At 44.6% G+C, this 1059827-nt stretch overlaps 4 protein-coding genes across 12 annotated transcripts; 3 read left to right on the forward strand and 1 right to left on the reverse strand.

Moving 5' to 3' along the window:
* The first annotated feature begins 292 nt into the window (after positions 1–292).
* Positions 293–211456, forward strand: KLF7 (KLF transcription factor 7). Its single transcript, XM_073646348.1, has 4 exons — positions 293–844; positions 132045–132648; positions 178521–178644; positions 204219–211456. The coding sequence occupies exons 1-4, from the start codon at positions 743–745 to the stop codon at positions 204268–204270; spliced, it is 882 nt and encodes a 293-aa protein (XP_073502449.1). The 5' UTR covers positions 293–742; the 3' UTR covers positions 204271–211456.
* Positions 211457–377571: 166115 nt separating this feature from the next.
* On the forward strand, positions 377572–885276 carry CPO (carboxypeptidase O). Of its 4 annotated transcripts, none has more exons than XM_073646349.1 (13): positions 377572–377689; positions 453696–453798; positions 734428–734517; positions 765096–765171; positions 800087–800211; positions 854378–854489; positions 857831–857932; positions 872880–872984; positions 875114–875224; positions 877772–877862; positions 879469–879671; positions 881834–881918; positions 883676–885276. In XM_073646349.1, exons 2-13 carry the CDS (start codon positions 453791–453793, stop codon positions 883942–883944), a joined length of 1377 nt encoding a protein of 458 aa, XP_073502450.1. In that variant the 5' UTR covers positions 377572–377689; positions 453696–453790; the 3' UTR covers positions 883945–885276. The 4 variants fall into 4 exon arrangements, with proteins under 4 accessions (XP_073502450.1, XP_073502451.1, XP_073502452.1 ...); XM_073646350.1 differs by having other exon boundaries at positions 453696–453793; XM_073646351.1 differs by lacking the exons at positions 377572–377689; positions 453696–453798 and adding an exon at positions 734230–734339.
* An 11533-nt stretch (positions 885277–896809) lies between these two features.
* Positions 896810–952723, reverse strand: FASTKD2 (FAST kinase domains 2). Of its 2 annotated transcripts, none has more exons than XM_073646355.1 (12): positions 952630–952723; positions 947759–948469; positions 945879–945982; positions 936559–936655; positions 933464–933587; positions 928740–928879; positions 927415–927587; positions 917978–918126; positions 912589–912804; positions 910254–910326; positions 907040–907154; positions 896810–897702 (listed from the first exon to the last, which is right to left on the reverse strand). In XM_073646355.1, exons 2-12 carry the CDS (start codon positions 948401–948403, stop codon positions 897649–897651), a joined length of 1890 nt encoding a protein of 629 aa, XP_073502456.1. In that variant the 5' UTR covers positions 948404–948469; positions 952630–952723; the 3' UTR covers positions 896810–897648. The 2 variants fall into 2 exon arrangements, with proteins under 2 accessions (XP_073502456.1, XP_073502455.1); XM_073646354.1 differs by lacking the exon at positions 896810–897702 and adding an exon at positions 901877–902060.
* Positions 952724–952866: 143 nt separating this feature from the next.
* Positions 952867–1054807, forward strand: MDH1B (malate dehydrogenase 1B). Of its 5 annotated transcripts, none has more exons than XM_073646356.1 (10): positions 952867–953008; positions 984012–984124; positions 987351–987485; positions 989163–989326; positions 994143–994642; positions 1028182–1028323; positions 1033386–1033540; positions 1040748–1040887; positions 1047229–1047301; positions 1053471–1054807. In XM_073646356.1, the coding sequence occupies exons 1-10, from the start codon at positions 952987–952989 to the stop codon at positions 1053566–1053568; spliced, it is 1542 nt and encodes a 513-aa protein (XP_073502457.1). In that variant the 5' UTR covers positions 952867–952986; the 3' UTR covers positions 1053569–1054807. The 5 variants fall into 5 exon arrangements, with proteins under 5 accessions (XP_073502457.1, XP_073502458.1, XP_073502460.1 ...); XM_073646357.1 differs by having other exon boundaries at positions 989163–989305; XM_073646360.1 differs by lacking the exon at positions 952867–953008 and adding an exon at positions 956994–957018.
* Positions 1054808–1059827: the final 5020 nt, after the last annotated feature.

Here is a 1059827-nt window from a genome sequence, read left to right on the forward strand (position 1 = left end):
ATAGTCCTCTAAAAATAGCTCTCCTTACACTGCCTTGTAAGGCAGCCGAGAGTTTTCCTGCCAGCCAATCAAAGCGCTTGTTTGTCATCGCGTTCCGCCCACTAGAGAAACTCTGGTGTCTAATTGGTCTTTCGGCCTGTCACATCCCTCTGGTTCGCTAAGACACGCCCCCTCCCTCCCTGTTTTCCTTACATGGTCACAGGCTCTACTGAGTGACAGATTTTCCAAGAAATTTTTCGCGCATGCGCATTTTGACTAGCGAGGGGCGGAGGATGAGGAAGGAAGAGGGGAGGAGTTTACTCATCTGCCAGATCTGGAGGAGGAGGTAGAAAGTCTCTTAAGCAGCAAGGGGGGGCCAGAAGATATTGGAGAAAAAACTGAAGCACTTCTTTCCCCCTTACCTCCTAAAATAGAGAGCAAAGCATGCACCCCTGAGCAGGCTGCTGTAGTGCACAGCAAGTAGATGACAATTCCATGCCTGGAGTTTGCATCCTTCTTCCTGGTCCAGCTCTGGAGTCAGCGCAGCCTTGCCAGGGATTCTCGCCTCAGCAGCACATTGGCTTTGTGATTCCTGCTCTGCAGCCTCTGATCTCTCCAATGCTGGGGTGGGATTGATCAGCACTTCTCGTGTTCTGCTGCTGCTCCTTCCCTGACTGTCAGCTGCGGTTGTAGGAGCAGGACTGTGGATCTGTACCCAGGAGCAGCGTCAGGATTACCCGCCAGCCTCAGTCATCCGGCAATCATGGATGTCCTGGCTAGTTATAGCATATTCCAGGAGCTGCAGATTGTGCACGACACGGGCTACTTCTCAGCAATGCCGTCCCTGGAGGAGAACTGGCAGCAGGTGAATCCTTTACATTGTCCTGTAATCCGGAGCACTGTGTGCACTTACCTCTATGCACTTACCTGTGTGCACTTACCTCTATGCACTTACATCTATGCACTTACCTGTGTGCACTTACCTCTATGCATTTACATCTATGCACTTACCTGTATGCACTTACATCTATGCACTTACATCTATGCACTTACCTCTATGCACTTAACCTGTGTGCACTTACCTCTATGCACTTACCTCTATGCACTTAACCTGTGTGCACTTACCTGTGTGCACTTACCTCTATGCACTTACCTCTGTGCACTTACCTCTGTGCACTTACCTCTATGCACTTACCTGTATGCACTTACCTATATGCACTTACATCTATGCACTTACCTCTATTCACTTAACTGTGTGCACTTACCTCTATGCACTTAACCTGTGTGCACTTACCTGTGTGCACTTACCTCTATGCACTTAACCTGTGTGCACTTACATCTATACACTGCACATTCATTTCTGGGAAATTCCCTGGCACCATCAAATCAACCAATGTCACTGATAGCATCTCCGAGAGCAGCAGGTTTATTATTCTCCATGTGGCTTTAAATGCATAGAATGAAGTTGTGTGGATGACAATGACTTTATTACTATATGGCAGGTGGGATTGTGTGTCACTATACCATACACCATGCTTAATCAGCAGAAGACACTGACTTCTTCCATGCTGCTGCCTCCTTCTATCAGCAGAAAATCCCATGACACTTAATCATATTATTTCCTTACAATGGCATGATCTCATTCACACATGTGATCAATTCTCTGACAGTGCTGAATAGCATACTGTACATACACACACTCTATACATACACACATTATATATATATAGTGAGTATGTGATGTGTGTGTATATATAGTGTATGTGATATTTACAATTAATAAATATATACACATCAGAGGCACTCATTGTATAGACATATACACACACTGGCACACTGTGTCTTGTTGCTTTTGGCTGGTACCAATTGTCTCCTTCCATGTGCTGCCCTGTAATACTGTAGCACAATGGCAGCTGGGGAAGTCACTTACAGTAATAGACAAAAGAGTTGCCTTGAATGTATGTCCTCTTCCCAGTGTTCTGGTTAATGTCTACCTATCCTTCAGAGTAAAATGGGAATGGCTCAATGAACTGCACTTCATATTTGTCAGTTTTTGATGCTGGACAGCTCTAAAAGCATAGAAACCCACATACATTGCTAAGGAATGGCAGAATGGCAATAATGCAGGCTACCCTGGCAGGATCACCGGTTGACATGACATAGCCACATGGACCTTGTTAGATCGCTGCTACCGGTGATCTGGAGGAAACTTTGTGAGCTGACATGTTTATGGCTTTAGGAGAATAAGATGTTGGATGACACTAATCTGCTGGAGTTTCCAGTGCTGGATCCATTGTATCCTGGATGTGGTGGTGACAATCAGTAAATATAGCTTGTCATTGTTGGTTCTCATTTATAGTGTATGTGTGCACAATGAAGATTACATGTGCTAACATGTGGACTCTGCTAATTAAACCTATTATGACAGGTTTTCACTTTCCCTTGTAGAAAAAAAAGCCACAATCAGTTGCATATTAATAACAGTCTAGACAGCTCAATGCAAGATAATCTGTTGACATAGCCAGCAAGCCCAAGGCACACTGTATGTGATACTTTGGCTGCAGCTGTTGCCTGCCCCAGTAGGAAACCAGAACAGCGTTTGCACTTTAGAACAATAGATCAAAGTACAGTAGAATCCCTATTTAAGTTTGAAGAGTCATAATAAATGGAAATGCATGTATGTGTGTCAGGTCATCTGCTCCGGCCTCAGCTGGCTAATAACAGAGAAGAAAGCTGGGGAGATGCCTCCTTCTTCCATGCATGGTCCTCTTGAATATAAGAAAATAAGCCTAAACCAGTAGGTGTCAGTTGCAGTGTTTGATGCTGTTCTCATTGCGCTGCTTTCCATTGACTTTTCCACAGTAATGGTTGCCATGCAGCCATACTAGAGAGACAGCCATGTTCCCTCTTGCAGATGAGATGTTACTTTTACGTGTGTTGTGTGTCATATGTGATATGAAGCCTGGCGCGGATGTGCCGAGTTTGGATGGGCTCTATGGAGCCTTGCATTGACGTTTCTCTGTGTCCTCACTAAATAGAGGAAATTCTTAGAATTCCAGAACAAAACAAAGATTCATGAGTTTTATTGCCTCCATCCATAGTCTATGAAGCTCCTCTCTTACATCCATTTAACCAGTTGTGATCCATTTTTTTCTATGCCTAAGGAACATATTATTATTTATGGATCTTTTTACTTTTTGAACCATGTCTGATGCGCTCTATTATTTACGCTGAAAAAAATGATCCGTTAAGATAACCTTCCATTCTGCCTCTGAACGCCAATATGAATAATTAAAATAAGGCCCAAAGAGCATTGCCCTAATGTTTAATAATTCAACGCAAAATCATTTGCAGAACCATTAGTTTTTGAAGCCTGTGTATGGATTGGAGAGATGCATTGTTTCATCATTAGCCTCGTTTCCTTCTTGTTACCTATTGAAAAAATAACATTAAAGAAATGGCGACTTAGAAATGGGGATGAGCACGTGGTGCAGTGGTAGGACTGGTTAGCTCATGGCTGGTATTTTTATACCCGGGGCACATGGTGGCCGGCGTGAATACCTAATGACATTGTCTAAAGGAGGTTGCTTGTCTCATTTTGGTTGGAAAGAGGAAAAGAACCTTATAAAGGACTGGCATGAGGGCATCAAATAAATAACTGATAGCAATTCATATTTTGGAAGATTATTAATAAAATGTAGACTATTTCTGTAATAGTAAATGTATAAGAATATGGCTACATGGCATACTTATTGAATGTCGTGACATAGCGGTATGTGCCAATTCAGGCCATGTTCTTGTCAGACTGGTCTGCAGATATGCAGGAGATTGCATCTGAAACTGTGCTTTGTGTTGTGACGTGCATAGTGATAGGAGTATTGTGCAGCCCTCACATAATAATAGGAAATGAGCACATGTCACTCCGTCATCAGTCCATGCCTCTGCCCATGTAGTCTCATCCTGAGGCCTCCAGGAATAACATCATCTATGGTTATAATGCAGCAATTAGGAAGGCTATTATTCTTCTGTTGTATTAACTAAGACATATACAAGCTGAGTACAGGTCTTATTACTAAAGTTACAGTACGCCACGAGTTGGTGCAATGACTGAGGTGATGGAGAAATCACTATTGATTACAGAGTTGGGCCTCATCCACATAGTAGAGCTGTATTGCGGGATACTGTACTGAGGCACATGGAAACCTCATGGCTCAGTACTATGTGTTCTGATGTGTAGCGTATGAGGCATACAGTGGGGCCTTATAGATGGGTGCCATATTAAAGGAAATCTATCAGTAGGATGAACCCTCCTAAGCTGCCTATACGGGCATCTGGAGGCCGATTTTCAGGGAGATCTATGTCCGGCCCATAGTCCTGAACAGCTCATTTACATAAGAAAAACGTGGATTTCTCTGGAATAAGACATTGGATCACAGATATTAAGGTATCACTTTATTCAGCTTCCTATGGCCCATGTAGACAGCTTAGGAGGGTTGAGCCTAGATTATCGGCCACCGCTGCAGTCTATCAGAAGAGACCGGTTTCCTAGGCAAGGAATCAACGCTTGCAATATGTTTACAGATCCGCTCACAAGCACGGTTCTGAAGCGGTCCATATTACTGGATCTGGCCAGCCTATGCGACCTTGTGCTCCACTGATGGTGCAGGGGCAAAGTTAATTCTGCTATCATCATCGAAGAGCGCAGAGTTCAGACCCGCGATGTGACCATGCCCCTTGTCCAAGGTATCAATCTTTAGGAGCGCACCGCCCGCCATAAAGCAGCAAGCTGGGAGACTGCAGATCAGCGCGCTCCTGAAGAAAGACGAGTTTAAAAAACATTTAACTGCACTGTATAAAGAGTCCAGTTTTAAAGAGAGGTATTTAGTGCGAATTTTACAGGGGTTTTTTTCAGCAAAGCAAGAAATGGATAGAAAAGAGGAGACATAAAGCTCTTTTCTTTCTACTTGTCTTTCCTTTTTGATCTACTACTGACTTTGACTAAATAAGGTCAAAAACTTCCCAATGACCCTGGAAAAATACATCTCCGCTATGTTGTGTCCAAACCAAGTTTCAAGTCGAAAAAAAAAACATCCGAAAATTCACCAGTTCTACTTTTTGGGATCCAAGACTAAAGATTTAATGAATTCATCATATTATATGAACTAAAATGCATTTTTGGCAGGTCAGCTACTTTTCACTGTGAAAACCCTTTTTCCGGACAAAGTGGGAGAAAAAGACCTTCAAAAATGTGATGCTCATGACATGTCTAATGAAATGTAATGTTCTTATGGGCTTACCCCCATAATTACTGCTGATTTCTGTATACTGTACAGGATAAACAGTGACTCCATGGTTCTCCTACAACACGTGTATAATAATAGCTTGTCTCCTACTGGAGTTAGAAGACATGTTGGTTTTCCATGAGCTGACGTCAGTGAAGTTTTAACTAGAGGAGAATGTTTGGCACACATTACAAATACTATTTGTATTCAGCATTGTATTACATTGTAGATGTCATTTATGAACATTACGAGGGAACGATTAATGAGAAGCTTGGTGGCTCAGTGGTTCGCACTGCACTGTTGCTTTGCAGCGCTGGGGTCCTGGGTTCAAATCCCACCAGGACAACATCTGCAAGGAGTTTGTATGTCCTCCCCGTGTTTGCGTGGGTTTCCTCTGGGTTCTCCGGTTTCCTCCCACACTCCAAAGACATACTGATAGGGAATAAAGATTGTGATCCCCAATGGGGACAGCGATGATAATGTCTGTAAAGTGCTACATAAGCAATGTACAATAAATACATCTGGATGATACTGTTTAGATACTTACTAGGTATGTGGCCACTGTGGGGATAAGTTGCCAGTCATTTATGATTATTTGTAAAACAGCATTTCCTATAGCAGAACTCTCATTTTATCATACAGTCATGGCCAAAAGTATTGAGAATGAGACAAATAGTAATTTTTCCAAAGTTTACTGCTTCATTTTTTGTAATGGCAATTTGCATATACTCCTGAATGTCAAAGAGTGATCAGCTTAACAGCAATTACTGTACTTGCAAAGTCAATATTTGCCCAGAAAATGAACTTTAACCCCCAAAACACATTTCAACATCATTGCAGTCCTGCCTTAAAAGGAACAGCTAACATCGTTTTAGTGATTGATCCATTAACACAGGTGTGGGTGTTGATGAGGACAGGGCTGGCGATCAATCAGTCATGATTAAGTAAGAATGACATCACTGGACACTTTAAAAGGAGGCTGGTTCTTGGTATCATTGTTTCTCTTCAGTTAACCATGGTTATCTCTAAAGAAACACATGCAGCCATCATTGCACTGCACAAAAATGGCCTAACAGGGAAGAGTATCGCAGCTACAAAGATTGCACCTCAGTCAACAATCGTATCGCATCATCAAGAACTTCAAGGAGAGAGCTTCCATTGTTGTCAAAAAGGCTTCAGGGTGCCCAAGAAAGACCAGCAAGCGCCAGGACCGTATCTTAAAACTGTTTCAGCTGTGGGATCGGACTACCAGCAGTGCCGAGCTTGCTCAGGAATGGCAGCAGGCTGGTGTGAGTGCTTCTGCACGCACTGTGAGGCGGAGACTCTTTGAGCAAGGGCTGGTTTCAAGGAGGGCTGCAAAGAAGCCACTTCTCTCCAGAAAAAAACATCAGGGACCGACTGATATTCTGCAAAAGGTACAGGGAGTGGACTGCTGAGGACTGGGGCAAAGTCATTTTCTCTGATGAATCCCCTTTTCGATTGTTTGGGACATCTGGAAAACAGCTTATTCGGAGAAGAAGAGGTGAGCGCTACCACCAGTCTTGTCTCATGCCAACTGTAAAGCATCCTGAAACCATTCATGTGTGGGGTTGCTTCTCAGCCAAGGGAATCGGCTCACTCACAGTCTTGCCTAAAAACACAGCCATGAATAAAGAATGGTACCAGAATGTCCTCCAAGAGCAACTTCTCCCAACCGTCCAAGAGCAGTTTGGCACCCAACAATGCCTTTTCCAGCATGATGGAGCACCTTGCCATAAAGCAAAGGTGATAACTAAATGGCTCATGGAACAAAGCATAGAGATTTTGGGTCCATGGCCTGGAAACTCCCCAGATCTTAATCCCATTGAGAACTTGAGGTCAATCATCAAGAGATGGGTGGACAAACAAAAACCAACAAATTCTGGCAAAATGCAAGCATTGATTATGCAAGAATGGACTGCTATCAGTCAAAAGTTGATTGAGAGCATGCCAGGGAGAATTACAGAGGTCTTGAAGAAGAAGGGGCAACACTGCAAATATTGACTTGCTGCATTAACTCATTCTAACTGTCAATATAACCTATTGGTACTCATAATATGATTGCAATTATATTTCTGTATGTGATATAAACCTCAGACAAACACTAATAAAAACCAGAGGCCAGCAGATCATGTGAAAATATCATTTTGGTGTCATTCTCAAAACTTTTGGCCATGACTGTAGAATTAATAACAGAACGTATACTCCTGTACAGCTGACAAAGCAATTGTATATGCAGAATGCGGAGCTAATAATGGCATTAGTCTGTAGTCTGAATTCACCAATAGTTTCCCAATTAATCAAAGGCAAAAAGCCGTTTGGATCATGTCAGATTCTTCCAGCGACCGTGCAGCCAGTGCTAGCAAGTCACTGAGAATTGCTGTATTGCTTTAAGCAATATGTTCCTATTACGATTGAAAACAAGATGTCCTATCTTTATTAAAGGCATGGGATTTCCATCTGGCATACTTATCGCTTAATTGCAATTTTCTGCTGTTCTGCACTGCCCTTGCCTATGTGACCCTTACTAATTCCTTAGCATTGCTCTACCATGAAATAAGAGGAAGCCCTTTGTGGCCATGTATATTTGTATCACACAAACACAAAAATAGGATGTTATATTCTCATTGCAGAACTGTTTGGATGAGGGATTTTCTGGCTCCGTTAATTTCTTACATTTCCTGTAACATTAAATCAGATAATTTTTTTCTCTGCTGTGTGATGATGACAGGTAGAATTAGCTTCCAACGATGTAAATGACGTCCTGCTTCTAGAAGGCAGTGGCTTATACCAAGAATAATGTTCCTCAGCTCTATGGGAACGTAACAAATCTACCAAAAGTTTTCATTGCTGTATTCTAAATGCAATGTGCGGTATATCCAAAAAATGATACTCAAGAAGTAAAAAAACCTCTTGTATGTTTTTACCAAGCTCAGTAGACACAATGCATAAGATTGTTACCCCATGAAGCTGATGATTGCTAGTGACTGGTAACTTGGAAGGTCTTTTTGGACCAACCGTGTAAATAGTCCATGTATAGGAAAATGGTCACAGCAGAGAAAATGTCTATTCTGACAGAAATCAAAGCTTATCAGAAAACAGATATGTTCTGTTATCTTTACTAGAAGGAGATGCCGTGTTATCTTGTCAGCCATTGCTTCTGGGGGGGCACGGGGCACTCTTTACTATGGTGTCCAATAGCACATAGTACTTATGGTACAGAATCAGACAAAATGTTCCTCAGAATGAAATCAGATGCATAGGTAGGTACGGTAGGGTCCACAGAAACCTATGGGCACCATATAGTTGGAGGTTGTACAGAGCTGTACTACACTAGCGTGAATGAGGCCTTATAGAAGACCTTTCTTTGGACTTAAAACCAGGGCTGTGGAGTCGGAGCCCATTTTGGTGGAGTCGGAGTCGGTATAAAATGGGCCAACTCCTACTCCTAAAATATATAATAAATTGGGTACAGTAGTTCAATGAAGTTTGTGGGGAATATTTTTTTCATAAAAATTTGGGAAAGTTCTGAAATGTCATGTCTGTCCTATTCCTGATCTAAGGGTCTAGACTTTTAGCTGAGATGAATCTGTGCTACAGTAAATTTATCACTTAAACATGAGCCATGTATCAGGGAGTTGTGGAGTTGGAGTCGATGTCATGGAAATTGAGGAGTCGGAGTCGGAGGTTTGGCTTACCGACTCCACAGCCCTGCTTTAAATGTAAACTCCAATTGCGGCTCTTTCACTAATTCTGGGTTCTTCTTGGATTTTTTCTATGCCCTTCTATTCTAAAGTTATGCTACCTTCCTCTCCCATCTCTGGATATAAATGTGCTCATATTCTCTTCACCCAACGTGGCGTATAGCACAGAACTTCTTTGTTTGCATTTGGTTTTTCTCCTCTTGCAAACGTTCTGTGGTATATGCCAAGTTGGTCAAATGGAGAATTTGCATCTATGTTACTGGGGGGGCATATCAAAGGGGCACACAAAAAAACTAAACCAGTTCCAGAATCTGTGAAGCAGCAACAATTGGAGGAGGTAGTCAGTTTAAATGAAAAATCACAGTCTTTAGGACCCCCATACACATTAGACTAAAGTCAGCCAAACCCTCCGATATTGCCAGGATTGGCTGACAGTCCACTGTGCATAGGTCTCCCAATATTTGCTGCTGAATTCCAGTGGCCGATCCTTTCGTTCTCATTGGAGATCTGCCAGAGAAGTGCGGTAACGACTGTCCCATAGAGAGCATAGGAGCGCTCGGCTGAGCCCTGCACTTCTGGTGTGTCGGGGAGTCAGAGGATGTACCTCTCAGCTATCTAATGTGTACGGGGCCTTTTACAGAGTTCCTCATTGTTTTTTTTTTTTTTGTAAAATGGCCCTGAACCTTACACTTGCATTTTCTACCTTATACTGTTGTACATTTTTTATTCCTTTTTGCTGTAATATTTGGGGATGTATCAGATTTTATTTTATAATGCTTACAGAGATTATGTGGCATAGTTTCTGCTCAGTTACTGTCATTCTATGGTTACCATAAATTATCCTATTTGCAGTCCACAGAATCTGAAATCGGGGCTTTGGTCTGCATATCCCACTAATATCTGTAAAGGGGATTCCTTCTGTAATCCCAGGCTTTATTCCCTCCCTTATAAATCCTCTTAAATAATTCCTGGCTGGATCGTGGACTATTAGATGCAACGTCCAGTATCCTCCTACAGTAACTGATGGACCTTTAGTTTTTTCTTGCACAAGGTACCTCGGTGACTCTGGACCTAACATTTATTGCTGTTAGAGAAGTACAGGAAACTTAAATGTTTGTACTGCAATATTAAATAGTAATGCGATTGTCTGATCCACATGAGGATATAAATGTAATAGTCAAATCAGGGTTGGACAGATTGCTGCTGTGAGGGCACTCTAAGCAACATTTTGAGTGCTGATTGATTTGCCTCAAAATAGTGATTTACGGCTATCAATTTCCCTTATCAATTTCTGTCACTTCCAAGTACAGGACTTCTCTCATGCTGCACCCATTCTGCCAAACTCACTGCCACAAACTTTCAGATTTGATCCTAACTTTACCAATCGCATACATGCCTTAACAACTAATTTCTTCAAGGAAGCTCCTGTCTCCTCACTGTAGCCAATACACAATATGACATAGATGCAGATGTATCAACTCCACACTGTCTGTAACTAAATACATGTGTAGCATCATCCTCCAATCTTTATCTGTGTATTGGCTGATAGACTTGTTCATACAGTTTAAAGTTTTTTCAGGCACAAAAAAAAATAAAAACCATCTGTCCCTGTAGTAAGTCAGCAAACACCATTGTTACCTTTATTTTCCTTTTTGAGCTTATCTTCAGCCCCCTGCAGCCATCTTTGTGGTCTGTTATTGTTTAGATTCTTGCATTCCTGCCAGCTCTCACTATTATTTCCTAAGATGCAGAGCTGGATCTGTCCCACAGCTCCATCACTCTCTCTCATTACCCACCCATTCCATCTGCAAAGCACCATTCTGAGACTCCTATACAGTCTCAAGATGGAAAAATGTCTGCCCACACATTTCCTCCTTTTTAAAATTCCTCCTACTTCACTTACTATGTCTGATCCTGAGACTCTCCTATAGTCAATAATGTTACAAGTACAGACACCGGCACCACACATGCAGGATCAGTGTCCTCTATAGGAGCAATGAGCCTTATAATGGATTCATTTATTATAATATAATCTAGCACTTTGGAATTGCTAGCACAAAAAAGTTACTTATTCTATGTGAAGCCTTCTCCCATGCTGTACCCACTCTGTGACACTCACTGCAACAGACTTTTAGACTTGATCCTAATTCTCCCCATCATAAGCATGCCTTAAAAGCAGGGCTGTGGAGTTGATAAGCCAAACCACCGACTCAGACTCCTCAGTTTCTCTGATTCCACAGCCCGGCCTCACTACTGAGCGTGTACATAAAGTGCAGCACAGATTCATCTCAACTGAAAGCCGAGATCCTTAGATCAGGAACAGAACAGACATTTATAGGACATTTCATAACTTTCCCAAATTCTTAAGAAAACATTTACAGCACATCCTGCATTGTACTACTGAACCCAATTTATTATATATTTTAGGAATCGGAGTCGGTCCATTTTATACCAACTCCATCTTCATCAAAATGGACACCGACTCCAACTCCACAGCCCTGCTTAAAAGCTATGCATCCTCCCTTTTTACATCCCTTAGTCACTCACAACTTGGTGAGGATGATTGGCTACGCCGACATTATCGTTCAGAGCACACTTCTCATAGACCTGCTGGCTAAGTATTGCTTCCTGCATACAGGACTCTGCTGGACTGACAAGCTATGTTCCGTGCAAAGCACAGACTGGAAATCTCTGTACTCTGTGCTTTAATTGGACTGTAGCAGGAAGTAAGGAGCTGGAGGTCACATCACCACACAGGACAGCTCAGGAACAGAGCAGAATTTTAACAGCAAGTAAATGATGAAGTTTATACATTTTATAGCCTTTACAATTTCTTACTAATCTGTGTGCCTGGAAAACCCCTATTACGTATATTCCACTGGCCAACACATTGGCTGGACCATGGACAGCATGGACAAAATTAACACTATCAATCTATTGTTACATTGCCCCCATTTGAATTAGATTTCCAGCTTTTACAGGCTGTTTTGTCTTACTTTTACTTGTTATTTGTAAAGCGCTATCCCGTATAATGGCATTATATCAAATTTATTTATTTTTTAACAGCCAGACAATTATACAAAAGACTGCAGTAACAAAAAAAATCACCAATCGTCTAATGTACAGGTGCATTGACTACATGGCTTTTGAAATTGACCAAATCAAATTATGAATCTTTATGAAGTTTCACTAGTAAAGTTTTGCACATGGATCTGAAAAATTCTTGAATGCAAATACTTTTCATAAATGTTTTTGTTTCCTGCCATCAGGTCATTGGCGTTCTCTGTCAGCTGCTTCTGACCATATGACAAATGTGTGAAATTCTATGTATAAGCTGTGGAATAAACAGTAACATAATATATCCTTGTCTGTCAACTGTTGCTATTTAATATATTTCACTGTGTCCACCCACCTCTTCTGCCATTCAATCTAACTTTTTTGCCCGGCTCATTAATCTTTTCTTTAATAGGTTTTTTAAATGAGAAGTTGAGTTTTTTGTATAGCTAGGTCTGTGGCCATAGAGCGTGATAAGCACACTATAAGAAAAGATAATGCTTATGAATCTTGTCTCCAGTCCCCTCGCTCTTGCCTGTAGGCGTAAAATTTAAATTAGGTAAAACAGGGAAAATAAAACCTGCCTTTTTCTATTAAGATCAAAGAATAAGATTGAAAGGGAAATTGATCACAGACTCTCCTACCACGTCCACGTCAAGCAGTGGCTATGCAGGTACGCTAATAGAGATCATTGATTTGCTTTGCTTACCATACTGCTAAATCAGGTGTTTCTAACAGGGCACCACAATGGGCATTGGTTGGCTTTGGATCAAAGACAACAATTTACAGACATCTACATGACTGGAATTAATGTATCTTTTTAAAGGAGACACGTATTGTTCACACGGAAACATATCCTCTAATTCACCAAAAAACATGGTGAGGACACAGGAAAGTAAGCACAATACACAGGTTTGTTCTTTATTTTGCTTCATCTTTTCCAGTTACCCTCAAGGCATTGCCCCCTTCAAACTATTTGTAGCTCAGATTAGGGACTTAAAAGATCAGGGGCCTAAGCCTGAAAGTATATGTACCCCCCATACTAACCCCCCCCACATAACATAAAACGTATACATAATTATCGTATGCCATTGTTACTGCAATAACATGACTAAATATTACCTGTATACTAGCTAAAACACACCATACAAAGACCATTATTACCAAACTTACCACTATACAAGGCACAAATAATACTGCTATACAATGACCACTACCATTACCACTATATAATAAATAAATATTTTTACAGTATTGCTACAGAACAACATTTATTGTACAAAGGCCAATATTACCATTAATACCACTACACCTAACACTAAATAGTAACTGAACTGCACCAACCTGGTACTAATAAAACAGAAAACACTATTAAAAATACCAAAATTACCCACATATAATCACTACATTAGTACATACCAGTCCTGCCAACTATATAATTGATTACAGTACAGTTATATGCACTATAGTGATTTACAGCTGGCATTCACTTTTCATGTCTTTTCCATATGGCCCAGACCGACATGACAACTTCTCCCAGCCACGACTCATTTGCAGAGTGTATATGAAAGACACATTTGACTTCTCAGATTTCCTGCACTGTCCCCATCTATTCTCAACCTACAAAAACTTCCCATCCTGTCTGCACCTGCAACGTGGAACAGTGACCCCAATACTGATTATTCCCTACTGCTAAAAAAAAATGCTATACAGACAATGTGCCAGATATAAAGTGCCCCTAAAAATAATAATGTCCAATAGAAATGAATTATACTCTTACTGTATTACTTCGGTCCCCTTTTTTTTCCCCCGGACAATAATAAAGCTCTGTGTGCTTCTTTGAAGGTTATAATGCCCTATGTGCCCCTTCAAGTAATAATGACCCCTGAGTGTTGCCTTCAACTAATAATGCCCTAGAGTACCCCTTTATAAAGCAATAATGATTTAGTTGCCCCCTTAAAAATTCAGAATGCCGAGTCCCCACCTTAAAAATTAATAATGCCCCCTGAGTGTCCCAAGTTAAAACTAATAATACCCCTGAGTGCCTTTAAATATAATATAACAAATTGAAGCTTATACTAAAACTAATTTTGATTCTCATCCACCAAGCCTCTATGTCTTCCATTGAATTGTAAAAATAGGAGGTGGCTCAATGCAGCGACGTTATCGTGCCACCAGCGCTGGGACGTCTTGTAAGCTGCAGGATGGAGAGTGATGGAGCGTTGACACTGGTACTGTTCAAAGTGGCTCTTAGCAGAGATCAAGGGCAGTGGGCAAGACGTTCAGGGCTGGAGCCCCATATCTTCAACACTAGCGATGCCAATGGCTCAGAGGCTCTGTTCTGTATAACAAATTTAAATTATACTTACCCCTCACTGGTTGAGCACTGTGTTCCTGCCGCTGCCTGGACCTTTGTTGATCACCTGCAGTGTTGACATCATGTCGACAGCGCTGCAGACAGTCACTGAACTCAGCAGCTTAGCCTATTTGGGGAACACCTGAAGAATAGTCAGCTCACTTGTTTTAACCACTTGGCATCTTTGGAAAGCTGAAGCAGTTAAAAGATGCTCAAAAGGTTAAAGAAATGAACAGCAAGCCGTTATTCTTTTATGGTTCAGTTTGCGCTTTTTGCTGGATGTAAATGTCGTGTGCACAAATCCTAATAAAAAATACTGACTAAAAGACAACCACGTCATATTGGTCTTAGGCAGGTGCTTTTTTTTACTGGAGCAAAAAGTCAAGAAAATTAACTCTGATTTTCGGTGCTCTTTCTGTTAAAATAAAAATAAATAATTAAGGTCTGTTTTTTAAAACGAGTCTATTCTATGACCGACCGCAGTAATGTGAAATGTAGCAGCAGCTCGGTGATGGGGATGGGTGCAGCCATATTTACATTTTAATAGGAAAAAGTAAATTTTATTTTTCTTAAAAAAAGGAACATTAACAAATTTCTTGTGAATTTTCAGAGACCCGACGTCACGCGCATTGGACTTGGTGCATATGTTAAACTCCGAATATCCCTGTGTTTACACAATTTGCCATTATTGCCTCTTTACAACCCAAGTAAAATCATCTTTGAGAAATGAAGCCGCTTGGTATGTTGCATTAGTCCGCCCGTCCATGGAGGAGGCCGGTGCTGACGTTTGCCTCCATGCATTAGGCTCATGCCCCCCTTTTGAGTTGATGAAGGCGTAATGTGACATTCACCAGGATGCATTGTGGGGTGAGATATATAATTACACAAGTGCATCTCTAAATCATCACAAAATAAGTTGAATGTAATGCAGTTTTGGCAAATAGCTTATATGATTTTCTATCCATCTTGCGGAATTGTGAAAAGAAGAGATTTATGGTAATTGCCCCCAAATTGCTCTTTAGTAAACGTGGCCCACAAAGGCTCATTATAAAGTCCCATATGTTAAGAGGATCATTGAAATGGTTTTTCTGTGTCAAAAAAAGGATTTTCGTTTTGCAAAGAAATTGCCGACATTATTATTACGTTTGAATCTTTGCTGGCTCCAAATAATTGTGTTTTATCAGCAGAAGCCAGAAGCGCTGCATAAGTCCGGGACTTATTGCTCCTCACTTTTATTATCTAGTGAAACTGCAGAGACAATTAGTAAATGCATTTTTTATGGTTGGGTCTCGTGAAAGTAAAATGGATCACAAAGAATGTGTCCTTTCATCGATTTAATTAACATAGATTTTTATAGTAAATCTAAACCTTAAATTTGCTAAATACCCCTATTTATGTATGAATGGCCTTGTCCAGGCTTTAATAGACCAGTAATGATAAAGGTGAATTATTTACAGCCCCTGACATGGGCTTATTAATCACCCTGCTCATTTTCTCCATGCTTCGTTTGCTAAATATACTCGCTTTTCATAGGAAAGAATTGATTACTTTTATTTTTAAAGAGCATTTCCCTCTAATATAGAAAGCAATCCACTTACGTCCCTGACTTGCCCTCGCCTGTCAGGTTGTTGCAAATTGTAGTCAGCCATTTTCTGCTATAACTGGGGCATCGTCCCCACCACCCCGGGCAGGCAGCACCCAGCTTTCCGAAGCCACTGAGCAGCACATTGCTTCTCTGTGTGACCTGCTCTGCACATTTACGGTTCAGCACTCTAGGAAATTGCAGGCAACCAGGCAGCAATGTGACCACCATAGGAAAGAAAGCAAGCTTCATTGTGACTATCAATTATCAGTGATTTATGCCAGGCTTTATGTCGTCTTGGAGACACAGCCCTACATAGGAGAAATGATTAGATAAAATCCTTGTGGCAGATTAGTAAATCTGTGAAGAAATAAAAAAAAATGATAATAGCAACCAATCACAGCCCAGCTTTCATTTATGAGAGCACTGTAAGGGTTAAATTCAGCTTTTCAATTGGACAATTTCAGAAATCTGCCCTAATGTCTTTCTTTCTTTCTTTTTCTCTTTCTTTTTCTCTTTCTTTCTTTCTCTCTTTCTTTTTTTCTTTCTCTCTCTCTCTGTTTTTCTCTCTCCTTTTCTCTCTTTTTCTTTCCTTCCTTTCATTCATTCCGTTATCGCCTTTGTTTCTTGTGATTTCATTTTGGGAGCTCACTAAGTAAACCCACATTAAAGCTGACAGACACGTTTATAACTTGGTTATATGTGTTTGATCAATTATCTTAATGTACATTTTTATTACTTTTTCATTTTATTTTGCCTCCTATACACAATGGAGTTTTTATGCATTTCATTTAAATATAAAAAAATATGTTTGTACAAAGCACTTCATATTTTATTAAAACATTTTGATTGGATGTAAAAAAAACAAAACAAAGTTATTCTCTTTTCAGCCCAACCTGAAAGTTCTGTCTAAAATTACTACTAATAAAAATAATAACCTTAATTAATCCGTATAAACTTGATTTTTCAACTAAGGAAAAAGCATAGATAGACAGATAGATATGAGATAGATAGACAGATATGAGCTCTTTCCTTAGTTGAAAATCAAATTGATATACCGTAGAAAGATAATACACAACAGAGAAATCATGGGTGCAAATTACTCATCAACCATCAGATTTTTCCACGTATGAGAAAATCAGACTGACCATTCTGATCAGAGTGGTACGAGCGTCATCAGATTTTACTGTACGTGGAGAAATTTAAAAAAAAATTCTCCAGCTTCTTGTTTCTGAGTCCGATTGTTTTGCGGAGCCATTGACTTAGGGGAAGAGAGCTAGGCTCAAAAAGATGATACCTACACAAAACGTAATAAGTAGCATATATTTATTAGAGCATATATAAAGAACAATACAAAAATGGAGGTGCAAATACATACGTGAACAAACTCACAAGAGATAAAATGGCGTGCACAATGAGAGAGAGGGCTCCATATAGGACATAGTAACAATTGTATAGGATAAGTAATAGTAGTATCTAGTGTATATATACTTAGTAGAGATCACGTAAAAAAGATACACTGATTGTAAACATTCTCAGAGAGGAAGCAATTGCTTCTATAACAGTTACCTGAGATAGTAGCCCACGTGCATGCCAGCCCCGACGCGCGTTTCGGCAATGCGCCTTTGTCAAGGGGTGTGAGCCATTGACTTTCATAGTCGATTTTGATCCGACCGTCTGATCAAAATTTAACATGTTTCTGTGATTTTCATTGGACCTCTCAGTCCATAAAAAATCCTACCCATGTGATTGGCCCTATAGACTGTCACAGGTATGAGTGCTATCCGTGAAAAATCACGGCCGTCTGCACGAGCCCTAGGGCTCAGTCCCCACGATGAATATTCCGGGTGTTTTTCTGCTATGTGTTTACTATACAAGCAGAGTGAATACGGTTTCTGAAGTCTCCTTCTCACGCTGATTATTTTTTTCTCACAAATTTGAACCATCAAAGCATATTTAAGACCAGCAACTTGTCAATTCTTTCAGCATTTTTCACCCATCCAAATGAATAAGGAAAAAAACACTATTAAAAACCCATCAAAGATGCACCCAAAAATGTGTCATAAACGCGCGCGGTTTACACAGCAATTTTCCTGACAACACTGTTTTTTCCTGCTGACAAATCTGGAAATCCTCATGTGCACTGACCCGATTGGTGCCGAAATGCTGCATAAATTGTACAGCATCAGAAACGCACCAAATACTCATCATGGGAACTTAGTCCAACAGGCTGACGTGCAATTATCTGTTCCTCAAACTTCTGGTAATTACAGTCTATAGCTGACAGTAGCACAGTGCTCCAAATCTGAGTGACTGAATATCACCCGTATAGTATAATTGAATTCCTCGAAAGCATGACTGATTCTGATGTGACATTACCTTACAAGAAACCATCCATGTAATTTATGGTTAATAATAAACTTTCTACAGTACACTTTATAATAGGAAAACAGGGAGTTCCTTGCTTTGGGCTCATTCAAAGGTTTTTGTTCAGCATTACTCAATTCTTGATCAGGGGTGAATGTTGTTGATGACATTGATGACATTATAACCACACTCACCTGTCGAGATTCGTGCACGGTCTGCAGGTCTTGTGCACGTGTCCTATTCTAATGAACAGAACACATGTCAGTCATGCACGCGCGTCAGGAGGTGTGTGGGGTTGTATCGTCATTGGCCCCTATAAGCTCAGATACAGAAGTGAGCGGTGCCAGATAGCTCCTTTAAGGATTTAGGCTAAGTGCCCACGATGCAGAAATGCTGCATATTTTTTTCCTCTTCTCCCTGGCAGGAAAAACACATGCGGATTTTACATGCGATTTTCCTTCCAGGTAGAAGCATTTATCAAGCTTTTTTGCATGCATTTCTGCATGCGGGTTATCAAGTTCTTTTCCAAACGATTTTAGTATCACTTGGAAAAGTGCTTGACAACTTGGTCACACTATATAAATCCATGCAACCGGTGAAAAATAAAGATTATACTTACCTTCCGATGGCCCCCGGTGTTTTCTCTGTCCAGTCTGTTGTATGGGTCGCGGTGGTGTGAAAGGACCTGCCATGACGTCATTTAGTAAATGGCAGTAAATGGGTTTGTTCCCAATGCTTGAGAGTAACCATCGTGTAAATTTTTATTTCATAAATCAATAGTATACATGATAATAAATAACTTTGTAATGTATCTTATCATAAAAATCTTCTTCTTTCTCCTCCTGGTTTTGTCTTTCACTCTGAATTCATGGGTAAAATTTGTGAAATTTCCATTACAGTTTTTCCATTATTGAGATACGAAATGACAATTGGAGCTTTTAAAGTTCTATGGAGGAGGAAGAGGCGGAGCTGGAGGCAGAGACAGACATTCTGCTGCAAGTTCTCTTGAAACGATAGTTACAGTTCACCATAGAACTTTCTGAGCACCAGCTGTCATCTCCACTTTCAGTAATGGGAAAACCTGTATTCTCTGAAGAGAGATTTTAGCCATGAATTGAGATTTTTGAGAATAATCAGTCCTGGGGGAGAAAGAAGTGAATTTCTGTGAAAAGATATATAATAAAGTTTCGCACTTTCAGGTCTACTATCGATTTCCCAAAAAATAAATGAAACAATGGCTACTCTTTAAATTAATATTTGTCACATCCATATTTTAGATTTCTCATACATGGCGGGAGTATGAATGTATTCTTTCCCTATGGGATGGGCTTTGTGTTGTCTGCCCAGCTTTTTTTACAGACTGTAAAATATCTATATGTTTCCTTTATAACCAGTGTGACAAGTGTAACATCTGGTATGGAATAAAAATATTTCTTATTTTGAAATCTTTGGCTTGTACAGATTAAAGTGCTGGAAAAATTGTCAACCCTGCTGTGTCATTTTCTAATGGATTATACAATTGTGGCCTCTCTAGAGCTCTTAAAATTCCACCGAGCAAGAAAGATAGTTTAATAAAGCAAGTCAGGTGCTGGCACAAATAGCGTGGAAGAGATCCAGCACATTTCCTTCTATCAGGCCATGCGTCAGCCTCTGATGGCCCGCTAGTCACTCATCACATGTTTCTCCAAGTGGCCTAATCCCTCTTCTAATGCCGTAGTGCTGAGATGTTCTCTTTTACCCAGCAGATTTGTGTTTTAATTCCATATCTGCTATGGCCTTTTATCCGATGTTATTTGTGTTTTATACCTTACAGTAGAATGTATCAGTCGCTGTGTTATAAATAGAAAGGACTGTTTCATTTGTCTTCTAGACCTACATTGGCAGTAACCCACTTTCCTTACGCAGTCCTGGTAGAAGAGCTTCTGCTCTCTTCTTCTTCACCACTGAAGAGTTGAGTGTAAAGTGGAGCAATGGGGGAGATAAATGTGCCATCTGCATTCTGTACTACAGATAACGTGGATGAAGAAAGCAATTAGCCTATGGTTCATGATTGGGAACAAATGAGTTTGCGCTTGCACAAGCAAGGAGTGGGGGTTATTTGATGAACGTTCCCCTCTCGTTGACTTTCACTTGCTTTGAGGGGCTTCTACTGGTAAAAACCATCAGCTGGGGTACAGGGTCTTACAATGACTTGGACTCTAGTTTGTCTAATATGATATCCTTAGTCATGTTGCAAGGCATGTTAAAAAGTCAGACCTTAATTTAGTGCAGCTACCTCCTATGTATGGCTCTAGAGATGGCCTTCTTTCTTCAAGAGGAGAGGTAATTTGCATATCTTTAATTTGAGGAGTATACTGGGCTTGTAGGGCTTTTAACTTGACTGTTTTAGTTAAAGGGCCTCAGTCAGCCTATTTATGCTATGTAATCTGACGGCAGCATGAGGTAGGGACAGAGACCTTGATTCCAGCAGTGTATCACTTAGTTTACTGTGTGCCACAGTTATGGTAGAATCACAGTTTTTTTTGCTGCAGATGTAGCAGAGCTCAGTTGTTGATCTCTGTATAACCCTGTGTACATTGTATAGTGACAGAGAGCTGCTAATCAGTCCTGAGGATGTGATTGGACATGAGGCCAGTTGTCCTGTAATGATAATCTCTTGCTGATAAAACACTGATTGTATTGGAACAGCAAAACACAACCCAGTAAGTGACACATTGCTGGAATCAGGGTCTCTGCCCCTACATCATGGTGCGCTCATATTACATACCAAAAACCTGGTGACAGATTCCCTTTAACATTCTGAATAAAATAACAATTCTGTTAAAGGAAATCTGTTACCGGGTTATCAACATAATGTAGGAAAAGAGACCGTGATTCTGCTTAGTTTTCTGGGTGCAGCAGTTGTGACACGATCAGTAGTTCTTAGATGTAGCATGTAGCAGAGCTCAGAAAGTTGACCCGCCCACACCACAGCTTTCTATATATATTGTCTATTGACAGTGAGCTGCTTATCAGAGAAGGAGGCATGGTCGGACCAGGGCTCACAGGAGCTGTAGTTCGGGCAGTGATAATCTCCTGGTGATAAAACATTCATTGTATAGAAACAGCACACAGCCTAATAAGAGACACACTGCTGAAACCAGTGTCTCAGCCTCTACTTTATGCTGTCCTTAGATTACATAGCAAAAACCTTCTGACAGATTCCCTTTAACATTATTTTTAAGAACTTTACATTGTCCAATTCCTCTGTTATTCATCCTCGAAATACATGAATAAATTGAAAGCTAGGTGTTACCAAGGGGTATGACTATATACAGTTAGTATTAGAGACAATCAAAAAGATTTGCAGGACCCTGGACGTCGGTAGTTTGTGGTTGCCGGACCATCGCCCTGCGAGCCACCTCCTACCTGACGGATTCCCCTCTTCTGATTAGCGGGCACGGGGCGACATTACACCGAAATGATGACATTGCGCCAAGCTTATCAATCAGAAGAGGCGCTGGGGATTCCCGCAGGTAGAAGTCAGTTCACAAAGCTCTGGTGACTACTGACGTGGCCACTGGACCAGGCTCCTGCAAATCAGCACCATATCAGACTGGTTAGAGATACACTCCCTGCTGTCATGTTAAGGCCCCGTCACACTAAGCGATATCGCTAGCGAGATCGCTGCTGTGTCACGGTTTTGGTGACTCACCAGCGACCTCACCAGCGATGTCGCTATGTGTGACACTTTGCAACGATCAGGCCCCTGCTGTGAGGTCGCTGATCGTTGCAAAGTGTCCTGGACCATTTTTTGGTCGTTGGCCTCCCGCTGGCCAGCACACATCGCTGTGTGTGACCAGCGGGACCAACGATCTGGCTGGTAACCATGGTAAACATCGGGTTACTAGGGGCACGCGCGCACTTAGTAACCCGCTGTTTACCATAGATACCACTCTGCTACTGTGAGCGGAGGCTCCCGCGCACCGTAGCAGAGTGGTATCCATGGTAAACAGCGGGTTACTAGGGGCACACGCGCACTTAGTAACCCGATGTTTACCATAGTTACCAGCCTGCTCCTGCTTGCAGCAGGCTGGTAACGGGAGCAGGACATCGTGGAATGATTCTTTCCACGATATCGTTGCTCCCCTGATCGCTGGTGAGCCTGCCTGTTTGACAGCTCACCAGCGATGTATTAGCGATGCAGCAACGATCCCTGACAGGTCGTATCGTTGTCGGGATCGCTGCTGCATCGCTTAGTGTGACGGGGCCTTTATTCTCTCACCTTACACTTTCATGATTATCACTGGCTCATTGTATTATCTCCTTATGCTGCTGGAGCTCCTCTGTGTCTAGGTTACATGGTATTGCACAACCATGCACAATATGTTACTGCTATAGTATGGGACCAATGATCAGGACCCATAACGCAGATTGTTGGCCAGTGGTAGCTATTCTTCCTGGCACCAGCAGAATAATGGAGGTTCGTGTTCAGGGCAGCGAGGCTTTTTGCGGGTGAATCTGGCTGCAGACCCAGGTGGACGTTATTTGTCTGGGGCATTTACGTTTTGCTGCTACATGATCGGATATATGCAAATGCTTTTCCGTAGTGGAAATAAATGTTTATCTCATTTGTTAAATGGGAAGTACTTGCTTTTGCTTAAACACCTGGAAAGAGATTAGTGATTGTCTGTTTGGAGCTTCTCCAGGGTAATGTGTGCGTTCTTTCATCCATATGCCTTTTTGGTATTATATACTATATACAAATGTAGGAACGCTTCACACACACTCAATAAGCCGAGATGTTAGCTGATCAGATATATAGTTATATTACTATATGTATAGTTGTGCCATCTGATATTTTCTGACTGACATTTACTGCATTTCTTATGTGATTCTGGATATACACCATAGGAGGAGCGGACACAGACAGAAGCGGCCCCTGTGCATGAACGGTATATATGGGCCCTGTGCAGTATATAGCTCCTCATAATGCACAATGCCTCCTGCCATGGAGGTGTACATGGGTCCCTTATCTCTTGGACCCGTATGCGACTGCACAGGATGGACCAATGGTGTGTCCCCCCTGCAACATAGACCAGCAATGATCTGCTGCAGAAGCTTTATTATAGGGACATAGGACACTTTTGGTCTTCAAATAAACCTTTGATGCTTTTGTATAGGGTAAGTAATTTGTGTGCTGCCATATTGTGTTTTGTTCATCAGTTTATGGAGAACCCTCTGTAAGGCCTCATTCAGATGTCCGTATTCCTTATACGTGTTCTATCTCTGCTTTTCCCGGATATGGATAGAGCACCTACCCATTACAGTTTATGGAGCTGTTCACATGTCCGAGTTTTTTTAGGACCGTGTCCACACAAACATCACGGAGACATGTCCATTATTTTACTGCCATCACAAGTAAAAAGTACGAATGTAAATCTGTGAGTCCGTGAAAATCACAGACAGCCCACATGTGGCATGAGTGTGCAGTCCGTGAGCTGTCCTTGATTAAGGTTATGTGCACACGATCAGGATTTGCTTACAGAAATTTCTGCAGCGTTTCTGCAAGGTTCTGCACCTCTTGGCTGGAAATCCTATGTGTTTTTGATGCGTTTTCTTGCGTTCTGATGCTTTTTTGCGTATTTGCCATGTGTTTTTTCCAATGCATTGTACAGGAAAAACGCAGACAAATCCACACAATGAATTGACATGCTGCTTATTTAAACGCACAGGAAATTCTGTCAGGAAAATTCCTGATGATGTGCACAGATCTTCCAAATTCTCATAGGAAATGCTGGAATAAGGATTAAATAAAAATTCCCTACTGTTTCCTCTCTACTGTAGCTAACTACTTTACTTTTTTTTTTTTTATCCAATATCCTGTTTGATGACGTTTTGTTTAAGAATCTCCAGTGCATGCTGGGATACTCAAATGGGATATCATCAGGGTGTAGAGGCTGCAGTCAGTCACTGCTGCAGCCTCTGTCCCCACCCTGAGATGAAAAGTTATAAGTGATGTCCGTTTCAGGGGCTGGGTTAGTCCCTGCTCTACTGACAATGCGTCAGTTGTTACTTCTGACATATGCTCAGTAGGATTTTGTCACTGTGCAATATTCTTTTTAATGCACAGTGACAGTGCACTCCCTCGCCAGCTCTGATGAGAATTAACGAGTCAGTAAGACATTGCACTGTCAGTACGCTTTGCAAGGAGATTACTCAGCGTGCAGGAAAAGCAGAGGCCAGTCTTGCCCCAAAACTGATGTCACTTTAAGAGGCAGGGCTGGTCTTTGTTGTCACTGCTCCCCAGGTTATCTCCTTACAATCTACACAAACAGTGCGCTCTTTTGCTGGCTTACTTCTCATCAGAGCCGGCAAGGAAGTGTACTGTCACTGTGTATTAAAAAGAATATTGCACAATGACCGGAATCTACTGAGTGTAAGTGGAAATTGACAACCAGTGCGTTCTCAGTAGAGTAGGGACTAGCTCGGCCCCCAAAACGAACGTCACTGATGACGCTTCATTTCAGGGTGGAACAGAGACTGCAGCAGTGATCGCAACCTCTGCCCCCATATGACATCCCGTTTGAGTATCCCAGCATGCACTGGGGATTCTCACACAAAGTGTCATCAAACAGGAAGTTTAAAAAAAGTAAAGTAATTACCGTTGCTAGAGTAGAGAGGGAATGTTAGGGAATTTTTAATTAAAGTATATTAGAAAAGCAATTATTGTACATTATTAGATTAAATAGATAGAGATTTAGAATTAAATCAGTGTTAGTTTCGGACCACCCTCTTAACATTGTAATGCATAGGAGAAGCGTTGTAATTTATTTATCCATACATGAAAATCATTGTTGAAACACTGATGGTTAAAAGTGACACATCGACCAAACACTGAGGAAAATCGGATCTAAAACACTGATGACACTTATACCATTTTTTTTTTTTTTGCATACATGGACGTCTGAATGAGTCCAAAGCATAAAGAAACCAGAGGCGTTCAAGGTGCAATAGACTCCATAGCAGTCATTTACTGTAGAGTAGGTTGTATGAGCTGTAATACCAAAGTGTGCATGGTCCCATAGTACTATTTATATAAGACGCGAGTTCAGCACGAGCTTTTCAGGCGTGGAGGTGTGCTGCCCAATCTGAGCATGCTTTGCTGTCTATGTAATGCCCCATTATAGAGCAATTCCTGGCGAATCTGCTCTCTAGCAATCCCACCAAACATGGAAATTGTATAGGAGCGGATTGTGACGTTCCAATTAATATATGTAATATTCCTCCATTAATCTGAGTTGTTCGTGTTTTCATACTAGAAATACATAATGCTCAGCTTGTTCCAGACAAGACATCATGACTAAGGCCTGGATGCTCTGCCAGGGCCTGAAGCTCAATGAGTGTTTCTGCCAAGGCTTATCTTGTTGGCTGAGAATGCCATTTCCCTGAGGGTTTTAACACAATTAACATCATCTCCTCAAGCCCATTCTTATTTTTCTTGCTATTTGACATTCAATTTGGAAAGAAATAGCTCAGAATTAGACCATGTCTTCTGCAATTACTAAAATTCACTAAAAAGCCATCAGTCTCAAGTGCCTTGTATCTTAGAAGAACAGACGATGGAATATAGAGTAACTGGGGCAACTCTTCACGAGAGAAGGATCCGAGAAACAGTATTGTGATGTAGAGAGATGGAAATATTAGGGCTGATGTTCTCTGAACACAAGACCTTATAAACCCGGCCAGCAAGCAGAAGATGCCCCCACGTTATCAGAGGGGCGCAGGCTGTGATGGACTTGGTACATCCTGCAAGAAACCAGAAACTTTCTTCTCTTTCCTTTGCCAACTCTTGAGTGGCTGACTTTACACCAGTTATCTCTAATTACAAGTAATGACGCACACCATTAGTAAACCCATTAGTACTTCTGGAATATTTTATTGCTCTTCTCAGCAACACTCCATTTGTTACACCACTTTTTTGGCTTAAAGTGCTTGTGCACCACTGGGAATATATTTTTTTACTTAAATTCATCTATCTGGTGCTAAACATTATTTTTGCAATTGGGTTTCATAAAAAAATGTTGCACTGTTTGACTTCTACCAGCTTTTTGTTTCCCTAGCATTCAACTTTTATGTGGTCCTAAATCAGCTGAGAGGAGCTAAAAAAGAGACTGATAAACTAGTGAGAAACTGCCATTGGACCATCAGGATGAACTCACTGACAGATTCTCAGTTAACTTGTTCTGCAGCCAGTAATAGACAGAGAAACACAAAGGCTTTAGAAAAGGTTTCATAAAACCCAAATACAAACTGATCATAGAATCATAGAATGGTAGAGTTGGAAGGGACCTCCTGGGTCATCTGGTCCAACCCCCTGCTCAAAGCAGTGTGGCACCCCAGGGGTCTGGTTTCCACAGTAATAGCAATATTACGTCTGAGAGCAGGTGGGAGGTCTCTTGGTCAGGAATCCTATGCATGCCACACCTCCTGCCCAGTCCTGGGAGGGGAAGAACTTCCCCTATATAAAACTGGGGCTGAGGCAGGGTTAGTGAGTTAAGAAGAGGAGAAGCAGCTATAGGAAAGAGAGATCAGGAGCTCTGGGGAAGTCGTGCTAAAAGAAATCAGGGGCTGGCAGCTGTAGAGCTCGCCCTGATTGAAGAGTTACCACCGGACCCGGAGTCCGAGGCTGTGGGGACTAATCCTTACCCAGCAGCAGAAACCGCCCGGCAGGGGATTTCAGGTCCTCTGGCCAAGAAACCCGAAGGCACGGTCACACGCGTGGGACCAGCACCGCCGTCGTGGAGCGGAAGCCACTAGAAGGCCCCGAGTCACCGGCCATACGGGTGAGCACCACACGGTACACTCAGGGACGTGGGCTACTTTTACCCGCCTCTAGCAAGGTAGCCAGAAGAGTACAATTAGTTGGGGAGGCCTACAACTCCGCCTGGCCAGGGGAAATCCCATCTGCTCAAAGACTGACCAGGCCCCGATCGCTAGCCAGTACTCCGGGAGGGTCTATCTTTATCACCAGTAAAGACCCTGAACTACACCGCATCGTCTCTGAGTGATTCCTGCTCCCCTATCATCCACGTCGGCTGCCCTGAGGCCATACCCCTCCCGTTGGGGGTTATACCATCTACGCTGCACCATCGTACCACCGGCCTCAGCGGTGTGCCCTGCAGCGGCAGCTCCATAGCTGCATTCAACGGGTGGCGTAGTCGTCCAACATCTACTGCTAATACTCAGCCACACAGTTTGACTCCCTGGGCACGGACCGGGTCACCGCCACGAGACTACTACCCTCAACAGGCCCGGCTCCGGGTAGTCCCCGCGTGCGCAACGCGACACCAAGTAGGCCCAGGGGTGCGTTAATTTTGGCGTAGTCGGCAGGATTTCGTGCCCGCAACCACCGGGTACTGCGTGCCTGAAAAAGACTGTTCAAACTTACCAGTGGTGAAGATTCCCGCCATCCGTGGAGGTTTCCCGCCATCCGGCGCCATCTTCTACCTTCTTCCCGCCATCCGCGAAGTTTTCCCGCCATCCGGCGCCATCTTCTGCCTTCTTCCCGCCTTCCGTGGAGTTTTCCCGCCGTTGGACGCCATCTTGAAGACGCCGCGCGGGAAGAAGAGGGGCGTGGACTCCGAAAGCGCGCGAGAACTGAAGCCCCGCCTCACGTCCGGACGTTGCGTAAGGTCCTGGAAGGAGCCCAGCAGACGCCGACGTCACAGGAGCGCGACGGAAGGTCCTCGACCCTGACGATCCACTGCGGAGCCGCGGCCTACCGAAGAGGATCATCGCAAGGTAGGCCACGGTCCACTAGGGGGGGAGAAAGATGTCGGATACGGAGGAGAGCTTCACTGCCTCAACCCCCGCCAGCGCCACCGCTGCTGCAGTCATGCCTTTCACCATGCCCTATATCCCGGGAGCAGCCTGGCTACCCCAGTACTCAGGGGAGTCACATACCCTGAATGACTTTAAAGAAAAGCTGGATAGCCTCTTCCAGGTGTACCCCCTCACAGAAGAGCAAAAAGTGAGCATCCTGGTGGCCCAACTAACCGGGGCAGCCCAAAGGGAGGTAAAGTCCTGGCCACCTGGGAGGAGGACTGTCGCAGGGATACTAACCCGGCTGAGGGACACCTTTGATACCCGCACCTCAGCCGAGATTAAGCTTAGATTCTATGGGTGCAAGCAGCGAGCACATGAGAATATAAGGGACTATGCACTAAACCTACAAGAGGCCCTGAGAGCCATTAAGCAGACCGACCCTGACGGCGTGGGAAACGAGGACAGGCTGTTGACCGAACAATTTATAGAGGGACTATATTGCAATGCCCACCGAACCCAGTTGCGGGCAATCGCCTTACAGGATCCTCATCTGGACTTTGCACAGTTCAAGGACAGAGCCATCCGGGTGCTCCGAGAACCGGCACCGGGTGGCGTGGTGACCCACAGGCGCCCTACTACCGCTTACCACCAGGAGGCGGCGCCCTTGTCGACAGGGCCTGTGGGGGCTGATGCGCAGGCTTTGAACAATGACCCGGCTCCGGACCTGCACCATCAGGTCCAAGAGCTAGCTAAAAGCGTTGCTGCGCTAACCCGAACTGTGCAGTCTTTACAGGTTTCCACTCCAGGGAAGATCCAGCTGGCATCCGGACCGGAGGACATCCCGTGGCGTCGACCAAGGAGGACCCCACCGGCCAGAGGAAGACCCAGCGACCGGTACAACGAGGACGGACAACCTATCTGCCGTCGCTGCAATCAACCCGGACATATGGCAAGGTACTGTCCTTTAAACTGGCACAACCTGGGGTAGAGGGCCAACCCCCAGGAAAAAGATCACCAGGCCCATCGAACTGGCGCGACAAATATGTGGGAGGACGTCCAGTCTTGCCTGTGGTACTGGATGGCATCCCTATGAGTGCCCTACTGAACACCGGGTCACAGGTCACCACCATCCCGTACGTGCTCTTCAAGCAGTACTGGAATGACTCGGATATAACCCGCTATCCAGGCGACGACTTGAGTATCATCGCCAGTAATGGTCAGCCCGTGCCACAGATCGGATTTAAAGAAATGACCATTAAAATCGGTAGAGTCGAACTGGCAGCACAGGGACTGATCATTGTAGACATTGACAAGCGCGAGAGTCACCCAGAGATAACTCTAGGAACTAATGTGATTGAAAATTGTCTTGCAGAGGTGATTTTCATTTTACAGCAGGTTGCCAAGAACGCCAGCTCCGGCCAGCAGCGAGTGCTCCAGAAAGAGATCCGGGCACTGATACGACGGCAACAGGTGGAACTCTCCGGTGGTGAGATTGGTAGCGTAAGAATGTGTGACCCTTTCCCTATTGCCATGCCCCCGAAAAGTGAAATGATGATTTGGTGCCGGGCAGCTATTGGTCTGAGAGGTAGAGATTACCAGGCCATGGTAGAACCAGTCTACTCAGACAGTAGGCCCACCATTTTGACAGCACGGGGGGTAGTTGATGTACGCCATGGGAGGGTGCCCGTTCGTATAATAAATATCGGGAAAAGGGAAGTATACCTGCCCCGGTATGCTACGCTAGCCAAATTATATACTATCAACCAAAATTCTATACAGTCTGTGGAACCCTTGCCTCCATCTCACCCGGAGGAAGGTAACGGCTCTACGAAAATAATGGAGGATTGGTGTCAGCAACTACATTTGGGTACTGACTCCACTCCCTCCCACCAGAAACAGGGAGTCTACCGGGTGGTTCGAGAGTACGAGAGTGTGTTTAGTAAACACCCGTTAGACTTCGGGCGAGTCAAGGGGGTAGAACACCACATCCCCACGGGAGACCATCCTCCCATAAAAGAGAGGTATCGACCCGTACCCTCTGCACACTACCAACACGCCAAGGGGATGCTTAGAGACATGAAGGAGGCTGGGGTAATCAGGGATAGCTGTAGCCCCTGGGCAGCTCCACTAGTCTTGGTTAAAAAGAAAGACAACACCATGAGAATGTGTGTAGATTACCGGAAAATCAACCGTATCACACACAAAGATGCGTACCCCTTACCAAGGATAGAGGAGTCTTTGGCTGCTTTAAAATCTGCTAACTTCTTCTCCACTTTGGATCTCACTAGCGGGTACTGGCAGGTTCCTGTAGCAGAGGCGGACCGGGAGAAGACCGCATTCACCACCCCGATGGGACTTAGCGAGTTTACCTGCATGCCGTTTGGACTCTGCAACGCACCAGGAACCTTCCAGCGATTGATGGAATGCTGTCTGGGACACCGAAACTTTGAGACGGTCCTGTTATACCTGGACGATGTCATCGTCTATTCCAAGACCTACGAGGACCACCTGAAACACCTGGCGGAAGTGTTCGAAGCTCTGGCAAGTTACGGCCTAAAGGTGAAACCCTCCAAGTGTCACCTCCTGAAGCCAAAGGTGCAGTACCTGGGACACGTGGTGAGTGCTGACGGAGTGGCTCCCGACCCTGATAAGATCACCGCAATTAAGGAATGGCCAAGCCCCTCCAGCGTAAAGGAAGTGAGGCAGTTCCTCGGGTTGGTAGGCTACTACCGAAGGTTCATTCCCGGTTTCACCAAAAAGGCAGCTCCTATGCAGGACCTCCTGATAGGCCAGTCCAGGAAGGCCAAGAACCAGAAGCCACCCTTCAGATGGGAGAAGCTGGAAGAAGAGTCCTTCCGCCAGCTGAAGATGGCCCTCACGGGGGATGAAATCCTGGCGTACCCTGATTATAGCCAGCCCTTTATCCTCTACACCGACGCCAGTAACATCGGGCTAGGAGCCGTACTGTCCCAGATCCAGCAGGGGAAGGAACGGGTAATTGCTTACGCCAGCCGAAAACTGCGACCCACCGAAAGAAACCCTGAGAATTACAGCTCATTTAAGCTAGAGTTCCTGGCAGTGGTGTGGGCAGTCACCGAACGCTTTAAGCACTACCTCGCTGCTTCCCGGTTCACCGTGTACACGGATAACAACCCGTTGACACACCTGGACACTGCAAGACTCGGTGCCCTAGAGCAGAGATGGATGGCCCGCTTGTCCAACTATGAGTTTGCAATCAAATACCGGGCAGGACGCTCCAATACCAACGCGGACGCCCTGTCCAGGATGCCGAACCTACCGGACGTAGGGGAAGATTCAGAGGAACTGGAAGAAGTTGAACTCCCCGCGTTCCACCGTCATGGGACTATCCAGTATTCCCACCGTGTAAGGAGTAAGCAATCCGCTACGTTCAACCCATTACCTCATTACAACTGGGCGGAGACGCAAGACAGTGACCCTGCCGTCCGACTGGTAAAGGAGATGCTGACTCGGCCAGATGCACACCTTGACCCAGACGCTCCGGAGGAAGCCAAGCAACTGTGGGCTGAGAAGAGTCGACTGTTCCTTTACAAGGGGAAGTTGTGCCGCAGAATGGTTAACTCCCGGACGCATGAACTAATCTGGCAAGTAGTGGTGCCAAGAAGAGACGCAGCTATGGTGATGGAGGCATACCACGACGGAGCTGGGCACTTCGGATGGAAGAAGCTGGAGTTCCTGCTGCGCGGGCGGTTCCATTGGGTAGGCATGAGAGGAACCATCGAGAGGTGGTGCAGAGACTGTGGCCCATGCAACCTAAGAAGGAGGGACCGTGCCAGCCAGAAGACTCCCCTGCAGTCCATCATCACCAGACAGCCGTTGGAACTGGTAGCCTTGGATCATGTAAAACTGACCCCAAGCAGAAGTGGCTACGTCTACGCGTTAACCATCGTGGATCACTACTCCCGGTTCTTGGTTGTCGTCCCCGTCAAGGACTTAACGGCTCAAACAGCAGCTAGAGCCTTCCAGCAGCACTTCTGCCGTCCGCACGGATACCCGGAGCAGGTGCTGACGGACCAGGGGCCTGCCTTTGAAGCGGAAGTCTTCCAGGAGTTCTGCACCCTGTATGGCTGCCGGAAGATAAGAACAACACCCTATCACCCGCAAACTAATGGACTTTGTGAGAAAATGAACCAGGTGGTGATATATCTTCTGAAAACATTGCCCCTGGAAGAACGTAGTCTGTGGCCTGAAAAGCTGCCCGACCTGGTGGACCTATACAACCACATCCCTGTGGGTTCCACCAACTGCACCCCGGCTTACCTAATGAGGGCGAGACCTGGTAAGCTTCCTGTTGATCTGGAGATGGGAGTCCTGACACCCGAGGACACTTCACCAGAAGCAGACTGGGACACAGAGAGGCAGCAGAAGTACCGGAAAGTACAGGAGAGCGTGGAGCGAAGTCTCTGTCAAGCTAGGGAAAGACAGGAGAAAACTTACAACCAGTATGCTCCCGCTGTTCCCCTGGTGCCCGGAGAGCAGGTCTTGAAGAGGAAAAGACGGCTCCACAAGTTGGACGACCAGTGGGAGAAGGACCCGTACACCGTACTGCCCTCAAGCCACGACAACCCAAAGATCTGTACAATCAGTAAAGACGGAGGGGAAACCACAGCCATTGTATCCCGGGATCACCTGAAGAAGTGTCCTGAACAGCTACGGAACCCTGAAGAGGAACAAGAAGACCCTCGACCCGTAGAGGAAAGGGAAGATATGGTTAGTACTGTGCTCGGAGACTTCCCTCGGTCTTGGACTCAAGTCAATGGTGCTGTTGTGGTACCCGTCCTCACGTTCCTCCAACCAGCATCCCAAGTGCCTACGGAGACACAGGTAGAGCTGGAAGAACAGCCGGTCCAGGAGGCAGAAGACCCCACACAAGCAGACCAGGAGAATCAACCCTCTGCTTATAGTGAGCCTGCCATACCCCTAGTGAGCCAAAGAGTCCGTAGACGGCTGCCCAGTTTACCCTTGACAGCTCCTATACCCTGTAGCTCAGGACCAGTCAGCCAGCTCCGTAGGTCCACTAGGGTCACTAGAGGCCAGTTGCCCATACGGTGGAGAATCTAAATGTTCAAGCTATTTTATTAATGTTTACCTGTTTATTGTTGCTTGTGTATAATTATGTGTTTCTAGTTATTTGTAGGAGTCTTTGGTGGATTTACCGGGAATCCTTTGTGCATATAGTTGGAGCGTAACCCAGGACGGACTAAAAGACTGTTAAGGACTCGGGGCAGGACAGACCCCTACCTGGTTACGTCTCCCTGTTTTTGGTGAAATGGACACCCTTGTTTTCTTCAAAGACTGCACCCGGTTGCGGACACGCCGTGACCATCCTAATGTTTTTCTTTATTGCGTTGTTTCTGTTTGTAATTTGTTATGTTACAAAAATATGTTTAGTCCCGGAGTACTAAAATTCACTAGGGGGGAATGTGGCACCCCAGGGGTCTGGTTTCCACAGTAATAGCAATATTACGTCTGAGAGCAGGTGGGAGGTCTCTTGGTCAGGAATCCTATGCATGCCACACCTCCTGCCCAGTCCTGGGAGGGGAAGAACTTCCCCTATATAAAACTGGGGCTGAGGCAGGGTTAGTGAGTTAAGAAGAGGAGAAGCAGCTATAGGAAAGAGAGATCAGGAGCTCTGGGGAAGTCGTGCTAAAAGAAATCAGGGGCTGGCAGCTGTAGAGCTCGCCCTGATTGAAGAGTTACCACCGGACCCGGAGTCCGAGGCTGTGGGGACTAATCCTTACCCAGCAGCAGAAACCGCCCGGCAGGGGATTTCAGGTCCTCTGGCCAAGAAACCCGAAGGCACGGTCACACGCGTGGGACCAGCACCGCCGTCGTGGAGCGGAAGCCACTAGAAGGCCCCGAGTCACCGGCCATACGGGTGAGCACCACACGGTACACTCAGGGACGTGGGCTACTTTTACCCGCCTCTAGCAAGGTAGCCAGAAGAGTACAATTAGTTGGGGAGGCCTACAACTCCGCCTGGCCAGGGGAAATCCCATCTGCTCAAAGACTGACCAGGCCCCGATCGCTAGCCAGTACTCCGGGAGGGTCTATCTTTATCACCAGTAAAGACCCTGAACTACACCGCATCGTCTCTGAGTGATTCCTGCTCCCCTATCATCCACGTCGGCTGCCCTGAGGCCATACCCCTCCCGTTGGGGGTTATACCATCTACGCTGCACCATCGTACCACCGGCCTCAGCGGTCTGCCCTGCAGCGGCAGCTCCATAGCTGCATTCAACGGGTGGCGTAGTCGTCCAACATCTACTGCTAATACTCAGCCACACAGTTTGACTCCCTGGGCACGGACCGGGTCACCGCCACGAGACTACTACCCTCAACAGGCCCGGCTCCGGGTAGTCCCCGCGTGCGCAACGCGACACCAAGTAGGCCCAGGGGTGCGTCAGCAGGATTCACTAAATCATCTCAGACAGATGTCTGTCCAGCCTCTGTTTGAAGACGTCCATTGAAGGGGAACTCACCACCTCTCGTGGCCGCCTGTTCCACTCATTAATCACCCTAACTGTCAAAAAGTTTTTTCTAATATCTAATCTGTGTCTCCTCCCATTTAGTTTCATCCCATTGCTTCTAGTCTTTCCTTGTGCAAATGAGAATAAAGATGATCCTTCTACAATGTGACAGCCCTTGACATATTTGTAGACAGCTATTAAGTCTCCTCTCAGTCTTCTTTTTTGCAAGCTAAACATTCCCAAATCCTGCAACCGTTCCTCATAGGACATGGTTTGCAGACCAGTCACCATTCTGGTCGCTCTTCTCTGAACTTGCTCCAGTTTGTCGATGTCTTTTTTAAAATGTGGTGCCCAAAACTGTACACAGTATTCCAGATGAGGTCTGACCAAAGAGGAGTAAAGACCGATAATGACTTCACGTGATCTAGACTGTATGCTTCTGTTAATACATCCCAGAATTGTATTTGCCTTTTTTTGCTGCTGCATCACACTGTTGACTCATGTTCAGTCTATGATCTATTAGTATACCTAAGTCTTTTTCACATGTACTGTTGCTTAGCTCTATTCCTCCCATTCTATATATGCTTTTTTCATTTTTATTGCCCAGATGTAGTACTTTGCATTTTTCCCTGTTAAAAACCATTCTGTTAGTTACTGCCCACTGCTCCAGTTTATTTAGGTCTTTTTGAATCCTCTCTCTCTCTTCTCTAGTATTAGCTATCCCTCCTAGCTTTGTGTCATCAGCAAATTTAATCAGTTTACCCTCAATTCCTTCATCTAAATCATTGATAAAGATGTTGAACAATACAGGTCCCAGGACGGAGCCCTGTGGTACCCCACTTGAGACATTCATCCAGCTGGATGTGAAGCCATTTACAACCACCCTTTGAGTCCGATCACTAAGCCAGTTATGAATCCACCTAACAGTTGCCTGGTCCATTGCATACTTGGTCATTTTTTCAATAAGGATGGTGTGAGATACTTTGTCAAATGCTTTGCTGAAGTCAAGATATACTATATCTACAGCATTTCCCTGATCCACCCAGTCAGTGATTCTGTCATAGAAGAAAATTAAGTTAGTCTGACATGACTTGTTAGTTACAAACCCATGCTGACTCTGGTTAATCACTTCATTCTTATCCATGTACTTACATACATGTTGTTTAATAATTTGTTCAAAGATCTTTCCTGGTATAGAAGTCAGACTCACCGGCCTATAGTTCCCTGGGTCCACCTTCTTCCCCTTTTTGAAGATAGGAACAACATTTGCTCTTCTCCAGTCTTCTGGGACTTCTCCTGTTCTCCAAGAATTTTCAAAGATTATGGAGAGTGGTTCTAAAATTTCTTCTATGACCTCCTTCAGTACTCTGGGGTGTAATTCATCTGGACCTGGAGACTTGAACTCATTTATGTTAGCTAAATATTCCCTCACAATCTTTCTGTTTACAGATAACTTGGATTCCTCTATTCCTTTAAAAGGACAGTGAAGATCAGTTGATGTTACATTTTCTTTCTGAGAGAAAACAGATGCAAAATAGGAATTAAAAAGTTCGGCCTTCTCAACATCCTCTCTTACCATTTCTCCATTTTCATCCTGTAAAAATCCTATAGCATCTTTGACTTTTCTTTTACTTTTGACATACCCCCAAAATCCTTTTTTATTGCTTTTGACATCTCTTGCAAGCCTTAATTCATTGTCAGCTTTAGCTAACCTGATACGTGCCCTGCAGGTTCTGCAGACTGCATTATAATCTTCTTTAGATATGCCTCCCTCTTTCCATTTAATAAACATTTCTTTCTTTCTTTTTAGCATGTGTTTAAGTTCTGTGTTCATCCATCCTGGTTTCCTTAAATGCTTCCCATTCTTCCTACTTTTCGGGATTGTTAACGATTGTGCTTTGAGAATCTCATTTTTAAAAATTTCCCATCCTTCCTGGACATTTTTGTCCTTAAGGACATCCAGCCATTGGATCCCTCCTATTCTCTTTCTGAGTCTCTTAAAATCTGCCTTTCTGAAATCTAACCTTGAAGTTTGAGTCTTCACATGTCTTCCTCCTCTAGTTATCCAAAATTCTATAATAGCATGATCGCTGCCTCCTAGCGTCCCAGCCACCTTTACCTCCTCAACCATTTCCTCCCTGTTTATAAGGATTAGATCCAAAGTAGCAGATCCCCTTGTTTTCTCCCCTACCTTTTGGAAGATAAAGTTGTCAGCAAGAGAGGATAAGAATTTGCTTGACCTGTTAGTTTTACTTGAGAGAGATTCCCAACAAATGTCTGGATAGTTGAAATCTCCCATGACCACTACGTCATATTTTTTGGAGAACTTGGTCATTTGATACATAAAGAGTTCATCCATATCTTCAGCTTGCCCAGGTGGCCTGTAGTAAATGCCTACAATGGTGTCCTTTCCGTTGTTCTCTCCTTGTATTCTTACCCAACCAGTTTCCACAGAACTCCCAGTCTCTGCTTCAATCTCTGTGCAGATATACGCTTTTCTAACATACAATGCGACACCTCCTCCTCGTTTATCAAGTCTGTTTCTTGCAAATAAGTTGTATCCTTTTAGCCTTTTATTCCAATCATGTGTATCGTCCCACCAAGTTTCAGTGATTCCAATGACATCATATTCCTTTTCCTGCGTTAGTAGTTCCAATTCTCCTTGTTTGTTGCCCATGCTTTGTGCATTTGTATAAAAACATTTTAGTTTGTGATTGGTTTCTCTTCCTCCCATATTTTTATTATTTAAATTGTTTTGTCTTTGTTCTTCCTTTCCACTTCCAGTAGCAGAGATCTCAATAGTATTTGTCAGCTGTATATCTTTTTCTGGCCTTTTGCTTCCCTTCCCACATTGTTCTAGTTTAAAGCTCTCCTGATGAGTGTAGCAAGGCAACTTCCAAATACATGTTTTCCAGTCTTCGTAAGGTGCACCCCATCTCTAGCAAGTAGACCATCATATAGGTAATTCATTCCGTGATCCAGAAATCCAAATCCTTGTTGACGGCACCATCGACGTAGCCAGTTGTTCACCTGTAGAATCTTATTCCACCTCATTGTTCCATGGCCATCCACTGGGAGGATGGATGAGAAGACCACCTGCGCTCCCAATTCTTTCACTTTCTTGCCTAAGTCTTCAAAGTCACTGCAGATGGTTTCCAGGTCCTTTCTTGTGGTATCATTTGTCCCCACATGTATTAGCAGGAATGGGTAGTGATCTGTAGGTCTGAAGAGTCTTGATATCCTGTCAGACACATCTTTAATTTTTGCTCCTGGAAGACAGCACATTTCTCTTGAGGTTATGTCTGGTCTGCAGATAGCTGCCTCTGTTCCTCTCAACAGGGAATCCCCCATGACCACCACTCTCCGTTTTTTCTTCACAACATTCTTCTTTCTCCATCCAGGAGGATTCTGAGGGCTTACAAGGTTATTCATTGCTGGCAAAGTCTTATTTTGCTGTATTTCTTCATGGTTCTCCTGCGTGAGAGCCTGGTACTGGTTCCTGAGCAGTATGGGTGCTGACTGCCTCTCGATCCTCCTGCTTCTCTGGGTCACATGCTTCCATTCCTCTGTTTCGTCAGGTGCAGTTCGAATTTCTTCTCTTTCTGTATCATGAAGAGATAATTCTGCTCTGTCTAAGAACTCTTCACCTTCCTTAATGATTTTCAAGGTAGTTAACCTCTCTTCTAGATTTCGCAACTTTTCCTCCAACAGGGACACAAGCTTGCATTTCTGGCATGTGAAGTTTGGCTTTTCCACTGGCAAGTCTGTGAACATGTAGCAGGATATGCAGCTCACCAAATGGCTCCTGGACTCTTCCATGTTCTTACTGTTAATGTTCTGAAAACAGTGAAAAAAGCTTAAAAAAAAAAAAGCTTCAAAATGCGTGCGCCGGAAGGCGCGCGCTTTACCGATGTCCTCTTTTCAGCTCCAACAGCCAAAATCCAGTGTTCTTTGAGCTCGCGGAGACTCTTCACTTACCCCAAAATGTAGTGGGAATATGCAAATTATCTCCTCAGGACTCCTCCCCTGGTTTTGATTTTCAGCCCAAAGTCCTTGCATGTAAGTAGGGAAAATTTATCAACAAAAGTTAAGCTATAATTGTATTATTTGAAGATGTGTTTCCTGTAATATTGTCTATAGTGATAATTACTGGGAACCTCTTACCATATACACATCTACATTTTTTAACCCCTTAAAGACCTTGGGATTTACCATTTTTGCATTTTCGTTTTTTGCTCCCCTTGTTCCCAGAGCCATAGCGTTTTTATTTTTTGGGCAATATGGCCATGTGAGGGCTTATTTTTTGCGGGATGAGTTGTACTTTTAAACACCTTTACTAGTTTTACCAAACCTTGTACTGGAAAACGGGAAAAAAATTCCACGTGCGGTGAAATGGCAATTCCACAGTTGTTTTTGTTTTTTTTACCACGTTCACTGAATGCTAAAACTGACCTGCCATCATTATTCTCCAGGTCATTACGAGTTGGTAGACACCAAACATGTATAGGTTGTTTTTTATTTAAGTGGTGAAAAAAAATCCAAAGTTTGATAAAAAAGAAGAAAAAAAGGCGCCATTTTCCGAGACCCGTAGCGTCTCCATTTTTCGGGATCTGGGGCCAGGTGAGGACTTATTTTTTGCGTGCCGGGCTGAAGTTTTTTTTGGTACCATTTTGGGGTAGATACGATGTTTTGATCGCCCATTATTGCATTTTATTGCAATGTTGTGGCGACCAAAAAAACGTAATTCTGGCGTTTGGAATTTTTTTCTCGTTACGCCGTTTACTGATCGAATTAATTCTTTTTTTATATTGATAGATCGGTCGATTCTGAACACGGCGATACCAAATATGTGTATGTGGGGTTTATTTTTTATTTATTTTGAATGGGGCAAAAGGGGGGTGATTTAACCTTTTATGTTTTTTTAATTTTTTTAATATTTTCAAAAACATTTTTTTACACTTTTTGCTTGCTTCTATAGTCTCCATAGGAGACTAGAAGCGGCAACTGTCTGATCGCTTCTGCTGCATAGAGGTGATGAATAGATCACCTCTATGTAGCAGAAATGCTCTTGTACTATGAGCGCCGACTACTAGGTAGCGCTCATTGCGATCTTTACATGACAACCACTGGGTTCTACTGTGGGGTCAGAGATTGACAGCGGCATTTAACTGGTTAACAGCCGCGGGTGGATCGCGATTTCACCCGCGGCTGTTGTGGGCACATGTCAGCTGTAAGAATCAGCCCGGTTCAGTGTGGGCTCAGCGCCGGAGCCCGTGCTGAACCGGGGGTGATGGCTAATAAGCCCCAGGCCAGTAAGGGGTTAAAGCCAGGTTCACATGTATTATTTTTCTGTTTTCACTTTTAACCTCTTTGTGATATATGACATACAGTTACATTATATTCCGCCTCCCTGACTTTGATGAAGGCCCAGGAATTCAGCCATCTTTGGCGGTAGATGATGGCTGTATTATTCAGCCATCATCTGCCTCTAACAGCCATTAATGGAGCTGAGCACCGTCCTCAGCTGTAAACCTGTTAAATGCCGCTGGCAGTCTGTGACAATGACATTTGCAGCGCACGTCCCAGGAGGGGCGCTCTTTTAAGTGCCTATTGGCAAGTTCGCAGTGCAATCACGGGGTGTCAATAAGTTGCCATGACAGTCGGGGATCTGCTGAAGTCCCCTGTGTCTGTCATGATGGTACTCCTGTGACAGCCAGCCCGTGATTTTTGCTGTATACATCAATACTGTATGCAAATTTTTACTATATGCTAATATGCACTGAAAAAAAAACACCCCAAAAAACTGTGAATGTTTGGTATCGTCGTAATCATATTGACCTGGAGAATCATACTGCCCGGTTGTTTTTACTGCATAATGAACGCTGTAAATTAAATCCCAAAAAACAATTGTAGAATTGCACCTGTTTTGCTATTTTGCAACACTTTGAACAGTTTTGCTGCTTTTCACTGCATCACATGATTAAATAGAAGGGATCATTCAAAAGTAAAGCTCATCCCACTAAAAGCAAGCTCTCACATGTCTCTTGGAAGAAGCAAAAAAACAAAAGCGGCAAATCGCCCGGACATGAAGGTGTTAAAGTGAAATTCAAAATAAACCTTAACATTAGGAGAGGGACTAAACTGTAAAGTACCTTTATCTCCTCTGTGATCTGCTTTTGTTCTTACTGAAAATATACTAAAAAAAATGGGGCACGACGAGACCTCAGTTTGCCTTAAATTTCAATGGAAATTGGGAAAAAATGTGTGATGTTCTATTACATACTGATGGATGAATATGGAGCCTCATGGAGGCGCTCTAAAGAGGAACATGTTTATTCTTAGGTTCTGAAATATGAAGCTGAAGGAACTTAGTGTGCCCGGTATATGATTATGATATGTGCAGGAACCACAAATGACGTCATGGGCCATAGTGGTATTTTACCAAATACAGCAAAGGCAGATGGAGACCAATAGACCTCAATCAGACGTCCATATGTTTTGTATCAGTTTTTTTCACAGATACAACATGTACCCATTATAGTCAGTGCTGCTGTGCACATGTCTGTTTTTTCTGGCAGCACAGATGACAAGAGCCGATACAAGTCTATGTGTCAGTGAAAAACACGTGCAGCACACGGATGCCATCAGTGTACAGTCCGTGTGCTGTCCGTATGTCCCTATTTACCATTGCAAAGTATAGGAGAAGCCTTGCCATTTATTTTTTTAACCACTGATGACACTGATGGTAAAAACGGATACACTAATGACACAAGTATGACACACTGGTGACGCACAGATGACATCGGTACCATTGTTTCACGTACATCTTTAACCCCTTAATGACCGAGCCAATTATGTCCTTAATGACCAGGCCAAATTTTACAAATCTGGCCATTGTCACTTTATGAGGTAATAACCCTGTAACGCTTCAACGAATCCCCCTGATTCTGAAATTATTTTTCATGACATATTGTACTTTATGATAGTAGTAAAATTTCTTCAATATGACTTTGTGGAAAAAAAACAGAAATTTGGCGAAAATTTTGCAATTTTCAAACTTTGAGTTTTCATGCCCTTAAATCAGAGAGATATGTCACACAAAATAGTTAATAAGTAACATTTCCCACATGTATACTTTACATCAGCACAATTTTTGAAACAACATTTTTTTTGTTAGAAAGTTATAAGGGTTAAAAGTTGACCAGCGATTTCTCACTTTTATAACAAAATTTACAAAACCATTTTTTTTAGGGACCACATCAACTTTGAAGTGACTTTGAAGGGTCTATATGACAGAAAATAACCAAAAGTGACACCATTCTAAAAACTGCACCCCTCAAGGTGCTCAAAACCACATTCGAGAAGTTTATTAACCCTTCACGTGCTTCACAGGAATTGAAGCAACATTGAAGGAAAAAATGAACATTTATCTTTTTTCACAAAAATGTTACTTTAGACCCCATTTTTTTTTATTTTTGCAAGGGTAAGGAGAAAATGGACCCCAAAATTTGTTGTGCAATTTCTCTTGAGTATGCCGATGTGGGGGAAAATTACTGTTTGGGCTCACGGCAGGTTTCAGAAGGGAAGGAGAGCCATTTGACTTGTTGAACGCAAAATTGGTTGGAATCAAGAGCGGACACCATGTCGCGTTTGGAGAACCCCTGATGTGCTTACAGACAGATCTCAGCGGACGCAATGCGCATGCACCTGACATTTTTTTTAACAAGGAGATGACGGAGGGAGGAGATGACGGAGGGCCAGGGGGCAGATCAGGAGATCTGGGGGACAGCAAAGGTACCGGGTGGGCTCGGGGGGGGCATCATTTTTCTCTCCTCTGATATGTATATCATGTCAGAGCAGAGAGAAATCATTGTAACCGCGGCGATCATGTGATCGGTGACTGGAAAATCCAGCCTTGACCATGTTTTCCAGGGTCTCAGCTACCCCCGGTAGCTGAGAGCATGGAGATTTTCCGACCCTGGGGGGTGCTACACTGTTATTCCTCAGCTGCCGTGAAAGAGCAGTGCTGAGGAATAAGTACCCTTAACTGCTGACGTGAAAATGCGTTAAGGCAGCCGTTGAGGTATTAAACACAGACGTTCATGAGGCCTTAGTGGAGGGCTTTCTTATGCACTAACTTTCCCCACTTGCATGTAAGAGCTCATTCAGTCATCCATGCATATCGGTCTGACCGCTAATGCACGACCTTGGCCACGGCTCTCCCAACCCGAGCGTGACAGCTTCATATATTTCTATGAGGCTGCCATGCTCAGTTCGGGAGAGCCGTGGCCAGTGTGTGCATTGCAGTCAGATCGATGTGTACGGACATCTGAATGAACCCTTAAAGTACTTTTTTTTTTTAGAAATGCCTAGAAAACCCTTTTAGGACTTTTATTCTACTTTATTTTGATCTCATTTATCTTAATATTATTTTTTTAGAAGGGCATGGCATTAGATGGACAAGCACTAACACTACCGGTGTTCCCAAACAATAATGTCGGCAGCCGCAGACTGGTGCCCATTAAGGGCTATGCAGAGTAATGGCTTCCTAATTGAGTGCCCTATAATTAGCGTGCTATTTATGGCAGCCCCGGTTAGCGTTGCACCTAATGGCATTGCCTTTTCTTGCAATAATCCTGTAGATTTACATCAGGTGTTTCATTCAATGTCATCATCAGTAATTACAATTCAGAGTAGCTAATTTCATAGACTCCTTGTAAATCATATTATTTCCTTTTTGCAAAGTATTAGGTTTTATATCTTCAGGTCTGAATTTACGCTTTACTTGTTCCCTGTGAAAATCACCTGAGTGCTTTCTCATAGTAGGCAATAGAGGTTTTCTCATGAGGCTACAAAAGGCTTTGTCCTAGGCATATGCTGTACACTTTTAATTCTTGCTTCGGGGGTTAAGAGTGTAGGCGGCAGCTCTGGGGAATGACTACAATTTTGTTATTGTTGTTTTCTATGTTATTGTTGCTGTTACAAAGGAATGTGCTGTGATAGAGAAGAAGCCTTCCCATCCTTCTTAGTGCTTTACTCCTTTGTTCTATGGTTTTCTTATATTTTCGCTCTCATTGTTCCGCACTTTTCCTATGTTTTTATTACTCCTTGCTTTTATGAATATCTTTCTGTTATGTGAGAATAAACTTGGCATATATAGGAATCACGATTACAAGAGGTTTTCTGTTTACATATCCCAAAATCATTTTCCTTTGAGATTGATCTCTCTGCTTTCCCTTTCTTTTGTGGAGCGATATTCTTTGCCGCTGTGTCTTCAATTCCCTTCTTCATTACTTTTGATTACTGGTGATAAAACTGCATGTTTATTGCCGCCTTTATTATTTCACCTTTGCACTGCCCTAAACCCCTCCTTTATCTCGCTGCCTGACAATGAAGATATCATGTAATGCCAGTTTATGTTTTGGCAGAGAGGTGAAGGAAAATTGGATGTTATATTTGTGCGCCTTGATGTTTGGAGGCACATGGTCATTTGTCAGATTAACCCCGTCCCGGCTGTATATATACCTTGAGAGGGGGATGTTTCCTGCTTTTCGATGCGGATATACATGCGGATATACATCCTAATCATGCGGCACAGAGGTTGTGCTGTTCTATAAATTAGAGGGACTTTACTACAAAGCGTACAGCAGTCCAAACTACAGGGTGGGCCATTTATATGCATACACCTAAATTAAATGAGAATGGTTGGTGATATCAACTTCCTGTTTGTGGCACATTAGTATATGGGAGGGGGGAACTTTTCCAGATGGGTGGTGACCATGGTGGCCATTTTGAAGTCGGCCATTTTGGATCCAACTTTATTTTTTCAAAGGGAAGAGGGTCATGTGACATATCAAACTTATTGAGAATTTCATAAGAAAAACAATGGTTTGCTTGGTTGTAACGTAACTTTATTCTTTCATGAGTTTTTTACAAGTTTATGACCACTTATAAAATGTGTTCAAAGTGCTGCCCATTGTGTTGGATTGTCAATGCAACCCTCTTCTCCCACTCTTGACACACTGATAGCAACACCGCAGAAGAAATGCTGGCACAGGCTTCCAGTATCTAATAGGTGTCTATCAAATTTAGTACATAGGATTCCAGTAAAAATATGTATGTCACATCTTTCCAGCTAAGTTAGACCCCTGTTTTTCATTTTTTATTAATTTAAAACTAGGGTGAACGTTGAGGGAAAAAAAGGATGAGGCATGCTGAATATGTATGTGCCTGATCCTTGAGTCCACAAAGAGATAAACCCTCTGCCTCTGTCCCATTCATAAAAACTTGCACTCCTAAGATGAGCTGAGCATGCATGTTTTTTGGTGAAGATAGCATACAGTTGATATAAAAAGTTTACACACTCTCGTTAAAATTCCAGGTTTTTATCATGTAAAACAATCATACCAAGAAGAATCATTTCCAATTTTTTTTCATTTTTAATGTCACCATAATATGTAGAAAACCACTGTGAAAAAAACTGAAATCATTTACCCTTTTATAATTGAGGATGTAGTTGTGTTCACAATTAGCTAATCACCTTTAAACTCATGTTAAACACAGCTGCCATCAGCTAAAGTGATTCTAATTAAACCCATATAAAGTTTAGCTGTAAACAGCTTACAACACAGCAAAGGGATCTCTTGGTTGAAAGATATCAGTCAGGAAAAGAGTACAAAAACATTTTCGAGGTGGAACATTATGAAGACAGTCAAAAAGAAGTGGCTTAAATTTAACACAACAGTGATATTACCTAGAACTGGACGTCTCTCAAAATTTGATTAAAAGACAAGAAGAAAATTGGTCCAGGAGGCTGCCATGAGGCCTATTGTAATATTAAAGGGGCTGCAGGAAACTCTGGCAAGTACTGGTTGTGTACTGCAAGTGACAACGATCTCCCTTATTCTTCATATGTTTTTGGCATCTGGAATTGGGGCTTAAATCAAAATAGGTAAAATGTAGCCAATTAGCGCTGGAGGTTAGTGGCACATGAGGATTACATAAACAGAAGTACGGTATAGTCCTCTACCGCTATTTACCTTAGCAAGATTGTCAGTATTCCTATGTAGGAATCGTTTATATTTTCAGTGGATTAATACCTTCCACATATTACTGATAGAAGAGAGGTTTCATCCATAAACTATATGGATGAAACCAATGACGACCACTTGAATTAAAATAGTTTGAATTATGAACAGTTCCAAATATCAGTCAATTATGCAACAAAATGTATAGGCCACTGATAAAAATCAGAAGTCGAGGAGGAATTTCCCCTTTCAGTATGACATCTACCCTAAGCATACCTCCCATATCAACAAAGGAAAGGCTTTGCCAGAAGATCAACGTTTTGGAATGGCTTAGCAAGAGCCCAGACCTGAATCCAATTGAAAACCTGTGGGTTGACCTGAAGAGGGCGATGCGCACAGGAGGTACCCTCGCAATCAGACGGATTTGGAGGACTGCTGTAAAGAAGTATGAGCAAAGATTGACAATTCTAGATGTGTCATGCTCAAAAAGACCAAATGCTGTCATAAATTGAAAGGATACTTCAATAAAGTATTAGATTAATGGTGTGCATATTTATGCATCCACATTATTTTAGTTTTTTTTTCATTTTCTACCTGAAAAGATTTCAGTTTATTTATCAATTGAATTTATTTATCAATTGAATTGTAAAGATTATGGATGACATTAAAGGTGGAAAAAAATCTGAAATGATTCTTTTTGGTATGATTTTTTATATGAAAAAACTTGGCATTTTAACAAGGGTGTGTAGACGTTTTATATCCACAGTAGATAGATATCAGGCAACTTTTTAATGTGTATGGGAAAAGGAAAGGGAATCTGACAGCAGGATTTCGCACCCTAAACTATTTATTTGTGCGTGTAGCTCTTTCAAAGACAAGTCCAGAAGCACCTTTACATGGCCAGTCTGTACCTTCATTACTGAGAAATCATGTAAATGAAGCTGAATAACTATGGTAGATTTCAAGCCTCTGTCACTCCAGCTCTATTCCCCACCAAGCACTGCCTGCTCCTGCTGTGTTTTTGGCAATTTGGCAAAACTTTCTATTCTTTCAACGTTTTTGCAGAGCTTTTTGAATTGGTGGAAAACGCAAGTATAAACGAAACAAAAACTTGCGTATTGCATGCAACATTTTTCCATCTTTACAATAGGTCATGAATATCAGATCGGTGGGTCTGTCACCTGGTACACTCACTGACCAGTTGTTTGAAGATTCACTGTGGCCAGATATAGATAGTGTACATTACAATAGGAGCAGAGGTGCAATATGATACTGATGATCTTTCCTACATTTAGGTGATCAATGAATAAGTCTTAGAAAAAGAGCTGCTGTATCTTTTGTTATATGTAATTCTGTACATGGGAAGCAGTTGAGCCATGCCATCAATGTCTGATTGTGGGAGTGTGACGGCCCTGCCGATCAGCTGTTCTTGGTGTCGGCGGTGGATTGGACTGCTCAGTTGTGGAGCTGCACAGCTCAGCTCCGTTGACTGTATAGTGGTCGTGGCCGTGCACTATAGTGGTGTGTGTCCACCTGATCGGCTGGGGTGTGGGGTGTCAAACCCCCACCAATCAGACATTGATGACCTATCCCAAGGTTACGCCATCAATGTTAAAGTCCCAGACAAGCCCTTTAATATTTGAGTGCATGCCACTTAATACATCTGCACATAGTCCCACTTATAAAGAAGTCAGTGGTAAATGTTACTCATAGTGAATTACAATACAAAGATGCCCTGTATGAGCTGGGCATCACTTGGCAGGAATTGTTCTGCAGCTCTTTGCCTAGTCTCATACATCTTTGCAGAAACTGCAAGAATGGAATATTTAGGATAAAGTAGTGATTAGTTCTATTCCTCTCTAGACGTCTTTATGTTTTCAATTATTTTGCAGCTTTGAGACTCTTTTGTGTCTGGTTTCGGCAGTATTGGATGCAGATACTGGAAACATACATGGTCATTCGCTGAGTAATCTTTTCTTTCTGTCTGTGCCAAAGATGCTGATGTCTCCACTGGAAAAAGCAATTCCAGGAAGACAGATGAAGGCTCTTCATAAGGAAGCAGAATGCTCGATTCTACGAAGAACGGAACATCTCCAGGCATTGGAAGAATATATTGTCTGCTAACATAGTCTTCTGCAATTTATTCTTCATGTGGTCGCTTGCATATCTAGTAGCTCTGGTCAATTTATATTAAAATGCTACAAGCAGATACATGGATAAGTAAAGGCTCGGATTGTTTGCATGTTCACAGTCTGATCGTCCTATAGCTGAAGATGTCTCTAGCAGAATAGATAATCCTTCCGTTTAGTGGAGCCCTAAGGGCAATAATCATTTGCTTTTTCCATCTAAGTTTTATGTTAGATGAAGCTGTGCACAGAGCGTCTTCTCTGGAATTGAGTTGCTGTTTTTCCCCTGGCTGCTGCACATCGGGATATATAAGTTCAGGTATAGACTTATCTGACAACACGTTTGGTGATTGTAGAGAGCCGTACAGTGACTGCCATATCCACCAGCAAGGTGCCCACGGCCACTGAGCAGCGGCATGTTGTGTATGTCACTGCCACGTCTGGGCTTTGTATGAAACTCTATGGAAGTTGTAGCTCCTGGAGTGGTGTGTCCGACGTCTACAGGTGCTGTCAGCTCCTGTGTGTATCAGAGATGTGGAAATTGTGCAGTGTCTCCTTTTAGGCTCTCTTCACACCCGCATTCATTCACAGCCTCAGTTGCAAGGCCATCCACAAATTCTAGATAAAATATTTCAAAGTGCTGCATTATTTCGTGCATTAAAATTCCCATGTGGGAAACCCATGATGAATCCATATTATAGTCAGTGGTTTCTGTCGGGCTCCAATGGTGCCTGAGCGTGTGACACTTCTGATATTCCCCATTTCTTTTCCTATAATGAAATAGAAGAATGGAAAGTGTTACAAAAATTGTGAACAGCGTCTTATTCATATATATCTAAGAACTGCATTTTTTTTTCTTTGACACTGGATTTACTACAATATGTTTCTGTGACATTTAAAGGAAACCTGTGACATCATTTTGCCATACTAATCTGCCTCCATTGCTGTGTATGCATCTCTTACATCCACGCACTACTACATGGATATGGGTTCAGTCTCGCTCCCAGCATGTAGTCACACCACTGCCCCGACATCATACCGCTCACACCTGCGTGGCTGTCAGGCAGTTCTCCTGGCATATGTATAAAAGCTGGGTGTAGATTTCGCCAGTTTCTTTTCCATTCTTCCCATGCTCCGGTAGTTTCTGGTATCCAGTAGCCCCCTGCAGGCTGTTAGTCCTCTAGGCCCTATAAAGGACATAGGCTGCATCTGCTGGTACAGGTCAGTGCATTAAATTGTGGACACGTGAGGGTTACTTCAATTTTATTAACAAACTTCAATTATTTTGGCTACAATTTGGGTTCATCCAGCGCTGTTTAACCTCTTCACCTCTTCACCTCCTGGTAACTTATGTAGCAGGGCAGAGTGAGCTTGTCGGGAGCTTCTGGACACCTGCAGCTTCCGGAGCATGTGCAGAATAGAAATGACTCTAGGGGTGTACACACAGCGCCAAGGAGCATGCCCGGGGACTGCCTCGTGACACAGGCTTGGGAATTCATTAGAGAATGGCGTGACATCGAGGTACACCAGGTTATCACTCAGTGGGGGGCATGACTAGATGCAGGGGAGCATGACTGCATTGATATCCAATTAACAAATAAAGTTGCACTCTGTAATGTATAGCATTTTGAGAGGAATCACATTAGGATAGGTTCCCAGCAAAGTGGATTGCCTTGTCGTGGCAGCTGGGCACACATGAATTGGCCAATTTATGCTCTACATATCTTAGTTTTTTCCTATTTTGTAGAGCAGTAATGCAATTCCAATTTCATATATTTCATGTTTTCATACTATATAGCGTTACAGAGTGCAACTTTATTTGTTAGTTATACATGGAGGTGGCTACTCTTAGTATGCACCTGTTCACACCTGGTTTCTGTGGAAATGACAGTCAGTCCTTGATATTTGCATCAATATCTAGTGCCTCCTACAAGACTGGAAGCCAAAGGTTTACTTACCAGGTGAGTAAACATTAAAAGCATTTTTTTAGTTACCCATATTTTTCGGACTATAAGACGCACTTTTTTCCTCCAAACTTTTGAAGGAAAGTGGGGGTTTGCGTCTTATAGTCCGAACTGTGCCCCATACTCTATACCTAGGGCTGTGGGTGGAGCGGTAGCGGGGGATGAGCGGGGCAAGGAGGCAGCAGCCACCTGCTGCAGCCTACGCTGTGTCCACTGCTAAAGAAAATTAATATTCACTGCCCCCCTCCTTCTGCCGCTCTGCTTTCTGTGTGTCCTCTATTAAAGACCATGAATATTCACTACAATCCACTCTTATGAGTTGTAGTGAATATTCATGGTCTCTAATAACGGGTACGCAGACCGCCGGCCACTGCAGGAGTCGCACTGCGGGTACAGTGTTTGCTATTAAAGAGAGTGAATGGTGACTGCTCCCCACGCACCCAGCTCTAGCGCGGGGACCAGTGACTATTCCGGCACAGCATCTCACACTGTGTGAGGGCGCATGGCAGTAACGCCATGCACGGCTCACACAGTGAGATCCCTGTCGGCAGCAGAGTGGATGGGGATGAGGGGTGTCATGCGTATCAGGATGGGGGCCACATATAACAGGAAGGAGGGGTCCATATATACCAGGATGAGGGATATTAACAGAATTAGGGGACATTACACCTATAAAAGTGGCAGCAGCAGACCCCCTCCCCCTTAACAGTGCATCATGACCACATTTTTTGCTTACATTTTTTTTCTATTTTCCTCCTCCAAAACCTAGGTGCGTCTTATGGTCTGGTGCGTCTTATAGTCCGAAAAATACGGTATATATTAGTGCATTTATCCTTAGAACATGTTAGGGATGTATGTTACAGGACCTGTACAGCAATGCTGGCAGATTAGAATGGCAAAAGGATGACACAGGTAAATAAAACAAATCTGAGGTACTAGGGAGGGACTATGGCCCCTTGTGTCTTTTTTTAACCCTTTGGTACAATAGGAACAGGGTTACAGCCCTTTCTGGATGCTGGGGCCTTGGTATCTACGGGGTATTAGAGGTAACTCAGGATGGTTACCAGAGGTTAAGGTTTCAAAGCTAGAAGACCCTCACAAGCTGAAGAAATCCAATGATGAGCTTATACCTTTAATAAGTCCAGATGCCAGTGTATGAGCACCGTCGTGTATGAACACTACTATACGGCCACAAATAATGGGATATTGACGCTGAGTATATTGCAGCAGGTTAGGAAGCTTTCCAGGAATCATATTATTCTACCTTGGCTTGATGGCCCTCTGTCTATGACATATTCAGAGCTCATTGTAATTCAGTATTAGGTATTGGGTTCCTCGTCTATGTTTTCTGAATTTGAAACCTTTCACAGCAGATATATGGGATACTGGCCTAGCAATGTGCTTGTTCTGTAATAATAGCATTATTCCACTACTAGAAGCAGTTGTATGAATTCACACTTGTACCCGGGTCGTGCCAATGTTCAGTATTCAGTGGATAACTCTACTGTCCTTCCAAAACTTCACCATGACCTCTGCCTGCCTGCTGCAGGGAAGTTCTTTTCCCACCATATTATACAGGTCTGTACAGTGCGGTGTATATATTACTGCTGCATGGGAAAAGAAAGCCTGCTGTAATAGCTTCCCAGAAACTGCAGACCTTGCGGAATTGGCTGACTTATCCATCAGAAGGCATTGTGTTCCACTATATCCTAGCATCTTCTCGCACATTTCTCTTCACATTTGGAAGGAATATCGGTTTCCAAGTGACAGCTTGAGAACATCCAGGAGAACCGGCTATTAGTAATTTTGTATCATATACGCTCACTTCTGCATAAATGTATGTATCTCATTGAAAATGCAAGGGAATGATAATGTATTGAAATAAAAGTGCTCCGGGCAAATAAGTCTTAGGATGAGAGTAACAATACACTGAAGTCACTATAATGCAAATGGGGCATGTAATGAGAGAATATCACTGCCAGCTACATGTCCTAGTCGTTACCGCAAATCAAATATCAACTTCTATTCTTTGTGCGAATACATAAATCTTTCTATATAAATAATAATTTTACAGCAGATTTAATATTTATTTGAAAATGTCTCAGTTGTTTTAGTTTTGCCTCTTATTATGCAGCGCAACAGTGCCACTGATCTTAAAGAGGTATTCCCATCTCCAAGATCCTATTCCAATATGTAGTAGGTGACTGTAATACCTCCTATTAGAAATGTAGTATAGTTCTTCAGATTCACTATGTCGGTTACCCCATGTGCAGGGCATTGTACTATCTTAGATATCCATGGTTACGCCCACTAGGAGGTGGCTAACTAACTGTCACTATATGAGTAGTCATAACCATGGATACCTAAGCTACTGCCATGACCTACATGAGGTAAGCAACATAGCGAATCAGAAGAACTATACTACATTTCTAATTGAAGGTATTTGCTAATATTATAATTATTACATCGGCTACATATTGGGATAGGATCTTGGAGATGGGAATACCCCTTTAATCACTTTGATGTTGGGGTTAGAAGGAAGGTTGTGGTTATTTGAAAGAAGCTCCAAATAACATTGGCAGTAGTGCAATCAGGTGCTAATGGCAGGACCTACGTGTTTCGACTTGCGTCTTACTCAGTTCAGAACATTAGTAAGATGCAAGTCGAAACGCGTAGGTCCTGCCATTAGCACCTGATTGCACTACTGCCAATGTTATTTGGAGCTTCTTTTAAATGGCTTAATAAATGCTATGTTTTAAGTGTATGACTGGGAGCCTTTACATCGCTGCTGTGAGGCAGTGACTGGGATCGTATACGAGGGACGTTATATATCCCCCAGAATGTGTACAGAGACCTATTAAATCCATTGGAGTGCATTGCAGTCACACACACAGCTGCGGCTGCAATGCAGGAGTGAAGGTGAGCAATGACCTGGTCAGACTACCTGGCTAAGGCAGATTAAGTAAAACCCGGCAGGGCCTTCATTTCTTGGAGGAGGTCACAGGAGGCAGTGGGGCGGCCTCCTCCCTCCAACCCGGGTTTTCCAGTGGCTCTTGCCACAGGTCCTTTAAAACTCCTGCACTAACTATTAGTGTTGTTCTATGTTGCAACCTGCTAGGAGCATAGCAGGAAAGCTCAGCAGGACTGAGTGTGGCTGAACCACCACCTAGGAAGGCTCTGCACCTGTCAGGCTCTGCGCGGCCCGGCGTGGCCGTTGTCCCCGGCAACCGTTGTTTATGGACTCCTGTTAACCCGGCTGCGAACCGGAGGACTTTCTGTTTAACCGTGAGTTGCTGAATAAAAGCTGTTTAAGTTGGACTTGCTTGGGTCACTGCCTCAGTTACTGCACGGTGTGAACACAGCCACCTTACAGCTTAGCTTAGCTTAATCTGCCTTAGCCAGGTAGTCTGACCAGGTCATTGCTCACCTTCATTCCTGCATTGCAGTCGCAGCTGTGTGTGTGACTGCAATGCACTCCAATGGATTTAATAGGTCTCTGTACACATTCTGGGGGATATATAACGTCCCTCGTATACGATCCCAGTCACTGCCTCACACTGCCTATTTGCCTCTATCACAGCTGCTCTGACTTAATCCCTGCCTGGCTTTGGAAACTCCAAATTTATTACGCCCCATTTGGTGAGCTGACTTCTATATTTTTTCTTATTGTCACAGAAGGTTGTGATTGGTATAACTTTGGGCAATATTTGGATAATCCCAGGATGTGTCCTGATTGTCATATTTCCGCCAGCCCCATAGAGAATGAATGGAGCGGCACCCGCTGCTCCATTTTGGAACTCACATAAAAATGTGGGGTGCACCGTAAAAGTGGTGTAAAGCCATTGATAAATCATCCACCTCTGTACATTATTTGTTTTCAGTAAGGGTTGTTAATATTCCCTATATTTGAATTACATTGTAACTAGTGTTGGATTGCCGAAATGAAAGGAACCTGCACGATTTCATGTATGGAACGGGTTTCCTTCCTGATCACTCCTGAGTTATCACAAAGTAGAACTAATTAAATAAGAAAACCTAAAACAGTGATATTAATTTCAGTAAAATACATTCACATTTTACTGATTACTATGCATTTCACAAAAAAAGATACATACGGTAATAGTGGTATGGATGTGTATGCGCTTGTCCCCAATGAAAAATGATATGTTTTTGTAGAAATTCCATGTGCCATTCATGAGAAATCTAGTGTATAAGCCATGTGCAAATCAGACTGGAAATGCACTGCGGGTGTCAGTCTATGGCGCTTTCCAAGTGCAGTGACATGGCAATGGTGTGATGTGCATATGGCTTTTATGGTAGATTTCCCATGTATGACATATCACATTTTATAGAAAAAGGGTATTTTTATTAGAGATATGGAGCCTTACCACTGCTTCCATGTGTAAGTACATGCTGACGGGGTTCCCTTTAATGCTGATTTTAAAGGAATGCAGATTATTGCAATGTGAATGTTACTACCAGCACTGATATACTCGTTATACTCATTCTAACACTAGATATTAGGAGCAAGATTCAGACCACCTTGGTCCGTTGTCCAGTTTGGTTCTCCATAACAGCCGGACCAGGGCGGTGTTAACTTCTGAGCTGTCAATTCTATGTCACTCACTAAGCCCCTACAAAGTCATGACGTGGCATGAAGACTAGTCATTAGGCCTCACAATACATCATAAATGCTTTGTTCTTCAACATCATGACATCACTCAGGCCTAGTGAGTGGCAGGGGTGCCTAGGACGGCAGGCTGGACGATTGGGGGCAAGAAAATGGCAGAATCCAGGGTGCATTTTGCCAGGAGAGAAAAAAAAAGAAAAAAATGATAGTAATAGGCTCACAATGTCTGATTACGGTGATTGAATACACATCTTTCTTTCTCCCACTGTATAAGTAGGACAAGAACTAATGTTACTCATTGGTAGATTGGACCCCCGGGTTGTATGGAGAGGTTATTAAAAGGGCAGTAGGATGATAGATGAGGATTTGTCATCCATGCTGCTCTGGTTCTGGGACTCTTTGGCTACTCGGGACCCTGTCGGAGTCGTATGAAGGAGGCGCAGCTCCGAAGAACATTTTTCACTCCTAATAGTTTGTGCATGAAGTGTCTGCATATTCACCTTGGGTATCACTTGTGTTTTTATGACATATAGTAGGAATCTGCTGTTCTTCATGGCTGTCAGGTGAGTTATTCTTCAGCTGTCAGGAGCTTTAGTTTGCTGTTTGTTCTTTTAATCGGTAATTTAGGCTCAATGGATTAATTTTGTTACAGCAGAACAGATAATAATTAGATACAAGAAGGACAATTATGTTTAGCCAATTAATCGAATAAACGTATTTAACTGTGCTGTGCAATTACATGACAAATATTTGTTGCTGGTGTGTACATCTAGAAAACCATTTGTAATGTTTGTTTTTGTCTGGTAACTATCAAAAGGAAATCTGAAGATGAGACTTGCTGCTTTTAATCTGGACTCGGGTTTTGCAATTCTGCAGATAGTAGCGTATAGTATGGTCTGTGCTTTTAGCTTTACAATTGCTTTCTTTGTTATATCAAAGTCCTACCTTGGAGATCCTTCTACAGCACCACTTCTCTCCAGATTTCTGTGAGGATGCTACAAGTTGTTAGCTACCACCAGTCAGAGGTTGGCTATAATGTAGATCCACATTGCCTGGTAGGAGGGCTCACAGACCAGACTCATTGTCATTGTGATTAGAAGAAAACTGGCCCATGGAAAAAGAGTCAGGGGCTTCTAGATTTTGCCCTCATAGAATAAGTAATTTAAAGGGAATCTGTCAGTAGGATCAACCCTCCTAAGTTGTCTATATAGGCATGTAGGTCATATGAAGCTGAATAAAATGATACCTTGATATCTGATTTTTGTTCCAGAGAAATCCACGTTTTTCGTATATATAAATGAGCTTTTCAGGACTATGAGCCTGACATTGATTTGCATGAGAATCTGCCTCCAGAGATTATTTTTAATAAAAGGAGGAGTTACCAGTGTGATGTGTGATGGCCGCTCTCTGCTCTCCTGATCTCACTGCAGAGCTGTGTGTGATTATACCTGACACATCCGTAGGTTCCTCTCAGCTTCAGCTTCCATCTCACAGGCAGACAGGGCTGTAATACAGCAGAGCTATGAAAGATGCAGCAAATCTGTTTGTAAGGAGACAGAGTTCAGTTCTACTGTTATGTGATAGTTACTTGTCTCACACTGGTAACTCCCCCCGTCATGTAAAATAATCTCTGGAGGTAGATTCTCCTGCAGATCAGTGTCCAGCCCTTTGCCTGGAACAACTCATTTACATATAAGAAAAACATGGATTTCTCTGGAGTAAGAGATCAGATCCCAGATATCAAGATATCATTTTTTTCAGCTTCCTACGGCCCACATGCCCCTATAAGACTGCTTAGGAGGGTTGATTGTACTGACAGATTCACATTAAATAATATACTTTAAAAAACTCTTTGGGATTTATATATATTTTTAAACTGCCTATACTACAAGTTGGCTGTGGGTTTTCACAAAGTTATTGAATAAGAGGGTGTCGAAGAGCTTTTGATACTGGAAAAAGGGAACCTACAGCTGTTCTTAGAGCTGGATTAATTATTTGATTAACCAAATATTAGCTATCTGGAGGGGCAGACAGGTCTACTTACACCTAGCTATGGTGGTATCTGGTTGATATAATTCGATCGGCCTATAACTCCAGCAGGCCTTTTTCCTGCATTATTCCTGTAACAGGTCTGGGAGGCGGAACCTCTGAGCAACTATACAAGGGGGCGGCCCTTGTAAGGAAGCGGGTGGCGCCCAGGGAAGACGGGCAGGTAGTCACAGCAAGTGACAGGGACAGTCTCTGGGAAAACGGGCAGGTGGTCACGGCAAGTGACCGGGACAGTCTCTGGGTAAACGGGCAGGTGGTCACGGCAAGTGACCGGGACAGTTTCTGGGTAAACGGGCAGGTGGTCACGGCAAGTGACGGCAGAGCCTCCAGGTAGGCAAGCAGGCTGGTAGCAGGTGGACGCTCCCAGGTGAGCGGGCTAGAGTCTCTGGACAGGCAGGTGGTCACAGCACGTGACGGCGGAGCCTCCAGGTAGGCTAGCAGACAGGTAGAAGGTGAGCGCTCCCAGGTGAGCGGGCAAGAGTCTCTGGACAGGCAGGTGGTCACAGCACGTGACGGCGGAGCCTCCAGGTAGGCTAGCAGACAGGTAGAAGGTGAGCGCTCCCAGGTGAGCGGGCAAGAGTCTCTGGACAGGCTGGTGGTCACAGCACGTGACGGCGGAGCCTCCAGGTAGGCTAGCAGGCAGGTAGCAGATGTGCGCTCCCAGGTGAGCGGGCAGACGGATCCATAGACAGACTGGTAGGCAGACTGTCGGACCGCAGGAATAGTAGCAGGTTGACACGAGACAGGCAGGTATCAGACAGGAAACTGGCAGGTAACTGGAAACGGGACCTGAGGGCTGAAGCAGAGTGATGAACTGTGCTACAACATTGCTCGGGCACCTCCATTTTGGAGGAGGTGCCTTATATATGGTGAAGTCCTCCGGCCCCTTTAAGGGAGGGGAAGCGCGCGCGCGCCCTAAGCACCGTGGCCGGGAAGGAGCGCGCGCTGCTAGCAGAGCGGGAGGAAGACGCCGGGCACGGAGCGGAGAGGTGAGGGGAACAGCGTCCCTGCCTAGCAGGAGGCAGGGACGCCGACGCTACAGTACCCCCCCCCCTTTAGGCCCCCCCTTTTTTAGGCCAGACAGAAATTTAGCAAGGATGAGAGGGGCATGGATGTTCTCCCGGGGCTCCCACGTTCTCTCCTCAGGACCAAACCCCTTCCAATCTACCAGAAAAAAGGTCTTTCCTCTTATCCTTTTGGTGGCCAGAATGTTCTCTACCTCAAACTCGTCTTCAGCAGAAACCTTTGCAGGAGGCGTACCTGTAGACTTGGAAAAAGAGTTAAGTACCACGGGTTTGAGGAGAGATACATGGAACGAGTTAGGGATCCGCAAGTTGGCCGGGAGTTTCAATTTATAGGCCACCGGGTTGATCTGTTTGATAACCTCCAGTGGGCCGATGAACCGAGGCCCTAACTTGTAGGAGGGAATCTTGAGCCGGACATACTTGGACGAGAGCCAGACTTTATCTCCAGGACGGAATTGTGGAGGATCCAGGCGTTTTTTGTCAGCGTGTTTTTTCATCCGCTCGGACGACTGAAGGAGTGCGGATCGGGTACTCTCCCAAATGGAGGAAAATTCGCTAACGAGAGATTCCGCAGCCGGATTATCCACCGAGGTGGAGACGGGAAACGGGATCCGAGGATGCTGACCGAAGACTACAAAAAACGGGGATTTGGAGGAAGATTCGCTCTCGTGATTGTTGTAAGAGAATTCGGCCCATGGCAGGAGATCCACCCAGTCTGAATGGTGGGCATTAACGAAGTGCCGGAGGTAACTGGTCAGGATCTGATTGATCCGCTCCACTTGACCATTGGACTGTGGATGGTAAGCGGAGGAGAAGTCCAAGGTGACGTCTAGCAGTTTACTTGTGGCTCTCCAGAAGCGTGAGGTGAACTGAACCCCACGATCCGACACGATGTGGAGAGGCAGGCCATGAAGACGGAAGATGTGGCGGATAAAGTCTTCAGCCAGCTCGGGTGCAGACGGGAGGCCTGGCAGGGGAATGAAATGGGCCATTTTGGAAAAGCGGTCAGCGACCACCCAAATGACTGTACAACCGGCAGAGACAGGGAGGTCTGTTATGAAGTCCATAGCTATATGCTGCCAGGGGGCAGCAGGTACAGGAAGCGGAAGGAGGCGACCGGCTGGCAGGTGTCTCGGAACCTTGTTGCGGGCGCAGGACACACAGGCAGAAACAAAGTCTATTACGTCCTTGTGCAGGGTAGGCCACCAGTAGTGCCGGGTAATAAGCTGGAGGGTCTTTTTCTGACCGGCGTGGCCAGCAAGTTTAGACGAGTGACCCCAGTGTAGGATCTTCTTCCGATCAGGTACAGTGACGAACGTCTTACCGGGAGGGAGACGATTTAGACTCACGGGAGCCACCTGCATTACTCTGGCGGGATTGATGATATGTTTAGGTTCCTCCTCGAGATCAGACACCAGAAAGGATCGGGACAAGGCGTCCGCTTTGATGTTTTTGTCAGCCGGGCGAAAATGAAGAACAAAATCAAAGCAAGCAAAAAACAAGGACCACCGGGCTTGGCGCGGGTTAAGTCTCTGGGCACTCTGGAGGTAAGCCAAGTTCTTGTGGTCAGTGTAAATTATTACCGGGTGAAGAGCCCCCTCGAGCAGGTAATGCCACTCCTCCAAAGCCAGCTTAATGGCCAATAACTCTCGGTCTCCAATAGAATAGTTGCGCTCAGAAGAGGAGAAGAGTTTGGAGAAGAAGCCGCAAGTTACCATTCTCCCGGAAGACGATTTTTGGGTAAGTACCGCTCCGGCTCCAGAGGAGGAGGCGTCAACTTCCAGGAAGAACTGCTTGTTGCCGTCCGGGCAATGCAGCACCGGGGCGGAAGAGAAAGCCTGTTTTAAGGAAAGAAAGGCTTCCTCTGCTGCGGGCGGCCATTCTCTGGGATTAGTGCCCTTGCGGGTGAGCGCGGAAATTGAGGCAGTCCGGGAAGAGAAGTGCGGTATAAAGAGGCGGTAATAGTTGGCGAAGCCCAGGAACCGCTGAATAGCCTTCAACCCCTCTGGTCGAGGCCACTTCTCGATGGCAGACAGCTTCTCAGGATCCATTCGTAGGCCGGTCTGAGAAATTATGTAGCCCAAAAATGGAAGCGAGGTCTGCTCAAAGAGGCACTTCTCATATTTAGCGTAGAGGTGGTTCTGCCTGAGCCTGAGCAGGACCTGACGAACATCCCTCCGGTGAGTCTGGAGATCCGGAGAGAAGACCAAGATGTCGTCCAGGTACACCACTACGCAGGAGTAGAGAAGGTCCCGGAAGATGTCATTGACCAACTCTTGAAAGACGGCGGGAGCGTTACAGAGACCAAAGGGCATTACCAGATATTCATAGTGGCCGTCCCGGGTGTTGAATGCCGTCTTCCATTCATCCCCCTGACGGATACGGACCAGGTTATACGCCCCACGGAGGTCCAGTTTGGTGAAGATTCTAGCCCCCCTCAGGCGGTCAAATAATTCAGGAATGAGCGGGAGGGTGTATTTATTCTTCACTGTAATCTGGTTAAGGCCTCTATAATCCATACATGGACGGAGTGAGCCGTCCTTCTTTTTGACGAAGAAGAAGCCTGCTCCCGCCGGGGAGGTAGATTTCCGGATAAATCCCCGGGCCAGATTCTCCTCAATATATTCAGACATGGACCGGGTCTCAGCAGTGGACAAAGGGTAGATACGCCCACGGGGAGGAGTAGAGCCGGGTATCAGGTCGATTGGACAGTCATATGGTCTATGAGGGGGTAATGTCTCTGCTTCTTTTTTATTGAAGACATCCGCATAAGACCAATAGGGAGCCGGTAGATCGGGTAGATTGACTGGGGTAGGAGAAGGACGAGCAGGATGAACGGGAACTAGACAAGTCTTATGGCAGTCCTGTCCCCAGCGAAGGACCTCTCCGGTCTGCCAGTCAAGCACGGGTGCATGTTTCTGGAGCCAAGGTAGACCCAGCAAGAGTGCGTGAGAGAGTCCAGGTAGAACATGAAAGGAGATGCTCTCAGAATGCAGCATTCCCACCTGCAGAGTTATGGATTCTGTGATGAGTTGGATGGGATGTGGTAAGAGGCCCCCATCCACGGCGGCGACAGATAAAGGTACGGCCAGAGGTTTGGTAGGAATGCGGTACCTCTCTACCAGGGATTGAGAGATGAGATTACCAGCAGCTCCTGAGTCAAGTTGAGCCAGTTCGAAATAGCGGTTCTCTCCGCAGGTGATAGAGACTGACAGCATCAGGGATGGAGAGGGTTTACTTTTGTCTAGGGCGACCTCTCTGAGCGACCCTAGACACAGGCGTTTCCCGATCTCTCAGGGCAGGAACTGATCCGGTGCTCCTTACTGCCACAATAGAAGCAGCTCCCCTCGGCACGGCGTGAGTCTTGACGGGTTTTGACCATCTTGGTCTGGTCGACCTGCATAGGCTCAGGTGAGTGTGCCTGGGGAGTAACGGAGGGAGTGACAGGTTTCTGCAAAGTAGGGGCTAGACGTGGAAACCTCCTCTCACGGGTGACCTCTTTGGCGCGCTCCTGGACCCGGATCTCAATCCGGGTGGCAAGTGTTATCAAGTCGTCGAGAGTGGTAGGAATGTCCCGACCGGCGAGTTCATATTTAATATGGCCGGACAGACCCTCCCAGAAGACAGACACCAGAGCGTCGTTATCCCAGGCCAGCTCCGAAGCAAGGGTACGGAACCGTATGGCATATTGGCCCACGGTGAGATCTCCTTGACGGAGGCGTAGCAGAGACGATGCGGATGAGGTCTTCCGTCCGGGTTCGTCGAAGACTTTCCGGAAAGCCGTGAGAAAGGCTGGCAGGTCGGACACCAGGAGGTCTCTTCTCTCCCATAGAGGATTTAGCCAAGCCAGTGCCTCCCCCGTGAGATGAGACATGATGAAGGCTACTTTGGCCCGGTCGGAGTTAAACTGGTGGGACAGGAGTTCAAAGTGCAGGGTGCACTGGTTTATGAAGCCCCGAGCTTGAGCGGGGTCGCCTCCGAAGCGAGGAGGTGCAGAAAGCCGGGGTCCGGGGCAGGATACCAAGGTATTGGTGGGCAGCGGCGCTGCCGGGTTGCGGGTCATGACGCTAGCGTTGGTTGCTGGTGGAGCAGTCAGAGTGTCCAGGCGAGAGTTGACATTCCGCAGGTGACCCAGGATGGACTCCTGTTGGGACCTCTGACGGGACAGTTCATGACATACAGTAAAGACCAAAAGTTTGGACACACCTTCTCATTTAAAGATTTTTCTGTATTTTCATGACTTTGAAAATTGTACATTCACGCTGAAGGCATCAAAACTATGAATTAACACATGTGGAATTATATACTTAACAAAAAAGGGTGAAACAACTGAAAATATGTCTTACATTCTAGGTTCTTCAAAGTAGCCACCTTTGGCTTTGATGATTGCTTTACACACTCTTGGCATTCTCTTGATGAGCTTCAAGAGGTAGTCACCGGAAATGGTCTTCCAACAATCTTGAAGGAGTTCCCAGAGATGCTTAGCACTTGTTGGCCCTTTTGCCTTCACTCTGCAGTCCAGCTCACCCCAAACCGTCTCGATTGGGTTCAGGTCTGGTGACTGTGGAGGCCGGGTCATCTGGCGTAGCACCCCATTACTCTCCTACTTGGTCAAATAGCCCTTACACAGCCTGGAGGTGTGTTTGGGGTCATTGTCCTGTTGAAAAATAAATGATGGTCCAACTAAACGCAAACCGGATGGAATACCATGCCACTGCAAGATGCTGTGGTAGCCATGCTGGTTCAGTATGCCTTCAATTTTGAATAAATCCCCAACAGTGTCACCAGCAAAGCACCCCCACACCATCACACCTCCTCCTCCATGCTTCACGGTGGGAACCAGGCATCTAGAGTCCATCCGTTCACCTTTTCTGCGTTGCACAAAGACACGGTGGTTGGAACCAAAGATCTCAAACTTGGACTCATCAGACCAAAGCACAGATTTCCACTGGTCTAATGTCAATTCCTTGTGTTCTTTAGCCCAAACAAGTCTCTTCTGCTTGTTGCCTGTCCTTAGCAGTGGTTTCCTAGCAGCTATTTTACTATGAAGGCCTCCTTCACAAAGTCTCCTCTTAACAGTTGTTGTAGAGATGTGTCTGCTGCTAGAACTCTGTGTGGCATTGACCTGGTCTCTAATCTGAGCTGCTGTTAACCTGCGATTTCTGAGGCTGGTGACTCAGATAAACTTATTCTCAGAAGCAGAGGTGACTCTTGGTCTTCCTTTCCTGGGGCGGTCCTCATGTGAGCCAGTTTCTTTGTAGCGCTTGATGGTTTTTGCAACTGCACTTGGGGACACATTCAAAGTTTGCCCAATTTTTCGGACTGGCTGACCTTCATTTCTTAAAGTAATGATGGCCACTCGTTTTTCTTTACTTAGCTGCTTTTTTCTTGCCATAATACAAATTCTAACAGTCTATTCAGTAGGACTATCAGCTGTGTATCCACCTGACTTCTGCACAACACAACTGATGGTCCCAACCCCATTTATAAGGCAAGAAATCCCACTTATTAAACCTGACAGGGCACACCTGTGAAGTGAAAACCATTTCCAGTGACTACCTCTTGAAGCTCATCAAGAGAATGCCAAGAGTGTGCAAAGCAGTCATCAAAGCAAAAGGTGGCTACTTTGAAGAACCTAGAATATAAGACATATTTTCAGTTCTTTCACACTTTTATGTTAAGTATATAATTCCACATGTGTTAATTCATAGTTTTGATGCCTTCAGTGTGAATGTACAATTTTCATAGTCATGAAAATACAGAAAAATCTTTAAATGAGAAGGTGTGTCCAAACTTTTGGTCTGTACTGTAGGTCCGAGAGCGAGGGAGCTTGGGTGCCACCGGGTTCCATGGCCCGAGCAAACTGTAACGGGTCTGGGAGGCGGAACCTCTGAGCAACTATACAAGGGGGCGGCCCTTGTAAGTAAGCGGGTGGCGCCCAGGGAAAACGGGCAGGTGGTCACGGCAAGTGACCGGGACAGTCTCTGGGTAAACGGGCAGGTGGTCACGGCAAGTGACCGGGACAGTTTCTAGGTAAACGGGCAGGTGGTCACGGCAAGTGACGGCAGAGCCTCCAGGTAGGCAAGCAGGCTGGTAGCAGGTGGACGCTCCCAGGTGAGCGGGCAAGAGTCTCTGGACAGGCAGGTGGTCACAGCACGTGACGGCGGAGCCTCCAGGTAGGCTAGCAGACAGGTAGAAGGTGAGCGCTCCCAGGTGAGCGGGCAAGAGTCTCTGGACACGCTGGTGGTCACAGCACGTGACGGCGGAGCCTCCAGGTAGGCTAGCAGGCAGGTAGCAGATGTGCGCTCCCAGGTGAGCGGGCAGACGGATCCATAGACAGACTGGCAGGGCTGGTAGGCAGACTGTCGGACCGCAGGAATAGTAGCAGGTTGACACGAGACAGGCAGGTATCAGACAGGAAACTGGCAGGTAACTGGAAACGGGACCTGAGGGCTGAAGCAGAGTGATGAACTGTGCTACAACATTGCTCGGGCACCTCCATTTTGGAGGAGGTGCCTTATATATGGTGAAGTCCTCCGACCATTGGCCGGGGACGCCTTAGGACGGCGCGCCCTAAGCACCGTGGCCGGGAAGGAGCGCGCGCTGCTAGCAGAGCGGGAGGAAGACGCCGGGCACGGAGCGGAGAGGTGAGGGGAACAGCGTCCCTGCCTAGCAGGAGGCAGGGACGCCGACGCTACAATTCCTTTTGCCTCCCCCTACTTGATGTACCTATGATATATTTCAGAACTGGATATATTATATGATTATCAAAACATTGGCAATCCGTCCTTTTTCTGTTATGCGTTCCGTGATTTGAAAGTGGCACGTATGAATGGTAATAGTCTCTTGGTAGATTGGAGGTACTCTATGAAGATTATCTTTTGTTGGATAAACGGGTACTCTCCCAGGTTCCTCCAGATGATATCCTCCAGCCAGGGGTGGATTAAGAGTAGCAAGGGCCCCGGGCAGTTTAGAAGGCGCGGGCCTCCCCCCCCCCCCCCCACACACACACACACACACACACACACCTGATGTATCACATGTCACATGATCCCCTGTGATAGATCATGTGATAGTTCACGTGAAATTAATTTGGCACAATATTAATTATAATAATTTTTTTTAGGCTGTGTGCCCACTATGCTTTTTTTAAGCAATTCCGCTGCAGAAACGCTTAAAAAACGCTTGGTGGAAGGTCTGCCATGTTCCCCAATGATAATCCGCATGTGCTGTGCACATGCTGCGGAAATTTCCGCTGCAGACTATCGTTGCGGAAAAATCCACAGCATTACCAATTATTTTGCGGAAGCTCAGCGTTTTCGCCGCCATTGACTTGCATTGGAACGCATCTAATCCGCATCACTGCATCTGTACATGCGGATTCCATGCGTTTCAATGTGCGGATGGTACCCGGGTTTGGAGAGGAGGAGACTCTCCTCCGGACCCGGGTACCATAGAACCTGTAAAAAAAAGAATAAAATAAAAAATAAATATTATACTTACCTTCTGATGGCCCCCGGTGTCTTTATCTGATGCATCCTGGCTTGCCGGAAGCTCACGATGGTCTGAAAAGGACCTGCCGTGACGTCATTTAGTCATGTGACGGGTCACGCTACCGCTGACGTCGGCAGGCCATCAGAAGGTAAGTATATTTTTATTTTTTACCATTCTTTTACGGTCACACTATATAAATCCATGCTGGTTGCATGGATTTATATAGTGTGACCAAATTGTCAAGCACTTTCCAAGTGATGCTAAAATCGCTTGGAAAAGCGCTTGATAACCCGCATGCAGAAATGCATGTGAAGAACGCTTCCCTTCCGCTTGTCACTGGCAGGAAAAACGCATGTAAAATCCGCATGCGTTTTTTCTGCCAGGGAGATGCAGAAACGCTCAAAAAAAATCCGGAGCATTTCGGCATCATGGGCACATAGCCTTACATTAATTGTATGACTCAATATTGAGCACACGGCGCCATCTATACACGGCGGGAGGCCGCACGGCGCCATCTATACACGGCGGGAGGCCGCACGGCGCCATCAATACACAGCGGGAGGCCGCACGGCGCCATCAATACACAGCAGGAGGCCGCCCGTAGCCATCTATATACAGCGGGAGGCCGCACGTAGCCATCTATATACAGCGGGAGGCCGCACGTAGCCATCTATACACAGCGGGAGGTCGCACGTAGCCATCTATACACAGCAGGAGGCCGCACGTAGCCATCTATACACAGCGGGAGGCCGCACGTAGCCATCTATGCACAGCGGGAGGCCGCACGGCGCCATCTACACACAGCAACAGGCCACATGTAGCCATCTATACATAAAGGTGGCCGCACGTAGCCATCTATACACAGCGGGAGGCCGCACGGCGTCATCTACACACAGCAGGAGGCCACATGTAGCCATCTATACATAAAGGTGGCCGCACGTAGCCATCTATACACAGCGGGAGGCCGCACGGCGCCATCTACATACAGCAGGAGGCCACATGTAGCCATCTATACACAGAGGGAGGCCGCACGTAGCCATCGATACACAGCGGGAGGCTGCACGGTGCCATCTACACACAGCAGGAGGCCGCACGTAGCCATCTATACACAGCAGGAGGCCACACGGCGCCATCTATACACAGCGGGAGGCCGCACAGCGCACCCCCCAGAGACAGTGGGAGGCCGCACGCAGTCACGCACACACAAACATATACAGACATATACATACACGCATAAACACATTTGAAACACAAAAATACATATAAACAGACATCACACAATGATATCTGCCTGCACACACACACTCACTCAATCACACATACACACACTCACTCAATCACACATACACACTCACTCAATCACACATACACACTCACTCAATCACACACACACACTCTCACACACACACACTCTCACACACACAGACTCACCATCCCCCGGCTCTGCTCCAGTCCTCCTGCTCCTTTCTGGTGCAGCGCTGCAGGCGGGGCGCGCACTGCGTGACGTCACAGCTAGGAGACACGGCCGCGCACAGGGCCGTGTCTCCTAGCAGTGACGCGGCCGGGCTAGCTCAGGGAAGTTAACAGCTGCAGTGCTGGACGGCTGGAGAAGAAGCAGCGTCCGTGCACCGCTGCTGGGGGAGTGGTCCGGGGGCCCCCCGCCACTGTCTGCCAGTATGTACCGCGGCGCCGCACATATAATGAGGGCAATCTGGCCATAGACACCCCGGAGGCCCGAGGCCCCGGGCGGTAGCCCAGATTGCCCTCATTATAATCCGCCTATGCCTCCATCCGCTTGTCAATCCTCTGAATTACCTCTCAGATGAACTAATCTTAAAACATATCACAATGCAGTAGCGGGTACCATTGGGATTGTGATATGCTTAGGGAGCCTCTGTGACAAATAGGAAGTATTCCTGTATATACACTTTCACATCACAAAAAAAAAAATATATATTTTTTTTTTGGGGAGGCCTTTAATATATATAATAAGTATCAGTATGATATCCCCATGATATGGGGTGAGGAAGTATCATGTCATACTATATACCGTGTTGGCTTGCAAACATGTACATGCATTCCCTCTCAAACCCTTCATCTTATGTGGGGCTATGACAGGCACCATATTGGTCTCCACCTTTGGGCCTTGATTCACATCTGATGGTCCGATTGAGAGTGAATAGCATGAACTAAAAAGCAAAAGTTCATCTTGATGCTGGATATATTCAGATGTGTAAATGGGATCAATATGTCCGGTGTTGTATATATTTTCCCCATCCTCATCTATATATTAGTGCTTGTGTTCATCTTCTAGTTTTTTGGCATTACCTTCAATTACATATCAGCCTGTCATGTGAATAAGGTGGCTAACGTGGTTACAGGCTCCCCTTAGGAAGCAGCATAGCTGCACAGACAGGGGGAGGGTGTTTTTTTGCGGTTGTGCAACAGCATAGTGAGGGCAAGGTGTTTGCCCACACTCAGACTCTCCTGGCTGACTTCATCACTTCCGCCCTCCAGTCGATGATATGATTTCCGGTCCGGTCGAGATGATCTCGGCAGAGGAAACACACCAGTATACTATTAGCTTATTTAGCCATGATATAAAGAGAAGCCAGGAACCAGTGGAAGTTATTCCCCTGATGAAGCTGCGCAGAGACGCGGCGATACGCGTTGGGCATGGGGTTCTGGTCCTTCATCCTTTCCACATGACTGGTATACTTTAGCACTAGCCACACTGACTGGGGGACACTCGTCTACATCTCTTTCTGCCGGGCATTACATCCTGTATATGTGGATGTGTTATATCCAGATATATGCAGATGGGTCGGATCAAGTGATATTCTTACCTTACGCTGAATATAGGCCATAGATAGTATTTATTTCGGATATTTATCCCTGTATATTGATAATAAGAGGCCTTTTGCGTTATTGGGATTTTATATAAGAATACTTTGTAAGACTATTGTGCTATTTTGCAGGAGCATTAAAGATTTGATTTTACCCGTTAATTTATATTAGACATTGGACTCTTATATTGCTCAAACCTTGATTAGGTGGCAAAAAAAATCACGTTGTGGCTATTGTTTTTTCTGGTTTATCCTTTACAGTGTTCATGGACTCTCTTCTGTAAATTCTATGTGTATTTTGATATGTTATATACGCATGTATTTATAGCATGATATACAGAGCACTGTCTATTTATTGCACTATCTGTATTGGTGACCATCTATTAACTTGAGCACTCATGAGGACCAGACCCCTTTGTGTCTACATACTTTTTAAATGTTTTGTCTATGAAGTTTCTGGAATAAAATGATAGCTTTTATATATAGAAGTGTGCTGCTCCGTGCATGTGGTTCTTTTCTCTTTTACTTGCCTACAGCAGTTCTATCTCACTTTCTCTAAAATGTAAAGGGTTGCTTACTCTTCAGTGAATAAAGCAATTATTTAATGGAAAGCTTTTCAACTTTCTAATATAATTTGTGTTTCAATTTCTTAGCATTTTTAGGCTTTCAGCTCTTTTATCGTCTTATTTAATTGCACAAGCTAAAATCTTAAACCGATGAACGGATTCCAGTGGTCATAAATATGAGAATCCATTAATGTGCATTTCTAATCTACCAAGCCTCTCTGAATGCTTACTGTTGGGATTTTCTGCTCTTACAGATGTTGTTTTTTGGTTTCCCAATAGGTTTTGTGTAACTGCGAGAGTATGTGTGTAGTATTTATTTTACTCTTTGTCTTTCCTTATGTGTCAGCTGTTTAAGCTCCTGTACATCTGATGTGGTAAAACGATACAATTGTTCCTGCATGAATCCTCTACAAGTGGCTTTGGCAGCATAATTCCTGAGGCATGAATACCGGACCCTCTGACCTCACCACTAATTTACTTAGGAGTGGAAAATCAGTGCAAACAAGTTTTTAGCTGGCTGCGCGTATCAGTCAAGGCAAAATTGCTATTGAATGAAGCAGCTATGTCTGATAACTATATTAACGCTATTGTAACTTATTCCCTAATCCACCTGTGATCCTGTGCAATAGGCCGTACATTGTATCAGAGCATCCTGAATCCGGCTCAACAGCTATATTCTGTTTTTTTTATACTTCACTTGGAAAAGCAAGATAATGTCATATTACATTAGTAACCTAATTTCATCTAGTTTCTAGGCTTGTCTAGATAGGTGATGCGAGCATTCTACAACCAACCATTTTCAGTCTTAAAATCTGTAATAAATGCAGAAGAAAGTGAATATTTTACATGAGGTGAAAGGACACATTAATATCTAGTGTAATAAACACCAGTCTGTGAGAGAGATAAGGAGTAATATAGGGCTGGGAGCCCTACAAGACACAATGTGCTTTGTGTAACCTCTTTTATCAGTTCGTTTTGTGATACTCATGTAAACACTTCTCATTTCACCTTTAAAGGGGTGCCGCCCCTTCCCCAAAAAGCATGGAGGGATAAAAACCAAGAGGCGCTCCAGGCAATAAGTATAAAAAACTTTCCGTTTATTGCAACGTGTTTTGGAGTAGAACCTTCTCCTTCCTCTATGCCGAAACGCGTTGCAATAAATTGGAAGCTTTTTATACTTACTGCCTGGATTAACCTTCATCAGCAGTAGTGTCACACTCCTTTCACCAAAAAACAGGATAAAAATGTAAATCACTCACTGGAAGGCTGGGATCAGGTGGCTGTACAAAAACTCAAGCCAGGCACATCCGCAAATTCTGGAAGTGACTGGCTTCGAGAGCAATTCCGAGTTCTCATCCACATATCAGACAAGTCCATTTACAGGCAATATTCTGGTCTGTAGCTTGAACCAAAGTAGAGCATGCTGCGATTTTTTTTTTCATATGGACACTCGATCCTTGAGAAAAATCGGTCATTTGAACAACCATAATGACTAACAAGGATCCAGTATTTTGTCCATGTGCTATCTGATTTAGAATTGGATAGCACACTTCCATTTTATACACTCGTCTAAACAAGCCCGATCAGTTGTCCTGAGTAGAGATGAGCGGATCTTTTGAATTTTGACTTAGCCTTAAAAAATTTGATTTGTGGCGAATAAATTTGTGCAAATCTCAATACTGGAAAGCTTGTAATTATTCAGAAAATATATGTGGGAGAGAAAGAGAGAGAGAGAGAGGACCCCGCTGACCATAAGAGCTTACACTCTACAGGTGAGAGAGAGGACCCCGCTAACCATAAGAGCTTATACTCTACAGGAGACGGAGTACAGGAGACAGAGAGAGGACCCTGCTGATCATAAGAGCTTACACTCTACAGGAGAGAGAGAGGACCCCGCTGATCATAAGAGCTTACACTCTACAGGAGACGGAGTACAGGAGACAGAGAGAGGACCCTGCTGACCTTAAAAGTTTACACTCTACAGGAGAGAAAGAGAGGACTCCGCTAACCATAAGAACTTACACTCTACAAGATAGAGAGAGAGGACTCTGTTGACCATAAGAGTTTACACTCTGCAGGAGAGAGAGGACCTCACTGACCATAAGAGCTTACACTCTACAGGAGACAGAGAGAGGACTCTGCTGACCATAGGAGTTTACACTCTACAGGATAGAGAGAGAGAGGACCCCGCTGACCATAAGAGCTTACATGCTACAGAAGAAAGGACACTACTGACCATAAGAGTTTACACTCTACAGGAGAGAGAGGACCCTGCTGACCATAAGAGTTTACACTCTACAGGAGAGAGAGGACCCTGCTGACCATAAGAGTTTACACGCTACATGAGAGAGAGAACCACGCTAACCATAAGAGCTTACACTCTGCGAGAGAGAGAGAGGACCTCGCTGACCATAAGAGTTTACACTGTACAGGAGAGAGAGAGGACCCTTCTGAACACACTGTACAGGAGAGAGAGAGGGGACCTCGCTGACCATAAGAGCTTACATGCTACAGAAGAGAGAGATGACACCACTGACCATAAGAGCTTACACTCTATAGGAGAGAGAGGACTCACTGACCATAAGAGTTTACACTCTACAGGAGAGAGAGGACCCTGCTGACCATAAGAGCTTACATGCTACAGAAGAGAGTGAGGACACCACTGACCATAAGAGATTACTCTCTACAGAAGAGAGAGGACACCACTGACCATAAGAGCTTACACTCTACAGGAGAGAGAGGACCCTGCTGACCATAAGAGCTTACACTCTACAGGAGAATGAGAGGACCCTACTGACTATAATAGCTTACATGCTACAGAGGAGAGAGGGGACTCTGTTGATTATAAGAACTTACACTCTACAGGAGAGTGAGAGGACCCTGCTGATCATAAGAGCTTACACTCTACAGGCAAGAGAGAGAAAGAGAGGACTGCGCTATCCATAATAGCTTACGCTCTAAAGAAAAGATAGACTAATCCACTGAATCTGAAGATGCAAAACAAGTCTGCCGTACAAACTGTGCTCCACTGGGAACCGCTGACCTGTGATGACCCAGGTACTGACCACCACTGTGCAAGGTAGATGTCATAGCTGTCATAACACATAAAATGACATTACCCCACTGTTTGATGCCTCAGCAGTGTGGGAAATCGTGCCAGGCAAGGTTTTTTTTAGCAAATTGAATCTCAGAATGTTTGAATTTGCGTGAAGCCACGAATTTCAAGAAATTCAACTCAAACTCGATTCTTTGAGGATCAATTTGCTCATCTCTAGTTTAAGCCCCCATTTCCAGAAGTGGACCCTCAGTGATCCCACATTACCATAAATCCTATGGAACCAGGCTAACAATACTACAAATTCATCAGAAAGTGAAATATTTGTTAAGAACTGTTTTTTTTCTTTGTTTCTTATTTTCACGGTGGTCTGCATGGGGATTTATCTGTGGATTCGCAGGAAATTTACTTTAAAATCAGCAACAATTGTTTTTTGTTGCATATTTTATCTCACATATTGAAGTCAATGAAGAAAATCCACAACAAATGCATAACCAGATTCGACATGCTGCAAATCTATAAAGGTTGGGCAACGGGACAATATCTGCAATGGGGATATCTATTTGTTCAGACCTCATACCCTTTGCTTCCATTGTATTGTAATACAATGGATTGTTTGTGTAGAAGAAAAAATAACAGCAATTTTGGGACATATGAGGGGCCACATCGGGGCAACTTCACATATTTTACCATAATGTCTTTGTTTTTTTTGCTGCCACACATTTTACAAAAGCAGAAACTACATAAGTGGACACCACCAAAAGCCTAACCATCGGCAAGAAGTGCTGAACTCCTACTTCTGCCAGGAAGAAGAAGAGCGTGATGGATGGTGGCATCCCAGCTCTGTGATATGGCGGCATCCCAGCTCTGTGATATGGCGGCATCCCAGCTCTGTGATATGGCGGCATCCCAGCTCTGTGATATGGCGGCATCCCAGCTCTGTGATATGGCGGCATCCCAGCTCTGTGATATGGCGGCATCCCAGCTCTGTGACACGGCGGCATCCCAGCTCTGTGACACGGCGGCATCCCAGCTCTGTGACACGGCGGCATCCCAGCTCTGTGACACGGCGGCATCCCAGCTCTGTGATACGGCGGCATCCCAGCTCTGTGATACGGCGGCATCCCAGCTCTGTGATACGGCGGCATCCCAGCTCTGTGACACGGCGGCATCCCAGCTCTGTGACACGGCGGCATCCCAGCTCTGTGACACGGCGGCATCCCAGCTCTGTGACACGGCGGCATCCCAGCTCTGTGACACGGCGGCATCCCAGCTCTGTGACACGGCGGCATCCCAGCTCTGTGACACGGCGGCATCCCAGCTCTGTGATATGGCGGCATCCCAGCTCTGTGATAGGGCCTGTGCAGCTGTATATAGCCATTGTGTACACTGCCGAGAGCATGAGAGCTATTTACTGTATCATTTCACGAGGATTCACAAAAGCACAGCTTTAATTTATGTGCAATTACCTTACTGAGTACAAGCATGGATCAGTGGCTGTGTCAGGATAATAAGGAAGAAAATGGATGCAAGTGGGAAGCTGATGGTTAACACCACATGTCAGATTGATGCAGAATAATAAAAATTCACAAGCAGTTGAGGCTCCAATTGATCCAGAATTGGCCAAGAATGGAAATGTGCTGTCCCAGGATTTAGCAGTAGAAGCGTCAGACATGCCGGGGAATGAGCACTTCATCATTGAGCACTCGTCGTATCTGTTTATCAGGCTTAGTTTAACTGGATAGTTTTCCCCTTAATCCTGTTATCTGCTTGCTCCAGTTTAGCCGGCTTACTGATGTCCACTTATGTGACATTCTGTGTGAAGTTCAGTTTTCTATGGCTATTTGCAATGTGTTCTTGTGTTGTTCTGAAACCAAGCTGTCAATAAATCTAAAATGTTATGGTTTGCTTCCAGAAGACTGTAACCTGTCGCTGCTTTCCCAGATCTAGAACACCTTCATTAGGGGATCTGTCAGCAGGATTTCACCCCCCAAACTGCTTACATGACCTGGAGCACTTGCAAAGACATATCCATCTCTTTAGCTGGCCCGTCCTTTCCTCCATTACCAAGAAACCTGTGCTTGACTAAGTATGCAAATGAGGCTAAAGTGCTTTCAACGTGTGAAAGCTCCTCCCAAGTCTCTGCCACTTCAGCTCTATTCCCCGCCCAGTGCTACCTTCTGCCTGACTGCCAGCTCCTGTGCTGTGTGAGCAGGAGAAGGCATTGCTGGGCAGGAAATAGAGCCGGAGTGACAGAGGCTTGGGAAGAGCTTCTGCACACTGAAAGCACTTCAGCTTAATTTGCATGTTGATTCTAAGGCAGATTTCTCGGTAACAGAGGAACAGACTGGCTAGATAAAGGTAAGGATAGATTTTTCTTTGCAAGGGCTACATGCACATATACATAATTTTGGAGGGGGTAATCCTGGTGATAAGTTCCCTTTAAGTGCTAGCTCTTAGTGAATTGAAGCTAAGGCGGGCAGATGAGTCAAATGCCTGCATTATCCAGTTCTCATTTAATTGCACTTTCATTTTTATCCCTATATAGACTGTTCTTTTATATGAGGCTCATATGTAGAAAATCCCTTCTCCATTAGTACAGTAACTTGCATATCCTTTCATGGATTTAATAGTCTAATTGCTTTCATTAGCATAGCAATTTACTATGCATTTTTAACAGACTGTTAATCAATTGTAATCCATTTTTGATAAAACTGCATTACAAAGCAGCACAAAGGCAGTATGGAAATGTGCAGTTCTGTGGTAACAATCCGATGTGCCCCTGGGCTTGTGTAATGAGTTATGGGAAGGTGATTATCTGCTAATGCCTTGTTATGCAGAAGGCATCGAATAAAGACGCCAGCCCACCATGACCCACTGTACACTGCATGTATGCCATAGATCCTATATACATCCTATATACATGTATTGTACCTACTGCTTGTACATAGATAGCGCTATATACAATTATATATACATCTAACCACACCATCAATCAGAGGCGTTTATTAATAGTAACCCCCTTCCCTTCTTATACAGTAAATAATGAGAGACAAACATTACTCTTCAGGAAGAGGGCAGTGCCAATGTCAGCGAGACAGAACCAACAAGCTCTGATTTGAATTTGTTCTCTAATTTGCTTTAATGCAAATCCTGAGCCCTAAAGAAGACCCAGTGAGGGCAACATGGACCGATAGCACTTGTGTGCTTCCATACCCTACCATAGACCTTAAAGGGACTTTCCAGGACCACTGAAAATATCTACCCCTAGTGTATGTGTGTATATATATATATATATATATATATATATATATATATATATATATAATTATATTGTATGGTGGCTAACTGTTGCATAGTCGATGGGAGGTATGTATCACAGAGATGGCTGTCCTCTGTGATGTAACCCGGAGTGTTGCTCTAGTGCACGTAAGCACTAAGAGGACTGATTGGCGCACCTGTGACCGGGTTACGGGTAGTTTGGAGAGTTGGGCGGGTCTGACATGGTCTGTGTGTTTGGAGGGAGAATGCCTCCTGTATGTTGTGGTCTCCAGACCGAGCCAGGACACTAGACGCTGCCCAGCCTGTGTGCCCACAGGACTGGCTAAGCCGAGACTTTCTTAAAGGGCACTTTACTTTGTCTTAACTAAAGGCTATTTGTATTCCTTTTGCTTTTTGGTTTATGAAGCAATAAACCGACATGGACTTTTAAAGGAACATGCTTCTTATTTGCCTTCCGTCGCAGCCAAGTGAGTAAAAAGCCTACAATATATATATATATATATATGCAGGAGGAATAAGTATTGAACGCATCACCAATTTAAATTTACAAAAATTTTACCAAAGTAAATTTATTCCTAAAGGTGATATTGATATGAAATTCTCACTAAATGCAATCCATAGACGGGTGTATAAAAGGGTTCTGGCTTTGTTCCTCTGCATCCTCACAGTATCAGCTCCCTAGGGGTAGGGGCCTTTGATGACATACTGTACCAGTAGGGGGAGACAGCTCTGGGACGTGGGGGCCTGTGTTAGCACATCATTAAAGTAATAATCGACCGTTTTTCTCAGATGTGGAGAAAACGGTCGTGTGACCCTACCACTATGGTTGCTGGAGAGCACTAGACAAATTTGGATACAGTATTTCCCACTAATATGGTCAATAACAGTCGATATAGCCATTGTCAGTGGAGGAAATATTGCCCTTCCCCCATTCCTAACAACACTGGAACGCTCATTAGATTATTCGAGATTCCCTAGTTTTTCTGCCAGGCTCACAGAGGGCAAGACAAAGCGCAGCGTCGCACTGACATATAGATTTCCTATCATTATATCAGTTCTATAAAGGGAACCCATATTATTTTTTTTGCTTTTTGTATTTTTAAAAAGATTAAAATAAATAAATATGGTTATAATTGACATTACTTACAAATCAACCCCAATGAGGGCAGATCCTGCTGCTTTGTCTTCTTCACCCTGAGAACCAATATGGCTGCAGTACCAGCGTCCACCAGCGTCCACAGTTGTTGTCACCTTGCTTTGTCAGACGTGATTAGTTATATAGAAGTTGCTTCATTCAATGGAGAAATATACACTTTTGTTAACAACATGAAAAATATTTCTAGTAGTCATTTAGGAGACAAAAGATAACGGGATTAAGAATCAGACTGTGTAAAGCGAAGTCTCCTACCAGTCAGGAGACGAGAGATCAGGGTTTGGAGAATGGCATCCACCTCCCACCATAGAGCCCTATATAATAATGAATTATAAATGATCATGTGTTATAATGAAGCCTATACTCTTCATTGTCAGGTTTGATGCATTACAGATGGTTGTATTTTTTTGCTGTGAATAACACACTAACCTCTCAGTCTCTTTACTCTGCTGCTCATAGAAATGTATAGAAAGACTTATAATAGAACACGCCACACCATTCATTCCAGCATTCATTGTGTGCTTTACCACCTGATTCGCCGGTCCATCAAATTCAACACAAGAATCCATTTCTTCTAATATTTTCCTTTATGCACAAAAATCCAATCTCAAACCAGGCTAATTCACCAATGCTTCACAATCACAATGCGAATTGGAGTTATGCCAAAAAATTAGATTATCTGTTGACACTAGATCCAGGAATAATGCCGGGGTGTAAATGTATACAGTCATGGCCAAAAGTATTGAGAATGAGACAAATAGTAATTTTTCCAAAGTTTACTGCTTCATTTTTTGTAATGGCAATTTGCATATACTCCTGAATGTCAAAGTGATCAGCTTAACAGCAATTACTGTACTTGCAAAGTCAATATTTGCCCAGAAAATGAACTTTAACCCCCAAAACACATTTCAACATCTTTGCAGTCCTGCCTTACAAGGAGCAGCTAGCATTGTTTTAGTGATCGATCCATTAACACAGGTGTGGGTGTTGATGAGGACAGGGCTGGCGATCAATCAGTCATGATTAAGTAAGAATGACATCACTGGACACTTTAAAAGGAGGCTGGTTCTTGGTATCATTGTTTCTCTTCAGTTAACCATGGTTATCTCTAAAGAAACACGTGCAGCCATCATTGCACTGCACAAAAATGGCCTAACAGGGAAGAGTATCGCAGCTACAAAGATTGTACCTCAGTCAACAATCTATCGCATCATCAAGAACTTCAAGGAGAGAGCTTCCATTGTTGTCAAAAAGGCTCCAGGGCGCCCAAGAAAGACCAGCAAGCGCCAGGACCGTATCTTAAAACTGTTTCAGCTGCGGGATCGGACTACCAGCAGTGCCAAGCTTGCTCAGGAATGGCAGCAGGCTGGTGTGAGTGCTTCTGCACGCACTGTGAGGCGGAGACTCTTTGAGCAAGGGCTGGTTTCAAAGAGGGCAGCAAAGAAGCCACTTCTCTCCAGAAAAAACATCAAGGACCGACTGATATTCTGCAAAAGGTACAGGGAGTGGACTGCTGAGGACTGGGGCAAAGTCATTTTCTCTGATGAATCCCCTTTTCGATTGTTTGGGACATCTGGAAAACAGCTTATTCGGAGAAGAAGAGGTGAGCGCTACCACCAGTCTTGTCTCATGCCAACTGTAAAGCATCCTGAAACCATTCATGTGTGGGGTTGCTTCTCAGCCAAGGGAATCGGCTCACTCACAGTCTTGCCTAAAAACACAGCCATGAATAAAGAATGGTACCAGAATGTCCTCCAAGAGCAACTTCTCCCAACCGTCCAAGACCAGTTTGGCGCCCAACAATGCCTTTTCCAGCATGATGGAGCACCTTGCCATAAAGCAAAGGTGATAACAAAATGGCTCATGGAACAAAACATAGAGATTTTGGGTCCATGGCCTGGAAACTCCCCAGATCTTAATCCCATTGAGAACTTGTGGTCAATCATCAAGAGACGGGTGGACAAACAAAACCCAACAAATTCTGGCAAAATGCAAGCATTGATTATTCAAGAATGGACTGCTATCAGTCAGGATTTGTTCCAAAAGTTGATTGAGAGCATGCCAGGGAGAATTACAGAGGTCTTGAAGAAGAAGGGGCAACACTGCAAATATTGACTTGCTGCATTAACTCATTCTAACTGTCAATATAACCTATTGGTACTCATAATATGATTGCAATTATATTTCTGCATGTGATATAAACATCAGACAAACACGAATAAAAACCAGAGGCCAGCAGATCATGTGAAAATATAATTTTGGTGTCATTCTCAAAACTTTTGGCCATGACTGTACTATGTAAATGTAACTATATGGGTCATTTTAGAATTTACTATGATCTGAAATCCGATACTTCATCTGCCACAGATTAGTGAAGTTGGCCACAGCCTATACATTTTTTGGTAATTGTAGGAAAAAGATATCCAGCTCCCGCAGAATTTTTTTTTTATCAATAAAAACAATATCTTTAATATATGCTCTTAAAATAAAGGATTAAAAATATGAAGCACTTGGCCCACGCGTTTCGAGCGATGTATGCGCTGAATCCTATTAAACTAAGATTAGAGCATACATCACCCCAAAAGCTTAGGAAACATTTTTTATATTTTGAATCCATTATTTTAAGAGCATATATTAAAGATAATATTTTTATTGATGCTAATATTTTTTATCTGTGGGAGCTGGATACCTTCTTCCTACAATTACCATTGTTCACCTGGGAAGCAGGCCAAGACTCCTCCATGCCCCAGCCCAAGGCTTCTCCATGCCCCAGCCCCAGGCTCCTCCGTGCCCCAGCCCCAGGCTCCTCCGTGCCCCAGCCCCAGGCTCCTCCGTGCCCCAGCCCCAGGCTCCTCCGTGCCCCAGCCCCAGGCTCCTCCGTGCCTCAGCTGAAGGCTCCTCCGTGCCCAAGGCTCTCCCGTGCCCCAGCCCAAGACTCTCCCATGCCCCAGCCCAAGGCTCCCTGTGCCCCAGCCCAAGACTCCTCTGTGCCCCAGCCCCAGGCTCCTTCATGCCCCAGCCCCAGGCTCCTCCGTGCCCCAGCCCCAGGCTCCTCCGTGCCCCAGCCCCAGGCTCCTCCGTGCCCCAGCCCCAGGCTCCTCCGTGCCCCAGCCCAAGGCTCTCCCGTGCCCCAGCCCAAGGCTCTCCCGTGCCCCAGCCCAAGGCTCCTCTGTGCCCCAGCCCAAGGGTCCTCTGTGCCCGAGGCTCCTCTGTGCCCCAGCCCAAGGCTCAATCGTGCCCCAGCTGAAGGCTCCTCCGTGCCCCAGCCGAAGGCTCCTCCATGCCCCAGCCCCAGGCTCCTTCGTGCCCAAGCCCAAGGATCCTCCGTGCCCCAGGCTCCTCCGTGCCCCGTCCCAGGGCTCCCCCCGTGCCCCGTCCCAGGGCTCCCCCCGTGCCCCGTCCCAGGGCTCCCCCCGTGCCCCGTCCCAGGGCTCCCCCGTGCCCCGTCCCAGGGCTCCCCCGTGCCTCATCCCAGGGCTTCCCTGTGCCCCAGCCCAAGGCTCCTCCGTGCCCCAGCCGAAGGCTCCTCCATGCCCCAGCCCCAGGCTCCTTTGTGCCCAAGCCCAGGGCTCTCCCCGTGCCCCGTCCCAGGGCTCCCCCGTGCCCCATCCCAGGGCTCCTCCGTGCCCCAGCCCAAGGCTCCTCCGTGCCCCATCCCAGGGCTCCTCCGTGCCCCAGCCCAAGGCTCCTCCGTGCCACAGCCCAAGACTCTCTGTGCGCCGCACCCATTGTGGTCTCCTTACTTGGATTAGGTGAGCTGATGTGAATATATCGCTCTCTTCTTTTCTCACACTATTCATTTTGTACCAGTTTTACTTTTTATTTCTTCTCTCTGTATAGTGTTTATATACACAGTATATTTTCCTCCTCTCTGCTCTTGTGATTGGCTTATGCCAACTATTAAATCAATCAATTTGCCTTTAATTTCAGCAGTTACGTGAGTACACTTCATTTGTGTAGATGTGCCCATTCCAGGGTTATCTGCCATGCATCATTTGCTAGAGAGTGGAGTGGGATTCGGGATACTGACTGTGCTGCTTACTTACCAATTAACCATAAGCTGCTGCACTCGGACACCTGGCATCCTGTCCATCTGTCGCTGAGTTCCTTCACTCCCTCCTCCTGTCTTTATAGCTAATGCCGCCAAGACAAGTCAATTTCACCTTGATGACAATGCATATAATCTTGTGTTAGCCAAAACCAAGACCTTTTCTTGTAGCTCTTTCCACGGATAATTGTAACCTTTTCCTTCCATGTGGCAGTTCAATGGTTAATCGTGCACATGAAACAATCAGATGAAACCGCCATCTCTCTGTAAAAAATCCTCGCGTGCTACTTAACCTTTTATATTACAAAAACACTTTTACCTCTTCCCTCCTTTAGAGACGGCAGATTCCAGCTGTGCGTGGCTCGCTGCCAAGACTCTGCCGAATGCGGGTGGAGGGCGAATAGACTCCTAATTCTGCATCTCTTTCCTGTGTCACAAAAATATGTTAGCTTTGCAAAACCCCCAGAATTTTTGCATCCCTGATTCAGAACAGGCGTCTAGATTCCTATAGTCGTGGAAAGGTTATTTAGGACTATTCTGAATTATTTTTCTTTTGCCAGGAAAACAAGGCACTCTGCTATGTCAGATATATGTGGCGAACATGGAGGTGCTGAAAGTCTAGTAATTCTAGGCATGTGCATCACCTACGGAGGTTGGACTATATCACGCATGTAGGGGCGGACACAGACAGAGGAGCGCCCCAGTACATGGACGGTATATGGGCCCTTCCCCCTCACAATGCCCACCTTTACATGGTGCCCCCTTACCTGTTGGGCCCTTGTGCAGCTGCACAGGTTGCCCCAATGGTTTGTCCACCCCTGCATACATGCCACTATCTCAGATATGATATATTTTGGAGTACAATAATTTATTGGCTACCTTACTGACAAATGCAAATATGCCACAATGATAACCAGATGTGCACTACATGGCATACAGCAAAGTATGATTGATATAAGCCTGTAATGACTAGAAACAGAAATATCATAGAAGTAATACAAAATCAGAATAATTTATTTTACGCACTTATATAGCGTCATTAATTTCTCAGCACTTTACAGACATTATGGGCACTGTCCCCATTGGGACTCACAATCTATATTCCCTATTCCCTATCAGTATGTCTTTGGGGTGTGGAAGGAAACCGGAGAACCCAGAGGAAACCCACGCAAACATGAGGAGAACATACATTTGGTCCCAGGACCCCAACGCTACAAGTCTACAATGCTAACCACTGAGCCAATTCAGTATACGTGCCATTATACTCTTTTTAGAAAAATCTTTGCACAGTGTACATCTGGTCTGAGCTGGCGCATCAGGATCTGTTGGATTCCAGGAGGTGGCAGCAGCTTGTCCATATGCCACTATTGAAATGGGTGCATGTACAGTTGAAACCAGAAGTTTACATACACTATATAAAAAAGACACATACATATTTTTCTCAATATCTGACATGAAATAAGAATGAACCTTTCCTGTTTCAGGTCAATTAGGATTACCATAATTTTTAATATTTGCCAAATGCCAGAATAATGAGAGAGAGAGAATGTTTTAAGGCATTTTTATTACCAAGAGGTGTCTGGCAGCACATTGTCCATATGCCACTATTGAAATGGGTGCATGTTTATGGCAGAGTTTATACAAATCTTGTGAGAACATTACGGGTCTCAATGTCCTATGACACCCAGCCACAAACTGAAAGTCACTGAAGAGATCACAAGACAGGCATGCTGATGTTAAGCTGGTCCCCAACTGCTATAGCATCACATCAGCTCCCTGCGATCGCATTGTTGGGGAGCTGATGGCCACCCAAACCAACATCTGGGCTCCGATCGCTGCTCTTAATTACAACAGTATTTAAAAGGTTAACTGCAGAAATTGGTGAGCCACAAATCGCTGCTGTTAGTCTAATGTCAGCTATATAGTAGAGCCGGCTTCTGCCTGTGTGGAGCGGACTCTAGTTCTGAGCCCACTCCCAGGTCCCTGACACACTGTTTCCCTTGAGCCATGACTCAGATCAAAATTGGACATGTCTTCATGTTTTGGTGACAACCACTTTAGTCTGCAAAGATAGACAGACACGTGGACAGCCACATAGTATAATAGGTACAAATTCTATTTATGAAAAACACAAATAGAACTCATCCGTGAAAACCTGACACCTGTAGGAACTCTTATTGGCAGTTATTTGGATTGATGTATCATATTACCTTCCTTTAGAGTTAACTCTTCAATTAATAGATATATTCAGTTATTAATCATTAAGTGGACTGTAAATAATTATCATATCTGCACAAACAATATGCTTTGACAATTGGTATTGCTTGGCCTCTCGCCCCTCCAAGGTTTCTATCGCCCTGTGTCTTTGCCACTTCCATGTGCTGTCTGGTGCAGGCCAGTTGACTGTCAGTTCTCAGCTCCCTGCACATGGCCGTCTCTTTACCGCTTACACGTTCTGTTCAGTATTCCGGCAGGTCTATTATCTCAGTCCTCAGCTCTCTGCACATGGCCATCTCTTTACCGCTTACACGTTCTGTTCAGTATTCCGGCAGGTCTATTATCTCAGTCCTCAGCTCTCTGCACATGGCCGTCTCTTTACCGCTTACACGTTCTGTTCAGTATTCCGGCAGGTCTATTATCTCAGTCCTCAGCTCTCTGCACATGGCCGTCTCTTTACCGCTTACACGTTCTGTTCAGTATTCCGGCAGGTCTATTATCTCAGTCCTCGGCTCTTCCCTCATCTATGTACAGGCGGCTGCAGAGAGCAAATCATTATAACTAAATAGCACAGCGAGACTACATGAGAACCCCACATGTCAACTGTTATATCAATTGTTACATTATTGTGGCATATAATGGCTTATTGATATATACACTGCTCACAAAAATAAAGGGAACACTCAAATAACTCATCCTAGATCTGAATAAATGAAATATTCTCATTGAATACTTTGTTCTGTTCAAAGTTGAATGTGCTGACAACAAAATCACACAAAAATCATCAATGGAAATCAAATTTATTAACCAATGGAGGCCTGGATTTGGAGTCACCCCCAAAATCCCAAAATTAAAGCGGAAAAACACACTACAGGCTGATCCAACTTTGATGTAATGTCCTTAAAACAAGTCAAAATGAGGCTCAGTATTGTGTGTGGCCTCCACGTGCCTGTATGACCTCCCTACAAAGCCTGGGCATGCTCCGGATGAGGTTGCGGATGGTCTCCTGTGGGATCTCCTCCCAGACCTGGACTAAAGCATCCGCCAACTCCTGGACAGTCTGTGGTGCAACGTGACGTTGGTGGATGGAGCGAGACATGAAGTCCCAGATGTGCTCAATCAGATTCAGGTCTGGGGAACGGGTGGGCCAGTCCATAACTTCAATGCCTTCATCTTGCAGGAACTGCTGACACACTCCAGCCACATGAGGTCTGGCATTGTCCTGCATTAGGAGGAATCCAGGGCCAACCGCACCAGCATATGGTCTCACAAGGGGTCTGAGGATCTCATCTCAGTACCTAATGGCAGTCAGGCTACCTCTGGCGAGCACATGGAGAGCTGTGCGGCCCTCCAAAGAAATGCCACCCCACACCATTACTGACCCACTGCCAAACCGATCATGCTGAAGGATGTTGCAGGCAGCAGATCGCTCTCCACGGCGTCTCCAGACTCTGTCACATCTGTCACATGTGCTCAGTGTGAACCTGCTTTCATCTGTGAAGAGCACAGGGCGCCAGTGGCGACTTTGCCAATCCTGCTGTTCTGTGGCAAATGCCAAGCGTGCTGCACGGTGTTGGGCTGTGAGCACAACCCCCATCTGTGGATGTCTGGCCCTCATATCACCCTCATGGGGTCGGTTTCTAACCGTTTTTGCAGACACATGCACATTTGTGGCCTGCTGGAGGTCATTTTGCAGGGGTCTGGCAGTGCTCCTCCTGTTCCTCCTTGCACAAAGGCGAAGGTAGCGGTCCTGATGCTGGGTTGTTGCCCTCCTGCGGCCCCCTCCACGTCTCCTGGTGTACTGGCCTGTCTCCTGGTAGCGCCTCCAGCCTCTGGACACTACGCTGACAGACACAGCAAACCTTCTTGCCACAGCTCGCATTGATGTGCCATCCTGGATGAGCTGCACTACCTGAGCAAATTCTGTGGGTTGTAGAGTCCGTCTCATGCTACCACGAGTGTGAAAGCACAACCAACATTCTAAAGTGACCAAAACATCAGCCAGAAAGCATTGGTACTAAGATGTGGTCTGTGGTCCCCACCTGCAGAACCACTCCTTTATTGAGGGTGTCTTGATAATTGCCAATAATTTCCATCTATTGTCTATTCCATTTGCACAACAGCATGTGAAATTGATTGTCAATCAGTGTTGCTTCCTAAGTGGACAGTTTGATTCCACAGAAGTTTGATTTACTTGGAGTTATATTCTGTTGTTTAAGTGTTCCCTTTATTTTTTTGAGCAGTGTATAATTCTATGCATCATATTACAGTTTTTTACGTTATGAGTTTTAAGTATAGATTTGTTTTTATTTAATAAATATCTTGAGATTTTTTTATATAAAGAGTTGAGTTAAGGTGTGTTGTGGAGATCTTATGCGTAAGAATTGATGCGGCATAAATATTTATTTAAATAGCACCTTAATGTCCACATCACTTTACAGACAATATCATCACTGTCCCCATTGGGGCTCACAATATAAATTCTCTATCAGTATGTCTTTGGAGTGTGGGAGGAAACCGGAGAACTTGGAGGAAACCCACACAAACATGGGGAGAACATATAAACTCCTTTCAGATGTTTTCCTCGGTCAGATTTCAACCCTGAACCCCAACACTTTAAAAATGCTAACAACTGAGCCCCCATGCTGCCATATAAGCACATCGCACTGAGTAGATCTCATCCAATGTGCTGATAGTTTCCAGCAGTTCCAGAACACATAATGTAGGGTGATAACAGGTACATTTTGTTAGTGTGATTGTGAATTTGTATTTATATTTAATTGTTATAGTCTTTTATTAAAATCACCCGAATGCAGCTGTATAGTTTGTGAACCAGTGAGCTGTAAGCACTCATCACTTCTATTATACTGATTAACTAGTGTACTGATAAACATTGAAATCGATCAAATTCACAGGCTCAAAAGCTGCAAAATGAACATTTCTAATTATCTTCTCTGGATAATTATCTGGACAAGCGTAAATGACAGTATACAGAATAGATGTCCCAGTCCCAATACTGCAGCCAGAATATGTCCCAGCAGTTAAGAGCTGTAATATTGTTTCATATTTCATAGCGTTACAAACATAGACATCCTGAAGTCTCCACTGCCCAGCCTGAAAATTCAATCAGACCTGACATTCTGGAGGAATATTGAGAAAAATGTTTTCTGAATATTAGTCCAAAAGAAAAGTGGAGGCGGTGACCATAACTACCTTCAGATTGCTGAAGGTCACAAATTGGTTTAGCTACTTTTTTTAATATGGCACCAGCATATTCCACAGCGCTGTACAGGGATTGTCATCACTTACATCAGCCCCCCTCCTCAGACTAAATGATAAATTAACCTATTTGTTCCTAATAGTTTTTTCTGTTCTGTTTCTCTGTTCCATTGTAGGAACAAGGAAACTAAATTAATGTTTGATGCTGCTCTTTTTGTAAGAAATATGAATTCTGCTGGTTTTGACATCAGTTATGTAACTACCGTATATTCCGGCGTATAAGACGACCTGGTGTATAAGACGACCCCCCTACTTTCCTGTTAAAATATAGAGTTTAGGATATATTCACCGTATAAGACTACCCCTTTTCCAACGCATACCAAACACCGGTAAAAATTTTAAAAAAACAGATTTGAATTTAACATGGTCCTTTTTTAATTTAAATTCTTATGACATGCAGGTATATAGCAGGAAAACTGTCACTCATAAACATATTAAAATAGGGGGGACCCCACGTCATTTTTTGGGGGGGTCCCCCATTCTAATAGCTAGTAAAGGCTAGGTATTCAGCTGGGGGCTGATATTAGTAGCCTGGGAAGCTCCGTGGGTATTACCCCCTTCCCAGGCTTCAAACATCTGCCCCAGCCGTCTGCTTAACCTCCGCTAGAGACTATAATGATGGTGGATCCCACGCCAATTTTCTTTTTAAAAAATCCTTTATTTTAACACTAAATGACAATTGAGGGGTTAATAAAGATGCAGTCCCTAAATTATTAATTTTGTAATTAATTTTTCCCAAAAATGTTGACGTGGGGCTTCGCCATATTTTTGTGTCCAGCCAGGTACAGCAGGCAGGAACGGGCTGCCCCCAACCACCAGCTGCCTATTTGTACCTGGCCGGACACAACAATATAGGGAAGGCCTTTTTTTTTTAATTATTTCATGAAATAATTAAAAAAAAAAAAATACGTGGGGCTTCGCCCTATTTTTGTGTCCAGCCAGGTACAACTAGGCAGCTGGGGGCTGGAATCCGCAGCGCAGGGAGGCCCAAGCTTTCTGGCCCCCCCCGCTGCAAATTGCAGTCCGCAGCCACCCCGGAAAATGGCGCGTTCATAGAAGCGCCATCTTCTGGCGCTGTACCCAACTCATCCAGGGCCCTGGTGCGGTGGCTCACTGGGTAATAAAGGGGTTAGGGCCAGCTTGGCATTATCAGCTGGCCCTAAGCCCGAAATTCATGGGGTCACGCCAATATTAGACATGACCACCATGAATTTCTAGTAAAGTAATTAAAAAAAACACAACACCCAGAAAAAAGTCCTTTAATTGAAATAAACACACAATTCTTTAATGTTCTAAATTAAACCATACTTACCATCACGCCCATTCCAGCTGAAGCCAACGATCTCCTGCAATAAAAGTAAAATAATAAACCAACCTCATCCTTACCTTTCCATGGTTCCCAGGACCGGTCCAGCTCTGCTACATTCACATGACAGGCTGCACCGCAGCAGAACGCTGCCGTTCAGCTTGCCATGCGGCAGACACTGAGAAGCGCAGGCATGCTTGTGCTCCTCAGTGTCTGACTGTGACGGCATCCAGATGAGCCGAGATCATGTCCAATGAACTCGGCTCACCTCATGCACGTCACTGACAGCGTGGGAAAATTCTCCTGCTCCCCGCATGCGCAGTAGAAGTTTCCCACGCTGTCAGTGACGGACGTCCAGGAGGTGAGCTGAGTTCATTGTCGGCTCATCTGGATGCCGTCACAGAGAGACGCTGAGGAGCGGAAGCATGCCTGCGCTTCTCAGTGTCTGCGGGATGACAGGCTGGATGGCAGCGTTCTGCTGCGGTCCAGCCTGTCATCTCGATGTAGCAGAGCTGGACCCGTCCTGGGAACCATGGAAAGGTAAGGATGAGGTTGCTTTATTATTTTATTTTTATTACAGGAGATCGTTGGCTTCAGCTGGAATGGGCGTGACAGTAAGTATGGTTTAATTTAGAACAATAAAGATTTGTGTCTTTATTTCAATTAAAGGACTTTATTCTGGGTGTTTGTGTTTTTTTTAACTTTGACTATGGGGTTAGTAATGGGGGTGTCTTATAGACGCCTCTCCATTACTAACCTGGGCTTGATGTCAGCTGGCATTATAAGCTGACATCAACCCCAAACCTATTACCCCACTGCCACCGCTACAGGGCAGTGGGAAGAGCGAGGCTAAGTGCCAGAATTGGCGCATCCTATGAATGCGCCATTTCTGGGGCGGCTGACGGCTGGTGTTTCTAGCCTGGGAGGGGGCCAATATTCATGGCTCCCTTCCTGGGCTATTAATATCAGCCTCCAGCTGTCTGCCTAGCCTTTGCTAGCTATTAAAATAGGGGGGACCCCACGTCATTTTTTTGGGATCCCCCATTTTAATAGCTAGTAAAGGCTATGTATTCAGCTGGGGGCTAATATTAGTAGCCTGGGAAGCTCCGTGGGTATTACCCCCTTCCCAGGCTTCAAACATCTGCCCCAGCTGTCTGCTTAACCTCCGCTAGAGACTAAAATTAAGGGGAACCCCACGCCAATTTTTTTTTTTAATAAATCCGTTATTTTAACACTAGATGACAAGTACAGTAACCAGCACTGTCCCTGTACTTCATATATATGTGACTGACATGTTTCTATCTATCTAATCTATGTGTGAAGCTCTATTCTGTCTGTTATAAATTGTCGGGTACCGCTGCTGAATTGCCGGCCGGCTTTTTTAAAGAGACGGTGCATGAAAACACTATTATTTGTTTTAATAAATCCTTTACACTAAATGACAAGTACAGTAAGCAACACTGTCACTGTACTTCATATATATGTGACTGACATGTTTCTATCTATCTAATCTATGTGTGAAGCTCTATTCTTTCTATTCTAAATTGTCGGGTGCCGGCTTATGCCGCTGCTGAATTGCCGGCTTTTCATATATTGTCACAGAAGCGATGCGAACTTCCCTGCTCCGGACACAGCGCAGCGCTTCTGTGACAAGTGAAAGCTGTCGGCACAGAAGCCCTGCGCTGTGTCCGGAGCTGGGAATACGCAGCGATGTGTCAGTTTCAGCAAAGAAGCGCTGACTGTCTGGACCTACCGCCGCCGTATTTTAACTCCCTCCACCTTATATTAACTCCGACATGGCAGGGATACGGCCACGGCAGCTTATTAACACCCCCAGAGTATCTCCGCATGTCAATTTCTGAAAGTTCAAAAGCATTACCGGCGTATAAGACGACCCCAGACTAGACAGAAGATTTTTCAGTCTTCAAAAGTCGTCTTATACGCCGGAATATACGGTAATCTGTAGTCTGCATTCCATATGTATTCCGTTTCTCATTAAATAAAACGGAACTGATGTGTGAACAGAGCCTTAGTAAGGTGAGTAAGGAGTATGCGAGAAAACCCCATGGAAATATGGGGAGAACATAGAAATTCCACACATGCGTTGCCATTGGTCAGATTTGAACCCAGGACCAAAATGCTGCAAGGTAAAAGTAATAACCACTGAGCCACTGCTATACTTCACAGCACAAGAATTGTTCTTAGGGCTCGTGCACACTACCGTATTTTCGGTCCAAGTGCAATCCAACAAAGCATCGGATTGCACTCGGACCAATGTTACTCTATGGGGCCATCCCTGCACATGTCCAATTTTTCCCTCGGGCAAGCCGGTTCAAGGAAAAAATCACAGCATTTCCGAATTGGATCCGATTATAAGATCACACTCGCCCATGCAAGTCAGTGAGCCCGTGGAAAACATTGGACTGCACTCGGATGACATCTGAGTGCAGTCGGATTTTCACGGACTGACAGAATGGAAAAGATAGAGATCAGAGTGTGATTAGCATAATTGGCCCGATTCTCTCGGATGAGAGAGAATACAGTGGTGTGACCCTAGACTTACCCTATTTTTTGGTAGAGTCTGCAGCTCTCAGCATACACCCTTTAGGAACTGTTTCTTCAATGGAACTATCTGTATGTAGATCATGGTGTTTGGAGCTGCCAGTGTTTGTTCACTGGAGAGCGGACTACCCACTATTTTCTGCAGCTTGAAATTACTAGTACTTTTTCCCTGAAGACTGGAACTTTCAGAGTGTACTTCTTTGCTGTAACTACCAATCCAACTTTACTGGTGTTGAAAGCTACTGTTTTGTATTTATAAGTGTGGAACTTTCAGTATAATTTATTGACGCTTCTTTTGAATAAGTTCCCACAACAAGTTTTTGACACTATGTATTTTCGCCAAACAAAAAAACACAGCATCTTACAGTTCCAGCAAAGTGGATGGGATTTATAGAAATCTCCTGCCTTCTGGGCTTTTTTTATGCAGCTTAAACTGATCTGCGCAGTGTGTGAGAAATCTGTAACATGTGAATTTCTCTTGCCAGTTATGTTAAGATGTTCCTCATAAAGTCCACAGGTAAAAAAACACATACCGTATTTTTCGGACCTTAAGAAGCACTTTTGTCCTCCAAAATTTTGTAGGAAAATGGGGGGTGCGTCTTATGGTCCGAATGTTGGGGGGGTGTATATTTATGTGTGGTGTGGGGGGAGCAGTAACGGTGGAGGAGCCGGGCACAGGAGGCAGCAGCCGCCTACTGCAGCCTACACTGTCCCCGCTGCTAAAGAAAATGAATATTCACTGCTCCCCACGCCCATGGGGGGCGTGGGAAGCAGTGAATATTCATGCTCCTTAATAGCGGTATACAGTGTAGTCGCTCTGCGGCTGCTGCCGGCTATCTCCTGTGCCCACTCATTAAAGGGCATGAATATTCAACCTCTCTCCATGCCCATGGGCGTGAGTAGGGGTTGAATATTCATGCCCTTTAATGAGCGGGCACAGGAGATAGCCAGCAGCAGCCGCAGCGCGGCTCCGCTGTGTGCCAGCTATGAAGGAGAGTGAAGTCACTGCTCCCCGCGCACACAGTCCCGGCGTGGGGAGCAGTGACTTCCGGCAGCTGATCTCTCCTTGTGAGCCGCGCATGGCAGTAACGTCATGCGCGGCTCACATGGAGAGATCAGTTCAGGCAGACAGGACGCAGCGCTGGAGGAGAGAAGAAAGGTGAGTAGGAGTGTTTTTTTTTTTTTTTTTAATGTGCAGCCTGATGGGGGTTAGGGGGACCATGCATACTAGGACAGGGATTAGGGGTGCCATGCATGCCAAGACAGGGATTAGGGGTGCCATGCATACTAGGTCTGGGATTGGGGGTGCCATGCATACCAGGACAGGGATTAGGGGTGCCAAGCATACCAGGACAGGGATGATGGGTGCCATGCATACCAGGACAGGGATTAGAGGTGCCATGCATACTAGGACAAGGATTAGGGGTGCCATGCATACCAGGACAGGGATTAGGGGTGCCAAGCATACCAGGACAGGGATGAGGGGTGCCATACATACCAGGATAGGGATGATGGGTGCCATGCATACCAGGACAGGGATTAGGGGTGCCATGCATACCAGGACAGGGATGAGGGGTGCCATGCATACCAGGACAGGGATTAGGGGTGCCAAGCATACCATGACAGGGATTAGGGGTGCCATGCATACCAGGACAGGGATTAGCGGTGCCATGCCTACCAGGACAGGGATTAGGGGTGCCATGCATACCAGGACAGAGATGAGGGATGCCATGCATACCAGGACAGGGATGAGGGGTGCCATGCATACCAGGACAGGGATGAGGGGTGCCATGCATACCTGGACAGGGATTAGGGGTGCCATGCATACCAGGACAGAGATGAGGGATGCCATGCATACCAGGACAGGGATGAGGGGTGCCATGCATACCAGGACAGGGATTAGCGGTGCCATGCATACCTGGACAGGGATTAGCGGTGCCATGCATGCCAGGACAGAGATGAGGGATGCCATGCATACCAGGACAGGGATGAGGGGTGCCATGCATACCAGGATAGGGATGATGGGTGCAATGCATACCAGGATAGGGATTAGGGGTGCCTGCATACCAGTACAGGGATGAGGGGTGCCATGCATACCAGGACAGGGATGAGGGGTGCCATGCATACCAGGACAGGGATGAGAGGTGCCATGCATACCAGGATGAGGATGAGGGGTGCCATGCATACCAGGATGGAGGGATGCCAGGCATACCAGGATGGGGATGGGGACCACATATAAAAGAAAGGGGGGCGGCATATATACCAGGATGGGGGATATTGTCAGAATTGGGGGACATTACCCCTATACCAGTGTCAGCAGAAGACCCCCTCCCCCTTAACAGTGCATCATGACCACATTTTTTGCTTACATTTTTATTTTTTTATTTTCCTCCTCTAAAACCTAGGCGCGTCTTATGGTCCGGTGCGTCTTATAGTCCGAAAAATACGGTATTTAGTTTTTAGTAAAAAATGAGGAAAGAGTTACATGGCGGAATGTATCACGTCACAATGAAATCACAGCGACATACAACATTGGATGTCATGATTTCCTCTGGTGTTGTGTTGTGACCTTTAACATGCTGTGACTGCAACATATGGTTTCCAAATGTGTTAGATTGTCTGTCGCTGGGCACAAGTCACAAGCAACACACCCGCCATACAGTAGACTTCAAGGCAACATGACATGTGACTTGAATGTGACATGTCTGAAACTTGTCTGTTTTATGTATAGCAAAATGAGATCTCTAAAACTGTTGCATGAAAATTGCTGTTGTGTGACAAGTCACCTTGTAGCCCTATCCATGTAGCCCTGTCCTGATGGGTAGGGCTGAGTCAAAGAAGTACTGCTTAGGCTATGTGCCCACGATGCAGAAATGCTCTGGATTTTTCCTGAGTGTTTCTGCATCTCCCTGGCAGAAAAAAACGCATGCGGATTGTACATGACGATTGTACATGCGGATTGTACATGAGTTTTCCTGCCAGGGACATGCGGATGTGAAGCGTTCTTCACTGGTATTTCCGCATGCGGATTGACAAGCGCTTTCCAGGCGATTTTAGCATCACTTGGAAAGTGCTTGTGACAACTAGGTCACACTATATAAATCCATGCAAACGGCATAGATTTATATAGTGTGACCCGAGAGAGTGGTTAAAAATAAAAAAATAAACTAATACTTACCTTCCAATGGCCCCCGAGACTTGCTGCGCTCCTGTGCTGGCTGCCGTCAGATCGCGGTACTGAAAAGACCTGCCGTCACATGACTGTGATGTCAGCGCAGGTCCTTCAGTCCTGCGCGATCTGTCAGCAAGTGAAGAGAAGGAGTCCGAGGGCCGTCGGAAAGTGAATATAATCTTTATTTTTTATTTTATTCTTTTTTTTATGGTACCTGGGTGTGGATGAGACTCTCCTCTACACCCGGGTACCATCCGCACATTAGAACGCGCCAATTACGCAAGTACAGATGCAGTCTTGCGGAATTGGCGCGTTCTAATGCAAGTCAATGGTGGCGAAAACGCAGCACTTCTGCAAAATGAATGGACATGCTGCGGATTTTTGAGCTCAGCATAAACACTGAGGAAAAATCCGCAGCATGGGCATTGAAAGTGCGGGATTGCATTGGAGACCATGGGGGAAGGTTTACCAAGTGTTTCCCAAGTGTTTATGCTGCGGAAATTCCGCAGCGTAAACACTTGAAAAACGCATCGTGAGCACACAGCCTTAGCTTGTCTTTCAAGAACCTAACTCTGGGTATAAGTTTCTGGTTCAGCAAACTGCCGCCCCAATCAGAGACTGGCCTCCTTTAAGGTGTGTGAAAATGATAGAAAGATGCAGAAGACGGAGGACATAGAAAAGTAAGAGATAAGGAGAGGACCTCAATGACCATAAGAGCTTACACTTTACTGGTGAGAGAGACAGGACCGGTTGACCATAAGAGCTTACACTCTACAGGAGGGAGAGAGGACCATGCTGATCATAAGAGCTTACACTATACAGGAGATTTATGTTCATGTCCTGATGAAGAAGTCAGTAAGACTTCAAAACGCATTGATTTTAACCATGTGACAAACAGAAATAAAATCCTTAATGGAAACTTTGGACTCCTGAGATGTTCTCTCCACGTGGTGTAACAGCAGCGCAGGAAAACCACTTGAAACCCACTCTACAGGAGAGAGAGAGGACACCACTGACCATAAGAACTTACACTATACAGGAGAGAGAGAGAGAGGACCCTGCTGATCATAAGAGCTTGCACTCTACAGGAGAGAGAGAGGACCCTGCTGACCATAAAAGCTTATACTCAACAGGAGAGAGAGAGGACCCTACTTACCATAAGAGCTTAAACTCTACAGGAGAGAAAGAGAGAGGACCCTGCTGACCATAAAAGCTTACACTCTACAGGATAGAGAGAGGACCCTGCTGACCATAACAGCTTACACTATACAGGAGAGAGAGAGGACCCTGCTGACCATAATAGCTTACACTCTACAGGAGAGAGAGAGGACCCTGCTGACCATAAGAGCTTACACTCTACAGGAGAGAGAGGACCCTGCTGACCTTAACAGCTTACACTCTACAGGAGAGAGAGAGGGACCATAAGGCTGTGTGCCCACGATGCGTTTTTGGTGCGTTTTTTTGGTGCGTATTTGCAGCGCGTAAACGCTCCAGAAACGCATTGCATACCTTATTCCATGACTTCCTATGACATTCTGCAAGTTCTGTGCACATGGTCAGGATTTTTTCTGCGCGGATTTTACTCGCAGAAAAAATACGGACATGACCAATTCTTGTGCGTTTCTGCATGTGTATTTGCCTATACAATGCATTGGAAAAATGCATGGCAAATACGCATGCAAAAACGCGTCAAATACATGTCAAAAACGCATGTAAAAACCGCATGCGTTTTGCTGCCAAGGAGATGCAGAAATGCTCTCTAAAATTTCTGCTTCATTTCTGCATCGTGGGCACTAAGCCTAAGAGCTTACACTTCACAGCAGAGAGAGAGGACCCTGCTGACCATAGAAGCTTACACTCTACAGGAGAGAGGACCCTGCCGACAAGAAGAGCTTACACTCTACAGAAGAGTGAGAGAGGACCCTGCCGACAATAAGAGCTTACACTCTACAGAAGAATGAGAGAGGACCCTACCGACAATAAGAGCTTACACTCTACAGGAGAGAGAAACACTTACCCAGTGACTCTGCAGATGGAAAAGGACTCTGCCGTATAAACTGTGCTCCACTGGGAATCACTGATCTGTGATGGTCCAGGTACTGACCACCACTGTACAATGTATGATATCAGTAAGATGTCCTAGCTACAGGACATGAGGAGCCCCGATCGGCAATGCAAAAAGACGTTTGCCTGCTCTCTGAGGCTTCAGCAGTGTGGGGAATGGTGCCAGGCAAGTTGTTTTTTTTTTTTTGCGAACTGCGAAACAAATCTCAAAATGTTCAAATTTGCATGAAACCGCAAATTTCAGGAAATTCAACTTGAACTTGATCCTCTAATTGATCGGCTCATCTCTGCTTAGAGGTATTAAAATAAGCTTAGACTATTTTAAGAAGTGAAATAACTAATGTGCAAGGCAGTATATTACCATCTTCCATTTGTGATATAACTAATCATTTCTACGCTTGTGATATTTCGCTGGACCACTCCTTATCCAATGCCAACAACCAGTCAGACATGGGTCTGGTTGTTGAGAAATCTCCAGTGGCTGCACATGTAAAGAGACTGCAATATTACATTAAATGAATGCATTCACAATACATAAGTGGTGAAACAAGTAGTGATCCAGCATCTTGTCTTATTAGGGTATATGGATTGGAGAAGTCCAAATAAGGCCACCACATTAAGAAACCTCTTTAGATTGACACAACTTGTAGTTCTGTGTTTAGAGTAATCATTTTACAGGGTTCCTGGCAGCTGAGGACCTGTTATAGCTATTGTTTGTCTAAGAGTATAATGTTCCCTATAATCAATAACAGGCATGTATTTACCATATGTCTACAGCAGGTAGTGCCATAAAAAGATGTCAAATAAATCGGACTAATCCCACATGACATCGGTAAGATGTGTTGAAATGCACATTACTCATTCACCAAGTTCCCACTTCCATCTGTGTTGCCGCTTCAGCATTTTAAACCATTCATAATAACTGCTAATTCAGAGATGTTGTGGTCAGGGCCAGAGGGCTGAAAGCTGTCGTCTGAGGCCAAGTAAAAGTCACAGCCAGCTGCAGCTGTATGGTCCGATACACAACAAAGATGAGGTAGATAATGCTTACAAGTTAAATGCATGCAGTTTAAATTACTTAAAGGGATTATCCAGCATCTCTCACTTTCAAAATGGAGATAAAAGACATTGGTAAGGGGGTGTTGATAGTCACTTGGCAGGCGCCTCCCATTAATTAGAATAGGGCAGCAGCAACTGTCACTTTCCTTTAATAACCCCTTAAAGGAGGACCTGCATCACTCCCAATATATTTGCTTTAATAAATAATTGTAGTCCCCATGTAATAGTGGGTGGTCCACGCGTTCTAAGACTACGTTCACACATTGCTTTTTTTTTCTGAAGCAAAACCTGATCCCTTGGCAGGAAAGCAGCTGCATCGAAAACGCAGGTTTTGGTGTGTTTTTTTGGTGCTGTGATTGGTTCATTTTTGGTGCGTTTTTCAGGATCCTAAAGTTCAGCTTTGCTTCCACCACAGAAGCATGAACACAGGTCACCAATTCAAGACATATATGAAACCATATTAAACAGAATTTCAAATGTAACAGTGGGGGGAGGTGAATTGTTCTGGAATAGTTTACCTAAGACACTGGCAGTGCATTGAGCTAGTATGATACTATTTACTTTCACACTATGGTCTGCCATTCAGTTGTTCAATTTTATACCTCCCTGGGCCACAGGTATTGTTCAATCTCACATCTAGCTCAGCCAATGTTTACACTTTACACGTCACTAATTTAATGAAACTCTCCTAATACAAACTACCATCTCAGTGACCAAGACAAGATGGTAAAATCACAAAACTAAATGTGTTTTATATACTGCTGTATTTGCTTATTTTCACTAAAAACACAGCAAAACCTGATAGCTATGTTCACACTAGGCGATTTTTCACTACCCATTATTTCCAATGGGTGAAAAACGCTGAAAGAAGTGACATGTTCTATTTTGCAAAATAACATGCAAAGCACAAAACTCTGACCAAAAAAAAACAAGATGTGTGCATGAGATTTCTGGAATCTCATAGACTTTGCTTGTACTGTAAAACACAGCTGCAAATTTGCATAAAAAAACATCAAAAACCGCTGAAAAAAAACAGGATGTGTGAACATAGCCTAACACATCACTGTATAATAGCGCAGCTAAATGCAATTGATTGCATGCAGACACAGCCAGACTGCCCATAGAGAAGGCAGAAACAATTTATTACCGTCTTTGCTTTCCCGATTTTGCTGTATACAGTGGTGGCCAAAAGTATTGGCACCCCTGCAATTCTGTCAGATAATACTCAGTTTCTTCCTGAAAATGATTGCAATCACAAATTCTTTGGTATTATTATCTTCATTTAATTTGTCTTCAATGAAAAAAAAATAAAAGAATTGTCCTAAAGCCAAATTGGATACAATTCCACACCAAACCTAAAAAAGGGGGTGGACAAAAGTATTGGCACTGTTTGAAAAATCATGTGATGCTTCTCTAATTCGTGTAATTAACAGCACCTGTAACTTACCTGTGGCACCTAACAGATGTTGGCAATAACTAAATCACACTTGCAGCCAGTTAACATGGATTAAAGTTGACTCAACCTCTGTCCTGTGTCCTTGTGTGTACCACATTGAGCATGGAGAAAAGAAAGAAGACCAAAGAACTGTCTGAGGACTTGAGAAACCAAATTGTGAGGAAGCATGAGCAATCTCAAGGCTACAAGTCCATCTCCAAAGACCTGAATGTTCCTGTGTCTTCCGTGCGCAGTGTCATCAAGAAGTTTAAAGCCCATGGCACTGTGGCTAACCTCCCTAGATGTGGACGGAAAAGAAAAATTGACGAGAGATTTCAACGCAAGATAGTGCGGATGGTGGATAAAGAACCTTGACTAACATCCAAACAAGTTCAAGCTGCCCTGCACTCCGAGGGTACAACAGTGTCAACCCGTACTATCCGTCGGCGTCTGAATGAAAAGGGACTGTATGGTAGGATACCCAGAAAGACCCCACTTCTTACCCCGAGACATAAAAAAGCCAGGCTGGAGTTTGCCAAAACTTACCTGAGAAAGCCTAAAACATTTTGGAAGAATGTTCTCTGGTCAGTTGAGACAAAAGTAGAGCTTTTTGGGAAAAAGCATCAACATAGAGTTTATAGGAAAAAAAAAGAGGCATTCAAAGAAAAGAACACAGTCCCTACAGTCAAACATGGTGGAGGTTCCCTGATGTTTTGGGGTTGCTTTGCTGCCTCTGGCACTGGACTGCTTGACCGTGTGCATGGCATTATGAAGTCTGAAGACTACCAACAAATTTTGCAGCATAATGTAGGGCCCAGTGTGAGAAAGCTGGGACTCCCTCAGAGGTCATGGGTCTTCCAGCAGGACAATGACCCAAAACACACTTCCAAAAGCACTATAAAATGGTTTGAGAGAAAGCACTGGAGACTTCTAAGGTGGCCAGCAATGAGTCCAGACCTGAATCCCATAGAACACCTGTGGAGAGATCTCAAAATGGCAGTTTGGAAAAGGCACCCTTCAAATATCAGGGACCTGGAGCAGTTTTCCAAAGAAGAATGGTCTACAATTCCAGCAGAGCATTGTAAGAAACTCATTGATGGTTACCGGAAGCGGTTGTTCGCAGTTATTTTGGCTAAAGGTTGTGCAACCAAGTATTAGGCTGAGGGTGCCAATACTTTTGTCTGGCCCATTTTTGGAGTTTTGTGTGAAATGAACAATGATTTGATTTTTGCTTCATTCTCTTTTGTGTTTTTTCCTTGCAAGCAAATTAAATGAAGATAATAATACCAAAGAATTTGTGATTGCAATCATTTTCAGGAAGAAACTGAGTATTATCTGACAGAATTGCAGGGGTGCCAATACTTTTGGCCACCACTGTACATAGTGCTAAACAAACTTAAGAAAACTATATTGACAAGTGATATATTGAGTTTTTGGAACTACAGTTCAGCTACATCAGCTCACCCTCGGTGTCCCGAAGCCCGGGATAGACGAGGAACCTCTCGCCAGCAAATTGAAAAAAAAAAATGATTCCAGCTTCTAAAGTGCAGCAGACAGATCGTTATTCCATAAAAACAGATTCCGCAATCAACAAAGGATTAGGTACGCATTTCGAACACTCTAATCTGCGTTCTTTTTCAAAGCTTTGAAAAAGAATGCAGATTGGAGCGTTCGAAATGCGTAGCTAATCCTGTGTTGACTGCACATTCTATTTTTATGGACTAAGCGGTGGCTCAGTGGTTAGCACTGCAGCCTTGCAGCGCTGGGGTCCTGGGTTCAAATCCCACCAAGGACAACATCTGCAAGGAGTTTGTATGTTCTCCCCGTGTTTGTGTGGGTTTCCACCGGGTTCTCCGGTTTCCTCCCACAATCTATATTGTGAGCCCCAATGGGGACAGCGATTATAATGTCTGTAAAGCGCTGTGGAATTAATGGCGCTATATAAGTGAATAAAATAAATAAAGATCTGTCTGGTGCACTTTAGAAGCTGGAATCTTTCTCTTTTTTTGTTGCTAAAATATTCACCCCCTTGGCATTTTTTGTGTTTTGCTACCACACAACCTGGAATTTCACCGTTTTTTTAAGGGTTTGCATCAGTTCATGTAAAGAGCATGTCTACAACTGTGAACATTTGGTTTTCTTTTCATTGTGAAGCAAGGAACAAATAGGACAAAATTACTATAAACTTCAGTGTGCGTAACTATTCACCCCACTCAATACTTTTGCAGCAATTACAGGTTCAAGTCGCTTTGGATACATGTATGGAGGAAGGAGCTGTGAACTTTTTGACCTCCTCTGACCACAGAACTTTCCTCCATACAGTTGAGGAGTCTCCCATATGTCTTTTGGCAAGCTCAAGACGAACCTTACAATTTTTGTGTAAGTAAAGTCTTTTTTCTGCAAACTCTTCCATGAAGGCCACCTCTATGGAGTGTACGGCTTATTGTGGCTGTATGGAGAAATAATCCAGTCTCTGCTTGGGAACTCTGCAGCTCCTTCAGGGTTACCTTTGGTCTCTGTGCTGCCTCTCTCTGATGAATGCTCTCCTAGCCTGGGCTGAGAGTGGTGGTCGGACCTCTCTTGGCAGGTTTGTTGTGGTACCATGTTCTTTCCATTTGATGATAATGGATTTGATGGTGCTCCGGGGGATCATCAGAGATTGGGATATTTTTTTATAACCCAACCCTGACTTGTACTTCTCAACAACTTTGTCCCTGACTTGTTTGGAGATCTCCTTGGTCTTCATGGAGTTGTTTGGTTAGTTTTGCCTCTTGCTTATTGGCGTTGCAGCCTCTGTGGCCTTTCAGAAAAGGTGTGTATATACTGACAGACCATAATACACTTGGATTGCACACAGGTGGACTTCCTTTCACTAAGCATGTGACTTATGTAGGTAATTGCTTGCACCAGACATCTTTAGGGGCTTCATAGCAAAAGGGGTGAATACATATGCACATGCCATATTTTAGTTATTTGATGCCATAAATTTAATTGATGCCTATATTTTACTCACTTCACTAACTTAGATTATTTGGTGCTGATGCATCACACAACAAATTGGATTACAAAAATATTTAAACGCAGGTTGTAATGTAACAAAATAGGTAAAAAGCCAATGGGGTGAATACTTTCGCAAGCCACTGTATGTACTGTGATGTGTAATATGTACATTTGTTGACATAGGTAAATAACACCTTTAGGATACAGTTTGTGACTAGAGATGAGTGGATTGCTTCACGCAGCCTCAGTCTACTGCCCAGCTCAGTGCTGCCTGCTAGTGGACAGGAGCTGTTTGGATTTCCTGTTCCCAGGTTCTCGGCGTGGTGTTTGATTCGCCCGTCCTGGTGTGACTTCATTTGTGGGGCGTGCGGCACACGTGGCGTCTCACCAGCCAGGCTAATCTTAAGTTGAGCATGGGATCCCGAACGGTAAGGAAATTTGTAGAACCTCTGTCCATGACTAGAGAGCACCAACCTGGGCAGGGGTTGCGCAAAGTGATCCCCTCACCTTTTATTTGTGAATTTTCTTTCCTTAAACGGGTATTCCCACCTCCAAGATCATATCCCAATATGTAGTAGGTGTAATAATAATAATATTAGCAAATACCTCAAATTAGAAATGTAGTTTGGTTTTTCTGATTTGCTATTTCTCTTTCCTCATGTGCAGGCATTGCAGGACCTTAGGTATCCATGGTTATGACCACTGATAAAGTCACAGTTAGTTAGCTAGTTGCTAATGGTCGTAACCATGGATACCTAAGGTCCTGTGATGTCTGCACATGAGGAAAGAGAAATAGCGAATCAAAAATACTGTACTATATTTCTAATTGTAGGTATTTGCTAATGTTATTATCATTACACCTAATACATATTGGGATAGGATCTTGGAGATGGGAATACCCCTTTAAGTCTCTTTCCTTGAGTCCAGACACCTTCTGGCTTAACTTTAGACTTTATCTTTGTTTTTTATTTTATAAGAGAACATGTTAGTGCTACTCTTTTTCAATGCACCCAGATTCCATGTAATCAGATCTATGTGAATCTGTGCTTATACTGCTTTCTGTAAATTCAATTTACTTCAAGTCTCATGTCATGTGTAATCTCCAAATCTGTGTAATTTGGTGCCAAAAACAAGAAAAGTCAAAGAATTATAACCTGAATATGTACAGAAATTCACCCAGTGGAATTGTAGTACCCTTTAAGGGAAATCCTTTAGTGACCAAAAATATTTCCTCTGCGAGGCTGTATTGTGGATAGGGTCTGGTATGTATAGTTATATATTAGGAGCTTCTTAAACATAGTAAGGCTCTGTTCACATTGGTGTTTTTCTAATTGTGTTGTTCTCCTTATAGGAGAGATCCTGAATGTCACACAAGCCAGTAGATGACAACCTGTTACTTTAAGTGCTGGTTCCCTTATATGATTTCCACCAAATAGTAAATGAAAAGTAATGAGCGCAATAAGGATAGATTGCATGTAATTAGGATTAATTGGAATCACCTCTCAAACATAATGTGACACCTCAGGCATTGAAAAGCCCTTCTTCAGGCTATAATACATGCATAAAATACATAACCATTATATTGCTAAACAGACATTGTAATACATAGAAAATAAACATAACTACATAAATTACATGATACATGATACTCAAGCGGGGGATAAACACCAGGAAAATGGTAATGTGACCACGGGTGAGACTGGTTTCCAGAGCATAGAGCTGATAATGATGATTTTTCTCTTGAACAGCCATTTATTACATTTATAAACTCAAGAAACCCTAAAGGGTCATATAATAAGAGAATATATCTAACTATTGAAAATGCCAGATATTTTAATTTTATTTTGACCGTATGTAAGCCAAGTTGACCCTGTAAGCCAAGTACATATGGATACATTTGTTATTTGTCAGCAGTGCATTTTATTTGACTTTCTCAGACTATTTTCTCTGTATAAAGAAACCTGTCATACTAGTGTAAGATCTTCAAACAAGGGATTAGCAGCCCTGTTGGTATTATAACAACAATGTATAAAGTTGTTGCGTTCTTTTTGATGTTTGCTTTGTTCATTGTGAACTACTGCCTATCAGAAATCTGCTGCATGTTACATGTTCACATCTAAGCTCATACACACGGGCACCAGTCATCCTTTGAAGATTCTTCTTTTTTTGTATATCACAGATAAACAGACATTGGTGGAGGTGCATTAGTATAAAGCAGAATTGTACACTGGATTTTCTGGATTTCCCTGAGCGTGTAAATTCTGCAGCCACATTGTTAATGAGTGCTGGAACTATAAAGGGGTTTTCCAGGCTGGTAAGAAGAGCTTGCAATCATTCTACGTGACTTCAGACCGCTGAATTATGGCAATGTGTGTTGTGTACATACGTACATGACTGCCAGCTAATACGGGGAATATTGGGGAATCGTAACACATAGCACAACCTGCCACAATTCGGCACTCTGTGGGACTGCAGACTTTTCTTCTTCGTCCAGAAAACCCATTTAATGCATAGTAATAAACTATTACAATTGTATGACTTTATATATCAAAAGTTATTAAAACTGTACTCACGTTCAGCACTTCTTGACAGCTGCATATATATGGGGGTGACTCAAGTACTTGTGCAAGCTGATGTGTGCAAGGTACAGCTCAGGAACAGAGCACTCCAGTGAGGCTGAGGGTAACTAGGGATATTAGGAAAGTGACTGAAACAAAGTAAGAAATACACTGATAGAGCCATCATGGTCTGTTACTTGAGCTCAGCTAGGGAAGCATACAACCAGTGACATATTTCCATTTACCACTTTTCCCAACACTTTAATTGTACAGCGTCAGTAGCAGATAGTTACGGAAAGTATTAGTATGGACTCAGGAGCTGTGGCTGCCTCATCTACAGTGGATGTCAGCTATAAAATACAGTTGCACCCTTCTTGGATTGGAGATACACATTTGGCCATTTAAACCCTTTGATGCCACAGCCACTACTTTACAGAAGACATAGACTCCTTCTGTAGGCTCATTGTCTCCCAGTGCTGAGGGTTTCCATGGCGGCCAGATGCCTGAGAGTGCTCCTTAGATCAACAGTGCCATGGCTAAGGTAGTGCCTAACAGTCTGACTACCAGTAGTATTTTGACAAGCAATACAGGAATATTGAATGTATAATTTAAGCAATTAAAGTTAAAGGGGTATTCCCATCTGCAAGATCCTATCCCTATATGTAGTATGTGCAATAATAACATTAGCAAATACCTCCAATTAGGAAGGTAGTGTAGTTTTTCTGATACCCTACGTCTCTTTCCTCATGTGCAGGCATTGCAGGAACTTAGGTATCCATGGTTCAGACCGTCAGCAACTACCTGTGACTATATCAGTGGTCGTAACCATGGATACCTAAGGTCCTCCTAGTAGGACATTAGATTAGGTCACTTATATTCGGCTTTCTTGTGATTTCCTTTGTTCCGTGCACTCATTCTAATTACAAGTTCTTGGACAGTTCTTCTAACAATGAACACTATCAATTCAGAGCTCTTTGAAGACCCCTGAAGTTCAGTGATTAATGTCAGGGGTCTAATTCAAATCTCCCCCGAATTATTTTTCCAGCTTTGTCAGTAATTTACTGGAATAAAGTACCTTTCTCTTATGGTTTCCTTTTTCTCGTCCTGTTCCCAGTTGTGACTATGTTGGCGATATATAAATGAAGGTTAATACTATTTATTATAATGTGAGTGCCTATTGACGTCCGTGTATTTGTAATCGTTCCAAGAAATGTCCTCAATTTTCACTAGTTCTTTGGCATGAATTGATGTAACATGCAGAGGTTTTGAAAGCCATCATAAGTAAGCAGGAAGCCTATCCTCTTCCTCCATGCACGTGTGTATCCGCATTCAGTTTATTGTATCTTCAATGAGTATCCCAGTAGGCCCATTCTCACGGAAGTGAGCTTCAAGGAGTGAGTGTTTCACATGAACAATGACTATTACAGGCATAGTAAAGAATCTAAATGCCATGTTTTAGTTTAAAAAAAAAAGCAAAAAACAAAGTTTCAAGTACAAGGCACAATTCCATTATTACTGTGTTTTATAGAATAGTAGATAGTCATGTTATGATTTTTCTTTTGGAATCTAGCAGTATCCAAGTTACACCTCGGTTTATAGAAATCTGGTTGAAGATACAAATTTATGTCTCCAAAGACAAATTTATAGGGAATCTAGATTGTGAACCCCAATGGAGACCGTGATATTGTCTGTGAAGCGCTGTGGAATTAATGACACTATATAAGTGAGTAAAATAAATAAAAATGAATACATTTATGCCACTTCCTTTTGATTCCCTTACTGGTTTATTGGTGCTTACGAATCAGTAGATAATCATTGAACGAGTGTTCGTAGGTATGCTTATTCTCAATTATCTGTTGTTGTATGATTGAGAATAACATTTTGTTTGTTGGGTGAGCAGATCCGTTATGCCATTAAAAAAATAATTGTTATCGGCAGCACATCATCCCGTGTAGACAGGGAAAGTGCTTTTTAGGCTCAACTAGTGAGGTGGATCTACTAAGCCTCAGGTCTGGGTGGGCCCAAGGACCCCGGGCATTGGTATAGCAGGCAGGAAGGCATGTGAGGAGCTAGGACTAGGAACCCTGGAGACCAGAGGAGGACAGGTGCAGAGAGGAAGCCGGAATGTCTGAAGCTACGAAGGTAGCAGGTATGGAGGGTCACAATGCAGATTCAGACCAGGAGCTGATGGAGGAGCACGGCAAACAGACAGGACTAGGGGTAATACCAAGACACAGGTAGGTGTCATAGTGTGTCTTAAACAGACCCAGGCAGATGATGTAATGGAAGCACAACACTTGTAAAACCCGACGTAGGTAACAGCCGAGGGCAGTGGCCATAGGAGAAGGTGGTAAAGCCCTGCTAAGCCAAGACAGGGGCGTAACAGTGCTGCAGATAACGCGATACCATATGGGGACAGAGTGATCATGTCAGTTACCGTTCTGTCCCCATCATTGCTCACTGTAAAGGAACACCGAATAACCTGTGAATATTCGGCACTTGTTGGTCCATAAATGGGCCAATATTGGCACATCTACATACAACATTGTTCTCCTTCTGCCATAAGAAGTATTTAATTATGCAAGTGGATGAGAGAATCATGACAAAACTCTATTCAGGTCAACAGGAATCTGTAAAATCTTAACATCATGGGGTCCCAGGAAATAAACATTTGGATTGGAAAAAATCCCTGTAACATTAAGAACTACAAGAAGAAGACACTTTTCTTGGTATTTGCACAGAAAGCTAAACTGCTCCTGCTTCGGCTTGCTCTGATAGCTGCTTTTGGCGCTGTTATTCTTGTTGACTACAAGACCATGGAAATACATGCAAAATGTCTTTGCTAGATTATATGCATATATAACTGGAATTCACGAATACAGGAAAAAGAATATGATACAGCTCTTGGGTTTGAATACTAATTCTATGATGATCTTGGCTTTCTTGTCAAGCTATTTCATTTAAAGCCATTTCTCCCATCACCAACACATGATCTTTTCAGACAAGTAAAAACTAATGTTTGGGTTTTTTACTTTTAACTAAATTACACTGTAAAAGACAAACTCCACATGGTATACATTTTTTTTACTGAATACTGATGAATGGAATATTGTAATCTACTATATGTATATTGAGTATGCAGAGCCCACAGAGGCCAAAATACCACATTTATATAAGGCTAATAGGATTAAGCAGGTCCCATGCATTAATAGTCAGTGTCCGTGCTTTTTTTGGTTTCTCTTTCCTTCAATCAAATTAGATATGCAAAAGTCCCAACAGTCGTAGACATTTTTGTCAAAAATACTATGGCCCCCATTCATCAAGATCGGTGATTTTCTCTCTGGATGATGGTACAATCATGCGCTCCTGATGCAAGAACAGATGCATGCCTCTCCATGAATCTGGAGAGGCAGCCGAGTGGCATGCGGCTCCATGCACCACGCCAGAAATTTTACTCCAGCCCGGGACTGGAGTGAGATTTTTGGCCTAATGAAAGCAACAGCTTGTCATGAATTAAATGAGCTATGGCATCATGCCCACTTCTTGCCCTCATCCCACCCTAGCTCTGACCATTTCATCGGAGCTAGGAGAAGCTGGTGTTAAAACACCAAAAGTCGCAAAAAAATTGTCGCATCTCCAAGTTACACCAAATTTTTGCGGCTTTTCAATACTTTTGCACCACTTTTTGGGTGTAAAATCTTTGAGTCAGGGCTTTAGTTTTTATTCCATCCTTTTTAAAAATTCATCATGCAACATTGTAGTTGTATGTGGCCTACATCAAGCAGAAAACAAGCTAAGAATAAAATGCAGCCATCAAACTAATAGATCCCTATAGAGATGCTTAGCGTCTATGTTGGGAAGTTTTCCACTAACTGTAGACCAAAGAGGTGATATGAATTCCATTAGCGGGGCCTTGTTTCTAAAGAGCTCATCATGGTAATAGGTAAACAACATTTCAATCAAGCTTTAAACATGAAAAAATGCTTTCATTTACATCTGTGATAGCAGAAGTACATTGCTATATGTAATGTTTGCCTTCTGAAGCTGATTTCCTATCTTAGCCTGCAAGGGTTTGTGCTCCACTACTTATGGTTGTTCTAAGCAAAATGTTTGTAATATATACGATTTGTCGCTTTCATCTGTTTACACAGCTCTGGTTACGACCCTAGGGCACAATTCACTACCTTTTCATACCATGAAAGAGCCTTTTCAGAAACCAACGCTGGCTTTCGACAGCACTAAGAAAAGTTTATTACGCGAACAAATCATCCACAATAGAAAAACTGAACGCTTCAACGCTCGGGGAAATCTTAAAGCATATTTTGTTGAAAGCTTGTGTAACATTTTCTTGGCAGGCTCTCGCTTTCATTCTATGCGGATTTGTTGAGGTCAAGAAGGCCAGTCACCTTGCTTTTAGTGGACCTTTGCCTCATGTGTGATTGGGGATTTAATGATGCCAAATTGGGTTATTTCTAGTGTGTTTGAGTGACAGCGATAATGCAGGGTTTTTCTTTATGACAGATCAGGAACCACAATCCAAACTTATTGAACTCGATGCAGGTTACAATAGACTTACATTCCTCTGGTTAGCGGAGGTTACTCAGTTTCATTACTTTGACAGTGTAGGGTTATTGTGGATGAACTATACAGACCCTTGTTACTGTATGTATGGATGAGTATTGAGTAGACAGAATAAAGTTCATCAGCAAGTTTCCCTTAAAACAGTAAAATGAGCTTGACGACCATCGTTTTTTGAGACATTGGGTAACATTGCTATCTACCCATTCAATCTCTTTTGAACATATTCTTACCTTTTTTGTTTAAATAGGTGGGCAAACACTTGGCAAATGAAATTTAATGTAGATAAATGTAGAGTAATGCACCTAAGACAGAGTAATCCTATTGCTGCATATACAGTACAGACCAAAAGTTTGGACACACCTTCTCATTTAAAGATTTTTCTGTATTCTCATGACTATGAAAATTGTACATTCACACTGAAGGCATCAAAACTATGAATTAACACATGTGGAATTATATACTTAACAAAAAAGTGTGAAACAACTGAAAATATGTCTTATATTCTAGGTTCTTCAAAGTAGCCACCTTTGGCTTTGATGACTGCTTTGCACACTCTTGGCATTCTCTTGATGAGCTTCAAGAGGTAGTCAACGGAAATGGTTTTCACTTCACAGGTGTGCCCTGTCAGGTTTAATAAGTGGGATTTCTTGCCTTATAAATGGGGTTGGGACCATCAGTTGTGTTGTGCAGAAGTCTGGTGGATACACAGCTGATAGTCCTACTGAATAGACTGTTAGAATTTGTATTATGGCAAGAAAAAAGCAGCTAAGTAAAGAAAAACAAGTGGCCATCATTACTTTAAGAAATGAAGGTCAGCCAGTGCGAAAAATTGGGAAAACTTTGAAAGTGTCCCCAAGTGTACCAGCCTCAGAAATCGCAGGTTAACAGCAGCTCAGATTAGAGACCAGGTCAATGCCACACAGAGTTCTAGCAGCAGACACATCTCTTCAACAACTGTTAAGAGGAGACTTTGTACAACAGGCCTTCATGGTAAAATAGCTGCTAGGAAACCACTGCTAAGGACAGGCAACAAGCAGAAGAGACTTGTTTGGGCTAAAGAACAGAAGGAATGGACATTAGACCAGTGGAAATCTGTGCTTTGGTCTGATGAGTCCAAATTTGAGATCTTTGGTTCCAACCACCGTGTCTTTGTGCGACGCAGAAAAGGTGAACGGATGGACTCTACATGCCTGGTTCCCACTGTGAAGCATGGAGGAGGAGGTGTGATGGTGTGGGGGTGCTTTGCTGGTGACACTTGGGGATTTATTCAAAATTGAAGGCATACTGAACCAGCATGGCTACCACAGCATCTTGCAGCAGCGTGCTATTCCATCCGGTTTGCATTTAGTTGGACCATCATTTATTTTTCAACAGGACAATGACCCCAAACACACCTCCAGGCTGTGTAAGGGCTATTTGACCAAGGAGGAGAGTGATGGGGTGCTACGTCAGATGACCTGGCCTCCCCAGTCACCAGACCTGAACCCAATCGAGATGGTTTGGGGTGAGCTGGACCGCAGAGTGAAGGCAAAAGGGCCAACAAGTGCTTAGAATCTCTGGGAACTCCTTCAAGATTGTTGGAAGACCATTTCCGGTGACTACCTCTTGAAGCTCATCAAGAGAATGCCAAGATTGTGCAAAGCAGTCATCAAAGCAAAAGGTGGCTACTTTGAAGAAGCTAGAATATAAGACATATTTTCAGTTGTTTCACACTTTTTTGTTAAGTATATAATTCCACATGTGTTAATTCATAGTTTTGATGCCTTCAGTGTGAATGTACAATTTTCATAGTCATGAAAATACAGAAAAATCTTTAAATGAGAAGGTGTATCCAAACTTTTGGTCTGTACTGTACATTAAATGGGAGTATACGTGGGACTGCAGAACAGGAGAAGGACTTGGGATTCTGGTTACAAGTAAGCTGAGCAGCAGTACTCAATGTCAAGCAGCAGCCGCAAAAGCAAACAAGATTTTACGATGTATAAAAAGAGAGATAAAATCCTGCAATCCAAATGTATTGCTACCCCTTTATAAATCTAAAATATGGGATTCAGTTTTGTTCTCCACATTTTATATAGGATAAAAAGATATTCTGAATTTAAGAGTCAGTTCAAAGGCAGCAACTAGATTATTACAAGGGATGGAAGGCCTCTCATATGATGAAAGGTTGAGAAAGTTGAGCTTGTTTAACTTAGAAAAAAGACATCTCAGAACAGATATTTATACGTTGTGGGAATGCTACTCACTTGGGTGCGTGGTGAGGCAACACAGGAACCGTTTCCATTTAAATGTCCAGGCTAGTTTATTGGTACTTCATAAACCATGCCACAAGCAAAGGAAAATATGCCTTTCAGTGCAGGCTATACAAAGTAAAAAACAGTTCCAACAAAGTCACTTTAGCATACCGTCTCAGTCAAGAGACCTCACACAGGAGGTCCTCTTACCTCCACACACAGACCATGTGTCAAACAGACTTCATTTCGTCATGTGAACCACACTCAGAGGTGAGGTATGTGGGCAGCCAGACCTGCTCATCTCTCAGGCTGCCTGTAAACCTCTCCCAGATGCACAATACAAGCCTATTAGTAATATGTGCACTAGAGCAATACTCAAGGTTTACATCACAGAGGACAACCACCTCTGTGATACAAACCTTCCATCAACTATATGTCCGGTAGCCACCTTACAATATATAAATATATGTGTGGTCAATACAAAGGACGGCACATGACTTATTCCTTCCAAAGACCATACTAAGGACCAGGGGGCACTCCTTAACAGTGGAAGAAAGGCGATTCCAGCAGCTAAATAAGGAAAGGGTTCTTTACAGTCAGAGCAGTCGGACTGTGGAATGCTGACCACAAGAGGTAGTGATGGCAGACACTATAACAGCTTTTAAAAAAGGGCTGGATGATTTCCTCAATTGTACGTTATAGATTATTTAGTGACAAAATATACAATTGGGGAAAAAGGCTGAACTTGATGGATCGAGGTCTTTTTTCAACCTACATAACTATGACTTGAGAAACTATGTACAATTTTTTATTGTAAATGTTATATTATATGTTCAACCATCACAAAAGAGTGCTAGTTGCAAACACTAATATTGTTCCTGAGAGGGAAATCTTTTTTGGGGGGGATGAAGACCTCCTTACACAATTGACATAATATGTCAATCTTCTTAATGCTTAGTGTCAAAACTCTAGCCATCTAGATGAGCAGTGGTGACTGATCCAGTTTAATTAAACAGAGTTAAAGGGTCATTCCTCTTGGTAATTGATGGTATAACACTAGGATATGGAGGCACTTAAAGATTCTTTGCGTAGTGGTGCTTCTGGTTAGCCGGCATCCAGATCCCTTTATTTGAATGGAACGACATTGCAAAATGGCTAGGAATGCCCCTGTTCACTGTAAAAACTGTGAAGAGGATACAGTGCTATGGCCTCTTAGTTATCAAGGTTGGTGTAAGTACAAGAGGTCTAACCTCCAGCAATCCTTAAAGACATGCCCCAGAGATACGTTTGCCATGTTACATGTCATCTTTAAAGAGAACCTGTCAGCACGAGTTTGTAATGTAAAGTAAAGACATGGCTGTAATGTCGCTGTAATGTAAATTAAATTGATACTTTTGGTGAAGAAATCCACTTTGTGGTTCTTCTTTATTCAGCATTTGAAGTTTTCTGCTGATTAGATTTTGGTGCACCGGGCTACCTATCACACGGTACCTGTGACAAATCTAAGGATGCACTTTTTATTGAATAAAACAATGGGCAGCCCCACACTGGAAATATAAATTATTGACAATAGGGCACAGGACACTCTCTAATGTCCCTTAAATGGGCACAATTTTTTCTACAACTTGTGGGATCCCAGCATCTTTTGCTCCTCTTCCAAACCTTACAGTAGGCACAATGTAGTCACAATCTCCTAGCATTCTTCAAACCTAGACTAGTCCATCCGACTTCCAAATAAATACATTTTATTCATCACCCAAAGCACACATTTCTACTGCTACAAAGTGGTAATGTGCTCTACCGCACTGTTCCGATGACGCTTGTCATTGTGCTCAGTGGAAACCCATGCCATGACGCTCCCACTGCACAGTTTTTGTATTGATGTTAAAGCCAGAAGTTGAACTCTGCAGTTATTGAGTCAGCAGAGAGTTGGTGACTTTTATGTACTTTATGCCTCAGCACTTAGCGACCCCACGGACTTGACATAGTCTGCCACTTTGTGTCTAAGTTGCTGTGCCTCCTAAACGCTTTTATAATACCTTTATAGTACCTTACTTTAATTTAGTGAGCTCTTTAGAAAGAGCCATTATTTCACAAATGTTTTTAAAGGGAATCTGTCACCATATTTGACCTATCTAAACTATTAATATGGGAGTTCAGGTTTTAGACTGCTGAAATAAGTCCTCCCTGTATGTCTCATATGAGATGTCTTGTGAATAAATCATCTTTTATTACTTTATATAAATGACCTCTTCCAGGCTCTGGGGAGGACGCTGTCTGGAAGATAACTCCTCCTATAGAGATTATTATACATGAAGGGGGAGTTACCAGTGTGATGTGTAATGGCCGCTCTCTGCTCTCCTGATCTCACTGCAGAGCTGTGTGTGATTATACCTGACACATCTGCAGGTTCCTCTCAGCTTCAGCTTCCATCTCACAGGCAGATGGTGTAATATTGTTACAATAGATCAGAGAGAAGCAAAAAATATGTTTGCATGAAGACAAATTTAATTTCTCCTGTTAGGTGTTAGTTACTTGTCTCACACTGGTAACTCTCCCTTCATGTATTATACTCTCTGGAGGCAGAGTTATCTTCCGACAACAACCTAGGCAGAGCCTGGACAAGGTTATTTATATATACGAAAATGTGGATTTCTCTGGAATAAGACATTAGATCACAAATATTAAGGTATCATTTTATTCAGCTTCCTATGATCTGCATGCCCATATAGAAGGCTTTGGAGGGTTGATCCTATTGATAGATTCACTTTAAAGGCAGACTGCATGGCTAGAAGATGGATGTTATTCAATTGAATTCAATTCAATGATTAAAGTGTATCTGTCACCCCCAAAACTCAACTTAAACAACTTATACATTGATACATTGACTAAGCCATTTTACAAATCATACCTTTTGTGTAAATTTTGATGTTTTATTACATATATAAATTAGAAGTCCTCGGTGCACTGTTGATTTGGACAAAGGCTCAGTGCACCATGTTGCCCCCCCTCAATTGGCATCCTCTACATCTCCCCTATGTTGATTGGCAGTGCTCACATTGGAGCACTGCTTAAATCGAATCACAGCCCTGCATGCACTGACACTGCAGGAGCAGACAATGCACACGGTGTCACTGCTGACACACTCTCGTCCTCCTCTGTCAGCATCACCTGCTCACTAATGTGTGATCCCGTGTGCAGCGAGCAACCGCTGCAAATAGAAGATGGGGACGAGAGCTCAACAGCAGCAACAGTGTGTGCGCTCTCTGCTCCTGCATTGTCAGTGAGTGCAGGGCTGGTGACTCAGTTCAAATAGCGCTTAGAAAGGAGCGCTGTCAATCAACATAAGGGGAGGTCCAGAGATTGTAACTGAGGGGGAGAAATGTTGCACTGAGCCCCTTGCCACGCCGAGCGTGCACCGAGGACCCCTCAGTTACATATGTAATAAAATTGTTTTTTACATATAAAAAAAAAAACGAAAGTAGTGAAATCTACAGGAGTATGATTTTTATAGTGGCTAAGTCCCCTTGAATAAGTGGCTTAATTGGAGTTTTGGGGATGTCTGATTCCCTTTAAGAGGTGTCTCAATACTTTTGTCCATATAGTCTGTTATTTACAGCTCATTTTCTGTCTTATGAATCTGAGAAGAAAGTCTAAGTGTGGCATAGTCACTTAAACTAAGAAACTCTGCTTTACATAAATTAGCATTTACTGTGTATGGAGATTTCTATGGTGTCCCCGAACCAAAGCGAAACATTTTAGACGACGGCTTTCTCTTTTAACAGGAATTAAACATTTTTGCAATTTCCATGGGATTCCATATCTATCAGTGATGAGCAAATAAACAGAAGTTGTACAGAAGGCTTAGAAAAAGTCTCTGTAGACCAGCTCCAGCTTGATGTGTTAGACGCGTTACCTTGGTAGAGCATTTCCGAGAAGTAGGCAGGCTTAGCTGATTGTAATTAATGAGGGAAGAGCGTCCCAGGAGAAGCCTCTCTGTGTGATACCGGCTGACCAAGTCCATGCAGGCAGATTAGCCACGGCTCCACCCCCTAAAAATCCCCCCTATCTCAATGCTTTACGGTGTGAATGGTTGACCTGATTTCTGTTGATTAGAATATTCATGTATGGCATATGTTGTACCAGGACATAGCGATATTTTCAAGGCTGAACTGCTCCATCAGCTTGAAAGTAGCCGTAACACATGCTCCATGATATGCCTCCAGTACCCACAATCTGTATTTCACACATTTCTTACACCAGGTCTGAAACTTTATTGCAGTATGTTTCTTTGGAAAGATTATTTGATGGAAATGCCCTGAAGACCAAACAAACAAGGCTAAAATCACTTGTAATGATTGAAAGAAAATCCTACAGGGACATGAAACCTTTCTCCATAGTCATGCCACAGATGTGACAACCTTGAACAGACTCCAAGAATCGTACTCTGTTGATGTATCCTTTCAAAGGCTCTAATTCTGACATCAACCATGAGCTATACTTCTCTTTGCCAATTTTTATCCTAAACTGGAAATTAATTGAGTTCATGTTACAATCAGTTTGTAATCAACATTTTCATACTCCTCTCCTTTTATGTCCTCTCATGTCCTGGCTCGTTATTCTCAGTATAAACCTACAGTTGTAATTGACCCTGCTGAAATATGCTGATATACGCTTTAAACGCTTTACAAGTTTTTTAAGCAAATAATATCACAATTTATCATGGCCTAGTTTTTAATTAGTTGAATTGGTTTGTGTGAAGTGTTTCCATCAAAAGTGAATTTTCACATTCTTCTTTTCAGAATTCATTTTAAATGTACTGCTTTTCTTAAAATGTGCACCTTTTTCTCTATTGTGGTACTTGAAAGATTATGAATTTTCCATATTTCTTCCTAAATTTGAGCAAAAACTACATCAAATTTTCATTCCAAGTTCTAAAAGTAAATAAACAGAACAAGTAAGTAAAAAATAATAGCCTTTGTCATTTTTTATTAGGGAAAATGATCCAATATCACATGTCTGTGAGAGGTAAAAGTATGTGAACCTTTAGGATTAGCAGATAATTGGAACTTGAAATTAGAGTTTTCAGTCAATGGGCTGACAATCATGTGTGAGTGAGTAACCTGTTTTATTTAAAGAACTGGGATCTATCAACGTCTGATCTTTACAACACATTTTTTGGAAGAGTATCGTGGCACATACAAAGAAGATTTGTGAGGACCTCAGAAGAAGAGTTGTAAATACCATTACCCATCTGACTGGAAAAGGTTAAAAGAAACATTTCTAAAGAGTTTGGACTTCGCCAATCCACAGTAAGACAGACTGGAGAAATGGAGGAAATTCAAGAGCATTATTACCATCCCCAGGAATGATCACCCAACAAAGATCACTTCAAGAGCAAAGTGTCTTATAGTCTGCTAGGTCACAAAGGGTCCCAAGATAACTAAAACAACCAAAGACCTCTTTCAAATTAGCTAATGTTAATGTTCATGAGTCCAACATCAGGAAGACACAGAACAACAACAATGGCGTACATGGCAAGGAGAAAACTAATGCTCTCCAAAAACACCATTGCTGCCTGACTGCAGTTTTCTAATAATCACCTGGACAAACTACAGGGCTATTAGAACAATTTGTTGTGGATGGATGAAACCAAAATAGAGCTTTGTGCTTTAAATGAGAAGCATTATGTTTGGATACAGAAAAGCATTGCATTACATCACGAAAACCTCATACATCTGTAAAACGCGGAAGTGATAGTATCATGGTCTGGGTCTATATTACTGCATCTAGGCTAGGACGGCTTGTCGTCATTGGTGGAACAATGAATTCTCAATTATACCAGCAAATTCTAAAGAAAAATGACAGGACATCTGTCCAAGAGCTGAATCTCAAGAGGGCGTTCGTCATGAAGCAAGGCAATGACCCAAAGCACAAAAGTTGTACTACCAAACAATGGCTACAAAAGATGGAATAGTCAAGTCAAAATCCTGATCTTAGTCTTATAGAAACATTGTGAAAGGGCCCGAAGCGAGCAGTTCATGTGAGAAAACCCACCAACGTAACAGCTGAAGTTGTTTTGTAGGAAGGAATGAACTAAAATTCCTCCAAGCCGATATCCAGGTCTAATCACCAACCGGAAACGTTTAGATGCCGTTATTGCTGGATAAGGGGCCACGTCAAATACTGAATGCAAAGGTTCACATACTTTTGCCACTCACGGACCTGGGATATTGGATCATTTTCCTCATTCAAAAAAATTACAAAATCTAATATTTTTATCCATTTGTTTGGTTTGGTTCTCTCTATCAACTTTTAACCCTTGTGTGAAAATCTGATGTAGTTTTAGGTCAAATTTATGCAGAAATATGGACATTTCAGAAATATGTCGAATCACAATCACTATCTGTCAATCAATCTGTCTGTCTATATATTATATCCTTCTATAGATCTAGATGAGTGTGTATATATATATATATATATATATATATATATATATGTATATATGTATATATGCAGTTGAAGCTGCAATAATACACACACAAGGAATATGGAATCTCAGGTCTTCCTCCATTGTGGCGGATTATTGGCTGTTACTTCCTATGAATGGACTCTATAATTGCGTCTGTCATATAGCATTTCTAGGGATTTCTCAGATTGCTGCTGAAGTAATTCCGCTGCATAATTGATTAGGATTACCTTTTTATTACCTTTATTGATAGCTTATGTTCAGTAATGTAATGAGACTATCTATCCATGTGTCTTTTTTTAAAGCTGCAGTCGCTCTATTTCTGGGACATATTGTTAAGGATTCATACTGTGTAATATGTGCACCCTGCTGCCACCACAGGGCATCCTAGCAGACGCTGTACAGACAGCAGTGCTGCCGGACGCTTTGCCAGCTGCCTCCTCACACTGACACAGGTGCAGAGACAGTGGGAAGAGTCTGGGGAAAGTGCGGATAATTACAGGTTGCTGGAGCGCCAGACCGGTCTGGAAGGGGCTTAGGGAGATGGACTTCTTAATGGAATAGGACACACAAAATCTGTCTTCTGGTACGTTAGGTCTCGATATCATGAGTAAAGCAAGAAAAAAAAAAATATTCTACTGATTATTATTTTGGTAATTCCTTTTAAGTGCCTCCTCCTAAATTGTTGCATTCATGGCCTACAATTGGGTGTCAGACAAACATATTGTGCGCTTCCAGTAATTGGAAGGAGCAGACATTTGCTGACAATGGACGATGACCAATCCTTCACTTTCCTTACAGAGCAGAAAGGGTTGAGGACTGACAGATGTCTCATTGATCAGTGGTGTGAGTGAGACATCTGGCCCTTATTACCACTCTCACCCTTGTAGAAAATACTGTATATACAGATACATTTATATATAATGATACAGAAATCTGTGATATCATTTTTTACTGTTGGTACATTTGCAGAGCATTGGCCACATATAGAGATTTTTATTGGCCCAATCCCAATAAAAACTGCTTAAAATATCTGAGTGTGATATAACACATAGATAAAATCATCCATACCAAATTTTGCAGGCGCCATACTACTCCTCTGAAGGGCCTTGTAAATACATCTTTGGTATACTACTGGGAGAAGTGTGAGCCAGAGATTCTTAGTGCGTAGGTCACTACTGTCACTAAATGAATGAGGCCACCTAATGACCCACTGTCTATATGTAGCTAGGGTTTAGCCTTCAAATTACACCTAAATGATCTAAGGGATGTGTGCATCATCCTCATCGGCAGGTGCATGTGCCTTGTGCAGATGAAGAAGAGGACTTTACTTGTTTCTTTACTGAGTATCTGCAGGGAATTGAGCTGTTGTGTCCTTGACTTTACCTTGCCAATGTGCATCATCTACTGCTGCTTGCCTCACCTTCTGAACTTATCTTGGGAATGTATAAATCCTTTAACTACCCAATGCTGAAACAGGCGGTATTGACTAAGGTGTGTTTGCACGACAGGCCTGGTGATTTAGTGATCCCAAACCTAGGACCAGGTTCCCTTTAAAAAGACCATCACCATTTTTTTATGTTCATGTTTTATGGGGTTTTTTAAGTCTCTCTGGGAATATTCACCTGGACTTAAAGTGGTTGTCTAGTACTCGTACAACCCCTTCTCAATCCCTATGCTTCCTCATATCCCACCTATACTCACCTCCGGTGCTGACACTGTTCCAGTGGTGTCGGCACTGACTGTCCCGGGGATTGCGTAACATTGTTATGTCACGTGATCCCTGTGACTAATCAGCACTGGCTTCACTCTCCTCGCCTTTGGACGCATCACATACATCCGGACGATATGGGAATGAGAAAGCAGTAGCTCTGACGTCCTCCTGATATATGTGATTTGTCCAAAGGAGGGGAGAGTGAAGTCAGCGCTGATTGGCCACAGGGGCTGTGTGAGATAACAATGTGATGCAATCCCATTTCCGATACTGCTGGAACAGCGCCAGCATCGGAGGTGAGTATAAGTGTTTTTATTTTACAGGGGAAAACATAGTGATTGAGAAGAGGTTGGCTGAGTAGAGGATAACCTCTTAAAAATAATTAGCTGTTTAAATGCCAAATACTTTGATTGCTAATATCTCAAAGAAGAGGCAATTTAAAAAAAAAAAATGTTTTCTTGAGCTGTGCATCACCCATTACTTCTTGTATCTAGTTCAACATTAAAAATTTGGTGAAAGGTCCTCTTTAAGCAGAGATCTTGAAAACCGTGATGAATTGATGCGGAGACTTCTTGCTCTACAATGAATATGCTTCTAACAACAATGCAGATATTTGCTGTGGTGTAGAAATCAGACAGCACTGTATCATAGGCTGAATCTAAGGATTTTTCCTTGTGTTTATTTCTTAATCTTTTGAAATAACCTTTGGTTTTGCAGTAAAATTAATGGTGTAGGAGATGGTGCATAAAAGGGCAGACGTGAGCATGGAGCGCCGTTACTAATTGATGGTGTAGTCTCTTACAGAGCACATGGCTGTAAATATAGCTCTGTGTTGATGTCTCATTTCCTATGCGATTTACAGAGCTTGACCACGACCTGCATTTTATAGCTTTATATTACAAGCATTTCTAATGTAATGTCTCCTGAGTGGTTCTTCCAGTAATCTGCAGCTCTGTTTGTACTGCAGAGAAGCAGTGCCCTGTAGCAGCCCGATCTTCAGATCAATGGCCGGCGGTGAATACCATCGTCTGCAGCTCGTGGGGCTTGTGCAAAGGTCATAATTAGCAGTTTGTATTCGTTACTCGTGTCAACACTGACCTGATTGACAGGATCCCATATCTGAGCCTGTCTTATGTTATTAGTTGTAGCTGATATTCACAGGCAGTCGGCATCATCACATGAATAGCACTTACAGGAAACACCATTAAACCCAGGAGCTTAACAGCCTGCTGTTATCCTCAAGTAGCATCAATTCACATTCTAATTGCACTTAGGTTACTGTTGATCTGCTGCAAACGTTCACCATGAACATAATAGTAGCCATTCATAATGGATTAGAGAGAAAAAGAGGAATTAAGGAAGCCAGCATGCTATATTTATATACAATGCAACAGGACACTTGTGCGATCTGCTGTTTTATGATTATTTCCTTTGCTTCACTCCGCTAGGGCACGGAAAAGTTTCAAAGTTCATATAAGGGACATCATACACATGGCGGAGCCGGGGGGAGCGTTGGTGCTGATCTAAGGCTCCGAAATATGTCATTTACTTTTAGTGTCATCTTGTCGTCCCAGGCATTTAACAGTTCTGCCCGTTTGGTCCTTTGAGATGTAATCCAGCATTCGGGTATATCATGTATTTTTTTTGTTATTTTACTCTTGATACCACAATTATTTTGCCTTGTTTTGGATCAGGGGTCCTGATCATCAGGGGTATGGAGTAGTCTCTATGATTTTTGTATATTTGGACAGGCTGGATAATTTTGTGGCTTTATCATATATTACAATTTGTATTTATGCTTTCACCAATGCGGTTTTAAGGGTTTTTTACTTTGTGGTGTTATCCTTATGTATATTTGCTACTAATAAAAAATGAATGATATTTACATAGTGGATATGGCAGGATGAGGCATTTTGGGTGTAAAATTTTGTTTCTTGATTTTTTCCAAGCAATGCAGAACAAAAACTTGGAGATATTTTATTTAAAGAAAAAACTAGCAGAGCAAGTCAAAGTCCCAGTCTGGGCGTCCTCTATAGCAGAAATGTACCACATATAGACAAGGTAAATTGGGCATAGATCTGAAGTACAGGACCCAATGTTTTCCAGCTGGTTTTCTGCTGACACTATACAGTGCTGGTCAAAAGTATTGGCACCCCTGCAATTCTGTCAGATAATACTCAGTTTCTTCCTGAAAATGATTGCAATCACAAATTCTTTGGTATTATTATCTTCATTTAATTTGTCTTCAATGAAAAAAACACAAAAAGAATTGTCCTAAAGCCAAATTGGATATAATTCCACACCAAACCTAAAAAAGGGGGTGGACAAAAGTATTGGCACCCTTTGAAAAATCATGTGATGCTTCTCTAATTCGTGTAATTAACAGCACCTGTAACTTACCTGTGGCTTGGCAATAACTAAATCACACTTGCAGCCAGTTAACATGGATTAAAGTTGACTCAACCTCTGTCCTGTGTCCTTGTGTGTACCACATTGAGCATGGAGAAAAGAAAGAAGACCAAAGAACTGTCTGAGGACTTGAGAAACCAAATTGTGAGGAAGCATGAGCAATCTCAAGGCTACAAGTCCATCTCCAAAGACCTGAATGTTCCTGTGTCTTCCGTGCGCAGTGTCATCAAGAAGTTTAAAGCCCATGGCACTGTGGCTAACCTCCCTAGATGTGGACGGAAAAGAAAAATTGACGAGAGATTTCAACGCAAGATAGTGCGGATGGTGGATAAAGAACCTTGACTAACATCCAAACAAGTTCAAGCTGCCCTGCAGTCCGAGGGTACAACAGTGTCAACCCGTACTATCCGTCGGCATCTGAATGAAAAGGGACTGTATGGTAGGATACCCAGGAAGACCCCACTTCTTACCCCGAGACATAAAAAAGCCAGGCTGGAGTTTGCCAAAACTTTCCTGAGAAAGCCTAAAACGTTTTGGAAGAATGTTCTCTGGTCAGATGAGACAAAAGTATAGCTTTTTGGCAAAAAGCGTCAACATAGAGTGTACAGGAAAAAAAAAGAGGCATTCAAAGAAAAGAACACGGTCCCTACAGTCAAACATGACGGAGGTTCCCTGATGTTTTGGGGTTGCTTTGCTGCCTCTGGCACTGGACTGCTTGGCCGTGTGCATGGCATAATGAAGTCTGAAGACTACCAACAAATTTTGCAGCATAATGTAGGGCCCAGTGTGAGAAAGCTGGGTCTCCCTCAGAGGTCATGGGTCTTCCAGCAGGACAATGACCCAAAACACACTTCCAAAAGCACTATAAAATGGTTTGAGAGAAAGCACTGGAGACTTCTAAGGTGGCCAGCAATGAGTTCAGACCTGAATCCCATAGAACACCTGTGGAGAGATCTCAAAATGGCAGTTTGGAGAAGGCACCCTTCAAATATCAGGGACCTGGAGCAGTTTGCCAAAGAAGAATGGTCTACAATTCCAGCAGAGCATTGTAAGAAACTCATTGATGGTTACCGGAAGCGGTTGTTTGCAGTTATTTTGGCTAAAGGTTGTGCAACCAAGTATTAGGCTGAGGGTGCCAATACTTTTGTCTGGCCCATTTTTGGAGTTTTGTGTGAAATGATCAATGATTTGATTTTTGCTTCATTCTCTTTTTTGTTTTTTCCTTGCAAGCAAATTAAATGAAGATAATAATACCAAAGAATTTGTGATTGCAATCATTTTCAGGAAGAAACTGAGTATTATCTGACAGAATCGCAGGGGTGCCAATACTTATGGCCAGCACTGTAAGTGCTGGAGACATGTAGTAATGGCCAGTGCATCGTTAGCGCTCTGCGCACTTATCCACTGTATCGCCATTCTTGTCTATGGACTGTGTCTGGTATTACAGTATTAACTTCAATAGGACCGGGCTGCAGGATGAGGCACAGCTTAGAGTTTGAAAAGAGCGGCGCTGCTGGATTACAACATTCGTTTTCTAAATGCAAATAACCCTTCATCTCTGTACTGATCCCTTTGCACTTTCAGAGGACTCCAGGAGATGTTCCATAAACTTAAACATGTAACAAGCACTGTCAATTGCTCGTTACCACCCCATACACATGCGTGCTCATGTCAGTCAATAATGCACATGTTCCTAATGGGAAGAGATGAATAAGCTGGGGCTAGGAACTTCTGATGGCATCTGAAATCTTGTGAGAACAAAAGGATCAGACATGTTGAAATCAACATGTCCGACCTTTCTTTCTCCAAGATCTGCAGTTGAGGGACGCATCTATACACATTAGTTGATCTGCCATGCTTGCCAAAACCAGTAGTTTCAGTCAACCTGTATCTACACTACATGGATATCTTATTGTGAGCCATATAACCATATAACATATATTAACATATGACAACATTATATACCTCTTTTTCTTATACTTTAAAGCAGAAAGAGCTGTTTTCTATGTGTTAAAGGAGTTGTCCACTACTTTCACAACCCCTTCTCAATCACTCTGTACTCCCTTACAAAATAATAACAGCTATGCTCACCCTCGATGCAGGCGCCATTCAGCAGTGTCGGCACTGGTCTCCTGGGGCTTGCGTGACATTGTTATGTCACTCTAGCCCTGCTGCCAATCATATGCCGCTTCACTCCCCCACCCATCTTATGGACAAATCAGACATCCGGAGGAAACGAGAGCTGTGGCTTCTCTCTCTCTTTCTCCTGATGTCTGGTTTGTCCAAAGGAGGGGAGAGTGACATAGCAATGTCACGTGAGCCCCGTAGACAAGGCGATGACACAGCTGATACTGCTTCTGCACCGGAGCCGAGTATAGCTGTTATTATTTTATGAGGGGGGAACATAGTGATTGAAAATGGATTGTCCGAGTAGTGGACATCGCCTTTAATGTAAGCTAGTTATAAAGGTGAAGCAACTTTGGAAGGTAAAGTTACAAATGTAGCATCTTTATTGCAGGCTGCTTGTATACTTTGCTAACTCCAATACTTTGACATACATTAAGAATCATAAATCAATGTAAATGCATTATTAATTTAAAGAGGTGACCCATTTTTGCTCGTATTTTATTCCTGCTGTTCCCCTGAGTCATGTGGTTTTTGTTTGTTTTTTAACCCGTTATGTGGTTCTAGAGATATGGACCTTTTTATTTAGTTCTATCTTTTATAGTCTTTTCTAAGGTAGCATTACTCACAGGCTAATAATGTGGAGCAATCTAAACACACTTTACCAAGAGAATCCTGTGAGCAATGCTTCCTTGGTAATGACCAAAAAAAATTGCACTAAATTAAAAGGCCTGTATCACTAGAACCGTGTGAGGGATTTAAAAAAAACGAACACTCGGGTGCAAAAAGAACAAAATAAGAGAAAAAATGGCCACTTTTGACTTGGTGACAGGTCCTCTTTAAAGGGAATTTGTCACTTGGTTTTTGCTACCACATTTGAGATTAGCATGATGTAGAGGAAGAGACCCTGATTCAAGTGATGTATCACTTGCTGGGCTGCCTGCAACAGATTTTATAAAATTACAGTTTATCTACTGCAGATCTACCAGTTCTCCTAATGCTGAGCTCTGTGTAACCCAACCCACACCACTGATTGGGAGCTTTCTGTGTACACTCTGCATAGGCAGAAAGCTGCCAATCAGTGGTGATGGCGAGATTATACAGAGCTCATGAATATGGAGGCCTACATGGCAGCAGGTTTACTAGTCCTCAAGTGATAATCTCCTGCTGATAAAACATTGATCATATCAAAATGATAGCAAGCAGCCTAGTAAGTGACATACCGCTGGAATCCGCGTCTCTTTCTCTACATTGTGCTGTTCTGAAATTAGGTGGGAAACGCTTGGTGACAGATTCCCTTAAAGCAGAAAAGAACAGATGTGTGTTCTTCACTTGACAATTATTGAGAAGAGTGTAGAAGAGGGGGCATGGGTTTGGCCAATCACATTTATTCCCAAGTAAGTCAAATGAATGTTGACATAAGGAAAGCTGTCTAACTCCTAGCAGGATGTACCATAATCTGACTGTGGTAGATATGGGGCATCTTCAGACCCCCTGCGCTAAGTTTCACCTGTCTATTAGATAACATTAGTAAGTGCAGGATAAAGTGTGCAGAGCACCTGTTTCATTGTCCTTTCATTTCACTCTTATTTCAAGGCTGTCCTTATAGACTGCTCCTGCATTTGCCAGTCTGATGTGCGGTAGACAGGCAGGTGACTAATGTACAGTGATTGTGTCTTGCTGCACCTTATCTGGTGTCTACAGGGCGGCTCTGCTCTATGCTGTGATTTCCTACCTTGGACAGCTCACTGCTCTTTGTAAGGATTGTTCTGCTAGTAATTATAGCGGAGCAGATTTAACGTATGGAACTTTCAGTCATTTTTTACAATGTAATGTTTAAAGTTGAGCCATGTAATATAATACATAGGTTGACAAATGGCCGGATACAGAGTCACCTGGAAGCCTCCAACTACTGACTAATAGTCAGGAGTCTTTTTGTTGTTGAGGACAATACTTCTTTTAGATTGGGATTATTGCATCCTGTTTCCTACTTTCATTTTTTGCAGTCACAGCTAAATTAAACCTAGAATGGTAAATTCACAGTGTTCTGTAACTTTACTTGACTCGCTCATTAATGCATCTACAGCCGGTTATAATTAAAGACATGGTGATCTTCACAGTGTGATAAATAAATGTGCCATTTTATGCAAAGACTAACTTCTTATTTTTAAACTTTTTTTGGATTGATATATTTATTTATTTTACTCGCTTACAGTATATATCGCCAACATATTCCACAGCGCTTTACAGACATTATCATCACTGTCCCCACAATCTAGATTCCCTATCAGTATGCTTTTGGATTGTGGGAGGAAACCGGAGAACCCGGAGGAGACCCACACAAACACTCGGAGAACATACAAACTCCTTGCAGATTTTGTGCTTGGGGAGATTTCAAGAATTATATGTTATAAAATACATTGTTGTGTTAGTGCCACATGTATCTTAGATGAATTTTAGGCAACAAATAGTAGCAGAGGAGAGGCTTCAAGCCCCAAGAGATAGAAGCTTTCTCAAGAGGCGTGAGACACCAAACTAGTGAATGCCAAGAAAAACCGTAGGATACGGGATAACTTGCTGATCACTGGGGTCTGACTGCTGGGACTCAAGAGAAAGCTGACTGCTGTGATTGCGAGGAATATTGACTACAGCGCTCTGCTATCTCCAGCAGTCCTATAGACGATGAATGGTGGAGAGCTGGAGCATGCACACCTCTGCTCCATTCCAGATAGGGCTGCAGAGTCCTGTTCTCTGTGTTCCAGAGCCCTGATCTCAGGATTGATAAAGGTATACATTCAGACCCTAGCGATTAGCAAATTATTCCCTATCCTGCAAAGAGAGAATAACGTCTTCAAAATAATCCTTTACAGCAGTCCATAATAAAAGTGACCACCTGTTATGTTTTACACTTAAAAAAATGTTGCCTCCAATATGAGAACCAGTAACTCAGAGATCACAACAAACCTTAGGTGCCCTATTTACATAGTATTGGATCCCAACATGACAAAGGCATTACCGTGGATCTAAAGGGGAACACACCTCCAATGGCTTACAGCTGGCTCCTTCTTTTAACTTGTTGGAATCTGCGTTAGTTTGTGTACTTAATGGGGTTTTCCAAGTTATATTACTTGCTAATGTAGTTTACTTAAGTCTAATGCCCCGATTGTCAGGTAGCGCCCCTTCCATCAGCAACACCATCCCTTTACCTGTCACTAGAGATTAGCAGATCAGTTTGCTTTGACCTTGTCTGACATCCAGTCCGGTCTTACAGAGCCACCTCTCTTCACTTCTGTAACCTTGGCAAGTATCCTGGACATCTCTGGAACTTACTAGGTCCCAGGATATCATGACATTGCGTGAGGCCTGCTTACTAGGTCTTATGCAATGTCATGACGTGCATTGCGTTGATTTCATGATCTTGCGGGGGCTAGTAGATGCCAGAGGCACCCAGGATGCCAGTCCGAGGAGGCCAGGCTCAGAAGTGAATTCACCGCACACGCTGGTCTGCATTGTGAAAAAGGATCTTTATTTAATTACAGCAAGCAAAGGTGATCGTCAGTCAGTAGGAGTATGAATGTCCAGCTGAACACCTCACGTGGGAACGCTGCTTTTCTATTGGAGGAGGCTGATTTACAGGTCACGCTCCTCCACTAGCAGCCATTGTATGGACAGGAGAGCTGTGCAGTCTGTGAGGAGGCGGCAATAACAACAGCAGGAGGAGAACCTGTCACCTGTATAGTAGTAAGTGCCACAAAGTCATGTCCCCAACACTTCTGCTAATATTAACATAAAGTGGCTACCCGCTATCTCATTCTGCAGCTAAAAATGGTGTAATACATAGGAAATAGGAGGGAAACAATCCAAAAATTATCAGAACACCCAATTGTAAAAATGATTTTTAGTCCTGATTGCGTTTATTTAAGTAAGAAAAAAATTGTCCACAAAGGTGGACAACCCCTTTAAGTGAGCAGTCAGATCGTCTTTACACATTGTTCGGTCACATGCCTACGTAGGCAACGCTGTCCTGTTCACATTACTGGAAGTGAATCAGGTTGGAGCGGCTGCTGGATAAATGGTGCGCCTGGCGTAATGGGACTATATTAGCAAGATACATAACTTACTCTTAAGGCCACGTTCACATATTCAGTATTTGGTCAGTATTTTAACTCAGTATTTATAAGCCAAAACCAGGAGTGGAACAATCAGAGGAAACGTATAATAGAAACACGTCACCACTTCTGTATTTTTCACCCACTGATGGTTTTGGCTTATAAATACTGAGGTAAAAAACTGACCAAATACTGAATGTGTGAATGTGGCCTAAATGAAAAGTAATTACTGCAATAAGGAGAGTTTGCATGCTATTAGGATTAACTAGAATCACCTCTCAAAGATGCTGAAATGCTGACCATATACTGAACATGTGAACGTGGCCCTCAAGCTCCTTTATGTATAGTGGGTACAGAAAGTATTCAGACCCCTTTACATTTTTCACTCTTTCTTTCATTGCAGCCATTTGGTGACTTCTAAAAAAGTTCATTTTTTCCCATTAAAGTACACTCTGCACTCCATCTTGACTGAAAAAAACAGAAATGTAGAAATTTTTACAAATTTACTCAAAAAGAAAAACTGAAATATCACATGGTCATAAGTATTTAGACACTTTGCTCAGACACTCATATTTAAGTCACATGCTGTCCATTTCCTTGTGATCCTCCTTGAGATGGTTCTACTCCTTCATTGGAGTCCAGCTGTGTTTAATTAAACTGATAGGACTTGATTTGGAAAGACACACACCTGTCTATATAAGACCTCACAGCTCACAGTGCATGTCAGACCAAATGAGAATCATGAGCTGAAAGGAAATGCCAAGGAGCTCAGAGACAGAATTGTGGCAAGGCACAGATCTGGCCAAGGTTACAAAAGAATTTCTGCAGTACTCAAGGTTCCTAAGAGCACAGTAGCCTTCATAATCCTTAAATGGAAGAAGTTTGGGACCACCAGAAGTCTTCCTAGACCTGGCCATCCAGCCAAACTGAGCAATCATGGGAGAAGAGCCTTGGTGAGAGAGGTAAAGAAGAACCCCAAGATCATTGTGGCTGAGCTCCAGAGATGCAGTAGGGAAATGGGAGGAAGTTCCACAAAGTCAACTATCACTGCGCCCTCCAGCAGTCGGGCCTTTATCGCAGAGTGGCCTGATGGAAGCCTCTCCTCAGTGCAAGACATATGAAAGCCAGCATAGAGTTTCCTCAAAAACACAAGAAGGACTCCCATACTATGAGAAATAAGATTCTCGGGTCTGATGAGATGAAAATGGAACTTTTGGTGATAATTCTAAGCAGTATGTGTGGAGAAAAATACGCACTGCTCATCACCTGCCCAATACAATCCCAACAGTGAAACGTGGTGGCAGCATCATGCTATGGGGGTGTTTTTCAGCTGCAGGGACAGGGCGACTGGTTGCAATTGAAGGAAACATGAATGCGGCCAAGTACAGAGATATCCTGGATGAAAACCTCTTCCAGAGTGCTCTGGACCTCAGACTTGGCCAAAGGTTCACCTTCCAACAAGGCAATGACCCTAAGCACACAGCTAAAATAACAAAGGAGTGGCTTCAGAATAACTCTGTGACCATTCTTGACTGGCCCGGCCAGAGCCCTGACCTAAACCCAATTGAGCATCTCTGGAGAGACCTGAAAATGGCTGTCCACCAACGTTCATCATCCAGCCTGACGGAACTGGAGAGGATCTGCAAGGAAGAATGGCAGAGGATCCACAAATTCAGGTGTGAAAAACTTGTTGCAACATTCCCAAGAAGAGTCATGGCTGTACTAGCTGAAAAGGGTGCTTCTACTCAATACTGAGCAAAGGGTCTGAATACTTATGACCATGTGATATTTCAGTTTTTCTTTTTTTAATAAATTTGCAAAAATTCTACATTTCTGTTTTTTTCAGTCAAGATTGGCTGCAGAGTGTACTTTAATGAGAAAAAAAAGAACTTTTTAGAATTTACCAAATGGCTGCAATGAAACAAAGAGTGAAAAATTTAAAGGGGTCTGAATACTTTCCCTACACACTGTATATATTTTCTGGTCTGGCTACACCACCATTTTAATCGGCATGTACATCTTTTAACACGTCACTAAAAACCTAATAGATTTCACTATAATTTTTAATCTTCCTCCTCTTTTCTCTGTGATGTTTAAAGGTGCGCATTCCCTTCAAACAGAACAGTGCCTTATAATCAAATCAATAGAAAACATTCTACAATATGCTGAGGGGTATCGTTTCATATCCCCCCCCCCCCTCTCTCCTGTCTTTTGAAGAAAATGGCCAATATTTGTGTTCCACTACCTTTGCCACAATAGCTGTAGAAAATCCATTTGTGCAGCCGAACCTCCTGTATTCCTCCTAAATAAGTACTATTCATAATAATGCAGCGTTCAGACATCAATAACGCGGCTGTGAAGAAAGCTAATGGCAGCCTGTGCTTTATGACTGGCTTTGCTATTGTGGAGCGGCTGCTTCTTTCTATTTGCTCTGCTTTCTGTAATGGTGTGTGTGTCAAAATAATCTACCCTGACACCTTTTTTCAGTCTGAATTTTAGTTATATGAAATATTATGGAGTTGGTTTCTCATAGCAATTCATTAAAATTTCAACTCTCACTATGTCAGCCTCTAAATCTCCATCATATTAGACTGGCCCTGGGCAACCATTTTAATAACCACAAAATAGCTTATTTTCCAAAGCGCTTAAACTCCGAGGAAATCTATCTATGTTCCCCATTGTCTCTAGGCATCCATTATGTTTTATAAAAGCTGTTATTGTCAGTCTGCTAACCATTACCTAAAGTTAATAACATGTTAATTTCTCACGGTATAACTCCATGCAGAACCCCTAATCCAGCCCCGTTTGTCAATGGAAGTAGCGTAAAGTAGCTTTTTTATATGGTGTATTTAGAAGGTGCTTTAGATAAATTGGTATTCATGGCGCTGTTTCCTGAATTCCACTGAGAAGTTGTTACAGGCTAGTAAAAAGAAAAGGAAGCCGAATGAATGTTATCGCAGCCTTTCAGATATTCCTGGAATGCTTTGCAGTGTTTTTTTATCATTTATTGTGCACTAGCAAACAGATGCTGTAAGCCCTTTACATCTTGGTGCTAAAGAGAGAATGACAGCAGCGTGCTAAACCTGAGGAAACTTATTTACCAGCCTACTCGCCGTCTTACCCAGGACAAAATCACTTTTGCTTTCAACGTAGCAGGAATTCTCATAAACCTAGAAGTGGTGCACATTGTGTTTTATGCATCCCTAGCTTTATACCATATGGAAGTATAGTTTTGTTAAAGGGAACCTGTCAGCCTGAAAATCTGACTGTGCAATCTATGGGTGGCATATTATCAAGCACATAAATATGTTGGTTGTGGGGAATGATTCAGCATTCAAGGGGTTTTCTCAACATCTTCAGCAGGAATGCCTTCTACCTTCCTCCAGGCTGTGCTCCTGCTTGATTGACAGTTTGGCACGGTAACTTTGTGCTCTCTGATGGTGCAAGCAGAGGCAGCTTTGCCTTTGCGGCATCGATAGAGTACAGGGGCACTGAAGCTGGCCACATCCAGCAATCTGGCCAGCATCAGAGCTTGTAAGCACTGCTGATTACCTGCAATGGGGTGCCGCTCGCCTGTTTGATTGACAGTTCATCCCTGCAGCTTTGTTGCAGCAAACTGTGTGCCCTCTGATGCAACAAGCAGAGGCGGCTTTGCCTTTGCAGCATCGAAAGAACACAGGGGCACTGAAGCTGGCCATATCCAGCAATCTGGCCAGCATCAGAGCTTGTAATCACTGCTGATAGATTGCATTGGTGTCCGATAACCTAGATAATGACCAATTATCAATTATAAACCATTCCGTTTTTAAGAATAGAGAGTATTTTAAATTACAATTAATTGAAACTTACTTGTTATTACAAACACTTTGCAATGTCAACCATTTATGATGATAATGAGAATAACCCTTTATTTCTATTTTATTCATTGATAATCCTGCCCATTTGGGATTTAGAAGTTATAGGGGTGGTATTACGCAGTGACTGACCACCTTTCTTGTATGTGTTCATTCATAGATAGCTGTCAATCACTGATTAGGACCACTCCATTGACTCCTAAGCCCAGAATGAACAGGGATTTCGGTGAATAAAATACAAGTGAGGCTGAGTTCAGGCGGACATATTTTGGTCCGAGTGCTCTTCCATCGAAAAAAATGACAGTACTCGGACCAATAGTATTTAATATGGCTGCTATAATGACCTGCTTTTTTACACGTACCAAAGGTCCCTGTGAATATAATTGCAGCATACACTAGTCTCTTCTGTATTTTGGATGAAATTTGCCTTTTAAAGTCTGTGGCTGTGCAAAAACAAAACAGATCCCATGCAGATCAATCCAGTCTCATCCGATTTATTGATGCATTTTTCTTAACACGATCGAAGATCTGAAGAGCAGGCAATATCCACTTAATGGCTCTTCTATTACAGCCTATATATTGTTTTATCAGAAGTAAAGCTTCAGTGCAAAACTCTTTCTATGTGTATATGTAATGGAAGGAAAAGGGAACAAGTGCGAGTCCACATGGGCTTATGATCTGCGTCCGCATTGTTGTACATTCTACATTCATTTCTATTACACTGTATCATATGATATAAAATGTTATGCATTGATAATAAATATGTAATATACACATTTCTTAGGCAATGCCATAAAAGACTCATTATTGGAATGGCTCCTTTGCAATAAATTTGTAGGACTGCTGGACGTCAAATCCCTTGTGGCTGCCCTTTAAGACTCATAAAAAACGCAGTCTGTGGTTTATGGTAGACTGTAGTCTCTGCATAGAACAGCAGATACAAGCTGTCACTCTTTAGTGAATAGCTGACTTCTAAAGGGAGCAATTCTTCTAATAGATTTGTATATGTAAGAGGATTATTGCTACACTGTTCCTTAATGTAGGTTCACTTCATAGGAGTTGTATGAGATTTGGTAAGAAAAACAGCACCACTCTTCTGCATTGGCGGTGTATGGTATTGCTGCTCAAACCTTGCACAGTAGCACAGAGAGAAAGCTTGAACAGAGAGCATAAGGCATGTATATTACTGTATATATTGGCTTTGGAAGAGACTTCGGTGGAGAGTTGCTGAAGATAAAACAAGTCCATTGGCAGCACACTGGCTCAGTTGTTAGCACTGTTGCCTTGAAGGATTTTGGCTTGGATCTATCTCCAGTCAGTATTAGCACAGATATGTGTGGTGGCTGTACAAAGGATTGTAGGTAAACCTGCCGCATCTTAAAGGGAATCTGACAGCAGGATTTCACAACCCATACTATTTATATGTGTATGTAGCTCTTTCAAAGACAAGTCCAGCAATACCTTTACTTGCCCATTCCGTTCCTACTTTACTGAGAAATCCGCATTTGTTTTGATATGCTATGGTAGATCTGAAGCCTTTGTCACTCAAGCTCTATTTTCTGCCCAGCACCGCCTCCCCTGCTTGACTGACGATTCCTTTGCCTGCAGTCACACAGCATAATGGCTCTCAGTCAAGCAAGAAACGGCAGTGCTGGGTAGGGAATAGAGCTGGAGTGACAGAGGCTTCAGATCACCCATAGCTCTTTCAATTAAAAAGCTGAATCCTCAATAACTGAGAAATGGACTGGCCATGTAAAGGTAAAGCTACATATGCATTTAGTTTTGTGGGGTGAAATCTTCCTGACAGATTCCCTTTAAGTTAGACCCATAGTTGTAGTGGCCGTGCTAGTCAGTGGCAAGTCGCACTGCATTAATTTCAGCATTTCATCAGTGTAACTCAATTACGTGAATATTTTTTTAACAGTTTCTATAAAATATGCTTTACTGATGACATTTCTTTTCGGTTACTTCGTAGACCTGTCTGGAGTTGGAGCGCTATTTGCAGACCGAACCAAAGAAGATGTCAGAGGCATTTGGAGAAGATTTAGATTCTTTCTTGAGCAACTCTATCTCCCCAGATGGATGTGCCCGTAAGCTGGATCCAATTGTCATCCCTGTGGACTTCAGTACATACGAGAAGCGTCCTAGTATGGACTTGTTACTTTCACAAGACAAACTGCTGTCAGAAACATGCGTGAGCTTACAGCCCGCCAGCTCCTCTACAGAATGTTATACCTCTGTCAATCAGGCCCAGCTCAACGCAGTGACATCACTGACACCGCCATCTTCTCCCGAACTTGGTCGGCATCTGGTCAAAACACCACAGTCTTTGTCTGCTTTGGATGGAACGGTAACATTAAAACTGGTTGCAAAAAAAGCCTCTGTTAGCTCTGGAAAGGCCACTGAATCGTCCTCTGCCATAACATCGAAGTGTGGCCTCAGTGACAGTGAGCAGACCGGGAATGCTGGAGAAGCGTCGCCCGAGAACAAGAAAAGAGTTCATAGATGCCAATTTAATGGCTGCAGAAAGGTCTACACAAAGAGCTCCCATCTGAAGGCCCACCAGAGAACGCATACAGGTGAGGGACTTTACCTTCTTTCCGCATCACTAATGTAGCTGTGAACTGTGAGCTTGTTATCACCGAAAATTTTCTTTAGCTGAATTCTTGTTTTTCTTAGCATCTGTTAATCCATAGCAGTATTCTGTCTGATAAAGAAAGAAACACCAGACTCACTCAGTGGAATTACTAAGCACCCCTTACTAAAGGGATCCATCATTTCCATCACTCCAGAGAAATGAGACGTGATGTTTCCAGTCTGCAAAGAGTTTTATAAAAATGTAATCTCTGGGGAATCCACGAATATGGGTGACCTCAAAGAGCGGAGGGCAATAATCAGAAATGGGTTAAATATGCTTCAGGATAATAGCAATGGAAGAGGAAGGTTGCTCATTATAGGGATATATTCTCCATTAAGTCACCTGCCACACCATCATTTTTGCTTTTCTCCTCCTATAACAGATCAGAACTCTGTGTATGGCAGATACAAATCTAGCGCAAGAATAATAGGATTAAGGGGGTTTTGTGGTCTGACATGACAGTTCTGCAGTGGGCTGTCTCCTGACCCCCACGTCACATGGCGGCAGCATACTAACTAGTATCATCTGGCTTCTCTCAATTCTCTTTTATTGAGTAGTCATTCTTAAAGAACCTCAGAGCTCATGAACATGGCCATATTATGTGTGTTTTGTATTTATCCATAATGGGGCTGCCATAGAGGTGCTTGGGGTCTCTTCTGTACCTCCATAGGTCTCCCATTTACAGATGTTGTCCAGCCCAAAAGAATGACATAAATGAGAGTTGAAAACTAAGTTACTAATGTGGTTGAAGTATGCCAGGTCCTCTGATCCTTAACTACTGGCTCCATTTTTGGCTTAGGCAGCTCCTCTTTCTGTCTTTTGCTTATTACAGTAGAGATTATCCAGGTTTGGCACAAAACCAGTGGTGTCTATGAAGGGGGCTGGCTAACTTCTAATTTCAGTAGCTGAGGTTTTCTATCTATGCATCAATTGTCAGAGAAAGGGCCTGTCCCTATTGTGGGAAATAGCCGTCAGCCATAAGGCAACCTGTCCATGCAGGAAACTCTTTTCTCCATGTAGCACAAGACCCATAGTGAAGCCACCAAACCAGTATCCGAATGGAGCGATTGGCGCGTCAGGCAAAAGTGAAATAAAAAACTAAATTATATCCAGAGGCGTCGCTATGATAGCTGCAGGGGATGCAATCACACCTGCGCCCTGGAGCTTGGGGGGCAAAAGATCCCTTTGGCCTATATGAAAAGATTATTACTATTAAAAATCTGCGATACCTGGGAGCCCTTGAGGAGCTCTTGCGTCGGGGCCCACAGGCTTCAATTTACGCCACTGATTGTATTCCTTACTTTTTAATACACATTTATGTTTTTTTAATATGAATGTATACTGTTTTTTTATGGACACTGTTAAATCATGGCATGCCTTATCACAAGCCTTTTGTATGGAGGCATTCTTGTGGCGGAGCCTGTTGGGCAGCACAGAGGGGGCTGTACGGTTGCACACATGCCTATGTCGAATGCACAAGCTTAGGTGAATCAAAGGCACTTTACAAACAGGAATCTTTTGGATAATATCGCTCTGTTGGGTTTCTAGCCTTTGTATATGATTGCCGGTTATGGGCCCTCTGTTTTAACCTCGTGAAATGAGCTGGGTTACCATATTGGGGAGCGGTAAACAAGTAATGTAGCGGAGAGATTGGGATCGGCAGGAATGGAAAGATCAGACATTACATAAATTTAAAAATTGAGCACGAGCCAGAAATTGATTCTTTCCTTTTCTCCTGTAGTTTTTTTCAGCAGACAGTTTAAGCCAATTAGTAAGGATTATCTTCTGAAATCATAAAATCTTCAGAGCATCCCGAGATATATTTAACAGTACATACAATTTGCATTAATGGTTCAGATGGGTGAGGTTTCTGGAAAGAAAATGGTCTGCATTTACAGTAAACACAATGCACTCTTCCTAAACTTTCACGCTCTGCTCAATCAGTGATAATTTACGCAGTGTTATTATATCCTTTGCAAAATCTGCAAGCCAAAAAGCCGAGAGTGTATAATGGCTGAGAAAGAAAAGAGGAGCTGCTGAGAGGATCTGCTGAATTCTGTGCACGGTCTCATCTAAGAGTTTGTATATCTACCAATAACTACTGTCACACCTGTATCTACCAATAACTACTGTCACACCTGTATCTACCAATAACTACTGTCACACCTGTATCTACCAATAACTACTGTCACACCTGTATCTACCAATAACTACTGTCACACCTGTTTCACTAAAGACCTCGATTCTCCATAATAATTCTGCAGCACCTATTCTAAGACGCCACATGGTTACATTCCTCGCTTATTCCTCCTGATAAGGGCTCATGCACATGACCGTATTATCGTTCCGAGTGTGATCTAACACACCTCAGATCTCACTCTTACCTATGTAATTCTATTAGGCCATGCACATGTCCAATTTTTTCATCGTACTGAGACTGTCCGGGGAAAAAAATCACAGCATGCCCGAGCTTGATCCAATATCCAGATCACACTCAGCCATGCAAGTCAATGAGTGCATGCAAATCATCGGACTGCACTCGGATAACATCTGAGTACAGTCCAATTTCCACGGAATCAGAGCACACTTTGGTCATACACTGATCAAACTCTGCTCAGGGTGTGATCTGCATAATCGGCCCAATTCTCTCAGATGAGAGAAAATATGATCGTGTGACCCTAGCCTAACCCTACTTCGTGTGACCCTAGCCTAGCCCTAGCCGGTGTGACCTTAGCCTAACCCTAGCTTGTGTGACCCTAGCCTAGTCCTAGCTAGTGTGAACCTAGCCTAGCCCTAGCTCATGTGACCTTAGCCTAGACCTAGCTCGTATGGCCCTAGCCTAGTCCTAGCTCGTGTAACCCTAGCCTAGCCCTAGCTCGTGTGACCCTAGCCTATCCCTAGCTCGTGTGACCCTAGCCTAGCCCGTGTTACCTTAGCCTAGCCCGTGTTACCTTAGCCTAGCCCGTGTTACCTTAGCCTAGCCCTAGCTTGTATGACCCTAACCTAGCCTTAGCTCATGTGAACCTAGCCTAGCCCTAGCTCATGTGACCTTAGCCTAGCCCTAGCTCGTGTGACCCTAGCCTAGCCCTAGCTCATGTGACCCTAGCCTACCCCTAGCTCATGTGACCCTAGCCTACCCCTAGCTTGTGTGAACCTAGCCTAGCCCTAACTTGTGTGACCTTAGCCTAGCCCTAGCTTGTGTGACCCTAACCTAGCTCGTGTGACCCTAGCCTAGCCCTAGCTCATACGACCTTAGCCTAGCACTAGCTTGTGTAACCCTAGCCTAGCCCTAGCTCGTGTGACCTTAGCCTAGCCCTAGCTTGTGTGGCCCCAGCTCTTACGACCCTAGCCTAACACTAGCTCGTGTGACCCTAGCCTAGCCTAGCTCGTGTGACCCTAGCTCGTGTAACCCTAGCCTAGCCCTAGCTCGTGTGACCCTAGCCTAGCCCTAGCTCGTGTGACCCTAGCCTAGCCCTAGCTCGTGTGACCCTAGCCTAGCCCTAGCTCGTGTGACCCTAGCCTAGCCCTAGCTCGTGTGACCCTAGCCTAGCCCTAGCTCGTGTGACCCTAGCCTAGCCCTAGCTCGTGTGACCCTAGCCTAGTCCTAGCTCGTGTGACCCTAGCCTAGTCCTAGCTCGTGTGACCCTAGCCTAGTCCTAGCTCATGTGACCCTAGCCTCGTGTGACCCTAGCCTAGTCCTAGCTTGTGTGACCCTAGCCTAGTCCTAGCTCATGTGACCCTAGCCTCGTGTGACCCTAGCCTAGCCCTAGCTCGTGTGACCCTAGCCTAATGGAAACAAATTGACAACAAGGTTCACAACAAGGAACATCCCTACACGATCCGATACTATCTAATCAGTGCAGAAGGTGTCATATCTTATTGAAAAAGCCAATGATAAAGTTCAGATGTAAATTTATTGCTACATTCATCAGGGGAGTTGTTCATTGGTGGCACTAGGATCAGCCATGAATGGCTGGATAAACAGAACGCCACTTTCTCGGTTGTATAAGGTGGTATGCCTTGTAAAACCCGCCATTCTAATTAAATGATGGCCACTGATGCGTCATATCTGATGCGTCATCAACATTGGTTACGTTGGTATGAACAACCTCCCTGATAAATTAGATTAAGGAAATGCATCAGGAGTAGTGTTGAGCATTCCGATACTGAAATATCGGGTATCGGCCGATATTTACGGTATCGGAATTCTGATACTTAATTCCGATAATTTTAGAATATCGAATACCGGAATCGGAAGTTCCCATAATGCCTGTGCTCTGCAGTGTCTCTGAAGGATGACAAGCTGGATGGCAGCGCTCAGCTGCGATCCAGCTTGTCATCAGAATGCCATCCCAGCGTCGGAGAATTCTCCTGATTGTTTAAAAGCCGGCGGGTGGTAAAAAGCCGGCTTTTAAACAATCACACAGCCCCATACTGCTTCCCCGCAGCTTCCCACCCCGATCCTCCGCTCCCCCCATCCTGATCGTAAGTTAGGACCGGGCGGGGAGCGAAGGACCCGGGTGCGGAGCGAAGGACCCGGGCGGGGAAGCCGGCGGTGAAAAGACTTCACCGCCGGCTTTCCCGTTCTGTGCTGCGCTTTCCCGCCGGTTATTTCAAATGAACAGCTGAGGTATCCGCTGATGCCGATCAGCTGTTCATTTGAAGTAGCCGCGGTGCCCTCAGAGGGTTCATGTGAGTTCATGCTTGACTGCATGAACTCGCATGAACTTTCCCACGGCCACACAGGTCAGCCTCACCTCCCAGACCCGTCATGATTAGTGTGTGCGCGGTGTCTGTGCGATGTCTGCGAGTGTGTGCGGGGTGTCTGTGCGATGTCTGGGAGTGTGTGCGCGGTGTCTGTGCGATGTCTGCGGGTGTGTGCGTGCAGGCAGACATAGGCCGATGTGACACTACTACTCCCATCGGCCTATGTCTGTCCCCCGTCCACTCGTGCCAGCAGGATCAGCTCGATGGGAGCAGTAGTTCCCATCAGCCTGATCCTGCTATTTAAACTGCCCCATATGTTATTTTTGCCCCTATAGATCTTTTATTCTTTTAGGCCCCCATATATATTTGTTTTTGGTCCCCAATAAATTTTAAATACATGTCATTGGTGGCCAGTGGTTACCTAAAATAAATTAGTTCATACATTACCTGTCCCCGCCGATCGCCACCTAAAATAAAGTAAAAAATAAAAAACTACACCTATACTCACCTAGACACCTAATTCCCTGAAGCCATCGATCTCCTGTAATAAAATATAAAATAATAAACCACAACCTTATCCTTACCCCTCCGTAGTAGTCCACGAGTGTCCCACGATGATCTCCAGTTTAGAGCAGCCACATAGAATGTGACCGCTCTGAACCGCTGCCGCCGCTAGAATGACAGGGCCGTAAAGCAGCCCCGTCATTGCATAAGCGGGTTCGCCGGAGTTCAGGCAGCGCTGCTCCGGTTAGCTGCTTTACGGCCCCGCTGTACCGTGAGAAATTCCCACGGTACAGTAGTGCCGTAAAGGAGGTCTCCGGAGCTGCGCTGACTGAATGCACTCCGGTGACCTCAGTCAGTGGCTCCCGCTGCCGGGAGCGGACGTATTCCCGGCAGCGTGAGCTTACAGCAGCCATGCACAGCTGTCACCATCTCCAGATGTGACAGCTGTGCATGGGAGATCAGCGCAGGAACGTGGACAGGTAACTATTTTTTTTTAGTAAACTAAGAATTAAATAAAATGGTGTGTTTTATTTCAAATAAATTATTTTTTTCTGGGTGTAGTGTGTTTTTTCTTTTTAACACTTTGTAGGTTAGTAATGGGGGTGTCTTATAGACGCCCATCATTACTAACCAGGGCTTCATGGCAGCTGGCGCTGACATGAACCCCACCACTATTACCCCCTGCCACCGCACCAGGGCAGCGTGGAAGAGCGAGGCTAAGTGCCAGAATTGGCGCATCCTATGGATGCGCCATTTCTGGGGCGGCTGACGGCTGGTGTTTCTAGCCTGGGAGGGGGCCAATATTCATGGCACCCTTCCTGGGCTATTAATATCAGCCCCCAGCTGTCTGCCTAGCCTTTGCTAGCTATTAAAATAGGGGGGACTAAGCAGCTGGGGGCTGTAATCCACAGCGCAGGGTGGCCCAAGCTTTGTGGGCCCCCCTGCTGCGAACTGCAGTCCGCAGCCACCCCAGAAAATGGTGCGTTCATAGAAGCGCCATCTTCTTGCGCTGTATCCAGCTCATCCAGGGCCCTGGTGCGGTGGCTCACTGGGTAATAAAGGGGTTAGGGCCAGCTTTGTATTATCCGCTGGCCCTAAGCCCGAAATTCATGGGGTCACGCCAATATTAGACATGACCGCCATGAATTTCTAGTAAAGTATTTTTAAAAAAACACAACACCCAGAATAAAGTCCTTTAATTGAAATAAACACACAATTCTTTAATGTTCTAAATTAAACCATACTTACCGTCACGCCCATTCCATTATTCTGGGTGTTTGTGTTTTTTTTTAACTTTGACTATGGGGTTAGTAATGGGGGTGTCTTATAGACGCCTCTCCATTACTAACCTGGGCTTGATGTCAGCTGGCATTATAAGCTGACATCAACCCCAGTCCTATTACCCCACTGCCAGCGCTACAGGGCAGTGGGAAGAGCGAGGCTAAGTGCCAGAATTGGCGCATCCTATGGATGCGCCATTTCTGGGGCGGCTGACGGCTGGTGTTTCTAGCCTGGGAGGGGGCCAATATTCATGGCACCCTTCCTGGGCTATTAATATCAGCCCCCAGCTGTCTGCCTAGCCTTTGCTAGCTATTAAAATAGGGGGGACCCCACGTCATTTTTTTTGGAGGGTCCCCCATTTTAATAGCTAGTAAAGGCTAGGTATTCAGCTGGGGGCTGATATTAGTAGCCTGGGGAGCTCCGTGGGTATTACCCCCTTCCCAGGCTTCAAACATCTGCCCCAGCCATCTGCTTAACCTCTGCTAGAGACTAAAATTACGGGGAACCCCACGCCAATTCTTTTTTTAATAAATCCTTTATTTTAACACTAAATGACAAGTACAGTAATCAACACTATCACTGTACTTCTTATATATGTGACTCGCATGTTTCTATCTATCTAATCTATGTGTGATGCTCTATTCTTTCTATTCTAAATTGTCGGGTACCGCTGCTGAATTGCCGGCCGGCTTTTTTAAAGAGACGGTGCATGAAAACACTGTTATTTTTTTTAATAAATCCTTTACACTAAATGACAAGTACAGTAAGCAACACTGTCACTGTGCTTCTTCTATGTGTGACTGACATGTTTCTATCTATCTAATCTATGTGTGAAGCTCTATTCTTTCTGTTATAAATTGTCGGGTACCGTTGTATGCCGCTGCTGAATTGACGGCTTTTCATGTTTCATTGTGAGCACTGTTCCCATCGATTTGGGCAACCAGCTCCCCCAATACATTCTACATTATTGTTAGTTGTTTTCCTTCATGTAGAATTAACCTACAAGGAAAGAAAGGGTTTATTTTCATTCCGATATTTGTGTCCCATTGACTTGCATTGGTTTCCGGTATCGGAATCGGCGATATCCGATACTTTTTGGGTATCGGCCCGATCCAGTCCGATCCGATATTTCCTGATATCGGAAGGTATCGCTCAACACTAGTCAGGAGTATTTAGGAGCATCTATGGCGACATAGTTCCTGTGTGTGGGGTAATGTGTGGCTCGTGGATGATAAAGCCCCCCTTAGTACACCAAAGGAGCTTGTAGGAACTTCTCCAGGACTCAGGAGTGCAGCTTACCTGGTGAGATTGTTCCTTTATTTCATGGAGTAGCTTTGTTCCCACCACTTGGTTGTGCCCTTGTGACAAGTTATTGTTTTGACACAAACTCTATAGTTAATTGTGGTACGTTTCATGGCAACCAGTGGGCATTAATGTATGTGTGTTTGTCTTTTTTATATAGCCGAAGGCTTTTTATATGATTACTAATTAGAAGTTATATTTTATTATTCTCTACCTTTGCTATAGCTAAAATGCAACGTCACCAACCATATCAGTGTCCTGAGGAATCAGGACATCAGTGGATGTGCCACAAGGGCCACATAGTGCAGTCACGTGAGCTGAGATTTGGACAAACGGGGTCAGTGGGAAGAAGTATGTCAGTGACGTCCATGTGCTGGCTGTATTGATGGCTGGAGGGGCTTTTCACAGGGCTGGACAACCCCTTTAATCACACCTGTCAGATATGTTGCATTCATCATTTGCCTTTACAGTAGAATTTCTCACACCTTCATCCTTTATGTAAATATGGGGGGGAAACACTGAGCAACAACCTCTTGATATGGAAAAGATTGTCCCTGGGGTAGGAAGGGTAAACCGAGAAATTAAATGATTGAGCAAAGACAAGTCTAGTAATAGCACTACTGCTAGTGGGACTAATGAGGTGCCGCTGCCTTGACATCAGGTGCTCCTACACCACCAGTCATTGGGCAGACAGCGGTCTCCTCCATCCCTCCCATACACACGTATGCTCAGATCAGCTGAGTGCGCATGTGTTGTACACTTATAGATTTCTTGCCTCTATTGGCCAGCGTAAAATAATAAAAGCAGTTAATAATCATCATCCCAGGGTCTACCTCTGGCTCTCTGCTACTGCTCCGGTCCTTGTTGATCAGCTGCAGTGGTGACATCATGACTGTAGCGCACATTACAGCTGCAGACAATCACCGAGTGTAGCAGAGTAGGGCCGAGCTTAGTGATTGGCAGCAGTGGTGAAGTGTTTTGTAGTTGTGACGTCAGCCAGTACACAGGGACGGGAGCAATGGCAGAGAGCCGGCACTGAACTTTAGGAGAGAGAGTGGAAAACCTGTTTAACCTTCAGTTAGTCACGCCAAAATACTTACACTATTAGTGGTGCGCACCTCGCTGTGGCACGTGTAGGCGACACCACGTCTCATAATGCATTGTGGGGGGAGCGGCGCCCTAGCTAGGAAGATACTGAAACAGACACTGACCTTCCTTCCATTACTGTGGAAATATAACAGAAACAGACTCGTTTGGGGAACAATGCACCCCACATGGATAATTAAAGGTTAATGGGAAGAGTGAAGGAGGCCATCGCTACATATACCCTAAGTGTAGAGAACACAAGATTGGGCGGTGGGGTTGATCGTGCCTGACATCAGGAGCCCCCACACATTGTATAGTCGGCCTGGCCTGCACATATGGGGGGCTTCTGCTGACTTTCCTCCTACCTGCTTGGATGGTAGCAGGACGGGGCTCTCTGCAGTAACAGACCATGGACGGCATAGTGTGAGAAATGACAAATCTAGCTCTGCTGCATCCGCCAGCACTATCCCACCCATGTGGCCTTGGTGTGGCGTGTTGTGGGGGCATGTCCGGGCTCGCTTCTGATGCAATACACCTATAATATTGCTTTCTTACAGACGCACACGATTATTTTCCGTGAGATTGTGATGGGGTTGAATCTTACATTCAGGTTTCCCTTCACTCTGTTATATAATAAGAAGAGGAGGTGAATACTTGTAATTAGGGCTGAACACTGAGCCAGAGCAAGGTGTTACAGAAGGAGAAGGGGCCGAGCGAGGAGGGGGCGCCATGGTGATGAGTGTTGCTAAGCAACCCCTCCAGCAGTAGATGCAGCCTGCTAATTGGCCGGCCTGTTAGGCTGGGTGCCGGCCCTGGCTTGCTGCTCAGCTGTTTCCTCTGTTGCTAGACTACTGCTTCTCTCCTTTCTCGCACTCCATCCTGACAGCTAATTGGCTGCTGGCTGCTTGGTGTTTCTGCCGGGTACCAGTCTGAGCCTGCATCTCGGCTGTTATCCCTGGAGGCAGCGGGGGAGGGGGAGAGCGAGTGAGAAGGATATGTCAGCAATTAATGGAGCACAAGTGTAAATTCTACACAATGTCTGCCACCTGCGGCCCCCTTGAATCAGCCGGAAAAAAAATACAAATCCTTTCTGGCTCTGAGCACATCACAAGCCTGTCTTTCCCGGATTAGCTTTGTGGCTTAGTTAAAAGATGGATGTAGGGCTTTTTTTTTTTTTAATGTCATTTCTTGGAAAAGCACATACAGTAAATTGAGGGATATTTACAGTCTACAGCCAAAAAGGGGTTAAATACAAATGCAGTACAACAACCATCATCAAAGTCGGGTATCAGAGGCCTCTTACTTTACTCAGCATTTTTTATTTGCTGGATGTTGGTTACATAAAAAAATGTATGTATTAACCAAGTTTTCTGTTAACTTTAAAAAAAACATAATTTTCATGCATTTTTTTACATGCATGCCCCTTTTCATACTGCACTTTGCAGCAAAAAGCGCTGTAAAAAAGGCAGAAATTTTGTAAAAAAGAATGTGTGTAGGACCACTTTAAGGCCCCATTCACACATCCATTTCTGTTTCAAAGATGACACTTTTTTCTCTCCCCATCTGTCGTCCATTTTGCTTCCGTTTTTTTATATCCTTTTTTTGCATCTGTCTTTTTCTTATCTATTTTTAAAAACTGTAGCAGGCAGACTGTCGGAACTGTGTTTATTGACGATTGGCAATAAATCAATTAAAGGTGGATGAAACACTGATGGAAAGCTGAAAGCATATGTCTTCCATTTTTCCATAGATGTATAACCAAGTACACGCTCTGATTAGACATGCGGTGAACACCTACAACCACAATCCTTGTATTAAGGCTTATATGCACCATAAACAACAATAACCCACATTTTGAAAAATGCAAGCCAAAATATATTAGAATACATAATAAAACAGAAATAACATACAATAATGATGAAGCAACACAGGTAAGGAGAGAAAAGGAGACACCTGGTATAAATATATATAAATAGATAAAAAACAAAGTTGGTATACATTTGTTTTTTTTCACTTAAAAAAGACGCTGGTATGGCGTTGAAATGCATTGTGAATAAAAAGCCTTTTCCTCATCATCATCTCTGAAGAATTCATTTACTCCAGCAGCGCAGCCCACTTACGTGTTCATCCAACTGGATCCAACGTTGGTATACACACTGATTAATAAATAAATAAGGCCCAGGTATATAATTTAATTACAGTGGTTTATAAATGTACATACACAATTCATATATAATGCAGCGACTTGCTGGCATTACGGTAATGGTCCAGGATGTGTTTTACCTGACCATGTACCTTACCCCTCAGGTGACTGGTCACATGACTGTGACATAGCACAGGTCCTGCGCGCACAGAATGTCTGTCTGATCACATGACTGTGACATCAGAAAGGTACTGTTTGTGTCTGTGTGTGTGTGTACGGGATAGATATATAAACCCTGCTTGATGGGAGACAGGTGTGTTCTGTGAGAGAGGCGTAAGGCCTGTTCCCGTGTGTGTGGGACACCGACCGTGTGAGGCCTAGTGAGGCCGAGTGAAGCCTGGTGCCTGACAGGTCGAGACTGGATCCTGTGTGGATGCTAGTGGCCTTGAAAGGCAGAGGCTTGATGAAGAGTCCTGGAAGGCAGAGCCTGGATCCTGTGTGGATGTCAGTGGCCTTTGAGGGAACGACGGCTGGAGACCCCTACCTGGGAAGCCGCAAAGCCACAGTGGTGGCGGATTAAATGGACTGCAGCAGCTAAACCCGGCAAAGGTAATACACTGTGTTATATGGACATTAATATGGACGTTGCTATGTTATTACCTTGCTGAAGGCTGTACCTGGAGCAAGTGGGCCGGTCTGCCACTTGGCTCGTGAACATTATATATATATATGTGTGTCGGCATGCCACTCAGTTGGACCCGGTGAACTGTGGTTTATGAAGTGCAATAAACTGCAGCATTGTGAAATACCGGAAGGACATTGCTGGTGTGCTTTGATTTACCCGGTGCAGCGAGTATCCCCCATTATGATGACTAGTGCTGCCTTACATATGGTTCAAGAATGCGGGCAACTGCAGCCCGGTTGCTAGCGGCAACGACAACCCGGTTGCTAGGGGCAACTGCAGCCCGGTTGCTAGCGGCAACGACATCCCGGTTGCTAGGGGCAACTGCAGCCCGGTTGCTAGGGGCAACGGCACAGGACGACGAGTGTGGATTAAAGCATCTGGCTGCAACTCGGCGGGGTTGCGAAGGTTATCATCGCACTCAAACCTGGTTTGCTGTGGCTCGGCGGGGCTCACGAAGTTTAAAGCATCTGGCTGCAACTCAGCGGGGTTGCGAAGGTTGTCGCACTCAAATCCGGTTTTGCTGTGGCTCGGCGGGGCCACGAAAATTTTTCCGGGGAGAGCGGTGTGAGAATAGTGTCCTGACGAAATGCAGGAGCAGATAAAAATGGCTGTGAAAGGAGCAGCAACTGAGTCTGAAGCTATTGAGCGATTAGAGCGATTAAAGTGCCTGTTAAAACCGGAGCCGGTATTTGAGAAACGTCTACTGGACATGAAACTGGACATGGTGCAGGAACCACAGGAGCCGTGGGCACCGTATAGAATGGTGGCAGTGGACCATTCTGTGAACTCTCCGGGGACGCCATTGTTGTCCCAGAGTGCCCGGGGAGGTGGTAAGAGCTGTTGTGAACTGAGTCCTAAGACTATTGTTGATTTTTCTTGTAAAAATTCCCCTGCCGTTGTGGTTGTTAAAAAGGGGGCGGAGTCTAAAAAAGGGGCGCTTGTTCAAAACAGCGTGGAGGATAGAAAATCAAAAAAAATTACTGGTGGTGGGTTGGTACCTCCTAAAAATGACAATGTGACCATTGATAACGGGGTAGCTCCAGTAGAAGGGGGTGACGTCAAAGTGGGAGGTGACCTGTTAGTCCACAACACCATGGGGAGTGACACAGACCCCGTAGCTGACGGTGACACTACGAAAGTAGAAGGAGAGGTCAGTCAGGAGGGGCTAGACGAGGTGAGAAAGTCCCCATCTCGTAGACGGCGCAAGGGCCACAAAAAGGTTGCTCCTGTAGACTTGGCTGAAAATGAAAATAAAGAGAATGTAGTACTGTGTGCCTTTGCTTCAAGTGTGGATACTCCATTAGAGGTAGAAGAGGAGGTGACGTTGCCAGTAGCAACCTCCGGTACGGTACCGAGTCAGAAGGATCTGACAGCCCTGAAAGAGGAGGCGGCCAGTCGTGACCAAGAGCTGGAGCCTATCAGCCAGCAGGGTCAGAGTGACGTGCAGCAACTATGTGGAAACCTGGAGATCGTGTCCTCAGACCAGCTGGGCCTAGAGTCTGAACGGCAGAAAATAAACCAGGTTGTGAGGAACTTGCAGTGAGAACTGGAGGAAAACAGCAAGGAAGTCAACAATTGGAAGGAAAAGTTCCAGAGAAATAAAGAGGAGGTTTTTCAGTTGGGGCTTGACAAAGCGGAGTTTGAAGATGAGCTGTGCGAGTTGAAAAATAGGTTCTCCCTGGTACACATAGAGCTGATACAAGTGAAGCAAAAGCTTGATGAGGGACTACATCGGAGGGATAGAGAGCTGTCTGCCTTAAAAGAGGCGCTGCAGGTTGAAGTTTCCGGACGTGACTAAAACCTAAAACGACTGCGCGAACAGTTCAACCGGGAGCTATGTGACTCCAAGAAGGAATATGGTGAAAAGCTCAATAGGGAACTGCAACAAATCAAGAGAGACTATGAGGATCTCCTCAGGGTTAAAGGAAAACTATAGGATGATAAGGAGGATGCAGAGCACATACGCCAAGTGGTTGAGACCACTCTGCAGGACACCCGTAATGAAAATGGTGATCTCCGCAGAAAGACCTTAGGTCTGGAAGCTCAGGTGAAGGAGCTGCGGACGTTCTGTGATAATCTCCAGAGGGCAGAGACGTGCCTTAAGGAAAGGCTCAGCAAGATGGAGGCTGAGCAGAAGCAGATGGAGGAGTCTTATCGGAGAAGCCACAGACCAGGGCCAGGAGTGGGCTGCTGGTGATGGGAGGTATGAAGCAGATACCTCCTCGAGTGATGTGAGCTCGGATGATTCGGTGGATGCAGGAGCCGAGATCAGGGAGTCGCTACAAACCCATTGGAAGCAAGAGGAGCTTCAGAGACGGGCTGCTGAGAGGCGAGTGGCGGAGCTAGAGGAAGAAGTTTCCGGGCTCAAAAGTTGCCTGACAAAGTATCACTCAGTGAACGAGGCCTTCTTGGAGAAGGAAAAGGGCGAACACGTTGCACTCACTCCCTTATACCAAGAGAGGGTGGGCCTGAGGAGAGCTAAAAGAGTGTTAACCACAGATAAATATGAGATCCCCACTTCCGGGGAACACAGCTCTGCGCGAGACCCAGCCATTCTGAAGGGCGGTGACGTCAGTAACGTTACCGCTCATCAGAGCCGCCAAGTCACGACTATGAAAAGCAGTAAAGTTAACTAATGTCACCACTTTTCAGAGTCTCCGGGTCTCACGCTGCGCTGTGTGCAGGGCTGTGGAGTCGGTAAGCCAAACCTCCAACTCCGACTCCTCAATTTCCATGACACCGACTTCAACTCCGACTCCACAACTCTGACTCCCCTCATACATGGCTCATGTTTAAGTGATAAATTTACTGTAGCACAGATTCATCTCAGCTAAAAGACTAGACCCTTAGATCTGGAATAGGACTGACATTTATAGGACATTTCAATATAGGGAAAATATATATTCTTGTACCGTGTTAGCCAGTAGATAGAAAAATATTTAGTTTAATCTTTTCAGTTAGCCATTAAAAGGTATCAACCACTGAGGACTCTCAAATCTAAATATTTTTTAGGACATTTCATAACTTTACCAAATTCTTATGAAAAAATATTCCCCACAAACTGCATTGAACTACTGTACCCAATTTATTATATATTGTCGGAGTTGGTCCATCTTATACCGACTCCGACTCCACCAAAATTGACACAGACTCTGACTCTACGGCTCCGACTCCACTCCTGGCTGGGTGACCCGGAAGCAGCTGTTTGCAAAGTCTGTGGAGCAGCAGAACGAGGTTTGTATGTTGGACTCACTGGACTTCGCTAGATTTGTGCACAGCCATGTCAAAATAACTTCCTGTGAATATGTTCTTTCTTATTGGCATATTTTGAAGCGCTTTTTCATGCAGGTTTTGGAGCAGACCCATCTGTAAAGAAATGCATATTTCAGGGTATATTTACCTGTGGCCGTTCTCTGTGTATTAGTTGGGTTGCTTCATGCTGCCTCTGCATGAAAAACTAGGAGTCCTTTTTAGATGAATTGCACATTTGCAGCAATTTCGGCAACAAATGTGCGGCGTGTGAATATCCCCATACAGATCCCGGCTCCTTGCAATGTAGGAGATTGTTCTGGTAATATAAGCGATCTAATACTAAATAAAGAAGGACACAAAATATGCCATTTACAACTTCTTATTTTTACATTTTTGCTGTCAGCTCTCAACAATATGTGTTCTTGTACAAGGCAAACATTAAATTGTCTGTCTGTAATAAGAAGATGTATTTTGCAGCGTTATTTAAGGTAAACAGGAATCGCCTTTCTCTACTTTGAATTATCTCGCTGCGCTATTGTACTGCAATGTAAAGCATGTAAAATGTGCACTGCTGGCTATATTGTTATCCTTCTCTTTAATTCAAGCAAGGGGAGGGATGAAAATCAAAAGTTAAAGGGTTTAAAGACCATGGATCTGATTCACCCCGACTGGGGATTTGTACACCAGTCTTGAAGGGGTTGTCTGATCTGGTTTAGGAAAATTCCTCTCAATGAATTAAGTGCAAACTGCTGCAGCCCACATTTCATAAGAGGAGTTGTCCGGTGTAAAACTACAAGTTTGCAGTCACTGTATGACTTGTGCATCCTCACATCGCAGGCTCTTCACGCTGTGAGGATTCGCCAGTGCCAGCGTTGAGCGGTCATGTGACTGCAGGTATGCTATTTACATATAACATTCAGTCTAGACTGTATCCAGCCTTGCTGAATGCACAACAGTCTAGTCGGCACGGGGCCCCATATAGCATATATGCAAATTGCATACTTGTGGTCACGCTCCCTCCTCTCCTGGCGCCATTACTGGAGAATCCTCACAGTTCACAGTGTGCGCAATGTGAGGATTCACAAGTCTGCAGTCACATGGAGAGACTGCAGACTTGTAGTTTTAGACCAAACCACGGCTTTAATGAAATATGGGCTGCAATAATTTGCGCCTAATTCATTGAGAGGTGTCCTCATAATGAATTTGGCGCATGCTTCAACTGCTGCATGCCACAGCCAGAAATGTTATTTCAGTCAGGGATTGGAGTACATATCTGGCATAATCTACGCCAGCTTAATGGCACAAATTATTATGCATTATGCAGGCACACTCTGTTCCATACCAGCTCTGCCCACTTTTTCCTAAAAGTTGGCTTCCCAAAGTCTTCAAACATTTCAAGTTGTTTTACTCCTCAATTCTGGCAAACACACGTTGATGAATCCGTCCCTATGTGCTTGTATGGAACATTTTGTTCTTGCTACAGTAAGCTTGAGATAAAAATGTAGCAGCCTTGCAAAATGTCTTTATTTAACATGTAATTCTCACCCCTGTGGGACCCACAATCTATCTCGACAACATGGTCCCCTATTCCCCATCTCTGCTGTACTGTCAGTGGACATATAAGGCTCTGCATGCGCAGTTCAACTTTAATGGGAGTTCTGAAAATAGCAGGCTCACTTTCTTTGCTATTTCTGAAGCTTCCATAGATATCAATAGAGAGCTACGCATGTACCTTTCCTTTGACAACTTCCATGAGTCATGGATCATAAGGCCACTGTTCTCAAGATAGATGCTGACCCCACCTCGGAGACCGAGACCTATCAGATATTTACTTTATATTCTGTGGTTAGGACATAAATATCTGAGATAACAATAGGCCTATGAAGAGGAACTAACATTTAAAAAAAAACCTCAACATGTCATGATGCCGAGACGCCACCTATACCTGAAAGACGGGGCAGATGACCTCAGCGGATCGTTCCTGTCTTTGTTGCACACCAGGTTAGCTAAGGGTGAGCTCCTAGCGTTTATATTGAGCCCAAGGAGAGCAATGCGGGAACATAAAATAATCTACTTACATGCATTGCTTCAAAATCTTTGTACAGCCTGATAGAATTTGGACAAGAGCTTTGGGCAGTGGACACAGTCGTATGGGACATGCTGTTTACAGTAACGTGCCTGGTGTAAAGTCTACAACCCAGTACTCAAACCACCAAGAAGTACTTTGGGCAGACACTAAACAAGCAGGGGATGTTGGTGAATTTCATACAGACACAACTGTATATTTATATAGAAATATACACTTATACACAAATGTTTGGACACGCCTGTTAACGCAGTGGTTTTCCTTTTTATTATTGAAATATGCCCATTGTAGATTCAGACTGAAGGCAGCAAAACCATGAAGGAACACATATGGAAACATGGAGTAAAGAAACAAACCCAAAGATGTGGTAAACCTTAAATTCCGCAAAGTGCCCCCTTTTTACTCTGATGACATTTTTACACACCATTGGCATTCACCCTAGCAGCTTTACCAGGTAGTCACTTGGAATGACTTCCAGTGTACAGGTACGCCTTGCTCCTTGTCAAGATATCATTTGTGGAATCACAAAGTGTTTGTGAGCATCAGGTTTTTGCAGGGGCAGTATTTGGGCACAGTTCTGTGCGGTGCTGAGCCCAATTCCACCACTGTTCTAAGGTATAATACACATTCTGGGTTGTTTCACGTGTTTCTTTCCTCCTTGTTTGCATATGTGTTACTTCGTTGTTTTGTTGTCTTCAGTCTGAATCTGCAATGTGCACATTCCAATAAGAGCAAGAAAACCATTGCATGAATAGGTGTGTCCAAAGTTTTGACCGATAATATATATTCAGATATATATATACATTTATATAGTTACTTTGCAGTTCACGGCTTCATAGTAAAATACACTGATACGTCATAACCCTTTCCAATTAATGGCTTTTCTTCTTTCCTGCTGTGTACATTGCTCAGATTAAATATGAGTTTCACTTTTTGGTGTTCCTGTTTATGTAGCATGAGGTATTTCGGGATCTGTAAGAAATGTGAGAAGCGTATTCTCACCTCCTCTGCTCCAGCTCACTGCTCTCAGTTTCCCCTCACATAGGGTGCAATATTGCAAGATTCCTTTTACTTTTTTTCTGGTGTTAAATTTACAGTTTTGTGTCCTTATTTGTCGTTGATATTTTTAACTTAACCTGTAACTTTTCTGAGTGTTTTCCCAACATGCTGAGACATCATTTACCAGCAATAAAGGTCTAAAACTTAGCAGAATGTTCACAGAGCTAAATCATGGGTCTGTATGTGAGTCAATAGCTAAATGACTATTCGGACGAATGAGAAGTCTCCAACTGCAACTATGACATCTTCAGACTATAGAAAGGTACTGCACTGATTGACCCAATGCATGCAATCTAATGTTAGTCATTTCTAACTACGTTCTTACAGACTACAAACCTCATTTTACAGAACACAAAAGGGGTTATTCAATAATGTAACTTCTGTTCATTGGGCTGTTTTTTCCAATATCAAAAGGGTTATCCACATATGACATTTTTCACTCCATATGCTCCCACTTGTTAAAATGTAATAAATACTAATAATAATAATTTTATTTATATAGCACCAACATATTCACTTTACAATTGAGCGGGGATATGTACAGACAATAGACATCACAAAGTAACACATAGTAAAACAGTTATAGGAGGAGTGAGGGCCCTGCTCACAAGGTTACAATCTATAGGTAATAGGTAAAAAGTGCTTGGTCATGTACGGTCCAGCCATCATTATAATATATAGGGGTTTTCAAATAAAGCTGCATAAACTGGTCATCAGCCAGGATGTTAGTGTTAGATCAGTTACAGAATGGAGAGCACAGGTGGGGTGATAGACAGAGATGCAATAGCAGATGTATGGTGGTTCAGAACTGTTTAGAGCTTTGAGGGTGAGAGAGAGATACGTTTATATTGTATTCTGTAGCAGATGGGTAACCAGTGCAATGACTGGCACAAGGTGGAGCCACTGGAGTAACAGCTGGACAGAAATACAACCGTGGCTGCTGCATTCATAATGGATTGGAGAGGAGAAAGTTTGGAAGGAGGGAGACTGATCAGTAGAGAGTTGCAGTAGTCCAGACGAGAATGAATAAGAGCGACTGTAAGTGTTTTTGCAGTTTCAAAGGGGAGAAATATTTGGATTATTGAGATGTTTTTAAGGTGCAGGTGACATGAGCGAGTGAGTGATTCGATATAGGGAATAAAGAAAAGTTCTGTGTGAAATATGAGCCCAAGACAGTGAACGTGCTGCCTGGGAGTTGTGGTTGAACCACTCAATGAAATTGCAATATCGAGTATAGGTAGGTCAGTAGAGGGACGAAACACGAGAAATTCCGTTTTGGAAAGAATTACAAGCGGAGCTTTACTCACCCACTTTACTCAAACTCTTCACCACAGCCTTTGGTCTTTGTTTACAGGCTGCAACAGTGGCGTCACCACTACCGCTGCAACCAATCACTGGGCTCCCCAGTCTTGTGCCAACTACCTCGTCATTACCACTGAACCTAGTGATTTGCAGCAGTAGTCATATTCACTGTATTAGTGAGATCACAAAAGCAGTCTGTCAACAAAACCTAGAGGCAGCGGTGATAACGAGGATCCCCATGGGACACGGGAGGGTGAGTAAAGTTCTATCCATTTTTCTTTAACCATTGAGACCCAGGGGGGGGGGGGATTCACTTGTGGAAAACTACTTTATAAGAAATATATAAAAACAATGTGATCCAGAATCCAGAGCTGGATCACAGGCTTTATCTTTTTATTTACCTGACAGGTGAGGCCAAAAGTGCAGTTGGCCTCAACAATCTTTACTTTTCAAATTGTAACTATCCTTTTATAATAAGAGTCCCCATGAAAATAGGCTGACTTCAGATGGTCCCACTTTTAGGGTCTTCAGTGATCAGCTGTAATCTGCTGGGGAACTTGCCAGTTTTCACCTGTAGCGTTACCACTGGTCAAATTAAGCATTGCATGTGGTTCGTTAAAAACAGAGGGCTGTTCATGCAATATTGTCTGGGTATTCCTGAGATAGCGATGTTCTTGGGTCAACTCTGGCTGCCACTATTGACACAGAATATTATTTTGTTGCATCTTCTCTTGCCAGATAGAGGTCCAAATATGGTTCAGTTAGTGCTAAAAAAACATGCTAGCTAAAAACATAACAATTAGGAACTCTAGCTGTTGATTGACAGCTGATTGCATGGGATATTGCATTTCAAAGGGAATCTGTAAGAAGACTTTTCCTACCTTATCTGAGAGCAGCTGATGTAGATAAAGAAACCCTGAATCCAGCGATGTATCACATAGTTTACTGGGTGCAGCCGTTCTGACACAATCAGAGTTTTTAGCTTTAGCAGTGCAGCAGAGCTGAGAAAGCTAACCCCGTCCCACCAGTCTCTCTGTGTGCATACTCTATAGACAGTGAGCTGCTTATCACAGAAGGGGTGGAGTCGGACTAGCATGCAGCTGCTGCTGTAGTCAGCAATGATAATCACCAGGTGATACAACCTTCAGAATAAGTAAACAAGAGCACACATCCATACATGTGACACATCATTGAAATCTGTGTTTTAACCTCTATCTAATGCTGTCCTCAGACTACATAGCAAAAACTTGCTGACAGATTCCCTTTAGCGGCAATCTGTCATCTGATACATGCTGCCAAAACTACAGGCAGCATGAATTAGAGCCTGGCTGCAATTAGTGTGTCAGAGAAAATATAGTTAGAAGATCCGACTGGGAACCATAGTCGGAGATCAAACTAGTCTGGCACACTGGCGCCTAAACTCGTCTCTTCTTAATGATCTGTGAAGTCGGACCTACAGGAATCTATTGACACATATTTTGAGGTCAGTTCCATTGGGGAAATAGAACCATATATATTGTGTGGGAGGCACACAAGTGAGCGGTGGGGGGGGGGTACTCATTAATCTGTGACCGTGAGTGAAACGAGAATGCGCCCATGAGATTACCTGTCTGCTGAGGGGAGCTTGGTGACCTGGAAAGACTACATCAGCACTACCCTTCTGAGGACTTGAAGGAGGCCCTTACAACTAAAAGGGAAGCCCTCTGCTCTTTACTCTTACACAAAATGAAAGACAATTTTTCCAAATACAATTGTCATTATTATGAACATGGTAACAATAGTGGCAAGTCACTAGCGCGATCCTTGAGAGTACAGAGAAATAACACCTATGTCCCTCACATCCTGGACCAAACACAGTGACGCAAGCACCTGTTGCCCAATATTGTCGAAACGTTTAAAACTTTCTATTCAGTAGATTTGAAGAACCTGACCACTCAAGGTAATGATTGCAAATTTCTCATTTAAAAGAACAGTACATAAGGGAGTCAGGCTTACCGACCATAACAGAATTTGACTCGGAATCCCTTGAGTTGCCCTTCACCGAAGAAGAATTACTGGCTGCCGAAGAATCCAAATCAGGGGAATGTCCAGGCCCTGATGGGTTTTCCTTACCCTATTATAAACAATTTTTGGTATCTCTTGGTCCCCACCTTATCTCTAATTTCAATGCAATAACAGGGCTATTCATTTCCGGGAGGCTTCTTGAGAGCTCATATATCAGTGATCCGTAAAGAGGGGAAAGATCTATCCCATTGTGCTAGTTACAGACCCATCTCAATCCTTAATGTAGACATTAAATAATACAACAAAGGCATTAAATCTCATACATAGAGCCAGAGTGAAGTCCCAGCCACCCATGCTCTTATCAACTGATGCAGAAAAGGCCTTTGACAGGGTAAACTAGTCTTTCATGAATGAGACATTATGTAGCCTGGGACTAAACCATAATATGTTATGTTGAATCTCGGCCTTATACTCAAAACCGATTGCTAGAATCAAAGTTAATGGGTTTCTATCTCAGGACTCTCAGGACTTTACTATACGCAAAGGTACACAACAAAGTTGCCCTTAATCCCCTTTAATATTTAAACCCACACTGGAGCCCTTTCTTAGGAGAATCTGGTCCAACACTAACATTACCGGCCCTTCATTTTGTAATTCTCCGTACCAAATCGTGGCTTACGCAGATGGCTTACTTTTCTTCATTTCCAACCCAGCTATCTCACTATCTAATTCCCAAATCAACTTCTCCAAATCAGAGGCCATGAACATTAACATTCCTTCCTCTGCTATAGCGCCCTTGAAAGCCACATTTGGTTTCAAATGGGCTAATTCAGCCTTGAAGTACCTGGGAATCTTGCTTTCGAAAGACGTAAACCTGACATATTTGCTCAACTTTCCTAAATTACTTCAATCAGTGCAGGAGAACTGCTCAAGATGGATGAGGAATGCTTTTACATTGTTTGGTAGAAGAACAATTTTTAAAATGAACATTCTCCCTCGGATCTTGTATGTAATAGAAGCCCTCATGGTTGTGGTTCCCTCATCCTTCTTCAGGAGTCTTGCAGCAGTACAAAGTTTATATGGTCGGGGAAGCCACCACAGATCATAAGAGCTGTTTCATATCATCCGAAGTTCTCAGGGGGTATAGCGCTGCACGATTTCAGATCTTACAATATCGCCTCTCACGTTTCTATAATCTTGGGTTGGTGTAGGAATGGTAGTGGGAAAGCCTGGGTCAGGATTGAACAAAGTTTTACCAATATCCCTCTAATTGCTACTCCCTGGTTGGACTTGTCTTTGATTATATCACTTTAAATACACGCTACAATTGGAGCTACACTCACCTGCTGTCCCATTCTATGGTCTGCTCGCATATTATACCGCAATACTCCCCTTTAGACCCCATTCTGGGCAATCCCCTTCCCCCCACCCAGGATTAGATGACAATGTCTCTCATATCTAGATAAATAGCGGCTACTTCAGAATATCTTATTTTGGAGCTAGACAAAACTGGCCCTCAAAGGAACACTTTCTCAGGATCACTGCACCATCCCCATTGGGAAACTGGAGTGTTTATCAACTTTCTCACTTTTTTCAATCACTCCTTCCCAGACCTTTCTATTATGACAATTAAATGACCTTTGAAACAACGTTTGTGGGAACTGGACCTCTAAGACATACCTTATGATTCTCAGATTCTTTATTGATTGGACCCCCCGACCAACCCATCATTCCTTTTCAAACCCAGTGGGAGGGTGACCTGGGCATATCCCTAACAAAGGATCAATGGAGGCGCATTTTTCCACTAACACACAAAACATCCATTTGTTCTCATTTCCATGGGGCCGGATATAACCACTGCCACAGTGCAATAGGGTCCCCACTCGCTAAGACTCCATCTTTCCAGATGCCAATCCCATGTGTTGGAGATGCGGGGAGGAGGAAGAGGACATACTACATATATTCTGATTTTGTAAACATCTCACTCCTTTCTGGGAAAAAGTGCAAAAGAGTGATATTTAAGATTACTGGCCTGAAATCGGACTTGAATCCAGCTCTCCTCCTTCTCCATTACTGCGACATTCCTCTAAAATCTATAAATATTCTATATTAAAGACACCTAAATGCAACTGCACATGTGTGCATCCCTTTGCTTTGAAAAAAGGAATCCACTCAGACTGTCTCCCTATGGTTTTCTAAAATGAATGAGGTAATGCTAATGGAGGAACTCGCTTCTACAGTTAGTAATTCATATGAGGGCTTCTACAAAACTTGGCTTTACTGAATGGAATTTAGAACCTCTGATGAATATCGGGCCCTGATCGGGGAAAGTTGAGCCCTTGGATCTAATACTCCTTGTCCGACTACCTCCCCTCACCCCCTTCCCCTTTATTCTTTCTTTGTTTACCTATTCTGTGTCATTAGAAAATGGTTCATCTGGCACTACAGTGCATATTTGGTTTTACTGTTATGGATGGGGTTTTTAAAAGTTCAAGCAGTTCTTTGTGCTCTGTATATCCAACTTTATTGATGTATTTCTCTGTTGGTTATTGTTACTACTGTTCTACTGTGGCATATTTGTACATTACAACTGTATTATTCTTGAAAAATTCTGACAAACATAAATTTATAAACAAAAACTAGTCTGGCTCCACTCCCGTCCGACTCTTCCCAGCGTTGCTGCCAGTGATTGACAGGTCTCTCTATATACACACGAGAGAGAGAGAGACCTCCCAATCACGTAGAGTGGGGCTGGGAGAAGCTGGCCGGGGGATTTGCACGTCTCTACCATATCTTTAAAGTATAATCTCTCTGAAATGCCAGAGCACACTTCAGAGAAAAATATACCTAGCTGCAATCGTACAGCCAGGCTCTGATTCATGATGTCCGCGGTTGGGGCAGCATGAATCAGATGACAGGTTCCCTTTAAAAACTAAATAGACTCTATGAATTCTAGTATATTATTTCTTCTACTTCCAGATTGTAACAAAAGTACTTATGCATGAAAGAAGATGCTAAAGACAGAAGCAAAAGACCCCTTATAATATATATTCATAGAAAAAAAGACCACAAAATTTATGCAAGGTCATATTTTCCTATATTGCCACATGCACTGCTTTGTGTACTTGCATGGCTATCTTTCAGCTGTATGGACTTATACTTTTAAAACCTGTAATATCTTTTTGACTATTATATGGTCCCTCTAAGACCTTCTAATTGTTGAATTATTATCATCACAGATGCCATATTTTATAAATGGAAGGCCATCTACATATATTTTACATTGTTTCGTTTGAAAGCCTATAGGAAGCCTATCAAAATCTGACATCTTAAATGACCCAAGAGAAAACTGAGCCTATTATACACTGCAAAAAAAAATCCATTTTCTAAAAAGTAGACTAATGCACATTATAGATGACACATCCAAATGGATAGTTCCAGTCCTCAGCATTACATAATACGATCATGCAAAATGGATTAACAATTTACTTCTGCTTTCCTCCATTTATTGCTTCCAGCCTTCTGGTTTAGTAACCAAGACCATAATAGCCATAACATGCTTTTGTTTCAATCCTCTTTCAGCTTTCAATGGTTGAAAATTCAGGTTATATATAAAAAAAATCTACAAATTAAATGATTAATTAATCTCCCTCTGTACTGCACTCCAGTCTATGACTCAGGCATACTGTAATGAAATGTGAAGATCATTTTTCCACTGGCGGAAACAGACAGGAGAGGGCTCCTGTGCAACAACAATATACCGGCCCTTTGTAGCCCAATTGTTCATAAGGCACAATTGCCCCTGCTTTGGAGGTGGAAGTGCCCCCTTACCTCTTGGGCCCAGTTGTGCCAATGATATGCCCTCCCTTATATCTTTCTCTTTCCCTTTTTCAGTGAATCTGCAGGTTAAAAAGTGATATGTTCTTCCTGCGCTTCTATTTTCAGGACTCGTAGATGCTGAAGAAGAGAACCGGGCAGGGCACAGCCACCTCTCCTCCACCTAGTCATGTTTGTCGGGGCCCCATTCTTGAGATAGATGAAGGCCCCATACTTTATGGCAAATACTATGGACATGCTATAAATGTCTAAAAGGGGATTATCCCTTTCATGTACAAAATTCTACAACACCCCAATCTTTCTAAATACACATTTTAGGGGCCACTGCTGTACATAGTATAAGACTAGCGGCCATTTTTACATTCTCTTGCCCTTTAGACTAATCAGAATACTTAATGAGCATCTGTGGGATATGAAATTAATCCTTCTGATGAAGGAAAGACCGTCCTAATTCACTTCCAGTCTTAACGTTTGTGAATCCCTTAACACTAGCAGGATTAATACAGCAATCAGCAGTTCTTGCTCTGTCGAGCACACGAAAACTGCAGATATCGCTCCAGCTCAAGTCGTTTATTAATCATTTCAAAGTTGTGTGTATACAGTTTCCTTGTGAGCACCACGGACTACACAAATCGCACTTAAAGCCTTCTGCATAACTTTCAATTTTGTTCTGTGTTTCCTGAAGCCGCCATGTAAAGCACTCCATGCCCGGTCATTGATTGATGCAGCTACTTCTGTTTCACTCAGGGCAAAACATTTCATCACAATCTGAATATCTGAGTTAAATTCGGACAGCATATAAATACTACACTGCTCTTCATTGTGTGTGTGAAACATGGTAAACTTTGCCAAGGAGTTGTTTCCTTTCAAAGGAGTTAATTCCTTTCAGTTAAAGGGGTATTCCCATCTCCATGATCCTATCCCAATATGTAGTAGGTGTAATAATAATATTAGCAAATACCTCTAATTAGAAATGTAGAATAGTTTTTCTGATACGCTATGTCTCTTTCCTCATGTGTAGGCATTGCAGGTATCCATGGTTACGACCACTGACATAGTTATTTAGCTAGTCGCTAGTGGTCATAACCATGGATACCTAAGTTCCTGCAATGCCTGCACATGAGGAAAGCAACATAGCGAATCAGAAAAACTATACTACATTTCTAATTGGAGGTATTTGCTAATATTATTATTATTATTACACCTATTACATATTGGGATAGGATATTGGAGATGGGAATACCCCTTTAAGTTTCTAACCTGGCTGCAGTTTGTTATAAAACTACAAACCATGCTGTATTCACCTTCCCTGGGTCCATCAGCCAGACTCTGCCACTGCTCTGGGTGTCAGGCATTGGCATAAGCGCTGATGTTACTTTGATGGCACAGCAGTCAATCAGTGAGCTCAGTGGCTCTGAGTGCAGATGTTACACCCCCTCAGAGCTCACTAATTGGCTATTGATGTGACGTCACCACTGCAGCCAATGAGAAGGAAAATCTAAGTGCAAGAATTACGTTCTTTAGGCTGCCACGACACTGCAAAAAATGCCATTAGAGGCGATCAAAACATCACATCTACACAAACAAGGTAGAAATAAAACATTGGCTCAGGGTGCAAAAAATAAGCCCTAAAAAAGCCCCAATAACCGAAAACTTAAAATGTTACAGGTCTCGGAAAATGGTGGCACAAGCCAATTTTTTTTTTTTTTTTTACAAATTTCAGAATTTTTTTTCATCACTTAAGTAAAAAACAAAAAACTATGCATGTTAGGTATCAACGTAATCGTACTGACCTAGGGAATCATATTGCTAGGTAATTTTTACCGTATAGTAAACACTGTAAATACAAAAAAAACAATTGTAGAATTGAGCTTTTTTCCGCAACTTCACCTCACATGGAGGGTTTTTCCCGCCTTCGATTACATCACACGATAAAATGAATGGTGTCATTCAAAAGTACAACAAGCCCTTATACACCTATATCGATGGAAAAATAAAAAAGTTATAGAATAAGAAGAGGAAAAACCGAAAACGCAAAAACTGAAATTAGCCATGTCAGTAGGGGTTAAAGAAAAACCACAAAAATAAATGTTAAAAACATCCAGACCTTTTAACATTGCATTTCTGTTTTTACACATGTGTCTCTTTACTAGTCCACTTTGACAGACATCCACGCTACACTAATACAGTGGCCTATTGCCACATTTGGCTTTCTAGATGTGTATCCACCTACCTAGTATTTCTGTTTACGTCTTTTTTTGGGAAGAAAACTATGGATTATTTTAAGAAACTGCAAAAAATGATAAAAAATTCAGTTGTTTAACTGTACCTGTCTTACTAGTCCAATTTGCCACACCAATAGTTCAACCTGTTCATGCCACACCAGTACTGTTGCCACATTTGGATTTCTGAGCATATTTATATATCCACTTTCCCAGTATTTTTTCTCACATCTATTTTGGAAAAGTGGGAATAATTTGTTAAAAAAAATAGGAAAAAATAATAAAAAAAAATCCAGACATGTAACTGTGGCTATGTTTTTGCACATTTGTTTTACTAGTCAAATTTGACACCCTTACACATTAAACCAATGCAGCTGCTTGGTGCAACGTGCTGGCATTTTGGAAAAGTATCCATATATAATTTCTTATTATATTGTTTTTGGCAAAAGTGGAATAATTTGGGTTGAAAAAATTGATAAAACGTTAATTATTGTGTTGATAAAAATGTTTGGTAAAAAAAAGGACCAATAGCAATGGATTAAGTAATGCAAAAGAAAAAATTGTGATACTACAGCTATAAATGTGGGCGCCACTGGCAACTGCACCACCACCACTGGCAGAATCCGTCTAGGCAGTAGTACTAGCAAACGCAGGTCACAACTGTCCTCCTTTGCTTCTGGCAAGTACATTAATGTGAAAGGAGCAGAGGGCTTTATGGAATAAATGGCACATCAGATGTTACTGCAGGATGATCTTACCTCTGACAGAGACACTGTCAGTTTAAGTCAGTGTTCTGCACAGTCTTCCTCCTCCACAGTAACAATTATTCTTTCACATTGTTGACTTTCAATGACTCCTCTATCTGTTTAACCCCTTATTGCACTAAGCCACATCACTCCAGAGGCTAAGGAAGATTTTTCACAAAAAAGTCTTCTAGTCCATTTATTGGATGATATGAATAGTTAGTTGAGATAATCAAATCTTTTGAAATTGGAATTTTCCAGGTTTGGCAATTTTTTCCCAAAAATTAGATTTGCAGCAAATCAATTCACCAGGTTTCGCAATACACACTGGTGCCACCTTCTGTTGGCAGATTGCCATAACACTGCAAAGAAATCCAATTGCCCAGAAAAGATGTGTGTAACATTAGGACTGTGACCAACCCTTTTAAAAATCTTTATCAGAAACACAGCCTTAGTAATATTAAAGTGACTCCACCATAGAAACCATAGATGATATCTTGGTAGAAACCAAAAGCCCATTTAATAACACAGCACAGACTTTTCATGTCTTTTAACATTAATAAAACTATTCAAAAAGTATCCCTCCTATTCATTTGTTATCTAGCAGAATGTTCTTTGCAGAACACTGACTCAAACTGACGGTGTCGCTGTCAGAGGTAGCATCAATGTGCTGTGACTAAGATGTGTGATGTGCTGTATATTCCATAGCGCCCTCTCCTTTTTTCCCACTAATACGCTTCAGAAATGCAAAGGAGGTTAATTGTGGCCTGATTTTGATAGTACTACTAGCTCTGCTATTCATTGGTATATACACTGCTCAAAAAAATAAAGGGAACACTTAAACGACAGAATATAACTCCAAGTAAGGCTGTGTGCCCACGATGCATTTTTTAAGCTTTTCCGCAGCGGCAAAAACGCTGCAGAAACGCTTAAAAAACGCATGGTAGAAGGCCTGCCATGGTCCCCAATGATAATCCGCATGTGCTGTGCACATGCTGCGGAAATTTCCTCTGCGGATTATCATTGCGGAAAAAAAAACGCAGCACTACCAATTATTTTGCGGAAGTGCTGCGTTTTCGCCGCCATTGACTTGCATTGAAACGCATGGATTACGCATCACTGTATATGTAGATGTGCATTCCACGCGTTTCAATATGTGGATGGTACCCGGGTGTGGAGAAGAGGAGACTCTCCTCCGGACCCGGGTACCATAGAAACTGTGAAAAAAAGAATAAAATAAAAAATGTTATATTTACCTTCTGACGGTCCCCGACGCGCTCGTCCTCACTTGCCGGCAGATCGCGGTGGACTGAAGGACCTGCGCTGACGTCATAGTCATGTGACGGGTCACGTGACGCTGACGTCGGCAGGTCCTTCAGTGTACCGCGAGCTGCAGACAAGGGAGAACGGAGCGAAGCAAGACTGCGGGGGCCATCGGAAGGTAAGTATATATTTATTTTTTTATTTTTAACCATTCTTTCAGTCACACTATATAAATCCATGCCATTTGCATGGATTTATATAGTGTGACCAAGTTGACAAGCACTTTCCAAGTGATGCTAAAATCGCTTGGAAAGCGCTTGTCAACCCGCATGTGGAAATGCATGTGAAGAACGCTTCACATCCGCATGTCCCTGGCAGGAAAAACGCATGTACAATCCACATGTACAATCCGCATGCTTTTTTTCTGCCAGGGGAGATGCAGAAACACTCAGGAAAAATCCGGAGCATTTCTGCATCGTGGGCACATAGCCTAAATCAAACTTCTGTGAAATCAAACTGCCACTTAGGAAGCAACACTGATTGACAATCAATTTCACATGCTGTTGTGCAAATGGAATAGACAATAGATGGAAATTATTGGCAATTATCAAGACACCCTCAATAAAGGAGTGGTTCGGCAGGTGGGGACCACAGACCACATCTCAGTACCAATGCTTTCTGGCTGATGTTTTGGTCACTTTTGAATGTTGGTTGTGCTTTCACACTCGTGGTAGCATGAGACGGACTCTACAACCCACAGAAGTTGCTCAGGTAGTGCAGCTCATCCAGGATGGCACATCAATGCGAGCTGTGGCAAGAAGGTTTGCTGTGTCTGTCAGCGTAGTGTCCAGAGGCTGGAGGCGCTACCAGGAGACAGACCAGTGCACCAGGAGACTTGGAGGGGGCTGTAGGAGGGCAACAAGCCAGCAGCAGGACCGCTACCTCCACCTTTGTGCAAGGAGGAACTAGTGGAGCACTGCCAGACCCCTGCAAAATGACCTCCAGCAGGCCACAAATGTGCATGTGTCTGCACAAGCGGTTAGAAACCGACTCCATGAGGGTGGTATGAGGGCCCGGCGTCCACAGATGGGGGTTGTGCTCACAGCCCAACAGCGTGCAGGACACGTTACATTTGCCACAGAACACCAGGATTGGCAAAGTCGCCACTGGCGCCCTGTGCTCTTCACAGATGAAAGAAGGTTCACACTGAGCACATGTGACAGACGTGACAGAGTCTGGAGACGCCGTGGAGAGCAATCTGCTGCCTGCAACATCCTTCAGCATGACCAGTTTGGCAGTGGGTCAGTAATGGTGTGGGGTGACATTTCTTTGGAGGGCCGCACAGCTGAGATCCTCAGACCCCTTGTGAGACCATATCCTGGTGCAGTTGGCCCTGGGTTCCTCCTAATGCTGGACAATGCCAGACCTCATGTGGCTGGAGTATGTCAGCAGTTCCTGCAAGATGAGGCATTGAAGCTATGGATTGGCCCGCCCCTTCCCCAGACCTGAATCCGATTGAGCACATCTGGGACATCATGTCTCGCTCCATCCACCAACGTCACGTTGCACCACAGACTGTCCAGGAGTTGGCAGATGCTTTAGTCCAGGTCTGGCAGGAGATCCCACAGGAGACCATCCGCAACCTCATCAGGAGCATGCCCAGGCGTTGTAGGGAGGTCATACAGGCAACGTGGAGGCCACACACAATACTGAGCCTCATTTTGACTTGTTTTAAGGACATTACATCAAAGTTGGATCAGCCTGTTGTGTGTTTTTCCTCTTTAATTTTGGGGGTGACTCCAAATCCAGGCCTCCATTGGTTAATAAATTTGATTTCCATTGATGATTTTTGTGTGATTTTGTTGTCAGCACATTCAACTTTGTACAGAACAAAGTATTCAATGAGAATATTTCATTCATTCAGACCTAGGATGTGTTATTTGAGTGTTCCTTTTATTTTTTTGAGCAGTGTATATTTCATTCGTCTGCTGTGTTTTAACCCCCTGAAGGCTGCATCCCACTCCTATGTCTGTAAAGCTCTTCTATTCATTGGTATATATATATTTCATTCATCTGCTATGTTTAATCTATGATGTTGTAAGGTCATCTCACTTACTTTTACAGTTTATGACCCATGTTGAGCTACAGGATTTTGTTTGGCTTCTGCATTTTATTGCCTCCTGCTGTTTTAAGTTAGTTGATTGCTAACGAGTTAAATTAGTGTTAGATCTAAGAACTTACGTTCTGTATATTTAGACAGAGCTAAGGGGTAGCATTTATTAAGGGGGCATTTATTCTGATTTTTCAAAGTACAGTTTTTCAAAGTACCAGGGAAGTTAAAAATGACTGTTGGACAGGGCAGGTGACAGGTAAGACATCAAGGACACTCAAACAAACTTTCTTCCAGGCCATATGATTTGTAAAGAGTGTTCGCCATATGTATTTGTACCATTTTATATTCTGGCTGCTGCATTTACTCACATTTACTGTCATGTCACAAACTCGGCACACTCCATCCATTTCATCACCTCTCTATCCAATAGTCCTGAACAACTCTTTGACACTTTTCACTTTCTCCTTAATCCAAGACTGTAGGTCCCCACCACCGCCGACCTCAGCGCTGATGATCTGGCCAACTATTTCAAAGAAAAAGTTGACCATATCCGACAGGAAATTTTCTCCCAATTCCCTAAGGTTATGTATTCTGCTCCCTTCTGTACTGCATTTTGCTCACTTTCTGTCTTTGAACCGGTCACGCAAGAAGTGACCAGTCTTCTTGCGTCTTCTCGCCCTACTACCTGCCCAGTGACCCTATTCCCTCACATCTCCTCCAGTCCCTTCCCCGGCTGTCATCACTCACGTAACTAAAATATTTAATCTCTCCCTCTCATGTGATATCTTTCCCTCCTCATTTAAATATGCCAGCATACATCCACTACTTAAAAAAACATCCCTCGACTAGAACTGCTCTGCTAACTACAGAGCTATCTTAAACCTTCCCTTCATCTCTAAACTCCTGGAACGCTTGGTTCACTCCCATCTAATCCACTATCAGATAACTCTCTTCTCGACCCTTTACATTTTGTTTTTCATTCTTTACATTCTACAGAAACTGCTCTCACTAAAGTCTCTAATGATCTAGTAACAGCTAAATCTAATGGTCACTACTCCCTCCTGATTCTTCTGGATTCCTCTGCAGCATTTGACACTGTGGATCTCCAGCTCCTCCTCACTGTGCTTCGCTCTATCGGCCTCAAGGACACCGTTCTCTCCTGGTTCTCCTCCTATCTCTTTGACTGCTCCTTCACTGCATCTTTTGCTGGATCCTTTCTCCTTCCCCATACTGTCGGGGTTCCTCAAAGTTCAGTCCTAGGCCCCCTCCTTTTCTTCTTGGGCACCGTCCCTATTGGACAAACAATCATTAGATTTAGATTTCAGTACCAACTCTATGCTGATGACACCCAATTATACACCTCTTCTCTTGACATCAACCCTGCATTGCTACAAAATACCAGTGATTGTCTTTCCGCTGTCTCTAACATTATGTCCTCCCTCTATCTAAAACTGAATCCGTCAAAAACTGAACTCCTTGTGTTTCATCCCTCCACTAATCTACCTATGCCTGATATTGCCATTTCCGTGTGTTGTTCCCCCATTACTCCCCAGCAACATACCCGCTATCTTGGGGTCATATTCGACTCGGATCTTTCCTTCACCCCCCACATCCGATAACTCACCCACTCATGTCACCTACACCTCAAAAACATTTCTAGAATTAGACCTTCTCTTACCTTTGACTCTGCGAAAATTCTCGCTGTAGCTCTTATTCATTCTCGTCTGGACTACTGCAACTCTGTACTAGTCGGTCTCCGTCTTACCAAACTCTCCCCTCTCCAATCCATCCTAAATGCAGCAGTCAGGATCATATTCCTTTCCAGCCGCTACACCAATGCCTCCCCCCTGTGCCAGTCGTTGCACTGGTTGCCCATCCTATACAGAGTTCAATATAAACTTATCACTCTCACCCACAAAGCTCTCCACAGTTCAGCACCACCCTACATCTCCTCCTTCGTCTCAGTCTACCTCCCTAACCGTGCCCTCCATTCTGCTAATGACTGAAAACTAAAATCCTCAATAATCCGACCCTCCCACTCCCGTCTCCAAGACTTCTCGCGTGCTGCGCAAATTCTTTGGAGTGCATTACCCAATACAATTCGATTAATTCCCAGTATCCACAGTTTTAAGGGTGGTCTAAAAACGCATTTCTTTAGACTGGCCTATCACCTCAACTCACTTATCTAACTATACCCTTTTGGCCCATACAAAAATTTTCCTCAAAATCATGACCCCTGTAGCATCTGTTCACACCCTCCATGAACTTAATAGCCCTCGGTGTCTGTGCCGTACACATACTGGCTGGTGACCGGTTAATGCAGCGTTATGTGCATACCTTATTTAGTATATTATGGCAGTATCGTACAATATAAGCACATTTTACCATTCACCTGTCGTATTTTCCCTATTTCCTCATAGATTGCGAGCAGGGCCCTCACTCCTTTTGATATCTGAGTTGTGTTTATTCTGTAAGGTCTTTTTGTCTGTACAAGTCTCCTCCTAAGTTGTAAAGTGCTGCGGAATATGTTGGCGCTATAGAAATATAAGTTATTATTAATTACTACTGCCCAGATGGCTGGCTCCAATGATGATAGTAGTGATTCTGCAGCTGCTAGCAGTTCCCACATTCTTAGCTATGGCATCCTTTTTTTTTTTATTTTAGACTACCCTGGCAATTGCCACTGGCATTTTATGTTTTACAATGAATTTTGTACTACACTATAATTAACTTTTGACGATCTTTTGAAAAGTTATACAACCTTTGCCGAAAAGCACGTAATACAAAATGCTAGGTAGATAGGTGCACTATAGAAAGCAAAATAAATTAGCAGACCACAGTATAGGTGCTGCATGTACGGTTGTAAATACTTTTGGACTCTTTTTTTTTTTCATTTTAGAAAGCTTGAAAAGTCTATCAGTGAGCTATGTTATGAAATGGCTTTTGGTTACTACCGGTTACCATCCATGTACGGTAAATGGTGAAGTAACTTTCACATTAATAAATTACTAAGATGGCGTTTGCATTAAAGGGAATCTGTTTTTGCTATGTAATCTGAAGACAGCAGGAGATAGAGGCTGGAACACAGATTTCAGTGATGTGTCACTTGTCAAAGTGGGTGCTGTGGTTTACTAACTGTGAATGATTTATCACTAAGAGATTAACATTGCTGAACTACATTAGTCCAGCAGCGTCCCCTCCACCTGTGATAGGCAGTTCACTGTCTATGGACATTGTATATACAGAGCCTGCTGTGGGCAGGGCTAGCTTTCTCAGCTCTGCTTCATTCTAAATGTATAAGCTCTGATTGTGTGAGAACAGCTGCACCCAGTGATCTAAGTGATACATCGTTGGAATCAGGGTCTCTTTGCCTACATCAGACTGCTCTCAGATGAGGTAACAAAAACCTGCTGACAGACACCCTTTAATAAGCAGTTGAGAAGGGGTTGGATGGATTTATATAGTGTGACCAAGTTGTCAAGCACTTTTCCAAGTGCTAAAATTGCTTGGAAAAGCGCTTTACAACCCGCATGCGGAAATGCATGCAAAAATACTTCACAAACGCTTCTACCTGGCAGGAAAAACGCAAGTAAAATCCGCATGCGTTTTTCCTGCCAGGGAGATGCAGAAAAAATCCGGAGCATTTCTGCTTCATGGGCACTTAGCCTAAAAGACTTAAGAGTGTTAAATATGTCTTTTCACGCTAGTGGAGACTTTGTAGTAATTGAGATTCATGGCAAATTAATTCACTGCAAATAGAATATTTTTAAAGAATTCATCTAAGGCCAGCTCAGCCAAAATGAGGGATTGAGGTGGAACAAGGGCATGACGCTACAGCTTGTCTAATTCATGATGAGCTGTGGCATTTCTTTTGCCATAGATCTTAGTCCAATCCCTGCCTGGAGTAGGATTTGTGACGAGGCACACAACACTTTTCAGATGCACGGCCTTAATTTTTTATGATATAACTGTCACGCCGTAAACGGCGAAAACGGGAAATGGCTGGGAGTTGGGACCCAGACCTGTCCCCGCCAGACTAGGAGGGCCCTTACTTTCCCTTATCTCAGGGGTACCTCTGAAGGTGAGGAGGCCCGAGCCGCCAGCATCTCCCTATCTCCTGCACAGGCCCTGACAGTGACCCCCTCTCCCACAGGGAGGAAGACAGTACAAATAGAATGATACTGAAACAAGACAGGGAAAACAGGGTAAACTGAAATAGCAAGCTCACCAAAAATGCACCCACAGCCACTAAGGAAAACACAGGGAAAGAGTATGTAGGAAAACTAAATGGGAATGGGGAAAGGAAAACACGCAGCCAAACAGCAAGCAGAAATCCCAAGGTAAACCTCCAACTACTCCAGACAACAGACTCCTTCTCCTCACTCCAGGTTAGGCAGAAAGAACTGAACACCAACATCAACTGAAGGGGCATGAGACTATAGGGTGGAGCAAGAGATCACACCCCCATCAGCTGAACAATCAACACATCAAGCATAGCAAGGAAAACTGATTGCCCAAAGGAAAAAACAGCATTTAACCCCTTTCCGGCCCAAGGCGTACTAATACATACCTGTGCCCTGGGCCTTATGGGCCAGATACTTATTAGCACGCCTTGGCGATTTCGCCCGCACACAAGCGGTGCGGGGGCGAGATCGCCCTTGGGTATCAGCTGGTTGTCACAGCTGACACCCAGTACTATGTGCAGGGAGCGGTCCCGCAGCGCTTCCTGCACCTTAATCCCCGAAATGCTGCGATCGAAATCGATCGCAGCATTCCGGTGGCAAGAGGAGGTAAGCGCGATACTTACCTTCTCTGCCGGCGTCCCACGGCGTCTGAGTCCGGTCCCGGATATTGTCATAGTGACCCGATGTCATCATGACAACATCCGAGTCACCAGGAGGCAGGAAGTTACTTTGGTCATGCGCAGTGCATGACCAAAGTAACTTCTCCCTGTGCAGCGCTGACAGGCTGCATAGCACAGGGATGGTTCTGCATTCCTGTGCAATACGGCCGATCAGGCTGCAAAAAGTGAAAGTCCCATAGTGGGACAATGTGTAAAAGATCAAAAAGTGAAAAAAAAGTAAAAAAAATTGTAAAAATCAAAAAAAAAAATCAAAAAAAAATTATATATATATATATATATATATATAATATATATATATATATATATATATTGTACCAATAACTAAATAATCTAATGAAAAAATTTAAAATAAACCAATAAAAGTACACATATTTGGTATCGCCGCGTCCGGAACAACCTGACATATAAAACTGTTCCACTAGTTAACCCCCTTAGTGAACACGGTAAAAAAAAAAAAAAACGAAACATAAAACCATGCTTTATCATCATACCGCCAAACAAAAATTGGAATAAAACGCAATCAAAAAGATGAATGTAAATAAAAATTGTACCGCTGAAAACGTCATCTTGTCCTGCAATAAACAAGCCAGCATACAGCTCCAACGACCGAAAAATAAAAAACTTATAGCTCGCAGAATAAAGCGATGCAAAAACAATTCTTTTTTCTATAATAGTTTTTATTGTGTAAAAGCACCAAAACATAAAAAAACAATATAAATGTGGTACCGCTGTAAACGTACTGACCCGAAGAATAAAGCTGCCTTATCAATTTTACCACACGCAGAACGGCATAAAAAAAAAAAAAAAAACAATTCCGGAATTGTTGATTTTTGTTATTCTGACTCCCAAAAATTGAAATAGAATGCGATCAAAAAATGTCGCGTGCCTGAAAATGGTACTAATAAAAACATCAATTTGTCCCGCAAAAAACAAGCCGTCACATGACTGTTGGCTGAAATATGGAAAAATTATAGCTTTCAAAATATGGCGTTGCAAAAAACTAGTCTTTGCAAAAAAAAAGGGGTTTTTAGTGTGTGACAGCTGTCAATCATAAAAACCCAGTATGAATCTAGTATCGCTGTAATTGCACCGACCCGAAGAATAAAGTCGTCTAATCACTTATACCACACGAGGAACGGTGTAAAAAATAAACTCTAGGGTTAGGGTTGTGCTAGGCTTAGGGTTGTGCTAGGCTTAGGGTTGTGCTAGGCTTAGGGTTGTGCTAGGGTTAGGGTTGGGCTAGGGTTAGGATTGGGCTAGGGTTAGGGTTGGGCTAAGGTTAGGGTTGTGCTAGGGTTAGGGTTGTGCTAAGGTTAGGGTTGTGCTAGGGTTAGGGCTGGGCTAGTGTTAGGGTTGGGCTAGGGATAGGGTTGGGTTAGGGTTGGGGTTGTATTAGGGTTGGGGTTGTATTAGGGTTGGGGTTAGGCTTGTGTTGGAGTTGGGATTTTTTCAGAAGTAAAGAAAAAAAATGACGACGATATGGAGACTAATGTTGAGCGCGAGTGCTCTCTACTTGAGTTTGCATCAGGTGCTCGGGTATTCACCGAGTATAGCGGGTGCTCGAGTGACATGCTTGAGTCTCCACCCCATATGTTTTGCAGCTGTTATACAGCCAAAAAAAACCTGCGGGGATTGCCTGCCATGCACGAGTGATCCCCGCATGTTTTTTTTCGGAAGTCTAATAACCGTGAAACGTGGGCTGAGACTCGAGCATGTCACTTGAGCACCCGAGTACCTGATGCAAACTCAAGTAGCTACTAGCGAGCACTTACACTCAAGACTAATGACAACTTATTCAATATGATGACCTAATGTTATCAAATTCTGTGTCGTACCTCTGGGTTCAAAATGTTCACTATACCCCTTGATAAAATCCTTGAGGGGTCTAGTTTCCAAAATGGAGTCCCTTGGGGTTTTCCACTGTTTAGGCACATCAAGGACTCCCCAAACGCAACATGGCGTCCGCTAATTATTCAAGCTAATTTTACATTCAAAAAGTCAAATGGCGCTCCTTCCCTTCTGAGCCCTGCCATGCGCCCAAACAGTGGTTTTCCCTCACATCTGCGTGCTCAGGAGGAAATGCACAAAAAATTTTAACAAAAAAAAAAAAGTGGTTCCAAAATTGTATTGATGTAAGGTAGACATGTGGGAAATGTTATTTATTAACTATTTTGTGTGACATATCTCTCTGATTTAAGGGCATGAAAATTCAAAGTTTGAAAATTGCGAAATTTTCGCCAAATTTCCGTTTTTTGCACAAATAAACGCAAGTGATGTCGAAGAAATTTTACCACTATCATAAAGTACAATAAGTGACGAAAAACAATCTCAGAATCAGGGGGATCCGTTGAAGCGTTCCAGAGTTATTACCTCATAAAGTGACAGTGGTCAGAATTGTAAAAATTGGCCTGGTCATGAAGGTGAAAACCACCCTCGGAGATAAAGGGGTTAAACAGCAAAAATGACAGGGCCGTCACGAACCATTTAATACTTTGTGACAATGCCAATCTTTTATTTTAAAGGTGATACTGTATATTCTAGTTGAATTGAAAGCTAACCCTTATAACATATCATTGTTCTACCTTTTGATCTGCTTTCTCTTATTGCACTGCGCCATGTATTAGTTAGGCTTCATATAAATGAAAAATGATGATACATGTTGTTTGGAGCTCCTGTTGTGGTTGTCATATTGCTGCCTACTGGGATTATACAGCGATAGAATCTCTGTCTTTACCGCTTGAAACCTTATTCACATTCAAGGTCCATCTCCATCAGTTGTCTTATTAAAAAAGCTGTTACCTCTTTTAAAGCATAAAGGACAAAATAAAGAAAATAACAGTTTAGATTTCTCAGGGTCAAGTATGCTTTTAAAGCACAAAGACCTTTTGTATGGTTGCAAAATGCATAAAAGAACAAGACAAATAAGGAGTTTCCATTGCACATTCTGTTGCCATGATTATATATTTGACAGGCTACACAACTCAGCTATGTATAAAATGTGTTCATTTGTAAAATGAGGGATTTTTTTAAGTATCAGTATAGATCTTACAGAATACAGTAAATATAGATTTATTTATTCAGATGATTTGACAATTTATTTTCAAGTTAAAGAGAAAGAGATAAAGGCCCCTGATGATTTGTGTAGAATACCTGAAAAAGATGTTGGTTTTATTTTACTGATGTAAATTCAACCCTAATCCAGGGTAAAAAATCTGGGGGGAAAATCCAGCTCCAGTTTGAATGGGAATTCATTTTAATGGAACAAATAACTGAAAGTATCACTGGATGCTCATAAGAGAGTCTTCCATGACCTTTAATGAATAGTAATGTTTTATTGGCACTGTTAGGCAGAGGGCCAAATATATTTGGGTCATACTTGGCAACTGGCCCTGCAACAAGTTGGTGCCCATCCAGATTTCCACTTTTCTGAAATCCATTAAGTTGAAGATGGTGGTACTTATTGTAACATATCCTTAGGACTTCCAGACCCAAAGAAGGAACATTGTTGCCGGTCTCACGGTCCGGTGTTTATATTTCAGAGTAGTACTGAAAAAAATTAATGAAAATATTTGACAGAATGCTAACAATATAGAATATATTGCAAGGGAATCTGTCTCCAGGTTTTTCCAACCCCATCTGAGAGCAACATAATGTAAAGACAGAGAACCTGACTTCAATTATCTACCACTTACTGGGCTGCTGGCAGCAGTTTAGATAGAATCACTGTTTTATCTACTTCAGTTTTTATCTACTAGTTCTCTGAATGCTGATCTCTGGATTACCCCGCTCACACCACTGATTGTCAGCTTTCTGTGTACACTGTGCATAGGCAGAAAGCTGCCAATCAGTGGTGGGCACGGGGTTATACAGAGGTCATGAGTATGGAGGACTACATGGCAGCAGGTTTACAAGTCCTCAAGGTTATAATCTCATATTGAAAAATCTGTGATTTTATCGAAACTGCAACAAGTGACACCACTAGAATCGGGGTCTCTGTCTCTACATAACCTTGGGGATGGGATTGAGAGTAAAGTGTCAGTTTTTGCTGACAACACCAAACTATGTAGGATATTAAAATCTGATTTTGACATTACGATATTGCGGAACGGTCTGAATAAGATGACTGAATGGGCAAACACTTGGCAGATGAGGTTTAATGTAGATAAATGTAGAGGAATGCACCTAGGACAGAATAATCCTATTGCTGAATATACAATAAATGGGAGTATACTCAGGACTACAGAGCAGGAGAAGGACTTGGGTATTCTGGTTACAAGTAAGCTGAGCAGCAGTACTCAATGTCAAGCAGCAGCCGCAAAAGCAAACAAGATTTTAGGATGTATAAAAAGATAAATAAAATCCTGCAATCCCAACATAGTGTTTCCCCTTTATAAATCACTGGTGAGGCCACATCTCGAATATGGGATCCAGTTTTGGGCTCCACATTTTAAAAAGGATATTCAGAAGTTAGAGTCAGTTCAAAGGCAGCAACTATATTATTACAAGGGATGGAAGGCCTCTCATATGATGAGAGGTTGGAAAAGTGGAGTCTGTTTAGCTTAGACGCCTCAGAGGGGATCTCATTTACATGTATAAATATATACTAATAATGCAACCCTTCTATAGCTATATTGGTGTTTGTGGGAGAAGGTACTTCCCACAAGCCCCAAAGAGTGCCGACTCATAATATACATACTCAATGAGAAAGGAGAGTTTTATCGGCATATAACATGAATTTTATTACATCATTTAATAAATGTAAAATTGTACAGACAGTGATAGAGGTAAGGTGCATAGAGATAGCAGCAAAAACCACTGATGTCAAAAATCTTAAAGTTAGATAGATCTCATGTATTCCACAAAAAGTGAGTAGAACAGAGTATAGCCAAGCCTACACTATATGGCAGATTTTTAGGTCAGTTAGACAAGTTACTGGTAAAAAGTAGAATAAATAATTTCAAGCTAGGACTAATATAATATCCATATGCCATACAGTGTTGGTGCATGGCAGAGGAGAGCTATCTATTACAAATATAGCAAATCATTATTGGTCTTACCAGATAAGCAAAAAAATAGGCAACAGCGGTTGTGAGATTGTGTTAGCGTGCCCCGACGCGCGTTTCGCGGCCACCAAGGGCCGCTTCCTCAAGGGGAATGTATAAATATATGTGTGGTCAGAACAAAGGACTAGCACATGACTTTTTCCTTCTAAAGACCATACCAGGGGCACTTATTACTGGTGGAAGAAAGGCGATTCCGGCATCTAAGCAGGAAAGGGTTCTTTACAGTCAGAGCAGTCAGACTGTGGAATGCCGACCACAAGAGGTAGTAATGGCTGACACTATAACAGGTTTCAAAAAAGGGCTGGATGATTTCCTCGATACACATAACATTGTGGGTTACAGTTAAATTAGGAAAACTGTTACACCTATAGTAGTACATTTAGTACGGTAATAGTAATTACATAACTAGTATCATAATTAGGTTTGATCCAGGATCCTGTACTGATCGCCTTTCCTTGGTGTCAAGAAGGAATTTTTCCCCAAGATGCAAATTGGCTGAAGGTGTCCTGGGGTTTTTGCCTTCCTCTGGATCAACAGATTTAGGCATAGGGATTTTAGTAATACCATTATTAGAATTATAAGAGTAATACAAAATATAAAACTATTTAAAAAAAATATAAATGGGTTCATTTTAATACTTATTTTCCACCAAAATTTGAAAAAGATTACTTTCCAAATCAGACAATGTGATTTTCAGGATTTGTTTTCTCATTTTGTCTCTCATAGTTGAGGTCTACCGATGATGTCAATTACAGGCCTCTCTCATCTTTTTAAATGGGAAAACATGCATAATTGGTGGCTGACTATACTTTTTTTCCCCAGGTGGATATAAAGTCAGGGAGGAAAAGTACCATTCAAGACAGAAATGCGGCATTAATTCAAGTTCAAAGTATTGAAAAGGCCAATAAAATGATCTATATGAAAGCAGACTGTGCAATGCTACTTGATAAACTGCTTTAATTTCATTGTATTGAGTGCCCAGCTTTACCTTAATGCATGGTGCTTTCTGAAAAAAAAATCCAAAGAAGTTCATGTGAACTACCTTGATTAACAAAAACAACCTCTAATCTTCTGGGGGTCGAAAAACCCATTTGACTGGGTTTAATAGGTCACCTCCACATTTAGCTGTAAGTAATACTGGAAGGATTGGATCCTAACCTTTTTACTCCAGCCCCAGGCAGGGCAATGACTCACTGTCTACCAGAAGACAGATGCTGCCTTATAAATGGTGGCTGAGAATGAAAAGAATTTATCAGATCCCATGTATTCTTGTAGATGATGACTACCCAAAAGCCTCACAGAAATAATTCCTTTTACGGAGGCTGAGATACAGCATACAATTTATAAGCATTCTTTTGCAATTACCATTTTTGTTGTATGATGACAAATCGGCTAAATTTGGACTAAGAAAGTTTTTTTATATTAAGATTATTAAGGTTGACTTTACCATGGCAAAGCATTTATTCTTGTAGTAAGAGAGAACCATTAACTTCAATGTGTGGGAGATGTATAGTTTGTACAAGAGATATTGCATCAAATGTCAGACATTGTGTACATTAGAGGTCACAAGCTAAATGCCGTTTTTGTCCTTTTAACTCTTTAAGCTATGTCACATCTGGAATAATACTTTTTATTATAGTTACCACTTCGAATTATCTGATATTATAAAACAAACTAGGAAAATGCAAGAAAAACGTAATTGCAACAAAAAGAATCACTCTTGAATATTAGAAAAATGTTGGAAATAAGAGAAGGAACCCATAAAACGCAGCTATAGAGCTAAAACTAAATGGTGTTCAAAAATAATTACAAGCAATTGCTGTGTTTAGTAAACACAGCAATTGCTTGTAATTATTTTTGGACACCATTTAGTTTTACCTAATTCTGAACCACCCATTGACTATAAACCTCCAGGCGGACCCCTTTATACTCTGCATTCTACACTATCACTGCATAGTAGAGCAGCTGCACGAGATTGTGAACTGCAGGAGAGGGTGCCGGCTGTGAGACACAGCCAGACTCCCCATAGAGATGGCAGAGAGGGTTTGTTAGCGCCTCTGCTTTCCCGAGTGCTATATACGCAGTGCTGAGCAAGCGCTGTGTATACAGATATAGGTAGTGCTGACAAGTAGTCCTGCTATGAAGAATTATGAATATTGTCTCACAAATTTGTCACTTAAGAACCTTAAAGATTCGTCTTCAAGTTTCAAAAGCGTCTGGGAGGATTACAGTTAGTTGGCCCTGTTTACACCTAAGAAATTAGTGGACACGTCTTCTTCTACTATTTATTATTTGCATAAACCAAACACAAAAAGGAGCTGTGCTTCTCAGGCGCTGCCAAGGAGTATTGACAATGGACGTCGTACCTTGGATCTCTATTCATACAACGCTTTTCAGAGTTGGGTTGGCTCCTTCAAGTATAGTATATAAAAAGTATATACTATAGCTGAAGAAGGAAAGAACCCGACTCCGAAACTCGTTGTATGAATTAAGATACAAGGTACGCACATCCATTGTCAATACCTCTTGGCAGTGAAAGAGAAATCCAGCTCCACGGATTTCATAACATGATTAAGGGTTTTACTACCTAAAAAACGTTGTTTTATCCATTACAATGGCATTGTAAACTTACTGACTGAAGTGCTTTCTATTCACACCAATAAAGAAGAGTTTTGTATTTCCGTGGAGCTGGATTCCTCTTTCTTTGCAATTATCCACATCCATGGCTCGGACACCTCCTCTGCTCCAGATCTTCAAACAGTGTGTGCCGGTGAGCTGGGCTCCGTTCTTCTTCTTGGAAGAGAACCACCACTCCTTCTCCTGTTTGGTTTCTGCACGTCTCTTACCACCGGTGTGTGGGACAGCGGCCGGAGCAGCAATCTTTCCATTTTTACAAGTACGGAGTTGTGCTGAGTTACAGCTTAGGCAAGTGAGTGAATACTGCTCTTTGCTCGCTGTGCCTATTGCTGGGGATAACACATTTGGAGAACATCTTTCCTCTCTTTTTTCCATACACTATTTACTAGTTGGATTTATCAAGGAGAAAAGTCATTTCAGATCTGCGATGCTTATTGGGGGCCATTATTTGACACGGAGGACTGGACAGTTTCACCAAAAGCTTAAGTACCATGTCATGTAGTAAATAGCCTCTAATTAATATAGGTAGAATTTATTGAGTGAGGGGCCTCTTGAAGTAATTGATGTAAGTTCAATGCCCAGAATTACAAATGAGAAGATATTGGTGTTGAACTGACTAAATCATCCAAAGTTGCTTCAAGTTCAACTTTTCTCTCTTTTTTTTAGCTTGTTTGGAGAAGGCAGTGCAAATGTGTGAAGCTAGCGAGAGGCCTGTAAAAATTAGCTTAAAAAAAGGTGATTTTTTATGTGTTATTAGGAACTGGGAGGTGATACCTGGAAAACCTTGCTTTAGTTTAAGAAATAAAGTAATTACCAGAAAATGATTACAGAACCAGTGCGAATTCAGGAAATACTAACAATTAAAATTATTCTTATTGAGGGATCTTGGACTATGCTATATCCAGAACAGATCTGCTTTCACTGCCTAATTTTGTATTCCCAATGTTGGCAAAAAAATTGGGCTTGTTAAAGTAATGGTGTACTAACTGCCTATTAATGCGCATTCACCAATAAATGTCTAATTTTACACATGGATTTCTAGCACGTTGGAGTCCTATTAACCACTTTCCAGAAAAAGTCCTCTCTTTTTCTGGAAAGCAGACTGAGAGGGAAGACATGCAGAGCACCAAAACTCTGCACCTGCAGTAATGGCCACTGGTCGCGCCATACACATCTCTCAGGATAGCGGCCAGGTTACATATTTGCATATTAATACGGTTGAAAAAAGCCAAATGTCCATTTGCTGATATACCATTGAAGCTATTAACTATATAAAGGTGACCCTACATAAGGCTTTGTGCAATATAATTAGCTTCCCGGTATCTCCTTGGCCCCAGGGACTGAATTGAAAAATCTTCGCTGGTTGATGCTCAGAATGTATTGATCGTGTACCTGATATAGCATTGACTGCATTGAGGTTGATGTTCTCTGGGTTGCTCTCTTTACAACTCCAGGACAGCAGGTATTTTAGTGAGTGTGAACCTTTTTGAAAAAAATATTTTTCTGTTTATGACATTAATGTCTCTTGGGAAATATCACTTAGACATCTAAATCCATATCCAATATCTTGACGTTATTTGTGCAAAATAATGTTGGAAATTTGAATTTTCAGTTTACCTTCCTAAAATATGTATATATACCTTTGTGATCTGTCTTTTAGGGGAAAAGCCATATAAGTGCTCCTGGGAAGGCTGCGATTGGCGTTTTGCTCGGAGTGATGAACTTACAAGGCACTACAGGAAACACACAGGGGCAAAGCCATTTAAATGCAACCACTGTGACAGGTAAGGCACAACATGGCAATGAAGATGTTCACATTTTAATGTTATTCTGAGCATTCAATTTGCTGAAATGTCCGACTACATTAATTGTAAATTATGTAATACTAGCAGCCCGAGTTCTGAAAAAAATACATTTCAGAAGCTAGAAAAGTGTGCTCTAGATAATAAAAACTAACTCAAATTCCCCATGTCTACTCACTTTCAGCCTTTTTACACGATAAGCAACAACGTTTTCATAATTAATAAATTAGTAAATGGCATTACAGAAAACCAAAATAAAATTTAGAAGATTTCAGAGACGCTCCTCAATTCAAAAAGTGAATTGCCCACAGGGCAGATCGCGTGGAAATCTCTCTATATGAAAAAAATGTGTATATGTGTTTTATGCTAAAGAATTAATTCGGCCGCTTGGATTTCTAGCACATGCATTATTGTACAATGGAAACCCCTTAATAAAAGTTCATATTTCCGGAACCATTTCCAATTAAAAAAAACTAATTACATTTCTGGATTCCCCACATTTAAATATGTATTTCAGAAGCAGGTTGATTCTGTGTTGTAGCATTAAGTTTTTAAGTTTGAGTTAATCAGAAAAGAACAGATCAGTAAAAGCTGTGTTGGTAATGGCAGAGCCAGAGTAAATCGGACTCACCTCAACATTAAGCTCTTTATGTAGTAAGATAAGATGGCTGTTGTAATTTGCCAGGGATAGTGTAGGCAGGCTCATCTTACCTCTTTGCGCTTTATATACAGAAGCAGAGGTTGCACAATTGTTACCTTTAGATCATGCTATTTTCATGGATACTTTAGTAGGAGATCGTGAACAGTTGTGACAATATGAAACTGCTGACAGCGCTAGATAGCTAAGGGGGAAACCGTTTTAAACATACCTAGGTTGATAGTCATGTCACGTGCACGACCAAGGAAAGCAGGTTTTAATGTTCCTTGTGCTGAAGGTGCAAGTGTCTTGTGGACTGTCTCTCCTTGTGCAGTGTTCCCTGGCTCTCAGCACTGAATGCTCACTAATCCATCCCTTCGGCTTTTGAGGGACAGTTTTACCATCCAGTTAGGCGACTGCAACCATTATCACTCAGATGCACATACCCGTGGAGGACGTCAGATCAATCTCCATCTTACAAAAGATACTGTATTTAGATCTTTCTGTTGATAATGGATTCAAATGAGATGGTGCTAGGGTTTGTAAATTTTCTCACTATCAATCTAATACCTGAAACGTCCATTGTCAAAGTCATCAGGTGGGAAACGGGGAAAAAAATTCCCCCAAAAACACTTCAGAGTTGTGCCTTTTTGAAGCACAACCCTATCTGGTCAGCAAAACATAGTCACACTTCCTAACATTATATATTGGTAAATATGCTACACTAGATAGTAAAGATATAAGGACTGGTGCAAAGAAAACTATACTACCACCTTAAGTAAGGTTATTAAGCAATCTGGTAATATACAATCGACCAAAGAGAATATTATATATATGAAAATATTACATGTCAGCACTCAAGATACCCTACATAGTATGTTTGTTTTAGTCAATAAACTAACATTATTTTAAACTTAAAGAAGAACTCTCATAAAAGTTTTTATCCTTGTAATATATTGCAGTCATCATATTATATACTACCTTCTGCCCAGCTAATTGTTCTCCTTTTTCTGCTCTGTGTAGAACAGTAAGTCACTTGTCCCTGCATTTATCATTCCCCTCATCAACTCCTGACTAGTGTTGAGCGATACCTTCCGATATCGGGAAATATCGGATCGGATTGGATCGGACCGATACCGAAAAAGTATCGGATATCGCCGATTCCGATACCGGAAACCAATGCAAGTCAATGAGACAGAAATATCGGAATGAAAATAAACCCTTTCTTTCCTTGTAGGTTAATTCTACATGAAGGAAAACAACTAAGAATAATGTAGAATGTATTGGGGGAGGTGGGGGAGACAAAGGCATAGAGGTTTAGCCCAATCAAATGGAATAGCAGGAATTAATATTTTTTTTAAGACGTTCTGAGTTACGGAAATATTGACTATGTTAAGTATTTTTATATTTTGTCAGATATTTATGTTTCACTACTTCCATGCTCTTCACCTTCTTTTTTACGTCTCCCACACTTTCTCCTTCATCATCCTCAGCATCTTTTTCATCCACTTCTTCTTCACCTTCTTCATCTTCTTCTTCTTCACCTTCTTCGTATTATTCTTTTTTTTTACATTCTTCATATTCTACTTCTTCATCTTCTTCATATTCTTCTTCTTCATCATATTCTTATTTGTGACAGGCATTCCTGTAGTTGTTATCTATAAAAGGTTGGACATTACACCTTTCGTTCTGCCCGTCACAAAAGATTTACAACAGGATTTGTCCGCGTTCAGTTTGGCCTGCAGCAGCAGGTCTTTTCCAGGGGCACCACGAGGAGGAACGGACTCACCCCCATACACTGCTTAGTCATCTTCTGCTTATAATTTAGATATTATCTTTTGCTCTGATTTTTAGTCTTAGGCTATGTGCCCACGTTGCGGACCTGAAGCATATTTTTTACGCTTCTCCCTGGCGGAAAAATCGCATGCGGATATTACATGCGGTTTTCCCGCCAGGTAGAAGCGTTTGTGGGGCGTCTTTGCATGCATTTCCGCATGCGGGTTATCAAGCACTTCTCCAAGCATCACTTGGAAAAGTGCTTGACAACTTGTTCAGAATGGTAAAAAATAAAAAAAATAAACTTTATACTCACCTTCTGATGCATCCTCTGCCCCGTCCGGAGTCTTGAGCGGCTCACGCTGTTGTGTGCAGGACCTGCGGTGACGTCATTGAGTCATGTGGTGGGTCACATGACTCAATGACGTGGCAGGTCCTTCAGACAACAGCGCGACGGAGGGAAAACATCGGAAGATAAGTATAAACTTTATTTTATTCTTTTTTTTACAGGTTCTTTGGTACCCAGGTCTGGATGAGAGTCTCCTCTCATCCAGACTTGGGTACCATCCGCACATTGATTCCGCTGCGCTTCCGCAAAATTAATGAACATGCTGCGGATTTTTGACCGCAGCATATATGCTGCGGAAAAATCCGCAGCATGGGCATTGACATTGCGGAATGCCATTGGGGACCATGGGGTGCGGATATACATGCGTTTTTCAAGCGTTTACGCTGCGGAAATTCCGCAGCATATACGCTTGAAAAACGCTACGTGGGCACACAGCCTTATGCTTAATGTTCTTCCGCTTTTTGTTCTGCAGCTTCTTGTATTTCTGCTTCTTGGTTTTCTGTCTCTTGTTCTTCTGTATCTTGGTGCTTGTCTTCTCTTCTTTGTCCTCTTGGTCAACTTCTTCAGGGTCATCTTCTTGGTCTTCTTCGGGGTGGTCTTCAGGGTCGTCGTCTTCGGGGGTCCTCGTCTTCGGGGTCCTCGTCTTCTTCGGGTTGGTCTTCTGGGTCCTCGTCTTCGGGGTCCTCGTCTTCTTCGGGGTGGTCTTCAGGGTCCTCGTCTTCTTTGGGGTGGTCTTCAGGGTCCTCGTCTTCTTTGGGGTGGTCTTCAGGGTCCTCGTCTTCTTCGGGGTGGTCTTCAGGGTCCTCGTCTTCAGGGTCGTCGTCTTCGGGGTCCTCGTCTTCTTAGGGTTGGTCTTCAGGGTCCTCGTCGTCAGGGAGATCCAGAGTGATTACCAAGAACCATTTCAAAAAGCTTGAACTTGGAAATGTAGCAGAAGGTACAAGAAAGCTGAGGAACTACCGAGGACCAGCTGACGGTACTGGAACCCGGATGGGTAGCAGAAGGTACAAGAGCCAATGGAACTACCGAAGACCAGCTGACTGTACTGGAACTCTGTTACTAAGCAGAAGGTACCTGTGCCAGAAAGCACTACCAAGGACCAGCAGACGTTGGTGGAACTTGGATACCGAGAAGGAGGCACCTATTCCAAAGGCACTGCCGAGAACCAGCTGACGGTACTGGAACCCGGATGGGTAGCAGAAGGTACCCATGTAAAAAAAAGTTCAAGGCCGCGAGCCGGCCGCAGTTACCAAAACCCACAGTCCTACAGGGGGTGCTTGTCCTATTGGCACTATGGAACCAGCCTTCATTGCCAGATCCTGCAGCCCACATAGGAGTCACCTAAACTGCAGGCACCATAGAGTCGGCTAACCCGACCGCAACACGACAGGACAACGCATTGGAGGCAAAGTGACGTTGACACTACCCGGAAACAGCTGGCGTGCTGGAACCAGGCTGGGCAGGAGGGAGTACCCGTGCCAAAGTCACTGCCGAGAACCAGCTGACGGTACTGGAACCCGGATGGGTAGTAGAAGGTACAAGAGCAAATGGAACTACCGAGGACCAGCTGACGGTACTGGAACCCGGATGGGTAGCAGAAGGTACAAGAGCCAATGGAACTGCCGAAGACCAGCTGACGGTACTGGAACTCGGTTACTAAGCAGGAGGTACCTGTGCCAGAAAGCACTACCAAGAACCAGCAGACGTTGGTGGAACTTGGATACCGAGAAGGAGGCACCTAATCCAAAGGCACTGCCGAGAACCAGCTGACGGTACTGGAACCCGGATGGGTAGTAGAAGGTACAAGAGCAAATGGAACTACCGAGAACCAGCTGGCGGTGCTGGAACCCAGGGTAAATACTAAAAACAGAGTGGAGCCAGAGGTGTAATTGGAGCAAGTTTTAAATCAATAGTACAGTGGATGTGGACAAAGCAGGAGAATTTGCCGGACACACAGCAGGGGAACAGCTGACGTTACTGAACCCCAATAACACTGGAGCAAGCGTTGACTGTGCAGACGGCACTTCTGAGCAGCAACTAGCGGTATTGGAGCCCAGGGTAAATACTAAAAACAGAGGAGCCAGAGGTGTATTTGGAGGAGGTTTTAAATCAGTAGTACAGTGGATGTGGACAAAGCAGGAGAAATTGCCGTCCGCACAGCAGGGGAACAGCTGACGTTACCGAACCCCAATGACACGGCAGCAAGTGTTGACTGTGCAGACGGCACTTCCGAGCGCCAACTGGCGGTGTTGGAGCTCAGGGATAATACTGAAAACAGAGGAGCCAGAGGTGTATTTGAAGGAGGTTTTAAATCAGTAGTACAGTGGATGTGGACAGAGCAGGAGAAATTGCCGTCCGCACAGCAGGGGAACAGCTGACGTTACTGAACCCCAATAACACGGCAGCAAGTGTTGACTGTGCAGACGGCACTTCCGAGCGCCAACTGGCTTTGTTGGAGCTCAGGGATAATACTGAAAACAGAGGAGCCAGAGGTGTAATTCGAGCAACTTTAAAATCTGTAGTAGTGAGAATGTGGACAGAGCAGGAGAAATTGCCGTCCGCACAGCAGGGGAACAGCTGACGTTACTGAACCCCAATGACACGGCAGCAAGTGTTGACTGTGCAGACGTCACTTCCGAGCGCCAACTGGCGGTGTTGGAGCTCAGGGATAATACTGAAAACAGAGGAGCCAGAGGTGTATTTGGAGGAGGTTTTAAATCAGTAGTACAGTGGATGTGGACAGAGCAGGAGAAATTGCCGTCCGCACAGCAGGGGAACAGCTGACGTTACTGAACCCCAATAACACGGCAGCAAGTGTTGACTGTGCAGACGGCACTTCCGAGCGCCAACTGGCGGTGTTGGAGCTCAGGGATAATACTGAAAACAGAGGAGCCAGAGGTGTAATTGGAGCAACTTTAAAATCTGTAGTAGTGAGAATGTGGACAGAGCAGGAGAAATTGCCGTCCGCACAGCAGGGGAACAGCTGACGTTACTGAACCCCAATAACACGGCAGCAAGTGTTGACTGTGCAGACGGCACTTCCGAGCGCCAACTGGCGGTGTTGGAGCTCAGGGATAATACTGAAAACAGAGGAGCCAGAGGTGTAATTGGAGCAACTTTAAAATCTGTAGTAGTGAGAATGTGGACAGAGCAGGAGAAATTGCCGTCCGCACAGCAGGAGAACAGCTGACGTTACTGAACCCCAATAACACGGCAGCAAGTGTTGACTTTGCAGACGGCACTTCCGAGCGCCAACTGGCGGTGTTGGAGCTCAGGGATAATACTGAAAACAGAGGAGCCAGAGGTGTAATTGGAGCAACTTTAAAATCTGTAGTAGTGAGAATGTGGACAGAGCAGGAGAAATTGCCGTCCGCACAGCCGGGGAACAGCTGACGTTACTGAACCCCAATAACACGGCAGCAAGTGTTGACTGTGCAGACGGCACTTCCGAGCGCCAACTGGCGGTGTTGGAGCTCAGGGATAATACTGAAAACAAAGGATCCAGGGGTGTAATTGGAGCAACTTTAAAATCTGTAGTAGTGAGAATGTGGACAGAGCAGGAGAAATTGCCGTCCGCACAGCAGGGGAACAGCTGACGTTACTGAACCCCAATAATATGGCAGCAAGTGTTGACTGTGCAGACGGCACTTCCGAGCGCCAACTGGCGGTGTTGGAGCTCAGGGATAATACTGAAAACAGAGGAGCCAGAGGTGTATTTGGAGGAGGTTTTAAATCAGTAGTACAGTGGATGTGGACAGAGCAGGAGAAATTGCCGTCCGCACAGCAGGGGAACAGCTGACGTTACTGAACCCCAATAACACGGCAGCAAGTGTTGACTGTGCAGACGGCACTTCCGAGCGCCAACTGGCTTTGTTGGAGCTCAGGGATAATACTGAAAACAGAGGAGCCAGAGGTGTAATTCGAGCAACTTTAAAATCTGTAGTAGTGAGAATGTGGACAGAGCAGGAGAAATTGCCGTCCGCACAGCAGGGGAACAGCTGACGTTACTGAACCCCAATGACGCGGCAGCAAGTGTTGACTGTGCAGACGGCACTTCCGAGCGCCAACTGGCGGTGTTGGAGCTCAGGGATAATACTGAAAACAGAGGAGCCAGAGGTGTATTTGGAGGAGGTTTTAAATCAGTAGTACAGTGGATGTGGACAGAGCAGGAGAAATTGCCGTCCGCACAGCAGGGGAACAGCTGACGTTACTGAACCCCAATAACACGGCAGCAAGTGTTGACTGTGCAGACGGCACTTCCGAGCGCCAACTGGCGGTGTTGGAGCTCAGGGATAATACTGAAAACAGAGGAGCCAGAGGTGTAATTGGAGCAACTTTAAAATCTGTAGTAGTGAGAATGTGGACAGAGCAGGAGAACAGCTGACGTTACTGAACCCCAATAACACGGCAGCAAGTGTTGACTGTGCAGACGGCACTTCCAAGCGCCAACTGGCGGTGTTGGAGCTCAGGGATAATACTGAAAACAGAGGAGCCAGAGGTGTAATTGGAGCAACTTTAAAATCTGTAGTAGTGAGAATGTGGACAGAGCAGGAGAAATTGCCGTCCGCACAGCCGGGGAACAGCTGACGTTACTGAACCCCAATGACACGGCAGCAAGTGTTGACTGTGCAGACGGCACTTCCGAGCGCCAACTGGCGGTGTTGGAGCTCAGGGATTACAGTTCAGGTGGTAGAAACATGAACAGAACAGGAGACCTGGATACTGTTGCCAACCAATTATTTATTCTGGAAGAGGACTGGCAAATTCATGAGAGATCCAGGCCTTGTTCATTTTGAGAAAAGTAAGCCGGTCAACGTTATCGGAGGATAGTCGCATGCGACAGTCTGTTAGTACACCACATGCGGCACTAAAGACGCGTTCCGATAATACACTAGCAGCAGGGCAAGCTAGCACCTCCAATGCATACTGACTAAGCTCTGGCCATGTATCCAGCTTACAGACCCAAAACTTGAAGGGAGAAGAGCCGTCTGGGAGTACACTAAGAGGGCAAGACATGTAGTCTGTCACCATCTGACGGAAACGTTGCCTCCTGCTGACTGGAGCTGTCTGTGATGTTGTAGACATTTGTGGCGGCGGGGACACAAAACTTTGCCACATTTCGGCCATACTGGTCTTGCCTTGTGCTGAGGCGCTGCTTCTGCTCCCTCTTTGTGCAGAGCTTCCTCCACTGCCTCGACGCACTGAGCTGCTTTGTAAAGCACTAGCAGCACTGCTGTCGGTTGGAATGGAGAACATGATGGAATGCACCAGTGCGTCTTGGTACTCCCGCATTTTACGTTCCCAGTTCAACGGTGTTATGAGGCTTGTAAGTTGTCCCGGTAGCGAGGATCTAGGAGGGTGGACACCCAATAATCAGCCGTGTTGAGAATGTGGGCGATGCGGCGGTCGTTTCTCAGGCACTGCAGCATGAAATCAACCATGTGCTGCAGACTGCCAACTGGCCAAGAAACGCTGTCCCCTGCTTGAGGCGTGATCTCTGCCTGCTCTGCATCACCCCACCCTCGCTCTAGATACTGACTACTAGAGCATTGTGTACCTCCCTCCTCTGGACAGATGTCTTCCTCATCCATTGACTCCTCCTCATCCTCCTCACAAAGTGTCCCCTGCCTAGGCCTTTGTGAGGAACCACGTTGCGCAGACTGTAGAGAAGCAGATGGCATTTGTGACTCCTCATCCTCCACCTCTTCCAAAACCTCGTCCCTTAGTGCTTGCAGTGTTTTTTCAAGCAGGCAGATAAGGGGGATAGTCATGCTTCATAGAGGCCCACTCAGTGGTGGTGAAGTGTGAACGGCGCGCACTGCGACTTGTTTGCGCCTGCTGCAGCTGGTACTCCATTACTGCTGCCTGCTGCTCACACAACCTCTCCAACATATGTAACGTTGAATTCCACCTGGTGGGTAGGTCACATATGATGCGATGTTCCGGAAGACGTAATCGGCGCTGCAGAGCTGCAATGCGTGATCTTGCATTGCTGGAACGCCGCAAGTGAGCGCACTCTATGCGGACCTTGTGAAGCAGTGCATCAAGATCCGGATAGTCCCTCAAAAAACTCTGCACGACCAAGTTGAGCACATGTGCCAGACATGGGATATGAGTGAGGTTGCCTAGGCCCAGAGCTGCCACCAGATTTCGGCCATTGTCACACACTACCATGCCTGGCTGGAGATTCGCTGGCACAAACCACACGTCGCTCTGCTGCTTGATGGCATTCCAGAGCTCCTGCGCTGTGTGGTTTCGATTCCCCAAAGAAATTAATTTTAATACGGCCTGTTGACGTTTGGCCACGGCTGTGCTCATATTGGTCACCATAACAGGTAACCGTTCACGGGTCGATGTGGAGGTAGACCGTGACGGCTCCTGCAGCGCTGATTCAGAGGAACTGGAGTATGAGGAGGAGTCAGTGTGTACAGACTGGATTCCTGCAATCCTTGGAGTTGTCAGAACACGTACTGCGCCACTCTCAAGGTCTGCACCCGGCTCCACAACATTTACCCAATGGGCAGTGTGTGAAAGGTATCGTCCCTGTCCATGCTTACTGGTCCACGCATCGGTGGTCAGGTGGACCTTGCTACTGACGGCGTTTTGTAGCGCATGTTTAATTTTTCCCTCCACATGATGTTGCAGGGCAGGGACGGCTTGCCTGCTGAAATAAAAGCGGCTGGGCACGTTGTATTGTGGGACTGCCAATGCCATAAAGTTACGGAATGTGTCAGTCTCCACCAGCCTGAACGATAGCATTTCAAGGGCCAGTAGTTTAGCAATGCCAGCATTCAGAGCCTGTGCTCGGGGGTGGTTTGCCGAGTATGGGCGCCTTTTCTCCCATGCCTGTGCTAACGATGGCTGTAGACTGGCCTGGGAGTGTGAGGATGACTGGGAAAGTGGTGCTGTGGGTGGAATTACACTGTGTCTCTGTACAACAGTGCCAGAGATTCTTCCATGGCGATCCTGTGAGGAAGCCGAACCAGCTGTGTGTGAGCTGGAGGAAGAGGCTACAACACGAGCTGAAGAGGTGGTAGGTGGCGCTGTAGGTTGGCCTAGGTCTTCAGTGTGTTTTTGTAACTCCACCACGTGCTTGGTCCGCACATGTTTCCACATATTTGTGGTATTGAGGTTGCTGACACTTTTCCCTCTTTTCACCTTCTGATTACACAGCTTGCATTTGACAAAGCAAATGTCATCTGCAACTGTGTCAAAAAAGGACCAGGCACTGCAAGTCTTGGGAGCGCCCGCTTTGGATTTTGGAAGAGCCATGCTCCTAATGGGTGCCGAAATGGAGGCTACAGGCAACCAAGTCTGCCCCCTCCCTCCTTTTTGGGCTGTTCGGGGAATCTCTTCCTCAGAGCTGCTCCCACCACCTTCCTGTCCCTCACGCCATGATGGGTCAAGGACCTCATCATCTACACCACCCTCTTCAAACAACTGCTTCTCCTGGGTAGTCTCGACAGCACAGTACGCACCAGAAAGTGGCACCTGAGTCTCATCATCAGATGCGTACTGAGGTGTGCTGCTGACCATAGGCACTGGCCCAGCCGCATTTCAGATTCAGAGAGACAAAACGGTTGCGCATCACTGCATACTACCTCTTCTTCAAATTCTCGAATTCTGCTTGGCTGGCCCCCTCTTTCCAAGCCAAGAGATTCAGAGAACAGAAGTAGAGATGGCTCCTGTCCAGGGCTCTCTGACTGCCTGGGCAATTTGGCAGGTGGTGAAGAGACAGATGGGTGCTCTTCAGTGCTCAGGACCTGAGAGGATCTGGAACTAATTGAAGTCGATGCGTTAGCTGCCATCCATCCGACAACGGCTTCAATTTGGTCCTCCCGCAGCAGTGGGGTACGGCTAGCTCCTACAAAGCTGCGCATAAAGGACTGTTCCCTGGTAAAACTGGGGGATGCCGAATCACTGGTGCCCGCAGCAGGCACAGAATCCCCACGTCCTCTCCCTGCAGGCACAGAATCCTCACGTCCTCTCCCTGCAGAAACTCCACGCCCACGACCACATGCCTTACTCCCTGCCTTCTTCATCTTGGTAGACTGATAAAGATAGGCAGAAAAGTACTAAGGGCTTAGTGTGCTTATTCCTGAACAGCTGCTAACAGGTATAAGAAACACTAATTTTATAAAGTGTGGACTAGACTTTAATATGAGCTAATGTGGCCTACACAACTGTAAAGTGGAGTGTTTGGTGAACTTTATTTAGGTTTTTTTTGTCGCAAAAAGACACTGGATGTGGCTAAAGATGTAATAACGATAGTATCACAAACTTTTTGTAGCTATTACAATGCAGGAAGGTAACCTACAATGCAATAGATGAGGCTACAAAAAATAGGCTAATACTAATCTGGCTGGGGCTGCAGGGCCCAATGCTGCAGAAAGGCTCCTCTATCTACTCCTATATAGTGTGTTTGGAACCAATTTAGCTGAATACGGATGGAACCACCACACTAATAGGAGATATCAGGAAAAATTATGAATTGGCAAAAAAGGACAATGTATGAGGCAGTGACACACACTGAGTGCACTACAACCAGACGGGGTTGAAGCACACACTACAGGGTGAGCTGCACTCACACACACAGACCTTGCAGACAGCGGTGAACAGTACAGATGCAGAGCACTGTGCACTAGCGCTGCAAGACCAAAAAAATTTCTCTATCTATTCCTATATAGTGTGTTTGGAACCAATTTAGCTGAATACGGATGGAACCACCACACTAATAGGAGATATCAGGAAAAATTATGAATTGGCAAAAAAGGACAATGTATGAGGCAGTGACACACACTGAGTGCACTACAACCAGACGTGGCTGAAGCACACACTACATGGTGAGCTGCACTCACACACAGAGACCTTGCAGACAGCCTTGAACAGCACAGAGAACTGTGCACTAGCACTGCAAGGCACAGCGATTTATAAAGTAGCTTGGGTAAAGCAGAATAGACCAAATAGGTAGCTAAAACTGTCCCTCAGAACAACAGCGTCCTATCCCTAACTGAATTCACAGTAGAGTGAGCTCAAAATGGCGGCGGCGGCTTTTATAGTGCATCATGACATCATTTCAGCAGCCAATCACAGCCATGCCATTAGTTAACATGCCTACATGCCTAACAGGATGTGCCCACACTTCTTAGGATCCTCATTGGCTGAATAAAATGAAAATGGCTCATTGCATTATGGGAACTTCCAATTCCGGTATACGATATTGCAAAAGTATCGGAATTAAGTATCGGAATTCCGATACCGCGAATATCGACCGATACCCGATATTTCAGTATCGGAATGCTCAACACTACTCCTGACACATCTGCTCCCTCCTCCCCCTGCCAAGGATTTTTCAGTGACTCATGAGTCATACAGAGAAAATTGACCTCCTGTTTCTACAGAGAGCTTAGAAGGATTCAGCTAGTCAGTTTCTAATCATGTGATGTCATAGACCTAGTGGAAAAGAGAAGAATTAGCTGAGTATGAGGGCAAAATTAGCAATCATAAGTCCACAGTGCTGTATAATATGATGACTGCATTATATTATGAGGAAAAAGCTTGATAGAGTTTTGATATATATATATATATATATATATATATATATATATATATATATATGACAGTGGTACAATACATTGTGATACATTACATTGTGGTAGAGTTGTACATAATGTATTGTGCCAAATATAATAAAAATATAAAAGGATAAAATATTCTAAAAACAATTGGGATCCAGGAGCTATCACATTGGACATGTGGTGCCCTCATGTTATGTCTTTGAGCCAATATGATCCCTATTTAGCTGTCCATTTTCTTTGTATAGTGTCCATTCTTTACATTATTACTTGTATTCTTGTTTATATACAAAAATAAATCACATCTGCATTTTTCCTTATAAACAAACTGCAATTGTGTTTCCAATGCGTTTACTGTTAAATCGCTGAACACAATTTATGGGGCATTTAATGTACATTATTTTATACTCAATGTGTGGGATCTTGAGTGCCGGGGTGTGACATTTTCAAATATACTGCAATTCTGAGCTTGATTGTTACATATGGAATAAGGGAATTTAGGAAAAGATTGTAGCCTAGAAGCAAAATGATTTATTGTAATCAAATACTAAATAAATATGCAGATAGTTACAGTATTATATTCCAAGCATATTTATGGTAAGGACGTCTGTAACCTATAACCACTAGTGTCTGTGCCTGCTTTACCTTTGTGAGCAGGTAATATTACTTCTCATCCTTCATAAATACACAGCTTTGGTTGCAGATTTTGATGTAGTCTTTTTGAGTTAAGGCCAAGAGTAGATTCAAAAGGAACAGGAAATATAAAGAAAAGGTTTTCTAAACATCAATCTTCAGGAGCACACAGCTCCTCTGCCTCCTTGCTTGCCGAGGGAACAGTGCGCTCCTGATCGATGAACAGTTCCGAGCAGTGGCATATTTGTGCCAGACACTCAGGCAGTGCACTCTCCGATGTTGCAAGGAGAAGCAGCTTTAACTCGGTGACACTGGAAGATATTCAGCAAACCAGAAAAAGCTTGTAAATGCTGCGCTCCTTGTCTATGAGACTGACTGATAGACTGCAGTGGTGACCAGTAACCTAGACAATGAGCAGTAAACCATAAAATAAAAAAAATACTCTTTGTTCTTAAGATTTTTAATAACAAGTAAATTTGCAATTTTAACCATTTATGATTCCGAGATTAATGCTTTAAATTTCCCCTTACTGCTGTATCCACATCTTGATTTGCGTCACAAATTTGCGTAACAAACTGCAGTGGCATTTAAAAAAAAAAATGTGCAAAATCGCCTAAATAAGGGTATTCACAGATATATCAGCACTAATACTACAGATTGTAATTCTAAATTGGTCATCATACATGGTTTATAATATGTAAGACTGTATGAGATGACCAAAAGAGATTTTTAATTTAACACTTTAAATACAATCACTTAGTTAAAATGCCATCTTCATTATCAAGCATCTGAATGGCAAGAAGTCTCCTAGAAGGTAGAAGCATTCTTGTGTGCGGATGGGACATGGAAGGGTGAAAGGAACAGAGTGCTAGAATAATTACAAGTGACAGCCCTGACATTATCATCCTATGAAAGCTGGATAGTTGAGGCCTAGCAGGCCAGGCAAAGCCTCGGTCAGGCTATTGTCAACGTTATTGAATAAAGATGTGCTTTTAATCGCATTAGAAAAGGGCTGAGGAAGATGAGTTATCAGGCCAAAGAACCCAGGAGTAGCATTAAAAGAAAAGGCCAGGAAAATGTCTGTAATGCAATCACCATTATATATTTAGCTACTGGCGAAATAACAGGTCAGGAAACAGGAAGACGGTTTTTGCCTTTGATTGCAGGGAAATGTGTTTTCATGAACATCCTGCCTTTCCAAGACTCGGCCTCCCCCTCCTGTGACATCTTATTGTTAAGTAACAAAATCCCGAATAGATAATGGCCCCTCGATCTCATGTATCTGGACACGGGGATTCGTATCATGACATAATTAACGTTTCTGAGAATTATGAGGATGATTCTTGTATTATCCTTTAAAGTATGACTGAGATTTTATTAGACTGTTTTGTATTCCCTTATATCACACTGAATTTGGTGAAAAATATCTTATTCAGTGATTTCACAGAGCACTATGCCCCAGCAGCCTTTCAGCTCTAAATTCCTGCCTACGTATATTATTCTAGCCTATACTCATTTACCAGTGTGCGTGCCAAGAAAAGCTGTACCCGCCATGTAATTATGCTTCAAATATATCAAATGATGCAGAAAATCCTGTGTCCTGCAAATAATATACTAGCATGTGTGCTCATGCACCGTACCGACTGTCTACATGCACAGTGTATTTTAGGCTTTGCCTATAATTTCAGTTGGCTCTAAATTATACAGTTTTCTATAGTTTACAGCTAAGTGTATGTGTGTTGTACCTTAGCATGGCTTGCAAACGTGTTCAGCAATTTGTTCCAAAAATAGTGTACCGTTACTGTTGTGTACTTATTCTATTTCCCCCAGTAATACTGACCATTACTGTTGTGTACTTATTCTATTTCCCCCAGTAATACTGACCATTACTGTGTGTACTTATTCTATTTCCCCCAATAATACTGACCGTTACTGTTGTGTACTTATTCTATTTCCCCCAGTAATACTGACCATTACTGTTGTGTACTTATTCTATTTCCCCCAATAATACTGTCCGTTACTGTTGTGTACTTATTCTATTTCCCCCAGTAATACTGACCATTACTGTTGTGTACTTATTCTATTTCCCCCAATAATACTGTCCGTTACTGTTGTGTACTTATTCTATTTCCCCCAGTAATACTGACCATTACTGTTGTGTACTTATTCTATTTCCCCCAGTAATACTGTCCGTTACTGTTGTGTACTTATTCTATTTCCCCCAATAATACTGTCCGTTACTGTTGAGTACTTATTCTATTTCCCCCAATAATACTGTCCGTTACTGTTGAGTACTTATTCTATTTCCCCCAATAATACTGTCCATTACTGTTGTGTACTTATTCTATTTCCCCCAGTAATACTGACCATTACTGTGTGTACTTATTCTATTTCCCCCAATAATACTGACCATTTTTTGTTGTGTACTTATTCTATTTCCCCCAATAATACTGAACTTTTTTGTTGTGTACTTATTCTATTTCCCCCAATAATACTGACCGTTTTTGTTGTGTACTTATTCTATTTCCCCCAATAATACTGACCGTTTTTGTTGTGTACTTATTCTATTTCCCCCAATAATACTGACCGTTTTTGTTGTGTACTTATTCTATTTACCCCAATAATACTGACCGTTTTTGTTGTGTACTTATTCTATTTACCCCAATAATACTGACCATTACTGTTGTGTACTTATTCTATTTCCCCCAATAATACTGACCGTTACTGTTGTGTACTTATTCTATTTACCCCAATAATACTGAACTTTTTTGTTGTGTACTTATTCTATTTCCCCCAATAATACTGACCGTTTTTGTTGTGTACTTATTCTATTTACCCCAATAATATTGACCATTACTGTTGTGTACTTATTCTATTTACCCCAATAATACTGACCATTACTGTTGTGTACTTATTCTATTTACCCCAATAATACTGACCATTACTGTTGAGTACTTATTCTATTTCCCCAATAATACTGACCGTTACTGTTGTGACTCATTCTATTTCCCCAATAATACTGACTGTTACTGTTGTGTACTTATTCTATTTACCCCAATAATACTGACCATTACTGTTGTGTACTTATTCTATTTACCCCAATAATACTGACCATTACTGTTGAGTACTCATTCTATTTCCCCAATAATACTGACCGTTACTGTTGTGACTCATTCTATTTCCCCAATAATACTGACTGTTACTGTTGTGTACTTATTCTATTTACCCCAATAATACTGACCGTTACTGTTTTGTACTTATTCTATTTACCCCAATAATACTGACCGTTACTGTTGTGTACTTATTCTATTTACCCCAATAATACTGACCATTACTGTTGAGTACTTATTCTATTTACCCCAATAATACTGACCATTACTGTTGTGTACTTATTCTATTTACCCCAATAATACTGACCATTACTGTTGTGTACTTATTCTATTTGCCCAATAATACTGACCATTACTGTTGTGTACTTATTCTATTTACCCCAATAATACTGACCATTACTGTTGTGTACTTATTCTATTTGCCCAATAATACTGACCATTACTGTTGTGTACTTATTCTATTTACCCCAATAATACTGACCATTACTGTTGTGTACTTATTCTATTTACCCCAATAATACTGACCATTACTGTTGTGTACTTATTCTATTTACCCCAGTAACACTGACCATTACTGTTGAGTACTCATTCTATTTCCCCAGTAATACTGACCATTACTGTTGTGACTCATTCTATTTCCCCCAATAATACTGACCGTTACTGTTGAGTACTTATTCTATTTCCCCCAATAATATTGACCGTTACTGTTGAGTACTTGTTCTATTTCCCCCAATAATACTGACCGTTACTGTTGAGTACTTATTCTATTTCCCCCAATAATACTGACTGTTACTGTTGAGTACTTATTTTATTTCCCCCAATAATATTGATTAAATGGGTTTTCCAGTTTGTTTAAAAAATTGACAGCAGCAAGCCACAGGGATAAAAGAAGGTATAGAGTACGGCTTCAGAGCTGGCGTTCCGAGTGTCTCCGCCGGAATGCTAGCGATGACGACACAACCACCAGTACTGTCATGATTGCCTGTAGGATCAGGAGACTGGTGGCTGAGACGTCATTGCTTCCGGTCTAGCAGAAACCATCGGAGCACCAGCACTGAGCAGGAAGCGGATTCTTTTATTCCCATAGCTTGCTACTGTTGGATTTGTAAATATGTTGGAAATCCCGTTAAAAATACATTTAAAAATGCAAAACAGTTGGCACAAGTGTATTTTTGTGTTATTTTGCAATAAAATTTTGGAACATTTTGCTTAGAAATCTTCTTCCATTACATAAGACAAAACTGACTTGGAGCTTCATAAAGTCAGATCTCGCCAACAGACCAAGCATTAGGGCCTGATTCTTCTCCAGTCTTGTTTTCTACTTCAGTCTTGATGAACTGCCTGCTGCAGTAAGATGCGCTTCTTAATGTTTTTTACACTTTTTTCAACTGCCTGCACCACCATCAGAAGTTCAGAAGTTAGTTCAGTCAGGGACTTGAGTACATGTCTGCTATCATTTAGTGGTGTAAATTATCATGAATTAGTCGGGCGTGCTTAGTCACACCTCATACTGCCCCAGATCTGCCCACTTTCCTAAAAAGGGGGGAGGGGGGGGAGCTGACCTGGAGTTGTGTAAAATGTTTCAGAATTCTGGTGAGAACACTTGATGAATCGGGTCCTGTCCGTCATAAGCGCTTGTTCAAACTTTCGGAAAAAGATGATCTCCCCACCTGCACTCCACTCTTCACTGTTCACAAAGTCCACAGATTACCCACGCCAGTCTTAGTGTTCACAAATAGCGCTCATTTCTTCCACTATGGAGACCATAGCTGTCAATTAGACTTATGTTCGACTTCTTTCAGTGTATGCGTGGTGAGTTCTTCAGTGTTGTCTGTGGCTCTCAAAGCTGTGGTCTTACTGGAGTCTCACAGGCTGTATTGGACTGAGAGTGATAAGAGACAAAATATGAAGGTCTCCGTAAACCCTACTTAATTTGCTACATTTAGTTAAAGAATAGGATAAAAAGCATATTAATATAAGTCTCTAATGTGATTGTTATTCTGCCCTACACAGGCATCTATAAGGGCATCAAATCCTTCATTGCAGTCCCACATTTTATATCTATATTCACAAATCATTCCAGGTTATGTCAAGGTCAACATAATTATAAAATACACTCATAAAGGAGTTATCCCCTTTCACAAAATCTCAGTCTCTGGGCGCTGTTTGTTATAAAAAAAAACCAAGCCATGCTTTATTCACCTTCCCCGGGTCCAGTATTGAGTCTCCACCACTGCTCGTGGTGTCTGATATTATCTGCAGTGCTGACGTCACGTTGACAGCGCAGCAGCCAATCAGTGAGCTCAGAGGATCTAAGCGAGGCATATTGTCTACATGAACAGAGCCAGTGAGTTCAGTGATTGGCTGCAGTGCTGATTACGTGAGGTTAGTGCTGCAGCCAATATCAAACACCCCAAGCAGCGGCAGAGCGGCAGCAGCAGCAAGGAGGGTGAGTAATGATTTTTTTATATAACAGTTTGTGCCCAGAGATTGGATTTTCTGAAAGGGGAAAACCCCTTTAAATTTGTATAAAAGCAAAGATATTCAGCAACATCACCAAACAATCTTCATTCTAAAAGTACCTTCTCATAAAACTTGCCATGGGCCTGTTCACTTGCAGTGCTTCCGACATGTTTCTTTCATCCATATTTTCTTTTTTTTGGGGGGGGACACTTAAAATAAATAGCAAAAGATTGAGGTTTCTAAAATCCCATTCACACAGTACATTCTTTACCCTTCGTGCATTCTTCCCACAACATATTCACTGCATTTTTTTCTCTTGAGGACAAAGAGACACCGCAGCAGAAGAACAAAAGAAAAAAACCGAAAAATAATAAATACAAAACCTTATCAAAATCAAACCAAAAACACATAAAACAATGCATATAAAGCCTTCGTCCATTGAATCAGTGCTGATAATAGCTTGGTCTTTATCAAATCCCAAAGCTGTAAGCGGCAATACAAAACATTTTGACACCAAGCTACAATAATTTCTGTATATCTTCACAAATGTATCCTGGCATAAAATACCCCTGATGTATAGATGTGTATATCAGCTTACAGTACCATCTGTTACAGTCGTAATACCAGTTCTGCAACAAAGCCGGGTCTAAAAAATACCCTAGATGAATATTCAATTGCCACATGCTGTCCAGCTTCTGCCTTCACCTCAATGTCAGTGGAGACCTAAGTCATTGTCTACTGTGTCCACTGTACATTGTACATTAGCCACTTGTCAACCTTTCCACAATTAAGCAGTTTTGTACCTTGATATGGCATACACCGTTTATTCGTTTTTACAGTGCTAGTAATAATACATCTCATGCCCTAGCGGTATAAGAGGGCGTGTAATGATGGAAGGTGCAGCCTGCAGAAGGGGCAGTGCTGATGGGAGACGTTGGATACTAATAGCAGGGGGCTGATCAGCGGCAGTAGTATATAGTCTAGGGATACTGCAGTGGATAATGCCCATCCTCCTCTTTGAATACATTTTTTTTTTAACTTTCACATTTTTTTTCCCTTCAATGAGCCATATTGATGAGGATAAGCACCTTCCTGTGACATATGAGGCAAATGTGATGACTAGGGATGAGCTGACCCGTGGATGGTCGGATTCGACCAAACTTTATTACAAATTCGGTTCGGGTACCAGAACTCTACCCGAACTTGAATCTTACTCTCTCTCGCTCTCTCTCAGCATACAAACTCCGAACACTTCCGGGAGAAGTCCGTGTTCAGAGTTCAGCACCAGTACGAACCCCGAACTTTACAGTTCAGGTTCACTCATCTCTAGTGATAACTCATGCCAGAAATATTTTAATTGTTCTTTCCAAGGATGTTTTTGATCACTGTATTACATCATTGGCAGCAGCTAAAACAGACAGGGCACCATTCTTTAGTGGTCAAACTATTCTTTTGAGTAGCCAGATCCACAGTTAGAAGAATTTTCTCTTTTTGTTTAAGAATATGCTTAAAGGGAATGTGTCACCCCCCCCTGGGAGATATCAGACCTCTACTGTGGACATACAGGTTATAGAAAAGTAAATCTATACTTACCTGTATGGCCCATAGTAGAGGTTTGATTTCAGAGAAATCTGTTTTTATCACCTCTGTATTCAGGCTTGGCGTCCCCCGAACGCCAAGAAATCCCTGCCTATTTGTTTATTATTCTCTGAAATCTCCGCCTATGTGTGTATTTATTATATCCCCCCTCCTCTGCATGTCACAGGGCCCTGTGACATGCACTGTACTCCCTGACTTCCTGAGCATTGACAGTGACAGTGACTTCTCGACGCCTGCGCAATAGAACCCTGCAGCGCAGTGCACAGAGAGACTGGGCCGGGATGAAGCAAAGCACGCTCTATGTGAGCTTTGCACATGCCCGGGAAGTCAGGGAGCACAATGCACATCACAGGGCCCTGTAACATGCAGGGGAGGGGGGGATATGATAACTAAGTATATAGATGGGGATTTTGAGGAATAATAAACAGTTAGACGAGGATTGCTTGCCGTCCTGGGGACGCCAAGCCTGTGGAAAACAAGTGGATAAAAACACATTTCTCTGCAATCAAACCTCTACTATGGGCCATACAGGTATGTACACACGTGGTCAAAATTGTTGGTACCCCTCGTTTAATGAAAGAAAAACCCACAATGGTCACAGAAATAACTTGAATCTGACAAAAGTAATAATAAAGTAAAAATCTAAAAAATTAACAAATGAAACTCAGACATTGCTTTTCAACCCTGTTTCCACAGAATTGTAAAAAAAAAAAATGAAACTCATGAACTAGGCCTGGACAGAAATGATGGTACTCTTAACTTAATATTTTGTTGAACAACCTTTTGAGGCAATCACTGCAATCAAACGATTCCTGTAACTGTGAATGAGACTTCTGCACCTCTCGACAGGTATTTTGGCCCACTCCTCATGAGCAAACTGCTCCAGTTGTCTCGTGTTTGAAGGTTGCCTTTTTCAGACGGCATGTTTCAGCTCTTTCCAAAGATGCTCAATAGGATTTAGGTCAGGGCTCATAGAAGGCCACTTCAGAATAGTCTAATGTTTTCCTCTTAGCCATTCTTGGGTGTTTTTAGCTGTGTGTTTTGGGTCATTATCCTGTTGCAAGACCCATGACCTGCGACAGACCAAGCTTTCTGACACTGGGCAGCACATTTCGCTCTAGAATCCCTTGATAGTCTTGAGATTTCATTGTAACCTGCACAGATTCAAGACACCCTGTGCCAGATGCAGAAGAGCAGCCTCAGAACATAACAGAGCCTCCTCCATGTTTCACAGTAGGGACAGTGTTCTTTACTTGATATGCTTCATTTTTCCATCTGTGAACATAGAGCTGATGTGCCTTGCCAAAAACTTCCATTTTTGTCTCATCTGTCCATAGGACATTCTCCCAGAAGCTTTGTGGCTTGTCAACATGTAGTTTGGCAAATTCCAGTCTGACTTTTTTATGATTTTTTTCAACAATAGTGTTCTCCTTGATCGTCTCCCATGAAGCCCACTTTGAATCAAACAACGACGGATGGTGCGATCTGACACTGATGTTCCTTGAGCTTGAAGTTCATCTTTAATCTCTTTAGAAGTTATCCTGGGCTCTTTTGTTATCATTCGTATTATCCGTCTCTTTGATTTGTCATCAATTTTCCTCCTGCACCCACGTCCAGAGAGGTTGGCTACAGTCCCATGGATCTTAAATTTCTGAATAATATGTGCAACTGTATTCACAGGACCATCAAGCTGCTTGGAGATGGTCTTATAACCTTTACCTTTAACATGCTTGTCTAGAATTTTCTTTCTAATCTCCTGAGACAACTCTTTCCTTTGTTTCCTCTGGTCCATGTTGAGTGTGGTACACTTCATGTCACCAAACAGCACACTGAGTATCTGTAGCCCTATATACAGGCCCACTGACTGATTACAAGACTGTAGACACCTGTGATGCTAATTAGTGGACACAACTTGATTTAACATGTCCTTTTTGTCACATTATTTTCAGGGGTACCATCATTTCTGTCCAGGCCTATTTCATGAGTTTAATTTTTTTTTAAATTCTGTGAAAGCAGGGTTGAAAAGCTTTTAAAGTTATTATTACTTTTGTCAGATTCAAGTTATTTCTGTGACCATTGTGGGTTTTTCTTTCATTAAACGAGGGGTACCAACAATTTTGACCACGTGTGTATGGATTTATTTTCTATAAACTGTATGCCCATAGTAGAGGTCTAATATCATCCCGGGGGTAGACAGATTCCCTTTAAAGGGAACTTGTGAGATATAGACCCCCCCACAACCTCACCATGAAATACTGATTTTATTGTGTGTTTGTAGCCAAATCCTCTGTGGAAATTTTCCTCACTGTGTGAACATGGCTAATAGGGGTCAAACACTTCGTAGTATCAACTACATGCTTTATTTGCTGTGATTGCAATGTTTTACAGCTTTAAAAGGATGCATTTTCATAAAATGAAGTAGAGAAAATTGATGACAATGGTAGCAATAGTAGTTGTACAACAGTTTTATTAGAAAGAAAAAAGTTTTATCCCTTGCAAGACCTATTATTTCCTGGAAAATGTAATTTTGCTTACACAGAAAGATGCGAAGTAACTCATTTTACTTTATGTTCCTTAGACGCTAACAAAAGAATGTGATACTGTAGCTGCTGTACTAATAATATAGAGAAATGTATATTACAATTTAGAGGGGTTATACAGCCTTTGTGAAATTCATGGCTTATCCTTAGGCATGCAAGTTCCGCAGCCATGGGCACACATAGAAATCATGGCAAAAATCATATATCCCCGCAAAGTATGAAGCCCCTCTAATACCCCCAAAACAGTAGGATGTGCATTCCACAGACAGAACATTGCCCCACAGCACTCAGCACTGTATGAAGCCCCTTCAATGCACCCACACAGTATGATGATCCTACAATGCACCCACACAGTATGATGATCCTACAATGCACCCACACAGTATGATGATCCTACAATGCACCCACACAGTATGATGATCCTACAATGCACCCACACAGTATGATGATCCTACAATGCACCCACACAGTATGATGATCCTACAATGCACCCACACAGTATGATGATCCTACAATGCACCCACACAGTATCATGATCCTACAATGCAACCGACACAGTATGATGATCCTACAATGCACCCACGCAGTATGATGATCCTACAATGCTCCCACACGGTATGTCCCACAGTGCCGCACACACACACATTAAGAGGCCACACAGTCACCCCACCCACAGTAGAATGCCACCACAGTATGATTCCCCCAATCTTCCCTCCACAGTAAGATACCACAACCGCCCACAGTATGATGCTCCTACAGTCCCCACGCACAGTATAATGCCCTCACTCCAACATAGTTTATTACCCCCACAACTCCACAATAGAGTATGATCCAGCACAGCCACTATCCCAGAATATAATATGATGCCCCCACAGGTCCCCCCTAAACATTATGATGTCCCATTGCTCTCCCACACAGTACAATGGCCCCTACTGAGAGTATGATGCCCACAGCACCCCACCAAATGCTACTCACCTAGCCTAATTCCCCCAATGTGCAGCTTCGCTTTGTAGTGCTTGTCTACTTAGGCTTTGTGTAATCTTGTGACTCAGAGGCATACACAGAATGGTGGAGCAGGGAGCCGATGACTCCCTCTTGCACCATTGTATCCAACTTTATCTGCATCCCAAGGATGCAGATACCATTGAAATTGAGACACCAGGTGGGTGGAAGTGGTGACGTTCAGCAGCGGACCCTTCAGACTCATGTGCTACATAACAGATGTGTGGCCGAGCCACAAACTTGTCAATGTTTATATAGAGCCGCTAAATAAATATGGTGCACCCTCTTCAAACAGCTGATCGCATAGGGTGCTAATATTGAAAGCTTATTCTAAGTACAAGCCATAAGTTTGAAAAGGCCAGATAACCCATTTAACTTATATTTTTTCTAATTTATATTTAGATTAGTTTTCAATTAATTTTTTAAATATTTAGGGCATTAAACCGCATCTGTCAGTGGAAAAAAGTGTCACATTTTTATTGTCTGCTGCAGTTAAGAACTGTACTGAGAAGAATTGAAAGTCTAAGCACATACTCTGTATTGTCAGCATTGTCCAGCTGACATAAAAGTCGACACCCTGTTAATTGTTGTCCTAATGAAATAAAGTGCATTAGCTGGGAGAGGAAAGAGAAAATCCAGAGACCTTAAAGCAATGCCTGAGGAACTCAGTCTATCTAGAAGGACATTAAGGATATGGAAGCTTTCAGACTGAGACTAATGGATCCTCAACAGATGGTTCTGAAGGAGCAGAAGGTTCAGGGCAGGGGTGGGGGGAGAGGAAAGGTAAATACATAATGAAACATTCATGGAGCTTTTATAGAGCAGGATGAAGGCCTTTTGTATCTTTGAAGCTTCCTTCTTCATTCAGATAACAGTTCTACTTCCATGATGTCTCTCTGTTACTGTTGATATAGAATACATTTGTGAGTCTTACAGAAGGGCTCTCTTTGGTAGTTACTCACAGACGTCAGTGAAGTTCCTGTAGCCTCACTTCTACAGATCTCTACTTAGGGACCACATTTCAACACATGAAAATTACTAAATGTGACCTTTATTTAATACCATCTCAGAAAACTCCAACAAGTAACATCCATGTAGAATTCTTACCTACAAAGATTTTAAATGTCATTAAAAATGAAGTGTCTTACCAATGGCTCCTCTTGAGAGCTGCTGATATTAGGTGCATGTTATATATGTATTATATACTTTCTGCATCACTCGATACTTGCCACATTCATACATGGCCCTTTTTGCTGTCTGTACATTTAGAGAAGTAAAAAATAAACAATTGAATATCAATATTATTATTGTCTTTAGGAAACATCCTTTACATTTTGTTACAATAGTATTTGTTATTTGCCATAAACTTCTAGAATATTCCCTTGAGTTGGCACAATGCAGCTCACCAAATGCTAAAAAGCACATATGGTATAAGCTCCAGGCCTTCTCCCTGCAATTAGGTTGCACCAGGAGGGCGACCGGCTAGTGTAAGGCTGCTTCACCGCATGTCGTCTGAATTAAGTAGGTGGCGCTTAACACATTTCAAACCCCGAAGACTACTCAAGAAATGATCCACTGGAACTATGTATAATATAAAGTATATTTATATAATATATTTAATAGATTTTATTATCATATTTATTATGAATATCTTTTTACAGAATTATTACAACATATTTGCAACTTTACTGTATTGACTGTTTATGGCTTTATGGCTCTTGCTATCGATGACAGAAAACATTTTTATGGTATTATTTCTGAAAATGGCATTCTGTAATGTGTTTCTTTTTGAGTGAATACATCAATACTGCTGTGAGATATGGTTGTTTGATATGTCCTTAATAAATATCTTACTTATCTGCTTTCTTGTAGGTGCTTTTCCAGGTCTGACCACCTTGCCCTGCATATGAAGAGGCATATCTGAGGACATTTTGAGGCAGCAATGATGCTTATGCCTTGGGAGGATCAAGGGTTGCAGTGGACACTGGTCATTTTGTCCGTGACATTTGCAGGACATAGAGAACATTTTTACATGTAATACCCTGTACACAAAAAAATCCATAACAAATCTTCATGCACAGTCACATTCTCCAATATATTTGTCTGTCTGTTATGCCTTACCCTCCAGCCTGATTTGAAAGAGGTGCACAGTGGTGGAGAGTTGGATGATTTTGAAAAAACAACTGCATACCAGGCGTTTTGAAGCCTTGCTATGGAAATGAAGAACAGGAGAGCAGTCATCTTACAGGGCTCTGATGAACTCACCTTACTGAAACTCAGAAGCTGCTAAGAAGCCACCTTCGAATTGTATTGTTGTAGCACTAATATTTTTTCTTATAATATGTTATTTAAGAGGAAATGAAAAATGGATTTCAATCTAGGAAACCAAATTCGAGCCTGTTGGTTCATATCTGAAGACTCCTGATAAGAAAGAGTTCTAGATCTACTTGGATCCTGTCAAGTGTTCTCCACTGGTTTGGCCTCGTTAAAGAGCTTTTAAAATCATTTTAGCTCAATGCCATAGGCCTTACTGACATTGGACTGGTGGGGTAGAACAACTCAACCATTAATGTGATTCTTAGATCTATTTATCAGAAGGACATATGGATGGAGGAGCACTCATAGAATTCCCACCTTATTTATTTTTTACTTCTGTTGGCTGTAGCACATCTTATGCACTAGAAACTTACATAAGCCACTGATGTTGACTAAGAAATGGAGCTTATCTGTTGCATTAGATCACCCTTCCACCAGTGAGCGCACTTCCAAAGGTTAAACAACCTTTCCATTATTGTTTTTTGTTGTTGCGTTTTGCTCTTTGTTTTTGTTTGAGAAGCTTTTTCAGAAGCTTTTACTATGTGCGCTACATAGACAAGTATCTTGGTGAACTATTGAATCTCCATCTGGACAGTTTTTGCTTGAATTGGACCAGCGACCTAGACTTGGCTCCTATCATCTAATGAGCGGCAAGCCTTCTCCTGAACTTTCCAAACTTTGTGCTTGATCATTGACTTCTCCTAACAATATAACTAGTTAGAAACTTGATGTTATTTCCAGAGCAGCTGCATTTTTTGTACTTAATCTTACCTTTTGAGTGTCAACAACAAAAAGCCAAATATATTATATCATACAACATTGGGTAATGAAGGACACTTTAAGCAAGTTGATTTTGCCCTACTGACTTATAATGCAGACACATTCTTGTTTACGGAGGTCATTGACTGGACACTCGATCATAATTTAGTGTGTCGAAAAGGGTAAACATTGACAGCATTTAGCCAGGTTATTGGTAATTTTTCCACAGGGTTATTTCAAATGTTACAGAGTACAGGTCTTTTATGACTGTTTGTTGGTAAATCCAAAAGAAAAAGAAGCCTAAACTTATCCCGTGAGTACATAGTCAACCGAATTTCTATGTACATACTACTCAAGTCAGTTGTCACTGGTCTTTGCTCCAAAGACTGCCAATCAGACCATACCAAGTGGTCAATTCAAGTAGGTGTGGTGGGGAACAGGTTGTATATTTTGTATATTCTGGGACCACCCTTAAGCAGCTGGTGAAATTGCACATTCAGTCCCAATTTGTCCACATAAACGCAGCTCTATTACCCCAGCCGGTGGGCATCTTTTTAACTTGTTTTGACTCCTTGACTGTTAAGCAAAAAAAAAATAAAAAAAATAAAATAAAAATTATAAAAAAGAAAAAAAAAGTCAAAAGCAAAATATATCATAAAAATAATAAAAAAAAATGATAAACACCTTAAAAATTTGAATCTTAACACCAAAAGGAATAGATTAATAAATGAAAGAGTATCTTTGGCACTTGAGGCTTACACCTAAAGATGCCAGTGGTTCAAGAATTTCCGTTGATCAACCCAACTGGTTTCTAAAAAAATGTTTCAACTTCTCTTGAAAATGAGATGTGGACCCTGCATAAAAAATCCTTTCACTCCCTAATGCTTATAAGTTTTTATTATTTTACGTAAAGGGGTAAGATGTCTAATATGACCAGAGACCAAAACATAAGAAGATTATAGGTGTTCCTAAGAATCTGATGGAGGAAGAAAGAGAATAAAAAAAAAGTTTAATTCCAAAGATTTAAAAATCAAAATGTACTTACTATACCTGAAGCACTGCTTGTCGACAATCCTTGTAGTCCTCTGCTTCTGCATACTAGAAATACATATTTTAATGTTGTAGCCATTCTGATGGACATTTAATGTTGTGGTTAAAACCAAGGAACATTGAAACATACAGTATAACATACTTGACATTATTACTATATTGTGCATTCAGGAGGCACCTTTATTGTACATATTTGTAACACAGATGGTTGGCAATAGAGCATGTGAAGTAGAGGAAATCACGCACTCAGTTGAAAACACTTCCCACCAGCTCGGTATGCCTTTAGGTATACAAATTTTAGGAATGTGGAAACTAATTTGTCTCTTAATACCATTACTATGACTTTTTTGGGGGGCTCTTTTAGCACTGTTTCAAGCTCTTTTTCAGGGTAGGATTATAAAAATCAGTATTGGCCCCAATGTTTGTGTATGTTTTATAACACAAAACTGTTGAGGATCCTTTCTTCTTTTCCAGGGCTGGTTTATTGCAGAAGGTGCAAATTCGATGCTGCACTTTAACTGCTTTAGGCCATCAGATAGTTTACTTAGAGAGCTAACATCTGGGTAAATGGTAATATTAGCTGCAGTCATATAACCCTATTCAACCCCATTTGCTGCAAGTCTTTGCTCTACTGGATCTTACGGAGTTCACCATCAAAAATTTCAACGTCTGGACAGCTTCTAAGTGTTATTTTGCCATATATTTAAGCCAATTTAAAACTGCAATTCAAGGTAGCTACCGGAAATGAAGAGGTGACCACACATGCACAACTCCACTCATTTGTATGTGTGGGTTCCTAAAGTTCCTGATCATGCTCCCAATGGTGGGACCTGCATTTGTCAGACATAAATGTGCAAAAAGATCTGCCAGTTCAAACTGAAAATAAAATAAAATGTAGCAGAAAATCCTTATTCATTTTTATAAAAGGAAAAAAAAAAGGCTTAAAGACTGAGCGCTTCTGATCAGGCAATACGCAAAAAAAATATAAATATAATGAAATTATAAATTATATTGCTTTTATATCACATATTATTTATTTATTTATTTTTTGTTTTAAGACAATCAATGTAATTTCCTATATTTGTACATACAACCCCACATAAAACTGTTTATTCCGGGCAGACATAGCCTGAACTTAGTGTATAAACTATTCCACATTTTCAGTGAAATTGAAATTGGGAACCTTTAGTTGAAGCTCCTCATTAATTAGCCATATTTTATCTCATACCTGAAAATGCATTTCTGCTGCCCAAGAAGACATTCTGATAAAGACTTTCCATAAGAAAAGTCTCAGCTTTTTATTTGCTCTCTTTTATGGGCCGTTCTATCATGTCACAATGATACACCATCTGTGAGTGATAGTAGTGAAATTGCCTGTAGTACATCAAGGCCTTTTTGACTATGCCTAGTTTATACTGTGTTGGGCATCATGAATTACTTTATAGCCAAAGTGAAATGGATTTGAACAGAACGATTGGTTCATTATTGCATAGTTCAAACACCTCAATATCATCTTTAATATTTATTATGTGTTTTCCTGGCTGCTTCATGGGTTTGTGCAGCAGATTGCAAAGAGCTTCCTCCCTTGAATGTGAAATAGTGTCCATGGGAAGTGTTTCATGAAGCGTGGGATAGCTGATGCTCTTCTCATCTCTGCAGCTCTTTATAAACACTTGCCGTATTCTTAGTTTCTGCTCTCAATCTATGTTCTGCATAAGGACCTTAAACTGATTGAAACGGTCCCATTCATTGATGGAGCAGTGGCTACTCTGGCAAGTGATAGAAATGTAAAGTACTTCTCTTATAGCAGTCCGTAGTATATAAAGTAGGTGCTAATATTGCTTGATGCATTCTCTATATAAGACAATATAGAAAATTATAACAGACATGTTATACTTACCGAGAGTCCGTCACCACCAAAATGTGATATACAGTATTGTAGGGGGTTTAGCCCCTGTAACAGTCATACTAGCATTTTACCTGTTACTGGTATAGTGCCTGAGAAAATAGCTTTTCATTTGTATGCAATGAGGAGGCTTCGATGCACCCGTGGTGTGGCCAAAAGTTTGATGCACTGTAAAACCTAATTTGCATATTGGGGCCTCCTCCACTTCTGATTAGCAGTGCTCGTTCCCCAAAGCGAGCGTTGTCTGAATGCTGCTAGCATGTGTGCATGCACGCTGCCTGTGCCCACCTGCACACACAGTTGCTGGACACGTTCTCCTCCCTGTCTTCTTTCTGCTGATACTGCATGCTACACTAATGCATTCACATGTCTAAAGAGCAGCTTTCTAGATGAGTTCTCTGAAGCCATTCGCTATACTTCCAGGTGTATGAATGTATGAAGTATGAAGCGAGCAGCTTTCTAGATGAGTTCTCTTAAGCCGCTCTTTATACTTCTGGGTGTATGAATATATGAAGTATGAAGCGAGCAGTTTTCTAGATGAGTTCTCTGAAGCCGCTCACTATACTTCCATTCTATGAATATATGAAGTATGAAGCAAGCAGCTTTCTAGATGAGTTCTCTGAAGCCACTCGCTATACTTCCGGGTGTATGAAGTATGAAGTGAGCAGCTTTCTAGATGAGTTCTCTGAAGCCGCTCGCTATACTTCCGGGTGTATGAATATATGAAGTATGAAGCGAGCAGTTTTCTAGATGAGTTCTCTGAAGCCGCTTGCTATACTTCCGGTGTATGAATATATGAAGTATGAAGCGAGCAGCTTTCTAGATGAGTTCTCTTAAGCCACTCGCTATACTTCGGGGTGTATGAGTATATGGAGTATGAAGCGAGCTGCTTTCTAGATGAGTTCTCTGAAGCCACTCGCTATACTTCCGGTGTATGAGTATATGGAGTATGAAGCGAGCTGCTTTCTAGATGAGTTCTCTGAAGCCACTCGCTATACTTCCGGTGTATGAATATATGAAGCGAGCAGCTTTCTAGATGAGTTCTCTGAAGCCACTCGCTATACTTCCGGGTGTATGAATATATGAAGTATGAAGTGAGCAGCTTTCTAGATGAGTTCTCTGAAGCCGCTCGCTATACTTCCGGGTGTATGAATATATGAAGTATGAAGCGAGCAGTTTTCTAGATGAGTTCTCTGAAGCCGCTCACTATACTTCCATTCTATGAATATATGAAGTATGAAGCAAGCAGCTTTCTAGATGAGTTCTCTGAAGCCACTCGCTATACTTCCGGTGTATGAATATATGAAGCGAGCAGCTTTCTAGATGAGTTCTCTGAAGCCACTCGCTATACTTCCGGGTGTATGAATATATGAAGTATGAAGCGAGCAGCGTTCTAGATGAGTTCTCTTAAGCCGCTCGCTATACTTCCGGGTGTATGAATATATGAAGTATGAAGCGAGCAGTTTTCTAGATGAGTTCTCTGAAGCCGCTCACTATACTTCCATTCTATGAATATATGAAGTATGAAGCAAGCAGCTTTCTAGATGAGTTCTCTGAAGCCACTCGCTATACTTCCGGTGTATGAATATATGAAGCGAGCAGCTTTCTAGATGAGTTCTCTGAAGCCACTCGCTATACTTCCGGGTGTATGAATATATGAAGTATGAAGTGAGCAGCTTTCTAGATGAGTTCTCTGAAGCCGCTTGCTATACTTCCGGTGTATGAATATATGAAGTATGAAGAGAGCAGCTTTCTAGATGAGTTCTCTTAAGCCACTCGCTATACTTCGGGGTGTATGAGTATATAGAGTATGAAGCGAGCTGCTTTCTAGATGAGTTCTCTGAAGCCACTCGCTATACTTCCGGTGTATGAATACATGAAGTATGAAGCGAGCAGCTTTCTAGATGAGTTCTCTGAAGCTGCTCACTATACTTCCGGGTGTATGAATATATGAAGTATGAAGTGAGCAGCTTTCTAGATGAGTTCTCTGAAGCCACTCGCTATACTTCCGGTGTATGAATATATGAAGCGAGCAGCTTTCTAGATGAGTTCTCTGAAGCCACTCGCTATACTTCCGGGTGTATGAATATATGAAGTATGAAGTGAGCAGCTTTCTAGATGAGTTCTCTGAAGCCACTCGCTATACTTCCGGGTGTATGAATATATGAAGTATGAAGCGAGCAGCGTTCTAGATGAGTTCTCTTAAGCCACTCGCTATACTTCCGGGTGTATGAATATATGAAGTATGAAGCGAGCAGTTTTCTAGATGAGTTCTCTGAAGCCGCTCACTATACTTCCATTCTATGAATATATGAAGTATGAAGCAAGCAGCTTTCTAGATGAGTTCTCTGAAGCCACTCGCTATACTTCCGGTGTATGAATATATGAAGCGAGCAGCTTTCTAGATGAGTTCTCTGAAGCCACTCGCTATACTTCCGGGTGTATGAATATATGAAGTATGAAGTGAGCAGCTTTCTAGATGAGTTCTCTGAAGCCACTCGCTATACTTCCGGGTGTATGAATATATGAAGTATGAAGCGAGCAGCGTTCTAGATGAGTTCTCTTAAGCCGCTCGCTATACTTCCGGGTGTATGAATATATGAAGTATGAAGCGAGCAGTTTTCTAGATGAGTTCTCTGAAGCCGCTCACTATACTTCCATTCTATGAATATATGAAGTATGAAGCAAGCAGCTTTCTAGATGAGTTCTCTGAAGCCACTCGCTATACTTCCGGTGTATGAATATATGAAGCGAGCAGCTTTCTAGATGAGTTCTCTGAAGCCACTCGCTATACTTCCGGGTGTATGAATATATGAAGTATGAAGTGAGCAGCTTTCTAGATGAGTTCTCTGAAGCCACTCGCTATACTTCCGGGTGTATGAATATATGAAGTATGAAGCGAGCAGCGTTCTAGATGAGTTCTCTTAAGCCGCTCGCTATACTTCCGGGTGTATGAATATATGAAGTATGAAGCGAGCAGTTTTCTAGATGAGTTCTCTGAAGCCGCTCACTATACTTCCATTCTATGAATATATGAAGTATGAAGCAAGCAGCTTTCTAGATGAGTTCTCTGAAGCCACTCGCTATACTTCCGGTGTATGAATATATGAAGCGAGCAGCTTTCTAGATGAGTTCTCTGAAGCCACTCGCTATACTTCCGGGTGTATGAATATATGAAGTATGAAGTGAGCAGCTTTCTAGATGAGTTCTCTGAAGCCGCTTGCTATACTTCCGGTGTATGAATATATGAAGTATGAAGAGAGCAGCTTTCTAGATGAGTTCTCTTAAGCCACTCGCTATACTTCGGGGTGTATGAGTATATAGAGTATGAAGCGAGCTGCTTTCTAGATGAGTTCTCTGAAGCCACTCGCTATACTTCCGGTGTATGAATACATGAAGTATGAAGCGAGCAGCTTTCTAGATGAGTTCTCTGAAGCTGCTCACTATACTTCCGGGTGTATGAATATATGAAGTATGAAGCGAGCAGCTTTCTAGATGAGTTTTCTGAAGCCGCTCGCTATACTTCGGGGTGTATGAATATATGAAGTTTGAAGCGAGCAGCTTTCTAAATGAGTTTCTGAAGCCGCTCTTTATACTTCCGGGTATATGAAGTATGAAGCAAGCAGCTTTCTAAATGAGTTTCTGAAGCCGCTCTTTATACTTCCGGGTGTATGAATATATGAAGTATGAAGCGAGCAGTTTTCTAGATGAGTTCTCTGAAGCCGCTCACTATACTTCCATTCTATGAATATATGAAGTATGAAGCAAGCAGCTTTCTAGATGAGTTCTCTGAAGCCACTCGCTATACTTCCGGGTGTATGAATATATGAAGTATGAAGCGAGCAGTTTTCTAGATGAGTTCTCTGAAGCCGCTTGCTATACTTCCGGTGTATGAATATATGAAGTATGAAGCGAGCAGCTTTCTAGATGAGTTCTCTTAAGCCACTCGCTATACTTCGGGGTGTATGAATATATGAAGTATGAAGCGAGCAGCTTTCTAGATGAGTTCTCTAAAGCCGCTCGCTATACTTCCGGGTGTATGAATATATGGAGTATGAAGCGAGCTGCTTTCTAGATGAGTTCTCTGAAGCCACTCGCTATACTTCGGGGTGTATGAATATATGAAGTATGAAGCGAGCAGCTTTCTAGATGAGTTCTCTAAAGCCGCACGCTATACTTCGGGGTGTATGAATATATGAAGTATGAAGCGAGCAGCTTTCTAGATCCTCTTTTCTGTAGCAGCTTGCTATACTTCCGGGTGTATGAATATAGCGAGCAGCTTCAGCGAAAAGATAACAAGAGAATTTCTCCGGCCAATGCGTGTGCAGGGCCAAGGACAGGCAATGTCAGTACACATGTACACACAGGTCGGCAGCATTCAGATTGACAGTGCTCGCTTCCCAAAGTAAGCACAATCAGAAGAGGGCCTCTCATATGCAAATAAGAAGGCATAATCATGCAGGATGCACCGTAAACCCCTTATTTGCATACTAATTAAGTTATTTTTTCAGGCACTCTACCAGTAACAGGTACAGTGCTAGTGTGGTTTTTATAGGGAATGAGTCCCCTACAAAACTGTATAGGCCATATAAAATGCATTTTGGAGGTGATGGACTCCCTTTAAAAATGTACCCTTCCCAAAATCATGAACATACCTTATAGAAGAAGGTAGTCCTTCCAGCCAGCCACACAGCATGGCTACAAAACCACATTGATCTGCATGCCATTACAAGTTTATAGCATGGTTTACTATGTGACCTAGAGAGTGCAGATCAGGCATTAGTTGGTACAATCATATATGGCAAAACAACACAAAGTAATGTTTACCGGACAACTCTTTTAGGTTTGGTTTCCTAACTGCTTAGATAGTAATTCAACCCTATAAAGTTTAATTATAATTGTAGCTTTTGCTATAAACAGCTAAATTCTCCTTTTGAAGTGTGCCAAAGCAGTCGCGGGTAGATGAGTTTTGGTCTCTCCAACCATATACAGTCATATGAAAAAGTTTGGGCACCCCTATTAATCTTAAGCTTAATGTTTTATAAAAATTGGTGTTTTTGCAACAGCTATTTCAGTTTGATATATGTAATAACTGTTGGACACAGTAATGTTTCTGCCTTGAAATGAGGTTTATTGTACTAACAGAAAATGTGCAATCTGCATTCAAACAAAATTTGAAAGGTGCATAAGTATGGGCACCCTTATCATTTTCTTGTTTTAAATACTCCTACCTACTTTTTACTGACTTACTAAAGCACTTTTTTTGGTTTTGTAACCTCATGGAGCTTTGAACTTTATAGCCAGGTGTATGCAATCATGAGAAAAGCTACTTAAAGTGGCCACTTGCAAGTTGTTCTCCTGTTTGAATCTCCTCTGAAGAGTGGCATCATGTGCTCCTCAAAACAACTGTCAAATGATCTGAAAACAAAGATTATTCAACATAGTTGTTCAGGGGAAGCATACAAAAAGCTGTCTCAGAGATTTAACCTGTCAGTTTCCACTGTGAGGAACATAGTAAGGAAATGGAAGAACACAGGGACAGTTCTTGTTAAGGCCAGAAGTGGCAGGCCAAGAAAAACATCAGAAAGGCAGAGAAGAAGAATGGTGAGATCAGTCAAGGACAATCCTCAGACCACCTCCAGAGAGCTGCAGCATCAACTTGCTGCAGATGGTGTCACTGTGCATCGGTCAACTATACAAGGCACTTTGCACAAGGAGAAGCTGTATGGGAGAGTGATGCGAAAGAAGCCGTTTCTGCAAGCACGCCACAAACAGAGTTGGCTGAGGTATGCAAAAGCACATTTGGAGAAGCCAATTTCTTTTTGGAAGAAGGTCCTGTGGACTGATGAAATCAAGATTGAGTTATTTGGTCATACAAAAAGGCGTTATGCATGGTGGCAAAAAAACACAGCATTCCAAGAAAAACACTTGCTACCCACAGTAAAATTTGGTGGAGGTTCCATCATGCTTTGGGGCTGTGTGGTCAATGCTGGCACTGGGAATCTTGTTAAAGTTGAGGGACGCATGGATTCCACTCAGTATCAGCAGATTCTTGACAATAGTGTTCAAGAATCAGTGATAAATATGAAGTTACAAAGTGGATGGATCTTTCAGCAAGACAATGATCCAAAACACCGCTCCAAATCTACTCAGGCATTCATGCAGAGGAACAACTACAATGTTCTGGAATGGCCATCCCAGTCCCCAGACCTGAATATCATTGAACATCTGTGGGATCATTTGAAGAGGGCTGTCCATGCTCGGTGACCATCAAACTTAACTGAACTGGAATTGTTTTGTAAAGAGGAATGGTCAAAAATACCTTCATCCAGGATCCAGGAACTCATTAAAAGCTACAGGAAGCGACTAGAGGCTGTTATTTTTGCAAAAGGAGGATCTACTAACTATTAATGTCACTTTTCTGGTGAGGTGCCCATACTTATGCACCTGTCAAATTTTTTTTGAATGCAGATTGCACATTTTCTGTTAGTACAATGAACCTCATTTCAAGGCAGAAACATTACTGTATCCAACAGTTATTACATATATCAAACTGAAATAGCTGTTGCAAAAACACCAATTTTTATAGAACATTAAGCTTAAGATTAATAGGGGTGCCCAAACTTTTTCATATGACTGTACAATGTAGATTGTCAAAATTGAAGGGGTTTTTCTACTACTTTTCTTTTTTTCCAAAAATCACCCAGCATGGCTAGAAAGTAAAAAAAAAATTATATTCACATGATTTCACATGCCCTGTGATATGGTTTGCTCTACCTTGGTAGAATAAACAATATGAGAGGAGTTCCTTCCTTCTTGTCTGTACAGTTAGGATTCCTCTACAAATGTGTGACTTTATTCTGCTTAATTCAGTGTTCATATTATGTAGGCAAAATTGATAGCGATGTGCTTGACAAGAGTTGATTACTCTCTAGTAATTAAACATAGCAATGAGGCATTTCTTAACTACCATATTGTTGCTTTTGCCCAACATTGTAGAACAAGGTATATATTAAAAAGCTGGGAAGGTCATGTTTTATACCTATTAGTGCTTCACGGGAACCAAGGGAAAGGTTCAGGAAATTTAGTTTTATCTATTCTTCTAGTAAAATTTCTTATATTCTAAGTAGCTGTCGTTTAGAACAAATTGAAATTCCACCACTAAATAGATTGATAAGATCCGAATGATTTTGTCTTAATACACATCACATTCCCATTTAGTTGACTTTTTATATATATATATGTTAGAGATGTACCCATTTGCTTGTTGAAACTTGGGTTATTTTTCTTTCTTCCCCTGGAGTGTACCCTAAATGATCACTTTATGACGAAGCCTAGTGTAGTATTCTATTAATGTTGCACTTTTTTCAATCTTGTATTGAGATCTGAGAAGGTAGACCTCTTTCCTCTGCCTTCCTCGCATGAATGAAAGGGACGAGTGATTGCTGGCTTTGTAAACTCACCTATTGGTAACTCTTGGTAAGCAGATATTCAGTGAGTAGGAAGTATTTCTGCTGCCTTATTTTCAATTATCAAGAGTGGAGTTGTGTTTTTAGGTAGAACATTTAGAAGCCTGAAGCTACATTGTTGTTTTTTTCTTTCACATCCCCTACCATAAGAGAAGGGCCAGTGATGCAATGTATTGCCTGGTCCTGTGGCACTGGAACATTAACACATTACAATTCCTTTTATCACTCCCTTTCAGGCCTGTTTTTGTGTGTGCTAAAAAGGTGAAGACCATTCAGAATTTTTGAATATATTGTTTTATCTCTACAACTGACTATTCTGTTCTTCTGTAACTACTGTTCCTATTGAGAACCATTTTAATGGTGGCACCTGAAGTTTTGTGAGTAGTTTTGGTTTATTATACCACCACGGCACCCAATTTCTGTTCCACTTATTCTAAAATCTGACATTGTTCTGCCATGGTGTCTTTGAGAGGAATATGCATAACACAACAGTTTTGTATTCATTTTGTGTCCTCCGTACACTCTGAGGAGTTTCTTTTATTCACTTTCAAAACTTGACAACTTTTTTACAATTTGATGTAAAAGTAAACTTCCAATGACGAGACTCATTTTAGAAATGATATATTTCAGCGGATTATTGATTCCTCAGAAATTGAAGACTGCGCCGAACTTTAAATGCCTTTTTATAAGAGTAAGAAAAACCTTGTATATTCCTAATTCTGTGCCGTGTTTGTAAAGCTGGTGATACTGCTTAGTTAGCTGTCATCTTTTCTTTACGACAAGGGTCAATTTTGTACATTGAAAAGAGGGGGCCTTGTAACATGGATAAACACTATAATGCCCAATTTTATCATGCAAGACCGAGGGTGATTGATTTCTGCCCCATGCGCTTTCCAAGACCCTTGGGCTTTTACCCTATCCCGTCCTATGCAGCTACTCTAAAAAGGGGGAGACATACACAGATTCTCCATCGCAAAGAGATAGACCAACCAATGGTGGGTCCCCTTTCTCTAACGTCCCCATAGATGCCTCATGGTTTGCCCTTCACCACAATCTAAATAGTATATATTATTTTATACAGAAAAAAAATTCTTAAAATATTTAATTGCCATTTAATTTGCAAAATGAATGAATATGAATAACCAATCAGTTTGATTCTGGTCATAATATCTATGCTGATAATGCTAAACATTGTGGTCTGTAATTGAAGTTCATTGGTTTGCTAAAAGGTATCACTTCTTGCGATTGATTTCCATTGGATTTACTGATTCAGGACCAAAATTACTGCAGAAGAGGAACAGATTCATCACTTTGGACATATTGACAAGAGCTGTCATTCCATATGATGCAGGCTTGCATTTAGTTTTGTTGATTGGACAAGTAATTGTATGTAAAAAGCTTGTAACGGAATGTGAAAATCTAGAAAAGAACTGTAATGGCCTGTGAAATTATTGGTACACAGACGATCATTTTACATCTGACAAATTATTGTCCATTTAGATAAGTGGACCATAAATTGCCTTAAGGCTCAGCATAGCCTTTGCATTCTGGTCCTTGATGCTACGTTGCCAAGATGTATTGCTAATTTGGATTGCACATTTCGAAAGCACGTTTGTGCTAAAATATGAAAATGCGAATATGAGAAAATTCTGAATGCTTTTCACACTTGGGAAAATTGCTTGAAGGAATTTAATTTTGCACTATAATTTTAGAATTTTTATTTTCCTGTCTTCTTTTGGCCAGGCGTGTCGAACAAGTGCTTATGGAGAGACCCTCAATTATATTCTCTCAGGCCTTTATGGTATTTCTCCTATATCTCAGAAATACCCAATTTATAGCTCTCCGTTCTCCCTTTATGATTTTTTTTTGTGTGTGTGTTTTTGTTGATTTTGTTACTTTTTATTTTTTTAGTCTTTTTTTTATATATGAATATATTACTTTGTTTTTTTTTGCTGTACAAAAAGTCTTAAGATTTAAATAAAATATTATTTGTATTATATGATGGTGGTATGTTAATGTTACAAAATTATTAATGAAGAAAAAAATTTATTTTTGTTACTGGTCTGTTTCATAATTCTTTTTTAAATTGGTATATTGTAAGATATCTATGCAAAAATGTTATGTGACGCATTTTTATTTAAGAATGTAATATGTGTAATAAACAGTAGAATGTGTTTGGCCTGGAAATGATCAATTGTCTCTTGTGTATTATTTTAACCTTCAAATACATGAACAGCTAAAAACCAAGGCAAAAGATACTTATAGTGTATACTGCAGGTTAAGATACCACTGAAATACTCTATACACCTAATATATAAGCATTTAATGGGCAAGTACTACTACTGTTGACTCTCCTGAGGAATTCTTTGTAGTTTCACATTACTATAATAATAATAATGGCAAAAAAATCATACTCAAATGAAATAAATAATAATAAATATGGTAAGGAGGATCTGGCCGGATGAGTCTGGTGTACTTACTTTCAAAATCCATGTCAGAAAAGCTGTATTTTCCTGCTTGATGTTAAAATGATTGTATAGCTATTCTTGCTTGAGTATACAACATACAGTATACACAGCTGCAGACTTATGTAGTGGAGGGACTCTGTTGATGGTGCTGTGTTAAAGCTTAGCCTACGTTCCCACCATGACTACGTGGTGAGTTTTTGATGTTGCAGATTTTCTGAAGCATTTCTGCACCTATTAGGTTACGTTCTTATTTTTCATTGCGTTTTGAGCGCATTTATTTACATGAGGTTTTTTATTGAGTTTTTGATGTTGCGGGTTTTTTTTTATCTCTTGTTGGTGTGTCATGCTTTAAATAAAGCTGCTTTGTTTTTGATATTTCCTGGTATTTGGCTGTGGCAAAACTTTATTGATACAGTCATGTGCGGATTATATGCTTTTTTACTGATGAATTTTCTGCATCTAATGCAAGTCTATGGAGAAAATCTGCACATAAAGATCAACGAACTTGCAAGAGAAATTGACATCCTGCGGATCTGAAACGCGCACCGCAGGTCAGTTTAAGCTGTGTAAAAAAAAGCACATTGGTCATGAGATTTCTACAAATACCAACCACTTTGCTGGAACTGTAAGACATTTCGTCAAAAGCTCACCAAACTCATCGTGGCACCTTAATTTTATAGTTTATGTGCATTTGTAGTTCGATTCTAGTCTTTATTGTATGACCTCTCAGTTTTTGTGTGTTCTTCTCTCTAATCCTCTGTGTTGTGATGATGTAGATGATGGTTGCTGTAAGACCTAAAACAATTCATGCTCCACAGTGTCCGAGTTTCTGCTAAAAGCTGAAATCTGCAACAATTCCAACATGGATTACATTTGTAAAGAAATGCACAATCTAATTTAGGGCACTTTTAGCACAATGTAGAAACTACTTATGCTTCAGGAGTTGGTTAAGCTCGATCATTGGCAGTATACATCACATCTTATTTGTTTGGAGACCAATATATGGCTCATTCTCACTGCGACTCATGCATCCCACAACTTTTCAGGGAGATACGCCCCCTTCCTTTATCCGGAGTAACATAATTTATTGTTACCATTATAGTTATAGGAATGTGAAACTTCAAAGAATTCTTTAGCATAGTCAAAAGTACCTAATGACACTAGTGAATTGGTTATGCATTAACCACATTGCATACTTTACATATTTTCTCAATATATTAACTGTGTTAGCGTATTACCACAATGTGGGAGATTTAACAATTAGCCTTTTTATCCAACATCGACAATATTTTTATTTGTGTCGGAAAAAATGATGTTGCTGTAAGACGTAAGAACAGTTTTACAGAAGCGTTCACTATATTACCCTATAGATGGGTATATCAAGTTTTTACATGAAGGTTTTAGCAATAATGCCTTTCATCTTGGTGACCTATAATGATGATGCCTGGTAGCTAGCCCTGAGGGATTGTTCATATGAGCGTATTATATGGACGTGTACTATCCGAGTTAAAAGCGCTATCCACTAAAACAACCCTTCTCAATCCCTATGTTTCCCCCTTGTAAAATAATAACACTCAACTCGGTGCCAGCACCACTTCAGCACTGTCGGCATTGGTTCACACTTCCTCCAGATGTAAGTGATTTGTCCAAAGGAGGGAAGAGTGAAGCCAGCGCTGATTGGCCACAAGGATTGCATGACATAGCAATGTCACGCGATCCCCTGGAGAGATAGTGCAGACACTGCGGGAACGACGCAGACACTGGAGGTGAGTATAGATATTATTTTACAAGTGGTAAACATGAGAAGGGGTTGTCCGTGTAGTGGACAACCTCTTTAAAATCGGGCAGCACACTGATCAATGTTATTTAATAGGGCTGTTCAGATGACCCTCTGACCTGAAAAAAATCACAGCATGTACTATTCTCTTCCGTATTTTGGATGAGACTCAATATTCAAGTCTATGGGTGTACGAAAAATAATAATCAGATCCCATAAGGATTATTCCTATAGAATCCAATGTTTACAGATACATTGCCATTATTAATATAAGAAATTGAATTTGATTGTGTACATTTTAAACTGTTGATGTACAAATACAGATGCCATACGGATGTCACATGGATGTATAAAAGAGACACATGGATGGCATTTAAGTGACAATACAGATGAATGTCGTCCAATTTTTCTAAATGAAAATCTGATGATTTTTCATACTCTTGTCTGAACACGACTTTAGGCATAACATCAATAAAACTCTGAAAAGCAAATCACTGAGCTTACAAAGATTTGTCTCAATAATGAAATTTAATGACATCAATAGGACATGGGGTCTAATATGATCCCTCCATTGCTAGAATGAAGCGGTAGTGCCCATTCGGGGAAAATGTACCAATCCTTCCTGCATGTTTTACTCACAGGAAACTGAAACACTGAGGAATGTACCTACAACTGCTAGTCACTCTTTAGGGAAGAGGAGAAAATGAGTTTACTACTAGTTTTCCAGTAGAGCAAGCCCACCTAACAACTTCCCATATTTCCTCCAGATCCATGTACAAGGCATAGGAAGATTGCAGTTATAGGTCTTTCAGGTCTAAAATGGCTATGGACTTTCAGCACGGTATCCCCATTAGGCTCTAGAGCAAACCCATTTATACTGTTTTTAGTGAAGAAAAGTATATAGGCTTTATTTATTTAGATTTTTATCTTAAAACATTAAGAAAAATATGTATTTTAATTGTTTTTATTCTGCATAAATAGAAGCTTATTGCCTAATTATGTTCTTGGAAAACCTTGGAGGGTTTATATTTTTTATTATGCCGAATAGTGTCTTTCATATTCCTGGAACGATGGGATCAATTGAAATAATTTCCAAGAATGTTGCACGGTGTAGTTTTATTGTATTTAAATATTCATAATGATGAGCTTTGATTAAATTCTGACTTGAAAAGTGCTTTTAAATGTCACTAGTTTCCAAACTTTAACGCTAAAATGGAAAATGTAATAATTCCAGATATTTGCTTTTTCACATAAAAGTTTTGGAACATTATTCGTATTATTGTTTGATATTTTTATAGTGCCAGGAAAGTGAAACAAAAATCACATGGACTCTGAAATGCAAATGCTAGATAAAATGTCACTTGAGTAACTAGAATAATAAAAAAAGATAAAGATAATAAGAGCTGTAACTCTGAGCTTGTGTTTTGAAATTGAGTAAATGACACATTCCTATCCTTGAGAAACCATTTACAAGAATGTGTTTGTGAATTATTACTAACAAGTCCATTGCTGTCACTGCCAATCATTGTCACTGATAGTTCTCATTATATCCAGCAATTTATTCTGGCCACAATATGAAAGAATTACACTATTAGTACGGACACATGTAGGGATCCATGTGGATGTTGGCATAATCTGGTGTCTATAGAATGCTATGGGCCCTCATTTATATTCTCATGGATGCATGTTAAGTCTGTAATGGAAACAGCATAATTCAGAGGTGTTCTCCCAGAAACATGATTTCTAGGTAAGAATACAGTACCCTGTGGACAGATGGCCTCCATACTGACCATAAGGGCCTTGCATCAAAGGCTCATCTCTGCAGTAATGCCATGTACATTAATTCATATGGTGTTTGGTTCTTATACTGACACTATGGCCACATTCACTGGTCTGTCCAAACTTGCCTATTTAAGCGAAAAACCTACAAGAAGCAAAATGAACATAAACCCTGCTGTAAATAAATAAAAAGCAAGGGCATTTAAATAAAATAGGGTTCTTAGTAACACTGTTTTTGATCAAAGATAGTATAAAAGCTTTCCCACCACGACAAGGTGAACCCATTCGGGAAAGTCCTACGCTGTCTAATGATAAAACATTACCATGTCTCAAAGTTAACCTCTATTTGAATAAGTGCAGACAAAGGACTGGGTCCCGAACTGTGAACACCAGCCTAGGGAAGCTTTTTAAATGTATTATCCAGCTCTAGGAAGGGAGGCCACCCCCATTAAGCAAATGGGCCTGCAGAAAAGGGACAGGATACAGGCTTTGTCCATGTTACATCTGTATACTGTTCATTTATCATGAGAAGCTTGAGAAATGGAACAAAAGCAGGTAAATACACAGGTAAAAACACACTAAAAACACAGCTAATCCAAACATAACTGTATTAGTAAAGCAACTTTATTTAAAATGTGACATACCAAAAAGAGACAAAAATACAGTGTCAAAAATGCAATAAAAAATGCAAGTAAGCTAACTTACATAAGATTATATTATTCGCAGGTTGCATTTTTGCTGCATTTATTTTACTGCTGGCAAAACCTACACTTTTGGCAGTCAACAAGCTGCTTATTTTTGCATTTTGTGGTGCGGATTATGTGTCATTTGTTTACAGTATGTGATTAGAAAAATGCATGATTGCATTTATTGGCGCAATTTTGTACTTTCTCATTGGTTTCTATTGTGAAAAATGCTGTAAAACGCTGAAAGATTTGACATGGTGCAATTTTTCAAAAAATGCACCAGTTTTCCAATTCAGTCACAAAAAAAGCAATCGTGTGCATGAGATTTCTGGAATCTCATAACTTGCTAGCACTGTAAAAAGCAGCTTTTAATTTACATTAAAAGATGCAGGAAAAAATGCTGCAAAAATTGCTACGTGTGAACATAGCCTAATAGGTTTGAACTGCTGTAGAAAATGTGCGATATCAAATACTCACTACGGTAAATACTTATTGATGGAGTGTAGCCTAAGACTGCATGGTTGCAGAGGTTTAGACAGATGTGACGTAACTTTGCTGGCTTCTCTGTTGAAATGAAGCTCTTCTTACAAAGTTCTTGCATGCTACCGTATAACAGATGTGAAGCCTAGCAGCTTTTAGCACATGCCAGACTTTTTGCGTTTCGGGTTTCAATATACATGGAGGCTTCCTTTCTTCCTGTAAAGTTTGTGTTTTCTTAGTTGGTCCTCAGAGATGGGGATGTTTACATCCCTCTCCTTCTCCTGACTCAGGACCTCCAGTTCCTGCCATTCTTGGACAGCTGGTCAGGAAAAAGAGCAGGAAGATCAGCATGTGGGTGGAAACAGATAAGAAGCATACTTATTTCACTATTTCCCAGCTGGCAGAAGCCTAGTATGTATACTGTATATCCTACAGAAATGCTATATACTTTGCTGTATAGTTTCACTGGCTATAGATATTCAGGTATCTCCAATAACTAATAAAGTATTTTCACTGTCAAATCCAATTAGAGTAATATATTCAAATATAACTTTTACATATAACTATATCATGCAAATTGGTTTGCTATAAACTATGCTCTGTTGACATCACACTAGGGATCTACATCACAGGTACATGTTAGACATATTTCCCAATATATACCTCCAACATATACCACTGTGTTCTATACAGTGGTATGCAATAGCCATTGGCCGCAATGGTAAAAAACAAACAGTTTACCACATGGTATACTTTATTTTGATGGCCTACTATATAGATAAATACAGTCTGAATAGAAAAGTGCAGTGGAATAAAAAAAAATAGAACAGTATTAATTTGCTTGTCTGAAAATCCATTTTATTAGCAGGATTTATTTTGTAGTATTGAATGCTTAGTGTGTAGAACATACTTAAAGGGGTTGTCCAGTACTTATAAAAATATGCCAATGTGTTTTAATGATAAATAGAAGCTTCTTTCTAATTACCTCCTGGTGCTGTTTCTGCCTGTGAGCGGCGCTATCGGTAGCGGTGACCCCTGGCTGCAGCTGAGGGTCCCTCTTCCGCGTTCCACCGGTGGCTGCTGGGTTGTGGGCGAGGTTACCCCGCGCGTCACACCCGGCATCCACCGCGCGCTCTCCCTCTCCCCATTTATTGTGAAGGCGCGCTGGGTGTGACGCGGGGAATAAACAGCGCTGAGTCACGCCTCACGTGACGTGATGTCAGCATGGGGGTCACGTGCTGCCTGTGAGCTTCCTCCGATAGCGCCGCTCACAGGCAGAAACAGCACCAGGAGGTAATTAGAAAGAAGCTTCTATTTATCATTAAAACACATTGACATAGTTTTAAAAGTACTGGACAACCCTTTTAAAGAGAATATGTTAGTAGGATCCTCCCTCCTAAGCCGTCTGTATGGACATGTAGGTCATAGGAAGCTGAATACAATGACACCTTAATATCTGAGATCTGATGTTTTATTCCAGAGAAATCCACATTTTTCTTATACAGTATGTAAATGAGACTATGTGTCGGACACTGATCTGCATGAGAATCTGCCTGCAAAGATTATTCTAAATAAAAGGAGGAGTTACCAGTGTGATGTGTGATGGCCGCTCTCTGCTCTCCTGATCTCACTGCAGAGCTGTGTGTGATTATACCTGACACATCTGTAGGCTCCTCTCAGCTTCAGCTTCCAGCTCACAGGCAGACAGGGTGTAATATTGTTGCAATACAGCAGAGCTGTAGAGCTGCAGTTGCTAATGTGTTTGTTATGAGACAAGGTTCAGTTCTACTGTTCTGTATTAGTTACACACTGGTAACTCCTCCAATTAAAAATATTCTCTATAGGCAGATTTTCATGCAGATCAGTGTTCAACCCATAACCTGGATAGCTCATTTATAAATAAGAAAATCATGGATTTCTTTGGAATAAGACATCAGATCACAGCTATCAAGGTATCATTTTATTCAGCTTCTTATAATCTACATGCCCATATAGAGGGCTTGAAATGCAACTAAGGCCTCCTTTAGACGTCCGTAAACAAAAGGTACCAGTGTCATCAGTGTTTTGCATCAGTATGTCATCCTGTGTTTCTGTTTTTACCATCATTGTGTCATCAGTGTTTTTCTGGTATTGTTGAAGAAAGAAAGAAATGCAAAGCTTCTGCTATACTTTGCAATGTTAAATACGGACAGCACACAGACTGTACACTGATGGCATCCGTGTGTTGTACGTGTTTTTCATGGACCCATAGACTCGTAGTGGCCCTGGTCATCCTTGCTGCTGGAAAAAAACGGACATGTCTACGTCAGTTTTGCACAGACACACAGTCCGTGAAAACACATGGACATGTGCACAGCAGCACAGATTATAATGGGTCTGTGTGGTATCTGTGAAAAAAACCCAGATACCACATGTACTGGAAACACTGACCTGTAAAGGAAGCCTAAGAACAAGTCAGAAAAATTCTACTAGAACAGCTATACTTTATATGGGGTTAATCAGAATCACTGTAAATGATGGTAGCTGTGTACTGTTACTATGTAATATGAGTGTAAATGTGATCCCCAATTATAAGAGAGTGTTTACACTTACTTACAACCATGATATGTTAGTTTTGTTATTTTTATTTTCCCTTCAAAACTATTTCAGTTTGTTTCTCAATGGATTTGGACAGATTATGGGGTGAATTGAAGGTGGAAAAAGTTATGAAATTATTTTTCTTGGTATGATTTTTTACATGACCTGGGTGACATGATTTCTCCACTCAGAGTGCCTTGGACTCAGTGAGTGATAGCTCAGTCGCCCAGTCTAGTGCAGGGGCATGCTGAGTAGAGATGAGCGTTGTTCTACTCGAACTGTTCGCCAATCTCAAATTCGAGCTGTTTTGGGCGGTGTTCGAGCCGTTCGGCGAACACGAACGATTTGAGAAAAATTCGGCTGTTCGAGGTTATGTTCGATAACTGTTCGTGCACCAAAATCATAACTGGATTTTTTCTCAGTAATGATGAAAATTAATGTTAATACGCAGTTTGAGTGTACAGCGGGGTGGGGGGAGGGGCAGGGGATGGATCTCTGCAGGAATAATGAAGATCTCCATTTTTTTTTCTCTTTCCCGCATTTGCAGTGGGGAGGTGCAATCTGTCAGCCTATCAGCAGCGCACACACGGAGCGAAGTGCTTTTTTTCACACAAGCAAGGGCATGTGTCATTGGCAGTGTATGTCACATGTCCTTGCCCTATAAGACCAAGCCATTTTCCCCGTCGCCACCATTTTGTCACTGCTGCAGCTGCGTGTTAGACGGCACCGCTGTTGCTGTGTGCGCTATACCTTGTTAATTTCAAGCCAATTTTCGCACAAATCTACAGATAGCTTGGGAGTAGGGAATAGTTGTGATTGCAGTCCTTTTAAGGACTAGGTTACAGCATTTCCTACGACTTTTATCAGGCAGGTCTGTGCTCTTAAATAGATAGATTGTGGGAGTAAAGACTAATTGTAATTGCAGTCCTTTTCAGGACTAGGTTACATCAGTTCCTATCAGTTTTTGCCAGGCAGGTCTGTGCCAGTGCTGTGCAAGTTTTTTTCACAGCATTTGGCTGAATCTAGCAAAGCTAATCCTTTTTGGCCTATTGCAGAGTGTGTTAGTCAGTGGAGTAGCCTATCTGTGTTGCAAGATATACCACCTGTGTATAGAATACCAATTTTTTTACTGCACCTAGTGAAGTAAAATCTTTTGGGCATAGCATCATTCTATTAGTCCATCTATACTGACCTCCATCAGGTTGCAAATTGAATATAATTTTTTTCTGCATCTAGCTCTGAAAAAATATTTGGGCTTCTAGCAGTGTGTGGAACTTGTTCTATTAGTCCATCTATACTGACCTCCATCAGGTTGCAAACTGAATATAATTTTTTTCTGCATCTACCTCTGAAAAAATATTTGGGCTTCTAGCTGTGTGTGGTACTTGTTCTATTAGTCCATCTATACTGACCTCCATCAGGTTGCAAACTGAATATAATTTTTTTCTGCATCTAGCTCTGAAAAAATATTTGGGCTTCTAGCTGTGTGTGTGACTTTCTCTATTAGTCCATCTATACTGACCTCCATCAGGTTGCAAATTAAAAATCATTTTTTTCTGCATCTAGCTCTGAAAAAATATTTGGCCTTCTAGCAGTGTGTGGGACTTTCTCTATTAGTCCATCTATACTGACCTCCATCAGGTTGCAAACTGAATATATTTTTTTTCTGCATCTACCTCTGAAAAAATATTGGGCTTCTAGCTGTGTGTGGGACTTGTTCTATTAATCCATCTATACAGACCTCCATCAGGTTGCAAACTGAATATAATTTTTTTCTGCATCTACCTCTGAAAAAATATTTGGGCTTCTAGCTGTGTGTGGGACTTGTTCTATTAGTCCATCTATACTGACCTCCATCAGATTGCAAATTAAAAATAATTTTAATCTGCATCTACCTCTGAAAAAATATTTGGGCTTCTAGCTGTGTGTGGGACTTGTTCTATTAATCCATCTATACAGACCTCCATCAGGTTGCAAACTGAATATAATTTTTTTCTGCATCTACCTCTGAAAAAATATTTGGGCTTCTAGCTGTGTGTGGGACTTGTTCTATTAGTCCATCTATACTGACCTCCATCAGGTTGCAAACTGAAAATAATTTTTTGTCTGCATCTAGCTCTGAAAAAATATTTGGCCTTCTAGCAGTGTGTGGGACTTTCTCTATTAGTCCATCTATACTGACCTCCATCAGGTTGCAAATTAAAAATAATTTTTATCTGCATCTACCTCTGAAAAAATATTTGGGCTTCTAGCTGTGTGTGGGACTTGTTCTATTAGTCCATCTATACTGACCTCCATCAGGTTGCAAACTGAATATAATTTTTTTCTGCATCTACCTCTGAAAAAATATTTGGCCTTCTAGCAGTGTGTGGGACTTTCTCTATTAGTCCATCTATACCAGGGTTCCCCAACTCCAGTCCTCAAGGCCCACCAACAGGTCATGTTTTCAGGATTTCCTTAGTATTACACAGGTGATAATTGCATCACCTGCACAGGCAATAATTCCATCACCTGTGCAATACTAAGGAAATCCTGAAAATATGACCTGTTGGTGGGCCTTGAGGACTGGAGTTGGGGAACCCTGATCTATACTGACCTCCATCAGGTTGCAAACTGAATATATTTTTTTTCTGCATCTACCTCTGAAAAAATATTTGGGCTTCTAGCTGTGTGTGGGACTTTCTCTATTAGTCCATCTATACTGACCTCCATCAGGTTGCAAATTGAATATAATTTTTTTCTGCATCTAACCCAGTCAATAGTTTTGGCCTAATACCACAGTTTGGCCACTCAGCTCTGCTCGGTTCCCATCCATTGTTTTTTTGTGCAAACAACTCCAGAGTTGTGAATTAGTTAACCACCAAAATGAGTGGAAAAAGGCCTGCTGCTGGTGGAAAGGGGTATAGGCGTGTTGGGAAGGGTAAAAAAGGTTGTGTCCGTGGGGTAGGTGTTAAAGCAACAGTAACATCTGCAGAAGAAAGACCATCTTCCAGCCAAACTAAAATGTCTACTTCTTTTAGCGGACAATGTGATAAGATCCCTTTCTTACGGCCATGCCAATCTCTACAAATTCCAGATGAGGCACAAAAACAGCAGGTGCTTCAACGGATATCAAGTGCTCCTTTAAGTGGGCTCTCCTCCACATCAACTTCAACATCACAAATACTCCAGTCCTCAAAGGTGTCACCCCAATCGCACTTGCTTCCTCACAGCTCCCAAATCTCCAGCTGCCCGTCTGAGTATGAGGTAGAACAGATGGTTGAGTCTGCAGAGCTGTTTACTCATACTATAGCCTGGGAATCAGAGGTCGACTCCAGCGCTTCTGTGAATCCAGACGAGGAAATGATCTGCACTGATGCCCAGAATCTTTATGAATCGGATCCAGGACCAGACTCAGAAGGTTCTGACCATAATGTAGACCCTCATTCCCAAACTGTAACTCCTGTTGGTGGAGACAATGAGGAAGACGATGATGAGACTCAAATACCTGATTGGAGCGACAACTTTAGTTTTTTGTCAGGGCAGGAACAGGTTGGCTCTGAAGACGACGGGTGTGATAACGCACAGGGTGATGATGATGAGGTTGGAGATCCCACTTACTGTCAACCCACAGTCAGCCAAGAGATGAGGTCAGCAGAGGAGGTGGAGGAAGATGCTAGTGACGACGAGGTCAGGTTGCGCCTTCCTGGACAGAGACGTAGTACTGGAAGCACGTCAACAACTGCATCCTCAAACACAACTCTGCCTCTCACCACAAGTCGTGGTGGCTCTTCAGGTCGCATGGGTGCTAAGCCTTGCATAGTCTGGGCATTTTTTCAGATCGATAAAGATGACCCAACTCGTGTTATCTGTAACATTTGTCAGCAAAAGCTAAGTAGAGGCCAAAAAATACATAGTTTGAGTACTTCATGCATGAACCGGCACATGGACATGAAGCATAAGTTGCAGTGGGAAGCTCAGTGTGCTACAATGCGGCCTAGCCGGCCGGGCCAACCACCGTCTGCCATATCTTGTGCATCCGCGGCCTCTTCATCCTCTGTGACTGGGGGGACAGCAGTCACACCTGTTTTGGGGCGCAGACCTGCCACCTCTTTACTAGAGATGAGCGTTGTTCTACTCGAACTGTTCGCCAATCTCAAATTCGAGCTATTTTGGGCGGTGTTCGAGCCGTTCGGCGAACACAAACAATTTGAGAAAAATTCGGCTGTTCGAGGTTATGTTCGATAACTGTTCGTGCACCAAAATCATAACTGGATTTTTTCTCAGTAATGATGAAAATTAATGTTAATACGCAGTTTGAGTGTACAGCGGGGTGGGGGGAGGGGCAGGGGATGGATCTCTGCAGGAACAATGAAGATCTCCATTTTTTTTTTCTCTTTCCCGCATTTACAGTGGGGAGGTGCAATCTGTCAGCCTATCAGCAGCGCACACACGGAGCGAAGTGCTTTTTTCACACAAGCAAGGGCATGTGTCATTGGCAGTGTATGTCACGTGTCCTTGCCCTATAAGACCAAGCCATTTTCCCCGTCGCCACCATTTTCTCACTGCTGCAGCTGCGTGTTAGACGGCACCGCTGTTGCTGTGTGCGCTATACCTTGTTAATTTCAAGCCAATTTTCGCACAAATCTACAGATAGCTTGGGAGTAGGGAATAGTTGTGATTGCAGTCCTTTTAAGGACTAGGTTACAGCATTTCCTACGACTTTTATCAGGCAGGTCTGTGCTCTTAAATAGATAGATTGTGGGAGTAAAGACTAATTGTAATTGGAGTCCTTTTCAGGACTAGGTTACATCAGTTCCTATCAGTTTTTGCCAGGCAGGTCTGTGCCAGTGCTGTGCAAGTTTTTTTCACAGCATTTGGCTGAATCTAGCAAAGCTAATCCTTTTTGGTCTATTGCAGAGTGTGCTAGTCAGTGGAGTAGCCTATCTGTGTTGCAAGATATACCACCTGTGTATAGAATACCAATTTTTTTACTGCACCTAGTGAAGTAAAATCTTTTGGGCATAGCATCATTCTATTAGTCCATCTATACTGACCTCCATCAGGTTGCAAATTGAATATAATTTTTTTCTGCATCTAGCTCTGAAAAAATATTGGGCTTCTAGCTGTGTGTGGGACTTGTATTAGTCCATCTATACTGACCTCCATCAGGTTGCAAACTGCATATATTTTTTTCTTCATCTACCTCTGAAAAAATATTGGGCTTCTAGCTGTGTGTGGGACTTGTTCTATTAATCCATCTATACAGACCTCCATCAGGTTGCAAACTGAATATATTTTTTTCTGCATCTACCTCTGAAAAAATATTGGGCTTCTAGCTGTGTGTGGGACTTGTTGTATTAGTCCATCTATACTGACCTCCATCAGGTTGCAAACTGAATATATTTTTTTCTGCATCTACCTCTGAAAAAATATTGGGCTTCTAGCTGTGTGTGGGACTTGTATTAGTCCATCTATACAGACCTCCATCAGGTTGCAAACTGAATATATTTTTTTCTGCATCTACCTCTGAAAAAATATTGGGCTTCTAGCTGTGTGTGGGACTTGTTGTATTAGTCCATCTATACTGACCTCCATCAGGTTGCAAACTGAATATATTTTTTTCTGCATCTACCTCTGAAAAAATATTGGGCTTCTAGCTGTGTGTGGTACTTGTTCTATTAATCCATCTATACAGACCTCCATCAGGTTGCAAACTGAATATATTTTTTTCTGCATCTACCTCTGAAAAAATATTGGGCTTCTAGCTGTGTGTGGGACTTGTTGTATTAGTCCATCTATACTGACCTCCATCAGGTTGCAAACTGAATATATTTTTTTCTGCATCTACCTCTGAAAAAATATTGGGCTTCTAGCTGTGTGTGGGACTTGTTCTATTAATCCATCTATACAGACCTCCATCAGGTTGCAAACTGAATATATTTTTTTCTGCATCTACCTCTGAAAAAATATTGGGCTTCTAGCTGTGTGTGGGACTTCTTGTATTAGTCCATCTATACTGACCTCCATCAGGTTGCAAACTGAATATATTTTTTTCTGCATCTACCTCTGAAAAAATATTGGGCTTCTAGCTGTGTGTGGGACTTGTTGTATTAGTCCATCTATACTGACCTCCATCAGGTTGCAAACTGAATATATTTTTTTCTGCATCTACCTCTGAAAAAATATTGGGCTTCTAGCTGTGTGTGGGACTTGTTCTATTAATCCATCTATACAGACCTCCATCAGGTTGCAAACTGAATATATTTTTTTCTGCATCTACCTCTGAAAAAATATTTGGCCTTCTAGCAGTGTGTGGGACTTTCTCTATTAGTCCATCTATACTGACCTCCATCAGGTTGCAAATTGAATATAATTTTTTTCTGCATCTAACCCAGCCAATAGTTTTGGCCTAATACCACAGTTTGGCCACTCAGCTCTGCTCGGGTCCCATCCATTGTTTTTTTGTGCAAACAACTCCAGAGTTGTTAATTAGTTAACCACCAAAATGAGTGGAAAAAGGCCTGCTGCTGGTGGAAAGGGGAATAGGCGTGTTGGGAAGGGGAAAAAAGGTTGTGTCCGTGGGGTAGGTGTTAAAGCAACAGTAACATCTGCAGAAGAAAGACCATCTTCCAGCCAAACTAAAATGTCTACTTCTTTTAGCGGACAATGTGATAAGATCCCTTTCTTACGGCCACGCCAATCGCTACAAATTCCAGATGAGGCACAAAAACAGCAGGTGCTTCAACGGATATCAAGTGCTCCTTTAAGTGGGCTCTCCTCCACATCAACTTCAACATCACAAATACTCCAGTCCTCAAAGGTGTCACCCCAATCGCACTTGCTTCCTCACAGCTCCCAAATCTCCAGCTGCCCGTCTGAGTATGAGGTAGAACAGATGGTTGAGTCTGCAGAGCTGTTTACTCATACTATAGCCTGGGAATCAGAGGTCGACTCCAGCGCTTCTGTGAATCCAGACGAGGAAATGATCTGCACTGATGCCCAGAATCTTTATGAGTCGGATCCAGGACCAGACGCAGAAGGTTCTGACCATAATGTAGACCCTCATTCCCAAACTGTAACTCCTGTTGGTGGAGACAATGAGGAAGACGATGATAAGACTCAAATACCTGATTGGAGCGACAACTTTAGTTTTTTGTCAGGGCAGGAACAGGTTGGCTCTGAGGACGACGGGTGTGATAACGCACAGGGTGATGATGATGAGGTTGGAGATCCCACTTACTGTCAACCCACAGTCAGCCAAGAGATGAGGTCAGCAGAGGAGGTGGAGGAAGATGCTAGTGACGACGAGGTCAGGTTCCGCCTTCCTGGACAGAGACGTAGTACTGGAAGCATGTCAACAACTGCATCCTCAAACACAACTCTGCCTCTCACCACAAGTCGTGTTGGCTCTTAAGGTCGCAAGGGTGCTAAGCCTTGCATAGCCTGGGCATTTTTTCAGATCGATAAAGATGACCCAACTCGTGTTATCTGTAACATTTGTCAGCAAAAGCTAAGTAGAGGCCAAAAAATACATAGTTTGAGTACTTCATGCATGAACCGGCACATGGACATGAAGCATAAGTTGCAGTGGGAAGCTCAGTGTGCTACAATGCGGCCTAGCCGGCCGGGCCAACCACCGTCTGCCATATCTTGTGCATCCGCGGCCTCTTCATCCTCTGTGACTGGGGGGACAGCAGTCACACCTGTTTTGGGGCGCAGACCTGCCACCTCTTTACCCGCAACAGCCAGCGTGATTGGCAGGTCATCATTTTCTTTGGAGGTGGTAACACCAGCTGATGTTGAGTGCTGTCCGACATCGATAGCACCACCTTTGGATCAAGGCAACCTAACATGTCCGCCTGCATCTTCCTCACAGACCGGCAGTTTGCCGGGGACACCCTTATCAACCCCGTCTAATCACAATAGCCAGCCCTCGGTCCCTCAGATGTGGACAAGTAAAAGACCATTTCCTCCTAGCCATGAGAAAGCTAAGAGGTTGAATTTCACCATCTGCAAGTTCTTGGCTACAGAAATGCTGCCTTTCCGCCTGGTGGACACAGAGGATTTTCGAGACCTTATGTCCGTCGCAGTGCCCCAGTACCAGATGCCCAGTCGGCACTACTTCTCAAAGAAAGGTGTGCCTGCGCTCCACCAGCATGTCGCACACAACATCACCGCTTCTTTGAGAAACTCTGTGTGTGACAGGGTGCATTTCACCACAGACACTTGGACGAGTAGGCATGGACAGGGGCGTTACATGTCGCTGACTGGGCACTGGGTAACTATGGTGACAGCAGGACAAGGGGCTGCTGTCCAAGTCTTGCCGTCCCCACGAGTTGTGCGTCAATCCTCTTTATGTCAAAGTTCCTCCACTGCTTCTGCCTCCTCAACCTCCTCTCGGTCTTTCACCTGCACCCAAAGCCTGTCTGGTCATGCCACAAGCTTTCTAACTGCGCAGAAGGGATCTTGCACACCTCCTTACTATGCTGGCAGTAGGGCTCAACGTCATCAGGCGGTTTTTACATTGAAATGTCTGGGAAATGTGAGTCACACAGCTGAGGAGTTGTGGTCAGCTCTGGAGAACCAATTTCATGAATGGTTGTCTCCACTGGACCTGAAACCAGGGAAGGCCGTGTGCGACAATGCTGCAAACCTGGGTGCGGCCCTTCGCCGGGGCAATGTCACACACGTGCCTTATATGGCTCACGTGTTGAACCTGGTTGTCCAGCAATTTTTAGCCCACTATCCCAGACTAGATGGCCTTCTGCAGAGGGCACGGTCGTTGTGTGCTCACTTTCGCCGTTCGCATCCCGCAGCTCAGTGACTTACATCTCTACAGAAGTCGTTGGGCCTGCCACTTCACCGGCTAAAATGCGATGTGCCTACCCGGTGGAATTCAACTCTGCACATGTTGCAGCGACTGTGGCAGCACCGACAAGCCCTGGTGCAATACGTTCTGACGTATAGCCTGGGCCAACGAGATCCAGAGGTGGGGCAAATCACGCTGGAGGAGTGGTCTCAGATCAGGGACCTATGCACCCTTCTGCACAGTTTTGAAATGGCGACGAAGATGTTTAGTGCTGACGATGCCATTATCAGCATGACTATTCCGGTGATTTACATGCTGGAGCACATGTTAAACAGAATTCGGAGTCAGGTGGTGGCACAAGAGGAGGTGGAGGAAGTAGAGGAGGAGGAGTTGTATGCGGAAGGGCTAACATCTGCAAGGTCCAGACAGTCGGCAGCAGAAAGGCGGCAGGCATGTGAGGGTGGGGGAGATGGTTTTACCAGGGCGCATGGTAGCAGCCAAACTAGTGAGGAAGGTGCAGGAGCCCAGGAAGAAGTGGAGGACGAACTGATGGAAGACTCATCAGATGAGGGAGACCTTGATCACATTTCTGTTGTGCGAGGTTGGGGGGAGAGGACAGAGGAAGGAAGCATGATTGTTACCTCGCCACCAACACAACAGGGACTTGGTGCTCCTGGATGCGCAACACACATGAGTGCCTTCTTGCTGCACTACCTGCAACATGACCCTCGAATTGTGAGAATTAGAAATAATCCTGACTACTGGGTTGCCACACTGTTAGATCCCCGGTACAAAAGTAAATTTGCAGAAATTATTCCTGCCATAGAAAGGGATGCACGCATGCAGGAGTATCAGCAGAGACTGTTGCAGAATCTTACATGTGCTTTTCCACAAAATACCAGTGGTGCACGTAGTGAATCTCACAGTTCCAACTTGCCAACCGTGGGACCGTAAAGTGTTCAGCACTCAAACCGTAACAGAACCACAGTATCTGCTGGTAACATCAATTTTGCGGAATCATTTCACCACTTTTTTAGCCCATCCTTTGCAAGGCCACAGGAGACAAGAAGTCTGACACATAGTCAACGCCTAGAGACGATGGTACAGGAGTATCTCCAAGTAAACATTGAAGCCACGACTGTGTCACTGGACCCTTGCTCTTTTTGGGCTTCTGGATAAATGGCCGGAGCTAGCCACTTACGCCTTGGAGATCTTGTCATGCCCCGCAGCCAGCGTTCTGTCTGAACGTGTGTTCAGCGCTGCTGGTGGTGTGCTGACAGATAAGCGCACGCGGCTCTCCACTGATAATGTAGACAGACTCACGTTCATAAAGATGAACAAATCATGGATCCGAAACGACTTTTCTACCCCTGTGTCATCCTGGGGAGAGTAAAAGCTTGATGATTGGTTAAAATCACCCTACCAACCGTTTTAAGCTTTCAAATTACTAATCATGTTTATCTGTATCTTGGCTGGAAAATAATTTGGGCTTTGTAGCAGTGTGCAGCACTGATTCTATTAGGCCATCTATAATAAGCTCCACCAGATTTAAAATTACTAATCATGTTTATCTGTATCTTGACTGGAAAATAATTTGGGCTTTGTAGCAGTGTGCAGCACTGATCCTATTAGGCCATCTATACTAAAGCTTCACCAGATTTAAAATTAATAATAATTTTTAGCTGCATCTAGCCCGGAAAATAATTTTGGGGCTCCGAGATGCGCAAGACACATAAGTGCCTTCTTGCTGCACTACCTGCAGCATGACCCTCATATTGTCAGAATTCGAAGTAATCATGACTACTGGGTTGCCACACTCTTAGATCCCCCAAACTTTTCGATCAACCTTTTCATTTTAATAAAGACCAAAAAAATGGTCATTTTTGAAATTATAAGCATTAGCAGGTTGTTAGAAACTGAAATCAAACAGTTTTCAACTCAAAACTTTATTCTAGGTGATGTTACATTTTCACATAGGACCCCTTGTTCGAAAGGAGCTTCTGAACTCTCTCGTCCATTGAATTTGTCAGGTTTTGGATGGTTTCTGCTTCAATTGTTTTGCATGAGGACAGAATACCCTCCCAGAGCTGTTGCTTACATGTGAACTGCCTCCCGCCATCATAGACACTCCTTTTAATGATGCTCCAAAGGTTCTGAATGGGGTAGAGGTCAGGGGAGCATGGGGGTCACACCATAAGTTTGTCCCCTTTTATGCCCATATCAGCCAGAGATGCAGATGTTTTATGTGCAGCATGAGATGGTGCATTATCATGCAGAAAAATGATCTTGCTGTGAAATACACGGTTCTTCTTCTTGAACCATGGCAGGAAGTGCTGTTTGAGAAAATCCACATACATTATGGAGTTCATCTTTAGCGCCTTCAGGGATCCTAAAGGGGCCGACAATCTCTCTCCCCATGATTCCAGCCCAAAACATTACTCCACCTCCTCCTTGTTGGCGCTGTAGCCGTGTTTGCGTGGGGTGTCCATCAACCAGCCATCCTCCACTCCATCCATCTGGACCATCGAGCGCTGCACGGCACTCATCCGTGAACAAAACAGTTTTGAAATCAGTCTTCATGTAATGTTTGGCCCACTGGAGCCGTTTCTGCTTGTGTGAAGTGGATAGAGGAGGTCGACAGGATGGCGTATGCACAGCTGCAAACCTCTGAAGGACCCTGCATCTTGTTGTTCGGGGAACGTTGGAGGCACAAGCAGCATCAAAAACTTGTCTGCTGCTATGACAAGGCTTTTTTGCCGCTGCTCTTTCAACCTGACGTAATTGCCTGTAGGAAAGAGTCCTCAATTTGCCCTTATCAGCACGCACACGTGTGTACTGTGAATCAGCTACATACTTCTTGATTGCCAAGACACTTCATCCTGATCATCGCACAATGTTGATTGTAGTCATGCCTTGACCTAAACACTCCACAATTTGTTGCTTCTCAGCAGCCGACACATCCTTTTTCTTTCCCATTTTGGCAGAAAATGTAGGCTGCTTAATAATGTGAGACAGCCTTCTTAAGTAGTCTTGCCTTTCATTGGACACACCTGCCAAACTAATTAGCACAGGTGTCTGCAATTGCTTACAGTGATATAAAGAGCCCTGACACACATCACCATCAATGAGTTTAACTGACAAACAAACAAATTCTTCCCTTATCACTCCTAAACACTTTTTGCATAATAATTTGGAACACAGTGTACATGTGCTTTTCCACAAAACACCAGTGGTTCACGTAGTGAATCTTACAGTTCTAACTTGCCAACCGTGGTCTGTATGGAGTTGTTCAATAAAGGGCCCAAAATTAAGATAACATAGATGGGAGAGGTCTCTATGAATAGGAATTCCTAAGTATTTGATACCCTGTGAGGGCCAGGCAAAGGGAAAGTTGGACTGGATGGAATCCTATATGGATTTGGGGAGGGAGACATCGAGGGCCTCAGACTTCGCTGCATTGATTTTAAAATTTGACCATGTAACAAAGTGATCTATTTCAGCCATAACAGCATGGATGGATATATGTGATTGAGTGATATATACTAGGACATCATCAGCAAATAGAGAGCACTTGTACTCGGTGCCTCCCACCTCAATCCACCTAATATTGGGGTTATGGCGAATTGATGAGAGCAGGTGCTCCGTCACTAGGATGTATAAGAGAGTGGACAGAGAGCATCCCTGCCTTGTCCCATTGGTGATTGTGAAAGGTGATGAAAATGTTCTGACGCGCCCCCTGGGCCTTGGGACACCCGGAGCCGGACCCTTTTTGGTGGATGCTGGTGGTTGTAGTCTCCGTGGCGGCAACCCGGTTCCGTGGCTCAGGGCGGTCAAACCAGTGGCGGAACTATTTATGTGGTTTTGATGTTTAAATGTCCGATTACGCCACCCGTGGATTGCGGTCAGAGTGAACCGCCGCTCCAGGGCAGACCGCTGAGGCTGGTGTTGTGGGTGCAGCAGAGCGTAGCATAACTCCACACGGGAGGAGTATAGCCTCAGGGCAGTGTATGCGGAGGATGGGGGTGATGGTGCAGGGCAGCAGCAGTAATGACACGGAGTCAGTGATGCAGTCCAGGGCCTTTACTCACAGTTCTTATTATCCAGACCACGTCTGCAGGTAACGGCTGCCCACGTCGTACTGTGCTCACCAGGTGAGGGGCTCAGACAACTCCCAGATAACTTTGGAGTGCTTCACAGGACCCCCTTTGTGTGTCCTTTGTCTGGCCTTTCTTACCAACCCTTCTGTCCGGCTGCCTCGGGCCTCCTCTTGGTAAACTTGGCGCCAGTTTCCCTGACCCTATGTGGTGCCTTCCTAGCGGGTGTAGCGAGGGGCTGCGCCACATAAAATGTCACAGCCTCCTGTTTCTAGCTGAGGGTCGTTTCCTACCTCCACTAGTTTCGGGGACCGGTCTCCCCCTTTGGCCTGACCCCTCCACGCAGGTGGATTCGGGCGTGCGGTGGCGACTCGCCCGTCCGCACCCCTGAGATCCCTTCGTTCCTCGTTCCTGGAGCCTTCTCCGCTCCTCTTCCTTCCTTCTCCCTCTTCCAGGCCTGGGCCTCTGTTACTAGGCCCGCCTCCGGAGCAGAGCTCATGCAGAGGCCCTGCTCCCTGCCACTTCTGCTCAGACTTCTCTGCACTGAACTAAGATGGTGCCCACCTTTTATACTCCCTTCTCAATGCACCCAGGAACTGCTTCCTCCCTGCTCCTGCACTACAGGGTTCCCCTTCCTCAGTGTTCCCTCCCCCCACTCCAGCCAGGGACAGGGACTGTCGTGCCCATCTCAGGGGCATATTGGTCGCCCTGCCCCACGGCAATGTGGTGTAATGCATGCAGGTGTCGGGTCCTGATCCACACTACATCCTTACCTGAGAGTGAGATATCACACCTCTGGGTGAGGTGCAATACCTCTGTAGCAACCGAGCCCTCAGGGTGCTACAGTTCCATTTATCTTCAGCCTAGGTGACGTATTGCGATACAGGGCCGTGATTTTGGCTATAAAAGGGTCCCCTAGACCCCTACTCCAAGCTTTTTAAGAGAATCATATATGTCGTGCCAGGAGACTCTATGGAATGCTTTCTCAGCATCCAACGAGAGTATCTAATTACAAATTTTTAACTGCATCTAGCCCAGGAAATACTTTGTGCCTAGTAGCAGGGTCTGCTAGTCAGCGGATTATCCCGACTGTTAAGCAAGCTACACCACCTGTAGTTTGGACACTTCATTTTTTCAAAGGAAATGCTTCGGGACCACGGGATACTCAGTGAAGAGCATCAGGAGGCACCCCAAGGCATAGGGGTTCGGACTGGCAGTAGGATGCCTTGCGGTGGACAGCCGAGCTCGATCCTTATAAAAGCTTTTTAACTGCAGCAGCTTTAGTGGACGCTACTGGAGCTGGAATTACGCTGCTGCTGGCATGAGACTTGCCCTCCAATAGATCCTTGTAAATGGATTTAAAGTGTATTTATTCAAATTAGAGAGACAATTTAAATTAAAAAGCTTAGAGCTGCCTCCACCACAGGGGGGCTCGCTCGACCCACCAGCGGACAGGCACCAGTATTGGGAGAGGGGGGCTGGCCGTCAGGGTTCACCGCGGCTCTGGCACAAACCCGGCGACACGGAGGTGGCACGGGCAGGAGCGGACTGAACGTGTCGGCTTCTCACTTTTTGGATTTTAGAAGGGCATGACATGCCTATATCTGTGTCTCCCCCTCCTTTTACTCCTCCACCTCTTTTCTTTTCGCATGACTATATGTACTTGTCACTTTTCCATGTGTTAGTTGTGTCTTCTGAGCAGTTTGTCAGCTTTTGGACACCTTTGAAGGTGTTTTCTATGTGTTTCTATGTGTTTTTGTTTGCCTGCCATTGGTTTTAACGGTGTTCGAAGGTGTTCGACGAACAGTTCGACGAACAGTTCGGCGAACACACGGGTGTTCGACGAACCGAACCGAACTCGAACACTACGGGGGTGGCTCAACACTACTCTTTACCCGCAACAGCCAGCGTGATTGGCAGGTCATCATTTTCTTTGGAGGTGGTAACACCAGCTGGTGTTGAGCGCTGTCCGACATCGATAGCACCACCTTTGGATCAAGGCAACCTAGCATGTCCGCCTGCATCTTCCTCACAGACCGGCAGTTTGCCGGGGACACCCTTATCAACCCCGTCTAAGCACAATAGCCAGCCCTCGGTCCCTCAGATGTGGACAAGTAAAAGACCATTTCCTCCTAGCCATGACAAAGCTAAGAGGTTGAATTTCACCATCTGCAAGCTCTTGGCTACAGAAATGCTGCCTTTCCGCCTGGTGGACACAGAGGATTTTCGAGACCTTATGTCCGTCGCAGTGCCCCAGTACCAGATGCCCAGTTGGCACTACTTCTCAAAGAAAGGTGTGCCTGCGCTCCACCAGCATGTCGCACACAACATCACCGCTTCTTTGAGAAACTCTGTGTGTGACAGGGTGCATTTCACCACAGACACTTGGACGAGTAGGCATGGACAGGGGCGTTACATGTCGCTGACTGGGCACTGGGTAACTATGGTGACAGCAGGACAAGGGGCTGCTGTCCAAGTCTTGCCGTCCCCACGAGTTGTGTGTCAATCCTCTTTATGTCAAAGTTCCTCCACTGCTTCTGCCTCCTCAACCTCCTCTCGGTCTTCCACCTGCACCCAAAGCCTGTCTGGTCATGCCACAAGCTTTCTAACTGCGCAGAAGGGATCCTGCACACCTCCTTACTATGCTGGCAGTAGGGCTCAACGTCATCAGGCGGTTTTTACTTTGAAATGTCTGGGAAATGTGAGTCACACAGCTGAGGAGTTGTGGTCAGCTCTGGAGAACCAATTTCATGAATGGTTGTCTCCACTGGACCTGAAACCAGGGAAGGCCGTGTGCGACAATGCTGCAAACCTGGGCGCGGCCCTTCGCCGGGGCAATGTCACACACGTGCCTTGTATGGCTCACGTGTTGAACCTGGTTGTCCAGCAATTTTTAGCCCACTATCCCAGACTAGATGGCCTTCTGCAGAGGGCACGGTCGCTGTGTACTCACTTCCGCCGTTCGCATCCCGCAGCTCAGCGACTTACATCTCTACAGAAGTCGTTGGGCCTGCCACTTCACCGGCTAAAATGCGATGTGCCTACCCGGTGGAATTCAACTCTGCACATGTTGCAGCGACTGTGGCAGCACCGACAAGCCCTGGTGCAATACGTTCTGACGTATAGCCTGGGCCAACGAGATCCGGAGGTGGGGCAAATCACGCTGGAGGAGTGGTCTCAGATCAGGGACCTATGCACCCTTCTGCACAGTTTTGAAATGGCGACGAAGATGTTTATTGCTGACGATGCCATTATCAGCATGACTATTCCGGTGATTTACATGCTGGAGCACATGTTAAACAGAATTCGGAGTCAGGTGGTGGCACAAGAGGAGGTGGAGGAAGTAGAGGAGGAGGAGTTGTATGCGGAAGGGCTAACATCTGCAAGGTCCAGACGGTCGGCAGCACCAAGGCGGCAGGCATGTGAGGGTGGGGGAGATGGTTTTACCAGGGCGCATGGTAGCAGCCAAACTAGTGAGGAAGGTGCAGGAGCCCAGGAGGAAGTGGAGGACGAACTAATGGAAGACTCATCCTTGATCACATTTCTGTTGTGCGAGGTTGGGGGGAGAGGACAGAGGAAGGAAGCATGATTGTTACCTCGCCACCAACACAACAGGGACTTGGTGCTCCTGGATGCGCAACACACATGAGTGCCTTCTTGCTGCACTACCTGCAACATGACCCTCGAATTGTGAGAATTAGAAATAATCCTGACTACTGGGTTGCCACACTGTTAGATCCCCGGTACAAAAGTAAATTTGCAGAAATTATTCCTGCCATAGAAAGGGATGCACGCATGCAGGAGTATCAGCAGAGACTGTTGCAGAATCTTACATGTGCTTTTCCACAAAACACCAGTGGTGCACATAGTGAATCTCACAGTTCCAACTTGCCAACCGTGGGACCGTCAAGTGTTCAGCACTCAAACCGTAACAGAACCACAGTATCTGCTGGTAACATCAATTTTGCGGAATCATTTCACCACTTTTTTAGCCCATACTTTGCAAGGCCACAGGAGACAAGAAGTCTGACACATAGTCAACACCTAGAGACGATGGTACAGGAGTATCTCCAAGTAAACATTGAAGCCATGACTGTGTCACTGGACCCTTGCTCTTTTTGGGCTTCCAATCTGGATAAATGGCCGGAGCTAGCCACTTACGCCTTGGAGATCTTGTCATGCCCCGCAGCCAGCGTTCTGTCTGAACGTGTGTTCAGCGCTGCTGGTGGTGTGCTAACAGATAAGCGCACGCGGCTCTCCACTGATAATGTAGACAGACTCACGTTCATAAAGATGAACAAATCATGGATCCGAAACGACTTTTCTACCCCTGTGTCATCCTGGGGAGAGTAAAAGCTTGATGATTGGTTAAAATCACCCTACCAACCGTTTTAAGCTTTCAAATTACTAATCATGTTTATCTGTATCTTGACTGGAAAATAATTTGGGCTTTGTAGCAGTGTGCAGCACTGATCCTATTAGCCCATCTATACTAAGCTCCACCAGATTTAAAATTAATAATAATTTGTAGCTGCATCTAGCCCGAAAATAATTTTGGGGCTCCGAGATGCGCAAGACACATAAGTGCCTTCTTGCTGCACTACCTGCAACATGACCCTCATATTGTCAGAATTCGAAGTAATCATGACTACTGGGTTGCCACACTCTTAGATCCCCCAAACTTTTCGATTAACCTTTTCATTTTAATAAAGACCAAAAAAATGGTCATTTTTGAAATTATAAGCATTAGCAGGTTATTAGAAACTGAAATCAAACAGTTTTCAACTCAAAACTTTATTCTAGGTGATGTTACATTTTCACATAGGACCCCTTGTTCGAAAGGAGCTTCTGAACTCTCTCGTCCATTGAATTTGTCAGGTTTTGGATGGTTTCTGCTTCAATTGTTTTGCATGAGGACAGAATACCCTCCCAGAGCTGTTGCTTAGATGTGAACTGCCTCCCGCCATCATAGACACTCCTTTTGATGATGCTCCAGAGGTTCTGAATGGGGTAGAGGTCAGGGGAGCATGGGGGTCACACCATAAGTTTGTCCCCTTTTATGCCCATATCAGCCAGAGATGCAGATGTTTTATGTGCAGCATGAGATGGTGCATTATCATGCAAAAAAATGATCTTGCTGTGAAATACATGGTTCTTCTTCTTGAACCATGGCAGGAAGTGCTGTTTGAGAAAATCCACATACATTATGGAGTTCATCTTTAGCGCCTTCAGGGATCCTAAAGGGGCCGACAATCTCTCTCCCCATGATTCCAGCCCAAAACATTACTCCACCTCCTCCTTGTTGGCGCTGTAGCCGTGTTTGCGTGGGGTGTCCATCAACCAGCCATCCTCCACTCCATCCATCTGGACCATCGAGCGCTGCACGGCACTCATCCGTGAACAAAACAGTTTTGAAATCAGTCTTCATGTAATGTTTGGCCCACTGGAGCCGTTGCTGCTTGTGTGAAGTGGATAGAGGAGGTCGACAGGATGGCATATGCACAGCTGCAAACCTCTGAAGGACCCTGCATCTTGTTGTTCGGGGGACGTTGGAGGCACCAGCAGCTTCAAAAACTTGTCTGCTGCTATGACAAGGCTTTTTTGCCGCTGCTCTTTTAACCTGACGTAATTGCCTGTAGGAAAGAGTCCTCAATTTGCCCTTATCAGCACGCACACGTGTGTACTGTGAATCAGCTACATACTTCTTGATTGCCAAGACACTTCATCCTGATCATCGCACAATGTTGATTGTAGTCATGCCTTGACCTAAACACTCCACAATTTGTTGCTTCTCAGCAGCCGACACATCCTTTTTCTTTCCCATTTTGGCAGAAAATGTAGGCTGCTTAATAATGTGAGACAGCCTTCTTAAGTAGTCTTGCCTTTCATTGGACACACCTGCCAAACTAATTAGCACAGGTGTCTGCAATTCCTTACAGTCATATAAAGAGCCCTGACACACATCACCATCAATGAGTTTAACTGACAAACAAACAAATTCTTCCCTTATCACTCCTAAACACTTTTTGCATAATAATTTGGAACACAGTGTACATGTGCTTTTCCACAAAACACCAGTGGTTCACGTAGTGAATCTTACAGTTCTAACTTGCCAACCGTGGTCTGTATGGAGTTGTTCAATAAAGGGCCCAAAATTAAGATAACATAGATGGGAGAGGTCTCTATGAATAGGAATTCCTAAGTATTTGATACCCTGTGAGGGCCAGGCAAAGGGAAAGTTGGACTGGATGGAATCCTATATGGATTTGGGGAGGGAGACATCGAGGGCCTCAGACTTCGCTGCATTGATTTTAAAATTTGACCATGTAACAAAGTGATCTATTTCAGCCATAACAGCATGGATGGATATATGTGATTGAGTGATATATACTAGTACATCATCAGCAAATAGAGAGCACTTGTACTCGGTGCCTCCCACCTCAATCCACCTAATATTGGGGTTATGGCGAATTGATGAGAGCAGGTGCTCCGTCACTAGGATGTATAAGAGAGGGGACAGAGGACATCCCTGCCTTGTCCCATTGGTGATTGTGAAAGGTGATGAAAATGTTCTGATGCACCCCCTGGGCCTTGGGACACCCGGAGCCGGACCCTTTTTGGTGGATGCTGGTGGTTGTAGTCTTCGTGGCGGCGACCCGGTTCCGTGGCTCAGGGTGGTCAAACCAGTGGCGGAACTATTTATGTGGTTTTGATGTTTAAATGTCTGACTACGCCACCCGTGGATTGCGGTCAGAGTGAACCGCCGCTGCAGGGCAGACCGCTGAGGCTGGTGTTGTGGGTACAGCAGAGCGTAGCATAACTCCCCACGGGAGGAGTATAGCCTCAGGGCAGTGTATGCGGAGGATGGGGGTGATGGTGCAGGGCAGCAGCAGTAACGACACGGAGTCAGTGATGCAGTCCAGGGCCTTTACTCACAGTTCTTATTATCCAGACCACGTCTGCAGGTAACGGCTGCCCACGTCATACTGTGCTCACCAGGTGAGGGGCTCAGACAACTCCCAGATAACTTTGGAGCGCTTCACAGGACCCCCTTTGTGTGTCCTTTGTCTGGCCTTTCTTACCAACCCTTCTGTCCGGCTGCCTCGGGCCTCCTCTTGGTAAACTTGGCGCCAGTTTCCCTGACCCTATGTGCTGCCCTCCTAGCGGGTGTAGCGAGGGGCTGCGCCACATAAAATGTCACAGCCTCCGGTTTCTAGCTGAGGGTCGTTTCCTGCCTCCACTAGTTTCGGGGACCGGTCTCCCCCTTTGGCCTGACCCCTCCATGCAGGTGGATTCGAGCGTGCGGTGGCGACTCGCCCGTCCGCACCCCTGGGATCCCTTCGTTCCTCGTTCCTGGAGCCTTCTCCGCTCCTCTTCCTTCCTTCTCCCTCTTCCAGGCCTGGGCCTCTGTTACTAGGCCCACCTCCGGAGCAGAGCTCATGCAGAGCCCCTGCTCCCTGCCACTTCTGCTCAGACTTCTCTGCACTGAACTAAGATGGTGCCCACCTTTTATACTCCCTTCTCAATGCACCCAGGAACTGCTTCCTCCCTGCTCCTGCACTACAGGGTTCCCCTTCCTCAGTGTTCCCTCCCCCCACTCCAGCCAGGGACAGGGACTGTCGTGCCCATCTCAGGGGCATATTGGTCGCCCTGCCCCACGGCAATGTGGTGTAATGCATGCAGGTGTCGGGTCCTGATCCACACTCCATCCTTACCTGAGAGTGAGATATCACACCTCTGGGTGAGGTGCAATACCTCTGTAGCAACCGAGCCCTCAGGGTGCTACAGTTCCATTTATCTTCAGCCTAGGTGACGTATTGCGATACAGGGCCGTGATTTTGGCTATAAAAGGGTCCCCTAGACCCCTACCCCAAGCTTTTTAAGAGAATCATATATGGCGTGCCAGGAGACTCTATGGAATGCTTTCTCAGCATCCAACGAGAGTATCTAATTACAAATTTTTAACTGCATCTAGCCCAGGAAATACTTTGTGCCTAGTAGCAGTGTCTGCTAGTCAGCGGATTATCCCGGCTGTTAAGCAAGCTACACCACCTGTAGTTTGGACACTTAATTTTTTCAAAGGAAATGCTTCGGGACCACGGGATACTCAGTGAAGAGCATCAGGAGGCACCCCAAGGCATAGGGGCTGGGACTGGCAGTAGGATGCCTTGCGGTGGACAGCCGAGCTCGATCCTTATAAAAGCTTTTTAACTGCAGCAGCTTTAGTGGACGCTACTGGAGCTGGAATTACGCGGCTGCTGGCATGAGACTTGCCCTCCAATAGATCCTTGTAAATGGATTTAAAGTGTATTCATTCAAATTAGAGAGACAATTTAAATTAAAAAGCTTAGAGCTGCCTCCACCACAGGGGGGCTCGCTCGACCCACCAGCGGACAGGCACCAGTATTGGGAGAGGGGGGCTGGTGGTCAGGGTTCACCGCGGCTCTGGCACAAACCCGGCGACACGGAGGTGGCACGGGCAGGAGCGGACTGAACGTGTCGGCTTCTCACATTTTGGATCTTAGAAGGGCATGACATGCCTATATCTGTGTCTCCCCCTCCTTTTACTCCTCCACCTCTTTTCTTTTCTCATGACTATATGTACTTGTCACTTTTCCATGTGTTAGTTGTGTCTTCTGAGCAGTTTGTCAGCTTTTGGACACCTTTGAAGGTGTTTTCTATGTGTTTCTATGTGTTTTTGTTTGCCTGCCATTGGTTTTAACGGTGTTCGAAGGTGTTCGACGAACAGTTCGACGAACAGTTCGGCGAACACACGGGTGTTCGACGAACCGAACCGAACTCGAACACTACGGGGGTGGCTCAACACTAATGCTGAGCTGTCTGTATTTTGATAGACAGCTCAGTCATCCAATCTGAGACTGGGAGGTGCTGAGGTTCCTTCAGGTGTTCCCTGTTCTTAGTGATTACCCAGCTACTTAGCTAAACAGTCAGTCCCAGATCTTTGCCAATCGTAGCACTTGCTTGATTGTGCATGGTTGCTTTGTATTCTTGTGCTCTGCTTGTTGATCTATTGCTGCCTGACCTTGGACCTCGTTCTGATCATCCGGTTGCCTTGCCCCTTTACTCTGATCCACTGTCTACCTGGCATTATGACCTCGGACCGTGACCTGCCTACGCCTTTGTCCTTCCCCTTTATTTTATCACGTGCTCTCTTGGTATCTGACTCCAGAACGTTTGACTACCCTACCTCACGGCTTGTACGTCAGTAGTGAGTTGCATCATACTAGCATATTAATAGTTGTGTAGACTTTTTATATTCAGTGCACATCTGTATATAATTTATTTTTATTATTATTTCCCAAACATCCATTTGATTTACATTCTCCTGTGGCGATAATATAAACAGGTATGTTGTTTTTTTATGTAATATATTTAGCAGATCATATCTGCAGTCTTGAAGACTTGGATTTAGGGTTCCAATCCCTACATTGAAAGCAATACATATTGCTAACATCTAGTTTGCTCCTATGAACCTTAAGATGGGCAATGGTCATACAATTTTAACAGCTGACTGCTAAACACTTGTTCAGATAACAGCTATTTCTCCAGCCCTGATGCTATTTCTCTGTGTGATTGTGTTTTCAGTGGGGAGAGTGGAAAAGACCGCTGCCAGACACTCATGGTGATTGACTCTCTCCCTTGATAACAAAGGGCCAAGCATATTGAAATTCAACATGTTCAATTTTTTTTGCCAAATAAAGGACAGCGGAACATTTCATGATCGATAGGTGCTGCCAAAATCAGTGAATTGGACCAATGTTAGTCCAATGTGTCTGGCCACATTTACGTTATTAAAATAATACCACATTTAATAAAAATTATGGTTTAAAGTAAAAAAAAATAGGTTTAAAAAATCTGTTTTTTATTAGTTTACTTGGAATGTATCTAGCGATATGCAAACTATATATAAAATGCTAAAAAGAATGCTGTGTCCTTATTCCTTGCCATGCAGAACTCTGATCAAAGCAAATACAGAGGTGACTGTAGTCGTAGCAAGATCTGATTTAGGGACTTGAAGTATCATAGAAAATACTGCAGAAAATGTCAGCACCTAGATTACTTTTATTACATAAAATTAATTATTTCAAAAACTTTCTTTCCATAACATGCCTGCTACCCCTTCAGCAAATACCTTTAGATTAGCTATATGCTCATTGGTAAATTGATGAAATGGCATTAATAATTCCAGAATATAAATTTAACATTGGTAACTGTTTTCTTTGACATTCCTCGATTCAATGGTGTAAATGATAAATAAACCCATTGCTTGGGTTATAGTGAGTTACGCCACCCTGTGGCACAAGTGGATTAGTGGACCCACTGTGCTGCAGGGCCGGGTCTGCTTAGGTAGGGGCGTAGCTAAGCAGCTACCAGGTGTTCACTGCAGCTCCAGATGGTGGAGACAGGCTGGGCGGCAGGTAGCTGCCGGGTACCACTCCTAGGCAGATGCCGGTACTGCAGCAGCTGACCCCAGGAGTCAGGTTAGCTGACACAGGCAAGGGCTCTGTTCATACTAGTAGATTCAGGTTTATTTCAGAACAGTTACTGACACGGAGACTCAGGCAGATACTTCTTGGATAGGGAAACATTCAGACACTGGCCGCACCGGGATCAGGGGACTTTGGGAACAGGATTGGCTGCACCAGGACCATAGGACAATGTTTGATGCACTGGCCACACCAGGACCATGTGACAATGTTCGGGGCACTGGCTGCACCAGGACCAGGGAACTTCAGGAACAGGACTGGCTGCACCAGGACCAGGGGACAATGATAGAGGCACTGGCCACACCAGAACCAGGGATTTGGGTTCAGGACCTGGCCACACCGGGACCAGGGATTCGGGTACAGACTCAGGACACTGGCCACACCAGGACCAGAGGACCTAACAACTCACTAGTAGGAGAGACTACATACTAATGAAAGCTGTTGCTTCAGCGACTCCCTAAGGGAGAGAGAGTCTTTTATACAGGATGACTCTCAGTAATAGGCTGAGAGACATCCAGCAGGAACTCATTATACTAAATGCTTCCAGCTATTCGCTTAGGGAATTTTATTATGTGCACGCTGCCCCTTTAAGAATAGGGAAGCGTTCCTGCGTGCACACTGGGCAAGCTGCCAGGAAGTGCGACGTGCACAAGCAGGAGACATGCCAGCAGAAGGGGACCACACCGCGGGGCCGGAGCAGTGAATATGCCAGCATACCTGCATGGAGGGGGAGGGGAAGCCATGCAGGCGAGCTGGCAATGATGTTACATTTTGACATATGTATATTATTCAAAGTCCAATGCCCATTTCCTGTGAATCACATATGCAAATAGCCTCTACAGAAGGAAGAGGGGTTTATCTCTGGTACCACCTACTGGATGTAGCAATCCTAAAAGTCAATATCAATCCTTTAATAATCTTGGCCACATGATTTAGATTAAGAAGCCAAACCAGAAACTCCATTTGCAGCTAAGTGTTTCTGGGTGTTTGCACCTTATTGCAAAGAAGGAGATCTTATATGGCTACGTCTCTGACTGGTGTTAGGGGAACATTTCTTCTTGTGGAGAGTTCCAAGCCGGTGTAAGGAGACTCGTAGGAAATGCAATGCTCCTCTGAGAATTTAAATATACAAATAGCCTCTTCAGAAGGAAGAGGAGTTTATCTCTGGTGTCACCTATTGGAAGTAGCAATCCTAAAAGTGAATATTGACCCTTTAACGAGTCTTGCTACTTGACTTAGGATAAAAAGCGAAACAGGAAATCAATTTGTAGACACATATTTCGGGGTGTTTCCCCTCATTACATCGGCTTAACACTCTCCGCACGAAGAAAAGTTCCCCCTTAGACCCACTGTCAATCACAGTAATGTAACCTGGCTGAGTTTAGAAGAAGATTGCTGATGAAGTATATGATTGCTTACAGTCACTCCATGCACCATTCTTCTTGATATGGTTTCTTGCAATTATTTATTGAGCACAACCGGTTTCCTAAAGGCTTTATGCTAAAGATAGTGATTAATGGTTGGGTCAAATCTTGGACCACTTTCTATTAATATACACTACTAATCAATTTAAAACACTTTCTTACCTCTTATAAACCACAGTTGCTAATGTGTCTTGTGCACTTAAGTGATTTTTGCTTTGAAACACAGTGAACCATTCCAAAACTGATAGAAATAAGGTTAGAGTCAAAGCCGCCCAAGGCTGCGGTAAGTATTATGCTCAGGTGTGTGTTCAAATGCAAGAAATAATCAATGCTGGTAAATGGCCAAAGATTATGCAGGCTCAGAACTTTTAGTATGTATTTGCAAAACTCAGGACCTAAATGGATATAAAATGTATACATGTTTTCATGTCCTGGACGGTATACAGTCTTATCTATCTATCTATCTATCTATCTATCTATCTATCTATCTATCTATCTATCTATCTATCATCTATCGAGAAAAAAATGAAGCAGCACCAAAAATAAAACAGTTGTGGGTACAAGGCCTCCCAAACAAGTATCTAGTTGTAAGATATGAAGAAAAAATAGAAAAAGGCAGCACTCCAAATTGTAAAAAAATGGTGGACTTTTATTAGTCCATGAGGTGTGGCGACATTTTGGTTACAAAGAACCTTTATCACGCCTTGATGAAGGTTCTTTGTAACCAAAACATCACCACGTCACATGCACTAATACAAGTCCACCATTTTTTTGCAATTTTGAGTGCTGACTATATTTTCTTCATATCTATCTGTCTACATCTGTTTATCTAACCCAATAAAGAACACCCAAGTAAACACAAAGGGGCCGATACATAAGAGTGCTTATGGCAGAAAACTGGCAGAAAACATTTTGTAAAGTTGCATTTTTTTTCAGATAATATTCAGCCACTGCTGTATTTTGTAAAGAATTACCTTACCCCGGTTCACCAGTGAGTTTCTGTTCCCAGGGTCTAGCATTGACTGAGGCACTGATGTCACATTGACAACACAGCAGCCAATCAGTGAACTCAGCGGCTTTGCCAGTGTAGATGGAACGCCCCTGTCACAGGTGTATCAAGTGTGACAGATAGTCACTCTGGATCTGGCTGTAGAAGGTCACTGCACTTGGCATTGCAGATGCCTTCTTGATCCTCTCATCTCTGTAGTGTAGTGATATCATTCTTCATTTAGGACCCAGCAGCGACCTCCATCTTCTGCTGCTAATTGACACACCCTTGCTTGGGAGTTAAAAACTCTCAGTGCCTCCAGAGAGACGCTGGTGATAGTTCTATGTTTCTCTGTCCATGTCTGGAGTACTAGTAGTCGGCTAGTTTCTCCTTGGACTTCCCTTGGAGGACAGTTGGCGTTATCTCTCTGGTGTCGTCTCAAGCTAAGTCTATTCCCTTTCTTTGTTTACCTTTAGTCTTTAGTTACAGTGGGGCCTGACTAGTGTTCACCCCATCCCATCCCTACCTAGGGCTTAGCTCTAGGGACATTCAGGGATTAGGTTTCCTGCTCGGCGATAGGTGCGGAAGCTACATAGGGACAATAGGGTAGTCAGGGTGATATTAGATCTGCCTAGGGGTCTCCACTCCCCTTTCCCTAGTTGTTGGGCTCCCTTCCCCCACTTCCTGTCGTTGTATACTTGTTCCTTCCCTCACCTTGCGTGACAGCCCTTTTCAGAGCCACTGAGTTCACTGATTAGCTGCCATGCCGTCAACATGAAGTCAGCACCACAGCAAATGACACCCAGCGGGATCTGTGGTGGAGACTCGCTGGTGGAGCCAGGCTAGGTGAGTACTGCTCAAATTTCAGCCAAGGCAAAACATTATCTGAAAGGGGACAACTGCTTTAGGAATTCAATGCTCTCTGTGAAGAATATATTTTATACACAGTAATGACCACCACACCGCTTGATGAGTTTACTTGTTAACAATATTAATTTCTTTGCTCTGTTACATAAGTAAAATACAGAAAATATCCTTTGTACGTTACTGCATAATAGCTGCATACAACATCAGGGCTAATATACCCCTGTTCTGTCCTCTTAAACAATATAAATTAATTTATTATTTTACACTATTCAGGAAAATATGAAAAATGTTGCCACAAAATGGTTCACCTCACATTGATAAGAGTCACAGGATGTCATAGAGATTTCTTTTAACTAATAAATGTGGGATGTGCATTTTGAAACAGTTTTGAACTCCTTAAACTATTAGCTCTACATAGGAGAAAAAAAAGTACATGTTTAAACATTGCCATGTTGCCAATCCTATGTTATAGTCCTATGTATTCTGACATCCTACCACCAGCATATTAGAGAAAATCAGATTTAAAAAGGAGCCTTCCCCAAATGTTTCATGTTGAACTGGACGCACGATGTAATAGTGGCTGCAGAACTGAATGAAACATTTTTTTTATTTAGCCTCTCAGATGTTAGCAAACAAAGTATTTGGCACCTAATTAATTAACTTTTGATAAGTCAGAGTGGGTGTTATCAGATAGTTTTCACTGGGGGTGTGTACTTCTCTCGATATGATGCTGACCAATCATAAGCAGGCAGCAATACAGCAGAACAACAAGCTGCCACAATAGGTTAGAGCAGGTGTCTCATTGTGTGGGATGTAATTATAAAGCCCTGATTTCCTGGTCTAACCTCCTAATGATTAGAAAGCACTGATTTTCAGATAAGGTCAATGAGGAGGGAGGAGCAGCTCAGCTGAGTTTTCCTGTGTCACTGTTACAAACTCTTCTATCAGCTCTCCACCTCTAATAACATGGTCACCTTTGCTTTAACTCCCCTCCCCCACATCGTCTATCCAGAGATGTGTCAGTAATCACTTATGTCCAATGTACTTAGGGCAACTTGTAATCACTCTGCAGTGAGCAGATACATCTCACACAGGAGTAGTCCAGAACATAATGCACCAGTGTGAGATGTAATTACAGCCATGATCTCACTACAGAGTGATTACAAGTTGCCTGACCAAGTAGACATGAGTATGATTACATCTTACACACTGATAAACCTGATTTATGTTATGGTGGGGGCATGGTCTTCTTTCCCAGTGTGTTGCTGTCTGCTTATGATTTTTCAGCATCATTTAGGGAAAAGAAGTACACAGCCCAAGTAAAAACTGTCTGAACATACACCTGGACTTCACAAAAGTTAACCCATTAGGTGCCAAATACTTTGATTGCTAATAGCTCCGCATGTAAAAGAGAAAATGAAAAAACAAACAAAAACGTTTTACTCCACTGCAGCCACTATTATATCGTGCGTCCAGTTCAACTTGAAAAATTTGGTGAAAGGTCCTTTTGAGACTTATGCAGCATATGCCATTGAAAAGCCAAGTGTCCCCTGATTGATCCTGGGCTATCGGCTGTAAGCCCTCCCCAACTTACTTCAAAGAGCATATAAAATATCTACAGTATGTTCCATGTGTAACGTTCATGTATTTGGCGACAGGGTGATATTATAGTGTCTGATTTTTGGCGTAATAAATAAATTTCTCAGATTCTGCTTAACCTTGGCAAAAGTGAGCTTGAAGGTTACAGGCACTTTTCTACACCAAAAATATACTCAGATGGGAAAGCTCTTCCTTTCTCCTTCACTGCATTGCTGAACATGATAAATTGCATTTTATTTCCTCACTATTTTACTTGCAATAGTACCACAGATTGGTTACTACCATGAAATATTTCACATCACATCACAAATGTGGATATTTCAAAGCCTTCAAATTTCACAGGTAATTTTCTAAAACTCCTATATTCTCATAGTAGGTCAGACAAAGTCAAACACGAGATTGGTTAAATAAGTTGCAGAGTGACAGTTCCACTATAGGACATTATTGTATAGTAGTTGTCAAGATCGTAATGACATGTAAGATTTCATGGGGCTCCAGATTTCTTATACACTTGTGTAATCAGGGACTACTGACAGGGGCGGAACTACCGCCCGTGCAGCCGGTTCATTGAACGGGGCCCCGAGGGAGAGGGGGCCCCTCCAGCCTCCAGCAGGGCCGCCATCAGGGCATGTCTGCCCTGACTCCAGTGTGGGGCCCAGCCGGTAGGGGCCCCCTTGGAGCCCCGTTGGGGGCCCCCTCTTGTGAGTCTCTCTCCTCATGGGGCCCCCGGCCCCATGCTAAGCGCCGGGTCCGGGACATCTCAGCGCTGCGCTGCGCTACTGCGGCAGCGCCTTCATGATTCCCCTGATTTCCGGTCATGTGACGGCGCCGTCACATGGCCGGAAGTCAGGAGAACCTGGTGTCAGCGATTTGGACGAGCGCCAGGATTCTGCAGGGATCGCATGGGGGTAAGTATAACAAGTTTTGTTTTTTTCAAAATACAATTTACTAGGAGTGGGGGGAATGGGAGGTGTGTGTGTGTGATAAGAGATGCATGGGGGGGGGAGATGATAAAAGATGCACATGGGGTGGGGGGGATGAGAGAGGTGCACATGTGGGGGGAGGGGGATGAGAGAGGTGCACGTGGGGGGGAGGGGGATGAGAGAGGTGCACGTGGGGGGGATGATAAAAGATGCACATGGGGTGGGGGGGGTGAGAGAGGTGCACATGTGGGGGGGGGTAAGAGATCCACATGGGGGGGAGATAAGAGATGCACATGGGGGGGAGATAAGAGATGCACATGGGGGGAGATAAGAGATGCACATGGGGGAGGGGGATAAGAGATGCACATGGGGGGGAGATAAGAGATGCACATGGGGGGGTGAGAGAGGTGCACATGTGGGGGAGGGGGATGAGAGATGTGCACATGGTGGGGATGAGAGATGCACATGGGGGGGATGAGAGAGGGGCACATGTGGGGGAGGGGGATGAGAGAGGGGCACATGTGGGGGAGGGGGATGAGAGAGGGGCACATGTGGGGGAGGGGGATGAGAGAGCTGCACATGGGGGGATGGTGAGAGCTGCACATGGGGGGGATGAGAGAGGGGCACATGTGGGGGAGGGGGATGAGAGATGGGCACATGTGGGGGAGGGGGATGAGAGAGGGGCACATGTGGGGGAGGGGGATGAGAGATGTGCACATGGGGGGGTGGTGAGAGCTGCTCATGGGGGGGTGAGAGCTGCACATGGGGGAATTGGGAGAAAATGAGCTGCACATGGGGGAATTGGGAGTAGGGGGATAATGAGCTGCACATAATGAATGTGGGGTGGGGGAGAGTAAATGATAAATGACGATGGGGTGGGGAGAGCACGGACATGATATAATGAATTGGGGCAGGGGGTGCATGTAAATAATGAATGCGGGGAGCAGGAAGTATAGAGTAGAGGTTCTAATTAAATTATATATTAAGTGCCTATTTACAGTTAATGGGGGCACCGTGGTGGATTACAATTTATATTTGGAATGGTAGGTTGCATAATAACTAACCATATATTGATGGTGGATGCACGTCTGTATTCAGCTGCGTAATGTAGAAGTTGGGGAATGTGCTCTAGATAACTGTGTTATTTTATGCAGAGACGAGTTCTGGCTGGAAGACGTGATGGCGGTCTGTGCTGGATGAAGGAGAAAAGCGTAGCTGAAGGACTTCACCTAGAGACGTCACCAGTGAGTCAGTGCATTACATGTACACTTACACTATATACTATGTACCGGGCTCCTGTGTATAATGTCACTGGTGATCACTGTATTACCTGTACACTATATACAGAGCTCCTGTGTATAATGTCACTGGTGATCACTGTATTACCTGTACACTGACACTATATACAGAACTCCTGTGTATAATGTCACTGGTGATCACTGTATTACCTGTACACTGACAATATATACAGAGCTCCTGTGTATAATGTCACTGGTGATCCCTGTATTACCTGTACACTATATACAGAGCTCCTGTGTATAATGTCACTGGTGATCCCTGTATTACCTGTACACTATATACAGAGCTCCTGTGTATAATGTCACTGGTGATCACTGTATTACCTGTACACTGACAATATATACAGAGCTCCTGTGTATAATGTCACTGGTGATCCCTGTATTACCTGTACACTATATACAGAGCTCCTGTGTATAATGTCACTGGTGATCCCTGTATTACCTGTACACTATATACAGAGCTCCTGTGTATAATGTCACTGGTGATCACTGTATTACCTGTACACTGACACTATATACAGAGCTCCTGTGTATAATGTCACTGGTGATCACTAGATTACCTGGACACTTACATTATACATACCATGTATAGAGCTCCCGTGTATAATGACACTTATGGTAATATTAGTAATGTGGTGGTAATATTAGTAATGTGGTGGTAATATGTGGTCTGGTCATGGTGTGGCAGTTTTTCTCCCTTCTGTGTGGTATTATTCGGTCACTATGTTGTGGTAATATGTGGTCTGGTGATGGTGTGGCGGTATTCCCTGTATGTGGTATTATTGGTCATTTAAAAAAAAATGTATATGACACATTCCCTTAAAGAAAACTAAATAAAAATATATCTAAAAAGAGTATTGGATATTTTAAGAAAATTTTAATAGGTTAGAGTAGGGCCCGGCCAGAAGAGTCTACCTTATCGTGGTGGCGGCTTTAAAAATCTTTTGGCCAAAACAAAAGCTGTTGGCTATGTATGTGGCACCGTCACATGGCCGAACGTCAGGAGAGCCTGGTGGCAGCGACGTGGACGAGCGCCAGGATTCTGCAGGGATCGCATGGGGGTAAGTATAACAAGTTTTATTTTTCTTAAATACAATTAATTAACTAGGAGTGGGGGGGATGAGAGATGCACATGGGGGGGATGAGAGATGCACATGGGAGGGATGAGAGATGCACATGGGGGGGATGAGAGATGCACATGGGGGGATGAGAGATGCACATGGGGGGGATGAGAGATGCACATGGGGGGATGAGAGATGCACATGGGGGGGATGAGAGATGCACATGGGGGGGATGAGAGATGCACATGGGGGGGTGAGAGATGCACATGGGGGGGTGAGAGATGCACATGGGGGGGTGAGAGATGCACATGGGGGGTTGAGAGATGTACATGGGGGGGTGAGAGATGCACATGGGGGGGTGAGAGATGCACGGGGGGGATGAGAGATGCATCGGGGGGGATGAGAGATGCATCGGGGGGGTGAGCTGCACATGGGGGGGATGAGAGCTGCACATGGGGGGGTTATGTTTACATAACTTTGTTGCCTTATGAAGCGCAGGGGGGGGGGCCCCCAAAAATTTCTTGCACAGGGGCCCACTACAGTCTGTGTCCGCCCCTGACTACTGATGTGCAGCAGCCTCCTGTTATTTTTGCAGAGAAATAGAAGAAAATAATTTGGGTTACTGATAAGACAGTGCCAGGGTTTGTGGAGCCCCTGAGAAAAATATTTTATGCAGGTCCCCTCTCCTCAAGTTTGTGTGTCATACAATAATTGAATAGCCTGCCAATGTCATTTAACGGCAGAAGACAATCTATTGAGTATGAAAGAAGCTCCACTGTCCTATACTGTCTGCAAGCAAACATGGTTTGGTATATTGGATTTTAACAAACCTGATCTGTTAAAGGGTTATTCACTATGATAATATTGATGCTTTATCCTTTATATGTTATTAATATTAAATTGGTGGGGGTCCGACACCCCCATCGATTAGCGATTTTCAGTGCCAGCGGTGACTGGATGTAAGCCGTTGTGGAACAGCAATGCTCCATGAATTATTTAGTGGTCACTGCTGGGCACTGCCGATCTACTCCCGTAGGAGACAATCGGCACTACTTGGCAGCGCATTACAGTGGTGTACACCGAGCAGTGTACCTGCAGCTGTGGGTGTGTCGGTGGGTGCACTGGGTGTCATCATTAATATCATTGTAGGTGAACAACCCTTTAATGTATCTGGCAGCTGCTGATTCTCATATAAATAATAATAAGTCTGCATGCTCGATCACAAGTTATTCATGCAAGTGGGACAATGATACTTTGAAATCAAGTAATACATTTTAGTAAAAACTACATGATCACATGCTATAATTCTACAATATTTTGTTGCAAGCATGGCCGGTTTTAGGCTAAATTGTACCCTGTACATAATTGCCTTTGGTGCCTCCCACCACATTGTTGTTGTTTTTTTCAATTCACCCTGGAAAACTGCATATCTTTTATGTTCTAAGAAAATTAATTGAAGCTTTCTTCACACAAAAGCCCCTATTTCTTAAGACTGCCATGTTGTATGCCAGTCTTAAGGGGCTGTTTATTACTCGGACCACCCCTTCTCAAAAGCTTTATATCCCTTTATAAAATAAAAGCAGCCCATACTCATCTCCAGTGCTGGCCCTGTTCCAGCTATGATGGCACTGGCTCTCCTGGGGCTTGCATGAAAGTGGTATGCCACGTGAGCCCTGCAGCCAATCAGCAGTTACTTCCCTCTCTCTTCCTTCAGATGTAACTAACATTTGGAGGAATTGTAGTGAAGACCTCATCACTGAAGAAGACGACAAGAGTGGTAGTTCTTGCTATATAAATATTTTATTCTGATCCAGCGCCAAAATAAAAACATATCATCCAATGTTTCGGCCAACAGGTGGTCTTTATCAAGGACATCTGTGTGTGATAAAGCTGGGTATTAACACGTAACTCTTATTGGCAAATATTCAACCAATCAGTGATGGTTTCATTTATGTCTCTTGTCTCTGCAGCGCTAGAGCTGAACAGCATTGAGAACAGATGTGAGGAACAAGAGACTTTCGCTGGTTTTAACAGCAATCTTACAGGAGATTGTGTAGGAGGCCAGATGGAGGAGGAAGTCAGCCCCGCAGCAATTGACAAGCCAGTGCCTGGTGGGACCAGAGAGGTTGCATATAGCGAAGGCCGGCCATGGTTGCAAGGTTTGGAGGGATCTTAGTTGTGTAGGCCTCTATGGGGTGGAGGTCCCATTGCAAATTCCCCTATTGACCATCCTACTGTCCAGCTATGTTTGTACAGCTCCCTAATGCAAGCTATTAGAATAGGGTAACAGGGTTCAAAATAGGGATTTTTGAAGTAAGTCAGAAAATGAATAAACTCTCTAGGTGTCCTCATATGTAGCTGAGTTGTTCTTCAGTATTACAAGGGTGGAGACGACCACTATGTAAGTTATTGTCATCTGATAAACCAGGAAATTTTGGAACCTTACCACTATAAGTCGAAAGGTTGAAGAGGTCGCAAAACTTGAGTGTGATGGGTAATTATTACATTTTGTGATTAATAAAGAAATGTGATAATTTTTGGGTAAAGGGTACTTTAAGAAAATATAGACAGCATCAACTCTTGAAGGGGCTATCTGGGACTTTTTTTTTACTATGTGCCTAAGTACTAACAGGCAGGTAGTTGCTAATTACTTGCTTCTCTGCCGGCATAGAGTGGTCACAGACCGCCCCAATTCAGTGTGCTGTCCACTGATGTCACGTTGACAGAGCAGCGGCTTCTTTTCCGCTCTTCTCTGTTGACAGGGCGGGACTGCTGATGTCTTGCTGATTGACAGCTGGCTCCCTGCTGCCTAACTGGAGGAAGCCAGCTTTTAATATTCAGGAAACTGGCTATCAATCAGCATGACACCAGCAGTCACGCCCCATTGACAGAGCAGCCTGGAAGAAGAAGAGCTGCTCTGTTGACATGTAGCAGCTGAATCGCCAGTAGGAGTAGTCAGTGACTGATCTAAGCTGGCGCAAGGCACAACAGGCAGGTATTTTCCTCTGTTAGCAACTACCTGCCTGTTAGATTTTAGGCAGATAGTAAAAAAATACATTCCTGGATAACCTCTTTAACTATATTTAAGCACATGATTACAATGAAGTTTTTTGCTCTCCAGAAAATAAGTGATCTTGCAATGCAGATAATGAAATCTTTTATGACTTATTTTGCTCCATCTGTTATGTTTACTTTGTAATAACATTCTTCACATTTTATCTTAAGCTTCAATAAAGTATCTAAAATACATTATCTCCTCATTTCCATCAGCATTTAGCATCCGTTAACAACCCACTTATTGTCTGGGTGTGCATGAATAATTATGCAACTTTTAATTAAACCAATAGCAAACACATTTCTTCTGGTCAACTGAATAGGAAATTAGTTTTTTAACGTAGTGCTGATTTGACATGAGCTTATGGTTATATGCCTGCCCATAAGCATTGTTACTTCCTCTACATCCTTTATAAACAACCAGGGCGATATACTTCAGTAGTTTCTACGAGCAGAGGACAATACCTGCGCAGGTAAGAATAGTATAGCCATTAGTAGTCATAAGCTGCTTGCAGTTTACTATGCTCCTGTATTATTTTATACCATTTAAACATATGATACAACATTCATTTTACATGAACTTGTAAAGAAAGATAATAGAAAACTGTACATATAGGAAACATGCAATATTTAATATAAACTTTAGAACTAGTGATGAGTGAACTCGCTCTCCACTGCTCGGTACTCGCCCGAGGATCACGGTGCTCGACGAGCTCGGCGAGTATTTCCGGGTTGCTCGGGCCGGAATTCGGGTCCCCTCCCTGCATGTTTGGCGCTCTTTAGAGAGCCAATGAACATGCAGGGATTGCCTGCCACCCACTGTAATGCCGTAACCATGTTTGTTGTGGGCATTACAGTGATTAGCTGGCCACACAGCGTCATCAGGTGTATATAAGACCGAGCGCCGCCATGCTCGTCACAGTCTACCCCGGAAACAGGCAGAGTAGGGAGAGGTGCTGTGAAGTCAAGGAGAGATTTGCTTGTTTATACTTAGTAAAGGTATTCCACAACATATATACAGTATGTACTTATATGTTATGTTGAATTGTCTTTAAAAATGCTGAAAATCTTTAATAAAAATACAGTTTAAAAAAAAAAAACCCTGAAAAACGCAACAGGTGAATATAGCCTTAAAGAGGATCTTTCATCATATTTTCCATGTTAAACTGGCTATATCATGATAAAGTGACTTAAAACCTGGGAGAAATGTAGTTATTTTATTTATTTGTGGAGATACTAGCCTGTAAAATTTAGAAACTATTTTCTCTTTCAACCGAGGGGGCATTAACAGAGATTCTTCTCTGGGGGTGTTTATTTTCCCCCTGTTTGAAGTTGCCCAATCAGAAGAAGGTAAAAAGAAGGCACAGGTAAAAAGACGAACGCGCCCCCAGAGAAGGTCAGTGTAGTATCGGCGTCTCTGCTCCCTGACAGGCAGAGACGCTGTCCGTCTTACCGCCGCGCTCCCTGCCCGGCGTCCTCCGGCGCTCCTGCTTCTGCTGCTGCCAGCACGCGCAGCTTCCTGGGCACTGTGCTTAGGGCGCGCGCGCGCTTCCTCCCTCTTGAAAGGACCGCGCGCGCCGTCCTAAGGAGTCCCCGGCCAATGGCCGGAGGACCTCTCATATATAAGGCACCTCCTCCAAAATGGAGGTGCCCGTGCAAGGTTGTAGCTTTATGTGTTAAACTCTGCTTCAGCCCTCAGGTCCCGCTGCTAGCCTGACTACCAGTCCAGCCTGCCAGCCTGACTACCAGTTCAGCCCGCCAGCCTGACTACCAGTCCAGTCCACCAGCTTGACTACAAGTCCAGCCCGTCAGCCTGACTACCAGTCCAGCCCGCCAGTCTGACAACCAGCCCTGTTCGCCAGCTTGTCTACTCTCCAGCCCAACAGTCTGTCTACAGTCCAGTCCGCCAGTCTTTCTATGGGCCCTGCCAGCCTGCTTACCTGGTAGCACCTGCCTGTTACCTTCCGTGCCTACCAGCCAGCCTACCTGGAGGCTCCTGCCTGTTACCTGCCGTGCCTGCCAGCCCGCTTACCTAGAAGCACCTGCCTGTTACCTGCCGTGCCTACCAGCCAGCCTACCTGGAGGCTCCTGCTTGTTACCTGCCGTGCCTGCCAGCCCGCTTACCTAGAAGCACCTGCCTGTTACCTGCCCTGCCTACCAGCCCGCCTACCTGGAGGCTCCTGCTTGTTACCTACCATGTCTGCCAGTCCGTTTGCACGGATCACCCGTCAGCCTGCCTGCGGTGCTCATCTGCTGTACTGGTCAGTCCCTGCCTTCTGACCCGTGGGAGTCACCTGCTCTCATACAAGGTCAGTCCCCAGAGTAGCACCTGGTCCCTCTGCTCGGTCCTTCCCTGGTCACGGAGTCGATTGAGCCGCCATGCGACCTTGGTCGGTCCGAGTTGATACCTAGTTACGCCCCTCTGGTCCCTCCTTGCACCGCAGCACAGAGGTTCCACCACCCGGATCCGTAACAGTCAGAACTGACTTTTTCACTGTTATCCGGTAAGACTCATATGTCTAACCATGTCACACTGAGATCTCACAGCTGGCAATCACTGACAAGTCAAGCACAAGGGAAGGAGAGCTACACTGTGTGAATAATGCCCCAATACCTGGTATAGATCTACAATGTTATACAGTTAGGTCCAGAAATATTTGAACAGTAACACAAGTTTTGGCATTTTAGCTGTTTACCAAAACATTTTCAAGATAGAGTTACATAATCAATATGGGCTTAAAGTGCAGACTCTCAGCTGTAATTTGAGGGTATACACATCCTAATTAGAGTAAGTTTTTAGGAATTACAGCTGTTTAATATGTAGCTGCCTTTTTTAAAGGGACCAAAAGTAATTAGACTATTATCTCAAAAGCTGTTATATGGGCTGCATGGGCTATTACCTCATTAATCCATTATCAATTAAGCTGATTCCAGGTGTGTCATTTGCATCTGGAAGCTGTTGCTGTGAACTCACAACATGCATTCAGAGGAATTCTCAATGGAAGAGAAACAGACCATCAGAAATCCATCAGAGAGATCACAGAAATGTTACGAGTGGCCAAATCAACAGTTTGATACATTCTGAAATAAAAAGGGCACACTAGTGAACTTGGAAACTCAAAAAGGCCCAGACGTCCACAGAAATCATCCACAGTGGTGGATGATTGCAGAATCCTTTCCATGGTGGAGAAAAATCCCCTCACATTACAAAGTGAAGAACACTCTACAGGAAGTAGGTGTTTCATTGTCTAAGTCTTCCATAAAGAGAAGACTTTATGAGTACAAATACAGTGGATTCACCACAAGGTGCAAACCATTAATCAGCCTTAAAAATAGAAATTCCAGATTAGACTTTACCAAAAACATCTAAAGAAGTCAGCCCAGTTCTGGAAAAGTATTCTTTGGACAGATGAAATTAAGATCAACCTGTGCCAGAATGATGGGAAAAAGAAAGTATGGAGAAGGCTTGGAACGGCTCATGATCCAAAGCACCCCACATCCTCTGTAAAACATGTTGGAGTCAGTGTGGTGGCATGGACATGCTTGGCTTCCAATGGCACTGGGTCACTAGTGTTTATTGATGATGTGACAGAAGCAGCAGATGAATTCTGAAGTGTACAGGGTGATGCTTTCTGCTCAGATTCAACAAAATGCAGCAAGGTTTATTGGACAATGCTTCAGAGTACAGATGGACAATTATTATTATTATTTATTATTATTATAGTGCCATTTATTCCATGGCGCTTTACATGTGAAAAAGGGGTATACATAGCAAACAACAAGTAATAATTTAAACAAAAACGAGTCACCGCCTGGTACAAAAGGATAGAGGACCCTGCCCACGAGGGCTCTCAATCTACAAGGGATGGGTGAGGATTAGTGTTGAGCGAGCACTAAAATGCTCGGGTGCTCGAAGCTCAGGCCGAGCTCACCGTGATACTCGGGTGCTCGACCCGAGCAACGAGCCCAATGTTAGTCTATGGGAGACTCGAGCATTTTTGCGGTGGCACCCCCGGTAGTCTTTTAAAAGCCTGACAAGTGCCCAAAACGATAGTGACAGTGCTCAAATGACATGGGGACAGCATGGGGATCGCCCCAGGAAGCATTTCTGACCCCCAGGTCACTGATGTCAACAACGTGGTCAGAGGTATTAAGCCACTTTTACAGGCTCACAATAAAACGTTCAAAAACGAAAGTGAAACTTTTTCCTGTGAAATATGTTAAGGAACATCCTATCCAGGGTAAAGACTTGTGTATAAGTTAAAATAAATGACCAAAAACAAAAATACTCCTCCACACCTTCGGCTATGTTCACAAGTAGCATTTTTTATGCGTTTTTGCACTTTTGTATTGCTTTCAACTATGACAAATGCATTCACCGTGAAATGTCATTTTAACATTTTACAACCTTATCTGGCCATGTGCTGTGTGATACATGCATAAAGTGCTGAAAAGACAAGGGAACAGCATGGGGAAGACCCCTGGAAGCATCTCTGACTCCCAGGTCACTGTCTAAAAGTGTGCCCATCATAAGTGATCCTTACCGCATCAGAAGATGCAGACTTGCAACTATCCCCATGCAAGTTCTAGTCCCAGGGCAGTGTTCAATTGTACCTCCCACATTCCTTGCAATACAAGCTCAAGAATGCAGCCTGCCACCCACCCACCCCCAGGCTGCAATACCATACTGCTTGCTTGCTTGAACTTGAAATTGGGCCTTTTAGGCATGTGGAGGCGGAATCTGGCCACCACGTCATGGCTGTGTTGGCGGCCTGGAATCCATACTCAGTCCCCAGCCGCCCGGCGGCTGGGTGTCCATACTCGGTCCCCAGCCGCCCCGCGGCCGGGTGTCCACACACGTTCCCCAGCCGCCTGGGGGCAGCCGGGTGTCCATAAATGGTCCCCAGCCGCCCCTTTTTCTCCTTGGAACATCCCCCCACACACTTTTCTTAGCCCGGCCTGCTTTAGGCAGCATTGGACGAGCCCACCAGAGAACCAGACTCCTCCGGTGGGCCCTGACTTCTCCATCGGTAGAGTTGAGAGTGCCAAGGTGAGGAGCATGATGATGATGACAGAAGTTAGCATCTGCTATGTTTTCTTTTAATGCAAGTGTAAGTGTGCAGCCTGCCACCCACCCACCCCCAGACTGCAATTCCATACTGCTAGCTTGCACTTGAAATGGGGCCTTTTAGTTTGGAGGAGGCCGAAGCTGGCCACTACCTCATGGCTGCTTCGGCAGCGAGGTATCCATACTCAGTCCCCAGCCGCCCATATTTGTCCTGGTGTGCCCTATACATAAGATTAAGCGCGTATACCAAAACATTACCTGTGCCCTCCCCAGTGCATTTAGTGGGAAGGAGAGCCTATTCCGCTGTAGTGTGTGCATGCCAAACCCCTGTTCATGGTGCATGCGAAGATGCCTCCCACCTTGCACCTGTCGTTGCATACTTGCAACTATCCCCATTCAAGTCCTTGTCCCAGGGCAGTGTTCAATTGTACCTCTCCCATTCCTTGCAATGCAAGCGCAAGTATGTAGCCTGCCATCCACCCACCCCCAGGCTTCAATACCATACTGCTTGCTTGCACTTTAAATTGGGCCTTTTAGGCATGTGGAGGCGGAATCTGGCCACCACGCCATGGCCTGGTGGCCGGGTGTCCCCGCTTGCTCCCCAGCCTCCAGGGGGTGGCCGGGTGTCCATACTCGGTCCCCAGCCACCCCTATTTGTCCCGGTAACCTTTCCCACACTTTTCTTAGCCTGGCCTGCTTTAGGGCAGCATTGGCCGAGCCCACCGGACTATCAGACTCCTCCGGTGGTCCCTGGCTTCTCCATCAGGGGAGTTGAGAGTGCCAAGGTGAGGAGCATGATGAGGATGATAGAAGTTAGCATTTGCTTTGTTTTGTTGTAATGCAAGCGCATGTATGTAGTAGCGGCTAGGCCTGAGGTGGTCAGCGTTTTGGCGCATATCCTACCTCCTCCGAGGATTGCTGGATGTTTTCCTGCTACTATCCAAGTTCTGTGACTCCTGTTAAAACAAAGCTTCAGGTGATAAATGATGGATGAGGTAGTGGCAAAGGAGAAAGAGCAGGAGGAACAGGGACCATTCACATCAATATCAGGCCAGTCAACCAGATATGTCTTGTAGGATATGTTTCTGTAACAAAAGGAGCGGTTCGGCTACACAGTTATAGGGCATACAGTGAGTGCAATGCCTACCAAAAATTTCTAGCCACTCCAATGCCCCTTGGAAATGACATGGAGGTCAGAGGGCGTTAACTAAACCTTTTTTTCCATTTATAGCAACTGGGTCTCCCGTGCACTGTTGGCCTAAGCAGTGAATGGAAGGCTTTCCAAAAATTATGAGGAACTGCAATGCCCCTTACAAGAGCCATGTGTGGCACCCCAGGGGTCTGGTCACCACAGTAATAGAGATATTACGTCGGAGAGCAAGTGGGAGGTTTCCTGGTCAGGATCCCTTCAACATGTGACGCGCCCCTGGGCCTGTGTCACGCTGCGTTGCGCACGCGGGAGCTTACCCGGAGCCGGATCTCTTGAGGGTTGTAGTCTCGTGGCGGTGACCCGGTCCGTGCCCAGGGAGTCAAACTGAGCGGCGAGGTAACAGCGGTAGATGCAGGACGACTACGCCACCCGTTGAATGCAGCTATGGAGCTGCCGCTGCAGGACAGTCCGCTGAGGCCGGTGGATGGATGGTGCAGCGTAGATGGTATAACCCCCAACGGGAGGGGTATGGCCTCAGGGCAGCAGATGTGGATGATGGGGGTAGCAGGAACCACTCAGAGACGGTGCGGTGTAATTCAGGGTCTTTACTGGTAACAACGATAGACCCTCCCGGAGTACTTGCTAGTGAACGGGGCCTGGTCAGTCCTTGAGCAGATGGGATCTCCCCTGGCCAGGCGGAGTTGTAGGCCTCCCAAACTGACTGTACTCTTCTGGCTACCTTGCTAGAAGCGGATATAAGTAGCCCACGTCCCTGAGTGTACCGTGTGGTGCTCACCCGTATGGCCGGTGACTCGGGGCCTTCTAATGGCTTCCGCTCCACGATGGCGGTGCTGGTCCCACGCGTGTGACCGTGCCTTCGGGTTTCTGGGCCTGAGGACCTGAAATCCCCTGCCTGACGGATTCTGCTGCTGGGTAGAAATTAGTCCCCACAGCCTCGGACTCCGGGTCCGGTAAGAAAGCTTCTCAGTCAGGGCGAGCTCTGCAGCTGCCAGCCCCTGACTTGTAGTAGTATTGCTCCCACTGAGCTTCTGCTGTTTCTTCCTGTGACTGTTTCTTGTCTCTACTCTCCTTGACTGACTAACCCTGCCTCAGCCCAGGGTTTATACAGGGGAAGTTCTTCCCCTCCCAAGACTGGGCAGGAGGTGTGGCATGCACAGGATCCCTGACCAAAGGACCTCCCACCTGCTCTCAGACATAACATCTCTATCACTGTGGCAACCAGACCCCTGGGGTGTCACATTCCCCCCTAGTGAAATTTAGTACTCCGGGACTAAACATATTTTAGAAAAACATTACAAGGTATAAACAATAATAATACAATAAGAAAAACACATAAAGATGGTTACGGCGTGTCCGTAACCGGGTGCAGTCTTTGAAGAAAAGCAAGGTGTCCATTTCACCAAAACAGGGAGACGTAACCAGGTAGGGGTCTGTCCTACCCCGAGTCCTTAACAGTCTCTAGTCCATCCTGGGTTACGCTCCAACTATGTACAAGGATTCCCGGTAAATCCACCAAGGATTCCTAAAAATAACTGGAAACACAAAATTATACACAAGCAACAATACACAGATAAACATAAATAAAACAATTTATACACTTCAAATCCTCCAGCGTGCGGGTAACTGGCCTCTAGTGGCCCTAGTGGACCTACGGAGCTGACTGTCTGGCCCTGAACTACAGGGTGTAGGAGCTGTCAAGGGTAAACTGGGCAGCTGTCTACCGGCTCTTTGTCTCACTAGGGGTACGGCAGGCTCACTATAAGCAGAGGGTTGATCCTCCTGTTCTGCTTGTGTGGAGTCTTCTGCCTCCTGGACCGGCTGTTCTTCCAACTCTACCTGTTGCTCCGTAGGTGCTTGGGATGCTGGTTGGAGGAAGGTGAGTACGGGTACCACAACTGCACCATTGACTTGAGTCCAAGACCGAGGGAAGTCCCCGAGCACAGTACTAACCATATCTTCCCTTTCCTCTACGGGTCGATGGTCTTCTTGTTCCTCTTCAGGGTTCCTCAGTTGTTCGGGACACTTCTTCAGGTGGTCCCGGGATACAATGGCTGTGGTTTCACCTCCGTCTTTACTGATGGTACAAACCTTCGGGTTCTCGTGGCTTGAGGGCAGTACGGTGTACGGGTCCTTCTCCCACTGGTCATCCAACTTGTGGAGCCGTCTCTTCCTCTTCAAGACCTGCTCTCTGGGTACCAGGGGAACAGCGGGAGCATACTGGTTGTAAGTTTTCTCTTGTCTTTCCCTAGCCTGACAGAGACTTCGCTCCACGCTCTCCTGTACTCTCCGGTACTGCTGCTGCCTCTCTGTGTCCCAGTCTGTTTCTGGTGAAGTGTCCTCGGGTGTCAGGACTCCCATTTCCAGGTCAACAGGTAACTTACCAGGTCTTGCCCTCATTAGGTAAGCCGGGGTACAGTTGGTGGAACCTACCGGGATGTGGTTGTATAGGTCCACCAGATCGGGCAACTTCTCAGGCCACAGACTGCGTTCTTCCAGGGGCAACGTTTTTAGAAGATCCATTACCACCTGGTTCATTTTCTCACAAAGTCCATTAGTTTGCGGATGGTAGGGTGTCGTCCTTATCTTCCGGCAGCCATACAGATTGCAGAATTCATGGAAGACCTCCGCTTCAAAGGCAGGTCCCTGGTCCGTCAGCACTTGGTCCGGGTACCCGTGTGGACGGCAAAAGTGCTGCTGGAAGGCTCTAGCTGCTGTTTGAGCCGTTAAGTCCTTGACGGGGACGACAACCAGAAACCGGGAGTAATGATCCACGATGGTTAACGCGTAGACGTAGCCACTTCTGCTTGGGGTCAGTTTTACATGATCCAAGGCTACCAGTTCCAACGGTTGCCGGGTGACGATGGACTGCAGGGGAGTCTTCTGGCTGGCACGGTCCTTCCTTCTCAGGCTGCACGGGCCACAGTCTCTGCACCACTTCTCGATGGTTCCCCTCATGCCTACCCAGTGGAACCGCTCGCGCAGCAGGAACTCCAGCTTCTTCCACCCGAAGTGTCCAGCTCCGTCGTGGTATGCCTCCATCACCATGGCTGCGTCTCTTCGTGGCACCACTACTTGCCAGAGTAATTCATGCGTCCGGGAGTTAACCATTCTGCGGCACAACTTCCCTTTGTAAAGGAACAGTCGACTCTTCTCTGCCCATAGTTGTTTGGCTTCCTCCGGAGCGTCTGGTTCAAGGCGAGCCTCCGGCCGAGTCAGCATCTCCTTCACCAGTCGGACGGCAGGGTCGCTGTCTTGCGTTTCCGCCCAGTTGTAGTGGGGTAAGGGGTTCAACGTAGCAGCCTGCTTACTCCTTACCCGGTGGGAATACTGGATAGTCCCATGACGGTGGAATGCAGGGAGTTCAACTTCTTCCAGTCCCTCCGGATCTTCTCCTCCGTCCGGCAGGTTGGGCATCCTGGACAGGGCGTCCGCGTTGGTATTGGAGCGTCCTGCCCGGTATTTGATTGTGAACTCGTAGTTGGACAGACGGGCCATCCACCTCTGCTCCAGGGCACCGAGTCTTGCCGTGTCCAGGTGTGTCAACGGGTTGTTATCCGTGTACACGGTGAACCGGGAAAAAGCGAGGTAATGCTTAAAGCGCTCGGTGACTGCCCATACTACGGCCAGGAACTCTAACTTAAATGAGCTGTAATTCTCGGGGTTCCTTTCGGTGGTTCGCAGTTTTCGGCTGGCGTAGGCAATTACTCGTTCCTTCCCCTGCTGGATCTGGGACAGTACGGCTCCTAGCCCGATGTTACTGGCGTCGGTGTAGAGGATAAAGGGCTGGCTATAATCCGGGTACGCCAGGATTTCGTCCCCCGTGAGGGCCATCTTCAGCTGGCGGAAGGACTCTTCTTCCAGCTCCTCCCATTTGAAGGGCGGCTTCTGGTTCTTGGCCTTCAGGGACTGGCCTATCAGGAGGTCCTGCATAGGTGCTGCCTTTTTGGTGAAACCGGGAATAAACCTTCGGTAGTAGCCTACCAACCCGAGGAACTGCCGCACTTCTTTTACGCTGGAGGGGCTTGGCCATTCCTTAATTGCGGTGATCTTATCAGGGTCGGGAGCCACTCCGTCAGCGCTCACCACGTGTCCCAGGTACTGCACCTTTGGTTTCAGGAGGTGACACTTGGAGGGTTTCACCTTTAGGCCGTAACTTGCCAGAGCTTCGAACACTTCCGCCAGGTGTTTCAGGTGGTCCTCATACGTCTTGGAATATACGATGACATCGTCCAGGTACAACAGGACCGTCTCGAAGTTTCTGTGGCCCAGACAGCACTCCATTAGTCGTTGGAAGGTTCCCGGTGCGTTGCAGAGTCCGAACGGCATGCAGGTGAACTCGCTAAGTCCCATCGGGGTGGTGAATGCGGTCTTCTCCCGGTCCGCCTCTGCTACAGGAACCTGCCAGTACCCGCTAGTGAGATCCAAGGTAGAGAAGAAGTTAGCAGATCTTAAAGCAGCCAATGACTCCTCTATCCTTGGTAAGGGGTACGCATCCTTGTGTGTGATACGATTGATTTTCCGGTAATCTACACACATCCTCATGGTGTTGTCTTTCTTTCGGACTAAGACTAGTGGAGCTGCCCAGGGGCTACAGCTATCCCTGATCACCCCAGCCTCCTTCATGTCTCTAAGCATCCCCTTGGCGTGTTGGTAGTGGGCAGGGGGTACGGGTCGATACCTCTCTTTTATAGGAGGATGGTCTCCCGTGGGGATGTGGTGTTCTACCCCCTTGACTCGCCCGAAGTCTAACGGGTGTTTACTGAACACTCTCTCGTACTCCTGAACCACCCGATAGACTCCTTGTTTCTGGTGTGCGGGAGTGGAGTCAGTACCCAGATGTAGTTGCTGACACCAGTCCTCCATGTTTTTCTTAGAGCCGTTACCTTCCTCCGGGTGAGATGGAGGCAAGGGTTCCACAGATTGTATAGAATTTTGGTTAATGGTATATAATTTGGCTAGCGTGGCATACCGGGGCAGGTACACTTCCCGATATTTATTATGCGAACGGGCACCCTCCCATGGCGTACATCAACCACCCCCCGTGCTGTCAAAATGGTGGGCCTACTGTCCGAGTAAACTGGTTCTACCATTGCCTGGTAATCTCTACCTCTCAGACCAATAGCTGCCCGGCACCAAATCATCATTTCACTTTTTGGGGGCATGGCAATAGGAAAAGGGTCACACATTCTTACGCTACCAATCTCACCGCCGGAGAGTTCCACCTGTTGCCGTCGCATCAGTGCCCGGATCTCTTTCTGGAGCACCCGCTGCTCGCCGGAGCTGGCGTTCTTGGCAACCTGCTGTAAAAGGAAAATCACCTCTGCAAGACAATTTTCAATTACATTAGTTCCTAGAGTTATTTTTGGGTGACTCTCATGTTTGTCAATATCTACAATGATCAGTCCCTGTGCTGCCAGTTCGACTCTACCGATTTTGATGGTCACCTCTTTAAATCCGATCTGTGGCACAGGCTGGCCATTGCTGGCGATGATACTCAAGTCGTCGTCAGGGTAGCGGGTAATATCCGAGTCATTCCAGTACTGCTTAAAGAGCACGTACGGGATGGTGGTGACCTGTGACCCGGTGTCCAGTAGGGCACTCATGGGAATGCCATCCAGTACCACAGGCAAGACTGGACGTCCTCCCACATATCTGTCGCGCCAGTTCGATGGGCCTGGTGATCTTTTTCCTGGGGGTTGGCCCTCTACCCCAGGTTGTGCCCGTTTAAAGAACAGTACCTTGCCATATGTCCAGGTTGATTGCAGCGGCGGCAGATGGGTCGCCCGTCCTCGCTGTATTGGTCACTGGGTCTTCCTCTGGCCGGTGGGGTCCTCCTTGGTCGACGACACGGGATGTCCTCCGGTCCGGATGCCAGCTGGATCTTCCCTGGGGTGGAAGCCTGTAAAGACTGCACAGTTCGGGTTAGCGCAGCAACGCTCTTAGCTAGCTCTTGGACCTGATGGTGTAGGTCTGGAGCCGGGTCATTGTCCAAAGCCTGCGCATCAGCTCCCACAGGCCCTGCCGACAAGGGCGCCGCCTCCTGGTGGTAAGTGATAGCAGGGCGCTTGTGGGTCACAACGCCACCCGGTGCCGGTTTTCGGAGCACCCGGATGGCTCTGTCCTTGAACTGTGCAAAGCCCAGATGGGGATCCTGTAAGGCCATTGCCCGCAACTGGGTTCGGTGGGTATTACAATACAGTCCCTCTATAAACTGTTCGGTCAACAGCCTGTCCTCGTTTCCCACTCCATCAGGGTCGGTCTGCTTAATGGCCCTCAGGGCCTCTTGTAGGTTTAGTGCATAGTCCCTTATACTCTCATGCGCTCGCTGCTTGCACCCGTAGAATCTAAGCTTAATCTCGGCTGAGGTGCGGGTATCAAAGGTGTCCTTCAGCCGGGTTAGTATCCCTGCGACAGTCTTCCTCCCAGGTGGCCAGGATTTTACTTCCCTTTTGGCTGCCCCGGTTAGTTGGGCCACCAGGATGCTCACTTTTTGCTCTTCTGTGAGGGGGTACACCTGGAAGAGGCTATCCAGCTTTTCTCTAAAGTCATGCAGGGTATGTGACTCCCCTGAGTACTGGGGTAGCCAAGCTGCTCCCGGGATATAGGGCATGGTGAAGGGCATAACTGCAGCAGCGGTAGCGCTGGCGGGGGTTGAGGCAGTGAAGCTCTCCTCCGTATCCGACATCTTCCTCCCCCCTAGTGGACCGTGGCCTACCTTGCGATGATCCTGTTCCGTAGGCCGCGGCTCCGCAATGGATCGTCAGGGTTGAGGACCTTCCGTCGCGCTCCTGTGACGTCGGCGTCTGCTGGGCTCCTTCCAGGACCTTACGCAACGTCCGGACGTGAGGCGGGGCTTCAGTTCTCGCGCGCTTTCGGAGTCCACGCCCCTCTTCTTCCCGCGCGGCGTCCTCAAGATGGCGTCCAATGGCGGGAAAACTCCACGGATGGCGGGAAGAAGGCAGAAGATGGCGCCGGATGGCGGGAAACTTCACCGATGGCGGGAAGAAGGCTGAAGATGGCGCCGGATGGCGGGAATCTTCACCACAGGTAAGTTTGAAAAGTCTCTTTTTCAGGCACGCAGTACCCGGTGGTTGCGGGCACGAAATCCTGCCGACTACGCCAAAGTTGACGCGCCCCTGGGTCTGTGTCGCGCTGCGTTGCGCACGCGGGAGCTTACCCGGAGCCGGATCTCTTGAGGGTTGTAGTCTCGTGGCGGTGACCCGGTCCGTGCCCAGGGAGTCAAACTGAGCGGCGAGGTAACAGCGGTAGATGCAGGACGACTACGCCACCCGTTGAATGCAGCTATGGAGCTGCCGCTGCAGGACAGTCCGCTGAGGCCGGTGGATGGATGGTGCAGCGTAGATGGTATAACCCCCAACGGGAGGGGTATGGCCTCAGGGCAGCAGATGTGGATGATGGGGGTAGCAGGAACCACTCAGAGACGGTGCGGTGTAATTCAGGGTCTTTACTGGTAACAACGATAGACCCTCCCGGAGTACTTGCTAGTGAACGGGGCCTGGTCAGTCCTTGAGCAGATGGGATCTCCCCTGGCCAGGCGGAGTTGTAGGCCTCCCAAACTGACTGTACTCTTCTGGCTACCTTGCTAGAAGCGGATATAAGTAGCCCACGTCCCTGAGTGTACCGTGTGGTGCTCACCCGTATGGCCGGTGACTCGGGGCCTTCTAATGGCTTCCGCTCCACGATGGCGGTGCTGGTCCCACGCGTGTGACCGTGCCTTCGGGTTTCTGGGCCTGAGGACCTGAAATCCCCTGCCTGACGGATTCTGCTGCTGGGTAGAAATTAGTCCCCACAGCCTCGGACTCCGGGTCCGGTAAGAAAGCTTCTCAGTCAGGGCGAGCTCTGCAGCTGCCAGCCCCTGACTTGTAGTAGTATTGCTCCCACTGAGCTTCTGCTGTTTCTTCCTGTGACTGTTTCTTGTGTCTACTCTCCTTGACTGACTAACCCTGCCTCAGCCCAGGGTTTATACAGGGGAAGTTCTTCCCCTCCCAAGACTGGGCAGGAGGTGTGGCATGCACAGGATCCCTGACCAAAGGACCTCCCACCTGCTCTCAGACATAACATCTATATCACTGTGGCAACCAGACCCCTGGGGTGTCACACATGCAACATCCTCCTGCCCCAATCCTGGGAGGGGAGAATTCTGCCCTTATAAACTGGATCTGGGGCAGGGTTGAGTGAGTCAGAGAACAGTCAGAGTCAGAATGAGAGCAAGGGAAAGTAACAGCAAGGAGCTCTGTAGGAGCTAGGAGCTAAAGACAAGGGGCTGGAAGTTGAGCAGAGCTTGCCCTGGCAGAAGACAATAGGAACCGGACACAGGAGTCCGAAGCTGTGAGGACTTATATATCCAGCAGCAGAAACCAGCCGGCAGGGGATTTCAGGTCCTCTGGCCATAGAAGCCCGGAGGCTCAGTCACAAGCAAGGGACCAGCACCGCTGTCGTGGAGCGGAGGCTAACAGAAGGCCCCAAGTCACCAGCCATACGGGTGAGCACTACACGGTACACTCAGGGACGTGGGCTACTTCTACCTGCTTACAGCAAGGTAGCCAGGAAGAGTGCAGACAGACGGGGAGGCCTACAACTCCACCTGGCCAGGGGAACTCCTGCTTGCTCACAGACTGACCAGGCCTCTTATGCTAGCCAGTACTCCCGGGAGGGTCTACCTTATAATCATCAGTAAAGACCCTGAACTGCACTGCAAAGACTCTGAGTCATTCCTGCTGCGCTCATGCACCATCACCCCCATCATCCACACTCACTGCCCTGAGGCTATACTCCTCCCGAGGGGAGTTATCCCATTCTATGCTGCGCACACAACACCAGCTTCAGCGGTCTGCCTCGCAGCGGTGGTACTCCCTGACCGCAATCCACGGGTGGCGCAGTCGGACAATTAACCTCAAAACCTAAGAAAGACTGCCACTGGTTTGACCAGCCTGAGCCACGGGACCGGGTCGCCGCCACGGAGACTACAGACCCCAGAGACCCGGCACCGGGTATCCCACACACGTGTACACACGGCCCAGGGGGCGCGTCACATGCAGTACAGCATATTACAAACATAAGTCCCATTATTGGGGAGTGGGTGTCCCACAGTATTTGCTTATGCTTTCCCAGCAAAAGCTGCCAAAAATTAGGATGGAGCAACTTGCAATGCCCCTTACAAGAGCCATGCAGTACAGCATATTACAAACATAAGTCCCATTATTGGGGAGTGGGTGTCCCATAGTATTTGCTTATGCTTTCCAAGCAAAAGCTGCCAAAAATTAGGACGGAGCAACTTGCAATGCCCCTTACAAGAGCCATGCAGTACAGCATATTACAAACATAAGTCCCATTATTGGGGAGTGGGTGTCCCATAGTATTTGCTTATGCTTTCCCAGCAAAAGCTGCCAAAAATTAGGACGGAGCAACTTGCAATGCCCCTTACAAGAGCCATGCAGTACAGCATATTACAAACATAAGTCCCATTATTGGGGAGTGGGTGTCCCATAGTATTTGCTTATGCTTTCCAAGCAAAAGCTGCCAAAAATTAGGACGGAGCAACTTGCAATGCCCCTTACAAGAGCCATGCAGTACAGCATATTACAAACATAAGTCCCATTATTGGGAAGTGGGTGTCCCATAGTATTTGCTTATGCTTTCCCAGCAAAAGCTGCCAAAAATTAGGACGGAGCAACTTGCAATGCCCCTTACAAGAGCCATGCAGTACAGCATATTACAAACATAAGTCCCATTATTGGGGAGTGGGTGTCCCATAGTATTTGCTTATGCTTTCCCAGCAAAAGCTGCCAAAAATTAGGACGGAGCAACTTGCAATGCCCCTTACAAGAGCCATGCAGTACAGCATATTACAAACATAAATCCCATTATTGGGGAGTGGGTGTCCCATAGTATTTGCTTATGCTTTCCCAGCAAAAGCTGCCAAAAATTAGGACGGAGCAACTTGCAATGCCCCTTACAAGAGCCATGCAGTACAGCATATTACAAACATAAGTCCCATTATTGGGGAGTGGGTGTCCCATAGTATTTGCTTATGCTTTCCCAGCAAAAGCTGCCAAAAATTAGGACGGAGCAACTTGCAATGCCCCTTACAAGAGCCATGCAGTACAGCATATTACAAACATAAGTCCCATTATTGGGGAGTGGGTGTCCCATAGTATTTGCTTATGCTTTCCAAGCAAAAGCTGCCAAAAATTAGGACGGAGCAACTTGCAATGCCCCTTACAAGAGCCATGCAGTACAGCATATTACAAACATAAGTCCCATTATAGGGGAGTGGGTGTCCCATAGTATTTGCTTATGCCTTGCAAGCAAAAGCTGCCAAAAATAAGGACGGAGGAACTTGCAATGCTGGCACCCTGGTGGTATAGTGGTGGTGGAGGCTGAGGATAAGGAGAAGAAGATTAAACAGCCGAAACGAGGAAGCGTATACCCATGTGTGGGTGTGAAGCGGTGCATGTGAATACACCTCCCGAAATAACACAGTGGATTTGACTTTATGTTACTCTGCTGTCATTTGGTGGTGATGAGAAGTCTGGCCCAATCCAGCCCTTGTTCATTTTGATAAGGGTCAGCTTGTCAGCATTGTCAGTTGACAGGCGAGTGCGCTTATCAGTTATAATTCCCCCAGCGGCACTAAAAACACGCTCCGATAACACGCTAGCGGCAGGGCAGGCCAGGACCTCCAAGGCGTACAGAGCGAGTTCATTCCAAGTGTCCAGCTTGGATACCCAATAATTAAAAGGCACAGAGGAATCACGGAGGACGCTGGTACGATCGGCAAGGTACTCCCTCACCATCTTTTGAAACTTTCCACTCCTTGTGAGAGTACCCCGCGCCTCAGGGCCTGTAAGCTGGGCGGGTGTCAGAAAACTGTCCCAGAACATTGACAGTGTTCCCCTGCCTCTGCTGGATTGGAGTTGCATCTCTCTCGCCTGTACGCCTTGGTTGGCCAACGAACTGTGGCCTCTGCCGCTAGCGTGTTCAGATGGGAATTTTTTTAAGAGTTCTGCAGCAAGGGCCTTCTGGTATTGCCCCATTTTTGTAGACCTCTCCACCTCAGGAATAAGAGAGTGAAAGTTCTCCTTGTAGCGGGGATCTACAAGTGTCACCAACCAGTAATGACTGTCACCCAACATTTTGACAACGTGAGGGTCACGGTTAAGGCAGCGTAACATAAACTCAGCCATGCGTGCCAGACTGGTAACGGGCAAGATTTCCGTGTCCTCACCAAGATGACAACTGACCATGCTCTCCTCCTCCTCCTCCTCTTCCTCCTCTCCCCTGTCCTTAGGCCACCCACGCTGAACCGACGGTATGACACTTGTACAGGTACTACCGTCTACAACGCATGATAGCAGCTCCTGTTCTCCCTCCTCCTCCTCCTCCTCTCCCTCATTGTCCCCCAATGCACGTTGGGATGAGATGAGGCTGGGCTGTGTGTAATCGCCCGCTACGGCTTCTTGATCCATCTCATCATACTCTGGCTGCAATGCCTCCTCTTTAATTCTCTGCAGAAAGCGTTGCAAAAGACAGACAAGTGGGATGCTGACACTAATGATGGCGTCATTGCCACTCACCATCTTGGTGGCCTCCTCAAAGTTTGTCAGGATGGTACATATGTCAGACATCCAGGTCCACTCCTGAGGTCTTATGTGTGGAGTCTGACCTGAATATCGACGGCCTTGTTGCAGCTGGTACTCCACAACTGCTCTCTTCTGCTCACAAATTCTTTGCAACATGTGGAGGGTAGCGTTCTAACGTGTGGGGACATCACACACCAGTCGGTGTGCCGGAAGCTGAAAACCCTGCTGCAACACAGCAAGGGCGGCGGAAGCTGTAGCCGACTTGCGAAAATGAGCTGACAGGCGGCGTACTTTCACGAGTAGATCTGGCAACTCGGGGTACGATTTAAGAAACCGCTGAACCACGAGGTTAAGCACATGAGCCAGGCATGGTACGTGTGTGATCTCACCTCGCCTCAGAGCCGCCACCAGGTTACGGCCATTGTCACACACGACCATGCCGGGATGTAGGTTCAGTGGTCTCAGCCACAGATCTGCCTGCTCTTTCACAGCTGTTCACAACTCACAAGCAGTGTGAGGTTTATCACCTAAGCTTATGAGTTTCAGCACAGCCTGTTGCCGCTTGGCGGAGGCAGTACTGCAATGCTTCCAGCTTGTAACTGATGTGGTGATATCTGAGATGGAGGCTGAACATGAGGAGGAGGATGCGCAGGAGCTGTACACTGTGGGGGCAACTCTGACTGACATAGGGCCCGCAATCCTCGGTGTGGGGAGGATGTGTTCCGTCCCAAGGTCCGACTGGGTCCCGGCTTCCACTATGTTTACCCAGTGTGCCTTCAGAGAGATGTACCGTCCCTGGCCACAAGCACTTGTCCACGTGTCCGTTGTCAGGTGGACTCTCCCAGTAACTGCGTTGTTGAGGGCACGGCAGATGCATTGGGACACGTGCTTGTGTAGTGCGGGGATGGCACACCGGGCAAAATAGTGTCGGCTGGGGACCGAGTACCGAGGGACGGCCACCACCATAAGATTGCGGAAGGATTCCGTCTCCACCAGCCTAAAAGGCAGCATTTCCAATGCAAGCAGTCGTGAAATGTGCGAATTTAGGACTGTGGCCTGTGGGGCGTTAGCTGCGAATTTCCGCTTTCGTTCAAAGGTCTGGGATATGGACAATTGAACGCTGCGGTGCGACGTGGACGTGGACGTTGATGCTGTTTCTTGAGAAACTGCCATAACAAGTGAAGACTGAGAGGAGGGGGCATCTTTACATGCAGTATGGACAGGGGATTGCCTTGCACACACAACAGGGGGTTCTATTGCACGCACAACAGTGGAAGAAGCAGTGGTGACACCAGCTGACACTGGTCGTGGACCCTGGGTTTCGCCCCACAAAGTCGGGTGCTTTGCTGCCATGTTCCTGATCATGCTGGTGGTGGTCAGGCTGGTAGTTTTGTCACCCCTGCTGATGCTGGCATGGCAGGTGGAACATATGGCCTTTTTGGGGTTATCAGCAGAGTCTTTAAAAAAATTCCAGACTCTGGAAGACCTACCGCTTGTACTGGCAACGTCCCTCGTGTTGGTGTTACGGGGAACGGTTGCCTGCCTTCTGTCTGCAGCCACCACACTGCTTCTTCCTGCCTGTTGGGGTACTCTGCCTCCCGCCCCCTGTGTGCTGCTGGTCTCACTCTGCATGTCCTCCTTCCACGTTGGGTCAGTTACTAGATCATCCACCACCTCCTCCACTTGCGCACCACGATCCTCCTCCTCACTTCCTGGCAATTGTGTCTCGTCATCGTCCACCTCTTGTGACAGATTGCCAACGTCGACTTCCTGTGGCCGTGGCTGTTCAAATATTTGGGCATCGCAACATGGGATCTCCTCTTCCACCACTTCAAGCGTATCAGGCGAGGGGCCCAAATATGGAAATGGACCAGTGAACAGCTCTTCAAAGTGTCCAAGTGTGGGATCACTTGCTGTCTGACGACACTCGGCATGGTGGGAGGAAGGAGCATTAGGGTGAGGAGGAGTATGCGGTCGAGACTCACGGCTACTAAGAGTTGACCGTGTGGAAGACAGACCGGAGGTGGTGGTGCCCAGGTAACTGGAAGTATTATCTGCTATCCAATTAATAACCTGTTCACACTGATCAGTTCTCAATACTGGTGTTGTTCTGTGCTTCCCTAGTAATTCGGTCAAGAAGTGGGAGCGAGAAGATGTGGCTGTTGGTTGTGGCACATTTTCACCTTGGCCATGGCCCCGTCCTCTGCACGAACCATCACCAGAACGTCCACTTCCACGTCCCTTGCCACGCGCCTTGCCCATTGTAAATGAAGTAAAATAGCTTACACTTGCACTATCAATGGAAAAAGGGTAATAAAGAGTAGATTAGAACCGTGGAAGAGGAAAACCACAGTTATTGTTTACTGGGGTATACCACACTTTTTTAAATAGAGATATTTGCGGCTGAACAGTGAGCGACACACTCAAACTGTTTTTTTTTTAGATACCAAAGGCCCAAAACTGGATAGTACAGCGATTTGACCCGTGGAACTGCGAAACCACACTGGGATGTCGGGCCTACACAAGACTATTTTCAACAGATATATTTTTGTGTCACAACAGTCAGGAGACACTACTGTTTTTCTTTACGGAAAAAACTACCAAAAGCTGAATAATAGAGATTTTTTACCGTGGGATGGCAAAACCACAGTTATTGTTTACTGGGGTATACCACACTTTTTTAAATAGAGATATTTGCGGCTGAACAGTGAGCGACACACTCAAACTGCTTTTTTTTTAGATACCAAAGGCCCAAAACTGGATAGTACAGCGATTTGACCCGTGGAACTGCGAAACCACACTGGGATGTCGGGCCTACACAAGACTATTTTCAACAGATATATTTTTGTGTCACAACAATCAGGAGACACTACTGTTTTTCTTTACGGAAAAAACTACCAAAAGCTGAATAATAGAGATTTTTTACCGTGGGATGGCAAAACCACAGTTATTGTTTACTGGGGTATACCACACTTTTTTAAATAGAGATATTTGCGGCTGAACAGTGAGCGACACACTCAAACAGCTTTTTTTTTAGATACCAAAGGCCCAATACTGGATAGTACAGCGATTTGACCCGTGGAACTGCGAAACCACACTGGGATGTCGGGCCTACACAAGACTATTTTCAACAGATATATTTTTGTGTCACAACAGTCAGGAGACACTACTGTTTTTCTTTACGGAAAAAACTACCAAAAGCTGAATAATAGAGATTTTTTACCGTGGGATGGCAAAACCACAGTTATTGTTTACTGGGGTATACCACACTTTTTTAAATAGAGATATTTGCGGCTGAACAGTGAGCGACACACTCAAACTTTTTTTTTTTTTAGATACAAATGGCCCAAAATGGATAATACAGAGGTTTGAACCGTGGAAGTGCAAAACAACACTTCTGTTTCTCTAGCCTACACCAGACCATTTTCAACAGTTATATTTGTGTCTGAAAAATCAGAGACACGCTATTTTTTTGGGGGGGGGACACACCAAAAGGTTAATAAGACGGGTATTTGTACAGTGTGAAGGAGGAAAAAAAAGGAGGATTTAGATGAAAAAAAAAGGATTTTTCCTGGCCCCCGACACCTGGTGCTAAGTCCAGCAATTTCAGCAACAGGAGCACACAGGATTGTAATGCAGCGTTTGCTGGTATAACCACTGTGTCTCCTATACAGCCTGCCTGCCTGGTATCTGGGATGGATATTAGTCCTGAAAAGGACTGTTTGTTTGTTCTGGCAGCCTTTAAAGACCCTACACTAACTATTTCGCAGTTTATATCTGTCCCTAAATCAGCAGCGCTGTCCCTACACTGTCTAATCCGGAGCGACTGTGTCCAAGATGGCGGCGCCCCGTTTTAAATACTCGAGGTGACGCTGTGCGGCCAGCCAATCACTGTAATGCCCACAACCAACATGGCTGCAGCATTACAGTGACTGGCTGGCAATCCCTGCATGTTCATTGGCTCTGTAAAGAGCGCCAAACATGCAGGGCGGAGACCCGAGCTCCCGCCCGAGTAACCGGGAAATGCTCGGTGCTCGCCGAACATCCCGAGTAGCGTGATGCTCGGGCGAGTACCGAGCAGTGTCGAGCATGTTCGCTCAACACTAGTGAGGATACAGTAGGAGAGGGCAGAGCTAGTCTTGCAGCAGTATGGTGGAGAGAGTGTTACTGCAGGTTGTAGGCTTATTGGAAGAAGTAGGTCTTCAGGTTTCTTTTGAAGGCTTCCATGGTAGGCGAGAGTCTGATGTGTTGGGGTAGAGAGTTCCAGAGTAGGGGGGATGCACGGAAGAAATCTAGTATGCGATTGTGGGAAGAGGAGATAAGAGGGGAGTAGAGAAGGAGATCTTGTGAGGATCAAAGGCTGTGTGCAGGTAAGTACCGGGAGACTAGGTCACCGATGTATGGAGGAGACAGTTTGTGGATGGCATTGGATGCCAAAGTTAGGGTCTTGAACTTGAGTCTCTGGGCAATGGGGAGCCAGTACAGGGATTGACAGAGGGGAGAGGCTGGGGAATAGTGGGTGAATAATGACCTAATGTTATCAAATTCTGTGTCGTATCTCTGGGTTCAAAATATTCACTATACACCATGATAAAATCCTTGAGGGGTCTAGTCTCCAAAATGGAGTCACTTGTGGGGGGTTTCCACTGTTAGGCACATCAGGGGCTCTCGAAACGTGACATGGCGTCCGTTCTCGATTCCAGCCAATTTTTTGTTCAAAAAGTCACACAGTGCTCTTTCCCTTCTGAACCCTGCCGTGCGTCTAAACAGTGTATTTTCCCCACATATAGGGTATTGGCACAACAGTTTTTGGGGTCCATTTTCTCCTCTTACCCTTGTGAAAATAAAAAATTTGAGGCTAAAACATCATTTTTGTGTAAAAAGTTTGATTTTTTTATTTTCTCGGCTCTACATGATAAACTTCTGTGAAGCACCTGTGGGTTCAGGGTGCTCACCACACATCTAGAGAAGTTCCTTGAGGGGTCTAGTTTCCAAAATGGGGTCAATTGTGGACAGTTTCCACTGTTTAAGCACATCAGGGGCTCTGCAAACGCAACATGGTGTCCGCTAATTATTCAAGCAAATTTTACATTCAAAAAGTAAAATGGCGCTCCTTCCCTTCCGAACCCTGCCGTGCACCCAAAATGTAGTTTTCCCCCACATACGGGGCATCTCCGTACTCAGGAGAAATTGCACAACAAATTGCATGGTGCAATTTCTTCTGTTACCCTTATGAAAATGCAAAATTAGGGGTTGAAAAACATTTTTGTGGGAAAAATGTGAAAATTTTATTTTTACGGCTCAATGTTATAAACTTCTGTGAAGCACCTGAGGGTTCAAGGTGCTCAGCACACATATAGATAAGTTCCCTGAGGGGTATAGTTTCCAAAATGTTGTCATTTTTGTGGTTTTTCCACTGTTTAGGCACATCAGGGGCTCCCCAAATGCGACATGGCGTCCGCTAATTATTCAATCAAATTTTACACTCAAAAAGTCAAATGGCACTCCTTCCCTTCCGAGTCGTGCTGTGCAGCCAAACAATGGTTTTCCCCCATATATGGGGTATTGGCGTGCTCAGGAGAAATTGTACAACAAATTTTGTGGTCCATTTTATCCTGTTACCCTTGCAAAAATAAAAAAAATTAGGTCTAAAGTAACATTTTTGTGAAAAAAGTTAAATGTTCATTGTTTTCTTCCACATTCCAAAAATTCCTGTGAAGCACTTGAAGGGTTAATAAACTTTTTGATTGTGGTTTTGAGCACCTTGAAGGGTGCAGTTTTTATAATGGTGTCACTTTTGGGTATCTTCTGTCATAAAGGCCCCTCAAAGTGACTTCAAATGTGATGAGGTCCCTAAAAAAATGTTTTTGTAAATTTTGTTGGAAAAATGAGAAATCGCTGTAACTTCCTAACAAAAAAAAATTCTGGTTCCAAAATTGTTGTGATATAAAGTAGATATGTGGGAGATGTTATTTTGTTAACTATTTTGTGTGACACATCTCTCTGATTTAAGGGCATGAAAATCAAATTTTGAAAATTGCGAAATTTTAAAAATTTTCGCCAAATTTCCAATTTTTTCACAAATAAACGCAAGTCATATCGAATAAATTTTACCACTATCATGAAGTACAATATGTCATGAAAAAAAAGTCTCAGAATCAGGGGGCTCCGTTGAAGCATTCTAGAGTTATTACCTCATAAAATGACAGTGGTCAGAACTGTAAAATTGGCCCTTTACAGCCCATGACGTACTAATACGCGTCTGTGCCCTGGGACTTAAGAGTCTGACCCGTATTAATACGTCATCGCGATCGCGTGCGCACACAGGCTGTGTGGACGCGATCGCCGCTGGGTGTCAGCTGATTGTCACAGCTGACACCCGGTACTATGTGCAGGGAGCGGTCCCGCACCTCTTCCGGCACATTAACCCATGCAATGCTGCGATCGAAGTCGATCGCAGCATTGCGGAGGCAAGGGGAGGTGATTGGTATACTCACCTCCTCTTCCGGCCTCCAGCGCTGTCTGCCGCGGCTTCCCGGGTGTTGCCATGACGACCCGATGTCGTCATGACAACATCAGGGTCACCAAGCAGCAGGAACATTGTTTGGTCATGCGCAGTGCATGACCAAACAATCTTCTCACTGTGCAGCGCTGACTGCCTGCATGGCACAGGGATGGTGCTCCATCCCTATGCTATGCAGGCGATCAGAATAAAAAAAGTGAAAGTCCCACAGTGGGACAAAGTAAAAAAGTGTAAAAACTCTCAGAAAGTGAAAAAAAAAAAAAAATAAATATTGTAAAAATATAAAAAAAAAATAATAATAATAATCCACCAAAAATAAAAATATAATGTACCCATCAATAAATATTATTATGAAAAAAATGCAAACAAACAATAAAAGTACACATATTTGGTATCGCCGCGTCCGGAACGACCTGACCTATAAAACTGTCTCACTAGTTAACCTCTTCAGTAAATACGGTAAAAAAAATAAATAAAAAACGAAGCAAAAAACAATGCTTTATCATCATACTGCCAAACAAAAAATGGAATAACACGCAATCAAAAAGACGAATATAAATAAAAATGGTACCACTGAAAACGTCATCTTGTCCCGCAAAAAACAAGCCACCATACAGCTCCATCATCCGAAAAATCAAAAAGTTATAGCTCTCAGAATAAAGCGATGCAAAAAAATATTTTTTTCTATAAAATATCTTTTATTGTGTAAAAGCGCCAAAACATAGAAAAATGATATAAATGTGGTACCGCTGTAAACGTACTGACCCAAAGAATAAAGCTGCCTCATAAATTTTACCACACGCGGAACAGAATAAAAAAAAAATAAAAAAACAATTCCTGAATTGGTAGTTTTTGTTTATTCTGCCTCCCAAAAATCAGAATAGAAAGTGATCAAAAAATGTCACGTCCCTGAAAATGTCACCAATAAAAACATCAACTTGTCCCGCAAAAAACAAGCCATCACATGACTCTGTAGGCCAAAATATGGAAAAATTATAGCTCTCAAAATATGGCGATGCAAAAACTAGATTTTACAAAAAATGCGTCTTTTAGTGTGTGACAGCTGTCAATCATAAAACCCCATATGATTCTGGTATCGCTGTAATCGCACTGACCCGAAGAATAAAGTCGTCTAATCACTTATACCGCACGAGGAACGGCGTAAAAAATAAACTCTCGGGTTAGGGTTGTGCTAGGGTTAGGGTTGGGCTAGGGTTAGGGCTGGGGTTGGGGTTAGGGTTGGGGTTAGGGTTGTGATGGGGTTGTGATTTTTTTCAAAAGTAAGAAAAAAAGATGACGATATGGTGACTAGTCTTGAGCGCAAGTGCTCGCTACTTTAGTTTGCATCGGGTGCTCTGGTATGCATTGAGTATCGTGGGTATTTGAGTGACATGCTCGAGTCTCCGCCCCATATGCTTCGCGGTCAAAAAACTTTGCGGGGATTGCCTGCCATGCACGAGCGATCCCCGCATGTTTTTTTTTTTGGGTGTCTAATAACCGTGAAACATGCGGGGCAGGGACTCGAGCATGTCACTCGAGCACACGCAGTACATGGCGCATACCTGAGTACCCGATGCAAACTCAAGTAGCGAGCACTTGCGCTCAAGACTACTGACAACTTATTCAATATGATGACCTAATGTTATCAAATTCTGTGTCGTACCTCTGGGTTCAAAATGTTCACTATACCCCTTGATAAAATCCTTGAGGGGTCTAGTTTCCAAAATGGGGACACTTGTGGGGGGTTTCCACTGTTTAGGCACACAGGGGCTCTCCAAACGCGACATGGTGTCCGCTAACAAATTGAATGGAAAATCGGCTCAAATTGTTAGCGGACACCATGTTGCGTTTGGAGAGCCCCTGTGTGCCTAAACATTGGAGCTCCCCCACAAGAGACCCCATTTTGGAAACTAGACCCCCCAAGGCACCTATCTAGATGCATAGTGAGCACTTGGAACCCCCAGGTGCTTCACAAATTGATTCGTAAAAATGAAACAGTGGAAAAAAAATACTTTTTCATTTTTAGGAATCAAATTGTGAAGCACCTGGGGGTTCCAAGTGCTCACTATGCATCTAGATAGGTGCCTTGGGGGGTCTAGTTTCCAAAATGGGGTCACTTGTGGGGGAGCTCCAATGTTTAGGCACACAGGGGCTCTCCAAACGCGAAATGGTTCCAATTTGTTAGCGGACACCATGTCGAGTTTGGAGAGCCCCTGTGTGCCTAAACATTAGAGCCCCCCCACAAATGACCCCATTTTGGAAACTAGACCCCCCAAGGCACCTATCTAGATGCATAGTGAGCACTTGGAACCCCCAGGTGCTTCACAAATTAATCCGTAAAAATATAAAAGTGTTTTTTTTTTCACTTTTTCATTTTTACGAATCATATTGTGAAGCACCTGGGGGTTCCAAGTGCTCACTATGCATCTAGATAGGTGCCTTGGGGGGTCTAGTTTCCAAAATGGGGTCACTTGTGGGGGAGCTCCAATGTTTGGGCACACAGGGGCTCTCCAAACGCAACATGGTGTCCGCTAACAATTTGAGCTGATTTTCCATTCAATTTGTTAGCCGACACCATGTCACGTTTGGAGAGCCCCTGTGTGCCTAAACATTGGAGCTCCCCCACAAGTGACCCCATTTTGGAAACTAGACCCCCCAAGGCACCTATCTAGATGCATAGTCAGCACTTGGAACCCCCAGGTGCTTCACAAATTGATTCATAAAAATGAAAAAGTGGGAAAAAAAATACTTTTTCATTTTTACGGATTAATTTGTGAAGCACCTTGGGGTTCAAAATGCTCACCACCCATCAAGATAAGTTCCGAGGGGGATCTAGTTTCCAAAATAGGGTCACTTGTGGGGGGTTTCCACTGTTTAGGCACATCAGGGGCTCTCCAAACGCAACATGGCGTCCGCTAATTATTCAAGCAAATTTTACAATCGAAAATTCAAATGGCGCTCCTTCCCTTCCGAGCCCTGCCGTGCGCCCAAACAGTGGTTTTTCCCGACATATGGGGTATCTGCGTGCCCAGGGGTAATTGCACAACAAATTTTGGTGTCCATTTTTTCCTGTTACCCCTGCGAAAATAAAAAAAATTGGGTCTAAAGTAACATTTTTGTGAAAAAAGTTAAATGTTCATTTTTTTCTTCCACATTCCAAAAATTCCTGTGAAGCACCAGAAGGGTTAATAAAGTTCTTGAATGTGGTTTTGAGCACCTTGAGGGGTGCAGTTTTTAGAATGGTGTCACTTTTGGGTATTTTCTGTCCTAAAGACCTCTCAAAGTGACTTCAAATGTGATGTGGTCCCTAGAAAAATGGTTTTGTAAATTTTGTTGGAAAAATGAGAAATCGCTGGTCAACTTTTAACCCTTATAGCTCCATAACAAAAAAAAATTTTGTTTCCAAAATTGTGCTGATGTAAAGTAGACATGTGGGAAATGTTATTTATTAACTATTTTGTGTGACATATCTCTCTGATTTAAGGGCATAAAAATTCAAATTTTGAAAATTGCAAAATTTTCTAAATTTTCACCAAATTTCAATTTTTTTCACAAATAAACGCAAGTGATATTGAAGAAATTTTACCACTATCATGAAGTACAATATGTCACGAAAAAACAATCTCAGAATCAGGGGGATCCGTTGAAGCATTCCAGAGTAATTACCTCATAAAGTGACAGTGGTCAGAATTGTAAAAATTGGTCTGGTCATTAACGTGCAAACCACCTTGGGTTGTAAAGGGGTTAAAGTGCAAATCACCTTCGGGGCTAAAGGGGCCCTTCTACATTATCCTGGAATCATTCCATAGGATCCGTTCTTGTTTGTACTGGATAAAAGGAAAGATTTTTTTGTATGGAAAGAAGAGATCATATTAGTGTCCAGCAAAGGTTTCTCCTGTGAGCTCAGGTCCATGAGACATAATAAACTATTTTGTTCCAAAAAATTCCTGTTTTCGAAGCAGTTGGTAAGAGCAGCCTCAATATGGTCCTGAGAGTCCTTTGTTTCAGTAAATAAATTTTTTTTATTGTCAAGTTATTAATATCTTTAAGAGTAGAAAAAACATCCAATTTAGAATTAGGAGGCACAAAACTCATACCACGTGAGATAAGCTTGGTTTCTACACTTGATAATGTTATGTATGATAAATTAACAACATCTAGTGCTGCGTTTTCTTGTAGCTTCTCAGGCGACTCCTGAGGAAATGAGAAGTCCTAGCGGTGCTTTCTGCCTCCTCTTCTTGTCCGTTTTTTGGAAATTTATGATGTTTGCGTTGTTTTTTTATAATAATTGGATTGTGATTAATTCATTTAAGATTTGTTGGAAGGACAGTTACTTTCTATATTGTCCCAAGGATAATCGGTAGAAACCTCCGAGGACTCTATGTCCGAAGAAGAAAATGTAACCTGTTTTTTTTTGTGGCATGCCAGATAAAGTGCAGGTGCGTTTTTTTATTAAAATAGACTTAGGAGACACTGATAGTCGTTTCAATGACCCCACTTGTAAACCTGATTATTTTGATAATCAAATGAGTCTCTTGAATTTACTCTTCTTGAGAGCATTAATGGAATCTTCCAAAGTATGGATTTTGGATTTGAGATTTTCATGGAAATTGTCATAATCCTCATGAGTCATGCTGGACTTGAGAGATAAAAGATGTTTGTTTAGCTCAATTTGTATTCTGTTTAATTCAAGATTTTCATATTTGACAATTAATTGCATTAGCCGTGTAGAGCAATTTGATAATATGACATTCCATTCTGTAACAAAATCATTGTTATATACTATAATAGAGATCTTCTTGATACGGAGACCCCTAGGTATCATGATTTTTTGGACATAGTTTTACAATGTAGTTTGATCCCACCAGATACGAGACTCATTGAAGGATAGTTTTTCAACTTCATGAATAATATTCAGTAAATCAGGTAAGGTATCAACAGGTTTGGTAATGGCTTGAAACACCTGTGCTGCACGCTCCTTTCTGGAGGAATCAATCAACGACTTCATGTGTGGGTTTTATGTGCAGGATAAAAAGCACACTTCCAAACCCCAAAAAAAATTCAAAAGTTCAACTAAAGTCCACAGCAAGAGTCAAAAATAAGGGGGCACGCAACACAGTGATGTGTAACAGAAAAAGGAAAATTTTCAGCTCACCCTTAGAAGGTTCCCAGTGGATTCCATGGAATGAAGCACAAGATCACTTCTCTGCCAGACGTAGTAGAGAAATGCAAGTGGAGGGAAAGGAATCCAGCTTCAGCAATATAAAATCATAAAGTCTTTATTAGATTCATTAAAACATAAGGCATGTGTTGTAACCTATAACTAGAATATGGTTGAGGTATGGAGTGGACGGTGCAAAAAGAAAACAACTGAACACGTTTCGAACACCTGGCCTGTTCTTAAACTCAGTCTGATAGAAAATGAAACCAGGAAGGGAAAATGTAAAGGGTTGCAAACAGTCATTAGCATAATTACATGATTACCTTGCAGTTTTGTGAACTCTTTTCTCATTTAAAATAGCCTGTAAGGCTATGTGCCCACGATGCAGAAATGAAGAAGAAATTTTCCTGAGCATTTCTGCCTCTCCTTGGCAGAAAAAACGCATGCGGATTTTACATACGTTTTTTCTGCCAGGGAGAAGCATTTTTTAAACTTTTTTGCATGCATTTCCGCATGTGTTTCACATTTAGTCATGTGACAGGTCACGCGACCGCTGATGTAGGCGGTTGCGTAACCTGTCACATGACTAAATGACGTCACCGCAGGTCCTTTTACACCACCGCTGGATGCCGAGGACGCAGGACGCACCGGAGAGGAGACCGGAGGACACCGGAGAGGTAAGTATAATGTATTTTTTTATTTTTAACATTCTAATTCTTTTTTTACTAATGGTACCCGGGTCTGGGGGAGAGTCTCCTCTTCTCCAGACCCGGGTTTCAACCTCACATTAAACCGCATAACATCCGCATGTATACATGTGGATGTTATGCGGTTCAATGCAAGTCAATGGCTGCGATTTACGCCTCGATTCCGCAAAAATAATGGTTGTGCTGCGGATTTTTTCGCAATGATAATCCGCAGCAGAAATTTCCACAGCATGTGCACAGCACATGCGGATTATCATTGGGAAACATTGCAGACAACTTAACACGCGTTTTTAATGCGTTTTCGAGGCAGAAATGGCGCAGCGGAAATGCATTAAATCCGCATCGTGGGCACGCAGCCTTAAGGATAGCCAGTGATGAGGGTGGGATTTTGTATTTATATTTTTTATTGTATTTAAAAAAATGAAACTATTCTAATTGAATTTTGGAATGTGCCAAAAACAGTGGATTCTAAATCCAGGGAGAATTTGATGGTCCTAAAGAAATCAAACAACATCAAAACATCACATAAACCTACTGGTTCTTACTTATAATTTTTACTTCAAATCCATTTCTGATATAGTATATTGCAATCTTAATATCCTCAGAAACCATGATATCATGGATACGATTTTGAAAGACGGCATAAGAATAGTCTCCAGACGTGCTCCTACAATTGGTAATTCCCTGTCACCTAGTTTATATAGTTCCAATACAAAATCCCGTCCTCATCACTGGTTATCCTTAACAGACTATTTTAAACATGGACAGTCCCCATATACAAGTGCTTCTCACTAAATTAGAATATCATCAAAAAGTTAATTTATTTCAGTTCTTCATTACAAAAAGTGAAACCCATATATTATATAGAGTCATTACAAACAGAGTGATCTATTTCAAGTGTTTATTTCTGTTAATGTTGATGATTATGACTTACAGCCAATGAAAACACAAAAGTCATTATCTTAGTAAATTAGAATAATTAACAAAAAACACCTACAAAGGCTTCCAATGCGTTTAAAAAGGTCCCTTGGCCTGTTTCAGAAGGCTCCACAATCATGGGGAAGACTGCTGACTTGGCAGATGTCCAGAAGGCAGTCGTTGACACACTCCACAAGGAGGGTAAGCCACAAAAGATCATTGCTAAAGAAGCTGGCTGTTCACAGAGTGCTGTATCCAAGCATATTAATGGACGCATATTACAAAACCTTAACTTTTTCATGCTCAGATGGGACTAAAATGTTCAAAATCAAAAACTTTCTAAACTGCAATTCTGAATTTGTAGTGTACTTTATTGAATGCTGAATCTGCAATCGTATTGGCTCCACAACTAGAGTATTAAAAAAGCAGAATAAAAGAACATATGTATGATATTACACAACCCACCAATCACAATATTTCCAACATCTCCAAACATTTTATTAGTGCACATAACCGGCAAACTACACACTGTGCAGTTTATGCGATTGAACACATTCCCAAACACATACAAGGCGGAGACAGAGAAAAACTGCTACATGACAGGGAAGCTTTCTGGATCTACCTGTTTAATACTCGGGTTCATGCAGGTTTAAATTTGAAAAGCGAAATCATGCTACATTAGTAACAGTAACATAGTAACATAGTTTTTAAGGTTGAAGGAAGACTAAGTCCATCTAGTTCAACCCATAGCCTAACATGCTGATCCAGAGGAAGGCAAAAAAAAAACACGTGGCAAACACTAAGCTCCACATTGGGGGAAAAAATTCCTTCCTGACTCCATACGACTATCAGACTAGTTCCCTGGATCAACGCCCTATCAAGGAATCTAGTATATATAACCTGTAATATTATACTTTTCAAGAAAGGCATCCACGCCCTTCTTAAATTTTAGTAGTGAATCACTCATTACAACATCATGCGGCAGAGAGTTTCATAGCCTCACTGCTCTTACATCAAAGAATCCCCGTCTGTGATTATGATTAAACCTTCTTTCCTCCAGACGTAGAAGATGCCCCCTTGTCCCCGTCTCAGTCCTCAGAGTAAAAAGATCAGTAGAATGGTTTTTGTACTGTCCCCTCATATACTTGTACATAGTAATAAGATCACCCCTAAGCCTTCGTTTTTCCAAAGTAAATAACCCCAAGTGTAATAACCTGTCTTGGTATTGCAGACCCCCCAGTCCTCTAATAACCTTGGTCGATCTTCTCTGCACCCGCTCTAGTTCAGCTATCTCTTTCTTATACACCGGAGACCAGAACTGTACACAGTATTCTAAGTGTGGTCACACTAATGACTTGTATAGAGGTATAATTAGTTCTCTTTATGAGCATCTATGCCTTTTAATGCATCCCATTATTTTATTTGCCTTTGCAGCAGCTGCCTGACACTGGCCACCAAACGTGAGCTTGTCGTTCACCAATACACCCAGGTCTTTTTCAGTGACAGTTTTGCCCAGTGTTTTACAATTAAGCATATAATTATACATTTTATTTCCTCTGCCCAAGTGCATTACCTTACATTTATCCCAATTAAAGCTCATTTGCCATTTATCAGCCCAAGCTTCTAGTTTACATAGAGCCTCCTGTAATATAAAATTGTCCTCCTCTATATTGATTACCCTGCAGAGTTTAGTGTCATCTGCAAATAATACTACTCTGTATGCCCCCTACAAGATCATTAATAAATATGTTAAAAAGAAGCGGGCCCAATACTGACCCCTGTGGTACCCCACTGTTAACTGTGACCCAGTCTGAGTGTGTTCCATTAATAACCATCCTTTGTTTCGAATCACTGAACTAGTTCTTAACCCACATACATATATTTTCCCCTATCCCCATTGTTCTCATTTTATATATCAACCTTTTGTGTGGAACCGTATCAAAAGCTTTTGAAAAGTCCATATACACAACATCCACTGCATTTCCTTAGTCCTGTCCAGAACTTGCCTCCTCATAAAAGCTTAGCAGATTAGTTTGACAGGAGCGGTCCCTCGTAAACCCATGTTGATATCGGGTCATGAGGTTATTCTTCTTCAGATACTCTAGTATAGCATCTCTTAGGAAACCCTCCAGGATTTTACCCACAGTAGAGGTTAAGCTTACTGGCCTATAATTTCCAAGTTCGTTTTTTGTCCCCTTTTTGAATATTGGCACCACATTTGCTATACGCCAGTCCTGTGGTACAGATCCTGTTATTATGGAATCTTTAAAGATTAAAAATAATAGTCTATCTATTACGTTACTTAATTCCTGCAGTACTCGTGGGTGTATCTCATCCGGGCCCAGGGATTTGTCAACTTTTGTGATTTCTAGACGCCGCTGTACTTCCTGCTGGGTTAAGCAAGTGACATTTAATGGAGAATTTTTGTCATCACTAATCATGTTTTCTGTCATGCGATTTTCTTGTGTAAATACTGTTGAAAAAAAATCATTTAGCATATTGGCTTTTTCCTCATCCTCATCCACCATTTCATCCAGACTATTTTTAAGGGGGCCAACACTATCATTTTTTAGTTTTTTACTGTTTACTGTATGTAGTTAAGGAATATTTTGGGATTATTTTTACTTTTTCTGTCAATGAGTCTCTCTGTCTCAATCTTTGCTGCCTTGATTTGGTTTTTACAGAATTTATTTAATTTTCTGTATTTATTTAATGCTTCATCACTACCTACTTGCTTTAGTTCTCTAAATGCTTTCTTTTTGTCACTTATTGTTCCCCTTACAGCTCTATTTAGCCATAGTGGTTTCCTCCTATTTCTAGCATGTTTATTCCCATAGGGTATATATTGTGCACAGGTCCTATTCAGGATGCTAATAAATGTCTCCCATTTGCTTTGTGTAGTTTTATGTCTCAGGATATCGTCCCAGTTTATTGCACTAAGATAGTCTCTCAACCGTTGGAAATTTGCCTTCCTGAAGTTTAGTGTCCTTGTAACCCCATCTACTACACATCTTATTAAAGGATGCATGAAAACTTATTATTTTGTGATCACTATTACCCAAGTGACCTGCAACTCGCATATTTGATATGCGGTCTGGCCTGTTGGTTAATATTAGGTCTAGCAGTGCCCCCCTTCTTGTTGGGTCCTAAACCAATTGTGAAAGGTAATTGTCTCTCATAGTTGTCAAAAACTTATTACCTTTGCTTGAACTATAAGCCAATGTATTTCAGGGTAGTTGAAGTCTCCCATAATAATGTTTATTATTAGTTTACATGTATGTGACGATACAGCTTAAAATCTTTATCAGCGAGATGTTTAGATTTGTTAATCCAAGAGAAATACACTATTATCTTTCTGTTGACTTGTGAATGTATGCGTATTTATGTGCCTGGTCAATAAGAACAGATCAGTATTTGTATAACTCTGATTGTTGTCTCCTCTTTGATTCTGAAATTATGATGTTGATTTAAAGACCCCCTGCTATACCAGCTATATAAATTGATTAGCTCAAATAATGAGACCTGAGTGAGCCCTGCACATTTAACTCTAACCCAGACCTTTGACTAATGACCTTTATATGTAAATAGAAAAAGAGGTTTTCTATCCTGCTGAAAAGTGACTTAAAAACAGAGAATCAAAGAGAAGCAAGAGGACACTCAGACTCTCTTCACACCATCAGCTTGGTAGTATGGTTTTACCCAAAGAGACACAGATTTGGATTATACATGATTCTAGTCTTAGAATATATAGCCCTGACTGGAAAGATACGGATCTGCTCCATTGACCATCAGAGAGACCATGGATACATTTGGGCTGACCGGGTTGGGACAATGAAATCATCTGGCCCCATGGATTTGTTGTTTGGGGTTGCCAGGAGGGACCCACTGTTCGCCTGGAACTCATGGAGACATTCAGAGAAGCCAGATTGGGACCCACCGGTCATCTGGCCCCATGGAAACTCTCGGAGAGGCCAGGGTGGGATGCTCGGGTCTCCTGGCCTTGTACCTCGATGGACTGCTAGCTTCCTAAGCTTGCCGCTACCTTCTCTCTGTGGGGGAGAAGCGGGGGCCAGGCAGAGCGGACGTGTGAGACTGTGTAATGTTGTACCATCTTGGGTATATGCTGGGACTGTTCTATGTGTTTATTGTCCCATTTTGTGGTTCAATAAAGTATTTCCACGCTGTTTTACCCTCACCCTGTGTTGTCTGAGTAGTATTAAGCCCACGGAAGACCCCGGGTCTTTACAATGTGCTTTTAGTCACGTTCATTCTAATAAATATTAGTGTTGCAAGTTTCTCTTTCTAAATTTCACTGCATTATATTATTTTTTCTGTATTTGGATTTGCATGTATTGTTTTTAACATGAGTTCACACAACTGCAACATAATCATGTAATTATGCTAATGACTGTTTGAAATCCTTTAAATTTTCCCTTCCTGTTTCTTTTTCTATCAGGCTGAGTTTAAGAACACGCCGATGTTCGAAATGCGTTCAGTTGTTTACTTTTCGCACCTTCCATACCTCAACTATATCCTATCACAACAAGTGCCCTATGTTTTAATGAATCTACTAAAGACTTTATGATTTATATTGCCGAGGCTGGATCCTTTTCCCTACAGTGATCCACAGTGCAGTTCTCCTTCTCCTTCTTCCCCTGCACTTGCATTGTTAGTAAGTGCCAGCAGTGAGATCTGTGTGACCTGGTAAGACATGAGTCTTATCAGATCGCAAAGAAAACGCTGGTTCTGACCTTCTCTGGGGTTGTCGCCACCCCCGTATTACACTGCCTGCTTATAATTGGGCAATATTATATATGAAAAATAATAAGTGACCCCAGAGAAGAATCTCTTGGTTGAAGTAGAAATTAGAGTTTGCATTTTATAAGCTAATATCTCTGCAATGGAGATGAGAACCTGCTACCAGATTTTTGCTACTCCAGCTTTGAGCAGCATGATGTAGGGGCAGAGATCCTGATTAGAGCAATGGGTCACTTTACTTAGTGCTGAAGTTTTGATTAAAAACTGTTTGCTGTAGATCCAGCAGTTCTCTAAATGCTGAGCTCCGTATAACCCCCCCACACCACTGATTGGCAGCTTTCTGTGTACAGTGGTATTAATTACAAAAAAAATCGCCCAACAAATCGCACACATCGCTGAGGAGGCCGAGGGACATCGGAAGGTGAGTATAATGTTTTATTTTTTATTTTAAATTCTTTTTTTTCAGGTACTATGGTACCCGGGTCTGGATGAGAGTCTCCTCTCCTCCAGACCTGGGTACCATCCGCATATTGAACCGTGTGATATCCGCATGTGCAGATGCAGTGATGCGGATGTCACGCGGTCCAATGCAAGTCAATGGCGACGATTATGCTGCGTGTCCGCAAAATTAATGGACATGCTGCGGATTGTTCCGCAATGATAATCCGCAGCGGAAATTTCCGCAGCATGTGCACAGCACATGCGGATTATCAATGGGGACCATGGAGCATGTATTACCAAGCGTTTTTTAAGCGTTTTCGCTGCGGAAATTTCGCGGCAGAAACGCTTGAAAAATGCATAGTGGGCACACAGCGTAAGTTTGAGAATCCCAGTACATGCTGGGATACTCAAATGAAGACTCATCAGTGACTTCCCTGAAAAATGAAGCGTTATCAGTGACCTCTGTTTCAGGGACTGGGCTAGTCCCTACTCTACTGAGCATGAGTTGGTTGTCAATTCCAATGGATACTTAGTAGATTCTTATCACTCTTGTCATTCTTGAAGATTATGCAATATGCACAGTGACAGTGCTCTTTCTTACTGTCTCTTATCAGAAATAATGAGCCAGCAGGAGTGCGCACTGTCAGTACCTGTTGCAAGAATAATACCCGGCATGTAGAGACCAGCGCCGCCCTCACAAGTGATATCACTTGCGGGGTCAGCACTGGTCTCTGCACATGTGGTGTGGATTTACCTCATATACTCACATATTTACTAATTATATATCCTTTGTGCCACACTCATATGTTATTCCCCTTGTTTCTTTCACTTTTTCACTGGCATGTGTTAAACACAGTCAGATGCAGGTCCTTCTCTGCCCGTCTATTTTCAGGCTTCTTGGCACATAGTGAGGTGAGTTTCTAGAGATAGGGACCATCCTGATTGGGTACACCTTATCATGACTTCTATGCTTTTTTTTTTATAAAAACAAATATGTCAACTAAGTACCTATGTTTTTATGTTTGCTACTATTTATTTACTTACTGAAGTTTTTTGTGCATTGTTGTGCCTCTAGGTTATATTTGCCTGGTAATGGCCACAGAGTATATTTGCACCTATATATTATACTTATACTAACAGGTGTGCTGGCCCTTGTTTTTGGTTTTAGGTCAACTTTGCTTTCCCTCATCTATCACCACTGAGCTTGATCAAGGTCTGCAGTATGGATAATCTCAGATTTACATGGATCGGTTAACTTATCTGGCATTGCTACTTTGACTCAATTTGTACAGAGCGTCACACACCAGCCTCTCTCATTCCCACGACATAACAGAATGACAGTCATAATGTCAAAATTGGGAAGCCAGTGAGAGAAAAAACATAGCTCTTAGGCTCTGAAATTGAAAGACGAACATTTCAAAATAAGTAGATTACACTGTGAAATAAATAAGAAAAGAGGACTAGATCCCAGCATGTACCTGGCAGAAATTTGTAGGGAACTGTAGATTTTCTTTAAACTGTACCTACTGCTTTTTTAATACATTTGCAGCATAAATGAAACATTTCCGAAATATACCTGATAAGGCTACAGCGTCCAACACTTTCATTCAGAGCACAGCAGAGATGTTATTACCAAATGGAAGACTTGAAAGAGTAATGCCTCATTCCCAGGAGAGGCTGGCCAGCCCAAACTACTCCTTGGGGCCAATAACATCTCATCCTGGAATCTGTGAACATCTCAAAAGAACATTTAAAGTCTTGCAGGTTTCTGAAGTCTCTACGATCATTGTGGATGATTTCACAAAAGGGGAAAGTGGGCGACATGTGATTGATGTGCAAGTAGCAAGTATTCCTATCCGACAGTGATATAACAGCTTAGTTTCCCACTATATTCAGCTAATTTCAGGGAAGGTGCATCTAATTGGTGCAGATTGTGCAATAATATAGTAACCTGGGAAACCCAGGATTTGGCCTCAGCATGGACATCTCTGTTGGTGTAATTTTTCTTACACATAACCTATGAGTGAGCAGAGAGCCTAACTTAGTATCTGTGTCACATGGATCTCATATGCAAATTGCCTCTTCTGAGAGGAAGAGGACTTGAACTCTAGCCCACCTGTTGGAAGTAGCAGTCCAAAAAGTCAATATTGACCATTTAATGAGCTTTGCCATATCAGATCTCACACTTTGCACTGAGGAGGGGCAACAACCGGAAACACTTGTCTGCAAATCTGCAAACTGAGATTCTGGTTTGGCTTTTATCCTAAGTCATGTGACAAGGCTAGTGCAATATGCACAGTGACAGTGCTCTTTCTTACTGTCTCTTATCAGAAATAATGAGCCAGCAGGAGTGCGCACTGTCAGTACCTGTTGCAAGAATAATACCCGGCATGTAGAGACCAGCGCCGCCCTCACAAGTGATATCACTTGCGGGGTCAGCACTGGTCTCTGCACATGTGGTGTGGATTTACCTCATATACTCACATATTTACTAATTATATATCCTTTGTGCCACACTCATATGTTATTCCCCTTGTTTCTTTCACTTTTTCACTGGCATGTGTTAAACACAGTCAGATGCAGGTCCTTCTCTGCCCGTCTATTTTCAGGCTTCTTGGCACATAGTGAGGTGAGTTTCTAGAGATAGGGACCATCCTGATTGGGTACACCTTATCATGACTTCTATGCTTTTTTTTTATAAAAACAAATATGTCAACTAAGTACCTATGTTTTTATGTTTGCTACTATTTATTTACTTACTATTTACTTACTGAAGCGGGTTCGCCGGAGTTCAGGCAGCGCTGCTCCGGTTAGCTCCTTTACGGCCCCGCTGACCGTGAGAAATTCCCACGGTACAGCAGGGCCGTAAAGGAGGTCTCCGGAGCTGTGCTGACTGAATGCACTCCGGTGACCTCAGTCAGTGGCTCACGCTGCCGGGAGCGGACGTGTTCCCGGCAGTGTCAGCTTACAGCAGCAATGACAGCTGTCACCATCTCCAGATGTGACAGCTGTGCATGGGAGATCAGCACAGGAACGTGATCAGGTAACTATTTTTTTTTTTAGTAAACTAAGAATTAAATAAAATTGTGTGTTTTATTTCAAATAAATTATTTTTTTCTGGGTGTAGTGTGTGTTTTTTCTTTTTAACACTTTGTAGGTTAGTAATGGGGGTGTCTTATAGACGCCCCTCATTACTAACCTGGGCTTCATGGCAGCTGGCACTGACATGAACCCACCACTATTACCCCCTGCCACCGCACCAGGGCAGCGTGGAAAAGCAAGGCTAAGCGCCAGATTTGGCGCACAAATAGGATGTGCCAAATCTGGGGCGGCTGAGGGCTGATATTATAGCCTGGGAGGGGGCCTATAACCATGGCCCCTTTCTAGGCTATTAATATCCGGTCGCAGCTGTCCGCCTAGCCTTTGCTGGCTCCAATTTATAGGGAGACCCTATTTTTTTTGGGGGGGGGTCCCACCTATAGAATGGGCTGTAAAGGCTAAGCTAACTGCTGCGGACTGATATTAATAGCAAGGGAAGGGGCCATGATCCTTGGCTACTTCACAGACTATTAAATCAGCCCTCAGCTTTCCCTCTTTTCCTTAAAAATACACGTGAGCCCACCCTTTTTTTTTATACATTGAATAGGGGTTGGACTAGGAAATTAAATCAAATTGGCCTTTTTTTCTTTTTTTTTTCTTCACTAACTATATTTGTCTTCAAAAACGCTTCAAAAACGCATGAAAAAACGCATTAAAAAAAGCATGAAAAACGCGTCAAAAATGCACATAGAATCTGCATGCGTTTTTCTGGCAAGGAGACATGGAAATGGTCAGGAAAATTTCTGCTTCATTTCTGCATTGTGGGCACATAGCCTAATATTGGCGTGACCCCATGAATTTCGGGCTTAGGGCCAGCGGACAATACAAAGCTGGCCCTAACCCCGTTATTACCCAGTGAGACACAGCACCAGGGCCCTGGATGAGCTGAATACAGCGCCAGAAGATGGCGCTTCTATGAACGCGACGTTTTCTGGGATGGCTGCGGACTGCAATTCACAGCAGGGGGGGGGCCCAGAAAGCTTGGGCCACCTTGTGGTGCGGATTCCAGCCCCCAGCTGCTTAGTTGTACCTGGCTGGACACAAAAATAGGGCGAAGCCCCACGTATTTTTTTTTAATTATTTCATGAAATTCATGAAATAATAAAAAAAAATGGCTTCCCTATATTGTTGTGTCTGGCCATGTACAAATAGGCAGCTGGGGGTTGGGGGCAGCCCGTTCCTGGATGCTGTACCTGGCTGGCATACAAAAATGGCGAAGCCCACGTCGAAATTTTTGGGAAAAATTAATTAAAAAATAAATGATAATTTAGGGACTGCATCTTTATTAACCCCTCAAGTGTCATTTAGTGTTAAAATAAAGGATTTATTAAAAAAAAAATTGGCGTGGGATCCCCCATAATTTTAGTCTCTAGCGGAGGTTAAGCGGGCAGCTGGGGCAGATGTTTGAAGCCTGGGAAGGGGGTAATACCCACGGAGCTTCCCAGGCTACTAATATCAGCCCCCAGCTGAATACCTAGCCTTTACTAGCTATTAAAATGGGGGACCCCAAAAAAAATGACGTGCTGTCCCCCTATTTTAATAGGTAGCAAAGGCTAGGCAGACAGCTGGGGGCTGATATTAATAGCCCAGGAAGGGTGCCATGAATATTGGTCCCCTCCCAGGCTAGAAACACCAGCCCTCAGCCGCCCCAGAAATGGCACATCCATAGGATGCGCCAAATCTGGCGCTTAGCCTCACTCTTCCACGCTGCCCTGGTGCGGTGGCAGGGGGTAATAGTGGTGGGTTCATGTCAGCGCCAGCTGCCATGAAGCCCAGGTTAGTAATGAGGGGCGTCTATAAGACACCCCCATTACTAACCTACAAAGTGTTAAAAAGAAAAAACACACACTACACCCAGAAAAAAATAATTTATTTGAAATAAAACACACAATTTTATTTAATTCTTAGTTTACTAAAAAAAAAAAATAGTTACCTGTCCACGTTCCTGCGCTGATCTCCCATGCACAGCTGTCACATCTGGAGATGTGACAGCTGTCATTGCTGCTGTAAGCTCACACTGCCGGGAACACGTCAGCTCCGGGCAGCGTGAGCCCCTGACTGAGGTCACCGGAGTGCATTCAGTCAGCGCAGCTCCGGTGACCTCCTTTACGGCCCTGCTGTACCGTGGGAATTTCTCACGGTCAGCGGGGCCGTAAAGGAGCTAACCGGAGCAGCGCTGCCTGAACTCCGGCGAACCCGCTTATGCAATGACGGGGTTGCTTTATGGCCCCGTCATTGTAGCGGAGGCAGCGGTTTAGAGCGGTCACATTTTATGTGGCTGCTCTAAACGGGAGATCATCGTGGGACACTCGATTTGGACTACTACGGAGGGGTAAGGATAAAATTGTGGTTTATTATTTTATATTTTATTACAGGAGATCGATGGCTTCGGGGAATTAGGTGTCTAGGTGAGTATAGGTGTATTTTTTTATTTTTTACTTTATTTTAGGTGGCGATTGGCGGGGACAGGTAATGTATAAACTAATTTATTTTAGGTAACCACTGGCCACCAATGAAATGTATTTAAAATTTATTGGGGACCAAAAACAAAAAAAAAAAATATGGGGGCCTAAAAAATAAAACATGTATAGGGGCAAAATTATAAACCTATGGGGGCCAAAATAACATATGGGGCAGTTTAAAGGACGCAGTAGGGCAATTTAAATAGCAGGATCAGGCTGATGGGAACTCCTGCTCCAATCGAGCTGATCCTGCTGGCACGAGTGGACGGGGGACAGACATAGGCCGATGGGAGTAGTAGTGTCACATCGGCCTATGTCTGCCTGCACGCAGACACCCGCAGACACCCGCAAACATCGCGCAGACTCCAGCAGACACCCTCAAACATCGCGCAAACACCCGCAGAGACCGGCAGACACCCGCAGACACCGCGCACACACCAATCATGACCGGGACATTCAGCTCCATCCTCTTGTACCACCCCAGGTGCTCAGCCATGATCCAGGAAGACGGGAATGGTATGGGATTCTCGTCTTCCTGGATTGATGGGATGGTCTGGGATGACCGCCATGAATTTCTAGTAAAGTATTTAAAAAAAACACAACACATAGAAAAAAATATTTTATTAGAAATAAAACAAAAAAACACTTAGAGACTCCATCTTTATTAAAAAAAATTATCTTCAGTCCCAGGTAGTCCAATGTAGTCTTCTTTAGCTCAGCTACATCTCTGGTAGAGATTCTCTACCAGATGTGTAGCTGACCTGTGCGGCCGTGGGAAAGTTCATGTGAGTTCATGCAGTCAAGCATGAACTCACATGAACCCTCCGAGGGCACGACGGCTACTTCAAATGAACAGCTGATCAGCATCAGCTGATACCTCAGCTGTTGATTTGAAATAACCGGCGGGAAAGCCGGCAGTGAAAAGACTTCACCGCCGGCTTTCCAGTTCGGTGCTGCGCTCCCCCCGCCGCCTCCCATCCCGATCCTAAGTTAGGACCGGCCGGTGAGCGAAGCCTCAGGGTGCGGGGAGCGTACACCAGGGTGCGGGGAGCGTAAATCAGGGTGCGGGGTGCGCATCACAGAACGGGAAAGCTGGCTGTGAAGTCTTTTCACTGCCGGCTTCTCCGCCTGGGTCCTTCGCTCCCCACTCCTTGGTGCTGCGCTCCCCGCCCAGTCCTAACTTAGGATCGGGATGGGAGGTGCAGGGGGGAGAGGAGGTTCAGGATGGGAGGCTGCGGGGAAGCAGTATGGGGCTGTGTGATTGTTTAAAAGCCGGCGGCTTTTTACCGCCCGCCGGCTTTTAAACAATCAGGAGAATTCTCTCACGCTGGGATGGCATTCTGATGACAGGCTGGATCGCAGCTGAGCGCTGCCATCCAGCTTGTCATCCTTCAGAGACACTGCAGAGCGCAGGCATTATGGGAACTTCCGATTCCGGTATTCGATATTCTAAAAGTATCGGAACTCAGTATCGGAACTCCGATACCGCGAATATCGGTCGATACCCGATATTTCAGTATCGGAATGCTCAACACTAGACTGCTTACTAATTTGAGATTTTTCCTGCCGTAATAAATCTTGCCAACATTGGTTAAGTATAATATTATTCATTTTTCTGCAGTGGCTGATATCCTGTCTTCTATGCCAAGCATATTATTTTAAACTATATAATCCCATTCTTTCTTTTTTCTTTTTTTTTACCTTGTAAAATTAAAGCATCATTAGGATCTAGAAATGCATCTAACTGGCATATTACCTTGACTTTACAAGTCTGAAGTTAAACAGACCGGCTGCAGAAATGTAATCTACAAGTCCAATGCTGCCAGATTCATATTTATCTCAATATCGGAGCTGAAGTGCTGAAGCTAATCTTGCTGTGCAGCAATCAGACGGAGGTCAGGTTGGCAGTATGATTTCCATAATCAATCATTCCAAAAGTGCTCCAAACCTACAGCACTAATCCCCAAAGATCTGCACATCATAACAATATAAATGGGAAGAGCAAATATTGACATCTAAGTAATATTGCCTCCACAATGTCAGGATGAACTCAATTAAGGAAAAGGGAACGGTTAGTGGGTTACAAGCACATTAAACTGCTCTGTTATTTTACAATGGCTGTGCAAACTTATAACCCTTTCAAGAGAGATCATGTAGAATAAGTAGTGTTATTAACCCTTCTCACCTCCTTCTCCCCAGTACACGCATAACTTGTTTCTAGAAAATTATCTCAGCCATTTAAAGTGATTTATGTTTGGAAGCATCTGTTAGAATATGTTGTTAGTACAGATGTGCAATTGGGTCAGGCATTAGTAGATCTTGTAAAACTCTGAATATGATTAGGAGTTTTATGTGGAACAGAACTATGAATGTAACGAATCTATAGTCATTTGTGCAAAAGCTTCAATAGTGGGGCTCAGAGTTACATACAAGTAAAAGGTGGCTTAGCATCTATGGCCATATTTGCATGACACTTATGGCCTTCAGTTAAGGTATAGTAAATATGTACAGAAAATAGGAAAAGTGTGTTAGAGAGAAGTGTCCCAGGAGACTTCCAGGGGGGACAGTCAGTGGTCGGGGTGGGGTGCACGCAGTATGCACTGCTCTGGCTTCTAGGTCAAATATCTTTCAGCGGTCCAAAAGGGGATGTTCTACAGCACCAAAGGAAGGTAGTTAAAACTTAGCCTTTAACCATATAAGGTAAAAAAAATTGACAGAATGTGCACACATTATAAAAAAAACCATAATCTTTACGCGTAAGCAATGTGGATTTTTTTTAATATGTGCACATCCTGTCAATTTTATTACATATTAAATAAGATACATGGTCATACATAAATTTTCACCCATTATTCTTATATCATAATAAGAAACGTATTTGTTGAACTTAGGAAAATAGAGAATCTGTCATTAAGCCTGCTTTGTCTTAAAGCGTCAAATGCACCTCTAAAAAATGTATGGTAATTTGCTAACTAGGACATCAAAGAACTTATTGGGGTTTGTCTCATCTTTAGTACCTTGCTTTTAATTGAAAGCATAATGGCCTATCCTTTGCAAATTAACATAGAATGAAGAATAGTTTGTGACTTCCGTGGTTCAACTGACTACACTGTGTGCCGAATTATTAGGCAAATGCATATTTTGATCACTTTGATACTTTTTACACATGTTGTCCTATTCCAAGCTGCATAGGCTTGAGAGCCAAATACCAATTAAGTAAATCTGGTGATGTGCATCTCTGTAATGAGGAGGGGTGTTGACTAATGACATCAACACCCTATATAAGGTGTGCTTAATTATTAGGCAACTTCCTTTACTTTGGCAAAATGGGTCAGAAGAGAGATTTGACTGGCTCTGAAAAGTCCAAATATGTCTTGCAGAGGGATGCAGCAATCTTGAAATTTCCAAACTTTTGAAGCGTGATCACCGAACAATCAAGCGTTTCATGGCAAATAGCCAACATGGTCGTAAGAAGCGTGTTGGCCAAAAAAGGCGCAAAATAACTGCCCATGAATTGAGGAAAATCAAGCGTGAAGCTGCCAAGATGCCATTCTCCACCAGTTTTACCATATTTCAAAGCTGCAACGTTACTGGAGTATCAAAAAGCACAAGGTGTGCGATACTCAGGGACATGGCCAAGGTAAGGAAGGCTGAAAAATGACCACCTTTGAACAAGAAACATAAGATAAAACGTCAAGAATGGGCCAAGAAATATCTTAAGACTGATTTTTCAAAGGTTTTATGGACTGATGAAATGAGAGTGACTCTTGATGGGCCAGATGGATGGGCCTGAGGCTGGATCAGTAAAGGGCAGAGAGCTCCACTCCAACTCAGACGCCAGCAAGGTGGAGGTGGGGTACTGGTATGGGCTGGTATCATCAAAGATGAACTTGTGGGACCTTTTCGGGTTGAGGATGGAGTGAAGCTCAACTCCCAGACCTACTGCCAGTTTCTGGAAGACAACTTCTTCAAGCAGTGGTACAGGAAAAAGTCAGTATCGTTCAAGAAAAACATGATTTTCATGCAGGACAATGCTCCATCACATGCATCCAACTACTCCACAGCATGGCTGGCCAGTAAAGGTCTAAAAGAAGAAAAAATAATGACATGGCCCCCTTGTTCACCTGATCTAAACCCCATAGAGAACCTGTGGTCCATCATAAAATGTGTGATCTACATGGAGGGAAAACAGTACACCTCTCGGATCAGTGTCTGGGAGGCTGTGGTGGCTGCTGCACGCAATGTTGATGGAAAACAGATCAAGCAACTGACAGAATCTATGGATGGAAGGCTGTTGAGTGTCATCATAAAGAAAGGTGGCTATATTGATCACTAATTTTTTTGGTTTTAGTTTTTGCATGTCAGAAATGTTTTTTCTAAATGTTGTGCACTGATACTGGTTTACCTGGTGAAAATAAACAAGTGAGATGGGATTATATTTGGTTTTTATTAAGTTGCCTAATAATTCGGCACAGTAATAGTTACCTGCACAAACAGATATCCTCCTGAGATAGCCAAATCTAAAAAAAAACCACTCCAACTTCCAAAAATATTAAGCTTGGATATTTATGAGTCTTTTGGGTTGATTGAGAACATAGTTGTTGATCAATAATAAAAATAATCCTCTAAAATACAACTTGCCTAATAATTCTGCACACAGTGTAGACTCTATATAAAAAACAGCTGTAGGTAGGCTTAGGTTCAGCTCCCTGCCCTCGCCTTTTATCCCTATACCCTGACCCAGGCAAAGAGGATTGCTGGTGGCACTCCTGGCACCAAGCACCTGGGACAACATGCCATGGTTGTTCTCCATTAGCTCTGTCCCTATGGAAAGATATGTTCTTTGATAGTCTCTAATCAGCTGCTAGACCTGCTCTAGACCATAGATGTGGATTTGGCTTTAATGTATCTCCAATTTCATAAAAACCACAGCAAGCCTGCGGCATGCACAATCATTGCACCTCGCACATTGCGGAGACAATAATGCCATAATGCAGTGTGGTACAAAGCACTTGACAATCTATTGGGGGTTTAGGCTATTTTACAAAACCTGGTGTAATAAGTTGTGTGAAGATTGACTGGGTTCAAAGGGGTATAATTAAGTAATATAATTATAGTTACATGGTTTAGAACAGACCTGTGCAATGTGCACATCCGGCCCTCTGGCTGTTCCAGTCTGGCCCACGGACCAACACAGTCGAAGGGCTGAAACAATGGCCCACGGTCCGCACCATGCTCTCTGCAGCCTGGCATTCATCCGCTGCCTGCTATCACAACTCTCCACTAGTGTTGAGCCACCCCCGTAGTGTTCGAGTTCGGTTCGGTTCGTCGAACACCCGTGTGTTCGCCGAACTGTTCGTCGAACTGTTCGTCGAACACCTTCGAACACCGTTAAAACCAATGGCAGGCAAACAAAAACACATAGAAACACATAGAAAACACCTTCAAAGGTGTCCAAAAGCTGACAAACTGCTCAGAAGACATAACTAACACATGGAAGAGTGTCAAGTACATATAGTCATGCGAAAATAAAAGAGGTGGAGGAGTAAAAGGAGGGGGAGACGCAGATATAGGCATGTCATGCCCTTCTAAAATCCAAAAAGTGAGAAGCCGACACGGCCAGTCCGCTCCTGCCCGTGCCACCTCCGTGTCGCCGGGTTTGTGCCAGAGCCGCGGTGAACCCTGATGGCCAGCCCCCCTCTCCCAATACTGGTGCCTGTCCGCTGGTGGGTCGAGCGAGCCCCCCTGTGGTGGAGGCAGCTCTAAGCTTTTTAATTTAAATTGTCTCTCTAATTTGAATGAATACACTTTAAATCCATTTACAAGGATCTATTGGAGGGCAAGTCTCATGCCAGCAGCCACGTAATTCCAGCTCCAGTAGCGTCCACTAAAGCTGCTGCAGTTAAAAAGCTTTTATAAGGATCGAGCTCGGCTGTCCACCGCAAGGCATCCTACTGCCAGTCCCAGCCCCTATGCCTTGGGGTGCCTCCTGATGCTCTTCACTGAGTATCCCATGGTCCCGAAGCATTTCCTTTGAAAAAATTAAGTGTCTAAACTACAGGTGGTGTAGCTTGCTTAACAGCCGGGATAATCCGCTGACTAGCAGACACTGCTACTAGGCACAAAGTATTTCCTGGGCTAGATGCAGTTAAAAATTTGTAATTAGATACTCTCGTTGGATGCTGAGAAAGCATTCCATAGAGTCTCCTGGCACGCCATATATGATTCTCTTAAAAAGCTTGGGGTAGGGGTCTAGGGGACCCTTTTATAGCCAAAATCACGGCCCTGTATCACAATACGTCACTTAGGCTGAAGATAAATGGAACTGTAGCACCCTGAGGACTCGGTTGCTACAGAGGTATTGCACCTCACCCAGAGGTGTGATATCTCACTCTCAGGTAAGGATGGAGTGTGGATCAGGACCCGACACCTGCATGCATTACACCACATTGCCGTGGGGCAGGGCGACCAATATGCCTCTGAGATGGGCACGACAGTCCCTGTCCCTGGCTGGAGTCGGGGGAGGGAACACTGAGGAAGGGGAACCCTGTAGTGCAGGAGCAGGGAGGAAGCAGTTCCTGGGTGCATTGAGAAGGGAGTATAAAAGGTGGGCACCATCTTAGTTCAGTGCAGAGAAGTCTGAGCAGAAGTGGCAGGGAGCAGGGGCTCTGCATGAGCTCTGCTCCGGAGGCGGGCCTAGTAACAGAGGCCCAGGCCTGGAAGAGGGAGAAGGAAGGAAGAGGAGCGGAGAAGGCTCCAGGAACGAGGAATGAAGGGATCCCAGGGGTGCGGACGGGCGAGTCGCCACCGCACGCCAGAATCCACCTGCGTGGAGGGGTCAGGCCAAAGGGGGAGACCGGTCCCCGAAACTAGTGGAGGCAGGAAACGACCCTCAGCTAGAAACCGGAGGCTGTGACATTTTATGTGGCGCAGCCCCTCGCTACACCCGCTAGGAAGGCACCACATAGGGTCAGGGAAACTGGCGCCAAGTTTACCAAGAGGAGGCCCGAGGCAGCCGGACAGAAGGGTTGGTAAGAAAGGCCAGACAAAGGACACACAAAGGGGGTCCTGTGAAGCGCTCCAAAGTTATCTGGGAGTTGTCTGAGCCCCTCACCTGGTGAGCACAGTACGACGTGGGCAGCCGTTACCTGCAGACGTGGTCTGGATAATAAGAACTGTGAGTAAAGGCCCTGGACTGCATCACTGACTCCGTGTCGTTACTGCTGCTGCCCTGCACCATCACCCCCATCCTCCGCATACACTGCCCTGAGGCTATACTCCTCCCGTGGGGAGTTATGCTACGCTCTGCTGCACCCACAACACCAGCCTCAGCGGTCTGCCCTGCAGCGGCGGTTCACTCTGACCGCAATCCACGGGTGGCGTAGTCGGACATTTAAACATCAAAACCACATAAATAGTTCCGCCACTGGTTTGACCACCCTGAGCCACTGAACCGGGTCGCCGCCACGAAGACTACAACCACCAGCATCCACCAAAAAGGGTCCGGCTCCGGGTGTCCCAAGGCCCAGGGGGTGCATCAGAACATTTTCATCACCTTTCACAATCACCAATGGGACAAGGCAGGGATGTCCTCTGTCCCCTCTCTTATACATCCTAGTGACGGAGCACCTGCTCTCATCAATTCGCCATAACCCCAATATTAGGTGGATTGAGGTGGGAGGCACCGAGTACAAGTGCTCTCTATTTGCTGATGATGTCCTAGTATATATCACTCAATCACATATATCCATCCATGCTGTTATGGCTGAAATAGATCACTTTGTTACATGGTCAAATTTTAAAATCAAAGCAGCGAAATCTGAGGCCCTTGATGTCTCCCTCCCCAAATCCATATAGGATTCCATCCAGTCCAACTTTCCCTTTGCCTGGCCCTCACAGGGTATCAAATACTTAGGAATTCCTATTCATAGAGACCTCTCCCATCTATGTTATCTTAATTTTGGGCCCTTTGTTGAACAACTCCATACAGACCACGGTTGGCAAGTTAGAACTGTAAGATTCACTACGTGAACCACTGGTGTTTTGTGGAAAAGCACATGTACACTGCGTTCCAAATTATTATGCAAAAAGTGTTTAGGAGTGATAAGGGAAGAATTTGTTTGTTTGTCAGTTAAACTCATTGATGGTGATGTGTGTCAGGGCTCTTTATATCACTGTAAGCAATTGCAGACACCTGTGCTAATTAGTTTGGCAGGTGTGTCCAATGAAAGGCAAGACTACTTAAGAAGGTCTCACATTATTAAGCAGCCTACATTTTCTGCCAAAATGGGAAAGAAAAAGGATGTGTCGGCTGCTGAGAAGCAACAAATTGTGGAGTGTTTAGGTCAAGGCATGACTACAATCAACATTGTGCGATGATCAGGATGAAGTGTCTTGGCAATCAAGAATGATGTAGCTGATTCACAGTACACACGTGTGCGTGCTGATAAGGGCAAATTGAGGACTCTTTCCTACAGGCAATTACGTCAGGTTGAAAGAGCAGCGGCAAAAAAGCCTTGTCATAGCAGCAGACAAGTTTTTGAAGCTGCTTGTGCCTCCAACGTCCCCCGAACAACAAGATGCAGGGTCCTTCAGAGGTTTGCAGCTGTGCATACTCCATCCTGTCGACCTCCTCTATCCACTTCACACAAGCAGAAACGGCTCCAGTGGGCCAAACATTACATGAAGACTGATTTCAAAACTGTTTTGTTCACGGATGAGTGCCGTGCAGCGCTCGATGGTCCAGATGGATGGAGTGGAGGATGGCTGGTTGATGGACACCCCACGCAAACACGGCTACAGCGCCAACAAAGAGGAGGTGGAGTAGTGTTTTGGGCTGGAATCATGGGGAGAGAGATTGTCGGCCCCTTTAGGATCCCTGAAGGCGCTAAAGATGAACTCCATAATGTATGTGGATTTTCTCAAACAGCACTTCCTGCCATGGTTCAAGAAGAAGAACCGTGTATTTCACAGCAAGATCATTTTTCTGCATGATAATGCACCATCTCATGCTGCACATAAAACATCTGCATCTCTGGCTGATATGGGCATAAAAGGGGACAAACTTATGGTGTGACCCCCATGCTCCCCTGACCTGTACCCCATTCAGAACCTTTGGAGCATCATTAAAAGGAGTGTCTATGATGGCGGGAGGCAGTTCACATGTAAGCAACAGCTCTGGGAGGGTATTCTGTCCTCATGCAAAACAATTGAAGCAGAAACCATCCAAAACCTGACAAATTCAATGGACGAGAGAGTTCAGAAGCTCCTTTCGAACAAGGGGTCCTATGTGAAAATGTAACATCACCTAGAATAAAGTTTTGAGTTGAAAACTGTTTGATTTCAGTTTCTAACAACCTGCTAATGCTTATAATTTCAAAAATGACCATTTTTTTGCTCTTTATTAAAATGAAAAGGTTGATCGAAAAGTTTGGGGGATCTAAGAGTGTGGCAACCCAGTAGTCATGATTACTTCGAATTCTGACAATATGAGGGTCATGCTGCAGGTAGTGCAGCAAGAAGGCACTTATGTGTCTTGCGCATCTCGGAGCCCCAAAATTATTTTCCGGGCTAGATGCAGCTAAAAATTATTATTAATTTTAAATCTGGTGAAGCTTTAGTATAGATGGCCTAATAGGATCAGTGCTGCACACTGCTACAAAGCCCAAATTATTTTCCAGTCAAGATACAGATAAACATGATTAGTAATTTTAAATCTGGTGGAGCTTATTATAGATGGCCTAATAGAATCAGTGCTGCACACTGCTACAAAGCCCAAATTATTTTCCAGCCAAGATACAGATAAACATGATTAGTAATTTGAAAGCTTAAAACGGTTGGTAGGATGATTTTAACCAATCATCAAGCTTTTACTCTCCCCAGGATGACACAGGGGTAGAAAAGTCGTTTCGGATCCATGATTTGTTCATCTTTATGAACGTGAGTCTGTCTACATTATCAGTGGAGAGCCGCGTGCGCTTATCTGTCAGCACACCACCAGCAGCGCTGAACACACGTTCAGACAGAACGCTGGCTGCGGGGCATGACAAGATCTCCAAGGCGTAAGTGGCTAGCTCCGGCCATTTATCCAGATTGGAAGCCCAAAAAGAGCAAGGGTCCAGTGACACAGTCGTGGCTTCAATGTTTACTTGGAGATACTCCTGTACCATCGTCTCTAGGCGTTGACTATGTGTCAGACTTCTTGTCTCCTGTGGCCTTGCAAAGGATGGGCTAAAAAAGTGGTGAAATGATTCCGCAAAATTGATGTTACCAGCAGATACTGTGGTTCTGTTACGGTTTGAGTGCTGAACACTTGACGGTCCCATGGTTGGCAAGTTGGAACTGTGAGATTCACTACGTGCACCACTGGTATTTTGTGGAAAAGCACATGTAAGATTCTGCAACAGTCTCTGCTGATACTCCTGCATGCGTGCATCCCTTTCTATGGCAGGAATAATTTCTGCAAATTTACTTTTGTACCGGGGATCTAACAGTGTGGCAACCCAGTAGTCAGGATTATTTCTAATTCTCACAATTCGAGGGTCATGTTGCAGGTAGTGCAGCAAGAAGGCACTCATGTGTGTTGCGCATCCAGGAGCACCAAGTCCCTGTTGTGTTGGTGGCGAGGTAACAATCATGCTTCCTTCCTCTGTCCTCTCCCCCCAACCTCGCACAACAGAAATGTGATCAAGGTCTCCCTCATCTGATGAGTCTTCCATCAGTTCGTCCTCCACTTCTTCCTGGGCTCCTGCACCTTCCTCAATAGTTTGGCTGCTACCATGCGCCCTGGTAAAACCATCTCCCCCACCCTCACATGCCTGCCGCCTTGGTGCTGCCGACCGTCTGGACCTTGCAGATGTTAGCCCTTCCGCATACAACTCCTCCTCCTCTACTTCCTCCACCTCCTCTTGTGCCACCACCTGACTCCGAATTCTGTTTAACATGTGCTCCAGCATGTAAATCACCGGAATAGTCATGTTGATAATGGCATCGTCAGCACTAAACATCTTCGTCGCCATTTCAAAACTGTGCAGAAGGGTGCATAGGTCCCTGATCTGAGACCACTCCTCCAGCGTGATTTGCCCCACCTCTGAATCTCGTTGGCCCAGGCTATACGTCAGAACGTATTGCACCAGGGCTTGTCGGTGCTGCCACAGTCGCTGCAACATGTGCAGAGTTGAATTCCACCGGGTAGGCACATCGCATTTTAGCCGGTGAAGTGGCAGGCCCAACGACTTCTGTAGAGATGTAAGTCGCTGAGCTGCGGGATGCGAACGGCGGAAGTGAGCACACAGCGACCGTGCCCTCTGCAGAAGGCCATCTAGTCTGGGATAGTGGGCTAAAAATTGCTGGACAACCAGGTTCAACACGTGAGCCATACAAGGCACGTGTGTGACATTGCCCCGGCGAAGGGCCGCACCCAGGTTTGCAGCATTGTCGCACACGGCCTTCCCTGGTTTCAGGTCCAGTGGAGACAACCATTCATGAAATTGGTTCTCCAGAGCTGACCACAACTCCTCAGCTGTGTGACTCACATTTCCCAGACATTTCAATGTAAAAACCGCCTGATGACGTTGAGCCCTACTGCCAGCATAGTAAGGAGGTGTGCAGGATCCCTTCTGCGCAGTTAGAAAGCTTGTGGCATGACCAGACAGGCTTTGGGTGCAGGTGGAAGACCGAGAGGAGGTTGAGGAGGAAGAAGCAGTGGAGGAACTTTGACATAAAGAGGATTGACGCACAACTCGTGGGGACGGCAAGACTTGGACAGCAGCCCCTTGTCCTGCTGTCACCATAGTTACCCAGTGCCCAGTCAGTGACATGTAACGCCCCTGTCCATGCCTACTCGTCCAAGTGTCTGTGGTGAAATGCACCCTGTCACACACAGAGTTTCTCAAAGAAGCGGTGATGTTGTGTGCGACATGCTGGTGGAGCGCAGGCACACCTTTCTTTGAGAAGTAGTGCCGACTGGGCATCTGGTACTGGGGCACTGCGACGGACATAAGGTCTCGAAAATCCTCTGTGTCCACCAGGCGGAAAAGCAGCATTTCTGTAGCCAAGAGCTTGCAGATGGTGAAATTCAACCTCTTAGCTTTCTCATGGCTAGGAGGAAATGGTCTTTTACTTGTCCACATCTGAGGGACCGAGGGCTGGCTATTGTGCTTAGACGGGGTTGATAAAGGTGTCCCTGGCAAACTGCCGGTCTGTGAGGAAGATGTAGGCGGACATGTTAGGTTGCCTTGATCCAAAGGTGGTGCTATCGATGTCGGACAGCGCTCAACACCAGCTGGTGTTACCACCTCCAAAGAAAATGATGACCTGCCAATCACGCTGGCTGTTGCGGGTAAAGAGGTGGCAGGTCTGCGCCCCAAAACAGGTGTGACTGCTGTCCCCCCAGTCACAGAGGATGAAGAGGCCGCGGATGCACAAGATATGGCAGACGGCGGTTGGCCCGGCCGGCTAGGCCGCATTGTAGCACACTGAGCTTCCCACTGCAACTTATGCTTCATGTCCATGTGCCGGTTCATGCATGAAGTACTCAAACTATGTATTTTTTGGCCTCTACTTAGCTTTTGCTGACAAATGTTACAGATAACACGAGTTCGGTCATCTTTATCGATCTGAAAAAATGCCCAGGCTATGCAAGGCTTAGCACCCATGCGACCTGAAGAGCCACCACGACTTGTGGTGAGAGGCAGAGTTGTGTTTGAGGATGCAGTTGTTGACGTGCTTCCAGTACTACGTCTCTGTCCAGGAAGGCGCAACCTGACCTCGTCGTCACTAGCATCTTCCTCCACCTCCTCTGCTGACCTCATCTCTTGGCTGACTGTGGGTTGACAGTAAGTGGGATCTCCAACCTCATCATCATCACCCTGTGCGTTATCACACCCGTCGTCCTCAGAGCCAACCTGTTCCTGCCCTGACAAAAAACTAAAGTTGTCGCTCCAATCAGGTATTTGAGTTTTATCATCGTCTTCCTCATTGTCTCCACCAACAGGAGTTACAGTTTGGGAATAAGGGTCTACATTATGGTCAGAACCTTCTGCGTCTGGTCCTGGATCCGACTCATAAAGATTCTGGGCATTAGTGCAGATCATTTCCTCGTCTGGATTCACAGAAGCGCTGGAGTCGACCTCTGATTCCCAGGCTATAGTATGAGTAAACAGCTCTGCAGACTCAACCATCTGTTCTACCTCATACTCAGACGGGCAGCTGGAGATTTGGGAGCTGTGAGGAAGCAAGTGCGATTGGGGTGACACCTTTGAGGACTGGAGTATTTGTGATGTTGAAGTTGATGTGGAGGAGAGCCCACTTAAAGGAGCACTTGATATCCGTTGAAGCACCTGCTGTTTTTGTGCCTCATCTGGAATTTGTAGCGATTGGCGTGGCCGTAAGAAAGGGATCTTATCACATTGTCCGCTAAAAGAAGTAGACATTTTAGTTTGGCTGGAAGATGGTCTTTCTTCTGCAGATGTTACTGTTGCTTTAACACCTACCCCACGGACACAACCTTTTTTCCCCTTCCCAACACGCCTATTCCCCTTTCCACCAGCAGCAGGCCTTTTTCCACTCATTTTGGTGGTTAACTAATTCACAACTCTGGAGTTGTTTGCACAAAAAAACAATGGATGGGAACCGAGCAGAGCTGAGTGGCCAAACTGTGGTATTAGGCCAAAACTATTGGCTGGGTTAGATGCAGAAAAAAATTATATTCAATTTGCAACCTGATGGATGTCTGTATAGATGGATTAATAGAACAAGTCCCACACACAGCTAGAAGCCCAATATTTTTTCAGAGGTAGATGCAGAAAAAATATATTCAGTTTGCAACCTGATGGAGGTCAGTATAGATGGACTAATACAACAAGTCCCACACACAGCTAGAAGCCCAATATTTTTTCAGAGGTAGATGCAGAAAAAAAATATATTCAGTTTGCAACCTGATGGAGGTCTGTATAGATGGATTAATAGAACAAGTCCCACACACAGCTAGAAGTCCAATATTTTTTCAGAGCTAGATGCAGAAAAAAATATATTCAGTTTGCAACCTGATGGAGGTCTGTATAGATGGATTAATAGAACAAGTCCCACACACAGCTAGAAGCCCAATATTTTTTCAGAGGTAGATGCAGAAAAAAATATATTCAGTTTGCAACCTGATGGAGGTCTGTATAGATGGATTAATAGAACAAGTCCCACACACAGCTAGAAGCCCAATATTATTTCAGAGGTAGATGCAGAAAAAAATATATTCAGTTTGCAACCTGATGGAGGTCTGTATAGATGGATTAATAGAACAAGTACCACACACAGCTAGAAGCCCAATATTTTTTCAGAGGTAGATGCAGAAAAAAATATATTCAGTTTGCAACCTGATGGAGGTCTGTATAGATGGATTAATAGAACAAGTCCCACACACAGCTAGAAGCCCAATATTTTTTCAGAGGTAGATGCAGAAAAAAATATATTCAGTTTGCAACCTGATGGAGGTCTGTATAGATGGATTAATAGAACAAGTCCAACACACAGCTAGAAGCCCAATATTTTTTCAGAGGTAGATGCAGAAAAAAATATATTCAGCTTGCAACCTGATGGAGGTCTGTATAAATGGATTAATAGAACAAGTCCCACACACAGCTAGAAGCCCAATATTTTTTCAGAGGTAGATGCAGAAAAAATATATTCAGTTTGCAACCTGATGGAGGTCTGTATAGATGGATTAATAGAACAAGTCCAACACACAGCTAGAAGCCCAATATTTTTTCAGAGATAGATGCAGAAAAAAATATATTCAGTTTGCAACCTGATGGAGGTCTGTATAAATGGATTAATAGAACAAGTCCCACACACAGCTAGAAGCCCAATATTTTTTCAGAGGTAGATGCAGAAAAAAATATATTCAGTTTGCAACCTGATGGAGGTCTGTATAGATGGATTAATAGAACAAGTCCCACACACAGCTAGAAGCCCAATATTTTTTCAGAGGTAGATGCAGAAAAAAATATATTCAGTTTGCAACCTGATGGAGGTCAGTATAGATGGACTAATACAACAAGTCCCACACACAGCTAGAAGCCCAATATTTTTTCAGAGGTAGATGCAGAAAAAAAATATATTCAGTTTGCAGCCTGATGGAGGTCTGTATAGATGGATTAATAGAACAAGTCCCACACACAGCTAGAAGCCCAATATTTTTTCAGAGCTAGATGCAGAAAAAAATATATTCAGTTTGCAACCTGATGGAGGTCTGTATAGATGGATTAATAGAACAAGTCCCACACACAGCTAGAAGCCCAATATTTTTTCAGAGGTAGATGCAGAAAAAAATATATTCAGTTTGCAACCTGATGGAGGTCTGTATAGATGGATTAATAGAACAAGTCCCACACACAGCTAGAAGCCCAATATTTTTTCAGAGCTAGATGCAGAAAAAAATATATTCAGTTTGCAACCTGATGGAGGTCTGTATAGATGGATTAATAGAACAAGTCCCACACACAGCTAGAAGCCCAATATTTTTTCAGAGGTAGATGCAGAAAAAAATATATTCAGTTTGCAACCTGATGGAGGTCAGTATAGATGGACTAATACAACAAGTCCCACACACAGCTAGAAGCCCAATATTTTTTCAGAGGTAGATGCAGAAAAAAATATATTCAGTTTGCAACCTGATGGAGGTCAGTATACATGGACTAATACAACAAGTCCCACACACAGCTAGAAGCCCAATATTTTTTCAGAGGTAGATGCAGGTCTGTATAGATGGATTAATAGAACAAGTCCCACACACAGCTAGAAGCCCAATATTTTTTCAGAGGTAGATGCAGAAAGAAATATATTCAGTTTGCAACCTGATGGAGGTCAGTATAGATGGACTAATAGAATGATGCTATGCCCAAAAGATTTTACTTCACTAGGTGCAGTAAAAAAATTGGTATTCTATACACAGGTGGTATATCTTGCAACACAGATAGGCTACTCCACTGACTAACACACTCTGCAATAGGCCAAAAAGGATTAGCTTTGCTAGATTCAGCCAAATGCTGTGAAAAAAACTTGCACAGCACTGGCACAGACCTGCCTGGCAAAAACTGATAGGAACTGATGTAACCTAGTCCTGAAAAGGACTCCAATTACAATTAGTCTTTACTCCCACAATCTATCTATTTAAGAGCACAGACCTGCCTGATAAAAGTCGTAGGAAATGCTGTAACCTAGTCCTTAAAAGGACTGCAATCACAACTATTCCCTACTCCCAAGCTATCTGTAGATTTGTGCGAAAATTGGCTTGAAATTAACAAGGTATAGCGCACACAGCAACAGCGGTGCCGTCTAACACGCAGCTGCAGCAGTGAGAAAATGGTGGCGACGGGGAAAATGGCTTGGTCTTATAGGGCAAGGACATGTGACATACACTGCCAATGACACATGCCCTTGCTTGTGTGAAAAAAGCACTTCGCTCCGTGTGTGCGCTGCTGATAGGCTGACAGATTGCACCTCCCCACTGCAAATGCGGGAAAGAGAAAAAAAAATGGAGATCTTCATTGTTCCTGCAGAGATCCATCCCCTGCCCCTCCCCCCACCCCGCTGTACACTCAAACTGCGTATTAACATTAATTTTCATCATTACTGAGAAAAAATCCAGTTATGATTTTGGTGCACGAACAGTTATCGAACATAACCTCGAACAGCCGAATTTTTCTCAAATTGTTCGTGTTCGCCGAACGGCTCGAAGACCGCCCAAAACAGCTCGAATTTGAGATTGACGAACAGTTCGAGTAGAACAACGCTCATCTCTACTCTCCACATCCTTGGGACGCAGAACGCGGTGAATACATTTATGGAAGAGGGGCCGCTGGCCCCTTCTTCCACGCATCAGCGTGTATGACAGCAGACAAAATTCCGTCATTTCATCATGTCAGCTGTGCACTGCGGAGAGTCAGTGCACAGGAGACTGGAGCAGAACACCAGGGGAACGGGAGGGAGGTGAGTATGTGGTGTGTTTTTGTGGTTTTTCATGTGTATGGGATGTTTGTATGTACATTGGAGGCTATGTGGGGCTCACACTGTATATAGGGAGGCTATGTGGGGCTCACACTCTGTGTATATGGAGTCTATGTAGGACTCAAGCTGTATATAGGAAGGCCATATGGGGACTGACGCTGAATATAGGGAGGCTGTATATAGGGAGGCTGCGTGGGGGCTCATACGTATATAGGGGATGTCAGCATACTTAATTCTACTCAATATTAAGAGGCACAATTCATATAAAATAATTATAATTAACATGTTTATATTAATATTGAGCAAAATTTCAGCTTATTGCTTCGGCCCTCCACAATCACGGTCTCTCATGTGGCCCCTCAGAAAAATTAATTGCCCACCCCTTGTCTAGAAAGATAGGTGTCGACCACATGAATGTAGATTGTAAGCCCACGAGGGCAGGGTTAGGGTTAGTCTGTCGCATATATTTTAAGTATGTATTGTATGGATTTAAATCCTCTTCTCATGTACAGCCCAATGGAATTAATGGTGCTTTAAATATAATAATATTAATAATGGATATTTTGCTGACATCTATTTTATGGCTGATTACACTGTAAATTAGGTTTCTATACAGGATATACAATGTGCACATATGGCTAGGCATGCAGGCTATATTATGGGAATCATAATTGATAAGATAGGTAAGATATGTGTGTATATATGTCTACATATATATATATATCGTATATCATAATAATTGTTTGCTAAACTCAAAATTGCATTTTCCTGATGACAATATAAGAATATGTGTCTTTTCTTTCCAGTGCATGGAGAGTTAAATACTTATATAGCATGGTACATAGCTGTATAACCTTCGGTCTTCTCAAGGAAGAGATGCCTGTGATAAAAGACGGCTTACATTTCCTGTCCGCTTTTATTGCTGCTTCTGGCTCCATGGTAACAGTAGGATGGCTGTGGATACCAATATGGATCCTTTATGAGGCGAATGTAACCTTTTCACTGCTGCCTGCACCAGTCTTACATAATGCACTTACTGATTTTCTATAGCCAGCCAAGATAGCAAAAGATAAAACACAAGAAGAGGAGGGAGCTGCAGTACAGTCATCCAATGCTGAATACATTTTATTTTAGCTGACATGACGCTAGTACGTTTCCTCTCCTACAATTAGTCTATACTACAGCAGACATTATACACGGCAATCTAGCATTATTTATTACAACACCAATTCCAAAAAAGTAGGAACGTTGTATAAAATGTAAAGAAAACCAGAATGCAATGATTTGGAAATCTCTTGCAGCCATATTTTATTCCCAGCAGAACATAGAACACAGATCAGAAGGTGAACAATAGACAATTTCCATTTCATTTGAAAAAAATTAAATATTTAAAAATTGATGGCAGCAACAGATGTCAGAAATGTTGGGACAGGATCATGTCTACCAGGAGGGTCTTTTAAAACAGTCTGCAAATGTCTTGGAAGAGAGGAGACTAATTGCTGGAGTTTTGGGAGAGGACTTTTGTTCCATTCTTGTCTATGTAGGATTCTCGCTGCTCCACATTCCGGGGTCTTTGGAGGATTTTTGGTTTCATAATACGCCCAATGTTTTCTATTGGTGAAAGGTCTGGACTGCAGGCGGCCGGTTCATCGCCCAAACTCTTCTTCTGTGAAGCCATGATATTGTGATGGATGCAGTATGTGGTTTATCATTGTCTTGATGAAATATGCAAGGTCTGCCCTGGAATAAAAGTTATCTGGATGGAAACTTATGTTGTTCTAAAACTTGTATATAATGTTCACCATTGATAGCGCCATTCTAGATGTGTAAGCCGCACATGCCATAGGCAGTAATACACCCCCATACCATCAGAGATGTGGGCTTTTGTACTGCATCCTAATAACAAGCTGGATAGTCCTTCTCCTCCTGAGTCTGCAGGACATGGCATACATGATTTCCATAAACAATTTCAATTTTTGATTCATCTGACCACATTAGAGTGTTCCATTTTGCCTCAGTCCATTTTTATTGATTAGTGATGAGTGAGCGTGCTCGTCACTGCCCGGTACTCGCCTGCGCATCTCACTGCTCGAGATGCTCGGCACTCCTTGAGTATTTCCGGGATGCTCGGGAAGGAGCTCGGGTCCCCTCCTCGCATGTTTGGCTCTCTTTAGAAAGCCAATGAACATTCAGGGATTGCTGCCACTCACTGTAATGCTGTAGCCATGTTGGTTGTGGCATTACAGTGATTGGCTGGCCGCATAGTGTCATCAGATCTATATAAGACCGGGCGCTGCCATGCTTGTCACAGTGCACCCCAGAAATAGGCAGAGTAGGGAGAGCTGCTGCTGAGTGAGGGAGATATTTGCTTGTTTATTAGTTAGTATAGGCATTCCACAACATTTATATATATCCATCTGAACTAACAGTCCTTCTAGGGACTAATCCAGCTGCATACATTACTGGTGATAGGAAGAGTTAGGCAGGGTTTGTGCACAGTGTATGCAGCACAATAGGGTTCATTGCACATTCTGTGCACGTTCTGTCTGCTGCTGTTACATATCTACGTAGTCCTACATATCAGGGCTATTTTTTTTTGCTCTTACTCCTGATTATTTGCTTAAAAAGCAATACAGTACTCCATTTTACTGCCCCATTTGCTTGTTAGCAGAATACAGGCAGATTTTTTTGATTTTATTCACATTGCTGTACTGTGTAAGCAGAGACACTTTTACATCACACCACACGTACATCGCATATTACTGCGGTAATAATCGTGACATTTTTTGGAGCGTGCCAAATATTCCACTCCATTTAAAGTTAGCCATCTGTGTTTTATTGAACACCTATTCACACTTGGTTGCTGACCAATACTATACTACCTATACTACAAGGCCACAGCCTAAAACCGTGGTCGTCACACGTCATCGCATATTACTCCGGTAATAATCGTGATTTTTAGGAACGTGCCAAATATTCCACTTCATTTAAAGTCAGCCATCTGTGTTTTATAGCACTATTCACACTTGGTCGCTGACCAATACTATACTACAAGGCCACAGCCTAAAACCATGGTCGTCACACGTCATCGCATATTACTGCGGTAATAATTCAGACATTTTGTGGAGCGTGCCAAATATTACACTCCATTTAAAATGGTAAAGACACGTGGCAAGGAACGGGGTAGCAGACGTGATGGTGATGGTGCACACAGAGGCCGAGGCCGTGGGCAAGATGAAACTGTGCTTGCTGAGGGAGCACAACAAACACCCACATCATGTCGAACTATCTTCCTGTCCCAATTACTAGGGGGCCGCGGAACACCACTCTTGAAACCAGAGCAGTGTGAAAAGGTTATTGGTTGGATAGCAGATAATGCTTCCAGTCACTTTGCCTCCCACTACCACCACTCTGTCTTCCACACGGTCAAGTCTCAGTAGCCGTGAGCCTGAACCACATATTCCTCACCCTGATCCTCCTTCCTCCCACCATGCCAAGTGCCTGGAGACAACTGATCCCACACTTGGATACTCCGAAGAACTGTTCACTTTTCCATTTATAGATTCGGGCCTCTCGCCCAGCCAGCTTCAAGCGGGGGAAGAGGAGATTGCATGTAGCGATGCCCAAATATTTGAGCAGCCACGGTCACACAAATGCGACGGTGGGAAAGTGCAATTACTGTCGTAAGAGGAGGATGATGATGATGAGACACAATTGCCAGAAAGTCAAGAGGAGGACCAGGGTGTGGAAGTGGAAAATGAGGTGGTGAACGATGAAGTCACTGACCCAACCTGGCAAGGTGACATGCAGAGCAAGGACAGCAGCACACAGGGGGAGGGAGACATAGCACCACAACAGACAGGAACAAGCAGTATGGTGGACACAGACACAAGGTGGGCAACTGTTCCCGAAACACTAACACAACATAATTTGCCAGTACAACTGTTAGGTCTTCCCGAGTCTGGTTGTTTTTTAAAGATTGTCCAGATAACCCCAAAAAGGCCATTTGCAACATCTGCCAGGCCAGCATCAGCAGAGGCAGCAAAACTACCAGCCTGACCACCACCAGCATGCTCAGGCACATGACAGGAAAGCACCCGACTAGGTGGGCTGAACGTCAGGGTCTAGAAACAGTGTCTGCGGGTGACACCACTGCTTGTTTCGCTGTTCTGCGTGCAGGCCAATCCTCTGTCCATGGAACATGCAAAGATGACTCCCGCCCTGCACCTGTCATTGCACACTCGCAACTACCACCATCAGCAACCACGTCCACATCCTTGTTCCAGTGCAATGTTCAATTGTCCCTACTCCAGTCCTTTGAACACAAGCGCAAATACGGAGCCAACTCCCCACAGGCCACACTACTAAACTCACACATTTCTAGCATGCCTGTGCATTTTAGGCTCGTGGAGACGGAAACTTTCCGCAACCGGATGGCGGCGGCCGTCCCTCGGTACTCAGTCCCCAGCCGCCACTATTTCTCCCGGTATGCCGTCCCCGCATTACACAAGCATGTGTCCCAGAACATTAGCCGTACCCTCAACAATGCAGTTACTGGGAAGGTCCACCTAACCACAGACACTTAGAAAAGTGCTTGTAGACAAGGACGGTACATCTCGCTGATGGCAAACTGGGTTAATGTAGTGGAAGCCAGGACCCAGTCAGACCTTGGGATGGAACACGTCCTCCCGACGCCAAGGATTGTGGGCCCTGGGTCAATCAGGGTTGCCCCCACATTCTACAGCTCCTGCACCTCCTCCTCCTCTTCAGCCTCCATCTCCGAAAAGACACATCAGTTAGAAGCTGCAGCACTGCCTCGGTCAAGAGTCAACAGGCACTGCTGAAGCTAATATGCTAAGGGGACAAACCGCACACCTCTGAAAAGTTATTGACAGCTGTAACAGAGCAGGCAGATCTGCGACTGTCACCGCTGAACCTACAGCCAGGCATGGTCATGTGTGACAATGGCCGTAACCTGGTGGCAGCTGTGAAGCTAGGCAACCTCACGCACGTACCATACCTGGCCCAAAACCTACCAGGATCTGCCTGATCTGCTTGTCAAAGTATGCTACGTGTGTGCCCATTTCAGAAAGTCACCTACAGCTTCCGCCACCTTTGTCGTGCTTCAGCAGCGTTTGCGGCTTTCAGCTCACCGACTGGTGTGCGATGTCACCACACGTTGGAACTCAACATTGCAGATGTTGGGAAGGATTTGGGAGCATTAGAAGGCAGTTGTTGAGTACCAGCTTCAAAACGCCCGTCGGCAATCAGGTAAGCCTCCGCACATAAGAACTGAGGAGTGGGCATGGATGTCAGACATCTGTGTCATCCTCCAAAACTTTGAGGACTCCACCTAGAAGGTGAGCTGCGATGACGCCATAATAAGCATCACCATCCCATTTCTCTGTCTTCTGAAACACTTGCTGCTCACAATTAAAGAGGAGGCTTTGCAGGCACAGCACGATGAGATGGAGCAAGGAACCATACAGGGTGATGCCACACAGCCCAGCCTCATCTCATCCCAACGCGGATTGGGTGCTAATGGGGAGGAGGAAGAGGATGAAGAGGAACAGGACATGCTCGTGATGAAGCCACCGTGCGTGGTGACACACATTGGGCACTGACAGCCCATCCAACTCTCCCCGCTGTTTGGTACTATTGACAGGCTCTTTTGCCAGTCTTGGATATGCCAGAGTGTCTTCCTTGCACTGACTATGCTGTCTAAGATTTAACTGCTGGAGGGGAGGCTAAGATTTGGAATATCATGAAAATCCTTGTACCAGCATTAGGTTTTGTATTGATTTCTTGTCCACATATGTAGGGTACTCTTTTGGGTGTCTATTCACTGATACTAAATGATATATGGGGGACTCAAATATATATGTTATATGGGGGTCCTGTGTGGGATATTGACCATCAGAGACACCCTCACCAGCAGGTTTTTATATAAATCTTTATTCAATTGAATTATGTGTTCTGGCGGTGTGTGCAGGATGTTTTTATAGTGTATGGGCTCTCACTCAGTGAGGGATTCCACTGAGTTTTTACTTATGTCTTAATGGATTTTTTGAGAAGCTTTGGAGAGGGACAGAAGCGCACACAAAATAGGGCAATATCGTCTGGCAAGGGATAGGTATAATCGATGGTAGCACTCAGCTAAGGGTGTTGTGTACAGGCACAGCACCTATAAAGGCATGAAAAGCCGCTGCTGCCCCATGGCTGGAGGAAAGGGTTCTTCCAGAGGTACAGTACAGACCAAAAGTTTGGACACACCTTCTCATTTAAAGATTTTTCTGTATTTTCATGACTTTGAAAATTGTACATTCACACTGAAGGCATCAAAACTATGAATTAACACATGTGGAATTATATACTTAACAAAAAAGTGTGAAACAACTGAAAATATGTCTTATATTCTAGGTTCTTCAAAGTAGCCACCTTTTGCTTTGATGACTGCTTTGCACACTCTTGGCATTCTCTTGATGAGCTTCAAGAGGTAGTCACCGGAAATGGTCTTCCAACAATCTTGAAGGAGTTCCCAGAGATGCTTAGCACTTGTTGGCCCTTTTGCCTTCACTCTGCGGTCCAGCTCACCCCAAACCATCTCGATTGGGTTCAGGTCTGGTGACTGTGGAGGCCAGGTCATCTGGCGTAGCACCCCATCACTCTCCTTCTTGGTCAAATAGCCCTTACACAGCCTGGAGGTGTGTTTGGGGTCATTGTCCTGTTGAAAAATAAATGATGGTCCAACTAAACACAAACTGGATGGAATAGCATGCCGCTGTAAGATGCTGTGGTAGCCATGCTGGTTCAGCATGCCTTCAATTTTGAATAAATCCCCAACAGTGTCACCAGGAGCACCCCAACACCATCACACCTCCTCCTCCATGCTTCACGGTGGGAACCAGACATGTAGAGTCCATCCGTTCACCTTTTCTGCATCGCACAAAGACACGGTGGTTGGAACCAAAGATCTCAAATTTGGACTCATCATACCAAAGCACAGATTTCCACTGGTCTAATGTCCATTCCTTGTGTTCTTTAGCCCAAACAAGTCTCTTCTGCTTGTTGCCTGCCCTTAGCAGTGGTTTCCTAGCAGCTATTTTACCCGGGGGGGTCGCCGGAAAAATGCTCGAGTTTCCCATAGACTTACATTGGACTCGTTGCTCTGGTCGGGCACCCGAGCATTCAAATTTTCTTGACCCAAGCAACGAACACCCGAGCATTTTAGTGCTCGCTCATCATGATTAATGATTAATGATCTTTGCCCCAGAGGAGACAGCAGCGTTTCTGTATTGTGTTGATACATGGCTTCTTCTTTGCATGATAGAGCTTTAACTTTGCATTTTGTATTCCATGGCAAACTATGTTCACATACAATGATTTCTAGAACTGTTCACAACTTAATAATGACTATTTTTAATGCAACACCACTGGAAGGCCTTTAGATCACATCCAATATTAACCGTCAGATCTTGTGTCGCGTGCACAAAGATTTCTCCACAATCTCTGAATCTTTTGATGATATTATGTACTGTAGATGGTGGATATTCAAAGTGTTTGCAATTTTATGTTGAGGAACATTTTTCTAAAATTGTTCCACAATTTTTAAACTAAGTTGTTCATAGATTGGTGAACCTCTGACCATCTTTACTTCTGGGAGACTCTGCCTCTCTAACATGCTTTTACATAGTTATGTTATTTAGTTGAAAACTGACCCTTCAGCTGTTTTTCCTTAGTACCACTTACTTTTTCAGCCTTTTGTTAACCCTGTTCCAACTTTTTTGAGATGTGTTGCTGCCATCAATTTCTAAATATGTTAATTTTTCAAATGAAATAGAAAAATGTCTTTCAACTTCTGACCTGTGTTCTATGTTCTGTTGTGAATGAAATATCGCTAAAAGACATTTGAAAATCATCTTATTCTTGTAATCTTTATATTTTACACTGCATCCCATCTTTTTTGGAATTGGAGTTATATTTCAAGTGAACCATTTTCTGCATAAATCTGTAGTTTCTGCCAACATATGAGATTTATTTATTAGTTATTGCTTACCTTCCTGCAGCTTGTAGGTTAAAGAGATTGTCCATTAAGTTCCCCATATGCCGTAACATAAATAAATCATACATTTGCCTCCTGGGCTGGCACTGTACTTGCGATGTCCGTGCTGCAATACACGATGGTCACATGACATTTTATGCCATATGACCACTACAGTCAATCAGCAGCCATCTCAAGACATTACAATTTCATGTAACCATTGGGAATGCCGTGCCAACATCGTAGGAGCAGCACCAGCAAAGGAGTTAAGTATATATTTTTTATGTTATGTGGGGCACATAAGCTGTTAACCTCTTCATGACCTTTGACGTACCCATACATCATGGTATGATAGGGTACGTCATGGCGATCGTGCGTGCTGCGCAATCGCCACCGGGAGCTCGGATTAAGTTAACGCTGAGACCTAGCTGTCACTGCCAGGAGTGATGCCCGCTCCGCCCCAGGCTATTTAACTCCCTAAATGCCACGATCGATATGATCACTGCATTTAGAAGGCTGGGAGACTCCCTTCCGATCAGCGCCCCCTTGATATCATCACGAGGGCCTGATCGTTGCCATGTCATGACGACCTCTAGGTCAGCCAGCTACGGCAAACCTGTTAGGTCAGCCAGCTACGGCAAGGAGCGTGGTTTAAGAGGCTTCTGTCAGTGCAACACTGACAGGTATAATGCATTAGAATGTTATTGCATTGCTATGCATTACACAGACAATCAGAGTGAAAAAAAGTTAAAGTTCCATAGAGAGACTAAGTAAAAAAGAAAATGTTAACCCCTTTCTGACAATATACGTAATAATACGTCCCTGTGCCCTGGTACTTATGGACTAGGTATGTATTATTAGGACATGGCGATCATGCCTGTACACGGGCTATTACCCTTATGAAAATGCAAAATTGGGGGCTGAAAAACATTTTTGTGGGAAAAATGGCATAAACTTCTGTGAAGCACCTTGGGTTTCAAGGTGCTCACCACAAGTCTAGATAAGTTCCCTGAGGGGTCTAGTTCCCAAATTGGTGTCACTTGTGGGGGGTTTCCACTGTTTAGGCAGATCACGGTCTCCCAAACACAACATGGCATCCACTAATTATATTCAAGCAAATTTTACATTCAAAAAGTCAAATGGTGCTTCTTCCCTTCCGAGCCCTGCTGTGCTCCCAAACAGTGGTTTTCCCCAACATATCAACATATGGGGTATCCGCATGCTCAGGAGAAATTGCAAAACAAATTTTGGGGTCCATTTTTTCCTGTTACCCTTGCAAAAATAACAAAAAAATGTGTCTAAAGTACCATTTTTGTGAAAAAAAGTTAAATGTTCATTGTTTTCTTCCACATTCCAAAAATTCCTGTGAAGCACCTGAAGGGTTAATAAACTTCTTTAATGTGGTTTTGAGCACCTTGAGGGGTGCAGTTTTTAGAATGGTGTCACTTTTGGGTATTTTCTGTCATATAGACCCCTCAAAGTGACTTCAAATGTGTTGTGGTCAATAAAAAAAATGGTTTTATAAATTTTGTTTGAAAAATGAGAAATCGCTGGTCAACTTTTAACCCTTATAACTTCCTAACAAAAAAAAAATTTTGATCCAAAATTGCGCTGAGGTAAATTAGATATGTGGGAAATGTTATTCATTAACTATTTTGTGTGACATATCTCTCTGATTTAAGGGCAAGAAATTTCAAAGTTTGAAAATTGAAAAATATTCGTAAAATTTCAGATTTTTTCACAAATAAACGCAAGTGATATCGAATGAATTTTACCACAATCATGAAGTACAATATGTCACGAAAAAACATTCTCAGAATCAGTGGGATATGTTGAAGCGTTCCAGAGTTATTACCTCATAAAGTGATACTGGTCAGAATTGTAAAAATCGGCATTGTCATTAACATGCAAACAACCTTCGGGGTAAAGGGGTTAAACATTTAAAAAAAAAAAAAACACAAAATAAAGAACAAAAAAAATAAAAAAAAAATTATACCAATACATACACATATTTATGTAAAAAAAAAGTACACAATTAGGTATTGCCGCATCTGGAACAACCCGACCTAGAAAACTGTCGCACTAGTTAACCACTTCAGTAAAAAAATTACTGTAAAAAAAAAAAAAAAAAAAAGTGGCAAAAAACTATGGTTTTTCATCATAACGCTGAACAAAAAGAGGAATAAAGCTATATGAAAAAGTTGAATGGAAGTAAAAATGGTATAGCTGAAAACGCCATCTGAAAACAAGCTGCATTACAAATCTGTCAGCAGAGAATTAAAAAAGTTAAAGCTTTTAGAATATAGCGATGCAAAGACAAACAAGTCTTTATTCTAGAAGATAGTTTTTATTGTGTAAAAGCAGCAAAATGTAAAAAAATATATAAATGTGGTATCGCAGTAATCATACTGACCTGATGAATAAAATTGTCTTACCACTTTTAAAACACAGTGAACAAAATACAAAGAAAATCCTGACTTGCTGGATTTTGTTCATTCTGACTCCCAAAAATCGGAATAGAAAGCAATCAAAAAATTTTATGTACGCGAAAATGGTACCAATAAAAACGTCAACTTGTCCCGTAAAAAACAAGCCCTCACGTGACTCTTTCGGCAAATGTATAGAAAAAGTATATAGATCTCAAAATATGACGATGTTACAAATAGTTTGTGTGTGACAGCAGCCAAACATAAAAAAACAATATAAATCTGGTATCGCTGTAACTGCACCAATCTGAAGAATAAAGTCGTCTAATCACTTATACCGCATGAGGAAAGGCATAAAAAATAAACAGAACCAATTCTTGACCTGCTGTTGATTTGTTCATTCTGCCTCTCAAAGATCGTAGTAAGGCTTAACTCACATTTATCCTGCGCTCTGCGGGGATTTCGTGTAAATCTCTGAAATACGTGATTTAGGCTATGTTCACACATGTTGGGTTTTTCAGCGTCACAAATCTGCGGCAAAACCTAATCTCTGGCAGGAGATCAGCTGTGTCAAAAATGCAGGTTTTGCTGCATTTTTTTTGCGTTTTTTCAGCATTTTTTTCACTATGTTTCTGTCTCTATTTATGCATGGAGATAAAGTTCTGTGAAAATCCCATTCTATTTTGACATCAAAAACGCTGAAAAAATGCTGAAAAAACGCAGATGCAAATTTTGGTGCGTTTTTGATGAGTTTTTTCAGCTTTTTTTTCCACCAACCATTACTTCCTATGGGTGAAAAAACTCTGAAAAAATGCCGAAAAAACGCTGAAAAAAGTGACATGCTCTATTTTCGAAAAACCCAACCACGGCACAAAATACGCAGCAAAAAAAACAAGATATGTGAACAGAGAATTCTGGTTTCTCATAGACTTTGCTGGTACTACAAAACGCAGCTGAAAATTTGCATAAAAATCTGCAGCAAAAAATGCTGAAAAACCCAACAAGTGTGAACATAGCCTAAAACGGAATCCACGATGAAAGATTCCATATAATCAGGCAGATGGAGGCACTGTGGACATCGTCTGAACTGTGATACAGCGGTATTCATCTTTTTAGGCGTGCATAAAAGCGCGGTCGGTCACAGTTTTGTGCATCTCTGCAAAGAAGGACAATGCTGCCTCATTATAGTGAATGGATCCCTTGGGGGTTTCATCTGAATCATATCATTCAGAGATTTAGATGGAAACCCAGATGTAAGTACTCAGCGTAGAGCACAGGATCAACATGATCCAAAATGTTCTTGGAAATATTCCCAACTGAAGCTTCAACTCAATCTACAAAAAAAGCACGTCCCCACTCAGGTCCATTATCGGCTAATGGAGATATAGGGGGCTTCCATGTTACTGGTAGCACAAAGGCTCTGGAAAAGCACTATCGCTTCTGGCCCCCCAAAAGTAATCCAGTGAATTCTGCACTCACTAATCCAAATATCCCCCTTCCTTCTGAGCCCCACAGTGTGCTTAAACCACATTTAGCGTCCACATGTTTGGCATTTCTGTAGCAATGAAAGCCCGCCAAATTTACAGGTTCAATGTCTCTAGAAGCACGAGCTGGGCATAATGTACAGGGCACTACAACATACTGGACACTGCAATGTACAGTGGCAGACATGCAATTTTCACTCAGCAACATTAACTACTGCTTGTTTTTGTAGTTTTGCAGTCAAAATCGTCACTACACTGTAGATAAATTCCCAGAGGGGTAAGATTTCCGAAATGGCGTCACTTGAGGGAGGATTCTACCTTTCTGGCACTTAGGGGCTCTGTATATGGAGTCTGCAAACTATTCTACAATTATTTGTTCTCCAAGAGTCAAATAATGCTCCATCCCTCCCGAGTCTCATCGTGTAGCTAAGCAGTACTGTACAGCCACATATTGGGTATAGCCACATTCGGCAGAAATTGTGTGACAAATTTTGGTATCATTTTTACCCATTTCCCAGTGTGAAAATGTAAAATCTGGGGCTAAAATAATTTTTTTGCGATAAAAATGTAAGAATTTTTTCTTCATTGCCCAATGATACAAAATTCTGTGACACACCTGTGGTGTCAATATGATCACTGCACCCCTAGATGAACTCATTGAGAGGTATAGTTTGTAAAATGGGGTCACTTATGGGGGAGGTTTTGCTGTTCTGGCACCTCAGGGGCTCTCCCAGTTGGTCATGACACCTGCAAACCAAAACAAACAAATCTGCATTACAATATGGTGCTCCTTCCCTTCTGAATTTTCCACTGTTCCTGAAAACTAGTTCCCGATTACATGTAGGGTATTGGTGCACTCAGGGGACAGGTCCAGTTTTTCCTATTAACCCTTATAAGAATTAAAAACTTGTGGCTAAAACATTTTAGTGGTAAAAATATAAAACGGACAGACGTGTGCAAATGCGCATGCGCCCCTCAAACCTAGCGCTTGCCAGGAGCAGTATTCAAATACTGGGCGGCGCCAGCACTGACTGAATGCGGCGACCGCCCATGACTGAATCTGAGAATCACACCCCTATGACTGAATACGAGCAGGTAGGATCTAAGTGTATATAATGTTATAAAATCATTATACTACCACCGATTTTCATGAAAACAGCTTGTTAGTGATGCACATTGCATCAATAACAACGCAATGGGGACAGTGTACATAGCAACTAGGACGTGACAGGTTTCCTTTAACCCTTATAACCTCCTAACAAAAAAAAATGATGTTTCAAAAATGATGCTGATGTGAAGAAGACATGTATTAATTGTTATTTATTATCTATTTTGTTTGATATAACTATCTGCTTTAAGGGCATAAAAATTAAAAGTTTGAAAATTGCTAAATTTTAAAAAAATTGTGTCAAATTTTCGATATTTTCATAAGTAAACACAAATCATATCAACCTAAATTTACCACTAATATGAAGTACAGCCTGTCACGAAAAAAACAGTCTCAGAATCACTGAGATCCATTGAAGCGTTCCAGAGTTATTGCCCCATGAACTGACATTGGTCAGAATTTAAAAAATTGGCCTGATCAGGAAGGTGAAAACAGGCTGGGGGGGTGAAGGAATTAAAATTGGATTGGTCAGTAGTGTTCCTGCCTGGCAACTCTGTGAATATTTCAAAATCATCATCATCACATCAGTAAGAAGTTTGTCTTCAGTAACGAGGCTGTAACATGAGGTGATGATCACCTGAATGACCTTTTACCTCACGTTATTGCTGCGTACAACGTAACATACACGTGCATCTCACTAAATTAGAATATCATCAAAAAGTTAATTTATTTCAGTTCTTCAATACAAAAAGTGAAACTCATATATTATAGTCATTACAAACAAAGTGATCTATTTCAAGTGTTTATTTCTGTTAATGTTGATGATTATGGCTTACAGCCAATGAAAACACAAAAGTCATTATCTGAGTAAATTAAAATAATTAACAAAAAACACCTGCAAAGGCTTCCTAAGCATTTAAAAAGGTCCCTTAGTCTGTTTCAGTAGGCTCCACAATCATGGGGAAGACTGCTGACTTGACAGATGTCCAGAAGGCAGTCATTGACACACTCCACAAGGTCCCAGAGTTCCTATTTTCATTTGGAAATCAAGGTCCCAGAGTCTGGAGGAAGAGTGGAGAGGCAAACAATCCAAGCTGCTTGAGGTCTAGTGTGAAGTTTCCACAATCAGTGATGGTTTGGGGAGCCATGTCATCTGATGGTGTAGGTCCACTGTGTTTTATCAAGACCAAAGTCAGCGCAGCCGTCTACCACAAAATTTTAGAGCACTTCATGCTTCCCACTGCCGACAAGCTTTTTGGAGATGGAAATTTCCTTCTCCAGATGGACTTGGCACCTGTCCACACTGCCAAAAGTACCAATACCTGGTTTAAAAAACAACAGTAGCACTGTGCTTGATTGGCCAGCAAACTCGCCTGACCTTAACCCCATAGATAATCTATGGGGTATTGTCAAGAGGAAGATGAGAGACACCAGACCCAACAATGCAGACGAGCTGAAGGCTGCTATCAAAGCAACCTGGGCTTCCATAACACCTCAGCAGTGCCACAGGCTAATCGCCTCCATGCCACACCGCATTAATGCAGTAATTGATGCAAAAGGAGCCCCGACCAAGTATTGAGTGCATTTACTGAACCTACATTTCAGTAGGAGAACATTTCGGATTTTAAAAACATTTTTCATAATCAACAACATTAACAGAGATAAACACTTGAAATAGATCACCCTGTTTGTAATGACTCTATATAATGTAAGAGTTTCACTTTTTGTATTGAAGAACTGAAATAAATTAACTCTTTGATGATATTCTAATTTAGTGAGATGCACCAGTATATGACAGGTGGGCAAATGAATGATTTTTGTGCAAAACTGACTCACTTAATCATTGCTACAAATGAAAATAAACTATTGGCTTCCTATTTCATTGATCAACACTTGTCTTTTCCTTCGAAAATTTTCTTTTTGTGCTCTTTTTTTTTTCTTATAAGAATATTGTAAGCTGCAGTGTTGTTCATGCCATCAAAAATACCAGAATCCCTATGGAAACTTGATAGACTCCATCTATAAGTCAATAGTATTCACGAATAACAGAGCTATGTTGTGTATGTAAGAGCCTGAGAATTTACTGAGCTCTCTCCAGCCAAGAAACATGGTAAAAGCCTGTGTTCCCACGATGCGTTTTTTAAGCATTTCCGCAGCGGCAAAAACGCATGGCAGAAGGCCTGCCATGTTCCCCAATGATAATCCGCATGTGCTGTGCACATGCTGCGGAAATTTCCGCTGCGGATTATCATTGCGGAAAAAAACGCAGCACTGCCAATTATTTTGCGGAAGTGCTGCGTTTTCGCCGCCATTGACTCGCATTAGATCGCATGGATCACGCATCACTGTATATGTAGGTGCGCATTCCATGCGTTCTAATGTGCGGATGGTACCCAGGTCTAGAGAAGAGGAGACTCTCCTCCGGACCCGGGTACCATAGAAAACTGTAAAAAAAAAGAATAAAATAAAAAATAAATATATACTTACCTTCTGGCGGCCCCCGATGCGCTCCTCCTCTCATGTCGGCAGTTTGCGGTGTACTGAAGGACCTGCACTGACGTCATAGTCATGGGACGAGTCACGCGACGCTGACGTCGGCAGGTCCTTCAGTGTACCGCTGCCGGCAAGGGAGAACGGAGGGAAAGCAGGACACCAGGGGCCATCAGAGGGTAAGTATATATTTATTTTTTTATTTTTTGACATTCTCTCGGGTCACACTATATAAATCCATGCATGGATTTATATAGTGTGACCAAGTTGACAAGCACTTTCCAAGTGATGCTAAAATCGCTTGCAAAACGCTTGTCAACCCGCATGCGGAAATGCATGTGAAGAACGCTTCACTTCCGCATGTCCCTGGCAGGAAAACGCATGTACAATCCACATGTACAATCCGCATGTACAATCCACATGCGTTTTTTTCTGCCAGGGAGATGCAGAAACGCTCAGGAAAAAATCCTGAGCATTTCTGCATCGTGGGCACATAGCCTAAATGTATTCCCTACATCAAAAAGAGATAAGAATAAAAGATGTTTGTGATCGGATTGCTGTGTTGCAAACTTGTTATGTTTCACTTGCCCAGAATGTAGGATACAGTATGTAAAATGCAGTAAGAGATTTGCAAGATTAGTAGAGCATTAAGTCCAGCAGTTTGTTTTAGGGAATTCTGAGTTAGGCAGTTTTCCTGCTACCTGTGACATCATATGGACCAAGCAGTTCCTTCTGTTTCTCTAGGTCATTGGTGTTTTGGATCAGAGAGCTGGTTATCTGTGTAATTAGCCCTCTGTTGGGATCCATGGGTGAGGATCCTCCCTATTAAAACCCCCAAAAGTCAGTCTCTGTTTACGAATAAGGGCGCAGTCATATGACTGTATAGATCGGACCGAGATCGGACTGCAATGCATGGACTGGCTGGTGGATCTCCCGACTAGAGTTGAGCGAACCTCTGGATGTTCGGGTTTGGCGACTTTTGCCAAACAGCTATAAAAGGTTCATGTTCAGGAACCCGATCCCAAATGGGGTCCCGAACATCTGTGGTTTCCCACGCTGTCATCTGCGTGACGACGTGGGAAGCAGGGGCTCAGATCGGCGGTAACATCAGATGTCAGCGTGATCGCGCAGCTGTGACTGTGACCCGAGGTAAAAAACTTACCACAGGCCACAGGCATGGGTTAATGAGACTACTACTCCCATCAGCCAATGCCTGCTGTCACTGTAAAAAACAAGCGCAGGCGACACACTAATGGGAGTATTCATCAGCCGACGCCTGTGCTCCAAGAAAAAAAAATGTTAAAATGAATAGATAAATATTCAAATAAAAATAAAAAACACAATTATACTCACCTACACCTAATCCCTGAAGCACTTGTCCCCTGTAAAAAATAAAAAATGACCATGATACTATAATAGTCACCTATCCGCCGTAATCCAGGTAATCCAGAGTGTCCCCCGCCGACCTCCCTTGTAGAACAGTCACATCGGTAGATGTGACTGCTCTACTCAGCCGCCGGCTACATGCTGAAAGAAGCGTAATTGCTCCCGCAGTGTATAGCACTGAGCTGCTGTGAGAGAGATCACAGAAGTTCATCAGCTGATGAACTCCGGTAATCTCACCTACTGCACCGCCGCTGCGTGAGAAAATTCTCACACTGATGCCGGCTACACACTGATACAGGCAGTGTATAGCGCTGAGCTGCCGTGAGAGAGGTCACAGGAGTTCAGCAGCTGATGAACTCCGGTGATTTCACTTACTGCACCGCCGCTGCGTGAGAAAATGCCGATGTGACTGTTCTACAAGTGAGATCATTGTGCGACCGTGTGGATTATTTCATCATGTTGGACAGGTGAGGGATATGATTGTTTTTTATTTTGGATTTTTTTAAGGAGACTAGGGCTTCAATGGAATGGGTGTTAGGTGAGTATATTTGTTGTTTATTATTCTCTGTATTTACAGTAGACGATGGCTTCAATGGAATGGGAATTAGGTGAGTATAACTGTGTTTGTTATTTTTAAATAAAAAAGTAAAAGTGTTTTTTTATTTCAAATAAAGGATTTTTTTCTGTCTTTATTTCACAAATTTTACTATGGGGTTAGTAATGGGGACGTCTTATAGATGCCTCCCCATAACTAACCTGGGCTTCATGTCAGCTGCTAATATAAGGCTGACATGAACCCCAACCCTATTACCGCAATTGCCACCACATCAGGGCATGTGGGAAGTGCGAGGCTAAGCACTAGAATTGGCGCATCTTATTAATTACGCCATTTCTAGGGCCACTGAGGGCTGATATTATTAGCCTTGGAGGGGGCTAGTATCCATGGCCCCTTCCCTGGCTATTATTATCAGATCACAGCTGTCTGTTTAGCCTTTGCTGGTTAAACGTTATAGGGGAACCATAAGTCTCCCTGTAATCTAGCCAGTAAACGCTAAGCAAATAGCTGTGGGCTGTTATTAATAGTCAGGGAATATCTTTGGCTAATGGCCCCTTCCCTGGCTAGTTTTATCAGCCCCCAGTGGTCAGCTTTCCCTCTGCTGGTTATGAAAATTACGCGCGAGCGCACGCCATTTCTTTTCATTTATTTTTTAATTTATTAACAAGTACAGTATAATACACACCCAAGGTAAACTTAGTTCACAGCCTCCAGGTGGTCCAGCAGCTGGAAACTCCAGTGAGCTTTAAATGTCCCTGAAAGTTTCTCATGAGTTTTCTGGGCCTTGCAGCTGCCGGGAGACCCAATGGCTTTGAACACTGGTAACCTGAGTTCAAGCCACCGGGTCTCACGGTAGCTCTAGTGCCGGACTGTTGAATGCCAGAGTGCCGAGTGCCGAACATCTGCTGGGTACTGAGTGCAGCTCACATCATTGTCGCCTGGTCACCCTGAGATCAGCGCGACCAGTTGACTATGATGGGAGTTGTAGTCAGCACCCACAGTGTACATTATGTGTAAAATAAAGAACTAAATAAAAAAACAGCGTCGGCTCCTACCGATTATTCATACCCAGCAGAAGGAAAGCCGCCTGCCGGGAGATGATATTACTAGACAGAGAAAGGGGCCATTAGCCCAAAATGTTCCCTAGCTATTAATAACAGCCAACAGCTGTTTGATTATCCTTTATTGACTAGATTACAGGGGGACCCCAAAAAAGAATTGACATAGTGTCCCCCTATAAGTTCAGATTTGACAGTGTGAATCCGCAGCACTCTGACCGGCAGTAACAATGCTACCTCTCATCTCATTTCAGCACTTGGCGTAGGGGAACAGTGCAAACTGTACTGCTGATTCCCTGGCGCCGGTAGTCTGATCAAACACATCCCCCCTCATCATACAGCACCACTATCCTAGCCAAAGTCCTCCTCGAGTTTCCACTAAAGCTTTTGTTAGTGGTACTAACAAAAGCATTAGTGGAAACTCGATCATTTACCGAACTTTGGCCAATTTTTGCAGATTTTGTGGAAAATGCTTGGGGATCCTAACATGAATCCGAATGTACAATGTTTGTGCCGACTTTGAGAGTGGCGAACATTTGCCGAACAAGTTCGCTCATCTCTACTTCCGACCCGAGCATGACCGCTTCATATATTTCTATGAAGCCTTCACTCTCTTGTCGGAAGACCTGCTGGTTAGTCCAAGCATTGCGGTCCAATCTCTGTCCGATTTATACAGTTGTCTGACTGCGTCTTTACATTTTGTATTTACTCTGGCTCACTCCTGCTTCTCTGCTTGGACTTGGCTTGTTTTTTGCCATCATTGACATTGGCTCATTTTATGACTACACAACTGCCTCTTGATTTTGTTCCTGAAGTTGCCTTCCTGGTTCTGAACAGAATTCTTATTATTTTCTGCCAGCCTGCTTCACCACTCAGCAGCCACTCCATAGACTCCACCCAAGCAGCCCTGCATAAGTGCAGATCCCTGCCTAGGGTTAAATGTTGAACGTCAGGGTGCCTCTGGTACCCGCTGGAAAGAGTGACTTGCGCAAAGCCTGTCTGTGGAAGCCTTTTTAAGAGCTGCCATCCTTCCACTGACAGTGCTCTTTTACAAAAATGTGCTGAGCTGCAATAACATATGCAGCCTATAGACATAGTTGACAATGATCAGACCTGGATAATCAAAAGAAAAAACAGTTTCTCCATTATTCACCATTCTGTCAGTCCGTGAAATTTTTTCACGGACCCATAGACTTGAATGGCCGAGTACCATCCAATTATCGTGAATGCTGCGATTTTTTTCCTCGGACCACTCGGTTCGAGCGAAAAATCAGACATGTGAACAGCCTCATAGAATAACAATGGTCCAAGTGCGATCCGATAACATTCGGACCAAAAGCATGGTCATCTGCACAATCCCTTAGGACACCTTCAAACGTCCTGGTGATTCATGTACAGGAAAAACAGTACTGGTGAGATTTGTGGTCCGTGTCAGTGTGCCATCCATGTGTATGTATGTGACATCCGTGTGACATCTGTGGGACATCCATGTGACATCCGTGTGCTGTCCGTATCCATATGTCCGTGTTCTGTCAGTGTGACACGTATGGAATGAAATGAAGAATAGAAATTATAGAGTGTTAGGTATTAAAAATTTTCAAACATATAGATAGCTATGAGAAACATGATAGATAGATAGATAGATAGATGATAGATATATAGATAGGTAGATAGAAATATGTCAGAGTGTTATATAATTGGTGCTTTGTGTTTTTTTTTCTGTACTTGTTTTTTTTTTAAATGAATAAATAATAAAAAAAAGGCGCGGGATCCCCCGAAATTTTCATAAACAGCAGAGGGAAAGCCGACCGCTGGGGGCTGATGTTAATAATCTGGGAAAGGGGCCAATAGCCCTAAATGTTCCCAGGCTATTAATAACAGCTCACAGCTGTTTGCTTAGCCTTAACTGGTTAGTTTATGAAATAATGACGTTGGGTCCCCCTATAATTTCTAACCAGCACAGGCTAAACTGACAGATGTAGGCTGATATTAATAGCCAGGGAAGGGGCCATGGATATTGCCCCCTTCACAGACTAAGAACATTAACACTCAGCCACCCCAGAAATGGCATATCAATAAAATGCGCCAAATCTGGCGCTTATCCTCCACTCTTCCCACTTGCCCTGGTGCAGTGGCAATTTGGTTAATAGTTGTGGGGTTGATGTCAGCTGTTTTATGGCCACTGGCTTGATGCCCCGGGGTTAGTAATGGAGAGGAGTTTATAAGACAACCTATTACTAACCCCATAGTGAAATATAATAAAGACACAGACAGAGTAAAGTCCTTTCATTGAAATAAACATACATAGTCCTTTATTTGAAATAAACACTCCCCACTCTATTTTCCCATTGATTACTGTAAAATTAAAAATAATAAAACACCATATACCTCATCTGTCTGACGATAATCCATTTGTCCCACGCAGGGCCCAACTCGGCTACATCTGGATGCATAGCTGAGCGATGGCATGATGTGACCGCTCAGCTGTGCATCCAGGAGACACTGAACAGAGCGTGAGAGCACAGCTTCAGTGACCTGCGGTGATGTCTCTGAGGTTACCGCAGGTCACAGGCAGCTGCGTTCCCATGGTCAGCTCAGTGTCAACTGGCCGATGAACTGCGGTAACCTTCATGACATCACCGCTAGCACCGTGAGAAATTACTCACGATGCTAGCGGTGTCTTCATTTTTTTTCTGGGATCCCCCCATAAACTGACCAGTAAAGGCTAAGCAAACAGCTGTGAGCTGTTATTAATAGCCTGGGCACAGTTACGGCTATTAGCCCCTTTCTCAGATTATTAACATCAACCCCCAGCGGTCGACTTTCCCTCTGCTGTTTATAAAAATTATGGGGAATCCAAAGCCGTTTTTTTATTTATTTATTCACTATGTACAAATGCCGTATTGAATACAATGTACAAATGCCGTACTGAATACAATGTACAAATGCCGTACTGAATACAATTCTCATCAGCGTCACCTGGTCGTGCTGATCACAGGGAGATCAGGCGACAATGCTGAGATCTGCCTTCAGCACTCGGCGCCTGGGAATAGCGCAAACTGTACGGCTTTTCCCAGGCATTAGTACGTGTCACACTGATGTGTCATCAGTGTGCACATGTGCGACACGTATTTTGTCCATGGTAGTGGTATAAAATTGACTTATCTGTGGGTTTTTCACACGGATACATGGTCTGTGTTAAAAACCTGACATGTGTGCATCACCATTGAATACAATGTGTGTGCGTGTGTCTCTATTTGCGTTCCTTAAAAAATGGACTGCATACGGACATGAAAAATGGACGTGTGAAGGGGGCCTTAGCGAGAGCCCGAACAGGTTTTTTAATACCAGATAAATTAGAGGAATGAACAACCTCAATCATTGATCATGAGTCATCTAAAATTACATTTTTTCAATCCCTTTTCCTAACTATATTAGAGGTCTTTTTCAACATCCATACTACCAATGGCTTCCAGACATATAGCATAGAACTAGTTAACAAGTGATGATATCATTTTAACATGATCTCAAGTGTATTTTAACCAGCACCTGCGCCAGGCTAATTGCCATGATTAAGAGCTGAATGACATGTAAGCTGCGATGTCTAGCACACTTCTTCTGTCTTTGTGCATCTTGCATTTTTCTGCACTTTAAATAAATTGAATGTTTTATCTAGATGCCGGACTCCATCATCTATTGAATGCTCATGTGAACACTGACCACGTCCTGAGACCAAGCAGGGAAGCACTACCGCTAACAAGTGAGTGAATTGTTTTCGCAGACATTGTTTCTTCTTTTCTCTTACAAAACTTAGAGTATGTCTTGTGTTGGAAAAAAAACACTGTCCAAAGTGCAAAAGAAGCCATCTATATGCAATAAAATGCATTGTTTGTAGTACGTTTAATATTTAACTATAGATTTTCGAGTAGCATATGACTGCAGTGTTTTGGGGCTTAAAATGCATTTAAAAGTGCCACGAAAACATTTTTTTTTTTCAAAAAACACTGTGTGAAGCAAGCTTAATATTTTTCAGGGCATTATTCCATTTCAATGGTCAATTAAGCGCTAATTTTTGCTATGTCATTGATACAACACACATGTCCTTGGTTTGGCTATTGGAGCCATGGCATGCCATGCTGTATGAGAATTTGACCAAACATTTAAGAAAATGTGAATTGTATTGCCAGTATGCAAACAGTCACAGCTTAATAAAACCAAATGAGTTGATTTAGTGCTGTAGCCTGCCGGGTCATTACTACATCCAGAAAACAACTAAGCTGATATAGCTAAAAAGGTTTAGGAAACAGGAAGAGCTTTACTAGGAAAAAAGATAATGGGATCAATTTAAGGCAGGAAAGATGGCAGACCTCAAGGAGGAAGAAACATATGGTCAAGTAAAGTATGAATGAAAAAAACAGACAGAGCAACTTTGTAAATGATCATTCTGCTCTTAGGCCGAACCACATATACAGTGCCTTGAAAAAGTATTCATACCTTAAGAACTTTTCCAATTTTTTTCACTTTATACCTATAAACTTCAGTTTATTTCATTGAGATTTTATGTGATATACCAACACAACGTAGCAAGTATTTGTGAAGTGTTAAAGAAATAATGATACATGGTTTTTAAATTATTTAACAAATAAAAATCTGAAAATTGTGAAGTGGATTTATATTCATCCCCCTGTAGTCTGATATCCCCAAAATAAAATCTTGAGTGACTAATTGCCCCCAAAAGTCACATAATTAGTAAATTGAGTCCACCTACAGCTGTTCTGTGAAGGCCTCAGAGGTTTCTTTGAGAACATTCGGGACCAAACATCATCATGAAAATCAAGGAACACCAGACAGGTCAGTGATAAAGTTGGGGAGAAGAGTAAAGCAGGGTTAGATGATAAAAAAATAGCTCAAGCTCTGAACATCTAACAGAGCACTGTTCAAGCCATGATCCAAAAATCGAAGAAGTATGGCACAACTGCACATCTACCAAGACATGGTCGTCCACCTAAACTGACATCCCAAGCAAGGTGAGTACTAATTAGAAAAGCAGCCAAGAGACCCATGTTCACTCTGGAGTTGCTGCAGAGATCCTCAGCTCAGGTGGGAGAAGATGTCCACAAGACAGCTGTTAATCATATACTCCACAAATTTACAAATTTGGCCTTTATGGAAGAGTGTCAAAAAAATAGCTGTTTTTGAAAGCAAGCCATAATAAGTTATGTTTGCAGATTGCAAAAAGTCCGGAAGGGACCAGAGCTAGCATGTGAAAGAAGGTGCTCTAGTCAGATGAGACCAAAGTAGAACTTTTGGGGCAAAACGCTTTGTGTGGTGGAAAACTAACACTGCATATCACCCTGGGAACACCATCCCCACAATCAAACATGGTGGTGGCAACATGCTGTGAGGATGCTGATGCTTTTCTTCAGCAGAGACAGAACAAGGAAGCTGGTCAGAGTGGATGGAAAGCTGTATGTAGCTAAATACAGGGCAATCCTGGAGGAAAACCTGTTAGAGGCTGCAAAAGACTTGAGAATGAGGCATAGGCTCACCTTCCAGTAGGACCCTGACCCTAAACATACTGCCAGATCTACAGTGGAATGGTTTAGATCAAAACATACTCATGTGTTTGAATGGCCCAGTAAAACTCCAGACCTAAATTCCATTGAGAATCTGTGGCAAGACTTGAAAATTGCTGTTCAGAGACTCTCCATCCAATCTCACTGAACTACAGCTAGTTTGCAAAGAAAAATGGGCAAAATTTTCAGCCTCTAGATGTGCAAAGCTGGTAGAGACATACTCCAAAAGACTTGCAGCAGTAATTGCAAGGAAAGGTGGTCCCACACAGTATTGACTCGGGGGGGCTGAATACAAATGCACATCACAATTTTCAGATTTATATTTTTAAAAAAATTCAGAAAAACATGTATCATTTCCTTTACATGTCACAATAGCTTACTATTTTGTGATGGTATATCACATAAAATCCAAATAAAAAACATGTATGTCTGTGGATGTAAACTGAAAAAATGTGGAAAAGTTCACGGGGAATGAATACTTTTTCAAGACTCTTTATAATACTTGACTTTACCTTTGCAGACATCTGACTAGTATTAGAAACTATAAAATAAATATAAAGATCAAATATCTACCAAAGCTCAAAATGAAATACTCGGTTTTAGAAATATTGATAGTCATCATTGCACTCATATAATATACCATCTATTATTCTGATATGACTTATATATATTAGACTTCATTTGCTACTGCATGTTTCTTTAAAGGAGAAACTCATTTTTCACTTTGTAATTATTCACCAGCCCTTCAGACTTACTAATGAATCGTTTTTACATGAGCTGTTTACTAATTGGTCTACTGAATATATTTGCCATTTCTTACTTTTCATGTTTCTTTTTCCTTTAACTTTTTAAAAGTATCAAAAGGAAATGGATGCATTACAGCGATTATCATCCAAGTTTTGCTTAAAGGGAATCTGTCAGCAGGTTTTTGTTACCTCATCTGAGAGCTGTATGATGTAGGCAAAGAGACCCTGATTCGAGCGATATATCACAATTAGTGATGAGCGAGTACCGTAATATTTGTAATCGCTATACTCGTAACAAGTACTTTGTAATAATAGCATATTCATTCCGAATAGCGAGAACAATGTAAGTCAATGGGTTATGCGAGTCATTTTCTGCTGGACCCTACAAAGGAAAAGGCTGAAATGGATGGGAAAGTGACGAACAAAATGGAGAATGTGCCTACATGCATTTCTGATTCACATATGGTTTCTGGGAATAAGTTTGTCGCAGTATTACGCCACTTTTACAGACACACAAAAAAACCTACCAAACCTAACCTAAATTTAACCTGCATTTAACAGGCCACAAGGGTTAAGAAACAGTTTTTCCTGCATAATCACTTGTATATAAGGCTAAATATACCAGAGAAACCAAAAAAATATCCCTTTTAGCGTTTCTTCACACATACTGTTGTGGCTTTTTTAGCCTTTTACAATTGGGAGGGCCCTGACTTATACATTTTGTAGGTCCCTCTGTATACATCATTTTTAGTTTACTATTCCCCAGCACTTTACAAGCACAGCTAGAACGTACCAGTAGATGTGTTGATCTTTGACCTAAGAGGCCTCAGATGGCTCTGTAACATGTGTTTTGGAGGGACAGCTGTTACTTAGACATTTGAGCGGTCCCTCCATCATTGACACTCAGATAGTGGAATACATATTCCATAGCAGTTTACAATGTGCCCATTGTAGCGTTGGGCTTGACCCTCCTCCTCCTACTCCACCACCATGTGATACTGCTGCCCTAAATTCAAATGTTCAGAGGGCCTACAGTAGTCAGGAAAGCTGAATTCTGTGAGAGCCCTCGTGTGGCCCTGTAACATACATTTTGAAGTGCCCTCCTCTAGAAATTTTGGAGGTCTCTCTTGTGTACATTTGAGATTGCCCTCACGTATTCATATTGTAGGGCCCTCACTATTATTTAACTCATTTAAGGGCAGAGACTACAGAGAAAAAGGCCAAGAGACATGGAGTACTAGAAGGTAGCAGTGAGTGCGGTCTGCGATTCTCAGGTATGGTTGAACTCTGTGAACCGGAAAAATAAAGCTGCACTAGTCAACTGGATGACGAGCTCAAATATATCACTTGTGCAAGTCAATGAACAAAGGATTTAAGGTGCCCCCCCCCTCCAGGATAGGTTGGAGAAGCTTCTCCAAATGGCTCAGAGATTTTGATTGTCAATATTCCCCAGATTATATAGCAAGAGAAGACTTCTTGATACTGTACTACTTGGTCCAGTGCAGAATGTGCATCGTATTTCCAAAAATTACTCCTGGGGGCTTTGTCATAGATGCAGGAAGATTCCATGACAAGGGCCTCCCTTGGCAAACATTATCGATGATGGAGTACTGTAGTAGTTGTGGCCCTCAATTCAAGTTTTCAGAGGGCCATCAGTCGGTCATCAACAGTCAGTGTAAATTTCTATTGAATATGTATCCCCTATCTCAGTCAGAATGTGGCACAAGCTAGGCATGTTTTTTTTGCCAAATAGGGTGACTGATAGGACATTTCTATTGAATATGTATCCCCTATCTCAGTCACAATGTGGCACAACCTGTGACAAAGGCCTCAAATGACAAATATTAGTTTGGTAGGACCACTGTCAATTCCAGATTTGTCCACTGCACAATGTGCATAGGGTTTGTAAAAATTAGACCTATGGGCTGAGTCATGGTTGACGCAGCAAGCCACCATCCCAAGGGCCTCCAATCATAAAAAGTAGTTAGGCTGGAGTAGGAATACTGTCCTGGTTTGTCCACTGCACAATGTGCATAGGGTTTGTAAAAATTAGCCCTATGGGCTGAGTCATGGTTGACTCACTATTTTGGCTGTGACAGCTAGCTTGGCTTGTGCCATCAACATCTGAAAATCTGTCAACAAAACCCAAAATGCCAAAAAAGCCTGTTGTTAAGGGACGCGGACGTGGTGTTGTCAGTGGTGCGCGAGAAGGCCCTCAGTCTGTGTCAGGTCAGAAGAAGCTTGATGCATCCACTATGTTCCTGGAAAAATTTCCCGGTCTGGAATGTTAACGTGTGTGGAAGCCAGAAGAGCGAGAGTAGATTCTGTCTTGGATAGCAGACAATAATAGAGAAAATCGCTGCCTTGCTGGACACTGGTGCTCGAGTAGGGCCGAACCCATACTATGCTATAGAATAACCTCAGCACTCAAGAGTTCATTAAAGTAAAATTTTTAATGCAGTCCATAAATTAACAAAACGTTTCGGTCAAACAAAGTCTGCCACCACACATAACAACTGTTGAGTGGGTGTGGATCACTGACATTTGTGAGATTCTTGAGAACTTTGAGTACTGCACCAACCTCGTGAGCGGTGATCAGGCTATTATCAGCATAACCATCCCGCTGCTGTGTCTCTTGAAACAATCACTGCATAATCTCAAAGAGGAAGCTTTGAGTGCCCAGCATGTTGGTATGGAGCCAGATTTCCTAATGGGTGATACTACCCAGCCCAGCCAATATTCTGAGGCAACATTTGGTGATGAGGAGGGAGAGGATTTGTTTTACTGTGCTACCGAGGGGACTCGTAATGCTACAGAGGGGACACCCAACCCAAGCTTCATGTCTGTCCAGCCTGGATGGGCTGGAGAGGAGGAGGTGGAGGAGGAGTCGAGTCAGCGTGAGGAGAGGATGGGTACTGTTTCTACTGTTGAGGACACAGAACATTTGCCTTTTTGCAGCTTGGCCCACATGGCACAGTTCATGTGTAAGTGTCTGTGGCATGACCCTCGCGTGATACACATTTTATCCAACAATAATAATAATAATAATAATTTTTATTTATATAGCGCAAACATATTCCGCAGTACTTTACAATTAAGCAGAGACATGTACATACAATAAATTCAATACAAAGTGAGACAGTTTAAACAGTTACATTAGGAGTGAGCTCCCTGCTCGCAAGCTTACATTCTACAAGGAAATGGGTGGACACAATAAGTGAAAAGTGCTTGTTATTTCAGGTCTGGCAATTATAATAAGTAGAGATTTTCATATAACGCTGCATGATCCAGTCATCAGCCAGTATACTTAAGTGCAATAATCAAGTATTGAGTGCATTTATCATGTGCATTGGGGGTGTGGAGCAGATGAATAGTAGGGTGCAGATTCTGAATAATATTTAGAAGGAGGGAACAGGGTAAAGTTAGTTTAATGAGTAGTTTAGGTGGTAGACTTGTTTGAAGAGATGGGTTTTTAAAGCGCACTTGAAGACGTGGGGGCTAGGCATCAGTCAGATCGCCTGGGGTAGAGCATTCCAGAGAACTGGTGCAGCACAAGAGAAGCCTTGGAGATGGAGGTGCGAGGTTCGGATTATGGGGGATGTTAGTCTTAGGTCGTTTGTAGAATGGAGGGCACGTGTAGGGCGATAGACAGAGATGAGAGAAGAGATATAAGGCGGTGCAGAACTGTAGAGAGCTTTGTGGGTGAGAGTGATGAGTTTATATTGGACCCTGTAGTGAATGGGCAACCAGTGTAATGACTGGCACAAGATGGAGGCATCGGTGAAGCGGCTGGTCAGAAATACGACCCTGGCTGCCGCATTCAAGACTGATTGAAGACGAGAAAGTTTGGTAAGAGGGAGACCGATCAGAAGAGAGTTGCTGTAGTCCAGACGAGAGTGAATAAGAGCGACAGTAAGAGTTTTAGCAGTTTCAAAGGTGATAAAAGGTCGGATTCTGGAGATGATTTTAAGGTGCAGGTGACAAGAGCGACCTATACTGGTTGGCCACCTTTCTCAATCCACGGTACAAGGAGAAATTTCCTTCTCTCCTTTTGGAGTCACCAAAGAGTTTTACAATGGAATCGTTCAAGAGGGCCATTGTAGATCAGTTGCTGAAAACACCACCCTCAGACAATGCTGGTGGCAGAGGTACAGGCTCTTTTCAACACCAATGGATAATGGGGAGAGACACGAACACCAGCTCCAGCAGAGGTGGGGGCAAAATGTGCACAAATTAGGCAAGCTTCTATAAACTAGCACAACAGCAAGGGCTACCTGTGCCTGTAACAATGCCAAGGAGGGATAAGTTTCAGAACATGGTCAAGGGGTACTTAAGTGACCATATGTGCGTTCTTTCTGATGCTTCAGTTCCCTTTAATTATTGGGTGTCTAAGCTGAACACTTGGCCCGACCTCTCCTTATATGCCTTGGAGGTGCTGGCCTGTCCGGCTGCTAGTGTGGTGTCAGATGACAGCAAGCCAACCTAAATTCACCAAGAATGCAGATTCATGCTACTGCTGTTAACGTCACCCCCTTCCCAGAAAAACCTGTTTCCTTCCTTTATCAACCATGACTCAGCCCATAGGGCTAATTTTTACAAACCCTATGTGACTCGCCCCCTGGGCCGTGGGGCACTCGGATCCGGGCAATAGGGAACGATGGGAGTAGTAGTGGCAACCCGGTTCCGTGGCTCAGGGTGGTCAGGCCAATGGTAGTCTGCTATGCGCTCCAAATAATGTCCGACTACGCCACCCGTGGATTGCGGTTATTAGGAACCGCCGCTGCATGCAGACCGCTGGGGCTGATGAGGTGTGCAGCTAGGGTAGTGTGACTCCCCACGGGAAGAGTGCGGCCCCAGGGCAGTATAGTGGATGTTGGGAGTGATGGTAGTGCGGGTCCCGGTGCTGATAGTGCTGGAGGCGCGAAGGAGCACACAGACAACAAGTTACAGTCCAGGGTCTTTACTCACAGTTCGTTTGTTCCAGGTCACTTCGGCCAGCAGTGACCGCCCGAGCCGTGCTGCGTCCACCAGGTGAGGGGCTCGGTCAACTCCCAGGCAGTTCAGGAGCATGGCACAGGACCCCCTTTTATCCTTTCTCTGGCCTGCCTCACCAGTGACCCACTTTTGTCCAGCTGCCGCGGACCTGTGCGGTTAAACGTGGGCCCCGTCCTCCGCTGTCCTATATGGTGCCTTCCTAGCAGGTTTGATGAGGTGTCGCACCAATATATGATCACGACGACCGGTCTTTGGCTGAGGGTTGTTTCTCCTCCACCAACTTGGGATCCGGTACCCTTAATCTGCCTGACCCTGCACCCTGGATTCTCGTGGGTTCTTAGGGTCCCTTCCACCTTCTTGTTCCTGAGCCCTACTGTTTCTCTGTCTCTCCTTCTTTGCAGTTCCTTTCTGTTTCTGTTCCTTTCTCTTGGAGCTGAGATGAGCCAGAATCTCAGCTCCCCTTCACCTCCTCCTCGGCCTCTTCTCCAGGCCCACTTCTCCTTCTCCTCTCAGGCCCCGGCCTCTTCCCTAGGCCTGCCTCTGGAGCAGCACTCAGCCTGAGCTGCTGCTCCCTGTCTTCTCCTCTCCACAGAACGAACCTAGATCTAAGATGGTGCCCACCTTTTATACCTCCCTCTAGCCATGAGCCCAGGTGACCAGCAACCAATGAGCTCCTATCTACGCTCAGGAACCAACCCCTATCTGCCCCTACAGCACTGGGTGTTCCACCCCCCTCCCCACTCCAGCAGGGACATGGTCGGTCGTGCCTGCACTTATGTCTAGTGGGAGCACCGTTGAGCTGTCCCTCGGAAATGGGGTGTGTGTGCTGTATGCAGCTAACTGAGCCCTGGTCCATACTCCATCCTTACCTGGGAGTGGAATATCACACCTCTGGCAGAGGTGCAATACCCCTGTAGCGGCCGAACCCTCGGGGCGCTACATTCCCCCCTGGTAAAGCACAGCACGTCCTCGGGCTGGAAAAGAGCAAAAACAGTTGATTACAGGACATGCAAAGACTTTTTCAATAACTTTTTACATTAGAAACAGACATTACGGTTCAACTCCCTTTATGGGACACACTTTTCTTTTCTTGTCACTATTATAAAACACTTTGCTAATGCCTCTGGAACTCTTTTGTCATATAAAACATTATAGAAAACTTTCACATGACTATTTAGCAGCATATAAAACCTTTTCACATAAAACACTTTTTTTTTAAGTAAAGCACATTCTTGGATCCTGGCGGCGGTGCAACTTGCGACCAGGTGTTCTTTCTTTTTAAAGGTGCAACAGTCCATTTTAACTTTGAGGTAGACGTTGCGGTTTTTGTATAAAACCAGTAGGGGGCGCTTTAAGAAGCGCAACTATATACATGGGATTCGCCGTTCCCAGTCCTCGGCCGGTTTTGGGGAGGGGAATGGCTGCTCACAGTCCTCAACCTGTTAGGGGAAGAGGGATGGCTGCTCTCAGTCCTCAGCCAGGTTACTTAGGGGATAGGGCATAACGTTCACACAGTCCTATATCAGTCCCAACGAGGACCACACGCAATTTGAAACAGTCCCACACAGTTCCTTTGCACCCTTACGGGTAACTATTTACAATGCCACTTGACCGTTCACTGGTAACGGTGTCTTCGTGACGCTCTTTCTTCCTCCTCATACGGATCTTCAGGCCCATCCGGGCCCTCCTGGTACTCAGCGTCCGAGTAGTGCTGTTCCTCCTCCTCTACTACTCGGCGGACGTGTAGGGCGTACCACCCCTTCACACCTTGGTGTCGGTTGTAAGACACCACGTCACCTGGGAATAGATCCCGCCCACGATGGCCTTCCGGTAGGTGACTCTCCACATCTCTCCTTGTCACAAACACGTCACTGATGGTCTCGGGATCTCGGATGAAGCCCCAACCGCGCTCCATCTGGAACTTCACCACAGTCCCGGTGACTCGGGGTCTGCGGGCAGTTCGGGGATCTCGTCGCGCCTTCATTTTCTGCTCCGCGCTCTGGACCTGCAGCTTCTCTTGCTTCACCCGCCGCTCTCGCTGCTCCTTCTCGAACATCTCCAGCTGTTGGCGGCAGGCCTCCCGCCGCTCAGCTGCGCCCGCCCGCGTTTCTTTCGTGAACCCCATCAGGTCCTCCCCTGTGGGGTCCCATTCAAACTGGGCATCTTCCAATGGCAGCTGGGGGATTTCCTGAGGCGCCGGAGCAGGTATGAGGGGCTCAGAGGGTACTTCGACCTCTGCGGACGGGCTCCTCCGGAAGCGGGGGTTGACAAACTCGGGGGGCCAGATGAAAGGCAGCCCATCCGGAGTGGTGTATTGGGCGAAGAGATCCGCACCCAGTGGTGGTACTGCAGCAGCAGGGGGCGCAGGTGTGTTGGCAGCGCCCGGGGGCACGTGACCTTGCGATCAGGCCCGTGCTGGTCGTTTCCTGGTTGCTCCCAAGGGCGGTACAGCAGGTGCAGGGGGTTCCGTCGGGGCAGCGGCGCCCAGGGGCGCAGGGCCTTGCGGCCGGGCCTGCGATGGTGGTTGGCTGAGCACGCCCGGGGTCAGAGGGTACGGCGTGGGGCGGAGCTCACTGGCAGCGTCTGCGGCCTGGGGGCCGGTTGATGGCGGTGGGGGCACGGTGTCGACGGCGGGTCCAGGTGCGTTGGGCTCCGCGACGGGGTGCAGGGGCAGGTCGGCGGCCTTAGGATTCGGTGCAGGGGCGTCTCCGTTACCTGCCTCTGCTGTCGTGGCCTCCTCCGCGGCGTCGTCCTTGGTCTCCGCTCTGCCTTCACTGCCCTCGGTGGCTGGTGCGCTGCTCGTCGATGGCGCCTTCGGCTGCAGGATCACAGCCCGCCGGGCCACTTCCTTCTTCCATCCGGCGATCACGTCCTGCTGCGCCCGGACCATCCTCCGGTCCAGCTCTTCCAACGCTGCCCGTGTATATTCGGGGTCCTCCTTGGGGAGATGGGCTAACAGCTCGGTGAGGCTGCCTGGTGGTGTAGCTTGCAGCAGGCCCTTTGCCAGGGTACCGGAACTGATTTCCCCCTCCATCTCCGGGTGCGGCCTGGCCAGACTGATCCAGACCGCACCCTGCCCCACAGTTTTCTTCTCTTTCCGCCCCCATGGGGGGTGGTCCTGGGGCATTCTGCTGACAATCACTTTCAGGGGCAGCCCCCCCCATGTTGATGGACATCTCCACTGCTGCATTCATGGCTGGTGAGGGCGGGCTTCTTCTTTGGCGCCATTCTGGGACCTGGCCCACGATGGGAGGTGGCTTCCTGCTGTCTTTTGGTGCGCACATAATGTCGTCCGCTCTGCCAGGGCGGGAAAAACGGATGAAGATGGCGGGAAACGGTCCAAGATGGCATCTGATGGCGGGAATCGGCTCCGGATGGCGGGAAACTTCTTTTTAAGGTACATGTGCAATTTTCTTCAGGCACGCAATACCCGCTTGTGGCGGGTTGGTAATGATCCTGCCGACTACGCCAAAGCTGACTCGCCCCCTGGGCCGTGGGGCACTCGGATCCGGGCAATAGGGAACGATGGGAGTAGTAGTGGCAACCCGGTTCCGTGGCTCAGGGTGATCAGGCCAATGGTAGTCTGCTATGCGCTCCAAATAATGTCCGACTACGCCACCCGTGGATTGCGGTTATTAGGAACCGCCGCTGCATGCAGACCGCTGGGGCTGATGAGGTGTGCAGCTAGGGTAGTGTGACTCCCCACGGGAAGAGTGCGGCCCCAGGGCAGTATAGTGGATGTTGGGAGTGATGGTAGTGCGGGTCCCGGTGCTGATAGTGCTGGAGGCGCGAAGGAGCACACAGACAACAAGTTACAGTCCAGGGTCTTTACTCACAGTTCGTTTGTTCCAGGTCACTTCGGCCAGCAGTGACCGCCCGAGCCGTGCTGCGTCCACCAGGTGAGGGGCTCGGTCAACTCCCAGGCAGTTCAGGAGCATGGCACAGGACCCCCTTTTATCCTTTCTCTGGCCTGCCTCACCAGTGACCCACTTTTGTCCAGCTGCCGCGGACCTGTGCGGTTAAACGTGGGCCCCGTCCTCCGCTGTCCTATATGGTGCCTTCCTAGCAGGTTTGATGAGGTGTCGCACCAATATATGATCACGACGACCGGTCTTTGGCTGAGGGTTGTTTCTCCTCCACCAACTTGGGATCCGGTACCCTTAATCTGCCTGACCCTGCACCCTGGATTCTCGTGGGTTCTTAGGGTCCCTTCCACCTTCTTGTTCCTGAGCCCTTCTGTTTCTCTGTCTCTCCTTCTTTGCAGTTCCTTTCTGTTTCTGTTCCTTTCTCTTGGAGCTGAGATGAGCCAGAATCTCAGCTCCCCTTCACCTCCTCCTCGGCCTCTTCTACAGGCCCACTTCTCCTTCTCCTCTCAGGCCCCGGCCTCTTCCCTAGGCCTGCCTCTGGAGCAGCACTCAGCCTGAGCTGCTGCTCCCTGTCTTCTCCTCTCCACAGAACGAACCTAGATCTAAGATGGTGCCCACCTTTTATACCTCCCTCTAGCCATGAGCCCAGGTGACCAGCAACCAATGAGCTCCTATCTACGCTCAGGAACCAACCCCTATCTGCCCCTACAGCACTGGGTGTTCCACCCCCCTCCCCACTCCAGCAGGGACATGGTCGGTCGTGCCTGCACTTATGTCTAGTGGGAGCACCGTTGAGCTGTCCCTCGGAAATGGGGTGTGTGTGCTGTATGCAGCTAACTGAGCCCTGGTCCATACTCCATCCTTACCTGGGAGTGGAATATCACACCTCTGGCAGAGGTGCAATACCCCTGTAGCGGCCGAACCCTCGGGGCGCTACATATGCACATTGTGTAGTGGACAAACCAGGACAGTATTCCTACTCCAGCCTAACTACTTTTTGTGATTGGAGGCCCTTGGGATGGTGGCTTCCTGCGTCAACCATGACTCAGCCCATAGGGCTAATTTTTACAAACCCTATGCACATTGTGCAGTGGACAAACCAGGACAGTATTTCTACTCTAGGCTAACTACTATTTGTGATTGGTGGCCCTTGGGATGGTGGCTTCCAAAATAGTGGGCAACATGGCCTGGTGCTTGCTTGGTAGCAGGCAGTAAGAAATGTTTGGACTACTGCTCTGTGTAGGGCACTAAACGCCTTTTTAAGTGGACTAATGTGGACAGAAGGCTGGCTGTCACCCTAAAAACAGCGGGAAAAATGGGCTGGTGCGTGCTTGGTAGCAGGCAGTAGGAAATGTTTGGACTACTGCTTTGCATTGGGCACTAACCTCCTTTTTATGTGGACTAATGTGGACAGCAGAAGCCAGGCTCTAACCCCTAAAGCAGCGGGGAAAATAGACCGATACTTTAAAAAAAAAAAAGGCAGCACAAAATGCTACTACTGTGTGTGCTGGGAAAATATTGCTTTGCCTCTGACAAGAGCTGTTTTAAGATGGACACTCGAAGAACACTTTAACCTCTCCCTACCTAATACACAATCTCACCCTCCCTGTACTTTGACTTTGTTGTGAGTCTTCAGCTCTGAAAACAGCTATTTTTTGGTGGTATTATGAAGCTAGTGAGCGGCTCCTTTAAACACTGAACTAGTATACACTAGGCATGAGCGAACATTTCAATGTTCGGTTCGGAAAAGTTCGCCGAACAAAGTGATATTCCTCTAATTTATTCGCCGAATGTTCGTCGAACATTTCCAAATCCCATAGGAGTCAATGGGGGGACCAAAAAAATGCATATACAACACTTAGAAACGGGACAAAAAGCTGCCAAAACACATCAAATTAGGTGTAGACACCAGGGAAGTGCCATCAATTGACCCAGAGTACAAGTACTATAATTATTATTACTGTGACAGCGACATTTATTCAGTTGCGCTTTACATGTCAAAAGGGGTCACCGACTGGTACAACAGGAGAGAAGACCCTGCCTGCGAGGGCGCACTGTCACGGATGTGGTTTGTGGAACCACTGTGCCACGGACCCCGGAGAGCCTGGAGGGGCGTGACTAAGCGAGCACCGAACTGTTCACTAGAGCCTCTGATGGTGAGGTTAGACTTGGCTCCCGATGAACACCAGGTGCCACTCCAGGACAGACCATGGATGCGCAGCAGCTGGACCCAGTAGGAAAGACAAGATGGTGCAGCAGGCAGAGTCTGTATCAGAGTGCAGCAGGCATAGTCTGCATCAGGAGTGCAGCAGGCACAGTCTGTATCAGAGTGCAGAGTGCAGCAGGCAGAGTCTGTATCAGGAGTGCAGCAGGCAGAGTCTGTATCAGAGTGCAGCAGGCAGAGTCTGTATCAGAGTGCAGCAGGCGGAGTCTGTATCAGGAGTGCAGCAGGCGGAGTCTGTATCAGGAGTGCAGCAGGCGGAGTCTGTATCAGGAGTGCAGCAGGCAGAGTCTGTATCAGGAGTGCAGCAGGCAGACTCTGTATCGGAGTGCAGCAGGCAGAGTCTGTATCAGAGTGCAGCAGGCAGAGTCTGTATCAGAGTGCATCAGGCAGAGTCTGCATCAGAGTGCAGCAGGCAGAGTCTGTATCAGGAGTGCAGCAAGGACTGGTATGCAACCTTACACAACTTAGACTGCAGAACAGGAAGGTTCCACTACAGCCAACCCAATAGATGGAGACCCAATCAGGATTCCCCACATTTAAAAAAATTAGTGGCAGATGCTGTAGAAATAGTGTAAATAAGACCCACACCTCTTCCAGTACAGCCAACCCAGGAGATGGAGACCTAACCAGGAGTGTTCACATTGCCCTAAATGAGGGCCTAACACCACCGAAGTGGCATCAATGTCATCAGACTACAAGTAGTTTAACGCAGACCCATACCTGTCCCACTACAGCCAACCCAGGAGATGCAGACTCAATCGGAAGTGTTTACATTTAAAAAAATAGGGCCTAAGACCTCCATTTCCGTGGCCAACAGATTGGAGATGGTGGAGTACAACCTTTTAGCTTTGTCATGTGTAATAGTGGGGAAAGGCGTAGCCTTCCCTTGGCACTGAGATAGTTAAAGGAAGTGTTCCTGAAGTCAGACCTCTCTAACTGTTGGTAGACCAAGCTAAGGGGTTAGCTTTAGTGGTCCAGTCAGTAGAGTAGAGGGGGAACTTAGTGCCCTGATCAATCCTTGAGTGACATAGAGCTTGTTCCTGGCATAGTTCCTTGTGGGCTGCAGTACCTGTAAACAGCCACAAGATGCCACTGTTCTGGGTGCAGATTTCAGGTTTAGTCTGCTAGCAGTGTTACAGACAGTGATGAGTTAATGCTGTGTGATGACAGCACACCGAGGGTGGGCACTTAAGGAAAATTCCTGCTTAAGTTTCCAGAAGCAGGAGGAGTGTCTCAGTAAGAGATAGGACAGTGGATTGTACGGGCAGCTAATATATGTGGCTGCTAGGGTAGACAGGAGCTCCATACCCTCAGACAGTGGGATCACCAGTGTGAAAGTCTCCCTATGCAAGAGCAAGAGTCCTGTTAGCCGGCCGTAGAAACTCATCAAAGGTAGTGAGGACCCGGGGCACTTCTAGTCTGCAGGAAGCAGAGGAAGATAAATTGGACTCCAGGCTAAGACGTGGGGGAGAGTTATCGGATCCCGATCACTGTTGATATTGCAGAAGAGTCTCTTGGGCCAGAGATTAGAGTCACAGAGATGCTTCACTCACAGAGGAAACCAGGGCTGAAAAAGTTGCCAGCGCCTGTGAGAGAGATAATAACCTGTCGGGCCTTATCCACTATATCTGCCTGTAAATATTGTACATATTCCTCTTCCCCAAGTAAAGTTCAAGTTCTGGTTAAGAACCTCGTGTCCTCTGAATTTATTCCTGCCCTGGTCCCAGAAGAGAAATGCCTGGAGACAGCCGCGATCGGATGGTTTGAAGTAAGTGGAGAGCCCCACATACACAGCCACATTTCAGAGGGAGGACACGTATTGTCTGTAGGGTGCCAGAGCGAGAGGGGGCTACAGCTCGCCCACGACTACCTCGCTGGGGCACCTTACACATGTGTAGGATGAAACAATCTTTTACGTGACCACAACTGCGGGACCGAAGGAGGTGCTGAGAGAGGGCGGAGTATGGTGAACCGGAAAAACTGGTAGAGTGTGAGTGAGGTGCAGATGTTACGGTGGATTGAGAAACATGCAGTGTGTTCGGTGAAAGAAACACAGCAGGCGGGCCACCTCCATTACAGCTGACGGGCTGTCACTCAGCCTGACTGGAGCGGGTAAAGAACCGGAGTTTCTGCGATGGGAGACAATACTTGGCACGGTAACAGAGGAGGAGGAAGAAGAAACTGGTGGTTGTTAAGGTGCACCGGTCCTCATTTCAGTGCGGTAAGATTCCCAGCGTAAAGAATGTTGTTTGAGCATGTGAACGTTCATGCATGTAGTAGTCAAATTATTGCAGTTTTTCCCTCTACTGAGTTTTTTTATTGCAAAGTTTGCAGATAATGTGAGTTGGCTCATTCTTTGCAGTGACAAAAAATGCCCATGCTAGGCAACCCTTGCAGCCCCTGCGAGCTGCAGACCCGTGACCGCTGCTGGCCTCAGCCACCATTGTGGATAAGGATGCAGTGCTCCTCGTGCTTACATTACTCCGTGTCTGTGCCGTAGGGCGAAATGTAACCTCCTCATCTTCCTCCTCCACCTCCTCAGATGACCTGACTCTGGGTTCACATCAAGTAGGATCTTCAACCTCGTCATCATCCAATGTGTTATCCCATTCCTCGCCCTCAGAGTGACCCCTCTCCTCTTGTAGCCCTGACAGCACAGTACAGTCCTCTTGAGCCTCAGGTATCTGAGTATCATAGGGATCACCTCCCTCCCCTGCGGTTAACTTCTCGTGACGAGGGTCAGGAACCTGCTCGGACCCTACTTTGTCCTGCCCCGAATCCAAGCTAAAAAAAATTTGGGCATCGATGCATATGCTTTCCTCCCCTTGACTCTGTGACTGTTTGGAGTACACTTATGATGCCCATGGTGTAGAATGGTTGAAGAGTTCTACAGACTCGCCCATCTGTAGTTCGCTACAGTCAGTTGGACAGTTGGCCAGTTGTGACACGGGGGGAAGCATGGGTAATTGGGGTGCCACCTCTGTGGACTGTACTGCGTGTGATGTTGAGGTGGAGGAAGAAGAGGAGAGGGCACTGGAAGCAGAACTTGCCATCCACTGGAGCACCTGCTCTTTCTGGGCCTTATCAACAAGGCGTATCGCTGTGCAGCTGCCAAAGGAAGGGAGTGCAGTAGGCCGTCCACTAACATAAGTTGTTAGTTGTCTTTGGATAGGACCTGTTTGTGTTGGTTCACTAGTGCTTTCACTAACATTACCACGTACCCCACATACACCTTGAACACCAAGCCTATTCCCCCTTCTACCACGCCCTCTCTTTTTCCCACTCGTGTTGGTCAGATACAGTGGCAGGAGCAATTAACTAAAGAAAAATAAGTTTTTTTCCTTTGCAATAGCTCAGCACACACCTGAATTTCAGCGACATTAAAGGACAAGGTAAGATATGGCCTGCCGTATAACGTTACTAACAGACAAAAAAAATGTGTTAGTGTGCATGAGGCCGATAAAACCTATGAGATATTCTGCAAACAATTTCAAACTGAGATGTCCCCTGCTGTATTACTTTAGGAACAGAAGAAATTTTTTTTTTGAATGTGGATGAGGCCAGTATGACATAGAATATATGCTCCAAAACATTTCAAACTCAGATCTAGCCAGCTGTATCACTTTACTCAGAGCAAAAAATATTTTTGGGTTACTCTGCATAAGCTCTGCGTCAAGCTGACTTTGACCACCACTGACGTAGTAGCTGGCTTATAGCACTGAATGGCTTTTGGCACAGGAAAAAATATTTTTTGGACTGGGCCTAGTAAGAGAGGTTTTTTTTTTACTGTTAAACCAGGACAAGTTCAACGCCACTAAAATAGGATCTGCCTTTTAGCAGACTGGATCAATTTTGCCACAGTAAAAAACATTTGGTGGACTCTGCCTGCCAGCCAAATATATATACAGTACAGACCAAAAGTTTGGACCCACCTTCTCATTTAAAGATTTTTCTGTATTTTCATGACTTTGAAAATTGTACATTCACACTGAAGGCATCAAAACTATGAATTAACACATGTGGAATTATATACTTAACAAAAAAGTGTGAAACAACTGAAAATATGTCTTATATTCTAGGTTCTTCAAAGTAGCCACCTTTTGCTTTGATGCCTGCTTTGCACACTCTTGGCATTCTCTTGATGAGCTTCAAGAGGTAGTCACCGGAAATGGTTTTCACTTCACAGGTGTGCCCTGTCAGGTTTAATAAGTGGGATTTCTTGCCTTATAAATGGGGTTGGGACCATCAGTTGTGTTGTGCAGAAGTCTGGTGGATACACAGCTGATAGTCCTACTGAATAGACTGTTAGAATTTGTATTATGGCAAGAAAAAAGCAGCTAAGTAAAGAAAAACGAGTGGCCATCATTACTTTAAGAAATGAAGGTCAGTCAGTCCGAAAAATTGGGAAAACTTTGAATGTGTCCCCAAGTGCAGTTGCAAAAACCATCAAGCGCTACAAAGAAACTGGCTCACATTAGGACCGCCCCAGGAAAGGAAGACCAAGAGTCACCTCTGCTTCTGAGGATACGTTTATCTGAGTCACCAGCCTCAGAAATCGCAGGTTAACAGCAGCTCAGATTAGAGACCAGGTCAATGCCACACAGAGTTCTAGCAGCAGACACATCTCTTCAACAACTGTTAAGAGGAGACTTTGTGCAGCAGGCCTTCATGGTAAAATAACTGCTAGGAAACCACTGCTAAGGACAGGCAACAAGCAGAAGAGACTTGTTTGGGCTAAAGAACACAAGGAATGGACATTAGACCAGTGGAAATCTGTGCTTTGGTCTGATGAGTCCAAATTTGAGATCTTTGGTTCCAACCACCGTGTTGTTGTGCGACGCAGAAAAGGTGAACGGATGGACTCTACATGCCTGGTTCCCACCGTGAAGCATGGAGGAGGAGGTGTGATGGTGTGGGGGTGCTTTGCTGGTGACACTGTTGGGGATTTATTCAAAATTTAAGGCATACTGAACCAGCATGGCTACCACAACATCTTGCAGCGGCATGCTATTCCATCCGGTTTGCGTTTAGTTGGACCATCATTTATTTTTCAACAGGACAATGACCCCAAACCCACCTCCAGGCTGTGTAAGGGCTATTTGAGGGTGCTACGCCAGATGACCTGATCTCCACAGTCACCAGACCTGAACCCAATCGAGATGGTTTGGGGTGAGCTGGACCGCAAAATGAAGGCAAAAGGGCAAACAGGTGCTAAGCATCTCTGGGAACTCCTTCAAGATTGTTGGAAGACCATTTCCAATGACTACCTCTTGAAGCTCATCAAGAGAATGCCAAGAGTGTGCAAAGCAGTCATCAAAGCAAAAGGTGGCAACTTTGAAGAACCTAGAATATAAGACATATTTTCAGTTGTTTCACACTTTTTTGTTAAGTATATAATTCCACATGTGTTAATTCATAGTTTTGATGCCTTCAGTGTGAATGTACAATTTTCATAGTCATGAAAATACAAAAAAATCTTTAAATGAGAAGGTGTGTCCAAAGTTTTGGTCTGTAAGGTATATATAGGTTTGACTGTGTGTATAAGCTTAATTTGACCGCCACTGATGTAGTAGCTGGCTTATAGCACTGTATGACATATTTTTTGGACTGGGCGTAGCAAGAGAAAAATATTTTTTTACTCTGAAACCACCTGAAGTTCAACTCCACTAAAATAGTATCTGACACCAAAAAAAACCTTAGAGCACACTGCTTTCAATATAACAATAGCAACAGAAAAAAAAAACAAATTTTGTGCTCTGCAGTATGAAGCTCTGCAGACTGTGCAGAGCACAATTTCAACCCCACTAAATGAAAAGGTGCACTGCACTTGCTTGATCACATTAACAAGTGCAAAAAAAGATTCAAGGTATACTGAGACATGGAGCTCTATACCAGCGGTGCACAGCACTATTGTATGGCATGGGACCTCTGTTTCTGTCAGAATCTCAGTACTTGCACAAGAACACCAAAAATACGCTGCACCAGCGGTTGCAGAAGTACACAGGCCAGGAATTATCTACACTATCTGACTACCACACAAGCGCCCATCTATCTAGCTAATATCTCTCATTACACAGGAGAACACTGAGCTGCGTCTGTCTCCATCAGTGACATGGATATAATGGCGACGAGGGAACATGGCCACTTTTTATATGGAGAGAACATGTGATTTCTGCAGCCAATTGCAGAAGCCCTTATGTCTGGACAGTGTAGACTCTTCCTGCACTATGATTGGCTGGTTGCGCTTTCCTCAGTTAAAGTTACTGCCCACAGGTCTGACCTGTTTTAAGCTCTCCACAGCCCCCACACACAGTTGGCACATGTCACCGCTCATCATACACTTGCACTATGCTAGAAAAACTGTTAAAAATGCAGAGATTGCCCTGTATTTGTGATCCCGCGCAAATTTGTCGAACTTTTCTGATTTTAAGAATATTTGCTCGCCTCTGCGATCACGAATCCAAATGTGCCATATTCATGCCGAATTTGAAACTTTCGAACATTCGCCGAACAAATTCGCTCAACACTAGTAAACACTGCAGGTAGCCTTTAAAAGGGCTTTTGTTTTATCAAGAGGCCTAAACACTCTCCCTAGCAGCTCAGCGATCTCTCCCTGTGCTTGTAGAACGCAGGCTCCGGACTCAATGTGCACAAAATGGCAGCAGGGCTTAAATAGACCCTATGACGCTGGGTGGCCAGCCAATCACAGTAATGCCACAATCAAGATGTCTGCAGCATTACTGTGATTGGTTAAGAAGCCCAGCATGTTTAGTGGCTGCAAAGGAGGCGCCAAAACTGCAGGGCGGGACATCTGAATATAGCGAGGCGAGTACACAAATACTCGCTGAATAACGATTAACCCGAATACAGTACTATTCATGCGAATAGCGAATAGTAACAAATACACTCGCTTATCACTAATCACAATTAGATCTTAAATTTAGAATGCAGAAGAGCTGAGAAAGCTTTACCCGCCCACACCAGGTTCTCTCTGTACATAGTCTATTGATAGTGAGCTGCTTATCAAAGGAGGGGGCGGAGTCGGACTAGCATGCACCTGCTGCTGTAGCTGCTGTAGTCTGTGCAATGATGATCACCAGGTGTCACGCTGTCTCTGTATACTGGAGGTAGGGGGCCTAAGCTGACCCTAAGCTGGGGCCCTGACTAATCCCTCAACCTGGAGGTACTGTTAAAGGTACAGAGGTCCAGGCCGCCAGCGTAACCCCTACCTCCTGAGGATCCCTGCACCTAAGTAATCTAGTCCTGAGAAGGACCCCGATCACAACAAAAGAGGACAAGTAATAATATGCCCACACACAGTACTTAGACGAACGAGACAGTACAAGGGAAAAACCAAAATCACCTTGCATACAAAAACTACACAACTACAACAGAGGGAACACGAACGGGAAAGGAGATAAATGATAAAGCGAGGAAGGGAAAATACACTCCAAATACACTTATCTCAGAAACTCCAAATACCACGATCCGCTCTGTAAGTCTGTATGAAATGCTTTCACCGACACTTCCCAAACAGACCAGCAGGCATTTGAAGGAGACTCACTACAGCAGCATTGATTGCAGCTGGGCGAGGCTGGACCTCGTCTAGCACAGAGAGAGAGAGAATTAACTCCCTCACTGCCGAAAACACAAAGCACCAAAAAGTCAGCTGCGAGAAGTCAGGCTGTGTAATCGTGACGATCTTCATGGCGACACAGCCGTGACAGTACCCCCCCTTCTACGAGGGGCCTCCGGACCCTCAGGGCCAGGTTTATCCGGGTGAGTCGTGTGGAAGGCCCGAACTAATCGGTCTGCGTTAATATCCGACGCAGGAACCCACATCCTCTCCTCAGGACCATACCCTTTCCAATGAACCAGGTACTGAAGGGACCGACGATTAAAACGTGAATCGATGACCCTTGATACCTGGAACTCCAAGTTACCATTGACCACCACTGGAGGGGGAGGTAAAGGTGACGGTACCACCGGCGCCACATACCTCTTAAGCAACGATCTGTGGAACACGTTGTGAATTTTAAACGTAGGGGGGAGGTCAAGACGGAATGCCACCGGATTAATAATAGAACTGATTCTGTACGGCCCGATGAACCTGGGACCCAGTTTCCAGGAGGGAACCTTAAGTTTAATATTCCTGGTAGACAACCATACCCGATCGTTCACACTTAGGTCCGGACCAGACACTCTCCTCCTATCAGCCATATGTTTGTATCGGTTCCCCATAGTATTCAGATTCTTCAGCACCCCTCTCCATACTGAAGCGAGTGATGAGGAAAATCGTTCCTCCTCAGGAACCCCCGAAGAGCCCCCCCTACTGAAAGTACAAAACTGGGGGTGAAAACCATATGCCCCAAAAAACGGGGACTTACCAGTGGACTCGCTCCGCCTATTATTGAGAGCAAACTCTGCCAGAGGTGAGAAAGAAGCCCAGTCCTCCTGGTTCTCTGACACAAAACACCGGAGATATGTCTCCAAGCTCTGGTTCATACGTTCCGTCTGACCATTGGTCTGAGGGTGAAAAGCCGATGAGAATGACAAATGCATCCCCCGCCGTGCACAAAACGCCTTCCAGAACTTGGACACAAACTGAGACCCCCGATCAGACACCACATCGGAGGGTACCCCGTGAAGCCTCACAATCTCCCCAATGAACACCTGCGCAAGAGTTTTAGCATTAGGGAGAGCCGGAAGAGCGATAAAATGTGCCATCTTGCTGAACCTGTCCACTACAACGAGTATGACCGTTTTACCCGAAGACGGAGGGAGGTCCGTAATAAAGTCCATAGACAGATGAGTCCAAGGACGCTCCGGGATCTTCAAAGGTAAGAGGGCCCCAGACGGACGGGTATGTGAGGTCTTAGAGCGCGCACAAACCCCACAGGACGCGACAAAAGTTACCACCTCCTTATGTAAGTTAGGCCACCAAAACCGACGCGAGAGAAGATCCACAGTTGCTTTACTCCCCGGGTGTCCTGCCAAAACTGAGTTATGGTGTGCCTCGATCACCTTTTGTCGCAACTGATCTGGAACAAACAGTCTCCCCGGAGGTCCAACAGGGGCGTCCCCCTGAGCCTCCAATACCTCCTCCTCCAGCTCAGAGCATACTGCTGAAACCACCACCCCCTCCTGAAGGATAGGAATCGGGTCGTCCGTATTCCCGGCCCCAGGGAAACTACGAGATAAGGCATCCGCCTTTACATTTTTTGACCCAGGACGATATGTAACGACAGAATTAAACCTGGTAAAAAACAATGACCACCTAGCTTGTCTGGGATTCAGACGTTTCGCGGACTCCAGATATAGCAGGTTCTTGTGATCGGTGATGACGGTGACCGGATGGACTGCCCCCTCCAAAAAATGGCGCCACTCCTCAAAAGCTAACTTAATGGCTAAGAGTTCCCTATTGCCGACATCGTAATTCCTCTCAGCGGACGACAATTTTTTAGAGAAAAAGGCACACGGATGCCACTTACCAGGGGACGAACCTTGTGACAATACTGCTCCCACCCCTACCTCGGAAGCGTCTACCTCTACAATGAATGGCTGTGACGCATCAGGTTGAATGAGTATGGGTGCCGAGGCAAAACATTTTTTCAAGCAGGAGAATGCTTGACAAGCCTTGTCAGACCACCTAGAAAAATCCGTCCCCTTTTTAGTCATGTCTGTGAGAGGCTTAACCATGGACGAGAAATTACGAATGAACTTCCGGTAATAATTAGCAAACCCCAGGAAACGTTGGAGTGCCTTAAGATTCTCTGGCCGATCCCACTCAAGAACTGCCCGCACTTTCCCAGGGTCCATACGAAAACCGGACGCTGAAACCAGGAAGCCTAAAAACTGGAGTTCCTGTACGGCGAACACACACTTTTCCCATTTGGCATACAGTTTATTATCCCGCAAGATCTGTAACACCTGCCTAACGTGCTCCTGATGAGACACCAGATCCGGCGAGTAAATTAAGATATCATCCAGATATATGACAACAAACTGTCCCACCAGGCGGCGAAAAATGTCATTAACAAAGTGTTGGAACACCGCCGGGGCATTAGTCAGACCGAATGGCATGACAAGGTTCTCATAATGCCCCTCCGGAGTGTTAAACGCCGTCTTCCACTCATCCCCCTCCTTCATCCTAATCAGATTGTGCGCCCCCCTGAGATCCAACTTAGAGAACCATTTGGCGCCCACGATCTGATTAAAGAGATCGGGAATAAGTGGGAGTGGATACGGATCTCGGACCGTAATCCGATTAAGTTCACGGAAATCCAGGCAAGGGCGTAGGCCTCCATCTTTCTTCTTAACAAAGAAGAACCCCGCAGCCACCGGTGAAGATGAAGGTCTAATATGCCCCTTAGCCAGACTTTCTGAAATATAATCCTTCATGGCCTGCCTCTCAGGACCAGAAAGGTTATACAACCTAGCTTTAGGTAACTTGGCCTCAGGGAGCAGTTTTACAGAACAGTCATACTCGCGATGAGGAGGTAGTTCCTGACACCCTTTCTCCGAGAATACATCCTCAAAGTCCGCCAGAAATGGAAGTAAGACCCAAGGAGTAACCGCACCGATGACCGTGTTCATGCAGTTTTTATTACAGAATTTACTCCATTGGCTTATCTCTCTGGTTTGCCAATTAATAACCGGGTTATGCTTAGTTAACCAAGGAAGGCCCAACACTATAGGAGTGGGAAGACCCTCCAACACGTAGCAAGACAACAGTTCTTTATGTATCGCCCCCACTTGAAGTTTTACGTCATGCACAGCTTGCAAAAAACTTCCCTGACCGAGAGGCCTGGCATCGATCGAGAATATGGGGATGGGTTTAGCCAACTCACTCAATCGCATACCTTGAACCCGGGCAAACCGAGCATCAACCAGATTAGCCCCGGCCCCACTATCCAGAAGAACAGATATCCTCTCAGTTCTCGTACCCACCACCACCTCCGCCGGTACGAGAAACTGAGACGAACCTAGGGACGAAGTACCTACTCCCAGATTGCCGTCCACCACACAACCTGGGATCAACAGTTTTCCGACGACTCTTCACTCTGCAAGGGACGGGATGGACACCCCCCAATAAAATGTCCCTTTCTCCCGCAGAAGAAACACCTTCCTGTCTTATGGCGCACCACCGGTCCCCTCCCCTGAAATGATGTCCCTCCTAATTGCATAGGCTCCTCTGGACTGACCAGGGGAACCACCATATGAGGGGACCTTGTAGGAGGTGGAGTCATCACAGGGGGTCGAGTTATCCCGCACCTCTCCCGAAGCCGTCTGTCAACGCGAATAGCCAGGGCCATAGCGGCTTCCAGTGACGCGGGAGAGTCATACTGTGCCAACACATCCTGTAATTTGTCGGATAAACCTTGACAAAACTGGCTCCTAAGAGCCGGGTCATTCCACTGGGTGTCCGTGGCCCACCTACGGAACTCCGAACAGAATTCCTCCGCCGGACGATCTCCCTGCTGGATCCTACGTAACTTAGACTCAGCAAGGGAGATCCGATCTGGGTCATCATATACGAGTCCCAGAGCAGCGAAAAACCTATCCACTGACTGGAGAGCCGGGGAGCCCGGGGGAAGAGAGAACGCCCAAGATTGTGGGTCCCCTTGTAGGAGCGAGATGACAATTCCCACCCTTTGTTCTTCACTCCCCGATGACCGAGGCCGCAGCCGAAAGTACAATTTGCATGCCTCCCGGAAAACAAAAAACTTGTCCCGCCCCCCAGTGAACCTGTCAGGGAAAGCTACTTTAGGTTCCGGTCCGGCTTGCTCCAGAGGATGCAAAACCTTGGACCTAACGTCCGCCAGCTCCATGGACAAACTCTGCAACTGCCGAGCTAGACCGGCTACTGGATCCATGGTAGCTGGAGAAAAACTAAGTGGGTCGGTGAAAATGTCACGCTGTCTCTGTATACTGGAGGTAGGGGGCCTAAGCTGACCCTAAGCTGGGGCCCTGACTAATCCCTCAACCTGGAGGTACTGTTATAAGGTACAGAGGTCCAGGCCGCCAGCTTAACCCCTACCTCCTGAGGATCCCTGCACCTAAGTAATCTAGTCCTGAGAAGGACCCCGATCACAACAAAAGAGGACAAGTAATAATATGCCCACACACAGTACTTAGACGAACGAGACAGTACAAGGGAAAAACCAAAATCACCTTGCATACAAAAACTACACAACTACAACAGAGGGAACACGAACGGGAAAGGAGATAAATGATAAAGCGAGGAAGGGAAAATACACTCCAAATACACTTATCTCAGAAACTCCAAATACCACGATCCGCTCTGTAAGTCTGTATGAAATGCTTTCACCGACACTTCCCAAACAGACCAGCAGGCATTTGAAGGAGACTCACTACAGCAGCATTGATTGCAGCTGGGCGAGGCTGGACCTCGTCTAGCACAGAGAGAGAGAGAATTAACTCCCTCACTGCCGAAAACACAAAGCACCAAAAAGTCAGCTGCGAGAAGTCAGGCTGTGTAATCGTGACGATCTTCGTGGCGACACAGCCGTGACACCAGGTGATAAAATCTTCAGTGTATGTAAACAAAACACAGCCTAACATTTCACACATCTTAAAATCGGTGTTTTAACCCGTCCTCAGATTACGGTAAATAGCAATAATCTGCTGGCATACTCCCTTTAATTGCAAATATGCTTAATCGCCACGCATAAAACTTGTAAATTAGATTAAATCAACTAAAATATTGATAGAAACAACAGGCATGTAAAAACATGAATGTAGGAAAGATTCAACTTTGGTATTGCTTTTTTAGGTATATAATGTTAAAATATTGTGTTGATAAAAATAATTCACTTTGACTGATAGAAATGACAAATAAGAGTATTCAGATAATGACCTGTAGACCTGTGAGAAATGCCTGTTTGCAGATACAGGTAGCCTTCCCTCAGTGTTAGGGCGCAGTCAGATGGCCATATAAATTGGACCAAGAGGGGACCGCAATAGACAGACTGGTCGGTGGCTCTCCAGACTAGAGCGTGACAGATTCATGTATTTCTATACAGCTGTCACGCTCGGGTAAGGGAGATCTCTAGCCAGTCAGAGCATTGTGGTCCGATCTCGGTCCAATTTATATGGCCATCTGACTGCGCCCTTAGACAACAGACTTTGAGCTCGGCACTTTACAGATTTACTGTATGGGCCGGGAGTCTGTATGGCAGCATGCAAGTACAGTGGCGACCAAAAGTTTTGCATTTTTTTTAAAAGTGCGATTCCTTCTGTGTAGTTGTTGTGATGCCATTTCACTGGTGATTAAGTGAAAGTGCATGAAGTTGTCATCATGCAAGACCTTAATTTTAACCAAAACGCTTTTGAATATAGGTATGGCAATTTAATTAGAGAAAACTGACTGCCAAAAGTTTTGCATATATTATTTATTGATCACAACATAGAGAGTAATTCATTGTTTACAATCCCATAACTTAGTATTTTGCAGCATAACTTCTTGCTTTAATTACTACACCACACTGACCGGGCATTGAAGCCACTAGGGTATTCAAGACTTCTTGAGGGACCTTGTTCCATTCCATTTGCAAATCTGGAAATAATTCATCTCTATTGCCATGGATACAGGCCCCAACTCGTCGCCCTAACTCATCCTAAAGGTGCCCTATAGGGTATAAATCAGGTGATTGGCTTGGCCATTGCAACCAGTGAACATTTTTCTTTGCTAACCAATTTTTTACTAAATTGGATGTGTGCTTAGGATCATTGTCTTGCTGGAATTTCCATCCCCTGCCTACTTTGGTTTTACCAAGTGGCAGCATTACATTCTCCAGTATATCCTTGTACATGGTAGCATTCATATTTCCATCCATTGTAAACAGAGGGCCAGTGGCAGATGCAGAAAAGCAGCCCCAAACCATGACATTGCCACCATCATGTTTCACTGTAGGTGTTTGGTACGTTACATCATTATGTTTTCCAATTGGGCGGTATATATATAGTGCTTATCTCACTACCAAACAAATTGAACTTGGATTTATCCGACCACAACACCTTAGACTAATCTGTCTCTTTCCATTGGCTGTGCTCTTTGGCAAACTCAAGTCGGACCTTCTGGTTCTTTGCAGAGATGAAAGGCTTCTTGACTGGAGCTCGTGCATTCAACCCTACTGCTCTTAGCCGTCGCACCACACTTTGGTGACTCACTTTAACCCCATATTCTTCATTCATTTCGTGTGAAATCTATACAGCACTTTTATGGACATCGGATACGGACTTTTTCTTAATAATGTGATCAACTCTGGAGGAAGTTTTCCGCGGTCGTCCACTTTTAGGTTTTTCAGCTGTTCCATAACCTTTTTTTTCTTTCTTAATATATGTGACACTTGACTCTGAGAACAGTTGAATTCCATAGTTACCTCTTTTTGGCTTTTGCCTGACTTCACTCTCAGAATAATAAGCTTCCTGATATCTGATGACAAATTTGGTTTGTCTTTCCCATGTTTTAACGTAAACACACACATAAAAAAAAATTAGGAAAAATTTGACTACCCATAACAAAATATGCAAAAAATTTGGCCCAGGAAATGTTGAAAACGAACACATAAAGGGATAAAACAATGTCAAACACAATTTTCGTCCTTATAGCTGACAACTACTTGCTTCTGGTTTACTAAAATCACCAGTAAAATGGCATCAAAACAACCAGACAGAAGTAATCACACTTTTAAAGAAAATACAAAACTTTTGGTCGCCAATGTATATGGCAGAATGCTATCATACCATGCCATACAAAATATGCCATCTAATAGTTTATACTACAGTTTATTTCCTGTCTGATTCTTTATGAATGTAAGAGGACAAACTCTCCTTACATCTATATGAAACCAGAGGCGTACGGTAATAACGTAGGCCCTCTAACATTTCTATGGGTGGTACATTACAGTGAAAACCAGATGTCCATGATACCTATTGTAAATTGCAGCCTTTACCTTTCAGGCAAATTTGCAGGATAATGGTGAAAAAAGAAAATTCTCGCAGTCATGCCGTATTAAAGTAATTGTTTCCAATGATTAAATTATGTTATTGCTCTTTATTAATTTATCTAATGTGGTCTTTTGGGAAGCTCCAAGGATAAAGTTCAACTTTAACATTTCATCATGTTTTATCATGAAATTTATACTGAATTTTGTAGAAGATGTCTTTATTCCACCCAAGTCATACATTATTGTCTTTGACTAAATACCTTTCTTTAGAACGAACCTTTAAAGTCAATGGATTTTATTGCAACACATGAATTAACTATCCTATATGTTCAGGTCTCTCATTTCTTGCATTGTTTATGTGCCAATGTTCTTTATCTGCTTCCATCTTCATTACTTTCAGAAGCCACTCATTTCATAATGAGGGATTAGCCATATAAGAAGCAGTATAATTGCTTGTAGGGCGTCTCCCGTTTGCTGTAGATTGCTTTTTATCATTGCTTCCAATAATGCAATAAACTGTACACAGTAACTTGCTGGAGTAAATCCCAGGAGCCAGAAAGACTATAAAGATATGTAAAAATTTATTGCTGGTACCTCTCTTTTACACCATTACCACAGATCATAACTTGAGGCCTGTTTCCTGTAAAGATACAGCTGACATTTACAGGGTTCTGTGCACTATATTAGTTTATCTCACATTAGTATTGGGCATTTTTACATGTGTGACAGTTTAGAGGTTGTAGAAACCAAGTAAGTTTTATCACAATTGTCCAAGTGAGTGGTGTGGAGAAACAACCTAGATAAAAAGGCTAGTGTTAAAGTTTATATGGTCAACAAATACAAAGCCAAGAAGTTGTCACACTTTACTCTTGGCCAATACTATCAGAAAATTCTACATGTATCCTTACCAGAGTTGTTGTGAATTGATTCACAGGGCACAGTCCATTGGCTACATCAGAAATCTGTGGTTACTGGACTGGAGCCTGGAAAATTTGCCTTCTACCACCCAGTAGTCGTGGCTTTTGGACTGGAGTCCTGAGCATTTGCCTCCTATCTTTGGGCATCCGCAGCTCTAGCTTTGATTATCTGGTCTGGCGTGACATAATCGTTGTGGCATGGTGCACATGTGACTTCATACCAGGCTGGCTAATCGAAAGAAAATGCACTTGTGCAGGGAAGTAGCAGACAAGTTCTCAGGGCTTCCTTCCAAAAGCCACAGAAACTGGGAGATAATAGGCAGTTCTTGGTGCTCGCCTAACAGCAACCACACAGTACTGGTAATAACATTGGACCAGGTCCTCCGAATGGATGAGATGACGCGCCCAGGGAATGGGGACGACTCGGCGCCTGGGCCTTGTTGTCGGTTTTTAGGGGATGCCGCAGTGGCCGGCTCCCGGGGCCGTACCCTGGGGTCACTCTTAAAAGCAAGAAGGAATGGGGAAAGTTATATGGGATAGGGAAAGTTCGTGACGCCACCTGTGGTGTCTGGTGAGGATCACCAGCGCTGCGACAGTCCTCTGAGGCCAGTGGTCAGGCAGCTTGGTTGGTGCGGCTCCCCACAGGTGGAGCGGGGCCTCAGGGCAGCGTAGGAGAAGGGATGCAGGACAGAGGGGACCCAGCCAGGTCAGAGGAAGAATAGGCACACTCACAACAGTTCACTTCAGTACCTTTACTGGTGGTGTTTCAGGCACGATCCAGGGCACTGTAGGGTGAAGGATGCATTTCAGGACTCTCCCCAGTGAGCGGGTGTGGGGCCTTCTATTTCTTGTCTTTTCCTGATAAGTTTATGACCTGCCTGGAGCTAGGCCTAACTTGGTCTCTGTCTTGCACCCGTTGACCTGGTGGAAGGGCCTTCTGTTGGAGATCACACTCCCAAGTTTCTTGGGCCTCAGTGACTCCTGACCCTCATAAAACAATCAGCTTTTGGTGTTCCTGGGACATATAGTTCGCCAGGGGTTCCGATTGTTTCTGCTGGTCGTAGAGATCCCTGCAGACACGGACCCGGTGTCCAGTATATGGTCTTGGGGTGAGCTGGCTAAGCTCCTCTGCCCCCTTATGTAGCTCGCTTACTCCACTTGCCTTCGGCCACGCTCGGGACCCTCGCTAGGCTTCACACTGGCAGTAGGCCTTGCTACTCTTCACCGCTCTTATGGCGTCGGCACGCCTTAGGCTCACTAACCTGAGCTCCCTGAGTCTGGGCTGGACTGACTTTCTCACTGGCTGCAGCAGACTGGCTGCATACTCCAGGCTGTAGGTTCCAGACTTGACTGAAACTGAACTCCTTACAGACTGAGCTGCCTAGCTCCACCTTCCCTATTTATATCCCTATCTGGGCTCCCTCTGGTGGTCTGAGGTGGAAGGTGGAGGTGTGTGAATGCTATGAGGGCCTCTTGTGGAGGAATCCGTCCATGCACCCCTCTGGGATCTGTAGCACCAATGCGCAGCAGGGCGCCACAGCAGCTCTAGTACATACATATTGTTAAATTCAGCTAAACTCTTGATAAAAGTAATAAACAGGAGTGATGAACAGGTTGGTTAAAAAAAATCCTTACTTTTTGAAAATCGTTACTCAGTGACTATTTCTGTGACCTACTACTTTTTGTCCTTCTTTTCCTAGCAGTGTGATACCATATTGCCTTTGTTACTCATTGCCTTGCTTTTAGTCATGTTGACATATCACTATTTCCTCTACCAACAAAATTACTATTTTTATTTTTTTTCCGGAAAAAACACATAATAAACTGATGTGAGGTTGCAATACACAAAAGGCCAAATCAACACATTTCTTAAAAAAGACAATTAAAACACCAAGCATAGTAAATAATAAATACTGTATCATGTGGTGTGAAATAGGAAAACTCGATGGGGCAAAATCTCCCTCCCTGAGATTGAAATTGATTAAATTGCCTAGATTTCATACATACAAGCATTTGTAAAAGGCTTAAGATGCTTTCTCGTGAGTAAATTTTTCACAGTATTTTATCCGTTTGTTTTTAGCCTGGTGAACCCAGCTAATGCTAATCTATGAGTCTATTCACATGACCTAATATATAAATGTGCTTTTTACCTCTTAGTGACCCAGGCCAATTTTTCAAATCTGACTTGTCACTTCATGTGGTAATAACTCTGGAATTCTTCTCCATATCCTGGTGATTCTGAGATTGTTTTTTTTTGTGACACATTGTACATTATGTTAGTTATAAATTTTGGCTTGATATGTTTTGCGATCATTATGAAAATATCGGAAATTTGATGAAAATTTTAAAATATTTGCAGTTCACAAACTTTGCACGTTTATACCCTAAAACCAGAAAGCCATACCATGCAAAAAAGTTAATAAATTACATTTTCCATATGTCTACTTTTTGTTAGCATCATTCTTCAAATGTCCTTTTATTCTGTTAGGATATTAGAAGAATTAAAAATTTTGTGGCAATTTCTCATTTTTTCAAGATACTGTACAAATTTTTTTTTACTAAGGGACCCATTAAGTTTTGAAGCGAGTTGAGGGGCCTATATATTGGAAAATTCCCAAAGTACACACCATTTTACAACCAGCAACCCTTAATGTATTTAAATCTACTGCCATAAAATGTGTTAAACCTTAAGGCGCTTTAGAGTACTTAATGTAATGAAAAAATGAAAAATTACATTTTTTCCACTAAAATGTCAATCTGTCAGGTTTATTACTTGGCCTAATTTTGCCATGGCAATAATTAGGATCATATGATTACAATCGTGGGGTGCAGATGGGGTTAAAAAGGGAGCCCCCTCCATTTGTTAACTATCTTGATGCAATTGTCACTAATGACAGCAGCATATATCTGGTTATGATCTTTGACATATATTTACGTCAAAGATTGTGTCCCTGCATTTGATGTGGGCTTGAATGCTGAGACCACATCTTTCTCTGTACATGATGACTGATTTAATTAGCCATCATGTGTCCTTAATAGTCGTGTGTGGAGCGGTGCTCCGCCCATGGGTGTTAACCAGTTAAATCTTGCTGTCAATCACTGACAGCGTTATTTAACATGCGCTGGCCAAAAGCGAGTCATTCATCCCGCCCATTGACGCCCATGTCACGTGATCCCAGGACCCTGATTGATTGTCATGACAGCCGTGAGTCTGCTGATGACCCCCGTGTCTGTCATTACCATCCTCTTCTGAATGCCGGTTCGTGGCCGGTGTTCATAGGATTGTGATTTCTGCTATACACAACAATGCTGATGCACTGCTATGTATAGCACAAGTAATTGGACGATCGCAGCTTCAAGTCTCCTAAAGGAACTATTAAATACAGTGAAAAGTAAAAAAAATAATTGTAAATTATGAAAAAAATGTAAACAACACAAAAATTCAAATCACCCACCTTTTGCCCCATTAAAAATAAAACAAAACAATTTTAAAAAATAAACATATTTGGTATCACTGCGTTCATAAAAAAATCTAGTGAGAGCTCCCTTCCATTTCCTTGTCATGTCCCATGTATGAGGAATCATACAGTATTGTATTGTATTGTTGCTGTTGCATTGAAATGCAATACGGTTTGCCTTGTAGAAGTTTGTCTTTCCTCTCTCCGTGTGCCTCCCTAGCTCTGATGTCAGTAACCCCTCACTTATTCCTCCTCATTTTGTGTATGTGAGTTATATTAAGAAGCTCATGTCTTGCATCTCTGGTTCAGAATAGCTTTTATTACGTACAGTATTTGTGCATAACTACAAGAATTCAGCTTGAAAATTATCCTTCTGCTGGAATCTTCATACAGCGGGGAAAATAAGTATTTGATACACGGCCAATTTTGCAAATTTTCCCACCTGCAAAGAATGGAGAAGTCTGTAATTTTTATTGTAGGTACACTTCAACTGTGAGAGATAGAATCTAAAAAAAAATCCAGATAATCACATGGTATGATTTTTATATAATTGCATTGCATTTTATTGCATGAAAAAAGTATTTGATCACCTAACAACCAGCAAGAATTCTGGCTCTTACAGCTCTGTTAGTTTTTCTTTAAGAAGCCCTCATATTCTGCACCCATTACCTGTATTAACTGCACCTGTTTTCCCTCTTTACCAGTATAAAAGACACCTGTCCACCCACTCAATCAATCAATCCCACTACAACCTCTCCACCATGGCCAAAACCAAAGAGCTGTCTACGGACACCAGGGACAAAATTGTAGACCTGCACAAGGCTGGGATGGGCTACATTACAATAGGCTTGGTGAGAAGGCAACAACTGTTGGCACAATTATTAAAAAATGGAAGAAACACAAGATGACTGCTAATCTTCCTTGGTATGGGGATCCATGCAAGCTCTCGCCTCGTGGGGTAAAGATGATTCTGAGAAAGGTCAGGAATCATCACAGATCTACATTGGAGGACCAGGTCAATGATCTGAAGAGAGCTGGGACCACAGTCTCAAACATTACTGTTAGTAACACACTACGCCGTCATGGATTAAAATCCTGCAGGGCACGCAAGGTCCCCCTGCTCACACTAGCACATGTCCAAGCCTGTTTGAAGTTAACCAATGACCAACTGGATGATCCAAAGGAGGCAAGGGAGAAGGTCATGTGGTCAGATGAGACCAAAATAGAACTTTTTGGTATCAACTCCACTTGCCGTGCTTTGAGAAAGAAGGATGAGTACAACCCCAAGAACACCACCCCAACCGTGAAGTATGGTGGGGGAAACCTTTTACTTTGGGGGTGCTTTTCTGCAAAAGGGACAGGATGACTGCACTGTATTGAAGTGAGGATGGATGGGGTCATGTATCGCAAGATTTTGGCCAACAACCTCCTCCCCTCAGTAAAACCATTGAAGATGGGTCATAACTGGGTCTTCCAGCATGACAATAACCCATAATGCACAACCAAGGCAAATAAGGAGTGGCTCTATAAGAAGCATTTCAAGGTCCTGGAGTGGCCTAGCCAGTCTCCAGAGCTGAACCCAATAAAAAATCTTTGGAGGGAGCTGAAACTCAATGTTGCCCAGCAAAAGCCTGAAACTTGAATGATCTGGAGAAGATTTGTATGGAGGATTGGGCCAAAATCCCTGCTGCAGTGTGTGCAAACTTGGTCAAGAACTACAGGAAATGTCTGACCTCTGTAATTGCAAACAAAGGTTTCTGTACTAAATATTACGTTCTGTTTTCTATTGTATCAAATACTTATTTCATGCAATAAAATGCCAATTAATTATGTAAAATTCATATAATTTGATTTTCTTGATTTTTTTTAAGATTCTGTCTCTCACAGTTGAAGTGAACCAATGATAAAAATAAATCTTTGTAGGTGGGAAAACTTGCAAAATCGGCAGTGTATCAAATACTTATTTTCGCCACTGTACATGCATCTGCAGTCGAGTCAAGCTACCTGATAAAATCTCTTCGTGTGACTACTGGTACCCAGAAATATCAATAGAAACAGAGTCTCAAGAACCCCACACCCACAGCCTAGTTATGCAGTCAGAATATTCCGACAGCTTGACTGACAGCCTCTATGCTGTTTGACCTCAGGCAAAGGAGCCATCAGTCACGCATGAGGAGGCGGCGACACTGGGCAGGTGATAGAGCTGGAGTTGCAGAGGCTTCAGATCTACAAATAGTTTTTCATCCTCAAAACTTTGTTATCTCAACAATATAGAAAACACTGCACTGCTGGCCCTTAGAAAAATCTGGTATACCGGCGACACGCACGTCAATGACTGTGTCCCGTTATATTAGGGAAGGTGGATAGGGAACCACGGGATAATATAGCCGCTGTGTGTCCACACTTGTGACAGCACGTACAGTGATCAGCTTCTTCGGAGCGGGGCTGTAAGTGGATGGTGTGGCCAGTGATCATTACCCTGAGACCACTCTCACCACTATTTAGGTTTAATCAGCCGGGTGACTACCAGGCTTACAGGCAATTGGCATCTGTGCTGATTTACTCAAGCGGCTAAGAATACTGGCCACAAGGTGTGGACCGAAGTATAGATGCGCAATATGATCCATCGTCACATAGACTAGAACATCTGGAGCCTATCCTCTTCTCTATATCTACAGATGTACCTATTACACTTATGGCATTGGTTGCACATAACTATGTGATCTATGAGCTGTCAGACGACATAGTTTTGCTGTCAGACTCAAGATAAGTCTGTCATCTATGTGGATAATCAGTTGGGATAGACCTTATGCCTTTCAGTAATTCAGCTATACTGGGAGTATTATCTTCAGATCAGGTTGTAGTCTAGCTACTAATTGATACAATCTGACTTTAATTGAGATAGCCATCTTTATCCTAATTTTTTCTATTGGGGAAAATTTCTGTGTATAATATACAGTCATAACCCATTTATTATAAGGGACTGGGTTAGGCATTCCCACTAAGATCTTGGCCAGGCACATTCATAACACTATTAACCTGCAGATTAACTCTATATCTGCAGGTTAATAACGTTATGCAACCTGACAGGTTCCCTTTAAGTCAATTGAAAACATGTTGGGTGTATTTCATCTTTCGGATTCATGTTATAACATGGTACTATACATCTCATTATAAGATAGGTCCGCACCCAGGTCTAGATAAAAAAAGTTGATTCAAAGCAGGCTTACTCTCCAGGACAAGAGAAATAAAAGGTAAGGTCTTATGAAATTGGTATCTTGGTTTTAAATGAAACTTTAGCTTGCTTCTAACATTATGTGAGTTGTGAGAAGCTATTTTTCCATGTACGGTGAAGCTTCATTGAGGAAACCACCCTAAATTGTATTAAAACATAATCTTCTAAGTGAGTGGTCTTCTCAAAGAAACAGGCCAGTAAGCAAAATATTTGGTGGAACTGAAAATCTGGTCAGAGGAAGTTTGGTCTGGATAAGGAGGTGGTCTATTCAAATAGGTGGTCTTTTAAAGATGTTTAAACTGTAAATTATTAGCTATACAATCTTAGGATCTGCTGTATTTTGTGCTGTAAAAGTGTCTATTTCTGTGATTCTTCCAGAGCTGTGATATAAGTAATTATAGCAATACAGATGAAATCTAAAAAAATAGTGTTCGCTGTAAATATTATAAAGGTTTGTATGGAACGCTCAAGTAAAAAATCTATTAAGATACAGGAGTGCATACATTTTTATATAAGGACTTACTGTGTTTTTTTAAAATGTAATTCATATCTTATTCCATAAAACACTGGGTGCTACCTCAATGCTCATGGATTCAGTGTAATGTTATAGCTACGGTGTGCAGAGGTTGTGGTCATCATGGTGCCTAGAGGCCTATGTGCCTCTGGGTCAGATAAAATGAAGAGCCAGTGTTATATTGGGAAATTACAGAGGTGTGATGGTAACAGCAGGGACAGCAGAGAAAGAGATTTATCACACTACCACTTGGAAAGTACATCTATCAGCTAAAAACACAAGGTGTCTGGACACATAGTGGATATCTGCAGGTAAATAATGTTTAAAATATCACCAATATATGAAACGATACATGAAACATGTCTCCTGCGCTATGCCTATTGGCAACTAGGTAACCAGGATAAGCCTGAATCGCAAATACAAAACTGCACTAACAGCTAAAAATGCAAACACGCAGCACTGATAAAAATATACTGGCCAAGGGCTGTAAGCTAGTACAATAATGGCTGCTTTCTGCATATATAATACTAGTGAGAGCTAATGGTGCTGGTATATACCCGATATTGTAACTTTAATCCTGTGTTAGATCATTGCCGATCTTCTATAAACAGTCAATTCTCCAAAGGGGATGGTAAAATCCAATACACTACAAGTGCTCCGGCCGAAAGCAACTCAGAACTTGGCACAAGTTAAGCAATACACTCACAACTACAGGAGCCTGGATTGACCAAACTATCTTCCAACAAGTTTTAAAAAGTAACACTTTCCTCCCTCTGGAATGGATTGCGGTTCTTCCTTAGCTCTTTATTTAGTTTTCCGCTGCTGTTTGCTACTTCACTATACCACATAGGAGTCTGCAAGACTGGCCTCAATCTATAAATTGTTTGCCATATCTCTAGGTGCACAATCCATGCTACATAAAACAAATTCATATTTATTGAAACATACAGAATATAAAATATAATGTAAAAATGTACAGTACAGACCAAAAGTTTGGACACACCTTCTCGTTTAAAGATTTTTCTGTATTTTCATGACTTTGAAAATTGTACATTCACACTGAAGGCATCAAAACTATGAATTAACACATGTGGAATTATATACTTAACAAAAAAGTGTGAAACAACTGAAAATATGTCTTATATTCTAGGTTCTTCAAAGTAGCCACCTTTTGCATTGATGACTGCTTTGCACACTCTTGGCATTCTTTTGATGAGCTTCAAGAGGTAGTCACCGGAAATGGTCTTCCAACAATCTTGAAGGAGTTCCCAGAGATGCTTAGCACTTGTTGGCCCTTTTGCCTTCACTCTGCGGTCCAGCTCACCCCAAACCATCTCGATTGGGTTCAGGTCTGGTGACTGTGGAGGCCAGGTCATCTGGCGTAGCACCCCATTACTCTCCTTCTTGGTCAAATAGGCCTTACACAGCCTTGGAGGTGTGTTTGGGGTCATTGTCCTGTTGAAAAATAAATGATGGTCCAACTAAACGCAAACTGGATGGAATAGCATGCCGCTGCAAGATCCTGTGGTAGCCATGATGGTTCAGTATGCCTTTAATTTTGAATAAATCCCCAACAGTGTCACCAGCAAAGCACCCCCACACCATCACACCTCCTCCTCCATGCTTCATGGTGGGAACCAGGCATGTAGAGTCCATCCATTCACCTTTTCTGCGTCGCACAAAGACACGGTGGTTGGAACCAAAGATCTCAAATTTGGACTCATCAGACCAAAGCACAGATTTCCACTGGTCTAATGTCCATTCCTTGTGTTCTTTAGCTCAAACAAATCTCTTCTGCTTGTTGCCTATCCTTAGCAGTGGTTTCCTAGCAGCTGTTTTACCATGAAGGCCTGTTGTACAAAGTCTCCTCTTAACAGTTGTTGAAGAGATGTCTCTGCTGCTAGAACTCTGTGTGGCATTGACCTGGTCTCTAATCTGAGCTGCTGTTAACCTGCGATTTCAGAAGCTGGTGACTCGGATAAACTTATCCTCAGAAGCAAAGCTGACTCTTGGTCTTCCTTTCCTGGGGCGGTCTTCATGTGAGCCAGTTTCTTTGTAGCGCTTGATGGTTTTTGCAACTGCACTTGCGGACACATTCAAAGTTTGCCCAATTTTTCGGACTGACTGACCTTCATTTCTTAAAGTAATGATCGCCACTCGTTTTTCTCTACTTAGCTGCTTTTTTTCTTGCCATAATACAAATTCTAACAGTCTATTCAGTAGGACTATCAACTGTGTATCCACCTGACTTCTGCACAACACAACTGATGGTCCCAACCCCATTTATAAGGCAAGAAATCCCACTTATTAAACCTGACAGGGCACACCTGTGAAGTGAAAACCATTTCCGGTGACTACCTCTTGAAGCTCATCAAGAGAATGTGTTAATTCATAGTTTTGATGCCTTCAGTGTGAATGTACAATTTTCAAAGTCATGAAAATACAGAAAAATCTTTAAATGAGAAGGTGTGTCCAAACTTTTGGTCTGTACTGTATATAAAAATATGCTTATGTAAAATCTACATAAAAATATTTTGCGGTGACCAAAAAACTTAATTCTGGCGTTTTAGAATTTTTTTCTCATTACGCCGTTTCGCAATTGGATTAATTTTTTTTTATATTGATTGGGCGATTCTGAACGTGGCAATACCAAATATGTGTATGTGTTGTTTTTTTATGGGGCGAAAAGGGGATTTAAACTTTTATATTTTTTTAATTTTTTTAATATTTTTAAAAACATTTTTTTCACTTTTTGCTTGCTTCTATAGTCTCCATAGGAGACTAGAAGCAGCACTTGTCTGATTGCCTCTGCTACATAGAGGTGATCAGCAGATCACCTCTATGTAGCAGATATGCTCCTGTCCTATGAGCGCCGACCACTAGATGGCGCTCATAGCGATCAGTGCATGACAACCACTGGGGTCTGCTGCAGACCCAGGGTTGTCATGCCCAGCCATCAGTGACCCGCGATCACGTGACGGGGTCACCGATAGGCGGGGTAAGTGACGCATTTCCGGCACTGCGATGTTAAATGCCGCTGTCAGAGATTGACAGCGGCATTTAACATGTTAACAGCCGCGTGTGGATCGCGATTCCACCTGCGGCTGTTGCGGGCACATGTCAACTGTAATAATCAGCTGACATGTGCCCGGTTCAGTGTGGGCTCACCGCCGGAGCCCTCACTAAACCGGGAGTTACAGCCTGGTGCGTACTAATACGTCCCAGGCTGTAAAGTGGTTAAGGGTAGGTTAATTTTAACATTGAGAGATAGAATATCCCCCAAAAAATCAAGAAAATCCCATTGTATAAATTAGATAAATTTATTTGCATTTTGCAGTGAGAAATAAATTTTTGATTCCTCTGGCAAACAACACTTAATACTTGGTGCCAAAACCCTTGTTCGCAAACACAGCAGTCAGACTTATTTTTGTAGTTAATGATGAGGGTTGCGCACATGTCAGGAGGAATTTTGGTCCACTCCTCTTTGCAGATCATCTCTAAATCATTCAGATTCTGAGGTTATCGCTTGGCAACTGGGAGCTTCAACTCCCTCCATAAGTTTTCTATCGGATTATGGTCTGGAGACTGGCTAGGCCAATCCATGACCTTAATGTGCTTATTTTGAACCACTCCTTTGTTGCCTTGGCTGTATGTTTTGGGTCATTGTCTTGCTGGAAGACCCAGCCATGACCCATTTTTAATGTCCTGGTGGAGGGAAGGAGGTTGTCACTCAGGATTTTACGGTACATGGCTCCATCCATTCTCCCATTGAGGCAGTGAAGTAGTCCAGTGCCCTTAGCAGAGATACACCCCCAAAACATAATGTTTCCACCTCCATGTTTGACAGTGGGGACAGTGTTTTTTTGGTCATGGGCAGCATTTCTCTTCCTCCAAACACAGCAAATTGAGTTAATGCCAAAGAGCTGAATTTTTGTCTCATCTGACCACAGCACCTTCTCCCAATAACTCACAGAATCATCCAGGTGTTCATTGGCAAACTTCAGACGGGCCTGCACATGTTTAATTAGCAAAATTTGGATATATAGATCCATTGATTATGCATAAGGAGTTACCCAAACAAATTCAAAACATCTACTGTTCCTCCCTTATTAAATGTATAGGTATAACATAGAATAGTCATATAAATTAGTTTCAAGTAAATACTTTATTTAGACACAGCAAGCAAAAAGAATAAGTATTTAAAATTACATCATTCTGCCCCTAAAAACACCTATTAAAAATTCCAGGCAGTGTGGTATATATATATCCTCATAGCACATAAGTTGCTGTAAATGTTATTATTACATATTATTAGATGTAATTAGATCCTATGCCATATTAGATGTTCTGGTCATTCAGATCAAATATCAGTAGATTTTCAGGAATACAGATAAAGAAATATAGATAACAGAACCAAATTTCTCAAGTCAGATATTAACATAGCATTTCATTAGTATATATAGTCTTCCAATGTCTCAGGCATATATATTAGAGTATTGTTCCATATACCGTATATTCCGGCGTATAAGACGACTTTTGAAGACTGAAAAATCTTCTGTCTAGTCTGGGGTCGTCTTATATGCCGGTAATGCTTTTGAACTTTCAGAAATTGACATGCGGGGATACTCTGGGGGTGTTAATAAGCTGCCGTGGCCGTATCCCTGCCATGTCGGAGTTAATATAAGGTGGAGGGAGTTAAAATACGGCGGCGGTAGGTCCAGACGGTCAGCGCTTCTGTGCTGAAACTGACACATCGCTGCGTATTCCCAGCTCCGGACACAGCGCAGGGCTTCTGTGCCGACAGCTTTCACTTGTCACAGAAGCGCTGCGCTGTGTCCGGGGCAGGGAAGTTCGCATCGCTTCTGTGACAATATATGAAAAGCCGGCAATTCAGCAGCGGCATAAGCCGGCACCCGACAATTTAGAATAGAAAGAATAGAGCTTCACACATAGATTAGATAGATAGAAACATGTCAGTCACATATATATGAAGTACAGTGACAGTATTGCTTACTGTACTTGTCATTTAGTGTAAAGGATTTATTAAAACAAATAATAGTGTTTTCATGCACCGTCTCTTTAAAAAAGCCGGCCGGCAATTCAGCATCTGTACCCGATAATTTATAACAGACAGAATAGAGCTTCACACATAGATTAGATAGATAGAAACATGTCAGTCACATATATATGAAGTACAGTGACAGTGCTGGTTACTGTACTTGTCATCTAGTGTTAAAATAACGGATTTATTAAAAAAAAAATTGGCGTGGGGTTCCCCTTAATTTTAGTCTCTAGCGGAGGTTAAGCAGACAGCTGGGGCAAATGTTTGAAGCCTGGGAAGGGGGTAATACCCACGGAGCTTCCCAGGCTACTAATATCAGCCCCCAGCTGAATACCTAGCCTTTACTAGCTATTAAAATGGGGGATCCCAAAAAAATGACGTGGGGTCCCCCCTAATTTAATAGCTAGCAAAGGCTAGGCAGACAGCTGGAGGCTGATATTAATAGCCCAGGAAGGGTGCCATGAATATTGGCCCCCTCCCAGGCTAGAAACACCAGCCGTCAGCCGCCCCAGAAATGGCGCATCCATAGGATGCGCCAAATCTGGCACTTAGCCTCGCTCTTCCCACTGCCCTGTAGCGGTGGCAGTGGGGTAATAGGGCTGGGGTTGATGTCAGCTTATAATGCCAGCTGACATCAAGCCCAGGTTAGTAAGGGAGAGGCGTCTATAAGACACCCCCATTACTAACCCCATAGTCAAAGTTAAAAAAAACACAAACACCCAGAATAAAGTCCTTTAATTGAAATAAAGACACAATCCTTTATTGTTCTAAATTAAACCATACTTACCATCACGCCCATTCCAGCTGAAGCCAACGATCTCCTGCAATAAAAGTAAAATAATAAAGCAACCTCATCCTTACCTCTCCATGGTTCCCACGACAGCTTCAGCTCTGCTACATCGAGATGACAGGCTGGACCGCAGCAGAACGCTGCCATTCAGCCTGTCATCCCGCAGACACTGAGAAGCGCAGGCATGCTTGCGCTCTGCAGTGTCTGGCTGTGACGGCATCCAGATGAGCCGACAATGAACTCAGCTCACCTCATGCACGTCCGTTACTGACAGCGTGGGAAACTTCTACTGCGCATGCGGGGAGCAGGAGAATTTTCCCACGCTGTCAGTGACGTGCATGAGGTGAGCCGAGTTCATTGGACATGATCTCGGCTCATCTGGATGCCGTCACAGTCAGACACTGAGGAGCACAAGCATGCCTGCGCTTCTCAGTGTCTGCCGCATGGCAAGCTGAACGGCAGCGTTCTGCTGCGGTGCAGCCTGTCATGTGAATGTAGCAGAGCTGGACCGGTCCTGGGAACCATGGAAAGGTAAGGATGAGGTTGCTTTATTATTTTACTTTTATTGCAGGAGATCGTTGGCTTCAGCTGGAATGCGCGTGATGGTAAGTATGGTTTAATTTAGAACATTAAAAAATTGTGTCTTTATTTCAATTAAAGGACTTTATTCTGGGTGTTGTGTTTTTTTTAATTACTTTACTAGAAATTCATGGCGGTCATGTCTAATATTGGCGTGACCCCATGAATTTCGGGCTTAGGGCCAGCTGATAATGCCAAGCTGGCCTTAACCCCTTTATTACCCAGTGAGCCACCGCACCAGGGCCCTGGATGAGTTGGGTACAGCGCCAGAAGATGGCGCTTCTATGAACGCGCCATTTTCCGGGGTGGCTGCGGACTGCAATTTGCAGCGGGTGGGGCCCAGAATGCTTGGGCCTCCCTGCGCTGCAGATTCCAGTCCCCAGCTGCCTAGTTGTACCTGGCTGGACACAAAAATAGGGCAAAGCCCCACGTATTTTTTTTTTTAATTATTTCATGAAATAATTAAAAAAAAAAGGGCTTCCCTATATTGTTGTGTCCGGCCAGGTACAAATATGCAGCTGGTGGTTGGGGGCAGCCCGTTCCTGCCTGCTGTACCTGGCTGGACACAAAAATATGGCGAAGCCCCACATCAACATTTTTGGGAAAAATTAATTACAAAATTAATAATTTAGGAACTGCATCTTTATTAACCCCTCAATTGTCATTTAGTGTTAAAATAAAGGATTTTTTAAAAAGAAAATTGGCGTGGGATCCACCATCATTATAGTCTCTAGCGGAGGTTAAGCAGACGGCTGGGGCAGATGTTTGAAGTCTGGGAAGAGGGTAATACCCACGGAGCTTCCCAGGCTACTAATATCAGCCCCCAGCTGAATACCTAGCCTTTACTAGCTATTAGAATGGGGGACCCCCCCAAAAAATGACGTGGGGTCCCCCCTATTTTAATATGTTTATGAGTGACAGTTTTCCTGCTATATACCTGCATGTCATAAGAATTTAAATTAAAAAAGGACCATGTTAAATTCAAATCTGTTTTTTTAAAATTTTTACCGGTGTTTGGTATGCGTTGGAAAAGGGGTAGTCTTATACGGTGAATATATCCTAAACTCTATATTTTAACAGGAAAGTAGGGGGGTCGTCTTATACACCAGGTCGTCTTATACGCCGGAATATACGGTATGTCCAAATACCAACCATGTGCCATAATAGAGGCCCCACACTGCCCAGCACCCCTACGCGCATTTCACATGTCTGCTTCCTCGGGGGGTGCTGGGACAATGTGCTGGCTGATCTTATGTGGCAGTGCAGGTGGGCTGAGCAGAGCGGTACAGCCAATCAGCGACCTATTCTTTACCCAGTTAATTTAGTGTTGTTTGATATACATAATTTGTCCTCCTCTTACCCTATACCGATGGCGTGTATCGACGCGCCCCCACTGCCCATCCAGCGTCGCAGCCGCGGTCGGCGTCCCGGAAGTCCGACCGCGCATGCGCGCGTATCGGAACCTCTGATTGGATGTCGAGCGCAGGAGGCGAGGCCAAGATGACGCAGCAGGGACGCGCTCCCACCAGGGGTTATTGGGCACCATGATGCTTATGGGCAGATTTTGCCCTTTCTTATACTAGCCATATATAAACAGGATAGAGTCACAATACATTTAGATAGTCTTCAGCCTTTTTAGACAGTCAATTCCAATGTAACATTATTCATGCTGATTCTTGTCCTTTTTCTTGAAGAGGTTTTTTAATTTTTCCTCGGTTTTGTTTTCCCCATGTCACCGATATATGGGGTCTTTTCAGGAGCTGTACCCTTTATTCGTCCATATATTGCTGATATATAGGGTATTATCCCAACTATAATTCAAATAAACAAACAATTTAAGTAAAATTACCAAATTTCCATATTCATTAATATATTATTTAATGATTTTTCAGTATTTGTTACATAATTTTGGATCATTGACTCACTATGTCGCCCAGCTCAGTATATATAATCATATAGATGACCTTTCCTATTTTTTAACCTGCATTGCCCCTCATATTCATATGAATGCCGCATATATCAGACTGCTAGAAAATAAATAAAACATATATTTCATACAAACATATCACATAGTCAGGTGTCCATCCCTTAGGGTAGGTACCCATAGCAGCAGTGTCTTGAGTTAAGTCAAAAACGGAGCAAAACTTGTCAGATCATTTAGCCCCTTTGGTTTGACTGTGTCCAATACAGTAATCCATTTAGTTTCCCTTTGTTCAAGTGCTCTTTTTAAGTTACCACCTCTTGCCCCCAAATTTACCTTATCTATACCTCTAAAACGTAGTAATCTCCAATTGCAATTATGATATTCCCTAAAGTGCTTGGGTATATTTTTTAGTGTTGCAATTTCTTCGGGCTTAACACATTTTTTTACGTTTTTTATATCCTTAATGTGTTCCAATATTCTGACTCTGAATTCACGTGATGTCAGTCCTACATAAATTAATTCACATGGGCAAATTGCCCAGTAAATTATTCCTGATGATCTGCAGTTTATAAATTCAAAGATTTTAAATATTTTCTTTTTTGTAGAGTCAAAGAATTCTTTAGATCTATCAATTTGGGGACAGGCTCCACATGAGCCATAGGAAAAGCAGGTTTTGGTGAGATAAAACGACTTAAAACAGCGTCAGAGCGGAGAATGGGCCAGTATTTATTAATAATGTCATACATCTCCCTCCATTGGCCATGATAGGGAGCAATGAATCTCACTCTCTGATCCTATTTCTTAGTTCTGGGTTTAAGGAGTTCCTCCCTTGAAGTCATTTTGGCTCTCTGATAACCTTGTTGAATAACATCATTCCTATAATTCCGAGCATTAAACCGTTTTTTCAAATCCACAGCCTGTTTTTCGAATAAAACATCGGTTGAACAGATGCGTCGAGCCATGAGGGCCTGCACATGTGCCTTCTTGAGCAGGGGGACCTTGCGGGCACTGCAGGATTTTAAACCTTTAAGGAGTAATGTGCTACCAATGGTTTTCCTGGTGACTGTGGTCCCAGCTGCCTTGAGATAATTAACAAGTTCCCCCATGTACTTTTAGGCTGATCGCTCACCTTCCTCATGATCAAGGATACCCCACGAGGTGAGATTTTGCATGGTGCCTCAGATAGATGTCGATTGATAGTCATCTTGTATTTCTTCCATTTTCTTACTATTGCACCAGCAGTTGTCTCCTTCTCATCCAGCGTCTTACTTATATTTGCTTATGTTTTTGTAGCCCATTCCAGCTTTGTGCAGGTCTATGATCTTGTCCCTGACATCCTTAGAAAGCTCTTTGGTCTTGCCCATGTTGTAGAGGTTAGAGTCTGACTGATTTATTGAGTCTGTGGACAGGAGTCTTTTATACAGGTGATTATGTAAGACAGCTGTCTTTAAAGCAGGTAACAAGTTGATCAGGAGCATCTAACTGGTCTGTAGGAGCCAGAACTCATAATGGTTTGTAGGGGATCAAATATTTATTTCTCACTGCAAAATGCAAATAAATTTATCTAATTTATACAATGTGATTTTCTTGATTTTTTGGGGATATTCTATCTCTCAATGTTAAAATTAACCTACCCTTAAAATTGTAGACTGTTCATGCCTTTGTCAGTGGGCAAACTTACAAAAACAGCAAGAGATCAAATAATTATTTCCTTCACTGTATATGTGGCAAGCTTAGTTCTCTGCTCATATCTATATAGGAAGCTCGGCTCTGTTACCCTATGTATGTAGTTAGCTAGGGTCTGCTCCTGCGTCTATGTAGTAAGCTCAACTATATTCCCATATTTATATAATAACTTTAGCTCTACTCCTATACCTCTGGAGTAAGCTTTTTTCTATTCCCGTATCTATGCTATAAGCTTGGTTCTATTCTGGTATCTATGCAGTAAGCTTGGTTCTGTTCCAGTATCTATGTAGTAAGCTTGGTTCTATTCTGGTATCTATGCAGTAAGCTTGGTTCTGTTCCCTCATCAATATAGTAAGCATGATCCCAAATCCATGTAGTAACCTCGGTTTTCTTTCCATATCTATGTAGTAAGCTCAGTTCTATTTCTGTATCTATGCAGCAAGCTTGATGATTCTGTTCCCATATCTATGTAGTAAGCTCCGCTAATTTAATGCAGCGGTCAGAGATAAGCTGGCTAAAAATGATCCTTCGCAACTCGTGGACCAGTGTTTTGTGATTGCTAAACAAGCTAAAATTTGACAGCTAGCGCCTGGGTAGAAATAGAAGAGCTTTTCGGTCAAATAGATTGCGATAATCTTTTAACCCCTTCATGCCGCGGCCCTTTTCCTTTTTTGCACTTTTGTTTTTTTACTCCTCTTCTTCCCAGAGCTATAACTTTTTTATTTTTTGGTCAATATGTGTAAGGGCTTGTTTTTTGCGGGACGACTTGTACTTTTGAACGACACCATTGGTTTTACCATATCATGTACTGGAAAATGGTAAAAAAAATTCTAAGTGCGGTGAAATTGCAAAAAAAGTACAATTTCACAGTTTTCCACAGTTTTACAATTCCACAGTATTTTTTTTTACCATGTTCATTAAAAGCTAAAACTGACCTGCCACTATAATTCTCCAGGTCATTAAAAGTTTGTAGATACCAAACATGTATAGATTCTTTTTTATTTAAGTGGTGAAAACAAAATCCAAATCTTGTTAAAAAAAAAAGTCGCCATTTTCCGAGACCCGTAGCGTCTCCATTTTTCGGGATCTGGGGCCGGGTGAGAGCTGATGTTTTTATTGATACCATTTTGAGGTAGATACAATATTTTGATTGTACGTTATTGCGTATTATTTCACTCTTGCGGCGGCCAAAAAAATGTAATTTTGGCGGTTTGATTTTTTTTTCATTACGTCATTTACCGATCGGATTAATTATTTTTATATATTGATAGATTGGGTGATTCTGAACTCGGCAATACCAAATATGTGTATATTTGATTTTTTTATTGTTTTATTTTGAATGGGGCGAAAGGGGGGTGATTTAAACTTTTAGATTTTTACATTTTTTCACATTTTTTTAATATTTTTAAAAACTTTTTTTTACTTGCTTCAGTAGTCTCCATGAGAGACTAGAAGCTGCGATCATCTGTTCGCCTGTGTAACAAAAGTGCTCATCTGCTATGAGCACCGACCGCTGTGCGGCTCTCATAGCATCCCAGCAATGAAAACTGCAGTCTCCTGTAGACCCCAGGTTGTCATGCCAACCCATCGGCGACCCGCGATCATGTGACACAGGCGCCGATGGGCGAGACTAGTACAGCGCATGTCACGAAAGGATTAAAGAAAAAAAAAGTAACGTATAAAGTATAAAATATTCTGGATCAAACAAATAGCAGTAGTGTAACTCAGGAATTAAATTTGGAAATTGAAATATACTCCTACAAGATAAGAAAATATGGGAAATGTTACCTAAATTTGTCTTAAAAAAAAGCTAAGAATATTGGCTATATTATTGCACCAACTGTTCACCAGAGTACAATAACGAGAAAGAAAATAAGCTCTAATTATGGATTTTTAACACTTTCCCAAATTTCATTTTTGAGTTTCTGTTTTTTCCTCACCTTCTTCCAAAACGTCATAACTTTTTTATTTTTCTGTTCACTTAGCTGTATGGGAGCTTGTTTTTTGAAAGATAAGTTGTTAGTTATTTTGAATTACACCATCCATTTTACCCCACAATGTACAGTCATGGCCAAAAGTTTTGAGAATGACACCAAAATTATATTTTCACATGATCTGCTGGCCTCTGGTTTTTATTAGTGTTTGTCTGATGTTTATATCACATACAGAAATATAATTGCAATCATATTATGAGTACCAATAGGTTATATTGACAGTTAGAATGAGTTAATGCCGCAAGTCAATATTTGCAGTGTTGCCCCTTTTTCTTCAAGACCTCTGCAATTCTCCCTGGCATGCTCTCAATCAACTTTTGGACCAAATCCTGACTGATAGCAGTCCATTCTTGCATAATCAATGCTTGCATTTTGCCAGAATTTGTTGGTTTTTGTTTGTCCACCCGTCTCTTGATGATTGACCACAAGTTCTCAATGGGATTAAGATCTGGGGAGTTTCCAGGCCATGGACCCAAAATCTTTATGTTTTGTTCCATGAGCCATTTTGTTATCACCTTTGCTTTATGGCAAGGTGCTCCATCATGCTGGAAAAGGCATTTTTGGGTGCCAAACTGCTCTTGGACGGTTGGGAGAAGTTGCTCTTGGAGGACATTCTTGTACCATTCTTTATTCATGGCTGTGTTTTTAGGCAAGATTGTGAGTGAGCCGATTTCCTTGGCTGAGAAGCAACCCCACACATGAATGGTTTCAGGATGCTTTACAGTTGGCATGAGACAAGACTGGTGGTAGCGCTCACCTCTTCTTCTCTGAATAAGCTGTTTTCCAGATGTCCCAAACAATCGAAAAGGGGATTCATCAGAGAAAATGACTTTGCCCCAGTCCTCAGCAGTCCACTCCCTGTACCTTTTGCAGAATATCAGTCGGTCCCTGATGTTTTTTGTGAAGAGAAGTGGCTTCTTTGCTGCCCTCCTTGAAACCAACCCTTGCTCAAAGAGTCTCCGCCTCACAGTGCGTGCAGAAGCACTCACACCAGCCTGCTGCCATTCCTGAGCAAGCTCGGCACTGCTGGTAGTCCGATCCTGCAGCTGAAACAGTTTTAAGATACGGTCCTGGCGCTTGCTGGTCTTTCTTGGGCGCCCTGGAGCCTTTTTGACAACAATGGAAGCTCTCTCCTTGAAGTTCTTGATGATGCGATAGATTGTTGACTGAGGTGCAATCTTTGTAGCTGCGATACTCTTCCCTGTTAGGCCATTTTTGTGCAGTGCAATGATGGCTGCACATGTTTCTTTTAGAGATAACCATGGTTAACTGAAGAGAAACAATGATACCAAGAACCAGCCTCCTTTTAAAGTGTCCAGTGATGTCATTCTTACTTAATCATGACTGATTGATCTCCAGCCCTGTCCTCATCAACATCCACACCTGTGTTAATGGATCAATCACTAAAACGATGTTAGCTGCTCCTTTTAAGGCAGGACTGCAATGATGTTGAAATGTGTTTTGGGGGTTAAAGTTCATTTTCTGGGCAAATATTGACTTTGCAAGTACAGTAATTGCTGTTAAGCTGATCACTCTTTGACATTCAGGAGTATATGCAAATTGCCATTACAAAAAATGAAGCAGTAAACTTTGGAAAAATTACTATTTGTCTCATTCTCAATACTTTTGGCCATGACTGTACTAGACAATGGTAAAAAAAATTCCAAGTGCGGTGAAATTGCAAAAATCCCCTCAATTTCGACATTGTATTTTGTTTTTGTTTTTATGGTGTTCATTGTGTGGGAAAAATTACCTGGCATCAAGATTTTCCAGGTAAGTACGATTATGGTGATACCAAACTTACCCAGGTTTGTTTTTATTATTTTAGTTATGTAAGTTGACATTTGTTAAAAAAATATATATATTGTTGGTGTCACTATTTTCCGAAACTCTTAACGTTTTCATCTTTTGGTCAAAGGAGCTACGTTATAGCTTGTTTTTTGCAGGGTGAGCTGAAGTTTTTTATTGATACCATTTTGGATTAGATATGACATTTTTCTTCTTTCATTCTTTGCAGCATGGCTGCGGCCATAAAAACTCAATTTTGGTGTTTTTAATTTTTTTGTCTAGTTATGGTATTTACTAGTCGGGTTCATTAATTTTATGTTTTGATACACTGGATTTTTATGGATACAGTGATACTAAATATGTGAGTTTTTTAATTTTCTTAATACTTTTATTTTTAATGAGGGAAAAAGGGGTGTGATTCAAATTTTTATGATTTTTTTTATTTCTTTATTGTGGTTAACCTGAGGAAGAAGTCCATTCGACTTAGAAATGCATTGGGAATAAACTACAATCTATTTCTATTCTACCCGCATTTCTCCCTTTAGTACATATCAACGTTGGTCTGTCCAACCAGCGGAGCAGCAGTAGCTGGGATATTGTTATCTATTCAATTGCTATGGTTTCACAGCATCAAAAGGTTAGCGCAATAAAATTGCATGCTCTTTGGTTACTGCCCTAAATGCGCTTTTTGTCAGTCCCTAGTCTATTATGTTTTTTTTTTAACACATTTTCCCTTAGGGGACTTGAACCTGCAGTCTTCTGATTGCCTAAACTAGATACACTTCAGTATTGCTAAATATAGTAAAAATCATGGTCTTCTTTGAAGCTCAACCACAGGCCATGATGGTAGACACGTGGTCCTTCGGCAGACATAACAACCCATCGGCACCCTGAGATCGGTTCATGGAGGGGTAATAGGCGTGTGAAATGTGCTGGCGTGCTGTAAACTAAATGTCGCTGTCAATGCATGCACAGGTTGACAGCCGGGGGCAGAGCTCCTTTTCACCCGTGACTGTTAGAGGCAGATCTTGGCTGTGTCATGGCCATTATCTTCTGGGTATAGCTTGGGCTCAGGCTCTGACTCCTGGAAAAACTGTTTAGTCTGTCCAGGCTCCCATAGTAGATGAAGAGGTTACTAAGTGGCTACTTGCTTAACTTGTCTCTACTTCTGAGTTGTGACAGATTTGTTAAGCCCAGTGTGTCTGAATAAAAAGCACTTCTGTAATAATTACAAGCCAGATGCCTCTTGAAGGGAACCTGTTACCAGATTTTTGCCACCTAATCTGAGAGCAGCATAATGTAGAGACAGAGACCGTGACTGCAGCGATGTGTCACTTACTGGGCTTCTTGTGTAGTTTTGATAAAAATGATAGTTTTATCAGCCAGAGATTCTTTCTAAAGGACTAGTAAACCTGGTGCCATGCAATCATCCATATTTATGAACTCTATATAACCTCGCTCCCACAGCTGATTTTTAATTTTCTGCCTATGCACAGTATATGCGGAAAGCTGTGAATCAGTGGTGGGGGTGGGGTTATACAGAGCTCAGCATTTGTTTAATACTGCAAAGTTGTCTGATGTAAACAAGTCTTTAGACCTGGCAAGACTAGTGCATTTACTTTGAAAATCCAAGTTAGAATGGCTTTATGACAGCATTATGTAATTTATGAGTACAGCTGTAGACGGACACAGCTTATGAGTGTATTCAGTCTCCACCCGCTGAGCCTGACTAAGAGCTGCAGCGTGCAGTCAGCAGGGTGAGATCTCAGCTGCTTGAGGGACAATGAAGAACTGTCAATCTGACGAGGTGGATGGAGATTGAGTGACACTTTCATAAAGAATTACAGCTTGTATTGTGAATTCCGGTGAAAGATCCATGGAGCAAAAATAAAGTATTGATTATCTTACACTGGTGCTTTTTTAATTGGTGACTTCATATTTCACCTAGTAGAATCATGAATGGATAACATTTGTTTTGTGTAATATGTTACTCACTGATCGTATCTGCAAACAGTCAATGACTGAATACAGCATACATTTTTCTGTTGCAGATCATGTAAGAATGACTATGTTCACTGATGTCTCTCTTATGTTCACCCTGATGCACCCTGATACCAGCTCACTTCTTGGAAGGTTCCCACCCATGGCAGTACAATTTACTAAGCACCTATGAAAATGTCAGTGCTATTATATCATTTAAGATAAAAAGTGATTAAGAGACATCCAGAATGTAAGAATAAGTGGGCATCTCCACATGCATAAGGCTGCCAATCTGGTATATTTTTGAGAGTTAAATATGAATACATGTTTTCTAAAAGCCAACATAATCACTTTTGTTTTTTTAAAAAACTTGGGAAATCTGGAGAGATTCTGGATCTGCGGATATGCTTCCCTGATCCATAATATTTATAATATTTTGGGCAAGCCTCCACTAAGGAGGTAACACGTTCTACTGGAAACACCATCCTGTCTCTCAACCTATCCTCTGCACCTTCTCCATCACATGCTTTAACCCAGTAGTGATCCCCAATACGATTTAAAACTGACCTGAGATATAAGAGAATAGCGTCCCCCAATGGGTGAAAATGCCGCAGCTGTCATGTCAGTTGTACACTATAGCTGACAACTTTCTGCATCAGTCACGATCGATCAATGTTGGCACCGACCATGACCGTTTAATCCCTTAGATGCTGCTGTTAATAGTGACTATGACATCTAGATGGTTAACAGATCATAGGGCATCCCTCTTTAACCCCATCGGCACCCTGAGACCATGATTGTGTTGTCCCGGTTCTTGCCACGGCAATTCACACACAACTAATGACCTCACAGTCTGCCGGCTATAGGGATCTGTTCACAAATTAGCAACATTTAGGCGGTAAAAATAACATTTTTCTTTCCTGTCATGGCACTTTGCAATAATTCCAGAAAATCACTTCAAACATTAATAAACTACCTGACAGCAGTTTTCAATATGCTGAGTGGTGCTGGTTTTAAAATGGTATCACATTTGGGGTTTTTCCAATATATAGGTCCGCTAAAGTCACTTCAAAACTGAATATGTCCCTAAAACAATACGTTTTGTAAATTTCCTTGAAAAAATAAAAAATTTCTGTTACAATTTTAAAGCTTCTAACATCCTAACAAAATAAAATAACATTTTACAGATGGTGCTGATGTAAAGCAGACATGAGGGAGATGTTCTTTATTAATGTATTTGTCTTGTCTGACTGTCTGGATTAAATGGATAATTAATTATTCAAAGTTTGAAAATTGCTAATTTTTACAAATTTTTGTTACATTTCTGATATTTTTTTAAATAAATGCAAAAACATATCGACCTAAATTTAACATTATAATAAAGTATAATGTGTCAAGAAAAAAAAATCTCAAAATCACTGGGCTATGTTGAAACATTCCAGAGTTATTACCACATAAAGTGACACATGTCAGATTTAAAAAATTTGGCCTGGTTAAATGTTATAGTCACTCTTTCTATTAGTTCTAATTGAACATGGACACTTATGTGTCTCTTTGAGTTTACTTTTCTCAATATTCTATATTATTCAGGACATGAAGTTATTTTCTCCATTACATTCAATGCAATGGTATCACTATATCTCTTCTATTCCAGGAAAGATTTTAAGATTCTTGTATCTTAAAACCAGTAACTCAAATGTGTCAGTATTGCTGCAACCTAATGTGCCGCACATATTTGTAACTGTTTCTGATACATTGTTAATACCTTTCTTCAATAAAGAAAAATTGAATAAGAAAATGTTAGTGCTAATAAAACAAGCAAATCGGGGAAAAACACAGCAGCAATCTATTCCACTGAAGTGCAGTCTACTTAAGGACATTCCACTTGAAGGTCCTTGTGGACTATGGTACTGGCAGTGCCAGGCGGTGCATGGAACATTGCAGTCCCAGGTGGTGATCAGTACTTGGTACTGATTCTGGGGCTTACTGGTGCAAGGAGAAATACAAGGCTGTATAGTATAAGACTATACAGGAACAGAATGATGCTAGGATTCTAGCACTGTAAAATGGATGGAGCAAAGTGCTGTTAAATCGATGCCAAATTGGGAATGTCCCTAATTGTTCTATAACACCTTCGTGGGTTTCATTGAAATAATATTCTTGTGAAAACAAACTCACATTGAAGTTTATTTTCACACCTAACTTGTAATCTGCAAGGAACACCTCTTGTGTTAGCAGAAGATGCCACCTTGTAATTCCGGTAGATGTTATTCACTGGCCAACACTTGGCTCCTCCGCGTAGAATGCATGATTGTACTTGTTCTTGTGCACTTTAGCATTGATTCACTATTATAATAAGGAACACGTGTACAGATAATACTAGGCTTCACTAGATATTGTATACAAAGATCTGGATTCACGCCATTCACAAGAGGAAAATAAAAGAATAAAGAAAGGGCAGGAGACAAATCCAGAGTGAGAAAGACAGACAACAATGACTGGCCACAGAAAATAAAGACAACCAGAGACAAAGGGAGAAGAAAAGGAGCACACACGCCAGGATAGACAGACACAAACAGGCACAAGAAAGCTGAATGAAACAAAGGCTGCAAGACAAAAGATCAGCCTCAAGAAGGAAGGAAGAGCAGAGATGCTGGAAGTGAAGGAGTGCCTGTAATGTTAACCCCGGGTAGCAGGATGCTAGGAGCAGAATATCTGATGGCAGTCTGAGCTTCTTCCAGGCAGATGTGTATTTAATTTCTGCGTTTATGAGTCATTTAGTCATTCCCTAACGAGTGCGAGCGCCATTCCATCCCCCGCTCCCTGCTGTTTTGTGTTCTATAAATACCGCACTAGTTAAAATAAATGGAGCAGGTAGGAGCAGGGAACGGCTTGTGTGGCTTCTTGGCACACACTCTATTTATTTTTATTGTAATAATCCTCCGGTGACTTCATTTTATGAACTATTTCGTTATTTGTGTGAATCAAAATTACGTAAGGAAAAATGTCTCCAGGGTTTAAGCCCTCTTAATGCCAGGGAAAATCTGCAGAGTGGCAATTGTCATGGTTGCAGGGAAATCATTAACTTGCAATGAGGGAAGATGCTGCTTTACGGGTGCAAAATGGTGCTGACAAGTACAGCACGTGGTGTCAGGAGCATACGATCTTCCATATAAAATCGCCCACAACAGCTGTTTCTTTCCAGGATTGGTCCTAGTCATTCCTCTGCCCGAGGCACGGAGATAAATTGTGCCCCTCGTTGCCACTTATACTAAGCGACACAATGAAAGGATTTTATTAGTGCACGCAACTGTACCATTAACAAATATTGTTCATGCAAGATTAAGCAGGTCAGGAAATCCAATTCCCGGCCTGATCTCTCAGATAAGGGAAATATTTGTGGTAAGAGGTTCTGCACTTACTGTATTTTACTAGAAAGGAAAGTTGTATTCTGCGATGAGCTGTGGCGATTTATTCTGCATATTCTTGGCTTCCTGATTTTCTCACCAGGTTTTCCTAGTGCACCAAATTGCTACCTTTGATGTCTCTGTACTTGCACTGAGGGTTCATTGTGGCTAAAGGCCCATTTAAACTCACCAATCATTCCCATTATGACTGTGTAACGTGACTGGGCTAAGCAACAAAACAATACAGCCCAAAACGTTTGTTAGTTATGCATTAAATTGCTTTTGCAATAGGAAAAAAATGCATTACTTGTTTATACACTGTTCAGTGTAAAAGGAAATCATGTGATGTTTCCTGTCGGAATACATTGAATGACGCATGATTGAGTGATTAAGCAATCAAAGATTTTTTTACATGATTAGGGCTGTACCCTAATAATCGGATGAGTGCTACCCATCATTTTGATGGTTAGCACTCGTCCCCATGTCATTCTATGGGCCATGAACATGTCTGATTTGTTTTTAGCCAGTCCAAAGAAAAAATCGCTACATGCCCAAGTGTGATCAGATATTCAACCATCGGACTGCACTTGGATGACATCTGAGTGCAGTCCAATTTCCATGAACTGACAGAATGGAGAAAATGGAGATTTTATTTTCTCCATCTTCTCCTCATCCGAGAGAATCGGATCCCACTATGATCACATTGATCAAACTCTGATCAGAGTGTGATTTGCATAATCAAACTCTCTCAGATGAGAGAAAACACAGTCGTCTGCAGCTAGCCTAACCGTGCAATGTAAATGCTTGTCGGTCATCGAGTATACAATTGCAATGTTAGTCGTTTACACAATTTTCTTCTTGTCTAAATGGTTCTAAAAGGGAATGTGTCATTAGAAAATGATCTACTGCTTCATTCAGATTTTAAGGTAAATTTATTTTTATGGTCAACGGGGTCCTCTCTACTCCACCCCACTTGTATTTTTCAAGCAATTACAAGCTTTCCAGTATTGAAATTCACGTAAATTTATTTGCAGTGAATAAATTATTTATTATATAAATTATTTGGATAAAATTCAGTGATATCTTCCACAGTTCTTCCCATACCTTTTGTCTCCATCTGGTCCAGATGTCATGGTGATTTAGGACATCCACAGCTTGTCTCTGCAAACTTCCATCTTCACCGTGTTTTTGCTGCAATTTCCAACATGATGGCCATGAAAATAATAGTGTCAATTTAATGCTCATGAACACAAATACCCGCCCATGCTATGCCTCTGCATAAGAAATACCCCTCATTGTGCTCCCTGCACAAAATATGACTCCCACACTGTCTCTTCAATGATATATAACCTCCACACTGTCCTCTCCATAAAATATTGCCTGCACACCTTTTGCCCTTATTAACTATGACCTCCACACCATCTTTCATTATAAACTATAGCCTCCACACTGACCTCTATTTCAAAATATTGCCTCCACACCATCTGCCCTTATGAACTATAACATCTACACCATCTGCCTTTATGAACTGTAGCCTCCACAGTGTCTTCTCCAATAAAATATTGCCTCCTCGCTTTCCGCCTTCATGAACTAAAGTCTCCACACCATACACCCTTATGAACTATGGCCTCTACACCATCTTCCCTTCCCATAACCTCTGTGCTTCTCTATATTGATAATGATCCCAGATTCTGCCTCTTTCTAATGATGCCCCACAATTGCCATACACAGCATGATGCCCCCATAGCACAGCCCCCATACATAGTATGATGCCCCCACAGCTCCCCCATACACAATATGTTGCCCACCAAGCACCCACATACACAGTATGTTGGCTTATACAGCCCCCCATATACAGTATGATGTTCCTGCAGTCAGTAATACACAGTATGATGCCCGACAGCCCCATACACAGTATGATGGCTTCTTAGCTCCCATATACAGTATGATGGCCCACAGCCCACCGTACACAATATGATGGGGACCATAGACCCTCACAGCTCTCTACACAAAGTATGATCTCTTCACAGCTCCCTATATACCGTATGATGCCCTCACATCTCCCTATGTACTGAATAATGTCCCCATCAGCTCTCTTTATACAGTATGATTACCCACACAGCTCCCTATATACAATATGATGTCCCCCACAGCCCACTATCTAAAGTATGATGGCCCATACAGCTCCTTAAATATTGTATAATAGCCCCCATAGCTCCTGATTTACAGCATGATGGCCCCACAGCTTCCAATATACAGTATGATGTTCCCCACAGTCCCCTATATAAAGTATGTTTCCTCCACAGCTCCCCATTCATTGTATGATGGCTCCCACAGCTCCCTATATAGAGTATGATGTCCCCCACAGTACATTACGATGCCAACCCAGTAACATCTCTCCCCTGATCCCCCAACTCCCTTGCTGCATAATAAAAAAGGAAAATGAAAATAAAACTTATACTCACCTATTCCTGTTTCCCATCCACTGCAGCTTCTGTCTCCTCTTCTATCTTGTTTTGCCTACGTCTTGCTGGAGTAAGCCTGCATCCTGGCAGAGTAAGTGTCGGAACAGGGAGACAAAGGCTCTGTACTCTGCCACATCTGTTAACAGAATCGGTGTCCTGAGAATGCCAATATTGTTAAAAGTTTTGCAGACTTATGTGGCCCACTGCCAGACCAGCCCTGCACCCTGTAAAGCCACCTCAGATCTACGCCTAAGGTGCAGAGCTCATCTTGCCTCATGACAGAAGTGGGCCTGATAACCATACATGATATCATCATCTATAATATAATCGGAGATGCGTACCTCTGTCTGAAGCCTCTATAGACTGCGCAAGCCCGACACGCCTGCGCAGTCTGGCTGCAGACAGAAGAATGCATCGAGTCGTTACAAGTAAGAGGAGTGTATGGTGCCGGAGATCGCTGTATGCGTAGGCACTGAACGTATACCGCGATCTCCGGCGCCATACTTACATACTTACCTGACCGAGAGGAGTGTTGCCGCGGCGCCTCTGTTTGGTCCGGAGGCCAGGGGGAAGAGTGCGGCGTCAGAATCAGCACATGCGCATAGCGCTATCCAGCGCCATTTTACTGAAGACACATTTGCAGTGTGTCTTCAGCAAAATCGCGCTGGACAGCGGTATGAGCACGCGCGTACTTCGGCGCCACACTCCTCCCCCGGCCTCCGACAGAACGGGATGCAGCGCTGGAGCACATGGAAGAAAGATGAGTAAAAGTTTTTTTTTTTTTTTGTATGTGCAGCGTGATGGGGATGAGGGATGGTGTACCATGCATATCAGGATAGTGATGAGGGGGTGCCATGCATAACAGGATGAGGGATGGGGTACCATGTATACCAAGATAGGGATGAGGGGCCACCATGCATACCAGGATGAGGGATGGGGTACCATGCCTACCGGGATACGGATGAGGGGGTACCATGCATACCAGGATGAGGGATGGGGTACCATGCTACCAGGAAAGGGATGAGGGGTGCCATGCATAACAGGATGAGGGATGGGGTACCATGCATACCAGGATAGGGATGAAGGGTGCCATGCATACCAGAATACGGATTAGGGGACATGCATACCAGGATATGGATGAGGGGGTACCACGCATACCAGGATAGGGATGAGGGGTGCCATACATACCAGGATTGGGGTTGAGGGGGGTACCATGCATACCAGGATACGGATGAGGGGGTACCATGCATACCAGGATAAGGATGAAGGGTGCCATGCATACCAGGATTGAGATGAGGAGTGCCATGCATACCAGGATTGATATGAGGGGTGCCATGCATACCATGATTGGGGATGAGGGGTGCCATGCATGCCAGGATAGGAATGAGGGGTACCATACATACAAGGATAGGGATGAGGGGTACCATACATACCAGAATTGGGGATGAGGGGTGCCATACATACCAGGATGAGGGATGGGATGTCATGCATACCAGGATTGGGATGAGGGGTGCCATGAATACCAGGATAGTGATGAGGGGTACCATACATACCAGGATGAGGGATGGGGTACCATACATACCAGGAAGAGGGGTACCATACATACCAGGATGGGGGGTGAAGGGTGCCATGCATATCAGGATTGTAGATGAGGGGTTGCTATGCATACCCAGCTTGGGGATGAGGGGTACCATACATACCAGGATAGGGATAAGGGGTACCATAGATACCAGGATTGGGGATGACGGGTACCATACATACCAGGATGAGGGATGGGGTGCCATGCATACCAGGATTGGGGATGAGGGGTGCCATGCATACCAGGATGGGGATGAGGGGTACCATGCATACCAGGATTGATATGAGGGGTGCCATGCATACCAGGATTGGGGATGAGGGGTTCTATGCATACCAGGATTGGGGATAAGGGGTGCCATACATACCAGGATAGGGATGAGGGGTACCATACATAACAGGCTTGGGGATGAGGGGTACCATACATACCTGGATAGTGATGAGGGGTACCATACATACCAGGATAGGGATGAGGGGTACCATACATACCAGGATTGGGGATGAGGGGTACCATACATACCAGGATGAGGGATGGGGTGCCATGCATACCAGGATTGGGGATGAGGGGTACTATGCATACCAGGATTGATATGAGGGGTGCCATACATGCCAGGATTGGGAATGAGGGGTGCCATGCATACCAGGATTGCGGATGAGGGGTGCTATACATACCAGGATTGGGGATGAGGGGGTATCATGCATACAAGGATAGGGATGAGGGGGTACCATGCATACCAGGATAGGGATGAGGGGCCAAGCATACCAGGATAAGAGTGAGGGGCCATGCATACCAAGATAGGGATGAGGGGGTACCATGCATACCAGGATAGGGATGAGGGGGTACCATACATACCAAGATGGGGATGAGGGGTGCCATGCATACCAGGATGGGGGTGAGGGGCTCATGCATACCAGGATATGGCTGATGGGCCATACATACCAGGATTGGGGATGAGGGACTCATGCATACCAGGATGAGAGATGTGGTGCCATGCATACCAGAATTGGGATGAGGGGTGCCATGCATACCAGGATTGGGAATGAGGGGACAATGCATACCAGGATGAGGGATGGGGTGCCATACATACCAGGATTGGGATAAGAGGTACCATGCATACCAGGATTGGGATAAGGGGTGCCATGCATACCAGGATTGAGGATGAGGTGTGCCATGCATACCAGGATTGAGGATGAGGGGTGCCATGCATACCAGGATTGGGGATGAGGGGTGCCATACATACCAGGATCGGGAAGAGGGTACCATACATACCAGGATAGAGATGAGGGGTACCATACATACCAGGATAGGGATGAGGGTTACCATGCATACCAGGATAGGGATGAGGGGTACCATACATACCAGGATTGGGGATGAGGGGTACCATACATACCAGGATGAGGGATGGGGTGCCATGCATACCAGGATTGGGGATGAGGGGTACTATGCATACCAGGATTGATATGAGGGGTGCCATACATGCCAGGATTAGGAATGAGGGGTGCCATGCATACCAGGATTGTGGATGAGGGGTGCAATACATACCAGGATTGGGGATGAGAGGGTATTATACATACAAGGATAGGGATGAGGGGGTACCATGCATACCAGGATAGGGATGAGGGGCCAAGCATACCAGGATAATGGTGAGGGGCCATGCATACCAAGATAGGGATGAGGGGGTATCATGCATACCAGGATAGGGATGAGGGGGTACCATACATACCAAGATGGGGATGAGGGGTGCCATGCATACCAGGATAGGGATGAGGGAGCCATGCATACCAGGATGGGGGTGAGGGGCTCATGCATACCAGGATATGGCTGATGGGCCATACATACCAGGATCGGGGATGAAGGACTCATGCATACCAGGATGAGGGATGTGGTGCCATGCATACCAGAATTGGGATGAGGGGTGCCATGCATACCAGGATTGGAGATGAGGGGACAATGGATACCAGGATGAGGGATGGGGTGCCATACATACCAGGATTGGGATAAGGGGTACCATGCATACCAGGATTGGGATAAGGGGTGCCATGCATACCAGGATTGAGGATGAGGTGTGCCATGCATACCAGGATTGAGGATGAGGGGTGCCATGCATACCAGGATTGGGGATGAGGGGTGCCATACATACCAGGATCGGGATGAGGGTACCATACATACCAGGATAGAGATGAGGGGTACCATACATACCAGGATAGGGATGAGGGTTACCATGCATACCAGAATAGGGATGAGGGGTGCCATGCATAACAGGATAGGATGGGGACAGCACATAACAGGATGGGGGAACAGGATTGGGTAGCACAAATACCAGGATGGGGGCAGCACAAATACCAGGATGGGGGCAGCACATATACAAGGGATGGGGGGCAGCATAAATACCAGGATGTGGGCAGATCATAACAGGATGGGAGACCATATACCAATAAAAATGCTCGCCACCCAGGTTCAATAGCTAGTTCTTTATAACACTATACGATTCAGCATTAGTAATGATAATTAAACCATTCACCATGGGTGGGGTAGGGGGGGTAGATGCTAGAATGTATGGGCTTCTGGTAAGTGATAGATGCTAGAATGTATGGGCTCCTGGTAGGGGGATAGATGCTAGAATGTATGGGCTCCTGGTAGGGGATAGATACTAGAATGCATGGGCTCCTGGTAGGGGGGTAGATGCTAGAATGTATGGGATCCTGGTAGGGGCAGAGGCTAGAATGTATGGGCTCCTGGTAGGTTGTAGATGCTAGAATGTATGGAACTAAAACATTCTAGCATCTACCTTACCAGGAGCCCATACATTCTAGTATCTAACCCCTACCAGGAGCCAATACATTCTAGCATCTATCCTACCAGGAGCCCATATGTAGCACCCTGAGGATTCGGCTGCTACAGGGGTATTGCACCTCAATCCAGAGGTGTGATATTCCACTCCCGGGCAAGGATGGAGAGTGGAACTGAGCTCGGTAGGCTGCATGCACTACATACATCCCATTTCCGAGGAACAGGCCGACGGTACTCCCACTTAGAAATGTGCAGGTACGACCGAGTCTGTTCCTGGCTGGAGTGGGAGGGGGGTGGTACATCCCAAGTAGTGTAGGGGCAGATAGGGGGAGCAGCCTGGGTAAAGATAGGAGCTCATTGGGTGCTGGTCACCTGAGCTCACACATAGAGGGTGTATAAAAGGAGGGCACCAACTAAGATCAGGGTCAGATGCAGAGAACAAGTCAGCAAGCAGAGGAGAAGAGAGACCCAGAGTGAGAGAGGAGAAGAGAGACCCAGAGGGGGAAACAGAAAAAAAGGACTCCAAGAACCCAACTTAAATCCCCGGGTGAAGAGTCGGCACAGGGTACCGGATCCCAAACTGGCGGGGGCAGAAAACACACCCTAGCCAGAGACCGGAGGCCGTGGGCAGCATCTGCCACGGCCACCCATCACATCCACCCCGAAGGCACACCACATGAAGGGTCAGGGAACCCAAGGCCAAGGGTGTCCCAACAGAAGGCCCGAGGGAGCTGGACCTAGGTGGATCACTGGTGGGGACGGCCAGAGAACGGGACAGAAGGAGAGCTCAGGGCCACGCTCCGGACTTGTTTGGGGGTTGGCTGGATCCAGGACCTGGTGGACGCAGCACGGCTCGGGTGGTCACTCGAAGCTGGAGTGACCAGTACAACATCTGCAGTATGTAAACACCCTTAACTGCACAACCCGACTCTGTCTTCATTGCCGTCTGCACCGCACCACCACAACCCCCATCCTCTGCACCTGTCCCCCCTGAGGCTATACCCCTCCCGTTAGGGGTTATCCCACCAAGCTGCGCACCCACCATCAGCCTCAGCGGACCCTGCTGCAGCGGCGGCCACAGTGACCTCATCACAACGGGTGGCGTAGTCGACACAAAAGAACTCTTAATAACATCTGTAGGACTGCCACATAACACTGAGCTTGACACCCTGGGCACGGACCGGGTCACAGCCACTCGGAGACTACAACCCCCATCTGATCCGGCTCCGGGTATTCCCCTAAAGAATATGGCCCAGGGGGCGCGTCAACTTTGGCGTAGTCGGCAGGATTACGTGCCCGCAACACCCGGGTACTGCGTGCCTGAAGAAAAGTGCAAGTTTACCTCAGAAAGAAGTCTCCCGCCGGTTCCGGAGGGTCCACGCCATCGGACCCCATCACAGGTCGTTTCCCGCCGATTGTCCGCCATTTCCAGCTTGTTCCGCAGAGTTTCCCGCCACTGGGCGACGCTTCCCGCCAAATCCGCAGATTTCCCGCCTTGGAAGAACAGCGGACGCCATTATGGGCGTGCCAAAGGAGGGCAAGAGGCCGCCTCCCATCGTGGGCCAGGACAGAAAATGGCGCCAAAAGTGGAAACCGCCCCCACCAACAGAGACTGTGATGCTGGAGGTGTCTGTCAGCGTGAAAGAACTACCCCTGGAGCTGACAGTCACCGAGTTGCCCCGGGACCGCCCTCGAAGTGGGAGGAGACGAAAGAAAAGAACGAAGATGGGTGCCGCCTGGAGCAGTCTGGAGCGAGCGCACCCGGAGACAAGAAGTCTAACGAGGAGTCTAGAGCGAGCGCACCCGGAGGCAAGAAGCCTGGAGAGGAGTAGCGGAGGAGCTTGCCCGGAGATGGAGAGAAAGCAGAACAGCACCGGCCCGCTGGCCAGGAGTCTGCTAGAGACCGAGGAAGGAGAGCAGAGCAGCACCGGCCCGCTGGCCAGGAGCCTGCTGGAAGAAGAGCAGAGCAGCACCGACCCGTTGGTCAGGAGCCTGCTGGAAACCACGACCCCACTAGGCCTAGTGGAGGTCCTTGCACAGCTCCCCCGAGACCGGGAGTGTGCACAGACTGCCCTGGAGGGCCTCGCACGGAGGATGGCCCGGGTACAGCGAGAGACATTGGCGGAGTGGAGCCGAGAGATGGCCCAGCAAATCAAGACCCGGAGCACGCCAGCCAAGATGAGGAGACAGACCGCCTCTGAGGATGGCGCGGGAGGACCCAAGGCCGGAGACGGCGCCGAGAAGGGAGCCGAACGCATGGAGGCAGGTAAAGGGGACGCCTATACCCCAAGCCGGGAAACCGCCCACCTGCCCCAGCTCCCCGTCGCAGAGCCCGAAAGTCCCCCTGCTGTGCCCGTAGCCGCCATGTCACCGCTATGGACTAAGCCCCGACCGGAAGCCGCCGCAGCGACCCCTGTGACGTCACGCGCCTCGACCCGGAGCGTGACAAAGCAGGAAATACCACCAGCCTGGTCGCAAGGCCTAGTACACCCGGGCGCCGCATCACCAACAGCGCCCCCTACCTCCGCGGAGCCTCCGGCCTGGCCGCAAGGCCAGGTAGCCCAGGGCGCCGCCGTCCTAACGGTGCCCTTCACCTTCCAGGTGCCCCAGGCCTGGCCGCAAGGCCTGGGCAACCCGGGCGCCACCACCACCGCGCCCGCGCCCGTAAAACCAAGGGTGCCACACCTGGGGGAGGACTTGTTCAGCCAGCTCACATGGCCGGACGGGCGGCCCTTCATCTGGCCCGAAGAATTCCATGAGCTGGAACGGCAGCAGAGACTAGGGCCCTTGTGTGAGCCCCTGATTCCGGCTCCGAAGCCCGTGGCACGGATCTCGCCCCCGCTTGAAGAGGCCCAATTTGAGTGGGACCCCACCGGAGAAGACCTAATGGGGTTCACTCAGGAAACCAGGGCAGCTGCAGCGGAGCGTGCTGAGTGTTGCCGACAGCAGCTCGAAGAGTTTGCGAGGGAGCGGAGAGAGAGGCGGGTCCGGGAACAGCAGGCCCAAGTACGGAGTGCCGAACAGAAGAGCCGGACCAGGAGGGACCCCCGTGCAGCGCATTGTCCCCGCACCATCGGGACAGTGATCAAGTTCAACCAGCAGCATGGGTGGGGCTTCATCCGAGACAACAACACCCCCGGCGACGTCTTTGTCACGCGCAGAGACGTGGAGTCCCATCTGCCGGAGGGGCACAGAGGTCGTGACCTCTACATCGGAGACGAGGTCACCTTCACCCGGCACAAGTGTGCCAAAGGACCTTACGCCCTCCACGTACACCGCCTGACGGAGGAGGAGTTGCGGTGCGAGGAGGAGGAGCAAGAGGACCCGGACGGGTCTGAAGTTACAACCAGCTACAAGCAAAGAGCAGGAGGAAGACGCCGTTGAGTGCGGCAGAGCAGTAGATGTAAATAGTTACCCGACCGGGTACCAAAGGAACTGTTGCTACATATATATAGTCCCCGTTGGGACCAGCATGAGTGAACTGTTTACCCGTTATTCCGTATCCATACCAGGCTGAGGACTGTGAGCAGCCATTCCCTTCCCTTTACCTGGCCGAGGACTGAGAGCGGCCAACTTCCCCTGTATATAGTTGCGCTTCCTAAAGCGCCCCCTACTGGTTTTATAGGAAACCAGTTTTCCAGAGAGACTGTCGCACTTTACCCGGTCACACGTTGCACAGTGACCGGAGGAGGAGCCAGAGGCGACGAGAATGTTTTATTTGCTAATATATGTTGTTTTATATGTTTATGAAAAAAAAAAAAATGTATGTTTTTGGTGTTATGTCTTACAGCCCGAGGACGTGCTGTGATTTACCAGGGGGGAATGTAGCACCCTGAGGATTCGGCTGCTACAGGGGTATTGCACCTCAATCCAGAGGTGTGATATTCCACTCCCGGGCAAGGATGGAGAGTGGAACTGAGCTCGGTAGGCTGCATGCACTACATACATCCCATTTCCGAGGAACAGGCCGACGGTACTCCCACTTAGAAATGTGCAGGTACGACCGAGTCTGTTCCTGGCTGGAGTGGGAGGGGGGTGGTACATCCCAAGTAGTGTAGGGGCAGATAGGGGGAGCAGCCTGGGTAAAGATAGGAGCTCATTGGGTGCTGGTCACCTGAGCTCACACATAGAGGGTGTATAAAAGGAGGGCACCAACTAAGATCAGGGTCAGATGCAGAGAACAAGTCAGCAAGCAGAGGAGAAGAGAGACCCAGAGTGAGAGAGGAGAAGAGAGACCCAGAGGGGGAAACAGAAAAAAAGGACTCCAAGAACCCAACTTAAATCCCCGGGTGAAGAGTCGGCACAGGGTACCGGATCCCAAACTGGCGGGGGCAGAAAACACACCCTAGCCAGAGACCGGAGGCCGTGGGCAGCATCTGCCACGGCCACCCATCACATCCACCCCGAAGGCACACCACATGAAGGGTCAGGGAACCCAAGGCCAAGGGTGTCCCAACAGAAGGCCCGAGGGAGCTGGACCTAGGTGGATCACTGGTGGGGACGGCCAGAGAACGGGACAGAAGGAGAGCTCAGGGCCACGCTCCGGACTTGTTTGGGGGTTGGCTGGATCCAGGACCTGGTGGACGCAGCACGGCTCGGGTGGTCACTCGAAGCTGGAGTGACCAGTACAACATCTGCAGTAAGTAAACACCCTTAACTGCACAACCCGACTCTGTCTTCATTGCCGTCTGCACCGCACCACCACAACCCCCATCCTCTGCACCTGTCCCCCCTGAGGCTATACCCCTCCCGTTGGGGGTTATCCCACCAAGCTGCGCACCCACCATCAGCCTCAGCGGACCCTGCTGCAGCGGCGGCCACAGTGACCGCATCACAACGGGTGGCGTAGTCGACACAAAAGAACTCTTAATAACATCTGTAGGACTGCCACATAACACTGAGCTTGACACCCTGGGCACGGACCGGGTCACAGCCACTCGGAGACTACAACCCCCATCTGATCCGGCTCCGGGTATTCCCCTAAAGAATATGGCCCAGGGGGCGCGTCACATACATTCTAACATCTATCCCCTACCAAGAGCCCATACATTCTAGCATCTACCCCCTACCAGGAGCCAATACATTCTAGCATCTATCCCCTACCAGGAGCCCATACATTCTAGCATCTATCCTCTACCAGGAGCCCATACATTCTAGCATCTGCCCCCCAACCAGAAGCCCATACATTCTAGCATCTATCCCCTACCAGGAGCCCATACATTCTAGCATCTACCCCCTACCAGGAGCCCATACATTCTAGCATCTACCCCCCTACCAGGAGCCCATACATTCTAGCATCTACCCCCCCACACACACACACACCAGGAGCCCATACATTCTAGCATCTACAACCTACCAGGAGCCCATACATTCTAGCATCTACCCGCCCCCCCTACCAGGAGCCCATACATTTAGCATCTACCCCCCTACCAGGAGCCCATACATTCTAGCATCTATCCCCCTACCAGGAGCCCATACATTCTAGCATCTTCAACCTACCAGGAGCCCATACATTCTAGCATCTACCCCCTACCAGGAGCCCATACATTCTAGCATCTACCCCCTACCAGGAGACCATACATTCTAGCATCTATCTGTGAAGGCCCTCCCTGGGAAATGGGGTTTACTCGGAGCCGGGTCGGTGTAAGGGTAGTGGGGGATGCAGTCGTGGCCTGGACCCGGTCCGTGCCCAGGGCGGTCACATAAAAGCGGATATAATGGGCTTTCAAGTAAGAGTGGTATTTTTCCGACAACGCCACCTACGGTTTCCGGTGATGGACACCAGCGCTGCTTCAGTCCACTGAGTCCGGTGTTATAGGCAGCTAAGATGGGACGGCTCCCCGCAGGCGGAGCAGACCTCAGGGCAGTGTGAGGAGGAATGGTGGGTGCAGTGCCGTGCAGGAAATAACAGGCTGAAGCGGGGTGTGAAGTCATCCAGGGTTTTTCAGATGAACTTTAGCCGCAAAGCTTCCCTCTTCTCCTCACGCCGTACTGCCGCTACCAGGAAGGGGGTCCAGCACTTTCCAGGTAGATCAGGAGCACCTGTCGAGACCCCTCTGATGTGTGTTCCTCTCCTTGGTGAGTTCTCCCACTAAGTCTTCACTTGACTGTTTGTGTGGTTAGAACAAGGTGTAAGGCCGGGTCCCAGTGGATGAACGCAGGTAGATAGATACTGGTGGCGTAAGCCGCTCCGTCCGTATCCCCCCTGGGATCCACTAAGCCTCCGGGCTTTTCTGACTGAGATGTGAAATAACAAAGTCAGATATCGGGGGCCGGTCACCCCTCTTGCAGCAGGAGTCCCTCTGACTAGGCCAGAGTAAGAAATACATGTGGCGTATGCCGCTCCGTCTGTATCCCCCTGGGATCCTTTTGCCTGTGGAGCCTAATCTCCTCTGCTCCCCTCCAGGCCTTATTAGGTAGGGACCTTGACCGGGTAGAGACAGTGATTAACTCTGACCCGCTCCTCGTCTCAAGGCCAGAGAACGAGGATCGTGTATCTTCAGTCGGATGAGGCCTATTGCTGGACTCTGGTGGGTGACCACAATCAGAGACGGAGACCACAATTACTGATGAAGATCACAATCAAAGACCTTGTACCTAAGATGGCCAAAATTAAATATGAATTAGAAAGTGTTACCTAAAAGTGTGCTCTCCACCCTCACCCACTACATGGTTCTCCCTATCTTTGGTTCCCCCCATCTCCTCTATGCCGGGCCAGGGCAGCACCCTGGTGCATTTAGGCCCCCTACAGGACAGGAGTGGTATAGTGTTGAATGGTGAAGTAGGGTCCTGAGAAATGCTCCATCCTTACCTGGAAGCTGAGGTGCAGTACCCCTGTGGCGACTGGACCCTCAGGGGCGCCACATATCCTCTACCAGGAGCCCATATATTCTAGCATCTACTCCTTCTACCAGGAGCCCATACATTCTAGCATCTACCCCCCCCCTACCAGGTGCCCATACATTCTAGCATCTACCTCCCTACCAGGAGCCTATACATTCTAGCATCTATTCCTACCAGGAGCCCATACATTCTAGCATCTATCCTCTACCAGGAGCCCATACATTCTAGCATCTATTCCTACCAGGAGCCCATACATTCTAGCATCTATCCCCTACCAGGAGCCCATACATTCTAGCATCTATCCTCTACCAGGAGCCCATACATTCTAGCATCTACCCCCCTGCCAGGAGCCCACATATTCTAGCATCTACCTGATGCGCCCCCTGGGCCGTGGGTGTGTGGGGATACCCGGAACCGGCCCGTTTTGTGGATGCTGGGGGTTGTAGTCCTTGCGTGGCGGGGACCCGGTCCCGTGGCTCAGGGTGGTCATCCCAAATGGCGGTCTATTTATAAGGTTTTGTGATTAAATGTCCGACTATGCCACCCGTGGATTGCGGCCAGAGTGAACCGCCGCTGCAGGGCAGACCACTGAGGCTGGTGTTGTGGGTGCAGCTGAGGGTAGTACAACTCCCCACGGGAGGAGTATAGCCTCAGGGCAGTAAATAGGGATGTTGGTGGTGATGGTGCACGGGAGCAGCAGTAACCACACGGAGTCTGTCATGCAATTCAGGGTCTTTACTGTTGGTGGTATTAAGGGACCCGTCCAGAATACAGGTTAACAATAGAGGCCTGGTCAGTCTGAGAGCAACTGGGAAATCCCGCTGGCCAGGGGGAGTTTGTAGACCTACCATGCTGACTTCACTCTTTCTTGGCTATCCCGCTGTAGTGTGGTGGTAGCCCACGTCTCTGAGGGTACCGTGTTGTTCTCGCCCGTATGACTGGCGACTCGGGCCTTCCGTACTCCTCACCCCTCCGAGGCAGTAGGGTCCCTCTCATGTGGCAGAGCCTCCGGGCTTCCTTGGGCCAGAGGACTTGAAGTCCCCTGCGTGGTGGTTTTCTGCTGCTGGGCTTATAACGCTCACAGCCTCGGACTCCGGTGTCCGGCTTTGTAAGTCTCTAGCCAGGACGAGCTCTGCTAGCTCCCCTCCTGGCCTTGTGTTCCTCCTCTGCCTACAGGGACTCCTCAGCCTGCTGCTGACCTGTCCCTATCTGCAACTTCACTGGAACCTTGTCTGGAACTTGTCTCTCTAACCCCGCCCCAGATCCAGTTTATAAAAGGCAGATTTCTCCCCTCCCTGGACTGAGGCAGGAGGTGCTGCATGCTAATTGTCCCCAACCAGGGAACCTCCCACCTGCTCTCAGACATGACATTGCTGCCACTGTGGCGACCAGACCTGGGGTGCCACATACCCCTTCTACCAGGAGCCCATACATTCTAGCATCTACCCCCTACCAGGAGCCCATACATTATAGGCTCCTGGTAGGTGATGGATGCTAGAATGTATGGGCTTCTGGTAGGTGGTAGATGCTAGAATGTATGAGCTCCTGGTAGGTGGTAGATGCTAGAATGTATGGGCTCCTGGTAGGGGGTAGATGCTAGAATGTATGGGCTTCTGGTAGGGGGGGGTAGATGCTAGAATGTATGGGCTCCTGGTAGGGGGTAGAAGCTAGAATGTATGGGCTTCTTGTAGGGGGGTAGATGCTAGAATGTTTGAGCTCCTGGTAGGGGGGGGTAGATGCTAGAATGTATGGGCTCCTGGTAGGGGGTAGATGCTAGAATGTATTGGCTCCTGGTAGCGGGTAGATGCTAGAATGTATGGGCTCCTGGTAGGGGGGTCGATTCTAGAATGTATGGGCTCCTGGTAGGGGGGTAGATGCTAGAATGTATGGGCTTCTGGTAGGGGGTAGATGCTAGAATGTATGGGCTCCTGGTAGGGGGGCAGATGCTAGAATGTATGGGCTCCTGGTAGGGGGGCAGATGCTAGAATGTATTGGCTCCTGGTAGGGGGGTAGATGCTAGAATGTATGGGCTCCTGATAGGGGGGCAGATGCTAGAATGTATTGGCTCCTGTTAGGGGGTAGATGCTAGAATGTATGGGCTCCTGGCAGGGGGTAGATGCTAGAATGTATTGGCTCCTGGTAGGGGGTAGATGCTAGAATGTATGGGCTCCTGGTAGGGGGTGGGTGGATACAGCCATCTTCCACCGATCACACAGCAGATGTCTGACCATATGATGTTCTAATGTGCTGAAAAATCATTTTGTTTTATTTCCTTCATTATTGGGTTTTGCAATTAAATGCAAAATATTTGTATATACCGTAATAAACAGGAAAAATCGGTATCTCCATAAGAAGGTTAATGCTATGTGAAAACCGCATTGTGTGTTACTATATGCAAACAGTATATTTTATCAATGAGAAAAATGTAAGGTTACGTCTTGGTACACAATACACCGGATGCAAGTAATTTGTACCTATGCAGATATTTAGAGGGCAAAGTTAGGTGAGTTCTAATTAGAGCTAAGGGGACTAAAGAAATTCCTTTTGACAGATGGCTGCTGGAAAGATATTATCATTATTAAGCACAGCTGTTTGCCCGCTATGGGCAATGGGCATCTGAAAGATATCTGCTACTTTTCAAAGTACAATTCGTTAGAAAAAGCAATCATATATTAATGCAGAAAAAACCTGCAAAAAGCAAAATGATCATAAACCTTGCTGTAAATAAATAAATAAAAAGCAAATGTGCATTTAAATAAAATAGGGTTCTTAGTAACACTGTTTTTAATTAAAAAAAAAGGATGAAAGCTATCCCACCTTGGCAAGGTGAACCCATTCGGGATAGTCCTACTCTGTCTAATATTAAAAACCTTACCATGTGTCAAAGTTGACCTCAGTGTGTGAATAAGGGCAGACACAGGACCGGGTCCCGAACTGTGAAGCTTTAAATATATTATTCAGCTCTAGGAAGCTGGGTCCTTTGTCTGCCCTTATTCACACACTGAGGTCAACTTTGATACATGTTAAGGTTTTTAATATTAGACAAAGTAGGACTACCCCGAATGGGTTCACCTTGCCATGGTGGGATATCTTTCCTGCTATTTTTTTTTATCAAAAACAGTGTTACTAAGAACCATATTTTATTTAAATGCACATTTTCTTTTTATTTATTTATTTTCAGCAAGGTTCATGTTCATTTTGCTTCTTATAGGTTTTTTTCTGATTTATGGCCATTGTCAACATGTGTTTATGCGCTGCATGTATACCAACTTAAACCAAGCTCACATTTTGTGTTTTTTTCCATATATTAATGCATTCCTATCAATGAGGATTCCTCGAATCCTACCGAAAATTGCAGTCATAGTCAGTCATACTAATGTGGTTGACATATACAGGTTTATGTATCAAGTTATTTTTATAGAAACCAGAAGTACTGGCTACAGATGAGATGATATCTGTAGTCAACACCAAATCTAAATCAAAGTTGCTTTCATCTCTTAAAGACAAAGTGTTTTTTCGTTTTGCTCTTTTGTCTTTCCCCTTCTTCTTTCAAGAACCTTAACTCTTTTTCCATCGACATAGCCCTATGAGGACTGTTTTTTTTGCAAGTTGTAGTTTTGAAAAACGCCATTCATTTTAAAATTCAATGTACTGGAAAATGGGACAAAAATTCCAAGTCTTGTGAAACTATAAAACAAATACAATTCATGTTTTTACAGGATTTTGCTTTTACGGCATTTATTTTATGGTAAAATTGTCTTTGGATAATGTTTCTCCAGGTCTGGCAATCCAATTTTCTTTTTCTTGTTTTGAATTTTTTATTTTTCACTTTATTTTTTTCTTTACTCCCTTTAGGAGACTCGATTCTGCTAAAGTTTGATCGCTTATACTATTTACTGAAAAACCATAGTATTGCAGTGTATAGTGTGAATCTTGGTCACCTACAGAGCTCAGACTAAGGATGAGCTTTACAGGAATACTGAGAAGGCAACTACGGGGGCCTGCAGCAGGCTTCCGTTTGCAATAGTAACTCATTGGGCCAATGAGGGCTAGTGCGCCGCCGTCTGAGATTGACAGTGGTGTTTAAATAGTTAACAGCAGTGATTGGTGCTCAGCTCCGACTGTGACTGGTAATGTAGTCAGGATGTAATATAGCCAGCATCTACCACATGTTAAAAGATTTCAACTCCTGAGCCATCTAAACACAGTAACGCTCACAATCATATACATGTGGATTTGCATTAACCCTAGAACGCATGACCATAAAAATCTACACTTTCACATACCTGGGGCCTTTTAGGCCCGTGTGCAAATAATAAATAAATGACCAATTGGAAATGACAAACAACTATATACCTGAGGAATACCTAGAGTTTCAAAATTCTAACTAAAGAAATCTTGCAGAATATAGAAAACAATTAACAGGGCGGGCCTGCGAGGCCCCAGGTATGCGTTCTAGGGTTAAGGGGTTAAAGTAAGCATAATAAAAAATGGACCATATTTTTGGTTATATACATATTTTATAAATATCTAAATTTGTCTTAAAGAAATAATAAAATAGAATTCCTGCAAGTTTCATATTGGACTTATTTTTAGACTTTATCTTTCTGTTGTTTTAGGAAACAATACATGTACATAGACCTTGACCCTATGTTTTGTATTGAGCATATAATGAGCCTGTGGAAAGGTCATTGTGAAGGGAGAGGGAGCAGGGTCTTTTGAGAAATCACGTCACTTATTGTTAATGGAGTGTGTTAATGGAGCTGTGTTATCAGCTGTGTACAGTGGGGAAAATAAGTATTTGATTCACTAATGATTTTGCAAGTTTTCCCACCTACAAAGAATGGAGAGGTCTGTAATTTTTATCACAGGTACACTTCAACTGTTAGAGACAGAATCTAAAAAAAAATCCAGAAAATCACATTGTATGATTTTTACATAATTAATTTGCATTTTATTGCATGAAATAAGTGTTTGATCACCTACCAACCAGCAAGAATTCTGGCTCTCACAGACCTGTTAGTTTTTCTTTAAGAAGCCCTTCTACTCTACACTCATTACTTGTATTAATTGCATCTGTTTGCACTCGTTACCTGTATAACACACTCAATCAATCACACTCCAACCTCTCCACCATGGAGAGCCCAAGTGACCATTTTCCCCACTATATATGGGTGTTATCTGTCATTGTAATCCTGACTCTGGGTAAGAGCCTGCTGAAAACTCTTCCTTAAAGGACAGGAAGTTTGAGTCTAAAAAAGTCCTAATGACTGGAGTGAAAATTGAAAGATTTTTTTTTTAAATAAAGATTGTAATATAAAAAATACATGTAAAACAAAAAAAAATAATTTAAACTATAGGTCAATTTCTGATAATAGCTTTCCTTTAATATTGATAGCTTGACAACTTCAAAGCACCCAGCCATTCCCAATGCTTTTCCTTCACCTAAATTGGCCATTACTTCCATGGGTTCATTAAATGGGTGGTCCGAAGTCCAAAGTAATTTTCATCCTAAATAATTATTTATTTTATGCCATAATCTAATCTAATTTCTAATATACTGCCTTCCTGAAACGATGTGTCATCAGTGACCTTCGTTTCATTGGCTGGGCTAGTCCCTGCATGCGGTGCACTGTGCGATGTGCTCAAAGACAGCACACGCTCTCACCAGCTCAGATCAGCAGTAACGAGCTTGCAACAGAGTGCATTGTCAGAATACCCGATGTGCAGAGACCAGCGCTGCCCCTGCAAGTGACATCACTGATCTCTGCACGCCAGGTATTCTGACAACGTGCTCTGTTGTTGGCTCGTTATTGCAACAGCGTGCACGCTGTCATTGAGCACATCGCATAGTGCACAGCGTGCAGGGACAAGCCCCTGAAACAAGCATCACTGATGACGCTTCATTTCAGGGAGGGGGCAGGGGTTGCTGCACTGACCACAGCCTCTGCCACCTGATAATGGTTCGTTTGAGTATCCCAGCATCCAGCATGCACTGGGATTCTCATATGAAGCATCATCAAAAAGGAAGTGCAAAAAAAAAATAGAAAAGCAGTTATATTAGAAAATAATTTAGATTATGGCATTAAGTAGATAGGGAGTTAGAAGGAAAATTCATCTGGACTTTGGACCACCCACTTTCAATGGGAGCAGGAAATTGACTAATAATATACCTTGGCATGATGTCAAAATCATTGTTAATGGAAGTAAAGAAACCTCATATCTGTGTTATATTTTTTTAAGATGTTTAATCACTTTATGAAAGCACCATTTTTCATTTTTGACCTTTTATTTATCCCTGCTTTTCATTGTGAAGGGAGATAGAGGAGGTGAGCTGTGACCATCATCTATTGTGAATAGTGGATTCTGTATTATCTACTGTATATATAGAGATGTTACCTTTCATTCTAGTCCTGAATGTGACGATAATAAATTGATTCCCATAAGAGACATGGAGTCATAGTTCAAGAAACAAATCAATATTAAAGTTTATTAATAGTGATGAACGAGCATGCTCGCTACTGCTCGATGCTCGCCCGAGCATCTCACTGCTCGAGATGCTCGGCGCTCGCTGAGTATTTCCAGGGCTGCTCGGAGGGAGCTCGGGTCCCCTCCCTACATGTTTGGCACTCTATAGAGCCCCAATCAACATGCAGGGATTGCCTGCCACTCACTGTAATGCCGTAGCCATGTTGGTTGTGGCATTACAGTGATTGGCTGGCCGCACAGCGTCATCAGGTCTATATCAGACCTGGGGCCGCCATACTCGTCACAGTCACTCCGGATCAGACAGTGTAGGGAGAGGTGCTGCTGAGCTAGGGAGAGATTTGCTTGTGTATTAGGTAGTGTAGGGAGAAAAACCGTACATTACACATATCCATCTTAACAAACAGCCCTTTTGAGGACTAACTAATCCATCTGTAGAGATATCAGGCAGGCAGGGTATATAGGCAGGCAGGGTATAAAGCAGACTGCAGTGCACATAGCACAAGAGGCTCCATTCCAATTCTGCCTTCTGCTGCTGTTAGATATTTATATACAAAGGCTCAGGTCTCAGGGGCCAGGAATACTTTTTTTGGATCTTAATCCTCATTATTTGCTTATATAACAATCCAGAGAACACCGTTTTTCTGTGCCATTTGCTTGCTGGCACTGCAGAATACAGCCAGGCCCTTTCCATATTACAGCGCTAGAAATCCAGCTATTTAAAACTATGTTTTCTCCATCAAACGGATCACATATACGTTGTCAGAAAATACTGCCATTTCTGGCCTCCATTAAAAATTTCCTTTAGCGTGTCAGTGAAGCAATTCACACCAGTTTGCTGTTCAAACTACTTACCTACAGGCAAGTTTCTTAAAACTCTGTTTTCTCCGTCACACGGATCACATATAAGTTCGCTGCAAACTCAGTCATTTGTAGTGAGCGTGGAAGATACTGTCCTCCATTTAAAATGGGCAAGGCACGTGGCAAGGGACAGGGAACTGGACGTGATGGTGATGGTGCATGCAGAGGCCGAGGACAAGGCCTTGGGCAAGCTGAAATTGTGCCACAACAAACACCCACATCTTCTCGCCTGACCTTACTGTCCCAATTCCTAGGGGACCGCAGCACACCACTATTGAACCCAGAGCAGTGTCAAAAGGTTGTTGGTTGGATAGCAGATAATGCTTCCAGTCACTTAGCCACCACCACCACCACCACCCTGTCTTCCATACAGTCAAGTCTCAGTAGCCGTGAGTCTGGACCGCATATTCCTCACCCTGATCCTCCTTCCTGCCACCATGCCGAGTGCCCGGAGACAAATGATTCCACACTTGGACACTCTGAAGAGCTGTTCACTTTTCCATTTATAGATTCGGGCCTCTCGCCCAGTCCACTTGAAACGGGGCAAGAGGAGATAGCGTGTAGTTGACGCGCCCCCTGGGCCGTGTGTGGGGGAATACCCGGAGCCGGGTCTCTGTGTAATGCTGGGGGTTTGTGGCTCTGGGTGGTCAAACCAGTGGCGGATCTGTTTATTTGGTTTTTAATGTTTAAATGTCCGACTACGCCACCCGTGGATTGCGGTTATTAGGAACCGCCGCTGCGGAGCAGACCACTGAGGCTGATGGTGTGTGCAGCAAGGGTAGTATAACTCCCCACGGGAGGAGTATAGCCTCAGGGCAGTGAGTGTGGATGATGGGGGTGATGGTGCGCGGGAGCAACAGTAATGACTCAGAGTCCAGTGATGCAGTCCAGGGTCTTTACTCACAGTTGTTAATCCACGTTACTTCAGCTGATCATAACTTCCCGCGCCGCTCTGCGTTCACCAAGTGAGGGGCTCAGCCGACTTCCAAGTAATTCTGGAGTACTTATCAGGACCCCCTTCATGTGTCCTTTCTCTGGCCCTTCATACCCCACAATTGACCACGTTTCTGTCCAGCTGCCTCGGGCCTTGGCGGGCAAACGTATGTTCCGTTTCCCTGGGCCCTATATGGTGCCTTCCTAACGGGTGTAGTGAGGGGCCATAACACGTGCAATGCCACGGCCTCTGGTTACTAGCTGAGGCTAGTTGCTCTCCTCCACTAGATGAGGGATCCGGTTCCCTTTCTTGGCCTGACCCCCCTACTCTGGTAGCGGCGGGCGTTCGGTGGCGACTGGCTGATCCGCACACCTGGGGTCCCTTCACTCCACTCCTGGAGCCTCCTCCGTTCCTCTCCTCTCCTTTCTTCTCCTCCAGGCCCAGGCCTTGTGACTTGGCCTACCCGCGGAGCAGAGCTCGTACAGAGCCTCTGCTCCCAGTCTTCTTCTCTCTCTTCTCCCTCTTCTCTCTCAGCCCTGGCAGGGCCTCACAGGCTAGGCCCGCCTCCGGAACAGAGCTCCACAGAGGCCCTGCTCTGTCACTTCTTCCCTCTGACTGAACACTGTCTCTAAGATGGCTCCCACCTTTTATACCTCTCTCATCAGTGCACCCAGGATCTACGTTCTCCACCCACATACTACTTGGTTCCCCTTACTCTAGGTGGTCCCTCCCCACTCCAGCCAGGGATCAGGGACAGTTGTGCTCTCTCATGGGAGCATTGTCGCCCTGTCCCCCGGAAATGTGGTGTAGTGCATGCAGGTGTTAGGGTCCTGAGCCATACTCCATCCTTACCTGAGAGTGAGATATCACACCTCTGGGTGAGATGCAATACCCCTGTAGCGACCGAACCCTCAGGGCGCTACATAGTGATGCCCAAATATTTGAGCTGCCACGGTCACACGGAGGTGGGAAAGTGTCACAAGAGGTGGACGATGATAAGACACAATTGCCAGAAAGTCAGGAGGAGGTCCAGGGTGTGGAATTGGAAGACGAGGTGGTGGATGATATAGTAACTGACCCAACCTGGCAGGAGGACATGCAGAGCGAGGACAGCAGCACACGGGGAGGGAGGAAGAGCACCCCAACAGGCAGGAAGAAGCAGTGTGGTGGCCGCAGACAGAAGGCAGGCAACCGTTCCCCATAACACCAACACAAAGAAAGTTGGCATTACAACTGTTAGGTCTTCCCGAGTCTGGTTGTTTTTTAAAGACTCTGCCGATAACCCCAAAAAGGCCATTTGCATCAACTGCCAGGTCAGAATTAGCAGGGGTGGCAAAACGACCAGCCTGACCACCACCAGCACGATCAGGCACATGGCAGCAAAGCACCTGACTTTGTGGGCCGAACCACAGGGTCCAGGAACAGTGTCTGCAAGTGGCACCATTGCTTCTTCCGCTGTTGTGCATGCAAGCCAATCCCCTGTCCATGGTGCATGCGAAGATGCCTCCTGCCCTGCACCTGTCATTGCGCACTCTCAATTAGCAGCATCAGGAAGCATGTCCATGTCCTTGTCCCAGCGCAGCATTCAGTTGTCCATACCCCAGTCCTTGGAACGCAAGCGCAAATATGCAGCCAACGCCCCACAGGCCACACTACTAAACTCTCACATTTCACGACTGCTTGCGCTCGAAATGTTGCCTTTTAGGCTCATGGAGACGGAAGCATTCTGCAACCTGATGGCGGCGGCCGTCCCTCGGTACTCGGTCCCCAGCCGCCACTATTTCTCCCGGTGTGCCGTCCCCGCATTACATAAGCACGTGTCCCAAAACATTAGCCATGCCCTCAACAACGCAGTTACCGGGAAAGTCCACCTAACCATGGACACGTGGACAAGTGCTTGTGGGCAGGGACGGTACATCTCGCTGACAGCACACTTTGTTAACATAGTGGAAGCCGGGACCCAGTCGAACCTTGGGACGGAACACGTCCTCCCGACGCCGAGGATTTCGGGCCCTAGGTCAATCAGGGTTGCCCCCGAAGTCTACAGCTCCTGCACCTCATCCTCCTCAGCCTCCTCCTCCTCTTCAGCCTCCATCTCCGAAATGACCACATCAGTCACAAGCTGGAAGCACTGTAGCACTGCCTCGGCCAAGCGGCAACAGGTTGTGCTGAAGCTAATATGCTTAGGTGACAAACTGCACAATGCTGAAGAGTTGTGGACAGCTCTAAAAGAGCAGGCAGATCTGTGGCTCACACCGCTGAACCTACAGCCAGGCATGGTCGTGTGTGACAATTGCCGGAACCTGGTGGCGGTTCTGAGGCGAGGCGAGCTCACACACGTATCATGCCTGGCCCATGTGCTTAACCTCGTGGTTCAGCGATGACAGGCTGACTCTTATAAAAATGAACAAGGGCTGGATTGGGCCAGACTTCTCAACACCACCAAATGATAGCAGCGTAACATAAACTCAAATGCAGTGTCTTTTCTTGGGAGGTGAATTCCCATGCACCTTTTCACACCCACACATGGGTATACGCTTCCTGATTTTGGCTATTTGCTCTTGTCCTCCTCCTTCTCCTCATCCTCCACCACTATATCACCGGGGTGACCGTGGTCCATGATGCAACACCCACATCATTTTTTAAAGGGTGTTTATGATGCCTGTAAAAAAATTTTTTTATACAGTATGTTCATATATACCCCCCAGGGTTAAATGTTTGTCAGCCCATACACTTAGTGCATGGGCATTACAAGTATAGGAGGCCCGCTCCTTTCTAATGGGAACATTTTTTTATGAGGCCCTCCTCCACATCTCTTCCAAGGGGCATTGAAGAGCCTCCAAATTTTTGCCAGCCCTTGCATTTGACACGCCCCCTGGGCCGTGGGGTACCCGGTGCCGGGCCGGTGGATGCTGGGGGTTTGTAGTCACTGTGGCGGTGACCCGGTCCGTGACCCAGGGCGGTCAATCCAAGGGGGTTATTTGTACATATGGGTTTTATAATGTCCGACTACGCCACCTGTGGAGTGCGGCTAGTGAGGCCACCGCTGCGGAACAGTCCTCTGAAGCTGGTGGTATGGCAGCAAGGGTATTATAACTCCCCACAGGAAGAGTGTAGCTTCAGGGCAGTGTGAGTGGTTGTTGGTGGTTATTGCTGCTGCTTAGGATGATAGTGCAGGATGTCAGTAATCAACACAGAGTCAGATAGTGCAGTCCCAGGGTCTTTACTCACAGTTGTTGCGGTTCTTGTTACAGACGTCCAAGTAACTTCCCACGTCGTGCTGCGCGTACTCAGTGAGGGGTTCAGTCCACCCTCAGGTATCTCTGGAGTATTTAGCAGGACCCCCTTCTATGTGTCCTTTCTCTGGCCTTCTCCCTGCACCTCACACCCAGTGACACTTCTATCCGGTACCCTCGGGCCTTGGCGGGCGACATGTGTTCCGTCCCCTGGGTCCTATGTGACTACCTTCTTAGTGAGACTGGTGTGGACTTCGGTTTACAGCACATGAAATGCTGCAGCCTCCGGTTTCTAGTTGAGCCTTGTAGTTCTCTGCTAGTTGAGGGACCGGTTCCCTTTATCTGGCATGACCCTCCTACCTCCTGGTAGCGGCGGGCATACGGGTGGCTTGCTGCACGGCCCGTACCCGTGGGGTCCCTTCTCTTCTCGTTCCTGGAGCCTTTCCTGCTCCCTCTCCTCTCAGGCCTGGGCCTCACAGGCTAGGCCCGCCTCCGGAGCAGAGCTCCTGCAGATCCCTGCTCTGTCACTTCTCCTCCTCTGACTGGCTGCTTCTAGAAGGTTCCATCCCCTTTTATATGCTTCTCCTCCAGTGCTCCCAGGATCTACGTCCTCCACCCCATCCACAACATAGTTCCCCCTTTCTAGGTGGTTCCCCCCACTCCAGCCAGGGACCAGGGACTGTGCTCTCCCGTAGGAGCAATTCCTCCCTGTCCCCCGGAAATGTGGTGTAGTGAATTAGTGAATGTGGTGTTAGGGTCTGGAGCCATACTCCTTCCTTACCTGAGAGTGAGGTACCACACCTCTGGTTGAGATGCAATACCTCTGTGGCGACCGAACCCTCAGGGGCGCCACACATTAACTGCATAGGCCAACACTATGGGAGACTCTCTCATTTCTAATGGGAATTTGTCGTTACTGTGGCCCTGCTCTATGTCTCTTTAAATTCTTAGTGGGGTTTTTCCTAAAACTGGTCAGCCGTTGGACTCACTGCATATCCTATAACTGTATAGCAGACTCTCTCCTTTCTAATGGGAATTTCTCGTTACTGTGGCCCTGCTCTATGTGTCTTTAAATTCTTAGTGGGGTTTTTCCTAAAATTGGTCAGCCGTTGCACTCACTGCATACCCTATAACTGTATAGCAGACTCTCTCCTTTCTAAATGGAATTTGTCGTTACTGTGGCCCTGCTCTATGTGTCATTAAATTCTTAGTGGGGTTTTTCCTAAAATTGGTCAGCCGTTGGACTCACTGCATATCCTATAACTGTATAGCAGACCCTCTCCTTTCTAATGGGAACATGTCGTACCTTGTTACTGTGGCCCTGCTCTATGTGTCTTTAAATTCTTAGTGGGGTTTTTCCTAAAATTGGTCAGCCGTTGGACTCACTGCATACCCTATAACTCTATAGCAGACTCTCTCCTTTCTAATGGGAACATGTCGTACCTTGTTACTGTGGCCCTCCTCTATGTGTCTTTAAATTCTTAGTGGGGTTTTTCCTAAAACTGGTCAGCCGTTGGACTCACTGCATACCCTATAACTGTATAGCAGACTCTCTCCTTTCTAATGGGAATTTCTCATTACTGTGGCCCTGCTCTATGTGTCTTTAATCTCTTAGTGGGGTTTTTCCTAAAATTGGTCAGCCGTTGGACTCACTGCATACCCTATAACTGTATAGCAGACCCTCTCCTTTCTAAATGGAATTTGTCATTACTGTGGCCCTGCTCTATGTGTCTTTAAATTCTTAGTGGGGTTTTTCCTAAAATTGGTCAGCCGTTGGACTCACTGCATACCCTATAACTGTATAGCAGACCCTCTCCTTTCTAATGGGAACATGTCGTACCTTGTTACTGTGGCCCTGCTCTATGTGTCTTTAAATTCTTAGTGGGGTTTTTCCTAAAATTGGTTAGCCATTGGACTCACTGCATACCCCATAACTGTATAGCAGACCCTCTTCTTTCTAATGGGAACATGTCATACTTGTTACTGTGGCCCTGCTCTGTGTGTCTTTAAATTCTTAGTGGGGTTTTTCCTAAAACTGGTCAGCCGTTGGACTCACTGCATACCCTATAACTGTATAGCAGACTCTCTCCTTTCTAAATGGAATTTGTTGTTACTGTGGCCCTGCTCTATGTGTCTTTAAATTCTTAGTGGGGTTTTTCCCAAATTTTGGCAGCCCTTGCAGTCATAGCATGGGCATTACCACTATAGGAGACCCGCTCCTTTATAATGGGAACATTTTTTTTACTGAGACCCTCCTCTATGTCTGTTCAAATGGGTATTGGGTTGCGTCCAAATTTTTGGCAGCCCTTGCAGTCACAGGATACTCAATAACATTATAGGAGGCCCACTTGTTAATAATGGGAACAACAAAGCATAGCCGGCTGATGGCTCTCTAACAATAGTGAGGGCCGACTACTGGCCTTTTAAGAATAGTAAAGGCCGTCTGATGGCCCTATAAAAATAGGTTTTATGACTTTCAGAGTCCCTCCATCATAAATAAAACAGGATGTGTCTGATGATGTGTCACACACCACATTGCCAGATAAGGTAGTAAAATGTTACAATGACATTTCCCGGTGAATGCATTTGTCTTAAAAAATAACGTAAAAAAACCAAAACAATAGGATCTTTCTTTAGTATAAAAAACAACGTCACCAATTTAACCTCAATGTAATCACATTGTTCAGCTCCTGCACCTCCTCCTCCATCTCCGAAATGACCACATCAGTCACAAGCTGACAGCACTGCAGCACTGCCTTGGCCAAGCGGCAACAGGCTGTGATGAAGATAACATGCTTATTGCTTAATTGACAAATCGCCCAGTGCTGCAGAGTTGTTGAAAGCTGTAACACAGCAGCCTGATGTGTGTCTCTCACCGCTGAACATACAGCCAGGCATGGGCGGAACCTGGTGATAGAGAAATGACAGCTGGAGTAGATATGGTTTCCCTCTATGCCAGTCCTTTCACCGAGCTAAATATAACTCTCAGCCGAAAAAGCTGTGGATTGGCTCCGTACGGTCCCTGACCACATTCACCTCTCCACGTGTTTGTGGTTAGGCGGTCCTTCCCAGTAAGTGCACTGGGGAGGGCACAGGTAATGTTATGGGACCCGTGCTTGTGAAAGGCGGAGACTACACTGGGAGAAACAGTGGCGGGTGGGGACCAAGTATGAACACCCGGTCGCCGCCAGCATGAGGTTATGAAAAGCTTCCGCCTCCACGAGCCTAAAAGGCCACATTTCAAGTGCAAGCAGTTGTCAAAAATTTGGCTGTATAGTATTGCAGCCTGTGAGTGAGTGGGTGGGTGATGGCTGCATACTTGCGCTTGCATTCCAAGGAATGCTGCACTGGGACAAGGACGTGGACGGTGATTGTTGCAAGTCTGCAACAACAGGTGCATGGCGGGAGGCATCTTCGCATGCGCCAAGGATCACTTATGATGGGCACATTTTTAGGCAGTGACCTCAGAGTCAGAAATGCTTCCAGAGGTCTTCCCCATGCTGTTACCATGTCTTTTCAACACTATATGCATGTGTCTGATGATGAGTCACACACCACATGGCCAGATAAGGTTGTAAAATGTTAAAATTACATTTCCCAGTGAATGCATTTGTCTTTTTTGAAGCAATGCAAAAGTACAAAAATGCATCAAAAACGCTACCTGTGAACATAGCCCAAGGTGTGGAGGAGTATTTTTGGTTTTGGTTATTTATTTTGCCTTATATACAAGTCATTACCCTGGAAAGGATGTTCCTTAATATATTTCCCAGGAAAATCCATTTTGGTTTTGTTTTTGTATGTTTTATTGTGAGTCCGTAAAAGTGGCGTAATACTCTGACAACGTTGCTAACAGCAGTGACCTGGGAGTCTGAGATGCTTCTTCTTTATTTCTATCATAACTTTTTTGACGCACATCTACATCTGTAGACATTACAGGTCAATTACCCTTAATCATAGGCATCAAACTCAGTATCCACTCTAAACCTAAAAATGTAGCTGATAATGAACCCTAATATATCAAACCACCGGTTACACTCACATAAGTGCAAGAAATGAATGTAGTTTAATAGGGAAATATCTCCATTCACCCAGTTTTGGATTGTGCCAGCTATTTGTTTAGCCTCGTTGGAGAGCCATTATCAGTACTAGAGACCTGTGCCTTTCTTTCCTTTTCTAGTAAAATAGCAGCATGTAAAACATTTATTTAGGCTCTTTGTACTATTCCTACAAAAATATTTTCACTATTGACTACCAGTTCTCTAGCATTAACAACCCTATATTTCAGCTTCTTGCGCTATAATCACAATTACATCTAGCGACTGCATAGTCTGACAGACTCTCAGCCAACAAATACCATTGAAACAACTTACATTTCACCAAATTTTTCATGCTGAACTGGACACACCATGTAATAGTGGCTGCAGATCGGAGCAAAACGTGTTTTTTTATTTCATCTTTCTGTTGCAGCAATATTATCAATCAAATATTTGGCACCTAATGAGTTAAGGGCGTCATTGGATAGTTTTCACTGGGGGCGTGTACTTTTGCCTTCAGTATGACCTTGACCAATCAAAAGTATGCTGTAACATAAGATTTGTGATGTCATCAGGGTCACATGATCAGATTCCACAGGCCCTGCCAGTCAGAGTGAGCAGCCCAAACAAGCACTGAATATATTATACAGCACAGAAGTGTGGAGCCATTAACTCCAGTTAATATTTTCACCCTTCTGTGCCTTATAATATATTCAGTGCTTGTTTGGGCTGTACACTCTTTAAACACAAGATGATGCAAAATGTTTAATGAAACCTCATTGGAAAAAAGTATTTTTAGCCCAAAATATATGCATTCAAGAAAAAAAAGCCCTTTAAAGGTGTTGAATAAGGTTTCATAGTTATGGGGCCAATTCAAAATGTCAACAATTTTCCAACATAAAAAAATTGTCTGTCTTCCAAACACATGAAATCAACTATGTAAAACAACGCAGTGGCTAATTCCTAGGTAATTTGTTTTCCATACATGAAGTCAGTGCAGGGTTCAATTAGCTGATGGCCCTCTGGAGACTTCTCCATTCTAGACACATATCACATTAATCATTTGTAATAGGTCATATTTGTAGGACTTTTGTATTCTTTCAACCTTTGGGGTTGTAGCTGCATTTTTCACTTTAGCTTTAGTGACAGCTGCCATGTTCTGTGCTCTGATGATATAAAGGAGTACATAAACTGCTGACATCAATCGCTCAGTGACTCCAATGGATAGATTCTTTTTACTCCATGAGTAATGAGTATGGTCTGGCTGGAGCTTCACATTGATGTCCATGGAACAACGCTGGTCTGGTGATTGGTCTACCTAACTGTTCTGTCAGATTGCAAATATTAGAGGACCCTATGCATCAGTGGTTTAGTTCTGTGATAACAATCGCCAAAACATTAAATATCCAATAATCCAAGGCACTAGAAGTAGAATAAAATTTCACGTATATTTATCATACAGTTACTAAAGTATATGTAATATTTTGGCTGCCATTAGACTTTAGCAAGCAAAAAGACAATACTGTAAATTTGGTCTGAAATTGTCCAACGCCAAGTTGTAGTTGTGGTGCTTCATAGCCAGTCACAAACGATTAAGTAAATTGATTTTGTGTGCACTAGGATGCGCTGTTACTATAGTATTAACCCCTCCACCCCTGAGCCTGTTTTACCCTTCCTTACCAGGTCAAATTTTACACTGTGACTTTATGAGCTAATAACTCTGGAACGCTTCAACATATCCCAGTGATTCTGAGATTGCTTTTTTTCGCAACACATTGTATTTCATTTTAAATGTATTTATCGTGGTAAATTTAAGTTAATATTTTTTCTGTTTATTTGTAAAAATATCAGAATTTTGGCAGAAATTGTAAACATTTTGCAATTTTCACATTTTAATTTGTATACCCTTTAAACCAGATAGCTATATCACACAAAATAGTTAATAAATAACATTTACAACATGTCTATTTTACATAAGCATCATTTTTGAGATATAATTTTTTTTTGCTAGGAAGATTGAAGCATTAAAATTGATCAACAATTTCTTAATTTTCCAAGAAAATTTGCAAATCCAATTTTTGTAGGAACCACATCACATTAAGTGACTTTGAGGGACCTATATGACAGAAAATACCCCAAACTGATACCATTTTAAAAACTGCACCCCTCAAGGTGCTCAAAACCACATCCATGAAGTGACCCTATTTTACAAACTAAACCTTTCAATGAATTAATCTAAGGGTGCAGTGATCATATTGACACCACAAGTGTGTCACAGAATTTTAAACTATTGGGCAGTGAAGAAAAAATAATTACATTTTTACCACAAAAATTTTGTTTTAGTCCCAAATTTTACATTTTCACAAGGGGAAATGGGTAAAAAATGGCATCAAAATTTGTCACATAATTTCTTCTGAAATACTCCATTTGTGGCTGTAAGTTATTTCTTAGTCACACAGCAAGAATTGAGCGGGAATGAGCTCTATTTGACTTGGAGAACAAATTATCACAGAATAGTTTGCAGACTCCATATACAGAGCCTTTAAGTGCTAGAAGCGCAAAATCCCCTCTCTATTGACCCTATTTTGGAGATTACACCCCTCTAGGAATTTATCTACAGGTGTAGTGATGATTTTGACTGCATGTGTGTTTTCCAGAAGCAAGCAGCAGTGGATATTGCTGGGTGAAAATTGCAAATCTGCCAGTGTAGTGCCCAGTACATTGTAGGGCCCATACCTTATGCCCAGCTCGTGCTTCTGGGGACATTCACCAGGAAATTATGCAGACTCTCATCACTATAGAAATGTCAAACATGTGGATACTAAATGTGGTCCAGGCACACTGTGGGTCTCAGAATGGAGGGGGACATTTAAATTTGGGAGCGAATAATTCTCTGGGTTTATTTTCGGGGCCAGGAGCCCTAGTGCTTCTCCTGACCCTTTGTACTACCAGTAACGTGGAAACCCCTTATATTTGCATTGATAGATGATAGACCTGAGTAGGGAGTTGCTTTTTTTGTGGATTGAGTTGAAACTTTTGTTATGAATATTTTACATAACATTTTGGATCACATTTATCCTGCATTTTGCGCTGAGCACTTAAATCGGGGTTTCCATCTAAATCTCCTAATGATGAGATTCAGATGAAACCCCTGAGAGATCCATTCACTATAATGAGGTAGCAGAGTTACTCTGGACTCTGGCCTCTGTTCAGCGGTGTCCTCATTTTCAGTGGTGCACAAAACTGTGGCCGACGGCCTAAGAAGGTAGACACCGCTGGATAATAGGCCAGACAGCGTTCACAGTGCCTTCACCTGTCTCAATATAGGGAATCTTACACCGGAGGTTCCGTCTGAATCACGTATTTCAGAGATGTACACGGAAACCCCAAAGTAAGCGCTCTGTCTAAAGGGCAGGATAAATGTGAGCCGAGCCTTACTGCTATCTTTGGGAGGCAGAATGAACAAATCAACAGCAGGTCAAGCATTGATTTTATTTATTTTTTATGCCGTTCATTGTGTGGCATAAGTGATTATATGACTTTATTCTTCGGGATGGTGCGATTACAGCGATACCAGATTTGTATAGTTTTTTATGATTGGCTGCTATCAAACACTAAAAGACTCTTTGTTTTGCAAAATAAAGTTTTTGCATCGCCATTAGTGATGAGTGAGCACTAAAATGCTTAGCTACTCGTTGCTCGAGTCGAGCAAATTAGAATGCTCGAGTGCTCGCATGCGCTCGCAACAGCCGCAGGTGGAATCACGATCCACCTGCGGCTGTTAACCAGTTAAATGCCACTGTCAATCTCTGACAGCGGAATTTAACATCACCACGCCGGAAGCGCGGCATTAGCCCCACCCTTCAGCAGACCCCTGTGGTTGTCATGTCCTGATTGCTATGAGTGCCGCCCAGTGGTGGGTGCTCATAGCAAGTGAGCATTTCTGCTGCATACAGGCGATCTGCTCATCGCCTGTATGCAGCAGAGGCGATGGGACAAGTGCTGCTTCTAGTCTCCTATGGAGACTATAGAAGCAAGCAAAAAGTGTAAAAAAAACTGAAAAAAATATAAAAGTTTAAATCACTCCCCTTTCGCCCCATTCAAAATAAAATAATAACAAAAACCCCACATACACATAATTGGTATCTCCCCGTTCAGAATCACCTGATCTATCAATATAAAAAAAATTAAACCAATCGGTAAATGGGAAAAACGAGAAAAAAATTCGAAGCACCAGAATTACGTTTTTTTTGTCGTCGCAACATTGCAATACAATGCAATAACGGGCGATCAAAACATTGGATCTACCCCAAAATGGGATCAATACAAATATCAGCTTGGTGCGCAAAAAGTAAGCTATCACCCGGCCCCAGATCATGAAAAATGGAGACGCTACGGGTCTCGGGAAATGGTGTCATTTTTTTTTTTAGCAAATTTTGGATTTTTTTTTCACCACTTAAATAAAAAAGAACCTACATGTGTTTGATGACTATGAACTCGTAATGACCTGGAGAATAATAATGGCAGGTCAGTTTTAGCATTCAGTGAACGTGGTAAAAAAACAAAAAACAAATGTGGAATTGCATTTTTTTTGCAATTTCACCGCACTTGAAATTTTTTTCCCATTTTTCAGTGCACAATATGGTAAGACCAGTGATGTCATTCAAAAGTACAACTTGTCCCGCAAAAAATAAGCCTTCACATGGCCATATTGTCTGAAAAATAAAAAAGTTATGGCTCTAGTGAAGAAGGGGAGCATAAAATGAAAACGGAAAATCGCAAGGTCATTAAGGGGTTAAATTCTGTGGAATATTTGGCACGCTCCACAAAATTTCTGTATTATTACGGCAGCCATATGGGATCACGTCTGATGGCCACGGTTTCAGGCAGTTGCCTAAGAGTATGGTATTTGTCAGCGACCAAGTGTCAATTGGTTCAACAAAACACAGATGGCTGATTTTAAATTCGGTGGAATATTTGGCACGCTCCACAAAATTTCTGTATTATTATGGCAGTCATATGGGGATCACGTTTGATCATTGAAAAAAGTTTCTCTGCTTCCACACTGCAGTAATGTGAATAAAATAAAAAAAATCTTGCTGTATTCTGCGAACAAGCAAATGAAGCAGTAAAATGGTGTACTCTGGATTGCTTTTTAAGCAAATAATCATGATTGAGGTAAAAGAAAAAAAATTAGCACTGGCCCCTGATATCTGGGGCTATGTCTACGGATATCTGTAACAGCAGGAGCAGACAGAACGTGCAATGGACCCTCTTGTGCTGTATACACTGTCTGCCACTAACCCTGCCTGCCTGCCTAACTCCTGCTATCAGGATTAATATATGCAGCTGGATTAGTCCTCAGAAGAACTGTTAGTTCAGATGGATATATATATACTCCTCGAGTACCAGTACTATATCTAACTACTACACCGCCAATTCTGTCCCTCACACAGCAGCACAACTCCCTAGTCTGTCTGTTTCCGGGATAGACTGTGATGAGCCTAGCGTCACCAGATCTTATATAGACCCGATGGCGCTATGCGGCCAGCCAATTACTGTAATGCCACAACCAACATGGCTACGGCATTACAGGGCGTGGCAAGCAATCCCTGCATGTTCTTTGGCTCTCTAAAGAGCGCCAAACATGCAGGGCGGGGACCAGAGCTCCCGACGAGCAACCCAGAAATACTTCCTGAGTTCCAAGCATGTCGAGCAAGGTGAAGCTCGGGCGAGTACTGAGCAGTGGCGAGCACGCTCGCTCATCACTGATTGCCATATTTTGGGAGCTATAGTTGGTCTATATTTCTAGTGACAGAGTCATACGAGGGCTTGTTTTGTGCGGGATGAGTTTACTTTTTCATTAGTACCATTTTTGGGCACATAACATTTTTTGATCACTTTCTAGTTCAATTTTTGGAAGGCAGAATAAACAATTGGAATTGCTTTGTTTTTTCTTATGTTGTTCACCGTATGGTAAAATTGATAAGGCAGCTTTATTATTCGGGTCATTATGATTACAGCGATACCACATTTATCTAATTTTTTTAATGTTTTGCCACTTTTACACAGTAAAAACTATTTATAAAAAAAGAATAGTCTTGCATCACTGTATTCTGAGAGCTATAACTTTTTTATTTCTCTGCTGACGGAGCTGTATGGCAGCTTATTTTTTGAGGCACAAGATGACGTTTTCAGCGATAGCATTTTTATTTACATTTGACTTTTTTGTTCCACTTTTTTTGGGTGGTATGATGAAAAAGCATAGTTTTTTTGCCAAGTTTATTATTATTTTTGAATCGAGCTCATTGAAAGGGTTAAATAGTCTGACAGTTTTATAGATTGGGTCGTTCCGGACGTGGCAATACCAAATATGTATATTATTTTAATTTTTACATAAATATACCTATTTATTGGTTTAATATTTTTTTATATTTTTTATTTCTTTTATGATTTTTAAAAAAATATTTGTACAATTTTTTTAAACTTTTTTTTTACTTTTTCACTCTTTCGGACTTTAACTTTTAGAAGTTTGATCACTGGTATAATGCATTCCAATGCACCTGCATTGCAATGCATTATACCTCTCAGTATTACATGCTCTGAACATGGTGTAACAGGCTTGCCGTAGGTGGTTGACTCGGATGTCATCATGATGACCTTGGGTTGCCATAGCAATGATCAGGTCTTTGCGATAATGTCACGGGGGCGCCGATCGGAGGGGAGAGGGAGACCCCTCCCTTCCTTCTAACTGCTTAGATTGCTCTTGATCATGGCATTTAAGGGGTTAAATGGCTCGGGTCAGTGTGAGCACTGCTCCTGGCACTGACAACCAAGGCTTGGCTTTCTCTTAAAGGGATCCTGTCACCAGAAATAACGCTATTAACCTGCAGATATGCAGTTAATCTGCAGGTTAACAGCGTTATAATGCTGCCCGGTACCTGCACGCAGCCGAATGCAGCGGGGAGAAAATGACCTTTATTCTCCCTCCCAGCATTCGGTTTCTGTCATGATGGTGAGGGCAGCGCGGGTTCAGTTATTGCTCTGAGAATACAGAGCTGCCGCTGTAACTGGGCCCCCAGCCTTTATTAATACTCCCTCTGCATTGTGGCCGGCTGTCAGTCAGCGCAGGGGGACTGGTTTCAGCGGCCTCTCTGTATTCTCAGAACAATGACTGAACCCGCGGTGCCCCCATGACTAAAACCGAATGCTGGCGGATAGAATAAAGTTAATTTTCTCCCCGTTGCTTTTGGCTGTGTGTGGGTTAGTAATGCTATTAACCTGCAGAATAACTGCATATCTGCAGGCTAATAGCATTATTTCTGGTAACAGGTTCCCTTTAAGCCGAGCTCCTGGTGGTGATCCTGTGGGCACTGCTCCCATGACGAAAACTGACGTAAAATGTCATGAATTACATTTTAATAATTAAATGTGTTTATGTGCATGTAATGTAGTGTGAGATTATTAATATAGTTACCTACTGCCGCTCCCTCCGGTGTCCAGTGCTGCTCTACTCCTCTTCTCAGTGACGTCACCGCTCTGCAGACTCTCCAGGTCACATTGCCCTCTGCATGATCCGGAAGTGGCTTTTTCAATGTGATAATGAGGCTCCATAGTCTTAGGCTATGTGCCCACGTTGCGGACCTGAAGCATATTTTTTACGCTTCTCCCTGGCGGGAAAATCGCATGCGGATATTACATGCGGTTTTCCCGCCAGGTAGAAGCGTTTGTGAGGCGTCTTTGCATGCATTTCCGCATGCGGGTTATCAAGCACTTCTCCAAGCATCACTTGGAAAAGTGCTTGACAACTTGTTCAGAATGGTAAAAAATAAAAAAATAAACTTTATACTCACCTTCTGATGCATTCTCTGCCCCGTCCGGAGGCTTGAGCGGCTCACGCTGTTGTGTGCAGGACCTGCGGTGACGTCATTGAGTCATGTGGTGGGTCACATGACTCAATGACGTGGCAGGTCCTTCAGACAACAGCGCGACGGAGGGAAAACATCAGAAGATAAGTATAAACTTTATTTTATTCTTTTTTTTACAGATTCTTTGGTACCCTGGTCTGGATGAGAGTCTCCTCTCATCCAGACTTGGGTACCATCCGCACATTGATTCCGCTGCGCTTCCGCAAAATTAATGAACATGCTGCGGATTTTTGACCGCAGCATATACGCTGCGGAAAAATCCGCAGCATGGGCATTGACATTGCGGAATGCCATTGGGGACCATGGGGTGCGGATATACATGCGTTTTTCAAGCGTTTACGCTGCGGAAATTCCGCAGCATATACGCTTGAAAAATGCTACGTGGGCACACAGCCTTACATTGCTAAAGAGACTTGTCGCTCACACATAGAGCACAGAGTCAGCTGGAGCGTCTGATGAGTGGTGACGTCACTGAGAATAGAACGGCGCTGGTTCCCAGAGAAAGCGACTGTAGGTGTGTATATTAATACACTCATACTACATTACATACACATATACACACATTTAAGGAGAAAATATTTTCATGGGAGTGCTTCTTTAATTATGCAAATAGTCTCTCAGAGAGAAAGAGTAATCGAATTTTGCAACATCTAGTGAATGTAGTAATTCATTTTGAACGAGAGTGCTCGTTTAACTCTTTAATCGAGCATGCTCGGGTGTTCGCCGAGTATTTTTGGCGTGCTCGGCATCTATGTTTGAGCCACGGCTGCATGTGTCATGGCTGTTAGACAGTTGCAACACATGCAGATTTAGCACAAAACAGGATGGGGGCGCAGGATGGGGGAGCACAAAACAGGATGGGGTGCACGATGGGGGAGCACAAAACAGGATAGGGTGCAGGATGGGGGAGCACAAAACAAGATGGGGGGCGCAGGTGGTGACTCCGCTCCGTCCGCACCCCCTGAGATCCTTTCATCTGTGGAGCCTATCTCCTCTGCTCCCCTCCTGGGCCTTCTTGCTTGGACCTTGACCAGGGACAGAGCTGGTTATAACTCTGCCCCAATCCCCCGTCTCGAGGCCTGAGACCGGGAACCGCGGACCCCGAGCCGGCTGCAGCCTTGTGCTGACCTGTCATCCCAAAGACCCATGACCAAAGACCCGGTTATTAAAATGGCCTCCAGTTATATAGAATTTTAGTAAAGTGCTTAGGTAAATGCTTCCTTCACCCTCACTCACTACTTGGTTCCCCCTAACTTTGGTTCCCCCCAACTTCTCCATTCAGGCCCGGGGCAGCACTATGGTGCTTTAGGCCCCATTCAGAACTGGAGTGGTGAAGTGTTGAGTGTGTGGTTGGGGTCCTGTGTAGCACTCCATCCTTACATGGGAGAGGAGATACCACATCACGTTCTGAGGTGCAGTACCCCTGTGGCGACTGAACCCTCAGGGGCGCCACATTCCCCCCAGCTATAGATGGTTCGGCTCTCCACAGGTGGAGCAGGCCTCAGGGCAGCGTAGAGAGGGTGTAGAAAGGAGCGCTGGCGGGTGCAGAGCCGTGAAGACAAAGAACAGACAGAGGCGGTGTTATGCACACGCCCGGGCTGACTGGCGTGTGCGTGATTTAGTGATTCCACTGTGCCATGAACCGGAGAGTGCCTGGAAGGGCGTAACTAAGTATCAACCCGATCCGACCAAGGTCGCACGACGGCTAACGACGCCGTGCACCAGGGAGGAACCGAGCAGAGGGACCAGGTGCTACTCCAGGCCAGACCCCGGACACGGCTGTTGACCCACACTGGGGAATACAGGAACAGGCAGGTTAGGCTGGCACACAGACAGGTGGGTATTGGCAGGCATGGCTGGCATGCAGACAGGTGGGCACTGGCAGGCACGGCTGGAGTGCAGACAGGAGGATACTGGCAGGCACGGCTGGTATGCAGACAGGAGGGTACTGACAAGTACCGCTGGCGTGCAGACGGGGAGGTACTAGCAGGTTGGAGCACAGGCTGGATAGGGTCCAGTACAGACTGGGATTCAGGAACAGAACCACAGATGCGGTAGACAAGCAGACCAGAGAGGAACCGCCGGAGCGGTGAGCAAGCAGGAGCAGGGAGAAACCGCAGGAGCGGTGAGCAAGGCAGAGCAGGCAGGAACCGCCAGAGCGGTGAGCAAGGCAGAGCAGGCAGGAACCGCCGGAGCGGTGAGCAAGGCAGAGCAGGCAGGAACCACCAGAGCGATGAGCAAGGCAGAGCAGGCAGGAACCGCCGGAGCGGTGAGCAAGGCAGAGCAGGCAGGAACCGCCGGAGCGGTGAGCAAGGCAGAGCAGGCAGGAACCGCCGGAGCGGTGAGCAAAGCAGAGCAGGCAGGAACCGCCGGAGTGGTGAGCAAGGCAGAGCAGGCAGGAACCGCTGGAGCGGTGAGCAAGGCAGAGCAGGCAGGATCTGCAGGAGCGGTGAGCAAGGCAGAGCAGAGAGGAACCGCCGGAGCGGTGAGCAAGGCAGAGCAGAGAGGAACCGCTGGAGCGGTGAACAAGGCAAAGCAGAGAGGACAGGCCTCTGTTCACACTGAACAGACTGGAAGGGAAAAGCAGAACCAGATACACACAAGGTACTTGCAATAAAGTAGCGAGTGGACTCTAAACTCACAACAGAAGTACAGAGACATCCAGGAGGAGTTAGGTGCAGGTTCAGGGACTGCAGGAAAAGGGAAGGTACGGACACAGAGACAAACAGGCTAGGAGAGTGTTCAGACAGGAACTGACACTGCAACAAGATACAGGAGCGTGTCTGGGTATACGGCCCCCAGAGAGGCGGACAAACAGGCTAGGAGAGTGTTCAGACAGGAACTGACACTGCAACAAGACACAGGAGCATGTCTGGGTATACAGCCCCTAGAGAGGCGGACAAACAGGCTAAGAGATAGTTCAAACAGGCCTGGGAATACAGCCCCCAGGTTGGCGGACAGGCAAGAACAGAACAGGACCTGGCACATCAGAGGCAAGGAGCCCTCTGAAGGTAAGAGTTGCTCAGGCACCTCTTACTGGGTGGAGGGGGTTTAAATATCCAGTGACTCACAACAATAGGCTGGAGACGCATTAGGGGTGCGCCCACAGCAGCTATAAGAATCAGGAAGTAACCGGGCCGCTGCCCTGAGCAGACAGTCAAGGGACATGCACACAGAATGCACTGGAGCAGGAATAGCAGACTGGACAGACAAGTAAGATTGCGGTCTTGCATAGTGGGAGGTGGTGCACTATGCAAGTATGTTGCCAGGGATGTTACAGGCGATAGTTGAAGTCATCCAAGTCTTTACTCACTTTGGTGCGTGGTCAGCTCAGAGCTTCTCTCTGCTGTCTCACGGCGAGCTGCGGCCGCCAGGGTGGGGTTCAGCACACTCCAGGTAGTTCAGGAGCACTAGTCAGGACCCGCGCTCTAGTGTGTTCCTCTCTTGTTGAACTTCTCCCGCCAAGTGTCCCCCACAGCGTCCCGTATGGGTACTGCGATGTCCCTTGTGGGTAACATGTAGTTCCCGGACCGACTGGGTGCCCTTTTTGGTGACTTGTGGTGAGAACGTGGCGTAAGGCAGGGGCCCTATAGATAAACTCAGATTAGGGCATACAGGTGGCGACTCCGCTCCGTCCGTATCCCCCTGGGATCCACATAAGCCTCCGGACTTTTCCGACAGAGACGTGAAGTGCAAAGTCAGATAATCGGTGACCGGTACCCCCTCTTGCGGCAGGGTCTCTCTGGCTGGGCCAGAATAAGGTATGCAGGTGGTGACTGCGCTCCGTCCGCACCCCCTGAGATCCTTTCGCCTATGGAGCCTATCTCCTCTGCTTCCCTTCCTGGGCCTTCTTGATTGGACTCTGACCAGGGACAGAGCCGGTTATAACTCTGCCCCAATCCCCCATCTCGAGGCCTGAGACCGGGAACCGTGGACCCCGAGCCGGCTGCAGTCTTGTGCTGACCTGCCATCACAAAGACCCATGACCAAAGACCCAATTATTAAAATGGCCTCCAGTTATATAGAATTTTAGTAAAGTGCTTAGGTAAATGCTTCCTTCACCCTCACTCACTATGTGGTTCCCCCTAACTTTGGTTCCCCCCAACTCCTCCATTCAGGCCCGGGGCAGCACTATGGTGCTTTAGGCCCCCTTCAGAACTGGAGTGGTGTAGTGTTGAGTGTGTGGTTGGGGTCCTGTGTAGCACTCCATCCTTACCTGGGAGAGGAGATACCACAACTCATTCTGAAGTGCAGTACCCCTGCGGCGACTGAACCCTCAGGGGCGCCACAGGAGCACATACCAGCATGGGAAAGCACATACCAGGATGGGGGAGCACATACCAGCATGGGGGAGCACATACCAGGATGGGGGAGCAGGTTGGGGGAGCACATACCAGCATGAGAAAGCACATACCAGGATGGGGGAGCACATACCAGCATGGGGGAGCACATACCAGTATGGGGGAGATGGATGGGGAATCACATACCAGGATGGGGGAGCACATGCCAAGATGGGGGAGCACATAGCAGGATGGGGAGGCACATACCAGGATCAGGGAGCAGGATGGGGGAGCATGGACCGGATAGGGGACAATATACCAATAAAAATGCTTGCCATCTGGGCGCAGAATGGGTTCAATAGCTAGTGTATTACATATAAGCCTGAATAAATCTTTTAGCTAATGACTCTGAAGTAAGAAAAAACATAAATGCAGTTACTGTACATAACAGAAATACTATACTATATAGAAAATTGTAATGCGACACATTCACATTTATTATCTACACAGCAAGGTTACAGCTTGGACTATAGGACACTTGTAATTATTGTAGGAACAGTTTAACGTTAGGGCTCAATCATCATGTTATATAAAAACTGGTGCAGAAATAAAATTTCCTTTCTCTTTTTACATTTAACACATGTTGCCAAAAATCATCAGTATAACTTACCAATTGGTTTTCTCAAAGTGGTCAAAAAAGCCGCATATATATACAGTATATCCTTGTTACTAAGCAGTAGGAGCTCTGAGGTAGACCAATCAGCAATAGCTTCAATAACAAGATGGTCTTAAATATACGTTGCCTTGGTTTCCGTTATATTCCTTTGGACGTGTTCCCAGTGTCCTTGTTCATTAAGGGTCACATAAAATGAGTTATGTCCTCCATGCTGATTCAGTTCCTGGAGCAATGTATTTCTAATCTAGCAGCACCTAAAGGAAACCAATGCCATGATCCCTTGGCGTGATGCAGGTGACTTTTTTAACTGAGCAATGCCCTATAATTCTTACCTTCATTTGCTGGCTTTATTTTTCTGCCAACTGATTTGTAACATTATTTTAGATTGCTAATCTCTATTTTTAATCTGCTGTAAACTCTCCTTGAGTTTTTTATGAAATAATAAACAACGTAGAAAAAAAACCTTTAGGCCAATTCATCAGGACTGGCGTAGCGCACACTCGCACTTCGCCAAGCTTGATGAAGTAGAACAAGTGCTGAATTCATTATGAGGGATTCGCCAATTAAAAGAAGTTGCCCCATAAAGGTTTTTTATAATAAATATGGGTATATGTGTGAGTGTGTTAATATAATAGTGGGGAAGGACGTAGCCTTCCTTTGACACTGATGTAGTTAAAAGAGAAAGTTCCCGGAGTTAGACCTCTCTGAACTGTTGTTAGGCCAAGCTAAGGGTTAGCTGCAGTGGTCCAGTCAGTAGAGTAGGGGGGTGGACTTAGTGCCATGATCAGACATTGAGTGTGTCTGGAGCTTAGTTTAACATAATTCCTTGTGGGCTGCAATACTTGTAACCAGCCACAAGATACCACTGACAGGTACAGCTGTTAGTGAGAGTCTACTAGCAGGATGACAGTGAAGAGTTAATTGGGTAAAAGGACAGCCCATAGAGGGTGGGCACTCTAGGCAACGAGTGGTGAGTTTCCCAGAAAGATTCAGTGAGAGTTTGGACAGTGAACCTTATGGACAGTCTAATATAGTGGCTGCTAGGGTAGATGAGAGCTCCATACCCTCAGACAGTAGGATCACCAGTGTGAAGATCTCCCTACGCAAGAGTCCTGTTAGCCGGCCGGAGAAACTCAACGGAGGTATTGAGGTCCCGGGGTACTTTCAGTCTGCAGGTAGCAGAGGAAGATAGGACTCCAGGCTAAGACATGGGGGAGATATAGGATCCGGATATACTGTCGCTGGTGAGGAAGATTCTCTTGGGCTGGAGAATAGAGTCATAGAGATGCTTCACTTAAAGAGAGAACCAGGGCTGAAGATGTTTCCAGCCCCTGTGAGGGAGATGACAACCTGTTGGGCCTTATCCATTATATCTGCCTGTAAATGCTGTATATATCCCTCTTCCCCAAGTAAAGTCCCAGTTATGGTTAAGAACCTCGTGTCCTCTGAATTTATTGCTGCCCTGGTCCCAGAAGAGAAATGCCTGGAGACAGCCGCGATCAGATGGTCTGAAGTAAGTGGAGAGCACCACATACACAGACACACATCAGAGGGAGGACACGTATTTTCTGTAGGGTGCCAGAGCGAGCAGGGGCTACAACTCACCCACGACTACCTCGCTGAGGTACCTTACATTAATATACTCACCTCCTGATGCTTTCTCAGGGATCCAACACCGTTCTTCTCCTCTTCTGAGTGACGTCACTGCTCTTCGGACTCTCCAGGTCACACTGTGCTCAGTGTAAGTCTATGTAGTCATTTAATCTTAGAATGTCCTTAAATTTTACCAAATACCTGGAAACACTGGATTGGCACTTCTCAAATGCATAGATATAATCAAAGACCCCATCAGGTGTTCTATTTGACCCTGGCAACAACTAGAAGCGACACGTATTAGTTCAATAAAAAGGCTTTTTATTAGACATTTCAAATTAAAAAATTATTAAAAAACACAAAGAAAAGGTGCAGGAAAAAAGGTACAGGAGCTACTATTCACAAATATGAAAGCAATCTTATGTAAGTTCAACACTGTTGATAGTCCCAAGTCAAGTTCAAAATATATATAATTTGACTAATTTTACTTTTTGCACATTGCCCCTTAGCCAAAACAATTAATGCACAATGCCCTTAAAAATATTGAGGTGCTGTCTACTGCAGACACTCAGATGAAGGGGTTAATCGTTAGATATTTAAGGCTCACAGGCCGTGTGATTAATAGTTAAAAAAGGGGGCTACATGTCACAAATAGAAAAGTGCTAGTACAATTACAAATATGAATTATCCGATATCATATATTTCATGCTGCCCTCTGGCCTAAATTATTAGTACACATTTCCAAGGTCTATGATGCTATATCAAAACAGAACCTTCATATGGGGAGTCACATCATTAGAATTCACAGGTGCACGTAGTAGTATGAAGGTCCAGCTGGATGTGAATGTAACCACAGTGGTCATAAGATTCCAACTTGGTCACACTGATATAAATAAGAACTATCCTACTAATATTATAAATGTGAAAGTTTGTGAGTATGTATGTTTGTTACTCTTTCACGAAAAAACTACTGGACGGATTTGCATGAAACTTTACAGTAATATAGATTATACATCGGAATAACATATAGGCTACAATTTGTAATGATTTTATGTAATTTTGGTCGTAATATAACGATACATGTCAATTAAGTCGGAAAAAAATCTGGCCTCTGAGAGCTCTCTTATATACACACATACACAGGTGATATTTAAATGGCTGATTTACAGCAGTCAGAAGAGATTGATAATACAATAATTTGCCCATAGTGGATCATTGTATAGTGAGGTCACAGTTGCCGCCTGTCCACAGTCAGAATACAGGGGTGATCATATACCGTGGCCAGGTACAAGTGTGGCACAGGGGGTTCACACACGACCCCCAGGGACTGACATTTCCTAGAAACTTTGGCAGCTGTCAGTCATGAGCTCACCCTGATACATTACACTCTGGAAACAGCTGAAGGGAGAAGGATAATTTATGACATTTTCTCAGACTTAAAATAAAACAAAAAAAAACACAGAAAACAGCCCATATGTCAGGAACAGGTTACTAGGGAACTACACGTCCCAGCACGGCCTGCCCGTGCCCACAGCCCGGGAGGAGTGTGAGGCTTCCTCCTGCAGGTTGCCCGGGGGCACCGGGCCGTCATTGTCCTCACACAGGGGGTCCCCGCCGCCATTGTCCCTCCACATAACACCGTATAATAAAACATGCGCTCACCTGCGCCAGCTGCTGCAGCCGGGAATGTTCCGAGCGCCTCACCTGGGCGGAGGGGAAGTGACTCACACACGGGGAGGGGCAGTAACCTGAGCGCGGCTCCATGGAGGATGCACACACTGCAGCCTGACAGCACCGGCAGCAGCGCTACACAAATGGCGTCCTCCCCTCCTGTGGGCAGCACAGCCCTGTGTGTGTGCAGCGCAGCATGTCACCCACAGCACCAGCAGGCTGCTCTCAGCTCCCACAGAGCACTGGGAATAGTTGCTATGGGTAACCGCGCCACAGCTGCTCCTCATAGACCAGTCATATACAACTGATATCGTCTATACAGCGATCGTAATATAACTAATTAGATTGTTTTAGTATTTTGTTTGAACTTTACTAAGTACCTATTTTGTAATTAGTACTTATAAAAATGCCGCAAAAGCGTAAGTCTAACATTTCGCAAAGCTCTAATAAAGCCCGAGCTATGAAAATAATTAGACGTGATGAGACGTCTCAACAAGCCGAGCAACGAAGGCTTGAGTAGGCGGTGTGTTGTGCGGCACATAGAGCTGCAGAGACTCCAGAACAGTCCCAAGCCCGACGTGAACAGCATGCGGAGTATCTGGCGTCTCAACGGGCTGCTGAAACTCCAGAACAGTCCCAAGCTCGACGTCAGCAGCAAGCGACTTACATGGCGTCCCAAAGAGCCACTGAAACTTATGAAATGGCCGAATCTCGCAGACTCACTGTTGCTGAAAGGGCAGCACAGCGACGTCAAACATTTACAAGAAATATATGGATATTGTTTAATAAAGCTGCATTTGAGTATGACGAGACTCTTGATTATGAAACTCACAAGCTTATAAAAATAGAAGCAATGACCATAGATTGCAAATATTGCGGAGCTCTTAAGTGGAAAGAGGAAGCAGCAGGTATGTGTTGTTTGGGCGGGAAAGTAGCTCTTCCTTATATAGTCGAGCCAGTTCAACCTTTAAAAGAGCTTTTCTCTAATGAAACTGATGAACCTCGCCTTTTTCTAAATAATATAAGAAAATACAACATGTGCTCAACATGAGAGACGATTCAATGCCCCTACTACAAATGAAATAGCTGCTGTAATAGTTAGTAGCGAACAAACTATGTCTCGGGACATCGTTGTGCAGCCGCGCGATGGCATGCTCACTAGGGTTCCCGATACACATAGATTCTATGATGCTCTCGAGTACCCAATAATTTTTTGGAAAGGACAAGAGGGGTACAGCATTGATATTCCTCAGATAAATCCAATTACCAAACAAGCAATGCCAAGCAAAAAGGTGTCCTGAAAAGATTTTTATGCCTTTCACTTGATGGTCCGTCGCAGCGATTTTAATTTGATGCTTAAGTGTAGGCTCCTACTTCATCAGTTTCTGGTCGACATGTATGTAAAGATGGAAAGTGAGCGCTTAAGGTTCATTTCTTTAAATCAAAAAAAACTGCGCGCAGAAAATTATATTCACTTGCAAGATGCAATAAGAAATTATGCGGATTTGGATCCAAATAACTTAGGTCAGATGGTGATTCTCCCGTCATCATTTGTAAATAGCCCGAGATACCTACACGAATACACACAAGATGCGTTCACATACGTACGTAATTATGGGAGGCCTGATTTATTTATTACAATGACTTGCAACCCCGCTTGGCAGGAAATCACCAAAGAGCTTATGGCTGGTCAAAATTCAACGGACAGACATGACTTAACAGCTCGAGTATTTAGAATAAAAGTACAGAAGTTGGTAGCTCTGCTTACAAAAGGTAACATATTTGGTGATATGCAATGCTTCATGTACTCGATCGAGTGGCAAAAGCGAGGTTTGCCTCATGTGCACTTACTGCTGTGGTTAAAGGAAAAATTGCATCCGAACCAAATTGACGAAATCATATGTGCTGAGATACCAAACCCAGAAACCGATCAAAAGCTCTATGATACAGTGACAAAGAATATGATTCACGGGCCATGTGGTACATTCAATTATTCATCGCAATGCATGAAGGAAGGAAAATGTACCAAAAAATATCCGCGGAAGCTTTTAAAAGATACTCAAACCAATGACAAAGGTTATCCTTTGTACAGGCGCAGAGCACCAGAGAATGGTGGACGCACGACGATTATAAAAACCCGTAGAGGAACGCAGGAAATATTGGTGGACAATAGCTGGGTGATCCCATATTATCCACTCTTATCAAAAATAAATTAATTCTCATTTAAATGTAGAGTTCTGTAATACGGTACAGGCGATAAAATATATTTGTAAATATATTAATAAGGGTAGCGACCAGGCTATTTTTAACATCCGCCAGCAAGGGAATGTTAACATTGACCCAAGAGATGAGGTGCAGACCTTTAGAACCAGCCGATATGTTAGTAGTAACGAAGCAGCGTGGCGGATCTTAGGTCTGCCTCTGCACGAGAGACACCCAACCGTCACTCATCTCGCGATTCATTTACCCAATGGCGAGAGGGTTTACTTTACGGAAAATAATTTTAGAGAGAGATTAGAAGCACCACCTAAAACTACACTAACTGCATTTTTCCTGTTGTGCAAAAGTGATACATTTGCAAAAACATTACTTTACATTGATGTGCCTCGCTACTATACTTGGAATGTGGCACGGAAGCAATGGAAACGTCGTTTACAAGGAACACCTGTCGATGGCTGACTAGGTGTGAAGGCAGGAGATGCTCTAGGTCGCATTTACACGGTGCACGTTAGCAATTTTGAATGTTATTGCTTGCGTATGCTGCTGAATGTAATAAGGGGTCCAACCAACTTCTCGGATTTAAAAACATTTGAAGGTCATGAACTTGCAACTTTTCGGCAGGTGTGTGAGAAGATGGGGTTGTTGGAAGATGATAACCACTGGGATACCACCTTAGAAGAGGCCGTGCTATGTCGCTCCCCGGCGCAAATAAGAGAGCTGTTTGCCATATTGATATGCACTTGCGGTTTATCCAATCCTCTACAACTCTGGCAAAAGTATAAAACTGCGTTATCAGAGGATATCATGCACAGATTTGAAAGAATGGATCACGTTAACGATGATCTCTGTTTCAATGAGGCGCTGGGGCTTATCAAGGACAAAATATTAATAATTTCTGGAAAGAAATTGTCTGATTTTGGTCTACCCTCACCGCGGCGTAGAGGAGAGCTGTCGAACGAGTTGATAAAAGAGCTAAGCTATGATACCAACCAGTTAGACGCTCACGTTTGCAAAACTGAGCCACGTTTGCTACCTGATCAAAGAGAGATTTATCACAAAATAGTAGGACGAGTTGAGAATGGTGAAGGCGGACTTTTTTTCCTTGATGCCCCGGGTTGTACAGGAAAAACTTTCTTGCTTAATTTACTTTTAGCAAAAATTCGTAGCGGTCATAACGTTGCATTAGCTGTGGCTTCCTCTGGAATTGCTGCAACATTGCTAAGCGGTGGACGGACGGCACATTCAGTCTTTAAATTACCTCTTAATCTGGTGAATGAAGAAACCCCATCGTGTAATATCAGCAAGAGCAGCGCCCGTGGCCTCCTGTTGCAACAGTGCAAACTAATCGTGTGGGACGAGTGCACAATGTCACACAAACGCGCCATCGAAGCTCTTGATCGTTGTCTACATGACTTACACAGTAAACAAACAATAATGGGTGGTGTGGTTGTTTTATTGGCTGGGGACTTTAGGCAAACTTTGCCTGTCATCGAGCGAGGCACTGCAGCAGACGAAATTAACGCATGTCTGAAATCCTCATATTTATGGACCAAAGTTGAAAAGCTGCACCTCACCACCAACATGCGTGTCCAGTTATTCAGCGATCTAGAGTCGGGCGCGTACGCTGAGAAACTGCTCGAGATCGGTGAAGGTCGAATCGAAACTGACGAAGAAGGTATGGTTCTATTCACTAACCAATTTTGTCATGTTGTGGATTCGGAAGACGCACTTATTGCTCAAGTTTTTCCAAATTTGCAACAAAACATCCACGATGAAAATTGGCTATGTGAAAGAACTATACTAGCACCAAGAAATGAAACAGTTGCGAAAATCAATAAAATTATCTTGGACCAAGTAACCAGCGATGCAACAACCTACAACTCCATCGACACAGTCATGTCATCTGAAGACTGTACGAGCTACCCCGTGGAGTTTCTTAACTCTTTGGAGCTATCCGGGGTCCCATCTCATAAGCTCGAATTAAAGGTCGGTATACCCGTTTTGTTAATGCGCAACTTGGACGCCCCGAGATTATGTAATGGCACTAGATTGCGAGTCACTGAACTAGGCAGGCACATTGTAAAGGCCACAATTTTAACTGGAGAAGCTAAGGGTGAAAATATTCTTATACCACGCATCCCAATAATACCCAATAACTTACCCTTTAATTTCAAACGTTTGCAGTTCCCACTTAAAGTTGCATTTTCAATGACCATCAATAAATCGCAAGGGCAAACTTTGAAGATAGCGGGGATACATTTAGGCACGCCCTGTTTTTCCCACGGTCAGCTATACGTAGCTTGCTCACGTGTTTCTAAATCGCAAAATCTACATATTTTCGCTGAACGAAAGAAATCAAATAACATAGTTTACAGGAGTATATTGCAGTAAAAACACATAGATAAATTACCTGCAGATGTCCATTATTCCAATTACATACTAATTCTTTACTAACACGAACAATATTAAACGCAAGTAACTTCAGTCCGTCCTGTTTATTAATCAGTGTTTAGTAATCCGTTTGTGATGAATTTGATATGGATAATTTCAAGCCTGGGGAAGGACATAGGGCTACTTTTTATAAACACATCATACAGGCGAAGATTATATAAAACTGTAAACCTGATTGACTGACACACCTAGCGGTCAACGCACAGCCGAAACCACTGAACTTAGCATCTTGAAATTTGCAGATAGGTTCTATTATAGCTTAAATGAGCACTAAGAAAGGAATTTTGATAATTCCACCCTCAAGAGTTTCCCTCTTCATATTATAGGGGTTCAAAGAGTGTATGGAATCCGTCAGTTTTGAAGTTAGACATCTGAAATTTTGGATGTACGAGTAACTAAATAAGATTATTTTTTTTTACTATTAAGATTATTTTTTTTTACTATTAAAATGATCTGTCACGAAACTTAATGTGGCAGACCAAATTCCACGTGAGCGAAGCTGCGGGTAAATGCTAGTCACATATATATTAAAGAGCTAGTAGAACTTAAGGTTGTTTTTACCTGGTTAGAAAAACTCAGTACTGTCAATGTGGCATCCAGCTGGACCTTCATACTAAGTGCACCTGTGAATTCTAATGATGTGTCTGTGATCCTTAAATATCTAATGATTAACCCCTTCATCTGAGTGTCTGCAGTAGACAGCACCTCAATATTTTTAAGGGCATTGTGCTTTAATTGTTTTGACTAAGGGGCAATGTGTAAAATGTAAAATTAGTCAAATTATATATGTATTTTGAGCTTGATTTGGGACTATCAACAGTGTTGAACTTACATAAGATTGCTTTCATATTTGTGAATAGTAGCTCCTGTACATTTTTTCCTGCACCTTTTCTTTCTGTTTTTTTAATAATTTTTTCATTTGAAATATCTAATAAAAAAAACTTTTTATTGAAGTAATATGTGTCACTTCTAGTTGTTGCCAGGGTCAAACAGAACACCTGGTGGGGTCTTTGATTATATCTAAGTCTATGGAGTGTCAGAACTAGTCTCCATAGATTTACAATGTAGAAGAGAATTCCAGCTGATGCATAGAGCTTAGGGTGAGAAAGAGAGTCTGAAGAGCATTGTCATAACTGAGAAGAGGAGCAGAACAGCGCTGGATCCCAGAGAAGGTGGCGGGAGGTGACTATATTAAGACATACACACTATATTACATACACGTATGCACACATTTATTAAAAAAAATCTTCATGGGAGTGCTTCTTTAATGAATTTGGCACTCCTTCTTAGTGACATTGCCCCATTATGGCGATGCTGATCCAAAGTGATGTGAAAACACCAAAAGTTGCCCTCTTGTCTTTGTAAATATACTGTATAATAGAAGAATATGAAGATACGTCATGCATAATAGATAAAGAGGAACAAATCACTTTGTTCTGTAATGTACATTTTAGTATGGATGGTACAGCATTTTTTAGAATCAAGAACATTAAGTGGATTTTCATCCTTGACTACCACAGCACAGAGACAATGTCAGCGTCAAATGAAGACGTTTATGAGAAGCCAAAAATAGAAAATTTACATCAGCCATAACAATAAGACCAGTGATGTGAATATTAGTGAATATCTTTTCCCCACTGCTGTATCTCAAACAGGACCCTCAATTATCATAGGTCTTTATAGCAAAAAAAGAGTTATTCACTCTTCAGTAATCTTTCAGCACGAGACTTCAAACAGACAATCGGTACACGGAGCGAATCTGGCTCGGCATGGATTTATGTTGTGTGACCAAGTTATGATGCTGCAAATGCAGCATCAATAGTAAAAAAAAGAATAAAAATGTTGAAAAATAGAAAAAAAAATTATACTCACCTTCCGATGGCCCCCTGTCTGCTCCCAGCGGCGCTGCTGGCTCTTCGGTGGCTCGCGGTGCTCTAAAAAGGACCTTCCATGACGTCATTTAGTCAAGTGACAGGTCACGCGACCGCCGACGTCAGCGGTCGCGTGACCTGTCACATGACTAAAAGACATCATGGAAGTTCCTTTTACAGCACCGCGAGCCGCCGTAAAACAAGAGACAAACATATTAAAATCCAATTATCCATTACAGCGCTTCAATAATATTAGGGACCGATTCATTAGGATGACCATTGTACACACCAGTCCTAATGAAGGAGCGTGGTGGGTTAAATGCGCCAAATTCATTAAGAGATGCCAGCCACCTAATGAATTTGATGCATGTTCTCAGTGGCGTGTGCCCCTGCATACCTCACCAGAAATTACATTTCAGGCATAAGTTTTGGCCGCCATTCCCTGTCCCACACATGCTCCGTCCACTTTGATGGTGCTGGCCATGACTGGCTTGAAAATGGCAATAGTTACTACGTTTTTCCGTTAAAAAATTTTTTTGCAGCTTTTCAAAGGGTTTTACTGAAGAAAACTTGTTGAAACACTTAATTAAATCAGCCCCTTAGTATTTTTATATGAGTCACAAGAACCTTTTGACCTCCCTCTAGCCTCAAGGACCTCAGTGCACTTTCAACCCCTTCACACTGGAAGGATATGCTGCTGACCTATTGATGCCAGTTACAACAAGGCACGAAAACCTTCTTGGTGCATAGACCCATTTTGTCAATTCTTTAAAAAAATTCCTTCAAACAAAAACTTTAATAATAATAATACTGGTTAGATTAAAATATATGTATCCAAATCTAGTAAAGTTATGGTTAAGTGCAGGGTTGAGGAGGTGAGACATGCCACAAGAGAGAATCACACTGTCTGTCCTGTCCAGGACCTGCACTAGCGCATAGTGGATCAATGGAGGTCCACCCAATAATATGTGCACACGTTGAGTATTTGCTGCTTTTTTTCCATGCAATTTTGTCACAAAAACGGAAGAATGAGATTCCTGAAGTCTCATACACATGTTGCTTATTTTTTCTTGCAGATTGAAAGCAGCTTCAAATCTGCAGTATGCCAATTCTTTCAGCATTTTTGCAGCAGTTTTCACCCATTTCAATGTATGGGAAACAAACACAAGTAAAAAAAGCATCAAAAATGCATGTAAAAAAGTTTAAAAAAAAGGCACCTATTTTGCGCGGCATTTTAGACACATTTTTGGTGCAGAAATGTCTGCAACATATACTTTAATGTCTGCACATACCCTATTGCTATGTTCACATTCAGCCTTTTTTGCTGCAGTTCTTGCTGCAGTCCTTGCTGCATTTTTTTCTGCAGCTAAAACCTGTTCTCTTGGCAGTAAAAATACTGCTTTCAAAACACCCATATTCTGTGTTTTCAAAGCATTTTTCCCTGTATTTTTTTATGCATTTTTTGCAGCGTTTTTGGGTGTAGATTACATGGGTGCTTTGTCTACAGCAGAGATGTCAAACTCAAACACACCGAGGGCCAAATTTAAAAACTAACTTGAACAAAGTCACGGGCCAACCAGTATACAGTATAATGGGTCCCACAAAGTCCTCCACACAGAATAATGCCTCCCACATAGTCCTCCATACAGTATAATGCATTCCACATAGTCCTTCCGTACAGAATAGTGGGCCCACATAGTCCTCCATACAGAATACTGGCCCCACATAGTCCTCTGTACTGAATAATGGGCCCCACATAGTCATCCATACAGAATAATGGCCCCACATAGTCCACCATACAGAATAATAGGCCCCACATAATACTCCGTACAGAATAATGGGCCCCACATAGTCCTCCATACAGAATAATGGGCCCCACATAGTCCTCCATACAGAATAATGGGCCCACATAGTCCTCCTTACAAAATAATGGCCCCACATAGTCCTCCATAGAGAATAATGGGCACCACATAGTCCTCCGTACAGAATAATGGCCCCACATAGGGGTGGTGGTTCTGGAGTCGCGGGGCAAATAAAACCACTGTGCGGGCTAGGTTTGACATGTATGGTTTTACATGTATGGTCTACAGTGCATGTTTAGTAAAGATAGTTTTATTCACCAAAATCGCTTAAAAACGCAGCAAAAACCCAGTGAACTACACCATTGCATTTTTTGCAATGTTGTTTAACTTTCTCATTGCTTTCTATGGATGAAAAAATACTGAAAGAATTGACATGCTGCAGATTTAAAAAACTGCAGCAGTTTTCCAAATCAGTCAGGAACAAGAGTATGCATGAGATTTGCAGGTACTGTAAAAAGCAGCTTTTAATTTGCATAAAAACAAACTCAGAAAAACGCAATGAACATAGTTCAACTGTGTTTTACTGTACAGTGGTCTCTCAATTTACGATTTTTCTTTGTTACAGGAAAACCATTTTACTTTGAACGCACGGTAATTTTAGACTGTAACTCGAAAAACCTTAAAAACTGAAATGAGCAGATCTTTTGAAATTTGAATTCATGGGTTTTGCCAAATTTTCGCTAAAAATTTTAAATCACAACATAGAAATTTGTACAAATTTCAGTACAGGGAGGAGGAAGAAGAGGAGTGAGAAAGAAATCCATGATGATCAACATGACATATTTGTTCCACTTGCCAAGTGGGATCTTATGGAGATGCAATACTGACTGAAAGTCCTGTGCTCCCCTGGGAACGCTGATCATACCAACCACCCATATATAAGGTATGATAATCTGTTAGCTGTCACAGCTGCAGGGCATTATGGGGTAGCAAGAGTGGCCATGCAAAATGGCATTAGCCTGCTCAACTATGGTGCCGGGCTAGATTTTCTGGGGGACCAAATTGTGAGTCGAATCTCAAAGTTTTCGAAACATTTGACTCAAACTTGATTATCCGCGAACCGATCTGGTCATCTCTATGAACAACCAATCATCTTACTCAAATAACATATCTACAGCAGTTTAGGGGATTACCTGATAAATCCGACCACTCAACATGAACATTTCACTTTCAAAATGTCTATAATTCTGTGGATTACATGGTGATAATAGAGCCAATGAGCAGGCACTGTAGAACTAGACTGCGTACTCTGATTGCCTGCCTGGTGGACAGTGCAGAACAGGAACACATGTACTAAGTATTTCCCTTTTAGGCACCGGAGGTGGTGGCTCCATTTTATTTCTAATCATTGTGTACGCTGTAGACCAAAGTCTCTGGTGTCAGGCTTGGCTAGGAAGGCATAGACCAGATTGTGGTTAGGTACAGCTAGGATGGTAGCTTTGACAGTAGGGAACACACCCATTTCTCTGGTTCTCAGCAATCTCTTGTTCAGTAACACAGTTGACTCATTTGTGCTTATCCTAATATTATACTGAGTGCATGAGAAAAATCATTGGTAAATTGAAATTTCACATTGGATTAGACATTGATATCTTTCATTATCGTCATTGACTTTCACCAAGGTGAAGCTGAAGCATCAACATTTTCTGCCAGGTGACTTTCCAGTAGAAAAAGATTGAGAAGTCCTATGTTCTGCACCCTGAAGAAATACCTGTTGTCCACATAGAATCTGAATCACTAGCTTCCAGCAGACCTTTCTGGCACAATATGTAGGGACTTACTTTACCTGCATTAGTTGTCTAGTTCCTTGTCCTAAATCTTATTTTTTTGCTATTTTGGTTTGACATAGAAGAGTAAAAGGGACTGAAACTCACCCAAGCCAAGCTATTAACCATATGATACAATAATGTGTTGTTTTTGGATGCAGATCTCCTTTAGCCTGAGCCTGTACAATCTATCTCAAACACTGCTATATGTTTAGATCATTAATTGTGATACGTTTAATTTACTTGTACAAATATTTTGAATATTTTTAGTAAATTCTTTAATATTTCTGCACACCATTTTAGAACGGTGCTTGACAATGAATGCAGATATCTATGCAATTCTTCTGCACCACGATCTGACTTTTGATGATTCTCCAGCTTCCTTGACCTGACAGCAGATGTGTCACTTTCACACCATTGTCCTGTCAACATTTTTGCATAATGAATTAGTCGACATTCTCCTCTGATCGTCATTTTGGTAGATGAAACCCAAACCCTTTAAATTTTGGAACCGTAGAAACCTCATGGAACAACCTTTTAAGATCTGCTGTTTTGCAGTATGTTTAATAATAGAGGCTGATGCTTTTCCTAAGTACCTGCAATACAATACAAATACAATACAGAAGAGTCTTCAGCCTGTTATTCATGGACGACCCATCACTTAGGGCAATGTGCTCTGAAGAAAACCTGTCACCTTCTATTTTTATCTTAATCAGTTATCTTAATTGCAGCCTAATATTCTCTTTTCCTTTTTTAAGAGAATCTGTTGGAGGTACAGAATACAATAATCGTGCAGGGCGTACTTCTGTGACCCAAGCTCCGGGAGAGAAGAGAAGCTTGTATCTGGAGGCAGATGGTAAGGTAAGCATATTTCTGCACCATCTACACAATTATGCCATGATGGTAAAGGTGCCATCTTGTTTGCTGCTGTGATTGTCCATCCAAGTACAATAAGAATTAAAGAAGTTTTTCATATGTAAATGTTTTAGTCCAAAGGTTTGGTATGTGGAAAATAATAAAATCAGTCCAAGGCCGTATTCACACATCAGTGACTTTTTCCCTGTCTTTAAAAAACTGACCATTTTATGGATCAATTTTTAATACATTTTTGCTCAGTGCGCCCATTTTCACCATCAGTGACAACAAACTTTTTTTCGTATGAAACAAAAAAAAAGTGATGGAGATTTCCCAAGCATCTTCTAGCAACCAGTCTGTGAATAATAGAATATACCGTCTGTGTGCTGTTCTTTTTTTGAGTGATACATTTACTTGAGAAGGAGCGTTCTGAACGCAAGACTCTCAAGAAAAGGACATGTCTTATTTTTTTTTTTTTTTATGCAACCCATCTTGCAAAAACAGACATGTGAATAAATATTGAATACCCCTCAGAATATAATTTGTCAGTGTGCTGTCAGTGAAAAAAAAGTGACAATCCAAGTATGACAAACACTGACATGTGAATAAGGCCTTATTTATTTAGCCAGCCAGGACCATTGAGCTCAGTGGTTTTTAGCAGTTGTGATGTCACTGCTGCAGCCATGTCACCAGGGACATCGGAGAGGCAACGCTGGTGCATCAGGGGGTAAGGAAGGTTAATTTCGATATGTACAGTATACACATACCAAAATGTAAAAAAATATTACTGCTCTGAGCAAAAAGACATTCATATATCAGCACTTTTACAATGGTAAAAATGTATTGGCTGTAGGAATAACTCAAACTAACCAACAATTCATTTCATATCATTGTGGGGATATTTAAAGGGGAGAGAGCTGCTGGTGAAGCGTCTTGTGTGTAAGAGGCGCATTAGATTGTGTAGTCCCCCTTAGTATTTCTATGTAGCTATATCTATAATTACACATTGTTCTTGAAAGAGCTGTATATGTGGAATTTATGAAGGCTTTACACCAGTGTGATGGTGTAAAAATATATGGACAGCCCAAAGATGCATGAATATTTATAAAAGGCATACCCAATCTTGCTGGCGCAATACTTTAAAGGGAATCGGTCACCGTATATTTACTATGTAATATCTAAGCAGCATGATGTGGGAGCAGAAACCCTGATTCCAGTGATGTGTCACTTACTGGGCTGCTTGCTGCAGTTTTGATAAAATCACTGTTTTCTCTGCTGTAGATCTAGCAGTTCTCTGAATGCTGAGCTCCGTATAACCCCGCCCTCACCACTGATTAGCAGCTTTCTGTGTAAACTGTGCATGGGCAAAAAGATGGCAATCAGTGGTGAGGGCATGGTTATACAGAGCTCATGACTATTGTTGGACTACCGGACAGCACGTTTACTAGTCCACTAGTGATAATCTCCTGCTGACAGTGATTTTATCAAAACTAGAGCAAGAAGCCCAGTAAGTGACACATCACTCTAATCAGGGTCTCTGTCTTTACATCATGCTGCTCTCAGATTAATTGGAAAAAACCTGGTGACAGATTCCCTTTAATATATGAACCATAAGAAAAATTAATATGAGCTTACTATGTCTGTATTTATCAAGTTTTTCTTTCTTATGTCTGTGGGTGACACTCCTGTTGTGGCTTCTGAACTTAGTATACTTTTCTGAAATGGAAGAAAACGGCACAGCACCGATTTCATTAAAAGACATTGCTTCTTTATTGGCAATCAATAGGTAATAAACAAAGGATTACAATCCACATGACATGGTCATAGTATTCACTAACGTGTTTCTGGCGTCTCTGCACACTTATTCGTAGTCACGCTACAAGTAGGGGCGCAGAGACACCAGAAAAGTAGTGAACACCATGACATGTGGATTTTATTATATAGTCTATGGGTCCCCTATTGTTATGCGTCTGGATTCGAACCCTTGATCTCGTGTTCGGCATCTCTTTCCACTGAGCCACAGCAGATTCACATTTTCTTTGGGTGTTTTAGTTCTGTTATCTTTGTTTATGTTGGTTTTTGGTAAGAGGTATTTTTCATTTACTCTATCTGTCCTATTACCTTTCAGGTGCAGTTTTATACACCTTTCCCTGCTTCTGTTTCCTGCTTGTGATAGTCTTTGCTGGATTCATTCAGTTTGCTGTACTTTAAGTTGGTTGCATATGTTTTGTGTTTGATTCCCTTATTCCTTAGGGAATTGCTACTTTAGCGATTCTAGGAGCTGCTAAGAACATTCAGCTTTAGCCACCATCGAGTGGGGGCCCATTGCATTATCTTAGGGTGCCAACCTCCGCGGTCAGGCAGGGACAGACCAGGGTCAGAAAAGGGCTTTTCCTAGTCTGAACAGGGTTCTGTCAGGTTCAGATATTTGTCTCCCTGGTTTGTATTCTACCCGTGTTAATGTGCTTTAGCGGGCATAACACCTATAAAGATGCAACGTCTTTTTCGAATTCGAGGAAATGGCACATCTACAGATTCTTTGAAAGTATGAAACACACGCCTTTATGAACTCTCCTCTAAGTCTTATCTTTTCTCATTTTAACTACTGTACACTAGAATCTGTGAAAAAACTGTGCAAAAAGCAGAACGGTGGCAAATTTTCCGAGTGGTATTGTGGATGACCCCTCATACTGCTCCAGCATATCAGATATTGGAATTTAACAAGTATTTGACAGGTAACACATCGCCCGCAGTGCCGTTCACTAACTAACCCAGCTCATAATATCATTCACATCCATAATCTTTTTAGCCATATAATCCTATATTGTACATGTCTATAATACTCTTATCTATTTAATCCTTTCCTCTCCCTACGTAATCCAGTTATCTATATTGAATCTAACCTCTATCTGTTATTTATTGATTTCTCCATAAAGCATCTATGAAGTCCAGCAATGTTTCCAGAGAAATAATGTATTCCTCAGCATTAGATTGCCCTAGCTCCAGCCTGCAGACAGTCTAATTACTGGTTGTGTTGCTGTTCCTATGGCTGTGAAACGTGTGGGGTGAAGAATGAATGACCATTGACAATTATTAATGTTGTGTAACTCATCCGTGATTTCTATCAGACAAATATTCAATTAAATATGGTATTAATGTGGTCGCTGTAGATTGATTTGTAGACAGAGCAGACTAAAATGACCTTCAGGCAAATTAAGACAAAGATAAGTATGATCTTCTAGTATCTGGATCCATCGGGTACAGGAACGACACATTTCATATGTCCTCTAGGTATGTATTTTAAGTTATAGAGAGAAACAGCGACCAACGGAAAGTAATTATACAGAATCAATCAGCAGAAAGGTGAGTAGAAGATAATGGATTATCTGAAGTCTGCTTTGTACTCAGTTAACCAAGAATTAGGTCAGGGAAGAGTACTCCTTGATTTCATTAGGTAACTACTTACCTGCTTGTTGCACCTTCACACACCATTTTGCTATAAACCGAGTAAAGATGGGATTAAAGAGATTGCATCAGATTTTTTCCAACTATTTGGAAGCTGATGCAATTGTAAGTATGAATTATGAATTGCAGATAAAGAATATTTCCAGGTTTTACAATTTTTTTGAGGGAATCTGACATCTGATACATGCTCCCGATCCACAGGCAGCATGTATCAGACAATGGCTGCACCATTACAGCCAGATATGTTTGATTCTGAAACACTGCGGCGTTTATGGCTGTAATGGTGCACCCACTATCTGATATATGCTGCCCATAGATGAGCATCCTACATCATCCACATAGCTCCCCCAATCTCGCTCCTGCGCAGCCATACTTCGCTCTACCCTGCTGAGGTCAAAGCAAAGTCCTGTAATGCGATGCGCTGGGAGAGGACATAGAGCCTCATTGAATTGGAAGTAAAGTTGGCGAATGCGCATTACAGCAATTTGCTCTGCACTCAACAGGGCAGAGCGAAGTACGTCGGCGGAGGAGCGAGACTTGGAGTACTGTGTGGATGACCTAGGATGTGTCATCCAAATGCAGTAGGGCAGGATGATGGCGATTGCAAGGATAGAGGAGGCGCCGTGTGGGACCAGCAATGTCCATTGGACCAGACTGCACCGTGTGGGGAGATTATAAAAGATTTTTTTCTTGGATATGCAGAGGGGGTTGGATACATATATACAGGTTGCTAAATTGCTGTAAAAGAGGCATTAAAGGTGGTGACTAGTGATGAGCGAGCACTAAAATGCTCGGGTACTCGTTGACATATACAACAGATTAGGACTTATTATAAGTGAAAGGAGGACTTTATACTAACCAGACAGCAGATGGCGATAGTGTGTAAAGTTTTATGCTTGCTGTAATGGTGGGAGGAAATCTCTCAATTGTTGGTTGTTTTTACTTCCTGGTTTTTTTTTCTTTCCTGAATGTGTTATGTCAGCAGCACACGGACTGTGTGACACTGAATTGTATCTCATGTTTAACCAGTATGAAGTAAATACTGTTTACTCAAGATATCTTGCTGATTGAAGCTCTCGTAAGTACAGTGGTGACTGTAAGAAGATGCACTCTGCGACAGGTTATGGGCCCAGGCACTAAAGCCCAGACACTACAGGCCTGCACTACAAGAGGATCCTGGTTTAACCCCAGATAACGGAGCACACAGATAAGCTCTGTAAACAGAAGGAAATAAATCCAGATAAAGGAATTCATGATCCCTGGAGCTGGATATAGTTACAGAGAATTCAACACAGGGAGGACATACAGGAACTATCAGCAAGAAAAAACAGGAGAATATCTTCAGTACAACTCTGTAAACAAGTAAGACCATATAAAGATGATGAGTAACACAGAACTGAAATTCACAGTAGCTAAACTGAATAGTGAAAATTATCAGTTATGGAAATTCAAAGTAGAGATGTTGTTATCTAAGGATGATTTATGGGAAGTAATTGTTACAGAAAGACCAGATCAAGATAATCAGACATGGGATAAGAAGAATAGACAAGCGAGAGCCACCATTAGCTTATTAGTGCATGATGCTCAATTAATACATATAAGAAATGAAGAAACAGCTAAAGGAATGTGGAAAGAATTAAGAAAACTGTATGAAAGACCTAGCTTGAATCACAAGTTATTTTTATTAAGAAAGCTTTACAGTATGAGATTGAGTGCAAATGACGACATGCAGAAGCACATATTCTCAGTGATGGAAGTGATATCACAGCTAAGATCTATTGGTGAAGACATTAAAGAAAGTCATGTAGCAGCTATATTATTGTGCAGTTTACCAGATTCGTATACAGCTTTGATAAATGCCCTTGAGACGAGACCAGAAACTGACATTACATTAGATTTTGTGAAAACAAGACTAATAGATGAATATCAGAGAAGAAAAGAACAAAGAAATGATTCTTCTACTGAAAAGGATAGTGAAAACGCTCTTAAAGCTACAGAATTTAAAAAACCCTATAATAAAGAGACAAGAGAATGCTTCAGATGTAAGAAAAAAGGTCATTTAAAGAAAGACTGTACCATATGGAAAGCAGAACAACAAAAATTACAAAATAAAAAGCATACACAGAAAGTAAAAAACACAATTTCTGATTCATGTGAGAATAATTGGAATGGCACATTTAAAGTAACAGACAAGAATCATCACTTGGTTGGTTTATTGATTCAGGAACAACGAGTCATATGACAAGTGACAAGAATATCTTTACTGATCTTGATTTAGATCAGAAAGAAGCCATTTATCTTGCAGAACGAAGCAAAATAACCGCAGAAGGTATCGGACAAGGTATGCTAAATTGTTCAAACAAGTTCAAACAAGATTCAAAGATACTTGTACAGGATGTGTTGTATGTTCTAAAATTTGAAGGCAGATTATTATCTGTGAAACGTTTAACAGCAAAAGGACTTAGAGTAAAATTCAAAGACAATGAGTGTGCAATTATTGCAGGAAACAAGGTGATAACCAAAGTCAAGGCAGATGAACAATTATATTATTTTGACACACCAAAGGAACAGATGAAGGTATGTACACATGATCACAAAAACTGTATTCACATGTGGAATAGACGTCTAGGACATAGAAACCCTGACAGTATAAGGGAACTACAGAGAAAAGAATTGACAAAAGATTTAAAAATATCAGATTGCTCAATTACCGTAAGATGTGAATGTTGTATAAAATCCAAAGCCACAAGGATATCTATTCCAAAAGAAAGTGAGATGAAAAGCGAAAGACCACTTGATTTGGTGCATACTGACGTATGTGGACCCATGAAAGTGACTACATCAGGAGGCAATAGATACATGTTGACTTTTATAAACGACTACTCAAGATACACAGTCACATACTTAATTAAGAACAAAAGTGAAGTTTTTGATAAACTTGTAGACTATGTAACAAGATCAAGTAACAAATTTCAAAGGAAGCCAATTGTCATCAGAAGTGATAATGGAGGTGAATTTACAGGTCACAGAATAGAAGAATACCTAAGACAAAATGGAATAGAACACCAGAAAACTGTTCCATACACACCTGAACAAAATGGAGTAGCATGAAGGAAAAACAGAACTCTAACAGAAATGATAAGATGTATGCTGACGGATTCCAAACTACCAGAGAAATATTGGGGTGAGGCAGCAATGACAGCTACATATCTACAGAACCAACTTTTTTCCAGAAAACTGACGAAAACTCCATATGAAATGTGGCAAGGTATGAAACCAAGTGTCAAAAATTTAAAAGTTTTTGGATGTAAAGTTTCTATATTCATTCCAACAGAAAAACGTTCCAAACTTCAAAACAGATCCATGGAAGGAATATACGTTGGATATAGTGAAAATTGCAAAGGATATAGAATCCTAGATCCCAAAACAGACAGAGTTACGGTGAGTAACAGTGTGACATTCATTGAAGATTTAAATGAAGACATTATGATTTCAGTTGAAACAAAAAATGAGAAAAACAATAGTGACATAACTGAAGAAATATCTGATGAGAAAGAAGTAGAAATTAATGAAGAACAAAATACTGAAAGTGAAGAATCACAACTACAAACAGACACAGAACCAAGACGTTCAATGAGAGAGAACAAAGGAAAAGCACCAAAACGTCTCTCATACAAGATAAGCATAAGAAAAATCTATGAGCCTACCTCTTGGGAAGACATATCTAAACTTCCTGAAGAAGAAGCTAATAAATGGATAGAAGCAACAGAAACAGAAATTAAATCCATGCATGATTCAAATACATGGACACTAACAGATTTGCCAGAAGGAAGAAAAGCCATAGGATGTAAATGGATTTTTAAAGTAATATACCCAACAGATGGCACAGCTGAAAGATACCGAGCAAGACTCGTAGCTAAAGGGTATTCTCAAAAATATGGAGAAGACTATGATGAGACATTTGCTCCAGTTGTAAAACACAGTACAATAAGAACTTTACTTATAGTTGCAGCAATGAAACAGATGGAGCTGAGACATCTGGATGTAAAGACAGCTTTTCTGAATGGAGATTTAACAGAAGACATTTACATGGAACAACCTCCAGGATTCAAAGATGAAAGAAATCCAAACAAAGTTTGCAAACTACAGAAAAGCATATATGGTTTAAAGCAAGCAGCTAAAGCGTGGAATGACAAAATCACGGAAGTACTTACAAATGAAAAATTTCAAAGAAGCAAAGCTGATCCATGCTTATACACAAAAAGGCTGATTAATAGATGGATTTATGTACTCATATATGTAGACGACATTTTGATTTGTTTTAAACAAGAAAGGGATAAGGAAAACATTCTAAAAATCCTGAAGCAACATTTTGAAATCAAAGACTTGGGAAATGTGAAACAGTACCTAGGAATACAGGTAGAAAGAGAAGAAGATGGAAGTTTCCTACTGAATCAAAATCACATGATTCAAGACATAACAGAAAAATTTGGATTAAATGATGCAAAAACAGTAAAGTCTCCAATGGAAACTAATTATCTCAAAGAGATGAACAGTGAAAAAAATATTCTACCAAATAATGAAGAATACAGAACAGCAATAGGAAAACTACTGTATCTAGCGACCGTTACAAGACCAGACATCGCAGCAGCAGTAGGAATCCTGAGTAGAAAGGTATCAAAACCAAATAAAGCTGATTGGAATGCCGTGAAGAGAGTAATGCATTATTTGAAAGGAACTAGCAATGTTAAGCTGAAATTACCCACAAGTGATAATTGCATTTTAACAGGATATGTTGATGCAGATTGGGCTGGAGATCCAACTGACAGAAGATCTACCAGTGGACATATTTTTTTTCTCTCAGGTGGACCAATAAGTTGGACAAGTAAGAAACAGTCAATTGTGACACTGTCTTCAACAGAAGCAGAATATGTTGCCGCAGCACATGCGAGTCAAGAAGTACTGTGGTTAAGACAATTGTTGACAGAATTAGGACAACCACAGTTGGAACCAACAAAACTGAAAGAGGACAATCAAGGATGTCTTTTTCTTGCTCAGATGGAAAGAGTCAATCCAAGAACCAAGCATATTGATGTGAAATATGATTTCTTGAGAGATCATCAGGAACAAGGAGTCTTGAAGTTAGAGTATTGTCCTACTGAAGAAATGACAGCAGACATCTTCACGAAGGCGTTGAATGCTGATAAACACCAGAGACTAATAAAAAAGTTGGGTTTGATTGAATAAGTCCTTACTGTTGAGAAAGGGTGTTGGCATATACAACAGATTAGGACTTATTATAAGTGAAAGGAGGACTTTATACTAACCAGACAGCAGATGGCGATAGTGAGTAAAGTTATATGCTTGCTGTAATGGTGGGAGGAAATCTCTCAATTGTTGGTTGTTTTTACTTCCTGTTTTTTTTCTTTCTTTCCTGAATGTGTTATGTCAGCAGCACACGTACTGTGTGACACTGAATTGTATCTCATGTTTAACTAGTATGAAGTAAATACTGTTTACTCAAGATATCTTGCTGATTGAAGCTCTCGTAAGTACAGTGATGACTGTAAGAAGATGCACTCTGCGACACTCATTGCTCGGGTCGAGCAAATTGGAATACTCGGGTGCTCGACCCGAGCAACGAGCCAAATGTAAGTCTATGGGAAACTCGAGCATTTTTCAGGCGGCTTCCCCCGGCGGTCTGCAGAGGGCCTAAAAATTGCTCAAGTCGACAGGAACAGTGCTCAAATGACATGAGAACAGCATGGGGAAGACCCCTGGATGCATTTCTGACTCCCAGGTCACTGCTGTCAACAACGCTGTCAGAGTATTATGCCACTTTTACGGACTCACAATAAAACATACAAAAAAGAAACCAGAATGGATTTTCCTGGGAAATATGTTAAGGAACATCCTTTCCAGGTTAATGACTTGTATATCAGGCAAAATAAATAACCAAAACCAAAAATTCTCCTCCACATCTTGGACTATGTTCACACGTAGCGTTTTTGATGTGTTTTTGCACTTTTGCATTGCTTTCAACCAAGACAAATGCATTCACCGGGAAATGTCATTTTAACATTTTACAACCTTATCTCGTCATGTGGTGTGTGACACATCATCAGACACATGCATACAGTGCTGAAAAGACATTGGAACAGCATGAGAAAGACCTTTGGAAGCATTTCTGACTCCCAGGTCACTGCCTAAAAGTGTGCCCATAATAAGTCATCCTTGGCGCATGCGAACATGTCTCCCGCCATGCACCTGTCATTGCAGTCTTGCAACAATCACCGTCCACGTCCTTGTCCCAGTGCAGCGTTCAGTTGTCCCTACCCCATTCCTTGGAATGCAAGCGCAAGTATGCAGCCAGCCACCCACCCTCCCACAGGCTGGAATACTATACTGCCAAATTTTTGACAGCTGCTTGCACTTGAAATGTGGCCTTTTAGGCTCGTGGAGGCGGAAGCTGTTCACAATCTTATGGCGGCGACGACCGGGTATCCATACTCGGTCCCCAGCCGCCACTATTTGTCCCGGTATCATCTCGGCCTTCCACAAGCACGGCTCCCACAACATTATCCGTGTTCTCCCCAGTGCACTTACTGGGAAGGACCGCCTAACCACAAATGCATGGACAGGTGAATGTGGCCAGGGACAGTACTGAGCCAGTCCACAGCTTTTTTTGCTGAGTTGTATTTCACCACAGCCATATTCTTTAGCTTAGTGAAAGGACTTGGGAAACCTTATCTACCCAGCTGTCATTTCTCCCAGGAAGTCCTCTAAAGTTGCTTTCACTTGAAATGTGGCCTTTTAGGCTCGTGGAGGCGGAAGCTTTTCATAACCGCATGCCGGCGGCAGCCGGGTGTCCATACTCGGTCCCCAGCCGCCACTATTTCTCCCGGTATCGTCTCAGCCTTCCACAAGCACAGGTCCCACAACATTACCCGTGCCATCCCCAGTGCACTTACTGGGAAGGACCGCCTAACCACAAACACGTGGACAGGTGAATGTGGCCAGGGATGGTACAGAGCCAGTCCACTGCTTTTTTTGCTGAGTTGTATTTAGCTCGGTGAAAGGACTGGCATAGAGGGAAACTGTATCTACTCTGGGTGTTATTTCTCCCAGGAAGTCCTCTAATGAAGCTTGTTGCAGAAGCAATGGCAGCACGTCCAACATAAACTCGCAGTTGTCGGAGGTGCTTTGACACACAAACATCTCTCTTTGCGCATTTAATTTCATGACTACAGAGTTGGGCAATGGCCTGATCTGCAATGCGGTTTGAGAAATAACATGCATAAGCATGTCCGATCCACATTAAAAAAGCAGCCATAGAGTGTCCGGGAACCTTCCCCCACACTTTTCTTAGCCAGAGCTGCTTCTCGGCAGGGATGGACGGACCTACAAGAAAACCGGAGACTCCTCCGGTGGGCCCTGGCTTCTTCTTCAGGAGAGTTCATAGTGCAGAGGTGAGGACATGATGATTACAGAGACCACGATCTGCTTAGTTTTCTGTTACTTGTAATGTAAGCGCAAGTACACTGTGTTCCAAATTATTATGCAAATAATATTTTCTCAGATTTTCCCAAATTACCTATATGAATTGCAGTCATTGTAATTTTCCAGTCAAATAACTATTAGAGTACAACTGAAAGGTTTTTGTACAAACTGCCTATGATAACAGTATATTTTTAAAAAATAAAAAACTCAAACTGCACTCAAAATGCATGTTCCAAATTATAATGCACAGCAGAGTTTTCAACCTTTTCATTTTAATAAAGAACAAAAAAATGGTCATTTTTCAAATTATAAGCATTAGCAGGTTATTACAAACTGAAATCAAACAGTTTTCAACTCAAAACTTTATTCTAGGTGATGTTACATTTGCACATAGGACCGCTTGTTCGAAAGGAGCTTCTGAACTCTCTCGTCCATTAAATTTGTCAGGTTTTGGATGGTTTCTGCTTCAATTGTTTTGCATGAGGACATAATACCCTCCCAGAGCTGTTGCTTAGATGTGAACTGCCTCCCGCCATCATAGACACTCCTTTTGATGATGCTCCAGAGGTTCTCAATGGGGTTGAGGTCAGGGGAGCATGGGAGCCACACCATAAGTTTGTCCCCTTTTATGCCCATAGCAGCCAGAGATGCAGATGTGTTATGTGCAGCATGAGACGGGGCCTCTTGTGGAGAAGTCCATCCATGCACCCTTCTGGGTTCTATGGCACCAATGCGCAGCAGGGCGCCACAATCCCCCCTAGTAAAACTCAGTACTCCTGGACTGAAGCATTTTATAAAAAAAACAGGTTAAACAATAATAATAACAATTACAATAATAACAATATGGTTACAGCAAGTCCCGTAGCCTGGTGTACTTTTCACCGAAAGTGGATGAGTAGCATGAGGGACCCGTCTGAAAACCCTCAACGTAGGCTCTGGGCATGGCTACAGGGCATAAGTGATCCAGGTGATGGACCACGTCTTCGGCCACGCCAAACGGGTTTTTGTTCAGTGGTTACTTACAAGGCACTCCAGGGAGTGCAATTATGTACATGAACAGTTTTTGGGCTGCTCACAGTCCTCAGCCACAGAGTCTTTTATATATATATATATATATATATATATATATATATATATATATATACCCTTACGGGTAACTAAATGCAATGCTAAGTGTCCATGTCACCTAAATTGTCCATGGTAAGGCAAAATACATCAATAATTAAATACATGAAAATTACACAAGAACAAGATACCCCAGGGGCAACTATTTATACGATCAGAGTTTCTCTTTTTACTCTCTGTATCTGACAGGGGTCTGACCTTGCGTGCTACGTGTTGACCTACGTAGTACTGGGATACGTGTGGTACTGGTGTTTGTACTACCTCCCAATCTGTCAGTTCTAGGTGTGGAGGGGCTGCAAGACTGCCTCCACCTCCCTACGGGACTGGCAAGTGTACCATTGGCTGGGCCTTCTTGCTCTGCTCCAACCGGGGATCCTTCTTCCGGGGATTCTTCCTGAGCAGGCTCTTCTGGGGCACTTACAGGTTCTACTTTGCTGTGGAGGGTCTTCTGGCTGTTGGTAAAAGTGGATCACAGGTATTATCAGTGCTCCTCCTTGCTGGGGCCAATCTGACGGGAAATCTCCTAATTCAGTATGTATCACTGCTTCTTTAGGCTCCTCCGGTACGATGAGAGGCACTTCTTCCTGGGGCTTTAGCAGACCTGGACACAACTTCAGATGGTCTCTAGATACCGTTGCAGTCGTTCTTCCTCCGTCCTTGGTAATTAAACAGGTCTTCCTGTTATCAAATCTTGAATTTAACACAGTGTAGGGTTCCCTCTCCCACTGGTCATCAAGTTTGTGGTTTCTTCTTTTTCTCTTTAGCACGACTTCTCCAGGTGAAAAGGGTTCTGCTGGTGCACTCTTGTTGTACTGTGTTTCCTGCTTGTCTCTTACCCTATTCAGACTGTCTTCGACACAGGCCTGTACTCTCCTGTACTGCTCCTGTCGAGTCATATCCCAGTCCTCAGTGGACATATCTGCTTCAGGTTCTACTACACCAAGCTCCAGGTCCATGGGCAACTTTCCGGGTCTTGCTCACATGAGATATGCTGGAGTACAATTGGTGGAACTCACAGGTATGTGGTTGTACAGATCTACCAGGTCAGGTAGCTTGTCGGGCCACTGGTTTCTTTCTTCTAGCGGTAAGGTCTTCAACAGGTCGATGATGATGTTATTCATCTTTTCACATAATCCATTGGTTTGGGGGTGGTACGGTGTAGTCCGGATCTTCTTACACCCGTACAGATGGCAGAACTCCTTGAACAATTCGACCTTGAAGGCAGTGCCTTGATCTGTCAGCACCTGCTCCGGGTATCCATGGGGCCTGCAGAAGTACGCCTGAAACGTCTTCGCCGCAGTTTCTGTCAGGTCCTTGATGGGAGCGACCACCAGGAACCGGGAGTAGTGATCCACCATGGTCAGGGCATAGGAATATCCTGACCTGCTGTGTGACAGCTTGACATGATCCAGTGCCATGATCTCCAAGGGTCAAGTTGTCTTGATGGGTTGCAGGGGTGCCTTCTGGCTGCTGTAGTCTTTTCTTCTGAGGCTACAGGGTCCACAATCCCGGCACCACCTCTCTATGGAACTGCGCATTCCAACCCAATAAAACTGAATTTTCAGCAGGGTTTCTAGCTTCTTCCAGCCAAAGTGCCCCGCTTGATCGTGGTAGGCCTCCAACACCATCTGGATGTCCGTCCTGGGCACTACGATCTGCCATACCATCTCATGGGTCCTCGAGTTGACGTACCTTCGGCACAGCTTCTCCCTATAGATGAACAGCCGGCTTCTCTCATTCTACAGTTGCTTGGCATGTGGAGACACGTCCTTCTCCAGGGAGGAACCTTCCTGGGTTATCAGTTCTTTGATACGGTTGACAACCGGGTCGCTGTCCTGGGTCTCCTTCCAGCTGTGGTGAGGCAAAGGGTTTAACATCTTACCATGATCCCTCCTGGAGGCTCGTTGCTCGTGGACCACTCCATTAGTGTGGAAGGCAGGTAGCTCAATCTCTTCCAGGTCATCCACTTCTTCTTCAGTGTCCGACTGGTGAGGCATCCTGGACAGGGCATCGGCGTTGGCATTCTTACGGCCTGCCCGGTACTTAATGGTGAACTGGTAGTTTGACAGCCGAGCACTCCATCGTTGTTCCATGGCACCTAACTTGGCTGTTTCCAGATGAGTTAAGGGGTTATTATCAGTGAAGGCAGTGAACTTACTGGAGGCTAGGTAGTCTTGAACTGCTCAGTGATGGCCCAGACCAGGGCCAGGAACTCCAACTTGAAGCTGCTATAGTTCTCTGGGTTCCTCTCGGGCTGGCGGAGCTTCCTGCTTGCATAGGCGATCACCTTCTCTCGGCCATTCTGCTTCTGACTTAACACAGCTCCTAATCCCTCGTTGCTGGCATCAGTGTACATCAGGAATGGTTGGCTGTAGTCAGGGTAGGCTAGGATCTCTTCACCGGTCAGGATCTCCTTCATCACCTCAAAGGATTCAGCTTGCTCCTTACCCCACTGGAACGGGGGGTTTCTGCCTCTCCCGGACTGTCCTACCAGGAGATCTTGCAAAGGCGCCGCTTTCTTGGTATAATTCTTCACAAACCTCCGGTAATACCCGACTAGTCCCAGGAACTGACGTACCTCCTTGTGGCTCTTCGGCTCCGGCCATTTCTGGATGGCAGTGACCTTCTCCGGGTCCGGTGCTACTCTTCTGGACTGACGATGTGCCCCAGGTACTGTACCTTTTGCTTGAGCAGGTGGCACTTGGAGGGCTTCAGCTTCATCCCATACCGGGACAGTGACTCAAATACCTCTGCCAGGTGCTTCCAATGGTCCTCGTATGTTTTAGAGTACACTATCACGTCATCCAGTTATAGCAGCACAGTCTCGAAGTTGCGGTGTCCCAGGCAGCACTCCATCAATCTCTGTAACGTTCCGGGGGCGTTGCAGAGTCCAAACGGCATACTGTTGAACTCGCAGAGTACCATCGGGGTAGTAAAGGCCGTCTTCTCCCGATCCTCCTCAGCAACAGCTACTTGCCAGTACCCACTAGTGAGGTCAAGGGTGGAGAAGTAATTTGCAGACTTTAAGGCAGCCAGGGATTCCTCTATACGGGGCAAAGGGTATGTATCCTTGTGTGTTATGCGATTTACCTGTCTGTAATCTACACACATTCTCATGCTTCCCTCCTTTTTCCTGACTAGGACCAGGGGAGCTGCCCAGGGACTACAGCTATCCCTTACTACTCCACCCTTCTTCATGTCGTGCAACATCTCCTTCGCCTTCTGGTATTCTGGTATTGTGCTGGTGGTATGGGCCTGTTACGTTATTTGATTGGTGGATGGTCACCTGTGGGTATATGGTGTTGTACCCCTTTAATCCTCCCAAAGTCAAGTGGGTGTTTACTGAATACCTGCTCATACTCCTGAACCACCCAGTGTACACCCTGCTTCTGATGGGCAGGAGTGGTGTCTGTCCCAACATGGAGCTGTTGACACCAATCCTTCACCTGGGTTCCCGGGTCATTATCCTCCACTTCGTCTGGTGAAGTTAAGGACTCCGCCATGTGTATGGAGTTGTTATCTACTGTGTACAGTTTTGCAACAGTGGCGTAGCGTGGTAATCTAATCTCGTCCTCCCCATAGTTTAGGAGGCATACGGGCACCATCCACTACCCCTCTGGCAGTCAAGAGTGTAGGTCTTTGCTCCGAGCTAAGGGGCTCTACTACCGCCTGGTAGCTCCGTCCTTTGAGACCTATTGCTGCTCTACACCAAATCAGCATCTCACTCATCAGGGGGATCACAATGGGTATCAGGTCTGTCACCCGTACATTACTGATTTCACCACCTGTTAGCTTTAACTGTTGCTGGTACATAAGGGCTCAGATCTCTTTCTGGAGCGCCCTCCTCTGCCCTGGTCTGGCGGTGTCAGCCATCTGTTGGAGCAAGAACAACATTTCTCCCAAACAGTTACTAACAATATTTGTGCCAAGTACCATATACAAGTCTGTATCATCAGGATTAGTCTCTACTACAATTAGTCCCTGGTCCTTCAGTTCCACTCTTCCCACCTTTACTGCCACATCCTTAACCCCGACTAGGTTAAGGGGGAGGCCGTTTGAGGCATACACGGAAAGATTTGGATCTGGTGGGTGAAGTTCGTCTATTGACCAGAACCTTTTGTAGAGGACATCAGGCATAATTGTTACCTGAGATCCTGCGTCCAGCAGAGCAGGTGTTGCGATGCCGTCCAGCACGATGGACAGGAAAGGTCTTCCTCCCACGAATCTGCGGTACCAGTTTGATGGGCCTGAGGGGTCTACTCCTGGGTGTCGGCCGTCGGCCCCAGGGTTTGCTCGTTTAAAGGACAGCTCCGGACGACGTGACATGTCTTGTGGCAGCGGTGGCAGACAGGGTCCTTCGGCGGGCGGCGTTGGTCACTGGTCCTCCCAGGGGGTGGCGTTGTCCTCCAAGTCCTTCTCATCCAGGGGACATCCTCAGGGCTGTCGGCTAGCAGGATCCTTCCTTCCTCCTCAAGCTCCGTCCGCAGCTGCAGGGCACTCAGTACAGTGGTCAGGGTTTTGCTCAACTGACGCACTTCAGAGTGCAGGCTGTCCAGCTCACTATGGGACGTTGCTGGAACCTTGGCTTCAGCAGCCACCGGGGAAAAGGTGGATGCTGCAGGCACTTCGGTGGCCCCACCCTAGTAACATTGGATAGCAGTTGTTTCCAGGGGCTGCAGTCCTTTTATAGCCATGTCCTTAAGGGTGTCAAAGGAGGCATCTGGATGATCCAGCGACCACCAACGCACAGTCCTGCTCTCCTCTTGAGACCTCAGTCCCTGGATAAACTGTTCCTTTAGCATTTTATTTTCATTATTGATGCTGGTTGGACTAACCTGTTTCAGAGTTCTCAGGGCCCCTTGTAAACGCCAGGCATAGTCCCGAACACTGTCCTCCGGTTGCATACATGGAAAGGTTTGGATCTGGCTGGTGAAGTTCGTCTAGGGACCAGAAACTTTTGTAGAGGACATCAGGCATGATGGTTACCTGAGATCCTGTGTCCAGCAGGGCAGGTGTTGCAATGCCATCCAGCACAATGGACAGGAATGGTCTTCCTCCCACGAACCGGCGGTACCAGTTTGATGGGCCTGGTTGGTCTACTCCTGGGTGTCGGCACTCGGCCCCAGGGTTTCCTCGTTTAAAGGGCAGGTCCGAGTGGTGTGGCCTGCTTTATGGCAGCGGTAGCAGATGAAGTCTTCTGGAGGGCGCTGTTGGTTGTTGGTCCTCCCATGGGGTGGCGTTGTCCTCTTCCGGGGTGGCGTTGTCCTTCTACGGGGTGTTTTTGTCCTCCTTCTTCTTCTCATCCCGGGGACATCCTCAGGGCTATCGGCTAGCAGGATCCTTCCTTCCGGCTCAGGCTCCATCTGTAGCTGCAGGGTGCTCATGACAGTGGCCAGGGTTTTACTTAACTGGCGCACTTCGGAGCGTAAGCTGTCCAGCTTGCTAGGGGGCACTGTTTGCATCCTTGTTTCAGCCGTCAATGGAGGAGCAGTGGGTGCTGCGGGCACTGGGGTGGCCCCACCCTGGTAACGCTGGATAGCAGTGTCTGTTGTTTCCAGGGGCTGCAGGCCCTTTATAGCCATGTCCTTAAGGGTGTCAAAGGTGGCATCTGGATGGTCTAAGGCCCACCACCGTACAGTACTGCTCTCTTCCTGGGACTTCAACCCCCGGATGAATTTTTCCGTCAGAATTTTATTTTCCTCATGGATGCTGGCTGGACTAACCTGTTTCAGGGCCGGCAGGGCCTCCTGTAAGCGCCAGGCATAGTCCGGGATACTGTCCTCGGGTTTCTGGACACACTGGTAGAACCTCATCCGGATATCTGTCTCAGTGCGGTTTTCAAACGCTGTTTGCAATTTGTTAAATATGATGGACACTGATTCTTGGTCTGCGGCTGGCCAGGTTTCAACTTCTCGCTCAGTGGCACCAGTCAATTGTCCTAACACTACGCCAGTCATAGAATACATATCCAGTATGCCGCATATTTTCCTCTTGAATCCGGACAGTGTGTCTGGCTTACCATTATACTGGGGGAACCACTTCGCTCCAGGGATATACGGCAGGGCCATAGGTATCAACGGAGTTACGACCCCTGCTGGTGGAGCGGCCGCTCCGGCCTGTGCGGCGCCGGGCGCAGGTTGGGCCTCAAGAGCGCTAACCGGCGCTCCGGTGGCTTGCTGGTCGTCGGCCATATTTGCGCCCCCCTAGTGAACCGGAGCCTACCTTCTTTTACCAGGTAGGCTGCAGCTCCGCGGGCGACGGTCTTCTTCCAGGACCTTGCGTCGCTGGAGTCTGACGTCAGAGCATCCTCTGGCTCCTTCCAGGACCTGACGCTTCCTGATTCGACGTCAGGGGCGGGGCGTGTCCTGGGCTTCCAGCGGTTACGCCCCTCTTCTTCCCGTGCGGCAACAAGAAAAATGGCGGATATGGCGGGAAAACTTCAGGAATGGCGGGAAAACCTCACCACAGTAAGGGTTACAGTCTCTTAAGGCGCACAGTACCCGGTGGCAATGGGCACGCAATCCTGTTCGTGACGTCAAGATCTGACTCGCCCCCAGGGCCGTCGGGTACTCAGCAGCTGGGCCTTATGGCTGCTTTTGGGGGAGATCACGGTGGCTGGCCCGGTCCGTGACCCAGGGCGGTCAGTGTAAAAAGGGGATATTTATAGGGGATTTGTCGTGACGCCACCTGTGGTGTCGAGTGAGGATCACCAGTGCTGCGACAGTCCTCTGAGGCAGGTGTTAGGGTAGCTTGAGATGGAACTGCTCCCCACAGGTGGAGCAGGCCTCAGGGCAGTGAAAACGATGCAGGTTGCGCTTGGCGTTGTGGTGCAGGGGGAGCGATGGCGCAGCAGAAGTAATGGACAGAGACAGGGGATTTGCTTCATTACCATTACTGGCGCTGTCGTTAGGTACGGTCCAGGGTACTCCAGGTGAAGGGCGAACTTTTGGGCTTCGCCCCAGTGAGCGGGTATAGGGCCTCCTGATCCGTGTCTGTCTCTGTGTATGTTCCTGGCCAGCCTGCAACTGAGCCTAGACTATGTGTCCTGCTTTTACTTCACCTGTTGCTCAGAAGTAGGACCCCTGGTTGGTAACCACTTTCCTTGGACGTCGGGGCCTTCATGGTTGCTGGTCCTGTAGGTGTCTAGCTTCAGGTTTGCCAGGGACTTGTAGTCCTCCTGGGATTCCGGTTATCCCTACTGGGTGTAAAGGGTTTCTGTAGGCTCGGACCCGGTGTCCGGTTTTTATAACGGAGTGAGCTTACTAGGCTCCTCTGCCCCTTAGCTCCACTCTCTTTTTCTCCTCGCCGTTGACCACACTCGGGGCCCTCACTACTCAGCTGGCGTGCTGCGTCTTCACCGCTCTCTGAGCGTCGGCACGCTTTCAGCTCACTCTGACTGACTGGACACTAACTGAACTGCCTAGCTCCACCTTCCCTATTTATGTCCCTAACGGGCTCCCTCTGCTGGTCTGAGGTGGAAGGTGGAGGTGTGTGAATGTAGTGAGGGCCTCTTGTGGAGAAGTCCATCCATGCACCCTTCTGGGTTCTGTGGCACCAATGCGCAGCAGGGCGCCACATTATTTTTTAAGACAAATGCATTCACCGGGAAATGTCATTTTAACATTTTACAACCTTATCAGGCAATGTGGTGTGTGACAAATCATCAGACACATCCTGTTTTATTTATGATGGAGGGACTCTGAAAGTCATAAAGCCTATTTTCATAGGGCCATCAGACGGCCCTTACTTTTCTTAAAAGGCCAGCAGTTGACCCTCGCTATTGTTAGAGAGTCATCAGCCGGTTATGCTTTGTTGTTCCCATAATTAACAAGTGGGTCTCCTATACTGTTATTGCATATGCAGTGACTGCAAGGGCTGCCAAAAATTTGGACGCAACCCAATACCCCTTTGAAGAGACATAGAGGAGGGTCTCAGTAAAAAAAAATGTTCCCATTCTAAAGGAGCGGGTCTCCTATAGTGGTAATGCCCATGCTGTGACTGCAAGGGCTGCCAAAATTTGGGAAAAACCCCACTAAGAATTTAAAGACACATAAGGCAGGGCCACAGCAATGACAAATTCCCATTAGAAAGGAGAGTCTGCTATACAGTTATAGGGTATGCAGTGAGTCCAACGGCTGACCAAATTTAGGAAAAACCCCACTAAGAATTTAAAGACACATAGAGCAGGGCCACAGTAACGACAAATTCCCATTAGAAAGGACAGAGTCTGCTATACAGTTATAGGTTATGCAGTGAGTCCAACGGCTGACCAAATTTAGGAAAAACCCCACGAAGAATTTAAAGACACATAGAGCAGGACCACAGTAACGAGTATGACATGTTCCCATTAGAAAGGAGAGGGTCTGCTATACAGTTATAGGGTATGCAGTGAGTCCAACGGCTGACCAATTTTAGGAAAAACCCCACTAAGAATTTAAAGACACATAGAGCGGGGCCACAGTAACAAGTATGACATGTTCCCATTAGAAAGGAGAGGGTCTGCTATACAGTTATAGGGTATGCAGTGAGTCCAACGGCTGACCAAATTTAAGAAAAACCCCACTAAGAATTTAAAGACACATAGAGCAGGGCCACAGTAATGATAAATTCCCATTAGAAAGGAGAGAGCCTGCTATACAGTTATAGGGTATGCTGTGAGTCCAACGGCTGACCAAATTTAAGAAAAACCCCACTAAGAATTTAAAGACACATAGAGCAGGGCCACAGTAACAACAAATTCCCATTAGAAAGGAGAAGGTTTCCCAATGTGTTGGCCTATTCAGTGAATGCAAGGGCTGCCAAAAATTGAGAGGCACTCCAATGCCCCTTGGTAGAGACGTGGAGGAGGGCCTCATAAAAATATGTTCCCATTAGAAAGGAGCGGGTCTCCTATACTTGTAATGCTCATGCACTAAGTGTATGGGCTGACAAACATTTACCCCTGGGGGGTATACATACTGTATATTTTTTTTTTTTACGGACATCATAAACACCTTTTAAAAAAAATTATGTGAGTGTTTCATCACGGACCACGGTCACCCCAGAGATATGGTGGTGGAGGATGAGGATGAGGAGAAGGAGGATAAGAGAAAATCTGTGTCTCTCTCACCTGTACTCCTTGGTTGTCCAATGAACTGTGACCTCTACCACCAGCATTTTCAGATGGGAGTTTTTTTAGTAATCCCGCAACAAGGGCCTTCTGGTACTGCCCACTTTGTAGACCTGTCCGCCTCAGGAATAGGAGATATCAAGTTCTCCTTGTAGCGTGGGTCATGGGAAAGGCGGTGTAACATGAACTCAGCCATGCGTGCTAGTCTGCTAACAGACAAGACTTCCGTGTCCTCACCTAGAGGACGACTGACCATGCTCTCCTCCTCCTCCTCTCTGTCCTCTGGCCATCTACGCTGATCAGACAGTATGATAGTTGTGCAGGTAGTACCGTCTATAGTGCATGAAACTAGCTCCTGTTCTTCCTCCTCCTCTTCCTCATTGTCACCCAATCCACGGTGGGATGAGATGAGGCTGGGCTGTGTGTAATCACCCTGTATGGTTCCTTGCTCCATCTCATTGTGCTCCGCCTGCAATGCATCCTCTTTGATTGTGAGCAGAGAGCATTTCAGAAGACAGAGAAGCGGGATGGTGATGCTAATTATGGCGTCATCACCATCTTGGTGGAGTCCTCAAAATTTTGGAGGATGGTACATATGTCTGACATCCATGTCCACTCTTGAGGTCTTATGTGTGGAGTCTGAACTGAATACCGATGGCCTTGTTGATGCTGGTACTCAACAACTGCCCTCTTCTGCTCACAAATCCTTCCCAACATCTGTAGTGTAGAGTTCCCTCATAGAGTTGGGGACATCACATACCAGTCTGTGAGCCGGAAGTTGCAAACGCTGCTGAAACACGGCAAGGGCGGTGGAAGCTGTAGGTGACTTTATAAAATGGTCACATAGGTGGCGTACTTTAACAAGCAGATCCAGCAGCTCCAGGTAGGATGTAAGAAACCGCTGAATCACGAGGTTAAGCACATGGGCCAGGCATGGTACGTGTGTGAGCTCGCCTCTCCTCAGAGCAACCACCAGGTTCCGGCCATTGTCACACACAACCATGCCTGGCGGTAGATTCAGCAGTGTTAGCCACAGATCTGCCTGCTCTTTCAGAGCTGTCCACAACTCATCAGCATTGTGCGGTTTGTCACCTAAATTAGCTTCAGCACAGCCTGTTGCCGCTTGGCCGAGGCAGTGCTGCAGTGCTTCCAGCTTGTGACTGATATGGTCATTTCGGAGATTGAGGCTGAAGAGGAGTAAGAGGCTGAGGAGGATGAGGTGCAGGAGTTGTAGACTGTGGGGGCAACCCTGATTGACCTAGGTCCCGCAATCCTCGGCATCTGGAGGACGTGTTCCGTCCCAAGGTCCGACTGGGTCCCAGCTTCCACTATGTTAACCCAGTGTCAGTGAGATGTACCGTCCTTGCCCACAAGCACTTGTCCAGGTGTCCGTGGTTAGGTGGACTTTCCGGGTAACTGCGTTGTTGAGGGCACGGCTAATGTTTTGGGACACATGCTTGTGTAATGCAGGGGTGGCACACCGGAAGAAATAGTGGCGGCTGGGGACCGAGTACCGAGGGACTGCCGCTGCCATCAGGTTGCGGAATGCCTACTTCTCCACGAGCCTAAAAGGCTACATTTCGAGCACAAGTCGTGAAATGTGGGAATTTAGTAGTGTGGCCTGTGGGGCGTTGGCTGCGTATTTGCGCTTGCATGGACTGGGGTATGTACAACTGAATGCTGCATTGGGACAAGGACGTGGACGTGTTTTCTGATGGTGCTAGTTGAGAGTGTGCAACTACAGGTGCAGGGCAGGAGGCATCTTCACATGCACCATGGACAGGGGATTGGCTTGCATGCACAACAGCGGAAGAAGCAATGGTGCCACCCGCAGACACTGCTTCTGGACCCTGGGGTTCGGCCCACAAAGTCAGGTGCATTGCTGCCATGTGCCTGATCATGCTGGTGGTGGTCAGGCTGGTCGTTTTGCCACCCCTGCTGATGCTGGCCTGGCAGGTGGTGCAAATGGCCTTTTTGGGGTTATTGGCAGAGTCTTTAAAAAACAACCAGACTCGGGAAGACCTAACAGTTGTACTGGCAACTTCCTTCGTGTTGGTGTTACGGGGAACGGTTGCCTGCCTTCTTTCTGCAGGCCCCACACTGCTTCGTCCTAACTGTTGGGGTGCTCTGCCTCCCTCCCCCTGTGTGCTGCTGTCCTCGCTCTGCATGTCCTCCTGCCCAGTTGGGTCAGTTACTATATCATCCACCACCTCGTCTTCCACTTCCGCACTCTGGTCCTCCTCCTGACTTTCTGGCAATTGTGTCTCATCATCGTCCACCTCTGGTGACACTTTACCACCGTCGCCTTCGTGTGACCATGGCTGCTCAAATATTTGTGCATTGCTACATGCCCTCTTGCCCCACTTCAAGTGGACCAGGCGAGAGGCCCGAATCTATAAATGGGAAAGTGAATAGCTCTTCGAAATGTCCAAGTGTGGGATCAGTTGTCTCTGGGCACTCGGCATGGTGGGAGGAAGGAGGTTCAGGGTGAGGAATATGCGGTCCAGACTCACAGCTACTGAGACTTGACCGTGTGGAAGACAAGGTGGTGGTGGTGGTGGCTAAGTGACTGGACGCATTATCTGCTATCCAACCAATAATCTTTTCACACTGCTCTGTGTTCAATAGTGGTGTTCTGCGGTCCCCTATTAATTGGGACAGGAAGGTCAAGCGAGAAGATGTGGGTGTTTGTTGTGGTACAATTTCATCTTGGCCACGGCCTCGGCCTCTGCATGCACCATCATCACCATCACTTCCTGTTCTCCGTCCCTTGCCACGTGCATTGCCCATTTTAAATGGAGACAATATCTTCCACGCTCACTACAAATGACTGAATTTGGAGCGAACTTATATGTTATCCGTGTGATGGACAAACCACAGTTTTAAATACCTGACCTGTAGGTAACTATTTTGAACAGCAATCTGGAGTTAATTGCTTCACTGACACACTGAAACAAATGTTTAAAGGCAGTATTTTCTGAAACCGTATATGTGATCCGTGTGACGGAGAAAGCACAGTTTTGAATACCTGGTCTGTAGGTAACTTTTTTGAACAGCAATCTGGTGTCAATTGCTTCACTGACACACTGAAAAATTTTTTAATGGAGACCAGAAATGTCAGTATTTTCTGAAAACGTATATGTGATCCGTGTGACGGAGAAAACACAGTTTTAAATACCGGGCCTGTAGGTAACTATTTTGAACAGCAAACCGGTGTCAAAAACTTTGCTGACACACTGAAAAAAAAATTTAATGGAGGCCAGAAATGGCAGTATATTCTGAAAACGTATATGTGATCCGTGTGACGGAGAAAACACAGTTTTAAATACCTGGCCTGTAGGTAATTATTTTGAACAGCAATCTGGTGTCAATTGCTTTACCAACACACTGAAACAAATTTTAAATGGAGGCCAGAAATGGCAGTATTTTCTGAAAACGTAAATGTGATCCGTGTGACGGAGAAAACACAGTTTTGAATACCTGGTCTGTAGGTAACTATTTTGAACAGAAATCTGGTGTCAGTTGCTTCACTGACACACTGCAACAAATTTTTAATGGAGGTCAGAAATGGCAGTATTTTCTGAAAACGTATATGTGATCTGTGTGACGGAGAAAGCACAGTTTTAAATACCTGGCCTGTAGGTAACTATTTTGAATAGCAAATCGGTGTCAAAAACTTTGCTGACACACTGAAAAAAAAATTTAATGGAGGCCAGAAATGGCAGTATTTTCTGAAAACGTATATGTGATCCGTGTGATGGAGAAAACACAGTTCTAAATAGCTGGATTTTTAGCGCTGTAATATGGAAATGACCTGGCTGTATTCTGCAGTGTCAACAAGCAAATGGCGCAGAAAAACGGTGTTCTCTGGATTGCTTTTTAAGCAAATAATGAGGATTAAGATCCCCCAAAAAAATTATTCCTGGCCCCTGAGACCTAGTACTATTTCTAGAGATAAAACAGCAGCAGCAGCAGAGAGAACTGGAATGGAGCCTCTTGTGCTATGTGCACTGCAGTCTGATATATACCCTGCCTGCCTGCCTATATACACTGCCTGCCTGATATCTCTGCAGATGAAGTAGTCCTCAGAAGGACTGTTTGTTGAGATGGATATGTGTCTCTAATATAGTTCGGTATACCTACACTAACTAGAAACAAGCAAATCTCTCCCTATCTCAGCAGCAGCTCTCCCTAGACTGTCTGGTTCCGAAGTGACTGTGACGAGCATGGCGGCGCCAGGTCTAATATAGACCTGATGATGCTGTGCGGCCAGCCAATCACTGTAATGCCACAACCAACATGGCTACGACATTAAAGTGAGTGGCAGGCAATCCCTGCATGTTCATTGGCGCTCTAAAGAGCGCCAAACATGCAGGGAGGAGACCCGAGCTCCTGCCGAGCAACCCCGGAAATACTCGGCGAGCATGTCGAGCAGTGAGATGGTTGGGCTACCACCAGGCTGTAGCGAACATGCTCGCTCATTACTCGTGGTAACCTTAGTTTATATTGGGAAAAACTGGAGACAAGTTCCTTTTAAAGAAGATCTCCCATCAAAAATGTTATCCCTAATCCTTTCTAAATACAGTTGAAACCAGAAGTTTACATACATAATATAAAAAGACACATATGCATGTTTTTCTCAATATCTGACATGAAATCAGAATAAACCTTTCCCGTTTTAGGTCAATTAGGATTACCATAATTTTTAATATTTGCCAAATGCCAGAATAATAAGGGAAAGAGAATGTTTTAAGGCATTTTTATTACTTACTGCAAAGTCAAAAGTTTACATACGCTAAGATTACTATGCCTTTAAACAATTCTGGACTGCCTATATGATGATGTCATTTTTTGGAAGTTTCTGATAGGTTTTTTGGCAACATCTGAGTTAGATACACACCAATGGATGTCTCTAACTCAGAGTTATAAATTAAATATAATATGTATAATGCTTTTTTGTTATCTATTTATGTTGCTAATTATCAGTTTCATTTTTAAAAGCATGCCTGGAGACACTCAAACTAAAACTAGGAAGAAAACTAAAGGTGTATGATATACACTGCTCAAAAAAATAAAGGGAACACTCAAATAACACATCCTAGATCTGAATGAATGAAATATTCTCATTGAATACTTTGTTCTGTACAAAGTTGAATGTGCTGACAACAAAATCACACAAAAATCATCAATGGAAATCAAATTTATTAACCAATGGAGGCCTGGATTTGGAGTCACCCCCAAAATTAAAGTGGAAAAACACACTACAGGCTGATCCAACTTTGATGTAATGCCCTTAAAACAAGTCAAAATGAGGCTCAGTATTGTGTGTGGCCTCCACGTGCCTGTATGACTTCCCTACAATGCCTGGGCAAGCTCCTGATGAGGTTGCAGATGGTCTCCTGTGGGATCTCCTCCCAGACCTGGACTAAAGCATCCGCCAACTCCTGGACAGTCTGTGGTGCAACGTGACGTTGGTGGATGGAGCAAGACATGATGTCCCAGATGTGCTCAATCGGATTCAGGTCTAGGGAACGGGCGGGCCAGTCCATAGCTTCAATGCCTTCATCTTGCAGGAACTGCTGACACACTCCAGCCACATGAGGTCTGGCATTGTCCTGCATTAGGAGGAACCCAAGGCCAACCGCACCAGCATATGGTCTCACAAGGGGTCTGAGGATCTCATCTAGGTACCTAATGGCAGTCAGGCTACCTCTGGTGAGCACATGGAGGGCTGTGCAGCCGTCCAAAGAAATGCCACCCCACACCATTACTGACCCACTGCCAAACCGGTTATGCTGAAGGATGTTGCAGGCAGCAGATCGCTCTCCACGGCATCTCCAGACTCTGTCACGTCTGAAACATGTGCTCAGTGTGACCATGCTTTCATCTGTGAAGAACACAGGGCGCTAGTGGCGACTTTGCCAATCCTGGAGTTCTGTGGCAAATGCCAAGCATCCTGCACGGTGTTGGGCTGTGAGCACAACTCCCATCTGTGGACATCGGGCCCTCATACCACCCTCATGGAGTCGGTTTCTAACCGTTTGTGCAGACACATGGTCATTTGTGGCCTGCTGGAGGTCATTTTGCAGGCCTCTGGCAGTGCTCCTCCTGTTCCTCCTTGCACAAAGGTGGAGGTAGCGGTCCTGCTGCTGGGTTGTTGCCCTCCTACGGCCCCCTTCACGTCTCCTGGTCTACTGGCCTGTCTCCTAGTAGCGCCTCCAGCCTCTGGACACTACGCTGACAGACACAGCAAACCTTCTTGCCACAGCTCTCATTGATGTGCCATCCTGGATGAACTGCACTACCTGATCAACTTCTGTGGGTTATAGAGTCCGTCTCATGCTACCACGAGTGTGAAAGCACAACCAACATTCAAAAGTGACCAAAACATCAGCCAGAAAGCATTGGTACTGAGATGTGGTCTGTGGTCCCCACCTGACGAACCACTCCTTTATTGAGTGTGTCTTGATAATTGCCAATAATTTCCATCTATTGTCTATTCCATTTGCACAACAGCATGTGAAATTGATTGTCAATCAGTGTTTCTTCCTAAGTGAACAGTTTGATTTCACAGAAGTTTGATTTACTTGGAGTTATATTCTGTTGTTTAAGTGTTCCATTTATTTTTTTGAGCAGTGTATATTACTGCCAGACATTTTTTTTACTTATTTATATTGCTCTCCAAATCAGAAATAAAATCTTCTATGCTGCACTCCTTAAAAAAAAACCTATGTGTGGAGATAAAGACCATATATCTGCATATGAGAACCCTACACAAATATTTTTTTCTTAATAGCTGACTTGATGTTTTGATGGTGATGAGTTGATTTCCCCTGTGAAAGCAAATAATGATGTCTACAGATAAGTCTAGCTTAATAATAAATCTCTCAAATAATTAATGTTCTTGGTATAGGCATCATCTTCAATCACTGCACAATTGCTGTCACATACATCTCCTCATACTGTCATAATAGCATTGTCCTTGAGCTGATGTGAGGTTGTCCACTGTCCCAGTCTGGAGCTGGACATACACATTTATCCCGACCCACCATACACATCCACACTCGGCTCTGTACAACCTTTGTGTTTTTACACTTACACTAATAGTAATCCGCTAGTTTTACTGGTAGTAGACAATGAAAACCTGCCCAGTACAATTCTTGATTATTATCCCATCTATGCTGCTTTTCCTGACCAAAGGTTTTCTGTGTTATAAGTATGAGCGAATACATGACTGACGGGGGGGTGATGATATTAGGAATGGCTACTATGCTAACATCAGCAGTGAATGAAAAGTAATGCTCAAACAGGATTAGTAAATGCTATGTATGTGGAAATCAAAATGACCCAATTTGTATTTGGTAATAGCATTATATTCTTATAGAAACATGATGACCCCTGAGACAATAGGTCTCTTAGAATCAAGAAGTGTCTTACAAATTATTAGGTATAAAAAATGTATTCTTTATTACCAGACAAAAATTATACAACAAGACAATATAAACAATAAGGTGCCTCATACCAAGAGGAGACGCAGCGACAGAACCTTTCTGGGCCATATATAGGATAACAAACAAGTGATATTAATTTTAGTAAATATACTTCTGAACAATCTATATTAGCCTGACATACGAAGTTGCCAATAAGAGTGCCCAAGCTGGATCAGACAAAGTTATAAATGGTGTAAACCTTCTTATTACCAAAAAACAGAAATGCTGATCAAATCCACCAGACAGGTAATGCTGTGTCCCTCCACTCCAATGCAACTTTCACCTTGCTTCTGTAGGTGGTTGTCTAATCCACTTTGGGCACTCTTATTGGGAACTTCGTATGTCAGGCTAATATATATATATTCTTCACAAGTATACTTACTAAAATTAGTATTAGCCAACAACTACTTGTTTGTTACCCTATATATTGCCCCAGAAAGGTTCTGTCACTGCGTCTCTTCTTGGCATGAGGCACCTTATTGTTTATATTATCTTATTGTATTATTATTATTATTATTTATTTATATAGCACCATTGATTCCATGGTGCTGTCCATGAGAAGGGGTTACATACCAAATACAGATATCACTTACAGTAATCAAACTAACAATGATAGACTGGTACAGAGGGAAGAGGACCCTGTCCTTGCGGGCCTACATTCTACAGGAATGGGGAAGGAGACAGTAGGTTGGGGGGGTTGCAGCAGCTCCGGTGGTGTTGAGGTGGCAGCGTGGTCATGGCAGGCTGTAAGTGTTAGAACACCCCCTGTTTGTTTTTTCCATCTTGTGTTTTGCGGTCTCGTGACCAGCTGCCTATATACTCCAGCTCCGCCCTTGTGGCTGTGCTGGACTTCAGTGTTTTACTGTTTCTCTAGCCTGGTGCTTCGGTGCCTTTCTCTGTCAAGTTCGCTTGCTCCTCTGGGACCTCTAGTACTTTTTGTCAGTTTGTCTTTTGTGTTCTGTATCTTCTGTTTAGGAGGTGTCCCATTTTTGTCCCAGTCCTTAGTTCTTTTAGGGACCCCTCCCTTAATTGTATAGGTCTTCGTTCAGACTAGCCGAGGACTAAGGCGGGTCTGTTCACTAGGAACAGGCAGCCCACTACATCGTAGGGATTCAGCTTAGTCTTACTGTAGGGACAGCTTTCCCCTATCTTTCCTTAGTACATGTTGTTGATCATAACAGTAAGCTTTCTTGAAGAGGTGGCTTTACAGGTTCCGTCTGAAGGATCCGAATGTGGTGGATAATCGGATGTGTTGGGGCACCGAATTCCATAGGATGGGGGATATTCGGGATAAGTCTTGGAGGCGATTGGGTGAGGAACGAATAAGTGTGGAGGAGAGAAGGAGGTCTTGGTTGGACCGGAGATTATATGGGGGAAGATATCAGGAGATTAGTTCGGAGATGTACGGAGGAAAAAGGCTATGGATGGCTTTATAGGTCAGTGTTAGTAGTTTCAACTGGATATGCTGGGGAATTGGGAGCCAATGAAGGGATTTTTGTCTGTTAGGCTGTGTGCCCACTATGCATTTTCCAAGCGTTTATGCTGCGGAATTTCCGCAGTGTAAATGCTTGGTAATCCGTCCCCCATGGTCCCCAATGACAAGCAGCAATGTCAATGCCCATGCTGCAGATTTTTCCGCAGCATTTACGCTGCGCTCAAAAATCCGCAGCATGTCCATTAATTTTGCGGACACGCAGCGTAATCGCCGCCCTTGACTTGCATTGGAACGCTTGGATTCTGCATCACTGAATCTGTACATGCGGAATCCAAATGTTTCAATGTGCGGATGGTACCTGGGTCTGGAGGAGAGGAGACTCTCCTCCAGACCCAGGTACCATAGAACCTGTAAAAAAAAGAATAAAATAAAAAATAAATAATATACTCACCTTCTGACTCCTTCTCTGTGCTTGCCGGCAGATCGCGGTGGACTGTAGGACCTGCGCTGACGTCACAGTCATGTGACGGCAGGTCCTAATGCAGTGTACTGCAATCTGCCGGCAGCCGGGACGGAGCGAAGCAAGACTCCAGGGGCCATCGGAAGGTAAGTATATATTTATTTTTTTATTTTTAACCATTCTTTACGGTCAAACTATATACAGTGCCTACAAGTAGTATTCAACCCCCTGCAGATTTAGCTGGTTGACACATGCGGAATTAACTTGGCATTGTGACATTTGTACTGTAGATCAGCCTGGAAGTGGGAAATGCACTGCAGCAAATTTTGTTTTTTTTTTTTGTTTTTTTTTTAAACGTTAAAAGTTAATTCAGAGTGTCATTTATTATTCAACCCCTCAAACCACAAGAATTCTGTTTGGTCCCCCTAAAGTATTAAGAAGTAGTTCAGGCACCAATAATGAGCTTCACATATGTGGATTAAAGATCTCTTTTGCCAGCCTTTTCTGACTATTTAAGACCCTCCCCAAACTTGTGAACAGCACTCAGACATGGTCAACATGGGAAAGACAAAGGAGCATTCCAAGGCCATCAGAGACAAGATCGTGGAGGGTCACAAGGCTGGCAAGGGGTACAAAACCCTTTCCAAGGAGTTGGGCCTACCTGTCTCCACTGTTGGGAGCATCATCCGTAAGTGGAAGGCTTATGGAACTACTGTTAGCCTTCCACGGCCTGGACAGCCTTTGAAAGTGTCCTCCCGTGCCGAGGCCAGGCTTGTCCGAAGAGTCAAGGCTAACCCAAGGACAACAAGGAAGGAGCTCCGGGAAGATCTCATGGCAGTGGGGACATTGGTTTCAGTCAATACCATAAGTAACGTACTCCACCGCAATGGTCTCCGTTCCAGACGAGCTCGTAAGGTACCTTTACTTTCAAAGCGTCATGTCAAGGCTCATCTACAGTTTGCTCATGATCACTTGGAGGACTCTGAGACAGACTGGTTCAAGGTTCTATGGTCTGATGAGACCAAGATCGAGATCTTTGGTGCCAACCACACACGTGACGTTTGGAGACTGGATGGCACTGCATACGACCCCAAGAATACCATCCCTACAGTCAAGCATGGTGGTGGCAGCATCATGCTGTGGGGCTGTTTCTCAGCCAAGGGGCCTGGCCATCTGGTCCGCATCCATGGGAAGATGGATAGCACGGCCTACCTGGAGATTTTGGCCAAGAACCTCCGCTCCTCCATCAAGGATCTTAAGATGGGTCGTAATTTCATCTTCCAACAAGACAACGACCCAAAGCACACAGCCAAGAAAACCAAGGCCTGGTTCAAGAAGGAAAAAGTCAAGGTGTTGGAGTGGCCTAGTCAGTCTCCTGACCTTAACCCAATTGAAAACTTGTGGAAGGAGCTCAAGAATAAAGTCCACATGAGACACCCAAAGAACCTAGATAACTTGGAGAAGATCTGCATGGAGGAGTGGGCCAAGATAACTCCACAGACCTGTGCCGATATGATCAGGTCTTATAAAAGACGATTATTAGCTGTAATTGCAAACAAGGGTTATTCCACAAAATATTAAACATAGGGGTTGTATAATAATTGACCCACACTTTTATGTTTAAAATTTAATAAAATTCAACTGAGCAACATAACTTTTTGATTTGTAAGATTTATGCTTCTGTTCATAAAACCTACTCTCGTTTGCAGTTTGAAGGCTCTAACTTATTTGCATCTTATCAAACCAGCTAAATCTGCAGGGGGTTGAATACTACTTGTAGGCACTGTAAATCCATGCCTATTGCATGAATTTATATAGTGTGACCAAGTTGTCAAGCACTTTCCAAGTGATGCTAACCCGCATGCAGAAATGCATGTGAAGAACGCTTCACATCCGCATGTGCCTGGCAGGAAAAACGCATGTACAATCCGCATGTACAATCCGCATGTACAATCCGCATGTACAATCCGCATGCGTTTTTTTCTGCCAGGGAGATGCGGAAATGCTCATGAAAAAATCCTGAGCATTTCTGCATCGTGGGCACATAGCCTTAATAAATAATTTATTTTTTATACCTAATAATTTTTAAGACACTTCTTGATTCCATGAGACCTATTGTCTCAGGGGTCATCATGTTTCTATAGATTGTGGAGTGCTGCCCTTTCTAAAGTAAGGGGTTTTGGGAGAGTTATGTTTATCATTATATTCTTATGTCTGAGATTTGTGTAAAAATAAAAATGTAGCTTCAGGATGAGTAGAACTTAGTGTAACATTAGTTGGTGGTACAGATTCATAACTGCCTCTGTATAAAGCAAATCTTTGATACTCATTAGCCAAACCTTAGTGCCATCTTGTCATAAAAGGGTAATGGGGGTGGGATAAGGAACGTGGCAGGAAATTCTGTAAGTCTCACAGAAGCAACCACACGACCTGAGGTCGTGCCATGTAGCACCCACTGTGCCCCCAGTCAGTATAATCTTTCCACACTCATGCATCTTCTACTGTAAGAGAAAAGTTACAAAATGGCTTTTGCACACTTATATCCATATATATCTGTTTCTTGGCAAAAGTATCCTCCTAGACAATGCAATCTGTGATGGAGGACCCTGCCAAGAGTCCAGGGTGAGCAGGATTGTTCTGTATCAAGGGTTCTTGGGATGCATCTCATGTCAATCAACAACTATGGGCAGTTTTACCAGGGAATTCTGTCTCACAGGAAATCACTGCTCTATACTACTGTAATACTGAAAACAGACAGCAGCGTTCATGCATGTAATGCCCGACATATAAACTGCTACAATGCCATGTACTTTATTATTTTATTTTTAGTACAATTTGAAAAATGATGTTCCTGTTATTTAAAAACATGAACACAGAAGGCAGTTTTTCATCTTTATCTCATTAGTTCAGTATTTCAATCTGTGAGAATCTTCATAAAACTGTCTAGAAACAGATGTACTTACATATTTACAAATCTGTAAAGCTGTTTATTTGCCTTTTATGACGATTGCATTTGTCTGTTTTCCCGGAGAATATTTATTGTGGTTCCTAATTTAAGCATACACAGACACCCTAATGCAAACTTGTATCTATCTAGATCATACATATACAGTTCCTTCCTTTTTATACATTTTTGTAAAACTTAAGTTTCAATCTTGCTTGTAAATAGAGACAGCTTATTCCAGGAAGCTCCATAAATGAAAGTTCTATTGTAAGATTACTTAAGGATAATAATATCATTTTTTTTTTGTAAATGTAACTACTTATCATATACAGTAAATTCACTGATTCAGGGTCCTGACACAATTCTGTAAATTGTTCATCCTGAGCCTCTAGTTTCATGAATCAACATTTCAGCTCGGAACATACATGAATTTGCTGGGATCGTTTCTATAAAATCAGCACAGTCCCAGCAAATTCTGTTTTGTTGGCAACTATGGTATTTTGTGGTCTGTACCAACTGTTCCTGATTATGTTGCATATAAATTTGCTTTTCTGAATACTTTTTTATTAGGAAATCTTTACAATAACTTGAACTCAGGCTTATCTAAAGTGGCACAGATCATTGAGTGAAGTCACTGTTTTTTTTCATAACAGTGGTTAATTTATTGCACAATATACAATTTTAGAAAGATTTCTTTCTTTCATAGAGAACCTGTAATGAGGATTTCATACCTCAAACTAATAACATGTATGTACAGGTGCTATCATGCTGATTATATCCATACCTTGATGGTAAAAATCTGCTCCCTGCCTCCTGTGTTTTACTGAGAGGTCCAGTCACTCTTATTTCAGTGACTCCGCTGACCTGTCAGTCAACGGAGCAGGTCATCCTGGATTGCTGAGAAATGGCAAAACCAATTTCTACCATCAAGATATGGATATAATCAGCATGATAGCACCTGTATATACATGTTATTAGTTTGAGGTATGAAATTCTCAGCACTTGCAGCTCATTTGCATACAATTTTAATCCTGGATTGCTGAGAAATGGCAAAACTGATTTCTACAAAGTATGTGTGGCGCCCCTGAGGTTTCGGTCGCCACAAGGGGGGATACTGCAGCCTGTCAGCAGGTGTAGTGTCTCCTCACCCAGGTAAGGAAGGTGCACTGGTCAGGACCCTGAATCTACATTCAACACTACACACTCCTGACCTATGGGAGGCAAGTATGCACCATAGTGCTGCCTCAGCAGGATCACAAGTGAGGGGAACCAAAAGTAGGGGGAACCATGTAGTGGGTGAAGGGTAGAACACAGTTTTAGTTTACACACATAATTTGATATATAATAGCCAGCCATCTTGAGCACAAGGTTCTTGATTCTTAGTTCCTATTCATGGAGTGTGATCTTCACAGCTGGCAGCGGCCATGTGTTGGAGCCTGCAGCATGTTGTAGATGCACGGTCCTCGTGCTCTGACCTTTACTAAGGGACCTTTTTAAACACTTAGGAAGCCTTTGATTGTGTTTTTTGTTAATTATTCTAATTTACTGAGATAATGACTTTTGTGTTTTCATTGGCTGTAAGCCGTAATCATCAACATTAACAGAAATAAACACTTGAAATAGATCACTCTGTTTGTAATGACTCTATATAATATATGAGTTTCACTTTTTGTATTGAAGAACTGAAATAATTAACTTTTTGATGATATTCTAATTTAGTGCACCTGTAGTTAGATGATCCTGCTGGGGACCATAAAAAGAGATGAAATTAATCCAGGTTCTCCCAGCACTGCTCCAGGTGGTTAGCAGACCTGTCAATAATCTGCAGCGGCACTGGGAAAAGCCAGCCAGAGGCGGCTCAGAAATAGTTCAATCTCCCAACCTACTGTCTCCTTCCCCATTCCTGTAGAATGTAAGCCCGCAAGGGCAGGGTCCTCTTCTCTCTGTACCAGTCTATCATTGTTAGTTTCTTTACTGTAAGTGATATCTGTATTTTGTATGTTACCCCTTCTCATGTACAGCACCATGGAATCAATGGTGCCATATGAATAAATAATAATAATAATCTCCAGCTATGGTCCCAGCTGGACCTTCTAACTGTATTTTCTCTGAAACGCCAAAATGTTTCAGAGATTATTATACATGGCTGCAGTCATGCTGCCAGGCTCTGATTCATGGTGCCCAAGACAGCTTCCCTTTATGTGGATGTAACAATACATGTACATTATGTATGTATATTAATAATAATCTTATTATTTATATAGCGCCAACATATTCCGCAGCGCTTTACCGTTCAGACAATTTACAGACATTATCGGCACTGTCCCCACTGGGGCTTACAATCTACATTCCCTATCAGTATGTCTTTGGAGTGTGGGAGGAAACACACGTAGACACGGGGAGAACATACAAACTCCTTGCAGATGTTGTCCTTGGTGGGATTTGAACCCAGGACCCCAGCGCTGCAAGGCTGCAGTGCTAACCACTGGCCACCGTGCTGCCCATTATCAAGCATCATATGATAATTTAACAGCATTCTTCTCAAATATAATTACATTTTTATTGGACTTAGGCCTGAACATTTGGGATGCAGCATGAATTGTACTCACCGCCATACACTGCCTTTCGCATGTGGTTGCAGAACTCTATGCACTGACCAATAAATCGTCTTAAAAATTATTTGGCCAGAAGCCTGAAAATGAATCCTAGACTCAGCAACAGCGTGGAAATAAGACTCAGCACCTTACAGAAGGAGAAATGTTTCCAACTTATTACCTTTTACATACTTGATTCTTATTATCTGTAAACCTGGTAGTCAGACACTAAGTACCAAGCACTTCTCTGGATAACAAAGACTATATTAGAAACACATGCTTTGCCTCTTCATTCTGTAAGCTTCTTAAAGAAAGATTATATTTTATCCTTCTATGTACAGTTGTCATTTTATGGTTTGAGGCTCTTTCTTACAGATCGCACTTTTATGAGTGGGGATCAAAATATGATGTTGGTGATCTAATTGCATTAACACTTTTGTTAATACAAAGTTGACCTAGAAATGCGACATAAGTGGCTAAGACTTAAGTGGCTATACCTCTTGTGTGACTGACAGTATTTCCTCTGGCTATTCCTATATTGTATAAACAAGCCATAATGAAAATAATATGGTAGATGGATAGCAGATAGATAGACAGATATTGTTATTTCATTAAAATAGCACCAGTCATTTGAATGGATATATTTGGTAACCATTGTAAAACATAAGTTCGGTCAATGTGTTAAAAATAGAAAAAATGGCAAGTATTATTAGAGATGGCATTCTGTCTTTTACAAACAGTTTTCCTACAAATATAAGAGTTATTACAAATCCACTAAATGTTAATACAGAATGTAAATAAATAGCATTGCAAAAAAAAGTAATTTCCTATAAATCATCCAAATGTGTCTATTCCATCCCTTCCAGGCTAAAATTCTACATGGATACTCCACCCCATACTAACCATATTATTTTACTTATGTACCTATAGGTGAACATTTACATTCTATTTAGCTAGGTCATTGTCATGGGCAGTAGCACAGAATTGCCAGCTAGGCGGACTGGCAGTCAGACAGTAGGCAGGAGCTGTGTCAAAACCAGGAAGTCCAAATTGAAGGCTGAATGGTAAAGTAGGTGGGAAGCCAGAAAAACAGGCCAAGATCAGAACACGGATAAACACTATTAAGCGCAGGGGCAGCCACAAACAACCAGCAGAAGAGTTGATATAACTGTCAACAAGGAACTGACAGCAGGAGGTTTAACCCTTACGCGACAGAGAACTTTATGTTAGTGGTAAATTTTGATCGATGTGATCTTAAGGCTGCGTGCCCACTATGGGTTTTTTAAGCGTTTCCACAGTGGCAATTCCGCCGCGAAAATGCTTAAAAAACGCTTGGTAGAAGGTCTACAATGTTCCCCAATAATAATCCGCATGTGATGGAAAAATCCACAGCACTACCATTAATTTTGCGTAATCGCGGCGTTTTCGCTGCCGTTGACTTGCATTGAATCGCTTAATATCTGCATGACTACATGTACACATGCGGATATTAAGCGATTCACTGTGCGGATGGTACCCGGGTCTGGAGAAGAGGAGACTCTCATCCAGACCCGGGTACCATAGTACCTGTAAAAAAAAAGAATTTAAAGTAAAAAAAAAACATTATACTCACCTTCTGATGGCCCCCGATCTCTGGTATGGTGCGTAAGCGCCGGCGGTCGCATGACCTGTCACATGAGCAAATGACGTCATGGAAGGTCCTTTTACACGACCGTGAGCCGCCAAAGACACCAGAGAAGGAGACCGGGGGCCATCGGAAGGTGAGTAGATTGTTTTTTTTTAATTTTTTACCAGTTTTACTCTTTTTTTTTAACTTAACTTGGTCACACTATATAAATCCATGCCGGTTGCATGGATTTATATAGTGTGACCAAGTTGTCAAGCACTTTTCCAAGTGATGCTAAAATCACTAGGAAAAGCGCTTGACAACCCGCATGTGAAATCGCATGTGCAAAACGCTTGACAAACGCTTGTCCCTGGCTGAAAAAAACGCATGTAAAATCAGCATGCGTTTTTTCTGCCAGGGAGATGCAGAAACGCTCAGGAAAAATCCGGAGCATTTCTGCATCGTGGGCACTTAGCCTTATTTATGAAAATATTGAAAATGTTGTCAAAAAATGTGACAATTTCATAGAATCATAGAATGTTGGAGTTGGAAGGGATCTCCAGGGTCACCGTGTCCATCCCCCTGCTCAATGCAGGAGTCACCAAACCATCTCAGACAGATGTATGTCCAGCCTCAGTTTGAAAACTTCCATTGAAGGAGAACTCACCACCTCTCATGGCAGCCTGTTCCACTCAGTGATCACCCTCATTGTCAAAAAGTTTTTTTCTAATATCTATTCTGTATCTTCTCCCTTTCAGTTTCATCCCATTGCTTCTCGTATTTCCATGTGCAAATGAGAATAAGGATGATCCCTCTACACTGTGATATCCTTTGAGATATTTGTAGACAGCTATTAAGTCTCATTTTAGCATTCTTTTTTGCAAGTTCAACATTCCCAGATCCTTTAACCATTACTCGTAGGACATACTTTGCAGTCCAATCACCATCCTGGTAGCTCTTCTCTGAAATTGCTCCAGTTTTTCAATGTCTTTTTTAAAATACGATGCCCAGTGTTACGGATCTGGGTGGTGGAAGGAGGGACCAGAGGGGCGTGACTAAGTATCTACTCGGCCTGACCAGGGTCGCACGGCAGCTCAGTCGACTCCGTGAACCAGGGAGGGACCGAGCAGAGGGACCAGGTGCCACTCTGCGACCGACCTTGTATGAGAGCAGGTGACTCCCACGGGTCAGAAGGCAGGAACTGACCGACACAGCAGAAGAGCACAGCAGGCAGGCTGACGGGTGGTCCAGGTAGTCAGGCAGGCTGATTCGACTGATAGCCAGAGAGGTGCTCCGGGTAGGCAAGCTGGCGGGCACAACAGAAAACAGGCAGGTGCTTCCAGGTAAGCAGGCTGGTGGGCACGGCAGGAAAAGGCAGGCAAGCTGACACGACAGGTAACAGGCAGGTGCTTCCAGGTACGCAGGCTGGCGGGCACAGCAGGTAACAGGCAGGTGCTTCCAGGTAAGCAGGCGGGCAGAACCCATAGACAGACGGGCAGACTGGTCTAAAGGCAGACTGTCGGGCTGGAAAGTAGTCAGACTGGCGGACTGGACTGAAGATCAGACTGGCGGACAAGACTGACTTGCAGAGGACCTGAGGGCTGAAGCAAAGTAAGTATCACAGAGCAACAACCTTGCACGGGCACCTCCATATTGGAGGAGGTACCTTATATAGGGAAAGTCCTCCGGCTATTGGCCGGGGACATTTTGGTACGGCGCGCTCGGCCCTTTTAAGAGGGAGGGAGCACGCGTGTGCGCCCTAAGCACAGAGCCAGGGAAGCAGCGTTCACCAGCAGCAGCTGCAGGGAGGCCGGAAGACACCGGAGCAGGACCGCGGTGGTAAGGGGGATGGCGTCTCTACCTGGCAGGGGGCAGAGAAGCCGATGCTACACCCAGAACTGGACACCGTATTCCAGATGAGGTCTGACCTAGAAGGAGTAGAGGGAGATAATTACTTTACATGATTTAGACTCTATGGTTCTCTTAATGCATCCCAGAACTGTGTTTGCCTTTTTTTGCTGCTGCATCACACTGTTGACTCATGTGCTGTCTGTGATCTATTAGTATACCAAAGTCTTTTTCACACATGCTGTTGCTTAGTTCTATTCTTCCCAGTCTTTAGATTTAATTTTCATTTTTCTTTCCCAGATGTAGAATCTTGCATTTTTCCCTGTTAAATACCATTCTATTAGACGCTGCCCATTGTTCAAGCTAGCCTAGATCCTTTTGAATCCTTTCTCTGTCTTCTCTAGTGTTAGCTATCGTTCCTATCGTTGCATCGTCTGCAAATTTGATTAGTTTACCTTCAGTTCCCTTATCTAGATAATTTATAAAAATTTTGAACAACACTGGGGCCAGGACAGAGCCTTGTGGTACCCCACTTGAAATACTCTTCCAATTGGATGTGCAACCATTTGTTACCACTCTTTGGATACGTTCACTGTGCCAGATTTGAATCCACCTAACTGTAGCCTTGTCAATCCCATACTTGGTCATTTTTTCAATAAGAATAGTATAAGATACTTTATCAAATGCTTTGCTAAAGTCGAGATATATTATATCTTCTGCATTCCCCTGATCCACCCAGTCAGTGATTCCATCATAGAAAGAAATTAGATTAGTCTGGAATGACTTGTTTGCTACAAACCCATGTTGGCTCTGGTTAATTATTTTATTCTTATCCATGTACTTACGTACATGCTATTTAATAATTTTTTCAAAGATCTTTCCTGGTATAAAAGTAAGGCTCAATGGCCTGTAATTTTGCAATTTTCAAACCTTTTTTTTTATTTCCTTAAACCATCTAGTTATACCACACAAAATAGACATTTACCGCATGTCTACTTTACATTAACATCATTTTTGAACTATAAATTGTTTTGTTAGGAAGTTAAAGGGATTAAAAGTTTATCAGCAATTTTTCATTTTTCCAGCAAAATTTACAAAAACAATTTTTTTAGGGACCACATCATATTTGAAGGTACTTTGAGACAGAAAATACCACAACGTGATACCATTTTAAAAACTGCACCCTTCAAAGTGCTCAAAACTACATTCAATAAGTTTATTAACCCCTTAGATGCTTCACAAAAATTAAAGCAATGTGGAAGGTGAAATGAAAAATTTAATTTTTTCCACAGAAATATTGCAAGTTTTGCATTTTCTCAACAGTAATAGGAGGAAAAGGACCATACAATTTGTTGTGTAATTACTCCTGAGTACACTGATACCCCATATGTACGGGAAAACTACTGTTTCTCTGGAATAGATAGCAAATGCCACATCACGTTTGCAAAGCCCTGATGTGCCTAAACAGTGGAAACTCCGCACAAGTGACCCCATTTTGGAAGCTACACTCCACAAGGAATTTATTTAAAAAGTGGTGAGAACCTTTAACCCACAGGTGCTTCACATAATTTTGTAACACTGAGTCGTAAAAAAATAAAAAAATAAAATTTTTCCTGCAAAAACATTGCTTTAGCTCCAAATTTTTCATTTTCACAAGGGTAACAGGAAAAAATGGACCATACAATTTGTTTTGTAATTTCTCCTAAGTACATCAGTACGCTATATGTCTTGGAAAACTACTGTTTGGGCTTGGAAGAGAAGGAGCACCATTTGACTTTTGGAGTGCAAAATAGGCTGGAATAAATAGCAGATGCCATGTTGCATTTTCAGAGCCCCTGACATGCCTAAGCAGTGGACATTCTCCACAAGTAACCTGATTTTGGAAACACCCCCAATCATTTTATCTAGAGGTGTGGTGAGCACCATGAATCTACTGTTGTTTCACAGAATTTTATAACGTTAAGTTGTGAAAATAAAAAAATCTAATTTTATCCGTAAAACTGCTGCTTTGGCCCCAAATTTTTCTTTTTTAGAAGGGTAACATGAGAAAATGGACCAGACAATTTGTTGCACAATTTCTCATGAGTATACCGATACCCCCCATACGTAGTGGAAAACTACTGTTTGAGCGAACGGCGGGGCTTGGAAAGGAAGGGGAAACATTTGGCTTCTGGAGCGCAAAATTGTCTAGTAAAGATAGTGGATACCATGTTGCTCTTGCAGAGCCCCTTATGTTTCTAAAGAGTGGAAATCCCCCGCAAGTAACCCCATTTTGGAACTGAACCTCCGAAGGAATTTATCTATAGGTGTGGTGAGCACCTTGAACCCACAGGTGTAGAATTTTATAATGTTGGGCCGTGAAGATAAAAAAACACATTTTTCCCATAAAAATGTTGCTTTAGCCCCAAATGTTTAATTTTCACAAGGGTATCAGTAGAAAATGGACTGAACAATTTGTTGTGCAATTTCTCTTTAGTACCAAGATACCCCATATGTGGGTTAAAACTACTGTTTGGGCACATGGCATGGCTCAGAAGGAAAAGGATGCAATTTTGGCTGGAATAGATTGCGAACGCCATTTCACATGTGAAGTGTCCCTGACATGCCAAAACAGTAGAAACCCCTAAAAGTAAACCATTTTGAAAACTACACCTCTCAAAGAATTCATCTAGGGAAGTATTGAGTAGTGTTGAGCCACCCCCGTAGTGTTCGAGTTCGGTTCGGTTCGTCGAACACCCGTGTGTTCGCCGAACTGTTCGTTGAACTGTTCGTCGAACACCTTCGAACACCGTTAAAACCAATGGCAGGCAAACAAAAACACATAGAAACACATAGAAAACACCTTCAAAGGTGTCCAAAAGCTGACAAACTGCTCAGAAGACATAACTAACACATGGAAAAGTGACAAGTACATATAGTCATGCGAAAATAAAAGAGGTGGAGGAGTAAAAGGAGGGGGAGACACAGATATAGGCATGTCATGCCCTTCTAAAATCCAAAAAGTGAGAAGCCGACACGTTCAGTCCGTTCCTGCCCGTGCCACCTCCGTGTCGCCGGGTTTGTGCCAGAGCCGCGGTGGACCCTGACGGCCAGCCCCCCTCTCCTAATACTGGTGCCTGTCCGCTGGTGGGTCGAGCCCCCCGCGGTGGGGGGGAGTAACATCTGCAGAAGAAAGACCATCTTCCAGCCAAACTAACTTGTCTTTTCGTGGACAATGTGATACGATCCCTTTGTTACGGACATGCCCATCGCTACAAATTCCAGATGAGGCACAAAAACAGCAGGTGCTTCAGCGGATATCAAGTGCTCCTTCAAGTGGGCTCTCCTCCACCTCAACTTCAACATCACAAATACTCCAGTCCTCAGAGGTGTCACCCCAATCGCACTTGCTTCCTCACAGCTCCCAAGTCTCCAGCTGCCCGTCTGAGTATGGGGTAACACAGATGGTTGAGTCTGCACAGCTGTTTACTCATACTATAGCCTGGGAAACGGAGGTCTGCTCCAGAGCTTCTGTTAATCCAGACGAGGAAATGATCTGCACTGATGCCCAGAATCTTTATAAGTCGGATCCAGGACCAGATGAAGAAGGTTCTGAGCATAATGTAGACCCTCGTTCCCAAACTGTAACTCCTGTTGGTGGAGACAATGATGAAGACGATGATGAGACTCAAATACCTGATTGGAGCGACAACTTGACTTTTCGGTCAGGGCAGGAACAGGTTGGCTTTGAGGACGACGGGTGTGATAACACACAGGGTGATGATGACAAGGTTGGAAATCCCACTTACTGTCAACCCACAGTCAGCCAGTCGATGAGGTCACCCGGGCCTTTGCCTGGCCTTTGGGATGTCGCGGTGGTCGGCTCCCTGGCCCGTACCCTGGGGTCACTCTTTAAAAGGGTGGATAATTGTTAATTTTATAAGAGTTTGTGACACCACCTGTGGTATCTGGTGAGAAGCACCAGCGCTGCAGCAGTCCACTGAGGCCCGTGATAAGGCAGCTCGATGGTATAGCTCCCCACAGGTGGAGCTAGGTCTCAGGGCAGCGTATGCAGGGGGAATGCAGGACAGGCGAGACCCAGCTGGCTCAGACCAAGAACGGAAACGGACACGGTAGTCACTTCAGTACCTTTTACTGGAGGAAATTCAGGCACATCCTGGAGCACTTTAGGGTGAAGGGTGCATATCAGGATCCTCCCCAATGAGCGGGTGTAGGGCCTCCTGTTTCTTGCCTCTGCGCAGTAAGTTTCTGACCTGCCTGGAGCTAGGCCTAACTTTGTCTCTGTCCTGCGCTGGCTGACCTTGTGGTAGGGCCTTCTCTTGAAGTTCACGCTCCCAGTATGCGGGGCCTAAGCGTCTCCTGGCTCTGTTACGTATCAGCACCTTAGCGATCCTGGGACTTGTAGTTCTCCAGGGATTCCGGTTATGCCTTACTGGGTCATAGAGATCCCGGTAAGCTCGGATCCGGTGTCCGGTAAATGCTTCGGGGTGAGCTGGTTAAGCTCCTCTGCCCCTTATGTACTAACTCGCCACTCGCCTTCGGCCTACTCGGGCCCTCAATAGGCTATACACACTAACGGCAGCTTGCCGCGCTTCACCGATCTTATGACGCCGGCACACCTTAAGCTCTATCTGGGCTCCCTGAATCTAGCTAGCAGGAGCCTCGTGCTCCACTGCTGAACTATTAACTGAGTTCTCTAGACTAGACTGAGCTCCACTGCAGACTGACCTCTCTTAGGCTTCTCTACTGCAGGAACTCTTCAGAGGAACTGAACTGCCTAGCTCCACCTTCCCTATTTATATCCCTAACGGGCTCCCTCTGCTGGTCTGAGGTGGAAGGTGGAGATGTGTGAATGTTTATGGGGGCCTCTTGTGGAGGATTCCATCAATACACTCTTCTAGGATCTGTGATACCAAGCGCAGCGGGGCGTCACAGATGCTATTGACGACGAGGTTAGGTTGCGCCTTCCTGGACAGAGACGGAGTACTGGAAGCACGTCAACAACTGCATCCTCAACCACAACTCCGCCTCTGACCACAAGTCGTAGTGGCTCTTCAGGTCGCAAGGGCTCTAAGCCTTGCATAGCCTGGGCATTTATTCAGATCGATAAGGATGACCCAACTCGTGTTATCTGTAATATTTGTCACCAAAAGCTAAGTAGAGGCCAAAAAATCCATAGTTTGAGTACTTCATGCATGTACCGTCACATGGATATGAAGCATAAGTTGCAGTGGGAAGCTCACTGTGCTACAATGCGGCCTAGCAGGCTGGGCCAACCACCGTCTGCCCCATCTTGTTCATTCGCGGCCTCTTCATCCTCTGTGACTGGGGGGACAGCAGTCACACATGTTTTTGGACGCAGACCTGCCACCTCTTTACCTGCAACAGCCAGTGTGATTGGCAGGTCGTCAGTTCATTGGGAAGTGGAAACACCTGCTGGTGTTGAGAGCTCTCTGACATCGAGAGCACCACCTTTGGATCAAGGCAACCTAACATGTCCGCCTGCATCTTCCTCACAGACCGGCAGTTTGCCAGGGACACCCTACTCAACCCCGTCAAAGCACAACAGCCAGCCCTCGGTCCCTCAGATGTGGACAAGTAAAAGACCATTTCCTCCTAGCCATGAGAAAGCTAAGAGGTTGAATTTCACCATCTGCAAGCTGTTGGCTACAGAAATGCTGCCTTTCCGCCTGGAGGACACAGTGGATTTTTGAGACCTTATGTCCGTCGCAGTGCCCCAGTACCAGATGCCCAGTCGGCACTACTTCTCAAAGAAAGGTGTGCCTGCGCTCCACCAGCATGTCGCACACAACATCACCGCTTCTTTGAGAAACTCTGTGTGTGACAGGGTGCATTTCACCACAGACACTTGGACGAGTAGGCATGGACAGGGGCGTTACATGTCGCTGACAGGGCACTGGGTAACTATGGTGACAGCAGGACAAGGGGCTGCTGTCCAAGTCTTGCCGTCCCCGCGAGTTGTACGTCAATCCTCTTTATCTAGAAGTTCCTCCACTGCTTCTGCCTCCTCAACCTCCTCTCGGTCCTCCACCTGCACCCAAAGCCTGTCTGGTAATGCCACCTGCTTTCTAACTGCGCACCTCCTTACTATGCTGGCAGCAGGGCTCAACGGCATCAGTGTTTACTTTGAAATGTCTGGGAAATGTGAGTCACACAGCTGAGGACTTGTGGTCAGCTCTGGAGACCCAGTTTCATGAATGGTTGTCTCCACTGGATCTGAAACCAGGGAAGGCCGTGTGCGACAATGCTGCAAACCTGGGTGCGGCCCTTCGCCGGGGCAATGTTACACACGTGCCTTGTATGGCTCACGTGTTGAACCTGGTTGTCCATAAATTTTTAGCCCACTATCCCGGACTAGATGGCCTTCTGCAGAGGGCACGGTCGCTGTGTGCTCACTTCCGCCGTTCGCATCCCGCAGCTCAACGACTTACATCTCTACAGAAGTCGTTGGGCCTGCCAGTTCACCGGCTGAAATGCGATGTGCCGACACGGTGGAATTCAACTCTGCACATGTTGCAGCGACTGTGGCAGCACCGACAAGCCCTGGTGCAATAGTTTCTGACGTATAGCCTGGGCCAACGAGATCCAGAGATGGGGCAAATCACACAGCAGGAGTGGTCTCAGATCAGGGACCTATGAAGTTGACGCGCCCCCTGGGCCGTGGGGTACCCGGAGCCGGGCCGGTAGACGCTGGGGGTTTTAGTCACTGTGGCGGTGACCCGGTCCGTGACCCAGGGCGGTCAATCCAACGGTAATTTGTATATATGGATTTTATAATGTCCGACTACGCCACCTGTGGAGTGCGGCCAAAGGGGCCGCCGCTGCGGAACAGTCCTCTGAAGCTGGTGGTTTTGCTGCAATGGTATTATTACTCACCACAGGAAGAGTGTAGCTTCAGGGCAGTGTGGGTGGATGATGGTGGTTGTAGTGCAGGGAGTCAGTAATGAACACAGAGTCCGTGTGATGCAGTCCCAAGATCTTTACTCACAGTTGTTGCAGTCCAGATTACAGGTACCAGAGCTATCTCACCCGTCGTGCTGTGCGTACTCAGTGAGGGGCTCAGTCCACCCCCAGATAGCTCCGGAGTACTTAACAGGACCCCCTTCTGTGTGTCCTTTCTCTGGCCTTCTCCCTGCACCTCACACCCAGTGACACTTCTATCCGGTATCCTCGGGCCTTGGCGGGCGACTTGTGTTCCGTCCCCTGGGTCCTATGTGGCTACCTTCTTAGTGAGACTGGTGTGGACTTTTGCCTGCAGTACATGAAATGCTGCAGCCTCCGGTTTCTAGTTGAGCCTTGCTGTTTCTCCTCTAGTTGAGGGACCGGTTCCCCTTATCTGGCCTGACCCCTCTACCTCCTGGTAGCAGCGTGAGTACAGGTGGCCTTCTGCACGGCCCGTAGCCCTAGGGTCCCTTCGGTTCCTGGAGCCTTCCTGCTCCCACTCCTCTCTTCTCTCCTTCAGTCCTGGGCCTCCCAGGCTAGGCCCGCCTCCGGAGCAGAGCTCATGCCGAGCCTCTGCTCCTGTCACTTTTCCTCCTCTGACTGGCTTGCTCTTTCTAAGATGGCTTCCTATTTATACTCTCCCTGTCATGTGCTCCCCTAAGCTGCTCCCCTAAGCACCCACTACATAGGATCCTCCCACCAGCTAGGGACCTGGGACTGTGCTCTCCCTTAGGAGCAATCTCGCCCTAACCCCACTGCGGGTATGTGTTGGATGCAGGTGTTAGGGTCCCGAGCCATACGCCTTCCTTACCTGAGGGTGAGATACCACACCTCTGGGTGAGATGCAGTAACTCTGTGGTGACTGCACCCTCAGGGGCGCCACACACCTTTCTGCACAGTTTTGAAATGGCGACGAAGATGTTTAGTGCTGATGACGATGCCATTATCAGCATAACTATTCCGGTGATTTACATGCTGGAGCACACATTAAACAGAATTCAGAGTCAGGTGGTCGGACAAGAGGAGGTGGAGGAAGTAGAGGAGGAGTCGTATGCGGAAGGGATAACATCTCCAAGGTCCAGACGGTTGGCAGCACCAAGGAGGCAGGCATGGGAGGGTGGGGGAGAGGGATTAAACAGGGCGCATGGTAGCAGCCAAACTGTTGAGGAAGGTGCAGGAGCCGAGGAAGAAGTGGAGGATGAACTGGCGATGGGCATGGAAGACTCATCAGATGAGGGAGACCTTGATCACATTTCTGTTGTGCGAGGTTGGGGGGAGAGGGCAGAGGAAAGAAGCATGATTCTTACCTCGCTACCAACACAACAAGGACTTGGTCCTCCTGGATGCGCAAGACACATGAGTGCCTTCTTGCTGCACTACCTGCAACATGACCCTCAGATTGCAGAATTCGAAGTAATCTCGACTACTGGGTTGCCACACTCTTAGATCCCCGGTACAAAAGTAAATTTGCCGAAATAATTCCTGCCATAAAAAGGGATTGACGCATGCAGGAGTATCTGCAGACGCTGTTGCAGAATCTTACATGTGCTTTTCCACAAAACACCAGTGGTGCACGAAGTGAATCTCACAGTTCTAACTTGCCAACCGCGGGACTGTCGAGTCTTCATCACTCAAACCGTAACAGTAACACAGTATCTGCTGGTAACAGCAATTTTGTGAAATCGTTTCACCACTTTTTTAGACCATCCTTTGCAAGTCCACAGGAGACAAGAAGTCTGACACATAGTCAATGCCTAGAGAGGATGGTGCAGGAGTATCTCCAAGTGAACATCGAAGCCATGACTGTGTCACTGGACCCTTGCTCATTTTGGTATTCCAATCTGGAAAAATGTCCGGAGCTCGCCACTCACGCCTTGGAGATCTTGTCATGCCCTGCAGCCAGTGTTCTCTCTGAACGTGTGTTCAGCGCTGCTGATGGTGTGCTGACAGATAAGCGCACGCGGCTGTCCACTGAGAATGTAGACAGACTCACGTTCATAAAGATGAACAAATCATGGATTCGCAAGGACTTTTCTAATCCTGTGTTATCCTTGGGAGGCTAAAAGCTTGAGGATTTGGTAATATCACCTCACCAACCGTTTTAAGCAACTGTGGGGCAATTGATGCCACTTAACCCTAGAACGCATGACCATAAAAATCTACACTTTCATATACCTGGGGCCTTTTAGGCCCGTGTGCAAATAACATTGAATAACTCAAACTCAAATGACAAACAACTATATACATGAAGAATACCTAGAGTTTCAAAATTCTAACTAAAGTAATCTTGCAGAAAATAGAAAACAATTAACAGGGCGGGACTGCGAGGCCCCAGGTATGCGTTCTAGGGTTAAGTGGTGTCTGTGCCACAATTTTGGGAAAAAATGGAAACTCTTTTTGGAGTCCCCTTGCTGTGTCTTACGTGATGTTGGCATCGTCAATTCCAGGTGGGTTGGGTCGCTCCCCCCCCCTTTTAACTGTAAGAAACTACATACACTATGGCTTGGGGTAACACAGATGATTGAGTCTGAAGAGCTGTTTACTCAGAGGTCTGCTCCAAATCTTCAGTGTCTGCTAGTCAGCGTAGAATTTTTAACTGCATCTAGCCTAGGCAATACTTTGGGCGTAGTAGCCCAGCTGCGAAGCAAGCTGCACCGCCTGTGTATCTAATAAGAATTTTTAAATGCATCTAGCCTAGGCAGACTGTGGGGACCCCCAACCAAACCCAGACGCTCAGCCCCCCTACCGCCCCCCTTTCCTTGACAATACAATAATGTAACTCTTACAACTGGATGGGTGAGGATCGGTCACAGCTTTATTAACTCTTTATACTCATTCCATTAGAAAGACATTTTATTTCTAAAATAATTCAGCTTGTTGCAGCATGCCCTGGGTCTTCACTCCGGCAACTTGGCCAACAAGTGTAACTCTCCAACATGTCCTTTCTATTTCCAGGCCACGAGGATCCTGCGTACTCGTATGCAGGACTCTGACCCCCACCCATCACTCTTAACGCTTGTTCCACTCCGTCCTGGAGTCCTGACAGGAATATGTCCAGTCCAATATCCATTAAGTGAACACCGTCGGGCCGTATGAGGCCTGCTTTATCTCCTTCCAGTTGTCGGTGTCGTACCACTACACCGCCTCTGTCTCTTCTAAATTTTGCCATCCGAATATTTATTACCCGCCTTGTCCGTTCGATGGCCATGATGTCTCGCGCACCTTGCCATACCGCTATCGGCACAATCTCTGACCATACTATAGCTAGTTTTGTGAAAAATTCTCTGAAGCGCTCAGTGTCTAGTTTCATTATTGCCATTAGTTATGCGCTCTTGTGATGACCTAGGTTGTTTCCCCCGGCCTGTATAACTAAGATGACCAGACATCTTGCCTCTCTCCCTACCTTGATTACCTCCATTAGTACCTGTGGCCATAGCAGGCCTCTAATACCTCTCCAGTTGAAATATGTGTTATGAAACTCTAATTTCCTCCCGCCTGGGCGGACTTTCGCCCTTTAATCTGCCCAATATATATACGAGTGGCCTGTCACCCACACTGTTGGCTTAGCGTCACCTGTAAAAGAAACAAACCACGTTAGGATAACAAGTCCGGTCTTATGTATCTTGCCAAACACGTGGATCACCATCTCTCTATCCTCTGAACTTCCGTTTCTGACAGTCCTGCTCTTGCTGCTTCTGTGGCCGCGCCTATGCGGAATGAGTGTGTCCCGTAATCTTTGGGGTGGTTCCCTGCCGATGTTATGCATTTATTAAATATAGCTTGGAACTGGTATCTTGATAATGGCGTCCCATCAATGTGTGATAGGAACAAATTACTTTGTGATCTGATGGTTAGATATGGTTTTACTATTGTTACCCGACTCAGTGTACCGTTTGTGGGTTGTAGAAGTACCCAAGTGCCCCTGCCCGCTGGAACCATTTTCGATTTGTGTATGCGTAGACGTATTGCATTATTGCCTATGACTACGTCCTGGTGTAATAAGCCTCCACTGGTGCTAATTTTGGATTGAGGGACTAATTCGCTTATGCATAGCGCCCCGAAGAAGGCGATCACAAATGCAGTAGACAGTAGTGTTGCTTCAAATTGTGAGTGTCATGTTAATGGTGTTAGGGATATGATGTAAGAAATCAGTTTTAGTGACACGGGATGGGACGTCTACACTCCTGACTTGGCTGACCCCTTTTCCACCCTTTTATGGATTGTCTGATGATGAATCTTTGTCACATCTCCCCAATTCAGTAGTTGGAAGTGAAATGCTACTCCGGTCAGACACCGCTGCACTGATGCCCCTGATATGCCCCTCATCATTAGCTGGTGGAGAAATTCTATGGTGACTTGTGATCTGGCTTGTTCACATTGGTCAACCCGTCTGCCTGCTACTAGTCGTGTCCACTCTTCCCATGCCTTACCGTATGCTTGCCACGTCGACGGGGCAACTGACGCTCTGATTAATGGCATCAACTATTCGCCACTAGATCCCATAGGGAAGGTGGGCAACTGTTGTCACGATGGGTGGGCATTGTGGAAGAGCTCTGTGAAAATCTGCCAATTGAATTGTTATAAAGCGTTAGCAGCAGCTTTAGACCCCTCAGCATAGTGGCTAGCGCGGACCCATACATTGTGTTTTAGGCACAGGAATGCTAGCCTGGGTAGTAGGCCTAGCACTGGGAGAGACGATGATGCCATCTTATTAATGCAGTGCGCTAAGCTGGTGTTTTTTGTTATGAAGCGTATATTTTTGTAAGCCAGGAGCGCGCCCCATATTTCTATTGCTACCACTATTGGGAAGAAAAATTATTTTCAGGGCTAGAAGCAGCGAAAAATTATTATTAATTGAAAAGCTGGTGGAGCTTGGTATAGATGGCCTAATACAATGAGACCCACACACTGCTAGAAGGCCAAATATTTTTTCAGAGTTAGATGCAGAAAAAAATTATATTCAGTTTGCAACCTGATGGAGGTCAGTATAGATGGACTAATAGAACAAGTCCCACACACTGCTAGAAGGCCAAATATTTTTTCAGAGGTAGATGCAGACAAAAAATTATTTTGAATTTGCAACCTGATGGAGGTCAGTATAGATAACCAATAGAACAAGTCCCACACACTGCTAGAAGCCCAAATATTTTATCAGTGCTAGATGCAGAAAAAAATTATATTCAGTTTGCAACCTTATGGAGGTCAGTATAGATGGACTAATAGAACAAGTCCCACACACAGCTAGAAGCCCAAATATTTTTTCAGAGGTAGATGCAGAAAAAAATTATATTCAGTTTGCAACCTGATGGAGGTCTGTATAGATGGATTAATAGAACAAGTCCCACACACAGCTAGAAGCCCAATATTTTTTCAGAGGTAGATGCAGAAAAAAATATATTCAGTTTGCAACCTGATGGAGGTCTGTATAGATGGATTAATAGAACAAGTCCCACACACAGCTAGAAGCCCAATATTTTGTCAGAGGTAGATGCAGAAAAAAATATATTCAGTTTGCAACCTGATGGAGGTCTGTATAGATGGATTAATAGAACAAGTCCCACACACAGCTAGAAGCCCAATATTTTTTCAGAGGTAGATGCAGAAAAAAATATATTCAGTTTGCAACCTGATGGAGGTCAGTATAGATGGACTAATAGAACAAGTCCCACACACTGCTAGAAGGCCAAACATTTTTCCAGAGCTAGATGCAGAAAAATATTATATTCAATTTGCAACCTGATGGAGGTCAGTATAGATGGACTAATAGAACAAGTCCCACACACAGCTAGAAGGCCAAATATTTTTTCAGAGGTAGATGCAGAAAAAAATTATATTCAGTTTGCAACCTTATGGAGGTCAGTATAGATGGACTAATAGAACAAGTCCCACACACAGCTAGAAGCCCAAATATTTTTTCAGAAGTAGATGCAGAAAAAATTATATTCAGTTTGCAACCTGATGGAGGTCAGTATAGATGGACTAATAGAACAAGTCCCACACACTGCTAGAAGGCCAAACATTTTTTCAGAGCTAGATGCAGAAAAATATTATATTCAATTTGCAACCTGATAGAGGTCAGTATAGATGGACTAATAGAACAAGTCCCACACACAGCTAGAAGGCCAAATATTTTTTCAGAGGTAGATGCAGAAAAAAATTATATTCAGTTTGCAACCTTATGGAGGTCAGTATAGATGGACTAATAGAACAAGTCCCACACACAGCTAGAAGCCCAAATATTTTTTCAGAGGTAGATGCAGAAAAAAATTATATTCAGTTTGCAACCTTATGGAGGTCAGTATAGATGGACTAATAGAACAAGTCCCACACACAGCTAGAAGCCCAAATATTTTTTCAGAGGTAGATGCAGAAAAAAATTATATTCAGTTTGCAACCTGATGGAGGTCTGTATAGATGGATTAATAGAACAAGTCCCACACACAGCTAGAAGCCCAATATTTTTTCAGAGGTAGATGCAGAAAAATATTATATTCAATTTGCAACCTGATAGAGGTCAGTATAGATGGACTAATAGAACAAGTCCCACACACAGCTAGAAGGCCAAATATTTTTTCAGAGGTAGATGCAGAAAAAAATTATATTCAGTTTGCAACCTTATGGAGGTCAGTATAGATGGACTAATAGAACAAGTCCCACACACAGCTAGAAGCCCAAATATTTTTTCAGAGGTAGATGCAGAAAAAAATTATATTCAGTTTGCAACCTTATGGAGGTCAGTATAGATGGACTAATAGAACAAGTCCCACACACAGCTAGAAGCCCAAATATTTTTTCAGAGGTAGATGCAGAAAAAAATTATATTCAGTTTGCAACCTGATGGAGGTCTGTATAGATGGATTAATAGAACAAGTCCCACACACAGCTAGAAGCCCAATATTTTTTCAGAGGTAGATGCAGAAAAAAATATATTCAGTTTGCAACCTGATGGAGGTATGTATAGATGGATTAATAGAACAAGTCCCACACACAGCTAGAAGCCAAATATTTTTTCAGAGGTAGATGTAGAAAAAAATATATTCAGTTTGCAACCTGATGGAGGTCTGTATAGATGGATTAATAGAACAAGTCCCACACACAGCTAGAAGCCCAATATTTTTTCAGAGGTAGATGCAGAAAAAAATATATTCAGTTTGCAACCTGATGGAGGTCAGTATAGATGGACTAATACAACAAGTCCCACACACAGCTAGAAGCCCAATATTTTTTCAGAGGTAGATGCAGAAAAAAATATATTCAGTTTGCAACCTGATGGAGGTCTGTATAGATGGATTAATAGAACAAGTCCCACACACAGCTAGAAGCCCAATATTTTTTCAGAGGTAGATGCAGAAAAAAATATATTCAGTTTGCAACCTGATGGAGGTCTGTATAGATGGATTAATAGAACAAGTCCCACACACAGCTAGAAGCCCAATATTTTTTCAGAGGTAGATGCAGAAAAAAATATATTCAGTTTGCAACCTGATGGAGGTCTGTATAGATGGATTAATAGAACAAGTCCCACACACAGCTAGAAGCCCAATATTTTTTCAGAGGTAGATGCAGAAAAAAATATATTCAGTTTGCAACCTGATGGAGGTCAGTATAGATGGACTAATAGAACAAGTCCCACACACTGCTAGAAGGCCAAACATTTTTTCAGAGCTAGATGCAGAAAAATATTATATTCAATTTGCAACCTGATGGAGGTCAGTATAGATGGACTAATAGAACAAGTCCCACACACAGCTAGAAGGCCAAATATTTTTTCAGTGGTAGATGCAGAAAAAAATTATATTCAGTTTGCAACCTTATGGAGGTCAGTATAGATGGACTAATAGAACAAGTCCCACACACAGCTAGAAGCCCAAATATTTTTTCAGAGGTAGATGCAGAAAAAAATTATATTCAGTTTGCAACCTGATGGAGGTCAGTATAGATGGACTAATAGAACAAGTCCCACACACTGCTAGAAGGCCAAACATTTTTTCAGAGCTAGATGCAGAAAAATATTATATTCAATTTGCAACCTGATGGAGGTCAGTATAGATGGACTAATAGAACAAGTCCCACACACAGCTAGAAGGCCAAATATTTTTTCAGAGGTAGATGCAGAAAAAAATTATATTCAGTTTGCAACCTTATGGAGGTCAGTATAGATGGACTAATAGAACAAGTCCCACACACAGCTAGAAGCCCAAATATTTTTTCAGAGGTAGATGCAGAAAAAAATTATATTCAGTTTGCAACCTTATGGAGGTCAGTATAGATGGACTAATAGAACAAGTCCCACACACAGCTAGAAGCCTAAATATTTTTTCAGAGGTAGATGCAGAAAAAAATTATATTCAGTTTGCAACCTGATGGAGGTCTGTATAGATGGATTAATAGAACAAGTCCCACACACAGCTAGAAGCCCAATATTTTTTCAGAGGTAGATGCAGAAAAAAATATATTCAGTTTGCAACCTGATGGAGGTCTGTATAGATGGATTAATAGAACAAGTCCCACACACAGCTAGAAGCCCAATATTTTTTCAGAGGTAGATGCAGAAAAAAATATATTCAGTTTGCAACCTGATGGAGGTCTGTATAGATGGATTAATAGAACAAGTCCCACACACAGCTAGAAGCCCAATATTTTTTCAGAGGTAGATGCAGAAAAAAATATATTCAGTTTGCAACCTGATGGAGGTCTGTATAGATGGATTAATAGAACAAGTCCCACACACAGCTAGAAGCCCAATATTTTTTCAGAGCTAGATGCAGAAAAAAATTATATTCAATTTGCAACCTGATGGAGGTCAGTATAGATGGACTAATAGAATGATGCTATGCCCAAAAGATTTTACTTCTCTAGGTGCAGTAAAAAAATTGGTATTCTATACACAGGTGGTCTATCTTGCAACACAGATAGGCTACTCCACTGACTAACACACTCTGCAATAGGCCAAAAAGGATTAGCTTTGCTAGATTCAGCCAAATGCTGTGAAAAAAACTTGCACAGCACTGGCACAGACCTGCCTGGCAAAAACTGATAGGAACTGATGTAACCTAGTCCTGAAAAGGACTCCAATTACAATTAGTCTTTACTCCCACAATCTATCTATTTAAGAGCACAGACCTGCCTGATAAAAGTCGTAGGAAATGCTGTAACCTAGTCCTTAAAAGGACTGCAATCACAACTGTTCCCTACTCCCAAGCTATCTGTAGATTTGTGCGAAAATTGGCTTGAAATTAACAAGGTATAGCGCACACAGCAACAGCGGTGCCGTCTAACACGCAGCTGCAGCAGTGAGAAAATGGTGGCGACGGGGAAAATGGCTTGGTCTTATAGGGCAAGGACATGTGACATACACTGTCAATGACACATGCCCTTGCTTGTGTGAAAAAAAGCACTTCGCTCCGTGTGTGCGCTGCTGATAGGCTGACAGATTGCACCTCCCCACTGCAAATTCGGGAAAGAGAAAAAAAAATGGAGATCTTCATTGTTCCTGCAGAGATCCATCCCCTGCCCCTCCCCCCGCCCCGCTGTACACTCAAACTGCGTATTAACATTAATTTTCATCATTACTGAGAAAAAATCCAGTTATGATTTTGGTGCACGAACAGTTATCGAACATAACCTCGAACAGCCGAATTTTTCTCAAATTGTTCGTGTTCGCCGAACGGCTCGAACACCGCCCAAAACAGCTCGAATTTGAGATTGGCGAACAGTTCGAGTAGAACAACGCTCATCTCTAGTATTGAGCATTTTTAACCCTCAGACAATTCGCAGACTTGTATAACATTGGACTGAGTAAATGACAAATTACTAAAGTGTTGCTTTGGTCCCAAGTTTGTAATTTTCAAAATGGGTAATCAGGGCTGCCACTAGGAATTTCAGGACCCCATACTGTTAACATTTACGGGCCCCCTTGAGACTCCGCCCAGTCTCCATCCCAGCTCCGCCTCCACCCCTTGAACCTTCCACAATGCCACTCTTGTAAAAACTCCATTCTGCACAACGTCTTCACCAATCACACATTAACAGTTCCCATCGATCACCAGATCACATACAGAGCCAGCAGCTTTTGTTTTGGCCAAAAGATTTCTTAATCTGCAACCACAACACGGTAGACTCTTCTGGCCGGCCCTACTCTACTCTAACCTATTAAACATTTCTTAAAAATATCCAATGCTCTTTTTTTAGGTAAATTTTATTTATTTTTCTTTAAGGGAATGAGTCACATACATTTTTTTAAACTAATTGCAACCAGATTGTGATTTTTTTTTTTAGAATCTGTATTTCTGATTGCAGATTCTATCAATCATTCCCTTCCCTCCCCTCCCTAACCAAAATTGAGAATCTTGAGCGTGGCCGCCTGATGTTGTAATTCAGCATTTGGTTTTGCAGCATAGCTCAGGATTATCCAGTAGCTTATAAATTTTGGTTTTGGGTTGGAAGGTGGGAGGGGAGGGAATGATTGCATCATACAATCACGTACTGAAATGGTGGACAAATTAATACATGGACTTAAGTTAGCATAGCCAGTGGCACCACCGCGCACATCGCCCAGTCAAGAAGAATCTAATGGTCACCTCAGTTTGCCCACCGCCGCCACCTGCCCGCCGCCGCAGCCTGCGATCACCGAATTAATAAATGTAAACAGGGTATATTATTGCATATATATTCACCGATTATACACTAGTAAAAATATCTTTACTGGTATTCATTAAAAACCTATAAATTCTAGAATATAAATACACCTCAAAACATAACTCAAAGTGATAATATAAAAAAATTATCAAGTAGTCAAGAGTAAAGGGGGGAGGGAGGCCCACTTCAGGAGGGAGGCCCACCCCATTTAGCAACTACTCGTCCCTACCTGTCTGCGGAAGTTGGCACTCTCTTGAAACAAAATTGGCGCCCCCACTCGGCAGTCACTCGCCAGAGTCCCCTCATCAGCCTCCCATCAGCAGCCTCCCCCTCACCAGCCTCCCCTCAGCAGAATCCCCTCAGCAGAATCCCCTCAGCAGCCTCCCCTCAGCAGCCCCCGGGCCCCATACAGTAGTAAGGGTAGTAATGCCCTGATGGCGGCCCTGTGGGTAATCGGAGAAAACAAACAGCACAATTGTTATCCAATGCCTCCTGAGTATGCAATTCTGTATGTGGTTAAAAACTACTTTTGAGGCACAGTGCAAAGCTCAGAAGGGAAAGAGCGCTATTTTTTGCTGGAATGGTTTGAGGGTGCCATGTCACATTGGCAGAGCCCCTGATATGCCAGAAAAAGCAGACCCCCCATAAGTGACCCCCACTTTACAAACTACACCCCTCGATGAAGTCATCTAGGGGTGCAATGAACATATTGACACTACAGGTGTGTCACAAAATTTTATACCATTGGTGGTATAGAACATAAATTAATACATTTATACCACAAAGAGCTGAAGCATGCCGTCTGGAGGCAACCTTCAAACACGAGATAACTGGAGCAGTTTGCTCATGAGGAGTGGGCCAAAATACCTGTCGAGAGATGCAGAAGTCTCATTGACAGTTACAGGAATCGTTTGATTGCAGTGATTGCCTCAAAAGGTTGTTCAACAAAATATTAAGTTAAGAGTACCATCATTTCTGTCCAGGCCTATTTCATGAGTTTATTTTTTTTTTTAATTCTGTGGAAGCAGGGTTGAAAAGCAATGTCTGACTTTCATTTGTTAATTTTCATAGATTTTTCATTTATTATTACTTTTGTCAAATTCAAGTTATTTCTGTGACCATTGTGGGTCTTTCTTATATTAAACGAGGGGTACCAGCAATTTTGACCACATGTGTATTGCAATGCATGAGACCTGTCAGCTTTACATTGGCAGATTAACTGTTAGACCCTGCTTCTGGCTGGGTCTAACAGGCCATCGTAGCTGGCAGACCCGGAGGTCATAATTTGGCAAATGACAACCCTCGGCTTCCCCATGATCATGTCGGTGCAATCTTCCAAAAGCCGCGATCGCTATCAATCGCAGCATCTATAAGATAAGACAGGGATAACATCATCGGGACCTGAGCCTATCAGCATTCTATACTGGAATCAGTAGGACTCTGGGGGTTCTGAGCTCTGCAAGACCACCAACTGTAGAGAAACGTAGGCACTGCACGAAGCCCAGAAAGCTCCAACGCTTGTTTACCATTTGCGATCAATACAGTTATATGAAAATGTTTGGGCACCCCTATTAATCTTAAGCTTAATGTTTTATAAAAATTGGTGTTTTTGAAACAGCTATTTCAGTTTGATATATGTAATAACTGTTGGACACAGTAATGTTTCTGCCTAGAAATGAGGTTTATTGTACTAACAGAAAATGTGCAATCTGCATTCAAACAAAATTTGACAGGTGCATAAGTATGAGCACCCTTATCATTTTCTTGTTTTAAATACTCCTACCTACTTTTTACTGACTTACTAAAGCACTTTTTTTGGTTTTGTAACCTCATTGAGCTTTGAACTTCAGAGCCAGGTGTATGCAATCATGAGAAAAGCTACTTAAAGTGGCCACTTACAAGTTGTTCTCCTGTTTGAACCTCCTCTGAAGAGTGGCATCATGGGCTCCTCAAAACAACTGTCAAATGATCTGAAAACAAAGATTATTCAACATAGTTGTTCAGGGGAAGGATACAAAAAGCTGTCTCAGAGATTTAACCTGTCAGTTTCCAATGTGAGGAACATAGTAAGGAAATAGAAGAACACAGGGACAGTTCTTGTTAAGGCCAGAAGTGGCAGGCCAAGAAAAACATCAGAAAGGCAGAGATGAAGAATGGTGAGATCAGTCAAGGACAATCCTCAGACCACCTCCAGAGAGCTGCAGCATCAATTTGCTGCAGATGGTGTCACTGTGCATCGGTCAACTATACAACGCATTTTGCACAAGGAGAAGCTGTATGGGAGAGTGATGCGAAAGAAGCCATTTCTGCAAGCACGCCACAAACAGAGTCGGCTGAGGTATACAACAGCACATTTGGAGAAGCCAATTTCTTTTTGGAAGAAGGTCCTGTGGACTGATGAAACCAAGATTGAGTTGTTTGGTCATACAAAAAGGCGTTATGCATGGCGGCAAAAAAACACAGCATTCCAAGAAAAACACTTGCTACCCACAGTAAAATTTGGTGGAGGTTCCATCATGCTTTGGGGATGTGTGGCCAATGCCGGCACCGGGAATCTTGTTAAAGTTGAGGGACGCATGGATTCCACTCAGTATCAGCAGATTCTTGACAATAATGTTCAAGAATCAGTGATAAAGTTGAAGTTACGCAGGGGATGGATCTTTCAGCAAGACAATGATCCAAAACACCGCTCCAAATCTACTCAGGCATTCATGCAGAGGAACAATTACAATGTTCTGGAATGGCCATCCCAGTCCCCAGACCTGAATATCATTGAACATCTGTGGGATCATTTGAAGAGGGCTGTCCATGCTCGGCGACCATCAAACTTAACTGAACTGGAATTGTTTTGTAAAGAGGAATGGTCAAAAATACCTTCATCCAGGATCCAGGAAATCATTAAAAGTTACAGGAAGCGACTAGAGGCTGTTATTTTTGCAAAAGGAGGATCTACTAAATATTATTGTCACTTTTCTGGTGAGGTGCCCATACTTATGCACCTGTCAAATTTTGCTTGAATGCAGATCGCACATTTTCTGTTAGTACAATAAACCTCATTTCAAGGCAGAAACATTACTGTGTCCAACAGTTATTACATATATCAAACTGAAATAGCTGTTGCAAAAACACCAATTTTTATAAAACATTAAGCTTAAGATTAATAGGGGTGCCCAAACTTTTTCATATAACTGTAACAGGTTAAATAGGGAGAGGTCCCTCCCCAGCTAAAACAGAACTATTAACTATTGAAGTCCCAGAACAACACACCGGGGAAACTGACTGGATAGTAAGGATAATAAATAGCTCTAGGATTTAATACATACGCTCTCAACCACGATGTGAGTGCTGTGTGGCCTAGCACCAAAAGCAGGGGGGAGCTGGAGCAAGTTCTGCCATGGGTGTTACAGTTCTGTACCTTGTAAAGGCGGAAACTTGTTCAGTGCATGTGGCATGCCGCAACAAATCTCCCAACTTTTCTAACAAGTGCAAACAATTTAAAGTAAAAATACAGAATCTGAATAAAGCTCATATATAAATCCCTGACCGTACAGAGATCAATTGCAAAATCAGGTTTACCTCTGCCATCTTTGTGGCATCCGACTAATTGTCCTATTTGGATCTTGACAATGTATGCTGAGAGTCATTGTTTCAGAAATAAGAATACTACCATCCATTATAATGCTTCAGACCATCCTGCCCTTACTGCTGTATGGGACCCGGTGAACAGAGGTAAAAAGCGGTGGCACAGACCCGATCCAGGGCCCCCCTCTTGTGTTTATGCTCACCGGGTCCTGGGGTATTGTGTGCCAGAGGAAGGCCACGGCAGTGTATATCTCGGCGCTGGGAGCCTTGGAGCTCTCACGGCTGTCAAAACTGAATGGCTGTGCAGCTCCAAAGGAATCCCTCCGCCTCTTCTGTGACGCGCTGGAGTCGACGCGAACGTGATTACTTCATTGCATACTCGCCGGCATCGAGCGCCAGGTTGTCAGTCCAGAAGTGGAGCTGTGCCTGCAGGGGATCATATGAGAGGTAAGTATGAAAAACTTTTTTTTAAATATAATTAATTAAATTGTCTTGGGGGGTGGGGAGAGCTCATGATGAACTGGAAATGGGGGGTGGGGAGAGCACATAATGAACTGGGAGTGGGGGGTGGGGAGAGCACATGATGAATGAGGAGTGGGGATGGGGAGAGCATATGATGAATGAGGGTGAGGAGAGCACATGATGAATGAGGAGTGGGAAGAGCATATGATGAACGGGGAGTGGGGAGAGCACATGATGAACTGAGAGTGAGGGATGGAGAGAGCACATGATGAACTGGGAGTGGGGGTGGGGAGAGCAAATGATGAACTTGGAGTGGGGGGTAGGGAGAGCTAATGAACTGGGAGTGGGGGGTGGGGAGAGCTAATGATGAGTTTGGAGTGGGGGAGGAGAGAGCGCATGATAAACTGGGAGTGGGGTGTGGGGACAGCATATGATGAACTGGGAGTGAGGGTGGGGAGAACACATGATGAATGGGGAGTGGGGGGTGGGGAGAGCACATGATGAATGGGGTGGGGTGAGCACATGATGAACTGGGAGTGGGGAGAGCACATGATGAACTGGGAGTGGGGGGTGGGGAGATCACATTATGAACTGGGAGTGGGGGTGGGTAGAGCTAATGAACTTGGAGTGGGGGTGGGGAGAGCACATGATGAATTACGAGTAGGGGAGTGGAGAGAGCACATGATGAAGTGGGAAGGGGGGGTGGGGAGAGTACATGATGAACTGGGAGTGAGGGTGGGGAGAGCACATGATGAACGGGGAGTGGGGGTGTGTGGACAGCGCATGATGAATGGGGGTGGGGAGAGCACGTGATGAACTGGGAGAGGGGAGAGCACATGATGAACTGGGAGTGGGGGGTGGGGAGAGCACATGATGATTTAGGAGTGGGGGAGTGGGGAGAGCGCATGATGAACTGGGAGTGGGGAGAGCTAATAAACTGAAAGTGGGGGGTGGGGAGAGCACATGATGAATTTGGAGTGGGGGATTGGGAGAGCGCATGAAGAACTGGGAGTGGGGGGTGGGGATAGCACATGATAAATGGGGAGTGGGAAGAGCAAATGATGAACTGGGAGTGGGGGGTGGGAAGAGCGCATGATAAACTGGGAATGGGGGACGGGAGAGCACATGATGAACTGGGAGTAGGGATTGGGGAAAGTACATGATGAACTGGGAGTGGGGGGTGGGGATAGCACATGATGAACTGGTAGTGGGGAGAGCAAATGATGAACTGGGTGTGGGGGGTAGGGAGAGCTAATGATGAAATTGGAGTGGTGGGAGCCAATGATTAGGGAGTGGGTCATGAGGAGAGCAAATGACAAATTGGGCTGGGGGTCCTGAGAGCAAATGATGAATTGCGAGTGGGGGAAAGAGCAAATGATGAATTGAGAGTGGGGGGGAGCAAACGATGAATTGAGAGGAGGTGAGAGCAAATGATGAATTGGGAGTGGAGGGAAGAGAGCAAATAATGAATTTAGGGTGGGGGAGTGCAAATAATGATGAATTGAGGGTGGGGGACAGGGGAGAGCAAATGATGAATTGAAGGTGGGAGACCCGGGACAGAAAATGATGAATTGAAGGTGGGGGTGGAGATTGCAAATGAATGATGACTTGAGGGTTGAGGGGGAGAGCAAATGATAATGAATTGAGGGTAGGGGAAAACAAATGAATTGGGGGTGGGGAGAGTAAATGATGAAGTGGGGATGGGAGAGAAAATGAATTGGGGCGGAGGGGGGCATGCAAATATAATGAATCGGGAGAGTGGGGGGCGTTGAGGATGACAGAGTGTGACTGTTAATGAATTGGGGGAAAGAGTACAGGTGCTAATTAATTTATATATTTATTAGGTGGGGAATGTGGCTATTTATAATTAGTAGGGGTGCAGTGGTGGATTACAATTTATATTTGTATTTGGAAGGGTGGGTTGCATAATAACTAATTATATAATAATGGTGGGTGATGCAAAGCTCCTGTGTATAATATCACTGGTGATCACTGTATTGCCTGTACACTATACACTACTGTATATACAGAGCTCCTGTGTATAATGTCATCGGTGAGTCCTGTATTACCTGTACACTATATACAGAGCTCCTGTGTATAATGTCACTGGTGATCACTGTATTTCTTGTACACTCACACTATATACAGAGCACCTGTGTATAATGTCACTGGTGATACCTGTATTACCTGTACATTGACACTATACACTGTATACTTTGTACAGAGCTCCTGTGTATAATGGCACTTATGGTAATATTAGTATTGTGTTTTTTTTTTATTAATGATCAGTATTGTAGTATTCGGTCACTATATGGTGGCAATATGTGGTCTGGTCACGGTGTGAAGGTATTTGTTTCTTGTACGTGGTATTATTCAGTCACTATGTGGTGGTAATATGTGGTCTGGTCATGGTGCGGAGGTATTTGTTCCTTGTATGTGGTATTATTCATTCACTATGTGATGGTGATATGTGGTCCGGCCATGGTGTGATGGTATTTGTCCCTTGTATATGATATTATTGGTCATTTTAAAATATGTACGTGAAAAATTCCCTTAAAGAAAAATAAATAAAAATATACCTAAAAAGAGTATTGGATATTTTAAGAAATGCTTAATAAGTTAGAGTAGAATAGGGCCCGGCCAATACAGTCTACCTTGTCGTGGTGGCGGCTTAAAAAGTCTTTTGGCCAAAACAAAAGTTGATTGCTATGTGTGTGATATGGTGTTCGATGGGAACTGTTAATGTGTGAGTGAGGACGTGGTGCAGAAGTGGAGTTTTTCCGAGAGTGGGTAGTGGGACTGTGGAAGGTTCGAGGGTTGGAGGCAGAGCTAGGGTGGAGCCTGGGCGGAGTCTCAAGGGGGCCTGAAAATTTTACTAGCATGGGGCCCTGAAATTCCTGGTGGCAGCCCTGCAGACCATATAAGTGACTAAAGTACTAATTTGACGTAGGATGAAAGTTCAAGAGAGTCCAGCAAGTTCCAAGATCATCTCCCAAGGTGGACTCATCTATGGGATAATCTCAACACTAGTGCAGAGCTTGTTCAGATATGGTAGCATGGGCGTACTCATCGTGGGGCAGGGGGGGGCAGCTGAACCCCCCTAGAAGCAGGCACGCAAGCCGCACACCAGGGCCGGTGTCAGCACCCGGCGCACCCGGGCATATGCCGGGGCCCTGAGCAGAAGGGGGGGCCCCTCACCATCAGCGCACGCTCCCCCCCGCTTGCTCAGGGCCCCGGCACCAGGCACAATACTTGCCCCTTCCCGTGCCTCCGCAGCAGCTCCGGCATCCTCCACGGCTGCTGCACAGTGACGTCTCTCTCCTGAGCAGTCACAGCGCAGAGCGGGAAGATGGCGGCGACGCTGGAGTCTGGAGCAGCGGCAGCAGGTGAGATGTGAGGTGAGTATTTGATTTTTTTTTTTATTATATGGAGGCCTGTGGCAATATAAGGGAGGAGGGTGAGGTGGGTGTGTGTGACATCCTGCATTGGGCATTATAAGGGGGGGGGAGTGTGACATCCTGCATGGGGCATTATAAGGGAAGGGGGGTGTGACATCCTGCATGGGGCATTATAAGGAAGGGGGGGTGTCATCCTGCATGGGGCATTATAAGGTGGGGTGACATTCTACATGGGGCATTATATGGGGGGGAACAGCCTGCGTGGGGCAGGGAGAGATTTGATCGTGTATTAGGTAGTGTAGGGAGAAAAACCGTACATTACACATATCCATCTTAACAAACAGTCCTTCTGAGGACTAATCCATCTGCAGAGATATGAGGCAGGCAGGGTGTATAGGCAGGCAGTGTATATAGCAGACTGCAGTGCATATAGCACAAGAGGCTCCATTCCAGTTCTATCGGCTGCTGCTGTTAGATATTTCTGGAAATAGGCCCAGGTCTCAGGGGCCAGGAATAATTTTTTTTGCATCTTAATCCTCATTATTTGCTTAAAAAGCAATCCAGAGAACACGGTTTTTCTGTGCCATTTGCTTGTTGGCACTGCAGAATACAGCCAGGTCCTTTCCATATTACAGCGCTAAAAATCCATCTATTTAAAACTGTGTTTTCTCCGTCACACGGATCACATATACGTTTTCAGAAAATACTGCCATTTCTGGCCTCCATTAAATTTTTTTTTCAGTGTGTCAACAAAGTTTTTGACACTGGTTTGCTGTTCAAAACAGTTACCTACAGGCCAGGTATTTAAAACTGTGTTTTCTCCGTCACATGGCTCACATATACGTTGTCAGAAAATACTGCCATTTCTGGCCTCCATTAAATTTTTTTTTCAGTGTGTCAGCAAAGTTTTTGACACTGGTTTGCTGTTCAAAACAGTTACCTACAGGCCAGGTATTTAAAACTGTGTTCTCTCCGTCACACGGCTCACATATACGTTGTCAGAAAATACTGCCATTTCTGGCCTCCATTAAAAAAATTTTTCAGTGTGTCAGCAAAGTTTTTAACACTGGTTTACTGTTCAAAACAGTTACCTACAGGCCAGGTATTTAAAACTGTGATTTCTCCATCACACGGATTACATATACGTTGTCAGAAAATACTGCCATTTCTGGCCTCCATTAAAAAAAATTTCAGTGTGTCAGCAAAGTTTTTGACACTGGTTTGCTGTTCAAAACAGTTACCTACAGGCCAGGTATTTAAAACTATGTTTTCTCCGTCACACGGCTCACATATACGTTGTCAGAAAATACTGCCATTTCTGGCCTCCATTAAAAAAAAATTTCAGTGTGCCAGTGAAGCAATTGACACCAGATTGCTCGTAGTTACCTACGGGCCAGGTATTTAAAACTGTGTTTTCTCCGTCACACGGCTCACATATATGTTGTCAGAAAATACTGCCATTTCTGGCCTCCATTAAAAATTTCTTTCAGTGTGTCAGTGAAGCAATTCACAGCAGTTTGCTGGTCAAACTACTTACCTACAGGCCAGGTATTTAAAACTCTGTTTTCTCCGTCACACGGATCATATATAAATTCTCTCCAAACTCAGTCATTTGTAGTGAGCGTGGAAGATACTGTCCTCCATTTAAAATGGACAAGGCACGTGGCAAGGGTCCGGGAACTGGATGTGATGGTAATGGTACATGCAGAGGCCGAGGACAAGCCGAAATTGTGCCACAACAAACACCCACATCTTCTCGCCTGACCTTCCTGTCCCAATTTCTAGGGGACTGCAGCACACCACTATTGAACCCAGAGCAGTGTCAAAAGGTTGTTGGTTGGATAGCGGATAATACTTCCAGTCACTTAGTCACCACCACCACCACCCTGTCATCAACACGGTCAAGTCTCAGTAGCCATGAGTCTGGACCGCATATTCCTCACCCTGATCCTCCTTCCTCCCACCATGCCGAGTACCCAGAGACAACTGATCCCACACCTGGACACTCTGAAGAGCTGTTCACTTTTCCATTTATAGATTCGGACTTCTCGCCTGGTCCACTTGAAGCGGGGCAAGAGGAGATCACGTGTAGCGATGCCCAACTTTTTGAGCAGCCACGGTCACACGAAGGCGACGGTGGGAAAGTGTCACAAGAGGTGGACGATGATGAGACACAATTGCCAGAAAGTCAGGAGGAGGACCAGGGTGCGGAAATGGAAGACGAGGGGGTGGATGATATAGTAACTGACCCAACCTGGCAGGAGGACATGCAGAGCGATGACAGCAGCACACAGGGGGAGGGAGGCAGACCACCCCAACAGGCAGGAAGAAGCAGTGTGGTGGCCGCAGACAGAAGGCAGGCAACCTCTCCCTGTAACACCAACACGAAGGAAGTTGGCAGTATAACTGTTAGGCCTTCCTGAGTCTGGTTGTTTTTTAAAGACTCTGCAGATAACCCCAAAAAGGACATTTGCAACACCTGCCAGGCCAGCATCAGCAGGGGTGGCAAAACAACCAGCCTGACCACCACCAGCATGATCAGGCACATGGCAGCAAAGCACCCGACTTTGTGGGCCAAATCCCAGGGTCCAGGAACAGTGTCTGCGGGTGGCACCATTGCTTCTTCCGCTGTTGTACATGCAAGCCAATCTCTTGTCCAGGGTGCATGCGAAGATGCCTCCTGCCCTGCACCTGTCGTTGCATACTCTTAAGTAGCAGCATCAGGAAGCACGTCCATGTCCTTGTCCCAGCGCAGCATTCAGTTGTCCATACCCCAGTCCTTGGAACGCAAGCGCAAATATGCAGCCAATGCCCCACAGGCCACACTACTAAATTCTCACATTTCACAACTGCTTGCGCTCGAAATGTTGCCTTTTAGGCTCGTGAAGACGGAAGCATTCCACAACCTGATGGCGGCGGCCGTCCCGCGATACTCGGTCCCCAGCCGCCACTATTTCTCAAGATGTGCCGTCCCCGCATTACACAAGCATGTGTTCCAAAACATTAGCCGTGCTCTCAACAATGCAGTTACCGGTAAAGTCCACCTAACCACGGACACGTGGACAAGTGCTTGTGGGCAGGGACGGTACATCTCGCTGACGGCACACTGGGTTAACATAGTGGAAGTCGGGACCCAGTCGGACCTTGGGACAGAACACGTCCTCCCAACGCCAAGGATTGCGGGCCCTAGGTCAATCAGGGTTGCCCCCACGGTCTACAGCTCCTGCACCTCAGCCTCCTCCTTCTCTTCAGCCTCCATCTCCGTAATAACCACATCAGTCACAAGTTGGAAGCACTGCAGCACTGCCTTGGCCAAGCGGCAACAGGCTGTGCTGAAGCTAATATGCTTAGGTGAAAAACCACACAATGCTGAAGAGTTGTGGACAACTCTGAAAGAGCAGGCAGATCTGTGGCTCACACCGCTGAACTTACAGCCAGGCATGGTCGTGTGGCAATGGCTGGAACCTGGTGGCGGCTCTGAGGAGAGGCGAGCTTACACACGTACCATGCGTGCTTAACCTCATGGTTCAGCGGTTTCTCAAATCCTATCGGGAGCTGCCGGATCTGCTTGTTAAAGTACGCTGCCTGTGTGCCCATTTTAGAAAGTCAGCTACAGCTTCCGCCGCCCTTGCAGTGTTTCAGCAGCGTTTGCAGCTTCCGGCTCACAGACTGGTGTGTGATGTCCCCACTCATTGGAACTCTACTCTGCAGATGTTGGGAAGGATTTGTGAGCAGAAGAAGGCAGTTGTTGAGTACCAGCATCAACAAGGCCGTCGGTATTCAGTTCAGACTCCACACATAAGACCTCAGGAGTGGACATGGATGTCAGACATATGTACCATCCTCCAAAACTTTGAGGACTCCACCAAGATGGTGAGCGGCGATGACGCCATAATTAGCGTGAAATATAGTGGCGGCTGGGGACCAAGTATGGACACCCGGCTGCCGCCGGAATGAGGTTGTGAAAAGCTTCCACCTCCACGAGCTTAAAAGGCCATATTTCAAGTGCAAAAAGCTGCCCAGAAATCGGGCAGTTTAGTGTTGCAGCCTGTGGGTGGGTGGCTGGCTGCATACTTGCACTTGTATTCCAAGTAACAGAAAACTAAACAGATGGTGGCCTCTATCATCATCATGGCCTCACCTCGGCACTATGAATTCTCCTGAAGGAGAAGCCAGGGCCCGCCGGAGGAGTCTCCGATTCTCTGGTGGGCCTGTCCAACCCTGCCGAAAAGCAGCCCTGGCTAAGAAAAGTGTGGAGGAAGGTTCCCGGACACTCTTTGGCTGCTTTTTTTAATGTGGATCAGCCATGCTCATGCCGGCATGAGGTTGTGAAAAGATTCCGCCTCCACGAGCTTAAAAGGCCATATTTCAAGTGCAAAAAGCTGTCAAAAATTTGGCAGTATAGTATTGAAGCCTGTGGGTGGGTGGGTGGCTGGCTGCCTGCATACTTGCGCTTGCATTCCAAGGAATGGGGTAGGGACAACTGAACGCTGCAGTGGGACAAGGACGTGGACGGTGATTGTTGCAAGTCTGCAACGACAGGTTCATGGTGGGAGGCATCTTCGCATGCGCCAAGGATCACTTATGATGGGCACACTTTTAGGCAGTGACCTGGGAGTCAGAGATGCTTCCAGAGGTCTTCCCCATGTTGTTCCCATGACTTTTCAGCACTGTATGCATGTGTCTGATGATGTGTCACACACCACATGGCCAGATAAGGTTGTAGAATGTTAAAATGAAATTTCCTGGTGAATGCATTTGTCTTGGTTGAAAGCAATGCAAACGTGCAAAAACGCATCAAAAACGCTACGTGCGAACATAGCCCAAGGTGTGGAGGAGTATTTTGTTTTTTGGTTATTTATTTTGCTTTATATACATTGTACATGTCATGGAAAGGATGTTCCTTAACATATTTCCCAGGAAAATCCATTTTGGTTTCGTTTTGGTATGTTTTATTGTGAGTCCATAAAAGTGGTGTAATACTCTGACCACGTTGTTGACAGAAGTGACCTAGGAGTCAGAGATGCTTCCAGGGGTCTTCCCCATGCTGTTCCCATGTCATTTGAGCACTGTTCCCATCGAATTGGGCAATTTTTAGGCCCTCTGCAGACCGCCTTGGGGAGCCGCCAGAAAAATGCTCGAGTTTCCCATAGACTTACATTGGGCTCGTTGCTCGGGTCGAGCACCCAAGTATTCCAATTTGCTCGACCCGAGCAACGAGTACCCGAGCATTTTAGTGCTTGCTCATCACTAGTCCAATGTCATGTCAACAGTAAAGCCTCTTCAGACCATTCACATGTGGGATTATGTTAGAACTCTCCTGTTAGTTTTTTTTTAGTTTGCTGGTCACATGACCATTTTTGCCTATTTAATCCGGCTCCGCCCTCCTGGCATTGCTGGACTTCATTGTATTTACTACTCTTGAGCTAGCTTGGTGCTCTGTTGCCGTTCTCTGTTAGTTTTGCTAGGTCTTCTGACCTCTATGCTTTTTGTTGTGTGTTTGTCTTTGACTGCTACTATTTCTGCTAGGAGGTGTCCAACTTATCCCAGTCCCTAGTTCTTGTAGGGATCCCTCCCTCACTTCTATAGGTCTTCGTACAGACTAGCCGAGGACTTTAGCGGGTCTGATCGCAGGATCAGGTTCCCCGTTACATCGTAGGGATCTAGTTTAGTTCTATTGTAGGGACAGATCTCCTGTCTTTCCTTAGTCCCTGTAGCAGATCATAACAGTAAGTCCAGCCCTAAAAAAAAAATAAAAAAAAAATTTTCTCTAAGGAAAGACCTCCAGTTTTCCATCATGGTCTCGGTTCAAGATTTGGCTCAACGCTTGCAGGGACTCTCTCTGGAGGTGGCCAAGCTCCAACAACATGTGAGTAGCTGTTCTGGAGCACATTTGTGGAACCAAAGGTACGTCTGCCTGATTTATTTTTTGGCGAACAACAAGATTTTTTTTTTAAAAAAAATGCTTGTTTATTGTATTTTCGTTTGAGACCCGGATCCTCTGGTGATGAATCACAGCGCATAGGGTTCATAATGTCACTTTTGCGCAAAGATCCTCAGGGATGGGCCTTCTCTCTCCAACCTAGTGATCCGTGCTTTAGATCAGTGGATAGTTTTTTTTCTGCTTTGGGTTTGTTGTACTATGATCCTGATCGTGTCTCATCTGCTGAGTCTGAATTGAGACGTTTGAGGCAGGGATCAGGTAATGTGGAAAAATATTGTTCTCACTTCCGTCGGTGGTCTGCCCAGGTGGGGTGGAACGATTCAGCTTTGAAAAGCTTGTTTCTTGCAGGGCTAGGTGAAAGGGTTAAGGATTTACTGATTGCTTATCCCACACCTGGAAACTTGCAGGAGGCAATGCAATTAGCTATACGGGTGGACAGGAGACTGCGTGCAAGGGTTAATGAGAGCAAATCCTCTGCTATGTCAGCTCCGAGTCCTGAGAGGGTCTGTGCTGACAATGGAGAGCCGATGGAGATTGGGGCGATGGCACCCCGCTCTCAGGAAAAAGACCGCAGGCTTTCTGAAGGCTTGTGCTTCTATTGCGGAAATTCTGGTCATTTTATTAAGAACTGTGTGCTTCGTATGAAGAAAGAAAAAAAAATGGTCAGTCATGCACGTATTGCCTGTTTAAATTCTAAGGGAGTATTCCTATCTGCTACTACCGCTGCTCAGGATGAATTAATTGAATTTCGGGTATTTGTGGATTGTGGTTCTACTCTGAATGTGATTGATGAGGGATTCTTGGAAAAACTTAGATTAGAACCTAAAACTTTGTCATCCCCTATTGCTGTGGTTTCTGTTGATGGCTCTCCCTTGAAGAGTGTTACTCATAAGGTCTGTGAATTTCCCCTCACTATTAATGGTATTCATCAAGAGAATTTGGATTTGGTGGTATTGGATAATTTGCCTTCTCCAGTAATATTGGGGTTACCCTGGTTAAAATTGCACAATCCTGTACTGGATTGGTCTACCAATGAATTTAAGTCCTGGAGCCCTAAGTGTTATGACAAGTGTTGTAACGGACGTATTGCTGCGGTGGAAAAAGGGGAATTACCTGTACCTATTCAGGATTTTTGGAGAGTTTTTTCTGAGGAGGAGTCACAAATTTTGCCTCCCCATAGAGACTATGATTGTACCATTGAATTTGTCCCTGGAGCGACTCTTCCTAAAAGTCGTTTATTTAATCTTACTATTCCTGAGAGAAAGGCTTTGGAGGAATACATACAGACAAGCTTGGCCACCGGTCACATTAGGCCTTCCAAGTCTCCTGTGGCTGTTGGATTTTTTTTTGTAAAAAAAAAAGATGGCGGTTTACGTCCTTGTCTGGACTTTCGTGAGATTAATAAAATTACTGTACGCAATACTTACCCACTGCCATTGATTCCTGATTTATTTAACCAGTTAGTGGGGGCCAAGTGGTTCTCTAAAATTGATCTCCGGGGGGGCATACAATTTATTGCGCATGAAGGAGGGTGATGAATGGAAGACTGCTTTTAACACTCCTGTGGGTCATTTTGAGAATCTGGTGATGCCTTTTGGTCTTACCAATGCTCCAGCATTTTTTCAGAATCTTATTAATGACATCCTTAGACCTTTAATCGGCAAAAATGTGGTTGTGTATTTGGATGACAGTCTGATTTATTCGCCTGATCTGGAGTCTCATTGGCGGAGCGTACGTGAGGTATTACAGTTATTAATGGACAATTCGCTTTTTGCTAAGCTGGAGAAATGTGAGTTCGCTGTACAGAGAATAAGTTTTTTGGGCTACATTATCTCCAGTGAAGGTTTTGAGATGGACCTGGTTAAAGTTCAAGCTGTGCAGGAATGGCCTAGGCCTATTGGTTTGAAATCGATACAGAGGTTTTTGGGTTTCGCCAATTATTACAGAAAATTCATAAAAAAAATTTCTATTATTGTCAAACCGCTGACCGATCTCACCAGGAAAGGTGCTAATGCGGTTCAGTGGACTTCTGAGGCCATTGAAGCTTTTGTGTTTCTAAAGGAGAGGTTCACCTCTGCTCCCATCCTTATACAGCCTGATGTGACTAAGCCGTTTTTGGTTGAGGTTGATGCTTCTTCGGTGGGGGTCGGTGCGGTGTTGTCTCAGGAAAACAAGGATGGAGTACATCCCTGTGCCTTTTTTTCAAAAAATTTTCTGAGACTGAACTTAATTATGATATTGGTAATCGGGAATTGCTGGCGATTAAACTCGCATTTGAACACTGGCGTCACCTCTTGGAAGGTGCTGAATTTCCCATTCAGGTATTCACTGATCATAAAAATCTGATCTATCTTGATGCTGCCAAGCGCTTGAATGCTCGTCAGGCTAGGTGGGCACTTTTTTTCTCGCGGTTTAATTTTTCCGTTACTTACATCCCGGGTACCAAGAATGTTAAAGCGGATGCTTTGTCTCGCAGCTTTTCTCCCATGGTCGGTGTTGAAGAGGAAGAGGAGAGCATTTTACAAGAAGGTGTTGTGATTGCTGCTTTGGACACCGTTTTGGAGGATGAGATTCTTAAAGCTCAGGAGAATGCCCCATCTAACACTCCCCATGGGAGGTTGTTTGTGCCTAGGACCATTAGGAGAGATTTGTTTGTTGAGTGTCATGAGTCTCGGTTGGCAGGTCATCCAGGAATTTCTGAGACCAAGAGACTTGTGGGTCGCAGTTTTTGGTGGCCTGGATGGCAGAAGGAAGTCATTAAGTTGGTGCGCCAATGTACTGTGTGTGCTAGATCCAAGTCTTCGCATGCTCCTGCTGCGTGGTTGCTTTGCCCTCTGGAGGTTCCTAGTGCACCTTGGACACATCTGGCTATGGACTTTATTACTGACCTTCCCCCCTCTGAAGGTTTCACGGTCATCTGGGTGGTCGTGGACCGTTTTAGCAAGATGTGTCACTTGGTTCCCTTCATCAAACTGCCTTGCGCTAAGACACTCGCTAAGGCCTTTGTCAAGGAAATTGTCAGACTACATGGTGTTCCTACTGACATTGTTTCCGATAGGGGACCTCAGTTCGTGGCTCGTTTTTGGCGTGCCTTTTGTGACAGGTTGGGAGTTCATTTGTCGTTTTCATCCGGATATCATCCTGAGTCTAATGGCCAGACAGAAAGGAAGAACCAGGATGTTGAGCAGTTCTTGCGTTGTTTTGTGGCAGACAATCAAGAGGGGTGGTCTGAGTTTCTGCCACTTGCTGAATTTGCTCTTAACAACCATACATCCTCTTCTGCTGGGTGTTCGCCTTTTTTTTGTTGTTCTGGGAGACATCCGTCTTTTGGGTCATTCTCCAAATTGGTTTCGGCTGTGCCTGAGGAGGAGAGTTTTTCCGGTGATTTGGAGAGAGTTTGGACGGATGTGCGTGGTAATCTTCAGGAGGCTAACAAAAAAATCTAAGAGGTACTTTGATAGGAAACGGCAAGAGGTTTTGTTTGCTGTTGGTGACATGGTTTGGTTGTCCTCTAAGAATCTGCAATTGAGGATTCCTTCTAAAAAATTGGGTCCCAAGTTCGTAGGGCCCTTTAAGGTGCTTCAGATAGTTAACCAATCTGCTGTTAGGTTGGAGGTTCCTACGTCCTGGAAGATTAACCCGGTGTTTCATGTTTCTCTGTTGAAAAAAGCTGATGTGTCGGATGGTGACGCCTCTGCCACTGTTCCTCCAGTGGTGGAGGACGGGGAATATGAAATTTCCCGCATCCTAAATTCTAGACGGTATAGAGGAAGTTTGCAGTATCTCGTCGCTTGGAAGGGTTTCGGACCTGAGGATAACTCATGGGTGAGGGCGGATGATGTTTCTGCTTCCAGACTTGTCAGAGCTTTTCACAGGAGGTTTCCTGGTAAGCCTGGGCCTAGGGGATCCGGAGGATCCTCTTAGAAGAGGGGGTACTGTTAGAACTCTCCTGTTAGTTTTTTTTTAGTTTGCTGGTCACATGACCATTTTTGCCTATTTAATCCGGCTCCGCCCTCCTGGCATTGCTGGACTTCATTGTATTTACTACTCTTGAGCTAGCTTGGTGCTCTGTTGCCGTTCTCTGTTAGTTTTGCTAGGTCTTCTGACCTCTATGCTTTTTGTTGTGTGTTTGTCTTTGACTGCTACTATTTCTGCTAGGAGGTGTCCAACTTATCCCAGTCCCTAGTTCTTGTAGGGATCCCTCCCTCACTTCTATAGGTCTTCGTACAGACTAGCCGAGGACTTTAGCGGGTCTGATCGCAGGATCAGGTTCCCCGTTACATCGTAGGGATCTAGTTTAGTTCTATTGTAGGGACAGATCTCCTGTCTTTCCTTAGTCCATGTAGCAGATCATAACAGATTACTTTTCATCAATGGAGTGGACTCACAATTTTGCCTAAGAACACATGCAGCATGCCAGGATAAATTGCAGGAGTATTGAAAAGTAAGGGTCAACACTGTCAAAACTTGATATATTTGTCAATAAAAGTTTGAAAACATATGAGATGCTTATATTTGTGCTTCAGTAACCATAGAAACATCTGACTAAAAGATCTAAAAACCCTGAAGCAGCAGACTTTGTTAAAACCAGAATTTGTGTCAATCTCAAAACCTTTATGCCTAGGGACACCCCTGTCAGTATAAACCACAGTTTTCACATCAGAGGCCCCTACAGTGTCCATTTTAGGACAAGATCAGATATCAAAATCAAACATCAGAATGATGTCAGTTTGAAGCTAAATACCCTGTCTGACAAGTGATCCTGACAAGTGATTTTGACGAGTGATTTTGACGAGTGATTCTGACGAGTGATTTTGACGAGTGATCCTGACAAGTGATTCTGACGAGTGATTTTGACGAGTGATTCTGACAAGTGATTCTGACGAGTGATTCTGACGAGTGATTTTGACGAGTGATTTTGACGAGTGATTCTAACGAGTGATTTTGACGAGTGATTCTGAGAAGTGATTTTGACAAGTGATTCTGACGAGGGATTTTGATGAGTGATTCTGACAAGTGATTTTGACAAGTAAATTGGGAGGCACTAATTTACTACATATTTATTTCCAAGTGACTGTATATTTGCATAATTTCTTAAAGGGGTCTAATGATAAAATGTCCTTATTGTAAATTTTTATTTCCATCCACCCAAGTACTGGCTGCAATTTACTTTGGCTATGTAATTTACTATGCAAATAGACAGCGTGTCTGAAACGCTTAACACATCAGGATGACAATCAGAGTATCAGATATTAAAAGTAAAACACCCCTGTAGTTTGTGTGCTAATTAGGCATAATTAAAAAAAAATCTTATTCCTATTAGGATTTGAACTCTAACAGTGTAGCTTCAGAGGCTGAAGCCTTACCATGGCACTATCCAGTCAAGTGATAGTAGCTGGCAGCTTTTCTTGTCTTATGACATTAACCATGAAAATACTCAGGTTAACTAAAAGTCATTGTGATTCTGATTCTGATGTTTGAAGAAAGTCAAACATCAGACTCACACATCAAAATCAATCATCATTTGAATTTGGCTTGCTTGCAGTCTGTGCATAAGTCCCAATGAGTTATAGACAAGTTTGCACTGAAAATCATATAAGCAAATAGAACTCCTAGGTTTTTACAACTGAGTTTATAACTCAGTGATTAGTGCACTAGCTTTGGAACACAGGATTTTGGGTTCAAGTCCCATCAGCTAACAGTTACTTTTTTTTTATTATAGTTGTAAAAGTCACTTGTCAAAGTCACTTGTTAAAGTCACTCATCAGAATCACTCGTCAAAATCACTCGTCAGGATCACTCGTCAGGATCACTTGTCAGACAGGGTATTTAGCCTCAAGCTGACATCATTCTGATGTTTGATTTTGATATCTGATCATGTCCTAAAATGGACACTGTAGGCTCCTTTCAAAATGCAGCATGGGTGATCAGCTAATCGTCTTAGCTTCCGTTCCCGACATCCCTCGCATACAGTTGATTTTGTTAGTGGAAGCTGCAGCCAGACAGGCATTTTCCATGCAACAAAATGTTTTTTGTATAACAAGGACAGATTTAGTCCACCAAAATGGAAGTCGCCCTTATACAGTGAACCCCTATATGATGGCCTCATGCCCTGTAAGGCATGAGACAACCCTTTTAATGCAAGCTTACAGCATCATTACATACTGTAGGAGCTTGATAAGCTGATGACATACTGTATTTGCTGAAGAGATCCCTGGTAAGTCTTTACAGTTTGATACAATTCTGTGATGACATGGTTACACATTATATTATCAATGTCGATGAGAAACAGCTACAGTTATCTATATACCGTGTCTATTAAATGCTCGAAGCCAGACACATGCACAGCTATTACATGTAAATTAGGTGCAGTGTATTCCTTGAAGGCCTCACCATACAGCACCCTTACATAGAAAGCTACCGGTATTTCATTTCACCATGTAGATTGGCTGTGCACTTAGAAATATGGATGGATTGCTAAATATGGATTGTGATAGATAGATAGATAGATAGATAGATAGATAGATAGATAGGATGGAGTAGAAAGCTAGGTAGATAGATTATTTTGTATGGTATTACATAGATGCCAGTGTTAGGGATGTTAGTGTAGATGCCAGCAGTACATAATTTTAGTAATTACATGTATGAAATAATATCCAATCAATGCTGCCAATTTTCATGTTTCTAGATTCTAACAAAAGAAATGAGTATTTCAAGGTCCTTGTTTTCCTGATATCAGCTTGATGTAGTTAAGAAGGTGAAGAACAGTCACTTAGTGCCATCTAATGGTTATAAAACCCTCAGTCTCTGGCAATATATGGGATTTCTACTGCTCATCATTTATGATGCATTAGCTAATACTACTATCTATCTTCTGTCTAACAGCCTATCGCTGGCAATGCTAGAATTATTACATATCTGCTGAGTAGATTCCATAAGCATTGATCAGTTATTGAGGGATTTCATAAGGTTGAGGTGACTGATCCAACCCACATCTGTGTTCTCATTCCTGACCCTGTCTGTGACTTCCATCTGAATGCGCAAAAAAACATGACTAAGATGTATCTCCGTTTAAACATGAAACTTTGGACTTTGTTTGATCTTCTTACTGGTGATGGCCATCTTTTCAGCCAGACACAATAAAGTATTTTAATATTGATCTGGGCTTAAAAGACACCATCAGAGAGGAGGTCAAATGGAGTCCATGGGTTGATGTTTTAGACATTATTTGCCTAAATGAAGTCATTAGCACATCTTAATTCTGTTTTTTTGTGAATTCAAATGGAAGATCTTGAAAGATAAGGGTCCCTGACATGTTAGGGTTCGTTTACATAGACCAACTGGCAGCATGATAAGACCGCTTATCATCAGTAAACTTTTATTGATCGGCGTTCATTTGAATGCTTGTTGCCGCAGACAGACCAAAGTAAACAATGCGCACTGATCGATCCTTACTAGATCACTCAGTGCACACAGGCTGCCATAATGCTCGGCAGTGCGAGTCCTATTTACACAGGAAGATCTATTGCTGAGAACAATGATCTTTTATGCTGCATAAAACATCATATCACCCAATGAACAAGCGTTTTCCTTGATCATCAGGAGATCAGTAGTCTGTTTACATGGCAAGATAATCGTGAGTCAAGCATTTTTAAGAATGATTATCTTGCAGTGTAAATGTCCCTTAAGGCCATGTGCCCACGTGGCGTTTTTGTAACGTTTTTGTGGCGTTTTTACGACCGCGAAAACGCTGCAAAAATGCTTGTAAAACCGTCTGCCATGCAAAGCAATGTGAATTCGGATGTGCTGTGCACATGATGCGCTACTTAGGGTGCCAAATTCAAATTGCGTTGCAAAACGCAGCATGACCATTTCTAACGCTATTACCCTGCAAATTCGCGGCCATTAAGGAACATTGAAACGCAGCAAACCCGCAGGTATATGTGGATTTGCTGCGTTTCAATTAAATTCAATGGCCGCGAATTTGCAGCGTAATCGCGGTGCGTGTGGTACCCAGGATGAAGAGGAGGCTACAACTCCTCTTCATCCCGGCTACCACGCGGTGAAAAAAAGCAATAAAAAAGTTAAAAATAAAAAAAACCTGTATACTCACCTCTCCGGTCTGCTCCCGGCAGCGTCCTCTCTCCTTGGCGTCCCATGGTGTACTTGAAGGATCTGCGGTGACGTCATTTAGTCAGCTGAGGTCACGCGACTGCTGACGTGAGCGGTAAGGTGATGGTCGCGTGACCGTCAGCTGACTAAATGACGTCACCGCAGATCCTTCAAGTACACCACGGGACTCCGAGGAGAGATCATCGCCGCCGGAAGGAGACTGGGGACCGCCGGAGAGGTGTGTATACAGGTTTTTTTTATTTTTAACTTTTTCATTCTTTTTTTTTTTTTACCATAGATGCAGCATTTAAAGCATCTAAGTTGGTCACACAATATAAATCCATGCCGGTTGCATGGATTTATATTGTGTGACCAACTTGTCAAGCACTTTTCCAAGTGATGCTCAAAATCGCTTGGAAAAGTGCTTGAAAAAACGCAAGCGAAAAATGCTTCTATCTGGCAGAAAAAACGCATGTAAATCTGCATGTGTTTTTTTCTGCCAGAGAGAGGCAAAAACGCTCTGCATCAAATCTGCTCCGTGGGCACATAGCCTTAGTCTAATTCATTCTAATGTGTGAGGTTACTGGAGTAATATTGACTTGATTTATAATGTAAAAGAGAGTGTTATTTTTGCATTTAATGTTTATTTTAGAATTTTCTAAAGTGGATAACATCATTGGTGCAAATCAGTACATTTGGACAAATGTAAAAAAAAGGGTCTTATTAATCAATCTACTCTAAAGGAGAATGAACACAGCCAGTACGGATATGACTGTGCATTATGTATCCTCCATGATAATACAGACATCCTCCATCCTCCATTAAGTACCCTCCATGATAATACAGACACGATGAAACATAACCCAAATTCTTTTTAAAGCTATGTAAATCCATGAAATAAAAAACAAGTATGTTTGGCACATGAAATGGGAGCCCTACAGATGTACATTATGATGCATATACTTTAATGGGTGTTGTTTCACAGCTCCAGAATTGCACAGACCTGTAATCTAGTCATGCTGCTAAACTCATGAAGACTATTTTGATCTTTGTTGGATTAAAATAAGCCACCAGCGGATGCAGCATAAATAGCAGAGGTCCTATTTGAAGCCAGACCCACTTCTGCAGAACAACCAATCTATCAAGAGTAGAGATAGTTCCTTCATACCCACCAAGACTGAAGGCAGAGCACATCAAAGGAGATGAGCCTTTGCCCAGTGCTTTTGACGCGCCCCTGGGCCTGTGTCGCGCTGCGTTGCGCACGCGGGAGCTTACCCGGAGCCGGATCTCTTGAGGGTTGTAGTCTCGTGGCGGTGACCCGGTCCGTGCCCAGGGAGTCAAACTGAGCGGCGATGTAACAGCGGTAGATGTAGGACGACTACGCCACCCGTTGAATGCAGCTATGGAGCTGCCGCTGCAAGACAGTCCGCTGAGGCCGGTGGATGGATGGTGCAGCGTAGATGGTATAACCCCCAACGGGAGGGGTATGGCCTCAGGGCAGCAGATGTGGATGATGGGGGTAGCAGGAACCACTCAGAGACGGTGCGGTGTAATTCAGGGTCTTTACTGGTAACAACGATAGACCCTCCCGGAGTACTTGCTAGTGAACGGGGCCTGGTCAGTCCTTGAGCAGATGGGATCTCCCCTGGCCAGGCGGAGTTGTAGGCCTCCCAAACTGACTGTACTCTTCTGGCTACCTTGCTAGAAGCGGATATAAGTAGCCCACGTCCCTGAGTGTACCGTGTGGTGCTCACCCGTATGGCCGGTGACTCGGGGCCTTCTAATGGCTTCCGCTCCACGATGGCGGTGCTGGTCCCACGCGTGTGACCGTGCCTTCGGGTTTCTGGGCCTGAGGACCTGAAATCCCCTGCCGATCGGCTTCTGCTGCTGGGTAAGAGTTAGTCCCCACAGCCTCGGACGCCGGGTCCGGTAAGAAAGCTTCTCAGTCAGGGCGAGCTCTGCAACTGCCAGCCCCTGACTTGTAGTAGTATTGCTTCTGCTGTTTCTTGTCTCTACTCTCCTTGACTCACTAACCCTGCCTCAGCCCAGGGTTTATACAGGGGAAGTTCTTCCCCTCCCAAGACTGGGCAGGAGGTGTGGCATGCACAGGATCCCTGACCAAAGGACCTCCCACCTGCTCTCAGACATAACATCTCTATCACTGTGGCAACCAGACCCCTGGGGTGTCACATTCCCCCCTAGTGAAATTTAGTACTCCGGGACTAAACATATTTTAGAGAAAACATAACAAGATATAACAACAATAATAGTACAATAAGAAGAAACACATAAAGGTGGTCACGGCATGTCCGTAACCGGGTGTAGTCTTTGAAGAAAGCAAGGTGTCCATTTCACCAAAACAGGGAGACGTAACCAGGTAGGGGTCTGTCCTACCCCGAGTCCTTAACAGTCTCTAGTCCATCCTGGGTTACGCTCCAACTATGTACAAGGATTCCCGGTAAATCCACCAAGGATTCCTAAAAATAACTGGAAACACAAAATTATACACAAGCAACAATACACAGATAAACATAAATAAAACAATTTATACACTTCAAATCCTCCAGCGTGCGGGTAACTGGCCTCTAGTGGCCCTAGTGGACCTACGGAGCTGACTGTCTGGCCCTGAACTACAGGGTGTAGGAGCTGTCAAGGGTAAACTGGGCAGCTGTCTACCGGCTCTTTGTCTCACTAGGGGTACGGCAGGCTCACTATAAGCAGAGGGTTGATCCTCCTGTCCTGCTTGTGTGGAGTCTTCTGCCTCCTGGACCGGCTGTTCTTCCAGCTCTACCTGTTGCTCCGTAGGTGCTTGGGATGCTGGTTGGAGGAAGGTGAGTACGGGTACCACAACTGCACCATTGACTTGAGTCCAAGACCGAGGGAAGTCCCCGAGCACAGTACTAACCATATCTTCCCTTTCCTCTACGGGTCGATGGTCTTCTTGTTCCTCTTCAGGGTTCCTCAGTTGTTCGGGACACTTCTTCAGGTGGTCCCGGGATACAATGGCTGTGGTTTCCCCTCCGTCTTTACTGATGGTACAAACCTTCGGGTTCTCGTGGCTTGAGGGCAGTACGGTGTACGGGTCCTTCTCCCACTGGTCATCCAACTTGTGGAGCCGTCTCTTCCTCTTCAAGACCTGCTCTCCGGGTACCAGGGGAACAGCGGGAGCATACTGGTTGTAAGTTTTCTCTTGTCTTTCCCTAGCCTGACAGAGACTTCGCTCCACGCTCTCCTGTACTCTCCGGTACTGCTGCTGCCTCTCTGTGTCCCAGTCTGTTTCTGGTGAAGTGTCCTCGGGTGTCAGGACTCCCATTTCCAGGTCAACAGGTAACTTACCAGGTCTTGCCCTCATTAGGTAAGCCGGGGTACAGTTGGTGGAACCTACCGGGGTGTGGTTGTATAGGTCCACCAGATCGGGCAACTTCTCAGGCCACAGACTGCGTTCTTCCAGGGGCAACGTTTTTAGAAGATCCATTACCACCTGGTTCATTTTCTCACAAAGTCCATTAGTTTGCGGATGGTAGGGTGTCGTCCTTATCTTCCGGCAGCCATACAGATTGCAGAATTCCTGGAAGACCTCCGCTTCAAAGGCAGGTCCCTGGTCCGTCAGCACTTGGTCCGGGTACCCGTGTGGACGGCAAAAGTGCTGCTGGAAGGCTCTAGCTGCTGTTTGAGCCGTTAAGTCCTTGACGGGGACGACAACCAGAAACCGGGAGTAATGATCCACGATGGTTAACGCGTAGACGTAGCCACTTCTGCTTGGGGTCAGTTTTACATGATCCAAGGCTACCAGTTCCAACGGTTGCCGGGTGACGATGGACTGCAGGGGAGTCTTCTGGCTGGCACGGTCCTTCCTTCTCAGGTTGCACGGGCCACAGTCTCTGCACCACTTCTCGATGGTTGCCCTCATGCCTACCCAGTGGAACCGCTCGCGCAGCAGGAACTCCAGCTTCTTCCACCCGAAGTGTCCAGCTCCGTCGTGGTATGCCTCCATCACCATGGCTGCGTCTCTTCGTGGCACCACTACTTGCCAGAGTAATTCATGCGTCCGGGAGTTAACCATTCTGCGGCACAACTTCCCTTTGTAAAGGAACAGTCGACTCTTCTCTGCCCATAGTTGTTTGGCTTCCTCCGGAGCGTCTGGTTCAAGGCGAGCCTCCGGCCGAGTCAGCATCTCCTTCACCAGTCGGACGGCAGGGTCGCTGTCTTGCGTTTCCGCCCAGTTGTAGTGGGGTAAGGGGTTCAACGTAGCAGCCTGCTTACTCCTTACCCGGTGGGAATACTGGATAGTCCCATGACGGTGGAATGCAGGGAGTTCAACTTCTTCCAGTCCCTCCGGATCTTCTCCTCCGTCCGGCAGGTTGGGCATCCTGGACAGGGCGTCCGCGTTGGTATTGGAGCGTCCTGCCCGGTATTTGATTGTGAACTCGTAGTTGGACAGACGGGCCATCCACCTCTGCTCCAGGGCACCGAGTCTTGCCGTGTCCAGGTGTGTCAACGGGTTGTTATCCGTGTACACGGTGAACCGGGAAGAAGCGAGGTAATGCTTAAAGCGCTCGGTGACTGCCCATACTACGGCCAGGAACTCTAACTTAAATGAGCTGTAATTCTCGTGGTTCCTTTCGGTGGGTCGCAGTTTTCGGCTGGCGTAGGCAATTACTCGTTCCTTCCCCTGCTGGATCTGGGACAGTACGGCCCCTAGCCCGATGTTACTGGCGTCGGTGTAGAGGATAAAGGGCTGGCTATAATCCGGGTACGCCAGGATTTCGTCCCCCGTGAGGGCCATCTTCAGCTGGCGGAAGGACTCTTCTTCTAGCTCCTCCCATTTGAAGGGCGGCTTCTGGTTCTTGGCCTTCCGGGACTGGCCTATCAGGAGGTCCTGCATAGGTGCTGCCTTTTTGGTGAAACCGGGAATAAACCTTCGGTAGTAGCCTACCAACCCGAGGAACTGCCGCACTTCTTTTACGCTGGAGGGGCTTGGCCATTCCTTAATTGCGGTGATCTTATCAGGGTCGGGAGCCACTCCGTCAGCGCTCACCACGTGTCCCAGGTACTGCACCTTTGGTTTCAGGAGGTGACACTTGGAGGGTTTCACCTTTAGGCCGTAACTTGCCAGAGCTTCGAACACTTCCGCCAGGTGTTTCAGGTGGTCCTCATACGTCTTGGAATATATGATGACATCGTCCAGGTACAACAGGACCGTCTCGAAGTTTCTGTGGCCCAGACAACACTCCATTAGTCGTTGGAAGGTTCCCGGAGCGTTGCAGAGTCCGAACGGCATGCAGGTGAACTCGCTAAGTCCCATCGGGGTGGTGAATGCGGTCTTCTCCCGGTCCGCCTCTGCTACAGGAACCTGCCAGTACCCGCTAGTGAGATCCAAGGTGGAGAAGAAGTTAGCAGATCTTAAAGCAGCCAAAGACTCCTCTATCCTTGGTAAAGGGTACGCATCCTTGTGTGTGATACGGTTGATTTTCCGGTAATCTACACACATCCTCATAGTGTTGTCTTTCTTTTTGACTAAAACTAGTGGGGCTGCCCAGGGGCTACAGCTATCCCGGATTACCCCAGCCTCCTTCATGTCTCTAAGCATCCCCTTGGCGTGTTGGTAATGTGCAGGGGGTACGGGTCGATACCTCTCTTTTATGGGAGGATGATCTCCCGTGGGGATGCGGTGTTCTACCCCCTTGACTCGCCCGAAGTCTAACGGGTGTTTACTAAACACTCTCTCATACTCTTGAACCACCCGGTAGACTCCCTGTTTCTGGTGGGAGGGAGTGGAGTCAGTTCCCAAGTGTAGTTGCTGACACCAATCCTCCATTACTTTCTTAGAGCCGTTACCTTCCTCCGGGTGAGATGGAGGCAAGGGTTCCACAGACTGTATAGAGTTTTGGTTGATGGTATATAATTTGGCTAGCGTGGCATACCGGGGCAGGTACACTTCCCTCTCCCCGATATTGATTATGCGAACGGGCACCCTCCCATGGCGTACATTGACCACCCCCCGTGCTGTCAAAATGGTGGGCCTACTGTCTGACTAAACTGGTTCTACCATTGCCTGGTAATCTCTACCTCTCAGACCAATAGCTGCCCGGCACCAAATCATCATTTCACTTTTTGGGGGCATGGCAATAGGAAAAGGGTCACACATTCTTACGCTACCAATCTCACCGCCGGAGAGTTCCACCTGTTGCCGTCGCATCAGTGCCCGGATCTCTTTCTGGAGCACCCGCTGCTCGCTGGAGCTGGCGTTCTTGGCAACCTGCTGTAAAAGGAAAATCACCTCTGCAAGACAATTTTCAATTACATTAGTTCCTAGAGTTATTTTTGGGTGACTCTCATGTTTGTCAATATCTACAATGATCAGTCCCTGTGCTGCCAGTTCGACTCTACCGATTTTGATGGTCACCTCTTTAAATCCGATCTGTGGCACGGGCTGGCCATTGCTGGCGATGATACTCAAGTCGTCGTCAGGGTAGCGGGTAATATCCGAGTCATTCCAGTACTGCTTAAAGAGCACGTACGGGATGGTGGTGACCTGTGACCCGGTGTCCAGTAGGGCACTCATGGGAATGCCATCCAGTACCACAGGCAAGACTGGACGTCCTCCCACATATCTGTCGCGCCAGTTCGATGGGCCTGGTGATCTTTTTCCTGGGGGTTGGCCCTCTACCCCAGGTTGTGCCCGTTTAAAGAACAGTACCTTGCCATATGTCCAGGTTGATTGCAGCGGCGGCAGATGGGTCGTCCGTCCTCGCTGTATCGGTCACTGGGTCTTCCTCTGGCCGGTGGGGTCCTCCTTGGTCGACGCCACGGGATGTCCTCCGGTCCGGATGCCAGCTGGATCTTCCCTGGGGTGGAAACCTGTAAAGACTGCACAGTTCGGGTTAGCGCAGCAACGCTCTTAGCTAGCTCTTGGACCTGATGGTGTAGGTCTGGAGCCGGGTCATTGTCCAAAGCCTGCGCATCAGCTCCCACAGGCCCTGCCGACAAGGGCGCCGCCTCCTGGTGGTAAGTGCTAGCTGGGCGCCTGTGGGTCACAACGCCACCCGGTGCCGGTTCTCGGAGCACCCGGATGGCTCTGTCCTTGAACTGTGCAAAGCCCAGATGGGGATCCTGTAAGGCCATTGCCCGCAACTGGGTTCGGTGGGTATTACAATACAGTCCCTCTATAAACTGTTCGGTCAACAGCCTGTCCTCGTTTCCCACTCCATCAGGGTCGGTCTGCTTAATGGCCCTCAGGGCCTCTTGTAGGTTTAGTGCATAGTCCCTTATACTCTCATGCGCTCGCTGCTTGCACCCGTAGAATCTAAGCTTAATCTCGGCTGAGGTGCGGGTATCAAAGGTGTCCTTCAGCCGGGTTAGTATCCCTGCGACAGTCTTCCTCCCAGGTGGCCAGGATTTTACTTCCCTTTTGGCTGCCCCGGTTAGTTGGGCCACCAGGATGCTCACTTTTTGCTCTTCTGTGAGGGGGTACACCTGGAAGAGGCTATCCAGCTTTTCTCTAAAGTCATGCAGGGTATGTGACTCCCCTGAGTACTGGGGTAGCCAAGCTGCTCCCGGGATATAGGGCATGGTGAAGGGCATAACTGCAGCAGCGGTAGCGCTGGCGGGGGTTGAGGCAGTGAAGCTTTCCTCCGTATCCGACATCTTCCTCCCCCCTAGTGGACCGTGGCCTACCTTGCGATGATCCTGTTCCGTAGGCCACGGCTCCGCAATGGATCGTCAGGGTTGAGGACCTTCCGTCGCGCTCCTGTGACGTCGGCGTCTGCTGGGCTCCTTCCAGGACCTTACGCAACGTCCGGACGTGAGGCGGGGCTTCAGTTCTCGCGCGCTTTCGGAGTCCACGCCCCTCTTCTTCCCGCGCGGCGTCCTCAAGATGGCGTCCAATGGCGGGAAAACTCCACGGATGGCGGGAAGAAGGCAGAAGATGGCGCCGGATGGCGGGAAACTTCACCGATGGCGGGAAGAAGGCTGAAGATGGCGCCGGATGGCGGGAATCTTCACCACAGGTAAGTTTGAAAAGTCTCTTTTTCAGGCACGCAGTACCCGGTGGTTGCGGGCACGAAATCCTGCCGACTACGCCAAAGTTGACGCGCCCCTGGGCCTGTGTCGCGCTGCGTTGCGCACGCGGGAGCTTACCCGGAGCCGGATCTCTTGAGGGTTGTAGTCTCGTGGCGGTGACCCGGTCCGTGCCCAGGGAGTCAAACTGAGCGGCGATGTAACAGCGGTAGATGTAGGACGACTACGCCACCCGTTGAATGCAGCTATGGAGCTGCCGCTGCAAGACAGTCCGCTGAGGCCGGTGGATGGATGGTGCAGCGTAGATGGTATAACCCCCAATGGGAGGGGTATGGCCTCAGGGCAGCAGATGTGGATGATGGGGGTAGCAGGAACCACTCAGAGACGGTGCGGTGTAATTCAGGGTCTTTACTGGTAACAACGATAGACCCTCCCGGAGTACTTGCTTGTGAACGGGGCCTGGTCAGTCCTTGAGCAGATGGGATCTCCCCTGGCCAGGCGGAGTTGTAGGCCTCCCAAACTGACTGTACTCTTCTGGCTACCTTGCTAGAAGCGGATATAAGTAGCCCACGTCCCTGAGTGTACCGTGTGGTGCTCACCCGTATGGCCGGTGACTCGGGGCCTTCTAATGGCTTCCGCTCCACGATGGCGGTGCTGGTCCCACGCGTGTGACCGTGCCTTCGGGTTTCTGGGCCTGAGGACCTGAAATCCCCTGCCGATCGGCTTCTGCTGCTGGGTAAGAGTTAGTCCCCACAGCCTCGGACGCCGGGTCCGGTAAGAAAGCTTCTCAGTCAGGGCGAGCTCTGCAACTGCCAGCCCCTGACTTGTAGTAGTATTGCTTCTGCTGTTTCTTGTCTCTACTCTCCTTGACTCACTAACCCTGCCTCAGCCCAGGGTTTATACAGGGGAAGTTCTTCCCCTCCCAAGACTGGGCAGGAGGTGTGGCATGCACAGGATCCCTGACCAAAGGACCTCCCACCTGCTCTCAGACATAACATCTCTATCACTGTGGCAACCAGACCCCTGGGGTGTCACACTTTGATTGACTGAACATTCCCAAATCCTAGTTTATATACCCTCCATTGTATGTGACCACATTTTCAGGCTTGAACGTGTAGACATTCATAGGATCAATATGTCAATCAAGACTTCTGTAAATACTGATAATATACATACTGAGGTTCCAAAAAGCAAACTCAGTTTACCACAAATGTAACTCTTTACTCTGGGATCACTGGTGTGGTGCTTGAGGAAAGCCTCTTGTATAGGGGCAGGATTATAGGGAGGATGCAAGGGGCACAAGGTTACTGTGATAAAAATACAAATACTCTGAAGGCAAGAGGCATAAATTGAGAGAGCATGAGGGGTGAAAATCAAATTTATTTCCAAAGCTTATAAATCAAATTGTTTATTTGGACTCCACTCAGATGATGAATGGTATCTACTCTGTGTATCCAATACGCTTTAAGACAAATAAATGCAAAAAAAAAAGGGTACTCAGGACATAAAAAAGAACAATAGCAATACCCAAAAATAGGAATAAAAATCTCAATAAAAATGAATTTGGAAAATTTTGGCAATTAAGAATGCAAGATTGTAAAATAATGTATCACCAAATGTAATTATCCAGGTAGCAGCACACTATTTGCAAGGGAACAATATATACAAATATGTACAGCATGAACTAATAATAATAATAATCTTTATATAGCATCAACATATTCCGCAGTACTTACAATTTGTATACAGACAGTATCAGACATTACATAGCAATACATAATTCAACAATTACCAAGAGGAGCGAGGGTCCTGCTCGCAAACTTTCTATAATAGGGGCAACACAAAATGCAAAAAGTGCTTGTTGTGTATGGTCCAGTCATTATTATAATTAAATAGGGATATTCAAATAACGCTGCATAAGCTAGTCACCAGTCAGTATCAGTATATGTACATATACAAAGTGCTACTGAGTTCATGGAGAATGTGGAAACAGGTGATAAAAGGGACCAAACTTCTTAAGAAAATTTGGAAAGGAAGTACAGGGAACATATATATGATGCTGGGATACTGGGAACTAATCAAACTGTCTGGGTAGTGCATTCCAGAGGATTGGTGCAGCTTGAGAAAAGTCTTCAAGACAGGAGTGTGAGGTTCGAATTATGTAGGATATTAGTCTTAGGTCATTAGCGTAACAGAGATCATGAGCAGGGTGATATACAGAGTTGAGGGAGGCAATGCAGAATTGTGGAGAGCTTTGTGAGTGTGTAAGGTGCCCCAGCGAGGTAGTAGTGGGCGAGCTGTGGCCCCTGCTCGCTCTGGCACCCTACAGACAATGTGTGTCCTCTCTCTGATGTGCTGCAGCGTATGTGGTGCTCTCCACTTACTTCAGACCATCCGGTCGCGTTTGTCTCCAGGCATTTCTCTTCTGGGCAGCAATAAATTCAGAGGACACGAGGTTCTTAACCATAACTGGGACTTTACTTGGGGAAGAAGAATATGTACAATATTTACAGGCGGATATAATGGATAAGGCCCAATGGGTTGTCATCTTTCCCACAGGTACTGGAAACAACTTCAGCCCTGGCTCCCTCTTTAAGTGAAGCATCTCTGTTGCTCTATTCTCTAGCCCTAGAGAATCTTCCTCACCAGTGACAGTATATCCGGATCCTAGTTCTCCCCACGTCCTAGCCTTGAGTCCTAGCTTCTTCTGCAGACAGAATGTACCCCCGGGTCCTCAATACCTCTGCTGAGTTTCTCCGGCCAGCTAAAGGGACTCTTGGATAGGCAATCTTCACTCTGGTGATTCTACTGTCTGTGGTATGGGGCTCCCGTCTGCCCTATAGCAGCCACTATACTCAGGCTGCCCATACGGTTCTCTGTCCAAACTCTACTGAACTCTTTCTGGAAACTCACCACAGGTTTCCTAAAATATCCACTCTCTATGGGCTGTCCTCACACACAATTAACCCTTCACTGTCATACATGTCTGCAGTCCTACTGGCAGACTTAACCTGTCAACTGCACTTGGGACAGTGGCATCTTGTGGCTGATTACCAATACTACAGCCAAGGAAACATTATCATCAAGGCATCTATTCATATCTTATGCCTAACCAAAGCACTGGGTTCCCTCTTTACTGTACTGGGCTGGATTATCACAGCTAACCCCTTAACTGGACATAACTGCAGCCCAGAGAGATCTAACTACCGGGAACATACTTTTTTAACTCTTTCAGTTGCCATAGGGAAGCTACGTCCTTCCCCACTACTACAAGTGAGTGATACATTTATATTTGACTCTGTAGCAGATAGGCAACCAGTGCAATGACTGGCACAGAGTGAATGCATCGGTGTAGCTGCTAGATAAAAATAAGAAATATGATCCTGGCTCCTGCATTCAACATAGATTGGAGAGGTGAGTGTTTAGTACTGAATTGCAGTAGACCAGACACAAATTAATAAACCCAAGAGTTTTTGCAATGTCAAAGATAAGGAAAGTCAGATTTTGGAGATGCTTTTGTGGTAAAGGTGACATGAGCGAGCAAGTAATTGGATGTAGAGAGTGAAGGAAATATCTGAGTCAAATATAACCCCAAGACTGCGAGTATGCTGCTTGGAAGTTATGGTGGAACCACTTATAGAAATGACAATATCTGGCCAGTAGAGGGGTGAAACACAAAAGGTTCAGTTTTGGAAACATTCAATTTTAGACAGAGGGAACACATGATGTTAGACACGGCGAAAAGACCGTCACTGGTATTTTGTATTAAGGTGGCGGCTATGTCAGGAGAAGATGTGTATAATTGGGTGTCATCAGCATAGAGATAGTATAGGAAAGCATATCTGCTGATGATTTGTCCAATAGTGTAGAGAGAAAATAAGGTTGGACCTAGGATTGAACCCTGAGGAACAGTAAGGTGAAGATGAGGGGAAGAAGAGCTAGTAAAATATAGTGAAGGAGCAATCAGAGAGGTAGCAAAAGAACCAAGAATGAGCTGTATCATTGAGACCAATAGAGAGGATCACAGTGAGGAAGAGCTTTTGAGTGGTGATCCACAGTGTCGAATGCTGCAGAGTGTTATGATCTGCTACAGGCACTAAGGAAAGACAGGAGATCTGTCCCTACAAAAGAACTAAACTGGATCCCTACGATGTAACGGGAAACCTGATCCTGCAATCAGACCCGCTAAAGTCCTCAGCTAGTCTGTACGAAGACCTATAGATGCAAGGGAGGGATCCCTACAAGAACTAGGGACTGGGATAAAGTTGGACACCTCCTAGCAGAAATTGTAGCAGTAAAAGACAAACACACAACATAGAACATAGAGGTCAGAAGACCTAGCAAAACTAACAGAGAAAGGTAACAGAGCACCAAGCTAGCTCAAGAGTAGTAATTACAATGAAGTCCAGCAAGGCCAGGAGGGTGGAGCCGGATTAAATAGGCAAAAAAGGTCATGTGACCAGCAAACAAGAAAAAAAAACAACAGGAGAGTTCTAACACAGAGAGATCCAGAAGAATCAGAAGAGAGTAGTAACCATTAGTTTTAGCTGTTAGTAGAGGTTTCATGAAAAATGCCCAAAGGAAAAATGTCCACAGAAAAAAAGGCCACAGCCATGAATGCCTATAGGAAATTTTCCCACAAGGAAAGTTGCCCACACATAAAATTGTCCACACGGAAAATTGCCCACACAGAAAATTTCCCTCAGAGAAAATTGTTCACATGGAAAAGTGCCCACACAGAAAATTTTCCACATGGGCAAAATAACAACAGTTTATTAAAACAGTTTACTAAAGAGGGTTAAGCCTGTATTCACACAGAAAATTGGACACATGCTGGTAGAGCCTGGTAGGGCTAGGTGATAATAATATTATATCGGTACAGCCGGGGTCACAATGTACACAGGCTCCGGAGCGATATAACATATGACAGGTCGGGGGGGTGATAATAGTGTTATATCGGTATAGCCGGGTCACACTGTACTCAGGCTCCGGAGCAATATAACATATTAAAGGTTGAGGGGATAATACCGCTATATTGGTACTGCCGGGGTCACACTGTACACAGGCTCCAGAGCGATATAACATATTAGAGGTCAGGGGGTGATAATAACGTAATATCGGTACAGCCGGGGTCACACTCTAGACAGGCTCCGGAGCGATATAACATGTCAAAGATCAACAGACGAGGGGAACACACAGATCCCACTGCTGCCAGCAATTGTCAAGGATACACAGCAGGATGGGTCACGCAGATCCACCCGCTGTTACCTTTTTGTCAGGGGAACACAACTCCACTGCCTTCAGTCTTCAGGAAAACTACGCAATTGGCTGACGAGTGATGGACGAGACTGTGGCTGCTTCCATAAAGGCCAGGTATTGGGGAACTAACAAACTAACAGTATATACACCTCCGATGCCAATGCATGGAATATATGTACTGTCCTGCTCATCGTTATTGGCACCCATGAAGTTTAAGTACATAATGTGGAATGTCTCCTGAAAAAAATTAATCAAGTGAAACCGTTTTTTTGCATAGAGCACTTGTGTTAAATACAAAAGAACAAATGATAAACAATATTTTAAAACAAAAAACAATGGGAGGAAAAATAGAAAAGCCTAAAGCTTGCTGTGTCACTGGTATTGGCACCCTTTACATTAATTTAGTATGGAAACACATTTTGACTCGCCTGTGGTAAATCACAAAAGAGATTCACCTGTGATTAATTGTCGGTGTCCATGTGACATGAATTAGTCAATGAATGTTAACTTCAGGGTTTTAAAAAGCCAAATGGTAGGCCCTGTTTCTTTGTCACAATGGTGAAGACAAAGGATCTGTCTGAGGACGTCAGAACTGCTATTATTAGCAAACACATGACTTCCAAATGGTATAAGGTCATATCCAAAGACCTTGGTTACCCAGTTTCAATGGTGCGCAATGTAAATAAGAAGTTTGCCAAGCATGGAACCATCAAGAACCACATGGACGTGGGGGAAAGAGGAAAATTGACAAGAGATGTCTTAAAAAGTTGGTGCGAATGGTGGAAAAAACACCACGTCAAACATCCAAAGACCTGAAGGCCAACCTGGAACAGTCTGGGGTCATGGTTTCAACAAGTACATACGCCGCACACTAAACAAGCAGAGCTTTATGGGCGAAGGCCAAGGAAGAAACCATTGCTGAAGAAAAGACATAAAAAGGAATAACTGATTTTGCCAAAGAGTACATTGACCAACCATAATCCTTCTGGGAAAATGTTCTGTTTTCATAGAGTTTTTTGGCGATGCACAGCAACAGTTTGTTTACAGGCGGCGCAATGAAGCTTATAAAGAAAAGAACACTTAACCAACAGTTAAGCAAGGTGGAGGATTTATAATGCTGTGGGGTTGCTTTGCTGTGTTTGGTACTGGAGGCCTTGACCGTATCACAGGAATCATGAAATCAGAGACTGATCAAGAGATCTTAGAGCGCAATGTCCTACCCAGTGTAAGAAAACTTGCTTTTAGTCGAAGATCATGGATTCTCCAGCAACACAATGACCCAAAGCACACATCCAAAAGTACACAGGAATGGTTGAAAAATGGACTGTTTTAAAATGGCCAGCAATGAGTCCTGACTAATGATGAGCGAGCACTAGAATGCTCGGGTACTCGTTGCTTGGGTCGAGCAAATCGGAATGCTCAAGTGCTCGGTCCGAGTAACGAGCCCAATGTAAGTCTATGGGCAACTCGAGCATTTTTCTGGTGCCTCCGCCCCGGCGGGCTGCAGAGGGCCTCAAAATTAGAGATGAGCGGTGTTCGACTCGAACTGTTCGCCAATCTCAAATTCGAGCTGTTTTGGGCGGTGTTCGAGCCATTCGGCGAACCCGAACGATTTGAAAAAAATTCGGCTGTTCGAGGTTATGTTCGATAACTGTTCGTGCACCAAAATCATAACTAGATTTTTTCTCAGTAATGCTGAAAATTAATGTTAATACGCAATTTGAGTGTACAGTGGGGCGGGGGGAGGGGCAAGGGATGGATCTCTGCAGAAATAATGAAGATCTCCATTTTTTTTTCTTTTTCCCGCATTTACAGTGGGGAGGTGCAATCTGTCAGCCTATCAGCAGCACACACACGGAGCGAACTGCTTTTTTTCACACAAGCAAGGGCATGTGTCTTTGGCAGTGTATGTCACATGTCCTTGCCCTATAAGACCCAGCGATTTTCCCCATCGCCACCATTTTCTCACTGCTGCAGCTGCGTGTTAGACGGCACTGCTGTTGCTGTGTGCGCTATACTTTGTTAATTTGAAACCAATTTTTGCACAAATCTACAGATAGCTTGGGAGTAGGGAATAGTTGTGATTGCAGTCCTTTTAAGGACTAGGTTACTTAATTTCCTACGACTTTTATCAGGCAGGTCTGTGCTCTTAAATAGATAGGTTGGGAGTAAAGACTAATTGTAATTGCAGTCCTTTTCAGGGCTAGGTTACATCAGTTCCTATCACTTTTATCAGGCAGGTCTGTGCTCTTAAATAGATAGGTTGGGAGTAAAGACTAATTGTAATTGCAGTCCTTTTCAGGGCTAGGTTACATCAGTTCCTATCACTTTTTGCCAGGCAGGTCTGTGCCAGTGCTGTGCAAGTTTTTTTCTGTGTTGCAAGCTGCACCACCTGTGTATAGAATACAATTTTTTTTACTGCACCTAGTGAAGTAAAACCTTTTGGGCATAGCATCATTCTATTAGTCCATCCATACTAACCTCCACCAGGTTGCAAATTCAAAATAATTTTTATCTGCATATAGCTCTGAAAAAATATTTTGGATTGTAGCAGTGTGTGGGACTTGTTCTATTAGTCCATCTATACTAACCTCCAGCATGTTGCAAATTCAAAATAATTTTTATCTGCATCTAGCTCTGAAAAAATATTTCAGCTTGTAGCAGTGTGTGGGACCTGTTCTATTAGCCCATCTATACTAACCTCCATCAGGTTGCAAATTCAAAATATTTTTTTTCTGCATCTAGCTCTAAAAAAATATTTCGGCTTGTAGCAGTGTGTGGGACTTGTTCTATTAGTCCATCTATACTAACCTCCATCAGGTTGCAAATTCAATATAATTTTTTTCTGCATCTAGCTCTGAAAAAATATTTCCGCTTGTAGCAGTGTGTGGGACTTGTTCTATTAGTCCATCTATACTAACCTCCATCAGGTTGCAAATTCAATATAATTTTTTTCTGCATCTAGCTCTGAAAAAACATTTCGGCTTGTAGCAGTGTGTGGGACGTGTTCTATTAGTCCATCTATACTAACCTCCATCAGGTTGCAAATTCAAAATAATTTTTATCTGCATCTAGCTCTGAAAAAATATTTCGGCTTGTAGCAGTGTGTGGGACTTGTTCTATTAGTCCATCTATACTAACCTCCTTTAGGTTGCAAATTCAATATAATTTTTTTCTGCATCTAGCTCTGAAAAAATATTTTGGCTTGTAGCAGTGTGTGGGACTTGTTCTATTAGTCCATCTATACTAACCTCCATCAGGTTGCAAATTAAATATATTTTTTCTGCATCTAGCTCTGAAAAAAATATTTCGGCTTGTAGCAGTGTGTGGGACTTGTTCTATTAGTCCATCTATACTAACCTCCACCAGGTTGCAAATTCAATAGAATTTTTTCTGCATCTAGCTCTGAAAAAATATTTCGGCTTGTAGCAGTGTGTGGGACTTGTTCTATTAGTCCATCTATACTAACCTCCACCAGGTTGCAAATTCAATATAATTTTTTTCTGCATCTAGCTCTGAAAACATATTTCGGCTTGTAGCAGTGTTTGGCACTTGTTCTATTAGTCCATCTATTCTAACCTCCATCAGGTTGCAAATTCAAAATAATTTTTTTCTGCATCTAGCTCTGAAAAAATATTTCGGCTTGTAGCAGTGTGTGGGACTTGTTCTATTAGTCCATCTATACTAACCTCCTTTAGGTTGCAAATTCAATATAATTTTTTTCTGCATCTAGCTCTGTAAAAATATTTTGGCTTGTAGCAGTGTGTGGGACTTGTTCTATTAGTCCATCTATACTAACCTCCATCAGGTTGCAAATTAAATATATTTTTTCTGCATCTAGCTCTGAAAAAAATATTTCGGCTTGTAGCAGTGTGTGGGACTTGTTCTATTAGTCCATCTATACTAACCTCCACCAGGTTGCAAATTCAATAGAATTTTTTCTGCATCTAGCTCTGAAAAAATATTTCGGCTTGTAGCAGTGTGTGGGACTTGTTCTATTAGTCCATCTATACTAACCTCCACCAGGTTGCAAATTCAATATAATTTTTTTCTGCATCTAGCTCTGAAAACATATTTCGGCTTGTAGCAGTGTTTGGGACTTGTTCTATTAGTCCATCTATTCTAACCTCCATCAGGTTGCAAATTCAAAATAATTTTTTTCTGCATCTTGCTCTGAAAAAATATTTCGGCTTGTAGCAGTGTGTGGGACTTGTTCTATTAGTCCATCTATACTAACCTCCATCAGGTTGCAAATTCAATCTAATTTTTTTCTGCATCTAGCTCTGAAAAAATATTTTGGCTTGTAGCAGTGTGTGGGACTTGTTCTATTAGTCCATCTATACTAACTTCCATCAGGTTGCAAATTCAATATTTTTTTTTTCTGCATCTAGCTCTGAAAAAATATTTCGGCTTGTAGCAGTGTGTGGGACTTGTTCTATTAGTCCATCTATACTAACCTCCAGCAGGTTGCAAATTCAAAATAATTTTTATCTGCATCTAGCTCTGAAAAAATATTTCGGCTTGTAGCAGTGTGTGGGACTTGTTCTATTAGTCCATCTATACTAACCTCCATCAGATTGCAAATTCAATATAATTTTTTTCTGCATCTAGCTCTGAAAAAATATTTCGGCTTGTAGCAGTGTGTGGGACTTGTTCTATTAGTCCATCTATACTAACCTCCAGCAGGTTGCAAATTCAATATAATTTTTATCTGCATCTAACCCAGCCAATACTTTTGGGCTAATACCACAGTTTGGCCACTCAGCTCTGTTCGGTTCCCATCCATTGTTTTTTGTGCAAACAACTCCAGAGTTGTTTTTTAGTTAACCACTAAAATGAGTGGAAAAAGGCCTGCTGCTGGTGGAAAGGGGAATAGGAGTGTTGGGAAGGGAAAAAAAGGTTGTGTCCGTGGGGTAGGTGTTAAAGCAACAGTAACATCTGCAGAAGAAAGACCATCTTCCAGCCAAACTAAGATGTCTACTTCTTTTTGCGGACAATGTGATAAGATCCCTTTCTTACGGCCACGCCAATCGCTACAAATTCCAGATGAGGCACAAAAACAGCAGGTGCTTCAACGGATATCAAGTGCTCCTTTAAGTGGGCTCTCCTCCACCTCAACTTCAACATCACAAATACTCCAGTCCTCAGAGGTGTCACCCCAATCGCACTTGCTTCCTCACAGCTCCCAAGTCTCCAGCTGCCCGTCTGAGTATGGGGTAGAACAGATGGTTGAGTCTGCAGAGCTATTTACTCATACTATAGCCTGGGAATCAGAGGTCGGTTCCAGAGCTTCTGTGAATCCAGACGAGGAAATGATCTGCACTGATTCCCATAATCTTTCTGAGTCGGATCCAGGACCAGACGCAGAAGGTTCTGACCATAATGTAGACCCTCGTTCCCAAACTGTAACTCCTGTTGGTGGAGACAATGAGGAAGATGATGATGAGACTCAAATACCTGATTGGAGCGACAACTTTAGTTTTTTGTCAGGGCAGGAAGAGGTTGGCTCTGAGGACGACGGGTGTGATAACACACAGAGTGATGATGACGAGGTTGGAGATCCCACTTACTGTCAACCCACAGTCAGCCAAGAGATGAGGTCAGCAGAGGAGGTGGAGGAGGATGCTAGTGACGACGAGGTCAGGTTGCGCCTTCCAGGACAGAGACGTAGTACTGGAAGCACGTCAACAACTGCATCCTCAAACACAACTCTGCCTCTGACCACAAGTTGTGGTGGCTCTTCAGGTCGCATGGGTGCTAAGCCTTGCATAGCCTGGGCATTTTTTCAGATCGATAAAGATGACCCAACTCGTGTTATCTGTAACATTTGTCAGCAAAAGCTAAGTAGAGGCCAAAAAATACATAGTTTGAGTACTTCATGCATGAACCGGCACATGGATATGAAGCATAAGTTGCAGTGGGAAGCTCACTGTGCTACAATGCGGCCTAGCCGGCCGGGCCAACCACCATCTGCCACATCTTGTGCATCTGCAGCCTCTTCATCCTCTGTGACTGGGAGGACAGCAGTCACACCTGTTTTGGGACGCAGACCTGCCACCTCTTTACCCGCAACAGCCAAGGTGATTGGCAGGTCATCATTTTCTTTGGAGGTGGAAACACCAGCTGGTGTTCAGCGCTGTCCGACATCGATAGCACCACCTTTGGATCAAGGCAACCTAACATGTCCGCCTGCATCTTCCTCACAGACCGGCAGTTTGCCGGGGACACCCTTCTCAACCCGTCTAAGCACAACAGCCAGCCCTCGGTCCCTCAGATGTGGACAAGTAAAAGACCATTTCCTCCTAGCCATGAGAAAGCTAAGAGGTTGAATTTCACCATCTGCAAGCTCTTGGCTACAGAAATGTTGCCTTTCCGCCTGGTGGACACAGAGGATTTTCGAGACCTTATGTCCGTCGCAGTGCCCCAGTACCAGATGCCCAGTCGGCACTACTTCTCAAAGAAAGGTGTGCCTGCGCTCCACCAGCATGTCGCACACAACATCACCACTTCTTTGAGAAACTCTGTGTGTGACAGGGTGCATTTCACCACAGACACTTGGACGAGTAGACATGGACAGGGGCGTTACATGTCGCTGACTGGGCACTGGGTAACTATGGTGACAGCAGGACAAGGGGCTGCTGTCCAAGTCTTGCCGTCCCCACAATTTGTGCATCAATCCTCTTTATCTCAAAGTTCCTCCACTGCTTCTGCCTCCTCAACCTCCTCTCGGTCCTCCACCTGCACCCAAAGCCTGTCTGGTCATGCCACAAGCTTTCTAACTGCGCAGAAGGGATCCTGCACACCTCCTTACTATGCTGGCAGCAGGGCTCAATGTCATCAGGCAGTTTTTACTTTGAAATGTCTGGGAAATGTGAGTCACACAGCTGAGGAGTTGTGGTCAGGTCTGGAGAACCAGTTTCATGAATGGTTGTCTCCACTGGACCTGAAACCAGGGAAGGCCGTGTGCGACAATGCAGCAAACCTCGGTGCGGCCCTTCGCCGGGGCAATGTCACACACGTGCCTTGTATGGCTCACATGTTGAACCTGGTTGTCCAGCAATTTTTAGCCCACTATCCCGGACTAGATGGCCTTCTGCAGAGGGCACGGTCGCTGTGTGCTCACTTCCGCCGTTCGCGTCCCGCAGCTCAGCGACTTACATCTCTACAGAAGTCGTTGGGCCTGCCACTTCACCCGCTAAAATGCGATGTGCCTACCCGGTGGAATTCAACTCTGCACATGTTGCAGCGACTGTGGCAGCACCGACAAGCCCTGGTGCAATACGATCTGACGTATAGCCTGGGCCAACGAGATCCAGAGGTGGGGCAAATCACGCTGGAGGAGTGGTCTTAGATCAGGGACCTATGCACCCTTCTGCACAGTTTTGAAATGGTGACGAAGATGTTTAGTGCTGACGATGCCATTATCAGCATGACTATTCCGGTGATTTACATGCTGGAGCACATGTTAAACAGAATTCGGAGTCAGGTGGTGGCACAAAAGGAGGTGGAGGAAGTAGAGGAGGAGGAGTTGTATGCGGAAGGGCTAACATCTGCAAGGTCCAGACGGTTGGCAGCACCAAGGCGGCAGGCATGTGAGGGTGGGGGAGATGGTTTTACCAGGGCGCATGGTAGCAGCCAAACTAGTGAGGAAGGTGCAGGAGCCAAGGAACAAGTGGAGGACGAACTGATGGAAGACTCATCAGATGAGGGAGACCTTGATCACATTTCTGTTGTGCGAGGTTGGGGGGAGAGGGCAGAGGAAGGAAGCATGATTGTTACCTCACCACCAACACAACAGGGACTTGGTGCTCCTGGATGCGCAAGACACATGAGTGCCTTCTTGCTGCACTACCTGCAACATGACCCTCGAATTGTGAGAATTAGAAACAATCCTGTCTACTGGGTTGCCACACTGTTAGATCCCCAGTACAAAAGTAAATTTGCAGAAATTATTCCTGCCATAGAAAGAGATGCACGCATGCAGGAGTATCAGCAGAGACTGTTGCAGAATCTTACATGTGCTTTTCTCCAAAACACTAGTGGTGCACGTAGTGAATCTCACAGTTCCAACTTGCCAACCGTGGGACCGTCGAGTGTTCAGCTCTCAAAACGTAACAGAAACACAGTATCAGCTGGTAACATCAATTTTGCAGAATCATTTCACCACTTTTTTAGCCCATCGTTTGCAAGGCCACAGGAGACAAGAAGTCTGACACATAGTCAATGCCTAGAGACGATGGTACAGGAGTATCTCCAAATAAACATTGAAGCCATGACTGTGTCATTGGACCATTGCTCTTTTTGGGCTTCCAATCTGGATAAATGGCCGGAGCTCGCCACTTACGCCTTGGAGATCTTGTCATGCCCCGCAGCCAGCGTTCTGTCTGAACGTGTGTTCAACGCTGCTGGTGGTGTGCTGACAGATAAACGCACACGGCTCTCCACTGATAATGTAGACAGACTCACGTTTATAAAGATGAACAAATCATGGAACCGAAATGACTTTTCTACCCCTGTGTCATCCTGGGGAGAGTAAAAGCTTGATGATTTGTTAAAATCACCTCACCAACCCTTTTAAGCTTTCAAATTACTAATCATGTTTATCTGTATCTTGGCTGGAAAATAATTTGGACCTTGTAGCAGTGTGCAGTACTGATTCTAGTAGGCCATCTATACTAAACTCCACCAGATTTAAAATTACTAATCATGTTTATCTGTATCTTGGCTGGAAAATAATTTGGGCCTTGTAGCAGTGTGCAGTACTGATTCTATTAGGCCATCTATACTAAGCTCCACCAGCTTTCAAATTAATAATAATTTTTAGCTGCATCTAGCCCGGAAAATAATTTTGGGGCTCCTAGATACGCAAGACACATGAGTGTCTTCTTGCTGCACTACCTGCAACATGACCCTCAGATTGTCAGAATTCGAAGTAATCCTGACTACTGGGTTGCCACACTCTTAGGTCCCCCACACTTTTCGATCAACCTTTTAATTTTAATAAAGAACAAAAAAATGGTCATTTTTGAAATTATAAGCATTAGCAGGTTATTAGAAACTGAAATCAAACAGTTTTCAACTCAAAACTTTATTCTAGGTGATGTTACATTTGCACATAGGACCCCTTGTTCGAAAGGAGCTTCTGAACTGTCTCGTCCATTGAATTTGTCAGGTTTTGGATGGTTTCTGCTTCAATTGTTTTGCATGAGGACAGAATACCCTCCCAGAGCTGTTGCTTAGATGTGAACTGCCTCCCGCCATCATAGACACTCCTTTTGATGATGCTCCAGAGGTTATCAATGGGGTTGAGGTCAGGGGAGCATGGGGGTCACACCATAAGTTTGTCCCCTTTTATGCCCATATCAGCCAGAGATGCAGATGTGTTATGTGCAGCATGAGACGGTGCATTATCATGCATGAAAATGATCTTGCTGCGGAATACACGGTTCTTCTTCTTGAACCATGGCAGGAAGTGCTGTTTGAGAAACTCCACATACATTATGGAGTTCATCTTTACCCCTTCAGGGATCCTAAAGGGGCCGACAATCTCTCTCCCCATGATTCCAGCCCAAAACATTACTCCACCTCCTCCTTGTTGGCGCTGTAGCCCTGTTTGCGTCGGGTGTCCATCAACCAGCCATCCTCCACTCCATCCATCTGGACCATCGAACGTTGCATGGCACTCATCGGTGAACAAAACAGTTTTGAAGTCAGTCTTCATGTGTTGTTTGGCCCACTGGAGCCGTTTCTGCTTGTGTGCAGTGGATAGAGGAGGTCGACAGGATGGCTTACGCACAGCTGCAAACCTCTGAAGGACTCTGCATCTTGTTGTTCGGGGGACATTGGAGGCACCAGCAGCTTCAAAAACTTGTCTGCTGCTATGACAAGGCTTTTTTGCCGCTGCTCTTTTAACCTGACGTAATTGCCTGTAGGAAAGAGTCCTCAATTTTCCCTTATCAGCACACACACGTGTGTACTGTGAATCAGCTACATACTTCTTGATTGTGCGATGATCAGGATGAAGTGTCTTGGCAATGTTGAGTGTAGTCATGCCTTGACCTAAACACTCCACAATTTGTTGCTTCTCAGCAGCCGACACATCCTTTTTCTTTCCCATTTTGGCAGAAAATGTAGGCTGCTTAATAATGTGGGACAGCCTTCTTAAGTAGTCTTGCCTTTCATTGGACACACCTGCCAAACTAATTAGCACAGGTGTCTGCAATTGCTTACAGTGATATAAAGAGCCCTGACACACATCACCATCAATGAGTTTAACTGACAAACAAAAAAATTCTTACCTTATCACTCCTAAACACTTTTTGCATAATAATTTGGAACACAGTGTACATGTGCTTTTCCACAAAACACCAGTGGTTCACGTAGTGAATCTTACAGTTCTAACTTGCCAACCGTGGTCTGTATGGAGTTGTTCAATAAAGGGCCCAAAATTAAGATAACATAGACGGGAGAGGTCTCTATGAATACGAATTCTTAAGTATTGGATACCCTGTGAGGGCCAGGCAAAGGGAAAGTTGGACTGGATGGAATCCTGTATGGATTTGGGGAGGGAGACATCGAGGGGCTCAGACTTCGCTGCATTGATTTTAAAATTTGACCATGTAATAAATTGATCTATTTCAGCCATAACAGCAGGGATGGATATATCTGATTGAGTGATATATACTAGGACATCATCAGCAAATGCAGAGCACTTGTACTCGGTGCCTCCCACCTCAATCCACCTAATATTGGGGTTATGGCGAATTGATGAGAGCAGGTGCTCCGTCACTAGGATGTATAAGAGAGGGGACAGAGGACATCCCTGCCTTGTCCCATTGGTGATTATGAAAGGTGATGAAAATGTTCCATTTATCTTCAGCCTAGGTGACGTATTGCGATACAGGGCCGTGATTTTGCCTATAAAAGGGTCCCCTAGACCCCTTCCCCAAGCTTTTTAAGAGTCTAATATATGGCGTGCCAGGAGACTCTATGGAATGCTTTCACAGCATCCAACGAGAGTATCTAATTACAAATTTTTAACTGCATCTAGCCCAGGAAATACTTTGTGCCTAGTAGCAGTGTCTGCTAGTCAGCGGATTATCCCAGCTGTTAAACAAGCTACACCACCTGTAGTTTGGACACCTTGCGGTGGACCGCCGAGCTCGATCCTTATAAAAGCTTTTTAACTGCAGCAGCTTTAGTGGACGCTACTGGAGCTGGAATTACACGGCTGCTGGCATGAGACTTGCCCTCCAATAGATCCTTGTAAAAGGATTTAAAGTGTATTCATTCAAATTAGAGAGACAATTTAAATTAAAAAGATTAGACCTGCCTCCACCGCAGGGGGGCTCGCTCGACCCACCAGCGCACAGGCACCAGTATTGGGAGAGGGGGGCTGGCCGTCAGGGTCCACCGCGGCTCTGGCACAAAGCCGGCGACACGGAGGTCGCACAGGCAGGAACGGACTGGCCGTGTCGGCTTCGCACTTTTTTGGTTTTAGAAGGGCATGACATGCCTATATCTGTGTCTCCCCCTCCTTTTACTCCTCCACCTCTTTACTTTTCGCATGACTATATGTACTTGTCACTTTTCCATGTGTTAGTTGTGTCTTCTGAGCAGTTTGTCAGCTTTTGGACACCTTTGAAGGTGTTTTCTATGTGTTTCTATGTGTTTTTGTTTGCCTGCCATTGGTTTTAACGGTGTTCGACGAACAGTTCGACGAACAGTTCGGCGAACATAGGGGTGTTCGACGAACCGAACCGAACTCGAACACTACGGGGGTGGCTGAACACTACTCAAAATTGCCCAAATCGATTGGAACAGTGCTCAAATGGCATGGAAAGAGCATGGCGAAGACCCCTGGAAGCATTTCTGACTCCCAGGTCACTGCTGTGAACAATGTTGTCAGAGGTATTACGCGACTTTTATGGACTCAGAAAAAAACATACAAAAACGAAAACAAAATAGATTTTCCTGGGAAATATGTTAAGGAACATCCTTTCCAGGGTAATGACTTGTATACAGGGTAAAATAAATAAACAAAAACAAAAATGCTCCTCCACACCTTGGGTTATGTTCACACTTAGCGTTTTTGATGCATTTTTGCATTGCTTTCAACCGTGACAAATGCATTCACCGGTAAATGTCATTTTAACATTTTACAACCTTATCTGGCCATGTGGTGTGTGAAACATCATCAGATACATCCTGTTTCATTTATGAAGGAGGGACTCTGAAAGTCACAAACACTATTTTTACAGCCTTACTATTCTTAAAGGGACAGCAGTCGGCTATGCTTTGTTGTTCCCATTATTAAACAGTGGGTCTCCTATTACTGTTATTGCGTATGCAGTGAATGCAAGAGCTGCCAAAAATTTGGACGCAACCCAATACCCTTTAAAGAGACATAGAGGAGGGTCTCAGTAAAAAAAATGTTCCCATTATAAAGGAGTGGGTCTCCTATACTGGTAATGCCCATGCTTTGACTGCAAGGGCTGCCAAAATTTGGGAAAAACCCCACTAACAATTTAAAGACACATAGAGCTGGGCCACAGTAACGACATGTTCCCATTAGAAAGGAGCAGGTTTGCTATCCAGTTATAGGGTATGCAGTGAGTCCAACGGCTGCCAAAATTTAAGAAAAACCCTACTAACACTTTAAACACACATAGAGCTGGGACACAGTAACGACATGTTCCTATTAGAAAGCAGAGGGTCTGCTATCCAGTTATAGGGTATGTAGTGAGTCCAACGGCAGCCAAAATTAAGGAAAAACCTCACTAACAATTTAAAGACACATATTGCTGGGCCACAGTAACGACATGTTCCCATTAGAAAGGAGAGGGTCTGCTATACATTTATAGGGTTATACAGTGAGTCCAACGGCTGCCAAAATTTAGGAAAAACCCCACTAACAATTTAAACACACATAGAGCTGGGCCACAGTAACGACATGCTCCTAATAGAAAGGAGAGGGTCTGCTATCCTGTTATAGGGTATGCAGTTAGAAAGGATAGGGTCTGCTATACAGTTATAGGGTATGCAACAGCTGCCAAAATTTGGGAAAAACCCCACTAACAATTTAAACACACATAGAGCAAGGCCACAGTAACGACATATTCCCATTAGAAAGGAGCGGATCTGCTATACAGTTATAGGGTATGCAACGGCATAGGGTATTCAACGGCTGCTAAAATTTAGGAAAAACTCCACTAACAATTTAAACACACATAGAGCTGGGCCACAGTAATGACATGTTCGCATTATAAAGTAGAGGGTCTGCTACACAGTTATAGGGTATGCAGTGAGTCCAACGGTTGCCAAAATTTAGGAAAAACCGCACTAACAATTTAAACACACATAGAGCTGGGCCACAGTAATAACATGTTCCTATTTGAAAGTAGAGGGTCTGATATACTGTTATAGGGTATGCAGTGAGTACAAGGCTGCCAAGATTAAGGAAAATCCCTACTAACAATTTAAACGCACATAGAGCTGGGCCACAGTAATGACGTGTTCTTATTAGAAAGGAGAGGGGCTGTTATATAGAGTATGCAGTGAGTCCGACGGCTGCCAAAATTTAGGAAAAATCCCACTAACAATTTAAACACACATAGAGCTGGGCCACAGTAATGACATGTTCCTATTAGAAAGAAGAGGGTCTACTATCCAGTTGTAGGGTATGCAGTGAGTACAACAGCTGCCAAAATTTAGGAAAATCCCTACTAACAATTTAAACTCACATAGAGCAGGGCCACAGTAATGACGTGTTCCCATTAGAAAGGAGAGGGTCTGCTATACAGTTATAAAGTATGCAACGGCATAGGGTATCTAACTGCTGCCAAAATTTGAGAAAACCCCCCTAACAATTTAAAGACACATAGAGCTGGGCCACAGTAACGACAAATTCCCATTAGAAAGGAGAGAGTCTGCTATACAGTTATAGGGTATACAGTGAGTCCAAAATTTAGGAAAAACCCCACTAACAATTTAAACACACATAGAGCTGGTCCACAGTAAGGACATGTTCCTATTAGAAAGGAGAGGGTCTGCTATACTGTTATAGAGTATGCAGTGAGTCCGACGGCTGCAAAAGTTTAGGAAAAATCCCACTAACAATTTAAACACACATAGAGTTGGGCCACAGAAACGACCTGTTCCTATTAGAAAGGAAAGGGTCTGCTATACTGTTATAGGGTATGCAGTGAGTCCAACGGCTGAAAAATTTAGGAAAAACCCCACTAACAATTTAAACACAGATAGAGCTGGGCCACAGTAATGACATGTTCCTATTAGAAATAAGAGGGTCTGCTATCCAGTTATAGGGTATGCAGTGAGTCCAACAGCTGCCAAAATTTAGGAAAAACCCCACTAACAATTTAAACACACATACAGCTGGGCCATTGTAACAACATGTTCCCATTAGAAATGAGAGGGTCTGCTATACAGTTATAGGGTATGCAACGGCAGAGGGTCTACTATCCAGTTACAGGGTATGTAATGAGTACAACGGCTGCCAAAAATTTAGAAAGATCCCCACTAACAATTTAAAGACACATAGCGCTGGGCCACATAAGTACATGTTTCCATTAGAAAGAAGAGGGTCTGCTATACAGTTATAGGGTATGCAATGGCATAGGGTATCTAACGGCTGCCAAAATTTGAGAAAAACTCCACTAACAATTTAAAGACACATAGAGCTGGGCCACAGTAACGACATGTTACCATTAGAAACGAGAGAGTCTGCTATACAGTTATAGGGTATGCAACGGCATAAGGTATTCAACGGCTACTAAAATTTAGGAAACACTCCACTAACAATTTAAAGACACATAGAGCTGGGCCACAGTAACGACATGTTCACATTAGAAAGGAGAGGGTCTGCTATACAGTTATAGGGTATGCAGTGAGTCCAACAGCTGCCAAAATTTAGGAAAAAACCCACTAACAATTTAAACACACATACAGCTGGGCCACAGTAACGACATGTTCCTATTTGAAAGGAGAGGGTCTGCTATACTTTTATAGGGTATGCAATGGCATAGGGTATCCAATGGCTGCCAAAATTTAGGAAAAACCGCACTAACAATTTAAACACACCTAGAGCTGGGCCACAGTAATGACATGTTCCTATTAGAAAGAAAAGGGTCTGCTATACAGTTATAGGGTATGCAGTGTGTCAAGCGGCTGCCAAAATTTAGGAAAAACCCCACTAACAATTTAAAGACACATAGAGCTGAGTCACAGCAAGGACATGTTCCCGTTACAAAGGAGAGGGTCTGCTATACTGGTATAGGGTATGCAACGGCATAGGGTATCCAACGGCTGCTAAAATTTAGGAAAAACCCTACTAACAATTTAAGCACACATAGAGCTGGGCAACACTAATGACATGTTCCCATTAGAAAGGAGAGGGTCTGCTATACAGTTATAGGGTATGCAGCGAGTCCAACGGCTGCCAAAATTTAGGAAAAACCTCACTAACTATTTAAACACACATAGAGCTGGGCCACATTAGCGACATGTTCGCATTAGAAAGGAGAGGGTCTGCTATCCAGTTTTAGGGTATGTAGTGAGTACAACGGCTGCCAAAATTTAGGAAAAACCCCACTAACTATTTAAAGACGCATAGAGTTAGGCCACATAAAGACATGTTCTCATTAGAATGGAGAGGGTCTGCTATACAGTTATAGGGTATGCAACAGCATATGGTATCCAACGGCTGGCAGAATTTAGGAAAAAACCCACTAATAATTTAAACACACATAGAGCTGGTCCACAGTAACGACATGTTCCCATTAAAAAGGAGAGAGTCTGCTATACAGTTATAGGGTATGTAGTGAGTCCGACAGCTGCCAAAATTTAGGAAAAACCCCACTAACAATTTAAACACGCCTAGAGCTGGGCCACAGTAACGACATGTTCGCATTAGAAAGGAGAGGGTCTGCTATACAGTTATAGGGTATGCATTGAGTCCAACGGCTGCTAAAATTTAGGAAAAAACACACTAACAATTGAAACACACATAGAGCTGGGCCACAGTAATGACATGTTCCGAATAGAAAGAAGAGGGTCTGCTATCCAGTTATAGGGTATGCAGTGTGTCAAGCGGCTGCCAAAATTTAGGAAAAACCCCACTAACAATTTAAAGACACATAGAGCTGAGTCACAGTAAGGACATGTTCCCATTAGAAAGGAAAGGGTCTGCTATACTGGTATAGGGTATGCAACGGCATAGGGTATCCAACGGCTGCTAAAATTTAGGAAAAACCCTACTAACAATTTAAACACACATAGAGCTGGGTCACAGTAAGGACATGTTCCCATTAGAAAGGAGAGGGTCTGCTATACTGGTAAGGGGTGTAACGCACACGCCCGGACTGACTGGCGTGTGCGTGTTTATGTAGTGATTCCACTGTGCCATGAACCGGAGAGTGCCTGAAGGGGCGTAACTAAGTATCTGCCCGATCCGACCAAGGTCGCACGACGGCATACGACGTCAGTGCACCAGGGAGGAACCGAGCAGAGGAACCAGGGTCTACTCCAGGTCAGACTCCGGACACGGCTGTTGACCCACACCGGGGAATACAGGAACAGGCAGACTAGAGCACAGCCTGGGTACGGTCCAGTACAGACTGGGAGATAAATTCGAAACCGCAGACGCGGTAGACAGAGTTGAGCAAAGCGAAAACCGCAGACGCGGTGGACAGAGCTGAGCAAAGCGAAAACCGCAGACGCGGTGGACAGAGCTGAGCAAAGCGAAAACCGCAGACGCGGTGGACAGAGCTGAGCAAAGCGAAAACCGCAGACGCGGTGGACAGAGCTGAGCAAAGCGAAAACCGCAGACGCGGTGGACAGAGCTGAGCAAAGTGAAAACCGCAGACGCGGTGGACAGAGCTGAGCAAAGCGAAAACCGCAGACGCGGTGGACAGAGCTGAGCAAAGCGAAAACCGCAGACGCGGTGGACAGAGCTGAGCAAAGCGAAAACCGCAGACGCGGTGGACAGAGCTGAGCAAAGCGAAAACCGCAGACGCGGTGGACAGAGCTGAGCAAAGCGAAAACCGCAGACGCGGTGGACAGAGCTGAGCAAAGCGAAAACCGCAGATGCGGTGGACAGAGCTGAGCAAAGCGAAAACCGCAGACGCGGTGGACAGAGCTGAGCAAAGCGAAAACCGCAGACGCGGTGGACAGAGCTGAGCAAAGCGAAAACCGCAGACGCGGTGGACAGAGCTGAGCAAAACGAAAACCGCAGACGCGGTGGACAGAGCTGAGCAAAGCGAAAACCGCAGACACGGTGGACAGAGCTGAGCAAAGCGAAAACCGCAAACGCAGTGGACAGAGCTGAGCAAAGCGAAAACCGCAGACGCGGTGGACAGAGCTGAGCAAAGCGAAAACCGCCGACGCGGTGGACAAGGCTTTGTTCACACAGAACAGACTAGAGGGGAAAGGCAGAACCAGATACCCACAGGGTACTTGCAGAGAAGTAGCGAGTGGACCACAAACTCACAAACGGAAGTACAGTGACAACGAGCAGGAGTTAGGTACGAGTACAGACTCTGCAGAAAAAGGAAAGGAACGGACATAGAGAAAAAACAGGTAAAAGATAGGAGAGAGTTCAGACTGGAACTGAGTGTACGGAGGAGACTGACACTACAGCGGGATACAGGAGCGGGTCTGGGAATACGGCCCCCAGAGAGGCGGGACGAACAGGCAAGGAGCGTGTTCAGACTGGCCTGGAAATACAGCCTCCAGGAAGGCGGAACGAACAGGCAAGGAACGAGTACAGACTGCAGGTTAAGGTACACAGATAGGACACAGTACAGACATGGAAACAGATACTGCAAGACAGGTAACATAGACAGGACCTGGCATGTCAGAGACAAAAGCCAACTGACAGGGCAAGATGCTCAGGCATGGGTTAATTGGAGCAGCTGTTTTAAATACCAGGTGACAGACAGCAATAGGCTGAGGACGCACAAGGGATGTGCCTGCAGCAGGTACAAAAAGCAGGAAGTGATCGGGTGCCGCCCTTAAGCAGCAGACACAGAGGCAAACAGACAGCATGGAGGGAAGCCAGAGAGACACTCTGGACTGGAGATCAAGTGCGCGCTCTTGCACAGTGGGAGATGGACCACTATGCAAGGACGCCGCCAGGTATGTTACAAAGGGTATGCAACGGCATAGGGTATCCAACGGCTGCTAAAATTTAGGAAAAACCCTACTAACAATTTAAGCACACATAGAGCAGGGCAACACTAATGACATGTTCCCATTAGAAAGGAGAGGGTCTGCTATACAGTTATAGGGTATGCAGCGAGTCCAACGGCTGCCAAAATTTAGGAAAAACCTCACTAGCTATTTAAACACACATAGAGCTGGGCCACAGTAGCGACATGTTCGCATTAGAAAGGAGAGGGTCTGCTATCCAGTTATAGGGTATGTAATGAGTCCAACGGCTGCCAATATTTAGGAAAAACCCCACTAACAATTTAAACACACATAGAGCTGGGATACAGTAACAACATGATCCTATTAGAAAGGAGAGGGTCTGCTATACAGTTACAGGGTATGTAGTGAGTCTAATGGCTGCCAAAATTTAGGATATACCCCACTAACTATTTAAACACACATAGAGCTGGGCCACAGTAACATGTTCCTTTTAGAAAGGAGAGGGTCTGTCATACAGTTATAGAGTATGCAGTGAGTCCAACGGCTGCCAAAATTTAGGAAAAACCCCACTAACAGTTTAAACACACATAGCGCTGGACCACAGTAATGATATGTTCCCATTAGAAAGGAGAGGGTCTGCTATCCAGTTATAGGGTATGCAGTGAGTCCAACGGCTGCCAAAATTTAGGAAAAACCCCACTATCAGTTTAAACACACTTAGAGCTGGGCCACAGCAGCGACATGTTCGCATTAGAAAGGAGAGGGTCTGCTATCCAGTTATAGGGTATGTAATGAGTACAATGGCTGCCAAAATTTAGGAAAAACCCCACTAACAATTTAAACACACATAGAGCTGGGCCACCTAAAGACATGTTCCAATTAGAAAAGAGAGGGTCTGCTATGCAGTTATAGGGTATGCAGTGAGTCCAACGGCTGCCAAAATTTAGGAAAAACCCCACTAACAATTTAAACACACATAGCGCTGGGCCACAGTAATGATATGTTCCCATTAGAAAGGAGAGGGTCTGCTATACAGTTATAGGATATGCAGTGAGTTCAACGGCTGACAAAATATAGGAAAAACCCCACTAACAATTTAAACACACATACAGCTGGGCCACAGTAACGACATTTTCATATTAGAAAGGAGAGGGTCTGCTATCCAGTTGTAGGGTATGCCAAAATTTATGAGAAACCTTTCTAACAATTTAAACATACATAGAGCTGGGCCACAGTAATGACATGTTCCCATTAGAAAGAAGAGGGTCTGCTTTACAGTTATAGGGTATGCAGTGAGTCCAATGGCTGCCAAAATTTAGGAAAAACCCTACTAACAATTTGAAGACAAATAGCGCTGGGCTACAGTAACGAGTATGTCATGTTCCCATTAAAAAGGAGTGGGTCTCCCATACTGTTTGCCTATGCAGTGAATGCAACGACTGCCAAAAATATGAAGGAACTCCAATGCCCCTTGCAATTGACGTAGAGGTCGGAGGGCCTCCTGAAAACAATGTTCCCATTATTAGGAAGTGGGTCTCCCATACTGTTTGCCTATGCAGTGAATGCAACCGCTGCCAAAAATTTGGAGGAACTCCAATGTCCTTTGCAAGAGACGTAGATATGGTGATATGTTAGATATGGCGGTGATATGGAGGAGGATGTGAAGGAGGAGGACAAGAGCAAATAGACAAAATCAGGAAGCGTATACCCATGTCTGGGTGTGAAGACAGAGGTGCATTGGAATAGAGTTAGACCTCCCAAAAAAAACCACTGTATTTGAGTTTATGTTTAGTGTTGAGCCACCCCCGTAGTGTTCGAGTTCGGTTCGGTTCGTCGAACACCCGTGTGTTCGCCGAACTGTTCCTCGAACTGTTCGTCGAACACCTTCGAACACCGTTAAAACCAATGGCAGGCAAACAAAAACACATAGAAACACATAGAAAACACCTTCAAAGGTGTCCAAAAGCTGACAAACTGCTCAGAAGACACAACTAACACATGGAAAAGTGACAAGTACATATAGTCATGAGAAAAGAAAAGAGGTGGAGGAGTAAAAGGAGGGGGAGACACAGATATAGGCATGTCATGCCCTTCTAAAATCCAAAAAGTGAGAAGCCGACACGTTCAGTCCGCTCCTGCCCGTGCCACCTCCGTGTCGCCGGGTTTGTGCCAGAGCCGCGGTGAACCCTGACGGCCAGCCCCCCTCTCCCAATACTGGTGCCTGTCCGCTGGTGGGTCGAGCGAGCCCCCCTGTGGTGGAGGCAGCTCTAAGCTTTTTAATTTAAATTGTCTCTCTAATTTGAATGAATACACTTTAAATCCATTTACAAGGATCTATTGGAGGGCAAGTCTCATGCCAGCAGCCGCGTAATTCCAGCTCCAGTAGCGTCCACTAAAGCTGCTGTAGTTAAAAAGCTTTTATAAGGATCGAGCTCGGCTGTCCACCGCAAGGCATCCTACTGCCAGTCCCAGCCCCTATGCCTTGGGGTGCCTCCTGATGCTCTTCACTGAGTATCCCGTAGTCCCGAAGCATTTCCTTTGAAAAAATTAAGTGTCCAAACTACAGGTGGTGTAGCTTGCTTAACAGCCGGGATAATCCGCTGACTAGCAGACACTGCTACTAGGCACAAAGTATTTCCTGGGCTAGATGCAGTTAAAAATTTGTAATTAGATACTCTCGTTGGATGCTGAGAAAGCATTCCATAGAGTCTCCTGGCACGCCATATATGATTCTCTTAAAAAGCTTGGGGTAGGGGTCTAGGGGACCCTTTTATAGCCAAAATCACGGCCCTGTATCGCAATACGTCACCTAGGCTGAAGATAAATGGAACTGTAGCACCCTGAGGGCTCGGTTGCTACAGAGGTATTGCACCTCACCCAGAGGTGTGATATCTCACTCTCAGGTAAGGATGGAGTGTGGATCAGGACCCGACACCTGCATGCATTACACCACATTGCCGTGGGGCAGGGCGACCAATATCCCCCTGAGATGGGCACGACAGTCCATGTCCCTGGCTGGAGTGGGGGGAGGGAACACTGAGGAAGGGGAACCCTGTAGTAAAGGAGCAGGGAGGAAGCAGTTCCTGGGTGCATTGAGAAGGGAGTATAAAAGGTGGGCACCATCTTAGTTCAGTGCAGAGAAGTCTGAGCAGAAGTGGCAGGGAGCAGGGGCTCTGCATGAGCTCTGCTCCGGAGGCGGGCCTAGTAACAGAGGCCCAGGCCTGGAAGAGGGAGAAGGAAGGAAGAGGAGCGGAGAAGGCTCCAGGAACGAGGAACGAAGGGATCCCAGGGGTGCGGACGGGCGAGTCGCCACCGCACGCCCGAATCCACCTGCATGGAGGGGTCAGGCCAAAGGGGGAGACCGGTCCCCGAAACTAGTGGAGGCAGGAAACGACCCTCAGCTAGAAACCGGAGGCTGTGACATTTTATGTGGCGCAGCCCCTCGCTACACCCGCTAGGAGGGCAGCACATAGGGTCAGGGAAACTGGCGCCAAGTTTACCAAGAGGAGGCCCGAGGCAGCCGGACAGAAGGGTTGGTAAGAAAGGCCAGACAAAGGACACACAAAGGGGGTCCTGTGAAGCGCTCCAAAGTTATCTGGGAGTTGTCTGAGCCCCTCACCTGGTGAGCACAGTACGACGTGGGCAGCCGTTACCTGCAGACGTGGTCTGGATAATAAGAACTGTGAGTAAAGGCCCTGAACTGCATCACTGACTCCGTGTCGTTACTGCTGCTGTCCTGCACCATCACCCCCATCCTCCGCATACACTGCCCTGAGGCTATACTCCTCCCGTGGGGAGTTATGCTACGCTCTGCTGCACCCACAACACCAGCCGCAGCAGTCTGCCCTGCAGCGGCGGTTCACTCTGACCGCAATCCACGGGTGGCGTAGTCGGACATTTAAACATCAAAACCACATAAATAGTTCCGCCACTGGTTTGACCACCCTGAGCCACGGAACCGGGTCGCCGCCACGAAGACTACAACCACCAGCATCCACCAAAAAGGGTCCGGCTCCGGGTGTCCCAAGGCCCAGGGGGTGCATCAGAACATTTTCATCACCTTTCACAATCACCAATGGGACAAGGCAGGGATGTCCTCTGTCCCCTCTCTTATACATCCTAGTGACGGAGCACCTGCTCTCATCAATTCGCCATAACCCCAATATTAGGTGGATTGAGGTGGGAGGCACCGAGTACAAGTGCTCTCTATTTGCTGATGATGTACTAGTATATATCACTCAATCACATATATCCGTCTATGCTGTTATTGCTGAAATAGATCACTTTGTTACATGGTCAAATTTTAAAATCAATGCAGCGAAGTCTGAGGCCCTCGATGTCTCCCTCCCCAAATCCATATAGGATTCCATCCAGTCCAACTTTCCCTTTGCCTGGCCCTCACAGGGTATCAAATACTTAGGAATTCCTATTCATAGAGACCTCTCCCATCTATGTTATCTTAATTTTGGGCCCTTTATTGAACAACTCCATACAGACCACGGTTGGCAAGTTAGAACTGTAAAATTCACTACGTGAACCACTGGTGTTTTGTGGAAAAGCACATGTACACTGTGTTCCAAATTATTATGCAAAAAGTGTTTAGGAGTGATAAGGGAAGAATTTGTTTGTTTGTCAGTTAAACTCATTGATGGTGATGTGTGTCAGGGCTCTTTATATCACTGTAAGCAATTGCAGACACCTGTGCTAATTAGTTTGGCAGGTGTGTCCAATGAAAGGCAAGACTACTTAAGAAGGCTGTCTCACATTATTAAGCAGCCTACATTTTCTGCCAAAATGGGAAAGAAAAAGGATGTGTCGGCTGCTGAGAAGCAACAAATTGTGGAGTGTTTAGGTCAAGGCATGACTACAATCAACATTGTGCGATGATCAGGGTGAAGTGTCTTGGCAATCAAGAAGTATGTAGCTGATTCACAGTACACACGTGTGCGTGCTGATAAGGGCAAATTGAGGACTCTTTCCTACAGGAAATTACGTCAGGTTAAAAGAGCAGCGGCAAAAAAGCCTTGTTATAGCAGCAGACAAGTTTATGAAGCTGCTGGTGCCTCCAACATCCCCCGAACAACAAGATGCAGGGTCCTTCAGAGGTTTGCAGCTGTGCATATGCCATCCTGTCGACCTCCTCTATCCACTTCACACAAGCAGAAACGGCTCCAGTGGGCCAAACATTACATGAAGACTGATTTCAAAACTGTTTTGTTCACGGATGAGTGCCATGCAGCGCTCGATGGTCCAGATGGATGGAGTGGAGGATGGCTGGTTGATGGACACCCCATGCAAACACGGCTACAGCGCCAACAAGGAGGAGGTGGAGTAATGTTTTGGGCTGGAATCATGGGGAGAGAGATTGTCGGCCCCTTTAGGATCCCTGAAGGCGCTAAAGATGAACTCCATAATGTATGTGGATTTTCTCAAACAGCACTTCCTGCCATGGTTCAAGAAGAAGAACCATGTATTTCACAGCAAATCATTTTTTTGCATGATAATGCACCATCTCATGCTGCACATAAAACATCTGCATCTCTGGCTGATATGGGCATAAAAGGGGACAAACTTATGGTGTGAACCCCATGCTCCCCTGACCTCTACCCCATTCAGAACCTCTGGAGCATCATCAAAAGGAGTGTCTATGATGGCGGGAGGCAGTTCACATCTAAGCAACAGCTCTGGGAGGGTATTCTGTCCTCATGCAAAACAATTGAAGCAGAAACCATCCAAAACCTGACAAATTCAATGGACGAGAGAGTTCAGAAGCTCCTTTCGAACAAGGGGTCCTATGTGAAAATGTAACATCACCTAGAATAAAGTTTTGAGTTGAAAACTGTTTGATTTCAGTTTCTAATAACCTGCTAATGCTTATAATTTCAAAAATGACCATTTTTTTGGTCTTTATTAAAATGAAAAGGTTGATCGAAAAGTTTGGGGGATCTAAGAGTGTGGCAACCCAGTAGTCATGATTACTTCGAATTCTGACAATATGAGGGTCATGTTGCAGGTAGTGCAGCAAGAAGGCACTTATGTGTCTTGCGCATCTCGGAGCCCCAAAATTATTTTCCGGGCTAGATGCAGCTAAAAATTATTATTAATTTTAAATCTGGTGGAGCTTAGTATAGACGGGCTAATAGGATCAGTGCTGCACACTGCTACAAAGCCCAAATTATTTTCCAGTCAAGATACAGATAAACATGATTAGTAATTTGAAAGCTTAAAACGGTTGGTAGGGTGATTTTAACCAATCATCAAGCTTTTACTCTCCCCAGGATGACACAGGGGTAGAAAAGTCATTTCGGATCCATGATTTGTTCATCTTTATGAACGTGAGTCTGTCTACATTATCAGTGGAGAGCCGCGTGCGCTTATCTGTCAGCACACCACCAGCAGCGCTGAACACACGTTCAGACAGAACGCTGGCTGCGGGGCATGACAAGATCTCCAAGGCGTAAGTGGCTAGTTCCGGCCTTTTATCCAGATTGGAAGCCCAAAAAGAGCAAGGGTCCAGTGACACAGTCATGGCTTCAATGTTTACTTGGAGATACTCCTGTACCATCGTCTCTAGGCGTTGACTATGTGTCAGACTTCTTGTCTCCTGTGGCCTTGCAAAGGATGGGCTAAAAAAGAGGTGAAATGATTCCGCAAAATTGATGTTACCAGCAGATACTGTGGTTCTGTTACGGTTTGAGTGCTGAACACTTGACGGTCCCACGGTTGGCAAGTTGAAACTGTGAGATTCACTACGTGCACCACTGGTGTTTTGTGGAAAAGCACATGTAAGATTCTGCAACAGTCTCTGCTGATACTCCTGCATGCGTGCATCCCTTTCTATGGCAGGAATAATTTCTGCAAATTTACTTTTGTACCGGGGATCTAACAGTGTGGCAACCCAGTAGTCAGGATTATTTCTAATTCTCACAATTCGAGGGTCATGTTGCAGGTAGTGCAGCAAGAAGGCACTCATGTGTGTTGCGCATCCAGGAGCACCAAGTCCCTGTTGTGTTGGTGGCGAGGTAACAATCATGCTTCCTTCCTCTGTCCTCTCCCCCCAACCTCGCATAACAGAAATGTGATCAAGGTCTCCCTCATCTGATGAGTCTTCCATCAGTTCGTCCTCCACTTCTTCCTGGGCTCCTGCACCTTCCTCACTAGATTGGCTGCTACCATGCGCCCTGGTAAAACCATCTCCCCCACCCTCACATGCCTGCCGCCTTGGTGCTGCCGACTGTCTGGACCTTGCAGATGTTAGCCCTTCCGCATACAACTCCTCCTCCTCTACTTCCTCCACCTCCTCTTGTGCCACCACCTGACTCCGAATTCTGTTTAACATGTGCTCCAGCATGTAAATCACCGGAATAGTCATGCTGATAATGGCATCGTCAGCACTAAACATCTTCGTCGCCATTTCAAAACTGTGCAGAAGGGTGCATAGGTCCCTGATCTGAGGCCACTCCTCCAGCGTGATTTGCCCCACCTCCGGATCTCGTTGGCCCAGGCTATACGTCAGAACGTATTGCACCAGGGCTTGTCGGTGCTGCCACAGTCGCTGCAACATGTGCAGAGTTGAATTCCACCGGGTAGGCACATCGCATTTTAGCCGGTGAAGTGGCAGGCCCAACGACTTCTGTAGAGATGTAAGTCGCTGAGCTGCGGGATGCGAACGGCGGAAGTGAGCACACAGCGACCGTGCCCTCTGCAGAAGGCCATCTAGTCTGGGATAGTGGGCTAAAAATTGCTGGACAACCAGGTTCAACACGTGAGCCATACAAGGCACGTGTGTGACATTGCCCCGGCGAAGGGCCGCACCCAGGTTTGCAGCATTGTCGCACACGGCCTTCCCTGGTTTCAGGTCCAGTGGAGACAACCATTCATGAAATTGGTTCTCCAGAGCTGACCACAACTCCTCAGCTGTGTGACTCACATTTCCCAGACATTTCAAAGTAAAAACTGCCTGATGACGTTGAGCCCTACTGCCAGCATAGTAAGGAGGTGTGCAGGATCCCTTCTGCGCAGTTAGAAAGCTTGTGGCATGACCAGACAGGCTTTTGGTGCAGGTGGAAGACCGAGAGGAGGTTGAGGAGGCAGAAGCAGTGGAGGAACTTTGACATAAAGAGGATTGACGCACAACTCGTGGGGACGGCAAGACTTGGACAGCAGCCCCTTGTCCTGCTGTCATCATAGTTACCCAGTGCCCAGTCAGCGACATGTAACGCCCCTGTCCATGCCTACTCGTCCAAGTGTCTGTGGTGAAATGCACCCTGTCACACACAGAGTTTCTCAAAGAAGCGGTAATGTTGTGTGCGACATGCTGGTGGAGCGCAGGCACACCTTTCTTTGAGAAGTAGTGCCGACTGGGCATCTGGTACTGGGGCTCTGCGACGGATATAAGGTCTCGAAAATCCTCTGTGTCCACCAGGCGGAAAGGCAGCATTTCTGTAGCCAAGAGCTTGCAGATGGTGAAATTCAACCTCTTAGCTTTCTCATGGCTAGGAGGAAATGGTCTTTTACTTGTCCACATCTGAGGGACCGAGGGCTGGCTATTGTGCTTAGACGGGGTTGATAAGGGTGTCCCCGGCAAACTGCCGGTCTGTGAGGAAGATGCAGGCGGACATGTTAGGTTGCCTTGATCCAAAGGTGGTGCTATCGATGTCGGACAGCGCTCAACACCAGCTGGTGTTACCACCTCCAAAGAAAATGATGACCTGCCAATCACGCTGGCTGTTGCGGGTAAAGAGGTGGCAGGTCTGCGGCCCAAAACAGGTGTGACTGCTGTCCCCCCAGTCACAGAGGATGAAGAGGCCGCGGATGCACAAGATATGGCAGACGGTGGTTGGCCCGGCCGGCTAGGCCGCATTGTAGCACACTGAGCTTTCCACTGTAACTTATGCTTCATGTCCATGTGCCGGTTCATGCATGAAGTACTCAAACTATGTATTTTTTGGCCTCTACTTAGCTTTTGCTGACAAATGTTACAGATAACACGAGTTGGGTCATCTTTATCGATCTGAAAAAATGCCCAGGCTATGCAAGGCTTTGCACCCATACGACCTGAAGAGCCACCACGACTTGTGGTGAGAGGCAGAGTTGTGTTTGAGGATGCAGTTGTTGACGTGCTTCCAGTACTACGTCTCTGTCCAGGAAGGCGCAACCTGACCTCGTCGTCACTAGTATCTTCCTCCACCTCCTCTGCTGACCTCATCTCTTGGCTGACTGTGGGTTGACAGTAAGTGGGATCTCCAACCTCATCATCATCACCCTGTGCGTTATCACACCCGTCGTCCTCAGAGCCAACCTGTTCCTGCCCTGACAAAAAACTAAAGTTGTCGCTCCAATCAGGTATTTGAGTCTCATCATCGTCTTCCTCATTGTCTCCACCAACAGGAGTTACAGTTTGGGAATGAGGGTCTACATTATGGTCAGAACCTTCTGCGTCTGGTCCTGGATCCGATTCATAAAGATTCTGGGCATCAGTGCAGATCATTTCCTCGTCTGGATTCACAGAAGCGCTGGAGTCGACCTCTGATTCCCAGGCTATAGTATGAGTAAACAGCTCTGCAGACTCAACCATCTGTTCTACCTCATTCTCAGACGGGCAGCTGGAGATTTGGGAGCTGTGAGGAAGCAAGTGCGATTGGGGTGACACCTTTGAGGACTGGAGTATTTGTGATGTTGAAGTTGATGTGGAGGAGAGCCCACTTAAAGGAGCACTTGATATCCGTTGAAGCACCTGCTGTTTTTGTGCCTCATCTGGAATTTGTAGCGATTGGCGTGGCCGTAAGAAAGAGATCTTATCACATTGTCCGCTAAAAGAAGTAGATATTTTAGTTTGGCTGGAAGATGGTCTTTCTTCTGCAGATGTTACTGTTGCTTTAACACCTACCCCACGGACACAACCTTTTTTCCCCTTCCCAACACGCCTATTCCCCTTTCCACCAGCAGCAGGCCTTTTTCCACTCATTTTGGTGGTTAACTAATTCACAACTCTGGAGTTGTTTGCACAAAAAAACAATGGATGGGAACCGAGCAGAGCTGAGTGGCCAAACTGTGGTATTAGGCCAAAACTATTGGCTGGGTTAGATGCAGAAAAAAATTATATTCAATTTGCAACCTTATGGAGGTCAGTATAGATGGACTAATAGAGAAAGTCCCACACACAGCTAGAAGGCCAAATATTTTTTCAGAGCTAGATTCAGACAAAAAATTATTTTTAATTTGCAACCTGATGGAGGTCAGTATAGATGGACTAATAGAGAAAGTCCCACACACTGCTAGAAGGCCAAATATTTTTTCAGAGCTGGATGCAGATAAAAATTATTTTTAATTTGCAACCTGATGGAGGTCAGTATAGATGGTCTAATAGAGAAAGTCCCACACACTGCTAGAAGGCCAAATATTTTTTCAGAGCTAGATGCAGAAAAAAATTATATTCAGTTTGCAACCTGATGGAGGTCAGTATAGATGGACTAATAGAACAAGTCCCACACACAGCTAGAAGCCCAAATATTTTTTCAGAGGTAGATGCAGATAAAAATTATTTTTAATTTGCAATCTGATGGAGGTCAGTATAGATGGACTAATAGAGAAAGTCCCACACACTGCTAGAAGGCCAAATATTTTTTCAGAGCTAGATGCAGACAAAAAATTATTTTCAGTTTGCAACCTGATGGAGGTCAGTATAGATGGACTAATAGAACAAGTCCCACACACAGCTAGAAGCCCAAATATTTTTTCAGAGGTAGATGCAGAAAAAAATTATATTCAGTTTGCAACCTGATGGAGGTCTGTATAGATGGATTAATAGAACAAGTCCCACACACAGCTAGAAGCCCAATATTTTTTCAGAGGTAGATGCAGAAAAAAAATATATTCAGTTTGCAACCTGATGGAGGTCAGTATAGATGGACTAATAGAGAAAATCCCACACACTGCTAGAAGGCCAAATATTTTTTCAGAGCTAGATGCAGACAAAAAATTATTTTTAATTTGCAACCTGATGGAGGTCAGTATAGATGGACTAATAGAGAAAGTCCCACACAATGCTAGAAGGCCAAATATTTTTTCAGAGCTGGATGCAGATAAAAATTATTTTTAATTTGCAACCTGATGGAGGTCAGTATAGATGGACTAATAGAGAAAGTCCCACACACTGCTAGAAGGCCAAATATTTTTTCAGAGCTGGATGCAGATAAAAATTATTTTTAATTTGCAACCTGATGGAGGTCAGTATAGATGGACTAATAGAGAAAGTCCCACACACTGCTAGAAGGCCAAATATTTTTTCAGAGCTAGATGCAGACAAAAAATTATTTTCAGTTTGCAACCTGATGGAGGTCAGTATAGATGGACTAATAGAATAAGTCCCACACACAGCTAGAAGCCCAAATATTTTTTCAGAGGTAGATGCAGAAAAAAATTATATTCAGTTTGCAACCTGATGGAGGTCTGTATAGATGGATTAATAGAACAAGTCCCACACACAGCTAGAAGCCCAATATTTTTTCAGAGGTAGATGCAGAAAAAATATATATTCAGTTTGCAACCTGATGGAGGTCAGTATAGATGGACTAATAGAGAAAGTCCCACACACTGCTAGAAGGCCAAATATTTTTTCAGAGCTAGATGCAGACAAAAAATTATTTTTAATTTGCAACCTGATGGAGGTCAGTATAGATGGACTAATAGAGAAAGTCCCACACACTGCTAGAAGGCCAAATATTTTTTCAGAGCTGGATGCATATAAAAATTATTTTTAATTTGCAACCTGATGGAGGTCAGTATAGATGGACTAATAGAGAAAGTCCCACACACTGCTAGAAGGCCAAATATTTTTTCAGAGCTGGATGCAGATAAAAATTATTTTTAATTTGCAACCTGATGGAGGTCAGTATAGATGGACTAATAGAGAAAGTCCCACACACTGCTAGAAGGCCAAATATTTTTTCAGAGCTAGATGCAGACAAAAAATTATTTTCAGTTTGCAACCTGATGGAGGTCAGTATAGATGGACTAATAGAACAAGTCCCACACACAGCTAGAAGCCCAAATATTTTTTCAGAGGTAGATGCAGAAAAAAATTATATTCAGTTTGCAACCTGATGGAGGTCTGTATAGATGGATTAATAGAACAAGTCCCACACACAGCTAGAAGCCCAATATTTTTTCAGAGGTAGATGCAGAAAAAATATATATTCAGTTTGCAACCTGATGGAGGTCAGTATAGATGGACTAATAGAGAAATTCCCACACACTGCTAGAAGGCCAAATATTTTTTCAGAGCTAGATGCAGACAAAAAATTATTTTTAATTTGCAACCTGATGGAGGTCAGTATAGATGGACTAATAGAGAAAGTCTCACACACTGCTAGAAGGCCAAATATTTTTTCAGAGCTGGATGCAGATAAAAATTATTTTTAATTTGCAACCTGATGGAGGTCAGTATAGATGGACTAATAGAGAAAGTCCCACACACTGCTAGAAGGCCAAATATTTTTTCAGAGCTGGATGCAGATAAAAATTATTTTTAATTTGCAACCTGATGGAGGTCAGTATAGATGGACTAATAGAGAAAGTCCCACACACTGCTAGAAGGCCAAATATTTTTTCAGAGCTAGATGCAGACAAAAAATGATTTTCAGTTTGCAACCTGATGGAGGTCAGTATAGATGGACTAATAGAACAAGTCCCACACACAGCTAGAAGCCCAATATTTTTTCAGAGGTAGATGCAGAAAAAAAATATATCCAGTTTGCAACCTGATGGAGGTCAGTATAGATGGACTAATAGAGAAAGTCCCACACACTGCTAGAAGGCCAAATATTTTTTCAGAGCTGGATGCAGATAAAAATTATTTTTAATTTGCAACCTGATGTAGGTCAGTATAGATGGACTAATAGAGAAAGTCCCACACACTGCTAGAAGGCCAAATATTTTTTCAGAGCTAGATGCAGAAAAAAATTATATTCAGTTTGCTACCTGATGGAGGTCAGTATAGATGGACTAATAGAACAAGTCCCACACACAGCTAGAAGCCCAAATATTTTTTCAGAGGTAGATGCAGATAAAAATTATTTTTAATTTGCAACCTGATGAAGGTCAGTATAGATGGACTAATAGAGAAAGTCCCACACACTGCTAGAAGGCCAAATATTTTTTCAGAGCTAGATGCAGACAAAAAATTATTTTCAGTTTGCAACCTGATGGAGGTCAGTATAGATGGACTAATAGAACAAGTCCCACACACAGCTAGAAGCCCAAATATTTTTTCAGAGGTAGATGCAGAAAAAAATTATACTCAGTTTGCAACCTGATGGAGGTCTGTATAGATGGATTAATAGAACAAGTCCCACACACAGCTAGAAGCCCAATATTTTTTCAGAGGTAGATGCAGAAAAAAAATATATCCAGTTTGCAACCTGATGGAGGTCAGTATAGATGGACTAATAGAGAAAGTCCCACACACTGCTAGAAGGCCAAATATTTTTTCAGAGCTGGATGCAGATAAAAATTATTTTTAATTTGCAACCTGATGGAGGTCAGTATAGATGGACTAATAGAGAAAGTCCCACACACTGCTAGAAGGCCAAATATTTTTTCAGAGCTAGATGCAGAAAAAAATTATATTCAGTTTGCAACCTGATGGAGGTCAGTATAGATGGACTAATAGAACAAGTCCCACACACAGCTAGAAGCCCAAATATTTTTTCAGAGGTAGATGCAGATAAAAATTATTTTTAATTTGCAACCTGATGGAGGTCAGTATAGATGGACTAATAGAGAAAGTCCCACACACTGCTAGAAGGCCAAATATTTTTTCAGAGCTAGATGCAGACAAAAAATTATTTTCAGTTTGCAACCTGATGGAGGTCAGTATAGATGGACTAATAGAACAAGTCCCACACACAGCTAGAAGCCCAAATATTTTTTCAGAGGTAGATGCAGAAAAAAATTATATTTAGTTTGCAACCTGATGGAGGTCTGTATAGATGGATTAATAGAACAAGTCCCACACACAGCTAGAAGCCCAATATTTTTTCAGAGGTAGATGCAGAAAAAAAATATATTCAGTTTGCAACCTGATGGAGGTCAGTATAGATGGACTAATAGAACAAGTCCCACACACTGCTAGAAGCCCAAATATTTTTTCAGAGGTAGATGCAGAAAAAAATTATATTCAGTTTGCAACCTGATGGAGGTCTGTATAGATGGATTAATAGAACAAGTCCCACACACAGCTAGAAGCCCAATATTTTTTCAGAGGTAGATGCAGAAAAAAAATATATTCAGTTTGCAACCTGATGGAGGTCAGTATAGATGGACTAATAGAACAAGTCCCACACACTGCTAGAAGCCCAAATATTTTTTCAGAGCTAGATGCAGACAAAAAATTATTTTTAATTTGCAACCTGATGGAGGTCAGTATAGATGGACTAATAGAGAAAGTCCCACACAATGCTAGAAGGCCAAATATTTTTTCAGAGCTGGATGCAGATAAAAATTATTTTTAATTTGCAACCTGATGGAGGTCAGTATAGATGGACTAATAGAGAAAGTCCCACACACTGCTAGAAGGCCAAATATTTTTTCAGAGCTGGATGCAGATAAAAATTATTTTTAATTTGCAACCTGATGGAGGTCAGTATAGATGGACTAATAGAGAAAGTCCCACACACTGCTAGAAGGCCAAATATTTTTTCAGAGCTAGATGCAGACAAAAAATTATTTTCAGTTTGCAACCTGATGGAGGTCAGTATAGATGGACTAATAGAACAAGTCCCACACACAGCTAGAAGCCCAAATATTTTTTCAGAGGTAGATGCAGAAAAAAATTATATTCAGTTTGCAACCTGATGGAGGTCTGTATAGATGGATTAATAGAACAAGTCCCACACACAGCTAGAAGCCCAATATTTTTTCAGAGGTAGATGCAGAAAAAATATATATTCAGTTTGCAACCTGATGGAGGTCAGTATAGATGGACTAATAGAGAAAGTCCCACACACTGCTAGAAGGCCAAATATTTTTTCAGAGCTAGATGCAGACAAAAAATTATTTTTAATTTGCAACCTGATGGAGGTCAGTATAGATGGACTAATAGAGAAAGTCCCACACACTGCTAGAAGGCCAAATATTTTTTCAGAGCTGGATGCATATAAAAATTATTTTTAATTTGCAACCTGATGGAGGTCAGTATAGATGGACTAATAGAGAAAGTCCCACACACTGCTAGAAGGCCAAATATTTTTTCAGAGCTGGATGCAGATAAAAATTATTTTTAATTTGCAACCTGATGGAGGTCAGTATAGATGGACTAATAGAGAAAGTCCCACACACTGCTAGAAGGCCAAATATTTTTTCAGAGCTAGATGCAGACAAAAAATTATTTTCAGTTTGCAACCTGATGGAGGTCAGTATAGATGGACTAATAGAACAAGTCCCACACACAGCTAGAAGCCCAAATATTTTTTCAGAGGTAGATGCAGAAAAAAATTATATTCAGTTTGCAACCTGATGGAGGTCTGTATAGATGGATTAATAGAACAAGTCCCACACACAGCTAGAAGCCCAATATTTTTTCAGAGGTAGATGCAGAAAAAATATATATTCAGTTTGCAACCTGATGGAGGTCAGTATAGATGGACTAATAGAGAAATTCCCACACACTGCTAGAAGGCCAAATATTTTTTCAGAGCTAGATGCAGACAAAAAATTATTTTTAATTTGCAACCTGATGGAGGTCAGTATAGATGGACTAATAGAGAAAGTCTCACACACTGCTAGAAGGCCAAATATTTTTTCAGAGCTGGATGCAGATAAAAATTATTTTTAATTTGCAACCTGATGGAGGTCAGTATAGATGGACTAATAGAGAAAGTCCCACACACTGCTAGAAGGCCAAATATTTTTTCAGAGCTGGATGCAGATAAAAATTATTTTTAATTTGCAACCTGATGGAGGTCAGTATAGATGGACTAATAGAGAAAGTCCCACACACTGCTAGAAGGCCAAATATTTTTTCAGAGCTAGATGCAGACAAAAAATGATTTTCAGTTTGCAACCTGATGGAGGTCAGTATAGATGGACTAATAGAACAAGTCCCACACACAGCTAGAAGCCCAATATTTTTTCAGAGGTAGATGCAGAAAAAAAATATATCCAGTTTGCAACCTGATGGAGGTCAGTATAGATGAACTAATAGAGAAAGTCCCACACACTGCTAGAAGGCCAAATATTTTTTCAGAGCTGGATGCAGATAAAAATTATTTTTAATTTGCAACCTGATGTAGGTCAGTATAGATGGACTAATAGAGAAAGTCCCACACACTGCTAGAAGGCCAAATATTTTTTCAGAGCTAGATGCAGAAAAAAATTATATTCAGTTTGCTACCTGATGGAGGTCAGTATAGATGGACTAATAGAACAAGTCCCACACACAGCTAGAAGCCCAAATATTTTTTCAGAGGTAGATGCAGATAAAAATTATTTTTAATTTGCAACCTGATGAAGGTCAGTATAGATGGACTAATAGAGAAAGTCCCACACACTGCTAGAAGGCCAAATATTTTTTCAGAGCTAGATGCAGACAAAAAATTATTTTCAGTTTGCAACCTGATGGAGGTCAGTATAGATGGACTAATAGAACAAGTCCCACACACAGCTAGAAGCCCAAATATTTTTTCAGAGGTAGATGCAGAAAAAAATTATATTCAGTTTGCAACCTGATGGAGGTCTGTATAGATGTATTAATAGAACAAGTCCCACACACAGCTAGAAGCCCAATATTTTTTCAGAGGTAGATGCAGAAAAAAAATATATCCAGTTTGCAACCTGATGGAGGTCAGTATAGATGGACTAATAGAGAAAGTCCCACACACTGCTAGAAGGCCAAATATTTTTTCAGAGCTGGATGCAGATAAAAATTATTTTTAATTTGCAACCTGATGGAGGTCAGTATAGATGGACTAATAGAGAAAGTCCCACACACTGCTAGAAGGCCAAATATTTTTTCAGAGCTAGATGCAGAAAAAAATTATATTCAGTTTGCAACCTGATGGAGGTCAGTATAGATGGACTAATAGAACAAGTCCCACACACAGCTAGAAGCCCAAATATTTTTTCAGAGGTAGATGCAGATAAAAATTATTTTTAATTTGCAACCTGATGGAGGTCAGTATAGATGGACTAATAGAGAAAGTCCCACACACTGCTAGAAGGCCAAATATTTTTTCAGAGCTAGATGCAGACAAAAAATTATTTTCAGTTTGCAACCTGATGGAGGTCAGTATAGATGGACTAATAGAACAAGTCCCACACACAGCTAGAAGCCCAAATATTTTTTCAGAGGTAGATGCAGAAAAAAATTATATTTAGTTTGCAACCTGATGGAGGTCTGTATAGATGGATTAATAGAACAAGTCCCACACACAGCTAGAAGCCCAATATTTTTTCAGAGGTAGATGCAGAAAAAAAATATATTCAGTTTGCAACCTGATGGAGGTCAGTATAGATGGACTAATAGAACAAGTCCCACACACTGCTAGAAGCCCAAATATTTTTTCAGAGGTAGATGCAGAAAAAAATTATATTCAGTTTGCAACCTGATGGAGGTCTGTATAGATGGATTAATAGAACAAGTCCCACACACAGCTAGAAGCCCAATATTTTTTCAGAGGTAGATGCAGAAAAAAAATATATTCAGTTTGCAACCTGATGGAGGTCAGTATAGATGGACTAATAGAACAAGTCCCACACACTGCTAGAAGCCCAAATATTTTTTCAGAGCTAGATGCAGAAAAAAATTATATTCAATTTGCAACCTGATGGAGGTCAGTATAGATGGACTAATAGAATGATGCTATGCCCAAAAGATTTTACTTCACTAGGTGCAGTAAAAAAATTGGTATTCTATGCACAGGTGGTATATCTTGCAACACAGATAGGCTACTCCACTGACTAACACACTCTGCAATAGGCCAAAAAGGATTAGCTTTGCTAGATTCAGCCAAATGCTGTGAAAAAAACTTGCACAGCACTGGCACAGACCTGCCTGGCAAAAACTGATAGGAACTGATGTAACCTAGTCCTGAAAAGGACTGCAATTACAATTAGTCTTTACTCCCACAATCTAACTATTTAAGAGCACAGACCTGCCTGATAAAAGTCGTAGGAAATGCTGTAACCTAGTCCTTAAAAGGACTGCAATCACAACTATTCCCTACTCCCAAGCTATCTGTAGATTTGTGCGAAAATTGGCTTGAAATTAACAAGGTATAGCGCACACAGCAACAGCGGTGCCGTCTAACACGCAGCTGCAGCAGTGAGAAAATGGTGGCGACAGGGAAAATGGCTTGGTCTTATAGGGCAAGGACATGTGACATACACTGCCAATGACACATGCCCTTGCTTGTGTGAAAAAAGCACTTCGCTCCGTGTGTGCGCTGCTGATAGGCTGACAGATTGCACCTCCCCACTGTAAATGCGGGAAAGAGAAAAAAAAATGGAGATCTTCATTATTCCTGCAGAGATCCATCCCCTGCCCCTCCCCCCACCCCGCTGTACACTCAAACTGCGTATTAACATTAATTTTCATCATTACTGAGAAAAAATCCAGTTATGATTTTGGTGCACGAACAGTTATCGAACATAACCTCGAACAGCCGAATTTTTCTCAAATCGTTCGTGTTCGCCGAACGGCTCGAACACCGCCCAAAACAGCTCGAATTTGAGATTGGCGAACAGTTCGAGTAGAACAACGCTCATCTCTATTTATGTTATTCTGCTATCATTCGGTGGTGTTGAGAAGTCTGGCCCAATCCAGCCCTTGTTCATTTTTATAAGAGTCAGCCTGTCAGCATTTTCAGTTGATAGGCGGATGCGCCTATCGGTTATAATTCCACCGGCGGCACTAAAAACCTGCTCTGACAAAATACTAGCGGCAGGGCAGGGCAGGACCTCCAAGGCGTAGAGAGGCAGTTCATGCCACTTGTCCAGCTTGGATACCCAATAATTATAAGACACAGAGGAATCACGGAGAACATTGGTACGGTCGGCAAGGTACTCCCTCACCATCTTCCTAAACTTTTCCCTCCTTAGGAGAGTACCCCGCGCCTCAGGGCCTGTGCGATAAGAGGGTCTGAGAAAACTGGGCCAGAACTTTAACAGTGTTCCCCTGCCTCTGCAGGATTGCATTTGTGTCTCTCTCACCTGTACTCCTTGGTTGTCCAACAAACTGTGACCTCTGCCACCAGGGTTTTCAGATGGGAGTTTTTAAAATAATTCTGCAACAAAGGCCTTCTCATACTGAACCATTTTATTAGGCCTGTCCTCCGCGGGAATAAGAGACAGAAAGTTCTCCTTGCAGCGTGAGTCTAGAAGTGTCACCAACCAGTAATGACTGTCACCCAAAATTTGGACAACGCGAGGGTCACAGGAAAGACAGCTTAACATAAACTCAGCCATGTGTGCCAGACTACTAACAGGCAAGACTTCCGTGTCCTCACTAAGAGGAAAACTTACCATACTCTCCTCCTCATCCTCCTCCTCCTCCCTGTCCTCAGGCCATCCACGCTGAACAGACAGTATGACAGTTGTGCAGGTAGTACCGTCTATAGTGCAGGAAACCAGCTTCAGTTCTTCCTCCTCCTTCTCTTCCTCATTGTCACCCAATCCACATTGGGATGAGAAGAGGCCGGGCTGTGTAGAATCACTCTGTATGGTTCCCTGCTTCATCTCATCATGTTCCGCCTGCAATGCATCCTCTTTAATTATGAGCAGAGAGCGTTTCAGAAGATAGAGAAGTGAGATATTGATGCTAATTATGTCGTCATTGCCGCTCACCATCTTGGTGGAGTCCTCAAAGTTTTGGAGGAAAGTACATATATCTGACATCAATGTCGACTCCTGAGATCTTATGTGTGGAGTCTGAACTGAATACCAATGGTTTTGTTGATGCTGGTAGTCAACAACTGCCCTCTTCTGCTCAAAAATCCTTCCCAACATCTGCAATGTAGAGTTCCAACGCGTGGGAACATCGCAGATCAGTCGGTGAACTGGAAGCTGCAAACGCTGTTGAAGCACGGCAAGGGCGGCGGAAGCTGTAGCTGACTTTCTAAAATGGACACACAGGCGGCGTACTTTGACAAGCAGAGCTGGCAGATCCGAGTAGGTTTTGAGAAACCATTGAACCACGAGGTTAAGCACATGGGCCAGGCATGGTACGTGTGTGAGCTCGCCTTGCTTCAGAGCCGCCACCAGGTTCCGGCCATTGTCACACACGACCATGCCTGGCTGCAGGGTCAGCGGTGTCAGCCACAGATCTGCTTGCTCTTTCAGAGCTGTCTACAACTCTTCAGCATTGTGCAGTTTGTCACCTAAACATATGTTCAGCACAGCCTGTTGCCACTTGGCCGAGGCAGTGCTGCAGTGCTTCCAGCTTGCGACTGATGTGATCATTTTGGAGATGGAGGCTGAAGAGGAGGAGGTGCAGGAGCTGTAGAATGGGGGGGCAACCCTGATTGACCCAGGGCCCGTAATCCTCGGCGCTGGGAGGACGTATTCCGTCCCAAGGTCCGACTGGGTCCCGGCACTATATTAGCCCAGAATGGCGTCAGCGAGATGTACCGTCCCTGCCCACAAGCACTTGTCCACGTGTTCATGGTTAGGTGGACTTTCCCAGTAACTGCATTGTTGAGGTTACGTCTAATATTGTGGGACACGTGCTCGTGTAATGCGGGGACGGCACACCAGGAGAAATAGTGGCGGCTGGGGACCGAGTACCGAGGGACGGCCGCCGCCATCAGGTTGCAGAAAGCTTCCGTTTCCACGAGCCTAAAAGGCAACATTTTGAGCGCAAGCATTCACATATGTGTGTTTAGTAGTGTGGCCTGTGGGGCGTTAGCAGCATATTTGCGCTTGCATTCGAAGGACTAGGGTAGGGACAACTGAACGCTGCACTGAGACAAGGACGTGGACGTCCTTGCTGATGGTGCTAGCTAAGAGTGTGCAACGACACGTGCAGGGCGAGAGGCATCTTCGCATGCGCCATGGTCCGGGGATTGGCATGCAAGCACAAAAACAAAAGAAGTGGTGTCACCCGCAGACACTGTTTCTGGACCCTGGGGTTTGGCCCAATTAGTTGGGTACTTTGCTGCCATGTGCCTGATCATGCTGGTGGTGGTCAGGCTGGTCGGTTTGCCACCCCTGCTGATGCTGGCCTGGCAGGTAGTGCAAATGGTCTTTTTGGGGTTATCTGCACAGTCTTTAAAAAATAATCAGACTCAGGAAGACCTAACAGTTGTACTGGCAACTTCCTTCGTGTCACTCTGCTTCTTCATGCCTGTTGTGGTGCTACGCCTCCCTCCCCCTGTGTGCTGCTGTCCTCACTCTGTATGTCCCACTGCCAGGTTGGGTCAGTTACTATATCATCCATCACCCCGTCTTCCACTTCCGCACCCTGGTCCTCCACCTGACTTTCTGGCAATTGTGTCTCATCATCATCATCCACCTCTTGCGACAGTAATTGCACTTTCCCACCATTACCTTCGTGTAACCATGGCTGCTCCAATATTTGGGCATCACTACACGCGTTCTCCTCTTGACTTGCTTGAAGCTGGCCGGGCGAGAGGCCCGAATCTACAAATGGAAAAGTGAACAGCTCTTCTGAGTGCCCAAGTGTGGGATCAGTTGTCTCCGGGCACTCGGCATGGTGGGAGTAAGGAGGATCAGGGTGAGGAATATGCGGTCCAGACTCACGGCTTCTGAGACTTGACTGTGTGGAAGACAGGGTGGTGGTGGCAAAGTGACTGGAAGCATTATCTGCTATCCAACCAACAACCTTTTGACACTGCTTGGGGTTCAATAATGGTGTATTGTGGTCCCCTAGTAATTGGGACAGGAACGTTGAGTGACAAGATGTGGGTGTTTGTTGTGGCACAATTTCAGCTAGCCAACGGCAACGTCCTCGGCCTCTGCATTCACCATCACCATCACGTCCACTTCCCCGTCTCTTGCCACACACCTTGCCCATTTTAAATGGAGGACAATATTTTCCACATTCACGAGAAATGGCTGATTTTGGAAAGCAGTTACATCTGACAGAGAACCACAATTTTAAATAGCAGGTCTGTAATTTACTAATATTATTCTAAAGAGACCTAGTGTGAATAGCTTGACCGACACACTGCAATGAAATGAAAATGGAAGAAATGGCTGATTTTGGAACACTCTTATAAGTGATATGTCTGACAGAGAACCACAGTTTTAAATAGCAGGCCTGTAATTTACTAATACTATTCTTCACAGACATCTAGTGTGAATAGCTTGACCGACACACTGCAACAAAATGAAAATGAAAGAAATGTCTGATTTTGGAACACTCTTATAGCTGATATGACTGACGGAGAACCACGGTTTTAAATAGCAGGCCTATAATTTACTAATATTATTCTACACAGAGACCTAGTGTGAATAGCTTGACCAACACACTGCAATGAAATGAAAATGGAAGAAATGGCTGATTTTGGAACACTCTTATAGCTGATATGACTGATGGAGAACCACGGTTTTAAATAGCAGGCCTGTAATTTACTAATATTATTCTACACAGAGACCTAGTGTGAATAGCTTGACCAACACGCTGCAATGAAATGAAAATGGAAGAAATGGCTGATTTTGGAAGAGTCTTATAGGTGATATGTCTGACAGAGAACCATGGTTTTAAATAGCAGGCCTGTAATTTACTAATACTATTCTTCACAGACACCTACTGTGAATAGCTTGACCGACACGCTGCAACAAAATGAAAATGGAAGAAATGGCTGATTTTGGAGCACTCTTATAGGTGATATATACACAATGAACCACAATTTTAAATAGCAGACCTGTAATTTGCTAATACTATCCTTCAAAGACACCTAGTGTGAATAGCTTGACCCACACATTGCAATGAAATGAAAATGGAAGAAATGTCTGATTTTAGAACACTCTTATAAGTGATATGTCTGACAGAGAAACACAGTTTTAAATAGCAGGCCTGTAATTTACTAATACTATTCTTCACAGACACCTAGTGTGAATAGCTTGACCGACACACTGCAACAAAATGAAAATGAAAGAAATGTCTGATTTTGGAACACTCTTATAGCTGATATGACTGACGGAGAACCACGGTTTTAAATAGCAGGCCTATAATTTACTAATATTATTCTACACAGAGACCTAGTGTGAATAGCTTGACCAACACACTGCAATGAAATGAAAATGGAAGAAATGGCTGATTTTGGAACACTCTTATAGGTGATATGTCTGACAGAGAACCACAGTTTTAAATAGCAGGCCTGTAATTAACTAATACTATTCTTCACAGACACCTAGTGTGAATAGCTTGACCGACACACTGCAACAAAATGAAAATGAAAGAAATGGCTGATTTTGGAACACTCTTATAGCTGATATGACTGATGGAGAACCACGGTTTTAAATAGCAGGCCTGTAATTTACTAATATTATTCTACACAGAGACCTAGTGTGAATAGCTTGACCAACACACTGCAATGAAATGAAAATGGAAGGAATGGCTGATTTTGGAACACTCTTATTGGTGATATGTCTGACAGATAACCATGGTTTTAAATAGCAGGCCTGTAATTTACTAATATTATTCTACACAGAGACCTAGTGTGAATAGCTTGACCGACACACTGCAACAAAATGAAAATGGAAGAAATGGCTGATTTTGAAACACTCTTATAGGTGATATGTCTGACAGAGAACCACGGTTTTAAATAGCAGGCTTGTTATTTACTAATATTATTCTACAGAGACCTAGTGTGAATAGCTTGACCAACACACTGCAATGAAATGAAAATGGAAGAAATGGCTGATTTTGGAAGAGTCTTATAGGTGATATGTCTGACAGAGCACCACGGTTTTAAATAGCAGGCCTGTAATTTACTAATACTATTCTTCACAGACACCTACTGTGAATAGCTTGACCGACACGCTGCAACAAAATGAAAATGGAAGAAATGGCTGATTTTAGAACACTCTTATAGGTGTTATGTCTGACAGAGAACCACGGTTTTAAATGGCAGGCCTGTAATTTACTAATACTATTTTTCACAGACACCTAGTGTGAATAGCTTGACCAACACACTGCAACAGAATGGAAAAGGAGGCCAATATTTTCCATGTTCAGTTCAAATTTCTAGATTGTTATTGCTGAAATATGGAACAGATCTGACTGTATTCTGTAGTGCTAACAAGCAAATGGAGCAAAAAAAAATGGTGTACTCTGGATTGCTTTTTAAGCAAATAACCAGGATTAAGATAAAAAAAAATTGCCCTGGCCCCTGATATCTGGGGCTATGTCTGCAAATATCTGTAATTATTATAGCAGCAGACAGGACGTTCAATGGACCCTCTGCCTGCCTAACTCCTGCCTAACACTGATTATATGCAGCTTGATTAGTCCTCAGAAGGACTGTTAGTTCAGATGGATATATATATATATATATATATATATATATATATGTTGTGGAATACCTATACTAATAGGACATTCAATGGACCTTCTTGTACTATATGCACTGCAGTCTGCCACATACACTGCCTGCCTGTCTAACTCCTGCTATCACCATTAAATATATGCAGCTGGATTAGTCTTCAGAACTACTGTTAGTTCAGTTAAATATATATATGTTGTGGAATACCTGTCATGGGTGTATCAGAGGTGACAGACAGTCGCCCTGCAGTTGGCTGCAGGAGATCTCTACGTTTGGCATTACAGACATCTTCTTAGATGAGAGGCTGTCTCTAGGACCTAGCAGCTACCTCCCTCTGGTAATTAGCTCCCTGGCCTGGGTGTATATATACCTGGTGTGTCTGAGAGCGAGGTGCCGGCTATATTCATTTCTACTTGTGAAGGCTTAGCAAGAGCAGTACTTCGTCCTCTCTGGAACTTGAGGCTGAGTTCGCATTTGTCTGGAGTCGTCTAAAGCTAAGCATTCTCCCCCTGTTTGTCTACCCTTGTTGTCTATAGAGTTTAGTGGATATCGAATAGTGCTCATCCTCTCCCATCCCTAGCCTTAGCCATACACCAGGGAAAGACAGGGCGAGGCACTCATGTGGCGATTGCTGAAGAGGCAATATAGGGACTGTAGTTGAGACAGGGTGACACTAGACCAGACTAGGAGGTCTCCACTTCCCCCTTTCCCTAGTGTCTGGGCTCCCTTTCCCTCTTCCCTCTGTGTTGCACTAGTCTTTCCCAGACCTGGCGTGACAATACCTATACTAACTATAAACAAGCAAATCTCTCCCTGACTCAGCAGCACCTCTCCCTACTCTGCCGGTTTCCGGGGTAGACTGTGACGAGAATAACGGCGCCAGGTCTTATATAAACCTGATGACGCTGTGCAGACAGCCAATCACTGTGATGCCCACAACCAACATGGCTACGGTATTACAGTGCATGGCAGGCAAGCCCTGCATGTTCATTGGCTCTCTAAAGAGCGCCAAACATGCAAGGAGGGGACCCGAGTTCCCGCCCTAGCAACCCAGAAATACTCGCCGAGCGCTGAGCTTGTCGAGCACCGTGATGCTCGGGCAAGTACCGAGCGGTGGCGAGCATGTTCGCTCATCACTAGTCCTGACCTCAATTCCACTGAAAATCATTGGGGTGAGCTGAAATCTGACATTGGGAAAAAGAAGCCTGCAAACATTCAAAAGCTTGAACAAACTGCAAGGAAAGAGTGGGAGAAAATTCCAGCTGAGAAGTGCAAGAAGCTTATAGATGGCTATAAGAAACGTTTGGAGGCTGTCATCAATTCCAAAGGGTATGCAACCAAGTTTTAATTAGGGGTGCCTTTATTGCTGCACATGCTGTTTATTCTGTTTCTTATTTGAAATTGAAACATGGAAGTTGAAAAACAATGTTTTATTGTTGTATTACTTTGGACCACTGATTAAAAAATCCTGAGGATATAACTTTGGTACATTTCCATTTATTTCTGAAGATATTGTACAGTCTATGAAAAAACTGAAGGAGTGCCAATAATGTTGAGCCACTGTATATACCCCAGTAGGGTCACTGCCAGACCAACAATAACAAAAGAAACTATTCGCTGCCACCGCCAATCGTTTATACAGGCCGATTGGACACCCATTACAGGTAGCATATGGCTTTAGGGGTGCGGTTTACCGAGCAAAAGGAACAGAGCTATTCAATTTTATACTTAATCCAGAAAGATAGGCAGCATTTATAAAAAAATATACAAGATGATATAAAATGGGAACAAAACAATACGATATATACAATTACATAAAATTAAAAGGGATAACAGAAGAGACTTACTAACCCTGATGTCACGGATATAGCTCAGAGCATAGCGGAGGGAGGGCTCCGATTGTAAAACGGGCAGAACCTACAGAAAACTGTGCCTCCAAGAACTGACAATTGATCCATGTCCAGTTTCTGCTTTTTATTAGGTCCTAAGTTTCTCAACATTTAAGACACCAAGCTATGTTCAATGTTGAAAACCACAGATGAAGTGAGCGGCCAAGGAAACTTAGTGTAACAGATGAAAGACACATCCCGCTTACTTCCCTTCAAATTTTGGAAGATGCCATGAGCACAGAACTGACATAAATCAGTAAGACCTAGCTACACCCATCTACTTTTTAGAGTAGTCTGGCTAAAAGTAGTCTTTATGGAAGAATTGTAACCTATCTGCTAAGTTCTTTCAACAATTCTTCTAGGTACACTTGCACCCAGTTTTTGGCATTTTGAAGGCAAAGGGTAATCACACGAAAGATTGATTTGATTTAGATTTCCCTTTTGCTCATTTACTTTAGATTTTGTTAATAGATAGAAAGAAACTATTAACTAACTATTGACAATTCTATTTTTAAAGCACTCTTAAAGTTTTTGCAAAGTCTATGTCTGTGTGTAGAAATAGAAAAATAGAAAAGGCACTAGCTACAAATAAAATCTTACTGCCAAGATCCAGGTTATAAGTCCTTCAAAGTATGAAAAGTAAAAAGAGGCAGCATTCCAGGTAAATAAGGTGCAAAAATGATTGCTGTTTATTAGCACATGTGGTGAAGTGTGAATCTTTCTCAAGCCTTGCTTACCTGGAGTGCTGCTTCTAATTTTAATATCTTTATATATACATATTTTAACCCTTTTACCTCCGAAGGCTTTTTGCATGTTAATGACCAGGCCAATTTTTACAATCCTGACCAGTGTCACTTTATGAGGTAATAACTCAGGAACGCTTCAACAGATCCCCCTGATTCTGAGAATGTTTTTCATGACATATTGTATTTCATGATAGGGGTAAAATTTATTTGATATGACTGGCGTTTATCTGTGAAAAAATCTGAAATTTAGTGAAAATGTTGAAAATTTAGCAATTCTCAAACTTAAATCAGAGAGATATGTCACACAAAATAGTTAATAAATAACATTTCCCACATATCTATTTTACATGTGCACAATTTCAGAACCCAAATTTTTTTTTTGTTAGGAAGTTAAAAGTTAAAAGTGTTAAAGGGTTAAAAGTTGACCAGCGATTTTTCATATTTCCAACAAAATTTACCAAAGCATTTTTTTTAGGGACCACATCACATTTGAATTGACTTTGAGGGGTCTTTATGACAGAAAATACCCAAAAGTGACACCATTCTAAAAACTGCACCCCTCGAGGTGCTCAAAACCACATTCAATAAGTTTATTAACCCTTCAGGTGCTTCACAGGAATTTTTGGAATGTGGAAGAAAACAATGAACATTTACCTTTTTTTCACAAAAATGTTACTTTAGACCCACATTTTTTTATTTTTGCTGGGGTAACAGGAAAAAATGGACTGCAAAATTTGTTGTGCAATTCCTCCTGAGTATGCCGATACTCCATATGTGGGGGAAAACCACACAGGGCTTGGAAGGGAAGGAGTGCCATTTGACTTTTTGAATGTAAAATTTGCTTGAATAATTAGCGGACGCCATGTCTTGTTTGGGGAGCCCCTAATGTGCCTAAACAGTAAACCCCCCCCCACAAGTGACACCATTTTGGAAACTAGACTCCTCAGGGAACTTATCTAGATGTGTGGTGAGCACCTTGAACCCCCAGGTGCTTCACAGAAATTTATAACATTGAGCTGTAAAAATAACATTTTCACATTTTTCCCACAAAAATGTTTTTCAGCCCCCAATTTTGCATTTTCATAAGGGTAACAGGAGAAATTGCACCATACCATTTGTTGTGCAATTTTTCCTGAGTAAGCTGATACCCCATGTGGAGGAAAACTACTATATGGGCGCATGGCAGGGCTCGGAAGGGAAGGAGCGCCATTCGACTTTTTGAATGTAAAATTTGCTTGAATGATTAGTGGACGCCATGTGGCATTTGGGGAACCCCTGATGTACCTAAACAGTTGAAACTCCCCACAAGTGACCCCATTTTGGAAACTAGACCCCTTAAGGAATTTATCTAAATGTGTGGTGAGCACTTTGAACCCCCAAGTGTTTCACAAAAGTTTATAACGTAAAGACATGAAAATAAAAAAATCCCTTTTTTCCATAAAAATTATCTTTTAGCCCCAATTTTTTTTATTTTTACAAGGGTAATAGGAGAAAGTGGACCCCAAAAGTTGTTGTGCAACTTCTCCTGAGCATGCAGATACCCCATATGGGGTCGAAAACTACTTTTGAGGCACAGTGCAAAGCTCAAAAGCGAAGAAGCACCATATTAGAGTACATATTTTGCTGGGCTGGTTTGACGGTGCTATGTCACATTACCAGAGCCCCTAAGGTGCAGAACTTCAGAACCCCCCATAAGAGACCCCATTTTACAAACTACACCTCTCAATGAATTCAATTACGGGTGCAGTGAGCATGTTGACACTACAAGTGCCTCACAGAATTTTACACCATTGGGCAGTGAAGAAAGAATAATTACATTTTTACCACCAAAGTTTTGGTTTAGCCCCAGATTTTACATTTTCACACTGGGAAATGGGTAAAAATGGCACCAAAATTTGTCACACAATTTTTGCTGAATGTAGAAATAGTCCATATGTGGCTGTACAGTACTCCTTAACCACACGGTGAGACTCGGGAGGGACGGAGCGCTATCTGCCTCCTGGAGCGCAGCTTTTCCTCGAATAGTATGCAGACTCCATGTACTGTACACAGCTCCTACATAATTCAGATGAATCCCCGAGGGATCCATTCATCATAATCAGGCTGTAGATTTAGGCCTCTTTCACACGTCAGTGTATCCAGTACGTGTGGTGACAGATTCCACATGTACCGGAGACACATACACCCACAGACGCATTCAAATGAATGAGTCTGTGCACATGTCAGTATGTTTCCACGGACTGTGGGTTCGTGGGCAAAACACATTCACATGTCCATTTTTTTCATGCTGCATGGGCCGCAAAAGGTCCCACACTGATGACACATGGACACATCAGTGTGACACGTACCGGCACCAGGGAATCAGTGAACAGTTTTCGCTGTTCCCAAGCGCTGGGTGCTGAACGCTGCCCTCATCATTGTCCCCTGCTTGCGCTGCGATCAGTGCCAACAAGGGACAATGATGAGAGTAGAATTCTGCTTCCGCTGTGTCCTGGTGGAAAAATACGAATAAAATAAAAAAAATTCCTATACTCACCTGTCTAAAGATGTCCCCCAATGTAATCCACTTGACCGCTCATGCAGGGGAGCCGGGGAGAATGACTCTCTCCAGCGAGCAAACCCCGCAGCTGCACTGAGTTCAGTGAGTGATAGGACACCACTCGCTGAGCTCAGCTCTGGAGCAAGTCATTCTCCGCGACTCCTCGGCATGAGCAGTCAAATGGGTTTCAGCGGGGACATATTCGGACAGTTGAGTATAAGAATTTTTTTATTTTATTATTATTTTTACACCAGGAGAAAACTGGAGCAGAATACTACTCTCAACATTGTCCCATGCTCACGCTGATCGCAGCTTTGGTAGGGGACAATAATGAGGGCAGGGTTCAGCAACTGACGCTTGGGAACAACGCTAACTGTACTGCTGATTCCCAGGCGCCGGTATTTGTGCTCCTGATGCTGCACACTGTTGCCACACGTATGCCACACAGGTGCACACAGACACGGATATCTCCGGTACTAGTTTTTCCGGTACTGGAAATATCAGGACATGTGAAACCAGCCTTTCTCTGAACTCCATCTGACCTCTGTTCAGCAGTGTCCTTTTTTTCAGAGGTTCACAAAACTGTGGCCGACGGCACTTTTATGCACACCTAATAAAAAGACGGACACTGTGGGATCACAGGCCAGACGGCATCCATGGTGCCTCCATCTGCCTCATTACAGGGAATCTTCCGCCGTGGGTTCCGTCTGAATAACGTATTTCAGAGAATTACACGGAAACCCCAGTGTAAGCGCTCAGCAGGGTAAATGTGAGTCGAGCCATAGTGCAATCTTTGGGAGGCAGAATGAACAAATCAGCATCAAGTGAAGAATTGAGTTTTATTTATTTTTTACGCCGTTCCTCATGCGGTATAAGTGATTAGACGACTTTATTCTTCGGGTCGGTGCGATTACAGCGATATCAGATTTATATTGGGTTTTTATGTTTGGCAGCTGTCACACACTAAAAAACGTGTTTATTTTTGCAAAGACTAGTTTTTGCATCATCATATTTTGAGAGCTTTAATTTTTACATACAGTACAGACCAAAAGTTTGGACACACCTTCTCATTTAAAGATTTTTCTGTATTTTCATGACTATGAAAATTGTACATTCACACTGAAGGCATCAAAACTATGAATTAACACATGTGGAATTATATACTTAACAAAAAAGTGTGAAACAACTGAAAATATGTCATATATTCTAGGTTCTTCAAAGTAGCCACCTTTTGCTTTGATGACTGTTTTCAGCAGTACAATTTTTACTTACATTCATCTTTTGATTCCATTTTATTCCATTTTTTGTTCAGCGGTATGATGATAAAGCATTGTTTTTTGCTTCATTTTTTTTTTTCACCATGCTCACTAAAGGGGTTAACTAGTGGGACCATTTTATAGGTCAGGTCGTTCCGGAATCGGTAATACCAAATATGTGTACTTTTATTGTTTTTTTTTCATAGTAATATTTATTTATGGGTACAATATATGTATATATATATTTTTTTATTATTATTATTATTTTTACAAATTTTTTAAAATATTTTTACAACTTTTTTTTAAATTTTTTTTCACTTTTTTAACTCAGTCCCACTATGGGACTTTCACTTTCTGCAGTCTGATTGCTGTTATAAGGCATAGCAGTGCAGGATCTAGTGCTGCATACATGATCTGCGCATGATCAAACTAGCTTGCTAGTGCCTGGTGACCCGGATGTCGTCATGATGACATTGAGTCACCATGGCAATGATCAGAACCCCGTGATGACGTCACAAGAGCAGAGGGGCTTCTGTCCCTCTTCTCGCTCGATAAATGCTGTGATTGCAGTATTTTGGGGGTCAAAGTGCCGGGAGCGGTGCAGGCAGAATCAGCTGACACCCGGCGGCGATTCGCCCACACAGCCTCTGTGCGGGCGCAATCTCACAGACATAATAATACGTACCTGGTCCATAAGGCCCAGGGCACAGGGAAGTATTATTACATACTATGTCAGAAAGGGGTTAAAAAACAATTTTGTTCTTTTTGTATCCAAAGTAGCAAGTTTCAATAAATCCTTGAATAGGTAAAAAAATATCTTTTTACTCGCTAGTTTCCCAAAATGAAAGTCATCATTTTAAAAATGGGTCACCAAATAACAGAAAAAGTTTTTAAGTCAACGGTTGATAATAGAAACAAATGTAAACAATGCAAAATAAAACATAATATGACTATTATATGAGAGTATTTTTCAAAGTAATAACAAAAAAAATATTCATTTAGCACAATGACATTATTTGGGTATAAACCACTATTTTTATATTATTAATATATTTAATGAATCTAATGATGTGTATATCATTATTAGATTTGTTTGTTTATCTATCTATCTATATCTATGTATATGTGTGTGTATATATATATATATATATATATATATATATCTCTTATACAAATATAATGACTTGCATTACACATTTACTCATTTTATTTGGTAGAGTTTAGCTTACTGTCTGAAATTGAAATATCATGAATAAATGAGTCAGAATAACTTTTTTTTTAGCTATTTAGCTTCATTATGTACAGAGTTAAAATACCTTAAAATATAATCCTCATTATAGGTTACAAAAAAAACAGTATGATATGGCTGGATAAAATGAAAAATAAGAACTTGCAATTTCCAGAATGGCTAATGGTAAAGGAAAAATGTTATTCCCTAAGGTTAAAAATATACCTTATAAGAATGGTGGAGAAAAAGGAGAACCCCTAGGGCTCACTCACTCTGGCATATAATACAGAGGAGTGCAATGCGAGAAAACATCCCATTGTACTCTGACCAATGTTATTAAATGAGTCAGTGCTCATCTGAGAGTTTTTTCTCAGCTCGGATCGGACTGAGGAAAAAAATCACAGTGTGCTGCAATTGTCTGAGAGAATCGGATGTCACTTGCCAATGCAAGTCAATGGGTGTGAGAAAAAAATTGCACGGCACACGGACCATGCGTGTGGCGTCCAATTTTTACGCACACATCTCAAAGGAAACCCAACATTTCATCAACCAAGTACAGTAAATTCACAGCACGAACCGTTAGCATATATAGATAGATAGATACACTGTGTGCAGAATTATTAGGCAAGTTGTATTTTAGAGGATTATTTTTATTATTGATCAACAACTATGTTCTCAATCAACCCAAAAGACTCATAAATATCCAAGCTTAATATTTTTGGAAGTTGGAGTGGGTTTTTTTTAGATTTGGCAATCTTAGGAGGATATCTGTTTGTGCAGGTAACTATTAATGTGCAGAATTATTAGGCAACTTAATAAAAAACAAATATAATCCCATCTCACTTGTTTATTTTCACCAGGTAAACCAATATCAGTGCACAAAATTTAGAAATAAACATTTCTTACATGCAAAAACAAAAACCCAAAAAATTAGTGATCAATATAGCCACCTTTCTTTATGATGACACTCAACAGCCTTCCATCCATAGATTCTGTCAGTTGCTTGATCTGTTTTCGATCAACATTGCGTGCAGCAGCCACCACAGCCTCCCAGACACTGTTCCGAGAGGTGTACTGTTTTACCTCCCTGTAGATCTGACATTTTATGATGGACCACAGGTTCTCTATGGGGTTCAGATCAGATGAACAAGGGGGCCATGTCATTATTTTTTCTTCTTTTAGACCTTTACTGGCCAGCCACGCTGTGGAGTAGTTGGATGCATGTGATGGAGCATTGTCCTGTATGAAAATCATGTTTTTCTTGAACGATACCGACTTCTTCCTGTACCACTGCTTGAAGAAGTTGTCTTCCAGAAACTGGCAATAGGTCTGGGAGTTGAGCTTCACTCCATCCTCGACCCGAAAAGGTCCCACAAATTCATCTTTGATGATACCAGCCCATACCAGTACCCCACCACCACCTTGCTGGCGTCTGAGTCGGAGTGGAGCTCTCTGCCCTTTACTGATCCAGCCTCTGGCCCATCCATCTGGCTAATCAAGAGTCACTCACATTTCATCAGTCCATAAAACCTTTGAAAAATCAGTCTTAAGATATTTCTTGGCCCATTCTTGACGTTTTATCTTATGTTTCTTGTTCAAAGGTGGTCATTTTTCAGCCTTCCTTACCTTGGCCATGTCCCTGAGTATCACACACCTTGTGCTTTTTGATACTCCAGTAACGTTGCAGCTCTGAAATATGGCAAAACTGGTGGCGAATGGCATCTTGGCAGCTTCACGCTTGATTTTTCTCAATTCATGGGCAGTTATTGTGCGCCTTCTTTGGCCAACACGCTTCTTGCGACCCTGTTGGCTATTTGCTATGAAACGCTTGATTGTTCGGTGATCACGCTTCAAAAATTTGGAAATTTCAAGACAGCTGCATCCCTCTGCAAGACATCTCACAATTTTGGACTTTTCAGAGCACGTCAAATCTCTCTTCTGACCCATTTTGCCAAAGGAGAGGAAGTTGCCTAATAATTAAGCATACCTTATATAGGGTGTTGATGTCATTAGTCAACACCCCTCCTCATTGCAGAGATGCACATCACCAGATTTACTTAATTGGTAGTTGGCTCTCAAGCCTATGCAGCTTAGAGTAGGACAACATGTATAAAAAGTATCATGTGATCAAAATACTAATTTGCCTAATAATTCTGCACACAGTGTAAATAGATGGATAGATAGATAGATAGATGGATAGAATATAATAGAATAGAGATATATAATGTATTCATACAATAGATAGATAGATGTCATGTAGAAATTTTATGTCACAAGCCCCCTACATATAATAAGCTAGCACCCTTTAGTGCTTAAAGGGTGTTTTGCTTTATTTAACCAATTAAAAAAATACATTATATATAAAAAATGATGTGGGGTCCCCCATATTTTTAATAACCAGCTATGGGAAAGAAGACCGCTGCGGGCTTATATTATCAGACTGGAAAGGCCCAATAATCATAAAGCTTCTCAGCCTATTAATATAAGTTCACAGCTGTATACTTAGCCTTTACTGGTTATTAAAAACGGGGGACCCTAAAAAAATGATGTGAGGTCCCCCCTATTTTTAATAACCATTAAAGGATAAGCAGACAGATGCAAGCTGATATTAATAATTTGGAAAGGCTCATGAATATTGGTCCCTTCCCAGCCTAATAAGATCAGTCCTCAGGAACTCGAGAAATGGCGCATCCATTAGATGTGCCAATTCTGGTGCTAAGCCTCGGCTCTTCCTGATTGTCTTGGTGCGGTGGCATTCGGTGTAATGCGTTTGTGGGGTTGAAGTCAGCAGCTGTCTCTGACATCAAGCCCACGGTTAGTAATGGAGAGGCGCCAGTCAGACAATTATTTTTTTTTTTTAATGAATGGGTGAAAAAGGGAAATTGTCGGGGAATGATTTTTACAAATAAAGGACTTTTCTGTATGTGTGTTTATTTCTTTTGATTACTGTCACGCAGGGTGAGAGAAGGAACAAGTGTACAACGACGGTAAGAGGGGGAATGAAGCCCAACAACTAGGGAAAGGGGGAGTGTAGACCTCTAGGCAGATCTAATATCACCCTGACTACCCTGTCGTCCCAATATAGGTTCCGCACCAATTGCTGAGCAGGAAACCTAATCCCTAAATGTCCCTAGAGCTTGGCCCTAGGTAGGGAGGGGATGGGGTGAACACTAGTCAGGCCCCACTGTAACTAAAGACAACAAGGTAAACAAACAAAGGGGATACACTTAGCTTGAGAAGACACCAGAGAGATAATGCCAACTGTCCTCCAAGGGAAGTCCAAGAAGAATCTAGCCAACTACTAGTACTTTTAGTAGTTTTTAACTACCAAGCAAGGGTGTGTCAATTAGCAGCAGAAGGTGAAGGTCGCTGTTGGGTCCTAAAGAAAGATAAATATCACTACACTATGGAGATGAGAGGATCAAGAAGGCGTCAGCAATGCCAAGTGCAGTGACCTTCTACAGCCAGATCCAGAGTGACTGTCTGTCACACTTGATACACTGATACACCCATGACAACTACGCTGTTAGTAATGGGGGTGTCTGAAAGATGCCTCTCCATTACTAACCCCTTGGCTTGATGTCATCGACAGCTACTGACATCAACCCCACAAACCCATTACCCTGATTGCCAACACACCAGGGCAATCAGGAAGAGCCAATGCTAAGCGCCAGAATTGGTGCATCTAATGGATGCACCATTTCTGGGGCAACTGAGGGCTAGTCTTATTAGGCTGGGAAGGGACCAATATCCATGGACCTTCACAGCCTAATAATATCAGCTCACATCTGTCTGCTTAGCCTTTGCTGGTTATTAAAATAGGGGGGACCCCACATTCTTTTTTGTTGTGTACCCCCTTTTTTATAACCAGTAAAAGCTAAGCAGACAGTTGTGAACTGACATTAATAGACTGGGGAGTTCCATGGTTATTGGGCCCTTCCCAGCATAATAAGACCAGCTCATAGCTGTCTGCCTTCCATTGTCTGGTTATTAAAAATAGGGGGGACCCCATGCAAATTTTTTCATTTATTTATTTGCTAAATACATGTACAGCAAACTACACACGCACAGCACTAATTATATATCTCACGGATATCGATCTATCTACTGTATTTATCTACTATATCTATATATAGATGTATATAAGATTTGTTTGAAAACTAGCTTTAAATTACATAGAGAATTACAGTATGTGAAAGATGATGTCAAAAACGCATTGAATACGGATTGCATACGCATGTCATACAGATGTCATATGGATGTCATACGGATGCTAGTTGAGAAAAATCTCATTGTAATCGTATGACACTCACATGACGCTCGTTCTACTTTTCTGGATCAACATCGGACTGATTTTTTTTGCACACTAGTGTGACTCTAGCCCTAAAATAAGATCTGTACGTGTCTTAAAATCCTAAACAGAGTTATGTTAATTTAATTGTACTGTAAATACTAAATAGCAGTAAAGAGAAAAGTTGTATTTTCCTATCATGTTAACCATCTTCTCAGCGTAGTTCATAGTGCACTCAGTTTTCCTGCAAGGCAGTTACAGTGTACGTCGCTGTAGTAAGTGGGACTGCAGCTTTAATAAGGGATCATCGGATTAATTAAATCGTGCCTTTCTCCATATGTGCATTTTCTTTTGTTTGGAAAAGAACAGCTAAGGACCTAGCCATGCGTGCCATTCATTTGTTTAATTCTGTCACTATTGTTTTTAAAAACCTGTCTTTAAATCGTCACTATAATGGGCTCCGTTCAGACACGCTCCAGGGACCCTGCTGATGCGCTGACATCAGCTCCCCGAGCATCGTGGGTAACCAGTGTATTAAAATGGAGCCAAGCACACAAGATTGTGGGCAGCTGGCTCTGGCCCTTTCTATCTCAGCAAAGAACAGATTGAATAGGAAAAGAGAGGGAAGCTTTAGCAGGTAAAGCTTTAGCATCTGGGATCTGTGTCCCTCTTAACCCTTTGTTACTGGAATATGTTTTGAAGCTCATTGTCTCTTTGTTTGTGCCTGACTTTAATTATTCTAGTGAATGACTTTCTACAGCAGATTGTTAATATCGTCCTTGAGAAAATGTATTGTAATTCATGGTGGTAAGTGCAAATAATAATAATAATTATATTTTATCCTCATGTTGCCTTGCTTAGTTTAAGAAACAATGTTACTTATGTCATGCACGTGATCATATTATTGCTCTGTCTGTCCTCTGGGCTGCACAGAGCAATGGACTTCACCTATAAACTTTCATAGGGCCATACTCTACCTCCACCCTCCATACGCCTCTGATTTCATTCTGGAGCTTGCAGAGCTTTTCTTCTCTCTGATTAAATATTTAACCAACAAAAAAATCTTGTCCTACTCTAACAGATGCCATATTTCAGACCTAATAAATATGATAGGTAAAATAATTCCATAAAAAGTGGCTGTATTAGACACCACGTCCAGCCGGCATGACGGGGGTGCAGCATAGGTGGGGACAGGTATAGAGAAGGTGGGGGCTAGTGGGGGCAGCTTATAAGGCCATAGGGGGAGTGGCCTGATCTTTCTTCCAATCTTCTGGACATAACACATGGATCATGTCAGCTAAGCAGCTACTGGAGGCCCGTGGCAGACGGCGGCAACTGAACACCCCTCTGGCTGGCTGGAAGAACAGGTGACCCAGATCGTGAGTGGAGGACCAGAGGCAGCAGCATCGAGGGTGCGACGTTCCCGTAGATCAAAGTCGCCGGTGAGACTGTCCCTGGACTGGGCACCAAGGCCTAGGTGCCAGCAGGGAAGCCCCTCCATAGAGCCCCCAGCATCCCAATCCAAACCCCTGGTTAGCCCCCCGTCCCGCAGAGTCCCTCTAGGGCTCCCCAATGTGGCGGTGCCACACACAAGGAGACAGCCGGCTCAGCCCATAACTGCTGCTGCGAGCAGGCCTCTTCATGCCAGGGGGCGGAGCCAGTGCCGGGAATACTTAACGCGGCCTGGAATGCTCAGGTGGCGCGCCGCAGCGGTCTAGGGTGAGGAGGATGAGCATGGCGCGGTGGGGGGGGGGAGCATGGCCTCCACCGGCAGCGGCAGCACCCGTGGTCACGTGGTCTTGAGGACCTGCGGCGACGTGACAGTGGGGTGGAGCTTGCGTCCCCTGGGTCTGGAGGAATCTGCAGCTCAGAGTATGAGATAACGCTTTTATGGCTGGCCTTTTCCTGGGCCTTTTTCGGGGCTCTAACAGTCAGCGAGCTTGTAGCCCCATCTAAAAGAGAGGGCGGTGGGGTACTAGCAAGGGACGTATTGGCAACAAAGGAAGGGGTTGAATTTTGGTTAAGGCAATCTAAAACAGACCAGCTGGGAAAGGGGAATAAAAGTATGGTTGAGAGCAGTGCGGGGGTCAGAAATGTGCCCTATTAAAACATTTGAGCATTTAAAAAGGCTTATGAGCAATTCCAGTGGTCCCATACTATGTCACGAAGATAGGACATTTCTGTTGAGATACCAATTCACCAGCATTTTTAGACCATGTCTGAGAAAGGTGGGGTTGGATCCGTGCAGCTTTGCTCCCCACTCCTTCCGGTGCGGGGCCGCTACAGAGGCAGCGGCGTGCGGTATTAGAGCGGAGACAGTCAAGCGCATTGGAAGGAGGGAATCAAAACGTTTTTTTATCATACGTGAGACCAGATGCGGTAGTTAACTTGTAGGAATCTGTAGGGGTGTGTTCTAACCATATACTGTCTTCCGATTAGTTCCCCCTTTACTTGTCTGGATAATGGGCCACTCCTACGTCCACTGGGGCACGCTGAGAGCTGATGTGAGGTGAGATGGAAGGCAACTCGGTATCCCAAGGGACACAGCAACTATACGCTGGCTGGGGTTTAGAGGGATGGGGTGGAACAGGGTTTTACAGGAGGTAAATACATTTGTGTGTTTACATCGCCCCCCGGACATACAGCTGTTGCACATAGGGGGTAATGTCTTAGGAGTTCGGCCATGTAGGAAACTAAGTAGGGATGTCAGGCACGATTTTTCATGGCTTTGGGCATCTTTTCCGGGGATGGTAACAGTCTAGTCAGAGATTGTTCCCTGTAAGAGTTGGCGAAACGCTAGGTCAATAGAGAGTCTAAACAACGTACGGAGAAAGGTGACTAGGGCAGTTTCAAAATTTGTCTTGGAAAAATTTGTCTCGAGAAGTATCAGTCAGGCATATTAGCCTGGAAAATGGCTTGGGTGGATTTTGGAGAAGCGACGGAGTGCATTTGAACAATAAAGGGATTGACATATGGTCATCAGCATTGCGGAGAGGCATTGAACAGGCGATTTTCATAAAAGGAAGGGGGTCTCGAGTACTGAAGAGGTCAAGTACTCTCGTGGTGGCGTGCGTAGGGTCCTTGAAATTGGTTAGAAATTGGTATGGGACTGTCCACAGGAAATTGATCCCTTGGTTATATGTGTGGTATTGGGGTCTGGTGAATTGCGAGACTTACGACAAAGGAATGTCGAGTCCCTGGTGTGGCGGTTTCAAACCGTTTTGAACCCCCCGGGTTTGGGGGGTTCGTTGTGTTACCGAGCTAGTAGTGCCCGACTGGGAGCAAGTGAAGTTGTGTTGTTGGGATCACCAGACCTCTTTTTAGCTTCAACGACCTTACATGTTTATTATTGCGTTAATAAAGGCCAATTACACCCAAGCCATGGTGTCTGTCATTTTTGGGGGTAGGAGGGTTAGAACTAAGATGGGTGGAGGCCAACCCACCTGGAATTGACGATACCAACATCATGAATATTTTGTGTGCCTGGAGTTTTCTGTTTACCCTTGTCTGTGTTGCCCTGTTTGTCGGGTTAGTGTTCTACGGTGCACAGTAGCGCCTCTCTTCCCCGGGTGTAGGAGGTGAACAGATGGAGGGCTTATTCAGGAGGTAGGGCGAGGGCAGAGACCCTGGCATCTTCACCTTTAGAAGTATTCTGGGGAATAGGGTGAGATTGGGCTCCCCCTAGCGTTAGGGACAGGGTAGGTGCCCCTGGTCCTGGATCTTCCGACAGCTGTGTCGTGACATTAGCTCTGACCGCAACCGTTTCTTCTGATCTTTGATGGATCCTATCACTGCCCTGACAGGGCAACTACAGCAGCTCAGTCTAGAGGTGGTGGATTTACGCACGGTGGTCTTGCAGTCCCCTAATATGTCTGGTGTGGGAGGTGCGTCTCTCAGACAAGTCATAGTGGAGCCCAAGGTCACGTTGCCTGGCAGATTCTTTGGGGAGTGGGACAAGTTTGTTGTCTTCAGAGAGGCCTGTAAACTGTACTTCAGGGTATGTCCGGTTTCCTCGGTTACAAAGGAGCAATGTATGGGGATAGTGATCTTGCTCCTTCAGGGGGATCGCCAAGCATGGGCATTTTCTCTCCCATCTGACTCACAATCGGTTCAGATGGTGGATGTTTTTTTTCGGGCACTGGGCCTTATATATGATGACCCCAATCGCGTCTACTTAGCCGAGCTCGCATTGCGCCAACTTCGGCAGGGAGACTGGCTGGCGGAGGAATATTGCTCTGAGTTCAGGAGATGGGCCACGGATACCAAGTGGAATGACCCCACACTCCATAGTTAGTTCTGTGAGGGGCTTACGGTAAGGGTGAGGGACGCTTTGGCTCTGTATGAGACTCCTGACTCCATTAAGACAGCCATGTCTCTGGCGATTCGGGTTGATCGCCGTCTTCACCAGAGACATAGGGAGTCAACTCTGTGTGGGGGGGGTCCGGAGTCAAGGGAGGTCAGCATGGAGCCATCTGTGGAACCCATGCAGGTGGGTGCGACATCTCCCTCTGGTAAATTGCCAGTCATCTGGCATAAGGGGGGAGTGTGTTTCTTTTGTGGGAGAAAGGGCCATTTTGTGGGTACATCTCCTTTCCGACCTCATAATAAGCAACCGCCGGAAAACTAGATGGCCCTGGTTCAGGGGGTTAGCAACCCGGGTGTACTTATCATCTCTATGGGTAGGACAGTTTTTTCTACCAGCCGAAGTTCTTGTGAGGGGAAGTAGGTGGAGGTTTCGGCCTTTCTGGACAATGGGGCGGGGTTTAATTTGATCAACTCTAAGTTTGTCCAGGCCCAAGGCCTCAGTCCACATACTCTGTCCAGACCTATACCCATAATTGCCATCGACTCCGCCCCCTTGAGTCAGGGGCACTTTACTCAAGTCATCCATGATTTGCAGCTTCAGGTGGGGGCCATGCACTCTGAGGTGTTAGACTGTTATGTGCTAGAGGGTCTGCCCTCCCCCGTGGAACTGGGTCTTGTTTGGCTCGCTCTGCATAATCCAGTGGTAGATTGGCAGACTCAGGAGGTAGTTAAGTGGAGTGGGTATTGCCAAGGACACTGCTTGAGTACTCGGTTGGCTAGGGTGGATACCCGGTCTGTGCCTAGTTATCTGTCGGATTGTGGGGATGTATTCTTGGAGCAAGGGTGCCAAGAACTCCCCCCCCATCGTCCCTATGATTGCGCCATAAATCTTGTGCCTGGGGCCAAGCTGCCCAAGAACAGACTCTATAATGTATCTGGTCCGGACAGACAGGCCATGAAGTATTACATCAAGGAAAGCCTGGCTAAGGGTCATATCAGACCATCCTCTTCCCCCTTTGCCACTGGGTTCTTCTTTGTAAAAAAAAAGGAGGGGGGTTACGTCCCTGCCTGGATTTCCGTGAACTCAATGCGATCACTATCCGTGATCCTTATCCACTTCCGCTCATTCCAGACCTCTTTAATCAAATTGTAGGGGCTAAGTGGTTCTCTAGGATAGACCTCAGGGGGGTGTATAATCTTATATGCATTAAAGAGGGGGATGAGTGGAAGACTGCTTTCAATACGCCTGAGGGGCACTATGAGAATCTTGTGATGCCTTTTGGGTTGACAAACGCGCCAGCCGTCTTTCAACACTTTATAAATGACATCTTTATCCACCTGATAGGCAGATTCGTGGTTATCTACCTTGATGGCATACTGATTTATTCTTCTGACCTTGAGTCACACCAGGTACATGTCAGGCAGGTATTTCATATACTTTGACACAATAAATTATATGTTAAACCTGAGAAGTCTATGTTCTCGGAGATCCCTTTCCTAGGATACGTGTTGTCCTCCACTGGTTTTCGCATAGATCCAGCGAAAGTCCGGGCGGTATTGGATTGGGATCGTCCGGAGGATTTGAAGGCATTGCAAAGGTTTTTAGGTTTCGCCAACTACTACCATAAGTTCATAAAAAAACTTTTCGGTAGTAGCCAAACTACATCTGACATCTGTGAGGTTCTACATAACTTTGAGCAATCAACAAAGATGGTGAGCTCAATGAAGATATAATCAGCGTAACCATCTCGCTTCTGTATCTACTCAAATATTTGCTGCTCATAATTAAAGAGGAAGCTTTACATGTGGACCAGGTGAGATGGAGTAAGAAAGTGCAAGGGCGACACTACCCAGCCCAGCATCATCTAATCTTCTCAGCATAGATTGGGAGATAATGAGGAGGTTGAGGTTAAGGAACAGGAGATTGTTGCCTGCACTATAGAGGGTACTACCCACACCGGCTTCATCCCGTCTGTTCAGCATGGATGGGCTGAAGAGGAGGAGGGGGAGGAGATGGAGAAACATCCTGCTTGTGGGGAGTCTGGCACAAAGCTGACTTAATGTCCAGCAGCCTTTCCCCGTGACCCTTGCATTATATGCATTTTGTACAACACTGATTACTGGTTGTTCATGCTGCTCGGACCCACACTACAAGGATAACTTTCCATTTGTCCTTCCTGTGGCAGAGAGGGCGAATAAAATGGTGCAATACAAGAAGGCCCTGGTCGAACAATTAATAAAAAAATTCCCATCTGACAACGCTGGCGACAGAAGTCATAGATCCTGGAGCGACCAAGAAGGAGAGACGAGGGAGACACACACCATGTCCAATAGAGGCAGGGGAACACTGTCAAAGGTCTGGGGCAGTTTTATTAGACCCTCCAAGCGCCCAGGCCAGGGTAGTCTGACATGGAGGGAAAAGTTTTGAACGATGATGGTGTTGGCATATACAACAGATTAGAACTTATTATAAGTGAAAGGTGGACTTTATACTAACCAGACAGCAGATGGCGATAGTGAGTAAAGTTATATGCTTGCTGTAATGAGGGGAGGAAAGCTCTCAATTGTTGGTTGTTTTTACTTCCTGTGTTTTTTTCCTTTCCTGAATGTGTTAAGTCAGCAGCACACGTACTGTGTGACACTGAATTGTATCTCATGTTTAACCAGTATGAAGTAAATACTGTTTACTCAAGATATCTTGCTGATTGAAGCTCTCGTAAGTACAGTGGTGACTGTAAGAAGATGCACTCTGCGACAGGTTATGGGCCCAGGCCGGACCCCAGACACTACAAGCCCAGGTAGCAGGATTCTGGTTTATAACCCCAGATAACGGAGCACACAGATAAGCTCTGTAAACAGAAGGAAATAAATCCAGATACAGAGTGACAAAGGAATTCATGATCCCAGGAGCTGGATATAATTACAGAGAATTCAACACAGGCAAGACATACAGGAACTATCAGCAAGAAGAAAAAACAGGAGAATATCTTCAGTACAACTCTCTAAACAAGTAAGACTATATAAAGATGATGATTAACACAGAACTGAAATTCACAGTAGCTAAACTGAATAGTGAAAATGATCAGTTATGGAAATTCAAAGTAGAGATGTTGTTATCTAAGGATGATTTATGGGAAGTAATTGCTACAGAAAGACCAGATCAAGATAATCAGACATGGGATAAGAAGAATAGACAAGCGAGAGCCACCATTAGCTTATTAGTGGATGATGCTCAATTAATACATATAAAAAATGAAGAAACAGCTAAAGGAATGTGGGAAGAATTAAGAAAACTGTATGAAAGACCTAGCTTGAATCACAAGTTGTTTTTATTAAGAAAGCTTTACAGTATGAGATTGAGTGCAAATGACGACATGCAGAAGCACATATTCTCAATGATGGAGGTGATATCACAGCTAAGATCTATTGGTGAAGACATTAAAGAAAGTCATGTAGCAGCTATATTATTGTGCAGTTTACCAGATTCGTATGCAGCCTTGATAAATGCCCTTGAGACGAGACCAGAAACTGACATTACATTAGATTTTGTGAAAACAAGACTAATAGATGAATATCAGAGAAGAAAAGAACAAAGAAATGATTCTTCTACTGAAAAGGACAGTGAAAACACTCTTAAAGCTACAGAATTTAAAAAACCCTATAATAAAGAGACAAGAGAATGCTTCAGATGTAAGAAAAAAGGTCATTTAAAGAAAAACTGTACCATATGGAAAGCAGAACAACAAAAATTACAACATAAAAAGCATACACAGAAAGTAAAAAACACAATTTCCGATTCATGTGAGAATAATTGGAATGGCACATTTAAAGTAACAGATAAGAAATCATCACTTGGTTGGTTTATTGATTCAGGAGCAACGAGTCATATGACAAGTGACAAGAATTTATATTTAGATAAGAAAGAAGCCATTTATCTTGCAGATGGAAGCAAAATAACCGCAGAAGGTATCGGACAAGGTATGCTAAATTGTTCAAACAAGTTCGGACAAGATTCAAAGATACTTGTACAGGATGTGTTATATGTTCCAAAATTGGAAGGTGGATTATTATCTGTGAAACGTTTAACAGCAAAAGGACTTAGAGTAAAATTCAAAGACAATGAGTGTGCAATTATTGCAGGAAACAAGGTGATAACCAAAGTCAAGGCAGATGAACAATTATATCATTTTGACACACCAAAGGAACAGATGAAGGTATGTACACATGATCACAAAAACTGTATTCACATGTGGAATAGACGTCTAGGACATAGACACCCTGACAGTATAAGGGAACTACAGAGAAAAGAATTGACAAAAGATTTAAAGATATCAGATTGCTCAATTACCGTAAGATGTGAATGTTGTATAAAATCCAAAGCCACAAGGATATCTATTCCAAAAGAAAATGAGATGAAAAGAGAAAGACCACTTGATTTGGTGCATACTGACGTATGTGGACCCATGAAAGTGACTACATCAGGAGGCAATAGATGCATGTTAACTTTTATAGCCGACTACTCAAGATACACAGTCACATACTTAATTAAGAACAAAAGTGAAGTTTTTGATAAACTTGTAGACTATGTAACAAGATCAAGTAACAAATTTCAAAGGAAGCCAATTGTCATCAGAAGTGATAATGGAGGTGAATTTACAGGTCACAGAATAGAAGAATACTTAAGACAAAATGGAATAGAACACCAGAAAACTGTTCCATACACACCTGAACAAAATGGAGTAGCAGAAAGGAAAAACAGAACTCTAACAGAAATGATAAGATGTATGCTGACGGATTCCAAACTACCAGAGAAATATTGGGGTGAGGCAGCAATGACAGCTAGATATCTACAGAACCGACTTTTTTCCAGAAAACTGACGAAAACTCCATATGAACTGTGGCAAGGTATGAAACCAAGTGTCAATCATTTAAAAGTTTTTGGATGTAAAGATTTTATATTCATTCCAACAGAAAAACGTTCCAAACTTCAAAGCAGATCCATGGAAGGAATATTCGTTGGATATAGTGAAAATTGTAAAGGATATAGAATCCTAGATCCCAAAACAGACAGTTACGGTGAGTAACAGTATGACATTCATTGAAGATTTAAATGAAGACATAATGATTTCAGTTGAAACAAAAAATGAGAAAAACAATAGAGACATAACTGAAGAAATATCTGATGAGAAAGAAGTAGAAATGAATGAAGAACAAAATACTGAAAGTGAAGAATCACAACTACAAACAGACACAGAACCAAGACGTTCAATGAGAGATCAAAGGAAAGCCACCAAAACGTCTCTCATACAATACAAGCATAAGAAAAATCTATGAGCCCACCTCTTGGGAAGACATATCTAAACTTCCTGAAGAAGAAGCTAATAAATGGATAGAAGCAACAGAAACAGAAATTAAATCCATGCATGATTCAAATACATGGACACTAACAGATTTGCCAGAAGGAAGAAAAGCCATAGGATGTAAATGGATTTTTAAAGCAAAATACCAAACAGATGGCACAGCTGAAAGATACCGAGCAAGACTCGTAGCTAAAGAGTATTCTCAAAAATATGGAGAAGACTATGATGAGACATTTGCTACAGTTGTCAAACACACTACAATAAGAACTTTACTTACAGTTGCAGCAATGAAACAGATGGAATTGAGATATTTGGATGTAAAGACAGCTTTTCTGAATGGAGATTTAACAGAAGACATTTACATGGAACAACCTCCAGGATTCAAAGATGAAAGAAATCTAAACAAAGTTTGCAAACTACAGAAAAGCATATATGGTTTAAAGCAAGCAGCTAAAGCGTGGAATGACAAAATTACGGAAGTACTTACAAATGAAAATTTGAAAAGAAGCAAAGCTGATCCATGCTTGTACACAAAAAGGCTGATTAATAGATGGATTTATGTACTCATATATGAAGATGACATTTTGATTTGTTTTAAACAAAAAAGGGATAAAGAAAACATTCTAAAAATCCTGAAGCAACATTTCGAAATCAAAGACTTGGGAAATGTAAAACAGTACCTAGGAATACAGGTAGAAAGAGAAGAAGACGGAAGTTTCCTACTGAATCAAAATCACTTGATTCAAGACATAACAGAAAAATTTGGATTAAAGGATGCAAAAACAGTAAAGTCTCCAATGGAAACTAATTATCTCAAAGAGGTGAACAGTGAAAAAAATATTCTACCAAATAATGAAGAATACAGAACAGCAATAGGAAAACTACTGTATCTAGCGACCGTTACAAGACCAGACATCGCAGCAGCAGTAGGGAATCCTGTGTAGAAAGGTATAAAAACCAAATAAAGCTGATTGGAATGCCGTGAAGAGAGTAATGCGTTATTTGAAAGGAACAAGCAATGTTAAGCTGAAATTACCTACAAGTGATAATTGTATTTTAACAGGATATGTTGATGCAGATTGGGCTGGAGATCCAACTGACAGAAGATCTACCAGTGGACATATTTTTTTCTCTCAGGTGGACCAATAAATTGGACAAGTAAGAAACAGTCAATTGTGACACTGTCTTCAACAGAAGCAGAATATGTTGCCGCAGCACATGCGAGTCAAGAAGTACTGTGGTTAAGACAATTGTTGACACAATTAGGACAACCACAGTTGGAACCAACAAAACTGAAAGAGGACAATCAAGGATGTCTTGTTCTTGCTCAGATGGAAAGAGTCAATCCAAGAACCAAGCATATTAATGTGAAATATCATTTCTTGAGAGATCATCAGGAACAAGGAGTCTTGAAGTTAGAGTATTGTCCTACTGAAGAAATGACAGCAAACATCTTCATGAAGGCGTTGAATGCTGATAGACACCAGAGACTAATAAAAAAGTTGGGTTTGATTGAATAAGTCCTTACTGTTGAGAAAGGGTGTTGGCATATACAACAGATTAGGACTTATTATAAGTGAAAGGAGGACTTTATACTAACCAGACAGCAGATGGCGATAGTGTGTAAAGTTATATGCTTGCTGTAATGAGGGGAGGAAAGCTCTCAATTGTTGGTTGTTTTTAGTTCCTGTGCTTTTTTTCCTTTCCTGAATGTGTTATGTCAGCAACACACGGATTGTGTGACACTGAATTGTATCTCATGTTTAACCAGTATGAAGTAAATACTGTTTACTCAAGATATCTTGCTGATTTAAGCTCTCGTAAGTACAGTGGTGACTGTAAGAAGATGCACTCTGCGACAGATGGAGTATCTAGATGACTGTACCAGCGTCCTCCTTAATTCCTCTGTGCAGTACAACTATTGGATATCCAAGCTTGACATGTGGCATAAACTGTCCCTGTACGTCTTCAAGCGGGTTTTTAGTGCCTCCAGGGGCATAATAACTGATAGGTGCATCTGCCTGTTAACTGAAAATGCTGACAAGCTTACTCTTATTAAAATGAACAAGGCCTAGTTTGGCCCAGATTTCTCAACTTCACTGGATGACAATAGTGGAACATAAAGCTAATTCAAAAGTAGAGTCATCAGGCGACCCTCACTCAAATTATTTATATGGTCATCAGGCGACCTTCACTCAAAATCTTTATAGGGTCATCAGGCGGCCTTCACTCAAAATATTTATAGGGTCATCAGGCGGTTCTCACTCAAAATCTTTAGAGGGTCATCAGCGGCCCTCATTCAAAATATTTAGAGGGTCATTATGCATCCCTCGCTCTTAATTTTCCAGGGTGTATATAATGCCCTCCTTCATCATTTTTACAGGATGTGTATGAGGCCTACCTATATAATTGTCTTACATACTGTATATATGTAGGTGTATGAATGTTTTTCAGCCCTTGCAAGTCCCACTCATCAAAAATGGGAAAAAATATTTTATGAGGCCCTCCTCTACGTGTCTTCCAGGATGTATTGCAGTCCCTCCTTCTAATTTTTGGCAGCCCTTGCACTTAGTGTATAGGCTTTATGAGTCTAAGCGTCCCACTACCTAACAATTTTAATAGAATGTGTATGAGGCTCTCCTTTATGTCTAATACAGAGTGTATCAAAGTCCTTCTTCCTTCTATTTTTGGGCATTTCTTGCATTGTCCGCATAGGCTTTGTGAGTTTCAGAATCCCACCTTCATAAATTAAACAGGATGTGTCTAACCATGTCACACACACCACATGCCCAGATAAGGTAGTAAAATGTCAAAATTACATTTACTGGTGACTACCGGTGGGTGTAATTTTATTTCCCCCTCTACTATGTCATCTACTGTAGTCATAGGCAACAGGGAAATACGACGCATGGCTATTAAGGGGTGGAGTATGCATTTGTTTTTTTTTCACTTTTTAATTTTGCCTTATATGCAAGTCATTATAAAGGAAAGAATGTTTCCTAATATTTTTTCCTGTAAAATTAATTTTATCTTTGTTTTTTTATGATTTATTGTCAGTCCGTAAAAGTGGAGTAATACTCTGACCACACTGTTCCCAGTAGCGACCTTGGAGTCAGAGATGGGTCCAGGTGTCTTCCGCATGCCGTTCCCATTCCATTTGAGTGGTGTTTCCATCCATTTCAGTGATTTTCCTGATCCCCCAGCCCTCCTGTTAGAGTCTTCGAGTAAAATGCTCTAGTTTCCCATTGACTTCCATTATACTTATTGCTGGAGTCGAGCCCATCCGAGGGTCCGACCTGCTCGATTCGAGTACCAAACACTTGAGTATTTTAGTGCTCGATCATCACTACTGAATTGGACTTAATATAACTGGGCTGTTAATTTACAAGGCTATAATCTGTTCAGGAATGACCGTACAAATAAGCGAGGGGGAGGGGTTGAATTATATGTAAAATCGTCCCAAAACACATCCCACGTGATAATATATGTGAGGCCTATGAAAATGTAGAGGGAGGGAGAAATAAGGTGAGGGAGATAGAAAAATAAAATATTGATAGGGGTTTGTTATGTCTCTGAGTATAATGGAAGCTGCAAATGTATTCATAAAGAAAATAGATGAGGTAGCAAGGTAATTATTATGGGGAATTTCAACTACCCTGATATAAATTGGGGAACAGAAACCTGCAGGTCCAACAAAGAAAACAGGTTTTTGATAATATTATTAATAATAATAATAATAACAATAATAATAAAAAAAATATATTTACCTTTTTAAAATTGGTGTAGGACCTAACAACAGGAGGACACTCGAGAGAGGACCCTTCAAGAAGTTTAAGTAATAAGCAAAACAGAAAATTAGTTAGATCCCTTCCTTGACCTGCTCCAGTGATGACTATTTTATTTTGCAAGGTGCCAAATTCAATCCGCAGGGGCAGATGGTGATGAAGGAGACATCATGACCAATATCACCTTATGGTGCTTGAGCTGTCCAGCCAGAGATTCTGGTGTTGCAGGGACCTATGGTGCAGCCAAGGCAGACAGAATGGTTGTGTGTGTTGTCCATCAGCTCAACAGGTGAAATCTGCTCCATGCTGGGACCAATGGGGCAGTACCACACTTTACTTAAACTCCCAGCATGCTGCTGGGAGTTGCCAGTTATTGTGCTTGATTATTCCCTGTACTCTTGATGCTGTTATTCTGTTGTTCTCATTGTGTTTTTGACCTATCTGATTCTGTCTCTAGTTATGTCCTTTCTGTCCCTACAGACCTGGCTAGTTGACTATTTTTTCCTCAAGTTTGCACCTCCCATCAGTATCTACTCCATGGACACAACCCAAAAGGCCTGATGGTAAATCCAAATCCCTTTACAGGGGTTAAAGGGTGAAGGCTGGGGTTGTTCTGGAATCTGCTAGATGCAGTAGCTTCCACAAAACCTGTCAGAGGTAGCCATTGTGAGCTGACAGCCTTAGACAGACTTAATAGAATTGCTACTCAAATATGGATCACCTCCAACTTGTGGTCGATCACAAGCAAGACCTGGCCCAATTGGTTTAGGATCTTGCAGAATTGCTCCAATGCCAGAAAGCTATTCAGGAACAACTCATTGCAGCAGTTAACCTGATTATTTCCAAATCAAAAAGGCACCTTCCCAACCGATTTACTGGTGGCCATTAAGACTTTATCACCTTAAGGCCACGGCCCCACCTTCAGTATTTGGTCAGTATTTGGTCAGTATTTTTTCTCAGGAGTGGGAGCCAAAACCATGTGAGGTACAATCAAAGAAAAGGTATAATAGAAACAAGTGGTCCCAATACCCCTGATTTTCGGAGACGAAACACCTGAGGTAGGTCTTCAAATTCTGATTGACACGCTCAGTCTGACCATTCAACTGAGGGTGGAAGGCAGAGGAAAAGGACAGCTGCACCCCCAATCAAGAACAGAATGCCTTCGAGAATTTGGAACCAAACTGAGTCCCCCGATCTGACACAACATCGGAAGGAACCCCGTGAAGCTTCACAATCTCATTTATGAACACCTGAGCAAGTGTCTTGGCATTTGCAAGTGCAGGCAATGCGACGAAGTGAACCATTTTACTAAACCTATCTACTACCACCAAAACCACCATTTTGCCTGCAGAAACTGGTAGGTCAGTAATAACAGTAATAGGATGGACAGCCCCCTCCAACCAATATCGCGATTCCTCGAACGCCAATTTGATCGCCAAAAGTTCCCTATTACCCATGTCATAATTTCTCTCAGCCGAAGACAATTTTTTAGAAAAGAAGGCGCATGGATGCCATTTACCTGGGGACGAACCCTGAGATAACACAGCTCCAACCCTGACATCCGACGCATCAACCTCCGCAATAAAGGGTTAGGAAACATCAGGTTGACTGAGTATAGGTGCATTGGCAAAATGATTCTTTAAGGAAGAAAAAGCCTAGAAGGAAGCATCCGACCATTTTGAAAAATCAGACCCCTTCTTAGTCATGTCAGTAAAGGGTTTCACAATAACCGAGTAATTTTGGATGAATTTCCGGTAAAAATTAGTAAAGCCCAGAAAACTTTGTAGAGCCTTCAGGTTCTCGGGATGTTCCCAATCAAGGACTGCACGGATCTTCTCCGGATCCATCCGAAAACCTGAAGATGACAACAAGTACCCCAAAAACTGCACCTCCTGAACAGCAAAAACACATTTTTCCAGTTTGGCATAAAGTTTGTTATCCATTAATATCTGGAGCACCTGCTTAACATGCCCCCGATGAGTCTCAAAATCAGGTGAGTAAACCAAAATATCGCCTAGATAGACCACCACAAACCTCCCCACCAAATGATGGAAAATATAATTTATGAAATGCTGGAATACCGCAGGTGCATTGGTCAAACCAAAAAGCATAACCAGACTCTCGAAATGTCCTTCCGGGGTATTGAATGCTGTTTTCCAGTCATCCCCTTCTCTGATTCTAACCAGGTTGTAGGCTCCCTTTAAATCCAACTTGGAGAATACCTTAGCTCCTACAACCTGGCTGAACAAATCAGGAATCCGAGGAAGAGGGTATGGATCACGGATGATAATTTGATTTCATTCCAATGTCAATGTCAATGCCAATCCACTGTCAAAAAACACAGAAATGTTCTCGGTTTTGCTCTCTAGCACCACCTCTGGTGACAGGACAAAGTGGGAACTGCAGGTTGGTAACAAATGCACCCCTTGTTTAGTCAACTCCAGACTACCAAGAGTTAATCAAGACTCCTTTTGTTTAGGAATTGCCGGACAGGTCCCAACAAAATGTCCCTTTTTCCCACAAAAAACAAAAGCCTTTTTTCCTGCGAATCTCCGGGGAGACGTATGATGTAGAGACACCCTCTAACTGCATGGGTTCCTCCACCTCCCCCAGTACTGGCTCAACCCCAGACCGCTCCCCTGGCAGACGTAAACAACCCTGACAAGAAGGCCCCGGAGAAGGTGGTCTCACACATCTATCCCGAAGACGTTTATCAAGACATATGGCCAACGACATGGCAGCCTCCAAGGACTGAGGGGTTTCATATACTGCCAAGGCATCTTTCAACCTTTCAGTAAGCACCTCACAAAATTGACTTCTTAAGGCTGAGTCATTCCATTTGGAATCCGTTGCCCATCTACGAAATTCCGAACTGTACGTCTCCACTGACCGATTCCCCTGCTGAAGGCGACGTAGCCTAGACTCAGCCAAGGCGACTCGGTCAGGGTCATCATAGATAAGGGCCAGAGCCCCAAAAAACCCTTCCACAGACTGGAGACAAACCGAGTCCTGTGGTAAGGAAAACACCCATGACTGAGGATCTCCCTGCAATAGAGAGATCACAATACCAACCCGTTGCTACTCATTTCCAGGGGAGTAAGGACAAAGTATAAAATACAATTTGCATGCCTCCTTAAATACAAAAAAAGTGTCCCTACCTCCTGAAAACATGTCTGGGAGGGCAACCTTGGGTTCAGGCTGGACAGGCCTACCCGCAGAGACCCCCACATTGGCGACCTGTAACTGCTGATGTTGCTGCTGAACCTCACAGCGGAAGTCATTCACCTCCAGAGACAGATGGTGCAACTGCTCTGCGAGCTCTGCAACTGAACCCATACCATGGCAGAAAGAAAAAAAAGGTCCACGCCCAAAAACACACAGAGAAAAAAACAAACAAAGTGCCAGGGTTTTTTTCCCCCTTTTCAAAATGTGCTCGGCCAGCGATAATGTCATGCAAGGTGTGGGAAAGACTTAGTGCAACACAAAGGGAAGAGGGAAAGGGAGCCCAGACTCTAGGGAAAGGGGGGAATTGGAGACCTCCTAGGTTGATCTAGCTTCACCCTGTCTCCCCTCACGTCTCTGTATTGGCTCTTTACCAATCGCCACACGCGTGCCTTGCCCTGTCTTTCCCTGGCGTATGGCTAAGGCTAGGGAAGGGAGGAGATGAGCACTAGTCGATCTTCACTAAACACCAACCTACTATCTCCTTCCCTTTCCTGTAGAATGTAAGCCAACAAGGGCAGGGTCCTCTTTCCTCTGTACCAGTCTATCATTGTTAGTTTGTTTACTGTAAGTGATATCTGTATTTAGTATATAACCCTTTCTTATGTACATCACCATGGAATCAATGGCGCTATATAAATAAATAATAATAATAATAATATGGACAACAAGGGTGAACAAGCAAGGGGAAATTCCTTAGCTTAGCTTTAGACGACTCCAGACAAATGCGCACACGTCCTCAAGCTCCAGAGAGGATGAAGTACTGCTCTTGCAGAAGCCTTCACAAGTAGTAATGAATATCGCTGGCACCTCCCTCTGAAACACATAAGGTATTTATACACCCAGGCAGGGTGTTAATTAGCCAGAGGGAGGTAGCCACTGGGTCCTAGAGACCGCCTCTAAGAAGATGTCTGTAATGTCAAAAATAGAGATATCCTGCAACCAACTGCAGGGCGACTGTCTGTCACTTCTGACACACCGGTGACAGAAATACCGTCACACCATGAACAGATCACATATGACCACCACATAATGACCAAATAATACCACATACAGGGGATAAATACCATCATACCATGACCAGATCACATATTACCACCACATAGTGACTGAATAATACCACAAACAGGTGATAAATACTGTCACACCATGACCAGACCACATATTACCACCACATAGTGACTGAATAATACCACATACAAGGAACAAATACCGACCGATCATGACCAGATCATATATTAACAGCACATAGTGACTGAATACTATAATACTGATCATTAGTGATTAGCACTACAGCCTTTAAGAGCTGAGGTCCTGAGTTCAAATCACACCAAGGACAACAACTGCAAGGAGTTTACATGTTCTCCCCATGTTTGCGTGGGTTTCCTCCAGGTCCACTGGTTTCCTCCCACACTCCAAAAACATACTGATAGGGAATTTAGATTGTGAGCCCCTATGAGGACAGTGCCAGTATTATCTGTGAAGCACTGTGGAATTAATGGCGCTATATATGTGAGTAAAATAAATAAATAAATAAATTAGTAAAAACCACAATACTAATAACACTAATATTACCACTGGTGACATTTTACACAGGAGCTCTGTATTATAGTGTCAGTGTACAGGTAATACAGGAATCATCAGTGACATTATACACAGGAGCGCTGTGTGTAGTGTTCATGTAATGCAGTGATCACTGGTGACATTATACACAGGAGCTCCATATATAGTGTCAGTGTACAGGTAATACAGTGATCACCAGTGACATTATACACAGGAGCTCCGTATATAGTGTCAGTGTACAGGTAATACAGTGATCACCAGTGACATTATACACAGGAGCTCTGTATATAGTGTCAGTTTACAGGTAATACAGTGATCACCAGTGACATTATACACAGTTATACACAGGAGCTCTTTATATAGTGTAAGTGTACAGGTAATACAATGATCACCGGTGACATTATACATAGGAGCTCTGTATACAGTTTCAGTGCACAGGTAATACAGTGATCACCGGTGACATTATACATAGGAGCTCTGTGTATAGTGTCAGTGTACAGGTAATACAGTGATCACCGGTGACATTAGAGTATGTACAGCTCTCCTGTGTATAATGTCACTGGTGATCACTGCATTACCTGTACACTGACACTATACACAGAGCTCCCTGTTATAGTGTCAGTATATAGGTAATACAGTGATCACTGATGACATTATACACAGGAGCTATATATCTTCTATACAGTATACAGTGTATAGTGTCAGTGTACATGTAATACACTGACTCACCAGTAACGTCTGTAGTTGAAGTCATTCATCTTTGCTTTTTCATCTTGCACAGACTTCCATCACTTCTTCCAGCCAGGACTCATCTCTGCAGAAAATAACACACAGTTATCAATAGCTGATCACTTCTAGAGCACATTCCCCACTTTTTTCCCCCGACTTCTACACTACATTAAATGAAGAAAAAAGGCGACATAGTCCCGCCCTACACAGTAACAGGGCATCCCTTTTGTTCCCCACCATGGAAGACAGTATCCTCAAAAGTAAATTAAATCACAGCATAAATAATATCCGCTGAGTGGTACCTACAGTAATTATATCCCCCATTTGCCACCATAAACCAATAATGTATGTTCCTCATTCTGACACCCATACAGTAATTATGTCACCCCTTTATTTAATAAGATCCCAGATCCTGGGACCCTTTATTTAATGTCCTCATCCTAGACCCCTATATCCACTTATTAATGTCCCCATCATGGCCCTTTTATTTAATAATGTCCCCATCATGGGCCCCTTTATTTAATAATGTCCCCATTCTGGGTCCCTTTATTTAATAATGTCCCCATCCTGGGCCCCTTTATTTAATAATGTCCACATCCTGGACCCCTTTATTTAATAATGTCCCCATCCTAAGCCTCTATGTCACCCCATCCTGTGCCTCTATGTCCACTTTAATAAGGTCCCCATCCTGGACCCTGTTATTTAATGTCCCCATCCTGAGCCCGTATGTCAGCCCCTATGTCCACCACCCTGCTCAATAACAGAGGGAGAAAAAATAAAATAAATAATTATTCTCACCTTCCTGTGCACCCCCAGCATCCTCTTGCAGCTTCATATAAGGCACGGTCGTTAAAATAGCCGCAGACTGCAGCTGTGACAGGGCGCTCTGCTCTGTGACAGGCTGCGCGCTGACGTCATATAACAGTAACATCGAAAGGCCTGCAGCCTGTGATAGGCCGCCAGCCAATTAACGTCACTGCTACAGTATGTGATATCGGCGACGGGCCTGTCACAGAGTAGAGAGCCCTGTCACAGCTGCAGCCAGCATTCATCTTTATGTGCGTTGTGCATCATTGCCGCGGGTCAGGTAAGAACCCTGCATGCACACGCCCCAGTTTTAAAGGACCCATGCGCCTAAAAACTTTTTTTTGTTTTTTTTTCTTTCCTTCTTCTTCTCTCTCTCGGGCCCACCGGGATTTTCACCGGTACCCCGTCAGGCCAGTCCGACTCTGGTTACTATGACAGCCAAGGGTCCCTTGCCTGTCATGTGATTTCTCCTATGACATCCAATCTGTGTCATAGGAGATTGTCATTTTTTAACCCCTTAGTGACCGGCCCAATTTTTTGAAATCTAACCAGTGTCACTTTATACAGTCATATGAAAAAGTTTGGGCACCCCTATTAATCTTAAGCTTAATGTTTTATAAAAATTGGTGTTTTTGCAACAGCTATTTCAGTTTGATATATGTAATAACTGTTGGACACAGTAATGTTTCTGCCTTGAAATGAGGTTTATTGTACTAACAGAAAATGTGCAATCTGAATTCAAACAAAATTTGAAAGGTGCATAAGTATGGGCACCCTTATCATTTTCTTGTTTTAAATACTCCTACCTACTTTTTACTGACTTACTAAAGCACTTTTTTTGGTTTTGTAACCTCATGGAACTTTGAACTTTATAGCCAGGTGTATGCAATCATGAGAAAAGCTACTTAAAGTGGCCACTTGCAAGTTGTTCTCCTGTTTGAATCTCCTCTGAAGAGTGGCATCATGTGCTCCTCAAAACAACTGTCAAATGATCTGAAAACAAAGATTATTCAACATAGTTGTTCAGGGGAAGCATACAAAAAGCTGTCTCAGAGATTTAACCTGTCAGTTTCCACTGTGAGGAACATAGTAAGGAAATGGAAGAACACAGGGACAGTTCTTGTTAAGGCCAGAAGTGGCAGGCCAAGAAAAACATCAGAAAGGCAGAGAAGAAGAATGGTGAGATCAGTCAAGGACAATCCTCAGACCACCTCCAGAGAGCTGCAGCATCAACTTGCTGCAGATGGTGTCACTGTGCATCGGTCAACTATACAAGGCACTTTGCACAAGGAGAAGCTGTATGGGAGAGTGATGCGAAAGAAGCCGTTTCTGCAAGCACGCCACAAACAGAATTGGCTGAGGTATGCAAAAGCACATTTGGAGAAGCCAATTTCTTTTTGGAAGAAGGTCCTGTGGACTGATGAAATCAAGATTGAGTTATTTGGTCATACAAAAAGGCGTTATGCATGGTGGCAAAAAAACACAGCATTCCAAGAAAAACACTTGCTACCCACAGTAAAATTTGGTGGAGGTTCCATCATGCTTTGGGGCTGTGTGGTCAATGCTGGCACTGGGAATCTTGTTAAAGTTGAGGGACGCATGGATTCCACTCAGTATCAGCAGATTCTTGACAATAGTGTTCAAGAATCAGTGATAAATATGAAGTTACAAAGTGGATGGATCTTTCAGCAAGACAATGATCCAAAACACCGCTCCAAATCTACTCAGGCATTCATGCAGAGGAACAACTACAGTGTTCTGGAATGGCCATCCCAGTCCCCAGACCTGAATATCATTGAACATCTGTGGGATCATTTGAAGAGGGCTGTCCATGCTCGGCGACCATCAAACTTAACTGAACTGGAATTGTTTTGTAAAGAGGAATGGTCAAAAATACCTTCATCCAGGATCCAGGAACTCATTAAAAGCTACAGGAAGCGACTAGAGGCTGTTATTTTTGCAAAAGGAGGATCTACTAACTATTAATGTCACTTTTCTGGTGAGGTGCCCATACTTATGCACCTGTCAAATTTTGTTTGAATGCAGATTGCACATTTTCGGTTAGTACAATGAACCTCATTTCAAGGCAGAAACATTACTGTATCCAACAGTTATTACATATATCAAACTGAAATAGCTGTTGCAAAAACACCAATTTTTATAGAACATTAAGCTTAAGATTAATAGGGGTGCCCAAACTTTTTCATATGACTGTATAGTAATAACTCTGGAATGATTCAACATATCCCATTGATTTTGAGACTGTTTTTTTGTAACATTTCCCTCATGTCTGCTTTACATCAGCACTATTTGTAAAATGTTGTATTATTTTGTTAGCATTTTAAAAAGGTTTAAAAATGTAGCAATAATCTTTCATTTTTTTCAAGGAAATTTACAAAACATATTTTTATAGGGACCTGTTCAGTTTTGAAGTGACTTTGGGGCTCCTATATGTTGGAAACCACACAAAAGTGATGCCATTTTAAAAACCGCACCCCTCAATGTATTTGAAATTACTTTCAGGTAGTTCATTAACCCTTCTGGTTCTTTTCAGGAAGTAATGGAAAGTGGCATGAGAAGAATGAAAAAGTTTATTTTTACCACCTAAATTTTGATAACTTCTGAACAGGTCGTTATAGCTGGCAGACTATAAGGCCATTATTTGGCCGTTACCTGCCATGGCAAACATCAGGAACACACAATCAAGATCTCAGGGTGCCGATGTGGTTAAAGAGGAAGACACCACACTGAGTTAACTATTTAGATTCTGTAGTCACTATTGACAGCAGAATCTAAGGCTGCGTTCACACATTGCGTATTTCCCTGCGTCTTTTTACGCCGAGTATTTTCCTGCTTTTTTTACCTGCGTTTTTTTAAGCAGGTAAAAAAGCACCTCCATTCACACACTGCGTAAAAAAGCGCAGCAAAAAACGCAGTGTGAAAATGAAGGGTGACATGTGTACTGTCTGTGTCTGTGTGTCGTGTGTGTACTGTCTGTGTGTCTATGTGTCGTGTGTGTGTCCCTAGCAGTGTATGTACAGACTATGGATACTCACCTACCCGATGGATGAGAGACGCGTCTGCTCCGTCCCGCGCTTGCAGCATCTGCCGTGAAGCGATCAGCAGACTGTCAGTTGACCGGCTTGTAATCAGCTGACCGGCCGGTTACAAGCCGGTTAGCTAACAGCTGATCGGCTCACCGGCAGATGCTGGAAGCGCGGGATTGGAGCGGACCGGACGCCTCTCCCCTGACATCGGGTAGGTGAGTATCCATCATGCGCCTCCGTAAAAAAGAGATGGAATTACGCAGTGTGTGAGCACCGCTGCGTAATTCCATCACTTATAATGGGCACAATAGAGAGAAAGCGCAGGACGCAGCTGCGTAAAGAATTGACATGCCAATTCTTTACGCAGCTGCGCTTTCCCGCTGCGTAAAATTACACAGTGTCTGAACGGCAAAGTGAATTTCCCATTCACTTTGCTGGCAGACACAAAGCACATTGCGTATTTTCAAAAAGCGCGCGCAAAAAAGCGCGCAAAAATACGCAATGTGTGAACGCAGCCTAAGGGGTAAAACGTCAATGGTCGGTGTCAACACTCATCGTGGCTGATGCAGCAAGTTGTCAGCTATAGTGTGCAGGTGACAGTTACAGGATTGTCACCTGTCAGGGAACGCTAGTCTCTTATATCGCAAGTCAGTAAAAAGATGTCTGTTGGTCACTAAGGGGTTAATATAAACAGCAATTTGGAGGTATTGCTGTATATACTACAAGTGATTAATCAATTGCAGGTTCAAGTAGAGACTTAAAAAAAAGAAATGTAAAAATTAGCTTTAAAAATGTAAAAAAAAATATTCTCAAATTAAAAAAAATATACACATATTTGGTATTAGTGTCCATAAAAGTCCAATCTATCAAAATATACAATTAGTGGACATAATCCGTAAACCCTGTAATGAGGGGAAAAAAATTAATCGCTAGTAATGTGGGTTTGCTGTCAATGCAACACCGCAAAAGAATGCATTAAGAATAGTGTTGAGCGAGCACTAAAATGCTCAGGTGCTCAAAGCTCAGGCCGAGCTCGCCGTGATACTCGGGTGCTCGACCCGAGCAATGAGCCCAATGTTAGTCTATGGGAGACTCGAGCATTTTTGCGGTGGCACCCCCGGCAGTCTTTTAAAAGCCTAACAAGTGCCCAAAACGATAGTGACAGTGCTCAAATGACATGGGGACAGCATGGGGATCGCCCCAGGAAGCATTTCTGACGCCCAGGTCACTGCTGTCAACAACGTGGTCAGAGGTATTAAGCCACTTTTACGGGCTCACAATAAAACGTTCAAAAACGAAAGTGAAACTTTTTTCCTGTGAAATATGTTAAGGAACATCCTTTCGAGGGAAAAGACTTGTGTATAAGTTAAAATAAATGACCAAAAACACTCCTCCACACCTTCGGCTATGTTCACAAGTAGCATTTTTTAGGCGTTTTTGCACTTTTGTATTGCTTTCAACTATGACAAATGCATTCACCGGGAAATGTCATTTTAACATTTTACAACCTTATCTGGCCATGTGCTGTGTGACACATGCTGACAAGTGCTGAAAAGACATGGGAACAGCATGGGGAAGACCCCTGGAAGCATCTCTGACTCCCAGGTCACTGTCTAAAAGTGTGCCCATCATAAGTGATCCTTGCCGCATCAGAAGATGCAGACTTGCAACTATCCCCATGCAAGTTCTAGTCCCAGGGCAGTGTTCAATTGTACCTCCCCCATTCCTTGCAATACAAGCGCAAGTATGCAGCCTGCCACCCACCCACCCCCAGGCTGCAATACCATACTGCTTGCTTGCTTGAACATGAAATTGGGCCTTTTAGGCATGTGGAGGCGGAATCTGGCCACCACGTCATGGCTGTGTTGGCGGCCTGGAATCCATACTCAGTCCCCAGCCGTCCAGCGGCCGGGTGTCCATACTCGGTCCCCAGCTGCCTGGGGGCAGCCGGGTGTCCATAAACGGTCCCCAGCCGCCCCTATTTCTCCTTGGAACATCCCCCCACACATTTTTCTTAGCCCGGCCTGCTTTAGGCAGCATTGGACGAGCCCATCAGAGAACCAGACTCCTCCGGTGGGCCCTGACTTCTCCATCGGTGGAGTTGAGAGTGCCAAGGTGAGGAGCATGATGATGATGACAGAAGTTAGCATCTGCTATGTTTTCTTTTAATGCAAGTGTAAGTGTGCAGCCTGCCACCCACCCACCCCCAGACTGCAATTCCATACTGCTAGCTTGCACTTGAAATGGGGCCTTTTAGTTTGGAGGAGGCCGAAGCTGTCACTACCTCATGGCTGCTTCAGCAGCGAGGTATCCATCCTCAGTCCCCAGCCGCCCCTATTTGTCCTGGTGTGCCTTATACATAAGATTAAGCGCGTATACCAAAACATTACCTGTGCCCTCCCCAGTGCATTTAGTGGGAAGGAGAGTCTATTCCGCTGTAGTGTGTGCATGCCAAACCCCTGTTCATGGTACATGTGAAGATGCCTCCCACCTTGCACCTGTCGTTGCAGACTTGCAACTATCCCCATTCAAGTTCTTGTCCCAGGGCAGTGTTCAATTGTACCTCTCCCATTCCTTGCAATGCAAGCGCAACTATGCAGCTTGCCACCCACCCACCCCCAGGCTGCAATACCATACTGCTTGCTTGCTTGCACTTTAAATTGGGCCTTTTAGGCATGTGGAGGCGGAATCTGGCCACCACGCCATGGCTGTGTCGGCGGCCTGGTATCCATACTCAGTCCCCAGCCGCCTGGTGGCCGGGTGTCCCCGCTTGCTCCCCAGCCTCCAGGGGGTGGCCGGGTGTCCATACTCGGTCCCCAGCCACCCCTATTTGTCCCGGTAACCTTTCCCACACTTTTCTTAGCCTGGCCTGCTTTAGGGCAGCATTGGCCGAGCCCACCGGACTATCAGACTGCTTTGTTTTGTTGTAATGCAAGCGCATGTATGTAGTAGTGGCTAGGCCTGAGGTGGTCAGCGTTTTGGCGCATATCCTACCTCCTCCGAGGATTGCTGGATGTTTTCCTGCTACTATCCAAGTTCTATGACTCCCGTTAAAACAAAGCTTCAGGTGATAAATGATGGATGAGGTAGTGGCAAAGGAGAAAGAGCAGGAGGAACAGGGACCATTCACATCAATATCAGGCCAGTCAACCAGATATGTCTTGTAGGATATGTTTCTGTAACAAAAGGAGTGGTTCGGCTACACAGTTATAGGGCATACAGTGAGTGCAATGCCTACCAAAAATTTCGAGGCACTCCAATGCCCCTTGGAAATGACATGGAGGTCAGAGGGCGTTAACTAAACCTTTTGTTCCATTTATAGCAACTGGGTCTCCTGTGCACTGTTGGCCTAAGCAGTGAATGGAAGACTTTCCAAAAATTATGAAGAACTGCAATGCCCCTTACAAGAGCCATGTGTGGCACCCCAGGGGTCTGGTCACCACAGTAATAGAGATATTACGTCGGAGAGCAAGTGGGAGGTTTCCTGGTCAGGATCCCTTAAACATGCAACATCCTCCTGCCCCAGTCCTGGGAGGGGAGAATTCTGCCCTTATAAACTGGATCTGGGGCGGGGTTGAGTGAGTCAGAGAACAGAGAACAGTCAGAGTCAGAGTGAGAGCAAGGGAAAGTAACAGCAAGGAGCTCTGTAGGAGCTAGGAGCTAAAGACCAGGGGCTGGAAGCTGAGCAGAGCTCGCCCTGGCAGAAGACAATAGGAACCGGACACAGGAGTCCGAGGCTGTGAGGACTTATATATCCAGCAGCAGAAACCAACCGGCAGGGGATTTCAGGTCCTCTGGCCATAGAAGCCCGGAGGCTCAGTCACAAGCAAGGGACCAGCACCGCCGTCGTGGAGCGTAGGCTAACAGAAGGCCCCAAGTCACCAGCCATACGGGTGAGCACTACACGATACACTCAGGGACGTGGGCTACTTCTACCCGCTTACAGCAAGGTAGCCAGGAAAACTGCAGACAGACGGGGAGGCCTACAACTCCACCTGGCCAGGGGAACTCCTGCTTGCTCACAGACTGACCAGGCCTCTTATGCTAACCAGTACTCCCGGGAGGGTCTACCTTATAATCATCAGTAAAGACCCTGAACTGCACTGCAAAGACTCTGAGTCGTTCCTGCTGCGCTCGTGCACCATCACCCCCATCATCCACACTCACTGCCCTGAGGCTATACTCCTCCCGTGGGGAGTTATCCCATTCTCTGCTGCGCACACAACACCAGCCTCAGCGGTCTGCCTCGCAGCGGTGGTACTCCCTGACCGCAATCCACGGGTGGCGCAGTCGGACAATTAACCTCAAAACCTAAGAAACACTGCCACTGGTTTGACCAGCCTGAGCCACGGGACCGGGTCACCGCCACGGAGACTACAGACCCCAGAGACCCGGCACCGGTAATCCCACACGCGTGTACACACGGCCGAGGGGGCGCGTCATATGCAGTACAGCATATTACAAACATAAGTCCCATTATTGGGGAGTGGGTCTCCCATAGTATTTGCTTATGCCTTGCGAGCAAAAGCTGCCAAAAATTAGGACGGAGCAACTTGCAATGCCCCTTACAAGAGCCATGCAGTACAGCATATTACAAACATAAGTCCCATTATTGGGGAGTGGGTGTCCCATACTATTTGCTTATGCCTTTCAAGCAAAAGCTGCCAAAAATTAGGACGGAGCAACTTGCAATGCCCCTTACAAGAGCCATGCAGTACAGCATATTACAAACATAAGTCCCATTATTGGGGAGTGGGTCTCCCATAGTATTTGCTTATGCCTTGCAAGCAAAAGCTGCCAAAATTAGGACGGAGCAACTTGCAATGCCCCTTACAAGAGCCATGCAGTACAGCATATTACAAACATAAGTCCCATTATTGGGGAGTTGGTCTCCCATAGTATTTGCTTATGCCTTGCAAGCAAAAGCTGCCAAAAATTGGGAGGGAGCAACTTGCAATGCCCCTTACAAGAGCCATGCAGTACAGCATATTACAAACATAAGTCCCATTATTGGGGAGTGGGTCTCCCATAGTATTTGCTTATGCCTTGCAAGCAAAAGCTGCCAAAATTAGGACGGAGCAACTTGCAATGCCCCTTACAAGAGCCATGCAGTACAGCATATTACAAACATAAGTCCCATTATTGGGGAGTGGGTGTCCCATAGTATTTGCTTATGCCTTGCAAGCAAAAGCTGCCAAAAATTAGGACGGAGCAACTTGCAATGCCCCTTACAAGAGCCATGCAGTACAGCATATTACAAACATAAGTCCCATTATTGGGGAGTGGGTGTCCCATAGTATTTGCGTATGCCTTGCAAGCAAAAGCTGCCAAAAATTAGGACGGAGCAACTTGCAATGCCCCTTACAAGAGCCATGCAGTACAGCATATTACAAACATAAGTCCCATTATTGGGGAGTGGGTGTCCCATAGTATTTGCTTATGCCTTGCAAGCAAAAGCTGCCAAAAATTAGGAGGGAGCAACTTGCAATGCCCCTTACAAGAGCCATGCAGTACAGCATATTACAAACATAAGTCCCATTATTGGGGAGTGGGTCTCCCATAGTATTTGCTTATGCCTTGCAAGCAAAAGCTGCCAAAATTAGGACGGAGCAACTTGCAATGCCCCTTACAAGAGCCATGCAGTACAGCATATTACAAACATAAGTCCCATTATTGGGGAGTGGGTGTCCCATACTATTTGCTTATGCCTTTCAAGCAAAAGCTGCCAAAAATTAGGACGGAGCAACTTGCAATGCCCCTTACAAGAGCCATGCAGTACAGCATATTACAAACATAAGTCCCATTATTGGGGAGTGGGTCTCCCATAGTATTTGCTTATGCCTTTCAAGCAAAAGCTGCCAAAATTAGGACGGAGCAACTTGCAATGCCCCTTACAAGAGCCATGCAGTACAGCATATTACAAACATAAGTCCCATTATTGGGGAGTGGGTCTCCCATAGTATTTGCTTATGCCTTTCAAGCAAAAGCTGCCAAAATTAGGACGGAGCAACTTGCAATGCCCCTTACAAGAGCCATGCAGTACAGCATATTACAAACATAAGTCCCATTATTGGGGAGTGGGTGTCCCATACTATTTGCTTATGCCTTTCAAGCAAAAGCTGCCAAAAATTAGGACGGAGCAACTTGCAATGCCCCTTACAAGAGCCATGCAGTACAGCATATTACAAACATAAGTCCCATTATTGGGGAGTGGGTGTCCAATAGTATTTGCTTATGCCTTGCAAGCAAAAGCTGCCAAAATTAGGACGGAGCAACTTGCAATGCCCCTTACAAGAGCCATGCAGTACAGCATATTACAAACATAAGTCCCATTATTGGGGAGTTGGTCTCCCATAGTATTTGCTTATGCCTTGCAAGCAAAAGCTGCCAAAAATTGGGAGGGAGCAACTTGCAATGCCCCTTACAAGAGCCATGCAGTACAGCATATTACAAACATAAGTCCCATTATTGGGGAGTGGGTCTCCCATAGTATTTGCTTATGCCTTGCAAGCAAAAGCTGCCAAAATTAGGACGGAGCAACTTGCAATGCCCCTTACAAGAGCCATGCAGTACAGCATATTACAAACATAAGTCCCATTATTGGGGAGTGGGTGTCCCATAGTATTTGCGTATGCCTTGCAAGCAAAAGCTGCCAAAAATTAGGACGGAGCAACTTGCAATGCCCCTTACAAGAGCCATGCAGTACAGCATATTACAAACATAAGTCCCATTATTGGGGAGTGGGTGTCCCATAGTATTTGCTTATGCCTTGCAAGCAAAAGCTGCCAAAAATTAGGACGGAGCAACTTGCAATGCCCCTTACAAGAGCCATGCAGTACAGCATATTACAAACATAAGTCCCATTATTGGGGAGTGGGTCTCCCATAGTATTTGCTTATGCCTTGCAAGCAAAAGCTGCCAAAAATTGGGAGGGAGCAACTTGCAATGCCCCTTACAAGGGCCATGCAGTACAGCATATTACAAACATAAGTCCCATTATTGGGGAGTGGGTCTCCCATAGTATTTGCTTATGCCTTCCAAGCAAAAGCTGCCAAAATTAGGACGGAGCAACTTGCAATGCCCCTTATAAGAGCCATGCAGTGCAGCATATTACAAACATAAGTCCCATTATTGGGGAGTGGGTGTCCCATAGTATTTGCTTATGCCTTGCAAGCAAAAGCTGCCAAAAATTGGGAGGGAGCAACTTGCAATGCCCCTTACAAGAGCCATGCAGTACAGCATATTACAAACATAAGTCCCATTATTGGGGAGTGGGTCTCCCATAGTATTTGCTTATGCCTTGCTAGCAAAAGCTGCCAAAATTAGGACGGAGCAACTTGCAATGCCCCTTATAAGAGCCATGCAGTACAGCATATTACAAACATAAGTCCCATTATTGGGGAGTGGGTGTCCCATAGTATTTGCTTATGCCTTGCAAGCAAAAGCTGCCAAAAATTAGGACGGAGCAACTTGCAATGCCCCTTACAAGAGCCATGCAGTACAGCATATTACAAACATAAGTCCCATTATTGGGGAGTGGGTGTCCCATAGTATTTGCGTATGCCTTGCAAGCAAAAGCTGCCAAAAATTAGGACGGAGCAACTTGCAATGCCCCTTACAAGAGCCATGCAGTACAGCATATTACAAACATAAGTCCCATTATTGGGGAGTGGGTCTCCCATAGTATTTGCTTATGCTTTCCAAGCAAAAGCTGCCAAAAATTAGGACGGAGCAACTTGCAATGCCCCTTACAAGAGCCATGCAGTACAGCATATTACAAACATAAGTCCTATTATTGGGGAGTGGGTGTCCCATAGTATTTGCTTATGCCTTGCAAGCAAAAGCTGCCAAAAATTAGGACGGAGCAACTTGCAATGCCCCTTACAAGAGCCATGCAGTACAGCATATTACGAACATAAGTCCCATTATTGGGGAGTGGGTCTCCCATAGTATTTGCTTATGCTTTCCAAGCAAAAGCTGCCAAAAATTAGGATGGAGCAACTTGCAATGCCCGTTACAAGAGCCATGCAGTACAGCATATTACAAACATAAGTCCCATTATTGGGGAGTGGGTGTCCCATAGTATTTGCTTATGCCTTGCAAGCAAAAGCTGCCAAAAATTAGGACGGAGCAACTTGCAATGCCCCTTACAAGAGCCATGCAGTACAGTATATTACAAACATAAGTCCCATTATTGGGGAGTGGGTCTCCCATAGTATTTGCTTATGCCTTGCAAGCAAAAGCTGCCAAAAATTAGGACGGAGCAACTTGCAATGCCCCTTACAAGAGCCATGCAGTACAGCATATTACAAACATAAGTCCCATTATTGGGGAGTGGGACTCCCATAGTATTTGCTTATGCTTTCCAAGCAAAAGCTGCCAAAAATTAGGATGGAGCAACTTGCAATGCCCCTTACAAGAGCCATGCAGTACAGCATACTACAAACATAAGTCCCATTATTGGGGAGTTGGTGTCCCATAGTATTTGCTTATGCCTTGCAGGCAAAAGCTTCCAAAAATTAGGACGGAGCAACTTGCAATGCCCCTTACAAGAGCCATGCAGTACAGCATATTACAAACATAAGTCCCATTATTGGGGAGTGGGTCTCCCATAGTATTTGCTTATGCTTTCCAAGCAAAAGCTGCCAAAAATTAGGACGGAGCAACTTGCAATGCTCCTTACAAGAGCCATGCAGTACAGCATATTACAAACATAAGTCCCATTATTGGGGAGTGGGTGTCCCATAGTATTTGCTTATGCCTTGTAAGCAAAAGCTGCCAAAAATTAGGACGGAGCAACTTGCAATGCCCCTTACAAGAGCCATGCAGTACAGCATATTACAAACATATGTCCCATTATTGGGGAGTGGGTCTCCCATATTATTTGCTTTTGCTTTCCAAGCAAAAGCTGCCAAAAATTAGGATGGAGCAACTTGCAATGCCCCTTACAAGAGCCATGCAGTACAGCATGTTACAAACATAAGTCCCATTATTGGGGAGTGGGTCTCCCATAGTATTTGCTTATGCTTTCCAAGCAAAAGCTGCCAAAAATTACCACGAAGCAACTTGCAATGCTCCTTACAAGAGCCATGCAGTACAGCATATTACAAACATAAGTCCCATTATTGGGGATTGGGTGTCCCATAGTATTTGCTTATGCCTTGCAAGCAAAAGCTGCCAAAAATTAGGACGGAGCAACTTGCAATGCCCCTTACAAGAGCCATGCAGTACAGCATATTACAAACATATGTCCCATTATTGGGGAGTGGGTCTCCCATAGTATTTGCTTATGCCTTGCAAGCAAAAGCTGCCAAAATTAGGACGGAGCAACTTGCAATGCCCCTTACAAGAGCCATGCAGTACAGCATATTACAAACATAAGTCCCATTATTGGGGAGTTGGTCTCCCATAGTATTTGCTTATGCCTTGCAAGCAAAATCTGCCAAAAATTGGGAGGGAGCAACTTGCAATGCCCCTTACAAGAGCCATGCAGTACAGCATATTACAAACATAAGTCCCATTATTGGGGAGTGGGTCTCCCATAGTATTTGCTTATGCCTTGCAAGCAAAAGCTGCCAAAATTAGGACGGAGCAACTTGCAATGCCCCTTACAAGAGCCATGCAGTACAGCATATTACAAACATAAGTCCCATTATTGGGGAGTGGGTGTCCCATAGTATTTGCTTATGCCTTGCAAGCAAAAGCTGCCAAAAATTAGGACGGAGCAACTTGCAATGCCCCTTACAAGAGCCATGCAGTACAGCATATTACAAACATAAGTCCCATTATTGGGGAGTGGGTGTCCCATATTATTTGCGTATGCCTTGCAAGCAAAAGCTGCCAAAAATTAGGACGGAGCAACTTGCAATGCCCCTTACAAGAGCCATGCAGTACAGCATATTACAAACATAAGTCCCATTATTGGGGAGTGGGTGTCCCATAGTATTTGCTTATGCCTTGCAAGCAAAAGCTGCCAAAAATTAGGATGGAGCAACTTGCAATGCCCCTTACAAGAGCCATGCAGTACAGCATATTACAAACATAAGTCCCATTATTGGGGAGTGGGTCTCCCATAGTATTTGCTTATGCCTTGCAAGCAAAAGCTGCCAAAATTAGGACGGAGCAACTTGCAATGCCCCTTACAAGAGCCATGCAGTACAGCATATTACAAACATAAGTCCCATTATTGGGGAGTGGGTGTCCCATACTATTTGCTTATGCCTTTCAAGCAAAAGCTGCCAAAAATTAGGACGGAGCAACTTGCAATGCCCCTTACAAGAGCCATGCAGTACAGCATATTACAAACATAAGTCCCATTATTGGGGAGTGGGTCTCCCATAGTATTTGCTTATGCCTTGCAAGCAAAAGCTGCCAAAATTAGGACGGAGCAACTTGCAATGCCCCTTACAAGAGCCATGCAGTACAGCATATTACAAACATAAGTCCCATTATTGGGGAGTTGGTCTCCCATAGTATTTGCTTATGCCTTGCAAGCAAAAGCTGCCAAAAATTGAGAGGGAGCAACTTGCAATGCCCCTTACAAGAGCCATGCAGTACAGCATATTACAAACATAAGTCCCATTATTGGGGAGTGGGTCTCCCATAGTATTTGCTTATGCCTTGCAAGCAAAAGCTGCCAAAATTAGGACGGAGCAACTTGCAATACCCCTTACAAGAGCCATGCAGTACAGCATATTACAAACATAAGTCCCATTATTGGGGAGTGGGTGTCCCATAGTATTTGCGTATGCCTTGCAAGTAAAAGCTGCCAAAAATTAGGACGGAGCAACTTGCAATGCCCCTTACAAGAGCCATGCAGTACAGCATATTACAAACATAAGTCCCATTATTGGGGAGTGGGTGTCCCATAGTATTTGCTTATGCCTTGCAAGCAAAAGCTGCCAAAAATTAGGACGGAGCAACTTGCAATGCCCCTTACAAGAGCCATGCAGTACAGCATATTACAAACATAAGTCCCATTATTGGGGAGTGGGTCTCCCATAGTATTTGCTTATGCCTTGCAAGCAAAAGCTGCCAAAAATTGGGAGGGAGCAACTTGCAATGCCCCTTACAAGAGCCATGCAGTACAGCATATTACAAACATAAGTCCCATTATTGGGGAGTGGGTCTCCCATAGTATTTGCTTATGCCTTGCAAGCAAAAGCTGCCAAAATTAGGACGGAGCAACTTGCAATGCCCCTTATAAGAGCCATGCAGTACAGCATATTACAAACATAAGTCCCATTATTGGGGAGTGGGTGTCCCATAGTATTTGCTTATGCCTTGCAAGCAAAAGCTGCCAAAAATTGGGAGGGAGCAACTTGCAATGCCCCTTACAAGAGCCATGCAGTACAGCATATTACAAACATAAGTCCCATTATTGGGGAGTGGGTCTCCCATAGTATTTGCTTATGCCTTGCAAGCAAAAGCTGCCAAAATTAGGACGGAGCAACTTGCAATGCCCCTTATAAGAGCCATGCAGTACAGCATATTACAAACATAAGTCCCATTATTGGGGAGTGGGTGTCCCATAGTATTTGCTTATGCCTTGCAAGCAAAAGCTGCCAAAAATTAGGACGGAGCAACTTGCAATGCCCCTTACAAGAGCCATGCAGTACAGCATATTACAAACATAAGTCCCATTATTGGGGAGTGGGTGTCCCATAGTATTTGCGTATGCCTTGCAAGCAAAAGCTGCCAAAAATTAGGACGGAGCAACTTGCAATGCCCCTTACAAGAGCCATGCAGTACAGCATATTACAAACATAAGTCCCATTATTGGGGAGTGGGTCTCCCATAGTATTTGCTTATGCTTTCCAAGCAAAAGCTGCCAAAAATTAGGACGGAGCAACTTGCAATGCCCCTTACAAGAGCCATGCAGTACAGCATATTACAAACATAAGTCCTATTATTGGGGAGTGGGTGTCCCATAGTATTTGCTTATGCCTTGCAAGCAAAAGCTGCCAAAAATTAGGACGGAGCAACTTGCAATGCCCCTTACAAGAGCCATGCAGTACAGCATATTACGAACATAAGTCCCATTATTGGGGAGTGGGTCTCCCATAGTATTTGCTTATGCTTTCCAAGCAAAAGCTGCCAAAAATTAGGATGGAGCAACTTGCAATGCCCGTTACAAGAGCCATGCAGTACAGCATATTACAAACATAAGTCCCATTATTGGGGAGTGGGTGTCCCATAGTATTTGCTTATGCCTTGCAAGCAAAAGCTGCCAAAAATTAGGACGGAGCAACTTGCAATGCCCCTTACAAGAGCCATGCAGTACAGTATATTACAAACATAAGTCCCATTATTGGGGAGTGGGTCTCCCATAGTATTTGCTTATGCCTTGCAAGCAAAAGCTGCCAAAAATTAGGACGGAGCAACTTGCAATGCCCCTTACAAGAGCCATGCAGTACAGCATATTACAAACATAAGTCCCATTATTGGGGAGTGGGACTCCCATAGTATTTGCTTATGCTTTCCAAGCAAAAGCTGCCAAAAATTAGGATGGAGCAACTTGCAATGCCCCTTACAAGAGCCATGCAGTACAGCATACTACAAACATAAGTCCCATTATTGGGGAGTTGGTGTCCCATAGTATTTGCTTATGCCTTGCAGGCAAAAGCTTCCAAAAATTAGGACGGAGCAACTTGCAATGCCCCTTACAAGAGCCATGCAGTACAGCATATTACAAACATAAGTCCCATTATTGGGGAGTGGGTCTCCCATAGTATTTGCTTATGCTTTCCAAGCAAAAGCTGCCAAAAATTAGGACGGAGCAACTTGCAATGCTCCTTACAAGAGCCATGCAGTACAGCATATTACAAACATAAGTCCCATTATTGGGGAGTGGGTGTCCCATAGTATTTGCTTATGCCTTGTAAGCAAAAGCTGCCAAAAATTAGGACGGAGCAACTTGCAATGCCCCTTACAAGAGCCATGCAGTACAGCATATTACAAACATATGTCCCATTATTGGGGAGTGGGTCTCCCATATTATTTGCTTTTGCTTTCCAAGCAAAAGCTGCCAAAAATTAGGATGGAGCAACTTGCAATGCCCCTTACAAGAGCCATGCAGTACAGCATGTTACAAACATAAGTCCCATTATTGGGGAGTGGGTCTCCCATAGTATTTGCTTATGCTTTCCAAGCAAAAGCTGCCAAAAATTACCACGAAGCAACTTGCAATGCTCCTTACAAGAGCCATGCAGTACAGCATATTACAAACATAAGTCCCATTATTGGGGATTGGGTGTCCCATAGTATTTGCTTATGCCTTGCAAGCAAAAGCTGCCAAAAATTAGGACGGAGCAACTTGCAATGCCCCTTACAAGAGCCATGCAGTACAGCATATTACAAACATATGTCCCATTATTGGGGAGTGGGTCTCCCATATTATTTGCTTATGCTTTCCAAGCAAAAGCTGCCAAAAATTAGGATGGAGCAACTTGCAATGCCCCTTACAAGAGCCATGCAGTACAGCATATTACAAACATAAGTCCCATTATTGGGGAGTGGGTCTCCCATAGTATTTGCTTATGCTTTCCAAGCAAAAGCTGCCAAAAATTAGGACGGAGCCACTTGCAATGCCCCTTACAAGAGCCATGCAGTACAGCATATTACAAACATAAGTCCCATTATTGGGGAGTGGGTGTCCCATAGTATTTGCTTATGCCTTGCAAGCAAAAGCTGCCAAAAATTAGGATGGAGCAACTTGCAATGCCCCTTACAAGAGCCATGCAGTACAGCATATTACAAACATAAGTGCCATTATTGGGGAGTGGGTGTCCCATAGTATTAGCTTATGCCTTGCAAGCAAAAGCTGCCAAAAATAAGGATGGAGGAACTTGCAATGCTGGCACCCTGGTGGTATAGTGGTGGTGGAGGCTGAGGATAAGGAGAAGAAGATAAAACAGCCGAAACGAGGAAGCGTATACCCATGTATGGGTGTGAAGCGGTGCATGTGAATACATCTCCCGAAATAACACAGTGGATTTGACTTTATGTTACTCTGCTGTCATTTGGTGGTGATGAGAAGTCTGGCCCAATCCAGCCCTTGTTCATTTTGATAAGGGTCAGCTAGTCAGCATTGTCAGTTGACAGGCGAGTGCGCTTATCAGTTATAATTCCCCCAGCGGCATTAAAAACACCCTCCGATAACACGCTAGCAGCAGGGCAGGCCAGGACCTCCAAGGCGTACAGAGCGAGTTCATTCCAAGTGTCCAGCTTGGATACCCAATAATTAAAAGGCACAGTGGAATCACGGAGGACGCTGGTACGATCGGCAAGGTACTCCCTCACCATCTTTTGAAACTTTCCACTCCTTGTGAGAGTACCCCGCGCCTCAGGGCCTGTAAGCTGGGCGGGTGTCAGAAATCTGTCCCAGAACGATGACAGTGTTCCCCTGCCTCTGCTGGATTGGAGTTGCATCTCTCTCGCCTGTACGCCTTGGTTGGGCAACGAACTGTGACCTCTGCCACTAGCGTGTTCAGATGGGAATTTTTTTAAGAGTTCTGCAGCAAGGGCCTTCTGGTACTGCCCCATTTTTGTAGACCTCTCCACCTCAGGATTAAGAGAGTGAAAGTTCTCCTTGTAGCGGGGGTCTACAAGTGTCACCAACCAGTAATGACTGTCACCCAACATTTTGACAACGCGAGGGTCACGGTTAAGGCAGCGTGCCAGACTGGTAACGGGCAAGATTTCCATGTCCTCACCAAGATGACGACTGACCATGCTCTCCTCCTCCTCCTCTTCCTCCTCCCCCCTGTCCTCAGGCCACCCACGCTGAACCGACGGTATGACACTTGTACAGGTACTACCGTCTACAACGCATGATAGCAGCTCATTGTCCCCCAATGCACGTTGGGATGAGATGAGGCTGGGCTGTGTGTAATTGCCCGCTACGGCTTCTTGATCCATCTCATCATACTCTGGCTGCAATGCCTCCTCTTTAATTCTCTGCAGAGAGCGTTGCAAAAGACAGACAAGTGGGATGCTGGCACTAATGATGGCGTCATCGCCACTCACCATCTTGGTGGCCTCCTCAAAGTTTGTCAGGATGGTACATATGTTAGACATCCAGGTCCACTCCTGAGGTCTTATGTGTGGAGTCTGACCTGAATATCGACGGCCTTGTTGCAGCTGGTACTCCACAACTGCTCTCTTCTGCTCACAAATCCTTTGCAACATGTGGAGGGTAGAGTTCCAACGTGTGGGGACATCACACACCAGTCGGTGTGCCGGAAGCTGCAAACACTGCTGCAACACAGCAAGGGCGGCGGAAGCTGTAGCCGAATTGCGAAAATGAGCTGACAGGCGGCGTACTTTCACGAGCAGATCTGGCAACTCGGGGTACGATTTAAGAAACCGCTGAACCACGAGGTTAAGCACATGAGCCAGGCATGGTATGTGTATGATCTCACCTCACCTCAGAGCCGCCACCAGGTTACGGCCATTGTCACACACGACCATGCCGGGATGTAGGTTCAGCGGTCTCAGCCACAGATCTGCCTGCTCTTTCACAGCTGTCCACAACTCACAAGCCGTGTGAGGTTTATCACCTAAGCTTATGAGTTTCAGCACAGCCTGTTGCCGCTTGGCGGAGGCAGTACTGCAATGCTTCCAGCTTGTTACTGATGTGGTGATATCTGAGATGGAGGCTGAACATGAGGAGGAGGAGGAGGAGGATGCGCAGGAGCTGTACACTGTGGGGGCAACTCTGACTGACATAGGGCCCGCAATCCTCGGTGTGGGGAGGATGTGTTCCGTCCCAAGGTCCGACTGGGTCCCGGCTTCCACTATGTTTACCCAGTGTTCCGTCAGAGAGATGTACCGTCCCTGGCCACAAGCACTTGTCCACGTGTCCGTTGTCAGGTGGACTCTCCCAGTAACTGCGTTGTTGAGGGCACGGCAGATGCTTTGGGACACGTGCTTGTGTAGTGCGGGGATGGCACACCGGGCAAAATAGTGTCGGCTGGGGACCGAATACCGAGGGACGGCCACCGCCATAAGATTGCGGAAGGATTCCGTCTCCACCAGCCTAAAAGGGAGCATTTCCAACGCAAGCAGTCGTGAAATGTGCGAATTTAGGACTGTGGCCTGTGGGGCGTTAGCTGCGAATTTCCCCTTTCGTTCAAAGGTCTGGGATATGGACAATTGAACGCTGCGGTGGGACGTGGACATGGACGTTGATGCTGTTTCTTGAGAAACTGCCATAACAAGTGAAGTCTGAGAGGAGGGGGCATCTTTACATGCAGTATGGACAGTGGATTGCCTTGCACACACAACAGGGGGTTCTATTGCACGCACAACAGTGGAAGAAGCAGTGGTGACACCCGCTGACACTGGTCGTGGACCCTGGGTTTCGCCCCACAAAGTCAGGTGCTTTGCTGCCATGTGCCTGATCATGCTGGTGGTGGTCAGGCTGGTAGTTTTGTCACCCCTGCTGATGCTGGCATGGCAGGTGGAACATATGGCCTTTTTGGGGTTATCAGCAGAGTCTTTAAAAAAATTCCAGACTCTGGAAGACCTACCGCTTGTACTGGCAACGTCCCTCGTGTTGGTGTTACGGGGAACGGTTGCCTGCCTTCTGTCTGCGGCCACCACACTGCTTCTTCCTGCCTGTTGGGGTACTCTGCCTCCCTCCCCCTCTGTGCTGCTGGCCTCACTCTGCATGTCCTCCTTCCACGTTGGGTCAGTTACTAGATCATCCACCACCTCCTCCTCTTCCACTTGCGCACCACGATCCTCCTCCTCACTTCCTGGCAATTGTGTCTCGTCATCGTCCACCTCTTGTGACAGATTGCCAACGTCAACTTCCTGTGGCCGTGGCTGTTCAAATATTTGGGCATCGCTACATGGGATCTCCTCTTCCACCACTTCAAGCGTATCAGGCGAGGGGCCCAAATATGGAAATGTACCAGTGAACAGCTCTTCAGAGTGTCCAAGTGTGGGATCACTTGTTGTCTGACGACACTCGGCATGGTGGGACGAAGGAGCATCAGGGTGAGGAGGAGTATGCGGTCGAGACTCACGGCTACAAAGAGTTGACCGTGTGGAAGACAGACCGGAGGTGGTGGTGCCAGGTAACTGGAAGTATTATCTGCTATCCAATTAATAACCTGTTCACACTGATCAGTTCTCAATACTGGTGTTGTTCTGTGCTTCCCTAGTAATTCGGCCAAGAAGTGGGAGCGAGAAGATGTGGCTGTTGGTTGTGGCACATTTTCACCTTGGCCACGGCCCCGTCCTCTGCACGAACCACCACCAGAACGTCCACTTCCACGTCCCTTGCCACGCGCCTTGCCCATTGTAAATGAAGTAAAATAGCTTACACTTGCACTATCAATGGAAAAAGGGTAATAAAGAGTAGATTAGAACCGTGGAAGAGGAAAACCTCAGTTATTGTTTACTGGGGTTTACCACACTTTTTTAAATAGAGATATTTGCGGCTGAACAGTGAGCGACACACTCAAACTGCATTTTTTTTAGATACCAAAGGCCCAAAACTGGATAGTACAGTGATTTGACCCGTGGAACTGCGAAACCACACTGGGATGTCGGGCCTACACAAGACTATTTTCAACAGATATATTTTTGTGTCACAACAGTCAGGAGACACTACTGTTTTTCTTTACGGAAAAAACTACCAAAAGCTGAATAATAGAGATTTTTTACCGTGGGATGGCAAAACCACAGTTATTGTTTACTGGGGTATACCACACTTTTTTAAATAGAGATATTTGCGGCTGAACAGTGAGCGACACACTCAAACTGCTTTTTTTTTAGATACCAAAGGCCCAAAACTGGATAGTACAGCGATTTGACCCATGGAACTGCGAAACCACACTGGGATGTTGGGCCTACACAAGACTATTTTCAACAGATATATTTTTGTGTCACAACAGTCAGGAGACACTACTCTTTTTCTTTACGGAAAGTATACCTAAACCTGAATAATAGAGATTTTTTACCGTGGGATGGAAAAACCACAGTTATTGTTTACTGGGGTATACCACACTTTTTAAATAGAGATATTTGCGGCTGAACAGTGAGCGACACACTCAAACTGCTTTATTTTTAGATACCAAAGACCCAAAACTGGATAGTGCAGCGATTTGACCCGTGGAACTGCGAAACCACACTGGGATGTCGGGCCTACACAAGACTATTTTCAACAGATATATTTTTGTGTCACAACAGTCAGGAGACACTACTGTTTTTCTTTATGGAAAAAACTACCAAAAGCTGAATAATAGAGATTTTTTACTGTGGGATAGCAAAACCACAGTTATTGTTTACTGGGGTATACCACACTTTTTTAAATAGAGATATTTGCGGCTGAACAGTGAGCGACACACTCAAACTGCTTTTTTTTTAGATACCAAAGGCCCAAAACTGGATAGTACAGCGATTTGACCCGTGGAACTGCGAATCCACACTGGGATGTCGGGCCTGCACAAGACTATTTTCAACAGATATATTTTTGTGTCACAACAGTCAGGAGACACTACTGTTTTTCTTTACGGAAAAAACTACCAAAAGCTGAATAATAGAGATTTTTTACCGTGGGATGGCAAAACCACAGTTATTGTTTACTGGGGTATACCACACTTTTTTAAATAGAGATATTTGCGGCTGAACAGTGAGCGACACACTCAAACTGCTTTTTTTTTAGATACCAAAGGCCCAAAACTGGATAGTACAGCGATTTGACCCATGGAACTGCGAAACCACACTGGGATGTTGGGCCTACACAAGACTATTTTCAACAGATATATTTTTGTGTCACAACAGTCAGGAGACACTACTCTTTTTCTTTACGGAAAGTATACCTAAACCTGAATAATAGAGATTTTTTACCGTGGGATGGAAAAACCACAGTTATTGTTTACTGGGGTATACCACACTTTTTAAATAGAGATATTTGCGGCTGAACAGTGAGCGACACACTCAAACTGCTTTTTTTTTAGATACCAAAGACCCAAAACTGGATAGTGCAGCGATTTGACCCGTGGAACTGCGAAACCACACTGGGATGTCGGGCCTACACAAGACTATTTTCAACAGATATATTTTTGTGTCACAACAGTCAGGAGACACTACTGTTTTTCTTTACGGAAAATATACCAAAAGCTGAATAATAGAGATTTTTTACTATGGGATGGCAAAACCACAGTTATTGTTTACTGGGGTATACCACACTTTTTTAAATAGAGATATTTGCGGCTGAACAGTGAGCGACACACTCAAACTGCTTTTTTTTTAGATACCAAAGGCCCAAAACTGGATAGTACAGCGATTTGACCCGTGGAACTGCGAAACCACACTGGGATGTCGGGCCTACACAAGACTATTTTCAACAGATATATTTTTGTGTCACAACAGTCAGGAGACACTACTGTTTTTCTTTACGGAAAATATACCAAAAGCTGAATAATAGAGATTTTTTACCGTGGGATGGCAAAACCACAGTTATTGTTTACTGGGGTATACCACACTTTTTTAAATAGAGATATTTGCGGCTGAACAGTGAGCGACACACTCAAACTGCTTTTTTTTTAGATACCAAAGGCCCAAAACTGGATAGTACAGCGATTTGACCCATGGAACTGCGAAACCACACTGGGATGTCGGGCCTACACAAGACAATTTTCAACAGATATATTTTTGTGTCACAACAGTCAGGAGACAGTACTGTTTTTCTTTACGGAAAATATACCAAAACCGGAATAATAGAGATTTTTTACCGTGGGATGGCAAAACCACAGTTATTGTTTACTGGGGTATACCAGACTTTTTAAAATATATAGATTTGCCGCTGAACAGTGAGCGACACACTCAAACTGTTTTTTTTTTAGATACAAATGGCCCAAAATGGATAATAGAGAGGTTTGAACTGTGGAAGTGCAAAACAACACTTCTGTTTCTCTAGCCTACACCAGACTATTTTCAACAGTTATATTTGTGTCTGAAAAATCAGAGACACGCTTTTTTTTGGGGGTGGGACACCAAAAGGTTAATAAGACGGGTATTTGTACAGTGTAAAGGAGGAAAAAAAAAGGAGGATTTAGATGAAAAAAAAAGGATTTTTCCTGGCCCCCGACACCTGGTGCTAAATCCAGCAATTTCAGCAACGGGAGCACACAGGACTGTAATGCAGCGTTTGCTGGTATAACCACTGTGTCTCCTATACAGCCTGCCTGCCTGGTATCTGGGATGGATATTAGTCCTGAAAAAGACTGTTTGTTTGTTCTGGCAGCCTTTTCAGACCCTACACTAACTATTTCGCAGTTTATATCTCTCCCTAAATCAGCAGCGCTTTCCATACACTGTCTAATCCGGAGCAACTGTGTCCAAGATGGCGGCGCCCGGTTTTAAATACTCGAGGTGACGCTGTGCAGCCAGCCAATCACTGTAATGCCCACAACCAACATGGCTGCAGCATTACAGTGACTGGCTGGCAATCCCTGCATGTTCATTGGCTCTGTAAAGAGTGCCAAACATGCAGGGCGGAGACCCGAGCTCCCACCCGAGTAACCCGGAAATGCTCGGTGCTCGCCGAGCATCCCGAGTAGCGTGATGCTCGGGCGAGTACCGAGCAGTGTCGAGCATGTTCGCTCAACACTAATTATGAAGCAATCGCATCAATAAAAACAAATTACCACCATTCAAAAAATAAGTAATCTCACAGCTCCATTGACACTAAAATAAAAAAAGCTGTGGGTCTGTAAAAAAAGCAACACAAACTAAATTTGCTTTTTTTTTTACAGTTCTGAAATTTTTTTAACCACTAAAAAAGTAAAAAAAAATTGTACATGTTTGGTAACATCATAATCTTACTGACTGAGAGGATCATAGGGTAAATTAACACCATGAAAATAAAACACAAAAAACAATGTTGGAATTGTGATTTTTTTCACTATTTCGCTACACTTGAACCTCTCTTTTGTCATTTCCTTGCTTTATTTGATAAAATGAATGGTGTCACTCAAAACAACAGCTCATCCTGCAAAAAATAAGCCCTCAGTTGTCTATATCGGTGGAAAAAATAAAAACATTATGGATATTTGAAAATGAATAAGAAAAAATGAAAACTCAAAAATAAAAATTGTCTGCATTCTTAACCCCTTTACGACATATAATGTATATTTAAGTCATATGTTGTGTCCCTGTCTTTGATGTGGGCTCAGACGCTGAGCCCACATCTTTTCCTGCACATGATGGCTAAATTAATCAGCCATCATGTGCCTTTAACAGCTGCGAGTGGAGCGGGACACGTCGCGTGTCATTCCACACTTCCATCGCTGGGCCCGTGACGTGATTGTGGGGCGCCAATGGGTTGTCATGAAAGGTGGGGATCTGCTGATGACCCCCCATGCCTCTTATTACGATCCGTCAAGCCGGCGTTCATAGGAAACCATGATTTCTGCTATTTCTGCTGAAGCCCTGCTATGTATAGCACAAACGATCAGATGATAGTAGATTCAAGACTCCTCAGGGGACAATTAAACACAGTAAAGAGTGAAAAAAAAAGTTTTTAAAAATATGAAAAAGCAGAAAACTTCAAATCATCCCTTTTTTGCCCCATTGAAAATAAAACAAAAAAATAAAAAATACGCATATTTGATATTGCTGTCCAATCTATCGAAATATAAAATAAATTAATCTGATCAGTAATCAGTGTAACAAGAAAAAAATATGAAACTTCAGAATTACGTTTTTTGACCGCCGCAACATTGCAATAAGAGGTGATCAAAACATTGTATCTATCTCAAAATGGTATCAATAAAAAACATCAGCTCAGGACACAAGAAATAAGCCCTCACACTGCCCCAGATCCTGAAGAATGAATGTTACGGGTTTCGGAAAATGGCGACAAATGCAAAAACATTTTTCATGCAAATTTCCAAATTTTTTTCACCACTTAAAAAAAAAACTATACATGTTTGGTATCTGCATACTCTTATTGACCTGGAGAATCATATTGTCATGTCAGTTTTACCATATAGTGAACATGTTAAATAAAATACCTACATTTTTTTTTGCAATTTTACTGCACTTGGGATTTTTCCTGTTTTCCAGTACACTATATGGTAGAGTGAATGGTACCATTCAAAAGTACAATTCATCCCACAACAAACAAGCCCTCATACGGCTATATTTGTGGAAAAATAAAAAAGTTATCGCTCTTGGAAGAAGGAGAGGAAGAAATGAAAAGAAAAAAAAAAAGAGAAAAAAAAAAAGAAAAATGGCCCGGGGGTCAAGGGGTTAAAAGGTTAAAAATGAATGTATTTAATTTAACTAGAGAATATAAAAAAGATAATCCAAATAAAAATATGAAATATACACTACAAAATATGAAAGTCTATCAGGACAATATAAAAATAGAGGCCAAAAGATAATGTAAAACAAAAATATTACACGGAAAGTAGAGGGAAGAAAAAAATGATTTATTGGCTAACCCTTCTGCCCTCAAAGAGTATATGGAACTTTCTAGCTTGACTATAAAATGTATCAGATAACACTTACAGTACAGTAACTAATTCCACCCTAATCTCAAAATCACGGTTAATATTATATTAATACAGGAATTCAAAAAGCAAACAATTCGATTTCACAAATAAACCTTCTAAGGGCAGGGCTATCTAAATAAAAAAATCCATTGTCTCTCTATTCTAGACATTTTGTGAAGGAAAAAAACAAATAGCATATATAGCTAAGTAATCTTCCCCCACACATAGTATACAGTATGGGAATTGGATGTTTCGCCCCCAGCAGTTTGCCCCCAGCAATTCGCCCCCAGGTACATTTCGCCCCCGCACATTTCGTCCCCAGCATTTGGCCCCCAGGATGTTTTGCCCCCGCACATTTCACTCCTGCACATATCGCCCCCAGTTCGCCCCGGTCCGGGGGTGAAACGTGCGGGGGCGAATCTTTCTGGGGGCGAAATGATAGGGGCGAAATGTGCGGGAGTGAAATGTACCTGGGGGCGAACTGCTGGGGGCAAATTGCTGGGGGCAAAACTTCCTATAACCATACAGTATATAGCCAAGTCCCCCTCCCCCATACATAGCATATACAGCCAAGTTCCCTTCCTCCATGTGTAGCATATATAGCCAAGCCCCCATCCCCCCATACATTGTGTATACAGCCAAGTTCCCCTCCCCCACATATAGCATAGAGAGTCATGTCTCCCTCCCCCACACATAGCATATACATTGAAGAAAATAAGTATTTGATCCCTTGCTGTTTTTGTAAGTTTTCCCACTGACAAAGACATGAACAGTCTATAATTTTAAGTGTAGGTTAATTTTAACATTGAGAGATAGAATAACCAAAAAAAAATCAGGAAAATCACATTATATAACTTAGATACATTTTTTTGCATTTTGCAGTGACAAATAAGTATTTGATCCCTCTGGCAAACAACACTTAATACTTGGTGGCAAAACCCTTGTTGGCAAGCACAGCAGTCAGACGTTTTTTGTAGTTGATGATGAGGTTTGCGCACATGTCAGGAGAAATTTTGGTCCACTCCTCTTTGTAGATCATCTCTAAATCATTAAGATTTTGAGGCTTGGCAACTCGGAACTTCAACACCCTCCATAAGTTTTCTTGTGATTAAGATCTGAAGACTGGCTAGGCCACTCCAAGACCTTACTGTTCTACTTTTTGAGCCACTCCTTTGTTGCCTTGGCTGTATGTTTTGGGTCATTGTCTTGCTGGAAGACCCAGTCTTTATCCATCTTCAATGCTCTTACTGAGGGAAGGAGATTGTTGGCCAAAATCCCACGATACATGACCCCATCCATCTTCCCTTCAGTACAGTGCAGTCGTCTTGCCCCCGTTGCAGAAAAGCACCCCCAAAGTATGTTTTCCCCACCATGCTTCACGGTTATGACGATGTTCTTAGGGTTGTATTTATCCTTCTTCTTCCTCCAAACACGGTGAGTTGAGTTAATGCCAAAGAGCTCAATATTTGTCTCATCTGACCACAGCACCTTCTCCCAATAACTCACAGAATCATCCAGGTGTTCATCGGCAAACTTCAGACGGGCCTGCACATGTGCCTTCTTGAGCAGGGGGACCTTGCGGGCACTGCAGGATTTTAAACCTTAAGGCGTAATGTGTTACCAATGGTTTTCTTGGTGACTGTGGTCCCAGCTGCCTTGAGATCATTAACAAGTTCCCCCCGTGTTGTTTTAGGCTCATGATCATGATCAAGGATACCCCACGAGGGGAGATTTTGCATGGTGCCCTAGATCGATGTCGATTGACAGTCATTTTGTATTTCTTCCATTTTCTTACTATTGCACCAACAGTTGTCTCCTTCTCACCCAGCGTGTTACTTATGGTTTTGTAGCCCATTCCAGCTTTGTGCAGGGCTATGATCTTGTCCCTGACATCCTTAGAAAGTTCTTTGGTTTTGCCCATGTTGTAGAGGTTAGAGTCTGACTGATTAATTGAGTCTTGTGGATAGGAGTCTTTTATACAGGTGACTATGTAAGACAGCTGTCTTTAATGCAGATAACGAGTTGATTAGGAGCGTCTAACTGGTCTGTAGGAGCCAGAACTCTTAATGGCTTGTAGGGGATCAAATACTTATTTCTCACTGCAAAATGCAAATAAATGTATCTAATTTATACAATGTGATTTTCTTCATTTTTTGGGGGTATATTCTATCTTTCAATGTTAAAATTAACCTACCCTTAAAATTATAAACTGTTCATGTCTTTGTCAGTGGGCAAACTTACAAAAAACAGCAAGGGATCAAATTATTTATTTCCTTCACTGTATAGCCAAGTCTCCTTCCCACACATATAGCATAACGTATATAGTCAAGTCTCCCTCCCCCATATATAGCATACAGTATATAGCCAAGTCCCCCTCCCCCACCTATAGCATACAGCATATAGTCAAGTCTCCCTCCCCCATATATAGAATACAGTATAGAGACAAGTCTCCCTCCCCCACATATAGCATACAGTATATAGTCAAGTCTCCCTCCCCCACCTATAGCATACAGTATATAGACAAGTTCCCCTCCCCCTCATATACCATACAGTATATAGACAAGTTCCCCTCCCCCACAAATAGCATACAGTATATAGACCTGTCATCCTCCCCCACATACTGTATAGCATATGGTGTATAGCCAAGTCCCCCTGCCCCACATATAGCATACAGTATTATAGAAAAGTCCCCTTGCCCCACATATAGCATATAATATATAGACATATACTCCTCCCCCACATATAACATACGGTTATCAAAACATTAAAGGCCAGTACCATGATACTGGAAGAACACACCAGGCACAAAAAGGTGCCGTGGTGTATTAAATCATACCAACTCCAAACAATGTAGAACACTAGGAGAACCAGGAGTTATACTGGTATATAAATACATTTTTTATTATTACTCAAAAAATACAAGTATAAATAAATTACAAAAGCGAAAGTAGATGGAAATAGAGCAACAGCAGACAGTGAATAAAGTCAAACCCACTGCCCGGGGACATGAATCCCCCAAGTTTTTGTACTGCAAAAAGTGCAGTGCAGGTAGGTGTCACCATGGTAAGGTATAATCAAGTGAATTTAAATATCACAGGGCAGTGCCAAAAAGAATAATGTAATCCTTAAACCTTACCAACAAAGATGGGGTCGTGTAAACCAAGGGAGGCGAGCTGGTGACAGCCTCAACGTATAATTGGGCTTTTTCAAGAGGTGATCAATTAATGAGGACAGAAGGACCTTTTGTATCCATGGAATTGGTCACATGAGCCACCACGTGACCGTACGTTGCCTTCCCCACATATAGCATACAGTATATAGACAAGTCTCCCTCCCCCACATATAGCATACAGTATATAGACAAGTCTCCCTCCCCTACATATAGCATACAGTATATAGACAAGTCCCCCTACCCCCACATATAGCATACAGTATATAGACGTCTCCCTCCACCAAAATTGATACCTATAGATGTACTATTCTATTACGCATCTCAATTGCACATAAAATAATATTTACTAATGTAAGCTGCTTCCACTCACAGTCTTCTGCGCTCACAGGAGTCACTGTCACTGTCTTCTTAAAAGAGACGGAGGAGGTCCGAGCAGCAGCTCCATGCTGTGCAATGACAGCACCTATCACAGCACAGCCTCATCCAGCTCCTACTCTAAGGTGCAAGAGTGGAGTAAATGTAATGCAGGTGCCGGAATGCAACGCACAGAGACACAAGGCGAGAACAGTCAGAGATGTTTGTAAACAGTTTTATACAACAGGTATTCTGAAACAAGGGATTAGCAACAAGGGTAATGAACAGTGGTTTGAAATATCAGAAAAATACGAAACGTCTCCAAGTAAGGCGCAGTTTCTTAAAATAAGGCGCAGTCTCTTAAAGTAAGGTGATGCCCTCAATCATGAGAGACACCACACAAGTTCTTTAACCGTGAATTTGGCCCTAGCGGGGGTCACCGGTTATTCCCGCTAGGCCGTGAGTCTCTTCCGGATAAATTCAATCAAACCACGTTGTGCTACTTTAGCCCCAACTGTTCCCCTCCCAACCTGAGTACTTAAACCCAATTGTCCCCGGTACCGTGGGTGAGCAGTGGAAGTGACGGCCCTGCTCACGTATGCAGCTCCTCTCTGCTTGGCCGTTGGAGGCAGTCTCTCGAGCCTTGGATAGGGGGGTCCAGGCCTCGTCTGTCGGCGGGCGATGTCGGGTTCCGCGAACTCACTCAGCACCGCGATCAGGTTCCTAGTCTCCTCAGCAGGCACAGCACTCGGGTCACAACTGTGAGGGATCCGGAGCTCTTTTACCGGTGCCCGGCTAGAGCACCTCTCAGGCCTCTGGATTTGGCCTGTCACGCGGTGTTTCTCAGGATGCAGGGAGCACGTCTGCTCCTTTCTGCTGCTTGGCGCCAAAGACCCCTCAGGTTTGGCGCGCTGGCCTCTTATCTCCCTGAACTCCTTCCTGGAAGTCACCTGATCGGGTCCAGCGTCTGAACCTGCCCTCCCTGCAACTTCCCTTGTATATTTTGGTTCCGCTTGACTGTATCTGGCCAGTAGATGGCAGTCTCGCTCCATCCTTGAAACGTCATGTTGAAGTTCTTTTACAAGCTTTCTTGCCTGTTCTACATAAAGAGGCCTGCTGCTGTGGGGACCTCCCCCCAGCCACAGGCCACAAGAGCTCATTGCGCTGGGTGGAGGAGGGGCGCTTGAAGCTGGTCAGACTGACACCTGTACAGGAGAGGTGTCATTTAGCACACTAATTAGCTATGCACTCCTGGGCTAATCCTCATCCATAGCAGAGCAATCCCTCTTTCCCCTGCTGTGCTTGTGCTAGGTGTCAGTGTCAGACTGACACCTGTGCAGGAGAGGTGTTGCTGTCAGTGGCACCTCTCTGGCACAGATGTCAGTCCAACTCTAACACCTAGAGCAAGCACAGCAGGGGAAGGAGAAAGTGCACTGCTATGGATGAGGATTAGCCCAGCAGTGCATAGCTGTGATAGGGTAGGAGGGGGAGGAGCCTTTCTTCTCTTGCATTACAGGGCCCACTGGGGGATTCACCGATTTCCGGATGGGCCAGTCCAAGCCTGCAAGTATATATACAGTAGGAGAGGGGAATGGCCAATACTGAACAGCTGAGACCATCAACACTGGAAATCTTGCAAAGCTCCCAACTGAACAGTTTAACCCCTGCACTGCTAGCAGAAACCTGCATCGTTTAATATGATGGTGAGGTTCTTCTAATCACTGCAAAAGTGCGGGAAATCAGATGCTGCGGTCTTCTGGCATTTCTCTGTCACGGTAAACCCGTGACATTACCGTTCTAGTGTCGCTTTTATAGGCTTCAATAAAATGGCAAGGCAGGGGGTGTCCTAAAAAGCCTTTTACTATGTTTCTAAATTGCTCCCGTAATTGAATATGTTACAGCTTCATAGTGCAGCCAACATGAAGGTTTCCACACTCACACTGAATATAGTAAAAACTCCATTTGTATGGCATGTCATAAGTTCTTTAATTATAAAATTGTGTTTTTCTATGAGCGTCACTGAGATTGACTATACACCTCTCACCCAGGGTGTTGCGGAGTATATCACTAAATAGGTTTACACTTTGTGTCCATTCCATTTTTTGCTCTTGAATCTCTGTCCGCCGCCATAGTTTTGGGCATGCCTTGGTTACATAACCATAACCCGGTTATTGACTGGCACCATGGTGATATTGTGCACTGGATTCATGAGTGTCAGAAATATATATGTCTCATCTGTGAATTCGTTAAAATGTTATACAAAATATTTGAACGTTTTTCTGTTATCTTTTCTGAGTATGTTAAATTAACCCTATATAGGTTACATGACTGTCCTATTCAACTGGTACCTCACTGCCACCTTCCATTACGAAAATATATAATCTTTTTGGTCCAGAAAGTAAGGCCATGAAAGGTTTATATAAAAGACAGTCTGCAAAAAGCGTTCATGAGATGTCCACTTCACTATTAAGAGCTGGTTTATTTTTTGGTCGTAAAAAAAGGTGGTACAGTATAAGACCAATTATTAATTATTGGGAAATTAACAAAATACTATAAATATCAGTATCCTCTGCCACTCATCCCTGATCTCTATAGTCAGCTGTTGAGAGGCCATTTATTCACTAAGATTGATCTCAGTGGAGCATATAACCACACCTGAGGGTCACAATGAGTATCTTGCAAAGTCTTTCTGGCTAAGTAATGCACCGCCTGATTTCAAAATATTGTAAATTACATAACTTAAGTGGACAATATGTGGTTGTCTATTTAGATAAAATCTTGGCTTATTCACCTGATTATGAGTCATATTTCTGACATGTATGTACTGTACTGTACTTCAAAGTCTATGAAACAATATTTTATTTGCTTAAACTCAAAAAAATTGTTTTTCTAGCGTAGGAAGTAATCGTCCTAGATGTGGAAGCTATACTAATATGTCTGCCAAATGTTTCCAAATGTACCCCTTAAAGGTTAAAAGCTATTGAGAATTGGTTGAAAACAGAATCTCTGAAGGTTTTGTAGCATTTTTAAGCGTTCACTAATGACTCTCATAAATGTATTAAAAATGTTTACAAGATTTCCAAACCATTGACTGATGTGACTAAGAAGGCGGCTGATATGGTCAACTAGTAGCATTGGTATCCTCGATCTTGAGAAACACTGACAGGTATTTATTCATCATGCAATAACATCAGAGAGGCAACTAATTGTTTCTGCAGTAACAACCCCAAATATACAGCCATTGTCATTAAGAACAAACTTCTGTGTAAAGAACAATGATTCATGAAAGTGATGATATGGCACCACAGAGCCCTGACCTCAACATCATTGAGTCTTTCTAGGATTACGTGAGGAGAAAGAAAGAATTGAGCAAGTCTACATTCACAGAAGATCTGTGGTTAGTTCTCTAAGATATTTGGAACCACCTCCCAGCCGAATTCCTTCAAAAACTGGGTGCAAGTATACCTAGGAGAAGTGATGCTTTAATGTTGTCTTGAAGGCAAAGGGTGGTTACACCAAATATTAATTTAATTTAGATTTCTATATTTTTCATTCACTTAGCCTTTTGTTAATTGATAAAAATACGCTATTGACACTCCTATTTTTGAAAGTGTCCTAATTTAATCATCCACTCACTGCAGGCATGATTTGGATGGGACTGTAAAGGGGTACTCCACTTCTCACACTCACTAGTTCACTCACCAGCAATGAGCTAACCACATTTCAAATCCGGTCCACGCATGCACACCACACTTCTTGCTGCCACCTCTCACTGTTTTGTTAGGCCATCAAGTCTCCTATCCAGGGTAATACATCAGTACACATGCACACCCAGCTTTCTAACACCAAAAAGGTACACCTCTAGCACTCTGGTATACGCAGGGTAACAAAGCCAAGCTATAATTTCCCTCTATAAATATCGTCATACTTTTAGAGCTGCAAGAAACAAACTTATTATATTTTAAATTTAATATACAAAAGATACAATGCTTATAAAATAAATAAAAAATAAATAAATAAAAAGGACATAAAATCAAAACAGACATTTTACTGATTGTAACAGTGAGAGTTCCTGGGAGGAGAACCACTGAAATTGTGTAGATTCCTAATTTTAGTTGGATCTTCTGGATCTGACATTGTGTGTCTGTGGATGTGATATTTTAAAGGGTTCCATCCAGGACCCTCCTAGTGGAATAATAAGACCGCTATGCTTCTAGGTATATTTTGCCATCCTATACACACTACACATAATTATGACCGTCTGTAATTCATGGCGTTGAAATTTTAATTGCGCCATCCTGATATCTCTGGTATGGACTGGAGACTGCCAGTCTGTGTAGGGGAAATTATCTTCAGTTCTTTGTTAGCAAATCTTTATTAATGAGGAAGAACACAGAGAAACCATTTGGTCTTCCTGTAGATGGTCAACTCCTAGCTAATGTTATTATCTCTGCATTGTTATATTAGTTTACAGTTTTGCAGTGATAATTCATAGTTTTTAAGGTTGAAAGTAGACATAATTCAATCTAGTTCAACCTATAACCTAACATGTTGACCCACAGGAAGGCAAAAAACACTATGAGGCAGATGCTAATTGGCCTATATTAGGAGAACAGTTCTTATTCGAATCTGTGCATGACAATCAGACTAGTTCCCTGGATCAATGTCCCATCCAGACTTTTCTTGAACTTTTTTAGTGAATCAGGCATTACAAAATCATGTGGCAGAGAGTTCCATAATCTCATTGCTTGCACAATAACAAATCACTGCTTATGATGATGTGATGCCCTGCTGTGCTTGGAGCCACAGATCCTGGAGGGGTGCATTTCAGGTTTTCTCCACAAGAGGCCCTCACAGCATACACACACCTCCACCTTCCACCTCAGACCACCAGAGGGAGCCTGGATAGGTATATAAATAGGGAAGGTGGAGTGATTCAGCAGTTTTCTGCTCAGACACAGAAGGAGAGAGTCTGTGAGTGAGTTCTCCTCAGGAAGAGAGTGGAGACAGAACAGTCTGGAGTCCACAGCCAGTTCCTGCAGAGTGAGACACAGAGAAACAGGTCAGTCTGCAGTGGAGCTCAGTCAGACTCAAGCAGCTCAGGTTAGTGAGCTAGGAGCGTTGCTGACGCTCAGAGAGCAGCAGAAGAGGCAGCCAACTAACTGCCAGTGTGTATAGCCTAGTGAGGGCCCTAGTAGGCCGAAGGCTAGAGGAGTGAGTAGCATTGGGGGCAGAGGAGCCTTACCAGCTCACCCCAGAAATCATATACCGGACACTGTGTCCGAGTCTGCAGGGATTTTTTATACCCAACAGAAGACAACCAGAACCCCTGGCGAACTACAGGTCCCAGGAATACCAAACGCTGACTGTTATACCAGGGTCAGGAGTTACCGAGGCCCCATATACCAGGGAGTGTGTACTCCAACAGAAGGCCCTACCACAGGATCAGCCGGTGCAGAACAGAGACTAAGTTAGGCCTAGCTCCAGGCAGGCCAGAGACTAACACTAAGCGGCGAAGAAACAGGAGGCCCTACACCTGCTCACTGGGGAGAGTCCTGCAGTGCACCCCTCACCCTACAGTGCTCCGGACGGTACCTGCATTTCCACCAGTAAAAGGTACAGAAGCAAACCGTGTGTGTATGTCCCCTGTTCTTCCTTGGACCCGGCTGGGTCACCGCCATATCGTGCACCTCGTCAAACATCACTGCCTAGCTCCACCTGTGGGGAGTTACACCATAAAAGCTGCCGTAACACCGGCCTCAGTGGACTGCCGCAGAGCTGGTGATCCTCACCAGACACCACAGGTGGCGTCACGAACTTTGACATTTCATTTTCCCCTTTTTTAAGAGAGACCCCAGGGTACGGGCCCGGGAGCCGACCACCGCGACATCCCCCAAGACCGGGCATTAAGGCCCGGGCGCCGAGTAGTCCCCATCCCCTGGGCGCCACAATGATGACTAAACCTTCTTTCCTCTATACGACGTGGATGCCTTTGTAAGGGGCTCAGGGTGGTAGTTGTGGCGAGGGACGGCTACATTCCCACACCCTGGCTCCCTACATAGAAACACATGGTGTACTGTCTGTTGAGGGATTTGCAGCTCTGTGCAACACTCACAGTTATAGGCTCTTCCATCTTCATAGTCCCAATTTCTTTCTTAATCACACAGTCAAAGGCAGACTCAAGGTTCTTTAAAACAGATCAACTTTACTATATAGCCAATATTCCAAGACAGGTTCAGTACAACACATAGCAGATGTTTCAGCCTTAGCTCTCCCTTTTCCTTCTTGTGCCCCTGGCACCTGGAGTCGGTCTCTGGGCTTCAAAGCTTTTGCTTATACGTCCATGCTTCTATTCTGTGGTTCCCCGCTCGTTGTCTCCACTTGAGACGTGAATAAGGCTGGCTCCTCCAAACCTTCTGTAGACCATAGGCCTCGGACATTGAGGGAGCATTCACAGCGGTAGCTTTATCTGACTATGAGATGTTTTCTGTACTTCAGCGGGCCACAGGCATACCTGCCTACTCCTCCTTTCCTTCTCTTCAGCACTCACTTGGGTTTTTCTCTATCCTCTTCTCTTACTAACTGACTGACAGGAAAAAACGTTGCTCTCCCCTAGTTCAAACTCCTCTCTCTTTAGACTGGGTCAGTCACCAATCCTCTTTAGGTTCCTGTGCAGACTTCCCTGTTACTACGCTAGCTCCTCTTACACTGGAGCTATTGCTAAACCCATTACCTATTGGGCCCACCACTGCACTGTACCCAGTTCCTGATCTAATACTCTATCTATAGCTAACCTATTCTGACCCTATTACTAGCGAATCAGACATTAGGTCACATACATACTCATATACAGTGCATTGTGAAAGTATTTGGCCCCCTTGAACTTTTCTACCTTTTGCCACATTTCTGGCTTCAAACATAAAGATATAAAATTCTAATTTTTTGGGGGGAAGAATCAACAACAAGTGGGACACAATCGTGAAGTGGAACGAAATTTATTGGATATTTTAAACTTTTTTAACAAAGTCAAAACTGAAAAGTGGGACGTGCAATATTATTCGGCCCCTTTACTTTCAGTGCAGAAGTTCAGTGAGGATCTCTGAATGATCCAATGTTGTCCTAAATGACTGGTAATGATAAATAGAATCCACCCGTGTGTAATTAAGTCTCCGTATAAATGCACCTGCTCTGTGATAGTCTCAGGGTTCTGTTTCGAGTGCAGAGAGCACTCTGCACTTAAATCAACGGAAGTCCTCCCCTATGACTGAGAGACAAGGAAGAATATAATTAAACAAAAGTGTTTTTTTGTAATGAATACTGCGCCATTTTTCTTGAAAACAATGTGTTAGTGATGCACATTTCACAACTAACAACACACTGGGGCCAGTTTACTAGCGAAAAACGTTGTGACAGGTTCTCTTAAATAACCTTGGTCAATCTTTTCTTCACCCGCTCTAGTTCTTGTCTGTCGTTCTTATACACCCAAGCCCAAAATTGTACACAGTATTCTAAATATGGCCTAACTAGTGACTTGTATAGAGAGAAAACTTGTCATAAGCATCTATGCATCTATTAATGCATTCCATTATTTTATTTGCCTTGCCAGCAGCTGCCTGACAATAATTACTAAAGTTGAATTTGCTGTCCACCCATACACTCAAGTCTTTTTTAGTGCCAGTTTTACCCTGTGTTCTGTAATTTATTACATAATTGTGCAATGTATTTCCTCAGCCCAAGTGCATAACCTTGCATTTATCTACATTAAACTTCAAATAACATTTATAAGACCAAGCCTACAGCTTATATAAATCCTTCTGTAATGTTAAATTATCATGCTCTGTGTAATTATATTGCAGAGATTATTATCATGTGCAGCTATTGAAATTCTACTCTGTAAGCCTTCTACATGGTCATTAATAAATATGCTAAAAAGAAGAGGACCCAATACTGACCCCTGGGTTCCCCCAATGTTAATTGTGACCCAATAGGAGTGTGTTCCATTAATAACCACTCTCTGTTTCCTATCACTGACCCAGTTGTTAAACCAATTATACATATATTCCCCTAGTCCCAATGCTCTCATTTTATATATCAACCATTTATGTGGCACTGTATCAAACATCTTTGAAAAGTTCAGATAGACAACATCCATGGCCTTACCCCAGTCCTGTCTGGAACATACTTCCACATAGAAGCTTGTCAGATTAGTCTTGAAATACCCATCCCTCATAAACATGTTGATGCTGGGTTCTGAGGTTATTCTTAGTGAGATACTTCAGGATAACATCTCTTAGCAAACCATCAAATATTTTGCCCACATTAGAGGATAAACTTACTGACCTTTTTAGTTTCCTGGATCAATATTTTTCAAATATTTATCAAAATTGGTACAGCATTTACTATGTGCCAGTCCTGTGGTATAGACCCTGTTATTACGGAATCCTTGAATATTAGAAATAATAGTCTGTCTATCGTGGTACTTCTGCAGTACTCGGGGGTGTATGCCATTTAGGCCAGGAGATTTGCTAATTTTTCTACTTTTGAGGCGGCGCCGTACTTCCTTCTGTGTTAAACAGGTGACAATTAATGGAGAAATAAAGGTGTCCCTGGATCTATCATGGGATTTTTTTGTGTAAATACTGTAGGAAAGAAGTTATTTAATAGACTGGCCTTTCCATCATTCTCTTACAGCTTTTCACCGAGATTATTGTTTAGGGGCTCAACACTATAATTTTTAGTCTCTTACTATTTATGTGGCTGAAAAATATTTTTGGATTATTCCTATTTTCTTTAGCAATGAGTGTCTGTCTTTTCTGCCTTGTTTTTTTACACAATTTATTTTTTCCCTATATTTTTTTAATGCCTTGTCATTTCCCTCTTGCTTTAGTTCTCTAGATGCTTTTTTTATCATTTATTGTGCCCCTTACAGCTTTATTTAACCATAGTAGCTTTCTCCTATTTTTGGTTGTTTATTCCCATAGGGTATATGTCGTGCACATGTCTTATTCAGGATGCTTATAAAAAATGTCCCATTTGCTTTGTGTACTTTTATTACTCAAGACAGTGTCCCAGTTTATGTCACTAAGATCACCTCTTAGCCTTTGGAAATTAGCCTTTCTGAAGTTTAGTGTCCTTGTAGGCCCTCTACTACACATCTTATTAAAAAATAAAAAAATAAATAAGTGGAATTTGTTATTTTGTGATCAGTGACCCCCAACCCATACAATTGATACTTTGACTTTTTGGTTAGAATTAAGTCTAGAAGTGTCTCCCCTTTGTTTGGTCCTGCTGCAGTTGTGAAATCCAATTGTCTTTTATTATTGTCAAAAACGTGTCCTTTGCTGGATCTGTAGATTTATTTATTTATTATGCTTTGCATGTATAGCGTCATCATATTCCGCAGCGTTTTACAGACATCATCACTGTCCCCACTGGGGCTGACAATCTACATTTCCTATCAGTATTAGTGATGAGCGAGCATACTTGCTACTGCTCGGTGCAGCCCGAGCATCTCACTGCTCGAGATGCTCGGCGAGTATTTCCAGGGTTGCTCGGCGGGAGCTCGGGTCTCCTCCCTGCATGTTTGGCGCTCTTTAGAGAGCCAATGAACATGCAGGGATTGCCTGCCACTCACTGTAATGCCGTAGCCATGTTGGTTGTGGCATTACAGTGATTGGCTGGCCGCACAGCATCATCAGGTCTATATCAGACCTGGCGCCTCCATGCTCGTCACACTCTACTACGGAATCAGGCAGTGTAGGGAGAGGTGCTGCTGAGCTAGGGAGAGATTTGCTTGTTTCTAGTTAGTAGGTGTACCAAACTATATTAGAGACACATATCCATCTCAACAAACAGTCCTTCTGAGGACTAATCCATCTGCAGAGATATCAGGCAGGCAGTGTATATAGGCAGGCAGTGTATATAGCAGACTGCAGTGCATATAGCACAAGAGGCTCCATTCCAGTTCTGCCTTCTGCTGCTGTTAGATATTTCTAGATATAGGCCCAGGTCTCAGGGGCCAGGAATATTTTTTTTTGGATCTTAATACTCATTATTTGCTTAAAAAGCAATCCAGAGAACACCGTTGTTCTGCCCCATTTGCTTGTTGGCACAGCAGAATACATCCAGGTCCTCTCCATATTACAGCGCTAAAAATCCAGCTATTTAAAACTGGTTTGTCCGTCACACGGATCACATATAATTGCGCTGAAAATACTGCCATTTCAGGCATCCATTAAAAATTTGTTTCAGTGTGTCAGTGAAGCAATTGACACCAGTTTGCTGTTCAAAATACAGTTATATGAAAAAGTTTGGGCACCCCTATTAATCTTAAGCTTAATGTTTTATAAAAATTGGTGTTTTTGCAACAGCTATTTCAGTTTGATATATGTAATAACTGTTGGACGCAGTAATGTTTCTGCCTTGAAATGAGGTTTATTGTACTAATAGAAAATGTGCAATCTGCATTCAAACAAAATTTGACAGGTGCATAAGTATGGGCACCCTTATCATTTTCTTGTTTTAAATACTCCTACCTACTTTTTACTGACTTACTAAAGGACTTTTTTTGGTTTTGTAACCTCATTGAGCTTTGAACTTCATAGCCAGGTGTATGCAATCATGAGAAAAGCTACTTAAAGTGGCCACTTGCAAGTTGTTCTCCTATTTGAATCTCCTCTGAAGAGTGGCATCATGGGCTCTTCAAAACAACTGTCAAATGATCCGAAAGCAAAGATTATTCAACATAGTTGTTCAGGGGAAGGATACAAAAAGCTATCTCAGAGATTTAACCTGTCAGTTTCCACTGTGAGGAACATAGTAAGGAAATGGAAGAACACAGGGACAGTTCTTGTTAAGGCCAGAAGTGGCAGGCCAAGAAAAACATCAGAAAGGCAGAGAAGAAGAATGGTGAGATAAGTCGAGGACAATCCTCAGACCACCTCCAGAGAGCTGCAGAATCAACTTGCTGCAGATGGTGTCACTGTGCATCGGTCAACTATACAACGCACTTTGCACAAGGAGAAGCTGTATGGGAGAGTTATGCGAAAGAAGCCATTTCTGCAACCACGCCACAAACAGAGTCGGCTGAGGTATGCAAAAGCACATTTGGAGAAGCCAATTTCTTTTTGGAAGAAGGTCCTGTGGACTGATGAAACCAAGATTGAGTTGTTTGGTCATACAAAAAGGCGTTATGCATGGCGACAAAAAAACACAGCATTCCAAGAAAAACACTTGCTACCCATAGTAAAATTTGGTGGAGGTTCCATCATGCTTTGGGGCTGTGTGGCCGATGCCAGCCCCCGGGAATCTTGTTAAAGTTGAGGGATGCATGGATTCCACTCAGTATCAGCAGATTCTTGGCAATAATGTTCAAGAATCAGTGATAAAGTTGACGTTACGCAGGGGATGGATCTTTCAGCTAGACAATGATCCAAAACACCGCTCCAAATCTACTCAGGCATTCATGCAGAGGAACTATTACAATGTTCTGTAATGGCCATCCCAGTCCCCAGACCTGAATATCATTGAACATCTGTGGGATCATTTGAAGAGGGCTGTCCATGCTCGGCGACCATCAAACTTAACTGAACTGGAATTGTTTTGTAAAGAGGAATGGTCAAAAATACCTTCATCCAGGATCCAGGAACTCATTAAAAGCTACAGGAAGCGACTAGAGGCTGTTATTTTTGCAAAAGGAGGATCTACTAAATATTAATGGCACTTTTCTGGTGAGGTGCCCATACTTATGCACCTGTCAAATTTTGTTTGAATGCAGATTGCACATTTTATGTTAGTACAATAAACCTCATTTCAAGGCAGAAACATTACTGTGTCCAAAACTTATTACATATATCAAACTGAAATAGCTGTTGCAAAAACACCAATTTTTATAAAACATTAAGCTTAAGATTAATAGGGGTGCCCAATTTTTTTCATATAACTGTAGTTACCTACAGGCCAGGTATTTAAAACTGTGTTTTCTCCGTCACACGGATCACATATACGTTTTCAGAAAATACTGCCATTTCTGGCCTCCATCAAAATTTTTTTTCAATGTGTCAGCAAAGTTTTTGACACCGGTTTGCTGTTCTAAATAGTTACCTACAGGCCAGGTATTTAAACCTGTGGTTTCTCCGTCACACGGATTTCAAATAACTTCGCACCAAATTCAGCCATTTGTAGTGAGTGTGGAAGATATTGTCCTCCATTTAAAATGGGCAAGGCGCGTGGCAAGGAAAGGGGAACTGGACGTGATGGTGATGGTGCATGCATAGGCCGAGGCCGTGGCCAAGCTGAAATTGTGCCACAACAAACACCCACATCTTCTTGCCTGACCTTCCTGTCCCAATTCCTAGGGGACCGCAGCACACCACTATTGAACCCAGAGCAGTGTCAAAAGGTTGTTGGTTGGATAGCGGATAATGCTTGCAGTCACTTTGCCACCACCACCACCACCCTGTCTTCCACAAGGTCAAGTCTCAGTAGCCGTGAGTCTGGACTGCATATTCCTCACCCTGATCCTCCTTCCTCCCACCATGCCGAGTGCCCAGAGACAACTGATCCCACAGTTGGACACTCCGAAGAGCTGTTCACTTTTCCATTTATAGATTCGGGCCTCTATCCCGGTCCACTTGAAGTGGGGCAAGAGGAGATCGCATGTAGCGATGCCCAAATATTTGAGCAGCCACGGTCACACGAAGGCGACTGTGGGAAAGTGTCACAAGAGGTGGACGATGATGAGACACAATTGCCAGAAAGTCAGGAGGAGGACCAGGGTGCGGAAGTGGAAGACGAAGTGGTGGATGATATAGTAACTGACCCAACCTGGCAGGAGGACATGCAGAGCGAGGACAGCAGCACATAGGGGGAGGGAGGCAGAGCACCCCAACAGGCAGGAAGAAGCAGTGTGATGGCCGCAGACAGAAGGCAGGCAACCATTCCCCGTAACACCAACACGAAGGAAGTTGCCAGTACAACTGTTAGGTCTTCCCGAGTCTGGTTGTTTTTTAAAGACTCTGCCGATAACCCCAAAAACGCCATTTGCACCACCTGCCAGGCCAGCATCAGCAGGGGTGGCAAAACTAGCAGCCTGACCACCACCAGCATGATCAGGCACATGGCAGATAAGCACCCGACTTTGTGGGCCAAACCCCAGGGTCCAGGAACAGTGTCTGCGGGTGACACCACTGCTTCTTCACCTGTTGTGCATGCAAGCCAATCCCCTGTCCATGGTGCATGCGAAGATGCCTCCTGCTCTGCACCTGTTGTTGCACACTCTCAAGTAGCAGCATCAGGAAGCACGTCCACATCCTTGCCCCAGTGCCTGGGCCATACCCCAGTCCTTGGAACGCAAGCGCAAATTCGCAACCTACGCCCCACAGGCCACACTACTAATTCCCCACATTTCACGACTGCTTGCACTCGAAATGTTGCCTTTTAGGCTTGTGGAGATGGAAACATTCCGCAACCTGATGGCGGAGGCCGTCCCTCGGTACTCGGTCCCCAGCCGCCACTATTTCTCCCGGTGTGCCGTCCCCGCATTAAACAAGCACGTGTCCCAAAACATTAGCCATGCCCTCAACAATGCAGTTACTGGGAAAGTCCACCTAACCACGGACACGTGGACAAGTGCTTGTGGGCAGGGACGGTACATCTCGCTCACGGCACACTGGGTTAACATAGTGGAAGCCGGGACCCAGTCGGACCTTGGGATGGAACATGTCCTCCCGACGCCAAGGATCGCAGGCCCTAGGGCAATCAGGGTTGCCCCCACAGTCTACAGCTCCTGCACCTCATCCTCCTCAGCCTCCTCCTCCTCTTCAGCCTCCATCTCTGAAATGACCATATCAGTCACAAGCTGGAAGCACTGCAGTACTGTCTCAGCCAAGAGGCAACAGACTGTGCTGAAGCTAATATGCTTAGGTGACAAACCGCACAATGCTGAAGAGTTGTGGACAGCTCTGAAAGAGCAGGCAGATCTGTGGCTGACACCGCTGAACCTACAGCCAGGCAGGGTCATGTGTGACAATGGCCGGAACCTGGTGGCGGCTATGAGGCAAGGCGAGCTCACACATGTACCATGTCTGGCCCATGTGCTTAACCTCGTGGTTCAGCGGTTTCTCAAATCCTACCCAGAGCTGCCGGATCTGCTTGTTAAAGTACTCCGCCTGTGTGCCCATTTTAGAAAGTCAGCTACAGCTTCTGCCGCCCTTGCTGTGTTTCAGCAGCATTTGCAGCTTCCGGCTCACAGACTGGTGTGTGATGTCCCCACGCTTTGAAACTCTACAAGGCAGATGTTGGGAAGGCTTTATGAGCAAAAGAAGGCAATTTTTGAGTACCAGCATCAACAAGGCCGTCGGTATTCAGTTCAGACTCCACACATAAGACCTTAGGAGTGGACATGGATATCAGACATATGTACCATCCTCCAAATCTTTGAGGACTCCACCAAGATGGTGAGCGGCGATGACGTCATAATTAGCGTCACCATCCCGCTTCTCTGTCTTCTTAAATGTTCTCTGCTCACAATCAAAGAGGATGCATTGCAGGCAGAGCACGATGAGATGGAGCAAGGAACCATACAGGGTGATTACACACAGCCCAGCCTCATCTCACCCCAACGTGGATTGGGTGACAATGAGGAAGAGGAGGAGGAGGAACAGGAGCTAGTTTCATGCGCTATAGATGGTACTACCTGCACAGCTGTCATACCGTCTGTTCAGCGTGGATGGCCAGAGGACAGAGAGGAGGAGGAGGAGGAGAGCATAGTCAGTCATCCTCTTGGTGAGGACACGGAAGTCTTGCCTGTTAGAAGCCTGGCACGCATGGCTGAGTTTATGTTATGCTGCCTTTCCCATGACCCTCACGTGCTCAAAATTTTGGGTGACAGTCATTACTGGTTGGTGACACTTCTAGACCCACACTACAAGGATAACTTTATATCTCTTATTCCTGAGGTGGACAGGTCTACAAAAATGGGGCAGTACCAGAAGGCCCTTGTTGCGGAAGTATTTAAAAAATTCCCATCTGAAAACGCTGGCGGCAGAGGTCAGAGTTCATTGGACAACCAAGGAGTACAGACGAGAGATACACAACTTCAATCCAGCAGAGGCCGGGTAACACTGTCAAAGTTCTGGGAAAATTTTATCAGCCTTTCCCATCGCATAGGCCCTGAGGTGCGGGGTACTCTCACAATGAGTGCAAACGTCCTCCGTGATTGCTCTGTGCCTTATAATTATTGGGTATCCAAGCTGGATACGTGGAATGAACTGGCTCTCTACGCCTTGGAGGTCCTGGCCTGCCTTGCCGCCAGCGTTTTATTAGAGCGGGTTTTTAGTGCCCCTAGTGGAATTATAACTGATAAGCGCATCCGCCTCTCAACTGAAAATTCTGACAGGCTGACTCTTATAAAAATGAACAAGGGCTGGATTGGGCCAGACTTCTCAACACCACCGAATGATAGCAGCGTAACATAAACTCAAATCCAGTGTCTTTTTTTGGGAGATGTATTCCCATGCACCTCTTCACACCCACACATGGGTATACGCTTCCTGATTTTGGCTATTTTCTCTTGTCCTCCTCCTTCTCCTCATCCTCATCCTCCACCACATCACCAGGGTGACCGTGGTCCGTGATGCAACACCCACATAATTTTTTTAAAGGGTGTTTATGATGACCGTAAAAAATTTGTTTATACAGTACGTTCATGTATACCCCCCAGGGGTAAATGTTTGTCAGCCCATACACTTAGAGCATGGGCATTACAAGTATAGGAGACCCGCTCCTTTCTAGTGGGAACATTTTTTATGAGGCCCTCCTCCACGTCTCTTCCAAGGGGCATTGGAGTGCCTCCCAATTTTTGGCAGCTCTTGCATTCACTGCATAGGCAAACACAATGGGAGACCCACTTCCTAATAATTGGAACATTTTTTTTCTGGACGCCCTCTTGTACGTCTCTTCCAAGGGGCACTGGAGTGCCTCCAAATTTTGGGCAACCCTTGCATTCACTGCATAGGCAAACACAATGGGAGACCCACTTCCTAATAATGGGAACATTGTTTTCAGGAGGCCCTCTGACCTCCACATCTCTTCCAAGGGGCATTGGAGTGCCTCCAAATTTTTGGCAATCCTTGCATTCACTGCATAGGCAAACACAATGGGAGACCTACTTCCTAATAATGGGAACATTGTTTTCAGGAGGCCGTCCTCTAAATCTCTTCAAAGGGTTATTGGGGTGCGTTCAAATTTTGGGCAGCACAGCCACTCACTGCATACGCAATAACAGTATAGGAGACCCACTCTTTAGTAATGGGAACAATAAAACGTAGCCGGCTGATGGCTCTCTAAGAATAGTGAGGGCCGACTGCTGGCCCTTTAAGAATAATAAAGGCCGCCTGATGGCCCTATAAAAATGGGCTTTGTGACTTTCAGAGTCCCTCCTTCATAAATGAAACAGGATGTGTCTTCCCCATGCTGTTCCCATGTCATTTGAGCACTGTTCCCATCGATTTGGACAATTTTTAGGCCCTCTGCAGACCGCCGGGTGGAGCCTCCTGAAAAATGCTTGAGTTGCCCATAGACTTACATTGGGCTCATTGCTCGGGTTGAGCACCCGAATATTCCAATGTGCTCGACCCAAGCATCGAGCACCCGAGCATTTTAGTGCTCGCCCATCGCTAATCAGAGAGCAGTGCTCAACCTATCTTTGGTGCTCCTATTAGAATGAATGGAGAGGCAGTACACATGATCAACCCCCCACTCCATTCAGCCAAGGCTCTTCAGAGCCCCGGTTCTTTGGATTAGTAGGGGAACCCCTAGATTGGAAAGTTATCCCCTATTCTTTGGATAGGAGATAACTTTCAAACTTGAGAATACCCCTTTAAGATGCATTTTTAAATTGTAGGAGCACTCCATGTATTGTAACTATCAAAGAGGAACATGGCAGGAATTATTACTTTCTAAGGCAGTGCAGTGGCTCACTGGTTGGCACTGCAGCCTTGCAGTGCTGGGGTCCTGGGTTCAAATCCCACCAAGGACAATATCTGCAAGGAGTTTGTATGTTCTCCCCGTGTTTACGTGGGTTTCCTCCGGGTTCTCTGGTTTCCTCCCACACTCCAAAGACATACTGATAGGGAATTTAGATTGTGAGCCCCAATGGGGACAGTGCCCATAATGTCTGTAAATTGTCAGAATTGTAAAGCGGAATGTGTTGGCGCTATATAAATAAAAAGATTATTCTTATTAGGGCATTCACAGAAGGCATTCATATTTTCTAGTGGACAATTTTACCATCTAGAGGGCACAATGTGGGCATTTTACTTAGTCGTGGCTAGATACGTTGTCATGATGGTCTGGGCCAAATGAAAAGGACAGGAAAAGTGAACAACTCCATGAGAAAGAACATCAGCTGTAAGTCACCATCTATAACTGTAATATAACCGGTTAATATGTTCTGCAGGACTGGTATCTACAGTCACTGGATGGTGGTAATATTAGTCTTCATCTTTGTATAGCGATTTTTTTTCACTAACACATGGTCATCTGCTGAGTTTCCCCCTTACCCACTATAATTAGGGTGCGCCACCAAAGTTGTAAACATGGTTATTGTAACACTACTGCCTGCATACCTGCTTAGTGTCCCATTCCCCAGCATGCAGGAACACCAACGTACTCACCACACTCCAGGCCGTGAAGTGAGCTCCTTGTCCTCTGCTTGCTGTGTGCAGTGAGCTCATGTTCCTCTGCTTGCTGTGCATGTTTCTTGGTTGCATGCTTAGGGCAGCCTCGCCCGCACTTCCTGATTCTTAAAGGCACAGTGTGCGCATTCCTAATGTGTCCCCAGCCTATTGCTGGACTTCGTACTTAAGGCTCCTCCACCTGTGGGGAGGTGCCTGAGCAACATTCTCTTTAAAGTGCACCTGTCAGCAGGATTGTGCTCAGTAAACTACATACACTGTCAGGTGGATGACATTACACTGATTAAAATGATACCTTGGTTGATGAAATCCGTCTTGTGGTTCTTGTGTAATCTTTACTTTCAGTTTGGAGATAATGATATGCTCCTGCTTCGGGGCGGCCTGTGGGGTGGGCTCTATCTGGTGCTCTGCTTACATATTCATCTGTATGCTCTTATGACAGCTCACTGTGCCTTCACTGACCTGCCTCCTATTTTACATAATGCATCTAGTAGTGCGGTGCTAGGTGCCAGTGCTTTAATCCTGACTATAATTTGCCAGTTAGCCCCTGAATATGAGTGCTTGTTTCCCTCCAGTCAGTTTACTCTGTCTATTCTGTGACTTTAAGTGGAACATGACAGCTGATACATGCTGTCCGATTCACAGGCCGCATCTATTAGACACTGGCTGTGTAATTTCAGCCACAGATGTTTTACATTGAAACGCTGCGGCATATCACCTGTCAGGTTCCCTTTAATAATTAATAGTAATTAATTAATGCTTGAGCCAGGAGTAGGACTCCTCCCTGTTAAAACCTGCTGCAGTCAGTCCCCGGCTGCCAGTTATAGCAATTGCTCTGCTGGTTTGGTTGCGGATTTCTCTGTGCTAAAAACGTGTTTCTCTGTGTTCTGAGTACCGTAACCTGTTTTCCTGATTCTTCCATCCAACTGACAACTCTCTTTGATTTAGACATCCTGATTTGACAGTTATCTGACTACTCTTTTCCTACCTGTCTTGCTGGCTGGCAATCTCGTACAGCTCTCCATGACAGTATAACTGGCCCATATAGATGGATCAACTCCAAGCAGTTTTTGACCCAGCTGGTTGAGAATATGGCGGTACACCTTCAGCTTCATGAAACTGCCCAGGTCCAAGCGTCTGTGGAGCCACCAGTTACATTTGAACCCAAGATGAACTTACCTGACTGTTTTTTAAATCTTTAAGGAGAGATGTAAACTGTACTTTAGACCCAGACCACATTCATCAGGTTCTGAGAGCCAATGAGTGGAACTAATCATATCACTACTGCAGGAGACTCCTCAGGCTTAGGCCTTCTTTCTATGACCAGACTACCCCCAACTCTCCTTAGTCAACTCATTTTTTGGGGTCCTTTTGTATGATGACACTGACCAAGTAGCTTTCACAGAGGGCTTATGCCAGGGACAATGTGTAACAGAGGAGTACTATACTTGCTACAGGGCAGTACTGTACTTTTGGTGCTGAGCAGTAGACTCTAAATAGATTAACCAAGCCCTTTGACATCAATTTTGTACTGGACTTTCAGACCAAATTACAGATTCACCAGTTTAGTTTCCTGCACCTGATTCCCTAGATGCAGCTATGTTTCTGGCAATCCATCCAGAAAGACAGCTGAACACCAGATTAGAATGCTCAAATGCAGACTAGAACATCAGACAGACTCTGGCCCATGTTTAACCCCTTTACCCCTGAAGGTGGTTTGCACGTTAATGACCAGGCCAATTTTTACAATTCTGACCACTGTCACTTTATGAGGTACTAACTCTGGAACGCTTCAACGGATACCACTGATTCTGAGACTGTTTTTTCGTAACATATTGTACTTCATGATAGTGGCAAAATTTCTTCAATATGCGTTACTTTGTGAAAAAATCTGAAGTTTTCAAAGTTTGAATTTTCATGCCCTTAAATCAGAGAGATGTGTCACACAAAATAGTTAATAAATAGAGATGAGCGGTGTTCGACTAGAACTGTTCGCCAATCTCAAATTCGAGCTGTTTTGGGCGGTGTTCGAGTTGTTCGACGAACCCGAACGATTTGCAAAAAATTCGGCTGTTCGAGGTTATGTTCGATAACTGTTCGTGCACCAAAAGCGTGTCCTGCATGTCTGGCGCTATTTAGAGCACCAATCATGCAGGGATTGTCTGCCACTCACTGTAATGCCACAGCCATGGTGGTTGTGGCATTACAGTGATTGCCCAAATCGATGGGAACAGTGCCAACAGTGAAACATGAAAAGCCGGCAATTCAGCAGCGGCATACACCGGTACCCGACAATTTAGAACCGAAAGAATAGAGCTTCACACATAGATTAGATAGATATAAACATGTCAGCCACATATATACGAAGTACAGTGAAAGTGCTGCTTACTGTACTTGTCATTTAGCGTAAAGGATTTATCAAAAAAAATAATAGTGTTTTCATGCACCGTCTCTTTAAAAAAGCCGGCCGGCAATTCAGCAGCGGTACCCAACAATTTAGAATAGAAGGAATAGAGAATCACACATAGATTAGATAGATAGAAACATGTCAGTCACATATATATGAAGTACAGTGACAGTGTTGCTTACTGTACTTGTCATTTAGTGTAAAGGATTTATCAAAAAAAATAATAGTGTTTTCACGCACCGTCTCTTTAAAAAAGCCGGCCGGCAATTCAGCATCTGTACCCAACAATTTAGAATAGAAGGAATAGAGAATCACACATAGATTAGATAGATAGAAACATGTCAGTCACATATATATGAAGTACAGTGACAGTGTTGATTACTGTACTTGTCATTTAGTGTAAAGGATTTATCAAAAAAAATAATAGTGTTTTCATGCACCGTCTCTTTAAAAAAGCCGGCCGGCAATTCAGCATCTGTACCCAACAATTTAGAATAGAAGGAATAGAGAATCACACATAGATTAGATAGATAGAAACATGTCAGTCACATATATATGAAGTACAGTGACAGTGTTGCTTACTGTACTTGTCATTTAGTGTAAAGGATTTATTAAAAAAAATAATAGTGTTTTCATGCACCGTCTCTTTAAGAAAGCCGGCCGGCAATTCAGCATCTGTACCCAACAATTTATAACAGACAGAATAGAGCTTCAGACATAGATTAGATAGATAGAAACATGTCAGTCACATATATATGAAGTACAGTGATAGTGTTGGTTACTGTACTTGTCATTTAGTATTAAAATAAAGGATTTATTATTAAAAAAATTGGCGTGGGGTTCCCCTTAATTTTAGGCTCTAGCGGAGGTTAAGCAGACAGCTGGGGCAGATGTTTGAAGCCTGGGAAGGGGGTAATACCCACGGAGCTTCCCAGGCTACTAATATCAGCCCCCAGCTGAATACATAGCCTTTACTAGCTATTAAAATGGGGGACCCCCCCAAAAAAATGACGTGGGGTCCCCCCTAATTTAATAGCTAGCAAAGGCTAGGCAGACAGCTGGGGGCTGATATTAATAGCCCAGGAAGGGAGCCATGAATATTGGCCCCCTCCCAGGCTAGAAACACCAGCCGTCAGCCGCCCCAGAAATGGCGCATTCATAGGATGCGCCAATTCTGGCACTTAGCCTCGCTCTTCCACGCTGCCCTGTAGCGGTGGCAGGGGGTAATAGGGCTGGGGTTGATGTCAGCTTATAATGCCAGCTGACATCAAGCCCAGGTTAGTAATGGAGAGGCGTCTATAAGACACCCCCATTACTAACCCCATAGTCAAAGTTAAAAGAAAACACAAACACCCAAAATAAAGTCCTTTAATTGAAATAAAGACACAATCCTTTATTGTTCTAAATTAAACCATACTTACCATCACGCCCATTCCAGCTGAAGCCAACGATCTCCTGCAATAAAAGAAAAATAATAAAGCAACATCATCCTTACCTTTCCATGGTTCCCACGACAGCTTCAGCTCTGCTACATCGAGATGACAGGCTGGACCGCAGCAGAACGCCGCCATCCAGCCTGTCATCCCGCAGACACTGAGAAGAGCAGGCATGCTTGTGACGCGCCCCCTGGGCCATGTTCAAGGGATACCCGGAGCCGGATCTGTATGGGGGTAGTAGTCCTTGTGGCGGTGACCCGGTCCGTGCCCAGTGTGTCAAACTAAGTGTGCGGCAGTCTTTGTAGATGTTGTTAAGTGTCGACTACGCCACCCGTTGAGTGCGGCTTTGAAGCCGCCGCTGCAGAGCAGTCCGCTGAGGCCGGTGGTATATGTGCAGCAGTGATGGTATAACCCCCAACGGGAGGGGTATGGCCTCAGGGCAGCAGGTGTGGATGATAGGGGTTGTGATGATGCAGGAAGGAGAGGCAGAGTCAGGAGATGCAGTTTCAGGGTTTTTACTCACTGATGTTGCTTTAGTCACTCTGGCCTTGAGTGACCACCCGAGCCGTGCTGCGTCCACCAGGTCCTGGACTCGGCCAACCCCCAGGCAGTCCGGAGCGTGGTCCTGAGCTTCCCTGTCTCTCTCTCTTCCTCCTGGCCGTTCCCACCAGGGATCCACCTTTGGCCGGCTCCCTCGGGTCTCTTGGTGGTCAAACCTCCTCTGGGTTCCCTGACCCTATGCTTGGTGTGCCTTTCTTGTGGATTTGGTGAGGGTCGTGGCAAATCTTGACCACGACCTCCGGTTCCTGGCTAAGGGTTACTTCTGCCTCTGCCAGCTTGGGTTCCGGTACCCGTGTCCGCCAACCCCTCACCCTTTCTGGTCTGTTTCTGGGTTCTTGGGGTTCCTTCTGTCTTTCTCTCTGGGTCCTTCTGACTCCTCTCTCTCTGCAGGCCTTGCTCTGGAGCTGGGCCCAGCCGGAGCCACAGCTCCCTGTCAGCCCTCCTGGCTGAGCTCCTCTGCTCTTCTCCTCCTGCCTGAACTGAACCCTGATCTAAGATGGTGCCCACCATATATACTCCCTCTATGTGTGAGCCCAGGTGACCAGCACCCAATGAGCTCCTAGCTTTACCCAGACTACTGCCCCTATCTGCCCCTACACTACTGGGATGTTCCACCCCCCTCCCACTCCAGCCAGGGACAGACGCTGTCGTACCTGCACATATACCTAGTGGGAGTACCGTAGTTCTGTCCCCCGGAAATGGGATGTATGTAGTGCATGCAGCCTACTAGCTCAGTTCCACACTCCATCCTTACCCGGGAGTTGAATACCACACCTCTGGCTTGAGGTGTAATACCCCTGTAGCAGCCGAATCCTCAGGGTGCTACACTTGCGCTCCACATTGTCTCTCTGTGACGGCATAAAGATGAGCCGAGGTCATGTCCAATGAACTCGGCTCACCTCATGCACGTCACTTACAGCGTGGGAGAATTCTCACGCTGAAGCGCTGAGTGCAGGAGAATTTTCCCACGCTGTCAGTGAGGTGCATGAGGTGAGCTGAGTTCATTGGACATGAGCTCACCTCATGCACGTCACTGACAGCGTGGGAGAATTCTCCTGCACTCAGCACTTCAGCGTGAGAATTTTCCCACGCTGTAAGTGACGTGCATGAGGTGAGCCGAGTTCATTGGACATGACCTCGGCTCATCTGGATGCCGTCACAGCGAGACACTGAGGAGCGCAAGCATGCCTGCTCTTCTCAGTGTCTGCGGCATGACAGGCTGGATGGCAGCGTTCTGCTGCGGTCCAGCCTGTCATCTGGATGTAGCAGAGCTGAAGCTGTCGTGGTAACCATGGAAAGATAAGGATGAGGTTGGTTTATTATTTTTCTTATATTGCAGGAGATCGTTGGCTTCAGCTGGAATGGGCGTGATGGTAAGTATAGTTTAATTTAGAACAATAAAGAATTGTGTGTTTATTTCAATTAAAGGACTTTATTCTGGGTGTTGTGTTTTTTTTAAATACTTTACTAGAAATTCATGGCGGTCATGTCTAATACTGGCGTGACCCCATGAATTTTGGGCTTGGGGCCAGCTGATAATACCAAGCTGGCCCTAACCCCTTTATTACCCAGTGAGCCACCGCACCAGGGCCCTGGATGAGTTGGGTACAGCGCCAGAAGATGGCGCTTCTATGAACGCGCCATTTTCCGGGGTGGCTGCGGACTGCAATTTGCAGCGGGGGGGGCCCAGAAAGCTTGGGCCTCCCTGCGCTGCAGATTCCAGCCCCCAGCTGCCTAGTTGTACCTGGCTGGACACAAAAATAGGGCGAAGCCCCACGTATTTTTTTTTTAATTATTTCATGAAATTCATGAAATAATTAAGAAAAAAAGACCTTCCCTATATTGTTGTGTCCGGCCAGGTACAAATAGTCAGCTGGTGGTTGGGGGCAGCCCGTTCCTGCCTGCTGTACCTGGCTGGACACAAATATAGTGCGAAGCCCCACTTCAATTTTTTTTAATTATTTCATGAAATTCATGAAATAATTAAGAAAAAAAGGCCTTCCCTATATTGTTGTGTCCGGCCAGGTACAAATAGGAAGCTGGTGGTTGGGGGCAGCCCATTCCTGCCTGCTGTACCTGGCTGGACACAAATATAGTGCGAAGCCCCACTTCAATTTTTTTAAATTATTTCAGGAAATTCATGAAATAATTAAAAAAAAATTGACGTGGGGCTTCGCACTATATTTGTGTCCAGTCAGGTGCAGCAGGCAGGAACGGGCTGCCCCCAACCACCAGCTGCCTATTTGTACCTGGCCGGACACAACAATATAGGGAAGCCCTTTTTTTCTTAATTATTTCATGAAATAATTTAAAGAAAATTGACGTGGGGCTTCGCCCTGTTTTTGTGTCCAGCCAGGTACAACTAGGCAGCTGGGGGCTGGAATCCGCAGCGCAGGGAGGCCCAAGCTTTCTGGGCCACCCCCGCTGCAAATTGCAGTCCGCAGCCACCCCAGAAAATGGCGCGTTCATAGAAGCGCCATCTTCTGGCGCTGTACCCAACTCATCCAGGGCCCTGATGCGGTGGCTCACTGGGTAATAAAGGGGTTAGGGCCAGCTTGGCATTATCAGCTGGCCCTAAGCCCAAAATTCATGGGGTCACGCCAATATTAGACATGACCACCATGAATTTCTAGTAAAGTATTTAAAAAAAACACAACACCCAGAAAAAAGTCCTTTAATTGAAATAAACTCACAATTCTTTATTGTTCTAAATTAAACCATACTTACCGTCACGCCCATTCCAGCTGAAGCCAACGATCTCCTGAAATAAAAGAAAAATAATAAAGCAACATCATCCTTACCTTTCCATGGTTCCCATGACAGCTTCAGCTCTGCTACATCGAGATGACAGGCTGGACCGCAGCAGAACGCTGCCATCCACCCTGTCATCCCGCAGACACTGAGAAGCGCAGGCTTGCTTGCGCTCCACAGTGTCTCTCTGTGAGGGCATCCAGATGAGCCGAGTTAATGTCCAATGAACTCGGCTCACCTCATGCACGTCACTGACAGCGTGGGAAAATTCTCCTGCACTCAGCGCTTCAGCGTGGGAGAATTCTCACACTGAAGCGCTGAGTGCAGGAGAATTCTCCCACGCTGTCAGTGACGTGCAGGAGGTGAGCTGAGTTCATTGGACATGAGCTCACCTTATGCACGTCACTGACAGCGTGGGAAAATTCTCCTGCACTCAGCGCTTCAGCGTGGGAGAATTCTCACGCTGAAGCGCTGAGTGCAGGAGAATTCTCCCACGCTGTCAGTGACGTGCAGGAGGTGAGCTGAGTTCATTGGACATGAGCTCACCTTATGCACGTCACTGACAGCGTGGGAGAATTCTCCTGCACTCAGCGCTTCAGCGTGAGAATTTTCCCACGCTGTCAGTGACGTGCATGAGGTGCGCTGAGTTCATTGGACATGAACTCGTCTCATCTTTATGCCGTCACAGCCAGACACTGCAGAGCGCAAGCATGCCTGCGCTTCTCAGTGTCTGCAGGATGACAGGCTGGATGGCAGCGTTCTGCTGCGGTCCAGCCTGTCATCTCGATGTAGCAGAGCTGAAGCTGTCCTGGGAACCATGGAAAGGTAAGGATGATGTTGCTTTATTATTTTTCTTTTATTGCAGGAGATCGTTGGCTTCAGCTGGAATGGGCGTGATGGTAAGTATGGTTTAATTTAGAACAATAAAGGATTGTGTCTTTATTTCAATTAAAGGACTTTATTCTGGGTGTTTGTGTTTTCTTTTAACTTTGACTATGGGGTTAGTAATGGGGGTGTCTTATAGACGCCTCTCCATTACTAACCTGGGCTTGATGTCAGCTGGCATTATAAGCTGACATCTACCCCAGCCCTATTACCCCCTGCCACCGCTACAGGGCAGCGTGGAAGAGCGAGGCTAAGTGCCAGAATTGGCGCATCCTATGAATGCGCCATTTCTGGGGCGGCTGACGGCTGGTGTTTCTAGCCTGGGAGGGGGCCAATATTCATGGCTCCCTTCCTGGGCTATTAATATCAGCCCCCAGCTGTCTGCCTAGCCTTTGCTAGCTATTAAATTAGGGGGGACCCCACGTCATTTTTTTTGGGGGTCCCCCATTTTAATAGCTAGTAAAGGCTATGTATTCAGCTGGGGGCTCATATTAGTAGCCTGGGAAGCTCCGTGGGTATTACCCCCTTCCCAGGCTTCAAACATCTGCCCCAGCTGTCTGCTTAACCTCCGCTAGAGACTAAAATTAAGGGGAACCCCACGCCAATTTTTTTTAATAATAAATCCTTTATTTTAATACTAAATGACAAGTACAGTAACCAACACTATCACTGTACTTCATATATATGTGACTGACATGTTTCTATCTATCTAATCTATGTGTGAAGCTCTATTCTGTCTGTTATAAATTGTCGGGTACAGATGCTGAATTGCCGGCCGGCTTTTTTAAAGAGACGGTGCATGAAAACACTATTATTTTTTTTAATAAATCCTTTACACTAAATGACAAGTACAGTAAGCAACATTGTCACTGTACTTCATATATATGTGACTGACATGTTTCTATCTATCTAATCTATGTGTGAAGCTCTATTCTGTCTGTTATAAATTGTCGGGTACAGATGCTGAATTGCCGGCCGGCTTTTTTAAAGAGACGGTGCATGAAAACACTATTATTTTTTTTAATAAATCCTTTACACTAAATGACAAGTACAGTAAGCAACATTGTCACTATACTTCATATATATGTGACTGACATGTTTCTATCTATCTAATCTATGTGTGAAGCTCTATTCTGTCTGTTATAAATTGTCGGGTACAGATGCTGAATTGCCGGCCGGCTTTTTTAAAGAGACAGTGCATGAAAACACTATTATATTTTTTAATAAATCCTTTACACTAAATGACAAGTACAGTAAGCAACACTGTCACTGTACTTCATATATATGTGACTGACATGTTTCTATCTATCTAATCTATGTGTGAGGCTCTATTCCTTCTTGTCTAAATTGTCGGGTACCGGTGTATGCCGCTGCTGAATTGCCAGCCAGCTTTTTTAAAGAAAGCGTCTTCTGAGCAGTTTGTCAGCTTTTGGACACCTTTGAAGGTGTTTTCTATGTGTTTCTATGTGTTTTTGTTTGCTTGCCATTGGTTTTAACGGTGTTCGACGGTGTTCTAAGGTGTTCGACGAACAGTTCGACGAACAGTTCCTCGAACATCCCGGTGTTCGACGAACCGAACCGAACCCGAACACTACGGGGGTGGCTCAACACTATTAATAAATAACATTTCTAACACGTAGACTTTACATCAGCACAATTTTGGAAGCAACATTTTTTTTTGTTAGGAAGTTATAAGGGTTAAAAAGTTGACCAGCGATTTCTCATTTTTCCAACAAAATTTACAAAACCATTTTTTTAGGGACCACATCACATTTGAAGTCACTTTGAGGGGCCTTTATGACAGAAAATACCCAAAAGTGACACCATTCTAAAAACTGCAACCCTCAAGGCAATCAAAACCACATGCAAAAAGTTTATTAACCCTTCAGCTGCTTCACAGGAATTTTTGGAATGTGGAAGAAAACAATGAATGTTTAACATTTTTTCACAAAAATGTTACTTTAGACCCAAATTTTTGTTTATTTTGGCAGGGGTAACAGGAAAAAATGGACCCCAAAATTTGTTGTGCAATTTCTCCTGAGCACGCTGATACCTCATATGTGGGGAAAAAACACTATTTGGGCATTCCCCCCGAGGAAGCGATCAAATACACAAAGCAAAACGTGCGTTGGGGATTTTTTTCTTGTGTGGCTGCTATTTAACAATGGGTAAGCGTGCAATATCATGATCTGAACTTTGATTATAGGAGTCTATGTGCTGATACGATTTGTTATACTAAATATACAAAATTTTCTTTAGACTTTTACCGTATACAGCACTCAGACAACTATTCCACGAAGGGTTTAACATTGTGGCACTTGTTTTTATCCATTGTTACTTTTACTCTTTATGATTGGTTTATCTACATATATGTATTTAGGCAGCCCCACTTCTCATGCCGGGTTGTTCCTTCTTGTATGTCCCATGTCTGTATATGTTTAATAAAATATTTGCCTTTTTACTATTGCCAACAAAACTCCTGTGGTTTGTGGTAGCATGCATATTTATCGTATGGAGTGGCATATACTTCCACTTTCTCATATTTTGGGACCCAAACTTGGGTAGAGTGGTTTATTACTATGCACCTGATGAATATATGGTTAACTATTTGGGCACACAGCAGGGCTCGGAAGGGAAGGAGCGCCATTTGACTTTTTGAATGTAAAATTTGCTTGAATAATTAGCGGATGCCATGTTGCATTTGGGGAGCCCTTGATGTGCCTAAACAGTGGAAACCCCCACAAGTGACCTCATTTTGGAAACTAGACCCCTCAAGGAACTTATCTAAATGTGTGGTGAGCACCCTGAATCCCCAGGTGCTTCACAGAAGTTTATAACTAGTGATGAGCGAGTGTATTCGTTACTATTCGCTATTCGCATGAATAGTACGGTATTCGGATTAATCGTTATTCAGCGAGTATTTGGTACTCGCCTCTCTATATTCGGATGTCCTGCCCTGCAGTTTTGGCACCTCCTTTGCAGCCACTAAACATGCTGAGCTTCTTAACCAATCACAGTAATGCCGCAGACATCTTGATTGTGGCATTACTGTGATTGGCTGTCCGCCCAGCGTCATAAAGTCTATTTAAGCCCTGCCGCCGCCATTTTGTGCACATTGCGTCTGGAGCCTGCGTTCTATAAGCATAGGGAGAGATCGCTGAGCTGCTAGGGAGAGTGTTTAGGCCTCTTGATAAAACAAAAGCCCTTGTAAGGGCTACCTGCAGTGTGTACTAGTTCTGTGATTAAAGGAGCCGCTCACTAGCTCCATAATACCACCAAATAATAGCTCTTTTCAGAGCTGAAGACTCACAACAAAGTCAGAGTACAGGGGAGAGCTTGTGTATTAGCTAGGGAGAGGATAAAGTATTCTTCCAGTGTCCATCTTAAAACAGCTCTTGTCAGAGGCAAAGCAATATTTTCCCTGCACACACAGAATTAGCATTGTATGCTGCCTTTTTTCTTTTTTAGCACTGGTCTATTTCCCCTGCTGTTTTAGGGGTCAGAGCCTGCCTTCTGTCCATATTAGTGTACATAAAAAATCTTTGCTTGCCCAGCACAAAGCAGTAGTCCAAACATTTCCTACTGCCTGCTACAAACAAGCACCAGACCATTTTAACCACTATTTTGGAGTGTCAGCCTGCCTTTTGTCTGTATTAGTCTACGTAAAAAATCTTTGATTGCCCTGCATAATGCAGTAGTCCAAACATTTTCTACTGCCTGCTACAAACAAGCACCAGGCCATTTTAACCACTATTTTGGGTGTCAGCCTGCCTTCTGTCCATATTAGTCTATGGAAAAAATCTTTGATTGCCCTGCACAAAGCAGTAGTCCAAACATTTCCTACTGCCTGCTGCAAGTGTGGCGCCCCTGAGGGTTCAGTCGCCACAGAGGTACTGCATCTCACCCAGAGATGTGGCATCTCCTTCTCTCAGGTAAGGATGGAGTACTGCCCGGGACCCCAACACCTGCACTCAACACAACACTACTCCAGGCTGGCTGGAAGGGCATTATGCACTTCTTCTGCTGCCCCGTCCCTGGCTGGAGTGGGGGGAACCAAAAGTGAGGGGGAACCATGTAGTCAGTGTGGGTGGAGGACGCAGACCAGGGGAGCACTTGAAGATATATATGACGCACCCACAGGGACGTGGGGTACTTGGCAGCCGGGCCTCTTATGGATGACGGTGGGGGATATCACGGTGGCTGGCCCGGTCCGTGACCCAGGGCGGTCAGTGCAAAAGGGGAATATTTTTATATGGTGTTTTTGGGATTGTCCGTGACGCCACCTGTGGATTGTGGCCAAGAGGAGCCACCGCTGCGGAGCAGTCCTCTGGAGCTGGTGTTGCGGCAGCAGGGGTGGTGTGGCCCTCAACAGGTAGAGCAAGCTCCAGGGCAGTGTAAGGTGGTGGGGGTTGCGCTGGGCATTGTAGTGCAGGGAGGGAACGATGGCACAGATCAAAGAATGGACGGAGGCAGTGCGGTGCAGTCATCCGAGTTTTTACTCACAGTTCTTATGACAGTTCCACTGTACAGGTGCTGGCCTCCCACGTTGTGCTGCGTTCACCAGGCAGGGGTTCAACACTTTCTCAGGTAGATCAGGGGTACCTGGCAGAGCCCCACTTTCACGTGTTCCTATCTAGACCATTTTCACGCTGGGTCTTTCTCCCTCCTGCCCTGCGCTTCCCACTCTCAATCCTGCTCGGGTACTCTGAAGTCCCTCCTGTCCGTCGGAGTTCACAGACCTGCTTGACCCTCACAGAGATTAGAATGAGGCTTCGACAACTGACTATATAAGCCAGGAGCTTCCGGTTTTTCCAGCCGGGACTTGAAGTACACGACTGGGCCAGGGGCCGGTCCCCTTCCTGCGGCCTACTATCCCTCTGTCTTCTGACAGATGCGGGGTGTACGGGTGCCTTCCTGCACTCGCCGTACCCCCTAGGATCCCTTCAACAGAACGGAGCCTACTCCCTGCTCCCCTCCTGGGCCTCTGACACTAGGCCCTACTTGTGGAGCAGAGCTCCTACAGAGACTCTGCTCCCGGATTGTTCTCCATCTACTAGTCTGCCACCATAAGATGGCTTCCCTATTTTATACTCCTACCAAAGTGCTCCCCCTAACTACTTCCTCCACCCACACCCACTACTGGTTCCCCCTACCTTTGGGTTCCCCCCACTCCAGCCAGGGTCAGGGCTCAGCAGGAACATACATTGCGTTTTGCCCTTCCAGCCGGCCTGGAGCAGTGTAGTGTTGGATGCAGGTGTTTGGGGTTCCAGGCAGCACTCCCTCCTTACCTGAGAGAAGGAGACACCACACCTCTGGGTGAGGTGCAGTACCAGGTTCCAGTTTGCGCCTTTGTCCCACCCGCCACCAGGTTCCCACCAGGTACCTCCAGTGTGCCATGGCAGAAATGTATCGTCCTTGTACACAACAATTTGTCCAGGTGTCTGTTGTTAGGTGGACCTTCCGGGTTACGGCATTGGTGAGAGTACGGTTCAGATTGTTTAACACGTGCTTGTGTAACGCAGGGACGGCACACCGGGCAAAATAGTGGTGGCTGGGAACACTGTATCATGGCGCAGTCACAGCCAAGAGATCACGGAAGACTGTGCTCCTACAAGACTAAACGGCAACATCTCCACAGCTAGCAATTTGGCAATGTGCAAGTTTAGTATTTGTGCCTGTGGGTGCGTGGCTGGGTATTTACGCTTTCTTTTCAAGCTCTCAGGCACGGATAATTGGACGGTTTGCTGGCACAAGGAAGTGGATGTGGTTGATTTTTGTTGTGTGTGAGCAACTGCAGCTTGTGGGCAGGAGGTATGAGCGCCTGCTTCTTGAACAGCAGATTCTGAAGGACATAGCCCAGGCGACATGGCATAAGTCTCCACCGAACCCAAAAGCACTACAGATACTGGCTGGTGATAAGCTCATGCAGCCTTCATCTATCCTTCATCCCCTCAAGATGGCTGGACCATCATTGTAAATAAGCCCCTGTCTTTTGCGTTACCCCCACCTTATTGTAGATCGTAAGCTCTTACGAGCAGGGTCGTCGTTATTTTTGCTTTAATTATTGTATTATCTTTAGCTATGTTACTTATGACTGTTGAATATGAACCTCTGAATTGTAAAGCGCTGCGGAATAGGTTGGCGCTATATAAATAAAGAGTATTATTATTATTATTATTATTATTGGTTTGACCCGCAGACGCAGATTTGGTACCCTGGTGTTCCGCCCACCTACTGGGGTGTGTAACATCCCTGGCGGCGTGCTTGCATGGTGCACCACCTCCCACCATGCAAGACCGCAATCTTACCTGTCAGTCCATGCTGCACTCTTTGCTCCAGTACCTGCTGTGTCCATGTCTCTTGTCTGATTGCTTTTGGCGTCAGCGCGGCTTTCTGCTTGTTTCTTATAGCTACTGTGTGCACAGTCCTAATGCGTCCCCAGCCTATTGCTGTGAGTCACTGGATATTAAACCCCCTCCACCCAGTAGGAGGTGCCTGAGCAACACTTTCACTCAGTTTGTCTTTTGCAATTGAGGTGCCAGGTCCTGTCCTGACACTAGTCTGTCCGCCACTCTGGGGGCTGAGTACCCAGGGCCTTTTCCTGTACCTGTGACTTCTAGTCTGTTTCCACCACCCTGGGGGCCGAGTACCCAGGGCCTCTACCTGTATCTCTGACTTCTAGTCTGGTTCTGCCACCCTGGGGGCTGAGTTCCCAGGCTCGTTCCTGTACCTTGTTCCCGGTTCAGTTCCTGTCTGAACAGTGTCCTAGCCCGTTACTTGTTTCTCTCTATGTCCGTACCTTCCCTTTTCCTGCAGTGTCTGAACCTGCACCTAACTCCAACTTGTTGTCTCTGTACTTCTGTTTGTGAGTTTCGTGTCCACTCGCTACTTCATTGCAAGTACCTTGTGTGTATCTGGTTCTGCTTGTCCCCTTTCCCTGCCTCAGTATCTACCTCCTGTGGTCTAACCATCTTCCTGTATTTTCCAGTCTGTTCCATGTGAACAGAGCCCTGTCCTGTCTGCCTTCACCTTCTGCTCTGTTCTGCTCTGCTTGTTCACCGCTCCGGCGGTTCCCCTCTGCTTCGCTTGTTTACCGCACTTGCAGTTCTGTTCTGCTCTGCTTGTTCACCGCTCCGGCGGTTCCGCTCTGCTCCTCTTGTTCACCGCACCTGCAGTTTTGCTCTGTTCTGCTTGTTCACCGTACCTGCGGTTTTGCTCCGTTCTGCTTGTTCACCGCTCCTGCGGTTTTGCTCTGCTAGTCCACTGCACCTGCAGCTCTGTTCCTGTATCCCAGTCTGTACTGGTCCCAATCCAGCCTGCGTTCATACCTGCCAGTATCTGCCTGTCTGCATACCAGCCGTGCCTGCTAAGTACCCACCTGCCTTCATACCAGCCGTGCCTACTAAGTACCCACCTGCCGTCATACCAGCCGTGCCTGCCAGTACCCACCTGTCTGCATACCAGCTAACCTGCCTGTTCCTGCATTCCCCGGTGTGGGTCAACAGCTGTAACCGGGGTCTGACCTGGAGTAGCACCTGGTCCCTCTGCTCGGTTCCTCCCTGGTTCACAGAGTCGACTGAGCTGCCGTGCGACCTTGGTCGGACCGGGTTGATACTTAGTTACGCCCCTCCAGGTACTCCTCGGCTCATGGTACAGTGGGATCACTAATCACTCTCAAGCCAGTCAGTCCGGGCGCGAGCGTAACAGTTTACCCAGGCCATGGTTCCCGTTGAGCCCCACGGCCCTTCGCTCTCAGAGACATTTGAATCCTTGTCTGGCGAGTACGTGCACTAAGAAAAAATTTTTTCTGAAGCTGAGGTTCAGGCGATTTACGCACCAGCCCAAATGGATCTATCAGCACTCGTTCCTGCGGATCCACCACGGTGCTATGGGGATCCAAAACGAAGCCGTGCATTTGTGGAGCACTGCATGCTGCATTTCAAATTCTATGTTCACTATTTTCCTACCGATCGGGTTAAAGTAGCATTCATGATGTCCTACCTAGCGGGTGATGCCTTGAAATGGATCACCCCCCTATGGGAAGCATGGGATCCTATCGTCTCTGACCTGCAGGCCTTCCTGGAGGCCTTTCTAATGGTTTTCGATGACCCTAATCCTGAAGCTTCTGCTAAAGCTTCCCTTCCCAATATCCTGGAGCAGCCCCGATGGGTGATGTGTGTAGGTAGCCTACCAGTTCTCCAGCCTGAAGAGACTACTGCCCACACAGAATCCACACTGGATGACAATGCTCCACAGAATACTTCCCTTCCCAACCTCAAGAGGCAGTCCAGACATGCAAGGCGTAGAGGAAAACCGTCACGCCGGGTTCTGTCCTCCCAAAGACCTCCTGTTCCCCAACCTGTGGAGGCTGCTATCCGCACAGAGTCCATCAAGGATGACTATGTTCGTCAGGCAAAGCAGAGGCCAGAACTCAGTCACAAAGTCGGATTGCGGTCCCGCTGTGGTCGTTTGGGACCCCCGGATGGTCTTTGTCCAGCGAAGGTTGGAGAATCCCATGACATTAGGCCTGTGGGAGAGGCTGCCCTTGGCGTTAGTGTTTCCTCTCCACAGATGACCATGACTGTCTCCGTGGCAAGTGAAGGCCTCGGATTAACAGGAAGTTTCGGGCTTAAAGCCTTGAAGAGTCAGTGTCTGATTCCCGTCCGACAACTCCAGAAGCCGGTTTGGGCATTTTCAGCGGAAGGACGAGCCCTACTCAGAAACAGTCAAAATATGTCTGCACAAATTAAGCTCCAGATTGGAGCATTACACATGAAGAAGTTCACATTTCAGGTGCTGTCTGGTTTACCCACAGGTTGTCCAGAGCCTAGAGATCAAGTGCCCGCTCAGGTCTGGAGATCCTGCATGGTGTTTCCTGGGGGACTGCTGAGGTGCAAGGGGTGTCCAGTCCCCATATCTTCAGGACAGTCAGCAGTTTCTTCTTCTTCTTCACTAGATCTGCTAGTCTCTGACTCGCTGTGCGCTGAAGTCTCCGAAGGAAGGGAAGCGGAGGCATTTTCCCCACACAGTCTCGATGATTGTACCAATGATCTGGCTTTAGGCACCGCCCCGCCTCGCAGACGTGTCATCTCCGAAACCAGACTGAAGTTGGTCCCTAAGCAAGGATCCTCCATCTTTAACAAATCTGGCAATAAGTCCATCAAGGCGGTGGCTACCTCCAAGTCTCTGCACCCCTCCAACCAGGCGGAGGACCTCCAGTTGCCTCCTGAATCCTCCTGGGTGCTATCTGATAACAAATGGAGGGAGACTTTTCTGCACCCTGTACCTGGTACTTCGCCCACTTCATCCAGTAAGCTTGGCAAAGTGTACGTCAAGGCGGTGGTTACCCCCGAATCTCTGCACCCCTCCAACCAGGCGGAGGACTTCCAGTTGTCTCCTGAATCCTCCGGGGTGCTACCTGATAACAAATGGAGAGAGACTTTTCTGCACCCTGTACCTGGTACTTCGCCCACTTCATCCAGTAAGCTTGGCAAAGTGTACGTCAAAGCTGTGGTTAACCCCGAGTCTCTGCACCCCTCCAACCTGGTGGAGGACCTCCAGTTGTCCCGTGAATCCTTTGGAGTGCTACCCGATATTAATAAGTGGAGAGAGACTTTCCTGTGTCCTGTTCCTGGTACCTCGCCCACTTCATCTGTTGCTGAGGATGGCCCGATGGAAGGAAGCATCCTAGTTACCAAGATGATGAGACCAGCTTTGTTCCCTCTAGTGGACAGAAGAGGAAATCTTCTTGAGGACAAGGATCAGCCTCCAAATTCTCTGCAGAAAATCCTTGCTGGCTGGAGGAAGAGGGGGCGTAAAGTGGGGGTACTGTAACATCCCTGGCGGCGTGCTTGCATGGTGCACCGCCTCCCACCATGCAAGACTGCAATCTTACCTGTCAGTCCATGCTGCACTCTTTGCTCCAGTGCCTGCTGTGTCCATGTCTCTTATCTGATTGCTTTAGGGCGTAGGCGTAGCTTTCTGCTTGTTTCTTATAGCTACTGTGTGCACATCCTAATGCGTCCCCAGCCTATTGCTGTGAGTCACTGGATACTTAAACCCCCTCTACCCAGTAGGAGGTGCCTGGACAACACTTTCACTCAGTTTGTCTTTTGCAATTGAGGTGCCAGGTCCTGTCCTGACTCTAGTCTGTCCGCCACCCTGGGGGCTGAGTACCCAGAGCCTCTACCTGTATCTCTGACTTCTAGTCTGATTCCGCCACCCTGGGGGCTGAGTTCCCAGGCTCGTTCCTGTATCTTGTTCCCGGTTCAGTTCCTGTCTGAACAGTGTCCTAGCCGTTACTTGTTTCTCTCTATGTCCGTACCTTCCCTTTTCCTGCAGTGTCTGAACCTGCATCTAACTCCAACTTGTTGTCTCTGTACTTCTGTTTGTGAGTTTTGTGTCCACTCGCTACTTCATTGCAAGTACCTTGTGTGTATCTGGTTCTGCTTGTCCCCTTTCCCTGCCTCCGTATCTACCTCCCGTGTTCTAACCATCTTCCTGTATTTTCCAATCTGTTCCATGTGAACAGAGCCCTGTCCTGTCTGCCTTCACCTTCTGCTCGGTTCCTCTCTGCTTCGCTTGTTTACCGCACCTGCGGTCCTGTTCTGCTCTGCTTGTTCACTGCTCCGGCGGTTCCCCTCTGCTCCGCTTGTTTACCGCACCTGCAGTTCTGTTCTGCTCTGCTTGTTCACCGCTCCGGCGGTTCCGCTCTGCTCCGCTTGTTTACCGCACCTGCGGTTTTTCTCCGCTCTGCTTGTTCACCGCACCTGCGGTTTTGCTCAGCTCTGCTTGTTCACCGCACCTGCGGTTTTGCTCCGCTCTGCTTGTTTACTGCACCTGCGGTTCCTTTCTGCTCTGCTTGTTCACCGCTCCGGCGGTTCCGCTCTGCTCTGCTTGTTCACCGCACCTGCGGTCTTGCTCCGCTCTGCTTGTTCACCGCACCTGCCATTTTGCTCCGCTCTGCTTGCTCACCGCACCTGCGGTTTTGCTCTGCTCTGCTTGTTCACCGCACCTGCCGTTTTGCTCCGCTCTGCTTTTTCACCGCTCCTGCGGTTTTGCTCTGCTAGTCCACCGCACCTGCGGCTCTGTTCCTGTATCCCAGTCTGTACTGGTCCCAATCCAGCCTGCGTTCATACCTGCCAGTATCTGCCTGTCTGCATTCCAGCCGTGCCTGTCAGCACCCGCCTGTCTGCATACCAGCCGTGCCTGCTAAGTACCCACCTGCCTTCATACCAGCCGTGCCTACTAAGTACCCACCTGCCATCATACCAGCCGTGCCTGCCAGTACCCACCTGTCTGCATACCAGCTAACCTGCCTGTTCCTGCATTCCCCGGTGTGGGTCAACAGCTGTGACCGGGGTCTGACCTGGAGTAGCACCTGGTCCCTCTGCTCGGTTCCTCCCTGGTTCACGGAGTCGACTGAGCCGCCGTGCGACTTTGGTCGGACCGGGTTGATACTTAGCTACGCCCCTCCAGGCACTCCTCGGTTCATGGTACAGTGGGATCACTAATCACGCTCACGACATTCAGTCCGGGCGCGAGCGTAAAAGGGTGCTTGGCTGCCATATGGTTTCTCATACTGGTGGTGCTCAGGTTGCCTTTGCCCTGGCCTCTGCTCAACTTGGCATGGCAGATGCTACAGACAACAATGTTTTTCTCTGAAGGACTTTCAGGAAAAAAAATTCCACACAGCAGTTGAACTCCCCCTAGCCCTGACTTGGCGCACAGCAGGGGTGCTCTTGGGAACAGTTGACCAAGTTCTCACTCTGGGCAAACCATGACCCCTTGGTGCTACATATCCATCTTCCTCTGTGTTGCTGTCATGGCTATGCATGCCAACGGTCCAGGTCGGATCAGTGGACTCATCATCGACCACCTCGTCTTCTATCTCATCCTCCTTCCGAGTTGACATTGTAGGCTGACCTGATGGCAATTGTGTCTCATCATCATCAGCCTCCACCTCTGGAGACAGTAAATTATATTCCCTGGGATGGTGGCTTCCTGCTTCAACCATGACTCAGCCCACAGGGCTAATTTTCACAAACCCTATTGCACATTGTGCCATGGACAAATCTGGAATGTACAGTAGTCCTACCAAACTAATATTTGTCATTGGAGGCCGTTGTCACAGGTTGTGCCACATTGTGACTGAGATAGGAGATACATATTCAATAGAAATTTACACTGACTGTTGATGACAGACTGATGGGCCTCTGAAAACTTGAATTGAGGGCCACAACTACTACAGTACTCCATCATCGATAATGTTTGTCAAGGGAGGCCCTTGTCATGGAATCTTCCTGCACCTATGACACAGCCCCCAGCCCCAGGAGTAATTTTTGGAAATACGATGCACATTCTGCACTGGACTAAGTAGTACAGTATCAAGAAGTCTTCTCTTGCTATATAATCTGGGGAATATTGACAATCAAAATCTCTAAGCCATTTGGAGAAGCTTCTCCAACCCATCGTGGAGGGGGGGCACCATATATCCTTTGCTGGGGAATAGCGAAGTAAAAATGTTGTATGACAGAGGGAGCTACAAAATGTATAAGTCAGGGCCCTCCCAATTGTAAAAGGCGATTGTAAAAAATGTGAACAAAGGCTAAAAGGGATATTTTTTTGGTTTCTCTGGTTTATTTAGCCTTATATACAAGTGATTATGCAGAAAAAAACTGTTTCTTAACCCTTTTGGCCTGTTAAATGCAATTTAGGTAAGGTTTGGTAGTTGTTCTTGAGTGTCTGTAAAAGTGGCGTAATACTGCGACAAACTTATTCCCAGAAACCATATGTGAGTCAGAAATGCATGCAGGCACATTCTCCAGGCTCTTCCTATTCTGTTTCATCACTTTCCCATCCATTTCAGCCTTTTCCTCAGGCCCCCAGACCCCTTTGTAGGGTCCAGCAGAAAATTACTTGCATTTTCCATTGACTTACATTGTACTCGCTATTCGGTATGAATTCACGATTATTACAAAGTACTCGTTATGAGTATAGCGATTACGAATATTACAGTACTCGCTCATCACTTTTTCTAACGTAGAGCCATGAAAATAAAAAAATCTAACTTTTTCCACAAAAATGATTTTTAGTACCAATTTTTTTTTCCACAAGGGTAAGAGGAGAAATGGACCCCAAAAACTGTAATGCAATTTCTACTGAGTACGCCAATACCCCATATGTGGGGACAAAACACTGTTTGGGTGCACGGCAGGGTTCAGAAGCGAAGGAGTACTGTGTGACTTTTTGAACGCAAAATTGGCTGGAATCGAGAGCGGACGCCATGTCGCATTTGGAGAACCCCTGATGCGCATAAACAGTGGAAACCCCCCACAAGTGACACCATTTTGGATTTTATCAAGGGGTATAGTGAACATTTTTAAGTCAGAGGTACGACACAGAATTTGATAACATTAGGTCATCATATTGAATAAGTTGTCATTAGTCTTGAGCGCAAGTGATCGCTACTTGAGTCTGCAACGGGTACTCGGGTATGCATCATGTCTTGTGGGTGCTCAAGTGACATGCTCGAGTCCCCGCCCCGCATGTTTCACGGTTGTTAGACACCCAAAAAAAAACATGTGGGGAGTGTCCGTGCATGGCAGGCAATCCCCGCGCGTTTTTTTTGGCTGTATAATAGCCGCAAAACATATGGGGTGTAGACTCGAACATTTCACTCGAGTACCTGCGATACTCGGTGCATACCCAGGGACCCCATGCAAACTCAAGTAGCGAGCACTTGCACTCAACACTATTCGCCATATTGTCATAATTTTTTTTTCTTTACTTTTGAAAAAATCCCAACCCCAATACAACCCTAACCCCAACCCTAACACTAACCTCAACCCTAACACTAACCGCAACACAGCCCCAACATTACCCTAACCCTAACACAGCCCTAACCCAACCCCTAACCCTACCCCTAACCCTAACCGTAAATCTAATCCTAGAGTCTCTCATGCGGTATAAGTGATTAGATGACTTTATTCTTCGGGTCAGTGCAATTACAGTGATACCAGATTCATATCAGGTTTTTATGTTTGGCAGCTGTCACACACTAAAAGACGCTTTTTTTTGCAAAGACTAGTTTTTGCAATCATTTTTCCATGTATCATCCGACAGAGTCATGTAAGGGCTTGTTTTTTGCAGGACTAGTTGATGTTTTTATTGGTACCATTTTCGGGCACGTAATATTTTTTGATCGCTTTCTATTCCAATTTTTGGAAGGCAGAATAAACAAACACCAACAATTCAGGATTCGTTTTTTTGTTGTTGTTTTTTTATGCCGTTCCGCGTATGGTAAAATTGATAAGGCAGCATTATTCTTCATGTCAGTATGTTTACAACGGTACCATATTTATATATTTTTTATGTTTTGGCGCTTTTACACAATAAAAACTATTTTATAGAAAAAATATTTTTTTTTGCATTGTTTTATTCTGAGAGCTATAACTTTTTTATTTTCGGCTGATGGAGCTGTATCACAGCTTGTTTTTTTTGCGGGACAAGATGACGTTTTCAGCGGTACCATTTTTATTTACATTCATCTTTTTGATTGCGTTTTATTAAATTTTTTGTTTGGCGGTATGATGATAAAGCATCATTTTTTGCTTTGTTTTTTATTTTTTTACCGTGTTTACTAAAGGAGTTAACTAGTGGGACAGTTTTATAGGTCAGGTCGTTCCAGATGCAGCGATACCAAATATGTGTACTTTTATTGTTGTTTTCAGAATAATATTTATTTGTGGGTACAATATATTTTTATTTTTTTGGATTATTTTTTCATTTTATTTATTTTTTATATTTTTAAAAAATGTTTACATTTTTTTCACTTTCTGACACTTTTACACTTTATCCCACTATGGGACTATAGCACATGGATTCTGCATAGCATAGGGATGCAGCAGAATCCTTGTGCTATGCAGGCTTTCAGCCCTGCAGGCACAAGTTAGATAAATCATGCACTGCGCATAATCTATCTAACTTCCTGGTGCCTGGTGTCATGACGACATCGGGTCACCATGGAATGATCGGGACCACACGCACACAGCGCGGGGTCTCCGATTCAAGGTAAGAGGGGCTCTCTTACCTCTGCCTGCTCCCACAATGCTGCAATCGACTTATATCGCAGCATTTCAGGGGTTAATGTGCCGGGAGCGGTGTGGGACCGCCGCTGGCACATTTTACCGGGTGTCAGCTGTTAGAATCAGCTCTGTGCAGGCGCGATCGGTGAGGCATAATAATACGTACCTGGTCATTAAGGCCCAGGTCACAGGTACTTATTATTACACCTCACGTCAGAAAGGGGTTAAAACCCATCCCATGCCACATCAACACTACATGGGCGTACCCACCGTGGGGCAGGGGGGAGCAGCTGCCCCCCCCCTGGAAGCAGGAACGCACTGCGCACACCAGGGCCGGCGTCAGCACCCGGCGCACCCGGGCAAATGCCGGGGCCCTGAGCAGGCGGGGAGGCCCCTCACCGTCGGGCACCCGGCGCGCTATGGGACCCGTGAGCGGAGGAGAGCGGTGTCAGCACCCGCTCCCGCCGCTTGCTGAGGGCCCTGGCACCCGGCACAATACTTACCCCTCCCCGTGCCTCCGCAGCAGCTACTGCATCCTCCGCGGCTGCTGCTCTGTGACGTCTCAGGTCAGAGGGCGCGGTGACGTCTGTACACCGCGCTCTCTCCTGAGCAATCACAGCACAGAGCGGGATGAGGCCGGCAACGCTGGAGTCCGGAGCAGCGGTAGCAGGTGAGACTTGAGGTGAGTATTTGATTTTTTTTTATTGTTTGGAGGCCTGTGGCAGTATAAGGGAGGGGGGTGAGGTGGGGGTGTGTGACATCCTGCATGGGGCATTATATGGGGTGGTTGTGTGACATCCTGCATGGGGCAGTATAAGGGAGGGGGGGGTGACATCCTGTATGGGGCATTTTTAGCGGGGGGTGTCATCCTGCATGGGGCATTATAAAGGGGGGGTAACATCCTGCATGGGGCATTATAAGGGGGGGTGACATCCTGCATGGGGCATTATAAGGGAGGGGGGGTGACATCCTGCATGTGGCATTATAAGGGAGGGGTGTGTGTGTGACATCCTGCATGGGGCATTATAAGGGAGGGGGGAATGACATCCTGCATGGTCCATTATAAGGGCGGGGGGTGTGTGACATCCTGCATGGGGCATTATAAGGGAGGGGGGGTGACATCCTGCATGGGGCATTATAATGAGGGGGGGTGTCATCCTGCATGGGGCATTATAAGGAGGGGTGACATCCTACATGGGGCATTATATGGGGGGGAACAGCCTGCGTGGGGCATTATGTGGGGGGAACATCCTGCGTGGGGCATTATGTGGGGGGAACAGCCTGCATGAGGCATTATGTGTGGGGAACAGCCTGCATGGAGCGTTATATGGGGGCCAGTATTCTGTATAGAGTGTTATATGGGGGCCAGTATCCTGCATGGAGCGTTGTATGGGGGCCAGTATCCTGCATGGAGCATTATATGGGGGCCAGTATTCTGTATGAAGCGTTATATGGGGGCCAGTATCCTGCATGGAGCGTTATATGGGGGCCAGTATCCTGCATGGAGCGTTATATGGGGGCCAGTATTCTGTATGGAGCGTTATATGGGGGCCAGTATCCTGTATGGAGCGTTATATGGGGGCCAGTATTCCGTATGGAGCGTTATATGGGGACCAGTATCCTGTATGGAGCATTTTATGGGGGCCAGTATACTGTGTGGAGTGATTCGCTGGTTTCTGAGCTATTGTGGAATTTACAATAGATATCACTCATGTAATGTAAGAAGTGAAATCTTTGCATTGTACTATATATATATTTCTCTTCGGTATCTGTGCATCATGAATCATGGTATGTGTTAAAGGTGCCCACTGAGACTCTTTCGCCCGGGGCCCACAAAAACCTGGAGCCGGCCCTGCCGCACACACACTTAGATCATTGGCGATCGCGGCCAGCGAAAGTTCCCTCTGCGGCCGGCCGCAGGTGACTGCTCTGCTCTGCTCTGCACCCGGCGGCCGAAACTGCGCAGTATCACTGCATGGGGTCCGGCCAGGATTACCTTTAACGCACGCTGAGTGACACAGCGCGCCGCATGTCACCTGATCAGGGTCCTGACTCCTGAGGCGTGCTGACGTAGCACGCTGCCTGCCTCCCCTGTTTCCTATTTCTGAGAATCCCGCCGGAGCACTTGTCCTGTTACTGTGGGCCGGCTGCCAGTGACTGTGGCAGCCAGCCAGTGTAAATTACACAATACACTCACTCACTGTGTAATTATTGAAATTTGGAAGGGCCTGGGTCTTGGGAGTAGGAACCGGTCCAAGCCTGGAGAAAGGATAGGTGATTAAAGACATTGAAGTGGCTGCACTTTTTCAGGAGGCTAATATTTTTTGCCCTGCAACAAGGCACGCACTCTTCATTTTAAGTGCATTCCCATCCACCACAGCTACTGTTGAACGATCTTTCAGTACCCTTGGAAGGGTAAAGACCTGGCTCAGAAGTACAATGGGAGAGGACAGACTGACTAGATTGTGTTTGATGAGCATCCTTAGGAAATTCTTCAAGGAAAATCAGGACTGGATTGAAACTAAAGTTTTGAACAAGTTTTCTTCAAACCCAAGAAAAATTATATTAGTATAAGACATGTAATTAGAATCAAAATCAAAATTTTTTGCAAGCAAATAATTGTAATAACTAATAAAGCACTTCTATAATTACATATAATTTTCTTAAAATTTTCATTTCATTCACCTTTTTTGTTTTAAAATTTTACAACCTGAACGACCATGGCTTGCCCCCCCTAGTTTTGATCCTGGGTACGCCCATGCAACACCATCTAAGGAACCCATGCAGATTGGAGTTACTCAGTCTCAACAATCGCAGAGTATCCTGAGGAAAGCGTATGGACTTTAATTCTATTGTGGGGAAACTTGTCATCAGATAAATGCCTGCCCAAGACTACTGACTTCAGAAAACTACAGTTTCTAGATAGGAATGAAGATGCCCATTTCCCTTTGATTTAGTAAAATGAATACTCCCTGTTCTTTCATCTGGAAAAATATATGTGGCATGACATCTGTTATTGACTGCAGCTCCGCAGCTAAATTTATTTATGCAAAAGTGACCAATGAGCTTGATCTACCATTAATAAAATTCTGCGTTCCACACTTAGGCTATGTGCCCACGATGCAGAAATGAAGCAGAAAATTTCTGCAGCATTTCTGCATCTCCCTGGCAGAAAAAACGCATGCAGATTGTGCATGCGTTTTTCCTGCAGAATACATGCGGATCCACATGCGATTCACATGTGTTTCCGCATGCAGATTGACAAGCGCTTTCCAGGCGATAGCATCACTTGGAAAGTGCTTGACAACTAGGTCACACTGTATAAATCCATGCAAACAGCATGGATTTATACAGTGTGACCGTAAAAATAAAAACAAATAAAGCTATACTCACCCCCGAGGCCCCGGCATGTGCTGCAGCGCTCGTTCCTGTCTGGTTCCTGGATGCCGGCATATCGCGAGACAGAGCGGTGAAAGGCCTGCGGTCACATGACTGTGACGTCACCGCAGGTCCTCAAGCAATGCCGGCATTCAGAGAGAAGCCTTCGGAAAGGTGAGTATAAACTTTATTTGTTATTTTATTCTTTTTTTACAGGTACAATGGTACCCAGGTCTGGAGGAGAGTCTCCTCTCCTCCAGAACTGGGTACCATCCGCACATAGAGACGCATAGAAGCCGCTTGTACAAATGTACAGTCGCGGTTTCTATGCGTCTCAATGCAAGTCAATGGCGGGAGTTCCGCAAAATTAAATGACATGCTGCGGATTTTTGTACGCAGCATAAACGCTGCGGAAAAATCCGCAGCATGTGCATAGAACATGCGGAATCCCCTTGGGGACCATGGGGTGCGGATTACCTAGCGTTTCACAAGCGTTTATGCTGCGGAAATTCCGCAGCATAAACGCTTGAAAAACGCTACGTGGGCACCCAGCCTCACAGTGTAGTGAAGTATGTCACTAAGGAGGTGTCCCTGTTTATTGGTACCTATCATTGTGGATCCATTTTTTTGTTCTTGAAAACGTATCCACGGCTATAGTCTTTGGCATGCCTTGATTACTTAAACATAACCCTGTTATTGACTGGCACCAGAGCAATATTGTAAGCTGGAGTCCTGAGTGTCAGAATAAATGTATGACTTTATATGTGAATTTGTCAGAAGTCTTAGCCAGTGATTTATCTCAAGTGTTTAAAAAAACTCTGATATTTTTTCTATGTCCAAAGCTGAAAAATTATCCCCAAATGGGGATAATGATTGTCCTATTGATCTAATATCTTATTTCCATCTCCCCAAGGTTAAAATATAATCTTTCATGGCCTGATATTCTGGACCAGAAAAATTATATATTACTATTTATTTTTAGAGCACCATTGATTCCATGGTACTATACATGTGAAAAGGGTTTACATACAAAATATAAATTATAATGAACAAAATAACAGTGACAGACTGGTATAGAAAGGAAGAGAACCCCGCCCTCACAGACTTACAGTCTACAGGGTAATGGGGAAGGAAACAGTAGGTTGGGACAGTTGCTTCAGCAGAGGTGGTGAGGTGACAGCAGGGTCATGGAAAGCTGAAAGCGTTATTGAAGAGATGGGTTTTCAAGTTCTGTCTGAGGGTTCCAAATGTGGGAGGCAATCGGACATGTTAGGGCATGGAATTCCAGCGGATTGGGGATACTCGGGAGAAATCTTAGAGGCTTTCTGTGTGGGAAAGACTTAGTGCAACACAAAGTGAAGAGGGAAAGGGAGCCCAGTCTCTAGGGAAAGGGGGAAAGTGGAGACCTCCAAGGTTGATATAGCATCACCCTGTCTCCCCTAACGTCACTGTATTGGCTCTTCACCAATCGCCACACGCGTGCCTCGCCCTGTCTTTCCCTGACGTATGGCCAAGGCTAGGGAAAGGAGGAGATGAGCACTAGTCGATCTGCACTAAACACTATAGACAACAAGGGTGGACAAACAGGGGGAAATTGGTTAGCTTTAGATGAATCCAGACAAATGCACACACGTCCTCAAGCTCCAGAGAGGAAGACGTACTGCTCTTGCTAAAACCTTCACAAGTACTAATAAATATCACCGGCACCTCCCTCTGAAACACAGCAGGTATTTATACACCCAGGCAGGGTGTTAATTAGCCAGAGCGAGGTAGCCGCTTGGTCCTAGAGACAGCTTCTAAGAAGATGTCTGTAATGCCAAACGTAGAGATCTCCTGCAACCAACTGTAGGGCGACTGTCTGTCACCTCTGACACACCCGTGACAGTACCCCCTCCTACACGAGTGGCCTCCAGACGCTCAGGACCGGGTTTCTCAGGATAAGAGGTTTGGAATGAGCGAACCAACCTGCGAGCGTTCACCTCTGACGCTGAAACCCACATCCTCTCCTCTGGACCATAGCCTTTCCAGTGCACCAAGTATTGTAGAGAACGACGTCAGAGATGAGAATCTATTTTATAGGGACCAATAAACCTAGGTCCCAGCTTCCAAGAAGGAACTTTCAATCTTATATTCCTGGTAGACAACCACACAAAGTCATTAACATTCAGGTCCGGACCTGGCAAGTGTTTTCTGTCAGCCATACGTTTATACCTGTCTCCCATGATCTTTAAATTACTCAGAACACCTGCCATACTGAGGAGAGTGAAGAAGCAAACCGTTCCTCCTCAGGAATCCCTGAAGCTCCTCCCCTACTAAAGGTACCAAACTGTGGGTGATAACCTTATGCACCGAAGAATGGTGACCTGCCACTGGATTCTTGACGATGATTATTAATGGCAAATTCTGCCAGTGGTAAGTAGGATGCCCAATCCTCCTGATTTTCGGAGACAAAACACCTGAGGTAGGTGTCCAAGTTCTGATTGACACGCTCGGTCTGACCATTCGACTGAGGGTGGAAGGCAGAGGAAAAGGACAGCTGCACCCCCAGTCAAGAACAGAATGCCTTCCAGAACTTAGAAACAAACTGGGTCCCCTGATCTGACACCACACGAGAGGGAACTCCGTGAAGCTTCACAATCTCATTTATGAACACCTGAGCAAGTGTCTTTGCATTTGCAAGTGCAGGCAATGTGACAAAGTGAACCATTTTACTGAACCTATCTACTACCACCAAAACCACCGTTTTTCCTGTAGAAACTGGTAGGTCAGTAATAAAATCCAGGACAAGTGTAGGTAGCGGAAGAAGGATAGGTAGCGGTAGAAGAGTACCAGTCGGACGGGTATGCAAAACCTTAGAACGAACGCAAATACTACAAGCAGCTATGTGTTCAATCACATCCCGATGCAACCCCGGCCACCAAAAACGACGAGAGAGGAGGTCCGCAGTTGCCTTTCCACCTGGATGCCCAGCAAGCACAGAGTTATGATGTTCTTTAATTACTTTGCGGCGTAGATTAGATGGTTCAAATAACCTTCCTGAAGGGCAGGAGGCAGGGGCGTCCCCCTGAGCCTCCAACACCTCACCCTCAAGTTCAGGATACAGTGCTGAAATGACTACCCCTTTTTGTAATATCGAGGCAGAGTTCTCATGGTCACCACCACCAGGAACGAAAAGTGACAACAAAATTGAACCTAGTAAAAAACAGTGACCATCTGGCTTTCCTAGGGTTGAGACGTTTAGCTGACTGGAGATATGACAGGTTCTTATGGTCTGTAATAACAACCAATGTCGCCATTCCTCGAATGCCAATTTGATGGTCAAAAATTCCCTATTACCCATGTCATAATTTCTCTCAGCCGAGGACAATTTTTTAGAAAAGAAGTCTCATGGACGCCATTTACCATGGGACGAACCCTGAGACAACACAGCCCCAACCCCGACATCCGACTCATCAACCTCCACAATAAAGGGTTGGGAAACATTGGGTTGACTGAGTATAGGTGCAGTGGCAAAATGATCCTTTGAGAAAGAAAAAACCTGGAGGGAAGTGTAGCACCCCGAGGGCTCAGCTGCTACAGGGGTATTGCACCTCGAACCAGAGGTGTGATATTCCACTCCTGAGTAAGGATGGAGTGTGGACCAGGACTCGGTAGGCTGCATGCACCTCACACACCCCATTTCCGAGTGACAGCTCAACGGTGCTCCCACTAGACAGAAGTGCAGGCACGACAGCATCTGTCCCTGGCTGGAGTGGGGAGGGGGAGGAAAACCCAGTGGTGTAGGAGCAGATAGGGGTGGGTCTCTGGGCATAGGTAGGAGCCCATTGGTTGCTAGTCACCTGGGCTTGGGTGTCAGAAGGAGGTATAAAAGGTGGGCACCATCTTAGAACAGTGTTCAGTGCAGTGCAGAGAAGAAGTCAAGAGTGAGAGGAGAAGATAGGAAGCAGAGCCCCTGCATGGGCTCTGCTCCGCAGGCAGGCCTTGTCAGGAGGCTGGAGCCTGAGAGAGAGAGAAAGGAGAAGGAACAGAAAGGAAAGTAAGAAAGGAAGCAAGGAACACAGAGAAAGGCCCAGAGACACGAGGACAGAAGGAACCCCATATGCCCAGGAGATAACGGGTGAAGGGTTGGCAGAGCAGGGTACCGGAACCCAAATTGGTGGAGGCGACTAATCCTCAGCCAAAACCGGAGGTTGTGACCACATCTTGGTGCGACCCCTCACTACATCCACCAGGAAAGCATACCACATAGGGTCAGGGAAACCGAAGAGAGGTTTCGCCAACAGAAGGCCCGAGGAAGCTGGACAAAGGTGGGTCACTGGTGGGGACGGCCAGAGAAAGGAAAGGAAGGGAGTCCTGTGCCACGCTCTGGAATTGCCTGGGAGTTGGTCGAGCCCCTTGCCTGGTGGACGCAGCACGGCTTGGGCAGTCACCGCCGGTACCGAGGTGACTAGGACCAGTAAAGAACTGTGAGTAAAGCATTGGAAACTGCAACCACATGTCTCTGTGTTTCATCGCCGCACCAGCACCATTAGTACTGGGACGCTCACACCATTACCACCATCATCCACATTAGCTGCCCTGAGGCAATATTTCTCCCGTGAGGAGTTATCCCATACTTGGCTGCGCATATAACACCAGCCTCAGCGGTCTGCAGCGCAGCGGCAGTCCCCACTGACCGCAATCCACGGGTGGCGTAGTCGGACACTTATTATAACACCAATAGACTGCCACTGGTTTGACCACCCTGGGCACGGACCGGGTCGCCGCCACACGGAGACTACAACCCCCAGCATCCTACAACAGGCCCGGTTCCGGGTTTCCCAGCACAGGCCCAGGGGGCGAGTCAACTTTGGCGTAGTCGGCAGGATCGAGACCAACCCGCCACAAATGGGTATTGCGTGCCTGAAGAAAATTGTACATGTACCTGGAAAAGAAGTCTCCCGCCATTTCCAGAAGTTTCCCGCCGTCCGGAGTCGTTTCCCGCCATCCGGAGCCAATTCCCGCCATCAGACGCCATCTTGGACCGTTTCCCGCCATCGGACGCCATCTTGGGTCGTTTCCCGCCGTCTTCCCGCCATCCGCAGTCGTTTTCCCGCCATCGGGCGCCATCTTCGGGACGCCGCGCGGGAAGAAGAGGGGCGTGGACGCCGAAAGCGCGCGAGATCTGAAGCTCCGCCCCACGCACCGACGCTGCGTAAGGTCCTGGAAGGGAGAGGGAGCGACGCTGGCATCACAGGAGCGCGACGCAAGGTCCTCAACCCCGACGATCGACTGCGGAGCCGCGGCCTACGGAGGAAGATCAACGCAAGGTAGGCCACGGTCCACCAGGGGGGAGGAGGACACCAGGAACGGAGAGCAAGATGGCGGACCGGCAGCAGACCAAGCTGCCCAGCATCGGCAGTGCCCCAGCCGTCGCGGGCCCCGACCAGCGCCAGGAGAAGACGCGTGATGCAGGAGCGGTCGCGGGAGCAGGTAAGAGGAGTCTCCCTGTCCCGGACGCTGCCAGCGTCAGCCTGCTCCCGGGCCCCCTGGTGGAGCTGCCAATCCTGGGCGCTGCAAACACCGACCTGCTCCAGACCCCGCAACAAGCCCTGCTGCCGAGCCCTCCAGCCCTGGTCACTGCCGCCACCAGCCCAGGCCCAAAGTCGCACCCTCTGACCCCGGGCGTCATCAACAGCGACCTTCTCCAGGCCCGGTCGCAAGGCCTGCTACACAAGGGCGCAAAGGGACTGTATGCCCTCCATGTCCACCGTCTAACAGAGGAGAAACTGCGGTACCGCCCAGACATGGACTACCCTGAGGGCCCGGACGGGTCTGAAGAGTACAAGGAGAAAGCATCAGGAGGACACCATTACCAGTGAACGGTAAATGGAACTGTATATGGTTACCCGTAAGGGTATGGAAACTGTTACTGAGTGGAGTGTGGTCCCCGTTGGGACTGATATAGAACTGTGTAGAAGTTACCCCCTATATCCTTTATCTGGCTGGGGACTGAGAACAGCCATCCCTTTTTCCTAATCTGGCTGGGGACTGAGAGCAGCCATTCCCCTAAGAAGAAAGAACACCTGGTCGCAAGTCGCACCACGGCCAGAACTCAAGAATGTGTTTTTGAAGAAAATGTTTTACTTGAAAATGTCTTAAATTGGAAAGTTTAATATGCTGCTAAAAGAGTTTATAGTATTTTATATGTGTGTGAAGAAAGTCTTATAATGTTTTATGATGTTTATACCAGTAACGTTAAAAGGAAAAAAGAGTACCTCCCATAAAGGGATGGGTTAATTGTTGAATGTCCTATATGCGGATGCATTCTAAAAATTTTGTATGTTGAAAATTGTTTTATTCTTTTCCAGCCCGAGGATGTGCTGTGATTTACCAGGGGGGAATGTAGCACCCCGAGGGCTCGGCTGCTACAGGGGTATTGCACCTCGAACCAGAGGTGTGATATTCCACTCCCGGGTAAGGATGGAGTGTGAACCAGGACTCGGTAGGCTGCATGCACCACACACACCCCATTTCCGAGGGACAGCTCAACGGTGCTCCCACTAGACAGAAGTGCAGGTACGACAGCATCTGTCCCTGGCTGGAGTGGGGAGGGGGAGGAAAACCCAGTGGTGTAGGAGCAGATAGGGGTGGGTCTCTGGGCATAGGTAGGAGCCCATTGGTTGCTAGTCACCTGGGCTCGGGTGTCAGAAGGAGGTATAAAAGGTGGGCACCATCTTAGAACAGTGTTCAGTGCAGTGCAGAGAAGAAGTCAAGAGTGAGAGGAGAAGATAGGAAGCAGAGCCCCTGCATGGGCTCTGCTCCGCAGGCAGGCCTTGTCAGGAGGCTGGAGCCTGAGAGAGAGAGAAAGGAGAAGGAACAGAAAGGAAAGTAAGAAAGGAAGCAAGGAACACAGAGAAAGGCCCAGAGACACGAGGACAGAAGGAACCCCATATGCCCAGGAGATAACGGGTGAAGGGTTGGCAGAGCAGGGTACCGGAACCCAAATTGGTGGAGGCGACTAATCCTCAGCCAAAACCGGAGGTTGTGACCACATCTTGGTGTGACCCCTCACTACATCCACCAGGAAAGCATACCACATAGGGTCAGGGAAACCGGAGAGAGGTTTCGCCAACAGAAGGCCCGAGGAAGCTGGACAAAGGTGGGTCACTGGTGGGGACGGCCAGAGAAAGGAAAGGAAGGGAGTCCTGTGCCACGCTCTGGAATTGCCTGGGAGTTGGTCGAGCCCCTTGCCTGGTGGACGCAGCACGGCTTGGGCAGTCACCGCCGGTACCGAGGTGACTAGGACCAGTAAAGAACTGTGAGTAAAGCATTGGAAACTGCAACCACACGTCTCTGTGTTTCATCGCCGCACCAGCACCATTAGTACTGGGACGCTCACACCATTACCACCATCATCCACATTAGCTGCCCTGAGGCAATACTTCTCCCGTGGGGAGTTATCCCATACTTGGCTGCGCATATAACACCAGCCTCAGCGGTCTGCAGCCCAGCGGCAGTCCCCACTGACCGCAATCCATGGGTGGCGTAGTCGGACACTTATTATAACACCAATAGACTGCCACTGGTTTGACCACCCTGGGCACGGACCGGGTCGCCGCCACACGGAGACTACAACCCCCAGCATCCTACAACAGGCCCGGTTCCGGGTTTCCCAGCACAGGCCCAGGGGGCGAGTCAGAAGCATCTGACCATTTGGAAAAATCAGACCCCTTCTTACACTGTGTGCAGAATTATTAGGTAAGTTGTATTTTAGAGGATTATTTTTATTATTGATCAACAACTATGTTCTCAATCAACCCAAAAGACTCATAAATATACAAGCTTAATATTTTTGGAAGTTGGAGTGGGGTTTGTTTTAGATTTGGCTATCTTAGGAGGATATCGGTTTGTGCAGGTAACTATTACTGTGCAGAATTATTAGGCAACTTAATAAAAACCAAATATAATCCCATCTCACTTGTTTATTTTCACCAGGTAAACCAATATCAGTGCACAAAATTTAGAAATAAACATTTCTGACATGCAAAAACAAAAACCAAAAAAATTAGTGATCAATATAGCCACCTTTGTTTATGATGACACTCAACAGCCTTCCATCCATAGATTCTGTCAGTTGCCTGATCTGTTTTCGATCAACATTGCGTGCAGCAGCCACCACAGCCTCCCAGACACTGTTCTGAGAGGTGTACTGTTTTCCCTCCCTGTAGATCTCACATTTTATGATGGGCCACAGGTTCTCTATGGGGTTCAGATCAGGTGAACAAGGGGGCCATGTCATTATTTTTTCTTCTTTTAGACCTTTACTGGCCAGCCACGCTGTGGAGTAGTTGGATGCATGTGATGGAGCATTGTCCTGCATGAAAATCATGTTTTTCTTGAACGATACTGACTTCTTCCTGTACCACTGCTTGAAGAAGTTGTCTTCCAGAAACTGGCAGTAGGTCTGGGAGTTGAGCTTCACTCCATCCTCAACCCAAAAAGGTCCCACAAGTTCATCTTTGATGATACCAGCCCATACCAGTACCCCACCTCCACCTTGCTGGTGTCTGAGTCGGAGTGGAGCTCTCTGCCCTTTACTGATCCAGCCTCTGGCCCATTCATCTGGCCCAACAATTGTCACTCTCATTTCATCAATCCATAAAACCTTTGAAAAATCAGTCTTAAGATATTTCTTGGCCCATTCTTGACGTTTTATCTTATGTTTCTTGTTCAAAGGTGGTCATTTTTCAGCCTTCCTTACCTTGGCCATGTCCCTGAGTATTGCACACCTTGTGCTTTTTGATACTCCAGTAACGTTGCAGCTCTGAAATATGACAAAACTGGTGGCAAATGGCATCTTGGCAGCTTCACGCTTGATTTTCCTCAATTCATGGGCAGTTATTTTGCGCCTTTTTTGGCCAACACACTTCTTGCGACCCTGAAAAGCTTGATTGTTCGGTGATCACGCTTCAAAAGTTTGGAAATTTCAAGACTGCTGCATCCCTCTGCAAGACAGCTCACAATTTTGGACTTTTCAGAGCCCGTCAAATCTCTCTTCTGACCCATTTTGCCATAGGAAAGGAAGTTGCCTAATAATTAAGCACACCTTATATAGAGTGTTGATGTCATTAGTCAACACCCCTCCTCATTACAGAGATGCACATCACCAGATTTACTTAATTGGTAGTTGGCTCTCAAGCCTATGCAGCTTGGAGTAGGACAAAATGTATAAAAAGAATCATGTGATCAAAATACTCATTTGCCTAATAATTCTGCACACAGTGTAGTCATGTCAGTAAGGGGTTTCACAATAGCAGAGTAATTTTTGATGAATTTCTGGTAAAAATTAGTAAAGCCCAGAAAATGTTGTAGAGCCTTCAGGTTCTTGGGACGTTCCCAATCAAGGACTGCACGGATCCGCATCCATCCGAAAACCCAAAGATGGCAACAAGTACCCCAAAAACTGTACCTCCTGAACAGCGAAAACACATTTTTCCAGTTTTTGCGTAAAGTTTGTTATCCCTTAATATCTGGAGCACCTGCTTAACATGCCCCCGATGAGTCACAAAATCAGGTGAGTAAACCAAAATATCGTCCGGACAGACCACCACAAACCTCCCCGCCAAATGATGGAAAATATAATTTATAAATGCTGGAATACCGCAGGTGCATTGGTCAAACCAAAAGGCATAACTAGACTCTCAAAATGTCCTTCCAGGGTATTGAACGCTGTTTTCCATTCGTCCCTCTTTCTGATTCTAACCAGATTGTAGGCTCCTCTTAAATCCAACTTGGAGACTACCTTAGCTCCTACAACTTGGCTGAACAAATCAGGAGTCAGAGGAAGAGGGTATGGATAATGGATGGTAATTTGATTTAATTCCCGGAAATCTAAACAGGGACGTAGACCGCCATCTTTTTCTTCACAAAGAAGAACCCTGAGCCATGGATGAAGATGAGGGTCTGATATGTCCCTTCTTCATACTTTCCGCAATGAAATCCTTCATGGCTTGTCTATCAGGGCCATAAAGATTATACAGTCTGGATTTTGGTAGTTTAGCTCCAGGGGTCTGGTTAATAGGACAGTCATAAGCATGATAAGGAGGCAAATCATGATACCCCCTCTCAGAAAAAATGTCCTTAAAACCAGACAGAAAAGCAGGTAATATTTCCGTAGAGACAGTAGCAAGGGAAATATCTAAACAGTTCTCATGGCAGTAATCTCCCCATTCAATAATCTCCCTGGCTTGCCAATCCACCAACTGATTATGACTCGCCTAGGGGGATATGGGAACTCGGTACCCGGGCCTTTACCTCCTTGGGATGTCACGGCAGTCGGCTCCCGGGCCCGTCCTCTGGGTCACTCTTTAAAAGGGGTTTAAATGTACAGTTTGTCTCGTGATGCCACCTGTGGTTTCCGGTAATTGTTACTGGCGCTGCTGCAGACCTCCGGGGGTGATGGGATGGCAGCTGGGATGTTTCTGCTCCCCACAGGCGGAGCGAGCCCCTGGGGCAGGGTTTATGGATCGGATGCAGGTGAGAGATGGCCCAGTCGGGTCAGGGGGAATGACGGACACGCACACAGGAGATTCGCTTCAGTACCTTTACTGGTGTAATGGCAGATATGGTCCAGGGTACTTGCTAGGAAGGGTGCACTTCTGGACTTCTCCCCAGTGAGCGGGTATAAGGCCTCCTGATCCGTGTCTTCCTCTCCCTAAGCTTCTGGCCAGCCTGGAACTTAGCCTAGCTTCTGTGTTGTGTTGCTCTCTCACCTGACCGCTTGGTAGTAGGACTTTCCTTGGCAACCACTATCCCTGGATGCCGGGGCCTTCGTGGTTCCTAGTCCTGTATTTGATGGTAGCTTCAGGATGACCAGCGGTCTGGAAGCCTCCTGGTATGCCGGTATTCCCTACTGGGTATAGAGGACCCTGTAGGCGCGGACCCGGTGTCCGGATTGTGTCTTGGGGTGAGCCTGTAATGCTCCTCTGCCCCCTTTCTCCTCTCTCCTCGCCTCGGTCACACTCGGGGCCCTCAGAAGACAGGAGCTCATGTGCTGCTTCTTCACTGGTCTAAGTGCCAGCACACTCTCTTACTACCTAACTCCACCTTCCATATATATATCCCTAACAGGGCTCCCTCTTGTGGTATGAGGTGGAAGGGTGGAGGTGTTTGTTTGTAGTTAGGGCCTCTTGTGGAGAAGTCCGTCCATGCACCCTTTTGGGTCCTGTGGTACCTGTAGTAGCAGGGTGCCACAATTATGTTTCACAAGCCAAGGGATTCCCAAAACAATCAGTGTGGGAAGATTGTTCAGGACATAGCAGGGGATTATTTCACAATGAACTGACTCCACCCTCAGTTTTACATTATGTACAATCTGAGTACATTTTTTCTGTGATAGTGGCGCCGAGTAAATGGCAAAGATGGAAATAGGTAAAGCTAAAGCACAGCAAGCAAGAGCATGAATTTTCACAAACTCAGCATCAACCATGCTGACTCCGGGTCCACTGTCAACAAACACAGAAATTTTCTCGGTTTTGCTCTCTAACACCACCTCTGCTGACAGGACAAAGCGGGAACTGCAGGTTGGTAACAAATGCACCCCTTGTTTATTCGACTCCAGACTACCAAGAGTTAATCGAGACTCCTTTTGCTTAGGAATTGCAGGACAGGTCCAGCTGAGTCATTCCATTTAGAATCCGTTGTCCATCTATGGAATTCCGAACTGTACGTCTCCACTGACCGATTCCCCTGCTGAAGGCGACATAGCCTAGATAGATGAGGGCCATAGCCCCCAAAAAAACCTCCACAAACTGGAGACAAACCAAGTCCTGCGGTAAAGAAAACACCCACTACTGAGGGTCTCCCAGCAGTAGAGAGATCACAATACCAACCCGTTGCTCCTCATTTCTGGAGTACAAATGCAATACAGTTTTCAGGCCTCCTTGAATACAAAAAAATTGTCCCTACCTCCTGAAAACCTGTCCGGGAGGGAAACCTTGGGTTCAGGCTGGGCAGGCCTACCTGCAGGGAACCCCACGTTAGCTACCTGTAGCCACTGATGTTAATGCTGAACCTCACAGCGGAGGTCATTCACCTCCAAGGACAGATAAGCGGAACTGCTCTGCGAGCTCTGCAACAGTACCCATACCAAGGGAGAAAGGAAAAAAAAAGTTCACGCCCAAAACACACAGAGGGGAAAGTGTCAGTTTTTTTTTTTTTTCCCTTTTCAAAATGTGCTCGGCCGGCGATAATGTCATGCAAGGTGTGGGAAAGACTTAGTGCAACACAAAGGGAAGGGGGAAAGGGAGCCCAGACTCTAGGGAAAGGGGGAAAGTGGAGACCTCCTAGGTTGATCTAGCATCACCCTGTCTCCCCTAACGTCCCTATATTGTCTCTTCAGCAATCGCCGCACGCGTGCCTCACCCTATCTTTCCCTGTCATATGGCTAAGGCTAGAGAAAGGAGGAGATGAGCACTAGTCGATCACCGCTAAACACTATAGACAACAAGGGTGGACAAACAGCGGGAAATTGCTTAGCTTCAGACGAATCCAGACAAATGCACACATGTCCTCAAACTCCAAAGAGAGGATGAAGTACTGCTCTTGCAAAAGCCTTCACAAGTAGTAATGAATATCGCTGGCACCTACCTCTGAAACACATAAGGTAGTTATACACCCAGGCAGGGTGTTAATTAGCCAGAGGGATGTAGCCGCTGGGTCCTAGAGACAGCCTCTGTCTTTAATGCAAAATGTAGAGATCTCCTGCAACCAACTGCAGGGCGACTGTCACCTCTGACACACCCGTGACAGGCATCTTGCAAAAAGAGTGCATTAGACTTTCCATATCAACACTAGGTGCAAGTTTCTTTTTTTGTTGGTAAAAAAGATAGTGGTCTAAGACCATGTATTGATTATCGAGAACTTAACAAGATCATTAGTATCCTCTGCCACTCATCCTTGATCTTTATAACAAGCTGTTGGGAGCCCATCAGCAAAGATGATCTCAGGGGAGCTTATAAACTGATCCATATAAGAGAAGGAGATGAGTGGAAGACAGCATTTAATACACTTGAGGGCCGCTATGAATATTTGATAATGCCCTTTGGACTTAGTAATGCCCTAGCTGCTTTTCAAAATTTAGTTAATGACATATTCAGATATAAGTGGTCAATACACGGTTGTCTTTTTAGATGTCAGCATTTTTTTCTCCTGATTATGATTCTCACATCCAACATGTATGTACTCCAAAGACTCAAAGATAATTCATTATTTTCGAAACTTGAAAAAAAATGTGATTTCCAGGTCCAAGGGGTTAACTTCTTGAGATATATCTTAAAGGTCTGTTAAATGTTTCCATATGGACCCCTTTAAGGTCCAAGCTATTAAGGGCTGGGAGTAACCCAAATCTCTTATGGTATTGCAACGCTTTCTTGAGTTCACTAATTATTATCGTAAATTTAATTAAAAAAAAATCTAAAATGGCTAAACCATTGACCAATTTAACTAAGAACGGGGCTGATGTTGTTAACTGAAACCCTGATGCAATCAGGGCCTTCTTGACATTAAAGAAATGATTCTCATCTGACATAGTGTTGGGGCCAACCTGACCTAGAATGTCTTTTCGTAGTAGAGATAGATGTCTCTGAGATGGGAATTCTAGCATTGTTGTCACAGGGTACACCCACCATCTCTTACTCAACTCCATCTGTATGCCTTCTTTTAACAAAAAAAATCTTCTGCCAAATTCTTCTACAGAATTATGATATCAGCAATTGTGAATTATTGGCAATCAAGTGGGCTTTTGACGAATGGTGCCACTTCCTCAAAGGTGCCAAACATAAAGTTATGGTTATCACGAACCACAAGAAACATTTGTATCTTGAATCAGCCAAAAGATTAAATGCTAGGCAAGCTAGATAGGCTTTGCTCTTCCCTAGGTTGGCGGAATGGTGCCACTTCCTCAAAGGTGTCAACATAAATTATGATTATTATGAACCACAAGAAACGTATGTAGATAGGCTTTGTTCTTCTCTAGGTTTGATTTTGTGTTGACGTTTTGACCCTTTACCAAGGATGTTAAAACGGATGATCTGTCCCCTAGCTTCTGTCCTTTCCAAACTTAGGTCTCTGAACAAATTCCCGCACTATCTTAGAGGATAGTCATATCTTCTGTGTCCCTGGACTCTGTGGAAGAGATCCGTTTATCTTAGGAGTTAACTACTGACAATGTCCATGACTCTGTACTCACAGGTCACCCTTAACCTGTTTTCCCGATTATACATCTGCTTGATAACTCTGGCTTTGATTTGGACATCATTTGATTTGACACAGCTACCTGACTACTCTTTGCCTGCCAGTCCTCCAGGCTGGTTATCTCATGCAGCTCTAAAAAAGAATTAAAATATATATATATATACTGTATATATATATATATATATATATATATATATATATACATATATATATATCCTGAAATATTTTACAATTTACATAGATGAGAAATATGAAAAATTGCATGCATTACTTCCGCAATGTGCATATGACGCGCCCCCTGGGCCTGTGCTGTGGTGCAGCGTTGCGCACGCGGGGATACCCGGAGCCGGATCTGTTGGGGGTAGTAGTCCTCGTGGCGGTGACCCGGTCCGTGCCCAGGGTGTCAAACTAAATGGCAGTCTTTAGCAGTAGATGTTAGAGTGTTCGACTACGCCACCCGTTGAATGCGGCTATGAAGCCGCCGCTGCAGGGCAGACCGCTGAGGCCGGTGGTACGGATGTGCAGCGTGGATGGTATAACCCCCAACGGGAGGGGTATGGCCTCAGGGCAGCCGACGTGAATGATGGGGTTAGCAGAGTTGCACGCAGGCACCAGTAACCACTCAGAGACGGTGCGGTGTAGTTCAGGGTCTTTACTGGTGGCAAAGGTAGACCCTCCCGGAGTACTGGCTAGCGATCGGGGCCTGGTCAGTCTGTGAGCGGATAGGATCTCCCCTGGCCAGGCGGAGTTGTAGGCCTCCCCAACTAATTGTACTCTTCTGGCTACCTTGCTAGAGGCGGGTAAAAGTAGCCCACGTCCCTGAGTGTACCGTGTGGTGCTCACCCGTATGGCCGGTGACTCGGGGCCTTCTGGTAGCTTCCGCTCCACGACGGCGGTGCTGGTCCCTTGCGTGTGACCGTGCCTTCGGGTTTCTGGGCCAGAGGACCTGAAATCCCCTGCCGGTCGGTTTCTGCTGCTGGGTAAGGATTAGTCCCCACAGCCTCGGACTCCGGGTCCGGTGAGAACTCTTCAATCAGGGCGAGCTCTACAGCTTCCAGCCCCTGACTCCTTTTAGCACTGCTCCCACTGAGCTCCTGATCTCTCTTTCCTATAGCTGCTCCTCTCCAGACCAGACTATGTCTCTGTCTGGGACTCTTCTTCTCCTCTTTCTCTCTTCTCGCTAACCCTGCCTCAGCCCCAGTTTTATATAGGGGAAGTTCTTCCCCTCCCAGGACTGGGCAGGAGGTGTGGCATGCATAGGATTCCTGACCAGGAGACCTCCCACCTGCTCTCAGACGTAATATTGCTATTACTGTGGAAACCAGACCCCTGGGGTGCCACATTCCCCCCTAGTAAAATTTAGTACTCCGGGACTAAACATATTTTTGTAAACATAACAAGTATAAACAGAAACAGCATAAAAAGAAAAACACATTAGGATGGTCACGGGGTGTCCGCAACCAGGTGCAGTTCTTGAAGGAAACAAGGGTGTCCATTTCACCAAGGAACAGGGAGCCGTAACCAGGTAGGGGTCTGTCCTGCCCCGAGTCCTTAACAGTCTTTAGTCCATTCCTGGGTTATGCTCCAAACATATGTACAAAGGATTCCGGATAATCCCTAAACGACACCTATAAAATAACTAAAAATACACAATTATTTACAGGCAACAATAAACAGGTAAATACAAATAAAGCAGTCTAAACACTTAGATCCTCCAACGTACGGGCAACTGGCCTCTAGTGGCTCTAGTGGACCTACGGAGCTTACTGACTGGTCCTGAGCTACAGGGTGTAGGAGCTGTCAAAGGTAAACTGGGCAGCTGTCTACGGGCTCTTTGGCTCACTAGGGGTATGGCAGGCTCACTATAAGCAGAGGGTTGATTCTCCTGGTCTGCTTGTGTGGGGTCTTCTGCCTCCTGGACCGGCTGCTCTTCCAGCTCTACCTGTTTCTCCGTAGGCACTTGGGATGCTGGTTGGAGGAAGGTGAGGACGGGTACCACAACAGCGCCATTGACTTGAGTCCAAGACCGAGGGAAGTCTCCGAGCACAGTACTGACCATACCTTCCCTTCCCTCTGCGGGTCGAGGGTCTTCTTGTTCTTCTTCAAGGTTCCGTAGCTGTTCGGGACACTTCTTCAGGTGATCTCGGGATACAATGGCTGTGGTTTCTCCTCCATCCTTACTGATTGTGCAGATTTTCGGGTTCTCATGGCTTGAGGGCAGTACGGTGTACGGGTCCTTCTCCCACTGGTCGTCCAACTTGTGGAGCCGTCTCTTCCTCTTCAAGACCTGCTCTCCAGGTACCAGGGGAACAGCGGGAGCATACTGGTTGTAAGTCTTCTCCTGTCTTTCTCTAGCTTGACAGAGACTTCACTCCACGCTCTCCTGTACTTTCCGGTACTGCTGCTGCCTCTCTGTGTCCCAGTCTGCTTCTGGTGAAGTGTCCTCGGGTGTCAGGACTCCCATATCCAGGTCAACAGGCAGCTTACCAGGTCTTGCTCTCATTAGGTAAGCCGGGGTACAGTTGGTAGAACCTACAGGGATGTGGTTGTATAGGTCCACCAGATCGGGCAGTTTCTCAGGCCACAGACTGCGTTCTTCCAGGGGCAATGTTTTCAAAAGGTCTATCACCACCTGGTTCATTTTCTTGCAGAGTCCATTGGTTTGTGGATGATAGGGTGTTGTTCTTATCTTCCGGCAGCCATACAGAGTGCAGAACTCCTGGAAGACCTCCGCTTCAAAGGCAGGTCCTTGGTCCGTCAGCACCTGCTCTGGGTATCCGTGTGGACGGCAGAAGTGCTGCTGGAAGGCTCTAGCTGCTGTTTGAGCCGTTAAGTCCTTGACGGGGACGACAACCAAGAACCGGGAGTAGTGATCCATGATGGTTAACGCATAGACGTAGCCACTTCTGCTGGGGGTCAGTTTTACATGATCCAAGGCTACCAGTTCCAACGGCTGCTTGGTGACGATGGACTGCAGGGGAGTCTTCTGGCTAGCACGGTCCTTCCTTCTTAGGTTGCATGGGCCACAGTCTCTGCACCACCTCTCGATGGTTCCTCTCATGCCTACCCAATGGAACCGCCCGCGCAGCAGGAACTCCAGCTTCTTCCATCCGAAGTGCCCAACTCCGTTGTGGTATGCCTCCAGTACCATAGCCGCGTCTCTTCTTGGCACCACTACTTGCCAGATCAGTTCATGCGTCCGGGAGTTAACCATTCTGCGGCACAACTTCCCCTTGTAAAGGAACAGTCGACTCTTCTCAACCCACAGTTGCTTGGCCTCCTCCGGAGCGTCTGGGTCAAGGCGGGCATCTGGCTGAGTCAGCATCTCCTTCACCAGTCGGACGGCGGGGTCACTGTCTTGCGTTTCCGCCCAGTTGTAATGAGGTAAGGGGTTGAACGTAGCAGATTGCTTACCCCTTACACGGTGGGAATACTGGATAGTCCCATGACGGTGGAACGCGGGGAGTTCAACTTCTTCCAGTTCCTCTGGATCTTCCCCTACGTCCGGTAGGTTTGGCATTCTGGACAAGGCATCCGCGTTGGTATTGGAGCGTCCTGCCCGGTATTTGATCGTGAACTCATAGTTGGACAGGCGGGCCATCCATCTCTGCTCCAGGGCACCGAGTCTTGCAGTGTCCAGATGTGTCAACGGGTTGTTATCCGTGTACACGGTGAACCGGGAAGAGGCGAGGTAGTGCCTAAAGCGTTCGGTGACTGCCCACACCACTGCCAGGAACTCTAGCTTGAATGAGCTGTAATTCTCAGGGTTTCTTTCGGTGGGTCGTAGTTTTCGGCTGGCGTAAGCAATTACCCGTTCTTTCCCCTGCTGGATCTGGGACAGTACGGCTCCTAGCCCGATGTTACTTGCGTCGGTGTAGAGGATAAAGGGCTGGCTGTAATCAGGGTACGCCAGGATTTCATCCCCCGTGAGGGCCATCTTCAGCTGGCGGAAGGACTCTTCTTCCGGCTTCTCCCATCTGAAGGGTGGCTTCTGGTTCTTGGCCTTCCTGTACTGGCCTATCAGGAGGTCCTGCATAGGAGCTGCCTTTTTGGTGAAACCGGGAATGAATCTTCGGTAGTAGCCTACCAACCCGAGGAACTGCCGCACTTCCTTTACGCTGGAGGGTCTTGGCCATTCCTTAATTGCGGTGATCTTATCAGGGTCGGGAGCCACTCCGTCAGCACTCACCACGTGTCCCAGGTACTGCACCTTTGGTTTCAGGAGGTGACACTTGGAGGGTTTCACCTTTAGGCCGTAGTTTGCCAGGGCTTCGAACACTTCTGCCAGGTGTTTCAGGTGGTCCTCGTAGGTCTTGGAGTAGACGATGACATCGTCCAGGTATAACAGGACCGTCTCGAAGTTTCGGTGTCCCAGACAGCATTCCATCAATCGTTGGAAGGTTCCTGGTGCGTTGCAGAGTCCGAACGGCATGCAGGTAAACTCGCTAAGTCCCATCGGGGTGGTGAATGCGGTCTTCTCCCGGTCCGCCTCTGCTACAGGAACCTGCCAGTACCCGCTAGTGAGATCCAAAGTGGAGAAGAAGTTAGCAGATTTTAAAGCAGCCAAAGACTCCTCTATCCTTGGTAAGGGGTACGCATCTTTGTGTGTGATACGGTTGATTTTCCGGTAGTCTACACACATTCTCATGGTGTTGTCTTTTTTTTTAACCAAGACTAGTGGAGCTGCCCAGGGGCTACAGCTATCCCTGATTACTCCAGCCTCCTTCATGTCTCTAAGCATCCCCTTGGCGTGTTGGTAGTGTGCAGGGGGTACGGGTCAGTATCTCTCCTTTATGGGAGGATGGTCTCCCGTGGGGATGTGGTGTTCTACCCCCTTTACTTGCCCGAAGTCTAACGGGTGTTTACTAAACACTCTCTCGTACTCTTGAACCACCCGATAGACTCCCTGTTTCTGGTGTGAGGGAGTGGAGTCAGTCCCCAAATGTAGTTGCTGACACCAGTCCTCCATTGGTTTCTTAGAGCCGTTACCTTCCTCTGGGTGAGATAGAGGCAAGGGTTCCACTGACTGTACAGAATTTTGGTCGATGGTATACAATTTGGCTAGCGTGGCATACCGGGGCAGGTATACTTCCCTCTTCCCGATATTTATTATGCGAACGGGTACCCTCCCATGGCGTACATCAACCACCCCCCGTGACGTCAAAATGGTGGGCCTACTGTCTGAGTAGACTGGTTCTACCATTGCCTGGTAATCTCTACCTCTCAGACCAATAGCTGCCCGGCACCAAATCATCATTTCACTTTTCGGGGGCATGGCAATAGGGAAAGGGTCACACATTCTCACGCGTCCTATCTCACCACCGGAGAGTTCCACCTGTTGCCGTCGCATCAGTGCCCGGATCTCTTTTTGGAGCACTCGCTGCTGGCCGGAACTGGCGTTCTTGGCAACCTGCTGTAAAATGAGAATTACCTCTGCAAGACAATTTTCAATCACATTAGTTCCTAGAGTTATCTTTGGGTGACTCTCGCGCTTGTCAATGTCCACAATGATCAGTCCCTGTGCTGCCAGTTCGACTCTACCGATTTTAATGGTCATCTCTTTAAATCCTATCTGTGGCACGGGCTGACCATTGCTGGCAATGATACTCAAGTCGTCGTCAGGGTAGCGGGTTATATCCGAGTCATTCCAGTACTGCTTGAAGAGCATGTACGGGATGGTGGTGACCTGTGACCCGGTGTCAAGTAGGGCACTCATAGGAATGCCATCCAGTACCACAGGCAAGACTGGACGTCCTCCCACGTATTTGTCACGCCAGTTCGATGGGCCTGGTGATCTTATTCCTGGGGGTTGGCCCTCTACCCCAGGTTGTGCCAGTTTAAAGGACAGTACCTTGCCATATGTCCGGGTTGATTGCAGCGGCGGCAGATGGGTTGTCCGTCCTCGTTGTATCGGTCGCTGGGTCTTCCTCTGGCCGGTGGGGTCCTCCTTGGTCGACGCCACGGGATGTCCTCCGGTCCGGATGCCAGCTGGATCTTCCCTGGAGCAGAAACCTGTAAAGACTGCACAGTTCGGGTTAGCGCAGCAACGCTTTTAGCTAGCTCTTGGACCTGATGGTGCAGGTCTGGAGCCGGGTCATTGTTCAAAGCCTGCGCGTCAGCTCCCACAGGCCCTGTCGACAAGGGCGCCGCCTCCTGGTGGTAAGCGGTAGTAGGGCGCCTGTGGGTCACCACGCCACCCGGTGCCGGTTCTCGGAGCACCCGGATGGCTCTGTCCTTGAACTGTGCAAAGTCCAGATGAGGATCCTGTAAGGCCATTGCCCGCAACTGGGTTCGGTGGGCATTGCAATATAGTCCCTCTATAAATTGTTCGGTCAACAGCCTGTCCTCGTTTCCCATGCCGTCAGGGTCGGTCTGCTTAATGGCTCTCAGGGCCTCTTGTAGGTTTAGTGCATAGTCCCTTATATTCTCATGTGCTCGCTGTTTGCACCCGTAGAATCTAAGCTTAATCTCGGCTGAGGTGCGGGTATCAAAGGTGTCCTTCAGCCGGGTTAATATCCCTGCGACAGTCCTCCTCCCAGGTGGCCAGGACTTTACCTCCCTTTGGGCTGCCCCGGTTAGTTGGGCCACCAGGATGCTCACTTTTTGCTCTTCTGTGAGGGGGTACACCTGGAAGAGGCTATCCAGCTTTTCTCTAAAGTCATTCAGGGTATGTGACTCCCCTGAGTACTGGGGTAGCCAGGCTGCCCCCGGGATATAGGGCATGGTGAAAGGCATGACCGCAGCAGCGGCGGCGCTGGCGGTGGCTGTGGCAGTGTAGCTCTCCTCCGTATCCGACATCCTCCTCCCCCCTAGTGGACCGTGGCCTACCTTGCGATGATCCTCTTCCGTAGGCCGCGGTTCCGCAGTGGATCGTCAGGGTTGAGGACCTTCCGTCGCGCTCCTGTGACGTCGGCGTCTGCTGGGCTCCTTCCAGGACCTTACGCAACGTCCAGACGTGAGGCGGGGCTTCAGTTCTCGCGCGCTTTCAGAGTCCACGCCCCTCTTCTTCCCGCGCGGCGTCTTCAAGATGGCGTCCAACGGCGGGAAAACTCCACGGATGGCGGGAAGAAGGCAGAAGATGGTGCCGGATGGCGGGAAAACTTCACGGATGGCGGGAAGAAGGCAGAAGATGGCGCCGGATGGCGGGAATCTTCACCACAGGTAAGTTTAACAGTCTTCTTTCAGGCACGCAGTACCCGGTGGATGCGGGCACGGAATCCTGCCGACTACGCCAAAAGTTGACGCGCCCCCTGGGCCTGTGCTGTGGTGCAGCGTTGCGCACGCGGGGATACCCGGAGCCGGATCTGTTGGGGGTAGTAGTCCTCGTGGCGGTGACCCGTTCCGTGCCCAGGGTGTCAAACTAAATGGCAGTCTTTAGCAGTAGATGTTAGAGTGTTCGACTACGCCACCCGTTGAATGCGGCTATGAAGCCGCCGCTGCAGGGCAGACCGCTGAGGCCGGTGGTACGGATGTGCAGCGTGGATGGTATAACCCCCAACGGGAGGGGTATGGCCTCAGGGCAGCCGACGTGAATTATGGGGTTAGCAGAGTTGCACGCAGGCACCAGGAACCACTCAGAGACGGTGCGGTGTAGTTCAGGGTCTTTACTGGTGGCAAAGGTAGACCCTCCCGGAGTACTGGCTAGCGATCGGGGCCTGGTCAGTCTGTGAGCGGATAGGATCTCCCCTGGCCAGGCGGAGTTGTAGGCCTCCCCAACTAATTGTACTCTTCTGGCTACCTTGCTAGAGGCGGGTAAAAGTAGCCCACGTCCCTGAGTGTACCGTGTGGTGCTCACCCGTATGGCCGGTGACTCGGGGCCTTCTGGTAGCTTCCGCTCCACGACGGCGGTGCTGGTCCCTTGCGTGTGACCGTGCCTTCGGGTTTCTGGGCCAGAGGACCTGAAATCCCCTGCCGGTCGGTTTCTGCTGCTGGGTAAGGATTAGTCCCCACAGCCTCGGACTCCGGGTCTGGTGAGAACTCTTCAATCAGGGCGAGCTCTACAGCTTCCAGCCCCTGACTCCTTTTAGCACTGCTCCCACTGAGCTCCTGATCTCTCTTTCCTATAGCTGCTCCTCTCCAGACCAGACTATGTCTCTGTCTGGGACTCTTCTTCTCCTCTTTCTCTCTTCTCTCTAACCCTGCCTCAGCCCCAGTTTTATATAGGGGAAGTTCTTCCCCTCCCAGGACTGGGCAGGAGGTGTGGCATGCATAGGATTCCTGACCAGGAGACCTCCCACCTGCTCTCAGACGTAATATTGCTATTACTGTGGAAACCAGACCCCTGGGGTGCCACACATACATATATAATAATAGACTTGTTTCTCCATATAATATCAAGATGTCCATACACTACCAATTATCAATACAAGTGCATGCTTGTCACTGCTCAGCATGCATGTGTGCTCAGTGGGGAGAGGCAAGTAAACTATGGCCAGACATCTCTGCTGGTTGCTTATCTAGTAAGGATCAGCCATGTTTAAATTTAACTTGCACAGCCCTTTTTTGCCTCCACCCCTGCTGTCTAGGGAGAGTCAGGAGACCTCCATAAACTAGAGATAGATAGCAGGTCCTGCAGAATTTCAGGTTCAGCCAATTCTTCTACAATATATAGCCACCTTTAGGCTATGTGCCCACGATGCAGAAATTTTTTTCCTGAGCGATTCTGCATCTCCCTGTCAGAAAAAAACGCATGCAGATTGTGCATGCGTTTTCCTGCCAGGGACATGCGGAAATGAAGCGTTATTCACTGGCATTTCCGCATGCGGGTTGACAAGCGCTTTCCAAGCGATTTTAGCATCACTTCGAAAGTGCTTGTGACAACTAGGTCACACTATATAAATCCATGCAAACGGCTTGGATTTATATAGTGTGACCCGAGAGAGTGGTAAAAATAAAAAAATAAACCTATACTTACCTTCCGATGGCCCCCGAGACTTGCTGCGCTCCTGTGCTGGCTGCCGGCAGATCGCGGTACGCTGTACTGAAAGACCTGCCGTCACATGAATGTGACGTCACCGCAGTCCTGCGCGATCTGTCGGCAAGCGAAGAGAAGGACTCCGGGGGCCGTCGGAAGGTGAATATAATCTTTATTTTTTATTCTATTCTTTTTTTAACAGCTTTTAATGGTACCTGGGTTTGGAGGAGAGTCTCCTGTCCTCCACACCCGGGTACCATCCACACATTAGAACGCGCCAATTAGGCAAGTACAGATGCAGTCTTGCGGAATTGGCGCGTTCTAATGCAAGTTAATGGCGGCGAAAACGCAGCGCTTCCGCAAAATTAATGGACATGCTGCGGATTTTTGAGCACAGCATAAATGCTGCGGAAAAATCCGCAGCATGGGCATTGAAAGTGCGGAATTGCATTGGAGACCATGGGGGAAGGTTTACCAAGCGTTTCCCAAGTGTTTATGCTGCGGAGATTCCGCAGCGTAAACGCTTGAAAAACGCATAGTGGGCACACAGCCTTAGTCTTTGAAAGCAAAGTCCTAACCTTTACATATCTACATATTTGCATATCGTACATATGTTACCATGTATTCAAAGGCCTCTGTATCAGTGTAATGGATTAATTCCATACCAATTACCTGTATGGAAATAAACACAGTATCTTCCAAAACCCATAACCATATAGGTCCACTACCTATACCTACATACCTACAGATCATGTAAAAATGTAACTGTCATTAAAGGGGTTTTCCCTTGAACAAAAGTTGATTTTAATCAATAGATCTTTGAATAATAATAAGTTCCACAATTGGATGTGTTTAAATAAAATATTCCTGTGCTGAGATAATCTTATAAATGTGCCCCTGCTGAGCACTGTGTAATGGCTGTGTCTGACCATGCAGGAAGGCGAGGAAGCAAAAGAGTATACAGACAGGACAGCATGGGATCAGCTGATTCTTTTTGTGAGGTAAAACATTTAATTTCCTGTTTTTAAACAATGTTTTACATCAAAGAAAGAATCAGCTGTGATTCCTTGCTGTAATGTCTGTATACTCTTTTGCTCCCCCCCGCCTAGGAGCTGTGGTATGATCAGACCATTTCCCTGCACGGTGAGACACAGCCATTACACAGGGGAACATTTATAAGATTATCTCAGCACAGGAACATTTTATTTAAACACATTCAATTGTGGAAATTATTATTATTCCAAGATCTATTGATTAAAATGAACTTTTGTTTATGGGAAAACCCCTTTAAACATAGTAGTGAGGAGGCTCCATCCTCTGGTACCATTTCTAGTATATTTCTTGGTCTTGATTCTGTTCCTGAAATTGATTATGGTCTGCCATGCCTATGACTTTACCTTATTATCATGCTCAATCATCTATTATCTGCATTATTCCTAACAATAACACCTGCAATTTGGATTTTATGAGCTGCTAGATGGAGCTGGGTAGGTCAGCCTACACTGTAATTATCAAATTTACAAAGATTTGAAAAACATTATATCAGAATTAGAATTTATTGAAATTAAATAAGAAAAGGTATACAAAATCAGTAAAATATTTCCTATAAAAATTTAAATAAAATAGAAGAAAAGTTACGATTGCATTTTATAGATCTTAGTTTTATATGTTTCATAGAAAAAAATGAGGCTATGTAGCTCATTCATTGCATGTCCACAGAACAATACAACTGGAGTAACCGGTGTTGGCCAAATATTAAAGCTTGCTTCTGAGCTGATACATAGCACAGTTGTTGTGGGACTCCTGCCAATATTGGGCAGCCTTTGAAGGGTGCGATCTCTGTGCCATACCAGGTTTTTCATAGGATGCCAAGCATATTATAAGCTCTTTGTTGTACTTACAGTTTTCAGCACCTTTCCACCCTAAAGCTGTTGCCTCAACATTTTGACATGTATGAGGTGAACCCAGAGCCATATTTAAAAGAACAGTGTTTAACTGCAGCTCAGAATATCAAAGGAAACAATCTCATGCAATCCTGCATCTGTTTTTTTTTTTTATACTAGATGCACAAATAAGTTTAGTGTTTGTAAGGCGGCTGTGTTCACACCATGCAGTAACTGAGGCAGTGACCCAAGCAAGTCCGCCAGTTCGCAGCCGGGTTAACATGAGACCTTAAACAACGGTTGCCGTGGGCCACTCAGAGCCTGACGGGTGCAGAGCCTTCCCAGGCGTGGGTTCAGCTACTCACAGGCCCGCCAAACTTTTCCTGCTATGTTACTAGCAGGTCGCAACACTGAACAACCCTAATCCTTAGTGCAGGGTTTTTTAAAGGACCTGTGGCAAGAGCCACTGGAAAACCTGGATTGGAGGGAGAAGGCCGCCCCACTGCCTTCCTGTAGCCTCCTCCAAGAAATGAAGGCCCTGCCAGGTTTTACTAATCTGCCTTAGCCAGATAGCCTGACCAGGTCAATGCTCACCTTCATTCCTGCATTGCAGCCGCAGCTGTGTCTGTGACTGCAATGCACTCCAATGGATTTAATAGGTCTTTGTACACATTCTGGGGTATATATAACATCCCTCGTATATGATCCCAGTCACTGCCTCACATGTTATACTGCAAAATGGTTTGTCCTTTGTGATCCATCTCAGTGTTCAAAGAGTCTCCCAATGTTCTGCTAATAACAGTGTCCAAAGCCTGTGATCAGCTGTCAATGATGGGTGAAACTGGCACTATACACTGTCACATGGGAAGTAAAGTAGGTACTTAATGACTGTCATTGTTATCCATCTACATGCAGAGAATTATATTCTTGTAGTCGGTCCCCACACTGTACAAACAGAAGGGGGTCTGCAATGGAAACTTTTCTTTATTAAAGGGGTTTGTCTTATGAATAAAATCCTGATTGCTTTGCTTTATTAGTGTACATGGACGTACTAACCGGTGTTCCATGCTCAAGGACCGTCTCTCTGACTCAGAGCGGCTCTTAATAGAGCGGCAGCTATTGACTAGCAGCTACAGTACAGACCAAAAGTTTGGACACACCTCATTTAAAGATTTTTCTGTATTTTCTATGAAAATTGTACATTCACACTGAAGGCATCGAAACTATGAATTAACACATGTGGAATTATATACTTAACAAAAAAGTGTGAAACAACTGAAAATATGTCTTGTATTCTAGGTTCTTCAAAGTAGCCACCTTTTGCTTTGATGACTGCTTTTCACACTCTTGGCATTCTTTCCAAATCAGACAATGTGATTTTCAGGATTTGTTTTCTCATTTTGTCTCTCATAGTTGAGGTTGTCTACCTATGATGTCAGTTACAGGCCTCTCATCTTTTTAAGTGGGAGAACTTGCACAATTGGTAGCTGACTAAATAGTTTTTTTCCCCACTGTAAAGGAGGGTGTGTGGCCCCAGAAAAATTAGCTGTTTGTTGAGGATGCAGGGTCCCTAATGTAAGGTGCCCCAGCGAGGTAGTCGTGGGCGAGCTGTAGTCCCCACTCGCTACGGCACCCTACAGACAATACGTGTCCTCCCTCTGAAGTGTGGCTGTGTATGTGTTGCTCTTCACTTACTTCAAGCCATCCGATCGCGGCTGTCTCCAGGCATATCTCTTCTGGGACCAGGGCAGCAAGAACTTCAGAGGACACAAGGCTCTTAACCACAACTTGAACTTTACTTGGGGAAGAGGGATATATACAGTATTTACAGGCAGATATAATGGATAAGGCCCGATGTAGCACCCCGAGGACTCGGCTGCTACAGGGGTGTTGCACCTCAGACCAGAGGTGTGGTATTCCACTCCCGGGTAAGGATGGAGTGTGGAACTGGGCTCAGATAGCTGCATGCACCACACTCACCCCATTTCCGGGGGACAGATCTACGGTACTCCCACCAGATAGATGTGCAGGTACGACAGCTTCTGTCCCTGGCTGGAGTGGGGAGGGGGGAGGAACATCCTAGTGGTGTAGGAGCAGAGAGGGGAGGGACTCTGGGCAGAGGTAGGAGCCCATTGGTTGCTCATCACCTGGGCTCGGGTGTCAGAGGGAGTATATAAGGTGGGCACCATCTTAGGACAGGGTCTGTTCTGTGCAGAGAGGAGCTCAGCCAGAGAGGGCTGATAGGGAGCTGTGGCTCAGTCTGGGCCCAGCTCCAGAGTCAGGCCTGGAGTGGAGGCCTGAAGCAGAGAGAGAGAGAAGTAAGAGGAAGAAGGAACAGAAACACCAGGAAAGGCCCAGAGACGCAAGAGAGAGGGAACCCTAAGATCCCACGGAATAACGGGTGAAGGGTTGGCAGAACAGGGTGCCGGATCCCAAACTGGTGAAGGCCAATTATCCTTAGCCAGGAACCGGAGGTCGTGGACAAGTTTTGGCACGACCCCTCGCCATATCTACCAGGAAGGCATACCATATAGGGTCAGGGAAACCGGGAAAGGTTTCACCACCAGAAGGCCCGAGGGAGCTGGACAAAGGTGGATCCCTGGTGGGGACGGCCAGTAGAAAGGAAGAGAGGGGAGCTCAGGACCACGCTCTGGAACTGCCTGGGAGTTGGCCGAGTCCCGCACCTGGTGGACGCAGCATGGCTCGGGTGGTCCTAGCTGTACACAAGGGACCTGATAAAGAACTGTGAGTAAAGCTGTGAAAACTGCAATTGCACGTCTCTGAGCTTCCTTGTCACACCACCACTACCACTATCATCTTTTCCTGCTTCATCAGCTGCCCTGAGGCTATACCCCTCCCGTTGGGGGTTATACCATCCACGCTGCACATCCGTACCACCGGCCTCAGCGGACTGCCCTGCAGCGGCGGCTTCATAGCCGCATTCAACGGGTGGCGTAGTCGGACACTAATACCATTATATCAATAACGCCACTTAGTTTGACACCCTGGGCACGGACCAGGTCACCGCCACGAGGACTACTACCCCTATCGGATCCGGCTCCGGGTATTCCCCGCGTGCGCAACGCTACACAACATGGCCCAGGGGGCGCGTCACCGACAGGCTATCATCTCTCTCACAGGCACTGACAACATCTTCAGCCCTGGTTCCCTCTTTAAGTGAAGCCTCTCTTGCGACTCTATCTCTAGTCCACGAGACTCTTCTGTAACATTAACAGTGACCTGGATCAAATATCTCCCCCACGTCCTAGCCTGGAGTCCTGTTTATCTTCTTCTGCTTCCTGCAGACTAGAAGTGCCTCGGGTCCTCACTAGCTCTGATGAGTTTCTCCGACCAGCTAACAGGACTCTTGCTCTTGCGTGAGGAGACTTGCACAGTAATGATCCCACTGTCTGAGGGTGTAGAGCTCCCGTCTACCCTAGCAGCCTCTATAGTCAGGCTGCCCGCACGATTCCCCGTACTGTCTCTTAATGGCCTCTGGACACTAAAACCGAGACTTTTTGTCAATGTGCCCACCCCTTGTGAGCTGTCATCACACAGCATTAACTCATCACTGCCTGCAACCCTGCTAGCAGACTCAACCTGACATCTGCACTCAGAACAGTGGCATCTTGTGGCCGTTTACAGGTACTGCAGCCCACAACGAATTATGCCAGGAACAAGCTCTATATCACTCAAGGCTTGATCCGGGCACTAAGTTCCCCCTTTACTCTACTGACTGGACCAGTAAAGCTAACCCCTTAGCTTGGTCTACCAACAGTTCAGAGAGGTCTGACTTCAGGAACACTCCCTTTAACTAGCTCAGTACCAAGGGAAGGCTAAGCCCTTCCCCACTATTACACTAATGTCAGCTATAATCTGAAAGTGGTGGTCTCTGATGAGACCTCAGTAACTCAGAATTTCTTAATAGGTAGAAAATAGAAAATGATTTTTCTTGCGGCAGACAACTCCCTTAAATGACTACATCAATATTTAAATATATTCTTACACACCTCACGATGTTGTTGGCAGATCATCCCCTAGTTTACACAAAGGACATGCTTGTTCGCCAATTATGGGCCCATGTAAAAGGGTCTTAACCACTTTTTTTGGTCAGCTTTCTTCCAGCTACTGTGAGCATATAACGATACATGTATTTACCAGTTTAAGACTAGGCCATTTACCCCTTGTTCCTGACCAGGTACATTTTAATTTTTTTTGTGTACATGTGATTTAAAGAGCTTTAAAGGTTTTTCTCATACAGATATTCAAATAGTTTTTCCAATTTTTTATGAGACATGGGGCATAATTTTTATGTGATTTTCATACCCTATTCTTTTTTTTCTGATATTTGGCGATATTGATGGGAAAATAAAGTACACATTCGGCTGTTTTTCATATTTTTATATAACCACAAAGTACCAGTGAAATACATTTTAAACTTTGCTTTAGTTTCCATTGCAATAACTTTTAATTATTGGACGTTTTTTTTTGTAAGGGCGGGGTGAGTAACAGTAATTTGGATTGGTAGTTGCTTTTTTTTATTTATTTTCCTTTTATTTCACATAGCGTGCCCTCTATAAGGTCATCAACTTTTAATTCTGTCTGTTTTTAGGGGTATGTCTGCTAATTCCAATATCATCTGATCCCTATTTCACACCAGTCTGTCTGTTTTTGAGTATGTCTACAATTTCCCTCTCCTGCTGTGTAACAGCAAACTTGTGTTATTAAATCTTGTCTGTTAATTCCTGTAATATCCTTCATAATCACAGTAAACAAAATTCACACCTGTGAATCTGAAAAACCTACAAGAAGCAAAATGAACATAAACCCTGCTGTAAATAAATAAAAAGCAAGTTCATTTAAATAAAATAGGGTTCTTAGTAACACTGTTTTTGATCAAAAATAGTATAATAGCTACCCCACCAGCGACAAGGTGAACCCATTCAGGATACAACCTACTCTGTCTAATATTAAAAACCTTACCATGTGTCAAAGCTGACCTCTGTGTGTATAAGGGCAGACTGAGGCTCCGGTCCCAAAGTGGGAACACCAGCCAAGGGAAGCTTTTAAATGTGTTATCCAGCTCTAGGAAGGTCTGTCTTCGCCAGTATATTTTCTGGTTGTATTTTCCTATAATCCTTTGATCTTAATTCACACCTATGTATATCTGTCCATCTTGTTTCCCTGCTGTATAGCAAGCAATATGTTCATAGTAGCTCCTGTGTCTTAATCCTCCTGCTGTGACTCCCTGACCTGTGGCTCTTTCCTCCTGCTCACAACTGGTCTAATCATAGATGTATAAATGTGTAGACGCAGATCTGCCTGACCGAGGTCCACGTGGCTGCATCTAAGTATGGCTCTATAAGTGTGCTGCAGAAATATACCAGGACAGGGCTGACACCAGGAATTTTAGGGCCCCATACTGGCAACATTTTTGGGCACCCTTGAGACTCTGAACAGGCTCCACTCCAGCTCCGCCTCCACCCCTCGAACCTTCCACAGTTTTACTGCTCACTCTAGGAAAAACTCTACTTTTGCACCACGTTCTCACCAATCACACATTAACAGTTCCCATCAAACACCATATCACATACATAGCCATCAGCTTTTGTTTTGGCCAAAAGATTTTTTAAGCCACCACCACAACAAGGTAGACTCTTTAGGCCGGGCCCTATTCTACTCTAACGTATCTAAAATTTCTTAAAATATCCAATACTCTTTTTAGGTATATTTTTATTTATTTTTCTTTAAGGGAATGTTACACATACATTTTTTTAAAATAACCAATAATACCACATACAGGGGACAAATACCGTCACACCATGGCCAGACCACATATTGCCACCACATAGTGACCGAATAATACCACATACAAGGAACAAATACCACCATACCATGACCAGATCACATATTACCACCACATAGTGACCGAATAATACCCCATACAAGGAACAAATACTGCCACATCATGACCAGATCACATATTACCACCACATAGCGACTGAATAATACCACATACAAGGGAGAAATACTGCCACACCATGACCAGACCACATATTACCACCAGATAGTGACCGAGCACTACAATACTGATCATTAATAAAAAAAAACACAATACTAAGTGCCATTATGTACAGGAGCTCTGTATATAGTGTAAGTGTACAGATAATGCAGGGATCACTAGTAACAATATACACAGGAGCTTTGTATATAGTGTCAGTGTACAGATAATACAGTGATCACCAGTGACATTATACACTGCAGCTCTGCATATAGTATCAGTGTACAGGTAATACAGTGATCACCGATGACATTATACAAAGGAGCTCTGTATATAGCGTCAGTGTAAAGGTGATACAGGGATCACCAGTGACATTATACATGGGGGCATTGCACATAGTATACAGTGTATAGTGTAAGTGTACAGGTAACACACTAACTCAACAGTGATGTCTCTGGTTGAAGTGACGTGCCCCCTGGGCCTGAGTCGCGCAGCGTTGCGCACGCGGGAGCCTACCCGGAGCCGGATCTGATAGGGGTAGTAGTCTCGTGGCGGTGACCCGGTCCGTGCCCAGGGAGTCAATCTGAGTGGCAGAGTTTAGCAGAAGATGGTACGGTGTTCGACTACGCCACCCGTTGAATGCGGCTATGAGGCCGCCGTTGCAGGGCAGACCGCTGAGGCCAGTGGTACGATTGTGCAGCGTAGATGGTATAACCCCCAACGGGAGGGGTATGGCCTCAGGGCAACCGACGTGTTTGAAGGGGGTAGCAGAATAGCATGCAGGTAGCAGGAACCACTCAGAGACGGTGCGGTGAAGTTCAGGGTCTTTACTGATGACCAAGGTAGACCCTCCCGGAGTACTGGCTAGCGATCGGGGCCTGGTCAGTCCGTGAGCAGATGGGATCTCCCCTGGCCAGGCGGAGTTGTAGGCCTCCCCCAACTAATTGTACTCTTCTGGCTACCTTGCTAGAGGCGGGTGAAAGTAGCCCACGTCCCTGAGTGTACCGTGTGGTGCTCACCCGTATGGCCGGTGACTCGGGGCCTTCTGGTAGCTTCCGCTCCACGACGGCGGTGCTGTTCCCTTGCGTGTGACCGTGCCTTCGGGTTTCTGGGCCAGAGGACCTGAAATCCCCTGCCGGTCGGTTTCTGCTGCTGGGTAAGGATTAGTCCCCACAGCCTCGGACTCCGGGTCTGGTGAGAACTCTTCAATCAGGGCGAGCTCTACAGCTTCCAGCCCCTGACTCCTTTTAGCACTGCTCCCACTGAGCTCCTGATCTTTCTTTCCTTGCTTTTGCTACACTCCAGACCAGACTGTGTCTCTGTCTGGGACTCCTCTTCTTCTCCCTAACCCTGCCTCAGCCCTAGTTTTATATAGGGGAAGTTCTTCCCCTCCCAGGACTGGGCAGGAGGTGTGGCATGCATAGGATTCCTGACCAGGAGACCACCCACCTGCTCTCAGACGTAATATTGCTATTACTGTGGAAACCAGACCCCTGGGGTGCCACAGAAGTCCTTCATCTTCGCTTTTCTTTATCATCCAACGCAGACCGCCATCACTTCTTCCAGCCAGGACTCGTCTCTGCATAAAATAACACACAGTTATCTAGAGGACCTCTTCCAGAGCGCATCCTCGCTTTTTCCCTTTCTTCTACGCTACACAGCTGAATACAGACGTGCACCCACATTAATATATACAGTTAAAACCAGAAGTTTACATACACTATATAAAAAGACACATATGCATGTTTTTCTCAATATCTTACATGAAATCAGAGTAAACCTTTCCCGTTTTAGGTCAATTAGGATTACCATTATTTTTAATATTTGCCAAATGCCAGAATAATGAGAGAGAGAGAATGTTTTAAGGCATTTTTATTACTTACTGCAAAGTCAAAAAATTACATACCCTAAGATTTCTGTGCCTTTAAACAATTTTGGACTGCCCATATGATGATGTCACGTGTTTGGAAGCTTTTTTTGGCAACATCTGAGTTAATTAGAGACACACCTGTGGATGTATTTTAATGCACACCTGAAACACACTGCTTCTTTGTGTAGCATCATGGGAAAGTATAAAGAAATCAGCCAAGATATGAGGAAGAGAATTGTGGACTTGCACAAGTCTGGCTCATCCTTGGGTACAATTTCAAGATACCTGAAGGTGCCTCGCTCATCTGTACAAATAATTATATGCAAGTACAAACAAGATGGGAATGTCCAGCCATCATACCGCTCAGGAAGGAGACGGGTTCTGTGTCCCAGAGATGAACGTGCTTTGGTCTAACATGTGCATATCAACCCAAGGACAAAAGCAAAAGACCTTGTAAAGATGATGGCAGAAGCTGGTAAGATTGTGTCAATAACCACAGTGAAACGAGTACTGTATCAACATGGGCTGAAAAGCCACTCTGCCAGGAAGAAGCCATTACTCCAAAAGAAACATAAAAAAGCCAGATTAATGTTTGCAAATGCACACAGGAACAAAGACCTTCATTTTTGGAGACATACAGGTGCATCTCACTAAATTAGAATAACATAAAAAAGTTAATTTATTTCAGTTCTTCAATACAAAAAGTGAAACTCATATATTATATAGAGTCATTACAAACAAAGTGATCTATTTCAAGTGTTTATTTCTGTTAATGTTGATGATTATGGCTTACAGCCAATGAAAACACAAAATTCATTATCTCAGTAAATTAAAATAACTAACAAAAAACACCTGCAAAGGCTTCCTAAGCATTTAAAAAGGTTCCTTAGTCTGTTTCATTAGGCGCCACAATCATGGGGAAGACTGCTGACTTGACAAATGTATTGAAGGCAGTCATTGACACAATCCACAAGGTCCCAGAGTTCCAATTTTCATTTGGAAATCAAGGTCCCAGAGTCTGGAGGAAGAGTGGAGAGGCACACAATCCAAGCTGCTTGAGGTCTAGTGTGAAGTTTCCACAATCAGTGATGGTTTGGGGAGCCATGTCGTCTGCTGGTGTAGATGCACTGTGTTTTATCAAGACCAAAGTCAGCGCAGCCGTCTAACAGGAAATTTTAGAACACTTCATGCTTCCCTGTGCTAACAAGATTTTGGGAGATGGAAATTTCATTCTCCAGCAGGACTTGGCACCTGTCCACACTGCCAAAAGTACCAATACCTGGTTTAAAAACAACAGTATCACTGTGCTTGATTGCACAGTTGTGGATTCAACTGTAATTATTAGTTATTATGCAACCTACCATTCCAAATATAAATTGCAATCCACCACTGTACCCCCACTAACTATAAATAGTCACTTTCCCCACCTAATAAATATATAAACTAGTTAGCACTAGTGATGAGCGAGTATGTTCTGTTAACCCTTTCGGCGAGTATGCTCGGGCCGAGCACCGAGTAGTTACAGCTGCTCGGTGTTATGTTTGAATCACTCCCGTGTGCATGATTTGCGACTGTTTGACAGCTTTAGTACATGTAAGGAATGTCTATTTCTTACACATTCCTCACATGTATTAAAGTTGACAAACAGTTGCAAATCATGCACACGGTAGTGATTTAAACATAACAACGAGCAGCTGTAACTACTCGGTGCTCGGCCCGAGCATACTCGGCGAATGGGTTAATAGAACATACTCGCTCATCACTAGTTAGTACCTGTACTCTTTCCCCCAATTCAATACCAGTCACTGCATCCTCAACGCCCCCCACTCTCTGCCTCCTGCTCCCCCAATTCATTATATTTACATGCCCCCTCCACCTCAATTCATTATGTCATGTCTTCTCTCTCCCCCATCCCCACTCTCTATTCATTATCAGCTGCTCAACCCACATTCAATACATCATTTACTCTCCCCAACCCTCAATTTATCATTATTTGCTGCCCCAAGCCCATTTCATCATCATTTGTTGTCTCCCACCCTCAATTCATCATCATTTACTCCCCCACCCTAAAAATCCATCATTACTTGTTCTCACCCACACAGACGGACATACATTGAACCTTATCTTCACCCGTCTCTGCTCCCTATCTAACTTCACAACCTCTCCTCTCCTCCTATCTGACCATCATCTACTCATTTTCTCACCCCTGTCCTCCTCACTAGTCACCCATGTCCAGCAACTAGCACACCCCCGCAGAAACCTCTGACATCTAGACACACACATACTCTCTGACATCTATATCTTCACTCCATGACACAGACCGCGCCACTGCCTTCTACAGTGCCACTCTCGCATCAACTATTGACTCGGTCGCTCCTCTCATGCATGGCAGAGTGCGACAAATCAATAGACAACCTTGGCACAATAACCTCACTAAAAAGCTTTGGCAAGCATCCAGGATTGCAGAGCGGCGTTGGAAGAAAAACACATTTGCAAGATGATTTCACTGCATTCTAACAAGCAACACTCGCATTCAAGTCAGCCCGCACCTTTGCTAAACAGGCCTACTTCACAATCCTTATATCTTCCTTATCCTACAACCCCAAACAGTTATTCAACACTTAACTTCCTCCTCCGCCCACCACTGCCCCCTCTGACCTCTCTCTTCTCTGCTGAGGACTTTGCCACACACTTCAAAAATAAGATCAGCCAAACAAGGCAAGTCTTTATTGCTCGACCACCACAACCCCTTTGTATACCAGACCAATGCCCTTCTCCCATAACCCCCCTCTCCAACCTCACTGAAGGAGAGCTTACTCACCTCCTCTCAAATCACACTTCACCACTTGTGCACTTTACCCCATCCCATCCATTCTCTTCCCCAACCTTACCACCGCACTTATCCCATTCCTAACTCATCTCTTCCACCTATCACTAACTTCCGGTATCTTTCTTTCTGCTTTCAAACATGCCACAATCACGCCTATCCTCAAAAAGCCATCCCTCGACCTAATCACTATGTCAAGCTATCGCCCCATATCGCTGCTCCCACTTGCTTCCAAACTCCTGGAGCAGCATGTCCACGCTGAACTTTCCTCCCACCTCTCATCTAACTTGCTCTTCGACAACCTACAATCTGCCCTGAACAAAATTACTAATGACTTACTTACAGCCAAAGCTAACAGACAATTCTCTATACTCCTCCTTCTAGACCTGTCTTCTGACTTTGACACAGTTGACCACTGCCTCCTACTACAGATCCTCTCTTCCTTTGGCGTCAAAGACCTTGCCCTATCCTGGATCTCCTCATAATGTTCCAACCGCACATTTAGCGTCTCCCACTCCCACACTACCTCCTCATCCCAACCTCTCTCTGTTGAAGACCCTCAATGCTTTGTCCTAGGACCCCTACTCTTCTCCATATATACCATTGGCCTGGGACAACTCATAACGTCCCATGGGTTGTGCATGCCCTTATCATCTCCTGCCTCGAATACTGCAACATTCTCCTGCTAACACTCTCGCACCTTTCCAGTCTGTCCTTAACTCTGCTGCCCGACTAATTTATCTCTCTCCTTGTTACTCCTCCGCTTCTCCCCTTTGCAAATCCCTTCATTGGCTCCCAATTCCCCAGCATATCCAGTTCAAATTACTAACACTGACCTTCAAAGTCATCAATAACCTGTCTCCTAACTAATCTCCTGATATATTCCCTCACGTAATCTCTGGTCATCCCACACTTATTCGTCCCTCACACAATCACTTCCAAGACTTCTCCTGAATTTCCTCCGTCCTCTGGAATTCTGTGCTCCAACACGTCCGATTAGCCACCACATTCGGATCCTTCAAATGGAACTTGAAAACCTATCTCTTCCACAAAGCTTACAGCCTGCAATGACCCAGCTGCCTCCTCACCACCACCGGAGCTGTCACCTCACCAACACCAGAGCTGCTGCATCCCCATACCTACTGTCTCCTGCCACATCATCCTGTGGAATGTAAGCCTGCAAGTGCAGGGTCCTCTTCCCACTGTACTAGTCTATCATTGTTAGTTTGTTTACTGTAAGTGATATCTGTATTTTGTATGTAACCCCTTCTCATGGACAGCACCATGGAATCAATGGTGCTATATAAATAAATGATAAATACTTTTTTGTTTTTACCTGATTTCCCCGGTAACTGGAGCTGGCATGTTAGCCCCAGTTACAGCGGAAATTCTACCTCCTGGCTGTATAGCAGAGCTGACTGGGCCTTGTAGTACCTAGTCGTTCCTGCTCTATCTCTACACCCAGCGATCATGGGTCTAGAAGAGGAAGCACTATTAGCTCTTCCTATATGCTGCTTATACCACGCTTGTTTAGCACTGTGCATACAGAGATTGGGAAGGCAGAGACAGTAATAAACCATTTCTGCCTTCTCTATGGGGAGCCTGGCTATATTTTAGAACATCACTGAAGAGTAAAACACAGACCACCTGGATGTTTATTGTCTATTGGTGTAGATAATGAAAAAATTCAGCACTCCATTGCTTCTGTAAAATGCTTTTCAGCTCTATGGTTACATCAAATTCATCTATGCAATGCATTTCAAAATTATTTTCTTAATCATGGCAGAAAAATATAACACAGACAAGAGATACAAACCAATATGGTCATACAATGACTGATTACACACTTTTAGGAAACACAGTTTTCTTTCTATTAATAATTAAAAATATGCACTGGAGCTCCAAATAAAATAATTGTAATGTATACACAACTTAGTTTTTAGTTTAACCTAATTTTTCAAGATATTCTTTACAACACACATATTTCATAAACAATAGAAGAGGACTTATTCCATTTACACACTTCATGAAGCTTCATCTGCATGCTCACCCAGACAAGCATTGCCGTTCTTTTTCCTCAATAACACTCACAAGCAAACGTCTGTGTACTGTATATGCCATACATGCCTTGGAGATCTCATATTTTGTTAACTGCAGACAAAATATGTCAAATAACATTATTGGGATTTTTTATTTCATCAGTATATCAGGAGCATCACCACATTCTAAAGGAACACACTCTTTTCTATTAGCCTTGTCACCAGTGGCGTAACTTGAATCTTGTGGGCCCCAATACAAAATCTCCAACAGGGCCCTCAGCTAACACAGGTCTTTAATAGTAAGTCTTTTCATATAGGGTAAAGGGACCTTTTGAGCCTCCCCTAGTCTTCAGTGCCCAGGTGCAATTGCAACCTCTGCACCTAATATAGTTGCCCTGCTAGTCACATACTTAAACCATTGGATCCAGTTGGATAAACACGTAGGTGGGCTGCGCTGCTGAAGTAAATCAATTCTTCAGAGATAATGATGATGAAAAGGCTTTTTATTAACAACGCGTTTCCACGCTGTACTGGCGTCTTTTTCAAGTAAAAAACCTGATGGAGTTGTGCATGTCACAACTCCATCAGGTGAGTGTAACCAGCACTCTCTATCTCCCTCCATAGGGTATCACCCTCTTGTGCGCTCTGTTCCCCACATTTAGATGTACATACTTAAACCATTGACATAATTCCAAGCCCGACACATTAACCTTTAGACTATAAATGATCATTATATACAGAATTATCTTAATTTTCCCTTGCTTTTATTCTCTGCTAGCAACAATTCCATAAAAACAACGTTATCACCATCAGAATCCACCCAAACCATCAAGCTATGGTTCTGAGACTCAGGGTGATGTCATACATCTGGGTTCAAACCCTTGACTCTGTGCTTTGTGGTCGGCTTCTCTGTTCGCCGAGCCACAGCAGATACATCTTTTTCCTGCGTGTTTAGTTTCTGCTATCCTTGCTTCAGTCTTTTCAGGGTAACAGATGTTTTCATTTACTAATTTGCCCACCTCATCACCTTTTGGCTTTATATACCGTATTTTTTGGACTATAAGATGCACCCCAAAGTTTGAGCAGAAAAATAGGAAAAAAATGTTAATATTAAAATGTGGGTTCGTCTTATAGTCCGGCGGTGGGCTTCAGGAAAATGGCTGCTGGAGGCGGCGCATTGTCAGATTTAGATCTCGGCTAAATAATGAGCCGAGATCTAAATCTGATCATGTGCCACCTTCGGCGGCCATTTTCCTTATGCCCAACCTCTGGCAGGGAATCAATTCACAGAGCGGGGACTCCGCTCCTGCCTCACCGTCAACATTCTCTTGAAGCCCAGGGCCTGCAGCCTCGCACCACCGGGACACCCTCTCCTTCCAGCCCAGGGCTGGCGGCATCGCCCTACTCCTGCCGCCGCTGCCAGTTTCCTGCAGCAGGGACCCTGGCTCCTGTGATTCCGCTCCACTGATCCCCCCCCCCCCCGGTAAGCTACCTTTGGACTATAAGATGCACCCCCATTTTCCTCCCAAATTTTTTTGGGAAAAGAGCGTCTTATAGTCTAGGCAATACGGTACTTTACTTCTGCTGTTATTTCCTGCTGGTGATAGCCTCATTTGGATGTCCAGCCATACTGCGGTAGTTTAAGCCAGGCAGTGAAAGACCAGATAGGGTTTATCTCCCTGCTGTTTATGTTCTTTACCCTGCACCTATCTTCTGTTACTTTTTAGGAATTAGGTGGCATATTCTATAATAGTACGTATGTAATTCTTCATTTTGTATTTCGTTGTCTTTTTTACTCACTCTGGGATCTCTTTTTTATTACAGCACACTTTTCCTTCTGTAAGTAATTTGTACTCTGCTCTGCCTTAGGAGGAACGTGAAGTGCTCAACGACCTTTCAGGCAGCATAGGTCCGAGTTGCAATTGTCTATTCTGTGGTTAGGGCTATCTCAGCTCATGCAGGAACCACTAGGGACTGCAGGGTCAGGATCTCTAGTCGGTACAGGAACCAGCAGGGTCAGTTGCAGTTTTTAGTGTTACCCATTTTCCTGAGTCAGTTGCTACACTAGCATAACACTCAGGCTGACAATACATATGTGATAGCTTCTAACTATCTCTTAATGCACATGAACATTTGGCCCGGCCAAGCATTAATGTGTTTTCAATGGAGAGACGCCATGGCCATACAGCTCTGGTGGTGGCCATTCTCCCTAAGAAAACAACTGTTGGGTGCTAAAATTCAAACTGCCCAATCCTTATCTGCCATTTGGGGAAGAGTCGGAAGGCCCCCTTACACATTAGTTAGCTGATCCCACTGAAATTGTGGAGTTCAGCCAACTTTTAGCTAATATGTATGGGAGCCATAACACACACTTTTATACTCTTCACCTATGTTTCTGTGTAACTGCTTAGCAACTCGGAGTATGAATACTCATTGTCATACATACAGTCCTACCTTACAACTGTCATGCCTCTTAATTCAACAGGAGTTCCCCTAGATGATGAAATCACGGAGGCTGAGTACAGTATAATGCATGTTTATTGTTCCGTATCATGTTGAATGATACTATTTGTATATCTTATATGTATCCTTTGAGTGTCTTAGCTGTGGATTATGGTTTGTTTGCATTTGTCAACATAATTTAAAGAGTGACCGCCGTCATTTTAATTTTTATGTTATAAATGAATAGTACACATGAAAATAAGAAACTCTGTAATATATCTTATCAGATAAATCTGCTTCTTTCTCTGACAGAATTGATCAGTCATGATCAAAATTCTCAATTCTGAGGTAAAATCTGTATTCGGTGAAGACAGACTTTCCCATTACTGAGATTACGCTTTACGTATCCAGTATTATTTCCCTTAGCTATTTATTCTTGCATCTTTGAATCCATTGTAAAACAATGATTTCTATTGTGGAAGAGCAGAGGCTCCTCTCTCCTCGCATCAAATGATCGCTCCTATTAAGGATCTAGACAATGCTAGTTAAATTAAACAAGGACAATGACATATCTCAGCCAGAATGCCAGCATGTCTGATGCCACAGCAGAACGAGGATTAAACTGATTTAGCCTTCAGGGAGGGTTTGGGAAGAATCCCAAACTGTTTCTCGGTCTCAGATAGGAGTGGGTTAATAACTGATGTAAGTGTGTAGAGCAAGTGATCACTCTTCCAAAGTCCAGTCAGCAGCCAGCAGTTTACAGTCTGTTAACTGACTTGTCTTTATGCAGCTTCAAGAAGATGTATCTTGTCCTGTGGAATGCTGGTGTACTGGGAATTTTGATCCCGCAGGTGTTGGCCATGAAGATGAACTATGATGGGTAAGAATTTCCCTTTTCTTCTGATAAATTCTTGGCTGCTTTGCATTACACATGGCAGATCTGCATTAGTAGTGGTGCTTGTGTGCAGTAGGCATTCAAGACTTCTTATGCCAGTTTCTTCCTACAGTCATTCTAACTTGTATTCTTTTAGTTTAATTTCATGTCTGGATAAAAATGTCCAAAATCAGTAAAGTGCCTGCATGCATTGTCTGTTTCAATGCCACCATAAATCTACTCCATATATCTGTCACCATATTGTAAGTGCATGTGTGTCCTTGGCAGTCTGTTCTTCTGGCAGACAAACCACGCGAGTGCATTTCAATCATTATTGCTGTGACTTCTGCATTTGGTCAAGTCTGAAAACAGTGTACAAGTAGAAAGATCTATAAAGTTTGAATATTTTAAGTGTCTATAAAAAAACATATTTCTCCTCAAAATGAACCTTAGTGTAGTGACTATGTACGTTTCCTTATATGTATGGACTTACACATTCTTGTGTTCAGCTTAGTACTGTATATGTAGACATTTCCCTTTGAGGTTTATTTAGCAGATGGCTCTCCGGGGGTCATGTATTGTCGTCCTTAGCATCAGCGTTACACATTTAGAATTAACAATGGGTAGGACTCTTGGATTAAGTTTGTTATTTCCACTTCAATAACTGATAATGTAAATAATAATGTAGATACGTATGTACCATCACATACTTACATTGTTGTACTACATAGGCAAAAGTGCAGTAAAGACAGCAAAATTCATATCTGTCTCCTTGAACGAGACCGAGAGCTTTTGTAGTCAAGAGCTCACATAGAAGCTTTATGGGGGTCAGAATTGGTATTACAGTCATGGCCAAAAGTGTTGCCACCCTTTAAATTGTTACAGAAAATGAAGTATTTCTTCCAGAAAATAATTGCAATTAAACATGTTTTGTTATACACATGTGTAATGCAGGTGCCGGAATGCAACGCACAGAGACACAAGGCGAGAACAGTCAGAGATGTTTGTAAACAGTTTTATACAACAGGTATTCTGAAACAAGGGATTAGCAACAAGAGTAATGAACAGTGGTTTGAAATATCAGAAAAATACAAAAATTCTCAAAGTAAGGCGCAGTTTCTTAAAATAAGGCGCAGTCTCCTAAAGTAAGGTGATGCCCTCAAGCATGAGAGACACCACACAAGTTCTTTAACCGTGAATTTGGCCCTAGCGGGGGTCACCGGTTATTCCCGCAAGGCCGTGAGTCTCTTTCCGGATAAATTCAATTAAATCACGTTGTGCTACTTTAGCCCCAACTGTTCCCCTCCCAACCTGAGTACTTAAACCCAATTGTCCCCGGTACCGTGGGTGAGCAGTGGAAGTGACGGCCCTGCTCACGTATGCAGCTCCTCTCTGCTTGGCCGTTGGAGGCAGTCTCTCGAGCCTTGGATAGGGGGGTCCAGGCCACGTCTGTCGGCGGCCGACGTCGGGTTCCGCGAACTCACTCAGCACCGCGATCAGGTTCCTAGTATCCTCAGCAGGCACAGCACTCGGGTCACAACTGTGAGGGATCTGGAGCTCTTTTACCGGTGCCCGGCTGGAGCACCTCTCAGGCCTCTGGATTTGGCCTGTCACGCGGGGTTTCTCAGGACGCAGGGAGCACGTCTGCTCCTCTCTGCTGCTTGGCGCCAAAGACCGACCCCTCAGGTTTGGCGTGCTGGCCTCTTATCTCTCTGAACTCCTTCCTGGAAGTCACCTGATCGGGTCCAGCATCTGAATCTGCCCTCTCTGCAACTTCCCTTGTATATTTTGGTTCCGCTTGACTGTCTCTGGCCAGTAGATGGCAGTCTCGCTCCATCCTTGAAACGTCATGTTGTAGTTCTTTTACAAGCTTTCTTGCTCGTTCTACATTCCTCCCTCCTTTTTGCTCGCCAGTCCTCGGGCGAGTGGACTCCTCGCAGAATTGATGTCTCCTTCCAGGCAGTGCAAGCTCAGACAGGAGTTGGGCACACTCCTGCGTTTTCTGTTGGATTCGAGACCAGATAAACTCTTCCTGAGCATACCGGTTAGGAGGAATTCCGGCATTAGCCCGCTCAGTTCTGCGGGGCTCTTCTTGCGGAGGAGACTCCGGGAGATCCGAGGAATCAACTAATGGGGATTGCAAATCATTTCCTGACTCATTCTGACTTCCACTCGGGAGTGGCACCAACGGTTCTGACGGGCCCAACTGCATTGTGGCCCACCCTTCTTCATTCCCCAAGGTTCCTGTATGTGGCACTTCAGCCAACACGTCTGAGGGCCCAGCCCCGTTACAGACTTCTGCTTCAGAGGAGCAAGGTCGCAACATATTACGGTGCAACACCCTGGATGTCGCGGCGTCATCCCCTTCGGGCATAACCTCGTAGACGGGGTTGTCTGGGTGGACCTTCTTCACCACCCGATATGGTATTGCCTCCCAACGATGGTCCAGCTTACTCCCAAATCGTTTAGCCCTCACCAGTACTCTATCTCCTGGCTGAAGCGATCCACCTGTGGTCGGGGGCTGAACTGCATGCTCTACTTCCTGAAACTTCTGAGAAACCAGTTTTCTCACGCTATGGAGTCGACGCTGGTGTTCTCGAATCCAGGTACTTGGGCTACTGCCCGGACTGGGGTCTTCTGAGTCTAGCTCCAGCTCGGTGATTTCCTGGCCACTTCTTCCAAACAGCAACATGTAGGGGGTGTAGCCGGTGGTTGCATGAACTCGATTATTATACACCCACACCAGCTCGGACACGAATTCGGGCCACTTCATCTTTTTGTCCGCTTCCAGTGTTCGCAACATTTGCAACAGGGTTCGGTTAAAGCGCTCGCATGCACCGTTCCCTTGCGGGTGGTAGGGCGTTGTCCGGGAACGGTCGATCCCATAGATGCGGTATAGCTCATCCATCACTCGTCCTTGGAAGCAGGCCCCCTGGTCAGAATGTATTCGCTTCGGGCACCCATAAATCCGGATGAAATCTTGACAGATGGCCTTGGCTGCGGCTTCTGCCATCTGATCTTTAGTGGGCGTCACTACTGCAAACTTGGTGAAGTGATCAGTCATGACTAAACAGTGTCCATAACCGTTGTATGAAGTTCCTACCATCAAGTAGTCAATCATCAAGACTTCCAAGGGGGCAGAAGTTCGGATGGTCTGAATGGGAGCTCTTTGCTCCGGGGGCTTGTTCAACTCACACTGGCGACATGTTCGGCAGACCCCCTCAACTTCTTGTCGCAGTTGAGGCCAATACACCAGCCGTTGCAACCACCGGAAGGTCTTTTCTACTCCGAAGTGAGCACCTCTTCTATGAGCTTCTTGGGCTAGCTGTGTTACTAGCGCTCCTGGAACTACCACTTGCCAGGTAACATCAAACTCTCGAGGCAGCTGGATTCTTCGGCATAGCAAGCCGTCCTTCAGGAGGAGCCTCTCCCACTGGCCTAGGATTTGTAGGGTAGTTGGAAGTGAAGCGGCTCTGGTTTCCTGGTCGGGTCTCTGATTAAGGGCGACCCATTCTCTCAACTTTGCTAGCTCCAGGTCGGATTGCTGCAGATGTATCCATTCGTCTCTTGAACGGCCCAGAATCTGAGTGGGCCTCGGCTCCTCTCTGGTCTCTTGGGCGTCGACCACAGCAGCAGCGAACTGGCTGAAATCCGGGATCTCGTCGCCTTTGAGCTCCTCATCTCTCTCCTTCTTCGGCCCCGCCTGAGTGACCCGGGACAGGGCATCTGCATGTGTGTTCAGGGCCTTGGACCGATAGGCGATTTTATACTGGAATTTGGACATCCTTGCGACCCACCGCTGTTCTAACGCGCCCAGTTTGGCGTTCTCCAAGTGGGCCAAAGGGTTGTTATCTGTCCGCACTTGCACTTCTGACCCTGACAGGTACTCAGCAAATTTCTCGGTCATGGCCCACACCAGTGCCAGTAGCTCCAGCTTAAACAAACTGTAGTTGTCCGGATTCTTCTTCGTATCTTGGAGTGACCTGCTGGCATACGCGATCACTCGCTCTTTCCCTCCTTGTACTTGAGCCAGCACTGCTCCCAGCCCATGCAAGCTTCCATCAGTGTACAACATGAAAGGCTGCGAAAAGTCAGCGTAGGCCAGAATCGGGGCATCTGTTAGCGCCATTTTCAATGCTTGGAATGCCTCTTCTTGTCGTGGGCCCCACTGAATGGGCTGCCGCTTGGTTCCCCCGGCTGTTCCTCTCAGCAATTCATTGAGCGGGATCGCAATCTTAGCGAAGTCTTTAATGAATCTGCGGTAGTATCCAGCAAGCCCCAGGAATGCCCTTAGTTCCCTTAGATTGGCGGGCGTGGGCCACTTCTGCACAGCAGCTACTTTCTCCGCAGTGGGGTGCACCCCTGCACTGGACACAGTGTGCCCCAGATATTCAATTTCTCGTTTGAAGAGACGACACTTACGAGGCTTAATTTTCAGGCCATGCCTTTGTAGCCATTCTAACACTTGTTCCAATCGGCGGAGATGATCCTCAAATGTTGCGGAATAGATAATTATATTGTCCAGATATATTAAAGTGGCTTCAAAGTTGAGGTCCCCCAAGCATCTCTCCATCAGCCGTTGGAAGGTTCCTGGCGTGTTTGTTAGTCCGAACGGCATTCGATTGAACTCAAACAGGCCCATAGGGAGAACAAAAGCTGTCTTCGGACAATCCTTCTCAGCTACTGGGACCTGCCAATAGCCACTGGCCAGGTCGAGGGAGGAGAAGAATTTGGCGCTTCCTAGTGCAGATAGAGACTCTTCGATTCGGGGGAGTGGATAGGAGCCCCGTACTGTACAGGCATTCAGCTTTCGATAGTATACGCAGAATCTCAGGGTACCGTCCTTCTTTCGGACCAGCACGATCGGAGCCGCCCAGGGGCTCTGGCTTTCACGGATCACACCATTCTGCAACATGTGGGCCAACAGCTCTTTCACCTCCTGGTACATTTGAGGCGGGATCTGCCGATATCTCTCTCGGATGGGAGCAGTATTTCCGGTGGGTATTTCGTGCTGAATGTCCCGAGTGCACCCGAAATCATCTTCATGCTGTGCAAACACTCCCTGATATCGCTGTAGAAGTTGTTCGATCTGCCTTACTTGTCCAGCAGAAAACGCAGTCAGGTTAGCTTCTATTTCTTCCAGGAGGTGGCGTCCAGCCAACGGTTCTCTTCCATGTTCCTGGCTATTGAGGGACACCTCTAGGGTCCTTGGTTTTCCTTCCACAGGTGCCAGCCCTATAGCGTCAGCTCTAGTAAGGGCCTCCGGCATTACACACACTCGCGCCACCTCTTGTCGGGGCAACAACTGTAAACTGGTGCCACTTAAATTGATGCAGCGCACGGGTACTCGACTGTGCCGCACGGTGGCCAGAGTTCAAGCAATCAGGAGTCCAGAGGATGCTTCTTCTCCCTCCACTGGTTCAACTTGAATGTCCACGCCGTCTAAGGACACATGTGCCAGCACCAGCAAAGTGAGTTCAGTATGTCCCACCGGCAGTGTCATTGTGGCTTCGGGCGGTATCGATACCTTACCAAGGTACTGGGAGGTAGTGGGCAACTTTTGAATCTGACTGACCCGCACGAGGTGCTGGAACACTCTCTTGTTAGCTGGGTCTCGAGTGGTGCGGGTCCAGTTGTTTTTGCTACAGCCCTCAGCCAGGAACTGTCCGACTTCTTTCAGCACATTCATGCCCAGGGTTACAATGGGCCCATCGCCTCCGGGCCCGGTGGTCAGTACGATCCCTTTTCGACCAAGGTCCTTTCCACATGCCCGCATGGACATCCATACTACTCCCGCTACTGGGATAGGTAGTTGATTAGCCGCCACCAGTTTGACAGTGGGTTCCCGGCAGGAACGAGCGACTTCAGGAAAGTGACTTTGGAAGTACGTCTCAGGCATAGTGGTCACTTGAGACCCGGTGTCCATCAAACAGCGGATCCGCTGCCCATTGAATTCAGCCCAGATAATGGGCCTCTCGGAGACAATGTCTTCAGAGCTCCCTCTTCTACTCTCTGAAGCTCGAGACCCCACGGTATGCTCCACAACCGTGGGGCATTTTAGCTTAACGGCTGTCCCCTCCTCCTCCTTTCTCGGTTGGGACAGTCTTTGGAGATATGCCCCCTACCTCCGCAGGTCCAGCACTCCGGTCCTCGTTCTGCCGATAGGTCGGGTACATGTCGTGCTGGGGCCGGATAGGAACATCTTTCTCATTCCGGTCTCCGTCCGCGTTGAGCAGTACGGTCAGTCAGCAAGGGGGCAGTAGGAGTCTTCCTAATAGAATTCAGCTCACCCCGAATGTCTCGAATTTCCTGACGTATTTCCCGTACCCAATCAGGCTCTTGGTTGGTGAATCCAGGAGCAATTGCCTCATGACTTCTAACTGTGGCTTTGAGAACAGGAACTTCTCTCTCCAGGACTCTAGCTTCAGCCCCTACCTCCAGGAAGCCCATATCAGGGCTCAATCGCAGCCGCTCCTTCAGGATCTGCCTCAGGAAAGGGTCTTTCAAGCCAGCAATCAGTTGGTCATGCAACACCTCATCCAATGGTCCCAGTCCTCGGTTCCCATCTCGAGTTTTCTTAGTGATATGGGCCGTCACTTCCTGTAATGCATTAACATACTGATTTACTGTCTCATTTTCCCCTTGGACCCGCTGAAACTACCGTAAGCGCAAGTGTCCCAAATCTGTAGTGTCACCGTGCATGTCCTCTAGAATTTTTATCACTTTATCCACGGTGTCACGGTCCCCAGGTGGGCGGTACATCACAGTTTGTCGGGCCTCTCCATCAAGGGTTAGGAGGGCCAGCTCCGCCTGGGCTAGAGGGTCAAGGGGATACATTCGTAGCATACTTCTCAGTCTTTCTGCCCAGTCCCAAAGTGACATGCCATCCCCTGTAAACTTGGGAAGATGGCTGAGCATAGCCCCCAGGGTTATATGGCTCCGGCCGGACCCAGCCACAGACTGATCCGCCATCTCTGCGTCTGAATGTTGCATCCTGCCGACTACGCCAAATGTAATGCAGGTGCCAGAATGCAACGCACAGAGACACAAGGCGAGAACAATCAGAGATGTTTGTAAACAGTTTTATACAACAGGTATGCTGAAACAAGGGATTAGCAACAAGGGTAATGAACAGTGGTTTGAAATATCAGAAAAATACAAATTTTCTCAAAGTAAGGCGCAGTCTCTTAAAATAAGGCACAGTCTCTTAAAGTAAGGTGATGCCCTCAAGCATGAGAGACACCACACAAGTTCTTTAACCGTGAATTTGGCCCTAGCGGGGGTCACCGGTTATTCCCGCTAGGCCGTGAGTCTCTTTCCGGATAAATTCAATTAAATCACGTTGTGCTACTTTAGCCCCAACTGTTCCCCTCCCAACCTGAGTACTTAAACCCAATTGTCCCCGGTACCGTGGGTGAGCAGTGAAAGTGACGGCCCTGCTCACGTATGCAGCTCCTCTCTGCTTGGCCGTTGGAGGCAGTCTCTCGAGCCTTGGATAGGGGGGTCCAGGCCTCGTCTGTCGGCGGCCGACGTCGGGTTCCGCAAACTCAATCAGCACCGCGATCAAGGTTCCTAGTATCCTCAGCAGGCACAGCACTCGGGTCACAACTGTGAGGGATCCGGAGCTCTTTTACCGGTGCCCGGCTGGAGCACCTCTCAGGCCTCTGGATTTGGCCTGTCACGCGGGGTTTCTCAGGACGCAGGGAGCACGTCTGCTCCTCTCTGCTGCTTGGCACCAAAGACCCCTCAGGTTTGGCGCGCTGGCCTCTTATCTCTCTGAACTCCTTCCTGGAAGTCACCTGATCGGGTCCAGTATCTGAATCTGCCCTCTCTGCAACTTCCCTTGTATATTTTGGTTCCGCTTGACTGTCTCTGGCCAGTAGATGGCAGTCTGGCTCCATCCTTGAAACGTCATGTTGTAGTTCTTTTACAAGCTTTCTTGCTCGTTCTACACATGTTTATTCCCTTTGTGTGTATTGGAACAAAACAGAAAAACAGCGAAAGAAAGCAAATTGGACATCATTTCACACAAAACCCCAACAATGGGTCAGGCAAAATTGTTGGCACCCTCAACTTAATATTTGGTTGCACACCCTTTGGAATAAATAACTGCAATCTATCGCTTCCTATAATCATCAACAAGCTTCTTACACCTCTTAACTGGAATTTTGCACCACTCTTCTTTTGCAAACTGCTCTAGATCTCTCAGATTTGGAGGATGCCTTCTCCCAACAGCAATCTCTCCACAGGCGTTCAATGGAATTTAGATCTGGACTCTTTGCTGGCAACTGTAGAACTCTTCAACGCTTTGTTTTTCATCCATGTTTGGGTGCTTCTTGAAGCATGTTTGGAGTCATTGTCCTGCTGGAAGACCCATGACCTAGGACAAAAACCCAGCTTTCTGACACTGGGCACTACATTACAACCCCAAATCCTTTGGTAATCTTCAGATTTCATGATGCCTTGCAAGAAGTCAAGGCACCCTCTGCCAGAGGCAGCAAAACAACCCAATAACCTCTTTAAACCTCCATCATATTTGACTGTAGGTACTGTTCTATTTTTGTAGGCCTCATTCCGTTTTCAGAAAACAGTAGAATGATGAGCTTTACCAAAATGCTCTATCTTGGCCTCATCTGTTCACAAGACGCTTTCCCAGAAGGATTTTGGCTTACTTATTGACATTTTGTCAAACTGCAGTCTAGCTTTTTTATATCTTTGTGTCAGCAGTGGGGTCCTCCTGGGTCTCCTGCTATAGCGTTTCATTTCATTCAAATGTCAATGGATATTTGCATTAACACTGATGCTTTGGAACTTGATTGGGGCTGTTTATCCACCATCCAGACTATCCAGCGTTGCAACCTCTCATCAATTTTTCTTTGCCATCCACATCCAGGGAGATTAGCTATAGTACCATGGGTTGTAAACTTCTTGATTATGTTGCGCACCATGGACAAAGGAACATCTAGGTCTCTGGAGATGGACTTGTAACCTTTCAACAATTTTGGTTCTCAGACAGTTCACTTCTCCTCTTTCTGTTCTCCATGTTTAGTGTTGCAGACACAAACACACAATGCAAAGATTGAGTCAACTTCTCCCCTTTTTATCTGGCTTCAGCTTTGATTTTCATATTGCCCACACTTGTTACTTGCCATAGTTGATTTTGACGAGCATCACATGCTTGAAACAAAGTTGTTTACACACAATTTTGGAGAGGTGCCAGCAATTATGTCCAGCCCATTTTGGGAGTTTTGTGTGAAATTATGTCCAATTTGCCCTTTTTTCTCTGTTTTTTTGTGTTGTTCCAATGCACATAAAGAAAATAAACTTGTTTATAACAAAACATGTAATTGCAATAATTTTCAAGGGTGCCAACACTTTCGGCCATGACTGTATATAAAATTTTTGGCTTAATGATACAATTTTTCATTCTCACTATAGTACTATGGATTATAAATAATGTGTCAGTACCGCCATGGTATACTTTAGCTACTTGCTCAGTTCAAGGTTTATGGATGAATGATTGGATAGGGATCATATTACTTGTTATGTTGTGTATTAGTAGACTGCAATTGATCAATGATCACTAAGGTAAGTTGCACAGAGACACTTGTAGGTGCAGTTTTTAAAGAAGCACTCCCATCTATATTTTTTTATTAAATGGGTGTGTATGTGCATGTAATGTAGTGTGAGAGTTTTAACATAGTCACCTTCTGCTGATCTCTCTGATGTCCAACGCTGCTCTGCTCCTCTTCTAGGTAATGTCATCCCTCTTCAGACTCTCTGGATCACTCTATGCTCTATGCATGAGTCGGAAGTCTCTTTCAGGCCATGGCCCCACTATCAGTATTTGGTCAGTATTCGGTCAGTATTTTTTCTCAGGATTGGGAGCCAAAACCAGGTGAGGAACAATCAGAGAAAAGGTATAATAGAAACAAGTGCACCAATTCTGCATTTATCACCCACTCCTGGTTTTGGCTCCCACTCCTGAGAAAAAATACTGACCAAATACTGATAGTGGGGCCGTGGCCTAACAATGAAAGTCTATGGTGACTCATTCTGACTCTCCATAGACTTACATTGTAGAAGCCACTTCTGGGTCATGCAGAGCGCAGCCTGACTCAGCCAGTCTGCAGAGCGGTGAAGTCACTGAGAAGAGGAGCAGAGCGGTGCTGGATCCCGGAGAAGGCAGCAGTAGGTTAGTATATTAATACACTCTCAGACATGTAATTAAAAAAAATATAGATGGGAATGTTTTTTTAATTAAGTTTTATGAGCTAACATCAGAATCCAGCCTAAGTGACTGGTGAGGCTTTTTTTATTAATCAATCATGGAGGTATACTACACGCTAAAACCCACACATGCCTCTACCTATTCTTTAACATTTGCAGCCTCAAAAGTAAAAGGTTTGTTTCCTCCAATATATCTTATTTTATATGATATCTTAATGGGGTTATCCATTGATAAACATTTATCATCTAGCCAAATAATACAAATCCCTTGTACCCTGGAGAATTAGTATGCATGCGTGACAGCAGCTCTATTCACTGTTTATAGGATTGGTGGTCACACGTGGGCACTACCGCTCTAATAACTCATGGATGGGGAGTGCCACCGGGTTCCGTGAACGATGTTTCGTTTTTAAAGGGATTAATTTTTTTTTACAAGTTACAAGAAAAGTGTACCTGCAGAATGTACAATTTGTGAGAAAGATAACTTTGTACATTATTTGCTATGAAAGGAAGTCAAATGAAGGACAAGATGATATCAAGAGCGGTATAGAGATAAATAGGGGTGAGTAGCAGAATGACATGGGATCATCAAGTATGATCTAGAGTAATACAGTAATCCGCTCAGATGTGAATGATTTCAGTATTAGAATTTATTACAACAGGAGCAGTCAGTAATGGTTTGCTGTTTATTTGATTTTAGCAGCAGAAGGTAAGAGTCTGTCAGTACTAACACAACTGTATCTCGCTTCTGTTACTTATGATCTGTTTATCCTCCTAAATGTCATAATGTCAGGTGTTAGGATGAAAAATGTAATTGTAAAATGTGATTACTTGAACTTGCATTTAAAGGTCACCAGGTTAAAAGTGGGCAGTTTTTGTGCAGTAAAAATGACTTAGCAATATGATTCTCTTCATTAGTACAATTACGATGATACTAAACTAGTCCAGCTTTTTTTTATTATTTTAGTGGGGAAAAAAATGCTGATGGCGTCCCTGCTTAAGTGCCCCCTTCTCCCCATGCAGTGACGCTGGATAACTCACCTTCACGGCCCTCGGTTCTGTCCCTCGCATGACCCTGTTCCTGCTTACTTGTTCCTGTGTGCGCGCCGCAGTCCCGGCGGCGTGCCTAGTACGCATGTGCTAGAGCTTCCCCATTCATAAAGGGGCAGCACACACATTAAGCTAAATGCCCTCAGCTGGTTGCTGACAGGCATTTAGCATAAGTAGTACACCTGAAAGATGGCTCCCAGCCAAGTGCTGAGAGGCATCTTGTATAAAAGACTCCCTCTCCCCTGGGGAGTCGCCAAGAAATGAGTTAAATCATTAGTTAGTAAGGTGTACTGCTAGTGAGTTGTGAGGTCCCCTGGTCCTGCAGTGGCCAGAGTCCTGGATCCATAGTCTCCTGGTCCCAGTGTGGCTAGAATCCTGAATCCCTAGTCCCCTGGTCCCAGGGTGGCCAGTCCTGAGTCTGTAGTCCCCTGGTCCCGGTGTGGCCAGAGTCCTGTACCCGAATACCTGGTCCTGGAGTGGTCAGTACTGTGTCCGAAGTCCCCTGGTACAGGAGCAGCCAGTGCCTTAACCCTCGTCCCCTGGCCTTGGAGTGTCCAGCGCCTAAATCTTTGTCCCCTGGTCCTGCAGCAGTGTGTGTGACTAGCCCAGAGGAATGGGGATAACTCGGTACCCGGGCCTTTAGCCTGGCCTTTAGGGATGTCGCGGTGGTCGGCTCCCGGGCCCGTACCCTGGCCCTCTCCTGTAAAAGGGTTGGTGTTTTTGGTTGAGTTTATAAAAGAGTTTGTAACGCCACCTGTGGCTTCTGGTGAGGATCACCAGCGCTGCGCAGTCCACTGAGGCTGATGATAAGGCAGCTTGATGGTATAGCTCCCCACAGGTGGAGCTGGGCCTCAGGGCAGTATAAGAACGGGGATGCAGGACAAGAAGACTCAGCCGAGTGGGAGCAAGATCAGGGACGGACACAAAAGTCACTTCAGTACCTTTTACTGATGGAAATTCAGGCACTCCCCGGAGCACTGTAGGGTGAAGGGTGTATGTCCGGATCCTCCCCAATGAGCAGGTTTTGGGCCTCCTGGTTCTTGCTGCTGCGTAATAAGTTTCTGACCTGCCTGGAGCTAGGCCTAACTTTGTCTCTGTCCTGCGCTGGCTGACCTTGTGGTAGGGCCTTCTCTTGGAGTGCACGCTCCCGACCTACGAGGCTTATGTGTCTCCTGGCTCTGGTAGGTATCCGCACTTTAGCGATCCTGGGACCTGTAGTTCTCCAGGGATTCAGGTTTATCTTACTGGGTCGTGGAGATCCCGGCAAGCTTCGGACCCGGTGTCCGGTAACTACTTTTTCTTCGGGGTGAGCTAGTTAAGCTCCTCTGCCCCCTATGAACTAACTCTCTACTCTTCGCCTTCGGCCTACTCGGACCCTCAATAGGCTACTCACACTAACGGCAGCGTGCCGCACTTCACCGATCTTATGGCGCCGGCACACCTAAAGCTCACCTCTCTGAGCTACAAGGAGTCTTGATCTGGATAAGCTCCACTGCAGGATAGCAATTGCAGGAGCTGGAACAGGCTTTTGTCCTCTGAGGTAACTCTTCTCAGGCTGTACTGGACTCACTGTTAAACCAGACTGAACTAGACTCTCACTTAGACTAACTGCTGCCTGGCTCCACCTTCCCTTATATATCTCCCTAACGGGCTCCCTCTGGTGGTCTGAGGTGGAAGGTGAAGATGTGTGAATGGTTATGGGGGCCTCTTGTGGAGGAATCCTTCAATACACCCTTCTAGGATCTGTGATACCAAGCACAGCTGGGCTTCACTTGTGCCTGATTCCTCGTCCCCTGGTCCAGGAGTGGCCAGTGCCTGAACCCTCGAGCCCTGGTCCCTGAGCAGCCAGGGCCTGAACGCTCGTCCCCTGGTTCCAGCGCGGGCAGTGCCTGAACATTGTCCCCTGGTCCTGGTGCAGCCAGTCCTGCTCCCGAAGTCCCTTGGTCCCGGTGCGGCCAGTAGTTGAACGTTCCCCTATCTAAGTCTCTGTGCCAGTGATCCTGGACTGTATCTACTGAGTCTGAATGGAGCCCTAATCAGTGTCAGCTAACCTAACCCCTGGGGTCAGCAGCTACTGTCGGACACCACCCTGGAGTGGTATCTGGCAGCTCCAGTGAACACCAAGGCAGCTGCTTAGTTACGCCTCTCCAGGGTAGGCCCGGTCCATGGCACAGTGGTACCACAAATCCATGTTCCCCACCGTTGGGTGTAACAGTGGCCATTTTCCGATACCCGTAACGTTTTCATTTTTTGATTGATGGAGCTGTGTGGGGGATTATTTTTTGCAGGACGAGACAACATTTAATATATCATTTTGGGAGGGATACGAGATTTTGATTGCTTCCTACAGCATTTTTGAGGTATTGTTGCGATCAAAAAAACACAATTTTGGTTTTTCAATTTTTTTTTCTGTTTACGGAGTTTACCGATCAGGTTAATTATTTTTATATTTTGATATATTTAACATTTTTTATTATCTTTATTTTTAATGTGGGAAAAGGGGGGTGATTTGATCTTAAAAGCTTTTTTTTTTTATTTTTCCCTGCAATCGTCTGATTGCTTTTACTATATACAGCATTATTGCTGCATATAGTAAAAATCATGGTCTCCATTGAAGCTCAGCCACAAGCAGGGTTTCAAAGCAGCCCTGTGATGACAGGTATGAAGATCTTCTACAGGTACACAGCTGTTATAGCCACCTATCGGCACCCTATGTTGGCATTATGGGGGCGCCAATGGGCGCATAGAATGACGTGCCCTGATGCCGGTGTGCTGTTAAGTTAATGCCACTGTTAGGCTAGTGTCACATGACAGTAATTTCTCTCAACCGAGATAATCGGGACAATTATGCAAATCACACTCTGATCACAGTGTGATCCGATTATCTCGGATGAGGAGTAGATGGAAAAATCGTCTCCAACTTCTTAATTCTGTCAGTCCGTGGAAATCGGACCACATTCAGATGTCATCCAAGTGCAGTCCAATATTTTCCATGGAGTCATTGGCTTGCATGGCTAAATGCAATCCAATCATCGGATACAACTTGGGCATGCTGTGTTTTTTTCCTCAGACTAACCCGGTCCGAGGAAAACTTTGGACATGTGGACGGCCCCATAAAATAACATTGGTCCGAGTGTGATCCAGTGTTTTGGTGGATTCCACTCGGACCAAAATTACGATTATGTGAACGAGTCCTTAGAGTTTGACAGCGGCATTTAACAGGTTGCGACTGTTAGAGGCAGATCCTGGCTGTGTCACAGCCATTATCACCCGGTGAGTCCACTTTATACACCCGCTACCGACTAGTGCTTACATGTACAGAGGATGTCAGTAAGGAGTTAAAAAGGAAAAATAATATTACCTAGTGTATGGAGCAAGAGTAGCTGAGCAGACTGGTATTCAGTATACCCTGCTTATTCTGGACTCCAGTGGATGGTCATACTCAGGGACTGGCAATTATCTCAAACCAGTTAGGATAAAGGGATGTAAATGAATTAAATACAAGGTAAACTGAATGTGTAAGTACCAAACCATATAGGGGTACATCCAGCAGGGCCGCTGATGCCAACGTCACAGCCTGCTCCGGCAGCCACAGTCTGCCCTACTCTTATCTAATAAGGAGCTGAGGCTGAAAAGGAAAGTACTCGCTCTTGTCAGGCTCTACCTAGAGCAGGGATGTCGAACTCAAGTATATAGTGGGCCAAAATTAAACACGGACAAAGTTGGGGGCCAACCTTGATATTTATTCCATTAATTGTGATAGAAAAAAGTAGAAAAATGGGTTTTGGGAATCTGCCTGGGGTAGGAAAAACCCCAATGCTGCAGAACAGTTAGGGTTGTGGGGATGGTATGTAGCAGTATACAGGGGAATGCAAATGTGTAGTGACTCTTAAATAGAAGGGAATATAGGGACGTAGACAGCATCAGAAGTACAGAAACAGCACTGAAACAATAATATTCACAGAATCAGGATGGTAGGTAGTGAACAAAAATAGTAAGATCTCAGTTCATAGGGAAAGGATAACAATGTACAAACAAACAAAATGTAGAATACATGACTAAATAGAGCAATAAAATAAACCATGGCATGAGCGCACCAGATCAATAGCATACTGTGCCCAGCTTGTGGAGGAGATAGAGGGTAGTAAGAGCTATGTATGAGAGAGAGCAAGGGGAGTGCTCACTGGTGTAGGAAGAAGAGGAGGGAACTTCCGGTTCAGGTGAATGCCGGTCAGGAAGCATGTCATAGCTGGGGAGCGCGTTACTACGGGACGTGTTGGAGCATCGTGGACCGGAAACACCGTATTTGTAGTATTAGCGGTGCATGCGCTGTCTACCGACTGGCCAGCTCTTTTATACATTTAGTATTTTCTCGAGGGCCAAATATAATTACACTGCCTGAGAGCTATCTATGACCTAGAGCAAGAAACATTTTGTAAATAACAACTACAGCCGAATCACAAAAAAGATGCCACAGCAGCGAAATGGGGCAGATTCATGTAAACTATGGTGGTTGTCTATATCAACCAATCAAAGCAGCTTTCAATTTCCTGAGCACAATAAGTAATTAAAATCACCACTAAAGGCCAATATTATTCCCATGTAGAAATCAATAGATAACTCCCATCCACCTCAGAATGTCAAAACTGCAAAGTTTCCTGGTCACTCATAATAAATAATGTGTATATTATTTATAACTAGTGATGGGCGAGCACTAAAATGCTCGGGTGCTGGTTGCTTGGGTCGAGCACATTGGAATACTCGGGTGCTCGACCCGAGCAACGAGCCCAATGTAAGTCTATGGGAAACTCGAGCATTTTTCAGGCGGCTCCCCACGGCGGTCTGCAGAGGCCTAAAAATTGCCCAAATCCATGGGAACTGTGCTCAAATGACATTGGAACAGCATGGGGAAGACCCCTGGAAGCATTTCTTACTCCCAGGTCACTGCTGTGAACAAGGTTGTCAGAGGTATTACGCCACTTTTACGGACTCATAATAAAACATACAAAAACGAATCCAAAATGGATTTTCCTGGGAAATATGTTAAGGAACATCCTTTCCAGGGTAATGACTTGTATATGATGCAAAATAAATAACCTAAAGAAAAATACTCCTCTACACCTTGGGCTATGTTCACACGTAGCGTTTTTGATGCATTTTTGCACTTTTGCATTGCTTTCAACCGTGACATATGCATTCACCGGGAAATGTCATTTTAACATTTTACAACCTTATCTGGACATGTGGTGTGTGAGACATGATCAGACACATCCTGTTTCATTCATGAAGGAGGGACTCTGAAAGTCACAAAGCCTATTTTTATAGGGCCATTAGGCGGCCTTTACTATTCTTAAAAGGCCAGCAGTCGGGCCTAATTAGTCTTAGAGAGCCATCAGCCGGCTATGCTTTGTTGTTCCCATTACTAAAGAGTGGGTCTCCTATACTGTTATTGCGTATGCAGTGAGTGACAGGGATTCCCAAAATTTGGACGCACCCCAATGCCCCTTTGAAGAAACTTAGAGTAGGGCCTCCTGAAAATAATGTTCCCATTATTAGGAAGTGGGTCTCCCATACTGTTTGCCTATGCAGTGAATGCAAGGGCTGCCAAAAATTGGGAGCCACTCCTGTGCCCCTTGGAAGAGATGTAGAGGGCCTCATGAAAAAATGTTCCCATTATTAGGAAGTGGGTCTCCCATAGTGTTGGCCTATGCAGTGAATGCAAGGGCTGCCAAAAATTGGGAGGCATTCCAATGCCCCTTGGAAGAGACATAGAGGTCGGAGAGCCTCATGAAAAAATGTTCCCATTATTAGGAAGTGGGTCTCCCATAGTGTTGGCCTATGCGGTGAATGCAAGGACTGCCAAAAATTGGGAGGCACTCCAATGCACCTTGGAAAAGACGTGGAGGAGGGCCTCATAAAAAATGTTCCCATTAGAAAGGAGTGGGTCTCCCATACTTGTAATGCCCATGCACTAAGTGTATGGGCTGACAAACATTTACCCCTGGGGGTATATATGAACATACTGTATAAACACCCTTTAAAAAATGATGTGGGTGTTGCATCATGGACCACGATCACCCTGTTGATATGATGGTGGAGGATGAGGATGAAGAGAAGGAGGAGGATAAGAGCAAATAGCCAAAATCAGGAAGCGTATACCCATGTGTGGGTGTGAAGAGGTGCATGGGAATACACCTTCCAAAAAAAGACACTGGATTTGAGTTTATGTTACGCTGCTATCATTCGGTGGTGTTGAGAAGTCTGGCCCAATCCAGCCCTTGTTCTTTTTTATAAGAGTCAGCCTGTCAGCATTTTCAATTGAGAGGCGGATGCGCTTTTCAGATATAATTCCAGAAGCGGCACTAAAAACCCGCTATAATAAAACGCTAGCGGCAGGGCAGGCCATGACATCCAAGGCGTAGAGAGCCAGTTCATTCCACGTGTCCAGCTTGGATACCTAATAATTATAAGGCACAGAGGAATCACGGAGGACGTTGGTACGGTCGGCAAGGTACTCCCTCAGCATCTTCCCAAACTTTGCACTCCTTGTTAGAGTACCCCACGCCTCAGGGCCTGTGCGGTGGGAGGGGCTGAGAAAACCCTCCCAGAACTTTGATAGTGTTCCCCTGCCTCTGCTGGATTGGAGTTGTGTCTCTCTCGCCTATACTCCATGGTTGTCCAACGAACTGTGACCTTTGCCACCAGCGTTTTCAGATGGGATTTTTTTTAATAGTTCCGCAACAAGGGCCTTCTGGTACTGCCCCATTTTTGTAGATCTGTACACCTCAGGAATAAGAGATAGAAAGTTCTCTTTGTAGCGTGGGTCTAGAAGTGTCACCAACCAGTAATGACTGTCACTCAAAATTTTGAGAACGCAAGGGTCACGGGAAAGGCAGTGTAACATAAACTCAGCCATGCGTGCCAGACTGCTAACAGGCAACACTTCCGTGTCCTCACCAAGAGGACGACTGACCAAGCTCTCCTCCTACTCCTCCCTGTCCTCAGGCCATCCACGCTGACAGACGGTATGACAGTTGTGCAGGTAGTACTATCTATAGCGCATGAAACTAGCTCCTGTTCTTCCTTCTTCTCCTCCTCCTCTTCGTCATTGTCACCCAATCCATGTTGGGATAAGATGAGGCTGGGCTGTGTGTAATCACCCTGTATGGTTCCTTGCTCCATCTCATCGTGCTCCACTTGCAATACATCCTCTTTGATTGTGAGCAGAGAGCATTTCAGAAGATAGAGAAGCAGGATAGTGACGCTACTTATGGTGTCATCGCCGCTCACCATCTTTGTCGAGTCCTCAAAGTCACAAATGGCCCCCAGCCGCCTCTATTTCTCCTGGTGTGCTGTCCCCACATTACACAAGCACGTGTCCCACATTAGCTGTGCCCTCAACAATGCAGTTACTGGGAAAGTCCACCTAACCATGAATACGTGGACAAGTGCTTTGGGGCAGGGATGGTACATCTCGCTGACGGCACACTGGGTTAACATAGTGGAAGCTGTGCTGAAGCTAATATGCTTAGGTGACAAACCGCACAATGCTGAAGAGTTGTGGACAACTCTGAAAGAGCAGGCGGATCTGTGGCTGACACTGCTGAACCTACAGCCAGGTACGGTCGTGTGTGACAATGGCCGGAACCTGGTGGTGGCTCTGAGGCGAGGTGAGCTCACACATGTACCATGCCTGGCCCATGTGCTTAACCTCGTGGTTCAGCGGTTTCTCAAAACCGGAGCTGCCGGATCTGCTTGTTAAAGGATGCCGCCTGTGTGCCATTTTAGAAAGTCAGCTACAGCTTCCACCACCCTTGCCATGTCTCAGCAACGTTTGCAGCGTCCGGCTCTCCGACTGGTGTGTGATGTCCCCACGCGTTGGAACTCTGCACTGCAGATGTTGGGAAGGATTTGTGAGCAGAAGAGGGCAGTTGTTGACTACCAGCATCAACAAGGCCGTCGGTATTCAGTTCAGATTCCACACATAAGACCTCAGGAGTGGACATTGATGTCAAACATATGTATCATCCTCAAAAACTTTGATGACTCCACCAAGATAGTGAGTGGCGATGACGCCATAATTAGCAACACCATCCCGCTTCTCTGTCTTCTGAAACGCTCTCTGCTCACAATCAAAGAGGATGCATTGCAGGCGGATCACGATGAGATGGAGCAAGGAACCATACAGGGTGATTACACACAGCCCAGCCTCATCTCATCCCAACATGGATTGGGTGACAATGAGGAAGAGGAGGAGGAAGAACAGGAGCTAGTTTCATGTGCTATAGACGGTAATACCTGCACACCTGTCATACCGTCTGTTCAGCGTGGATGGTCTGAGGACAGGGAGGAGGAGGAGGAGGAGAGCATGGTCAGTTGTCCTCTTGGTGAGGACACGGATGTCTTGCCTGTTACCAGTCTGGCACGCATGGCTGAGTTTATGTTACGCTGCCTTTCCTGTGACCCTCACGTTCTCAAAATTTTGGGTGACAGTCATTACTGGTTGGTGACACTTCTAGACCCATGCTACAAAGAGAACTTTTTATCTCTTATTCCTGAAGCGGACAGGTCTACAAAAATGGGGCAGTACCAGAAGTCCCTTGATACGAAACTATTAAATGTAACAGGTCTGGGAGGCGGAACCTCTGAGCAACTATACAAGGGGGCGATCCTTGTAAGGAAGCGGGTGGTGACCAGGGAAGACGGGCAGGTAGTCACAGCAGGTGACCGGGACAGTCTCTGAGTAAACGGGCAGGAGGTCACGGCAAGTGACCGGGACAGTCTCTGGGTAAACAGGCAGGAGGTCACAGCAAGTGACCGGGGCAGTCTCTGGGTAAACGGGCAGGAGGTCACAGCAAGTGACCGGGGCAGTCTCTGGGTATAGGGTTGGTACGACCTGTGACGGCTGAGCCTCCAGGTAGGCTAGCAGGCGGATGGCAGGTGTGTGCTCCCAGGTGAGCAGGCGAGAGTCTCTGGATAAGCAGGTGGTCACAGCATGTGACGGTGGAGCCTCCAGGTAGGCTAACAGGCGGATGGCAGGTGTGTGCTCCCAGGTGAGCAGGCGAGAGTCTCTGGATAAGCAGGTGGTCACAGCATGTGACGGCGAAGCCTCCAGGCAGGCTAACTGGCAGGTAGCAGTTGAGCGCTCCCAGGTGAGCAGGCAAGAGTCTCTGGACTGGCAGATGGTCACAGCACGTGACGGCGGAGCCTCCAGGTAGGCTAACAGACAGGTAGCAGGTGAGCGCTCCCAGGTGAGCGGGCAAGCTGGTCCATAGACAGACTGACAGGTGTCGGAAGGCAGACCGTCGGACCTCAGGCTAGCAAGCAGGAAAGCGGATGACAGGCAGGAATCAGGCAGCAAACTGGCAGGAAACTGGCAGGTAACTGGCAGGTAACAGGCAACGGGACCTGAGGGCTGAAGCAGAGTAGTGAACAGTGCAACAACATTGCTCGGGCACCTCCATTTTGGAGGAGGTGCCTTATATATGGTGAAGTCCTCCGGCCATTGGCCGGGGACTCCTTAGGACGGCGCGCGCGGTCCCTTTAAGAGGGGGGGGAGCGCGCGCGCGCCCTAAGCACCGTGGCCGGGAAGGAGCGCACGCTGCCAGCAGAGCGGGAGGAGGACGCCGGGCTCGGAGCGGAGAGGTGAGGGGAACAGCGTCCCTGCCTAGCAGGAGGCAGGGACGCCGACGCTACAGTACCCCCCCCTTTAGGCCCCCCCTTTTTTAGGCCAGACAGAAATTTAGCAAGGATGAGAGGGGCATGGATGTTCTCCTGGGGCTCCCACGTTCTCTCCTCAGGACCAAACCCCTTCCAATCTACTAGAAAAAAGGTCTTTCCTCTTACCCTTATTGTGGCCAGAATGTTCTCTACCTCAAACTCGTCTTCAGCAGAAACCGGAGCAGGAGGCATACCTGTAGACTTGGAAAAAGAGTTAAGTACCACGGGTTTGAGGAGAGATACATGGAAGGAGTTAGGGATCCGTAGATTGGCCGGGAGTTTCAATTTATAGGCCACTGGGTTGATCTGACTGATAACCTCCAGAGGACCGATGAACCGAGGCCCTAACTTATAGGAAGGAATCTTGAGCCGGACATACTTGGACGAGAGCCAGACTTTATCCCCAGGACGGAATTGTGGAGGATCCAGACGTTTTTTGTCAGCGTGTCTTTTCATCCGCTCGGACGACTGAAGGAGTGCGGATCGGGTACTCTCCCAAATGGAGGAAAATTTGTTAACGAGAGATTCCGCAGCCGGATTATCCACCGAGGTGGAGATGGGAAATGGGATCCGAGGATGCTGACCGAAGACTACAAAAAACGGGGATTTGGAGGAAGATTCGCTCTCGTGGTTATTGTACGAGAATTCAGCCCATGGCAGGAGATCCACCCAGTCAGAATGGTGGGCATTAACGAAGTGCCGGAGGTAACTGGTCAGGTTCTGATTGATCCGCTCCACTTGACCATTAGACTGGGGGTGGTAAGCGGAGGAGAAGTCCAGGGTGACGTCTAGCAGTTTACAAGTGGCTCTCCAGAAGCGTGAGGTGAACTGTACCCCACGATCCGACACGATGTGGAGGGGCAAGCCATGAAGACGAAAGATGTGGCGTATAAAATCTTTAGCCAGCTCGGGTGCAAACGGGAGGCCTGGCAGGGGAACGAAATGAGCCATCTTGGAAAAGCGGTCAGCGACCACCCAAATGACCGTACAACCAGCAGAGACGGGGAGATCAGTTATGAAGTCCATAGCTATATGCTGCCAGGGGGCAGCAGGTACAGGAAGCGGAAGGAGGCGACCGGCTGGCAGATGTCTCGGAACCTTGTTGCGGGCGCAGGACACACAGGCAGAAACAAAGTCAATTACGTCCTTGTGCAGGGTAGGCCACCAGTAGTGCCGGGTAATAAGCTGGAGGGTCTTTTTCTGACCGGCGTGGCCAGCTAGTTTAGACGAGTGACCCCAGTGTAGGATCTTCTCCCGATCAGGTACTGATACGAACGTCTTGCCGGGAGGGAGACGATTTAGACTCACGGGAGCCACCTGCATTACTCTGGCGGGATCGATGATGTGTTTAGGTTCCTCCTCGAGATCAGACACCAGAAAGGATCGGGACAAGGCGTCCGCCTTGATGTTTTTGTCAGCCGGGCGAAAATGAAGAACAAAATCAAAGCGAGCAAAAAACAAGGACCACCAGGCTTGGCGCGGGTTAAGTCTCTGGGCATGCTGGAGGTAAGCCAAGTTCTTGTGGTCAGTGTAAATTATTACCGGGTGAAGAGCCCCTTCGAGCAGGTAACGCCACTCCTCCAATGCCAGCTTGATGGCCAATAACTCTCGATCTCCTATGGAATAGTTGCGCTCCGAAGGGGAGAAGAGTTTGGAGAAGAAGCCACAAGTTACCATTCTCCCGGAAGACGATCTTTGGGTAAGTACCGCTCCTGCTCCAGAGGAGGAGGCGTCAACTTCCAGGAAGAACTGCTTGTTGCCATCTGGGCGATGCAGCACCGGGGCGGAAGAGAAGGCCTGTTTTAAGGAAAGAAAGGCCTCCTCTGCTTCGGGCGGCCACTCTTTGGGATTAGTGCCCTTACGGGTGAGCGCAGAAATTGGGGCAGTCCGGGAAGAGAAGTGCGGTATGAAGAGGCGGTAGTAGTTGACGAAGCCCAGGAATCGCTGAATGGCCTTCAACCCCTCCGGTCGAGGCCACTTCTCGATGGCAGACAGTTTCTCAGGATCCATTCGTAGGCCGGTCTGAGAAATTATGTAGCCCAAAAACGGAAGCGAGGTCTGCTCAAAAAGGCACTTCTCATATTTAGCGAAGAGGTGGTTCTGCCTGAGCCTGAGCAGGACCTGACGAACATCCCTCCGGTGAGTCTGGAGATCCGGAGAGAAGACCAAGATGTCGTCCAGGTACACCACCACGCAGGAGTAGAGAAGGTCCCGGAAGATGTCATTGACCAACTCTTGAAAGACGGCGGGAGCGTTACAGAGACCGAAGGGCATTACCAGATATTCATAGTGGCCGTCCCGGGTGTTGAATGCCGTCTTCCATTCATCCCCCTGACGGATACGGACCAGGTTGTACGCCCCACGAAGGTCCAGTTTGGTGAAGATTCTAGCCCCCCTCAGACGATCAAATAATTCCAGAATGAGCGGAAGGGGGTACTTATTCTTCACCGTGATCTGGTTTAGGCCTCTATAGTCTATGCAGGGACGGAGAGAACCGTCCTTCTTTTTAACGAAGAAGAAGCCTGCTCCCGCCGGGGAGGTAGATTTCCGGATAAATCCCCGGGCCAGGTTCTCCTCAATATATTCGGACATAGACCGGGTCTCAGCAGCGGACAATGGGTAAATACGCCCACAGGGAGGAGTAGTACCGGGTAACAGGTCGATAGGGCAGTCGTATGGTCTATGAGGAGGTAAAGTCTCTGCCTCTTTTTTATCGAAGACATCCGCATAAGACCAATAGGGAACCGGAAGACCGGGCAGATTGGCTGGGGTAGGAGTAGGACGGGCAGGATGAACGGGAACTAGACAAGTCTTATGGCAGTCCTGTCCCCAGCGAAGGACCTCTCCGGTCTGCCAGTCAAGCACGGGTGCATGTCTCTGGAGCCAAGGCAGGCCAAGCAATAGTGCGTGAGAGAGTCCAGGCAGAACATGAAAGGAGATGCTCTCGGAATGTAGCATTCCCACCTGTAGAGTCAGAGATTCGGTGATGAGTTGGATGGGATGTGGTAAGAGGCCCCCATCCACGGCGGCGACAGATATAGGTACGGCCAGAGGTTTGGTGGGAATGTGGTATTTCTCTACCAGGGACTGTGAAATAAGATTCCCGGCTGCTCCAGAGTCAAGTTGGGCTAGTTCGAAATAACGGTTCTCCCCGCAGACGATTGAGACTGACAACAGTAGAGATGGAGAGGATTTATTCTTGTCTAGGACGACCACTCTGAGCTCCCCTCGGCACGGCGTAAGTCTTGACGGGTTTTGACCATCTTGGTCTGGTCGACCTGCATAGGCTCAGGAGAGTGTGCCTGGGGAGAAACGGAGGGAATAACGGGTTTCTGGAAGATGGGAGCTAGACGTGGAAACCTTCTCTCACGAGAGACCTCTTTGGCGCGCTCCTGGAACCGTAGGTCAATCCGGGTGGCAAGAGTTATTAAGTCGTCGAGAGTGGTAGGAATGTCCCGACCGGCAAGTTCATCTTTAATACGGCCGGACAGACCCTCCCAGAAGACAGACACAAGAGCGTCGTTATCCCAGGCCAGCTCCGAGGCAAGGGTACGGAACCGTATGGCATATTGGCCCACGGTGAGATCTCCCTGACGGAGGCGTAGCAGAGACGATGCGGATGAGGTCTTCCGTCCGGGTTCATCGAAGACTTTCCGGAAAGCCGTGAGAAAGGCTGAGAAGTCGGACACCAGAGGGTCTCCTCTCTCCCATAGAGGATTCAGCCAAGCCAGAGCCTCCCCCGTGAGGTGGGACATGATAAAGGCCACTTTGGACCGGTCGGAGATAAACTGGTGGGACAAGAGTTCGAAGTGCAGGGTGCACTGGTTTATGAAGCCCCGAGCTTGAGCGGGATCGCCTCCGTAGCGAGGAGGTGCGGAAAGTCGGGGTCCAGGACAGGATACCATGGTATTGGTGGGCAGCGGCGCTGCCGGGTTGCGAGTCAAGACACTAGCGGTGGTTGCTGGTGGAGCAGTCAGAGTGTCCAGGCGAGAGTTGACATTCCGCAGGTGACCCAGGATGGACTCCTGTTGGGACCTCTGACGGGACAGTTCATGACATAGGTCCGAGAGCGAGGGAGCTTGGGTACCACCGGGTTCCATGGCCCGAGCAAACTGTAACGGGTCTGGGAGGCGGAACCTCTGAGCAACTATACAAGGGGGCGATCCTTGTAAGGAAGCGGGTGGTGACCAGGGAAGACGGGCAGGTAGTCACAGCAGGTGACCGGGACAGTCTCTGGGTAAACGGGCAGGAGGTCACGGCAAGTGACCGGGACAGTCTCTGGGTAAACGGGCAGGAGGTCACAGCAAGTGACCGGGGCAGTCTCTGGGTAAACGGGCAGGAGGTCACAGCAAGTGACCGGGGCAGTCTCTGGGTATAGGGTTGGTACGACCTGTGACGGCTGAGCCTCCAGGTAGGCTAGCAGGCGGATGGCAGGTGTGTGCTCCCAGGTGAGCAGGCGAGAGTCTCTGGATAAGCAGGTGGTCACAGCATGTGACGGCGGAGCCTCCAGGTAGGCTAACAGGCAGATGCAGATGAGTGCTCCCAGGTGAGCAGGCGAGAGTCTCTGGATAAGCAGGTGGTCACAGCATGTGACGGCGGAGCCTCCAGGCAGGCTAACTGGCAGGTAGCAGATGAGCGCTCCCAGGTGAGCAGGCAAGAGTCTCTGGACTGGCAGATGGTCACAGCACGTGACGGCGGAGCCTCCAGGTAGGCTAACAGACAGGTAGCAGGTGAGCGCTCCCAGGTGAGCGGGCAAGCTGGTCCATAGACAGACTGACAGGTGTCGGAAGGCAGACCGTCGGACCTCAGACTAGCAAGCAGGAAAGCGGATGACAGGCAGGAATCAGGCAGCAAACTGGCAGGAAACTGGCAGGTAACTGGCAGGTAACAGGCAACGGGACCTGAGGGCTGAAGCAGAGTAGTGAACAGTGCAACAACATTGCTCGGGCACCTCCATTTTGGAGGAGGTGCCTTATATATGGTGAAGTCCTCCGGCCATTGGCCGGGGACTCCTTAGGACGGCGCGCGCGGTCCCTTTAAGAGGGGGGGAGCGCGCGCGCGCCCTAAGCACCGTGGCCGGGAAGGAGCGCACGCTGCCAGCAGATCAGGAGGAGGACGCCGGGCTCGGAGCGGAGAGGTGAGGGGAACAGCGTCCCTGCCTAGCAGGAGGCAGGGACGCCGACGCTACATTAAAAAAATTCCCATCTGAAAATGCTGGCGACAGAAGTCACAGTTTGTTGGACAACCAAGGAGTACAGGCAAGAGAGACACAACTCCAATCCAGCAGAGGCAGGGGAACACTGTCAAAGTTCAGGGAGAGTTTTCTCAGCCCCTCCCATCGCATAGGCCCTGAGGCGTGGGGTACTCTCACAAGGAGGGCAAAGTTTGGGAAGATGCTGAGGGAGTACCTTGCCGACCTTACCAACGTCCTCCGTGCCTTATAATTATTGGGTATCCAAGCTGTGCACGTGGAATGAACTGGCTCTCTACACCTTGGAGGTCCTGGCCTGCCCTGCCGCTTGCATTTTATCAGAGCAGGTTTTTAGTGCCGCTGGTGGAATTATAACTGATAAGCGCATCCGCCTGTCAACTGAAAATGCTGACAGGCTGACTCTTATAAAAATGAACAAGGGCTGGATTGGGCCAGACTTCTCAACACCACCAAATGATAGCAGCAGAACATAAACTAAAATCCAGTTTCTTTTTTTGGAAGATGTATTCCCATGCACCTTTTCACACCCACACATGAGTATACGCTTCCTGATTTTGACTATTTGCTCTTGTCTTCCTTCTCCTCATCCTCATCCTCCACCACCATATCACCAGGGTGATCGTGATCCGTGATGCAACACCCACATAATTTTTTTAAAAGGTGTTTATGATGCCAATAAAAAAATAATAATTATGCAGTATGTTCATGTGTACCCCCCAGGGGTAAAAGTTTGTCAGCCCATACACTTAGTGCATGGGCATTACAAGTACAGGAGACCCACTCCTTTCTAATGGGAACATTTTTTTATGAGGCCCTCCTCCACGTCTTTTCCATGGGGCATTGGAGTGCCTCCCAACTTTTGGCAGCCCTTGCATTCACTGCATAGCCCAACACTATGGGAGACCCACTTCCTAATAATGGAAACATTTTACATGAGGCCCTCTACAACTCTTCCAAGGGGCATTGGAGTGCCTCCCAATTTTTGGCAGCCCTTGCATTCACTGCATAGGCCAACACTATGGGAGACCCACTTCCTAATAATGGGAACATTGTTTCATGAGGCCCTCTGACCTCCACGTCTCTTCCAAGGGGCATTGGAGTGCCTCCAAATTTTTGGCAACCCTTGCATTCACTGCATAGGCAAACACAATGGGAGACCCACTTCCTAATAATGGGAACATTGTTTTCAGGAGACCCTCTGACCTCCACGTCTCTTCTAAGGGGCATTGGAGTGTCTCCAAATTTTTGGCAACCCTTGCATTCACTGCATAGGCAAACACAATGGGAGACCCACTTCCTAATAATGGGAGCATTGTTTTCAGGAGGCCCTCTAACCTCCACGTCTCTTCCAAGGGGCATTGGAGTGCCTCCAAATTTTTTGCAACCCTAGCATTCACTGCATAGGCAAACACAATGGGAGACCCACTTCCTAATAATGGGAACATTGTTTTCAGGAGGCCCTCTGACCTCCACGTCTCTTCCAAAGGACATTGTAGTGCCTCCAAATTTTTGGTAACCCTTGCATTTACTGCATAGGCAAACACAATGGGAGACCCACTTGCTAATAATGGGACCGTTGTTTTCAGGAGGCCCTCTGACATCCACGTCTCTTCCAAGGGGCATTGGAGTGCCTCCAAATTTTTGGCAACCCTTGCATTCACTGCATAGGCAAACACAATGGGAGACCCACTTCCTAATAATGGGAACATTGTTTTCAGGAGACCCTCTGACCTCCACGTCTCTTCTAAGGGGCATTGGAGTGTCTCCAAATTTTTGGCAACCCTTGCATTCACTGCATAGGCAAACACAATGGGAGACCCACTTCCTAATAATGGGAGCATTGTTTTCAGGAGGCCCTCTGACCTCCACGTCTCTTCCAAGGGGCATTGGAGTGCCTCCAAATTTTTGGCAACCCTAGCATTCACTGCATAGGCAAACACAATGGGAGACCCACTTCCTAATAATGGGAACATTGTTTTCAGGAGGCCCTCTGACCTCCACGTCTCTTCCAAAGGACATTGTAGTGCCTCCAAATTTTTGGCAACCCTTGCATTCACTGCATAGGCAAACACAATGGGAGACTCACTTCCTAATAATGGGAACATTTTTTTTCCGGAGGCCCTCCTCTCCGTCTCTTCCAAGGAGCATTGGAGTAGGTCCTAATTTTGGGCAGCCCTGCCACTCACTGCATACGCAATAACAGTAAAGGAGACCCACTCTTTAGTAATGGGAACAACAAAGCATAGCCGGTTGATGACTCTCTAAGAATAGTGAGGGCCGACTGCTGGCCCTTTAAGAATAGTAAAGGCCGCCTAATGGCCCTATAAAAATAGGCTTTGTGACTTTCAGAGTCCCTCCTTCATAAATGAAACAGGATGTGTCTGATCATGTCTCACACACCACATGTCCAGATAAGGTTGTAAAATGTTAAAATGACATTTCCCTGTGATTGCATTTGTCACGGTTGAAAGCAATGCAAAAGTGCAAAAATGCATCAAAAACGCTACGTGTGAACATAGCCCAAGGTGTAGAGGAGTATTTTTTTTTTTTGGTTATTTATTTTGCCTCATATACAAGTCATTACCCTGAAAAGGATGTTCCTTAACATATTTCCCAGGAAAATTCATTTTGGTTTCGTTTTTGTATGTTTTATTGTGAGTCCGTAAAAGTGGCGGAATACCTCTGACAACATTGTTCACAGCAGTGACCTGGGAGTAAGAAATGCTTCCAGGGGTCTTCCCTATGCTGTTCCCATGTTACTTGAGCACTGTTCCCATCGATTTGGACAATTTTTAGGCCTCTGCAGATCGCCGTGGGGAGCCGCCTGAAAAACGCTCGAGTTTCTCATACACTTATATTGGGCTCGTTGCTCGGGTCGAGCACCCGAGTATTCCAATGTGTTCGACCCGAGCAACGAGCACCCGAGCATTTTAGTGTTCGCCCATCACTAATGCCGTGCTATTTTGAGGCCTAGTCACAGATTTTCAATGATGTTCAGATCAGGGGACTGTGAGGGCCATTTTTAAAGCTTCATCTTGCGCCTTTTGAGATAGTCTGTTATGGATTTTGACGTGTGTTTAGAATCATTATCCATTTGTAGAAGCCATTCTCCTTTCAACTTCAGCTTTTTTACACATGGTGTTATGTTTGCATCAAAAATTGTTGAAATTTCATTGAATCCATACTTCCCTCTACCCGTTAAGTGTTCCCTGTGCCACTGGCTGGAACATAACCCCAAAGCAAGATTGATCCACCCCCATACTTAATGGTTGGCGAGAAGTTTTTTTCCTGAAATTGTGTGTCCTTTTTTTTCCATACATACCATTGATCATTGTGGCCAAAGCATTCTATTTTAACCTCATCGATACACAGGACTTGTTTCCAAATTGCATCAGGCTTGTTTAGATGTTCTTTTGCATACTTCTGATGCTGAATTTCATGGTGAGGATGCAGGAGAGGTTTTCTTTTGATGACTCTTCCATGTAGGCCATATTTGTGTAGAATAATGTACCACAACTCGAGAAACTGCTAAATCTTTCTGAAGGTGTTTTGCAGTCAAGCAGTGGTTCTGATTTGCCTCTTTAGTAATCCCACGAGGAGCTAACACTGAAATTTTACTTGGTCTTTAAGACCTTATCTTTACCTTCACTGTTCCTGTTAACTGCCATTTCTTAATTACATTTCGAACTGAGGAAAAGGCAACTTGAAAACGCTTTGCTATCTTCTTATTGCCTTCTCCTTCTTTGTGGGCCTCCACCATTTTCATTTTCAGAGTGCTAGTGATGTGACAGGCAGCAAATTCTGAAATTTATGTTTTAATTTTGCATGTATTTTTATATGAGAGAACTGTATACAGAAAATCTATGCCCTTTAGTGCAGTAAGAAGTTATATTGAAATCATTCCGCCTACAAATGCTATAAAATCTCTAATTTGGAGAAACCATGTAACCATGTATTCTCGCTGGAATATGCCTCAGATTTAGCGCTAAACTTTAGTGCTGTATTAAGCACATTAATTGTTCCCTCAGAGGGTTAACTACGCCTCTCGTTTTGAAAATAAAAATCGATTCTAGCAGAGATTACCATGCCTGAGAATTGAAGATGTAAGAGAGATAAAAAGGAATCCTGCAGAAATTTTCAAGGTCGTTACAGTTATTAAATGAGGAAGGCATGAATGTATTCATAAAGGATTCATTATCGTCAGCTTTGACTGGGGAGGAGCTGCTACATATTTCTTATTTAGGCGCTAGCTTAAAACCGGCATCGTTAAAACACTTTCATGTTACAACACTTTTCCATGTGAACTGTGATTGCCCACATGGAGATGAATATATTTTCTATGTGCCAACCATCATTCTTCCTTTTTGTCTAGGGACCAGGTTTTACAAATCATCCCAGAGCATAAGGACCAAGTTGAATGCTTGCAGCGTGCATGCAGGACCTTTCAGGTTGGTATAAAAGCCAGCTATATTCAGGGAGAAAACAGATATATAAATATTGTGACAAATATTGTTGTGGAGTTTTATTTTACTGTTATTAATGAAATGATAAAATCGCAGCAAATACGGTAATTCTCTAGTGAACCCAGCCTTATACCTTCACATAATGTAATGGTCTTTCGGAATTTGTTTTACTCATCCTCTACTTACCCCTGAAATATATTGTATTTAACATCGTATATGTCACTGTAATCATACAATCTAGAGAGGAACAAATATATCTGAGTGGAATTTAATTCTACTCGAACATTACAAAAATCCAAAATGAGGATTTTTTGTAATTCCACTCTTCGCGGTTTCAGCAAAATGGTGATTACGGGCCACCATTTTTCTGAGCCATAAAGGGCCATCAAAAGGTTAACAAATACTTATACCCACATTACCACTAACCCCTCTGGATCCTCGCCGTCACCCATCCTGTTCTCATCGCATCTTCTTATCACTGCTGTGAGTGCTGAAATCACAGGACCTCTCAAGTTAGGCCGGGACTTCCAGCCCTGACGAGGGAAGATTCTGTGCATGGGGAGACCCTAGAGTTTTATTCCATGTGTTGGAATATGAACAGTTGTATTTCTGTTTACTACTTTTACATAATAATTGCATGTTTAGGTTAAAAAGTGACCACAACATACCACCATTTTCTTTTTTACTTTTAATGTTGTGACACATTTTTTCTAGAACCATTTTGGGGTATAAATAAATTATATTTTATTTATTTTTTGGGGGGGACGGAGGGGATGTGGGAGTTGTTTTTTGTGTTTTTAAGTTATTTTTTTTTCTTCGCTCACCATGTAGTTTAAATATTGTATTTATGCTTTAATTTCTTCACTGTGAAAACTTTCTTTAAAATAAATGTCATTACTTATTACACTTTTTTTTGGAAGTGGTGATACCAATATACATGGTGGTACAAATGCACATCCCGATGGTGGTACCATCTAATGGAGGTACAGATGTACTCCCAAAAGCGTACTAGTGTATGTATAAAAAACGGATCAATCTTGCCCAATTGTTCATATTGGTATCACATTCATGTAGGCGTCCTACAGCGGATCAGGATACTATTCTATCCCTGTTGCACACCTGTACTGCCTTGTACTCACTCTCAAAGGCCTCACATTGAATACTGCCCTGATAAATGAAAATAATATAGGGTGCTTAGTTAACATAATTTTGTTAAAAAAATGTAAAAGCCATGCAACCACATAACGGTGCCCCTATTCAGAATGGTCCTAACCTCCAATATTTATTTATTTTATTTATTTATTTTACTCACTTATATAGCGCCATTAATTCTACAACGCTTTACAGACATTATGGGCACTGTCCCCATTGGGGCTAACAATATAGGCTCCCTAACAGTATGTGTGGCGCCCCTGAGGGTTCAGTCGCCACACGGGTACTGCACCTCACCCAGAGGTGTGATGTCTCCTCTCAGGTAAGGAGGGAGTGATGCCCGAAACCCCAACACCTGCATCCAACACTACACTGCTCCAGGTCAGCTGGAAGGGCAAGACGCAATGTATGTTCCTCCTGAGCCCTGACCCTGGCTGGAGTGGGGGGAACCCAGAGGTAGGGGGGACCAGTAGTGGGTGTGGGTGAAGGAAGTAGTTTAGTGGAGCACTTTGGTAGGAGATATAAATAGGGTAGCCATCTTAGGGTGGTAGATACAGACAGAGACGACAGTTCAGAAGAACAGTCTCGGAGCAGAGTCTCATTAGGAGCTCTGCTCCACAACTAGGGCCTAGTGTTAGAGGCCCAGGAGGGGAGCAGGGAGTAGGCTCCATTCTGTGAAGGGATCCTAGGGGGTACGGCGAGTGCGGGACGGCACCCGTACGCCCCGAATCTGTCAGAAGACAGATCGTAGGCCGCAAGAAGGGGACCGGCCCCTGGCCCAGACGTGTACTTCAAGTCCCGGCTGAAAAAAAACGGAGGCTTCTGGCTTATATAGCCAGTTGCCGAAGCCGCATTCTAATCCCCGTGAAGGTCAAGCAGGTCTGTGAACTCCGACGGACAGGAGGGACTTCAGAGCACACGAGCGAGACTGAGAGTGGGCTGCGCAGGGCAGGAGGGAGAAAGACCCAGCATGAAGTCGGTCTAGCTAGGAACACGAGAAAGTGGGGTTCTCTCAGGTACTCCTAATCTGCCTGAGGAAGAACTGATCCCCTAATACTATCCCCTTTTTGCACTGACTGCCCTGGGTCATGGACCGGGCCAGCCACCGTGATATCCCCCAGACCGGCATCCATAGGCCCGGCTGCCGAGTACCCCACGGCCCTGGGGGCGCGTCATATGTCTTTGGAGTGTGGGAGGAAACCGGAGTACCCGGAGGAAACCCACGCAAATACGGGGAGAACATACAAACTCCTTGCAGATGTTGTCCTTGGTGGGATTTGAACCCAGGATCCCAGTGCTGCAAGGCTACAGTGCTAACCAGTAACCACTGAGCCACATTTTAAAACCTTACCATTTTTCAACTGACATTCATGTGGTTCCCCATGGCTGTGTGTCCACTAGCCGGGTCTCAGTCCCTCTCAGCTCTTCTCCACATGCATGTCACCTGAAAAATGGTAAGGTTTTAGTATTAGAGGTTAAGACCGTGCCGAATAGGGTCACCGTGATGCAGTGGGATTCCTTTTACATTTTTTTCATCAAAATTATGTTAACTAAGCACCCTATATTACTTTCATGCACTATTTCTGTTTATCTATTTACTGCAGGGTATTTGATTATTATGATTTTATCTTGGGCTTTATCTGTTTAGTGACCAGTGTGAACATGCGCTTACACGCTGCATGCACACCAACTTATATTTCAGTTCATTTCTTTAGGTTTTTTTGTTTCAGTTTGTTTGCACCTAGTGCATATAAAGGTGTGGCGTGCCTTGTTTGAGCTGGACATTACATTCATGTGGTTCCCCATGGCTGCATGTCCACTAGCTGGGTTCAGTCCTTCTTATACCTTATCCACATGCACGTCACTTGACAAATTGTAATTTTTTAATATTAGAGGTTAGGACCATCAGGGATAGGGTCACTGTGATGTGGTGGGATGGCTGTTAATTTTTTTGATCAAAATTATGTTAACTAAGCACCCTATGTTATTTTCGTACACTATTGCTGTTCATTTATTTATTTACTGCAGAATATTTGCTTATTATGTTTTTATCTTGGGTTTTGTCTGTTTAGTGGCCAGTGTGAACATGCGCTTACACGCTGCATGCACACCAACTTCTATTCCAGTTCATCTCTTTAGGTTTTTTTTGTTTTCACCCTGATAAATGCAGTACCTAAACAGGTACAAAATAGAGCAATTTGTATATAAGGGCATATACACCCTTATATGTTATGCAAATTGCTCTCTTTTGTCCCTGTTTCCTTCCCCAATGGTTTTATCTTCATCTCCTCAGGGAATTTCTGCAAGATGGGACTATCCTTTGGTTATGGTCTGGGGAATTACTATCCCTAATGTTCCCACAGTTTTATGGTTGCATAATACTCCTAAGTGATAGCGATCTTTAGGTTCTCTTTAGTCTGGAGATTAAACTGCTTGGATGCGATAAGGTTTTTTAGAGTGTCCTACTACTGTGTGGAAATTTGGAACTCTTTTTAAGGTTTACTGCATAGTAGAGATGAGCGGATCGATTCACGGGACTCTCGTTCAGTATTCAGGTAAGTGGCACCTGGCTGCTACATTGGAGGCCAGCGAATCTCTCATCTTTCAGCGTCCCTGGCATGGCAATTGATTTGTTAGGGCTAGCACGACATCATCTGTGCGACATTACACATATATGGCACCAGCCCTGGCTAATCAAAAGTCATGCCGAGGACACCAGAAGGTAAGAAGTTCGTAGACCTCTTGTCTAGCGGCCAGGTGCCACTGGCCTGGATGCTGATCCTAAGTCCCTTGTTTCACTCTGCTCATCTCTACCATATAAAAAACAAGTCTAACTACAAAATGTCTCTGTATAGCCATAGCCCAGGTTAGGCTGCATTCACAAGCTGCGGTGGTTATATGTCATTTTTTACATTTTAAAAATGCCAAAAAGGAAAATGGGCCAATGTAAAAATTTGGGCACCCTGCATGGTTAGTATCTAGTAGCACCCCCTTTTGCAAGCATCACAGCTTGTAAACGCTTTTTGTAGCTAGTGTGGTAAGACGACTCACTCAGCTACTTTCAGAAAAACCGGAAAACGGTTTCCTCTGCAGGCTTATTGTAATGGCATAAAGCACTGCAGGTTCAGCAAAATAAACACAGCCTTTCTGGCATAACGGCAAACAAAAGATAAACAATAGCACAGTCCATATGTGTGTGGGGTTCGCCCGCACACGTTATAGCACACGCTTCAGCTCCTCCTGAGCTGAAACTTTCCAGTCTGGAGTCTTGCCTCTCCAGACACACAACCACAGAAAAAAAATTAGTGACTGAGCATTTAACCTTGCACAGCCACACCTTGAGGTGGAGTTAGGGTGAATGACTTCCCTCCCATCTCCATGTCATCCACACAAAACCACTCCCTTTGGGTGATTTAACCCCCCTAACATATAGTGACGCGCCCCCTGGGACATATTCCTTTTTGAGGGGAATACCCGGCACCGGATCAGATGGGGGGTTTGTAGTCTCCGAGCGGCTGTGACCCGGTCCCGTGCCCAGGGCGTCAAGCTCAGTGTGATGTGGCAGTTCTACAGATGTTACTAAAGTTCTTTTGTGTCGACTACGCCACCCGTTGTGATGCGGTCACTGTGGCCGCCGCTGCAGCAGGGTCCGCTGAGGCTGATGGTGGGTGCGCAGCTTGGTGAGATAACCCCCAACGGGAGGGGTATAGCCTCAGAGGGGACAGGCGCAGAGGATGGGGGTTGTGGTGGTGTAGTGCAGACGGCAGTGAAGACAGAGTCGGGTTGTGCAGTTAAGGGTGTTTACTTACTGCAGATGTTGTACTGGTCACTCCAGCTGCTAGTGACCACCCGAGCCGTGCTGCGTCCACCAGGTCCTGGATCCAGCCAACCCCCAAACAAGTCCGGAGCGTGGCCCTGAGCTCTCCCTCTGTCCTTTCTTCAGCCGTCCCCACCAGTGATCCACCTAGGTCCAGCTCCCTCGGGCCTTCTGTTGGGACACCCTTGGCCCTGGGTTCCCTGACCCTTCATGTGGTGTGCCTTCGGGGTGAATGTGGTGGGTGACCGTGACAGACACTGCCCACGGTCTCCGGTCTCTGGCTGGGGATTGTTTTTACCCCCACCAGCTTGGGTTCCGGTACCCTGATGCTGACTCCTCACCCGGTGCTCTGATTTGGGTTCTTGGGTCCCTTCTCTTCTGTGCTCTGGGTCTTTCTCTTTTCTCCTCTCTCACTCTGGGTCTTGGTCTTTCTTCTCTCCTCTCCTAACTTGTTTTCTGCAGCTGATCCTCTCTGCATCTGACTCTCTGCGTCTGACCCTGATTCTAGTTGGTGCCCACCTTATATACACCCTCTATGTGTGAGCTCAGGTGACCAGCACCCAATGAGCTCCTATCTTTACCCAGGCTGCTCCCCCTATCTGCCCCTACACTACATGGGATGTACCACCCCCCTCCCACTCCAGCCAGGAACAGACTCGGTCGTACCTGCACATTTCTAAGTGGGAGTACCGTCGGCCTGTTCCTCGGAAATGGGATGTATGTAGTGCATGCAGCCTACCGAGCTCAGTTCCACTCTCCATCCTTACCCGGGAGTGGAATATCACACCTCTGGGTTGAGGTGCAATACCCCTGTAGCAGCCGAATCCTCAGGGTGCTACATTCCCCCCTGGTAAATCACAGCACGTCCTCGGGCTGTAAAGACAAAAACACCAAAACATACAAAAATTTTTTTTTTCATATAAACATAATAAAACATATAAAACATTATATATATAAAACTTTTCATATAAACATTCTCGTAGTCGTTTCTTGTTTCAGGTTCCTCCTCCGGACACTGTGCACCGTGTGTCCGGGAAAAGTGCGACAGTCTCTTAGAAAATCTGGTTTTCTATAAAACCGGTAGGGGGCGCTTTAGGACGCGCAACTATTTACAGGGGAAATTGGCCGCTCTCAGTCCTCGGCCAGGTAGAGGGAAGGGAATGGCTGCTCACAGTCCTCAGCCTGTAGGATGAAGGGGTTAACGGGTAAACAGTTCACTGGTCCCAACGGGGACTATTTTAGCAGCAACGGTTCACTGTGCCCCTACAGGCAACTATATACAGTCTCTACCCCCGTCCTCAACGACGGCTCCCTCCTGCTTTTTCTTGGCGATACGGTGTTGCTTCAGACCCGTCCGGGTCCTCTGGCTCCTCCTCCCCGTACCGCAACTCCTCCTCCGTCAAGCGGTGTACGTGGAGGGCGTAAGGTCCTTTGGCACACTTGTGCCGGGTGAAAGTGACCTCGTCTCCTACGTAGAGGTCACGGCCTTTGTGACCTTCCGGCAGGTGGGACTCGACGTCTCTGCGGGTCACAAAAACGTCACCGCGGTTGTTACGGTCCCGAATAAAGCCCCACCCATGCTGCGGGTTGAACTTTATCACCGTCCCGATGGTGCGGGGACAGTGCGCTGCACAGGGGTTCCTCCTAGTCCGGCTCTTCTGCTCCGCGCTCCGGATTTGGGCCTGTTGTTCTCTGACCCGCCTCTCCTCCCGTTCTCGGGCAAACTCTGCTAGCTGCTGACGACAGCACTCAGTACGCTCAGCGGCGACTGCCCGAGTTTCTCCGGTGAACCCCATCAAATCTTCTCCCGTGGGGTCCCACTCGAATTGGGCTTCTTCTAAAGGAGGCGAGACCCGAGTCACGGGCTTCGGAGCCGGGATCAGGGGCTCACACAAGGGCCCTAGTCTTTGTTGCCGCTCCAGCTCATGGTATCCTTCGGGCCAGATGAAGGGCCGCCCGTCCGGCCATGTGAGCTGGCTGAACAAGTCCTCCCCCAGGTGTGGCACCCTTGGTTTTACGGGCGCGGGCGCGGTGGTGGTGGCGCCCGGGTTGCCCAGGCCTTGCGGCCAGGCCTGGGGCACCTGGAAGGTGAAGGGCACCGTTAGGACGGCGGCACCCTGGGCTACCTGGCCTTGCGGCCAGGCCGGAGGCTCCGCGGAGGTAGGGGGCGCTGTTGGTGATGCGGCGCCCGGGGGTACTAGGCCTTGCGACCAGGCTGGTGGTATTTCCTGCTTTGTCACGCTCCGGGTCGAGGCGCGTGACGTCACAGGGGTCGCTGCGGCGGCTTCCGGTCGGGGCCTAGTCCATAGCGGTGGCATGGCGGCTACGGGCACAGCAGGGGGACTTTCGGGCTCTGCGACGGGGAGCTGGGGCAGGTGGGCGGTTTCACGGCTTGGGGTATAGGCGTCCCCTTTACCTGCCTCCATGTGTTCGGCTCTCTTCTCGGCGCCGTCTCCGGCCTTGGGTCCTCCCGCGCCATCCTCAGAGGCGGTCTGCTTCCTCTTCCAGGGTAGCGTGCTCCGTTGACTGGTCTCTGCTTGCTGGGTCATCTCCCGGCTCCACTCCGCCAGTATCTCACGCTGTACCCGGGCCATCCTCCATGCGAGGCCCTCCAGGGCAGTCTGTGCACACTCCCGGTCTCGGGGGAGCTGCGCTAAGATCTCCGCTAGACCTAGCGGGGTTGTGGACTCTAGCAGGCTCCTGACCATCGGGTCGGTGCTGCTCTGCTCTTCTTCCGGCAGGCTCCTGGCCAGCGGGCCGGTGCTGCTCTGCCCTCCTTCCTCGGTCTCTAGCAGACTCCTGGCCAGCGGGCCGGTGCTGTTCTGCTTTCTCTCCATCTCCGGGTAAGCTCCTCCGCTACTCCTCGTTAGACCTCTTGCCTCCGGGTGCGCTCGCTCCAGACTGCTCCAAGCGACACCCATCTTTTCTCTTCTCTTTCGTCTCCTCCCACTTAGAGGGCGGTCCCGGGGCAACTCGGTGACTGTCAGCTCCAGGGGTAGTTCTTTCACGCTGACAGACACCTCCAGCATCACAGTCTCTGTTGGTGGGGGCGGTTTCCACTTTTGGCGCCATTTTCTGTCCTGGCCCACGATGGGAGGTGGCCTCTTGCCCTCCTTTGGCACGCCCATAATGGCGTCCGCTGCTCTTCCAAGGCGGGAAATCTGCGGTTTTGGCGGGAAGCGTCGCCCAGTGGCGGGAAACTCTGCAGATGGCGGGAACAAGTTGGAAATGGCGGACAATCGGCGGGAAACGACTGGTGATGGAGTCCGATGGCGTGGACCCTCCGGAACCGGCGGGAGACTTCTTTCTGAGGTAAACTTGCACTTTTCTTCAGGCACGCAGTACCCGGTTGTTGCGGGCACGTAATCCTGCCGACTACGCCAAAGTTGACGCGCCCCCTGGGACATATTCCTTTTTGAGGGGAATACCCGGCACCGGATCAGATGGGGGGTTTGTAGTCTCCGAGCGGCTGTGACCCGGTCCCGTGCCCAGGGCGTCAAGCTCAGTGTGATGTGGCAGTTCTACAGATGTTACTAAAGTTCTTTTGTGTCGACTACGCCACCCGTTGTGATGCGGTCACTGTGGCCGCCGCTGCAGCAGGGTCCGCTGAGGCTGATGGTGGGTGCGCAGCTTGGTGAGATAACCCCCAACGGGAGGGGTATAGCCTCAGAGGGGACAGGCGCAGAGGATGGGGGTTGTGGTGGTGTAGTGCAGACGGCAGTGAAGACAGAGTCGGGTTGTGCAGTTAAGGGTGTTTACTTACTGCAGATGTTGTACTGGTCACTCCAGCTGCTAGTGACCACCCGAGCCGTGCTGCGTCCACCAGGTCCTGGATCCAGCCAACCCCCAAACAAGTCCGGAGCGTGGCCCTGAGCTCTCCCTCTGTCCTTTCTTCAGCCGTCCCCACCAGTGATCCACCTAGGTCCAGCTCCCTCGGGCCTTCTGTTGGGACACCCTTGGCCCTGGGTTCCCTGACCCTTCATGTGGTGTGCCTTCGGGGTGAATGTGGTGGGTGACCGTGACAGACACTGCCCACGGTCTCCGGTCTCTGGCTGGGGATTGTTTTTACCCCCACCAGCTTGGGTTCCGGTACCCTGATGCTGACTCCTCACCCGGTGCTCTGATTTGGGTTCTTGGGTCCCTTCTCTTCTGTGCTCTGGGTCTTTCTCTTTTCTCCTCTCTCACTCTGGGTCTTGGTCTTTCTTCTCTCCTCTCCTAACTTGTTTTCTGCAGCTGATCCTCTCTGCATCTGACTCTCTGCGTCTGACCCTGATTCTAGTTGGTGCCCACCTTATATACACCCTCTATGTGTGAGCTCAGGTGACCAGCACCCAATGAGCTCCTATCTTTACCCAGGCTGCTCCCCCTATCTGCCCCTACACTACATGGGATGTACCACCCCCCTCCCACTCCAGCCAGGAACAGACTCGGTCGTACCTGCACATTTCTAAGTGGGAGTACCGTCGGCCTGTTCCTCGGAAATGGGATGTATGTAGTGCATGCAGCCTACCGAGCTCAGTTCCACTCTCCATCCTTACCCGGGAGTGGAATATCACACCTCTGGGTTGAGGTGCAATACCCCTGTAGCAGCCGAATCCTCAGGGTGCTACAATAGCATGCTGGAGGAAAGTTGTAGGTTCAGTTCGCCAAGGCTAGCAGCCGTGGCGAAACATACCTCCCCTCACATATAACACCAGTGACTCTGTCACACCAGCCAAAAATCTTTCAATTCTTGTTTGAGGGATTTTCATCCATTCTTCCTTGGAAAATTCTTGCAGTTCTGTGAGATTTTCAATGATGTTCAGATCAGGGGACCGTGAGGGCCATTGTAAAACCTTCAGCTTGCGCCTGTTGAGGTAGTCGACTGTGGATTTTGACGTGTCTTTAGGATCATTATCCATTTGTTGTAGCCATCCTTTTTTCAACTTAAGCTTTTTTACAGATGCTGTTATGTTTGCATCAAGAATTTGTTGAAATTTAATTGAATCCATTCTTCCCTCTACCCATGAAATGTTCCCTGTGATATTGGCTGCAACACAACCCAAAGCATGATTGATCCACCCCCACACTTAATAGTTGTCAAGATGTTATTTTCCTGAAATTCTGTGCCCTTTTTTCTCCACACATACTGTACCTTTGATCATTGTAGCCAAAGAGTTCCATTTTGACCTCATTGGTCCACAGGACTTGTTTCCAAAATACTTCAGGCTTGTTTAGATTTTGTTTTGCATACTTCTGATGCTGAATTTCATGGTGAGGACGCAGGAGAGGTTTTCTTCTGATGACTCTTCCATGAAGGCCATATTTGTGTAGGTGTCTCTGAACAGTAGAACAATGTACTACAACTCTAGAGTCTGCTTAATCTTTCTGAAGGTGTTTTGCAGTCGAGCAGGGGTTCTGATTTGCCTCTCTAGCAATCCTACTAGGAGCTCACACTGAAATTTATCTTGGTCTTCCTTGACCTCCACTGTTCCTGTTAACTGCCATTTCTTAATTATATTTCGAACTGAGGAAACGACAACTTAAAAATGCTTTGCTATCTTCTTATAGACTCTCCTGCTTTGTTGGCCTCCACCATTTTCTTTTTCAGAGAGTTAGGCAGCTGCTTAGAAGAACCCATGGCTGCTGTTTTTTGGCACAAGGTTAGAGAAGGCTGTTTTTTTTTTTTTACAATACTTTTTATTGAAATTTTCACTTTATACAACTGTATTCCAAGTATTGGGCTCTGGATACATTAAGGTACATCTCTCTGAAAGGTAACATCGTTGATCAATAGTATTATTCCGGATTTTTAAATATCATGTTCAGTGAGAAAAAAAACAAACAGAAAACAATTTAACAGAATAATCCCCAACTGCCCTTCCTCATCCCAGACATACAGGAATACCTATGTACAGCGACCTTGTTAGTTCTGTCTTTATTTATTTCAGTGTCTTATAGCTCCTCTCACCTATGCGACACGTTCTATAGCTTCCTTCCCTTCCACATTTGGATCAGCAATTTTTAACCTACCCAATGTTCCACTCATGTCTTCTACTTTATACCAGCTAGTACATAGAAATGGCTTCACAGCTCCTTGAATTTCCTCATTTGTGTAATACTTCAATAGAAAACTCCTCCACTTTGTCATGAGTGCTTTTACATTTTTTTCCCTATCACTCTCGGCTTCCAGCTTTCCGAGCGAAACAGGGCTTTCAATTGGGCTATGATTTCATTCGGACTTGGAATAGAGTCAGAAAACCAATGTTTTAGTAAACTTCTTTTAGCAGTTAAACACACTGTATGAAACATTGGGGCCAAAACATTTCCACCCTTCTGTTGTGCATTTTCTTCAGTACCCCAAAAATGAAAAAGAAAGAGTAGCGGATGTAGATCTATATTGTGGACGCCTAAGTTCTCTAGTATACTTTTTGTATCCATCCAAAATTTTTGCACTTTGGGGCAGCTCCACAGACCGTGCAGTAGGGTACAACTTTTGAGCTTGCACTTTGGGCAGTGTGTCAGGCGGTCTATCATATTTTTGGAAACTGGTATATTAAAGGCTATAATTGCTCTATGCATAATTCTGAATTGCGTGTTTCTCCAGGTCTCACTCAATATGTTTTTCCGCACCGCCTGCCAACCTAATAGAATTTTTTCCACAATTTCTACCCCTTCTATTTGACTTTTCCAAGATCCAAATATTTGTTTCGCATGGATTTCTTTAATACCTTTATATATTGCAGAAACACTATGATGCGAACTTGCTCGGTTTAGCAGCAGGGTATCCATTGCATTCCTTTTTGTTTCTTCCCTGACATTTATCAAGTGAACCATCACTGTCTTTCTTATCTGTTCAAATTGTAGGTATTGTTGCTTTTTTAGATTAAATTTTGAGATGGTCTCCTCTTCAGATAGCCACCTGTTTTCCTTCTCATGTAGTAGGTTAGCAACCTTATGTATCCCCTTTATTTTCCACTCTTGGAAAAGCTTGTTTTCCCCTATTTGTCTTAGTGCTGGATTATCCCACAAAGGCAAATCCCTAGATATTCTCCATGATAATTTTAGTCGCTTTCTAATTTCCTTCCATGTTGCTATCGTGTCCCGGTATATTATTGAATTCTTAATTTTGCTAGGTAGTAGATTTAAAAGTGTATGTAGTAGGGCAACTAAGTTCCAGGGCCCTGCATAATGTTTTTCCAGGTTCGTGTCAGAATATTTACTAGTACCTTTCAACCAGTCTATTATGTGTCTAGATATGCATGCCAGATTGTACCCTCTTATGTCTGGTAGATTGCCACCTCCCGCATTCCTTGTTGCCATCAATGTTTTCAGTTTTATCCGAGGTCTCCGACCCTTCCATATGAATTTCCTGATAGAAGAATTGATCTTTTTCACATCTACATGTTTTAAAAGAGTTGGTATAGTTTGCAGCGGGTACATGAGTTTTGCAGTGCTCATCATTTTTATTAGGTGTATCCTGCCTAATAGGCTCAGGGGCAAGTTTTGTCATCTTTCTAGTTCTTGCTGTATTTTAGATATAATTGGGGGAAAGTTTAAGTTATACACTGACTCTGGTCTCCTACCCAGTTTGATGCCCAAATAGGTTATGTAGGCTCCTGCTATCGGTATATCATGCAGCTCTTTTCTCACTGTGTGCCCTCTTCCTTTTTCTTTTAATTCCAGTATTTCACACTTATTTTTGTTTAGCGTAAACCCTGAGCATTTCCCAAAAGCCTCCAGAAGATTCAACACTCCTGGTAAATCTCTTTCTACCTCTGCCATATAAAGTATTATGTCGTCCACAAAGTACGAGGCCTTAATCTTCTCGTCTCCTATTTTCAGCCCTTCAAATACTTCATACTGCTGCAGATAGCATGACAAAGGTTCAAGCGCTAAATTAAATATAAGTGGCGACAAAGGGCAGCCCTGGCGTGTTCCTTTTTCCAACAGGAAGCTAGCGGAAAGGTGCCCAGGGGTTTGAATTTTCGCCATGGGATTATTGTATAGGGCTTTTATAAGGTTTCTAAATTTGCCCATCACCCCCATTTTGTTTTAACCAGGACCATTTCACCTTGTCAAATGCCTTCTCTGCATCTAATGTAACTAAGGCCGGGTCTTTACTCTTATTGTCTCCATTCCTTACTGTGTCTAATGCTAGTAATGTACGCCTGATGTTTGTGACTGCGCTCCTGCCCTTTACAAAGCCCACTTGTGCTGGTGACTCTAGTGTCGGGAGTATTTCTGCTAGCCTGTTCGCCATCAGTTTGGATATAATTTTAATATCCTGATTTATCAGGGATATAGGTCTGTAGGCCGCTGGATCCTCCCCATCCTTCCCTTCTTTTGGTATCAAACTTATATAGGCCATGTTGGTTCCCCCCAACAGTTCACCACCCTGTAGCAACTCATTATACCATTTAGTCAAAATAGGAGCTACTTGATGGGACATGACCTTAAAAAAATCGCCTGTGAACCCTTCGGGCCCAGGGGCTTTACTGCCCGGTAGACCTCCAATAGTGCTTTTCACTTCTTCCTCTGTTACCGGTGCATTTAACATGTTCAGTTGTGACTCAGTTATGGCAGGCATTTTAATTTTGCTGAGGAAGGTCATTCCCATATCCTCCTCGCAGCCATCTTCTGAGTATAAAGCCGCATAGAATTCCCTTAAAACACGGCTTATCTCTTTGGGATTATCTACAGCTATCCCCTTCTCGTTCTTAAGTTTCAGTATGCCTTTCCTCCCCTGTCTTCCTTTTGCTAAGTTTGCCAGTAGCCGTCCTGCTTTATCCCCAAACCTCCTTAGTTCAATTTCCATTTGTGACTTCCTAAATCCTTCTTTCTTCTCCGCCCATTCATCAAAGTTTTTTTGGCCTCCTTCCAATCTTCCCTTGCCCTTTCCGTTTTTAATTGTCGGAAGAGTACGTACTTTCTCCTCAGATCATCGCTAACCTCATCGTATTTTGTGTTCATTTTTTTTCTTCAGTGTATGGACATATGCCATCAGTCTCCCTCTCAAAACAGCTTTCCCTGCTTCCCAGAATGTTTTTGTCTTTAATTCGTCTGATGAATTGTGGAAAGTGTATTCCTCCCACCATTGCTGTAGTGTAATGATAAAATGTTGCTCTCTAAGAAGAAAGGCAGGGAATTTCCATATATAGTCTGTCCCTTTTGGGTATTTTTCTAGGAGGTTTATCGAGGTTGGCGCATGGTCCGAAATAACCAGTTCCTCTATTTTAGTCTCCTTGCACCTATCTAGCAATTCTCTACTGACAAGAAGATAGTCAATCCTGGACCAAGTCTGATGCTTGTGGGAAAAGTGTGTGAATTCTCGCTCAATGGGGAATTCCATTCGCCACACGTCTGATAAATTTGTGTCACCTCTTCAAGTCAGCTAGCAGAGTTGATTTCCCATTCGGTCTAAGTTTTGCACCCCCTAAACTTTGTCTGTCCTCCTCTTCACGGTGAGTATTGTTAAAGTCACCTCCAATTACTATTTTCTTGGTCTTATTTTGCAGTAAACTAGTGCGCAAATGTTCGAAGAATGGTTTCTGGTTTGCGTTTGGTGCATAAACATTAATTATACTCAGCTCCCCCTCATTCCCTTCAAGCTGTAGCATTATATACCTTCCCTCTGCGTCGTGTTCTACCTGTGCCACTTTGTATGTAAGGTTTTTGTGCAGCAATATTAACACCCCCGCCTTCCTCCCTTCTCCTTCCGATCCATAAGCCTCCCCCACCCACAGTTTTTTCATTCTAAACAAGTCTTCCTTCCTCAGATGGGTTTCCTGCAGCAGTGCTATGTCTGTTTTTAACTTTTTTAAGTGTCTTAGAACCATCATTCTCTTGGTTGGGGCTCTGAGCCCCTTTACGTTCCACGAGACTATCCGCATACTATGTGTTTTATCACTTCTGGATTATAGATTGAACTGACACTCCTTAATACTTTTGTTCCTTCCTGTACTTGAGCAGCATTCTGTATGTCTTTCCCTTTAATAAACCTCCCCTTAACAATTACATATAACAACATATAAACAAACAATGACGTCTTCATCTTTGTGACCTCCTTTTTTCTGGCAGCTTCTCCCCATATGCTCCTCCCCGGCATTTTGTTATTACTAAATCATGTCTCTGTTCTTTAAATGATCACCCCCTCAAGTGAGTAAAATCAAGAGAGTCCATGGGTTGCCAGATTTTTTGAGATCTCTCTCTCTTAAAATGTTATCCCCTCCCATATGGTCCACTTATCTTAACCAGAGTCCGCAGCCGGGGATCCCCTATGTTTTTGGGGTGATCTTTGTGACTCGCCCCCTGGGCCGTGGGGCACTCGGATCCGGGCAATAGGGAACGATGGGAGTAGTAGTGGCAACCCGGTTCCGTGGCTCAGGGTGGTCAGGCCAGTGGTAGTCCGTTATATTGATTATGTCCGACTACGCCACCCGTGGATTTGCGGTTATTAGGAACCGCCGCTGCATGCAGACCGCTGGGGCTGATGAGGTGTGCAGCTATGGTAGTGTGACTCCCCACGGGAAGAGTGCGGCCCCAGGGCAGTATAGTGGATGGTGGGAGTGATGGTAGTGCTGGAGGAGCAAGGAGCACACAGACAACAGGTTGCAGTCCAGGGTCTTTACTAACAGGTAAACTGACCCACAAACAGTCCCAGCTAGGAGGGGACCTGGATGTCTGAGAGCAACGGGGAAATTGGCCCTGGTCAGGGTGAGGGTGTAGGCCTACCGTGCTTTCTGCGCTCCTTCTGACTATCTCCTCCTGATAGGATAACAGCCCACGTTTCCGAGCTTTCCGTGCTTTCTCGCCTGTATGGCCTGCGACGTGGGTTCCTTTCTGCTCCCAGCCTTGTACGGCTTTACTGGTCCCTTTGGTTGTGGCAGGGCCTCCAGGCTTCTTAGGCCAAGGAATGTACAGTCCCTTGCGGACTGGTTCTCTGCTGGGGGATGTGGAATCCTTCCAGCCTCAGACACCAAAGTCTGGTAGATTAAGTCCTCTTTCTGCCAAGACAGGCTCTCTTCGCCTCTTGTCTCTGGCTGGTGGCTCTCTCCTACTGCCACACTTCCTCTTAGGTGCAATCAACTTTCTGTCCCTGCTCCACTCTGGGACACGTCTCAGAGCTGAGACAGGCAATCCAGTTCTCCCTAACCCTGTCCCCAGTACCAGCTTTTATAGGGGCAGCCTGCTCCCCCTACTGGCCTGAGACAGGAGGCATTGCATGCTAATGTTCCCCTAACCAGAGAACCTCCTCCTTGCTCTCAGACACAGCTTTAATTACACTTGTGGCATCCAGGTAGGGTGACACATTCCCCCCTAGTGAAATTTAGTACTCCGGGACTAAACAATAAACAAAGACAATATGCATAACAATAAAACATTAATAGACAGACGACGCACAAATTGAGTTCTTTAGGTCACAGTGTGGTCTGTGACCGGGTGTCCATATCACCAAAACAACGGGAGCCTTAACCAGGTGGGGGTCTGTCCTACCCCAAGTCCTTCACAGTCTTAGTTCATTCCTGGGTTAGGCTCAGTATGCAGTCCATACAAGGTCCCGGTTATAAAAAGTCCATAACCTGTGAGTCCTTACGGTTGCTGCAAGAGACTGAAACACACTATCAATAAACATGCAGGTAACTTTGGCAAACAATTCAACATTTGGCAACAAGGTTATTTACAATTTAGTACACTCTATATTCTCCAGCGAGCGGGTATCTGTCCCTTTGTGCTCCTGGTTGACCTACGTAGCCCACTGTCTGGTGGTGGACCAACCTGGCTTTCCCCACTAGCGTTAGGGGTACAGCTACCAGCTGGGTGTACAGGTAGGGCAGGCAGCTGTCTGCGGGTCCTTTGGCTTACCGCAGGCATGGCAGGCTCACTGTCAGCAGAGGGTTGACTCTCCTGGGCTGCTGGTACAGGCTCTTCTGCCTCTGGAACCGCTTGCTCCTCTTCACCTTCCGGCTCTGGTGTTGGTTGTTGCTGGGCCGGTTGCAGGAAATGCAGGACGGGTACCACTATGGCATCATTTATGCGAGTCCAGGACTGAGGGAACTCTCCGAGAACGGTGCTGATCATTTCTTCCTTGTCCTCTGCGGGCTCAAGGTCACTCTGATCCTCTTCTGCACTACGGAGTTGCTCGGGGCACCTTTTGAGGTGGTCTCTGGAGACGACACTAGTGGTTTCTCCTCCGTCCTTGGTGATTACGCACACCTTTGGGTTGTCGTGGTCAGACTGCAGTACGGTGTAGGGTTCCCTTTCCCACTGGTCGTCCAACTTATGTAGCCTTCTTTTTCGCTTTAGGACTTGCTCACCAGGTTCTAGGGGACCAGCAGGGGCGTGTTGATTGAAGAGTCTTTCTTGCTTCTCTCTCACCTGGGCCAGGCTCTTCTCCACACTCTCCTGTACCTTCTTGTACTGCAGTTGCCTTTCCGTATCCCAGTCCGCATCCGGGGAGGTGTCCTCAGGTATTAGGACTCCCATCTCCAGGTCTACGGGCAGCTTACCTGGTCTAGCTCGCATCAGGTAAGCCGGGGTGCAGTTTGTAGCGTTCACCGGGATATTGTTGTACATGTCTATCAGGTCCGGCAGTTTTTCTGGCCACAGGCTGCGTTCCTCCAGGGGCAACGTCTTCAGGAGATCAATGACTATATTGTTCATCTTCTCACACATCCCATTGGTTTGGGGGTGGTAAGGCGTTGTACGAATCTTCTTACAGCCATAGAGGTTGCAGAACTCCTGGAAGATTTCAGCTTCAAACGCTGGACCCTGGTCTGTCAGGACCTGTTCCGGATACCCGTGTGGACGGCAGAAGTATTGCTGGAAGGCACGGGCCGCTGTTTGGGCTGTCAAGTCCTTTACCGGGACCACCACTAGAAAACGGGAATAGTGGTCCACGATTGTCAGGGCATAGATGTATCCGGACCGGCTTGGAGCCAATTTGACGTGGTCCAGAGCTACCAGCTCAAGAGGCTGCGTGGTGACGATGGGCCTCAAGGGTGTCTTCTGGCTGGTGCGGTCCTTCCTCCTCAGGTGACAAGGGCCACAGTCTCTGCACCATTTTTCTACAGCTCCTCTCATGCCGACCCAAAAGAACCTTCCTCTTAGTAGGAACTCCAGTTTCTTCCAACCGAAGTGTCCCGCTCTGTCATGGTAAGCCCCCAGGACCATAGCTGCATCCCGCCTTGGGACCACGACTTGCCAGGTCAGCTCGTGCGTCCGGTGGTTGACAATCCTTCTGCACAACTTGCCTTCGTAGAGGAACAGCTTGCTCTTCTCCTTCCATAGCTGCTTGGCTTCCTCTGGGGCATCTGGATCTAGGCGGGCATCTTCCTGGGTCAGCAGATCTTTCACCAGGCGGACTGCAGGGTCACTATCTTGGGTCTCGGCCCAGCTGTGGTGAGGTAGGGGATTCATCATCACAGTTGTTAGATCCTCCTCCTTCACGCGGTGAGAGTGTTGAGCGGCTCCATACCGGTGAAACGCGGGGAGTTCTACCTCCTCCAGCTCTTCTGGGTCTTCGTCACCTTCAGGTAAGTGAGGCATCCTTGATAGGGCGTCCGCGTTGGCGTTGGTTTTGCCTGCTCGGTACTTGATCACGAAGTCATAGTTGGAGAGACGGGCCATCCACCGCTGTTCCAGGGCACCCAGTCTTGCATTGTCCAGGTGTGTCAACGGGTTGTTGTCCGTGTACACGGTGAACTTTGCGGAGGCCAGGTAATGCTTGAAGCGTTCCGTCACGGCCCACACCACTGCCAAGAATTCTAGCTTGAAGGAGCTGTAATTCTCCGGGTTCCTCTCAGTGGGCCTCAGCTTCCGGCTGGCGTATGCGATCACCCGTTCTCTGCCCTGTTGGTTTTGGGACAGTACGGCTCCCAGTCCCACATTACTGGCATCTGTGTGGAGAATGAAAGGCTGGCCGTAATCAGGGTAGGCCAGGATCTCATCCCCAGTGAGGGCCAACTTTAGCTGGCGGAAGGACTCCTCTTCCGGTTTATCCCACTTGAAGGGTGGCTTTTGACTTCTGGACTTGGACTGTCCGATCAGGAGGTCCTGCAGAGGAGCTGCCATCTTAGTGAACCCGGGGATGAACCTTCGGTAGTAGCCTACCAACCCGAGAAACTGTCTCACCTCTTTGATGTTCGAGGGGCTTGGCCAGCTCTTGATTGCCGTGACCTTGTCAGGGTCGGGGGCCACTCCTTCCGTGCTTACCACGTGCCCTAGGTACTGGACCTTTGGTTTCAGCAGGTGGCACTTTGATGGTTTCACCTTCAGGCCATAGCCTGCCAGGGCTTCGAACACCTCAGCCAGGTGCTTGAGATGGTCCTCATAGGTCTTCGAATAGACGATCACGTCGTCCAGGTAAAGGAGGACCGTCTCGAAGTTTCGGTGCCCTAGACAGCATTCCATCAGCCGCTGGAAGGTCCCTGGTGCGTTGCAGAGCCCGAAAGGCATACAGTTGAATTCGCTCAGTCCCATCGGGGTGGTGAAGGTGGTCTTCTCCTTGTCAGCCTCTGCCACAGGAACCTGCCAGTACCCGCTAGTAAGGTCCAAAGTAGAAAAGAAGTTAGCAGATTTTAGTGCGGCTAAAGACTCTTCTATTCTAGGCAGCGGATATGCGTCTTTGTGAGTGATACGGTTGATTTGTCTATAGTCCACGCACATTCTCATGGTGCCATCTTTCTTTTTGACCAGAACCAAAGGGGCTGCCCAGGGGCTACAGCTGTCTCTAATAACCCCAGCTTCTTTCATCTCTCTTAGCATACCCTTGGCGTTCTGATAATGTGCAGGGGGTACAGGTCTGTGCCTCTCTTTTATTGGTGGATGGCTCCCTGTGGGGATGTGGTGTTCTATCCCTTTTACTCTGCCGAAGTCTAGCGGGTGCTTACTAAAGACTCTCTCGTACTCCTGTACCACCCGGTAGACTCCTTGTTTTTGGTGCAGGGGAGTGGAGTCAGCACCCACGTGGAGTTTCTGGCACCAGTCCTCCTTTTGTTTCTGGGAGCCATTACCCTCCGCCTGAGGAGATGGAGGCAAGGGTTCCACGGCCCTGATAGCTTGGTGTTCGACAACAAACAGTTTGGCGAGTGTAGCGTACCTGGGTAAGTGTACTTCCCTCTCCCCAATGTTGAGGATGCGGACGGGCACCCTCCCATGACGGACATCAACCACCCCCCGGGCTGTCAAAATGGTGGGCCTGCTGTCTGAGTACACGGGTTCTACCATGGCTTGGTAGTCTCTACCTCTCAACCCGATTGCAGTCCGACACCAGATCATCATTTCACTTTTGGGAGGCATGGAAATGGGGAATGGATCACTGAGTCTTACGCTACCGATCTCACCACCAGACAGTTCTACCTGCTGCCGTCTCATCAGGGCTTTTATCTCCTTGTTGAGGACTCTCTGTTGGCTGGAACTAGCATTCACCGCCACCTGTTGTAAGATTACAATTACCTCTGAAAGACAATTTTCAATTATGTTAGTACCCACAGTTATTTTAGGGTGACTTTCATGACGGTCAATGTCCACAATAATCACTCCCTGTGCCGGCAGTTCAACTTTACCAATTTTAATGGTCATCTCCTTGAACCCCATCTGCGGCACGGGTAAGCCATTACTGGCGATGATGCTCAAGTTACTGTCTGGATACCGTGTGATATCAGCATCAGTCCAATACTGCTTAAAAAGTACATAAGGGATTGTGGTTACTTGCGACCCAGTATCCAGCAAGGCGCTCATGGGGATACCGTCCAGCACCACGGGTAAAACCGGGCGCCCCCCAACGTACTTATCACGCCAATTATAAGGGCCTGGTGATCTTATGCCTGGGGGTCGGCCCTCTGCCCCAGGTTGGACCCGTTTAAATTACAGTACCTGGAAATGTGTCCGGGCTGGTTGCAACGACGGCAAATGGACTGTCCATCCTCTGCGTAGCGGTCTGTGGGCCTCCCTCGGAACGACGGGATCCTCCTCTGTCGACGCCACGGGACATCCTCCGGACTTGAAGCCAGCTCGATGGGTCTTGACGGGTCCACTTGCAACGCCTGGACGGTCCTGGTCAACGCCGCGACGCTCCTGGTCAGCTCCTGGACTTGGTGGTGCAGGCCTTTTGACGGGGCTTGATTCAGGGCCTGTGCATCAGCCTCCACGGAGTCCATAGAGGAGGGCGCCGCCTCCTGGTGGTAGGTGATAGCAGGGCGCCGGGGGTTTATAGCGCCACTGGGTGCAGATTCACGGAGCACCCTTATGGCCCTGTCCTTAAATTGGGCAAAGGTCAGGTTGGGGTTCTGAAAGAACATGAGGCGCAGCTGGGCCCTGTGGGCGCTGGACAGCAGACCCTCTATGAATTGTTCTGTTAGCAGCTTATCGGTTTCCTGCACACTGCCAGGGTCAGTTTGTTGAATAGCCCTCAAGGCTTCCTGCAGATTTAGGGCATAGTCTCTGATGCTGTCCTGTGCCCGCTGCCTACATCCATAGAACCTCATTTTAATCTCAGCGGAGGTACGTGTGTCAAAGGTACCCCGCAGCCGGGCCAGAATACCCTTCACAGTCCCTTTCTCCTCAATGGGCCATGATTTTACCTCCCTTTGGGCTGCGCCAGTTAACTGCCCTGTCAATATGCTGACCTTCTGTTCCTCTGTCAGGGGGTAAACTTGGAACAAACTATACAGTCTTTCCTTGAAGTCAGTTAGGGCATGGGGCTCCCCTGAGTACTTGGGCAGCCAGGCCGCTCCCGGGATGTAGGGTAAGGAAAAGGGCATAACCGCTGCTGCAGCTGCGTTGGTGGTAGTGGGCGCCTCTGTGTCCGACATCTTCCTCCCCCCCTAGTGAAGTGTGGCCTACCTTCCGACGATCCTCTTCTGTAGGCCGCGGCTCCGCTGCTGCTCTGGACGAGGACCTGGCGTCGCACTCCGATGACGTCAGCGTCACTCTCTCTCCCTTCCAGGACCTTGCGCAGCGTCGGTGCGTGGGGCGGAGCTTCGGATCTCGCGCGGTTTTGACGTCCACGCCCCTCTTCTTCCCGCGCGGCGTCCTGAAGATGGCGTCCGATGGCGGGAAACAGCTGCGGATGGCGGGAAGACGGCAGAAGACGGCGGGAAACGGTCCAAGATGGCGTCTGATAGCGGGAATCGGCTCCGGATGGCGGGAAACGACTCCACAGGTAAGTTACAAAAGTCTTTTTCAGGCACGCAGTACCCGGTGGTTGCGGGCACGAAATCCTGCCGACTACGCCAAAGCTGACTCGCCCCCTGGGCCGTGGGGCACTCGGATCCGGGCAATAGGGAACGATGGGAGTAGTAGTGGCAACCCGGTTCCGTGGCTCAGGGTGGTCAGGCCAGTGGTAGTCCGTTATATTGATTATGTCCGACTACGCCACCCGTGGATTTGCGGTTATTAGGAACCGCCGCTGCATGCAGACCGCTGGGGCTGATGAGGTGTGCAGCTATGGTAGTGTGACTCCCCACGGGAAGAGTGCGGCCCCAGGGCAGTATAGTGGATGGTGGGAGTGATGGTAGTGCTGGAGGAGCAAGGAGCACACAGACAACAGGTTGCAGTCCAGGGTCTTTACTAACAGGTAAACTGACCCACAAACAGTCCCAGCTAGGAGGGGACCTGGATGTCTGAGAGCAACGGGGAAATTGGCCCTGGTCAGGGTGAGGGTGTAGGCCTACCGTGCTTTCTGCGCTCCTTCTGACTATCTCCTCCTGATAGGATAACAGCCCACGTTTCCGAGCTTTCCGTGCTTTCTCGGCTGTATGGCCTGCGACGTGGGTTCCTTTCTGCTCCCAGCCTTGTACGGCTTTACTGGTCCCTTCGGTTGTGGCAGGGCCTCCAGGCTTCTTAGGCCAAGGAATGTACAGTCCCTTGCGGACTGGTTCTCTGCTGGGGGATGTGGAATCCTTCCAGCCTCAGACACCAAAGTCTGGTAGATTAAGTCCTCTTTCTGCCAAGACAGGCTCTCTTCGCCTCTTGTCTCTGACTGGTGGCTCTCTCCTACTGCCACACTTCCTCTTAGGTGCAATCAACTTTCTGTCCCTGCTCCACTCTGGGACACGTCTCAGAGCTGAGACAGGCAATCCAGTTCTCCCTAACCCTGTCCCCAGTACCAGCTTTTATAGGGGCAGCCTGCTCCCCCTACTGGCCTGAGACAGGAGGCATTGCATGCTAATGTTCCCCTAACCAGAGAACCTCCCCCTTGCTCTCAGACACAGCTTTAATTACACTTGTGGCATCCAGGTAGGGTGACACATTTGCCTTTGGGTTTGCGCTGCTGACTTCCGTCCCACAGATTCTTCATCCGCCTCTGCGTCCTGTTCCGTTCTTCTCTCCTGTCGTGGCGAAGCCCTCTTCTCCTTTCATTTTGGTCCGTCTTTTTCCACCATCCTGGAAACATACTCCTCTGCCTCCGCTGGGTTCTGAAAGCTCTTTACCAGTTCGTCCGCCTGCCGTACTTTCAGGGTGGCTGGGTACACAAGCTGAAATTGGATTCGGCCATGGAATAGATTTGAGCAGCAGTTGCTGAACATCCTTCTCCTTTTAGTGACCTCTGCGGAGTAATCATTGAAGATAATAATTTTGTGGCCTTGGAAGTTTAGCAGTTCTTTATGCCTTCTGAAGGCACGCAAAATAGCCTCTTTGTCATTAAAGTCTAGGTATTTGGCGATGGCTTGTCTGAGTCTCTGATTCATTTCTGGTTCTGCGGCAGTACTTGGCCTAGGCGGCCCTATTCTGTGCGCTCTTTCCACTCTCATTTTTGGCGCTAAACCCAGAGCCGATGGCAGATCCTCCTCGAATAGCCTCTGAAGTTGTCCAGGCTTTATCGCTTCAGGCAGGCCCACTACGCATACGTTGTTTCTGCATGACCGGTTTTCTAGGTCCTCAATGCGGTCAGCCATAATGTACAGTTGTTTCTGCAGTAGGTTAACATCCTTTTCTATGTGCTCAGTTTTATCCTCCACTTTCCTTGTTCTGTCCTCAGCTTCATCCAGTCTCTGCCCCTGCTGTGCAATGTCCTCTTTAAGGGTTGCCAGTGACTGCTGTATTGTGTTGGCTAGAGAGGCAGTGATCTCTGGGACAAGGTGTTTTGCTACTTCTTGTGCCAAGTCCTTATAGTTCATGCTGTCAAGAGTTTATAGCACCAGCCACCAGTGAAAGCTTCTCACACTGATCTGCTTTTCTGTTCATTTGGCAATGATCTACCTCTCTGACACCAGTATCGGCTTGCATCTCCTCCCCTGAAACTGCCTCTCTCCCCCTCTCCACTTGCTGTGAGTGTTCAGTGTGCTTGCCTTTATCAGCGTAGGCCATCTTATCTCCTCTTTGCTCTCCATGCTTCTTGCCTGCCACAGGGATTTTACAGCCACTTCTGAGGATGTACCAGTCCATGTGCTGCCAGGTACTTTCCCACTATCTTCCGGACCCTCTTCCCAGCGTCTCTGTATGTTTTTATGTGCCTTAGGGGGTGGTAATCACCGGGGCTTTGTGGAGCTCTCAGCCTTCAATCCTCCTTAGCCAGGGCCGGATCCGGAAGTCCGAGGAGGCTGGGTTTTTATAAAGCTGGGAAATTTGCATCACCTGGCCTTTCTAAACGATGAAAATGAACAAGCCATAACCCTAATAGGCTAATTATGGTCTGAAACCTTCAAAGTTATCTGAGCACACAAATCCCCAAGAGTTCCCAAACTTTTGCATTGGTTCATTTTCCTTTTTTTAATTTTTTTAATGTAAAAAATGACTATATACAGTATATATATTTATTTGCCTAAAATACAAGTAACTTTAGACTTTTAGAGTTAATTTAATCTTCAACTTGCTTAACTGTTCCAAATAGCAGTAATTTTGACCAGGGGTGCCCAAACTTTTACATGCCACTGTTTTGGGATTTAAGGTCAAGAATGGGAGGATACCTAACTCAAATATCATTTTGTTGTGAATCTCTGCATTAATGTCTGCAAGCTGTTCGTCACCTGAGTACCAACTGTTATGTAACCCTAGAAATTCACTATTGGACACAAGTCTAATACAGTTTTAAATTATCATAATATAAAAATGTGACAAGTCTTTGAGACTCTGCAACCTGAAGCATCATACACCTAGCCCACACATAACAGTAGAGATTCTCATAGCAACATCAGATTCAGACTTAACCCCTTAAGCCCCGCGGGTGGTTTGCACGTTAATGACCGGGCCAATTTTTACAATTCTGACCACTGTCACTTTATGAGGTAATTACTCTGGAACGCTTCAACGGATCCCCCTGATTCTGAGACTGTTTTTTCGTGACATATTGTACTTCATGATTGTGGAAAAATTTCTTCAATATCACTTGCGTTTATTTGTGAAAAAAACAGAAATTTGGCGAAAATTTTGAAAATTTTTCAATTTTCAAAATTTGAATTTTTAAGCCCTGAAATCAGAGCGATATGTCACACAAAAGAGTTAATAAATAACATTTCCCACATGTCTACTTTACATCAGCACAATTTTGGAACCAAAATTTTTTTTTGTTAGGGAGCTATAAGGGTTAAAAGTTGACCAGCGATTTCTCATTTTTCCAACAAAATTTACAAAACCATTTTTTTAGGGACCATATCACATTTGAAGTCACTTTGAGAGGTCTTTATGACAGAAAATACCCAAAAGTGACACCATTCTAAAAACTGCACCCCTCAAGGTGCTCAAAACCACATTCAAGAACTTTATTAACCCTTCAGGTGCGTCATAGGAATTTTTTGAATGTGGAAGAAAAAAATGAACATTTAACTTTTTTCACAAAAATGTTACTTTAGACCCAATTTTTTTTATTTTCACAGGGGTAACAATACAAATGGACCGCAAAATTTGTTGTGCAATTTCCCCTGGGCACGCAGATACCCAATATTTGGGGAAAAAACACAGTTTGGGCGCACTGTAGGGCTCGGAAGGGAAGGAGCGCCATTTGACTTTTTGATTGTAAAATTTGCTTGAATAATTAGCGGACACCATGTTGCGTTTAGAGAGCCCCTGTGTGCCCAAACATTGGAGCTCCCCCACAAGTGACCCCATTTTGCAAACTAGACCCCCCAAGGCACCTATCGAGATGCATAGTGAGCAGTTGCAACCCCCAGGTACTTCACAAATTGATTCGTAAAAATGAAAAAGTGAAAAAAAAAAACACTATTTCATTGTTACGAATCAATTTGTGAAGCACCTGGGGGTTGCAACTGCTCACTATGCATCTAGATAGGTGCCTTGGGGGGTCTAGTTTCCAAAATGGGGTCACTTGTGGGGGAGCTCCAATGTTTGGGCACACAGGGACACTCCAAATGCAACATGGTGTCTGCTAACAAATTGAATGGAAAATCGGCTCAAATTGTTAGCGGACACCATGTTGCATTTAGAGAGCCCCTTTGTGCCCAAACATTGGAGCTCCCCCACAAGTGACCCCATTTTGGAAACTAGACCCCCCAAGGCACCTATCTAGATGCATAGTGAGCAGTTGGAACCCCCAAGTGCTTCACAAATTGATTCGTAACAATGAAAAATTGTTTTTTTTTTCACTTTTTCATTTTTACGAATCAATTTGTGAAGCACCTGGGGGTTGCAACTGCTCACTATGCATCTAGATAGGTGCCTTGGGGGGTCTAGTTTCCAAAATGTGGTCACTTGTGGGGGAGCTCCAATGTTTGGGCACACAGGGACACTCCAAATGCAACATGGTGTCTGCTAACAAATTGAATGGAAAATCGGCTCAAATTGTTAGCGGACACCATGTTGCATTTAGAGAGCCCCTTTGTGCCCAAACATTGGAGCTCCCCCACAAGTGACCCCATTTTGGAAACTAGATCCCCCAAGGCACCTATCTAGATGCATAATGAGAAGTTGGAACCCCAAGGTGCTTCACAAATTGATTCGTAACAATGAAAAAGTGTTTTTTTTTCACTTTTTCATTTTTACGAATCAATTTGTGAAGCACCTGGGGGTTGCAACTGCTCACTATGCATTTAGATAGGTGCCTTGGGGGGTCTAGTTTCCAAAATGGGGTCACTTGTGGGGGAGCTCCAATGTTTGGGCACACAGGGACACTCCAAATGCAACATGGTGTCTGCTAACAAATTGAATGGAAAATCGGCTCAAATTGTTAGCGGACACCATGTTGCATTTAGAGAGCCCCTTTGTGCCCAAACATTGGAGCTCCCCCACAAGTGACCCTATTTTGGAAACTAGACCCCCCAAGGCACCTATCTAGATGCATAGTGAGGAGTTGGAACCCCCAGGTGCTTCACAAATTGATTCGTAAAAATGAAAAAGTGTTTTTTTTTTCACTTTTTCATTTTTATGAATCAATTTGTGAAGCACCTGGGGGTTGCAACTGCTCACTATGCATCTAGATAGGTGCCTTGGGGGGTCTAGTTTCCAAAATGGGGTCAATTGTGGGGGAGCTCCAATGTTTGGGCACACAGGGACTTTTCAAATGCAACATGGTATCCGCTAACAAATTGTCGGCTCAAATTGTTAGCGGACACCATGTTGGGTTTAGAGAGCCCCTGTGTGCCCAAACATTGGAGCTCCCCCACAAGTGACCCCATTTTGGAAACTAGACCCCCCAAGGCACCTATCTAGATGCATAGTAAGCAGTTGGAACCCCCAGGTGCTTCACAAATTGATTCGTAAAAATGAAAAAGTGAAAAAAAAACACTTTTTCATTTGTATGAATCAATTTGTGAAGCACCTGGGGGTTGCAACTGCTCACTATGCATCTAGATAGGTGCCTTGGGGGGTCTAGTTTCCAAAATGGGGTCACTTGTGGGGGAGCTCCAATGTTTGGGCACACAGGGACTCTTCAAATGCAACATGGTATCCGCTAACAAATTGTCGGCTCAAATTGTTAGCGGACACCATGTTGGGTTTAGAGAGCCCCTGTGTGCCCAAACATTGGAGCTCACCCACAAGTGACCCCATTTTGGAAACTAGACCCCCCAAGGCACCTATCTAGATGCATAGTGAGCACTTGGAACCCCCAGGTGCTTCACAAAAATGAAAAAGTGAAAAAAAAATACTTTTCCATTTTTACGAATCAATTTGTGAAGCACCTAGGGGTTCCAAGTGCTCACTATGCATCTAGATAGGTGCCTTGGGGGGTCTAGTTTCCAAAATGGGGTCACTTGTGGGGGAGCTCCAATGTTTGGGCACAGAGGGGCTCTCCAAACACAACATGGTGTCCGCTAACAATTTGAGCCGACAATTTTTTAGCGGATACCATGTTGCATTTGAAGAGTCCCTGTGTGCCCAAACATTGGAGCTCCCCCACAAGTGACCCCATTTTGGAAACTAGATCCCCCAGGGAACTTATATAGATGTGTGGTGAGCCCATTGAACCCCCAGGTGCCTCATAGAAAATCATAATGTTGACTTGTGAAAATAAAAAAAAAACATTTTTTCCACAAAAATGCAAAAAAAAATATTTTCACAAGGGTACCAGGAGAAATTGCACCCCATAAGTTGTTGTGCAATTTCTCCTGAGTACTCATATACCCCATGTGTTGGAAAAAACTACTGTTTGGGCGCATGTAAGGGCTCGGAAGGGAAGGAGTGACGCTTTTGAATGCAGACTTTGATGGAATGGTCTGCTGGCGTCATGTCATGTTCTCAGAGCCCTTGATGTGCCTAAACAGTGAAATGCCTAACAAGTGCCCCCTTTTTGGTAGTGTTAGTTGATTTTTGAATTTTGTAATGTAGTGTTATACATCAGTTGTGTAGGACAATCTGACGAACACTACACAACTGACGTATGACAACCTAACGAACACTACGTCAGCTGTGCAGTGTTCGTCAGGTTGTCATACGTCAGAAATTAATTCAATAGTCCATCGAAGTATGGTACCTTTTGAAGCAGTGTTTCATACACAGGCCAGGTTTGTCGGGGCAGGTGTCACATTGGTAAATTGTGTCCTTGCGTATTCCCCTTCGGTAACACACTCGGCACCTCTTTTGCGACTTTCCTTTTTTTCCGCTGTGAGGGATTTGCCCTGGGAAATGCTGGCCTGGTACAATTCTTGGTCCTTCAATTCCAGAAGTACTTGGGCCCGCTCTGTCACCGCTGCCAAATATCAGGGCCTTGATAACTGTTTCCTGAAACTGAAGATACGACGCAGAAGTCTGGCCAGCACATCGTGACAGAAGGAAAGCATTGTGCATTGCCATCTGTACAATGTGCACGGCCAGCTTCTTGTACCACACTCTGGCCTTTCTCAAAGCACTGTATGGCTGGAGGACTTGATCAGAGAGATCAACTCCCCCCATGTACTTGTTGTACCCCACTACACAGTCTGGTTTGACGACCTGTGTAGTGGAACCTCGTACAGTGCTGAGTGTGCTGCCATCACCATGTATGGTGGTCAAGAAAAGGACATCCCTTTTGTCCTTGTACTTGACCATCAACAGGTGGTCGCTACATTGGGCTCTGCTCTCACCCCTTTTGAGCAGCTGCCCAATTAGCGTCTTTGGGAGGCCTTTCTGAATTTTGCGGACAGTACCGCAGGCTGTGGTACGTCGCGCAGAGAGGGACTGGAAGAGCGGGATACTTGTATAAAAGTTATCCACGTAGAGGTGATAACCTTTATCAAGCAGTGGGTGCACCAAGTCCCACACAATTTTCCCACTCACTCCCAGAACAGGGGGGCATTCAGGGGGTTCAATCCGGGAGTCCTTCCCTTCATAAACTCTAAACTTGTGAGTGTATCCTGAGGTACTCTCACAAAGTTTATACAGCTTGATCCCATACCTTGCCCTCTTACTGGGCAGGTACTGCCGGAATCCAAGCCGCCCCTTAAAAGAAATTAAGGACTCATCCACACAGATGTCCCTTTGGGGCACGTACACTTCACCAAACTTGTTGTTGAAGTGTTCGATGACCGGCCGAACTTTGAAAAGACGATCAAAGTTCGGGTCATCGCGTGCAGGACACCTTGCATTATCTTGGTAATGCAAGAACTTGTAGATGGCCTGAAAACGTGTCCGGGGCATGACCATTCGGAACACTGGAGTGTTATACAAAACGTCAACACTCCAGTATTGCCGAAGCTCGGGCTTCTTCAAGATCCCCATAAGAAGGACCAAGCCCCAAAACTTCATCATTTCTACTGCGTCTACAGGAGACCAGTTAGAAAATGATGAAGAGGGGTTTTGTTCTAAAAATTGATGAGCGTATAAATTAGTTTGGCCCACCATGAGGTTTATAAAATCCTCAGAGAAAAAGACTTTGAAAAAAGTCTATTTCTGTGAGGCCGGTGGTGTCAAACTTGATTCCTGATTCCGCTACGAAATTAGGAATCAGCGGCTCATAATTTTCGGGGGGCGAAGTCCATATAGGCTCAGTAGTGGGGGGCGCTGGAACATCTCTCCTGCGACGACGGCGGGACGTGCCAGCAGAACCTGAGGAAGAGGAGGAAGAAGAGAAGGAGGAAGAAGAGAAGGAAGAAGACGACGAGGAGTCGGAAAAATAAAGAAATGTGGGATCCTCACCCTCACTGTCAGTGTCGGAGGCAAGAATAGCGTATGCCTCCTCCGCTGAATACTGAGTTTGGGATGAGCCGGACATTGTTTGTTATGTATGTGGTGCGTGTGTGTCAATACTTTGAGAGTGTGTGTGTCAGTACTTTATTTAGAGTGTGTGGAAAAAGGAAATACTGTATGTGGTGCAAACAGCGAGCACGAGTGTGGATTGGTGAACTATGCCACCGATCAATACTCGGCGGCTGCTGGATGTGCGCACAAATGTGTGGGGAGTGGGAAGAGGGGAATTGGGTTGGATGAGGGGAGATCAGATTACTTACCAAAGTCCCCTCTGTTCTTCTTTCAGGACCGGGAGCCCGGAGCAGAAGCCCGGCGCTGGTGACCGGGAGCCCAGCACTGGTGACCGGGAGCCCAGCACTGGTGACCGGGAGCCCGGAACAGGAAGACGGGAGCCCGGAGCAGGAAGACGGGAGCCCGGAGCAGGAGACTGGCGCTGGTGACCGGGAGCCCGGCGCTGGTGACCGGGAGCCCGGAGCAGGAAGACGGGAGCCCGGAGCAGGAGACTGGCGCTGGTGACCGGGAGCCCGGAGCAGGAGACCGGGAGCCCGGCGCTGGTGACCGGGAGCCCGGAGCAGGAAGACGGGAGCCCGGAGCAGGAAGACCGGGGGCCCGGTGCAGGAGACCGGGGGCCCGGAGCAGGAGACCGGGGGCCCGGAGCAGGAGACCGGGGGCCCGGAGCAGGAGACCGGGAACCCGGAGCAGGGGACCGGTACTGGAGCTGGAGATCAGAAGCAAAAGAATTAACAGGGACACTGGGGTGAGGCGGATTGGGGTGGGAAGGGGGGTAAAAAGACAGGGGAGTGGGAAGAGGGGTAAAAAGACAGGGGAGTGGGAAGAGGGGGATTGGGGTGGATGAGGAGAGATCAGAGATGGACTTACCAAAGGGTCAGCAGGACTGGAGCAGAAGACCCAGAGCAGGAGACCGGGAGCCCGGAGCAGGAGACCGGGAGCCCGGTGTAGGAGACCAGGAGCCCGGTGCAGGAGACCAGGAGCCCGGCGCTGGTGACCAGGAGCCCGAAGCTGGTGACCGGGAGCCCGGCGCAGGAGCCCGGAGCAGGAGCCCGGGAGCAGGAGCCCGGGAGCAGGAGACCGGTACTGGAGCTGGAGATCAGAAGCAAAAGAATTAACAGGGACACTGGGGTGAGGCGGATTGGGGTGGGAAGGGGGGTAAAAAGACAGGGGAGTGGGAAGAGGGGTAAAAAGACAGGGGAGTGGGAAGAGGGGGATTGGGGTGGATGAGGGGAGATCAGAGATAGACTTACCAAAGGGTCAGCAGGACTGGAACAGAAGACCCAGAGCAGGAGCCCGGAGCAGGAGACCAGGAACCCGGTGCAGAAGACCAGGAGCCCGGTGCAGGAGACCAGGAGCCCGGTGCAGGAGACCAGGAGCCCGGTGCAGGAGACCAGGAGCCCGGTGCAGGAGACCAGGAGCCCGGAGCAGGAGACCGGTACTGGAGCTGGAGATCAGAAGCAAAAGAATTAACAGGGACACTGGGGTGAGGCGGATTGGGGTGGGAAGGGGGGTAAAAAGACAGGGGAGTGGGAAGAGGGGTAAAAAGACAGGGGAGTGGGAAGAGGGGGATTGGGGTGGATGAGGGGAGATCCGAGATGGACTTACCAAAGGGTCAGCAGGACTGGAACAGAAGACCCAGAGCAGGAGACCAGGAGCCCGGCGCTGGTGACCAGGAGCCCGGCGCTGGTGACCGGGAGTGGAGCTGGAGACAGCTGCAGGATGCAGAAAAAAAGGTTACGGGGGTAAAAAGAGGGGGGAGGGGGGATTGGGGTGGATGAGGGGAGAACAGACTTACCAAAGTCTTCTCTGCAGGATCAGCAGCAGGCTCTGGAGCAGGAACCACAGCAGGTCAGGAGCAGAAGATCCAGGAGCTGGAGCACAAGATCCAGGACGCTGGAACAGAAGATCCAGGAGCAGCAGCAGCAGCAGCGACTGGAACAGTGAGAAGATGGTCTTGTGGTGTCACAGAATATTCTGTGGCACTACAAGGCCCAGCACAGACACATCAGATGTGATCGCTCTGTAGAAATCCTCACCAAATGTGAGGGTCTGCAGGGCGGTCACAGGGTGATGATGGGGTGGTGACAGGTGGAGGTAATCTGATTGGAGCAATCATTGATGACATTGATCGCTCCAATCAGAGTACCTGAATACAGGTGACCAGGCGGTCACAGGGAGGTGTCACCCCTCTGTGACCCCCTGTGGTGCATGTTGTGCCCCAGCCATCTGATTGGTGACACTGATTGTACCAATCAGATATGGCTGGAGCAGAGCACCGATCCTAGGCTGCAGATCACTGTTTCCGGCAATCACATTGCCGGAAACAGTGAGAAATGCTGTGATTGGCTGTTCAGATTTGAACAGCCAATCACAGCGATCGCTGGTGCGGGGGGGCGGCGACAGCCCCTGGGATGATGACGCCATCTAACAGGAGGTAGGATGGCACCGTAACTTTAATGCTGTCACCGCGACTTAAGTCGCGGTGCCGCATTAAAGATATGACGTACTAATACGGGTCTGGCTCTTAAGTCCCAGGGCACAGACGTGTATTAGTACGGCAAATGTTGTTAAGGGGTTAAAATACAGTTGGAGAACTGGTTAATTTGTATGTGTTTTTATGGGGGCCATTGCTAATGTTAATTTAGAACACAATAGAAACATTCCTCCTCTCTCACTCTGGCAAAGGGCTATAAAAGAAGGGTCAAATTCATTTTTTCCATATACCTAAAGAAGGCTGCAAACAGCCGAAACGCGTTGTGTATATAGCCTTTATTTGTTTTATATTAGTGTAACTAAAACAATTTTACTTTCAAGCAACCTGAAGTTCCTGCACCTTTATCTCACTTGGTGGCAAAGACAGTGCCATCACTTGGTTCTCCGTTTTGGCATTTTTCACATAACAGTGGAGATTCTCACAGCAACATCAGATTCAGACTTGAAAGACAGTTGGACAACTGGTTAATTTGTATGTGTTTTTATGGGGGCCATTGCTAATGTTAATTTAGAACACAATAGAAACTTTCCTTCTCATGAAGAAGTGTCCTACTTTAGCCCCACTCCTAGATAATTTGTCTCCATCTTACATATGTATAATCTGTATGAGAAATACCACCATATGTAACCAGATAGTACCATCATAGATAATGGTAGATACAGTTCTCTTCACATGCAGTCAAAACATAAAGAAATATAATATTTCTGTCTGTAGTCAACCAATTCTCTTTATTCTGTCTGGCCAGACTGCTATGAAGGTGTATCCAAGCTGTAATGCACAAGCCAAATGCCCCTTGAACCAGTTACAATGCACCTACAGGGTATGAGAGTCGGAGTGGCACCATGACAACCATAATGTCCTCATTGCCCAATTTACCAAGTGACAAGTTTTCCCATGACAACCACAATGCTCTCCATGCCAACAAAAATATTGCTATGACAATTATTGTACCTTCATGACAGTGACAATACTCCCATGGCAATATACGCAGTGGCGTAACTTGAAGCTTGTGAGCCCTAATGCAAAATCTCCAACAACGCCCCAACTGCTCCCTTGCTATTTTCCTATTCTATGTGGTGATTGCTGGCCTTGGTCACACAGGGGTAAAATATCAGGGGCACACGCCTCTGCCTGAATAAAACAGAACTTGTCTCTTTGTGATCTGATATGTATCCAAGGGGAAAAGTTTCTCCTTGCGGAGAGTAACTTGTCAGGCCTGATATGCCAAGGTAAGGAGACTTTTAAGCCTTGCAATGCTCCTCTGGGAAACTAAATATGCAAATTGTCTCTTCAGAGAGGAAGAGGACTAGAACTCTAGTGCCACCTATAAGAAGTAGCTACTTCCAGTAGGTGGCACTAAAGTTCCTCTCTGAAGAGGCAATTTGCATATTGAACTGATATGTAAAATAGGTGCAGAAATACTAGGGGAATAGGATGGAGATTAATGAATTAATCTATAGTATTTTAGGTATTATTTTCATGTTTCTTTACTGTAACTCAAAGGCAAACATGGAGCAGTTTCCCAGTTCATATTATAGTTAAGGAGTTAGATATTGGTGAAAATATAAATCATCAATTCCATATTTAACACAGAATAAAACATTGGTAAATGTAGTTTTGCTGATGGGCCATCTAAAGTGTTCTACCACAGAGCCTTTTATTAGAGCTCATTACTGCGGATTCACCTGGCTTCTTGTGAATTACAGATATAGAGTAATTAATGTGGAGGGAAAGCAATTAGACATGCATGCATGTAGTACTATAAATCTCAGTTTGTCCTTCTACACACTGAATACTAATGAACATCATTCCCAGGTATCATTCATTGTGAGCCTTGTTCCGTTCATAAACTGCATGATGTGTGATTTATTATTATTATTTTCCAACAGTTGGATCTATGGAAGCCTCTCCAGCCAGAAGATATCAGTGTCAGAAGTGTAGTGCATGTCAGGATCCCATCCATTGCTCTGCAGCCCGTGAACGAGGCCATGCTTCACTGTTCACTATCTTTTAAGTAAGTGAACTGATGTGAGTTGAGCAGTTTTAATCTTCTAGACTTTGGATGAAATTGAGTATCAGTCATGCAGAGTGACACGCTGAAGAGGAGAGTGCACATCAAACATGTTCTGAGGTGCGATGCGGCTCGCTGTGCAGCATGCAATCTACTTTTACATATGCATTATTATTTTCAATTGCAAGATTACTATACAATCATTACTCAAAAAAAACAAAAAAAGAAAAGTTTAAAGCAGACTTTTTTGCTTAGGGAAGGAAAATGAAATGAAAGATTTGACCAATAATATTGAACCTATCCTCGTTTTCATTACTGTAAGGACTAATAAGACAGTAAAACATCAGATATATCTTTATAGTCATTCCTAGAAACTGCATACTAACGACACACGAGGGCCACACTGGAGTCATAAGGCAGCAATTGGGGAACACTGTCCTGGTTATATATGCGCATGGTGGCTTACTTCTCTTCATTCTTGCTGTTAGGTTTTAGATAGAAAAGGTGTTTTTAAAGGGACCCTATAAAATAGTCGCTGTGTCAGGTTAGGTATGAAATTTACCTGGATCTTACCCACAACAACCCACCATATCAAAGAAATGAATATTTACATTTTAATAGGCAAATACAGGGTTTTTCTAAAAAAGAATGGACGTAATACTTTTTGAAAGTTTTGTCACCTGATCTCAAAAACAACATGAGCATGACTCCAGTTAAAGCGCACCTGTCAGCAGGATTGTGCTCAGTAAACTACATATACTGTCAGGTGGGTGACATTACACTGATTAAAATGATACATTGGTTGATGAAATCCGTCCTGTGGTTCTCGTGTAATCTTTACTTTCAGTTTGGAGATAATGATATGCTCGTGTTTCGGTGCAGCCTGTTGGGGTCGCTCTATCTGGTGCTCTGCCTACATATTCATCTGTATGCTCTTATGACAACTCACTTTCCTGTGAGTCATCGTAGAGAAAGAGTGCTTGGTCATCAAATGGGCAATTGACACATTGAGATACTATCTGTTAGGCCGGAAGTTCAGGCTAGTGTCAGATAATGCGCCCCTGAAATTGATGAGGGAAAGGAAGGGGGAGAATGCCCGGGTGATTGGATGGTTTCTAGAACTCCAGGACTTTAGTTTTCATGTGGAGCACAGGCGCGGGAAACTACATGGTAATGCAGATGCCTTGTCCAGACTGTCCCTCTTTAGGCAGTGAAGGTGCCAAAACCCCTGGCTTTCGGCAGGGGGGTGGGGTGGGGGCAAAGTCACTGGTAAATTGCTCGAGGGGTGGTATGTTTCACTCTGGCTATTACCTTTAGTGATTTGAAACCCTGAAGATTTGCTCCAGCGCTCTAAGTGTTGAGAGGGGTTAAGCAGCCATTTTAATGGCTGGGTTTTTGAGAACAACCATAGAGCAGCTGGGAGGTTGTTCTCCATGTCTCCACCCCAGGGTGTGGTTTGGGGTTTAAATAAATGCCTACTGAGGAATTAGTTGTTCAGGGTGTCTGGAGGGGCTAACTCTAGAGAGGTGCTTGTGGTTGTACTGAACTGAACCAGTGTTTTGCTAACCCTGAGCGGGCGGATCCCCTCAGGTATATGGACTGTGATATACATTTTCTTTTGTTTACACATTATGTCAAGAAAGGCATGTTTGTTTTGATGAACTTTACAGCGGTTTATGCCATGCTTTTAATAAGCCACTGAGAAATTTCTACCTCCATGTGCAGCTGAGTGAGCTGATCTACCAAAATATATATATACTGTAAATATTTATATATGCCCCCCATACTGGTATTTATGTCCCTCATCCTTGCCCCTTCCTGGTATATGTCCCTTTTCTTGGGCCCCATCCTGATAAAAATATCCCCCATCCAGGTATATGCCCCCCGTTCTGCCGCTGTTCTTTAATGTATAGAAAAAAATAAAACATTATACTCACCAGGGGCAAACATAGAAGTCATGGAGCCCCATAGCAGAAGAATAATGCACTCCCCATAGTCCTCCATATAGTATAATGCACAGCCTATAGTCCTCCCTATAGTATAATGCACCCCACATAGTCCTCCATATAGTTTAGTTCACCCTTCATAGTCCTCTATACAGTATAATGTGCCCCCATAGTCCTCCATATAACATAGTGCACAGCCCATAGTCCTCCCTATAGTATAATGTACCCCCATAGTTTTCCATATAGTATAATGCACCCTTCATAGTCCTTCATATAGTATAATGTGCCCCCATAGTCCTCCATATAGTATAATGCACAGCCCATAGTCATACATGTAATATAATGCACAGCCCAGTTATATATGTAATATAATGTACAGTCCAGTCATAAATGTAATATAATACACAGCCCAGTCATACATGTAATTAAATGTACAGCCATAGTCATAAATGTAATATAATGTACAGCCCATAGTCATCCATGTAGTATAATGCACAGCACATAGTCATCCATATAGTATAATACACAGCCCGTAATCATACATATAATTTAATTCACAGCCAACAGTCATGCATGTAGTATAATGCACAGACCATAGTCATGTATGTAATATAATTCACAGCCCATAGTCATACATGTAGTATAATGGAGACTCCATAGTCATATGTGTACTATAATGCACAGCCCATAATTTTCTATATAGTATAGTGCACAGCCCTAGGTCATATATGTAATATAAGGACATTTGTGTGTTTCTTTCTTTTGACTATGGGGTTAGTAATGGGGGTGTCTGACAGACGCCTCTCCATTACTAACCCCTGAACTTGATGTCAGTGGACATTACACAACTGGCATCAACCCCAAAACCATTAAGTCAATTGCCAGTGCACAAGGGCAATCGGGAAGAGTAGAGGTTAAGCGCCAGAATTGGTGCATCTAATGGATGCGCCATTTCAGGGGAGGCCGAGGGCTGCTTTTATAAGGCTAGGAAGGGGCCAATATCTATGGACCTTCCTAGCCTATTATTATCAGCCCATAACGGTCTGCTTAGCCTTTTCTGGTTATTAAAAATAGGGGGTCCTACATCATTTATTTCTAGGGTCCCCACATTTTAATAACCAGTAAAGGCTAAGCAGACAGCTGTGAGCTGATATTAGTAGACTGGGATGCTCCATGGTTATTGGCCCCTTCCCAGACTAAAAAGACTAGCTCACAGCTGTCTGCTTTCCCTTAGCTGGTTTTTAAAAATAAGAGGGACCCCACGCCATTTTTTTAAATGTATTTACTTCTTTATTACCAAAACACGAGTACAGAAAACTACACACGCAAAGCACTGATTATATATCTCACTTACATATTTCTATATATCTACAGTGGCTTGCGAAATATTCATCCCCCTTGGCATTTTTTGTATTTTGCTACCTCACAATCTGGAATTTCACTGTTTTTTGAGGGTTCTGCATCAGTTCATGTTAATATCATGCCTTCAATTGTGAACATTTGGATTTCTTGTTATTGTGAATCAAACAACAAATAGAACAAAATAACTGAAAACTTTAGTGTGCATAACTATTCACCCCCTAAAGTCAGTACTTTGTAGAGCCTCCTTTTGTAACAATTACAGCTGAAAGTTCCTTTAGATAAGTCTCTATGAGTTTCAATATCTTGCCACTGGGATTTTTGCCCATTCCTCAAGGCAAAACTGTGATAGATCCTTCAAGTTTAATGATTTCCTCTGGTGAACAGTAATCTTCAAGTCTGACCACAGATTCTCAATTGGATTAACATCTGGGCTTTGACTAGGCCACTCCAAAACATTTACACATTTCCCCTTAAACCTTTCGAGTGTTGCTTTAGCAGTATGCTTTGGGTCATTGTCTTCTTGGAAGGTGAACCTCCATCCCAGTCTCAAATCACTGACAGATAGTGATGAGCGAGCGTACTCGCTACTGCTCAGTACTTGCCCGAGCATCTCACTGCTCGAGATGCACGGCGCTCGACAAGTATTTCCGGGATGCTTGGGTGGGAGCTCGGGTCCCTGCCCTGCATGTTTGGTGCTCTTTAGAGAGTCAATGAACATGCAGGGATTGTCTGCCACTCACTGTAATGCTGTAGCCATCTTGGTTGTGGCATTACAGTGATTGGCTGGCCGCATAGCGTCATCGGGTCTATATAAGACCTGGAGACACTATGCTTGCCAAAGTCTAACCTTGAGACAGACAGAGTAGGGAGAAGTGCTGCTGTGTGAAGGACAGAATTGGCAGTGTAATAGTTAAACATAGGTATTCAACAACAGCATACATATTCATCTGAACTAACAGTTCTTCTGAGGACTAATCCAGCTGCATATATTAAGTGGTGATAGCAGGAATTAGGCAGGCAGAGAAAGTTGTGAACACTATACAGCACAATAGTGTCCATTGCACATTCTGTCTTCTCCTGCTGTTACAGATATCCATAGACCTAGCCCCAGATATCAGGGGCCTGATTTTTTTTTTATCTTACTCCTGATTATTTTCTAAAAAAGTAATAGAGTCCAAAATGTTACTGCTCCATTTGCTTCTTAGCACAGCAGAATACAGCCAGATCTTTTCCATCATTAGACGTGATCCCATATTACAGAGATAAAAATCCAGAAATTTGTAGTGAACATGGAAAATATTGTCCTCCATTTACAGTTTGGCAGCAGCGTGTCAGTGAAGCTATTCACATGTGGTCCCTGCCAATAATAGGAAACTACAAACCCGCTATTTAAAACTGTGGGCGTCCATCAGATGTATCACATAACTGTGGTACAAATCCAGCCATTTGTAGCGACCGTGCAAAATATTGTCCTCTATTTAAAATGGGCAAGGCGCGTGGCAAGGGATGGGGAAGTGGACGTGATGGTGCATGCAGAGGCCAAGGTCATGGGCAAGCTGAAATTGTGCCACAACAAACACCCACATCTTCTCGCCCGACCTTCTTGTCCCAATTACTAGGGGACCGCAGCACACCACTATTGAACCCAGAGTAGTGTCAAAAGGTTGTTGGTTGGATAGCAGATAATGCTTCCAGTCACTTTGCCACCAACACCACCACCACCCTGTCTTCCACACGGTCAAGTCTCAGTAGCCGTGAGTCTGGACTTCATATTCCTCACCCTGATCCTCCTTCCTTCCACTATGCTGAGTGCCTGGAGACAACTGATCCCACACTTGGACACTCCAAAGAGCTGTTCACTTTTCCATTTATAGATTTAGGCCTCTCGCCCGGCCAGCTTCAAGCGGGGCAAGAAAAGAACGCGTGTAGCGATGCCCAAATATTTGAGCAGACACGGTCACACGAAGGCAACGGTGGGAAAGTGCAACTACTGTCGCAAGAGGTGGATGATGATTAGACACAATTGCTAGAAAGTCAGGAGGAGGACCAGGGTGCGGAAGTGGAAGTGGTGGACGATGAAGTCACAGACCCAACCTGGCAAGGTTTCCGTTGTTGTGCATGCATGCCAATCCCCTGTCCATGGCGCATGCAAAAATGCCTCCCGCCATGCACCTGTCTTTGCACACTTGCAACTACCACCATCAGCTAACACGTCCACATCCTTGTCCCAGCACAGCGTTCAGTTGTCCCTACCCCAGTCCTTGGAAAGCAAGCACAAATACGCAGCCAACGCCCCACAGGCCACATTACTAAACACACATTTCACGAATGTTTGGGCTCAAAATGTTGCCTTTTAGGCTCGTGGAGACGGAAGCTTTCCGCAACCTGATGGCGGCAGCCGTCCCTCGGTACTCTGTACCCTGCCGCCACTGTTTCTCCCGGTGTGCCATCCCCGCATTACACAAGCATGTGTCCCATAACATTAGCTGTGCCCTCAATAACGCAGTTACTAGGAAAGTTCACCTAACTACGGACACGTGGACAAGTGCTTGTGGGCAGGGATGGTACGTCTCGCTGACGGCACACTGGGTTAATATAGTGGAAGCCGGGACCCAATCGGACTTTGGGACGGAACACGTCCTCCCGACGTCAAGGATTGCAGGCCCTTGGTCAATCAGGGTTGCCCCCACATTCTACAGCTCCTGAACCTCCTTCTCCTCCTCTTCAGCATCCATCTCCGAAATGACCACATCAGTCACAAGCTGGAAGCACTGCAGCACTGCCTCGGCCAAGCAGCAACAGGCTATGCTAAAGCTAATATGCTTAGGTGACAAACCGCTCACTGCTGAAGAGTTGTGGACAGCTCTGAAAGAGCAGGCAGTTCTGTGGCTGTCACGGTTGAACTTACAGCCAGGCATGGTCGTGTGTGACAATGGCCGGAACCTGGTGGCGGCTCTGAAGCGAGGCGAGCTCACCATGCCTGCCCCATGTGCTCAACCTCGTGGTTCAGTGGTTTCTCAAGTGCTACTCGGATCTGCCGGATCTGCTTGTCAAAGTATGCCGCGTGTGGGCCCATTTTAGAAAGTCAGCTACAGCTTCCGCTGCCCTTGCCGTGCTTCAGCAGCGTTTGCAGCTTCCAGCTCACCGACTGGTGTACGATGTCCCCACGAGTTGGAACTCAACATTCCATATGTTGGGAAGGATTTGTAAGCAGCACAGGGCAGTTGTTGACTACCAGCTTCAAAACGTCCGTCGGTATTCAGGTCAGCTTCCGCACAGAAGATATCAGGAGTGTGCATGGATGTCAGACATCTGTGCTGTCCTCCAAAACTTAGAAGACTCCACCAAGATGGTGAGCGGCGATGGCACCATAATTAGCATCAACATCCCACTTCTCTGTCTTCTGAAACGATCTCTGCTCACAATTAAAGAGGAGGTATTGCAGGAGGAGCACAATGAGATGGAGCAAGGAACCATACAGAGTGATTCCTCACAGCGCAGCCTCCTCTCATCCCAGCGTGGATTGGGTAACAATGAGGAAGAGGAGGAGGAATAACAGGAGCTAGTTTCCTGCGCTATAGATGGTACTGCCCACACAACTGTCATACCATCTGTTCAGCGTGGATGGCCAAAGGAAAGGGAGGAAGAGGAAGAGTAAAGCATGGTCAGTTGTCCTCTTGGTGAGGACACGTAAGTCTTGCCTGTTAGCAGTCTGGCACACATGGCTAAGTTTATATTATGTTGCCTTTCCTGTGACCCTCGCTTTCTCCAAATTTTGGGTGACAGTCATTACTGGTTGGTGACACTTCTAGATCCACGCTACAAGGAGAACTTTCGATCTCTTATTTCTGCGGCGGACAGGACTAATAAATTGGTGCAGTACCAGAAGGCCCTTGTTGCGGAATTATTAAAAAATTCCCATCTGAAAACGTTAGCGGTAGAGGTCACAGTTCTTGGACAACTAAGGAGTACAAGCGAGAAACACAAATAAGATCCAGCAGGGGCAGAGGAACACTGTCAAAGGTCTGGGAGTGCTTTCTCAGATCCTCCCATCGCACAGGCCCTGATTCGCGAGGTACTCTCACAAGGAGGGATAATTTTACGAAGATGCAGAAGGAGTACCTTGCTGACTGTACCAATGTTCTCCGTGATTCCTCTGTGCCTTATAATTATTGGGTATCCAAGCTGGACACGTGGCATGAACTGGCTCTCTACGCCTTGGAGGTCCTGGCCTGCCCTGCCACTAGCATTTTGTCAGAGCGGGTTTTTAGTGCTGCCGGGGGAATTATAACTTATAGGCGCATCCGTCTGTCAACTGAAAATGCTGACAGGCCAACTCTTCTAAAAATGAACAAGGGCTGAATTGGGCCAGACTTCTCAACACCACCGAATGATAGCAGCGGAACATAAACTCAAATCCAGTGTCTTTTTTTGGGAGGTCAATTCCCATGCACCTCTTCACACCCAAACATGGGTATACGCTTCCTGATTCTGTCTATTTGTTGTTGTCCTCCTCCTTCTCCTCATCCTCATCCTCCACCACCATATCACCAGGGTGACCGTGATGCAACACCCACATAATTTTTTTTAAGGGTGTTTATGATGCCCATAGGAAATGTTTTTTATACAGTATGTTCATGTATACTCCCATGGGGTAAATGTTTTTTAGTCCATGCACTTACTGCATAGGCATTACAAGTATAGGAGGCCCGCTCCTTTATAATGGGAACATTTTTTTAATGAGGCCCTCCTCTACGTCTCTTCCAAGGGGCATTGTAGTGCGTCCAAATTTTTGGCAGCCCTTGTAGTCAGTGTATACGCAATAACTGTATAGCAGAACCGCTCCTTTATAATTGGAACATGTTGTTATGGAGGCCATCCTGTATGTGTCTTTAAATTGATCTTTGGGTATTCCAAAATTTAAGCAGCCGTTGTAGTCACTGCATACGCAATAACTGTATATTAGAACTGCTCCTTTATAATGGGAACATTTTGTTACGGAGGCGCTCCTGTATGTGTCTTTAAATTGGTATTGGGATATTTCCAAAATTTAGGCAGCTGTTGTAGTCACTGCAAACGCAAAAATGCTTGAAAAACGCACAGTGGGCACGCAGCCTAAAAATAGGCTTTGTGACTTTCAGAGTCCCTCCTTCATAAATGAAACAGGATGTGTCTGATTATGTCTCACACACCATATGTTAAAATTACATTTTCTGGTAAATGTTTTTTTCACCGTTGAAAGTAATGCAAAAGTGCAAAAATGCATCAAAAACGCTACATGTGAACATAGCCCAAGGTGTGTTGGAGCATTTTTGTTTTGGGGTATTTATTTCGCCTTATATACAAGTCATTATCCTGGAAAGGATGTTCCTTAACATTTTTCCCAGGAAAATCCATTTTGGTTTTGTGTTTGTATGTTTTATTGTGAGTCCATAAAAGTGGCGTAATACTCTGACAACATTGTTCACAGCAGTGACATGGGAGTCAGAGATGCTTCCAGGGGTCTTCCCCATGCTGTTCCCATGTCATTTGAGCACTGTTCCCATCGATTTCGGCAATTTTTAGGCCCCCTGCAGACCTCCGAGGGGGACCGCCGTAAAAATGCTCGAGTTTCCCATAGACTTACATTGGGCTCGTTCCTCGGGTCGAGAACTCGAGCATTACAATTTGCTCGACCTGAGCAACGAGCAGCTGAGCATTTTAGTGCTCGCTCATCACTACTGACAGACTGAAACAGATTTTGTTCAAGAATATCCCTGTATTTCACACCATCCATCTTCTCCTTGACTCTGACTTTTTTCCCTGTTCCTGCTGCTGAAAAACATCCCTACAGCATGATGCTGCCACTACCATGTTTTATTGTGGGGATGATGTTCTTGGGGTGATGAGTTGTGTTGGTTTGGTGCCAGACATAGCGTTTATCTTGGTGGCTAAAAAGTTCAATTTTGGTCTTATTTGACCACATCACCTTCCTCCATACATTTGGAGAGTCTCCTACATGTTTTTTGGCAAACTCAAAAAGAGCCTTACAATTTTTGTGTGTAAGTAAAGGCTTATTTTCTGCCCACTTTTTCATAAAGGCCACATCTATGGAGTGTACGGCTTATTGTGGTTGTATGGACAGATACTCCAGTCTCTGCTTGGGACCTCTGCAGTTCCTTCAAGGTTATCCTTGGTCTCTGTGCTGCCTTTCTGATTAATGCCCTGCTTGCCCGCGCTGAGAATTTTGGTGGATGGCCCTTTCATGCCAGGTTTGTTGTGGTACCGTGTTCTGTCAATTTGATGATAATGGATTTGATAGTGCTACAGGAGATCATCAGAGATTGGTATATTTATTATAACCCAACCCTGACTTGGACTTCTCAACAACTTTGTCCCTGACAGATTTGGAGACCTCCTTGGTCTTTATGGTGTTGCTTGGTTAGTTTTGCCTCTTGCTTAATGGTGTTGCAGTCTCTGTGGCTTTTCAGAAAAGATTTGTATATACTGACAGACCATAATACACTTAGATTGCACACAGGTGGACTTCCTTTCCCTAAGCATGTGACTTATGAAGGTTATTGCTTGCACCAGAAATTTTAGAGGCTTCATAGAAAAAGGGGTGAATACATATGCATATGCCAATTTTTTAGTTATTTGATCCCATAAATGTAATTTATGCTTATATTTTTCTCACTTCACTTGACCAATTTAGACTGTTTAGTGCTGATGCATCACACACAAATCATATTGCAAAAATATTTAAACACAGGTTGTAATGTAACAAAATAGGTAGAAAGCCAAGCGGGTGGAGTGCATACTTTTGCAAGCCACTGTAGATAGAATAGATAGATATCCTTTAGATATATAATTTTACAACTCCCCCCTACTTATAATAAGCTTGCACCCTTTAGTGCCTTTCATGTGCCTTTCACTAAAGGGCGTTTAAATAAATAATTAAAAAAAACGACGTGGGGTCACCCAATTTTGGATAACCAGCAAAGGTAAAGCAGACAGTTGTGAGTTTATATTATCAGGCTGGGAAGGTCCCTGGTTATTGGGCCCTTCCCAGCCTAAAAATACCAGCTCCCAGCCGCCCCAGTAGTGGTGCATCACATTAGATGCGCCAATTATGACTTTTTGCCCGGCTCTTCCTGATTGCCCTGGTGCGGTGACAATCAGGGTAATGGTATTTGGGGTTGATGTCGCTAGGTAGTGACGTCACCGCTCGCTCACCAGAATCACCAGCTCATGCTGCACTCTGCGAGACCTGGCAGCTCTGAACAGCGGTGAAGTCAGTAACCGTACTGCCAGGGTTGGCTCCAGGTTTTTCTGGGCCCCGGGCGAAAGAGTCTCAGTGGGCCCCTTTAACACATACCACGATTCATGATGCACAGATACCGCAGCGAAATATAGGTATAGTAAAATGCAAAGATTTCACTTCTTACATTACATGAGCGATATCTATTGTAAATTCCACAATAGCTCAGAAACCGGCGAATCGCTCCACACAGTATACTGGCCCCCATAAAATACTGCATACAGAATACTGGCCCCCATATAATGCCCCATGTAGGATGTCACCCCCCATATAATGCCCCATGCAGGATGTCCCTTTCCACCCCATATAATGCCCCATGCAAGATGTCACTTCTCCCCACCCATATAATGCCCTATGCAGGATGTCACTTCTCCCCCCTATATAATGCCCTATGCCGGATGTCCCCCCCATATAATGCCCCATGCAGGATGTCACTTTCCCCCACCATATAATACCCCATGCAGGTTGTCACCCCCCCCTCTTTATAATTCCCCATGCAGGATATCATCCCCCTCTCTTTAAAATGCCCCATGCAGGATGGCACCCACCCTCTTTATAATGCCCCATGCAGGATGTCACCCCCCATATAATGCCCCATGCAGGATGTCACCCCCCCATATAATGCCCCATGCCTCCATACATTAAAAAAAAAAAAAAAAAAATCAAATACTCACCTCACTCCTCCTCACCTGCTGCCGCTGCTCAGGTCCGGACTCCAGTGTCGTCGGCGGCATCCCGCTCTGCGCTGCCTGTGATGGCTCAGGGGAGGGCGTGATGGAAAGACGTCACCCCACCCTCTGACCTGAGACGTCACAGGGAACGCACAGCAGGAAGACAGCGGATCTGCGGAGGCACAGGGAGAGGTAAGTATCCAGCTGCCGGGGCCCTGAGCAAGCGGGGGAGACGGGCGGGCACTGGCACAACTCTCCTCCGCCCATAGTCCGGCGGGGTGCCTGACCGCGAGTGGGCCCCCCGCCTGCTCAGTGCCCTGCTACTTGCCCGGGTGTGCTGGGTGCTGACGCCGGCCCTGCGTACTGCTCATCAGAGTCGCAGAGTCACGCTGCCACATGAAAGGCACTAAAGGGTGCAAGTTTATTATGTGTAGGGGACTTCTAGCATTATATATCTTCAGGATATCTATCTATTCTATATATCTTCTATCTATTCTGAGTCTATTCAGTCTATTCTATCTAATCTAGTCTGTGAATTTACTGAACTTGGCTGAAAAAGATTCTTTGTTCCTGTGAGATATGTGCGTAAAAATCAGACAGCACACGCATGGGCCGTGTGTTGTCCGTTTTCTTTCTTGCACCCAATGACTTGCATTGGCAAGTCTCGTTCGATATACGTGGCCATACGCAGTATCCTGCGATTTTTACCTAAACCCGATTACAGCTGAGGAAAAATTCTCAGATGAGCACTGACTCATTTAATAACATTGCTCAGAGTGTAATGCGATGTTTTCTCGCATTGCACTCCTCCGTATTATACGCCAGTGTGAGTGAGCCTCAAGCCACAACCCCACTACCAGTATTTGGTCAGTATTTTTTCTCAGGAGTGGGAGCCAAAACCAGGTGAGGAACAATCAGAGAAAAGGTATAATAGAAACAAGTCACCAATTCTGCATTTATCACCCACTCCTGGTTTTGGCTCTCACTCCTGAGAAAAAATACTGACCGAATACTGACTAAATACTGGTAGTGGGGCCGTGGTCTAAGGGAACAAGCTGGTCGATTAAAATCATTGAGTTATGTCTTCAGTCCAACTCCAGGGCCCACCATTGTGACACAGAAGAGAAGTGACAGGTTTGCTTTAATACATAATATAATAAAATCAAAAGCAAGTTTAAAATTACCATAATATCTTTCCCCAAGGCCGACTGGAAAGTAGGGTCTCAGAATGTAAGCAGAGATATTAGAGAGAGAACATAAATTATAAATTCAGTATTTAAATGACCTAGTACAACATCTGCTATTCTATGGGGTAAATGAGCCCTGTGCCAAAGGATTTTTTTAATATAAAAACAGATTTCTATTGTGTTTCACATTACATGATTTCATTTTAGATATAGGCTTTAATAAAGTTATTTTTTAGGAATGTATCAATAAGCAAAGAATAAAACTTATCAACATTAACCCCTTCACCCCAAGCCTGTTTTCACCTTCCTGACCAGGCAATATTTTTCAGTTATGACCAGTTTCACTTTAAGGCCACGGCCCCACTATCAGTATTTGGTCAGTATTCAGTCAGTATTTTTTCTCAGGAGTGGGTGATAAATGCAGAATTGGTGACTTGTTTTTATTACACCTTTTCTCTAATTATTCCTCATCTGGTTTTGGCTCCCACTCCTGAGAAAAAATGCTGACCGAATACTGACCAAATACTGATATTGGGGCCGTGGCCAAAGTGGTAATAACTCTGCAACACTTCAACAGATCCCACTGATTCTGAAACTGCTTTTTTCGTGACAAATTGTACTTCATGTAAGTGGTAAAGTTAGGCTGATATTTTTTGCATTTATTTGTGAAAATATCGGAATATGGGTGAAAATGTTGAACATTTTGCAATTTTCAAACTTTTAATTTTTATGCCCTTAAACCAGATATTTATATCACACAAAATAGTTAACAAATAACATTTCCTGGAAGACCATTTCTTGTGACTACCTCTTGAAGCTCATCAAGAGAATGCCAAGAGTGTGCAAAGCAGTCATCAAAGCAAAAGGTGGCTACTTTGAAGAACCTAGAATATAAGACATATTTTCAGTTGTTTCACACTTTTTTGTTAAGTATATAATTCCACCTGTGTTAATTCATAGTTTTGATGCCTTCAGTGTGAATGTACAATTTTCAAAGTCATGAAAATACAGAAAAATCTTTAAATGAGAAGGTGTGTCCAAACTTTTGGTCTGTACTGTAGTTCAGAGAAAGATTTGTACATATCAATCCATTGTAGTTAAAACAAGTAGAAATGATTCATATATTTCATGAGTGCCTTTGGGTGATTGCTATTCCTATTACATATAAATTGGAGGAATTAAAATGGGTACCGTCCAATCTGTGCAAGACTTGTGCTTGTTAGTTAGTCTTTCTGAGGAACTGGCCTTGTTTTAAGACTATTAAACCAATGGAAGTAGAGCAGAGTCCACGGCTCTAAGAGATGCTGATTTTTCCTCCACGGAGCACCGGTTCCGTATATCGTATTGTGTTTTATTAGTGATTTACTTGTTATGTTTTATTAGAGTTCTGTTTGCTGGTCAGTATGTGCACCAATTTCACTTGTAAAGTGTCTAGCATTCCAGTAATCACATTAGTATCTCAGGAGCCTCCAGCCATTGTTCTAACAGACACTAGATGGGGATTGTAGACACAGTGAAGCCGTCACCACAGGGGGTTTCACATGCAGTCTCAGGTGAAGGGCTCCTGTAATATTCTCCATTGTTTCAGCAAAAAGCAAATACTTAAAGGGGAGGGTGTGAACACTTCTGACCTTTCAAGGGGCTGCTCCCAGAGAGAGAGAAGCCACGTTTAGTTAGGCAGTTGGTGGAATGTTGCCAAAGGGATAGGATCTAGGCTGAGGACCTGGAGCCATGGATGTATGGCCTATGAAGTGTGGAGTTCTATTGCAGGATGGGCTGGACACACGTGCTACAATTGTGGGATTTGTCACCTGGATTTAATGAACTTTCTTAAAAACAATGGCTGCTCGATACATGGGCTTCGGTTGTGATATCTGTTGTCTGGAGGAGCGTGGAATGTGGCTACAGACTATACTGGCGGGAGATACGAAATCTGTGGGCCAACCAAAAGTTCGGAGACAGTGAGTATCAACTGGTATGTGGGACTACCGATCCACGGCTGGGAACTTGTGGACTGAGAGCATTGTATTTTGGCCATTTTACCTGGAATTGTTATAAAACTATGGATGTAAGGAATAAAAGCTTGTTGCATCGTTAACCATACTAGGTGATTATTACAACCCACAACCTCAGATATTCAGAGTCTTGCAGAGGATAAATCGGATAAGTTATCTAACTTTTTGATAAGGGAGGTAATATCTCCCTAACTGCCCACTGGGTAAATGTAGTGGCGGCTGGGCCTGAGGCGGAGCCGTTTTTGCGCATGTCCTACCACCACTGGGGATTGCTGGATTTTCTCTGTCCATGTTGCCTCATGTTTCTCCACCGCCTCCTCATCCGACTCCTCATCCGTCAATGTAACGCCTGCACTACCAATTTCAGCACAGCAATGGGGACACGGCAACAAACTGTTCTGAAATTCATCTGTTTGGTGGAAAAATCCAACACTGCGCAGGAGCTGTGGATGGCGAACAAAGAACAGACAGATGAGTGGTTGGTGGCGCTGAACCTTAAGCCCAGTCTCTTGGTGTGAGATAACCGGCAAAATCTCGTAGCAACTTCTGGGTCTAGCCACTTTGACGCACATTCCTTGCCTGTCGCATGTGCTGAATTTGGTGGAGTAGAGCTTCCTTAAAAATTACACAGATATGTCAGAGCTGCTGCTGAGAGTGGAGGCCATCTGTGCATGCTCTCGGCATTCTCATCCTGTTGATTTCCTGTCTGCGCTGCAGCTTCACTTCTGCCTTCCCGCTCACTGCCTCATATGCGACGTACCCACAAAGTGGAACATGCACATGCAGGAGAGACTAAGCAAGCAGCAGCAGGCAATACTGGAATTTGAGTGTAACGGGTCTGGGAGGTGGAACCTCTGAGCTACTATACAAAGGGGCAGTCCTTGTAAGGAAGCGGGTGGCTCCCAGGGAAAGCGGGCAGGCAGTCACGACAAGTGACAGGGACAGTCTCTGGGTAGAAGGGCAGGAGGTCACGGCGAGTGACGGGGACAGTCTCTTGACAGGCCGGTGGTCACGGCAAGTGACAGCAGGATAAGAGTCTCTCGACAGGCAGGTGGTCACAGCAAGTGACGGCTAAGCCTCCAAGTAGGCTAGCAGGCGGGTAGCAGGTGAGTGCTCCCAGGTGAGCGGGTAAGAGTCTCTGGACTGGCTGGCAGGTATCAGGCAGGTATCAGGCAGGTATCAGGCAGGTATCTGGCAGGTGCTTCCTGGTCCGCGGGCGGACTGATCCATAGACAGACTGGCAGGTGCTGGTAGGCAGACTGTCGGACTGCAGGATTGCAAGCAGGTAGACAGGTATCAGGCAGGTATCAGGCAGGTATGTGGCAGGTGCTTCCTGGTCCGCAGGCGGACTGATCCATAGACAGACTGGCAGATGCTGGTAGGCAGACTGTCGGACCGCAGGATTGCAAGCAGGTAGACAGCACTGGAAAACAAGCTGGCAACGGGACCTGAGGGCTGAAGCAGAGTTGAAAGGCTTTGCAACAACATTGCTCGGGCACCTCCATTTTGGAGGAGGTGCCTTATATATGGTGAGATCCTCCGCCCATTGGCCGGGGACTCCTTAGGACGGCGCGCGCGGCCCCTGTAAGAGAGAGGGAGCGCGCGCGAGCGCCCTAAGCACAGTGACCGGGAAGTAGTGCGCACTGCTAGCAGAGCGGGAGGAGGACACCGGGCACGGAGCGGAGAGGTGAGGGGAACGGCGTCCCTGCCTAGCAGGAGGCAGGGACGCCGACGCTACAGTACCCCCCTTTTAGGCCCCCCCTTTTTTAGGCCAGAGAGAAATTTATCAAGGATGAGAGGGGCATGGATGTTCTCCTGGGGCTCCCACGTTCTCTCCTCAGGACCAAACCCCTTCCAATCCAGTAGAAAAAAGGTCTTTCCTCTTACCCTTTTGGTGGCCAGAATGTTCTCTACCTCAAACTCGTTTTCAGCGGAAACCGGAGCAGGAGGCGTACCTGTAGACTTGGAAAAAGAGTTAAGTACAGCGGGTTTGAGTAGAGATACATGGAAGGAGTTAGGGATCCGCAAGTTGGCCGGGAGTCTCAATTTATAGGCCACCGGGTTGATTTGTTTGATAACTTCCAGAACCGAGGCCCTAACTTGTAGAAAGGAATCTTGAGCCGGACATATTTGGACGAGAGCCAGACTTTATCTCCAGGACGGAATTGTGGCGGATCCAGACCTCTTTTGTCAGCCTGTTTTTTCATCCACTCGGATGACTGAAGAAGTGCGGATCTGGTACTTTCCCAAATGGAGGAAAATTCGCTAACAAGAGATTCCGCAGCCGGATTGTCCACCGAGGTGGAGACGGGAAACGGGATCCGACTATAAAAAACGGGGATTTGGAGGAAGATTCGCTCTCGTGATTATTGTAGGAAAATTCGGCCCATGGTAAAAGATCCACCCAGTCGGAATGGTGAGCATTAACAAAGTGCCGGAGGTAACTGGTTAAAATTTGGTTGATTCGCTCTACTTGACCATTGGACTGTGGGTGATAAGCAGAAGAGAAGTCCAAGGTGACCCCCAGCAATTTACACATGGCTCGCCAGAAGCGAGAGGTGAACTGAACTCCTCGATCGGATACGATGTGGAGAGGAAGACCATGAAGACGGAAAATATGATGGATAAAGTCTTTAGCCAACTCAGATGCAGACGGGAGACCGGCAGGGGAATGAAATGAGCCATCTTAGAAAAGCGGTCAGCGACCACCCAAATGACCGTACAACCGGCAGAGACAGGGAGGATCGTTATAAAGTCCATGGCTATATGCTGCCACGGGGCAGCAGGTACAGGAAGAGGCAGGAGGCGGCCGGCTGGCAGGTGTCTAGGAACCTTGTTGCGGGCACAGGACGCACAGGCTGAAACAAAGTCTATTACGTCCTTGTGCAGGGTAGGCCACCAGTAATGCCGGGTAATAAGCAGGAGGGTCTTTTTCTGACCAGCATGGCCAGCTAGCTTAGACGAATGTCCCCAGTGTAGGACCTTCTCACGATCAGGTACTGTTACGAACGTCTTACCGGGTGGAAGACGATTTAGATTCACGGGGGCCACCTGCATTACTTTGGCGGGGTCGATGATGTGCTTAAGCTCCTCCTCTAGATCAGAGACCAAAAAGGATCGGGACAAGGCATCAGCTTTGATGTTTTTGTCTGCCGTGCGAAAATGAAGAATGAAATCAAAGCGGGCGAAGAACAAGGACCACCGGGCTTGGCGCGGGTTAAGTCTCTGGGCACTCTGGAGGTAAGCCAAGTTCTTGTGGTCCGTGTAAATTATTACCGGGTGAAGAGCCCTCTCGAGCAGGTAACGCCACTCCTCCAGTGCCAGCTTAATGGCTAATAATTCTCGGTCTCCTATAGAATAATTGCGCTCAGAAGAGGAGAAGAGTTTGGAGAAGAAGCCGCAGGTTACCATTCTTCCGGAAGATGACTTTTGGGTGAGTACCGCTCCAGCTCCGGAGGAGGAAGCGTCTACTTCTAGGAAGAATTGTTTGTTGCCGTCCGGACGATGCAGCACAGGGGCAGAGGAGAAAGCTTGTTTCAAGGAAAGGAAGGCCTCCTCTGCTTCGGGCGGCCATTCTTTGGGATTAGCGCCCTTACGGGTGAGCGCAGAGATAGGGGCAGTCCGGGAAGAGAAGTGCGGAATGAAGAGGCGGTAGTAGTTGGCGAAGCCCAGGAACCGCTGAATAGCCTTCAACCCCTCTGGTCGGGGCCACTTCTGGATGGCAGACAGTTTCTCAGGATCCATTCGTAGGCCGGTCTGAGAGATTATGTAGCCCAGAAACGGAAGCGAGGTCTGCTCAAAGAGGCACTTCTCATATTTTGCGTAGAGGTGGTTCTGCCTGAGCCTGAGCAGGACCTGACGAACGTCCCTCCGGTGTGTGGGAAGATCCGGAGAGAAGACCAAGATGTCGTCCAGGTACACCACCACGCAGGAGTAGAGAAGGTCACGGAAGATGTCATTGACCAACTCTTGAAAGACGGTGGGAGCATTACAGAGACCGAAGGGCATTATGAGGTATTCATAGTGGCCATCCCGGGTGTTGAATGCCGTCTTCCATTCATCCCCCTGACGGATACGGACCAGGTTATGCGCCCCTCGGAGATCCAGCTTGGTGAAGATTCTAGTACCCCTCAGATGGTCAAATAATTCAGGAATGAGCGGAAGGGGGTATTTATTTTTCACCGTGATCTGGTTAAGGCCTCTATAGTCTATACAGGGACGGAGTGAGTCGTCTTTCTTTTTGACGAAGAAGAAGCCTACTCCCGCCGGGGAGGTAGATTTCCGGATAAATCCCCGGGCCAGATTCTCCTCGATATATTCAGACATGGACCGGGTTTCAGCAGCGGACAAAGGGTAAATACGCCCACAGGGAGGAGTAGCTCCGGGTATCAGGTCGATTGGGCAATCGTATGGTCTATGAGGGGGTAATGTCTCTGCTTCTCTTTTGTTAAAGACGTCCGCATAAGACCAATAGGGAACCGGTAGGCCGGGTAGATTGGCTGGGGTAGGAGAAGGACAGGCAGGACGAACGGGAACTAAACAAGTCTTATGGCAGTCCTGCCCCCAGCGAAGGACTTCTCCGGTCTGCCAATCAAGCACGGATGCATGTCTCTGGAGCCAAGGTAGGCCTAGCAAGAGGGCGTGAGAGAGTCCAGGCAGAACATGGAAGAAGATGCTCTCAGAGTGCAGCATTCCCACCTGCAGAGTTATGGATTCGGTGATGAGTTGGATGGGATGCGGTAAGAGACCCCCATCCACGGAGGTGACAGATAAGGGTACAGCCTGAGGTTTGGTGGGAATGCAGTATTTCTCTACCAGGGACTGAGAAATGAGATTTCCGGCAGCTCCAGAATCAAGTTGAGCAAGTTCAAAGTAACGCTTCTCCCCGCAGATGATAGAGACCGACAGCATCAGAGAAGGAGAGGATTTATTTTTGTCTAGGACGACCTCTCTGAGCGATCCTAGACACAGGTGTTTCCCGACCTCTCCGGGCAGGAACGGATCCGGTGCTCTTTACTACCACAGTAGAAACAGCTCCCCTCGGCACAGCGAGACTCTTGACGGGTTTTGACCATCTTGGTTTGGTCGACCTGCATGGGCTCTGGCGAGTGCGCCCGGGGAGTTACAGAGGAAGAGACGGGATTCAGAAAAGTAGGAGCAAGGCGTGGAAACCTCCTCTCACGGGTGACCTCTTTGGTGCGCTCCTGGAACCGGATATCAATCCGGGTGGCAAGTGTCACTAAGTTATCGATAGTGGTAGGAATGTCCCGACCGGCAAGTTAATCTTTAATCCGGCCGGACAGGCCCTCCCAGAAGATGGAAACCAGTGCCTCATTATCCCAGGCAAGCTCGGAAGCAAGGGTACGGAACCGTATGGCATATTGGCCCACGGTGAGACTCCCTTGACGAAGGCGTAGCAGAGATGAGGCGGATGAGGTCTTTCGTCCTGGTTCGTCGAAGACTTTCCGGAAGGCCGTGAGAAAGGCTGGCAGGTTGGATACCAGGGGTTCTTCTCTCTCCCATAGAGGATTTAGCCAAGCCAGTGCCTCCCCAGTGAGATGGGACATGATGAAGGCCACCTTGGCTCGGTCAGTGGTGAACTGGTATGCCAAAAGTTCAAAGTGCAGGGTGCACTGGTTAATGAAGCCTCGTGCCAGGCCGGGATCTCCACCAAAACGAGGCGGGGCGGAAAGGCGTGGACCGGGAAGGGATGCCATGGTGTTGATGGGCAGCGGCGCTGCCGGAGTAGTAGTTGTGCGGGTGGAAGCAGCTCCTGATGAGGCGGTCAGTGTGTCCAGGCGGGAGTTAACACTACGCAGGTGGCCCAAGATGGAGTCCTGTTGGGACCGCTGACGGGATAGTTCATGACATAGGTCCGAGAGCGAGGGAGCTTGGGTGCCACCGGGTTCCATGGCCCGAGCAAACTGTAACGGGTCTGGGAGGTGGAACCTCTGAGCTACTATACAAAGGAGCAGTCCTTGTAAGGAAGCGGGTGGCTCCCACGGAAAGCGGGCAGGCAGTCACGACAAGTGACAGGGACAGTCTCTGGGTAGAAGGGCAGGAGGTCACGGCGAGTGACGGGGACAGTCTCTTGACAGGCGTGTGGTCACTGCAAGTGACAGCAGGATAAGAGTCTCTCGACAGGCAGGTGGTCACAGGAAGTGACGGCTAAGCCTCCAGGTAGGCTAGCAGGCGGGAAGCAGGTGAGCGCTCCCAGGTGAGCGGGTAAGAGTCTCTGGACAGGCTGGCAGGTATCAGGCAGGTATCTGGCAGGTGCTTCCTGGTCCGCGGGCGGACTGATCCATAGACAGACTGGCAGGTGCTGGTAGGCAGACTGTCAGACCGCAGGATTGCAAGCAGGTAGACAGGTATCAGGCAGGTATCAGGCAGGTATGTGGCAGGTGCTTCCTGGTCCGCAGGCGGACTGATCCATAGACAGACTGGCAGATGCTGGTAGGCAGACTGTCAGACCGCAGGATTGGAAGCAGGTAGACAGCACTGGAAAACAAGCTGGCAACGGGACCTGAAGGCTGAAGCAGAGTTGAAAGGCTTTGCAACAACATTGCTCGGGCACCTCCATTTTGGAGGAGGTGCCTTATATATGGTGAGATCCTCCGGCCATTGGCCAGGGACTCCTTAGGACGGCGCGCGCGGCCCCTTTAAGAGAGAGGGAGCTCGCGCGCGCCCTAAGCACAGTGACCGGGAAGCAACGTGCGCTGCCAGCAGAGCGGGAGGAGGACGCCGGGCACGGAGCGGAGAGGTGAGGGGAATGGCGTCCCTGCCTAGCAGGAGGCAGGGATGCCGACGCTACAGTGAGCTGCAGCACGCACGGCTGGTTCGCTCTGCGGAACAACACCATTTCACGACCAATGAGTGGGCATCCATGCGAGACATGTGTGCCATGTTGCGCTGCTTTGTGTACTCCATGAACATGGCCAGCACTGATGACACCATCATCAGTATCGCACTTCTATGGCTCCTAGAAAAAAAAAATCTTCAGGCGATGATGGATGAGGTGGTGGCACAGGAGGAGGAGGAACAGGGACCATTCACACCATTATCAGGCCAGTCGTCCACACATGTCTTGGAGGATGGGTTCCTGTACCAACAGCGGCCAGATACACAAATGTTCAGCCAGAGGACAGTTTTGGAGGATGAGGAACAACTGTATTCACAGCAGGGTGGCACTCAAAGCAGCTCAAGAGCTTCACTGGAGCGTGGCTGGAGGGATGCAGATGATACAGAGGACCCAGACAATATACCTCCCACTGAGGACAGCATGCTGTTGCCTCTGGGCAGCCTGGCACACATGAGGCAATATATGCTGCTATGCCTGCACAACGACCCGAGTTGCCCAGGTTGTTGCAAGTGCTGATTACTGTGTGGGCACCCCATTACTAGAGATGAGCGGTGTTCGACTAGAACTGTTCGCCAATCTCAAATTCGAGCTGTTTTGGGCAGTGTTCGAGTTGTTCGACGAACCCGAACGATTTGCAAAAAATTCGGCTGTTCGAGGTTATGTTCGATAACTGTTCGTGCACCAAAAGCGTGTCCTGCATGTCTGGCGCTATTTAGAGCACCAATCATGCAGGGATTGTCTGCCACTCACTGTAATGCCACAGCCATGGTGGTTGTGGCATTACAGTGATTGCCCAAATCGATGGGAACTGTGCTCACAGTGAAACACGAAAAGCCGGCAATTCAGCAGCGGCATACACCGGTACCCGACAATTAAGAACCGAAAGAATAGAGCTTCACACATAGATTAGATAGATATAAACATGTCAGCCACATATATACGAAGTACAGTGAAAGTGCTGCTTACTGTACTTGTCATTTAGCGTAAAGGATTTATCAAAAAAAATAATAGTGTTTTCATGCACCGTCTCTTTAAAAAAGCCGGCCGGCAATTCAGCAGCGGTACCCGACAATTTAGAATAGAAGGAATAGAGAATCACACATAGATTAGATAGATAGAAACATGTCAGTCACATATATATGAAGTACAGTGACAGTGTTGCTTACTGTACTTGTCATTTAGTGTAAAGGATTTATTAAAAAAAATAATAGTGTTTTCATGCACCGTCTCTTTAAGAAAGCCGGCCGGCAATTCAGCATCTGTACCCGACAATTTATAACAGACAGAATAGAGCTTCACACATAGATTAGATAGATAGAAACATGTCAGTCACATATATATGAAGTACAGTGATAGTGTTGGTTACTGTACTTGTCATTTAGTATTAAAATAAAGGATTTATTATTAAAAAAATTGGCGTGGGGTTCCCCTTAATTTTAGGCTCTAGCGGAGGTTAAGCAGACAGCTGGGGCAGATGTTTGAAGCCTGGGAAGGGGGTAATACCCACGGAGCTTCCCAGGCTACTAATATCAGCCCCCAGCTGAATACATAGCCTTTACTAGCTATTAAAATGGGGGACCCCCCCAAAAAAATGACGTGGGGTCCCCCCTAATTTAATAGCTAGCAAAGGCTAGGCAGAAAGCTGGGGGCTGATATTAATAGCCCAGGAAGGGAGCCATGAATATTGGCCCCCTCCCAGGCTAGAAACACCAGCCGTCAGCCGCCCCAGAAATGGCGCATCCATAGGATGTGCCAATTCTGACACTTTTTCTCGCTCTTCCACGCTGCCCTGGTGCGGTGGCAGGGGGTAATAGGGCTGGGGTTGATGTCAGCTTATAATGCCAGCTGACATCAAGCCCAGGTTAGTAATGGAGAGGCGTCTATAAGACACCCCCATTACTAACCCCGCAGTCAAAGTTAAAAAAAACACAAACACCCAGAATAAAGTCCTTTAATTGAAATAAAGACACAATTCTTTATTGTTCTAAATTAAACCATACTTACCATCACGCCCATTCCAGCTGAAGCCAACGATCTCCTGTAATAAAAATAAAATAATAAAGCAACATCATCCTTACCTTTCCATGGTTCCCACGATGGCTCCAGCTCTGCTACATCGAGATGACAGGCTGGACCGCAGCAGAACGCCGCCATCCAGCCTGTCATCCCGCAGACACTGAGAAGCGCAGGCTTGCTTGCGCTCCACATTGTCTCTCTGTGACGGCATAAAGATGAGCCGAGGTCATGTCCAATGAACTCGGCTCACCTCATGCACGTCACTTACAGCGTGGGAGAATTCTCACGCTGAAGCGCTGAGTGCAGGAGAATTTTCCCACGCTGTCAGTGAGGTGCATGAGGTGAGCTGAGTTCATTGGACATGACCTCGGCTCATCTTTATGCCGTCACAGCGAGACACTGAGGAGCGCAAGCAAGCCTGCTCTTCTCAGTGTCTGCGGGATGACAGGCTGGATGGCAGCGTTCTGCTGCGGTCCAGCCTGTCATCTCGATGTAGCAGAGCTGAAGCTGTCGTGGGAACCATGGAAAGGTAAGGATGAGGTTGGTTTATTATTTTTCTTTTATTGCAGGAGATCGTTGGCTTCAGCTGGAATGGGCGTGATGGTAAGTATGGTTTAATTTAGAACAATAAAGAATTGTGTGTTTATTTCAATTAAAGGACTTTATTCTGGGTGTTGTGCCCCCAACCACCAGCTGCCTATTTGTACCTGGCCGGACACAACAATATAGGGAAGCCCTTTTTTTCTTAATTATTTCATGAAATAATTTAAAGAAAATTGACGTGGGGCTTCGCCCTGTTTTTGTGTCCAGCCAGGTACAACTATGCAGCTGGGGGCTGGAATCCGCAGCGCAGGGAGGCCCAAGCTTTCTGGGCCACCCCCGCTGCAAATTGCAGTCCGCAGCCACCCCGGAAAATGGCGCGTTCATAGAAGCGCCATCTTCTGGCGCTGTACCCAACTCATCCAGGGCCCTGATGCGGTGGCTCACTGGGTAATAAAGGGGTTAGGGCCAGCTTGGCATTATCAGCTGGCCCTAAGCCCAAAATTCATGGGGTCACGCCAATATTAGACATGACCACCATGAATTTCTAGTAAAGTATTTAAAAAAAACACAACACCCAGAAAAAAGTCCTTTAATTGAAATAAACACACAATTCTTTATTGTTCTAAATTAAACCATACTTACCGTCACGCCCATTCCAGCTGAAGCCAACGATCTCCTGAAATAAAAGAAAAATAATAAAGCAACATCATCCTTACCTTTCCATGGTTCCCATGACAGCTTCAGCTCTGCTACATCGAGATGACAGGCTGGACCGCAGCAGAACTCTGCCATCCAGCCTGTCATCCCGCAGACACTGAGAAGCGCAGGCTTGCTTGCGCTCCACAGTGTCTCTCTGTGAGGGCATCCAGATGAGCCGAGTTAATGTCCAATGAACTCGGCTCACCTCATGCACGTCACTGACAGCGTGGGAAAATTCTCCTGCACTCAGCGCTTCAGCGTGGGAGAATTCTCACACTGAAGCGCTGAGTGCAGGAGAATTCTCCCACGCTGTCAGTGACGTGCAGGAGGTGAGCTGAGTTCATTGGACATGAGCTCACCTTATGCACGTCACTGACAGCGTGGGAAAATTCTCCTGCACTCAGCGCTTCAGCGTGGGAGAATTCTCACACTGAAGCGCTGAGTGCAGGAGAATTCTCCCACGCTGTCAGTGACGTGCAGGAGGTGAGCTGAGTTCATTGGACATGAGCTCACCTTATGCACGTCACTGACAGCGTGGGAGAATTCTCCTGCACTCAGCGCTTCAGCGTGAGAATTTTCCCACGCTGTCAGTGACGTGAATGAGGTGCGCCGAGTTCATTGGACATGAACTCGTCTCATCTTTATGCCGTCACAGCCAGACACTGCAGAGCGCAAGCATGCCTGCGCTTCTCAGTGTCTGCGGGATGACAGGCTGGATGGCAGCGTTCTGCTGCGGTCCAGCCTGTCATCTCGATGTAGCAGAGCTGAAGCTGTCGTGGGAACCATGGAAAGGTAAGGATGATGTTACTTTATTATTTTTCTTTTATTGCAGGAGATCGTTGGCTTCAGCTGGAATGGGCGTGATGGTAAGTATGGTTTAATTTAGAACAATAGAGGATTGTGTCTTTATTTCAATTAAAGGACTTTATTCTGGGTGTTTGTGTTTTCTTTTAACTTTGACTATGGGGTTAGTAATGGGGGTGTCTTATAGACGCCTCTCCATTACTAACCTGGGCTTGATGTCAGCTGGCATTATAAGCTGACATCAACCCCAGCCCTATTACCCCCTGCCACCGCTACAGGGCAGCGTGGAAGAGCGAGGCTAAGTGCCAGAATTGGCGCATCCTATGAATGCGCCATTTCTGGGGCGGCTGACGGCTGGTGTTTCTAGCCTGGGAGGGGGCCAATATTCATGGCTCCCTTCCTGGGCTATTAATATCAGCCCCCAGCTGTCTGCCTAGCCTTTGCTAGCTATTAAATTAGGGGGGACCCCACGTCATTTTTTGGGGGGGGTCCCCCATTTTAATAGCTAGTAAAGGCTATGTATTCAGCTGGGGGCTCATATTAGTAGCCTGGGAAGCTCTGTGGGTATTACCCCCTTCCCAGGCTTCAAACATCTGCCCCAGCTGTCTGCTTAACCTCCGCTAGAGACTAAAATTAAGGGGAACCCCACGCCAATTTTTTTTAATAATAAATCCTTTATTTTAATACTAAATGACAAGTACAGTAACCAACACTATCACTGTACTTCATATATATGTGACTGACATGTTTCTATCTATCTAATCTATGTGTGAAGCTCTATTCTGTCTGTTATAAATTGTCGGGTACAGATGCTGAATTGCCGGCCGGCTTTTTTAAAGAGACGGTGCATGAAAACACTATTATTTTTTTTAATAAATCCTTTACACTAAATGACAAGTACAGTAAGCAACATTGTCACTGTACTTCATATATATGTGACTGACATGTTTCTATCTATCTAATCTATGTGTGAAGCTCTATTCTGTCTGTTATAAATTGTCGGGTACAGATGCTGAATTGCCGGCCGGCTTTTTTAAAGAGACAGTGCATGAAAACACTATTATATTTTTTAATAAATCCTTTACACTAAATGACAAGTACAGTAAGCAACACTGTCACTGTACTTCATATATATGTGACTGACATGTTTCTATCTATCTAATCTATGTGTGAGGCTCTATTCCTTCTTGTCTAAATTGTCGGGTACCGGTGTATGCCGCTGCTGAATTGCCAGCCAGCTTTTTTAAAGAAAGCGTCTTCTGAGCAGTTTGTCAGCTTTTGGACACCTTTGAAGGTGTTTTCTATGTGTTTCTATGTGTTTTTGTTTGCTTGCCATTGGTTTTAACGGTGTTCGACGGTGTTCTAAGGTGTTCGACGAACAGTTCGACGAACAGTTCCTCGAACATCCCGGTGTTCGACGAACCGAACCAAACCCGAACACTACGGGGGTGGCTCAACACTACCCATTACAAGCACAACGTGCCATCCTTGCTTCCGTCACTAAATCGTGATTGGAAAATGTGGAAATACAAGCACACACTGGTAGATACACTACTGATGGCATCCTCATCTGACAGCGGGGGCTCAGTGGAAGCACAATGCAGAGGAGGATGAAGTCACCAACGCTGCTGGGGCACCGGCACCACCTCAGAAGGGAGGGTTAGCATAACAGAAATATGGAAAACCTTACTCAGCACGTTGCAACATCCAGCACCATCATCTGATACGGTGCATATTAGCAGGAGGCAGTGTTTAGGTTATGCCTGTGTAGCAACTCACTTGGGATTAATACACTAAAGAAGGTATAGGTGGAAAATTTAAAACACTAGTGTTAAGCTAGACAGACTGCAGCCAAAAAACAGAACCCAAACAGTCAGAGAAAGGCTACGGCCCCAATATCAGTATTTGGTCAGTATTTTTTCTCAGGAGTGAGAGCCAAAACCAGGAATGGGTGATAAATGCAGAATTGGTGCACTTGTTTCTATTATACCTTTTCTCTGATTGTTCCTCACATGGATATAATGATGGTGGGGCCGTTATCAAAAGGTATGTCTCCTGTGGCTCGGCAGAAAGAGAAGCTGACCACAAAACACAAGCTCAAGGGAACAAATACATGAGTAAGACAATTTCAACAACATGGTGGAAGAGTACGTGTCCACTCGTCTCCACATACTGATTGATGGGTCTGACCCATTTAACTCCTGGGTTTCCAAATTGGACACATAGCTTAGCTTGCCTTTTACGCCTTGGAGGTGCTGGCCTGCCCTGCAAAAAGTGTACTGTTGGAATGTGTGTTTAGCACGGCAGGTGGTTTGATCACAGACAGGTGCATACACTTGTCCACAGCCAATGCGTGCAAGCTTACATTCATTAAAATGAACCAGGCATGGAGCCCAGAGAACATGTTCGTACATTTGACTGAATATTGAAGTATACTAGTCGCACCAAGCCATTGTTGGACTCCACCGCAGTTTGTTTGTTCTATTTTCCATTCCCAATGTTTTGGGGCCTACCCAAATAAAAAAAAATGGGTGTTTTGCAGAGTACACCCACACAGGCTGCTTTGGAGAGTACCACCCAGAGGCTTTTTTCAGAGTACTCCCACAGAGACGTGTGCCGAGTACACACACAGGTTTTTTTGGCACCCTATTCCCACAGACATGGTTGCAGATTAGAAAAATTAGTTTTTACGCACAGTACTCCCACAGACACGGGTGCAGAGTATAACTATTTTGTAGGTCCACAACTCATTGAGACACAGCGATAGAGTATATTATTTTTTAGGCACACTACTCGCATAGACACAGCTGCAGAGTACACAGAGAGGCTTTTTGACACAGTACACACAGAGGCTTTATGCACAATACTCCCAGAGGCAGGGTTGCAGAGGCCTAAAGGCACAGTTATTTTTTTAGGCACAACTACAACTCATAGAGATACAGCAGTAGAGTAGAAATTTTTTTTAGACACACTACCTGCAGAAAAATGCCACGGAGTACAGTTATTTTTTACACGTTCTAGCAAAAAATCAATGCAGAGCATAATTATTTTTTCACACACTACTCGCAAAGAAACACTGCAGAGTACACTTATTTTTTACAAACACTACTCGCAAAAAACACTGCAGAGTACACTTAGTTTTTACAAACACTACTCACAAAAAACGCTGCAGAATACACTTATTTTTTGCACACATTACAGGCAAAAAAACACTGCAGAGTACACTTATTTTTTTACACACACTACTCACATAGACACAGCAATACAGTAAAATTATTTGTTTGGCCTACAAATGGAAAAGAGACAGCTGCTGCTGAGATTTATTTATTTGCCACATTACTAGAAAACACACACTGGTCCTGAAAAAATATTACTTTGATCTATAAATGGCAATGAAATGGCTGAAGCCAGTTATTTATTTGCAACACTACTGGAAGACACACAGCGGTCCTGAAAAAAATATTTATTTGGCCTAGAAATGGCAACTAGATGGCTGATGCCAATTATTTATTTCCTAGACTACTAAAAAACACACACGAGTCAAGAAAAATATTTTTTTGGGCTTACAAATCACAACGAGATGGATAATGCGATGTATTTATTTGCAAAACTGCTAGGAACCACACAGCAGTCCTGAAAAATGATTTCTTTGTCCTATTAATGGCAATGAGATGGCTTATGTCAATTATTTTTTTCTCAGACTGCTAGAAAACATACCACGGCTTAAAGGACAGCACTCCCACAGGCGGGGTGGTGTAGAGTACACATAGCGACTTACAGGAATAGCACTCCCACAGGCAGGGTGTGCAGAGTACACACAGCAGCTTAAAGGCACAGTACTCCCACAGGCGGATGGTGCAGAGTACACACAGCAGCTTAAAGACACAGTACTCCCACAGGCGGAGGGTGCAGAGTACACACAGCAGCTTAAAGGCACAGTACTCCCACAGACGGAAGGTGCAGAACACACACAGCGGCTTTCAGCACAGTACTCTCACAGATGGTTTTGCAGAGTACACACAACGGCGTTTAACACAGTATCACCAGATATAGGGGTTACAGAGTACACACAGCATTTTTTTGCAGAGTGCGCAGTCAGAATCTGTCCCTCACTCCAGCTGCATCCTATCCCTACACTGATAATCCACAGCAGAAAATTCCGCAACATGTGCATAGCACATGCGGATTATCATTGGGGACCATGGGGCACGTATTACCAACAGTTTTTTAAGCGTTTTCGCTGCGGAAATTCCTCGGCAAAAACGCTTGAAAAACGCATAGTTGGCACTCAGCCTGTGAACATATATGCCGAGAACCATGACAGCAAAATCTTCATCCTTTACATTAATTAAAATGACACTTTGTCTTAGGAGCTTAATGTTCCCAACCTAAATAGTGGACTTCCAATAACCCTGGTGATGAATGAGTTGACTGTTACCAGCCAAGAGGGTCAGTCAGATATTTGGAGAGTTATTTAAGTCATTCCAGTCCAAATGTTCAAGATATGACTGCTTCAAAGTAATTACCTGTGAGCTGGTGTCCACAGAGTCTCCAGAGGGACACTGTTTACCTGGACAGTTAAGTGCAGACAGGGCGAGATGAAGTGAGTCACCCATATTGATGCTCCGCCCAGACCTTTACTTCTTCCTCCTGAGAGGTGGGTCCAACTCTCAGCAATGACCCATTTAGCTGAAAGACCTGGGCCTTGGTGTGTCCATATCAGGTGCAGTTTTGACAGAAACATCTCCCACTGCTAGCAGACATCTGGATGGAGGTTCAGGAAGGAGAGCCCTGTTCTAGCTCGTTTCAGGGTGACGGAGGAATAGTCAGGTTTTTGATCTGGTGAGAGACTTGCTCTAGTTCTCTGGTAATGTTGTCTACACTTGCCTCAATAGATGCCTTGGAGTCTCCAGCTGGAGTCTGCGCAGCTTGAGTAACGTGCAGGGTACCTGACTATGTCCTCAGGAAGGTCGGAAGAGTAGATTCCGCTACGAAAGAAGAGGATATAGAGTTTCCCTGAGAATGTTCATTTACCAGGACTCCGATGACTAGGGTCTTAAAGTCCACAAAGTTGAGGTTTGGATGTTGGGCAGAGTCATGCTGAATTGGCTCTTCCACACTTTTATGGGGTCAACTTGTAGCACAGCGCAAAAAGCCTCTTGGAGTGATAGAGCACAGTCCCATAGGGTCTCATCAGACTGTTGTCGCTTGGTAAAAAATCGAATTTTGAGTTTGGAGATGAAGCATTAAAACCAGCCTTGAGTTACACAAGGATTTGCAAAGGCATTTTTTTCCTGATGTGTGTCAAGATCTGACTTTCCTGTCAGTGGCACCCTCAAACTAACCCAGCAGGGTCTGCACTTGTTGCTCTGGATAGAGGGAGTAAAACACAAAGAGAGACAGCATTTTTTCACAAAACAGTCTACAATAGTTGTCAATAGCCGCATTTATGGAGACAGTCTACAACTTAAGGTGAGATTGTAAATAGTTACCTAACTCTCATACACATACATTACATACACATTAAATACACATACATTTGCCAGTAGATGTCAGCAAAATACAAAGCACATTGCACAGTAGTCAAGCCTTAATGCAATCACATAACAATTAAAGCATTGTACATTTTCTAACTCAGTGCCCAAAGGAAATTCTGGCATACTGTAAGGATATGTGCACATGTTGAGTATTTTGTGTGCAAAAATTTCTGCTCCATTTCTGCATCCCTTGGCAGGAAAATGCAGCCTCAGAAACGTGTGTTTTTGTTGAGGTTTTAGTGCTTTTTTATGTGTTTTTGGGGCAGTTCCCTTGTGTTGTTTACAAGTGACGCATCCCCTGGGCCGTGGGGTACTCGGTGCCAGGCAGGTCGTTGCTAGGGGTGATGTCACAGTGGCGGTGACCCGGTCCGTGACCAAGGGCAGTCAGTAAAAAGGGATATTTATAGGGGATTTATAGTTTTTATATACAGTTCGTGACGCCACCTGTGGTATTCGGCTATATGGAGCCGCCGCTGCGGAGCAGGTCCTCTGGAGCTGGTGTGAATGCAGCAGAGTTGGTTTAGCTCTCCCAGGTAGAGCTTTGCTCCAGGGCAGTGTAGATGTTGCGGTGTAGTGCAGGGGGTGATGGCACAGAAATAACTGACAGAGACAGTGGGGTGCAGTCTTCAGGGTTTTACTCACAGTTGTCAAGTTCCTCAGGTTGCACTGCTGCGTTCACCAGATAGGGGTTCAACCAACCCTCAGGTACCTCCAGAGTACATAGCAGGACCCCCTTCTGTGTGCTCCTTCTGGCCGTCTCCCTGCACCTCACACCTAGTGTCCCAATCCAGTGACCGCGGACCTTGTGGGGCGACATCTTCTTTGTCCCCTGGGTCCTCTATGGCTACCTTCTTGGTGAGACTGATGTGGATTGTGGCTGCAGTACCAGAAATACTACAGCCTCCGGTTTCCTAGTTGAGACTTGAAGAACTCTGCTAGTTTAGGGACCGGTCCCCTTTTGCGACCTGACCCCTCCACCGCCTGGCAGATTCGGGCGTACGGGTGGCCTCCAGCACGGCCCGTACCCCTGGGGTCCCTTCCTCATTCCTGGAGCCTTTCCTGCTCCTCTCTCTTCAGTCCTGGGCCTCTCCTCAGGCCCTCCTCCTGAGCAGAGCTCCCACAGAGCTCCTGCTCCCAACTCCTCTGACTGAAGAACTGTCTGGATTCTCCCTCCTTCTAGATGGTTCCACCATCTTTTTATATCACTCTTTTCAATGCTCCCCTGATCTATGTCCTCCACCCACACCCTCTACATGGTTCCCCCTTCTTTGGTTCCCCCCACTCCAGCCACGGACAGGGCTCAGCAGGAAGCGCGACACATCTTGCCCTTCCAGCTGGTCTGGAGTAGTGTAGTGTTGGATGCAGGTGTTAGGGTCCCGGGCTGTACTCCTTTCTTACCTGAGAGTGAGGTACCACACCTCTGGGTGAGATGCAGTACCTCTGTGGTGACCGAACCCTCAGGGGCGCCACATACCCCCCTGGTAAAACACAGCACGTCCTGAAACAAGGTATTTCAGACTTACAAAAATTTTAGAATGCATTCACATATAAGATTAATCATAACTTTTCTTCCCTTTATGGGAGGCACATTTTCTTAAACGTTACTGGTTACTATATAAAACTTTTTAAAGGACACATTTTCTTTACACTCATAAAACATTTCTCTCATAAAACAGTTTCAATCAAATACAGTGAAATTTACTGCCGAATGTCCTTTTCACTGGTAAGGTGCACTTTAAGCAACATGAGGGACCCGTCCGAAAACCCTCAACGTAGGCCCTGGGCGTGGCTGCAGGGCATAGGTGATCCAGGTGTTGGACCTCGCCTTCGGCTACGCCAACGGGTTTTTGTTCTGAGGTCAGATTTGTTATATAAAACCAATAAAGTTCACTTTAAGAAGTGCAACTATGTACTACGGAAAGTTTTCTGGTTATTCATTGTTCATAAACCTATAGTCCTTTTACCCTTACCGGGTACACTCATAAAACTTTAAAGGCAGACAAATTAACTTTTCAAACTTGCAGTGTTGTACCTTTCCAGGTAACTATTTACAGTCCTTTCTAATAAACAGTTTAACAGTGGTGCTCCCTCCGGGGGAACTCCTGATTTTTACAGGCTGACCCAGCTGGGTCTTCAGCCTCGTACTGCGGGGGCATGTCCCTCCTCGCCTTCGCCACTCTGTATACCTGGAGGGCATACCACCCGCGCTCGCCCTTGTGGTGGGTAAAGGTGACATGGTCACCGGGGTAAAGGTCTTGGCCGGGATGCCCCTGCTAGAGATGGGGCTCGACGTCCCTCCTATTGACAAAGACGTCCTGGTCCGTCTGCGGCTCTCTCACAAAGCCCCACCCGGCATCCAGGTCAAATTTTACGACTATCCCCTCCAGACGGGGACTTGATGTAGTGGACCTTACTTTGCGGGCCCGGGTTTGGCCGCCATGTTCCAGGCCTCCATTTGTTCCCACCATACCTGCCGGTCATGACGCTACTTCTCCAACTGCAGGAGCTCCCGTCTACAGTACTCCTCCCTCCGGAGGGCCTGGGTCTGCGTCTCCCATGGGAACCCCATGAGGTCTCCCTCCCAGTTGTCCCACCGGAACTCCTCTCCTTCTTGGCAGGCAAAGGGGGTGCAAGTGCAAGTGTCAGAGGGGGTCCTAGCTGGTCTTCATATTTAGCAGACCTGTCGTAGGCAGTGCTTCCGTATACCCACTCGGGTGCAGGGGCAGGTGGCTCCGGTAGAGGGCCTAGGAGCAGGTCGGCGTAGCAGGCACCCGGGATCGGAGGTCCCGCCAGGGGGCCGAGGAACAGGTCAGCCGAGCAGGCGCCCGGGATCGGAGGTTCCACCAGGGGGCCAAGGAGTAGGTCAGTGGAGCAGGCGCCCGGGATCGGAGGTTCTACCAGGGAGCCCAGGAGCAGGTCAGCACTCTCAGCGTCCGGGACAGGGAGTCTCCTCTTACCTGCTCCCACGGCCGCGCTTGTGCCATCCTCTGCCTCCTGGCTCTGTTCAGGCTCCTCCAGGGCTGGGACGCTGCTGGTGGAGTGCAGCACTGGCTGCTGCCGGGTCACAAGCTTCTCCAGCAGCTCCTTCCTCCAGCCGGCGATGGCATCCTGCTGGGCCCTCTCCATTCTCCGGCCTAGCTCCTGGATTTCAGCCTGGAGGAACTCGGTATCCTCCAGGGATAACTCTGCCATTGCCTCCTCCAGGGTGAGAGGCGTTGTTGATGGCTGCAGGCCATGGTCGGGAGTTTGCTCCAGACTCTCCTCCATGTCGCCTGCCGGGTGCGGTCTGTTTAGACTGCTGGAGACCCCACCCTGTCTCCCAGGTTTCTTCTCTCCTCTCCCCTTTCGGGGGCGGTTCCATGGCAACTTGCTGTCTGACACACCTTGGGGCGGCCACCCCAGCTTGATGGACACATCCACATACATGGTCACTGTTGCTCGGGGCGGGCCTCGCTTTTGGCGCCATTCTGGAACCCGGCCCTTGATGGGAGGTGGTTTCTTATTGTCTTTTGGCTCGCACATAATGGCACCCGTTCTACTGGGGCGGGCGCCACATTCAGTATAGAACACAATCTCTAGGCGCACAATACCCGGTGATAACGGGTGGGTTCATATCCTGTTTGTGACACCAAGTTGACGTGCCCCCTGGGCCGTGGGGTACTCGGTGCCGGGCCGGTCGTTGCTAGGGGTGATGTCACAGTGGCGGTGACCCGGTCCGTGACCCAGGGCGGTCAGTAAAAAGGAGAATATTTACAGGGGATTTATAGTTTTTATATACAGTTCGTGACGCCACCTGTGGTATGCGGCTATATGGAGCCGCCGCTGCCGAGCAGGTCCTCTGGAGCTGGTGTGAATGCAACAGAGTTGGTTTAGCTCTCCACAGGTAGAGCTTAGCTCCAGGGCAGTGTAGATGTTGCGGTGTAGTGCAGGGGGTGATGGCACAGCAATAACTGACAGAGATGGTGGGGTGCAATCTTCAGGGTTTTACTCACAGTTGTCAAGTTCCTCAGGTTGCACTGTCCAGCTTACAGCCTCCCACATCGCGCTGTGTTCACCAGGTAGGGGTTCAGCCAACCCTCAGGTACCTCCAGAGTACATAGCAGGACCCCCTTCTGTGTGTTCCTTCTGGCCGTCTCCCTGCACCTCACACCTAGTGTCCCAATCCAGTGACCGCGGACCTTGTGGGGCGACATCTTCTTTGTCCCCTGGGTCCTCTATGGCTACCTTCTTGGTGAGACTGATGTGGATTGTGGCTGCAGTACCTGAAATACTACAGCCTCCGGTTTCCTAGTTGAGACTTGAAGAACTCTGCTAGTTTAGGGACCGGTCCCCTTTTGCGACCTGACCCCTCCACCGCCTGGCAGATTCGGGCGTACAGGTGGCCTCCAGCACGGCCCGTACCCCTGGGGTCCCTTCCTCATTCCTGGAGCCTTTCCTGCTCCTCTCTCTCTCTTCAGTCCTGGGCCTCTCCTCAGGCCCTCCTCCTGAGCAGAGCTCCCACAGAGCTCCTGCTCCCAACTCCTCTCACTGAAGAACTGTCTGGACTCTCCCTCCTTCTAGATGGTTCCACCCTCTTTTTATATCACTCCTTTCAATGCTCCCCTGATCTACGTCCTCCACCCACACCCACTACATGGTTCCCCCTTCTTTGGTTCCCCCCACTCCAGCCACGGACAGGGCTCAGCAGGAAGCGCGACACATCTTGCCCTTCCAGCTGGTCTGGAGTAGTGTAGTGTTGGATGCAGGTGTTAGGGTCCCGGGCTGTACTCCTTTCTTACTTGAGAGTGAGGTACCACACCTCTGGGTGAGATGCAGTACCTCTGTGGTGACCGAACCCTCAGGGGCGCCACACAAGCAGTTTTTCTTGCATTTTACACACAAATTAATCTTGTTAAAAAAAAAAAGAAGCTTTTATCATTTATTGAAAGCAAGCAGGAATTCTCTCTCTCCATGTGTTTTTCTGCAATTATTTTTAAGACCTGTATTTTTGCAGAGTTTTTCACTGACTTAATTGAAGTCGATGGGTGAGAAACGATGGCAAAACACACAGAAAATCATATGCTGCAGATTATTTTCTGCACCAAATCTGCAAGTCAAAAAAACGCAACGTGTGCATGATACTTCAGATTTATCAGCATTATCAAAGATAAGGGGGGTCCGCACTCCCAAAATGAATAGGTGCCCAGAAGGAAAATCCATATATACTTTAAAGTATGTAAAACCTTTGACACTACGTGAAATGAGTTGTAATAATTTTATTGAGTCAGCATGAGAAACTTCAGGTTTCTTATTCACTTTGCTGGCATCAGATATTGCTTCAGATTTTGTTAACAAATTCACGCGGAAAAAACGTGGCAAAAACACAACATGTGCACATGGCCTAAAACAATCTACTGCCACATGATAACTGTTTCATTCAATTTTTTGCCCCCCCCCCCCCACGTGCATCTCTCATCCCCCCGTGCATCTCTGATTCCCCCCACTCCTAGTTAATTAATTGTATTTAAAAAAATAAAACTTGTTATACTTACCCCCAGGGCCGGCTCCAGGTTTTTGTGGGCCCTGGGCGACAGAGTTTCAGTGGGCCCCTTTAACACATACCATGATTCATGATGCACAGATACCACAGAGAAATATATATATATAGTACACGGCCAAGGATTTCACTTACTACATTACATGAGCGATATCTATTGTAAATTCTACAATAGCTCAGAAACCGGCGAATCCTCACAGCGCACAGTGCAGACTGGACAGTATAGTCCTCCATACAGTATTATGTGCACCATATAATGCTCCATACAGGATACTGACCCCCTTATAATGCTCCATACAGGATACTAATTCCCTCAACCTTCTGGCTCTCACTGAAACCTGGATCCAGCAGTCGGACACCACCGCCGCTGCAGCTCTCTCCTATGGTGGCCTACATTTCTCTCATACCCCGCGACCTGACAACAGATCAGGTGGAGGTGTTGGTCTGCTTCTTTCAACAAAATGTACTTTTCAGGTTATCCCCCCTGTACCCTCCCTTATCTTCCCGTCCTTTGAGGCCCACACAGTCAGACTCTACCGGCCCTTCTCCCTGCGAGTGGCGGTTGTCTATCGCCCCCCAGGTCCCCCCCGTCAATTCCTGGATCACTTTGCTGCCTGGCTTACAAATTTTCTATCCTGCGACATCCCCACGATAATCATGGGAGACTTTAACATCCCAATTGGCGATCCTCTTTCCCCATCTGCCACGCATCTTTTATCATTAACCTCCTCCTTCGGCCTTTCACAGCTTGCTAATTCTCCTACACATGAGGACGGGAACACATTGGACCTGATCTTCTCCCGGCTTTGCTCAGTACATGACTTTACTAACTCTCCCCTTCCACTCTCTGACCATAATCTTCTTTCATTCTCTGTCAAGAACTGTGACTCTACTCAAGACACTCCCACCGTCCACACTTATAGAAATTTACGCGCCATTAACACCCAGAAATTTATAAAAAGGTTGCAATCATCATTGGCCCCAATCTCCTCCCTCTCATGTCCCGAATCTGCATTGAAGCATTATAACAAAATAATGCTATGCGCCCTGGATGAAGCCGCACCTCCTACACAAAGAACAATTCGGCATAGACGGCGACAACCCTGGCACACGCCTCAAACACGTCTTCTCCAGAGGTACTCCAGGTGCGCTGAACGGCTGTGGAGAAAATCAAATCTGCCCGAAGATTTCCTCCACTATAAATTTATGCTGAAAACATATAACTCTGCCCTTCACCTCTCCAAACAAACCTACTTTAACAACCTCATCATCTCACTTTCCAATAATCCTAAACGACTCTTTGACACGTTTCATTCTCTCCTCAATCAAACAGCACAGGCCCCGACCACCGACCTCAGCGCTGACGATCTGGCTAACTATTTCAAAGAAAAAATTGACCATATCCGACAGGAAATTTTCTCCCAATCCCCAAATGTTATGCATGCTCCCCCCCGCCACATTGTATCTTGCTCATTTTCTGACTTCGAACCAGTCACGGAAGATGAAGTGATCAGGCTCCTTGCATCTTCTCGCCCTACCACCTGCACCAGCGACCCTATTCCCTCACATCTCCTTCAGTCCCTTGCTCCAGCTGTCACCTCTCACCTAACTAAAATTTTCAACCTTTCCCTCTCATCTGGTATCTTTCCCTCTTCTTTTAAACACGCCAGCATACAACCATTACTTAAAAAACCATCCCTCGACCAGAACTGCACGGCCAACTACAGACCTGTTTCCAATCTTCCCTTTATCTCTAAACTCCTGGAACGCCTGGTCCACTCCCGTCTAATCCGCTATCTCTCAGACAACTCTCTTCTTGACCCTTTACAATCTGGTTTCCGCTCTTTACATTCTACTGAAACTGCCCTCACTAAAGTCTCTAATGATCTACTAACAGCTAAATCTAATGGTCACTACTCCCTGCTGATTCTCCTGGATCTCTCTGCAGCATTCGACACTGTGGATCACCAGCTCCTCCTCACTATGCTCCGCACTATTGGCCTCAAGGACACGGTTCTCTCCTGGTTCTCCTCTTATCTCTCTGACCGCTCCTTCTCTGTGTCTTTTGCCAGCTCCTCCTCCTCCCTACTTCCTCTTACTGTCGGGGTTCCTCAAGGATCAGTCCTAGGCCCCCTTCTTTTCTCCTTATACACCGCTCCTATTGGACAAACAATCAGTAGATTCGGTTTTCAGTACCATCTCTATGCTGATGACACCCAATTATACACCTCTGCTCCGGACATCACCCCTGCATTACTACAAAAGACCAGTGATTGTCTTTCTGCTGTGTCTAACATTATGTCCGCCCTCTACCTAAAACTGAATCTGTCAAAAACTGAACTACTCGTCTTTCCTCCCTCCACTAACCTACCTGTGCCCGATATTGCCATCTCCGTTTGTGGCTCAACCATTACTCCCCAGCTACAAGCCCGCTGTCTTGGGGTCATTTTTGATTCAGATCTTTCTTTCACTCCTCACATCAAATCACTCGCTCGTTCATGTCATCTACACCTCAAAAACATCTCAAGAATCAGGACTTTTCTCACCTTTGACTCGGCAAAAACTCTTACTGTCGCTCTTATTCATTCTCGTCTTGACTATTGCAACGCTCTACTAATCGGTCTCCCTCTTACTAAACTCTCCCCTCTCCAATCCGTCCTGAACGCAGCAGCCAGGATCATATTCCTCGCCAACCGCTACTCAGATGCCTCTTCCCTGTGCCAGTCATTGCATTGGTTGCCCATCCAATATAGAGTTCGTTTTAAACTTATCACGCTTACCCACAAAGCGCTCCATGCTTCAGTACCCCCCTACATCTCCTCTCTTGTCTCAGTCTACCACCCTACACGTGCCCTCCGTTCTGCAAATGACTTGAAACTAAAATCCTCCATAATCCGAACTTCCCACTCCCGTCTCCAAGATTTCTCGCGTGCTGCGCCAATTCTCTGGAATGCACTACCCAGGACAGTTCGATTAATTCCCAATACCCACAGTTTCAAGCGAACCCTAAAAACACATTTCTTTAGACTGGCGTATCACCTAAACACACTCTGTCCATCCCAGCTTTCCCCCATATTAAAATCTTCTTCAACTTCGGGTTCAAACCAACCATGCACATAAAAGCCTCTGTCAGGACTGCACACATACTGGCTGGCGACCAGTCCATGTATTATTATTTATCCTATTCAGTATATCAAGGCTGCATTATACAATATATGTACTTTTTACCTTTTGTGTCTCCCCCACTTCCTCATAGACTGTAAGCTCGCGAGCAGGGCCCTCACTCCGTTCGATATGAGATATGCTTATTCTGTATTGTCTGTATAAGTCCCCCCTAAAATTTGTAAAGTGCTGCGGAATATGTTGGCGCTATAAAAATAAACTTATTATTATTATTATTATTACTGGTCCCCATATAATGCTCCATACAGGATACTGGTCCCCATATAACGCTCCATACAGGATACTGGTCCCCATATAACACTGCATACAGAATACTGGCCCCCATATAACGCTCCATACAGAATACTATCCCCCATATAACGCTCCATACAGAATACTGACCCCCATATAACGCTCCATACAGAATATTGGCCCCCATGTAACGCTCCATGCAGGCTGTTCCCTCCTTATAATGCCCCATGCAGGATGACACCCCCCTTTTAATGCCCTATGCAGGATGTCACCTCTACCCCCCATAAAATGCCCCATGCAGGATGTCACATCCCCCCCATATAATGCCCCTTGCAGGATGTCACTTCCCCCCTTTTCAATGCCCCATGCAGTATGTCAGGCCACCCCCTCCCTTATAATGCCCCATGCAGGAGGTCACACACCCCCCTCCTTATAATGCCCCATGCAGTATGTCACACACCCACCCTCTTTATAATGCCCCATGCAGGATGTCAATTCCCCCCTCCCCCTCTTATAATGCCCCATGCAGGATGTCACACCCCCTCCCTTATAATGCCACATGCAGGATGTCATGCCCCCCTCCCTTATAATGCCCCATGCAGGATGTCACTTCCCCCCTTCCCCTCTTATAATGCCCCATGTAGGATGTCACTTCCCCCCTTCCCCTCTTATAATGCCCCATGCAGGATGTCAATTCCCCCCTCCCCCTCTTATAATGCCCCATGCAGGATGTCACACCCCCCTCCCTAATAATGCCCCATGCAGGATGTCACTTCCCCCCTTCCCCTCTTATAATGCCCCATGCAGGATGTCACTTCCCCCCTTCCCCTCTTATAATGCCCCATGCAGGATGTCACACCCCTCCACCCCCATATAATGCCCCCATGCAGGATGTCAATTCCCCCCTCCCCCATATAATGCCCCATGCAGGATGTCAATTCCCCCTCCCCCTCTTATAATGCCCCATGCAGGAAGTCACACCCCCTCCCTTATAATGCCCCATGCAGGATGCCACTTCCCCCCTTCCCCTCTTATAATGCCCCATGCAGTATGTCACCCCCCCATATAATGCCCCATGCAGTATGTCACCCCCCCATATAATGCCCCATGCAGGATGTCACACCCCCCTCCCTTATAATGCCCCATGCAGGATGTCACCTCTCCCCCCATATAATGCCCCATGCAGGATGTCACCCCCCCTATATAATGCCCCATGCAGGATGTCACACCACCCCCCCCCATATAATGCCCCATGAGGGATGTCACACCCACTCCCCCCCACCATATAATGCCCCATGCCCCCATACATAAAAAAAAAAAATACTCACCTCACTTCTCACCTGATGCTGATCCGGACTCCAGCATCGCCCGTGTCTTCCCGCTCTGTGCTGTGACAGCTCAGGAGAGATCGCGCGCGGTGTAAACATATCACCGCGCCCTCTGACCTGAGACGTCAGTCAGAGGACGTGGAAGACGCTGCGGAGGCACGGGGAGGAGTAAGTATTGTGCCGGCGCCATCACATGACCATAGGCGTCCCTGCGCTCAGCATGGGGCCGGGGGCCCATGCTGAGCACAGGGACATCTCCGGTCATGTGACGGCGGGGGGGTCATGTGACGGTGGGGGGTCCTGCGGGGGGGCCCCATGAGGAGACGCACAAGAGGGGGGCCCCAACGGGGCTCTGAGGGGGCCCCGACCGGCCGGCCGGGCCCCATGCTGTAGTCAGGGCAGTCATGCCCTGATGGCAGTCCCTCGGGGGCCCCCGTTCAATGAACTGGCTGCTCAGGCGGTAGTTCCACCCCTGGGTGACATCCTTAGTGTGCACAGATATCTTGGGCCTCCATACAATTACTGTATACTAGTCATTTCTGTAGTTAGCCAGCTAGAATACAGTTGCTGTATGGAGGAAATCCTTATATGCACTACTGTATACACATTTTGCCGAAGTGGGAGGAGCTGGAGAAGTTGGGTCACGGTGAAGCCTACCAGTGTAATTCATGAAAATGTACGCCACCTTAGTGTAAAGTCACCAGCTTAAGATCACCAGATGTACCAGACGCTGTGTGATCTCTGTCATATATATTTTTAACTCTGGAATGATGCAAGCTTTCAGAGAAAAACATAGTTTAAAGTGGTTGTCTCATGAACAAAGTTAATTTTAATCAATATATTTTGGAATAATAATAACTTTCACAATTGGATGTGCTTAAAATAAATGTTCCTGTGCTGAGATAATCTTATAAATGTGCCCCTGCTGTGTACTGTGTAATGGCTGTGTCTGACCGTGCAGGAACATGGTCTGATCATACCACATCTCCTGGGCAGGGAGGAAGCAAAAATGTATATAGACATTACAGCACAGAATCACAAATAATTATTTCTGTGAGGTAAAACATTGTTTAAAAACAAGCAATGAAATGTTATACCTCACAGAAAGAATCCTCTGTGATCCCGTGCTGTAATGCCTGTATACTCTTTTGCTTCCTCCCCTTCCCAGGAGATATGGGTTTGACGCGCCCCCTGGGCCGTGGGGTACTCGGTAGCCGGGCCGGTCGGTGCTGGGGGTGTCACGGTGGCAGTGACCTATGGCGGTCAATTAAAAAGAAAGTAACAGGGGAATAAAGTTTTTAGAGATAATGTTCGTGACGCCACCTGTGGTATGCGGCTATTTGGGGCCACCACTGCGGTGCAGATCCCCTGGCGCTGATGGTGACGCAGCAGAGTTGGTTCAGCTCTCCACAGGCAGAGCTAAGCTCCGGGGCAGTGTAGATGATTTGAAGAGTAGATGTTGTCGGCTGGGACAGTGTCGTGCAGAGTTGAGGGCACAGGTAATGAACAGACAACACATTAATGGCGGTTTCCTCTTAGCTTTACTTGCTGTTTGGCAGAGCAGACCGGGGAACGGGTACTAGCTGGTAGTGGGGGTCCGGGCAGCCTGGAAGCAAGTTGGGGATCCACCTCGCCAGGTGGAGTTGTAGGCTTTCCTTCTGCGCTATTCTCTTTGGCCCTGCCGCTTGAAGCTATGCTGCGGCCCTCGTCCCTGAGTAAATTGTCTTTTTCCTCACCCATATGGTAGGCAGCTCGGGCCTTCCTCAAGTGTTGCCCCCACGTGGCAGTGCTGGGCCCTATGATGCTGCTGAGCCTCCGGGCGTCTGATGGGGCCAGGAGACCTGCAGTCTCCTGCCCTCTGGATTCTGCTGCTGGACCTTCAGTGCCCCACAACCACGGACTCCGGTGTCCGGTTTACTTGCGCTTCTCTCCTCTGGGGCGAGCTTGAACACAGCTCCCTTCCCCAGGTCCTTCATCATCGCTGCCTGACTCCAACTCCTCTCCATTCACTCTTACTAACCCCGCCTCCAGATTCCAGTTGCTAAGGGGAGGAGCTACCCTTTCTGGTGTTGTATGCTGGTAAACCTGATTAGGGGACCCCTCCTTGCTTCCAGGTATGGCATCACCCCTTGTGAGGGAGGCATGGCCACTGTGGCAACCAGACCCCTGGGGTGCCACATTATGATCAGACCATGTTCCTGCACAGTCAGACACAGTCTTTACACAGTACACAGCAGGGACACATTTATATGATTATCTCAGCACAGGAACATTGCATTAAAACACATCCAATTGTGGAAATTATTATTATTACAAGATCTATTGATTGAAATCAACTTTAAAATTACCTTTGTTTGTGGGAAAACCCCTTTAATGTCTTCCAGGGATAGAGCCGCACGGAAGACTAGTCAGAAAGGTGGGTCCCCGGCGGTTTCTCCGCGTCCGCTGCAGGTCTCACATTGCATGCGTGTATAGGGATAAACCTGTTGATTTTCTATTGAATCTGTACTCCACTCTGTGTGTGTGCTCAGGCCATAACTGTGTTCTTCTGTTTCCTGGGCTGCACACTTGTGGCTGATCTTTTAAGAGATCGGTGGGGTGTGTAGACACACATCCTGCAGTGTGAGCTACATGGAAGTTAATGGAGTATAAAATATTTAAAAATTACTGTAGTTTAGTAAAGTTTAAGAGTCCTGGCTAGCAGTCTAATACTTTGTGCTGTTTTTGGCTTAACCAAGTGCCCTATGTTAATGTAACGAGGTGGCACGGGGTGGTAGTCGTGGGCAAGTCTACTGAGCAACCTTCAGCGAGCACCCCGGCACCTCGCACATGAATAAACGGACCTTCTAACCCTGGCTCAGGTCTCTGGCTGCCGGACTCTCTGGTACTCACATGGACCCTTGATGTCTCGTGTACTGGCCTCTTCTCTGAGTGCATTTACACCATCACTGGTCCTTACTCATGGGCTTACGGCCCCACTGCCTCGACCTGTCCTCGGTCCCGACCTGTCACGAGCAGCTCCTCACTCGTGGGCATACGGCCCCACTGCCTCGACTCCTTCTTTGCAGGGACACCCCTGTCTTCACACAAGCTCCCTTTTTCTGGAGCTCTTCTCTGACACGTTGTCCTGGGCATGGCCGCCCGGACACTGCTCCTTGACTTCCTGTCTCCTGTCTCTAAGCTCACTGCCTCTGCTCCTCCCTGCTATGCTCCTCCCCCTGGCCTGCTCTGCCATGCTGCTGTAACTAGGCAACTACTGCACTGTACAATACAGGGAGAACACATAAAGCATCAACATTACATTAGATATTACACACACAGGGACAACTACTGCTGCACGTGGGAATAATAACAGGAAAAAGTCCTTCTTAAAGGGGTGGTGGCGTCCATCCCCCTTACAGTAACAGTGCTACCTCAATAGGGAATAATTTATACATTGTAGCACCCATTGGGATTTTTGAAGCCAGTAAGGGTTTGGTACAGCAAGATCTATAAACAGTGTTCTTTATTGGGAGAATCCTTTCATGGGAATACTATAGGCTTTTCTGCCAGATACCATGGAAAAAAAGTGGAAAATCCAGCAACCGCAAAAGTCATTAAAACATCACATTTATTTGTAGGTTAAAACATGAAAAAGAAAAATTTAAAAAACATGATAGTACAACAGTCGACGCATTTCGAGCTACACTAGCTCTTAAACATGACAACTAATGTGGCGCCCAGCTGCGCTTGGTACCACAGATCCTAGAAGGATGCATTAATGGAATCCTCCACAAGAGGCCCCCATAAACATTCACATATCTCCACCTTCCACCTCAGACCAGCAGAGGGAGCCCATTAGGGATATAAATAGGGAAGGTGGAGCTAGGCAGTTAGTTAGTCTGGAGTGCACAGAGAGTGAAAAGCTGTGTGTGCAGAGAAGCACGAGGGTTGCTGTGTAGGCAAGCTAGGCCTCCAGCGGTCTTGAAGCCCAGTCTAGACTCAGGAGCTCAAGTAAGGGAGCCCAAGGTGTGCCGATGCCTGTAAGAGCGGTGAAGAGCGGCAAGCTGCCGTTAGTGTGAGTAGCCTAGCGAGGGCCCGAGCTTGGCCGAAGGCAAGTGGAGAGTGAGTAGCAGTGGGGGCAGAGGAGCTTATCCAGCTCACCCCGAAACATATACCGGACACCGGGTCCGAGCTTACCGGGATCTCTACGACCCAGTAAGGCATAACCGGAACCCCTGGAGAACTACAGGTCCCAGGTTCACCAGAGAGCTGATACGTAACAGAGCCTGGAGACACATAGGCCCCGTAAGCTGGGAGCGTGCACTCCAAGAGAAGGCCCTACCACAACGTCAGCCGGTGCAGGACAGAGATAAAGTTAGGCCTAGCTTCAGGCAGGTCAGAAACTTACTACGCAGAGGCAAGAAACTGGAGGCCCTACACCCGCTCATTGGGGAGGATCCTGATATGCACCCTTCACCCTACAGTGCTCCGGGATGTGCCTGAACTACCACCAGTAAAAGGTACTGAAGTGACTACCGTGTCCATCCCCGTTCTTGCTCTGACCCGGCTGGTTCTCGTCTGTCCTGCATCCCCCTCTCCGTACGCTGCGCTGAGGCCTAGCTCCACCTGTGGGGAGCTATACCATCGAGCTGCCTGATCACCGGCCTCAGTGGACTGCCGCAGCGATGGTGATTCTCACCAGATACCACAGGTGGCGTCACGAACTTTCATAGAGTTAACAAATAATCCCCTTTTAAAAGCTGACCCCAGGGTACCGGCCCAGTAGCCGACCACCGCGACATCCTCAAGGCCAGGCAAAGGCCCGGGTACCGAGTCGTCCCCATCCCCCTGGGCGAGTCACTAACATGCAGGAGCTATGGAAATATATAGCATAGAAAATGGGTATGGAATAGACAAGTCACAGATGTGCTTAATTATTAACCCTATGTGTACACAAGAGAAAAGAAAAGAAAGAGAGGGAGAGGGGGAGAAAACATAGGGGATGGAAGCAGGAAAAGGAAAAAAAAAATTGTGACTCAAAAAACATATATTTCACAAAGATGAATAATATCCTGTAAAAATGTCTGCATATACAGTACAGACCAAAAGTTTGGACACACCTTCTCATTTAAAGATTTTTCTGCATTTTCATGACTATGAAAATTGTACATTCACACTGAATGCATCAAAACTATGAATTAACAAGTGGAATTATATACTTAACAAAAAAGTGTGAAACAACTGAAAATATGTCTTATATTCTAGGTTCTTCAAAGTAGCCACCTTTTGCTTTGATGACTGCTTTGCACACTCTTAGCATTCTCTTGATGAGCTTCAAGAGGTAGTCACCGGAAATGGTCTTCCAACAATCTTGAAGGAGTTCCCAGAGAGGCTTAGCACTTGTTGGCCCTTTTGCCTTCACTCTGCGGTCCAGCTCACTCCAAATCATCTCGATTGGGTTCAGGTCTGGTGACTGTGGAGGCCAGGTCATCTGGAGTAGCACCCCATCACTCTCACTCTTGGTCAAATAGCCCTTACACAGCCTGGAGGTGTGTTTGGGGTCATTGTCCTGTTGAAAAATAAATGATGGTCCAACTAAACGCAAACCGGCTGGAATAGCATGCCGCTGCAAGATGCTGTGGTAGCCATACTGGTTCAGTATGCCTTCAATTTTGAATAAATCCCAACAGTGTCACCAGCAAAGCACCCCCACTCCATCACACCTCCTCCTCCATGCTCACGGTGGGAACCAGGTATGTAGAGTCCATCCGTTCACCTTTTCTGCGTCGCACAAAGGCACGTTAGTTGGAACCAAAGATCTCAAATTTGGACTCATCAGACCAAAGCACAGATTTCCACTGGTCTAATGTCCATTCCTTGTGTTCTTTAGCCCAAACAAGTCTCTTCTGCTTGTTGCCTGTCCTTAGCAGTGGTTTTCTAGCAGCTATTTTACCATGAAGGCCTGGTGCACAAAGTCTCCTCTTAACAGTTGTTGAAGAGATGTGTCTGCTGCTAGAACTCTTTGTGGCATGGACCTGGTCTCTAATCTGAGCTGCTGTTAACCTGCGATTTCTGAGGCTGGTGACTCGGATAAACTTATCCTCAGAAGCAGAGGTGACTCTTGGTCTTCCTTTCCTGGGGCGGTCCTCATGTGAGCCAGTTTCTTTGTAGCGCTTGATGGTTTTTGCAACTGACCTTCATTTCTTAATGTAATGATGGCCACTCGTTTTTCTTTACTTAGCTGCTTTTTTCTTGCCATAATACAAATTCTAACAGTTTATTCAGTAGGACTGTGTATCCACCAGACTTCTGCAAAACACAACTGATGGTCCCAACCACATTTATAAGGCAAGAAATCCCACTTATTAAACCTGACAGGGCACACCTGTGAAGTGAAAACCATTTCCAGTGACTACCTCTTGAAGCTCATCAAGAGAATGCCAAGAGTGTACAAAGCAGTCATCAAAGCAAAAGGTGGCTACTTTGAAGAACCTAGAATATAAGACGTATTTTCAGTTGTTTCACACTTTTTTGTTAAGTATATAATTCCACATGTGTTACTTCATAGTGTTGATGCTTTCAGTGTGAATGTACAGTTTTCATAGTCATGAAAATACAGAAAAATCTTTAAATGAGAAGGTGTGTCGAAACTTTTGGTCTGTACTGTATATGTAACACGAATAGCTGAAATACTACTCAATCTCAAACAATATATACATCATATGAGAAAAGGATTTTAACTTTCAAAATTATTATATTAATAAGTAAATATATCTTCTGTTATATCTTTATACAAGCATTCCTCATTTCTCTCATATGTATAAAGGTGTATCAAAGCCGTTTTAAAGGGAAGGAAAGAGGGGGAGGGGACAAATAAAAAAACACATTGTGTTTTTCTTTTGTTTTCCCCGTTTCCTTCCCTTTAAAACAGCTGTGATACACCTTTATACATATGAGAGAAATGAGGTTGCTGGATTTTCATCTTTTTTATCAAGGTTCATTTGCTCAGGAAATCAGCCTGAAGTTTCCGGTGAGCTGATGGTTGTTGCTCCAATGTGTTTTTTTCTGACAGATACTGTAGAGTATTATGGGATAAAATAAACCCAAATGTTTAGAGTAGAGATCCAACTCCAGCTAATTTACATTTTTGGGACACGAAGGTGTCGGCAACAGTCTGATACAACGCTTTTAACAGTTGCAAAGTACCCCCCTTCAAAAAACAATCAAAATTTTGTGAAGGAGAAAACCCATTTTAGTAAGAAGAATGTGACAAAGTAGCCACTCAGTGTATTCTGTAATAAATCCTTAGGAAATGACAGAATTGCTTTATAAAGGACATACTTAGAAAAGCTCATGAACACAAATGGCTCATCTCATAGTAGAATCCGTGATAAATGAAATGTAAAAGATTTATCTGAATGAGACATCCTCATTTAAATGAAGAGCCAAGAGGCAGGCGGGGATCTTACTTTAGCACAACGATATTTCGCTGCGCACATTATATGAAATATCAGGGGACAGCTTATGTTAGATGAAGCATTTTCCATTTAACAAGCACTGCTCATTTTAATAATAATACATTTCTGCTCCTCAATTTCTGGGTGGCATTTATGGGCTGAATTATTGTGTAAATTAAAACAAAAATTAACTGCTTTTGCCTTTACGGAGAAATGTTCACATTGTGCAGAAGGTAGAATCCAATGCTGGGGTGAAAGGGTTAAATTTACAGCTACTAAAAGCTTTTCACCAGCGTTCGCATTACTGGAGAGATATAAACATTTATTTCATTAGTTTCAATTTACTTGTCAGATCTTTAACTGCATTACAATAACTGGTAGTGAAGTGGTGCTGCCTCTCATATTAGGAGAGGTGATAAAGCAATTCAGAAGTAACAGTCACTGAGGGAATTACCTTGTATATAAACGCTGCTTGTAGGTACTTACGTATGTATAGCCGGAGAGTAGGGATGGCTCATACAGTCAACTGAGGAACCATTATGTGGATATGAAATCTCTTTCTCTTTATGACTCGTGATTTGGCAAGAGAATGAGAAATTTAGAATCTCAAGTCGTCATACTTAAATCTTTATGTGGCTTTCATCGCATTTAAACATTTGTTTACCAATGTACATGAAGAATGGGAAGTAATAGAAAAAAGCCCAACACTTGAGAACAATCCCTCATGTTCTACTGAAACAGCAAAGTCAATGCCTCACAGATGGGACAATAGTAACACGTATATGATGGGATACTAACTGGCCCTGAGATTGTGATAATGTGTTAACCCATCTGGTTAATATATATATACACTTTCCATAATTACTGTCTTATAAAGAATATAACGACGCATATTGTTATAGGGAATCTGTTGCCAGATTTTTTTCCACCTAATTTAAAGCAACATAATGCAGAGACAGCCATGAGTCCAGCAATATGTCACTTACTAGGCTGCTTGATAATTTTGATACAATCACAGCTTTATCAGCAGGAGATTTCCATTAGAGGAGTATTAAATCTGCTGCCATGTAATCCTCCATATTCATGAGCTCTGTATAACCTCTCCCACACCACTGATTGGCAGCTTTCGGCCTATTTATGGTGTAAATAGAAAGCTGTCAATCAGTGGTGTGGGTGGGGTTATACAGAGCTCAGCATTCAGAGAACTGCTAGATCTGCAGCCGAGAAAACTGTGATTCTATGAAAAATAGAACAAGGAACCAAGAAAGTGATGCATCCCTGGGATCAGGATCTCTGACCATACATCATGCTGTTCTCAATTAGGTTAGCAAAAACCTTGTGACAGATTCCTATTAAAGCAACTTGTTAGGAGCTTTAGGATTGCCAAGGAATACCATTACATTGCTGGGTAGGCTAGTAAAAGGAATGTTTAAAGGGCTTTTTCCCTACTTGGACAATCCCTTCTCAATTGCTAAATTCCCCATTATAAAATTACAACAACTTATACTCCTCTCCTCTGTTGGTGCCATTTCAGCGATGATGTCACTGGCACTGCCAGGCCTTGCTTGACTTTGTGTCACGTGAGCTCTGCAGCCAATCAATGGCTGTTTCACTCTCTCTTCCTTTGGACATACCTGCTATTCTGAGGCACTCAGAGAGCAACAGGGGCTCTCAATTCTTCAGTTTTACCTAAATGAAGTGAGAGTGAAGAGGCTGTTGATTAGCTACAGGGCTCACATGACATAAGGCCACATGAGCCCTGGGAGAGCCAGAGCAGAAGAAACATCAATCAAGCTAATGGTGTGGGAACTAGGTGAGGAATAATGCAGAGAACAGCAGCCTTATTTACATAAAGATCCTAAGTTGATTTTCTAAGTTGATTTGTAACCAAGAAGACAAGTTTAAACTTTACTATCCTACCCAGATATGTAATAAGTTTGGTAATCTTAAAGTTTTGGGCATATTCCCTTTAAGGAAACTGCAACCTACTTTTTATAAGCAAAGCACTTCAAAGCTTCCGATTTCCCTGAAAAGATGGGTATAGCACTCTGACACCTACTAGACTATATCCATCCCTTTTCAAGCTCGTTAATGCAAATGCAGCCTTGTAAAGTCAAGGTGAGTATCCTTAACATGTATCACTATGGGTAACCAGGCCACCATGTTCCTGCACGGTCAGACACAGCCATTACACAGTACACAGCAGGGGCACATATATAAGATTATACCAGCATCACAACCAAAGAGGAAAAGGATAGCCTTGGAGGAATGTATGTACAAATAATGAACCAAAAGGATAATATTTTAATACCCTCTACATTCACATTTTAATATAAAGATTAAAAGTTACATTTTATAGCCTGTTTAGAGAGGGATAATTATATGGATTTTCCCATTTGGTTCATTAAGATTATCCCAGCATCGGGACATTTTTTTTATCACATCCAATTCTGGAAGTTATTATTATTCCAAGATCTATTAACTAAAATGTACTTTGTTCCTGGGAAAAACCGTTTAAAATAGTTAATACTCTTGGAAAAAGTCAAATGTCAATCAAGTTTAAACTAGTGATGGGAAAGGATAAAGGGAAGGGGCACATGAGCAACCCATGATTCAGTCTGCTCTAAAAGAGCTAACCTTTCCCTCATGATCCGAACTGTCGATACACTGAACCAAACAGTCAGAAAAGAACTATAAACACTTATAGAAATATTTGTTATTTTCTTCTTCAAAAGCATCTATGCCTCTTTTGAAAACGTAACTAGTTCCCGCTATGACCAGCTCATCAGGTAGACTATTGCACAGAATAATAGTTCTCATGGTAAAAAACGCCGGTCTCCTCTGGAGATTGAACCTTTCTTTCTCTAGGTGGGGGGGATGGGTTACATGAAGCTGCTTTAGGCCACACTTTTTGCATGGACCATACATGCACTTGTACAAGTTAGTCATGTCCCCCTCAGATGTCTCTTCTCAAGGCTAAATAAATGTAATTCTGTTCATCTTTCCTTGTAATGAAGATCCTCCATTTTCCTTATCTGTTTTGTGTCTCTCCTTCATACCTTTTCTTACTCCAGGGCATCTTTTTTATGAACTGGTGCCCAAAGCTGAACTGAATATTCCAAATTAGGTCTCACTTGTCACAGTGGTGCATCATCCAGATCCAAACAGTTAATCAACTATAAAGTGCTCTGCATCAGCATTTTGTGCCTAAGCCATAAAGTGGCCCAATCCTGGGCAGGGACCTGCTGAGGAAATTCTCACCATTTAATGTCCAGAAGATCCTAATTTTTACCAAAAATGATGAGGATGGAAAAAGCAATCATTGATAACATGAATTTGAAAACAAATGTTTGACTTTTGTTCCCAGCCCTGTGCAGCGACGCAATCCTGCACAAGAGACTACTGGGGAAAATTCACACAAGTCCATGCTTATTTTGCAAAAGATGAGGATGCTGGTAAAGAAAACATGAATCATGGAAACCATGAATTTTCTTTCTATTTTTTTTGCCTTTTCTGCTCAGTCCTGCACAGGGGCCTGCAGTGAGAATATAACCCAATATAATAGAAAATAACTAGTCAATATGCAAACAATTGGATGATGGTAAACTAAATAGTAATCATGGAAGCCATGACATTTTTTATTATTTTTAGCCTTTTGTGCCTAATCATGGCTTACTAGGGGAATTCATAGTCATCAATGCACAAGAAAAATGCAGTCAATGCAATAATAAAGTAGATCATTCTTGGATGCTGAAGCCACCTTCCTTCACTCAGTCCATTGAAACAGTATATAGTAATCCTCATTGTAGATTTTAATAGATTGTGTTCATATACAGTACAGACCAAAAGTTTGGACACACCTTCTCATTTAAAGATTTTTCTGTATTTTCATGACTATGAAAATTGTACATTCACACTGAAGGCATCAAAACTATGAATTAACACATGTGGAATTATATACTTAACAAAAAAGTGTGAAACAACCGAAAATATGTCTTATATTCTAGGTTCTTCAAAGTAGCCACCTTTTGCTTTGATGACTGCTTTGCACACTCTTGGTATTCTCTTGATGAGCTTCAAGAGGTAGTCACCGGAAATGGTCTTCCAACAATCTTGAAGGAGTTACCAGAGATGCTTAGCACTTGTTGGCCCTTTTGCCTTCACTCTGCAGTCCAGCTCACCCCAAACCATCTCGATTGGGTTCAGGTCTGGTGACTGTGGAGGCCAGGTCATCTGGCGTAGCACCCCATCACTCTCCTTCTTGGTCAAATAGCCCTTACACAGCCTGGAGATGTGTTTGGGGTCATTGTCCTGTTGAAAAATAAATGATGGTCCAACTAAACGCAAACCGGATGGAATAGCATGCCGCTGCAAGATTCTGTGGTAGCCATGCTGGTTCAGTATGCCTTCAATTTTGAATAAATCCCCAACAGTGTTACTAGTAAAGCACCCCCACACCATCACACCTCCTCCTCCATGCTTGACGGTGGGAAACAGGCATGTAGAGTCCATCCGTTCACCTTTTCTGCGTCGCACAAAGACACGGTGGTTGGAACCAAAGATCTGAAATTTGGACTCAACAGACCAAAGCACAGATTTCCACTGGTCTAATGTCCATTTCTTGTGTTCTTTAGCCCAAACAAGTCTCTTCTGCTTGTTGCCTGTCCTTAGCAGTGGTTTCCTAGCAGCTATTTTACCATGAAGGCCTGGTGCACAAAGTCCCCTCTTAACAGTTGTTGTAGAGATGTGTCTGCTGCTAGAGCTCTGTGTGGCATTGACCTGGTCTCTAATCTGAGCTGCTGTTAATCTGCGATTTCTGAGGCTGGTGACTCGGATAAACTTATCCTCAGAAGCAGAGGTGACTCTTGGTCTTCCTTTCCTGGGGCGGTCCTCATGTGAGCTAGCTTCTTTGTAGCGCTTGATGGTTTTTGCAACTGCACTTGGGGACACATTCAAAGTTTGCCCAATTTTTCGAACTGACTGACCTTCATTTCTTAAAGTAATGATGGCCACTCGTTTTTCTTTACTTAGCAGTTTTTTTCTTGCCATAATACAAATTCTAACAGTCTATTCAGTAGGACTATCAGCTGTGTATCCACCTGACTTCTGCACAACACAACTGATGGTCCCAACCCAATTTATAAGGCAAGAAATCCCACTAATTAAACCTGAAAGGGCACACTTGTGAAGTGAAAACCATTTCCGGTGACTACATCTTGAAGCTCATCAAGAGATTGCCAAGAGTGTGCAAAGCGGTCATCAAAGCAAAAGGTGGCTACTTTGATGAACCTAAAATATAAGACATATTTTCAGTTGCTTCACACTTTTTTGTTAAGTATATAATTTCACATGTGTTAATTCATAGTTCTGATGCCTTCAGTGTGAATGTACAATTTTCAAAGTCATGAAAATACAGAAAAATCTTTAAATGAGAAGGTGTGTCCAAACTTTTGGTCTGTACTGTATAGTAATCAGACATATACAGTATTAAGTGTTCCTGCTTTTTTTTATAGAATTTTGGTTGACAATTTATCGCAGCTAATGGGCAATCCAAAGGAAACAAGAATGAGAAGGCAGCGATCCACATCAGATTATGACTACTCCAAATACCATCGAATGGAAGAAGTAAGATAACCTTTCACTAAATATTTATGCCATGATCCTAATAAAACCACTGACGCAAAAGCGACTTAGTTATGTTCAAAGAAGAAATACATTTTCTTACATTGTTTAATAGGTGAATATTTGTTACAAATTTAATTTTTGCTGCCATGAATTAACCCCTTCCTGTTCTAAGAGCCATACTTTTTTTTCATAAAATTGCCAAATGACAGCTTGTTTTTCATGGGATAAGTTGTAGTTTTGAAAAGACACCATTCTCTTTACCCTATAATGTACTTAAAAATAGGAGAAAAATTCCAAGTGGGGTGAAATGACGAAAGAAATGCAACTTTGCCATTGTTTTGGGGGTTTTGTTTTTACGGTTACCAGACAAAATGATTTTTCGGGTCATTACTATAAAAAAACTTCTGAACTTCATTAAATAAATAGTTTGTTTCGCCATTTTCCGAGACCCATAACATTTTTATCTTTCCATCAATGGAGCTATTTGAGTGTTTGCTTTTTGATTGGCAACCTGTGATTTTTATTCAATTTATTTTGGGGCCATATGATGTTTTCATCGCTATTTATTTAATTTTGAGGGAGACGTGCAGTGTATGTCTGTATATATATATTCTCAAGAAACATTAGCAAAAACTGTTTTTTGTTTTCATTGTCTCACTCAGAATTTTTTCTGTTTTTCACTACACTATATAGCAAAATAAATAGTGCTGTTCAAAACTACAACTTGTCTGTCAAAATACAAGCCCTCGTATGTTATTGGAAAAAGAAAATAGTTATGGTTCTTGAAAGAAGGAAAGAAATAAAAACAAAAGTAAAATTTGCCCTGGTCATAAAAGGGTTATATCTTCAAATATTTATGAATACATTCCAAGGTTGTGTCACTTTATCATTCTTTAGGCAAGTGTGTTGGAGGCATCACATGTTGGCACTTGCTAATATACAGTGGAGTCTACACAACCCTGCTAAAATGCCAAGTTTTTGTCATATAAAAAAATCATACCAAGACGAATAATTTCAAAACTTTTCCACCTTTAAAAGGGTTGTCCACTGCAAGGACAACCCTTGCAAAAAAATAAAAAATAAATAAACTGAAATAATGTGGTTGCACATTTAACATGCAACTAAGAAAATGTCAGGAAAATCTGACTAGAATAGCTAAACTTTATATGGGGTTAATCAGAATTGGCCGGTGACTACTATTTAACATGAGTGTAAATGTGATTGGGCTAATTCTGAACACAACCACATCTTGTAAGAGGGTGTTCACACTTACAACCCCTGGCAAAAATTATGGAATCAACGGGCTCGTAGGATGTTCATTCAGTTGTTTAATGTTGTTGAAAAAAAGCAGATCACAGACATGGCACAAAACTAAAGTCATTTCAATGGCAACTTTAGGGCTTTAAGAAACACTAAAAGAAATCAAGATTAAAAATGTGGTACTCAGTAAGGGTAATTTTTTTCAGACCAAGCAGAGGGAAAAAATTATGGAATCACTCAATTCTGAGGAAAAAAATTATGGAATCACCCTGTAAATTTTCATTTCCAAAACTAACACCTGCATCAAATTAGATCTGCTCGTTAGTCTGCATCTAAAAAGGAGTGATCACACCTTGGAGAACTGTTGCACCAAGTGGACTGACATGAATCATGGCTCCAACACGAGAGATGTCAATTGAAACAAAGAAGAGGATTATCAAACTCTTAAAAGAAGGTAAATCATCACGCAATGTTGCAAAAGATGTTGGTTGTTCACAGTCAGCTGTGTCTAAAATCTGGACCAAATACAAACAACATGGGAAGGTTGTTAAAGGCAAACATACTGGTAGACCAAGGAAGACATCAAAGCGTCAAGATCGGAAACTTAAAGCAATATGTCTCCAAAACAGGAAATGCACAACGAAACTGGAGTCAATGTCTGTGACCGAACTGTAAGAAACCGCCTAAAGGAAATGGGATTTACATACAGAAAAGCTAAACATAAGCCATCATTAACACCTAAACAGAAAAAAAAACAAGGTTACAATGGGCTAAGGAAAAGCAATCGTGGACTGTGGATGACTGGATGAAAGTCATATTCAGTGATGAATAGCGAATCTGCATTGGGCAAGGTGATGATGCTGGAACTTTTGTTTGGTGCCGTTCCAATGAGATTTATAAGGATGACTGCATGAAGAGAACATGCAAATTTTCGCAGTCATTGATGATATGGGGCTGCATATCAGGTAAAGGCACTGGGGAGATAGCTGTCATTACATCTTCAAAAAATGCCCAAGTTTACATTGATATTTTGGACAGTTTTCTTATCCCATCAATTGAAAGGATGTTTGGGGATGATGACATCATTTTTCAAGATGATAATGCATCCTGCCATAGAGCAAAAACTGTGAAACATTCCTTGAAAGAAGACGCAAAAGGTCAATGTCATGGCCTGCAAGTAGTCCAGATCTCAATCCAATTGAAAATCTTTGGTGGAAGTTGAAGAAAATGTTCCATGACAAGGCTACAACCTGCAAAGCTGATCTGGCAACAGCAATCAGAGAAAGTTGGAGCCAGATTGATGAAGAGTACTGTTTGTCACTTATTAAGTCCATGCCTCAGAGACTGCAAGCTGTTATTAAAGCCAGAGGTGGTGCAACAAAATACTAGTGATGTATTGGAGTGTCCTTTTGTGTGTTTGTTTTTCATGATTCCATAATTTTTTCCTCAGAATTGAGTGATTTCATAATTTTTTCCCTCTGCTTGGTCTGAAAAAAATGACCCTTACTGAGTACCACATTCTTAATCTTGATTTCTTTTAGAGTTTCTTAAAGCCCTAAAGTTGCCATTTGAAATGACTTTAGTTTTGTGCCATGCCTGTGATCTGCTTTTTTTTCAACAACATTAAACAACTGAATGAACATCCTCCGAGCCCGGTGATTCCATAATTTTTGCCAGGGCTTGTAAGTAACTGTATTATTTTAATTTTGTTATTCTATTTCCCACCCCGCCTACCCCATCATCATAATTTTAGTTTGTTTCTCAATGGATTTATACAGATTATGGGTGACATTAATGCAGGAAAAATTCTGAAATGATTCCTTTGTGAAGCATGGCCTTCAATAACAGCCAACATTTTTTTTGACCGCAATACATTATAAAATTAAAGATAAAGTGGACAACCATTTTAATATAAACAATTTAAGGGAAGCACCAAATACGTAGAATTCACATTGAGCATGTGCACCAAAGTTTATGGACTTGAGCTACTGAAATGTAACACATAAAACAATAAAAAGTTTATAATCAGTGGCAAAAACACCTTTTTTACTACAGGTAACATTTATTGTTATTGCTTCCAGATTTACAGCTGGATCAATCTAATGACAGAGAAGCACAGTGATCTGGTAACACAGCACAATTTGGGCTTCACCTACGAGTCCAGGCCTATTCATTATTTAAAGGTTGGTCATAGTGTAAAATCTAACTTCTATTATTTTCTGTTTTACTAGTTATTAGGATGGAATCTACCTATTGATAGACATATTAAACTATGGGGGAACATATGTTTTTGTTCAAACATCAAATTAACTGGTCTATGACTTATGACACTGAGCTTGAGCCTTACCTATGGCACTGAGCCCACTTCATACTAAGCAGATGCCAGCTGTATTACATAGCTGGCATCTGCCCATTACTGCAGCAACCGGAGCTTGCTCTGATTGCTGTAGTTTAATCACTTAAATGCTGCTGCCCATCTGCATTTAAATTATGCAGTCACTGGGAAATTATGCATTACCATGGCAGACAGGGCCTGCTGAAGGGCCCCATAACTTTCAATGTGGTCCTCCTGTGAAACTCAGCCCCAGAGGGATCATCACAGAGGAACCGCGATTTCACTATACACCACAATACTGTGATATTGCATGATATAGTATAAGTAATCACAGGATCAAGTCACTACAGGGACAAAAAAGGAATTACACTAAAAATGTTTTAAAAATATATGCATGTATAAAAGTTTTCCCACCATCAAAAATAAAGAAATTATTTAAAAAATAAACATATTTGGTATTATCATGTCTGAAAAAGTCAGATCTATCAAAATATACAAACTGAAAAAGACAGTACTTCACTTTCTTAACCCCTTTACGACCTAGGGCATATTAGTACGTATCTATGCCCTGGGCCTTATGGACCTGATACGTATTAGTGCGCCCTGGCGATTTCGCCCGCACACAGGCTGTGCGGGCGCGATCGCCGCCGGGTGTCAGCTGATTGTCACAGCTGACACCCAGGGCTATGTGCAGGGAGCGGTCCCGCACCGCTCCCAACACATTAACCCCCGTAATGCTGCAATCAAAGTCGATCGCAGTCGATCGCAGCATTGCGGTGGCAAGGGGAGGTGATCGCCGATACTCACCTCCTCTTCCGGCCTCCAGCGATGTCTGCCGCAGCTTCCAGGATGTTGCTATGACGACCCGATGTCGTCATGACAACATCCGGGTCACCAGACAGCAAGAAGATTTTTTGGACATGCGCAGTGCATCTCCAAACAATCTTCTCCCTGTCCAGCGCTGACAGCCTGCATGGCACAGGGATTGTGCTGCATTCCTGTGCCATGCAGGCGATCAGAGAAAAAAAAGTGAAAGTCCCATAGTGGGACAAAGTAATAAATTATAAAAACTATCAGAAAGTGAAAAAAAAAAATAAAATAAATAGTAAAAATATTTAAAAAAAAATAAAAAAAATAATCCACCAAAAATAAAAATATAATGTACCCATCAATAAATATTATTATAAAAAAAATAAATAAAAGTACACATATTTGGTATTGCCGCGTCCGGAACAACCTGACCTATAAAACTGTCCCACTAGTTAACCCCTTCAGTGAACACGGTAAAAAAAATTAATAAAAAACGAAGCAAAAAACAATGCTTTATCACCATACCGCCAAACAAAAAATGGAATAACACGCGATCAAAAAGACTAATATAAATAAAAATGGTACCGCTGAAAACGTCATCTCGTCCCGCAAAAAACAAGCTGCCATACAGCTCTATCAGCCAAAAAATAAAATAGTTATAGCTCTCAGAATAAAGCTATGCTAAAAAATATTTTTTTCTATAAAATTGCTTTTATTATGTAAAAGTGCAAAACATAGAAATATGATATAAATGTGGTACCGCTGTAAACGCACTGACCCGAAGAATAAAGCTGCCTTATCACTTTTACCACACGCGGAACAGAATAAAAAAAAAACAAAAAAAAACAATTCCTGAATTGTTGGTTTTTGTTTATTCTGCCTCCCAAAAATCGGAATAGAAAGCGATCAAAAAATGTCACGTGCCTGAAAATGGCACCAATAACAACGTCAACTCATCCCGCAAAAAACAAGCCGTCAAATGACTGTCTGCCAAAATCTGGAAAAATTATAGCTCTCAAAATATGGCAAAAACTAGATTTTACAAAAAATGCGTCTTTTAGTGTGTGACAGCTGTCAGTCATAAAAACCCCATATGATTCTGGTATCGCTGTAGTCTCACCGACCCGAAGAATAAGGTCGTCTAATCACTTATACCGCACGAGGAACGGCGTAAAAAATAAACTATCAGGTTAGGGTTGTGCTAGGGTTACGGTTGTGCTAGGGTTAGGGTTGTGCTACGGTTAGGGTTGTGCTAGGGTTAGGGTTGTGTTAGGGTTAGGGCTGGGGTTGGGGTTAGGGTTGTGATGGGGTTGGGATTTTTTTCAAAAGTAAGAAAAAAAGATGACGATATGGCGACTAGTGTTGAGCACAAGTGCTCGCTACTTGAGTTTGCATCGGGTGTTCTGGTATGCATTGAGTATCGGGGGTATTTGAGTGACATGCTCGAGTCTCTGCCCCATATGCTTCACGGCCCAAAAAACTTTGCGGGGATTGCCTGCCATGCACGAGCGATCCCCGCATGTTTTTTTTTGGGTGTCTAATAACCGTGAAACATCCGGGCGGGGACTCGAGCATGTCACTCGAGCACACGCAGTACATGGTGCATACCTGAGTGCCCGATGCAAACTCAAGTAGCGAGCACTTGCGCTCAAGACTAATGACAACTTATTCAATATGATGACCTAATGTTATCAAATTCTGTGTCGTACCTCTGGGTTCAAAATGCTCACTATACACCTTAATAAAATCCTTGAGGGGTATAGTTTCCAAAATGGGGTCACTTTTGGGGGAGCTCCACTGTTTAGGCACATCAGGGGCTCTCCAAACGCGACATTGTGTCCGCTAACAAATTGAATGGAAAATCGGCTCAAATTGTTAGCGGACGCCATATTGCGTTTGGAGAGCCCCTGCGTGCCTAAACTTTGGAGCTCCCCCACAAGTGACCCCATTTTGGAAACTAGACCACCCAAGGCACCTATCTAGATGCATAATGAGCACTTGGAACCCCCAGGTGCTTCACAAATTGATTCGCAAAAATGAAAAAGTGGAAAAAAAAATGCTTTTTCATTTTTACGAATCAATTTGTGAAGCACCTGGGGGTTCCAAGTGCTCACTATGCATGTAGATAGGTGCCTTGGGTGGTCTAGTTTCCAAAATGGGACCTGAAAATGGCTGTCCACCAACGTTCACCATCCAACCTGACGGAACTGGAGAAGATCTGCAAGGAAGAATGGCAGAGGATCCCCAAATCCAGGTGTGAAAAACTTGTTGCATTATTCCCAAGAAGACTCATGGCTGTACTAGCTCAAAAGGGTGCTTCTACTCAATACTGAGCAAAGGGTCTGAATACTTATGATCATGTGATATTTCAGTTTTTCTTTTTGAATAAATTTGCAATAATTTCTACATTTCTGTTTTTTTCAATCAAGATGGGATGCAGAGTGTTCTTTAATGAAAAAAAAATTAACTTTTTAGAATTTACCAAATGGCTGTTCTCTGGTGGGCCCGTCCAACCCTGCCGAGAAGCAGCCCTGGCTAAGTAAAGTCCGTGGGAAAGTTCCGGGCACTCTATGGCTGCTTTTTTACTGTGTACTGGCTCCAGCAATCTATAAGATTGCAATCTATGATCCCTTCACTGGCTCCCCAGTGACCAGAGACTTCAGTTCAAAACCGTAACCATGACATGCAAAGCCATCCACAACCTGCCTGCTCCATATATCTGTGCCCTAGTCTCCTGGTACATACCTGCACGCAACTTCCGATCCTCACAAGATCTCCTTCTCTACTCCCATCTTCTCTCCTCTTCCCATAATTGCATAGAATATTTTTCCTGTGCATCCCTTCTACTCTTGAACTCTATACCCCAACATATCAGACTCTCGCCTACTGTTGAAACCTTTAAAAGGAATCTGAAGACCCACCTCTTCCAACAAGCTTACAACCTGCAGTAACCCTTGTTCCACCATACTGCTGCACGACCAGCTGTACCCTCACCTACTGTATCCTCACCCATTCCTTATAAACTGTTTGAGCGCCCTCACGGGAAGGGTCATCTCTGCTCTTGTTCCAGTCAGTGACCTTTTTTCACATTTAAAGTGCAATGGAATAAATGGCGCAATAATAATAAATAATAATAATTATACCACTTGTACTCTGGGTAAATTGATGGCACTTTCATGGTGACTGCCCCTAAATTGATGTGTTTTGGCAGCTTTTGGTCCCATTTGAAGGTGTTGTGTATATGTTTGGTTTTGGCACCTGTTGAATCCAATGGCATTCGGTGAATATTTGACAATTACATTGGCGAATATTGCAATAACAGCGATTGTAATCCGAAATGAATATTGAAATATTCTCTCATCTCTAATCAGAAACACCCTTAAAAAAATTATGTGGGTGTTGCATCACGGTCTCTCTGGTGATATGGTGGTGGAGGATGAGGAGAAGGAATAGGGCAACATAAAATAGAACAATACCCATGTCTGGGTGTGAAGAGGTGCATGGGAATAGACCCCCCAAAAAATAACCACTGGATTTGAGTTTACGTTTGATGCTATCATCTGGTGGTGTTGAGAGAAGTCTGACCCAATCCAGGCATTTTTCATTTTTATAAGAGTCAGCCTGTCAGCATTTTCAGTTGACAGGCGGATACGCCTATCAGTTTTATAAGTTATAATGCCCCCAGCGGCTCTAAAAAACATCTCTGACAAAACGCTAGCGGCCAGGACCTCCAAGGCATAGAAAGATAGGTCATGCCATATGTCCAGCTTGCATCTTCCAAAACATTTTCCTCCTTGTCAGAGTACCCCATGTATCAGGGCCTGGGCGCTGGGAGGGTCTGTGATAACTGTCCCAGACCTTTGACAGCGTTCTCCTGCCTCTGCCGCATCTGGTTTGTGTCTCCCTCGCTTGTACTCCTTGGTTGTCCAATGAACTGTCTGACTGTGACCTCTGCCGCCAGCGTTGTCAGATGGGAATTATTTTTTTTGTTATAATTCTTCAACAAGATCCTGAACTTAATATCTCCAAAAATTAACTCCTTCGGTTTCCTCCCTCTACTAACCTACCTATACCTGACTTTTACTAACCTATCTATACCTGACTTTGCAATTTCCTTTAGGTGGTGCCACCATAACTCCCATTCGGCACGCCTGCTATCTTAGAGTCATATTTGACACACAACTTTCCTTTATTCAATGTGGAAAATCACTCACTCGCTCATGTTACCTGCACCTTAAAAACTTCCCTGGAAGTTGACCTTTTCTCACCTTTGATACTGCAAAAACTCTTACTGTCACTCTTATTCACTAGTGCAACTTTCTTCTAATCGGTCTCCCTCTAAACAAACTGTCTCCTCTCCAATCCCTTCTGAATGCAGCAGCCAGGGTCGTATTTCTATCAAGCCGCTTCACCGATTCCTCTACCCTGTGCCAGTCATTGCACAGGTTGGGTTAAACAATCACTACAGAATACAATACAAGCTCGTCTCTCTCAGCCACCAAGCTGTCCACAGTTCTGCACCGGGCTATATCTCTTCCCTCATTTCTGTGTATCACCCCTCCTGTGCCCTCCATTCTGTAACTGATCTAAGACTGACATCCTCCTTAATCAGAACCTCACACCTCCGTCTCCAAGAATTCTCTCGTGCTGTGCCAGTTTACTGTAATGGCCAAAATGCGTACAACGTGATGGTCATGGTAAAGGCAGGGGAACGTAAAGTCGGCCTTGTGTGCCAGACTGCCAACAGCCGAGACTTCCCTGTTCTCACCAAGAGCACAACTGTCTACGTTCTCTTCCCCCTCCGCCTCCTCATTATCATCCAATCCACATTGAGATGAGGCTAGGCTGGGTAGCATCACCCTGTATAATTCCTTGCTCCGCCTGCAATGCCTCCTCTTTAATTGTGAGCAGCGAGCGTTTCAGTAGACAGAGAAGAGGGATGGTGATGCTAATTATGGCGTCATCCCCGCTCACCATCTTGGTGGAGTCCTCAAAGTTTTGGAGGAGGGCACAGATGTCAGATATCCATGCCCACTCCTCAGCTCTTATGCGCGGAGGCTGACCTGAATGCCGACGGACGTGTTGAAGCTGGTACTCAACAACTGCTCTCTGCTGCTCAAAATCATTCCAAACATCTGCAACGTTGATTTCCAACGCGTAGTCACATCGCACACCAGTCGGTGAGCTGGAAGCTGCAAACGCTGCTGAAGCCCTGCCAGGGTGGTTGAGGCTGTAGCTAACTTTCTGAAACAGGCACACAAATAGCGTACTTTCACTAGCCGCTTTGGCAGGTCTGTGTAGATTTTGAGAAACTGCAGAACCACTAAGTTGAGCACATGGGCCAGGCATGATACATGTGCGAGCTTGCCTAGCTTCAGAGCCGCTACCAGGTTCTCTGATACAGCTTTCAACAACTCTGCAACGGTGTGCAGTTTGTTGCCTAAGCATACAGTCCTGTATATTGTTATTGGCACACGCGAAGTTTAAGTAAATAATCTGAAATATGTTCTGAAAAAAATGAATCAAGTGATAGAGATGGAGGCTAAAAAGGAGGAGGAAGTGGTGGTGCAGGAGCTGTAGAATGTAGGGACAACCCTGATTGACCCAGGTACCGCAATCCTCTGCGTCGGAAGGACATGTTCCATCCCAGGGTCCCACTGGGTCCCATCTTCCACAATATTAACCCAGTGGAATGTGTCAGTGAGATGAACTGTCCTTGGCTACATTCAGTTGTCCACGTATTTGTGGTTAGGCGGCCTTCCCACTAAGTGCACTGGGGAGGGCATGGGTAATGTTCTGGGACCCGCGCTCGTGGAAGGCAGAGACCATACCGGGAGAAATAGTGGCAGCTGGGGACCGAGTATGGACACCCGGCCGCTGCCATGAGGTTGTGGAAAGCTTCCGCCTCCATGAGCCTAAAGGACAACATTTCAAGAGCAAGCTGTCCAGAAATGTGGCAGTTTAGTATTGCGGCCTGTGGGTGGGTGGCTGCATACTTGCGCTTGCATTCCAAGTAACAAAAAACTAAGGCGATAGATGGTCTCATCATCCTCACAACCTGCAAGGTTTGCGATATGAACTCTCCTGATGGAGAAGCCAGGGCCCACCGGAAGATTCTCCGGTTCTCTGGTGGGCCCGACCAACCCTGCCGAGAAGCAGCCCTGGCTAAGAAAAGTGTGTGGGAAGGTTCTCGGGCACTCTATGGCTGTTTTTTTTTACTGTGGACTGTCTCTGTACAATCCCTGGCCACATTCACTTGCCCATGTGTTTGTGGTTAGGTGGTCCTTCCCAGTAAGTGCACTGGGGAGGGCACAGGTAATGCTCTGGGACCCGCGCTTGTGGAAGGCGGAGACGATACCGGGAGAAATAGTGGCGGCTGGGGACCGAGTATGGACTCCCGGCTGCCGGCGCCATGAGGTTGTGGAAAGCTTCCGCCTCCACGAGCCTAAAAGGCAACATTTCAAATGCAAGCAGTCCAGAAATGTGGCAGTTTAGTATTGCGGCCTGTGGGTGGGTGAGTCTTTGGCTGCATACTTGCGCTTGCATTCCAAGGACTGTGGTAGGGACAACTGAACGCTGCGAAGGGACAAAGACGTGGACGGTGAAGTCTGCAACGACAGGTGCAGGGCGGGAGGCATCTTCGCATGTGCCGTGGACAGGGGATTGGCGTGCATGCACAACAGCAGAAGAGGCAGTGGTGTCACTCGCAGACACTGTTTCTGGACCTTGGTGTTCGGCCCAGCTAGTCGGTTGCTTTGCTGTCATGTGCCTGAGCATGCTGGTGGTGGTCAGGCTGGTAGTTTTGGTGCTCTTGCTGATGCTGGCCTGGCAGATGTTGCAAATGGCCTTTTTGGTGTTACCTGAACAGTTTTTAAAAAAAGAACCAGACCTAACAGTTGTACTGGCAACTTCAGTCTTGTTGGTGTTCCAGGGAGCAGTTGTCCGACTTGTGTCTGTGGCCACCACACGGCTTGTTCCTGCCTGTTGTGGTGCTACTCCCTTCCCCTGTGTGTTGCTGTCCTCGCTTTACATGTCCCCTTGCCAGGTTGTGTCAGTGACTTCATCGTCCACCGCTTCATCTTCCACTTCCACACCCTGGTCCTCCTCCTGACTTTCTGTCCATTGTGTCTCATCATTATCCACCTCTTGCGACAGTAATTGCACTTTCCCACCGTCAACTTCGGGTGACCATGGCTGCTCAAATCGCTACATGCAATCTTCTGTTGCCCTGCTCGATGCTGGCCGGTCGAGAGGCCCGAATGTATCGATGGAAAAGTGAACAGCTCTTGGGGTAACCCTGGACTCTAATCTCTCCTTCAAATCACATATCCAAGCTCTTTCCACTTCTGAGCAGACCGAGTGAAAGGCGATGGTGATAAAGTAATAATAATAATAATAATGTGGCCCAGACTAACATCTACTGAGACTGGACCATGTGGAACTCAGGGTGGTGGTGGTGGCAAACTGACTGGAAGCTTTATTTGCTATCCATCCAACAACCTTTTCACGCTGCTCTGTCTTCAATAGTGGTGTTCCGCGGCCCCCTAGAAATTGGGACAGGAAGGTAGTTTGACATGACGTGGGTGTTTGTTGTGCTCCCTCAGCAGGCACAGTTTCATCTTGCCACGGCCTTTGCCTGCACTATCACCATCACCATAGCGTCCACTTCCCCGTCCCTTGACACACACCTTGCCCATTTTAAATGGAGTTTAAGATTTGTCACGTTGCCATGCCAAAAATGTCTGTATTATTACAGCAGTACTATGGGATCACGTCTGATGAGATGACCACAGTTTTAGGCAGTGACCTGGGAGTCAGAGATGCTTCCAGGGATCTTCCCCATGCTGTTCCCATGTCTTTTCAGCACTGTATGAATGTGTCTGATCATGTCTCACACACCACATGGCCAGATAAGGTAGTAAATTGTTAAAATGACATTTCCCGGTGTATGCATTTTTCACCGTTGAAAGCAATGCAAAAGTGCAAAAACGCTTCAAAAACGCTACGTGTGAACATAGCCCAAGGTGTGGAGGGGCATTTTTGTTTTTGTATATTAATTCTTGCTTATATACAAGTTATTACCCTGGAAAGGATGTTCCTTAACATTTTTCCCAGGAAAATCCATTTTGGTTTTGTTTTTGTATGTTTTATTGTGAGTCCTTAAAAGTGGTGTAATACCTCTGACAACGTTGTTGACAGCAGTGACCTGGGAGTCAGAGATGCTCCCAGGGGTCTTCCCCATGCTGTTCCCATGTTATTTGAGCACTGTTCCCATGGATTTGGGCAATTTTTAGGCCCTCTGCAGACCGCCAGGGGGGGGGCCGCCGGAAAAATACTTGAGTTTCCCATAGACTTACATTGAGCTCATTTCTCGGACCAAGCACTCAAGCATTCCAATTTGCTCGACCCGAGCAACGAGTACCCGAGCATTTTAGTGCTCTCTCATCACTAATCACTATCTAACACGTAGGCACTTTATTGCCCATGGAGCTCTACAATTTGTTCAGCGATACTTATCCTTTCACAAGTAGGAAGTGCTCCCGTATATGAGATTGGTGCCGCCTGTGGTTGGTGTCTAATTTTGTTTGTTTTCCCTTTTTATATATTTTAAAATTTAAATTAATAAAGATTGATTATGTTGATTATAATGGCTGAAGCTTCCGAATTCTTGTAGGTTAATAAAGCTTACTATACAGATTATGATGGCCCACAGCTTTCTATCCTATATGTAGTATGATGGGCCCACAGTAGTCCTATACAGGGTATGATGCACCCATAGCTTCCCTACATACAGTATAAAATGCAAACACACTGTATGATGGACCCCACAATAGTCCCCAAACTGTATGATGGCCCCCACAGTTGTCTCTATACTATATGATGGCCCCTACACTAGTCCCCACTATGTATAATTGTGCCCACAGGAGTCCCTACAATGTATGATGACCCCATACAGTATAATGCCGCAAAGTATCCCCTACACTGTATCATGGCCCCCAAAGTAGCTCCCAAACTGTATATTGACCCCACACTGTATGATGACCCAACAGTAGTCCCACACTGTATGTTGCATCTATAGTCCCCTTACAGTTGTTATTAAAAAAAAAAATTATATCCTCACCTCATCCCCAGTTCCTGGCGAATCCACCGGCAGACAGCGGAAAGGTGCGAGCAGATTGACACAATGTTTCCATCGTGCCAGGGCATGTTCAAAACGGAGTGTAGTGCATGTTGTTAATGTTAGGGTGCAACATATGAGATAGTATATTGATATATTTGGTATAAGTTTACTTGGGCGGACTACAGAAATACAGTGCCTTGTGAAAGTATTTGGCCCCCTTGAACTTTTCTACCTTTTGCCACATTTCTGGTTTCAAACATAAAGATATAAAATTTGAATTTTTTGGGGAAGAATCAACAACAAGTGGGACACAATCATGAAGTGGAATGAAATTTATTGGCTATTTTAAACTGTAACATACCTGGCGGCGTCCTTGCATAGTGGTCCATCTCCCACTGTGCAAGAGCGCGCACTTGATCTCCTGTCCAGAATGTCTCTCTGGCTTCCCTCCATGCTGTCTGTTTGTGTCTGTTTCTGCTGCTTAAGGGCGGCGCCCGATCACTTCCTGCTTTTTGTACCTGCTGTGGGTCACACCTCTTGTGCGTCCTCAGCCTATTGCTGTCTGTCACCTGGTATATAGCTCAGCTGCGCCCATCTATCCCTGCCTGAGCATAGTGTTTCTTTCAGTGTGTGCTTGCACTCTGAAGGTGCCAGGTCCCGTTCTGTGTTCTCTTGTCTGCCTATCCTGGAGGCTGTATTTCCAGGCCTGTCTGAACACGCTCCTAGCCTGTTCCTCCTGCCTTCTAGGGGCCGATTACCTAGACCTGTTCCTGTATCTTGTCTGACCTGTCTGAACACGCTCCTAGCCTGTTCCTCTCGCCTTCTAGGGGCTGATTACCTAGACCCGCTCCTGTATCTTGTCTGTCCTGTCTGAACACGCTCCTTGCCTGTTCGTCCTGCCTCTCTGGGGGCCGTATTCCCAGACCCGCTCCTGTATCCCGCTGCAGTGTCGGTCTCCTCCGTACACTCAGTTCCAGTCTGAACTCTCTCCTATCCTTTACCTGTTTTGCCTCTATGTCCGTTCCCTTCCTTTTTCTGCAGAGTCTGAACTCGTACCTAACTCCTGCTTGTTGTCTCTGTACTCCCGTTTGTGAGTTTGTGGTCCACTCGCTACTTCACTGCAAGTACCCTGTGGGTGTCTGGCTCTGCCTTTCCCTTCCTGTCTGTTCCGTGTGAACAGAGCCCTGTCCCCCCTACTCAGCCTAGCCTGCTCTGACTCCTTTGCTCACCGCTCCGGCGGTTCTAGTCTGCTCTGACTCCTTTGCTTACCGCTCCGGCGGTTCTAGCCTGCTCTGACTCCTTGCTCACTGCTCCGGCAGTCCTGTCCTGCCCTGCTTCTGCCCACTGCTCCGGCAGTCCTGTCCTGCCCTGCTTCTGCCCGCTGCTCCGGCAGTCCTGTCCTGCCCTGCTTCTGCCCGCTGCTCCGGCAGTCCTGTCCTGCCCTGCTTCTGCCCGCTGCTCCGGCAGTCCTGTCCTGCCCTGCTTCTGCCCGCTGCTCCGGCAGTCCTGTCCTGCCCTGCTTCTGCCCGCTGCTCCGGCAGTCCTGTCCTGCCCTGCTTGTGCTCGCTGCTCCTGCAGCCCCGTCCTGCTCTGTTCTTGCCCACCGCTTCGGGCGTTCCCTCTCTGCAGTGGTTGTCTACCGCATCTGCGGTTCTGTGACCCAGTCTGTACTGGGTCTTAACCTTTCTGTGCTCCAGCCCGTCCTTTCGGCCAGTACCTCCCTGCCTGCATACTCGCCTGTATCCACCCATCTGCATACCTGCCGTGTTTGCTTATATCCACCAGTCTGTGCCAGCCTAACCTGCCTGTTCCTGAGTCCCAGTGTGTACTGGGTCCTATCCCGCCTGTGTTCCTACCTGCTAGTGCCTCCCTGTCTGCACTCTAGCTGTGCTTGCCTGTACCCCTCTACCTGTATTGTTCCTGAGTCCCAGTGTGTACTGGGTCCTATCCCGCCTGTGTTCCTACCTGCTAGTGCCTCCCTGTCTGCACTCTAGCTGTGCTTGCCTGTACCCCTCTACCTGTATTGTTCCTGAGTCCCAGTGTGTACTGGGTCCTATCCCGCCTGTGTTCCTACCTGCTAGTGCCTCCCTGTCTGCACTCTAGCTGCGCTTGCCTTTACCCGCCTGCCTGCATACCAGTCGTGCCTGCCTATACCCTCCAGTCTGTGCGCCAGCCTAACCAGCCTGATCCAGTAATCCCTGTGTGGGTCAACCCCCGTGTCCGGAGTTTGACCTGGAGTAGCACCTGGTCCCTCTGCCCGGTTTCTCCCTGGTGCACTGGCGTCGTATGCCGTCGTGCCATCTTGGTCGGATCGGCCAGATACTTAGTCACGCCCCTCCAGGCACTCTCCGGTTCATGGTCCAGTGGAATCACTACAATCACACGCACACGCCGCTCAGCCCGGGTGTGTGCATAACATAAACTTTTTAAAAAAAATTAAAACTGAAAAGTGGGGCGTGTAATATTATTCGGCCCCCTTGAGTTAATACTTTGTAGCTCCACCTTTTGCTGCGATTACAGCTGCTAGTCGCTTGGGGTATGTCTCTATCAGTTTTTCACATTGAGAGGCTGAAATTCTTGCCCATTCTTCCTTGCAAAACAGCTCGAGCTCATTGAGGTTGGATGGAGAGCGTGAACAGCAGCTTTCAGCTCTTTCCACAGATTCTCGATTGGATTCAGGTCTGGACTTTGACTTGGCCATTCTAACACCTGGATACGTTTATTTTTGAACCATTCCATTGTAGATTTTGCTTTATGTTTGGGATCATTGTCTTGTTGGAAGATAAATCTCTGTCCCAGTCTCAGGTCTTTTGCAGACTCCAACAGGTTTTCTTCCAGAATGGTCCTGTATTTGGCTCCATCTATCTTCCCATCAATTTTAAGCATCTTCCCTGTACCTGCTGAAGAACAGCAGGCCCAAACCATGATGCTTCCACCAACATGTTTGACAGTGGGGATGGTGTTTTGAGGGTGATGAGCTGCGTTGCTTTTACGCCAAACATATCGTTTTGCATTGTGGCCAAAAAGTTAGATTTTGGTTTCATCTGACCAGAGCACCTTATTCAACATGTTTGGTGTGTCTCCCAGGTGGCTAGTGGCAAACTTCAAATGAGGCTTTTTATGGATATCTTTGAGAAATGGCTTTCTTCTTGCCACTCTTCCATAAAGGCCAGATTTGTGCAGTGTACGACTGACTGTTGTCCTATGGACAGACTCTCCCACCTCAGCTGTAGATCTCTGCAGTTCATCCAGAGTGATCTTGGGCCTTTTGGCTGCATCTCTGATCAGTCTTCTCCTTGTTCGAGATAAAAGTTTAGAGGGACGGCCGGTTTTTGGTAGATTTGCAGTGGTCTTATACTCCTTCCATTTCAATATGATCGCTTGCACAGTGCTCCTTGAGATGTTTAAAACTTGGGAAATCTTTTTGTATCCAAATCTGGCTTTAAACTTCACCACAACAGTATCTCGGACCTGCCTGGTGTGTTCCTTGGTCTTCATAATGCTCTCTGCACTTGAAACAGAACCCTGAGACTATCACAGAGCAGGTGCATTTATAAGAAGACTTGATTACACACAGGTGGATTCTATTTATCATTACCAGTCATTTAGGACAACATTGGATCATTCAGAGATCCTCACTGAACTTCTGGAGTGAGTTTGCTGCACTGAAAGCAAAAGGACCGAATAATATTACACGCCCCACTTTTCAGTTTTTAAATCTTTTAAAAAAGTTTAAAATATCCAATAAATTTAGTTCTACTTCACAATTGTGTCCCACTTGTTGTTGATACTTCCCAAAAAAATTAGAATTTTATATCTTTATGTTTGAAGCCAGAAATGTGGCAAAAGGTAGAAAAGTTCAAGGGGGCCAAATACTTTCACAAGGCACTTTATTTTTTGGCAGGTCTTGTATTATACATTTTTCTAATAATGTGGTATAAATGGAAACAATGAAGCAAAATATATTCACATCTAAAACTTATAATACTTACTGCTTCTTTTTTAGTACTGGTGAGGTGAATTTACCTAAACTGTAGGTCAGAGTTAGTAGCACAGCCTGGAGACATTTGATGCTGTGTAGCTGGACTAGCCAAAAGGCATGCAGATCAGTGACGACCAGTACAGGAGAGTATACAGGACAGCAAATGGGCAAGCGGAGATATAATCATTCGATTCAGCTGAGCCAGATGTGTGGGTAGTACTGGAACAGCAGAGATGTGTAGGCAACTGGTATCTTGCTGCAGGAGTTCAGCTACACACATACATAGCAGAGATGAATAGGCGAAGTGGAATCTTGCTTGCAGAAGTGCAGTTATGCACAAAAATAGCAGAGATACATAGGCAAACTGGAACTTGCTTACAGAGATGCAGTTACACACAGTTACACACAGGAATAACAGAGATGTCTAGACAAACTGGTAACTTGCTTGGAGAGATGCAGTTACTGAGTTACTGCAGTTACAGAGTAGGAAATGTGGACAACAGCATCAGGATTGCATAGACAAGCTTGTTAACCTAACTTGACATAATAGAGTTGACAGTGCAATAATACCAGGAGTTGCAGGTCTAAACTTGGAAGTAGTAGCTGGTTGCTGGACTGCAGACAGAAGTAGCTGGAAAGATAATTAGGTACCTCTTTGGATCATAGGGGAAGAAAGCAAGACCCGGAACTGGGGATGGGACAGGTGAGTAACAAAAGGTTAATATATTCTATGAATAAGAAAAAACAGTGTTTTTTTAGGATAAAAAAAAGATTCACAACTAGAATCCATTGGCCTGTAACTGAGATATTACTTCTGGACAAAGAGGCATCACTGACATCACATCACAAAATGGTTAATCTAGTACTATTTTTGTTTTACAGATCAGCAAACCTTCAAATAACCCTAAAAAAATTATCTGGATGGATTGCGGTATTCACGCTCGTGAATGGATTGCTCCAGCCTTCTGCCAATGGTTTGTTAAAGAGGTGAGTTGTCCGATCTACAGTTTCAGGCCATGGCCCCACTATCAGTATTTGGTCAGTATTCGGTCAGTATTTTTTCTCAGGAGTGGGAGCCAAAACCAGGTGAGGAACAATCAGAGAAAAAGTATAATAGAAACAAGTGCACCACTTCTGCATTTATCACCCACTCCTGGTTTTGTCTCCCACTCCTGAGAAAAAATACTGACAGAATACTGACAGTGGGGCCGTGGCCTATAAGTCACTATGTAACAAGCATGACTTAAATTCCTGATAGTGGTGAAGAAAAACAAATTAAGAGATTTATATTGTTTAACAAAAGTTGACTGTAAGGGACCATGTATCTTTACACTGTGTTCCAAATTATTATGCAAATAATATTTTTTCAGATTTTCCCAAATTACCTAAATGAATTGCAGTCATTGTAATTTTCCAGTCAAATAACTATAAGAGTACAATTGAAAGGTTTTTGTACAAACTGCCTATGATAACAGTATATTTTTAAAAAAATAAAAAACTCAAACTGCACTCAAAATGCATGTTCCAAATTATTATGCACAGCAGAGTTTTCAACCTTTTCATTTTAATAAAGAACAAAAAATGGTCATTTTTGAAATTATAAGCATTAGCAGGTTATTACAAACTTTATTCTAGGTGATGTTACATTTGCACATAGGACCGCTTGTTTGAAAGCTGCTTCTGAACTCTCTCGTCCATTGAATTTGTCAGGTTTTGGATGGTTTCTGCTTTAATTGTTTTGCATGAGGACAGAATACCCTCCCAGAGCTGTTGCTTAGATGTGAACTGCCTCCCGCCATCATAGACACTCCTTTTGATGATGCTCCAGAGGTTCTCAATGGGGTTGAGGTCAGGGGAGCATGGGTGGCACACCAAAAGTTTGTCCCCTGCAGTTCATATAGGTAATTTGGGAACATCTGAAAAAATATTATTTGCATAATAATTTGGAACACAGTGTAGAAAACAGCGATTTAGTAACAAAAATCACTGTAAAGCTACTGTATGTTCCTACATATTTTGTTTTTTTTCAGTCAGAAATCTGCAGGAAAACTGATCTCTGGCAGGAAATCAGCTGCTTCAAATCTGCAGGTTTTGCTGCGTTTATGAAGCGTTTTTTTCACTGTCCTTCTGTCTCTAGCTATGCATGTACATTAAGTTCTGTGAAAAAAAAGAACCTCATTCTATTTTGCCATCAAAAACGCTGAAAAAAATGTACCTGTTTTTTGATGCATTTTTTCAGCGTTTTTTTCACCACCCATTACTTCCTATGGGTGAAAAAATGCTGAAAGAAGTGACATGCTCTATTTTCCAAGAACACAACCAAGGCACAAAATACGCAGCAAAAAACCCACAAGATGTGGGAACAGAGAATTCTGGTTTCTCATAGACTTTGCAGATACTGCAAAACACAGCTGAAAAATTGCATAAAAATCTGCAGCAAAATATGCTGAAAAACACAACATGTGGGAACATAGCCTAAGGCTACGTTCACACGTTCAGTATTTGGTCAGTATTTTACATCAGTATTTGTAAGCCAAAACCAGGAGTGGGTGATAAATACAGAAGTGGTGACGTGTTTCTTTTATACTTTTCCTCTGACTGTTTCACTCCTGGTTTTGGCTTATAAATACTGATGTGAAATCCTGACCTAAATACTGCTGTGTGAACATGGCCTAAGGGTGCATTCAGACATCTGTATAAATCGGACTGAGAATGGACCGTAATGCACGGACTAGCCGGCAGGTCTCCCGACCCGAGCGTGAGAGATTCATATATTTGTATGAAGCTGCCATGCTTGGCTCGGGAGGCCCGCCGGCCAGTTAGTACATTGCAGTTTGATCTCGGTCAGATTTATACGGACGTGTGAATGTATCCTAATATACCTAAATACTATATTATATATAATAAATTTCATATATATATATACATTGAACTGTGCAAAAGTTTTAGGCAGGTATGGAAAAAATGCTGCAAAGTAAGAATGTTTTAAAAAATAGATGTATTGATTATTTTTATCAATTAACAAAGCAAATAAAATCAATAGTTTTCCTCACCTGCCTAAAACGTTTGCACGGTACAGTGTGTATATTTGTAACAAATTCTTTTCTCCATGTCAGATTGTACTGAACCAGCAGAAAGATTCCCGTATACAGAAAATTCTTAAGAATATAGATCTGTATGTCCTGCCTGTTCTAAACATTGATGGCTACATCTATACCTGGACCACAGTAAGTCAAGTTAAAAATCATTGCCTGTTACAGCAATAATTATTGTAAGAATACACTAAGATAGTAAAATAACTGATCAGCAGTGCAGAAAGCCAAGGGCAGGGCACATGATTTAATAGCAGGAGTGCGCAGACTGTATCCAGTATAAGAATCCCCATGGATCATGGAGTAATATGCTATCTCTATACAGTTGGATGACACTTTCTGATAACAAGGACCTTGAGCGAACTTTGCCATTTTTTATTATGTTTTCTGTTTGTGTTTACACAGAGTAGAAAAAGAGTCTCCTGTTACATGAAGACTGTCAGCGAGACAGCTGCTATTCTTATTACGTGTCTCTGTTTAAGCACTAAACTACATACAATGTCTCTCTGTGTGCAATGAACAAGAATTATAGAGACCGCTGAGGGTCATTATTCATTGATGATAATAAAAAGGACAGTATTATAATAACCCCAAAACATGTACAACCCTAATTCCAAAAATGTTGGAGCACTGTGTAAAATGTAAAGAAAACAAGAATGCAATGATTCAGAAAACTCTTATCGCCATATTTTATTCACCGCAGACACAGATTAGAAGATGAATGTTAGACATTTTTCCATTTTCATTTGAAAACAATAACTCATTTAGTAATTGATGTAGCAACACATCTCAAAAACCTTGGGACAGGGTTAACAAAAGGTTGGAAAGTTAAGTGTCATTAATGAATGACTGCATATAAAAAGAACATGTTAGAGAGGCAGAGTCTCTCAGAAGCAAAGATGGTCACCAATCTGTGAACACCTGCATGCAAAAATTGTAAAACAATTTTAGAAAAATGTTTCTCAACATAAAATTGCAAAGACTTTGAATATCTCAACAAACAACAGTACATACCATCATCAAAAGATTCAGAGATTCTGGAGATATCTGTGCAAAAGGGACAAGGTGGCACGGCATTCAAAACAGGCATGATTCAGTTGTGCAAATCACTGAATGGGCTCAGGAATACTGTCAGAAATCATTGTGAACACAGTTCTCCGTATAATCCATGTAAATACTTGTATGCCAAAAAATGACAAAAGTATTCTTGGGGTGATACCTTTATTGGCTAACCAGAAAATATATATACATGCAAGCTTTCCGAGCACAGAGGCTCCTTCTTCAGGCAAGATTACAAATGAATTCATAAGACAAAAGGCACAACATTTGAGAGATGTTACAACAAGACATTTGTTCATGAGGTGTAAGTTGGGTTGACAAATGTCTTGTTGTAACATCTCTCAAATGTTGTGCCTTTTGTCTTATGAATTCATTTGTAATCTTGCCTGAAGAAGGAGCCTCTGTGCTCTGAAAGCTTGCATATATATATATTTTCTGGTTAGCCAATAAAGGTATCACCCCAAGAATACTTTTGTCATTTTTGGCATACAAGTATTTACATAGATTTTTCTGGCTAACACGGTACCACAATATAACTTCGTATTGTACATCCGTATAATCCACAAATGCAAGTTAAAGTTCTATCATGCAAAGAAGAAGCCATCAAACAATACAATGCAGAAACTCTGCGGTCTTCTCTGGCCAAAGCTCAATTAAAATAGACCGAGACAAAATGGACACTGACGCCGTGTTCTGCAGATGAAGAGGAGAGAGACCACCCAACTTGTTATCAGCACACAGTACAGAAGTCTCCATCTCTGATGGTATGGGGGTGTATTAGTGCCTATGGCATGGGCAGCTTACACATCTGGAAAGGCGCTATCAATGCCGAGTAGAACAACATAAGTTTCCATCCAGATAACGTTTATTCCAGGGCAGACCTTGCATATTTCATCAAGACAATGATAAACCACATACTGCATCCATCACAACATCATGGCTTCACAGAAGAAGAGTTTGGGCGAAGAACTGGCCGCCTGCAGTCCAGACCTTTCACCAATAGAAAACATTGGGCGTATTATGAAATGAAAAATTCGGCAAAGACCCCGGACTGTGGAGCAGCGAGAATCCTACATAGACAAAAATGGGACAACAGTCTTCTCCAAAACTCCAGCAATTAGTCTTTTTTCTTATCCGACCTTTACAGACTGTTATAAAAAGAAGAGGGGATGCTACACAAAAGTAGATGTTGCCCTGTCTTAACTTTAAGATCTGTTGCTTCCATCAATTTGTAAATTAGTAAATTTTTCAAATTAAATAGAAAAATGTCTAATGTTCACCTTCTGATCTGTTCTGTTGTGAATAAAATATTGCAACAGGAGATTTCTGAATCATTGCATTCTGGTTTTCTTTACATTTTACACAGTGTCCCAACTTTTTGGGAATTGGAGTTGTACAGTCTGTCCATAACTTGTAATAAAGAATGAATTATACACAATCTATAGAAAATATAGCAGAATATAGTGATAGGAAATGCTTCACACTGTCTGATTAAACAGAACAATAATATGTTCTAAATACAACAATATGTTGTAAACAGATGAAATTAATAAAATGAATGTGTGGATCAACAGACATATTATTACTTATGGCAAAAACTAATTCCTCAATATCACTAAATAGGACAGACTCTGGAGAAAATCTCGTTCCAAGTATGAAAATGGCACCTGCTATGGGGTAGACCTTAACCGCAACTTTAATGTGAAGTGGTGCAGTGAGTATTGCTGTCGTTAATAAATCACAATGAAATAAATAGTTTTTTTTATTGTAATTTTTTTAGTATATGGTACAAACAAATGGAGAACAAGTAAACTTGCTTCAGTTGTTGCCTCAAGTGGACCAGGAGGCAGTGCTACAGCAGACTAGTCAGATTATATCCTAAAAGAAGCTTTTCAGTCAACTTACAGTGTGCTCATACTGAGTCTTTTTCTGCTGATTTTTGCACAGAAAATGCAGCAAAAAATGCTAAAGAAATGCTCAGAAGGATGAACACATTAATTTCTATATAAAAATGACTTGCTGTTCATATGTTCAGGCTCTCGTGTGTCTTGTAAATGCTTCAGGTTTTCAAAAGACACCAAGCATTTAAAAGAAGTAATATACATTCTTCTGGTAATTTCTGCTTGAAAGACGCTCTATATTTACAATACAAGTCAATGAGAAGGCTAAAAAGACGATTCTTGCGAGTTTTTTTTGCAATTTATTTTAGCATTTCCACCAGAAAAAAATGAAAGCTTTTTCTTAATTGCTTAATGGAGTGTTAAAAAACATCTGGAAAAAAACACCCAAAAATCAAACCAAGAAACGCCAGCAGAAACAAATACAGGAAAAATACTCAGGAAACAAATTTGATTGGCATATCAAGTGGAAACAGTTTCAGGTAATGTCCCATTTTTGAAAAGATTTTTGAGGAGTTTTTTTTTTTTTTTTCTGAAGCTCTTTTGTAGAGGATTTGAACAATTTTGGAGTATGTACACTAGGCATGTTTTTCAGGTGGATTCAGTTCAGAATACGCCTGGAAAAAGCACCCGATAAAATGAGCGTGATGCACAGAAATTTCATTTCTATGTTCCATCCTATGGCAATTCTTGTAATTGCTTCAGGATTCAGAATCTTCGGAAACTCTGAAGCAGATGAAAAAAGTAACATGTGCACCCTGCGGGCAGATTCCGCTAGGAAGACATCCATTCTCTATACTATTGAATAAAAAACACCAGCGGTGAACCCGCAGCAAAAACGTCTGAAAAGATGCCATGGAAACTGCTTTAGGAAAACTACTTCTGCCGTTTTGCTGTACAAGATGCCATCTGCACATACCTGTGAAAGAGTTTTTTCTTGAAACAGTATTTGCAGCCATTAGAGTTGACGATATCTAGATTGGAGCAGATTCAGGGTCCACTTCAAAGAAATGACATGTTCTTATATTTATCCTCCAGGTGTTTTCCAAAACTTCTTCAGGAAAAAATGGTTAAAAAAAATACTGATATAAACAGCAAATTGGATTTCTAATAGAAATGGATAGGAAGCATTTATGGGGAGGATTTTGGAGAGGATCCACTTAAAAAAAAACCTACAAAATTTTGACTGAATATAGTCTTAGGTCTGAGGAAAAATGCATGTATACCTGCACAGAAGAGCAGAGACATGTGTCAAAATTTCTTTGTACTATTGTTCATTTTTCTTAGCCATTAATAGGTATCATATCTAGGAGATTATTGTTTTATTTTGTTTCTGTTACTGAGTGCAATAAAACCCATAGCAACAACAGTCACAGTAGTATTAAATAAAAAATATATATTTCTGTATATTTATCTTTTCAGGTTTTGGATCATCTACAAATTGTACAAGTAATTTATTCTGCGGATCGTCACCTGTTTCAGAACCAGAAACTAAAGCTGTAGTAGATTTTGTGGAGATAAGAAAATCAGAAATTATTTGTTTTCTGACAATTCACTCATACAGTCAATTCATCCTAACTGCACACGGCTACTCTAGGACTCTTCCAAAGAGCTATAATGAAACGGTAATTCAACTTTTGTTTCTTACTGGAATTATATGATAATTAAACTTTTTTTCATTGCATTCAGTCTTTCAGAGCTTGAAGTTGTAGAATGTTCTTGTCCCTTTCCTCAGTTATGAAGCAATTTAGGTCACATTCAGACATCCGTGCAAATTAGTCCGAGATCAGACTGCAATGCACGGACCGGCCGCGGCTCTCACAATCGGAGTATAAGACCTTAGTTTATCTCTATAAGGCCAAGGCCCCACTATCAGTATTTGGTCAGTATTCGGTCAGTATTTTTCTCAGGAGTGGGAGACAAAACCAGGTGAGGAACAATCAGAGAAAAGGTATAATAGAAACAAGTCACCACTTCTGCATTTATCACCCACTCCTGGTTTTGGCTCCCACATGTAATTATTACATTTGGTGCCCATTCACCGTGTCCCCTTTCTGTTTTAGAAAGTCAGTTTTGCACTGCACAGTCTGAATAGAAAACTATTTGTTAGACTGAAAGATAAAATGTTTCAAAAAGTTATTGGTATATGAGAAGCTGCATCAAGAAAAAGGAAAGTGGTTAGATATTTTAGGGATGATAACAGCCGAGGTGAAATATCCAAGATTATGTGTATTTTAATGGAAATGAAAATCTAAAATTAGAATAGTCGGAAAAAAGACTTTATAATGGTGACAAGGAAAATGAGTAGTCAAGGGCCAGGGAATGTCTAGCTGAGAAGCTTGTGAAAGAAAATGCTTTACAAGATTGCTCCTGAAATATCTCCATGTTTCTAACAAACTGCAACGCTTTTATAACATTTCGGGTTGGACAGTATTTGAATAGGAACAAAGCATCATTTAGTTGGTGAATAATTCTACTAACACTAAATAACCTGCCATTTACTCTACAAATATGTCATTTTCACTTGTGCTACCCACCGGGATGTACCCACCTATCCCAGCTGCACCCAGAACATTGGACAGTGAATAAGAGTCCATCACAGAGTGCTGCAAATGAAACAAGAGGCACGGCCATTAACTACTTAGTTATGGTCTAGTAAACAAGAAAGCAGTGTAAAAGCCCTGCTACTTGGATAATAATCTCTGGTAATGAGCAGCGTGTTAAGGTTACATCCACATGACCTTTATGAGGATACACAAGGCTGAAAAATAAATAGTGTCTGTAATAGTTATCCATGTGGAGACAATTAATTTCTATCAACAAATATGGCTCCAGTGACATCAAATATGGAAGTCTATGTAAATGTCATATCTGCTCGGAGGATTCCTGTTAATTTCATTATCTAATTTATTTTTAATATGCTCACAATGAATTTTGATCTCAGATATGACTGCAAGATTGTCATAAGCCTGAGGATTCAGTCTGATGTTGTGGCTTGAGATCAATCTAGATATTTTGGTTTTGATCCAAAATTGATCACGAGAATTTTTGTCCCATTAAAGGGGTTATTCAGGACTATTTATTTTTTTTATAGGCTTATGAATTTACTTACTAACTACCTGCCTGATGTGCCCAGTGCCGATCTCTACCGTTTTAGAGCGGTCACGGACTGTTCCTACAAGTGATACTTTGGATGATGGCACATCAACAGAACAACTGCTTCTCTTCTGCTCTGCTCCATTGATGGGGCATGACGGTCAATGTCATGCTGATTGACAGCCAGCTCCCTGATTCGTAACTGCGGGAAGCCGGCGGTCAATCAGAATGACGTTGGCTGTCATGACCCATCAGTGGAGCAGAGCGGAAGTGGTAGAGTTGCTGCACTGATGTGAGGTCAAATGAAGACGATTAATCGACAGCAGAAGCGGTCATGACCGCTCTGAGCTGGTGCTGGTCATCAACTACCTGCCTGTCAGTTCTTAGCCCCAAAAAATAAAGTAGTCCCTCTTTAAATTGCTTCATTGCCACATCCAAGACATCATGTGCCAATAATTCTGCCATGCAGGTAAAAACTGTGAAGGGTCCACAGAGCCAAATGAGCACTACAAGCCAATTGATTCTCAGCATTGGTGAAGGGTCCCAGCAGTATTGTGCCATTATGTCAGAAAACCCCAGCAAATATACAGCAAAAAAACTGTGTTTTTCGAAATCCACCGTTTTTGTATGAAGGCACCCTAAGCCTGTACTTTTCTGTTTTGACCGAATTGTAAACATTATTTTTTCACAGATAAAAGTTGCAGAGATGGCAGCTTCAGAGCTGAAGAAGAAGTATGGCACCGTTTATAAAGTGGGGAGTTTTGCCAACCTCCTATGTAAGTATCTCTCATAAGCTGCACATTTTGACAAATGGTGCCAATTTAAGTTATACCAATTTCTGGTTACAAATCTCAAAACAGGCAGAATTTACCGCGCTGACCTGAAGGGACAATATACAGTAGCATCCAAATATTCAGAGAGTCCTAGGAAAATAATAGTAAAGCCAGGTACTGGACATCAGTGCTTTGGGGAGAAGAAACTGCACTGAAGCCTGTTAGATAATATTGCAGGCTGACACATCATGATATGTTGTGCTTGGTATTAGACTTTTGACTGCATAAGTGATAATTTGTTTGCTATAAAAAAAAAACGTATACAAAATAAAATTATTTTCTTGCCTAAATTGTCAAAGAATTAGGCTATTAACATCAGCCCCAGCTGTCCACTTTCCCTCTACTGGTTAATAAAATTTAGGGGTATCCCACGCCATTTTTTTTCTGAAATGTAATCATTTATTAATAAATTACATGTACAGTATAGCTAGATGGATATAGAAAAAGAAGCAGCACTAGCAAACTATGGAAGCAATGCGGGTACCAGTCTTCCAGGCAAATACCAAACCTCAAAATAGATACAAAAAAGGGAAGACAGCACTCCTTTTTGGAAAAAATAAAAAAAGTGATTTTAATGGCCCATAAGGGCCATCACACTTGGAGCCGAAATGTCGCATTCAGCCCTTATGGGCCATTAAAATCACTTTTTCTTTATTTGTTCAAAAAAAGGAGTGCTGTCTTTCCTTTTTTTGTACCTAGATAGATATGGATACATAAATAGATAGAATAGATAGAAAAAAATTGGAACAGCACCATAAATTCCAAGTCCGGGTGCAAGGCCCCCCAAACAAATATCCATTTGCTATAGAAATAGAAGCAAAAAGGGAGGCAGCACTCCAAAATGGTTCTTTAGTGAAAAAAGCGGACTTTATTAGCCCATAATGTGTGGCAACGTTTCAGTTGTGACCAACCTTTGTCAAATCTTGGTCACAAATGAAACGTTGCCATTATGCCATGTAATCTGTCTAGTCAGCAGTCTTCCCCATGATTGTGGAGCCTACTGAAACAGACTAAGGGACCTTTTTAAACGCGTAGGAAGCCTTTGCAGGTGTTTTTTGTTAATTATTGTAATTTATTGAGATAACGACTTTTATGTTTTCATTGGCTGTAAGCCATAATCATCAACATTAACAGAAATAAACACTTGAAATAGATCACTGTTTGTAATGACTCTATATAATATATGAGTTTCACTTTTTGCATTGAAGAACTGAAATGAATTAAATTTTTGATGATATTCTAATTTAGTGAGAAGCACCTGTACATGGTTGCAGTAATGCAGCAGGCTCTGATTCTTGCTGCACATGGTTCTGAATGTGCAGGAAATATGTCCAGTGGCATACAAGGCATACACACAAGTAAGAGCTTTCACAATGCGCTCTACCCCACACTAAGAGCTCCGGGAAATAGGCTGATGCTTGTGTGATGGAAAGCAAGTCAGTGCCAGCCTCCTCTCCAACATAGAGCTCATTAATCTAGACAACAAAATCAGCACTATAAGGGGATTTTGATCTTTGTTATAAGGCACAACTATGGATTGAAAATCAAAAGAACTTGTTTAGGCATTGATGCAAATTCCCGTTATACACCAAGTCAGTTCTAGTTCTCAATATTTAGACGTTTTCCCTGTGTCAATTGAGTTTCTGCTTCTAATATAAAGCTTGACATTACCTCTCATTACATGTTATATTGTGTTTCAGATGAAGCCTCCGGCACATCTCAAGATTGGGTCCATGACCTCGGAATTGAGTTTTCTTACACCATAGAGTTAAGAGACAATGGCACTTACGAGTTTATATTGCCAGAAGACCAAATTCAACCAACATGTGAAGAAACCATGGCTGGTGTATTGAAAATTATCGAGTATGTGAATGACAAGTATTTCCGAAACCAGGCACCAAAAACCTGTGGGAATCTTTATTTGTATGCTTTTCTTTCTACAGTCTTAACAGTTATGCTATTGACATAACATGAAGGATGGATGCAGACGATATGTATAACAAGCCAAAAACAAAATGAATCAGTCACTTAAATTATAGATTAAACTAAATTTCCTGCCAAATCTGGACCTCCCCCGTCAGCACGATACACTTGGCCATTAGTGTTCCTGTTGTGTGCCATCACTATACCTGCAGGTCCCTTCATATTTTTTTATACCTTCTCAGCTGTCGGCGTGGTGCCAATTGATCTGGTTAGTTACACAACCTTGTCTGACAGCCCGATGGCTAGGGGCATACTGCCCAATAACTATGCTTTTTATATAGGATTTTTAAGTTCCGCTTCTCAAGGCTAAAAGAATAGAGGATGTAAGAGTGATGAAGAGATACAAAACAGAAAACGGCACTACAAGTTGTTTTTCTTCATAATTTATCCAAAAATATTTCATCCATATATATACAAGTAATAGAAGTAACTCTGCAGTATATGCAGCACTGTGAGCAAATCATCCAGACCGTGTTTCGGGCTTGAGCAAGGTTATGATTTGCAGACAGATCCTGGGTGTGGGTGATCCCTGTGCAGACTTACACATAGACTGAGCAGGAGAGCAGAGACACTGGCCGACAATAAGAGAAACACACCTGCGGTAACATCTCTGTTCTCCTGCTCAGAGACACTGGCCGACAATGAAGGAAACACACCTGCGGTAACACCTCTGCTCTCCTGCTTAGAGACACTGGCCGACAATGAGGGAAACACACCTGCGGTAACACCTCTGCTCTCCTGCTCAGAGACACTGGCCGACAATGAGGGAAACACACCTGCGGTAACACCTCTGCTCTCCTGCTCAGAGACACGGCCGACAATGAGGGAAACACACCTGCGGTAACACCTCTGCTCTCCTGCTCAGAGACACGGCCGACAATGAGGGAAACACACCTGCGGTAACATCTCTGCTCTCCTGCTCAGAGACACTGGCCGACAATGAGGGAAACACACCTGCGGTAACATCTCTGCTCTCCTGCTCAGAGACACGGCCGACAATGAGGGAAACACACCTGCGGTAACACCTCTGCTCTCCTGCTCAGAGACACGGCCGACAATGAGGGAAACACACCTGCGGTAACACCTCTGCTCTCCTGCTCAGAGACACGGCCGACAATGAGGGAAACACACCTGCGGTAACACCTCTGCTCTCCTGCTCAGAGACACGGCCGACAATGAGGGAAACACACCTGCGGTAACATCTCTGCTCTCCTGCTCAGAGACACTGGCCGACAATGAGGGAAACACACCTGCGGTAACATCTCTGCTCTCCTGCTCAGAGACACGGCCGACAATGAGGGAAACACACCTGCGGTAACATCTCTGCTCTCCTGCTCAATCTATGGAAGTGCAAGTCTGCACAGGGATCACCCACACCCAGGATCTGTCTGCAAGTCGGAAGCTTGCTCAAGTCCGTACCGCAGTCTGGATGATTTGCTCACAGTGGTGAATATACTGCAAAGTTATTTCTATTACTTGTATATATATACTGGATAAAGTTTTTCTGGATAAATTATGAAGAAAAACAACTTGTGCTGTTTTCTGTTTTGTATGGACTATAGCCAGTTGGTGGGAGCAAATGCTATGCGGCTATTAAAGGTGTTGGACTTTAGCATTAAACAAGCCACATTTTCAATTTTTAGAGTGATAAGGTGACATAGAAGGCCTTAAATCACAATTTCCCAATCTCTGACTGTGATATTATCAGATTCTTGCAAAAATACACTTGAGGTGGAGTTCCTAATGCAGTGTACTATAACCACCCACCATTGGCAGACATGGCTGTGCTTGAATCACATCGGGGATGTCATGGCATTAATGAAACTTTCCAGTTTTGAGTTTTAAAAGAAAATTAATGCAGAATGACTTCATGTTTTTCATTTGTAATTTCTCACTAACTTTACCTCTAGTTATCACTGTCAGTTTTAGATACATGTAATTTTATACAATTTTCAATAACCGTCTTTATTGCAGATTTAAAGGAAAGCGCAAACAAATGCACAAAAGATTAGAAAAATAAGATTAATTTTTTAAAAAACAACTTCAATATGTTGAAGACATTTTAGTTTAGCTATTTAAAAAAAGTCAAGAGCACTCATCAACTAGCACCAGCACCCAAGTCTAAATAATGTCTAACAAGCTTTCTGTACATTTCACAAATCGGAAAGTGTGACTCTTGAATTTATAATCTCTGCTTAATTTAGATATTCATATAGGAGGAATACTGGAAGTTGAGTCCATCATAGATTTTTATTTTTGACCAGTATAAGTAATTAATGACTGAGAAGGCTATGTGCCCACGTTGCGGAAATGAAGCAGAAAATTTCTGCTTCATTTCCGCATGTCCTCTCTCGGAAAAACGCATGCGGAATTATGCAAGCGTTTATCGCGCGTTTTCCACATGCGGAATTGCCTTGCATTTTTTAATGCATTGAAAAGGCAATTCTGCTTGCGGAAACGCAAAATTAAATTACATGCTGCGGATTTTTCAGCACATCAAAAACGCTGCGGAAAAATCCACAGCATGGGCATAGACCTTGCGGATTCTCATTGGGGACCATGGGGTGCGGATTGACAAGCGTTTTACAAGCTTTTCCGTTGCGGAAATTCCGCAGCAAATACGCTTGTAAAACGCTACGTGGGCACATAGCCTAAGAAGAATGGGTGGCATGTGCTCTAGTAGATAAGGATAAAGAGGGCACAAGAAAACCAAGAGATAGTGAGGCGTTTGTCAAAATCATAACAAGACATAAGCACAAATCCTGATCTATCTACCTCTGAAATCATAGCCTAGTATTAAAAATATCTGCAGAATATAAAGTACTTTGTATGCTTCTTTAAAACATTATATATTGAGAAAAGAGATAAGGATCCAAATAAATAAGGGATTAATAGGGTTTATACATTTTCAGCCCCTTTGTTGCAGGACATGTAGGAGTGTGGGCTACTAAACCATACAGTTTGCATATCATACACTTATCCTCAAGTTTGACTAATTTCTGAATCAGTTTTGAGGTTCACCACCTATTAAAATGTAATGGTAGAAGCATTTCTCATGTTTCAGATCTGCTTTGGATGAGCTTAAGAAATAATAGAAAATGTGATCTTATTGTATTTGCCGAATCTACAAGTTGACAAATCAAGCAAAATGATTCACAGATCCTTGTAGACGGAGCTGATATGGAAGTGGCCTGATCTGGTACAGCTCCCGAGTAAGGGGTCTGACAATGGCAATGCTCCCGGAGCAGAATTGTGTAGTACTTGCTACATGAGATGAAGCAGGACACAAAAACATCTATATTCATCCACATGAAATCAGAGGCAGAACAGGTTACCGTAGAGGCCGTATGTAGCTATGGGTTCCAAAGAACTGCTCACAGCTTAAAGAAAAAGCAAAGAGATAGATTGATCTAGAACTGCAGTGAGGGTAAGTAGTAATATCATGCCCAAATTGAGATAGTACATTCTTATAATCCTCATTCATTTGAAGACCTCTGGAGTGCTACACCAGAGTGTTCTGACCAGTACTTTTATCCATCCATTTGGACCTGACATTATTTTCCATGATGTTTTTTCTGTTATTGACTAAGAAACATAAATAATCTAAACAGTAAGATCTATTCTTTAATATCAAAATCTAGAGACTAACAGAAATTATGGAAACTCTGTAAATCAAAACTACCAGCACAAGTGTGCACTTAAAGTGAATCTGTCACCAGGTTTTTGCTACCTAATCTGAGAGCAGCATAATGTAGAGACATAGACCCTGATTCCAGTGATGTGTCACTTGCTGGGCTGCCTGCTGTAGTTTTTCTAAAACCATTGATTTATCAGCAGGAGATTATCACTAGAGGACTAGTAAACCTGCTTTCAGGTTGTCCAACCACACCCCCACCAATGATTGGTTGCTTTCTGCCTATGCACAGTATACACAGAAAGCTGCTAATCAGCGGTGGGGGCAGTGTTATACACAGCTCAGCATTCAGAGAAGTGGTAGATCTGCAACAGATAAAATCAAAACTACAGCACCCAGTAAAGTAAGTGATAAATCTCTGGAATCAGGATCTCTGCCCCCACATCATGCTGCTCTCAGAGGTAATGGCAAAAATCTGGTGATCGATTACTTTTAAAATATAATCACACAAGACAAAGTAGCTTAACAGTCACAATAGAAAGCAAGGGAATTGAGTGGTGCTGTTTTAGGGAAAACATTTTTGCCTAATATCATACAAGCCCCTTAAAGGGGTTACTTCATTAAATCAACCACTTTTAATATAGAAACTGTCCCATGTTCAGCAGTATCTCCAGTCTTTTTCACTCCAGGTGGTCAGTTCACATCACTGGAGCAAGACACGTGGACTTAAATGAATGGACAACCATGTAATGCATGGCTCAGCCAGGTTCATCATAGTGGGCCGTTTTGGCTCACATATGGGGTCCCATCAGTTATAAATGTACAAAACCATAGATGCCGTGTGCGTCAGTATGATTGAGTAGCACAAGTCAAATGTCTACAAGTAATACACTACACTGTATACAACTGACAGAATTAGAATATTTAAGCACAAGTTATATAAAAACAGATAAAGGACATTAATTAATGGACAATATTATTCTCAGAAATGTCAGAATTTTATATAAAAAAAAATAAATGAAATTCCGCTTAGATACAATTTATGAATTTCATCCTGTGTTATGAAAATAAAGGATTATTATTCATGTGAAACATTTGTATATTCTGGGGATTCTGTTTTACAAAGCAGCCTAAATAAAAGGACAATGTCATTTACTGTGCCTTATATCTTTCCAGCTGTGACGGCTGATACAGGGTTCTGCTTGGATCCTTAAGAACCTGGCATCAGATGCTGCCTACGACTTCTTGCTTTCTCTTTTGACATCTTTTTCATCTGCGTGAAGTACATTGGTTAGTTCAGGACAATATACTTTTATCATGCAAATTTCCAATCCGCTTGTAGCAGGCCAAAGGGTTAATGGACAGAGTCTTGGTTAAGTCAGACAGGCACAAATGAACAGAATGATGTTAAGAGATTCTTCTCCTTATGTCGCTCGGCAGGCCCATCCCCAGATCAAGCTGGAATCTGATTAATGAATTTGTCCCCATTACTCATTAATGGCTGACTGTTGTTTGATGTGTATAGTCACGTTGCTGACAAAGCTCAATATTGAATTGATTTTTAAGGAGAAAGGTATCTCAGAGATACTATTTTCATATTTCCTTGCTAAACAAATATGAAATTGATATTGTGCTAAATCTCTGTCTAATCTACTGAACATATTCAACTATTATTTCACCATAAGGCACTGAAGAACTGTAATTCAGTACTAATGTTCCATAGCAGACTATTTAGAATGAGACTTTTCTTACTTATTTGCCATCTCACACCTGAATTGTTACTGTTAGTATTTCCACTGAGGCTAAGCAAGCACAGCCGTCCCACATTACTACCACGCTTTATACCTTACCGCTATGCTTCTTATTCACAAATTTACACTCTTCAACATTGAAACACAAAGAAGGAAAAGCTTTGTTATTGCAGCAATCACACGATTGATAGACATGTTTCTGATATTCAAATGATGGAAACAAAATTCTTAAAACATCTTGATTTATTCAATATGAAGCATGAGTACCACTTGTAGAAATATCCACACTTACAAGCCTTGGCTGTTGTCTATGAGGTTGTTAATGGTTGGCTGAGGAATGTTCTACCCCAGTGAATGCACTTGGTCAAATCATCAAAATCAGCTGCTGGCAGCTCCCTTTGCAATTGTTGATCAATGATGTTGCAGATGTGCTTGATGTCAGACAAGGCCGGAGACTCTGCAGGCTATAGTAGCATGTTTAGGTGATGCAGGATGCTTACAATAGCACAGTAAAGTGTGGCCTGGCATTGTCTTGTTGAAAAATGGCTCCTTTGTCACCTTGGAGAAATGGCAATCACACAACAAACCGATCAATCTTTGCATGGCACACCAACCATTTCCCTGCTATATTAAGATGCCTTAAAGGTAATTTTTCAGTAGGATCAACCTTCCTGGGCAGTCTGTATAGGCATGCAGGTCACAGGAAGTTGAATAAAATGACACCTTGATATCTGCTATTCAATGTCTTATTCCAGAGAAATCCATGTTTTATTGATATGCAAATGAGCTGTTAAGATCTATAGGCTGGACATAGATCTCCTTGAGATCTTCCTTCACAGTTTATCTTAAATGAAAGGGGACATTACCAGTGTGAGACATGTAGAACAGGAGAGCACACTGTCAGTCATTACTGGTAATGCCCACGTGGTCTCACACCCCAGAATCCAAGGATACAAGGGCAGGTTGCTGAATCCTGTTCTGCCGGAATCTTAACATCATATACAGTACAGACCAAAAGTTTGGACACACCTTCTCATTCAATGATTTTTCTGTATTTTCATGACTATGAAAATTGTACATTCACACTGAAGGCATCAAAACTATGAATTAACACATGTGGAATTATATACTCAACAAAAAAGTGTGAAACAACTGAAAATATGTCTTATATTCTAGGTTCTTCATAATAGCCACCTTTTGCTTTGATGACTGCTTTGCACACTCTTGGCATTCTCTTGATGAGCTTCAAGAGGTAGTCACCGGAAATGGTTTTCACTTCACAGGTGTGCCCTGTCAGGTTTAATAAGTGGGATTTCTTGCCTTATAAATGGGGTTGGGACCATCAGTTGTGTTGTGCAGAAGTCTGGTGGATACACAGCTGATAGTCCTACTGAATAGACTGTTAGAATTTGTATTATGGCAAGAAAAAAGCAGCTAAGTAAAGAAAAACGAGTGGCCATCATTACTTTAAGAAATGAAGGTCAGTCAGTGCGAAAAATTGGGAAAACTTTGAAAGTGTCCCCAAGTGCAGTTGCAAAAACCATCAAGCGCTACAAAGAAACTGTCTCACATGAGGACCGCCCCAGGAAAGGAAGACCAAGAGTCACCTCTGCTTCTGAGGATAAGTTTATCCGAGTCACCAGCCTCGGAAATCGCAGGTTAACAGCAGCTCAGATTAGAGACCAGGTCAATACCACACAGAGTTCTAGCAGCAGACACATCTCTTCAACAACTGTTAAGAGGAGACTTTGTGCAGCAGGCCTTCATGGTAAAATAGCTGCTAGGAAACCACTGCTAAGGACAGGCAATAAGCAGAAGAGACTTGTTTGGGCTAAAGAACACAAGGAATGGACATTAGACCAGTGGAAATCTGTGCTTTGGTCTGATGAGTCCAAATTTGAGATCTTTGGTTCAGACCACCGTGTCTTTGTGCGACGCAGAAAAGGTGAACAGATGGACTCTACATGCCTGGTTCCCACCGTGAAGCATGGAGGAGGAGGTGTGATGGTGTGGGGGTGCTTTGCTGGTGACACTGTTGGGGATTTATTCAAAACTGAAGGCATACTGAACCAGCATGGCTACCACAGCATCTTGCAGCTGCATGCTTTTCCATCCGGTTTGCGTTTAGTTGGACCATCATTTATTTTTCAACAGGACAATGACCCCAAACACACCTCCAGGCTGTGTAAGGGCTATTTGACCAAGAGGGAGAGTGATGGGGTGCTACGCCAGATGACCTGGCCTCCACAGTCACCAGACCTGAACCCAATCAAGATGGTTTAGGGTGAGCTGGACCGCAGAGTGAAGGCAAAAGGGCCAACAAGTGCTAAGCATCTCTGGGAACTCCTTCAAGATTGTTGGAAGACCATTTCCGGTGACTACCTCTTGAAGCTCATCAAGAGAATGCCAAGAGTGTGCAAAGCAGTCATCAAAGCAAAAGGTGGCTACTTTGAAGAACCTAGAATATAAGACATATTTTTAGTTGTTTCACACTTTTTTGTTAAGTATATAATTCCACATGTGTTACTTCATAGTTTTGATGCCTTCAGTGTGAATGTACAATTTTCATAGTCATGAAAATACAGAAAAATCTTTAAATGAGGTGTGTCCAAACTTTTGGTCTGTACTGTATGTGTATATATATATTTACATATAAAGATAGATAGATAGATATAGATCACTAGTGCCCATTCTGAAGAAGGTCACTTACACCAAAACGTCAAATATTTTATACACTATACTTCAATAATAAAGCCTTACAGAAAGAGTGCCGGATTGCATAATTTTTGTTTTACACCACAATTCATGCAAAAATACTATAATAAACTGGGGCCAAACATTTTAAAAAACATTATAGGAGAGATTACATCCCCTGAACATTGCTGCTTATATGACGTTAGCAATGGATACAGCAGTGACAAAAATGACAGGTCCCACTTAGGCATAACTCATAATAGACATTGATAGTTTTGTAAAAAAAAAAACCAAAACATTAAAATATAAGGAAGATATTTGTCATCAAGCCAACAAAAGTGTGAGAATCTCTGGTGCAACAATGCGTACAAACTAAAGAAGCTGCAGGTGACGGACTGACGCGCGTTTCTTTTGTCTATATGTATTGTTGCACTTTCTTGTTTTTAACTTTGCTGCCATTATATTTCAGTGATTTAGCCCATTTATGTATAGTTAGGCACTAGCACTTCACTGTCTAGGTAATGACACTACTGGGCATTGTGTTGTAATGTATCATTGGGAGCTATTGACAATTGACCAGTGACTGTCACATTTTTTGTTGGCATGATGACAAATCCTTATATATAGGTTTTTTTTAAATAAAACTATCAAATAAAGTCTATTTATTATGAATTACGAGTGAGACCCTCATTTTTCTAGGTGCTTCATTGTTTTACTGGCCACAATCTGAGCAGCTTGTTGTTTATCGCTTGCTCATTTGGGCGCTGACCCATAGTGGTGTTTTGCAAAAGATAGATGATGCCACATTTACACATAGGATTAATAATTATGTGTGAATGCAAATATACACTATATTTAATACTATAAAATGATACAGAAGGAAATACAACTCTGGGTATAAAAACTGCAGTTATCAAATGTTGCGTTTCACAGGACAAAGTAATAAGCCGGTCACATCATGCGAGCAAAACACCCTGCTAAAAAAAGATCAGTTTGGGTTAAGCTGCAGATGTTCTTCTGCTACTCTCTGAGGACAAGAGAAATCGGTGAGGACAAAGCTTAACAAACACTCACAAAATAAGTAAAGCCACTTTTTCCCTGGGTGAGCACTTTACTCCACACTGAATAAGCATGCAGGGCTCCATGTCCTACAAACACAACTCCCTTAATCATGGAGCAACAGCTCCACCTTGCGGACACATTAGTGTAGAGCAGGTTCAGAGGGAAAGGTGAGCGTATTTGTTACAAGAGATTACCATCAAAGCAGGGGGCTTGCGTAGTACCTCTACGCTGAATGTAACAATAAGGGCGCAGTCAGACGGCCATGTAACACGGACGACGATCATATTGCCATGATCGGACTGGCCGGTTGCGCTCCTGACCCGAGAATAACAGCTGCATAGAAATACTGGCTATCACGCTTGGGTCAGGAGAGCCACTGGCCAGTCCGAGTATTGCAAATGATCGTTATCCATGTTATACGAGATTAGGTGAAAATTGCTGGGGGAGCTTCTTGAACTCTAAAGACCCAGACATTTTTCATTTTTGCTCTCATTTTTTTTTTCTCCCCTTTTTCCAACAGTTATAACTTTTTTTCTGGCGAAAAAGCCCTATGAGAGCTTGTTTATTACCAGACGAGTTGTAGTTTTGAATGACACCATAGTTTTTTTTTAATACATTTATATTTTAGTGGTTAAAAACAATCATAACATCATAAAAAATGTATCACCATTTTCTTGTAACTTTCTAACTTGTAACTTTTTTTATTTTCCATCCAAGTAGCTGGGTGAGGACTTGTTTATTGATATCATTAAACCCACCAATCCAATACCCACTCCCACCATCCCTGCTTACTTCACAGAGGTCCTAGGATCATGCTGCATACATCTGCCTATTAAGTATTGCTGCTGGTTTTCTGCTATTATCATATGTTGGTTCTTACCTTATTTATTCATTCTATATTTATTCAGTATCTATTGGGCACTATGGTCACAGTATACAGTGGCTTGCAAAAGTATTCACCCAGTGTGTCATTTTTCCTGTTTTGCTTCCTCACAACCTGGAATTTCACGTTTTTTTTTTAGCGTTTCCATCAGTTCATGTAAAGAGAATGCCTACAACTGTGAACATTTGGTTTTCTTTTTATTGTGAAGCAAACAACAAATAGGACAAAATAACTGTAAACTTCAATGTGCGTAACTATTCACCCCCCTAAAGTCAGTTCTTTGTAGAGCCTCCTTTTGCGGCCATTACAGCTGCAAGTCGCTTTGGATACGTCTCTATGAGCTTTCCACTGGAATTTTTGCTCATTCCTCAAGGCAAAACTGCTCCTGCTCCTTCAAGTTAGATGGTTTCCTCTGGTGAACAGCAATCTTCAAGTCTGACTACAGATTGTCAATTGGATTAAGGTCTGGGCTTTGACTATGCTAATCCAAAAAATTTACTTGTTTCCCCTTAAACCACTCAAGCAGTGTGCTTTTGGGTTATTGTCTTGTTGGAAGGTGAACCTCTGTCCCAGTCTCTAACACTGACAGACTGAAACCGGTTTTGTTCAAGAATATCCCTGTATTTCGCACCGGCAATCTCCCCATCGACTCGGACCATTTTTCCCTGTCCATGCTGCTGAAATCATCCCCACAACATGATGCTGCCACCACAATGTTTATCTGGGGGGATGTTGTTCTTGGAGTGATGAGCAGTGTTGGTTTGGCACCAGACATAGCGTTTACCTTGGTTGCCACAAAGTTCAATTTTAGCCTCCTACATCTATTTGCAGAGTCTCCCACATGTCTTTTGGCAAACTCAAAACCAGCTTTACAATTTTTGTAAGTAAAGGCTTTTTCTGGCCACTCTTCCATAAAGGCCACCTCTATGGAGTGTACGGCTTATTGTGGTCTGAATGGACAGATACTCCAGTTGTTGCTTGGGAACGCTGCAGCTCCTTCAGAGTTACCTTTGGTCTCTGTGGTGCCTCTCTGATTAATGCTCTCCTAGCCTGGGCTGAGCGTTTTGGTGGGTGGCCCTCTCTTTTGGTAGGTTTGTTGTGGAACCATGTTCTTTCCATTTGATGGTGATCGGGGAATCATTAGAGATTGGGATTTTTTTTTTTTTTTTACAACCCAACCCTGACTTGTACTTCTCAACAACTTTGTTCCCGACTTGTTTGGATATGTCCTTGGTCTTCATGGTGTTGTTTGGTTAGTGGTGCCTCTTGTAACAAAATAGGTAAAAAGCCAAAGGGGGGGGGGGGGATACTTTCGCAAGCCACTGTATATGATTTTCCATTATTAAATATTATTAGCACTTTATAATTCTTTAGATGTGGCTTTACTGTGTACTTAGTTGGTTTGTACGAAGATTTACTCTGCATGTGTCGTTGGTACTGGCAGTATAGGCAGGTGTTTCATATAACCTCCTCACAGACTTCTGTGGTCAACATTTTTGGGGGGCTTATTTATACCTGTATTTTAGGTATCTGTGTATTACGTTATTAAGGCTAGGTGGGATTCAGCTCCATTGTGGGCTGATTTAGTCTGTGTTGTGCCATTTGGCCTTTTAAATGATTTTAATTTTAGTTTTGGCATGTATCAGTATCAAACATTTAATATTTTATGTGATCCCTTTTGTGTGACATGTCTCTTTCTCTTGTGTGTATAATGAGATGATGGTTTTCTTGATAGCATTTTTGGCAATATACGACGTTTAAATCTATTTTTATCGCTTTTTTTTTTTCTTTTTTTTTTTTAAAGGGAAGAGTAGTGACCAAAAACACATTTCTGGCATTTTGATTTTTTTCTATTTGCACGTTTAACAATCGGGTTAATTAATTATAGATATTGATAGAACAGACTTTTATGAACGTGCCACTACCACATGTGTGCATTTTATTTCTTTATTTTCAATGGGGTAAAAGTGGGGTGACTTGAACTTTTATATTTAAAAAAAAAACAAAAAACTTTATAGTTTGTTACTTCCCTTAGGGGACTTGAATCTGCGATCAATCGCTTATTTTATATACTGCAATACTACAGTATATTGTGTAAATTGGTTTCTTTTGAAGCTCAGCCTATAGAGGAGCTTCAGAGGATGACCATGATGGCGGTGACAGGGACCTTCAGCAGGCCCCAGATGCCATAGTAACTCATCAGCACCCTGCAATTGCGTCACAGGACGCCGATGGAAGACGGTAAGCGTGCTCAGCGGTGCACGTTCTTTTTAAATGCTGCTGTCAGAGAAGGTGAACAGGCATGGCCGGAGCTCATATCAAGCTGCTGCTGTTGGAGACGGATGCCGGCTGTTAATAAAAGTCCTGCATAGGCGTGAAGAAAACTATACATTTCATACTTCAACATCTCTACAGTAAAACTGGTGGAACATATATGTTTTTGTAATCCCTCATTGTATATCATACTCATTTTTGAATGTCTCAAGTGTATAAATTGTTATGGTATGAGCATTTTTGATTATTTTTTTTACAGCATAACCATACCTACACCAGTACAGTGTGTAGAATGGTGAACAGGTTTCTAAGTTCATTAACTTCCAATGCAAGTTCACACAGACTTAAATTTTACTTAAGATTTATTATTTTTTATTTAATTCAGAGTCCTGAAAAGAGCCTTTTGAGTGCATCTTTAGCTTCTAATACTTTATTGGCCAGCCTTTGCTCTTGAGCACCAACTTGCATCTCTGTGGCATTGAGTGAACAAGCTTCTGCAGATGTTCACGAGTGATGATATGGTTCCAGGCCTGTATCAGAGACTCAATCAACTCTCTCTTGGTCCTTGGCTATTTTTTAGATATCTCTATTGATACCTTGTGCTACAAATTTTCAATTGGATTGAGGTCCGGGGACTGGGCTGGCCAGTCAATAGTAGCCACCTTGTTCTTTTTTTTCCATTCCGTTACTGTCTTAGCTCTGTGACAAGGAGCATTATCATCCTGGAAGATATAATCCCCTGAAAACAGGTGTTGAGCAGAAGGCAGCATTTTCTTATTAAGGATGTCTATGTATTTTTTTGCATTAACCATACCCTCCACAATATGAAGCCTTCCAACACCATTGGCTGCCATACAGCCCCAGACCATTACTTTCATCAGATGTTTCACAGAGAAGCTCAAACACTCTGGCTTGTACTCTTCATGTGGAAACCTTCTCACATAAGACTTGCCATCATTTCCTAAAATGCAAAAAGTGCTTTCATCATTAAATAGCACTTTTTCCCACTCCTCCTTCCTCCATTTTGAATATTTCAATGCCCACAGTTTTCGCCTTTGTCTTTGTATGGCTGTCATCAATGGCTTCTTTCGGGCCTTGCACCCTCTCAATCCTGCTTCCAAACATCTCTTCCTAACAGTTGATGTTGATACCTCAATATTGCACTTTTCTTGCCATTCTCGCAGAAGCTGAGGAGAGGTGCGCTTTCAATTGGCAAGGGATGTTCTTATCAGTACTCTATCCTCCCTTTTAATTGACTTTCTGGGCTGACCAGATCTGGGCCTGTCCTGGGTAATTCCAAGCTGCATACGTTTCTGCAAAATTCTTACGACTGTACTCCGATTACAGCTGACCTTCCTTGCGATCTGGGGGCCAGTATAACCCTCTTCATCCTTAAAACCCATCTTGCGGGAGGATAAATGTGAATCTAATGAAAATGTAGAGTCCCTGTGGGTGGAGATAAGGGGAGGGGGAAAAAATAATAAATTACTGATAGGAGTTTGTTATAAGTCTCCAAAAATAATGGAAGTAGCGGAGAATATCCTCGTAAAGCAAATAGATGAAGCAGCGACTCAAGGAGAAGTCATTATTATGGGAGACTTCAACTACCCTGAAATACATTGGGGGACAGAAACATGTAGTTCAAGCAAAGGAAATAGGTTTTTTACTACTATGAGAGACAATTACCTTTCACAACTGGTTCAGGACCCAACAAGAAGGGGGGCACTGCTAGACCTTATATTAACCAATAGGCCAGACCGCATATCAAATATACGAGTTGGGGGTCACTTGGGTAATAGTGATCACAAAATAATAAGTTTTCATGTAACCTTTAATAAGATGTGTAGTAGAGGGGTTACAAGGACACTAAACTTCAGGAAGGCAAATTTCCAACGGTTAAGAGATGATCTTAGTGCAATAAACTGGGACGATATCCCGAGACATAAAACTACACAAAGCAAATGGGAGACATTTATTAACATCCTGAATAGGACCTGTGTACAATATATACCCTATGGGAATAAACATGCTAGAAATAGGAGGAAACCACTATGGCTAAATAGAGCTGTAAGGGGCGCAATAAGTGACAAAAAGAAAGCATTTAGAGAACTAAAGCAAGTAGGTAGTGAGGAGGCATTAAATAAATATAGAAAATTAAATAAATTATGTAAAAACCAAATCAAGGCAGCAAAGATTGAGGCAGAGAGAATCATTGCCAGAGAAAGTAAAAATAACCCCAAAATATTCTTTAACTACATAAATAGTAAAAAACTAAAAAATGATAGTGTTGGCCCCCTTAAAAATAGTCTGGGTGAAATGGTGGATGAGGATGAGGAAAAAGCCAATATGCTAAATGATTTTTTTTCAACCGTATTTACACAAGAAAATCGCATGACAGAAAACATGATTAGTGATAACAAAAATTCTCCAGTAAATGTCACTTGCTTAACCCAGCAGGAAGTACGGCGGCATCTAAAAATCACTAAAGTTGACAAATCCCCGGGCCCGGATGGGATACACCCGCGAGTACTGCAGGAATTAAGTAACGTCATGGATAGACCATTATTTTTAATCTTTAAAGATTCCATAATAACAGGGTCTGTACCACAGGACTGGCGTATAGCAAATGTGGTGCCAATATTCAAAAAGGGGACAAAAACTGAACTTGGAAATTATAGGCCGGTAAGCTTAACCTCTACTGTGGGTAAAATCCTGGAGGGTTTCCTAAGAGATGCTATAATAGAGTATCTGAAGAAGAATAACCTCATGACCCAATATCAACATGGGTTTACGAGGGACCGTTCCTGTCAAACTAATCTGATCAGTTTTTATGAGGAGGCAAGTTCTGGACTGGACCAAGGAAATGCAGTGGATGTTGTGTATATGGACTTTTCAAAAGCTTTTGATACGGTTCCACACAAAAGGTTGATACATAAAATGAGAACAATGGGGATAGGGGAAAATATATGTATGTGGGTTAAGAATTGGCACAGTGATAGGAAACAAAGGGTGGTTATTAATGGAAAACACTCAGACTGGGTCTCAGTTAACAGTGGGGTACCACAGGGGTCAGTATTGGGCCCCCTTCTTTTTAACATATTTATTAATGACCTTGTAGGGGGCATACAGAGTAATATTTCAATATTTGCAGATGACACTAAACTCTGCAGGGTAATCAATACAAAGGAGGACAATTTTATATTACAGGAGGATCTATGTAAAACTAGAAGCTTGGGCTGATAAATGGCAAATGAGCTTTAATGGGGATAAATGTAAGGTAATGCACTTGGGCAGAGGAAATAAAATGTATAATTATATGCTTAATTGTAAAACACTGGGCAAAACTAACTGAAAAAGACCTGGGTGTATTGGTGGACGACAAGCTCACGTTTAGTGGCCAGTGTCAGGCTGCTGCTGCAAAGGCAAATAAAATAATGGGATGCATTAAAAGAGGCATAGATGCTCATGAGGAGAACATAATTTTACCTCTATACAAGTCATTAGTGCGACAACACTTAGAATACTGTGTACAGTTCTGGTCTCCGGTGTATAAGAAAGACATAGCTGAACTAGAGCGGGTGCAGAGAAGAGCGACCAAGGTTATTAGAGGACTGGGAGGTCTGCAATACCAAGACAGGTTATTACACTTGGGGTTATTTACTGTGGAAAAAAGAAGGCTTAGGGGTGATCTTATTACTATGTACAAGTATATGAGGGGACAGTACAAAGACCTTTCTACTGATCTTTTTACTCTGAGGCCTGAGACGGGGACAAGGGGGCATCTTCTACGTCTGGAGGAAAGAAGGTTTAATCATAATCACAGACGCAGATTCTTTACTGTAAGAGCAGTGAGACTATGGAACTCTCTGCCGCATGATGTTGTAATGAGTGATTCACTGTTAAAATTTAAGAAGGGCGTGGATGCCTTTCTTGAAAAGAATAATATTTCAGGTTATAAATACTAGATTCCTTGATAGGGCGTTGATCTAGGGAACTAGTCTGATTGTCGTATGGAGTCGGGAAGGAATTTTTTTCCCCAATGTGGAGCTTGGTGTTTGCCATATGGTTTTTTTTTTGCCTTCCTCTGGATCAACATGTTAGGCTATGGATTGAACTAGATGGACTTAGTCTTCCTTCAACCTTAAAAACTATGTTACTATGTAGCACCACAACTCGCACACGATCCTCCGCTGACAAAAATCTGAAGGCTCCCATCATAAATCTCTACAGTATGATTCACTAGATAGACCAACAGATAAAACAAACAAACAAAGCAGCAGATGTGATGCAATGTAATGGAATGTGATTGGCTGCCATATCCAGGTTATGATTGGTCACAAGAACCTCATCTGTGATTGGCTAATTTTGGATCTGAAGCTGTACAATATTTAGTTGTGCTTTCAATTCCCATATTGTTGCAATAATTTCAGGCAAAACTGCTTCAAAAGCTAAAAATATTACAGGGAGAGAATGCAAAATTGTATTCTGAACAAAACCATATATAATATGTCATATTAGCATCGAAGATATTCGACAGAAAACGTTTAAAACTTGAAAAATCAATTTATCCTATGCCTATGCAGGACTTTTGAACACCACTGTAGCTGGTATCAGTCGCATGTGGAGGGAGCTCAGTTCCTGAGCCCTCACCACACACGATCTCCCGTGCAGTCACATACATGTACGTGATTTTGCGTTAAGGGGTTATATACGGTCTGAATGACTGCTTGATTTAGCACAGTGTCATGGTTTTCATTATAAACAGCCATGATGCTGGTGTCAGAGGTTTTCAAGGTGAGACTGCTGATTTGTGTCGCTTACAGCCCATACACTCTGCAGTCTCTGAATACAGGACAGTCTTGGCTTCAGGTCTGTATTTCAGACTTTTGAACATAGGTGAAATATTCCTTTCAAGAAATGCCTTAAAGACTACCTGTCATCAGCCTTTTATACCCCAAACTATATACCATGTGCAGGGCATTGCAGTAGCTTAGGTATCCATGGTTACAATCACTAACAGCTAACTTACTATATTAGTGGTCGTAACCATGGATACCCAAGCTACTGCAATGCCCTGCACATGAGGTAAGCAAAACAGTGAATCAAAAGAACTATTCTACATTTCTAATTGGAAGTATGTGCTAATATTATTATTACACCTACTACATATTGGGATAGGATCTCAGAGATGGGAATACCCCCTTTAAATCATGGATTTCTGTAAAACAGCAAAACGGATTTCCACAAGAAAGTTAAGGATTTAATCATCAATAAAGCACCTTTACATATATGTCATTAGTTGGGGTATAAAATGCTGATGACAGGTTCTCTTTAAAGTCACTTTTCAGAATTTTATGAAAATCGCCTTACACATTGGCAGTACTGATGAATCTGGAGCAATGTGATTATTCTGCTTACTCCTGACAAGGCCCTTGTCCCTTATGTTCTATGAAGTGACAGGACATGAACACTGAGTACGCTTGGATTTATCAGCTCATCTTATATTATACTAGTCTATTAATCAAAATAAGCCAAAGACACATTGCTAAAATGGGAGACATTTTTAATTTCTCAAATAATTTTACATAGTTACAGAGACTGTAGAAGTAGCAGAAAGGTCATTCTGAATCCTAGAAGCCCATTATAAAGTTCCATTATATTACATCTTCCTCGTGATGTGCAATCTCTTGTGTTTTATTTGCCTGCACTGAATTTTGACTGGAGGAGAGATCCCTAAAAATATTTTCTCCCAAAAACTCCACTTTCTTAGCTTCAGTCATCATTATAAACTGGTTTACAGGAACCTTGAAAAGAAAAAGGTAAGTGAGACAATGAATGGTTAAAAAATTATTATAATACAATATTATCCAGAAAATAAAGCATTATTGTTCTAAGAAATAAAGCTAAATAATGTTCTAATTTACATTATGTAGTTGCTAAATGGAATTCTTTATTCTGCTCCCCTCATTCTCCGTGAAGTCGAGCGCTGTACTCCGCTATCTCCAGCAGTGCCATAGAGAATAATTGGAGCAGGAGTGCAGAAGCATGGCCACCGTTCCATTCCCATACAGAATTCAGAGCTCCCAACGGTCGGACCCCCACCGATCAGCAAGTTATCAACTAATTGCGCATAGAGGATAATGTTATTGGGAACCTGTCATGTTCAAAAACTCTAGTTTCCTGGAGATATAGCGTTAATATGCAGGTAAATATTGTTGAAATCCTGCCTGTCTGCCTTACTGGATCAGCGGTTACAGGGAGAAAATGAACTTACATCCTCCCTGTAGCCGCTCGATTCCAGTCATCGGACTGGTGCAGGGAGCGGTTACGGTCACCGTTCACTACACAGTGCATGTGGGTGTAATCACTCCCCAACACTACGATTGACAGCATGCTCTACAGTGTATGTGTGCAGCATGTGATTGACGCACAGCAGCCAATATGGGCGTAGCATGGGCAGGAAAGTATATGGCTATGCCAACCCATCAAATCCTTGAAAAGTTACACCACTCATTGACTGGAGTATATTTCTGGCAGGTGTGCATGCAAGTTATATGATGCGTCTAATTCATGAAGTGGAGTGCAATTCTTCATGAATTAGGTGCATTATACTCTACTGTGACCTTCATTAAGATTGGTATGCACAACGCCAGTCTTAATGAATCTGCCCCCTAGAGTCTCGCTTCCTTTGCCCACACAAAGCGGCAATACTATTAAACGATAGCCAGGTTCTGGCATAAAAAAAATCACGCAATTTGGTGTAAGCAGCATTTCCATAAACATGTTTTTTTGGTTTTGAGGTTCCCTCACCACTGACTAGACGAGAGTGCTGGATCCTGAGTGCACAGTGCACCAAAGGGAGGGAACCACAAAAGTGTGATGCGCACACATGTAGTGGCCTACTACTGACCAGAGAAGGTGGCAGGTGGGCCAACTCCTAAACCAGCATTTATGCCAGAAATTGGTGTGAATTATGGAGCAAATCTATGCAAGCTCATAGGAGAGCATATTCCCCTGTGCTGTGTGCTGCCCACAGATAGTACCATGGGATCTCTTCTTCTCTAAATGCAATAAAAATGTAACAGATAAACAGTATTACATAATCCAAATGATTTTGACAAGTCTGCCATAGTGACAAGTTATTTATCACTCAACTTACTGCAAATAAAATATCAGAGATTATAATGTGCCTAAGAAGTGACATACTTTTCTGATTTCTCTAGTTGAATATGGCAGATGGTAAAAAAAATAAAACCCTCCTCGTACCTGAGAACATTACCATACACTATGAGCTCGGCAGCCAAAGCAGTGCCTATATGTATATTACAGTCTGATGTTTTAGGCTATTGAGTGAAAAACTAGTCTGATAGAGCTCTGAGATTTTAAATAATTTTGTCTTGAGAAGAGACAAAAGAATTATAGGAGTGATACCTTCATTGGCTAACTAGAAAATTGCATGCTTTCAGAGCAGTACAAAAGGACTGGAAGAAAAGTACCACAATTAGGAAATGACTCCCCTATATATTAACCCCCCGAGGAAGCAAGATCATTATTTATTCATTTTACTCACTTATACAGCGCCATCATATTCCGCAGCGCTTTACAGACAATATCATCACTGTCCCCATTAGGGCTCACAATCTAGATTTAATATCAGTATGTCTTTGGAGTGTGGGAGGAAACTGGAGAACCCAGAGAAAACCCACACAAACACAGGGAGAACATACAAACTCCTAGCAGATTGCACGCGAAACGTAAGTTCGGGATTATGTATCTGTAGTGACCCTGCTTAGTACATTATGCTATGGGTAAGGGCATTTTTTTCCATATATATATATGTGAATAGGTTCATGTTCATAATGTAGGCTTTTGACCAGTGTGTCCATTATTTGTAAACCTGATCATTTTTATATACCTATCTTATAATATGTGTTCTAGGTTGCCAGTGTGCCGGAAATTGTGGTCTTATATAATAAATGAAGTAATCAGCAAACATATAAGACAACAATTTCCGGCAACCTAGAGGTGCAAATACACTGCTCAAAAAAATAAAGGGAACACTTAAACAACAGAATATAACTCCAAGTAAATCAAACTTCTGTGGAATCAAACTGTCCACTTAGGAAACAACACTGATTGACAATCAATTTCACATGCTGTTGTGCAAATGGAATAGACAATAGATGGAAATTATTGGAAATTATCAAGACACCCTCAATAAAGGAGTGGTTCGGCAGGTGGGGACCACAGACCACATCTCAGTACCAATGCTTTCTGGCTGATGTTTTGGTCACTTTTGAATGTTGGTTGTGCTTTCACACTCGTGGTAGCATGAGACGGACTCTACAACCCACAGAAGTTGCTCAGGTAGTGCAGCTCATCCAGGATGGCACATCAATGCAAGCTGTGGCAAGAAGGTTTGCTGTGTCTGTCAGCGTAGTGTCCAGAGGCTGGAGGCACTACCAGGAGACAGGCCAGTACACCAGGAGACTTGGAGGGGGCCGTAGGAGGGCAACAACCCAGCAGCAGGACCGCTACCTCCGCCTTTGTGCAAGGAGGAACAGGAGGAGCACGGCCAGAGCCCTGCAAAATGACCTCCAGCAGGCCACAAATGTGCATGTGTCTGCACAAATGGTTAGAAATCAATTCCATGAGGGTGGTATGAGGGCCCGACGTCCACAGATGGGGGTTGTGCTCACAGCCCAACACCGTGCAGGACGCTTGGCATTTGCCACAGAACACCAGGATTGGCAATGTCGCCACTGGCGCCCTGTGCTCTTCACAGATGAAAGCAGGTTTACACTGAGCACATGTGACAGACGTGACAGAGTCTGGAGACGCCGTGGAGAGCGATCTGCAGCCTGCAACATCCTTCAGCATGACCGGTTTGGCAGTGGGTCAGTAATGGTGTGGGGTGGAATTTCTTTGGAAATCCGGTATGCATGGCACCCCTCACCCACAATCCTGGTATGCATGGCACCCCTCATCCCCAATCCTGGTATGCATGGCACCCCTCATCCCCAATCCTGGTATGCATGGCACCCCTCATCCCCAATCCTGGTATGCATGGCACCCCTCATCCTGGTATGCCTGGCTCCCTCATACGGGTATGCATGGTACCCCTCATCCCTATCCTGGTATACATGGTACCCCTCATCCCTATCCTGGTATGCATGGCAGCCCCAGATCTCTATCCTGGTATGCATGGTACCCATCATCCCCTAATCCAGGTATGCATGGTACCCCTCATCCCCCAATCCTAGTACGCATGGTACCCCTCATCCCCCAATCCTGGTACGCATGGTACCCCTCACCCCTCAATCCTGGTATGCATGTCACCTCTCACCCCCAATCCTGGTATGTATGGTCCACTCACCCCCAATCCTGGTATGCATGGTCCCCTCATCCCCCCAATCCTGGTATGTGTGGGCCCCTCATCCCTCCAATCCTGGTATGCGTGGTACCCCTCATCCCCCAATCCTGGTATGCATGGTACCCCTCATCCCCCAATCCTGGTAGGCATGGTACCCCTCATCCCCCAATCCTGGTAGGCATGGTACCCCTCATCCCCCAATCCTGGTAGGCATGGTACCCCTCAACCCCCAATCCTGGTATGTGTGGTCCCCTCAACCCCCAATCCTGGTATGTGTGGTCCCCTCAACCCCCAATCCTGGTATGTGTGGCACCCCTCATCCCTTTCACGCCGTACACACAAACAAAATAAACACTTATACTCACCTTTCTTCCCTGTGCTCCAGCGCTGCTGTGTCCTGTTCTGCCGGAGGCCGGGGGAGGAATGCGGCGCCGGAGCACCACGCTGTCCGGCGCCATTTTGCTGAAGACACACTGCAAATGTGTCTTCAGTAAAATGGCGACGGACAGCGCTATGCGCATGCGCCGATTCCGACACCTTCACTCCGCCCCCGGTCTCCGGCTAGAAGAGAGGCGCAGCGGTAACGCTCCTCCTGGTCAGGTAAGTATGGCGCCGGAGATCGCGGTATGTGTTCAGTGTCTACGCATACCGCGATCTCCGGCGCCATACACTCCTCTTACCTGTAATGGCTCCATGCGTTCTTCTGTCTGGAGCCAGTCTATAGAGGCTTCAGACAGAGGGACGCTTGGTCGGTTATATTATAGATATATATAGATAGATAGATAGATAGATAGATATAATTGGCCAAGCATCCCTCTGTCTGAAGGGATAAATAATATATATACATTCTCTATCGCTAGATTATAACTGGTCAAGAGAGGTTAAACTTGATGTACCTGTCTATTTTCTACCTATATGGCTATGTATCCTACATGAGTAGATAAGCCAAGCCAACAGTGCTGCATATGGAAGGGCAGAAAAAAATCGGGATGTGCAGACCGTCTGTTACAAGAGTGTGAAGTGTGTCCATGAAATAGACTTCTTGGTGTAACATCTTACATGTTGTGTTCTTCATTTGTAAACTTGCCTGAAGTTTTGTGGATGTGTATTACATCCATGGTGCAGGGGAAAGAGCACTGCGCACATGTGCTGAGCCAGGCACGTACTCTGCTTTCGCTGCCAATAGTAATGGAGCTGAAGAGAAGTCAATCAAGTCCAAGTAGGTGGCACTATAGGTGGCGCTATGCAGGGCATAGTGCAGAGAACCAGTCCGTACTCAGTGCACGTGCAGCCTCAATTACATGAAGATGCAAAGTTGATCTTTTCAGGGATAGATTAGATATTTTCAGCCAAGAAGGTTTATCTCGACTTGTGTTTTACTAGAACAGCTTTCCTATACAAGACACTCACCACCACAACAGTGAATCCAAGTGATTTTAGTTGCCTCAGTTTTAAAGCCATCTTTCCAACTGGGTGAAGACTTCCCAAAGTAAAAGCATTGGCAGTGCAGCATAATATAGCAATCCTGCAAGAAAGGATAGAAAACTGACAATGGTAAAGTCCTCTGCAATTATATGCCAGAGAATAGAAAGTCCTGTCCTGAATCAGAATATCCACCTGCAGAAAGTCTATTTCAGGGCTATAATTGTCTATTAATAAATAGAGAACATACATAAATAGAATCACATGGATAAATACATCTGCGTAGATTTATGGCCTAGAACTGTACCTGTAAACTTTACAGGGAATGTCTCCTGAATAGATACAAGTATATAATAGCTAATAGTATAGATGAATGTCATGCTAACTGTAATCATTTTTAATTGGAATTCTTGCATCCACATACTGATGGATAGATACTCGTTATAGTTGTTCATTCTCAGAACATCCATACTATGTGAGAGGCCGGACATGCTCAGTCCCATCCCCCAGATCCTTGTGTACATAAATGGTGGTGAAATTCCTGCTATTGTGAACAGCAGCCAAGAATCAGTGCACTAGAAGCAGCTTCTTCTAAGCCTGGATGTTTTGAATACGTCCCAATAGTTAGTCATGGCCAAAAGTTTTGGCACCCTTGAAATTGTTCCAGAAAATGACATATTTCTCCCTGAAAATTATTGAAATTACATGTTTTGTTATACACGTTTATTTTGTGTGTATTCGAACCATACAAAAAAAAACAGAAAAAAGGCAAATTGGACATAATTTCACACAAAATTGCAAAAATGAGCCGGACAAAATTGTTGGCACATTTCCAAAATTGTGGGTATACAACTTTGTTTCAAGCATGTGATCCTTGTTCAAACTCATCTATAGCAAGTAACAGGTATGGGCAACATGAAAATCACACCTGAAACCAGATAAAAAGGGGAGACGTTGACTCAATCTTTGCATTCTGTGTGTGCCACAGTAAGCATGGAGAACAGAAAGAGGACAACTGTCTAAGGACTCGGAAAACTAAAATTGTTGATTAATATCAACAATCTCAAGGTTACAATTCCATCTCCAGAGATCTTGATGCTCCTTTGTCCATGGTGCCCACCATAATTAAGAAGTTTACAACTCATGGAACTGCAGCTAATCTTCCTGGAAGTGGACGGCAGAGAAAAATTGATGAAAGGTTACAAAGGAGGATAGTCAGTCCAGATGGTGGATAAACAGCCCCAATCAAGTTCCAAAGAAATTCAAGCGGTCCTGCAGGCTCAGGCTGCAGTGTCAGCGCAAACTATCTGTCCACATTTAAATGAAATGAAACACTATGGCAGGAAACCCAGGAGGACCTCACTGCTGACACAGATATAAAAAAGCTAGACTGCAGTATGCCAAAATGTACATGAGTAAGCCAAAATCCTTCTGGGAAAACGTCTTGTGGACAGATGATACCAAGATGGAGCTTTTTGGTAAAGCTCATCATTCTAACTAACTGTTTACTGAAAACGTAATTACAAAGAAAAGAACACAGTACCTACAGTCAAATATGGTAGAGGTTCAAAGATCTTATGGGGTTGGTTTTTGCTGCCTCTGGCACTGGGTGCCTTGAATGTGTGCAAGGCATCATTAAATCTGAAGATAATCAAAGGATTTTCGGTCACAATGTAGTGCCTGGTGCCAGAAAGCTGGTTTGCGTTCTAGTTCATGGGTCTTCCAGCAAGACAATGACCCCAAACATACTTCAAGAAGCACCCAGAAAAGTATGGAAACAAAGCGCTGGAGAGTTTTGAATTGGCCAGCAATGGGTCCGGATCTAAATCCCATTGAACAACTGTGGAAAGATCTTAAAATTACTGTTGGGAGAAGGCGCCTTCAAATATGAGAGACCTGGCGCAGTTTATAAAAGAAAAGTGGTCCAAAATTCCAGTTGAGAGGTGTAAGAAGCTTGTTGATGGTTATAGGAAGCGATTGATTGCAGTTATTTATTCCAAAGGGTGTGCAACCAAATATTAAGCTGAGGGTGCCAACAATTTTGTCCTGCACATTTTTGGGGTTTTGCATGAAATTATGTCCAATTTGCCTTTTGTTCTCTGCTTTTTTTTGTATCGCTCGAATACACCCAAAGGGAATAAACATGTGTATAACAAAACGTGTAATTGCAATAATTTTCTAGAAAAAAACAATATTTTTCAGATTATAAGACGCACTTTTTTCCTCCCAAATTTGGGGGGGAAATGGGAGTGCGTCTTATAATGCAAACTATACCAGCACTCACCGGCGTTGGTGGAGCGAGGTCCCAGGATCGCTGCTGCTAGAAGCTTCTGCCTTCCGGCAGAGGCAGGAGTCGGAAGACGGCTGCGGTCCCCTTGCTGCGGTCCTCACGCTGCGGATCCCTTGCTTGCGGTCCCCATGCTGCAGGCCCCTTGCTTGCAGTAGGTGTCCAGTGGTGAGGGGGCTCCGCTGACATTTTTTAAAAGCTGGAGACCCGCACCTTCCATACTGATCCATGTGTCGGTCTCCGGGAAAATAGCCGCGGGAGGCCTCTGGCGGCCATTTTCCCGGAGACTGCCGCATGGATCAGTATGGAAGGTGCGGGGCTGCAGCTTTTACAAAATGTCGGCGGAGCCCCCGCATCCCCGGACACCTACTGCAACCAAGGAGTCTGCTGCACAGGGAGTGCAAGGAATGGGACCGCAGCACGGGGACCGCAGCCAAATTCAGACTCCTGCGTCTGCCGGAAGGCAGAAGCTTCCAGCAGCAGCGATCTTTCGACTCCTGCCTCGACCCTACCACCTGGGACCCTACTCCATCAATGCCTCAGGCCCCCCCAGGGAAGCTGATTATAACACACACTGGTTTATAAAAAAAAACGTTATTTTCCTATTCTCCTCCCCAAAATTTGGGGTGCGTCTTATAATCCGCAAAATACGGTACTTCATTTTCTGGAACAATTTCAAGGTTGCCAACACTTTTGGCCATGACTGTATCTGGTAATCCGTAATCAATGTTTGCCTGCCTAAATGCATCTCTGGAGGGTGTGTTAGCAGTCACAGCATTTCTGTCTTTTATGTATAATAAAGTGCCTCAGTCTAACACAACTAAATATTTAATAGCAATCATCCAACTTTACTGATATTTTGGGTGGAGAGTTAGGAAGGAGAAAGCAAATGCCATATCAACAATACTTTCTTACCGGGTTATGTTCTTTGAAGAATCCCCTGTTGGAACCAGCTTGTTCTGTTCTCTATCCAAAGTGAGCACAAAGTCTGCCAGAAAACGATTGGTAGATTTAATGGCGATCAAGAAAAAAAAAATCTCCATTAACTAAAAGGTTAAAGGGGTCGGCCACCATAATAATATGAAATAGACATGTTGCTGATCGCTGGGGAACCGACCACAGAGACTCCAGAGGCCCGTCCTTAGAATTGGGCGCCCCCAGGTCTCGGTGGTCCTGTACGTAAGTGATGAGTTATTATGCTGAGCGACCCTTTAGCACTTCATACATTACGCAGTTATTGTTATGTGCACTGAATATTGAGTTGTTTGCGGTATAGTTTGCAAATTAGTTATAATTGTTTTCTAGTTTGTAATTAAACGATCATGATTAAAGAGAATCTGTCAGCAGGCTTGTGCCATGTAATCTGAGAGCTGCATGATATAGGGGCAAAGAGCCTGATTCCAATGATATGTATCACTTACTTGGTTGTCTGGTGCAGTTTTGATAGAATCCCTGCTCTCTCTGCTGTAGATGTAGCAGTGCTCAGAATGCTGAGCTGTGTATAACCCCGCCCACACCACAGGTTGACAGCTTCCTGTGTACACAGTACATTGTCAGCAAGCTATCAACAGTGGTGTGGGCAGGGTCATATAGATTACCTGGACTGCATGGCACACAACACTTAGTCGTGATAATCTCCTGCTGATAAAACATTGATTGTACTGAAACTACAGCAAGCGAAACATCATGATGCTTTCAGATTAAATAGCAAAAACCAGCTGACATAATAAATTTAAAGGGAATCTTTCACATGAAAAAACACTGTTAATGCATATATGGGTTTAATCTGAAGGTTAATACCATTCTGACCCTATCCGGCGCCTGCACTTAAACCCCTGCTACCAGGAGGAAATTAACTTTATTCCTCCCGGTAGCGTTCAGGTTGCAGTCACGGGGGTAGCGTGGTTTCAGACTGACAACTAGGCCTAATGCTGAGCTGCTGTCAGTCAGTGCCATGGGTGCGGTTACAAACGCTGCTCTCTATACTCAGAGCGGTGACTGAAATCTTAACGCTAACAGAAGGAATAAAGTTCATTTCCTCCCGGCAGCGGGGCTCTAAGTGCAGGCGCCGGGCAGGTTCAAAATGCTATTAACCTACAGATTAACCCCATATCTGTAGGTTAATAGTGCTTTTTCATGTGACTGGTTTTCTTTAAGGACAGAAATGAAAACCTATCAGCCGACCATATGATATATGGTCCGTAATCCCTATGACAATAGCAAAACCGACAGGAGGAACATTTTGGAGAAAGAGGTTTAAGTATAAAAGGGAAGAAACCCATTAATAAGAATAATTACCTCAGTCTGCCCGTAGGTAATCCCCAAAATGACATACAAGGGATTTTAATCATAAAATGTAAGCTTTATTGAAAAAATATATATTAATATTGCATAATTTCAATCAGTATATATAAATAAGGAGGGGAAAGAATGGGAAAAGAGAGGGGGGAAGGGAGAGGACAGCTAGAGAGGCAGGATAAGGTGGAAGAGTCCTGCAAAGTCTCTTTAAGGACAGCTTGGCTGTTTGAAAGAGATGATGTTTTTGCATTTTTGTGGATTTAGAGGTGAATATTACATATACACTAATATATCAACAACGCCAGAGAAATAACTAATGGTTACATATATATTATGTGAATATTCACTGAACAATTATACAAACCTACCGAGAGATGTGAATAACCACTAAAGAAGTATTCATTAAAAAGATTTTTTATTATTGTAACAAAGAATAAAAACTGTGAATGACAGATAAGATAAAAACATATAGAGGGGATACAATACTATATAGACTAATCCCCAGAAAACATATAGAGAGTGGGTATAACAAACAAGTGATACTATCCCTGCATCGTACAATAAGATCAAAATTATGGGTGAAATCCATAAACAAGTGTATATCCAGGAGTAAGTCTACATGGATAAATAATAACCAATCATATACAGACATCACTACAAGGGTACCCATCTATGAGAGCAGAGAAGGTTACCAGATAGGAGTACCCCGGGACTCCAACGTAGGTTTCACCGGGTGGCTTTCTCAAGGAGTATGAGAGGAAGGAGTAAGGGGGGAGGGGGCGGGGGGTGTTATATACTTCATTAGTGGTTAGTCACATCTTTCGGTAGCTATACACTAATATGGAAACAAGAGGTTTTTATAGGCATGCTGGAGCTTATGTGTTTTTTTCCAATTGTGAATATTGCTATAAATATTTTTAATGAGATCAACCACTGATTAGGCTGTCCTTACCTATAAAGTAGCTGTTGGGAAGCCGCATGTCTTCTTGGTACAATGCTGGGTCTTTAAAATAGTTCTTCAGGAAAGTGTGACACATGAGGACTGAGTGACTATGGTTGGCCTCAATCGTCTCCACATCATCTATTGAAAATGGACATGTACCCAACTCCAGTAACAAACACTGTTTAATATGGCTCAGAAAAGATTTTTCAGTATTGTCCAGTGTGCCTTAGGGAAAAAGGGACAAAGTGTTCAGCTAAAGGATTGCTTCAGTCTGTGGTACATACAGAACATCGACTACCACTCACACATTGCACAAGCACGCTGCGGCCTGTACCTCCACAGTACAATCATCATCATGGTCAACCTTAATTATGGCAGATGGTTTAACACAAAGTACTTAGATCATACAATTAACTAAATATCAGATATAAATGCCTCAATATATGCTGCACTTATCGAACTGTAAATACTATCAGTGTGCGACCAAAAACATTGTCCTCCACACACGACCTGTGATGCTACAATTCATGATATACTTTTACTCTATCGCAGAACTCCAGCAAGTATATTGCAGTACTGATTTACTATTACAGAACACTGTAGATGTTCATAGGTATGACTCCTGTGTCTCTGCGCTATTTTTGGGTTGACTTCTTGATTCCTTCCTCCCATCTGATATGGTTTCCATAATGCAGAGTAATTTTTCCATGATGCCTGTGGCTTTATTCTTGCTTCTATCTAAATACAGCAAGTGGCAGATCAGAGACATAGAGACCCCTAGCACGGCAGATTTTAGTCTATGTGATGCCCCTCAGTCTGTTTCTCTTGCCTCTTGCTTGTGATAAGTTTCTCCCTGTTAGCTCTTAGTAGAGTGAAGCTGCATGTCATAGAAATACACAGGAGTATATTGGTACTGTCTGCAGCGCTGAAGCCAATCAGTCAGCTCATCAGCTCAGTTGGTGGCAAAAGCCGCTGTGCGCCTGTGTTGCCGGTCTTGTGTATGTTGAATTTGTTGGTTGCAGCAGTGTCGACGTGATGTTAAATGGACTCTGAGAACACAGAGTGACTGTTTACACCAAGTACAGGTGCTCGGTTCATCATGGCACAGCCAAATATTTAACGACACCTTCTAACCTGCTTGTATTGCTTTTTGTCTACCCCCCGTCTTATTTGATCGATAGTTCTGGTTTCATAGACTCAGAGAAGGGTGGACATAGAAGGAAAAGAAACAGGTGGCAAGTGCACTTAGATGTTTGGCCCCGCCATACTGTACAGAGCATCTGTACTTGGTTTGAACAGTTATTCTGTCCTGAGAGTCCCTTTAAACCTGCTGAAAATAACAGACAGTGGAAACAGCAGCAGTTACTCAACACTAGATCCAGGAAGGGTGAGTAAAGCACGGTAAACAAACGGCAGCTGGAAGGACAGGGGTTTCCAGAAACTGGAAAGCCCCTTTCACTATTTTGAACCTATGTGCATTTTCAACAATAAATATTAGTATTTTTTATGGAGTCCCTCACTTAGATCCACTTACAGGTTACTTTGACAAGACAATATTATAACAGTTACTAAACAACATGTGTGATCTCATCATCAAATCCCGTATTAACCATTTCCTAACATCGGCCATATATGTACAATGGATATTTGATGTGTGTCTATGGAGAGTACTGAGGCTGCACCATACACAATGGGTGCCTGGTGTCTTATACAGCCAGCACCTGCCTCTTACAGCAGCGACTCGAGCGAGCTCCGATCGGTGCTGTTTAACCACTTAAATGTCTCTGTCAAATCACTAACAATAGAAGGTAGGTGGTGTAATCTGGGTGGCATTTACTCACAGCATCATCCACACACAAATAAGATGTATATATACACATACCGTATTTTTCTGACTATAAGGCCACGGCCCCACTATCAGTATTTGGTCAGTGTTGGGTCAGTAATTTTTCTCAGGAGTGGGAGACAAAACTAGGAGTGGGTGATAAATGCAGAATTGGTGACTTGTTTCTCTTATATCTTTTCTCTGATTGTTCCTCACCTGGTTTTGGCTCCCACTCCGGAGGAAAAATACTGACCAAATACTGATAGTGGGGCCGTGGCCTAAGCAGCACTTTTTAGTAAGAAAAACGCTTGCTAAAAAGTGTGCATGTCTTAAGCTGTGTACACATGGTGTTTTTGGTGCGTTTTGTCAGCGCGGAATTGGCCCAAAAACGCTAGGAATCCTTATGCCAGCAAGGTCCATGAAAATCCTGTAGTGCTGTGCACATGATCAGTATTTTTCCTTTCAAGATTTGCTGTGCTTTTAAATCCGTTGTGCGTTTTTGCCGCGTTTTTCATTTATTGACTTCAGTTGAAAAAAATGCATGCAAAACTCACCAAAAATGAGCAAATTTTTCATTGCGTTTTTGCTGCCAACAAATTCCTAGAGATGCAGAAACTTCGGAAATCAAATACTCAACTCGTGCACTTACCCTTTGAGATTGTGCACACGTTGAGTATTTGATTTCAGAAGTTTCTGCAACATTTCTGCATCTCTTGGCAAGAAAATACCAGCCTCAAAAACGGTGTGTTTTTGCCGCCATTTTGCCACGCTTTTTGATTACATTTAATGGGTGAAAAAAACGAAGGCAAAAATGCACTGAGAATTGACATGCTGCAGATTATTTTCTGCACCAAATCTGCAAGTTAAATATACTCGACGTGTGCATGACACTTCATGTTTCTCATTCACTTTGCAAGCATCAGGTTTTGCTTCAGGTTTTGTCACAAATCTGTACAGAAAAAAACGCGACAAAAACACACCAAATCTGCAATGTGTATACACACAGCCTTATAGTCCAGAGGCAGCTTCCTGTGATAGAAGAGAATGCAGACTCCGCTTCTTTCCTAATCACAGAAAGAACTGCTCTCCCTAATCCTACCTCACACTGATCTATGTGATCGGTGCAGACGAAGAGAGGAAGCTACAGGGACCTGCATGATGGCTGCACATCCCGAGCAGCTGAAGGACCTTGCATAGGACTAGCTCAAGGACCTTTCAGGTTTGTGATCAGTCACATGCCTGGAGGGAACTGCAAGATATGATAATGTATAGCGTGTGTGTGGGTCTATAAATGTGCACGTAGCAGAGCTGTGTGGGTCTATAAATGTGCACGTAGTAGAGCTGTGTGGGTCTATAAATGTGCACGTAGCAGAGCTGTGTGGGTCTATAAATGTGCACGTAGCAGAGCTGTGTGGGTCTATAAATGTGCACGTAGCAGAGCTGTGTGGGTCTATAAATGTGCACGTAGCAGAGCTGTGTGCGTCTATAAATGTGCACGTAGCAGAGCTGTGCGGGTCTATAAATGTGAATGTAGCAGAGCTGTGTGGGTCTATAAATGTGAATGTAGCAGAGCTGTGTGGGTCTATAAATGTGCATGTAGCAGAGCTGTGCGGGTCTATAAATGTGAATGTAGCAGAGCTGTGTGGGTCTATAAATGTGCATGTAGCAGAGCTGTGTGTGTATATATGCATATGTAGCAGAGCTGGTGTGTATAATACACACTGAAGAGAAACACCAACAATAGATCTAGTACATTCCTATTGTACCGTAGAGAATGAGAATTAAAATGAGTGATAATGACCTCTCCACTTTACACCACCAAGGAAGTTTTAACTCAAGTTTTAATTAATAGAAAAAAAATGTTTTCCAATTTTATGCTGTCTAAATCTGGGGTGCGTCTTATAGTAAGTTGGTGTGGTCCGAAAAATATGGTACACACATTTTATAATATATATTTAGTTTTTTTTCATTTACCCAGCCTCCCCCAAAAAATGGACTAAAAAGAGATCAAAAAGTCATATGTACCCCAAAATTGTATCAGTAATGTCAACGCGCCCTGTAAACACAACCAATGTTTTTTAATACAAGAACTACTAAATCAGATTCAAAAAATATTCAGTAGTACTCCATGTAGATTTGACAAAATAGTAATGTAAAAAAACCCACACAAGTTAAGTTTATCAAAACATAAAGGGACCCATGACTTGGTGACAGATCCATTTTCTGAAAGACTAAAATAAACCCTACTGACTAATTCCATTTTCAGTATTCTTAAGGTCATAAATAGAGCTGCGGACGGCACTACACTTTCTGTTAAAAAAAAAACAGAATCTTGAAGGAAACCTAGGCAGTATCCGTAAATGGAAGTGTGAACACAGTCTTAGGTGCCATGAATGGGTAGTGTGGCCCCTTCTCCCACCCATCTGCTAACTGGCGCAGAAAGATGCGACACACCAGGCGAGGGACGCTGCGACACGCTCAGCTACACAAGGCAAATGTCAAACGCTCCGCGAATATTGAGCATATGTCCTACTATATTGTATATTGACAAACGGTAAGGTTTTAAATATTAGGGTTAGGACTGTCCCATAAGAGTCGCCGTGACGAGGTAGGATGGCTTTCGCATTATTTTGATCAAAATTATGTTAACTAAGTACCCTTTATTATTTTCATGCAATATTGCGGTTTATTTATTTATTGCAGGGTATTTGTGCATTGTGTTTCTGTCTTTGTTTTTTTTCTGCTATATATTATGGTAAATCACACAGAAATTGCAAGGAATGAAATATAACTTGTTTATAGTAGTTTTCGGGCTTGGATACTCTATTTTTTGGGGTATCTTCGATTAAGCTTTTCGTTGCAATTGTTTTTTGGCATATTGTACCTCTGGTAACCAGGAAAATTTACACACATTAGACGTACAAAAAAAATCTAAATTATAATACAAAAATGCACTAAATCCTGATACTCATGTTTTCTGAGAGTGGACATTTAGCACAATGGACTTTAAGAGAGGAATAGGACTAGAACTCTAGCACCACCTATTGGAAGTAGCAATCCTAAAAGTAAATATATTGACTTTTTAACGAGCTTTGCCATATAATTAAAAGTTAAACCAGAAACTCAGTTTGCAGAAACGTGTTTAGTACTCTTCCTCTTTGAAGAGGCAATTTGCATAATAAATTTCCCAGAGGAGTATTGCATGGCCAATAAGTCAGGCATGTCAGGCATGCCCCTCTCCACAAGGAGAGACGTTATCCCTTAGACTACAGACAGAGATGTCTCTCATACAGACAAATCAGATCTCATGCTTTGCACTGAGGAGGTGAAACATCCAGAAACACGTGTCTGCAAATTGAGATTCTGGTTTGGCTTTTACCCCAAGTGATGTGACAAGGCTCGTTAAAGGGTCAATAGGGACTTTTAGGATTGCTACTTCCAGTAGGTGGCACTAAAGTTCTAGTCCTCTTCCTCTCTGAATAGACAATTTGCATATATACTTTTTCTTGCAACTGTACCCTAGTGAAGAGGCTAAATGAAGTGCAGGACATGTAAAGTAGTTCCCCTACTCACTTATCAAACTTTTGTCTTCTAGAAGTTTGTGGATAGCAAATGGAAGAACCAGTCCAAGTATGCAGAAGTTGTAAACAGTTCTTAGAAGTTCTTTACTCCTCATACTATTCATATGTGCATCCAGTGCAGTGTTCAAGGTCTCCAAGAATCTGTACCAGAGAGAATAAAGGTATAGGAGTTTACATTGATATCTGACGTGAATTCTTCCATCAGTCATAGAAATAAGATTATCCACCAAATGATAATTTTCTCAACAACTAAATAGTTCTACCTTATTTTCAAGCCCCTTTGTGGTGTAGCTGAACAGGTGCATTACTTCTTTGTAACTGCTTTTATTACCTTTATTTTATATCACCCAAGTAAAATTACTGAAATGTAACCATTTGTGTACAGCTTTTCTTTCCCTAGATAAGTGAGGGAACCAGATGACCAAAATAATGGCAAATGGGACCTAAAATTTGAAAACGGTGACATAAATTTAGAGTTAAAATCATTTGTGGCCAGCCCCACCATCGATAGTCCATTAATACTACTGAAAAATGTTTATTATGGCTTCATTAAAAAAAAAAAATTACACTGCATCACACAAAAGGACTTGAGGCTGGTTCCATTTCTCGAGTGTTATACACACCCGTACTCAGAGTACATTGGAACACTGAAAGTGATGGAAAATTCTTCTCTTCAAAGGGGGAACGGTGCACCCTTCATAGGATAAACTGTATGTCACACACTTTATGATGTAAAGGGTTAGACAGTAATTAACAAAATGCAAAGTGAATTAACAATAGAAAAATCTAAATGAAATCAATATTTGAGGTGACCGTCCTTTGCCTTGTAAACAGCATCACTTCTCCTAGGTATACTTGCACAGTTTTAGAAGGAATTCGGGAGGGAGGTTGTTCCAAGGAATTTTGGAGAACTAACCAGAGATATTCTGTGGGTGTAGGCTTGCACAAATCTTTCAGTCTCCTCATGTAATCCCACACAGACTCGACGATGTTCACCTCTGGGCTCCGTAGGGCCACATCATCATTTCCAGGACTCATTCTTCTTTACACTGAAGATAGTTCTAAGTGAAATTGGTTTTTGGCTGCAAATTTTCCATGAAGACCACTTCTGGCAAGACTTCTCCAAAAGTAGATGAATGTAGCTGGATACCACTGGTCGCCGCCAGTTTTGAGCTGATGGCCCTGCTGATTTTGAAAGAAGTAAGCGTGATGCGTCTCATCTACTTCAAGTTTCCTTGGCTGGCCACTGCATCTATCATCCTCAATGTTGCCCATTTCTTGGTGTTCTCAATGCTGAGAAATACAGGCAGATGCGTATTCACCATGCAATACCATCAGGTAGACAACAGATTGGTTCCAAATTTATACTGCAACAGGGCAACAACCCAAAACATACAGTCAATGTCATTAAGAACAATATTCAGTATAAAGAAGAACAAGGAATCCAGGGAGTGATTATATCGCCCCACAGAGCCCTGATCTCATCATCATTGAGTCTGTGAGGGATTACATGAAAAGACAGAAGAAAACCAAATGGTCACAGCTGTAGGCATGTTCTTAACATGAACGGATACAAACCCCACAAAAAAACTGTGAAATTCCAGGTTGTGAGGTAGCAAAAGACTAAAAATGCCAAGGGGGTGAATACTTTCACAGGCCACTGTATGTAGGGTGCCAATTTGACTTTAAAAAAAAAAATCAAAACAAGAATTTGAGAACTTTAAAGACATACTAATACTGCACAGTGAGGACAGTGATGATGCTGATTACTGTACACTCCCTGACAGAAGTTGTGTCGCTTATCCATGTTATGTAAAGAAAAGCTTATAACCGGATGTTATATTCACCCATTGGTTTTATAAATTACTCTTTTGAAAGCTAAAACCCTCCCAAATTTGGTTTAGGTTAAGAAAATAAATTGCCATCAATGCTGATATATTGATCATTTAATGAACACAGAATGGTCAGATTTTGGCAAGACAAAAGTTTTGTCGCCTGGTCATATAATGTAACACAATCCTAGTTTACATCTTCACCAGTGCTCAGTAAATGATCGGTTAATTAGTGGGTGTGTATAAAAAGAAACCCAGAACCCCAGATCTTCACTTGAACTGTAACTTGAGCTCTGACAACATGCCAAAAATGCACCCTGCGACCAAAGCCTTGATTATCAAGAGACTGAAGACCAGATCCACTGCAGAGGTGGCTGGCACCTTTAATGTGTCTCAGCGTCAAGTACAAAGAATTAAAAAAAGATTTGAAGAGACTGGAGATGTGTTTGGCAAGCCCAGGTCCGGCAGACCCCGCAAGACAACTGCTCAGGAGGAACGCTTGTTGGGTTAGAAAATTCAAAGCAAGGCCCTCTTCCACTGCAGGAGAGCTCCAACAGGCCTGGTCACCTCAAGTCCCTGTGTCAACTAGAACAGTTTGTAGGATTCTGCCTCGAAATGACCTCCATGGTCGAATCAGTGACAAGAAGCCAGCACTAAACAAAAGGCAAATAAAAAAAAGTGTGGCATTTGCAAAGTCCCACAGCCTGCTAAACAGATGGACGCTGGAAAAGTGGCAGAAGGTGGATTTCTCTGATGAATCTTCAGTAGAATTACACCACAGCTGCCGCAAATACTGCAGGAGACCTACTGGAGCCCGTATGGATCCAAAATACACCCAGAAAACAGTTACATTTGGAGGTGGAAAGATCATGGTCAGGGGTTATATTCAGTATGGGGGTGTGCGAAACATTTGCAAGGTGGAAGGCAATATCAATAGCCTAAAATATCAAGAAGTATTAGCTACCTCTTACACCAAATCATAAAAGGGGTCAAATTCTGCAGCAGGATGGTGCACCATCTCATACATCCATCTCTACAACAAAGTTCCTCCAGGCAAAAAAGATCAAGGTGCTCAAGAACTGGCCAGCCCAGTCACTAGACATGAACATCATTGAGCATGTTTGGGGTAGGATGAAAGGGGAAGCTTGGAAGACAAAACCAAAGAATCCAGATGAACTCTGGGAGGCATGTAAGACTGCATTCTTTGCTATTCCTGATGACTTCATTAATAAATTGTATGAATCATTGTTAAACCGCATGGATGCAGTCCTTCAAGCTCATGGAAGTCACACAAAATATTAAATATGACTAATAGCTCCACAACTCCATTCACCAATGTTATGCAACATATATTTGTATTTTAAGATAATTATTTGTTTGAATATCACATTACTTTCTGTGGGCGACAAAACTTTTGTCTTGCCAAAATATGACCATTCTGTGTTCATTAAATGATCAATATTTCAGCATTGATGCCAATTTATTTTCTTAACCTAAACCAAATTTGGGAGGGTTTCAGCTTCTGTCAGGGAGTGTAAAGAGCTGTGAATATGATGGTGCTATATAAGTGAATAAAAAATAAATAATGAGGAACCATTAATAGGATTACTAATATCAAACAACAGAATGATACTTTATTGTTGTTCATCTGAGAGGCATGAAATACTTCTGTGGACATGGCATTGCGATAGTTAATAAACATGTGCATGGTGGTGACATGAGAGGGTCTCTATTAAACCAAGAGGCTTCCTGGATCTCTCACCTTGACACCTTTTTTAGGCTTTAGGAGATCTCCAGGGAGATAAAAATGGATTTCAATCTACATTCTGTCGGAAACTATGAAGTCTCATCTCCCTCCCCCTGTTAATAGCTGTAACTTTATGTGATTTTACTACTTCTCACTGTGACCTCATGTGACACTTCTGCTTCCCTTCTGGGAGGTAATGTCAGAGCAGGGGCGTGGCTGCCATCCTGCTGCACATAAGCCACGCCCCATCATTACCTTTCCCTGCTTCTCCAGCTCTCACTCCACCCTCCTTGACAGGTCACTTACAAGCTGTGAATGTGCAGGCAAAGAGTGAGGGGACATCACACCTGCACAGACTGTGGTAAGTCCTGCTGAGCCACACCTAATCTCTAACAACCTCCTGGAATGAAGAGCAGAAGCTGTGAGGTCACAGTAAGTAACAAATAGTAAAATCACATGGAGTTACATCTAAGAACAGGAAAAGGAATAGAAGCCTTCATAGTTTTACACAGATTGTAGATTAAAATACATTTTTATCTCCCTGGAGTACCTCTTTAAATTAACAGAGAGAAATCATTAATTATTACTGAATATGAAATGGGTCTCCAACCTGCGGAGTGTTATTATCTATTATTTCTAAATGTGAACTAAGGTTTTTCAAGGTCTTTGTAATTTTTTTCAGTACAGTAGTAAAAATGATACCAGGAGGTGAATAATGTGAATTGTTACTTGTATTTTCCATCGCTTTCTGTGTTGTGATGTATGATATGTGTAAGGTAGCACTGTGGAGTCAAAGTTGTGAACGGCATCCATTTTGGTGGATGCGGAGTCAGTATAAAGTGGACCGACTCCTAAAATATATACCGTATTTTTCGGACTATAAGACGCACTTTTCTCCTCCAAAATTTTAGAGGAAAAATGGGGGGTGCGTATTATAGTCCAAATGTTGGGGAGGGGGTGTATATTTATGTGTGGTGTGGGGGGAGCGGTAGCGGTGGAGGAGTGGGGCACAGGAGGCAGCAGTCACCTACTGCAGCCTACACTGTCCCCGCTGCTAAAGAAAATGAATATTCACTGCTCCCCACGCCCATGGGGGGTGGGTGACGCGCCCCCTGGGCCGTGGGGTACCCGGCGCCGGGCCGGTGTCGGTAGCGCCCGGGATCGACGGTTCTACCAGGGGGCCCAGGAGCAGGTCAGCGGCTCTAGCGCCCGGAACAGGGAGACTCTTCTTACCTGCTCCCGCGGCCACGCTTGCGCTGCACTCCGCTTCCTGGTGCTGGTCCGGATCCGCCAAGGCTGGGGCGCTGCCTGTGCTTGGCAGCGTCGTCTGCTGCCGGCTTGCCATCTTCTCCACCATCTCCTTTTTCCAGCTGGTGATGGCCTCTTGCTGGGCCCTCTCCATTTTCCGGTTTAGGTCCTCCATCCCAGCGTAGAGGAACTCTGAATCCTCCCGGGACAGCCTGGCAACTAACTCCTCCAGGGTGAGGGGCGCCTCCGGTGGTGACAGGCCGCTGGCAGGGATTCCGGTCTCTCTTCCTTCCATGTTCCCTTCCGGGTGTGATCTGTCTGGATGGATCTAGACCACACCCCGTATTCCCAGTTTTATTCTTCCCTCTCCCCTTTCTGGGGCGGTCCCATGTCTGCTTGCTGTCGGTCACATCTGGGGGCGTCTCCTCCAGACCGATGGACAGGTCCAAGGTTATGGCCACAGTTGCAGTAGGTGGGCCGCGCTTTTGGCGCCATTCTAGGACCCGGCCCACGATGGGAGGCGATCTCTTGTTGTTGTTTGGCTCGCACATAATGGTGCCCGTTCTTCAGGGGCGGGCGCCACATTCAGTAGAAAACACAGTCTTTAGGCGCACAATACCCGGTGATAACGGGCGGGTTACATATCCTGTTCGTGACGCCAAGTTGACGCGCCCCCTGGGCCGTGGGGTACCCGGTACCGGGCCGGTAGATGCTGGGGGAATGTCACAGTGGAGGTGACCCGGTCTGTGACCCAGGGCGGTCAATAAAAGGGGTATTGGATAGGGGATTTATAATGTTTATAGAGTTTGTGACGCCACCTGTGGAATGCGGCTAAAGGGAGCCGCCGCTGCGGAGCAGTCCTCTGAAGCTGATGTTACTGCAGCAGGGATGGTGTGGCTCTCCACAGGAAGAGCTAGCTCCAAGGCAGTGCAGTGCAGAAGATGTTGCAGGTTGTGCTGGGCGATGTAGTGCAGGGATTGATGGCGCAGCAAGAAACACAGAGACAAGGAAGTGCAGTCCCAGGGTCTTTACTGGTGCTGATTAGACAAGCCGGGACTAGGGTACTGGCTAGAAGTGGAAGTCCGGGCAGCCTGGAAGCAAGTAAAGAATCCTCCTTGTCAGGTGAAGTTGGAGGCCTTCCCTTTCCACTAAACTCTTCGGCCCTGCTACTTGTAGCGATGCGGTGGCCCTCGTCCCTGAGTGCGGCGTGTCTGTGTTCACCCGTATGGCAGGCAGCTCGGGCCTTGCTGGCGCGTCACTCCCACGTGGCGGTGCTGGACCCTGCGGTGCTGCTGAGCCTCCGGGCGTCTGATGGGGCCAGGAGACCTGCAATCTCCTGCCCTCCGGTTTCTACTGCTGGGCCTTCGGTGCCCCACAGCCTCAGACTCCGGTGTCCGGTTCTTCTGTGTCTCTGTGGGGTGAGCTGCTGCGCAGCTCCAGTCCCCAGCTCCTCTCTCTTCGATGTCCTCACTTCAACTCCTCACACTAAGGCTAACTAACCCCGCCCCCAGTTGCTAAGGGGAGGAGCTCCCCTTGCTGGTCTGGAGCCAGGAAAGTGTTGCATGTTTAGTATACCTGACTAGGGGATCCCTTCTGGCTTCCAGGCATGGCATTACCTCTTTTGAGGGAGGCAATGCCACTGTGGCAACCGGACCCCCGGGGTGCCACATGGGGAGCACTGAATATTCATGCTCCTTAATAGCGGTATACAGTGTAGCCGCGCTGCGGCTCCTGCTGCTGCCGGCTATCTCCTGTGCCCGCTGTTAAAGGGCATGAATATTCAACCTCTCTCCATGCCCATGGGTGTGGGGAGGGGGTGAATATCCATGCCCTTTAATGAGCGGGCACAGGAGATAGCCGGCGGCTCTGCTGTGTGCCGGTTATGAAGGAGAGTGAAGTCACTGCTCCCCGCGCACACAGTCCCGGCGTGGGGAGCAGTGACTTCCGGCAGCTGATCTCTCCTTGTGAGCCGCGCATGGCAGTGACGTCATGCGCGGCTCACAAGGAGAGATCAGTGCCGGCAGACAGGATGCAGCGCTGGAGGAGAGAAGAAAGGTGAGTAGAAGTGTTTATTTTTTTTTAATGTGCAGCATGATGGGGATGAGGGGTGCCATGCACACCAGGACAGGGATGAGGGGTGCCATGCACACCAGGACAGGGATGAGGGGTGCCATGCACACCAGGACAGGGATGAGGGGTGCCATGCACACCAGGACAGGGATGAGGGGTGCCATGCACACCAGGACAGGGATGAGGGGTGCCATGCACACCAGGACAGGGATGAGGGGTGCCATGCACACCAGGACAGGGATGAGGGGTGCCATGCACACCAGGACAGGGATGAGGGGTGCCATGCACACCAGGACAGGGATGAGGGGTGCCATGCACACCAGGACAGGGATGAGGGGTGCCATGCACACCAGGACAGGGATGAGGGGTGCCATGCACACCAAGAGAGGGATGAGGGGTGCCATGCACACCAGGAGAGGGATGAGGGGTGCCATGCACACCAGGAGAGGGATGAGGGGTGCCATGCACACCAGGAGAGGGATGAGGGGTGCCATGCACACCAGGAGAAGGATGAGGGGTGCCATGCATACAAGGAGAGGGATGAGGGGTGCCATGCATACAAGGAGAGGGATTAGGGGTGCCATGCATACCAGGACAGGGATTAGGGGTGCCATGCATACCAGGACAGGGATTAGGGGTGCCAAGCATACCAGGACAGGGATGAGGGGTGTCATGCATACCAGGACAGGGATGAGGGGTACCATGCATACCAGGACAGGGATGAGGGGTACCATGCATACTAGTACAGGGATGAGGGGTACCATGCATACTAGTACAGGGATGAGGGGTGCCATGCATACCAAGATAGGTATGAGGGGTGCCATGCATACCAGGATAGGTATGAGGGGTGCCATGCATACCAGGATAAGGATGAGGGGTGCCATGCATACCAGGATGGAATGATACCAGGCATACCAGGATGGGGATGGGGACCACGTATAAAAGGAAGGGGGGGATATATACCAGGATGGGGGATATTGTCAGAATTGGGGGACATTACCCCTATACCAGTGTCAGCAGAAGACCCCCTCCCCCTTAAAAGTGCATCATGACCACATTTTTTGCTTAAATTTTAATTTTTTTATTTTCCTCCTCTAAAACCTAGGTGCATCTTATAGTCTGAAAAATACGGTAATAAATTGGGTACAGTAATTCAATGCAGTATGTGCTGAATATTTTTTCATAAAAATTTGGGAAAGTTATGAAATGTCCTATAAGGGTATCTGTAGACTATCTGGAGCTGGCTGTGGCCCCAAGGCTGCGGAGGAGCCGCCTCCGGCTTCAGCTCATTATGCAAATGAGTGCCGGCCTCTTTTTTTTTTCTCAAATGCAGACTTTCTCCATTCCCCATAGAGATTAGGTCTATGGGGAAAGCCCGCATGCGGACCCGCAGGAGGAAATAGACATGCTGCGGTCTGGAAAGACGAGCAGCATGTCAGTTTCCGCGGGTGTGCCGCAGACGCATAGTGGGCATGGGATTTGTATAAATCCCATCCACTATGCTGTAACATCTTGCCGCTGCGGATTGCACGCAGCGCACTTGTGCTGAGTCCAATCCGCAGTGAACACTGATCGTGTGCACGTACCCTGAATGTCTGTTCTGTTCCTTATCGGAGGATCTCGGCTTTTAGTTGAGATAAATCTGTGCTGCATTTATGTACATGCTCAGTAGTGAAGCTCCTCCTCTACACATCAGAGGAAAAAAAGAGTGCTGGGAAGGAATGCCTTAACTCATCTCAAAACTGCTAGAGTGAACAGGAAAACAGTATTAAAGCAAGTAAATAGTTTGACTATTGTATCATAATAGTGATGAAAAGACTGATGTTACCATTTTACTATAGTAAATGTATCACTTAAACAAGAGACATGTATGGGGGAGTTGGAGTCAGAGAAATTGAGGAGTCAGTGTGGGAAATTTGGCTTACGGACTCCACAGCCCTGGTGTAAGGGGGTGGATAATGCCCGAAAAGTAAGCAGTTTCACGTCGTCTTATCTGATGCACTGTTGATTTTTTTAATGAAGCAATAATAAAAGATACTTTTTTTATTTCATTTCCCAATGCTGGATATATTGGTCTTTTTGATCTTTCAAGTACTCAACAGAGCCCATTGGGTAGTCCGAGCAGGAAATTCAAAATTTGGATTGGGGTGAATGAATGACAATTTATTTTTCCATAGTAAACATATGGACAGACCACTCAGCTAGTGTTCAGCATTATGTACCTTGGCTCTTGTTCAGCATTATGTACTTTGTCTAATACTTTATTTTAATGAATTGTTTAAAAATGTAGTAGGCTCCAGAATATTTAATTCAGGAGCCAAAGGTGCCAAGGTAAATTTTTGTTAATCTGAAGCCTGTACACATACAATAATTTAACAAATATGGTGTTTGAAGTGAAACATGTGTACAAAGTTTCCGCTCCACTTCGGATGTAGTAAATATACTGCATACTCCAGAATTGTGTAGAGTAGTGGCATCGGCCACTGCACTCTAACAGTTTTATGGGAAGGAGGAGATAAACATTATACTTACTCGTTTTCCTTTCCCTCGGGGAGGTGGTTTACAAGGGAAAACACTCTGCTGGCTGTTACTAAATGGTTTATTCTCAGTGGTCTTGACTCCTGGATGATTTTATCAGCAAAGTAATCCAGCAATGGAACATATCGGAAGCGGAGGAAGGCCATGTTCTTGAGAATGATGGAGATCTGCAACAAGGGGTTGAGCTATGAAGGATTACTTCTCAGTAAGTAACATCACAGGTGTAGCGCCGGCATCCCTGTGTGGTTCTTCTCCCTCCCCTTGGCTGGGACACCAACATGCTTACCGCCACGGCCACTCTGTTTCCCCTACCCCAACTCCCACCGCAGCTCCCATATCCCAGAGGAAGTGCATACCATGCAGGTCTCCTGGAATGCGCTTAGGGAGCGCACTCACGCTCCCGCTTCTTAAAGGGGCAGCGCGCCCACTTCAGAAGCGTCCTCAGTAGTGATGAGTGAGTATGTTTCGCCGAGTATACTCGGCCGAGCACCGAGTATTTATAGCGTGCTCGGGCTTTATGTTTTCGTCGCTCCGAGAACATGATTTGCGACAGTTTGAGAGATTTAATACATGTGAGGAATGCCTGTTTTTCCAGCATTCCTCACATGTATTACATCTGTCAAACAGCTGCAAATCATGTTCACGGAGTGACAAAAGCTATAAATACTCGGTGCTCGGCGAAAGGGATAACAAAACATACTCGCTCATCACTAGTCCTCAGTCTATTGCTGAGAGAAAACATGTATTTAAGTCACCCTTCCCTGTAAGGAGGTGCCTGGGCAACTTTAGTGTTTAGTTAGTATTCAACTTGCTACTTGGTTGTTAGGTCCCTGTTCCTGAATCCGTCCTGTCTGTGCCTGAACCCGCTTGAACCTTAACCCGTCCTGTCTAAACCTGAACCAGTATCCTTTCTGCCAGTGTTCCTGTCCTGCCAGACACTCCGAACCTGCATTTCTGATCATTAGGGTCAGCTGCTGCAGTACCGGCGACTGCCCAGGAGTGGGCTACCTGCTGCTCAAGCCTGACCTCACCATCAGAGTCTCTAGTGAAAACCAGGTAGCTGCTTAGTTACGCTCCTCCAAGGTAAGCCCGGCCAGTGGCGCAGTAGGTCCACACCCTCCAGCGTAACAACAGGTCTTTCCTTTACCAGGTGCACAAACTGAATTTGTGAAAGATGGCTATGATAATAATAATTGTAGCAATCAATTGCTAATGGCACAATCACCTAACATGAGACAAAAGGGTCATCAGAGGGGAGCATTACTGTACCTGGATGAACACACAGCATCTTACAGAAGTTCCCGCTGATCGAAGCTTACCTGCCATATATCCCACATATAAATGCAGTTCATTATATTCTCTCCAATTGCGGACAACAGATTTTCATTGAAATACGAGAGTTTAGAGCAGTAACTGGTGAGGTACATGATTCTTTTAGCGGAAAGCTCATCCAAGTAACCTAAAAAATGGGAAAAACAGTTTTCTATAGTAGGTTAAAACTGTATAAAACTACTCCAACCCTTGTTATGATTAGAGAGATCATATTTAAATCAAGAGGTTGACCCCTTTACCCCCGAGTCTGGTTTGCACGTTAATGACCGGGCCAATTTTTACAAATCTGACCACTGTCACTTTATAAGGTAATACCTCTGGAACGCTTCAACGGATCCCCCTGATTCTGAGAATGTTTTTTCGTGACATATTGTACTTCATGATGGTGGTAAAATGTCTTTGATATCACTTGCGTTTATTTGTGAAAAAATTGGAAATTTGGCGAAAATTTTGTAATTTTCAAAATTTGAATTTTTATGCCCTTAAATCAGAGATATATCACACAAAATAGTTAATAAATAACATTTCCCACATGTCTACCTTACATCAGCACAATTTTGGAACCCATATATATATATATTTTTATTAGGGAGCTATAAGGGTTAAAAGTTGACCAGCGATTTCTAATTTTTACAACAAAATTTGCGTAAAACCATTTTTCTAGGGACCACATCACATTTGAAGTGACTTTGAGGGGCCTTTATGACAGAAAATACCCAAAAGTGACACCATTCTAAAAACTGCACCCCTCAAAGTGCTCAAAACCACATTCAATAAGTTTATTAACCTTTCAGGTGCTTCACAGGAATTTTTGGAATGGGGAAGAAAAAAAATTAACATTTAACTTTTTTCACAAAAATGTTACTTTAGATCCAATTTTTTTTATTTTTGCAGGGGTAACAAAAAAAAAAATGGACCCCAAAATTTGTGCAATTTCCACTGAGCACACCAATACCCCATATGTGGGGGAAAACCACTGTTTGGGCACATGGCAGGGCTTACTTGAATAATTAGTGGATGCCATGTTGTGTTTAGAAAGCCCCAGATGTGCCTAAACAGTGGAAACTCCCCATAAGTGATACCATTTTGGAAACTAGACCCCTCAGGGAACTTATCTAGATGTGTGGTGAGCACCTTTAACCCCCAGGTGCTTCACAGTTTATAATATGGAGCCGTGAAAATAAGAAAATTAACTTTTTCCACAAAAATGATCTTTTAGCCCCAAATTTTTTATTTTCACAAGGGTAAGAGGAGAAAATGGACCCCAAAAACCTTTGTGCAATTTCTCCTGAGTACGCCAATACCCCATATGTGGGGAAAATACACTGTTTGGGCGCACGTCAGGGTTCAGAAGGGAAGGAGCACTGTGTGATTTTTTTTGAACGCAAAATTGGCTGGAATCAAGAGCGGACACCATATCGCATTTCGGGAGCCCCTGATGTGCCTAAATAATGGAAACCTTCCACAACTGATTCCATTTTGGAAACTAGACCCCTCAAGGATTTTATCAAGGGCTATACTGTACATTTTGAACCCAGAGGTAAGACAGAATTTGATAACATTAGGTCATCATATTGAATAAGTTGTCATTAGTCTTGAGCGCAAGTGCTCGCTACTTGAGTTTGCATCGGGTACTCAGGTATGCACCATGTATCACGGGTGCTCGAGTGACATGTTCGAGTCCCTGCCCCGCATGTTTCACGGTTGTTAGACACCCAAAAACAAACGGGGATTGCTCATGCATGGCAGGCGATCCCAGCAACATTTTTTTGGGCCGCGAAGCATATGGGGCAGAGACTCGAGCATGTCACTCAAGCACCCGCAATACTCAGTGCATACCCGATGCAAACTCAAGTAGTGAGCACTTGCGCTCAACACTGGTCGCCATATCATCATTTTTTTTTTTTTCTTTACTTTTGAAAAATTCCCAACCCTAATACAACCCCAACCCTAACCCTAGCCCAACCCTAACCCAACGCGAATACAACCCTAACCCTAGAGTTTATTTTTTTACACCATTCCTCATGTGGTATAAGTGATTAGATGACTTTATTCTTCGGGGCAGTGCGATTACAGCGATACCAGATTCATATCGGGATTTTATTATTGACAACTGTCACACACTAAGGCTATGTGCCCACGATGCAGAAATGCTGCGGATTTTTCCTGAGCGTTTCTGCATCTCCCTGGCAGAAAAAAAGCATGCGGATTGTACATGTGTTTTTTCAGCCAGGGACATGCGTAAGTGAAGCATTTTTCACATGCGATTTCGCATGCAGGTTGTCAAGCGCTTTCCAAGCGATTTTAGCATCACTTGGAAAGTGCTTGACAACTTGGTCACACTATATAAATCCATGCAATAGGCATGGATTTACATAGTGTGACCAAGTTATAGTAAAAGAATGGTAAAAAATAAACATTATACTCACTTTCCGATGCCCCCCTGGTCTCCTCCGATGCGTCCGATGTGTTGGGTGGCTCGCGGTGGTCTAAAAGGACCTTCCATGACGTCAGTAAGTCATGTGACAGGTCATGCGACCGCCGACGTCAGCGGTCGCGTGACCTGTCACATGACTAACTGACGTCATGGAAGGTCCTTAAAGACCATCGTGAGCTGTCGGGGAGCCAAGATGCATCGCTATGGAGACCGTGGGCCATCAGAAGGTAAGTATAATGTATTTTTTTATTTTAAATTCTTTTTTTTTTTTTTTTTTTACAGGTAGTATGGTACCCGGGTCTGGAAGAGAGTCTCCTCTTCTCCAGACCCGGGTACCATCCGCACATTGAATCGCTTAATATCCACATGTGTACATATAGTCATGCAGATATTAAGCGATTCAATGCAAGTCAATGGTGGCGAAAACGCAAAATAATTGGTAGTGCTGCGGATTTTTCTGCAATGATAATGCACAGCGGAAATTTCAGCAGCATGTGCACAGCACATGCGGATTATCATTGGGGAACATAGCAGACCTTCTACCAAGCGTTTTTTTTAAGCGTTTCTGTGGCGGAATTGCCGCTGCGGAAACGCTTAAAAAAACGCATAGTGGGCACACAGCCTAAAAGGCGCTTTTTTTTTTGCAAAGACTAGTTTTTGCATAGCCATATTTTGAGAGCTATAATTTTTCCCTATTTTGGCTGACAGAGTCATGTGAGGGCTTTTTTTTGAGGGATAAGTTGACGTTTTTATTGGTACCATTTTCGGGCATGTGACATTTTTTGATCGTTTTCTATTCCGATTTTTGGAAGGCAGAATAAACAAAAACTGAGCAATTCCGGTATTGTTTTTTTTGGGGTTTTGTTTATGCCGCTCCACGTGTGGCAAAATTTATAAGGCAGCTTTATTGTACGGGTCAGTACGTTTACAGTGGTACCGCATTTATATAGTTTTTCTATGTTTTGGCGCTTTTACACAATAAATACTATTTTCTAGAAAAAATTGTTTTTTTTGCATCGCTTTATTCTGACAGCTATAACTTTTTAATTTTTCGGATGATGGAATTGTATGGCGGCTTGTTTTTTGCAGGACAAGATGACGTTTTCAGCCGTACCATTTTTATTTACATTAGTCTTTTTGATCGCGTGTTATTCCATTTTTTGTTTGGCAGTACGGTAAAGCATTGTTTTTTGCTTCGTTTTTTATTTTTATTTTTTTTACCGTGTTCACTAAAGGGGTTAACTAGTGGGACAGTTTTATAGGTCAGGTCGTTCCGGACGCGGTGATACCAAATATGTGTACTTTTATTGGTTTAACTTATTTTTTTCATAATAAATAAATATTATGAGTACAATATATTTTTATTTTTGGAAATTATTTTTCCCTTTTTTTTTAAATTTTTTTTTTTCACTTTTACACATTGTCCCACTATGGGACATTCACTTTTTGCAGCCTGATCGACTGTATAGCATAGAGAGCAGCAGCTCCCTATGCCACGCAGCCTATAAGCACTGCGCATGACCAAAGTAACGTCCTGTCTCCTGGTGACCCAGATGTTGTCATGACGACATCAGGTTGTCATGACAACATCCGGGAGCCGACACAGACATCGCTGGAGGCCGGAGAGGAGGTAGGTATCGGCGCTTACCTCCCTTCTTGCCCCCGCAATGCTACGATCGACTTTGATCGCAGCATTGCCGGGGTTAATGTGCAGGGAGCGGTGTGGGACCGCTCCCTGCACATTGTCACAGCTGACACCCAGTGCTATCAGCTGACACCCGGCGGCGATCGCCCAGCACCGCTTATGTGCGGGCAAGATCGCATTATGCGTAATAGTACGTAGCTGGTCCATAAGTCCCAGGGTGCAGCTACGTACTATTACTGACCTCGTTGGAAAGGGGTTAAATTGGATTTTAGAGCTCTGGTTTATGTAGACAGTCCACAGCACAGACGCAGGATGAGACAACATTGCACGCAGGTTTATTATGGAGTTCATTTTCTGTATGACCATAGCTCCACCTAGTGGTATGAATTTTATCATTCACGGGTTGTCCAACAATTACAGTTATCCATCTAGAGTCAATGAAAACAGGGTCCCGTGTCCCCCAATTGTATGCAGTAGCAGATCAATCATTGCCTATAGGACTGATGTAGATAGCCAAGTGTTGTACAACCTGTATCTATTGCTAGAAGGAAGGGCTCATTATTGCTGAAAGCATAAGAAACATCATTACATCTACGGCTGGAAAGGAAATGATCTAGTAATGAACTCACCGATGAGTTTGTGGCTACAGGAATCCAGAAGAGTCTCTGAATGCAGATTCATTTCAGCAAGGACAGAGAACATACGGTGGCACTGAGACACTGTGAACTTGTCAATCATCTGTAACGCCTTTCCCTAACATAAAGCATGGACAGAAAAAAGGACACTATGGAGGACTGTACACTATCATGATCCAGATTATACAGTATTTAAAGAAGAACTGGAGACGTGACAATACCAATGACTGATAAGGTAAAAAGAGCATTATGGCCTCAGGGTTCTCCTAACGTGGATCAAAAGAATAAGGAGGAACGATGTGGACAATCATCCAGAGTTGCTTCAGATAGTAATCTCCTAATTATGTGACGTTCTCCGATAAGCAGCCTGATCATGTTTCTTCTTGTAATGTGGTTGAGTATTGAAGCTGATGCGTGAGGATTCCCTATGGAGAGCCAGCTGCGTCCTCTACACAACAGCCTCACTTCTGTCTACAGAACTCCTCCTCTTACACCAAGTTCACACACTGCACAATCCACAGTGCATTGCAAATTAATTGTTTTATCAAAACCCCACTCACAAGTTGTGGATCTGTTTGGCTGCAGATCTGGTCATGTTTTGCGGATTTTCAATCTACTTTCATCCATTATCTTGCAGTGAAATTGCAGATTTTTAGCAAAACGTTTGTCATTAACATCAATGTAATTGGTAATCTACCATTAAAAATTATAAAAGTAGATTTGAATTGCGGATTAAATGTGGATCAAATCCATGACATATGAATGTGGCATCAAATGGGAATCTGTCAGCAGGTTGTGCTATGTAATCTGAGAGTAGCAGAATGTATGGGCTGAGAGCCTGATTCCAGCGATGTGTTCCTTATGCTACTGCTTGATGTCGTTTTGATAAAATCGCAGTTTTCTCGCTGTAGATGCAGCAGCGCTATGACTGCTATACGCTGTATAACATCAGCCACACCCTTGACTGGCAGCCTCCTGGGTAGACAGTACATTGTCAGCACGCTGCCAATCAGTGATGGGTGCGGGATTACACAGATTAGCTGGACTGGTGCTCTCAGATTAAAAAGCAAGACCTTGCTAACAGATTCCCTTTAAGTGTCAGGCTGCTGGTGTAGGCAACCCTTTTCCAAATGCAGATTATAGAGGGGCCAGAGCACAGAGTCTTCCCCTATGATCCGCAGAGTGAAGAACACACAAGACAGCAGTCCTCACTGTGGTGATCCTGGCCCACCCATGTAATGGTGCATTTCCCTTTAAAAGCTCAACTTCAAAAGTGCTTTACATAGTTTTCCAAACTATATGGCGCACGTACAGGTGCATCTCACTAAATTAGATTATCAAAAAGTTAACTTATTTCAGTTCTTCAAGACAAAAAGTGAAACTCATATTATATAGAGTCATTACAAACAAAGTGATCTATTTCAAGTGTTTATTTCTGTTAATGTTGATGATTATGGCTTACAGCCAATGAAAACACAAAAGTCATTATCTCAGTAAATTAGAATACTTTATAACACCAGCTTGAAAAATGTTTTTAAAATCCAAAATGTTGGCCTACTGAAATGTATGTTCAGTAAATGCACTCAATACTTGGTCAGGGCTCCTTTTGCATCAATTACTGCATCAATGCAGCGTGGCATGGAGGCAATCAGACTGTGGCCTGCTGAGGTGTTATGGAAGCGCAGGTTGCTTTGATAGCAGCCTTCAGCTCGTCTGCATTGTTGGGTCTGGTGTCTCTCATCTTCCTCTTGACAATACCCCATAGATTCTCTATGGGGTTAAGGTCTGGCGAGTTTGCCGGCCAATCAAGCACAGTGATACTGTTGTTTATAAACCAGGTATTGGTACTTTTGGCAGTGTGGACAGGTGCCAAGTCCTGCTGGAGAATGAAATTTCCCTCTGCAAAAAGCTTGTCGGCAGAGGGAAGCATGAAGTGCTCTAAAATTTCCTGGTAGACGGCTGCGCTGACTTTGGTCTTGATAAAACACAGTGGACCTACACCAGCAGATGACATGGCTCCCCAAACCATCACTGATTGTGGAAACTTCACACTAGACCTCAAGCAGCTTGGATTGTGGCCTCTCCACTCTTCCTCCAGACTCTGGGACCTTGATTTCCAAATGAAAATTGGAACTCTGGGGCCTTAAGGAGTGTGTCAATGACTGCCTTCTGGACATCTGTCAAGTCAGCAGTCTTCCCCATGATTGTGGAGAAAACTGAAACAGACTAAGGGACTTTTAGAAATGCTTAGGAAGCCTTTGCAGGTGTTTTTTGTTAATTATTTTAATTTACTGAGATAATGACTTTTGTGTTTTCATTGGCTGTAAGCCATAATCATCAACATTAACAGAAATAAACACTTGAAATAGATCACTTTGTTTGTATTGATTCTACATAATTCATGAGTTTCACTTTTTGTATTGAAGAACGGAAATAAATTAACTTCTTGATGATATTCTAATTTAGTGATATGCACCTGTAATTGTACTCTAAATCATCAGAAGACATAAAACACTAACGCTGCTTTCACATTGTGTTCAGTCACCCGTTTGGTGGTCCCGTCGGGGTTTACGTCCCAACCCCCAGCAAAATGGAATTAGGACATATGCACGGACGGGACCATAGACCATAATGGTGTGGGCAGAGTGAACGCGCGCTCTGTCGTGCATCATTTTCAGCGTATAGGCCTACTGGAGGCGGACACTCAGAAGCAGTCTATGTCTGAGTGTCCGCCACCAGTAGACATACACGTCTGAAAATGATGCACGACAGAGCGTATGTTCACTTTGCCCACACCATTATGGTCTATGGTTCTGTCAGCGCATACATCCGAATCACGTTTTGCAGGGGGTTCGAACGTAAGCTCCGACAGGACCCACGAACGGGTGCCAAAACGCAATGTGAAAGCACCCTAGAGGCCAATTCATTAAAGGGGTTTTCCCACGAACGAAAGTTCATTTTAAAAATTGTCTGTATCTGACCGTGTACGGGACATATCACAGCTCCTGGGTGGGGGAGAACGCAAAAGAATATACAGACATTACAGCCGGGGATCACAGAGGATTCGGGCAGTTCTTAAGTTATTTTACCTCAAGTTTCCGTCTAAGGTGAGCTGGAGCGATTCTCATCAAGCGCTGAAGTGTTGTGACGTCTCTAATGGCTTCACATTTAAGCTCTATTAATAAACTACAAAAAAAACACATATAATTCAGGTTACATCAGTGAGAAAAAAAAGCCATAAGATCAGCACATTTACAGTCCTCTTTTCTGTATCATGCAGGACTTACAGGTTCAACTGTATATACAGTCATATGAAAAAGTTTGGGCACCCCTATTAATCTTAAGCTTAATGTTCTATAAAAATTGGTGTTTTTGCAACAGCTATTTCAGTTTGATATATGTAATAACTGTTGGATACAGTAATGTTTCTGCCTTGAAATGAGGTTCATTGTACTAACCGAAAATGTGCAATCTGCATTCAAACAAAATTTGACAGGTGCATAAGTATGGGCACCTCACCAGAAAAGTGACATTAATAGTTAGTAGATCCTCCTTTTGCAAAAATAACAGCCTCTAGTCGCTTCCTGTAGCTTTTAATGAGTTCCTGGATCCTGGATGAAGGTATTTTTGACCATTCCTCTTTACAAAACAATTCCAGTTCAGTTAAGTTTGATGGTCGCCGAGCATGGACAGCCCTCTTCAAATGATCCCACAGATGTTCAATGATATTCAGGTCTGGGGACTGGGATGGCCATTCCAGAACACTGTAGTTGTTCCTCTGCATGAATGCCTGAGTAGATTTGGAGCGGTGTTTTGGATCATTGTCTTGCTGAAAGATCCATCCACTTTGTAACTTCATATTTATCACTGATTCTTGAACACTATTGTCAAGAATCTGCTGATACTGAGTGGAATCCATGCGTCCCTCAACTTTAACAAGATTCCCAGTGCCAGCATTGACCACACAGCCCCAAAGCATGATGGAACCTCCACCAAATTTTACTGTGGGTAGCAAGTGTTTTTCTTGGAATGCTGTGTTTTTTTGCCACCATGCATAACGCCTTTTTGTATGACCAAATAACTCAATCTTGATTTCATCAGTCCACAGGACCTTCTTCCAAAAAGAAATTGGCTTCTCCAAATGTGCTTTTGCATACCTCAGCCAATTCTGTTTGTGGCGTGCTTGCAGAAACGGCTTCTTTCGCATCACTCTCCCATACAGCTTCTCCTTGTGCAAAGTGCCTTGTATAGTTGACCGATGCACAGTGACACCATCTGCAGCAAGTTGATGCTGCAGCTCTCTGGAGGTGGTCTGAGGATTGTCCTTGACTGATCTCACCATTCTTCTTCTCTGCCTTTCTGATGTTTTTCTTGGCCTGCCACTTCTGGCCTTAACAAGAACTGTCCCTGTGTTCTTCCATTTCCTTACTATGTTCCTCACAGTGGAAACTGACAGGTTAAATCTCTGAGACAGCTTTTTGTATGCTTCCCCTGAACAACTATGTTGAATAATCTTTGTTTTCAGATCATTTGACAGTTGTTTTGAGGAGCACATGATGCCACTCTTCAGAGGAGATTCAAACAGGAGAACAACTTGCAAGTGGCCACTTTAAGTAGCTTTTCTCATGATTGCATACACCTGGCTATAAAGTTCAAAGTTCCATGAGGTTACAAAACCAAAAAAAGTGCTTTAGTAAGTCAGTAAAAAGTAGGTAGGAGTATTTAAAACAAGAAAATGATAAGGGTGCCCATACTTATGCACCTTTCAAATTTTGTTTGAATGCAGATTGCACATTTTCTGTTAGTACAATAAACCTCATTTCAAGGCAGAAACATTACTGTGTCCAACAGTTATTACATATATCAAACTGAAATAGCTGTTGCAAAAACACCAATTTTTATAAAACATTAAGCTTAAGATTAATAGGGGTGCCCAAACTTTTTCATATGACTGTATTATGCTCAAACCCTATGCTAATACATCCACATGGGTTACGCACATCCTCCTTGCCTCTCTGACAGTAATAGGACGCCATTGTGAAGACCCGGGGTCTTCCGTGGGCATAATACTACTCAGACAACACAGGGTGAGGGCGAGGGCGTGGTAATACTTTATTGAACCACAAAACGGACAATAAACACATAGAACAGTCCTAGCAAATACCCAAGATGGTACAACATTACACAGTCTCGCCCTTCCGCTCTGCCCGCCTGGAATAGAACAGCTGCGACTTTGGGACTACCAGGGCCAATTACCTCAAGTGGCCCCCGCTTCTGGCGGGCCCCCACAGAGAGAGGGTAGCGGCAAGCTTTGGAAGCTAGCATTCCTTGAGGTACAAGGCCAGGAGACCCGAGAGTCCCACCCTGGCCTCTCCGAGAGTTTCCAGGGGGCCAGATGACCGGCGGGTCCCAATCTGGCTTCTCTGAATGTCTCCATGAGTTCCAAGCGACCGGTGGGTCCCTCCTGGCAACCCCAAACAACATATCCACAGGGCCAGGTGACTTCATCGTCCCAACCTGGTCTCCCCAAATGTCTCTCTGATGGTCAGTGGAGCAGATAAGTATCTTTCCAGTCAGGGCCGATACCCTTAGACCAGAATCACGTAGAATCCAAATCTGTGTCACTTTGGATGGATCTGCCATGCAATCCATCTACTGTCCTGAAGGATGTCTTTCATTCTCCCTGTAAAGTCTTTCTGATTCTCTGTCTCTAGTCTGACTGCTACAGTAGCACATGTCACTTAAAAATAGTTACAGTTGTCTGTGCAAGTACACATTCATAGGTAATATGTTAGGGAGGGCATTACTCAGGTCTCATTGCTTGAGCTAATCAATTTACATAGTTGGTATCACAGGGAGCTTTTGTAAATACACATCTAGCTGGCTTTTTAGTACAATATGTCATTAGCATAGTAAACATCATTGTTTCCAAAGGAATAGAAGTCAGCATTCAGGGTTATACAAATAAAAGCCTGTGTTAATCAACCAAAGAAGATCACAGGTTAAAAAGTCAACATAAAAATAAAGGTATACTGCTCTTACCATCAGAAAGTATGTCTGGCATAATTAAGATTTTACACTGTATCGCCACAGCCATGTTTGGGTTTTCTGGTTTATTTTTTTAAACAAAGCAAGAAACGAGCAGATTGGAACACTGGAACCCTGATCAGCCCCAATATGAAGGGAACCTGACAGCGGATCCACGGGCAGCATCATCAGGTATGTGTGACTTTGCAGTGCTCTGGCAGTTTAGGAGATAAACATATATCTGAAATCATACGGCCAGTGCCTGATAAATGCTGCCTGTTCTCCTTAAGCTAACAGGGTCCCTTAGGATTCATGGGGTCTGTTGCAAAATGGATTTACTAGTGTTTCATTTTCATGGAACCCATGTGTCTAATACAAGCAGATCTTCATGAAAACTCAGAAAGGTTTTTTGTTTTTTAAAAAATAGGCCAACTTTTTTCAAAACATAGGCTGCCCCATGAGTAGGGATCAGATATTGAAAAGATTACAAAAGGCCTGTAAAAATGTCAGTGTGCATCCCTAAATAAATTGGTTATTATGTACAAAGGAGATCAATTGTTTCCCCCATGACTGATTGCCTACTTTTACTATTCCGGCTGCTTTCAAGCCAAGCCTAACCTCTGACGGAGCCTTGTGAGGGCTTGGTTTTTGTGTGGCGAGCCGTTTCATTGATTTTACCAATTTTGATTGCTTTTTATCTCATTTTTAGGGAGGTGTGGTGACAGAAAAAACAATTCTGGGGTTTTAAATGTTTTTTCTTTTTACAGCATGGGCTATATGGGTAATTAATTTTACGTGCAGCGCTACCAACTATATTTCTTTATTTTTCAATGTCTTAATAGAGAAAAGGGGGATGAATCCATTTTTTTTTAGTTTTTGAAAACTTTTTACTTTATTTTTTACTCTCCTTAGGGGATTGGAACTTGCGATTGTGTGATGGCTTATACTATATACTGCATATACCATATCCGCGGTTCTTCGGTGAAGCTCAGCATGTGGCTGCACTTAACAGGCCCCCAGCTGCCATGGTAAGCCATCAGTGCCCTCTGATCATGTCACAGGGAGCCAATGCCCGCGAACACTGGCATGTGTGCCTTCTAAACGCCACGGTCTGTGATTGACAATGGAGGTTAAATGGTTTATAGCAGTCACCAGAGCTCAGCTCCAATTGCAGCTGTTAGACCCAAATGCTGGCTGTGTAATACAGTTTGCATCTGTCCAGGTGTACAGAGAGCTCAGCTCCTATGCCCACTCCACACGAGGGCTCCTGGGTGGCTGGAGAATCAATTTTTTTTTTTTATAGCTGGACTCAAAATACTTATGTTAATATCAGAATCACCGGAGTCATTGGCAGCAGTAATTTATAAAGATCAGGGTGCCATCTCCAGTCTGGGGGTCCCCTAGATCTGTGTGCCCTCCTAGACAGCTGATGCCTGGAGCAGAGGGGATACTATAGGGTTGCCGACTGTAAATATAAGGTCTATTCAAGTCTCCAACCCTAAATTAGACCTATAGTAATACATACAGTACAGACCAAAAGTTTGGACACACCTCATTTAAAGATGTTTCTGTATTTTCATGACTATGAAAATTGTACATTCACACTGAAGGCATCAAAACTATGAATTAACACATGTGGAATTATATACTTAACAAAAAAAGTGTGAAACAACTGAAAATATGTCTTATATTCTAGGTTCTTCAAAGTAGCCACCTTTTGCTTTGATGATTGCTTTGCACACTCTTGGCATTCTCTTGATGAGCTTCAAGAGGTAGTCACCGGAAATGGTTTTCACTTCACAGGTGTGCCCTGTCAGGTTTAATAAGTGGGATTTCTTGCCTTATAAATGGGGTTGGGACCATCAGTTGTGTTGTGCAGAAGTCAGGTGGATACACAGCTGATAGTCCTACTGAATAGACTGTTAGAATTTGTATTATGGCAAGAAAAAAGCAGGCAAGTAAAGAAAAACGAGTGGCCATCATTACTTTAAGAAATAAAGGTCAGTCAGTGCGAAAAATTGGGAAAACTTTAAAAGTGTCCCCAAGTGCAGTTGCAAAAACCATCAAGCGCTACAAAGAAACTGGCTCACATGAGGACCGCCCCAGGAAAGGAAGACCAAGAGTCACCTCTGCTTCTGAGGATAAGTTTATCTGAGTCACCAGCCTCAGAAATCGCAGGTTAACAGCAGCTCAGATTAGAGACCAGGTCAATGCCACACAGAGTTCTAGCAGCAGACACATCTCTACAACAACTGTTAAGAGGAGACTTTGTGCAGCAGGCCTTCATGGTAAAATAGCTGCTAGGAAACCACTGCTAAGGACAGGCAACAAGCAGAAGAGACTTGCTTGGGCTAAAGAACACAAGGAATGGACATTAGACCAGTGGAAATCTGTGCTTTGGTCTGAGGAGTCCAAATTTGAGATCTTTGGTTCCAACCACCGTGTCTTTGTGCGACGCAGAAAAGGTGAACGGATGGACTCTACATGCCTGGTTCCCACCGTGAAGCATGGAGGAGGAGGTGTGATGGTGCTTTGCTGGTGACACTGTTGGGGATTTATTCAAAATTGAAGGCATACTGAACCAGCATGGCTACAACAGCATCTTGCAGCGGCATGCTATTCCATCCGGTTTGCGTTTAGTTGGACCATCATTTATTTTTCAACAGGACAATGACCCCAAACACACCTCCAGGCTGTGTAAGGGCTATTTGACCAAGAAGGAGAGTGACGGGGTGCTACGCCAGATGACCTGGCCTCCACAGTCACCAGACCTGAACCCAATCGAGATGGTTTGGGGCAGGGTGGATAAAAATCCATGTTTTTTTTTAAAAAAATAAAAAAAATAAAAAAAATCGGATTTTTTTGATTTAAATCGGATTTTTTTCAATAAACTGCTTTTTGAGGAAAATATTTTACCATCCAAAGGTTCTTCCATCATGAGATAAAGCGGAGTTGTTTAACTCAGTAGAATAAAGGCTGTATATGTGTAACATTCACAATGCCATGCTCTTCCAGAGGTTTCTGTAGGATTAGTGGGCAGTTTCTCTCCTATATTATCACAGACGCTGGCTTTACTTACGCAGTTCTCAAAACTGAATTTGACTCCGCAGAGGTCCCAGCCTCTTCTTCACGGCAAAAATGTTACAACATGAACAGAGTTGAGAAAAAGACCTTAATCCTATTGTTCTACAAACCTATGAATACAGAATCAACCCCTTCAGTGCCAAGTCCAAGAAGTTAGACAATATGTTTCTGATTGTTTGGAGTGGAATAGATCTGCACTACACAAGAAGAATGTGAATCTAAGTGTGAGGAGGAGGAAGGGCAAGCAGACAAGAAAATGAAAGTGAAACTTTGAGCACAATACTGCAGCATAGCCACAGACAGACAAGTCTGGATCTGTTTGTGTGTACGATCTGAGGTTTATTACATTCTTTCCTTATAATGGCAGCAGGCCGTAAAAGAGACCCAGTTTGGGAATATTTTAATGAAGCTCCTTAGTCTATCGGTAAGGCAGGCATGCATGCAAAAAAGAGATGCAAGGCCTGGTGGCGCGAATGAGGCAACATCATGAGAAGTGCGGTGATGAAGATGACCAAAGAAACACTTCTGAACAGGCAGGATCTGTTGGTAAACATTTTTATTGAATCCTATTTCTAAAGACTGAACTGTCATGTGTGAGAAAAATTATATTTCTTATTATTACTGCATGTTACTGTCATTTGGTACAGTTATGAAGAAAAACAAATATTCCTTTTGGGGCAGGGGCAGTGATGTGTTGTGTACAATAAGCAGAAATTGTATAAACAATAAAATAACAGCATTGACTTTTTTTGTTTAGGGGAATTCATGGATTCTGGAAACTATCCACCTCCAAGATCACCATCATCCTGTTCTACAGTTTCAGAGTTATCCATCCAGGATAGTATTCATTAGCAGCAGCATCATCATCAGACACCCACAGCCACATATCACCATCACCCAAAAGGAAGAAAAAACCTTTACCTCCTGGAACCACCATAGATAGGTTTGTGATAAGAACTAGCAGATTAGAAAAAGAGTTGATTGATGAAAAAATTGCCCAGTTTATTTATGCAACAAACTCTTCTTTCCGTCTGACTGAGAACCCACATTTCATTAATATTGTTCAGTCACTGAGACCAGGATACAGTCCACCCAGCAGAGCTGATGTTGCAGGGAAACTGCTGGATCAAGTGTATGACAGAGAAATGGAGCAATGTGCAACAGCTCTGGAGGGTAAAATTGTTAACCTAAGTATTGATGGGTGGAGTAATGTCCACAATGATCCTATTGTATGTGCTTGTATAACAACAGAAGAAGGTAAAGTCTTCCTTGCACAAACAACTGATACGTCAGGAAATGCACACACAGCAGAATACTTACAAGAAGTGGCAGTAAAAGCTATAACAACATGTGAACAAAAATTCAAATGTCTAGTACGCAGTTTGGTCACTGACAATGCTGCAAACGTATCCAAGATGAGAAGAAATTTAGAAGAGCAGGGAGGGAATACAAAGCTGCTAATAACATATGGTTGCAGTGCTCATTTGCTGCACCTCTTAGCCAAAGACTTAAGTGTTCCAGAAATAAAGGCTAATGTTGTTGAAATTGCTAAATACTTCCGTAATAATCATTTTGCTGCAGCAGCTCTGAAAAGGATGGGTGGAACCAAGCTAACGCTCCCACAAGATGTTAGATGGAACTCTGTGCTGGACTGTTTTGAGCAGTATATCAAAAACTGGCCTATTCTGATGACACTTTGTGAAGAAAATCGAGATAAAATAGATGGCACTGTCACGGCCAAAATCCTCAACATTGGGCTTAAGAGAAATGTTGAACATATGCTGAGCTTCCTGAAACCCATCTCTCAAGCTTTAAACAAAATACAGAAAAATAGCTGTTTTATTGCGGATGCTGTTGAAATTTGGAAGGAACTGAGTGAACACTTAAAAACAGAACTACACATGGACAGAATTAAATTACAAGCAGTAAACAAACGAATGGGACAAGCACTGACTCCAGCTCATTTTTTGGCAAATATTGTCAATATCCAATATCAGGGTCAAAACCTAAGTGCTGAGGAAGAGGAGTATCCAGCAATCATCCATCTTTAATGCCAACTATAATAAACTTCAGAGCTAAGGGGGAACCATTCAAGAAATATATGTGTGCTGAAGATATTTTAAGGAAGGTCACACCAGTAAACTGGTGGAAGTCACTTAAGCGCTTGGATTTAGAGACTGTTCAAGTAATGATTTCACTTTTAACAGCAGTAGCTTCTTCTGCAGGCGTTGAAAGAATATTCTCTTCCTTTGGACTCATTCATTCTAAATTGAGAAATCGGTTGGGACCCAATAAAGCAGGAAAGCTTGTTTTTCTTTTCCAGATTATGAATAGGAACAAAGAAGAAGAAGATGATGATGAAGATGACGACGAGTGAGCTACAGAGGACAGCAGGGACAGTAGTATTTAAGTTTTTCATGTGTCGGCTGGGCTGACAGTCTAAGTTTCTTAAAATATATATATATTTTGTTTAGCCAAATTAGTTAACAAACATGGATGTTTGTTTAAGCAAATAACTTATGCTGTAATGTTCTTATTGTTTCAGTTGAATAAATCTATTTAAATTGTTATTAAGGTCAGGATTATTTTTCTCCTTCCTAAGTAAAACAGAACAGTGGTGTCCAAATATGAATGATTAACCCATTAAACTGGGGAGAAAAAAGTAATATAAAAAGTGATTCTAAAAATCTTCATCTACTTGCATGTTAAAGTAAAGTAGCAAGAACTAGTTTAGGTAGAAACTTTGATTTAAATCACTGATTTAAATCAAGCCTTACTGACTAGTGATTTAAATTGTGATTTAAATCGTGATTTAAATCAGTTAGATTTAAATCAAATCCACCCTGGTTTGGGGTGAGCTGGACCGCAGAGTGAAGGCAAAAGGGCCAACAAGTGCTAAGCATCTCTGGGAACTCCTTCAAGATTGTTGGAAGACCATTTCTGGTGACTACCTCTTGAAGCTCATCAAGAGAATGCCAAGAGTGTGCAAAGCAGTCATCAAAGCAAAAGGTGGCTACTTTGAAGAACCTAGAATATAAGACATATTTTCAGTTGTTTCACACTTTTTTGTTAAGTATATAATTCCACATGTGTTAATTCATAGTTTTGATGCCTTCAGTGTGAATGTACAATTTTCATAGTCATGAAAATACAGAAAAATCTTTAAATGAGAAGGGGTGTCCAAACTTTTGGTCAGTACTGTACAACCAGGATCATCTTGTGTGATGTGGTGTGGCGACTAATAGGGGAAGATGAGTCTTCTTTATGAAATACAGACATCATGCCAAGCTACACTTACCAAAGACCAGAGTTTAGAATATCCACGCTTTTGTCGCTCTTCATCATTTTCAGACAATTGGTCAGTATAGAAATTTCATCCAAAGTTAATGTGCTGAGACGTTGCTGCAAAAAAAGTGACATTATTGACACGTGACAAAAGGATTGAATCAAGGAAAAAAGAAGGAAAGGAGCACCAATAGATCTTACAGGAGGTATGGCTGTAAAGCAATAATGGATATTACTACTGTGGGGCATTGACATGAGCTCTCATCAGAGACACGTACTCTTACAATGAGGGTGCCGCGCTGTGCCCAGCAGACCATCTGTATTTCCCTACAGCGGCAATATAGTCAGAATGGCAGGAGCCCTCATTCCAGCTTATAGGAAGGGGGTCCCAGGAGGGGGACTCCACCTCTAGGATCTCCATATGTCTTCATAGGGCCAAGATTGTTTACTAAAGATTTACAGGGGTGGTAATGGTGTGCGGAGCGCATCCAGAGCTGGCTACAGATTTATGGTGTCTACAAGCCTTTTGACTACAGTCCAAGTTGACTGGTGGTTAAGAATGTGCTTATTTATTTTCAACGTATGTATGTATTCAATAAAATAATGATAACATTTTTAGGTATTTTTTTCTCCAGCACACTTCCTATTTTCATATTTTGCCGTCTACATGATGTCCTATTACCGTTCTGTCGGAATACACCATTAGGTACATGTAACTGCATAACAGTGATATTGGGGAGGCGTTTCAGAATGCATCTTACATACATCATTCCTGGAAATATTTGAGGAAATGCGGCACTCCGAGGGTGTAGGTGCTCAGATAGGGTCCCTCTCAGAAAATCAAGATCTAGGATGAATCTGACACGCTTTAGAGAATATTTGCATCATACAAAGTATAGTACACAAGATGACATTTCGGTACCAAAAAGACCTTTATCAAACCCAGAGCACTGGCCCGAGGAAGGAGACTACTTGCTGGGCTTCTAAAGGTCAAAAACCCCTTTAATTCATTCATCAGCCTGCAATGTGCATGGAAACAAAGAGCCTGGAAGGTCTTATGTGTAACATTCTTTATGAAACTCAATTTCAAATATGATTTTTAGCCGATAATGCATGCATTTAAAGGGGTTGTCTAGGCAAAATTCCAATTTTCCCAGTAGCTTGGCATGTTAAAAAAAAATCAAACAGCAAAATACTCACCTCCCAGGACTTACCTGGATACAGGGCAGGCTGCTCCGTGGTCGGCCATCACACCAGCAGGAAATTGCCACTGTCCACAGTGGCTGGGACTTGTGAATGGCAGTCATGGTCAGGTGACTTCCACACATTGGTGACATCACCAGTGACGCAATTCGAAAGTCACCTGACTGCAGCAGCCAATCACAGGTCCCAGCCACTCTGAACAATGATGAATTCCTGCCGGTGGAAACTCAGACGACGGAGCAGCCAGCGCTGGATCCAGGTACCTGCCTTGAGAGGAGTATAGCTTTGTTTCTTAACACCAAGTCATTGGGAACATGCTCATTTTGTCCGGACAGCCCCTTGAAGTATAAAAAAAAAAAAAAAAAAAAAAAAAAAAAAAATAGTCCTGGAAAGCATCCATATCCTTTAACCAGTATCACAGTGAGTATTTGCAAATAAGTAATGATTAATCTCTCTCCATCTGACATATCAGAAGGATGAAACAGGGAAGGAATGAAACAGCATGTCTCATAATGACACTACCTACTAACAGTGTGATTTATCAGGAGCCTTTCGGAAACGCTAAAATATAAAAAAGATCTTATAAAGAAAAATATGGAGCTATGAAAATATAAAGATAACCAAGTAAAACTGAAATTAACAATGTTATGGCGATAACTGAACACGAAGCCGAGCATCTGACGTCTTCACCTGGCAAACGTTAAGAAGGGTCTGAATGAGCCTGGTCTTCTGATTCACATCTACAGTCACAAACACTTGGAGGCCACAAACCAAGAACCTGTTTGACATTGAGGGGGCCGACTTCATTACTTCATAGCATAAAGTATAGAAATTCGGGTGGTCAGAAATAAGCTGCTTGTCAGAAGGAGTCAATGTGTTATTCTTAGCGAGAATATTCCACAGGCTCAGGACACTACAATGGAGGTCGTCCTGACTGTGCAGATTACTGGGGAATGCATCCAATACATCCACACAAGATAACTTTGTTGGGGGTCCTGTAGCGCTAGCCTGGAGCTTGATCTTCTCTCCATCCAGACCAGGATCTGCCTGGCTATCCTCGTCACTAACACGGACATGGTCCTGATCGGAGGCTCTGCTGCCAGACACAGCATTGTTCTCTTCTGCAGTTACTGAAGTCTGCTGATGTAAAAACCTGATGGGAGTAGATGCTGCGGTGGCCACTGGAGTCCAAGGCTTCATTTCATAAACTTGTAGAAGTCCAGAGCTTGTGCTATAGTTCCTCAGGAGTGAAGGTATTCTCACTCCTAATAAACAGTGGCATGACTGGAATAGTCGGACAGTGCGTAGTAAGTAATGGAGAGGCTTCTTATGCATTGTGAAAGTCTCTTAAAAAAATCCAGTAATGTTCTTCTACAGGATTCTTGTCCCTCTGTGCATCGGCTGTAAGAAGGAACACAACAGTTAAAGGCATTTGAGGTTTCCATATAGTATCTATATCTAATTAAAAAAAGAAAACCATTCACAATTGCTTTATTCGGTTAGGAAGTGTGGACAGGTGCAAGATGCTGTGACTGTATAATACACAAAAAATAATACAGCAGCACTCTGTAAGAGCGAAGATGTATGCAAACATTGAGAATATGGCATCTGGACAGCATTCACTGCTATATAAAATATATTCAGAAATAAAAGGTACTTCGCACACAAATTGGCCAATGCCGTCTGTGCCACAAGAAGGCAACCTTTCTCTAGCAGGACAATAAACCTAATAGTTATCAAACCTGCCTCTCCAGGGCAAAAAGAAAGCAGGTAGGATCAAGTACTATTCTCTTGTTTGTGTATAATGCAGTGATAGCAGCTTGAACCTGTTCACACTTGCTTTATTCCGTTAGGTGTTGGTCAGTTTTTTTGTAGCATACTATTGGAGGTGCTTCCATAGCTGACTGTGCTCTTCTCCCATCACCCCAAGGGCCCATTCAGTGGTCCATGTCCAGCGTGCCAGTTCTGTTTTCCACAGATAGCACTTGTACTTATGATAGTCTATGGGCCTGTTGACATGTTCGAATCTTTGCAAAATCACAGAGACATGTCCGATATTGATCAGTGTCCAATACAAGTCTATGGGTCCGTAAAACTATCAGTCAGCACTCAAATGCCATCTATGTGCTGGACGTTTTTCACGGACTGCTAGAAAGGAGATGCTTGAGAAACATTTTGTTTTGTTTCTCATCCGAGAAAAACTAATGAAACTGTCAGAACTCGGATGACCCTCTGATCTGACACTGAACAAAATCACTATGAAACTAGGACCAGTCTACTCAGACGTGAAAAAACGTATATATGGAGGCCCTTAGCCCGGGAGAGGTCTATTTGCTAAATATTAGATTTAGGGTCCCATCAAGGAAAAGTCACCTTGTCATGACTAATGGGCTCTCATTAATTAGCCAATGTGTAATCTATACAGCAGTAATGTATTTTACATTCCATATTCTCTCAGCACTTTTTTGTTAAGTATATAATTCCACATGTGTTAATTCATAGTTTTGATGCCTTCAGTATGAATGTACAATTTTCATAGTAATGAAAATACAGAAAAATCTTTAAATTAGAAGGTGTGTCTAAACTTTTGGTCTGTACTGTATATACACACATATATATATATATATATATATACACATTGAATTAACACATGTGGAATTATATACTTAACAAAAAAGTGTGAAACAACTGAAAATATGTCTTATATTCTAGGTTCTTCAAAGTAGCCACCTTTTGCTTTGATGACTGCTTTGCACACTCTTGGCATTCTCTTGATGAGCTTCAAGAGGTAGTCACCGGAAATGGTTTTCACTTCACAGGTGTGCCCTGTCAGGTTTAATAAGTGGGATTTCTTGCCTTATAAATGGGGTTGGGACCATCAGTTGTGTTGTGCAGAAGTCAGGTGGATACACAGCTGATAGTCCTACTGAATAGACTGTTAGAATTTGTATTATGGCAAGAAAAAAGCAGCTAAGTAAAGAAAAACGAGTGGTCATCATTACTTTAAGAAATGAAGGTCAGTCAGTGCGAAAAATTGGGAAAACTTTGAAAAGTGTCCCCAAGTGCAGTTGCAAAAACCATCAAGCGCTACAAAGAATCTGGCTCACATGAGGACCGCCCCAGGAAAGAAAGACCAAGAGTCACCAACCTCAGAAATCGCAGGTTAAACAGCAGCTCAGATTAGAGACCAGGTCAATGCCACACAGAGTTCTAGCAGCAGACACATCTCTTCAACAACTGTTAAGAGGAGACTTTGTGCAACAGGCCTTCATGGTAAAATAGCCGCTAGGAAACCACTGCTAAGGACAGGCAATAAGCAGAAGAGACTTGTTTGGGCTAAAGAACACAAGGAATGGACATTAGACCACTGGAAATCTGTGCTTTGGTCTGAGGAGTCCAAATTTGAGATCTTTGGTTCCAACCACCATGTCTTTGTGCGACGCAGAAAAGGTGAACGGATGGACTCTACATGCCTGGTTCCCACCGTGAAGCATGGAGGAGGAGGTGTGATGGTGCTTTTCTGGTGACACTGTTGGGGATTTATTCAAAATTGAAGGCATACTGAACCAGCATGGCTACCACAGCATCTTGTAGCGGCATGCTATTCCATCCGGTTTGCGTTTAGTTGGGCCATCATTTATTTTTCAACAGGACAATGACCCCAAACACACCTCCAGGCTGTGAAAGGGCTATTTGACCAAGAAGGAGAGTGATGGGGTGCTACGCCAGATGACCTGGCCTCCACAGTCACCAGACCTGAACCCAATCGAGATGGTTTGGGGTGAGCTGGACCGCAGAGTGAAGGCAAAAGGGCCAACAAATGCTAAGCATCTCTGGGAACTCCTTCAAGATTGTTGGAAGACCATTTCCGGTGACTACCTCTTGAAGCTCATCAAGAGAATGCCAAGAGTGTGCAAAGCAGTCATCAAAGCAAAAGGTGACTACGTTGAAGAACCTAGAATATCAGACATATTTTCAGTTGTTTCACACTTTTTTGTTAAGTATATAATTCCACATGTGTTAATTCATAGTTTTGATGCCTTCAGTGTGAATGTACAATTTTCATAGTCATGAAAATACAGAAAAATCTTTAAATGAGAAGGTGTGTCCAAACTTTTGGTCTGTACTGTATATATCACACACACTGACAATTTTGCCTCTACCTTGAGACATTTTTCCCAACTTCTGACACTTGTGAAATTGTTTATATACTGCTCACATTTTTCAGCCCGCTGGCTGTCACCATTTATGTATTAGTTATTTGTTCCAGCCAATAGGGTTTCATTTGTAATTATTTTTGCGCTGCATTTGCACCTTAATTAATATTAATATGGTCATGTTGCTTGATCTACTACTTTGCAAGTCTCTATAGATCTTTATTATTGCAGCCAAAAAAATATTCAAAAAATATGCATTATATATTTATTTCTTGTCTGACATTTTTTCTTTCCTGTGTATTTCACTAAAATACACATCACTAATATGATTGTTATAGGGGCTATGTCCCCTATATCACAGTGTAGCTAGTTTAATATGCATTATTGGGGATGACGGACTGGCTACGGCTGCGATCACTGGTAACGGACTGGCTACGGCTGCGATCACTGGTAACGGACTGGCTACGGCTGCGATCACTGGTAACGGACTGGCTACGGCTGCGATCACTGGTAACGGACTGGCTACGGCTGCGATCACTGGTAACGGACTGGTTACGGCTGCGATCACTGGTAACGGACTGGCTACGGCTGCGATCACTGGTAACGGACTGGCTACGGCTGCGATCACTGGTAACGGACTGGCTACGGCTGCGATCACTGGTAACGGACTGGTTACGGCTGCGATCACTGGTAACGGACTGGCTACGGCTGCGATCACTGGTAACGGACTGGTTACGGCTGCGATCACTGGTAACGGACTGGTTACGGCTGCGATCACTGGTAACGGACTGGCTAAGGCTGCGATCACTGGTAACGGACTGGTTACGGCTGCGATCACTGGTAACGGACTGGTTACGGCTGCGATCACTGGTAACGGACTGGTTACGGCTGCGATCACTGGTAACGGACTGGCTACGGCTGCGATCACTGGTAACGGACTGGCTACGGCTGCGATCACTGGTAACGGACTGGTTACGGCTTCGATCACTGGTAACGGACTGGTTACGGCTTCGATCACTGGTAACGGACTGGTTACGGCTTCGATCACTGGTAACGGACTGGTTACGGCTGCGATCACTGGTAACGGACTGGTTACGGCTGCGATCACTGGTAACGGACTGGTTACGGCTGCGATCACTGGTAACGGACTGGTTACGGCTGCGATCACAGTACAGAGGACCCCGCAGAGTAGGAGTTGTGCACTACTGCCCCCAGCACATACAACGGGGCAAGTAACGACCTGATGTAGTACCGCTGGTTGCAGACTTCGGCGCTTCCTATAGGAGTGCGCAGGAGCGGACGCTGCGGCAGACACAGTCCGCTGTGTGGGCGCTCCGGTCCGGTACAATATGCGCCCACACGTCCCTCCCTCTCGGGGCCGTCACCGGCCTCCCCTGCACTCACCTTCATTCGACATACGGCTGACAGAACATGCCTGCTACTAGGACAGCGCCATTGCGTGACGTCACGTAAACCACGCCTACCACTACGGACTCTCACAACAGTCAAAAGTATTAACATGTCGTTTCTATGTTTTATTTTGCCGTTTTTTAAGGAAGCAGTGAGCTATAGAAGAACGCAACGGAAAGTTGAATATGCGGCTCGGATTTCCTTCTGTTTATTAATATTTCATTTGTGGTACTTGCTACTAAGAAACCAGTGTAGCCGACACGGGCGAAGTGACGTCATCAGGGGCGCCCGCCTTGTGTTTGCCGTTGCTTGGCAACAGTGTGGCGTCTCCGGTGCGTACAGGCGACTGTCATGGCGAAATTCGTTCTCGCAGGTAAAGCGGTTAGTGTTTTCTGGAGGGCAGCAGTGTTGGTTCTCCTGGACGCTGCCAGTGTGATGTCAGCCATGTACTGCTTGTTCTGGTGACTCCGCCAGCAGGGGGCGCACGGCTCTGCGCACAGGGCATGGAGATGGTGTCGGTACCGCTCAGCACACCGTATTACAGGCTGGACTTGGTCTCATATTAGCCATTTTTACAGGTTTAATAACAATAATAAATGATCACAGTAATAGAATACAATGCGGTGCTGAGCCCAAACGTGACGATACCTGAGAGCAGCTACAAAAATATACAAGAGGCACAAAAATGGCATCAAAATGGGCACCGGAGGGCGTTATCAAAAGGGTTAAATGGCTTTGGGCACTGATCTCACATCGTCGTTACACAGATAGTGATGGGCGGACCCGTGAATGATCGGCTCCATCAAGTTCAGCCAAACTTTATAAAAACATTAGGTTCGGGTACCAGAACGGTACCCAAACTTAATCATAAACCACTGGGTGCCCCGAACATCCGACGGTTCCCACATGGTCCTCTGTGTGACAGCGCAGGACACACCGGCTCTGACCAGCGGTAACCTTATTGAAGTCTCAGCCGTTGGGTATCACGGACCGCTGCGCGTTCCCACGCTGCTGTCACACAGAGGACAGCTTGTGAGCCAGCGGCTGTGAGCGGCGGTTAAAAGGTTACTACTGTCATTAGCATCACCTGCTCTCACTGATAGCAGCCAGAGTAGGAGACGCTGATGAGAGTATTAGTGCAGTGCGTGTGTAGCTTACTGTACATGTATTTAGCTAAGAAATAAAGAAATAAAATTAAAAAAATGGCATGTGTGTACCCCTTATTTTTAATACCCAGCTGAGGGAAAGCAGACAGCTTGGGGCTTGTGTTTATAGTCTGGGAAGAGGCCAATATCTATGAAACTTCCCAGGCTATTAATAACAGCTAACAGCTGTATGCTTTGCTTTTACTGATTATTAAAAATGTGGGACCCCCCCCAAAAAAAAAAAAATGATGTGGGCCCCCATATTTTTAATACCCAGCAAAGCCTAAGCAGACAGCTGCGGGCTGATATTAATAGGCTGGGAAGGGGCCACGGATGTTGGCCCCCTCCCAGACTAATAGCACCAGCCCTCAGCTGCCACAGAAATGGAGCATCCATTAGATGCGCCAGTTCTGGCACTTAACCTCGGCTCTTCCTGGTGCGGTGGCTAGTGGGGTAATGGTTTTGGGGTTGATGTCAGCTGTATAATGTCCGCTGACATCAAACCCAGGGGTTAGTAATGGATAGGCGTCTATCACACACCCACATTACCCTCATTACTAACCTGTAGTCAAAAGCAATAAACACACACACAGAGGAAAGTCCTTTAATTGGAAAATATACTCCCCGACCCTCTTTTACACATTTATTACCTTTATAAAATAATTGAAAGTGGTTCGCCGTAGATCAATTCCATGGCGATCCCCAACTCTGCTGCATCTGGATGCAGTGCTGAGCAGTGACATCAGTAATGTGACTGCTCAGTACGGCTGGCGGAACACACTGACAGTAACGTGTGAATCCGGCTGCTGTGACTAGCGCTGATGTCAGTAAGGTTATCGCAGTTCACAGCCGATGTTGTGGTGATTTTGGTAAGGTTACTGCAGTTCATCGGCTGTGAACTGCGATTACTGGCTTCAGCACTCGTCACAGCAGCCAGATTTACACGCTATTGTCAGTGTGTTCTGGCGACCGTGCTGAGCGGTCACATTACTGATGTCAACGCTCAGCACTGCATCCGGATTACGGCAGACCCCTTTGGATTATTTTATTTTTTAAAGGTAATAAATGGGTAAAAGAGGGTCGGGGAGTGCTTGTACAAATAAAGGACTTTTCTCTGTGTGCGTGTGTGTTTATTGCTTTTGAATACAGGGTTAGTAATGGGGGCGTCTTATAAACAAATCTTTATTACTAATCCCTGGGATTGATGTCAGCGGACATTACACAGCTGACATCAACTCCAAAATATTACCCCGCTTGCCAACGCACCAGGGCAAGCGGGAAGAGACAGGCAAAGCGCCAGAATTGGTGCATCTAATAGATGCACATTTTCTTGAGCTACTGCGGACCTTCCCAGCCTGAGAATACCAGCCCCTAGCTGTCTGCTTTACCTTGGTTGCTTATCAAAAATAGGGGTTGTGAAGACACGGGGTCTTCCGTGGGCGTAACAATACCCAGACATCACAGGGTGTGGGTAAAACAGTGTGGCAATACTTTATTGAACCACAAAGCGGACAATAAACAGGTATAACAGTCCCAGCAAGTACCCAAGATTATGCAAATTACAGAGTCCTCACCATTCCGCTGGCCCGCCTTGGATAGAACAGCTGTGATTTCGGGGCTTCCAGGGTCGACTACCCCCACCGGTGGCACCCCGCTTTTGGCGGGCCCCCAAAGAGAGGAGGTAATGACAAGCTTAGGAAATTAGCAGTGAAATCTGGGGCCAGGTGACCTGTTTGTCCCAACCTGGATGCTTCAAGACGTTTCTGAGGCTTCAGCGATGGTCAAGTGTCAACGTTCAGGATTATTCAACAATAGTCTGTGTTATTCAACCAAAGACGAACACAGGTTAAACAAGTCAACATAAAAATAAATGTATATTGCTCTTGGCCATCAGAAAGTATGTCTGGCATAATTAAGAAGAAAATCTTATTTTAAATTATTTATTTAAATAAAAAAAACAGCGTATGGGCCCCTCTATTTTTGATAACCAGTCAAGATAAAGCAAATAGCTGAGGGCTGCAGCTGTCTGCTTTACCTACGCTTGTTACCAAAAATAGAGGGGACCCCACGACTTTTTTTTTATTTATTTTTTTTAATATAGCGCATCGGCCAATCATAGCCATGCCAATACTTGGACGGGAAGTGCCCACTTCGGAAAAGCTTGTGGATTGGCTGCACTGCAACCTTTTATCAAGCTTTATTCTGGCTGCCGAACCTGAACAGTAACACGGACTTCTGGGAGAAGTCCGTGTTCGGGGTTCGTGTGCGTACCCTTGGTGTCCCGCATGGAACCCAAACTTTACAGTTCTGGTTCGCACATTATTAATAGTGATGGTTCTGGGCATCAGAGCTGGCATGAATGTGGGCAGATAGCCAATTTCCAAAGATTTGAAAATTTACCTGGTTTTTAACCCCTTCACTACCCAGCAATTTTCCTCCCATTCTTCCAAGAACCTTAAAGGGAATCTGCCACCCTCTGCCACTTATCTGACCTCTACTATGGGCATACAGGTGATAGAAATGTAAATGTATACATACCTGTATGCCTCATATTAGAGGTCTTGTTGCTGTGAAATGTCTTTTTATTCCTACAAGTTTCTGATGCGTTCCCGACCCGGGGCCGCAAGAAATCCCCACCTCCCGTGTGTATTACAATGTTTCTGCCCTGTGACATGCAGTTGCCTTGGCCTAATCCCACGCCTGCGCACTTCACCTTTTATGGAAGGCGCACTTCTTCCTGCCGTGTATGTTCATTGTACTGCAGGGATCTTGTGTGCATGCGAGTCACTGTGCTGAGAACAGTGAGTGACAGGACACCGCTCACTGCAGCGAGTCATTCTCCTCTGCTCCTCGGCATGAGCGGTCAGATGTGTTACAGCGGGGGACATCTTTGACAGTCCGTGGAAACACACTGACATGTGCGCAGATCCATTCATTTGAATGGGTCTGCATGTGTATGTGTCTCCTGTACGTGTGGAAACTGTCACCACACGGACCCGACACACTGACGTGTGAAAGAGGCCTTAAGCTGTATTCATATCCTGCATGCAGATACAGTTGAAAGCAATTATGGAACAGGGAACCGTCAGCTCCACCTTCATCATTCTCCCTGTGCATCTGACGTCTCAGCGAAGCGGCGCGATGATGTTACTACATTGTGATCTCTATGCTGAGCAGTGCAGAGCTTCAGACCACACACTGAAGAGACCGGAGCAGTGCAATGGGGAAACTGGGACAGGTGAGGATTTTTTTTAATCCATGAATACTTTGTGGGGTCATCATACTATTTGGAGGGCTTCTTAGGGGACCATCATACTATTTCAAGGACTATGTGGGGGCAGTTATATTATTTTGAGGGTAGGGGCCATCATACTGTGTGGAGAGGTGTGAGAGACACTATACTGTATGAAGGGCTATTATACTGTGTGGAGGGCTGTGTGGATGCCATCATATTGTGTGGAGAACTGTGTCGATTCCATCATACTGTGTGGGGGGACTATGGGGGCCATCATACTGTGTTGGGGTCAATTTTTTTTCTTTATTTTTGAATAGGAAAAATGGGAATGATTATTTATTTTTTTGCCCTCCTATGGCATGTGATCATTTGATCGCTTGTACAGTATGCTACAATATTTCAGAGAAGGGCTTCATAGGTGTACTAAGATGGCAGTTATGGGGGGCTTGCAATGGCAACCCATCATGGCAACCAGAGCTGTGGAGTCGGTAAGCCAAACCTGCGACTCCGACTCCTCAATTTCCCTTACACCGACTCCAACTCCACGACTCCGACTCCCACATATATTGCTTATATTTAAGTGAAAAATTTATTGTATAATGTGAACATCAGACATTTAATCATTTTTATGATACAATAATCAAGATATTTAGATAGAATATAATGATGGATAGCTGGAGGGATAGATGAATAGATAGATAGATAGAGGAAGGGATAGATAGAGGGATGGATGGAGGGATGGATGGAGGGATAGATGGAGGGACAGATGGAGGGATAGAGTGTGATAGACAGATGACAGCTACAGACAGCAAATAGTACATTGCACATATCGCACATATAGTTCACACACATTGTACAGAGAGCACATAATAATCACCTACAATATTAGCATTAGTTACCTTCCTGTGACAGAGATAAGCAGTAGTACTTTCACTTTCTCCAGCTCGGGGCCCAGGAATCGGATCCTGTGCAGAAGACAGGACAGAGGAGGGAAGATTGCCCCCTGCAGTCTGGAGCCAGTGCAGGACGGGAGCACTGCAGCATACAAGTGAGTTTTGATAGGTGCGTGCCCCTGCTTCTAGGGGGGGGGCCAGCTGCCCCTGCTTCTAGGGGGGGGGGCAGTTGCCCCCCTTGCCCCTTGCTGGCTACGGCCATGATTCACACACAGCGTTTTTGCAGATCCGTTTTTTGCAGTAAAATGCAGTGTCTCTGGGCATCCCAGCAAAGTCAATGGGTTTCAAGATATGACATTCAGACACATCGTTTTGTGAGGATCCGTTTTTGGGCTCAAAAACGGATCCTCACAAAGAATGAGCATGTCAGTTTGTGCGGCGTTTTTCTAATCTGCTTTTGCTATTGAAAACATTATCTATGAGCTCAAAAACCTTTCAGTTGATGCAGGTTTTTTAAAAAGCTGATCTGCTTTTGCAGCTGAAAAACGTGTCCTCAAAAAATGCAGCAAAAACGCTGTGTGTGAATGTAGCCTTAGATCAGGAATAGAACAGCCATTTATAGGACATTTCATAACTTTCCCAAATTCCTATGAAAAAATATTCCCCACAAACTGCATTGATCTACTGCACCCAATTTATTATATATTTTAGGAGTCGGAGTCGGTCCATTTTATACCGACTCCACCAAAATGAGCACTGACTCCGACTCCACGACTCCGATTCCACAGCCCTGATGGCAACCATGGTGATCAGCTGACTGGCAACCCAATCATTTGTCAGTGATAGACAATGGCATCTAAATGGTTAAACCGCAGCGATTGGACCTAGCTCTATTCACTGTTGTTAGAGGCAAATGGCAGTGGTATAACACAGCCAGCACCTGCCTGATACAAAGCGGGCCTGGTATGGAGCAAGAGAAAACGACCACTGGAAAACCGTACAACAATGTTGGTGTATAAAAATCTTGTCTATGGCATGAAATCCAATAAATGGAAGTCAGCGCTAGGACCATGGAATGGCAGACCATTCGGTAGAGATACATGAGAAAAAGGGAGAACAAACCGAACACAAGGACCGAAAGGGTACATCAAAGGGAAAGGTACATCAAAGAAAATAGTCGATGTTGGTAATAAGTAATATACCTTTATTAAACACTGGGTTAGAAGTGGTACTACATACAAGGAGGAAAAAGTGCACGCGTAGATGATAGTAACACAATACAATGCAATTTAAAACATGGTAGTGTCAAACAGGTAAACTAACATTCATTAAATGATTATTTCATGTATGGGAAATATCCCACATCCCCATATCATCAAGGTCTATTAACCTGTGCATACAAAAGTGGAACAAAAGAGTAAAGAACACCCTGGCTACCAGACACACTGATACAGGATTATACCCAAAAGGGGGTCTCCTACAATGTGACTAAAAAGGTGAGTAGAAGAGTTAACAGTGGTATGCTTCTCCTGCCTAAAATATAGCATATGAACCAATGATATCACATATGTATGAAGCAATTATGCTGGCAGGTTATGTGTCAGAAAAGATGCAAACCTATACTACATATGTCTAGGTGTCCAAAGTATCAATGACAAGGTTAACAAAGAATATGGCTACTATAGAGCAGGGCTGTGGAGACGGAGTCGTAGAGTCGGAGTCGGTGCTCATTTTGGTGGAGTCGGTATAAAATGGACCGACTCCGACTCCTAAATAATATATATATATATATAATAAATTGGGTACAGTAGTTCAATGCAGAATGTGCTGAATATTTTTTCATAGGAATTTGGGAAAGTTATGAAATGTCCTATAAATGGCTGTTCTATTCCTGATCTAAGGCTACATTCACACACAGCGTTTTTGCTGCGTTTTTTGAGGATACGTTTTTCAGCTGCAAAAGCAGATCAGCTTTTTAAAAACCTGCATCACCTGAAAGGTTTTTGAGCTCATAGATAATGTTTTCAATAGCAAAAGCAGATTAGAAAAACGGCGCACAAACTGACATGCTCATTCTTTGTGAGGATCTGTTTTTGAGCCCAAAAACGGATCCTCACAAAGCGATGTGTCTGAATGTCATATCTTGAAACCCATTGACTTTGCTGGGATGCCCAGAGTCACTGCATTTTACTGCAAAAAACGGATCCGCAAAAACGCTGTGTGTGAATCATGGCCGTAGCCAGCGAGGGGCAGGGGGGGCAGCTACCCCACCCCTTAGAAGCAGGGGCACGCATCTATCAAAACTCACTTGTATGCTGCAGTGCTCCTGTCCTGCACTGGCTCCAGACTGCAGGGGGCAATCTCCCCTCCTCTGTCCTGTGTTCTGCCGTCTTCACCAGAGAGAGGATGGGGAGGGGTGCCTGCCCTGCAGAGGATCCGATTCCTGGGCCCTGAGCTGGAGAAACTGAGAAAGTGAAAGTACTACTGCTCATCTCTGTCACAGGAAGGTAACTAATGCTAATATTGTAGTTGATTATTATGTGCTCTCTATACAATGTGTGAACTATATGTGCAATATGTGCAATGTACTATTTGCTGTGTGTAGCTGTCATCTGTCTATCAAACTCTATCTATCCCTCCATGTATTCATCTATCTATCTATCCATCCCTATATCTATCCATCTATCTATCCCTCCATCTATCCGTTCATCTATCCTTTCATTTATCCCTCTATCTATCCATCCATCCCTCTATCTATCTATCTATCTATCTATCTATTTATCCATCCTTTCATCTATCCCTCCAGCTATTACTCAAGCTATCCATCCATATGACTATCTATCATCTATCTATGCATATATTTATCCATCCATCCATCCATCCCTGTGTCTGTGTATCTATCTATCTATCTCTCCATCTATCCATTCCTCTATTTACCTATCCATCCCCTCTATTAATCTATCTATTCCTCCATCTATCCCACTATCTATCTATCCATCCCTCCATCTATCTATGACTTTATCTATCTTATCTATCTATCCATCTTATCTATCTATCCATCTTATCTATCTATCCATCCTTTCATCTATCCCTTCATCTATCCATCCATATGGCTATCTATCATCTATCTATCCATATATTTATCCATCCATCCATCCCTGTATCTATCTATCTATCTCTCCATCTATCCATCCCTCTATTACTCTATCTATTCCTCCATCTATCCCACTATCTATCTATCCATCCCTCCATCTATCTATCCATCCCTCCATCTATGTATCTATCCATCCATTTATCCATATCTGTCTATATCTTATCTGTACCAAAAAGAATGAAAGCCGGGTAGCACACAGACTAACACTCCTTTTTTTTAGCACCAGTCAGGTACACCTCATAGCTGCCCAAAAGGATGCCCAGGACAGGCATTGCTCGTCCTCAGTAACACATCAACATCAATTGATAGTTGGAATAAATAGACTGCATTCACCACATTGTCTTAAGGAGCAGGATTTATTTTCAGTTGTAGTGATTTGCAGTATGAGGTTCTGCAGCAGCTGAGGTGTGCAGTATGAGGTTCTGCGGAACAGTATGAGGTTCTGCCCCCCCTAGTTTTGATCCTGGCTATGCCCATGGTGTGAATGTAGCCTGAGGATCTAGGCTTTGTCTTAGCTGAGATAAGTCAGTGCTGCACTCCAGCACCAGTGAAGCTCCTCCTCTACAGACAAGGGTAAAAAGTAATCACACTCAGAAAGAAAGAAGGCCTGCACTCATCTCAGAAGAATTGCTAGAGTGAACAGGATCACAAGATTAAAGTAATTACTTCTTAAAGCATATTTAAACTTTCAATAAACTGTGCATAAATCAATAGTCCAGTATACTGTATGTCCTCTCTGTATGCTTGATGCTTGTTTGTTTTTTCTTTGAGCTCATATACTTTTGGGAAGCTAGCTTCTATACAATATACAGGGAAAATACAGCAACAGGATTGATGAGGACTTATATGAGGACTTGTATAGGTATAGAAGCCAAAACATCAAGTTATTAGTAGAGATGAGCGTTGTTCGACTTGAACTGTTCGCCAATCTCAAATTCGAGCTGTTTTGGGCGGTGTTCGAGCCGTTCGGCGATTTGAAAAAAATTCGGCTGTTCGAGGTTATGTTCGATAACTGTTCGTGCACCAAAATCATAACTGGATTTTTTCTCAGTAATGATGAAAATTAATGTTAATACACAGTTTGAGTGTACAGCGGGGTGGGGGGAGGGGCAGGGGATGGATCTCTGCAGGAACAATGAAGATCTCCATTTTTTTTTTCTCTTTCCCGCATTTGCAGTGGGGAGGTGCAATCTGTCAGCCTATCAGCAGCGCACACACGGAGCGAAGTGCTTTTTTTCACACAAGCAAGGGCATGTGTCATTGGCAGTGTATGTCACATGTCCTTGCCCTATAAGACCAAGCCATTTTCCCCGTCGCCACCATTTTCTCACTGCTGCAGCTGCGTGTTAGACGGCACCGCTGTTGCTGTGTGCGCTATACCTTGTTAATTTCAAGCCAATTTTCGCACAAATCTACAGATAGCTTGGGAGTAGGGAATAGTTGTGATTGCAGTCCTTTTAAGGACTAGGTTACAGCATTTCCTACGACTTTTATCAGGGAGGTCTGTGCTCTTAAATAGATAGATTGTGGGAGTAAAGACTAATTGTAATTGGAGTCCTTTTCAGGACTAGGTTACATCAGTTCCTATCAGTTTTTGCCAGGCAGGTCTGTGCCAGTGCTGTGCAAGTTTTTTTCACAGCATTTGGCTAAATCTAGCAAAGCTAATCCTTTTTGGCCTATTGCAGAGTGTGTTAGTCAGTGGAGTAGCCTATCTGTGTTGCAAGCTACACCACCTGTGTATAGAATACCAATTTTTTTACTGCACCTAGTGAAGTAAAATCTTTTGGGCATAGCATCATTCTATTAGTCCATCTATACTGACCTCCATAAGGTTGCAAATTGAATATAATTTTTTTCTGCATCTACCTCTGAAAAAATATTTGGGCTTCTAGCAGTGTGTGGGACTTGTTCTATTAGTCCATCTATACTGACCTCCATCAGGTTGCAAATTGAATATAATTTTTTTCTGCATCTAGCTCTGAAAAAATATTTGGACTTCTAGCTGTGTGTGGGACTTGTTCTACTAGTCCATCTATACTGACCTCCATAAGGTTGCAAATTGAATATAATTTTTTTCTGCATCTAGCTCTGAAAAAATATTTGTCCTTCTAGCTGTGTGTGGGACTTGTTCTATTAGTCCATCTATACTGACCTCCATCAGGTTGCAAATTGAATATAATATTTTTCTGCATCTAGCTTTGAAAAAATATTTGGCCTTCTAGCAGTGTGTGGGACTTGTTCTATTTGTCCATCTATACTGACCTCCATCACGTTGCAAATTGAATATAATATTTTTCTGCATCTAGCTCTGAAAAAATATTTGGGCTTCTAGCGGTGTGTGGGACTTTCTCTATTAGTCCATCTATACTGACCTCCATCAGGTTGCAAATTGAATATAATATTTTTCTGCATCTAGCTCTGAAAAAATATTTGGCCTTCTAGCAGTGTGTGGGACTTGTTCTATTAGTCCATCTATACTGACCTCCATCAGGTTGCAAATTGAATATAATATTTTTCTGCATCTAGCTCTGAAAAAATATTTGGCCTTCTAGCAGTGTGTGGGACTTGTTCTATTAGTCCATCTATACTGACCTCCATCAGGTTGCAAATTGAATATAATTTTTTTCTGCATCTTGCTCTGAAAAAATATTTGGGCTTCTAGCAGTGTGTGGGACTTGTTCTATTAGTCCATCTATACTGACCTCCATCAGGTTGCAAACTGAATATAATTTTTTTCTGCATCTACCTCTGAAAAAATATTTGGGCTTCTAGCTGTGTGTGGGACTTGTTCTATTAGTCCATCTATACTGACCTCCATCAGGTTGCAAATTGAATATAATATTTTTCTGCATCTAGCTCTGAAAAAATATTTGGGCTTCTAGCTGTGTGTGGGACTTGTTCTATTAGTCCATCTATACTGACCTCCATCAGGTTGCAAATTGAATATAATATTTTTCTGCATCTAGCTCTGAAAAAATATTTGGGCTTCTAGCAGTGTGTGGGACTTGGTCTATTAGTCCATCTATACTGACCTCCATCAGGTTGCAAATTGAATATAATATTTTTATGCATCTAGCTCTGAAAAAATATTTGGCCTTCTAGCAGTGTGTGGGACTTTTTCTATTAGTCCATCTATACTGACCTCCATCACGTTGCAAATTGAATATAATATTTTTCTGCATCTAGCTCTGAAAAAATATTTGGGCTTCTAGCTGTGTGTGGGACTTGTTCTATTAGTCCATCTATACTGACCTCCATCAAGTTGCAAACTGAATATAATTTTTTTCTGCAACTACCTCTGAAAAAATATTTGGGCTTCTAGCTGTGTGTGGGACTTGTTCTATTAGTCCATCTATACTGACCTCCATCAGGTTGCAAATTGAATATAATATTTTTCTGCATCTAGCTCTGAAAAAATATTTGGGCTTCTAGCTGTGTGTGGGACTTGTTCTATTAGTCCATCTATACTGACCTCCATCAGGTTGCAAATTGAATATAATATTTTTCTGCATCTAGCTCTGAAAAAATATTTGGCCTTCTAGCAGTGTGTGGGACTTGTTCTATTAGTCCATCTATACTGACCTCCATCAGGTTGCAAATTGAATATAATATTTTTCTGCATCTAGCTCTGAAAAAATATTTGGCCTTCTAGCAGTGTGTGGGACTTGGCCTATTAGTCCATCTATACTGACCTCCATCAGGTTGCAAATTGAATATAATATTTTTATGCATCTAGCTCTGAAAAAATATTTGGCCTTCTAGCAGTGTGTGGGACTTGTTCTATTAGTCCATCTATACTGACCTCCATCACGTTGCAAATTGAATATAATTTTTTTCTGCATGTAGCTCTGAAAAAATATTTGGGCTTCTAGCTGTGTGTGGGACTTGTTCTATTAGTCCATCTATACTGACCTCCATCAGGTTGCAAATTGAATATAATATTTTTCTGCATCTCGCTCTGAAAAAATATTTGGGCTTCTAGCTGTGTGTGGGACTTGTTCTATTAGTCCATCTATACTGACCTCCATCAGGTTGCAAATTGAATATAATATTTTTCTGCATCTAGCTCTGAAAAAATATTTGGCCTTCTAGCAGTGTGTGGGACTTGTTCTATTAGTCCATCTATACTGACCTCCATCAGGTTGCAAATTGAATATAATATTTTTCTGCATCTAGCTCTGAAAAAATATTTGGCCTTCTAGCAGTGTGTGGGACTTGGCCTATTAGTCCATCTATACTGACCTCCATCAGGTTGCAAATTGAATATAATATTTTTATGCATCTAGCTCTGAAAAAATATTTGGCCTTCTAGCAGTGTGTGGGACTTGTTCTATTAGTCCATCTATACTGACCTCCATCACGTTGCAAATTGAATATAATTTTTTTCTGCATGTAGCTCTGAAAAAATATTTGGGCTTCTAGCTGTGTGTGGGACTTGTTCTATTAGTCCATCTATACTGACCTCCATCAGGTTGCAAATTGAATATAATATTTTTCTGCATCTAGCTCTGAAAAAATATTTGGGCTTCTAGCAGTGTGTGGGACTTGGTCTATTAGTCCATCTATACTGACCTCCATCACGTTGCAAATTGAATAAAAAAATTTTCTGCATCTAGCTCTGAAAAAATATTTGGGCTTCTAGCTGTGTGTGGGACTTGTTCAATTAGTCCATCTATACTGACCTCCATCAGGTTGCAAACTGAATATAATTTTTTTCTGCAGCTAGCTCTGAAAGAATATTTGGCCTTCTAGCAGTGTGTGGGACTTGTTCTATTAGTCCATCTATACTGACCTCCATCAGGTTGCAAATTGAATATAATATTTTTCTGCATCTAGCTCTGAAAAAACATTTGGCCTTCTAGCAGTGTGTGGGACTTGTTTTATTAGTCCATCTATACTGACCTCCATCAGGTTGCAAATTGAATATAATATTTTTCTGCATCTAGCTCTGAAAAAATATTTGGCCTTCTAGCAGTGTGTGGGACTTGTTCTATTAGTCCATCTATACTGACCTCCATCAGGTTGCAAACTGAATATAATTTTTTTCTGCATCTAACCCAGACAATAGTTTTGGCCTAATACCACAGTTTGGCCACTCAGCTCTGCTCGGTTCCCATCCATTGTTTTTTTGTGCAAACAACTCCAGAGTTGTGAATTAGTTAACCACCAAAATGAGTGGAAAAAGGCCTGCTGCTGGTGGAAAGGGGAATAGGCGTGTTGGGAAGGGGAAAAAATGTTGTGTCCGTGGGGTAGGTGTTAAAGCAACAGTAACATCTGCAGAAGAAAGACCATCTTCCAGCAAAACTAAAATGTCTACTTCTTTTAGCGGACAATGTCATAAGATCCCTTTCTTACGGCCACGCCAATCACTACAAATTCCAGACGAGGCAGAAAAACAGCAGGTGCTTCAACTGATATCAAGTGCTCCTTTAAGTGGGCTCTCCTCCACATCAACTTCAACATCACAAATACTCCAGTCCTCAGAGGTGTCACCCCAATCGCACTTGCTTCCTCACAGCTCCCAAATCTCCAGCTGCCCGTCTGAGTATGAGGTAGAACAGATGGTTGAGTCTGCAGAGCTGTTTACTCATACTATAGCCTGGGAATCAAAGGTCGGCTCCAGCGCTTCTGTGAATCCAGACGAGGAAATGATCTGCACTGATGCCCAGAATCTTTATGAGTCGGATCCAGGACCAGACGCAGAAGGTTCTGACCATAATGTAGACCCTCATTCCCAAACTGTAACTCCTGTTGGTGGAGACAATGAGGAAGACGATGATGAGACTCAAATACCTGATTGGAGCGACAACTTTAGTTTTTTGTCAGGGCAGGAACAGGTTGGCTCTGAGCACGACGGGTGTGATAACACACAGGGTGATGATGATGAGGTTGGAGATCCCACTTACTGTCAACCCACAGTCAGCCAAGAGATGAGGTCAGCAGAGGAGGTGGAGGAGGATGCTAGTGACGACGAGGTCAGCTTGCGCCTTCCTGGACAGAGACATAGTACTGGAAGCACGTCAACAACTGCATCCTCAAACACAACTCTGCCTCTGATCACAAGTCGTGGTGGCTCTTCAGGTCGCATGGGTGCTAAGCCTTGCATAGCCTGGGCATTTTTTCAGATCGATAAAGATGACCCAACTCGTGTTATCTGTAACATTTGTCAACAAAAGCTAAGTAGAGGCCAAAAAATACATAGTTTGAGTACTTCATGCATGAACCGGCACATGGACATGAAGCATAAGTTGCGGTGGGAAGCTCACTGTGCTACAATGCGGCCTAGCCGGCCGGGCCAACCACCGTCTGCCACATCTTGTGCATCTGCGGCCTCTTCATCCTCTGTGACTGGGGGGACAGCAGTCACACCTGTTTTGGGATGCAGACCTGCCACCTCTTTACCCGCAACAGCCAGCGTGATTGGCAGGTCATCATTTTCTTTGGAGGTGGTAACACCAGCTGGTGTTGAGCGCTGTCCGACATCGATAGCACCACCTTTGGATCAAGGCAACCTAACATGCATCTTCCTCACAGACCGGCAGTTTGCCGGGGACACCCTTATCAACCCCGTCTAAGCACAACAGCCAGCCCTCAGTCCCTCAGATGTGGACAAGTAAAAGACCATTTCCTCCTAGCCATGAGAAAGCTAAGAGGTTGAATTTCACCATCTGCAAGCTCTTGGCTACAGAAATGCTGCCTTTCCGCCTGGTGGACACAGAGGATTTACGAGACCTTATGTCCGTCGCAGTGCCCCAGTACCAGATGCCCAGTCGGCACTACTTCTCAAAGAAAGGTGTGCCTGTGCTCCACCAGCATGTCGCACACAACATCACCGCTTCTTTGAGAAACTCTGTGTGTGACAGGGTGCATTTCACCACAGACACTTGGACGAGTAGGCATGGACAGGGGCGTTACATGTCGCTGACTGGGCACTGGGTAACTATGGTGACAGCAGGACAAGGGGCTGCTGTCCAAGTCTTGCCGTCCCCACGAGTTGTGCGTCAATCCTCTTTATGTCAAAGTTCCTCCACTGCTTCTGCCTCCTCAACCTCCTCTCGGTCCTCCACCTGCACCCAAAGCCTGTCTGGTCATGCCACAAGCTTTCTAACTGCGCAGAAAGTATCCTGCACACCTCCAGGCGGTTTTTACTTTGAAATGTTTGGGAAATGTGAGTCACACAGCTGAGGAGTTGTGGTCAGCTCTGGAGAACCAATTTCATGAATGGTTGTCTCCACTGGACCTGCAACCAGGGAAGGCCGTGTGCGACAATGCTGCAAACCTGGGTGCGGCCCTTCGCCGGGGCAATGTCACACATGTGCCTTGTATGGCTCACGTGTTGAACCTGGTTGTCCAGCAATTTTTAGCCCACTATCCCGGACTAGATGGCCTTCTGCAGAGGGCACGGTCGCTGTGTGCTCACTTCCGCAGCTCAGCGACTTACATCTCTACAGAAGTCGTTGGGCCTGCCACTTCACCGGCTAAAATGCGATGTGCCTACCCGGTGGAACTCAACTCTGCACATGTTGTAGCGACTGTGGCAGCACTGACAAGCCCTGGTGCAATACGTTCTGACGTATAGCCTGGGCCAACGGGATCCAGAGGTGGGCAAATCACTCTGGAGGAGTGGTGTCAGATCAGGGACCTATGCACCCTTCTGCACAGTTTTGAAATGGCGACGAAGATGTTTAGTGGTGACGATGCCATTATCAGCATGACTATTCCGGTGATTTACATGCTGGAGCACATGTTAAACAGAATTCGGAGTCAGGTGGTGGCACAAGAGGAGATGGAGGAAGTAGAGGAGGAGGAGTTGTATGCGGCAGGGCTAACATCTGCAAGGTCCAGACGGTCGGCAGCACCAAGGCGGCAGGCATGTGAGGGTGGGGGAGAAGGTTTTACCAGGGTGCATGGTAGCAGCCAAACTAGTGAGGAAGGTGCAGGAGCCCAGGAAGAAGTGGAGGACGAACTGATGGAAGACTCATCAGATGAGGGAGATCTTGATCACATTTCTGTTGTGCAAGGTTGGGGGGAGAGGACAGAGTAAGGAAGCATGATTGTTACCTCGCCACCAACACAACAGGGACTTGGTGCTCCTGGATGCGCAAGACACATGAGTGCCTTCTTGCTGCACTACCTGCAACATGACCCTCGAATTGTGAGAATTAGAAATAATCCTGACTACTGGGTTGCCACACTGTTAGATCCCCGGTACAAAAGTAAATTTGCAGAAATAGTTCCTGCCATAGAAAGGGATGCACGCATGCAGGAGTATCAGCAGAGACTGTTGCAGAATCTTACATGTGCTTTTCCACAAAACACCAGTGGTGCACGTAGTGAATCTCACAGTTCCAACTTGCCAACCGTGGGACCGTCGAGTGTTCAGCACTCAAACCGTAACAGAAACTGGTAACATCAATTTTGCGGAATCATTTCACCACTTTTTTAGCTCATCCTTTGCAAGGCCACAGGAGACAAGAAGTCTGACACATAGTCAACACCTAGAGACGATGGTACAGGAGTATCTCCAAGTAAACATTGAAGCCATGACTGTATCACTGGACCCTTGCTCTTTTTGGGCTTCCAATCTGGATAAATGTCCGGAGCTCGCCACTCACGCCTTGGAGATCTTGTCATGCCCCGCAGCCAGCGTTCTATCTGAACGTGTGTTCAGCGCTGCTGGTGGTATGCTGACAGATAAGCGCACGCGGCTCTCCACTGATAATGTAGACAGACTCACGTTCATAAAGATGAACAAATCATGGATCCGAAACGACTTTTCTACCCCTGTGTCATCCTGGGGAGAGTAAAAGCTTGATGATTGGTTAAAATCACCTCACCAACCTTTTTAAGCTTTCAAATTACTAATCATGTTTATCTGCATCTTGGCTGGAAAATAATTTGGGCTTTGTAGCAGTGTGCAGTACTGATTCTATTAGGCCATCTATACTAAGCTCCACCAGATTTAAAATTAATAATAATTTTTAGCTGCATCTAGCCCGGAAAATAATTTTGGGGCTCCGAGATGCGCAAGACACATAAGTGCCTTTTTGGTGCACTACCTGCAGCATGACCCTCAGATTGTCAGAATTCGAAGTAATCCTGACTACTGGGTTGCCACACTCTTAGATCCCCCACACTCTTCGATCAACCATTAGCAGGTTATTAGAAACTGAAATCAAACAGTTTTCAACTCAAAACTTTATTCTAGGTGATGTTACATTTGCACATAGGACCCCTTGTTCGAAAGGAGCTTCTGAACTCTCTCGTCCATTGAATTTGTCAGGTTTTGGATGGTTTCTGCTTCAATTGTTTTGCATGAGGACAGAATACCCTCCCAGAGCTGTTGCTTTGATGTGAACTGCCTCCCGCCATCATAGACACTCCTTTTGATGATGCTCCAGAGGTTCTGAATGGGGTAGAGGTCAGGGGAGCATGGGGGTCACACCATAAGTTTGTCCCCTTTTATGCCCATATCAGCCAGAGATGCAAATGTGTTATGTGCAGCATGAGACGGTGCATTATCATGCATGAAAATGATCTTGCTGCGGAATACACGGTTCTTCTTCTTGAACCATGGCAGGAAGTGCTGTTTGAGAAACTCCACATACATTATGGAGTTCATCTTTACCCCTTCAAGGATCCTAAAGGGGCTGACAATCTCTCTCCTCATGATTCCAGCCCAAAACATTACTCCACCTCCTCCTTGTTGGCGCTGTAGCCGTGTTTGCGTGGGATGTCCTTCAACCAGCCATCCTCCACTCCATCCATCTGGACCATGGAGCGTTGCACGGCACTCATCCGTGAACAAAACAGTTTTGAAATCAGTCTTCATGTAATGTTTGGCCCACTGGAGCCGTTTCTGCTTGTGTGCAGTGGATAGAGGAGGTCGACAGGATGGCGTACGCACAGCTGCAAACCTCTGAAGGACCCTGCATCTTGTTGTTGGGGGGACGTTGGAAGCACCAGCAGCTTCAAAAACTTGTCTGCTGCTATGACAAGGCTTTTTTGCCGCTGCTCTTTTAACCTGACGTAATTGCCTGTAGGAAAGAGTCCTCAATTTGCCCTTATTAGCACGCACACGTGTGTACTGTGAATCAGCTACATACTTCTTGATTGCCAAGACACTTCATCCTGATCATCGCACAATGTTGATTGTAGTCATGCCTTGACCTGAACACTCCACAATTTGTTGCTTCTCAGCAGCCGACATATCCTTTTTCTTTCCCATTTTGGCAGAAAATGTAGGCTGCTTAATAATGTGGGACAGCCTTCTTAAGTAGTCTTGCCGTTCATTGGACACACCTGCCAAACTAATTAGCACAGGTGTCTGCAATTGCTTACAGTGATATAAAGAGCCCTGACACACATCACCATCAATGAGTTTAACTGACAAACAAACAAATTCTTCCCTTATCACTCCTAAACACTTTTTGCATAATAATTTGGAACACAGTGTACATGTGCTTTTCCACAAAACACCAGTGGTTCACGTAGTGTATCTTACAGTTCTAACTTGCCAACCGTGGTCTGTATGGAGTTGTTCAATAAAGGGCCAAAAATTAAGATAACATAGACGGGAGAGGTCTCTATGAATAGAAATTCCTAAGAATTTGATACCCTGTGAGGGCCAGGCAAAGGGAAAGTTGGACTGGATGGAATCCTGTATGGATTTGGGGAGGGAGACATCGAGGACCTCAGACTTATTCGCTGTATTGATTTTAAAATTTGACCATGTAACAAAGTGATCTATTTCAGCCATAACAGCAGGGATGGATATATGTGATTGAGTGATATATACTAGGACATCATCAGCAAATAGAGAGCACTTGTACTCGGTGCCTCCCACCTCAATCCACCTAATATTGGGGTTATGACGAATTGATGAGAGCAGGTGCTCCGTCACTAGGATGTATAAGAGAGGGGACAGAGGACATCCCTGCCTTGTCCCATTGGTGATTATGAAAGGTGATGAAAATGTTCTGACGAGCCCCCTGGGCCTTGGGACATCCGGAGCCGGACCCTTTTTGGTGGATGCTGGTGGTTGTAGTCTCCGTGGCGATGACCCGGTTCCGTGGCTCAGGGCGGTCAAACCAGTGGCGGAACTATTTATGTGGTTTTGATGTTTAAATGTCCGACTACGCCACCCGTGGATTGCGGTCAGAGTGAACCGCCGCTGCAGGGCAGACCGCTGAGGCTGGTGTTGTGGGTGCAGCAGAGCGTAGCATAACTCCCCTCGGGAGGAGTATAGCCTCAGGGCAGTGTATGCAGAGAATGGGGGTGATGGTGCAGGGCAGCAGCAGTAACGACACGGAGTCAGTGATGCAGTCCAGGGCCTTTACTCACAGTTCTTATTATCCAGACCACTTCTGCAGGTAACGGCTGCCCACGTCGTACTGTGCTCACCAGGTGAGGGGCTCAGAGAACTCTTTGGAGCGCTTCACAGGACCCCCTTTGTGTGTCCTTTGTCTGGCCTTTCTTACCAACCCTTCTGTCCGGCTGCCTCGGGCCTCCTCTTGGTAAACTTGGCGCCATTTTCCCTGACCCTATGTGCTGCCCTCCTAGCGGGTGTAGCGAGGGGCTGCGCCACATAAAATGTCACAGCCTCCGGTTTCTAGCTGAGGGTCGTATCCTGCCTCCACTAGTTTCGGGGACCGGTCTCCCCCTTTGGCCTGACCCCTCCACGCAGGTGGATTCGGGCGTGCGGTGGCGACTCGCCCGTCCACACCCCTGGGATCCCTTCGTTCCTCGAGCCTTCTCCGCTCCTCTTCCTTCCTTCTCCCTCTTCCAGGCCTGGGCCTCTGTTACTAGGCCCACCTCTGGAGCAGAGCTCATGCAGAGCCTCTGCTCCCTGTCACTTCTGCTCAGACTTCTCTGCACTGAACTAAGATGGTGCCCACCTTTTATACTCCCTTCTCAATGCACCCAGGAACTGCTTCCTCCCTGCTCCTGCACTACAGGGTTCCCCTTCCTCAGTGTTCCCTCCCCCCCACTCCAGCCAGGGACAGGGACTGTCGTGCCCATCTCAGGGGCATATTGGTCGCCCTGCCCCACGGCAATGTGGTGTAATGCATGCAGGTGTCGGCGTCCTGATCCACACTCCATCCTTACCTGAGAGTGAGATATCACACCTCTGGGTGAGGTGCAATACCTCTGCAGCAACCGAGCTATCGGGGTGCTACAGTTCCATTTATCTTCAGCCTAGGTGACGCATTGCGATACAGGGCCGTGATTTTGGCTATAAAAGGGTCCCCTAGACTGCTACCCCAAGCTTTTTAAGAGAATAATATATGGCGTGCCAGGAGACTCTATGGAATGCTTTCTCAGCATCCAACGAGAGTATCTAATTACAAATTTTTAACTGCATCTAGCCCAGGAAATACTTTGTGCCTAGTAGCAGTGTCTGCTAGTCAGCGGATTATCCCGGCTGTTAAGCAAGCTACACCACCTGTAGTTTGGACGCTTAATTTTTTCATTAAGGAAATGCTTTGGGACCACGGGATACTCAGTGAAGAGCATCAGGAGGCACCCCAAGGCATAGGGGCTGGGACTGGCGGTAGGACGCCTTGCGGTGGACAGCCGAGCTCGATCCTTATAAAAGCTTTTTAACTGCAGCAGCTTTAGTGGACGCTACTGGAGCTGGAATTACGCGGCTGCTGGCATGAGACTTGCCCTTCAATAGATCCTTGTAAAAGGATTTAAAGTGTATTCATTCAAATTAGAGAGACAATTTAAATTAAAAAGCTTAGAGCTGCCTCCACCACAGGGGGGCTCGCTCGACCCACCAGCGGACAGGCACCAGTATTGGGAGAGGGGGGCTGGCCGTCAGGGTCCACCGCGGCTCTGGCACAAACGGAGGTGGCACGGGCAGGAACGGACTGGCCGTGTCGGCTTCTCACTTTTTGGATTTTAGAAGGGCATGACATGCCTATATCTGTGTCTCCCCCTCCTTTTACTCCTCCACCTCTTTTCTTTTCGCATGACTATATGTACATGTCACTTTTCCATGTGTTAGTTATGTCTTCTGAGCAGTTTGTCAGCTTTTGGACACCTTTGAAGGTGTTTTCTATGTGTTTTTGTTTGCCTGCCATTGGTTTTAACGGTGTTCGAAGGTGTTCGACGAACAGTTCGACGAACCGAACCGAACTCGAACACTACGGGGGTGGCTCAACACTAGTTATTAGCTCTGTTATCAGTTTCTTTGTTCCTGGAGTATGATACACAACAAACTTGCTCCCTCCCTCCTCCCCTCTTCATAGACTGTGAAGCATTTAGTGAGCTGTACCCTAAGAAAAGCCTGAGATTGGAAATTCAAAGTAAAGCTATCTAATAACATATTTTACAAACTTTATATTTGTCATCTGTACTATTGAGTTATGCAAAGTTTGTTTTATTTCTATCTAAAATTATACAGTGGGGAAAGTATGTATTTGATACACAGTCGATTCCCACCTACAAAGAATGGAGAGGTCTGAAATTTTTAATCATAGATACACTTCACCTGTGAGAGACAGAATCTACAGGAAATGTCTGACCTCTGTAATTGCAAACAAAGGTTTCTGTACCAAATATTAAGTTCTGTTTTTCTGTTGTATCAAATACGTATTTCATGCAATAAAATGCATATTATTTAAATCATACAATGTGATTTTCTGGATTTTTTTTAGTCTGTCTCTCACAGGTGACGTGTACAATTACAGACTTCTCCATTCTTTGTAGGTGAGAAAACTTGCAAAATTGTCAGTGTATCAAATTCTTATTTTCCCCACTGTACATGGTTCCCTGTTCTTACTGGAATTATAATATACATTATTTTATTTTATAGGACAAAATTATTTTGAGAGTGAATTTATATGATTATAAAATGTCTAAGAAGCTCCCCATGAAGTCAGCTGTATTTGAGCATTTCACAGTGACTCAAGATGAAAATATTTTGTGTGCCAATGTATGACAAGAGACCCAGAGGAAAACAAATGCCAAAATCAGTGCATACTCAGGCAGTTTTAAAAATGTTCTTACAAGAGCTTCCAATCTAAAAAGACATTTACAACGCTTCCACCCACAAGTTTTCAAAGCTGTGACTGAGAAAGATAACAGCAGCACCAAGAAACCCGCGCCCAGCACTTCCTGCCAGGCAAAGGAGGAGGAAAGAGCATCTCAAACCTCATTTAGGCTAAGTGCCCACGATGCAGAAATGCTGCATATTTTTTCCGCTTCTCCCTGGCAGGAAAAATGCATGCGGTTTTTACATGCGTTTTTCCTCCCAGGGACAAGCGGAAGTGAAGCGTTCTTCACATGCATTTCTGCATGCGGTTTATCAAGCGCTTTCCAAGCGATTTTAGCATCACTTGAAAAAGGGCTTGACAACTTGTTCACAGTATATAAATCCATGCAACCAGCATGGATTTATAGTAGTGTGACGAAGTTAATTTAAAAAAAAAGAATAAGAATGCCAAGAGTGTGCAAAGCAGTCATCAAAGCAAAAGGTGGCTACTTTGAAGAACCTAGAATATAAGACATATTTTCAGTTGTTTCACACTTTTTTGTTAAGTATAGAATTCCACATGTGTTAATTCATAGTTTTGATGCCTTCAGTGTGAATGTACAATTTTCATAGTCATGAAAATACAGAAAAATCTTTAAATGAGAAGGTGTGTCCAAACTTTTGGTCTGTACTGTATGTTTAAAAGACCGCTCATACAGCTTGTTGTGAAGGACGGTGTACCATTTTCATTATTTGCACGACCAGCTTTTACAGCTCTTAATGGAGAAATGGCCCGCAAACTTGGTGTTTCTCTGGAAAGAGAAAGTATTAGAAAATTAGTGATTGAAGAAGCCCTTAAACAAAAGAAAGATCTTAAAAAGACTCTCAAAAGATGCTTCATGTTTCTTAATATGGATGCCTGCACACGTCACAGAGTGAACTATTTTGCCATCAATGTTCGATATGTTTGTGACAACAAAGACATTGTTACCAAGACACTGGCAGTAAAAGATACTAAAGCTCATCACACCAGACAGTTTCTCCAGGCCTTAGTGGAAAAAGTTCTGCAAGATTACGAACTCAAAAAAGAACAGGTTCTTGCTATTGTAACGGACAATGCTTCAAACATGATAAGTACAATTAAACTGATGAATGAGAATAATGAACAACAGCTCGAAGAAAATGTAAGATTCAGTATATTTGAGATGGAAGGCCACAGTGCTGTTCATGTAACTGAGGAACAAACAGATATTACAACAGAAGAACAGCAAAATTATACTTTAGAAATAGATGAGCTTGTTGAAGCTGCTTCAAAACACTTTCCTATTCATCACGTGCGCTGTGTTATGCACACGCTTCAGCTGGCAATAAGAGATAGTCTGCAAGAGGGACATGCTGGAAATCTGATTGGAAAAGTGAGGAAATTGGTTATTGCCGCCAGAACCCCTAAAATTGATTCCATCTTGAAGAGACGTGCTGGGAAAGGGGCAATTGTCGATCAAGCCACTCGGTGGGGCAGCACTTATTTAATGATTGAGCGATTGCTCGAACTAAAACCGTTTCTTATAGATATGGCGAACCCTCAGGTAACTCTAAATGAAGGTCAATGGACACAGGTGGCTGAATTGAAGGAATTGCTTAATCACCCATTTACCGTGACTAAAAAATTACAAGCTGAGGATTTAACTCCTGGCATTTTCATAAGGGAGTGGAAGAACTTGCTATTTTGCCTGTCCCAAAGAGGAGGTTTAATCGCAGATGGCATTTCTGCTTCAATGAAACGGAGAGAGACACAGCTATTGGAAAATAATTTTTTTCTGGCAGCTGTTTATGTGGACCCAAGTCATCGTATACTGCTTGATGATCAACAGAAGCTAAAGGAAGAGAAGCTCTGACTGAGGTAGCAGTTAGGATGAGTGGCCTACAGGAGGACGGCCAGCGCAAGAGGACTTGGGTCCTGACAGTGCTACTGCTGCCTTATCTTCATCCTCATCAGATGAGGAGTTTGACTTTGACAAGTATTTGGATGACATGGAGCAGGCAAAGCATTGCCGCAAGGAAAATGATTTCACTCCGTCTCCTATAGCAAGCAGATTGACCATATTTCAGCAAAATGTTTCACTTGCTCTCAAAGAAATAGAGAAATTCAACCGTTCATCAAAACTGACTGTGCATGAGGCAATTCCTTTATACCCGGAAATTGTTAGAGATGTTGCCCATGTGGTTGCGGCTTTGCCTCCAACCCAAGTTAGTGTAGAGAGGTTGTTCTCTAGCCTTAAAACTATTAGGTCAGATTTGAGGTCATCTATGAAGGAGGATCTGATGGAGGCGATACTATTTCTCAGAACAAATTCATAGACTGCACAAATGTTATTTAGTATGTTTTTGTTGAAAACTGTTTTTTGCCACTTACATAGTTTATTACATAGTGTTATATATATACACTGTGTGCAGAATTATTAGGCAAGTTGTATTTTAGAGGATTATTTTTATTATTGATCAACAACTATGTTCTCAATCAACCGAAAAGACTATATATACAGTGCCTACAAGTAGTATTCAACCCCCTGCAGATTTAGCTGGTTTGATAAGATGCAAATAAGTTAGAGCCTTCAAACTGCAAACGAGAGTAGGTTTTATGAACAGAAGCATAAATCTTACAAACCAAAAAGTTATGTTGCTCAGTTGAATTTTATTAAATTTTAAACATAAAAGTGTGGGTCAATTATTATACAACCCCTATGTTTAATATTTTGTGGAATAACCCTTGTTTGCAATTACAGCTAATAATCGTCTTTTATAAGACCTGATCAGGCCGGCACAGGTCTGTGGAGTTATCTTGGCCCACTCCTCCATGCAGATCTTCTCCAAGTTATCTAGGTTCTTTGGGTGTCTCATGTGGACTTTATTCTTGAGCTCCTTCCACAAGTTTTCAATTGGGTTAAGGTCAGGAGACTGACTAGGCCACTCCAACACCTTGACTTTTTCCCTCTTGAACCAGGCCTTGGTTTTCTTGGCTGTGTGCTTTGGGTCGTTGTCTTGTTGGAAGATGAAATTACGACCCATCTTAAGATCCTTGATGGAGGAGCGGAGGTTCTTGGCCAAAATCTCCATGTAGGCCATGCTATCCATCTTCCCTTGGATGCGGACCAGATGGCCAGGCCCCTTGGCAGAGAAACAGCCCCACAGCATGATGCTGCCACCACCATGCTTGACTGTAGGGATGGTATTCTTGGGGTCGTATGCAGTGCCATCCAGTCTCCAAACGTCACGTGTGTGGTTGGCACCAAAGATCTCGATCTTGGTCTCATCAGACCATAGAACCTTGAACCAGTCTGTCTCAGAGTCCTCCAAGTGATCATGAGCAAACTGTAGACGAGCCTTGACATGACGCTTTGAAAGTAAAGGTACCTTACGGGCTAGTCTGGAACGGAGACCATTGCGGTGGAGTACGTTACTTATGGTATTGACTGAAACCAATGTCCCCACTGCCATGAGATCTTCCCGGAGCTCCTTCCTTGTTGTCCTTGGGTTAGCCTTGACTCTTCGGACAAGCCTGGCCTCGGCACGGGAGGACACTTTCAAAGGCTGTCCTGGCCGTGGAAGGCTAACAGTAGTTCCATAAGCCTTCCACTTACGGATGATGCTCCCAACAGTGGAGACAGGTAGGCCCAACTCCTTGGAAAGGGTTTTGTACCCCTTGCCAGCCTTGTGACCCTCCATGATCTTGTCTCTGATGGCCTTGGAATGCTCCTTTGTCTTTCCCATGTTGACCATGTCTGAGTGCTGTTCACAAGTTTGGGGAGGGTCTTAAATAGTCAGAAAAGGCTGGCAAAAGAGATCTTTAATCCACACATGTGAAGCTCATTATTCTTGGTGCCTGAACTACTTCTTAATACTTTTGGGGGACCAAACAGAATTCTTGTGGTTTGAGGGGTTGAATAATAAATGACACTCTGAATTAACTTTTAACGTTTTTTTAAAAAAAAAAAACAAAAACAAAATTTGCTGCAGTGCATTTCCCACTTCCAGGCTGATCTACAGTACAAATGTCACAATACCAAGTTAATTCCGCATGTGTCAACCAGCTAAATCTGCAGGGGGTTGAATACTACTTGTAGGCACTGTAAATATCCAAGCTTAATATTTTTGGAAGTTGGAGTGTTTTTTTTTTAGATTTGGCTATCTTAGGAGGATATCTGTTTGTGCAGGTAACTATTACTGTGCAGAATTATTAGGCAACTTAATAAAAACCAAATATAATCCCATCTCACTTGTTTATTTTCACCAGGTAAACCAATATCAATGCACAAAATGTAGAAATAAACATTTCTGACATGCAAAATCCCAAAAAATTAGTGATCAATATAGCCACCTTTCTTTATGATGACACTCAACAGCCTTCCATCCATAGATTCTGTCAGTTGCTTGATCTGTTTTCAATCAACATTGCGTGCAGCAGTCACCACAGCCTCCCAGACACTGTTCCGAGAGGTGTACTGTTTTCCCTCCCTGTAGATCTCACATTTTATGATGGACCACAGGTTCTCTATGGGGTTCACATCAGGTGAACAAGGGCGCCATGTCATTATTTTTTCTTCTTTTAGACCTTTACTGGCCAGCCACACTGTGGAGTAGTTTGATGCATGTGATGGAGCATTGTCCTGCATGAAAATCATGTTTTTCTTGAACGATACCGACTTCTTCCTGTACTACTGCTTGAAGAAGTTGTCTTCCAGAAACTGGCAGTAGGTCTGGGAGTTGAGCTTTACTCCATCCTTGACCCGAAAAGGTCCCACAAGTTCATCTTTGATGATAGCTGCCCATACCAGTACCCCACCTCCACCTTGCTGGCGTCTGAGTCGGAGTGGAGCTCTCTGCCCTTTACTGATCCAGCGTCTGGCCCATTCATCTGGCCCATCAAGAGTCACTCTCATTTCATCAGTCCATAAAACCTTTGAAAAATCAGTCTTAAGATATTTCTTGGCCCATTCTTGACGTTTTATCTTATGTTTCTTGTTCAAAGGTGGTCGTTTTTCAGCCTTCCTTACCTTGGCCATGTCCCTGAGTATCGCACACCTTGTGCTTTTTGATACTTCAGTAACGTTGCAGCTCTGAAATATGGCAAAACTGGTGGCGAATAGCATCTTGGCAGCTTCACGCTTGATTTTCCTCAATTCATGGGCAGTTATTTTGCGCCTTTTTTGGCCAACACGCTTCTTGCGACCCTGATGGCTAATTGCCATGAAACGCTTGATTGTTCGGTGATCACGCTTCAAAAGTTTGGAAATTTCAAGACTGCTGCATCCTTCTGCAAGACATCTCACAATTTTGGACTTTTCAGAGCCCGTCAAATCTCTCTTCTGACCCATTTTGCCAAAGGAAAGGAAGTTGCCTAATAATTAAGCATACCTTATATAGGGTGTTGATGTCATTAGTCAACACCCCTCCTCATTACAGAGATGCACATCACCAGATTTACTTAATTGGTAGTTGGCTCTCAAGCCTATGCAGCTTGGAGTAGGACAACATGTATAAAAAGTATCAAAGTGATCAAAATACGCATTTGCCTAATAATTCTGCACGCGGTGTATATATATATATATATATATATATATATATATATATATATATATATATACAGTGCAGACCAAAAGTTTGGACACACCTTCTCATTTAAAGATTTTTCTGTATTTTCATGACTATGAAAATTGTACATTCACATTGAAGGCATCAAAACTATGAATTAACACATGTGGAATTATATACTTAACAAAAAAGTGTGAAATAACTGAAAATATGTCTCATATTCTAGGTTCTTCAAAGTAGCCACCTTTTGCTTTGATGACTGCTTTGCACACTCTTGGCATTCTCTTGATGAGCTTCAAGAGGTAGTCACCGGAAATGGTTTGCACTTCACAGGTGTGCCTTGTCAGGTTTAATAAGTGAGATTTCTTGCCTTATAAATGGGGTAGGGACCATCAGTTGTGTTGTGCAGAACTCTGGTGGATACACAGCTGATAGTCCTACTGAATAGGCTGTTAAAATTTGTATTATGGCAAGAAAAAAGCAGTTAAGTAGAGAAAAACGAGTGGCCATCATTACTTTAAAAAATGAAGGTCAGTCAGTCCGAAAAATTGGGAAAACTTTGAAAGTGTCCCCAAGTGCAGTTGCAAAAACCATCAATCGCTACAAAGAAACTGGCTCACATGAGGACCGCCCCAGGAAAGGAAGACCAAGAGTCACCTTTGCTTCTGAGGATAAGATTATCCGAGTCACCAGCCTCAGAAATCGCAGGTTAACAGCAGCTCAGATTAGAGACCAGGTCAATGCCACACAGAGTTCTAGCAGCAGACACATCTCTTCAACAACTGTTAAGAGGAGACTATGTGCAGCAGGCCTTCATGGTAAAATAGCTGCTAGGAAACCACTGCTAAGGACAGACAACAAGCAGAAGAGACTTGTTTGGGCTAAAGAGCACATGGAATGGACATTAGACCAGTGGAAATCTGTGCTTTGGTCTGATGAGTCCAAATTTGAGATCTTTGGTTCCAACCACCGTGTCTTTGTGCGACGCAGAAAAGGTGAACGGATGGACTCTACATGCCTGGTTCCCACTGTGAAGCATGGAGGAGAAGGTGTGATGGTGTTGGGGTGCTTTGCTGGTGACGCTGTTGGGGATTTATTCAAAATTGAAGGCATACTGAACCAGCATGGCTACCACAGCATCTTGCAGCAGCATGCTATTCCATCCGGTTTGCGTTTAGTTGGACCATCATTTATATTTCAACAGGACAATGACCCCAAACATACCTCCAGGCTGTGTAAGGGCTATTTGACCAAGAAGGAGAGTGATGGAGTGCTACGCCAGATGACCTGGCCTCCAGTCACCAGATATGAACCCAATCGAGATGGTTTGGGGTGAGCTGGACCGCAGAGTGAAGGCAAAAGGGCCAACAAGTGCTAAGCATCTCTGGGAACTCCTTCAAGATTGTTGGAAGACCATTTCCGGTGACTACCTCTTGAAACTCATCAAGAGAATGCCAAGAGTGTGCAAAGCAGTCATCAAAGCAAAAGGTGGCTACTTTGAAGAACCTAGAATATAAGACATATTTTCAGTTGTTTCACACTTTTTTGTTAAGTATATAATTCCACATGTGTTAATTCATAGTTTTGATGCCTTCAGTGTGAATGTACAATTTTCAAAGTCATGAAAATACAGAAAAATCTTTAAATGAGAAGGTGTGTCCAAACTTTTGGTCTGTACTGTATATATAAATATATATATATATGTAATCGATATTACATAGTGTATTACATATTTACAATTTATTACAGTTTTTGTGTTCTAAGGTTGTATTCCAATAAATACATATTATGTTCTATCTAAATATCTTGATTATTGTATCATAAAAATGATTCAATGTCTGATGTTGACATTGTACTACAATAAATTTTTCACTTAAATATAAGCAATATATGTGTGAGTCGGAGTCACAGGTTTGGCTTACCGACTCCACAGCCCTGCTTTAGAGACCCATATCAGAAAGAGGTGTTTTTCGTCCAGGTGATACCTGTAGATATAAAGGTAGCTACCTGTGTGATGAGCAGCAGCGTGACGCACTCCCCGACGCGTGTTTCGGACCACTGTCCTTCATCAGGGGTGCAAGCACCAAGGGGGTTAAAGGGTTTCTCCTGGCACATGATATTGATATCTTTAGGATTACTTTTAGGATAGGTAATCAATATCGGATCGGTGGAGGTTGGATGTAAACAATGACCGGACTTGCATTGTACATCTCCTTTCAATATGTAGCTACCGCTGCCAGGAACTGCACATCAGATCCAATTAAAGAGAGTAGGAGCTGATCTGTAGTACCCGGCAGCTGCCACTACATATTGTATTGAGATGTACAATGCAACTCCGTTCAATGTTTGCATCCAACCATCATCGAAGCTTATAACAGCTGATCGGTATGGGGTTCTGGGTCTTAGATCCCACCCATCTGATATTGATAACATATCTTAGGGATAGATCATCAATATTTTGTGACCAGACAACCCCTTTTAACTTTTTGGACTTTCTATACTGCCCTCTATTGGCCAGAAGGGAGAACTGCATCTATGCTAGACGGCTTGCTGACACCCTGTCTGCTACCTATATCTGGTGCTGACACATTTTCTGTATCATCATGTCTACGTGCAGTCAGCCATTACCAGCCCAAAGCAAAATCTGTAACAAATGTGGTGATAGAACTTGAATAGCTTTCCCAGAGTCCTGACCTTAGTCCTATCAAACCATTGGGAAAATTTAAACATGTGGTGTTCCTTCAGCTTGGACCCACAGTAATATCAAGAACGAGCCTTGTCTGAATGGCGCTGAGGCGAGCTGCAGACCTCACACCTCCGCTGCCTTCATTCTTTATGGGACTGCCGGCGATGGAGGAGTGTATTCCTATGGATAGGGGATAACTTCATATCTTGGTACAAACCCTTTAAATATTTTGTCTCTAACACCTTTTGTATTTAAAGGTTTTTTGCTATGTAATCTGACAGCAGCATTGGGTAGGGACAGGAGAGAGATCCTGATTCCAGCGATATAGTGATAGAAAGCTGCTAATCCGGGCTGGGGTGTGGCTGGACTAGCAAGCAGGAGATCAGTTGTCCTGTGGTGGTAATCTCCTTCTGATAAAACACTGATTGTTTTGAAAAGAGCAAAACACAGCCCAGTAAGTGACATATTGCTGGAATCAGGGTCTCTTCCATTACATCATGGTGCTCACAGATTACATAGCAAAACCTTCTGACATATTCCCTTAAATGTAAATCGACAAGTCTCAATGCTGATTAATTCTGGCTAATGACTGACTTGTACTGCAAGACCTATTTATAACGTTATAAGCATCTCTCGATCATCGTATGCTTGGGTCTTCACGCTTGTATAATGTATCCATTTCTTTATTCACAGGAAGGGCAGACTGTCCCTACTATGCCAAAGCTGAACTTCTAGCAGATTACCTTCAGAAAAACCTGCCAAACTTCCGAACACACAAAATTATACAACATCCTGATACCTGGGAGGTATGAGATCCCTGAGTTTAATCAATATTCCTTTAAAATGGTATTCTGCACAAGTTACACAATGTTTTCTCTGTGGAAATGGTGTACAAATCTTCAGCAAAATGCACAGTGGATAGGTAATGGTGTGAACGCATTCAGATGATTAGGAGCTGATCTGCAGCGTTCGGGAGCAGTCACCAGTGTGATTGAGAGGTGGTGTTCTCCCCTGTAAACCTGTTCTGTACGGCCAGAGATGGTAACGGCTGAACCATGACGGACCCACACCAATATGACAGAGATCATGAGTATCATAAAGTGGAAGACCCCTTTCGAGTCCTTTTTTTGGCTTTTCATGTGTATGTACAGTACAGACCAAAAGTTTGGACACACCTTCTCATTTAAAGATTTTTCTGTATTTTCATGACTATGAAAATTGTACATTCACACTGAAGGCATCAAAACTATGAGCTAACACATGTGGAATTATATATTTAACAAAAAAGTGTGAAACAACTGAAAATATGTCTTATATTCTAGGTTCTTCAAAGTAGCCACCTTTTGCTTTGATGACTGCTTAGCACACTCTTGCATTCTCTTGATGAGCTTCAAGAGGTAGTCACTGGAATTGGTTTTCACTTCACAGGTGTGCCCTGTCATGTTTAATAAGTGGGATTTCTTGCCTTATAAATGGGGTTGGGACCATCAGTTGTATTGTGCAGAAGTCTGGTGGATACACAGCTGATAGTCTACTGAATAGACTGTTAGAATTTGTATTATGGCAAGAAAAAAGCAGCTAAGTAAAGTAAAATGAGTGGCCATCATTACTTTAAGAAATGAAGGTCAGTCAGTGCGAAAAATTGGGAAAACTTTGAAGGTGTCCCCTAGTGGAGTTGCAAAAACCATCAAGCGCTACAAAGAAACTGGCTCACATGAGGACCGCCCCAGGAAAGGAAGACCAAGAGTCACCTCTGCTTCTGAGGATAAGTTTATCTGAGTCACCAGCCTCAGAAATCGCAGGTTAACAGCAGCTCAGATTAGAGACCAGGTCAATTCCACACAGGGTTCTACCAGCAGACACATCTCTTCAACAGCTGTTAAGAGGAGACTTTGTGCAGCAGGCCTTCATGGTAAAATAGCTGCTAGGAAACCACTGCTAAGGACAGGCAACAAGCAGAAGAGACTTGTTTGGGCTAAAGAACACAAGGAATGGACATTAGACCAGTGGAAATCTGTGCTTTGGTCTGATGAGTCCAAATTTGAGATCTTTGGTTCCAACCACGGTGTCTTTGTGCGACGCAGAAAAGGTGAACGAATGGACTCTACATGCCTGGTTCCCACCATGAAGCATGGAGGAGGAGGTGTGATAGTGTGGGGGTGCTTTGCTGGTGACACTGTTGGGGATTTATTCAAAATTGAAGGCATACTGAACCAGCATGGCTACCACAGCATCTTGCAGCGGCATGCTATTCCATCCGGTTTGTGTTTAGTTGGACCATCATTTATTTTTCAACAGGACAATGACTCCAAACACACCTCCAGGTTGTGTAAGGGCTATTTGACCAAGAAGGAGAGTGATGGGGTGCTACGCCAGATGACCTGTCCTCCACAGTCACCAGACCTGAACCCAATCGAGATGGTTTGGCGTGAGCTGGACCGCAGAGTGAAGGCAAAAGGGCCAACAAGTGCTAAGCATCTCTGGGAACTCCTTCAAGATTGTTGGAAGACCATTTCCGGTGACTACATCTTGAAGCTCATCAAGAGAATGCCAAGAGTGTGCAAAGCAGTCATCAAAGCAAAAGGTGGCTACTTTGAAGAAGCTAGAATATAAGACATATTTTCAGTTGTTTCACACTTTTTTGTTAAGCATATAATTCCACATGTGTTAATTCATAGTTTTGATGCCTTCAGTGTGAATGTACAATTTTCATAGTCATGAAAATACAGAAAAATCTTTAAATGAGAAGGTGTGTCCAAACTTTTGGTCTGTACTGTACATCAATATGCAACCTGGCAACTCTTAATAGGGCTTCCACACACAGACTTTGCACAAGACACTCAGTTTAGTGGGTCCTATAGGAACACTCTGGTTTTTACCTTCTAACCTTTATCCAGGGATCTGCCCTTCACTACAGAGACCCCTGAGTTGTATCCATGGAGTAGCTACTGGCTGGTGCAACAAATTGGCCGTGTGATGACTAACAGGCTGGGATGGGCCAGGAGGATAGCCAGGGTTTAATACCAAAGCGACCAAATGCAAAGACCATAGAAAGGGCATACAGTTGTGGGTCAAGTCCAAGAATTCACCCAAGAAGTAAACTGCATAGGAGTAATATAAGAGCAGGGTCAGGTATGAGACTAGCCATCAGGATAGGACACACCAGGAGCAGCCTACAATGCTGTAACTGGCACTGGTCCGGAGACGGACAGGGATTCAAATCGAGTGCCATGCTCTGCCATTGGATGGCGGACACCGTGCTCCCATTGGTGTAGAAAAAGGTCATGCTGATTGTTAAAAAGGCGCCCGTGTGGCCTATGTCACACCGATCTGTATTCGCTATGTTGGTCGTTCTCCATTCCTCTTCCTTGCTGTATCAAAATTAAATAAACTATTGCAGCAAGATTCCCTACTTTCTATCTTCTTCAGTGCTGAGCTTTACATCATTACTAACCCCCGCACTGCCGCTTTCAGAGCCGCGAGGTGGACCAAAAAAATGAATCAACATTAACCATACTTTGACGCCAATGATTGAATCAAAAGATTCTTTCGGGATTCCTCCGACACATCCCGGTGTGCTGTTCAGTGCCGAGAACACTTGGCATGTCAGCTGCGAATGGACTGTAAACCTTTGGGAATTCCCTTGTAAATTGGCATACTTTGGTGAAGATGTGGAATTGAAGTTTTCATATATTCTTGCTGGGATGGAGATTTAAGATAGGTCTATGAAATGAACATAAAGAAAAGAATCCTTTGATTGAATCATCGTTGTCCAAGTGTGGTTAATGATTGGGAGCTGGGTCTGAGAGATACCGGTGGGCTTGATGATATCCCACTTTTGCCAAAACTCAGTTTGGAATACTTATACTCTCAAAAAAAAAATATTTCAGGAAAATTCTGCTGCAGATTTTTGTAGCCATTCTGCAAAAACTTAAAGTGTGACTCCAGTCTTATTATCTGTACAAAAAGTAGTAGGAGAAATACTGAGATTTAAGCATTTAATGGCCTGCGTTTTATTTGCTCATTTTGTAGGACTGGCTGGCGGACTTATGTGTAAAGAACGGATGGAAGCACAGCCACTCTCCTGTAATATGGAGAGAACTGTTAGATCGTGGAAGCAAGGGATTACTACTGGGAGGCTTTAATGATTTCATGGAACATGCCCAGGTAATTTCATGTAACGTATGGCTGTATTTTTGTGAATCAATCACTCTGTGTATTTTTAATGTATTTCATTATCCCATTTTTTCTTTCTTCTAATTTTGTGAAATGCAATAACAGCAAGCTACTAATATAATCCCTGTTTTACACATTCCAGGCTGGTTGTAATAAATGATATATGTGATAATATACAGTATATAGATGTTTTTTGCTTTCTCCTTTCCCAGCTTATCAGTTCATATGCATGTTTTCTTTTATAATATTATCTTTAAAGGTTTATTCTCAAAATCACAATGTGGTCTTATAATAATGTACATATATAGCTATTCATTTGTACCAATAACTCATTGTTAAAGGGCATCTGTCAATCTGTCAGTATAAACCCTCCTAAGCCGTCTATATGGGCTTGCAGGTAATAAACTGAATAAAATGATACCTTCATATATGTAATCTGATGTCTTATTCCAGAGAAATCCACATTTTTCTTATATGTAAAAACTGTTCAGAACTACGGTCTGGACACTAATCTGCATGAGACTCTGCCTTCAGAGCTTATTTTAAATAAAAGGGGGCATTACCAGGGCTCAAACAAGCAACAAGCAGGGCTGAGCTGTCTTTGCTGCCTGCTGCTGACGGATTAGTTATGTGAAACTGACAATGCTGCTCTGTTGATGCATATGGCAGAAGATAATCCTCTGCCATATGAATCTATAGAGCTGGATTTCCAGGATTTCCAGTTTTCCATTATTTATTTGTCAGCAGCAGGCATCAAATACAGGTCAGCCTTTCTTGCTTTAGCTCTATTTTGGTTTGTTATTAAAAGCTCTGTTCTGTAGGCAGAGCCGAGTGCAGACAATTGTGCTCTGCTGATGGCAGATGATAAAATCCTTCCAGCAGAGTTTTATGCAGGACCATACAGTATATAGAAGTGTGCGTTCTAAACATTGATTATCTTGATACTGTGCCAAATATCTGTGGTGGATGCAGCAGAGCTGAGCACATTATAGCAGAGCTGTTTGGAAGCCTGTGCTGTTTTACATATTGATCAGTCAGCTAGCTTCCAGCAGAGCTCTAAGAGATGGGGCTAGTTAGAAGCACATAGGGGAGGGAGGGGTCTGCAGCACTAAGGAGAAACAGTGTGCTGTTAGGAAATCTAAATTTAGCAGTGTATGAATAGGACCTCCCATTCAGCTATGTGAAGCTGGATGTACATAGGTGCTGATTGGAAAAAAAATATATAAAAGTACAAGACAGAAGCTTTATGTTTGGCTTGGTCTGTATATTAACAGTATGTATGCATTTACTGCGCTTTGTGAAAAAAAATGCAATTGTGTGAATTACCATTAAATGCTTAAAATTGTATCCATTGTTCCTCGAGAGCAAATGTTGCTGCATACCAGGATTTATATACTGTTACTATAATTTGATTGACTCTAACCGACCTCCAAATTCATTATGGCTTATAAGTAATGTAGAGGTGATACTTGTGCCCTTCTATGTGTCTGTAGATGGAAGTACTGTACACACTGACATTTAGCCTTCTTATGTGAAGTATTATCAATCATTTATAATAATCTGCTTATTTATTGGAAACAAAGCTTAGTTATTATATTCAGTTCTTCTTATTATTTATTATTATTTTATTATTATTACTTATTATTGGTATATTATGGTGTTTTTCAGGAATATTACAATGTAACATCATCCATGATGAGTGATCTAATGAAGGAGATTTCAGCAGAGAATATGCAAACCCACCTTGATTTAGAAGAGGAGGAGGGTAACGTTAGGAAACAGTTCAATCCACTGCATATCTGGATTATCGGGTATGGTGGGAAAAAAACACTGTATGTTACTTTCTGTTTGGTAAAGTGCTGTTCAACATTTTTGTCCACATGCTGCAGATATTCTTGTGTGGAAAAACTGAATTTTCATTGCAGATTTTATCCTTTGCAATGAATAGGGTGAAATCCGAGGTGAATCATCCCACAGTCTGCCTCACAATCTGCATGTAACAAGTCTGAATTGCCCACAGACTTACAGTGAGATCCATGTGTATAAAGTGCCCTGACAAGCCTGTGTAACTATATCGCCCATGTCTTCTGAAAGCAGTGTAGTCAGCAGATAAAGCGTAGCTGCAGTGTAGAGGACAGGGGTTTCCTAAAGCTTTTTAATATACATTTTTGAAAAGAATTTTAGTCCTTTTCCAAAAGAGCTCTCTCCAAAAACCTGAATGTTGGCACAAAAAGAGACCAATCTATTTTATGAGAAATATAATCCTTCCAAAGGCTAAGGAAGGAATAAAAACCCAAACTGAGCGGTTACTCACCACCCCAGGGTCCAGCGCTGCCTCTCACTGCTTCTCCGGTGATTTTGCACAGGCTGCAGTAGTGATGTCATGTCAACAGCACTGAAGCCAATCACTCAGTCCACGTCCCTGCCGATGTCCATAATGTGTGCCCCTGAGCTCAGTGATTGACTGCAGCACTGTGTATGTGATCTCACCGCTGCTGCCTGTACATAATCAACCGAGCAGCAGCAAGAGGAAGGGCTGGACCCTGGGAAGGTGAGTAACAGCTCAGTTTGTTCGTTTTTGTGGGGCTTTTGTGCCTCCTTAGCCTCCAGAGTGACAATTTTTTAAAGGGGATACTGTTTTTAATATATGGTATGCAGTGAAGAACATTAACACTGCATTTATCTAAAAATCATGTCATAAACCGAACTGAAAATACTACAGCGCTCATTGTGTAACCTCAGTACTTAAATGGAATGGGCTGTAAGAAAATGCATCAAACTCTCCACTGACATACACAGAGAATGCAGTGATCACAGGTCAGCAGATGTGCAGAGCTGGCACCCACACCTAGCAAGCATTTGTGGTGGACATTGGCGTATGGGAGCAATATATTACCTTGCCCGGCACCCCATTGGAAATGCTGCGCACAGCTGCAGTCGGCCATTACCTGATGTGTGGATGGTTGCTGTGGCCGACACTATATCTCCTGCTTGAAATTGATCCAGAAGATGAAGTATTTCTCCCAGAAAATGATTGCAATTACACGTTTTGTTATACACATGATTATTTCCTTTGTGTGTATTGGAACAACACAAAAAAAAGGCAACTTGGACATCATTTCACACAAAACCCCAAAAATGGGCCGCACAAAATTGTTGGCACCCTCAACCAAATATTGGATTACACACCCGTTGGAATAAATAACTGCAATCAATCGCTTCCTATAAACATCAACAAGCTTCTTACACCGCTCAACCGGAGTTTTGGGCAACTCTTCTTTTGCAAACTGCTTCAGGTCTCTCAGATTTGAAGGCACCTTCTCCCAACAGTAATTTTAAGATCTCTCTACAAGTGTTCAATGGGATTTAGATCCAGACTTATTGCTGGCCACTTCAGAACTCTCCAGTGCTTTGTTTCCATCCATTTCTGGGTGCTTCTGGAAGTATGTTTCTCCCATTTTATCTGGTTTCCGATGTGATTTTCATATTGCTCACATGTGTTACTTGCCACAAGTGAGTTTGAACGAGCATCACATGCTTGAAACAAAGTTGTTTACCCACAATTTTTGAAAGTTGCCAACAATTTTGACATGTCCATTTTTGAGGTTTTATGTGAAATTATGTCCAATTTGACTTTTTTCTCTGTTTTGTTTTTTTGTGTTGTTCCAATGCACACAAAGGAAATAAACATATGTATAACAAAGCATGTGTAATTGCAACCCTTTTATGGGAGAAGCACTTCATTTTCTGGAGCAATTTCAAGGATGCCAACACTTTCTGGCATGTATATAGGCATCCCTACCTGCCACATACAAGCACATTGATGCCAATGCTTTCAAAATTCTTCCACCTCCCATAGACATGGACAAATACGTACATTCCTCTCAAACTATTTCTGCTATGAAAACTGTAAGGAAAAATAAAGGTTCTCAATCTCCGACAGCCACAGAGGCAGAAAATTTCTCTCTCTTGAAGTTTCCATACAAAGTATAGCCAAAGTGCTATCACACAAACTAATACCAGCTATTGTTGCAGGACTACAACCCATCCAAGCCTCCATCGACCTCATCACGTCTCAGGCAACAGAACACAATAAAAGAATTCTGGAGGTCAAACAAAGATTTTCTGCAACTTCTAACATCCAAAACAAAGAACAAACACTCCATAGTTTAAAGGGATTATCCACTACACAGACAACCCCTTCTGAATCTCTGTTTCCCCCCTGTAAAATTATAACATTTATACTCACCTCTGGTGCCACCACTGTTCTAGCGGTGTCTGCACTGGCTCTCCCAAGGATCGCATGACACTATTTCACGCCATCCCTGCGGCCAGTCTGTGCTGGTTTCACTCACCCCACCTTTGGACGAATCATATACATCCAGAGAAAGTGAGAGCAGCAAGTAGGGAAGAGTGACGTAAGAGTTGATTGGCCGCAGGGCTCACGTAACGTAACAATGTCATGTCATCCATGGAAGAGCCAATGCCAACACCACTGGAACTGTGGTGGCACAAGAGGTGAGTATAAATGTTGCTATTTTACAAGGAGGAAAGATAGAGATTGAGAAGGGGTTGTCAAAGTAGTGGACAAACCCTTTAATGGAGAAAGTAGTTGACCTTGAAATCTACAGCTGCTGGAACAACCCGAGATTCATTTGATTTACAGAATTAGTTATTAATCAGCTACATCTTACTTCAAACTGGCTCCTCAGCGCCTTACAACTTCCTTCTGCAATCATCATTGTAAGAGCTCATCTTTTGGGCCCTGACCAACAAAATAATGTAGATCATCCACGTTCAGTTATATTCAAATTATTCAGCTGTCAAGACAAGGTAAAGATTTGGAGAAACGTAGAAAATTTTTTCACATTCAGCTTCTGAATAACTCTTTTTAATTTTCCAATATCTCGCTAAAGGCGAGGCCAAAGGCCAAAGGCTTTTTCATCAATCTGAAAAGAACTGCATAGGAAAAACTTTTGTTTTTTGCTTTCCTATATATATATCCAAGCTCATAGTGTCCCTGGATGTCTGAATGAAAAATACCACTTCTTTGACGACCCTGAGGCCACCTAAATCAAGCTCCAGGGACTATCAAAAGCCTTAACACCAGTAACTTGAGGATGAATGCCAAATCGTTGGCTTTGATAAAATGGACAAAATACATTTTTGAAATATCTAATGTGATACACTCTGATGCTTTTTTTTCTAAGTATAATATCAATTTGGATAATACCAAAGCTGAGCATCTGGATAACAGTATTCCTTTCTGGGCGTTGTCTAAAATTGTTCTCAAAGTTGAAACTACTTTCTAAGAAATAATGAAATTATATATAGTCTAAGAAAGCGTTGAGCAGGGTTCTCCGTGATCGTGGTAATGTGGTGGTAGGGGTCTGCTTTGGTTTGTCACGACCTGGACAGTTCATGACCTAAGACTCATGTACAGTTGGGTTATGCCGCAAGATAGTGATCGAAAAGCACACAAGCAAGTCCACCTTTGGATGGCTCAAAAGAAACAATATTAAGTCCTAACTTGAAGATGCTGTAGCAAGACCTCAACCTTTACCCGTTGTAAGAGATTTTTTCCATCTACCATTCTCCATCTACCATCTACCGTTTTCCATATGAGGGTTTGTTTTTTATGGGACAAGTTGTAGTTTTGACTGAAGCTATTCATTTCATCATATGATGTTCTGAAAAATGGGGAAACAGAATCAAAGTAGGTTGAAATGGCAAAAAATGTCACCCTCCCATTGCTAGTTGGGTTTCTGTGCTTCAGTGTGTAAATACAACCTTGCGATAGGAATCTGCAAGTCAGTATAATAACAGTAGAAAAAAATGGTTTCTGTGGCCATTTTCTGGACTTACTATAACTTTTTAGTTTTCTGTTGATGGAGCAATGGAAGGTCTTTCTTTTTGCGTGGTGAGCTGTAGTGGTACATACGATGTTTTCATCACTTTTTATTGCTTTTTTTCAGGAGGTGTGATGACCCAAAGAACACATTTCTGTCCTTTCCATTTTTCTTTTCTTTACAACATTTACTCTGAGTAATAAATACTAAGTAGTACTCTAAATAATGTTTTATTTTGATAAATTGGACTGCCAACTCTGCCAACTGTGACACTACCAGTTATTAGGTTTAGAGGGGGTACTTACTATTTCACATGGATTTGAATATATATATTTTATCATCAATTAATTGATTGTTTAAATGCTGCTTTTTGTGTTAACTAGTATTATCTTTTGTCCTACATTAAAATTAGTTGCATGATCTGAAACACTAAAATATGCCAAATTCGCTTAAATAGAAAACATCAAGTCAGGGGAAATACTTTTTCTCAGCACTGTACACTGTAAGGGTATGTTCCTACGTTTTCCACCTTATTACCAGGTTTTTTTCCAAGGTTTTTTTGCCACGAAGACACGCAACATTTTACTGTACCAGCTACCGGAAGTGAATGAGATTTCTGAAATCTCATGCACATGCTGCTTTTTTTCCATGCAGATTTAAAGCAGTTTCACATCTGTAACAAGTCAATTCTTCAATACTCCAGTATTTGAAGATGTTTCTGCTTCAATTACTGAACGTGTGCACATACCCTATTTGTGCTTTACAAAGTGAGTGCATTTCTCTTCTGCTTGTATTTCAGAGCTTCAATGCCAGCCTGCTACAGTCTTATCCCTATTTTGGCCAGTGGTGATGTTTTTGGAGTGAAACAAGACCTCTGGTTACATTTATTGGACCACAGTCACTCCCAGCACACTTTACAAGGACTGAAAATGGAGGCTGAAGACCTGGCGTATCCATGTTTACGGAAAGTGACCCTTCACACAATAACTGATGATGCATTTCTTCAAGCAGACTTTGTAATTGTCCATAATGACGTACTTGCCAATGAGGATCAATGTTCAGAAGCTCAGATTAGCAAGATCAAGGAGCAGTGCACTCGGTATGGAGCACTCATTGATCAGAATGCAAGAAAAGACGTGAAGGTGATTGTATCCGGAACTAATTATGTAAACCTCGTAGCCCTGCTTATAATAAAACATTCACCATCTATCAACCCTCGTAATATAGTGGCTCTACCAACACAGCTAGAGTTTGAAGCAAAAGCTCAGATAGCAAAAAAGCTGAATATAAATTCATCAGGTATGTATGAATACTTATGGGCAATGTGAGCAGATTATGATAATATCTGATCGTTTCTGCTATTCTGCTATTTTCAGCGTTCCACTGGAATAATATCTCAATAGTGATTGTCATTGTTCCTTGTCAGAAAAAAAAATTCAATTTATTCCTTGGGTGTGCTCCGTTGTACTGATAGTGAATGTTTAACTTTTTTAACGGTTTTTCATTATGATGATGTTACATTAAGGTTTATTTCATAGTGAACAAACACTGTTGTGACATCATTCCTTTGCTCTTTTGTATCCTGATGATGTCACAAAACTTTTTTCCCACTTTTGATAGGCAGTTCTCCTTTGTGATGATGTCATGATACTTATTTTCCATTGTGATGTCACAATTGTTTCTCTTTATTCATTAACTATGTTCTATGGTGACAATAGAGTCATTCTCTTTTCCTAAGCAGAGTTTCATTGTGATGATATCACATTCATGTTTGTCTTTATCCCTTGCCTATGTTACATTCTGATGATCTCCCAGTAATCTTTGTCTTTCTCCATTGACTGTTTCATTGCCATGATGTCACTATAGTGTTTCACTTTATTCTGTGTCTGTTTTCTATTATAATGATTTCACAATATTTATTTAATTTTTTTCATAACTGATTTAACCGCTTCCCGACTAGAGATGAGCGTTGTTCTACTCGAACTGTTCGCCAATCTCAAATTCGAGCTGTTTTGGGCGGTGTTCGAGCCGGACGGCGAACACGAACGATTTGAGAAAAATTCGGCTGTTCGAGGTTATGTTCGATAACTGTTCGTGCACCAAAATCATAACTGGATTTTTTCTCAGTAATGATGAAAATTAATGTTAATACACAGTTTGAGTGTACAGCGGGGTGGGGGGAGGGGCAGGGGATGGATCTCTGCAGGAATAATGAAGATCTCCATTTTTTTTTCTCTTTCCCGCATTTGCAGTGGGGAGGTGCAATCTGTCAGCCTATCAGCAGCGCACACACGGAGCGAAGTGCTTTTTTTCACACAAGCAAGGGCATGTGTGATTGGCAGTGTATGTCACATGTCCTTGCCCTATAAGACCAAGCCATTTTCCCCGTCGCCACCATTTTCTCACTGCTGCAGCTGCGTGTTAGACGGCACCGCTGTTGCTGTGTGCGCTATACCTTGTTAATTTCAAGCCAATTTTCGCACAAATATACAGATAGCTTGGGAGTAGGGAATAGTTGTGATTGCAGTCCTTTTAAGGACTAGGTTACAGCATTTCCTACGACTTTTATCAGGCAGGTCTGTGCTCTTAAATAGATAGATTGTGGGAGTAAAGACTAATTGTAATTGGAGTCCTTTTCAGGACTAGGTTACATCAGTTCCTATCAGTTTTTGCCAGGCAGGTCTGTGCCACCTGCTGTGCAAGTTTTTTTCACAGCATTTGGCTGAATCTAGCAAAGCTAATCCTTTTTGGCCTATTGCAGAGTGTGTTAGTCAGTGGAGTAGCCTATCTGTGTTGCAAGATATACCACCTGTGTATAGAATACCAATTTTTTTACTGCACCTAGTGAAGTAAAATCTTTTGGGCATAGCATCATTCTATTAGTCCATCTATACTGACCTCCATCAGGTTGCAAACTGAATATAATTTTTTTCTGCATCTAGCTCTGAAAAAATATTTGGGCTTCTAGCGGTGTGTGGGACTTGGTCTATTAGTCCATCTATACTGACCTCCATCAGTTTGCAAATTAAAAATAATTTTTTTCTGCATCTAGCTCTGAAAAAATATTTGGGCTTCTAGCAGTGTGTGGGACTTGGTCTATTAGTCCATCTATACTGACCTCCATCAGGTTGCAAATTAAAAATAATTTTTTTCTGCATCTAGCTCTGAAAAAATATTTGGGCTTCTAGCAGTGTGTGGGACTTGGTCTATTAGTCCATCTATACTGACCTCCCTCAGGTTGCAAATTAAAAATAATTTTTTTCTTCATTTATCTCTGAAAAAATATTTGGGCTTCTAGCAGTGTGTGGGACTTGGTCTATTAGTCCATCTATACTGACCTCCATCAGGTTGCAAATTAAAAATAATTTTTTTCTGCATCTAGCTCTGAAAAAATATTTGGGCTTCTAGCAGTGTGTGGGACTTGGTCTATTAGTCCATCTATACTGACCTCCCTCAGGTTGCAAATTAAAAATAATTTTTTTCTTCATTTATCTCTGAAAAAATATTTGGGCTTCTAGCAGTGTGTGGGACTTGTTCTATTAGTCCATCTATACTGACCTCCATCAGGTTGCAAATTAAAAATAATTTTTTTCTTCATTTATCTCTGAAAAAATATTTGGGCTTCTAGCAGTGTGTGGGACTTGGTCTATTAGTCCATCTATACTGACCTCCCTCAGGTTGCAAATTAAAAATAATTTTTTTCTTCATTTATCTCTGAAAAAATATTTGGGCTTCTAGCAGTGTGTGGGACTTGGTCTATTAGTCCATCTATACTGACCTCCATCAGGTTGCAAATTAAAAATAATTTTTTTCTTCATTTATCTCTGAAAAAATATTTGGGCTTCTAGCAGCGTGTGGGACTTGTTCTATTAGTCCATCTATACTGACCTCCATCAGGTTGCAAATTAAAAATAATTTTTTTCTTCATTTATCTCTGAAAAAATATTTGGGCTTCTAGCAGCGTGTGGGACTTGTTCTATTAGTCCATCTATACTGACCTCCATCAGGTTGCAAATTAAAAATAATTTTTTTCTGCATCTAGCTCTGAAAAAATATTTGGGCTTCTAGCAGTGTGTGGGACTTGGTCTATTAGTCCATCTATACTGACCTCCATCAGGTAGCAAATTAAAAATAATTTTTTTCTGCATCTAGCTCTGAAAAAATATTTGGGCTTCTAGCAGTGTGTGGGACTTGGTCTATTAGTCCATCTATACTGACCTCCATCAGGTTGCAAATTAAAAATAATTTTTTTCTTCATTTATCTCTGAAAAAATATTTGGGCTTCTAGCAGCGTGTGGGACTTGTTCTATTAGTCCATCTATACTGACCTCCATCAGGTTGCAAATTAAAAATATTTTTTTTCTGCATCTAGCCCAGCCAATAGTTTTGGCCTAATACCACAGTTTGGCCACTCAGCTCTGCTCGGTTACCATCCATTGTTTTTTTGTGCAAACAACTCCAGAGTTGTGAATTAGTTAACCACCAAAATGAGTGGAAAAAGGCCTGCTGCTGGTGGAAAGGGGAATAGGCGTGTTGGGAAGGGGAAAAAAGGTTGTGTCCGTGGGGTAGGTGCAGAAGAAAGACCATCTTCCAGCCAAACTAAAATGTCTACTTCTTTTAGCGGACAATGTCATAAGATCCCTTTCTTACGGCCACGCCAATCGCTACAAATTCCAGATGAGGCACAAAAACAGCAGGTGCTTCAACGGATATCAAGTGCTCCTTTAAGTGGGCTCTCCTCCACATCAACTTCAACATCACAAATACTCCAGTCCTCAAAGGTGTCACCCAAATCGCACTTGCTTCCTCACAGCTCCCAAATCTCCAGCTGCCCGTCTGAGTATGAGGTAGAACAGATGGTTGAGTCTGCAGAGCTGTTTACTCATACTATAGCCTGGGAATCAGAGGTCGACTCCAGCGCTTCTGTGAATCCAGACGAGGAAATGATCTGCACTGATGCCCAGAATCTTTATGAGTCAGATCCAGGACCAGACGCAGAAGGTTCTGACCATAATGTAGACCCTCATTCCCAAACTTTAACTCCTGTTGGTGGAGACAATGAGGAAGACGATGATAAGACTCAAATACCTGATTGGAGCGACAACTTTAGTTTTTTGTCAGGGCAGGAACAGGTTGGCTCTGAGGACGACGGGTGTGATAACGCACAGGGTGATGATGATGAGGTCGGAGATCCCACTTACTGTCAACCCACAGTCAGCCAAGAGATGAGGTCAGCAGAGGAGGTGGAGGAAGATGCTAGTGACGACGAGGTCAGGTTGCGCCTTCCTGGACAGAGACGTAGTACTGGAAGCACGTCAACAACTGCATCCTCAAACACAACTCTGCCTCTCACCACAAGTCGTGGTGGCTCTTCAGGTCGCATGGGTGCTAAGCCTTGCATAGCCTGGGCATTTTTTCAGATCGATAAAGATGACCCAACTCGTGTTATCTGTAACATTTGTCAGCAAAAGCTAAGTAGAGGCCAAAAAATACATAGTTTGAGTACTTCATGCATGAACCGGCACATGGACATGAAGCATAAGTTGCAGTGGGAAGCTCAGTGTGCTACAATGCGGCCTAGCCGGCCGGGCCAATCACCGTCTGCCATATCTTGTGCATCCGCGGCCTCTTCATCCTCTGTGACTGGGGGGACAGCAGTCACACCTGTTTTGGGGCGCAGACCTGCCACCTCTTTACCCGCAACAGCCAGCGTGATTGGCAGGTCATCATTTTCTTTGGAGGTGGTAACACCAGCTGGTGTTGAGCGCTGTCCGACATCGATAGCACCACCTTTGGATCAAGGCAACCTAACATGTCCGCCTGCATCTTCCTCACAGACCGGCAGTTTGCCGGGGACACCCTTATCAACCCCGTCTAAGCACAATAGCCAGCCCTCGGTCCCTCAGATGTGGACAAGTAAAAGACCATTTCCTCCTAGCCATGAGAAAGCTAAGAGGTTGAATTTCACCATCTGCAAGCTCTTGGCTACAGAAATGCTGCCTTTCCGCCTGGTGGACACAGAGGATTTTCGAGACCTTATGTCCGTCGCAGTGCCCCAGTACCAGATGCCCAGTCGGCACTACTTCTCAAAGAAAGGTGTGCCTGCGCTCCACCAGCATGTCGCACACAACATCACCGCTTCTTTGAGAAACTCTGTGTGTGACAGGGTGCATTTCACCACAGACACTTGGACGAGTAGGCATGGACAGGGGCGTTACATGTCGCTGACTGGGCACTGGGTAACTATGGTGACAGCAGGACAAGGGGCTGCTGTCCAAGTCTTGCCGTCCCCACGAGTTGTGCGTCAATCCTCTTTATGTCAAAGTTCCTCCACTGCTTCTGCCTCCTCAACCTCCTCTCGGTCTTCCACCTGCACCCAAAGCCTGTCTGGTCATGCCACAAGCTTTCTACCTGCGCAGAAGGGATCCTGCACACCTCCTTACTATGCTGGCAGTAGGGCTCAACGTCATCAGGCAGTTTTTACATTGAAATGTCTGGGAAATGTGAGTCACACAGCTGAGGAGTTGTGGTCAGCTCTGGAGAACCAATTTCATGAATGGTTGTCTCCACTGGACCTGAAACCAGGGAAGGCCGTGTGCGACAATGCTGCAAACCTGGGTGCGGCCCTTCGCCGGGGCAATGTCACACACGTGCCTTGTATGGCTCACGTGTTGAACCTGGTTGTCCAGCAATTTTTAGCCCACTATCCCAGACTAGATGGCCTTCTGCAGAGGGCACGGTCGCTGTGTGCTCACTTCCGCCGTTCGCATCCCGCAGCTCAGCGACTTACATCTCTACAGAAGTCGTTGGGCCTGCCACTTCACCGGCTAAAATGCGATGTGCCTACCCGGTGGAATTCAACTCTGCACATGTTGCAGCGACTGTGGCAGCACCGACAAGCCCTGGTGCAATACGTTCTGACGTATAGCCTGGGCCAACGAGATTCAGAGGTGGGGCAAATCACGCTGGAGGAGTGGTCTCAGATCAGGAACCTATGCACCCTTCTGCACAGTTTTGAAATGGCGACGAAGATGTTTAGTGCTGACGATGCCATTATCAGCATGACTATTCCGGTGATTTACATGCTGGAGCACATGTTAAACAGAATTCGGAGTCAGGTGGTGGCACAAGAGGAGGTGGAGGAAGTAGAGGAGGAGGAGTTGTATGCGGAAGGGCTAACATCTGCAAGGTCCAGACGGTCGGCAGCACCAAGGCGGCAGGCATGTGAGGGTGGGGGAGATGGTTTTACCAGGGCGCATGGTAGCAGCCAAACTAGTGAGGAAGGTGCAGGAGCCCAGGAAGAAGTGGAGGACGAACTGATGGAAGACTCATCAGATGAGGGAGACCTTGATCACATTTCTGTTGTGCGAGGTTGGGGGGAGAGGACAGAGGAAGGAAGCATGATTGTTACCTCGCCACCAACACAACAGGGACTTGGTGCTCCTGGATGCGCAACACACATGAGTGCCTTCTTGCTGCACTACCTGCAACATGACCCTCGAATTGTGAGAATTAGAAATAATCCTGACTACTGGATTGCCACACTGTTAGATCCCCGGTACAAAAGTAAATTTGCAGAAATTATTCCTGCCATAGAAAGGGATGCACGCATGCAGGAGTATCAGCAGAGACTGTTGCAGAATCTTACATGTGCTTTTCCACAAAATACCAGTGGTGCACGTAGTGAATCTCACAGTTCCAACTTGCCAACCGTGGGACCGTCAAGTGTTCAGCACTCAAACCGTAACAGAACCACAGTATCTGCTGGTAACATCAATTTTGCGGAATCATTTCACCACTTTTTTAGCCCATCCTTTGCAAGGCCACAGGAGACAAGAAGTCTGACACATAGTCAACGCCTAGAGACGATGGTACAGGAGTATCTCCAAGTAAACATTGAAGCCACGACTGTGTCACTGGACCCTTGCTCTTTTTGGGCTTCCAATCTGGATAAATGGCCGGAGCTAGCCACTTACGCCTTGGAGATCTTGTCATGCCCCGCAGCCAGCGTTCTGTCTGAACGTGTGTTCAGCGCTGCTGGTGGTGTGCTGACAGATAAGCGCACGCGGCTCTCCACTGATAATGTAGACAGACTCACGTTCATAAAGATGAACAAATCATGGATCCGAAACGACTTTTCTACCCCTGTGTCATCCTGGGGAGAGTAAAAGCTTGATGATTGGTTAAAATCACCCTACCAACCGTTTTAAGCTTTCAAATTACTAATCATGTTTATCTGTATCTTGACTGGAAAATAATTTGGGCTTTGTAGCAGTGTGCAGCACTGATCCTATTAGGCCATCTATAATAAGCTTCACCAGATTTAAAATTAAAAATAATTTTTAGCTGCATCTAGCCCGGAAAATAATTTTGGGGCTCCGAGATGCGCAAGACACATAAGTGCCTTCTTGCTGCACTACCTGCAGCATGACCCTCATATTGTCAGAATTCGAAGTAATCATGACTACTGGGTTGCCACACTCTTAGATCCCCCAAACTTTTCGATCAACCTTTTCATTTTAATAAAGACCAAAAAAATGGTCATTTTTGAAATTATAAGCATTAGCAGGTTGTTAGAAACTGAAATCAAACAGTTTTCAACTCAAAACTTTATTCTAGGTGATGTTACATTTTCACATAGGACCCCTTGTTCGAAAGGAGCTTCTGAACTCTCTCGTCCATTGAATTTGTCAGGTTTTGGATGGTTTCTGCTTCAATTGTTTTGCATGAGGACAGAATACCCTCCCAGAGCTGTTGCTTAGATGTGAACTGCCTCCCGCCATCATAGACACTCCTTTTAATGATGCTCCAAAGGTTCTGAATGGGGTAGAGGTCAGGGGAGCATGGGGGTCACACCATAAGTTTGTCCCCTTTTATGCCCATATCAGCCAGAGATGCAGATGTTTTATGTGCAGCATGAGATGGTGCATTATCATGCAGAAAAATGATCTTGCTGTGAAATACACGGTTCTTCTTCTTGAACCATGGCAGGAAGTGCTGTTTGAGAAAATCCACATACATTATGGAGTTCATCTTTAGCGCCTTCAGGGATCCTAAAGGGGCCGACAATCTCTCTCCCCATGATTCCAGCCCAAAACATTACTCCACCTCCTCCTTGTTGGCGCTGTAGCCGTGTTTGCGTGGGGTGTCCATCAACCAGCCATCCTCCACTCCATTCATCTGGACCATCAAGCGCTGCACGGCACTCATCCGTGAACAAAACAGTTTTGAAATCAGTCTTCATGTAATGTTTGGCCCACTGGAGCCGTTTCTGCTTGTGTGAAGTGGATAGAGGAGGTCGACAGGATGGCATATGCACAGCTGCAAACCTCTGAAGGACCCTGCATCTTGTTGTTCGGGGGACGTTGGAGGCACAAGCAGCTTCAAAAACTTGTCTGCTGCTATGACAAGGCTTTTTTGCCGCTGCTGTTTCAACCTGACGTAATTGCCTGTAGGAAAGAGTCCTCAATTTGCCCTTATCAGCACGCACACGTGTGTACTGTGAATCAGCTACATACTTCTTGATTGCCAAGACACTTCATCCTGATCATCGCACAATGTTGATTGTAGTCATGCCTTGACCTAAACACTCCACAATTTGTTGCTTCTCAGCAGCCGACACATCCTTTTTCTTTCCCATTTTGGCAGAAAATGTAGGCTGCTTAATAATGTGAGAGAGCCTTCTTAAGTAGTCTTGCCTTTCATTGGACACACCTGCCAAACTAATTAGCACAGGTGTCTGCAATTGCTTACAGTGATATAAAGAGCCCTGACACACATCACCATCAATGAGTTTAACTGACAAACAAACAAATTCTTCCCTTATCACTCCTAAACACTTTTTGCATAATAATTTGGAACGCGGTGTACATGTGCTTTTCCACAAAACACCAGTGGTTCACGTAGTGAATCTTACAGTTCTAACTTGCCAACCGTGGTCTGTATGGAATTGTTCAATAAAGGGCCCAAAATTAAGATAACATAGATGGGAGAGGTCTCTATGAATAGGAATTCCTAAGTATTTGATACCCTGTGAGGGCCAGGCAAAGGGAAAGTTGGACTGGATGGAATCCTATATGGATTTAGGGAGGGAGACATCGAGGGCCTCAGACTTCGCTGCATTGATTTTAAAATTTGACCATGTAACAAAGTGATCTATTTCAGCCATAACAGCAGGGATGGATATATGTGATTGAGTGATATATACTAGGACATCATCAGCAAATAGAGAGCACTTGTACTCGGTGCCTCCCACCTCAATCCACCTAATATTGGGGTTATGGCGAATTGATGAGAGCAGGTGCTCCGTCACTAGGATGTATAAGAGAGGGGACAGAGGACATCCCTGCCTTGTCCCATTGGTGATTGTGAAAGGTGATGAAAATGTTCTGACGCACCCCCTGGGCCTTGGGACACCCGGAGCCGGACCCTTTTTGGTGGATGCTGGTGGTTGTAGTCTTCGTGGCGGCGATCCGGTTCCGTGGCTCAGGGCGGTCAAACCAGTGGCGGAACTATTTATGTGGTTTTGATGTTTAAATGTCCGACTACGCCACCCGTGGATTGCGGTCAGAATGAACCGCCGCTACAGGGCAGACCGCTAAGGCTGGTGTTGTGTGTGCAGCAGAGCGTAGCATAACTCCCCACGGGAGGAGTATAGCCTCAGGGCAGTGTATGCGGAGGATGGGGGTGATGGTGCAGGGCAGCAGCAGTAACGACACGGAGTCAGTGATGCAGTTCAGGGCCTTTACTCACAGTTCTTATTATCCAGACCACGTCTGCAGGTAACGGCTGCCCACGTCGTACTGTGCTCACCAGGTGAGGGGCTCAGACAACTCCCAGATAACTTTGGAGCGCTTCACAGGACCCCCTTTGTGTGTCCTTTGTCTGGCCTTTCTTACCAACACTTCTGTCCGGCTGCCTCGGGCCTCCTCTTGGTAAACTTGGCGCCAGTTTCCCTGACCCTCTGTGGTGCCTTCCTAGCGGGTGGAGCAAGGGGCTGCGCCACATAAAATGTCAGAGCCTCCGGTTCCTAGCTGAGGGTCGTTTCCTGCCTCCACTAGTTCGGGAACCGGTCTCCCCCTTTGGCCTGACCCCTCCACGCAGGTGGATTCGGGCGTGCGGTGGCGACTCGCCCGTCCGCACCCCTGGGATCCCTTCATTCCTCGTTCCTGGAGCCTTCTCCGCTCCTCTTCCTTCCTTCTCCCTCTTGCAGGCCTGGGCCTCTGTTACTAGGCCCGCCTCCGGAGCAGAGCTCATGCAGAGCCCCTGCTCCCTGCCACTTCTGCTCAGACTTCTCTGCACTGAACTAAGATGGTGCCCACCTTTTATACTCCCTTCTCAATGCACCCAGGAACTGCTTCCTCCCTGCTCCTGCACTGCAGGGTTCCCCTTCCTCAGTGTTCCCTCCCCCCACTCCAGCCAGGGACAGGGACTGTCGTGCCCATCTCAGGGGCATATTGGTCGCCCTGCCCCACGGCAATGTGGTGTAATGCATGCAGGTGTCGGGTCCTGATCCACACTCCATCCTTATCTGAGAGTGAGATATCACACCTCTGGGTGAGGTGCAATACGTCTGTAGCAACCGAGCCCTCGGTGCTACAGTTCCATTTATCTTCAGCCTAGGTGACGTATTGTGATACAGGGCCGTGATTTTGGCTATAAAAGGGTCCCCTAGACCCCTACCCCAAGCTTTTTAAGAGAATCATATATGGCGTGCCAGGAGACTCTATGGAATGCTTTCTCAGCATCCAACGAGAGTATCTACTTACAAATTTTTAACTGCATCTAGCCCAGGAAATACTTTGTGCCTAGTAGCAGTGTCTGCTAGTCAGCGGATTATCCCGGCTGTTAAGCAAGCTACACCACCTGTAGTTTGGACACTTAATTTTTTCAAAGGAAATGCTTCGGGACCACGGGATACTTAGTGAAGAGCATCAGGAGGCACCCCAAGGCATAGGGGCTGGGACTGGCACTAGGATGCCTTGCGGTGGACAGCCGAGCTCGATCCTTATAAAAGCTTTTTAACTGCAGCAGCTTTAGTGGACGCTACTGGAGCTGGAATTACGCGGCTGCTGGCATGAGACTTGCCCTCCAATAGATCCTTGTAAATGGATTTAAAGTGTATTCATTCAAATTAGAGGGACAATTTAAATTAAAAAGCTTAGAGCTGCCTCCACCACAGGGGGGCTCTCTCGACCCACCAGCGGACAGGCACCAGTATTGGGAGAGGGGGGCTGGCCGTCAGGGTTCACCGCGGCTCTGGCACAAACCCGGCGACACGGAGGTGGCACGGGCAGGAGCGGACTGGCCGTCTCGGCTTCTCACTTTTTGGATTTTAGAAGGGCATGACATGCCTATATCTGTGTCTCCCCCTCCTTTTACTCCTCCACCTCTTTTCTTTTCGCATGACTATATGTACTTGTCACTTTTCCATGTGTTAGTTATGTCTTCTGAGCAGTTTGTCAGCTTTTGGACACCTTTGAAGGTGTTTTCTATGTGTTTCTATGTGTTTTTGTTTGCCTGCCATTGGTTTTAACGGTGTTCGAAGGTGTTCGACGAACAGTTCGACGAACAGTTCGGCGAACACACGGGTGTTCGGCGAACCGAACCGAACTCGAACACTACGGGGGTGGCTCAACACTATTCCCGACCGCCCACTGTACATAAACGTCGGCGCTGCCTGGGCTCTGTGCAGCGCCGACGTTTATTAACGGTCGGTGGTCTCGCAGCCCTCAGGACCCCCAGGGTCCTGCAAGCGCTGCGGGTGCGGTGCAGAGCGACAGCTCTGACAGGGGACATCATTGGAACCTGATTGGATTAGGTCCCAGTGATGTTAACCCTTTGCTATCTTCTAGATGCCGTGATCTATAGCGATCGCAGCATTTAGAAGATAGTGAGAGGAGAGGGGGTCGTCCACTTACCTCTCCGATGGCCCCCTGATGTCTGACAGGACCTGCCGTTGTCATGGCAGCCGGAGGTCACATGACCGCCTCCGGGTCTGCCATGTACGATGTCCTGCTAGACTCAGCCTGCAGCTGAAGTCTAGCAGGAGACAGACAGTGTGAAACTGTCAGCGAAGCTCTCATGCAATGCAATACATGTCTATTGCATTGCATGAGAACAGTGATTAGAAAAATAAAAATTAATGTCCCATACAGGACTAAGTAAAAATGTAAAAAAAAGTCTAAAAAATGTTTTCAAACTGTTAAAAAAAATCACAAAATAAATAAATAAAATATTAAACCAATAAATCCGTATATTTATGCAAAAACAAAAAAAGTACACATATTTGGTATCGCCGCGTCCGAAACAACCCGATCTATAAAACTGTCACACTGATTAACTCCTTCTGTGCACACCGTAATAAAAATAAATAAAAAACGGAGCAAAAAACTATGCTTTTTCATCATATCGCCAAACAAAAAGTGGAAAAAAATGCGATCAAAAAGCAAAATGGAAATAAAAATGGTACCGCTGAAAACGTCATCTTGTTCCGCAAAAAAAAAGCTGCCATACAGCTCCATCAGCCGAAAAATAAAAAAGTTACAGCTCTCAGAATAAAGCTATGCAAAAAAAATATTTTTTCTATAAAATTGTTTTATTGTGTAAAAGCGCCAAAACATAAAAAAAATATACAGTAAGTGTAGTATCGCTGTAAACGTACTGACCTGAAGAATAATGCTGCCTTATCACTTTTACCACACGCAGAACGGCATAAAAAAAACTCAAAAAGCAATTCCTGAATTGTTGGTTTTTGTTAATTTTACCTCCCAAAAAACGGAATAGAAAGCAATCAAAAAATGTCACATACCCAAAAATGGTACTAATAAAAATGTCAACTCGTCCCGCAAGAAACAAGCCATCACATGACTCTGTCGGCCAAAATCTGGAAAAATTATAGCTCTCAAAATATGGCGATGCAAAAACTAGATTTTGCAAAAAAAGTGTCTTTTAGTGTGTGACAGCTGTCAGTCATAAAAACCCGATATAAATCTGGTATCTCTGTAATCGCACCGAACCGAAGAATAAAGTAATCTCATCACTTATACCGCATGAGGAACGGCGTAAAAAATAAATAAACCAATTCTTCACCTGCTACTGATTTGTTTATTATGTCTCCCAAAGATCGCAGTAAGGCTCTGCTTACATTTATCCTGCGCTCTGCGCTGAGCACTTACACCAGAGTTTCTGTGTAAATCTCTGAAATACGTGATTCAGGCGGAACCCATGACGGAAGATTCCCTGTAATGGGGCAGATATAGGCCACTGTGGATGCTGTCTGGCCTGTTATCCCACGGTGTCAGTTTTTTTAGGCGTGCATAAAAGTGCGGTTGGCCACAGTTTTGTGCACTTCTGAAAAAAAGGACACCGCTAAACAGAGGCCAGACGGAGTCCAGAGTAACTCTGCAACCTCATTACAGTGAATGGATCCCGCAGGGGTTTCATCTGAATTACATCACTTGGAAATTTAGATGGAAACCCCGATGTAAGTGCTCAGCATAGAGCGCCGGATAAGCAATATGTAAAATGTTCCCAATAAAAGTTTCAACTCAGTCCTCAAAAAAAGCTAGTCCCCACTCAGGTCCGTTATCTGTTAAAAATATAAGGGACTTCCAAGTTACTGGTAGCAGAAAGGCTCTGGAAAAGCGAAATGGCCCTTGCCCCCCAAAAGAAATTCAGAAAATTTTGTGCTCCCAAATCCAAATGCCTATTCTACAATAATTTGTTCTCCAATTGTCAAATAGCACTCCGTCCCCCCCAGATCTCGCCGTATGGCTGAGCAGTACGATACAGCCACATATGGGGTATTGCCACTTTTAGAAGAAATTGTGTGACACATTTCGGCACCATTTTTACCCATTGCCCTGTGTGAAAATGTAAAATCTGAGGGTAAAACATTTTTTTTGTGGTAAAAATATAATTATGTTTTCTTCACTGCCCAATGGTATAAATTTAAAAATTTAAAAATACTCACTACTTCCCTAGATGAATTCCTTGAGAGGTGTAGTTTACAAAATGGGGTCACTTGTGGGGGTTTCTGCTGTTTCGGCATGTCAGCGACTCTTCAAATGTGACATGGTGTCTGCTGCCTATCCCAGCCAACATAGCGCTCCTTTCTCTTCCGAACCCTGCCGTACACCAAAGCAGTGGTTTTCCCCCACATATGGGGTATCGGCGTACTCAGGAGAAATTGCACAACAAATTTCATGGTGCAATTTCTCCTGTTATCCTTATGATAATGCAAAATTAGGGGATGAAAAACATTTTTTAGTGGGAAAAATGGGAAAATTGTATTTTTACGGCTCAATATTATAAACTTCTGTGAAGCACCTGGGGGTGCAAGGTGCTCACCACACATCTAGATAAGTTCCCTAAGGGGTCTAGTTTCCAAAATGGTGTCACTTGTGGGGGGTTTCCACTGTTTAGGCACATCAGGGCCTCCCCAAATGCAACATGGCGTCCGCTAATTATTCAAGAAAATTTTACATTCAAAAAGTCAAATGGTGCTCCTTCCCTTCCAAACCCTGTCGTGCGCCCAAGCAGTGGTTTTCCTCCATATATGGGGTATCAGCGTGTTCAGGAGAAATTGCACAACAAATTTCATGGTGCAATTTCTCCTATTACCCTTATGATAATGCAAAATTAAGGGATGAAAAACGTTTTTGTGGGAAAAATGTGAAAATTTTATTTTTACAGCTCAATATTATAAACTTCTGTGAAGCACCTTGGGGTTCAAGGTGCTCATCACTAGTGTTGAGCATTCCGATACTGTAATATCGGGTATCGGCCGATATTCGTGGTATCGGAATTCCGATACTTAATTCCGATACTTTTACAATATCGAATACCGGAATCGGAAGTTCCCATAATGCCTGCGCTCTGCAGTGTCTCTGAAGGATGACAAGCTGGATGGCAGCGCTCAGCTGCGATCCAGCCTGTCATCAGAATGCCATCCCAGCGTGAGAGAATTCTCCTGATTGTTTAAAAGCCGGCGGGCGGTAAAAAGCCGCCGGCTTTTACGCAATCACACAGCCCCATACTGCTTCCCCGCAGCCTCCCACCCCGATCCTCCGCTCCCCCCATCCTGATCGTAACTTAGGACCAGGCGAGGAGCACAGCACCAAGGAGCGGGGAGCGATGGACCCGGGCAGGGATGGACCCGGGCAGGGAAGCCGGCAGTGAAAAGACTTCACCGCCGGCTTTCCCGTTCTGTGCTGCGCTCTCTCGCCGGTTATTTCAAATGAACAGCTGAGGTATCAGGTGATGCTTCTCCGCTGTAAATTTGAAGTAGCCGCGGTGCCCTCAGAGGGTTCATGTGAGTTCATGCTTGACTGCATTGCATGAACTCACATGAACTTTCCCACGGCCACACAGGTCAGCCTCACCTCCCAGACCATCAGACCCGTCATGATTAGTGTGTGCGCTTTGTCTGTGCGATGTCTTCGAGTGTGTGCGGGGTGTCTGTGCGTTGTCTGCGGGTGTGCGCGGTGTCTGTGCGATGTCTGCGGGTGTGCGCAGTGTCTGTGCGATGTCTGTGGGTGTGCGCGGTGTCTGTGCGATGTCTGCGGGTGTCTGCGTGCTGGCAGACATAGGCCGATGTGACACTACTACTCCCATCGGCCTATGTCTGTCCCCCGTCCACTCGTGCCAACAGGATCAGCTCGATGGGAGCAGTAGTTCCCGTCAGCCTGTTCCTGCTATTTAAACTGCCCCATATGTTATTTTTGCCCCTATACATCTTTTATTTTTTTAGGCCCCCATATATATTTGTTTTTGGTCCCCAATAAATTTTAAATACATGTCATTGGTGGCCAGTCGTTACCTAAAATAAATTAGTTTATACATTACCTGTCCCCGCTGATCGCCACCTAAAATAAAGTAAAAAATAAAAAACTACACCTATACTCACCTAGACACCTAATTCCCCGAAGCCATCGATCTCCTGTAATAAAATATAAAGTAATAAACCACAAACTTATCCTTACCCCTCCGTAGTAGTCCACGAGTGTCCCACGAAGATCTCCAGTTTAGAGCAGCCACATAGAATTTGACCGCTCTGAACCGCTGCCGCCGCCAGAATGACGGGGCCGTAAAGCAGCCCCGTCATTGCATAAGCGGGTTCACTCCGGTGACCTCAGTCAGGGGCTCACGCTGCCGGGAGCGGACGTGTTCCCGGCAGCATGAGCTTACAGCAGCAATGACAGCTGTCACATCTCCAGATGTGACAGCTGTGCATGGGAGATCAGCGCAGGAACGTGGACAGGTAACTATTTTTTTATAGTAAACTAAGAATTAAATAAAATGGTGTGTTTTATTTCAAATAAATTATTTTTTTCTGGGTGTAGTGTGTGTTTTTTCTTTTTAACACTTTGTGGGTTAGTAATGGGGGTGTCTTATAGACACCCATCATTACTAACCTGGGCTTCATGGCAGCTGGCGCTGACATGAACCCGACCACTATTACCCCCTGCCACCGCACCAGGGCAGCGTGGAAGAGCGAGGCTAAGTGCCAGAATTGGCGCATCCTATGGATGCGCATTTCTGGGGCGGCTGACGGCTGGTGTTTCTAGCTTGGGAGGGGGCCAATATTCATGGCACCCTTCCTGGGCTATTAATATCAGCCCCCAGCTGTCTGCCTAGCCTTTGCTAGCTATTAACATAGGGGGGACCCCACGTCATTTTTTGGGGGGGGTCTGCCATTTTAATAGCTAATAAAGGCTAGGTATTCAGCTGGGGGCTGATATTAGTAGCCTGGGAAGCTCCGTGGGTATTACCCCCTTCCCAGGCTTCAAACATCTGCCCCAGCCGTCTGCTTAACCTCCGCTAGAGACTAAAATTACGGGGAACCCCACGCTAATTTTTTTTTTAATAAATCCTTTATTTTAACACTAAATGACACTTGAGGGGTTAATAAAGATGCAGTCCCTAAATTATCATTTATTTTTTAATTAATTTTTCCCAAAAATTTTGACGTGGGCTTTGCCATACTTTTGTATGCCAGCCAGGTACAGCATCCAGGAACGGGCTGCCCCCAACTCCTAGCTGCCTAATTGCCGGACACAACAATATAGGGAAGCCCTTTTTTTATTATTATTTCATGAATTTCATGAAATAAGTAAAAAAAAAAAAATACGTGGGGCTTTGCCCTATTTTTGTGTCCAGCCAGGTACAACTAAGCAGCTGGGGGCTGGAATCCACAGCGCAGGGTGTCCCAAGCTTTGTGGGCCCCCCCTGCTGCGAACTGCAGTCCACAGCCACCCCAGAAAATGGCGCGTTCATAGAAGCGCCATCTTCTGGCGCTGTATCCAACTCATCCAGGGCCCTGGTGCAGTGGCTCACTGGGTAATAAAGGGGTTAGGGCCAGCTTTGTATTATCCGCTGGCCCTAAGCCCGAAATTCATGGGATCACGCAAATATTAGACATGACCACCATGAATTTCTAGTAAAGTATTTAAAAAAAACACAACACCCAGAATAAAGTCCTTTAATTGAAATAAACTCACAATTCTTTAATGTTCTAAATTAAACCATACTTACCATCACGCCCATTCCAGCTGAAGCCAACGATCTCCTGCAATAAAAGTGAAATAATAAAGCAACATCATCTTTACCTTTCCATGGTTCCCAGGACAGCTTCAGCTCTGCTACATTGAGATGACAGGCTGGATCGCAGCAGAAAGCTGCCATCCAGCCTGTCATCCCGCAGACACTGAGAAGCGCAGGCATGCTTGCGCTCCTCAGTGTCTGGCTGTGCCTGCGCTTCTCAGTGTCTGCGGGATGACAGGCTGGATGGCAGCGTTCTGCTGCGGTCCAGCCTGTCATCTCGATGTAGCAGAGCTGAAGCTGTCCTGGGAACCATCGAAAGGTAAGGATGATGTTGCTTTATTATTTTACTTTTATTGCAGGAGATCGTTGGCTTCAGCTGGAATGGGCGTGATGGTAGGTATGGTTTAATTTAGAACAATAAAGAATTGTGTGTTTATTTCAATTAAAGGACTTTATTCTGTGTGTTTGTGGGTTTTTTTTAACTTTGACTATGGGGTTAGTAATGGGGGTGTCTTATAGACGCCTTTCCATTACTAACCTGGGCTTGATGTCAGCTGGCATTATAAGCTGACATCAACCCCAACCCTATTACCCCACTGCCACCGCTACAGGGCAGTGGGAAGAGCGAGGCTAAGTGCCAGAATTGGCGCATCCTATGGATGCGCCATTTCTGGGGCGGCTGACGGCTGGTGTTTCTAGCCTGGGAGGGGGCCAATATTCATGGCACCCTTCCTGGGCTATTAATATCAGCCCCCAGCTGTCTGCCTAGCCTTTGCTAGCTATTAAAATAGGGGGGACCCCACGTCATTTTTTTGGGGGGTTCCCCCATTTTAATAGCTAGTAAAGGCTAGGTATTCAGCTGGGGGCTGATATTAGTAGCCTGGGGAGCTCCGTGGGTATTACCCCCTTCCCAAGCTTCAAACATCTGCCCCAGCCGTCTGCTTAACCTCCGCTAGAGACTAAAATTACGGGGAACCCCACGCCAATTTTTTTTTTAATAATTCCTTTATTTTAACACTAAATGACAAGTACAGTAATTAACACTATCACTGTACTTCTTATATATGTGACTGACATGTTTCTATGTATCTAATCTATGTGTGATGCTCTATTCTTTCTGTTATAAATTGTCGGGTACAGATGCTGAATTGCCGGCCGGCTTTTTTAAAGAGACGGTGTATGAAAACACTAATAATTTTTTAAATAAATCCTTTACACTAAATGACAAGTACAGTAAGCAACACTGTCACTGTACTTCTTATATATGTGACTGACATGTTTCTATCTATCTAATCTATGTGTGATGCTCTATTCTTTCTGTTATAAATTGTCGGGTACCGCTGCTGAATTGCCGGCCGGCTTTTTTAAAGAGGCGGTGCATGAAAACACTGTTATTTTTTTTAATAAATCCTTTACACTAAATGACAAGTACAGTAAGGAACACTGTCACTGTACTTCATATATATGTGACTGACATGTTTCTATCTATCTAATCTATGTGTGAAGCTCTATTCTTTCTGTTCTAAATTGTCGGGTACCGGTGTATGCCGCTGCTGAATTGACAGCTTTTCATGTTTCACTGTGAGCACTGTTCCTATCGATTTGGGCAACCACCTCCCCCAATACATTCTACATTATTGTTGTTTTCCTTCATGTAGAATTAACCTACAAGGAAAGAAAGGGTTTATTTTCATTCCGATATTTGTGTCTCATTGACTTGCATTGGTTTCCGGTATCGGAATCGCGATATCCGATACTTTTTGGGTATCGGCCCGATCCAATCCGATCCGATATTTCCCGATATCGGAAGGTATCGCTCAACACTACTCATCATACATCTAGATAAGTTCCCTAAGGGGTCTAGTTTCCAAAATGTCACTTGTGGGGGGTTTCCACTGTTTAGGCACATCAGGAGCTCCCCAAACGCAACATGGCGTCTGCTAATTATTCAAACAAATTTTACATTCAAAAAGTCTAATGGCTCTCCTTCCCTTCCGAACCCTGCAGTGCGCCCAAACAGTGGTTTTCCCTCACATAAGGGGTATCAAAGCACTCATGAGAAATTGCACTACAAATTGTGTAGTCCATTTTTTCCTGTTACCCTTGTGAAAATAAAAAAATTGGGTCTAAAGTAACATTTTTGTGAAAAAAAGTTAAATGTTCATTGTTTTCTTCCACATTCCAAAAATTCCTGTGAAACACCTGAAGGGTTAATAAACTTCTTGAATGTGGTTTTGAGCACCTTGAGGGGTGCATTATTTAGAATGGTGTCACTTTTGGGTATTTTCTGTCATAAAGGCCCCTCAAAGTCACTTCAAATAAGATGTGGTCCCTAAAAAAATGTTTTTGTAAATTTTGTTGAAAAAATGAGAAATCGCTGGTCAACTTTTAACCCTTATAGCTTCCTAACAAAAAAAAATTTTGGTTCCAAAATTGTGCTGATGTAAAGTAGACAAGTGGGAAATGTTATTTATTAACTATTTTGTGTGACATCTCTCTCTGATTTAAGGGCATGAAAATTCAAAGTTTGAAAATTGCAAAATTTTCACCAAATTTCCGATTTTTTCACAAATAAACGCAAGTGATATCGAAGAAATTTTACCACAATCATGAAGTACAATATGTCACGAAAAAACATTCTCAGAATCAGGGGGGATCCATTGAAGCATTCCAGAGTAATTACCTCATAAAGTGACAGTGGTCAGAATTGAAATAAATTGGCCTGGTCACGAAGGCAAAAACAGGCTCTGGCGCGAGGTGGTTTTAACACCTTACTGTAAAATGATGTATGTGTACATAAGTACTGGGGTCTGCAGGTGTGGAGGGGGCTCCTGAGCTGAGCTTCCTTCTCATAGACACAGATGCCAGCTATCTAACATAGCCAGTAACTACATCACAACCACATCCAGAGCTGAGCTTCTATTACTGCTGTTAGCCATTTAAATGCCACTGTCAGTCTCTGACCATGGAGGTTATATGGAGCTATTTTGAGGAATTGATGGGTTCCCATGTCAGTTGGGTAGCTTCTGAAGGTCCCTAATTCTGCCATCTTGGTACTCTTGTGTTCAGCCATAAGCTGAGTTTCATAGGAGACACAAATTTTCACTATATACTGCATACTGTGGAACTTCAGTATGTAGTATAAGCGATCAATCGCAGGTTCAAGTTTCCTTATGGAATTAACAATTAGAGTAAAAAATAAATCAAACGTTTTTAAAAAAAATATTAAAAAACATAAAAATTGATAATCGTATTTCCTTGTAATTTTTGCCATACAATGAACTGCGTAAAAACGAAACCCATAAAACAATGGCGGAATTGCATTTTTTCCAATATTTCATCCCACTTGGATTTTGTTTTTCGATTTTTCAGTATACAGTATGGTAAAATGGATGGTGTCACTCAAAACTACAATTCATCCAGCAAAAAAATAAGCACTTATACGGTTAAGGGAAAAATTAAAAACTTATGGCTCTTGGAAAAAGGAGAGGAAGAATGAAAGTGCAAAAATAAAAATTGTCTGCAGAGGTAAGAGATCAGGCCACGGCCCCACTACCAGTATTTGGTCAGTATTCGGTCAGTTTTTTTTCTCAGGAGTGGGAGCCAAAACCAGGAGTGGGTGATAAATGCAGAATTGGTGACTTGTTTCTATTATACCTTTTCTCTGATTGTTCCTCACCTGGTTTTGGTTCCCACTCCTGATAAAAAATACTGACCAAATACTGTCCAAATACTGATAGTGGGACCGTGGCCTTAGAGGGCTGTTCCTGACCAGGCTTAAATTTCGCAAAGTAATGTTTCATGCTTTCAGAAAGTAATGTTACACACACACACACAGTCACAATACTCTGAGGGAAAGCAGTGACGGGATTTACCTCTGTTTTTGCATCCTCTAGCCTACTCTTTCTTCCCCTGATGCTCCACAATACACAGAATCTATCTTGGATGTCTTCTTGCATACTTTCAGCATCTAGTAAGAAATCAACACAGATCTTTCTTGTGTTCCAGTCTACTCTATACAGCAGAATATCTCTGCAGTAAGTCTCACATAGCTGTCAAAATACTGAGACTGTATAGAGCCTGACTTCAGTCTCCGTTTCATAAAGGTTCACAGTTTTCACTAAATTAGACTGGAATGCTTTAGTTTTCTCTAATTAAATACATTTGAAAAAGTTTTATATTGTGGCCTCCTTTTACTTCATGAAGTTTTCTGGCAGGTGAAAGGTCCTCTCTAACCTCTTTCTTCTGAAGCCAGTTTTCGCTTTCCTGACCAGACCAAATTTTTGAAATCTAATGTGTAATTTTATGTGATAAGAACTCTCGAATGGTTCTACAGAGCTCAATGATTCTGAGAGAGGCTTTTTGTGACACATTATGCTTTGTTATTGGTAAATTTTTCATTATCACAAGAGTAAAATGAGAAAATGGACTCCACAATTTAGACACAAAATATGGCTCAGAAGGAAAGAAGCAATATTTTATTTTTGAAGCTCAAATTTGGCTGGAATAGATTGCGTATGCCATGGCGCATTTGCTGAGCTCCTGAGGTGATTAAAACAGCATAAACCCCCACACAAGTAACCCAATTTTGGAAGCTACAACCCCTGAGGAATCTGATTTTGAACCCACAGGTGATTCATAGAGTTTTATAACATTTGGATGTGAAAATGAAATAATATGTTATTTTTTCAACAAAACTTTTGCTTTAGCCCCAAATTTTAAACTTTGACAAAGGTAACGGGAAAATGGACCCCATAATTTGCTGTGCAATTTCTCCTGAATACGCCAAAATACCATATTTGGTTGGAAAGTACTTTTTGGGAACATAGCAGGGCTCATGAGGGAGCGCTATTTTTCATTTGTAGTGCAATTTTTACTGGAATAGATTGCAGATGACATGTTATAATTGGAGATCCCCTAAAGTGCCAGGGTGTTCTGAGCATTCTGAATACAGTGGTGATTCACAAAATGTTATAACATTCAGTTATGAAAATTAAAAATCACACTTTTCTCCTCTAAAATTTAGCTTCGGCTCCAAATTTTTAAGGCTAATAGAAAAAAACACAATTTGGACTACATAATTTGTTGCGCACTGTCTCCTAAGTACCCCAATACTCCATATGTGGTCAGATACTACTGTTCGGACACATGTCAAAGCTCAGAAGGGAAGGACCGCTATACTGGAGTGCAGAATTAGCTGGAATGGTTTCCAGGTGCCATGTCACATTAGCAGAGCCCCTGAAAACCCAGAAAGGCAAAATCCCACAATAATGGAATGCATTTTAAAAACTTCCTCAATTAATTTATCTATGGGTGCAGTGAACATGTTGTCCCCACAGGGTTTTCACAGACTTTTATACCATTTGGTGGTGAAGAAAAAATAATTACATTTTTACTACTAATATGTTGTTTTAACCCCAGATATTAGATTTTCAATATGGGATAATAGGTGAAAATGGCCCCATAATTTGTTACACTACTTCCCCCAAATGCAACAATGACCCATATGTAGTTGTCCAATACTGTTTGGCCACACAGCAGGGCTCAGGGAGGGAGAAAGTACTGTTTAACTTTTGGAGCTCAGATTTTGCTGGAATAGTTTGAAGACTCATTTTGCAGAGCCCCTAAGTACCAAGACAGCAGAATTTCCCTCAAGTGACTCCATTTTTACTAGAATAAGCATGTAGCTGGGGTTGCTGAGTTAAAATTGCAAATATGGCATTGTAGTGCACAATACATTGTGCCCAGCTTGTGCTTTTGGAGACACACCCTGTAAATTGTTCAATGGGTTTTCTCAAGTTCCTAAATTGCTTTAATTAGTTAGACAACATAAAGTAAGCATGTTGCGTAAAAATGTTGCAATTTATTAAAGTGTTTTATGCCAGTTTCTGGAGAAAACACATTGATGAATTGGGGCCAACGTGTTTGCATAAACTTAATGTATTTGTCAATAAAAGTTTAAAACTGTATCGAAACACTTATAATTGTACTTCAGTAACCATAGAAACTTCTGACTAACAGATCTAAAAACACTGAAACGGCAAACTTTGTGAAAAACAAAATTTGTGTCAGTCTCAAAATTTTTGACTATGACTGTGCAAGGTGATATTGTCATAATAGTGTCTTCTTTGGCCATATTCATCACAACTTTCCTTTCAAAGCTTTCTTATTCAATTGTGGTGATACTACATCAGTGCTGGTTTTTAATCCTAAGCAAATTTCCATTACTGTAAGGTCACAATCTCATTTTGTTTTTTTCCTTGGGAAATGTTCCACTGTCAGGATTTCACAATAATCTTTGCCTTTAATTGAAACCAGAGCTCCATTACGATGTTGTAACTGTAGTTTATTACTTCGTTTTGTCTTTTTATGTCATGAAATAGTTTTTCACAATAGTGTTTGAGTTTTTGTCCATGGATGCTTTGTATTGTACTAATGTCACAATATTGTTTTTCTGTATTACTTGGTGGTGATGTCACAACTGCATTTCTTTTCTGGGTTCAAATCTATTGAGGTCCTAATCGGTTTTGTCATTTTTCAACAGATTTGTACATTGCAGTCATGTCATAGTAAGGTTTTTAATTTCTTAGCTTTTTACTGTGATTATGTTGGAATATTACTTGTTTTTTTAGAAGAGTTCTATTGTGCAAATGTCACCATTGTGTTCTAGTTCTTCAATTTGTTTTTGTGGTGATGATGTAACAATGATGTTTGTAGCTGTTTTGCATTGTTATGATGTCAGTATTTTTTTCTAATCAGAAACAGAATTCCATTATGATGACGTCACAGGGTGTATTCATTAGCTATGTTCTATAGTGATAATATCAGAATTGTGTTAATTTTTTATCTTTTGGCTATGTTCTATTGCGATGTCAGAATATTTACTGTTTGTCTGGTAGATTGAGGTAAAGTCACAATAAACTTTGGGCCTGATTCTTCAAGACTGACGTAAGAACGCCAGTATTGATGAATTGTGTGCTGCAATAAGATGAAGGAGAAACTGCATTGCTGATATGATGTCACTGAAAGCTGCAGGAATAGTCCGTGGCAAGTACTTGCCTGTAAGTTCACAGCCCCAGAGCCAAAACAAAGCCAAATCCCAAATAGCCCCTTTAAAAGACATGGCGCATCTTTCAATTGCTGTGCTCCACTGTCAGAAATGTTACAGACTGGAGTACTTTTCTGGCATAATTTACATCAAGCACTTGCCCATACTCCTTCCCGCCCCAGCTCCACCCATATTTCTAAAAGTTTCGGTGGAGCTGGCTGGCAGTGCCATACAAACTTCAAAAGTCACAAAGTTGGACTCTACTCAAAGTTGGGCAAAAAATCTCTAACATCTCTAGATGGGACTATTTTAGACTACTATGCATCTAGTATTGAATGAATATGCAGGTGCCAATATGCAAACATATACACATACACTGTCATTACACTGCAATTATTGATTAAATAAATTCCACTTTTACTGTATACGTAAAAATCACGTGGCACATGGTTAACATTTTTTGATCAAAAAGTGTAAAATACATCCAACTACGCCAACGGGGCCTCAGTACTGATGGTCCTAAATCTAATGACTGACCTCTCCATGTGCCTAGACAGGCCTCTATCAATCCATTTCCTTTGAGGCCAGCCTGGGTACATGGAGAAGTGAATCAGTACACTTAGCTACATATTGGTATGGTTGGATAGCTTTTATCATGTATGTATGTATGTATGTGTGTTTGTGTGTATGTATGTGTGTGCATATATATATATATATATATAAAACGGTGGATGCCTCCTACTGTCCGAAGGCAGGATGGGTGGCGCCTGCGCAGTGTGACTCCTTAATCAGCGCGTGCGCATACTTCGACGCCATTTTATTGCAGACACTGTGTTTGCGAATTCACAGACACAGTGTCTCCACAAAATGGCACGCGTTGACTCCGGAGCCATTTTATCGAGGAATTCTACTACGTCAGCATAGCAGTGTGCACACGCCGGACCTCGCCATTATCGCTATGGCCAGCAAATGCGCACTGCTATGTTGACGTTGTAGTACAATACTTCAGTAAAATGGCACCGCAGTCAGCGTGTGCGCATATTGCGATCTCTGGCGCCATTTTATTGAAGACACCGTATATGTGAATTCGCAGACACAGTGTCTTCAAAAAATGGCGCCGGATAGCGTGATATGCACACGCACTGACTCCAGCGCCATTTTATTGAAGTATTTTACTTCTGTCACCAGAAATAATGCTGTTGACTTGCAGATATGCAGTTAATCTGCAGTTTATTATGCTGCCCGGCTCCTGCACGCAGCTGAATGAAGCTCCCTGGCAGCATTCGGTTTCAGTTATGGGGTCGGCGCCGGTTCAGTTACTGCTCTGAGTATACAGAGCTGGCACTGTAACCGTGCCCCTGGCCCTGACTGACACTAGCTCTGCATTGCGGCCGTCTGTCAGTCAGGGCTGGGGGCGCGGTTACAGCGGGCGTTCTGTATACTCAGAGCGATGACTGATCCGGCACCGCCCCCATGACTGAAACCGAATCCTGGTGGGGAGAATAAAGTTCATTTTTTCCCTGCTGCATTCGGCTGCGTGCAGGCATCGGGCAGCATAATAATGCTATGTATACGCAGTGGGGAAAATAAGTATTTGATCAGTTGAACCAGCTGATAGTGAAAAATAATAAGTGGCAGGATTGCTTTCTAATTACTGATAGATTTCAGCTGGGTCATGATTCTCCTTGGCTTTTTGCACCTCTCTTAATTCATGTGTTCAATACTTTTTCCCTGTGTCATTTGTCATTACTAGCAAAAGATAGGAAAGACAGCGCACATAGGGCTTTAGCCGTATAAAAGTAAATACTAGGTCCCACAATCAGTCTGACTCACCTTCTGAGGTTGTATGAGTCACAACCAACTGCGAAGCACCTGTCAGATGGCCACTGCAGGAGACCCCGCTCATCAGTAAACAAATGAGAGGAGATAAGAAGCCGGGCTGATCCTCCGCGTAGGCCAAGGAATAAAGAAAGTTTTGGTTTATCATTAATCCTTGTGTGTCTCTGGACCAGCGCGGAGGATCAGCCCGGCTTCTTATCTCCTCTCATTTATTTGTCATTACTACACATAACTTAATTTATGGACCCCAATGGTTTGATTTCTTCGCCTGTGTGGATTGGATGGGTTGTTACCGAAATCTAGTGAGAATTTCATGTCAATAGCACCTTTAGAAATATATTTACTTAGAAAATTGGTGACATGTTTAATACTCATTTCACCCGCTGTGTGTATGTATGTATGTATATATATATATATATATATATATATATATATATATATATATTTATACATATATATACAGTACAGACCAAAAGTTTGGACACACCTTCTCATTTAAAGATTTTTATGTATTTTCATGATTTTGAAAATTGTACATTCACACTGAAGGCATCAAAACTATGAGTTAACACATGTGGAATTATATGCTTAACAAAAAAGTGTGAAACAACTGAAAATATGTCTTATATTCTAGGTTCTTCAAAGTAGCCACCTTTTGCTTTGATGACTGCTTTGCACACTCTTGGCATTCTCTTGATGAGCTTCAAGAGGTAGTCACCGGAAATGGTTTTCACTTCACAGGTGTGCCCTGTCAGGTTTAATAAGTGGGAATTCTTGCCTTATAAATGGTGTTGGGACCATCAGTTGTGCTGTGCAGAAGTCAGGTGGATACACAGCTGATAGTCCTACTGAATAGACTGTTAGCTGCTTTTTTCTTGCCATAATACAAATTCTAAGTAAAGAAAAACGAGTGGTCATCATTACTTTAAGAAATGAAAGTCAGTCAGTGGGAAAAATTGGGAAAACTTTGAAAGTGTCCCCAAGTGCAGTTGCAAAAACCATCAAGCGCTACAAAGAAACTGGCTCACATGAGGACCGCCCCAGGAAAGGAAGACCAAGAGTCACCTCTTCTTCTGAGGATAAGTTTATCCGAGTCACCAGCCTCAGAAATCGCAGGTTAACAGCAGCTCAGATTAGAGACCAGGTCAATGCCACACAGAGTTCTAGCAGCAGACACATCTCTACAACAACTGTTAAGAGGAGACTTTGTGCAGCAGGCCTTCATGGTAAAATTGCTGCTAGAAAACCACTGCTAAGAACAGGCAATAAGCAGAAGAGACTTGTTTTGGCTAAAGAACACAAGGAATGGACATTAGACCAGTGGAAATCTGTGCTTTGGTCCCATGAGTCCAAATTTGAGATCTTTGGTTCCAACCACCGTGTCTTTGTGCGACGCAGAAAAGGTGAACGGATGCACTCTACATGCCTGGTTCCCACCGTGAAGCATGGAGGAGGAGGTGTGATGGTGTGGGGGTGCTTTGCTGGTGACACTGTTGGGGATTTATTCAAAATTGAAGGCATACTGAACCAGCATGGCTACCACAGCATCTTGCAGCGGCATGCTATTCCATCCGGTTTGCGTTTAGTTGAACCATCATTTATTTTTCAACAGGACAATGACCCCAAACACAGCTCCAGGCTGTGTAAGGGCTATTTGACCAAGAAGGAGAGTTATGGCGTGCTATGCCAGATGACCTGGCCTCCACAGTCACCAGACCTGATCCCAATCGAGATGGTTTGGGGTGAGCTGGACCGCAGAGTGAAGGCAAAAGGGCCAACAAGTGCTAAGCATCTCTGGGAACTCCTTCAAGATTGTTGGAAGACCATTTCCGGTGACTACCTCTTGAAGCTCATCAAGAGAATGCCAAGAGTGTACAAAGCAGTCATCAAAGCAAAAGGTGGCTACTTTGAAAGAACCTAGAATATAAGACATATTTTCAGTTGTTTCACACTTTTTTGTTAAGTATATAATTCTACATGTGTTAATTCATAGTTTTGATGCCTTCAGTGTGAATGTACAATTTTCATAGTCATGAAAATACAGAAAAATCTTTAAATGAGAAGGTGTGTCCAAACTTTTGGTCTGTACTGTATATATATACAACCCCTGGCAAAAATGATGGATCACCGGGCTCGGAGGATGTTCATTCAGTTGTTTAATGTTGTTGAAAATAATCAGATCACAGACATGGCACAAAACTAAAGTCATTTCAAATGGCAACTTTAGGGCTTTAAGAAACACTAAAAGAAATCAAGATAAAAAATGTGGTACTCAGTAAAGGTAATTTTTTTTTAAACCAAGCAGAGGGAAAAAATTATGGAATCACTCAATTCTGAGGAAAAAATTATGGAATCACCCTGTAAATTTTCATTTCCAAAACTAACACCTGCATCAAATTAGATCTGCTCGTTAGTCTGCATCTAAAAAGGAGTGATCACACCTTGGAGAGCTGTTGCACCAAGTGGACTAACATGAATCATGGCTCCAACACAAGAGATGTCAATTGAAACAAAGGAGAGGATTATCAAACTCTTAAAAGAAGGTAAATCACACAATGTTGCAAAAGATGTTGGTTGTTCACAGTCAGCTGTGTCTAAAATCTGGACCAAATACAAACAACATGGAAAGGTTATTAAAGGCAAACATACTGGTAGACCAAGGAAGACATCAAAGCGTCAAGACCGGAAACTTAAAGCAATATGTCTCTAAAACAGGAAATGCACAACAAAACAAATGAGGAACGAATGGGAGGAAACTGGAGTCAATGTCTGTGACCAAACTGCAAGAAACTGCCTAAAGGAAATGGGATTTACAAACAGAAAAGCTAAACATAAGCCATCATTAACACCTAAACAGAAAAAAGCAAGGTTACAATGGGCTAAGGAAAAGCAATCGTGGACTGTGGATAACTGGATGAAAATCATATTCAGTGATGAATCGCGAATCTGCATTGGGCAAGGTGATGATGCTGGAATTTTTGTTTGGTGCCCTTCCAATGAGATTTATAAAGATGACTGTATGAAGAGAACATGCAAATTTCCACAGTCATTGATGATATGGGGCTGCATGTCAGGTAAAGGCACTGGAGAGATGGCGGTCATTACATCTTCAATAAATGCCCAAGTTTACATTGATATTTTGGACAGTTTTCTTATCCCATCAATTGAAAGGATGCTTAGGGATGATGACATCATTTTTCAAGATGATAATGCCTCCTGCCATAGAGCAAAAACTGTGAAAACATTCCTTGAAAGAAGACACATAAGGTCAATGTAATGGCCTGCAAATAGTCTGGATCTCAATCCAATTGAAAATCTTTGTTGGAAGTTGAATAAAATGGTCCATGACAAGGTTCCAACCTGCAAAGCTGATCTGGCAACAGCAATCCGAGAAAGTTGGAGCCAGATTGATGAAGAGTACCATTTGTCACTCATTAAGTCCATGCCTCAGACTGCAAGCTGTTATTAAAGCCAGAGGTGATGCAACAAAATACTAGTCATGTATTGGAGTGTTCTTTTGTGTGTTTGTTTTTCATGATTTCATATTTTTTTCCTCAGAATTGAATGATTCCATATTTTTTTCCCTCTGCTTGGTCTGAAAAAAATTACCCTTACTGAGTACCACATTTTTTATCTTGATTTCTTTTAGAGTTTCTTAAAGCCCTAAAGTTGCCATTTGAAATGACTTTAGTTTTGTGCCATGTCTGTGATCTGCTTTTTTTCAATAACATTTAACAACTGAATGAACATCCTAAGAGCCCGGTGATTCCATAATTTTTGCCGGGCGTTGTATATATATATTAGACTTATACTTACTGTTTTATAAAGAGTATTATTTCTCATTATCATCACAGGCAGGGTTACAAGGACTGACAATATGGGCTTCACCATCACATATAGGTGATGTTACAGCTGAACCGGCCGACTCCACCTCCCTTCTCAATGACCTTTGCATACACTCTAGATGTTTCTGTACAAAATACAGGGTCTACGTTTGTCCATGAGGAGTTATTGAAAGAAAAGGATAAGTCTTGAGTAGCCTTTTTGGCCAGTGTGAAGATTGCAAAATTTCTATTTTTATTTTTTTAAGTCAGATCATGACATTGAAAAAAAAATTACCCAAAATATTTAAAAATACATTCAACATAAAAATCTGATTTGAGCAGTAAGTCATTTTTCTGATAACACATTCTCTGGAGTAGTGACTGCAGAGCTGAGTAAAGCATATTTTGTTATTAATTTCTCATCTTCATTGCAGAGATATTAGCTAGTTATAATTTATGCTAAGAACAACGGGACATTATTATTGTTTATTATATAGCCCCATTAATTCCATGGCGCTTTGCATGTTTAAAAGGGGTATACATAGCAAACAACAAGTACAATAATTTGAGCAAAAACAGGTCGGCGACTGGTACAAGAGGAGAGAGGACCTTCCCTGCGAGGGCTCACACTCTACAAGGGATGGGTGAGGATACAGTAGGTGAGGGTAGAGCTGGTCGTGCAGCGGCATAGTGGAGCAAGGGATAACTGCAAGTTGTAGGCTTGTCGGAAGAGGTGGGTCTTCAGGTTCCCTTTCAAGGTTTTCACGGTAGGCGAGAGTCTGATATGTTTGGGTAGAGAGTTCCAGAGTAGGGGGGATGCACGGGAGAAATCTTGTATGCGATTGTGGGAAAAGGAGATAAGAGGGGAGTAGAGAAGAACTTGTGAGGTTCGGAGGTTGCGTGCTGGTAAGTACCAGGAGACTAGGTCACAGATGTATAGAGGAGACAGGTTGTGGATGGCTTTATATGCCATGGTTAGGGTTTTGAACTGGAGTCTCTGGGCAATGGGGAGCCAGTGAAGGGGAGAGGCCGGGGAATAGCGGGGGGACAGGTAGATTAGTCGGGCAGCAGAGTTTAGGATAGATTTGAGGGGTGCAAGAGTGTTAGAAGGGAGGCCTCAGAGCAGGAGGTTGCAGTAGTCGAGTCAAGAGATGATGAAGGTTCACTAGGGTTTTAGCAGATTCATGGTTGAGAAATGTTTGGATCCGGGAAATATTTTTGAGCTGGAGTCAGCAGGAAGTGGAAAGGGCTTGGATATGAGGTTTGAAGGAGAGATCGGAGTCAAGGGTTACCCCGAGGCAGCGAGCTTGCAGGACTGAGGAGAGTGGACAGCCATTGACTTTGATGGATAGGTCAGATGCGGGGGTTGAGCGAGATGGGGGAAAGATGATGAATTGAGTTTTATCCATATTAAGTTTTAGGAATCTAGCAGTGAAGAAAGATGAAATAGCGGACAAGAAGTGTGGGATTCTGTTTAGTAAGGAAGTGATATCACGTCCAGAGAGGTAGATCTGTGTGTCGTCAGCATAGAAGTGATACTGAAAGCCATGAGACTCTATGAGCTGTCGCAGGCTGAAGGTGTACATGGAGAAGAGTAGGGGTCCTAGAACTGACCCTTGGGGAACACCGACAGGGGGCGAGATGAGGAGGTGGTGTGTGAGTGGGAGACACTGAATGTCCGGTCTGTTAGGTATGAGGAGATCCAAGATAGGGCCAAGTCAGTGATGCCGAGAGATGAGAGAGTCTGTAGTAAGAGAGAATGGTCTACTGTGTCAAAGGCAGAGGACAGGTCCAGAAGGAGAAGGACAGAGTAGTGTTGCTTGGATTTGGCGACCAGTAGGTCGCTGGTGACTTTAGTCAGGGCAGTTTCAATAGAATGATGCGGTCGGAAGCCAGATTGGAGGCAGTCAAAAAGGGAGCAGGAGGAGAGGTGGGAGGACAGCTCAAGATGGACGTGTTGTTCCAGTAGTTTTGAGACATAGGGGAGAAATGATATGGGGCGATAGCTAGACAGAGAGGATGGGTTAAGGGATGGCTTTTTGAGGATGGGTGTGATCGAGGCATGTTTGAAGCATGAGGGGAAGACACCACTTGTTAGTGACAGGTTGAAGAGGTGGGTTAGGGTTGGGATGAAGACTGCGGTAAAATTTGGAATGAGGTGGGACAGGATTGGGTCAAGTTCACAGGTGGTGAGATGTGACTTGGAGAGTAAAGAGGAAAGTTGATCTCCCGTGATGGCGGAGAAGCTGGTTTTGGAGGAGGAGAGTTGAGTAGATATGAGGAGGGACTGTGGGGACTTATGGCAAAAGCTTTGTTTGATGGTATCAATCTTCTGCTTGAAGAATGAGGCAAAGTCTTCAGCTGAGATGAGTGGAGAGGGAGGAGGTGCTGGGGGACGGAGGAGAGAATTAAAAGTACTGAATAGCTATTTAGGGTTGTGAGACAGGGAGGATATGAGAGATGAGAAATATGTTTGTTTTGCTGCAGTGAGTGTGGACCTGAAAGTAGTGAGGGCTTGTTTGAATGCGATGAAGTGCTCGTTGGAGTGGGACCTTTTCCATCTCTGCTCAGTAACCCTGGAAGCCTGTCTCAGTTCTTTAGTCAGGCTGGTGTGCCAGGGTTGTCTGTTGATTGTGCGAGTGTTGGTATGTATGAGGGGGGAGACCGATTCAAGAGCTGCAGCTATTGTGGTGTTATATAAGGTGGCAGCAGCATCTGCATCGTGTAGGGAATTTATGTCTGTAAGAGGGAGGAGGGATTCAGAGAGTGCGTGTAGGTTGAGGTGTTTGAGATTTCTTTGAGGGTGTGCAAGTTTCTGGATGGGGGATTGTGGACCTGGAGAGGAGAGGGGAGAGAATGTGAGTAAGTTGTGGTCAGAAAGAGGGAGAGGAGAGTTAGAGAGGTTGGATAGGGAACAGAGGAGGGTGAAGATGAGGTCCAGCGTGTGTCCATCTTTGTGAGTGGCTGTGGAAGACCATTGAGTAAGGCCAAAGGAGGAAGTGAGGGATAGAAGCTTGGAGACAGATGAGTGGGAAGTGTCAGTGGGGATGTTGAAATCGCCCATGATGATAGTGGGGATGTCAGCGGAAAGGAAGTGAAGTAGCCAGGTGGTGAAGTTATTACATTAGCAGTGATTTGTCTATGGGGGGCAGTTATGTAATCTCCAGATAAGTTCAGAACAGACTTCTCCTTTGAGACATGTAATGACACACAGCCATGCTTTTCCTCCATTATCTGATTGGTGGTGTCTGTGTAGAGTAGAGCAAACCTATGTGTCATTACAATCAACTCTAGCAGCTTTCATCTCCCAGCAGTCAGTGTGGGGGATGGGGAGGACACCATTGCTATCTGTCATTATAAACACCAATTGCAGCTTTTGTCTCAAGGCACTGTCGGCTCTGCTTTACTCCACTATGAGAAAGGCTCTTCTGACCTTCTCTGGATACTAATGCATTACTAAGTGGCCAATAGCTATGTGCTGAATTCTCAGTTAATATTATTCTATATTATTGTTTGAAGGTTTATATTAGAGGCTTGGTTTTTCTTGAACTCACAAATACTTTTTCTCACATTCCTTACAGCTATCAAAGATGTGGTTGTTTGGGGCAACATTAGTGGCATCAACCTACTTGATCTTCGTCTGGCCAAAATGTACAAATATGACAGTTCAATTTGGGGTCCATCAAATTTTTCTAGACCATTGCTCCACATGATACATGACCGGTATGTATGAAATTTAAATATAGAATTTAGCTTATTATAATGGTGTCATCAGTTAAAACCAATAGGTCAGACCTGAATTAAAAGTGCCTCTATCATGAAAGAAGCTCATAAAGGACTGACTGCAAAGCGTTCTCACAATACAGATCTTGTATGCTGAGTTTGGGGAGATGAATACTGTATATTCACAATGCTCCAGTCAAGTGTCCCTGACACTGCCCCCATAACTTTGGTCTTGGAGTCTACTCTCTATAGACAGACCACGTTCACATTATTTGGATTTGTCATAGGTAAAATCACTGTAAGTTTTGTACAAAATCTGTGGCAAAAATGTGCATGTTGTGGATTTTCCAACCTGCAGATATTCATGATTCTGCAGTTTTTTTTCCTGAGCATGAGAACGGGACCTAAAATATAACATTCATTCACATCACCAGTGTAATTTTTTCAGGATTTTGGCACAGAATCTTTGTATGCCAACATACTCCTCACTGATTGAACATGGCTTGAGAAATGCCCCTGTTTAAAGTATTAATAAGTGTGAATGTTCTATACCTAAATAATTCTCTCTGTTTTGTTTGTGCAGTCAATAATTTGCAGAAGTGATGCCTCCATTGATTGACACTATTTTATTAGCCTCTCAAAAAATTAACTATTGGCTGACATTTTTATCAGCATTTTTAGTCAACAACAAAGTGATCTTTTTACCAACAGTTCATGGTGAGATCAAAAAGTAATTACCCAATCCAAACCGTGTCACAAATATCATTGATTAAGGGCTCGTTCACATTACCGTATTTTCGGTCCAAGTGCTGTCAGTGAAAAAAAAAAAATCATGCATACTTGGACCAATATTTCTCAAGAGGCAAGGGAATATGAGCAATTTTTTTTTCACTGACCAAATCTGTGTGTGAAAAAAAATATCACAGTTTTAATTGCTTCTAAATCTATGAGTGCCAAGGGTGTGTCAGATGTAACAGACAGTCGCTCTGGATCTGGCTGCAGAAGGTTACTGCATTTGGCATTGCAGATGCCTTCTTAATCCTTCTGACTTTTGGACCCAGCGGCAACCTTATCATTGAGTGAGGAGATTACTGCCATTAGAACTGTTTAAATATTTCCCTTTCTACAGTCTCTACAGAGACCTTACCTGCATTTTTGTCTGGTTTTGAGGACGTTTTTTTCTGAGAGGGGGTGTCAGGATTTGCCTCCTCATCGTGCATATGACTGTCCTATTAACCTGACCCCCGGAGCTAAACTACCCAAGTCCAGACTGTATAATAATCTTTCAGGCCCTGAGAGACAAACCATGAAGGATTTCATCGCGGAAAGTCTGGAGAAGGGACATATCAGACCCTCATCTTCGCCCGCGGCAGTAGAGTTTTTCTTTGTGAAGAAAAAAGATGGCGGTCTATGTCTCTGTTTAGATTTCCGGGAATTAAATCAAATTACCATCCGGGATCCATACCCTCTTCCTCTGATTCCAGATTTGTTCAGCCAGGTTGCAGGAGCTAAGGTGTTTTCTAAGTTGGATTTAAGGGGAGCCTACAATCTGGTTAGAATCAGAGAGGGGGATGAATGGAAAACAGCGTTCAATACCCCTGGAGGGCATTTCGAGAGTCTGGTTATGCCTTTCGGTCTGACCAATTCACCTGCGGTGTTCCAGCATTTCATTAGTGATATTTTCCATCATTTGGTGGGCAGGTTTGTGGTGGTCTATCTGGATGATATTTTGGTTTACTCACCTGATTTTGAGACACATCAGGGGCATGTTAGACAGGTGCTTCTGATATTAAGGGTTAACAAACAATATAACTAGAAAAGTGTGTTTCGCCGTCCAGGAGGTGCAGTTTTTGGGGTATCTGTTGTCATCATTGGGTTTTCGGATGGATCCGGAGAAGATCCGTGCTGTCCTTGATTGGGACCGTCCCGAGAACCTGAAGGCTCTACAACGTTGTTTGGGCTTTACTAATTCTTACCGGAAATTCATCCAAAATTATTCATTAATTGTGAAACCTCTCACTGGCATGACAAGGAAGGGGTCTGATTTTTCCAAATGGTCGGATGCCGCCCTGCAGGCTTTTTCCTCCCTAAAGAGCTGTTTTGCCACAGCAATTCTACTCAGTCAACCTGATGTTTCCCAATCCTTTATTGTGGAAGTTCTTGCATCGGAGGTGGGGGTTGGGGTTGTGTTGTATCAGGGTCCGTCCCCTGGTAAATGGTGTTCATGCGTTTTCTTTTCTAAGAAATTATCTTCGGCTGAGAGAAATTATGGCGTGGGTAATAGGGAGCTTTTGGCGATTAAATTGGCGTTCGAAGAATGGTGACATTGGTTGGAGGGGGCTGTCCATCCTATTACTGTTATCGCTGACCATAAGAACCTGTCATATCTTCAATCGGCTAAACGTCTCAATCCTAGGCAAGCTAGATGGTCCCTGCTTTTTATGAGGTTCAATTTTGTTGTCACTCATCCAGGGGTCAAAAACGTCAAGGCTGGTGCCTTGTCCCAGAGCTTCCCTGGTGGTGGTGACCATGAGAACCCTGCCCCGATTTTGCAGAAAGGGGTAGTCATTTCGGCATTGTACCCTGACCTGGAGAGTGAGGTGTTGGAGGCGAAGGGGGACCCCCCTGCCTCATGCCCTTCAGGAAGGTTATTTGTACCATCTAATCTGCGCCGCAAAGTAATTATGGAACATCACAACTCTGTGCTTGCTGGTCATCCAGGTGGAAGGCACCTGCGGACCTCTTTCCTCATCGTTTTTGGTGGCCGTGGTTGCATTGGGATGTGGTTGAACACGTATCTAATTGTAGTATTTGCGCGCATTGTAAAGTATCGCATACCCGTCCGTCTGGTACTCTTCTTCTGCTACCTATTCCTAGTAGGCCATGGACAGACTTGTCCATGGATTTTATTACTGACCTACCGGTATTTGCAGGAAGAACTGTGTTTTTTGTGGTTGTAGATAGGTTCAGTAAAATGGTTCACTTTATCGCATTACCGGCACTTCCGAATGCCAAGACTCTTGCTCAGGTGCTTATAAATAAGATTGTGAAGCTTCACGGGCCTCCCTCCGATGTGGTGTCAGATCGGGGGACCCAGTTTGTTTCCAAGTTCTGGAGAGCCTTCTGTTCTCAACTGGGGGTGCAGCTGTCCTTTTCCTCTGCCTTCCATCCTCAGTCGAATGGACAGACCGAGTGCATTAATCAGAATTTGGAGACTTACCTCAGGGTTTTGTCTCCGAAAACCAGGAGGATTGGGAATCCTACCTACCGCTGGCAGAATTTGCTATTAATAATCATTATCAAGAATCTACCGGCAGCTCACCGTTCTTTGATGCATACGGTTACCATCCACAGTTTGGTACTTTTAGTGGGGGAGGAGCTTTGGGAGTTCCTGAGGAGGAACGTTTTGTTTCATCGCTCTCCTCGCCATGGCGGAGAGTTTTGACTAATTTGAAGATCATGGGAGACAGGTACAAACGTATGGCTGACAGAAAACGCTTGCCAGGCCCGGACCTGAATATGAATGACTTTGTGTAGTTGTCTACCAGGAATATCAAGTTGAAGGTTCCTTCTTGGAAGCTCTGACCTAGGTTTATTGGTCCCTATAAAATAACCGCCGTCATAAACCCAGTAGCGTTTCGTCTTGAGCTACCTCAGGCCCTTAAGATCCACAATATCTTTTACAGGTCTCTGCTCAAGAAATATGTGGAACTTCTTGAGTCCTCACCCCTACCGCCGCCCCAAATAAAGGTTGATGGTAATCTGGAGTTTCAGATTTTGAGGATTGTAGATTCTCGTCTCTAACGTCGTTCCCTACAATACTTGGTGCACTGGAAGGATTATGGTCCAGAGGAAAGGATGTGGGTTTCAGCATCAGAGGTGAATGCCCCAAGGCTGGTTAGTTCATTCCACACCTCTTGTCCTGAGAAACCTGGTACTGAGTGTCCGGAGGCCACTCGTAGAAGGAGGGGTACTGTCACAGGTGTGTCAGATGTGACAGACAGTCGCTCTGCATCTGGCTGCGGAAGGTCACTGCGTTTGGCATTGCAGATGCCTTGTTAATCCTTCTGACTTTTGGACCCAGCGGCAACCTCCCTCCTGCTCTGATTCACACCCTAGTCTGGGTGTTTATAAACTCTCAGTCTGCTTCAGGGAGTCGCCAGTGATATTCTCATTTTCCCTTGTGAATGCTTGGAGCAATAGCAGTTGGCTAGCTTCCTCTCTGGTGCTCTTGGAGGACGTTTGGTGTTATCTCTCTGGTGTCTGCTCAAGCTAAGTTTTCCCCCCTTTGTTTGTCTCCCTTGTTGTCTTTAGTTTATAGTGAGGACTGACCAGTGCTCACCCCCCCTCCTTATCTAGGGCCTAGCTCTAGGAATATACAGGGATTAGATTTCCTGTTCGGCGATAAGTGCGTAACCTATGTAACTATATAGGGACGGTAGGACAAGTAGGGTGATATTAGATCTGCCTAGGGGTTTCCACTTCCTCTTTCCCTAGCGTTTGGGCTACTTTCCCCTCGTCCCTTCATGTTGCACTTAGTCTTTCCTACACTGTGCGTGACAATGAGTACACAAAAAAAATCAGATGAAACCATATAGCATATGATTTTTGCTGAAACATTGCAATTCTGCAGCATAGGAAACTGGTAATGGCCTTGTAAATGGTTAATAGCTGCTGATGTAAAAAAATGAATTGCATATGGACTGCACACAATGACAAGGAAGAAGAAAATTGTCCAACTTTTCTGAATGAAATGCTGAATTATATTTTTATACTCTCATGTACCCTAAGGTGTATAAAAATACATTACCTATGCCCAGTTTTAAGATTGCAGCCTTTGCTGGTCAGCGCCACAGCAGACATTCTTCCTGCAGCTGTCGTTGTAAATGCATTATTGCATAGTCACCAATCAGTTGACTATCCATGTACACTCAAGTCCACTAGAGCATTTCAATTGTAGAACAGGGTCCTGAGTTGAGGCCCTGACTAGAGACAGAGGTTGTCTTCATGAAAAGCACCTTTTAATGTATTTGTATGTTTTACTTTATTGTATTACTTGCAGAAAATGGTTGAAAAATGATGTTGCCACAGAGTGGAAAAAACGGAAGGAACATCGCTCTGGTCTTTCAGCCGCTCATTCCATTGCAACAGCCATATCTTATTGGCAACAGGATTCAGATGCCGGAGGGATTGTCTCACTAGGTGTTCTCAGTGAAGGTAAAAAAAGAGTAACTGTGCCATAACGAAACCCTTTATCACTAAAGGCCCCATAGACATTAGGGGCTGTTGGCCTAACAATGTTTCTGCCATTTGTTCATCCTACAGCCATCTCAGCCAATTCTCGCAAAAACATGGTCGCTTGTTCAGCAGAACGCTCCTGAGTTCTCTCTGAGAAAGCCGCTGGCTGTCACATCAGCCAGAGGCTTATCTCCTGGAGAATAATGGGATCGACAGTCAGAAATGGAACATGGCTGTTTAACATCTTCCCGAACAGTTGACCGGTGTCCCCATATTAATTAGACTGTTTGACAAACCCATTGATATTGGCAGGTTCAGCTGACATAAGTTTAATGTTTATGGGAGCGTTTGCAAAACGTATAACTTTAGTGATCAGATGTTTAGCACGGGTCCAGTTGCTGAAACCCTCATTGATTAGCTTTGTTTCCCTGGGAAGCGGCATACCACGTCACGTGATCTGTGATTTGTATTCCATGGTTAGCACTTGAGTCCTCCAGAGCAGAAGTTGCTCTTTCCACTGGCATCCTGCATTAAGTCTCACAGGTTTTCTCATCTCTATAACCTCAATATTTCTTATTAGGGGTCTAATTGTAAACCCTGTAAGGCTATGTGCCCACGATGCAGAAATGCTCCGGATTTTTTCCTGAGCATTTCTGCATCTCCCTGGCAGAAAAAACGCATGCGGATTGTACATGCGGATTGTACATGCGGATTGTACATGCGTTTTCCTGCCAGGGACAAGCGTAAGTGAAGCGTTCTTCACATGCATTTCCGCATGCGGGTTGACAAGCGCTTTCCAAGCGATTTTAGCATCACTTGGAAAGTGCTTGTCAACTTGGTCACACTATATAAATCCATGCAAATGGCATGGATTTATATAGTGTGACCTTAAAGAATGGTAAAAAATAAAAAAATAAATCTATACTTACCTTCTGATGGCCCCCGGAGTCTTTATTCGCTCCGTCCTGGCTGCCGGCTGCTCGCGATACACTACACTGAAGGACCTGCCGTCACATGACTATGACGTCAGCGCAGGTCCTTCAGTCCACTGCGATCTGTCGGCAAGCGAAGACAAGCACACGGCAGGCCATCAGAAGGTAAGTATAATATTTATTTTTTATTTTATTCTTTTTTTTACAGGTTCTGTGGTACCCGGGTCCGGAGGAGAGTCTCCTCTCCTCCAGACCCGGGTACAATCCGCACATTGAAACGCTTGGATTCCGCATGTACATATACAGTGATGCGTAATCCATGCGGTCTAATGCAAATCAATGGTGGTGAAAACGCTGCACTTCTGCAAAATAATTGGTAGTGCTGCGTTTTCTTCCTCAATGATAATCCGCAGCGGAAATTTCCGCAGCATGTGCACAGCACATGCGGATTATCATTGGGGAACATGGCAGGCCTTCTACCATGCGTTTTTTAAGTGTTTCTGCAGCTGCAGAAACGCATCGTGGGCACACAGCCTAATACAAGTCACTGGACTGAAGTGTAATAAACTTAACACAATAACAGCATGCATCCTTACTGTTTTCATGCATTAAACATCATTGTCTTAGGAAATTTGTAACCAATGAGTGGTTGGGCCTAGATCCACAATCTGCATTAAAGTTGAAAAAGCATGTTCTAAGCAAACTTTGATTGAAATTTATTTCCTCCATATTTCCTCCTATATGTTTTATTTATAACTGATGAAAGATAAATTATTCAACAATTTTGAATTTGAATTTTGCTATTTTGTGTGTAAACTCATCTATTGCTGCCGCTTTATCTAATTAATAAAGAAAACTACTTAAAGAGGACCTGTCACCAAGTGAAAAGTGGCCCCCAAGTATTCAATTTTCTTTTTAAACCCACCATAGAGTTTCACAGATAATGGGCTAATTTTATATTTTCTACCAAGAGGGCAGGCACTGCTCATAGGATTCTTGAGTGGCATGTCTTTAAGCTGCTCTGCATAATTATTCTGTAAGCAGCACTCCCTTTGTATAGGACAGAAATTAGCATATCTTGGCACTAAATATAAAGGCCCATATATCTGGAGCAGTATGGTAAATGTATTAAAAAAATAAACCTGAAATACTTAGGGCTGCAGGGGGAAAAAATAATAGCAAAAATCGGCCACTTTTGACCTTGTGACAAGTTCTCTTTAACCCCTTCCAAATATTGTTTTAAAGTAAATTTACATCATGATTGGGAAGGTCTTCCCTCATTATGATGTACAGTTATGTTATGCTGATTATGCTGGCACAGGAGCACAATCACCACTGGGAGCTCGGCGTAACTGACAGCCGAACTCTTGCAGCAAATCTCAGGGGCGCTGCCAGCGCCGTCCCTGGCTGGTAATCCTGTAAATGCCACAATCAATAGCATGCGTGGCATTTAGAAGGTTGTGAGGAGGGAGGGGCAGCCTCGCTCACTCCATCAGCCCCCCACGACACAATCACGGGGAGCCAATAGTTGTCATGTCACCCAGAAGTCAGAGAATGACCTTTGCGTCTGTCAGGTACGGTAGTTTAAGTAGTATCTTACAAGTCTTTCGACATTGTTGCAGGATATTAGACCAGCTATTGTTCTGTAAAATGTTCACTTCCCATATAGTGAAAGCAAGGAAAAAAAGTTGTTGAAAAATATAAAAAAACCCTCACAAAATAAAAAAAAAAAAAAAATGTTTACCAATTAAAAAGCAATTTTATGTAACAATAATAATTGGTATGACCATGTCTGGAATGACTGATTCTATAATACTGTCATATTATTTAACCCCAACTTCCAAAAAAATAAAAAACCAGCAAAAAAAATGCTGATTTTTCATCGTACTGCCCCAGAAAAAGTAGAATAAATCACGGTCATAAAGTCGTATGTAAATAAATATGATGTAACTGGAAGCATGATCTCGTTCCTCAAAAATCAAGTCCTCCCATGCCTCTGTTGGCAGAATAAAGTTATAGCTCTCAAAATATGATGATACAAAAACAAATGAAGTTTTGTAGAATAAGGTTTTAGTGTGCAAAAGAAAGAAAAAACCTTGCGTCGCTCATACTTACCCAAAGAACAAAGCTATCTTATCACTTTTACCACAAGATGAATGGTGTAAAAAAAATTGTGAATTGCTATTTTTTGTTCTTTCTTCCCCCCAAAACTTGGAATAGAAAACGATCACGTACCCCAAAATGGTACCATTAAAAACGTCAACTCACACTGCAAAAAACAAGCACTGATATAGCTCTGTTGGTGAAAAATTAAGAAAGTTTTGGCTTTCAAAACATTAACCCTTATTGCTTATTCATCAAAGCGATTGTACCAGAATTCTGGTATAAATTGCTTTGAAAACTCACAACAGTTTTGCGCAACACAGAGTTGCGCAAAAATGTAGTGATTTTGTGCTTTTTCACTCTAGTTTCAGCCATTTCGACAAAAATGAGCAAAGCTGGGGTAGGACGGGGGCGTGAGCAAGAGCTCATCTAATTCATGATGAGCTGTGGCGTACCTTACACTAGAAATCTTACTCCAGTTCCTGGCAGCAGTAAGATTTGTGGTGAGGCACACGCCATATGTCAGACACTCCTGATTCTTTAAGATGTGTGAAAAACTGACTTCTGAACGAGACGAAACCTCTGATGGAAGGTCACCATCTTCGTCTTTACTATAAAGAGGCAGATGGAGTAATTTTGGACTCCAGTTTTCTCTGATCCAGTGGTCCCATCTTTTTAGGCATGCTCAAAAGGTCAGTTGACCACAATTTTGTGCACAGCTAAAAAGACCAATATTGCTGGAACAGAAACCAGAGTAGTAACTCTTCCTGCCTCACTTTGGTGGTTGGATCTCTTGGGAGTTTTGTCTGAATCACGTATTTAACATATTTAAATGGAAACACTGCGCAGCATAGAGCTCAGGGTAAATGTGAACATGTCCTTTAAAATGATACAAAATGTTATATACCCCAAAATTGTACCAATAAAAATTTAAACCCACAAAAAACAAGTCCCCACTCAGGTCCATCATCTGTCAACAGAAATATAGTGGGTTTCCAAGTTACTGGTGGCTTCAAGGCTCTGGAAAAGCTTCCACCCCCTCCTCCTTAGCCTCCACCTAAAAAATCTAGCGACATGCATGTTCCTGAATCCAAATGTCCCCATTCCTGCCCCACAGTGTGCCTAAACCACAGTTAGCATTCACTTGTTTGACATTACTGTAGTGGGGAGAGCCCACTTCATTTACAAATTAAGTCTCCAGCAGCACAAGCTGGGCACTAGGTATTGGGCACTAAGCTGGTATATTGGCAATTTTCACTCTGCAACCCCAACTGTGTGCTTATTTCTGGAAAACAACTGTTGGGCCAAAATAGTCACTACACACATAGATGAATTCCAAGAGGGCAGTTATCTTCAAAATCGTGTCACTTAAAGGGGTTCTTCCACGAACAAAAGTTCATTTTAATCAATGGCTGTGTCTGACCGTGTACAAAACACAGTCTGATCATACCACAGCTCCTGGGCAGGGAAGGAAGCAAAAGAATATACTGACATTACAGCCGGGGATCACAGAGGCTTCATTTTGTGAGGTAAAATATTGGTTAAATACAGGCAGGGAAATGTTTTACCTCACAAAATGAATCCTCTGTGATCCCCGGCTGTAATGTCTGTATTGTCTTTTGCTTCTTCCCCTGCCCAGGAGATGTGGTATGTCCTGTACACGGTCAGACACAGATAATTATTAAAATGAACTTTTGTTTCACGGGAAAACCCCTTTAAGTGTGGTTTCTACTGTTTTACAACTCAGCTCTGCAAATAGATTCCCCAGATTATGCTAGGAAAATCTGCTCTCTGTGCCTAAACAATATTGTACAGCCACATATTGCCGTGTTCATTACAAATTCTGTAACAAAATCTAGGGTTATTACCCCAGGTGAAAATGAAAGATTTGGGGCTAAAACATTTTATGAAAATTTTATGGCCCAATGGTGTAAAATTCTGTGAAACGCTGGTGGTGTCAACATGCTCACTATACCTCTAGAGGAATTCATTGAGAGGTGTAGTTTGTTAAATAGGGTCATGTTTAGGGGTTCTGCTCTTCTGGCACCTCAGGGGCTTTGCCAGTGAGACATGCCAACTAGAACCCATTATAGCAAAATTTGCACTCCAAACTGATGCTCCTTCACCTCGGAGCTTTGCTGAAATTTCATTACAAGTTCCAGGATCCATTTTATCATTGTTCATTTTCACCACCAAGTGTTATAAAATTCTGTGAGTGGTCACTGGTGGGGGTTTATGGTGTTTTGGCACCTCCAGAACTCTTCATGGGAAATAGTGTTCACAGTCTATTCCAGTCAAAATTGCCTGCCAAAAGTCCAATAATGCTCCTTCCCTGCCGATCCCTGTCTTGTGCTCAATCAGTAGTTTCCAATCACTTATTGGGTACCTGCGTACTCAGATGAAATTGTAAAACAAATTGTTTGGTCCATTTTCTCATGTTTCTCGTAAGAAAATTAGATTAGAATTTTGGGGCTAAAACAACACTTTGCACTAATTCCTGTTAACTTCCTGAAGAGTTACCAAACTTTCTGAATACAGTTTTTTATACCTTGAGGCTTGCAGTTTTTAAACTGTGGTCTTGTTTGGGAATTTTTTGACATACAGTACAGACCAAAAGTTTGGACACACCTTCTCATTTAAAGATTTTTCTGTATTTTCATGACTTTGAAAATTGTACATTCACACTGAACGCATCAAAACTACGAATTAACACATGTGGAATTATATACGTAACAAAAAAGTGTGAAACAACTGAAAATATGTCTTATATTCTAGGTTCTTCAAAGTAGCCACCTTTTGCTTTGATGACTGCTTTGCATTCTCTTGATGAGCTTCAAGAGGTAGTCACTGGAAATGGTTTTCACTTCACAGGTGTGCCCTGTCATGTTTAATAAGTGGGATTTCCTGCCTTATAAATGGGGTTGGGACCATCAGTTCTGTTGTGCAGAAGTCAGGTGGATGCACAGCTGATAGTCCCATTGAATAGACTGTTAGAATTTGTATTATGGCAAGAAGAAAGCAGCTAAGTAAAGAAAAACGAGTGGCCATCATTACTTTAATAAATGAAGGTCAGTCAGTCCAAAAAATTGGGCAAACTTTGAATGTGTCCCCAAGTGCAGTTGCAAAAACCATCAAGCGCTACAAAGAAACTGGCTCACATGAGGACCGCCCCAGGAAAGGAAGACCAAGAGTCACCTCTTCTTCTGAGGATAAGTTTATCCGAGTCACCAGCCTCAGAAATCGCAGGTTAACAGCAGCTCAGATTAGAGACCAGGTCAATGCCACACAGAGTTCTTGCAGCAGACACATCTCTACAACAAATGTTAAGAGGAGACTTTGCGCAGCAGGCCTTCATGGTAAAATAGCTGCTAGGAAACCACTGCTAAGTACAGGCAACAAGCAGAAGAGACAAGTTTGTGCCAAGAGTGTGCAAAGCATTCATCAAAGCAAAAGGTGGCTACTTTGAAGAACCTAGAATATGACATATTTTCAGTTGTTTCACACTTTTTTGTTAAGTATATAATTCCACATGTGTTAATTCATAGTTTTGATGCCTTCAGTGTGAATGTACAATTGTCATAGTCATGAAAATACAGAAAAATCTTTAAATGAGAAGGTGTGTCCAAACTTTTGGTCTGTACTGTATAAGCTAAAAGTCGCTTGAAAACTGAAGTGGCCCCTAAATTTGTAAATTACGTTGAAAAGATGAAAAATTGCTGCTAAATTTTTAATCCTTCGTACATGTTAACAAACAAATGACATTTCAAAAATGATGCTGATATAAAATAGACATATGATGAGTGTTATTTATAAACTAGCTGTTTTAAGGACCTAAAAATTCAAAGTTTCGTCAAAATTTTCATGAATAGAGGAAAATCAATGCAATGCATCACCAAAAACATTCTCCAAATCACTTGGATATGTAAAAGCATTCCAGATCTATTAACACATAAAGTGATATGTCATAATTGAAAAATTTGGCCTGGTGAGGGGCATGGCTCCATTTATTTGGGCTGGTTAGAAAGGTGAAAACTATCTTTGGTGGAAAGGGTTTAAAAAATAAATAAAAACTACATTTAAAGTTACTTTTTTATTTATAATTTATAAGAGCACTGGTGAGATACTGCTGGTTTTTTTTCTATTACTTTTAGGTTTGTTTAATCTTCCCATTGATATTGTTTTCTCCATGCCGGTTAAATTTCAAAATGGTGATTGGCAGGTATGCAGACATGTGACAATTCAGGATGATGCCAAGGAGATTCTGTTACAAGCAGCAGCAGAGTTAATCAAGGTAATAAAATCATAAAAAAGAATGAAATATATGTATATTCCTACAAGCTAAATAAGGTTCCAGTTACAAAATTTATACAGACAGAGCAACAATAAAGGCTAGAATTCATGAGCCATTAGGTCTTTTCTTAAATCAATTTTTTGCTATGCACTATGGTAAAATGACTCGCCCCCTGGGCCGTGGGGCACCCGGAACCGGGCTTCAGTGCAATGTTGCGGGTAGTAGTGGCAACCCGATCCCGTGGCTCAGGGTGGTCAGACCAAATGCTGTGGCAGTCTATTTGTAGGGTTTTGAATGTCCGACTACGCCACCCGTGGATTGCGGTCAGAGATGACCGCCGCTGCAAGGCAGACCACTGAGGCTGATGTTGGTATGCAGCACAGGGATAGGATAACTCCCCACGGGAAGAGTGTAACCTCAGGGCAGTGTAATAGGATGCTGGAGGTGATGGTGCAGGCCGCAATAATAAGGGTTCAGAGTCTGCTTCAAACAGTCCAGGGTCTTTATTGTAGTTAGTACTAATGACCCAACAGGAGTACAGGGTAGGAATGGGCCTGGGGGTCTGAGAGCATTCGGGCGAGCCCCACTGGTCAGGGTGAGTGGGTAGGCCTCTCTGCCCTTGCTGACTATCCCCCTTTTCGTGGTGTGATAGCCCACGTCCCTGAGCTGGCCGTGTACTACGCCTGTATGGCTTGCGACTCGGGCCTTAGGTACCTGTTGCTTCTCCGTGCTGTACCGGTCCCTCTGTGTGGCGGAGCCTCCAGGCTTCTCAGGCCAAGGGACCTGAAATCCCTCGCGGGTTGGTTATCTGCTGCCGGGCTTGCAACCCTGACAGCCTCGGACCCCAGTGTCCGGTTGTGTAGTTCTCTCTCAGCCAGGACCGGCTCTAGTCGCCTCTGTCCCTGGCTCACTGCTGCTCCTCTGCCTCCCGGACTCCTCAGCTGCTGCTAACCTGTCCCTTTCCTCTGGGAACCCTTCTGGATGCTTCAGAAGTGGGTCCTGGTCTCTCTAACCCTGCCCTCAGTTCCAGCTTTTATAGGGGCAGCCTGCTCCTCCTACTGGCCTGGGACAGGAGGTGCTGCATGCTAATGGTCCCTGTCCCTCCTGCTCTCAGACACAGCCTTTAATATTTGTGGCATCCAGGCCTGGGATGACACAAAAATATCTAGGTGGAATAGAGATACAGTGAGGTACTTGGTCTTCACTATTGTATTTTGTTAGTCATGATGACTGATCACAACGCCGTTTAACACAAAATTGCATACATGTGCGTCGGGTGATGTGGTGCCTTCGCACATTTCACCCTACATGTATGTCAATCACTTAGACTGTCACTGCATGAAATCGTACTGTGACCATTTAATGAAAGCTGTTGTCCTGGACATTGGACACATGCTGCTCTCCAGCTGGGGACCATTAAGCTTTGGTTCCACCCTACGATCGCTGTGATTGGTCAGTCTGTACAGACAGCCCAGTTACCATGAAAGAGTCTTGTTTAGTCAACTCTCCCAGCTCCAAACTTCTTGGTTGTGCCAGAGAGAAGATTGGAGCAAGCTTTCAGACGAACACCCTGATAATCTGCTGCATTGATTAACCACCTCAATGCTGCTGTCAATATCGACAGTGTAAGGCAGCGCTAGTCATCATGCTGGGGGACACTCGCTGCACTGGGTCAATTAAAGCACACCAGCCACGTTTTCCAGTATTTCACAATCCAGCAGTTTATTTTACTTCATAACTGCTATAACCGAGTCCAACTCAGTGGCTCGCCGATATATTACATATAATGTCCAGGAGCCTTTCAAGTGGCACACAGGCCCACTTGGCTCCAGTTACAGCCTCCAACAAAGTCACTTATAGCAACGTCCATATAATGCAGTGTTTTACCTTTGCCGGGTTTTAGCTGCTTCAGTCAGTTTTGTTCTGCCACCACTGTGGCTTTACGGCTTCCCAGATGGGGGTCTCCAGCCCTCGTTCCTTCAAAGGCTACTGGTATGTGGTCTCACCTCACATCCAGCCTCTACCTTCCAGGACTCTTGCCTTCCAAGCCTCTGGCCCTCCAAGGCTACTGGAATCCCTTACACATACGGATCCAGTCTCTGCCCTTCAGGCTTCACAAGGCCTCACTAAGCCTCTCCAGGCTAACGGTGTCCCACACGGGAACAGGCCTCACGCCTTACACACCTGTCTCAAAACTACCAGGGTTTATATATCTTCCAATGCACACACAGGACCTGTGCTGATGTCACAGTCATGTGATCAGACCTACTGTGTGCACAGGACCTGTGCAATGTTACAGTCATGTGACCAGTCACCTGGGGGAGGCACATGGTCGGCCAAAACACACCCTGGACCATTACAGTAATGCCGCAAGCCGCTGCATTACAACAGTGATATACAGGTGGTTAACCCCATTGGTACCCCACGTTTGCGCAGTTCAAAAGTTTGCCATGACAATCTGAGGTGAAGTAAAGGTGTCAGGGTCTGCCAGCTCTAACAGCAGGAAAACAAAAAAGTTATAGCTGTCATACTATAGCGAAGGAAGAAAAAAAATAATTATTTTTTAAAAAAATTGTTTTTTAGTAACCAAAAGTAGCAAAATATGAAAAAATAAACAATATAAATCTTATATCACTCTAATCATTCGGACCTGTAGAACAAAGCCATCTTATCACTTGTACCGCACGATGAACAGTGTAACAAAAAATAAAAAACAATTCCAGAATTGTTTGGTTGTATTCATTTTGTGTCCGAAAAATCTGAAAAACAATAATAAAATGTTTTTTACTCAAAAATGGTACCAATAATAACTTTAACTCTTCCTACAAATAACAAGCCTTCACTCGGTGCCGTCATTTGCCAATGGAAAAATAAGGAGTTTCCATGTTAGGCAGAATTCAGACAGGCATATTTCCATATCTGTATATCAGCCGCAAAGCTCTGGTCTTGAGACTTGAACTTACAGTCTCACAGTCACATATAAGGCTGTATACTTGGGTCGGGAGACCTGCATTCATTCCGGGCATTTCAGTTTATATATGAACCATGAAATACGCTGTCCTGAACTGGTAACTCAATGACGAAAATGACACAGCACCTAAAAACCAATCCAGAAAATTCAGTGATCCCAAATGCAAATGCTTTTGAGCCCCACGGTGTACATAAACTGTAGTTAGCGTCCATGTGTTTGGTATCAATTTTCGGGGAGCATTTCTGCAGAAGTACAAGCTGGGCAGTACAATGTATTGGGCACTAAGCTGGTATACAGTCCTGCTCATCGTTATTGGCACCCCCTCATTATTTCATAGACTGTACAATATCATAAATAAATGAAAATGTACCAAAGTTATATCCTCAGGATTTTTTAATTAGTGATCCAAAGTAATACAAAAATAAAACATTGTTTTTCAGCTTCCATGTTGCAATTTCAAAGAAAAAACTGAATAAACAACATGTGCAGCAATAAAGGCACCCCTAATTAATACTTGGTTGCACACCCTTTGCCATTGCTGACAGCCTCCAAAGGTTTCTTGTAGCCATCTATAAGCTTCTTGCACTTCTCAGCTGGAATTTTCTCCCATTCTTCCTTTGCAGTTTGTTCAAGCACTTGAATGTTTGCAGGATTCTTTTTCCCAATGGCAGTTTCCAACTCACCCCAAAGAGTTTCAATGGGATTGAGGTTGGGACTCATTGCTGGCCATTTTAAAACAGTCCATTTTTTCTTTTCCAATCATTCCTGTGTACTTTTGGATGTGTGCTTTGGATCATTGTCTTGCTGGAGGACCCATGATCTTCGACTCAAACCAAGTTTTCTTACAATGGGTAGGACATTTTGCTCTAAAAACTCTTAATAATTCTCTGATTTTACGATTCCTGTGATACGGTCAAGACCTCCAGTACCAGACTCAGCAAAGCAACCCCACAGCATTATGTATCCTCCACCATGCTTAACTGTTGGTAAGAGTTCTTTTCCTTATAAGCTTCATTGCACCTTCTGTAAACAAACTGTTGCTTTGCATTGCCAAAAAGCTAAATTTTTGTTTCATCTGTCCACAGAACATTTTCCCAGAAGGCTTGTAGTTTGTCAAGATTCTCTTTGGCAAAGATCAGTCGTTCCTTTTTATGTTTTTTCTTCAGCAATGGTTTCTTACTTTCCCTTTGCCCATAAAGCTCTGCCTGGTTTAGTGTGCAGTGTATGGTACTTGTTGAAACCATGACCCCAGACTGTTCCAGGCTGGCCTTCAGGTCTTTGGATGTTTTACATGGTTGTTTTTTTCACCATTGGCACCAACCTTTGAATACATCTCTTGTCAATTTTCCTCTTTCCCGCACGTCCAGGGAGGTTATTGTCAGTTCCATGCTTGGCAAACTTCTTAATAACATTGCGTACTGTTGAAATTGGGATACCAATGTCTTTGGAGATGGCCTTATACCCCTTGGCAGTCTTGTATTTGCTAACAATAGCAGTTCTGATGTCCTCAGACAGCTCTTTTGCGTTCACCATTGTGACAAAGGAACAGGGCCTACCATGTGGCTTTTTAAAACAGTGAAGTCATCTTCATTGGCTAATTCATGTCACATGGGCACCGACAGTTAATCACAGGAGAATCTCTTTTGTGATTTACCACAGGTGAGTCAAAATGTGTTTCTATACTAAATTAATGTAAAGGGTGCCAATACCAGTGACACAGCAAGCTTTAGGTTTTTCTATTTTTCCTCCCATTGTTTTTGGTTTTAAATCATTGTTATCATTTGCTCTTTTGTATTTGACACGAGTGCTCTATACAAAAAACTTTTTCTCTTGAATAATTTTTTTTCAGGAGACATTCCACATTATGTACTTAAACTTCATGGGTGCCAATAACAATGAACAGGACTGTATTTGCAATTTTCGTTCTGGAAGATTCACTCCATGCTTTTTTTCTGAAAATCACACTTGTGTCCATAATAGTCACTGCACTAGTAGATAAATTTACTGAGGGGTGAAATTTGCAAAATCTGGTCACTTTGGACGATTTTTTGCTATTCTGGCACCTTGGGTAATTTTCTAATATTCCACTTAAATGATTCAATCAAAATCTGCTTGAACAGTCAAACAGAGTTGTTTTTTTTTGAGCCCTGCTCTGTGACCAAACAGTAGTTTCTTACAACGTAAGGAGTATGGTGTATCGCCATATTCGGGAGAAATGACATGACAAATCGTGGCATCACCTGTTACCCCTTGTAATAATATAAGTTTTAAGCTAAAATACGATTTTAGTGGTAAAAATATAATTTTTTATTTCCATGGCCCAATGGTAAAATTCTTTGAGGCACCTTTTGGATTCAAAATACTCTTTATAACTCTTGATGAATTACTTGAGATGTGTAATTTTACAAAACGGGGTCACTTGTGGGATCTGTCTGCTGTTTTGTCACCTAAGGAGCTCTACCTATGAGACGTGGCATCCACAATCTTTTCCAGTGAAATTTGCGCTCCAAAAATCAATTGGCTCTTCTCCTCTGAGCCCTGATGTGTGCTCAAACAGAATTTTTTGACCACATATAGGATATTTCTGTTTTTTGTGAGAAATGTATTAAGAAATTGTATGGGTTCATTTTTTGTTATTACCCCTTGTTAAAATGAAATATTTGAGACTAAAGTAATATTTTAGTTTAAAAAAAATAAATGTTTTAAATTTTTCATTCCACATTGCGTTAATTGATGTGAAGCACCTGAAAGGTTAACAAACTTCCTGACAGCAGTTTTTAATCATTTGCATGGTGGTGTCTTTTACAATGGTATCACTTTTGGGGGTATTCCAAAGCGTAGATCCCTCAAAGTTATTTCAAACTTCAATAGATCCATAAACAAAATAGGTTTTGTAAATTCCTTTGAGAATATGTACAATGTTTGAAAAACTCCCAGGGCTCATTCAGACGTCAGCTTTTCACATGCGAGTGCCATCCCTGCTTTTCATGGATAACACTCGTACCTATGATAGTCTATCGGGCTATTCACATGTCTGTGATTTTGGTCGGTGCAAAATCGCAGAGACATTTCTGATAGTGAACTGAGCATCTGATCAAACTAGGCAATAAAAGTCTATGCGTCCATGAAAAAAATCGGACCATACTCAGATGCCATTAGAGCATTGTCTGCTTTTCACAGACTGTTAGGTGAAGGTGGAAAAAATGTATTTCAAAGACAAGAAACTCTGATGAAACTTATTTGTCACACTAATAAAAATCTTATGAAATTCAGACCGTCTTTCTCGTTCGTGAAAATTTGATGTCTTATTGAGGCTTAAGTATGATTTATTCAGTTTTTACTATTTTATACATGTGTATCTGTATTTCAGGAAAAGAACATTGCTTTTGGAATTCTTCAAGAAGAAAAAATTGCATCTGAGGAACCCAAAATAGAAGTTATTGGTAATAGTCCTAATGTGTAGCATATGTGCGGCTAGAGATATTTTTTACTTATCCAGGAATAATATGCCTAAAGGTTACTTGTTACTGCCTAACAAGTTCAGAGTTCACCACTGATTTGTTGACTGCAGAATTCTAAAATAATTAGTACTTTTTTGCCATCACGCTAATACTACATTTAGCCAGTAACAAGTAATCTTTAGGCATATTATTCCTGGCTAAATGTAGTAGTGTGATGGCAAAAAATGGTTATTCAGGGAAAGAATTGTATATACAGTACAGACCAAAAGTTTGGACACACCTTCTCATTTAAAGATTTTTCTGTATTTTCATGACTATGAAAATTGTACATTCACACTGAAGGCATCAAAACTATGAATTAACACATGTGGAATTATATACTTAACAAAAAAGTGTGAAACAACTGAAAATATGTCTTATATTCTAGGTTCTTCAAAGTAGCCACCTTTTGCTTTGATGACTGCTTTGCACACTCTTGGCATTCTCTTGATGAGCCTCAAGAGGTAGTCACCGGAAATGGTCTTCCAAGAATCTTGAAGAAGTTCCCAGAGATGCTTAGCACTTGTTGGCCCTTTTGCCTTCTTTCTGCGGTCCAGCTCACATCAAACCATCTCGATTGGGTTCAGGTCTGGTGACTGTGGAGGCCAGGTCATTTGGCGTAGCAACCCATCACTCTCCCTCTTGGTCAAATAGCCCTTACACAGCCTGGAGGTGTGTTTGGGGTCATTGTCCTATTGAAAAATAAATGATGGTCCAACTAAACGCAAACCGGATGAAATAGCATGCCGCTGCAAGATGCTGTGGTAGCCATGCTGGTTCAGTATTCCTTCAATTTTGAATAAATCCCCAACAGTGTCACAAGCAAAGCACCCCCACACCATTACACCCCCTCCTCCATGCTTCACGGTGGGAACCAGGCATGTAGAGTCCATCCGTTCACCTTTTCTGCATTGCACAAAGACATGGTGGTTGGAACCAAAGATCTCAAATTTGGACTCATCAGACCAAAGCACAGATTTCCACTGGTCTAATGTCCATTCCTTGTGTTCTTTATCCCAAACAAGTCTCTTCTGCTTGTTGCCTGTCCTTAGCAGTGGTTTCCTAGCAGCTATTTTACCATTAAGGCCTGCTGCACAAAGTCTCCTCTTAACAGTTGTTGAAGAGATGTGTCTGCTGCTTGAACTCTGTGTGGCATTGACCTGGTCTCTAATCTGAGCTGTTGTTAACCTGCGATTTCTGAGGCTGGTGACTCGGATAAACTTATCCTCAGAAGCAGAGATGACTCTTGGTCTTCCTTTCCTGGGGCGGTCCTCATGTGAGCCAGTTTCTTTGTAGCGCTTGATGGTTTTTGCAACTGCACTTGGGGACACTTTCAAAGTTTGCCCAATTTTTCGGTCTGACTGACCATCATTTCTTAAAGTAATGATGGCCACTCGTTTTTCTTTACTTAGGTGCTTTTTTCTTGCCATAATACAAATTCTAACAGTCTATTCAGTGGGACTATCAGCTGTGTAACCACCAGACTTCTGCACAACACAACTGATGGTCCAAACACCATTTATAAGGCAAAAAATCCCACTTATTAAACCTGACAGGGCACACCTGTGAAGTGAAAACCATTTCCGGTGACTACCTCTTGAAGCTCATCAAGAGAATGCCAAGAGTGTGCAAAGCAGTCATCAAAGCAAAAGGTGGCTACTTTGAAGAACCTAGAATATGAGACATATTTTCAGTTGTTTCACACTTTTTTGTTAAGTATATAATTCCACATGTGTTAATTCATAGTTTTGATGCCTTCAGTGTGAATGTACAATTTTCAAAGTCATGAAAATACAGAAAAATGTTTAAATGAGAAGGTGTGTCCAAACTTTTGGTCTGTATGTTAGGCGTCGGTCTGGGGCTGGATTCGAAATGGGTCCAGGACCTTCTGTGGTCTCCCATTCCAGGCCAGCCAGGGCTGATACTGCTCAGCATTGTTGTCAGTCCCAACGCTTAGCTGTTCCACGAGCCCTGCAGATTGTCTCCCAGGCATTTGTGCCCAGCAGTGTTAAGCATAGGCTGCAGAGGGAGACAGGGCTCGTGGAGTTTAAGTCCAGGATTCGCCGCACTGAGCATGTCCGTGACCTGGCGGATCATGATTGGCACCCACCTGACTCGGTGACCTGTCACTCCCTGATTGGTTCACGGGTAACGTCACCAATAGCGCGTCGCTGGGCAGGGCTTAGTCTTTAAAAGGCCCGCCCACAAACATGGCGGCGCGCTCAGATCATTTGAGCTAGCTGTTTGTGGTGTGCACGCTGACTCCGGGCTCAAAGAGCCATAGTTTCCGCTAGGCAGGTTTAGCTCCATAGAGGCAGGTTAGCTTCATAGAGGCAGGTAGCTTCGCTTCGCTGACTGGCTCTGACCAGGGGGTTCGCCCTTACACCCCGAGCCGCCTGTGAGTTTAATAGAGCGGGTTTGCTCAGTCCGGTAGCACGCCGGCTGAGTGCTCGAATACCCGGCGGGAATCACCCGCAAGCTAGTGCCGTCTCCTATAGTGTAGCGCCTGTACCGTAGACAGGGCTACTGCTCATAGTCCGGTCACACGTCTCCCTGCGGTTCTTGGAGATTGTGTGAACCGCTTTAGCGCCAATCCCCATAGCGTAGCGCCTGTATCAAAGACAGGGCTACTGCTGTTCCCACGGACGCACGTCTCCCTGCGGTTCTTAGAGATTGTGCGTACCGTCTTACCCTTCCGTGTGCGTTAACACGAAGGGATAAGATTATTGTTAGGTGCGTCGCCGGTCGCTCTCTCCTCGTGCAGTAAACGGAGATAGAGCGTACCGCTATACCCTGTCCGGTGTGAAGTTAACACGGAGGGGTGTATCATTTAGTTGTCGTTTGCCTTTCCACCCGGGAAGTGTTCGGCAGCAGTCCTCTAGGCTGCATCGCGGACCCCGGGGTCGGTTGCGTTCCATTAAATAAAGTTGTCTGCAACCGCTCCCCCTAACAGTATCTGAGCGCCAGGGTCTTGCCGAACATGTCCGACAACAAACAACTGCAGCGGTATATACAGCAACTGGAGGCCAGACTTAAATCTCTGGAACAAACTCCTCCCGTCGCTGATATCACTGCAGTAGCCACCCAGGCGGCTTCTCTAGCGGCCAATATGATAAACTCGGCTGCGACCACTGCAAGTGCCCCACTACCCCGTTTTGCGCTCCCGGAAAAATTTTCTGGGGATAGTAAACTTTGCAGGGCTTTTATTAACGTATGCTCCATTCATTTGGAAATGATGGAGGCACGGTTCCCCTCCGAGAGAGCCAAAGTGGGATATATCATTTCATTGCTCTCCCACAGGGCTCTGGAGTGGGCCACTCCTCTATGGGAGCGGAATGACCCGGTTGTAGTAAATGCGGGCCTATTCCTTAGGACCCTGAAAAGTGTATTCCTAGGGCCCCAGATCACGCACGATACGGCTTTTAAGCTTCTCGCGTTGACCCAGGGTTCGGCCACCGCTAGTGACTATGCCATCCAGTTCAGAACCCTTGCGGCTGAGCTGGATTGGTCTGAGCGGTCGCTTATCCCGGTGTTCTGGAAGGGTCTGGCTGGGCATATTAAAGATGCTCTATCTACCCGAGAGATTCCAACCTCTCTGGAGGAATTAATATCTCTCGCTGACGGTATTGACTTACATCATGCAGAACACAGGTTAGAGCTAGAGGTTGGCAGTCCCCAGTACCTGTTGGCACCAGGCATCTTTAGACCCAAATCCAAGACCTCCGACCCAGAGCCTGAGGCTATGGATGTATCCCAGACTGAGTCTAGTCTCTCTCTTTCCCGTTCTGCACATCTCTCGGAGCACCCCGTAAATAAGGGCTCCAAGCAGCCGGTAAAGCGAGTAGGGCTTACCACCGTTGGTGGGGGTACATTAAATTCTGGATCCTCCTTCTCCAAGCTATCATATAAGGTGATCTTGTCCTTCGGTAAATCTGCAGTTATTGCCAAGGCGTGGGTGGACTCTGGTGCTGAGGGCAATTTTCTATCATCTACATTTGCCCAGAGACATGCCATCTCTACTGAGCCACTCTCTTGCCCAATGCACATTAGTGTTGCCAATGGGTCACTTCTGGATGTGCAAATCACTCATCGGTCGATCCGTCTCACCATATCATTCCCTGAGGGCCACCGGGAGGTTATTTCTTTTCTTATTATTCCCGGTGGATTAGACGAAGTGTTGTTGGTTCTCCCCTGGTTACGCTGTCATTCTCCACACATTGACTGGAATTTGGGGAGAATTTCTTCCTGGAGTGAGAACTGTGCATCTCAGTGTTTGGGCAAAGTCACCCGGAGGGTAGGCTCTGATCCTCCTATCATTGCGACATCCGGTACAGATTCCTTGTCGGTTTCCAGGACCCGGTCCTTGTCAGACTATGTCGCAGAGAATTCTCAGGAGGAGAGAGTGTCTGCAGTGTCCTCCAACCCGGTTCCGTCGGGGAAGACGTTTGTTTCGCCTAATCTACGGAATATGGTGCTCTCCTGGGCTCATGCCCCTAAGTCCGGAGCTCACCTGGGGGTCAAACGTACCACTAAGTCCCTTCTACGGTCCTATTGGTGGCCCCGGTGGCACCAGGACGTCAAGAACTTTGTTCTCGCGTGTCCCGTCTGTGCGAGAGATAAATCTTTTCGCCAGAGACCGGCAGGTCCTTCCTCTCTGTCACCTGTGAGGGATCCTACGCATAGAGAACCAGTTGTCACTGCTTCCCATCCTAAAAGAGGGTACCCTGTACACCGGAGGGGTCACTGTATCGTGGGTTCCCTCTGTGACCCGTTGGACCACATCCTTGCCCCCCGGCTCATGGAGGAAAATGCGCGTCAAATGGAGGGGGAAGTTAAAGGGGGGGATAATGTTAGGCGTCGGTCTGGGGCTGGATTCAAAATGGGTCCAGGACCTTCTGTGGTCTCCCATTCCAGGCCAGCCAGGGCTGATACTGCTCAGCATTGTTGTCAGTCCCAACGCTTAGCTGTTCCACGAGCCCTGCAGATTGTCTCCCAGGCATTTGTGCCCAGCAGTGTTAAGCATAGGCTGCAGAGGGAGACAGGGCTCGTGGAGTTTAAGTCCAGGATTCGCCGCACTGAGCATGTCCGTGACCTGGCGGATCATGATTGGTGGGTTGGCACCCACCTGACTCGGTGACCTGTCACTCCCTGATTGGTTCACGGGTAACGTCACCAATAGCGCGTCGCTGGGCAGGGCTTAGTCTTTAAAAGGCCCGCCCACAAACATGGCGGCGTGCTCAGATCATTTGAGCTAGCTGTTTGTGGTGTGCACGCTGACTCCGGGCTCAAAGAGCCATAGTTTCCGCTAGGCAGGTTTAGCTCCATAGAGGCAGATTAGCTTCATAGAGGCAGGTAGCTTCGCTTCGCTGACTGGCTCTGACCAGGGGGTTCGCCCTTACACCCCGAGCCGCCTGTGAGTTTAATAGAGCGGGTTTGCTCAGTCCGGTAGCACGCCGGCTGAGTGCTCGAATACCCGGCGGGAATCACCCGCAAGCTAGCGCCGTCTCCTATAGCGTAGCGCCTGTACCGAAGACAGGGCTACTGCTCATAGTCCGGTCACACGTCTCCCTGCGGTTCTTGGAGATTGTGTGAACCGCTTTAGCGCCAATCCCCATAGCGTAGCGCCTGTATCAAAGACAGGGCTACTGCTGTTCCCATGGATGCACGTCTCCCTGCGGTTTTTGGAGATTGTGCGTACCGTCTTACCCTTCCGTGTGCGTTAACACGAAGGGATAAGATTATTGTTAGGTGCATCGCCGGTCGCTCTCTCCCCCGTGCAGTAAACGGAGATAGAGCGTACCGCTATACCCTGTCCGGTGTGAAGTTAACACGGAGGGGTTTATCATTTAGTTGTCGTTTGCCTTTCCACCCGGGAAGTGTTCGGCAGCAGTCCTCTAGGCTGCATCGCGGACCCCGGGGTCGGTTGCGTTCCATTAAATAAAGTTGTCTGCAACCGCTCCCCCTAACACTGTACTGTATATTCATATGGAGAGAGAGAGTAAATTATTTTTGTATGTTTTACATAGTATTAAATAGAATACATTAGTGTTATGGAAATAATGATTTAATTCATTTCTTTAACATGATTTTGCATGTTTCAATTTTGTTTCAGAACAGGATAATTTGTCAAACGAAGTGAAAGAAGAATCGCCATTACCTAATGATGAAGATCAGTTAAATACCCAAGAGTCGCCTGACCATCCTAGCTAAAGTTCTTTCAGTTAAAGGGGTTGTCTGCTTTCATAGCAAAATTTCCAAAAACATTGAAATTAAACAAACAGATGAACGTGCAGACTTCCACTCCATAACCGCCTCTCTGCTGCTCTCTGTTGGTCTTTGTTGACATGGCTGCTCAGGGGATGTCACCTCTACAACACGTGACCACTACAGCCAATCACTGGGCTCAGTGGTCATGCCCAGGTAGACAGCACAAGACTGCTGAATGCAGTGATTGGCTGCAGCAGTTACATTCTGTAGTAGTAACTTCAGTGTTGCAGCCATGTCAGCTAAGTCTAACTGAACAGTGTATAGGGGGACTGAAGCTGCGGTCAGTAAGTAAAGCTGATTTTGTTATTTTAAAACAGATTAAATCTTTAGGAAATTTTGCTCTAAAAGTGGAAGTATACCTTTTAAATTCCAATTTGGTTTATTGCTACATAATGTCTTTATCAGTTATTACAAAAGCATAAGAAGTAAAATGTATGTAACTAAGAAAGGAAAATAACTTAAAGAGAATCTGTCAGCAGGATTTCACCCCCTCTTTCACAAACAAGTCCAGCAATATCTTTTCAAGGCCAGTCTTTCCCTCCGTTACTGAGAAGTCACCTTTTGCATTGAATCCAGCTCTGGGGACACTAGTGCTGCCTGACTGACAGCTCCTTTGCCTGAAGTCACATATTGTAGAGCCTGTCAGTCAATCTGGGGGAGGAGGCATTGCTGGGCGGGAATAGAGCTGGAGTGACAGAGGCTTCAGATCTACCATAGCAATTTGCATATCAATTCAAAGCTGATTCCTCAGTAACAGAGGAATAGACTGGCCATGTAAAGGTATTGCTTGACTTGTCTTTGAAAGAGCAACGTGTGCATATAAATAGTATGAGGTGTGAAGACCTGCTGACAGATTCCCTTTAAAATGTAAACTATTTCAGGGTAGAACTGCTTCTTAACTCTGGACATGCTCCAGGGCGTTCAGGAAGATAGTCCTGCTGACTTCAACCTAATTTATGTTCTGCAACTGTGCTGTTGTGTCAGCATCTGTGCTGCTATGTTTACATGTAAGATCACAGGTATACAGATCCACTGCACCCAACTACCAACCGTGCCATAGCAAAAATAGCAGATTTACTTCTGTCCAACTTTTCAGAATACAGTAGAGAAATTCCCTTTATAACATTGTAATGGTGTTTCTGAAAGGCTGTTAAGGTAATTAAAATGATCTGTTGTTCTCCATCAGTGTGTAGTCTGATTTTATACTGTCCATATCTTGCGAGTTATTATTACATTGCTATTGTAAATAATTCACTCTAAGAATATATTTATGTAAGATGATAAGTTCTAAAAGTCTGTAACTAGATTTTTGCTACCCCATCTGGGAGTAGCATGATGTAGGGGCAGAGACCCTGATCCCAGCATTGTGTCACTTACTGGGCTGCTTGCTGCAGTTTTGATGAAAAGTTTTCTCTGCTGCAGATCTCTCAGTTCTCTGAATGCTGATCCCTGTATAACCCTGCCCATACCACTGATTGGCAACTTAATGCTGATCCCTGTATAACCCTGCCCATACCACTGATTGGCAACTTTCTGTGTGCACTGCAGATAGTTTTAAAAATGCCAATCTGTGCTAGAGGCTGGATGATGAACAGCTCATGAATATGGAAAACTACCTGGAAGCAGGTTTATTAGTCCTCTAGTGATAATCTGCTGATAAAAACAGTGATTTTATCAAAACTACAACAAACATCCCAGTAAGTGACACACCAGTTTTATTGGGGTCTGCCTATTTCAGCAGCAGATGGAAGGAAGGGAGACACAGTCATTACTAGTGGGTAGGCGGAGCCCCACATAGGATAGAACACCTCAGATTAAAAAAGAGTGTTGTCCGGCCCCTCCAGCTTGGGCTCCTCCTACTCCAGCTCTCCAGTCTAAAATTTGAGGTCACAGAGGATGGTCGCTGCTGGAAGCAGCTCCTCAGAAAATTTTTTTTATTTTTATCGGACAGAGACTTAGACCCCCGTGGTCTTGAGGTCTCAGGGGTCTCAGCGCTGCTGGACCCCCACCCCTCCCTTGGCGGATCTGCATTACCCTTTGAGAGAGGTCCCTGCAGAACCCTGCCGGCCCCGGGGGATGAGAGATGCTTCCCTGGCGGGGACGCAAACCGCGCATCTGGGGTCACTGCGTTCTCCGCCCTGGGGGGAAGCTTGGGCACAGCGCCACAAATCCCTGGGGGTCCCTGTGGTGCTCAGCTGGGTGAGTACTCAGCATGTTAATGTGTTTTGAGTGCTTCAGCGGCTGCTGCGGCAGCCGCTGCTACATGTATTCTGGTGGTGACTTGTGTTTTTTTGTCCGCAGGTGGATGCCTGCAGGACATGGAAGCGGGGCAGGAGCGGAGAGCGGAGGAGTCGCGCGCGCTTTTTTTGAAGCCGGCGGGGGGCGTGGCTTCGCGCCTTCCCGGTCTTTCGCGGGCAGGAAGCACTCTGAGCGCGCGCTTTCTCCTGCCCCTCCTCTTCCGGCTTCTCTCTCCTCACAGCGCGGCGGCCATTACTGAACGGCTTCCATCGGGCTCCTCACTCTCCTCTCCTCCCGACAGACCGAAGGAACACTGCACCGCGGCCAGCTGGGTGAGTCGCTTCTGCCTGTCAGGGCAGAAGCTTAACCCCTCACCCCCTCAGCGCAGGGCACCTTTCTGAGGCACAATAAGGTGGCAGACTGTGCTGTCCTGCAGCTATTACCTCATATAGAGGTTCCCTCTTTGTCTGGGGCTCGCACATCCTTTTCTTTTCACAGAGGTTGTGGGGAGTCTGCGACATTAACCCCTTATTAGGCGGTTATCCCTTAATTGGGGGTCAGCTGGGGTAGCTCTCTCTTTAAGAGCTTTAACCCTTCAGCTTTCTTTTAAGAAACCACACTGTCCTACTTACTGACAGGTTTAACCTGCCATATACTGTGTGAGGGCATGTCAGATCAGGGTCCAGGAGGTGCGGACCGTCTCCCAGGTCCGCTACAGGATCAGTCTCGCGTGTCTGACACGCAGGAGTCCTCGACGGCGTCAAGCGCAGCGGTCGGGGGTTTCGGTGATGGGGCAGTGGTCAAAATGGAGGCCCTCACTCGTTCTATTGATGGCCTGTCTGACCTTCTAGGTTATTGGGTGTCAGCTAGATCCTCTCATGGCAGGAAGCGCCACAGGCCGGTACTGCCCTCCCCACGCAGCGACTCGGAGATCTCTGTTATGGAGGGTTCCCCTTCAAGCTCAGATGGGGAGATGTCCGATTCGGATAAGGAGGATCGGCAGGGGCACTCTGCCTCTTTTTTGGGCCGTGCAGAGGCTTTTATTGGAGCCATGAGGGAGGCGTTACAGTTTCCGGAGGAGGTAACTAGACGTCCTGGTAAGTCGGCCCGGATGTTTCAGGAGTCGCATAGGTCGCGCTTGGCATTACCATCTCTGGATGAGCTTAATGGGGCAGTGGAGAAGGAACGCCTGTGTCCAGATAAACGTTTTCAGGGAACACGGTTTTTTGAGGCACTGTATCCGTGTTCCACGGAGTTGATTAATAATTGGATTCCTTCTCCTGAAGTGGATGTCCCTTTATCCCAGCTTAGCAAATCCTCATTACTGCGTGTTAAAGGGAAGGCGAGTCTGCAGGATCCGCTGGACAGAAAAACGGAGATGGCGGCGAAATCCATCTACGAGGCCGCGGGTCATGGATTCAGAGCGGTGCTAGGATCCATGTGTGCTTGTAAAGCTTCCCTATGCTGGTTGGACCGTCTACGGACGGCGTGGCAGGATGGATCCCCGCTATCCGAGGTAGATGGGCTTTTCAAGTTGTTGGAGGATGCGGCCCGATATGGCAGTGATGCAGGTTTGGATACCGCGTCACTGCTGTCCAGGGCGCAATCCTCGGCGGTCACAGTCAGAAGAGCACTGTGGCTCAGACAGTGGACCGGGGACGCGGTTTCCAAGCAAGGTTTGCTATCTTTAGCTTACAAGGGTGGTCAGTTATTTGGATCTGACCTCACGGAGCTGATTGTCAAGGCAAAGGCAAAAGAAGCGGCCTTACCACAGCGAAGAACTGTGGCTTCTGCGTCGGGCAGGCCTAGTACCGGTAGTAGTCGGCGGCCCTTTCGGTCCAGGGGACGGTCCGGTCAGCCCTCTTGGGGATTGGGTCGTCCCTCTTTTTCAGGAAAAAAGGCTTCTCAGAAATCCCGCACTCCCTGGAAACAGAGCTTCCGTCAAGACAAGCGGGAAGCTGACAAAAAGCCCGCTAAGGCGGATTGACGCCAGGTTTTCACTCGAGGGCTCTCGAGTGGGGGGTCGCCTTCTCCAATTCGAATCGACTTGGGCGTCCCGCGTTTCGGACGCCTGGGTGACGCGGGTTGTGTCAGCAGGCTACTTCATAGAGTTTCTTTCTCGACCCCCGGACAGGTTTTGCCGATCTCGCATTCCGTCAGAGCCCGAGCTAGTTGCCGCTCTACGGCAGGAGGTCGATTCCCTTCTGCTGAAGGGTGTGGTGGTACCGGTTCCGCCGGAGGATCGGGGAAGAGGGTTTTATTCAAACCTCTTTGTGGTCCCCAAAAAGGAGGACAAATTTCGCCCCATTCTGGATCTCAAAAGATTGAATCGGCATGTCCGCACCCGGAAATTCCGCATGGAGTCGCTTCGCTCGGTTGTGGCGGCCCTGTCGCAGAACGACTTTTTGGTGTCAATCGACATTCGCGACGCTTATTTGCATGTTCCCGTCGGAAGGGCCCACCAACGCTTCCTTCGTTTTGCCATAGGTCAGGACCATTTCCAGTTTGTGGCCCTACCATTCGGGTTGGCCTCGGCGCCCAGAGTTTTTACAAAAATTCTGGCACCTCTCATGGCGATCCTTCGAAGACAGGGGGTTACGGTTCTTCCCTACCTAGACGACCTTTTGATTGTGGCGTCCTCAAAGGAGGAGGCGGTGACGGCTCGCAATCTATCCCTTCAGCTCCTGGAGGACTTCGGGTGGCTGGTCAATTGGAAGAAGTCGTCTCTGGAACCGTCGCAGTCAATCCTGTTTTTGGGGATGCATTTCGACACGGTACGAGCAGTGGTGTCCCTGCCTCCAGACAAGCAAGCAAGTCTTCTTCGACATGTACAGGTTATGAAGTCTTCGACAGCAATGTCCCTTCGAAGGTGTATGCGCCTTTTGGGTTTGATGGTGGCGTCAATGGAGGCACTTTCGTTTGCCCAATTTCATTCCAGGACTCTCCAAATGCTCATTCTGAACCGTTGGGATCGATCACAGGCTTCGCTGGATCGCAGTGTCATCATCTCCCACAGGGTGCGAGAGTCTCTAGAATGGTGGTTACGTCCGGAAGCGTTATCCCTGGGGAAGTCCTTCCTCCTTCCGAGGTGGTCGGTCATAACCACCGATGCCAGCCTGTCAGGCTGGGGGGGTGTCTGGAACGATCTCTGGATTCAGGGAGTTTGGTCGTCGGAAGAGTCTGTCCTGCCGATCAACATCCTGGAATTAAGGGCGATTTTCCTTTGCCTCCAACACTGGACGGTCCCTTTAAACGGTCTGCCAGTCCGAGTGCAGACAGACAACGCGACGGCGGTCGCGTATATCAACCATCAAGGTGGAACGAGGAGCTCCAGGCTCATGATGGAAGTGTCTCGGATCCTGGTATGGGCCGTGGCCATGGTGCCAGCCATCTCTGCGATTCACATTCCGGGAGTTCAGAATATCACGGCGGACTTCCTCAGTCGCGAGAAGGTGGATCCCGGAGAATGGAGTCTTCACCCAGAAATTTTTGCACAGCTGTGCTCCCGTTGGGGAACTCCTCAAGTGGATTTGATGGCATCAAGGTTCAACACCAAGTTACCGACGTTCATGTCCAGGTACAAGGACCCGAAGGCTGTGGCGGTGGATGCTCTGGTGGCTCCGTGGGACCAATTCGAGCTAATCTATGTGTTCCCGCCGATATCCTTACTTCCTCTGGTGTTGCGTCGGATCAGACTGGAAAGAGTCCCGGCTATGTTAGTAGCCCCAGACTGGCCAAGGAGGACGTGGTTCTCGACGCTGGTGTCGCTTCTGGCTGCGCCTCCACTTCCTCTCCCTCTTCGCCCGGACCTGTTAACCCAAGGGCCCGTTCGTCATCCGGACCTGAAGTCTCTGCGTTTGACGGCGTGGCTCTTGAGACCGAAATCTTGACTCGTCAAGGTTTTTCAGCCGAAGTCATTGCCACTCTGCGAGCTGCCAGGGGTCCTGCCACTACTAGGATCTAT

This window comes from Phyllobates terribilis, unplaced genomic scaffold, assembly GCF_046119375.1.
Source record: "Phyllobates terribilis strain yellow unplaced genomic scaffold, ASM4611937v1 Scaffold_9__5_contigs__length_417890890, whole genome shotgun sequence".
Lineage (NCBI taxonomy): Eukaryota > Metazoa > Chordata > Amphibia > Anura > Dendrobatidae > Phyllobates > Phyllobates terribilis.

Excerpts from the sequence above, each read along its gene's own strand:
- FASTKD2 (XM_073646354.1), bottom strand. The coding sequence starts at position 948,403 with ATGCATAAGAAGCCTCTCCATTACTTACTACGCACTGTCCGACTATTC. Across the intron at positions 907,155-910,253 it reads TCTTCAAAGAACATAACCCG|GATTGCTATATTATGCTGCA; the intron begins GTAAGAAAGTAT and ends CCTTTCTTGCAG. Across the intron at positions 902,061-907,039 it reads TTGGATTCACTGTTGTGGTG|GTTCCTGTAAACCAGTTTAT; the intron begins GTGAGTGTCTTG and ends TTTCTTTTCAAG.
- MDH1B (XM_073646356.1), top strand. The coding sequence starts at position 952,987 with ATGGCGAAATTCGTTCTCGCAG. Across the intron at positions 989,327-994,142 it reads TATGGTGGGAAAAAAACACT|AGCTTCAATGCCAGCCTGCT; the intron begins GTATGTTACTTT and ends CTTGTATTTCAG. Across the intron at positions 1,028,324-1,033,385 it reads CTCCACATGATACATGACCG|AAAATGGTTGAAAAATGATG; the intron begins GTATGTATGAAA and ends TATTACTTGCAG.
- CPO (XM_073646349.1), top strand. Across the intron at positions 734,518-765,095 it reads ATGAAGATGAACTATGATGG|GGACCAGGTTTTACAAATCA; the intron begins GTAAGAATTTCC and ends CTTTTTGTCTAG. Across the intron at positions 800,212-854,377 it reads CACTGTTCACTATCTTTTAA|AATTTTGGTTGACAATTTAT; the intron begins GTAAGTGAACTG and ends TTTTTTTTATAG.
- KLF7 (XM_073646348.1), top strand. The coding sequence starts at position 743 with ATGGATGTCCTGGCTAGTTATAGCATATTCCAGGAGCTGCAGATTGTG. Across the intron at positions 845-132,044 it reads TGGAGGAGAACTGGCAGCAG|ACCTGTCTGGAGTTGGAGCG; the intron begins GTGAATCCTTTA and ends GTTACTTCGTAG. Across the intron at positions 132,649-178,520 it reads CCACCAGAGAACGCATACAG|GGGAAAAGCCATATAAGTGC; the intron begins GTGAGGGACTTT and ends TCTGTCTTTTAG.